This window comes from Zootoca vivipara, chromosome 7 (assembly GCF_965207765.1).
Source record: "Zootoca vivipara chromosome 7, rZooViv2.hap1.1, whole genome shotgun sequence".
Taxonomy (NCBI): domain Eukaryota; kingdom Metazoa; phylum Chordata; class Lepidosauria; order Squamata; family Lacertidae; genus Zootoca; species Zootoca vivipara.
The window spans coordinates 21,484,540-22,637,972 of record NC_142590.1 but is presented as its reverse complement, the minus strand read 5'-3'; the positions used below and the strand labels follow the sequence as shown (position 1 = coordinate 22,637,972).

General features: G+C 43.4%; 3 protein-coding genes and 3 long non-coding RNA genes across 13 annotated transcripts; 2 read left to right on the top strand and 4 right to left on the bottom strand.

Annotated features, from left to right (window-relative positions):
• Nucleotides 1-4,548: 4,548 nt before the first annotated feature.
• SNX7 (sorting nexin 7) lies at nucleotides 4,549-46,778 on the bottom strand. Of its 2 annotated transcripts, XM_035122860.3 has the most exons (9): nucleotides 46,591-46,778; nucleotides 32,087-32,269; nucleotides 30,446-30,556; nucleotides 29,747-29,911; nucleotides 27,773-27,977; nucleotides 26,892-27,091; nucleotides 23,835-23,921; nucleotides 17,334-17,486; nucleotides 4,549-5,309 (listed from the first exon to the last, which is right to left on the bottom strand). In XM_035122860.3, the coding sequence occupies exons 1-9, from the start codon at nucleotides 46,768-46,770 to the stop codon at nucleotides 5,232-5,234; spliced, it is 1,362 nt and encodes a 453-aa protein (XP_034978751.2). In that variant the 5' UTR covers nucleotides 46,771-46,778; the 3' UTR covers nucleotides 4,549-5,231. The 2 variants fall into 2 exon arrangements, with proteins under 2 accessions (XP_034978751.2, XP_088529921.1); XM_088673795.1 differs by lacking the exon at nucleotides 17,334-17,486.
• A 371,527-nt stretch (nucleotides 46,779-418,305) lies between these two features.
• Nucleotides 418,306-939,211, top strand: DPYD (dihydropyrimidine dehydrogenase). Of its 4 annotated transcripts, XM_035123774.3 has the most exons (23): nucleotides 418,306-418,438; nucleotides 456,368-456,478; nucleotides 486,183-486,265; nucleotides 561,175-561,262; nucleotides 582,203-582,364; nucleotides 592,567-592,763; nucleotides 598,184-598,265; nucleotides 602,051-602,138; nucleotides 668,394-668,501; nucleotides 671,717-671,886; nucleotides 693,125-693,335; nucleotides 703,168-703,352; nucleotides 717,360-717,575; nucleotides 773,820-773,984; nucleotides 798,569-798,637; nucleotides 806,111-806,194; nucleotides 835,781-835,901; nucleotides 838,299-838,418; nucleotides 871,210-871,352; nucleotides 883,769-883,948; nucleotides 920,775-920,918; nucleotides 932,902-933,042; nucleotides 936,543-939,211. In XM_035123774.3, exons 1-23 carry the CDS (start codon nucleotides 418,400-418,402, stop codon nucleotides 936,711-936,713), a joined length of 3,078 nt encoding a protein of 1,025 aa, XP_034979665.2. In that variant the 5' UTR covers nucleotides 418,306-418,399; the 3' UTR covers nucleotides 936,714-939,211. The 4 variants fall into 4 exon arrangements, with proteins under 4 accessions (XP_034979665.2, XP_088529918.1, XP_088529920.1 ...); XM_088673792.1 differs by lacking the exon at nucleotides 486,183-486,265; XM_088673794.1 differs by lacking the exons at nucleotides 418,306-418,438; nucleotides 486,183-486,265 and adding an exon at nucleotides 428,378-428,451.
• Nucleotides 459,119-466,082, top strand: LOC148685004 (uncharacterized). The gene is made up of 2 exons (XR_015950966.1): nucleotides 459,119-463,022; nucleotides 463,209-466,082. It is a non-coding gene; the product is annotated as an uncharacterized LOC148685004 (long non-coding RNA).
• Nucleotides 725,216-733,229, bottom strand: LOC148685003 (uncharacterized). Its single transcript, XR_015950965.1, has 2 exons — nucleotides 730,501-733,229; nucleotides 725,216-727,541 (listed from the first exon to the last, which is right to left on the bottom strand). It is a non-coding gene; the product is annotated as an uncharacterized LOC148685003 (long non-coding RNA).
• A 1,440-nt stretch (nucleotides 939,212-940,651) lies between the features above and the next one.
• Nucleotides 940,652-944,104, bottom strand: LOC148685002 (uncharacterized). Its single transcript, XR_015950964.1, has 3 exons — nucleotides 943,977-944,104; nucleotides 943,139-943,194; nucleotides 940,652-940,880 (listed from the first exon to the last, which is right to left on the bottom strand). It is a non-coding gene; the product is annotated as an uncharacterized LOC148685002 (long non-coding RNA).
• A 106,491-nt stretch (nucleotides 944,105-1,050,595) lies between these two features.
• PTBP2 (polypyrimidine tract binding protein 2) lies at nucleotides 1,050,596-1,097,818 on the bottom strand. Of its 4 annotated transcripts, none has more exons than XM_035121618.3 (14): nucleotides 1,097,637-1,097,818; nucleotides 1,095,043-1,095,073; nucleotides 1,086,678-1,086,753; nucleotides 1,075,492-1,075,664; nucleotides 1,071,865-1,072,008; nucleotides 1,064,636-1,064,800; nucleotides 1,063,452-1,063,562; nucleotides 1,060,034-1,060,229; nucleotides 1,055,573-1,055,727; nucleotides 1,054,069-1,054,102; nucleotides 1,053,567-1,053,659; nucleotides 1,052,553-1,052,769; nucleotides 1,052,378-1,052,455; nucleotides 1,050,596-1,052,255 (listed from the first exon to the last, which is right to left on the bottom strand). In XM_035121618.3, exons 1-14 carry the CDS (start codon nucleotides 1,097,642-1,097,644, stop codon nucleotides 1,052,123-1,052,125), a joined length of 1,614 nt encoding a protein of 537 aa, XP_034977509.1. In that variant the 5' UTR covers nucleotides 1,097,645-1,097,818; the 3' UTR covers nucleotides 1,050,596-1,052,122. The 4 variants fall into 4 exon arrangements, with proteins under 4 accessions (XP_034977509.1, XP_088529914.1, XP_088529915.1 ...); XM_088673788.1 differs by having other exon boundaries at nucleotides 1,050,596-1,052,252; XM_088673789.1 differs by having other exon boundaries at nucleotides 1,055,573-1,055,712.
• Nucleotides 1,097,819-1,153,433: the final 55,615 nt, after the last annotated feature.

Sequence of the window (1,153,433 nt, the reverse complement as noted above, 5' to 3'; positions counted from 1 at the left end):
ATACAAATAAGACTAGATGCTTCAGGAGTGGAGATGTTGCTCCAAATGTTACTGGACTACACTGTCCCATTATTCTTGACCATTGACCATGTTAGCTGGGAGTTGATGGGAACTGGCGTCCACCCATAACCAGAGGGCCACAGCTTCCACACCCCTGATTTAAAGATTTGGGATTTTGAGCAGCCTAAGACTGGGGAAAGATAGAGGTGGCAATGAGGCATGTTGGGCCCCTGGGACTCCCTCAAAATCTCCAGTAGGTTTGGAATGGGTGGCTCCCGGACCATACAAGCAGAGGGGAAGGAACTTTCTGAGAACTTATTTCATTTACCTTAGGATCCAAGATTAATTTTAGACAATTCCTTCCTCTTTCAGCACCGCTCCCGCTGCCATGCACCAGTTGGGGATTCCATTCCACCTTTTGTTGCAGACATGGGATTGTTGTGTGTCACATGTCTGTTTACTTTCCAGCACAGTTTGCTGGGTCCTGTGAGTGGAACCTCCGCTCTGTGTATTGCTTTTGTTCTAGAGTCTGTCTCCGAGAAGACGGCAAGGAGAGACGACATGTTTCCTTGTTCTGATTTATGTAAAATAAATCCGTAGTTTTAGTATGTATCCACAGCCTCAAGCCTCTTCTGTTGTGCAGTTTACTCTGCTACGTATAGTGTGCTCAAGGCAGCAAGCTTGAGCTCTTGATTTACGTCGGAGCCAGAGGTCGATGAATCTCCGCAGTGTGAAGGCTGAGAGGGAGACAATCCAGCTGGGGCTAGCCAGCTGGCCCTTCGACCCCCGGATACCGACAGCACCAACCCGCATTTCAAGGTTTGCAATTCTTTATGCCATTATGCACACGGTCACATCAAAATTACATTTTTTTAAACAGTGTTTTATCAATGCACAAATGCACATAAAAAATTCAGAGCAGATATAGAAAACCTATAAGCAAATAGAAGGTGAAAGATCGGGTGAGTGCTGCATGCTTTGCCTCAAGTGAACACGCCTGTAAACATGCTCACATTTCATTGGATGCCAGGATTGGACACCCAGCCTACCTTCTGTTCTGGAAGCTGAATGTGATGGTGGGGGATGCAGGTGCCGTTCCCCCACTGGCGAGGGGGCATTCCCGTACCATTTTCTTTCCCTGTACTTTTCAATGTGTTAAGTTACAGCCCCATGGAAGCCTTGTTCTGCCGCACCCCAAGGCAACCATTTTGTGTCACGCCACAACTCCGCACTCGCCACTTTGTGACTGGCACCCATGGCACTTTCTCGATTCCAAATGGGCTCACTGGCCCCAAAATGTTGGCAAGCTCTACATTATTGTAATGGAATTTCATTAGAATAAGCTTCTGACATTTTATAACTTATTATTATTATTTAAAATAAGTGTGTGGAGGTGGAATGTTCACAGCCAAACATTCCCATCTGTGTCTTGGCTTCTTCTGCAACCAAGTGTTGGCATGCCTTGGGTTTCAAGGGAGAGAGGGGGAAATGTCCTGTTTTCATATTTTTATAGTAATGAGCTGTGCAATATGCACCATCCAATTACAGCTCCCTGTGTTTTGTGGAAGTACTTCAGCAAGTACAGTACTTCCACACTAGTCAGAAGCATCTTCATATAGACATAAGATGAACTTGCAGGATCAGGCCAATGCCTCATCTAGCCCAGCGTTTTGCTTTCACAGTGGCCAATCAGAAGACCGAAAGCAGTATCTGAGTGCAACAACATCGAAAGTTCCTGTAAGGGGGAGGGCTTATAGGGAACACCCCCCCCTCATCAGATCGAGTTCCTCTCAGAGCAGCAAGTCCAGTAGCGGATCAGATTACAGGAATCGGGAGGTAGAGAGGGAGGGGAGAGGCTCGGACAGCATAAGAGAGCTTCAACACTGAGTAGAGAAGGAAGCAGCTGGGGAGGAAATGATGGGAGAGCAGTCAGGAGGACGGCCCTTCCCCCGACGCCTGAATTGAGGCGCACGGCACCCCGTAGGGCGAGAGGGAGGCGCTTTGGGGTTCCCAAGCTTTTATGTTGGGCGCGAAACAGAAAGAAGCCATTGCGAGGTTGTGACTTGGACTAAGCAGACATGTTTTCCAGACTCTTTGCACTGTAAATAAGATGCACAATAAAAAAAAACCTTAAAAGACAAGCAGGTGTGGAGTGTCATTACTCAAGAGTAGCCGCAATAACCTCTGACAGCTCCAAACTGTGGCAACCTTACATTTTATTTCCCACTATTGTCTTATCTGTGTTTCCTGGACCAGTCTCTTCCTTTTTTTTTTTTTTTGAGGAATTGTGTAATCAAATGTTTTTCACTTTCTACTATGAGAAAATAAAAATAACTGCTGTACCTCCAAAATGAAGGGTGTCAAAAGCAAAAAGGAAAAAAAGATGCAAGTGCTGTGTCTCTCCCCCCCGCCAAGCAAGGCCCCCTTTTTTTTAAGAGGTGGGGGTACTGGAAGTGAAATATATGCAACATCCTGTATTTTTCCCACTTGAAGAAGCAGACCGTGTTTCAGTGTCTTTTCTCTCTCTGTGGTTTTCCTCAATCCCACACTAGGCAGTTTAAAAGTGTGTTGATAAAAGGCCGGAGTATATTATTCAAACTTTTCTGGTAGCTACATAGCCCTATTTGTTCCTTGTGTTTCAGGCATAATTCTGATCGTTCCAGCTGTGAATATAATACCAGTGGTACATTTGGAACCATCCCATCTTGGGACAGCCTTGACTGTACATTTCTATGCATGTTTACACAGAAATAAGGGTGGGGCTCTTGCAATTTCTTATTTTGTCCAATCTCAAACCAGTTCTCCACATTTCCACATCAGTAACATGATAACTTGCTTTTAAAGTCCTCCCCAAAATTTCCCCTAATATACAGGTTTATGTGCACTATTGCTCCCTATCCACAGGGAAAGCCTGTTTCTACTAATACTTGTATATTCCCTAATAACATAAGGCATTTTTGTATGCAATATATGCATTTTTATGCACACTTTACCCTACCATATGCATTTTATTTTATTTTATTTTTTACGAATTACTCAGCTGGAGAACTGCACTGCAAATTTCAGGCAAGTGTGACTTTAAAAGGATTGTGTTTCCAATCTGCGGATTGTTTCAGAAAGTGCAAATTTGCCTTTAAATGCAAACCAAATCAAACATATTCCCCATCCCTACTCAGAAGTAAGTTCCACTTTGTTCGGTGAGGCCTGCTTCCAGGAAAGGTTGCAGACATCCTTTTGCTTCTGCCTCATTTAAATAAAAATAAAAATAATTAAAACTGTTCACCTGCAGTCATCTAAAGAAAACAGGTAAAGCATAAGGACATTTCCAGCAAAATAAGTAGGCGGCCGAGATGTTAACAGAGCACTGGAGATACATGAGCTGTGGCCTGAGGGAAAAACAAATGTTGACAACCAAGAATACTTAAAGAAACGAATCCCCAGAGATGGGGCTCAACGGGTGATAAATTGCCAGAAAGATTCCTCCTGAAAAGTAATATAAAGTATATAACCACATAATATGTATTGGGGGGGGGGAAGGTTAGTGGCATTTTGATGACTCCATAGAGTAAAACTATAAATGAATTATTGAAACAAGAAGTGTTTGGCATACTTAACATAAGCATATTAGAAGAAGGAAGATCATAGAATGGACAATATTGTGATGTGAAGGAGCTTTGTGTTTATGGGTTACTTGTGAGATTCTCCCTTCCATAATTTACAGCTTGGCTGGATAAGGAAAGCAGAAATACAAATTTTAAAAATGTAACACAAAAGGGGAACCTCACTAGTGGGCGGATTAAAGCAAATGTAAAATATGCTGCGATGTAATCAACAAAAATGGCCACCTGCTCTTAGAAAACTACCATTGCCCATTACCTCCCTGATTTGTGTAACACACTAGGAAAATAGCCCCCACCCTTTTTTTAAAAAAAGGGAAAGAATGTGTTCTTAACTTGCAGATTCAGAAGTGGCTTGCCTGGTGGTCTAGAGCCACAAGGCCTAGCATCCCGGCAGCAGGTGGGAGCAAGAGGTGCGAGGGGACCACGAGGGGCCTGCAAGGCAGGAAGCTTTTGTCCAATGTGGGACTCAAACCTATGATCCAGAGATACAGAATCTCACGCTTTACCAGCTGAGCTAAGCTAGTGTTGCGGTTCCAACCCACCATGAGAGAAGCTTCTGTGCAGATCAAAATTTACCATCAATTAATCACTTTAATTGGCTGATCTATTAATAATTAAAGTGTACGAGCCTTGTTTATATTGATTAATATAGAATAACATCATTTGTTTTCCTCCTAACTCCATGTTTCTGCGTGTGAGCACACACAGAGTCTGACAATCTAAATAAAAATAAAAATCCTGGTGTCAGACACGTTAGACTAATTGGTGTTGAATCTGCCGCTAGTGGCATCCACATTCCACCTAGTGAAAGCTTGGCTACAATACATTTACCAAGAAAAGATTTCATTCAGCGATTGTTCTGAAGTTTTATAAATACTCAAAGCCAGTTAAAGAGGCTGCACCAATGAGCATAAAGAGAGAGAGAAAATCCTCTTAATTTTTATTTATTAAAATGGAGCTATTTTTACATATTTAAAATATTTTATATCCAAATTACAGGGTATTTAAAAAGAAAAACCAGATAAATGCACAAAACTGGTAAAAAATAAAAGTAGGTCTCACTCTCTCTCTGACTCAGTTTGGATCCAGTGCTAAACCATGATTTAGTGTTATAAGGATTGCATTCTCCTTCCTCCAGCACAGCCATGGGGGACAGTTTGGGCATTTTTGTTCCATTTTTGATAAACTGCGGCTTATCATCCAAACCCAACAAACCATGGTGAATCTTAACTATGGTTAGCTGAAACAGACCAACTTCAAATCGTGGTTTAATAACCAAACCATGCTTTTAACAAACCTTAGTTTAGGGTTATGACATAATGTGGTTAATCGAAACCTTCCAATGTCTTCCAAGATCTCATCCTCATAACATTAACCATGGTTTAGCAATACATCCTAATCACTACCCACACCTCCTCTATAGATATATACCATGATTCAAAATATAGTCCAGGAATGTAGAATACCTGAGACTTCAACAGGTTTGTTTTCCACATGTTACAGAATCTTAACAATTCTATGGGAAAATGGATTTGATCTCATATGCAGAGAACTTCTTTGGCTAGCCACATTTCAGAAGAAGATTAAGGAACTGGTCCTTGCTGTCGGAAGTCAATGCTGATCTTCAGGTTCTTCTTCCAAGCGAATGTCTGTTTGAGATGTCAAGAAGGACTCCCAGGTAGCAAGGCACTTAAAACAAGAGGGGGGAAATTAATTTGAAACCTGTTCAAATGTCTTGATGTGCGTGTAATATAAAACAAGCAGTAGGGTGAAATGTTAGGACCCATTAATTTTCCTAAGGAGAGCAACATTTTATGTCCATTTAAAAACCATGAGGAGTGATGAACAGGGCCACAGCTTATTCTGACAAGTAGCTGCTTTGCCCGTGGTCAGGAAATCGATTCCTGGTAACTGGCTGCTTATTTTAGGTACTTGTAACTTGAAAAGGTCTGCACTGATTATTACAGTCTTGATCACACTACAATAAAAGGTCAACGAATACTGGCTCTATGGATGGCAGCTCTTTAGACGAAGGATATAAAAAAGTCAGTTTGCCTTCCTCTGAAAAGCACAGGGGCCTACCCCTTCATCGATACAGCCTACAGGTAAAGTGTCAGGGGACACAGAACCCTTAATACTTCATGTCCACATAGGTCAGAGGAAGCTCTGGTGCTCTATTTATTTACAGCTTTTACGTATTGCTCTTTAGTCATGAAGCACACAGGGTTCATTCACAGATCTGCTCGCCTTGTGCCTAGAAAGCATGGGTTCAAGCAGTTTTGCGCCTGTCCTGTGCTTTCTAGACACAGATCTGAGCGGTTTTGCCCTTTTCCCTCTGCTTTTACCCCCCCAAAATCCGCTCTCTAGTGCTAAATCAGAACAAACAGCAACTAGTGGGAAATCCTATTGCTGTTTGTTCTGATTCAGTGCTAAACTGCGGGCTTTCCTGTTTGAATCTTTGATCGCCAATTATGTGCACGAAAAGGAGAATCGGCTAGGCATGGAAATTGTGATTAATCTTGAATTGTTTTGAAGATAGATGAAAGAAGATCTTGGGGGATATTTAGTAAGCAGGAAAATTAGTCAAAGGAGGATGTTGAAAAATGATCAGGGCTTTTTTTCAGCTGGAATTCAGTTCCGGCACCTCTCAGATGGGCACCATTGTCATTTTAAGAGAACAAGGAAGATGTTTGCCGTGAGTTCCAGTGCCACTATTTCTAGAAAAATAGCACTGAAAATGATTCTATGTAATCACATAGTATTATGATGAGGGCTGATCTGAAGATCTAAATAATTTTGATTGGTTCAGGATAATGACATTGGGTTGCAATGGCTAAGATTGCTGTTATCTTTTGAGTGCTCAGCAGAAATCATGTGTCTAATAAAAAACATTGCTTTCACTTGAAGCCGGCATCACTTTCTTTCAGGTTTCTGGGAGGGATGCCTCCAGTGTAGGAACCCCCTTTAAATTAATCCAACAGTACAAGGTGCAGAGTTCAGCTTCTCATAAAACTGGTTTCTAAATTAAAGACCAAGTTGGTTCCCTGGTGGTTGTGAATACAGTGGAACCTCAGTTGTTGAATGCTTCGGAAGCTGAACAATTCGGAACCCGAACGCCGACAACCCGGAAGTGATTACTTCCATTTTCGAACGTGCCTCGGAAGTCGAACAGCTTCCGAGGCACGTTTCTCCATTTTTTATTTTTCCCCAAAAGATTTTGTTGCATTTTCTTTTTCAATTATTACATACATCACATATCCATAACATTAATGTTAAATTCCCTCTTCCCTCTCCTCCTGGGCTTCCCCCAACTTCCATTTCTGTTTTATTTTTTCCCTAGGCTGTCACCAAGAAGTATACACTATATTGTTTCTTACCTTCTACATATTATAATTAATAAAAATGTGAGTGTTTAAATCCTGCCATCAAGTCTATAGTCTTTCTTTGTTTCTGCAAATATAATATAAATGGTTCCCATTCTCTTTCAAAATCACTGTTGTCTTTTTCTCGAAGTCTATCCGTCAGTTCTGCATAGTTCATCAGTTCGTCTTGCCATTGTTCTTTAGTTGGTATTTTCCCATTTTTTAAAAGGAATTTGCCAACCAGCAGTTGTGCCTCGGTTGTCGAACGTTTCGGAAGTCTAACTGTCTTCCAGAATGGATTACGTTCCACAACCGAGGTTCCACTGTACAGGAATTCAAGGTATTGCTAAGCAGATTGCTTTGTCTGCCCACCCCCACCCACCCCCTGTGGGCAATGATTCTGTGCTAATGATTTTGAATACAGAAAGAGGTTGCAGCAATTAAGAAATATACAACAGTGTGATCTTCCACGCATATAGTGGAGGTCCCAGTTGGATCACAGCCTCCAGTCCATTTGATTGTAAAGACAGACTGTGGATCAATTCTACAGTAGCCACAACCGTGGAAAGGGCTGCAATGTTGTCATGTAACACTGGCTAAGGGAACACTTCCCTGCTCTCCAGCCAACAGAATGGAGCGAAAATGCACTGCACCAGATCAGAAATTACTTCACATTTGTAAATACTTCATAGAATTTGCTGATGCACCAACAGGATTATGGTGTAATTATTGCAGTTGCTAATGATCTTTAGGCACAGCTGCATGCAAAATTAAAACACTTTCCGAGTTTCCCCCTATAGCTGATGTTCTGGTTTATATGTTGTAACTTGCAATGATATTCCCAAGCAATATGCCATTCCAGGCAAGCTTCTTCCATTTCATTTTTTGGTTGTTATCCTTTCCCTGTGACCCAGAACAGTTTTATGAGTAATTAGATGCGTAAATTACAAATCCAATCCCACACGTTGAAATTAAACTCCGTCTTAACATTTCACTCTCCTTTGGTAAGTTTGTGCTAAAGGTCCTTTATCTGGAATCAGCCACCTCCCCGCTCCGTGCTAAGGGAGCGGAATGAAATAATTTCAGAGTAGCTCAAATGAATGCCTCAAAAGTAATGTCACTTTTGCAGCTGATGTTTTTGCAGAAGAAAAGGCCCGGAGAGCCTGAGGCACAGAGACCTACTTTTGTATTCGTATGGTTAATTATATATCTTGTCAGCTGGAGCAGAGTTCTGATCTCCGACAACAAAATAAGCCACAGAAGGATCTGAATTTTGGAACACACATTTGGTTACATAAATGTGGATAAGCTTTAAAAATTGAATAACTTATGTAAGTAAAAGAGGCTCTAAATCTTTGTGTTGAAAGGCAATGCTATACTGTTGCTTCAAAGGCGAGTCACTTACTGTGATTTTAATTTTAAAATGTCTTGCTTTGTCAGTTATAAACGAGAGCCGTTTTAATGTGCTTCTTTGAACCAATTCTGCTTCATACTTAAGCTGATGTCTACATGGTGTTCATCTTTGGAAATGCTTGTTCTTACAATGGTGCACCTGATTACTGCAATGGTTCCATATATTGCTAGATATCTATCATCTATCTATCATCTAATCAATCAATCAATCAATCTATCTATCTATCTATCTATCTATCTATCTATCTATCTATCTATCTAATCTATCTACCATCTATCTATTGTATACTGCTGGAGATATTGGATAGTACCTCCTGATCACCTGTCTCCCTGGCTTGAAAGTTTCTGCCCAGAGCTTCCGTCTTGTGGTCATGGAGAGCTGGCAGTCCCACAATCCTGACTTAGCAGATACAATATACAAGGAGACAATGTCTGCCTCTGAGTATTCCTTAAACTGTGACCCTTGAACAGTTTAGGATTATATGCCAATTATAGATTGTCTTAACTCTAAGGGAAGGGTGTAGAACTTTACTCCGCCCGAGGGATGCAATCCTTCTTGTCCAACCCTTTAGGGCTTACGTGCCAGCGGTGGATATAGCCAAGGGACACGGGTGGCACTGTGGTCTAAACCACTGAGCCTCTTGGGCTTGCCGATCGGAAGGTCGGTGGTTCAAATCTCCCTAATGGAGTGAGCTCCCGCTGCCCTGTCCCAGCTTCTGTCGACCCAGCATTTTGAAAGCACACCAGCACAAGTAGATAAATAGGCACTGCTGCAGCGGGAAGCTGAACGGCGTTTCCGTGCACTCTGGTTTCCGTCACGGTGTCCTGTTGCGCCAGAAGCGGTTTAGTCATGCTGGCCACATGACCCAGAAAACTGTCTGTGGACAAACGCTGGCTCCCTCAGCCTGAAAGCGAGATGAGTGCTGCAACCCCAGAGTCACCTTTGACTGCACTTAACCGTCCAGGGGTCCTTTACCTTTACCTTACCTTATAGCCAAGGAAAAATGGATGTGGCTACTACCTCCTGCATATACAGGGGCCTCCCCACTCACGTGCGATAAAGCCCATACACGACTGCTGATGTGTGTGCCTGGTTTTGGTGCTGAAAGGAGACAGGGCAGGAGTGGAGCAGGCTGGAACTGACTTGCATGTGTCCCACTGTCGCACATGGCGACCCGGAACGGAACCCCCATGTATGCAAGCATTCCCCTGCACTCACATGATTACATATAGCAACCACCGACACAAAACTGCCCCCGCATATTTTCTTCATGAAGTCATGCCCTCCCTGCCCCCCCCCAGCTATTTTGTGTGGTGCCAGCAGTTTAGAACCTTGCAACCAGACAAAGGAGAGCCTGATGTGAATCTCTGCTCAGCTGTGAAGACTCAACAGGTACCAGTCACTTTCATTCAGCCTAACATTCCTCACAGGGTTGGTGTGAAGGGGAAGTGGGATAACCCAATGTAGGCCACTGGCAGGTTATAAACATTTTTATTCATTAAAAAAAACCAATTAGGTTGAATCCAATTTCTGCATATGCAAGGTGAAGAATGGGGACTCTAAAACAGAGCTATAGTAGATAGGGGGCACTGTTTTAAAATCAGAAGGAACCAGAAGCACTAATCCACCCAAGTGGGTATTACTTCTAAAGTTATTGCTACCCCACCTCTAAGGCTGTTCTGTTCATGGGGTGTGGCTGCTGTCAGATGCTGACAGCTTCTAGGAGCCACAGGTGAGAACTGAGTGCAGGGTCGACCCCAACGGTGGACAAACTATCTCAGAAGCACCACCAGAGATACTACCCCTCCTTTAACACCCCATACACAGGCTGGGTAAACCAGGTGAGGGTAGCCAATGGGGCTTCAAGCGCTCAGTGAGTTAGGGACTTCCCCTCCATGTGAAGACATGCTCTGGCAGGCTGAGTGGATGAGACTAATAGTGGGCCCAGGAGGGCAGTTTCTGCATGTGCTGTAGGGGGAAGTGGGGGGCAGGTGGGGCTCACCAACATGGGAAGGTAGCTCATCTAGGAGAAGGAAAACTCTGGTCCTAACCTCTAAAGGTTTTGACCTTTAAAGCCCTACGCGGCTTGGGACCCTCGTACCTACGGGACCGCCTCTCCTGGTATGCCCCGCGGAGAACCTTAAGGTCCACAAATAACAATATTTTGGAGATCCCGAGCCATAAGGTGGCTAGATTGGCCTCAACTAGGGCCAGGGCCTTTTCAGTATTGGCCCCGACTTGGTGGAACGCTCTCTCACAGGAGACCAGGGCCATGCGGGATTTGACATCTTTCCGCAGGGCCTGCAAGATGGAGCTGTTCCGCCTGGCCTTTGGGTTTTGATCTGGGCCATTTTAAAATAAGGCTGCATTTTAAAACAATTTTTTAAATCTAAATTGTATTTTTAATCTGCATTTTAATCAATTGTTTTTCTTTCTTTTACGTTTTATTGTAACTTTGTTGATGTCGGCCGCCCTGAGCCTGGCTCTCGCTGGGGAGGGCGGGGTATAAATAAAAATAAATAATACTGTCTTCATGAGAAGATGGAGCTAAGCCCTACACAAATCCAGAGTGGAGCTCCTAAAATGGTTAAATGGCTCCTTGTATGACTCCTTTGGCAACTCTCGCAGCCAAGCTGGTGCCAAACGTATCGCTCTCATTTCCTTTGGACCACATCAGCGAGGCTAAGAGGGAGTCTTGTCATCTGGGCAGCCTGGGACCTCCATACACACTTATGGGCTCACACCCTAGGGAGGTCACTTCAGTGCTACTAACGCAGCAGTTTGACTTCACCCCCGGAGGCTCACTCTGTTGTTGTTTTTGAGACAGACAAATGCCAACAACCCCCAGGGCTGTGTATTCTCTCCTGTGCAAACTCCTCATTCTACAACACTCATCCGAGGCTATCATCTGTCCATGAAATGAGCAGTACTGTATATGCAGGTAAGCCTTGCCTTTGACTGCTACTGATTTCATCTCCACTTAAACTGCTTGATACTTTTTTCTGGACGTACACCCCTTCCAGCAAGATGCTGCAATTGCTAATGAAGCAATCCCCCCCAAAAAATGATGAATTAAACATTATAGATATGGAGCGCCATGGAGAACAGCAGAAAACTCATCTGTTCTTGTCGCAGGGGAAGCCCTGCTGATATGTGACAGTACAAACACAATAGTGGTGGTTACCTGCTGGTTTGTGAACAGCGTGCTGTTCTTTTGATTGTCAAGCAGGCTGCACTTCTGCATCCATGTTTTTTATATATATAATACCCACCACGGTGTGGGATTTGTGTGTGTGTCACGCACACGCACACACATTTAAAAGACACCTGCTACACAGCCTCTGAGGGATGCAGACACAGCATTTGATTTCTCATTGTATGATTACTCCACACTTGGCAACTAGCAGCTGAATATCTGACTGATTACAATGAAAGGCATTGTGCTCTGTGAGGACACTCAAGTTCTGCCTGCGCTGGTTCATTCACTGGTACATACAGGGCAGCTGTCTATCAGCTCCATCTGGTACGCAGGCTGAGACCCTACCTGCTTGCGGACTGCCTCGCCAGAGTGGTGCATGCTCTAGTTATCTCCCGCTTGGACTACTGCAATGCGCTCTACGTGGGGCTACCTTTGAAGGTGACCCGGAAACTACAACTAATCCAGAATGCGGCAGCTAGACTGGTGACTGGGAGCGGCCGCCGAGACCACATAACACCGGTCTTGAAAGACCTACATTGGCTCCCAGTACGTTTCCGAGCACAATTCAAAGTGTTGATGCTCACCTTTAAAGCCCTAAATGGCCTCGGTCCAGTATACCTGAAGGAGCAAAGCTACAGGGAACCAGCAGAGGGCCTTCTTGGTAGTGGCACCCGCCCTGAGAAACACCCTCCCATCAGAGGTCAGAGAGATAAACAACTACCTGACATTTAGAAAATACCTAAAGGCAGCCCTGTTTAGGGAAGTTTTTAATCTGTGATATTTGATGTATTTAAATGTTTGTTGGAAGCCGCCCAGAGTGGCAGGGGAAGCCCAGCCAGATGAGCGGGGTGTAAATATTATTATTATTATTATTATTATTATTATTACTGTTGTGTCACAAACCAGTCTGTGCCTAGCTGCCTTTTTCACTGAGCCAGAGGGGCAAATTCTCGATTGGTTCTGGATGGGTGCAATTGATACTGATCAGCAGCTGGCTTCTTTTGCAAATATATACAGTGGTGCCTCGACTTACGAATTTAATCCGTTCTGAAGGCACCTTGTAGGTCAACAAATTTGTTCAAAAAACGCCATTGGAAACGCCATTTCCCATAGGAATGCATTGGAAACGGAAAAATTCGTAAGTCAAAAAATCCCTATCTAAAACCACCGCAGTTTCCTTTCGGATGTCGAGACATTCGTAAGCGCGCGGCCATTACCCCCATTCGTAAGTCGAAAAATTCGGTTGTCAAGTCGTTCGTAAGTCGAGGTACCACTGTATAAAGTCAGTCTGCCTGCTTTCAATCTTTGCATAGGGAAATGTCCACAGTGCTAACAATCTAAGTAGAGAATCATGCTCCTTACTCAGACATAAACAGGATTGTCGGCAATGTGAGAAGGGCCGGCACACCATTTCCCCAAACTTGTGTCCCCAGCTGTTTTAGGACTACAGTTCCTATCATCCCAGAAACTCCAGCGGGTGCAGAATGCTGCAGCGAGGCTCCTCACAGGGTCCCTGTCATCGGACCATATTCACCCAGTGCTTTTCCAACTGCACTGGTTCCCGGTGGAGTACAGGGTCAGATTTAAGGTGCTGGTTTTGACCTTTAAAGCCCTAGGACCCTCCTACTTACAGGACTGTCTCTCCCGGTATGCCCTGTGGAGCACCTTAAGGGCCATAAACAGTAACACCTTAGAGGTCCCAGGCCCGAAGGAAATCAGATTAGCCTCAACTAGAACCAGGGCCTTCTCAACACTGGCCCCGACCTGGTGGAACGCTCTGTCTCCTGAGACCAGGGCCCTGCGGGACCTAATTTCTTTCTGCAGGGCCTGTAAGACAGAGTTGTTCTGCCTGGCATTTGGCCTGCAGCCAACCTGATTCCCTCCCCCATTTTCCCTTTCTTTCCCCCCTTTATATGAGGCTGCATTTTTAATTTTTAATTTAATTTTGATGTATTTAGTTTTGTTGTTGAGTTATCTTTTAACCAGTTGTTTTATATTTGGTGTTAGCTGCTCTGAGCCCGGCTTTGGCTGGGGAGGGCGGGGTATTATTATTATTATTATTATTATTATTATTATTATTATTATTATTATTATCATCCCCCCTGATCACTGGGATGCAATGATGTCCACCTGAGAGGTGTCAGAACTGAGTTTTGGTGATTTTCGGCTTGGGGGGGGGAGTCCTGGTTGTACTGCTAATCATTAAAAAAAAAAATCTTATTGCTTGATAGTGCTAGTTGAAACCAGTGGGGGATTCGCCACACAGTCCAATGAAATGTTGATAGCATTTTGCATTGCTAGAGTGGCTTTAGGCACCCAGAATAGAATTTCGCTACATGGCAAAAAGAAAGCTTAGGTATCAATAGTTATGCATAGGAAGCTGACTTATATCAAATCATTGGTCCTTCCAACTTAGTATTGTCCACACTCTCCAGTATTTCAGACAGGGGAGATTTCCAGCCCTGGCTGGAGATGCCAGGACTGCTACATTGTCAACAAAGCCCTGCATTGTAAGCCATTTCGCTCTGTGCAGATCAGTTTGCAGGTATGCTCTGTTGTTGAAGTACTTCATACAGTGACAGCATTAATCTGGCTTAAGGAGGATAAGACGTGTTCTTCCATACTGGCTAAATGGGGCTCGACAGACTGACAGCAAAAATCCTCAGGCAAACGTACCTAAGAAAGCATGTGGAACAACTCTAAGGTCACATCTTTACCCCAGACTTAACAAAGGGGAGACAAAGTTTTAGAAATACTTGTGTGCTACGATGGAATCCAAGGCAATAATTGGAACTAAACACAAAGCAAAAGGGCTATTGCAACCTCTTTAGTGGGTCTATGCCAAAGACGCCCTTAAAAAAAAAGTTTAATGTTTTACGGTGCTTATTGCTCTTAAATGTTCTTTGGATACTTTTAATTGCATTTAAATGCTTTAAATAGCACTTGTTTTTTCACTGGTGGGTTTGCCACCTTAGACTCCTTTGAGAGGAAGGGCAGGATATAAATTTAATAAATGAAAATTGTAATAAAAGGGTGTGGTGAGTGTCATCACCCAGAATACATGCCATGATTTTTGCATGCATTTGATACCAACAGGTAAATGGAAGAGCAACATAGTGGCTAGGAGAATGAACCCTGAGTCAAGAAATCACTGGTTCAAATCTCAGTCTACCTAAGAGGTCACTAGGTTTCTGTAGGCAAGGCTCAGCTCCCCATCTACACAAAGGGCACGATAAAAGGTTGATGGAGGGTTACGGAGACAGCACGTCTGTGAGACGCAGAGATGGCCAAGCCTGCTGAGGCTCTCCTCAGATTGGTGCAGGAGTCCTCCAAAGTTTCCTGGAAATAAACTGCGAAATCACAAATAAATTTCCCCAGCCATTCCTGAACTATCTCAGAAAAGTGTCGCTCTGTCCCCTTGCCAGCACCCTGCAGCTGCCCGGGCACACACTTTTCATCTTCCCTTCCCTTCCCCTAGCAGCACTGGCAACCTGGAAGAAAAGCAAAATAGAGCATTTCCCCCTCTCCTTTTTCGTCACCCTGACGAGATTCTGTGGGAGTGCAGGTGACGTTGAAAGCAGGAGGTGGTGGAGAAGCCAGAAATTCCATTCTTGGATTTTGATCTAAGCCAAATAAAAATGTCAAGGCGTGTGAAATTCTCCCCTCTGTTTGAAGATAGTTCCCTGAGCCCCCAAAGTCTGACAATCTTTCCTGACAAACCTTTTTAAGGCAAAACTGGCAAACCTCTTTTTGGCCTGAGCAGTGGGCGTGGCCTCTCATCCATACCATATATATATATATGCACACACACACACACACACACCCTTACCCTTCCTAGTGGATCCAGCTGCGGAAGGGAGAGCGGATTAACACGCCTTAGCTTCTTCTCAAGTTATCAGTTTGATAGCCCAGTTCTGAGCAGTTGCACTAGCATATAAATGCTGGGGATGGGTTAGAGCAGATGTTGTTGGGACCTCCAGCTCCCATTAGCCCCAGCCAGCATGGCCAATGGTTAGCGGTGATGGGAGCTGCCATATAACAACATCTGGAGAACCACAGGTTAGCCACCTTCAAATGTCTTGAGAGCTGTGCATTAGTGGGCCACTGTAGGGAGGCCACTGTAACAATTCACAGAGATACTCAAAAGCAAATGCTTATGTTTGGGTTGCAGATCCTTTCTTTCCTCCTACAAAAAAAAAACCCAAAATGCCTCCAGACCAGTCTGTGAACAGTCGAATAATTTCAGAGCACAACATTTGTATGACTAGCTTTGGGTCATGCATCTCTGATAGGAAAACCTAGAGTCATGAGTGGATAGGAGGAAGCTGAGGAAATGTCAAGAAGCAGCAAAACTTCAGACACCAGGCAGTGTTTTGATCTTGATCTATAGGAGCGGATTGTCAATGCCCCGTGCCTCTCTCAGACTAATTTAAACAGACCTGATAATCAAGAGCTCTCTCTTTCTAATTACATTATGTTGAAAGCATTTGTAAATTCAGCACTGAGAGGTCAGGTGAAAGCCATTCATATTAGGGAAAACCCATATTAGAATACAACAAGGTATAGAGACTCTTATCTTTTTAGAGAAACTAATTAATATGGCTCTCAGTCAGAAAATATAGCATGGCTCCTTTTCAAGGTTGTTAAGGGGGAGAAAAAGGAGCTGTGCCTTGTACGGCAATTTCATTTGTTCAAAGGCTCCATTCAAAACTAGTTAAACTTACTTATTTCGGCAAAAAGCTCCTAGATGGCATGGGGGTGCCACATTAAGGTTTCCTATGGATCAGGTCCTTAGCATTTTGCAGCAAACAGAAGACATCCATGTAAGACATTCATAGTTAGATATCTTTAATGATATACTCCTTATTGCAGTGGTCACATCTGACCATCACACTAGTAGACCATGGTTTATTTTGACCTGCAGGAGCAGACACAAGCTGCAACAAGCATTGAGCTTGCACGCTCCTCTCTCCTCGTGTATGGCTGGTGGGAGGATCTCAGAAGCCTTTAATTTCACTTTCGGTTCATCTAGTTTGCTGTGTTGCCTGGTATGACAAATAGTGGCTAATGTAAACATCTGGTCAGTTTCAAACAAGCCTACTCCAAACTGAAGCTGGCTTGTTATTCATACCTAAGGTGAACCATAATTCTAGGAGCAAATGACACAGCAAACTTTAGTCAATTAAAAGTGGAAGCAAAGGTTTTCACACTCCCTCTTGGCTGCATGCCTTTAACAACAGCTTGACATTATCAGGCAAAACTTTTTTTTATTGTATGGAGATAAGAGATACCTTAATTTGCTTGATCTCTTCATGCTGGGTTGTTGTTTAAGGAACAGGAACAGGTCCAATAAAAGAGATGGCAGCTCTACCTTGAACCTTACACTAATTTCCATCTCAGCCACACCAATTTAAATTTGGTCAACTAAAGTGTTCAGTGATTGATCTACTATTCAAATCCTGCAATCGGCTTCTACACAGCCCTGGAAGGCAAAGTTTTGCTGTCTTAAACACTTGCAGCTCTCTTGAAGCAATATAAATACATGTTTCCATCCTTGCACTTTGTAAAACAAGACTGCCCTCTGTTGACAGTCAACTCAGAAGCAGTTCGAGCTCACAGCAATTAACTGAAAGGCCTATGTTGGAATAGAAAGCTGCATTACAAATTGTTTCTTTTCTTAGCGAACTGTACAGAGAAAGCAACCAATTCCGCAACGCTTTTCTAAAAGTGTGTCTTACCTGTTCATAATAGTGGATATTATTTTCTGCAACATCATCAAAAGCCAGTTTCATATCAAGACGCATACTTTGTTTCCATCTATCCCAGTCAGCTTTCAGAGCATTATTGGCGCACTCTAGTTTATCTTCAAGTTTTCCAATCTCTTCTGATAGCTAAAGCAAGCAAGCAAGCAAACAAACAAACAAACAAACAAACAAATCAGACTAAGTAATGGAGGGTGAAATCCCAATCAAGAACTCAGTAATGGAAACGTTGTTAGCATCAAAACAAGGTCTTTGTTGCAGTTCTAGAATGCAGATGCAAGCAAGAGACTTTTTCTCTTGGCTGCAGTTTAAAAAACCCCAACCTATATTCCAGCAAACTCGGGTTTTTTGGAAGGTCAGTGATGGCTGACAAGTTTCCCTGAAGAACTGCTTGGCTATTGCATTCATGAATGAATTTCATGTCATTCGGAGCTGTGGTATAATGAGTTAGCTTTGTTCCCTTCTTACCAGGTAACATAAAGCAACTTATATCCAAAAACAAGAAAAACCTAAGAACACAGCAGTGCAGGAAGAAAGAGAGAAAAAACACAGCTAAACAAAAAGGCGGGACCAAAATTCCTGCCCCACTCAGAGGAAGTGCCACTTTTCATGCTAAGTACCAAAATCCCAAGGAAAAAAATAAGAGTCTTTGGGGCCTCTGCTTTACTGGTAATGATTCTTTCTTTCTTTCTTTCTTTCTTTCTTTCTTTCTTTCTTTCTTTCTTTCTTTCTTTCTTTCTTTCTTTCTTTCTGGAGTGTAATTCAAACGTTCAGTAGCCATCATTCTTCCCTTAATGTGCCCCTCAACTTTCCCCTTTCTCTTCCAGGCTGTGGCACTAATTGGAAGAGAGAAAAGAGTCTTCCTCCTCCTCCTCTTCTTCTTCAGCGATCACTTGTAGCCGAGTAAGATTGTCAAACACGGTTTTAACAATGAGTCCGTAAGTGACTGTGGAGGCCAATTCTGGATCCACACATCCTTCCACAGTAGGAACATTGGTTTCCAGGCGGGAGCTGATCACGGTGTGGATTTGCCAAGTGTGCCTTCCTCTTAGCACGTTTCTCCCTTGCGTCCTGAAATCGAGTTTCTTCAAAGCCCAGACACCATTGGCAAAGGCTGTTCTTCAACTGGAGCGCTCGCAGGCCAGGGTTTCCCAATTGTCAGTGTTTATACTACATTTTTTAAAGATTTGCCTTGAGACAGACTTTAAACCTCTTTTGTTGACCACCAGCATTACACTTTCCATTTTTAAGTTCGGAATAGAGTAGTTGTTTTATTTTTTAAAAAAGAAATAAATGAAGAGGACCCCTGTGCCACCTCCTCTTATTAAAGAACACTCCCCAAATCCTTGCCCCAAACAAACTTTTCACCCTAAGATCTTGAGGGGAGGCTTTCCTGCCCCAACAGAGAATGTTCACTTGACTTCTTATCGTTTTCTCTTGTTTTTCCCCTCTTCTTTTCTCCTCCTTTCCTTTTTTCCTTTCCCTCTTTTCCTCTATGTTTTTATTTTATTTCTATTAACGTTGGCTAAGAAAGATATATGGTATTAAGTTTTATATCTCTCTTTATAAGCGCTAATAAAATTTATACAAAGAAAGAGAATGTTCACTACAGACTAATACGCATGCACACAAACTTCTTTCTTTCTCCGACTGGAATTCTGCTTCAACAAGAGTGGAAACCAAAGAGATGTTTACACCTTCAAAGAATTCAACCTATGCATCCCTAAGATTTCTGGCTGTTGAAGGGGAAAAAAGCTGACGACTCCCGTTGGCCTCAGGTTTCCATGACAGGGATATATATCCTTGGGAGCTTATAGTGGTCATTGGGAGTAACAATCATTACATCTTTGCAGCGCTGACTTCCTGGTGGTTGCCATAGTAACCACCTTGTGGCACCTGCTGCAAACAAGGTGCAGTAATGTCCTGGTCGATTCTTGTCTACTGCCATGTAAGTTGACCAGGGCTCAAGTACCTTTAGCAGTTATGTGTAAGAGGCATTTTTTGGGCAGGCGACACTTGTTGTGCCATAGAGCTGCTGTGATCCAGTGCACCTGCCAAAATGCTATCGTCTTCACAGCTGTTCAAAGTATGGAAGCCCAGTTCCCATTCCTATTCTACCCAATTGCTTTGTTACAGTGTCGGGTTTGTATCTACCACATATAAAAAATTTAATTAAATTTTCTGTTTAACAATTTAAAATACTCATTTAAACATCCTTAAAATATCAATAGCTTCCCTTCTTCTCTTTCCATGGTTCATTTTGCGTATCACAAATCCCTGCGTATTTTACAAAAACTAAACCATTCAGTATTCCATTATTGCATCCATCAAAACTTATTGACACTGTTGAATTTATCTTAATGCTGCCAATGTTTTCAGGTGTACACAATTCCCCCCCCCCATATATTCAACCAACGTTTTCCAATCTTCTCTAAACGTTATGTTCTTCTTGTTCTCTTATTCTATATGTTAAGTCTGCAAACTGCACATATTCTGTCAATTTAAGTTGCTATTCTTCTTTAGATGGAAGCTCACTCACTTTCCATTTCGGGGCTAGCAAAACATGGGCCGCAGTAGTAGCATACATAAATAACCTTTTTTTGACACCTGGGAATTTCAGTCTGAATTATCCCCAACAAAAAGGACTCTGTTTTGTTTTTTGTGGGGGGCAGGGAGTGCTTTTTTCAATTCATTATGGATTATTTCCCAATACCCTTTTACAAGTCCAGGGTTTGTATCTACCTCTTAGGTTGATGGGAGTTGGGAGTTCCACATCTGGAGGGCCACAGGTATACACCAGTGTTTCCCAAACTTGGGTCTCCAGCTGTTTTTGAACTACAATTCCCATCATCCCTGACCACTGGTCCAGGTAGATAGGGATGATGGGAGTTGTAGTCAAAAACAACAACTGGAAAACCAAGTTTGGGAAACACTGGCATACACAAAACTGAACCAATTGAGGGGCCAACTCTGTATAAAGCAGCTCCATCGGTTCCTCCTTACTTTGACCCCTTCAGTTCTGTCTTCATGTAACCCTGAGAGGTAGGTTGGGCTGAAAGAATGGGTCTAATCCAGGATGTCCTATTTACCTTCTTGGCTTCTGTGGAACTCAATCATTTTGGTTCAAGTCCCACATTCTTTCTGAACTTGCAAACCTGCTCTTAAAGGAGCCAATTGCAATGAAGGGTCAGGAAAGGGGCAATTCACAGCTGGCCAAACTATGCACTTCAGCTTGGAAGCTATTGATTTATCACATGGTCTATCGGATGAGATCCATTTTTTTCAGTCTTAGAAACGACTGCCAAACATATTCCTGGTCCCAATCTCCTCCCTCTTCTCGGGCGTCACAGCTGACTTCCCTGCAGGAACGAATCGATGTCCCCTATAAAGACCAAGCGCTCTAGCCTTTTGTCAGCGCTAATGACCTGTTTGTGATTCCATTTCTCTGGCACAACTACTCTTCGCATTACATTCAAGCTCATGCCACTCACTGTCAACATAATTTCTGGGTATCCGCTTTCAAAGGCAAGCTCAACCGGACAGTTGTGTTGTGCTCATTAAGGTCGATGAAAGCGCTGCCTACGAGAGAGAACGGAGCCAGATTCCATTCTGCACAGCAACCAAGCAACGTCCATCTACAGAACCGGTTTTTGTGTACCCCAAAGTCTTTCCTTCTCATGTGACTGTGCTACAGATTGGGAAGTCGCTGCCACAATTTTATTAGGAGGCCGTTCACAGCCTCAGCTCCCCATCTGCACATTCATGGATAAGAAGAATCATTTTTATAAGCAGTGCTTTTTCTTTTCTTAAAAAAAAAAATGTTTAGGGGTACTCTCATTTTCCTACTCCTATTGAAATACTGCCCCTCAATGAGGCCAAACTTAGATTCACAAAATGTTTAGGGGTATGCGTAGCCAGGAGCATAGCCCCAGAAAAAAAGCACTGTTTGTATGATTTCTTTTTTGTTGGGGGCAGGAGTGGGAAAAAAAGAAAACCCCACATTTTGAATAGTTGAAAGACAGTTAGGCAACATAGAATCATAAAACTGTAGAGTTGGGAGGGACCCAAGGGTCATCTAGTCCAACCCCCTGCAGTGCATGTGGCTCTCCAGATGTTGTTGGACTCCAATACTCATCAGCTCTATCCATCATGGCCAGAGAGGGCATGTCAGGGACTGGTTGGATGAGGAGGAGTGGTGGAAGCCGCCTGGCCAAGAGCCCCATGAGGCTGCCTCCCAGGAAGAACTTGGAGAGTAGTTTGATCCTAGCCACTGGCCAGACAAGCAGCAATTGCACAAAGCTTTGTTTTCTCCTCCCTGCCAGAAAAGAACACACAGATACCACAACACTAAAAGCATCCTCCAGTCAAAGCATGCTTTGCTGCAGAGGCAAAGCTTCTAAAGGTGGCACAATTTGCCCTCTGCCATCAGAGGAAAGCTGCACCCAGTGCCTCCCGGGAAGAGTGCCATGGCAAGCAGGAGACCAACCTGGCTCCAGCCATCATCTTGAAAATGAATGGTGCAGGGAGTTTTCTTTCCTCATCCCAGCCAGCTCCAACCACCCTCTTCCACAAATGTAAGTGACCGAGGTGGGATTTGGGGGAGACGTGGCTTAATCATTGCTCCAGAATCATATAGAGCTTCGTACACAAAGCTGTAAAGCAACTGGAAAGAAATCAGCAGCCTACTTGTGGACGGAAGAATAGGCATCTGATTGGCCACTGTGTGAACAGATCGCAGGACTAGATAGGTTTTTGATTCTGATGTTCTTGTATGGTCATCACGCCTAATGTGAGCAAGATGTGTCCTGCTCTGCTGTCTTGAACGACTGTGTGACAGGCAGGTGTTGACAGGCGAAGCTTTTACTCACTGGAGAATGAATGACTGTCCCTCAACTACTTTGTGATGTCAGTTCCATTGCATGCTATCATGGTTAAGGCAATTTGGTGGTTTTGTGGAGCTTGATCGCCGAGAGCTCGTTTCACTCTGCTCCCATCTCTGCATTCGCTGAGAAATTTTGCAAGTCACAACAAAACTCTTTTACATTCCCCCTTATTCCGCAGATGTCTGGCCTGAGCAGCAATCTGCAGATTCATGACACGATTTCGATTTAGACAAATGCCAGCAACAACTCAGGGCTACAATGGAACACCCTTGAAGAAATGATACTTATTTTAACTTGAACTCATATTGCTCCCCTTGCCATTTTTCAGATGTTTTGTCCAAGCAGGAATCTCCAAATTACCTTAGGACAAATTGGATGACAATTCTATTAGAAAGTGTTTTGTGTGTGTGCGCATGCTCAAGATAAAAATCTGAGATACAAGACCAGTACTGTGACATCATCTCTCTTTTGGGCGCAGACTAGCAAACGGTACCTCTTGAATTGTTTTCCCCATAATAAAAGCAGGGTGATGTAGTTGCTGGAGTGTGGAACTTAATTGGAAGCCCGGGTTCAAATCCATTGTTCCTGACTTGTGATTAGTTTGCAAACATGCAGGGAGGAAGAGGGATGGTAGCTAAGAGAGGATGTTTGCATTCTTTTTCCAGACACCATCTGTAGATGGCAGGGGGGCAGTTTCCAACGATGCGCTTTTGCATCCTTCTACAAAATTTGACTTAACAGATATCATCACTCAAGAGGTTTGTAAGAGGTCATGGTGAAAGGAGAAAGTGGTCTGCTAAGTATGTTCAAGATCAGCACACCAAATTACTACAGTGGTACCTTGGTTCTCAAATGCCTTGGTACTCAAACAACTTGGAACCCAAACACTGCAAACCTGGAAGTAAGTGTTCCGGTGTGCGAACTTTTTTCGGAAGCCGGATGTGCTCTGTTTTGAGTGCCACACTTCCGTTTTGAGTGCCACACTCCCGTTTTGAGTGTTACACCGAGGTCTGTCTGTTTTTGCTCTTTATTTTGCGTTTTTGCTTTTGCGGCTCTTTTTGGTTTTGTTTTGTGACTGTGTGGAACCCATTTCAGCTACTGATTGATTGTGTGACTGCAGTACATTGTGTATTGCTTTCATTTTATGGATCAATGGTCTTGCTAGATAGTGAAATTCATGTTAAATTGCTGTTTTAGGGGTTGTTTTTTTAAAAATTTGGAACGGATTAATCCGTTTTGCATTACTTTCTATGGGAAAGCATGCCTTGGTTTTGGAATGGATTTCCGGAACAGATTAAGTTTGAGAACCACTGTTATCTGGAAGAGTATTGGGGCAGGAGCTGTAGATCTGTAGGCTCGATCTCTAGCTATTTCCAGTTAAAAGAGTCATTGTAGCAAAGATCTCCATCAGTGATCCTTGACGACCTCTACCAGTAAAATTTGACAGTATACTGAGCTAGAGGGATGCATCCCAGGAAGGCAGAGCCCTTTGCCATCATGTTTCATTAGCACAGTTATGTGACGTGATGGCATCAATTTTTAAATTACAGCAAGAAGTGCCCCATTATTATTTTGCAATGGTTGGCATACTCACCAGATCATTTTCTGCCTTTTTATTATATAGAGTGTCCACTTTGGAATCCAGCTCTGCTTGGATGTGATCTCTTCTTTTCAAAACCCCCTGAATTGCAAAACAGGAGAGAAAGAAAGAGAGATACATATAATGGAGCAACGTTTCGTCCAGTTAAATAACTTATGAAAGGGAGCCCCCCACAATTTTTTCCATTAAAAACTTGGAAGAAGGTGGATACAGACATGTCCGTCTCTTGTCCTATGAAACTGGCAGATTCACTACAGATAAAGTAAAGTACACGGTGCATATTTAATTTAAGGGACCTGCTGCCAAAAAAAAGGTGATAATGGCTGCTAACTTGAACTTTTTAAAATGAGCACTAGACAAATCCATTGAGGATACATCTCACGGCAGCAAACTCTGTCTCCATCAATTGGACAGGGGACTAAAAGCTACTGTGAGGCTGCGTCTTAGGAAAAACAGTGGAGAGCAGCTTGATCCCAGCCACTGGACAGGCAAAAAGAAATTTCACAAAGCTTCCCCCACCCCCGTCCAACCATCAGCTTCCCAGGGAGTGCAAAACTAAAGGGAAGCACATTTTGGCCTCTGCCATCAGAGAAGAGACTGAAGGTCACAGGAAAGCTGCCCCCAATGTCTTCCAGGAAGACTGCCATGGCAAGCAGGAGACCAACCTGGCTCCAGCCATCATCTTGAAAATGAATGGCGCAGGGAGTTTCCTTCCCTCATCCCTTCCAGAAAGAACACACTGCTCCAGCCTTTGTTTTCCTCTTCCCTCCTCATCCCCTTTTCCTTATCTATCACATTCATTAGACCAGGCATCCCCAAACTCCGGCCCTCCAGATGTTTTGGACTACAATTCCCATCTTCCCCGACCACTGGTCCCTGTTAGCTAGGGATCGTGGGAGCTGTAGGCCAAAACATCTGGAGGGCCGCAGTTTGGGGGTGCCTGCACTGGATTGTAAGCACATGGGTTGTGACTGCCTTATTTTTAATCTCTGCAGAGTGCCTACACTTTGAGGCACTTAAGGGGGCTAACCTGAGGCAAAATCCAAACCAGTGGGGCTTTACGGTGCGGCAGAACCTTCCCCTGATATCCACGGACCCTTACTGCTTGTGTAACAACAGCAGCAGCAGAGCTGCTTCAAAGCAAGCACTCCCCCTACCCCTAAAATGGCTATTCAGGGCTACATTCTCGAGTGAATCCTGCCAAGTTGTGTACAGATGCCATATATTTTGAGCAATTTTTCCTCTACTGCTGTGGAGGCTTCTACCTCCAATTTTCCTTTGATAGCTGCACAATCAGATTGGCCACAAGAATATGCAGTATACAACACACACACACACACGACACACAATTACAGGCAGAATTGAGCTTTCAAATTGTCCCCTTTGCTTTGAAAACGCTATGCCATTCCTAGTAAGTACCCTATAAGTAGAGGAGGTTTGGTTGTGATGAAAGCGTATTGGATGCGATTCAGAGAAAAATAGACACATCAAAGTTCTCTTCATGCCACTGGAGTTTAAGCGCATTTTACTCTGAGCTGCAGACCCACAAGCTCTGGCCCATCTCCCAAATAATCTTTTCGCTTCTGTGTTTCTCTCACTAGAAAACAGTTATTGTGCAGCGCTGCTCAAGAGAAATTGTACGTCAGAGGTGGTGTTGAGGCTGACAACCTTTAAGAGGTGAGAAAATGAGGAGGGGAAGACAGTTTTACACCCAAGATGCTGACTACAGCGACAGAAAACAGCACCCTTGAAACAAAGGTAAGGTTTTTGCTCATAGGAAACTCGAAGATACAGACAACCAGGGCTTTTTTTTCCACCAGAATTTGGTTCTGGCACCTAAAGACAGAAGTATTTACTGACCTCCATTCTAAGGTAACCGCAGTCTCTCTCCTCTCGTAGATGGGGATGCATGCAACACTATCTTTATTATAGCTTCAGATGTTCGTTTCCCCTGGTGGGATTTTGAGACCACCCAAGGGAAACCCTCTGATCTGCTTCCTATGTTATGGATTTCAGCATATACTACATGCACAACCTCACATTTGAACCAACAGCACACATACTGCAATGGGAACACCTATGGTTCATAGCCCTAGGGATTGCTGTTACACATGGTGTAACTCCCCCCCCCCCATAACCCCACACACTATAAAAAAGCATCTTGTGGCACCTTAAAGACTAACAAATCCAGTATTTTACACAGCAAATAAACAGGGTTATTCCTCCCTGGAGGACAGCGGCCATTGAATCAGGAAGTCAGACCAACTGGATCATCTAGCTTTGTTTTGTCTACACTGGCTGGCAGAGGATCTCCAGGGATCGAGCCCTCCATGGAGATGCAGAGGAATGAACCTGGAAACTTCTACTCCCAAGGAAGATGCTTTACTCTAGCATCCTGTGCACCAGGCAAGATGGTATATCGGCTCTCAAGGACATTAGGCCCACCCTAAATGGCTCCATCCCTGTATACCTGAAGGAGCATCTCCACCCCCGTGATTCAGCTGAGATCCAGCACCTCTGAGGGCCCTCTGGCAGTTCCCTCCCTGCAAGAAATAAAGTTACAGGGGCCTTCTTGGTGGTGGCGCCCGCCCTGTGGAGCGCCCTCCCATCAGATGTCAAGGAAATAAACAACTATTTAATGTTTGATGCTTTACTGTGTGATGTTTTAATTTGTTGGAAGCCGCCCAGAGTGGCTGGGGCAGCCCAGTCAGATAGGAGGCAAATTATTGTTATGATGATGCAGAATAAAAAGGCCGGCATATTATCCCTGTACGAGAGTGAATGTTGCCTACTCTCTTAAGCCAGACCTTCAGGTGTTGTTGGACTTCCAGTTCTCATCAACCCCAGCCAGTATGGCCAGTGGCAAGGGCTGATGGGAGCTAATAGTCCTGCCCTTACCCAAAGTACTGCATTGCCAACACCAGCTAAGAAAACACACTGGCTGCAATCATTTGACAAGCCGCTTACACTACAGCAATGCAATCAGAGGGAAGGGTGTTGAAAACAAGAGTCCATGGCAGATGAATCTACGCAGTGCCCGTTCCATCTTACCGTTAATATTTCACTGTAAAGCACATATTCATGCAGAGTAGGAAAGAGGATTTCGGAGAGCCCTGCCATCCGTTTCTCGGTCGCCTTGCAGCATTTGTCGATGCAGCCGGCCACCCCTTTCAGCGTGTCCGCCAGGTCTACTTCGGAGGCAGACCAAAGCGTGTGGATTGGGCCAAACTCCTTCATCTCACAAAAATAGTCTTTAAAACAGGGGGGTGGGGAGAGAGAGAGAAGAGAAGGGATTGGCATTTAAATTCCGTTTCTAAAATAAAATAATAACCAGAATATTTTTTTAAAAATTGTCTGTGACAAGATGCTGTCACAGGCAAACCAGTTCAGTTCCATTTGACAGGTGAGGAACACATAATTAGCCCAAGATCTGGTCTTGAGTTCACGGCAGATAGTTATTTTATTTCTATTTGGGACAAGTGGGGTCTGCAGCAAAATGTTGCAGCATGGCGTCTCACTGATTAGAATTCCAGCTACTCCGTTCCATCACCCTCCCACCAGGTTTACTATTTACTCACCTTCAATAGTTACGTCAGCATATTCTGCAAGCACTCAGCATGCTCGGTCCTTGTTGGACGGATTCTGCCTCCTCAACCCTAGGCTTTCTAAATATGTTTACTACTTTTCCAAAACTTGTGGCTCCTCCCAGCCTCCTGATATCCCCTTCTTGTGTGTGAATAGTACCATTTTGATTACTTAAACATCCCTACTTAGAAAATGGAGATCATATTGGTATACATGAAGTTTATAGCAGGGAACAGAGGCCGGATTCTAATTTGCCCTACTGTGCAAGGATTCCGAAGCCAGAAAGGAGGAAGAAACTGGAAGCCCACCGGAAATAGCCAAGAAAGTTGGCTTTCTTTTCCACCAACCTCTCTCTTCCCTGTAGACTCGGTGGGAGATTTTATCCAACAGATTGATTTTCTGGCTAAACACCTCCATGTGGTCCATCATTTCTGTAAATGCTTCTGGGCGGTTCTTCACGGGCGCTCCTCGCATCGATGACGCGACTGCTTTGACGGTTTGTCCCATTCTGCTGAGCAAACCAGGCCCCTGCTTCTTGTGAGATGAAAGTTCCTAAAAATTAAGGAATGAAACCAAGCTTTGACTTGGGTGAGTTGCTGTTTACGTACTTAAAAAAAAAAAGATGCAGTAAAAAGCCAAGTTCACATCACAATCCATATGAAACATGACAGACCTTCGTTTCCATTGCTGATACCAAAATTAATCTGCTCACTCACACTCTACTAAGGTATAACCTCTGGGGGTTCCTGCATTGTGAAAAGTGAGGTTGAAGGGAACCAGGCAGAGGGCCTTCTCAGTAGTTGTGCCTGCCCTGTGGAACACCCTCCCACCAGATGTCAAGGAAATAAACAACTATCTGACATCTGAAGGCAGCCCTGAAGGAGCGTCTCCACCTCCATCGCTCTGAGGTCCAGCGCCGAGGGCCTTCTGGCGGTTCCCTCACTGCGAGAAGCCAAGTTACAGGGAACCAGGCAGAGGGCCTTCTCGGTAGTGGCGCCCGCCCTGTGGAACGCCCTCCCACCAGATGTCAAAAAGAAAAATAACTAGGTACCAGACTTTTAGAGGACATCTGAAGGCAGCCCTGTTTAGGGAAGTTTTTAATATTTAAGAAATTAGGTAAAGGTAAAGGGGCCCCTGACCATCAGGTCCAGTCGTGTCCGACTCTGGGGTTGCGGCGCTCATCTCGCTCTATAGGCCGAGGGAGCTGGCGTTTGTCCGCAGACAGCTTCCGGGTCATGTGGCCAGCATGACAAAGCTGCTTCTGGCGAACCAGAGCAGCACACGGAAACGCCGTTTACCTTCCTGCCGGAGCGGTCTCTATTTATCTACTTGCACTTTGATGTGCTTTCGAACTACTAGGTGGGCAGGAGCTGGGACCGAGCAACAGGAGCTCACCCCGTCGCAGGGATTCGAACCGCTGACCTTATGATCAGCAAGCCCTAGACTCTGTGCTTTAACCCACAGCGCCACCTGGGTCCCTATTTAAGAAATTAGTGTATTCTAATATTTCTGTTGGAAGCCGCCCAGAGTGGCTGGGAAAACCCAGCCAGATGGGTGGGGTATAAATAAATTATTACTATTATTATTATTATTATTATTATTATTATTATTATTTGGGGTTTTTTAATGTTTGATGTCTTACTGTGTTTTAATTTGTTGGCAGCCTCCCAGTGTGGCTTGGGTAACCCAATCAGATGGGAAGCATATAACTATTACCTATTGTTGTTGTTGTTGTCTTTTTGCTCTTGTGTTCCTTGTTTTGTCCAGTGCTTTCAATGACTTCTTTAAAAGCATGGCTTTGTCTACAACCCCACTTAAGTAAAAATAAACTGGTGCCTATAAATATTCAAAGGCATGCCCATAATGGAGGGTGCATTTTGATACTCCAACTAAGCTTTCTGAGAAGATGTGTTGTTTCATAGTGGCCTTCCTAAGATCCTAGGCTCTTTCCCTGAATATTCCATTAAAAAAACCACACAGGGTAAATCCAACACAGTATTTTTGATCTGGATTGTATCCAGACAGAAGCAAGGAGGAGATCTTTGGCTCTGAATGAGCAAACGGGGAGTTCTCTCTGTCTGCTTTCTCTCAGTTTTGGTCTTTTCTCCCCGCAGTGCAGAGAACGTAGAAGGGTGCGGGAGAAGAAGAGAGGTGTCTGAAGTTAGCGCACAACCTCTCCCCAATTACAATCCTGGGGGACAGAAGGGGGAATAGTCTGAATTCATCCTAATCCAGTTAGATAGGTACCTATTTCGGTCAGCCTTGACAAATCTTACTTTTATAATAACAACAACAACAAAATATAAAAAAAGAATCTTTACCCAGGCTTGTGCAGTAAGAAAAATTTTGAGGTCCTCATTAAAAGTTAAAGTGGGATGATCAGCAATCCGGTTTAAAAATTTATGCAGTGCTTTCTTTCTCGTTTCAATGAATTCTTCATTAAATCGTTCCACAACTCCTTTCATTATGAATTTTTCAGGCAATGGCTAAGGCAGAAAGATAATGGAAGGGAAAACACAGTTAAGCTACATAACTGCATGTATATCTAAACAGCCGTTCTAAAAATATTGGTCTGCTTTGGATGTAATCCGAAACCATAGTTTATAGTGTCACAAGAATGAGGCTAGGTGATTCAATGGGCTCACATTCTCCTCCTCCTCTGGCATGGCTTGGTTTCATTTAAGATTTGGGTTTTTTTCATTATTCTATCTTTGATTAATATAAAATAAAAGCAGAGGCTCAAAGGGTGAGAGGAGGTGGGAGGGTGCAAGCTCAAGGCTCACTTAGGCTTATCCTCAAAAACATTAGAACATGGTTTAGTGTCACATGCAAACCAAATCAAAATAAAATAAAATATGCAGTGGTTTCATTATTAGAACAAATATGAGGGAGAGGACACACTGCAGAAAAAGAACAGTTACCACTTATCAATTTTAAGAAATTAGTTTAATCCATCCAATGTGCTTTTTCTCTTCTTTCAATCTCAGCTTTCTAACAAAACAAGAGTTGATTACACCTACGGGAATGATGAGAGTTGGGTGTGCTTCCTCAAGTCTCCCCTTTAACCAAAGGAAATCTTGATAGCGTCGTCTAACTTCATACTCACTGGAGTCGAATTCACCACGCATTGTCTAGAAAACATACAGAAGACAGTCGAATGAAGCATATGTCGAAAAGGCCTTCAGGCACTCATGGTGTACAATGGCTATTTGGCGGAGAGAACGAGCGTTTTAAAGGCAAACGGTGCATGATTATTGAGTAGCCACTATGAATGGGACTTCCTCTTCAGCACAGAGGTCCTTTTGTATCGGAAGAACTGCACACAGCCAGAGCAGAACTACAATTCATGACTCTGAGCATGAGCTAAGTTCATGAGATCATTCAGTCTTACTGCAGCACAGATTAGCACAGGACGTTTGCCCAGTTTGGAGTTACATGACAGAGCGGTTGAGTGCCACTGCTATTTACTACATTGTTTACCCCTATGTGGAGATAAATTAGATATTGTATGTAATTTTCTCAGCAGGTTGCGTTTTTTTGTGGTTTATGCTCAAATTGTATTTACAGCATGCTCTGAAGACATCTAAGCTTTAAGCAGCCTTTTGAGAGGAACCTGCAGAGAAGAATCTAAAATGCAGGGCCATCTCAAGCACGTCGGGCGCCCTGGCGCCGTGGTGCGGAGATCGCTCCGCCGCCCCCGCCCCGCTCCGTTTCTTGCCGCGGCTGGTGGGCGGGCGCAGGGCACCACACAGTGTCCACCTACCAGGCTGGCGCCCTGGCGCCCTGCACCACCCAGACTACCCCTAGAGCCAGCCCTGCTAAAATGGGTGACATCTTCCACCGGGAAACAACTTTCTCTCCCCCCCCCCCGGAATACAATTGGGCTGACTTCCAAGTGAATATGCATAAGATTGAGCTGCCTATCCTCTCCTTCACTTACAAATGGAGAAAAAAAAGAAAAGCAGTGGATGGATAACTCAGTTGGTAAAGCATGAGACTCTTCATCTCAGGGCCTTGGGTTCGAGCCCCACATTTGGGCAAAATAATCCTGCATTTCAGGGGGTTGGACTAGATGATCCTCGAGGTCCCTTCTAACTCTATGATCTAAGCTGCTCCTTAGAAACTCAGCACTTCTCAGGGAGACTTCAAAACTGACTGGTTGTATGGTTTTTTTTTTAATTTTAAAAATGGGCAAAGTACATTTCAGTGCAGCCACAAATATATTCCTATATTCATCACCCCTCATTTTAATATTGTCGTGTAACTGCCATACAAGCATGTGTGTGTATGTATATAGGAGAAAGGTCTGTGAAAGGTTATAAAGTATAATTACAAGGCAGGAATATGTGTGTGTAGATATAGATGTAGAGGGGTGTGTGTGTGTGTGTGTATGAAAAGGTAACTATCATAAACTGACAGGCAGCATTACCAGACCACTTTCTTGCTATCTTTCCATTCAGTCTCGGATTCCCATCAGCCCCAGTGGTGAGGCATGATGGGAGCTATGGTCTGACAACACCTGGCTTCCTCTAAGCCTGGCAAGCAGAACTGACATGCTTCTTTCTCGCCAAGTACCACACAACACCTGCGACATCAGCGCCAGCTGCAAAGTTTACTTTGAATGACCCCGAAGCGGAAATTTGCGGCGATAGAAAACTAACCTTTGTAACAACCCTGTAGGTGATGAACGTCTCTAGGGCAGTGATGTGGCTTTCTGGGTCGTCAACTGTAATGAAAAGATCCTTCGATTCTGGTTCATCTTCAAATTTGTACTGGTTTATCATCGAAGACGGGGATGTGGGCATCAAAGGACTGAATGAATTGACCTCGGTGAGGGAGGCATCCTGTGGACAAAATAAGGCATTTTAAAAGAATTGCCACCTACACCAAAAATATACAACTTACTTGTTGTCATCAGAGCTAGTCGTGACTCCTGCGACGAACCCCCTCGCCGACGTTGCCAATAGATTATGAGACGAAAGGGTACAGGGGTAAAGCAATCCCCACTCAATTCCTTATGCCTTAAAATAAACCCCTCAATTCTGGGCTTCTCAGTAAACAGAGTCTAATTCCAGCTTTCGTGGCCTGACCTCACAATCAATCAGGGCTATTTGAATGAACAACCTCTTGCCTACAGAACAGGGGCTCCCTCAACTCAGATCCCCACTGTATCAGTCTGCCATATCACCCTGGCAAACTTGTGGCACTCTAGGTTTTCACCATACTGCCCTTCCTGTGTGACTCTAGGACACAAACTATCCCCTTTTCCTTAGGTAAGTTTTGCCCTTTTCTGAGTCTCCACCTCGGTGAGTTTTAATACGCTGCTGGAATAACCAAGAGGATACTCTTTGGCACAAAAAGAAGATGAATTTTATTTTCTTGAGGACATAGGTTTTTCTTTTCCTAACGATGCATAAGTTTACAAGCTTAGTTACAGTTATACATTAACTCTGTCGGACTTTAACTTCAAGTTATCCTAAGCCTAACTTAAACCACCACTATCCTGGCCCCACACCCTTCTTTTTGCTTTTTCCATGTATAAGAAAATATTTTATTCTCAGGCTTTCTCAAAACACTTCTCCAGCATTGCATCCCTGCCCCCCCCCCGCCGCCGCCCGCACACCAGTCTCAACTACGTAGCTGTTTTTTTATTGTCAGACAACACCCAGATCCACAATGGCAATCGCCTTGAAAACTGGCTACTCAGTTATCAATGAAGCAGCAAAAGGGGTGGGGTGGGGGAGATATATCAATCAACCAGTAAGGCACAATAGCTTTTATTGCCGTGAAAATGCCCTTCAAGTCTGAGATGACTGTGGTGCTTTCCCTAATTTCCAAAGGTCATGCATCTCTGCCTTTTTGTTTCTTTTCAAGCAACAGAACCCCTTTGTAGAAAGGAAGCTTAACTTTGCACTGGAAACTACATTTTTACAATGGCTAAAGTGCCAGTATGCCATGGTTCTTTTCCTGGCAGATCATTACAAGATATAAATTGCTAAGTCACACAAAAAGGTGACTTTGCATCCCGAAAAACTCCCTGAGCTGCCACAAGTACAATTAGTTGACTGGCAAAACAGTTGGACTGGTTGTATATTTTCTTACGTCTATATCCCATCTTTCCTCCGTCATGGAACCTAATCTTGCATTGCAATATCTCAAAAAGGTCTATCCAGCCCTAGTGAAAGCACAAATGTGAATGCTATTCCATCTTGCAAGTTCTGGTTGGTTCTCAGAGTACTCGCCTTCTGCTTTTGGTACATTTGATCTGCCATAGATGGCTTCAAGGGTTTTTCAATGTATTTTTCAACATCATTTTCTCTTGTTATAGATAATGTAGTTTGTTTGTGCCTCTCTTCAAGTACTTTTTTTTAAAAAAAATTCTCTTTCCTTTTGTCTCTGTGTGCAGACTTTTGCCTTGTCTTTTGCCTCATCTGCAGTAGTTTAAAGCAGTATTCTAACACTCCATACATTTAAATGGCTTATCCCCTGTTTGAGCCCAGAAGGTGGCGATGTGGGTTAAACCACAGAGCCTAGGGCTTGCCGATCAGAAGGTCGGCGGTTCAAATCCCTGGGACGGGGTGAGCTTCTGTTACTCAGTCCCAGTTCCTGCCAACCTAGCAGTTTGAAAGCACCTCAAAGTGCAAGTAGATAAATAGGTACCGCTACAGCGGGAAGGTAAATGGCGTTTCTGTGTGCTGCTCTGGTTCCCCAGAAATGGCTTTGCTATGCTGGCCACATGACCTGGAAGCTGTACGCCGACTCCCTCGGCCAATAACGCGAGATGAGCGCCGCAACCCCAGAGTCGGTCACGACTGGACCTAATGGTCAGGGGTCCCTTTACCTTTACCTAACACTCCCATTGATGCTTTCTATGGGTTTCTCACTGAAGGTCTTTCCACATTGCAAACATTTATTTGGTTTCTCCCCTGTGTGAATTCATTGATGGTAAATAAGGGAAATACCAGGTGGCGCTGTGGTTAAACTACTGAGCCTAGGGCTTGCTGATCAGAAGGTTGGCGGTTTGAATCCCTGTGATGGGGTGAGCTCCTGTTGCTTGGTCCCAGCTCCTGCCAACCTAGCAGTTCAAAAGCACGTCAAAATGCAAGTAGATAAATAGGAACCACTACAGCGGGAAGGTAAACGGCGTTTCCATGTGCTGCTCTGGTTTGCCAGAAGCGGCTTAGTCATGCTGGCCACATGACCTGGAAGCTATACGCCGGCTCCCTCGGCCAATAATGTGAGATGAGCGCGCAACCCCAGAGTCGGTCACGACTGGACCTAATGGTCAGGGGTCCCTTTACCTTTACCTTTAAGGGGAATACAAAAAACAAAGCAAAAAACACTTCTCTTCCCGTTTGTCTCTGTACGAGTTTGTAGACGTACAGGAAGTTCTGACCCCCCGAAGCTCTCTGCATATTTGATCCATCTAAATGGTTTATCCCATGTGCAATTTCGCTGATGTGAAGGAGTCAGCCCTGACTGAAACCCTTTCTGCCTTCCATTCATATTCTAAATAGTTTCCCCTGTGTGAGTCTGTTGATGTTTCTTAGGTGTTCCACTCTCACTCTTTCCATGCTCCATACATTTAAATGGTTTCTCCTGTGTGTGATGGTTTCTCCTTGCTGATGTGAAGTTAGTTGTGCACACTGACTGGAGCACATTCCACAATCCAGACATTTATGTCGTTTGTTACTCCGAATGGCCCCTGACAATTCTGGCCGTCTTCTCCATTCCCTGCTTTCAATTTCTCCTGCACAACCAACATCTCTGTATTTATATTTTTTCAAGCAGGCAGGTGAGCTCAGGCTTGGGCACCAGAGTCTCTCCAACTCTCTAAGGGAAACCTCAGAGGTTGCGGGGAGGGGCACAGTTAACAGCCTGACTGGGTCAACCACCCACCTTCCTCCTTCCATTCGGATTCAGCCTCATCTTTCCTGAGGAGCTCAGAATCTAAAACAAGTTGTAGATTCCCAGGTGGACCCATGGCTGGACTCCACATAAGGCAGTGTCCTGCGTTCAGATCCTCCAACCTCCAATGCAGCAGCAGCAGCTTGCGCTGGTCATGGTGAGGGGGGTGGAAATTAGCTTCCAGGGAAGATCAGGGGCCAGGAGGAATTGAAACTCCCGCTTTTTAGGGATCCTTCTCTAGGATGACTTTTAAGAGTCACTGAGAAGGTGGGAGAAGCCAAGGCAGCCTGGGAGCCCCTCCAGAGATTTTCCTACCAGCACCCCAGATGGAGAGATTCCCCAAAAGACCACACCTCTCTCTCCCCAACCCTCCCCATGCTCAGCTGGGATTCTCTCCCCTGGGATCCCCTCAGCCCCCCATCAGAGTCTGACCTTTGCCCTCTGGCCCCATTTAGCACAGCTCACCCCTCAATTATTTTAAGTTTTGATGCCTGCCTTCCTACTTAAACCTCTCTGCTGTGCCTTAACTTTCCCCACTACCATGATATCTCCCTCTCATCATTCAGATCACTTACTCTTTTGTACTACTCCATTCACCAGCTTGTCGACTTTGCACTAAGCTTCTTATGCTTACTTTCAAGTATTTCCGTAGTCTTCCTTATCTAGATCTATAGTCTCTTCTTTCTTTGTCTGCTGCCGCATGACACTTGTACAGCAAAGCTTCCCATCTAAAACCTAAACCTTACAGAACCCTTTATATTTAGCAATGGGGGCACAGCTTGGAAATTTAGATATCTATACCAAAAGTGGGTTTAAAACCATTTTTTATTTATTTTTGCAACACTTTTAGTTATCTTCCAGTATTTATAATGCCATATGCTAGCCCTGGACTCCTTTGGGAGATAAGGTAGAATCTAAATCAAATAGATAACATATCACCATCATCATCATCATTTATTTACCCTGGAATTTTCTTACTGGCCTTCAGTCTCTTTTCCCACCCTTTATTTTTCTGTCCTGCCCCCCCCTGGCAATGTGTCTTTAAACTGTAAGCCTTCAGGCAGATCTGCTTAATTTTAATCCTTACTTAAAAGTGATTTGCTCTTTCACTAGTAATTTGCAGCAGTTTATCAAACCCATCAGCATGTATGTGTCTTCTGCTATCACACAAAGGGGGGGGGGCGGTAACGGAACAGAAACTTAAATGTTTTTATTGGCTCAACTTCAGTGATGCTTCACTAATAATAATAATAATTTATTATTTATACCCCACCCATCTGGCTGGGTTTCCCCAGCCACTCTGGGCGGCTTCCAACACAATATTAAAAACACGATGAAACATCAAACATTAAAAACTTTCCTAAACAGGGTTGCCTTCAGATGTCTTCTAAAAGTCAGATAGTTGTTTATTTCCTTGACAACTGATGGGAGGGACTTCTTGCAGTGAGGGAACCGCCAGAAAGGCCCTCGGTACTGGACCTCAGTGTCCGGGCAGAATGATGGGGGTGGAGACGCTCCTTCAGGTATACTGGGCCAAGGCCGTTTAGGGCTTTAAAGGTCAGCACCAACACTTTGAATTGTGCTCAGAAACGTCCTGGGAGACAATGTAGGCCCTTCAGGATATGTGAAAATGATCTAGGAGTCCTGGTAGACCACAAACTTGACATGAGTCAACAGTGTGATGCAGCAGCTAAAAAAGCCAATGCAATTCTGGGCTGCATCAATAGGAGTATAACATCTAGATCAAGGGAAGTAATAGTACCACTGTATTCTGCTCTGGTCAGACCTCACCTGGAATACTGTGTCCAGTTCTGGGCACCACAGTTCAAGAAGGATACTGACAAGCTGGAACGTGTCTAGAAGAGGTCAACCAAAATGGTCAAAGGCTTGGAAACAATGTCTTATGAGGAACGGCTTAGGGAGCTGGGTATGTTTAGCCTGGAGAAGAGAAGGTTAAGGGGTGATATGATAGCCATGTTCAAATATATGAAAGGATGTCATATGGAGGAGGGAGAAAGGTTGTTTTCTGCTGCTCCAGAGAAGCGGACACGGAGCAATGGATTCAAACTACAAGAAAGAAGATTCCACCTAAACATTAGGAAGAACTTCCTGACAGTAAGAGCTGTTCAGCAGTGGAATTTGCTACCAAGGAGTGTGGTGGAGTCTCCTTCTTTGGAGGTCTTTAAGCAGAGGCTTGATGGCCATATGTCAAGAATGCTTTGATGGTGTTTCCTGCTTGGCAGGGGGTTGGACTGGATGGCCCTTGTGGTCTCTTCCAACTCTATGATTCTAGAGCATGCACCACTCTGGTGAGACAGAGTGGGCAGGTAGGGTCTCAGCCTGTGTACCAGATGGAGCTGGTAGACAGCTGCCCTGGGCACAGAATTGACCTGTGCCTCCATGGACAGCTGAGTCCAAAATGACTTCCAGGCTGGTCCTTCAGGGGCACAGTTACCCCATTCAGGACATGGATAGAACACATTTTGGCCACAGTCCTATGATCCTGAGATGGCATTCCAAAGGCCATAGGGGATTGTGGATCTCCCTCTCTGTGGGTGGAAAGGGAGGCCCATCCCAGACACATGGAAAGAACCACCCACATTGCTCCTCTGCTATCAGCCCTCCAATGTTAAGAGAGGAAATGTAGGGACAGTTCTGAGTGCTGGGGTGGCTTTGCATCCTCCTGTTCCCCCAACCTGCTTCCAAAACGAACCCTGGAACTGGCATGCTTCTTTCCCTTCCAGCTCATCTACCTTCCAACCTGATGGACACAAAACCAGCAGCGCTTCTGGCAGTTTCGGTGCCACAAATCATCTCTAAACCACCCTCATGACTTCCTTCTGCCCAAGGGCACATTGATACCATCTTTTCGAGCACATGGCTTCCTCCAAAGAATCCTGGGAACTGTAGTTTAAGGGTGCTGGAAAATGGGGCTCAGATAAGCATGCCTAGAGCACTTCACCATCAAACTCCTTACTGCCTTTAATCAGGGCTTTTTTCAGCCGGAACTTGCCAGAACTTAGTTCCAGTGCCTGCCAGCTGGGTGCCATTGCTACCATGAACAAGGGAGGCATTCGTGGTAAGTTCCAGCACCTCTTTTTCTAGAAAAACAGCACTGCCTTTAACTATATACGTTTCATATACTCGTATCCTGCAGATGGGTGATCTAAGTCTGGAAGAATTGCTTAAATCCACATAGCACAGTGAGTTTATGGCAGAGGTGAAATTTAAACTGGGAACTTTAAATTTCATAATATATACTCTTAGCTGCTGAGCCACACTGGCTCCAAAGGCAGAAAGGGGATAAATTGGCATAAGTTGTTCCCTGGTGCCAGCTAGATTTCAAAGCAGATGTCTGACACAGATTAACCATAAAAGCAGCCCTCCGCAGAGCAGTTTTGTAACCTTTTAAAACATATTAGTCAAAGTTCTTTATACAGAATATAAAAGTCCGGGGCGTCTAATGCCTATCAGGAATGATGACAAAGGGTGATGGCCTTATCTTCCAAGGCACCTTCCAAGCTTTCTAAACACCAGGGGCACCATTAGGCCACACAGCCAGGTAGTTGCTAAAATCACATGTGCTTTATGTTTATGCTTTGAGTAATAATCTGGATTATTACACTTGACAGTTTTAAGATTCTCATTTTTCACCATTTAGGGAGCTGTTTTATTTCCATTGTGCAAGCTGTGAAAAATGATATATGAAGTCAATTTACCTCCAGGTACTCATCCACTAGAAAAATAATGTTTTGGTTAGGCAGCAAACTTTGCAGATGAATACATAGAGGGGGCATGGAAACGGAGGAATTTCCTTCATATTAATATTGATTTCGTAGGAAATCTTTTATTAATGTTCGTAAAAACCGGTTTATGAAAATAAAATAAAATAAAAAGTAAATACTGACCAGGAAACAATGAGAAGGCTGCTTCCCTTTCAATATCACTATACCACACTGTACCAATATCAGAAAATGGTATTTTGACACAGGAATGGCTAAAAATCCTAGTGAAGACAGCTAGCGACTCCCATCAGCCTCAGTGAGCATGGTCAACAGTCAAGGATCATAGAATCATAGAATCATAGAGTTGGAAGAGACCACAAGGGCCATCCAGTCCAACCCCCTGCCAAGCAGGATAGAATCATAGAATCATAGAGTTGGAAGAGAATGGATGATGGGTATTATAGTCACTGTTAGAAACTCAGATATATAAGCTAGGTGCCAAATGGTTCCTTAAATGGAGACGGTTTCTATTAATTTCTATGGAGGCTCTCACAATCTGGGACTCCTTGCGTGCAACACACAAATTTGTTCTAAGTGTGGGGAAGTGTGTGATTTGCAGTAGTGGGCATAGGGATGACTAAGGAGGAAATGAAGCTCTCTCTCTCTCTCTCTCTCACTCACTCACTCACACACACACACACACACCTATTTCAGCCCATCCACTTCCCCCAAATTCACTTGACAGAATCTGCTCCTGTTCAGGATGACTTTGGAATCAGCATATTCAAGTATTAAATTGTTGCCTTCCAGTGTTTACCCCATCGCCACCCAAAGCGGATTCCGTACACAGAGCAGAAGCAGAAATATTATTTCAGCATTAGCCGGATGTATTTTTAAACATTAGGAGAAGTGTACGATTCATAAATGATTCATTAATGCCTTTTAGGCTTCTATTCAGGAGCAAATCTAGCAGTCAAATCTAAGATGCTGACATTTGGGTTTTTCACTCCATAAATTTCTGTCATAAACAGATCTGTGAACACGGGTTTTCAAGAATGAAAAATGTGTGTCGTCTCTTACAGCTGCTCTGTGAATGCTCTTCTGCTCAATTTGTAGAAAGGCAGCAGGGGTTGAATGTTTGCCATTTCAAACAGCTGGTTTTGAACCAGTAAGCGGCGAACTACAGTAGCTAGGAACAGTTTTACCTTACAGATTGATCATGGAAGTAACATACCGTAATTCTTTTGTGTTCCAAGGTGCCACCTTCTGATCGCCAAATTCACTCAAGCCCCAACTGGCTTTCATTTTGGCCATGAGAATGGTTCGAGGTCTTCTGCAAACTTCCTGCTTCAGGACAGCCATCGTTCATAAATATTCTGCTCATGGTTTCAAATTGCCTCTGCCACATGGCTCTTTAGGGTTGGTTTTATTTTTATTTTTATTTTTTTGCTCCTTTCCCAACTGACAGGCTTGCCTTTATAAGCTTCCACTCTTTTCTCAATATTTCCCATTCTTCTGCCCTGAAGCGCAGACAATTACCTGGACAACCAGGGTTAATACGACCCTACACAAACACACACACACACACACACACACACACACACACACACGACTGTGCAAGGGGGTTGTGGGTAATGTGAACTAATCCCACCACACATACCAATGCGCCTGGTCGATACACACATGCCTGCCATCCACAGGTTTGGAGCACACTGAAAGGGACTCTGTCCTTGAACTTTGCGCACACAGCTCTTCCACACAAAGGAACACTCTGGCCTCATCTAGGTTCCCCTTTAAAACCTTAAATGGCCTCAGCCCTGTATACTTGAAGGAGCGTCTCCACTCCCATCCTTTAGCCCGGACACTGAGGTCCAGCTCCAAAGACCTTCTGGAGGTTCCCTCATTGCGAGATTTTTTCTGCCAATTTGTGAAATATTCTACATTTCCAGTTTTCTTTACTTGATTCATATCTGTCTGCTGTTTTATCTTAAACTTGTTTCGGGGCTTTATATTTTTTTAATTGTATATTATGAAGCTGTACCTAAATCTATTTGTAAGCCAGCTCGGTTTCTTCTTTTAATGGAAAGGAAGGGTAGAAATAGTTTAACATATAAATAATAATAAAATAGTTACAGACTTGACCTGACTTGACCCTAGTGACAGGGCTCCTGATGTTTGGATCAGAGAAAGAGATTCAAATGCAGATGCTGCCATTTAACAAACTCAAGAAATACAAAACGACTGTTAGTCACTAATTTCTTCACAATGAAATATGCCATGATTAATTTACCGCCGCACATTTCCGCAAGAATTTGCAGTTCCGCATTCGGTGCTCACCATGAGCCTTTCAAACCAAACTCTGTCCTTAAAAAGTAAATTCTTTGCCTGAGAATATCTAACAGTGGTGGTTAGCACTTTAGAATGTATGAAGCTCCTTTAAATGTGCTGTGGGAGGAGTGATAATTGGTTTGTTATTGTTTTTACTTTGACTATGTATTCTGAAGTTCTTTGTTGTAATTCTATCTTGAGATCTGCACATGAAGGGCAGTATACAAATTTCTGAGATCTGCGGATGAAAGCTGGTATACAAATTTACTTACTGACTAAAGCAGCAACAACAACAACAACAACAACAACAACAACAACAACAACAACAACAACATAAAGCTTTAGGCTATAACCCTTAGGAAGGAACACAGTCAGGCCACTGGTCCATCAAGTTCAGTATTGTCTACTTGGACTGGCAGCTACCGTACTCTCCAGAATTTCAGTCAGGGAATCTCCTCCAGACCTATCTAACATGGAGGTTAGCTTGTATCCAGTCTTCAATGTGCATTCCTTCTTATTTGTTTGTGGGGAGGTTATATGCTATTTGCATTTGTCCTTCCTCATTTGCTAGCAGGGCGTTTATACACCCTCCTGTTAATCAAGTGGTGTTTGGCCCAGAAATAGAAGCAATGACCAATTGATGTACGTCAATTGATGTGCGACCGCCTCATTGCACTGAACTCAGAAGCGACTTTTAAAATGGCAAAATAGCCCAGAAAGGGCAAAAGGGGGCAAAAACAGCACCTAGCAATCCCCCCAGCCTTTGCAAGTGCAATCCCAGGAGTCCTTCAACCAATTGTTGAGGCCTGTGGAGAGTTGGAGTTTGAGCAAAGAGGTTTGGAGGGAGCGGTTGCCAATATTCATGTCCAGCTGGTAAGTGTTGCTGGTTTTTAAGGGGTTTTTCTAGGGTTTCCAGAGGGTGTTTGCAGGATCTGCCAATGGTGTTTCAAATATACGCAGTTTCACTGTGTGTGTGATGCTCAGAACATAACCCCCGCATGAGATGGGAGTTGCCTGTCCCTCGCTTAGTCTTCTTCAGATCCACATGCAACAGTTCCCTTTCCATGCAACATTAGAGACCCCCATCACTCAAGTCCTATTGTGGAGCAGGGAGTCTATTAAATCAGCGTTTCTCAACCGCTGTTCCGCGGCACAGTGAGACGCTGGCTGGTGTGCCGCGACGTGCGGCGACGAGAAGGGCGATTTGCATTGTCACGTGCCTGGCGGCCGCCAATAGTCACCACTGACCCGCCGGAAAGGAAGCCGGCCGGGTCACGACGCGGGGCGAGCGCAGCTCTCAACAGCCACCACCACGGCCTCGGACGTGAGAGGCGGCCGGCGGGTGCTGCTGCTGCTGTTTGTCTTGCTCTCGCTGCTCTTGCTGGCGGCGCCCGGGGCTTGGTCGGCGCGAGGCCGCGGGCCGACAAGCAGAACAGCCCCCGGAGGGCAGCCAGCAGCGTCTACGAGGGAGTGAGCGGCCTCTTCGGCGAGGAGCACGTGCGCGCCCTGCAGAAGGTGAGGCGCCTGGCCTGGACTGAGGAGGGGCAGGCCCGTTGCTCCTGGGGGGTCGCGCGGGTTCCAATGGATATTTTTACAGGACACATCTTTATGGCAATATTTCTCCTCCTCTTTCCCAAAGCTCAGTGCAAACGACTGGAGGGTGGTTTTAGAGTCTAAAATTTTGTCTAAAATTTAGACTAACTTAAAGAAGCTGGCTGGATGAGCTCAACCCATAGCTGCCAAGTTATCCCTTTTTTAAAGGGATTTTCCCTTATGCTGAATAGGCTTCCTCGCGAGAAAAAGGAAAACTTGGCAGCTATGCCACCTGGTAGCTATGCCACCAGCTATGCCACCTGAAACTTGCTGAGCCAAGGATTGTGCTGGCAGAGAAATCAGCGGCTTGTGAAGCCTTATTACAGGAGATTGCAACCAACACAGCAATTGGCAAGTGTTTCTTACAGTCATAATTATATAGTCAATATAGGGCGGCACAGAGTTAAATTTTTTAACTTTTTTAATGGTGGTGTGCCTCGTGATTTTTTTCATGGAACAAGTGTGCCTTGGCCCAAAAAAGGTTGAGAAACACTGTATTACATCACCATTGTCAATGGAGCAGGCAGAAGTCACTCCAAGACTCTCCCCTCCTCTTCCAAATGGCAGTGCATGAAATAAAACCTCTCCTACCGGTAAGCTATAGGAGGGACGCAGGTGGCACTGTGGCCTAAACCACTGAGCCTAGGGCTTGCCAATCAGAAGGCCGGCAGTTCGAATCCCTGCGACGGAGTGAGCTCCCGTTGCTCGGTCCCTGCTCCTGCCAACCTAGCAGTTCAAAAGAACATCAAAGTGCAAAGTCCGGCAGGAAGGTAAATGGCGTTTCCGTGTGCTGCTCTGGTTTCGCCAGAAGCGGCTTAGTCATGCTGGCCGCATGACCCGGAAAAACTGTCTGGGGACAAACATCAGCTCCCTCGGCCAGTCAAGCGAGATGAGCGCCGCAACCCCAGAGTCGTTCGCGACTGGACTTAACTATCAAGGGTCCTTTACCTTTTTAAGCTATAGGAAGGAGGGAAGGCGGGTGCTTTGTGAAGTTGTGTTTAGCCATCAAGCAGGTGGGAGCAGCACAAGAGATTTGTAATAGCGTCTGCTTGGTTCAAAGCCCAGAGCACGATGGAGCATCCTTCCTGTGCCCCATATTTCTGGCTGCAAACCAGACTTGGGAGAGAGAAGCAGTCAGTGGTGGCCACAAATTATGGCCACAAATTAGTGAACCAAAAGGCAAGATTTGTGGATCCCTGCTACAGCACTTGGAGCTATGGAGAGTGGTGGGATGTGGATTAGGAAGAGGTGGGTTCAAATCCTGGAATAAACTCATAAAGATCACTCAATGGTCTCTTGGGTAAATTACTAATCCCTTTCATTAGAATAAATTGCACCAGAAAATAATGGAATAATCCCATTTGTTCCACATTCAACTTCTGAGCTATCAGAAGTCCTAAATGGCCTCGGCCCTGTATACCTGAAGGAGCGTCTCCACCCCCCACAGTTCAGCCTGGACTCTGAGATCCAGTTCCGAGGGCCTTCTGGCAGCTCCCACACTGCGAGAAGCTGCAGGGAAACAGGGAGGGGGCCTCTTCAGTAGTGGTACCCACCCTGTGGAATACTCTCGCATCAAATTTTAAGGAGATGAGTAATTATATAACATTTAGGAAACATCTGAAGGCGGCCCTGTATAGGGAAGCATTTTAATGTTTGATGTTTTATTATGTTTTTATATATGCTGGAAGCCGCACAGAGTGGCTGGGGAAACCCAGTCAGATGGGCGAGGTTATTATTATTATTTACAAAGTATGATTATTTGAAAGAACTCATGGCCTAAATTAAGGACACTGCAGAGTCTCCACACCCTCCTCTCATGTCTACCAGATATGGAGAAACAACATGATGCTCCTGATTCATATGATAAACAGCACCAATTATTAAAGCAAGGAGAAAATTAGTAACCCACTCTTGTCTCATGGCAAGTATAAAGTCCCTCCTGACCTATGTTGTTTGCAGGCACCTTTTGCAACATGTAACTGACACAACAATAGCGCACATTGGTGGTGGATTTATATTGGGTCATCCACACACCATTTCCTTTTATTAGTTGTTCTGAATGCTTTCTCAGTGTTATCACATCATTGCCATCTGGTGGGGCATTCTTGCACTATAGCACAACAAAAGCAAGGGGAAAATAAAAAATAAAAACAGAACATTTGTGGTATAAAAAGTTATGGGATGTGCACTCACTGATTGGAAATGAAACTATAACCACATTCGCATCATACATTTAAAGCGCTAAACCACTTTAAACCATCATGGCTTCCTGCAGGGAATTCTGGGATGTGTAGTTTGCAGAGGGCTGTTATGACGCCCCTAATACGTTCCCAGAGCTTCACTTCCCAGAGTTCTGTGGGAAGAGAAACTGAGAGCTAAATTGCAGTTGGAGGTGCAGGATAATAGGCGCCTTCTAAGAACTCTCAGCACCCTTAACAAACTACACTTCCCAGAATTCTTTGGGGGACTGTTGAAAGTGGTACCATAGCGCTTTAAAGGTACGATGTGAATGTGGCCTATATCCGCCCTGAAATGTTTGCAGGCGCAAACAAGTGTCAGAAGCAGGGTTGCATGCAACTGCCCTGATAACCATCATGAGCACCAATATTCATGAACACGCCAGAAAAGGGACACTTGACATCTCATCAATTCCATGGGCTGCAATGGCTGAGCAGTCTTAGGAAGGGTAATCAGGACAACATGAAATTTTGTTCTGAAAAGGATGCCTGAAGTTTGCTTGGGTCCAAATTCATTTGCAGAGTTCTGTGGCATTAAAAAGACCCCCCACACACACACACACACATCAGGAACGGGGGTGGGGGGTGGGAATCTCCTATGGCCATCCTGATACTTCTGATCTCCGATGACCCTCAGCCACACCTAGCATGGCCAATCATTGATGCTGGGAACACCAATTCCTCATCCCTGTGGGCTGGGAAAATCAAAGGCATAGGTCACCCTGCATGCCAACAGCAGACTCAGCGATGCCCTGCACCAAGAGGGAACCTGCACACCCAACCTAGAATCGTAGAGTTGGAAGGGACCACGATCTATTCTCATCTAGTCCAACCCCCTGCGAGGCAGGAATCTTTCTCCCGACGTAGGGCTCGAACTCACGATCGTGAGAAGAAGAGCCTCATGGTTCCGTGGGCGGCGCTGTCTCCCCGCCCCTTTCTCGCCTTCCTGCCAAGGGCGGGGATGCTAACCTTCCCTGCAGATGCGGGCGGACCGGGGGAGCGCTTGGCAAAACTTCTCGGAGTTCCACAGCCTTTCACCGACAAGGGGGGGGGGGACAGAGGGGCCCGGACGAGCGGTGTCGCTTGCCCTTCTTGTCCCGGTCCCCTCATCACAAGCCTGTTGGGCGAGTTGGGGGGGGGGTGCGGGAAAAATAAAGAGAACAAGAACTTTTTCTTCCCAGCCGGCCAACTTCAGGGCAAAGGGCGGCGGGATCTGGGGAGGGAGGAGCGCCTTGCGCTTGGAGGTGGGGAGGAGAGCGGGGGCGCCCCGTCGGGGGAAGGCTCTGCTTGCCTCCACCCCACCCCCAGGGAAGCCAAGGGGGCTGGCAGGCTCCCCGGGAGCCCCGGGGAAAGAGGGATCCCCCTTCCCTCTACCTTGCTGAACACTTCCAGGTCCTCGTCGTCATCGAACTCCAGCAGCTCCGCGGGCGCGGGGCGATCCGGGTCCGGGGGCCACGTCGGCGGCTCGGTAGGGGCGGCAGCCTGCTCGCCGCCAGGGGGGAGGCAGGAGGAGGCGATCGGCGGCGAGCCGGGCGCGCAGCGATCAGCCTCCATCCCTCCCCTCTCCGGCTGGTGTGCGCGCCCCGCCCGGGAGGCGGGCGCGATCCCTGCGGGCGCCCCTCCTCTCGGCGCCGCAATTGGTCGCCGGAGCGCTTCTCCAGCCCTTTCCTGCCACTGCGCAGGACTGGAGGAGGGCGCGGGGCGGCCGGGAAGGAGCCCGAGGGGTCCCCGTGGAAGGGATCCACGCGGAACGCGAGCCGAGATCAGCCTCGGCCCCTATTCTCCGTGCCCGACGCGTGCCCAGCCTTACACCTTAAGGAGGGTGGGAGAGGAAATGGGCGGGGGCAGCTATACTCGGATTGCGCCTGGCTGGGTTTCAGGGTTTTGCGCAAGCACCTCTCTGGCTCTGTGTGAGAGAGAGAGAGAGAGTGAGAGAGATGGCAGAGCAGCAGCCAGTAATTCAACAGGTGAAGCCTGGCTGTCACGCGGCAGTTAAAGCACTCGAGCTTTGCGGAGAGATTATTGGGAAGGAGGGGGAGAGGGTGCCAAGCTCTTGGGCTGGCAGTGGGACTCTGGAGCTGAACAGCAAAGGCGTTTGGGGTTATATGGCTCTGTCAAACTTTTGGGTCCCCTCCCTCCTCTGCATGTCCTAGGAAACACCAGTCTGATGCCTTGTAGGATAAAAACTGCAACGACCTGCAACTTTTATTCATTTTAGCTTTTAATTAATGAAGCCGGAGACAATGAAAAAGATATACAGTGTGTGTGTGTGTGTGTGTGTGTGTGTGTGTGTGTGTGTGTACAGTATATAATATGTTGCTTTTCAGGACCAATACATAATCACTACACACAAACACAGTTTTACAGGGAAAACAGAATTAAAAACAGTTTTACTCTGCCCCGTAAGCCTGATTCGAAAGATGTGCCTTCACACTGTTTCTTTAGGCCAGGGCTCTGATGGGTCTGATCCCTGCCCACCCCATATGAGCTAATAGGACAAGTGGGGACGGGGACGGGGTTTATTAGGTTGTTTTTGTTTTTATTATGTATTTTGTTATTTTATCTTGTGATTTTATCTTGTGAACTCCCCTGAGACCTGCAGGTTTAGGGCAGTATACAAATTTAATACATAATGAGAGAATACTAATAATAAAGTGTGCAGGACCATTCACCCATCAATCATCTGATGTCATAACCACTTCCCAAACGCTCAGCAATCAGATGGTTGTCAGGCGCTTGCACTTAAGAGTCTTGAGTCTAGAAGGGAGTTCCACAAAGGAAGCAACTCTTCCCTGTGCCGCACACCCCACACACCATGGTTGGCGATGGGATTGTAAGGGGAGCCTTCTCAGCAGGTCTCTATTATTATTATTATTAAATTATTATTATTGGTTGACAATGTTGTAGGGACGCGGGTGGCGCTGTAGTCTAAATCACTGAGCCTCTTGGGCTTGCCGATCAGAAGGTCAGCAGTTCGAATCGCTGCGTTTGAAAGCATGCCAGTGCAGGTAGATAAATAAATAGGTACTGGAGAATAGGTGCCAGGGAAGGTAAATGGCATTTCCGTGCTCTCTGGCTTCCATCACAGTGTCCCATTGCACCAGAGGTGGTTTAGACATGATCCAGTGGACAAACGCCAGCTCCAGCCTGAAAGCAAGATGAGCGCTGCAACCCCATAGTCACCTTTGGCTGGATGTAACCATCCAGGGGTCCTATTACTACTAGTAGTAGTACTATTACTACTATTTGAAGGAGCCTAGGGTGGCAAGATACAGGCTGGCAGATAATCAAAGAGTCGCTCCTTCCGGTTCTTGTGACTACAAGTTAGCAACAAAACATTGAATTGGGGCTGGTAGCGTAAAGGTAAAGGGACCCCTGACCATTAGGTCCAGTCGTGACCAACTCTGGGATTGTGGTGCTCATCTCGCTTTATTGGCCGAGGGAGCCGGCGTACAGCTTCCAGGTCATGTGGCCAGAATGACTAAGCCGCTTCTGGCGAACCAGAGCAGCGCATGGGAACGCCGTTTACCTTCCCGCCGGAGCGGTACCTATTTATCTACTTGCACTTTGATGTGCTTTCGAACTGCTAGGTTGGCAGGAGCAGGGACCAAGCAATGGGAGCTCACCCTGTCGCGGGGATTTGAACCACCCTAGGCAAGCCCTAGGCTCTGTGGTTTAACCCACAGCGCCACCCACGTCCCATGGCGGGTAGCATATTGGGAGCAGTTTGAGCAGGACTGGTGTTATATGGCCTGAGCAGAAGCACCACTCACAAGTTTGACTGGTTTCCTGCAAAGCTTCCCCATAAGTAAGCCAAGTCAATACCCCAATGCTATTACATGGTTATTGCATTATTAATAATAGTATTGATTCATGTTTTTATTTTTGTTTTTATTTATGCACTTATGCATATTGTACCCTCTACGATATTCTCAAAAACACTTCTACTCTTATCTGTGACTCATCCTTATTTCTTAGTTTCACTGTCATAGTTACAAGTTCTGTGTATTCTATCGGTTTATTCTATCATGTTTCTTTCGCAGGCTCCTCTCTTTCTTTCCACTTTTTTGCATATGCCACCCCATAGTAGTACAGTATTAATTCAACTTGTAGCCCACTCTTCCTCCTGAAGGAGCCGAACGTAGCAAACACATCAATAAGCAAACACTTCTTTAAAAAAAATTCTAAAAGCAGGTAAAAACAGTTATGTCATGGTTTCCAGGAAGTGTGTCTCAGCCATCAAATGTCTGGGCAACCAGAAATGTTTATAAATTTCTCTTGTATTTCAGTAATGGCAGGTGCATCTCATCAGGGAGGGCAATCTGCAAATGGGGAACCACCACTGAGACTAGTGGAAGGTCTTTATATATGCTGTGTTTTTATATAAGCTGTAAGTGGCTGGGGAAACCCAGCCAGATGGGCGGGGCATAAAAAAATAAAATTGTTGTTGTTATTCCTTTGGAGGGTCTCTGTGCAGTTGGGCCATTGCTACAGACTCCCTGTTGCATAATGCCTTTATTGTTTTCACACAGTTCATTCTGGATATCACGTTGGGATATTAGCTTTCCTGACAGAGGTCCAGCCTTTTGCATCAGACACCTACGGCCCACACATTAAATGCTTGTGTGTTCCTGTTTCCAAGTGATTGGCTGTGAACTGAGATACCCGGCTTTGCATTTCTGGAGTGCCAGTAGTGACATTTTTGTTTAATCTTCTCTGCATAGCTCAGGCCACGATTTGTGCTATCTGAAGCATCTCTGAATAAACAAAGCATCCGACTGTAGGATTTAAACCTCTAATCCCGCCATCAGAAGGATGGCTTCCGTGAACATTGGCTTTTCTTTCTGAAATGCTATGCACTCAAAAGACTGGAGCTTGAATAGCTGACAGATACATCAGTGTTACGATGTTTGTTAACTCTGGCATAATCACGGTTTATGATGTGCTGGGATACTATTCAATTCTATTTTCTATTTTATTATTTTATTGTATTAAATTAGAGGCCATTTTTCAAACAAAATGTTTCCCAGAGAGGTTAGCAGAAATAGACACAAATATAGAGGCAAGGTAGTACTTCCCTCCAAGTACGACAGCACCACAAAATATTGTTGCATGCCACCCTAATCTCAGAGTGGTGAGGGGTTCCAGGCACTTACCCAGGCTTTATATTTCTTTTTGGAAATGAGGCACAGCAGAGCCTGTTGTGGCTTTAGGATATAAGGTTTATTTCCACATATATACAACCTGAGCCTACAATGGAAGGGTTCACAGCATTAACACCTCCAAAGGGTGTTGTTTCTCCCATAGTTACAGCCTTGGATTCAAGCTGAAAGCAAACATCAGACGAGGACAACCGAGATTTTCAATGGGTCCGGAAACCAAGCTTTATGAGGAACGGTTGAAGGAGCTGGGTATGTTTACCCTGGAAAAGAGGTTATCGAGAGGAGATATGATAGCTGTCTTCAAATATTTCATGGGCTGTCACATGGAAGAGAGAGCAAGGCATCTGACCCTCACCTGAATCTTATAACTCTCCTGATGGGTGATTTGGTCTGCAGCCACAATGTGGAAATAAAGGATGAGATTGCCCACCAGATGCCAGGCACTCTACTATTCAAATTAGGCCTCAGTGTTAATGATGAGAGAGGTACGTTCTTTATAAAGGTTTTTATATACTTCCTTCTCTCAAAACATCAGGGTGGTGAACGACAACATAGAAGCATTTAAATGAATGCAAAGCAATTATTGGATCTCCTGACATATTTTTCCTTCAAGGCAGGAGAGGGGAGGGGAAGTTCTGATAAAGATCTGATCAATGGAACTTGGAAAAGCCACACCATTTTTTCAGTTCAAAAACGCTCCCAAGGCTTCTTTTAGCCCCGCTGGATAAAAATTTAGATACTATGCTATCTGCCTTGTGCCTTGATTTTTTCTCTCTTTCTCTAGCAGAGGTAATAACTGTCTCTTTTTGAGGGTGTGGCCATTTGATCAGCCTCCCCATGGTTACTTTAAAGAGAGGGAAATGTTCCCTCAAATCCCTTTGGAGGCCAAGAAAACATTTACATTTGGCTAGATGATGAATTCTTTTGTTTTAAAGAGTTGCACTGGAAAAATAGCTCTGTAGTCTGCTGTTAGACTTGTGTTCCCCAGTTCAGTGTGTGTGTGTGTGAGAGAGAGAGGGGGGGGGACAAGAGAAAGAGAATATGAATATATACCCATTTTGTGAAAAAGAATCAACTTTTAATCATAACTTTTTAAAGGTCTACAATGCATTTTATCAAACTAGACACCAGTTGCTTCAGTTAAATGTTGCGTGTTCTAATAGGAAGAAATATATCTCTATTTGCAATAATCTGGACGAGTGTTTACTGGAATGATTTCTGCTACAATTGCAGAAAGCACCCGGGGAAGTGAAAAAACAACAGCAGCAACGGCAACCTAACAGCTAGCATTGAACATTGAGGAAATTTACATTAAAGCCTGTATTCCTTACTGTGACAAAAGCAAAACACTTTCCTCAACAATTTCACGTTCGCTTGTTTCTGGCAATTTATACTAACTAGAAAATATTGGTGGACATTTTACCTGCCAGTTCTCATTTCTGTCACTTTTAACCCACTAACCCAGCTTCTCGCTTTAAAGGCATCAGCTGTTTTCTAAATGCACTTTCCCCCTCCTAGCAAATGGAGTACATCTCAGCCTGGCAATTCTTTCCAGAATGTTGAAACAAAATATTTAGGTGACTCATATGGAACCAAACTCTGAGTGTTCCTTGGCCATCTGTCAATTTATGCATTTTTTCAGCTTTTTTTTTGTACATGGAACCTGTGCACGTTCTTTATTTATTTTTGTAATGTATCTCTGGATCATTCTGAGCCATCATGTATAGGCTGCTGGATCCAAACAGCAGAAATAGTCCTACAGGAGATTGTAGCCTCTAAATGGCTGCTCAGAGATTCCTTCCCCCTTCTCTCCACACTGTGGCTCTTTCTTACACCACCCACCCACCTCGTCAGTGTTCAGTTTCTCATAGCAATACTGTAGTGAAAAATATGTTGGATAGCTCAGTTGGTTAGAGCCTGGTGCTGGTAATGCCAAGGTTGCAGGTTCAATCCGCATATGGGACAGCTGCCTGTTCCTGCATTGTAGGGGGTTGGACTACAGTACTCATGGGTAGGCAAAGTAAAGCCTGGGGGCTGGATCCAGCCCAATCACCTTCTCTATCCAGGAATCAGCATGTTTTTACATGAGTAGAATGTGTCCTTTTATTTAAAATGCATCTCTGGGTTATTTGTGGGGCCTGCCTGGTGTTTTTACATGAGTAGAATGTGTGCCTTTATTTATGGTAAAATGCATCTCTGGGGTATTTGTGGGGCATAGGAATTTGTTCATCCCCCCCCCAAAAAAATCCAGCCCCCCACAAGGTCTGAGGGACAGTGGACCGGCTCCCTGCTGATAAAGTTTGCTGACCCCTGGACTAGATGATTGTCAGGGTCCCTTCCAACTCTACAGTTATTATTATTAGAGGATGAGCCAGGGCCGGATTTAAGTTTGATGAGGCCCTAAGCTACTGAAGGTAATGGCGCCCATTATATGTCCAGCTGTCCTTTGTCAATAACAAATTGTCACTCTTTTTTGTTGTTGAATATATGCTATATTGTAATTTATGGACCTAATAGGTATCTAAAGTCATTTGCACATAACAAATAGGAGCCTACACAACACAAAACACTGTTGCTGTATGTAGGTTTTATTTTATTTCTTTTTTATCTTATATTTTGGATATGTTACATCCAGTTTTTTCCCTTTAATTTTTGGGGGGCCCCCAAGAGAGCGGGGCCTTAAGCTATAGCTTGTTTAGCTTATATGTAAATCTGGCACTGGGATGAGCAAGCAAGCAACCACACTGCAAGAGATGCTTTCTCTGAATGGCTGTACAACTACTACAGTCATTCAGAGGCTTCTGATCAATGGAGGCTCATTCATAGGCATCTGTGTATACCTTCTCTTGCAATTTTGAAAATAATCTTCAAGCACACTACTGTTGTGAATATTTGGCTCACCACAAAGATTTCAGAGGGAGGTAAGACTAATTTTCCGCTTAGTTTCAAAGAAAGGGGTAGAAACGAGACAACCTGCTCTGGAAATATCCCCCAGACTTGTTGCACTGCGTTGCCTTTATCCAGTACTTTATATAGTTTACATAATGTGAATCTGTGCTTTTATTCGAGTTTGCAAAATGCTTGATTATTATTATTTTTGAAAAAGCTTTGTGATTCATCCTCTAGCTATCTTACAGCGATTGAGAATAGTTCTTAAAAGGTTTGCAGATTTGATCTAATGGGATTCAGTCAAAATGATTAGCCTTCCTCATTTGCCTTTTCCGGAATAGAAAAGTTCTGATATTATTATGTAAAATATTTATATCCTGTTTCTCTCTGCACTTGAAGTAGTGTTATGGTTTTAATTACTGGAAGCTAACAGAGCAAGTCTAAAATAATGAAATTATTAAAAAGCAGGAACAAAAGAGAAAAATATGCTTTGGGCAGGGGGAAATAACTGCTCAAAGCTGAGCAGACTAGATTCACAACTCCTTAAAAGGTTAACCCCCCAAACAAACCTGATCTGGCACTATTGGTCAAATGCTCTACAAAATAAATGGGTCTTTCACTTTTCCTCTAAAGGCCAGGAAGCATATCCTTTGATAAACCTGGAAGGATATTTCTCACCGTCTTGTAATCTTGACTGATTGTAGTGTCCATTCAAGAACTTGCTTTTAGATAATCTCTTTCTTTCTCTCTCTCAACTTTACTCTTTGGGGCCTTTGGTTTTAGCTGTAAACGCCGAAAACTTTTCCATCAATAACAAGGGCCATCAAAAGTTAGCTTAGGCAGGCTGCCAAAATATATAACCGCCAAAGCTTTGTGCTAAGACACAATCCCTGAAAGGAGACAAGTTGAGGCAAGCACCTGCCTCTTTTGACTGATTGAAGAGGTTTGTCTATGATGCTGGTGCAATTAATTTTGGAAATGGCATCTACCTCCAAAACCAGTCCCAGCACTGTTGCTTTTAGGAATTAATGAAAGACCGTAAAGATCAGAAAGAGATATCCATTCCTTCAGTCTGAGATGCAACTCTGTGCACGCTTACTTTGAATTAAGTCTCATGAAGTCGACGGAGTTTGTTTCAAAAAAAAATGTGCAAAATCAGGTTGTGCAATGCTCTCCCCAGAGAGGTTTGTCTGGTGCCTTCAGTATATATTTTTAGGCACCAGGCAAAAATGTCCCTCTTCAACCAGGCCTTGGGCTGATTAATATTCTACAGTCTTTTAAATGTGTTTGTGGAAGAGTGTACTGTTTTGTTGCTTCTGTTATGACTATTTATTTGTGCTCTTGTGTTTTCATCTTGTGAACTGCCCCGGGATCGTTTCATGAAGGGTGGTATATAAATTTGATAAAGAAATAAATAAGTTGTAAAGACATATTATCTCAAGCATCCAACCTGAGCCGACTAAAGGAACATCAAAGCAATTAAAAACAAAGGCTGCAACCTTTAATCAATTAATCAATGCTACTCCTCGATTTAGTTGTCTCTTTGCAAGTAACCACTTCCTTTCTCTCCCGTTTAAACAGTCAAAAGCCTTCTTAAGGTCTCCAGTGGGGATTTGGTATCTGTGATGCAACCTTGGTATTTGGACGCCCAGGTTTCATGGATGAGCTATCAAACGGAAAGTAATCCTCAAGTCAGAAACAGAACAGCTGGATATTGGAACTCAAGTCTGCTGGGCAAAACTGCAAGCCTGTAGCCATTGCACATAAGATTGTTCTGTGCAGGCATTGGCGGTAGCGTTTATGTGTGTTGTGTTTTATAGGTGCTTTGAGTTGCTGAGTCTGGACTGCATTCCTAGTGTTGGAGGCTAAGATGTTCATGAAGCAGATTCATGCATCCGGCTGGTATGATGACCAGATGGGTGACAGTACTCCAGATTCTGAGTTCTGCTTTGTACACAACAGTAATGTGCCACAGAGTATCTGCCCCATATTTGTAATAACTCTTATCATTTAGTGTGGCAGCACCTGAACGTTGGAACTCCCTGCTTATTGATATCGAGCAGGCGCCATCGCAGTATTCTTTTAGGCACCTGCTAAAAACATTCTTGTAGACAAGGGCTTGAGGACTGGAGTGATCGTTCTGTAATATTATGACTGTGAATGGCCAAAGCTGTATCGTAACTTTTGAATAAATGTGTTTTAATAAAATAAAATAAAAAAGACAAGCCTACCCAGATGCTTACGGAGCTTAGGTAATTTTAATCTGTTTTAGTATTTAAGCCTTGGTATGTTTTAAAGCAGCGTTGTGAAATTTTTCTTGATTTTATGTTATCTTTTTGTAAACCTCTTTGAGGGTTTAGGGTTTTTAATTCACAATCAAGTGGTGTAAGATTTTATGAAATAAATAAAATAAATGAATAATGCGGCCAGTGCCCCTGAGCCTTCTGCTTTGAGTATTTCTTGGGCATGGGTGGTAAGGTACCATTGTGGCAACATAAGCTGCAAAGCCGCTCACACCCTGGAATTTGAAAATAAAAAGAAATGTGTTTTTGTTCTTTTGTCGCTTTGCTTTGTAGGGTTGGTTGGTTTCTGTATCGGTTTCTATTCTTTCCCTTGCAACAACTTGCAACCCTTAAAAAAGGCATTTCTGGTGTGTGTATATTTTGGGGGGGGGAGGAATGTATGCCCCAAACAATGTGGGATAATTAAATAAACTCCTGGAGGCAAAGGCTACAAGTGGCTTTTGCTCTTGTTGGCTAGATATTGCCTCTAGTATCAGAGGTAGCATCCCTCTGAATACCAGTAGCTGGAGAGCACAAACCAGAGAGAGTTGTGGTACTGAGGCCCTGCTTGTGGGCTTCCTATAGGCATCTAGTTGGCCACTGTGAGAACACAAAGCTTCTTATGTTCCTGTAGGTCTGGAGTTGTGGGAGGAGGGAGGAATCGTCCAAAACGAAGCTTGGCTCTTAAAACAAGCCAAGGGATTTCACAGAAGGAAAACTCCTTTCTTTCTTTCTTTCTTTCTTTCTTTCTTTCTTTCTTTCTTTCTTTCTTTCTTTCTTTCTTTCTTTCTTTCTTTCTTTCTTCTCACAGGGAGGCAGCTGGGCCAGCCACAATGTAGATGGCACAAACGGCACCTGATATCTGCATTAATAGAGAGAGCACCTTTCAAAACTAAGTCTGAGAACTGCAGAGCTGAGCAAACTCCATTTTTAACTGTACGGTTCTGCCATTCTTATCTCTGAAGTTAAGACTGTGTGTTTTTCTGCTCTGCTGAGCTCCTGCAGCCCAAAAGACTAATGCATTTCTTCTATATCATATCACTTAAGACAGCAAATGGATATCTACTATATCACACTCTTCCCCTCAACCTGCAGGCTTCTTAGCTACTGCATTTGATTTTTTTTTTAAAAGCTCTGCAGGAAGTCTTCTTCAAATGGATTTAACACTATATGCTGAAGAAAAGGTCACATTTAGGGTTTTTGCCCCCTAAATTGGAGAAAATAGGAAGGAATTCTAAATTTTGTGTGATAAATTCATGTTTTTAATATATAGTGGTACCTTGGTTTTCGAGCGTCTCAGAAACTGAATGTTTTGGTTTTCGAATGCCAAAAACCTGGAAGTAAATGCTTCTGTTTTTGAAGGGCTTCCGCTGCCCCCCCCCAATTTTCTCCATTGAAACTGCAGGTCACCCTTTGCGCCTCGGTTTTCGAACATTTTGGAAGCTGAATGGTCTTCTGGAATGGATTACATTCAAAAACCGAGGTACCACTGTATCACCAAGAAGAGTTGTGTTAGTACACTGTTTGAAAACATTATTTCCCCATCAGCCCCAGCCAACATGGCCAATGTTGAGGGATGATGGCAGCCGTAGTCCTAAACATCTCTAGAGCACCTTGTTGAGATTGATCTAGGTCAGGGATCCCCAAACTACGGCCTGGGGGCCGGATGTGGCCCAAACGCCTTCTCAATCCGGCCCGCGGACAGTCCAGGAATCAGCATGTTTTTACATGAGTAGAATGTGTCCTTTTATTTAAACTGCACCTCTGGGTTATTTGTGGGACCTGCCTGGTGTTTTTACATGAGTAGAATGTGTCCTTTTATTTCAAATGCATCTCTGGGTTATTTGTGGGGCATAGGAATTCATTCATATTTTTTTCCGAAATATAGTCTGGCCCCCCACAAGGTCTGAGGGACAGGGGACTGGGCCCTGCTGAAAAAGTTTGCTGACCCCTGATCTAGGTAATTGGCTTCATCCAGACACATTTGAATGAACGTGATTATTGCTATCTAGGGAATCTGAAACAAGCCACAGAAGATCCCATGGACTTTATGCACTCCCTTTTCCATGGATCCACTTGGCCCTTTTCCTGGGATAAGGAAACTGTGTTTTATCTCAGTTACATTTGGGATAGCTCACCAGGATGAGTTAGTGGCAGGTTATCTGCTGTGCTGCATGCTCTTGTAAACTCTTGATCACACTATTGCAACATGCTCTGCCCTTGAGGACAGCCCAGAAGCTTCAGGTGTTGCAGAATGCGGCAATCAGGTTATTGACTAGTGCCACACAATCAGAAGTTATTACACATTCCCTGAATAATCTGCACTGGCTCCCTCAATTTAAGATGTTGACCTGACAGCCAAATGTTGGAAGGGAGATAAAATACCAACTAAAATGGAGTGGCAGGTGAAATTATTCGAATATGTAGAATTGGCAAAGGTGACAGGAAAAATTAGGAACCAGACAAACCAAAGGCTTAACAAAGAATGGGATATATACAGATTATATTTAAAATAACATTGTTCATATATGAAACCTTTGACATGCTTTGATTAACTTCTGCAATGTTATATGCTACAAAGATTAGAGACAATTTATGATAAGTTAAAGGTCATATAATGTGCAGCCAGTAAGGAAACAAAGGACCCATACTGAGGAAGAAGGAAGTCTCAATGTATGGAAGAACTTCATTTTATATGTGACATTTTCTTTGTATTTGATGCGATTTGTTTTTTTCTTGTGTTCTTTTTGTGGTGACTGTATTCAATATTTAAAACCAATAAAGATTAAATTGCAAACTTAAGATGCTGATGTTGAATTATAAAGTCCAACATAGGCTAGGACCCAAGTTTTTTTTTTAAGAACTGACTTTCCTATTAGCCGCCAGCTCATGTTTAAGATCTGCAGGAGAGGCTCCACTCAGCCCCACGAAGATTCACAGTTTATGGGGAAACAGCATTGAGCAAGACTTTCTGTGATGTGGCACTGATACATTCGTTTTATCAGACCTATGGAACTGGTTGAAAACTTGACTGCTTCTAAATTGTTGGAAACCCAAGCTCTCTGAACTTGACTGTGCTAGCTTAATTTTATTATTGAGCATTTCTTCTGTTTTTGCCCTTGAAATTTTCTTTTCCTCCTTAAAGGGTGCAGGTCTCCATTCTCTAAACACACACAACAGATTAGCTAGATCTGTCCCTCATTTTTTATATATTTATATTATCTGATTCATTCTACTGTAAGAGCATTTGGGTGATCTTTTCTGCACAGAGAAATCCTGGTTATTTTATTAATCTCTACCGCAACCGAGAGCTCGCTTCTGAATTTATCTTGGTAGTTCTGCCTGATACAGCCACACAGCCTAAGTTTCAAATCGCCAGTGTTAAATCAACATTGTTTCCCAGTCTCTCCTCATCAGTTTGTCATCTAGATAAGCCCCACCATCTCCAGCCGCAATGTCCTATTACCCACAGCTCTGACTGTTTCCTTCCACAGACTTTCATCAACTCCCACAGAGGTTCTATACCCGGAGACATGTGCTGTCACTCTCCACGCCACTTTTTAGGTCTGCCACTTGCAGAGACAACTAATAATTCTAGAAACGGAGCAGGTCATGGGTCTCCACTTTGCCTGGGATGTGGCGCCAGCAACCTAGGCAGACGTTGGGATGCAGAAACAATTCTTCCCATCTCAAGAGATCAAATGGATGTGAGGACCCAAAAAGTCAGGAAGAATGGCACAGGGGGATATCAGACTTGGCATAGCTCAACAGCCAAGAGCGTGCTCAATGCCATTTTAAAGTTCTCTGCAGGAAACTGGGAGGAAGAAGCCACTAGACCAGCTGTTTACTTGCCAGCAGCTCAACTAGGAATCAGCTCAAAAAGACTGCAGGTGGCAAACACTGGGGTGGGTAAGATTCTGCATACTTCTAGATGCTTTCTGATAAGCCTCAGATACTGGACTTGGTGGAGAAGGGTATCTGTGTCAATCTCTGTCAATTTCAGTTTCCCTTTTAGCAGTCTAAAGTTCACTTCTTCACATTCTCACATCAGAAAGCAAGGTGAAAATTAATCAGCATTTAAGTGCGAAATTCTCTTAATAGTCACACGTTTATATGCTATTTTACCCAGTATACACATCTATGCAACTAAATTTCTCCGTATCTAACATTTTTATTGTTATCTTGCTAATACGTGCATTTTAATCCACAATTTACCCTTGTTGTTTAGTCGTTTAGTCGTGTCCGACTCTTCGTGACCCCATGGACCATAGCACGCCAGGCACTCCTGTCTTGCACAATTTACCCTAGCACATGTATTTTTGTGCACATTACTTAGCGGAAGAAATGGGCTTCAGAATTTGGAGATGATCATAGAATGATAGAATTGTAGAGTTGGAAGGGAAAATGAGGGTCATCTAACAATGCAGGAATCTTTTGCCTAATGTAGGGTTTGAACCTTGAGATTAAGAGTCTGAGGCTCTACCAACTCAGCTATGCTTGACTCTGATTAATTAGATTCCCCCCCCCTACGCACTCCCCACCATTAGGTCCCAGGGTGGGTAACAATGATTTAAATTTGCAATATTAAAAACTAGTCAGACAGATGACAGCCACAATAACAGGGTGGGTTCTAAAAATATAGATCTCAGTTGCCAAGGTCAAGGTAAGAATGTGCCTCATTGGCATAAGATGGAAACTGCAAAATGAAGGTGCCAAATGCACAAAGTAGGGGCTGCCACAGAGAAGGCCCTTTCCTAGCCCCCCCCCAAAAAAATTCTGTGAACGGTGGGACTACAATTAGGGGGCTCTTAACATCCAAAAAGGTCTGAAGGGAAAGAGGAGGTCCTTCAGATATTGAAGCCTAAGAGGTTTATACAGAGGTGTTCCAATTCCATGATAACTTTACCCACATTTTTTGTACTCTTTCCCATTTTATTTTATTTTATTTATGAGGGGCGACTAGAATTGTACACAGCACTGAAATGTCCCTGCAGCAGCTCTTTACAAAGAAAAATAGATTTCCAATGCCTTATCCCCCCCCAAAAGTTCTATTTGTTTCAATGGAGCCTTTCATCATATTTGTTTTATTTTTTACTTTTAACTGGAGACACTCTTGAAACATTGTTGAAAATGGTATCAGCATTCTTTGTTTCCAGGAACCAATGTGGAAAACCCTTCAGCAATTAAAAAATAAACAAGAAGGAGCGAAGCAGATGCAGAGAAACAACCCAAGGGTGTTTAGAGCTGCGCTGAAATGCTTGCAAATACATTTCTTCCCCTCCCTCTTTAAAGATTTTCCTCCACAATTTTTCTCTCTTCAGAAAAACACAAGATGCCGATTCCCTCTGCACTCCCACTGCTGCCGCCCAAGGCTTTTTGCTATGTTGCAGCTGTGATCTGATAAAATAAATGACACTTCTAGGGACCCATGTCCTTAGTAACAGTTATAATAGAGATTCTAATGTGCAATAATATTCAAATGAATATTAAAACGCCACAAAGCAATAATAAAATCACAGCTGTGCCACTATGGTGGTGGTGGTGGGGGGGGGAAGAGTCATGGATTTGCAAGGAGTAGAATTCAGCCCTGCTCATAGTTCTGCCTGGATACCTGCACTGGAGCGCAGCCAACGTTGTAGAGAGCTGAGGGGAATAGAAGTGATCCACAAGAAACCAAAGGAGTGCCCTGTAGGAGCCAAGAAGGGCAGAGAAGAATCCCATTATGCAGCCTGTTGTTTACTTCCCAGCTCCGTCTTTCCCTTATGCTGTTGCAAGCACTCCTATCTCTGAGCGGTGAGAGACTCTAGGGGTGCCAGTGTTTAGTTTTCTTGGAATGGGGTTGAATAGAAATTGTGGTGTCTTTAGGATACAGTGGTACCTTGGTTCTCAAACTTAATCCGTTCCGGAAGTCCGTTCCAAAACCAAAGCGTTCCAAAACCAAGGCGCGCTTTCCCATAGAAAGTAATGCAAACCGGAATAATCCATTTCAGTCTTTTAAAAGCAACCCCCTAAAACACAATTTAACATGAATTTTACTAACTAACAAGACCATTGATCCATAAAATGAAAGCAATAAACAATGTACTGCAGTCACACAATTAATCGATCAATCAGTAGCTGAACTGGGTTCCACACAATCACAAAAACAAAACAAAAAAGAGCTGCAAAAGGAAAAATGCAAAATAAATAGCAAAAACAGACAGACCTCAGCGTAACACTCAAAACGGAAGTGTGGTACTCAAAAACAGAAGCATAACACTCAAAATGGAGCGTGTTTGGCTTCCGGAAAAAGTTTGCATACCAGAACACTTACTTCTGGGTTTGCAGTGTTTGGGTTCCAAGTTGTTTGAGTACCAAGGTGTTTGAGAATCAACGTACCACTGCATATTGCTTTATTTACACATATATACAACCTTTGCATAGGATAGAATTGTTCAAGACAATGGCGTGCGGTCAATGGACTAGAGGTACTAGTCTAGTCCCCTAAATGTTCCTAGTAAATTAGAGCATTAAACCCTAGCGCCTCGTTTCCAAAGCCTAGGAAGCTTCTGCCAGCTTGGGTGTGTGTGTGTGTGGAGAGTTGTGATGGTCACATGTGCAACATTGTCCCTCCCCACCCCTATTGCCCTTGCAAGCTGGTGCCTCTGGCCCTAACTGTTCCCCTATGAAAAATTTCACTACTGGCTCAAGGTACCGTATTTACAATCCAGCAGATTTCTCTTCCCCAATCCAGGTTTAAAGACTGTCTCAAGGCAAAAAAAAAAAAGTAGTATAAACACTGACGACTGGGAAACCCTGGCCTGTGAGCGCTCCAGTTGGAGAACAGCCTTTATCAAAGGTGTCATGGGCTTCGAAGACACTCGATCTCAGGACGCAAGGGAGAAACGTGCTAATAGGAAGGCACACATTTGGGAAATCCACACCGTGATCAACTCTCATCCAGAAACCAATGTCCCCACTGTGGAAGGATGTGTGGATTCAGAATTGGTCTCCACAGTCACTTACGGACCCATTGTTAAAACCGTGTTTATGGAACACAATCTTACTTGGATACGAGTGATTGCCAAAGAAGAAGAAGACTCCAAGATGCAGTCCAGCGCAGAGCAAGACATGCCTCTGGGTCTCCAACTTCTAATACACATGGCTTATTGTTCTCGTTCCCATGCTGACACAGCATCCAGCCAGGTGAGGTGGGGTAAGACCCACTCATTTGTCTCTATGGCAACAGTGGAACCTCTTTGGACATGTAAATGGTGGTACTTAACTGGCCAGCTAAAGTCATTGTCTCACAAAGGAACCAGTCTGAGCAGTTTAGTAGGTTTTCTCTTATAGATTCTGACTTCACTGATACAGAATCACAAGCTTGGAAGGGACCCACGGGTAACATACAGACTGAGCCCCCACACCGTTAGTAATATAAACCAGGCACCCCCAAACTCGGCCCTCCAGATGTTTTGGGACTACAACTCCCATCACCCCTAGCCAACAGGACCAGTGGTCAGGGATGATGGGAATTGTAGTCCCAAAACATTGGGAGGGCCGAGTTTGGGGGTGCCTGATATAAACTAATAGTGAACTCATAATAACGTACGGCTGGATCAGGCCATAACCATCGTGGCTAGGTGTTATCCATAGCTTTATCATCCATTAGTTTGTTTAATCTTTTTCGAAAAACTCTTTTGGAGCATCCCAAAAGTCCATCAGTACAGAGTGACTTCACATCTCTGTGCATAGACCCTTATGTAGCCAAAGCAGCACCCATCTGGGAGGTATTAAAATATTTGGGAAAGCCAAAGGTTAGCAGAAGTTTAAAAAAATAAACAAATCTTTGGACAAAAGAAAAATCCCTAGCAGGGAATGGGAATGAACAGCCCATTTTGGGTGGGCATCAGGGAATGAAGACATCATTAAAACAATTCCAAAACAGATGCAAACTCGGAAAGATCTCAGTTTAAAAGGCTTCTTGGAATAGGAAGGTCTTCAATAGGCACAGAGACAGCACTTGCCAATGTTTCTAGAAGCATTTAAATGAGCAACTACTTGCCCACATAGGCTGAAGTAGTAGAACCCAGAATAAAAGGTTACCACTTATTTCTGAGTTTCAAGTAAAAGTTGGTCAACTCAAATTGCTCCAACTCAGGAACTTTATCATATGTGATGGATGGAGGTGATGGGGCCCACACATCCCATCTCGACCAGATCCACATCTTAAGCCCAGAATGAAGGGTGTGTTTCTCAATCTAACTCTGACTCCGAATGCCTTCCTTCACAGATGAAGAGGCCAGTGTTTAATAAATGATTACTCTTGCTGGAGATAATTCAGGGCACTAGATAGGAAAGGCATTAAATGCATCTGCCCTTATGCACTAAATTTCCTTGTCAAAACAAGAAATCAATATGAAGTTCTCATCACCATAATTCATTTCTATAGCTCCTTTAATGTGCTGGACAGTCAATACTTTGTTTGTCCTCAAAACAACCCCAATAAGATGAAGTCACATTTATTCCCATTTTACAGCTTAAAGGTTGAGTCTGAAAGACAGAGAGCGACTTAAATCTTGTCCACAAGCACATGAGCTGTATGGCCAAAGTGGAACCAAACCAGCCATTTTGCACTACAACTCCCAGCATCCCTGGCTGCGCTTGATGGGAGTTGTAGTCCAAAATGCCTGGAGGGCACCTGGCTAGCAATGACCAATCTACATAATACCTTCCTGGTTCAGTTTGTTAGGACTCCTCCAAACTGGAATATTGGTTTGATGGGTGTGTTCTGCAGCATGGCATTGATACCATACTATTGCATTTTTGGTGGGTTTATACTGGGCTGTCCTTAGTTATGAACAAAATAGAACATAGCCTACACATCTATAAGAGATATTCTCTTTTTATCATCTTCCTTCCCCACCCCTCACTAAACTCACTGTTGTGGCCTTGAAATGAGGAAAGGTAAAAAATGAACAAAACTAAATAATAATAATAATAATAATAATAATAATAATAATAATGAGATCGATGGGCAAGGTTGCACGCTGTATGGTTATTTGAGGAAGAAAGTTTCTGAGCCGTGACTTGACGAATGTATTTTTAGAACCTCTGGTTATTCATATGTACTGATTAAGTTTACATAAGCTTTCCACGCAAGCCAGCGTTGCTTAATGTGAGACAAAATGCCTAAAATATATCCCAGAGGAATTTTCTGCAGAAAGTTGTGAATTGTAAAAAAAGGAAGAATCTTACAACATTGCTAACAGCTGCCATTTTGATCCTGGAAAAAAAAAACACACTTGGCAGTTCCTCCAGAGGTAAAATATTTGTCCTGAATATGTGTGAATGTTCCTAAACCAGGCATGCTCAACTGCTGTATCCTGTATTATTGTGAGATTCTAGATATTGTGGGATTCTTGTGGGATTCTAGATTCTAGATCTTGATCCAGACAGAACAAGAGAGATGGAGAGTGAGACCTAGGGGAGGGAGGGAGGGAGGGAGAGAGACAGAGATACCTTATACAGAGTCACACCATCTCACTCAGTATTGACTGGCAGTGGCTTTCCAGAATTCCACACAGGGGATCTTCTCAGCTCTACCTGGAGATGCTAAGGATTGGACCTGGCATGCAAATGTCCTGTCATTGAGTTTTGGTCCCTTTCTCAATCCTGCTATACAACCCTTCAATGCATGCTGCACTCACTTTTGACTTTAGTTCTGTCCATGTCGGTTCTGGTCCCTTCTTTCATCAGCTCTAGCTCTGTTAGATGTAGCCCCACTTGACTTTCCCCATGAATCACAGCCCTTCATGGGAAAAAAGAGAAAGTTCCCCATCTTCCCTCTTAATTGTGGTTTAGGAGCAGCAAGTCTTTTGGTGGGTTTTTGCTGCAGATTCCATTCTCCTCCCAATAACAAAGTCTGCACTACCTAGAAACAAACATTGCCAATATATTACACTACCAGTCACATAGCTGGTGTTGCTCAGGAATTCGAAGAAACCCCTACATCAGTGCCATTTTGAAATCAATGGCTAAAATCTGTGCCTGTTTCAAAGGCTCATTCCATCATCTTGGTCTCCAATTGTGTCCAAATAGAATAAGAATAAGTTGCCTATCTGACTGGGTTGCCCCAGCCACTCTGGTTGGCTTCCAAAACATTTAAAAACATAACAAAACATCAAACATTGAAAACTTTCTGATACAGGGCTGCCTTCAGATGTCTTCTAACAGTTGTATAGTTAGTTATCTCCTTGACATATGATGGGAGGGCATTCCACAAGGTGGGCGCCACTGCCAAGAAGGCCTCTGCCTGGTTCCATATAGCTTCACTCCTCAAAAGGATTAAGTCACTGCAAAGAAGATAAAACATGTTCTTTGATCTCAGGAAACACTATGCAAAATTTTGTGGAAGCCAGTGCCATTTTGAAAGGTGCTGTCCACCATCTCGATTCACAATAAAAACAAAATAAAAAAATCCTTCCAGTAGCACCTTAGCGACCAACTAAGTTTGTCATAGTTATGAGCTTTCGTGTGCATGCACGCTTCTTCAGATACACTGAAACAGAAGTTACTAGACCCTTATGCATTGTCATTGGAGTGGTAAACCTGTTGATGTGATAGGAGTGGTAAACCTGTTGATGACTGTTAACGACTGTAATTGGTCTTGCAGGAAAAAGCAAGGGCCTGGAAAAAGCCCTTGGAGAGACCTTGTCTGAATAAGGACACTGGATTCTTATCTCATTATACATGATAAAGCTTTCTTTAGCACCTCAGCCCTTGCTTTTTCCTGCAAGACCAATTGCAGTCATTAACAGTCATCAACCGGTTTACCACTCCTATCAGCCAATCACCCACTCCCACCACCCTTCTGAGTAATACCCCCACCCCCACCCTCTGACTATTCATAAGGGTCTGGTGACTTTTGTTTCAGTGTATCTGAAGAAGTGTGCATGCACACGAAAGCTCATACATATGACAAATTTAGTTGGTCTCTAAGGTGTTACTGGAATGAATTTTTTATTTTGTTTTGACTGCGTCAGACCAACATGGCTACCTACCTGTAACTTGATTCACAATTCACAATTGTTTAATCCAAGATTAAACAAACTAATCCAATCACATCACAACATTGACAAAATCCTGCTCCGAGATCTCAGGAACCTTCATGCAAAATCAGGTGACAGTATTTAACATGTGTCCAAGTACATAGAGAACAAACAACTTTCCAAAATAATTGATACAAAATGCAAAAGGGATGTGTTATTAATGTGTGGAGCACCTCTTCCTTTTACTAATGCAATATTGTTCTTTGATTGAAACTTAACAGGGTTCAGATAAATTGCCTCTGGAATGTGCATGAATCTGGCTCAGAGGCCACTAGATTACATCTCCTCTTCTAAACCATCTCCTCTTCTAAACCATCATTAAAACCACTCATAATAGGGGGCTCTACTTTTCAGCTAGTCTCTGGCGGTAGGGGAATCTCTGTGAGAAAGATCCATTTTTGTTTGTTTAGTTGTTGAGAATCTATGTGTGTCAAATTATGTCTTCTGTAATCCTTAATGGGATAGACTGGAGCGTTTTTCAGAGTCAGCATCACACTCACTTGGAAAACATCTACTTATGTTACTGTCTGTAACAGGATCAAACTTTTATGGCAAATCTAAAGAGTTGCCATGGCAATTCCAATTGTTGCATTTTTTATATTTTTTTATTTTGCTTCTGCGCTGTTCTCTGACATTCTGCTGCAAAGCGGCGATTATTAAGAAACACACACCACCAGAAAAGGAAAGTTTTTCTTACATCCAAAGAATTGTGGGGTGTGTGCATGTAATGTTTTCTGATAAACCAGCTTTTTTCATTACATGTTTTCTGTTGCCTGGTGCTTAGTTCTTCTCATAGTATTTTTATATTTATATTTTTACTATCATCTGTTGCCTATGGGCTCAACCGTCACCAAATTCAGATGCACAGAAAGATATAAGAAAAGTCCTCATCGGAATAGAGAAAAAACTGAATGACGAAGCAAGACGGCATGTTACATGCATGTAGCATTTAACGTGTCTGCTTTTTGCCGTCTAAATGGCAGCCACAGTGGGAGGGCTCATGGGAAGCACTACCATTGCAGTTCTGATTAAAGAATAGCCTCACTGCTATTCCTCTCCAGTAGCAGAACTTCCTTTGGTACTGAGACCACAAAGCTTAAGGGCTTCAGCTCAGCGGCAGAGCTCATGTTTTAGCAGCACAAGATCTCAGGTTCAATTGCAGGCATTTCCAGGTAGGGCTGGGAGGGTCCGCTGCCTGAAATCCTGGAAAACAAACATGTTGACAATGCTGCGGTAGGTGGACCAATCGCCTGAGTCGGTATAAGGCAGCTTCCTAACCGGAAGCTGTTTACAGACAGGCAGAGGGCATGGCTATTTTGTCAATGTGTTCTAAGGATGTCCGTTACAGCATGCAGAGTGCCAGCACAATGGAAGGATGCTTGGGGATGAATGCAGACATCATGAAAATCAAATTACTGCGTAATAAGGGGAGGGTTGTGTTGCTCTGGCTCTCTTTTCATTAATAGTAGCATTGACAGATCTCAAGTTCAATCTCACCAGCAGTACATTATTATTTTTCCTCTGCGAAATGAAGGCGTAATAAGGTCCTTAATTTACCAGGGTAGCGGGTGGAGGGGGGAATAGCTGCTGAGCCGCAGTAGCCGTATATCTTTTCAGACAGTATGAAGATATAACATCCCCCACCCCACCCCACCCCTTGATTCGGAAATCCTTGCAAGCAGTTGCATCTGCAGGCCTGTGCAGCTCCAGTTCTACGAGGTCTGGTTAGGAAATGGGGAGGGCCCCTAGCTTGGGGGTAGTAGAGCAGATTCTTTGCGTATATAAGGCTGCAGCCTCGAGGCCTGACATCTCAAGGTAGAACAGCTGCATGAAATCTGTGCCTGAGACATGGAGGCTGGGATGGCTGCTGCCAATCAGGGTGACCAATAGTTCTCTACTCTAGATGGACTGGTGGACAGGATTCACAAGGGCTACTTCAAATGGGTGGTCCTGGTGGTGGGATAGGCGGGATAGCAGAGCTATGACACTTCCTGATCCCCCGTGAGTCTCTCCGCCATAATGAGCTGTAAAATTTGTGGCAGACCCAGCTCTCGATCCAGGTCAGTATTTTAAGCACAGCTTAGTCCATCCCAGGGCTAATGCTAGACTAAAAGGAATAATGCGAGGCAGCTTGTGCTTGTAAGCAAGGAAGGAATACAGACATTAAACTATCTATTTGTTGAGCTTAGGCCACATACCCATTGTTAATGTATTCAGTGGTCGGCGTTTGCCTGAGCTTGAGTCTGGACTAAGGATTCTGAACCATAGCTGCCAAGTTTTCACTTTTCTCGCGAGGAAGCCTATTCAGCATAAGGGAAAATCCCTGTAAAAAAGGGATAACTTGGCAGCTATGTTCTGAACCCCCGAATTCAATACATGATATCCAGTCACAGAACATATCAGGATTTGGGCCTCTGCCATTAGCCCTCAAACTCTTGAGTCATGATTTGCAGCTTGGAAGTTTAGACAGCCAATCATGTTGGGGGTGGAAGTGGCCCAGGCCTTCAGGAAATGTATACAGTGGTGCCTCGCTAGACGAATGCCCTGCCAGACGAATTTTTCCCTAGACGAATGGGTTTTGCGATCGGAGGTTGCCTCGCAAGACGAATTCGTTTTGTGAAAAATTTGTCTAGCGAATCGCGGTTTCCCATAGGAATGCATTGAAATTCAATTAATGTGTTCCTATGGGCAAAAAAACAAAACAAAAAAAATGCATTCCTATGGGATTCGCAAGACGAATTTTTCGCAAAACGAATTGACTCACAGAACGAATGAAATTCGTCTAGCGAGGCACCACTGTTCAAACAGTTGTTTTGCCCCTGTTGTCCAGTTCTGTCGTTCAATAAAGGTTCTCGCTGTTATCACTGTGTCTTGCCTCGTGGGAACCACCTATACCTCACCCACCATACATTTAGAGCATTCTGATGGCACTTTAAACATCCACGGCTTCCCTTTCGCAAAGAATTCTGGGAGCTTTAGTTTGTTACAGGTACCGAGAGTTGTTAGGAGGCACCCAAGCTGTAATTCTGAGACTGGTTTAACGACCAAACCCTCTTTCCAGGGAATGCTGGGAATTGTAGTTCTTTCTCCTAAGAAATCTCAGCACTCTTAGCAAATTACAGCTCCCATGATTTTTTTAAAAAATTAAATAGTGGTATCATAGTGTTTAAATGTATTCGTTAATGTGGCCTTAATCTGCATCCAGATTCTCTCTTTTCTCCTCCCACCTCCGAGAGTCCCAGCCCACAAACACAAAATAACACATCCTAAATGCTTCAGGAGTTATGTGGAATTTAAAATGGGGGCTGGTCTCAGAGCTTCTGTGTTAGAGTTTCTCAACCCTGTGCAATATGATTTAGCAGTTGGTGGTGGAAGCTAGGCCATGAAGAGTGAGTTGGACACTGCCCCACCAACCTCTACTTGCCCTCAGCCAGCCAGTTCCTCATGCCTGCCTTCTTGCAATTCACCCAGAGGGTGGCTTTGACCGTCTCTGGCGGCACCTCCTGTCTCTACTTTTGTCCCTTCCAGTCTCAGTAGCAGGGGCGGCTCATGCCATTTTGCTGCTTGTGGCAAACAGGAAGTGCTGCCCTGCTTTGCCGCACCACCCGCCCTGCCACGTCAGCTGTTGACACCATTGCTGCACCACTCGCCTCCGCTGGCACCACCTCTGCAATGCCCGCTGCTCTGATTTCCAGTGAGATCGCATGAGATCTCACCCAAATCTTACAAGATCTCTTAGATCTTAGGCCCTGTTTGGTAGGCACTAGCTACTAGTGATGGAACAGAATCCTTTCTAGTTCCAAGGGGGGAAAGCATATTCAGGTAAACCTGCTTCAGGATTGGTCTGAAAAGCCCTCAGAGCTGCATTGCATCCCCCAGTAACTCAGAACTGCTCGCCAAGCTCTCCCAGCCATCCTACATTTAGAATTAGTAGCTCAGCCAACAGCCCAAACGAACAGCAGGAGTGCAGAAAATGGATGCCATTGTCACTTTCCAAATAATGCCATTTCCACAAGAAAAATCACAGTACAGGAGGGGGGGGGAAACCCCAACATGATTGAAGTTCAGCCTTCATTTATTTGGAATCAAGGGCTTACAAGCTGTTTGGCAACATGCCCAGCTCTGCCTCCCCAAGCCCACTCGTTGCTAAAACATCTCATTGGTTTCAGGAGGAACAGATTTCAAAGGCCTGTTAAAAGGTGTAATGATGCACAGCTTTAGAAATGATTATTTTAAATCACTTTGTTTTATGGAATGGGCTCCCCCCAATATTTATAGTGCACGGTTACATTCCAGCCTCCTCTCTCGCCTTCCGGCAAAGCATTTCATCCCAGAGACGTCCACTAGATGGAAGTGTTGTATAAGGACGGCCAGCCTGGTGCCTTTTCGGCTTTTAACATCAACTAATTTGCCTCCCAAACATATATGTGTATAATTAGACACTGTCAGTGTCTTTCTTTTAAAATAAGTTTAACATTCCTAATTGGCTATATCTGATAAGCTGAAAATCACTTTAATTGGGTAAAGTTATGCTACCAGTTAAGAATATTGGGGGGTGGGGTGGGGGGAGAAGGGGACATATTTATATCTACTCTCACACAGTTTATTCACTGTTTTCTCATGGGTTTTTTTTTCCTGTAAAAGAGAGAGAGAGATAGAGAGAGAGAGAGAGAGAGAGAGAGAGAGAGAGAGAGAGAGAGAGAGAGAGAGAGAGAGAGAGAGATCAGCATATCAGTTTAAAATTGGCATTCTTTTCAATGGGAACGACATAAGTGATTGTGTTATCGTTGACTTTGCTGTGCAGATTCCGGGAATGTATCACTTGATGATGATGATGATGATGATGATAATAATAATAATAATAAACAAGTCCAGCACCAGCCCTATAGAAATGAATGGGACTTGATCAAGAGCTCTGCTGTCTTTCCCTACAAAACCTACCCATTTTACTGAGGTTTGTAGAGGGGTCTTCCCCAGTGGATCGAAGCTTCATGTCAACAATTTCTCTCCCCCACCCCAAAACCCCTTTCCTCTCCTGTGCCACTTATTTTGCAATTAGATCCACATATATTATATGCTCAGCATCAACAAGGAAGCAATCTATTCAAGAGGCAAATATCAGCTTTCGCTCCATAGCCCTACGCAGTCAAATACAGTCTTCCAAATGGCACTTAATGTCAATAACTTCTGTCTAAAATGATTTGCAATACAAAATCCGGTTAGGAAACTCAGGGTTATAATTTTTTTAAACATACACACCCCTTTCCAGTGGCCTTTCATGGAAGAATTGAGCTGCCTTCCAAATAGATTTCCTAAACACCCTGAAATGCAGCTTTTAACCAAGTCTCATCTCTGGTAAAGTAACATATTTTATTGTTAAAGGTTCAAGAAGACAAAATCTCTCTCTCTCTCTCTCTCTCTCGTGTGTGTGTGCGCGTGCGCGCATGTGTGTGTGTGTAAGTGGTGTATTCAGCAAACATATTTAGCCTATGTCATGTGAAGGGCTAAGTGGGGAAGGCAACCCTCTGTCTGTTATGCCAAATATAGCTGAGAAAGAATTGATGGAGGTCCCTTAGAAGCAAAATGGATCTCTTTCCTTTTGGCAAGTCTGTGAGGGAAAGAACAGCAAGAGGGGAGAAGAAAGAGGGGTGCTAGTTGGAAATAGGGCTGCAACACTGCAACGCTATTGGCAATACTGAAAATGCTATCTGGCACAATTATGCTTTCCATTGACAAAAGAAGTCAATGAACTTGTTTGGTCCCTTCCTAGTTAATTGCCATGGCCTACTTACTGCAAAGCATCTTCTCAGGCGCTGCTTCCACAAAGCAGAGAATGGAATTGTCTCGCCTCGGAACTGCTAGACACCTAGATTTCATTTTCCCTGCACATTTTAGACCAGCGCACACCTGTGCAAATGCAAGTGGGTTACTCTAGATCAGTCTCCTCCTACCTGGTGTCCTCTAGAGGTTTTGAACTACAGAGCTCAGTCCAGCCAGACAGCTGAAGAGCACCAGACAAGGAAATACTGCTCTAGATGTGTGTGAGCCCTTCTTTTTCTAGAAAAACAGCACTGCATATTCAGAAGGACATAATTTGCTGGTGTCAGTGGGAAGAAGTCATGTAAAGTCTGAGCAGTGAGCACAGAAATATTGTTTAACTGTGTTGTGTACTGCCCTTCATTGAAATGATTGCCGGGCAGGTTACAATTAAAAGATTAAAATGCAATCAACACCGACAGTGAATGAGTGTGACAGAACCGTAAGGTCAGATGCACACCCAACATTTAAAGCACACTTAAAGCCCACAGCTTCTCCCAAAGAACCCTCACAGAGCTATAATTCCCAACACCCTTAACAAACCACTGTCACAAGGATTCTTTGGAGGAAGCTGTGGGCTTTAAATGTGTGTTGGACAAGCTTTGAATGTATGGTGTGGACCTGCCCTCCAAGACCTAAGAGGTGGGGACAATTTTTACATTCCCCCCCCCTCATGTGTAAAATAGATGCCAGGTGAGCCTTTCTGGGGAGGGCGTTCCACAGAGGGGGTAGTACAGCAGAAAATACCTTTTCTCTTGTCAATACCCACCTCACCTCAGATGGCAGGGGCACCAGAGGTAGATCGCCAGCAGATGATGGAGACCTGGAAGACCTGCTCCCTGCCTTGCAGGCCTTTTTTCCCTTGGCCTGGGAGGATGGGGCCTGGACTGACTCCAGCTACAAAAGCTGAGGCTGCTGAAGAGGTTGGAGCCCATCCTGGCTGTCTCTTGAAGCAGATCCAGGCAGGGGCGTTGCTAGCCGCTTTGGCACCTGAGGCGTCAAAGCGGAGGCACCCCCCTAGGCGTGACGCCCCTTGCTGGCCTGCCCCTCACCTCCGTCCAGGGAGAGTGTGCGCCGCAGCAGGAAGGGAGAGTGCGCATTGGCTGAGCAAGCCCTGCAGCACCTAGCGAGGTTTTCGCTGGGCGGCTGCCGGGAGTGGCTTGCTCCCTCGGCCGACGCGCACTCTCCCTGGACGGAGTCGAGGGACAGGCCGGTGAGGGGCGTCATAAGCGTCGCCTCGCTGGCCCGCCCCTCAACTCCACCCAGGGAGAGCACGTGTCGGCCGAGGGAGCAAGCTGGTCCCGGCAGCCGCCCGGCGAAAACCTCGCTAGGCTCTGCAAGGGCTTGCTCAGCCAACGCGCGCTCTCCCTGCTGCGGCGCGCTCTCTCCCTGGATGGAGGCGAGGAGCGGGCCAGTGAGGGGCGTCACACCACCCACAAATGTGACGCCACCTCGCGTACGTTTGGGGGCGGGGTGTGCCGTGCGCAGGGGCGGGGCACGTGTTTGGGGGGCAGGGTGGGCAGGTGTGATGGCGCCCCTGGGATTGTGCCGCTCGGGGCGGCCCGCCCCTACTGCCCCTATCTTCCTACGCTCCTGGATCTAGGGCATTGCACTTGAGTATCTACAGACACCACCCACCATGAACCACCACTGGCAGGCTGGGCAGCATCAGCAGCTGATATGATCTATGCCTATAGCATTTTATTCTTTTGTTAATTATCAATTTTTAAATTACGCCTTTTTAAATTTCATATTTTATATATATATATGGTTAACTTTGCTGTGCTATATGTGCACCCTGTAATTGACCTCCTTTGCAACATTTTATTTTGAAATCTTTAAGATAATATTTTACTTTCCTGTTAATTATGTTGCTTTGAACGTATACTTTACCTTTGACTTTCTTCAGTAGTGTTTTATTCTAGATTGCTTTCTTTGATGTTTGAATGTAAGTTGTAAATGCTTTGAGACGTAAGTGGTATATGGTCAACCACAGTGTCTTGAATTGGGCTTGGGCAATAGACCGGCAGTCACTACAGTTCTTTAAATACTGATACATTGCTAGCAAGCCGTCTCAGTCACAAACCTCCCAGCCACATGCTATATTGCACAGGTCCGAACTGGTCAGCCCCAAGTACAATGCACCGCAGAAGCTTAAAATAGTTGATTGTCTAATACTGTACCACACAAGCCCAGCCCCTCCAAGTGTCCCTATTTTCCAGGGACAGTCCTTAATTTACAGAAGCCGTTCTAGTTTCTGATCTGATCCTGGAATGTTCTGCTTTTCCTTAGGACACTCTTGCTTTCATTGAATAAATGTTGGTGGGTATGGCAAGACATCCCTATTTTCATGGGAGAAATGTTGGAGGGTAAGGAGTTACACCCTCGTGCAAATTAATTGAAACAAACAATGCAGTTTGTTGTACAAAACTCACATATACGTATATTAGTAACGGATATGACCTCGGCTATTTTTAAGCAGCATTTGAAGATGGTTTGGCATGGAATCTCCTAGTTTCAAACAGTCACTGTCAATTTTTGGATCCCTGTACCACACTTGAATCAGCGCCTGAATGGTCTTCTCCATAGTCATACAGTCTATAGCACGGAGGCGACTTTAGCATATAGCCCACAAATTCTCAATGGGATTTACGTCCGGGGAATTCCCTGGCCAATCAAGTACCTGTATTTGCTGCTCTTTCATAGAACCTCAATATATTGTGGTGAACATATCATTTCTTCTGTTGGCTGCAGGCTTCCGACACCATAATGATCAACTGACTTTTCATGTTTCTTTTGAGTACAGGATTACGAGTAAGATAGAAAACATCCTATGTTTCAATTAATTTGCACAAGGGTGTATGTGACCCCCAAGCCAAGGAAATAAGTATGTAACTATATACAACCTTTAGAAGAGATCTGAAGGCAGATATGTATAGGGAAGTTTTTTTAAAAAATATTTAATGTTTTTTATGCTTTTATATACACTGGAAGCCGCCCAGAGTGTCTGGGGCAACCCAGTCAGATGGGCAGGGTAATAATAATAATAATAATAATAATAATAATAATAATAATAATAATAATGAACAAGAACAACAATAATTGAATAGGGTGCCCCTATTTTCATTGGAGAAATGTGGGAGGGTGTGCAAGAAGATGTTAAATGGAGCAGTAGGTTTTTCCGGAGGGCTCCAGCACTTGTGGATTTCACTCCAGCTCACAGGACAGGAGACATTATTGTTGATAGGTCCTTATCAGTTTTAGGCATAGGCAGCACCCACCTGTAAGGGCGCTCATCTAGAAAACAACAGCAGCAAAACTCCAAACAGACTAGTTCAGAAGCCACAACAGCTTAGAGAAAGGGAGCCGAAATGCCTCGTGAAAAGTATTAAGTACAAATCACGCGCTGGCGTCTGGTCTGGGAGTAGAAAATCACACTGGCACAAGGGCATCTCACGCAGAGGGCCTAATCTCTTATGTAAAATCTATGCAATATGATAATGCAGTTGTATTGAATATTCAGTTTTGATAGGTAACCTTTGAAATAAATTGGAATATTCTTTCTCTCCTACTCTGCCACACACCAAGAAAGCATAAACAATAATCTTATAAAGGTCACCTGTACAGTAAGCACTTAGAACTTATGGCAAGTAGAGTGTAGGACTATTAAAAGACCTTTTTGGTGGGGGCGATGGGGAGAAGTTAAGTCTGTTTTCTCTCTTTCCATGGTTGTCTTTCATCTGCATTGACTCCAAACGAGCCTTTCTCGGACTCTGTGGACTTGGCTATGCAACCTTTATATCCGTGGGCTCAAGCCAACCTTTCTAATGTGTTTGCATTGCTTAGAGTGACTAACTAGAACCAAAACAATGAAATCTCAAAATCATCTATGCATTGGCCACAAGTAGTACATGGCTGAGCTTGAACTCTGGGAAGAAACAGGAACTCTGGGTTGGTGGCTTCCATGTCCAAGAGATGGTCCACTTGCCTGTTCTGGATGAGGTTGCACTCCCTCTGAAAAAACAGGTTCAGTGTTTGGAGGTGCTCCTGGATCCGTCTTTGACACTGGAGGCTGTGGTATTCTCAGTGGTTAGGAGTGCCTTTTACCAGCTACACCTGGTATGCCAGCTATGGCCGTTCTTGGACAGGGACAATCTTGCCATGCTGATTCATGCATTCATAGCCTCAAAACTTGATAATTGCAATGTACTGTATATGGGGCTATACTTGGACCTGGTCTGAAGTCTCCAGTTGGTGTGAAACACTGCAGCTAGACTGTTCATGAGTATATAGACCAGGCACCCCCAAACTTTGGCCCTCCAGATGTTTTGGACTACAATTCCCATCTTCCTCGACCACTGGTCCTGTTAGCTAGGGATCATGGGAGTTGTAGGCCAAAACATCTGGAGGGCCACAGTTTGGGGATGCCTGATATAGACCATCAAAAGCACATAACCCCAGTGCTGAAAAACTTGCACTAGGGCCATATTCAAACTAATAATAATAATAATAATAATAATAATAATAATAATATATTATTTATACCCCACCCATCTGGCCGGGTTCCCCCAGCCACTCTGGGCGGCTTCCAACAAAACACTAAAATACAGAAATCCATCAAACATTAAAAGCTTCCGTAAACAGGGCTGCCTTGAGATGCCTTCTAAAGGTCTGGTAATTGTTGTTCTCTTTGACCTCTAGTGGGAGGGCATTCCACAGGGTGGGTGCCACTACCGAGAAGGCCCTCTGCCTGGTTCCCTGTAACTTGGCTTCTCGTAGTGAGGGAACCGCCAGAAGGCCCTCAGCTGGACCTCAGTGTCCGGGCAGAACGATGGGGGTGGAGACGCTCCTTCAGGTATACCGGACCGAGGCCGTTTAGGGCTTTAAAGGTCAACACCAACACTTTGAATTGTGCTTGGAAACGTACTGGGAGCCAATGTAGGTCTTTCAGGACCGGTGTTATGTGGTCTCGGCGGTACTTTGAGGTGGTAGGTCCCTCTGGGAGGACTCCTGAAGTGGAGATATGTCCCAGGTTGGATCACAGGCTTGACCAGGTTTTATTTTAAATGTCAGTTCTTGAAGTGTGTGTGTGTGTGTGTGTGTGTGTGTATACCCTTCCCTTCCTGAGATCAGCAGTTGATGCTCCAGCAACGAATGGGTCCAGCTGTTGTGTGGTGACCCAGGCGTTGTACAGTATTTTGTTATTTATAAGTTTGTGTTTGAAGAAGTTTGTCCTGAGAAGGACCCAGTAGTTGAGGATGGAGATGGAAAGAGGCAGAGCAAATATGCTGAGAATGTGACTGGGTCACCTTAAGAATTGCCGAAATCTTGGGAAGACCAATGTATAGTAATCCGTGGGATAAGTTATGGAAATCTGGTATGAGATTCACAGCCTGTACAGGAATTAAAGAAAATATGATGAAAGTGGTATACAGGTGGCATTTAACCCCAGAAAAAAATGGCAAAAAATCTTTAAAACTAAAATAAATGTTGGGAATGCCATGATAAAGTAGGCGGTTATTTTCATTGTTGGTGGCAATGTAAAACAAATTGTGGATTTTGGAATGAGATATATGAAAAAATTAAAAAAGATGCTAAGAATTACATTTGAAAAAACACAGAAGCTTTTTCTGTTGAGCATGGTTCCAGAAAATATACCAGAAGATAGGGAAAAAAACTTATTTTTGTATGCATGTGCAGCAGCACAGCTATTGATAGCTCAAAACTGGAAGGGGGAGAAAATTCCAACAGTTCAAGAATGGCAGATCTAGCTAGTGGAATTTATGAATTTAGCCAAGATGACAGCGGCGATTAGGAATGTAGCCAAACGAAAATCCAAAGCTGAGTGGAAATATGTAGAAGACTATTTGAATAAAGAAGGTTTAAAAACAGAGTTAGTGATATGCTTAGAATGAGATACTACATGCAGGAAGAAATAGATGTAAGATAGATTGAGCCTTTTTTCTTTTGTTAGACGCACGAACAATTGGGAGTCTTTTTTTAAAAATTGATTTTCGTTGTTTTTCTTTTTTCCAATGTCTTTTCTCCCCCCTTTCTTTTCTTTTCAACTGTTCATGTATCTTTTTTCTTTCTTTTTGGATATGATAGGTTGTATCATACCAACATATGATACAAGCATGACAAACAAAAGGAATGTCTTAACCTGGTACCTGAAAGCTGAAAAAGATGGCGCCAGGCCTGTTTCCTTGAGGAAAGCATTCCACAAATGCAGAGTCGCCATTGAGGAAGCCCATTCTCATGTTTCTATCCTTCACACTTCTCTCAGTTGGGGGCACAGAGAGAAAGTATACATCACCCCCGAGTACCATACAGACATCTTCAGGAAGGGAGTCTTTGCACATACATTCTTGCTGTATGGAGAGATGCTAGTGGTCAGAGGCTACTTGGAGTGCATGAGATTGCGGATGGAGCTAACATGTAAGGTCCCATGACCTGCTCCCATCTTGATAGCACATGCGATCAGATCACCTGAATAAGCCTTTCTTCAGCTTAAAAATCTAGTATACAGGTTTCTTCAGTGCCGGTTCCCCCTCTCCTTTGCAAGCTGCTCTTGTATTCTACCTGCTGGGTCTTTTTGCTTTTCAGTTATAGGGAAGAAAGCCTCGATCAATACCCTTTTCTATTTTCAGACTTCTATTACTTTAAGGAAATCCACAGCTGCCTTGCTGACAGTCAGCATTGGGGAAAATTCATTCCCTCTCGTAATGACATCAGAGGACAACCCTCAGCAGGCTAAGTGAGGTCTACCTAATGCCATTAATACTTGCAGTACACCATGAATGTGCATAGCATTCAGAGGGGGAGAGAGAGGGGGGGGTTTCTCAAGCTCTCAGTGTTCTCTATTTTTTCAGAAGAAAAGCAAAATGCTTCATTTAGGTGGGTCCATTCTACTGGAACAAAGTCATGCTCATCTGACGAAAGCAGATATATTTTAAGTTGTAAAAAGAATAATAATGTTTTTCTTCTTGCTAGTGATAGTATAGAATCTTAGAATTGTAGGGTTGGAAGGGACCATGAGGGCCACCTAATCCAACCTCTCTTATGAAGTGATATTTTTGCCCAACACGGGTCCTGAACCCATGATCCTGAGAGTCTCATGCTACCCCTGATAACAGTGCATAGCGGAACTACAAAACTCTCTGCTTCAAGTTGTAGAGGTATCTGCCAATTGAGATGACTTTAAAAGGGGATTCGACAAATTTAAGAGCCCTACTCTTACATTCTGAAATTCTACCCTTGGAAGGGGTGCAGAGCCCTGATTTCTGGCTCCCCTCTATCCCACCCCACCCCCAATACATTGAGTAAGAAGGTCTGAATCAGGATTGTTCAGGTGAATGTGCTTATGCAACAGGTCCCACTTTCCAAAAACCATGCGCCTCCTGGGGATTGTTTTTAAGCGAACGTTTGCACAATGAGTTGGCCATTTCCATTGATTCCTATGAGAAAATTCCCAATGTGTTCCTGACAATGGAAATTTGACCCCCGCAATGCCAACCTTAATAAAGTACAGAACACTACAGTTCTGTTCCTCAGCCAATCAAGTAAAAATGTGCTCAGTTTGGATATCTGAATTGGTGGTGAGTATAGCTAGGTTTTGGTACCAATTCCTTGTGTTTGGATATGTGAATTTTCACATAGCATGTGTTTGGAAAGCGGGACCAGCATACAGTCCTCCCCACAAAGGTGATCTTAAGGAAGATCGAAGCCATGCTCAGTCAGTTGTGGGGGAAGATGAGCAAGAGAGGCGTTGTATGGTAATGTCCTGGCCATGGGCTCCCCCTAGGGATTTGGCTGGCCACTGCAGGATTCTGAATTTAGGAGGCCTTTGATCTCATCCCACAGTGCTCTTTTTTATGTCTATGTGTTAAAAGCAGTTTCATGCCATTTAGTTATTTTTATTGTAATTATTTGTTTCGTTTCATTAGTGGTGGGCTTACATGGGATGAAATAAATTAGATTAATTGACTAACACTGTAATCCTATATATAGGCTGACCTGGGAATAAGTCCCTTTGAACTCAGTGGGGCTTACTTTTGAGTAGATATGCAGCTACATGTTTACATATACAGTGGTACCTCGGGTTACAAACGCTTCAGGTTACAGACGCTTCAGGTTACAGACTTCGCTAACCCAGAAGTAGTACCTTGGGTTAAGAACTTTACCTCAGGATGAGAACAAAAATCGTGCGGCAGCAGCTCGGCGGCATTGGGAGGACCCATTGGCTAAAGTGGTACCTCAGGTTAAGAACAGTTTCAGGTTAAGATCGGACCTCTGGAACGAATTAAGTTCTTAACCAGAGGTACCACTGTATGTATATACACTCAGAGGTAAGCCTTTCTATGTTTAGCAGGGCTTACTTATGGGGAAAAGTGTGTAGGTTTGTGGCACAAAACTTTGGTAATTTAATTCATGAGGGCTAGTTTTAATATGTGGAGCTGAGATGTAAGGGCTCACTTGTTTATTTTCGAGGCAATTGTGGTTTGAATGTATTACCGTAGCAGGGAATGGAAAATCAAACAATACTAAAGATGACCTTTCCTTTTCACAATGAGTGGTTACCTACAATCTAATAAACAAACACTATCTCACATTTTTGGCGGGATCTCAAGAATGAATCCATATGGGATTTGGGTAGTACACAAATTTATTTAAATCAAATGGGAGTAATTCAGTGGTTAAAGTTCAGAGTAGTAATGGATTGAGTGGGGCTGAATTCTGAATAGACATGCATGGGATGGTGCAGTTAGACTGCAGCCTATACATGTTCACTCAGGACAGGACTTACTGAAGAGAGTGAGTATTCCATCTAAGTAATCATGCCTAGGGTTGTATTATTATTATTATTATTATTATTATTATTATTATTATTATTATTATACCTTTCATCAAAGATCACAGGGTGGTTTGCAGCATGAAATTAATCCACAGCCTCAGTTAGAAAAGAAAACTTGGACACATTACATACTGAGCTATTGAAACAAAACAAATCACTTATGTAGATAGTCAGTGACAGGAAATGGGGTGGCCTTTCCCTGTTTTTCTTTCTCTGCTACATAACATTTAGTCAGAACAATGAGCACGCTCAGTCCTCATTGGGCTTAGGAGTTCCCAGGCTTAGGAGTCCCCCCCCCCAAATATTTTTTGTACTTCTGCAAAACTTGGGGTTCCCCTGAGCCTGCCAATACCTTCCATGTGTGTGTGAATGATTCCATTATGATGACACAAAGATAGGGATTTGGAAACTGAATTTGTTTGTAGTATTGTTATGAATTGCGGTGGATGGATCCCCCTAAATTCTAAATTTAGCAAATGGTAGAATTTAGCTAACATTAGGGGAAGATGGGGACCCAGGTGGCGCTGTGGTTAAACCACTGAGCCTAGGGCTTGCTGATCAGAAGGTCGGCAGTTCGAATCCCTGTGACGGGGTGAGCTCCCGTTGCTTGGTCCCAGCTCCTGCCAACCTAGCAGTTCGAAAGCACGTCAAAATGCAAGTAGATTAATACTTGCGGGAAGGTAAATGGCGTTTCCATGTGCTGCTCTGGTTTGCCAGAAGTGGCTTTGTCATGCTGGCCACATGACCTGGAAGCTATACGCCGGCTCCCTCGGCCAATAATGCGAGATGAGCGCGCAACCCCAGAGTCGGACACGACTGGACCTAATGGTCAGGGGTCCCTTTACCTTACTTAGGGGAAGATGAGAGGTGCAGTGTAAAAAATACAGGCGGAGCCAGTTCTCCTGTTCCCGAGACTGGCAGACTGAGGTACCATCAAATAACAAAGACAGCTGATGGTGGAGTCATTACCTTGACAAAAGGTGAGACATTTGGCATCAGACAAAAAACCCCAGCTATGTGTTAGTTAGCAAAAGACAATAGCAGAGTTGGGGGAGGGAAGTGGCCAGGGTTGGGGGAGGGGCATGATGACATCACGGGAAGAAAGAGGCAATTTTTACATAAGGCTGCAGTTGCAGTTGGAGCAAGGGATTTTGGGAAGAAGAAGAAGGGAGGGGCAGAATTCCATGTGTGCTGGCTAGGAGAGACTGGGGAACATGCCTTGCTTCTGCTCTGGATTCAAGTTTGCTGAAGCTATGATGTGAGCAATAAGAGATGCTCTTGGGATGTAATGTTCTGCACTTCCTCAAAACTCAGGTTTAAATATGTGTAAATAAATCATATTTCTTAATGACACGGCAGTCTCTGCTATGCATCATTTCAAAGGAACACAAACCCTGGTTGAGTGCCAAGACCCCTGGAATCTCGTACCCTGCTTGGCAGAGATCGAAGTGGCCAGTAACAATATATAGGATTGTAGATTCAGGTAGGTAACCATGTTGGTCTGTCGTGACCTCTGCTTCAGAGAGTGTATACACATGAAAGCTCATACCTAGAAAGCTTATACTTAGTTGGTCTTTAAGGTGCTACTGGAACATCTTTCAATAATTTCTTTTTAATCTTTCATCGTTGCTATTTATATAGGATTGTGTTTGCTTCTGTTGGCTAAAAGAAAGGCTGCCTTCTTTTCCATTAAACAATGGCAGGGCTACTTCAGAACAAATGGGTCTGGCACAAATTGGTTAGAGAAAGACTTGCATCCGGATGTTTGTGTGTGTGTATATATGTGTGTGTGTGTGTGTTTGCATGTGCAGAGAGGGTCCCTGTTTCCTTTGTGAAACACTGGAAGGGGTATGCTCTTGAAGACAAAGCATTTGAATAGGTGGGAGAAATTGCACCCGAGAAACCATAAGCAGAGAATAGGATTAAGTCGCCTATCCCTCCTTTCTCCATCTTCAGCAAGATTTGGCATGTGAACATGCTCAGGTGCTCACTGGGTTTTGTGTGTGTGCAAAGACATAAACTTGGACCAGCTAGCCTCGCATTCAGCCAGCTTGTCATTCAACATGTGCATTCAAGATGCTACACATCATTGCTAATCTCCAGTGGTTGGGGAGGAGCGGGCTGGGAGGGGGAGGGGGAGGGGGAGCAGGAATATAAATCTTTCTGCTTATGCAAAGCAGGTCTCCTGGCACCTGAAAGTGCAAAAGGGCTTGAGCATCGTGGAAATAATGGCTGCACTCAAGGCTTGGTCCAGACAAGCTTTGTGCAGGTGGTCCTGTGTTTGTTACCTGGGCAGCTGCCTAGATAAATCGCCCTCACATTGCATGGGTGGACTTTCCCTTGCTGAAGTGAAAGGTTTGCATGGCTGTTGTGAACAGAGCCTGGGACACTGGCAAAGGGTCCTTTCTGCATCCTTTCTGAGACCCCACAGGACAGACTCACATTTTCAAATTTTCGTTTTGCTACATAAAATAAATAAGGGTCTGTAGCTTGGGAACCAGGAAACAAGGGAAGGGAAGGGAAGGGAAGGAAAAATATAGCCCTGAGGTAGCGGGTTTTGTTTACACAATTTCATTCTTCCAGGAAAGCAGCTCATGGATGTTTGTGTGTTGACAGGAGGAAAATGTGTGGAAAGGGACAAAGACTGGATCATGCTGCATATATTTTACATATATTATGGGTAAGGATGGGCATGGAAATTGGTTAGCATTTTAGTGCAAACATCTCCTAATATACACACGTTTGCATGCCATTTTGGCTAATGTGCCCACTTTTGCAAAGGACTTTTCCTTAATATAATGCATTTTTGTATGTGATTTTCATCAGCATATGCACCCCCCCTCCCCCCAAACCCCCACACTTTACCCTGTTACTTTCATTCTTCCACACATTACTTAGGAGAAAATTGCATTGCAAAATGGGGGGGGGGGAGGTGGATATTTCAAAGGATAGGTGTGTTTCAGTTCACATATTGTTTCAGAAAGTGCAAATGAGGGAGTTTCGCCTAGGCAAACTGAATGGAATTTCTCCCCATCCCTAATTTTGGGCACAGACATATTAGCATCTCTATAGGTTCACCCACATCCAGTTATGGTTCAGACTCAGTTTTTTGTTAGCTTCCCTCCATATTCAATGAGCACCTTAACAACAACAACAACAACAACAACAACAACAACAACAACAACAACAACAACCAAAGACAGACAGGCAGAAACAAAGACAGAGAAGCAGGAGGGACAAAGGAAGTGTCTTTCTGATGACCACAAGGCTGTCATCCCTCTTTACAGGCAGCATCCCACTGAGGCAATGCAACATGTACCATATGAAGCACGTGTAACAAAAGGTGTGAAGTTACGTATAACGTGGAAACCACTTTTGCTAATGAAAGATAACATTTGGGATGTATTCCAGATATCTTTATTGTTGTTTAATTTCAGCACGAGTCCTGCATTTCCGCAGCCTAGTGTCAGAGATAATCTTAGCAGACAAGAGACAGCATACACAACTAAAATTGCAGAGCTCAATTATTCTGTTTACTAGTGGGGCTAAAGTCCTGTTTTCCATCTGAGTGATTTGTGAAGGCTGATACTTTTACCCTTCAACCTTTGAAAGTGCAGCAGCTTCCATCCTAGATTTTAATACTTAATTTGGTCTACGGTGCTGGGAGATTTTGGGTTTGAGGGGAGAGTTAGATAAGAGTTGTTCAGAATGAATGCATTCTTTGTGTTCACAGATGCACCAAAGGGTAGGGCTCTGTGGATCACAATGCCACAAGTTGCTTATTCGAAAACAGAACAAAATGGAAACAATCACAATTAAAGAACTGGAACACAAAGAGGCTGGAGATGCAGGAGAATGAGATGAGAAGAGTCCAAGGGCAGAATGAATTGTACCACTCAAGCTACACAGAGAGGGTACTCCTTTGCTTAAAAGAAGAAAAACAACTCAGAGCGCTAAACGCACAAAACTAGGAGAAAAAAAGTATCTGTCCCCTGTCTGTTATTTTCACCTGCGTGCTGAAGTAGTGCAGACCCCTTGATCAGGTCATTCTATTGAATGTGAAGGTAAGGTCTTAGAGGACAAGATGGAACGAAGCTTTGAAAACTCTGTTTCTGGATTCATATGTTAGCAGGTAACAGGGCTGCCAACTTGAATAAAATAGGCAGGTAATCCCCGCCTCTATAATCAATGACATGATGAGGTGCATGCGCACACCATTTGAATGGCAATACCCATCAACTAGGGGGCAGGCGCCCCTCAAATATTTTACTTGGGGGGACAAAGACCCATTGTCCCCTAGGAGTTGGCTGCTCCTATAGCAGGTATGAAGGAAGCTTCCCTAGGAAATATATTTAACAGCAAACAAGACTTCTTTGGGTCCCGAGATGGCTGACTTGATGACTTGTGTGATCCAGGCTGTCTTGTTCAGACTGGGGGCCCTTGCTGGGAGAGGTAAAGGCAGATGCCCAGAAAAACAGGCAGCAAAGTCTTATTTTGCTGAGGCAGCTGGTTCCCACACAAGGATGCCCACTTCCATGCTCCCATCTGTCACAGATTTTCCCCTTCCTTTCTCCCTCAACAACCTTCTAAAGCCCCAGGCTCCATTTTCTCATCCTTCTGCAGTCAACTGGGTAGAAACATAATAATAATAATATATTTATATTCTGCCCTTCCCGGCCAAAGCTGAGATCAGAGCAGCTAACATCATATAAGTAAGACAATGCATAAAAACAAGCGATCAATAAATTAAGATACATCCCACAATTAATTCAAACAAATTAAAATTAAAATTAAAACTGGACAAGTGGCAATCTTCAGGTTCAAATTGAAGGCGGTTACCAACTGTTTACACTGATATTATAAGCACCTGTGGGCAGGCTGGGACCCTCCTTTGTGCTTGTTTTTATACAAGGAGAAAATGAGTCAGATTGAACCCTGGCCAAAGGCTTGGTGGAACAGCTCCATCTTGCAGGCCCTGCGGAAAGATGTCAAATCCCGCAGGGCCCTAGTCTCTTGTGAGACAGCGTTCCACCATGCCGGGGCCTATAAGAATATAGGAATCTGCTTCACACCAAGTCAGACCATTGGGCCATCCAGCAAATCATATGAACTCACTGGCAGCAGCTCTCCAGTGAGCTGCTATGGTGAGAGCCAGTGTGGTGTAGTGGTTAAGAGCGATAGACTCATAATCTGGGGAACCGGGTTCGCTTCCCCGCTCCTCCCCATGCAGCTGCTGGATGACCTTGGGCTAGTCACACTTCTCTGAAGTCTCTCAGCCCAACTCACCTCACAGAGTGTTTGTTGTGGCGGAGGAAGGGAAAGGAAAAGGTTAGCCGCTTTGAGACTCCTTAGGGTAGTGATAAAGTGGGATATCAAATCCAAACTCCTCCCCCTCCTCCTCTTCTCTCCAAGGTTTCAGATTGGAGACATGTCCAGTCCTAGCTGGAGATGCTGGGGACTGAGCCCAAGCCATTTTACATGCAAAAGAGAGCTACTGTGGCTACTGAGCTTCAGCTTTGGTGTGGTTCCCTCTCTTCCATTGTGTCTGGGGAGCATCTTCCACCACAGAGACACAGCCAGGCTAAGAGAGAGAATAGCAAAGGGTCACCCAGAGAGCTTCTTGGCTTAGCAGGGATTTAAAACAAAAGCTCTTTCTAGTCTGCGGTCAACATGCTTTCCACGCTAGTACACTGGCTCCCTCCTAACAGTCAAATGAGACATTTGAGGAAACGTTTTGAAAATTATGATTAAGTATCAACATCCAACCCCAAAAATGCCTCTCAAGGGTTGGTCTTGGTTATCCATAGCACAGCCCCAAAACCAAAGTCAAGCTAAGCAGGATCTGCCTCTCCATCACTGACTGTTAATAATTAAATCAAATATTATATTCAACAATAGAACATAGGCATCAGCTTCTTTCAAATTGCATTTCCTTCCTGTTAGGGCCATTAGTGTAAACCAGACTGCCTTTAGAGAAACCCCTTATTGCTGCTGTCTTTCAGCAGAGTTCCTGAAATGGATAATGTGGGACATATTATGGGCAATTACACAGAACTCCCTAGCGATAGGGTTTCAGAGCTTCAGAATAAAACAGCTGGAACTACAGGGCTGTAAACTAATCAGAAACCAAAAAAGAGAGGAAAATAAGGAGAACCTTTTGTTCCACATTGTGAGACTGTGGATAAAAGACTAGCATGAAATGCTGGCGTACACTTTAAGCGTTGTTAAGCATACCAAAAGACTCTTGAAAGTCTCCTAGAAACACATGAAAGCTAACATTAAAATTGGTCTCTGAGCGTGCATATTGCTAAGTCAGCACAAGGCGATGGGTGGCATTCAACCAAGGTCTACTCAGAGTAGCATACCCTCCAGCATTTCTCTGATGAAAATAGGGACACTCTCTTCCAAATCAGGAAGCTTCTCCCGTGTCTGATCTCGCCACACAAATATACACATATAAATCTGTCACCTTGAACCAATTCCAATACACTGGTACCTCGACTTATGAACGACTCGACAACCGAATTTTTCGACTTACAAATGGGGGTAATGGCCACGCGCTTACGAATGTCTCCACATGCGGGGGAAAAACTGTGGCGATTTTAGATAGGGATTTTTCGACTTACGAATTTTTAGATAGGGTTGCTTTGACTTACGAATTTTTCCATTTTCAATGCATTCCTATGGGAAATTGCGTTTCCAATGCCGTTTTTCGACTTACGAATTTTTCGACTTACGAAGGTGCCTAGAGGAACTAACCTACCTCACAGGACTGTTGCAAAGAAAAAGATGTATAATGGGATGGGATCATGTACAACACCTTCCACAGAAAAATGGAATAAAATAAAATTTTAGCTGTAAACTGCCTTGAGGCCCTGTCGGGGGAAAAGAGGGATATAATAACACAGTAATAATAATAATAATAATAATAATAATAATAATAATAATAATATAATATTTTGAGAATGATCAGGGACATACCAGAGAGAAAATCCCCATTGAACTCAGTGGGACTTAGTTCTGAGTAAAAATGCTCAGGATTGCAGTGTAAGGCTGCAAAGTCTTTACCCAGTTACCTGGGAGTAAGCTCCATTGAATACAGTGGGACTTACTTCCCAGTAGACAGTGTAAGGCTCCATTTACAATAAAGGAATAAACACTCAACATGTTTTCTAAAAAATGGCTGGCTGCTGAAGCATTGCAATTAAAGAATGTAAAGTGGATTGGTGACATTTTCCTTCAAAATGATTGGAAGGGCTTCACAGGAATTTCATTTTCGGTGTAAACACAACTCTGTTTTTGCACCTACACATCTACACACCCACCCGCCACTTTTAGTTGTTCTCCAAGATGTGCAGGGGAGGAAAAAGGAAAACCGGGACATTCTGGGATCAATTCAGAAACTGGGATGACTTCTGTAATTCCAGGACTGTCCGTGGAAAATCAGGAGACTTGGAGGGTTATGTTGGAGGCCCATGGAAATTAATGGATCTAACTTAGTCGTGCTCATTCATTGAACTGGGTCTGCTCTACGTAAAACTAAGTAAAACTTACCAAATGGAAAAAAACACAGTTAAATAAATAACAACAGCAACTGTTGTTTGGCAAGTTAGTGACTCAAGGAAATGATATATAGCGATGGGCTAGCAACAGTCGTCTTTGTATTGATTGTAACTGGACTGTGCACGGTTTCTCATCCAGGTCTTGTGCTGGGGTTAGCCACAGAGCCATGGCACGTAGCTCCTGCTGTCTTGAGGGACCTCAACTCCACCTTCCTGAGCCACATAGGAGCTGCCAGAGCAGTAAGGACCTGCTTGGGTCTTAAGATCAGCCTTGTTTGTCTTCTGTATGCCAGCATCTTGGGTCTTTTGGGTGGGAACGGTGAGGCTATGCAATATCCTCCCTGCGGAGAGCTGCTAGGCTCTCTGCATGGCCTTTCCCTACTGTAGGCTGAAAACCTTTTCCTTCACACAGGCTTTTAATGTTAACTGCACTCCAGCTTGGAACTAAGCCCAGGCACATGTAACTGAAGCAATCACATGTTATCTCCCGGTTTACTGTTGCCTCCCTTTCCCTTCCCTTCCTCTGTTGTTCCCCTGGTATTACATTTTAGATTGTAAGCTTCTTGAAGCAGAGACCTGCCTTCTTATACTCTGTAAAGCACAACGAAGACTTAAAGCACAACAATAATGGCGGGTTTATTTTTAGATAAGTGGTTGTGTTGCTTTTTGGTGGCTCTATATCTATGTAACATTTTATAAACTGCTCACTGCTATAAATACCACTCTGTGCAAGTACATTAAAACGTAAGACCTCAGAAATGCAGAATACGAAGAAAATACCTAACTGATTCATCTTAATTACGATTAAGATGATAGTAATACAGTTGACTCACAACTTGCTGTGCATTTAACTTGTGTAAATTCAGCTTCACGTGCTTGGCCAAAAAAAGAGCAAGAAAAAATAAGGGGGCAGGAAGGGGGCAGGAATTCAGGGGTGGGAAAATGTCAGCAATCCCACGGGCCATTATACTCACCTTGGGAGAGCATTTAGGGGGTGCGGGGAGAGTGTGTCTTACCTATACATGATTTCGGCTTTACATGCCATCCCCTACACCTAACCCTCATGTAAGTTGAGAGTCAACTGTATAATTACTATTTGAAGTGGGTGCACACACCCCAAGCTATGGCTCACCCTGCCCCACTGGGGGAAAACTATATTTTCAATTTGTGACATGACAGACAGCTTTCATTTAAAGGATGCCATCTTTTCTTTAGGAAGTAAGAGTTGGTTTATTCTACAGCTATTATAGAATTATATCCTGTATATCTGGGGTGGCCAACTCCCAAGTCACTGCGATTTACTCACAGAGTTAAAAACTGGCAGCAATCTACCCTCCTTTTTGGGGTTCAGGTCAAAGTTGTTGAACTTTTTTTAGGAAGGAGGAAGACCGATTTTTTTTGGGGGGGGGATTAAGGTCAAAGTTGTTGAGTTTTTTGAGGGAGGAGGTAAAATGTTGAGCTTTTCTTAGGGGAGCCACAGTTGTTCAGCTTCTTTGGGGGGAGCCAATGATCTACTAGTGATCTACCGCAGACATCCAGTGATCTACCAGTAGATCACGATCTACCTGTTGGACATGCCTGCTGTATATTATACAGGATTGGGTGGTTATTGCTAAAGGGTGAATTAAAGAGAGAACTTAAAGTGATCTGGAAAAATATCAACCCTAAGTTACCCTTTACTCTTTTAAAGCACTCAAATAATGGCTTGGATGTTGACAATGTGAATGGCTCCACTTAAAAGCATTGGTTTTCACTTCGTTTGTGAAAGATTTGCCTTGGGGCTACCTTATGTCTATCTCCCCTGCCCAACAAGTATGTGCACACTGCATACAGACATGCAGGCAGGGACTGGCACAGGCCATTACAGAGGTTTACTTTTCATGTCCCATCCAGACCTTTCCTTTTGTCTTTGTTGCGAACTGGGGACTCATACCACTTGACTGTTGTCTTTGTCCATGGAGTTTTCTTGGCAGGGATACTGGATATGTGGACCGAGAACTCCCAGAAGTGCAAGCTGGATTTCAAAAGGGCAGAGGAACCAGAGACCAAATAGCAAACATGCGCTGGATTATGGAGAAAGCTAGAGAGTTCCAGAAAAACGTCTACTTCTGCTTCATTGACTATGCAAAAGCCTTTGACTGTGTCGACCACAGCAAACTATGGCAAGTTCTTAAAGAAATGGGAGTGCCTGATCACCTCATCTGTCTCCTGAGAAATCTCTATGTGGGACAAGAAGCTACAGTTAGAACTGGATATGGAACAACTGAGTGGTTCAAAATTGGGAAAGGAGTACGACAAGGTTGTATATTGTCTCCCTGCTTATTTAACTTATATGCAGAATTCATCATGCGAAAGGCTGGACTAGATGAATCCCAAGCCAGAATTAAGATTGCCGGAAGAAATATCAACAACCTCAGATATGCAGATGACACAACCTTGATGGCAGAAAGCGAGGAGGAATTAAAGAACCTTTTAATGAGGGTGAAAGAGGAGAGCGCAAATTATGGTCTGAAGCTCAACATCAAAAAAACCAAGATCATGGCCACTGGTCCCATCACCTCCTGGCAAATAGAAGGGGAAGAAATGGAGGCAGTGAGAGATTTTACCTTCTTGGGCTCCTTGATCACTGCAGATGGTGACAGCAGTCACGAAATTAAAAGACGCCTGCTTCTTGGGAGAAAAGCAATGACAAACCTAGACAGCATCATAAAAAGCAGAGACATCACCTTGCCGACAAAGGTCCGTATAGTTAAAGCTATGGTTTCCCCAGTAGTGATGTATGGAAGTGAGAGCTGGACCATAAAGAAGGCTGATCGCCGAAGAATTGATGCTTTTGAATTATGGTGCTGGAGGAGACTCTTGAGAGTCCCATGGACTGCTAGAAGATCAAACCTATCCATTCTTAAGGAAATCAGCCCTGAGTGCTCCCTGGAAGGACAGATCGTGAAGCTGAGGCTCCAATACTTTGGCCACCTCATGAGAAGAGAAGAATCCTTGGAAAAGACCCTGATGTTGGGAAAGATTGAGGGCACTAGGAGAAGGGGACGTCAGAGGACAAGATGGTTGGACAGTGTTCTCGAAGCTACCAACATGAGTTTGACCAAACTGCGGGAGGCAGTGGAAGACAGGAGTGCCTGGCGTGCTATGGTCCATGGGGTCACGAAGAGTCGGACACGACTAAACGACTAAACAACAACACCACTTGACTGAGCAGAGTGGAGCAGGGCTTGATTAGGGATATGCAAGGTGCACAGAGACTTCCCATTCCCCACAACAGTCCAATGCACTGCTTGTGTGCGGGCCCCTGCACTCACATACTGAGGAGACACATGGGACCACCAAAAATCTGTTATACCCCATGGGTTCCCTTCCACACGGTTTGGGGAGCTAGGACTGAACCAACTGAGTTCGAGACACTACAAAACTGTTGATCGGTGATGGTTCACTTGTCAACCACGCAACCTGCCAGTTCATACCACATTTATTATTGAGTCACACATTAGTTGATGTGCAAAACCACATAGTACATTTCCTCTGTAGAAAGGAATTCTTTCCGAAGTGTTGTAAGCCATTTGTCTTGCATTAGTGCGGTGTTGTTTTAGCGAGCCACCTTGGGGGCGGGGGAATGCTTCATTTTAAAAGCACTTTAAAATGACTCAAGCAAACAACTATTACATGTCCTTCGTGAGCAGCTGTATGAACTAGAGGATATCGAAAAGAAATAAGTAACGATTGGTACAGAGCAGAACTCCATGTGCACAGGAAAGGTGGGTTTTGTATAGCAAATAAAGGTCTCTTTAATGTTTCCTGCCATGCTTCTTTTACGGGCAGCTTGTGTGACAGTGTTATCTCACCTGTGCCCTCTGTGCTGCTGTGTCCTGGGCAAAGCCAGATCTTAACCAGATCTGCACTTTGAAAGAAAAATAGCAAATCCACACCGTGATCAACTCCCGCCCGGAAATTAATGTCCCCACTGTGAAAGAACGTGTGGATCCAGAATTGGCCTCCACAGTCACTTACGGACTCATTGTTAAAACCGTGATTATGGAAGACAATCTTATTCGGCTACAAGTGATCGCCAAAGAAGAAGAAGTTTGTTCCAAACGTTGGGTGCCTCTCCCTCTCTCTGCCGAGCGGTAGCAATAGTTCATGGGCTTCCAGGCACTTGCCCTTGGGAGAATTGAGACACAGTGGAGACTGCTGTAGCTTTAAGAAATATGGTTTATTCTCTTATGTACACCTTCTGTCTGCACAGAGGGGGTCCAGATCTTACAGCATGGTCATTTCAAGAGGGGCTTGTCCCTCATAGCAGTGCAGCCAGCCTTCAGCCAGCCTGCCCAAGATGGATCCTAGTCTTTCTTCTTCCTCCTTCCCCCAAGAACACCCTGCTAAAAGCTCTCTTTTCCTGTCAGTTCACACACCCATCACCTTGGCAACATCTGTCTCCCCAGGCCAAAGGATTCCTCTCAGGTGGCCCATCAACACCTTTTTTTCATGTTAAGAGATTTGCTCTTCACTAGGCCAGCCAGGCTGGATTGCCTAAGCCAGTCCAGGGATTCCCTGCTGGCACAGCTCTGGCATAGTTTCATATCCCAATTAATCAAAATCCTAACATTTATTAATTTCAAGGGTTTAGGGCCCCATCCCCCAATCCATAACACCACACATTCAGAAGCATTCTGCAGAATCCAGCTACGTGTCAGGAGCTTGTGTCCAATGTCCAATGCAAATGTCCAATAAAATCAGAAGCATTTTCTCCACCATCACTTGGGGGGAAAGCGATGCTTGCTACATGATAAAACCCAAAATACCCACCGTACATTGCACTTCTTTAAACATGCAGAATAGGGTAAATAAGTCGGCAACGAGGGTGCTGTAGATCATGCATTATTCCACCACGTGGAAGAGCTGATTTCATTCCTGGCTAAATTTAGGACTTCCACAAATTGGCTGACAGGGAAGCTGGAAGCTTTGCAGCGCTCTCAAACGCTCATACTTTGGTGGTGATGGTGATGGTGGGTGTATGGCATGTGCCTCATTACTAATGAGCACAAGCTAGCAGCCATCTGAGAGAAACATTACATTGTTTTGAGAAGCGTGAGTGTCAGCCTTTGGGGAATGTCTGTACAGATGCCACAGTATTCTGTCACTCTGACATGTGAATAATGAGGGCGAAGGATTCAGGGTGGTCCAAGAAAAGTTTAGGACCCTGTGCTTTTAAAACCCAGTGAAATCAACCAAACAAAAATCAGGAAATGATCCCCGCACCCTGCCATGCACCCACACTAACATAGGGTTACTAGATGTCCCCTTTTCCCGGGGTCAGTCCCCCAATTTGCGAATAAGTCCCCGGACAAATTCCGTCCCCAGAATGTCCCCGGATTTCATCTAATGTCCCCGGGAAACACAGCAGAATTTGGAAAAAAAGGTGTGGCTTATATTCGGGCCAATATGGTCATTCATAGAATGCCCTGCAATGCATTAGACCCCATCTAGTCCAATGCCCTTCAATGCAGGAATCCTTGAGAGGTGGCCATCCAACCTCTGCTTTAAACCCTCCAAATCTTCATATATTCTTGACATGTATTTCTATTCTCTAATTACTCCCAGACAACATGGCCGTTTGGATAATTTCCCTTTAAGAAACTGATGCTGTATGGCCATCTTCCATGGATGCTGTAGTTGAGATCCCTGCATCACAGGGGGGTTGGGCTTAGAAGATTGGGAGGAGGAGGTATTGGTAGCTGAAGAGGTAACAGGGCTTAGTGAGCAGGGGGAGTCTGTGGCAGAAAGAAGTCCAGAATCAAGGGAAGAAGCTGAAGTAGGAGACTAAGAGGCAGAGATGAGTCCAGCTGGTGAAGAGGCATGGGGGGTCTCTCTTTCTCCTGCTGTGACAAACTCCCCTCTCTGCTGGTCTCCCAGAACCAGGAGAGGCATGAAGAGGGCAGAGAAGAAATTAGCTTCCTGCAGGCGCAGTCTCAGATTGCTTGGGGGAAACCCTGGAGAGGAGGGAGTATAGGCAGCTGTTGGGAGGCGACAGGGGTGCCAACTATAAGGGGCCCTGGGGGCCTGAGCACCCACAAAAAATTGTCGTGGGTGCTCAGCACCCACACTGCAGGGCCTCTGAAGCAACTTCTGGTGCCTCATGGAGCCCTGGAAGCACGTCCAAGGCCTCACAACCTTGGAGATGCTGTCTGAGGCCTTGCAAGACCTCGGAACCTGACTTCCTGTGCCACCAAAGGTCAGGTTCTGAGGCCACGAGGTGCGTAATGTCATGACATCACATCGTGCCCGCTGGGCACCCATAACCTGGGGCCCATGTCAGTGCCCCTGGGAGGTAGGGACCTTCAGTCTCAGCTCATTAGGCCTGACATTCCTGTGCAGATCCTCTTTTGCTAATAAAGTGTTAACTCCAACTTCCTCAGTGTGATTAACTGCTGGCTCTCTCCTGGCAGACCCACATGAAAATATATATGATTTATTAAATTTGTACAACAGCCTTTATCTCAGGGTGGCTCACAATCATAAAAACACAATATCAACAAAATATAAAAACACAAAATCCATAATAAAAACTCACAAACCAATAAACCCTCCCCCCTCCCACAATTCCAACAATCCAACAATATCTGAAAGGCAACAGGCTCCCTCTCCTAAGAACTGCCCGGTAGGAAACCCTTGGCAATACATATACCAAACTGCCTTCATTCCCAGTGCATGATGGGTACTCAAAGCAGTTCTCTTAATTCCATAGAAATTCACTTTTCAGCGGAAAGCTGTTACAAAAATTCTGAGTTTTCCTGTAACTGATCTCATATTGCAATAAGGTACTTTATGGTAAAAAGCTGCCAGTTGCTTCCATATTGCATCCAATTATATTTGTAGGAACAGAGGGATGCTAGAACTCTACGCATATACACATATGCCACCCCACACTAAATTTAGCTTCTGGTCCACAATTTGGTGTCCTTAGTTAACTTCTCAAATAGCAAAAGTTCTAACCTAGGGATCAGCAGCTAGAGGCCCCAGGGACTATTCTGTCCTTTGGAGGAAGACCAGCTGACCTCCCAGTGGCCAATCAAGAGACAAACGGCATCTATGTTGGGAGTCTGTGGCAAAGGGCCGGGCTGGCACTCCCACTTAGGGACTAAGGGATACCGATAGCCTAGCTATCACTTTCCATTTCCCGTAAAACCAGTTGCCCTTAGGAAGATGTAGAAACCTTTGGGAAATCCATTTCCGCAGATACCCATTGAATGTTTCTATCCAGAACTGAATATATTTCCATCTATTTCTTCTAAAAAAGCAATCTGGACATTTGTTAATTAAATTAGCCAAGTGCTTTACACCTTCCACCTAATTGAAATGTTAATGTTCATATTTAGGTAGGTTGATTAATTGCTTTCTGTTTTAAGTGAGAATAATGGTTAAGGTGTGACCACACTTCTGACAAAGACATACTGTCGAAGCCTTAATAGACAAATGTGTTGAAAGAAATGTTTCCGAGGAATGCTTCACAGGTTCACAGCTGAGGTTTGTCTCAAACTTCATGCAGGCTAAATATTACTATGCCAAGGTTGCAACTTCATTTCCATAGACGGGAAAGCTCTGTGCGAGTACAAGGATACATTTGCAGAGCTCTTCTTTCTGTTGAAGTTGACACTCACGTGTGGCAGCTCTGAATGCACATACCAGGCGCCCTTCACTGCTATTGGATTGATGTGTAGAAAGGTACTGTATTGGCCCAAATATAAGCAACACCTGTAAATAAGCCACACCTTTAAAATACGTCGGCTTGGGGGGCGGCTAGGGAGCGGTGGGTGGGCTGGGCACCGTTGCTCTGTGATCTCGGGCTGCTTCCGGGGTGGGGGGGACCCGTGCTGCTTTGCCAGCAGCGTAAGGTTGCAAATATAAGCCACACTTTAACTTTTCACATTCAGAATTTGGAACAAGTGTGGCTTATATTCGGGCCAATATGGTCATTCATAGAATGCCCTGCAATGCATTGGACCCCATCTAGTCCAATGCCCTTCAATGCAGGAATCCTTGAGAGGTGGCCATCCAACCTCTGCTTTAAACCCTCCAAATCTTCATATATTCTTGACATGTATTTCTATTCTCTAATTACTCCCAGACAACAGGGCCGTTTTGATCATTTCCCTTCAAGAAACTGACGCTGAATGGCCATCTTCCATGGATGCTGTAGTTGAGATCCCTGCATCACAGGGGAGTTGGACTTAGATGACCTTCGGGTTCCCTTCCAACTCCTCACAATCCTATGGGGAAAAAAGTCTCCTTTGCCCTCCTCTGTGTGTCCCCTAGCAGGGAGGATCTTGCATTTACCCATGGTGATGGAAGAGAGTTCAGTTCGAAAGTTTGCTTCCCAACCTGACCAAGCAGGCAAAAAGGAAATCCTGGCATGAAGCCCGGGGACCCTAACCCTAACCCTAATCCCGGCATGAAGCCCGGTTCAGCGCTCCACTGCTGTCGGTCACAGCCTGGAAGGGAGGTGCCCCAGCACAGAGTTTGTAGGGGCAGCGCAAGCACTGAGTAGAGCTGCGCATGCACGAGTAGCCAGTTTGCCACCCGCGGGCTGCAGCTGAAAAACAAACGTTCCATTCCACTGTCTCCTCCTCCAGCATTCGTGGGCTTTAGAAGTGCAGCCTTGCAGGGTAGCCATCAAATCAAAGGATTGTGGGGCATTGGAAGGGGTGACAGCATGCGTGCCCACAGAGAGGGCTCTGAGTACCCCCTCTGGCACGCATGCCATAGGTTCGCCACCACTGTCTTAGGGCAAGGCTCCTACCACTATACCACACTGACTCTCTTTTCCATTTTAATCATCGAGGAGGCAGGAGAAATTTCTGATCTCAACACCTGCCAAATGACAGCCAAGACACAATAAAACTATAGCAAAATTATGTAAACATGATAGAAAAATGGATTTGCAATAAATATGCAGGGACAGAAGACTAGGCTGCTTTTTAAACATACCTGTAATGGAAAATAACTATGGATATTTTGAACTGTGTTCATTAAGGGGCGGAGGGGGGAAAATCCACCTCCCATTTCCCCTTCCAAGCTGCTGCAAATCTTTGATGTTTCCCTCACTGCAGGAAAAAATAGTTATGAATTTATGCCTCCCAAACACTTTCATTTGTGCCTCAATTTACAGATTTTATTATGGCCCTGCCAGTCCAAATTATAGTATTCGCAGTGCATCTGGAATCTATAGTGCTGTATATTTTTGACCACAGGGCTAAAGTTCAGTCAAGCTAATATTGTAGTTGCTGAAATCCCATAGACTTTTCCCCTTTCTTCTTTTTAAAGTCCTGTGTAATAAAACTTTATAGCAACTATGATTGTAGATGTTAAGCAACATGCGGAACAAAATGGAGCTCTGCATAAGTCCACAATGAAAACTCCATGAGGACTGGACAGTATCCTGCTTACACCACCAAGTAGGATTCGAACCACTGAAGAGCAATGCCACCCATCCACAACATGGACAGCCGCCCTAGAAGAATACCATGGTCAATGGTATTGAAAGCCACTGAGAGATCAAGGAGAATTAACAAAGACACATGCTCCCTTCCTCTTTCCCATCAAAGGTCATCATTCTGGGCAACCAAGGCAGCTTCTGTGCCAAAACGGGGCCTAAACCCCAGTTGAAATAGATTTAGAAAATCAGTTTCATCCAAGAGATCCTAGATCTGGCCCATGACCACCTGCTCAAGGATCCTGCCCCAGAAAGACCTTGCCCAATGCAGTGCTAAGTAAGTGTCCCATCACTGCAAGGATTTCTGCTTTTACAATGGGACTTTCCTCCTCTCTTCTACAATGGGACTCCCCATAGGTACTCCATGCCCTCCCCAAATCTGTTCTGGAGGGTTGATGGAAACCTCAGAACAGATTTAGGGGCCACATGTGAGGAGGTGAGGGGGAAAGTCCTGTTGCTTACTTAAGTCTACTTTGGATACAAACCATTGAACTTAAAGAATCATTAACGCCAATTGATGTATTGTGAGGAGGGCTATCATTGGATACTACCCATAATATGTAGTGCTGAGCCTAAATTTCACTCAAAATTGGGGCTGGGATAAAATTCTTCAAAAGCTAAAAGACTCCACTATCTTGATGTATCTGCTTCCCCAGCCTAGTAATCTTCAGATACATCGAACTACAACTCCCACTATCCCTGACCATTGGTTACACTGGCTGGGGCTGATGGGAGTTGTAGTTCAATGAAGAGCACCAGGCTGGGATTGGCTGGACTGTAAGCTTCATAAAGCATCCCCCTCCTTTCCTCCTCCCATCTTGTTTAACCTCCAACGAGGTCACAATCCCTCTGGAAGTTCCGTTGTGCCCCCAGAGACTGTCTCCAGTTAACAGAATGGCAGCTGGATCAGGGCTCCTCGCAGTGTTGGGTTTCTTTTATTTTCAGTAGGGTTTGAAATGCATATGAGCCGCAACAGCATTCAAAGATCTCTGTGCTTCAACTGCTTCTGAAGCATGTTAATCTCAAAAGGAGTTTGGCCTCTGAAGTCAGCACTTAGAAGAAGTCCCACAGAGGTCTCCACAAGGGTCAAGGGGTTTTGGCAGTTCTGAAAGCAATATGGAGATTCACAGCCACTTCCCATTTGAGCTCTCGTCTCCCTAAAACTAGCGGAACATATACAAGTTCCCTGAGCTGAGCCGACTCTTTCCCCTCATCACATGCCTCTCTATTCTTAGAAGCCTACGCTCATATTATTGTCAAGCAAAGTGAACTCTTTGATTTAACTTGTGTGATTAGCATCCCATTTGTTTCTTTGTAACATGGTCACTCTCCCTTGAATGCTGGGATGCCAAGAAGCGCATCTGGTATACACATTCAGAACACAATGGATTGAGCCTGTCACTCATTTTCCAGGGGGTAGGGGTGGGTGGGGCTGGAAGCTGCCTTAGTTAGTTCATTGGTCCCTCTAAGCTCAGTGTTGTCCGTTCTGATGGACAGCAGATCTCCAGGGTTTACTGACATGGGTCTTTCAGTGGAGATGCTGAAGACTGAACCTAGGATCTTCTGCATGCAGTGAGCATGCTCTACTACTAAACTATGACACTTCCCCTGCAATACAGGTGGGCCCGTGATGGAGAGGGAACTCAGCTTTGTGTGGGGTAGCCAAGGAGGTACTCTCCAGATGTTGCTGTACTCCAGTTCACATCAGCCCCAGCCAGCATGGTCAGTGACCAGGGATGATAGGTGTTAGAGCCCAACAACATCCAGAAAACACCATGTTGGTTATGCCTGGCTTAATGGTATATCCACCTTGGTAGCTCTGCCTGTAGAGCATGAGACTCATCTTAGAGTTGTGGGTTCAAGCCCCATGTTGGGCAAAAGATTCCCACATTGCAGAGGGTTACATGACCTTTGTGGTCCCTTACATCTCTACAATTCTATGATTCTACACACAAGGCATGCACAAGGTTCCAGATTAAATCCTTTGACACCTCCAGTTTAAAAGAATCAAAGGGCTGGTGATAGAAAAGGCCCTTACCTGCTATCTGCCTGAGACACTGAAGAGCCTCTGTTAGTCAAAACACACAATTCTTGGCGAGATGGATATATATTCTGACCTAGCGGTAGGCAGCTTCCTATCTCCCTGCTATCTGTCTTGGAGATTAAGATATCAGAATGAAAATGAATGTGTATGTTGAGGACACCGTTCTCTGCTACATCTTTGAGTAACTGCTTGACCCCTCCTTGCATCACCCATTTCTGAAGAAGCCAGGGAAGATTTAACACATGCACCAGGTAATATATCACCCTTGAGCACTGAGAAATTGGAATTAAATTTGGTAGGTAGGTTTACAGCATCATTCTTTGAAGTTCAAACATTACCTTGACAGAGACACACACATACACACCCATTTTCGAGACGGAGATGCCAAAGTTTGTGATGCAATATCTGAAGGGAGGTTATTCAGACCCTAAGCTTTGATAAGGGTGTGCATATGTGTGTGTGTGTATACTAATTCTTGCTTTATCCCCTAGTTTTAGATTTTGGTTTTATTTATAATGTAACAGAATGAACTATTTCTGGATTTCTGGGGAGTAGTTCATATTTGCCAGCACTGGGAAGTTGCTGGTTGGTTGCTGTAGTTAAATAACTATACGGCAGCCTCTGAAGTGTTGAATATGCATTACCTAAGTGTTGGTTCATCATCATAGCCACTCCGGGATTGAGGGGACTCAACACAGTGCCATGCCCCCTCCTTCTGCCCAGGGGCCCCCTTCCTACCTTTTCATGTTTATTCAACAACAGCAGAAATGATAGTTGGCAACTGAACTCTCCATGTCCTGAGCAGTTCTTTTAACCCCCCCCCCCTTTGTTGCTCACCATCATCAGACTCTGAGCCTTCATCACAGTGAATGAGGCCATCATCTTGTTTTCTCCAAGACTGCACCAGGGCGGTAGGAAGCCACGAGTGTTGCGGAAAGACCTGTTGTGTGGCGATACCCCGACGCCTTCCCGAGAAATAAAAACACTAGACACATTGCATAAGGTTAATGGGCATAGAAGGCCACAACTTTATTGATTACGGATGTAGAGGGGTATTGGCCTAGGCATTGGATCTAACCGACTATATCCGACTCCAGCCCGCTCTGCTGGCAGTCTGTGAAAGGTTAACCACCGTTGGATGAGTCCTGTGATGCACATCAACTAGGAGCTCATCCTGGGGCCACCGCTAGGGGCGTGCCCTCTGGCCTTCACCTACCACGGCTTCGGACTTGGCAACGCCCCCGGACTCCTTAAGGGAGTACCTTTCCGCATTTTGGGGGAGGTGATGGCCGCAACCTCCCCCCCACACCTGTCCCTTCACGAGATAATCCAATGCCTACCGCCAAAACCCAAGTTGTGACGAGTAGCTACGAGGTAGGCGAAAACCACAAGGCCTGAGCCAATTTGCCAAGTGGGAAAAACTCCTACCAGGCCCCAATTGGCGACCAACCGTAGTCCATAGCACTGTCACGAAGGAGCCCTGCCTACGTGGGGGAGGTGGGTGGGAGAAACGCAGTTGTTGAATCCAAGAGAAGCAAGGCAGAGTCCCTGCCGCGCTCTCGCTTAAATAGGCAAGCCACGCCCCCCAGAGCGACCTAATTGGCCGCACTAGGGGCGCGCCGCGGCAGGGAGATGACCAATGGGCTGGGGGGGGGAATGCTAACCATTCCCCCCCCCACGTGAAGGCCTCGTGGTGCCCACAACATCTCCTCCCCCCGAGGTGGGGAAGAGACTTTGTCATTGCCACGAGACAACCATAGCATATATATGAAACATGAGTCAGCAGTAACATACATATGAAACATGGACAGAGGAAGGGGGACCCTGATCTGATCATCAGTGGTCCCCAGGGATGCTGAGGCCTCCACACCAACCATGGGCTACCAGGTCCTAGCACTGGTTGAGCCCTCATGATGAAAACATCTTGAAATGGGTCAAGTAACCAACTACCAATCAAGCTCTGTGGTGTTTTCTGAAGACCATACACCAACGCTTTATCTATTGCTGCTGCTTTTTAAAGTACTCTGTTTCAATAACCTTCCATACCTGATCCATTGCCCGTCAGGAATTGTATATTAAGTATAACAACCCAGGCTATATCTTAAAATGGAATTGAAATCTACAGATTGGCGTTTCAGTTGCAGTGAGGCACTTTTGGTCTTTCCAGTGTTACTGGGTATTCTCATTCCTCCCCCACTTTCTTTCTTTCTTTCTTTCTTTCTTTCTTTCTTTCTTTCTTTCTTTCTTTTTCTTTTTGCTATCCCAAGTACTTCACTATTTAGCTCATAATAAGGTATTTATTGTGTGAACTAAACTGAGACCTGCAGGTATAGGGTGGTATATTAATAGGGTGGTATAATAATTAAAGCCCTAAACGACCTCGGCCCAGTATACCTGAAGGAGTGTTCTGCCCGGACACTGAGGTCCAGTGCTGAGGGCCTTCTGGTGGTTTCCTCACTGTGAGAAGCAAAGCTACAGGGAACCAGGCAGAGGGCCTTCTTGGTAGTGGCACCCACCCTGTGGAATGCCCTCCCATCAGATGTCAAAGAGATAAATAACTACCTGACACATTTAGAAGACATCTGAAGGCAGCCCTGTTCAGGGAAGTTTTTAAATGTGTGATATTTTAATGTATTTTAAATTTTTGTTGGAAGCCACCCAGTGGCTGGGGAGGCCCAGCCAGATGGGCGGGGTACAAATAAATTATTATTATTATTATTATTATTATTATTATTATTATTATTATATTAATAAAGTAGCCTTCCTCAAGCTGGTTGGTTCTCTCCTGACATAGGTGTTGGGTCCAGGGGGCCGAGGCACGGTGGGCCCCATCAATCTTTTTTGGGGGGGGGACTGCCCCCCACATTGTTGGAGCCAGGCATGGAGCTATGTCACATGGATGACACCAGGACGTCACACCAGGCCCCCTCAGTGTGCTTCAGAAGATGGCGCCTCTGTCTCTTGATGTTCTGGGCTTCAGCTCCAATCATTCCTGATGACTATTCACGCTAGCTGAGGCTGATACGTCTTGTACTCCAAAACACCTATAGGGTACTAGGCTGGGGAAGGTTGTGAAAGGGCCTAATCACCGAATTCATGGTAACTCAGGATGGGGAACCAGTGGCCTTGCATATGCTGCTGGACTCCAGCTCCCATGGCCGACGGTCAGCGATGATGAGAGCTGGAGTCTAGCCAGACCTGGGCAGCCACAGCCTCCCCATCCCTGTTTTATGCCATTAGTGATTGCTTAGGGTAGATCAGGGGATCATCGTGCAATTACAAGGTAGTGCATAGTACAAGACAGCAGCCAAAAATGGGCTCACATTTTAAGTAGTGCATAATGAATTTTAAATTCCAGACTGGTAGCAGGGCAGGAACTGAGGTACGATCTCTCTTAGTAAATAACACAATGCTGTTTTGAGTTAATGCAGATATCTTTATAGAAATCACGCTCTAGCTTAAAGTCATTAATTTCCTCCCCGCCCCTCCCATCCGCCTTTATCTTTTGCTCCTCTCTGAGCAGGTTCTGCTGCAGTTGGTATTAATTAAGTTTAAGTAGGATTTCCGAGACCAGATCATCATTAAGCCTGTGCCCCACAATTTGGAGCTGCAGTAAACCATTTCTCCATTTAGTCTGGTGCTTTCATGCCATATTTCATACACTAGTTGTCTCTTAATTAAATCCATGATGGCCCACCAACACAGGCGATTAAAATAGCTATACTTCGCACTTGACATATTTACGAGACAGATTCGTAAGAGTATAGACTTGATACTTGAACTTCTCACTGAGAAATGCTAATAAGATTATGATGAAGGTAAGATTAGAACATTTGTCTCTTTCTCTTGTTTTTCTTCTGCCATGATGTAGTTTTATGAAACTACCAGCTCCGTCCTCTTTCAGACAGCAGTTTTGTATACATGCCAAGGACTCTTTCACTGTGAAATGCGAAGCAAGCTGTTAATTTATAGCCGATCAGGAATAATAATAATAATAATAATAATAATAATAATAATAATAATAATACTGTAATGATAATAACGATGACATAGCTTTTGCTTTGTGCTTCCCTGGAAATACAAATGTTTGCAGACATTTTGCAATAAGTTCACAGAGACTGACATTTTCAAAGTATTGGAAATGATATATTAAAAAATAAAAAAGGTGCTACTTCAGGGAATGAGGCTGAGGCATACAATATTAACAATTACTAAGGGGCATAGAGGGCCTTGTTAACAGGAAGGCAATATCTGGATCCAGCAGAGGAAGGACAAAAAACAAAGTTCATAAGCAGGATGGAAAGTTTTGCAAGCTTCCTATTTAACGGGCAGTGAAGTCATCCCCTTGAACTCTGTTCTTTCTGGTTTTTTCTTTACAACTGTAGGCCTAAAACAGCATACTGGAGAATAACGTCATTTATTTGTTTTGTTTTTTAAAAAAACTTACACCCCACTTTTCTTTATCAAGCAAACTGAAATCAGCTAATAATAATAATAATAATAATAATAATAATAATAATAATAATAGCAGAAAACTCAATAAACAAAAAGGACATTGGGATTTATTCCCAAATAAATGTGCATTCAGGATTATTTGTGTTCTTGAGGCTATCATATGCACTCCTGCATTTAAGATTATTTCTGACCTCAAAACTTTCAGGTTGGCCACATAGCAATATTAGAAATCTCTGTGTGGCCCATAGCTTTCTGCTGAAATGCCATATTTTTGATGCTATAGATGCTCTGCGGTTTTTTTTTTATCACTTTTGTTTAGCTATAGCACTATGGTGCCCTGGCAATATGCTGAATTAATTGTTTTTTTTTCCTTTGTGACATAGCTGTTCCCACATACTTCCAACTGATGCCCATACCAGCATTCTGTGGTTTTTTTCTTTTCTTTTTTGTGGAAACAAGGGAAGGTTTAGCACAGAGCAATTGCGTCACAGACATTAAAAATTAAAGTTTGGTGCTGTCATAGCACCAATAGCTTATGCTTTAGAAAGAGGAGAGAAGCTTATGCTTGCCTTGAGCAGTGGCAGAATGCAGAATGGTAGAGAGGGAGGAGAGGGATGGGGTGCTTTTTAAGAAAACAAATAATTTGGTTTTAACAAGAAGAGGGAGCAGAGATAAGTACAACATAGAAGCTAACACGAAAGGTGAACATTAAAGAGCCTTTCCAAACTCCCTTCTCATTGCACATACCTCTTTTGTATATTATAATCACCTCTCTTTTCCCCCTCAATGCTATCTCCATCTCTGATTCACTCTAACCTTTGAAGCTGTTCAGCCACTTTTTTCCTTTCAGTGTGAGTCCTTTCTTGCTGTACTTAAACTTCTCTTTCTTCCACTCCTTAACTGCCTCATTTGTGAGAGATAACAGATGTGGAGCTCTCAAATATCCATTCTACCTTTATAGCTGCCTCCACCTTTTGCTCCCCTACGCCACCCTGACCTCATGCAAATCCAGGGTCGTTACAAGGCACTACGAATCTTCCAGTGTGGTGTAGTGGTTAAGAACGGTAGACTCAAAATCTGGGGAACCGGGTTCGCGTCTCCGCTCCTCCACATGCAGCTGCTGGGTGACCTTGGGCTAGACACACTTCTCTGAAGTCTCTCAGCCCCACTCACCTCACAGAGTGTTTGTTGTGGAGGAGGAAGGGAAAGGAGAATGTTAGCTGCTTTGAGACTCCTTTGGGTAGTGATAAAGCGGGATATCAAATCCAAACTACTACTACTACTACTCTTCTTCTTCTTCTTCTTCTTCTTCTTCTTCTTCTTCTTCTTCTTCTTCTTCTTCTTCTTCTTCTTCTTCTTCTTCTTCTTCCACTCTTACACAGACTGATGTCATGGCCCATCCCAGATGAAAGAAGACGCACTCATATGATTGTTCTGACCTGTCCCTCTCCTGAACGGTCCCTCCTTCCTCCACCACATCCTGTGCACCTTCCTCCTCCTTGGACCGTCCTGACTCTCCCTCCTCCCCCTAGCTCCTGCCATGCGGGTGGCGTCACACCCCATAAATCACTGGTCCCTTCTCCTGGGTCACTCCCCTGGTCCCCCTGCCTCTTCAGGGCCCTGCCAGTCCCTGACAACTGATGGGCAAAATAGTCAGACAGCTTTGTTGCACTGAACTGAGTTTGTAGTCAAGAGTACAAGGCAACATTTAAGAAAAACATTCACATAAATTGACTGATAAAAAACCAAATGAAAAGTATTTTCTCCCTGTCTTCCAGTGAATTCCTTAGTTGCATTTTTTATTTTGGATCCCAGCCATTTTATTTTATCCTACATCATTTGATATGCCATCTGTAAGGGGTAAAAATATGAAAAACCTGACTTTGGAACACACACACACACACACACACACACACAAAATACATGCACACAAGTGCACATATTATACAGTTATTCAAAAAACTGAATAGAAAGCAATGAAATTAAGCACTCTCTCTCCTACCAAAGTAAACCATCAACTGCTTCTCTAAATGCATCAGATCTCATAAAATCAGCCACACGTACTCCTGACACTAGTAGTAATTACAATAACTTGTTTCAGAAAGTTGGTCCTATACATGAATACTTATTGGCAATTATTTCTAAGTTCTTCAAACTCAAGATAGCATAATTTGATTCACACACAATGCTCTTGTAAATGTGGTTCATATTGGGTTTTATATGCAGCTTAAGACTGTTAATTGCCATTTGGAGTCTGGCAATAAAATAGAGTTCACAATATGTCGCACTGAGAAATGTCTGAGAAATGCTTTTCTTAGTCTAATCAACTGTGAATAATGTAGATTTTGGAGTCTTTCTTTTCAGTCAAAGAGGATAGGATACCCCCCACCCCCGTCCTGCAAAGCTTATAAAGTCTAATCACCTTGTTATTGGTCTAATTAAATAAATCTGCAGAGAGCGAAAGCAAGTCATTTTTGCCAAAATACACGTTCAGTGAAAAAGTCACCCATATTTTCATCACAGGGTTGCTTTTGTCTATCATCTTGGCCTTCTATAATTTTACAGGGAATCTTTGATACATGCATGGATATTTGTACTCTGCACTAAAAGTAATAATAGTGAATCACTTACGTTTCTGCTTCAGGGAAGTGAAATGGATGGAATAATGTTGAATTCTGCAACCCATATAAATTATGCAAATCAAGCCATTTCCATGGATGCATCTTATTTTACAGAAATGTATTCCTCTTCTGGAGGAAAAGCAAGGGACTGTTCAGGGCGCTAGAGCCCCATCCCTTATTCTATCCTGTCCTTCCTGTGATGGCATAGTTCACCTATTTACTTGACAAAACCAAGGAACAATATTAGCATCTCAATTACGGCATTGAATTTTATTCCCTCATTTGTGTTTGGCAGCTTGCCCTTTGAGATTTCATGTAGTCTAACTTTCAAGACCAATTCCAGGTTTGTGGAGAGGTCCTCAGCAAATTAACCTCTAGTGGCCAACTTCTATCATGGCAGTAGGGATGGGGAAGAAGAAATTCAATTCAGTTCCTACTCAAAGGTGAACCCTACCTAAATTGAGACTTTCTGAAACAATAGGCAAACTGAAATGCAGCCGACCTTCAAAATCCACATTTTTCTGAACTTTGCAGTGCAGTTCTCCGTCCAAATTGGGCTCTCTTAAAAACTTTCAGCACTCTTAACAAACCACAGATCGCAGAATTAATTGAGGACGGGGAGAACTATGGCTGTTAAGGTGGTATTGTTGATGTTGTTTAGTCGTTGAGTCGTGTCCGACTCTTCGTGACCCCATGGACCCATAGCATGCCAGGCACTCCTGTCTTCCACTGCCTCCTGCAGTTTGTTCAAACTCATGTTTGTAGCTTCAAGAACACTGTCGAGCCATCTTGTCCTCTGTCGTCCCCTTCTCCTTGTGCCCTCCATCTTTCCCAACATCAGGGTCTTTTCCAGGGAGTCTTTTCTTCTCATGAGGTGGCCAAAGTATTGGAGCCTCAGCTTCAGGATCTGTCCTTCCAGTGAGCACTCGGGGCTGATTTCCTTCAGAATGGATAGGTTTGATCTTCTTGCAGTCCATGGGACTCTCAAGAGTGGACAAAGACAACAGACATATAAAAGTTAAGGTGGTATAAGAGTGCTTTAAATGTATTTATTTTTATTATTTGTTGAATTTATATCCCACATTTGTAAAAGAAGCATTCAAAAACAGTGAAACCATTATTTAAAAAAGAGTTTTTGTTGAAAACATTTTAGTTAAAAACGTTCTTTTTTAATTTAAAAAAATACAATTAAAAGCATTATCTATCCAGTGATCTTAAGGTTGCCAGTTCTTCAGTCGCCAAATGCCTAGGTATACAGGAACACTTTCACAATCATTCTGAAAGGCAATAATGACATCATTATGCAATACCTATGCTGTAGACCCAGGTGCTCCTGTGGGTTAAACCACAGAGTCTGGGGCTTGCTGATCAGAAGGTCGGCAGTTCGAATCCCTGCAACGGGGTGAGCTCCCGTTGCTCAGTCCCAGCTCCTGCCCACCTAGCAGTTCGAAAGCACATCAAAGTGCAAGTAGATAAATAGGGACTGCTCCGGCGGGAAGGTAAACGGCGTTTCCGTGCACTGCTCTGGTTCGCCAGAAGCAGCTTTGTCATGCTGGCCACATGACCCGGAAGTTGTCTGCGGACAAACACCGTCTCCCTCAGCCTATAGAGCGAGATGAGCGCTGCAACCCCAGAGTCAGACACGACTGGATCTGATGGTCAGGGGCCCCTTTACCTTTACCTATGCTGTAGACATGACCATGAACTTCCTGGAGCACAGTTTACTGAGGAACAGCAACGTCAAAATCAATGTAAACAGCTCCATTTCTTCTGAGTTAGCTGATGTCTTTTCTGGGAAAGCAAGACAGTGCTCACAACAGTGCACTGTGTAATGCCTGTTCGCCCACATTCATTTAGCAGATAATTCTGAAGCTGCAAAGATCAAGGCTACAAACTGCGCAAAAGAGAATAATATTTTGTTTGACATTACGATGAACCAAAGAGGGGGCAGGCAGGGATCCAAAAACCATCAGGAACAGCAAGAGGAAAGAAAGTGGAGAAGCCACGTCATATGGGACTATGCCCACACAGATAACTCCTGGGGGCATATAGACAGCAATATATATATATTTCACCAGGACTGAGATGCCCACAAAACAGAAGGAATTTATATGGGGGACATTTTTGAGACTAAGGACCGTATTCCCATCTGGGCAACCTTCCAAGGACCACATGCCAGTGGTCAGTGGGGCCAAAGGCAAAAGTGGGCATCTTACCCAAAGAGAAAGGGGAATTTGCAGGGCAGGCATGGGGTGGGGAGAAATATATTTCCCCAGTGAAATATTACACATTCTTCTAACACTGTCTGAGACTTTTCATGCTTTTCCACGTATATTACAGGAGTACCTTCAGCAGCCAAGCAGGGCAGAATGGAAAGCAGGTGAGCATTATTACTGAAGATGATGCAATGCTGCCGCGTTTCTGAAGAATGAGATGTATGGCAAAAATTACACCTGAAATTCCCTCCCCCTGCGCCCCCCACAATTCTGAATTCATGAGCCACCACACATGAAGAAGAGGCTGGCAGGCTTTGTGCTCACTCATTCCTTCCTTACCCGAACGTCATCCGTTTCTTGTGCTTCCTTTGTTGCCTTGCCTACATGTGGAATGAATCTGATGCCTGCTAGTAGCAGAGCTTTTAGACTGAAAGCCCTTTTATTTATAAATTCTCTCGCTCACTCACTTTTGTGCTATGCATGTGCCTTCTTCTGACCCTCAGTGATTCTTTCCCCTGCATCAGCGCAAATGTTTTTCGTGAAGGTGGATTGAAATGCAATGGAATTTAAATGCAGCCCAGACCTTTCTGGGGTTCAAAAAGCCAGCCAGAACTAGAGGATAGCTAAACCAATTTGCCACCAGTATACATTGGCCATTGATCCTTTTAATTTGGGATTTTCATCTCAGATGCCTTGGAAAAAATTTCACCCCCCAGCATTCTCAACTGTTTAAATGAAACTTTAATACACTCCCCCCCCAAAAGAACCCTACAAAATTATTCTACAAGTGAATCTTTATACACTTCCCAGGCCCCTCTGAAGACAATAAGACTATCTTCAAAAGGTCAAGTTGAAATCGGCACAGTCTAGTTTATGTTTCTTTCTGCAGCTTTTGGAAATAACAGGACATTAGAATTCAGCCCGAACGTGCTATTGAAATTTGCTATTCTCCATATGGGTTTCTATATACACAAAGCAATAAAAAAAAAATGAACTGTGCTGCCCATATCAGTTTCTACAGAGATTAAGGTCAAAGGAAGGCAGGGTAACTTTGAATATTAAAGGAGCAGTGCAAAATACTGCAGTTGACTAGTTATTTTGACAGAGAAAGGTGAGAGCAAAAATAGCTAGTGGTATGTAACCCTATATCAAAATTGCATATGAATAATAATAATAATAATAATAGAAACTTATCCATTCTCTCATTACTTCGCTCCCTAGGTAGCACTCACATACCACCAGGGCCATGGTGCTGGGCAAAATACTGGGCAAAGATCTAAATTGCCCCCCACCCATGGGCGTACCCAGGATCAAAACTAGGGGGGGGGCAAGGGGAGGGGCCAAGGCACGGAAGGGGAGGGGCCACAAAGTGGGCGGGAACAGCGAACTCGCGCTCCGCCGGGCTGTGCCCCTCCCTAGCAGCAGGGCTGGTGGGCGGAGGCGGAGCCCAGCCCAGCGGAGCGCGAGTTCAGCGTTCCTGCCCGCCGCGCCGCGCTCTCTGGTTCCCCGCCGCGCTTGGCCTTGCCTGAGGGCGCGCCGGGGAGCTGGAGGGAGGGTGCGGCGCGGCGCGGTGCGGTGCGGCGGGAATGGCGAACTCGCGCTCCGCCGGGCTGTGCTCCGCCTCTGCCCACCAGCCCTGCTTCTAGAGTAGGGCAGCTGCCCTAACTTGCCGCATGGTGGGTACGCCCTTGCCCCCACCAGTAGGGCTGCCATATTTTGAAGAGCAAAAAAGAGGATGCTATGATTTCAAGTACCTCTATTATATGTAGGCTATAGAAGCTGCGATATATTGCTGAGGGAGGCAGTAGAAGAGAAGAGGAAAGCAAGTCTTCAACCACCCGTTATGTCTATGTCTCATCCAGAAAGTATAGCCGGAGACATTTTTGGCAAATTTTAAAAATGCACCGGATAGAAATTTCACCCCATGAAAAAGAGGACGTGTGCTGGAAAAAGAGGACACATGGCAACCCTGCCACCAGTTGCTATTTGTTTTCTCCATGGAGGAGAACCACGTCCATATTTACTGTTGGTGTAATTTGGAAAAATGGGTGAAATTGTGCTAAGTGCTTAGGCACTTTGCAGCCCACTCCCTACATCTGGATTCTGTTTAGAGAAAGCCCCGGCTGCTAGTGGGTGGCTGGAAACAGTCAAAGGCCAAATGACTGAAGCAGGACACTCATTCACCTTCCCTTTCTCTGAGGAATGTGCGTACCTGCAGTGGCAGGTATAAAGCCAAGGCTGCATTTGGTAGCAGCTGGCAAGCATGTGAGGTGCAAGCATTTGTTCAACGGAAGGTATGAGTGGTGAAGGTGAAGGTTACATGCTATAAGGTGATAGTATAGCAGTGGATCTCTCTGTAAGCTTGTATCTTTACAAGGTTGACTTCTAAGACCAGAAGGGCTGTGGTGGTCTTGCAGTAAGGTTAAAGCTTACTGGGAAACGATGTATAATGAATTGAAAAAGATGTTTAAAATCACGTTTGTAAAAAGACAAAACAAAACCCAGAAGCTTTCCTTTTGGGAATTATAGGGACAGAACTACCCAAACTGTATAGAAATTTATCCGTGTATGCGACCACAGCAGCAAGAAGGTTACTTGCCCCGAAATGGAAAGAAGAAGTCCCAGCGAAAGAAGAATGGATACAAAAGCTTATGGAATATGCAGAAATGGTGAAACTTACTGGAAAAATAAGAAATCAAGATAACAAACTTTTTGTTAAAGAATGGAAATGGTTTATTGAATATTTACAAATAAACCGTAAGCAGATAAGAACATTGGCAGGATTATTGTAATAACCTGCACAAATATAGGATGGGGGACACCTGGCTTACTAGCAGTACATGTGAAAAGGATCTAGGGGTATTGGTGGACCACAAGCTTAATATGAGTCAACAATGTGATGCAGCAGCAGCAGCAGCAGCAGCAGCAGCAGCAGCAGCAAAAAAAAAAAAAAAAAAGAGCTAATGCTTTTCTAGGCTGCCTTAACAGAAGTATAGTGTCCAGATCAAGGGAAGTAACAGTACCACTCTATTCTGCCTTATTCAGACTACGCTTGGAATACTGTGTCCAATTCTGGGCACCACAATTTAAGAAGGATGTTGACGAGCTGGAATGTGTGCAGAGGAGGGCAACCAAGATGTTCAAGGGTCTGGAAACTAAGCCTTATGGGGAGTGCTTGAAGGAGCTGGGTATGTTTAGCCTGGAAAAGAGGAGACCGAGAGGAGATATGATAGCCATCTTCAAATATCTGAAAGGCAGTCACATGGAGGAGGGAGCACGCTTGTTTTCTCCTGCTCTGGAAGGTAGGACTTGAACCAATGGTTTCAAGTTGAAAGAAATGAAATTCTGACTAAACATTCGGAAAACTTTCTGACAGTGAGAGCTGTTCAGCAGTGGAGCAGACTCGTATGAGAGGTGGTGGACTCTCCTTCCTTGGAGGTTTTTAAACAGAGGTTGGATGCTTCAGCTGAGATTCCTGCATTGCAAGGGGTTGGACTAGATGACCCATGGGGTCCCTTCCAACTCTAAGATTCTACGATTCTATGATATTTTGACCTAAGACAGAGTTTAAATTCTTTTTTTATTTAAAGTTTTGGATGGAGTTTTCTTTCTGACACAGTTCGGTATAGTGAGAGATGCCATTAACTTTCTTTTTCTTTTTTTTACATAGTTTATACGCCCTCAGTTGTTACAACTATTTTTTAACATAATTTATATGCTTTCAGTGATTATGGCTAATCATTGCGTTCTCCCTAGCCTCCTAGCTTCCTTGGGTGGCATTAATGAAAAGATGGGCTATAAATGTAACCATAATAATAATGTCCATTACAACTTAATTTTGTGTTTCTACAAGTAGAACTGCCCTCCCACATATGATTTCAGAAGGCTTGAATTCAGGTGTGATTGAGGGTGGCGGGGGTGAGTACTCACTAAACTTTTTTTTAGATTTTTTAAGAATTTCCATAATGAAATAAAGAGCAATTTGGGGGCACCTTTTAGTCTGCACATTTTAATAGGCTCCCTTAATAATTATAAGCTTCATTCCAATTGACTGTAACTCACACAGCCTGGCAGCATTGCATTCATTTCTCAATACCCTTACAATGGCAGCTTGATAGCTGTTCCGGATTTTCACAAAGGCTGGTGTCGAAAGGCTATCAGACAACTACTGTGAGGTTGTTAGCAGCGGGACATGCAGACCAAGCTGAATGCACTGCAGTACATACCATCCATCTCAAAGGAAGCACCACCCCTCTCTCCTCAGGAGGACTAGCAACTTTTGTCTTAGCAACAAATAGCCGTGAATGCTTTGCAGCAAGACATTGTACGGCTGGCAGCAGACCACCTCTGGTCTCTGGACCACTGCCCTGTGAACAAGTAGAGGGAGAAATCACAGATAAAACCAAATTCTCTGGTTTTAATTATGTTTTTGTAATTTGTAAGACACTGGAGTATAAAAGTGCAGTGCCCCATTCTCATCATGAGGAGACAGACCCATGCCGAAAGGATATAGATTTGACATTGTGAAACTGGACAAAGCACAGAAGTCAAAATTCAAAATGTCTCTGACACTTTCCCTCCCTGAAGGCTGTTTGACTGGAAGCAAACACACCAATTTTGCAGTAAGTCAGAAAGGTCTGGAGAGAGGACTACATAGGTATGTTTTCTACAGATTCTTCCACTAGAAGCCCAGAGACTGAAAAAATTTAAATGCCTCTAGGGAAGCTTGATTGAAGGATTAAAAACATCCATGATAGGAATTTTTTGGGGGGTGGGGGTGGATAAATCTAGTTCTGGTCCATGTCAGTTTTCCATTTGTGTATTTGTAACTTCATTCCATTTTAGCAATAATCTGCCACCTTTTTTTAAACCCATGAAGAAAATGGGCTCAATACTGTGACCACAAAATGCTTATTTAAATAAGTTTATGTCATCGCATTTCTAAACTGATTTCATCTGAAAATATGCACATTAAACACATTTTGGAACATGATGTGAAGAGAGAACTATATTGCAAGCGGTGTTATTTTATTAGAAAAAGAGGTGCCAGAACTCAACCTTGAACCTTACATTGGCAATGGTGCCCACCTGAGAGGTGCCAGAACTGAGTTCTGGTGAGTTCCGGCAAAAAAAAACCCCAAAAAACCCTTGATTGCAAGTTTGGGGAAAGGGAAAAACTGAAGGAGAATGACACTCTGATCCACTTATTAGCCCGGGAGGCCGGGAGGTGCAGATCTGCTCGGTTCATCAAACACCCATGCTCCACTGTGCACACTTTTTGTCAAGCCTTCAGGTCCAAGACATGTAAGAGGTTTGGCGCTTGTACCCACCATTGCTAGGAGGGTATGGAAACAGTCAAAACTGCTCAAGAGATTTCAGAATGGTCCTTTGCAGAGGACACTTCTCTACTTGAAAGGCCTTCTTAATGACCAAGAACAATAAGAGGGAAAAGCAAGGGCCACAGCTCACCTAGTCACAGCCTTCCCCACTCTGGAGAGATATCTAGCATTTCTGTTTAAATTATAGTAATATTGTCTACAATTGCATTTATGCATATAAACCACCACGTGTAAATTCTATGCAAGTTGATGTCTTTTTTGGATAATACATTCCTTCTTTGGAAACGCAAAATTGGCTACCCTAAGACATAGGAATGTTAGTAGCACCACGGACAGCGATTCTTCTCCTTCTCCTCCTTCTCCTCCTCCTTCTCCTTCTCCTTCTCCTTCTCCTCCTTCTGCTTCTGCTTCTGCTTCTGCTTCAACACTGATCTGAGTCTGACCACCACCATGCCAACCAGTTCAACACTCCTCACCCACATTTCATCAGATGCATGCAAATTAAAGACTGTATGAGAACAGTTGGGTGTGTAGTTGGCATAACTGCAAAGGCGGCCATGCTGCCCAGCTCAGAGGCTTACATCGCCTATGACATCCAGATCAGATTTTCAGAGGTAGCATATGTCTAAGAGCCAGATGCCACAGACAAAAAAAGGAACACAAGGTTTTTTTTTTGTCTCCATGCCCTGCTTGTATGCTTCCTACAAGCATCTGGCTGGTTAGTTAAAATTTAATGTTGGACTCATGTTCTTATATACTTCTTCTTAGGCAGGGCTGGGAAACCCTGTTGCCATTTTGATGTTGCTGCGCTCCAGCTCTCATAAACCTTAGCCAGCATGGCCAGTGGGCAGGGATGGTGAGCGCTGTAGTCCAATGACAGCTGGAGAACCACGAGTTCTCCATCCCTTGCTTTAGAAGATCAAGCAGCGTACAAAATCAGTACGATCTGTTGACATGTTTCTGCAAGTTGTCTCTTAATTTCAGACGTGTGAGGAAATGGAAAAGTGACTCAGCAGTGAGGTCAAAGCACAGCATGTTTTTAGCATTTTAAAGGGATATTGCTAAAGGCATCAGGAAAAGAAGGAAAGCAGATGTGGCTGGAGGAGGGAAGGATGGTACTGAAGTGACAGCAGGGAGAGCTGTGGCTCAGGACAGAACACACTTCTCTCCCGGAAAGCCTTCCTGGTGACGCTGGTAGGGCACAGTGACCTCCAGCCCTGTTGCAAATAAGGGAAATGTGTGCTTGCTATGCAACACACAGCACCCGACACAGAGATTGCTTTCGGGCTTGCCTGCTTCTTTCTTTAAAGCACTTTTAATGATGTCAATATTGCCAGTGAGCTGGTCATCCCTGGCAAACGGCGACGACGAAAGCACCCTGGCATTTTCCAGTGTCAATACTTCGTTTTAATAAATGGTAGAAGATGCAGGTTGCTCTTAGTCAGCAGGAAGTGGATATACACCAGAGAACAGACTGATTGTGTTATATTCATCCAGAACATTGAACAGCCCACAGTCCAAGGGGAAAAAAATAAATAACACAACTGCTTTTATTCAAATGATCACCCTCCCTGCCACCGTATCCTGCTGATTCACACATTTGCCTATTATTCTCTGACCTTACCCCAAATGCTCCCACTTGCAGGATTAATTAGAACGAGTGTTTCCAGTCCATGCCTCCGTCTTCCCAGCAAATACCGTAATGAAACGTTGCTTTTGGAAAAATATGCCATTAATTAAACTTTTCTTTCTTTTGCGTGATTAATAGAGTTCAACTGTGCTTGTGTTTGGCGAGGTCTATTTTTCAGCATTTCAATTCCAAACCAGTCTAAACAGCGGTGCCATCGGTGACAACAATTCAACCACTGGCAGGGCTCCTTCTGGCAGCGATATCTGCCAGCTTGGTGCGTTTGTTTAGAACAGCGATACTCCGTCACTAGCTTTGCTCAAAATGGAAGGGTGGAGAGATAAAATGGAGGTCATTCATAGCTGAGATGATTCACATTTAGAAATGAAATGTAAGTCACCTCAGCCGCCGCCGCCGCTGGACACGTGAGCCTTTTGGTGTCGGCGCATCTAAACTCACAAAGCTGTTTCAGCAACATGTTGGTTAAAATGTGCTTCTGCATACACTGGAGCCACACCATACAATTAAATGATGATACCTCTTCAAACTGTCATGGCTTCCCCCAAAGATTTCTGGGAGCTGTGGTTTGATGAGAGTTGCCAGGAAGCCCTTATTCCCCTCACCAGTGCTTTTTTTTTTTCAAAAAATTGTTTTGGGATACTCTCATTTTGACTCAAGAAAATCACCATTTTTTAAGTTCAAATCGGGAAAAATAAATACAGTACAGTAAATGGACAAAAGTACAAAGAACATGCATTACCTCATATTACACAGCTGACAGTGACTGGGAGTGGCAGCCGAGACCATATAACATTGGTCCTGAAAGACCTACATTGGCTCCCAGTACGTTTCCAAGCACAATTCAAAGTGTTGGTGCTGGCCTTTAAAGCCCTAAACACTCTTGGCCCAGTATACTTGAAGGAGCATCTACATCCTCATTGTCCAGCCGAGGTCCAGCTCTGAGGGCTTTCTGGCACTTCCCTCCATGCGAGAAGTGAGGTTACAGGGAACCAGGCAGAGGGCCTTCTTGGTAGTGGTGCCCACCCTGTGGAACGCCCTCCCATCAGATGTCGAGCAAATAAACAACTATCTGACTTTTAGAAGATATCTGAAGGCAGCTCTGTTTAGGGACGTTTTTAATGTTTGATGCTTCATCACTTTTTTAATATTCTATTGGAAGCCACCCAGAGTGGTTGGGGTATAATTAATTAATTAATTTATTATTATTATTATTATTATTATTATTATTATTATTATTAATGATCAGCATTAGGGCTACAGTGTGTTTGTGTATGGCACATGCATGCGTATGGGACATTAAATGCCACTACAGTCCTGGTGAAAAATCTCCATTCAAGTTGCTTTTAGCATCAATGGAATTTCCCTCCCAGGGTAAGAGAAAATTCAGTAGGGGGACTATTTTCACTGAGACTGTGGGGTGTGGTCAGGGCTGGATTTAGGTTTGGTGAGGCTGTAAGCTACTGAAGGTAATGGGGCCCTTTATATGTCCAGCTGTCCTTTGTCAACAACAAATTGTCCCTGTTTTTTGTGTTGAATATCTATATATATAAAAATGTAATCTGGGTATGTTCCTTCGTCTCCAATGTTCAACAAAACCTCTTGACCGATTGAGGTGAAATTTTGACACAACATCACATGCGAATGTCTGAAGGCTATAGGAAAGTTTGCTAAGACAGATGACACACCTGTGCCAGGTAAAACCTCCAAAACCCCGTGTTTCAAAACACACCACTCAGGCGAAAATGCATGCTGGGAAAAGAACCAGGTTGCAAACCAGCACCCTCTAGTGGCGGCTACACTGGTACTGCACCTATAAAACCTTCCCTCTCAAGAGCACCTCGGTTCCTGTTTACATACTAGGCTGAAGCCTTTACAGACTAGGCCGAATGGAGGTACTCGCCTGGGTGGGGGTGGGGGAGAGGAGGGGACGGGTTAGGTCAGGACACGGTGGGGCCAGTCACAGGGATGAGCCGGGGTGTGTGGGGAAAAGGGGGTGTATACGTCATGGGTCAGGACAGGGTGGGGGGGAATCACACGGATGAGCCACAGCAACGCATGGCAGGGCCAGCTAGCACGTTATATGGTAATTTATGGACCTAATAGGTATCTAAAGCCATTTGCACATAACGAAATATGTACTTTATCAAAGTAATTGTAATTTTTCCCTCTTTACATTTTTTTGGGGCCCCCCAAGAGAGTGGGACCCTAAGCTATAGTTTGTTTAAAAGGTAAAGGGACCCCTGACCATTAGGTCCAGTCGTGACCGACTCTGGGGTTGCGGTGCTCATCTCGCGTTATTGGTTGAGGGAGCCGGTGTACAGCTTCCAGGTGATGTGGCCAGCATGACAATGTTGTGTCCTTCCATGCCTGCTATTTAGAGTTTTAAATTTATATGTGACACTTGGCATTATGTGTATAAAGTCACATGCACTCTGGGCTTTGTTTTTAAGTATGGATTGACGCAATTGTCAATCGAGCAGGGTAGGGTGGGGAAAAACCTGGACAAGCATGATTACGTTGCATGCAGGACTCAGCAGCTGTAGCCTGACAGCTACCGTATGGCTAAGTTTGCCAGATTTAATAACAATCTATATGGATCTTTACATTCAGCTGGAAACTTCTTTAGATGCAACTTCTTTATCTTAATTGCTATTTGCTAATTGCCTGTGCAACGTTGATAGGAGTATTTATAGAAATGTTAATTTAGGTTTAAGCCCTTAATAGCCTTTTTAAAGTGTTAATTTCATCTTCTCATTTAATTCCATTATTTTTCTTTCATCCTCATTAAACGTTAAAACTAACAGAAACTCATAAGGGCCTTATTTTGTCATAACAAACAATATTCCGAGGTCGGTAACTATGGCTTCTATAATGAATCGCACACTAATTTAGCTTTGATTTGTAACTTTCATGCTTTGAAATCTCTGTTAAAATTTGTAAAGGACTAACAAGACAATCTCAAACCCTGCCAGACAGTTGTGGCAACATGATGGAGCGGCAAAGCTACAATCACAACCCACAGCACCATCACTCACACCAGCTGGAATGAAAGGGGAGCAGGTAGAGGTAAATTGTGGTGCCAATCTGGAATAATCAGTCCACGTTGGGCCCAGTGCTGTCAAGTGAATGCAGCGGGACCAGGTCAGAATCCAGTGGCTCCTAGGCCAACTCAGATCCTCCACCAGAACACCCAATTTGGGGACTTTCTACGGACTACCATTACTGGGGGTCCTGTTGCTGGTACTTCTTCCTGTCCACCAATCAGGTTAGCAGAACAGGGTGCAGTAATGCTGTCGTCCCTCTGCTGGTCAGGGACTGACAGGACTGACAGGAGTCAGAGGAGTGGGGAGATGTATGGGCAGAGGAGACAGGGAGGGAGGAGGATGAGCTGGGGGAAAGGGACAGTGATTTGTAGGGTTCTGTGCCACCTGGGAGGCAGCTACCAGCAAAGGAGGAAGAAGAGGGCCAGAAGCAGGAGACCAGACCACCAGAACAAGGGGGGGAAGGGCAGGAGTCAAGGGAGGAGTTGCAGAAGGTTTTGGAGCCTGGAGACCTTTCAGAGTTCCCTTCAGAATGCAGCATACAAAAAGTGGTGAAGCACCTTCAAAAGCTAAAGCGCTCTCTCTCTGTCTCTCTGTCTCTCTGTCTCTCTGTCTCTCTCTCTCTCTCTCTCTCTCTCTCTCTGTGTGTGTGTGTGTGTGTAGCTGAAGCAGTGTTCCTTTATACAGTGTTCCAGCTGTAATATTCCTGCATTGCAGGGGGTTGGACGAAATGATCTTCAGGGTCCCTTCCAACTGTACCTGTCAGGGGATTGTTGCGGCTACTCTCGAGTAAAGACGCTCCAGTCCACTCTGTCTTTAAGAGTTTTATTGTGCATAGTATTTACAGTGCAGAGATGTCAATCAATCAAAATCAATCAAAATACTTTATTCGACCGATAGTCAGACAGTGCAGAGATGTCAGAAAGCATGACTGCCTAGTCCGATTCAGAACCTGGCAATGGCTTCCATCGTGTCTTGGACCAGCATAAAAGCCTGGGCACCCCAAAGCGCCTTTCCCCTAGCCCAATTCGGGCGCCAGAAGGGGTTGTGTTCCTTCTCCCGTCCTTTGGCTGGAGCATTGCAGAGGCTCCGACACCTCGCTGCGCTGTCCTTCCTCCTCTGACCAGCTGGGTCGGTGCCTTGGCTCTGACACGTCTGAGAGCCCCCTCCATTCCTCATTCCCTCCTCCTGACCCACTGCTAGCGCTATCACTGGACGAAGTGCTGGTCCAGATGACTGGGGGAGGGTCCCTGTAAGGAGTCCCCCTGACAGTACCATTCTATGATTCTATAATTCTATGCAAGAACTGTGCAAGTATTACAACAAGCACAACCCCATTTTCACCCGTGAAACGGTGCAAGGTGTGATATTCAATTCCCCCCGTTCCTTTCTTCCATTTTGCGGAAAGCTTGGAAGAAACTGGGCGGGCAGAAATGGGGCTGGCAACAGACTGTACACAAAGAAGCTTTCCATAGCAGCACCCACACACTATGCCACGTTCAAGGTAAATGTCAAGCACCCATATGAAATGCTACAAGCATTTGCACAGATGGCGAGCCAGTTATCTAGAGACACCAGTCTATCATGATTCTTTGGGAACTAGTTTTAGAACTGTCACATCTCCCCTTGGGTGAACTTCTGCAGCAGGAGAATGCCTTCCTTATAGAATTTCAGGTTTCATTACTGATGCAAGCAAGCCCAGGCTTTTTAAAGCGTACATTTCAATCTCCCCATGCTAAAAGGGAAATACATTTGTATGCCATTTCCTCCCTCCCTCCCAGCAGATATCAGGATTCAAATGGCTAATCAGAGGTAATACGGGAGAGGCCACCCCAGTGTCTGCTATTATCTTTGTTTAGGGCCTGACCCAATTCTTGACCTAGAGATGATGATGATTGCTGTTATTCTTTATTTCTATGGTGCTTAAAATAAACTAAGTGCTGCACAGAGAAGAGAAAAAGGACAAGTCCCTGCCTGAAGGCTTAAAATCTAACTATTGACATGGCATGAAGGGGAAGGGGAAGGAGGTTAGACGGAGCAAATGCCATGCATCATTTATAAAGCATGAGCCATTCATAAAACTGGGTAATCATTCTTTCAACTTAGTGGAAGTTTCCTTTATTTTTATTTAAAAAAAACCCACACAAGTGAAATATTCCAAGAGGAAACGCAAGAGAAGAAAAATGGTGGGCCGTTAAGTAGCCTTGGAAGGCCCACCCAACTTTGTCTCCTTGACAATGATGGAAGGGGAACTCTCAAGCAGAAGGACTCAGGTCCCATCTGCACCATATATTTATGGTAACCGTCCTGTCTTTCCCCCAAAGAATCTTGGGAACTGTAGTTCGTTGCTGCTAAGAGTTGTTAGGAGACTTCTGTTCCCCTCACTACTCTAGGTGGACCAACGGACAAAACTCACTATGGCTACCTCAGACAGCCTGTTCAGGTGGCATGTGATACTGAATGTACAAGGCCTTATGCGATAGGTGGGATAGCAGAGCTATGACAGTTCCCTTTCACCTATCTGTGAGGGGACTAGGGGTATTCTAACGACTCTCAGCGCCCTGCAGGCCCCTCTAGCAATGCAAGCTCACTTGCAGAAGCTATGCTACCCTGCCAGAGTTCCACAGGTGGTGATAGCAGTTAAAATGCACAACTCACTGTGGACAGAATTGTGCGTGCCACATCTTTGTCTATAGTTAATGCCAACCTAGCAGTTCAAAAGCACACCAGTGCGAGTAGATAAATCCCCACTGTGTCGGGAAGGTAAAAGCCATTTCCATGCACTCTGGCTTCCATCACGGTGTCCTGTTGCACCAGAAGCGGTTTAGTCATCCTGGCCACATGGACCCAAAAGCTGTTTGCGGACAAAAGCCGGCTCCCTTGGCCTGAAGCAAGATGAGCCCCGCAACCCCATAGTCAAGTTTGACTGGACTTAACCGTCCAAAGGTCCTTTACCTGCCCCCGCCCCCGGGTTACTTAGCAGTAAGTGGCTTCAGAGAAGTCTTGATGGTGCAGAATAGTTATTCTCTTAAAGAGTTTGAGAACAGGTAGGCATTTGAGCACAGTCCTGTACAGGTCTACTCAAAAGTAAGCCCTCCAATGAGTTTTACTCCAAAGTAACTGTGTACAGGAGCGCAACCTTTGCTCCAGAATTTGTATACACCTTAACTACGTGCTTTCTCTCTATCTCTTTCATGTTAAATATGAATTCATTCAGATTGTTTTGGAGAAACATAACCCTCCCCCCTGAAGCACACATGCATGCACATGTAGAAAGCAATGCATTTTCAATAAGCCATCCTTTAAAACAACTGGAAATAATCATGAAAGTATTCAGTCTGCTGTCTGCATTAATGTGAGTTATTTCATTGCTTAGAGAAGGAGGGAAAGAGAGAGAAAAAACAGCAATAAAGGGGGAGAGGAATCTGACAGCTAAGAATGTGTGGATCAGCCATTTTGGTAATTAACCACGGTTCCACCGATTTGAGTATTTCCAGATGATGAGACAAGGAACAAGCTACATCTTGGGAGAAATTGCCCTCTGGAGAGAGGTGGGAAGCAAACAATTGTGAGGTTGACAGCTTGTACCGGCACCATTTTCTCTCCCTACTGGTTCAAGGAGTTCCAAACACCCTTCTGTAAATCATAATCTCAGACCTATTTATTATCTTCCAGCTCAGTGCACAACAATATCTGTTGCACATGGATACCGGTGCTATTACAAGGTGGACTCGGGGGATAAAAGATGGCAAATGCTTGTACGGCTACCTACCCATTTTGAGGCATGCCCTGTATTATAACCGGCAGAAGTTCACGTCATTGTCTCAGGCTTCCTTCTTCTTCTTTTTTTAGCAATTACATGTGTGCCTTCCAAAGGCCTTACTCAAATTGGAATCCAACAACATTACTCTAGAGTAAGTTAATTTGGGGGGGGGGATGGAGAGGAACACAGATGGCATAGCATCATTTAAGTGTGTTCTATAGCAGGCTGGTGATCCACCAAGCCTAATTTAGCCTACCGTCCGTGTATAATAACATGCCAGGTGTTTCACACCCCCCTGTTTTGGCAGGCAGGGAAAGCAAAAGACACATGGCTGGTGGGCTGCATTTGGCTCAATGGGTCACGAGTTGTGCAGGCAGGCTTGTTCTATAGCAATTTCCTAGATTACTCAATCAGCACTTGACATCTTTGGCACCCAGCACTCCTGGGTGAACAGAGATAGTTCCATACACGCTCAACATTTACTGAGATAGCAGAGAGGTTGAAATCTAGCCTTCTTAATTGTGGATATCATTATGCCCCCCCCCCAATTTATCTCAAGACTGCTTCATTTGCTGCTTTTGTTCATTGCTAGCAATGGTACCAATATTCATGTTTCGTGGCATGGATGTGTAACCCTCAGAAGGCTTAATAATAATAATGTTATTATTTGTACCCTGCCCATCTGGCTGGGTTTCCCCAGCCACTCTGAGTGGCTTCCAACACATATAAAAACATAACATTTATAACTTCCTGATACAGGGATGCCTTCAGATGTCTTCTAAACGTTCTGTTTTTATCTCCTTGACATCTGATGGGAGGACATTCCACAGGGTGGGCACCGCTATTGAGAAAGCCCTCTGCCTGGTTCCTGTAACCTCATTTCTCATGGTGAGGGAACCACCAGAAGGCCCTCGGTGCTGCATTTCAGTGTTTGGGCTGAACGACAGGGGTAGAGACGCTACTTCAGGTAGAGGTATGCAGAGGTATTTTGTTATTAAGCCTAATCCCTGAAAATACCCCAACAGATAGAAGAAATATCCTATTGTACGCTTGTGCTGCGGCCAGGCTGTTGCTTGCACAAAAAATGGAAAGGAGACAAGTTACCGACCATCCAAGATTGGCATATTAAATTGGTGGAGTTTATGAACCTAGCGAGATTAACAGCAATAGTTAGAAAAGTCCCTAAGCAAAAATGGGAAAAGGAATGGAAATACGTAAACGATTATCTTTGTAATGAAGGTATAGATTCCAGATGGGTGATCTGCTTCGATTAAGTTCGTATAAGTTTGTTGGATTTATTATGTATATAGGAAAAATTGAGACATGAGATAAGAAATTCGTTTCATAAGAGGAAAGCATAGTTGAATTTATTTGTAAATAGGGAACTGATATGGAATGCTGGGAAGTGTATTTTGTTTTATGCTTGTTTGTGATTTTTTTCTTCTTTTTCTTTATAAGTGAGTTTAATTTTGTATAATTTTGTATAATTTTGTATTTGCGTTGTGTTGTGTTGATTTTGTGGATTTATGTTGATTTATTATTTATGTTGATTTATGTTGATTTGTATTTTATATTTGGTATTAAATAAAGATATTTTTAAAATTCAAAAAAAGAAAAGAAAAGAGGAGGGCAAGAGGCCGGGCGCTGCACGGCACCGCCCCCCCTCCCAGCAGAGGCCTCCGCGCAGGAGGAGGCGGTGCTGGCGCCCCGGAGGACAACCAGGCAGCCCGGCCCACCCGCTGCAGCGCCCCTGAGCCCGGCCCACCCTCAGCGCCCAGCCCGCCCATGCCATGTCCCTCCTCTGTGTCTGCGGTGAGATGGGGGGCGGCGGCGGCGGAGGGACCTTTGTGCCACGGCGCTCAATGTGGTTAAGACGGGCCTGGTGGTCCCTGACATTTGAAGGCCACCAGGTTGGCAAAGGCTGGGTTACAGGACTGGTGGAAATCATGGTGGTGAGTTCTGTTGTAGTTCAGTAGGGTTAACCAGAAACTCCAGGTTCTGCACTGCAGAAAGGGCAAAAATAGCCGTGGTCTTACAGAGTGCATCGAAGCTACCCAAGGCTATAGTCGGAGTGCACCATGTGCTGCCTCCCTAGTAACTTCTGGGAATTCAACAAAGTCAAGCTTATGGGATTTCCCATCTATCACCTAGTGTAGGTTACTCCATAGGAGATGACTAAGCCCATTAACTGTGTTGCCATGACACATGATACGCTCCAAGTATAGATTACAAAGGGAGCAGATGGAGCTGGGATGCTGCGCTAAAAGGGATGCTCTAATTCAATCGCTTCCTGATGATGGGCTATGTGCAGGAATCAGCGGGTGAAGTTCCATCACAGCCTATTTTGTGCAGGAGGTCAGGAGCGTATGCCCCACAAGCACCGGGGGCAGCCATTCTAAACGACCTCCTTCCATTTTAGAACCGGTGAGATGGATTTCATTATCCGAAGCCTACAATTAGCCACAGAACTTTGTGTTATGGCTGTGCAGCTGCGTTACAGGTGCCCGTATAGGTAACTAGGGTGCACCTAGTCAGGAGAGCAGAACAGCAACAGCAATCATCGCAGGTCGGTGTTGCTTTTCCTGATTGGAAAACAGCATGCTACACAGACGGGATGTTGGTTCTGTATATCAAACTCTGGCAGGGCTTTCTGCCTCTTTATGGAAACATCTCAAGTCAAATAGGCTTTTGGAATGTAAAGGACAACAAATTTGGAAACAGTATCTACATGCCAGATGGGCAAGTAGGAAGAATCTGTGTGACAAATATAGCATTAAAGCGGAATGTGCATGGGGAAAGGAGCTTGTGCCCGGCTGCTTGGAGGATGGGCAGGCAGGGAAAATGACACTTCTTTCCGTCTCCCACTAATGCATTCTAATGGTTTTCTTTCCCCAAAAAAATCTGCATTTTCAACGGGCTGCATCAATCACCATAATCTAGGAAGTGCTCAGCGATAAAACACATGCTTTCCATGCAAAAGGACACAGAGTCCGTCCTCAGCATCTCTCTTTGGGAAATTTAATATGTGGAGCAAAGCTCATCCCATCATCAGGATATGCCCCATGTATTTATTTATTTGCCCTGGCCTGCATGTCTTGCTGTATAGTACTGCATGTGTGTGAAAGGTCATGCATTTATAAGCTCTGTGTAGGAAAGCACAGACAGGCTTACAAATTTGTGTGACACATTCCAGAGAGGCTATCCTGTTAGGCTGCAATATATTGGATTGGATTGCTTTGAAGTCATTTCAGCACCAGGTGAAAAAATCGTCCTCAAACCTCCCCGTCCTGTCCTACCTTTTGCCAGAACAAAGGTGGCAACCCTAAAGGGATCCCAAGGCAGTGGTGTGTGGTTAAAGGACTAGGGGGTCTAGGCTAGTCCCCTAAATGTTCCCTGGGCACCTCTTTCCCAAAAAGGTGTGCCAGAAGTCGCACTGCAGCCATTTTGGAACTGGCCAAAGCAGCATCAAAAGTCGCTTCTGAGCATGCTCTGCCCAGTTCCAAAATGGCCGCCGCGCCAGAATAAACCAGGGAAAAGCAAAAAAATCCGTTTTTTTCAGCTAGGAACAGCTGGAAAAACGGGGGTTTCCCGGGGGATACGGGAGACTTGGCAGCTATGAATGCCACTGCCCCAAGGGTAATCTAGTATAACACTAGCATCCCTGGACATTCAATGAAGCTAAGAGCCAGAAAATTCAGAACATAGAACAGGAAGCATTTCGGCAGTTAAACTATGGAACTCACTTCCACAGGAGGCTGTGTTTCCCATCGACTTGGAAGGCTTAGATGACAATTGCACACACACACACACACACACACACAAAATGCTATCAATGGCTGCTGGTCAGCTTGACTATGCTCTGCCTCCAAGGTTGGAATCAGTAAGGCTTCTGAATGCTGGTTGCTAGAATGTGCAATAGGGGAAATTCCTGCTTGCGGGTTTCCAACAGGCACTTGAATGGCAGCTGTGAGAACAGGATGCTGAACTGTATGGGCCATAGCCCTGAACTAACAGGCTCCCCTTATGATCTTCTTCTTCATTATTTATTAAATTTGTAGACCACCACAAGTCTCGGGGTGGTTCACAAGATATAATCATGTTATAAAAACACAAAATACATAATAAAAATAAAAAACCAACAACAACCCAATAACCCCCCCCCAACACATTTTAAAAGGGCATTGGATGTCAATCGACCCAAGGTCCAGAAGTTTTAGCCTGGCGCCTAAAGGTGCACAATGAAGGTGCCAGCTGAACCTCCCCAGGGAGAGCATTCCACAAATGGGGAGCCACTGCAGAAAAGGCCCATTCTCATGATGCCACCCTCTGGGCCTCTCGAGGAGGAGGCACACGAAGAAGGGCCTCAGAGGTTGATCTCAGGTCCCTGTTAGGTTCAGCTGGAGAGAGGAGGTCCTTATGTGAACTGTTTTTAATGTTATCTTTTTATATTGTTGTGGCTCACCCTGGGACCTCAATAATGGACTAACTGACTGACTCAGTATAAGCCTGCTTCCTATACTCCTAGGCACCTGGTGTCTAGCCACTCTATATGCAAGTTTGAATATTTCTCAATGTATAGGCAAGATCTGAATTGTTTCATCTGCATTGATTTTCATCCCAGGGTTTTCAGGTCACAATAGCACTATCTTTGTTCGTGTAATGAATCTGCTGTTACTTTCCGTGATGAGAGTGAACCCATAGAGGTCTATGTGCTCTTCCATGCCACAGGGTGTTACAAACAGCATATTTTATCTGCAGCTCCAGCTATATATATATCTTGAGGAAGGACCCCAGCTCAGTAGAAGAGCACATGCTTTGCATGCAAACACATTTAATCTCCAATCAGTGTGTGTATGTGTGTGTGTGTGTGTGTGTGTGTGTGTGTGTGAGAGAGAGAGAGAGAGAGAGTATATATTTCACGCTAAAAAGAGAGAGAGAAAAAAATAGGCTTTGCTCAAGTGGATGTCATTCTAAAACGACATAGAAGAACCGAGCCTTTGCAAAATGTTCAGCTGCAACATTCTTCATTCATAATTGCATGTGAGTGTCTATGTGATTTGGTTTTCTTTCCTTTTTTTAATGCTTTGTGAATTAAAGGATGGTTTTTAAGAAAGGAAATTGCTGGAAGTTTTGCAATACAAAAGCACACACACGTGTAAACGTGCACGAGCATTTGCTTAATAGGCTGCCCTCACTCTGCACATGAGATCAGCCACAAATGGCAACCTGCAATGGGTCACCGTGACACACCTTCCAAATGTCACCTCACCGGTTGACAAGTGGCAAGCTAAATAGAAGCTTGTGCTTGTGGTGGGTGATTCAGGCAAACTGTTCACCTTTTGATTGTTGTTGACAGTCTGTTTAAACACCAAACAAAGCGCCCAGCCAGAGACTCGGCATGAGTCAGTCCTTTTGACTATGGACAATACCAGATGCTTCTGATGAAATGATGGGCGGAAGGGGGTGGGCGGGGCGAGCTCAGCACTAATTCTCTGGATCCTGATCTAGATGCAGCCGCCGTTTTCACAGTTGATTATTTATAATGGCATTGACATCCCAGCAGAGCTTTTTTTTTTTTTTAAGAAAAAGAAGTGTCGAAACTCACCTTGAATGCCTCCCTTGTTCTCTTATAATGGCAATGGTGCCCATCTGAGAGGGTTTTGGTGAGTTCTGGCTGAAAAACATGCCCTGCATCTCACCTTTCCCCCCAAGGAGTTCAAGGTTGTGTCCATGGTTCTTCCTCTACCCATTGTTATCCTGCCTCACTTACTAACAATAAGATGCAGGTGGCGCTATGGTCTAAACCACGGAGCCTCTTGGGCTTGCCAATCAGAAGGTCAGCAGTTCAAATCCCTGTGACGGGGTGAGCTCCCATTGTTCCGTCCCAACTCCTGCCAACCTAGCAGTTCGAAAGCATGCCAGTGCAAGTAGAGAAATAGGTACCGCTGTGACAGGAAGGTAAACGGCATTTCCGTGCGCTCTTGGTTCCGTCAAGGTGTTCCGTTGTGCCAGAAGCAGTTTAGTTATGCTGGCCACATGACACGGAAAAGCTGTCTGCAGACAAACGCCGACTCCCTCGGTCTGAAAGTGAGATGAGCGCTACAGCCCCATAGTCACCTTTGACTGCACTTAACCATCCAGGGGTCCTTTACCTTTACCTTTTTATGTGCTAACAATAATGGTCACACATGTTCTGTTGTGAATGCCCTCCCCATATAACCTGTTATTGCTTTTCCATTCCATGAATGTGAATATAGACTTCCTTATCTTTAACCTCATAAACTCCTGAATACATTGATCGTTTCTTAATTTAGCAATTGACATTAGGCCCTTCCACCGCACTTTTGGTCCAAACCACCAGGATTGCTTCCTGGGTTTTCAGTTGTCTTTTATCGCCACCATGTACTCTCCCCCACCGTACGCCGCCGCTTAATACATTGCCTCTGAAAACTTGAGGTGTTGATATTCTAATGAAAAGTGCAGGAAGAAATCTTTGGATTATGAGCTCTATGAACTGTCATGGCAATAAATATATTGAAGAGCTTCCTTTCGAACACCAGGATTACCAGCAAAGTCCGTGGCTTCTGAAATCATGACATTTTTGATTGAATGTTTGTTTTGCTAGAGATCTCGGAATGCCTTCCAGTGTGATACAGTGGCCAATTTATTCCACCTACGACACACTTTGCGGAAATTGTGAGAAGATGAATGCCTGAATAACGGTTGAGTTGCAACTGTGATATAAATATCTGCATTTTTATGTATTATGGAGAATTTTCAAAGTTAAACAGTGTAATATTAGGTGTATTTAGTGTATCTGGTTCTATCAATTTCCTTTTCGTTGCCAAATTCCCTGCTTCCACTGAAGCTAATGGGAAACTGCCAAGAACGCTGTTGGCACTAAATAAGGGTGCATGTAGACTAAAACTTAAACAGGCTTTAAACAGATTTAATTATCATGGCTGTCTCCATGGAAATGTGGGCATGGTCACTTTGTTGTAAGGTTCCGTGGAGATTTTGTTAGAGAAGCTTAGAACTCTCTTCCAAACCAAATTTTTCCTGTAGTTCCTTGAAAAAAGGCCAAGATAGCTAAGCCAGTATTAATTTGTGGTATAGAAAACTGTGAAATGTAAAAATGTAGTAGCAATAATAATAATAATAATAATAATAATAATAATAATAGTCACAGTCAATGTTATTAATGGCTAATTTTGGTGTTGTCATTCTCTCTATTAGCTAAGTCAAGTGGTCAAGTGAGGGCTCTGGCCTTGGGAAGAATCCCAACAGCCAGACAGAGGGGGCTACATTTGCTTGAGGTTCCCCATCTCTTCTGGGGCCTCGGTCCAGTATACCTGAAGGAGCGTCTCCACCCCCATCGTTCTGTCCAGACACTGAGGTCCAGTGCCGAGGGCCTTCTGGCGGTTCCCTCGCTACGGGAAGCCAAGTTACAGGGAACCAGGCAGAGGGCCTTCTTGGTAGTGGCACCCACCCTGTGGAATGCCCTCACACCAGAGGTCAAAGAGAACAACAATTACCAGACCTTTAGAAGGCATCTCTAAAGATGCCTTAGGGAAGCTTTTAATGTTTGATTTCTGAATTTTAATGTTTTGTTGGAAGCCGCCCAGAGTGGCTGGGGGAACCCGGCCAGATGGGCGGGGTATAAATAATAAATTATTATTATTATTATTATTATTATTATTATTATTATTATTATTAATTATGCAAGGCTCACTTCTAGCTTCCTCTACCCCTTCTTTCCATGTGTTTGCCAAAGGGTACTAGTGCCACTTCATTTACAGTAGTCTAATATGGAGCAATATGTCCCCATCTGATGGCTCATTTATGATCTCTTGAAGACATTTGCAGTTTTGGCATTGTTGACACAGTTCTCCAGCCTGCCTCTGAACTGCTGTCAACTTAGGGAAGCAAATTGAAATGTAAAGCGCCGAGAAACTATAATTCAATTATCCATGACCAAGACTGACATAGTGATCTGGTGTTTTCTGCCCTAACAGTACGCAGCAGATTTCATGCATGATGATATTATTATTATGAAATCGCATATAAAAATAAGGTTAATATTCAGAATGGCAACAGTGGGGAGAGGAATTATCCCTTAAATTGCTAAATAAGAATTCAGATTATTGGAATGCTATCCCCTAATGATCCCAACTTCCCTATGGATCTCAGTGGGAAATTTAGCTTCTAATCAATGTCCAGAATTGTAGCTTTGCCAAAATGGCATAGGAACAAATACTGTTAAAAGTCAAGGTTAAAAGGATGAGATATCATAGAATTTTTTAAAATAAAATAAAAAAGACAAGTACCGTATTTCTTAATACAGGAAGAGAGGCAATATTTTAAGCTGCAGGGGGAACAGATTTATAAAAAGGTATGTGCCAAATTTTTATAGTATTAGATTTTTGATATGAAAATCATCTTTTTGAAGAGGCTGGAATGTATAGATTCTTTCTCAGTGAAAGTCCAATGTCCTATGTCCTTTTTCGAAAACAAACAAACACAAATGCTTGTGCTGGGAATGGTTGCTCTTGGTTTAAATGAGTGGTCTTCTTCTTCTTCCTCCTCCTCCTCCTCCTCCTCCTCCTCCTCCTCCTCCTCCTCCTCTTCCTTCTTCTTCTTCTTCTTCTTCTTCTTCTTCTTCTTCTTCTTCTTCCTTCTTCTTCTTCTTCTTCTTCTTCTTCTTCTTCTTCTTCTTCTTCTTCTTCTTCTTCTTCTTCTTCTTCCTTGGACAACATTTCCCAGAGTGCTTCAGGGTGCTGATTGGCCCTGATCAATGCCAAGGAGCCACTACAATTGTTTCCTGCTGCAAGAGGTGTGACTATCACACTAGTCAACCATGGATATTCCATCTGGAACCATGACCATTAATTCATGCTGGTCTTACATCTACTTACATCCATTCAAGTCAGTAGCACTTACTTCTGAGTAGACACATAAAGGATTGTGCACGAATGTAATCAATGCTGATCATGAATGCAATAAGCTACCCTTTATCATCTTAAATCCAACTCAGGTTGGCAGCAGTTCATGGAGATGGTTTTCTGTGTAAGGCAGAGTAGAGAATTGGTCTCCACCCTCCCACTATGGCAGGCATAGGCAAACTCGGCCCTCCAGATGTTTTGGGACTCCAATTCCCATAATCCCTGGCCACTGGTCCTGTTAGCTAGGGATGATGGGAGTTGTAGTCCCAAAACATCTGGAGGGCCGAGTTTGCCTATGGGGTATAAAAACCAAATTATCTTGGCATGTAAGTGGTTGATGCATAAAATCACAAAACGACCATTCTACCTCCTTAGCAGTAAAAATAAAATATATGTTTCTCCCCTCTTGCAAGCTAAATTGAGCTAAAAGACATTGACTGGTTCAAGGTCACCCAATGAGTTTCATGGATGAGTGTGGATTCCCAGGTCCTAGGCTGATACTCTAAGCATTGGCATCCTTGAATGGAACAGATGATAAGTGCAGATCAGTGAATCAGTCACTTTGGCATTCTCTCAGTTTCCCAGTCTCAGGTTCAGTTTCCTAAGCCTGCTTCCCAATTATTCTTTTTAAAGTCTTTGTGAAAATTCATCAGCATTTTACTGCGGACTCCTCAAATGCATACCTTTTAAATGCCGTTTTGCCTAATGTACACTTTTTATTTTTGGCAAAGCAAATTCTCCACATGTATGTAATGCATTTTTATATACACTCTTTTCATGAACATATTCACTGATACACACATTTTACCCTAGTATATGCATATTTGCACACGTTACTTGATTGGCGAACTGCCTTGCAAAATTCAGAGAATTTTGTTATACGTACTGCTTCAGAAATTGTTTCATGGCAAAGGATTTCGAAAGTGCTGCTTCCCTCCAAGCATCTTAGATGACAGAAAAGTAGGTGGCATTTCACTTTCTAACATTTTACCCTTCAAATATTTAAAGCAGAGGGATTGAAGGTCCAAATTACAGCTTTAGTGATGATGACAATTTTATTAAAAATAAGAAGTCTCACATTAGTTTCAGGGTACACCTGGGATCAACCGCCCACATCAACTGAGTGACATCCCTTCAGAAGAGGCAGTGTGGAGTAGTGGTTAGAGTGTTGGTTGAGGATCTGGGAGACCAGGGTTCAAATCTCCACTCATGAAGCTCACTAGGTGGCCTTGGGCCAGTCACTATCTCTCAGCCTTACCTGAGCTCACAGGACTGTTGTGAAGATAACATGAGGAGACGAGAACCATTATTATTATTTTATTATTTGTTATTTATTAAATTTGTATATATCACCCAATACCCGTAGGTCTCTGGGTGGTTCTCAACATACAATCACAAGATACATAATAAAAACAAAAAACAACCCAATAATCCTCTGTCTTCTACAGCACATTTTAAAAGGTTGTCAATCAGCCAAATTCCTGGCTAAAGAGTACACTACCTTGAGTTACTTAGATGAAAAGGCAAGGTACAAATGTAATAAAAAAAATAAATCACCCTTGAGGGGTTATAGACATAATGGCAGGAGTCAAAAGCAAGGATCATTCACAACTTAAGAAGGAAAGTAGGAGCTAATGTTTAGAATCATAGAATCATAGAATCATAGAGTTGGAAGAGACCACAAGGGCCATCCAGTCCAACCCCCTGCCAAGCAGGAAACACCATCAAAGCATTCCTGACAGATGGCTGTCAAGCCTCTGCTTAAAGACCTCCAAAGAAGGAGACTCCACCACACTCCTTGGTAGCAAATTCCACTGCCGAACAGCTCTTACTGTCAGGAAGTTCTTCCTAATGTTTAGGTGGAATCTTCTTTCTTGTAGTTTGAATCCGTTGCTCCGTGTCCGCTTCTCTGGAGCAGCAGAAAACAACCTTTCTCCCTCCTCTATATGGCATCCTTTTATATATTTGAACATGGCTATCATATCACCCCTTTTGTTTGTATAGTCATACCTTGGATCCCGAACACACTGGAACTCGGAAGTTTTGGCTCCCAAACGCCGCAAACCTGGAAGTGATTGTTCTGGTTTGTGAATGTTCTTTTGGAACCTGAATGTCCGACAGGGCTTCCGCGGCTTCTGATTGGCTGCAGGAGCTCCCTGCAGCCAATCAGAAGCCGCGATTTGGTTTTTGATTGTTTTGGAAGTCAAGCGGACTTCTGAAATGGATTCTTTTCAACTTCCAAGGTACGACTGTAGTGGCAAAAAAAAGAGAGAGGCTTCTTAGAAACTGCAGGATTGCTGCCAGAGGCTTTAGTGTTCAGTCTGCTTGAAAAGAGTGCCAAATGTGTGCGCTAATTGCCCTAACAGGGTTCTACCTGAACACAGTTCAGAAGTCATTAAATGACATTGCTTCAAAATGGGGCAGTTAGCAAAAAAAGGGCTAAAACAGAAACAACAAGCGGAAAGGAGTTTGGAAAAAGACCCCTTCTCTCTTCCTTCCAAGGTCCGGTTTGTGCCTTTTGACTGTAATTCCTACACTGTGTACTGAGGCAGATCACAGACTACCATGACAGGATCTGAAAATATGCTTTGGAAGATTAAATTGCTGTGTTGAATGCATCTATCATTCTGTGTCTGTTGGAGCAGAGAGGTCGTGGGCAGCACTGAATTCACTTCTTTCTGCAATGTGTGGGTAGCAATAACTTCCTGAGAGAGGGCATGGGGATGCATTGTGATTCTTGACATGTCCTGCAGTACGGCTGAGTCACAGACATGGCGGTATGGAAAGGCAAGGACCTGCCTTATACTGAGCCAGACGATTGGCCCTTCTAGCCAGCATTGTCCACACTGATTGGCAGTGGCTCTCCCGGGTTTTAAGGGAAGGGTTTCAACTGGAGATGTTGGGGACAGCCGTGGGAGAGACCCCTGAAAGGATGGCTCCATTCTTGGTGGAGCAATAAGGAGGGTGGAATACCAGGAGGTATTATTATCCCACAGTTGCAAAAAGGTGCATAGTACCCATACCCTCCAACATTTGTCTGATAAAAAGGACATCCTATTCAATAATAATAATAATAATTTTACCCCACCCATCTGACTGGGTTGTCCAAGTCATTCTGGGTGGACCAACATATATAAAAACACAAAGCATTTTAAAACTTCCCTGTACAGACCTGCCTTCAGATGTCTTCTAAAGGTTGCATAGTTACTTATCTCCATGGCTTGGAGGTCGCTTAACTCCATACCCTCCAACATTTCTCTGATGAAAATGGGGGCGTCCTAAGGAAAAGCGGGACATTCTGGGACCGATTCAGATACCAGGATGGCTTCTGTAAATCCAGGACCGTCCCTGGAAAATAGGGACACTTAGAGAGTACCCAAGGCTGGTCAAGTTATTTTTGGCAGCTGAGGCAGAAAATCCCACAAGGACCTCTCTCCAGCAGTAAAAAATACAGTAATAACACACTGGGAAACTATCAATTTTCTGCCCTTTCATGACATCTCAAATAAGCTGCCACCACACTCTCCCTAATGGTGGGGCTAACTCTGCAAGCACGCGTTTTCAGAAGGCAAGGAACTGCGGCTATATCCGTTGGATGGGGGTGAATATTATTTTGTGAATTAACCACTGGCCCACCCACCCCAGGCTGAAACGCTTCACAATTAAGCATCCTTGCTCCCGACCGCGCGTCAAATTGTGTTCCTGAATTGGCTGTCTGGACTCATATTTTGGTACGTACGTCGAACGGGGCAATTGAGCTCTTTCTATACATGTTGCTAGCGCGAAAGCTGAAGCCGGCAAGGTTACTAATTTATCCTGCTGTGGGGGGAGGGAGAAGAAGGGGGGGGGCTAGGGAAACGCTTTGTAACAGGTCCTGATTGATTGTCATGCTCTCGCTACCCAGCAAGGTTCCCTTCATATTATCACAGCACTTACCTCCTAAGAGGAAACAAAAGAACATTCCCTGTATGTAAAATAATTACTTTAAAAGGAGGTGGGGGGGGAGGAGAGGTGGAGGAAGGGAGCATTTTCCCACAAGAGTTCTACATCACAGAGCGCTGTGCTGACACTCGCTCCTTTCCTCCCTAGAGGAACACCTGAGTGCCATGTTTTAGCTGTATGCTCCAGGCTAGACTAGCCTGCTAATCTCTTTCTTGTGCCATTGTGGGTCATTTGCGGGGAAGATGCAAGAAGAGGCCTCCATCCCATTAACAATCTATTGCCGACACTCTTCTGCACCACTCAGCCGACTGCATCTCTGGCGGTGTTTATAGCCTCACTTCACAGCCACTTAATAACTTCCCTGCTTTCACCGTCTCCTAGTTATTGCTTCACACTCACATATAAGTATCTTTCTTTTAAAAAGCAAGTTGGGGGGGGGGGGAGAGATGGCGTATAAAAACAGCGGTGGGGGGGGGGCTGAAGCGATCTGCTGAACAACATGGTATGGTGGGCGCTTGGCGCACCTTGCCAGGCGCACCTGCAAATTGCCGCTAACTCCTCTCTCTCTCTCTCTCTCTCCACCCCATCCCCCACTCGAGCAAAAGCTTTCCAAATTCTAAAGGTTCCTGAATCCAGATGAACCCCCCCCTCCCCTACGACGAGAAAGAGCCACCTGCAGCATCTAAAAGTGGATAGTCGAGAGAGCTAAGTTGAACCAAAAATAGGAGAGCGATTGCCTTCCAAGTATCGGGACGCGTTTCCATTACGACTGCCAAAAGGAGACTGCTTCAATTGCTCTGCGAGGGGAAATTATGACACGGTGAGTAGCTTATAAAGAACTTTGCAAGCGAAGCACATTCTGTAGCAAACAATAACGCATCGCGTGGTGTGGTGTGGTTCTGTTGTCATTCGCCTCAAGGCTTTTTCTGAGGAAAGGCAAAGTGTAAATGTTTCTAATGAATCAATAAAGAACGTAAGAATAGCCTGCTGGATCAGGTTCAGCATCCTGTTCTCACAATGGCTAACCAGATGCTTGCGGGAAACCTGCAAGCAGGATTCAATCACAAGAGCCCTCTCCCCTCCTGTGGCTTCCAGCAACTGGTATTCAGAAGCATTGCTGCCTCAATCTGTGGAGGGAGAGTATAACCATCACAGCTAGGATCCCTTGGTATCTCTCTGTCTTATCTTCTTTTAGGCTTAGGACCCTCTTACCTACGGGACCGCGTTTCCTGGTATGCCCCGCGAAGGACCTTAAGGTACACAAATAACAACATTCTGGAGATTCTGAGCCATAAGGTGGTTAGATTGGTCTCGACTAGGGCCGGGGCCTTTTTAGTACTGGCCCCGACTTGGTGGAACGCTTTTTCACAGGAGACCAGGGCCCTGCGGGATTTGTCATCTTTCCGCAGGGCCTGTAAGACAGAGCTGTTCCGCCTGGTCTTTGGGTTGGACTCAGTCTGACCCCTGTGTTTTCCTCCCTCATAGTTTGGATTCATGGACTACTTAAAATTAGGCTGCCTTTTAAATTTTAAATTTTAATATTGCATATTAATCTGAATTTTAATTAATTGTTTTCTTTTCTTTTATGTCTTATTGTAATTTTATCGGTGCTAGCCGCCCTGAGCCCAGTTTTGACTGGGGAGGGTGGGGCATAAATCAAATTTATTATTATTATTATTATTATTATTATTATTATTATTATTATTATTATTTTATTAAAGCCATCCAAGTTGGCCATCCCTGCCTCCTGGGGGAGTGTGCCATAGTTTGAGTATGCACTGTGTGAACATTATTTTATCTGTCCTGAATCTTCCAACATTCAGCTTCATTGGAGGGCCACAAGTTCTGTTGTTATGAAAGAGGGAGAAGAAAAATTCTCTATTGACTTTCTCTATGCCTTACAAGTGTCTATCATGCTACCTCTTACTCGCCTTTCCTCCAAACTAAAGAGGCTTTCGTTGTTGTTGCTTGCCTGTGTGACACCCTTGTTAGATAAGAGACACAATTATTTTCATTTCACAGATGAGGAATTGAGGTTGGGAAATAACGACTTGCCCTGCAGATGACTTAAGAGTCTGTAACAGAATCAAAATTCGAACCCGAGTCTTCTAATTCCCAGCTGGCTGCTGAGACTGCCGGCACTGAGGGCCACGGACTACTTTAAAAGCAATTTACCTGCAAAGCAATGATACATGCATCAACTGCATTTTAGTTAAAAGTACCAGGAATTACCTTTGCAGCTACTTTAAAGAAGTTAGACAACTACTTTTTTTAAATAGCCAGTACCTGGATACTACCTAATTACTAACCAAGCCAAAAAGAACAGCAAATGAGACTTGAGGAATGTTAAAGACTAAGAGATTTATTATGGCACTAGTCTCATCCAGCCCGTTAAGAAAACGGGCGCTAGAGGTACGACAGGGCCGCGGCCTTCCCTCCCTTTCTGCGCTCAGCCGCGGGGCGCGCCGGCAACGCAATTAAACAAAGCGCTCTCCCGTCGTGTCCCGCGGCCGAGCGCAGAGAGGGAGGGAAGGCCGTGGCCCCGCCGCTCCTCCCATGGGCCAGGTAGGGTTGTCAGGTGGAGGCGGTGGCGGACCAAGATGGTGGCATCGGGTTCCGGGGCCGGGGCCCGTGGCGGCGGTGGGAGCCGGACTGGGCTCCCGCCGCCATGGCCCCGGAGCCCGATGCCGCCATCTTGGTCCGCCGCTGCAGGGGAACGGGAGGCAGAGGGTTGAGGGGGGGGGAGAGAACGTGTCCCGCCTCTTCGTCCAGTCCCTGTGTCTGTGGGGCACATGCGCATTAGCGCAGACAAAGGGACACAGGGAATCTGGACGCAGAGACACAGGGACTTTATTATATAGGTTATGCTTTCACGGGCTACAGTTCATTTCACCAGATCAGGAGATGTTAACATGAGTTGTAAGTATATGTTTGTCCATCCATCCACCCACAGGCTTTTGCTGTAATAAACTGTTTAGCCCCCTCACCGACTTCATAATGATTTGCACACATGATGTGAGCAGGATGGTTACACATAACAACAACAACAACATATTTGTTTCAAACTTGCAAAAGTTTCAGAGTAGACATGTTACACACTGCCTGCCCAGTGACTTCTTGCTGAAATCCTATAACTTTTTATATACTGATATTGCAGGTTATTCTTGTTTGTGTGCCCCTCTTTTTGCAAAATACACTTGCAAAAAACCAAAGCAGCCCCCAGTCTGGAGGTGCCACAAGGTGCTACAACACCCTTTGTTGCTTTCCCTGCAACTGACTGCCATAGCTACCTCTCTGGAATGAGCTAAAAATAGTAGCACTTGAAGATAATGTTGATTTAATCCAGTCAAAGAGAACAGAAATCAATGAACTTAAATCTTTGAATTGGAGTTTAATTGGGTGGTGGGTTGGACTGTAAATAGTGTCAAAAATGACACAAGCCAAGATACATATTGCATGAAATCTATATGACATATTACAGGATTTTTTTTATTAAAAAATGAAATATTTCCTAGGTGGTAGACTTCCAATTTTCCTTGCTCACACTAAGGCAGACTTATGTGTCAAAATGCTCCAATTGCACAACCAGAAGAATTGGCAAAAGTTAACACAGAACAGGTTTTTTTTTTTCCAGAAGGAGGGAGACGGGTGGAGAAGCAGTTTGCTCTGGTTTATAATTTTCTATTCAAGATCAGGAAAGCATGCCAAAGCTTTGATATTTTGAAACGAGTGAAATCTTCATGAGGAAGTGGTTCTGCGTGGTTGAGGGGCTGCCTAGTTTTTGTTCACATGCTGAGCCTCAGAACAGCCTGGTGGATCATGCCAAAGACCCATTTAGTTCAGTACCCAGTTGCCTATGGGAAGCCTGAAAGGAGGACCTGACTGGCAGTAACCCAAGGAGACAATGTCAGGGCCGGCTCAATGCATTTTGCTCCTTGAGGCAAAGGAGTACAGTAGTTGGTAACTCCCATCCCTATGCCATATCCAAAAGCTAAGATTCAGACTGGCAGCTGAATCTGACTTTGATATGGCAATGAGATGCCATCCTCCAGTGCTCCTGAGGGCAGCTGGATAGTTTACAGGGGGGCAGGCATGTGACCGAGATAGTCACCACCATCACAGGAGAATGGCCGGAGGATTCAGGAAGAATAGGTGGGTGAGCTGCCAATTACCTTTCCAGTATATGCAGCCTGAGGCATTAGCCTCAGTCTGCCCAATGGTAGAGTGGGTCCTAAATGAGGTACCCAATGGGAGGAGTTAGATAGAAGGGAAGACAGGAAGGAATTTGCAATAATGATGCTTCTGCTATTCTTCTGATGTTTTGGATTCCCAAAATGGCCCCAATACATTAGGCACTATCCAGTCTTCTGCTTAAATTTTGCACAGAGCACTCGGCAAGCACAGTTATTTTTTTAAAAAAATTATTAACAAATTATGCAAAATACAGTAAAAAGTAAGGAAAAAGTAAAAAGTTACAATCAATCATTCCTTTCACTATTCAGTACAAATGTGTCAATTCTATTCAGATTATATATATATATATATATATATATATATATATATATATTCATATTCAATTAATAAGCTAAACTAAATTAGAAAGGAATAAAAAGAAAGAGAAAAACAGAAAAGGAAAGGAAAAAAGAAAAGAAACACGAAAGAAAGAGAAAAGTAGAAAGGAGAAAAGAAACATTGCAAAACATTACTTTAATTCCTAGAAAACCTCCACCGCCTGTCCACACAGCATTCATTTGTTATAGTTGGTTATTCTGTCTCTTAATAACGTACTATTTTAATAACTCCGAATAATAACTTATAATTCCCCATTCCTTTCAATCTCTGCAGGGTTAGTCTAAACACAGCCATGTTTTTGTTCCCAGACCTAATTTCCCTAAATATTCATCAAGGCAGTCCCATTGTTTCTTGATCTTATCTTTGGATATTTGCCATTAGATCCGTTTTGTATTAGATCCGTTAATTTTCCCAATTCTAAATATTCACAAAGCTTGTCTATCCATTCCCCTTTCATTGGTACGGTGTCACCTTATTTGGTTCATTGCTGTTGTCAGACCCTGTAGTTCCTTCATGTCTTTCTCTGCTCTCCCTTTACCACATGGATTAAATACTACAAAACAATATTGACCATACATACCAGAATTGGTAACACTCATTGGTAAAATTCAGTGGCACACAATCACCTGACCTTGCTATAAAAGGGAATGGCTATTACATTATAAGGGTCATCATTAGACACTTCAACTTTTTTTTATTAGTTGGGGTGTGAGAATGGAAAAAAATACTGTATTAATAAGAATGGAATATGTAATGGAATTTGGCTACAATAAAAGATCCTGAAAATACAGTAGCAAGACTATCTTGTAAGTCTGTTAAACTATCAATGATTCCTTCCACTTCTTTCTCCCATGTGAGTCTGCAAAGATGGGGCGAAAAGAAGCCCTTTTCTTAAAGCCAATGTTAAACTTTCTTATTACCAGCCCATTGAAAATACGTTCGGTGTCTTAACAAAACTGCAACAGGAACGCGGGGCAATCTAGACCCTTTTCAAGTTGTGTGTAATATCTCTGTGTACGCTCTGGCTCTCTAGCTCTGTGGAGTATTTCTGCAGTTCTGACATTAAGACATTTGAATACTGCATGAGGAGCCTTAGGATTTTGTCGAGAGAAATCCCTCTCTTCTGTGGCTTATTTGAAATAAACCTGTCAGTCATCTTTAATGATCTGCGAAGCCCCATCCCAGAGCTGCTTCAGGAAGATCCCTCTATAAGAGCTGCATACAGCTAAGCTCTTTGGCATTGTGGAAGCGAATCAGGGTGTCTCACAATGAAGCTATACGATAAAGTCTGGCTGCATTATGCAGTGTCAGAGTGATCCACAATAAGTGACACAATAAACCCTTTAGGGATATTAATCTTCCCCACTATTAGCCTTTGTTGGTGGCTGCGATCAGAGCAGACTAAAAACTGCAATTGTGCGGGACTGAAATGACAGAGCTATTCCAGGCACAGAAAGTAACCAGGACAGCACGCTATATTTGCCATAAAAATGCCAGTGGAAAGTGAGCTCCTCGTGGAAACTCACCTTCCTTCCTGCCGCAATGTTTGAAAGGGCTCAACCTGTACATTGTTTTGACGGATATACACATTTCTGCAAGCATTTCCCCCTAATGCAATGCATTCATGTACCTTAGGACTCAGCTACATTCGTAATGAAAAAGCGCTTTATGTGCATTATAACACTGTGACACCAGATGGCGCTGTGGAGTCCCTTCTTTCACTAACATGATTTCCCTTTACGAAGTTTACAACACATTTGACTGAAACATTTCTTTGATGTGTCTAGATCCAGTCCCACTTTCAGTAATATATATGTTTCTATGCATATTTGTCCCAATGTATGCCTATATTGTGTTCTAATATTAATGTTGTGTTTTAGTTGTTATAGCCCACCTTGGGACCTTAGGGTGAAGGATAGGTAATTAACAGCAGCAGCAACAACAACAACAACATTTGGAGAACTGCATCACAAAATTCAGACAAGTGTGAATTTTGGAGGCTAGCATTTTGGTTGGCATATTGATTCGAGAAGTGAGAATCTGGAAGTTTCTTATCAAAATGCCCGCAAAATTGAATTTCTCTTCCATCCCTAATTAAAATGCACATTTGTGTTGTTGATTCCATCTAGACAAATATAGAACAATGACTGGGTGAGGTTTCTGTAGCATGACAATGGAGAGAGTGAATTGCTTGTAAGTTTTGTGTATGCATGTCTGCTGGTGAGAGAGGGGTGAGAGAGCGATGATGGGGAAGGGGCCAAGGAAAAGGGAAACAGAAAGAGAGCTAAGAATACCAATTTGTTAGGAATCCATGTGTTCTTGTTGCTTATTGAACTCTATTGTTAAGGAATAAAATGTACAAAGTACTTATTGTGATGTTTGCATAGTGTGAAAAGCACTTCACAGATTCCTCTTTTTTTTAACCTCTCTGCCTTGCCAGAAAGGGACTGTTATTACTCTTTCAAGGGGAAAGAGTTTGCTGCCTCCTTTTGTTATGCACAACCACCAGATATTTTTTCCATTCCTAGCCATTCTGCAAGGTTAGGAGCTCACAGCGGGGAAAGGTTAGCGATGTGAAATTTATCTTTAGTCATTCAAATTCTGATGGGATGTGTTGTTTACTGGCCTGCACACCAAACAGAGAGCAAATTGTACGAGTTTAAAATAACCCTCAGGTGGATGTTCTCCCACAACTTGAAGTGGGAGCTTTTTCTATATAGCTATGGCTGCTTTTAATGCTCACACTTCTCAACAAAATAGCAAGTACTTAGAAGGACCTATAGGCAGACTAAGCCTTGAAACACATACCGTAGGTGGTTGGGTATAACCACAAACTACTAGAGTACTACTCTAAATTGTTCCGTTAGTTACAAATTTGTTTCCAAGCCCAATTCTAGGTGCTCCTGTTAGTGTTTAAAGCCCTAAATTGCTTGGGTCCCCAAATATCAGACAGACAGGCAGGCAGGCAGGCAGGCAGGCAGACTCCTTCCTTACAGACCCTCTTAGGTGTTACGATCAGCCGTTGCTCAGAAGCCTGTGAAAGAGCATTCTCTGGAGCAGTCAAATTTGACCCCCACAGGGATGTCTCTGGCACCTTCATCATCCTGCTTTCACCATACCGTATGCAGGATGCCCCAAGTGTCCCTATTTTCCAGGGACAAATCCGAATTTACAGAAGGGAATTGCCAGAAGGCCCTTGGTGTTGGATCTCAGTGTTTGGGCTGGACGAGAGGGGTGGATACGCGTTTGTCATGCTTGCCTCGCATGCAGACTCTCCAAGTGTCCCTATTTTCCAGGGGCAGTCCCAGATTAACAGAAGCTGTCCCGGTTTCTGATTTGATCCTGGAATGTGTCACTTTTCCTTAGGACGCCCCGATTTTCATCAGAAAAATGTTGGATAGTATTGAGTTATTCAACCCCCAAGCAAAGGAGATAAGTAACTATACAACCTTCAGACATCTGAAAGCAGAGCCAGTGTGGTGTAGTGGTTAAGAGCGGTAGACTCGTAATCTGGGGGACCGGGTTCGCGTCTTCGCTCCTCCACATGCAGCTGCTGGGTGACCTTGGGCTAGTCACACTTCTTTGAAGTCTCTCAGCCTCACTCACCTCACAGAGTGTTTGTTGTGGGGGAGGAAGGGAAAGGAGAACGTTAGCCGCTTTGAGACTCCTTTGGGTAGTGATAAAGCAGGATGTCAAATCCAAACTCTTCTTCTTCTTCTCCTCACAATTTTTATAGCTCATTTTCTTTAAAACAGAGAGTGCCTTCACATGGACAACACTGTAAGGTATTTGCTCTGTGTAGTATTTGTCATTGTCATCATCATCAATTTCATTTGTTAAGACACCTAGTATAGAAAAGTATTGAGGCAACGTTCAATACTGCTGGGGAAACGTTCTTCTGCTGGATCTTTCCACCTTCACAAGACCTAGTTCCAGAAGACCAATCAAGAAGGCATTCCAGTATTCTTCTAAAAAAAAAATTTAAACTTACAGACTGCAATTCAGTTTTATGTGGAGATGGCGGAAATGATGGCAAAAATATGATACTGGAAAGAATAAATGCTTGTATGAGAATTACAGTATCTGAGAAAATATTATAGTCAAATGAAATCACAGGCAGTTCTGGAAATATAAGCAAAGGAATGAGAATGAGAAAGGTAGGGCTGCCATGCATTCAGATTTTCCTGGACATTACTGGGATTTCAAAGGTGGAATTGACGTCTGGGCGGAATTTCCAAAAGGTGGTGCTTTGTCCTGGATCTTAGGCAAGTCAATTGAAAAATGGGATTTTGGCATTTATGTAAAACAAAAAAATCTCAACAACTTTCTGGTTGTGTTAAAAAAAAGCTCCTTTTTACTTTCTGAAATATGGCAACACTAGATATTGGAACATAATGTAGGATATATGTTTTAGAGAAATATTACATTTATGTCAGTAGATGAATGATTTGAATAGAAAAATCACAGAAATATGGGAAGTCCAAATCTTAGGGGAATATTGCGTTGAAATTGAATTGAATTTGTTAAATTGCTTGAAAACCAATAAAAATTTATGACAAAAAACCCCCAGACTACAATTCATTTAAAAAAACAGACTCTAGGATTTTGAATTCTAAAATAAATTAAAGACACTAGCCTAAAACATGCTTAAAGGTAAAGGGACCCCTGACCATTAGGTCCAGTCGTGACCGACTCTGGGGTTGTGGCGCTCACCTCGCGTTATTGGCTGAGGGAGCCGGTGTACAGCTTCTGGGTCATGTGGCCAGCATGACTAAGCCGCTTCTGGCGAACCAGAGCAGGACACAGAAATGCCGTTTACCTACCTTCCTTACCTATTTATCTACTTGCACTTTGACATGCTTTCGAACTGCTAGGTTGGCAGGAGCTGGGACCGAGCAACGGGAGCTCACCCTGTCGCGGGGATTCAAACTGCCGACCTTCTGATCGGTAAGCCCTAGTCTCTTTGGTTTAACTCACAGCGCCAACCGCGTCCCTTACATGGGACATGCTTACATGGGTGTAAATCAACAGATTTCCATGGATGTGAACCTAAATTGAAATCCATTCAAATTACTGCTGAATAAGGACAGGACTGCTAATGTGAAATAGGCAGATGGTTCTCTCCCCAATCTTCTTAATCTCTTCTTCATGATCCCCTCAATGTTTTCTTTTTTTTAGGGGCCGGGGATGGGGCAACTATTGATCAGGGGCTACTTACAATGGAGACAGCCTTAGTATTACTGGACTATAAAAGGAGAGGAGTAGATTGCCATTAAAAGGGCAGGACAATAAACAGAAAACAGGTTTAATGAGACGAAACTGGCTCAAGCCCAAAGCTGACCATTCGAAAGCCTCCTGCAGCCCTTCTGCAAGCCCTGCCAGCTTCGCTGTATTGCCTGAGATGTGGGAAATGGATTAGAAAAGCATATCGGCAGCACATAACAAAGACAATTCTAAGTAGGTAGCTCGCTTATCTCACTGACAGTACCGGATAAAAAATGTAATAATCCGGGGGACTCAGAGCAGTGCCACAGATTAAGATGGCATGAATACCTGATATATATATATATATATATATATATATATATATATATATATAGAGAGAGAGAGAGAGAGAGAGAGAGAGAGAGAGAGAGAGAGAGAGAGAGAGAGAGAGAACTCTGACAAGCATTATACCTTAAAGCCTATTGGATCCGGTGTCTACAGAGTCTCACTGCGAATGAGGAGACATTGTGTAGGTAAAATGAGGCAAGAGAGGATTATTACAAGGCTGACAGGGCTGTGGCTGAACAAGAGTTCCACCCAGGCCTTCCCTGAATGCATGATTTAACCTAATGCTAGTGGCGCTGTGGGTTAAACCACAGAGCCTAGGGCTTGCCGATCAGAAGGTCGGCGCTTCAAATCCCCATGACGGGGTGAGCATGTGGCTGCAAATATTATGTTTCCATTTATCCAAAACTATAAGTTTCTGCAAGTAAAGTTTTGGAATGTTAAAGTCTGGGCATTGGTTTAATTTCAAAAGATGTCAGTCACATATATTATTTGAGCTTCTTACCTGCGTTTTCACTACTCTCACTTCAACAATTTAAGGAGGGGAAGGTGGCTTTTGTTGTTGTTGCCAAATGTTAAACAACTGCCCCATTGGTTTGCTATTAGCAGAAGAAGTGGCTAGCTTAGAAGTGAAGCAGTAGAAGGGCTGGTGACTGCTGCCTACATCATATTCACCCTTGCTGACACCAGGGTCTGTGGCCTCAAACTCACTGTCAAATACTGTCAGATTCTAAACAGATTCTAGCCCTCCTCTAACAGCAAACTCGGGGTGGAGAGTGGTGACCAGAAGCAGACATTGGAGTGGGCTACCACCACTCACCCAAGCTCTGGTAGGTGATTCTACTGCTGTTTTTCAGGCGGTAGAGGACGAGAGGGTGCAGTGGAGTTGGTCTTGGTGTAGTTTGGCTCTGCCAGTGCATTAGCACAGCGCCAACCTTGCTGCTGCCTTACTTACCCTTCTCTACTTGGCTGGTCAGCAGCAGTGACATGACCAACCAGATGTCAGTTGAGTGACGGTGGTCCACTGTCCAATACTGGTGAGGATACAAATGGAGAAAATACAGAGCCACTGCGAATCAGAATGGTCAAGGGAACCCAGAGGTTTGCAAAGGGGTGGGGGGAGAGGAAGAGTAAAGGGGGCAAAATGCTCCCCCACCCCCAAGAGGCCCATGAGGATTGAGAATATTCAGTAGCCATGGGTTACTGGGTGTCAGCTGGAAAAGAAAGCTGTGGCAAGGAGGATTGGAAAGCCATGCTTGAGTTAGGCTGAGCTGCTTACAGGAAGATACGGCTGGCTGGCAGGAACCCTGGACACTCAGAGAAGATCCAGAGGATATTTGACATAATCATTTCCAGCTTTTGAAAGGAGCATTATGGTGAGCAAATTCATTTCAGCTCTGCAACAGCTGAATGGAATGCACATAGCTCCTGTGGGGAGGGGTTGCTTGGAAATCTGAAAACAGTCCTGTTCTCAGAAATTTCTTTTGCTGGTTTCTGCAGGGCAAATCCAGAAGGGGAAATGTAACCTTGGACAAATTGAATGGGTACCTTGTCCAAGAGCACGTGCCTTTGCAGAGCAGTGGCAGGGAATATGCCTTGAATGCAAAAGGTCCCAGGTTCAATCCTTGGCACCAGGCAGGAGAGACCCCTGTGCAAAATTCATGGAAAGCCACCTGTCAGACAGTGTTGTACATAACACCCTTTTTCCTCCTCCCAAGTGGTTAAAATGCTCTTACTTAAGTTCCTTTTAAAGCCATTAGAAGGGCTTTTACAAGTCTCAACAGAGGGGTGATAAGGAGGAGTCACAGCTGGGGAGGCAAGAGTTAATTCTGGTTATTAGAGTGTCAGGCTACAACTGGAGAAACCCAGGTTCAAACCACCACCCCTTAGCTGCGTAGCTCACTGGGAGACATTGGGCCAATCCCTCTCTCTACCCCTCCCCCCTTTCTCTCTCTCACACACATTCAGACTGACCTGCGTGGAAAAACTGTGAGGAAGGGGAGAAAACCCCATGTGCTATGTCGCATTCCTTGGGAAAAGTCAGGATATAAATGTGAAAGAAAAAAGCCATTCATTTACAGGCATCACTATCCCAATGCCTGAAGGTCACCTTACCATTTCCCTGTTGCTCTGAGCTTTCTGATCATCTTCCAATGTGGTAAGATTTTCTTTTGACTATTTAACAAATGACTGGCTTATGACTAAGTGATTTTATGCATCGCTGTGGCAAATTACCACTTGGTAAGTGGTTGTCTGTACATTCACCCAGAATCTCGCCTGTGTTCTAGGCAGCTCGCCAAGTAGCACAGCAGCTGAAGCTTCATATTTGGGGGGGTATTTAATTTCAATAGAGTATGCTGCCACAGTAAATGCACCAAAATGATCCCATTATATAAAATGACTGTGAGGATGTTGGGGGCAGCATTCATACCTGTCAGTTAATAATCCTTCTTCTGCAGGTGTCACAAAACTAGCAGTTTTAAAATAAGAGGGGGTTTGGGTAGGAAACCAAACTTTCAGCCACTCCATTTGTAGTGAATGAAGTGGAATAAATGCAGCCACTTGCAAACCGATCCACTGTAAAGACTAGTTTTACTATACAAGATAAACTAAAAACATCCAGAGGAAGGTATCCAGCTAAGTCATTCTCAGAGAAGAAGTTTAGTTATTAATTGTTAGTATATTTAGCCTGGAAAAGAGAAGACTGAGAGGAGATATGATCAGTGGTGGAGCTTCATGCTTTAGCGCCAGGGGGCAGAGAGCAGGTGGGGTGGGGTTGGTGCATGTCCAGGGGGCATGCGCCCACCAGGATCGCACTGCTGGGGGCGGTGCGCTCCCCCCGCACTCCTCTTCCTCCGCCAGTGGATGTGATAGCCATCTTCAAATATCTCAAGGGCTGTCACATGAAAGAGGGAACAAGTTTGTTTTTTCCTGCTCTGGGGGGTAGGACTCAAACCAATGGGTTCAAGTTGCAAGAGATTCTGACTAAGCATCAGGAAAAACCTTCTGACAGTAGGAGCTGTTTGACAGTGGAACGGTCTCCCTTGGGAGGTTATGGACCCTCCTTCCTTGGAGGTCTTCTAGAAGGGGAAGAAATGGAGGCAGTGAGAGATTTTACATTCTTGGGTACCATGATCACTGCAGATGGTGACAGCAGTCACGAAATGAAAAGACGCCTGCTTCTTGGGAGAAAAGCAATGACAAACCTAGACAGCATCTTAAAAAGCAGAGACATCACCTTGCCGACAAAGGTCCGTATAGTTAAAGCTATGTTTTTCCCAGTAGTGGTGTATGGAAGTGAGAGCTGGACCATTAAGAAGGCTGATCGTCGAAGAATTGATGCTTTTGAATTATGGTGCTGGAGGAGACTCTCGAGAGTCCCGTGGACTGCAAGAAGATCAAACCTATCCATTCTGAAGGAAATCAGCCCTGAATGCTGACTGGAAGGACAGATCGTGAAGCTGAGGCTCCAATACTTTGGCCACCTCATGAGAAGAGAAGACTCCCTGGAAAAGACCCTGATGTTGGGAAAGATGGAGGGCACGAGGAGAAGGGGACCACAGAGGACGAGATAGTTGGACAGTGTTCTCGAAGCTACAAACATGAGTCTGACCAAACTGCAGGAGGCAGTGGAAGACAGGAGTGCCTGGCGTGCTCTGGTCCATGGGGTCATGAAGAGTCGGAAATGACTAAACAGCTAAACAAACAAACAAAAAGCCATGCAGGAATCTGGTCCATGGGGTCACAAAGAGTCAGACACAACTAAACAGCTAAACAAACAAACATACAAACAAACAAACAAACAAACAAACAAACAGCTTGCAGGAATCACCTAAGACTATTTCTCATGGATACATCTTATTCTCGTGTATCTTATGCAGACTGGGTTGCATCCAACTAAATTCTATTCAGAGCAGACCCATTTAAATTAATGTCCCAAGGTCAGTCATATCCATGAATTTCAGGAGGTCTACTCTGAGTATGACTACTGTTGAATGCAACCATTGTTTCTTACTGCATGCCATACATTTAGATAATGTAGATTACTTATTACTGGGGTGTTAACATTTAAGAATCAAAACACCAAAGATAGACTTCTCAGTGAACCTGTTTCTATACCAAAATAATCTCAGGAGACCAATTTCTTGGTCCAATTTATTTTGCCTTCTGAGTTAAGACAGCTTGTCCTCCTACCTTTGGGATGCTCTACTCATGGAAAATCACCTGGTACTTACTCTGCTGTCATTTCGGTGTCGTATTCTTTCTGATTTTGTTACTTTGTTGCTCGTTTGCTCTTTAAGTGCCTGCTGCTCCATCACATTTATCATTTTTAGATTTTTAAAGTTCTTATCTCTTACGATTAAGTCCCCTTGAGAGTTGAAATACTGAAGGACAGCATGTAATTGCAAGCAAACAGTTAATCATGCAATGTGATACAAGGGCACCAAAGTTCCACTGGGTTCAGTGGGGTTTGCTTCCAGATAAGTGGATATAGGATTGCTTCAATTGTTCCATTTAAGTTGATGGGACTTACTCCCAAGCAGCCATGTAAAGGCTTGCTCCACAAACCTCTCTCAGAGCAGCTGATATGAGGATTGTTTTGAGTTCTTTTATCCCTATGGCAATACCTTAGATACAGTTCTAGTGGAAAATATTTTCAACCTTCTCTAATTTTAACCCTAGGAAAAAAAATATTGTTCCTACTATACAGCACTAATGAATCCAGCTGCATTCTAGCTCTGTGCTCTTGCAAGGCAAGGTACATCCCTGCTGGGGAAAGGAGCCCTCCCGCATACAAATTTCCTATCTTTTATATAAGAATCACAGCCACATAGATAGAAGTCATGTGAGCTCAGGCATACACACACACACTCACATGAACTAAGTGTAAGGTAGCCCTTCCAAAGGAGCACAAAAAAATAGCCTAGCCTATAAAGTTACTCTGCGCTGACTGGTCTTGTTTGCATTTTCTGTTTATGTGCATACGTGGCTATAATGGCTATAGTATACACATCATAGATGTGCACGTACACATATCTCATATGTAATATCATTTCAGTGTGAAAACATTTCAACTTCCCAGAACACTCTCTAAATGCCATCAATTTGTTGGGTGCAGAGGAATGCAGTGGTACCTCGGTTTGCGAACGCAAGCCGTTCCGCGGAGGCGTTCGCTCGCGAGGTATGCGCTCACTGAAGGCAAGCTTCTGTGCGTGCGCAGAGCGCTGATAGAGTGCACACACACGCGGTGCAGCTTCTGCGCATGCACGAGCTGCGCAGATCGGGTCTGCACATCCGACGCCACGGAACCCAGATGTAAACACTTCCGGGTCCACGGCGTTTGTAAACGGAGGTTTTCGTAAATGGAGGTAGGCGTAAACCGAGGTTCCACTGTGGTGGGAGGAACCAGCTGAGGAACCACCAAGGGGAGTGATGGTGGGACAACATTGAGTGGCCAGAGGGAGAAGAGGGGAGAGACTGGGAAGAGAAGGTGTTGGAAGCTGAGGAGGTAGCAGGGTTTAGTGAGCTGGGAGAGTCTGTGGCAGAGAGAAGTTCAGAATCAGAGGCAGAGGCTGGAGCAGGAGGGTGGGAAGAGAGAGGCCAAGAGACAGAGATGAGTCAGGCTGGTGAAGAGTCACGTGTGTCTCCTGCTCCAGCTGCAGCAAGCTCCCCTCCCCGCTGGTCTTCCAGAACCAGGAGAGGCATGAAGAGGGTGAGGAGAGGTTGGCAGCAAACAGGCACAGTCTTTGAGAGGAGAGAACTCAGGCAGCTGTGAGGAGGCAGAGACCTTCAGTACCAGCAATTGCTTCATGGGGGCAAGACCTACAAGAGATGAGTTGCTGTGCTCATTAGGCCTGACACTCCTTGAGGCCTTGGTGGGCTTCCATCCTATGTCTCTGCAGATTTGCAGATCTGGCTTAGCAGCTCCCAGGATGTGTAGTCCTAACCAAGGTTTTGTTTTCAGGCATGAGCTCTTGCTTGTTGGGATTAAAACAACAACAACCCCATTATGCTACTTGTGGAAAGAGCTTGATCCTGCTATACTAGTCAGGTGAACAACATCAACCTTACCTGAAATTCTGCCTCTTTTCAATCCCAGAATAAGAAAACAATACCTATCTTTCAAATTTTAGAAAAAGCAACAGCGTGTTCCTATGCAGTGACCACACACACACACACACACACACACACACACACACACACATAGTGAAGCACTACATACGGTATATATTGGGACACGGGTGGCGCTGTGGGTTAAACCACAGAGCCTAGGACTTGCCAATCAGAAGGTCGGCGTATCAAATCCCTGCGACGGGGTGAGCTCCCGTTGCTCAGTCCCTGCTCCTGCCAACCTAGCAGTTCAAAAGCACCTCAAAGTGCAAGTAGATAAATAGGTACCACTACAGAGCGAAGGTAAATGGCATTTCCATGTGCTGCTCTGGTTCGCCAGAAGCAGCTTTGTCATGCTGGCCACATGACCCGGAAGCTATACGCTGGCTCCCTTGGCCAATAACATGAGATGAGCGCCGCAACCCCAGAGTCGGTCATGACTGGACCTAATGGTCAGGGGTCCCTTTGCCCTTATATATATAGTGATAACAAAAACTGGTGACAAGCATTGCTAACATTCCTTTTGCTTGTTGGCAGATTGCCTGTAGTGATCAGTTTTGCTGTGCTTTTGTAAATAGCTATTATTATTATTATTAGCTACTATTATTATTTTTATATTACTTTTTAAAAAAGTGTTTGCAGATCAAGGCCTGGAAAATACAAGGGTGCCTTAAAGATTCACAAGCCTAGTGTGGTATTTATCTCCTAAGGAATCTTGTCATTAGAGCGAAACTTTAAAATGAGCTGCCAGGTTCTATTAATAATTAATGGCAAAAATGTTAGCACTTTGAGAGGCTGCCTCAAGTCTGGCGTGTTCCATTTAAAGTTTGAACAGTTTTATATTTACCGTAATTCCACCTTTCATCCCTTAATGTCGGCCTCTGAGGCAGGAATGACAAGTGAAGGGGAGTCGCATGTATCTTCCCCCCCTGGCTCCCCCCCCTTTTCTTTTAAAAAATGGAATAAAAATGAAAATAAACCAAAAGCACCTTCATGGGGTGAACCCTCATGCAGCTCCATGAAATATTGCAGGGAGAAGCATATGGGGACCAATAGTGGCTCCTGCCCCCTGGTACTGGTAATGGGGAGCCAATGACAGACAGAGCCACCTCTTGATTGGTTATAACAAAGATGGCCTGCGGGTGGGGGATTGTCTGGGGTTGGTGGGACCATGTCCCGAATGCCTCAGTGGACTGGTGGGTACCTCGATGCGGGAAGGGAAGTGGGTATGACTTTGAGCAGGAAAATGGCAGAAGGGAACACGTTAAGCAACCGCCTCCTGCGTGTCCTCTGGTTAGAATGGTCACTTTCTGAGCATGAATGGAGGAGAAATTTAGTTCAGTTTCCACGTCCTGAAGCATTATGTGAACCAAAAAGAACACTCTCCTTCAAAATTTGCACTGCCCTGAATTTTGCAATGCAGTTCTCCAACCAAAAAAATGTGTAGAAAATGGGTATATATTCGGGAGAAGTCTGTGTAGAACTGTATGATAGTGATGGTTACAAACAACAACAAAAAAAACCCCAGCATTTTAGGGTGCATTTAAATGCATTTTTTTTTGTATCCAATTTTGCCTAATATACACAATTCCCCAGCAATTCCCCCTAATGTACTGTATTGTTGTATGAGGAATTTTAACTGATGCAAAAATGTGCGGAATGGAGCTTAAGAAGCCCAGATTGTCAGAACTGTTCATTCTTATTCCTGAGGATAGTTTTTTGTTTGTTTCCTTTTTAAATATTTAGTGGTGTTTTTTTTTGGGGGGGATACACACAGCAGTGTGTAATGTACATTTTATGACTGAGACTACAATCTTATATCTACTCACCTGGGAATACATTCCATGGAACACAATGGTTCTTACTCCTGAGTAGACATGGCTAGGCTGGCACTGCGTTAATCGTGCTTCTTACTTGGCCTTCCCATGTGGAAACTCCTAACATGTGTCCTCCCTTTTAGATAATGTGCCCATTTTGCTCTAGGGAGGTTTGTCAGCAAGCCACCGTTAATTATGAAGGAGAATGAAATGTTACTAGTGGAAAAGGCTTACGTTCCCAACAGCACATGTTAGCTTTAATGCTTTTTGACAAGCAGCATGAGGAATCATTAAAAAAAGAGAGGGCGAGAGAGTCCAAAAGAGAAGATTGTTTGAGAGGAGCCTTATCTCAAATAGATTGGGGGGGGGAGAGATATTTCGATTTAAAGTGAATTTAAAGTGAAACTCATTGTGGGATTCCCCCCCCCCATCGTGAAATGTCGGAGTATTGGCGGGTGGAGTTGCTCTGCTATGTGAGCTTCATGGCAAGTAGGTTGTCATTGCTGACCATGAACTGAGGAATGGCTCCTCCACAACATGCCAGATTCAAGGGTCCAGATTCAATGAAACAGTTGCAGTAGCAGAAGCTAGCAGAATAAGTCCTTCTAGTGCAACAGGACTTCACCCTTCCTCCTCTCATGCCTCACAAATTGGCTTGAGGGTTGTTTTGTTCCAGTGGGAACCCCCAGAACAGCCCATGGGGAGAGGAGAGGGAAGATGGTTCCATTGTTAAGGATAATGGTTTAATTTCCTGAAATGGAAATGTTTACTTGTGTTAAATTACTGCATATTCTTAACATGGCCTTTTTCCTTTGGGAGTAGCTTTAATGGGATTGGCTTACTGTGAGTCACATGAGAGAGGCATTCCATTCTGTTGTGACTGTTATTCAAGTAACTGTTGTTTTTAACTGTTTTCTGTCTTCTCTCTCTCTCTGTGTGTGTGTGTGTGTGTGTTTGTGTGTGTGAGGGAGAATGGCTGCTGAGAGAACTCTGTGTGCATCGGTGTGATCTGTCTGAAGTGAAACAGACAGAGGAAGATCCTAAAACATTAATAGGGAGAAACCTGTGCAGGAGCTCTCTATAAGGAACAAAGTGAATAAGCATGAGAGTGTAAATATATTCTTCTCAGTTATATGTTTATGAAAGTAAAGGGTTTTTTCTTTAATATAAAGAGTCTGGACATTGCATATCATCAACACACACACACACACACACACACACACACACACACACACACACCATCCATCTGGCAAGCAGATCATAATAGCATGGCATTGAATTCCTCCCCAAGTTAGCTTGGTCATTGGCTAAGCTAAAAATGTCATAAATCTGAGATGTTTTGTCCAAAATGTTTCACTCCAGGATTCCAGCTTCACCTGCTCTATACATTTAAAGCAGCATTATACTACTTTAAACCATCATGACTTCCCCCAAAGAATCCTGGGAACTGTAGTTTATTAAGTGTGTGAAAACCCCTGTTCTGCTCACAGAGCTACAATCCCTAGCATTCCCTGAGCTAGGACTGATTGTCAAACCACTCTGGAAATTGTCGTTCTGTGAGGAAACCATGGGTCGCCTAACAAGTCTCAGCATCCTTACAGTTCCTGGGATTCTTTGGGAGAATCCAGGACTGTTTTTAATGTGGTATGATAGTCAGTGCTATTCTTCTAGATTTAAAGGTGCCAGAACTCACTATGAATGCCTCCCTTATTTTCTTGTAATGACAGTGGCGCCCACCTCATATGCCAGAACTGAGTTCCAGCAAGTTCTGACTGAAAAAAAGCCCTGAAATAGTGCTTTCAATGTAAACAGTGCAAACGGGGTCTTTTAAAAGTGGACTGCCCACATCAGCCATGCATTGCATGAGCCAGAAACCCAGACATTTCACCTGTAGCAGCTTCTGCTGTCGGGGAGGATCCAAAAAGTTCTCTGGAAGTCATGAAAGTTAATCATATCTTACATTGCTTGCTCAGGTGTGGGGGGAGCAAGGGAGAGGGAACAGAAAGCAGCCCAAAATAATGTGTGAATTTACTTGTGGAAGCATATAATCTGGCAATCCTTTATGCTTCAGGCAATTGCACCTCATACCAGCTGTACACAAGTGAACTAGCAAAAGCAGAAGGGGAGGCAGAATGTGAGCCAATCGATTTTCTGACTCTAAATTCCACCCAGTAGCATTTAATTCTCTTTTCTAATGCGGTCTGCACGTCTCCTTTCCTGTTTCTATTATCTCTGCAAATTTCCCTAACAACCCAGGCACTTGACAAAATCTTCAACACCATCAAAAAGCCACAGGATGCTGCCAATTCCCGTTTCTAGACTTTCCAACAACTTTAGCACCCACCCTCCACTCTGAAAAAAAGCACCAAAAATGAAAGACTGACAAATCTTGCCACCAATGCATTATCATACCAGCTTTTGATTTCATTCTTCCACTTGACGGATACATCTACTGCATACCAAAATAAAATAAAATAAAATAAAAATGTCAGGAGCATATTTATAAGGTGCCCAACAGGACAAAACAAATGGAGATGTGCAATACTGCATATTGTTCATTATAAAACATGATTAGTTTATGTATATAAAAGATACGGCATTAAAGCACAGTGGTCCCTCTGAAGTTTACAAGTTTGTTACGGATTGATTTATTCATGAAATGCTTTGTTTCTATGACAACTTTATTGGTTTGCCTGTGGTCTAAATACATATAGGCATGGCAGGAATTCTCCGGTACAAAACAAATTACACACTACCTCCAGTACCTGAATAGTTTCTTGCCTTTAGGGAATCCACAGAAACAGCCCAGGCAAAGGGTAAAAATCACTGTATGAGTGCCAGGCTTAGGAGGATTGCCTAATAAAGAATATTATATATATATCCCACAGCATAAAAAGGAAAGATGGAAATGAGAGAAGGAGACTTATGGAAAGATAAAAGGGACTCCTACTGTAGTTGCAGACATACTAACACGCTGAAGAAAAAGCCACAGATCAAAGGGCAGTCTTTTCTGCCACAAATAATAGCCCTTACAGGAGGCCATTAATATTCATAACAGCGGTATAGCTACAAAAGAAATTGGAGAAACATTGTTTAGCGAGGGAGAAAAAGAGAGAATGAAAGCAGGGGGCATTAGGTGATAAAAGGATACCAAGACTCACAAGGAGAAGGTGCGGGCAGACAGAGGGAGGGGGGGGAAGAGAAAGAATAAACAACAACAAAAGATCAGAGAGCAAAAGTCAATAAAAGCATCCAATGGGAAGAGAGGGAGCCCTGAAAATCCTGAGGTGGTAATGAAAGAGGAGCCAATGATGGCAGGCTGCATGTGGACAGATGCTGCAAAGCAGGGAACGAAAACGGTCTTAAACAAATGTTATGGGAGTTACAAATAATCAGCGGGAAAGGAGGCAAAGAGGCAGGAGTCTCATTTCATTGACCTTTCCAAAAGCCCTGTTTTCTAACTCAGCTTCTCCAACATGTGTGGGTTTGTTGTTGTTGTTTTTTGCCACACATTGTTTATAGCAGGGGGGTATGACACCGCTTTCAGCTTGAGGACCACATTCCCTTCAGTACAAGAAACTGGGAGAAGTTTTTTTTAAAAAAGAAAAAAGAAGGATGACTTTCTTATTGCTTTTATTGCTGAATAAATTCTTTGTACAGTGGGCTAGTTTCTGCATGCGCTTGCACACTCCTCTCTGTCCTCCATCCAGGCAAGGAAGAAAGGTTACTCCAGTCCCAGGAGACATTAAAGCCAAGCAAAAGCACTCAAGGAGGGTGAAAAGCAGAGCCAGTGATGGGTGTGGGTGGAGAGTGGGAGGTGTCGGGTGGGGTGGGGTGGGGCATGATGGAAGATCCACATGATTTTGAATTTGTTTGCGGTACCTTTCAGTTTATTCTTGCCTTTCTCCATCTGTATTTCCAGGGCAATCGTAAAGAATAATAGAATGCTACAGCATCTTGCCTTGACCTGTCAAAAATGGAAGGGGAACCAAATAGACCACTGTGAGGAAGCCCAGGATACAGACAATGTTTGCACAGCAATTGACCAATGTGCATTGAAAAAAAGGGTTCTACCCAACACCCCCCCCCAAAAAAAATCTGATGCAATTGGACATACAGCAGTATCATGAGACCTGTGGGTATAGGGCAGTATATTAATTAATTAATTAATTAATTAATAATAATAAGCATAGTGATATAGCTTTCTGCATTGTATTATCAATGAGCACTTGTTCACATACCATCACATGTTCTGATTTCAGAATAAATTTTTGAAACTGTCCTCCCCTTCCAATTAAAACCAGAATTCAGTAAGAATGAGAGGACAGACTGAAGCCATGGAACAACAAGAGAAATGCACATTTTTAACCTGTCCCGTTCCTTGTACAGGGTTCAGTTCTGCTCTGTAGTAGAGATTACTGGAATGAGTCAATTGCCTAGGAGCTGTCCATGGTCCTGCAGGATTTACGTCTGGCTGACTTCTTGCCTTGGTTTCGCCAGCCTTCCACTTGTTCTACCCCAGACCTCTGCTTAGTCACTACCACTGTCTGCTTGCTTCAGTTTGGTTCCATTCAGTATCCAATGGTTCTGCCTTTGTTAGCTCACTTCAGAAAGCTTAGAGAAGAAACCAATCACAGAGCCATCATCCACTGAAGCCAGTGATTAATTTTTGAAAAGAGAGGCTTCTGCAGCTCAATTCAGGCCCTTGGACCCAGAAAGTTATATCCCAAATGTCTTGGAGGGCATGCTGCTGATATCCAGGAGAGACAGCACACTCTCCTCTTCATTAATTCTTCTTAGAGTTGAGTCTTAGTGCTGAAAGCCAGTTCCGATCTGGTGAGTGTGGCTCAAATTAAACTCTAGTATGATGAATAGTCTCAATCTGAAACATCTAGCAAGTGGTACAAGTGAGTACTGGGTGTCGTTTCACCAAAATGCATGCCCTAGCTGACAAAGAGGCATTAACTTCAGCTCAGTTCATAAGGCTCTTTTAACACAGGCATATTTGCGTAGGAGTTCGCAATCCCCAGCAAGAACAAATTAAGTATACTGTAGAGTGACCAAGCATTTTGGGTAGAGGCACAAGCAAAGCTCCATGAGATTCCTTCCCCAAGTTATCAAACACCGAAATTTATCAGTGTGCAATGGTAACACAAACCAAATGATTTCACATGGTCTGAATTATGTAAACAAGTTCTATGTGTAAATATAAATTTAATTGCAGGTCCCAGTTTGGTTTGAATGCCTGAAAAGAAACTTGGTGTGCCTTTATCTTTAGAATGTGGCTATTTGCTTCAAAAGGGAACTGCTCTGTGCAGGTAGAACACTGTGATCTACATGACTGCAGAGACGGATATGTGGCAGACTGGCTGTGCTAGATGATTTTCAGCACACAACACAGTAAATGGTATTGTTCCCTTCCATTGTTGGAATCCACACACACACCTGCATTATTTTCAATTGTAGTACCTCAACCTCCCCATAAAAGATTCTGGGATTTGCATTTTCGTGAAGTGCCGATAATGCTCTGTAAGAGATCTCTGCCCTCCCTCAGAGAAGAAAAGAAATAAGTGTTAGATCAGTTTCAGTTCTGCAGAATAGATATGGCCCTATGAGACCACATCAAACCAGGAGACATTGTTTTATGTTCTGTGTTTTGTTACCTTTTATTCTAAGAAGGATTTTTGATGGCCCAGGCCTTGCGTGCTCCAACTTCTGTGGAGTCTCCCTACTGCACCTAGTAAGGCTAATCTTACTTTATAGATATTCTTTTAAACAAGAATAAATCTGCCGAAAGCCATCCTTCAGAGGGAATAATCTTCACAGCTTCCAAGTTCTCACTCATATCATATCAATGAAGCAGAGACAGCCTGGTTGAAAGTGTTATTTAGACTGAATGATTTTTATTTTTTTTATTTTAAAACAATCAAAGTAACTATATAAAAAACTAACAGCAGGAATACAAACAAAAAGGGTGGTGGTGGTTCGCACATAGCATTAACAAACCACAATTTAACCATATGTTGCCCATCAGAGGATCAAACAAACCATGACTTGTTTCTACAAAGTTTCTTCTGTTTTCCAGCTACTCTTGCCTCGTATGCTTGTAATTTGGTGAGCATCTGGATTAGCCAAACTAAGCACAGTTGAGGAAGGATGCTTCTTCATATGTAACATCAGTCTATAGTTAAGCTACTGTACGTTTTGTAAGCCAACAACAAACCACAGCTTCATATCATGGTTTGCTAGCAGTACATAGAAAGGCATCCTCAAACTCGGCCCTCCAGCTGTTTTGGGACTACAACTCCCATCATCCCTAGCTAACAGGACCAGTGGTCAGGGGTGATGGGAATTGTAGTTCCCAAACAGCTGGAGGGCCAAGTTTGGGGATGCCTGCCTTAGAGTGATTCAGATCTTTGGTCCAGCTAGTTCAGTGTTGTCTTCAGACAGACTGGCAGTGGCTCTCCAGGGTTTCAAACTGTGGACAATCCCAGCCCTACCCAGAGATGCCACGGACTGAACCTGGGACCTTCTGTGTGCAATGCAGATGTACTACAAATGAGCTGTGTCCCTTCCCTGAAGCAAGCATAGCTAAGCTATTAGGTAGGTTTCATACATAAACCACAACCATGTCTTAGCATTCTGAGTGAAGCAGGTCAGAGGGTGCCTACAAGAAACCACACAAACCTGAGATCTATATACAAAAAATAATTGACAATTTAGAAATGCTATTCTAGGCAATGCAACCCTATGGCAGGGAATCTGGAACCCGGAGCTCTGGCTTTCTTCCACCAGTGATAACTGTTCATTACACAAGTGATGCCCTTGTTTCCACCCATTGGAGTTAATGGGAGTGGAATTACTTATGCTTGGCGGTGTCCTGGCATAGATTTCTGAGATGTTGTGGGCAGCTTTTTGAAAAGTGAGAGGTTGGCTCTGATGTAGCAGTGCTCTTCTCCTTGTTGCCACTCTATTTTCAGAGGTCCATGGGAAGGACATCCATAGCAGAACAGCTTAGCTGATAGAGCCTTTCTTTACACAGTGGCAATTCTCCAGGCACATTTTCAGCAGAGATGATGGATCTGGACTTCAGAAACCCTCTGCTTCGTCCTAATGAACCTCAGCCACTGAACTGGTACCCTGAATTCACGTGAAAGCAAAGAAGGGCTAGTGTCTGTGGCCAGCACTTGGAGTGAAAACTAGAGCAGTAGCAGGAGCTGAATTAGGAAGATTTAGAGCTCAGCCAGGAAGAGCTGGAGATTAATGAGCTCAAAAGGGACCTTTAACACGGCAAAGATACAGCAGAGATTGAGAGATTTATAGAGTCACTCTCAGTTCCTCCTCTACCTAATCCTCTGCTGAGCCATTGCCTGTAGATGGATATTCTCTCTCCTCCCAATGGGGCCCTTCCTCTTGAGTAGACCCCCAGGGGTAGAGCAGTCTGGCAGTGGCCCTGAGTTCTCATTGGGGCAGCCCTGCTGGATCAGACCAAAGTTCTATCTAATCCAACATCCTTCTGTGCACAGGGTCCAGCCAGGTACCTCTGGGAAGCCTGCAAACAGGACATGATTGCAACAGCCCTCTCCCTACTGGCAATATTCAGAAGCATGCATACTGCCTCAGACACTTGATGTAAGCACATCGTGGTCAGTCTGCTGCCACTTTCACTCCTGAGGCCTGGGGAATGATGCAAGAGAAATGAGGAGGAAGAGCTTGAAATGGGGTCAGAGGGGCTCTTTGCAAGGCACACCTATCTTAGATCATTGCCCCTCGTTCTTCTAGACGATGTTCTCATAAAGGATATTAACTTAGTTATTACCATAGTATCCCCGTCTTTACTGCCCACACCTTTATGTCCATAATTTTAGGTAATTTTCCTACTAGTCTTGTAGCTACAAGCATTTCACCAATTTCCTATGTCATTTGCATAGAAGGCCTTCTGTATACGTTCAAAGAAGAAACAGCCTGCTGATAAAAACTATGCAAACTTCAAAGTCAGCCATTACAAAGACTTTTTGTTCTATTTAGTTTTTAAAACATTTTCTGTGTTCAGTATAATATATCCCCATAGCTACAAATAAGAAAATCTATTGTGCCATGAGATGTTACTTTTTTGTCTTGTGCTAACAGTGAGAACCATTTGGGTGGAAGATGCCACAGCATGCAGGGAATCTGTCTCTGTTTGCTAAATAATTCCCTCTGCACTTCATGTGTTTCCCACTTGCCTATGCAAGCATTGCTACCTCTGTACATATTAAGTGGCATTATAGCTCAAGAGCTCAGCCAGACGATCTTGCGGCCCACATCCTTACAGACGAGAAAGTCAAGGCGATTCCTCATGCAAAAGCACCAGAATAATTCAACTGGGATAACATCCATAGAATATAACCCTCTTTACCACCACACTAATTTGACATGTAAGAAGTAATGAGATAAGTCTCATTCTTGCTTTAGCCTATTAGCGCACACTCAGTATTACATCTGACTCACATTTCTGACCTGATTTCTTGCCAATTCCCTGCGGCGCAAGACGTGGAGCTTCAGAACCCCTCTGCATGTTCTTATGATCTTTGTTCGTTTGAAGAGATGGCAGAGAATATTCAGCACTAGCCGGTGCTATTTACATTATATTACTGCATGAATGTTAGGAGGTCAAAAATCCAAGTAAAGTATTTACAGAAAAAGAAAAACCCACAACCTGCAGAGGAAACAGTCAACTCTGAAACACTGAGGATTTGGCTCCCATTTGTATTCAAGCCTCGTTTACACCATCCTGACAGTGTGGAGACGATTCAACCTGAATGTAAGCTTACAACACCCTGTTCTAGGTCTCTTTACACTGCCAGAATAATGAGAAGGGCTTGTTCCCAGATCCCTTCCAAAGAAAAAGGTGAATCTTCCAGATAATATTGCAGGGCATATTGTAATCCATCTCTGCATTTTTTTCTTATGATTGTGGTTTCCAGGCAGGGCCAGCCCTACCATTAGGTAGAGAAAGAGAGAGAGAGAGAGCTGTGCCAGGTGGCTGATTTGATGTGTCATGAAAGGGCAGCAAATCATTTATAATAATCAGCCTCCTCCTCCTCCTCCTCCTCATTCATTCATTCATTCATTTACTGCTGGGAAAGGAAGAGGTGCTTCTGCCTTGGTTGGCCTTGGGTTGCATGTTGATTTGGAGGAGGGCGGTTTCCATATGCTGCTCTGCTTCAGGTACCAAAATGTATTGGACCAGAAATTGTCCTTAATTTCTTTGTGCTTTTAGATAGTCTGGGAAATCCAGATTCTTTTAATGATAGCAAGTACCTTGAATTGCCATCAGGGCTAAACTAGATACAATAGTTAAACACACAGTTGCTGAAATAGCAGAAACACTAGTTTACTTTCCTTTACTCCATATTGCAGAAATGTGTGGCTTTTTAGATGCTACTAGACTCCGGTTTCCTTCATCTGTGATCACTGGCCATGCTGATAGAGGTTGATGTAGTCCAACGCATCTACAGGGCACCCCTTTGGTTGATCTAGTAGAATATTTAGTAGTGGAACTGTAAATCCAGCTATCAAATTTTAAATATGCGTGGGAAGAGGGAGCACAAATCTCTAGTACTTCTACTCTCTTCCTTAGATCCACTTTGCTTAAACCCTTTTTAAGTCACTTGCAGTGCAATCCAAGATCCACTGGGATGAGAGCCTGGGTAGTAGATGAAGCCTGGTAGATGAAGGGAACGCTGTGGATGTAGCCTATCTTGATTTCAGCAAGGCCTTTGACAAGGTGCCCCATGATATTCTTGTAAAGAAGCTGGTAAAATGTGGGCTAGACAATGCTACCATTCAGTGGATTTGTAACTGGCTTACTGACCGAACCCAAAGGGTGCTCATCAGTGGCTCCTCCTCATCCTGGAGAGTAGTGACTAGTGGGGTGCCACAGGGTTCTGTCTTGGGCCCAGTCTTGTTCAACATCTTTATCAATGACTTGGATGATGGGCTTGAGGGCATCCTGAGCAAGTTTGCAGATGACACCAAATTGGGAGGGGTGGCTAACACCCCAGAGGACAGGATCACACTTCAGAATGACCTTAACAGATTAGACAACTGGGCCAAAGCAAACAAGATGAATTTTAACAAGGAGAAATGTAAAGTACTACACTTGGGCAAAAAAAATGAAAGGCACAAATACAGGATGGGAGACACCTGGCTTGAGAGCAGTACATGTGAAAAGGATCTAGGAGTCTTGGTAGACCACAATCTTGACATGAGTCAGCAGTGTGATGCAGCAGCTAAAAAAGCCAATGCAATTCTGGGCTGCATCAATAGGAGTATAGCATCTAGATCAAGGGAAGTAATAGTACCACTGTATTCTGCTCTGGTCAGACCTCACCTGGAGTACTGTGTCCAGTTCTGGGCACCACAGTTCAAGAAGGATACTGATAAGCTGGAACGTGTCCAGAAGAGGGCAACCAAAATGGTCAAAGGCCTGGAAACGATGCCTTATGAGGAACGGCTTAGGGAGCTGGGTATGTTTAGCCTGGAGAAGAGAAGGTTAAGGGGTGATATGATAACCATGTTCAAATATATAAAAGGATGTCATATAGAGGAGGGAGAAAGGTTGTTTTCTGCTGCTCCAGAGAAGCGGACACGGAGCAATGGATTCAAACTACAAGAAAGAAAATTCCACCTAAACATTAGGAAGAACTTCCTGACAGTAAGAGCTGTTCGGCAGTGGAATTTGCTGCCAAGGAGTGTGGTGGAGTCTCCTTCTTTGGAGGTCTTTAAGCAGAGGCTTGACAGCCATCTGTCAGGAATGCTTTGATGGTGTTTCCTGCTTGGCAGGGGGTTGGACTGGATGGCCCTTGTGGTCTCTTCCAACTCTATGATTCTATGAGAGCATTTAGATCCAATATATTGTGGGCTTTCCTGGCTGAGCCAGGCTACAACAATGTAAATTCATCACCCCGGTTAAACTAGAAATATGCTGGTGTAAAACCAACTGACAAGATGGCGTAATTTACACCAGCATAAGGGGCATTCCAAGGGGATTGTGGGATGGGGCAAGGAGGGGCCTACACCTATTCCAAACCCCTTCCTGCTTTGTTACATGACTTAGCATCTTGACAGAACTTATTTGGCAAAAAGGGTGGTGCAAATTAAATTCTTCCTTAACAAAGTTGGGAATAGGGCTTATGCCAGGCCAAATTACACTGGCTTTCTATAGTTGGGATTGTTCTGTTAGTTTCAGGGCATTGGAGAGACTGGTTGTCCATCTTAGACCCACTTGGGGATTCTTGCCAATTTTATGACTGCAGTCCTCTTAATTTGGAATAACTTCATGTTGGTGGTAGTGATGATGATTAATGGGTTTCCAAACTGCAACCTAATGGAGATTCACTAGAATATACATGGATTGTGGCATTTATATTGTGCCACCCCATGATGCATTCTTTAAATTATATCATGGTACAAGCATGACTCATAGAGGAAAGTGCCATAAATTAATCAAAAATAAGTTGGAAGGCTTCCTTTGATTCCAGTGAGGCTCTGATTGATCCCCATTGAATGCAATTGAGTAAAAGTTTAACGACACCATTGCACTAGCAGAAGACCTTGCATGGGGTTCAGCTAGTGAGACTCAGGGGAATCCAGCCTTCTCGATGTGTTCCATAAACTATGCATAGCTGCCAAGTTATCCCTTTTTTAAAGGGATTTTCCCTTATGCTGAATAGGGTTCCTCGCGAGAAAAGGGAAAACTTGGCAGCTATGAACTATGACTTCACTGGGCCTGCTTGGCCTCAGTGAAGTGCTTTACAGTGCAATCCTACTTATGCAGACTTTGAAGTTAGTCCCACTGTGTTCAATAGAACTTACTCCCAGATAAGTGAACGTTAGGGGTGTGGAACTCAGGCCAGGGGGGTCAAATGCAGCTCTTCAATCCCATCCCGCCACCCATTGGGAGTCTCGCCAGGCCACACCTCTCTCTCACCACCGTTGTGCCACACACCCCTTGGGCAGTCTACTATTTTCGTCCATCACTCTGGCCCCCAGAAATTTTCCCAGAAGGCAATAAATCTGCTCACACATTTGCAATGGTTTCAGTTTGGGTGAGGGACCACCTGCTGAGATTCCTGCATTGCAGGGGGTTGGATTAGATCAGGGTAGGCAACCTAAGGCCCAGGGGCCGGATGCGGCCCAATCGCCTTCTCAATCCGGCCTGTGGGCAGTCCTGGAGTCAGCGTGATTTTACATGAGTAGAATGTGTCATTTTATTTAAAATGAATCTCTGGGTTATTTGTGGGGCATAGGAATTCGTTCATTTTCCCCCGCCCCCCCCCCCAAATAGTCCAGCCCACATGGTCTGAGGGATGGTGGACCAGCCCACAGCTGAAAAAGGTTGCTGACCCCTGGATTAGATGAACCTTGGAGTCCCTTTCCAAATCTACAATTCTATGATTCTTTGAAATGGGGCCCTCGGGATGACAAAGGTTCCCCACCCCTGGTGTTTGTCATTGAAGCACCCAATTCCTGCATGAGAGTTCAGAGTAGCACATCTATTTGGCTTCTCTGAATTTCTTGTGTGGGTGAGCATCCACGCGCGCGCGCGCGCACACACACACACACACATGTTGCAAACAGGTACCCCTTTTTCATTAAACGAGTGACATTTCTTATGCTGGTGCAGCACCTATCTATCTTCTTTCTGGCAAACCCGTCTGCCTTTCAGTCGGCATCTGACTCAAGATCAATGAGAGAAAGCTTTTTGAAGGTGCTTTCAGGTCCCGTGGCTGGGGAGATGATCAGAAAGCTGCCATAAGCTTCAGACCGGCTTGACAAATGAGGGACTATTTTGGTACTCTGCAAACTGCTGTCACATCACTTACAAACGCTAATTGGAACTACTTTGCGGTTGAAAGTGTCCAGTGCCTTAAATACCACTTCTGCTTATTGCAATTAGCTTAGCCATTGACTTGCTCCTCATACCACAAGACTATCAAAGATGGAAATGCACAGGGGGGTGATTTAATAATTTATAAAGTAAATTAGAGTTGAATGGCAAAAAGCTTTCGCTCGCCACCCTCTGCCCATCCCTTCCTTATATGGCCTGGAGCCCTCGCATGCAAATGCAGCGATGCTCGTTGGCTCCAAGTCCACACCTCAGGTTACGTGGAGAGGAAACTCATCCCCATTTGCCCAGAACAGTTGGCAGCTGAATCAAATTATTTTAACTGCCAGCCAGGAAAACTATCTAATATTAAATAGTGCTATTTGGATTGCAAAAAGTTTGTGGTTTTTTTTTTTATATAAAAAAAATCATACGTACCATTGTTCCACCAACAGCCAACTCAACTGCCAAAAGGGCCACCACAATTCTAAGTGGGGTTTCAGAGAACTGAAAGGATTTCTTCATAGCTGACAAAAATGACTATATTTCTGTTATGAAGCCCAAAGTGCATGGTAAACATTGTTGGCATAAGAAATGAATAAAAATGATTATTATTTCTAAGTTCAAAATCCTTGGCTTACTTACACTGCACATGTTCCTTCATAAATAGCACCAGTAACTTAACCTCTACTCCTATTAACTATCCTGCTCATAGTCATACGCTAAATGAGAGTATCCCCCCCCCCATGAAAGCATGAGATAAAGTCCAGATCTTTATTACTTAGACAAAGCCCACCACCAGTACAACACTATAATAAAAAGCGGAATGCCATCCAAATTTCATTAAAGAGTGTTGTATCTGTATTGCTATTTTTATTATGTTTTAAAATTTTCTATTATTATTATCTTGGATAAATGCAAGATAAAATAGAAGCAGCTGGTACTGATCTTGAAAAAGTCACCCTAACTCTGGAAGAATTTCGGATGTTAAAGAACTGGATGAGTCAAGAAGATTGAGTTTGGAGCATGACAAACCCAGGGGAAGCAGCTAGGGAGATACCAAAAGCCATTTTTTAAAAGAAGAAGAAGAAGTTTGTTTGATTCTAAAACCAAGTGTAGTGAAGTTATGGGATTTATATTTATGTTAAGAAAATCCTTGGTTCAGACCATGGGGGATTGTGGGACTGCCAGGACATCATATTCTGGGAATGCATACTGAATTCATCTGAAGTGTAGGTTGCTTTGTTAGTTAAGTGCTGGCCATAAAGGCATCTTAGCCTGATTTATATGTTAATGTAGAGTCTCCTGTAGCTGGGAAGGGGATGTTTATTTGAGAGGTGGTGAGATCACAGGAGGTTATCTGCCCAATTGGCTTATTGTCTCCAGACATGGTAAGAGGCGCCTGAGAACTATTTGGGAGTTTCCCTAGAAGTCTCCAACTTTGAAGTAGTAAATAAGGGGCAGCTGCTTTGGTACATGACAGCTGAAAGATCAATGTGTATTAATTGATGATTGGCCAGTTCATATTTGAAACCTTGTTTTAACTGGTCGATTCTCGGGATCCCTCGTGGGAGATTTCTGCTTAAATATAGGAAGGTAGGGGATTTTTTTTTTTTGCTCAATGCCATTATCCTGGAGTGGATGACATCATGCGCTCATCTAATTCCTGCCGGAGGGAAAGGAAGTTGGACTTTGTTACCTTTGCCACTTGTGTGCAAGTTAGTGAGATTCTATAATGTTTTTATTTTCTTATTTGTAACCCTTTGTTGAAAACTGTATTTCTGTAGTTTATTATTTATCCCCGTTTCTTTAATAAATTTTAAAAAGGGACAATTTGTCTGAGTTTTGGATATTTTCGGCTACAAAGCTAATTCTGGTACCTGGCTGCTTACTGGTACCTACCAGTAAATCTTTGTCTGAGTTACCTGAGGGTAACCCAGTGGTGGCAGTGAACTGCCCGGTTAAGTTTTGTGTAAAAAATGATCAAGTGAGAGCACCTCGGCTTGCCCTTGCGGTGTCCAGTGACTCCTTGGATGAGGGGGCTGGAGTAAGGGGAGACCAAGGGGGTGTTTCTTTCACGATCACTACACCAAGCTCCAAATCTTAAAATGGGAGCTATCACTCATGTTTAAGTTCTGGCACCACCACTGAACTCTGGCTTTTCCAGATTGGGTGATAGATCTGTGCCTGCACTTTAGAGCTGAAGAGTCAATAAAAATGGCAGCATCCCTCCTGCACAGTGCTGGGGTAGGGATGATTGGAATTGCTGTGTTTCCTGCTGTGTTTGGTATTCTCACAGGGACAGGAAACAACAACCACTGGTGTTCCCAGTTTCTGTTTCCTCCAGCTCACAAAGTAGTGAGAGAAAGGTTCCATCATGGATGCAGGATTTTCACACAGGCAGGGCTTTTTTCCAGGGGCGCCTTCTGTGTAACTGCCTTCCTCTCAAAAATGTCCTTCTCCAAATAGTATGTTTTTAAATGTACACACAGAAAGTGGTGAGTTGTTGTTTTTTTACTTTCACAGTTCAAAAGGAAGGCAAACAACTCCTTTTCAGGACACTGAAAGAATCACATCCTTCAAAAACAGACTTTTTTGGTACAAGATTGGTGTTTCTGCATTCCTCAATCTTTAAAACCTGTTATATTAAAACAGAATCATTTTATAACACAGTGGTAAACCTCATTCAGAATCACAGCTATTTCCATCTCAGACAATTTGGCCTCGTTGCCTCAGGTATATGGATTGCACAGATCCAATAGCAGGTGCAGCCATTTGGTTTTTGCAGATCTATAAAAGTGAGGAAGAGGGTTTTATTTTTAAAAGGAAGGAAGGAAAGGAGGTCCTTCATGGTGATTTTGCAAATACCATGCAACCTCCTGCTGATCAAAGAATATCCACCTGATTTTCATCTCTTTTCCAGGTTTCACACAGTGTTAGTCAAGTTTGAACCTGAACATTATTTGATGTTATTTTGGGCATTCATCTGCGTGGTAATGGATGTTTTTTTCTGTCTTCTGCTGCCAAGGAATCTGGACAGAATAGTGAATTATGCAGGGGCAGTTCTCCATAAGGTTGCATCGTTATTTATTTGTTTTGGAAAAACAACCCACTGCTTGGAAATAGAGCAATATTAACTTAACTCAACATGCGACATGATAAAGTAATGCAGAATGTTTGTTGCTGCTGCTGTTTCCTTTCCTTTTTTCTTTTTCTTTGAAAAGAGCAATACTTTGGGATGTGCATAGGAGCTTTGGGACTGTCCCAAAGGTTGGGGGACTTTCAAGAGCGGCAATCAAGTACGCACAATTAGTTGCACCAGAAAGGTATGTAGCACACACACAAAAAACCCACACCATCCTATGCATGTCTTCCCATATGAGGCTGCTCTTGTCTTGAGATCCTCTGTAGAGGGCCTGCTCCAAGTCATTTATTCAGTATTAAGTACATTCTGCTTTCACAGAGGACAGGGACTTTTCTGTGATGGTTCTCTGACTCTGGAAGGCCCTCCCCACATTTCTGTGGCAGATCAAGACCTTCCTCTTTGACCAGTCACTTGAGATTTTAGATCATCTGTGCCATTCACTTTATCATGCTCTTTAGCTTTTGTTATTTTTTTTTGGTGGGGGGGGAGGAATTAAGACCTTTTTTTTATTCATTGGAATTTATTTATTTATACTATTATTTACATTGCTTATTCTGCCTCCCAGGGTAGGTTACAACAATGGGGAAATGCAAAATTTAAAGAAGTTAAACCGGCTGTGAGTGGTTCCATTTCTCTCTCTATCAAAGAGATATCTCTCTATTGGGTGTCAAAGACCAAAACAAAGAGGTAGGTATTCAGCATAAGATGAAAGCTATAAAATGAAGGCGCCATTCACACCTCATACCTCTGTGGGGAGGGAATTTCCCAGCCAAGGGGCTACCACAGAGAATATCCTCCCCTGGAATGCCACACTCTTTGAATCCCAGCCCTTGCTTCTTGTAAGATTCTAATCTTCCATCTGTGTAAGATTCTAATCTTCCATCTTCAACATCATGGCTCCATCAGCCTGACAGTCAGTTTTCAGTGTTACCTATTCCTCAGTGCAAAATTCTCCGGCGCTGATAGGCCCTAGGCTCCCAAGGATAAGTACAGAACAAACCAGCAATCTATCTGTCTTCACATTTATCCCCCAGTGTCGAAAGGTAACACTCTGCCTTTCAAAGTAATTGCACCTATTAAACCCAATTTGAGTGATATTATCATAGGAAAGGAGACACAAGTCAACGCCATCTTACAGAGGATGCTCGGAGGATGCTTTGAGATACGTTGTGGGGAAGAGAAGAATTCTTTCAGCCATCCGTGCCCCCCACTAAAAGATGCACATCAAAGCAGAAAGCATTCTTCCTGCATCTGCAAATTAATCCACAAAGGCAGGTGTTGTGTATCTGTCATGGTCACGACCCCATCCTAGAGCATGTGAAGTAGAAAATAAAGCACCTTTGAGATTAGCTAGATATTTTCGGTGTATGCATTAGCCCTTTTTGGGTGCTTGGTACCCATGGCTCCCAAATACATGAAGGGGTTGGCAGGAATGTGCCCCATCCCTGACAGAGATATGTACTCTGGTCACACACCCCAGCCCAATGCATGATTGGCTCCGCTGGAAAGCGCTCAACTTTTACACATTTCATTTCATTTTTATTTCACTTTTAATCTGTATATCGCTTTTTTATATTGCTACTGTACAGTGGTACCTCGGTTTACGTACACATTTGGTTCCGAAACATAGCTGCCAAGTTTTCCCTTTTCTCGCGAGGAAGCCTATTCAGCATAAGGGAATTTCCCTTAAAAAAAAGGGAGAACTTGGCAGCTATGTTCCGAAAGTCTGTACTTAACCTGAAGCGTACTTAACCTGAAGTGAACTTTCCCATTGAAAGTAATGGAAAGTGGATTAATCCGTTCTAGATGGGTCCGCAGAGTACTTAAACTGAAAGTACTCAAACCGGAGCATACTTAAACCGAGGTATGACTGTATACACAAGCCAGGAAGAAACAGCAAAGATCGCACACCTTATAACAATCTGATCCAATACAAAAATGCCATGATAAAAACATAAATTTAAAATAAAGAACTTATATAAAGTAATATTCAATAATCCATTAGAATCTAATAGTACACAATAACATTAAATATTAGCAAATAATCAAATAACTCACTCTTAACAATTGCAATAATTTCTAAACTATAATCGATAAAAGATAACAGCAAGTCACAGTGCATAAAACAACACAATACAAATTCAAAAGCAAAGACACACAACTTATAAAATTATTATTATTATTATTATTATTATTATTATTATTATTACCCTGAACTCCTCTCTTCCCAGATGCTTCTGCTCTTCCTAAGGTCATGGTCTGAGAGAGGGTCCTAGGGCTGGAAAGTAGGGCAAGGCAGGTGGGAAAAACCATTGCCTGGTGGTCAGCACATAAAGGGCTTCCAACATTTGGAGAGGAAACCTTGATGGATCAGGTTCTTGTTGCTGGGGAAGAAGACCTCTACGCACTGAAGTGGTACACCCATAGTTGCCAACTCCCAGATTGAAAAATCTGGGATCAGCAGCATTGGAAGTCATGCTGCGGCCATTTTGGAACTGGGCAGAGCAGCACCGGAAATCGCTTCTACGCATGCTCTGCCCATTTCCAAAATGGCTGCAGCGCCAGAAATTGCTTCTGCGCATGTCCAGAGACTCCAGGCATGCACAGAAGGAGCCTCCCCAGGCCGGTAAGAATCCGGGGGATTTACGGGTTTTTTTAAATTCGGGCTGCCAGCAGGAAACGGCTGGGAAAATGGGGGTTTCCCAGGGATACGGGAGATTTGGCAGCTATGGGTAAACCTTCAGACTGAGCTGATCTCAAGCCAGCTGGGGGACATTGCTGCCAGGCACAGCTCTGTAGCCCTAGGCAATTCTGCTGGCCACTCAATACCTGAACAGGACTATCCCCCTGATGAATGAAGCAGTGACAACCACCAAGGACCACCAAGGTCAAATCCTGTGTCCATTTCTTCTCCCTGCACTACACACTCTAACCCCAGCATTTAGTGATTGTTTTTACATCTCATCTTTCCTCCAAAAAGCTCATGATTCTCCTCCTCTTCCTCATTTTATCCTCACCACTACCTTGTGAGATAGGTTAGGCTCAAAGAGGCTGTGAGTGGCATGTGGTCATCCATTGAGCTTGGTGAATTAGTGGGGATTTGACCCGTGGTCTCTCAGGTCATAGTTCAGAATTCTAACCACTACACCATAATAGCTTTTTGTCATTGTAGGATGCTGATCTGAAAAACAACAACAACAACAACAACAACAACAACAACAACAAGACTGCATATGATGGACAATTCTTTTCTCTCTCTCCCTACAACAACAACAATAACCCTCTGGATATAACAACAGCCTAATCACTCTCAAGAGAATTAGCCATCCTTTTCTTATACTGTATTTATTTAGCATCCTGAGGCATGGGGGGAGGGGGCAGAATCTTGTAGCTTGGTAAGATAATTATTCTCTCTCTTTATTTCCACTGTTCATTTTTCTATTAAAAATGTGTAAATGCGGCATATTGTCTGCTGAAGGCCAAACTGGGAATGTGTTTGTAAAAGACTATTGATTCCCTGACTTACTCTGACACTAGCATATAATTTACTACATTAGGACTTCAAGTCTAGACACAGTTTAATGTTATCTAAATTCACCTTTCTGTTTCGAAGTAATTGTAGAGCAACATCGCTATGAATAGGAGGCTCAGTCAAAATGTACAGAAAAATAACTAATTAAGTATTGAAGTCACAGTTGATAAACTTGCCTGGTGACACGCTGTTTGTTTAAATGAATTGGGGGGGGGGCTACAATCCTGGGGTTCCTTTGTTGTAAGTAAGCCCACTGATTTGTGTTGGACTACTCACACAAGTGAGTGATTTTAGCGTATTTATTTATTCCATTTCTACAGTACCCTTCTTCCCAAAGGGGGCCGGGGTGACAAACACTAGAACATTAAAACAAGATGATTAAAAATTATTATTATTATTTTAAAGTATTTAAGAACATTTCAAAGCAATCACATACCCTCAAAGGTTTCTAGGTTTCTAAAAACAGTATCTTTTAGCCATTTGCGTCCCTGGATGAAGAAGAATGTTTTAAAGCTCCCCCCGAAACCAAACAATGAGGGAGAGAGATACACCTCACTAAGAAGGGCATTTCACAAATGAGGAGCCACCACTGAGAAGGCCCTGTGATGGAGCAACACCTACCAGGCAGAATAGCTTGTTATTCTAATTTGGAGGCACTGGGTTTGTTTGTTTAAAAATCCAGCCACCTACTATCAATCGGCAGGGGATGAGAATAGCAGGTTTGATGAGTGGAGTTCTATGGCTGCAGAACTGCATTTGAACCCATCTAGATGGTCCTGCCTGTGGGATGTGAAACACAAGTAGCAGTCAAGTACAACATTCCTTGTTTGCCTAGAGTGGACATGCAAAAGGGATGTTTGTTCCAGCCAGCCGAAAACTTACTGTTTCCTCCTGGGCTGGAGCATCCTTCCTCTTGTATGTGACTAGAGGTGGGTGTGACCTTACCTGTGCAGGTAACAAAAGGTCTAGATATGCAGCCACCTTTCTCTTTTTGGACCTCGTCATTGGACCAGCAGCTTTTTAGCTTTCAGCCAACAGAGGACAAAGAGACTATCTCCATATGGGATGGACTCGCATCATCCATCTGTGAACTGATGTTGAATGTGAGTAAACTACTTTTATATATCTTAAATAAGATTGTGGCGTGTCCATTCTTTTAAGAGGGAAATAAGGGATCTTCCCAGGAATCTATATTGAACAGCTTAGAAAGCTTGCAACCAGCTACCCACTGTGTGTTTAAAGGGGAACGTTGAAACTCTGCTAAGTTATAGAACTTATAAGTTATGAAGCACAAGTTAGGAAGGATATTGATATATCCTCTCCTGCCTCCCCGAACATTCCCACACTGCCATCGTAGAGATCGGCACCTCAAAGGTATGTTTTCCATTCTCATGGATGTTAAGGAGATTAATGGCTACTAGCCAGCATGGCTATGTCGTATCTCCACTTTCAGAAGCAGCGTGTTTCTGTCTACCAGTTGCTGGGGATTCACAAGGGGGGGAGTGCTGTTCACTCAGGTCCTGCTTGCATGCGTCACATCTGGCTGGTCCCTGTGAGAACAGGATGCACACTAGATCAGCTTTTTGTGAAATCCAGCAGTTCTTCTTAGGTTCTCATCCTGCCATATAATGCAGATCAACTCACTGTATATGTTGGGCCAAGTCACAGTAAGATTTCTGCCCCCCTCCCCAATCCATATCAATGGTGTTTCCCAGCAGGCCCTTCTGTTAAAACCAAATCACAGCAAATTATTCCAAACGATACTACTGCTGGAGCTGCACGTGTTGGAAACTTGCCATAGGAATGCGGATCTCCATGAGGACTTTAACATTTCGACTGGCACCTTGTCTTGTACACACAGCAGGTGCATTGCACTATGGAGTGGAACGATTCACTCTCAGTTGCTCCCTGTCATCTGTTCTATGATTATAAAGACAATAGTTTTCTCTCAGGTTATGTCCTTTGTCATTTGACACCACTGAAGGGTAGCATTTGGCATTATGAGGAGCAAGGAAATTGACAAATGCTTCAACTGTACAAGATTGGAAATAGCCAAATAGCCCTGTATCATTTGGCTGCTTGGATAGAGAGCCAGTTTCATTGTCTTTCCCTAATTTGCCCTTCATGGTGGAGGTATAGAATTAGAGTACCAAGTCTCGGAATTGTCACTGATGGATTATGGATTATTGCTAGGCTCGTTTCTAGAACTTTGTTGATGGCTCAGGGAATCTGTCCATTTCAGTGTCTCTCGGTTTCTTATTTCCCCAACCTTAAGTTGAGTTCTCCACATTTCCACATCAGTTTGCAAATTTCTTTTCCCATGAAACCGATCAGCATTTTAGTGCAAATTGCTCTGGATGTACACATTTTTACATGCCATTTTGCCAAATGTATGCATTTTGCAAAGCATATTTCCCCTCATATTTATATTTTCCTCAATATTTGTATTTTAGTATATTGCATTCTAACATTTTATTGCCACTAACAGATGCATATTATGCACACTTTACCATGGCACATGCATTTTTGTGCACATTATTGGTCTGGAAAACTGTTGCAGAAACTAGAGGAATGCAAATTTTGAAAGATGGTTGTGTTTTGGTTGGCATATTGTTTTGAAATTAGATAGATTTTCCTTTAAATGTGAAGTGAATCAGATTTCTCTCTAATCCCTAGCTCTGATTGAGATAAATTTGCATGTACATGGAAGCATTCACATCCCACATAACTGCCAGAGCTTTCCAGTGTGGTGTAGTGGTTAAGAGCGGTAGACTCGTAATCTGGGGAACCGGGTTCGATTCCCTGCTCTTCCACATGCAGCTGCTGGGTGACCTTGGGCTAGTTACACTTCTTTGAAGTCTCTCAGCCCCACCCACCTCACAGGGTGTCTGTTGTGGGGGAGGAAGGGAAAGGAGAATGTTAGCCGCTTTGAGACTCCTTTGGGTAGTGATAAAGCGGGATATCAAATCCAAACTCTTCTTCTTCTTCTTCCACTGTGGTTGCATATTGTTATGAGCCTCCAAGTCGTGAGAGACTTCAGGGTTCCATCACTTACTCAGGTCAGTTTCCTTGAAATGAAAATCACTGGAGACTGTGGTGCCCTTTTGATATGTGGTTTATTTTCCCATATATACAACTTGAGCATAAAATGGAAGGGCTGACAGCATTTAGCACTCCAACAGATCTTGCATCCCTATTAGGTTTCTTGGAGGGAGTCCCCAAAGTAATAGCTTTAGATTCTGCATAAAAAAACAAGTCAAACCTCGGTGTCTTCACAGCCACCATCTCCATATGAGACATGCCCCGTGTCTGTTGTTCTCCTGCGCCTAGGATGAAGTGGCCTCCAGTCAAGGAAGTGTGAGGGGGAAAGCCAGACCCTTCCTTCTGGAAGCATCACTAGCTAGTAGTTTCTATGACAACTTGGCCAACTCTTTAGTAGTGGGAAAAGGATGTTTAGCAGGCTGGTCTGGGCCATTAATTAAACAATGAAACTGGTTCAACCAGCTCAGCAGTTCCTTCCACTAAAGAATACCACCTTACACATATAAAAGCGCAGACATGGAGGGGAACCAAAGATATCATCAAAACCACAATTATTCCAGTTTGGACTACTATTGCCTTTTGGGAGCCACAATTTAAGAAGGATGTTGACAAGCTGGAACATGTGCAGAGGGAGGGCAGCCAAGATGATCAAGGGTCTGGAAACCAAGCCTTATGAGGAACGGTTGAGGGAGCTGGGTATGTTTAGTCTGGAAAAGAGGAGATGGAGAGGAGATATGAAAGCCATCTACAACTTTCTAAAGCAGGCATAAGCAAACTAGACCCTCCAGATGTTTTGGGACTACAACTCCCATCTTCCCCAGCTAACAGGAGCAGTGGTCAGGGATGATGGGAGTTGTAGTCCTAAAACATCTGGAGGGCCGAGTTTGTCTATGCCTGACCTAAAGAGCTATCATGGAAGATGGAGCAAGCTTGTTTTCTCCTGCTCTGAAGGATAGGACATGAGTCAACGGATTCAAGTTACCAGAAAGAAGGTTCTGAATTAACATCAGGAAGAACCTTCTAATAGTAAGAGCTTTTTGACCGTGGAACTGACCCTCTCAGGAGGTTGTGGACTCTCCTTCCTTGGATGTTTCTAAGCAGAGGTTGGATGACCACCTGTCATTGATGTTTTAGTTGAAATTCCTGCATTGCAGGGGGTTGAACAAGATGACTCTGCGGGTCCCTTCCAACTCTATGATTCTATGATTCCATGATTCTAGGTCTACTTTCCTATTCTCAACCTTTTCTTGTCTCATTCCCAGTCTACATATAACTTATCGCAGTACCACAGTGGCTCTGTGCAAATATGGGATGAATATGATCTTTGGGTCTTGAGGTGCAGCTAATTATTCTCAGTAGGCCTCTAATCTCAGCTGCACTGTTTGATGCTTGAATTGCCAGGGTTTTCATTGGCTCTGCCAATGTCTTTAGAAAACATGGTAAGCTGCTTCACCCTGAGCCAGGCCATCGGCTCATCTAGCTCAGGCATGTTGCCACTAACTGGCACCAGGTCTCTGGACCTTCAGGCAAGAGTTTTTCTGCCTTGTCCCTGGTGATGCTGGCATTGAACCTGGCAACTTCCGCATTCCAAAGCAGGAGCCATAACCCTGAGCTACGGTATGGTCCATCTAGAAGGCAGGCTTTTGAAAAGCAAAATGCAGAGGATGCTGGTAACTGGGCTGCTGTCAGGACAAACTACTGGTAAGTGCTGGTTTTATATGTGTTTCAATGTACAGTCGTACCTGGGATCCTGAACGCCTTGGTACTTGGACGTTTTGGAAGTCAAATGGACTTCCAGAACAGAATCCGTTCGACTTCCGAGGTACGACTGTGTTTTAATTTTGGTTGTTTAACTAATTTGTTTTTATTACTTTGCATTTTATAATGCTGTTATTAAATGTTGTAAGCCACCTTGAATCCCAGCTTGGGAGAATGTGGGGTATAAATACATTAAGTGAATAAACAATTCCAGCCTTTTGCTGTAGAAATCCAACAGAAAACCCCACGTTTTCCTTTTTTGAGATCAGCATTTAGTCACAGAAATGCTACTTGTAATTGCATGCTAGCCTAATCTGGAGACCAGCCCTATATAAAGGCTGCATCGCTGAGGTTTTTCACTTGGGATTTATATTCTATTATTTTTTATCATCATTATTTATTGCCCACCCTTTACCATCAGGTCTCAAGGCAAGTTCCAATCATTTGAAATCCGGAATTAAAAACAAATAAACCAAATAGCAGTCACAGAAATAGGGTGGGTGCTGAGAACACAGACTTCAAGGGCCAATGCCCAGGGTGAAGCAGGTGCATTTTTAGCATTTGACAAAAGCTCTGTAGTGAAAGTGTCATGTGTGTCACTATGGGGAAGGAATTCCACAACTCTCCCAGACACCTGCACACTTCTGAGGGTGGCAGAACTACTAGGAATGATCTTCTTGGATACTTCTGCTAATGCTGAGGTATCAGAATCAAGTCTCTTCTATCTTATGGTGCAGCAACAAAACTGCTAGCACATTTACAAAGCTAAGCAAGGTATGGTTTCAAATTGGATGGGGGACCATGTTTTGAGATTCCTGCATTGCAAGGTGTTGGACTAGATAACATCCAAGTCCCAAGACCAGTATGAGTGGAGGGTACAAGAATACATTGGGAATCTAGCTTCAGCCAACACATCTCTTGCATTTAGGATGAATTTCAATAAGCTACAAAACCAAATTGTGCTTTCAGCTAATTGTGTCTTCCTAGTGCACTTCACTTTTGTAAGTATTTAACCATAAATCTGTCCTGTCCCATTTTGGCATTAATCTATTATTATTATTATTATTATTATTATTATTATTATTATTATTATTATTATTATCTAGTAATATTCAAGAAGTGCAAAAGTAAATTCTAATCTGCACGTTAGTCCAGGAAATGCAGATCAGGGCACTTTGTATTGGAAAAAGGAATGTACCAACATCTAATTCTTCAAGCGTCCCGGTGTATAGACAAGAAAAATCTCACATTTTATTTACTGCTATCTGCATGGTAAGCGATGCCTATTTTTAAATGTAGGATTCTCTTAGAGATAAATGATTTTATGTTGTGCAGTCGCTGTGTGGCAGGGTTTTTTTTTTAAATCAGTTTTCTCCGCCTTTGAAATGCATTTCTTAATTGGAAGTGGAATAAGTGGCTTAAAAATTTCTGTATAAGCAGCAATTCTCATTAATATTTTCCAAATGCTTCTTGAAAGTAAATATGTGGGTATCAAAAAGTACTTGATAAGTGGCACTACATAAAAATGCCTTAAAAATTGCTTTACAGGCACAATAGCAAAGCAAGAGCAATTAATTCCATACTAATCAGTTCTGAAAAACAGACAAGGTGGTGGTATTTAATACAGCATTATTATTATTTTGTCAGATGATATACTGCTGGATTAGTTGAACTGACTCACCATTTACATGAGACCAGTGAAATGAGTGTGTTATTGATTCAGACAATCCTTGACCCTGAGGGATCATTCTTGCTTTAGCAATGAAAACTGACTTTTTCAGCTGGAATTCACCCTTTCTGCATCTCTGCTTTTTTGACAGCAGTGGAAACAAAAAGATTAGGAAAAGCAAGGCATGAGCTCATGCCAAGAAAATCACCCAGCTTTACTCGGGCCAGCTTGTTTTAATACTGCTGGAGGCTATGAAAGAGAGGGGAAAAACAAACAAGAGGTGCATATTTATGGGGAGATTTTGGGCTAAGTTATCTTTTCTTTGGTATAAAAATAATTTTACACCTCCATAAGCATGGCATCGGTCACGCTCCCATGCCACACTAAACCGGGGCTTAGCACAATGGCCATGAGCAAGTCTGAGCTTCTGGCTCACAAGTTCCCTTCTTCCTCTTCTCTTCCCATTTGGTTGGGAGGAGGACTTTGAAAGCATTTCTTGTGACTTTCCCTTATTGCTGCACCTGAACTGAGGATTGCGATTAATCACTAGCTATGGTCAGCTTCCAAACAAGCATGAGTTACAAAGCTGACTTGCTTAGCAATAAACTGTCATGGACTAGTTGGACACAGAAGAATGGTGGGAGGAGCCAGCTGAGGAACCCCCCCCCCCAGGCAAGAAGGTTCATCGCCAGGGAATTGGTGGGATCAGTGGGTTTTTTCAGGGGGACTCAAGGGTACCTTTTTTCTAGAAGAAAAGCACTGGGTGGGATGGTGATGAGTGGTCAGAGGGAGAAGAATGGAAGGAGGTGTCAGAAGCTGAAGAGGTAACAGGGCTTAGTGAGCAGGGGGAGTCTGTGGTAGAGAGAAGTCCAGAACCAGAGGCAGAAGCTGAAACAGGAGAGGAGGTGGGCCAAGAGGCAGAGATTAGTGTGGCTTGTGAAGAAGTATGGGTGTCTCCCAATCTGCATGGGTTACCTCCATGCAGGAGCAGTCTCAGATTGCTTGGGGAAAGCCCTGGAGGGGGAGCAGGGAGGCGGGGTCCTTCAGTCTCAGCAACTGCTTCATGGGGGCAAGACCTACTGGAGATAGTTGCTGCGATCGATAGGTCTGACACTTTTGTGCAGATCATGTTTTGCTAAGGAAGAGTTTGCTAATAAACTTGCTCGGGGTGATTTAATGCTGGCTTGCTGCTGTCATAAATCATGACCTCCACCCAACGGCGTAGCTAGCTGCTCAGGTGCCCGGGCCGGCGCACGCGCCATGCACATGGGGGCGGAGTAAGCCAGGGCAGGGCGCACTGCGCAAAGCCTCTCCGCTGCCTCCCCCTCAGCTGTAGGGCAGCTGAGGGAGAGGCGGTGGGCAGACACAAGCCCCACACTGCCGTTTCAGGCAGTGCGGAGCCTGCAGGCGCTCAAGCCACGACATCACTCCCAGGAGAGACGTGTGGCTTGGGCACGCTGCAGGCCCTGCGGTAAGGGCCAGCCCCCGCAGTGTGGCACCCAGTGCCAGCCGTGTAGCGTTGCTTTTGTTGACTGAACTAAAAAGTTTTGTGAGCCCAATTTTAAAAAATAAAAAACCTCAATTTTTTGCCATTTTGTCACCCCCCCTCAGTGATGACACCCAGGGTGGACTGCACTCCCCCTTCCTATGCCACTGCCTCCATCTTGGAGAGAAGGTGCTGAAGGTAAAGCATAGAACAGGCATGTCCAACAGGTAGATCGTGATCTACCGGTAGATCACTGGATGCCTGCGGTAGATCACTGGTAGATCATTGGCTCCCCCCAAAGAAGCTGAACAACTGTGGCTCCCCTAAAAAAAAAGCTCAACATTTTACCTCCTCCCTGAAAAACTCAACAACTTTGACCCAACCCTCCCCCAAATGGGCCTTCCTTCTTCCTAAAAAATCCCAACAACTTTGACCCAAACCCCCCAAAAGGGGGTAGTTCATTGCCAGTTTTTAACTCTGTGAGTAGATTGCAGACTCTTGGGAATTGGCCACCCCTGGCATAGAACATCCAAACCATAGTTTAGCATGCCATATGAAGGCAGCAAATTGCCATGAATGTGATCTATTACTTTATTACATTTATATACCACATTTTATTTTGAGGAGCTAAAGGTGGTGTGCGTGGTTATCCCCCCCCCCCATTTAAGGTGCCCTGTACATTTGGTGGCACACAACAACAGAAACGGATAAACACGCATTTTTTAAACCTTGAGTGAGAGTGCCAGCTGATATAGTATTGGCAAATTACAAGACCTCTACACCTAGCAAAATGCAGCTGAAACGGGAAAAAATAGTTAGAAGAACAAGAGGTTTAGGTATCTGGGAGCCACTTTCAAAGATTAAAAAACACCTACAGATCGAATCATACACTGGCAGCATCCATTTGGGACCAGCAAATGAATTGTTAGAAGATAAAAGGCTCTATGAAAGCAAATTTTATTTTATTTTTCTATTTATCGATCCTTTGGTATTTTTCACCTTCCCTATTTTGAATCTTTGCTATGGGATTGTACATTCTTTCAGCAAATGCCACAGAGCCATCCTCTAAGAAGAGAAGAGAACGACTTAGTATGCATACAAGACATGTTCTTTGAATGCAGGCGCTTGATGGAAGTTTCAAGCATTTTGAGTTTTATTATTGAAGTACTTAGAAACCTAATGAATCAATACAGGAGGAAATTAAACTCTTTATTGGCAAACACGAATTTCTTAAACATTGTGCAAGAATGCAAGCTGATTTAGTATCGGCAAATTACAAGACAACCAGACCTAGCAAAAACCAGTCTGAGTACAGGGTGTGGGGGAGGGACAATGGGTGGAATATGATATGCAAAGCAGATCCTGTCAGAGAGCATCATGGTAGGCATTTATTTATTTATAAATACTTTTTATACTGCCTTTGGGGCAGTTAACCAACCAACCAACCAAGGTGGTAGTACAGTACACAAATGACACAATTTTCTTAACCGGCAGTCACATTTATTTGCTAAAAACCATTAGCCAAGACAAAAATACAAACCGGCTGAGTTGGAAGTTCCCATTTGAAAGTGAATCTCTCTAATTCATTCTTTTCCAAAAACAATATGTGAACTGAAACAAAGGTATCCTGCAAAGATCTGTGTTCATCTGAAGTTCACATTGAATACAAAAAGGCATATGTTAAGTGGAAAGAACAGTAGGGGAAATTGCTTTGCAAAAATACAAATATTGTGCAAAACTGCATACAAAAATGGGTGCATCAGGAAAAATTCACACTGAAATGCTGGTGAATTTTCATGAGGCCTTTTTTTAAAAAAATGCAAACCAATGTGGAGAACTGAACTGAAGATTGGGAAAACGAGAAACTGAGAGAAAGCTGAATGGATTGATTCACTCATCCCTTGCAAAGGTGCACTTTAGCTCAGGTGGTCCCCAGCAGACCAGATACCCTTGTTGTGCAATGAAATTTTGCCTGATCCGTTGGGCCTAGAAACCTAGAAACCTTGCATGTAGTATATTTATGCTTCCCACCTGTCAGCATGTAACAAATGTCCTCACAGCTCTTCAAAAAGAAAACTCTCTGGAGGGTTTTAACTGATTTTAATTGTGTGTGTGTGTGTGTGTGTGTGTGTGTGTGTGTACAGGTATGTGCATGTGCCTGTAAGAAACCCAATAAATGAGACAGACATCAAAGTGGAGCGAAAGGTGTATCTGTTCTTAACTGTCAGCTCAGTTCTGTGGGTTCATGAGACATATATGAAAGCACAATGTACTGAAATATATTACAGTCATACCTTGGAAGTCGAACGGAATCCGTTCCGGAATTCCGTTCGACTTCCAGAATGTTCGGAAACCAAAGCGCGGCTTCTGATTGGCTGTAGGAGTGTGAGTACCAAGGCATTCGACAACCAAGGTATGACTGTATTAAGATTTTTTTAATGTATAGTCAATAACAACAGCAACAATAATGGTTATTTTTGTGAACACTGGGGCCACATCCAATGAAGTCATTCTTATTCACAGAATGACTTTCACTTGTACTATGGAAGTTTCCCTCCCTTTCCTCTCCACATGCACCCACAAATCTATTCTGTTTCCCCCACCCACCCACAATCCTCTGGAGCAGATAGCATGTGTGAGTTGGGATGGAGGGAGGAGAGGGAAGGAAATTTCCATTGTGCAAGTGGAAATCCTTGTCCAATGGGACAACCTTGTTGGATACAACTCCTAGAAGTATACAGAAGATTGTTGTTGTTTAGTCGTTTAGTTGTGTCCGACTCTTCGTGACCCCTTGGACCAGAGCACGCCAGGCACTCCTCTCTTCCACTGCCTCCCACAGTTTGGTCAGACTCATGTTCGTAGCTTCGAGAACACTGTCCAACCATTTCGTCTTCTGTCGTCCCCTTGTCCTTGTGCCCTCAATCCTTCCCAGCATCAGGGTCTTTTCCAGGGAGTCTTCTCTTCTCATGAGGTGGCCAAAACTCCATGGACAAAGACAACAGGCATATACAGAAGATTGTGAATGTGTAATTTCCACCACAGGTGGTCAGTTTCATAGGCAGAGAATTTGGAGCCTGTAACACTCATGTACTTTCTCCTCCTTATCGTGGTCTCAAGTAGACAACATATTTAGTGAAATGTCGGTGTGCACAAACACAGAGAATAGCAACTTTCCAATTATTCTCAGGTGGATCAACAAGGCATAAAATAGTCCCCAGATCAGTATGAAACATATTTGAAGATAGATCCATGCTGACAGAACTGTTTCACTTCAACAAAATGCTTGCAGCACCTCATTTCCTATGAGCTTCATTATCTTTTCATAAACTGTGGACTCCGGATAAGATGAGTTTAACCCTCCCTCTTGTTGCTGAACATGGCAAACTGATATCAGGGAGTAATGGAGCACACAGAGCAATCTCTTCTGGAAACCACAAGAAATTTCCATTGATTGGGGAGAACAAATCAGTCCATTCTCCGCGCGAAAGGGAAAAGTCACACTCGGGAACTTGATTTGGTGCAATTATCTCCTTTACTTCATACACATAGTAGTGACACTCTCGCTGACATCGAGTTCTTTCACATAGTTCGGATCTGTTTCTTTTCTCACTGGAAACCAAGCACACTGTCAGACTGCTGGGCTTCGAAGAAAACATGTTGGCATAGGTTACTTTCCAAGCAGATTTGCACCACCAATGGAATCTCTTTGGGATGCTTGGAGACTAATTTAGCTGGACTCCAAAGCCCAGTTACTGTGAATGAGGCCCTGCTGAATTGAGTGGTGGACAGCAGTTTCTGGTACTCCAGATTGTGCTTCTCTGCCCCTTAGTCGTCCCCTGAGGGGAATTGTAATTACTAGCAGCAATGCTGCCAGCAAGCTTCCATTTTAATGCCCCACTTGATTAAAAAAAAAAGGCAGGGGAAATTGCTTTGTAAAAATGTGCATATTAGGAAAAATTGCACACAAACCTGTGTACGTTTCGATAAATTCGCCCTAAAAATCTGCTAAATATCCGTGAGGATGTTTAGCTCTTGTGGAAATGTGGAGATATGAATTTAAGATTGGGGAAAAATGGAAAACAAAGAGAAAACAAAATGGATTGATCTTCCCATCCCACCTGCTGCCTAATATACTTTAAAATGAAAATTCTGGGGAACTGAATTTGAGGAGTACCTGTAATATAAAAGCCACCTTCTTTCCCTACAAAAGCATCTTCCATATGCAAAGCAGGTAGAATGGACCTTTTCAGTGTGAAAGTGATGAGATAGTTGTCAAGTTGGGTGGCAATTGGCCAGTGATTCTTCAGCTGTGATTCCTGCATCGCAGGGCATTGGACTAGATCAGTGGTCCTCAACCTTGGGCCTCCAGATGTTTTTGGCCTACAACTCCCATGATCCCTAGCTAGCAGGACCAGTGGTCAGGGATGATGGGAATTGTAGTCTCAAAACATCTGGAGGCCCAAGGTTGAGGACCACTGGACTAGATGACCATCTGGATTCTTTCAGACTCTACAATTCTATGATAATAGACTGAAGAGGAGCTGCCAGTTATTGGGCAACTGAATGTATATCTTTAGGCACCAAGCAAATACTTTCCTTTATAACCAGGCCTTTGGCCTTTAACTTGCTGTTGTTGTTTAGTCGTTTAGTCGTGTCCAACTCTTCGTGACCCCGTGGACCAGAGCACGCCAGGCACTCCTGTCTTCCACTGCTTCCCGCAGTTTGGTGAGACTAATGTTGGTGGCTTCGAGAACACTGTCCAACCATCTCGTCCTCTATCGTCCCCTTCTCCTTGTAACCTCCATCTTTCCCAACATCAGGGTCTTTTCCAGGGAGTCTTCTCATGAGGAGGCCAAAGTATTGGAGCCTCAGCTTCAGGATCTGTCCTTCCAGTGATCACTCAGGGCTGATTTCCATAAGAATGGACAGGTTTGGTCTTCTTGCAGTCCATGGGACTCTCAAGAGTCTCCCCCAGCACCATAATTCAAAGGCATCAATTCTTCGACGATCAGCCTTCTTAATGGTCCAGCTCTCACTTCCATACACCACTACTGGGAAAACCATAGTTTTAACTATACAGACCTTTGTCGGCAAGGTGATGTCTCTGCTTTTTAAGATGCCGTCTAGTTTTGTCATTGCTTTTCTCCCAAGAAGCAGGCATCTTTTCATTTTGTGACTGCTGTCACCATCTGCAGTGATCATGGAACCCAAGAAAGTAAAATCTCTCACTGCCTCCATTTCTTCCCCTTCTGTTTACCAGGAGGTGATGGCCTTAAACTACCTGTGGCCTTTTAGAAGTGGGTAATATTTTTTAAAAATGTATTCCCCTCCCCCATTTTTAATGCATCTCTGTGGGGGGTTTAGTTTTTGTTTATTTGGTTGGTTGGTTGTCAGTAACTTTGGGCTGCCTTGTACTAGATAAAGCAACCAATTTAAGAAATAAAATTAAATTACATTTTAAAATGAGCTTGAAAAAAGCAAGTAATTTTCCTTCCTTTATCTTCCTCCCAGGCCTGCATGGAAATATCCTCACTGACAAATTTTCATGAGGAATTTAACAAATTCACAAATTGCTGTGGAGAGCTGGAGAACTGAACTTAGATTTGGGACATGGACAAAAGTTGAAACTTGACTAATTGACCTATGTCTGCCCCCACACCCCAATAGCCTAGCCACTGTTTTACACCTGGTCCCAAATGAGGAATCTGAGTTTGTTCATGTTCTATCATTCTCTTTCTCTGAATATATAAATGATCCTGCAAGCCTGATAACTGCCTGACCCTGTGTTATCCTACATGAAGTCCTCAATCTCCAGATTCTTGCCTTAGCAGTCCAGTTCCTCTTCCACTACTACACTTTCAGTTCTGAGCTACTCCCTCTCCCTCTGTGAGGTTTTTCTCATGAAAAACTCCAGTGACCACAGTTTTTTACATTTTCATTTTTCTGGTAGTACACTTGGCTGAGCTTCATTGTTCCTTAGTTAAAACGAAGCTCGCAGAGGCCACTGCTTCTGCTCAGCACAATGGAATCTTCTTGCCTAAAGTATTGGCATGATGGAGGGAGGGAGGAGAAAGGATTTTATAGGAAAGGGGGGGTGAATGCCAATTTGGAGTTTTCATGAGCCAGACACATATTAGGTCAAGCAGAGAGATCATTCTTATTGCAAAATAGATCTGAAAAAAGAAAAAGAAAAAACCCTGGAGAGATGAGGGGGGAAATGGATGCATTGATTCTTTTAATAATGTTGATAAGATTTTCTGTGCAGGGCGAATGAATGACTCAGTCTTAAAATAATTGATAAAAGGGCAGAATACATGAAGCAGCCTTCGACTATTCAGACCACCGAACTAGGGGGAAAGGGTGATCACTTTCTGTGAATGCTTGCCTGCTGCAAGAAGTGCTCTCCCTATTCAGCAGTTTTTCCTGGGGGGTTCAAAGCGGAGTGAAAGCATTTGTCCATAGTGCAGGGGCAGGTAGTAACACGTAAATGTATTGTGCAGGTAAATAAGGAAGGTGATTGAAAGACCTGCCACTGCAGCATGCTGGCAGGAAACATTTGCATTCCTGTTTGAAGCAGGGGTACACCCCTCCTTCCCATGACGATAGGAAACAATGGTTGAGCTCCGGCCAACCATTCAGAGTGAGGGCAATGCACATTGCTCTTTCTCTGAATGGTCTTCATCACGTAGCCACATCTTATTGGCTTTGTGACATCATGCTCCCTGAACATAAACCAGACCTTCTGCCCTCTCAACCTTCTGGATCCTTGCCAGGGGCGCAACTATAGGGGGCAGAAGGGGCTTTATCTCCCTCAATATTGGACGGCGGCTGAGATCACCCTCCGCATGTTCCGCCCCCACCCAGTGCATGCTGGGTGGCGTAAGGTGACACGTCTTGTCGCCAAGCCCCCTCAATTTAGGGGGCGAGTTAGCGCCCCTTATCCATCCCATGATTTGATTCTTACTTTGCTATGCTAAAGTAGTTCACAGCACTTCACTGCACTACAATCACAAATAGTAAAATACAAAGCAGTTATAAAGGCAGCCATTAAAACATCAAAGAGACATAACTGCCATGTTTCTCCGAAAATAAACCATACCCCGAAAATAAGCCATACCCCCAAAATAAGCCATGATGATAGGCAGTTTAACCTTGTAGGGTAAACTGTACCATACTTAATAAAATAAATAAGATACCCCCCACCCCCCCCGAAAATAAGCCACCGTGTTTTTTTTTTAGGAAAAATAATTATAAGACGGTGTCTTATTTTTGGAGAAACACGGTAGGAAAGAGACAGGTATTTAGGGGGAAAGAATGCCTGGATAGATCAGTTGGTTAGAGTCTGGTGCTGATAACACCAAGGTTTCAGGTTCAATCCCCATACGTTGACAGTGGAACAGTGGAATATTCCTGCATTAGACTAGATCAGGCAAGGCCAAACTTGGCCCTCCAGATGTTTTGGGACTACAACTCCCATCATCCCTAGCTAACAGGACCAGTGGTCAGGGATGATGGGAAATGTAGTCCCAAAACATCTGGAGGGCCAAGATTGGCTGTGCCTGGACTAGATCATCCTCAGGATTCCTTCCAACTCTACAATTCTATGTTTCTAAGTGTAGATCCCTAGATAAGCTGTTCTGCTATCTGGATGTCACAACTGAGAAGCCCCCCCCCCCCAGCCGCCGCCCCATGTCCACTGATTGCTTCAGACAGGAAAGGAACAGGGAGAAAGTCATCTGTAGTGGAATGAAGTTCCTGGCAGGTTCATATGGGAGAATGCAATTCCAAAGGTGTACCTTGGCCTCAGACTTAAAGGTTTGTAAAGGTCAAAGCCAGCACTGTGAATTGAGCCTGGAAACAAAAAGAGTAACCACAGAAGCTGGTGAAAAATTTAAGTGATGTGTTCTGATCTCCTCAGCCCTTCCAGAACTCTGCTGCCTCATTCTGCACCATTTGAGGTTTGTAGACAAAGGCAGCTCCATGTAGATAGAACCCATTACAGCAACCCAACCTGGATCTTAATGGGACATACTGTACTTCTGAGTTAACACGCATAACATCGCATTGTGCAACCTGCACCCAAGTTTTATTTTTAGCCACATCTAACATCTCAGGAATGGCAAATTCACAACTTAGGAGGGAAAAGACTTCTGCTCAGAATGAAAACAAAGGGCGGGAGGAAACAGCAGTTTTTTTCTCACCACCATGACTTGCCATAAACATTTGCTCCAGGGAAATAAAAAAATAAAAGGGGAAATAATGGTTTTTTGATTTTTTGGTCTTGGCCTGACAAAATGTGTTTCTTGATTCCTTGGTGAATTAAATAACGTGTTCACAAAATGGCTTTTTGGACTTGATGGATCTCTTGGGGTTGCATCCAGGGAAGTTTCACAGCCTTTCAAGGCAGCTCAGTATAGTCTCTCTCCCTCTCTCTCTCTCTCTCTCTCTCTCTCTCTCTCTCTCTCTCTTTCTTTCTTTCTCTCTCTCCATCACCCCCCTCACTTTGCTTGGATTCTGCTTAATGTTCCCATTCTTCTCTGGCGAAATGCATTGTAAACTCAGTTTCAGAAACAGAACTGTAGCCTGGAAATACTAAGAGTTAATGTAGCTCAAGTTCAGCGTTGGAGGCCATTGCACAGCAATTGAGATGCTAATTAGGACAATTAGAAAGAATTCTGCCTTCAAACCCATTTAAACATTAAGCAAAGCTTCAAAAAACTTTTTTTAAAAGAACATTTGCTTCTAATTTCATGTTTATTTATCTTTTACAGATATTATATGGGAAAAGAACTATTGGTAAATTCCCTAGCCGCAGTATCCCAGGTGGGTTAATGTGCAGAGGTGGCAATATAGCTTTGCTTGTTTATAAAATCAGAGAGATAATGATAGGAGATGCAATTCTGTATTCACAATGTGATTAAAATCTTATACAGTGGTACCTCAGGTTAAGTACTTAATTGGTTCCGGAAGTCCGTTCTTAACCTGTAGCTTAACCTGAAGCAAACTTTCCCATTGAAAGTAATGGAAAGTGGATTAATCTGTTCCAGACGATGAAAAACACCCCCTAAAACAGCAATTTAACACGAATTTTACTGTCTAATGAGACCATTGATCCATAAAATGAAGGCAATAATCAATGTACAGTGGTACCTCAGGTTAAGTACTTAATTGGTTCTGGAAGTCTATACTTAACCTGAAGCGTACTTAACCTAAAGCGAACTTTTCCATTGAAAGCAATGGAAAGTGGATTAATCCATTCCAGACGGGTCCGCGAAGTACTCAACCTGAAGCATACTTAACCCGAGGTATGACTGTAAATCTAAGAAGCTTGGAATAAATAACAAAAGGTGGAAATCAAGCATATTTGATATTGCTGATCTAATAACTTCCTAGCTGGGAGATGGGGCAAGAGCGGCACACTGTTTGGAGTCTAGCAACGACAAATGGAATCTGCAACAAATGCTTGCAACAACAAAAAAAAGGCTGCCTTAAGGGTCCACACTTGAGTAATGGGTCCATTACTGTTATGGAGAGTTGCCTGTTTAAAATAGGGGAACCTGTGACCCTCCAGAATTGTTGGACCAGAACTTCCATCATCCCAGACCATTGGCTATGCTGGCTGGGACAGATGGGAGTTGGAGTCCAACAGCATCTGTTCCCCATCCCTAGTTTAGCAGCTGTCAACAGGGACATAATATAGCCTACAACAAAGGTGTAAGAACTAGAAGGAGGCAACTGGTTGCATATTAAGTATTTCCCTTCCAGCTGGAATAGCAAACAGCTGGAGTACATGCTAAAGTAGGTTTGAGGAACCTTTGGCCCCTCAGATGTTGCCAAATGTCATCTCCTATCATCTCTGGGCATCGGCCGTGCTTATTGGGGCTGATTGGAAATATCAGGAGGCCCAGTTTGTTTTCAGTGGTTTTAAATTACCCAATAGCAAAAGTTCTCTGGGTGGTTCACAAGTACAAATTAAACCGTAAAATTAAAAAATGCACCATGAAAACAATTAGCAGCAAAGAAGAATATTAGTACAGCACATCTATAAAGTACTCAAAATGTTTAAGGCGGGAATTAGCCTGCGGAAATTAAAAGGGCATTCATTTGCAAGTGGCCTTGAAGGGATCGTAATGTAGGCATTAGGCAAGTCTCTCTGAGGAAGGGGGTCTCCATACTCTGGACACCAATAATGACAGCAATTGTTTTTCCTTACAAATATGTGGGTTGAGTATAGGTGGAGTCCCAGCTTAAACTCTGCAGAGATTGTTGCTTTCACATTGGAATTTTAGTGAGCAGCATCAAGCAACCCACAAACGCTCCTAGATTACAGAGACCAAATTCATCTCTCTTGCTTCCATCTTATTCTCATCTGTATTGTATGCTAGCTGTCCTCTTGGTCACTCCCCCAAACCTCTGAGGGCAGCAGAACTAACGGGAGAGCCGCCCCTGCCAGTCCTAAGACCCTAGAGGTCTGTAGGTAAGGAGGCTATTTATCCTAGCTTTTTAGTTGTAGTTTCCTTGAGAATTGATGTGTCTTACAACTTGAGCTGCTGTCCTAAATTAAGGAAGGACGGAAGGTGTCCTGGCTCAATTCATCCTTTGCTGTCTCAAACCCTCAATCTTCAAATGATATATTTGGGAATACAATATTTATATATAAATGAAATCTGAGTTAGAAGCACCCTTGTTGCGTTCAATGGAAGCATAAATTTCTTGTCCAGAGTCCATTCCAAAAGTGTGCAGCAGATGGGCAGCACTGATTAGCCAATGCCTGTGATGTCATCATGCTATCATGCACTGACCCCCAGAGCAAGTTTGCAAAACATGTTTCATGGGGGTGAATAGTCAGACAGACACATGGAACTACTAAAAACCAGACAACCCAACTGGAACATGGGTAAGAGTGAGGGGAGGCAAGAGTGCCAGCTACGCCTGCATTTGATTTGATAGCATACACGTCAATCATGCATATTGTGAATCTGAATAATCTCCCTATGTGAAGGACCCCATGTGATTCCTCATTAAATGTGATTAATGACTTCACTCTTAGCTCTATTTTTGTTAGATGTGCAAGGAGAATCAAATAACAGAGTTATTCATTCATAGAGGGCCACCTTGACAACATTTTGAGAATGTTTGCTCTAAATACGTATTTATTTAGAACTGGGAAAACAGAAGAAAGTAGGTACACACCCAAGTCCCATTGAAATCAGTTGCTGTTAAGAAGATCTAACTTTCTCTAGAATGCGCCTTATGCCTTTTGGGGGTTGTGCTTCTGAGTTCATCTTTTCTCCTGCTATGCTGATTCTTTTCAGAACCATCCTGGCAGTCCATCATCTGAATTAAATCATGGTTTATTCTCTGCATCAAAGCTCCTTTGTCCTTGCCTTTATCCCTTCTTTTCCAGTGAATTAGTAAAAATTTAAATTTCACTCTGCTTTGGTGGGTTTCAGTACAAAAAGAACAAAAAAAGAGAGAGTTATGCTCAAAGCCTTATCTCTTCTTCAACAATAAAAAAATGCATGCCTATCATCTCAAAACTTAGGTGGTTCTTGGAAAACACTTTCAGGATTTCCAGTTCACATTCAGTAGGAGAGCTTGCAAAGGCTTTCTTCAGTTCCGGATTCATCCTCTTAGGTGGTTGTTGGGGTCTAGACTGATGTCCCTGGTGGTGGTCAGGCTGGGCGCAGTGGTGGACTTTGGGACCTCAAATTTCAGCAGTGCCCTGTGGAACACCAAAATTTGGCACCCCCAGCTCTTGCTTTCTTAAAAAAAGTTTAAACTCCTAAACAGTGTTTACCACCTGAATGAAAGCTAGCTTGATGGATAGATAGATACAGTGCTTTTTTTTCCTTTAAAAAATGTTTAGGGGTACTCTCATTTTGACGCAAGAAAATCACCATTTTATAGTTCAAATCGGGGAAAATAAATACAGTAAATGGACAAAAGTACAAAGAACATGCATTACCTCATATTACACAGCTGACAGCTTGTTTCTGTCTGAGACTCAGGAAACACCCTGACAGGAAATGAGGCCGTCATCAGGGGTGGCAACGGAACTTAAGGTTCACCATGCTAGTGAAGAAACTAAAAATTTTAAGATTTTTAGTTTCTACTCCCATTAGATTCACAAAATGTTTAGGGGTATGCGTACCCCTGCATCCCCCCCAGAAAAAAGCACTGGATGGATGGATAGATGATAGATAGATAGATAGATAGATAGATAGATAGATAGATAGATAGATAGACAGACAAACAGACAGACAGGTGATTGATAGATAGATAATAGGGGGTTTTCAGGTTGGTGACATTGCCATTATAAGAGAACAAGAGAGAAGATTATGGTGAGCTCTGTCACCTCTTTTTCTAGAAAAATATCACCAGATAGATGATAGCTAGCTAGATAGATAGATAGATAGCTAGATAGATGATAGGTGTGATCCCATGCTAGAGTTCTACAGGACAAAATCCTGCAGGTATGGGATGGATTGTGAAGATTAAACAACTATGTCAGTCATAACTCAGTTGGCAGAACATGGGACTCACTCAGGGTCATAGGTTTGAGCCACAGGTTGAGTAAAAGATTTCTGCATTGCAGGGGGTTGGACTAGAGAACTCTCATGGTTCCTTCCAGCTCAGCAATCCTATGATTCTATGATCCCAATTCACATAAGAGAACCCATGAGGCTCATGTTCTGCATGCATTGTACACGCAAGCACAATGTTATTTGGGAGGTACATATCACACAGTTCCCCAGATATCTACACAAGATTGCCTTCTGAGTGCTCGGAAAATGCTGTACCTCTGCCTCAGCAGTGCAGCCTTAAAAGCAGACGAGCTGACTGCATACAACAAATGAAAAACAAAGTGCACATTTATAGCACAATAAACTGATGGTGCACAAAGGCCCTTCTGCAATGTGATGTGGGAAACCAAGTCATTATTATTATTATTATTTTGCATGCTAAAAATACAGCCTAGAATTGTGTTCGCTTTCAAATGCCTCTCCTGAATGGAGATTAATATAGAGCACAGGCTTTCTACTCCTCTTACAAAATTATTTAATTGGGAGAATATTTTGAAAGTATTGTTGTTAGACTTTGGGAGCTACTTTTTAAACAAAAAGACAAGTTAGCGTTGCATGTCTGAAACTGCCAATTTTGTGCCTAATGAGACCAGTTCTTTCAGAAATTTCAGAAAGAAGCAAAATATATACCACCAATCCCAGTGGCTGTTGAAAAAGCTATTGGACATTTTGGACGATGGGGTGATGGGGAGAGGAAGTATATGAGTAAGTGGACAGCTCTAGGGACACAGTCATTTTCTGAAGTGGTGCATTTGCATGTTGGCTATAATTGTCTGATTTAAATTGGTAGCTGCAATCAGACATGTGTAAATAATTGTGATTTGTTTCATAGCAATCGATTTTTGATGCTGAGGTTTTCTCTCTCCTCCTGAACAAAGCAGCGGAGAAGAAAAGGTTGTTTTTAATTATCAGCTTGTAATATCTTCTTGCCTTGCCTCGAATGCCTTTAAAATGTATCACGCTCACAAAATGCACTTAATACACAAACATGGCAGAAGGGCAACTCTTCAGGCCTGATTTTCTACTTCGTGTTTTGACACAATATGCTTACTCATCACGATATTGGCCCCCCCACCCCACCCCACCCCGTTATTTTTCTGGCTATTTTCATGTGGCAATCATTTCTTCACAATGTCTCTCCTTGGATTGAGAGATCTGGGGTTTACTATGACCTGAAGAACCATCAAAAAGGAGCATTTTCCAGGACAAGGCACATTTGAGATTTCTTTGCTTAGAAGGACACTTAGAAAAATGCTCACTGTGCAAGAACAGTGAGTAAAAGACTGTGGTGAAATTACATGATGAGTGAATGTGCCAGCTGGTTCAAATTATTAGAGTAATCTCCAAATATAAAATCCACAAAATTGTATTCCAGCCCTTTGATATGACCAATAACAGTCAGATCCACCTGAAACCACATCTCTTAATGTCTTTCCCAACAACTACAACCACTTTCTTCCCACAGTTATCATTACTGTGTTCCTTCCCACAATCCAATCTTGAAAATATTATTACCTCATATTCTCACCCATCACCATCCTTTTGTTGATGCTGCCTTCTTCTCTTGATAGGTTCTCCATATCCCATGATGCAGTTTGGATTCCTTGATCCTTATGCTCATCAGTAACATCAGTCTGTGGACATAAACTTTATTGTCGTTGGGGGACACATTTGCTTCTGGGGCCCCACAGCTTCGTCACCATGCCTATAGCCTAAAGCATTCTGGGAAACAGTTGTTGGATTCCAGCTCCCATTAGCCCTAGCCAGCATGATCAATGGTCATGGATGATGGGAATTGGAGTCTGTCAACATCTAGAGTGCAACAGATTCTGCCTGTCTTGTCATGCCACCAATTTAAATCTTAACTTTGGCTGGAGTAGTTGTCATACAACCTCAGGGGGGGGGAGGTATACTTGTCTTTTCCTCTTCTGATACCGCCCCTTCCCGTTTTAGTTCTGTTGAAGAGAGAGACACTGTGGAATTGGTGATAGCCGATTGAATGAGTTTTATCACTTTCCACTTTAGCTGCTGCTCTTTGATCATTGCTGAGGGTGATAAAAGCCAATTGCCTTTCATGACCCATCATGTGATGACTGATGGAAGTAGACAGGCTAACACATGACAGCTGCAATTACAATGTGCTTAACTACGTGTGAACCTACCCTTAGTAGAAAGTTGCAGACGGTGTAGTTCTAAGGGAACTTTATTATTAGCACAGTTAGTGAGAGGAAGTTAAGAGATAAGGTATCTTAAAAGCTGGTAACAGCACTTAAAAGCCCAGGGTAAATGTCTTAGCCCTGCTAGGTGTTGAGTGACCTGTGAACTGTTTCAAGTCAACTTCCGGCTAACTCCTTTGTATTATCTATAGCAGGCATCCCCAAACTCTGCCCTCCAGATGTTTTGGGACTACAATTCCCATCATCCCTGACCACTGGTCCTGTTAGCTAGGGATGATGGGAGTTGTAGTCCCAAAACAGCTGGAGGGCCGAGTTTGGGGATGCCTGCTCTATAGCCATTTTTCTCATTGAGTTGATGTTCTTTCAGTGCTAATTAAACATAAGATTCCCTCTCCAAGAAACAACCTGGATGAAGTAGTGAAATGTAAAAGGCTTCTTCTTCTCATGTTTCAATTGCATGACGACTGATAAATCAGAGTTTGACACTTGAAAATCATATGGATTTATACAACCATTTTAACACAGTGTTTTGGGGCATGTGGTGGGAATCTTATGAATAAGGCAATGCATGCCCAGATCATGACCTGCCAGTGCCCTGAATATATCTTCAAAAGAGTGGGTTGAATTGAGCAGTGGTGATTCATTAGCTTGGCATGTGTTCTATCATTCCATTGGGCGGATTCAGCCCATCATAATTCACTGAAATGGGCAAGTCATGTTCATGTCAGACGGTAACAGATGACCATGTGAATCAGCCCTTAGCCAGTGGAAAGACTTTGCTGAGCATCCCTAGGTGAAATTGAGTAAAAGAGGGCGGGAAAACAAGTCTGGCTGTAAAGATTCTGAAAGTGCTAAGTGCTAGACCATGCAGTTTACAACTTTTTTTTTAAGGGGGTGCAATGATGCAACATTTTTATTCAAAGGACAGTGAAAGGAGTGTGATTATATTTGACACTATGATCGTGGAAAGGTTGCTTTCTTAACAGATAAAGAATGGTTAAAAATCCTATTAATAAAAGGACACCTGTTTAGATATACAAAGCTCTTCTCCAGGTCTAGCAATAAAAGGGCATACCCCCCCCCAAAGGAATACAGTGGTACCTCGGTTTACAAACAGAATTGGTTCTGGAAGTCTGTATTTAACCTGAAGCGTACTTAACCTGAAGCGAACTTTCCATTGAAAGTAATGGAAAGTGGATTAATCCATTCCAGATGGTCCATGGAGTACTCAACCTGAAACATACTTAACCCGAGGTACGAGTGTAATTGGTTCCGGAAGTCCGTACTTAACCTGAAGCGAACTTTCCCATTGAAAGTAATAGAAAGTGGATTAATCCATTCCAGATGGGTCCACAGAGTACTTAAACTGAAAATACCCAAACCGAGGCATACTTAAACCGAGGTATGACTATACTGTCTTTCTGGGAGGGTACCATTTTGAATACATCAGGAGAAAGTGGCTTGCCACCCTCATTCTGTTCTCTTGTGACAATAGATTCATCCGGCAACCATTACTAGAATACACAAAGACATTTCTTTTTTTAAAAAAAATTATTCAAGTGCATAATTGGATCCATCTGGGGTTGCATCGTCCTTTGATAAATTCTAAGTAGTTTGCATGTTAGCATGGAAATCAACCCAAATAAATTAATGGTTATAGGAGAAGAGTTATGATCTTGGATCTGCTGATTCTTATTGAAATAAGTCTCAGACTGGCAGTGCGCCCGAAGCACAGGACTAAAGGTATTCTGCAGTATCAAAGAAAATAAACAATTAAATATAAAATAAAATTTCAGTGCACAGTTTGCCCAGATTGGGGACTAAGAAAAACCTGGATTTTTGTGGCATGTATACATGCGCAAATTAAAATGTTCTGCATTTTTTTGCTAGTTTGCATTTATTCCAATTCTACTGGGAGAAGCTGAAAAGAGACGCAGAAGACTCACCCATTAACCACAAAAATATAAAATGTATTGTCAAATATAATTTTAAATAGAAGTTAAAGATTTCTGATATGCTGAATTCTGATCCACCTCCCTCCTTATTGGAAAACTTGGTTACAATTAATTGAAACTTAGAGGTTTAAAAACAAACCCCAAATAAAACTAGAAAATGACTAGGGTTTCCCTATGTCCTACTTCACAGAGGACAGTCCTCTATCTGAAGGTGTTCTGTAACTCCAGTTTAAAGATAAGGAAACCCTAAGAAAGGAGAGCGACAGCCTTGAAGTTACCCATTGACAGTTTCACTTGAGTAGCAGACCAAGTAGGCATAATGGGCAACTAGTCTCTGTCTTCCCCATGAAGGTGATGTGTATATTTCCATTTACTCGGGCAGCACTGTGGTCTAAACCACTGAGCCTAGGGCTTGCTGATCAGAACGTCAGCGGTTTGAATCCCCACGACGGGGTGAGCTCCCGTTGCTCGGTCCCAGCTCCTGCCAACCTAGCAGTTTGAAAGCACTTCAAAGTGCAAGTAGATAAATAGGTACCGCTCCAATGGGAAGGTAAACGGCGTTTCCGTGCGCTGCTCTGGTTTCGCCAGAAGCGGCTTAGTCATGCTGGCCACATGAACCGGAAAAACTGTCTGCGGACAAACGCCAGCTCCCTCGGCCAGTAAAGTGAGATGAGCGCCACAACCCCAGAGTCGTTTGCAACTGGACTTAACTGTCAGGGGTCCTTTACCTTCATGTTTTAAATCAGCCTATGCAAAATTGTATGTCCCTTTTGTCAGTCCTCTTTCTTCATGAAGCCTCTCCTCTTTCTTGGCACTGAAGAAGAGGCCAGCCAACACTCAGTTTATCATTCAGTTGTGGTCTATGTGCTTTCAAGGGTAGGGCCAGTAAACTTGGGAGGTCAACATGTCTTTTTTTATGTTAAAAAATGTGCTAATGCATTAATCAGCAGTAGACAACATCGAGCCACTAAGGGTATGTTAATGGCATCTTAATAATCCTTTTTAGGAACCTGGAATAATTCTCGGAAGTCAATGAGTTGTTTTATGTGCTATTACACACTTTAGTTTTATATTCATCATTAGAGTGGATGTGGCTCAAAATTCTTATCATTCCATTCCTCACTCATATGTACACCCCACTTTGGGGCGGGGGGAAGAAGCAATCCTTTAACCTCAACCGTACACCATCTCTTTCAGCTTGTTTGTTGGCGCCACAAGGGCACTGGGTTGTGCATTGCACAATGGGTATTAATTGTGTGGCAATGTCCCTCCCTCTCCGTGAGAATACAGACACACGGCACATCAGATAGATTTAAATGGGTGAAAAGGCCACAACTTTATTGGTTACGGATGTTGAGCGGTATCGGCTTAGGCATTGGACCCTAACCGTCTATATCCGACGCCAACCCATGTGTTGGACGTCCGGGAAGAGTTAACCACCAATAAGGAGCCCAATGATGTATATCAACCGGAACTCCTCCTGTGATCACTGTTAGGGGTGTGCCTTACGGCCCTAACCTCCCTAGGCTTCGGACCAGACCACGCTCCCGGAATCCTTTAATGGAATACTCCTCCATTTGCAGGGTAGGTGATGGCGCTACCTACCCTCCTCAGCTCTAATGAAATTTCCAATGCCTAACCACCAAAACCAATAGTTGTGACGAATTGCTATGAGGTAGGCGAAAAAACTCCCTTGGCTAGCCCAAGTGGAAAAAGTCCTACCAGGCCCCTTGGCCAACCAAGGCGACCAACCGAAGTCCATAGCAAGCTCAAAGCTAGCCTAAAGGGTGGGTGGGCGGGTGAACCGATGCAGCTGGTGAGTGGGGTGAAAGAGGGCAGGTTCCCGCCCTTCACATGCTTAAAAGAAGCAGGACACTCCCCCCGGCTGACAGGATTGGTCAGCCCTCGAATGATGCAGGCGGGAAACCCCAATCACTCAGGGGCTGAGCTCTCAGCCTCTGTGCGCGTAGCCGGGTCATGACGCCCACAACTCCACCTCTGACGCAGGCGCGGAAGTGGTTTTGTTACTAACATAACACTCTTACTGCTGCTGTAAAAGCTGGTGAGACAACCATCTGCCTAGGCCTTCGGATAGCTTAAGAATGGAAAGTACTTGCTCAATGGTCATAGGAAGATAATGGATCAGGCCATTGGCTCATCTAGCCCAGCACTCTGTTCTCACCATAGCTGCCAAGTTATCCCTTTTTTAAAGGGATTTTCCCTTTTGCTGAATAGGCTTCCTCGCGAGAAAAGGGAAAACTTGGCAGCTATGGTTCTCACAGTGATCAACTAGATGCTTACGGATAGCCACCAAGCAAAACATGAGTATAACATGTACATTTCCCTTAATGCAATGCAATTGTGTGTGTTATTTCACAATTATGTGCATTTGGGGAGTTGGTTGGTTGGTTGGTTGGAGAACTGCATGACAAAATGCAGAGAAATGCAAATTTTGAAGGCTAGATGTGTTCCAGTTTGCATACTTTTTCAGGAGATGCAATTGAGGTGGAGGAGAATTTCAAACATACACTAATAATAATAATAATAATAATAATAATAATAATAATACACTATGTGACAGTTCAAAATTCAAAAAGGAAAACAAAAATTAATAAAATAATGACAACGTAAAACTTTCCCTAGCAGAGACAGAATAAAACAAAATTGAAACTCCAAAATTAATTCCATTGATATGAAAAGCACCTGCTTTCAATAAAATATATCTAGACTGCAGTATCGGCCTAGTGAGGCTTTATAGAATGGCAGTGGATTGCTGCATCTGCAGCTCTTCCATGCATAGTCATTGGGGCGGAAGGGGGCGGCAGGAAGATTGTTGCAATAACTGCAGCTGGTGCCATGATTGTGCCCATCTAGGACACCCTGAGGGCCATATTAGTCTCACCCGGCCCCTCAAAAGTTCTGGTGTCAGCTGGCAGGTGGCTGAGAGGTAGAAAAGACTCCACATAATCCGAGGAATTACCGACGAAGGAAGAATGGCAAGTGAAACTAATGGAGTCAGTATGCGGAACTGGATAAAGTGACGGGAAGAACCCGAGAACAGCAGGATCAGATGTTCATCAAAAGATTGGACTAAATTTGCAGAATACCTGAAAGACAATTGCAGTCAACTAAATACGTTGGTAGGAGTGCAAGAAGCTTTGTAAGTTAAATGATAAAAATCAGTGTATATAAGGACTCTCAGAGATGAATTAGGATGTTAATGGTTAAATAGTGAAAATATAGAAATTAGTTAGAATAGTAAGCAAATCGTAAGGAGGGGTTGAAGGAAGTCAGGCTTATAGCCACAATGTTTAATGTAAGAAAGGAAAATGTAATGGAAATTAATAATTATTGTAAAATGAATAAAAATGATTTGGCAGAAAGAGAGAGAGAGAGAGAGAGAGAGAGAGAGAGAGAGAGAGAGAGAGAGAGAAAGAAAGAAAGAAAGAAAGAAAGAAAGAAAGAAAGAAAGAAAGAAAGAAAGAAAGAAAGAAAGAAAGACACCACCTAATTCAACCCACCTCCCAGCAAGGGCCAATGAAGGTTTGGATTGCTCTGCTAGTATGAAATTTTTCACATGATATATATACCACTGTTTCCCCCTTAGAAACCAAATATGTGAGGCAAAGCTGGCTGCCCAGAAAAAGCACTTTCAGAACTCTCCTTTTTTCTGGTGTTGCCACTGTCCTGCTTTATCCATCTCCTTTGCATTATGCCATCTTTCTCAAGGGTTCCCACAATCCTTCAGCCAGAACTGGTTCGTGGGTTCCCCGTGCTTTGTAAAAGTGTGCCTGTCACACATATTTTAAGTGCACCTTGTTTCCTTCGAGGCCGTAGCCTGTGAAATGACCCATGCGGAGAAGCGACGCGAGCTTTTGAGAAGCACACCCCTCCTCGTAAGCCACCGGCACACATCAGAATGAAAGCTACAGCTGCTCAATAAGTTCAGTGAGGAGAATGTAAAGTAATAAGCCTTCTGTTTATTTCCCCAAAGTTCAGCTCCCTGCTCACTTGAATGCCAGTTGGCAAATAGCTCTGCCAAATAATAGGGCTGGTGTCTCTGGAAGAAGATTAGTTCAGCATTTGTGCTCAATGAGTCTTTGGCTGTGGCGGAGAATCCCAGCAAGGAGATCAAGTGTAGGGATATCTTTTCAGATGTGGACACCTGAAAACAAAAATGGGGCATCCAGTTGACTGCACAAAAGCCACCAGATGATGCCTCCTCCCACATTTTCACTGCCAGCCTTGGCTGAGTTTGAAATGCAGGTGTACAAGGATCTAAATACCATTATCGGTCCCCCACAATCACATTTCTCACAGCATGCAGAGCTTGCTTTGTGCCACATGCATAGGGATTTTTAAATACCTCTCTAAGAAAAGCAGTGAGTGATGAACCTACTCTTTGACTGGCAGATGAAAGGTTTCATCTGCATTCATGGATAAATCTGCATGTCTGGTTCAGGTTGCCTATTAGACACTTCTTCTTCTTCTTCTTCTTCTTCTTCTTCTTCTTCTTCTTCTTCTTCTTCTTCTTCTTCTTCTTCTTCTTCTTCTTCTTCTTCTTTGAGAGCCACTCCAAGTTCCTTATGGAATCTTAAAGTATGTATGCCTCCTCTATAGATAATGAAAATGCAGCTCATCTAATTACTTACTGAGTGAAATTCAAGGAGGTTTCTACTTGTTTCAGAGATCACAGGGTTTATGGAATAACCTTGCACTAGAGTCACAGAAGAATGGCCTGATCTCTGCTCAGGTCTACCTATCCAGGTTTGGAGGATGTGTTCTGGAAAAAGAAATTAGAATGATTGAAACTTACTTGAACTACTTGAAAATGATTTACAGATGGTATTTAACTTCGAGTAGGCTTGCTAAGATTTATAAGACTGAATCAGATAAGTGCTGAAGATGCAAAGAGGTAGAGGGAACGTTCTTTCATATGTGGTGAACTTGTAAAAGGGTAAAAGAGTATTGGGAAATGATCCATAATGAATTGAAAAAAATATTGAAAAGCACTCCCCCCCCAAAAAAAAATACCAGAGTCCTTTTTGTTGGGGATACTTCAGAGGGGAAATTCCCAGGGGTCAAAAAAGGCTATTTTTGTATGCCACTACTGTGGCCTGTGTTTTGTTAGCCCCCAAATGGAAAATGAGTGAGGTTTCAACCAAAGAAGAATGGCAACTTAAGTTGACAGAATATGTGCAGCTTGCAGACTTAACATATAGAATAAGAGAACAAGAACAACATATGTTAAGAGAAGATTGGAAAATGTTTATTGAATATATGAGAAATAACTGTACAGATGAAAATGCTGGCAGCATTAAGATAAATTCAACAGTGTAAATAAGTTTTGGTGGATGTAATAATGGGATACTGAATGGTATAGTTTTTGTAAAATATGCAGGGATTTATGATATGTAAAATGAACCATGGAAAGAGAAGAAGGGAAGTCATTGATTTCATAAGGATGTAGAAATGAGTACTGTAAAACAGAAAATTTAATAAAATTATACATACAAATATATATATATATATATATATATATATATATATATAGAGAGAGAGAGAGAGAGAGAGAGAGAGAGAGAGAGAGAGAGAGAGAGAGAGAATGATTGAAACCTAAATATCTTCAATCTATAGAAGTCTGCTCTTGGTGTTGTAAAATATTACGAGAGAGGATGGGTGGATAGTAAAACTATTCAGATGTGTAATTTATAGGCAACTTTTGAGGGAAATACATTGTAGACTTGGCTTTGGCAGCTGAGAAGAACCTGGAAAAGAAGGATCAATGGGGCTAGTAGCTCCAAGTATGATGGGAAGGAACAGCAGAGACTCCTTCCTTGTGTGGGGCATGTGGGTAGGTGAGAGGTGGTGGCACTTCCATCAGTGCAGCTGCATGGACATGACATTGGTGGTGCCTTTCTGAGCTCTATCTAGATAAGAACAGGGTCAGGAGGATGGCTATGTACTCCTAAGAAATGGAATCATCTGAAACTGATGAGCTGGTCCTGTTAGGGAAGAAAGACTTGCGTTCCAAGGCCCTGGGCCCTGCAGTTCCCCTTGGAAATAATTCACACGTACCCAAGTATTTAGATTTATGGGATAAAATAAACCACAACTTTATTGGTTACTGATGTGAGCGGTTTGGCTTAGGTATTGGGTGAAACCAGGCTACCTTTTGACTCCTGCCCACCTGCAGGGAATCTACTAAGGGTAAACCACCAGATGGGGGAGTCCAATGATATACGTCAAATCAGGGTACCCTGTAGGGTTCCCGTTGGGGTCGTGTCATGGCCCAAGCCCACACCCAGGCTTCGGACAGGAACCATGCCCCTGGATCCCTTTAACAAGATACCCTTATCGAGGAGGGGCCAGGTGGAGGGTAGCAAGGTCAATATCATACCAACACATTAAAAAAGAGGGCGGGGGGCTGGGAGATCCGGCAAAGAGATGAAAAGAGGACGCCCCCCAGCCACATCACGGTTTAAATTGCCCGCGGTCACACCCCCCACTGCGTTGATTGGCCTGGGGAGGTGTGACACAGCCAGGAGCATCTTGATGGGGGTGGCTTCCCTCTGCCGCCCCCCAGCCGCATCACTGGAAGCCCGGATGCCCTGCCGCAACACCACCCACCAGAGAAGGTGAGCGGACCTGTGCAGAAGCACAAAGGTGACTCTGGAGTGGGAAACTCAAGGAAATGAGCATCTTGGCTGGCAAAGGTATCCAGCTCCATGGCATTAAAGGAAAGGAGAGGGGCCCATGCATTCTTCCCGTATCCCCAACAAGCCCTGCTCCACTCTTTCTCTGTGTGCAATGCAAGCGGAAGTGATTTGGCTTGGGACAGGCATGCCCCAGAACCCTTCCAGAGAGGCAGCTAAACCAGAAGGGGTGTGTGTGGACGTGGACCAATATGAAATGTGTGCAGCATTGTCAAACGATCCTTTCTGAAGTTGGTTAGACTTCAGTACAAGAAAATATGAAAGAAAAGAAAAGAACCCAGTGCAAGCTGGCAGACTTTTTACAGAGCAGCTTAACTGCAGGGAAGATGATAAAAATTGGCTTGTGCTTAATCTCCAGACCACCTGGGGTAGGCTCAGCAAATCAAGGAACCAGAACCAATGCCATGTAACTCCAAATAGGTGAAAAATCCAGCTTGCAGTTCAAAATGCACCATGAAAAATGCTATTTACGTTTCATCCATACAGTGGGGAGAAAGAATGAGAGATGCCTGCCTTTGTCAAGAAGACTCACAGGCTGAAAGAGTTCACAAAAGATCCCCCCTTGCTTCTCAGCTCTGTCAACATAGAAACAGTAAGGATTGTTGGTCATATGCCTGATATTTTGTAGTTTGATTTTTATGCTTGAAGTTATCTGCTAAAATGGATGGATTTTTTTTAATGCTGAAATGCTGCTGGTTTGGGATGCAAATCCATTTAAGTCCTATTTGGGGGTTCAAAATCACATCATTACAATTGCATTGGTCATGGCCACGGACTTCTCCCCTGCCATCCTGCCCCTGTTGCCCTACAATCACGATCACCCCCATTCCACTTCAGGAGCCCTGTACATAAAAGGCAGTCTGTTGTATGCACATAGGCTTCCTTGTGATTGCATTAGGTTCCCCATCATGGGTAGAGGGGTCTTCATGCATAGAGTAGGCTCTCCCCTTAGTGGATATCTGTATTCCCCCCTGCAAGTGAAGTGACAGGAGAGGAGGTCCTCTTCCTCCATGGCATTGCAATTGTGCAATTTAAAATCCCCCAATAAGGATGCAAGTTGTCCAGAGTTATCCTGCCCATCGTTCTGCCCTGAGAATACTGTAGAACACCCAAGAAATGTAGAGTGGCATCTGTCATGTTTCTGAAAATGGCATGCAAATAAAGTCAATTGGATGCAGATGAACTATGGCAAGTTTCTGTCATGGTCATTGAGCTAAACAAGTGGCTCTCTCCCTGCCTTACCGGCAGTGTTCCATGATGCTTAAACTGTGCTTATATGATTAGCAGGTGATCCTAAACTCACTCTTTAGGAAGCACGTCCAATTGTATGCAGTAGGACTTATATGTGTGAAAACGTGCATAGGATCTGGCTGGAAATTATTTATTTATCATATTCCATACAGTACCACCTTTCTGGCGTATAGGGTCAAGATTAAAAACACAAGAATAGAACCGTATTTACGAAACAATGAAATATCCAACCTTGGGCAAAATGTAATCCATTGGCTTCAATGGGTGCTATGCTGAAAAATTCTCCTGCATTAAAATTCACAAGGAAATAAATGGTGTTCCAGAATTAGCAAAAGGCTTCCTTTATCATTATGGGGTGGCTGTGAGTGAGGTGTGTATGTGTGCTGCTGGTGCCTGGGTGCCCATGGGAACTGCTAGGGTGGAAGGCAGGAAGACCAACAGTAGGTGGCGCTAGAGCCATGGAAAGGCAGAACCAACTCCTTCTAGTTTTGTCCCCATCTGCCTCCCTGCTGAGTCATACAAGACTGAAAAAGAGGATGCTGACAGGCGGCAGCATCGTTGGAACTGGATGCAACAAGTAGGCAGCAGGTAGGAGCTGAATAAGAGAGACTGAAGTTGGTGGCACATTTGCCCCAAAGAACCACCCTTCAATGGTGTGTGTGTGTGTGTGTGTGTGTGTGTGTGTGTGTGTGTGTGTGTTCACATTCAACATTTCTCAAGCATTCTGCAGCCTCCCTGGGTGCCTACACTGAAAAAGTTATCATATGACAAATTCCCCCAAGCATTAATTTACGCCCAGGAGGCTGATTCTTGAAACGCTGAGATTCACTGATTTTGTTTTTAAGGGAAGACTTTTCTTTTACCTTTTGAACAAATCTTTCTGCTCTGACTTTATTATTATTATTATTATTATTATTATTATTTTAATGTGCCTCTCCCCCATTGCAGTCATTCTCTTCCAGTCCACCAAATGTGTTAGAGGTACAATCTGACCCACACTCTTAAAATCTATCCAGGAGGGAAATGGCACTGAGGGACGTTCTCAGGTTTCTGTCAGTTGCCGTGTGCATCCAAGTTTCTATTATGCCTCTCAGATTTCATCATTTTGATTGATAATTTAATTTCACTACTTTCTTGACAGTCTGAGCGTAGTTATGAGTAACAGAGAAGCAAGATGTTAAGCCAGTGAAATAACATACTGCCAGTTAAGCTGCATCAAAGATGCTAATATAAAACTAAATCTTGTTTACGCAGGAAAAACGAATGTGGCATCTGTTCTGATCAATCTGATTGAGGAACTTTAAATCAGAAGGCAATGCAGCCTGTTAATACTTGGCACGTTTGAGCTCTGAAGTTCTTTGTAGGGGAACTGTGGAAACAAAACAAAACCAAAAATACTGCAAAATGGTTTCTAATCAAATCCGCCAAAGGAAGATGGCTGTTTCAGATGTCCAAAATACACATTCAGACCATCTTAAGTCAGTATGAACTTTTCTTTCCATCACAGTCCAATTCAGGAAAATAATTCAGATGGAACCGATTATTCTACCTGGATGTCTGAACCTGGTCTGAATTGGCCTTTCAGGTGTCTGAAATAGAATGCAAAAAACAAACAAAAAACAATGAAATTCTCTCTATCAAAATTCATTATAGTTCAAAGCATTTGGTTACTGAAGTTCCTTCTTTAGGAGCAATTTTAGATATTCTAAAGCAATTTATGGAAGTTCTTCCTCAAGTAACTGGCATCTGCTACTGTGGGTATTTCTGCAAGCTGCTTCAGAAAGTTCTAGAACACACTACAATAGCTACAATAAACTGGAATAGTTGACATTTACCTTGCTGCTGGTAAACCAAAATGCTACTGTAAACAGTTAATTGAAAACCTCTGCTGAGAGACTGCAGGAAGAGATTTATCTAATAACACATTTATAATCGTGGTCATGTTACCCAGCACCTATCTTAACTGAGGGTGTCTGTCACCTCCATCTGCTGATTTCTTGAGAGATCACATGCTTGGTTTACTAAGTCCTGAAATTTCAATTTTCCCAATTTACAAAATCAAACAGCTGATTTCCCCTAAGAATTTTATTGCGTTGTAATACAGGTGAGCTAATTGGGAGATTTCTGGTCTTATCTTTCTTTTATACTTTTTGCATGAACTTAATCATTGATACAAGAGCCAATTTGGTTTTAGGTAGTACCACCCCACATTCTTAGATACCCACACCAAAGTTTCTATATGGGTGATAAAGAGCTGTTGCAATTGACTTTGACTTTCAAAATGCTTTCATTAAAGACTCCTGAGTAAGCTAGCAGGCAGGAATGGGATAAGAGGAGAGATGCTCTTATGGGTCAGTAACTGATTAAAGAACAAGAAGCAGAAAGTAGGAATAAATGGACAGTGGAGGGATATAAGAAGTGGGGTTCCCTGATTATTTGTTTAGGTACCAGTGCCTTTCAACTTGTTCATGAATGATCTGGAATGAGAGATGAGAAGTGAAGTGGCCCAGTTTTCTGATGACACCAAATTGTTCAGAGGGATAAAAACAGAAAGGGATTGTGAGGAGCTCCAAAAGGATATCGCCAGATTGGGTGTATGGGCAGGAAAGTGTGGTTCAATATGAGAAAGCATAAAGTGATGGATATTGGGGCAAAATGCCCTTAACTCTGCAAAAAAGCTCTTAACTCCAAGAAATCGAGCCTTTAGTGCAGGCATCCCCAAACTGTGGCCCTCCAGATGTTTTGGCCTACAACTCCCATGATCCCTAGCTAACAGGACCAGTGGTCAGGGATGATGGGAATTGTAGTCCAAAACATCTGGAGGGCCGAAGTTTGGAGATGACTGCTTTAGTGTCTTCGACCTAGTCCTGTGGAACACCCTGCCAATAGAGATTCAATGGGCACCTTCTGTGCCAAGTTCTAAATACTTGCTGAAAACTTTTCTATTCCACCAGGCCCATGCAGGTAATTAAGAGAACAACTCTCCTATGAAATAAAAAAAAAATTCCTTCCAGTAGCAGCTTAGAGACAACTAAGTTTGTTATTGGCATGAGCTTTTGTGTGCATGCACACTACCTGAAGAAGTGTCCATGCACACAAAAGCTCATACCAATAACAAACTTAGTTGGTCTCTAAGGTGCTACTGGAAGGAATTTTTTAAATTTTGTTTTGACTACAGCAGAACAACATGGCTACCTACCTATATCTAGAACTCTCCTATGAGGCTTTTTAGAAAATGCATCTAAGGAGAGGCATGACAGAGGTTTACAAATGTACGCATGGTGTGAAGAAAAAGACAGTTTCTCTCCTTCATAGAACCTAGGGTCATTCAGTAAAAACCCCAATCCTCTGGTGAACCTGGCGGCTCTGAGCCCTGATAGATCAGACCAAAGGCCAATCAAGTCATGCCTTCTGTTTTCCACTGTAGCAACCTAGCTACAATAGACCTCTCCTACTGTTGTTGTCCTGTGATGGATGTTAAGATGGGCGGGAGCATAGTGGCTCTGATCCTGGAAACAGCAAATAGCACATTATCCACAAATGTGTCCAATTCCATTTGGATGCCATCTAAAACTAGTCTCAGCAAATTCCATAGAATGGTTCTACAAAATACTTCCTGTTGTCTGCCCTGAATCTGCAACTGGTCAGTTTCAATGGAATCCTCCCCCAAGTTCTAGGTCTTGGCATAAACCCTAATTGTTGGAACCCCAGTGCAAACTAGCTCTCACCAATCCCCCCACCTGAGGTTGCTTATTGAAGGTAGAATGAAAGACTGGAGAGATCTGCATCTTGGTGAGTGGAGTCCCTGTACTTGTGAAGGTAAAAGGTGGTGCTGTGGTCTAAACCACTGAGCCTCTTGGGCTTGCCAATCAGAAGGTTGGCAGCTCGAATCCCCATGACAGGGTGAGCTCCCGTTGCTCTCTCCCAGCTCCTGCCAACCTAGCAGTTTGAAAGCACACCAGTGCAAGTAGATAGATAGGTACTGCTGTGGCAGGAAGGTAAACAGTGTTTCCATGCGCTCTGGTTTCCATCACAGTGTTCTGTTGTGCCAGAAGCGATTTAGTCATGCTGGCCACATGACCCGGAAAGCTGTCTGTGGACAAAAACCAGCTCCCTCGGCCTGGAAGCGAGATGAGCACCGTAACCCCATTATCGTCTTTGACTGAACTTAACCATCCAGGGGTCCTTTTTACTTGTGAAGGTTGCCACGTATGCTCTGTATGTTGAAAGAATCTGTGGCCTGGGTTGTAGGAAAGTTTTTTTGTGTGTAAGAGAGAGAGAGAGAGCAAACTTGTAATTCATGAAGTACCTTCCGGTGCTAAACTTCTCAGCAGCACAGAGTAATGACAGTTCACAAGTTATTATCCAAGAGCAATAAATCAAACCAAGCTTGTGCATCTAATGACTGAGCCCAAACTAATTAAAACATCTTGGAAGATGCCACTTCCCTTTATATTCACATAGACGTTTCGATGCCACCACCAGGGAAGTAAATAACATGGGAGGTGGTTGTTTTTTCAGGTCAGTTATAATTTCACCTGAGAAACAGTAGGGAGGGTGCTGCAATTGGCATCCTACCACACCAGTGCCCTTACGCATATTTGTTCTATTTCAGCGGGACTTTTCCGCCGAGATATTCTTCATAGAATTACTCAGGATCCAAATCTGCTAGCTGCCACGGATTCCCACAACCAGAGTTTTTAAAGGAGAATGCAGGAGGTTCTGCTAAATGCTAGAAAGTGGTTGTTGTTTCCATTTATTTGGAGCTTTTTTTAATTTGAAGTTAGCATTGATCTTGTTGCCTCTAATAGCCAGTGATGAGAAATAATAAGGCTCCACCAATAATTTGCCCATGCAGCCAGATATTGGCAGAGGCTGCTTAGGGTGTCCAGCAGCCTAGTGGAGTGGGTGGGAGACACACAGGCACAGTTGCCCAAGAGCAAAATTGTTAGGGGCACAAAATTTCAATGCCTGGTGCTGCCTCAATACGGCTGTTCACTTCTGTCACTGGCCTCCATTGAAAAGAGTGTCTCCATGTAAATGAGGAAATGTCCTCTATGGACAACAGAACAACTCTTCTTTTCTTATCCCTGCAGCTGCAATCTCCTGGGTGATATGAACACCTTAGGCAGTTGAATAATAATGATAATGATAATAACAATGATAATAATAATAATTTATTATTTGTACCCCGCCCATCTGGCTGGGTTTCCCAAGCCACTCTGGGCTGCTTCCAACCGAATATAAAAAACAATACAGCATTCAAACTGTATTGTGCATGCATACTCTGCCCCATCTCTAGAATGTATGTATGTATGTATTTATGTATGTATGTATGTCTTTAAATTTGTATACCGTCCTTCATCCGAAGATCATAGGGCAGTTCACAACATTAAAATACAAAATAAAATCACAAAATGCATAATTTAGCTGTGGTCTGTCCCTGAGTACTAGTCATATTTTTCTCAGCATGCCATCCATAATATGTCTTGAGTCCCAGACTCTCTCTCAACAAAGTGTTGAACCAAAAGGAACGACGTAAATAGAAAATTAATGCCATGCCAATCAGGTCCACCACCACCACCCCCCTGGCCCAGTCAGGCTAAATTTGCAATGTTGGCACAGGATCCTCCCTCAAAAAATTAAGCTTGCATGGCATTGATGGCACACTTCCTATGAGAGCCGTCGTTTATTTATTCATTCCAAAATAAATTGTCCATGACTGTCCAGCGTGGCAGTGCTTGCTATTCTGGGTGCTCTGTAACACTGCATGATGGGAAATGGCACCCACCATTTCATTTCATGGAAGCTGAGCAGTTGTTGGTTGTCACAGAGGGTGTGCTGGCACCGCCAGAGGGGACCACTCATGATGCCCACCACAGGGTGGGCACCACAGAGCCCAGCCCTGCTGAGATCCACGGCGCTTGCCTACTCCCCGATTACTTGGAAAAGCTGGCGCTGGGTCTGGGAAAACATTTATTGGTGTCAAATTTTACATAGCCTGACTACAGAATTTTGTATCTGTGCATTGAATACAGCATTCCCTGTTCATAGGCATATCTCATACACATCAAAATAGGCTGGACTTTTTTTTGTGGGGGGAATTAGTTCTCAGCCTGCAAGCCCTCCTTCAGAATGTTATTATTGGAGTGTTAAATGCAGTACTTCTGTCACACACACACCCCTTAGCTTTTGTTCTTTTTTGAACCACTTAAATCTTTCAGGTAAAAAAAAAGCAGCTTGAACAATTGGGAAAATAAAATTAAAACCGCCTCGGGCAGTTCTAACATATCCCACAACGCATGTGGTACTTAACACCCTAGATTTCATTATTTTTAACACCCAAGCTGGAGTTCTGTCTTCGCACATGAAATATTCTTGGACAGCTTTCCCAGTGTCTGACTACAGAAATGATTCTTTCCCCCCCCCTTCTCTTCAGCATCAGCACACATTTCCCTCCCTACAGGGCATATTAGTTTTATCCAGGATATTAAAGCTCTGACACTCACTAATACTTGAATGCTTCTCCATTTCTTTTTACAATATCCTGAGGTCATGATGGTTTTCTACACTGTCGTTCTGCTCTCTGAAAAGTGGGGCATATCCTTTGTGTTGTTGACCCTACTGTAATGCAACCGAGATCAAGTTTCTCTGGTGTTTCATGTAGATATTTTTTTAAAAAAATGAAAATTATAAATGGCTGCCTGCCGTGCCAAACAGAACCACAGATAGACAGGTGCTTGTGTATGTATATATAAAAACATTACAGGCCATGATGCTTCATTTGTGTAAAATATACTTCAGACAAGAAGCTACATTTAGAACTGGATATGGAACAACTGATTGGTTCGAAATTGGGAAAGGAGTACGACAAGGTTGTATATTGTCTCCCTGCTTATTTAACTTATATGCAGAATTCATCATGCGAAAGGCTGGACTAGATGAATCCCAAGCCGAAATTAAGATTGCTGGAAGAAATATCAACAACCTCAGATATGCAGATGACACAACCTTGATGGCAGAAAGTGAGGAGGAATTAAAGAACCTTTTAATGAGGGTGACAGAGGAGAGCGCAAAATATGGTCTGAAGCTCAACATCAAAAAAACCAAGATCATGGCCACTGGTCCCATCACCTCCTGGCAAATAAAAGGGGAAGAAATGGAGGCAGCCAGAGATTTTACTTTCCTGGGCTCCTTGATCACTGCAGATGGTGACAGCAGTCACAAAATTAAAAGACGACTGCTTCTTGGGAGAAAAGCAATGACAAACCTAGACAGCATCTTAAAAAGCAGAGACATCACCTTGCCGACAAAGGTCCGTATAGTTAAACCAAGTTTTTCCCAGTAGTGATGTATGGAAGTGAGAGCTGGACCATAAAGAAGGCTGATCGCCGAAGAATTGATGCTTTTAATTATGGTGCTGGAGGAGAGTCTTGAGAGTCCCATGGACTGCAAGAAGATCAAACCTATCCATTCTGAAGGAAATCAGCCCTGAGTGCTCACTGGAAGGAAAGATCGTGAAGCTGAGGCTCCAATACTTTGGCCACCTCATGAGAAGAGAAGACTCCCTGGAAAATCCCCTGATGTTGGGGCACAAGGAGAAGGGGACGACAGAGGATGAGATGGTTGGACAGTGTTCTCGAAGCTGCGAACATGAGTTTGACCAAAGTGCGGGAGGCAGTGGAAGACAGGAGTGCCTGGCATGCTATGGTCCATGGGGTCACAAAGAGTCGGACACGACTAAACAACAACAACATACTTCAGAGATAGCTCCCAGTTGCTACTTCCACAGTCCTTCATTGTGGATTCTGTCGTCAGCCCCTTTTGGAGACAGTCTCAGGAGAAAAGTGGGACGCAAACCTAATATATCAAATAAATAAAGAGAGAATCATTGTGGACCCCATTGTACTCCAACTCCCATCATCCCTGCTGGATAGAGCTGACAGAAGTTGGAGTCCATCAATGTTTGGAGGCCACCATGTTGGGAAAAACTACTAGTAACTCAAACCAGTCCATGGATATTTCCTGAACAACAGACTAAAGCCCGAATATTTCAAACAGACCTTCTTTTTTTAAGTAGGTAGTTTGATTCTGTTCTAGGGAGTCAAATACAAAAGCATGTATTTGGGGCGGAAATTACTGAGTGCAAGATCTGGGTGGGGGAAGAGAGAGAGTGTCATTAGAAAAGCAATGGAATTCAAGTCGGTTTTCTATTGTAAAGGCACATTGCTATTGGTAGAGAATGCTTGTAGCTGGTACTATTTTAAGGTGAAGTGCAGGGAATTGGAATATTAAAATGAAGGGCTTTATGAAAGTGAATTTAGAACAGAAGCTACCCTGTCATTACGGATGATATGTGACAGTTGGGTGAGGATTGTTGTTGTCGGTGTTGCCTTTCTAAACAATAAAAATGAACAGCATTAAAATGTGTGCACTGATGTGTGTTACTTAGAGTGATGTTGAGATCAGAAGGAAAATTTCCCAACTTTTTGCCTTTATTAGGAGATTATTCCTTTTGTACTAACTCCTACAGATATTTAGTGAATGCTCTAAACCATACTGTGGTTGATGTTGTTGTTTTAAAAAATATTTTGCTGTGTCTTCCATATACAACCTAATACACAGGATGCCGAAAGCAGAGTAGGACGGGGAGGGGAGAAAGTGGATTTTACCTGAACAGCTACCAAGTGTCGAATCACAAAGACAATCTGCAGTGTGTGAGTGTATTCACTTTTTTTAAGGCACTTGGTTTTTTTAAAAATGGCTTTATTATTTATTTATTTATTTATTTATTTATTTATTTCGCTTAGTCGTAAAATAGACAAAAAGGCCATTCAACAGGCTCTTCATAACATCAGATGACAGCTTGTACAAAAAAGAAGACGTGATTGCTTGATGCTTTCTTAGGAGTTCTTGCAATTACAATTCTGTGATTAATTCCAAATTCAATTTGTATTAATCCAGGCTTCAGTGAGATGGATTGGGGGAGGAGAAGGAGATGAAGGCACAGAAGTTGAGCAAAGTGATTGCTGTGGTCGGCTCTTCCCCTCTGTTGCCCTCATTCCAATTAGGAGTTATAAATATACAGTACTACTTAGCATTTATATGGCACATTTCAAGTGTTCAAAGCATTTTGCATGTGCTGTCATGGTAATCCTTACAACAACCCTGTAAGGTCAATCAGTATCACTATCCCATATTTCAGATGGGTAGGGAGAGGATGAGACATTGTCCTGATTCACACTGGATGTTAAAACCATTACACGTGCTTCCTAGCTTTCCTACTTCCTAGCTTTGTGGTGCAGCCACAAAGGTATCAGAAGCTTCCATTTGGGGCTAACCACGGTTTAGCATTACATCAGAATTCTAACGGTGGTCCATCTTAAGTATGACTAACCAATAAAACAATCCAGCTTCTTAAACTATGGTTTGATGTTGCTTTGTTGTTGTTGTTATTTTTTTAAAAAAAAGTTAAGATTAAACACAGTTTGTCAGGTTTGGTCTGGGAAATTGTGCTGGTTCACCTAAAAATTAAATCAAAGGCTTCCAAACTTTTGCCAGAGGAAAACTGGTGATGGTGCCTGGGAGCTGATTTTTTGGGCTGGGTGGGTGGGGAGGGCACTTACAGCATGGCGCTGATAGTGCCAAGGTTACAGGTTCCATTTCCAGAAGGGGCAGCTGCATATTCCTACATGGTAGGTGGTTGGACTAGATTGTCCTCAGGGTCCTTTCTAACTCTCTAATTCTATTATTTTGCTTCTGTTCTCCTCAGTGGGGTAGCTCAATCGGTAGAGCATGAGACTCTTAATCTCAGGGTTGTGAGTTTGAGCCCCTTTGGGAGGAAGATTTCTGGACTTGATGACCCTCATGGTCCATGCCATAGAGCTCAAGGCAGGACACAATAAAAAGTCTGCTGCCTTGAGCTCTGTTGCAAATGAACAATATATGTAAGTGCCCCCCGCTCTGAAAGCATTTAAGTCCACTACTCTCATCCATTCTCAAGGAAATCAGCCCTGAGTGCTCACTGGAAGGACAGATCCTGAAGCTGAGGCTCCAATACTTTGGCCACCTCATGAGAAGAGAAGAATCCTTGGAAAAGACCTTGATGTTGGGAAAGATTGAGGGCACTAGGAGAAGGGGACGGCAGAGGACGAGATGGTTGGACAGTGTTCTCGAAGCTACGAACATGAGTTTGACCAAACTGCGGGAGGCAGTGCAAGACAGGAGTGCCTGGCGTGCTATGGTCCATGGGGTCACAAAGAGTCGGACACGACTAAACGACTAAACAACAACTCTCATGCAATCCTATCAGAAACACTTTTACCAAGAATTAACTCAGTGGGACTTCTTATCCCTGACAGAAATATCCCTGGCATCGCAGTCTTAAAAGTTCACTATCTGTGTATTCCATGTAAGGAAACTCAGTATCTTTCATGTTAACAGATATTAGTTAAAAATGAACTACACCTTAATGATTCTGTGCCATCTTTTATTCTCTTAGAACAAAAAAGCAGCATCCTTGTATATAGAAAACTATTTTGCAGAGGTCAGGGATGAGGGACCTGCAGTCCTCCTGATGTTAAATGACTACTGTTCCCATCTTCCCACTGGCTGAGACTGATGGGAATTTGAGTCATTGGAAGGCCATATGTTCCCCATCCCTGATTTTGATATAAAGTTACCAACTAACCCAGAAAAAATACTTTTGTGCCTTGAAGGAAGATGTGCCGAATGAAAGCCACGCCATGCATGCACAGTGTTAAATGCAGAGCTACAGGGGAGAACTAAAAAGTTGGCAACCCTCTTGAAACACAAAGAAACCCTCTGCACGTGTAAACCAGGCGTCAAAACAGATTCCTGGAGCGGTGATGCCATTTCGTTACCAACAGTATTCTGTGTTCTGTCCAGCTGCATGTGTGGCAGGTAGAAATTCACTGGGCATAGCATGGGGATGCACACACAAAAAAGATGCACCTGGTGAATTTCTGCCTGCTGCCTGCTTCATAAACTGGGGATGGGGGATGGGTGGAGGCAAGTGACAATGAGGCAGTAAAGACTCCCCCAGCAGACTTCATCATCTCACCAATAAAGGTGTGATTGTCCTTCTGTTAACTGCATAACAGAGAACCTAATTCCATGCTGTTGAAATTGGGGATGCAGATTATTATAAAAAAATTAGTTCCGACTGGGGCTTGAACATGTGGTACCATTGCATGGGTTTTCTTTCTTTTTTAAATTGCTCTAAACATAGAACCGCTTTTCTCTTCCCTTGTCTTTATATGCTCTTTTTCTCCAGGTGAGGCTGTTCTGCACTCCAGCTTCTTTCTGCTGTTCGACTGGAAGCTTTAACAAACAGCAAAGTGTGATCTTGCCTCTCCGCTGCTATGTGTTGCCAGGCAATCAGGGCAGAAATAATTAACACATGAAAGTGGTCTCCCAGTATCCTGCTGAATGCAATTGGAAAGAGTTCAAATGAAAAGATTTCTGAGCTTTCCCACTTTCTGTGCTGCACACACGTTAAGGCGAGCGTTTGGAAAAGGCAGCAGCCAGGTTCCATTTTGAGTGCCTTCGCTGTGCAAGCCAGAGAGCTGTATTTATTGATTCTGAGCAGATTCCTATTTAAACAGGGGAACATGTTTACTGCATTACTTACAATGGGGTAACGGCATCTCCCATCGCTCTAGGTTTCCAGAAACAATCTCTTGAAAGGTCAGATAATGCCTATGTGATTATGACTCTTGCACAAAGTGAAGCGAACATCCGTTTTAGGGAAGGAAAGGGACCACTCAGACCACCTAACAGAAATGGAAGACTAAAAAGAGGAAGAGGAAGAGGAGTTTGTACCTGCATTCCAATACATCGCTGGATTTCTCTCCACCTAAAGGCTAACCATTTAGGCCTGACCTAAGCATCCTGTAGAGTGAGCATCCTGCATGGCCTGTAGCTCCTCAGATCACAGGTGGAATACACCCAGGTAAAGAAATCTCCCCCGATCAAAATACTAGCACATAAGGGAGAGAGCCTAGTCCTCTTCTGGCTATTTTCTTCCTTTTTCTTTAAAACTTCCAGGCTGCTTAAAAATAAATAAAAACCCATAGAATGTTGGAAGTGATCCCAAACATTATCCAGTCCAACCCCCTGCAATGCAACGCGGAGGGAACATAATGCAGAGGAACATTGCGTCCCTATGATGGAGTTAATTTCACAAGGGAAGGAAGACATAACATTCTGAGTTGGTGAAATGGGCCACCCATAGCCTTACCCATCCTCATGCCATTTACAGATTTGAAAGTCAGTTGCACTTCCAAGTTTATTTCAGGATGCTTCCAACAGCAACAAGTGCTTTTTGCGAATGGTATCCTAGTTCTAACCCTGTTCTGATTGCCTAGTATCTAGCCCCTAGATTGGCATTCTTTTCCAACAGGTTTTTTCAAGGATGAGGTGAAGCTGACAATGCCTTCTGTTTATCAGTTTATCAGTTTCACTCAAAGAGCAGGGACAGCGAAGAAAGCAGCCAATGGGAGCTTCTTGCAGCCAATGGGAAGCCGGCCAGCATGGCAGAAGGCGGTCCCCGCTCTGCTGGGAGCCAACCGAGTGAGCGGTGGTGGTCCATGGGCTGGTTAAACGACCCCCATGGGCCTTAGGTTGCTGACCTCTGTACTAGAGTCTGTTTACAATACCTGCAATATCACTGGGATTTTATATTTGTTTGAGACACACACACACACACACACACACACACACACTCCACTTGAGGGATAAAGCACTCATAAATGCGCACACTCCACAGTATCATTTCCCTCTTTGTGAACAAGGGGAAAAAAGAATGAAGTTGCTTGGGAGGAACATAGTTTGTGTTTTCAGTGAGAAATGCATGGCTGAACAATATCAACACCAAGGGAAGAGGGAAGTGTGACAGCACCCTGGCAGGGCAGGAGGCATAACTCGGCTATGAGAAATTCGAGCAACGCTGGTCCCATAGCTCCTCTGCTATAAATCATGTATCTACGCGGATAGTTTTGCAGCTCTAACACTCAAAAATTGAAGCAGGTTAGCAAGAAAACAAGCTGTCGACATTACTTTAACATACCTACGACGATGTGTGATCAGACTACTTCAGTTGGTTTCTTGTCTACTCGAATCAAGGAATGTATTTGCGCTGAAGCAAAAAATAGAAGCCGGCACTTTGTTAACAAGTCTGCGGCATCCAGGAAACCAGCTACAAGTTACATAAATGAGTTATGCAATGCCCAGTTCATGTCGACTGACATGCCAAAACTTCCTACCACCTCTATAGAAGGGGAAGGGTTTGTGGGACTCTGGAATGCAGAACAAAGGCTGGTAGCTCCTGGTTTTCAGAATGACCAGAAAGTGGTGGGGAGATCTCAATTAAGAAGTAGCTCCCTGCGGTGGAGCTACCTTGCTCTAAAACAGCTGATAATCTTTGCTTTGCCTGCAGCTTTGGTGTTTTGTTTTTTCCATCGCTGGAGAGAGAGAGAGAGAGAGAGAGAGAGAGAGAGAGAGAGAGAGAGAGAGAGAGGAGAAGCCAATTAAATGTTGCTGCTAGATATGAATAATCTCAAGCTCATCGTGACTTCTGCTGATGCACAATGTCCATCTCCCCCTCGGGCTCACTGGTTTCTGTTCTGATGCCACCCCAGCCCCACTAGATCAGGGGTGGTCAATATGGTGCCTTTCAGATGTTGCTGGACTACAGATCTCATCCGCCACAGCCAGAATGGCCAGTGGACAAAAATGTTGAGAGTTGTGATCCGACAGCATGTCAGCAGTATCAAAAGCAACACGATGGCCAGAAAGAAATACAAATGTGAAAAATTTTATGGAATAATTCAAAACATAAAGATTAACCATCTAAAGTCTCTGAAAGTCTCTGAAAGTACTGAATGAATCGCAGTGCCAGACTTTAACTGGCGGAGAACAAGCTGTGATGCTTTGTAATCGCCATATCCAATTCTGATCTCCAACTCTGAACTCTGCTGAACAGTGTTTCCAGATAGCAACTACTGTTTTGTTGAATTCTTCACCAGCCAATTAGTTCAACAATCACTCGTAAGTAGAAAGTTATGTAATTTCTTCATAAACTGAAAATAAAATGTTCAAACGATGACCTGCACATGCATAACAACAACTTCAAATAGCATGGAAATTATAAACTGTAACATTAAAAGGTTACATACCCAATCTTTTTTCGAATAGGTGGAATATACATGAGAATGAAAAATACTCTGGAGCAGTGCTCATGCGATTATATAGTCACTGTTACTAACAACATTTTTTTGGAAAAAATATATATAGCCGACCCCAGGTGTTACTAATAACAAGGAAACTAAGTTTAAAGATACAGTACAAAGTAACAACAAAGATACAGATAATCAAATAAAACAATTGAGGTCTGATTCAGAATTAAGTCCCCCTGGATGAATAGTTTTAAACATAAAGATAAAGAAAGTCATATTTTGCAACACAGGGGTTTGTGTGTTTACCCAACAGCATGCCAGGCACCATGTTGGCTATTCGTACACTAAATTATCCCAGGCTCCATTGTTGGCTTGCCAAGTTTTGCCCTGGGCTCTGCCCTCCTGGTATCCCCCAAGAGACAGTTGTTTTTGGAGTAAGAAGCTAGTATACAAATGAAACAATTGCCCTTCTGCCATCCTTGCAAAATTGCAGTCACTCAGAGGGAGACTCGTAAATGTCCATGGTACCTCTTGCCCAACGAGTTGTGAATTCACACATATCAAATAGTGAATTCACTCACCGTGGAGTGACAAAGGCCTCTATGGTAAGCATCTAGGGTGCTGTATGATAATTGAAAGGCAATTTTCCAGTTCAGTTTGCACTCTGTGAATGAATGACATTTCTTGAATTCAAAGCTCATTGCAAATATTTGACTCGGCTCTAAAAATCTGGTTTTGATATTTCCAGCTACGGTGATTGGCAGATGTAAAGGACAGCAAGTGCATAGCAAGAAGGGACAAGAAGGGAACCCTGATCTTCTGGATTTCTCTCTTAGAAATAGCATTTCAGAAAGAGGATTTAGCTGCATTTAGGTTGTGTTTAGCTTAATGGCGCCACACTGAGTATGTGAATTAGTGGTACCTATTGGAAATTATATGCATTTTGTTCTAGTTTCAAGATCCTCTTTCTAAAATGAAAGCCTAACCTTGAAGGATGTTACAAAGCCTCAGATTTAGGGCCCTGGGAGAAATCCTTCAGATTTAGATCTGAGAGACCTGGGTTCCAATCCCAACTCAGTCAGGAACAGAAGCTGTTTATGCAGTCACCAACCAACTGCATAAATCAGGCATCCCCAAACTTTGGCCCTCCAGATGTTTTGGACTACAATTCCCATCTTCCCCGACCACTGGTCCTGTTAGCTAGGGATCATGGGAGTTGTAGGCCAAAACATCTGGAGGGCCGCAGTTTGGGGATGCCTGGCATAAATCATGTCACCAAGTAAGATCCATTGGTCCATCTTGCTTGGTATTGCTGCACTGCAGAGTCTCATGCAGGAGTCTTTCTGAGGCCTACCTGGTGATGCTAGGGGTTGAACACAAGACAAAGCACATGCTCTGCCACTAAGTCATAGCCCCCTTCCCCCTTCTTTAAATTGCAGGCAGGTTGCTGCATCTGAACCTGATCTGAACCATGTGCAGAGTAGAAATGAATTTGCTCTTTACCACAAGAATGGGTTTCAAAGCTTTACTGGAAAGTCTCAAATTAGTTACAAATAAATGTTACAAAAATACAAAGTAACACATTACTCTTAAACAAGTGAAAAATGCCGTTTGTCTTCTTTTAAATCCTTAATTCAGTCCAAGAACTTTCTACTCTCTGGGGGGGGGGGGGAGAGACACACACAGAGAGGGAGAGGGAGAGGGAGAGGGAGAGGGAGAGAGAGAGAGAGATGCTAAGCAACATGCTTGTTCATCATCACAGAGTTTAGCTTCTACTGCTGTGGCTATGGGCTCCATCCCTGACAAAGACTCTGTGTTCTCAGGTTTCATCTTTTTTTAAAAAAATAAAATATTTTTTATTAAAATTTTCGAACATATAAACAAGAAAAATGAGAAAAAAGAAACAATATTCTCCTACTACATATATCCTCTTCAAACATCCAACTTTAAGAGAAAATAGAGAAAGAAAAAAGAATAAAAATCAACATTCCGATATCCTAATTTCATAATTCAATAATCGACCTCCATCAATAATCGACCTCCAATCAGGTTTCATCTTCTTGCTCTGAGAGATTGGCAACTTGAGTTTCTGGGATGAGTCATCGATTAGCCTAAAGACTGGAGTGGAAACATCCAAATATTTTGTGCTGCATTTGCATTTACAAATGCAAAGCTTCACATAAGTTTTTCCCCCAAACTTTGATGCATTTAAATATGAAATTTTATGCATATTAAACATCCATGATGCCTGAAAGTTTTAAAACATCAGTCATCAAGACCCTGGTAGTCAAATGGTCTCCCAGAGCTTAGGTCTCTCCCTTGTGAACCTTCAACAAGGATCTGTTGTGTTTGGAAGAGAAGGATCTCCTCCATATTTCCAGAAAGCATTGTGAACATCAGCTTAGAAAGGGAAAACAATTCCATGTATTATACCTTCTTTTTATGAGCCAGGGTTTTTTTTTTTAAAAAAAGAATATTTTTTAAAAAACAAATTGATCTTATAAAATCAATCTGTTAGGGCTGTGTGAGTTTATAGAACCATTTTGAGTTGGTATCATTTCTTTCTCTCTCTCTTTAGTACACAGAAACCTCACTGCCCATAAAAGCCAAACCATTAAGAACACAAATGCCAGGAGACAGCTGAAAAATTAAGTGAACTTAATATCAATATTCATAATCATGTCAGTTTCACTTCTTAAAAACATTTTCTAAAATGTTAGTTTGCTATACTAATGACTGATCAGAAGCACAAAGGTTAGGTTAAATCTTCCTTCATTAATGATTTGGCTCAGTGCACCCAGCAATATAATGTATTTTATGAGTGAGGGAAATGATATTGGTTGGAGAGTTCTCATGTAACAGTCATATCCTGTCCAAATGTAATTTTGAAAACAATCAGAGCCATTATGACCCACACAGAAAAGAAAGATAAAGACAGATAGCTGTATATGGGTTTTTAATAAGTAGTTCACCCTGGGTCTTGAAACATCAGATTGCCAAGTAATATTATTAATGTATAAGCATGTTGGTAAAACCCTGTTATTCTTTCCCATTGGCTGAATATATAGATATGTTTCTGATGCAAATATATTGTAAGTATATTGAATCCACGTTATGTAAATAAGAGTAGAAAATGCATCCATCAAGTGTTTGTCTTCATTACTCCACACCCTAAAGAGCTTTCGGTGGCATCAATCTACATTCTGCCTAAATATAACATTTTTCACGGGTATTATGCATTATTTTGCTCTATATCTTAGACTAATTGTTTGACACGTACATCGCTCACCATCGCACAAACCTTCTGAACTTTGCAACTTTCCTTATGATCCTAGAAGCTATAGAAGCCACTGAGCCACCAACTCTTTGAGTGGCGAGCATGTTTTCACTTACTCACAAGTGCATTTTTTTCAGCGCTCGCAACCAGACTTGTAAGCTTACATTAGAGAAACCTTCCCTTGGGCTGCAAGATGCATAGCTTTTTCGCTTGATGCTTAGCTTACTATCCCATTTCTGCTGTTATCAGTTTCCCTTGTTAACTGATACACTGGGAGGCTCCCTCCCTTCTGCTGCTAGGACCATAACTCAGTGATGGAGTACAGTGGTACCTCGGGTTACAGATGCTTCAGGTTACAGGCGCTTCAGGTTACAGACTCCACTAACCCAGAAATAGTACCTCGGGTTAAGAACTTTGCTTCAGGATGAGAACAGAAATCGTGCAGCAGCAGCGCAGCGGCATTGGGAGGCCCCATTAGCTAAAGTGGTACCTCAGGTTAAGAACAGTTTCAGGTTAAGAACGGACCTCCAGAATGAATTAAGTTCTTAACCCGCAGTACCACTGTATTGCTTAGGACCGATATACCTCAAGGACCACCTCTCTCCATACGAACCTATTTGGACCCTGAGACATACCCTCCAACATTTCTCTGATGAAAGTAGGAGTGTCCCTTTCCATAGTGATCATTTTACTATTTGTACCCCACACATCTTACTGGGTTGCCCCAACCACTCTGGGCAGCTTCCAAGAGATATATATATATATATTTAAAAAACATATTAAAATCCCTATACAGGATTGCCTACAGATGGCTCAGGGGTCGGATAACTCCATACCCTCCAACATTTCTCCAATGAAAATAGGGATGTCCTAAGGAAACATGGGACATTACAGGATCAAATCAAAAACCAGGATGGCATTACTAAATCAGGAACGTCCCTGGGAAATAGGGGCACTTGGAGGGGCTGCTGAGATCATAAATCTGAAGTCCTTCTTTGTGTGCCTCCTCCACAAGAGGTCTAGAGGGTGGGAACACGAGAATGAGCCTTTTCTGCAATGGCTCCCCATTTGTGGAGTGCCCTCCCCAGGGAGATTCAGCTGGTGCCTTCATTATACACCTTGAGGCGCCAAGCAAAAAAAACAGGCCTTTGGCTGATTGACAGCCAATGCCCCTTTTAAAATGTGTTGGAGACGGGGGGGGGAATTATTGAGTTGTTCTTGGTTTTTATTTTTATTATGCATTTTATGTTTCAATATTGCGATTTTATCTTGTGAACCTCCCTGAGACCTGCAGATATAGGGTGGAATGCAAAGTATTATTATTGTTATTATTTTGCATACAGAAGGTCCCAGGTTCAACCCTGGGAGAGACCCCTGTCTGAAACCCTAGATAACTATTTCCTGAAACCCTGGTGAGCAGCAGCAATCGGCATAGACAATGCTTAAGTAAATGGCCCAATGGTCCAACTTCAATAAATAATAATAAATATAAGGCAGCTTCCTATGCCTTCAATACTTCTGTGGAAGAGGCATGAAGTCTAATCTGGCCTGCTCTGCAGCTGTGAGCATGGCTTTGGTTTTTTTCTCGTGATGCCATTCCTGTGAATGAAAGATACTTGATCAATAACAGAGTCTGTTCTACAAGCATTGCAAAAAAATCCCTCCCCGCAAATAATTCTCAATTGCCCCCCCCCCCGCCCCAGCCCAGCACGCCATCAGCTACCTCTATGGACCACGTTACAAACCATTTTGTGGTACTCAGTTAATTGTTAGTCTCCAAATGTCATATGATAAATTTTGCGCTCCTTCATTAAATGTTAGGGTGCCCTCTTTCCTACTCCCCCCTCCTCTCTTTTTGGTTGCTAGCTATATGAACTGCGTTATGACCTGCCTCGTGTCCTTGATTAATTTTTACTTAACAACACCGTATGAGAAATTTTGCAGTGCTTTGTTGAACACTAATTTAATTCTTACTTAGCAACAGCGTGGAAGGAACGTTCTCATTCGTTGTGGTGCCACCGAGCAACCTCTGTTAAAGCAACAGCAATAAAGGCATTGCTTTTTTAAAAAAACTTTTTCAGCGCTGTGTTTTTGGAGAAACAATGATGGGTGCAACAGCAACATGTAGCAATAGAAGGCAAGGTGTTGTGGTAGCACCAGTCTTTTCCGGAGAAAAAAAAGTTCCAGCCCTTAGACGCTTGCCTATGAGGTACCTCCAGGTTCTGTCTGCCATGCTTTTAGCTACCTACATGAAGCCACTGCGGGAGGTCGTTCAGAGATTTATGACAGAAATGTCATCAGTACGGGGATGATATTCAACCCTACAGCACTTTCCCACCTTCTTGCTCCAAGGAGGCTGGTAAACATCTGAACTGACACCTGGAGGTGATTATGGTCTGGGTGAGCCAAAACATAATCCAGACAAGATGGAGGTACTGTGGTTAAGGATGGCAGCTCTGGATGGAGGTGAACAAGCAACCTGAGATGGGGTTGCTTTCCACCTTGAAGGACCACCACCCTGAAGATGCTGAATGTTTTATGGCAGCGTTTCTCAACCGCTGTTCCGCGGCACACTAGCGTGCCGCAAGACGTTGGCTGGTGTGCCGCGAAGGTGCGGCGACGAGAAGGGCGATTTCCAATAGGCAGCACTGACCCGCCGCTTTATTTTCTTATCTGGAGTGTGTATTCTTTTCTCTTGTCACTGGGTGTCGCTGTTCTCGTCCTTTTTATATATCTGAATGTCTAAACCTCCCCTTTTGCTTTCTGCCCTCCTCCGCCAGAGTTAGGTCTAGGCTTGATACTTTGTCCCCCAGTCCCGGGACTCTCTTAATATTGTCTGCTACTGTTAGTATTGTCCGCTACAGTTTCCCTTTAGCGCGGGTTGGGGTGGTGGGGGAGGGTGGAGGAGTTAGTTACAGCAGATAAAAAAAACACAAAGCATTCTCTTTTCTTTCTCCCCGTACCTTGGGTTTTCCTGTTAAATCTTCTTTCCCCCGTTTGTGTCCTCTTTGTTCTTTGCTTGACTAGTCTTTTCGCTTAAGTCCTCCTCATGCTAGCCAAACAATTAAGGAAGATTCGGGGTTTTCCGTGTCGGAAGCTTTGCCGCTGCTCTCCGTTTCAGCTTGCCGGGCTTCTTGTTGGGAGATGTTCTTGTTCCTGCGTCTGGAGTCCTCCGCTCTTTCGTCAAAGCGACGTAGAATACCGAGGTCCCCGTCCGACGCCGCTGGAACTTTCCCCTCAGGGTCACCCCCTGAGGCTTTTCTGGGGTCGCTCAGCCCCTGCGTTACCCCTCAATCTCACCAACAATCGCTCTTACGCGGAGCCTCCGTGGAGCGTGTCTGTCCCGGTCGCGGCGGAAACCGGGAGTCCGCCAATTGGCAAGTGTTTCTTACAGTCATAATTAGTCAATATAGGGCGGCACAGAGTTGGTGTGCCTCGTGAGTTTTTTCATGGAACAAGTGTGCCGTGGCCCAAAAAAGGTTGAGAAACACTGTTTTATGGAATCATTTGGATGTGTCTTTGGTGTTTCTGTTCTGTTTTAAAGAAAGTACTGCAAGAAAAGTTTTGTATCAGTCAAATGGGTCTAGACCAGGCACCCCCAAACTTCGGCCCGCCAGATGTTTTGGACTACAATTCCCATCATCCCTGACCACTGGTCCTGTTAGCTAGGGATCATGAGAGTTGTAGGCCAAAACATCTGGAGGGCTGCAGTTTGGGGATGCCTGGTCTAGACAATTTTCGTTTCAAAAGGAGTCTGTTTTATTTCTGAAGAGACTGCTCTTTACAGCTCATAGGAGGAACATCGCCCGGCTGTGAGGCACGAAGGCTGCTCCCTGCAAGGCCCTTTCCACCTGGCCTAGGGGGTGAAGCCCACACTCAGCAGCCCTACTGAAGAGGCTCCTCATGAGGCCGGAGGAACATCGCCCGGCTATTCTTTTATTGATTTATTGATTTAATATGCTGTAAATCACTTTCAGATTTTTATTAAAAATAGAAAGCGGTGTAGAAATTAAAAAATAAACAAATAAAAATAGGAACCAACTCCTAAGGGCTGAGGGGTCTTTGACCCCAATAAAATATTTGAGGGGACTGCTCCCCCCCCCAGGTTGATGGCCATTGTCATTCAAATGGTACAGGGCTTACCTGCCCACCCCTCCCACCCCAATATTTTATTCAAGTTGGCACCCCTGGTGCAGCTTTGTGCTAGGATTCAGGCATCTCTGTGTGCTATACCACATAGATTCCAAAGCACGTTATCAATTTCATTTATTCATAATGACATACACATTGAGGCACTATCTATATTGCCTTTCAACACATATTGAAAACCTTCTTTTTTCCTCAAGCCTTTTTACTGGAGACCTTTGTCCCAATCTATATTTGGATTTGTTGGATTTGAAATTGGTTTGTTTATGTAAGCAGATAAAAACAATGGCAGGATTGCAATAACACTTGTAATGTAGCAAGTATTATGGAGACAATGGAGTGATATAAAATATGGACTCTTGAAAAATATGCAGTAGAAAAGGTTAACAATAGAACTCATGAAAGGGAAGGTGAAAGTCCAGGGGTTTGGAGGAATCTTTAACTTTGGATGTGTATAGTTGAATTGTTATATCTTTACACTTGCAAACTCAAATAAAAATTACCGTATTTCAAAAATAAGAAATAAATTGGTTTGTTTGTTCCTTTGCATATGATGCTGTTTTTAATTGTCTTTATATAAGATGTTGCCTTTAATTGTTTGCATATATGAAATTCTTCTTAATTATTTTCACACAGGATTTTTTTTAAAAAAGTTCTTTATCATTGATGTTTTATGGACTCAAATAAATATACTGGCACCCAGAAAACTACAGCACCTACATAAGAGTGGCGGCGGGAGGCGGATATTTTCTAATTTTATTGCTGTACTTACTAGGATTCTTCCTGGCATGGAAAATTGGCTGTTTGCTTTTCATTCATTCTGAAGTTCAAACCTCTATTGCTTTCCCCCCAAGATCCAAGCTCTTCTCTCTGTCCAGAGTCTGCCAAAGCTCTTAGCCAGACTCTTATCTAGCATCTTTCTGCAACTGTAATCTCAGTTTCACTGTTGGTTTTTTTAAAAAAGAAAACTACTTCAATCTTGTCACCTGCAATCCCATTCAGAGCACTCCTCCTGCAAATATTTGCTTCCTTATCCATCGCAATGATTACAAGGTGTTGTCAGCCCGAGGTCTTGTGGCAGCCAGCCACATAGAGGAATTCACCAGGGAAGCATGCAGGATCAGAAGCCAGACTCACTGTGGCTCCATTCCAATGCACCCTCAGCACACAAGGCACACCGGTTTCCTCTTATTTGATAACACTGTGCATTTTCCATTTTTACATCCATCCATTTTGGGGTGCTCAGAGATTGCACAGGTGTGACAGATGACTTTAATCCAAAGGCTGTGCTTAGTGCCGGATTTACGTATAAGCTAAACAAGCTATAGCTTAGGGCTCCACTCTCTTCCCTCCCCCCTCCCCCAAAATATACTTCTTCTTAATTGTATTTCACTATTAATAGACTTCTTCATAACTGTATTTCAGTTCAACAATTACTTTGATAAAATACATATTTTGTCACGCGCAAATGGCTTTAGATATCTATTAGGTCCATAAATTACCATATAGCATATAAAGGTAAAGGGACCCCTGACCATTAGGTCCAGTCGTGACCGACTCTGGGGTTGCGCGCTCATCTCGCATTATTGGCCGAGGGAGCCGGCGTACAGCTTCCAGGTCATGTGGCCAGCATGACAAAGCTGCTTCTGGCAAACCAGAGCAGCACATGTAAACGCCGTTTACCTTCCCGCTGTAGCGGTTCCTATTTATCTACTTGCATTTTGACGTGCTTTCGAACTGCTAGGTTGGCAGGAGCTGGGACCAAGCAACGGGAGCTCACCCCGTCACAGGGATTCGAACCGCCGACCTTCTGATAAGCAAGCCCTAGGCTCAGTGGTTTAACCACAGTGCCACCTGGGTCCCTGCCATATAGTATATATTCAAGACAAAAAAAAAACAGTGGCAATTTTTTGTTGACAAAGGACAGCTGGACATAGAAAGGGCCCCATTACCTTCAGTAGCTTAGGGCCTCATCAAACCTAAACCCGGTCCTGGCTTTGGTTACAGGGTAGCTCTAAGGTGGCTATGGGTCTTACTTTACGGAGGACAGTTCTCCAGGTGAATTAGGGACAGGTTCATCCGTGTATTTCTGGTCTGGGCTGATCTGTTAATTCATCAGTGTTCATTCATCAGTCCATTCACATTTGTCTGCAATTGAAAATGACAAAGCATTTGCAATGTATTGAAATATACATTTAGAGTCGTAATTTTTTAATGCATATCCTCACAAATGCAGGTCTCATTTAGCCACAACAATGTATTTTCGTAAAAACCATTTTAGCACAGTTTGTGAACTGAAGATTGTGCTGCAACATTCTGCAAAGCACAAAATCTGATGGATAACTCTGTTCCAATCCCCACTTTCATGTGTGTGGTTCAGATCAGTTGGCATCCAAATGTCAAAAGATCGACTTCCTCAAGCTTCCCTGATTTAGAAGGGCTGTGATGTTGAGGTCCAGTTTAAAGATTAAGAACTATCAGAAGGAAACGTGGGGGTTGAAGCTGAAGAGAGCACTTGTACAGCAGACTGAGTGAACACACAGTTCAACTGGGCACTATGGTGAGATGCATGGCACATATTATATGAATTAACATGTGCAAACGTTATGCAAATCTCTGCCCTCTTTTTTGTGCTGTGTAAGTGGCCATCCCAGCCTATGTAGCAGTACCAGCAGAAACTTGTGGTTCATTATTTCTCATCTCCAATACCTCTAAACCTCATCCAGTGCAGACTTATCACTGGCATTTGATACCAACCGTCAGCACATATTTTATAGCCCTCACACAGAAGCCATCGAAAAGCCTTTCCCTGCAGTTACACACCTTAGGAAGCATGTGTTTTAGATCTTCCCACTATTAGCATTGCCCGGTCATGTTCATGTCCCCAGCAACAGTTCCTCTACTATGTCAGGGCTGGTTAAGATGCAGATCAGCACTCAAGACGCAGAGACAAGCAGAAAAGTTAACTCTTTATTCAAGGAAACAGCATACAAGGCAGCAATGCCTCCAAACAGGACTGGCCCCTATGAAACAGTTGCCAGGACTGAAGGTCTCCACCCTCTACTTCCCCCTATGTCTCCTCCTCCTCCTCCTCAGCTGGATGTTTCCCAAGCAGACTTAAACTATGCCAGGAGAGAATCTGTGCTCTTTGTTCTGCTACAGCAGAACAGCTCCCTGAGTCCTTAGAGACGAGTGGGGTGGGGAGCTTAGGAATGGCAAAATCCTGGGATACTTCTGCAGTTTTTTCCCCTTCCTCCTCTGCTTCATCTGCTGAGTCTGAAACGCTTTCTGCACCTGGCTCTTCTTGCTTGCTAAAGCCTGTTGCCTCTTCAGCATCCAACCATTCCTCTTCTCCTTCCCCCTCTGATGTGTCCTCAGTGTCCCACCACCACTCCCCTGGCTCTAAGCCTTTCTCCTCTGAGGCTTCCCTAGAGGGTTCCCAAAACTGGTGCCTCCCACCACTCCTCATCACCCAGCCAATCCCTGACATACTAGCATTCAGAGGGTGCTGTAGCTCACTCCTCACCACCAAGTACATAATCCGAAGTGCACTCACAACTATGCTTCCTTTTACCAACTTGCGATGTTGGAGAATTCTGATGGAAAATGAAGTTCACCTGTTCTTCTGTGGTCAGGAAGGGAAATCAGTTGAGTGAACATGATTGGTATTCATTCACACCACCCCCCTTTTTTAATGATATGCAGCCGATGACTTTTTAAAACCATTATTTTGACATTTTCTTTACACTGAAATGGAACGAATGTAAGTTACGTAAGGTTTGCTTTACTGAGGCATTAATAATAGCATGTGAGCCAGAACATATTCAGTTTCAACAGCCCAAGTTGAGTGCTAATGCTTCGGGAAAGAGCATCCTACGATCTTAATATGAGTGATATTTTGTCACTTTGTTACATTACAATATGCTACTCAGCTTTGTGGAATAAGATAGTTTCCCTTTCTCCACAGGGGTGTCAATAATATCAACATCAGCTAAAGAAATATGTATTGGTTTATCATTCCAAACACATGCAATCGAAGGTTCAGTGTTGAGCATAGATTTCAGCTGGTAGGTTGCAAGCACCATTTTGTGCTTTGTTGCCATTGTCTGAAGTTTCTCAGAGAACGGGGAAAGAGAGGTTATGTGTCAGTGGCCTGTACACTGTGTAGAAGATCCCAAGCTTTGACATTATCCATACAATCTCCCCACCATTTACACAGTAAACCAGAATGAACCATTTGTAGCTGAGTTATACAAAGTAGGCAAATTTACCCCAACAATTTTTGAAACAATCAAAATTTCATAGTTGGTTTTGATTTTTTACAAGATGGGGTTGCCATATCAGCCAAGATTTGAGTTATTGTTAAGGGGTGTTGCATTCTAGGAATGCAGAGCTGCAATATATAATCAGTGTGACTGGGTCATACAACGTGGGATCAAATGTTAGAATATCCCTCAGTGCGCGCACACACACACACACACACACACACACAATGTGTCAGAGAGACAGCATCTAACTTAGCTTTCTTTCTGACTTGCCGCAAATGTTAGGTAACTTTCAGCCATTCTATCACAGGATTATTTTCCTGTATGAATATTGAGGGAGGTTAGGGGGCGGGCAATAGCTAAGCTGAAGAGCTCGTGCTCTGAATACAGACCCTCCTTTGTTCAATCCCAAAAATCTCCAGATAGGTGTAGGAAAGACTTTCCATCTGAAATCCAAGAGTGCCACCCCCAATTAGTGTAGACTGAGCTAGATGGACCAATGGCCTGGGTCAGTATAAGGTGGTTTCCTATGTCATCTCATGGTGACTCTTCTACCTAAAGAAAATTATACACAAATTGACCCAATGAGCTTGTCCGTGGTGGGCTTGGAGCCGGCGGCTAATCAGACCATGTCACCAACTTTGTTTCATATCATTTCTTCTTTCAAGTAGTGTGCAAGTCAACAGTTACTGCAGCGGAAGTGAGGAGGGGGCGAGCTATCATTACTCTACTTGCCATCAAATAGTCCCATTGGCTTCAAGGACAAAAGATTTGAAGAACGTAGCCCAACCGCATAAAAATATGGAACAAAGATACATTTAAATTCGAAGCCAAACAGAAGAACTCTGTAAACAGGTTGTTGATTACAAGGGTAAATTATTCTTTTGCTTAGAAAAGGATGACGCCATAGGTGGTGATTCACCCACAGCTGACCCAAGGGAGCCATCTCTAACAATACCATGGCGCAGGGACTTTAATGGAAGGCTGAGATAAGGAGAACATTCTGAATACTCGGAAACAAGGACTTTGAAGGGGAAAAGATAACCATCTCCTTCGAACTGAACCTAGAGATATCTGTGAGGAGGAAAACAGACGGAGAAAAAATTAAAATGCTTTGTTCATCTCATTATTCAGGCATTTCTACTGTGTCCTCCAAAACTGTGCAAGACACGCACAAACCACTGAGGTTATGTTATTCAGCAAACTATCTTTTTCATAGAATCATAGAATCATAGAGTTGGAAGAGACCACAAGGGTCATCCAGTCCAACCCCCTGCCAAGCAGGAAACACCATCAAAGCATACCTGACAGATGGCTGTCAAGCCTCTGCTTAAAGTCCTCCAAAGAAGGAGACTCCACCACACTCCTTGGCAGCAAATTCCACTGCCGAACAGCTCTTACTGTCAGGAAGTTCTTCCTAATGTTTAGGTGGAATTTTCTTTCTTGTAGTTTGAATCCGTTGCTCCGTGTCCGCTTCTCTGGAGCAGCAGAAAACAACCTTTCTCCCTCCTCTATATGACATCCTTTTATATATTTGAACATGGTTATCATATCACCCCTTAACCTTCTCTTCTCCAGGCTAAACATACCCAGCTCCCTAAGCCGTTCCTCATAAGGCATTGTTTCCAGGCCTTTGACCATTTTGGTTGCCCTCTTCTGGACACGTTCCAGCTTGTCAGTATCCTTCTTGAACTGTGGTGCCCAGAACTGGACACAGTACTCCAGGTGAGGTCTGACCAGAGCAGAATACAGTGGTACTATTACTTCCCTTGATCTAGATGCTATACTCCTATTGATGCAGCCCAGAATTGCATTGGCTTTTTTAGCTGCTGCATCACACTGCTGACTCATGTCAAGTTTGTGGTCTACCAAGACTCCTAGATCCTTTTCACATGTACTGCTCTCAAGCCAGGTGTTTCCCATCCTGTATTTGTGCCTTTCATTTTTTTTGCCCAAGTGTAGTACTTTACATTTCTCCTTGTTAAAATTCATCTTGTTTGCTTTGGCCCAGTTGTCTAATCTGTTAAGGTCATTCTGAAGTGTGATCCTGTCCTCTGGGGTGTTAGCCACCCCTCCTAATTTGGTGACATCTGCAAACTTGCTCAGGATGCCCTCAAGCCCATCATCCAAGTCATTGATAAAGATGTTGAACAAGACTGGGCCCAAGACAGAACCCTGTGGCACCCCACTAGTCACTACTCTCCAGGATGAGGAGGAGCCATTGATGAGCACCCTTTGGGTTCGGTCAGTAAGCCAGTTACAAATCCACTGAATGGTAGCATTGTCTAGCCCACATTTTACCAGCTTCTTTACAAGAATATCATGGGGCACCTTGTCAAAGGCCTTGCTGAAATCAAGATAGGCTACATCCACAGCGTTCCCTTCATCTACCAGGCTTGTAATTCTGTCAAAAAATGAGATCAGATTAGTCTGACATGACTTATTTTTCAGGAACCCATGCTGACTTTTAGTGATCACAGAGTTTCTTTCTAGGTGCTCACAGACTGTTTGCTTAATGATCTGCTCTAGAATCTTTCCTGGTATTGATGTCAGGCTGACTGGGCGGTAATTGTTTGGGTCCTCTCTTTTCCCCTTTTTGAAAATAGGGACAACATTTGCCCTCCTCCAGTCTGCTGGAACTTCGCCTGTTCTCCAGGAATTTTCAAAGATTATTGCCAGTGGTTCTGAAATCACCTCTGCCAGTTCTTTTAATACTCTTGGATGTAGTTCATCTGGCCCTGGAGACTTGAATACATCTAAACTAGCCAAGTATTCTTGTACTACCTCCTTACTTATTCTGGGCTGTGTTTCCCCTGCTGAATCATCTGCTCCATATTCTTCAGGTCGGGCGTTGTTTTCTTTCTTGGAGAAGACTGAGGCAAAGAAGGCATTGAGGAGTTCTGCCCTTTCTCTGTCCCCTGTTTGCATTTCACCATCTTCTCCTCTGAGTGACCCCACTGTTTCCTTGTTTTTCCTTTTGCTACAGACATACCCATAAAAGCCCTTTTTGTTGCTTTTAACCTCTCTAGCGAGCCTGAGTTCATTCTGTGCTTTAGCTTTTCTGACTTTGTCCCTACACGTGCTGGCTATATGTTTGAATTCCTCTCTGGAGATTTCCCCCCTTTTCCATTTTTTGTACATATCCCTTTTAAATCTTAACTCAGTCAAAAGTTCTTTAGATAGCCAGCCTGGCTTCTTTAGGCACCTTCCATGTTTCCGTCTCATTGGTATTGCCTGAAGTTGTGCTTTTAATATCTCCCTTTTAACAAACTCCCAACCATCATAAACTCCCTTCCCTTTTAGTATTACTGTCCATGGGATTTCACCCAGCGTTTCCCTAAGTTTTCTGAAGTTGGCTTTCTTAAAGTCTAGAATTTGGACCTTAGTATGCTTGGTTGCTCCTTTCCGCTGGATAATAAACTCCAGAAGAGCATGGTCACTCCCACCTAATGATCCTGCCACTTCTACCCCACTAACCAAGTCATCACTATTGGTTAGGACCAGATCTAAAATGGCTGATCCTCTTGTTGCTTCTCCCACTTTCTGGACAATGAAGTTGTCTGCAAGGCCAGTGAGGAATCTGTTCGACCTTATGCTCTTGGCTGAGTTTGACATCCAACAAATATCAGGATAGTTGAAATCCCCCATTACTACTATCTCACTTCCTTTGGAATGCTTGGCCATCTGTTCCAGGAAGGCATCATCTGTGTCCTCAGTTTGGCTTGGGGATCTATAGTAAACTCCCACAATGAGATCACTGTTGTTTTTCTCTCCCTTAATTTTGACCCAGATACTCTCAATTTGGCTTTGAAGTTTTAAATCCTGGATCTCTTCACAGGTATACATATCCCTAACATATAAAGCTACTCCTCCTCCTTTCCTGTTTGGTCTATTTCTCTTAAATAGATTGTATCCCTCTATTACTACATTCCAGTCATGAGACTCATCCCACCAGGTTTCAGTGATGCCTATTATGTCATATTTAGTTTGCTGTACCAAGAGCTCAAGTTCATCTTGTTTATTTCCCATGCTCTGTGCATTAGTATACAGACATTGAAGACCGTTGATCATTCCCCCATGTCTCTTATTTAAGGATATTTTCGTCCCACCACTAGGTCTGCATGCTGCTTGCTCCATTTGGTCCTTGACATTTGGATGATCATCTTCAGCATTTGATAGACTCCTACCTTCAGGACCACTGTCTCCCTCCCCCACATAAGTCAGTTTAAAGCCCTCCTGATGAGGTTTTTGAGTTTTGTGGCAAAAACATTCCTCCCAACTTTTGTGAGGTGCAGTCCATCACTTGCCAGAAGTCCATCTTCAAGAAACTGCAGACCGTGATGTAGGAATCCAAACCGTTCCTGTTTGCACCATTTGCGAAGCCAGTTGTTCACTTCCCCTATTTTTCCCTCTCTCCCTGGGCCATGTCGTTCAACTGGGAGGACAGAAGAGATGACAATTTGTGCATCTAATTGCTTCAACTTCCTGCCCAGAGCCTCATAATCATTTTTGATCTTCTGTAAGCTATGGCTTGCAGTGTCATTGGTTCCCACATGCACCAAAAGGAAGGGGTATTTGTCGGTGGGTTTTATGATTCCTTGCAGCCATTCTGTTACATCTTTGATCTTGGCCCCAGGTAGACAGCACACCTCTCGAGACATCTTGTCAGGCCCACAGATCACTGCTTCTGTACCCCTCAGTAGGGAATCCCCTATCACCACTACACGCCTCTTCATAGGCTTGGTTGGAATTCTTCCATGTGCTGTCCCTTCCAAGGTTACCTGCATATTCTTCCATGTGCTGTCCCTTCCAAGGTTACCTGCATATTCCCGGAGGACTGACTTTGCTGCTCGTCTTCATATTCCTCATCAACTGTGATGAGGGAGAGATCCTCAGGTGGAGTCTGTCCCTCGTCTTCCATGAGCACTTCAAAACGGTTGTTTTTTTAAAAAACAAATTCTAGTTTGAGAAGGACCTTATGGCCTGAATATACACATCTTTGCTGTAGATGCACAGGACCAAATACTAAATGTTATTAATCTGTTAATTTAGGGCAAGGTAGGCTTTTAAGCAGGTTTCCAGTTACACACAAGGGAATGTATCCAACGTTAGTCCTACTCAAAATAGACTCTCTGAAATTAATGGGCATGGCTAACTTAGGCCTAGTAATTTCATTGGGTCTGCTATAAGTAAAGCTTAGTTGCATACAACCCACAATTTATAGCATTAAAACAAAGAGCATCAATGAGGCCCGCCATGATGGGGGCACATGTATATGGTAGCCTGCCCACATACTTGACAACATCTTGATTCCTGCCAGCTTAGGCAGCAAAATCAAGAAGTTTGTTGTAGGCAATCATGCATTTGGGTTTGCAGTCCTCATCATCAAGACCACAGTGTGCTAGAAGCAAGAGAATAGAAACTGCAGTTAACCACAAACTGTGTAATAGAACTCTGCAGGGGATAAATCTGAGGAGGTTTGGTTTCTGTTCTTCTTCATAAATAAGGGACATATACTATATGTTTAGGGAAGCTTTTAATGTTTGATGGATTTCTGTATTTTAGTATTTTGTTGGAAGCTGCCCAGAGTGGCTGGGGAAACCCGGCCAGATGGGCGGGGTATAAACAATAAAGTATTATTATTATTATTATTATTATTATTATTATTATTATTATTATCTCCCGATTGCTCAAACCCCTATGTGGAGAGGCCATGTGGGCCCCACTTAAAATGGTTTGCGATTGTTTGTGACTTTTGATGTTTGTAATGTTTAATGAAAAAGAAAAGAAAAAAAGAATTGGAATTCCCTTTGGGTAGTGATTACTTCAGAATGGGTCTACACTGAATACTTTGCAGAAGAAAGTGTGCTCGGTTGTATAGGACTCCCATTCACACCTCCATGTTAAACTGCATACCAGGATGCAGTCTTATTTCCAATGGCGATTCCATTTAGGACAGCTGTCAGGGTTTGTTTGGTTTTTTTTTTAAAGGGGGGGGCTGTAAGCCCTTCTGTTCAAGTGCAATGCAAAATGCATCCTGCTTCATGTGTGTCATGGGTGGTGGAATGCTACTGGAAGCAAATAAATCACTGCTAAATTGTTGGGGCAGCATTTTTAGATGTGTTGAGTAGCAATGGGCAAATCTGTCAATTTCAGTTTTCCTCCATTTCTTATTTTTCAGTTCCCCACATTTCCACATCAGTTGGCAAATTACTTTTAAGTCCTCAGGAAAATCAGCAGCGTTTTAGTGTGAAGTTCTCCCAATATCACGTGTTTATGAAATTATGTCTAATGCGCACATTTTTGCAAAGTGTATTTTCCCTAATATACTGCATTTGTGCATGCTCTTTCCACCAATATATGTTTTTTTATACACACTTTATCCTAGTGTATGCTTTTTTGTACACATTACCTGGCAGAAGAACTGCATTGCAAAATTCAAAGAGGTGTGACTTTCAGAAGATGCCTGTGCTTTGCTTTGCATATTGTTTCTGAAAGCATGAATGGTGTAGGTTCACCTTTAAAAGCGAAAGTGGACAGAATTCCTCTCCCATCCCTACTGCTGAGTCAGATGCCATGTAAATCCTCATAGCAATCTTCCATACACAATTTGCATTAAAAAACCCCTGCCCAATGCTTACTTCCACTGAAATATTAGGTTAAAAACAGTTCTTTTCTTTTCTTCTTCTTTTTTGCATGTGCCAGCACAGAGCCTAAAGCTTAGGAGTCAGTTTCCAAGCATCCTGTGAGTGGCTCCACGTGTTTAAAATGAACAGCAGGGTGAAAAGAAAATGTGAGTTGCCTAATGTATTTCCTATTTCTAGGCCTAGTTAGAATGTCGCCATCTCTCCAATCTGGAAGATGCCTCTACAGACCTTCCAAGTGTCCCTATTTTCCAGGGACAGTCCCGGATTTACAGAAGATGACCCGGTTTCTGATTTGATCCTAGAATGTCCCGGTTTCCCTTAGGAGGCCCCTATTTTCATCAGAGAACTGTTGGAGAGTACATCTACTGCCAGTGAAGAGGTGCAGGCTTAGCAATGAACATTCAAACCCAACAGGGCAAGAGAAACTATCCCTCACCGATACATGCTTCCTCTCTCCCTGCTGATTTTCGTACTCTGCTCCGGTCTAAGAAGTAGCTTCAGCTTTCTCTCTTTATTTTTCATTGGAGACAAACATTCATTCCCAATTTTCACCACCGCTACCGCCACTGTATTGTGGATGACTAACAGAGGAGAGGAGGAGAATCTGTTACACATTACATCTTCAACATGATTGTGTCTCTGGGGACGGTTAATCACCAATAGACACGTGAGAAGATATTGCTCTCCTTTTGCTTTCCTCCCAGCTTTCAGTGCACCCAAAAGTAGATGCCTGATTGCTCCAAACAAAACACAAAGCATTGATTATTTAAGCAAAATTGCTGATTGACTCCATCAGGGAAATATCTATGATGTGTCGTCCACTGCTCAGTGAATCGATACGAAGGCATAATGGACCCATGGGACGTCAGCTCTCCATACTCTCTGCTCTCCCATTGGACTATCAATCTCCCTTGGACAATGAGAAGAAAATGATGTTTGTTGAAGTGAAAACCAGAAACGTCCCAATTAGAAAAGCATGTTCTGCTCCATTTGATAGAGACAATATAAGGTAGAATCAAATGGCCAGGTTTTCCCATTGTAGGGTTGCAGGGTTATTTTTTATACAGTACAGGATAATAGAGTGGTGAGCCAATTCATTATGTCCTCAGCATCACCCTATGTACGTTAAGCTGAAAAATCTTCTTGTTGGCACACTGGTTTAAGTAGGCTTGCCATACGTCAGGAAAATTCCTGACATGTCCTGGCTTTCAGGTGCAAAAATGGTGTCGGGGGGGGGGGGGGGCTTTTGCCAAACTGGTAAAATGTCAGGAAAAACCTGGGCGTATGGCAACGTGCTGATGAACAAAACAACTTCAAAAGCTCAACTTAGGTGGTTTCCTAAACAAACGCAAGGGTGTCTTTGCATGGCTTACACTGAGAAATGGAGGATGTGGACAATGGTACCCATTCTTTGACAACACGCCTGCTTTCCCAACATCAATAGGAGTTTTATTAGCATCTTTTGAAAGGCAGAGTAGAAGTTTTCATGTCTTCTTTTTAAACATATTTGTACCCTATCTCTAGTCCACCTGAAGTGGCATTAAAAAAATAATCTCCCCCCCCCCCCCGTACTGATATACTGTGTGTATATGTATACATGTATGTGTATATATATCTGGGTATTGTGCTGGGCTGGCCCAATACATTTTGGCATCTGGGACAAACCACAGAATGGTGCCATCCCTCCCCACCAAGGAAGAAGGGGTGAGTGAAGATCTACTATATCAGGAAGGCTTTGGCTGCCAGATACGAAGTTTTTTCAGCTCTCCTTCTCCACTAAATGGCCAATAGTTGGGGATGATGACAGTTGTTGTTCAGAAATATCTGGCAGGTCAAAGGTTTCCCAATCCTGTTCTGCACTGATGAGCAGTGACTCTCCCAGCCTCGCAAAGTGGCTCAGGGTGGCATGAGGAGCGAAATGTGCAGTGCCCCCCCCCAAGCACCTGAAAAGGCTTATCACAGGAGCACTGGAAGCTTCTAGCTTTCTGTCTACAGCTCTCCAGTATTCCACACCAGGGTCTCTCCTAGCCCTACCTGGAGATGCTGAAGATTGAACAAAGGACCTTCTGCATGCATAGCATATGCTCTGCTGCTGAGCTTTGGCCCTTTCCAAGCAGTGCTGTGCCCAATGTGGTGCTCAAACTCACAAACCTCACAATTAGAGTCCCATGCTCTCTCAGATGAGCTATGCTTCTGCATGGCGGCTTACAATGCAACTTCCTTCTGAATAGACATGCCCAAAGTTGCGCTAGTTACAGGTAGGTCGCTGTGTTGGTCTGACGTAGTGGAAACAAACAAACAAACAAACAAAAATCCTTCCAGTAGCACCTTAGAGACCAACTAAGTTTGCCATAGGTATGAGCTTTCGTGTGCATGCATACTTCTTCAGATAAAGTTGCGCTGTTAGACAGGCTGATGGTCATGTGGGATCTCCTTATAGATTAGCTGGGAGGGTGTTTTAAAGGGCACACCACGCAATACTTACAAAACAGATTAATACCAACAAGAAGATTAATAAGTGGAAGATAAATCATACTAATAAGAAAATGTAAGTGTAAATCAAAACCCGAATTGTTCTTTCTCGAAATGCAGAACCCATCACTCAACAGATTAGAGCATATTGATTATGCTTCAATAAGGTAGTTGACAGTCGCCCTTTCAAATGAATCCTCTTCTCTCTGGTGCAAATTATTTGACCTAAATCCAACAGAGTTAGGCATGCTTAAGCCCATTGAAACCAATGAGCATCACTTAACTATCTGCTGGATTTGGGCCTTGATCTCTTCCATTCAAATAAACTCTAGTTATACACAAACACACGGCAGTAGCTACAACACATCCACAACACATCATGTCAGTCAACTACCATTTGTCTGAATGAGAGCCGTATCCCCAGTCCTTAAAATCTCACAAGGGTAATCAGATAGCAGCAGTGAGATATTTAAATCCCTCTTAATCCATGTTTTCTAACATTGTGCAAGTAGAATGTCTGCCGTTGTTGCGGATTCTTACACGTTTTCATTTGGATAAACTGCCTTGCGGCTTATTAATGTTGTTTGTTAACAGGCCAGATTCCAAGAAGATTATTGCAAAGGATGCTTTCTAATCCTGGTACTAGACTGCACACAAAAAGAGAACAGTCATTGGCTGAAAGCCTTTTAAAACACGTTCTGCAAAAGAGAGAGAGAGAGAGAGAGAGAGAGAGAGATCTGCCTTTACCATTTCTGGTGCATATTGATCCTGCAGATGTTGTGGGTTGATGTTGCATTTTGAATTTATTTCTGCTTTAAGGTTGGAATTCACTGGGTGAAACTAATCTGATAGGCTTTAGAGAGAGAAGGAGAAGAAACCCCGGAGAGTCATTGCTTGCCTGTGTAGACAATGCTGAGCTAGATGGATCAATACTCTGACTCAATATAAGGCAATGTTTGATGGGTTGTGTCCAGTACTAGTCCATCGCATATGGTAAAAGGTTCCTTCCACATTCTTACAATTCCAACATTTATTATCCTTTTTATGATAAATCTTAGCTAGTTTTACCGGTGTAAGATACCACCTATACATCATCTTCATCATATTTTCTTTTAAAACATTACATGCGGTAAACTTCTTCTTCCATAACCTTTCCCAATCTTCCACCATTATATTATGTCCAACATCTTTTGCCCAATCGATCATTACAGATTTTGTCTGTTCATCCTTAGCATGCCACTCCAACAATAAATTATACATCTTTGAAAGATTCTTTGTTTTAGATTCTAACAAATCTGTTTCCAATTTGGATTTTTCCATTTGAAAACCTACTTTTTAATCCATTTTATACATTTCATTTATTTGATAATATTGCTTGCGCAGCAGCTCGCCTCCTTATTACAAAAAATTGGAAGGGAGATAAAGTCCCAACAATCTCGGAATGGCAAGGAAAGCTAGTTGAATTTATGAATTTGGCTAAAATGACAGCAGCGATTAGGAATCTCCCAAAGCAGAATGGAAATATGTAGAAGATTATTTAATTAAAGAAAATATAAATACAAATTTGGTGATATGCTTCGATTGAAATACATACAGAAATTTTTTACATCTATATTTAAACTCTTCTGTTTTTTCAAATTTTCATTAGACAGATTATGGATAATTAAGGTTGATTATAATAATTATATCAGATAATTATGTTAGAAAGTTATCTTAAAGTAATCAAGACAAGATAAAGCAGGCTAAGATAAAACTTTAAAAAGGAAAGCGATGTTTGAACAATAGGAAGTCAATTCTTTTAATTTTTTTTCTTTTATGTGTTTTTGCTCTTTTTCCTGTGATTTTGGTGCATTTGTACCTTGTTTTCTTTCTGTATTTGATCTTCTTTGTAATTTTGTATTTTTAAACTTCGTTGCATTAATTTCTTCTGTATCGCTTTTGTAATTTTTTTAAGTATGCAAATAAAGATTTCATTAAAAAAACATTGCAACCAACCATTTAAATTTTTCTTCAACTGATCGTAAGTTTTTAACTTAATTTGATCTTTCTCCTCCTCCAATAATTCTTTAAGCAGGCTCACCTTTCGATGCAAATTGAGTTGAATTCCTCCCCAACTCTGCTCAGAAGTAAGCCCCACTGAGTTCAAAGGCTAGTTGTGCATGGCCAGTGATGTCATCCCCCTTGACATTGGAAGGAAGCCGCATTTGCTTCTCCACCCCATGCAGTAAAGTATCTTCAACCAGCCCTGACCCCTAATTAAGAGGACATAGCGGGGCAGCCTTAATTGCCAAAAATCTTAAGTACCTTCACATGGAATCTGCCACAATGCATTTCATACAGAAAAGCTAGGTTTTTTTTTTTAAGAAAAAGAATGTGAGAACAGCTGGCCAGGAAAAGCAGAAGTGGCAAGGAAAACAAAGTCTACAGAGCCCATATTCAGACACCCTATTAAAAGATTATGAAGAGTAATCTGACTCTCTCTCTCTCTCTCTCTCTCTCTCTCTCTCTCTCTCTCTCTCTCTCTATATATATATATATATATATATATACTACACTGTGAAACTTCTCACTAATTGGGCCTCTGTATCAGCTGAAGAGAAACTAGGAAGTCACCAACCATTTTAAGAACCATTTAAAACAAAAGCAGAATGTGCCACTGTTATCAATACCACTGTAAGAATAAGGGAAACCAAGTTCCATAAGGACAGAATTTTAGGAACATTTTTTATTTAATTAGTTCTGCCTTTCCCTCCCCCCCCCCCATTATTTAAAAGCAAAGGAGGGGCGATAACTATTATATATGAATAATATACACCTCCCCAAAGAGCAGCAGCATACAGCAGAATACCCAATTGATTACGATAAGCTGGCAGTCATAGCATAGTGTGCTTTGTGAAAGGTGGTGTCAGGGTTAGCATATTGGAATTTAGTTGTGGGGAGACCTATGCATAGCCGTCTGGGGGTAAGCTCCATTGAACTTAGTGGGGCTTACGTCTGACTGCATATGGTTCACTTTGAAAGTGACACAGAGGTTTAGCACAACTTCAAAAAACATTGAAATGCAACGTGTTCCTGTTTCATTAGAAATGCAAACAATTTTGCAAAGAAGTGTTAAAAAAACTTTTTCCTTATTCCCTGGCTTCCAGAGAGATAACATGTCTCAAATAATAGCAACACTTTAAAGCCTCATTTTCACTCCATTACGCTGGTACTCCGGCAGATTATGTCATTGCTTCTGCTCTGGGAAAAGGAAAAGAAAAGTCCTAGATTTGTGCTCCCCCACTATTCCTGCTCCGCCGATGTTTCAGCATCTTCATTTGAAACTGACAGATTAGCCTATTCAGTTTACTGATCCTAGCAACCGATCTGTGGAGGCAGCAAGCATTGTGAGATGGTCATGGTAAACTTGCTGTTCGTAATGACAAATTTTATTTTATTTTCAAACGCAGGATACTAACCTGTCATAGCCCTGCTTGATATATGTAACATGAAAGAGTAATTTCAAGAGTATGGGGGAACGCTTTCTCTCTCTTACTCACTCACTTAAACAAACACACACATACAGTATGGAATGAATGAAAAATAAACAGAAATAGCTGGTATGTGAATCACCAGCCCATTAACTATAGTGGAGGTGTTTTCTCAATGACTGACATAACCTTCAAAAAGATTCCCACCTCTATGCTTTTCACAGATGGTTACTACTTATATGATGGAAAAGGAGCCCACAGCATAGGATGCTTCAGTTAATCTAAATTATGATATTGTTTCAAATTGCCATGTGTATTTCTCTCTCTCTCTCTCTTCTTAACGAAGGTTAGCCATAGTGTAAACATGCCTGGGCAATCGAGCCAAACAACACTGACTCCTGGGCTGGAAGAGATATTAGTAATTATTTATAGACAATCTGCTCAGGCATTTAATGCCAGTGTAAAGTAACAGAGGATTAGGACGATCCCAGCCATTCCCACTTTGCAAGAGAGCTAATTCATTGGTAAAGAAAAGTTTGTTGGCTAAATAGAGAATTATTTCTTCACCAGGCAATTTCAAAATTAGTAATTCATGGTTTCCCCCAGTGATGCTTCTATTTAATTGCCTGATTAAAATGCCTTATCATGCCAATGAGGGCACTGAAGGGGAAGGCACACAGATGTACATGGGCCCAGTGGTGAGTCTGCTGTGGAAGAGTATACATTTGTAGATGCATGGACTGGATTGAACACACTGAAAACTCATTCTACCAGTTTGTGGCTGGTCAGGCTAGCTAGCCAGTGTATGAGGGAAGATGGGAGCTGTAGTTCTACAACTTCTAGAGGGCTGCCGGTTCTCCAGCTCTGGTTTAAAATATTTTACAGACTTCAGAAATATAATCTCATTTCCCGGGAGCCATAGATAACTCCAGGTTTTGAGAGGCCTGGACCTATGTCCTTCTCCCAGCTGTTACCATATGGTTTGTCCCTTTGAGCCCAATCTACACGACAACCTAAAGGAAGAGAGCAAAGCAAGCAGCAGCCCCCCCCCTCGAGGCTGGCAGTGTGGGTCTTGGCAGATGCCCATGGATGCTGACCAGGGCCGTCTCAAGCATGTCAGGCACCCTGGCGCCGTGGTGCGGAGATCGCTCCGGCGACCCCACCATGCTACGTTTCTTGCCACAGCTGGTGGGCGGGTGCAGCGCGCAGCGCCCCCCTACCGGGCCGGCGCCCCAGCACCCCACACCATCCAGACTACCCCTAGAGCCGGCCCTGATGCTGACCTATGACCACAGGCCCTGATGGGAGCTCATCACAGCTAAAAATGCCAAGATATGTCTCTATAGTCAAACTTGTTCGTTCTACCCCATTAGATATAGCATGCCCGAAAAGGAATCTCCCAACATTTTCCTATACATTTCCAACCTGTACTGTGCCCAGGGCAGCAATCATCAACATGTTTGAATAATACAACTTAAAAGTGAAATTAAAACATAACGAAAGCAATTAAAAGCTATCTAAAAGCATTTTAAAAGCACCTTGGTTGCATTCCCTGTTCTCAAAATGTTATGCCTTCCAATCTCTCTCTCTCTCTCTCTCTCTCTCTCTCTCTCTCTCTCTCTCTCTCTCTCTCTCTCTCTCTCTCTCTCTCTCCCTCCCTCCCTCCCTCCCTCTCTCTCTCTCTCTCTCTCTCTCTCTGTGTGTGTGTGTGTGTTGTTACAATTAATACTGTAGCTGTTCAATGGTTAACAACTGCACTTTCTACAACACCAGTGGAAGGATATTATTTATCAAAGGATATAGTGTAATCTCTTGATAGTAAAAGATCAAAGATTGCCTCTTGCTTCAAATGGAATTATGATGCCATAACATTTGATATTGTTATAGCTGGTATCAATCAGTCCGACAGCAGGCTGTGCAGAAGGCTTTTCAGTCAATATCACTGACATGCTGGAACATCTGAAATACAGCAACTGACTGCCATGTACTTTGGATGGAAACTGGTGTGACTGAAAGAAATGAGAGATGGACTGAAGGGTTTATGTTCCTCACTGCAGCCATTTGGAAGTCCAGCATACCCATGCACTCCTAAGTCCCCCTAGAGAGTCTCACAAAGCAACTGCCTTTATAGGAATTTGGGCTTTGCTACATGCATCCATGATTGCCTAGTTGTGATGCGACTACCCTCCAGCCACATCTATCACTGCCTTCTCAGGAACCCAATAGTCAATGCCACCTATTTCCGAAACAGCCAAACCGAAGTCACATTGACTACTCCAGAGCTGGACTGCAGTTGATAGAGATCTCCCAAGGCATCTTTCCCCATTCCTCTGTATTTACTCTGTATTTGTCTGTTCTGCTACAATTCATCATCTGCCAAAAGCTATGTTATTCATCTTGCTGTCCACTGTGCTGAAATTATGTAACTTACTAATTGACACGGATAAGGACGCAAATGACATGAGTTGCATGGACATTATATTATTTCACCCCGTTCATTTCAATGCAACGGAAATTCAATGCAAAGGGGGAAGGAAATCTAATCAATTGCATATCATTTGCAGACTGAAAGCAACAAGAAGAGCAAATGCCAATTTTATTCTCTGGATTGATTTCCATTCTGTGCATATGGGATGAATAAGGGATAGTTGGCAATTTCTGCTCCCATTTCTGTTTTCGTCACAATTATATGAGACTCCTAGCAGTTGAAGAATGAATGAAATCTGCAACTGCAGTTGCGCTGAAATTCCTGGAGGTGTATCAGGACAGGAACCCACAATAGGCTTTGACCTTATGAGCTGTGACCCCAGGAGGGGGTTCAGTGGTTGTGTGGTTGTGATATTCGTTCCCCCACACTTACCACAGTTGTACAGGAAAGTGAGAATGACTCCTAGGCAGCTTGGTGTGCATGTGACAGAGCCTGGAACCCATGTCGGGTGCCAGTGAGAGAATATGATGTCCTAGTGCAGGCTTCTGTAAAACTTGGCAGGCCCAACAATTCCATCCCTTCATGAAAATTTGGGCGAGGGCTGGGGTTGTACTCTGAATAATCCCTCCGAGAAGCAACCATGTAAAGTGTGCAGCAGAGCAATAAGCAAAAATGTGACTCCGGTGTTCGCACATCGACTGTGAAAGCATCGTACGTACTCCCACACAGGATAACAGATCTGGAAACTGCTAGACAGATTTGCTCCTAACATCAGCTCATCTAAAGTCTTAAATAATTGACCATTTTCTTAGCAGATGAGTGCTGCACAGCTAATTTGTTGATCTTAAAATGACTGCACAGGCCAGGAATCCAGATGTTCGGAGGCTGCAGTCTGGTATTTCAACCCTTTAAAAAAATCGCCATTGATGCCCATAGCTGCAACTATGGTGTAATAACATCCCTGCAAAGTTGGCATAATGTGTGGGGTGTGCGGGTTTTTTGTTGTTTTTTTGCCATTCTATAAGTTTTAGAATCTGGCCACTCTAATTACATTCAAGATTCTGCACATTCGTGAGCACCCAGATGCAATGAATGTATATTTTTTTAAAAATATTGGACACAGGCTGTATACAGGGATACAACATAATTAGCAGTCTGAGGGGAGCCAGGAAATATGCTAGAGAGTCAGGTGAAGGATGAAACCCATAGCTGCCAAGTACCCCGTTTCCCCAGGAAACCCCCATTTTTACTTACCTTTTCCCAGTGGTCCCCCGTATCACTTCGTCTCCCGTTTTTCTCCGTTATTTTCTCCTGCTGGCGGCCATTTTTTTTCTTTCCGATTTGCCCTTCTATGGGCATCAAAAATGGCCGCCGCAGCTTCAAAAGTCGCATCTACGCATGTCCGGAAGTGCATAGACGCAACTTCCGGTGTCAGCGGCGGCCATTTTTGGTGCCCATAGATGGGCGGAGCGACACCGGAAGTTGCGTCGGCGCACTTCCTGACATGCGTACAAGCGACTTTCGAAGCCGGCGGTGGCCATTTTGGGTGCCCATAGAAGGGCAAAGCGACACCGGAAGTTACCTCGATCCAACTTCCGGTGTCACACGGCTGCCAGTCCTGGATTCTGCAGTCCGGGACTTGGAAGGTAAGATGAAACCAGGAATCAAAGCCAAAGAGCATACTGAAATACACCATAGCTAGGAAGGAAATTGTTGCGAGATAAAGTATATCTTATAGCCCATCCTTTGCAGGAGGTTCCAGTGACCAGGAGGGAGATGCTCCAGACCGCAATTCCATGGGTCACCACCATGGTGCAGCACACAGAGTTGAGAGTTCTGCCCTAGACAAGAAAGGATTGGTGTGCTTATCTGAGCACACACATCTCTATGGTTCAGAGTAAAAATGCACCTGTCACAGCTAATTGTATGGCATTAGAGTGCCACTACACATTCCTAAGGATGTTATAACCACTTGCTTTTTTATCTTTCTTGCATTGCAGAAATCATTAATAAGCTAATTTGCATTATTTAACACAGTCTCTCATAAATAAGCCCCCCAAAAGTTTCTAGACAGTAGGGGGCTGGCATTTCTGCAAAGGGTGTAGAGGAGCAGCTTTCCTTCCTCTGACCTGGTTTCTTGCAGAGGACGAATTCAGTGCTCCAACTTCTCTGACCAGCATGTAATTCCTAGTCATGTGTGGTTACCAGGCTAGCATTTACTTACAACGCTTATTTAACTGGCGATCCACCTAGATGATCAAGTTCAGTAAAGCCATGGCTTTGTCATTTTTCATCTCTGGGTATAATTGACTATGTCTCTCAAAACGCTAAAATTAATCATTCAAAAATTGATGGGTACATATAGGACGTAATTCTTCATTTTATGTTTAGAAACTACCCCCATTCCTAGAGCTGAAAGAGGTCAGCATTTGCTATGTGTTTTTCAACATCAGCATCGTTGGGCTGGTCACGTTGTTCGGATGCCTGATTATCATCTTCCAAAACAACTCCTCTATTCCGAACTTAAAAATGGAAAGCGTAACGCTGGTGGTCAACAAAGGAGGTTTAAAGACTCTCTCAAGGCAAATTTTTAAAAATGTAGTATAAACACTGACAATTAGGAAACACTGGCCTGCAAGCGCTCCAATTGGAGAACAGCCTTTACCAAAGTTGTCATGAACCTTGAAGACGCTTTAACTCAGGACAAAAGGGAGAAACAAGCTAAGAGTAAGGCTCGTTTGGCAAACTCTCACCATGATCAACTCCCACCCAGAAACTGATAAGACCGTGTTCATGGAAGACAATCTTACTCGGCTATGAGTGATTGCCAAAGAAGAAGAAGAAGATGAAGACGACGACATACTGCCCCTCAAATGTAAAATGTGAAAATTCAGATTTTGAATCAAAATACCACCTCAGAATTAGAATGCTTTATTCTTGGCATCTCCTGATTGTTTTCATAAAATATGAAAGCTCATAAATGCCTCAGCTGTGAAGCACTGCCCAATGCTAAATACCCACTATCTCTCCAAGACATATCTCTTGGAGAAACAGTTGGTTAGAGATCTGGTGGGAGCTAATTACTTTTGCAATGTAGCTCTCAGAAGACTTTAACACCAGCTTTCAGGGCCCATGTTGAAGGATGTGGTCAAATCCCTTCAGCTGAGCAGTTTCGTGACAGTGTCTTATTTCCAATGTTGTGCAATAGTAAATATTCCAGCTATCAAATGCTGTCAAGTCCTAAACAGAAGTACATGCCCCCTAGCAAATATCAGCTCCCAAATATATGGAAATAAAGTATCTTAAACCTAAATGCAGCTTTAAAATATTTGAATACTATTCGGGAAATCTTTGAGCACTGAAAGACGGCTTGGAAAACATTTGACATCAAAATTCTCATATCGGTTCTCTGCCCACCTTTTTCTGGGGAGGGGGAGTAAAAAAGCTATAAAACACTGCTTTATTCATTTACAGATTTCTTCATGTATAGATGGGGAACTTCTGAACCTGCTGTTGAACGCCAGCCCCTATCAGTCCCTGCCAGCATGACCAATGGTCCAAGATTACAGGAACAGGACTCCTACAACTTCTAGAGGGTCACAATTTTAGCCAAGCCTTTCTTTCCATGATGGACCTCAAGGTAATTCAGGGTTGCCCCATGTCAGCAGTGCCATTTTTGCCGTTTTCCCATTAAAATAGCTCAAAGGGGGCTTTTTCTTTCTTTCTTTTTTTGGAATTTGGCCCAAAAAGCTCAACAATTTTTCTGTCTGGATTTTCACTGTTTGAAATATGGCAGATCTAATATATACTGGGTTCCCATGTGGGTTCCCATCCAGGAACTAACCACACCAACACCTGCTTAGCTTCAGCCAGGTAGCTGTATCAGACACCTTCTGATACTATCCTTCACATTAATACAGAATCACCAATCGCTTGTGCAGGGTGCGACGAACCCCCTCGCTGACGTTGCCAATAGATTATGAGATGAAAGGGTACATGGGTAAAGCAATCCCCACTCAATTCCTTACGCCTTAAAATAAACCCCTCAATTCTGGGCTTCTCAGTAAAGAGAGTCTAATTCCAGCTTTCATTGCCTGATCTCACAAACACTCAGGGCTATTTGAATGAACAACCACTTGCCTACAGAACAGGGACTCCCTCAACTCAGATCCCCACTGTATCAGTCTGCCTTATCACCCTGGCAAACTTGTGGCACTCTAGGTTTTCACCATACTGCCCTTCCTGTGTGACTCTAGGACACAAACTATCCCCTTTTCCTTAGGTAAATTTTTCCCTTTTCTGAGTCTCCGCCTCGGTGAGTTTTAATACGCTGCTGGAATAACCAAGAGGATACTCTTTGGCACAAAAAGAAGATGAATTTTATTTTCTTGAGAACATAGGTTTTTCTTTTCTTAACGATGCATAAGTTTACAAGCTTAGTTACAGTTATACATTAACTCTGTCAGACTTTAACTTCAAGTTATCCTAAGCCTAACCTAAACCACCACTATCCTGGCCCCACACCCTTCTTCTTCCCTCTTCGTCACCACACTCCTCCTCTTCCAACTGCCAAAACGGTTATTCCCTCCTTTTTAAACCGGACACTGTCCCGCCTCCTAAAGATGCGCTGTCAGTTAAGATGGAAGTGGATTAACTCTTTCTAATCCAGGGTGTAATAAATCTTCCATCCTGGGGCTAATCCGTTACATAGGGAAGTGTGGGGGGGCAGGATTTGTTTATGTGGTTATTTTAACACAGGGGATGCAAAAACCCCAAGACTGGCAGTGCTACAAATAATCTGACTGGAGGCCTCAATGGGCAGCTCCAGCCATTACCCACAGCTGCACGCCCATGAAATTGCACTTGGTCAAAATAATTGCAATAAAGCCTTGACTCGCTTGCTCTCTGCAACAGGATTTGAGCATCCATGTACAGTATATGTGTTCAGCTTTTCTTTTCTCAGAACACTCAGTAACAAACAGAACTGAATAGATTAGGAAACCTTTTCGATTCTCATGCTCTCATCCCCATGCTTTCGGAAGGGGAATTGACTGTACTTCATACAAAATGCGCTTGTCTTACAATTTCCCCGTCTCTTTATACTCTGGGTTGAAATAACCACATAAGTATTTCCCAGGCAGGTACTAAAATACTCTCCCCACCACCACCACCGAAAATACAGAATTCTCAGAGAAGGACATTCCTGTCCCTTATGCATAAAACATGTATGCATATTCATCTCAAACATTTGGGGGGGAAATTGTACCAGTTATAATTAGCATGTTTTGTGCATCTATTTTCTTTGCTATTAAATAACAAATGTGTAGTAACCATAGCAACTGAAACCATCACATGGTGCTGGTGCTATTTTGGGGATAACATAAGTACCTTTCTTAAAGAAGCATTCACACCTCTGAGCTATGAATTTTAATAATTTTCAAGGAAGAATATCTGGTGTGATCATTTTTTATTCATTTTCCATCACACTAATTTAATGTAGAATGCATTCTCCCTCTCCCTCCCTCCCTCCCTTTCTTTCTCTTGTCCATCGACTACTCTTTACTATTGATTTCTTTTTCATTTTTTTTATTTGTGGGGGAGAAAGTGAAAAGTACTGTGTGTGTGTGTGTGTGTGTGTGTGTGTGTGTGTGTGTGTTTTAAACCCTGATGTGGAACAATGCAATAATCTGATGGTTTTCTCTGATTGCAAACAGGGGCAGAAAAACCTAAGGCAACATAGAAGGGGCATAATTAGCTGAAAGGCTTTGAATAATTTACATATTTGTCTACATGTCACATAGATAATTTCCATATCTCAGCGATGAAAATGGCAGATGGAAAGACTTCTGCAAGCAAACGTTCTCGTGTTAAACTCGGTGCAAGGGACACCTCGGGGCTCATCTTTTCAACAGCGATGTCCAACGTTTTTATCAGTCATGTCACAGAGGAAGTTTATTACGTTGCAGTGCTCCGGGTGTGAAAAAGAAGAAGAATCCAGCTTTTGCAAAATTTCTTCATCTGCACAACCATGAAAGTTACAGGAGGGCCCTGACATAAGAACATATGAGCCAATGGCCCATCTAGCCCAGCATCCTGTTCTCACAGTGGCCAACCAGATAACTGTGGGAAACCAGTAAGCAGGATTCAATCGCAAGAGCCCTCTCCCCTCCTGTGATTTGCATTGCTGCCTCCAGCTGTAGGGCAGATGGTAAGTATCATAGCTAGTAGCCCTTGGTAGCCCTCTCCTCCATGAATTGGTCTGATCTTTTAAAGCCATCCAGGTTGGTTGGCCATCATCAACTCCTGTGGGGAATGAGTCCCATAGTTTCACTATGCATTGCATTAGAAAGTACTTTGTTTTATCCATCCTGAATCTTCCAACATTCAACTTCATGGGCTGCCTATGAGTTATAAGAGATAGAGAAAAGCTTCTATCGACTTTCTTCAGGGCATGCATCATTTTATAAACTTCCATCATTTCACCTTTTACTTGCATTTTCTTTAAATTAAAAGAATCCCAAACCCTGCAACCTTACTTCATAGGGGAATCACTCCATCCCCTTGATTATTTTGGTTCTCCTTTTCTGAACTTCTTCAGAAAACATCGGTCGGAAGGTTGTCCCACCTTCGATGTAAAAAGGAATGGGTACAAACTGGAGACGGGAATCGCATGATCTCCTTTCTTGCACACGGGCAGGCTTTCAAATGCACCAGTGAAAACTGGAGGGGGAATTGAGTGGGGGCCATGATAACACTCAGTTCAAACGCCCATAATCTTTTCAATTACAGAGACTCACACAGTAATCTCTATTCAAAATAAGTAACTAATAAACAACAATGATGTGTCATTTAATTGAGGATCAAAACCAGCAGTATAACATGCACTAGCTCATATAATGTGATCACACCCTTGGCTTGTATTTGGCTGCAGAGGAATGGAGTCCTGTTTCTCTCCAGGTGATACTTTGACTCTCTTCTGGACTATACTTGTTCTATTTTGAGATCCTAATTGCCTTGGACATATTTTTTGCCTAAGCTCCTGCCTTAAATCTTTCCCTGCATTGTTGTCTAGATCTGAGACAGCTTAAGTCATCTTAGGATACGAGCTACACTTGAATCTAGCCAACGGTAGTATGACTGTATTGGTTATCCTGGAGCTCTCAATGGGATTTGACCATGGTACCCCTCTGGTCCACCAGGCAAGGATGGAGTTAGGGTAAAACCATGATAGTTCTCCTTTCCTTGGGTGGCAGTTTCAGAAGGTAACACTAGGTGCCTCCTGTTCGGCACTTTGACCACTGGTGGATGGTGTCTCTCAGGGATCAGTTATGACCCCCATTTTATTTAATATCTTCATGAAACTTCTGGGAGGGGTCATCCAGAATTTTGGGCCCCATTGTCACCAGCATGTACACAACATTCAGCTCTATTCCTTGTTTTTATTTATTACCAGGAAATATGCTTATGCTCTGAACTCATTCTCAGGAAGCTTAATTCAGACGAAGCTTCTAGTGGATGGAAGGTGGACTCCGGAATAGACAAGCAACCTGTTTTGTATTGGGGTAGCACTCATCTTGAAGAATCGGGCTCTTGGATTTGATTTTCTACTGAATGATGAGAGTTGGCTGCAGTCAGGAGTGCCTTGGCTCTGGTACAGCTGGTGTGCCAACTGCACCCAATCCTGGTGAGACCAGAATTGGCCATGGCAACATGTGCCTCAGTTACACCTTTGTAATACATTGTTGCAATGTGATCTACATATGACTACCTTTAAAGACTCTTCGGAAACTTCAGGTGGTTCAGAATTTGGAAACAAGCATGTTTGTTCCAATGCTCACCCATAGGACCATGCGACACATATCCAGCAGCAACAGAATTGGTTCCCAGTTTGGTTTTGGACACAATTAAAGTGTCTTTGATTAGACCTTAGATACCACCTCCTCCTCCCATAGCAGCCTGCCTTCTCCCCAAGATTGGATGGACAGGTATTTCCCTCTGTCCCACCCAAGATGGAACCCTGGGCTTTCTGAGTGGCCACACCCACAATGTGACCCTCCTTGCCTCAGGAACCTCAGCTGGCTTCCTCTCTTGCTCAGCCCAGGAGTTGATAAATACTTTATTCTTCTGATTCTGGCAGGCTTTGCGTAACCAGATAGATAACATTTTATTTATTTATTCTTATATTTATCTGATGAGCCTGACTCTGATTTATCTTACATTGCTTGATTTGATTATTGTTATTTTATTGTGAATCGGTGACTTTAATCATTGTAAGGTACCCTGAGTAATGTGTGTGCTTTAGATGGTGGGATATAAATTCCTAAATAAGTAGTCGCATAGATAATCTTCCTTAGCTCATTGCCAAGGACTAAACCTACATCTAACCCTTTATCTATTCATCCCAGCCCTAGAAATAACTATGGTATTTTTCCGAGTATAAGACGATTTTTATTATTTAAAATCTTATACACAGATGTGCGATTGGTGGCAGCCACGGGCAGGAGATTGTCAGCGGCAATTGGGCGGGTGATTGGTGGCTGTGGCAAGGCCTGCTGACAATTGGCTGCTGCTGCTGCAGCAATTGGGTAGGTGATTGGCAGATATTGGCAGCGAGCGGGCAGATGATTGATGGCTTCGGCGAGGCATGCAATTGACAGTGGCAGTTAGGCGGGTGAGAGATTGTTGCCAATCCCCACCCCCACCCCCAGGAAAAGCTCAACAACTCTGAGCAATCTACTCCCATTTCCTTAATTTTGGGTCCCAAAAGTAGGGATCGTCTTATACATGGGGGCTTGTTATACATGGTAAAATACGGTATATTGCCTGTGTAAGACAGATAATCTCGTCTTATGCTAGGACAAAGCATGGGCGTACCCAGGATCAAAACTAGGGGGGGCAAGGGGAGGGGCCAAGGCACAGAAGGGGAGGGGCCACAAAGTGGGCGGGAACGGCGAACTCACGCTCCGCCGGGCTGTGCCCCTCCCTAGCAGCAGGGCTGGTGGGCGGAGGCGGAGCCCAGCCCAGCGGAGCGCGCGTTCGGCATTCCCGCCCACCGCGCCGCGCTCCCTGGTTCCCCGCCGCGCTTGGCCTTGCCTGAGGGCGCGCCGGGGAGCTGGAGGGAGGGTGCGGCGCGGTGCGGCGGGAATGGCGAACTCGCGCTCCGCCGGGCTGTGCTCCGCCTCTGCCCACCAGCCCTGCTTCTAGAGTAGGGCAGCTGCCCTAACTTGCCGCATGGTGGGTACGCCCTTGGGACAAAGTGTTCTCTAAAGATACTTTCATGCATCACAAGGAAACTTTTGTAGTGGAAGCAGTTGTGACTTCTAGATGCTCTTTTCATGTTCCCGTCAGCGGTGCTGTTTTGGTAGAGTAAGGAAGCAGACCTTCTTCTTCTTCTTCTTCTTCTTCTTCTTCTTCTTCTTCTTCTTCTTCTTCTTCTTCTTCTCTGTCTTCTCTGTCTGTCTCTTTTAACTACATGGTAAGTCTTAAGTGAACCATATGAAACACTGCTCTCCTGTGCTAAACACAGAGATTGCATTGTCTGCATACTACATTGGAAGAAATCTTCATTCAGCTCAATGGGACCCATGTCAGACAGGCATAGGATTGAGCAACTATTGTTATAAACAGTTGAATGAACAAATGTTCTAGGTATATCAGAGACATAAGCCTGAAAAACAACGGGCCCTTGCTTGCCCTGTGTTGCCAACACTGCTGTACCTCAACCTGCAATAAGATGGTACCTTCTCAATGTAATGTTCACAAAGAGTGTCTTCTCCAGAAAAGGGCATCTACTTCCTGTGAATGTGCAAAAGGAAATTGTCCATCTCCCATAGACCGTGAGGCCCAGGTACATTGCAAACTCACACATGATCCACTTGGATGAAGATGTGCAATTAGAGAAGCAGAGATAGAAAAATCACAGGCAACCGCCCTATGGCTGTTCGTCTAGAGCATGCAAAGCCACCATCAGTAATTAAGTTCTGTGTTCATCTGCTGGATCCATTTCTCCATATCCATAGGCCCCTTCCACTAGGCCCGCTCCAAACATTCCCCAGTTTCAGGTTTTTAGGCTGAAAAATAATTATTTCAGTACAGAAGAAACATTTTTGAAGAATTTAGAATGTTCAGTTCAGTTCAGTTCAGTGCCATTGGTTTCATGTGTTATCTACTGCTTCCTTCTTTTTCTTGGATTAGGCACATGGGCTATCCCAGACAACTGGGAAATCTTTATTTATTTATTTACTTATTTATTATCTGTTCATGCCACTATTCAGTAAATGCCCTATGGTGGCTTGCAACCAGTTAATAAAAGCAAGAGTCATAATTTTAAAATGCAGGTGGAAACAATAATATTATTTTTTTAACCAAAGAACAATCAAATAGATAAAAACAGCAGGGTGCAGCAGCTATAAGAAACCATGCAATTTAGCAGAACACATAATAATAATATTGAATGGGATGGGGGCAGTTAATGGGTTTATTCCATTAGTAGGGAAAGAGCTGACTCATTCCTGGCTGAATCTTGTGACTTCCTTATGTGTGTTAAGCACACAACTTTGTGTGTAAAGGGGCTTGGATTACAGCACTGGTTGGCTGCTGTTGCTTGTTATCAGGAAGGAAGGGATTGTTGTGGAACTGTGGAGTTATCTGAACTCCACTTTGAGAAGTGCTTGTCTGAGAAGACTTGGAGAATTACCGGACTTTGGGACTCAGAGAACTCTAACCTGCTGCAGGACTATGTGTGAGTTGATTTAGAATTTGTGGGTGGATTTTGTTCAGTAAGTACAGAAACTCCTCAGGGAGCAGAGGGAGAAAAGCCTAAATGTAACCTGTAAATAGTGTGCAAATATAGCGTATCTTGTGTGTACTAAGTGAAACAGCTCTGCTTAAAACAACACTGTTTTGTGTTGGTGAGCTTAACCGCTTTGCTGAAGCTTCATACACAGAGAGAGAGAGTGATAGAGAGCATGGTTAGTGGGTGAAGATAAACACATACCCCAACACCTGGCTGCATGATGATGTGGACAAATCAATATAACTGAGAGAAACAGCAATGCTTTTAGATCAGTTAAATAGGTGATCCTAGTGAAAAAGAGGATTATGGAATGACTGGGATGATGTCACAACAATACACAGCCAATCAGAACTAGCGATGCAGACATGCTACTGACAACATGTGAAGTTAACTGAAAATAAGTGCAAGAGAGCAGAAAGTAATTGAATGCATGAACAAGTGTCCTTGCCCAAAAGATGTTTTTCAGCACTTCCAAAAATGTGCATAACAATTGTTAGTCGTTTCAGCTCAGTCCTGCCTTCTAACTTCAGTTTTACCGTGTTTCTCCGAAAATAAGACACCGTCTTATATTTATTTTTCCTCAAAAAAACCACACTATGGCTTATTTTCAGGGGATGTCTTATTTTTTCCTCCTCCTGCTGCTGCAGCCGGCGTTGCTGCTGTGCCTATCACTATGTCTTATTTTCGGGGTATGGCTTATATTCCATGAATGCTTAAAAATCCTGCTATGGCTTATTTTATGGCTATGTCTTATTTTTGGAGAAACAGGGTATCTGCACTTTTAGGAATCAAATGTTGTTTCACTTGACTCTGTAATTCTGCTAAGAACTTTTTGAAAGTTAGTCAACTATGCTGTAAAGCAAGTGTGGGAATTTTGTTGGACTACAACTCCCATCATCCCTGACTAGGGATTCTAAGTAATTTTCCAATAATCAACACTCAATGCAAGCTCTGGAATATTCGTTACTAAAGAATGTGGGAAGAAGAAAGGGACACCTCAAAATTACTGTGGTACCACAAGACAGATGATCCCCGGAGCGCATGCAAATAACTACTTGATGACATGCAATGAATAACAGTAGCAGTACAGTAAACAACAGTAGCCATTATGTAAGCAACAATAGCCATAGTTGCAACACTGTCAAGAGGATCGAAAGCAATCATGTTATTTTCACAAACCACCAGATTGGGCTGAGCCACAATGGACCAAGTTTGAGTTATGATCAGAGCTTGATCTGAAGACGGACAGGATCAGAACAGCAAACCCCAACCCCTGGCCATTGGCCATGTTGACTAGGGCTTTTGGGGGTTGGAGTTCACATACAACTGGAATGCCATAGGTTTCTCACTACTATTGTCTAGTTCATGCATAAATATTCCACTGTGTTATTAGTACTCTCCCCCCCCCCTTAGAGTTAAGGGCATAATAACCAAGTAGATCTATATGTATATTTACAATCCTCTTCTATGATCTTCTGTAATAGCCCTACCTAAGCCCATTTCACATCTACGTTGATCTGTACGTTCTTTAAAGGTTCTATCTGAAACCATATATATCCAGCACACAAGTATTATAGTAGCTCTCAATCATTTTCTTCATCATGGTTAGATCTCTTAACTGACAATATCTTTGTAATTTCAGTATTTGAAAAATCCTTTTTACCAAGCAGTCGCATTCTGGAAACAGCAGAAATTTTGTAGAGGTTAGCATCACCGTCTCATTTGGAAGAATTGAAGTTTGGAACCTTTATGGGAAAGGCAACAGATTGCTGCAATAATGGAGGTTGTTTCTACCCATTATATGGAAATTGAATACGTCTCAACATTGGCAGTCCCCATCTGTTGGCATCTGCAGCGTTTCGCCCATTGTAACTGCAAAGAGTAAAATTTAATTGCAAATTTTATTCCAGGCTGCAAACATTATGCTTAAAAAGCAAAGGGCCAGTCCGTGCAATCCAGAGAACTCGAGCGAGAGGAAATGGTCTGCATGCTCAACTCTGTGAGGCAATATCCAAAAAGTCAGTCCCACTGAGCAAAATGGGACTGCTAAGGAAGTATGTGCAGGTTGCAGCCTGATACAGGCTTACACAGTAGCCTGTCCAATGAGCCATATCCTCTGCTAAGCTAAATACCACACCCAAGGGATACTCCATCAGATTTAGCTTCAACTATGTACGAGCACAAAATCACTATCATCTAACTCAGGGATGGGGAATATCGTACCTGGGAACCAAATGCGGTCCTAGGCCCTTTTAAGTCTAGCCATTTAATTTACTGAAATTGGGAATGCTTCAATGCATTGTGTATGTTTAATTCTGGGATGTTCCCTAGTACCTCTTGTGCGTTTGGCTAACTTTAGTCACATGGGAGGTATCTTATTACGTTCTCCCTTTTGTTCTGTGTGTGAGTGACTTGACTGCAATGGCTGCATCTCCGTGAACACTGAAGAAAAGGCAGTGTTAGATAAATGCAATAGAGGAGTGGAGTGCTAATGTTTCTGTGTGAATGTATGTGATGGAAAGAAGTACAAAACTTGATGTTCTTCCAAAGAAGCAGTAAGCAGAAGTCTGCTGGAAGGAGAAAGTGGAGATGTCTCAGAAGCAACTGCATTGCCTATCTGGATAAAGTACAGAAGGCTGAGTGCAAGGACTGGAAAGAGAGAAAGACACTGTTTGAAGGCTTAAGGAAGAAGCTGTAATCTTCAACTAGGAAAAATTAAGCCCATGCTTGGATAAACACGTGAATGTAAATACTTTGCATATACTGTATTCTTCTTTAGCTATATGTTCTGCAAGTAAAAGCTTTTGAATATTTTAACAAGGGTTTGGACATTGTTTAAATTTCAAGAAAAGAGTCAGCATTGCACAGGTTTTGGCTTCCAGGCTGCACTTTAGCTACTTTGCCAAGAGGCCCGTCTGTCTGGCCTTTGAGACTCTAGCAAGGGCACACTCTTTCTCCTTGAGCATTTTCGCATTGCAGAAATATGTCCCTGAACTCTGATAGCGCTTCTCGTTTGTCTGGATGGAGGATAAATAGTGGTTTGTAGGTGTAGAAACTACAAAGATAGTATTCTCAATCATTCCTGTGCCCACTTTCACCTCTGGCCCCAGTCATGACCAACATGTGCCCCACAAAAGGTCCCCCAGAATGGAATTCAGCCGTCAGCCTGAAATGTGTTTCCCATTCCTGATCTAGCTATTACAACCCCATGTCAAGAAAAAGAACTCACTATACAGGTCTGAGGCAGCATTTCTTAATTCATGAAATTTAACTGGAAGTGCCATGGAATACATTGAAACGATTTGAAGTTGTTTTGGTGTGTGTGTGTGTGTGTGTGTGTGTGTGTGTGTGTGTGTTTTATAAAGCAAACCATCTGAGAAGTGTGATGCTAAGAATTACCTGCTTCCCAATTCTACAAGCAGATAAAAATGTTTAATGGGGTATAGTTGTCTCATATTTATTTTTACTCCTCAAGAATGCATTCCCATCACTGATCTGGAGAAAATAGAACATATAAATCATGCCTGGAGATAAATGTAGCAGACTAAGAAGCATTCCCAGTTTGGGCTGAAAATTTTGAAACTGTTCAATATAAGCAAGTACAAAATGACACAAAGCAACGATTATTTGATGTTTGGGGTGGGGATTTCTTTTTTAAAAAAATGACAAGATTTGGCAGCTATAATTGAAAACCATGGAAAATAATGTTCTCTTGGCATTATAGCCACAAGCTCCTCTTTTCCATTCTTAAGGTTGGCTTGCCACATTTCTGCATCAATTTACAAAGTTGCTTTTAAGTCCCCGTGAAAATTTGTCACCACTTTAGTGTGCTTTCTCCCGTAGGAATTTTTGTATGCAATTCTTGCTCAGTGTACACATTCTGCAAGCAATCTCACCTCATTATAATGTGTTTCAGTATGTCCTTTTCCACAGATCTATGCATCTTACATATATCTGCATTTCTGTATGCATTTTTAGAGATAACTGCATCTCAGTTCAGATCTTTTCAGAGAAGCAAATTAAACAGGCTTGCATTAAATGTGAACAGAACTGAATTCTCCCCAATTCCTACTCATAGAAGGGACATGTATGATCTGCCTTAGAATGAGGTGGAACAGGGCCGGTAGGCTGGGTGGCGTGGGGTGCCAGGGCGCCGGGTTGGCAGGGGGGCGCTGCACGGCAAAGCCGTGTGGAAGCCGCGCTGCGCCCGCCCACCCACCAGCTGCGGGAAGAAACGGGGCGGGGCGGGGGTGCTGGAGCTATCCGCGCACCATGGCACCAGGGCGCCCGACCCGCTTAAGACGGCCCTGAGGTGGAACCACCTTGGCTGGAGAAGTTGGATTTATTTATTTGATTTCTGTATTTGCATTGACCTTTCCTCCATCATGGAACCAAAAACTGTGTGCATGTAGTTCTCAGGTGGTTACCCATCCAGACCCTGACCAGACCTAGACCTGCTTAAACTTCAGCAGTTTTGTTGGTCTATTGCACCTTCAGATCACAAACTGGATGGTCACTTATCAGGGATGTTGTAGCAATGGTTTTCAGGGGTTGAACCAGAAGGTCCTTTGAAGTCACTTCCAACCAGGGATGGATCTATTAAGAAATGAATGATGCTTAAGCTTCAGGGCCCCTAATCCTGGAGGAGCCCCACATGTGACTTTAGTCCACATTGCATTAAAAAATTGGGTCTAGTAAACCCAATTTGAATCACATGACTTGAATTTTTGCTGTATATATTTCAACAACCCCAAAGTTTGAGAGTCAGTAGCACAGAAGGAGGTGGTTAGCAAGGACAATGATTACTTCAAGAGCGGCACACAACAGTCTCTTTGGCTGGGAAGAAAAATGGGTCATGGAAACCTGCTTTCAGTCCATAATAAAGGAAAGCTTGATTTAAACGGTGGCGTGTGCTCCGCTTTACTAACAAACTTATCAGTGAGCCATAAGCTGTGTTACTTTTTTTTTTAAAGCATGACATTTAAGATCAGTGTGAGTTTAAATTTTAATGAAAGGGCACTGAGCATTAATAGTTTCCTAGTTCCCATTTTGTTCATGGGATGGATGGGGGGTGGGGATAATACAAGGGAGATTAAAAAAAGAATGTTAGGAGTTCAACTACACGTAATAATTAGGAAGGACACTTATTTCCAAATGTGAAGAAGCTGACAGTAAGAAAACGATAAGGAATTCAACAGCACAGTGAATTATAAATGTCAAATTATTAGGATGCTTGTAAAGAAGCATGTAGCTATTAAGAACTAGACTCGATGTTTCTGGGAAGCCTTGCTCCCTTTATCATCACTTTAAATCTCTCGGCGGACCCCTGTCACTCATTGTCACATTTCTGGTGTAAGATAATGAGACATATGTCAACTAAGTGTCCAAAACTGCTGGATTTTGTGTGGGGTTTTTTTTTAGGAAGGTTTTTTTTTTCTTTCCAGGGCACACCAATATATTTCCATATTTTGAAGAGGCCTGTAGGAATACTAGCCAGGAGGAATCCTTGCTTTCTAGAATTCAATTACAGCATGTTTGCCTCTGATGTGCTACATGTTTTGCTTTCATCACCAAGAACACGGTTTTTAAAGGGGATCAAGCAGGATGCACTTATTTGCTGATGGAGGCCCCAGTCCGGAATTAAATTGCACATACCAAAGCATCTCTTTTGGAGCAGGTTTTCTAAGTGCCAGGGCAATTCACACCCACGCTATCAAACAGCAGCTTATTCCATCGTAAAATACGTCTGCATCGTCCACACACTGCTGGGGGAGTTAACACTTTGCAAGGCACACCTACGGGATAAAGTCATTTAGTGCTGGAGAATAAATGACAGCTGTTCGAGATCGTCAGAGTCCACGGACTTGGTGGACCAATTATGCACTGCCTAAACAAGTAGAAATGCATTTACCAAAAAGAAAACAACAGGTTTGCACGTGCCAATCGGTATGGAACAGAACCAAATGGAGCAATAAGTACTATAATTAAACAGAAAGGCATATGCAAGATCAATCAGCTTAGTGGAGAAGGCTGTGCCCAGGCAACCTGTATGGTTGCCTGGCCCAGGTGCTCACTGTGGATGGATGGGCAAATTCAAGGCCGTCCCTGCTCTCCCTTATCACTCTGTATCAGACAGAAGATTCTTTCTACTAGAGCGGCCAACCCATAGGCCTAATTTGGCTTGCCAAGCTTCCTCATTTGGCATGTGTCAGCCCGTCATCCACAGTTGAAAGCAATATCCTTCTGAATACTAGTTGCTGGGAGCTGCAGGAGGCTTCCTGCAGGCATCTGGTTGGCCACTGTGAGGACGAGATGCTGGACTAGTGTGGGATATATACACAGAGCAGTCAAGTCCAACATTTCCTGTTTGCTAGAATGGGCACACAGAGGAATGTGGCTCCAATAGGAAGGACTTCCTTTTTTATAATATTTTTATTAGTTTTTTGTATAAACACAAACAAAACACAACATTATATATATATTTTCTGTCCCTCCATCCTCCCTTCCCCCACCAGTCCACTTCTGCCACCAGTAAGACCAGTAGGCGTTGAGAGCCGAAGGGATCCATTTTAAGGCTGAGTTCGTCCTCCCCCCCACTCCTCCACCCCCAGCCCCCCCCCCTGCCACCAAGAGGCCAGGTGTGGAAGAGTAGCATGGTTTGGATTTCCCCCAGCTATTCCTTGAACACACACATATAAAACAAACAAATAATTTTACCAATTCTTGTAACTTAACATTGTACTTATGGGTTCCTCAGATCTCTTCTTCCTGGTCTTCATAATTTCTTAACATAATTATGGTGGATTTTCTATTCATAATTAAAATCTTTTCCTTTAAATATTCACATTAACAGGAAGGACTTCCTGTCATACCTGTGAGAGCCACCTCTTTTCTGGGTGTAACCAGGTAGATGGGCATGACCAGTGCTTTCTTTCTGGGGGTACGCAGGGGTTTCCACAAGAAAGGTGGCACCACAGAGAAGGAAGCAGAAGTGGAAGTGGAAGTGGAAGTGGAAGTGGAAGTGGAAGTGGAAGTGGAAGTGGAAGTAGAAGAAGAAGAAGAAGAAGAAGAAGAAGAAGAAGAAGAAGAAGAAGAAGAAGAAGAAGAAGAAGAGTTTGGATTTGATATCCTGCTTTATCTCCTAAGGAGTCTCAAAGTGGCTAACATTCTCCTTTCCCTTCCTCCCCCAACAACAAACACTCTGTGAGGTGAGTGAGGCTGAGAGACTTCAGAGAAGTGTGACTAGCCCAAGGTCACCCAGCAGCTGCATGTGGAGGAGCGGGGATGCGAACCCGGTTCACCTGATTATGAGTCCACCGCTCTTAATTGGTGAGGGCACCAATTTGCAGCAATGTATAACACATCTGAGGCAACTTATGCATCACTGATCATGAGAAGAAACCATCCAACAAGAGATCTCACAAGTGGAGAATAAAGGTTTCATAAAGATGAAATTACCCAGAAAAAATATGGCTGCCTAGCACCAGACAGATTAAACAAGGCCTACCTAAGCACAACTGAATTAACATTGTGTTGTGGGATCAGCCATTCCATTCTGGTTCTTGGTGGAGGGAAAGAGTTGAGACAGTGTCAGTGTAATGCTGTGTCATGGACAGAGATCCATTCATCTCTTCACCTCCCCCCCCCCCCAAAAAAAGGCTCACGGTAGCTGTTGGTCAGTGCTTCTTCAAATCACTTGTCTGCAAGGAAGAGAAGGCTGTCAAACACAGTACTATCAAATGTGCTGAAGCAAATGCTTGTTTCGCTAAAAGGATTTGATCATATCAACCTCTTGGGACAGCATGTCTGACCTCCCCCCCTCCACCGGCCTATTGTGTACTTCAGCTCAGTCACAGCTGAGCTGATAGCAGCTGACAGTGGAAAGACTTTCCATTGATGAGAGTCAAATGTTTCCCAACACTTATTGGTGATAATCAGTCACACATAACATCTGGGGTCAGGAGGAGGAGCTGTGTGTGTGTGTGTGTGTGTGTGTGTGTGTGTGTGTGAGAGAGAGAGAGAGAGAGAGAGAGAGAGAGAGAGAGAGAGAGAGAGAGAGAGAGACTAGCAGGCCAGTGGACTGAGGTTGTTTCTAGACTAGAAGAGAGTTTGGAAGGTAAACAAGGCCTGGTATAATTAGATGGAGAAGTCCTGAGGTGCTGAAATAGGGTTGAGTGGGGAAATTAAGCTACTGTAGATGGCCACATTCTTTTCTGGGCAGCCTTGGTGTCATGGACTGGTGGAACACAAGGGAATGGTGGGAGAAACCACCAAGGGGAGAAAGCTCAGAGCCTGGGGAGTGGTGGTGGGACGATGATGAGTGGTCAGATGAAGAAGACTAGGAAGAGAAGGTGTTGGAAGCTGAAGAGGTAACAGGGCTTCATGAGTTGGGAGAGTCTGTGGCAGAGAGAAGTCCAGAATCAGTGGGAGAAGCTGAAGCACGAGAATGCGAAGAAGGGAGCCAAGGGGCAGAGATGAGTCAGACTGGTTAAGAGTCACAGGTGTCTTCTCCCTCCTGTTGTGACAAGCTCCCCTTCCCCAGGGTCTTCCACAACCAGAAGAGGCATGAAAAGGGTGGAGGAGAGGTTGGCAGGAATGGATACCGTACTACTGATTGACCAGCGGTGGTGGTGCTGAGGAAACGGAGTGATCATTTCTCCTCTGCCTGCCTGCTTAAAGGTAAAGGGACCCCTGACCATTAGGTCCAGTCGTGATCAACTCTGGTGCTCATCTCGCATTATTGGCTGAGGGAGCCCGTGTACAGCTTTCAAGTCATGTGGCCAGCATGACTAAGCCACTTCTGACGAACCAGAGAAGCACACGGAAATGCCGTTTACCTTCCCGCTGGAGCGGTACCTATTTATCTACTTGCACTTTGTCATGCTTTCGAACTGCTAGGTTGGCAGGAGCTGGGACCAAGCAATGGGAGCTCACCCCGTCGCGGGGATTTGAACTGCCGACCTTCTGATCAGCTAGCCCTAGGCTCTGTGGTTTAACCCACAGCGCCACCCGCGTCCCTACCTACTTGCTTAGCAGGTGTCAATTTCCCCTTTAGCATAAAAGGCTAGTATCTTCTATTTCCATGCTGGACATGACTAGTTGGCGAGTAAGGCTTGCCATAATGGCTAGTGTGAAAACGCAGTGCAACTCTTAGCTGGCTACTGTTTTGCAGGAGAGTCGGTAAATTTATAAGGCTGCAATACACAGAGCTTTAAAAATGCCCAGTGCTTCTCTCACACATTATCCCCATAATCCTTACCCTAATATAACAATGGGTGCAGATATTATTATACAGTACTCATTTTGCAGCTAGGAAGGGAAGGAGACATAGTAGGGGCTTTTTTGCCTAAGGCCGCCAAGGGAGTTTTGGGCTATGTTAACATTTGAACTGAAGAGTTCACTGCTCACATCTCACACTCTGGACCACACGCTGCATGTTTTCCTATCTCAGGAGAAAGGCTACTGTGACACTCAGACCACAAGGGTTTGGAATTCCTGGTTAACACGCAAAGTTTAAACAAGGTGAGATTCTGTTTAGTCACATGAGCAAAAATCATAGGGGTGGATCTAAGCTAAATTCAAGTCCAAGAAGCCGAAAACAGAGAAAACAGAAAACAAGGGCTGGGGGCTGTAGTTCCATGGCTGCACACCATACATTTCAGGTGCATTTAAAGCACATTACTTTCCCCAGAGTCTCCTAGGAACCATAGCTCACCCCACAGAGATCTATGATTTCTAGCAAACTACAATTACCAGGATTCTTTGGGGAAAGTCAAGTGTTGTGTACTCTGTCTTAGGCTGGAAGCCTTACTACATATATCTGGAAGGGAAGTTCCATTGAATTTAATGGGCTTCGGGACCCAGGGATGAGGGGATAGGTTTGCAGCCCTAAGGTGAACAGCAAAGCCAAAGACTTCACAGACTTCCCATAAATCAGTAGGTCCTTTCAAATAAACAAACAAGTAAAGCTCTTTCCCATTAACAACAGAAACAAAACAAAAAGAGATGTGTCCAGCATAAGAACTATTGGAGCATATGGAAAATATGAACTTCTTGCTGTTTCTCTAAGGAAAACAAACAAACAAACTTACCTACCCAAAAGGGGGGAGGGGGAGAGATCTGCAATATCACTTATTTCTCAAGAGGATAAAAAAAAAAAGATGTAGGAGGGCTGCATTGCTACCTGTACCCTCACATACCCTGAAGTATGAGGCTGAAGAATCCTAAAAACGCTCATCTAAGGCCACAAACAACGGAAATCTAGGATTTCTGCTCACAATCGTCCTGCTGTTAATTCAATATTTCCTTCAAGGCTTCAGAAGCAGCAAAAAAGAAAAAGAAAAAAGGCGGGGGAAGGGGGGAGCCGGCGGCTGACGCCCTGAACGCTCTCTGTGGGTTTCTGTCCAGCATCTCACAGCCCAGACTGCCTCGGCTCCATTCACTCTGCGGACCCGCCCAGGCTCTTTGTAAGCAAGCTTCGCCTCTGCGCGCCTAACGCCGTCTGGCCAGCAGGGGGCTCCTTCGCTCTGCCGAACAGAGTTCCGTTTGGGCTCGAAGCAGGCGGGATGGGTGCGTCGCTTGAACCGGCTAGGAAGGGAGACGAGCCACCCAGTCCCGCTTGCAAGGTAGTCCACAAGGAAGGAAGGGAAGTTCCCGCTTTCAAAGCAGCTTGCCTTTACTTGGGCGTGCTTTTACTCTGCTTGGCAAAAAGATACGAGTCAGGCGACCTTTCGGGAATGTACACGTGTCATCGCTCTCTCCACGAGAAGCGCTCCTTCAGAGACCCAAACGCTGCTGGGTCACCGAAAAAAACACACGTGTATGCGTGCGTGCGGTCGTAGTCACCCGTGCTGCGTAAATCAGTAGCTGTCTGCTGGCAACCGGCGCACAAAGGAAATTAACGATCCGCTGGAAGTGTGTGCAGATGCAGGCGGGAGTTTGATGAGCCCCACGCGGGTCAAAAAGGAGAAGGCGAGGCTTGCGCCAGCGCCGGATTAAACCCTGTGGAGACCCGTAGGCAGTCGAAATCTCGGGGCCGCTCTAGTGGTATAACATTAAACTAAGAAAACTAGATTGCAATTTTCTTTCAAGATCAATTTTTTTTAAAAAATCCGTTGTTATGGGGACCCTAAAAGGCGTAGGGCCCATAGGCTGGTGAATAGGAGCCAATTCCAAGGGACCGAGGGGTCTTTGCCCCCCCCAAAAAAATAAAATATTTGAGGGGGCCAGGGGGCCCCAAAGTTAATGGGCATTGCCATTCAAATTGTGTCTGTGCACCATGTTATGTGATTGATTCTGTGGGACGATGCTTACCTGGCCCCCTCCCTCCAATATTTTATTCAAGTTGGCACCCCTGGGCTGGTGACTACTCTGCCTATTTGGGAATCTGGTACTGGCATGGACCTGAGTCGAAACAAGCCACATGCCATCTGCATAGACCAGGAAGAGGTTCAAACATGGGTCGTATGTCCTTACGCCCTGTTATGCAGACAGGTGCGCATTGGAACTGGAGGGGTTGAAAGCGAAGAGCCCAATAGGAAGTGTATGCAGTGCCAATGACAGGCAGAGCCCAGGAGTCCTTGTTTGGCCACCATCCTCCTCCCTGCCGACTTCTGCAGTGCCAACACTGAGACTAAGCTGATACTCAAGGCTACTGACCAGAGGTGCCAACTTGAATAAAATATTGTAAGCGCAGCCCATCATAATCAATCACAAGATGCAGCAAGCACACACCATATGAATGGCAGTGCCCATTAACTCATGGGGGGGCGGCCTCAAATATTTTACTGGGGGAGCTAAAGGGACCTCAGGCCAAAGAAATGGCTCTCATCCTACCAACATCTTGGACTGCTCAGTCTTGAAAGACTGGGGACAGAGAAAATAAAATACCTATTCACACTGTCACAGATGGAGGCAGCAATGCTTCTGAATACAGTACCAGTTGCTGGAAACCACTGGAGCAGAGAGGGCTCTTGTGCCCAAATTCTGCTTGCTGGTTTTCTACAGGTTGGCCACTGTGAGATCATGATGCCGGACCATTGGCCTGATCCAGCAGGTTCTTCCTGTGTATGGACTGAATATAAGAAGGCAGTCGGGTGGAGCTGGCTGAGGTTGGTAGGACGGAGGCCTATTTGCAGGGCCGGCCCACCCATGAGACAAGGTGGGGTGGGACAACTGCCTCAGGTGGCAGGATCCACAGGGACAGTGGATCCCGATGTAGACCTTTCTTCCCCCTTAGTCCCCGATGTTGATCTCTATTCCCCCTTCTTCCCTGGCAGGGAGGGGGGTGCCATTTTGTGGTTCACCTCAGGTGCCAAAATGTCTTGTGCCAGCCTTGCCTATTTGCCCATATGGATTGGCTGCAGCTGATATTATGATAGGGTTTGTAAGAGCATCATTTAAAGCACGCAGAGATACCAAACAAGGACCACTCTGGCAACTGTGTAAGAGGTCTGGTTCACAATTATGCAGGATCCAGAGTCTGCTCAATAAAATAAAATCATACATTTGGAATGGCCAAACGTTTACACGTCGGAAAGCAAGCTGTGTCCAGGATCAAGTTCAAGTGTGTCTCCCAGATAAGATTATGGGGTTGGGTGTGACTCGGTTGTCCACTGAATTATTCTGGCCTAGTTCAAAAGAGACTTTCTGGTCAATGCTGCCCAGCTATGAACATTGCCTAACCTTGCCCTCGTTCGTCAAAACAGGAAGAGAGAAACAAATGGTCAAAAGGGCATGGAAGGGACCACCACGAGGGTCATCTGGTCAACGCCCTGCAATGCCCTGAGATTAAGAGTCTCAGGCTCTGCCGACTGAGCTATCCCAGAGATGGCTTGTCCGGGAGCGGTAGTAGCCACCGTGTGAAAATTTGGCAGCACTATCACCGTCGCCAACTTTCTGAGCCGAAGTAGTTGTTCTCGGAAGCAGAAGTGGGTTCCCCTCTAAAAGAAGGAACGTCTGGCAACCGTAGGGTGAACTCGTGCGCATGCATGCGAGGGGTGGAGAGGGAGAAAGGCGAGGACGAGAGATCAAAGGAAGTAGACAGAGCCTCGAGGTCGAGGATGATCAGGCCGTGGATCTGAAACTCTCCTCCTGTCTCCTCTTCGGCGCTGCTAGCCGCGTCCCGTGCTTTGGCCTTCTCTCTGTAAGCCTCCCCCCCCCCCGCCCTCTCTGCCTCGGAGTTGGCCCGCCCGTTGCCACTGGAGGGATGTGCTGCTCGCTGGCCTTTGAGCGCTGCCCTTTAGCTACTCCGTGAGTTGCCTGGCAATGAGGCGCTTGTGGCTCCGCTCATCAATCGGCATCTCTCGGCGGTTGGGCTCCCCCCCACCCCGGGCACGCTGGGCTCAAGATCACCACGAGGGCTGATGGTGTTCCCTTTGAACTGGGCCCGTCACTGGATCCGGACTTCGCTTTTCCACTCCTTGCCTTCTCGTTCCTTGCTGTTCCTTCCTCCTTGGCTTCGTTTAAAGGACTCCTCCTTGAGCCTCACGTCAACCCGAGGGTTCAGCATCCGCAGCATATGCGTGGTGGAATGTTGTGATGTGGAAGAGGAGGCTCCTAAACATGCACAGAGCGCGTGTTATTTTCATTCGCTACACACAGAAGGTAGTTAATTAACTCCCAGGTGCACCATCTGAGAAAAGGCTATTTCGGTCCGGTTAATCCACTGTTTCCCAAACTTGGGTCTCCAGCTGTTTTTGCACTACAATTCCCACCATCCCTGACCACTGGTCCTGCTAGATAGGGATGGTGGGAGTTGTAGTCCAAAAGCAGCTGGAGACCCAAGTTTGGGAAACACTGGGTTAATCTACAGTCCTGCAGTTTTCAACACCCGGAGAAGTCACCGGTTCCCTCATCCCTCCTCAAAGGGTTTCTAAAGCAGGGGTAGGTTAGTCGGGATCTCTTGCGGATCTCCACGGGTTTCTGACTCCCTTTTATTAGCAATATCAACAAAATGGCTTCTCCCACCTACATAAGGCTGCTGAAATGAAGAAAGCTAACCAGGGCAGGCGTAGAATTTCTAACCAGGAACGTGCCAGGAACGTGCTCAGAGGCACCCTGTCTTTGAATTCTAAAAGACATGGCCCTGGTTGGTAAGATCATGGGGTTCTAGTGAAAATCAAAGATCTGACGTGCCTAAGTCTGCCCTCCTCTGAAAGTACAAAACGGGTGTGCCCGAGAGAGGCTTGAGACGGGGTCGCAGTACGCACTGACTCGGCCATCTCAAATGGAAATCCATTTGAGGGATGTGCCCCTGTTCTTTCTGCTACATCGGAGTTACTCTCCTTTGACATAAGGCAGGTGTAGAGAACCTTCGGCGCTCCATGTGAACTACAGCTCCCATCAGCCTCAGAAAGCAAGGCCTATAACCAGAGATGAAGGGAGTTCATGAACATATGGAGAGCCAAAGGTCCCCTACTTCTGATTTAAGGCAAGGGTAGTCAGCAGAGTGCCGTCCATGTGTCTTTGGACCACAGTGCCCTAGCCAAGGTGGCATGTGGTCAGGGATGATGGGAGTTGTAGTTCAACAGCACTTGGAGGCACAACGTGGGCAATCTCTGATTTAAGGCACACCCAATGGCACCAGAACCATCAGAAAAGCATTGTCGGGTGCTAGCAAGCCTAGTTCCAGAGGGAATCTGCTGTATGCTATAATATGGATGGACCCTCCGTTCCCAAACAGCCTGGGAGTCTCACTCATGCTTCTGAATGGCACACCACCTGGCTTATCCTGCTGTCACCACGATGATTTGAAAGAAGGAAAGGAAATCACCACCAGAGAAGGGAAGAAGGGGGTGTCCCTGGTTACCTCTAGCCAAAGAAAGAGCTGCATTGAGTCAGATTTGCATTGTATGGCTATCCTCCCGCCCCTCCGACGTGGATAGCTTTACCTCCCAGTGGTCATAGCCAGCCACTCTATATGCTCATCTGAGAAGCTCGTCCCGATTACTCTAAAGGGCAAAGAGCAACTTGCATTGCAAATTTCAACTCTGTCCTTTGCCTAGGAGCATAGCTGCCAAGTTTTCCCTTTTCTCGCGAGGAAGCCTATTCAGCATAAGGGAAAATCCCTTTAAAAAAGGGATAACTTGGCAGCTATGGCCTAGGAGGGCGGGGCGTGGAGAGGCGAGCTGGGCTATCAAAGCATCAACTCCTCTTCGTCCTCCTTTGCGGCCCTGGAATGACAGCTGCAACACTCTTTTCTTACTTTTCTTACTTTTTGACCTTCGGTGCAACACTCTTTTCTTACTTTCGAGTTGAGGCACCCAGTGCAAAGTCAGGTGACGTCACTGAGCTGGGACTGTCCCTTAAAAAGAATTTTTAAAAGAATTTTCAAGTAGCGATGGTCTCCTGAAGGAGGAGTGGCGTGCAGACCTCATCCCACACGTGGAAATATATGCAAGTCACCAAGGCAAAACAAAACAACTCCCCGCCCCATCTTACGCCTACGACTCCGATTTTCCCCCTTTAATGTTTTTTAAACAGGACAAATCAAACGCTCTTCAATTACCTTTAAGCGAGCGATTAATAATTAGTCTACCTTAGTATCTCCTAATAGGGCATTTTGCATATTATTGATTGACTCTTCGCTTGCGCTGTATGAAGTGCGGCCAGCTATCACTGCGGGAATCATACCTGACAGAGAATCAAAAGTTACAATCCTCTTTACAGAAATATAAAACGATCCTTATCAAGAGGCAATTAACTGGGCTGTTCTCTCTCTCTCTCTCTCTCTCTCTCTCTCTCTCTCTCTCTCTCTCTCTCTCTCTCTCTCTCTCTCTCTCTCTCTCTCTCTCTCTCTCTCTCTCTCCATTGGATCGGTTTTCCTCTAAAGCCCAACCCTTCCAGTCCAGTCTACAAGCACAAACGAACACACGTTTTATCAGTGGAATAATTCATCCAGAATAATAGGTACCTCTGGTTTTGGGGGTTTCTTTCTTTCCTTTTTTTTACAGTCACTAACAAGGGCCGGAATCTCCATTCAGAATCTTCATGATACTGAAAAGGCAGAAAATGTTTCCCCCTTTAGTCATTTTAGTCGTGTGTGCAATAAAAGGGGGAGGGGGGAGAGCGTTGTGTGGGGGTGGGGTGGGGGAGGGGGAGGGAGCTAGCGTGCATTCAGAGGAATCTAAGCTGCACTAAGCAATCTTTCCTGTGCAACTTACAAGTAGAAAGGTGTAGTCTGAGTCGCCTTTCTGACTGGCCAAGGAATCCTCGTTCTCTAGGACTTACGACCGTGAGTCCCCAGATGACAGCTCTACCTTAAATCCCACCCCCATACGTTTGTGATTAAGGAGAAACTGAATTCCTTGCTGTGTTTAAACACCCAATTGAAGCCCGGAGATTTTCTGCGGGTCAGATTCCTGGCCGGGTTTCAATTTGGGGTGAGTTGTGGACAGTAGGATGGGATGTACTCTAGCACATAGCAAAGCTGAAAATTGTTAGCATAAAACTCCCCAACTAGCGGAGTAGAACAGAAAGAACAGAACTTCGGATCATAAGCAAGCGTGAGTGTGACGGGGTGTGTGTGTAATATGCTAAGCGCGGCCACACACACGCACGCGCATACATACAGTGCTAAATAAACATTTAGTGTCCTAATGCTAAGCCTCCGGGAATGCTTGTAAAGTTCCCTACCTGCCTCTAAAACGAGCGATCAATTCGTCTGCCATACTTTTTTCTTTCTTTCATATATATATATATATAGAGAGAGAGAGAGAGAGGGAGAGGGAGAGGGAGGGAGCGAGCAATGCTATTGCTAATAGCAATAGCCTTGCCTGGGAGGACTCGAAGGCTGACCTGCAGAGGGCAATCGTTGGACACGGATGATAACAAAGGCAGCTGGGGAGATTAGGCTCAGACACGTGGCTGTGACCCAGGACTGCTGCGTAGGTAGGCAGTGGTGCTTAATTAATGGATATTGAAACAAAAGGGGTGTGTGTGTGTGTGTGTGTGTGTGTGTGTGTGTGTTTGTCTTTAGGCTACATTTTCCAAGGCTAATCTAATTCATAACCGTTAGGTTTGTTCTAAAGAGATTAACCCAAACTTCCAAGAGACAGGTCCAGTTAACTCTAGAATTATCCTAAACGGTTAATTGTTTACTGGAATATTTAAAGTCGGTCATTTAGATGCACCCCCCTTCTTCTTTTTTAGTTCTCTGCTAATCAAATAGGGAGGAGTGGGAACTGACAAGAATCTTAATTGCTGCAGCCATTGGCAAGAGAAACGTGTGGGCTTTATATAGGGACGGGACACCCCCCCCCTCCCGTCTCCACTCCCTCCCCCCTCCAAAGCAAGCAGTGAACCACGTCTCAGTTCCTAGTAATAAATTTGCGACTTGCTTCCTATCCGGCTATTGTCTCCGCTTTTAGAGCGGTTCACCTTTCCGTTTCAGCACCAGGTATGTGGACAGCGACACGCTAATTTGCATATCATACTCAAGTCCCTTCTGCCGTCCCCTTAAAAAACACACGCGTTCACACAAAAATAATATTCGCGCTCCGTGTTTGTTTGTTTGCTTATTTGTTTTTTTAAAAAAGACTCTTTTGGCTAATTTGTTTCTTGAGCTGACCTGCTCCCACCCCATTAACGGCGTATTCATTAGAATAGAGGAGAGGAAACAGCGGAGTGTGTATTCCTTCCAACTTTTTCTGCATCCTTTATATATTTTAACAACTAGCCCAAAAGGACTGGAAGCTGCAATGAAATTTGGTGGTGGCAGACTGAGTAAATGCTGTTCTAAACCACACACACACACACACACACACACACACACGGGTCTTCCCCTCCTTCCCCTGTCTGAGCCTTAGGAAGAACGGGTGGGAAACCCATATTTAATCAGTCCATGTCCAAATTTCAGTGATCGGAAATGTCTTTCTCAAAAAAAATTCCCACTGGGAGGTTGGGTGGGGGGGTAAGGTCCCGGGGTTTGCTGGCAATAAAGGGATTTTGCGTCAATCCTGATGAAATTAGAAGCGCTGAGATTTTAAGAGACATTATCTGGGTGTGCTTTGAGTGCAAGTAAGATGGTATAGATTAAACACACACACACACACACACACACACACACACCATGAAAAGAAGGGCGCCTAACTTCTTCGAAAGGAGCAAGACCCTGTAACAACCATAGAGACCGTTACAGTCCCTAAAGAATTGATATCCATATCTATTCTTACAATGCAACGTGCGGGGATTGCTACCGGTAGCTCTGGTTCAAGAGCATGCATAAACACACACACACACACACACACACACACACACACCCCACCCTGCTAAACGGTTCTGCTCGACACATGTTTGTTATCAGAGGGAAAGGCTGGGAACACAGAGCCATTTTCCTCAGTAGCTCCCCCCTCCCCCCCTTTTGGACTGCACGTTTACCATCATACCACCCAGCATCGGTCCTTTCCCAATAGGAAGTCATGAATATGAGCTGTATGAAGCCTGCACGTCAGATCTTCCTCAATTAATCCACCATTAGCATGCTTGGGATCTGGTGCTTGATGGCTTAACAGAAGCTTCGGTGGCTGCTGCTGTATGTGCTTGGCCATCCCCAATTAAGCTCTGCTCAAAATGAACTCGGCAAGACCAGCCTTTCTTGAGCTGTCAGTGACTCCCGTTTTTCCTTATTTTAACGTTTGTGTGTAGTGGCAGGCGACAGATGGTGTAGATCAGATCGATTTGATTGCATTAGGCGATTTTTTTCTCTCTCTCTCTCCTCTCTCTCTCTCTCCTTCTCCCTCCTCTTCTCTCTCTCTCCCTCCCTCCCTCCCTCCCTCCCTCCTCCCTCCCACCCTCACCATCACTTCTTTTCTGGAAGCTCGCAGCATCTGAAAGGCGATCGTCGGGGACTTGGAGAGCACCAGCATCCGCGAGGTGGGAAGGCAGCGGAGCACACAAAGCCAGCCAGAGGCGCCGAGGTCCCTTTCCCAGGGCTTGTTAACACTATAATCCGGCACCAGGAGGGAAGGCGAGAGTGCGGAGCGGGGAGGGGGGCAGCTTTCCACTGCCCAGAGCTTCTTTCCCTAGCTCATCAGATGCCTCCCTGGGTTTTACACACAGTTGGAGTTCGGCTTGAAACCAGGATTTAAAGGGTAAGCGCTTCAATAGCGGTGGATTTCTGGGAGTTGCATGGGGAGGAAGTGGCGAGGAGTGACTCTCTCTCGGCTCTGGGAAAGGAGGCAGCACTTTAATCAAGATAAATATTTCTCTGATTAACCCCCTGCGTGCACTTGCACCTTATCCTGCCTGCTCCACAGTTCATATAAGTCATCGCGTCCCTGGCTTATATTGGCGGCGTTTCTCTTCTTCTTGGCAATCCCTGAACTGCTCTAAAGCTTTATTCTCAATTGCTGGCAATGGCTTGCTCATCTCTTCCTAGCCCCTCACCCTCCCACCCACCCCAAATCAACACAGAGAAATATTTGACATTTTAAGCGGAGCCTTCCTTGCCTGTTATTCTGATCGGTGGCTTTGGGAGGGCTCAATCCCTCCAGTTATTACGGTAGGGAGGGAGAAAGATTCTAATCAACATGGCTTTCCATGAACAAAGGTAGTTAATGCTGATGCTGAGCGTCGCTCCGGGCTCCAGAAGCGGAAAAAGGTATCGAAGGAGCAACAAAGCGCCAGGGATGGCACTAGGGTTTGTGGTGTGGCATGGCGTGTTTGTATATGTCTGTGTGAGAGAGAGAGCGTTGAGGGGTGGGGTGGCGATTGAGCCGACAGTTTAAGGAGGTTTGAATGGAATATGCGCCCAAAGGCAAGCGATCTGGTAGGAAATGGTGTTCTCGTTAAGTCCCCGTGCCCTGCCTGAAGGAGGGACCGCTGTTGTTGGCTTAGGGCTAATCAGAGCTCTCTCGCTGGTGCAGCGGGGAGGGATTCCCCAAGGACGGAGCTGTCCACTCGCCCCAGTGCTGAACTGCCTTTGACCATTTTGGTAGGTGCTATCCAGCAAGGAGGGCAGTGCACAGTAATCACTGCATTGAAGCGGTCAACGGGCGCGACTGATGGAGCAAGTTTGGAAATGGGCGCTTGATACTCCGGGGTGGGGGTAGGGGTGGTGAGTTGGGGCTGATTTCTCAGCCCGGGGAGGAAAATCGCCAAAGTGCATTTTGTTATGCGGGCTTCTGTGTTTTGGGGTAATAATAGTAATGCTACTATTGGAAAAGTTTGGCTATCAATCCTCAGCCTTTCCCCTACCACGAGCTTTTGGCACGAGGGGATTCTCGGACACGTTGTTTCAGAATTAAGGCGAGAGAGATGAGGTGCCTCAAATTGGTGGCGTGTTGACTTTCCTCAAGCGGCTTTTCTGGCTGAGAGTTCAGTAGGAGGACAGACTGCCCCCGTCTCTTTTCCTCCCCTGCCCGAGCTCTCTGTAGTGTGTCAATCTTCAATTGTGCACATCGGAGGGGAAGGAATCTCTGTGTGTGCTGCTGCTGGTGTTTCTTTTATAGCTGTTATTCTCGCAGTGCAGCCTCAGCCTTCTGCCTCCAGGAGGGTGAGAAACGTAGCTGAAAACTGAAGAGAATGCGTGGAAGTTGCGTGTGTCATTATTTTTTAATGGTTGAAATTATTATCTGTATCGTGTAAGTAGTTTGGGATGTTGTTGGTGTTACTGGGTGTCTATATACATTTTTTTAAAAGAAGCAGTTATTCTTTCTAGGTCTTTGTAATGATCTGGTATTAAAGCACGAGCTGGTCCTGAAGGAGGAAATCTGGCAAGAATAGACGCAAACATCTTGTGTGAATGTCACTTGCAATCTGATATACAAGCTGGTCAGTTACAGAGCTCTCTAGCTAGGCAGATGCCTTACAATGAGTCTTGGTGGGAGGAAGAGTGCAGCACCCACCCACACCCAGTCTTCTAGCGGCGCTTCTTTGTATTTTGCAGCCAAGGCGGAACAAAACCATCCCAAACTTACTGTGCGCTGGGATTTTTTTTTAAAAAAAATATTTTTCTTTTATTCTGTCTGCTCCTTTAGAGGAAACCGAATTCTAAACCCTTATCCTCAGGGGCAACTGCTGCAGGTTCGACAAACAAAGACCTCCTTTACCGCCCCCGCTCTAGCTCTCTTGATTGTAGAGTGTTCATTCACACGTTGTGTCTGACAATACCAGCATTGCAGGCTGAGAGAACTTTTTTTTTTGGTAAAAATAAATAAATGTGAATGGATCCGTACAAATGTACATGGGGACGGAGTGAGGAGGGGAGAGACGGGGGAACTCGGTTAAGCGCTTTCACTTTGGAGACATGCTGGCCAGACCGTAAAGCGTAAAGAGTATCCCTAGGATGTGCTATCACGCGTTTATCAGGCAATCTCAAAAACGCTGCTTTAAGAAAACGTCAAGCCCTCGCCACTGAGACCCAGCTCTTTAGGGGCACGCGGGAAAGGAAAATGGATGGTTTCTATTTTATCTTATTTTATTGCGCTCGGAAGGGACTTTTAGCCTTAGGTTATACAGCATCCGAGAGGCCTGGAGCGGAGAGGCATTTGCTTCTCTCCGACAGCTCCGGGGGCGCCTTCTAGCAGCTGACAACGGCGGAGAGAGTATGTTTTTTGTTTATTTCCCCCCGTGAGCCGGGACCTCTCCAAACGCCTCGCTGAAATTCTCTAGGGCGTGCGCGGTTTTCTTGATCAGATTTCCACCCATGCGCTCTTTCTCACCTTGCTAGTCTAAGCAAACAGCTCGGTAAGACTTGTGTGCTTAACTGTGCGTCTCTTCTCCAGAAATCGCGTCGGCTGCCATGAAGAGCCGTTCAGCGCAACCCCAGGGAGAACTCGAGAGAGGGGAAAGGCAGACAAGCCCAGAAGAAGAAGCTGGAAGCTGGCCAGGTAACGCTGGGCGGACGGAGCAATGAATGCATGCATGCATGGATGGATGGATGGATAGATAGACAGAGCAGTGAATGCGTATAACGGTACTTTGGAGAGGTGCATGAGGCCGGCTTCCTAGGTGTACAGTCTTTGCATGCAGCTGATGCGTCTGTAACGCGCGCCTACGTCTTTCATGCGGATAGACGGTCTGTGGGGTTTGATATGAACATGTGTGTGTTGTGTGACACGCAAGCAGGCTGGATTGTCAGCTCGGTTATTTATGTTTGCTGACGGGGTATCCAGGCACGTCTGGGGCATTCGTGGAAGGGGGCTGTGCAGCGCCCAGATGGACCCGGATCAGCCTTGTCCACGCGTCGCGTGGGAATAGGGCTGCCTCCTCGGAACGTGGCGTGGCAAGGCTCGTGTCTTGATGTGGCCGCATGCTTGCGGGGTGCATGCGTGTGTGTGTGCCTGTGGCCCTCGCCTGCCTGCCTGCCTGCGCCTTTGGACCTGGGCATCTGCCCTGCTGCCAATTGCTCCCGGGAGTTGCCCTCGCTCCAGTCCTTCATGGCTGCCTCTTCTCCTTTGCCTTGCCAGGGCCCCGGAGTCCAGCAACCCTGCATGGATTTGGGATCATCGCTCGCTGGGCGACTCTCTCTTGGATTCTCCTCCTGTTCCTCCTCCCGTTCCTCTGGGCCACCGGACGTACAGTTGTGGATTTATTGTCGCGGTGCGTGCAGCTCCAGCCTCCTCTTCGCCTCCTCCAGCACCACCACCGGCGCCAGCACCACCACCGGCTTTCTGACTCTCTTCGGTGACGGGTATTCTTGGGTGGATAATACGGATTACGTTGTTATTGCTTAAGAATACGCGTAGTCGAGGAGAGTACTCGCGGCAGGCGGGTGGGCAGCGACCACCCACCCCGGTTGGCTCCTTAAACGGCTCTAGTTGCCAAGGTAGCGCATCATTTTTTAAAACCTATATATTTAAATAATAATTATTATTTCATTTTTCTCTCGTACTTCCCTTTTCTGGTACCTCGCAACCTCCGGCTGCACCAGACCTCTCCACCCCTTCAACCGGGGCGGGGTTGCCTCACTGCAGCTCCCATACTGCGGAGATGGGAGGCAGGGTGGGAGGGGGGCGTCTGAGGAGTCCGGGCGTCTGCGCTCGGGCTCCGGGCGTCCTCTTGCTTAATGCGGATTATTGACTCCTCCACTTTGTTACTTCTGATCCACTCCCAACCGGAGTGGAATTGGTCCGCCCGGGAGCCAGACGCGCAAGTGGGGATTCTGATCCGCCTTATGCCATTGGGAGGGTGGAGCCGGGGCACGTATGGATGGAAGGAAGGGGTGGTGAGGTTGGGGTTGGTAGAGTGGCGGCGGTGGTTTGTCAGGATAGAAAGAAGCGGCTTTGTGTGTTTGACCCAAAGGTGGAGATGGGAGTAGATCTCAAGGAGGACTAGCGGATTGGGTGTTCAAATACAATTTGTACCTTGGTATCCAGCTTTGCTTCCCGCTTTTGCCTGGCCCGGTTCTATTGCGTTTCTGGACAAGGGCTGCGTGCTCGGTGGGAACAAAACAAAAAACTTGAGGGAGTAGCGACAGGTTTAATTCGGTTCAATTCGGTTTAGCCGTGGCCGCTTGGTTTCTCACTAGAGGGAGGTGGGGTAGCAGTGTCACCCGTTTCTTCTCACTTGTCTCTTGCGATGCGGTCCTAAACAGGTTGACTCGCATGTCAACCCCATTGGCGTTAACGCGTGTTAACTGAGAAGCAAGTCCGACCTCATTCAGCAGGCCAACTGGCAGCTAACTGTGCACAGAGGGACAGCCTTAGTCTCTAGCGACCCTAATGCATAGTATTACAGCTCGATCTTTGAACTGTTTCCTTGGAAGTCTGGCCGAGATCCTAGACTCGAACGAGCCCTTTAAAACCGGCACAGGATCCGGTTGCGCATCTCACTGAGTTCTATATGTGTATAAAACTGCAGCCTTAGAGAGTTTCTTCAACCCTTGCTACTCGCTAGGTTGGTCAGCTCCGAGGAATAGGGACGAAGAAGACCCAAGCTTTCCATAATATGAATTATATATATAGTGTCATTTTTATACACTTCACTCGCACACAATCCGGAGTTTCAGATTATTTAGGATAGTAGGATGCGCAACATTGCGGCATTTTGATCGAGAAGTCCTCCCGCAGTACCTCTGTGTAGACTGGCCGGGGCAGAGATTCTTTTGGACTTCCCATGCCCTGGTGACTTAGGTGACCCTAGTGAGTGCCCGACTGATGCAATAGGGAGCCGCTTCTCTATATAATAATAACAATTATTATTATTACTTTGCACCCAAGGCCGAGGCAGTAGGGAGAACTTTCCTAAAGTAGGGCATGTGGCCTGCCCTATTGTAAAAGAGGATCTGGGTCCATCACTTTCCTGGAGGAAAAAAAGGAAGCAGAGTCTGGGATGAGCTACCACACCCTGGGTTAGCATTTTACCATCCACCCACCCTCCACTAGCCACTACCATTTTGAATCACAGCTCTGGACTCGCTTGTCTTATTCCGCGGCAGAGGAACATGATTATCTAACCAGAGAGAGATATAGACTCGAAGAAAGAGTGCAGTTCTACAATCCAGTCCCTAGTGATGTCCGTTTGGTCCCCCTCTCTTTTGACGTAACTTATCTTGCGGGGATGACGATTCCCCCCATAAGTAATTCGGGGGAGTCCAATTTGGGAGAGGGAATAATTATTCCAGAGCAATAGGAATATGCCCTGGTGTAGTTGAGAAAGTGGGGGTTGTTTGTTTGTTCCAAATCCCTTTGTCCGCAATTCTTCGCCCCAGCAGCTATTAAATTTAACTCGTGGTCTGGCAATAGAAAACATACCGGTACTACAGTATGGTGGTTGTGTCAGTGTGGAGAGGCTTAAGTGGCACATTCACCTCTAGGTTCAATCCTGTCCCTTGCTTGCTTCCCACATCCGATCCATACTTTGCTGGTTGTCCTTCTCTCATTGTGGGACAACCAACTGGAGTAGAGCAACGCTGTGGAAGGGACTGCTCGCCTAAGTTCTTTCCGAGCCAGAGTAGAGTTCTTGCTGCGCTCTTCCCTTCCTCCCCGGTTCCAAGTAGCCCGTCTCTCTCTACCGCCCGCCTGGGTAAACTGCCCTTCTTTCGCAGTCAGTTGTTACTACCGTACTGCCCGAAGGCTGCCTTGTCCAAAGCAAACCCCATTGGTGGTGGGGGAGGGGGAGATATAATAAAAACCAGGCGACAGCAAGAACGCTCCTCCTCCTCCTCCTCTGACCCTTGGGATTCAACGGACGACTGACCCCATTCTAGAAGACTAGCCTAGCCAGGTTTGGCTTTTGCAGCCCAAATACACCAGAGTCTGGGAGCATCCTGAGCACTCATTCAGCTGCAATCCTAACCCGGCTTGCCTGGAGTAAACCCCACTGAATTAAACAGGACTTTGAGTAGCCGTGGTTTTAGGATTACAACCCGGGACGTTAGATGTGTGTTTGTGTGTGAGCACAACGGGGATGGGCTAAAAGGTCGATCAGTGAGAAACGACCAGGATAAACTTCACAGAAGGGTGTCGCTGTCCAAACGTTTTAGTTACTACTGCTAGGATTCCTAGTTACTACTGCTAGGATTCCTTCTGCATTTTTTAAAAAAATCTGTTGTATAATTGCTTAATTCACTCCTTTCTTCTTTATTTGTCCACCTGATCCTTGTGGGGGCATGGGAGGGGACCCGCTATTTATTTTACGCACCCCCTCCGCCTGGAGAAAATAATGATTGGTGGATTTTTGAACTGGCTGATCTTATGTGTGGCGAAGGCTAAGCAAAGGCCCTTCTCCTAAGTCGTCGACTCCTCTGGTCAGTGGTCCTTATGAGCGGGTTGTTGGGAGATAGTGGTGGTTCCATAAGTGTAGACGGCGCCTTAAGGGTCAGTATTATGAGCAAAGCAAAATAAATCCCTGCCCCGAAGAATACACATTTCTTTTGTCAGGAGTCAGGGAGGAAACACCCGGGATTTGAAATCGTGAGTGATGGGAAAGGATTGCTTCCATCTTAACAGCATTCTTTCCCCCCATTCCTAGCCACACCCAAGTTTCCTTTCGGCTGTGCCGCATTAGAACAGGAAAAGGAGCAGGGAATTTCTGGATAGGGGTGCCCAACAGGGAAAAAAAAACCCCAAAAGGACGAGCGCTTTCAACAGCATGTTTTTTTTCAATGCGGGGGCGAAAATAAAGAGGCTGGTAGGATTTAGGAGATCTTTGCTCTTCTTTAATTTAAAAAAAATCACAAAAGCCCATTAAAAATCCTGCCCTCAAGACGAAAGGGGTCAAAGGCGTAACGGAGTTAATCCAAGAAATGGTTAGGTGAAATTCAAAGCGCGTACAAGAATCATAAAAGTGAGAGTACTCGAAATTTCCAACCTCCCTGCCAAATGTTGGAGCTGCCGAACATTCCAGCAACAAGGGTGGAGTTGGAGAGGGGAGCGTGGGAGGGGCAATGCCTCCAATGGGGACTGGCGCTTTCTCTTTCCAGTAGCGCCCCATTTGGCGAGAGTCCCTCCTATTGCTTAGAGACGCCTTTTTCGATAGGGCGGCTCTTCCCAAATCGTGTGCGCGCGCTCCTGTGTTCCCCTTTCCTCCTCTTCCCTATATTGATCTTACATCTTGATTGATTGAACGACATCCTGCTTATTAACCCCCAGGACCACGCAGTGCCAACGTATTCAAAAAGCGCAACTGAAATGTCTGCTAGGCGATTTACACCAAGCAAAGGGCATAAAGCAGCAGCAACAAACTTGAGTGTGTCACACCGAAAAAACCTGACGATTGCGTTTTGGTGGTTTACAATTCAAAAGTATGAACAAAAAAACACACAGAGTTTTGTGTTGTTGTTTTTTTAAAAAGAAGAAGTAAAAGCATGGTTGTCTTGTGGAACACAGTAAATTAGGCAGCCTTGGAGCAACAATTCATTATTTTCCATTTGTCAGTCCAGAAGCCCAGAGTTATCCTTTGTTAGGGTGGCAGGTGAGGAGCAAAGAGGGATGTTGCATTTTCCAAATTCAGATTGGGGAAAGCTTTCAGTTGTTCACACTGTAGGATACATTCTAAAAAAGCAATGTTGTGACTCTGGAAAAAGAAGGTGTTGGGTGTGTCTTTCTCCTATTTTTTCCTATCCCCAAAGATTTCCGGTCATAATTAAGTCATGGCCATTAGTATAGATGGCTTCTTAAAAGGATTAGACAAATTCATGGATATGGCTGTTAGTCATCATAGCTAAGGGCCACTTCACAATGATGTTATTCCTGCATGGAGATAATTGTGCAGAGGAAAGCGGGCAGAGAGAAACAAGTCCATGTTTGCAAAGTGCAGTGCCAATGTTTATCATAAGAGTTCATTTTATCATAAGAGCAGATTATGGAGGGATATCTCGGGGAAGATGTGTGTAAAGTCCCACTGAGAATGGAACCTCCAGTGCCAAAAGCAGTCTACCTCTGGCTAACTGATGGACCACAGTGGAGCAAACAACAGGAGAATGCTATTGCCATCATAACCAGTTTGTGAGTCTTCCAGCGGCTTGCTGCTGTCAAAGACAGAATGCTGGACTAGATGGGCCTTTGGTAGTTTATTTAGGAATTGTTTATTTAAAATATATATACCTCACTTTAGTTGCAGAGAATCATGAGGTGCCTAACAGACAGACAAACAAAGAACACCAACAAATAGGATTATTATTATTATTGCTGCTGCTGATGTTACTACTGCCGGTGGCATTGTTTTTATAATACAACTGTTATATCAAGGTCCCTGCGCTCAAGATGTTTCCAATCTAAATCCTGACAGTGGTGGAGACATTAATGAGAAAGGAAGGAGAAGAGAGGCAGAGACAAAAAAAACGAACAAAAAATGAGCAAGGGAGAAATCTGAGCAGATGCACTTAGACCTGCACTTAGGCTTGGCTACAGCTGGAAAGCACTGAACTCATTCAGCGTTGTGATAAACCGACATACAAAGTAATGTATATAAAATACAGTAGGAGATTCTGCTTTGTTAGACCGTTGCCGTAAGCACTTAGTTATCTCAGTCTGAAAGCCAGATGTGCTTATTCTCCAAATCAAATTTTCGTGTTCCGTTTAATTCACTTTCTCCAGCTGGAGTTCTTTGAGCAGGAAGGATCAGCACATATATTATGTGGGAAGGGGGAATGTAGACCACACCCTGAACAGCCCAGGAGCCAGGCAATGGTGGATGCTGAGATGGAGAATTTGTAGCCCTGTTAGCATGGCCTCTCCCTTTAACCTCTGCAAGAGATGTCTCTCTTTCTAGCACGAAAGCGGAGCATCTCTTTTGGACTTTTGTCCCACATGTATGTCAGCAGCGCACTTTTATACTACTAAAGGGAGCTGGTTATTTGTTTGATTTAAATGTCTCTTAAACGTGCTTCACCAAGCGATTCCAAGGCAGTTTACAAAGGCGTGATTGAAATTATTCGGACAACATAAACAATGCAATATTGAAACCAACATGCATGCATAAGAATACAGAGCAATATTAGAGGCAAATAGAAATAAACTAAAGGGCAGAGTAAAGGGTATTTTTCAAGTGCACCCAGGGAGAGAAAGGTCAGTGCTGGCATAAGAGAGCTCAGCAGTGGCTTAGTTCATTCTTCTTGTGGTTGCAGTTATAGCTCACATAAACGATATGAAATAATTCCAGTCCAAATTAGGTTAGGACAAAACCTTTTTTAGAACAACCAAAATTTCATAAAATAGGGTGCAAGCTTTCGCTACACTCAATGCATACCTAGTGCAGGGTGGGCCAAATTGCATTTCATGTTTTTTGGGGGGGCGGGGGGACCCAGTAGTAGCCAAGTTAGCCTCTTCCAGCATCATTTCAAAGAGATTCTTTACTCCAGTTCCATTTCATTTCTCCCCAGGTTTATGTAGCCAGATCTGTCTTCTTCCCTAAAATACATTTTTAACAGCCTGAGGATGCTCCTGAACATGGTTTTTTCCTCTTCCCTCTTCTTCCTCGTCAGAAAGAACGTGCTAGAAAAGGAAACATTGCTTGTATATTTTTGAAGATAAAATTATCTTTCCTTTATGAATCCTGTTATGATTGTGTCGGCCTTTTTGCATTTAACTCTTATTCATTTTAATGTTATTCTTGTCAGGATCATTTATATATAAATATATTTTTTAAAAATCAAAAATCTCTTTTACGTTTTAAGAAGCTGGATGACAATGTTAACCCAGATCAGTGTCCTTTAGTGCCTATGTATGTTTACTCAGAAGTAAATCCTGCGGAACTCACTGTGGTTTGTCCCCTGGTAAATGGGGTTAGGCTTTCAGCCTTTAAGTTCCATGGCACTTACTGTTAGCAAAGTACAGGTAGCAGCCTAAAATCCTCAGTCAGTAGGAGAAAAACATAGCAAATGGGAGACTGAAGAGAAAATGAGGCAGGATCTGAAAGATTCTGATTTGTATTACAAGCCTCTGCACACATCCTCTCTCTGGTGTCAAAAACACTACCCGGGCTTCAAGTTCAACACAGAAATGAGATGGAATATACAAGAATTATTTGCTTTATGGTGTGGCTGTTTATCTTGTGGGGTTGAAGTGTTTCAGCTATTAGTATATAAGCTTAGGTAAACATCTATTTAAACTTGCATTTCTATGGTTTCCTTGTTTAATATGATTAGCTGGTGGAATATATATATATATAAAATGTCTTAATGATAGGGGCTGATGCATTTTTAATGCCTGTACTCTTTGTGCTCTTTTGTCGTCGTCTAAATTAACATTTTGATGACCATGGGTTTCTTTCTCCCTTCATCTAGCATTTTAGAGATTGCTGCATTGTGGGGCTAATAATAGCCAGTGTATATGGCCTGTTCAGAAATATATAATGTTGACAAATGCTAGATGGTACAAAAGCAGCTAGAATTACTTTCCCAGTGGCCTTGTATAATATATACCCTTAGCAAATGGCCTAGCTGCTTCTGGGATCTGCCATCCAGATACAATTTTAAGGAAACAGCAAGGCTCCTAGGATCCTATAAATACAATGAGCCTGAAAGGCCTTTGCAATCATTTCCACCCCCACCACCTGCAAGGGTATAAAAGGCGTTTATGATTTATAATATATCATTGTTCCTCACAACGATCCTGTGAGGCAGGTTAGAAAGAGGCGTAAGTCAGCTGCTGCTAATAATAATAATAATAATAATAATAATAATAATAATAATAATAATTTATTTATACCCCACCCATCTGGCCGGGTTCCCCCAGCCACTCTGGGCGGCTTCCAACAAAATATTAAAATACAGAAATCCATCAAACATTAAAAGCTTCCCTAAACAGGGCTGCCTTGAGATGCCTTCTAAAGGTCTGGTAATTGTTATTCTCTTTGACCTCTGCTGGGAGGGCATTCCACAGGGTGGGCGCCACTACCGAGAAGGCCCTCTGCCTGGTTCCCTGTAACTTGGCTTCTCGTAGCGAGGGAACCGCCAGAAGGCCCTCAGCGCTGGACCTCAGTGTCCGGGCAGAACGATGGGGGAGGAGACGCTCCTTCAGGTATACTGGACCGAGGCCGTTTAGGGCTTTAAAGGTCAGCACCAACACTTTGAATTGTGCTCGGAAACGTAGCTGATAGATGAGTGAGGAACTGACTCCCCTCAGTACCCTTGTCTAGTAGTAGTAGTAGTAGTAATAGTAATGATAATAATAATAATAATAATAATAATAATAATAATAATAATAATAATACTTTATTATTTATATGCTCCCCATCTGACTGGGTTGCCTCAGCCGCTCTGGGCATCTCACAACAGAATATTTAAAAAAACACAACAAAACATCATACATTATAAACTTCCCTAAACAGGGCTGCCTTCAGATTTCTTCTAAAAATCAGATGGTTGTTTATTTCCTTGACATCTGATGGGAGGGTGTTCCACAGGGTGGGCATTACTACTGAGAAGGCCTTCTGCCTAGTTCCTTGTAGCTTCACCTCTCACAGTGAGGGAACCACTAGAAGGCCCTCAGAGCTGGACCTCAGTGTCGTGGCTGAACGATGGCAGTGGAGATGCTCATTCAGGTATATAGGGCTGGGGCTGTTTAGGGCTTTAAAGGTCAGTATTCCATTTGCTCATGTCCAGAGCCCAGCATGGTGTGTGTGTGTGTGTGTGTGTGTGTGTGTGTGTGTGTGTGTGTGTGTTAATGAGGTGGGAGTTAAGAGCCTAGAGGAGGGACACCACACTGTGAAACAGCAAAAACCGAAACACAAGTAGTCTAATGGGTTGCACTAAAAGTTAATTATGTAACTCTAATTCTTAAAAACTAAAAATAAATGCTAGAGTAGATGCAGGGCAGACATTCAAGCGAATGTTTGTATTGGCCAGAACATTGGAAGCAAGGATTTAGTAAGGGCATGTTTCCCCTATGATCTGCATTGGGGAGATATGTATTTACTTCACTCCTATGATTAATGGAAACTAAGCGTTCAAAGAAGGGGCTGGTATATCCCATAGGGAGCTGTGTCCCAGCATCCTCCACAAGGCTGCAGGCAAACTTCTCCACCTCTCCGAATTGAGGCAGGAGCTTCTGTGGCTAAATAGAAACACACACACACACACACGTGTGGAAATCTACTTGCCTGTACCTACCCACCTCTAGAGAGCAGCCTGTTATCAACCAAGTAATAATATTGGAGAAGCCAGGGAGTCCCATGCCAGAGCACTCTATCAAGCAAACAGACATTTAATAAAACCTGCAAGAGCAGCATGCTCCACAACACTGCAAAGTGAAAAATCCTGTCCTACTGGGGATGCCACGTACTCTGAGCTGGGCACAAATCACTCCCCCAATTTATCAAGTGTTCAACAAGTGTTGGTGCTAACCTTTAGAACCCTGAATGGCCTCGGCCCGGTATACCTGAAGGAGCGTCTGCACCCCCATCGTCCAGCCTAGACATTGAGATCCAGCTTCAAGGGCCTCACTGCGAGAAGTGAGGTAGCAGGAAACCAGGCGGAGGGCCTTCTTGGTAGTGGTGCCTTCTCTGTAGAACACCATCCCTTCAGATGTCAAGGCGATAAAGAATTGCACAATTTTGGTAGTAATAGTAGTAGTAGTAGCAGTAGTAACTATACAACCTTTAGAAGACATCTGAAGGCAGCCCTGTATAGGGAAGTTTTTAATGTTTGATGTTTTATTGTGTTTTTAATATTCTGTTAGGAGCAGCCCTGTGTGGCTGCGGCAACCCAGTCAAATGGGAATAATAATAATAATAATAATAATAATAATAATAATAATAGCATTTAGTTATCCTGAGCCTGAAAGCTGAGTTTGAATCTCTCCATCATCACCACTGTGTATTCCGTTTATGTCAAGGGTAGTGAACCTCCATATGTTATTGGTTTTCCAACTCCCATCAGCCCCTCCCATCATGGCCGATGATGGGAGTCTTAAGTCCTACAACATTTGAAGGGACAAATATTCCATAAGCTTGATCAATGTTTTCTCTTCAGACGCGTGCCTAGGGGTTGGAAAAACCACCCTCCTCCAACGGGTGCAGGCCCTGGGTTAGGGCACACACACAAAAAAATCACCTATCAGACTAAGGAGTGTGTGACATATATTTGTGTGGCAACACACCACTGCTGTTGTGGTAAACACAGGAGAAGCTTCTCGTCCTTTTCACATTGCAGCACAAATGTGTGCAAATGCGTTCTTCCTCCTCACCTCGCCGGACTGGGGACAATTTGATTACTTGGGTCAAGCAAAATGCAGTAATTTCTAATGTGGTTACTGCGGGAAAGTGATTTTTTTTCCCTGCGAGGGGCTGTGGGGCACTGATACATCTCCTTGCCAAGGGCAGAAGGGACCCTAAGTACACCTCTGTCTATCAAACAGCTTAGGATGCTAGGCTACTTTACTCTACTGAAACAAACCTGTAAAGTAAGGTATGGATGATTAGTTCAGAGCTGAGTTCCAGGTCTACTCTTGCCCATTGGTTCGTGAGCTTCTCCAACAGAAAATAATTCAGAATGAAGTCAGACACAGTGGAAGCATTCTTCGATCATTTTAGCAGAAATGGTCCCATAGAAATCAAGGGGTTTAGAGTAAAATGAATTGAAAGAAGTCTTGATTAGTGAATGAGGCCCCAATTTTGCAACTTGTTTAAGATAGTGATAAAATAAAGGATTGTTTCTTCCCAGTACAGCATTTCCCTAAAAAAAAAAACACCCCTAATGTATATATATTTGTTTCACAGAACAATAAAATTGAATATATTGTATAGCCAGAAGAGTACACCTTTCCTTTTAAGCAATCTATAGTTTTGGTTGCTATATTTAAACATGGCAAAGTATTAATTACATCATAATTACTCTTATACCTGAAATTTTCGTTATAACTATAGCCAAGATTTCACACAAGTCTGGGCATTTAACTGAAACTGAGCAGTTTTTAAAAATCATCACACTGATTTATGTGTCCTCTTTTATTACCACATGCATTTTTGATGCTTTGATAAGCATATCTCTAAGTAGCTATGCGACCCTGTACATGCCTGCTTAGATCCAGTGAGTTCATTGGGGCTTACTCCCAGGTAAGTGAGTGTAGAATGGCAACCTTAAACTGAAATCTTATGTTTACAGTCTTGGGCGTAAGCCCAATTGAACACAATGGGTTTACTTTTGAGTAAGCATGCATAGCATTGCACTGCACTGCACTTTAAATAAGTACTATTAAATATACTGTATATATAGAGGTCAATAAAAAAATATGGTGTAAATCAACCGTTAACGGAGAAGTACAATGTGTTTAATTAGTTGCATGGAATTTCATTCCCTCCCCAAATGTGTGTGTATGCGTATCACATAGACACAACCTACATGCACGGATAGCTTTAAACACAAGAGTGGTTATATGGTAGTCACTTCACTCTAATGGTGCACATTTGCACGATTGCAGAAAATGCTTACATAGAATTATGGCCTTCCTTATCTAATATCCACTAAGTACATATAGAATCATAGAATCATAGAGTTGGAAGAGACCACAAGGGCCATCCAGTCCAACCCCCTGCCAAGCAGGAAACACCACCAAAGCATTCTTGACATGTGGCTGCCAAGCCTCTGCTTAAAGACCTCCAAAGAAGGAGACTCCACCACACTCCTTGGTAGCAAATTCCATTGCCGAACAGCTACTCCTTGCTGAAGCCTTAGATCCTGCCAGCGCTAAGCAGTTCTGTCTAAACATTGTGTGTGCCCTGACCTCACATACGCACACTATATGATTCTCTCCTCAAGAAGGCTTCAAATTACTCTTTCTCTTCAGTTTCAGGTGTTGGCAATCCTGTTTAAACTGCATGGCCATAAATGAAGCCATTGTGTGGGAAGTATTTCTAGGGATAAATTGGAAAGTAGACCCAATTTCTCAGTGTAATCCAAGAAAAGAAAATGTTCCAGCTAGGTCTTCTCACCACACACCACATCTTGTGTGAGGGACCCTTGGCCCTCCAGATGTTGCTGAACTTCAACTCCCATCATCCCTAGCCACAGGACATTCTTGATGGGTCTGAGGGGAGTTGAAGTTCAGCAACATCTGGAGGGCCACATATCTGGGCTCCACCTACGTGTTCTGGCCTTAAAGTTTTTCCTCTGCTCTTCAGTATGATTGGCAGTTCAAAATGAAACCTAAAGTATTTGCCTTTAAGGTGTGCTAGCCCCACTAGCATCAACGAGATAATACAAATTCTGTTGCTTTAGCCACCCTCTATCAGTGGTGGACAGCTATGCGAGTGCATTTTTTTTTTAAAAAAGAACCATATTTAGGAAATATACTCAAGAGCATATTGCTCCTGGCTTTTTATACTTAACTTCTGTTTTTGCAGTCTTGATTTAGGCACAGTTCTCACTGACCTCAGCAAAGGCTGCAAGATCAGACCATAATCGGTATTCAATAGCCTACACACGCCGAGTGCAGATTTGTCATAAACAACAGCTTGTATATGCAGCTTAGCAATACAGCTTGGCACAGAAGCCGTGTTTTCCTTGGGGGCCAATCCAGCTTCCCTTCTACATCCAACAACACTTCCCATTGATTTCGAAAGGGATTTTCGTTTGCACCAAATGTTCATGTGCAGATTTTGTATCAAAACCATTCCTGTAATAAACTTCTCATGTTCCTGATGCTGGCAAAGCTTTTATTTAGAAGAAGAAGAAGAAAGGAACAGAAACCAACTCCTTGCACATTTGCATTGTTTACTGTGCTGCAAGCAAAAATAGCAAAGAAACTGAAAACGAGCACACATCAATCTGCACCTTTGCATTTTTAAAGGCTGCATGCATGTCCTTTATTATAACATGGTGGCGCAAATCGGTGCACATTTATTTGAGAGTAAAGGCTACTAAATTTAGTGGGACTAGTTTCCGAGTCTAAGAAGTATGTCTAAGATTAGGTTCTACGTTGTAAAACCAAACGAAATATTACATTACACCAATGTGCTCTTCTAATTTATATATTGACCCTTGTATGCCCACCAAAACAAATTCAAATATTTAAATGCATAAGTACCAACAAGATCAATCTTAGTACAAAGAATGTGTGTATCTGCAGTCTATGAAGTAAGTGTTTCATTATTTAGCCATCTTTCAGTATTGCTAGCTTTGAATACGGATAAGAAATATTCAAAGAATCCTTGAGAACTAGAATTGTAAACACAATATTCAAAATAGCCTGGAATAAGAAACACTGAGAGCTGTTACTAACTACCAGGATATATTCAAAACTCAATTATGGAAGGACTGCTATATTTTGATCAATACGTATTTCTGAGTTCAGCATGCATTCCATATGTTCCCAGCAAAGCCTTTCCATATATCTAAGCCTTTGGTAGTTGTGATGCTTCCCATGCCTTTCAAAGAAATGTCTCTGCACAGGTAATTTCTTTTTAGAGGTACACTTAAGATTAAAATGTTACATCTGAGTTCAATGAAAGGGTGTATCATACAGGTATGTTCAGTGGGGGGGGGGGTCAACATTGGCTACATCTCCCTTGCAAAATGTATACAGTACTCAGTAGCAAACCCAAGTTTACTCCTTTGGTATGTGTGAAATGACTCTGAGTTTGTCCCATGTTCAAAATCAGTTAGCCATATTAATGCAGTAGAAGAAATTATGGGAAACTGCACTTTACAGAGTAATGTATGAAAAATACTTGTCTCAGATGACCTGCAAGACAGAGTACAGAGCAAGGATATCTCAAGATAATGGTCTTGGAAAGCTCAGGGACACACACCAGTCAGAAAGCTGGTTAAGAACTTCTGTTTGTCTTAAACAGGAACATAAAAGTAACAGGAAACACCTGACTCCACCCAACTATAGCTAAGTCCAGAGCCACCTAGTGACTAAGCTGTAGAATGACACTATCCACCACCTTCCCCAAGCTTTTGTTTAAATAAACAATACAATAAACCAGCACCGCTGAAATATCTGGTAATACAGGGGTTCAGCCACTCATCTCTAAATTCTGCAGGTTTCTGAATATCTTGACTGGACTGAGCAATGATCTAAGTAGTAGCATTGCTGTTAGTCTTAAAAGATGTCTCAGGTAGCATCTCAGTAGATTAATTTGGGGTTTCAGGTACTACTTGGGCATTTGGCAACTGCACCTTTCCGGGAATAGGAAAATGTCAGATTCTTTTAAGCATTCCACATGTAGGCTCAAGAACACAGGGTGTTCCATTTGTTCTGTGTACAGTAGCCAGAGCTTGCCATCAGATTTGACAAAGACTCTTCCTCCTGACTCTAAATGCGGTAGTTCTCATTCATAACCACTCCTAACTCAGAAATCTGAAGTGGCTGGCGACAGTCCCCAGATCCTTCTCTGTGGCTGAAATCGGTGGTCAGATTTTCCTCCTTATCGGCAATTCTTCTGTGCTTTATCCAGTAGCTACCAGTGGTACTGACCTGCACCTTAAAACTGCAATATATGGGTGATTGTCTAGAGGTTTGGTTTGCAGTCTGTACTGTTCTCTCTGCCTCACCATTTGCTTGATAGTAGCAGGGGATAGTGGTAATATGATTAAAGGTGTAAGATGTCTGGAACGACTACTATTCTGTATGGCAAACAGGACTGCAGTGTTGGTCACATGTACCATGTATGCATAGCTGCCAAGTCTCCCGTATTCCCCGGGAAACCCCCGTTTTTCCAGCCGTTTCCCGCTGGCAGCCCGGATTTTAAACAACCCCTGTAAATCCCCTGGATTCTTACCGGCCCGGGGAGGCTCCTTCTGTGCATGTCTGGAGTCTCTGGACATGCATAGAAGCAATTTCTGGCGCTGTGGCCATTTTGGAAATGGGCAGAGCATGCGTAGAAGCAACTTCCGGTGCTGCTCTGCCCAGTTCCAAAATGGCCGCACCGCGACTTCCAGTTCCACGCAGCTGCCGATCCTGGATTTTTCAATCTGGAAGTTGGCACCTATGCATGTATGCCTAAGTGAACAGTTGTGCAACATTGCTGTGGCAGTTAATATCAGACCCAGGAAGCATCTCAGGACATATAAAACTGTGGTCCATGACAATCGTGTCGATCTCTCAATCCATACAGGTCAACCACTAGCCTGTTCCAAAGTCTATTGGATAGGGTTCCTCCCATGGTGCTGACCCTAATTCTTCTGCAGTATTCACAGGATAAGATTTTCGTTGTTGTGTCATTTCTATCACCAGACCCCCAGACTGTCTACTTGGCTTACTTGTAGCATTTGATTAGACCTAGATGGTCTGTTATTTCTTTCCTGATAATTTATGGTGTAACAATACAGTTCCTTTTTGTTGTTAGGCCTGCCAGTTCACACTCAGTTGTCCATAGTCAGCACAGTTTCTGGTAATCTCTGAGGCACTGAGAAGCCCATCCTGATCTGATGTCGTGTGAGACTTCTTGAAGGCCTGAAACTACATGAATGGCTCCTTGTATCTGATTAAGCCTATTTTCAGATGTTGATAAAGAGGTGGGTCACCACACCTTCACCTAACTTGTAAGCATCTAGTTCAATTGTGAGGTTTAATGGTAGGATGTCTGCTATGAACCCTTCTCTGGGTTTGCTTTTGTCCTATCCTGCATGAGTAGTGTTCTAAATACTCTATTTTGCCTTCATGAATAACATGCTTCTCCTCATTTACCTTGAGTCCAGATTCATGGATCCTTTTCAAGCCAATGGTCAACATTTTGTCACGCCTTCTCACTGGTGTGGCATGAATTAAGATGTCAGTCAAGAAGACAATGACTCCTTTAACGTCTCTGAGGAGTTCTGTCATCTTCCTTTGAAAAAATCTTGGGAGCACTTTTGATTCCAAATGGCAGGCATTGAAAGTAAAGTCTCCCAGGGGGTGCGATAAACATAGTCAATTTAGCACTCTGGTTTGTCAAAGGAAAAGATTTGGAAAATCTTACCACTTTTGAGAAAAGACCTGTTGGAAGTGCTTTTTGTCCCCTGACTACAAATTCATTACTTTTTAAAAAGATCTACACAGATTTACATTCCCCTCATTTCTTGATGTTTGGAACCATTGGTAAATGATGTAGAGTTGGTAATTTCTTTAATGATGTCTTGTTTGTTCATACTTCCCACCTCCACACACCTTATGGAATAAGGAAATGGGCATGCCGTGGGTTGCTTTTCTGCAGGATCACCTCTTAGTAGACCAGAGGTTTTCAACCATTTTGGGTCCATGGTTCCCTTGACCAACTACATTCTTTCTGCGGCACTCCTGGGGGGCAAAGGAGCCCAGTTACGTCACCCCTTGCCTGCAGAGCCAGCAGCCCCTCACCCCTTTTCAAATACCCTCTCTTGTGAAGTGTTCCCTCAGCCTCCTCTCCCCTCTCTTGGGAGTCCCCTAGGAAGCCACTGCTGCTGCCCTGGTCTCTGAGCCACTGCCACCCCAAAAAAGAGATGCCTCATCGCAGTGCCCCACAGAAGTCTGGGAAGCACCCCCTGGCCAGCCCCAGAGGCACCATTCACCTACAACAAACAGCCATGCAAGCCTTTGGGAAGCAGAGACCTGAGAGGGTGTCAGAGGAGGGAGGGAAGGAAAGAGGGACAGAGACCAGTGTTTGCCAGCAGCACCCTTGATCATCATTCAAGGCATCCCAGGGTGTCACGGCACACTGGTTGAAAACCACTGTAGTAGTAGACCATTGTCTCCAAACACTTCTTCTGATCATCTCACTGTTTTTCATTAGTCTCAGTCTTGGAGCTTCTCCATAACTGATGTGATTACCCAGCTCAGGAGCTTGTAGCACATATACAGTGAACAGAAACTGCTCCTGAGTCGACTTTGAAATTAATAGTTAACTTTATTCTCTAAGGAGGGAAAAGGCTTCATAAAATGTGGTACCTAAATTGTTGTCTGCCTCTGTTGTTTTGCTTTTGGGGCAATCTGGATATGACACACGATAGCAAAATGCCTGCTTTTGAATACCACCTGAAAGAAACTTAGGAAGCTGCCTTAAAGCAGGCCAAACCAATGGTCCATCTAGCACAGTTTTGCCTACAGTGATTGGCTGTGGCAATTCATGGTTTCAGATAGAGAAATGTTACTTAGAGATGCTGGGGATTGAACCTGGGACCTTCTAGCTGCAAAAGTGATGCTGTACCACTGAACTACGGCACTGCAGTGTGCTCCTTGAGCCAGACAAAGCCTTCTAATCGATGAGTCTTTCTACATCTTGTGCATGCAGTCTGAAAGGGTAGGACTTTTTGCTGCAGGATGCTTTAAAAATGTATGGACTTCTTTTTAAAGGCTTCCTTCTCTGTGGCTTCTGTCAGGACTATCCTTTTCAAAATGACTGCTGTGATGGTTTCTGGCGTTTTGTGGAGTGGAGGTTAGTTACCTCTTCCCAGTCGCTCCCAAGTTTTCTTTGTTCCCTGGTCTGGGCCTTGATCAACTTGGATTGCCTTGCTATCTCTTATTCTCTATGACGTTGTGAAGGCCTTGCATTCTTTCAGAAAGGACTCTCTAGAATTCCAAGCACAAATCTCTTTTCATCAGCCAGCTCACAGAATTCACCCTGTTCATAATTCATGCACAGCCCTAACAAACGACTCAGCAGTTTCTCCTGCCTACTAAGCTCTTTTGTTAGGATGGTCGCATAGGTATTGCCGATAGAGAGGAGATGCACCATCAAGATCTGCCTAACAATTGGCATATGCTAATAATATATATGTTTCTCCTGCCTACTAAGCTCTTTTGTTAGGATGGTCGCATAGGTATTGCCGAAAGAGAGGAGATACACCATCAAAAGAGGGGACACAGATCTGCCTAACAATTGGCATATGCTAATAATATATATATATATATATATATATATATATATATATATATATATGTCCAAGGATTGTCAGTTGAGGGGCTCCTTCATGGCCCCTGGTCTCCCTTCTTAGGATTCTTTATCTTTAAACTAGACTTGGATCAGACTGCTTTCCAAAAAGAAGACTCCTTCCAACAGACCTTCAAGTAGAAGACTGTCACCTTAAAGTAGGACACATCTCAAAACACATTCCTTTTGGGGGTCAGATGAGCATTCAACTTGGCCAGACCATGCTCACCATTGTGTTTATGGACCTCTTCAGCAAAGGTTAAGAATTCGTAAACATCTTTGGCTTCTTTCCCCATGGCATAAAAGAATGAATGTACTGGCACAATCCCTTCCCCTTGTAAAGCTTTCAAGCTCAGTGGAAGCAACCAGATCGTGCTTTTGATTTAGGTGGCACTGTTGGATTATTAAAGCTGTTGGTTCCGAGTGCGGAGAACTCTACCATTTTCTTCCTTCCGTTGAGAATCTGTGGGTTTAAAAACTTTAAAGCATGAAACTGCACGGCACTCAGACTGCTAGACATAATAGCAACACAAAACTCCTGACTCCACCGAGGTACAACAAAGGCCAGTGCCACATAGTGCTTTAAACTATATAATGATGCTGTCCGCATGATAATGTGCAAATGCTGCTAGGTTGCCTTCCAGTTGGGTATGGGGTTTAAGGGTTTAAAGTGAAGACTTCTCTGAAGAGAAGAGTTTTGGGGAAATGTCTGTAGGAAAAGAGAGTGGAGGCCCTACCACGTTGGTGTTGGGAGGATTTCAGGCAAAACGGTCAGCAAGGGAGAAAGGTAATTAAGAGAGCAGGACACTTTTGAGTGCCTAACGGTTGCTGCTAAGGTCATAGGGATCTAATATAATTGTGTATATGAAGTCCAATAAAAGGGGGGCAAAGCTCATAGTAGCTGAGACCTAAGCAAGAAATTTGCTTCCAGGATCAGGAATTGAATTGTTAAAAGTCTCCAATTAAAGGAGACACCGTGGGTGGGCACAGGAAACCATAAATGCAGCAGAGGGCGGGGCGCAGATGGTGGTTTAAAGAAACTCCATAAGGCTACATCTATATCGCCAAGTTCTAATGAGCATAAAATAAAATAAAATGCATCAATGAGTTAATCGTAAATTTTGCTGCTATTTTAACTGCAGCTTTCTCTTTCTTAGAGAGTATTAGAGTGGGAGGATCTGGAGGGTGGCTTTAAAGTGGGGTAGTCAGATTTCCAATGGGAACAATGCTCCTGGCTGCGGAAAAGTGAGCACAATCAAGTAGGTAGATTTTCTCCCCATGAAAACATGTATATTCACACACACACACACACACACACACACACACACACACACACACACACACACCACCACCACCACCCCGTTTGAAAAAAATATATAGTACAGTCAATCAGCTAAGAAACATGGAGGAAAAGAGCAAAAATCCTATAAAAGAGAGATATCTAATTCTGGAGACACGGACACACACACACACACACACACACACACACACACACACGGTACAATATCTTTCCATGAGATCAAAATGACTCGGCTATTTCTGATATTTTGTGCCATTAGAGAGAGAGAGAAACCAGGTTCATATTGAGCTTTGAAAAAGGGGAAGAGAGTTCTTTCGCAGTGAATCTCTTTCAGGCAGACTGTACAAACCCATTTCCGTCTTCTGTCTCTGCTCCAAAACTAATTGCCAGCAAATATTTATTTGCCCCCACCCCCACTCCACTCTGTATTAATTTATTTCCGTCTAAAAAGAAAATGCAACATACACTAGTTAAGAGTTGATCTGGCATAACTATTGAAATCCTGTAACTGTGTGTTTCCTCCGAGTATTGAAAAAGATGCTGATTCATGATCTCCCTTGGTAAATTTAGCTGTCCTTTTAGCAAGATTTTTTAAAAATAATATTCACAGAATTTGTTCACCCTGTTGAGGCAAAATCAAGCCCATATAAGTGTGGGGGATCTATATTGCCATTTGATGAGGGAAATGGACTTTTCTAGTGGGAAATACAGTAATGTATAGAGCCAAATGGAATTTAAATGGACAGTCTGTCCATAAAAGCCACAGATGGGGAGCAAAGCATTGCATCATGTATGAATGTTTGCATAGAAAATGTAGAATTTCAGTGACTCATTTTACATTAACAGAGAGTAATGTCTTTATAAGGACCACATCTTTCTTTCTCTTTTCTTTTTTTTTATCAAGATAGTTCCTTGATGGAAAAAAAATCTGTATTTCAAAAATGCATTATTGACATTACATTAGAGGAAGAGGGCATAAAAAAAGAAAAGAAAAGTTGAATGTCAGCAGATAAGCACACTGTAACTAGCCAGTGTTCCATCATATTTTGGAATCTAAAATGGTAATGTAGCCTAATTATATTTTAAAGGAAAACAAATGATCACAGAATTATACTAAGCACATGTAGCAGCCGTATGATGTCCTTAGCTGCAATGTGGAGCAAGCTTTCTTTAAATCTAAAATTATACAGTTTAGCACCTGCTGTTTTATTCAGGTGTTGGCTGTTACACACTGTTTTGTCCACAGCAATAGTAGTCAATGAGAGCCCACAAAGGCATTGGAGGAGCGCTTCCCTATCTTTTGTTCTTGTTATATATGGAGGGGGAAAAAATCCTTTTGGCCAATTGATTCCTTGTGATATGCGCAGTGAGGCTAAGAAGGATTTTATTCTCTTTGCTCTTAACCTTAGAAAATACCCAAGTACTAAATTTCCTTTGTTGTCTTAAAAAGCATGCTGGATTTTGTAAAAGGGTTTTCTTCTCGCTTCACAGTTGCATTATGGCTTTAGCTGAGTTTAAAATCTTTCTCCTGGACCATTTTTTGGGAGAGAAGAATTAAATATGTGTTAGCAAATGGGGGAGGGGTGGTTTAACTAACATTTAAAACCTTGCCCAACTCTGGCCTCCAATATACTGTTCATTCCTACGATGTTTAAAATTACCAGTGGATATGCAGAGATTGATGTGGGTGGCGCTGTGGGTTAAACCACAGAGCCTAGGGCTTGTCAATCGGAAGGTCGGTGGTTCGAATCCCTGCGACGGGGTGAGCTCCCGTTGCTCGGTCCCTGCTCCTGCCAACCTAGCAGTTCGAAACCACGTCAAAGTACAAGTAGATAAATAGGTACCACTCTGGTGGGAAGGTAAATGACGTTTCCGTGCGCTGCTCTGGTTCACCAGAAGCGGCTTAGTCATGCTGGCCACATAACCCGGAAGTTGTACGCCGGCTCCCTCGGCCAGTAAATTGAGATGAGCGCCACAACCCCAGAGTCGTCTGTGACTGGACCTAATGGTCAGGGGTCCCTTTATCCTCATGCAGAGATTTAACTAGTTCACAGGTAACATATGAGTGTTGGGGTTCCTGGAGAGATCACAGCTACTTTGCTTCTCCCCTGGTCTTACTTCTGCTGTGCTCCCATCATTTAAACCATGGTTTGTCTCCGTGTGCTGTCTGAACCCACTCCCATGGTTTGTCTCACTCTGTGACCAAGGTTTGCCCTTGCATTTATAGCTCTATAGGAGACAAACCATGAGCTTGGGTTCGGACGATACACTAAGAGAAACCATGGCTTAGTTCACATCAGCACATCAGCACTCCGACTCAGGGAGAAGTACAGCAGCCATGATTTCTTCTCTGGGAATCCTCATGCTCATACATATTATGGCATAGTGTTACATGCAAATCAATTCATAGTGCAAATGGAAAGTGCAGAAGTCATATGTATTTGGAGGTGGGGCTAATACGATCTTGGGGAGATAGGAGATCAGTGAGAGAGGTATCAAGAGAACCTTGATTTCCATTGCCCTTCTCAACAATCCAAATTAAAATGTATACATAAAGTCTGGCATTTCCAGTGCAGAAGTAAAAATGAAACACCGCTTGTCATCACCATTATAGGCCCTTGGTTCTCAGACCAAGAGGCGGACTACATAGCAGTTGATTGAAACACAAGGATGACATTTCCTGGTCTACTTTTCATGGGCAACTTGGATTGATCAAGGAGAGAAAGCTGTGATAGGTATTCTCCAAACCAGTGAAGGGTAAGTGAGAATCTGGGCAAACCACAGGGGAGGCAATTCTCCCACCCCAGGAGCTTTCCAATGAATCCTCTTACCCATGGTTAGACTGGGAGGGGTGTCTGCAACTCATAGGTGGGGGATTGCTTGCGAAGAGGTTTGAGTAAGTTTTCTTTTTAGATTTAGGCAGGTTTCCCATGGCAGACGTGCAAGCTTCTAGGTTTCATTTACGAAGTACATCATTTAGAATCTGGAAACGAAAATTACTTAGTTGGGTGGGGGTTTGTTTTTAGGGTGGTAGGATTTCCATTGCTGAAATGGATTCACCACTTTGTCCCATGAAGCTTTCTTTCCGAAGTGGGTTCCTTTTTTCAGGCTTACAGGGTGGTTGCCTTCTAATGGAATTAGAACTGGTGTTTGTTTGTGTGTGTGAGTCAGTAGAATCAACAATTGTCTCAGTAAGCTGAAGAACATAGAAAGACAGCTTCTGTATTCTTAGGAGCTACTCTCTCTTCTCCAGAAAGTGGCTCAAGACTGTAAAGATCAAACATCTTAGATGGTCAAGCTCCATAATGAAGCTGGCACTATCCACAATAAGGGCTTCGCGCTAGGAATGGGCAAATCTGTCAGTTTCATTTTCTCTCTATTTCTCATTTCCCAGTCTTCAGTTCATCATATTTCTCCATCAGTTTTAGGTGTTTTTTTTTTAAAGTTCCCATGAAAATTCACCAGCATCTTAGGGTGAACTTCTCCTAATATACACATTTTCGTATGCAAAATATTTTCCCTGAACCTAGGGCATTTTATATGCTATTTTCATCAATATATACATTAAGGGGCACACTTTACCCCAATATATGCACCTTTGTAAGCATTATATTGCTGGAGAACTGCATTGCAAAATTCAGAGAAGTACAAATATTGAAGGAGGGATGTGTCTCAGTTTGCATATTGTTTCAGAAAATGAGAATTAGGCAGATTCTCTTTTGCTTGTGAACTGAACAAAAGTTCTCTTCCCATTGCTACTTTACAGTACATGAATTGGGAAGTTTTGAGGTTTTGCAGCGGGTGGGTGAAAATTAAATTCATTCCCTTGATAGATCCCCCCAGAAACAAATTGGCAACATATTCTTTGCAGAATATGGATGAGGTATATTCCTGTGTACTATTTTTTAACTCAGGGAAATATTCTCAAAAGTCTGGGGTCGTCTTATACACCGGGTCGTATTTCTTATATGGCAAGTATATCCCAAACTCTATATTTTAAATGGAAAAGTTGGGGGTCGTCTTATATGCCCAGTCGTCTTATACACTGGGATATACGGTATGTAAGATTCCTTTCCCCTTGTCACACGTGAGCTGAACTTAGCACATTTCAATTAAATTTAGCAGGATCAGTGGATAAAATTGACTTGAGGGCTGGATCTGGTCTATGGCACCAGTTGACCCTTGTTTTAAGGAACAATGCTTATCAAATTGGGAAGACATTGCTTTGCTTCGTTTTTAAAGCATTTTATTTGTAGCAAGGTAGGGAATGCCAAAATCGATTGGCATTGATCTTTTAATATTTTTCTGTGATTTCTTCATTTCTGTTTAGAACCTCTGCATACTGCTTTGCAACAAAAGATAAATATTGGCTCTTCAGCTTGGCTCGGGAAAATGGGCCGTGCTATTCTCCTGACATATTATGCTTCTCCAATTAAGTCTAGTGGGTGCTTTCACCAGAAAGTTCAGTTTGATCGAAGTTTGGAGGCTCATTCAGAGCATCGATTTCTTTCCAGCTGGTTATGATTTTGAATGACGAGGAAGTGGGCTTGCTAAAGGTAATGACTGCCGAACTTTGGATTAGACCAGACACCTTGTCAGAAACTGCATACAATGACATAGAAATGCAGATGTGTTGAGCTTGTTAAATGGGGGTAGGATTTGAAGTGGCTGAAAATATTCCAAGTACAGCTATCTATCTATCTATCTATCTATCTATCTATCTATCTATCTAAGAACAAAGACAACTAAAAAAAACACACAAAAGCAAATAAAATTAAAACCATGCAAAATAGACACTCACAGCAAAGACCCAGTTATGTTTACTAGTTATTTCTTAAATTTATATACCGCCCTTCATCCAATGATCTCAGGGCTGTTCCAGCTGGGAAAGTGTGTCAGAACAAAAATGACTTCAATTATTTCTGGAAAGTGCTGACAGTGTGCACCTGACAAGGATGCTATTCCACAAAACAGGGGCAGCCACACTAAAAGAAAGGTCCTGCTCCAAGTACCGTAGTAGTAGTGGAAGCATATTATTTTTTATCATTATAAGCTGTCCAGATAACACTGTTCTCAGACACCATAAAATTTTGCTAATAATAATAATAATAATAATAATAATAATAATAATAATGTGTCTATGCCAATTCTTGCTAAGAGAAAGGTGAAGCCTGCTTTAAATGTAGCTCCTGGGCATATTGCTGTTGTTTTGTTGTTTAATTTATTTGAAGCATTATAAACCAGTCCATATCCGAAAGCTACCAAAGCAGTGTACAATAAAATAAAAGATTACCCACTCAATCAACTAAAATCTCAAAATGTGTACTACTTATTAATTTGTAGTTAAAACACTGTGGGTGTTTTAAACTTGCCATGTGGGATCTGCACAGCCAATGGCAACTCTAATGTTGGCCACATTAACACAACCAGATTCCTTTGTGCAGTTAGCACACCGATGTGTTCCCACTAATGGGCTAACACTGTACAGGTAAGTGCCATGATCCTGTTTAGATATGACACTGGCTGTGTGGATTACTGCACAGGTAAATTTCTGGCATAGTTTTTAATAAGCCATAACAGACAATAAATACTTTATTCTAATTTGCTTTCATTTAGGACTGTTTCCCCCATCTTATTAGAGAGTGTAGTATGCAATTGCCTACTATTAACTGGAAATGGCAATATAATATGGAGCTTGTTGAAAAGGTTCAAAGATCATGGGATCCTTCTTTTTTAACTATATTAGTGAGGATGTACCCACTGTAATGTATAATAGCATTCTTTGAAGAATTAGGTAGCCCCCGAACACTACCATTGAATGGCATTTCTAAATGAACTGAGGGCAGAGAACAGCACTGGTGTTATAAATATTTATATTCAAATGTGTTGTTGTTTTTATCCAAGTCAATAGGGCTCAATGGAGCGAAAGAAAAAGGGAACAATAGAAAATAACTGTATTAACAATCCGATAATATAGCTCAGTTGGTTAGAGCGTGGTGCTGATAATGCCAAGGTTGCAGGTTCGATCCCCATATGGGACAGCTGCATAGTCCATGGTTTGGACTAGATGATTCTCAGGGTCCTTTCCTGTTGTAGTGGTTTCGGCAACACTTGGAAGTTCTTTTTGCAGATTTTTCTATATAAATTTGCTGTGTTTCTACAATGCAGGGTCCCGCCTCTCATTAAACCCAAAAATATTGTGAATTTAGAGCCATCAACCTATAGAAATTGCAGCACCTTCCATGGATGGGGGGGGGGGTCTCTGTTCTTTCCTCAGTCATTTCCTCAAAGATGACGTTCTCTTTCATACACTTCTCATTTTAATGTAATAATTGCAATTTGGGGGCATGGAAAATATATATCTGAAGCTCCAGATGCAGTTCAAAAGTCAAAAAAACAATATTTATTTAAAGGAGGGACATCTCTAATTTGAAAGTAATAACTGCTATTTGTTAAACATAATGTGGCTTCTGATGCTTGCAAAGAACGTGAGCGATGAGCTCTTTACTAGTCGACTACGAAAACACAGGCAGGGAGGGGTGGGGAAGAGGCTAAACTTTAATGCAGCAAGAGGAGGAAAATCGATTGCAGTGTTCAAAGAGATCTCTGCTGGTGAAGAATATTAAAAAACCTTTCGCCAGTTTTGCAATGACTCTTATGATCTACAGAGAGAAAATCAACTAATCTATGAATGAGCTGGCAGGGAGGAAGAAGAGAAAGAGAATGTTCTTCTGCAGTTTGGCTCCTGGTCTACAGAACAGGTAGTTGGAAGGGGGGCGGGAATTGCTACTATACACAAATTAAATTAAAGGCTTTGCTGACACTTCTTTCCAAGCATTTAATAGTGCAATCCGGAACCTGTTTACACAAGAGTAAATCCTATTGAGTTCAATGGTGCTTCCAAACTGGGTATTGGATTATACACACACCTGGGAATAAGTACCATTGTACTCAATGGAACTTACTCCTGAATAGTCAACCATAGGATCCAAATTGTCCTAGCCGGGGTGTGTGTGTGTGTGATTGGAATTTGTGAAGTAAGGAAAAAGGGGAGTAAATAAAATGAAATAAATGAATATTCACTACAAAATAAGAAATAACTGGTTTGGCTTTGAACCTAACCTGTAGAACAGTAACAATTTGATCTTCTTCCAAGTTTACCGCTGCTGTACCATAGCCAAGTCCAAGGTTAGTTTGGGTTACTGAGTGTGCATGACTTTGTTATGATGCCCTAATAATAGGATCTGAGTCAGGTTTAGCCAGATCTGTGTTCGTGTCATGATTCTGTGAAGAGCACAGTCAAACCTCAGCATGCAGTTTGGGGTGCAGAATTGACTCTCATGTCTCTGATGAGCAAAAACAGAAAGGTGGATCGCAAGACAAATGTCTGAATGGCTAGTGAAATTGCGCAAGATAGCTTACATCGGGTGGTATTCAGCTACGTTTTGCTCAGAGTAGACCCACAGAAACGGACCTAGTTCTGACAGCTGGCCGTGGGCTTCGTCCAAGGGCCTTCATTCTAGGGAGTTGCCCTGCTTGCCCATGTGCTCCCTTGTTTTTTCTTCCATCCTCTTTAATAACACAATGAGGAGGCTGGAGTGACTCCGCCGGATAGATTCTAAATTGGATGAGTCCCTTCCGAATCAAAGTATGTGTGATACCAAATGTGAGAAGTGAAACTTAGCACTTTCCAATCTGGGCATGTGAAGGAGGAAGGAGAGTCGCCAAAGGAATATGAGCCATATGGCTCCCACCCACCTACCCGCTTAACTGCAGCTCAACCGATGTAGCCTTTCCAGAGTTTTCTTCTCTTTTCTTGCTATGCAAATGCGTTCCAACTGATATGAGAGTCTCCAGGGTTTTCTTTGCTACTTGATACCACTCTTAAATTTTGCCTTTGCACAAAAGGAACTGCTCTTGAATTCGTGGATGGATGCATGTGTCGGTCTCAAAATATGATCCTCAATCAGCATAACCTTTAGTAGCTTGAAATATATCTAACTAGGCAGTGTGGTGTAGTGGTTAGTGTATCTGACTAAGTATGGGAACTCTGGGTGTGGCTGCCGAGACAATATAACACTGGTCCTGAAAGACCTACGTTGGCTCCCAGCACGTTTCCGAGCACAATTCAAAGTGTTAGTACTGAACTTTAAAGCCCTAAACGGCCTCGGCTCAGTATACATGAAGGAGCGTCTCCATCCCCATCGTTTAGCCCAAACACTGAGGTCCAGTTCCGAGGGCCTTCTGGTGGTTCCCTCACTGTGAGAAGTGAGGTTACAGGGAACCAGGCAGAAAGCCTTCTCGGTAGTGGCGCCCATCCTGTGAAACGCCCTCTCATCAGATGTCAAGGAAATAAACAACTATCTGACTTTTGGAAGACATCTGAAGGCAGCCCTGTTTAGGAAAGTTTTTAATGGTTGATGTTTTATCGTGTTTTTAATATTCTGTTAGTAGCTGCCCAGAGTGGCTGGGGAAACACAGCCAGATGGGCGGGGTATAAATAATAAAAATATTATTATTATTATTATTATTATTATTATTATTATTATTATTATTATTCAGGTTCAAATCCCCACTGGGTCATGTCACTCACTGGGTGAGGATAACATGGTGCAAAGGAAGAATCTTAGACACAACCCTGAGCTCCTTGGAGGAAAGGCAAGATAAAAAAATGTAATGTTTTAAAAATATGGGAACCAGGACTTTTCCCCCCCAACTGGAACTAGCTGGAACTGAGTTCTGGCACCTCTCAGGTGGGCACCATTGCCATTCTCAGAGAATGAAGGAGGTGGTCATAGGGATTCCGGCACCAATTTTACCAGAAAAATAGCACTGAGGAAACTAGCATAAGTAAAACAACAACAACCAGAAATTGGTCGAAGGTTGTGGAAGCACACAGGTTTTTTTGGGGGGGGAATTAAAGTGCCTGCAATCTGGGACATGCAACTGAGGTAAAGGCTAAGCCTGCACTTGTGCCAGACCCTGATCTCACCTGGGGCTTGAGGCAGTTTAGCCCTCACCTCAGCGTTGTATTATAGACACTCCCTTTGTTTTTCTTTCGTGGTGGCCATTTACTGGATAAAAGTAAGCTGCTGTACTGGGGGACACAGTTGCACTGAGGGCAAAACTTGTCCTTCAGTCAAAATGCCTCAGAAGACATTTCTGAGAATATGTCTGAGATGTCACTTTTCATATTTCCCCCTGAAGATTTTCCATCATTAAGTTTTAAATTTTGTGGCAGTCGTCATTTCCCCTCACAACGGCTTGGAAGGATGCTAGTTTCAGGGAATTGTGGAGGATGCAAAATGGTGGCTCAGTTGTGAGGTGGGACATGAGGCTAGGTTAAAGGTGAGCCCTGCTCCTGAAAAATTTCCCAGCAAATTCCCAAAGAAATTTGGTGAATTTCTCTGTCAGCAAATAGGGAAGAGAATTTTGAGGGGCCATTTGAACACAGTTCTAGCTTCATCCTTGACACTCGATGATCTGCTTCTCCCCAGTGATCCCACGATGTCTGCATTCGTGCCATGTGTCTCAATGTGTGCACATGAATTAATTACACCTCCCAGAAGTCCTTGCAACAACATACAGGCCTTCTTGCACACATGAAGCATACAATCATAATTAATGAGCCAGTGTAGTGTTGTGGTTAAGAGCGGTAGACTCGTAATCTGGGGAACCGGGTTCGTGTCTCTGCGTTCCAGCTTGTCAGTATCTTTCTTAAATTGTGTAACCCAGAACTGGACATAGCATTCCAGGTGTGGTCTTACCAAGGCAGAACAGAGTGGGACTATTATTTCCCTTGATCTGGCCACTATACTTCTGTTGATGCAGCCAAGAATAACATTAGCTTTTTTTGGCTGCTGCATCATACTGTTGACTCATGTTAAGCTTGTGCTCTACTAAGACCCCTAGATGCTTTTCACATGTACTACTGGCAACCCAGGCCATATTATGACTTCTGCGTGCCTTACAGCTAGTTCACTGAAGCAAGATCTTCCATGCATGATGCGTCCTCCCAAGCTTCCCTTGGCAATGTGCATGCTTGCAAAGCTAGATCCGACCTATCAGAGAATGCAGTTGCAACAACCTTATCATTCAGCGTAGTTCAGCAAACACCAGAGTCACACAGTTTGAAAGCACCATCAGCTCCTGGGGACTGCAGAGCATTATAGTCACATACATTCATTTTCAAACACCCCTCATGTGCTTGTTGCCGTTATCTCATCTGTTTCCTTCAGTCTTTCTCTGTTAGAAGCACATCCTGTGGTTAGTAAATGGTTCTTTGCCTCTGGAACAATGGAGCTGTCAATAAGCAAACACAGCAGTGGTTGGGTTTCCATCACCCTCCTAAACCCCTGCACTTTTTAAGATGCTCATAAACATTTGCACACACACACACACGAGGTAAGGTAGTACAAGGGAGAGAGGGTGGGAGAAAACAAAAGAAAACAGCTTAGATAGCCCAAAGGGGGACAAGCAACCCAGACATATAGCTCTCAATCTACCACCCACATTTTTGAACCCCTGTCATTTACTTGCAGGAAGTGGACTTTTCACATACAAATTTAGCTGGGAAATTAAAATCAGGCTTCAATCCTTAGACTATTTACTTTAAAATCAACTCAGTTGAAACCAGTAGGGTTTACTTCAGATAAAATGAGTGTTATTCGACTAAGTTTAATTAGTCCTGATGGAATAAATGGACCTAATTTTGTCATGTTCATTTCAGTGTGAGTAAAACTTAGTTGAATATCACCCAATATGTTCAGGTTTGCTTCCAGACTGTCACTATTTGGTGTGAAATTCGGTTATATGCTGGCAAATTCAGGTTGCAGAATTCAAGTTTATTCAGCACTCTTGCACACCAAATTGCCTTCCCCTCCTCAAAAGAGGTTCTTTTGCAATAAGAAAGTGATGTTAAAAGTACACTGGAAAGTGTGGAACAGCCCTTTTTCAGTGTAACATTGTATAACCTCCCCACAAACAAATCAGCTCAATAAACAGCCAGCATCATCTAATCTCCCTGCACACTTTGTGCAAACAAATCCGAATGAATGCTCAATAAATGGGTTATCTGGAAGCAACATAAGATGGGAGAGTTAATATGAAATTATGAAATATATTGTTATTTCTCTTCCTGAAATCTGACAAGTGTCACCTCCCTGACTGTCACTCTGGAAATGTACTTTGTCCCATATTTACTCCTGTCCCGTCGTCCCCCCCGTGTCCCCCCCCCCCCGGGTTTGGTGTTCCCACTGAAAAATGAAGGAATTTAATGAAAGCATTTCTGGGAAGAGAAATGAAGGAAGTGGGTATTCCAAGGAGTGTCATATTAACAATTCCAGATGATGATGTTGATGATAAGGAGGAGGAGGAAGATAAATATAGCCCACATGGTGCATTGCAGAGCTTACAATCTAAATTTTGATACTGCGAAGGGAGGGGAAAGGGAAGCAGTTTTTCTTCTACCATGATGAAATCTTTCCCTTCCTTAAAAAAATGCTTCTTGACAAGAACTGTACATTTAGATATTTGCTGGTAATGAGCATGCTGCTTATAAAGAGGTATCTTTTTAGATTCTTTGTGTTATTTCTTATAAGGGAGGTGGATGGGACTAAGCTATAGCATTTGTAAAATTCTACTACTAGTGACAGCAGTGATGATAATAATTAAAGCTGTAACAATGTCAAACTTTTGGAATCTTGGATAATTTAGATTATTGGCTTTGCTTGCAAACTATAGCTGTGTTCTATATCCAGGCTAGGTGTGGACAGAGCAGGTTGCTTCCATTTCATGTCAGTCTTGTGTGTTCTCAGTCATAGAGCCCTTCTGCCCTGTTTTCTTTTCTTTGAAGATTTTTTAAAAGCATGTAAATTCACATTTAAATCATATGCTGTTTATATGCATTTTATTAACATTCTTCATTTTATTAACATCTATTAGCATTCTCGCACAGGGAATGCTTTCCAGCGCATTCCCCCAAAGCACTTTTTTTTTTGTACACTCTTTTTAAAACCGAAACTGAATCACAAAAATTGGGGAATCTGCATCAGCTAATTGATAACTGTCTTCCAATTGGCATATAAGTTTGGGACCAGAGAACTGGGCTGATTTGCTTCAAGGTGCACAGGTTTCTCTTATTGGTGTCAACCGAGAGAAAGAGAAGAAACAAGGGATGGGAATACAGAAACACAAATGTCTTATCTCCATCAATATAAATAGGAGAGCCCTTCGAGAAGCCTCGGGTGCGATTCAGAACTCCTGCGCCCATAAGAAATGGTTGAAACTGTGCGCTGATCCACTGAATGACAGGATCTGTCTCCACATTGGATTGGAGGGCACTTTTTAGCACAGCAAAACCATACTATGTCTCACTTCCCATTTCCAGTTGTCGCCAGTGCAGCTGGTCAAAATGGATGATTCACATCAGCCCTGACTCACCAGCGCTTTCACAGGCAAGCCCCGATCTAACCTGACATTAAGCACTTAGCTTTAAGAATGTGGGTATGTGGATCCGCAGCTAGAGGTTTCAGATCTGTATTTTTCCGATTATCGTATAGCCATGAGTTGCTAAGTGCTTACTGTTCGTAGCACCCACGTTACATAAAACAGAAAGGCGCCAGCACTACAGCTTGTGCGACGGGCTCTGGCTTCCTTCCCTACATCTCAGCCTTACTTTATCGGTTACTTAATTTAATTGGCGGTGACATTAGCATTGGAACAGGCCTGATTGTCATCTTGGCCACAAAGGCCTCCCAGCTAGATATAAGCTTTGGCCAAGCCCTTCTAATGCTGCTTAAATGGACAGGGGGGAAACAGGCCGATCTCTGGCAATGCAGTTCCACATTTAGACTTAAATTCCTATAATTTGGCATATGCCAGATAAGAAAATCACATTAAAGCAAAGTATTTCCAAATGGGCAAATGCAACAGTGTTATCCCCCCCCCTGCCACTCCCGACATTCATCCTCAGGATATTTCCTGGTTTGACTGTGCATTATCTGAAACCAAATGACATGGCTTCAAGCTGTATATTAAGGTTGGGGGCCCTTTGGTCCTCCAGATGTTGATGGACTACAACTCCCAGCATCCCTGACCAATGGCCATGCTGGCTGGGACTGATGGGACTTGGGAATCCAACAATAGCTAAAGGGCTACAGGTTCCCAGTTTTTGCTATAGATGGTATTCTAGTGAAACTATCCTATCAATCCTTTTTGAAGGTCAATGAAAAGGCCTTTGACATGCTCAATTGAACCTATCTTACATTGTTGTGAAGATCCAGTGAGATTAACAATTACTCTAGGCACACTGTCCTGGACTCTGGGGAAGAAAGGTGCGATTTGTGATAAATAAAGCAATGCAACCTCTTTGAGTGTGAATTGGTGATAAAGGAAGAAAAGTGGTGAAGCTGGCTGCCCTGAGCAGAAGCCAACATAGAGATGGCAGAATGGGATAAGAGAAGAAGCAAGCAAAAACAGTGGGACACAAAACAGTATTGGCTACATGAGGGTCAATGAAGAATAAGGCAAGGGACAAGAGAAAATATGGCGGCTTTGTGACACAGCAATGGAGAGGGCCTGCCCAAGGTTTCCGGCTACCTTAGATGGAACACCAAATGATTTACCTTCACCTAAATCGAGATGAACAGAAACCCAAGACTTGCCAAAATATTTTAAGCGCTGTGCCAGAAATTTCTCCCAGCATCCTCCACCCAAACATTATCGCAACACCCCAAATCACTTTACTTAATGGAGGGCAACTCACTAGGGAGGTCTTACATGGGCTGTCAGCCCATCTGCCAGTAGTCTCTTTGCTTTCCATTTCTGGGTGGGTTGCTGGAAGGTTGGCCAGGCTTCAGGTGCAGCTGCATTCCAAAGGAGGGCGGGGCTGGGGACAAGGGATAGATGGCCTAGAGGAGAACAGATGCCCATGGTCTTTGTTCTCTCTCTTAATTAAAAGTGATTTTGATTCGTCAACTTCCTCTGGAATAGGAGACCAGGAGCAATCAGCAAGTGTGAGACAGTGCAGATATATAAATATCCGTGCCAGTTTCTTCTGCGCTTCTGCCAATAATCAGCCATAATCCTTGAGTTTTGGCCACAACCCAAACAGTCTTTTTCCATTTACCGTAAACAGAGCTTAAATCCACTTTCAGCTATCAACATGCATTTCTTGTCAATTGTAATTTGTCGCAAGTGGGGGGCGGTCCACAAAGGAGCAGCTCGTGAGGAAAGAAAATAGCTGTGCTTTTGTGCGTGGTTCCCAGGCATTTGGAGTGTTTTGTGGATCTGATTTCTGAGTGGGTTGTGCCCCTTTGCAGGAACTAGATCAGGGATAGGGTATCTGTGGGTCTCTAGACGTTGCTCAACTCCAACTTCCATCAGCCCCAGACAGCAGTGGCAAACTTGGGAACTATGGCACCCTATTTGAGACTAATACTTGGCTTACACATACCCGCAAACCTTGCGCTGCCTTCTCAAAGGTGACTAAGCAGGCGCCCAACCTTGGGCTCTGGAGGGTCCTAGAGACTTCTCACTGTTAACACATATCCATGACAAGCGCACATCAGAATGCTAGGAAAATATCTTTTAAACCTCTCAGCTGTGTGTATATGAACATACACGAGGGCTGGCTGTTCACATGTGAGCCCAGGTACACACTTGCAACACCACCTCCTTCACAGAGCTGGGGAAGCATTAACTCGGCTCTGGGGAAGAGGTGGGAGGACTCTAGGATTCTGTCAGAGCCCTCACGCTTCCTTCCCAAAGCTCAATGCCTCACTTAACGGGTTTTGAGATGTCACCCCCTTGGCTCAGTACCCAGTGCATGTGGACCTCTTACACAGCCCTAAATGTGCCCCTGCAAACAGCATGGCTAATATCCAGGGATGGTGGAAGCTTTAGTCTAATGTGTGGAGAGCCACAGGTTCCTCACTCCTGAAGTGGATTCAGTGGCGGAGCTATATGCTCCGGCACCAGGAGCGGTGTACATAATAATAATAATAATAATAATAATAATAATGATAATGATAATAATAATTCATTATGTATACGCCGCCCATCTAGCTGGGTTTCCCCAGCCACTCTAGGCGGCTTCCAACAAAATATTAAAATACAATGGTCTGTTAAACTTTAAAAGCTTCCCTAAACAGGGCTGCCTTCAGGTGTCTTCTAAAAGTCTGGTAGATGTTTTTCTCTTTGACATCTGGTGGGAGGGCGTTCCACAGGGCAGGTGCCACTACCGAGAAGGGCCTCTGCTTGGTGCCCTGTAATTTGGCTTCTTGCAGCGAGGGAACCGCCAGAAGGCCCTGGGCGCTGGACCTCGGTGTCCAGGCAGAACAATGAGGGTGGAGACGCTCTTTCAGTGGACCGAGGCCATTTAGGGCTTTAAAGGTCAGCACCAACACTTTGAATTGTGCTCGGAAACGTACTGGGAGCCAATGTAGATCTTTCAAGACCAATGTCATGTGGTCTCGGCGGCCGCTCCCAGTCACCAGTCTAGCTGCCGCATTCTGGATTAGTTGTAGTTTTCGGGTCACCTTCAAAGGTAGCCCCACACAGAGCACATTGCAGTAATTCAATGCGAGAGATAACTAGACCATGCACCACTCTGGCGAGACAGTCCGCGGGCAGATAGGGTCTCACCCTGTGTACCAGATGGAGCTGGTAAACAGCTGCCATGGACACAGAATTGACCTGCGCCTCCATGGACAGCTGTGAGTCCAAAATGACTCCCAGGCTGCGCACCTGGTGCTTCAGGGGCACAGGTATCCCAATCAGGACCAGGGAATCTTCCACACCTGCCTGCTTCCTGTCCCCCTAAAACAATGCCACAATGGCACACACACCCGGGATGGCACTCAGGGCAGACCGCTCCCCCCACCTCCACATTCATCCACCAGTGAGCGGATTGACTGCCGTGGTGTTCTCTAGAGGGGGGAAGTGATACATGGTTCCTTTACTGGGCAGGAGATTCCACTCTGCTTGTGGAAAGCACGGATTCTTCTCTGTGGGGATTTGACAGAGAACTCCCGGGGAGGTTAAATTAGGCAAACACAACATTTTAAATCTATACTCTTTAGAACAGCAGAGTCTGGTACAAGGAAGAGAGAACTGTCCATTAAAGCAGAGGAAACTGTGGCCCCCCAGACATTGTTGTACAATGGCTCCCCTTATCACTGGCCATGTTGGCTGGGGCTAATGGGAGCTGGAATCACAGCAACATCTGAACAGCCATGAGTTCCCCATCCCTTCTTTGAAGAAATGATAGGCAACGGTGATGAGCAACCAAGACCTGTGCTTGGAAACTGAAAAGCCCTTTGTGAAGGGCTTCTGACACAACGTGCAGGTGGGAAATGCTCTTTCATGTCTTTCTGACCCAGCAGCCCATCCTTACCCAGCAAGTGATGTGTAGATTAAAGTCCACCAAGTCAACATTTTCTTCAGTCAGGTGTAAGCCTGAAGTTGAAAGGCATGTGGTCATAAATTCTTTATGGCAGCGATGGCCATGTCAGTGTTTTCAAGGGCTGCTTGAATTTCCAGATAGTGGCTGGGAAGCCAGGAATGTATCTTGCCACACACACACACACACACACCAACCCCTGTATTGGAGCCCATGCCCTATAGTAAAGTCTGCACTACCAAGCTTCAGTGGCCTCCCAGTTAATGCACTCCGACACATACAAAACCCAAAGACAAATGTGAAATCTCTCCCCACCCCACTCTCAGCCCAATCATGTGCAGGTTGACTCTGAAGGATGTTTCATTGTGTGGGATTTATTCCCAGGCCAGGTGTGCAGTCTTGCATGTTTTGGAAATACATTTGCGCTCCTTATAAATGAAACTATCAGCAAAGAAACAGTGGCTCACTTAATGTTGAAAGGAGCTCTGTTAAGTCATATCGGTAGATGAAGAGAGAGGAATGGGCCAAGAGAGGAGAGCTGGAAGGAAGGAGGTAGGCAGGTCCATGTCTTCCTACAACAACATTAAAAGAACATTAAGCAATATTAAGAATGAAATCAGCAGTTAAACCCTATTAGGTGGGAAACTGAGGAGCCCATTTTGCTAAATATACTCAACAAAATATTAAAATACAATGGTCTGTTAAACATTAAAAGCTTCCCTAAACAGGGCTGCCTTCAGATATCTTCTAAAAGTCTGGAAGATGTTTTTTCTCTTTGACATCTGGTGGGAGGGCGTTCCACAGGGCGGGTGCCACTACCGAGAAGGCCCTCGGCCTGGCTCCCTGTAACTTGGCTTCTCACAGCGAGGGAACCGCCAGAAGGCCCTGGGCACTGGACCTCAGTGTCCGGGCAGAACGATGGGAGTACTGAAATTCGAGAGAGAGAGAGAGAGAGAGAGAGAGAGAGAGAGAGAGAGAGAGAGAGAGAGAAATGCATCAGAAATTTGTCCAAATTTCCCCTCTCCCTGGGAAATAAGAATATGAGGCCTGCTAAATTGGTCAAAGGCCCATCTGGTCTGGCATCCTTTTCTGCTGATGGCCAACCAGGTGCCATGGAGAAGTCTGCAAAGAGGATCTGAGTGCAATAGCACTCGCCTCACTTGCAATTTCTGGAAAATGGGATTGAGAGGGACACTGGCTTCAACAGTGGATGTAGAACATAGCATACACTACAAAGACTCTTCACTGCCAGTGAATATTGCTGTTATTGCCATCTCTAGTATGGGAAACGCTTTATCAGAGTGTAGTGTGAATGATCTGATGTGTGCATGTGAAATGCCCCCTTCCTGGTGCAATTCTATGCACATCTCCTTAGAATGTGCAGATTGTGCAATCCCACTGAGTGGGGCTTACTCCCAGGTAAGCACATATAGGATTGCAGCCTTTAAAAAGCATGTCAGCACCACTTGAGAGAAGTGGCACATCTGTGGTAGGCAGGCCTCATCCAGCCTTCAACAGGGTGTGCGGGAGTGGGGCAGCGGAAGGTGGGGCTCATGAGTGTGCGCTTAATTTAGATAGCTAGCTGAAATGTTTCTTGTGTTCATAATTGCAGACATCAGTGACATCTCTGCAGACACGCTAAGGTTTTCAAAAAGCGTTCTGTGTGTCTTATGAAAGCACCTTGATTTCCATTGTTTTGAAAAGAAGCTGCATTCTGGAGTTCACGCACTGCGTGTTGAGGAGGTTCAATGAGAGAATGTGTGGTTTTTCCGCAAAGCACCTTTCTGTGGCCTCTGACAGACCCAATCATATTTTAATCAAAGAGACGAAAGAGAATGTTGCTCACAGTAAATTTCATGCAAATTTTATTCTATTGCCATCTGATGTACTCGGTGTAGTGACAAAGGGGCACTGCCAATCTGTCTTTCAAGAGGATCTCTCAGGATGTGAATTGCTTCCCAGGTCTCCATCCCCAGCTGATGATCTCATACCACCTATCCCAGCACCAGTAAGGACTGGTGTAATACTACTGATAATACAGAAGCCCAACTCCCTAAAGCAAGGGAAATCTGTGATACCCCCCAATATACTTAATAGGGAGGGTTGAGGAATTGCAAGTCCCTCTCTAACCCAGTCTATGGATTTCTACACCCTCATGACTTTCCAACAGCATCAGGTGAAAAGGAGGCAGTGGGTACAGACAGACAGCTAGATCTGCAGGTGCGTGGAAGGTTATTATAGAAGATATTGCATGGGAGAACAAACTACAGGCTGTGAAGCTGGCATGAATAGGCCTCAGTGTGTCTTGGAATGGAAATTGATGTTGTCCCTCTGCGTTTTCCAGAGCTTGGCATTTGGAAGAGGCTTCCAAACTCTGTGCAGAATGGCCATAAAGCCCAACAATGTAGTTGTCCTCACCAAGACCGAATGTGTTCCTAATGGTGATGGTAGGACAGGAATTTTGAGCCAGAAGTCTCATGCAGCAGAAAGAGCAGGAGTCTCCCAAAACACAACAGGGGATATCGTGATAGATCCCAGATGTTCTAGCAGGCATTGTTCTGTGTCAGTACTGTATATAGAGTGTCTGCCCAGAGGCGTAGCAAGCCCAGGTGGTACCCGGTACCTGAGCCAGGAAGGGAGGGAGGCTGGGGGGGGGCGGCGGCTCGCCATAAGCGGCTCCTGCTTTGCCACTTTACAGCAAGTCAGGGAGGGGGAGCCATGGCTCCTGTCCACCCCTCCCTGGCTTGCTGTAAAGCAGCAAAACAGGAGCCTCTTACGGCGAGTCAGGGAGGCTGGGAGGGGGGCCCCGGCTTGCCATAAGCGGCTCCTGCTGGTGGCAGAGGGATCCCACCGCTGTCTGTACGGCACTCCAGTAGCGCTGGTGGCAAACTGCTATGTACAGCGCATGTGCGGTGGCGCTACGCACAGTGCATGCATTGTATGTAGTGGTTTGCTGCCATCGCCGCCCGAGAACTGTATGGATGGTGGCGGAATCCTCTGCTCGCGGCGGCGGCGGCAGAGGGATCCTCCGCTTGCTGCTGTAGCAGCGACGGAGGCATCCCACCGCCATCTGTACAGCGCTCGGGCGGCACTGGTGGCAAGCCGCTATGTACAGTGAATGTGTGGTGTCGCTACTTACAACGCATGTGTGTGACACTGCACATACATTGTACATAGAGGTTTGCCACCGGCGCCACTCAAACACCGTACGGACAGTGGTGGGATGCTCTGCTTGCGGCTGTAGCCGCGAATGGAGGATCCTATACATGCAGCTGCGGCAGCGTGATGGCTGCTCCTGTCGCTGGGACGGCAGGGCAAGCAGCCTGTGGTGTGCCTTCTTGTTACCCTCCCAGACACGAGACACGAGACCTGGGGCGCACGCCCCCCTGCCCCCACCTTGCAACGCCACTGTGTCTATCATATCTGGTTTGCCACCTTTTGAAGTTGGCAAAGTAACAGACATGACCATCTATAGCAGAGCCCATAACATCATTAAGTCCACAGTCTAAGATTACTGGAGATTACTTATGGAGAAGTGTGTTCCACAGCTGTAAAGAGCTACTCTTCCTGTTGATACATCGCTTAATTCTCAAGATGGTCTCTAAGTGGTTTACAAAAACTCCAATGCAGTATGCACACAGAACCAGCAACGGAACTGAGAAACTATAATGCAATGCAATGCCATAGAACAATAAAATCCTAAAAAATCAAAAACATTTTGAAGCATCTTTAGAGCCAGGAATCCCTTCCTGCTTCAGCCTATGTCTCGCCAAGGCACACCCTGTTTCACAAAATACAGCACTCATTCCACTAACACATACAAGCCACATCCACATCTACACAAATCACACAATGTCTGCTACTCTGTCAGTATCACTCTCTCTCCCCTTTTTTTCTTCTTTACAAATTCTGCCATCTTGTTATACACCTGTTGTCCAGGAAGGCATATCATCATAACAAACTTTCAGGGACTAGATAGGAGTCTGGGAAATGGATGAATGTCCTCCAAGACCAGAGAATATGGCTGCTCCTGGATAACCCACCAATGTTTAACCGAATATTTGTTGTGTTTTTCTTTGGCTTGGGTTGTAAAGGCTATATGTGATATCTACATAAGGTATCATAGTGCAATACCTATTGAACCACCCTGCTACTAGTTGGGCCATCCTTTAAAATTGATACTGTTGAACAAGACATCTTTTTAGAGCTAGTACTTTTATTGCAGGGGAAAGACAAAAGATATTAACATTATTGGCAGGAATTTTATGCCTTCCATCCCCCTTCACACACACACCCCAAAAAAATGGCAGTAAGTGAAAACTTATAACCAAATTTCCTGCTCGAAATTCTATTGTACAGATTGCCTAACCAGGGACGCTGTGCCTTTAACATTTACAAATGGCTGATTTTAATCCTCTCAAACAGCCAGTTAAAAGCTTCTGCCTGATGCATAAAAATTAAGTTAACAGTAATTAATGTAACCAGCCTGGAACCTTCACAAACTCCTGCCAGCAAGTGTCTTTTGGTGCACTCGAGAGGCTGTGGTTTGCTTGACGGTGCCAGCAAACAGGTTGTGGATTGTAAACACTGTAATTAGTTAGTAAGTTTCTAAATCTCCACTTGCTAGGCTGGTGGTCTGAATTGTTGGAACAGTTGACCCCTTGAGAGGCGAGGAAAAACAAAGGAAGGGAATTAGTGCAACTTTGCTTCGCCTTGCCAGCATATGCCACTGAGCCACTGCTTTACCTGGCAAATGTCCCCCCCCCCCGGAAGCGGATGCTGCAGTCCTGCTACAAACATGTTCTGAGCCAGGCAGCCATGCTAGTTTGTAGCAGCAAAATTGGAAAATCATATTGTGGCAGCTTAAAAGCGCCACTGTATTATGGCAGAAAGATTTTGTGGATTAGAGGCCACTTCGTCAGATGCAGTCCACTGCATCTAATGAAACGGGCTCTCCTTCACAAAGGTTCATGCCATAATAACATTGGTTAGTCTTTAAGGTGCCACAGGATTCTTCACTGATTTTGCTACATCCAAGGATGCCAGCTGCAGTTTTATTCATTCACAGGAAGACAGTTGCTCAAAGCTGGTGTGTGTGTGTGTGTGTGTGTGTGTGTGTGCGCGCACACTCACAAAGGCATGCATTTATTCATACACACACATTACACACACAACACATGTATGTGCATTTATTCATTCACAAGAGAAGGCAGTTCATCAGACCACACACACATACACATATACAGACACATATATTCCACATGGCTGCAAATAATAATAATAATAATAATAATAATAATAATAATAATAATAATAATAATCCACCTATCTGACTGGGTTGCCCCAGCCACTCTGTGTGGCTCTCAATGAAACATCAAAAATACAATAAAACATATCCTCTGCTCTCTAACCCAAAGGGGGGGGAAATTCCTGGAAGGCTGCACTCCCCCAACAAGAAATTCTGTGACTCGCCCTTTTTTCTTTGTCATGAAGGCAAAAATGGAAAGGGAAGGAAAAACACAAAAAAATCTTTCATTTTTCAAAGGTGGAAATATTTCAAAGATGTGACTTCTCCTAGAGTTAGGCAAGTAAACCTGCCTAAGATTGCACTGCATGCCATTCGGAGCCTTTGATAAGGATCTAAATAATATTTGCACCCAACCTTTTCAAAAAAAATGTCCAAGATGGGTAATGATTGGGGAAGGGTATCAAAAATGTACAGTATCACAAATTAGGCTGTAATCATAACCCTACTAGCCTGGGAGTGAGCCTGATTGAATTCGATAAACTTCCTTCTGAGTAGAGATGGTTAGAAACATGCTTTAAAAGCAGCATTGAAAGCCCAGAAGCAGTAAAATCAAACAAAAACCAAGAAGAAAAAGAGCCTCGAATGAAATAGCCAGAGACAACATCAGAGCAAAACATCACTAAAAAATAAAACAAAATCCAGCATTGGAATAAACAAGGGGGGGGGAACCCACAAGCAGAAGAACAAACAAACAAATGCACATATCTGTGTTCGATACCAAGCAAAGGGTGGAACTTTGATCATGCTTTCAAGAAGAATGGGATTAAAGAGAAAACAACAGCTTCACAGTAAAGCCGAAAGACTTCGATGTAGGGCCATTAAAAATGTGGAGCCTATTGAGTGTAAAACTGAAGGCGGTGCCCCCATGACTTTCCCCATACAAACATAAATAGAGTTTTATTTATGGGTTTAGAGATACCGTCCATTCATAAAGCACGGGGCTTTGCATCCTAAGAGGACAGGTCCCTGCCCTAAGGAGCTTACAGTCTAAAATCCAACACTGGGGAGAAACACAGAAGAAGGGAAAGAAAGTGGAAGCCAGCAGGTAAAGAGAGAAAGAATGTGTTTCAGTTACATGGATCCTGCCTAAGGTCCTGACTACAAACTATATTAATATTTTGATTGGCAATCATGCCATAGGTAACTATTAGATGAACCTGTCAATTCTGGTAACCTTAGCTTTGTCATTTTTCAAATCTTAAATCCAGTTCTCCACATTTCTGCAGCAATTCACTTTTAAAAAACAACATATTTGTCGGCATTTCAATCCTAATTAATACAGCTTTATATGCAGTTTTCAACCAAGTCGACTCAGAAGTAAATCCGATTGCAGCCCGAGCCGTTGACAAATCTGTTCTGCAAATTCGCTTCCCGTGCAAGTAAAGTTCAGTCGGTTGGCGAGCTCAGGGAAATGTCAGCAACAGGAAAAGGCATGTTCTGATGTGCGAACATCAACAGCCCTGAGCGTGCCTCGTCCAATTTCCACCATAACATCTTACAATAAACCAATTACTGTTTGGAAATAGCTGCAGTTGTCCCAGGCTTAGGAGAGAGAAAGTTAGCTGGGTTGTTTGTAGCCCACAGGCAAATGTTGCAAATGGCCTTCAGTTCTCAAACGTGCAAAAGTGCATAAGGGCTCCTGTACCTGTGGAAGGTGTGTAGCAAAGGGGAGTTCAGCAGGTGCACCTTGCCAGACAAACCGCACCTGCTGGTCTTCTACACAACTATTACAGGTGCATAAGTCCTGCCAGGCTTGTACCTGCCCCCCCAGATTCAACCACATCCTTTTATTCTCAGCTATTCTACACCCCTAGGGACTGTGCTAGGTGGAGGGTGTGTTTGAAAGCACAATAGCCAGCTCTGCCCCCAACTTCTTCAGAATAATTTGCAGACTAATCTGAATGAAAGGCCATATGTGCAGAACACTACAAGGTTAGAAGAGGTGGGGGCATTTCTGTGGTGGTATTCAGCTAAGCTTTATGCAGAGCAGACCCATTGGAATTTATGAACATGACAAATTAGGTCCATTACTTTCGGTGAGTCTACTCTGAGTAAAATTTTAGTTGACTACCACCTTCTTTTTTTAATTGCTTCACCAGCTCTAAACTGGTTTGGGGGGGGGGCTTTCAGTAGGCTGCTGCTGGCAGAAAGACCATCAAGGACTATCCTAAGTCTCCTCAGCCACCTACATTGTAGAATCATAGAACTGTAGAGTTGGAAGGGACCCTGAGGATCATCTAGTCCAGCCCCTTGCAATGCAGGAATAGGTAGCTGCCCCATATGGGGATCAAACCCCCAACCTTGTCATTATCAGCACGGTGCTCTAACCGACTGAGCTATCCACACTGATGGCCTTCTGTGCCAAGTACACTCTCACAGGTACTTATGCTTTCCACCAATGAAAGGTGGGACTGCCCTGACTTCCTGTTGTATTGCCTTGACACTTTGAAACACCCTCCCTAAGGAGACAGATGTGAAGGCCTTGCATTTGCCCAGATTTCAGATGGTTTTGGGGATTGTGCTCTTTCTTATTTTTACAAAATTCATTAGGTTGTGTGTTTTTAGCGGGTTTAAATTGTGCCGGTATGTTGTGCGAATTCATTTTATTCATACTTCTTTCTCACACCTCCCTGAAACCCTTTGATGAAAGGCAGTGCCTGTTAAGGGATATTTTAAGGCAATGGCAAAGCTACCCAAACAGCAAAAAGCTGAAGGAGCGTCTCCAACCCCATCGTTCAGCCTGGACACTGAGGTCTTCTGGCAGTTCCCTCACTTCTCAGTAGTGGCACCCACCCTGTGGTACACCGTCCCATCAGATGTCAAGGAAATGAGTAACTATGTAACCTTTAGAAGACATCTGAAGGCAGCTCTGTATAGGAAAACTTTTTAATGTGTAACATTTTATTATGTTTTTATATACGTTGGAAGCCACTCAGAGTGCCTGGGGTAACCCAGTCAGATAGGTGGGGAATAATAATAATAATAATAATAATAATAATAATAATAATAATAGCCTTATAGATGAGGCCATCATAGAGCATCAGTGATAGAGCATGTGCTTTGCATGCAGAATCTCCCAGATTCAACCCCCAGCATCTCCAGGTGGGGATCAGAGGGCCACCTGTCTGAAACCCTGAGGAGCTACTGCCAGCTCAGCATAGGCAATACTGCAGATCCCACTTGTCATACTATATTAGGGAACCTGTGGCCACGGTGAGAACAGGATGCTGGACCATTGCCCCGATTCAGCAAAGCTATTCTTATTTTCTTAAGTAATCAGGCTATCAAAAGATGCTATTGGGTATGATGCGCGGGTCAGTGCCTAAGATCTCTTGTTGGTGGTGATGTGTGTGTTGGGGGGGGTGCAGGATGAGACAATGTCAATCATGTATAGATGCATTTAATAATTATAAAAGGCAGCAAAAGGTTGGTTTCGGAAACAAGTGGATCAATCTCTCAACAAGAGCGAAGCCAAAATGGTGCCACTGAGAAACAAAAGGGAGATACCTGGTTGTTGGGGGTAAACCCCATGGTATGCAGAAGTGCAAAACATTAATAAAAAAAGAGAGCTGGTTTTGAAAAGCCAAAACACCCAAATGAGAACTGAGCATTCTCCTTGACTTCCAGAAGCTATGGTCTTTTAAGTAACACATCCAAGGCGGGGAACTTATGGAGGGTGTGGAAATTGAACCAGCTTGCTTGACCCCTGACTTCTATGATATCCTGGCGGTGGACCTAGCTGCCTAAAACCTTGAACAAGAGCATTTCTCTGTGACGGTGAGGTTACACTGCAACGTTTTGTTGCAGATCTCACTTCTTTCAGCCTCAGTTTGAAATGTACAGTACCGGGATTGTCAGTTGACCAAAAGAAAAACAGCCTGGCTGGTTTTGCTGTCGTTGCTAAGGCCACTTTATTTTGCTTTAAAACCAAGGGTGGGGATATCAGTCATTTGCCATTCACACAGGGCACCTCGGTAAGTCAGAGATCAGAGACCAGCTGGAGAGGATTCTGAGATCCTGTGCCCTTCTTCATCCAGGTTAAGGGAGCACACTGAGCATGCCTTGCCTGTCTGTTCCCAATAAAAAGGAGCCTGAATTGCCTGTGGAGCTTTGTTAGGGGTTTATAGCAATAGCAATTAACCATCATGTGCAGAAACAGAAATAATGTGATCTTTATAATATCTCTCTGAGGTAGATTATGCTGAGAGATGGTGACTTGCCCAAGGCCATCCAGGAAGCTTTGTGGCTGAGCTGGGACTCTGGACTGAAGCCACACCCAATTCTCCTGCTGCCACATTATATTCCTACTGCATTTGTGGAGGGGGATAAGATTAGAGTCCATTTAGCCGACGACTGGCATAGGAAAGCACAGCCTAGGCAGAAGGAAACAGAACAGATCCTGCTTCCATCATCCACTTTAGTAGAAGCCCATTTGTCCTTTGTTGAATCGCCTGTGTATATGAAGCCAACCAGCTGGCAAATCAGAATATAATGAGTGTAGTAGGTAGGCACCCAACTCCCCTTTCACTCTACATCCCTATCTGGGCTTGGTTTGATTTTCAAATGTTTTTGCTTTGCTTCGTTTTTGCCAGAACTTAGCATTATTGCCATGCAGTTTAATTCTCATGAACACCACCAAGCAGGTCAATTAGGCCTCGGACACTGATCATTAATCACCTGGGCCTCGCAGGAATCGCCTACTCACCTGTATGGCCAAGCTGGCCTGGGGTCAAGTTACTGTCTTCATCAGGCACATTTGTTATTGTCAGGGCTTCCTCTGGAATGTGGATTTCCCCCTTTCCTTTTTTTTCTTTTTGTGTGTATGCCATAGAATCATAGAATTGTAGAGTTGGAAGGGACCCCTAGGGTCATCTAGTTGAACCCCCTGCAATGCAGGAATCTCAACACAAGCATCCATGGCAGATGGTTAGCCACCCTCTGCTTAAAAACCTCCAAGGAAGGAGAGCCCACAACCTTCTGAATTGTGGTAGGTTCCCCAGCCTTGATGCATGGGACCATCCTGTAAACCTTAGATATGTACCAATCTGTATCAAGTACCCATTAGTTCTGTATCAAAAGTTCCCTGTCACTCCAATAATGTGATGCCTCTTCCCTAAATCCTTACACTTTTAAAAGAACAGCTTATATCAAATAAAGCAAGGTCGCTCTAAGGAATTTGGACTGTACTCTTTCGGCTGTCGTCAGATTAGGTGGCGGGATGTTAAGGTTGGCCCCAAAAAGCAGCTGAGCCATCACCTTAGCTTCATACAGTTTTAAAGCCGCAGGAATATACTGTCCCCCCTTTGTTCTAAGAAAGCTTAGAATAGCTGTAGAGGATTTGTGGGCTGCTGTTACTGACTGTATTAAGTGGGCTTTCTTTAGCCCTTTATCATGAAAGACGACGCCTAGATATTTTAGGGAGTGAACCTGTTCGATTTTCTGGCCGCTTATGCTCCATGTATGGTTCTTAGGGCGTTTGGCGAAAGACAACCAATCAAATCATAAGAGCAAACAGTGAAATTAAATATCAGCAAATAATAATTAAATGGTTTACATTTATCAGTTACAATAAAGAACAATCAAACCATAATCAATGAAAAGAAATGGCAAGTCAGAATGCATAACGTTCCATAAACCCTGCAAAACCACGTAAAAGGATCAAATGGAGAAACAAGGACTTATAAAATCATTTGTACAGCAAAGGTTGCTGTTTCAGTTGCCCCTCTGCTTGTTTGGACCACTGGCATGAAAGCTGCCCCTTCTGACCAGGCAGCCAGAGTAGGAACGCATTTCTCCTCCGCTTTGGCCTTCTGGTCGGATCACATTGCCATCGTTCATCTCAGGGTTTGTCCTCCAGAGTAGAGCAGGCCCAATTTTCTACTCAGGGATATTATCCCAGCTCTGGAGCTGTGTCAATTTAGCTTTCTGTGTCTGGACTGCCACCAGAACTGCTGCTGCTGCAATTACCACCCCCTTCCTCCCCCCCCCAAAAAACCCCCCTCTAACAATTGCAGCAAAATTCTTTCGTCCCTGGCATGGCTCTGCCTGCTCCGAAATGGACAGTGAGCCCCTGGGGTCCTTCAGGGATATCACTGGCTTCCAATATTGATATAAATGCTGCTCTCCAGCTGGTATCCCCTTGGTTGGATTCTTTCCCAGTTAAATAGTAAATTGCAGCCGCAATGGTGTAGCCGGCATTACAGAACATGCCAAGCACAGGCAATAAAGAACCTCAAGAGCTAGTGGGTTTCTCGCTCTCTCTCTCTCCCCTCTCTCCTTCTTCTCCCTTACAGATTGTCCTGTTCTGTAATAGCAAATTGGGTCGGGGGCCAAGAGAGCTTTAAAGCCATCTTTTCATCTCTTTCATTCGGGCCCAGCAGCACAACTGCTGTGTGGCACAGAGCTCAGATCAGCTCCAGCTGTATCTCTCTGGCAGGCTACTACGCTGATCAATAACCAGAGGAACATCACCCTTTCCTACCTCCATATACAGTCCTCCTATCCCAAGCCTTATTCAGGGGAAGGAGAAAATCAGCCCAGGGGTGGTGCAAAATTGCTTGGCACCGTGGAATACAGTCCTATCTGAATCAGCCCAGGTAGACCCCACAAATAAATAAATCAGATTTTGACGATTTGCTGGCATTGCGCCACAAAGGGTGCTGTCACAGTGGCCGGAGTGGGCTACTTCAGAGTAACGACTCTACACAGCTCTGCATTTTATCTTTTATTGGTGCTGCGTATTTACAGTGCTGAAGGCAATGCTATTTACAAGGACACATCTTCTCAGCTTGAATCAGAACCTCCGAATGGCGTTTGGCGCGTTTTTCTCCAGCATAACAACTTTGGTAGACCCATCCTCTTCCCTCTCCGCTTTCTGCGCAATTCCGGAGTTGGGGGGATGGGTCTCCCCCCCTTGCTTGCCCCTTCCTGTCCCACCTGGGACCCTGGCTCCGCTACCTTGTCTGAGCCTCGGATACGACTTCCTGCTTCCCCACTGGAATCGGAACTCTCCCTGCTTTCCCCTGTGCTCGGGGATGGGCTTGAACTCAGGAGGGGAGGGACTTCGTGATATCCCCTGCCCCTCACAGGTGCCATTTTAGGAAATGGTACGGGCTCAAGGTTCAGAAACCCGAGGACAAATTCATATTTTATCACATCATATTTTATCACATTAGGATGGGCACAAGTGTGCAGAAAGCACAACGTCCCCTTCAGTTATTATCAGATTGATCAATTGATATAAAAAACATCCCTGCCTCATCCCGCTCCCTCGGCTCAACTTCCAAGGCAATATACAATGTCATTAAAATCAGCACGCACGAAAACCCAAACAAAAATGCAATCCCTCAGAACAAATAAGTCAACAATAGTACAGTGGTACCTCGGGTTAAGAACTTAATTCGTTCCAGAGGTCCGTTCTTAACCTGAAACTGTTCTTAACCCGAGGTACCACTTTAGCTAATGGGGCCTCCCGCTGCCGCCATGCCACCACCGCACGATTTCTGTTCTCATCCTGAAGCAAAGTTCTTAACCTGAGGTACTATTTCTGGGTTAGCGGAGTCTGTAACCTGAAGCGTCTGTAACCTGAGGTAACACTGTAAAACAGCAGCAGTGGACACTGAAAAGAAAGTAAAAGAAGCAGATGGCAATATAATGAAATGCATTGCTTCTGCAGTCTCAGTGTCCTTGTCCCCTCATTGCAAATGGGGCCCAAGGCCGAAGGAACAATGGGTAGCTAGTGAAACACTGCCCTGGGTGCCAGTCACAAAATGGCTGCTGGTGTATGTGGGGGTTCATCTTATACCTTGGGATGATGAAGAGATAGATCAGTCTGTTTCCAGTCAGACTCAGCTTTACATGTGCTTCTCTAGAAGTTCCATTTAGGCATTAAGCTGTGGCTCTTTTTTAAAAAAAGTATGTAAGAGAATTCATATATAAAAGCATAGTTGCAACTGGATTTTTATCTATCATCTATCTCTCTATCTATCTATCCATCCACCCACTACTTTTTATCTGGGGAGACGCAGGGAGATGCAAGTTTGGCCTCATTGAGGAGCAGTATTTCAAAATGAGTAGGAAAATGAGAGTATCCCTAAACATTTTTAATATAAAAAAGCACTGCATCTATCTATCTATCTATCTATCTATCTATCTATCTATCTATCTATCATAGAATCATAGAGTTGGAAGAGACCACAAGGGCCATCCAGTCCAACCCCCTGCCAAGCAGGAAACACCACCAAAGCATTATCTATCTATCCATGCACACATTTCTAAATGTATTTTATCCTAAAATATGCATTTGGGTATTGGGGGCGGGGGTTGAGCCAATAACTGTATCACATAATTTGGAGATGGGGGATGGCAAAATCTAAAGGAGCAGTGCTATTTTTCTTGGAACTCGCCTTCCTGTATCAGTATCAGGATAAAAACTAGTAACTAGAGGCATAAAAAGGGATTAAAAACTAGTAACTAAAAGGTGATTATATCAGACATACATACTTTAAAAGATAGAAACAAGGACAAAACGGTTAAAAGCAACTACAAGGGAGGGAGTGTGAAGGAGCACAGGTCTTACATTTTGGGCCTACGGTAGTTTGTGGCGCAAAACATCCTTTGATGGATATCCATCATGACAGCACAAAATCTAGCAACTGAGCATGTAACATCTGGGTTTCCATCTTGAAGTAGCAGGGAGGTATGAAGTTGTTCTGTGTGACCTGGGAATTTTTGTAGTATAGGTAAGCTGAACCTAGCTCGTATATCTGTGTAGTCTTGGCAGTGAAAAAAGGACATGTTCTGTTGTTTCCAGTTGCCCAAAGCCACATGGGCATTTTCTCTCCTCGTACGGTGCCTCGTACGCCTTCCTTGTTGTCTTAGAATGGCAATGGCGCCCACCTGGGAGGTGCCAGAACTAAGTTCTAGCAAGTTCCAGCTGGGAAAAAAAGCCCTGCAAAGGATAATAAAGGTTCTCTTCTCTCTCTACCTGGAATGCCTCTGTAAAGACTGAACCTTCCAGTGCAGACGCAAGGCTGTTGCAAAAACGGCGACAGGGAGATCGAGGTCCTGGAGAGTTCTCCAATGCCCCACTGGACCCTTAGACCTCCCACCCCCACTTACCCGTGGGGTTTTTTGGGGGGGCGCCTAGCCTGGTGCACACCCCCAGGAGCCCTAACAGCCAGAACCGTGTCGTGTCTTAAGCGGATGACACAGAGCGCACCGCCATTGCCTCCACAGCAAACTGGAAGCCTGAATTTAGTCTTCTTCTTTGGAACCCCTGTCCCTATTACACCTATAAGGGAATCTGGGAGTTTCTACATGCAAAACCTGTTATCAACACTGATCACTAATATGGCCCTTCCATTGGAACTCAGTGAGATATTTCCAGATGCTGTTTTTCCCAGGTGAACATGCATAGGATTTTACTGTTAAAGTTTATTGACTTTATTTCTCACTTCACACATCCCAAAGCAATTTACAAGAAAAGTAATACACAAAATGGCATAATAAAACATCCCCACCAAATTCAAGGCAAATACACCCCAAATCACCTAAAGCACAGAACATCCACCCCACACCCAATACTTGGTGATCAGAAGGTCGGCGGTTCTGATCCACGTGACGGGGTGAGCTCCCGTTGCTGTGTCCCAGTTCCTGCCAACCTAGCAGTTTGAAAGCACACCAGTGCAAGTAGATAAATAGGTACCGTTCCGGCGGGGAGGCAAACGGTGTTTCTGTGCATTCTACCACTTGTCACAGTCCTCCGTGCACCAGAAGCAGTTTATTCATGCTGGCCACATGATTCTGAAAGCTATCTGCAGACAAACACCGGCTCCCTCCGCCTGAAAAATGAGATGAGCTCCCCAACCCCATAGTCACCTTTGACTGGACTTAACCGTCCAAGGGTCCTTTACTTTTACCTTTTACCTAGAACAAACACCAGAAACAGCCGCTAAAGGTTGGATCATTGATACTGTTCAAATGCCCCTGAAAATAAAAATGTTTTTTCCTGGTGCCAAAAAGATGCCGAGTCCCTTTCTAAACATGATTAACTTGGCAGTAAGCCCTACTGAATTCACTAGGACCTGTGTCTTAGTAAGCATGCTGAGGAGTGCCTCCTTAATTATGTTTGGCTATATCTGAAATATCTCTGTTGATTTTGGTACAAGCCCCAAGATGTATATCAATAGCTTATTTACGGATTTAACCAATTGTGCCTACAGTGGTATAATGAGTGATGGGGCTGGGTGCACACATGGCGATAAGGAGGATTTTGGTAGAGTTGTGCAGATTGTGGCTTCCGTCCAAGCTGTTACTGAAATAGTAATGATTTAGGAGAGTGGAAATAATGATACAAATGCAGCTCTTAAATCGTACCAAATTGCATCTCCTCTAGTGCCTTAAATTAAAATTACTGCTGGGGGAAAAGAGAGAGAGAGAAATGATTAGTATAGCTTTCTGTTGTTATATAGCTGAGTTGTATAGAGCTCCTTCTTCTGCAACAACAGCAGGCCTATCTCCAACAGAGCAACACTTGTGCTGGGAAAGACGCCTTTGTTTTGACACAGGTTCCCAAAGTGGCAGGGTGAGCTATCCTGGAAAATGGGAGCAAATTCTGCCTGGATTTCTATCATCTGGTGGTGCAAAAAGAACTTCTCAAATGCTGCCCAATATTTATTTTGGAGCTACTCTCTTCTAAAACAAGCGGAAAAGATCAGAACTGAATTCAGGGAGGTTGTGACCCTCTTCAGGGCTGGGGAACATTTTTCAACCCCGAGGGCCTCATTCCTTTGTGGGCAACCCTTCTGGGGACCACATGGAAATGATGGGTGGGGCAAGAAGCAATACTGGACAGAGCGACATTGGTAACCTTTGTACAGTAGGCTCACATGCGACAGGTGCCTAAGTTTCCACGTGTACATCTCTCTCCATCCTCCATCCAGGCAAGTGAAAGAGGCATCATCAGAGCTCAAAAAAACACTCCAGCTAGGTCAAAATACTCAAGGACGATATGGAGAAGGGCCCTTGAGGGGTTTGGGGAAGAGTCCTGAGCAGGGACGGATCTACTAAGAAACTAATAAAGTTGAAGCTTCAGGGCCCTTATCCCAGAGGGGCCCCAGAAGTGACTATAGTCCACATGGCTTAATTTGGGGGGGGGGGTCTAGTAGACCCAATTTGAGTTGCGCAACTCAAATTGATTATTATTATTTTGTTGTTGTGTATATTTCAACAATCCCAAAGTTAGCATCAGTAGCACAGATGTTGTAAACGTGTGGTGATCTGTTGTGGAACCAGGGCTTTTTCTTAGCTGGAACTTGCCAGAACTCTCCTCTGGCACCTCTCAGGTGGGGGGCATTGCTATTCTAAGCGATTGAGGGAGGTGTTCATGTTTAGTTCCGGCGCCACTTTTTCTAGAAAGATAGCACTGCGTCAGATATCACGGAAGAAGATAACAGTGATTACCCAGAGCTCGTTGCTGGTTGCAAAGGGGCCCCATAACAGTTCAAGCTTGAGGGCCCCCCAAATGTAGGCCTGCTAGTGGTCCTGAGGGCCCCATTCAGCCCACAGACCAGAAGTTCCCCACCTCTGGACTCCGGTTAAAACAAACAAACCACGTGTGCCGTGACGATGCTGTTATGGTGCAGGTTTTTCTTCCCCTGTAAGCGGTACCTAGTGAAGTGCAGCTGAAACAGGAAACCTTTGCCGCAGGGTGATATGATCTCACATGTTTCCATGGTGATGAGCCCAAATTTCCGGCCCAAGGCATGGAGACCCTTCAGGACCCCTAAAAAAGGAAATATGGATTCCATGTCCAATTAAGTGTGCTGTGCATAGGAAAGCAGCCCTGTTGTTTTATGAAACATTATCGTTTGTGTCAAGCTATAAGAGCCGCTTCTCGCATCACCGTTTTTAGGGTGGACCCCTGAGAGGTTTTAGCTTCTCTTGGAGAGGAAAGATGTAGTGACGCTAGGGGTAGAGCTTTATCCGTAGTGTTATGAGCTATATTCTTGAAGGAAGCCCATCAGGCCACCTCATTGCTTAGCACCAGGCAAGTCATTAAAATCTGTTTAGTTGTCCCAGGCAATTTAATTGGAGCTTTTTCACAGGGTAGTGCTGCTGCTTTATCTCATTTGCTGCTGCTGTCTGTTGACTTTAGTTTTCTCTCAGTGACTCCATGATATGCCCACAGCTCACCTTATTCACTCCATTATTTGGGAAGCACTGGGATGGCTGACAATGGTACTCCAACATTTCTCCAATGAAAAAAGGGACATCCCATTCTATAATGATAATTTTACTATTTATACCCCACACATCTTACGGGGTTGCCCAGCTACTCTGTACGGCTTCCAACATACATAAAACCATAATGAAACATTAAACGTAAAAATACCTTCCCTATACAGGATTGCTTTCAGATGGTTCTGGAGTCAGATAACTCCATACCCTCCAACATTTCTCCAATGAGAAAAGGGACATCCTAAGAGAAAGTGGGAAATTCTGGGATCAAATCAGAAACCGGGACATTTTTTTCCTCTATATTCTGGGACGTCCCTGGAATATAGGGACATTTGAAGGGTCTGGCCTGAATACAAATCCGATGGGGTTTTGAATGCCGCCACAGTGCAATGAAGGCTGCAAAGGATTAAGAGGGCAACAGTTTTTTACATCCAGGGCTTTTGCCATCTTTTACCGTTCCAGAGGTTGTGAGCTTTGAATAGCTCAATGACAGGCAGAAATCAAATAGACACCCTTTTGGAAGCTGCAACAGTGAACTTCTACCTGACTTTCAGAGCCTCTGTCTGGGGAAAAAGAGATGCTACTCTCTATCAGTATTTAATACCTAACAAAATACAGAAGGCATTTTGTCTTCATGTTAGGCCTTTATAATCCCATTCGCCATAGTATATTATTGGTGCAAGGGCTTTGGTTAAATAACTTGCAGTCCTCACCTAGGTCTATTATTCTCAGCCACTGTTGATTTTAGTGCAGAAGTTTATTGCTGGATTCAACCTACTACGACCATGAATAGTAAAAGTTCCTGTTGAAAAATAGTATCGAGGTGACTCCAGAGCTAGAGAGCGCAGACTCAGATGTGGAGTGGGAAACTTGTAATGAAATTAGGATTTCATCAGAAAGGGCCACCTGGCAGAACAGAGGGCAAGTCAGGCTGGTTACAATTTTCCCATCAAATGGTGGGAATGTTTATGAAAAAGTGGCTATAAAATATGAGCTGTAGCTCAGAATATGGACAAATGCCTGCCCCCAATTTCTCCACATTTTTCTCTCTTAGCTACCCACCACCTCACTTTCATTTCATTTAATACCTCATCTACCAGGAAGGCACGAATCTGGCCATTATTTTGCTTCCTCTTTTTTCCAATCTTCAGTTCAATTCACCACATTTCTGCACTGGTTTGCAATTAAAAGAAACAGAAAAGTCCTTGTGGAAGTTCATCAGCATTTAGTGTGCATTTCTCCTAATAAATGCAATTTTGCCGCCGCCCCCCGGTTTATATATACACTACTATATATATATATATATATATATATATATATATATATATATATATATATATATAGGTTTCTATATATAATATGCATTGTTGTACACTTTTTTGTTGGACAATTGCATCTCAACATGTGGGAAAGTACAAGTTTTGAATGGCAACTGCATGCTAGTTCCTGCATTGTTCCAAAAAGTGCAGATTAGGAAGGTTTGCATTAAACTGCAAACTGAACAGAATTTTCTCCCCCATCCCTGTTATCTAGAATGTGTTGTTGTTTTTTGCAAGCCAATTGGTGTGATGAGTACTGATCTCACAAAGGCACTGATATCCAAGACAGTGTTTGAGGACTTTCCGCAAAGGTTACCGATTCCCCAAATATGCTGAATTTCCTTGCATTCTCTTTCCCTTTTCAGATACAACCTTTCCCTATCTGTGTTGCCAAATTGGGTGCTGGGAGAAGGCAAATGGACAGACAGATGTGTTGCGAAACATGCCTATTTAACAAATTCTCTCTCTCCCTCTCCCTCCCTCTCTCTTAATGCAACTTAGTTTAATCAGTTGCCTTGCTTCCCTGTATCTTGAAATCTATGAATGACAATGGAAGTGCATGCAACTCAAGGCTTCCCAATTTATTTTCATTGATTAAGAAAGCCACAAGCAATGCTGTTTTCCTCCATTTCAGAGGGGCAAATGACACATTACACACAACCCTGACACCATTCTTCTCTGGCCTTTGTACAACTTTGAGAAGTGGTGGCTCAAAGTGGAAAAGTAGTATGGGGAGGGAAAGGGAGTTCTTAATCCTCTCCCTGCCCACAATTTCTCTGTCCCAAATGATTCAACGTACATTTTGACCCATGAAGGGAGAAGCATGACGTAGAGAAAGTATGGGTGTGGAATGGGTTAAGTACCTCCCTTGCCATTTCTCAACTCAAAATCCCCCTCCCTAGGTTGATTTTCCTGAAAAGGAAAAAAAAAGGAGTTTCTCTTGCACACATTTATGCTTAGCATTTATGCTTAGCATTTATGCTTAGCCCCAAAGCAGGCTCCTTGTCCAGCTCTGAGATTAATCATCTCCATGTCATCAAACGTAATGCATGAAGTGGCCCTCAAAATCATGTTGCGAAAATATAATTCAAGCTTCCAATATTCCAGCTAGTAACTGATGTGAAAGTAGTGAAGTGTTCTCTCCCCCCCCCCCAAGAGCAGAAAAGATTTATCATTAGTATGACATGTTAACATTTGAAGATGAAGTGCTTCTGTTTCATAAGAGGTGGGAATTGGAATTTGGGGGGGGGGTTCGGGGGAACAGAATCCCATCATTTTTTTAATTGTAGCAGGTCAGCAGCCTGATGGGGCTAATCATTTCATTAAAGGCAAAAGCACAAACCTCAGTAGATGGGCGTTTGTGCGACGGAAACAAAAGAAACCTACAACATGCTAAAATGGTTTCTTGGCATGCATCGCTTTCCCTGGGATTTGAGCAGTGACTTCCTAATTCAGAGTGCCTTTCTGATAACTTTTGAAATTCATGACAATGAGAAAAAAAGGGAAAAAAAAGAATCACTTGGAACATATGAGAAACTGAGTGAAACTGAAACTGACAGAATTGTTCATCCCCAGGTATGGCTTTCCCTTTCACAATGCTAGGAGAAGCCAAACCTGGTCCCTTCAGCTTGCTTTTTGAAGAAGACTGTAGCTGCTTGGCATGCAAAAGGTTGCGAATGTCCCCTGCCTGAAACTCTGGAGAGATGTCACCAGTTAGACAACAATGAGTTAGTTTGGCCAAGAGTTTGACTTTCTATGCTCAAATGCTTCCTGCGTTCCTCTGTTCCAAAACTTGGGAGAGTCACAAGTGGCTCAGCTGGGCTCTGGGGTACATCTTATGATATATTTTGTCCATTGCTGCTGTGTTCTAAGCACATCACAGGACCGTAAACCCTGAGAAGAAAGGGAGGTATCGATATCTCTTGTGATGAAAGGCAGGACATAGAAATGAGAAATGAAAATTACAAGGGCTGTACCTCAAGGGTAGAGCCAAAGCTTTGCATGCAAATGGTCTCATGTTTGATCCCAGGTAAGTCTATCACCAGGAAAAATGGGGGGAGACTCCTGCCAGCTCCCTACATTCCAATGTAAAAATAAAAGTGACAGTATGATTGGTAGAACCTCACATCAGGAGCATCTTGCAACTGAAGGTCAGTTTAGAATCTGTAGAGAAGGGAAGCCGGTTAGAAGAGAGGAACCTGCTGCAAAGGGATGGAGGCTGTGACATATTGATGAGCTCTCAGCCAAATTGGGATTTTGGCAGGCAGTTGCCTCGATGATAGTAACCTGTGCACAGCCAGGCTTGTGAGCCATCCAGTGGATTCTGAGGACAAATTGTTCGCCATATATCATGGCCTGCTTGACAACCTCTCTCGTTTTTAGTGCTCTACACAACTAGTTTGGGGAAAATGTTGGACTCCAGCTTCTTTCAGCTCCAGCCACCATGACCAGACTTCTGGAATGATGGGAATTGTGGTCTAGCCACAGCATATCTGTCCCTGCTTTTCTGAGCTGGATTTGGCTCCTCTGGTTACCCTTATGTTGCTGTGATTGTCTGAAATAGGACAGTGACTATCAGCTGTTGGCATTCATGTGAATACTGATCCCATTTTTATATAGATCAGAAAATCGATTTGTGTTTGACCTCTTTTTAGATATATACCAGTGAATATTCATGATGTAAAGAGTTTTCAGACATTGCCCAAATGTGTCTGGATTTGCCAATATGCACAAGTGAGCCTCAAAAGCCATGTCTTTTGGATATTCACTGTAACACACACACACACACACACACACACACACACACACACACACACACACACAAAATGTAAGTACAGAAAAACTAGTAAAAATTCATGAACTTGTCAACCCAGTGCTGTAAAGAGGCATTCTGCTCTACCACAATACTTCTTGAGAAGGCAGCGATAACACAACAGCAAGCCTAAGTTGCCATGCTAGGAAGTGAGTCTGGCTGAATTCACTGGATATTCTTGCTAAATGAGCTTATTTAGGATCAGGCTAAAATCAAGAAGCCATTCTCATGCAATTTTGGACCTTTTGACGCTAGCACATTTTTAGCCATTGCACAATACTTCTCTAATTGATTTCCTTGTGACAGTGGCACCATATTCCATCTGCATGTAATGGGTTGTGTTGTACTGCATCTAAAATATTCAAGCTTGCAGACAGTATAGCCTCACCACTGTCTGCTTATTTTAAAATCCGGCTAGACGTGCACTTTCTGCATAATAGCAGTGGACAGCTTCCCAAAAAGTACTTTTTGAAAAAATCCCCTTCACTTCGATTAAGTAAAATTAAAACAAAATGGTCACAGAATGTTGTGGGCCTCACACAAAGAAGATGGGGCACTGTGGTGAATACATTTCTGAATTATGATTGGCATTTTTAATAAACAAATCTGACCAGATGGTGCTTCCATGCTGGACTTGGTCTGTTTTATTTCCATGAGTCAAGCACAGGGGTCCCAAACTAAGGCCCGGGGGCCGGATGCGGCCCAATCACCTTCTAAATCCGGCCCGCAGATAGTCCGGGAATCAGCATGTTTTTACATGAGTAGAATGTGTTCTTTTATTTAAAATGCATCTCTGGGTTGTTTGTGGGACCTGCCTGGTGTTTTTACATGAGTAGAATGTGTGCTTTTATTTAAAATGCATCTCTGGGTTATTTGTGGGGCATAGTAATTCATTCATATATATTTTTCAAAATATAGTCCAGCCTCCCACAAGGTCTGATGGACAGTGGACCGGCTCCCTGCTGAAAAAGTTTGCTGACCCCTGGTCAAGCACATATTTAAATCTTTCCCACTGAAATTGTTGGGACTTAAAACAATTAACTTATCTGGATTGTGTCTAAAGGTGGTTTTTATTTTAATGGCTGGAAATCACAAGTGGAGAGAGTGCTGTCCTGCTCATGTCCTCTTTTTTTGCACATCCTGTAGCCATCCGGTTGGCCATTGGGAGAGCAGGACGTTGGAAAGGATGTTCCTATTTTCATTGGAGAAACGTTGGAGGGTATGCTAGACCTGATCCAACAGGCTCCTCTTGTGTCCTTAATGCACTGAAGATTAAAAAATACCTCCTTAGCAGCACATGTCGCAGTGATCTTAAAAGTAAGAAGGCCAGGCTCATCAAGAGGCCAGGAAAACAGAGGGATAGTGATCAAAGCGTCTTTGATTCAGTGCCTTTCACTTTATGCAGCTGACTGTATTCCTTGATTTTTCTTATTGATACCTCCCCACTAACTTTGAAGAGTCGGTCCATCTAAGTCAGGCATGTCAAACCTGCGGCCCTCCAGATGTTTTGGCCTACAACTCCCATGATCCCTAGCTAGCAGGACCAGTGGTTGGGGAAGATGGGAATTGTAGTCCAAAACATCTGGAGGGCCACAGGTTTGACATGCCTGATCTAAGTTTTATTTCACAAGAAGTGGGGAAATGGCTGTCACAATTGCATTTACTCAATTTTCACAAATCACTTCTAAAAAAAAATGATTCCCTGCCTCGGCCCTCTGGCTCATTCAGCCAGCCCAGTTCCCACTGGCAATTGTCTAAGGCAAACACAGATTGATGTGGCGGTGGCAAAGAAGAGGTGCAGCCTGCTGTTCTTCACACAGATTTGTCCTCTGCCTCTGTTCCTCTTGGCCAGCTCACATGGCTCCTTCCACATTGCGCAGAGCAAACCGTGATGGATTTGAGCAAACGAGAAATTCAATTCAAGTGCGGCTTGCCAAGCACCACCGAAACACAAGGCTGTCACACCACGTGAAGAATTAGGGGACAGCAAGAGAAGATAAGCATGCAGCACTATGAAAATGAATGTCTTTAAATATATCTTAATATCACAGTGGGATTGACAGCTCTAATATGAGATTACTTTTCTTTCTTTTTTTAATGTAAAAGATTTAATTCCAGGGGGGAGCTCAGGCTGCAACCAGTTGAAGTATGGTGAGATTAAAAATATATATATAATCATGACCTTCTTAAATGATGCACTGGGTGGGGGGAAAGAATCAGCAAGAATAAGAAGACATTTTCTTCTAGACTGCTAAATAGCTTTTCTATATATTTTAAGATTTGTATTCCACTGACTTTTGTTGTGGAGTTTTTATATAACACATACTTTATGAGTGCATAACTCAAATCATGTTAAGAGACTGGCTATATAGAAAAATGCAAAAAATAAATAAATGTGCACATGTCTCTTTAACGCATTTCACAGATTTTACTAGTGGCAGCATTGTGCTTTTGTTTAACCCCTACTATTGCATCAAAGTTCATTGTCCTAACCCCGCTCATCAGACACCCCCCCCACACCCCTGTTTCATGTTGCTATAGCCTCTTCTCAATCTGGTTTATGTTATTCATTTAGATCAAAGTGTAGTCATTAAATAGTTGTGCTTTTATGATTAATGATGTATTAGAAATTAGGGAATCTGTCCATTTCAGTTTCTTGCTTTTCCGATCTTTTCAGCTGTCCTAATTTCACATCAGTTTGTGATATTTTTTATTTTTAAAAGTCGTCATAAATAAGTGTGCACATTTTTGCAAGCAATTTCCTGGTAATGGCTTCTCTATGCTAACCAGAAAGTGCTGTCTCTAGTCAATGGAATGACTCTTCCTATCACTGTGGCTGCGACCTCCTGGGTGATGCAGACGCCATTAGGCAGTTGGATGTGCATGTGTACTCCATTCATTTCCCTCCTTCCCACTCCTGCCTTCCGTGTGGCCCCAGGCACTGGCAACCCACGCTACGTCACTGCCAGAGGGTAGTAAGTGGAGTGAGAGAGTGTTGTGATCAGGATGCGGGCCTTACACGCCTCTTCTAAATGAACTAGATCCGTGATCTCCAGTGATGCTACCAAACACTAAAGGTTCAAAAGGAATCTCCCCTGAGCAAACAGGGTTCAGGGGGATGTGATTGCGGTGAGGATTCTGCATTTCTCTCATGTAAAGAAACAATTATGGAATAGAAGGGTATTGTAAATTTCATCCCTATTTCACAGCCCTTGATACGAATCTGAAAACAATTTTTTGATTTATTAATGCCATCCACGCCACTTCCCAGACAAAGGAACTGGACAGGGGGGGAAAAGAGAGAGGCTGCATTTCTGAGCCCCGAATAGCATTCTGAAAGCCTCTGGGTATTTTTTAATATCACGCTTCTCAGTGTTAATCTCTAAAGATCACTGAACTTGCATTAAATCTACAGATAAATAATGTTACACAGTATTACGGAGGTGATAAAATGTGGAAAGCTGCCGTAACCTTCTAGGTGGATTTTCATGTCTAGGAAAGAGAAACTTTACAATGTTGGACTACCATTTGCAGGTGGGGGCAATCTGTCAGTACAAAGGAACAATGTAAGGGCATCTAGCAAGTTCCTCTCTTTTGTGCAATTGGGTGGGCTTAACCCACAGGTCTCTAGGACTTATGACCTCCCAAGGCAAAAGCAGCTTACCAACCCTAGACTGTGGCTTGCTGGGTCTTTCATAAAAACACCTCCCCCTCACCCCCCTTTTTGGTCCATTCCAGGCAGACTGCAAAACCAGGTTTCATTGAGCCTTTGGTAAAGGACTAGTGGCTCTCAAAAATGGGAACTTTGAATGGGGGCTGCTTTAATAAAAGCAGTGGTGTTCACAATTTCCAGTCTCACTCCTTCTTTGAATAATTGCCCCGCCCCTAAAGGAGAACTGAGCTCTGTTCCACTCCAGGAACAGAGTTGGGGTCACATGAGCCTGAAGCTCGCCGTGACTTGAACCTGATAACTAAACCAGGCAGATGTTCCGCGCCAGCCAGTATGGCCAATGGTTACAAAAGATGGGAGCTGTAGCATCTGGAGAGTCTACCTCTCAACTAAACCATGGTTTGGGGGAAATGTGATGACCCAGTAGCCCTCTGTATTTTCTTGGACACCAATTCCCACCAGCCCCAGCCAGCATGGCTAAGAGTGGGGGATGATGGGAGTTCTAGTCCAACAAATTCTGGAGGGCCACAGGTTCCCCCATCCAGGTTTAGGTCATTATCAGCATCAACAGTGAGTGTTGCCTAAATAGGATTTAGCTGTGTTCACTTGAAGGCAGATCTGGCCCAGTGATGAGGCAGGGTGAGGCACCTGCCTCGAGTGGCAGAAGCCCAAGAGGTGTCATCCACCTCACCTCCCCCGCCCTCCCCACTATCTCCTCCTTCAGCGGAGAAGCAGCACAGCAGTGGCACCATTTTCCACCTTGGCCTCATGGAGCGCCTGAGCTCTCGCGAGACTTTGGTGAGATCTCATGAGATCTCACCGGAAGTCAGTGCCGCTGTGGGTGCTTCTCAGTTGCTGCCACATAACACAGGTAAGATGGGCACAGTGTCGGTGGCGGGGCACCATTAAGCAGGGGTGGCAGCATGTTCCAGTTTTGCCTCAGGTGGTGAAACGGGATGTGCTGCCCCTGCTTGAGAGTGTCTGAAAAGTGAGGGAATATGCGGCTGTGCCCAGATATTCAGGAAACCCACCAGATGTTATCAGCATTCAGCTTTGAACATTGACATTAACCAAATGCTGGATATTCAGTGTAACACACACACAGAGAGAGATAGACACAGACACACAGTTTTCTTTTTGTCTAGATATTGTGTGCATTTGGGCAGATATCCAAAAAAGTATTCTTTAGAATATTTGTGTTGTCCTTTTAGAAGTAGCATGACCAGCACATTATTTTTCTGTGATTCAAGCCGGGGGGATCAGAATCTCTTTACTTAGCTTCAGGCTGATTCCCGAAGAACTTGCTACACACCTTCTTGTGCCAGTGCAGAAGATGAGGGCATATGGACTTTTTGAACTCACATGTGACATGTGGTGATGTGTTCTATGGATGTTTATCAGACTTACAACAGCCAGGAGTGATTATACTTCTCTCTCTCTCTCTCTCTCTCTCTCTCTCTCTCTCCAGTTTGCTTGGCTTTTTTTTAAAAAAAGTTGTTTTTTATTTTCCCTTTAACAAAATCATATTCTGATCCCAATACCTGAATTCCGCATATGGTGTGATGAAATCAATATACATCTCTACAAAAGCTGGTAGTTTCTGGAATTTATTCCCTGCGCATTTTCAGATATTCCCTCCCCCTTTCCCGTGCTCTCATTCTTTTTGTTTGTTTGTTTGTTTTCAAATACAGGCATAAATGGCGAAACTAATAATACTGTGGCATTCGTCACTATCTAGCTATGTAGTAAGCTAATAAAGGGGGAGAAAAAAATGAAAAAGAAAGCTTCCCCTGCTATTGAGAAAGGGGTGGTGGTGGTGCAAGAAACACCAGATCAATATGAGTAGACCTGAGTTGAAAAAGACAAGATTTAAGATCATATCTGAAAGAACTTATTGACTTGGCATTTCTAAACTGAATGCCAAATGTGGGGTGAATAACAAACAAATAAATGCATGTGTTGCACAAATCTTTAGCCTGTGTTTTCTTGCAGCCAATAGGATGCCTCCCTGATCTTCTGAAGCCAACAGCACAAGTTCCACAATGGGAGAAGCAGCCCCAAACTGCACCTTCACCACTTCTAAATCATCAAGGGAATTCTCAAACCAATCTAGCGTTCATCAGTCAGTTCATTCAGGGCTCTGAAGTTCCACACTTGGAGCCAGTTTGTGGAGATGTTCAAAGCACAAGTAGGAGCTTATGGAGACTATTCTGGTGAGCCCATCATAGGGCAATAACCTCAGATGAGGCTGGAGGGGGATGGTGGAGAGCAGGAGCTGTAAGATGAGATGGGGGGTTGGGAAAGGCAAGAGGTGATTTTTTCCCCTGGTAAGAACAGAAGGATGCAAAAATGGAGAACTAACCTGTATTTCGGACATTGATGCCTTGATCCTGAGAGACATTGCACTGACATGTGATGCATAAGCAGGAAAATACGCAAACTTGCAATCCTCCCCACCTGATTTCTGCATGGAGAAAAACAAAATTCCGCAATGAAAATTAATTAGAAAAAGTAAGTGCATTTGTGAACATCTGTGTTTTTCTGTGTTTTAGCATGTTTCCATTAGCTCCTGGAAGAAACACAAGACACTCATTCTGGTCAGTGACCAAAATAAATTGATTTATTCATTCATTCACACAAAGCACCGGAACACCTTGAGTAGTAGAATCATAGAATCATAAAGTTGGAAGGAACCCCAAGTTCTATACCTGATGCTGGCTTGTGAGAGATCAACCCTGATGTTCTCAGCTTTATCTCTGAGTCCTTAATGGCTAGAAATTTGCTTTAAACATTTGTAACCAATCCAAAATTCTGCACTGGCTCCAAATTGTGCATTCAGGCCTGCTCCCTAGAAGAAGTATACATCCAGCTACACCACTGTAGGAGCATGGCGACAATCTGCTAACTTGGTCCAACAGTGCCATGCAAAGTGAGTTTGTTCAGCTCTGATTGAGCAGGTGCTTATTTCACTTGCATCCTGTCCACAGGATCAGAGCCTCACAAGCTGTGCTTTTGTTCTGCACCAGGTCACACCCTCTATGCCTTTTAAGCAGCATAGAACAAAGGGCACCCTGGCCAGGTTTAGAGCTGGCTCAGATTTTGGGGTGGTTTCTGATGAAGACAAATGGAAATGACTCTCACCTTGCCAATAAGGAATGTAGCAAACACAACCAACCAGGAACTGTGGGAAGGGTGGCAGCAGAATGGAAGAGCACATGCTTCGCACACACAAAATCCCAGATTTGGTTTCTGGAGTCTCCAGTTTTGTTTTAAGGTCAGGGATGAGATGATGGAGCTTTTGAGAGAGCCCAAGACTCCAGGGAGATGCTACCAACCAAGGAGAGTTCCTCAACCAAGGTTCCTTAGATGTTTTAGATGGCAGCCCCAGGCAGGAATTTCAATGACACTCAAACGTAACTTCCTGGTGGATTTTGCCCAATGTATCAGATGTATGTGTCTCCTGTCCAGCCACTCTTAAAGCACCCTTGAGTTTATCAAGTAGTAGAACCAGCCCCATCCCATTGCCCTGTAGTAGAACGAGCCCTCCTATTGCCATGCTCAGCATGATGTTTCATCAACATCTCTGGTTTGTTTACACAACACTCTGCTAGGCTATTTGAACTAGCTATGCTAGTCATACTTTATTGTGACTGATCAGGCTGGTTGGATTATCAGGCTGCAGGATCAAAGCATCGTGGGGTTGTTGTTGTTGTTGTTTAAGGGAACTGGGCCACTCTTTAAATAACTCTCATTTGTTTGATGGCACCACAAAGTCTGCTTCTAAATGAGCAGAAGAGAGACAGAAATAAAGTGGAGTTGTCATGGGCAATGGTGATTGTTTAACACAAATTGATTTAAGGTAGAAATAATAGGAAGCAGAGGGAACGATGATGAGAAATGAAGGAGCCTGGTGTGGAGGCAGAGGAGCAGATAGATAAGAAGAGGGGGGAGGAAAAAGGAGTTTGATTCAGCAAGTGCAAGGGCAGAAGTGTGTTCTCTGGGGGGGGGGGGCAATGCTCAGCCTAGGCTGTCTCTGTTTTAATATGTTGTGCAATGTGCGCAATCAACTATTGACAGATGACCATTGCAGTACAGTAGATTGTGGATCAGATTGGGATCAGGGACACCTTGGTGCAAACCCACGCAGCCATGAACCTTACTTGGACCAGTCCCTGCCTCTGTCTACCTAGCAGGGCTGTATTGAGAACAAAACACATCGTATCCTGAGCAATTTTTTTCCAAATATTGTCAATACTAAATGTGGTTATTGCAAACCTTTTGCTTTTACAATCTATACCAGCAGCTAAAGAAGCTGCAACCAGCTTTTGCTTCCTTACACTGGCATTTCAATATTGTAAATAGCTGCACTGAATAAAGATCTTTGTACACCCGAAGTGGTACTCACCTTACTTTTGCTTCATTGTTAAGATCTCTGGATCTTTGGAATCCTTGTTGTCATGAATTTAAAAAAAAACATGAGTTCCAAAAATGCGCATCAGGCTAAACTGCTGTTTATATGCAATGTTACATATAGAAAGTTGAATTAATTTTCATCTCATGTGGGGAGGGTGTTCCTGCTTTCAAATTACATCTGACAATAGGCTTTTAACAGTTTGGGGTGCTTTCACTATAACAATGGAATATGTTAATCTTTCATAATGGATTTTTAAAAAAACTGTATTTGAAATGTATTTTGTCACTCTACCGAAGTGGGATGCTTTAAATGAAGCATTAGAATTAGGAGCTACTAAGACATGTTGTGTGTTGATTCCACTCAGCCTCACGCTAGAGAAAACCAGATAGGAATGCAATCTGCATGCAACCCTTTAACATCCAAATTCCAGGCCGTGTGCATCTCTGAATTACAACCAATTAGAAATGCTTTTCTCTTCTTCAAAAAAAACACAGATTTGTTGAGACATCAGTCTAGAAGCAAGCGAAGGGCAGAATTCAACCAGGACAATTTTTATTTTTTATTTACTGAAAATGTTTCTAACCTATTACTGTGATATATGGCTTTTTGTTTTTCTGTAGTTTCCTAATATATTGAATGTGCTTTGTATGCTGTATATATTTCTACTAATAAATAAAAGAAAGAAAAGCAACTATTTCTAACCTGCCTTTCATTGCCGGGCATTGCTAGGGTGGGATGCAACATCGCAAATTGAAACCAGCCACCACAATTACAAAGGGGAAAGGAAAAACGAGCAGATAAATTGGCAGCAGAAGCAGCAGTGCCTCTGTAACGGGCCAGAAAACTTTTGAGCCCAAGGGCAATGTTCCAGGGATCACTTAGCAGTGGGAGTGGTCAGAAGCAAAAGTGGGTGGAGCCAGGGCTTTCAGTCAGAACTTACAGGAAATCAGTTCTGGCACCTTTCAGGTGGGTTTCAAAACCTCTTAGGTGGCTGCTACTCCCATTCTATGTGAAAGAGGGAAGTGTCCATGGTGAGTTCCTGTTAGGATCCGTCCTACACACGAGTAGTACCCTGGCAGAGACACATGCCTGACTGGCATGTTCTCTCCCTCCTGGTCAATCGTTCGGGAGCTTCAAAAGCTTTCTTCAGCCCGAACATCACAGTGACTGATGCCAACAGACATCAGCACACTCAGGGATCCGCAGAGTGTACGCAGTGCGCGTAACAGACCTCAGCAACTCAGCATTTGGCTAATCTACTTTATTTACATATAAACACACACGGAGCAATGCAACATGCCTCCCTCTCTCTCTAGCATCAGACAGAAAAGAGAAAGAACAAAGGACAACAGTCCCATTTCATGGAACACAGTAACACAAACATCCTGTCTCCATCACTTCCCACTCTGTGGAGTCAAAACATACAGTCATGTGATAGACAACAATCCCATGACTGCAGACACAGGGAATGAATCTTCAACAGTTCTGGCACCTCTTTTGCTGGAAAAATAGCACTAGTTGGAGCAACAAATGTAAATTCTACAGAAATGCTAATTTCTATACACACACCCCAACACCCTCTCTCTTGTCCATCCAGGAAGCAAAAGGCCTTATGAGAGTTCAAAGACACATCCCAGCCAGCCAGAAGCACTTGAGGGTGCAGAGTATGGCCAATGAGGAGTGCAGCCTGGGGTAGAGGAAGGGTGGTAGTGAGAGACACAGACAGACAGGCTGGGAAGGGCTGCATTTGGCCCCCAGGCTGAAGGCTCCTCACCCTTGTTCTAGGTGCCTGCCCATACAAAATTGTCCAGGTTATTCAAATCAAATAGAAAGCTCAACAGATTCACACATATATTTTGCCCCACTGATTCTTCAGTTAGCTATGGGAATGGTTGAGGAGTTAGTTGTGGCCCCTGTAGGGGTCAAATCATAGAATTGCAGAGTTGGAAGGCTAATCATCCAACCCCCTGCAATGAAGGATTCTTTTGCCCAACCTGGGGCTCAAACCCACAACCCTAAGATTAAGAGTTTTATGCTCTACTAACTGCCATTACTAAGCAACGGCCAAGGAGAGGAAAGGAGCGGGTTTATGACACTGTGCAGATGTACTGTGTAAGCTGCAAGCCACTTACATTGGAGTGAGCCCCATTGAACTCAATGGGACTTGCTTCTGAATAGACATTTAGAGGATTGCACTCTTGACCCCATTGCCACCTCCCGGTGGTAGAGCACATGATTTGCATGCAGAAAGTTCCAGGTTCAATCCCAGTCAGTGTAGACAGCAATAAGCTAGATGGGCTGGTGGGCCGATTCTGTATCAGGCAGCACCTGATGTTCCTACGTCCCTCTTCTATGCAGCCCAGGCCTGACCAAAGTTTGATTTGATTTGATCTATTGCATTTCCATTCTGCTTTTCATTCAAGTGAATCTCAAAGCAGCTTACAGACAATAACACAATAGAACATCACAAGCACGGCATAAATTATATTAAATAATAACAGGTAGGTAGCCGTGTTGGTCTGCCGTAGTCGAAACAAAATAAAATTCAAAATAAAGATATCTGGAGAAGTGTGCATGCACACGAAAGCTCATACCAATGACAAACTTGCTTGGTCTGTAAGGTGCTACTGGAAGGAATTTTTTTATTTTGTTTTCTAAAATAATAAATCACCAATAAAGCAATGACAACCCATAAAACGCTATTAGCAGAGCAGCAACTAAAAAACAAGCTAAACATCACAATTACAGTAAAAGTTTAGCCACCCAGAGTGGCTGGGGCAAATGGTGTGGGCGGGGTACAGATAATAGAATTATTATTAAAATTATTATTATAAGTAATATGATTAACGAATCAATACAGCATTTATAATCTATAATAAAAAATATTAACAACATTAACAGTTGCTGCATACATCATCATGCCCCTGTTTCAACCCTTTGATCAGTGGGCATCATGCACTGCATCGTCAGAGATTTAAGAAGGACAAGTAGCAAGAGAGAGAGAGAGAGAGAGAGAGAGAGAGAGAGAGAGAGAGAGAGAGAGAGAGAGTATTTAAGTGTTTTTAAAAAGGCTACATTCATCTGGGAGTAAACTGTCAAAAGCAGAATCCAGCAATGAGCAGAGCCCAAAGTGGGAGGGGCCATCTCTCTCTCTCTCTCTCTCTCTCTCTCTCTCTCTCTCTCTCTCTCTCTCTCTCTCTCTCTCTCTCTCTTATTCTGCCACCCCCTTTTTCCATTTCTACCTTTCTGACAGGCCTTTCTTTCTTTCTGCCATGTTGCTTGAGGAGTAACAAACACTCCTGTCAGAAGTCTGGACTGACCCCTTAGGCTGAGGGCCCTTGGTTGTCCACACCTGAGCTATAAATGGTTGCCCCCATTTCTTCCAACTTTATTTTCATTGTCATATGCCCTGATCAGGTCCTTCCACTCCAGTAAAACGCAACATTTAAGGTTCTCATTATGCAATGTATCTCCGGTACTTGTGTGGTGGAAAGCAGAAGAAGGGGATTGCAGGTGTGGCAATGTAAGTAATTGCAAGAGGAGGCTGCTTACTCATGTAATATCCTTCAGTCGTGAGGTTATTCAATGCAGTGTCTCTTTTCTCCATAACAATGCCCGTTCTGATATAAGCTCCTTGGTACATTGGACTTTGTGGTTCCTCCATCTCAGGGATACTGCCATTTGCCTTTGAGCTGAAAGGGGTGATGTCTCCATTATTCCGTAGGACTCAGATGAAACGGAAGCCTGACCAGTGTTCTCACCTGTATCACTCGTGTAGGCAAACATGTCCATGGTGTGCAACACAGTTGGAAACGGCTCTGGCGGAAAGTCAGTGCTGCCCTCAGGCATCCAACAGAAACAGACACTGGTGTTTAGGACGTAGGGCACAATTCTGAACAGCAGTGTGGCAGAATATGAAAGAATGGCACAGCCAGCAGTGCATCCCTCACCCAGCCCTAACGGAAGGTAAGGGACAGGGTGGCACCAGTTTCAAGGCTGGCACTGTAAATAGGCTTTCCCTCAAATGATGGCAGCATGGCTGGCACAGCACAGCACAGACCCTGAAATGCCCCTTTATGGAGCTACTAGTGACAAGAATGCCACCTACAGTAAACTCTGCGTGCCCAGCATTTGGATGGGCACAATGGGGCACGCATTGTACCTGAAGCTTCTCTGCTGACAGTGAAGCTTTCTATTGTGACAGTGAAGCTCACAATTGAGGCCTAGAGCCTCTAACAAGTCACCTGTCTTATTCATAACACAAACAGCATCATGTCATTCTTCTTCCCATGTTGCCTCTGGATGGCTCCTCCTACAATTAGTAACTCATTGCTCTCCCAGTACCATCACATGCACTTTACCATGGAACTGTATATGGATTTTCAGTCTCAAAAGATAGATTTTTATTTTTATTTTAATGTGAAGTGTGAAGTGGGGAGGGATCAACAAAATAACATTTCACTAGAACCAGTGTTCAGTTTGCTTAGCTTCCAAAAAGAAATCTCTGACAGAGAGCATAAACTGACAACCTGATGCTTTCAAGAGAGCTGGCAAGGAAATAAATAGACATCTAGAGCTCAGACACCATTAGGGTACCATGTCAGGCATCACTGCCCAAGGAGAGAATTTGTTTGCCTTCATCTTCGTCCAGAGTATAATATTTCGGAGCAACAGGGCACCAGGATGGAAGTTGGGGAGAGATGCCCTTAACAGGGAGCAGTGGAGCACTTCAAAGCTCTTGAGGAGGGAATGATAGCTTTCTGTCTCTGAAGTGGAAAGCAAGGATCAAGGTACTGATAATCATGTCCACAACTGCCTGATGTTGACTGAATATGTCAGGTCTGGAGGAATGCTTTTTCTCAAGGGAAGTTGAGACCATAAGGCTTGACAGTTCACCAGCCGTAGCGACAAGCCCTGGCTTAAGTTGTTGCAACCTAACTTCTACCACTCAGCATCACACTGCTTTCTCACAGGCCTCATCATGTCCAAACACTCAAGGTACATCTCCCTTTGGAAGAAGAAATCAAAAACTACCTAAAAGAAAAACCCAGAGGAAAGGTCATTGCAACGCCTTACTGCTAGCAGTCGCTGTCTTAGCCTTTTCTAACTGCACAATCCTATTGATTTCAACATGACCAGGGATCACACTGTACCTGTGCCATTAATTTCTGATAATACGTTTTTCTGTTAACACTCCATTCACTATTATACTTGCAAATTGCTCTGTATGTATATACAGTATTGCATTTATTCCCCTCACAAATTTCTCTCACATTCCCATTCAATCCAGTAGCTTCCCCCAAAAAAATCCAGGAAAGATTATCAAAAGCTTTTTCTGTATCTAGTTGTTTATCTTAGGCATAATATTTATGCCATTACTCTGAACTCAAAAACCTGAGGACCAAGTGTAAAAGCAATAGAGATGAGCCCATAGTTCATATGTTGGAGCATGCAGGAGGTTCGAGCTTCAATTCCCACAGCAAGGACCAAGTAGCAGGTGAGCTGTTGCCAGTTAGAGAAGACCAAACTAGACTAGACGGACTAATAGTCCCATCTAGTATAAACTTCCTAAAGCTGATGATGAGGATGTTGAAGATGACTAAGATTTCCAGGCACTACATCAAAATTAAGAACACAGGTACTGCTCTCAGGCTAATATAAAGATACCTCTCCACTCAGCACATAGAATCATAGAATTGGAAGAGAACCCCCAATGGTCATGTAGTCCAGTCTCCTGTAATGCAGAAATCTCAGCTAAAGCATCCATGACAGATGGCCATCCAAACTCTGCTTAAAAACCTCCAAGGAAGGAGAGCCCACAACCTCCCGAGGGAGACTATTCCACTGTTGAACAGCTCTTACTGTCAGAAAGTTTTTCATAGGTTTAGTCGGAATTTCCTTTCTTATAACTGGAAGCAGGAGAAAACAAGCTTGTCCCCTCTTCCATGTGTCAGCCCTTGAGATATTTTAATATGGCTATCATATCTCCTCTCAGTCTCCTCATTTCCAGGCTAACCACACCCAGCTCTTTCAAGCGATCCCTTTAAGGTTTGGTTTCCAGACCCTTGGTTTCCAGTCATACCATTGGTCCCTTTCTCTCAGTATTGTCTACACTGAGTGGCAGGGGATCTCCAGGGTTTGAGACTGAACATTCCCAGCCCTACCTGGAGATGCCAGGCACTGAACTTGGGACCTTCTGCATTCAAAGCAGATGCTCTCCCCCGGAACTGTGGCACTTCCCTAAAAGAAAGCAATCAAGCATTTATTTCTCCCTTTACAGTACTGCAGGCCAGAAGCAGATCAGATCAGATGAGACTTTATTTGCTGCCTTTCCACAAGGGACGTTGTGTTCAAAGCAGCCAACGAAGTAAGCAAATAACAGACACACATAATAATATTCAATAAATATTTCCTTTGTAATGCAATGGCAATATTTCAATAATGCCGCAATAGCAACTCAGGGGGGGAAAAACAAAAGCCCCAAATCTCTGCTTTGATATTGAAATCTAGCATATATCTCCGTAGGCTCCTGATTCTTGCCTTGCCTTGAGAAGTCACAGTTTAAGCAGGGAATCAGAATGCAGTCTGAATAGGGATTCTGTTGTCCCTGCTATGTTACAACATGAAGGGGAATTGGGTGCAGCCTTGCAAGAAATGTTACGAGGATGGGGACAGATGGAAATAGCTCCTGGTATTGTAACTAGTCAACAATTGCTTTCCCAGCCTCTACCAGAGGTGACACAGTTCCACACTGTCAACATTGCTCATGGCCAGGATATTTGTCTTCTGACAGTCAAGCACAAATAGCTTCTTTAAGGCAATAAATAAATAAACCAGAAACACACACACACACACACACACACACACACACACACACACACACACACCTCAGCATAACGGGTCCTCAGCTGGTACAAATCAGCCATGATAGCTCTGCGGGTATCAATGGTCCCATGCCAGTTTCTCCAGCTGAGGACCTGGCCTTATAAATCTATGAAATATTAACCTGCCTTTATGAGTGTTCCAGAATGAAACAGTAGATCAAATGTTTTTTGTTGCTTAAATGAACTGTAATATACAGAAGCAAATACTTACTGCGCCACATTGCAGTTGACAATACCCAAAGTTGTTGCAGGTTATTTTGAGAGCAGACAAACAGAATTATGTCCACGGTCATAAAAGGGGGGGACTTTCCTTCTCACTATCCCTCTTATGCATGCCATTCCAAGGACTTCCCTGCCATTCCTTTCCCCCCCCCCACACACTATACAGCCTTCTATCTACCAAGCGTCCTTCACTGCAAGACAGATTGATTAGTACTTTCAGCACATGACTGGTTGGAGTGGCATATAAGAGTTACCTGCTCCTGCTTAAAGGGTCCATAAAGGGGGTAGGGCCGCAACTCAATAGTAGAATATCTACTTTGTTCGATCCCTTGCATCTCAAGGTGGGGCTGGAGAGATCCTTGTCTGAAATCCTAAACAGCTGCTGCCAGTCACTGTAGACAACCAATACTCTGACTCAGAATAAGGCAACTTCCTTTGTCTTGATACTACCCAGTAGTGGCATTCAAAGAGGAACAGGAAGTATAGCTACGTTACACTATCTTGTTTTTCTGGACTCCCACACAGACAACTTACATGTCTGTGGCTTCTGTAGGTTCTGTACCTAACAGAAGATGTTATTGCCACAGCTATAGACTGAGAAACAGATGTTGCTAATTCTCTGAAGCCTGCAGATGGAGGGAGAAAAGAGTAGGCTTTGGACTCATCTGTCCTTTGGAAGTATAGATTTAAAAGAGTGCTCTGCTGTGTTTTGCACAGGCTGCTACATGCACAGGTGCTTTATTTCACTGGTGACAGTTGCAGGCATGATCTCCCTGGCCCAGCCATTCTCAAGCTTTGCTGCATGTAACAACAACAACAACAACAACAACAACAACAACAACAACAACATAATTTATTATTTATACCCCGCCCATCTGGCTGGGTTTCCCCAGCCACTCTGGGCGGCTTCCAACAGAAGTATTAAAATACAACCATCTATTAAACATTAAAAGCTTCCCTAAACAGGGCTGCCTTCAGATGTCCTCTGAAAGTCTGGTAGTTGTTTTTCTCTTTGACATCTGGTGGGAGGGTGTTCCACAGGGCAGGTGCCACTGCCTGGTTCCCTGTAAATTGGCTTCTCGCAGCGAGGTTACCACCAGAAGGCCCTCGGCACTGGACCTCAGTGTCCGGGCAGAATGATGGGGGTGGAGACGCTCCTTCAGGTCTACTGGACCGAGGCCGTTTAGGGCTTTAAAGGTCAGCACCAACACTTTGAATTGTGCTTGGAAACGTACTGGGAGCCAATGTAGGTCGTTCAAGACCAGTGTTATGCGGCTGCTGTTGGGAATGCACCTACAAATCCAATTGGATCCAACCCAGAAGCTCATCTAAAGGCACAACTGCATCTACATATGTTAACTAACACATCCCAGCCCACACCCATTCCCAGTACACACACCTCAGTCCCTGGGCTACAGATCTCAATAGCCATAATCCACGCCTTCCTCAAGTACTTTGGCCTGGCTGGAAGGTGTCCTGTGATAACACCTCTTGCTTGACTTGATGGCAAATAGAGAAATGTGTGTGAGGTGTATGCAAAAATCTCTGACTTTTACTGTATTAAGGCAAGGGTAACACCTGTTGCTCTGATCACTACCAGCATGTGGCTGCTGAAAGATCGCCCGTGAGGAAATGCCACCCTCAGACTAAATGCACTTCCTCGACCCCTGACATAAGCAAACAGGTTCATGAAGAGACCCTCTCCCTCAGATATGGTGAAAGTGGAAGCCCTTGAAGGCAGAAGAGTGTGTGCATAACTGTCAAGTTCTGGTCCAGTGATGAAGCCCATTGAAAAGGGGGCAAATCAGCAGGTCACGGCTGGAAAGAAGTTTCAGGACCAAGGATAGCTCCAAATGAGCAATTGGCTACAGCAGACAGAGGCATAGCTGCCAAGTCTCTTGCTGAAAAATGCGGGATCAGCAGCGGCGTGGCACCGGAAGTCGCTTCTACGCATGTCTGGACATGCATAGAAGCGACTTCTGATGCCGCTCTTTCTGATTTCTGGTGCCCAGACATGGGCAGAGTGGCACCCGAAATGGAGCCTCCTTTCTATTCGGGATAACAGCGGGAAACAGATTAAAATCCGGGGGTTTCCCGCGAAAAACAGGCGACTTGGCAGCTATGGACAGAGGCCCTATAAGCCTCTGTCACCAAACTGGCTCCATGCTCCCTCTACATGTGGAGAGCCTTAAATGGCCAACCCCTTGGCCTAAAGACAACCTCCCCTCCTCTGTTGCAGAACTTTCTTCCTCGTGCATTACCTGTTCTTCCGGACAATTTATGTGAAATATGTGTGAATCCATCTGGTTCTATAGGCTAAGGGGAAGGCACCTGTGTGGGTCCAGGCTCTGGCTCCAGAGGCCCTGGTGGTGTAGGAAGTTCCCTTGTCCCTCAATTGTAACACCAGCTCCAGCCCTGAACCAGCTCCAGCTCCTTAGCTGGTGCCTTTGCAGCCTTCAACTCTGTGTTTGGACTGCTACTGGATACAGGGATCGTGAAAATAACCATGAATGCATCTCCAGCAAGCCACAGGATTGGGACATGGAGATACATTTTCACTAGCTTTTCTGCAGGAAGTATCCTTTTCATTTTTTAGAAAAAGATAGGATTGAAAGACCCTTTTTGGATTATTGTTTTGTTTTGTAAGCAGTCACTTTGGGGCAATTCCAAATCAGGAATCTAGATACAGGATTTCTACTGTACACACGCCCAAAGACCTGGCTGAGAAGCAGGAATGGGGAAGAAAGCTGGGTTGGCATGGGGAACAAAAGCCAAAGGGAGAAAAACAATAGGAAGAAATAAATGATAATTCCTACAAAACAAGAGCTATGCTTGCAAACATTCTCCTGGGCGTAGTCCTTGGAAGAGCTAAATCCAAGTCCCAATGGGAGTCTCTTCATTGATTTTCTAGTTGCCTTTGGACGAGGCCTTTAAGTATTATGTGAACAGAGAATGCATCCATGCCGGAGCTCTTAAGCACTAATTAGTGGCATCATTTTAATGCTTCCAGCTTTCTACATTAAAAGCACAATCCCTGCACTCTTATTGTCTCTTGGCAAAGTGATCCAAATGAAAATGAAACAAAATTTCATTTCCTAGGCTCATAAAAGGATGCATCCGTTTCTCATGCTTTTTCCTGCCATTAGAATCTCTTTGCCGAAATAAAAAAAAAATTGCGTTCTCTTTTTTTTTGCTCTTAAGAAGACTGAGTATAGGATTATCACAAAAATTAATCAGCATGGTGACTGCTTTGGGACCAATCCACCATGCATCCACTGTTCACTTCCACACAACTATAGGAAAATAAATGAAGGCTGCCCGGAGGCAGTGCTTAGCGGATTACACACTCAGTCTTTCGTTTCCCTTCTCCATGTATCACTTATTAATAACTTTCCTTTGGGCAACATGTTTGTTAATAATGCGTAGCCTGTTTTCATTTCTGCATAGTGTACTTTGCATCTATAATACAACATCAATCTCAGAATTCAGGTGCCAGTTTTATTCCACATGCGGAGGGTTGGCTTCATGGACAGTTTGCCAGCCCTGGCTTCCCACCTGGCATTGCTAAGAAGGCAAGAAATCACAATCACAGTAACTGGAGGGTTTTATGATGTTTTGGAGAATTAGCTCATCTTCCCATTACTTGGCAGGCAAACACTGAACACTGCTTGATCAATAACCACCATTGCCAGAGGTCCCTTACAGTCTCCAACAGCTAACAGGAAAGCATTGCTATAGGCTATGGAACTAGAAGTATAAAATGGTGAACGGCAGTAATAATTCATGCATCTTGGGACGTATAAAACCAATGGTTTGTCAATAGCTCGGGCATGCTCTGCAGAAAATATGCAGCATTCAGATGTTGCAGAAACCTCTATTATACTATAAAGCAAATATTTCAGGGTGAAATATATCCTCCCCTTCTTTGTTATCTCCCCCCCCCCTTTCCTTCTTTTCAGCTGCACAATGAGACTTTCCCAGGTTGATGTGCAGCTGGGAAAAAAAGAACTGATTTGGTGCTTCAAGGGGAAAGCACATGCACTTATTGAACAAAAACACATCAAACATTTATACAGCAGAAGGTGGAGGTGGCAAGACTGGTCAACAAGGCACATGTAAAATATTTGAAATTCATGGTGCATTCCTGTATAAAAATATACCCACTTATAATTCCGGTGCTGTCCTCTTACTGAATGCAAGGAGAGCAAAACCTTATTGTCTGCTTATTTTGGAACAAACTTTAAACACAAAAACCCCCCACAAGAAAATCCATTTTTATTTTGTTTAGAAGATGCATATTGACTATGTAAGACAACCACTCATTTCCCCACCACCAGCCATTGTTAGTTTCAGGTTTCAAAGCAATGACTGCTCTCTTTTTATTTGAACATAAGACTCTGTCATAATATTCCAGGGCAGGCAGCTCTGCCTGGCAAGATGTCTCTGGCAGGAGTATTCCCCAAGCCAGATATATGGGATCCTTTAAACCAGACTCGCCAGGGATCCAATGTGGAGCCTTTTGGGTGAAAAAAAAAAAGCCACACATAAGCTAACAATGAATTGTGGTGACAATCCAGTTTTACTGCCCTGCATTTGGGTTCCTTCAAAAGTAGAGCCCTTTAGTCCTGCTGAGGCCCGCCTCCCTCTCCCAATTAGCTGGAAGTGGAATAAAAATGGAGGTTCCATAAAGGTCTTAAAGTGCATTTATTAGCACTTTATTTTCCATCCATGTCCTTGTTTAATGGCCAAGCTCAGGGCCAGCCAACCCATTAGGTAGAGTGAGGTGGCTGCTTCAGATGGTGGATGCTAGAGGGAAGGATAGAGACGTGGCTAGTTGTGGATGCCACACAGTCTTACCTGTGCCGCTAAAGCTAACCTATTGCTTTCATGTGTGGCAGTGGACACACTGCTCCAGGGGGTGTAGCCGGGGGCAGGGGAGCCATCATCCCGGGCACACAATGTTGAGTTGGTGCCCCCTGGTGCCCCCTGGTGTTTTAAACCCTTTGCGCATATTCTGCCATAAATCCAAAGCACTGGCTCTAAGTGGGCTCTGGAGATTTGCCATGGCGCCTTTCCGTGTCTTAACTTGGCTGTTCAGGGTGGGTGGACTGCCTCAGCTGGGGACCCGGAAAGAGTGTGTGACTTTGGGTGCTTTCCCCCTGCTCTTAGAAAAACCGCAGGTGCTTAAAGCACGCCCTGAGCCAGGTCCTTAACGCACAGCAAGTCGCATCCTTGGCCACACTATAAGGAACCCACCCTGCTGCATTTAGAGCAGGGGTAGGCAACCTAAGAGGGAAGCGGGTGGCACTGTGGGTTAAACCACAGAGCCTAGGGCTTGCTGATCAGAAGGTCAGCGGTTCGAATCCATGCGATGGGGTGAGCTCCCGTTGCTCGGTCCCAGCTCCTGCCAACCTAGCAGTTCGAAAGCACGCCAAAGTGCAAGTAGATAAATAGGTACTGCTCTGGCAGGAAGGTAAACGGCGTTTCCATGTGCTGCTCTGCTTTGCCAGAAGTGGCTTTGTCATGCTGGTCACATGACCTGGAAGCTGTACGCCAGCTCCCTCGGCCAATAATGCGAGATGAGCGCCGCAACCCCAGAGACGGTCACAACTGGACCTAATGGTCAGGGGTCCCTTTACTTTTAGGCAACCTAAGGCCCGCAGGCCGGATGCGGCCCAATTGCCTTCTCAATCCGGCCCGCAGACGGTCCGGGAATCAGTGTGTTTTTACAAGAGTAGAATGTGTGCTTTTATTTAAAATGCATCTCTGGGTTATTTGTGGGGCATAGGAATTCATTCATTTATTTTTTCAAAATTTAGTCTGGCCCGCCACATGGTCTGAGGGACGGTGGACCAGCCCCTGGCTGAAAAAGGGTCCTGACCCCTGATTTAGAGAGAAGAAACTAAAGGACTAGAATGCACCAGTTTATCCTTCATGCTGCAAAAACTCCCAGTTCCATGATTGAGTGTCCTGATTCCTGGCCAAGTCTTTCTGAAATGTAGACAGGGAGAAAAGATGCATCCTCAAACGATAATCGGAAGTGCCTGAGCAGCCATTGTATTTTAAATGGGCCATGACTGCTGTCTGTTTGAAGCAGCAAAACAGAAAGGCTCTAATAGATGAGTTCCAATATATCTGAGGCACAGATGATGAAAAGAACTGGCTCTCAAGACATTGCTGGTTCCTTAAGACATTGCTGCCTTTTAAAAAACGGAACCTCTTAACTCATTCGTTGTTTTGGCTGGGTGTACCTTTGATATACAGCCAGTTTTAAATCTCTTGTTCTGGCTGGGTCTGTGTAGCTTGATTTGGTGTGTGGTGAGGATTTATGCTGTTGAAAGCCTGGAGGGAGAAAGAAAGAAAGAAAGAAAGAAAGAAAGAAAGAAAGAAAGAAAGAAAGAAAGAAAGAAAGAAAGAAAGAAAGAAAGGTGATAGATGATAGATAGATAGATAGATAGATAGATAGATAGATAGATAGATAGATAGATAGATAGATAGAGGATAGATCAATGATAGATAGATAGATTCCTACACTGTCTCTTTCACCTGAGAGATGGTCAAGTTAGCCAGAAACCTAGATCCCTTTCTCTTTGGTTCTGAATTTGATGCCCGTGATTTGTGGTATGGCACAATGAATGTTGAATCACATTTCCCCTGCTAATCGAAGACATCATATTGGGGGGAGAAATAAAGCTTTATGTACCTTCCTTCAAAAATCACTATCTGGTGTTTTTCATAATAGCTACAGCTGGCTGGACGCTGCAACGCGGTGTTTGCAAACATTTGTCTGAATTCCAAATTGCTCTTCAGCTCAATGGTGCTCTTGCCTCTTTTTCATCTCCTGTTCGCAAAATTTCACACAAACATGTCGTTTATGCTCACGCTCGATATTTTTCTGAGTTTCTGTTGTATGCAGAGGACACCTGTATTCTCATGTGGGGGGAAAAAATGGAAACGTTCAATAACCACCCTGTTCAGCCACCAGGAATATATTTATGATTGCCTTTTTTTATATAGTTATCTTTTGTTCATTGAAAAAAGAAAGACTATAACAGAGAGGGGGAACCTCAGATCCTGTCAGGGACTGGACAGAGGAGGAATGGTGGAGACCACCTCCCCTTCCTCCTGAATCTTCCAGAGGAGAGGAAGACAGTATAGATTTACAGCAGTGGTTTGTGGAAGGTCACAGCTCAGTGATAGATGAGGGGCAAAGTTGGGAAATACAGTGGTGCCTCGCTTAACAAACGCCCTGTAAGACGAAATTTTCGCTTAACGAAAGGATTTTTCGAGCTGAGGTTGCCTCGCTAGACGAATTCGTTTTATGAAAAATTTGTCTAGCGAATCACAGTTTCCCATTGGAATGCATTGAAATTCAATTAATGCGTTCCTATGGGCAATTTTTTTAAAAAAAGAAAATTCAATGCATTCCTGTGGGATTCGCTAGACGAATTTTTCGTTATAAAAATTGACCCGTGGAATGAATTAAATTCGTCTAGCGAGGCACTACTGTAATGGGAGAGGAGGAGGAGGCAGAGCTGGAGCAGCTGGCTGACACATTATCACTAGAAAGCATTCCAGACCCACCATCTCCCAGAACCCAGCGAGCCTTAAAAGGAGGAGAGCAAAGAGCTCGGAGACAGATGGCCCTAAGCGGCAACCATAAGGGACGGTGTTGTGCTGTTGATGAATGAGGTAGAGGAAGAAAAGGGGGGGTGGAGATTTACTCGAGGCAATGCCATTATTCCAAGAGGCTGCATTCTCAAGCCTCTCTCTGCAAATATTTAATAAAAAGCAGGTGGTAAGAACTTTTCCTTGTCTTATCCACTCCTGGCAACCTGCCATGGGGGGATTGGATTCCCTGATGGGCAGGGGCAAATCAGACTCTCTGTCTGATCCTCAGGACTCTCCTTAGGCCACTTCTCCTCCCCTGATCACAGCCCTCATTAGACCTGGTCCACACCCTCCTCTCGTTCTTTTGCCTGCCTGGAATGTGTCTGTGCATTCTTGCTTCCTAGATGGAGAGCTTTGTGTGTAGAAACCTTTAGGTTTCCGCAAGCTGGAATACAGTCTACAGTTCAAAGGTCAGAAGAGTCACATGTGCTGCTCTACCCACAAAGGAGATATGGATCTCAGAAGGTTGCCCACCAGAGACTGTGTGCCTTGGACTGAAAAATATCTGACTATAAGAGCTAAGTAGGGATGCAATCCTCATGGAGTTTCTTTTGTGTGCATCACATTGAAATGAACAAGAGGTTGTGTGCTCTTGGACTGTTTCCATTCATTTCAGTGGGGATGGTCCATGAGAATTTCCTGGAGGGCAATAACCGTGTTAACCTGAGAAACCATCTTCTGAGTAGTGGCCACGAAGAAACTTGATTTGGCAACCGCACCAAATAATACGCGTTGTCAGGGATGAGAATTGGCAGTTGCTTCTAGAGGACAGGTGCTCTTTTTTGCCAAATTATATTTATTAGTTTTCAAAAAAACACACAAAAAAAACCCACAAATCAATGCCAAATTACGTCTCCGCTTTCCCCCGCTGCTGCTTGATATTACACATTTTTCCCTAATTCACGTATCATTCCTTATACTCAACTAACAGTTATTCCCCTCTTCCTATTATCCATCAACTAGAGAGCAGGTGCTTCCTGGGCTCCTGATGACCAAGCAGTTCCAGACAATTCTAGAGGAGAGCACCGTCATGCTGCCACCAACTTCCACCTCTCTGAGTCAGTTTAAGAAATGAGCTTCAGAGATTGATTGATTGATTGATTGATTGATGGTTTCAGGGCCGTCTCTAGGCCTGGGCTGGGTGGTGCAATGCACCAGGGCACCTGGCCACCAGGGGCGCTGCTGCGCCTACCGGACAGCTGATGTCTGCAAACAGCAGCGGCAAGAGGAGGAAGGGAAAGAGGGAGACGCGGCTGGGCTTGGGCAGCACCCAGCGCCTTCAGCACATGGTGCCGGGCAGGCTCTGCCTCCGCCCAGCCCAGCTAAGAGGCGGGGCTCGGCCAGACGCCGAGAAAGGAGAGGAGGAGAAAGAGAAAGAGATTTGTACAGGATTCTCTATTGGAGGCCTTGCAAGCTGGGGAGGAGCATCTTCTCCCACGCCCCGGGCATGGTGCAGGGCCCACGGCCTCCGGGAGCTGCTCGGCCAGGCCCGGGGGGGGGTGCCCCGTGGTCACGCCAGGAGGTGGCAGGAGAAGCTCGCTCGGCAGCCGGAGGCAGCACGTCTCCTCGGCTCCCTTTTCCCCACCCGCCACAACTGACGAGGCCGGCTGTGTGGCTTCAGGGGAAGTGTAAAGGGAGAGAGGCCAGGTGTCCCTGAATGGGCCTCGGGGGGAGGTCAAGTGGGAAAGGGATCCCGAGGGTAATCCAGTCCAGCCCACTTGCAGTACAAGGAAGATCCTGCCGTTGAGAAGTGCGCGTATATGTGCGCCTTCTTTTCTGGTGTTCCGCCGCCCCCTCTTCTCTCCCAACAGCCCCGCCCCGCTGGAAAGGGAGGGGGCACCAGAGGGACCTTTGCGCCACAGCGCTGGATGAGCTTAAGATGCCCCTGGATGGTTTCATTTATATACCACCCTTTATCAAAAGATCCTGGGGCAGTACAAAACGTTAGAACGCATTATAGAGTATCAAGAACAATAAAATAATAAAAAGCATAATAACAGACAGCATTATAATAATAATAAAAAAATCAGTAGGAGCATCATGTTGACTTTTCAGTGCAGCGCCAAAGAGATCAGAGGTGAAGTGTGCTTAGGGACAAGCCTTTTTTCAGCCGGAACTCACCAGAACTCAGTTCCAGCACCTCTCAGGTGGGCACCATTGCCATTATAGAAGAACATGGGAGGCATTCATGGTGAGTTCCGGCACCTCTTTTTCTATAAAAATAGCATTGCTTGGGGGTACCCTCCTTGTCCACAGCACAGCAGAAGCATAGATCTCCATGACTTGAGCTTCACACACTCCCCGGTTGCTTTGGACTTCAGTCGTCTTTTAGCCTTCTTGCAGTTTTCTCCCATTCCACCCTTTACTTAGGAGAAGATAGCCAGCCTGTGGTCTTCAAAAGGAGTGTTCCATTAGAAGAAAACCCTTCTTCCATTATTTCTTTCAGCTTATTGTTATGAGCACTGGAGGAAGATGAAATGTATTATTCATCGCTTCTACTCCTAAAATCAATACCTATCAAAATACAAATACAATTCAGAGGAAAATGGCACTTGTTGAGCACAGATCCTAATAATGGGTATGATTTCCCAACAATTTCTTAAATTATTTATCCAGGAGATGGGTACTTACATATCCCGGAGAGAATATTACATGCCTCCTGTCACCATGAGGCCCAATGTAAAATGCTAAGCACTACACCCTGGTTTCTAACACCAAGGAACTTACGTGCTATCGGCACACGTCAATCAATGCAGAAATTCCATTGCATTGTAAACATCTACAGAGATATGTAGGAACACAGTCAGTTGCAAAAAAGAAGAAGGGTGTTTTGAATGAAGGAGTAAGATTGAGCTGCTAGAAATCAATTAAAAATATAATAGCAACCCTGATGGAAGTGGTTGAGGTGCCATCACTCGAAAAGCAGCAAGCATTGTGCATTATTAATCTGTTATGAAGCACTTTTGATTTGAGGAGCTTCTTACAAACTTTTAGATCGTTCGTCATCACACCAAGGACATTTAGAATGAAGGCTCAATGATAATGACCTTGTTCACACATGGCAGTAAACCAAAGTTAATGGTTTGCCATGATCGTGCCCTTTTGGTGTGTTTCACTCCTCTCTGCTGACACTGTAAAGAAACATATCATGATCCCTGGCTTAGCATTACACCTGAAACAGAGATCATGGTGTGCTTCCCAAGTGAAACTCACTTGCCATTTGCCTTAGATGTTGCAGTTTGTTGGATAGAAAGAAAACCATGATCGCTGGTTTTGACGCAGGCAGGGAGAAGCAAACGAACCCCCTTAGATGCATTCAGGATAAACCAATAACTATGGTTTGCTGTGATGTTCAAACTGGGCCAACAGCTCACAAAAGGCTGTCCAAGGAATCCACAACACCCAACCTTCCAGGTTTATTGTGCATGCCACAATAAATCTATTACTTCTTAGGGTGCCACATGGTTTTCACTGCAACAGCCTGTTATGGCTTCCCTCCCAGGAAGGTCTGGTCTTTTTTTTCCAAAGCCATCTGAGCTGGTGCACAACTCCTCTTGTGGTACCACATTCCATAAATGAGTCACATAATTAAAAGTAAGCTGAGCATGGTAAATGTTTTCTGAATTGCAAGCTAGGCTTCTGGCAAAACTATCACGTGGCCTCATCCATCTTCCCAACCCATCAGAACGCCACTTAAGCATTGTGAACAGAACCTTCAGCTGCATGGCTTAAACAGTTTGTGGTTCGTGCTGTCTCTCTTCTGTCTCATTACGCTGTATTTCTAGACCCATTTCATTTGCTGGGAACTGTCCTCAACATTCAAGCACAATTGCCCAAATTAGTCATGCAAAAGGTAGCCTTAGTCTGAATGTCATGGCTCTTCAAAGTTCAAGACGGAATATTAATGATATTTTAACCTTTCCGATTAGGACATTGGGGGACTCTCAAATGATGGCTCATGGATAAGGCCTTACAGAGATGCAGAACAAAACCTTTGAGAACTGTGAAGAGATGGGGGAAGGAGATGAGGGGAAAGTGCTGGGGAAAACTCAGGAGGACGATTAGTGAGTATATCTGTTCCAATGTATGCAGGGTTAGGTGGATGAGCATGTTGCAAAATTAGTGTTTGTGTGAGAGAAAAAGAGAGACCTCATTTGGGACAGCAGCTTACAGGACAGAAAATCAGCTTGGAATGGATTAAATGTGGTAATGCTTCATTATTAACAATTAATTATTCATCAGAGTTTGTATTGTTTGCGTACTATAATGCATGCTCTTTAAAGTGATGCAATCAATAATCATGCGTTAACTTTCTTAACCTGAAATGATTTTTTAAAAGAAAGAAAAGAAAAGAAAAGAAAGAAAACTGAAGGTTATGCTTCTCTGCATATTTGGGGCCTCTTCTCAAACAATAAGATAGCACTCTCAAAGCCCAGCCCACAAGGAAGGAGCCCATGCTACTTTTCTTTTCACACCAGCTGTCACAGGATCGCTCGCGGCTACTCTAGAGTAACGACTCCGGCACGTTGCCTTTTCATGCTTTTATTAAGTGCAAACTATTTACAGTGCAGCAGCTGTACAATGTCCATGTTCTCAGTCTGGGTCAGTACCCCGGAATGGGGATTCCCGCGTCTTTCTCCAGCAAAGTAGTCTGGGAATCCCCAATCTCCTCCCCCTTTTCTTTACGCGCAACTCCGGAACTGGAGGGAGGGGTCTCCTGGCCGTGCTTTCCTGCCTCCCTCTTTCCCTCTCCCTTCCTTCTTCTCCCGGTCAGCGCAGAGGCTCTGTGACCCTGTCAGAGCCCTGCCCTCTGCTTCCTGTTTCTCCGCTAGAGTCATCTCCTTCCCCGCTCCCACTGGTGCTCAGAGAGGAACTCGTTGTCACAATGGGAGGGGGCAGCCTATAGTTCCTGTCCCTCACACCAGCACAACTGAAATTTCATGAGGAGGTGATGCTGGCATAGGGAGGAGCTACAGAGTAGGCTCCTCCCACCTATCCCTGTTCTCCTCACATTATCCAGGCAGTGAGTGAAGCATCAGTGCCAGTCCTACCATTAGGCAAAGGACCTCAGGCAGCAGGTTTGGGGTGTCATAAAACTGCAGCAAATTGTTGGCTATTTGATTTCTGATTGTTTATGAGGCGGGGAGGCCCTTATGGGGTTTTCTGCCTTAGGTGCTGAAATAAATGTTAGCAGCATTGGGGGACCTGTATCTTGAATGGGTCATGGGGCTGTGCCATTTGCTGTACCCAGGGACGTAGAAAGGAGGGGCGATGGGGGCGGGGTGCCCTGGGTTCCAGCCTGGGGGGGTGACACTCGGCATGCCGTATGGACATACATGGTTCATATGGGCTGCCGCTGCCACGTGGCGGCCTTGTGGGCTGCCGCATAAGCGACACCCCTTTATGGGCCGTCGTGCACCAGCGGCAAACCTTTACGGACTGTGCAAGTGCAGCATCCTGCGTGTGTGCACTCCATACGAGGTGGTGTGCATGCGCAGTCTCTACAGGCTGCCGTTACTGCTGCCGCTTCCATTACCGTACGGGTAGCGCCCCCCCCGACTCCAAAGCCGAGCCTCCAGCCTCCCAGTAAACAGCCCGCTCGGGAGGCTGCAGGCTCAGCGGGAGGGGGCAACGCCTCTACGTAGAGTGACGCTACGCATGCACGCTATGAGCAACGCCCCACCCCCAGGTGCACGGCAATTTGCTGCCCCCGGTGATGCAGCGGCTTCCTACGCCGCTGGCTGTACCTTCTCAAGAAGCAAAACATTATGGGCATGCCGCAATGTTTAGACTGCCATTGCAACGAGAATGGGCCCCTTACATGGAGATAGGATCTACTGACATCTCTACATTTCCAAACAGATTTGTTTAGGGTGGAGGAGTTTTGAAGCTATCCTCTGACAACTCAGCACCGACTCTGTTATCTACAGAGGAAAAGAGACTCCATCTCCATGTAGCCACGTTTTCAGAGCCCTTTGATCCTGTTGTTCTACGTAGCCCCCACCCACTCGGAGTGCTTCATAAAAATGTTAATGGATCGAGAAGTTGTAGCCTATTCTTTATTCATGAGCCTTGTATTCGAAATGGGAGTTTTAAACAGAACATCACTGGAGACACTGCCGCAAAATCGCTTTCAAAGGTGGCAGCATTAGGGTTTGTGGTCTGCATGCATTTGCTGATTTCCAGAATTGGTTTGCAGTTCTTTCCTTTTTTTCAAATTAGCACATGGCAGCACTGGCAGTCCGCCAATGGAGAGGGAGAGAGCTCAAGCCTGTGTAGAAGCCACACCTCTTGACCTGAAAGCCACACCTACTATGGCTGCCATTATTGAGTAACGGCTTGCATGCGTGAAACCGTCATCATAGATCACTCACCAGACACAGAGCTCTTGTATCACCTAGGGTGGCAATTCCAACGAACCTGGCAGCAAGCCTAGGAGCAGGTCTGGTTAGTATTGCATTTTTATTGGGAAGGACCGCACCTTGATAAAAGATGAGAGATCTTTCACTGAAATAAGGAACAGGTGGCAAGTTTCCTGGAGAAGCCAGCCTAATCTGAAGCTGCTACCTAAATTCTCAGAACAATGTTAAGCAGAGTGAAAATGCTTCTACTCCTGTATAGCTCCGTATTCTATTTTCCCATGCTTTCCCGATATCTCACTGGTTCCTCCAGACACATATTGATTGCAGAGGGTTGGACTAGATGGCCCTTGAGGTCCCTTCAACTCCACAATGCTATGACTTTGTACATTCCTATGGCTTTTGGCTTTCCTGGAGGGAATATAATGGCCCCAGACTTTTTCAGCCACCCTAATTCTCAAACCATTCCCTGGGATAAGTATTGATTGTCTTGGTTAATTATTAAATTAAAGCAGAGCCCAGCAATTCAAAACTGGTTCAAACTTTCAGCTTAATAAATATCTCCATACCAAGGTTCCCCCACCCCAGACCAATGTAATACTGGAACAAAGAATGAGAGGGTTGTGCCAACCTATAGCTTCTTTTGTTAACATAGATGCCGGCACAATTTGTAGCAATGGGTGATCCATTCTCCAGCTGACCAAACTCGGGACTGCCGTACGAAACTGTGTGAATTCACTGTATTTACTTAAACCTTTTGCATTAAATGTTTTGACACACACAAAGGTACTGTTTGAAGAGGAGGGGGGTTGTTGCCTTATATGGCCTACACCCAGAGATCTCCACAAAGCAATATTCTACCAATCTGTCAGCTTCGCTCAACAGCGGATTTGCCATTCATAGGAGAATGACAGATTTACTATTCACTGCAGAACTGTATTAACATTTCCTATTGTGTCAGGACCTCCTGTAGAGATAAGCCTGAGATTCTGTACCACTGCAGCCTCACAAGCCCTATGCCTTTACAGTCAGGCACTAGGAACAGCAGAAAATACCGCCAGGTAAGGGAGTTAAGGTCTGGCCCTCTGAGTTTTACAGCAGTAAATAAGCGCCAGGCTGGAGCACAATGTCGACCAAACCACTCTGTTCTTTTCGTTGCCTCCATGATCGATGCTTTGTGGAATTTGGTTTATTGTAAATTTTACGGTGGGCATGTTTTTATGTGTTGTGTTCATGCTTTCATGCTGCGAGCCTGTTTGGAGTGGGGTGTGGAATCAACATTTTAACAACAAAATAAAAAAAAAGTCAGCAAGTGCAGCAGCATAATCTTGGGACCCGTGGCATCGAACCAGCATCGTGAGCCTAGCCAGAGCATTATGGTTGGTGCAGCCGGAGGGACAGATTGGCCCTATTGTGTTGGGAGCACACCAGATTACCATGGCAACAGCCTCAAGTCAAGCTTGGGGTACAGAAAGAGAGATGGGGTGGGATAGTGAAAGGATAAAACTCAATGGCAGAGCAACACAGCTGGTCCCAGCTTCAATCTCTGGTGACTCCAGGTAGGGCCGCGGGAAAGTCCTGTTTGAAACACTGGAGAGTTATTGCCTGGCAGCATAGTCTAACAGGTAGAGAAAAAAGCACAGGGCTTTCCTGCTCAAAAACTTTGACCTGAACCCCTCAAAACAGGGATTTCCTCCCTAAAAAAAAAGCTGAACAACTTTGATCTGAACCCCCCCAAAAGGGGGTAGATCACTGCCAGTCTTTAGCTCTGTGAGTAGATCACAGTCTCTTGGGAGTTGGCCACCCCTGGCATAGACAATGCTGAGCTAGATTAACCAATGATCTGGCTCAGTATAAGGCAGTATATCATAGGTTGCTTTTAATTCTGGTCCTTCTCAGAGCTGAACCACTGGCGTTAATAGGCAAGACTAATCTAAGAGTGCAATTCTAACCCTGTCTGCTCAGAAGCAAATTCTATTAAATTCAGCAGGGCTTATTCCCAGGTAACTAGAATTAAGTTTGCAGCCTTAAGCTTATGCATTTTAATGGGTCTGCTCTGAACAGTGGCTTAGTTGGGGAGGGCAAGGATGGACTACAGGGGCAGTTCCCCTGGGTGCAAAATTGTTAGGGGAGCAAAATTTCAACACCCAGTATAGCCTCAATACAGCTATGTGCTTCCATCACTGGGCTCCATTGAAAATGGCTTCGTCATGCCAACCAGGAAGTGACTTCTCCAGACAACAGAACCACTCTTCTTTTCTTACCTCTGCAGCTGTGATCTCCTAGGTGATGCAAACACTGTTAGGCAGTTGAATGTGCATGCATACTCTGTCTGTTTCCCTCCCACCTACCCATTCCATGCAGCCACAGGTGCTGGCAACCCACGCTACACCACTGACTCTGAGTAGAACTTGGGTGGATACCATACTATGTCAAACTTTCTGGAGCAGGGCCAAATATTCTCCGATTTGAGCATGGACTTAAAAGTAGCACACTTGACACAACCGATCAAATATTCACCTAAACAAAGCATCATGTTTCTTTGGGGTTTTTTTAATGCTCTTTTGCATCTTTTTGTTTCATCGACTGCTACGGCTTCTTGTTTCCATTTTCCTTCTTCATTAGTTAAGGTGCCCAACCTGATTTTGTCCACAAGCAGACAAGGTGTTATCTCTCTATCTCTTGTCAATATTATCCATAAAATCACATTGGGCCCCCATAGCCAATACGATTGAACTTGGGTGTGGTAGGTAAATGAGGGAGATTGGCGGGGCACGGGAAGAGGAGGAGGAGGAGGAGGAGGAGGAGGAGGAGGAGGAGGAGGAGGAGGAGGAGGAGGAGGAGGAAATGGTGCAGAGAAGAAGAGAATCCAAATTCTCTCATTGTGTTTGCAAAAAAAAAATGACTGAATGGGGAAGGGAAATTTTGGCCCTTTTTAGCAAAAAAGAAATGAGGTTGATTTTGCTTTGAGCCTATGAGCTGGGGTAGGCTGTCTCCATGCTTTTCTAAACATATTCCACTCACTGGCTATATTCATTCAAACTGCTGTGCTTAATATTTGAAATGAATTGCAAGTGTTGCATAATGTGACAACATGATTGCCTTGCTAGGGATGTTGCTGCAGCTGCGTCAGAGCAGACAACTCTATGTGTAGGAAGACTAGATGTGGCAACAGAAGACCATGGCTCCATCCTGCACCTCTGACAATAACTGGTGTTATAAAATGATGGGCATAGTGCATTCTTCTGAGTCACTTGCCCAAAACAATCTGTAAATTTCACTCTGAAAATCATGTCTGGCTTCTAATTGTTACCCCCTTGCTTACTCTGGGTCAAGGACTACTTCTTGCCACAGCTAATATTGCAGGTAGTTCTTGTGACTGTGAATTGTAAGCCTACTTGTCATATTATTTTGTTTCATGGTTTATTTGCATCCTAAAAACGCTCCCAGGCTGGCTCATATAAGATCAGCAACATGCAGGCTGTGCATGCCTGCCCTCAGGCTTATAATCTAAAAGGCACAGCACAAAAGGAAAAAAGAATGAGGAGGGCAGAAGAAAGAATTTCAAAAGCTGCTCTTGTCAATATTTCCTCTTAAGCCAAGAAACCAAAGGTACAGAACCCCCATATTACCCTCATACATGGGCACCCAGGATCGTAACCAATGTGACTGTTCTGACTGATGCACACCCAAAATCAGCTTCAGAGGATCCCCCAATTTGGGGGGCAGTTGGGGAAAGTAGAGGAATGCAAAGTCCCCCTATGCAAGCAGAATTCCACTCACTCAGCATTCAGTACCATTTCCTTCCTGTGTTCCACATCAAATGTTTAAGACCCATTGCTAAAGAAATGAAGGTGAAATTACAAATTGCGACAGCAAGAAGTTTAAAGATAGCATTTCCACTTTGTACAAATTTCCGGTAAAGGCAACTGTACCTATCAAAAGAGCCTGTAAGTAACTTGTGGAATATTTCCACTTTGCACTAACTAAACTTGAAACATGTGAGCATTGATAATGGCACAGAATTAGGAAACATGCCACAGCGGCTTCATAGAACCAGGTAGAATTATGTTGGCTCCGCATGTCACCTGATTCTTTTTGGGCAGGTAACTGCAATACCGACCTTTGGCCACCAGGAGTGGTGGTATTGAAGTGTAGCCTACAGCCAACTTCCTACTGGCAACCTGCTGCAGTGGCCCATAGAGGAAACATGCATCATTCCCGCTGCCAGAATGTCAGGGCCATGGCTGCTGGTTTTTCATGGGGAGCAATCCTGCAGCTAGCCATGAAAAGTAACCTGTGCAAAGGACAGCTTTCTCATGTTGATGGTTACATCTTTGATAAGACCAAGAGTAATCAAATTCTAGGTCCATAATGGAGTTACTATGGATCTCGATTCTTTGAGCCAAAAGGTACTGCAGAACCACAAAATGTTATTTCTAATATATTGCATCTCTCATATTATTTTTTAATTACAGTCGACAGAATTTGTACTGCTTAGCGTGCATGCAAATGAAGAGCAGCTTGATGGTCAGAGAATACAAATGTGTCGGTGTTAATGAAAGGAGCAGAGGCCGTTGCTACAACTCTAGGCATTCCCAGAAGGTCAAGAGCTTCCAAGGATTCATAATTGTGAAAAAAGAGTGCCGGCGCTATTGATGTTCCAGCAGAATATTCTTTGTACATTAGAATAATATGCTTTTTGCTGAGACGACTATCCACTGGAAAATAAAGTAAAATATATTGTCACTGCAGATGGTGACAGCAGTCATGAAATTAAAAGACACCTGCTTCTTGGGAGAAAAGCAATGACAAACCTAAAAAACATCTTAAAAAGCAGAGACCACACCTTGCCGACAAAGGTCCGTATAGTTAAAGCTATGGTTTTCCCAGTAGTGATGTCATCTCTGAGTGGGTGAGAATGTTCAAGTGTGAACTTTGAAGGATGACTGTGTTTCAGTTCATGTCTTGTTTAGGAGAAAGCAAGTTAGGTAAATTCACCTTTAAATCCAAACTGAGTTGAATAGCTCATTCATCAGTCCTGGGAGTTATGGGTAATACAAGGACCAAGCAAGAGAAATCCAGGAATCATATTCAAGAGCAGTTTCCCCCAACTTACAACTCACAAGAAATGCCCCAAGTCAAGAAACACTCAGGAGGGATATCTGCCCCCTTCTGAAAATCCAAAAAAGAGATGTTCACTGATTTTTTTTGTAGGTTATTATTCTTGTGTTAGCTGCCTTAGACTGTACAAAGAAAGGCATGCTAAAGCAATTTTCATTAAAAAAATAAATACAGGTTTCTCATTATTATCTCAAAATCTTCCCAGCTTGAACCATAATTTTAAAAAAGCTTTAAAAAGCAAACAAGGTAGCTACTTAAATGTTTTCATTTATTCAGACCATGTTTCTAAAAAATATGCTAAAAGCAGAATAATTAAAAAGCCTTTAATTGCCATGCTTAATGCATGAACAACAGACTTCCCCTCCCAAAAAAAGAAAAAAAAGAGAAAAGCTTGGGAGATCAAAGGAAGCATTTTGTTACACGACAATTAGTTCTTTTGCACCTTCACACACACAAGTGCAGAACTGTGTTGCATGGTGCCAGATTTAAGCCAAGCACAGTAAGAAGGTAGAACCCAATCAAGACACACCGCAGAAGTGCAAAGCTAGGAAACACCAATATATTGAGCAGCCATTGTATTCCAAGCCGTCCACAGGGCAATTGAGGGCTGGGGCAGGCTCCAGCCCACAAAAGTCAAAGAGCGAAGGCCGTTAACTTATGATATCCTCTGCTTAGTATGCAAAAAAAAAAAAATGAGGTCTATTTGTTGGTCGAAATATGAACTCGTAAAGGACACTAGGCGTTATTTGTACAGTGGTGCCTCGCTAGACGAATTTAATTCGTTCCACGGGTCCTTTCTTATAACGAATAAGGAATGCATTGAATTTTTTGGAATTTTTTTTTTTGCCCATAGGAACGCATTAATTGAATTTCAATGCATTCCTATGGGAAACCGCGATTTGGTAGACGAATTTTTCATAAAACGAATTCGTCTAGCGAGGCAACCTCCGCTCGAAAAATCCTTTCGTTAAGCGGAAATTTCGTTAAGCAGGGCATTCGTTAAGCGAGGCACCACTGTATTTGAGACCTGCTGGCTCTGGCCCACTATTCATTCACGAGGATGGTTCTCGACTGATGAGGCACCAATTCACACGTGTCCTACATATGGCAATTAACGCATGCGGGTTTCCTGCAAAAGAATATGCCGCCCATTCCTTCAGGATAGGGCCTGCCACCTCTGCAGCACATTTAGGCCTCCCTACGGACAGGATCAAGGAATTGGGCCGTTGGAAGTTGAACGCCTATAAGGGGTACATATATAAGAACTTATAGCCCGCAACCACTTACCTCTCTTTCTCCTTACTTTTTGTTCCGCAGCTTCACCTCCAGTTCAAATTTGGATTTGTGGGCACAGCATCGTGCACTGGGCGCGAGGGCGGGCTTGCGATCGTGGCATTGGCAACAACCTGGCTTTGCCAGCGGATATGTGTGTTTCCTGAATTTCAAGGCGCGGGATGCGTTGGGAAGAGCTGATGCCTGCTGTGATGGCTCGAGCTGCCGCTTGCGGTCCTTCTAATATCGTCATTATCCAGCTGGGGGAAAATGATCTTGCCTACAGGAAGAGCGTGGACTTATTGCTAAATATAAAGAGGGACTTTGATGGACTTGCTGCCTTATTCCCAGAGACAATCTTGTTTTGGTCCACACTGCTCAAGAGGAGAGTGTGGCGCGATAGCTATAACCTTCTGGCTTTGGAGAAATCCAGGAAACTCTTGAATCGCATGGTGGCACGCAAACTGCGTAACATGGACGGCCATGTTATTGAGCACCCTGAAATTCGGTTCAGCGAGGTGGCTCTCGTCCGTGATGATGGCGTGCATCTTTCCAATCAAGGAAATGACATCTGGCTAGCTGATATCACAAGAAGCATTAGGGCTTGGTTACAGCGGTGAGGGTATTGGCGGTGAGCCTCTTGGCTCGGGTGGCGGTTAGGCATTGGAATATGGAGTTGTCTGGTGTGTTTGAGGACTGGTTGTGGCCATCATCCAACCCTCCTCTTATAGGGGTATCCCCTTAAGGGATCCGGCGGTCGTGGATCCCGTCCGATGCCCTGCTGGGGCTAGGGCCATGGCACGACCCCCGGTGACACCAGGGAGAGCTTTCAGTTGTATTTGCATCAACAGGCTCCTCCCTCGGGGTGTTAACCTTATATGACCCCCCGCTGAGTGGGGTGGAGTCATGCTTGCTAGGGAGTCCAATGCCTAAGCCAATACCTCTCACTTCCTCCAACCAATAAAGTTGTGGCCTTATTTTACCCATTAACTCAAATCCATGTGTCACTGTGTCTTCATTTCTCTCGGGGGGGGGGGGGCTCGAACCGCAATGCATATTCCAGGGAAAACTGAATTCAAATGGTAAGGGGTATTACAGTATTCAGAAGTGTAGCCTTGGCAATGTTTCCTTCACTGTATCTGATGGTCTTACAAGCATCTGTGGATGTCTTAAATTTACTCTGAGCCATCTCTAACATCAGCATAAACCAGTAATAATAATAATAAATTTTTATTTATACCCCGCCCTCCCCAGTCAAAAACTGGTCTCAGGGCGGCTGACACCAACAGAATTACAATAAAACATAAAAACAATTAATTAAATTAATTAAAGTAGGTGTAAATGCTTCTTGATGAGATCTGGATCTTTTCAACAGGCAGGTTGTTGTCTTGTCTGCATGGCTCTGTAATCTTGCTCCAGGTGTCCCTTGCCTGCCAGGCTGCCTGTACCTGCCCTGCCTACCTGCCTACCTTCTTCCCTCCCTCCTTCTCCACTCTCCACATCTATCTGTTTAGCTGCTGTATACCTACTGCCTGCCTCCACCCATGCTTCAGAACCACATTGGATTGACTTCTTGGCTCTGACTCTGCAGTTAACTTCATGCCTGCACTGACTCTCATTCTCCAGTGCTCCATCCAAATCAGTTGCTAATCTTCCCAGTGTGCTCAGCTTCCTGTTGCCCAGGGGCCAAGGGACAGGACGCCAAAACACCTTAAAGCACAGGACATTCTTTATGGACAGCCACTTCTCTCTGCAAATATATATATTTAAGAGAAAAATCAAGGAGGGGGGGAGCAATTGATTCATCCTAGAGCAAAACAAATATGCTTGATTTCATGCATTTAAAAGACAAAATCGAGATCACTATAATAAAAGCGAGAAACACCTACGTTCTGCAGAAAAATTTTCTGTGCTTCAGTAACCTTTGTTTAAATGGTCCCAAAATTCATTCAGAATCAATACATCATTTAAAGTTACAAGAGCAATGATTAAGCCAATGGAAGGTATAAGGAAAGTAAAGGACTTTTTTCTTTCTCTCCAAACAAGTTGGGCATTAGAATAATGTTGGCTTTCAATAGCAAAGTTATCAGAATGGAAGGGCAACATCAGGAAACATTAAACATTGTTCCTGCAAAAGGAATTCAACGGGCCTCACTGTAACTGCCAATCAGTTGATTGGTGTCATCAGTGAGCCCCCGCCCCCAATTGCCAAGGATCAATTGTCCCTTATTGTCACGTCTTCATTTTTCCCACACCTGATGGCTACAATGATTTCATGTATAGAGCAGGTGGGTGTCATGCACTGGCTGAACGCAGAAGAATGGTGGGAGGAACCAGCTGGGGAACCCCCAAGGGAAGAAGGATCAGAGCCAAGGGATTGGCAGTGGGACAACAATGAGTCATCAGAGGGAGAAGAAGGAGAAGACTTGGAGGAAGAGGTGTCAGAAGCTGCATAAGTCTTCTTTCTTTCTTTCTTTCTTTCTTTCTTTCTTTCTTTCTTTCTTTCTTTCTTTCTTTCTTTGGCGATCACTCCTAGCCAACTAACATTGTCTTTGATAAACACGGTTTTAACAGTGAGTCTGTAAGTGACTGTGGAGGCCAATTCTGGATCCACACATCCTTCCACAGTTGGGGACATTGATTTCCGGGTGGGAGTTGATCATAGTGAGGGTTTGCCAAGTGTGCCTTCCTCTTAGCACATTTCTCCCTTTTGTCCTGAGTTTGGGTATCTTCAAAGCCCATGACACCTTTGGTAAAGGCTGTTCTCCAAAGGCTGAAGAAGTAATAGAGCTTAGTGGGCTGGGAGAGTCTGTGACAGATATAAGTCGAGAATCAGAGGTAGAAGTTGAGGGGGGGAGAGAGAGAGAGATACCATGGGGCACCCTGAGTCAATGGTGGCTGGCAATAAGGGTTCCACAGCTACAAACTATTAGAAAGTATGAAGTATTTCTGCTTCTCAAACCTCTTAAAAATACATATACACGGAGCCACCTCTGGAGAAATCTCACAACTGTTTCTGGAGTTACTTGTGGAGCAACTGCAATTCCGTCATGTCTGCCACTTAGACATATGCTAGTTATTTACTGTTACGTCTCCATAATAGTTCAGAATGATTAGAAATATGCAGCTGGGTCATAGGACAGACTTGGAATATATGGAGCCAGACAACATCACAACCCAGATAAATAAGAGTGACAGGATGACATCAGCGAAAGGCAAAAGCAACTAAGGGGTGTCATCAGACTGGATTGAGATTTATGACGGCACAATGTACAAAAGCCACCATGACCTACCAGAGCTAGAAAGTATCACGGCGAAGCAGTGATTTAATTCGAGTGCAATGAGATGCAGTAACTTCACAGAACATCAGCATGTGGAGCCCGGGAGCACATGCTGAATGCATGTGTCACAGGAAATGATGAGAGAAGTTTATACTCGGGGGCCCTGCGCATTGCTGAGCTCATACGCTATCATTTATATGGTAATTCTGATTCATTCACAGTGTGCTTTTCTATCAGCTTTGAGGGTTATTAAGTACAAAGCTAATAGCAAGTTGCCCAGGTCATCTGCTGCAGAGTAGTTCAAAAACATGTCAGACGTCAATAACCGGCAGTTATTACTTGGCTGTTTCTATTCAGAGAGCAGAATTTGTGAGCTACTGTGGGACGGCTGCAACCCACCCTGGGTCAGGCTCAATGGAAAGGGAGAAAAATGGAAAAAACCTGTGGAGCATAAGGCAGCAAAACAGAAGTGTGGCGCTCTCTCTCTCTCTCTCTCTCTCTCTCTCTCTCTCTCTCTCTCTCTCTCTCTCTCTGTGTGTGTGTGTGTGTGTGTGTTGGCCTTGCAGCAAAAGTACAGAGACTTGCTTTTGTCTTCAGATGATATAGCCTTTTCAGAAGCACCCAACTGGCCACTTTGAGAGCAGGATGATGGATGAGATGGCCCTTTGATTTGATTCACCATGGCTTCTCCTTACATTCTTCTGTTTTAAATACCGTATGAAACCTCAGAATCTCTCTCCCTCCCCTTGCAATAAAAACAAGTAAATAAATAAATAAACCGCAGGTACAGCAGGTACAGAGTGATTAAAGCAACATTCTGGTCCCCACAGACTCACCCCACTTCTTATTTGGAGGCCTTTAAGCAGAGGCTTGACACATAGCTGCCAAGTTTTCGCTTTTCTCGCGAGGAAGCCTATTCAGCATAAGGGAAAATCCCTGTAAAAAAGGGATAACTTGGCAGCTATGGCTTGACAGCCATATGTCAAGAATGCTTTGATGGTGTTTCCTGCTCGGCAGGGGGTTGGACTGGATGGCCCTTGTGGTCTCTTCCAACTCTATGATTCTATGATTCACTTCCTTTAAGAAGGGCAAAATAAGGGCTGGCTCACGTAACGTTTGGGTTCTCTGTGGCCAGATCTTTTTACGTGCTTCTTACGCGTAGCTCTGCTTTTCATGCTCCAAACTGACCAGCTCTGCATCATTGGCCATTCCCGATGGCTGAACTTTGCTCAGCTCAAATCATAATTGGACTTCCAAAACTGCAAGCACTAAATTATCTTTCTCACTTGCTTTTCCTGCATGTGTATTCTTGCACTGCTGCTTGGGAATTCTAGTATGGGGAGCAGGAGGAAGCGGCGGCAGATTTGCATGTACAGTGGAAATGGGTACGTCAGCGACTGTGTTGCCCAGATGAGTGCAGTTGCCACCTGAGAAGAGGCAGCTGTTGGCACAGTGCCACTCATGCCATTGCCACCCAATCTTCTGCCGGGTGCAAGCAGAGCAAGATTTAAATGAGTGATTGTGTAGGTTCTCAGCACCGCAGGAACTGTTGGGGTTTGGGGGACAGGAGAGTGGTTGAGTCAAAGACTGGAACATCCTCTCAGCCCCCATGTAGCCTTGAACTTCTAGTCCCCGAACTTGAACTCATGAAGCTTTGCTCTTGCTCCTAGACTGGATGCCTCCCTGCCGACCCTTTACCTTGTGTGACCTCTGGGACTGGAGTAACTCCTTTCCTCCATTACTCCTATTTAATAAACACAATTTCCGTACTTACAAGTAAGAGCATCTGCTGTCATGTTTTGGGGCAGCAACCAGGATGGACGGGGATGCAAACAGCCGTTCTGCTGGTCATCTGCTCAATAATTTGATGAGCAGAGGGGTGATGGTGTGCTCCTGGTTCTTTCTTTGCAGCCACAGGTTGAATTCAAGCCAGAGCTGCAAAGGAAGAACCTTCACAGCGGCGGCTTGAACTTTCAACCACCCAATGTCCTTATGACATCAGGCAATTGACAGGTGGGTGGTCCTGCCAAAGTGGCGCATAGAAGGCTGTCCGGCACCTCTGCATCCTCAGCTTAAACTCAAACAATCTTCCTTTACACCCCCCCCCCAGCTTTAACCTGACTTCACAGGAGTGACACATAGGCAGCCCTGCCAGCATGTCTCAGTATCCCCACAGAGGGTTGGCCACTTCTGGATCCAGACCTGTGGCCGGATCCATTTCCCCAACCTGATCTACAGTGCCTGGCAGCAGCTTTTCAGAGTTTCAGGCTACCTCGTAGCAATACGTCATAACTCTTGGTTTGGCGGTTAGGCATTGGAATATTAATGCTGGAGTCAGGAGGGGGGGGAGGTAGCGCCATCACCTGCCCCAAAATGGAGGGGTATTCCGTTAAAGGATTCCGGGGGCGTGGCCCTGTCCGAAGCCTGGGGAGGTTAGGGGCTGAGGCACGCCCCTATCAGTGACCCCAGGGGGAGTTCCTTGTCGACACTGGGCTTCTTGGCTGGTGGTTAACCCTTCCTGGACTCCCAACACATGGGCTGGGGTCAGATATAGCCAGTTAGGGTCCAATGCCTAAGCCCAGGCACCCCCAAACTCGGCCCTCCAGATGTTTTGGGACTACAGTTCCCATCATCCCTGACCACTGGTCCTGTTAGCTAGGGATTGTGGGAGTTGTAGTCCCAAAATATCTGGAGGGCCGAGTTTGGGGGTGCCTGCCTAAGCCAATACCGCTCAACATCCGTAACCAATAAAGTTGTGGCCTTTTCTGCCCATTAACCTTAATTTATGTCTCATGTTTGGGGGGGGGGGCATTGCCATGCAACTTTAAACTCCAGCCCCATCCTTGCACAGCTTCTGCCGTAAGCCGAACGTGTTTATTGTAGAGCTAGCAGTTCTTATATCCCCGTTTCAATGACAGCAGCTCAGAACACTTTTATCAGATATGTATATGAAATCAAATCCATATTGACAGCTTATTTCCAGCTTTTATTAAAATATTAAATGGATAAAGTAAAAATCAATGCAATCTTAATAGAAAAAGTTAAATTGGGATTATTATAAACTCTTTCCTTCATGTTTCTTAATAAAAAAATTGATAGTTCAAATCTGGTGAGACATCCCCTAAGCCTTTTTCGGAGGCTGCGCCGACGCAACAAGGCCAGCAGAGTGGAGTGCAGCAGGAAAAATGTGAATATTTACTCAACAGTCAGGACATAATAAATAATCCCCTGCTCCAGTAGAACCTTTGTTAATTGAATATCAATTATCTGAACCTCCTGAATATCCAAATTAATTGTTTCTTCCAGGCAAGCCCTATGTAAACACGTCTTTGGACATGGTATGTAGACTTTGCTGCTGCTTTTTTTAAATGTTTGGGGTGGGTTTCTTTTTGCAGACTACACTTCCACGTAGGCGTTCATAACCCATTCCTTGCAATAAATAAGAAAAACAGACTACCTCTTTCTCTTCAAATTTCCAAGGACATTTCTGTCCACAAATAATTTTCTTCCTGGTCGCCAAGGTCTTATGATTTCTACTTATTTTCAAAAATAGCTAGCTTATGATTATTTTTGCCATTTAAAAGTTGGGAAAGGGGGTTGGAGTCTGACTCAAGAGAGGGGGGCAGTGGTTTGTGGGGACTTGTACCAGCCAGGAGGAAGAATCAGAGGTAAGGGAAGCTTCTGAGCTGGAGGGTGGAGCACATGATTGGTTGGAAGAAGAGGAGTCAGAGGCAGGTGAGGCAAGAGAAGGGCCCAGGTGCTTCCCCATCCTCTCCTGCCCCACTGTCCTCCAGAACCAGGAGGGGACTAAAAAGGGAGGAGCAGAGGACATTTCTGCGCAGGCATAGTCTCTGGGTGTGGGGATGCATCCTGTTGGAGGAAGGTACATAAACTGGTGGAGGAGGTGTGTTCCCCTGATGCTCCTTTCCCCTTTGCCTTTGGCCCTGCCCAACACTGGCAGGTTCCCTGCAAGGGAATGTGACCCATTGTGCTGCAAAAGGTCCCCCAGAGTAGCTTTTTTGTGGGGTCCCCTGGTATCAGTGCAAATGAAGAGTGGGCTAGTAAAATAAATACGTTAAATCATAAACAAGCATTTATTGCTGCTCACGCACACCCATAATTTTGAGGCTTCCCAAGCTGTTGCTATTGGCTATGGATGACCTGTGATATCACAGACGCACAAGGCAGCTGAGCAGATATCAAGGTGCCCCTTTTAACTTCTTCAAAATAACGCAGCAGGCAACAGCTGTGACATTCAGCCTTGCCCAGTCTTCTTCCACCTGGAGGAGGGGGATTGGCAGATGGACAGAAGTGACCCTCCAGCTGTGAGATGCTGTGGAGCACTAATAAGGCAAGGTCTCTTGCTGAGTGGGATTGTGGCTTGAATGAGGCTGATATCTGTGGTTGGAAGCTGGTTGATGTCTAGTGTTGGACCTAGCAGAAGCTGGCAGATGTTGGTGGGTGGAAGCCAGTGGAGTTTGCATTCGAAAACCAGTGGGTGCTGCAAGGCTGAAGCAGACATAAGCTGGTTTCTTGCAGACATAAGCTGGTTGAAACTCACCTTCCATCAACAGAAGCCAGTGGATATTTGTGGGTTGAATATGAATAAATGGAGAGTGGATGTGTCAATTGGTATACTTCATGGATGTCAGTTGGCATATGCTTGTGTTTGTAAATTTATCTATTTATTTTTTATGTAATAAAATTCATGACAGTTGTTTTTTCCCTTGACATCTGATGGGAGGACATTCCACAGGTCAGGCGCCACTACTGAGAAGGCTCTCTGTCTGGTTCCCTGTAACCTCACTTCTCACAATGAGGGAACCACCAGAAGGCCCTTGGTGCTGGACCTCAGTATCTGGGCTGAATGATGGGGGTGGAGACGCTCCTTCAGGTATACAGGACTGAGGCCGTTTAGGGCTTTAAAGGTCAGTACCAATACTTTGAATTGTGCTCAGAAACATACTGGGAGCCAGTGTAGATCTCTCAGGACCAGTGTTATGTGGTCGCGGCCACCACTCCCAGTCACTAGTCTAGCTGCCGCATTCTGGATTAATTGCAGTTTCCGGGTCACCTTCAAAGGTAGCCCCACATAGAGCGCATTGCAGTAGTCCAAGCGGGAGATAACTAGAGCATGCACCACTCTGGTGAGACAGTCTGAAGGCAGGTAGGGTCTCAGCCTGCATACCAGATGGAGCTGGTAGACAGCCACCCTGGACTCAAAATTAGCCTGCGCCTCCATGGACAGCTGTGAGTCCAAAATGACTCCCAAGCTGTGCACCTGGTCCTTCAGGGGCACAGTTATCCCGTTCAGGACCAGGGAGTCCCCCACACCCACCCGACCCCTGCCCCCGCAAAACAGTACTTCAGTCTTGTCAGGATTCAACCTCAATCTGTTAGCGACCATCCATCCTCCAACCGCCTCCAGGCACTCACACAGGACATTCACCACCTTCACTGGTTCTGATTTGAAAGAGAGGTAGAGCTGGGTGTCATCTGCATACTGATAAACACAAGTGAGAGCCCAGGGGTCTGAACACTCATCCCCCAACACCACTTTCTGGACACGGCCCAGGAGGAAGGAGCGGAACCACTGTAGAACAGTGCCCCCAGCTCCCAGTCCCTCTAGACGGCCCAGAATGATGTTATGGTCAATGGTGTCAAAGGCCACTGAGAGATCCAGCAGAACTAGGAAACAGCTCTCACCTTTGTCCCTAGCTCACTGGAGATCATTGACCAGCGCGACCAAGGCAGTTTCAGTCCCATGGTGAGGCCTGAATCCCGACTGGAAGGGATCCAAATGGTCCGCTTCTTCCAGGCGTGCTTGGAGTTGTTCAGCAACCACCCGCTCAATCACCTTGCCCAAGAATGGTAAATTTGAGACTGGGCGATAGTTAGCCATATTGGCCGGGTCTAAAGATATTTTTTTAAGAAGCGGTTTAATGACCGCCTCTTTAAGCGGGTCTGGGAAGGTTCCCTCATAGAGGGAAGCATTCACCACCCCGCGGAGCCCATCATCCAGCCCTTCCCGGCTCACTTTTATTAGCCAGGATGGGCAAGGATCAAGGAGACAGATGGTTGGTTTCACTCGTCCAAGCAGCCTGTCCACATCCTCGGAGGTAACAGATTGAAATTGATCCCATGAAACATGACTAGACAGGGCTCTAGCACTCTCCCGCCCTGGCCCTGCTCCCACAGTGGAGTCTACCTCCTTCTGAATCTGAGCGACTTTATCTGCAAAAAAACTTTGCAAAAGCATTGTGGGAGATCTTGGGGTCCCTACCAGGCCCCCGATGATGAAGGTGGTTCCAATAGTTTGCAAACCACCTAAAAGAGTCTCCTGCTGCTATTTTCTGCAGATGCGATAGAAACGGCAAAGAAGGTCCTCTTCGCCATCGCCATTGCCACTTGGTAGGCTCGATGTTGAGCTCTAACCCATGTCCGGTCTGAATCAGAATGAGTTTTCCACCACTGGTGCTCTAGCCATCTCAACAATTGTTTCATCACCCTCAGCTCCGGGGGAAACCACGGGGCTGTCCGTGCTCCATGCAATCGGAGAGGGCGCTTCAGAGCCGGACAGTCAATAGCCCTGGTTAACTCCACATTCCAGCAGGCCAGCTAGATCTCAGGTTTGGCCTTTGTAAATCTCAGGGTCTGTGGTGCTCCTGGTCTGGAGACCCTACAACCAACAAAAGCTGTTCAGCAGATTAAAACCAATACTGTCCAATAAAACAACCTACAGTCCAATTTGGATTACGGTAAACAAATTTTGAATGGTAAGCCTGAGAACTAAGGATGCACTTGTTTATTTTGGGAGGCTGTTTTGCTTCTGGTGCACAAGGAAACTCAGAAGAAAAGGAGAAAAACAGCTTTTCCTTCAAACAATGAATGGTAGCTTTATTAATTTCTAAGTTATCTCAAACTTCATTCAGTCTCATCAAGAGGCACCTATCTTGAGGTTTTGGTAATCAGCTAAAAGATACAAGCCTGATCAATTGAAAACATCAATTGGTGGAGAACCCTACTTATTTCTTACAAGCACTTCACCACAGAAAAATTCTGGAGGAACAAATTACGCTGGAGGATTTTCATTTTTCATTTTAGCATAATGAACGTATTTTGCATGACATTTACATAAACACAACTACTTGGAGATATTGGCATATCTTCTGTTATGCTAACTGTGTGATTTAATTTCCTGTGTGGGATTAAAAGGAGAAGCAATTCTTAGGTTCCGTTTGAGATAATGGCCAAGTTAACTGAGATCACGATCCAGACATTCTTAAAGGTTGTAAATATTTCTGCACAAATATATTGAAAGATCCTGGGGATGAGGGCGAATGCAGCTTTTAATTGCTGAGTCTTTGAACCATGCTAGCGCCACACACCCTGTCTCTCTCACACACTTACACAGAGATTCACCAACCATACTTAGGCTGTACATGATTTTACTGTGATACAGTTGGCAGAACAGCATCAATCCACTTTGTCATCCCAATGGGCCACCATGGAACAAGTAACAACAGTAGCACAAATAAATAGGCCTAGATATTAATTTTTCAGGTACATTTGCAGTTCAGGGACTGAAACAGCCTATGACGTTTATCAATTTTACACTTAGCAGAAATCAAGCCCCTCTGAATGAAGTGAGACTCAATTCCAAGTAAGTATGCATAGGCTCAGGCTCATAGCTGTCAAGTTTTCCCATTTCTCGCGAGGAAGCCTATTCAGCATAAGGGAATTTCCCTTTTAAAAAGGGAGAACTTGACAGCTATGCTCAGGCTGAATATATTTACTTAGACATCTAGTCAACATCTACATTCTGGTTTGAAAAAGCTGGGAACTTTAACAGAAATAAATAAATCTTCCAGGACACAAGGCAGGCATTATTTGCAAAGGCAATTTGACATATATTTTAATATGTAATCTTATTTTATAGTTTTGAAAGCTGATTTTATTTATATTTTCACTTTTTAAGGTCAACTGGTATTTAAGATCAGATTTATATTTCATATTTTATGTCTGCTGCTTAGGGATTTGATGATTCAGTGGTATATAAATCCTGTTCAATGAAATAAATGCCCTTGCATTTTTCTTGCTACCATGAGAACTAGAAGCTTTTTAAAAATGTGATTCCCGAAAGCATGTGGTCATCATGGAAATGCCATACATGTTTCCTGTGGTTCACTAACTACATTCTTCACATTCTCAATGAACAATAGCAATTAGAATCGCAGAGAAGACTTGAGCCATCAGCCTCGATGGGATTCTGGTTTAATTTCAAATGGGAAATGATAGCAAGCACTGTGAAGGTTAGTGACATTAGCTTGCACAGAAGATCCTCTGTAAAACTGAATTACAAAGGAAGTGCCCTAGACTATAATATTCTCTCAGAAAACGTGACACCACAACATATGATCATCGCATGCTTCGGGTATAAGGCAGCAGAGTACATTGCTGCCAGGCTCAAAACACTACAACTCTCCTGGATTCCCAAGTTAGACCTTGACATGTGTGTCACATCACAATTCTCCTCTCTTTGTGTCTAGAGCCCAGTCTGGATTTCACAAAGAAGATATTCCACCTCATAGTGCAAAAGAAATCCTTGTTAAAGTTTAGATTATAGGGTCTGTTGGCAGCTTTCCTATAATGTGTCTTTGATGGAAAGAGAAATTCCGTAATAAGCCCATGATGAAAAGCCCATCAATTGAGTTGGTATCACATTGCCATGGCAACAATGTAGTGCTAATGAAATTGTAACTGGCAGTCATTGTATAAGGAGCATCTCAAAATGGGCTGCATAGAAGGATGAGTTTGATTGGTCGCCAGACCTTTCAAGCCTTGCCAAATAACTTCATGAATACATATACTGTGACTTGCCACATCAGCACCATTCCTTTAAAATAACACCTTTCAGTCTATGACAGTAGCCTCACTCTCAGAAGGGAAATTATATAATGTGCCTACATATCTAAATGTCTAGTGGTGCCTGGGTAACGATGCTATCCATACTCCGTGCACCAGCGCATGGGAGATTATATTTAATGTGCTGCACATGGAGTTGCTAGGCTTTTCAGCTCATCTTCCTAATGGCAATCCAGGGATGCCAACTTGAATAAAATATTGGGGGGGGGGAGCCACATCCCACATAAACGATCACATGACATGACACACACACTATTTGAATGGCAATGCCCCCCCCAACTTGAGATTTTACTTTCTTGGGCTTGCTTGCTTTTTTTGCAGCTGTTGGGAACTTCAAGGTCCCTGCTCTTCCTTCTTATGGTCCTTATATTCGACCTGGAGACTCCAATAGAGAGCATTCCATGTCAAGAAAGAGGGAATGGGGCACCCTATCAAATGACAAGGCACGAGCTACACGGAGCAGGGCCTTTTCACTGCTGGTGCCCCTTGTATGGCTTGCTTTTCCCAATCCTGCTCTCTTTGGGCCTGTATTTTGGAGCTTCATGGTTTAGGAAGACTTTGGAAGAACTGGTTGACAAGTCTTATCAGTCGCTGACATATGAGCAGATTTTATTTGCTGCTATTCCTGGCTTCCGGTGTACCAGGGTTTACACCAGCGTAATAGAGTTGGCCAGGAAGCCAGAAGGGATACAATTTACAAGCTTTCTGCATTATCTGCACAGCAGGGGGTGTTTAGTCAACAGTGCAAAGGCAGAGCTGAAGCATTCCCTGCTGGTTACCTGCTTTCCAATAGGGGTCGCTGTCTGGTAGTACCCAATTGGTTGGCTGTCAGATTCTAGAGCTCCCTATTGGTGGCTCTTAGGTAATTCCAAAAATACAGAGTCCATTAATAAAGCACAGTGTTTATTCATAAAACAGTAACATAAATCTCCATTGCTACATATTGGGTGTGTATTTCAGCTGTTGAATGTACAGGTTTACGGCCATGCTGTAGTGTAGTGCTTATGCGACTGTGAATAAAAGGTGGCTGGGGGGGGGGGGGAGGTGAGAAAACTGATTTCCAATAATTGCCCCCTTTATTTCCATAACAAGTTCTTGCGTCTGTACTCTGAATGGTGACACTAGGGACCTAGAAGGTGCAGGGCTTGTCAGTCCAACCCCTGCACAGTCTCGTCAGGGCTGACCATTAGGCAATTGTAGCAATTTGGTCAAATTTGGCCCCATGGGCCGCTCCTAAGCCCCCCCTGGCACCAGGGCAATCTAGATGGATTTTATTTATATCTATAAGATTTTGCAGACTTTGGCTGTGAACTAGGTAAAGGTAAAAGGACCCCTGACTATTAGGTCCAGTCGTGACCGACACTGGGGTTGTGGCGCTTATCTCGCGTTACTGGCCGAGGGAGCCGGCGTACAGCTTCCAGGTCATGTGGCCAGCATGACTAAGCCACTTCTGGCGATCCAGAGCTGCACACGGAAATGCTATTTACCTTCCCGCTGTAGCGATACCTATTTATCTACTTGCACTTTAACGTGCTTTCGAACTGCTAGGTTGGCAGGAGCTGGGACCAAGCAACGGGAGCTCACCCGCCGCGGGGATTCGAACCGCCGACCTTCTGATCGGCAAGCCCTAGACTCAGTGGTTTAACCCACAGCTCCACCCACATCCCTTGACTGTGAACTGGGACCCTACAAAAAAAGTTGGGCCCCACTTCTTCAAATTGGGCCCAACTGGCTAGCCCTGAGTCGCATAGTTGCTGCGCCTGAGTTGCCCTGTCCTTGCATGAAGTCTTGGGTTTGCAATTTTGGGAGAGGGAGGGTTGCCTGCTGGGGAGCGGGCAGGCTGGTGAGGCCCTCTTGATTTAGTGGCCCTAAGCTTCAGCCTACTTACTATACATAAATCCGGCACTGCACAAAGTCTAATATAAACATGAAAATAACATATTGTTGTTCTTCTGTTGTTCGAGATATAAATCCATCTCGTATTGGACAAGAATTAAACACCTCATCATTAGAGCAACAATCAAACAGTTAATTCAGGTCTTCGTCACTTCAGAAGCTGAACACTACAATGCATATTTATGTAGGTCTGCTCCAAGCTACAGCCAGAACGCAGCACATGTTCCCATCAAGGCCATATTATGTCAGTGCCTCAAAGTCTACCCTGGCTTCCTATAGCCTTTTATGCAAACCTAATGGCCGCCTTAATTGAATTGCCCACAAGAAGGAAGTTTTTCACTGCCAACCTAACACTATTTTTAGCTGAAAATAAAGGATTTGAAATATATTAAAAGGGGGGGGGGGAATAGAATAATGAATACAAATATGTCAACTTACATTAGTGGCAATGTAAGGGTACTGCAAAGGCATTTTATAGCTATGTTTCAGTTCTCTTGATAATAGCTTTTTATAATGTATCCCATTACAGTGAAATCTTACATTTTGGGCAGTGAATCAAATCCTATGAATCATTTCATCCCCACTCCCCCTTTTGATAAACAAGAGAAAGCTCTGGGCCCATGACACATCCTTGAAAGATGCTGGGTGCCCTTGAAAGTCTACATTCAATGGAAATGGAAGATTATTATTATTATTATTATTATTATTATTATTATTATTATCACCCCACCCATACAGCATATGGCTTACAGCATATATTGAAACCTAATGAAACACAAAACATTAAAAACTTCCTGATACAGGGCTGCCTTCAGATGTCTTCTAAAAGTTATGTAGTTCTTTATCTCCTTGACATCTGCGGGGAGGGTGTTCCACAGGAAGGAAGCCACTACTGAGAAGATGTTCATCTTTGATCTGGGATAGCACCATTGCCAGCTGACGCACACACTTATGGCAGAAGCAGCCCAACCACTTTGCAGGGTATTGTTGTGAGGATGGCATGGCCATGGGGAGAACTATGAAAGTGTCACCCTTTAGTTTTGGGGAAGAACAGAAACTTAATAGATCAAAAGACCTCAAAGATCCCTTCGTGATTCTGTGAAATAGGAATTTAAGAACCAGCAGAGGCCTTCAGCAAGCATATCGGTAGGGTGAATCTAAGGTCAACATGCACACCATCCATTTAAAGCCATTTAAGGCACACAACTTTCCTCAAAGAATCTGGGAACTGTAGTTTGTTATGGGTGCTGAGAATTATAGGTCTGTGAGGGGTAAACTACCGTTGGAGGGGGAATTTAAATGTGCTTTAAATGTGTGTTGTGCATGTGACCTAAAGCAGAAAATACAAGGGTTGAAACAGTAATCTCACCCTCAACATATACAGAGAAACAGATCAGTTGTCCTTTTATAGCTTTACAGTATTTGATTCTCTGAGCCAGGCCCAGCTTCCTTCCTTTACATGTCTGACGTTTGGAATTAGCTACAGTAAACAGGAACAAAAATGTAGAATTAGCATGATGAAAACCCATTACATTTATTTCCCACCACCACCTTCCTTGCTTTTAACCATTAGTGTATGCAAATGCTCCGTTAACAAGTCGTCATGTTTTCTCTTCAATGAATTGCTTTCGTTATGGCAAATAAATATTCATAAAGAAAATGTGGACAATAAATCTCTGCAAGGAGTTCAAAGCCATTTCCTTTGTTGGCCGTGCATATTTTCATCTGCTTCTCGTCTTTAATATTTCATTCAAAAGAGGGACTTGAGGAAGGACAATAGAGACAATGTGTCAAGTAGTAATTAAAACGAGCCGTAACGATTAAAACTCTCTTTTGATCTGCATTGTGTGCAGACAGATCTGTAATCTACTGTACTTATCGGAATGACTTTCCACTCCACTTTCTAAAGAAAAGTCAAAATAAATGTTTACTCTAAAATACTGCACAGGAAATTCCCCCCGAAGAACAAGCACTGGGTTGCATGTAATACTTAGCTCATGGAGATCAGCCCAGTATTTATTATTCTGGGGTATTTTGTTCACTCCACAACAGAGCTGTCCAAGTCACCTTTCCCTAATTCTGATCCATGTATGGATCAGAACTAGGGAAAGGGAAAGGGAAAGGACCCCTGGACGGTTAAGTCCAGTAAGAGGCGACTATGGGGTTGCAGTGCCCATCTTACTTTCAGGCCAAGGGAGCCAGCGTTTGTCCACATGCAGCTTTCTGGGTCATGTGGCCAGCATGACTAAACTGCTTCTGGCGCACGGAGGACCGTGATGAGTGCCAGAGTGCACAGAAACGTCATTTACCTTCCTGCCGCAGGAGTACCTACTTGCACAGGCATGCTTTCTTTTTCTTTTTCTTTTTGAAATTTGTTTATTGTTATCATTCACTTTAACACGCCATACAAAGAAAGAAAACAAATATCCATCACCACAAACATCAACAAAAAGAACTGATACATCAACTAGTAGTCTCTAAACCTTAAAATAAAAATGGTCTTTTTCTGTCGACCAGACTTCCCGTCTATTCCTTTCTTTAAATTCTCATTATTTGTTCACTGCCATTACATAACAAGTTTTATTATAATTTAATAATCTTTAATCCATTCTTAGATTTCACATCGTTCTTGAAAACTACTACTGAAATTATTTGAATGCTGCAAATGACCTTAAACTACAATTATTATTTTTCAAATAGATTTTAAAGACTTCCCATTTTGAAATAAATACCTGTTTTGGTTTTTTTTATAAAAAAAAATCTGACATACTATCAGGTTCTGAATATTCAGCGAATTTTTGAATCCATTCCGATCTTGATGGAACTTTGTCACTCTTCCAATTTGCCGCAATGAGAACTCTTGCTGCAACTGTGGCATATAGAAAGATCTCTCTTACCTTTTAGGGAATATCCGAATCTGTGATTCCCAAAAGGAAAGCTTCTGGTTTTCTATTAAAGAATATTTTAAGCATTTCCCCCCCCAATTCTATATGGATGTCCTCCCCAAAGACCTTAATTTCTTTACACTGCCACCACATGTGGAATAGATGTGAATACCCAGCTTTTCTTTACACCTCCAACAATTATTTGAGACGGTTTTGTACACCTTAGAAAGTTTCCAGGGTGTTAGATACCACCGATGTTGCACTTTAAGTAAATTCTCTCTCAAAGAGTAACAAGCTGTAAATTTCCAGTTTATTTTCCACAGGTTTTCCCACTGCTTCATGGTTATTGAGTACCCGAGGTCTTGCGACCACTTTACCATGGCCGCTGTGACCTCCTCCTCCCAGTCAAGGAGGAGTCGGTATGCTTTGGAAAGCGTCTCAGTGGGAAAACCCTTTTGTTTATCCATTTTAAATGTCTCGAACAATTGGTGGTAGCACTGGCATGCTTTCAAACTGCTAGGTTGGCAGAAGCTGGGACAGAGCAACGGGAGCTGACCCCCGTCGCGAGGATTCGAACCACAGACCTTCTGATCAGTGAGCCCAAGAGGCTCAGTGGTTTAGACCACAGCGCCACATGCTCCCCCTTATGGAATTGTAGTACATCTGCATGCCTCTAAAGTGCTGCTTGGCTACTGTTTCATTTCTCTTCCAAGCCATGGCTAGTTGGCTGTCACTCTGACTGAAAGGATATTAAAGCAGTGCACCCAACAACACACAATGTGTCAGTGACAGAGAGGAGGATTTTTAAAAAGATATAAAGACAATGAGACTTCTAGCAATTGGCTTCCCGAGAGGGAAATGTGCAGGCAACATTCTACCCAGTCAAATTGTGACTCAGCCCTAGAGGGTTTAAACATTAGCACCACCAACACCTCACGAGCTACAGCCTCCTTTCCACAGACCTGAGCAGGGGAGATGTGATTAGTGATTATGTGCTTCAGAAATAAATAGCATGAGCCACATGCAGAGTGCCCCTGCCTCATCAATGAGGTACCTATGTTTTTATTTAATAAGGCCATTCCACAACCGGTATCCATTGTAGAAACAGTACATCTTGCAATCGCCACAGAAGAATAACTGTAAAATGTTTCAAAAAGAAATCAGGCAGCCCGTATTATTACTGTACTGTTGTTGGGCGCATGTGTGCATCTCTGCATAGATAGGCAGGCTGGTTTGTGAATCTATATTTCGGATCAGGGTCAACCAGAGGGACAGGGAGGGAGAACAGGACAGTCTCAAGCTCAAAGCAGGCCTCAGATTTAGTATACCCACAAACATTTCTGCAATGAAAATAAGCATGCCCTATTCCCTAGGGACGTGGGTGGCGCTGTGGGTTAAACCACAGAGCCTAGGGCTTGCCGATCAGAAAGTGGCGGTTCAAATCCCTGCGACGGGGTGAACTCCCGTTGCTCGGTCTCAGCTCCTGCCAACTTAGCAGTTTGAAAGCACATCAAAGTGCAAGTAGATAAATAGGTACCGCTGTGGCAGGAAGGTAAACACCGTTTCCGTGCGCTGCTCTGGTTCGCCAGAAGCGGCTTTGTCATGCTGGCCACATGACCTGGAAGCTGCACGCCGGCTCCCTCGGCCAATAATGTGAGATGAGCGCCACAACCCCAGAGTCGGTCACGACTGGACCTAATGGTCAGGGGTCCCTTTACCTTTACCTATTCCATAATAATAATGAAAATAATGTTATCATTTATACCGCACCCATCTGACTGGGTTGCCCCAGCCACTCTGAGTGGCTTCAAATACATACAAAAATAATAATAAAACACTAAACATTTTTTTATTAACTTCCCTATACAGGACTGCCTTCAGATGGCTCGGGGGTCACATATTTCCATATCCTCCAACATTTCTCCAATGAAAATAGGGACGTCTAAGGAAAAGCAGGACATTCCAGGATCAAATCAGAAACTGGGATGGCTTCTGTAAATCCAGGACTGTATCTGGAATACAGGGACACTTGGAGGGTCTGCATTTAGTTCAGCACTGTTGTTGAACTAAAGTCATATTCCTAAGTCATATTTTGATATGACTCACAACATAGTAGGCTGAACATGCTGTGTATGTTGCTTAAGAGCCTGGTAGCACCTTCTGACAGTAACTCAGCTTTCTGGAACTCAGAAATCATAGCATGATTTGACACACGTCCCAAAGATGATTTGGATGTTGCTGACAGACTTACTAGGGCTTGCTGATCAGAAGGTCGGCACTTCGAATCCCTGTGACGGGGTGAGCTCCCCCGTTGCTTGGTCCCAGCTCCTGCCAACCTAGCAGTTTGAAAGCACGTCAAAATGCAAGTAGATAAATAGGAACCGCTACAGCGGGAAGGTAAACGGCGTTTCCATGTGCTGCTCTGGTTCGCCAGAAGCAGCTTTGTCATGCTGGCCACATGACCTGGAAGCTGTACGCTGGCTCCCTTGGCCAATAATGCGAGATGAGCGTGCAACCCCAGAGTCAGTCATGACTGGACCTAATGGTCAGGGGTCCCTTTACCTTTACTAGCACATTTGGAGATCATGATTCAGAACCTTCTTAGAATAACAGCTCCTCTTTTGTACAGATACTGATGTTACATATAATAAATGTATACAGCTTGGTACTTTTACACAGTGTGACTTAATTTGGAATGACTTAGTAGTTCAAAATGGTTTGATTCAGAATGTCTTCTTTTTTGCAGAAACGTGCTTGGGATTTTTGAAGGCGATGACTCAGCATGTTTGGAACTCGCCCTCAAAAATCTTTGCAGAGGCTCAGCACTTAGTAGATCTTGATTTGACACATTTCCAAGCAATGACTCAGAAGATCTTGATGCATAAACAAGCTCATGTTGGAGAAGTCAGTTTTCCATGAAAGTTTTCAGCAATTGGGGCGGGAGGAGGGATGGCGGCTCTGGTCCAAAATCAAGAGTCAAAGTCAAGCAAATGAATACTGTGCAACATACTGATGGGAGGAATTAATATTATTATGAAGAGGTCTGTATGGAACTGCTGCTTCTACTGCAACTGTAAAAAAAATAAAAAACTCAAAATCTTCTGCACAAAGGAAGAACAGGCATGCACAGAAGATTCTGAATCGTGAACCACAAATTACAGGACAAACAACAGCATTGGGGAAATGGGTGGTTTTTGTTGAGACAATGGTACAAGGGGAAAGGACTGAAAAAAGACAAAAGATTCTTGGGGGGGGGAGGATGTTCATACCTACAAATATTAGGCATTCATTGTGTAATTGCCTCTATGCTATATGTCCCCCCCAAAAAATGCTATATGTCCCCCCCCAAAAAAAAGCTCAACAACTTTTGTGTCCAGAAATAGAGCAATCCCACTCCTGGATCAGATCTGGGAAGGACGGGGGGGTTAGACTTTATATTGGGGGGGGGGAGCAGAACCGAATTATCTGTGATTCAATTGCTCAGTTAGTTAAGTATTTTTATATATTTACTTGATTTGGGGAGCAGCTGCCCCCCGACCACAGTCATGGGCAGAAGGTGTGTTTGAGGGGAGGAGAGGGAATTGCCATTGTGCAAGTGGAACGCCTTATGCTGATGGGATTCATCCATACAGTACAATCCACAAGAAAAGTCTGAAGATATTTAACATATCTGGTGTAATTAGGGGCCCCAGTTAAGACTGGGACTATGGCACACAGTCTGGTGTGTAAAGTTCACCAGCCCTGTGCCCATGTCCCTGTCATAAATCCCCTCCCCTTCATCAGGAGAGAAGGTGTCAAATGGCAATGTCCCAGGACAAACAACAGTTTGGGCAAGAGGGTGGGTTTTGTTAAGACAATGGCACAAGAGGAAAGGTCTCTGCGTGCTAGTCTCTATCCCAGTGTATGAAGCCAGGCAGGGCCGTCTTAAGCATATTGGGCACCCTGGCGCCATGGTGCGATGATCGCTCCGGCGCCCCCGCCCTGTTTCTCACCACGACTGTCTAGCGGGCGCAGCCGCGTGGCACCCCCCTGGTGGCCCTGCGCCACCCAGGCTTGCCTTAGAGCCGGCACTGAAGCCAGGGGGCAAAAGTGGGCAGAGTAATTGATGCAAATTTTATGTCTCTACAGGAGTTCATTTTCTATACACCCCTCTTTCACCTCCATCCTAGCAAAGCTCAAGGGCACATTCCAGCCATGCAAAAACTCTCAAGGAGTGTGTGAGGCAGCACCAGTAGAAAGTGTGTCTAGGAAGGGGGAGTGGCCCAGGGAGAGTCCAAAGATGATTGGACGGCCAATCGATCCATTTCCATTCAGTGTGACTTTGCTATGTAACACCATCCATATAAATGTGGGTTTTTTATTTTAAAAAATGTATCTCTTAAATATTAAATATTTAAGCACAGTATACGTATAAATATTTAAGCACATTTACGTATAAGCTGATCAAGCTATACCCTCCAGATGTTTTGGCCTACAACTCCCACGATCCCTAGCTACCAGGACCAGTGGTCGGGGAAGATGGGAACTGTAGTCCAAAACATCTGGAGGGACGAAGTTTGGGGATGCCTGGCTTAGAGCCCCACTCTCTTGGGAGACCCAAAAAAAATTTAAAGGAGAAAAAAACCTGGATATAAGATAAAAAACAACTAAAATAAAACCTACATACAGCAACAGAGTTTTGTGTTGTGTGGGCTCCTATGATGTAAGTAATGGGCCCCGCCTGCTCCCTAAAATATCACTGGTTTGCTCATTTCTATATATAGGGTGCCTACATTCTGCATGTGAAATGGCTTTAGGTACCTATTAGGTCCATAAATTGCCATATAGCATATATCAGGCATCCCCAAACTTCGGCCCTCCAGATGTTTTGGACTACATTTCCCATCATCCCTGACCACTGGTCCTGTTAGCTAGGGATCATGGGAGTTGTAGGCCAAAACATCTGGAGGGCCACAATTTGGGGATGTCTGGCATATATTCAACAGAAAGAACCGCAGCAATTTGTTGTTAACAAAGGACAGCTGGACATATAAAGGTCCCCATTACCTTCAGTAGCTTAGGGCCTCATCAAACTTAAATCTGGCCCTGTAGAAACACTTTTATAAATGACTAACATAGGGTTGCTGTTGCTTATTGAGGGGGAGAGGGGAAGTTCTACCTAGAGGTCAGTGTGGTGCAAATGCACCTGCAGGATCTTGGATTGGATCTGCCACCTTGCTGCAAGTCACCTGCCAGGAATCTAGGCTAGCAGCTCTGCCCGACCACGCAAGCTGCTTCTGACCAGTAGGAGTTTGGATTGGGAGCAACCTGCTCCTTCTCTCTGAACTGTGGATTATCCCTATGGGTTGGGTCTAGACACCATTATGTTTGCCTGGTTTGAGTGTTTTGTGTTGGATTAGAGCCCCTGAGTCTTAAAAAGCACTATGAATAGGAATGAATAAAATATATATCTCCAATTTCAGCACTTTCTTATTAGCAAGCTGCATCAGAGGCAACGTCTGCTTGCAAAGGTAATCTGCTCCTAAATGGTCACACAAATAGCATAAACATCTTTTTGCTTTACCTTTTTCAAACTGTGTGTGTGTGTGTGTGTGTGTGTGTGTAATTGAGAGAGACTTTTAATCAATACTTTGTCATTCAAACCTCATACAACAGAGTTGTCCATGTTTGCAAACACTCCATTGGAGAGTTTCTCCATCTTTCCAGGACTCAGTGGTGTTTTGATAAATAACATTTCTAGCTGGCTAATTTTGTAGCTAATTATCATCAAACACTAAGACAGATCTTCTGCGGTATTAGACATGCTTTGGGGGAAAAAATCCCTTCAACCATGTGCAAGAGGGAATTACAAATTCACCAGGATACAGGTTTTCAAATCGGAAATTAATGGTTCATTATGTTACCCATAGTAGTAAAATATAAAATTTTTACAGTTGGCTGATAGTAAAAATAGCTGTTAAATTAATATATGACTGATTTCAGAATTAAAAATCATAATCCATAGGCTTTTTCTAATTATAAATATATAAATAAATAAAACAAAAGTGATTAAATATTTTTAGGCATACACCAGGATTTGCTGTAAGTAAATTGGGCAAAAGCAGTCACACTGGTTTGAGATAATACCTCAGAGTACACAATCCTATATACATACCTCGGGGAGAATGATGCATAGGATAGCACCATAAAAGATTTGCACTGGCCACAATCCAGCACAGCATTGGATGTACTTAAAATGCGCACTGAAATTTGTTAATATTAGTATTTGTAATAATATCATGTCTTATAGTAATTATATATAGCAACAAAAACTGTCCAATAGTATTAACTATTATTATTGATAACAGTATTTTGCTTTCTCACGACGTTTCCCTCAGTAACACTGGATAAAATGGCTTCTGATAGGTGCTCCTGAGGTCCTCCTCTGAGGGCTTCTGACGGTCCCCTCCCTGCGAGAAGTGAAGTTACAGGGAACCAGGCAGAGGGCCTTCTCTGTAGTGGCACCCTCCCTGTGGAACGCCCTCCCTTCAGAGGTCAAGGAGAGAAAGAACTACATGACTTTTAGAAGACATCCAAAAGAAGCCAAGTATCGGGGAGTTTTTAATATTTGATTTTTTACTACGTTTTATATATGCTGTAAGCTGCCCAGAGTGGCTGGGGAAACCCAACCAGATAGGTGGGGTATAAATAATAAAATGAAATCATCATCATCATCATCATCATCATCATCATCATCATCATCATGTAGCCTGATACTATCCACAATAGCCTAAAAGTTAAGGCCGTATGAATTTAAAAGGTGACCATGCATATTGCAACTTTGTGCTTCAATCCTTTGATCCTTATTTGGAAGTAAGTCCCGCACACTCCCGAGAAATTCACTCATAACCTAAATTCAAGGGCAATTCCTGACACGTCCTGGTTTTCTAATTGGCAAAATGTCAGGGGAAACCCGAATGTATGGAAATGTGGTGGAAAAAGCAGTTGAAACAGCTCTGAAAGCTTAAAATCAATATTTTTGGGCGAGGATTTCCCCCAAGAAGCCTAATAATTTTGGTGGGTTTCTTTAAAAAAAAAAAGCTCAACAATTTTGGGGTCCTCCTAAAAATAACTTTGCAGGTGTCAGGAATTTTACTTTTTGAAATATGGAAACCTAAGCTGGGGCAACAGGTTCCCCTTAAGCCAGAGTGTTGACGGCCTTTCTGAAATCCTGCAACAAGCATGAGGCATGGAAAAGAAAATAACAGAATCACAGAATTGTAGAGTTGGAAGGGACCTTAAGGGTCATCTAGCCAGGGCTGTCTTAAGCATATCCGGCGCTGTGGTGCAAAGATCCCTCTGGCGCCCCCCATTTCCCAGAGTTGTCTACTTTTTCCCAAGCCTATGCAGGGGTCACTCTCCTCCTGTGGAGGCTTGGGAAGCAAGCTGCATGCCCACCAGCCATATGGTTGACGGGGCACAGCTGGCGGGTGTGCAGGAGGGAAAGGGGAGGCCACCGGCAAAGCTGCGCAGCTCCCCCACTTGCTGGGGCGCCCCTGAGAGGCTGGTGCCCTGGCGCAATGCGCCAGTAAACCTAATGGGAAAGACATCTCGCCCAATCCCTTGCAATGCAGGAATCTGTTTCATGACTTAAGACACCTTGCCTAAATCAGCCTGTGATCTGGGTTCCCCTTGGCATAACTGAGCAGAGCACTTTCACAAAACATGTAGAACTAATCAACCGAGGTAGTATTTTTCCTGCAGTGTATGTAAATATCAATATCCACTGTCAGCAAACATCTAATAAATAATTTTAATGAGGGATGAGAGTATATGTCATAGCATGCAAAGCAACACAAAACAGATTATTTATAGCTCATCTTATTACTTCTCTATTTTAGCATTTCTTACTGCTTTTCTTTTTTTTAAAAAATGTGGATATTCAGCACAGTAGTTGGAGCTTGCAGGCCAAACTGGTTTGAGCTGCATCAGGGACGGGGAATCCCTACCCCCCAACATTTCTCCAAAGAAAATAGGGGTGTCCTATTCCATAATCATCATCATCATAAGAATTTTATTATTTATACTCCACCCATCTGACTGGTTAGCCTCAGCACTTTGGGCAGCTTCCGACATATATAAAAACATAATAAAACATTAAACATTTAAAAAAATGTCTATACAAGGCTGCCTTCAGGTGTCTTCTAAAGGCTGTTAATAATAATAATAATAATAATAATAATAATAATAATAATAATAATAAATTTTAATTTTAATTTATATCCCGCCCTCCCCAGTCAAAACCGGGCTCAGGGCGGCTCACACCAATAAAATTACAATAAAACATAAAAAGCAATTGATTAAAATACAGATTAAAATACAGTATTAAAATTTAAAATGCAGCCTGTTTATAAGTAGTCCATAAATCCAAGCCATGAGGGAGGAAAACACAGGGGTCAGACTAAGTCCAACCCAAAGGCCAGGCAGAACAGCTCTGTCTTGCAGGCCCTGCAGAAAGATGACAAATCCCACAGGGCCCTGGTCTCCTGTGAAAGAGTGTTCCACCAAGTTGGGGCCAATACTGAAAAGGCCCTGGGCCCTAGTAGAGGCCAATCTAGACACCTTATGGCTCGGGATCTCCAGAATATGGTTGTTTGTGGACTTTAAGGTCCTCCACGGGGCATACCAGGAGAGGCGGTCCCGTAGGTACGAGGGTCCCAAGCCACATAGGGCTTTAAAGGTCAAAACCAGCACCTTAAACCTGATCCTGTACTCCACCGGGAGCCAGTGCAGCTGGTAAAGCACTGGATGAATGTGATCCCACGGCCGGGACCCCGTAAGGAGCCTTGCTGCAGCATTCTGCACCCGCTGGACTTTCTGGGTCAGCTTCAAGGGCAGCCCCGCGTAGAACGAGTTACAATAATCAAGCCTGGAGGTGACCATTGCATGGATCACTGTGGCCAGATCAGGGCGAGAGAGGTAAGGGACCAACTGCTTGATACGGCGGAGATGGAAAAATGCCACCTTTGCTGTGGCTGCAACCTGCGCCTCCATGGAAAGGGAGGCGTCGAAGGATAGATCCAAACCCTTGACAGAAGGTGCTAGCACTAATTCAGCCCCTGTAAGAGATGGGAGTTGGCCCCCCAACCCCATGTCGTCCCGACCCAGCCAGAGGACCTCTGTCTTCAAAGGATTTAGTTTTAGTCGGCTCCCACGTAACCATCCAGCCACAGCTTCCAAGCACCTGGTCAGTGTGTCCGGGGCCGAGGCAGGGCGGCCGTCCATCAACAGATAGATCTGGGTGTCATCAGCATATTGATGACAACCCAGCCCAAAACTCCGGACAATCTGGGCAAGGGGGTGCATAAAGATATTAAAAAGCATCGGGGAAAGGATTGTGCCTTGCATGACTCCACACACCAAGGAGTGCCGCGGCGACAACTCCCTCCCTAGCATCACCCTCTGTCCCCGACCTGAGATAAAGGAACACAGCCATTGTTGGACTGTGCCCTGAATCCCCACGTCGGCAAGACAGTGGTCTAAAAGTTCGTGATTGACCATATCGAAGGCTGCTGACAAATCTAAAAGAATCAGCAGTCCTGACCCACCTTGATCCAGCTGTCTACGGAGATCATCTGTTAAGGCAACCAGAGCTGTTTCGATCCCATGACCAGGGCAAAAGCCGGACTGAAATGGATCTTAGTTACTTGACTCCTTGGCCTGGGGGTTGCATAACTCCATACCCTCCAACATTTCTCCGATGGAAATAGGGACATCCTAAGGAAAAGTGGGACATTCTGGGATCAAATCAGAAACCGGGACGGCTTCTCTAAATCAGGGACTGTCCCTGGAAAATAGGGGCACTTGGAGGGTCTGCTCTTAGCATTATCTGATCAAACATTCCTGTCTGGATTAGGAACTACTTGTGCAAAGGGGATGATGAGAAATGTGTTATATTCTCTTTATGCAAGAAAGTCTATGATAATGTTGGATCATCTGTTCAGGAGGAGGAACAGAAGGCTGCATATATCTCACCCTAAAACAGCTTCTTGGTGCTGTTGCCAGTATTCAGACTGCATATGCTGGATTGGGGCCAAATTTTGCACAAACACCTATTTCCCAGAAATAAATTTCATTGGCTGAGTGGAAAACCACAATTGCATTAATGGATTTTGATAGCAAATGTTTCAGCCCAAGCACTCTTCTTGTTGATCCCCTTTTATCAACCACTCTTCTTTTTTCTGACTTCTTTTGCAGCGTTGCCTATGGAATCCCCACACCTGTGAGATCCCTCTGTCGTTCCACTTTACTGGATGCAAGAAAATGTCTCCTAGGGTTCTTTCAAATATCTGTTTCTGGAATATTCCAGAGTGATAATGATAAATGAATGGAAACAGACCTCCCTGTTTCTGTTTTATGACCTGTTTTATTGGGTTGTCTCCAATGCTAGTCACACTCAGAGTAGACCCATTGAAATAAATGGACATGATGTGAACTTAGGTCTATTAATTTCAGTGGCTCTGCTCTGAGTAGAACTTAGTTGTAGACAGCCTATTGTCAGGCTTTGGGGAATCAGCTTCCTCCCCCCGGTGGGAGTAGATGAGAATATCAAACGAAACGAATGTCTTACCAATTAGAATCTTTAATAATCACAGTGAGAGAACAAAGAACACGTCTCTCTAGAAATGGCGGTGCTCCCAATTAAGGCTCACTCCCCCCTCCGTCCCTATTAATCTATGTCACTCCTACGTTTTGTAATCTGAGTTTGTAACCTCTGCACTTTCTGTTCTGACACTTTCTGAGCTCTCTGTGACTTTGGAGAAGGGGTGTGTGTGTAGTTACTATCCAGAGACTGTGAATCTGTTAACTCTCTCTCTTCTACCGTAGTGTTTCTTCTGCTAGCTGTTCCCCATGCAGCATATCCCAGCTTCTGCCTTCTGAACTATGCCTCTCTGCAAACCACTCTTCCAAATCTATTCAGTCCTTCTGCTCCTGGGAAGATTCAGGATCAGTGGGAGGGGGTGGCTCCCACCATTCTTCCTTAGTGCAGCTCTCCTCAGCACGATCCCTGACAACTATTGCTTTTAATTGTGTATTTGTTCAATGTGGACTTTTAAAAAATGCCTGAGACTATTTTTACATTTATATTTTTAATACTGTTAGCTGCTGCTGTTGTTTTTCATCCTGCAACAAGATATATGCCTGTAAAAACACGTTGTTGTTGTTGTTGTTGTTTTAAAAAACTTCAAAAACATTGTGAGATTTTTTTTTGTGTGTGCTATCATCAGTGTTATCTGCATGTTCAGAGGATGTTTTCAGCATTCCAAAATCCAGATTTATCAACATGGAGTGGAACCCCAAGGGCTATTGGAATGTCAGAACAATAGTGGAGAAGGATTGGGGGAAATTGCCTTGCTTATCCCTCAGTTTTATGAGATTCTGTTGTCTTCTATAAAGAAAATCAATGCATTACCGGTATATATTGTCCATTTATATAACTGTGAGGGACTGCTTTACTTTTTTAAAAAAACAAACAAAACAAACTTCAGCACAGCCTTTCTGAATCCATCTTCAAAGTGCTGGCAATATGTTCATCTCCAACATCTTGTTAATTGGAAGGTGAGTAGCTCAAATGCTTGATTTATCTTTTAGCCAGACAATCCAAGAGGTTAGCGTCTGTTCTTCAGGACTGTGTGCTCTGCACCTCATTCAATAACAAGCTGAATTATATGTCAGGCTAGGAAGACAGACTTGTCCAAGGACCTGATGGAAGCAACATGGCACAATATTTGATTATCCTCATTCCGAACAGCTTCTGTTTGTAGCCATAGAAGAGAACTTCATTTCAGGGTTAGGAGCGTGTGGTATTTAAAATGCTCCATAAATTAAAGCACATTCAGCGAGACCTATGACAGGTGTTGGAGGGAGCTGTCTGTGCACCAAGAGGAGATTACCTACAAATGTGGTAGATCCAGCCGAGGTCAACCTCTTTAAAGAATATGCAATTGACATAATCACAGGTTGCAAAATCCCTCTGTGCCCAACACCAGGATAAAGCTCATCAGATTAGCTCTGCTGGATCAGATCTAAGGAATGCCAAATTCTGTGTTAAGCTAATGCCCTTCGCCGCATCTCAGAATAGCGAATTTGATACGTTAATTATGGATTGTGCAATGCAGCTCTCCCTCTTCTCTGCCCTGAATTTGCTACCAATCGCATTAAATCACACCAAGTTCTAGTATTCGGAGAGGGAATAATTTATTTCAATCCACTTACCGAGCACTTACTTAATGCTGATGATTTTTACCTGCATTGACCCAGCATCGTGATAAACTAAGTGCAGCAAAAAAAGAAATGTAGTGGGGAGGGTGGTGGGGAGGGAAACAAAAATAAAGTGAAGCGAAGCTTTGTTTCTAAAGAGGAAATCAGCATTCCCATACCCTCCAACATTTCTCTTATGAAAATAGGGGTGTCTTACTCAATAAGAATATATATTTTTTTTATTAATTTATACCCCATCCATCTGACGGGGTTGCCTCAGCCACGCTGGTCGGTTTCCACCATATATAAAAACAATAAAATGTTAAACATTAAAAAACTTTCCTCAAGGTGGCTCCCTTCAGATGTCTTCTAAAGGTTGTATAGTTACTTGTCTCATTGACTCGGGGGTCACATAACTCCATACCCTCCAAGGAAAAGCAGGACGTTCCAGAATCAAATCAGAAACCAGGACGGCGTCTGTAAATCTGGGACTGTCTCTGGAAAATAGGGACACTAGGAGGGGCTGCATTCCCACTATGAATAATGATTAAATAATTCCAACATAAGGGACCCAGGTGGCACTGTAGGTTAAACCACAGAGTCTACGGCTTGCTGATCAGAAGGTTGGTGGTTCGAATCCCTGCAACGGGGTAAGTTCCCATTGCTCCTGCCCACCTAGCAGTTCGAAAGCACATCAAAGTGCAAGTAGATAAATAGGGACCACTCCGGTGGGAAGGTAAACGGCGTTTCCGTGCGCTGCTCTGGTTTGCCAAAAGCAGCTTTGTCATGCTGGCCACATGGCCCGGAAGCTGTCTGCGGACAAACGCCGGCTCCCTCAGCCTATAGATCGAGATGAGCGCTGCAACCCCAGAGTCGGACACAACTGGACCTGATGGTCAGGGGCCCCTTTACCTTTACCTTTAATTCCAACATGAGAGCCACTATGGGAATTAATCTCTCTCTTTCTTTCTATCTCCCACCCACCCACACCAGGTATCTTTGAATCTAACCAGAGTTTTTGCTCACTTCATTCCTCACCTTCACCAAGGAAAGTTGTGTGACTGGCCCGAGGTTGATGTGATTGATGCCGGTTTTAAAAGTACAAAACTCCATTTTGGGAGACAGGAAAGCCTGTCAGCCAGCCTCCAAGTCAGTCACTCTATAATCAATCTGAATGTACCACCTCATTGTTCCTGTTCCTCTATCTTATCCAATTTCCTAGCCAGTTAATTGGTGTGCTGCCTAGAGCCAAAGGCTCCTGGGGAGGGATTCTGTGTATTCCCTGTCTCCTTCTCCTTCCTGATTGTTTTTCAATTAAAATGTTAATAGCCATTATTACCTGGAGGAAGTATGGCTACCAAGCTCCAGTGTTGCTGAACTGACTCACACAAACAGTTGATTGGTCTATTGCTCTGGGAAGTCTACTTTTGTTACCCAGTCAGGACATTTTATGTCTAAAATATAAGCAGGACCGGTCTGTGAGAGTTGCTTGGTTTTCTTCACTTCATGCCTTCCCAGACCCTCCAAGTGTCCCTATTTTCCAGATTTACAGAAACCATCCTGGTTTCTGATGTGATTCCAGAATGTCCTGCTTTTCCATAGGCTGTCCTGATTTTCATCGGAGAAATGTTGGAGGGGGTGTCTCTATTTTCATCAGAGAAATGTTGGAGGGTATGTAAGCCAGGAAGTATCAGTCTCAATTTGTTTCCATCGCTTAGGCTTCCACGTGTGTTTTTATTTGTTTGTTTGTTCTTTAGCTCATGTAAATTAGGGGCAAATGATTGGTGTAAAGGTTGCTCTCCCTCAAATTTGTGGAGAGTAGGATGCAACCATTTTATTCTTTATAGCAATTTATAAATAACTCAATTTGATATTTGAAATAATGCTAAATTCTGTGTGCATGAAAGACATAGAACACAATCTTCTACATATCTGTTCAGACGTAAACCCAGTTGCAATCAATGAAACTTAATCCCCAGTTAAGTGTGCATGGGATTGTAGGATTAATTTTTCTTTGTGGTTAAATCCCACTGAACTCAGTGGGGTTTGCCTCTGAGTAGACATGTAAAACATCACATCGCAAATCCAGTTTATATTTCAAAATGCCCAATGCATATGGTTAAAAAATAACAATATGCACTTAAATAAATTCATGGAGGATAAGGCTATCAATGGCTGCTAGTCATGATGGCTAAATTGACTCTATTATCCAGAGGCAGTAACACCACAGAATACCAGTTGCTGGACATTATGGGGAGAGTGCTGTTGAGTTCAGGTCCTGCTTACAGGCTTCTGGAGGCCAACTGGTTGGCTACTGTGAAAACAGGATGCTGGACTTGGCGGACCATCGGCCTCATCCAGCAGGCACTTCTTATATTCTTCAAGTGTTAAAGGAAAAAATACCTTCATATGAGGCCTGGGCAGGCCGGTCTTCCTGTTATATACCTGTTGGGATTGGCAAGACCTATGACCCTCACCTGAATCTTATAGTTATCCTGACAGGTGATTTGGTCTGCAGCCACAGCGTAGAAATAAAGGAGGAGATTGCCCACCAGATACCAGGCACTCTATTATTCAAATTAGGCCCCAGTGTTTTTCTTACAGTCCCCTTGTCAATGAATTAATCAATTTTAATCTAGCATGTAAATTCTCAAAACTTTCTTACTTGTTAATTCAAGCAACTATTGCTCTCACTTCATTACAAACAGTATCATAGCTGCCAAGTTTTCCCTTTTCTCGCGAGGAAGCCTATTCAGCATAAGGGAAAATCCCTTTAAAAAGGGATAACTTGGCAGCTATGAACAGTATTTCTACCTGCAACAAACTTGAGCAAACATGCTCCTCTTCCTTTCACAGGTATTTTGTTTCCATTTGCAACTGTAGCTGCCTCTGATGAGTTATCATTTAACTCTTTGAGGGGGAATTAGCATCACGTGCATGAAAGTTGCCAAATCAATTAACCAACTAGAAGGGTTACTGTTAATAGCACCAGTTTTCCCATAATTTGGTATTGCTGGATAGTTCTGATGAACTGCAAAAGGATTTTTAGTTTGCTTTTTATTGCCACCCTGGAACTTTTCTTTATTAGTGCCATTTTCTTTTGTACGATTCCTTGCAAATGAAGGAAAACAACTTTCTGCTTGTATATGTTGATAATCTAATTTTGGTTACTGAGAACAAACAAGATTGTACAAAAACAAGATTGGGCGCAGGCCTGGCCAGGACATAGGTGTCCTGACTCTGACAAAAGTGACCTGTGTGCTTGCTTCATTGATTAACAGCTGTTGGGAACTTGAACTCCCTTCTTATGGTCTTTGTAATAGAGTTGGCCAGGGTACCAGAAGGGATACAATTTACGAGCTTTCTCCATTATCTGCACAGCAGGGGGTGTTCAGTAAACAGCACAAAGGCTGAGCTGAAGCATTTCCTGCTGGTTACCTGCTTTCAGCAATAGGGGTCGCTGTTTGGTAGTACCCAATTGGTTAGCTGTCAGATTCTAGAGCTCCCTATTGGTGGCTCTTAGTTACTTCCAAAAATACAGAGTCCATTAATAAAACACAGAATTCATTCATAAAGCATATTGGGTATGTACTTCAGCGGTTGAATGTACAGGTTTATGGCTATGCTGCAGTGTAGTGCTTATGCGACTGTGAATAAAAGGTGGCTGGGCTCATTGTCCCGGGGTTTGGGGGGGCGAGATGACAAAACTGATTTCAAATAGGTGCCCCCTATTTCCATAACTAGTCCTTGAGTCTGTACTCTGATTAGTGACACTAGGGACCGAGAAGGTGCAGGGCTTGTCAGTCCAGCCCCTGCACAGTCTCATCAGGGCTGACCTTAAGGCAATTGTAGCAATTTGGCCAAATTGGGCCCCACAGGCTGCTCCTAAAGCCCCCCCCCCTGGCAGCAGGGCAATCTAGATGGATTTTATTTATATCTATAAGATTTTGCTGTGAACTGGGGCCCTACAAAAAAACTAAAAACTAAAGTTGGGCCCCACCTCTTCAAATTGGGCCTTACTGGCTAGCCCTGAGTCGCATAGTTTCTGGGGCTGAGTTGTCCTGCCCTTGCATGAAGTCTTGGGTTTGCAATTTTGGGAGAGGGGAGACTGTGGCACAGGGGAGATGGCAGGCTGGCGAGGCCTCCTAGATTTAGAGGCCCAGGTTGCCCTGTCCTCACATGAAGTCTTGGCTTTTCAATTTTGAGAGAGGGGAGGTTGCCTGCTGGTGAGGTCCCCTAGATTTAGAGGCCCTCAGCTTCAGCCTACTTAGCCTATACATAAATCCAGCAGTGGCAGAGTATGGGGAAATTGGAGTACAGTATTGTTCCAAATAGGGCCTCCCTAATGTCTCCATTTCTGTATTCCTTCAAAAAATAATAAAAAATAAAAAATGCCCCTTTTCATATATTGAATAGCATTTGCTCTCACTGCTGAAGGATCATGTTGATGGCTCGCTTTCTTCCAACTGTCCAAGAATTCTGGTATCTTTTCCACTCTTCCAACAGATAACAAAAGCATTTATTAGTCCCAGATGCATGACCTTACTCTTTGTACTATTGAATTTCATTCCATTCATTGCAATTTCATTCCATAAGGTTTGACACAAGTAAAAGATTAATATCGCTTATAAATTGCATCACCTAAAATCGAGAAACCATTCCAGCTTCTGGCAGAAGGTCATTGCGAGCAGATGTATAATACTCCGGGGACCAGTGTACACATCAAGCCAATGCTTAGTCAGAAAAGGGGATAGCAGGCTTGTTATAAGAACTCTAGGGATAGTGGCTCATCTCTCTAAACTTTGACTTCAGTTTTGAATCAAAAGGCAAACCTGCTCACAAAGCTTCATAGGACGAGTTAACATTATCGGAGACTCCTAGGGCCATAATTCTGCACATGTCTACAAAGATATTGGGCTGGTCCCCAAGCCTGCCTGAGGCCCAGGCTGAGGAACAGCATTTAAGAGTTATCCTCGAGAAGATAATTTAATGACAGACTCTGATTTAGAAGCCAGCCTTCAGGTTCCTTAAGCAAATGACTTGATTCATGCGTTCCACAAGGCCTCATGCTGTCCTGCAAGCTCCCAGGTGGACTTGCATGTGGTAGACTGGTAGAAACAGAGTGTCTTTAGGAACATTGTTGGTATTAGCAGTGGAGGCTAGCCCATTAGGGCAAATGGGGGCCCTGCTCCTTCAGCCAACACTGCCAGCCTGCCTTCTGACTTCCAACCAGTCCAGGTGAATGGCACTGGCTGTCACCTTCCCTTTTCTATTTAGTCTCTGTGTTGCCAATTGTAGGGGTAAGCAGAGGAGGACCAGGATAGTGGCAAAACCAGCATTACTTGGCTCTGACTCCACCCACTGCTTGGACTCCCTGCCTTCTGCCCTACCAGTTGCAGTGGGCACCAGTCACTACTGGATATTAGAGGAGAGGGCACCTGCACTTTTAAACTGTGGTGGGGAAGAGGGAATTTCAGCAGGCCCAGATCTCCTACAACACTGTTGAAAGGCACAGGAGCTCTCACCTCTTTTGCGCCCAACCACCCTAGTATTTAGGATTGTCTACATAGTGCCATTCCTTTACATGGTGTTTCCCAAAGAATGACAGGGGAAGTCCCTGCCCTGTACAATCTACAAATAGACACAAGGGAGACAACAGAGTTTGGAAAATGAAGGCTGGGAGGTAAAGAGGAGAAAACTCTGTTATTATTTAGCTTACACATTCTTAAGCTTACTTATAGAATTTTTAGGCTTGTTACTGGCACTTAACTAAACTTGGTTATTAAGTGCACGCTGCTTCTTTTAGGAACATATCCCCCCTCCAGCCAAGAAAACATGAAATCTGTTTATTAAACGTGAGAACAGTGCATCCATTATTGACCCACCAGTGTTCCTCTCAACTACTCGTAATCACTGAGCCTCTTGGGCTTGCCGATCGGAAGGTTGGTGGTTCGAATTCATGTGATGGGATGAGCTCCTGCCAACCTAGCAGTCCAAAAGCACATCAGTGCAAGAAGATAAATAGGTACCACTGCGGCGGGAAGGTAAACAGTGTTTCTGTGCACTCTGGAACTTGTAATGGTGTATCGTTGCACCAGAAGCAGTTTGGTCATGCTGGCCACATGGCCTGGTAAACTTTCTGTGGACAAATTTATATGTAAATAAATGTAGAATAGCCAAATGCTGAGCTGCTAAGTCCTGTTATGCAATTGCACAAACTCTGCGGATCCATAATAATAATAATAATAATAATAATAATAATAATAATAATAATAATTTATTATTTATACCCCGCCCATCTGGCCGGGTTCCCCCAGCCACTCTGGGCGGCTTCCAAAAAAACAGAAATTCTAAAATACAGAAATCCATCAAACATTAAAAGCTTCCCTAAACAGGGCTGCCTTGAGATGCCTTCTAAAGGTCTGGTAATTGTTCTCTTTGACCTCTAGTGGGAGGGCATTCCACAGGGTGGGTGTCACTACCGAGAAGGCCCTCTGCCTGGTTCCCTGTAACTTGGCTTCTCGTAATGAGGGAACCGCCAGAAGGCCCTCGGAGCTGGACCTCAGTGTCCGGGCAGAACGATGGGGGTGGAGACGCTCCTTCAGGTATACCGGACCGAGGCCGTTTAAGTGTGCTGATGTCAATTGGCATCAGTCGCTGTTATGTTTGGGCAGAAGAATGCTTTTGGAGGTCACGAATGATCGACCAGGAGGGAGAGAACATGCCAGTTGGGCATGTGTCTCTGCCAGGGTCCTACTTGTAAGAGATCAAACAATTTGTCCAGTTCTTTGTGATGTAGCCAATGCCACCTTTTTTCCAATAATGCCAGATACATGAATTTTCTGCAGATGAGCATGTCTTAGCACAGCAGCCACAGCCTAGGTTTATAAAACTTTAAAGGTATATAAATGAAAGCATGACAGCATGGTGTCATAACATGATTTACTTGCACCCAGGGCAGGAAAGTGGGGAACTGGAGATATTGGGAACATAGTCAATAAAATGGGTAGATTTAAAGTTTGAATGCAATAATATGGAAACACTGGGGAACACTGCAGAACAACTGATGAAGTAGGATGGTGTATGGATGGTTCATAATAAATGCTTCGAATGTGCTATTAATGTGTCATTGATATGTTGCTGTATACACCCACAAGCTGTCTAGATTGATCCTTAGTGTAACCCACCCAATTTTACTTCTCCATCCAGCCACTGGATATAAAACTGATATTATATATATATATATATATATATATATATATATATATATATATGAAACTACTGAAAATACTTTTCAGTTTCGTTAATTTTCCAGAAAAATATGCTCCCATTATTTATTTGCTAGAAGTAGAGTTTGGTTTTATACATGCTTATTCAGAAGTAAGTTCTAATGTGATGAATAGGACTTACACCCAAGAAAGGAGTTAAGCTACATAGGAATTGCAGTCTTAAACTGGAAAATACATTGTGAGTGATATTTTTTATAAAAAAATTTTTTTTAATGATAATTATTTTCTCATGATGAATTTAGCTTGAAAATATATGGGCTCACTCTACTTCTTCTTTTTAAAAAGTACATTTATGGTCTGTACTCGTACATCAAAACATTAGGAAGCATTTTTAGAAGAGATGCATTCGTCGATTCTGCCCCAGATGGCTAGAATAAATTAGTGGAGTCACTAAACAGTCATTATAACTTTAAAATGCATTTGGACGCTTCTCAGTTTCACAAAGTGGCTGCTTAGCGTGATTCACTTAAGGTGAGGAATTGTAGAGGGGGAAAGCTCTGCTGTAGTAATTATCAGGGTTTTCTTTCCTCCTCTCCAGGGTACTCTGGCGAGGGAAGAAGTCATGATTACATTTAAAAGCCACCCACTGCATTGTGTGTTGGAATAGCAGCACCTAATGGATTGAAGGAAGGCTACTCCCCCCCCCCCCAATGTGACAGAGTTCCTGTGCCTTTAGCAAGAACATAGAAGACAGAAATTCAGCTGGTACAATTGTATGTAGGAATGACCACCAGGCTTGAGGCAAACCTCTGCCTTTTGCTTTCTTAGTGGTCTGCCGTGCCCTGTCTGTGACCTTTGCCTCCTTTTGGAGAGGTACGCTCACTTTCTACTTGGTAGGAACATGACGTGGTGGAGCAGATCTCGCAAATATCAGAGGAAACATAGGTGTCAGCTCATGTAAAAGTGCTAAAGGTCAGACTGTTCCTAAACGTGTGCATAAAAGGTAAAGGTAAAGGGCCCCTGACCATCAGGTCCAGTCGTGTCCGACTCTGGGGTTGCGGCGCTCATCTTGCTCTATAGGCCGAGCCGGCGTTTGTCCGCAGACAGCTTCCGGGTCATGTGGCCAGCATGACAAAGCTGCTTCTGGCGAACCAGAGCAGCGCACGGAAACGCCGTTTACCTTCCCGCCGGAGCGGTCCCTATTTATCTACTTGCACTTTGATGTGCTTTCGAACTGCTAGGTTGGCATATTTGTGCTAATAAAAAAAAAAGCCTCTGTGAAGCTAGCTGGCAGCTTGCTTATGCACAGCTCACCTGCTTCAACAACTCCTGACTTGCATCCTCCACTTCAACTGTATATTCAAATTTTAAAACAAACCAGTCAATGTTAAAAATACAGAGGAAAATGTGCAGCTGAAATTGCATTGCTACAAGTCAAATAGATAAAATTATTTTATTTAGAGGAACCCTACTCTTCTGCCAAGGAGTCGTAGGTGCCAACTCGTAGGGGCCCAGATCTCCTTTGGCTCCTCCAATATAACATGGGGGGGCACCCATCAATGTTGAGGACAACCAAGGCAGAGAAGGCCAATCACAGTGCAGTGTGGCTTCAGTGACTGGCAGATCCTCCTCCTGCTGCCATGGAGGGGAAGGAGGGGGAAGCAGTCATTGGCTGGTGACAGCAACAGGAGGAGGAGGCTGAGTACCTGAGAAGAGGAGCTGCCATCCATTGAAGCCACATCGCTGCTGTGTTTGGCTCCACCCCAGCTCCTCCCAGCATCACACACACATCACGCGTGCATCATTGACACACACCCCAATCTTCTGCTCAAGTTGGCGCCTCTGCAAGGAGCAAGGAGCCATAATGTTCATTATGGTTCCTTGAGACAAACCATCTTCAAACCATGCTTATGTAGAAATGTTGTGGGCATCAAGGAGTTAACATGGAAATGCTTACTCAGTATCATGTGATGAGTCAGCATCATGAGACATGAGGAGTTGCCTAATTGGTTTATAGCCAACCAGTATAAAGAGGTATGGTTGACTTCCCCATGCTGGCTTCTCCCTTGTATGTAATCCCAGCTGTGTATGCTGATTCCTGGATATACTGTAAGAAGACTGCTTTACGATGGTGCAAGACTGCAACTGGAATAAAGCCCTACAGAAAATGCAGCTTGACTCCAGAGTGAATAATAATAATAATAATAATAATAATAATAATAATAATAATAATGTCTTCCACTGGGAGGCAGTGGAAGACAGGAGCGTCTGGTGTGCTATGGTCCATGGGGTCATGAAGAGTCGGACACGACTAAATGACTAAACAACAACAACAACATTATTTATACCCTGTCCATATGGTCGGGCTTCCCCAGCCACTCTGGGCGGCTTCCAACAAAACACTAAAATACAGTAATCTATTAAACAATAAACAGGACTTCATGTGGAGCTTCCATACATTGCAACAGGTTAATGATGCTGGCTCCTTTCAGTAAAGCACAACACAGTAGTGGACAGTGGGGTTGGGTGGCTGCACTAACCTGACCTCCCATCAATGGAGGTGCCTACGGGGAAAGAGAGTCAGAGGGTCAAGGCGGTGCAGAGGTTGGTGCGGTGCAAACACACTGGCAGCTACAGCACCAACATCCCTGCTGCCTTGCCCCTCTCTCACTCTCCCTCCCAGTAAGCATCAGGGACTCCACTGTTGGGAGTTTGGGTAAGAGCCACAGCCCCAAGCTACCACCCACAGTTGCCACAAGACTAAATAATATCACTAACAACAGTTCCCTGTTTGGACACAGGAAGAGAAGCATATCCTCCTGCTGACTCCATCACTGTGCCAGAGGAGGGGTGGGGGAGAGAAGGGAGAGCATGGCCTTGAGCCCTGTGCACGTGACAGTACAAAGTCCCCAGCAACCCAATTTATTGGGTTGTTAAAAAGAAAACAAGCTGTGAATGCCGGCTTTTGCAAAATTGTCCATGTTATTTTGATGGTCAATTCCAAATGTGGAGCCATCTTGGGAAGTGCACAGATTTCAATAAGACAGCTTCTTCTTCTTTTTATGTGTTTTATAGTTCACCTTTTCCTCAGCATATAAACAGGGGTGTATATTGTTGTCTCTGTAGTTCTGGAGATTAAGAAATGGACTTGAGAGCATTAAAATACGTTTGAATAATCCTGAGCTTTTAAATACGTATTGATTTATTATTATTATTATTATTGGAATTTTGTTTCTATTGTTTCTCTTTCAGCTGCTCAATCTAATAATGTACCCCCCACCCACCCACAATGGAAGGGACTAATGCTGATGATACCTAAACACTTTAAAGTCACTCACAAATCCAGTCTGGGGCTAAATAGCAACACACAGTCTATACCTACATTTTGGTCTTTGCACATCCTGTGTCAAAATCCAAAGGTCAGTGGTTTTGGCAGCCCTGTAAAACACTAATGAGATATTACATCAAACAGGGTATGTGATCTTGCCCAACCATCTCAGAGAATTCAAAAATATTGATGCACTACCAACCAGCATTGATTTGCAGAACTTTTACAAAGGCCACAGTGGAATGGGGAGGGGGGAGGAATATTCAAAGGAAAGCTAAGTGCTGCAAAAAAATGTGCATTACAGTATGATGTTACAAAGCCGAAAAAAGAAAATGGGCAGAAGAGGACATTTACAAACAACAATTGACTTCGACAAACCATCATGAGTCAGTCGGATTCGCGCACAATAAAAGATTTATATTTATTCTGTGAATGTTCAGCTGCAAGTTGCAATCCATTATTTAATGTTACATTTCTTTATGTTGATGATGAAGTGGACTGTAGCCTGCAAAAGCTTATGCCATAATAAATGTGTAAGGTGCCACAAGACCCTTGGTTACCGTATTTTTGCTGCAGAAACTTAACGTGGCTGCCTGTCTGGAAAACAGTTTGAAGTTCTGGTGACATAATCATACTGGAAGTGACATATCATGCCATTTCCATTGGGGAGGGGGGGGGTTACAAGATGTCCAGAAGTGTGCTGGGGAGGGGGGGGATTTTTTCTGAGTCACTTGATTAGAGCTTAAAAAAAATTAGTGGCTACATTATTATTATTATTATTATTATTATTATTATTATTATTATTATTATTATATTTCCAAATACCCAACCCTATGCCCTTGGAAACTTTACAAGAAGCTGCTGCAGGAGAGGGAACTTTGAGCCACATCTTGGCAACAACAACAACAACAACAACAACAACAACAACAACAATAATAATAATAATTCTAGTTACAGGTAGGTAGCCGTGTTGGTCTGAGTCGAAGCAAAATACTAATTGCAGTCATCAGCAGTCATTAACAGCCATCTACAGGTTTACCACTCCCATCAGCCCATCACCCATTCCCACCCACCCCCACCACCCTCTGTATATATATATATATATAGGGTCTGACACTTCTGTTTCAAGTGTATCTGAAGAAGTGTGCATGCACACGAAAGCTCATACCAAAATATAAACTTAGTTGGTCTTTAAGGTGCTACTGAAGGAATAATAATAATAATAATAATAATAATAATAATAATTTATTATTATTATTATTTATATCCCGCCCATCTGGCTGGGTTTCCCCAGCCACTCTGGGCGGCTTCCAACAGAAAAATAAAACACAGTGATCTATTAAACATTAAAAGCCTCCCTAAACAGGGCTGCCTTCATATGTTTTCTAAAAGTCTGGTAGTTGTTTTTCTCTTTGACATCTGATGGGAGGGCATTCCACAGGGCAGGTGCCACCACCGAGAAGGCCCTCTGTCTAGTTCCCTGCAACTTGGCTTCTCGCAATGAGGGAACCGCCAGAAGGCCCTCGGTGCTGGACCTCAGTGTCCGGGCAGAATGATGGAGGTGTAGACGCTCCTTCAGGTATACTGGACCGAGGCCATTTAGGGCTTTAAAGGTCAGCACCAACACTTTGAACTGTGCTCGGAAACATGTTTCTAGGACTAAGGTGAAAATGCAAATCACCCTTCTTATTTTTGTTATTGGGTACTGCATGCTGCTCAAGTAACCTTGTCATACGTACAGTACGGAAATGTGGGACTTTGTATGTTGTATTTTTGTTTTGCTATGCCATTATGAAATTGTTACTATGGTGTTATTTTGCTACGTTATTGTGGAATTGTTTTGTAGAGGTTTTTTAAAAAATGCTTTCTTAGTTGTAAGCCACTTTGAACATGACTTTGTGGGAAAGCGGCAAAGAAATAATACAAATGGATGCATATATTTAATTACACCCCATTAAAGACCACCTTCTGAAGCAATAATAATAATAATAATAATAATAATAATAATAATAATAAATTTTTATTTGTACCCCGCCCTCCCCAGTCAAAACCGGGCTCAGGGCGGCTCACACCAATAAAATTACAATAAAACATAAAATCAATTAATTAAAATACAGACCAAAATACAGTATTAAAATTTAAAATGCAGCCTCATTTCGAGTAGTCCACAAATTCAAGCCAAGAGGGAGGAAAAACACAGGGGTCAGACTAAGTCCAACCCAAAGGCCTGGATGTAACTTGTAAACAGCATAACTTCAAATCTTCAGTATAATTGAATATGATTCTGGTTTCTGGCACTTCTGTCAATAACATATCATTGTGTTTTGCAGAAACAAAAACCTATGTCGTCTTAGTATGTACACTTTGCAGTACAAGATAGTCTTGATCATCTGCAGCCAGAAATTTTCATTGACCGTTCTTCGCTTCCAGCAACTTACAGCTTGTACCCTACAATTTTGGGAGTTGGGGTGACCCCAGTTGCCTCAGCTGGTCATCCAAATACCGTCTCCATTCAGTAGGAGAGGAGATGCACATGCAGAAGCTTGGATCCCAAGTTGCTCCTCCATTTGGATACGAGGAGGAATCTCTGCCAACTCCTTCCTCCATTTGCAGATCTGACAGCAATAGAGACGTGGAGTTCCTATAAGCAGGCAAATGGAATGGAATCTTTCCTTTCCTTCTTATGCTGTATTGTTTTAATATTCAATTGGGAGCCGTCCAGAGTGGCTGGAGAGACTCAGCCAGATGGGCGGGGTATAAATAAATAAATTATTATTATTATTATTATTATTATTATTATTATTATTATTATTATTATTATCTTCCACATATCAAGAACACAGCCAAAGGAGGATTTTATGTCTGTGTGCCTTCCGCTTGGCTTACAACCTTGTTTGAAAAAAAACAAGCATCTGTGATACTGTGAGAGCTGGTTGAGTGATAACGCCATCAGTTTTGATGCACAATCATATTTACAACAGCAAGTGATGCTCAGGGCACAAATTTAATTTGACAGCCATTCTCAAATTGCCCATTAAAAGTGCTGGTACGCTCAGTCATTTCCTTTCTAACCCTTTTATTTTATTTTATTTGCAACTTGAATCAGAGCTAGTGGATTTTCACCGTAATATTCTCAGCAAGCTTGCCTCAACTAACTAATTTTTATCGCAGATCAGTAGGTGCTCCCTAACTGAAGGTTTTGCTGAAACAAAATTTAAAAAATTCATTCCAGAAGCACCTTAGAGACCAACTAAGTTTTTCATTGGTGTGAGCTTTCGTGTGCATGCACACTTCTTCAGTTATCTGGTGGTAGTTTAGTTCTGTTCCAAGGAAGTATTTTAAATACCAGCCATCATCCTTGGCTTCACTCAATTTTGTTCATAACACTCTTCCATTTTCTTCTAGTTGTGAGGGTGGTGGATGTGGAGGGGCCTCACAAGTGGAGTAGCCTAGGGCCTCTCTTCATCTAAATCCAGCCCTGGGTGACCCTTGTGGTCCTTTCCAGTTCTACGAGTTTTTATTTATTTAATAATTTTCAACAAATTTAATATATACAGGTCTTTTTATTTATGATTTTTAATTTTATACATTACAGTCATTTTACAATCATTTTAACATTTCAAAACTTGACTTTCCCCTCTTTCTGTGGTTTCTTAAATTTATTTTTAATATTTTCTGCATATCCAAATGACCTTTACGCATCTACATTAAATATATACACTTATAAAACTGCAAGTTATTACAACAATCCAGCCAATGTTCTTATCTGTTTACAATTCATTTGTAAATATTCAGTAAACCATTAGTTTGTTATCTTTGTTTTCCAGTAAGTTTTGTCATTTCTGCATATTTCATAAGTTGTTTTATCCCTCCTTCTTTTGCCCGACAACAGATCAAAATAATATTGATTCGATCTTGAAAGAAATTACAAAAACTATTAGGAGATAATTTGTGAAGGGGGGGGCAAGATTTCAACTGCCTGGGGGCCTCCACAGGGTTTAATCCAGCACTGCGCCCTCACCAGAAAATCCTAGAAAGGCAATGTTTGAATTAAAAAGTTGTCAACGAGTTGTCAAAAAGAAAAATAACTACCAGACTTTTAGAGGACTTTTAGAGGGCTCCAGAGTGCCAGCAATGGATTCAAATTTCAAGAAAGAAGATTCCACCTAAACATTAGGAAGAACTTCCTGACAGTAAGAGCTGTTCGGCAGTGGAATTTGCTGCCAAGGAGTGTGGTGGAGTCTCCTTCTTTGGAGGTCTTTAAGCAGAGGCTTGACAGGCATATGTCAAGAATGCTTTGATGGTGTTTCCTGCTCGGCAGGGGGTTGGACTGGATGGCCCTTGTGGTCTCTTCCAACTCTATGATTCTATGATTCTAGGACATCTGAAGGCAGCCCTGTTTAGGGAGGCTGTTAATGTTTAATTGATTATTTTATTTTAATTTTCTGTTGGAAGCCGCCCAGAGTGGCTGGGGAAACCCAGCCAGATGGGCGGGGTATAAATATTTATTATTATTATTGTTGTTGTTGTTGTTGTTGTTGTTGGCGTTGTTGTTATTATTATTATTATTAAGAAAATGTGCACAACCAAATGCACAACCAAATCACTGAAATCCTCAGACTCCTATTTAATCTGTGTTCGCCAGTCTAAATGCTACATGCAAGTGTCAGATATCCTTTTACTGTAACTTTTTCATCGCTCTCTCTCACCAGTTTACAAAACTTTGATTACAGTATTTCGTTTATCCTTTCCTTTTGTGTATGTTACTTACATTGTTGCAAACTGCACACGCTTACGCAATTAAGTAATCAATATCCCCCCCCCCCCAAAAAAACCCCTTCTTTAAAGCAAGGCCCTGTTTGAATGTTTTCCTCCCTGCAAGCTCAGCAGAAAAAAAGCCAAGAGGCTGGAGAGGGCGAGCCGGGAGGCAGCTGCGGAGCCGGAGGGGCAGCCCCGAGGAAGATCTCCGCCGCGTCCGCCCACTGGGGGCGTTGCTGGGCGTGCTGGGTCCGCGTCGCGCTTTCGCTTCGCCCGCTGGACGATTCCTGGAAGGCGGCGGCGAAAGGGCAGACGCGGCTGGCGCGAGTATGGCCCGTTGGCTGAGCCGGGACCCGGTGGACATAGAGGTACGGTCGTGTCCTCGAGCAGGGGGGCGGCAGAGGAGGGCGCGCGAGGAGCCCTGTGGCGCCTGGAAACCGGGAGGAAGAAACTTGGGACCCCAAGGAGCCTCTGCTGCGGTCGCCAAGCAGTGCAAGGTGTCCGGAGTCCTTGGTGGCCGCAGGCTTGACTTGTGCGCTCGAGCGATATGTGGGCCTCTGGGCATGTGCAGAGTGGGGGTTTTTTTCTCCCCCTCTCCCGTGGCTGGTTATCAAGAGAGGCAGGGCTCCCTGCTTGTAAACAGACTGGAGCCTTTCCACGTGTGTGCGCGCGCGGGGCGTGTGCGTAATGAAAGAGACTAAGCTCTGAATATCCCCTATGCTAATACTGCTTTGCCAAAGGTAGACAGGTATCCGTAGGCAAGACCACAATGCAGTGCCCAAGCTGCACAGGCTGCAGAAGGGAGTGACTAGCCTGTGCCCCTTCCCCCCGCCGCCAAATGTTGCTGAACTACAAATCCCACCATCCTTTGCCATTGGCCATGCTGGCCGAGGCTGATGGGAGCTGCAGTTCAACAACTCTGGGAGACCCACGGGTTTGTCACTCTTGCTTTTCCCCAACGGAAGGAAAACTCCGTTCTCCAAGCATTCAGGCATTGTAATTTGGCCTGTATTTCTTGCCTATCGCTCTTTGGCCACCTGTGACTGCACGGGATAGCCTTTGGCAGACCAGAATTTCTGGTTTCTCATTCTCTTCTGGATACATATAGTTATAGCCTCATCTGGAGGTCAAAAGGCAGAGATTGCAGAGAAACTTTTGATGATTGTGTCAGCAAATCCAAATAGTGCTTTTCTGTCCCATCTACCTATTTCTCAATACGTATATTTCTAAATAAAATTTCACCAGCAGTGCAGTAAGCATCCTTTAAAAAAAAAAGTAAGGGTGCTTCTGGAATGTTGCTATTCGGGGATGAGAGTCAATCACATACTGGCAAAATTTATTTATTTTTATTTATTAAATTTGTTATATACCACCCTTCAAAAGCTCAGGGCAGATCACAGAATAAAATATTATATAGAACACAGTTCTATATAATAGAATATTATACCATTCCTTCCCACAGGCACATATTAAAAGGCTGTAGAATATAAATCAGCCAAAGGCCTGGTTGTGCAACGACAGCTGATTTGATGCTCTTGCATTAAAAAAAAAACTCTGCTTCCTGCTACCCCTCAAAAAATCTGAATTTTTGGATGGAAAAAGTGATGGCAACATGCACTTGAAAGTGGGATAACAATGGCTTGAGGTAGTATCACCCAGCCTTTCCAAAACAAATTGGAACAAATGCTCAGTTTGATTTACTTATTTAAACCATTTCTGTACTAAGGTATGGTGTGTGTGTGTGTGTGTGTGTGTGTGTGTGTGTGTGTGTAGTACCAAAAAAACTAAACTAAACAAGCAGCTTAACAACATATAACAAATATACAAAAATACACAGTTGCACATAAACATGTTAAATCAATGCAAATTTCCAAAATAAGCAATATAAACCCTTTTGGATACACCTTCCCTCTCAGCCTCATGGCTCTCATGCAAGGCTTCACACATCCACCTTGGCTGTCACCCAGGGCTCAAAGAAACTCACAGTTCACCCACAAATAGTTGTGGTCATCTAACCTGCCTGTAGACCTCATGCAAACAAATCAGGCAAGTGCTCAGTTAACAGGTCATCTGGAAGTGACATAAGTCGCTTATTCCCATTTAGACTGAGGCCTGAATTGGCAACTGGCTGCCCTTTTAAGGGACCCCAAGAGCTGAATCCAGAGTACTGCAATCAACATTCCCATTAAGTGGATTAATGCAGGATGGAATTGTATAAAACAGAATCTGGCACGCTCTTCCTGACTGGTTCTCCCCTAAATCAATTGCTCAGGAGTAAGTGTTGGGTGTACCAGTTTCCCATAATGCAGGGGCAGATATTTTTTTTAAAGAAGTCAAGTGATTGGGGGGATAGCATACCACTGGTGCCTGCAGCCAAAGTCAAAACTGGGCAGTGCCCAAAGTGGGCAGTGTCTAGCATGTCACCCAAGGGTGCTTCCTTCCAATCTCTTTATAGATAGAATGTGTGATACTTGTTGGGAATACTGCATTTGAGAAGTGAGACACATGTCATCCATCTTGAATTAGTAAAGCTTGCTGAGGGTGTTGTTGTTTTTTTAACTCTCTCAAACTAAATACAGAACATTGAAGGGGAAGGTCTGGAATGTTCTTCCCTAGGATGATGGTCACATGAAAGGTTCCTTTCAGATTATCCTAGAGCAGGGGATTAATCATTTATTTTCATGTTTATTTTAAAAGGCCAACGAAACATCTCTAGAGATGCCAACTTCCTGAGTCCTTTCCCCTCTAGTTTTTGATTCGTCATTGGTAGTGTATTGTGAAAAATCATACTGTTGCGCAGTAGAATTTATCCACTCTTGCTTTGTTATGCAAGGGCTAAGGACTGCTATTTGCAACAATCAATTGCATTGGTGCTTCCTATCATAAAAGTGACAGGCACAGTCCATCTGAAATACTTGGGGATTTGTTCTGAAGGACCTAGATTGCCCGTGGTCCCTTATGTATGTGTCTGCTGCATATCTGGAACCATGCTTTTGACTTTAATACTTGCTGCATTATGTGGCTGCAGCCAATCTGGTCATTATATAAGGTAGGGATGGGGAACCTTTGGTCCTCTAGATCAGCATTTCCCAACCTTGGGTCGCCAGCTGTTTTTGGACTACAACTCCCATCATCCCTAGCTAGCAAGACCAGTGGTCAGGGATGATGGGAATTGTAGTCCGAAAACAGCTGGAGGCCCAAAGTTGGGAAACACTGCTCTAGATGATGTTGGATTCCATCACCTCTCATCATTAGGGTTGTAGCCCAATAACATTTGTAGAGACAAAGGCTCCCAACCCTGATATAAAATGTGAAGCAGCCATAAGCCATCCAGTACACAGGTGTCTTTTCCCCATTCTTAAAATTGGATCTTCTACAGTGGTGTGTCAGGAGTTAAAAGGTGCTTCTGAATTTGCTATCTCCTGCCCTAGTGAGCTGAAATTGCCCATTAAGTTCTTAAACTTTTGTGTATATCTCCTTCAACTGAGGAAGTGCAAAGGATGCTGATAACCATATATTTTCCTTCCCCAAATTTGAGGCTCCCACCAACATGGCTGGCTTGCCATAGACACTTTCATTCCACTTCTAATTTGTATACAGTCGTATCTCGGAAGTCGAACAGATTCCATTTGACTTTCAAAACTTTCAACTTCCAAAGCACGGCTTCTGATTGGCTGCAGAAAGCTCCTGCAATCAATCAGAAGACGTGGAAGACCTGCCGGACGTTCGCCTTCCAAAAGAACATTTGAAAATCAGAACACCCACTCCCAGTTTTCAGTCGTTCGGGAGTCGCAACGTACAAGTTCCGGGGCATTTGAGAACTGAGGTATGACTGTACCGCCTTTCTATAATACTATACACAAGGCAGTTTATAAGCTGAAGAAACAACAAAATAGACAACAAAGATCTCACACGTAATAACAATCTGATCGAATACAATAAAGTCACAATAACTTTAAAATTGACAACTTGTATCAAATAAAGCAATATTCAACAATCCATTAGAATATAATAGTAAACAGTAAAATTAAATAGCAGCAAATAATAAACAGTTTACACTTATCCATTACAATAAACAATTGCTACTCAATAAAAATAACTGCAAGTCACAGTGCATAAAAATCCCAAACATACAAAACCATATAAAAGGAAACAAGGACACACAACTTATAACATATTTCTTAAAAAACATCCCCAACTCCTCTCTTCCCAGCTGCTTCTGCTGTTCCCAAAGTAATGGTTTGGGAAGGGCAGGTAGAAAAAGTCGTTGGCTGGTGACCAGCACAAAGTATTTCCTTACTTTGTAACAGACATTCGCAAACTTCGGCCCTCCATATGTTTTGGCCTACACCTCCCATCCTTAGCTAACAGGACCTGTGGTCAGGGATGATGGGAATTGTAGTCCAAAACATCTGGAGGGCCAAAGTTTGGGGATGCCTGCTTTGGAATCTTGAGGTGGTAGTTGCTTGGGGGGGGGGAATGCCTTCTGCACCTCCCTGTGCTACTCAGTGTATGGATTTTACAATGCAATCATTTGTGTATTTTCTTGGAAATGTGCCCCACTGAGTTCAGTGCTCCTTACTCCCAGGTATGTGTGATTAAGATTGCAGGCTTTGGCAGTGTTCTCAGCTGGCTAGGAGTAAAACTGGGTTGACCACATGTCTGTTGTCCTCAGCCTAGCATTTTACTCATCAAGATTGGGCTGTGTCAACAGGACTTTGCTTAGGCAACTTACTGGAAAAATTTAGGACAGAACAAGATAGCAAAATGTCACACTAGTCTAGCATTCCCCCCACCCCACCCCAGCTGTGCCTGGGACCAGACCAGTGAGATGTGTGTGGGAAGCTTACAAGCAGGGCATAAAAACAGCAACAACACCCAAAAGACATGCATTTTGAAAATGAGAGCTGTTAAGCCTCACAGCTATCCACACATTGTTGAATCCTAATAGCAGAATATGCGGCGCTTCTGAATGCTTAAGTTTGGGTTTTGAATCTCAAGACAGAATTACATAATTGGTAGGAGGTGATTTCTGCACAGACTTGTACCCACCAGGTCTTCAGGCAGAAAACTTCCTCCAAATTTGAGGAAGTGTTGTCGCTTTTATTTCAGGCTCTTGAGATGTCCCAGCTTAATAATATTGTGTGTAGCATAGCTAATTTTTGTGGACTTTTCATTGGCAAGGCTGAAATGACACATGGCTCAGAGGGATGGTATTGGTCTGTGGTGGATATTTTGCATGGGCATAGGAGAGGAACTGGTTTCTTAGATATGTGCTGTTATGAGGTGCAGAGCTTTTACAGATCAACCTCTGAAGGCTATAACAAGTCAGCACAGACTCTGGTTGCAAGTCAGCCTCATCAAAATGTTTTTGTCATGTTCTGTGCCCGTTGAACTGTCTTGAAGGACAGTTGCAATGCTTGGCAGTGGACAGCTGTAAATAAGCATACATCTAAATTAATTAGCCCATGAAGATGAGCAATGACCATTTTTTTTACCCTCTGGAGATAATGGCTGTCTTAAATTTAGTTCATTAGGCTCACAGCTGGTGATACGATTAGAGTGCTGTGATCTTTTAATCTTAGCAATCTTCTAGCATTTCCCCATTTTTGACACACAGCTTTCACTGTATCACTTTAAAAAGACAACACCCCCACAAGCATTAACTGTGGCTATAAAATACTTGATTGTAGTAGGGCAGATGTCTGGTCAGTGTGCCAGAAGATCAGAAATGAAGTGGACAGTTTAACTTTTGCCTTTCGAGTCACTTTTTTTAAAAAAAGAATTCCTTCGTTGAAAGTTATCACTCAATAACAGATGGCGACATCTTCCTTTAGATCATTCCCAGAATTAATATTTAACCACTAATGGCTTTTTGGTGTGTGTGGCTTTCTGTTCAAGGGGCATCAATGGATCTTTGCACATGCGTGAAATATTGCAATCCAAAACATGTAGGAGCAAACTCTATTGATGCTGGTGGTACCGGTAGTTTAGTTCTGTTCCAAGGAAGTATTTAAGGCCGCTACCTAAGTGAAGTCAAAACACAGATTTTTTTTTTTAACTCTCGGAGACAAATCTTTTCAGGGACCCAGGGCTGTGTTCACTTGAGTTGGTAATCTGTTCATAATTCAGTGCCCTTAACACCCCTGAGGTTTATGACTATGGTAATGTGTAAGCTTGCACAAGAGAAATAGGAAAGGCTTTTGTCCTGCCCTTTGGTGGGGCTGTGCTGTTGGGGATACTGTTAACGATTGATCCCACAATTGTTTTGAATGCAAACTTGTTTCCTCTGTAAAGTAAATAAAAAATAAAAAAGTGCTGCTTTTACAAATGCTGCATTTCTTTCTTTCTTTCTTTCTTTCTTTCTTTCTTTCTTTCTTTCTTTCTTTCTTTCTTTCTTTCAAGGGATGTTTGCAAAGACGCTTGGGAAGTGCTGTTCTAGGGGCTGGAGAGAAGGTCTGGGAAACACCACACAGACTTACGAACCATTGACAATCAGCGAGGGGCACACGGTGTAAGGGGCTTTGCAGGCATAGCTGATCAGTGGTACCTACAAATCCCCTTTCATGCAAGCCTCCCCTTTACTGGCATCAGGTGTGGGGCAGATGGGCACGGCTTGGCCAAGGTCGCCATGTGGGCCAAATCAGGCCAGCGTGCCGGTGGTTCCCCGCTCCTCTATCGCACCCACCCACCCACCCATGTTTAAATTGGCCTTCGCTCCCCCCCTACCTTATAGGGAGATGACTGTGGACTCAGTACTGCATGTTGTCACATCCACTTTGCATTGAGGATTTTATCTGAAAGCAAGTCCACTGCCTTGCAGAACACCTTCGGGAGAAGAAAAGGCTAAGGAATATACTCGACAAAAATCCGGAGTAGAGTCCCTAAGATGGTTGGATGGTGCCTTTGTGTGACTCCTTCTGGTGACTCCTAGTGCCAAGTGTATTGCTCTGCTGTCCTTTGGACCACATCAGTCAGGCCAAGAGGAGAGTCTTGGGGACCTCCAAGCACAATGTCCAGGGAGGTCACTTCAGTGTTGTTAACACAGCAGTTTGTCTTCAGACCTGGAGGTGCACCCCATTCTCTCTCAAGACAGAGGCATGCCAACACAGTTCCAATTTTCTTCAGTGAAATTTACTCACTAATGAAAATGCGTAGGGTTCCAGAACTTTGGTGGCACCTAATCCCCAAGTGGGCAACAGGTGAACCAGGGACTGCAAGTGGCCTCAACTTTCATTTCATTGCCCCAAAGTCTCCTGAAGCTGCCTTCATTCTTCTATCCCAACTGAGTTCTTGTTCTCCTGCTGCTTCCTCCTTATTCTTACTGGCTTTTGAAAGTGTTTCCCTCTCTCTGCTTCCTGTGTAGTTTCAGAACAATTGAAAGGGCTGGTATTTCTTTTGAGAAAAATGGTTTTTCTTAAACATTCCTCCTTGTTTTATACCTCCGGGGAAGTGGGGAATCACCCCTGGCAGCTGCTTTAGGACCATTCTGTTCTGCTATGTGCTGTGATGTGGGGTGTCAAATTTCCCAAAGTGGCAAATTTTCCAGGGCTTTGATTTTTCCATGGGATTTTTCCATTCCATAATCTCATTAGTAACAACAAATGGTGCCAACTACAAATACAATATCAGGTAAGCTTGGCAGATTCCAAAGGTGATTTGTTTACTAAACAAAATGAGCCTGGGAAAAGTTTGGAAAATCCCAGTTTACTGGTAATCTGTGTGTATAGCACACTAAAGTAATTATTTTCTTTTGCTTCTTAGGACAGTAGCCGTATTGGTCTGTTCTTTTAAAAAAAACAACACCCAAAATCTTTCTGTGTATTTATTTGAGAGTAACGCCTATTAATCTAGTGGTGGTGATTTCTGAGTAGATCTGCACATATTCCTGGGGGAATATGACCTTTGGGAGAGAGAGAAAAGGGGTGCCCACTCTGATCCAATCAGTTTAATTCAGTTGACCAGCTAGTACTGACCAGTGACTTTGTGAATCGGTGGGACAGTTTCATCTTTCCTTTGTCCCCTGCATTTTTTTCTTTCTCTTTCTAGGATCCACCCATAAATAGGATCCTAGTTATGATATTTGTTTCAAAAATGTTGACCTAGCAATATATTGCAAATCACGATGTCTCTGTGTGTGCTATGCAAAAATCACAATGTGGGAAAAATCACGAAGCCAATGCCTCTACATAGCTCCATCCTTATTTCAGACTTTGTGATGTGTATCGGTTTAGCTGGTGATATATCACAATGTTGAAAACCAGATATCACCCACCCCTATCCATAATTGAGTCTTTTCAAGCATGTTCTGGAACTTGGGCGAAATACAAGACGAGCTGGAGCCACATGGCACACATTTGTTTAATGAGTGCTTTGCAAAGCTCATGTTCTTTGACCTGTGACTATTTGGTTGAAGGATCTCTGTGTTAGAACAGACAATTAAGGCTCTCAAAGTAGTGACTTAAACAGCAAATCCTCTTGCGGCTGTGTACACATCACCGTTTGCTCTGGCTCCCGTGTGAATCTACCACCAGTCCCTGAAGCTGTGTCCACATGAGGTTAGCCATATCTGTCCCATAGCTTCTTGAGAAATCCTGCTGTTTCAATGTGTTTTCCCTCAAACCAGCTTCAATCTGATTTGAAAACATAAACTACGGTTAAGGTGAAGTGTGTACGAGAGCCCTGGTGCATGTGCAGAGAAGTTTCACTGAGTTCTGGGGGGTGTTGTAAGGGCAAGGGAAACCAAACAGGTGACACAGATCAGGTAAAGGCATCCCCACCCCATCACTGGTGTGTATAGCAAGGTGCAAATATGTCTTGAAATGCAGCAGGGGGAAATGACCTTGATGCTTTTTAAGCCGCTAATGTGTGTCTTGCCGAGGTCAGTGACCCATGGGTTACACATTTAACCATGCTATCATACACACATCTACTCAGAAGTAAGGTAAAAGGTAAAGGACCCCAGATGGTTGAGTCAATTCAAAGACGACTATGGGGTTGCGGCTCTCTTCTTGCTTTTAGGCCGAGGGAGCCGGCGTTTGTCTGCAGACAGCTTTCTGAGTCATGTGGCCAGCATGACTAAACTGCTTCTGGTGCAACGGAACACTGTGACAGAAAACAGAGTGCACAGAAACGCCATTTACCTTCCCACTGCATTGCTACCTATTTATCTACTTGCACTGGCATGCTTTCAAACTGCTAGGTTGGCAGAAGCTGGGACAGAGCAACGCGAGCTCACCCCATCGCGGGGCTTCGAACCGCCGACCTTCCCATTGGCAAGCCCAAGAGGCTCAGTGCTTTAGACCACAGCGCCACCTGCATCTCTCAGAAGCAAGCCCCACTGAGCTCAGTAGGACTTGCTTTTAGGTCAGTTCCAAGATTGCAGCCTTAGTTCTGTGCTTCCAGTTGTTTACCTCTGCCCTGGTTTATTTAATAGGGCCCATTGCGTAATTTATGGAGTATGACTCTTTAAAGTAACATTTTGACCAGATTCTTAAGTTTCCCTTGGAAGGAAAGGAACATATTAAAAGTCCATTAATAAAATTGTCTGCCTTGACAGCTTTTCTTTAAAAAACAAAACAAAACAAGAAATGGAACCCCAAACAGAATCAATTCATTGTTTAAAGTTGTCACAGCTTCTTGAAAGAGCTATCATAGATAGATAGTTTTAGTATTTCCTCTTTCTTAAAAAAATGTATGAAAAACAATAAGAAACCTAGAATTTCTATTTGGATGTTTCATTGACAACTATTTTTCATATAGGTTACTCCTCTCCCCACATTTCCGTTCATCTCAGTTTGGGTATTCTAGTCTTTTCTGAACTGCTGAACAAATGCAATGGGCATCAACCTTTAGAAATGAATTGAAAAGTTTAAATGATTAAAACCAAACAACCTTTCATTGTGCTTTGACATGGTAACTGCAAAAAATAGCTCTGTTGGGTAGATACGTTTGTGGTTGGTTTTTTTTTTAAGCTCACAAAGATCTATTTCCAAGTTTTTGGGAACAGCAAATTTCCTCTTTCATGGCTTTTCTTCATCCTCCTTGTATATTTGGTATGCATATTCTTTTGTCTATGACTTCATTTGTTTGATGTTAAAATATGATGGGTGAGTTTGTTACATTGCCAGCTCTTATCTGTTGCTGCTCCTTGCCTTTTTTATATTAAATTTATGTGTCTGACTCTGGTTTGGCCAGATATATGGATTATGTGTCATTCCCAAGGTAGTTTGGAAAAGATCCTCCAGATTGCTTCAACTTTTTGGCAATTTTTCTCCTGTCCTCCACAGTGACACATTTTCATTAAGTCCTTGATCCAGGATGACCCTGTGGGAGCCTTCTCCTTCATTGTAAGGCAATCTTTCCTGGCTAACAACATAAGGTCTGTTTGTAGCAAGCTTTTTTATTATTACTATTTAAAGAGCACTTTGATAAGCACTAGGTTCCTGATGAAGCTATTGTTCCTTCACTCAGAGACCTCGGCTTGGTTGCCAACTCCAGATGTTCCCTTTGCAGTGGAAGGGCTCCCAAGAACAAAACAAATCTGTTTCTGCCTTTATTTCATGGCACTTGGAATATCTCCTTTGTCTGCTACCTTTTAAGAAGGGCAGGATGCAAATGTGATGAATGAAAATTAAAGGAATATCTGAATGGCATATGCATAGAGCTGTCATAAAACTGTTAACTCATATTTTCCTCTGTGAACTGGAAGGGAAGTGCAATAAAACGGGATCCAGAGCTAAGCTTCCATAGGTGTGCTTGTTGGAAGACTCTTAGCCTCTTCTCAAGTTTTGTTTCCTAACCTGCAAAATGTGAATATCAGAGGCTGTCTTTTGTAGGATTGTTATGGATGAATAAGATAAGAAAAGTAAGCTGGGCCATAAAAGCAGTTTGGGGGGGGGGGGAAAATGAAGTTACTTTGCAGTTAAGATTATTCACATGTAACGTTGCACGTAGCATCCTGAAAGTTGAGAGAATAGTTTAGGGATAGATTTACAGCACAATGGACAGCAGCCATAGCAAGAAGTGAACGTCTGGTACGGGGAAACAAATGACATTCTTTTGGCTAATTCCAGTTCAGATTAGCAGAGAGTGCCTGGCACTGTTTAGGAACTTGAAGAAACTAAAATAATATTGTGTTTTTTAAAAATGGATAGTGTAATGTGTGAGTTTTGGGACTGCTTGCGTGCGCACGCACACACAAATACACACACACTGACGCCTGGCTCATTGCATCCCATGACATCTGATTGTAAGTGAAAACTGCCTCTTCCAGCTTGGAAAACCTTATTTTTAACGGTCACGCCATCGTGGTCTGCCATCTTGATTCAAAATGGAGTATGGCATCCAAGCACAGAAGGAGACTGCTTCATCCTACGTCAGGAACTCTTGTGTCAAGTTAGGCAATGACATCTTGTGAGGCATACACATTGGCACAGTTGTGACTTGCCATGCCATATTGGGCAACAATCCCTTCAGAATCACCCAGATCAGTGCAGTTTTGACCCGTGATGCCAAATTGGGCAAAGTTCCACCAAATGGTGGAAGGGTGCAAAGAGGTTCTCCTGCTACCCCGCCAAGTGGGTGCTGAAGGGGCTGAGCTAGGGGGCAATGTAGAAGGCCCTTCTGGAGCTCTTGTCTAAGGGTAGCAGCTGGAAGATCAGGATTTTGATTCTTGCATTACAGGGGGTTGTACAAGATGATCCTTAGGTGCCTTCCAGCTCTACAATTCTGTAAATGCCCTTTTCTTTTGGGGCAAGAGGTGAGATTGTGATTGATTTTGTGTTTGTGTGTGCAGACTAAAAGTGTGGTTTCTGGTTGCCTTTTATCTTTGCTGTGCTTGTGGGTTGGCTGAAGTGTGGTGCTAAAAATAGTTAAATTTTCTTAGTTGTACATTCCCTCCCCCCTGCAGTTTTTATTTGAGTTAGCTGTTGTTGTTGTTAATTGATGAGTGGATTGCTTACTGATGTTATTGAAATTAGATACTGTTAATTGACCTATTCAATAGGCTATATAGGTATATTTTATGCTTAAACTTTTGATAAACACTTGGGTTGTCAGTGGTGTAATGCATTTTTAATAGCTAAATAATTTGTGCTGATATTTTATTTAGATTGTTGTCACTTGATTTTATATGAATTGCTTTCAGTACAATCAGTGTAATCTAATATATGTCTACTCATAATTAAGTCCCATTGTTTTCAGTTGGACCTACTCCCTGGTAAGAGGATATAGGATTGCAACCACTGTATTTGTGGAAAATGCAGTGTGTGATAAATCAAATGACCAGGACTATAACTACACAATCACAATTAATATAAGGAAACGTTGATTTTTAATTTAAGCAAGCGACAAAAATCTGACCCTTAAATACCCTTAAATGTATCTGTTTTGAAGCTGAAAGGAGACTTTAGTTTGTACTATAATGAAGAGATGTGGATTTCTTCATATATATGAATTAGTCATGCATCATAAGGGTCATATGAATGATCACCAAGGAAGTCACATTTCCTGTTTTATGTGCTTTTTCTGAGTATGGTGTTTCATCCTTAAGGATTGTTTGCCATAGAACCTTTTAATGCTTGGGGACAAAATTAAAGTGTTACTTGATTATCGCATATCACATTTTCCTCTGCAGCTATCGTTTCTGACTTAAGACGTTCTTCTCTCTTCTCCCCACGCCACAACTGCTATCTTCAAAAAACTGACCATGTAATTAAAGGTGGCCTGAATACAATATAAAAATTCCCTGCATTCTAAGGCAAATTTTGCCATGCATTGATTTACGCCCATGTGAACTGGGCTTCTGAAAGACCAGCAATTTGAAATCTGGTCACTGCAAGACCTTCTAACCAAGAAATAGTAGTGTCCAATATTTTTTTCATTCCACTTGTGCCATGTCTTCTAGATGTAAGCCTGTGGGCGGGAGCTGCCTTATCTTACTGCTTTATCAGACATGGCTTCCCCCAATGAACTGTTAAGGGTTTGGGGAGTTGTTCGAAGACCCCATTCCCCTCACAGAGTTATGGTTCCTTGAGTGGTTTTAACAGCCAGTCCTTCTTCCTTGGGAACTGCAGCTCTATTGAGGGGCCTCCTAACAACTCTCAGTGCCCTTAACAAATTACAGTTCCCAGGTGTCAATCCATGAAGTTAAAAGTAGCATTAAAAGTAAAGGTAAAGGGATCCCTGACCATTAGCTCCAGTCATGGACGACTCTGGCGTTGCGACGCTCATCTCGCTTTACTGGCCGAGGCAGCCGGCGTACAGCTTCCGGGTCATGTGGCCAGCATGACAAAGCCGCTTCTGGCAAACCAGAGCAGTGCACGGAAACGCCGTTTACCTTCCCCGCCGGAGCGGTACCTATTTATCTACTTGCACTTCGTGCTTTTGAACTGCTAGGTTGGCAGGAGCAACGGGAGCTCACCCCGTCGCGGGGATTCGAACCGCCGACCTTCTGATCGGCAAGCCCTAGGCTCTGTGGTTTAACCCACAGCGCCACCAGCTAAGTAGCATTAGAGTGCTTTAAATGTATAGTGCAGATGTAGTCCAAGATTTAAACTGGCTTATCATGTGGAGAGGAGGACCCTGTATGGTGGATGGCTACTCCTGTAGACATGGGAGCCTCTGAGACCACCGGGTGTCCGTGATGTGGCATGCAGTTTTCAGAACTTGCGCTTTTTCCATGTCACTTCTGGCAGCCTCCCTGTGGAGGCCGAGGCGTCTGAATAGGCTGAGAGTCAAACGTGTTTTACCACCACCGTGACATTCAAATAGCCTCCATGTTTGTTGATCGCCCTTGGGGATGGCATTTTATGTAAATAGGACCTTGTTCTTGGGGCCTAGCCATCCTGCATTTCGCTGTAGAACATTTCCGCATCTTTACTTAAAGCATCAGGGAGAAAATGAGCAGGTTTTTTGTTTGTTTAACCCTTCAGAGGTGGCAGAGTTCAAAACAAAAGCAGCTTTCTCTACCCCCCCCTCCCCGTTGCAGTTGCCTAGCAACCTCCCTCCCCTTTATTAGCATACAGTTTAATTCCTTTTTATTACAGGACTAAGCCACGTTAAGCATTCTTGTTCAGCCCAGTGCAGGTTTTGGCAAGCGTTTGACTTGGCAAAAAATCAGAGAGAGAAAGAGAGAGGAGAAAATATGTGACTGAAGCGGGCTGGAGGGAGAGAAATAAAAAAAGGAGAGAAATTGTTTGGCTTTAAAAGGCATCCTCACATGCTGAGTGGATAAAATTGCCCATCGCCCAGCTTTCATTTTTTGCTGTTTTGGGTTGAAACCAGCGAGCGAATTCTTCTATGTCTGTATGTCAGCTGAGGTAATTCCACACAGAACTGGGGCCATGTTGCAGCCACCATGGTTAAAAGCGTTAATAATAATAATAATAATAATAATAATAATAATAATAATAATTCCACCCTTCACCCTGAGGTCCCAGGACGGGTTGCAACAATTAAAACACAACGAGCCTCTCTTCATAGAAAGGTTAAGAAAGGCTTTCTTGTTGGTCAGGAGACTTGTAATTTGCACTTGTGTCCCCCCCTCCCCCGAGATACTTGCAACTATAATAGGATTGCCTAGAATTTTATTTTAACTCTGGCTTATCATGGATCTCAACATTAAAGGGAAAGGGCTGTTGGAGGCAGGCTTAGGACCCGCGGCTCTGATGCAAGGAGGAGGTAGACTTCAGAAGAAGAACTGAGGCTGCCTCAGGCACTGCATCTCTCAGTTAGGAAGAGAAAGTAGGCAGAGGAAAGGAAAAAATCACATGGAGCTGCCTCAGGCTTTGACTGTACTGGCCAGTTGGTCGGGGAGACGTTGAAGGCTGTTTCAATGAGCTGAAGGCTGCCATGGTTTCATGGGGGGACTCACTACATTGGGAGCGGGGATAAATGGATCCTAGTCTGGATTATGCAGGTCCAGGATAATTATCTTTTTCCTATAACTGCAGGCGTGCTTGCTGGAGTCCAGAATAACGTTCAGACTCCTTCCCAGTCTGTGAATAATGATGTATGTTCAGTCACAATTCTGTCTCTTCTCCTCACCATTTTTAAGCCTTTCCAGTGCCGCCTTTTCAAAACTCACAAGAGTAGTTTGACAATGTGAGTGAATTATTTTCGGCTGGCTATGGAAGCAATGCAGAGGCAGGAATTCTTCACTCAGAGATGGATTGCCTTCTCATGGATGCTGAAGTGTCACAACCAAAGCCACCCAGTTGTAAATACATGCTTACATTGAACTAGTGCAAATGCTACCTTGTGATTTTTTTTCTTAAGGTCTTGAAGAAAAACAACAACAATTGCCAAAGTTTGTCTATTTCTTCTCCTTGTGTTTACTCCAAATTTTAAAATGGGAAGTGGGGTGGATTTGATTTAAATGAAATCAATTTAAATCATGATTTAAATCACTAGTCAGTAAGACTTTATTTAAATCATTGTTTTTTACAGAAAGGCTCATTCTAGCTGGAATAATCTTGATATTGAAAACCAGATGAAGGTTTTGCTTTTGGAATAATAAATGTTCAGAGTAGTTTTTATAGTTGTATCAAAAATTACTGATTTGGTTATACTCTTAGAAATACATAGACAGATAATTATGAAATCATTGTAAGGTTTAATAAGTTAACTGTTTATATTCGGACACCTTTTCTGCTGTACTTTATTGGAAGGAGAAAAATAATTATTTCCTTAATAACAATTTAAACAATTTATTTAACTAAAACAATAACATTATAGCATATGTATCCACGTTTGTTAACTGATGTGGTTAAACATTTTTTTAAAAAGAAAACTTAGACTGAGTTTTAGCACACATGAAAAACTTAAAACAAATCCTTATTTCCTGGTGAATAGTCTTTGGACTATAATGTAACTTACACAGAAAACTATCTTTAGAAATATTTTTCCTCCAAAAGCATTTTATTTTTTAAAAAACTGATGTAAATTAAAAATCATACTTTTTAAATTACAGTATTACTTTTAAATCATTGATTTTTATCCACCCTGATTGGAAGTATTGTCATAATTGTCATATATTTGTTGCCCCATTTAGATGGGTGCTTATGGGATGTTAACAGGCACCCATGATGCCATACAACTATAAAATCTTAATGTTCCAGGGCTCTAGAACACTCCTTGCTGTTGGCAGCTATTGCTGCTGTCAGAAATAGCAAACTACATGGTCAGTGACCAGGGCCGGCTCTAGGTAGAGCCCCGGTGGTGTGGTGTGCTAGGGCGCCGGGCCGGTAGGCGGGGCACTGTGCAGAAACCATGCTGCGCCCTGCAAGGGCGGGGGCGCCAGAGCGATCTCCGCCCCTCAGCGCCAAGGCGCCCGACCTGCTCAAGACTGCCCTGTCAGTGACTGCCTGGAAAAAGTAAGTGTGACCATGTATCGCATGAGAACTGATGAGGTCCACTCATTTTTGGCTAGCAAGGACTTGGAACAAGTACCGTAACTTGGATCTTTTTATTGCAAAGTGTGGCTGTGGTTGTGGGTGCATGGTTGCTGTGCGATTAATTGAGGAGCAGGATTCTTCAAAAGTTTTGCATGGGTAAATCGGACAAAGTGGTTTTTCCTTTTTGAGCAGTAGCTCTTGAGCATGGCTCTAGATGCCAGTGTTATGTTGGCAAAAAAAAGTGGTACGTGATTTGTTGTACAGAATCCTGTTTTGCTTGACACAGATTCAGAGATCTTGGAAAGGCAGGCTGCTTTATTATTGATACTGCTTTATTATTTTTGAGAAAAGCATGAATATATATGTTTAAAATAAATCATGCCATGTTCCGGGGTGTGTGTGTGTAGGTTAGGGTATTTCAAAGCGTGCAAGACTGCTGAAAATATTGTGCTGATCTTCTGCAGCTGCAGTGTGACTACCTGTTACAAAATCAATACCGGTACTAGTGTCTGATTAATAAGAGAAAAGGAGTAGATGATTGTGCTGGCTGTTGGGAGCTGTGTGTTTTCCTCCGGTGCCCGTTGCTGTCAACTTTCTGCCCTTCTGTGCCTGGTTTCAACCCATTCCGGCTGCTCAGACTAGGGCTGGACGTGATTTTGCAGCAAGATGTCACCCTTTGATACGTTCACCGCAAGCAGGCAACCAGGGATGGGGGAAGCAGCTCTTCTGAATGGGTAATTCTGTGCATTGATATAATGTTCCACTAGGAGGTCAGGTGATCCCCTCAATCATTAAAAGCATGTTGGGGCAGCTGTGAGGTCATGTGAGCTAGCCCTGCACATATTTGGGTGGTCCCATAGAGACCTTATTCTTGTTGTCACTGGAGGGCAGGGGGGGCTAAGCTCGGCTAGCTCTTGTGAGACATCAACCCCACCTCATGAATGCTTTTAAATTGTCTTGAGTCCCACGTAACACATGGCGGTGAGTGGTCAAATGATGTGATCAACAGAAAGTGCTGCTCATAGATGTTAATGCAGAGGAGGCAGTGGTAAAGAGAATCAGCAGAGAAGAGGGATGTATGTGGTTTAAAGGACAACCCAGCCATAAGTTCATTGGGTGAGTGTCAATAATAATAATAATAATAATAATATTTTATTTATACCCCGCCCTTCCCAGTCAAGACCGGGCTCAGGGCGGCTAACAATATCAACGCAGGTATAAAAGAAACAATTCAATTAAAATGCAGATTAATACAATGTTAAAATTCCATTTTAAAATTAAAAATCTACAAGTAAGATAAAACCATTATAAGATAACACCTTAGGGGAGGGTAACCCCGGGGTCAGACTGCGTCAGTCCAAAGGCTAAGCGGAACAGCTCTGTCTTGCAGGTCCTACGAAAAGATGACAAATCCCGTAGGGCCCTAGTCTCCTGAGACAGAGCATTCCACCAGGTCGGGGACAGTACTGAGAAGGCCCTGGTCCTGGTCGAGGCCAGCCTAACCATCTCGTGACTCGGGATCTGCAGTATGTTATTATTTGTGGACCTTTATGTCCTCTGAGGGACATGCCTCTTTCCTCAGTGGACCCTCCTTTTGCAGCCACTAATCTGTAAATAACGCCAATCAATCTCATAGGATTACCACCCACAATTAGACTTCACATACAGATAATGGATATCAAATGCAGGGAATACTTCAGAAAGAACATTATTTTGGTTCTAAGCATTACCATAAATCATGTATTAAATAGAAACCTTTGACTTGATTGGTAGATTATCCACCTGTAAAATAAGTGAGGAGAGAAATCAAGCTCTTTCAGATATAGCACACACCCCAATTCTTGAAAGGAAAAACTAGCCAGTTTTCTATATCATATTTGTAAATAGGCTTGGATGATTTTTAATGCAAAAGGAATAGGCCAAGAGATGGGGTGAGTGCTGAATTGATGCTAATTAGTGAAATTATTACTTTCTACCATGTAACTTTGAATTGTTTTTGGAAATTCTGTTATTGGTCTATTTTTTTAAAGGCAGCTAAAGTATGAAGGACTTTTGAATTATACGTGTGTGTGTGTGTGTGTGTGTGTGTGTGTGTGTGTGTAAAGTGTGGCATTCCAGTGTCTATTTAAAATGTGGGATGGTGTTTACAATATTCATGGAATGCTGCCTTGGAGACAAATCCTGTGATTTTGTTTGGGAAAATGTACATAAGCTATTTCTTTCTGGGCAGGAGATGTGGTCAGACACTTGATCTTAACCACTTGATCTTCTTAATGTGAGGCAATGGTTAGCTATATTAATTTTCAGCTTTCAGTTTCTGGTGTACTTTCAGTCTGTTGGATAGGTTTGCAGGGAGAATAAGAGGCAAGGCTGAACAGTGGCAGGAGAAAGCAAGCGACTATTCAAAAGGAAACAATCAAAGGACAAAATAACCCAGAATGCAGTTTAGTAACCCTTTCATTTTGGGTTTGCTCAAATATAGCACTATGATATCACTGCTCACCTGAAGGAGATAGGTGAGAGACTGCCATCTTTGGTTGAAGTTCTAGGTTTGAAAGTGGTGAGGAGAACATAGAATAAGGGTTGCTTCTGGTCAGAGTTTGCAATAATTGGGCTCAGAGGAGCTATGGAAAAACTCCATGCTCTCCCTAGTAATTGCCCACACCACTTTTTGCAGACTTGTCTCACAGTTGGAGAACACTGGTGTATAAGTGGTGTAAATTTTATGTCTGTTCCATCTGTTATCACAGTTGCTTACTATAGTAGCGGTGCTAATTTCAGTGGAGCTGCTGCGGTTTTTAGAATGGCAGTGAAAGCTAACGGTGTTAATATCTTCACCTTCTTCAGACCAGAAAAAAGGGGTGGGGGTCAAATTTCATCTGATTTGCATTTTATTATGTACCCACTTAACTCACACTTTCTGAAACAGTGTGCAAACCAAATACAGTGGTGCCTCGCTAGACGAATTTAATTCATTCCACGGGTCTTTTCTTATAACGGAAATTTTGTCTAGCGAATCCCATAGGAATGCATTGAAGTTTTTTTGAAGTTTTTTTTGCCCATAGGAACACATTAATTGAATTTCAATGCATTCCTATGGGAAACCGCGATTCACTAGACTAATTTTTCATAAAACGAATTCGTCTAGCGAGGCAACCTCCGCTCGAAAAATCCTTTCGTTAAGCAGAAATTTCGTTAAGCAGGGCATTCGTTAAGCGAGGCACCACTGTACCTAGTTGTCATTTGGAATTCACTCTTCACTGAATTTCATGTTCCAGTGCCCCAACAACAACAACAACAAAAGTGGATATATGGGAATATATGTAAATTGGTGTGTGTGTGTGTGTGTGTGTGTGAAAATGACATACTGATGGATTTATATAAAGCATCACAAAATTCCACCAGCATTTTACTGCACATTGCTCCAGATACACACACACACACACACACACACACACACACACACACACACATACACACAAAACTGATGCAGAAATTTAATAGAAAATGAAATTGACAGATTCCCCCATTCTACATTTATGTCCCATCCTGCAACATGGAACCCACGTTTCATTTGTTTAATGTATTTGACGTTCTGTTTATTTTCCACTTCTTGCTTCCCCCCTACATTTTTCACCTCTTGAGAAAACTTTAACAACCACCCAAATGTTGACGATGCTATCCGTCTTAGGTCAGGATGCTGCTACCTGATGGAAGATGTACGATGTAAGGCATTCTGGCTGCATTGACAGCCCTGCTTTAGAAAGGTTAGCTGCTTCAGAAATGTCAATTTAAATGAATAAATGAACATTTAAATACATTTCAAAAAAGTGTTCATTTCCCCCTGCAGGATCTTGTATGAAAGTTTTTTTTTTTAAAAAAATGCATTTGTTTAAGACGTCCTATTTATAATCCAATAGCCCTCAATTTATGCTAATAAAACTGTTATGCAAACCCCACCATCATGTAGCTAATTTTTCTCTCTCTCTCATGCACACAGTCAGCCCTCATTTGTATTCATAAGGTTTATAGCCTGTAATTGCTGAATATTGGAAAAACAAGGGAATTACCTTTTTGTTCCCCAGAGGCAGCCTCTATGCTTCATCGCTGATCTATGGCGCTTATGACATTTTGAGCAGAATGTGTTCTGAGCTGTCATACAACTTGACGCCAAAGAATTTAAAGATTGCCGTCTCATGGACCTGCAAAGAGAAGAAAATGAAGATCAACTGAAAGTAAAATAAAAATAAAAATAAAAAAATAAATTGGATGCAGCTTCTGCTTTTGTCCCATTGATCGGGACCATTTTTATTTTCCTTTCCTCCTCAGCAGTTTTCTCTGTTGTGATTTGTTCAGTAGTCTTATAATGTAATCACTAACAAATATCTCTGAGTAGGCATATTTGTGTGTTTCATTTCCCTTCCTTACTTCACTTATTAAAATGGTTGTTGGATTTATATAAGGACTAAGGGAAGTAGCAATGTCTGTTCTTGTAAGAAAAACACCGGGGACTAATTGGATTAGTAGAGTGTCTGGCATCTGGTGGGCGGAGCTTTTGTGTTGTGCTCTGGAATCGGCCCCTCCCTTCGCGTGTTCAATTAAGTTCTGTTAGAGAGGCCAACTGTCATTCTTGCCTCATGAGGTTGTTTCAGTTTCTCTCAGTAGCATGTTATTGTGTTACCATTTTCTTTATTATTAAAGCTTTGCTTGACATAGACGTGAGCCGCTTACTTTGCTGGGAAAAAAAAGAAACTCTGTTGAAGATTGCTGGAATATCCTAAACTGGATGAGTGAGGGGATATTCCCAGTCTATCAGGAGGATTGATTTGTTTTAGTCACCCCACTGTCCACAACAGTTCTATGCCACATGCCTGTTGTCCCCAAATATATATACAGTTGTACCTTGGTTCTCAAACAGAATGCATTATGGGAGTCCGTTCGAGTCCCGGAACTGTTTGAAAACCAAGGTGCAGCTTCCGATTGGCTGCAGGAGAGTCCTGGAGCCAGTTGGAAGCCGTGGAAGCCGTGCCGAAAACAGAAATACTCAGTTCTGGGTTTCAATCTTTCGGGAGCCTACTGTATTTGTTCGGGAGCCAAGGTGTTTGAGATCCAAGGTACGACTGTACTTCTATATCGGTGTTACTGAATTTAAAATTGGAGGCACGTTCTCTGTTCCAGCCTGAAAAGGATTACTTTTCTGTCCTGAAAGTAATTTGCCTCTCTATGTCTTTATGAATCCGTGATCTGGACATGCCACTTGATTAGAAGGCAAGCCAGCATTGTTAACTCTGGCAGAGAGATACAATGGACAGACATCTTTATCGGTGAGTTCTTTTGCCCCACGAGAGATCCAGAGAGTGGCAGCACAAAACGGGCCTTTTCTGCGGTGGCTCTCCATTGGTGGAATGCTCTCCCCAGAATGGCTTGTCTGGTACCTTCATTGCACATCTTTAGGCCCCAGGCGGAAACGTTTCTCTAACCAGGACTTTGGCTGAAATTCTATAGCCTTTTCATTGTGTTTGAGGGAGTGGGATTATTGGTTTGTTTAGTTCCTGTTTTATGATGTAGTTTGTCTTTTACATTTGTATTTTCATGTTTTGAAATTCGCAGTGATATTTAATGAAGGGCTGTATACAAATTTAAATAACGACAACAATTTTATTACCGTTTTGGTCCAAATATAAGCTACACCCGAATATAAGCCGCAGCTTTAAAATTGGAGCCCAGGGTGGGGGGAACTACCTGAATATAAGCCGCTCCATTCCTTGCTGCTCCTGGCTGAATACTGTTGGGGGGCGGGAACTGTGCTGTGATGCCAGCGGCCTTTCCCCTTTCTCCTTCTCCCTTCCCGGCCTTGGGGCAGAGGACAGGGGACTACACATGGGGCGGGTGCCACTTTGCCGTGCTCCTGGCGCTGTTTCCCCCACGCTCCTGGCTGCATACCGTAAGGTCGCAAATATAAGCCACACTTTAACTTTTCACAGTTGGAATTTGGGGGGGGGAGTGAGGCTTATATTCAGGTCAATACGGTATTTACATGCTGCCCATCTGACTGGGTTTCCCCAGCCACTCTGGGCGGCTCCCAACAAAATATTAAGAACATAACACAACATTTAACCATTAATAACTTCTCTGGACAGGGCTGCCTTTAGAAATAACAACAACGTGGCACATGGTATTAGCCTTGCTGCCTTATATTCAGGGGAGGGCATTCAAAATCTCAAAGCGTTCTATGTGTATGAATAAGAACTGTGAAAGAGTCTTGCTAGATCAGAGTATATGTCTATCTGCTAGTCCAGTATCTATCCTGCTTCCCAAAGTCAGCAAACAGATGCCTCTGGGAAACATACAAGCAGGAGGTATTTTCTGCAGTTGCTCCCCGGCAACTGGTTTTCCAACTAGAATTCAAAGTTTTGTTTGTGACCTATAAAGTTCAGGACCCCAATATATTTTGGAGTGCCTATGCAGACCCTTCGGTCTTCATTTGGGGCCTTCCCCTGGGTTCCTGATCTGAGGAGTTTCAGGGGGTTGCAACAAGAGATAGGGTCTTTTCGGTGGTGGAATGATCCTTCCTTTGAGGTCTGCCTGGCACCATCATTAACATCCTTTCAACCCCCGGGTAAAAACATGGCTCTTCTCCAAGGCATTTGATGCATTAGGATAATTTTGCGGCCTGCTGGTGGCATGTTTTTGGCTGCCATTTTGTTCGGTTTGTTTTGTAGGTTAAATAAAATTGCTTTTATTGTAATGCATCATTCTATTTTCTGATTTCATGCCATTTTTTTAAAAAAAAAATTCTTGCAAGTTGTTTGGATACTGTCAAATGACCTATAAATTGAATTGTTGTTGCTGTTATTATTGTCTCCGAAAATCTAGATTCCTTATAGCCATCATGACTGGTAGTCAATAATAGATGGATGCCACATTAATTTGTCTGCTCTCTTTTTCAAGCTGTGTGTGTTAGTGGCACTCTCCACTGCATTTGCCAGCTCTTAGAATCCCCCTGCTTAGATGCACTGCCCTGAAGAGTCATGCTGCGACCACCATCCTGTTTCACCTTTACCTGTTATCTGACAGGGGTGTCTGCCTTTCACCTGCTGGCTTTGGCATGCCAGCCACCCTGCTTCTGGGGAGAATGAGCTTAAGTGCAGAGAAGCCGGTTAAAATAAAGGAAGTTTAACAGGCTTTAATGAGATCCAAGGGGGCGAGGATACATAAAAGGGAAGAAAATGAGTTCAAGTTATACAGCAATAGACCTTAAATAACAGAATGTAAAATGCCCGGCGTTGCCCTGACTTAACGTGTTTAACTTGCCTCCGGGTCTGTTATATATTAGAGTGGAGTTAACTGGCTCTCTTCTCCGGTGACCTTTTCTACCGGTTCAGAGAGTGGGGAGGGTAAGTTTTTGGACCAATGAGAAGCCAGGCGTTTCTCACCTTGCAAGGGGAGCTTGGTACCCTTGTTGCCAGGTTGATGAGGTTTGATTGCAATAACCACATCCTGTGGGAAAGGTTTAGTGGCTGCACAATAAGCTCCTTGCTCTGGCCATGTTAGCTGTGCCCTCTGCTGCCATCTCTAATGCATCTAAAATGAACACATTTCAGTTGTGCCAAAGACACATGGCTTTTCTGCTTGCCCATGCTTAAATTGTTGGAAGTTCCTTGCCTATGTGTGGGGAACAGCAAAAAATAAATAAGCCAATCTGTTTACATTGCACACCCATGTTCTTTATACTGGTAAGGGAGAAAGGGAGCCATTAGATATCTACCTTTCTCTTCACTCCTTTCCCCCAATCCTGGTTGCCTTTGACTGCCAAAGGCTGTTGGAACTCTATGAGACCGGAAAGAATGAATGACTCTGATGTAAAAGCTGAGCGTGGATGTAGCACTCACAGACCAAAAGTGGGCCTGGTCAACAAGTCCTTCACACTCATTAAGAGCCATGCATTTACAAGGCATGCATGGCTAATTTGCATTATGGTTATCACTAATAGCTTAGATATGAGGGACGCAGGTGGCGCTGTAGGTTAAACTGTGACTTGCCTGCAACGGTGTGAGCTCCCATTGCTCGGTCCCAGCTCCTGTCAACCTAGCAGTTCGAAAGCACGTCAAATTGCAAGTAGATAATTAGGTACCGCTACAGCGGGAAGGTAAATGGCATTTCCGTGTGCTGCTCTGGTTCGCCAGAAGTGGCTTAGTCATGCTGGCCACATGACCCGGAAGCTGTATGCTGGCTCCCTTGGCCAGTAAAGTGAGATGAGCACCACAGTCGTCCGCGACTGGACCTCATGGTCAGGGGTCCCTTTCTAATAGCTTAGATGTGGCTGATTCTGGCATTCCTGGACAGTAGGGCCCATGGTGGACTTGACTAGGACATTTTAAAAATACCAAGCAGTTTCTAGATGCCTTTGATCAAATGAATCACATAGCCAAAATGCCACTCCTACTTACACAACTGCCTGCTTCCCAAATCCATAAACTACATGCCAAACCGTACTATGGTATTGGCAGAGGGTGCTGCATATGAACTGCAGTGTGGAATAGAATCACATTATGGGCATGTACATTTAAAGTGGCTTATTCCCCTCAAAGAATCCTGGGAACTATATTTTATCCCTCACATAGCTACAATTCGCAGCACCCTTGACAAACTACAGCTTCTGTGATTCTTTGGGGAAAATAATGTGCTTTCATTGTACAGTGTATATGCAACCCTACTCATAGTTCTAGGAGGCTATGGTGAAAAGTTACTCTTGTTTTCTTTATAGTATTTATCTAAAATCATGCAAGTTGGGCGTAGCAAGCAGCTGGGCAAATGAAACAAGCTTGGGGCAGAATCCAAAGCGGGCAGGGATGGTTTCTCGACCAGAACTACTGGATCACCTAAAGCAGTGGTCCTCCAGATGTTTTTGGCCTACAACTCCCATGATCCCTAGCTAGCAGGACCAGTGGTCAGGGATGATGGGAATTGTAGTCTCAAAACATCTGGAGGCCCAAGGTTGAGGACCACTGACCTAAAGGACACCATAGCAAAAAAAAAAAAAAAAGACTTCCTGAGTGTTGATTCCAGTTCCCTGGAAACATCCTCTCATTCTATCTCTTGCACAAGATGTCACTTAGTAGCTGGCGCTTGGGATTGAAAGGCCTGAAGACTGGGTCTTCCACCATTTCTGTGACACCTCTGTGTAATTGTATACATATATGAACTTGCGATGGTGCATGCTGTTGGCATCATAAAGATGATTCAGGCTGACGGCCAGACATGACAGATTGGTATGGAATGCCAACATAAAGCCAGTTTGCACTTGTCTGGCGGCGCAGCAGCAGTTTGCTGATGTGTCGCTTTATGGGGCTCAGAGTGTTAGTCTTAAAATAAAAAACTCCCTTCTAAAAAGCTACACTGGTTGGCAAACAACAACAACTTGCTGATTAAACTTAAAAGCAGAAGTAACTTCAGTTTTAACTCATCCTCTGATTGGAATCTGTAGATCATTAACTTTCTGCCGGCTGATGCATGGCCATCTGAGCCCATTTTGGGTTTGAATAAACATTCATAACCTTTTCCAGGACAGGACCTTTAATCTCCCGGCAGTTTGGATATTAGGCAGGTTGAGCTTCTAGGATGTAGCCCAAAGGAAAGTAGTACATATTGATTTTATCGATTCCAACCCTGTTGAAATATTATGTACTTTAAAAAAAACCCTCAAATGCATGGGCAGGATAATCCTCATTTGGCCCTGGAGTGTTTAAAACAATTCTTTGATGTTTGGGCAGCGTGTGTATGTGGGAGGCTGATCTTAAAAAGTTTGCAGATTCTCCAACAACAACTGAACAGAATGCACTATACCTTCTTTGTATACAAAGTTTATCTACCAAATGAATATGTGTACCAAATGAAGGCCCCATTCCTGTACTTTCACTCATTGGAATAGTTGCATTTGTTTTTGTATTACACCGAACTTGAGTTGCAGTTTCTCCTTATTTGCTTTGAATGAGACATAACTCTGGCTATTGGAACATTTCCATTCAGGTATCCTAATCAAGAAGCAAAATACATGCCCACTTCCTAATGTTCCCATTGCCTACATTTTTTGGGGGGGTGTCATAGGATTTAGACTTTGGCAACAGGGAACTAGAATTAGTGAAGGATGTATTTAAGACTTGCCCAAAATGAGATCAGTAATATTTGGCATTGAGAAGGTACATGTTAAATGACATTTACACAACTTCGGTTCTATCACATTTTTTGTTGTTAAGCTGAGATGAAGAAAGTGAATTGCCACTTAGTCCAGCCAACTTCCTTTGAGAGGCCATCACTTCACCATATACACTTTCACAGATCAGCCAGTCCCAGTCAACTGGCTAGCAGATTCCCCCCTATTACGTTGTGGAAATCAATGCTTTCAAATGGTGCAAAAATCTGAACTAAAATGTTATCTTTTGGGCTTTGTATGCAATCCTGGCTGTGTATGGAAATGTTAACCCTTATAACAATGAAATCCTTGCTTCCAGATGTTGTAGATTCTATTATAAATTTTGTTACAGATTGGTTTATGTGGCAAAACATGCTTGCATCCCTAGACCAGGGGTCTCTCTGAAAAATATTAGAACTTGGCTGGTTCTGAGCATTCAATTCAGATGTTCAGAATCAGATAGCAGGGGCTCTGCTGAAGATGGTTACAGCCTAAAGCAGGGGTTCCCAACAAAATTTTCTCGAGGACCCCTCATCGAGCCGCTATTGTGACAAGGACCCCCATTTATTCCTAATCCTAAATCTAATTCCTAATTCCTAATCTAATTTTTCCAGTAAGCTTAACACTGATCTTGGAAGGGTTAGGTTCAAGGGACGCCGACGATTTAGGTTCAATGGACACTGACAAGATCGGTTGAGAGTCACTGACTTACTTGCTTGAACATCAAATGCATTGTCTTCCTCTTCATCTGTAGGCCTTTGTCGTTTTAACGAACCACTTTTTAACCAACGGTTCATTTTTAACTACGCGAACTGTAGCTTCCGCGAAAAGCAACGCTTTGTTTACAAACACTAAAAGGTAAAGGTAAAGGGACCCCTGACCATTAGGTCCAGTCGTGACCGACTCTGAGGTTGCACGCTCATCTCGCATTATTGGCCGAGGGAGCCGGCGTATAGCTTCCAGGTCATGTGGCCAGCATGACAAAGCCGCTTCTGGCAAACCAGAGCAGCACATGGAAATGCCGTTTACCTTCCCGCTGTAGCGGTTCCTATTTATCTACTTGCATTTTGACGTGCTTTCGAACTGCTAGGTTGGCAGGAGCTGGGACCAAGCACTACTACAACAAACTACTACTACAAACACTACTGTTTTGCAAAGAGGCAGTGCACACCAGGGAGGAGGGAGGGGAATGGAGCAGACAGGGTACCTGCGCAGTAGCGCACAAATGAAGCCGACGCGCGCAAAGCATCTTGGGGAGGTGAGCATTAGTAGAATGCGCGCGCTGCCTCTTTGCAAAGCAGTAGTGTTTGTAAAGCGCCACCTAACGGCATACAGCAGAACTACTGCCTCTATCTAATTCTAGTTTTGCGCTAGACTCTGCTCATGCAGGAAGCGGCCAAAACAAAAAATCTGTTATCATACGAAATATATTTAATATATTTTTTATTCTAATAGCATCTTGCGGACCCCTCTGGCATAGCTCGCGGACCCCTGGGGGTCCACGGACCACCTGTTGGGAACCACTGGCCTAAAGAGTTAGAGAAGACTCAGTTCACCAATATTTTTGTGGGAAATTATTTCTCTGTCCCAGATCGGTAATTTTGAGGTCAGCTATCAAGTCAGTCAAAGAGAAAATTAATTAATTCTGCCTCCATATGATCAAACTTCCCATCCAGATTCATGGAGCACAAAAATAAGATAAATGTTCAGTGAAGCAGAGTGCATAGCCCAAACCTTTCACATTTGATGGGTAATTACACCTACAATTAGACCAATAATTTACTTAAGAGTGAATGTTTATGACTTGTAATTTTTGGAAAAGTCTTAGCTTCCCCTTACTCTTCTCATCCTTGGTGTGTGGTTGTGTTTAACTTTCAAAATTTTGTTCTGCTCTTTCTTTCAGTCTTTGCTGCCACTTGCATGGCAGTCTACATTTTTAGAGCAATTCCATGATGTGGTCTACTTCAAACTGTGGGTGGGCAATGGTGTGTTTGAATGCTTCCATGCATATATATTCCTAATTATTAGCATTCTAGGGGAAGTGCATTCTTCCATTTCTCCTTGTTGTGTTGCGTTCATTCAGAGAGTGGGTTTTTTAAAAGAGTATTCAGATACACACAGTCTGAAGTGGTTCAGTTTCAACAGGACTGCCATGAGAAGATGGTTAATGTTTAGGTAGGTTCAAGTCATTAAGCAAAGAGGAATATCATTGCCATATCTTTACCTCCAAAGTACATTCCATGCCTCTCACTCACTACCTCATCTTTGCTGGTGGCTCCTCCCAGTCTAAGCTTCAGACACACAAGAATAGAACTGGGAATCCCATGGTTTCTGCCAAATGGCCAGTGCCAACTTGAATTACACTGGCTAGGAGGCGAGAGCATATCCTCACTCTACTTTTGGCACTACGGTTCATTTGTTTTAAAAAAAAACCTGCATAATCAGACTGGATTAGGCCAGGCAGAATGGTGTCTTCAAGATGAATAGTTCCTTGCGAAGTGGATTAGAATTTGTAAATGTGAGCAACTTGTCTCTATCAAGCGAGCCTAATATTAAGATGCATTGAAATGCTTAATGAAATTAACTGAAAATAAATATTTTGTGGATAATGAATTAGTAATGGTATTAGTTATCATTTAGCAGTATACTTGGAATAAATTACAATGTGTTCAAGCTGCTTTCATTTGGTAAAGAAGTTAAATTGCACTTTTGAATGTAGGATGTGGAGTTCATCCATCGAGCCGGCCATTGAGAACTCCCGTTCATGCTTTCCTGAGCAAAATTTGTTCTATTAACCCTACTTGATTCCCTCCCCCACCATTTTTAATGTGCTGTTCCATAAATCAGATACACTTTATAAAACCAATTATTTATAATGAGCTATGGTGCACTGCCAGATATTATCAGTTCAGTGTCAAACCAAAGAGCTCGGTGGATTTAGGTCTTGTTTTAAGTATTTTGCACCTTCAAATTTAGTAAGCTACTTTCAAGGTGATGTTGTGCTTTGTAGTCACATATATTTGTTTGATTGGGGAGAGAAGGGTGCACAGGTTTACTCGGTAGTTCCAGGAGGCATCGCTTGTGGTTATTTTGGCATCAAATTCCATGCAGAAGTTGCCAACCTTTTTAGACCTGTGGTCAGGTCATGTTTGGATTTTTGAGTGAGTGCTGCTGTCACCACTACCTTTGGTCCCTTCTCTCCATTAGATTAGCATCCCCTCCAGGACAGAAAGAGAGAAAGTGTGGAAGTGCACACATCATTTCCTAAGGGATCAAGGTAGATCTAGCAGAATCAATCTGAGCCTTGAAAGCACATGGAGTTGAAAGAGGAAATGGGAAACAGTATCAATTTTCCAGCTTCCTCTTTCTGTTCAGTGTGCTTTTCAAGTGGGAAGAAGGTAAAGGTAAAGGGACCCCTGACCATTAGGTCCAGTCGCGGATGACTCTGGGGTTGCAACGCTCATCTCGCTTTACTGGCCGAGGGAGCTGGCGTACAGCTTCCGGGTCATGTGGCCAGCATGACTAAGCCGCTTCTGGCGAACCAGAGCAGCGCACAGAAATGCTGTTTACTTTCCCACCTACTTATCTACTTGCACTTTGACGTGCTTTTGAACTGCTAGGTCAGCAGGAGCAGGGACTGAACAATGGGAGCTCACCCAGTCGCGGGGATTCGAACTGCTGACCTTCTGATCAGCAAGCCCTAGGCTCTGTGGTTTAGACCACAGCGCCACCCGCGTCCCGGGAAGAAGGTAGCCAACCTTATAACCTAGCATTCATGAAGCCCCAGAGCCTCCCTAGTTACTGCTTCCTTGGTCCTGAGGTGCTGAGCATGGTTACATTTTCCTTCAGTAGATAGAGCTGAAAGAGGAAGTTAGAAAAATGACACTTTCCCACTTCCTCTTTCAGCTTTATGTGCTTTTCAAGGCTCAGTGTAATGTATTTAGTTTTTCCCAGATCTCTTGGGAAGGCAAAATGTGTGTACCGGTACTTTCTCTTGGGAGTGGGGAAATTATCAGAGAGGGTAGTACCCATGGCACTCACTCAAAAAATCAAATGTACTCAGTTAATCAATCAATCGATCAATCAATCAATCAATTTATTGTACTAGCCAAAGGCCATGACAGTTTATGTGCCCAGTTCTTTCACTTTGCTTCACAGAGTTGCATGGCATCCCAGATGTCCTGCACAAAATAAACAGACTAGGATCATTACACTTTCTCTCTGCCCCCTCTCTCTTGGCTGCTCTGCTTTTTTTCTGAAACAAAGTCCAATGGTATAAAATATAATGCTGTGTTAAGACTTGCAATCATCCACCTTGTTTGCTTGTTGGGCAAGGTATGTGGGTTCTGGGAGTATTGGCAATTCTGTCTTTCTCCTTCTCACCCACTTACTGTGGGGTGGCTTTGAGGGTTAGGGTATGCACAGTTTTCCTGTATGTCCAGAACCCTTGGAACCGAACTACCGCATAACATGTGATCGTATGGTATACTTGAGCTGTTCAGATCCTGCATTATGTTCCATCTGACTTGCCAAACATTCATAAGCTTACATCTTAATGGTGATGTTCAAATGATTGTTACCTGATCAGAAGATTAATTTCAAGCTCAAATAAAACAGATGTCTTGGGGAAAATCTGCAGATGCTTATTTCTCACTGTGGATCAAAACTCTTAAGATACTTAGCTTAATTGTTCTAATCTGCCCATTACTTTTTGGGAGGGGGGTGGAATCATATTCCAATTGTTCTCGCTTGGGAAACAGATGTACTTTGTAATACACTGAACACGGCTTGCTGTGAAGGATAAAGTAGCGAGTGGTTTGTAAAAAATGGTAAGGAGATGAGTTTAAGCTCGCCTCAGCATACATGCCAAAGCCCACCTAATCAATTACAGTTTGATTAGAGGGCGGTTTTTTCTATGGGTGGGTTTATTTTGTAGCCTGAATTAGATTTTCTTGTGTGTGTTGTTGTTCGCTAGAACTAAGCCAGGGGCAGAGCTAGCCTCCCCCCCCTTTATGTGTTTACTGGATACATTTTAAGAAATGTCTGAAGAGAGTGTCTAGATTCCTCCATGTTATTATTCACAGGCAGGTACAGGGCCTTCTCGGTAGTGACTCCCACCCCTGTGTAGTACACCCTCCCATCAGTTGTCAAGGAGATAAGTAACTATACAGCCTTTAGAAGACATCTGAAGGCAGCCCTCTATAGGGAAGTTTTTAATGTTTAATGTTTAATTATGTTTTTGTATATGCTGGAAGATACCCAGAGTGGCTGGGGTAACCCAGTCAGATTGGCAGGGTACAAATTACAGTGGTACCTCAGTTACAGGTAGGTAGCCGTGTTGGTCTGAGTCGAAGCAAAATAAAAAAAATTCCTTCAGTAGCACCTTAAAGACCAACTAAGTTTTTATTTTGGCATGAGCTTTCGTGTGCATGCACACTTCTTCAGGTACCTCAGGTTACAAACACCTCGGGTTACAAACACTTCGGGTTACAAACTCCGCTAGCCCGGAAGTAGTAACTCAGGTTAAGAACTTTACCTCAGGATGAGACCAGAAATCGTGTGGCGGCAGAGTGGCGGCAGCGGGAGGCCCCATTAGCTAAAATGGTACCTCAGGTTAAGAACGGTTTCAAGTTAACGGACCTCCGGAACGAATTAAGTTTGTAACCAGAGTTACCACTGTAATAACATGATTATTATTATGGAGGGGGGGCATGGACAGAGGCTAAGGTGTGCATGTAGCAAGCTAATGGCCACAGTCATGGAAATGGCTATGATTTACACAGATTTATCTAATTTCAGGCTCGCCTTTGCCCCCACAGCTTCCAGGATCAGAGGCTCCATGCCTCTGAATGCCAACTGGCAGGCAGCAACAGTGAGAGAGGGCTGTTGCCCGTATGTGGGCTTCCCAGAGGGGAGTTTGCAGGCTTCCTAGAGACACCTGGTTGGCCATTCTGGGAAACATGATGCTGGACTAGGTAGGCTAAGGCTAGTGGTTTTCAACCAGTGTGCCGTGGCACCTTGGGGCGCCTTGAATGAGGGTCAGGGGTGCAGCCGGCAACACTGGCCTCAGTCCCTCTTTCCTTCCCTCTTGCCTCTGATGCCCTCTCATGTCTCTGCCTCCCAAAGGCTGTTGCTCGCAGCAGCCCTGGCTACAAGCTGCACAAGAGAAAGGTGCCTCGGGTGCTGTCTGCCAGGAGCTAAGGCAGCCTTGGAGTAAACAAGCAAGCGCGTGAGGGGGAACAGCCAACCAGTCTGCCAGCCCAAGGGAATGGACAGACAAGTCCCAGGCCTTGTTGGGAATGGACAGACAAGTCCCAGGCCTCTGTGGGGCAATGTGAGGAGGCACCTCTCTTTGAGGGCGGGTCAGCTCAGAGACTAGGGACGGCGGCAGCGACTGCCCAGAGGACTCCCAAAGAGAGGGGAGAGGAGAGGATGCTTCACAAGGGAGCGTGTTCGAAACAGAGTCAGAGACTGCCTGCTCTGCTGGCAAAGGGTGACATAACTGGGCTCCTGAGCCCCACAGGGTGCCGCAGAAAGAATGGAGTTGGTCAAGGGTGCCTTGGACTCAAAAAGGTTGAACACCTCTGAGGTAGGCCTTTGGTCTTTATGTATGATTGATGAAAGAACTGCGCAACGTGAACTTGGCCCTTTAAAATAACCATTATGCAAGGTTGCAGGAGTGTGTCTACTGTGCCAAGGTAATTCAGCTTTGGATGTGTGTGCGCCCTAGAAGGTGGGCCATTTAACCTGTATAAATATGCAAGTCAAGGATGGTTAATTTCTCTCTCTCTCTCTCTCTCTCTCTCTGTGTGTGTGTGTGTGTGTTCTTTTGTTGGAGAAGGTCACACATGCCTTGTCTTCTGAACACTAAATATTTCATTAGGAAAGTCCTCTGGCTTCTGAGATTTTGTCAGGCATTGCCTAACATGCTTCCAGCATACCTTTGCAAGCATGAGGACTAGAATGTTGTGGTACTTCTTAAAATCAAAAGATTGAATTTTGCAGCTGCTGCCCACTATTAGGACCTGTGTTTCTTCTTGAAGAACATGAGATTGATATATATATATTGAGAGAGAGAGAGCCTCAGGATGCAATCCCATACCCACTTACATGGGAGTAAGTCATATTGAACTCATTAGGACTTACTTCTGAGTAGACATGTAAAGGATTTCATTGCACGTTATGGGGCATTTTCTACTGCATTGCACCTGAGCAGTTTCCTTGGTTTTATATAACGGTCTTCAATTCCCCCCACCCCCCCTTTAATTAACCATCATTTTCTCTTGAAAGGCACCTAGAACAAGTCAGGATGTAGAATGATAAATTTATGATAGATGAAACTCTGCTGATTCCAGAGTCAGATGCTTAGGGTGACTGGAGAAAGCTATCATCTTTTGCCAGGGAGACTTTTCCAGGTTTTTCGTTTGACTTCTCAAAAGTTTTAATTGGAGCTGCTTTACATAAAATGTGTCACAATGTCAAGATAGTATTTTTTGTAACATCTTGTGTGACTTAATGGAATTCTGCTCCGCAAGGCTATCGCTTCTGGTGACACACGCAAAAGCATACAAAACATTTTACAATATGGAGAGGATCAATCTGAAACTATAAAGCTATCATAAAGCTTATAATAATAGAAGGGAGGCAGAATTTTAGGGGAGTTTTTTTTCTTTTTCACGACACATTAGTAGAAAGATGAGAGAGATTGAGATTGCAATAGAGACCTAATACTATATCAGTCCAAGGCTGGGTTTTTTTTTTAATGCTAGGGGATGTGTGTTTGAGAAATGCAAATCGCTCAGATTCTTGAAGACGAGAATGTGAAATATTTCTAACATTGAGGTGCTCCTAAAATAGTACGCAACTCACATGGATCCACAAGTTTACACTTGAACTAAATTTTTATGGGTTTAAATTTTCACATGGGAAACTTATTCTTTCAGTGAGGTAGACCCTTTTCAAAATAAAAGCATGCAAGCCATATTTTTGGTCTCAATGTTTTCTGTCAGAGTCACTTAGACCAACCTTCTGTTCTTGCAGCAGACAATCAGAAGCCTAGGTGAAGCCCACAGGTGTGCTGTAACTGGATAGGGAGGTCATATGTGTGGCTGTGTCCCTGACTCCACCCATGTACATCTTCCATGACTACTGCCAGCCTATTCCATTACCCCCATTCCCCGTCCCCATTCCCCCCCCCCAGCTATCAGTGTTCTATGACTATAGAGCATGCTCAGTCCCTGCTGGGGTGTTTTAGGATGTGTGTTCCCCCGAATATTTCTTTTAAAAATATTGATACTTCTGTAAACTTTGGCATTCACCCACTTCACTGATAGCTCCGTCTAATAATAATAATAAATAATAATTAATTAATTAATTTAAACGCCGCTCATCTGGCTGGGTTTCTCTAGCCACTCTGGGCAGCTTCCAAGAAAAGATTTAAAAAATACATCAAAACATCAGTCATTCAAAACTCCCCTAAACAGGGCTGCCTTCAGATGTCTTCTTATGAAAGGACAGTGGCATTTTTGACTACGTAAACCTCGATCTTTGGAAATCCCTGCTGTACGCACCTCTCACAAAGATGGCAGGCATCCTTCTAGGTGGAGAAATGCGTCTTGGATTTGAATGCCGGGCATGTCACAGTTGCCATTATCTAACGCTCTTCGGAGTCTTGCATTAAAAAAAAGGGAAGTTTAAAAGCATTTTACTCATTCTGAAAGAAAATATTTCGTAAGAGTGTTTTCCCCTGGGTGTGTGTCCCTCCCCCCAAAAAAACAAAAATATAAATCACGATAAATAATTAATTAAAGCCTCTAATCTCTAATGGATGCTGGTGGTACTGTATTATGTGCCAAACACTTTCTTTTTTTGCAACGTTATTTCTGGAATATGCTGTACTGTGAACACTTGCTGGATTTCAGCAACTGTTACCCTCAGAGCCATCCTAGCTGATGCAGAATTCCAAGAGTAGCAAACGCCAGGGTTTCTTCCAAGAGTTCTCTCTCTAAACCATATGGTGTCATGCCCAATGGATTACATCTGTTATGGTATGATATTAAGAATATATTATTCAGTTCAAAGGCTGCGGAGAGATTTCTAGCGTGTCGTCTGTTTAGCAGTGCCGTATTAAACATTTATAAAAGATAGAAGCCTATGCATTATAACTTCCATAAAAATAGGCTGTAAGACCAGCCCCTAGACGACTCCTCCTGCGTACTTTAGCATCTGGCCACACATCTGGGTTCTTTAGAGGGCCAGCCTGGGCCTGGAATATTCTGCGTTTGTTTTTGATTTTCTTTTTTAAAAAATTGCACTTCTAGTTCATATGAGGGATTTCATCTCCGTGGCTTAGGACCAAATGAGGCGTTACAGTGGCGCGACATAACTCATATTGTGCTGAACTTGTGTGAAGTGGAGCTGAGACAATTTAAAGCGCAGCGTTACCCACGCAGGAGGGGAACTGAAGCATCGAACATCCCATGTGCTTGTTCCCAATGTGGCTTCTCTCCGGGCAGGAGTTGCTTTTGGTTTTGGAACTTCACTAGAAGAAACAACTGGATGGAATGATTTTGAAAGTTTTTTGTTTTGTTTTGTTTTGCACCCGTACTGAATTTTAAATTTCTGAATCAGGGTGGATTTGATTTAAATCAAATGGATTTAAATCACAATTTAAATCACTAGTCAGTAAGACTTGATTTAAATTAGTTTTTTTTTAAAACAACAACAACAGAAAGACTCATTCTTGCTGCTATAATCTTAATATGTACAACCAGATGAAGGTTTCGTTTTTGGAATAATTTTCAGAGTAGTTTTTACAGTTATATAAAAAATTACTGATTTGTTTATACTATTAGAAATACATAAACAGATAATCATGAAATTATTGTGAGGTTTCATAAGTTTATATTTGGACAACTTTTCTGTTTATACTTGGACAACTTTTCTGCTGTACTTTATTGGAAGGAGAATAATAATCATTTCCTTAATAACAATTTAAACAACTTGTTTAACTAAAACAATAACATTAGAGTGCATGTATCCATGTTTGTTAACTGATGTGGTTAAACAATACATTATTACTATTGTTGTTGTTATTTTTAAAAAACATAGACTGAGTTTTCACTCATGAAAAAACTTAAAACAAATCCTTATTTCCTGATAGCCTTTGGACTATAATGTAACTTAAATAGAAAACTATCTTTACAAAGATGTTTCCTCCAAAAGTATTTTATTTTTAAAAATCCAATTTAAATAAAAATCTGATTTAAATGATTTGCTAAACTCTGGAGGGATTCTCTGCTGTTCTTTAGTAAAATAGTAGTTTTTTTGTGGTTGGCATCATTCTCTGTTCTACGAAGTTAATTCTTCTGATACCTGATTACTTTTTTAACATCATTTGATCAAAATCTGGCTATTCACTTGCATGTGTGTGAGTGTGATAGCCTGGACACAATTACCCATACATTGGTAACATTACATTTAGAATAATGCAGTGTGTTGTACATGGGACTGTCATATGGTTGCATGATATACTTACTGCGTCTGGGAATATGAAACACATCTCATTGGCTTTGAGACAGCTATGCCGGCTTTCAGTTCATTTCTGAGCAAAATCTGAAGTTCTGAGTGTGATATATAAAGCTCTTAAGCAGCCTGTGAACAGGGTACCGTTCCCTCCTGCATAAGCTTACCTGGGTACTGAGATCAGCATCTGGGGACCTGCTTCAAGTCCCACTGCCTTTGGGGTGAATCAAGGTGGTGACCGTTAACAGGACCTTTTCAGTTTTGGCACCCCATTTGACTGATTCATTTCACGGGCAGCTTCACCGACTGGGAAGCACAGCAGGAAGGTCAGAGTTGTGTGGAATCAATGACAGAGCCAATGTGATGCTCCTGCTGTTGTGCACACACATCCCTGACCCCTCCCCTGGCATGTCCCAGCAAAGCTGTTGCTAGGAAGCTCACATTATGGCTTTGTCCCACTGGGTGAGCCGCTTCTCTGAGAGCCTTGGCTGAATAACAAGTCTATGGCTAGTCGTATGTAGGTATGAATGGCAATGGCATAGGAGTGGGGATTCGAACTGCTAACCTTCTGATCGGCAAGCCCTAGGCTCTGTGGTTTAACCCACAGCGCCACCCGCGTCCCTCGTATACACACTTGCTTCAGAGTTAATCCCATTGACCTCTGTGGGGCTGTTTTCTATGTAGACATCCATAGGATAGCATCAATTCATTTACATAGGAGACGGCTGCTCCTGGGGTGTGGGAAATGAATCTATAGCACAGTGCTGCAAAATCATCTGGTTTTGAAAACGGGGTGTATTATTCACAGCAATCTAGAGCAAATAAATATGGTGTATGTATATGGAATTTAGATTGAGAGAAGATTTAAAATGAAAATTATTGCAGTTAAGTCGGAGAACTAAATTTATTAAAGCAAACCAATGTAACTCTTATTTCTAACTATTTTCCAAATTCATAGAGCTTTTAAGAGGGAAGACTAGGCAACTTTAATTGTTACTGAATGTGTTAATATGGCTGATTCACAAGTCTATTTTATAAAGATAAGTTTCTTTTATATGCATACATATAAACAGACCTAGAGTGCTGTGATTTAGTAGGCTTGTTAAATTTTCTTTCTTAACTGCTTCCCCACCTGAACCTTTCACTTTCCCCAAAAATCAAAGCCTCGTATTCTCTATCCACAGAATATCCTAGCACTAAACCCTCGAAGACAAACTCACGCATCTTTGAATTCAACTGCAGCAAAGAAACATGAGAAAAAGCACTGGAAAAGGAATGCAGATAAAAGCTGCCCGGTAAGTAACACAGCTGTTTCTGCTGCTTTTCACACAACTTGAGAATGGTCACTGCCTGCATCTTGGCATGCTGGATCCTCCAAATCAGTTATGCCTGATCTGGAAGGCTTGTTCTGACCACGGTTGGCTGGTCTGAATGGTACAACACACAGTGGTGTGGTTTGGGGGAGGGGGGAAGGGATGTGATCTATTATTCCAGAAAGGGAGAATGTGTCACATATTCCTAGTCCCTCCAGACCATGTTTGGGAGGATGAAGAACATTACCGTATGTCTAAATGCAGCCATCATTTTGTATCTTGCTGAGTTACGCTTCCTAATGAAAGAAGATTAAGGAGATGCTCTTAAATTAACTTTATTGTGAAAAATGCTATTGCAAGTGGAAACCACATAGAAAATCGGTTTAAATTATGCTCCTTGTCTGCTTGGGCTTCTATTATAAACTTATTTAAATTCTCTAATAACACCCCCTTTCTCCTCCCACCAAAGATGCTATTGGTTACTTGTTACAGTCTTAAATCCCATTGTTAATTTTGATTCTTTGCCCCACCCTGCCCAGTGCTTTGTTGCAAGAACGTCCTGATCAGAAGGGCTATAGAATGATTTTTGTAGTCATGCAGATGTTAGAGGTCCATCTGTCTCAGAAACCTAATTAAATTGTGCCTGATGCTTTACCAGACATTTTCAAACCTTGTTACAATGAGTACCCTAGAATCAGTTTTAAAAGATTTGAGAATTTCCATCCAGACCCTGTGACATGCATAGGGATTGACTGAGCCATCAGTATACCTTTAACTAGAGGATATGCTGGTCTACCACATCTGAATCAACAACAGTATTGGGGTTGGGGGTGGTGGCAAGAATTGGGAAGTGGGAATTACTTTGGGGAAAATCTGATGTTTGTTCTCCAACAAAAAACAGAAACTCCCTGCACCTACAACACTAGCATGCCACGAAAAATTCTTATTGTGTTATCCTTCTTCCAACATGCTAGGTTATGTATTTATTAAAGTTATATACCACCCTTCATACAAGGATCAAGTGTAAGCTTTTTAGACTTGTGGATATTCCTGGTGGGTTCAGATTACCTTTTATTTTTGGACAGCATTTATTAGGTGCTCTTCGGCAGCCTGTGTGCTTAAAAAAACCCCACATACAATGTCAGACAGATCTCTCTCTAATCACTACCTTAGTTCAATAGCAATTAGAGATATGTAGGTAGAATGCCAGTTCTATGAATCATTGATCTTTTCAATCACAACTATTCAGCCAATGATTGGTGTAATTTGTCAAGGGGCATCGAAAGGAAGGACTTTGACATTGGACTCTTTGAACTGATATCTGTTCTGAGCTACACTTTTTTTCTTTTTCTTTTGCAATATTTCAAAGTCCATTGCGGGTTGACTTAACATTGTGGAAACTGCACAAAAAAGTATTGAAGTGATTGTGTTAGTGTGTGTGTTTGAAAAACAATGTACATACATACAGTATTAGTTACTGCAAATACAAGCACTACTTTTCAGCTCTCATTGATCTCTATCTTAGCCCAAATCACTGTTAGGGCAGTCTCGAGCAGGTTGGGCGCCGATCGCTCCGGCGTCCCCGACTTCACAGGGCGCAGCATGGTTTCCGTGCGGCTTTGCCGCGCAGCGCCCTGCCTACCGGCCTGGTGCCCTGGTGCACCGCGCCACCGGGGCTCTACTTAGAGCCGGCCCTGATCACTGTCTGAATAAAGCTGTGCCCTCCAAACGGACAAATTAATGTTCTCTAGCAGTGATTGGCAATCACATGATGCTAAAGATGCTTAGCTGGCAGTGTTTGTAAAAAGCTGCCGACACAACTGTTCTTCTAAGCAAATAAGCCTTGCGTTTTTAGTTGGGGGATTGTACTCTGCATGCTGGTTCAGCTTCCACTTATGTTGCATCTGAAGTTGATGGGAATTGCAAGTTCTCATACTCTCTGAGGATTTGGTTCAAAAGCTCCGAGAACAAACTAAATTCTTTTGATTATCTGCTATACTTTCTAAGTTGTTTGTTAGTTTTCCTGGTTGTATGCATAGTTGAAAGTGTTTATTGACTCTGCTTAGATTAAAGCTCAAACGACTAATACGCTTGGTTTGAATTCACAGTTGACGATAAAAATTTAGATAAATCCAGTTAGGAATAGTAGTGTTTGAGGCCTTAAAAAAAGAAAAGAAAGCCTGAATAGCAAAATAAACAAAATTTTATTCACACAACTTTGTTGTAGCAGCTTCCTGGGGAAAGGGAAGAAAGGAGATGCTCTCTAGCTCCCAAGTGATTTTGGTTTATTATAGCAGTGTGGAGAAGCTTACCTTTTGATGCTTGTTATTCAGAATCTGTAAGTTTTGATTTCATGTACCATTTGCCAGGAAGGTAGCAGAATCATGTGCATGGCTTGTGGGGGTTTTTTGTAGCTGAAAAATCTTACTACAAAAGCTGGAGACTAGGTGTAGGAAAATGTATACTATTGCTAGGCAACACTATATTACCATGGATCATAGTTTTGAGAATGTCCTGCTTGGAGCTGGTTGAGTAGAAGCCTGGAGGAGGAGGAGGAGGAGGAGGAGGAGGAGGAGGAGGAGGAGGAGGAGGAGGAGGAGGAGATATCTCAAAGTTGCAGGAATAAATTAAAAGAAGGATCGGGGGGAAAGTGTAATAACATATTGCAGAAAGCAAAGAAGCAAAGGATTTTTAGTTAACCGGAGGACTGGTTCAGACATAACCTTAAATCAGCCTTCCCCAACTTGGAACCTTCCAGATGTTATTAGACTATAAAACCCATCATCCCTGGCCATTTGCCATGTTTGCTGAGTTTTGGTCCAAAACATCTGGAAGCAAAAATTTGAGGTTGGCTGCACTAAACCTAGTAATTTGAGAATGAAACTAGCCTCCCTCAGAACTAATAGATTCCCATTCTCCCTCCAGTACAGCTGAGATTAAGATTAATATTTTGATTAATCTTAACTGAGGTTAGTAGAAACAAGTCAACGTCAAGCCATGGTTTTTGAAGCTGGCTTATTTTCCCTAACTATAGTTAAGCTTAACCACAGTTTCGGGATCATATGACACCCTAAATTGGTCAATCAAACCAAAATCAGAAACAGTCTACAACAGAATAAAATAAGAATATATAAAGAATACATCCATAAAATAAAGCCATCCTTAAAATAACAACAGAATAACTCCTAACTAATCACAACAGTAAATTTCCAGTAGCTGCAACTAATCTTTATCTTTTATAATTATTTTTTGCATTTTCTTTTTTGCTGATGCTATCTTGGCTGCTTGTAACTCATTTATCTTAATTGAGAGGAGGGATTTTGTTTCCCCCCCCCCTGTTTACTGACATTTGGTTCATATGCTCTTGTAATACTGCATTGGATTTCAGTACTTTACTTTTATTTATATTCTGAATTCATCACAATATGGCGATGTGATTTTTGCTGTACATGTTTCCATTTCTGAGGGTTGTAAACTGTCTTGAGTACAGCAATGCAGAAAGGCAGTGTGCAGTTTCAAAATTAAAAGAACTGGTGCATAGTGTTATGGGTTGGCAGGGGATAAGGACCCCCTAAATTTCCTGAGTGCTAGGTTCTCCCCATAATTTATTGAGTTGGAAAATGTAGGAGTCTTGAAGTCTTCACCTGGTGCCAGACAACCTAGCAATGGACAATGGACACAAACAGTTATCCTGCGCTAGGATAACTTTGGGTGGGCTGGCTGAGAAAGTGCAGAGACATGGAAATGGCACTAGGAATACCTTTGAATCCAATTCTGCACTCATGGAGGAAGCAAGCCCCTCCTGAGATACAAATGTGTGTTGTTGTTGTTGGCATGCATGTGTCTTGAAAGTCAATGCAGTGAATGCAAGGGTGAAGTCAAACCTCTGCATTAGCAGCACCCAAGTGACCTCCTCAGGGTGCGAGCTTGGGCAGTGTGTGTGGAGGTTCTGGGCTGCCCAGATGACAAGACCTCCCTCTCGGCCTTACTGGTGCTGTCCAAAGGAAAGCAGAGCAATACATTTGGCACCAGCTTGGCTGCAGGAGCTGCCAGAAAGGGGCCTACAACCTTCTTAGAGACTCCATTCTGGATCTGGATAATAGATTATTGTATTTTAATAACCTTCTGGAAGCTGCCCAGAGTGGCTGGGGAAACCCAGCCAGATGGGTGGGGTATAAATAAATTATTATTATTATTATTATTATTATTATTATTATTATTATTATTATTATTTAGTTGCTGTTGCTGTTGGGTTTACTACTTAGCCCAGGCATCCCCAAACTGCGGCCCTCCAGATGTTTTGGCCTACAACACCCATGATCCCTAGCTAACAGGACCAGTGGCCAGGGAGGATGGGAATTGTAGTCCAAAACATCTGGAGGGCCAAAGTTTGGGGATGCCTGACTTAGCCTTTTCTTCTCCCAAAGATATCCCACAAGGCAACGGAGGTTTAAGGTAAGAATTTTCCTTCTCCTGAATGGGCTACCTTCCCAGGTTGATGAGCCCCATCTGTGTCTCAGGGGTGTGTGTGTGTGTGTGTGTGTGTGTGTGTGTGTGTGTGTTTATTTGTCTGTGTAAATAAACTATCTTTCATAAAGTCACTACAGTCGCCATCATTCCTCATTCCCAAAGGAAACACACACCCTTGATAAGGACCGAGACCCCTGGGATCTTGCGCACAGTTTGGCAGACATTGGGTTGGCTGGTTCCAATGGGAGGCATGGCATAAAATCCAAAGCTGAAACTGCTTCATAAATTGTAACTGGAATAAACCACATCCTCCCATCTCCCTCCCTTTCACACTTGCAATCATACCGGTGGTAAAATTTTGGTATGAAGCTCCCAAGCTGTAGTTTCTTGTGGAATTGATGTGGGAGCTTTGTTTTTTGTTTTTCCCCCCACTTGGAAGAAGGCAATGAAATGAGAGTGAGAGAGGAAAAAAGGTCACCAGTACTTGGCAAATGAGGGTTCTTTTTTATTTTTAGGGCAAAGGAGAGACTTTTCAGCTGGACGGCATCATCCATCTGGGAAAACACATTTTCTGATAGTTCCAGCTCATGCCTCAGACTCTGGCAGCAGATTGCCAATGACGCTTATTGCATGGTGTAATCCCTTTGGAAAGGGTCTTTCTCATTTTGTATTTGGCTTGGGCCATGATAAATATATTCACACTTCACCTGGAGGAATGTTGTTTTGATACAGCTGGTTTTCTGCTCCACGTGTCTCCAGTTCCCTAAAATAAGCACTAGCTCTGGATCGTGCGTTGGGATAGTGAGAATTGAATTTTAAAAAGTTTGCTTACTGGTGTTTCAAATAAGGTAAAGGTAAAGGGACCCCTGACCATTAGGTCCAGTCGCAGACGACTCTGGGGTTGTGGCGCTCATCTTGCTTTATTGGCCGAGGGAGCCGGCATACAGCTTCCGGGGCATGTGGCCAGCATGATTAAGTCACTTCTGGTGAACCAGAGCAGTGCATGGAAACTCCGTTTACCTTCCCACTGGAGCGGTACCTATTTATCTACTTGCACTTCAACGTGCTTTCAAACTGCTAGGTTGGCAGGAGCAGGAACCGAGCAATGGAAGCTCACCCCGTCACGGGGATTTGAACCGCCGACCTTCTGATTGGCAAGCCCTAGGCTCAGTGGTTTAGACCACAGCGCCACCCGTGTCCCTATCCCACTCAACCAAGAACCCATTATTTGGAGATTTTGTGGGTGTGCTTGCTTTGACAGGGTTCAGTTATTCAGGATGGAAGCACTGATATTACTGAATTAACTTTGTTTCCCATAGTGATGTCTAAGCATAGCCACATTTCATATGATCCCATTAATTTTGTGATTCCTCATTGGTTGGGATAACTCATGTGCAGTAGGCAAAGAGAATGTAATTCACCATTTCTTGGTCACCATTTCTTTCTTTCTGCCATCGGGACGGAGATATAGAAATATGCAGGCAAGAACGAGCCGTCTCAGGAACAGTTTCTTCCCTAGAGCGATTTTGGCCTTAAATGGAAAGCCTGGACTTTATTTGTTATTTGCATTATATTTACCGTTTTTAAGTAGGTTTTGTAATTTTGGATTATGCGGAATGCTTTTTCTGAGTGGATGTAGCAACCAAGTAATTTCGCTGTTCCCGCAAGGGGACAATGACAATAAGGATATCTTATCTTATAAAAAACAGCGACAATTTGTTGTTGACAAAGGATAGCTGGACATATAAAGGGCCCCATTACCTTCAGTAGCTTACGGCCTCATCAAACCTAAATCCAGCCCTGGAGTTACAGTCAAACCTCGGCTCCTGAATGCCTCCATTTTGGAACATTTTGGCTTGCAGAACCTGGAAGTAAATGCTCCGGTTTTTGAACGTTTTCCAGAAGCCGAACGTCCGACGCAGCTTCTGCTCGAGTGCAGGAAGCTCCTGCAACCAGTTGGAAGCCCCGCCTTGGTTGTCGAACATTTCAGAAGCCTTCCAGAATGGATTACGTTCGACAGCCAAGGTTTGACTGTACAGTGATGTGAAAATCACAGGTAGGTAGCCGTGTTGGTCTGAGCCGAAGCAAAATAAAAAAATTCCTTCAGTAGCACCTTAAAGACCAACTAAGTTTATATTTTGGTATGAGCTTTCGTGTGCATGCACACTTCTTCAGATACACAGATTTCTTCAGATACACAGATACACTTCTTCAGATTTCACATTGGCTGTGAAAATCACAGCCAATGATCTTCTCCATAAATATTTTACATTGTCCCAAAGCACTGTTGATGATCTGAAAATTACAATATAGCAAAATGTTTTGCACAGCCCTAGTTTTTGTACTATTGATTGTCCTTATGAGGGATTTTTAAAATCGTTTTATGATGATATCAGAACTGTAGGAGGAGCAGTTTGAATGAAGAATTTATTTTGAAATTAATTAAAGGAATATTAAGTACAAGCGGCAACAATTTCATGTGGGGCTTCCATTCCTGGCCCCTGCATGTGTCGGTGGAACATGTTTAGTTTGCTCCACCCTGTTCCGCCCCCTTCTCAGTTCCGCCCCCATCCTGCCCTGTCCCAGGTCCAAAAGGACCAACGTGTCAGCAATCACGTGTCAGTTGGACGCCCCTAAAATGGTTCTCACCTGTACTAGCTTTCAAAATGTGAATTCTGGATTTCAACACGTGGCTTCCCCTGGAATGTTTAAGACATACAAATAATGCACATGAGAGAGAAAGTTTCATTTTTAAAAAATAAGTTTTTGCATCTGGATTTTACATTTGGACTCAAATATTGATAGAGATTGAATTCTTGGCCACCCATATTTAATTCCTAGTTAATAAATGACTTTTAAAAAAATGGTTGGTGATGATCTGCTGAAATTATTTTAGGAGTAGGCCAGACATAGGCAAACTCGGCCCTCCAGATGTTTTGGGACTACAACTCCTATCATCCCTAACTAACAGGACCAGTGGCCAGGGGTGATATTGAATTGTAGTCCCAAAACATCTGGAGGGCTGAGTTTGCCTATGCCTGGAGTAGGCTATCCTGGAGCTTTGCAGAGCAAGCAGGGTGGGTCAGATGATCTAATTCATGAGTTGGGGTACCTATGACCATCCCGAGGTTGTTGAACATCTGGATGTTGTTGTTGATGACTGAAGACCATCAATGATGCAACCCTCCATGCTTCAAGGGAAAGGGAGTCCCACAGTTGAGACACATTTACTACGAAGACCTTATTCATGTCCCTACACAGTAAATGACAGTTTCAGGTGTGATGCACACACACACACATGGCCATACAGTATACTATATATATATATTCCTTTGTCCTTTCTGAAATGCCGTCCCCAAATGTCACATCCTTTGCATGTAAAAGGTCTGCTTCAATTCTTGGCATCTCCAGATAGCGCTGTAAAGGACCCCAGTAGGAAACCCTGGGGATCCACTGCCAATCAGTATCCAAGAGACTCAGATGGCTGCTTTAGTGTGTTTTTCATTCCATATAAGGCAGCTTCTGATGTCCTTTATCTGGGTGCCTTCCAGAACAGCATTTCATGATTATGCAAAATGAGCTGCTTATGAAAGGGGAAATCTACACAGTCCCTTGTGTGTGCGAAAGTTTTTGCACGTATGAAGAGGCCCCGTTTGGTTCCTAGCCATTATTAAATATCCCTCTACTGTGTCATACTAATCTGGCACTGATGCATTGTCTAGCAAGTGCCCTGCTCCAAAGTACAACTTTGTCAATGGCTCAAACGAGCCTTTAATAGAGTTAAGTAATGAATGGGTAGGTTTTAACCTGCAGGAAATGAGGCATAACTGGTGGATCTTGAGAAGTACAAAAAAGGGCTGTTTCTTTTTGGTAGGTGTGGGGAGAGAGGATGCATGTGTCAACTGCTGTGGAATTATTTGGTGAGTGGATGTGCAAAGGTAGAGCACATTTGCGCATCCTGGTGCCCTCCTGATGCGTTGTGCAACAATTCCCATCAATGCCAGTCAGCACCACCAGTGGTCAGGGATGATGGGAGTTGTAGTCCAAAAACATCTGGAGACACCAGCCCGGGGCTGTATTAGAGGGGGGGAACCCCAGAATAAAACTATCGGCTTAATGATTCTGAATTATGGCTTTGGATATGATCTTTGGCTAACGCAATAAGATGTGACTTGACTTGCTGGGTGACGAGTGCCTTTTGTTTCCTTGCATCCAGGTCTTGGGGTTGACTGCTAAAACATTTCTCCCCAGGACAATTACAAAGAGAACATCAGCTAGCATGAAGCTGATTTTTTTAAAAAAAATAAAATAAAAAATAAGCTGCAACAAATGAACAAATCCATTCACGCGGGTGGTGTTACTTGAAAGCACAGGATTTATCAGAAGCGCCTGTCTATGCCCATCCCCATGATACAGCCACGCACACTGAAAACTGGAGCCTGTAACAGAATCTCCAACACTCCACCTCTCTGTAATACATTGCTCCCACTGTGCTGTGCTGTCTTGACACATCAGCGCTGTTTTACTCTCCATTCCCTCAATACAAACTCCTGGCTCTCTTGCACTCTATTTGTTATGTTTTGAGCTTAGTCCCACTGCTCCTTTCAGCCTTGTCTGTCTCATCTTCACTATATCAATATTATCTGTTGTGGTGGTCCCAGCTGGACCGCATTCTGTTCCCTCTTTTCTCTCTGCTGTCAGCTGAGTTTGAACAGAAATAAGATTCTTTGCATTTTGCATTAATGCTACTGAAGAATATATAATTCGAAACGTGCCTGTGGACAAAAGGACGGAATTGCTCAACAAAAAGCTGTGAGGCTATGGGGCTGATTGAAACATAAATGTTTTCTTCCACAGGGCTGCTTTTGGAAATGTCTTCTATAGCTGAATGAGGGTAGAAAATGTTAAAAACTGAATAGGAAATCCACATGGATTCAAGAACCCGGCTTCTGGATCTCAGCTGAAAATTCAATGTCCTGCCTTTCTACATTCTGTTGCATTGCATTGTCCTGTTTTTATTCAATTGAAAGCATTTCTAAACCACTCAGTATTTGAAAATCTCTGAACAAAAATTTCTCATGAAAACAATAAAGCAATTTCATAAGAAGTGATAAAACAGTCTTGAAAAAGAGTAAAAGGGAGGGGCCACAGCTCAGTGCTAGAAGATCTTTTTTCATACGGAAGGTTCTAGGTTCAACCCCCAGACTCTCTAGGTCAAGGAGAGACCATGCCTGACACCCTGGACGGCTGCTGCCGGTCAGTGCAGACAATGCTGGGGTAACTGGACCAGTAGTCTGATGGTAGAAGAGACCTTCCTAAAACAAAGTTATAAAAACAAAAACTCAGCAATAACAGGGCCCATTCTTATCGTGGAAGGAAAACCTGGGCAATAATCAACTGCAAGAAGATCAAACCTATCCATTCTTAAGGAAATCAGCCCTGAGTGCTCACTGGAAGGACAGATCGTGAAGCTGAGGCTCCAATACTTTGGCCACCTCATGAGAAGAGAAGAATCCTTGGAAAAGACCTTGATGTTGGGAAAGATGGAAGGCACTAGGAGAAGGGGACGACAGAGGACGAGATGGTTGGACAGTGTTCTCGAAACTACGAACATGAGTTTGACCAAACTGCGGGAGGCAGTGGAAGACAGGAGTGCCTGGCGTGCTCTGGTCCATGGGGTCACGAAGAGTCGGACACAACTAAACAACAAATTCTTGTTATAAAAAAGCATGCCTAGACATTCTGTTGTTGCGCCCATAACTTAGGTTTATGGTGCTATTTAGATCCTAGCTTTCATATCTCAGTTTCTGAGTGCAGGAGAAAATGACCATTTTGGATGTCACTGCCCTGTGATATTCTCCAGGGTGTGTTGTATTGAGTAACATTTCCTGAGATGATCTAAGTCAGGCATCCCCAAACTGTGGCCCTCCAGATGTTTTGGCCTACAACTCCCACGATCCCTAGCTAACAGGACCAGTGGTAGGGAAAGATGGGAATTGTGGTCTAAAACAGTGGTCCTCAACCTTGGGCCTCCAGATGTTTTTGGCCTACAACCCCCATGATCCCTAGCTAGCAGGACCAGTGGTCAGGGATGATGGGAATTGTAGTCTCAAAACATCTGGAGGCCCAAGGTTGAAGACCACTGGTCTAAAACATCTGGAGGGCCAAAGTTTGGGGATGCCTGATCTAAGTCAGGCATCCCCAAACTGCAGCCCTCCAGATGTTTTGGCCTACAACTCCCATGATCCCTAGCTAACCAGACCAGTGGTCAGGGATGATGGGAATTGTAGTCCAAAACATCTGGAGGGCCGAAGTTTGGGGATGCCTGATCTAAGTTGTAGAGGGGCAGTGTCATGGGCCAGGAGTCAGCTTCACCTGCTGAACAGCAGCCTGAAGGGGGAGAAGGTAGAGTGACTCCACCTGCATCTGATCAGCCTTCAAGGACTCAAAGGAGACAGTGCTGATGAGAACCAACTGGCTTCAGCCTTCTTAAATGGAGCTTCCAGCAGCAGTTAGATGCTGGTAACAGTGCTTGCAGTTTCTGGTCTGACCTTGCTGCTTCCGGCTCATCTTGACCCTATGATCATCAGATTCCTGGACCCTTGGACTGTCTGACCATGTGGATTGCTGCTTGCCTGACCCTAGGGCTGGACCTGACTTTGAATGCTGGCACTGCCTCCAGGCAAGTACATCTCAGAGACTCTTCTGGCTGGCTGGCTTCCCCCTCCATTGAGCTCTGCACATTGTTGCACAGCAAGAAGACTATGATAGGCAAGGAGTCTCTCAGGTGCATAGCATGATCCTGAGGTGTTCAGGGCTTTATGTCTTGATTATGTCTTGATAACAAGGCCTTGAATATGCCCCAGTGCTCCGTTCAACAACCTGGAAGCAGTGTTGCATACCAGCTGCAGCTTCCAGACCAGCCTCAAAGGAATAACCACATAAAGCATGTTGCTGTATTTCAGTAGCAAGGCTACCATCATGGCTGTCAAGCTATTCCTGTCCAGAAAAGGACACAGTTGGCGTACTAATGTAATAATAGTCACTCCTCATTGTGAAAGTTATCTGGGTCTCCAGTGACAAAGATGGGTCCAGGAGCACCCCCCTAAACTATATACCTGTTGCTTTGGAAGAGAGAGGTGTAACCCCACGTAGAAGTGTCAAATTCCCCAACTATCACACCTGAGATTCACTAACCTGCTGTGCCTTCATCTTAACAGGATTCCATTTCAGTCTGTTAGCCCTCATCCTGTCCCCCACTGCATCAAAACACTGGTTCACAATGCTCACAACCTCTCCTGATTCATATATAACAGAGAATTGAGCCTCAAAATTCCTAATTACTATTCCCAGTGGTTTCACATAGAATCATTACTTGTAGAGGTGGAAGGGATCATCTAGTCTAGGCATCCCCAAACTGCGGCCCTCCAGATGTTTTGGGCTACATCTCCCATGATCCCTAGCTATCAGGACCAGTGGTCGGGGAAGATGGGAATTGTAGTCCAAAACATCTGGAGGGCCGAAGTTTGGGGATGCCTGATCTAGTCTTGCAATGCCAGGATCTCAATTAAAACATACATGAGGGATGGCCATCCCATCTCTGCTCAAAAATCTCCAAGGAAGGAGAGTCCGCCACCTCCCTAGGGAGCCTGTTCCACTGTCAAACAGCTCTTACTGTCAGAAAAATATTCCTGATGTTTCGTTGGAATCTCCTTTCTTGCAACTTCAAGCCATTGGCTCGACTCCTACCCTCCAAGGCATCTTCCATGTGGCAGCTGTTTAGATATTTGAAGATGGCTATCTTATCTCTTCTCAGTTTCCTCTTTTCCAGGCTAAACATACCCAACTCCTTCAAGCGTTCCTCATAAGGCTTGGTTTCCGGACCCTTGATCATCTTGGTTATCCTCCTCTGTGTACACTGCAGCTTCTCAAGACCTACATACTTCACATTATGTGATTCTTGAATATGATGAAATCGGGAGGCGGGCGAGGGGGAGACCAAGCCTTAAAAATATCACCAAGCTAGGAACAAATTTGGGCTGTAAAGGGACATGAAAAAGAAATTTTTAGGAAAAACAATTAAGGTAGGGTTTTTCCTCAGGTGCTTTTTGACCCCCTCAGAAGCTAAACACAAAAATGTTTGCTTGTCAGTTTGGTCTAATATTATCATGTATTGGTTAAAAGCACAGTAAATATTCTACTGAAAAATATCAGTACTGTATTGCATGGAGTAGAGGTTTAGAGATATTTTTTTTAAAAAAAAAGATAGATTCTTGACTACTCAAAGGTACAGCAGCTTGTTCATCAAAAATGAATATATAATGAGACACAAAGTTTATTGTAAAAACATACTTATATATTATGAATAATGATGTTATGTAAATTTCCTTGAGCTTAATGTTGCCTGTCTCAAGCTAAAAGAAATTCATGTGTTTTTAGAAGGGAAAATATATGTCTGTCTGTCTGTGTCTCTCTCTTTAATTCCTCGAAGTAGTTTGTTTTCCTTTGTGGGGACTAGAATCCTGTGGTATTAGACAAGTTTGAAAGGAGCAGTGGGATCAAGTTCAAAGGGATAGAATAGGAATACAGAGGTTACAAACACCTCGTGTTACAAACAATTTGGGTTACAGACTCTGCTAACCCGGAAGTAGTACCTCAGGTTAAGAACTTTGCCCCAGGATGAGAACAGAAGCGGCGGCAGCGGGAGGCCCCATTAGTTAAAGTGGTACCTCAGGTTAAGAACGGACCTCCGGAATGAATTAAGTCCGTAACCAGATGTACCACTGTACAATGTTTCTATTGAGAACAGTGTTCTCTAGGGTATTGTAATCAGACATTTGTCCTATTTGGGTATTCAAACCTTCAAACAGTTATCATTCTGTGAAAGGGAGAGTGGTGTCAGCACTTGCTAACTTCACTCTCCTCCATTGCACTCCCACCAGTCTGGCTTCACTGTCACCCACACATTGAGGGGTCAAGATCTGACCACGGGAGCTTTGCCCAAAGAAATTGGATGCTTTTGAGCTATTTTTGAGGGAAATCTGCAAAAATGACACTGTCGACATCTGCTTGCGGCTGCAGTAATCCAGATATATCCGGGAAATTCCGGATGTATGGCAACCCTAAATAAGGCAAGGGTGAAGCCCAACTCTCCTGGTCTCTGGTGCCTGAAGGGGGTTACTGATTCTGCAAACACGCCATTCTATTGTATTCTCTTGTTTTCAAAATGTGGAATGGGCAATTAAGTCATCTGTGTTGTCTGACTGTTGATTATTCTCACATGCGGCACATGGGTTTATGAGGCACCACAGAGTAAGATAGGTGGAGTCCTTCATATGCTGTTGACTAAATTTTCCACCATCCCTGGCTATTAACCGTGTCATTTGGGGCTGATGGGATTTGTAGTGCATAACATGGAGGGTGCCATGTTGTCCACATGAGGGCTAGTGCATGCTTAATTCACTATGAGTTTAGGATCCGCTTGATTGTATGGATACTAACCCTTTTTCCTACTGTAGAACCCCATTGAAAAATCAATAAAACACATTTATGGGTGGTGGGGAGAAGCTCTATGCATGAATACAATGCACAACCTTTAATGCTGATCCAAACACCTCATGACTCACAAAGCCTGATGGTCAAGAATTGTGACCTCCTGCCTGTTATTTGGCAACCTCTTTGCTTTTGCATTCCCAAGAAGGCAAGTAAACTGGAATTCTACTGAGACCTTAGTCGGTGGCCAGACATGGCTTTGGCCTGGAGGGTTATAAATTGTGCAGACCTGCCTGAACTAAATGATATTCGTATGATTTAAAGCCATTTCCTTTCCAACAGCACTTCATGTACTGCTTCACGGTCATGCCCTTGCAATTCCCACCCTCTCTTCCAACTAAATGCACTCAATTGCCCATGACCACAAGGTTCCAGCTATTACCCTAGTAATGTGGTGGAGAACACATGTGGGGAAGAGACCACCTATCAGGACCACTACTTATGCACCACCCAAAAAGGGGACAAAGTTTGCTTTAAGTGGCATCTACTTATGTACTGCATAGGCAAAATCTGAATAGAAACAAAGTACATCTCTTCATAGTGGGGAAGACAGTGACCAGGTGACCTGGTGTCGGGGACTAGCTGGATGAAGAAGAGTGGTGGGATCTGCCTGCCCAAGAGCCCCCGTTGAAGTATAATTTATTATTTATACTCCGCCCATCTGGCCAGGTTCCCCCAGCCACTCTGGGCGGCTTCCAACAAAACATTAAAATACAGAAATCAAACATTAAAAGCTTCCCTAAACAGGGCTGCCTTGAGATGCCTTCTAAAGGTCTGGTAATTGTTCTCTTTGACCTCTGGTGGGAGGGCATTCCACAGGGTGGGTGCCACTACCGAGAAGGCCCTCTGCCTGGTTCCCTGTAACTTGGCTTCTCGTTACCCTCAGCGCTGGACCTCAGTGTCCGGGCAGAACGATGGGGGTGGAGACGCTCCTTCAGGTATACTGGACCGAGGCCGTTTAGGGCTTTAAAGGTCAGCACCAACACTTTGAATTGTGCTTGGAAACGTACTGGGAGCCAATGTAGGTCTTTCAGGACCGGTGTTATGTGGTCTCGGCGGCCGCTCCCAGTCACCAGTCTAGCTGCCGCATTCTGGGTTAGTTGTAGTTTCTGGGTCACCTTCAAAGGTAGCCCCACGTAGAGCGCATTGCAGTAGTCCAAGCGAGAGATAACTAGAGCATGCACCACTCTGGCGAGACAGTCCGCAGGCAGGTAGGGACTCAGCCTGAGTACCAGATGGAGCTGATAAACAGCTGCCCTGGACACAGAATTGACCTGTGCCTCCATGGACAGCTGTGAGTCCAGAATGACTCCCAGGCTGCACACCTGGTCCTTCAGGGGCACAGTTACCCCATTCAGGACCAGGGAGTCCTCCACACCTGCCCGCCTCCTGTCCCCCACAAACAGTACCTCTGTCTTGTCAGGATTCAATCTCAATCTGTTAGCCGCCATCCATCCTCCAACCGCAGGGGGTTTGAGCATTCAAGGGGGGTCAGGAGAAGGAGAGGGTTAGGGTCACAGACTCATACAGAAAGGAGTCAGAGGTTGGCCCTGCTACACAGCAGCAGGATAGTCCCAGTCCTACTGGCTCTCCTCCCACCCTGGCATCCCGCTCAAGGAAGAGTCCTGCATGTTGCTGAGCAATGGGCCAGACAGGCTCAGAGGATGAGCCCGCCCCCTCAATGTAGCCTTCATCTACTTGGGAGGGATCTAGAGTGAAGGGCTAGAGGAGGAAGGGCAGAGCTAGTGGTCAGTTTAAGCATTGTCCCAGCTGGATTAAGACGGACCAGAGGGCTCTACTGCATTGTTATTTTCTGTTAATAAAGAGCTAATTGCCTTCTGTGCCTTCCGTGTGTGTGCCTGCCCTGTGGTTTTGTTGACAGTTCCTTGACACATGCCTACTCAGACTTCAGTCCTGGTGCTAACTGTGGATGGGCAACTCCAAGAGACCCTATCTCCTTTCTTAAGGTTCCTTATTTTTAAACTGGACTTGGACCAGACAGATGATGGTCCTCTCTAAAGTAAGCTGCGGGGCCACCCTGAGTCCTGTGTTGGTTTGTTACTGTATGAAGGCACCCTGTGCTGATAGTGGGGGACAGCCCTGCGGCCAGGAAGGCAAGGCGAGCAGCGGTGATGTCTGGTTAGAGGCTTCTGTATGCCTGAATGTGCCCCATTTTCACTAGAGGAATACTTTCTAGAGAAAAAGAGAATAAGAAGTCAACGAAAGTTCAAATTTTATAGGGAATAACACTTCCCTTGTTATGGTTTCAAAGGTTTGCATGGGGAAAAAGAAGCTGGAAGGGGCTTTTAAATTCATAACAATGGTCTATTAGTCTGGTTGTTGTTGGTTTTTTAATAATTTTTCTTTGGCATGTAATCCTCTTTAATTAGATTCCACTCTGTTGTTTCAAGATTCCATAAACTGGAGTCTTTTCTACCAGCTGCTGAAGCAGGAGTTACTGTCTAAATGATATTCACAATGAGTATTTGGAAGGTTTACAATTATACCCTTGCTAATAAGTTGTGTTATTTTCCCCAACAATTTTAAGAGCTAATCTTCAGAAGGCATTTTAAAATTAGCTAAAATTCTGTCGAGAGATTTACAAAAATGGTTAGCATGAAGATAATTATGTCACAGTCCTTGGACTCCATCTCTGATTGTGTGCATAAATCAGAAAATGTCAGCTGTGTTTTCCCTTAATAATCATCCTTGCAGCAATACATTACAGTTTTAAATTTCTGTTATAATTTTGCTGTGGGTTTATAAAGCACTAGACAGTTGTTTCTAAAGTTTTCTGCTGATTAAATAATCCAAAGACTTCTCAAAATAACAAGTGATTATCATGTCTAACATTCTAAATATCAATAAGCAAATCAATAAAGAGGAAAAAAGAGCACACTCCTTGTTGAATTATAAATCCTATTTGGTAGGCGACAATTGTCTTTTGGAGTGTAAGTGAGATTTTAAGAGGATGGTTTTGTGAAGCTTACATTTTCACAAGCATATTCTAAACTTGAACGGCTTAGGGTGTTGCATCGCTGAGACAGATGGCACCTTCTTGAAATTCAAATGAGGTGTTCAGAATGAAGGTTCTGGGTCCTCTGTGCTTCTAATAGTTAGAACTGAAGAAGCCTATGTTGGGTGACACTGTATAAAGGATTATTAGCATTCTTCATCATGCATCTCACTTGGGTGGCTTTAAAAATAGGGTGCTGTCTTATCTCAAGTCAGAATATTAGTTCACCTAGTCCAGCATTGGACGACAGAGGACGAGATGGCTGGACAGTGTTCTTGAAGCTACCAACATGAGTTTGACCAAACTGCGGGAGGCAGTGGAAGACAGGAGTGCCTCGCATGGGGTCACGAAGAGTCGGACACGACTAAACAACAGTCCAGCATTGTCTGAGTCTGCCTGGCAACAGCTCTACTGGATCTCAGGCAAACATTGGGTACCACATGATGTGAAACTGGAACTACTAGGACTGGGTGATATCCGGTGCTTTTTTTTCTAGAAAAAGAGCTGCCAGAACTCACCATGAACACCTCCCCCGTTCTCTTAGAATGACAATGGCACCCAGCTGAGAGGTGCCAGAACTGAATTCCAGCAAGTTCTGGCTGGAAGACCCCTCTGGCAATATCTGGTTTTCAACATGATGATTTATAACCAGCTAAACATTGCAGGGACCCAGGTGGCGCTGTGGTTAAACCACTGAGCCTAGGGCTTGCTGATCAGAAGGTCGGCGGTTCGAATCCCTGTGACGGGGTGAGCTCCCGTTGCTTGGTCCCAGCTCCTGCCAACCTAGCAGTTCGAAAGCACGTCAAAAATGCAAGTAGATAAATAGGAACCGCTATAAGAAAGCAGGTACCTTCAGTATATAAGTGGCAGGGAACCTATCTAAAATACTAATAAATGTTAGATTTTACAACTAGAAATAAAGCAGCAAACCATCACAATACGAGTATCTCAAGATGGGAAAAGATACTTATCCAAAGCCCTAGTTACAGGTAGGTAGCCATGTTGGTCTGCCGTAGTCGAAACAAAATAAACAAATTCCTTCCAGTAGCACCTTAGAGATCAACTAAGTTTGTCATTGGTATGAGCTTTCGTGTGCATACACATGAAAGCTCATACCAATGACAAACTTGGTTGGTCTCTAAGGTGCTACTGGAAGGAATTTTTTTATCCAAAGCGAAAATATTGCAAAATTAAGGAGCCACAGTAGAATGAAGCACCAAACACAGCATATGTTTGTTCCTATCTGAGACCTTTGATACTGGGATGGGAGCATGTATGGAGAAGTGTGAGCAGAATAGACTGGGGGGGGGATTACAATTATAGCACAAATATATGTATGTCACTAGAAGTGAATGCATTCCAAGCCAGTGGAGCACAGCAGCTATCCCTACACACGCAGAATAGATTTCATTTCTGAGATGATGCCCATACGTGGCTCAAACCACATTTATTTCCCCAGGAAACTGGGAATTGCTTGAAAGCAGATGCTCTGTGTGCTCAAGAATGTTGACGATTATTTCTTGTTTTCAGATAGCTTTTTACACACTGCATGGCAAATGGTTTTATATCTGCATCTTCAACTTGCAGTTAAGCCCAGAAACTGAATGCCTATCACACTGGTGCCATTAATAAGGTTCTGGATTAGAACTGATTAATTGATGTAAACGGCTTCAAGATGTATTAAGATTATTCATTTATTTAAAGACTTAGACCCCACTTTTTTCATTTCTAAAAATGATAGCGCTTAAAGTAGCTTACATAAGATATATATATATATATATATATATATATATATATATATATATATATAGGAAAATACAGCAGCAATCAAATTTATAATTAAAATACAGTCATACCTCGGGTTGAGTACGCTGCGGGTTGTGTACTTTTGGCTTGCATACTCGGCGGACCCGGAAGTGTTTACTTCTGGTTTTTGCCGCGCGTGCATGTGCAGAAGCGCTCTATCGGTGCTTCATGCATGTGCTAAAGCGCCGCTCGGGTTAAGTACTTTTCGGGGTGCGAACGGCACCCCAGAACGGATTGAGTACTTCACCCGAGGTACCACTGTATATACAAAGAAGCAGCTGGTGAAAATCATGTGGAGAATACAGTAGTCAAAATGACAAATTTAATTGAAAAGCAGATATGTCTAGAGCCCTTTGGAAGAGTTAAGGTCTTCGGTCGATGGTGAAATGCCAGCTAAAAAGGACCAATGAATTTCCCTCCTACTGAACATCACAAAAGCAAGAGGCTTCTCGTGTGTCCCACCAGCCATACCTCAGAAAGATGCCAAACGCAAAAAGGACACTGGGTGGAAAAGGTGGTCTTTTAACTTTGGTTTGTCAGCTAAATGATGGTATATCACCCACCCTTAGGGAAGAATTTATCATAATATTCATGCACTGGGCAGCCCATCTCTGGCAGCCTTAATTAGCCAGGATGTACATGTAGCCAGCTTCAGGCTTCCCAGAACCCAGCGCATCTCCTCAGGCAGCCCAAGTTGAAAAAAGACCCATCGCAACAGGAGAGAGATAGATGCCCAGAATGCATCAGTTGGTGTCGCCAATGTGGAGTCAAAGTCAGAGCAGATGTAAATGACTTTGTACACAAAGCATCTTACACACTGGTCTCAGCAGGCCACCAAGAAAGCCATCACCCCCCTCTGAGGGCCCTGATGTAAATTCCTCTGTTTATCCTTGTTTGCTGAAATAATTTATGAAGTACTCAAGAAACCTTCCCAGAAATCTGATCTCAGTACTTTGAAGGCTTATGACTAAATAGCACTAGTAAATGAAAACCTCTGCTTAGCACAGTGTTTTCTCCCAGAATGATGTGTTTTCTAACGAAAGCCACCTTTATCAAAAAGTAGGATACTATTGATTTTGGTGTGTGATTAACATTATGTCTTCTATTTTTGACCAAACTCTGGGCAGCTTGTTAGAACTGTGGAATATAAATAATGGAGGTTTCAGGGGTTGACACTATTAGGCATTCACCAGCTACCTGAACCCCTGGGGTGGCCCGGGACTGAATCTGCCACTGTCTCAAAGTTAATGTAGCCATTAGCATCCAATGCCGATGGTCCTTTAATTTCTGGTTTTTTGTTGCTCTGGGCTGAAGCCCAGGTCCTGCCATTCTAAACCCCACAACCAACACTGCTTCCAGGACACTTGTACAACGTAACTCCAGTGTAATGCTACATTGGGCCTCAGAGGAATTGTTGGGGAATTAAAAGGGTGGGTGCCCGTAGTACAACTTGCCAGTTAGAACACTGTTTGCTGTCATTGTGCCAACCTGCCACTGTAAAGGGTAAAGAGGGAGGACTGTTGTGTCAACTGAACTCAACCCACCCAAGGTAGTGAGGGTGCCATTGGATAGTATTCAGTTCTAGTCCTACTCAAAGTAGACCCATTGAAATTAACAACATGACTCGGGCCTATTAATCGGTTTGGTTCCTGGAAAACTTAGTTGGAGACAACCCATGATACCAGGCACTAGTTCCTGAAATGATGCACACGTATATTGTGAGTGCTTGTTTCTTACTGTGGGATGAGGAGAAAGGACTTCTATCTGGTCACACAAACAAAAGAAGAATGTGTGAAACAGCCAAAGCTGAAATGTGTAAAGAGTTAGATTGTGCTACTATTGCTAGAAGAGGGTTGTTGTTGTTGTTGTTGATGTTGTTGTTAAAAAGTTGTCCTGCAGTTTTAACACTACAGTGCCATATTGGTTCAATACAGCAAAACTTCATGCAACTAGTAAAATAATATTGTCATTAAGACTAACTACATTCCCCAAACATTAGAAGAGCCTGCAGGATCAGGCCAATGATTCATATAGTGCAACGTCCTGTTCTCACAGTGGCCAACCAGATGCCCATGGGAAACCTTTAAGGGAACACAACAGCCTTCTAACCCACCAGCAATGCGTAAAGGCAGGCATATTGCATGTGTGCACACAGCAGGGGTGGCAGCTCCTAGGGGCTGAGCCCTTTTGGGCTCCCCTTTATTTTTAGGGTAGGGGCCAGGCCCCTGCTATGCCTCCAAAGTGTGGATCCGAAGAGTGGAGCCGAGCGCAATGTGCCTCCAGTGACTGGCTCCTCCTCTTCCTCTTCTTCCTCCTGCCACAGAGGGGAAGGAGGGGCAAAGCATCAAAGAGTAGGTGGAGGAGGAGCTGCCGACAATTAAGCCACATTGCCACCCTGTTTGGCTCCTCCTGACGTCATGCACTCAACGTTGCTCCTCCCCCCATCGCTTTTGCAAGCTAGCGCCTCTGGCACATAGCCATCATGGCTATTCCTTATTTCATTAGAACTGATCAGTGCCAAGCTTCCAGCGTGTAAAAAAATGCACCCTCAAGCTGGATATGAGTGGGTCAAAATATTACTCAGGCCCTTTTATCACATTACCTTTGAAGAACTGGAAAGGCAATGCCAGAGGTCTTGGAGCCCATGCCCTCTATGCCCCAGTGCCATGAAATGAAAGTGTGTGTTTGTGTTTGTCTCTCTCTCTCTGTGTGTAAAGGGTAATGTGAGATGGTGTTAATACCTCATCTGCAGTTAAGATGGTAATGTAAGAAGCTCCTGCAGGGTTAATGAGCTCAGAACTGTGCCTTGTGTTTTTAAGATCTTGGATTACACAGGAGTATGCGGAGAGACAAACAAGAAATGATAATGGCTCTCTTTGAAAAATGGCTGGGTCATTAGCTGAGTCACTCTTTTGCACTGGCTGGAATTCACAAGCCTTTTTGCAAGGTGCCAACCAACCCATGGTACAGGTAAAGGAAAATGTGGTATCCCTTTATGCTAGCAAGGCTGGCGATTAATTCTGTTGCTTACCTTAGTTACAGATTCAGTGGAATCCAAAGTGGGTTCTGGGTGGGTTCCTCCTTAGGCAGATCCCTTAGGCAGGTTCGTAGCTGATCCACGGGGGCCATTGTCACTAGCACTGTAGCTCAGGTATTTGCATTTTGGCTTTTAAAAACTTCATCAAATTGTGGTCAACTTAAAGAAGAGCCATCCTATAGGGCAACCCCCCCCCTTTACTATACTATTTATACGTGTTTAATATGTGTGCAACTGCACACATGCTCAACTGCGCACATGTGCATTGCGCCGAATCTGGAAGTGACCTGAAAATGTCACAAAAAATGTCACAAAAAGGGGTTTGCAGGCTTTATCAATGGTGTTTCAAATATACTTGATTTCACTTGAACACACAGTACCTTGGAACGTAACCGCCACATAAATGGGGGGTTGCCTGTATTCAACACAGCTCTTTAAGAAGAAATGTCTTCTTAAAGGAAGATGCACTTGGCAACCAGCAGTAGTAGGCCTTCCTGGTGTGGGTTGATGGGGTTGTAGTGCTGCGACATCTGGGGGAATTTGGTAATATGGCACCCTGAGTGAAGACAAAATTTTGTGCCTCCCCCCCCCCCAATATTTCTTAGTTTCACAATAATTTCTTTTGGTACAGTTGCAGTTTTAAGGATCTTCTCAGTAGATATTGATATAAATACAGTGGTACCTCTACTTACGAATGTTTCTACTTATGAACGGAGCTCCGTTCGCCATCTTGGATGCGGTTTAGATAGGATTTTTTTCTACTTACGAATTTTTAGATAGGGTTGCTTCTACTTACAATTTTTTTCTCCCAATGCATTCCTATGGGATTCGACTTACAAATTATTTAGACTTATGAATGTGCATTCGGAACGCATTAAATTTGTAAGTAGAGGTACCACTGTATAGGTTTTATTGCTGTTGCGATTGTTATTTTATGCCCCTTTGACTCAGCATGCTGTGCATGGGGACAGCTCACACCAACCTAAATCTTGCGCTGGCCAATGACTTTCTCGTCCCTTCTGTAGAACCACATAACATTTTTATCTATTTAATATGTTTTAGGTGTGCTTTTTACTGGCATCCCCCCCCCAATGTTAAAAGTGTGGCACTTACTGTAACAACTTCATAGTAAATACTGGCACCTTTTTTTCTTAGGAAAAAAGAGAGGAAAAAATAGCACTGCATTTTAATACTGTCTTTTGGCTCTAGCAAGGTCTCAGAACAGCCAAATCTCAAATTAGAAGAATTAAAAGCCAAAATAAAACAGTTAAAACTAAAATCACAACTAACAAAATTAAAATATCCTAAAAGCCTTGTGAAATAACAACAACAACAACAACAAACATTTGTCTCCAACAGTGGACAACTAGTCACACGAGCCTATGGTAGATAATGGGGTGTACACTGTTTTTTTGTATGCAAAAATAAGATATTTGTATAAATTTAACTCATTTCTTGTGAAATGATCTTTCTTCAAATCCCAGTCTCCCCTCAAAACCTAATTTCAGCATTGCATTCTCTGTCCTAGGCAAACGGACCACAACTTTTAGTGACTTTTCTCTCTGACACCCCCAACGTTTACTTCTCACTTTGTAATTGTTTCTCTGTTGTATTTGCTTTGCTATCATAAACCTCTCGGAGTTGTGTGGTTTGGTATCATACAGCATTACAGTACTGTTAAGAGAGATAAGATATAAATACTGTATAATTATTCCACCACAGTTGAAACTTTTAGACCTTATCGAGACCCGCAGGAAATAACTTGGCAGAAAGCCACCAAACGTCCCCCTTCCGCCCGTGTTTTCATTTTCTACTTTAATTGCTGTTAAAAACTGGGAATTACTTTTTATCTCCTTGTCTTGGAAGTGTCATAGGGCCAAGTTAGGCACGATGATGAATGGGTGGCTTGCTGTTGAAACACCCCACCCTTCCCCCAGTAACCTACCTGTGGATTGGCATCATGTCACAGACTGGTTGGAAGCAAAGGAATGGTGGGAGGAACCACCTGGGGAACCCCCACGGGAAGAAGGCTGAGGCCGTGGGGATTGGTGGTGGGACAATGTTGAGTGGTCAGAGGGAGAAAACTGGGAGGAGGTGTCAGAAGCTGAAGAGGTAACAGCTTCGTGAGCAGGAGGAATCTGTGGCAGAGATCAGAAGTCCAGCATCAAAGGCAGAGGCTGAAGCAGGAGAGGAGGGAGGCCAAGAGGCAGAGATGAGTCCAGCTGGTGAAGAAGCAAGCACAGATGTCTCCCCATCCTGCCGTGACAAACGTCCCTCTCCCTAGTCTCCCAGAACCAGGAACAACATGAAGAGGCAGAGGAGAAGTTAGCTTCACACAGGCACAGTCTGTTTGCTTAGGAAAAACTCTGGAGAGGAGAGGACCTAGCCAGCTGTGTACAGTATCAGAATCCTATATACAGTACATGGAGGTGCTGTTGGACAATTTATTTTATTTTATTTATTTATTCCGACTACCAACACGGCTGCCTACCTGAATCTGGTACACGCAGAGTTACGTATACACAGTGGAGAACTGAGATTGCCCTTGCCCCTGCCCCTGGTCCCTTCTGACACCTGCACATTCTAGTTCCCGTTCATGTCAGAAATTTTCAATTTTAAGTGAGTAAGGATAGTGCAGCTAGGGCAGTGTGTGTGTAAATATCCTCCCTGTTTACTGCTGCACATGTTGGAACTGGATGGAGCTGCATAAGAAGAAGTTTTGTGGAACAGGAAACCAGAAGAGTGGAATAGACTTTTCCTGTGCATGATGGCGTTTTTACCTCAAATGAATGCAATTGAACGGTGGTGGTCCACAAAAGTAAATTATGGGGACAGTTGTGACAACATGTAGGATGCTCTCTCTTTTTTTGATCCATAGAGAAGGATGGAGTCGGGCCATGTTTATTCCTCCCTCAATTACACGTGTTGTCAGATTTGCAACCTTCTGAAATGACTCTGGTGTTCAGTATCTGCAGCGGTTCATGGCTGTTGCACTGTGTTGCAGTTGCTTTAAATGTCACCAGTGTTTTGCAACTTTTTGCCCCAATGAAACAATTCCAGACTGAGTGTTTAGTTTGATTTAGAGATGCCTCTTCCAGCTTCTTTTTTACCATTGGTGCTATTATGCCTTAGGGTAGAAGACTGCAGAGGGTTTTGTTGTTGGTGTTATTCTTTACAAAATAGTCCTTGGAATAACTTGTCACTACCTAGTTTTGAAAACTGCTTCTTGCGTTAACTCTCTCGGGAAGGTTTTTTTCCTCCAGTATGTTTGAGAATTCAATAATGCAGCAGGCTGCTTTTTTTGCATTTTATATTATTACTTTGTGCACATATGCATCCATAATTGTTCATCAATATAAAGAACACTAAGGGACCCAGGTGGCGCTGTGGGTTAAACCACAGAGCCTAGGGCTTGCTGATCAGAAGGTCGGCGGTTTGAATCCCTGTGATGGGGTGAGCTCCCGTTGCTTGGTCCCAGCTCCTGCCAACCTAGCAGTTCGAAAGCACGTCAAAAATGCAAGTAGATAAATAGGAACCGCTACAGCGGGAAGGTAAACGGCATTTCCGTGTGCTGCTCTGGTTTGCCAGAAGCGGCTTTGTCATGCTGGCCACATGACCTGGAAGCTGTATGCTGGCTCCCTCGGCCAATAATGCAAGATGAGCGCCGCAACCTCAGAGTCAGTCACGACTGGACCTAATGGTCAGGGGTCCCTTTACCTTTATAAAGAACACTAAATATTGTCAAATGGAACCAAATCTATCTTCTGGTTGCAAGCAGTAAAGGCAGATGGGTAGTCTCTCTGCAGCCTTACAATGGTGAATAATATATTGCTGATGAGGAACAGAAAACATATGAGACTAAACAGAGGACAAAACTAATGTGTGATTTATTTTTTTTAAAAATGGCCTTGCAGATTCCTTGAAAAAGAGATGAAAGAAAAGAACTCCTAACACAGCCTTGCTTCAAATATCCTTTGCTGATTTGGTAATTATGTCTTAGCAGTGTCAGTAGAGTAGCATGGTGTTTAATAGTGTATATTAAAATGTCTGTAGCATTATCTCAAAAGTTATAACAAGCTAATTTTGACGTTAGCTGGGCAAGTTGATAAGGCCTTTTTAATAAAGTGATATAAAGGAGCTTGGGTAATTATTTTTCATTCATGTTTGTCTTTTAAAGAACCAAGCTATCTGTCATAATTTCACAATAGCCAAAGACAGGACATCATTAGGAAATGGCTGCAGGATGGGCAGAGTGGGCGACATTCTGTAAATATGTGTGTACCATCCTCTTCTAGGCAGAACACATTTAGCACACAGATGCATCTAGATATTATAAAGAATCATAAAGCACAAGTAAAGGAATAGAAATGGGAAGAAGCCTTATGGATGTTTTTGGGTTGCTATACTAACATTTGTGGAGAAATGTTTCAGAACTATCAACCAATTTCAGATCTTTTGTTGTTGTCAAATTCTGTTGTTGTTGTTGTTTTAATCAATAAGTTTAAATAAACTTGTGTATTTCCAAAATGTAAATAGCAGCACCTTTTTTTCAGACAGGATATTTTCAGGGGCAGCATGGAGGCTGTGGAACTCATTGACAGTTGAAATCTGCCACCTCCCTCCTGTGTTGGTTGGTTGTAGGTGGTGACTGAAGATGAGGGCTCGCCTGAGAAATTTTGCTGCCTGCGATACAGGAATAAATGGCACCCTTTTCCCTGCTGAAGTGAAGATGTATAGTGCCAACAGCTGGCTGAACTATTTTTTGCAAAAAAAAATGGGACACAATATCATGTGTCTCTCTCTGCCTTCTTGGCAGTAAGAATGCAAAGATAATAAATCATGGAGCAATTTTCTGCCCTTCCGTGATACCCCAAATTTACTAAATGGTAGGGCCAGGCTTGCAAAGACCCTTTTGTTTTAATTTGCTTTGAAAATATAATTGTGGCTCCTAGCTTTGACTGCTTTAACAAGCTGCAATGGTTTTTTGTTTTGTTTTGTTTTCTGTTTTAACAATCTGGGCTGTTTCAATGCTTGATTTTCTAGCTCATATTATTATTGATGTGCTTCCGCGTAGATGTTCTTCATTTTGTAAGGTGACCTCATTGCCTTCCATTCGAAAAAGAACAGGATAGGAATAAGGTTGCTGGACTTCAGGTGCCACCCCTTCTTCAAGGATTTTGCTATTTTGCAGCATAAAACCTCAACTCATTAAGCTGGTGAGGAGCTGACAGGCTTGGCCTGTTCATTTTCACTGCCTGAAAAAACCACGTAGACTGTCCCGATTCCATAGGGGTAAATGTTTCTCACGCACTGAATCCGCTGAGTGCAATCAGGCTCCTAAGTTTGATGGGGGTCATGAATAGTGGGCACAGGAAGGATTTCCAAGCACCTTAGAACTGTGACTTGTCCAAGTCCGAACCTTCCAAATGATTTTCCTCTGCATGTTGCTGCCATCCGAAGAAGCCGCCTCAAGAATGAGGCATTGTTGAAACTTGCAATCCATGCAGTAATTTGCGTTTCCTTTACATGTCTAGGATGTCACCTATTTATTTCAAGAATCATTTTACATAGCTGCCAAGTTCCAGCCTGAGAAATAAGGGACTGGACCAGAAGTAGCAGACCGGAAGTAGCGCTGCCGCCATTTTGGAACTGGGTGGAGCATGCTCAGAAGCTACTTCAAGAATCATTTTACATAGCTGCCAAGTTCCGGCCTGAGAAATAAGGGACTGGACCGGAAGTAGCAGACCAGAAGTCGCGCTGCAGCCATTTTGGAACTGGGCAAAGCAGCATCAAAAGTCGCTTCTGAGCATGCTCCGCCCAGTTCCAAAATGGCCAGAATAAAGCGGGAAAAACAAAAAAAGCCTGTTTTTTCCGGCTGGGAACAGCTGGAAAAACGGGGGTTTCCCGGGGAATACGGGAGACTTGGCAGCTATGATTTTAGATGTCACTCATAGTTTACACTTGCGTGTGGAGACCTTTTAACCACCCCCCGAAATAAATTCAGACAGGACTCAACTTTTAGGTTTGGTTTTTGGCATAATTTAGGCCACAACTTTATTGATTACAATCAAGTGAGTGGTTGCATATAGGCTCTGCACCCTTGCAGGCAGCGCTGACCCTGGGCTCCAACCATAGGTCAGCCTTGGGTGAACACCTGGGACAGTGGCATGCAGGAGCCCTGCTAGTCCTCCACCCAGATGTCCCCTGGACTCAGGCTCAGATGTCCCCTGGACTCAGTGGGGAAAATTCCTGCCGTGCCCCTGTCCCAATGACAGGCGACACACGACGGCATAGCAAGGTCAAGCGCAAGCCCTAAATATAGGTAGAGGTGGGCAGGTGTTCCGATGCACTGAGCCCCAAAGAGGAAGTGCATGGGCTTAAATAGAGGTCCCTCGATCTCTTTAGCTGGCATCCCTTTGGCCTGATTGCACCCAGGATCGAGGGACCTCCAATAGGGTATTGTGGCTATCCAAACGTTCCCACCCACAACACAGGGTCTGGTTGCCAGGTCCCACCACAACACGTGCCCTCTTGACCCGATTTATGGAAACTTTATAGGGGTGCAAAGCATACAAATTTATCATATATGTATGTGTGTGTGTGTGTGTGTGTGTGTGTGATGATATGATATGATATAAAATGCCACAGTTTTAATACTGAAGGGAGGAGATTGGAAATTTTCTGGGGGTTATTATGAAGATCCACACTGCAAATATACCATACAAACATTTCCTGATTAGGGGAGATCATGTTAGCTTGTTTATGCAGGGGTTATAGCCATTCTCTGTTTCTGCAATAATTCTACAATGTACCTGAAATCGTTAAACATTGATTTTCTGCTCGTATCTGAGGGTCTGATTATGTTTTGGGACGGGGAGCAGTGTTGCTCTGTAATGTCAAACTCTAGGATCTCATCGCAAAAGGAGACCCTTATTCCTCTCACAGTTCCAGTATCAAAGTGGTTTAATAATCAATTCCTTTTTCCAGGGAACTCTGGGAATTGTAGCTCTGTGAGGGAAATGGGTGTCTCCTAACATGTCTCAGCACCCTTGACAAACCACAACTCCTGGGATTCTTGGGGGTGGAGCCTCGTCTAAAGTGTTTAAACTGGTATGATACTGCTTTAGAGGTAGCCTACTGTGCAGACGGCCTTACAGAGCTTTCTCTTCCCTCATCAGATAATGAATTTATTGCATCTTGCTTTCAAGTGTGCGTGTGTATGTTTAAATGAAATAAACTTAGTTGGCGGCAGTTTCAACAAATCAGCTGCTCTGTAAGAACTTTTGGAATTTAGAGTTTCGGTCTTCCTGGACACTTGCTCCCGCTGAATCAGTACAAGACATGATTCATTATCTTTATATTCAAGGCATTTCCTTTCTATGCAATAAATATATGCAACTTTATTGGGTCTATCTGATGGCACCTCTTCCATCGGAAAAAGACACACACACACAAAAGATAATACACATTTGTTCTTCTTGCTTGGGTTGCGGGAACAAAACTGATAGGAGGAAATTTTATCTCTCACATTATGGAATGTTGATAAGAGAATTGCCATGGCAACCATATCATAAGCTTCATGCGTACTTTGTTGCTGAGTTCACGGTGTCATTTTTAATTACTCCTATGCAATTAAAAGCAAAAATGAGTAATTTGTGTGAATATGTAATCAATATAATCAGCTATGTTTGCACTGAGAGTGAATGTGGGCAATTTATCTAACTAGAATGAGGGCTTCACCCAACTTGGAAATTCCGCTTTTATAATGTGGATTCTCCTGTTTTATTTTATTATTGTTGTTGCAGAACTGTGAGAAGCTGGAAAATAATTTTGATGACATCAAGCACACGACTCTTGGTGAGCGAGGAGCACTTCGAGAAGCAATGAGGTAAGTCTGGGTCACCATAGCAACAGTCACAGATGTGGTAAAGAAAGAGTCATTCTTCATTATTGGGGGAACAAATGAGTTCATTGCCACCATTCAGCTCTATTCTCTAAGGTATTAATTTGTCAGCGGAGAGGCTTCCCTTGAGGCTGTACTTTGGTTTTGAAGCTGCGCGAATGCTAAGCCTCTCTGCACACTAAAAAACGCAAATGTTTAATTTGTTACTAAAAATGCTTAAGGGGGTGCCTTGTTTTATATTTATACTAAACTGTGTGAATGAATGAAGATTGTTCATCCAAATTGTGCAAGTATTAAGGAAATTGTACAGCGATTTCTTTCTTTCTGCTTTTTTTTTGCTGCTCCTAATTTGTATTTAATTTTCAGGATATAGCAGCCCATGTAATTTCTTTTCTATTAGACTTTAATGGGATTATACTACTGTATGTTAAAATGAATGGCCTCCTCCATTCAAAGAGAGAAAGTGCTTTTCTTGCTTTTCCACTTTTATGATCGCAGGAGTTCGTACAGCTCTCCTTATTCACTCAGGTCCCAGGACATGGGATGGAACATATTAAAGGTGATGGGAATCTTAAGCCAGCATTGCAAGGATGTCTGCCAAATACACCAGTACAAATACTAGGGCCACTGAAACTATTTTGTGAATGAAAAGCTGATACACACATCCAATATCTTTTCCCATTTTGTGTGCTCTGATGGTTTCCACTCACATGGAGAGTGCAACACATTTATTTAGCTCCTTAGTCCATTTCTATGGGACTGCCTAGGGCTTGCCGATCGGAAGGTCGGTGGTTCGAATCCCCGCGACGGGGTGAGCTCCCATTCTTCATTCCTCGCTCTTGCCCACCTTGTTGTTGTTTAGTCGTTTAGTCGTGTCCGACTCTTCGTGACCCCATGGACCATAGCACGCCAGGCACTCCTGTCTTGCACTGCCTCCCGCAATTTGGTCAAACTCATGTTCGTAGCTTCGAGAACACTGTCCAACCATCTTGTCCTCTGTCATCCCCTTCTCCTAGTGCCCTCAATCTTTCCCAACATCAGGGTCTTTTCCAAGGATTCTTCTCTTCTCATGAGGTGGCCAAAGTATTGGAGCCTCAGCTTCACGATCTGTCCTTCCAGGGAGCACTCAGGGCTGATTTCCTTAAGAATGGATAGGTTTGATCTTCTTGCAGTCCATGGGACTCTCAAGAGTCTCCTCCAGCACCATAATTCAAAAGCATCAATTCTTCGGCGATCAGCCTTATTTATGGTCCAGCTCTCACTTCCATACATCACTACTGGGAAAACCATAGCTTTAACTATACGGACCTTTGTCGGCAAGGTGATGTCTCTGCTTTTTAAGATGCTGTCTAGGTTTGTCATTGCTTTTCTCCCAAGAAGCAGGCGTCTTTTAATTTCGTGACTGCTGTCACCATCTGCAGTGATCAAGGAGCCCAAGAAAGTAAAATCTCTCACTGCCTCCATTTCTTCCCCTTCTATTTGCCAGGAGGTGATGGGACCAGTGGCCATGATCTTGGTTTTTTTGATGTTGAGCTTCAGACCATATTTTGCGCTCTCCTCTTTCACCCTCATTAAAAGGTTCTTTAATTCCTCCTCGCTTTCTGCCATCAAGGTTGTGTCATCTGCATATCTGAGGTTGTTGATATTTCTTCCGGCAATCTTAATTCCGGCTTGGGATTCATCTAGTCCAGCCTTTCGCATGATGAATTCTGCATATAAGTTAAATAAGCAGGGAGACAATATACAACCTTGTCGTACTCCTTTCCCAATTTTGAACCACTCAGTTGTTCCATATCCAGTTCTAACTGTAGCTTCTTGTCCCACATAGAGATTTCTCAGGAGACAGATGAGGTGATCAGGCACTCCCATTTCTTTAAGAACTTGCCATAGTTTGCTGTGGTCGACACAGTCAAAGGCTTTTGCATAGTCAATGAAGCAGAAGTAGACGTTTTTCTGGAACTCTCTAGCTTTCTCCATAATCCAGCGCATGTTTGCTATTTGGTCTCTGGTTCCTCTGCCCCTTCGAAATCCAGCTTGCACTTCTGGGAGTTCTCGGTCCACATACTGCCTAAGCCTGCCTTGTAGAATTTTAAGCATAACCTTGCTAGCGTGTGAAATGAGCGCAATTGTGCGGTAGTTGGAGCATTCTTTGACACTGCCCTTCTTTGGAATTGGGATGTAGACTGATCTTCTCCAATCCTCTGGCCATTGCTGAGTTTTCCAAACTTGCTGGCATATTGGGTGTAGCACCTTAACAGCATCGTCTTTTAAAATTTTAAATAGTTCAGCTGGAATATCATCACTTCCACTGGCCTTGTTATTAGCAGTGCTTTCTAAGGCCCATTTGACTTCACTCTCCAAGATGGCTGGCTCAAGGTCAGCAACCACACTACCTGGGGTGTACGAGACCTCCATATCTTTCTGGTATAATTCCTCTGTGTATTCTTGCCACCTCTTCTTGATGTCTTCTGCTTCTGTTAGGTCCATTCCACTTTTGTCCTTGATTATGGTAATCTTTGTACGAAATGTTCCTTTCATATCTCCAATTTTCTTGAACAGATCTCTGGTTTTCCCCATTCTATTGTTTTCCTCTATTTCTTTGCATTGCTCATTTAAGAAGACCCTCTTGTCTCTCCTTGCTGTTTTTTGGAAATCTGCATTCAGTTTCCTGTATCTTTCCCTATCTCCCTTGCATTTTGCTTGCCTCCTCTCCTCCGCTATTTGTAAGGCCTCGTTGGACAGCCATTTTGCTTTCTTGCATTTCCTTTTCCTTGGGATGGTTTTCGTTGCTGCCTCCTGTATAATGTTACGAGCCTCCATCCATAGTTCTTCAGGCACTCTGTCCACCAAATCTAAATCCTTAAACCTGTTCCTCACTTCCACTGTGTATTCATAAGGGATTTGATTCAGATTGTATCTTACTGGCCAAGTGGTTTTTCCTACTTTCTTCAGTTTAAGCTGGAATTTTGCTATAAGAAGCTGATGATCTGAGTTACAGTCAGCTCCAGGTCTTGTTTTTGCTGACTGTATAGAGCTTCTCCATCTTTGGCTGCAGAGAATATAATCAATCTGATTTCGATGCTGCCCATTTCAATGCCTTGTCGTGGCGAAGGGGCTTGAATAACTCAGAGAAGCTATGAACTTGCCCACCTAGCAGTTCGAAAGCACGTCAAAGTGCAAGTAGATAAATAGGTACCGCTCCGGTGGAAAGGTAAACGGCATTTCCATGCGCTGCTCTGGTTCGCTAGAAGTGGCTTAGTCATGCTGGCCACATGCCCCGGAAGCTGTCTGCGGACAAACACTGGCTCCCTCGGCCTATAGAGTGAGATGGTCATCGCGTAACCCCAGAGTTGTCCGCAACTGGACCTAACAGTCAGGGGTACCTTTACCTTTACCTTTACCATTTCTGTATAGCTTAATATGTAGGAAATGTCTCTAGGCATTGGAGAGAAAGCTCAAACAGCAGCAGCAACTAATATTACAAAATACATAAAATGATTAGTAGTTATTTTAGTAGTTATCCAGTCGGACACGACTGGACTTGATGGTCAGGGGCCCCTTTACCTTTACCTTTACACATCTTAGCCTCCTGGCTCTCATGCAGGACTCCACAACCAGTATTCTGGTTCTCACCTGGGGACCAGATAAACTCATAGATCAGCTCCAGAATCTCACAATGAAGAAGAGAGTTCCTGGAACCCTCTTGGCATCTCCCAGGTCTCTCACCATAGACTTGCTTTTGGTTGATGGAGTTTCCTCAGGCTGCTCACGGTTGTGCGCTATTCAGCACTCAATTTGCTTCATTGCACAGATTCCAGGTTACCGCAGGTTTGGTCTGGTGAATTTTCCAGGGTATCCAAAGGATGGCAGAATTATGACACTCCTCCACTCATAATTCTTTCTCTGCCTCTGCACACCTATCCTTTTCCCCAAAAAACATGGGTCAAACCATGGCTATATATTGGTGTGTGAGCACGTGGGTATTCATAGCAGAAGCCTCATCCACTTTCTTCCTCTCCCAGTGGTCCTGCTACCATGCTACCTGAAGCTAAGCCACAATCGACTTAAAGGTACATCTGAAATTGGGCTTGTGGTTTGTCTCATTCCAGACAAACCACAAGTTGTAGTCAAGGTTTGTTTTTGTCTTAACACTCCCAGTTTGTCAGGGGAGACAAACCTTGTGCTTGGTTTTGAATGTACCACTAAGCCAAACTTAGCCCAGCAGCAGGAGAATTTGGAAAGATGCCATATTTAAATGCATTAAAGCTAGGGCATTATTTAGCTTAGCATTGCTTGCGAACTGGGCTGTGACCACCATCTCTGTGTTTTTCAGCTGTCATGGTCACTGAAGTTGCTTCTAGTAGCTGTATCTCCAGATTACTTAAATCAGTGTTTCTCAACCTTTTTTGGGCCAAGGCACACTTGTTCCATGAAAAAAAAATCTCGAGGCACACCACCATTAAAAAAGTTAAAAAAATTAACTCTGTGCCGCCCTATATTGACTATATAATTATGACTGTAAGAAACACTTGCCAAAAAGATAGTAATTTGTGTCTCACTTAAGATTGTATTTTTAAAGTTTGGTTGTTAATTTAAAAGAAATAGTGAAGCTTTTGTTTCATTAGTTTGATGAATAAAAATGATGTCCTTTTATGATTATGTACTCAATAAATGGGGGTTTTTTTCGGGGGGGGGGGGATTCCCTGGATGCACACTTTAATGAAATGTGTGGCGTACACCTATGCAAAATTGTTTTGCTGGGATTCTCGACAGGAAGTGCTGTGTCATTAATCGAAATGATTTAGCCTGCCTAAAATGAAAATACGTGTTAATATCATGACAGACTTATGCTGAAGAGTTTACTTTTCATCAATAAAAGTTTAAACACACCTACATGGAGTTCAGAGCCCTGCCAAGGGAGGAGGAGGAGGAGTGGACCCAGCGACACACCCGCCCCGCGGCCGCCTGCTTGGAGCCCAGCCGGGTGCGCGGCGGCAGCCATGGCGGGAGAAGGGCCGCCGGCGGGAGCCGAGCACCTGCCTTGACGGCCCCTGGGCGACCCGTGAGCAGCGCCGGGCTGCCAACGTCGGGAGAAGGAGACCTGGCTGGCAGAGTCGGGAGACCATGAGAGCGTCAGCCCTGCCCCCTCCCACACAGCGCGGACTCCGGCGGGCGCCGGACAACTCCCAACGTTCGGGAGAAACCGCCGGAGTCCACAGCTGCGCTTTGCGCATGCGCAAAGGACTCCCGAACGTCGGGAGCGTCAGCGTCAGCCCCTGCCCCCTCCCACACAGCGCGGCTGTGATGACGGGCGCCTCAGGCGCCGCACAGCTCGGGAGTCGGGCGCAACTGCTGCGGGCGCCGGACGACTGCCGCGGGCGCAGCGGCTCGGCGCCCCTGGCAGCCCGGCACCCTGGTGCATTGCGGGCGACAATCGCCCTTCTCGTCACCGCACGTCGCGGCACACCAGCCAGCGTCTCGTGGCACACTAGTGTGCCGCGGAACAGCAGTTGAGAAACGCTGACTTAAATTGCTTGTTACATTTTGAAGTGTGAAGTGGAACCCAGTGTTCCCCGCTATTCCAGCTTCAAAGTACCACTTTGCCATTCAGATATCAGTTCCTACTTTCATCTTATCACTCCCTCATGGTGCAGTTTTCTTCACCCTGGAATAAACTATTACAGAAGCTAAGCAGTAAGGGTAGTGGTGGGGGGATAGAGGCCAATGAATGTATATTGTAATGAAAATGTCCGGTAGTACTGCATTGGTTACTTGCAGTAAAACGAGGGTTATGGATTACCATATCTAGTCAACGTGCATGTGATGAGCCTAATGTTAAAAGACATAAGTTTGTGCAACTGCTTTTTAATGAGGAGAAGGGGGAAAAAATGAGAAGTGCCAAAATTCTGGTATGCACAGAATTTCTTTTCTTAAACCAGAGTTGCTCTGTGGGCTGGAGGTGGATATCCAGCAATATCACAGGTTCTGTATAGGTGGGAAAGTAGAGAGGGTACCATAGAGACAGCTGTAGTCTTGAAGTGTTAAAATGTTTACTTTGATTACTAATATAGCTGCAATAGAATTTAGATCTGGTTTTATCTGATGTTTTAGTTGCTAGTTATAGCGCACACATGCTAGAGCAATGTTCTCCAGCCTAATTTCCCCAGGTGGCGTTGGACTACTAATCCCACCCGCATAGTTTAGTCTATGGCCCGGTATGCTCAGAGTTGTAGTCCAATAACATATTGCTTCAGTGTGCTCATGTGTTTTGTTTATTTGATCTGATTTTGCAAACACTCCCCCAAACGATCAGTGTAGCTATGAAATAGAGAGCCATATGGTTTCTAGTTGCAGAATAACTCAAAGGGAATATCTTGTCACAGTATTCCACAATGGCGGTTATCTCCAGGGCTTTAGAAAAAGTGATTGCACTGCCTTAAATATATTTAAAGTATAAATCAGGAAGCCCATAAAAGTCTTGTTTTGAGCTTGATTGCAAGATTGATATTTGATGAAGTAGCCTCCTTTATGCCACCATTGACACAGAATGTTTATGTTGAGTTGTTTTCTCAACTTCATACGGGCTTATAAGATTGTATAGGCTTAGGTGGTTCTGTACTTTAGATTCTCCAAGATTTCATCTGTAATTTCTCGTGGTTTTTTCCAGTTGGGAATTTTAATTTACTCTGTGAGCTGCAGAGATAAATCGGAGAGCAAGCCTTCCTCCTTAGAGAATACTGTAGTGAAGGGGGAATATGGGAGTGTGGAGAGATTGTGATTTCCCTTGAACATTCCTTCAATCACCTGTCTCAAATAAACCAAAATTCTTTAATTTTAACTGACCTAAGGTTACATATTATACATGGTCAGAACTGGCAGTTATAAACTTCTATTGAATTCTGTGGAAATGCCCCTTGAAAAGTGTCTCAACTTGCAGACATTTCTTTTAACTGACTTGTTTTGTTCCAAACAAACAAACACACCTCAGCTGCTATATTGTACTGGACTCTGCAAAACAAAACACAGGGGGAGGTAAATCTCTGTTATATTAAGAAATATATTTATAACACTCAGGCTTTTTTATGTGTGTGTGAGCCCGTAAAGTTTAATTGCACATTACACCTGCTAATCATGTTGCTTTATATAGTGCAGCAATACATTATGTCACTCGCAGGGCTGCTATTTTGTGCTGCAAGCAAAAGCAGCCTGCTTGTTGTCCAATGATAGTATTATAATTGCCACCATTGATATTGTTGTAATTAGTAATGAAATTCAAGGCTTAGTTTGAGGTGGATGAAATGCCAAATTTTGGGAAACCTGTAAAAAAATCTTACTTTGTTGCTTACAAATCCTTAGCATGCTGAATGGATTTTTCATAAAATATGGATGGAATGTCAGATCACCAGTTGTGTGTTTTTCCACTTTAATTTTTCTATTTAGGGAAAAAAATATCTTTGTATATTAGAACTGATTGACAACCGTTTTCTTAGGGGCTCAAGTCCACTCGCAATGACTTTTTAACCACATCAGAGGTTGCTTCCACATTAGGAACCTTTATTGCTGCAATGCCATTTTCTTTCCATTATCAGTTGAAAGTGGGAATTTAAAATGGTAGTTTCAGATGCTACAGTGCTGCATCATCAAATGCTAACTTTTTCCCTTGGCCAAATTCCTTCTGTAATGTTCACTCATAAGTTAGTCCTATTCAATCAATGTCCCCAGCAATATAAATTAGTAAGATTCCTACATCCAGGTTCTGTGCTTTATTGAAGTTCGGAATAGTTGAGAGCATTAGTGATGAACTGCCTTGAATTAGCCATCTCCCCCCCCCCCCGGTGCAAATGAGTTGGGGTTGTGAAGGGATCTAGTAGATTCTTTTGTTTCTGTTAATGAATGACTTCTTCATTAACCCCTCCCCTTCATTAACCCCTCTTCATTAACCCCCCCTTCCCCACTGCATGGAATAGAAGATGGTTAGCTATGAGGCAATCACCACTAAACCCCCCAGTTCTGATGAAGAAGAAGCAATAAAAAGGGGAGAATCCGCAGGGAGGAAGCTTTTAATTAAAGGAACAATAACCCGTAAAGCAGGAATGGGGAAGCTATGACCTTCCAGTTGTTACTGGGCTCCATCTCCCATCAGCTCTGGAAACATGGCCAATGATTAAGGATGGTAGCAGTTGTAGTCCAACAACATCTGTCGGGCTACAGCATCTCCATCCTTGCCCTAAAGCTTCAACTTTGCCAGTGCGCAGTAGAGTGACTGGGACTGCAGTTACGTTTTATTGCCCGCTCCCCCATTGCTAGAAATCAGTTACGAAAAAGCACATCTTTTGTGTGAAGTGGCCCAGGCCAGGGATGGCTTGTTGAGTTGTTCATCGTGTACAATAGCCCTCAGTTGTGTTCCTATGTTGTTGTTGTTTAGTCGTTTAGTCGTGTCCGACTCTTCGTGACCCCATGGACCATAGCACGCCAGGCACTCCTGTCTTGCACTGCCTCCCGCAGTTTGGTCAAACTCATGTTCGTAGCTTCGAGAACACTGTCCAACCATCTTGTCCTCTGTCGTCCCCTTCTCCTAGTGCCCTCAATCTTTCCCAACATCAGGGTCTTTTCCAAGGATTCTTCTCTTCTCATGAGGTGGCCAAAGTATTGGAGCCTCAGCTTCACGATCTGTCCTTCCAGGGAGCACTCAGGGCTGATTTCATTAAGAATGGATAGGTTTGATCTTCTAGCAGTCCATGGGACTCTCAAGAGTCTCCTCCAGCACCATAATTCAAATTAATCCACAAAGTATTAATCCACAAAATACATTAATGATTCCCCACCACCTCCGATGGCGTATAGGGAATTTTGCCTTTTCATTTCTCTTCCAAACCAAGAGCGTGAGAGATTAGATGGCAGGGAAGCCAGTGCAGTGGGAACACAGCAGTGGGAACGTCAGATTGGCCCCACCACTGCATCTCTATTGCACATACCTCCCTGGTGCCTCATCCCTCTCCCTCTTGGTTACTGGAAGTGACTTCTGCGTTAGGGAGCCAGGTAACCAGTGCTGTCCCACACTGCTCCACTCTTTCAGCCACTACTGATTACATCACCCCTCTCCTGAGTGTCTTATGACTTTGTGTAGCCCCCTTGCACCTGGGCACTGGCGCTTGGCTCCACAACAATGCCTACGTAAATTCTCTAGCACGGATGGAGCACGTACTGCTACTAGTCCTAATGTTACTTACTTTATTTTATTTAAGAATGTTTTTGCTCGCAGGTTGTTGAAAGCTCTTCGCTATATTTATTCAATCTTAGGCATGTAACTTCATAGTAATTTTTCTGTGATTTAAGAACTTAAACTATGTTTCCTATTGTGTTCTAAAATACGTGAAGTAGTTCACTCTTTGTCAACACCATGCCATTAAAAATTCTGTTTCCTTGACTTTTGGCTACTTGAGAAAATCTAAAGCAGATTGTTTATAAGAAGCGTTCTGTGCTAAAGAAACCTTTATTGAAATCAACGTTTTAATTTTGCTAGGATTAGCAACGAGCAATTTTGTTAAAGTCAGGTATTGAAAATTAATCTCTTAATTCCACATTTTAGCCCCTTGTTGAAAGTAGATTTCTTTCCTCACTCCCAGAAAACAACTTATCCTGTACAGATTCTCCTTAGCAAGACTGACAAGAAGTGCCAAGTTATGTGGAAAAATGCAAGCACTGCTGTATATTGACAAATAGAGGATTTTTTTAAAAAATAATTAGTTCTTTTAAAAGGTTTAGTGTGTGTGTTTAGGTACATTGCTTTTATACAAAAATGATTTCTTTTTCAAGAGCTCAGGTTCCATACTAGCAATGACATTTAAGATAAAAGTATTTATTCAAATAACCTAAGAATTGTTATGGGCATACCTGCCCAGTCTCCCGCTGGAAAATGTGGGATCAGCGGAGGCGCGGCACCGGAAGTTGCGTAGAAGCAACTTCCGGGGCCGCTCTGACCATGTGTGGGCACCGGAAATAGGGCAGAGTGGCACCGGAAGTCACTTCTACACATGCCCGGTGGCCATCTTGGTGGTGACCGCATGGCGGTGGCCATCTTGGAACTGGGTGCTACTCCAAGATGGGTGCTACAAGACGGGCGCCGCCATGCGGCCACCACCAAGATGGCTGCCGGGCATGCGTAGAAGTGACTTCTGGTGCCGCACTGCCCACACATGGGCAAATCAGCACCCAAAATGGAGGGTCCCTGGCAGGTAGGAAATCCAGGGGATTTCCGGGATTTTTCTCCATTCAGGAGAACAGCGGGAAACGGATTAAAATCTGGGGGTTTCCCGCAAAAAACGGGGTACTTGGCAGCTAAGGTTATGGGTGTGTATTAGATTTGGGATGGGGAATTTGTGGCTCTCTAGATGCTGTTGGACTCCAGGTCCCATCCACCCTAGCCAAATTACCATTAGTCAAGGATGATGGGAACTACCCAAATGTAAATAACATCTGTGTTGTGTTATACTAGGAGTAGTCAGCATGGCTACTTTGCACCCTCAAGACAAATTAAGTGGGCAGAAAACCAATTCCCAAGAAAATTGGTTAGTATCGTGGCCAGGTCTAGTAAGCTTCAGATGACCTGAGCACTTCCTCTTACGGTACTATGTGCAACAAAACTGTCTGTAATATGGCTTTTGCTTCCTTATCAGATGCAAGGAACGTTGAACAGTGTTCAAACAAATATAGGTCATATCTACATTATGTTAAAAATTGTTGTGTTTATGCAATTTCAGTCATGCTTCTCCTCTTGAACAATCACAGTGCCCATTAATTACCCATTGATCCTTTCTTGGAAAATACAGAAGTGTCCATGGTGATCGACCCTTGATTATATCATGTCTGGACTACTGCCATGTTCTCTGTGTGGGGCTGCCTGTGTTGAGTGTCCAGGAACTGCAACTGGTCCAGAATATGCTAGCTGTGACTTCGTTGTTGAAACAGCTGGAGTAGCACCCAGTTCAAAGTGCTGGTTATAGTCTGGCTCCGAACTATTTAGGGTTTCAAAGCTCATCTGATGGACTGCTTTCTTTCAAATGAGCCTTCCCATTGATTAAATGGTGTTTGTTAATGAATTGCCACCTGCTCTTTTTATTATTTTAACTATTAGCTGCTGTAAGGGTGACTCCCTACAGGGAGCCAGCCCCCATCATCCTGACGTCCACCTTGTCAAGTACAGAGAGCACCAGTGGTTCTGAAGCAGCCAGAGGGAGAGGGAGAGACTCGGAGGAGGAGAGAAATCAGAGGGAGGGACAATGAGAAAGCTCGGGGGGGGGCAGAGGGATGCAGGCAGATGCTCAGGGATGTTGCAGAGCCAGGGCACTGACCACTCAGGGAGGAAACTGAAAGGGCATCACTCCTTCCGACACAAGAAGTAAGGAGAGTGCCGCAACGCAGGTCAAGGGCGGCATTTTGGGGTGCCCCGACTACTTTGCTGGCGTAGGAACAGACGTACGCCATTGCCGGATTCTGATTCGGGATGAGAGGTCATGTTTTAAGCTGTCTCTACACTGTAAATAAATAGCACAATAAACGTCTTTGAAGACAAACTGGACTCAGGCGGAGTTACTCTAGAGTAGCCACGACGACCCTCTGACAGCTGCCTTGACCTTTTTTCCTTTTTTTGTAGCTGAGAGGTAGGATGTAATGCTTGCCATTTAATGAAAAAAATCTGAGATTGATTGGAGGATAAAGTTATGCAAATAGGACAGCATTATGCAAAATTTCAGTAATTTATTTTGAATATGTAATGTGAGCATTCTTGGCATGATATTTGGATGGAGTTTGTTCCTTTTGGTGCAATCTGATTGCACATGGCCTCCCTGGGCACAGATAGACCATTAATGTCTTCCATGGTTAACTTTGTAGTAGCGTTTCTAAATATTGACAGCAAATGCTGTCAAGCTGATGGATTTTCAGCACCTACCCATTCAATCATTTGAGTCAAAGTTGAAGTCTGTTTTCACTAAAATATCTTGAAGGTGCTGGGGGGAATGGTTCCAGAATTTTGAAGCTATATAAAATAATAATTCTGAGCACATACTGGCATGTTAGTGTTACAGGGCCTTCGCATCAAAGGCCTATTTGCACTCCCCCACCCCACCCCCCCAAGAGCATATTATTATTTTATTAAAATGAAGATACCAAATCCTTGAAGTAAAATGTATTATGTAAGGTATAATTATCTCATTTAAGCAACCGGGGTTATTAGCCTACATATGAAGCCTTTAAGATAACTTCCATTTGCACTTAAATTCTAACTGCAGTTTTGACACATTATCCAGGGAGAATGCCACATTTCCTGCTGTGCTAAACTTACCGAAACAAATAGAAAAAAACATCATTGCTGCGCACTATCCCTGCTTTACTATTTTGTAATTGGACAGCACAACAGGAATGGCACTTCTTTGTAACACTGAGTTACTGCGATGATCTTGCGATTTCATGCTCTTAGCATAAGGCTGGCTGGAATTGTCTTATATCAAGGATAAAAGGAGTATGACGGGGATGGAAAGGAAAAGAGTCAATTAGAAAAAAAGAAGAATTCATGGCAGTAAAATATAAAGATAGTTGATAAGCAAATAGAAGTTCCCACTCTTAATGTTTGGGTTTTGACCTCCTAATGTGCTCCTTACAGGTACAGAACATGTTGGAGTGGCCATTGAGATGGACATTCCATCTGTGACCTCAAGGTTGCAATGACAAGGACACTTTTAGTCCGAAGCGGCAATTCTGCTCAGAGTTAGGTGTCCTTGAGCATCTTGAGATCAGCCACCTTTGCTGGATAACAGCTTAGGTAAGGGGCAGGAATTCAATTTGTGTAGCTTGCATTTTAGTGCGAACCCGGTTAATTTGCAATTCCCAAAACAATGTGTGAACCACGATGCAGCTGCTCTTCAAAACTTGTTGTTTAGTTTTTTAGTCGTGTCCGACTCTTCGTGACCCCATGGACCAGAGCACACCAGGCACTCCTGTCTTCCACTGCCTCCCGCAGTTTGGTCAGCCTCATGTTGGTAGCTTCAAAACTTGCACTTCTTCAAATTTTGCAATGCAATTATTCAAGCCAAAAATGTGTGCAAAATTTCATCTATTAGGGGAAACTGCACAAAAAAATCTACATACTAATGAAAATGACACAAAAATGAATTACATTGGGGGAAATTGCTTGCAAAAAAATGTCTGCATAATTGTATCCTGACATTTGAAGAAATGTACACTAAAATGTGAGGGCTTTTTAAAAAATGAAAGTGCAAAGTGATACAGAAATGTGATCAACTAAGCTTATGATTTGGAAAATGAGAAGCTGAAGGATTCACCCATCCCTAATTAACAACTCAGGAACCTTAGTAGGCAAAGTGGTAGCAGTAGTTTGATGGTATCATTTGTAGCTCTCCAAAATGGAGTTACCAAGCTGGTTAGGCTTCTAATGGAGAATTGGAAACTTCCTCCTTTAAATATATGAACTTCCATTTCAAAACATTCCTAAACTTCCCCAGAATCTGGCTAAGCTGGTTTGGGCACCGAGCAACAAGTGGGGCTGGAACAACTGACAAGATATGGCCTGAGAGACATAGCTAAGGGAGCTGATGCAAAGCTAGCTAACACTGGCAGGGCTCAGGCCAGAGAGAAAATATGGCATTGTGCCTGTTGAATAGGTTCTGCAAAAGAATCGGGTAGAGTTCAGTTATTTGTGTGGCTTTCTGTAGACTGACAGAGTGAGAAGTAAATTGCTCCATCTCTATTTAGCTCCTCAAATTCTATGCGTTCTAGAAATCTCATAGGTGCTGAAATGTCACATAACTCTTAGCAGTGGATGACAATGTTTACTTTCCTTTCCATTGATTTGAAGAACACTTCACATTTGTTTCATTGTCTGGAAATAAAAGTTCATCTAAGATGTCTCCAGCAGCTTTGGCTTGACACCAAGGAGGTTACTTGTCACTCACTGGCAATGCTGGTGTTTCTGAGAAGCAAGTTCTGAAAAGCAAGTTGGCTTTTGAATAGTTACTCGAAGAAAGTATTACTGAAGGAATCCAAGTTTGGAGGGGGGATTACTGTGGTACTGAAACATGTCCCGATTTTTGAAAAGGTTTCCTCCATCATGGAAAATGCTTCCATTTTTCTGCCTTCTTCGCAGAAAGCATTAGGATGTCTTTATAATTCTGGTAGGTGTGGGGCTGACCCTGTATTGTATGCGTAATCAACTAAATATATGGTATGCGGCCCCTTTACGAGAAACGGTTATGACTCAAGAGACCATATCCTGGAGAGGTGAATGAGAGGCACAACCTGGCTATCTTATTAAAGATAGAATTATCAAACATAGAATTCCAAACAAGACCAAGCGGCAAGGCTTCTATACTGATGTCCTCCTGTCTAATTGATTTTTTTTAAGCATGTAAACAAGCATATGGATAGGGGTGATTCAGTAGACAGTGCTTAGATTTTCCAAAACTGTCAATAAAGCTCATCACCAAAGACCACTGGCTAGTCATGGGATCAGGGGTGAAGTCCACATATGAATTGATAGTTGGTTAAAGAACAGAAAGAAGAGAGTAGGAATTAATGGAAAGTTTTCAGAATGGAAAGATGTGAGAAGAGGGGGTCCTCTAAGGTTCGGTGTTGGGACTTGTGATTTTTAACTTCTTCAAAAATGCCTTGGAATTAGGGATGATCTCCTAGTTTGTTGATGACACCAAATTGCAGGCAAGAGACCTTGGAGTCATGCGGCTGACCCCAGTGTGCAGCCGCTTCAAAAAGGGTGAACTACATGCTAGGGATCATTAGGAAATAAAGCTGGCGAAATCCTACCACCATTATACAAATCTTTGGTGGAATTGCACCCGGAGCGCTATGTACAGTTTTTGTTGCTGCACTTCAGAAAGAGTATTGTAAAGGTGGAAAGGTCGTGCTAAGGACTTGGTGATATCCAGTGTCAGGAAGCCGATAAGGAGAACAGGTCATTCGCAGATCAGAGAAAGAAAGTGAACCACTGGCTAACTTAGAGTTAATTTCTTTACTAAGGAAGCAGAAAGAGAACACACGGATACTTTTAAGGGTTGCTCCTGTCTAGATGAAGCAGTTTCCCAGACTAGCTTGGAACATCCCCTCTGCTCCCTATTCCTCCGTGTTAGAACCCTCCCTCTATCTATCCAAGGGATCCTCTCTGGCTCTCTGCTCAGAAACATGCAATAAATATGCCTTGTTCTAAGAGGGGGGGGGGAGCCACCTGATCAAGAGCCCCCCAGGGAAAGCACAAAGGGAGAGGACTTGGATCCTGGCTCCTGGTGGTGGGAAACCAGCCACACCTCCATCTTAGATGGAGCTGCCAAGTCAGATTCCTGCCTCTTCCCTGTTCTAGGGCTCCTTCCTGTTTCTTTCTCTTCATCCTCCTCCAAGCTCCCAGTCTCCAGCACTTCTCAGCACTTCTCCTCCTCTGGGGTGTGGCTGGTTTCCCACCACCAGGAGCCAGGAGCCAAGTCCTCTCCCTTTGTGCTTTCCCTGGGGGGGGGGGGCTCTTGATCAGGTGGCTTCCACCCCTCTTCCTCATCCAGCCAGTCCCTGACAAATCCTGTGAAGCTGAATATTAGAAGGTTCAGGACAGGCAAAAGCAGGTAGTTCACATGGTGTGAAGTTCAAACTATGGAATTTGCTCTCACTGGGAGCAGCAACAACTTTGATGATTTTAATAGGGGTTTAGACAAATTAATGGAGAATATATTGTGATGACCGGGCATGGCCAAACGTGGCCCTCCAGGTGTTTTGGAACTACAACTCCCATCATCGCTAGCTAAAAGGAGCAGTGGTCAGGGATGATGGGAATTGTAGTCCCAAAACATCTGGAGGGCCAAGTTTGGCCATGCCTTGGGAAGACTATGTCCTGTATTGGGAGCACTTTGTATCTGAACGCTAGTTTCTGGATAGGACAAGAGTGATGTTGTGCTTCTTTTACTTGCTAGCTTTGCATAGGCATGATCCAGCAGGGTGATTCTTTTACAATCTACCAATATCTGGAGGGCTACAGGTTCGGCATCAAACCTAGACAGCATCTTAAAAAGCAGAGACATCACCTTGCCGACAAAGGTCTGTATAGTTCAAGCTATGGTTTTCCCAGTAGTGATGTATGGAAGTGAGAGCTGGACCATAAAGAAGGCTGATCGCTGACGAATTGATGCTTTTGAATTATGGTGCTGGAGGAGACCCTTGAGAGTCCCATGGACTGCAAGAAGATCAAACCTATCCATTCTTAAGGAAATCAGCCCTGAGTGCTCCCTGGAAGGACAGATCGTGAAGCTGAGGCTCCAATACTTTGGCCACCTCATGAGAAGAGAAGAATCCTTGGAAAAGACCCTGATGTTGGGAAAGATTGAGGGCACTAGGAGAAGGGGACGACAGAGGACAAGATGGTTGGACAGTGTTCTCGAAGCTACGAACATGAGTTTGACCAAACTACGGGAGGCAGTGCAAGACAGGAGTGCCTGGCGTGCTATGGTCCATGGGGTCACGAAGAGTCGGACACGACTAAACGACTAAACAACAACAACAATATCTGGAGGGCTACAGGTTCGGCATCCCTAAATTAAAAACAACAACAACACTAAATCATAACTGGAAGTGGGTGCTTGAGAAAATCTTTAGAAGTCCTCACAGGTGTCATAATAAAATTAAAGGCACAAATACAGGATGGGTGACACCTGGCTTGAGAGCAGTACATGTGAAAAGGATCTAGGAGTCTTGGTAGACCACAAACTTGACATGAGTCAACAGTGTGATGCAGCAGCTAAAAAAGCCAATGCAATTCTGGGCTGCATCAATAGGAGTATAGCGTCTAGATCAAGGGAAGTAGTAGTACCACTGTACTTCACTCTGGTTAGACCTCACCTGGAGTACTGTGTCCAGTTCTGGGCACCGCAGTTCAGGAAGGATACTGACAAGCTGGAACGTGTCCAGAGGAGGGCAACCAAAATGGTCAAAGGCCTGGAAACGATGCCTTATGAGGAACGGCTTAGGGAGATGGGTATCTTTAGCCTGGAGAAGAGAAGGTTAAGGGGTGATATGATAGCCATGTTCAAATATATAAAAGGATGTCATATGGAAGAGGGTGAAGAAAGGTTGTTTTCTGCTGCTCCAGAGAAGCGGACACGGAGCAATGGATTCAAACTACAAGAAAGAAGATTCCACCTAAACATTAGGAAGAACTTCCTGACAGTAAGAGCTGTTCGACAGTGGAATTTGCTGCCAAGGAGTGTGGTGGAGTCTCCTTCTTTGGAGGTCTTTAAGCGGAGGCTTGACAGCCATCTGTCAGGAATGCTTTGATGGTGTTTCCTGCTTGGCAGGGGGTTGGACTGGATGGCCCTTGTGGTCTCTTCCAACTCTATGATTCTATGAATAGGGTCCTCTCAGTTTCCTCAGGAGCAGTGGTGAATTTTGGCTTGTGGCACAAGCCTGTTCTTAATGGAGAATGTGTTTCTGGATTGAACTAGCACAAGTCGGCGAAAGACCTCACACCTGCTATTAAAACTGAGTGAAAGCTTTGTTTTTGAATTTGAAAAAAAAGGCTTTATTTGAACATTGTCCGGGGTCTTAGGGCTATGCCTTGTGGTAACAATCACAAAAGGCAGATCAGTCGGAGATAAAGATCAGAACCAGCGAATGACAAAACTTGTTCATCCCTGGATATAGTGGATCACAGTGGCTGTTCAACACCTTGGATTGCTTTGATGACTAGCGCTGCCGCTGACATTGAGATGTTGCTTTTACTCCCCAGCAAAATCCCCAGCAAAGCCGCTGAATCTGTATGTATAACAAATGCAGCAGTTGCTTTTCCCGCTTCCTGGAAGAAACTGGCAAAATAAAAGAATAGAGTGTAATCCTAGTTTGTAATGCTCCCAAATGTAGCTTTAGCAGTCTGGTTCTAGAGATCAGAGGAAAGCAGGGTCTATATTAAAAAAAGAATAAAATACCCCTTCTAACATGATATGAATAATAGTTATTTTATCCACAGGCTTGCATCTGGCAATGCAATATAAATCTGAACCAAAATGTTGCGGCAAGGTCCCCCCCCCCTATTTTTTGCTATGTACTCTGAAAATGACTTAGGACTGAGTTAAAGACTACTAGGTTTCAGACCAGCCTGAATGGGGAACATTTTTTGGGATCGTCTGTTGGATCCCAAAATTATTGGAGAAATTATGGAAGATAACTTTAATAAATATAAGTAAGAAAATTGTGGTCCCTGTTGCATTGCCATCCTCCCCTAGCCTGTGACTAAACTGGGGTGTGATAAAACTCAAGCAGACAACAGCCTGGATTAAAGATGGCCACGACTTTACTGATTACAGATGCAGGTGGAATTTTGTCTCAGGCATTGGGTATATAGTTGTTCCAGCCTCCTGCCTGAAGGCTGAAACTTTTTCAGGGCTGTGCCAGGATTATGGCTTCCCCAATACATCAACCTACTGAGATGGCTGTCCTATGGCCGATGCTGGAAGCTCTATGACCCATCTGCCCTGTGCTTAGCTTCTGGACAGAGACTTCCATTGAGACCCCCCTAATGGGGATGCTACCCTGAATATGCTACTGGTTAGTCGAAGGGAAACTCCACACCAGAGTAAAAATCATATATCGAACAGATGGAAAGCTTTTTAATCTGAGCACGCTGAAAGCAAAGAGTAAGGTTACCGTAACTTCCGTCACAGAGCTTCAGTATGCCGATGACAACGTAGTGTGTGCACGCTCAGAGGATGACCTCCAAACCATCCTAAATATCTCCGCAGAAGCTTACGGAAAGCTTGGCCTATCCCTCAACATCCCAAAAAACCAAAGTACTGCACCAACAAGTACAAAGTAACCCCTCTGCAGCGCCACAAATCCAACTCAATGGTGTAACGTTGGAAAACGTCAATCACTTCTCCTACCTGGGCAGTTATCTTTCCGCAAGGGCCGACATTGATGCTGAAATTCAGCATCGCCTGAGCTCTGCGTGTGAGGCTTTCACTCGATTGAAGTGCAGAGTGTTTGAGGACCAGGACATTCGCAGGGAAGCCCAAATGCTTGTTTACAAAGCTATTGTACTAAGACAATCTTATTCGGCTAAGAAGAAGAAAGAAGATACACCACTTGAAACAACGAAGTAGTACAGGACGTCATTTTGATGACATCATGTGGATGATGCAAAAATAAAAAAACAACCTTGTGTGCATGGGCAGCACCAATCTTACAGTGAAACTCCTTTTGGAAGTTCTTTACTCACATCCCAAGAAGAACCTTCAATAGCATGTGTGTCTGTGGGGGTTGCATAGCTGCCAAGTCTCCGGGTTTTTTTTTTTGCGGGAAACCTCCCGGGATTTTAATTGGTTTCCTGCTGTTATCCCGAATAGAAAAAAATCCCGTAACCCCCTCGATTTTCTACCTTCCAGGGAGGCTCCTTCTGCGCATGTCTGGACCGATTTTGGGTGCCGCTCGCTCTGCCCATGTCTGGGCACCGGAAATCGGGCAGCGCTGGCACTGGAAGTTGCTTCTACGCATGTCCAGACATGCCTAGAAGCGACTTCTGGTGCCGCATCGCTGCTGATCCCGGATTTTTCAACAGGAGACTTGGCAGCTATGGGGGGGTTGGCGTTGGGAAGTGATCCTTGATAGGAGTTTGGGTTAGAGATGTGAAGGCCCCCCAAAAAACCGAGAAAATTCGGGGGGGGGCGGTTTTTTCATTTTTTTCCTGAAGCCTTTTTTGTTTTTTCCCGAAAAATTGGAAAAAAATAAAAACAATAGATTATGGAATGTTTTATTTTAACACGATTAATAAAATATTTTAAGAGAAGGGTTTTATAAATAATTTTTTCAAAAAATATATGGATGGTATCAGATTATTCTAATTTCTGTGAGGACAAGCAAGTCCTGGGTTACAAACTGAACTCTCCAATGCAAGAACAAGATACATTTCTTCCTTTAGGAGGTGCTGTTGTCACCAGAAAAGAAAAAGGTTTCAGTTTTGTTTTTGCATACATGTGGTATGCATTGGTTCTGTTCCTCTTCACTAGGCCTCAAAGCACTGGAAGAAAATATAGAGCAACAAAAAGGGCCTTAAAGTATGTGTGTTGTTGTGGCAATCAGAGTAGTGTTATGAAAGAAAAAAAGAAATGAAAATATTTTAAACATTAAATGCTGTAAAACAGTCTTTAAAAAGTGAAATAAACTAATTTAAGCATATATTAGTAGCTAAAGTGGTTAACAGACCACACACATCAGTGTGAGGAAATACATAAGGTCTCATGGGCAAAACATGGGAGGTGGAGTAAACATGTTGCATAGGAAACAGTGATGAATGACAAGTTAAATTTCAGTTCCTGTTTGGATACACTATATTTGTAATATGCTAGTTGTGGTAATTTTATGCCCATTAAAATTATCCATAGTTACATTTTATGTTTCTAAAGTAACAGAATGACTTTCAATCTGGAAAAGAAAAAAGAAGTGCTAATGTAGCATTTATTTATTTATTCAAATTTTCCCAAAAAATCCGATTTTTTCTGGAAAAACCTGGGTTTTTTTCCGAGCTTTAAAATTTCTGGAAATTTTACATCTCTAGTTTGGGTGTTGCAATTGTGTCCCCAACTTTTGCCTGTGATGTGTTGGAAAATGTGAAATTGTGGCCCTGAGCTTCACTGATAGCCAAATCTTTGCTGCATGTTCATGCCTGGCAATGCTCCCTTTATGCATGGTCTGCTGCAGCTGCTTCTAGTGCACCAAATTCCTTTTCTGTGGTTGCATAATGTTACCTAGGGAACAGCTTATGGCTGACACATACAGTGATGCCACAAATTAATTTCATAGTTATCAGGATGTAGGGTGATAACAGCAACATGAACTGCTGTGAAATTACCATTGTTCCCACGGAGTTACAGTGTAATTATATGACTTTTGAGGCAACTCCACAAATAAAAGCATGCCATCCTTGTAGGTGTTGGGATGTGTTTTGTTTCTCTCCTCTCTCCCTCTTGCCATACTTCAGATTTCTCTCCAAATGTAAACAAAAGATTGAATTATTTTTTTTTTAAAAAATGTAGCCATAAAATAATTGTGGAATGAAAATCTGCTCTTCATGATATTTGAATCTGAAAGCATCAAATTAGAAGCTTGAAATTAGCAGAAAACCCAAGGCACTGCTGTTCTTGGGTTATTTCCAGAGGTAGCATGCTGGCAAGAACAAAAGGCATTCTTACGGTGTCTCCTTGCAGAGAAATATTCAAATAATCAGAAGAAAAGAGGTTGTGAACAGTTATTATTAAAAGGGGCTCTCGTGCTGCTTTCTGTCGTTTATGAGAGGAGCTTATTGGTTATAGAAGTTTTACCAGAAATGCAAAATTGTGGGGTCTGCAGAACGACAATGAACATAATTCTCACATCTACTGTTACGATTGTTGTTGTTCGTTTAATTCTTAACAGTATTTGGTGTGTGTTTCCTTTCAAAGCTGGAGCAATGTTGACTGCATCAAGACCTGCAGTGATCTGATCAAAGTCTTTTTTCCAAACTTTCAATACCTGACGCTTGTTAGAAGGTTGTATTCAGTGCTAGTCCTACTCAGAGTAGACCCACTGAAATTAATAGACATGACTAAGACTCATTAATTTCATTGGGTCAAGTCAGAATAAGCTTAGTTGAATACAACCATATACTGTATGTTTAAACACACTCCACAATATATTACCGTATCTTTCCCCCACCATCAGACCTTCAAACCAGCACAATAGCACTTTGAAACAAGCAATTGAACACCATCTCAGCCTTAGCTCTCCCTATGGGACATGGTTCTGGTGTAGCTCATATCTACCCAACATATTCTAACCTATTAGTCTCCCGTGATTTCGTCATGGACTGAAGAAGACCTACACCATTATCCTGCCAGCTTTGGAGTGTTGTTCCAAAACATAATCCATAGTCATTCAGTTTGCTTTTGGCGGGGCAATGCCCTTTGACAGCTGCCTGAGTGAGACTTGTGTGTGTGTGAGAGAGATATAAAATAGATGCATTTCCTTAGAAAATTGGGCCAGCACCCTTTTTGCAGCTGTGGAATAACTGCTTAATAATGCCTCCTGACATTCCTCCCAATGCTTTGCCCAGTGCAGTGATCCTTGCAGGGCTCAGGAATGGGTTGGGGCACTGCGATCTTGAATTCTCTAGCTTGCTTTGAAAGATCCTGATGCCCTTTATTCCTTCCTTTAGGATTATGCTAATGCTTGTATTTTGTCACTGTTGCGTGGGGCATTCTGCCCTGAGGAGCAGGGGCAGGTTTGTAGATGTATCCAATAAAATGGCTTCCTTTTTTCAGAGCAGACCAACTCCTCTTATGACCCACTAGGGGCCCCTAGCAGTGATGCTCTGCCACACAGCTTTGACCTTTCCCCCACCTTAGTTTTAGTAATGTGGACCATTCCGTGGTATCCTGCTGTGCTAGCTTTCATCTAGAAATGTTTCATCTTCAGTCCAGGTCTCTGTTCACTGCCGCAATGCGAGCATCTTACAGTGGGTTTTCTCTGCAGATTTCACACGATCCACTGAGAATTGCTTGGGATCATGCAGGAAGTGGCAATAACAGGATGTGTTTGAGAGTGAGCCGTGCTTCTTCTGCACTTCTGCTGTGAATTTCTGTTACACTGATTAAAGTTTTATTTTCCCATTTGGCAATATTCCAAGAACAGGTGACGGCAAATCTCTTAATATGGTACAAGAGTTGAACAAGCAAGCAAGGGAGCCAGGTAAAATGCAAAAAGGCAAGTTAGAAGAATGTTAACCGATTGTTATTTTTTCAAAGGCCTGAGGGGAATTTAAAAAAAAATGGCTGGCACCGAATTGATCATAAATTCGGCACCAGATAGCTTCCCTGTGACAATTATTCCAACAACAGTTGCTCCTTAATCACTATTTCTTGTTTTGGAAGGCAAAAGGACTTGACCGGGGGGGGGGGAGAGATATACGAAAAGGCAGCCCTTAAGGTAACTGCATCCCAAGCCATGTATCCCTCCCCCCCCATCATTAACTGCCTAACCTTACAAAGTTGTGACAATTGCTACGAGGTAGGCGAAAACCAAGTGGCTGGTGCCAATTTGCGAAGTGGAAAAAGTCCTACCAGGCCCCTCAATGGCGACCAACCGAAGTCCATAGCAAGGCCAATGATGAAACCTGGAAAAAAGGGTGGGAGGGCTGGAGATCCACAGCATGAGGCTGAAAGGGAAGCCTCAAGAGTCGCATCACGGCTTAAATCGGCCCCAGCCACGCACCCAGAGTGACCTGATTGGCTGCCTGGCTATGTGGCGTGGCCGGGGTCTCCCCCAGCGTGATGTGGGATGCCATCCCGCCCCCACGCTGAGGGGAGTGGCCAGGAGGCCTGACCTCAACCCGTCCCCACAAAAAAGTGGAGTCAGTTAAGGTAATGGTATCCCAAGCCATGTAGAGTCTAAGAAGTAAGCACCTGCTCTGCACTGCACAAGCATCTTTGAGGGACGATGCATGAACTTTCCCCATATTTAGAGCACCTGCATCTCCCTGCAGGAGAGATGTTCAGCTTCTCCATTTGTGCATCACTGTGCAATTGCCAAAAGGGTATGGTTTCCTTTGCCAGCATTTGTACTAAAGGGTACTTTAGTGATGGAGACATCACAGGACTGTGGGCACCAGTTCGTTGCCTACAAACGTAGCTTCATAGTGAGTGCACTTCCATATTCATATGCCAGCCAGAAGGACTAAATAAAGTCCTTGCAGCACCCCTGACCATAAAGTTGGAAGCTCTAACACAGGCACCCCCAAACTGCGGCCCTCCAGATGTTTTGGCCTACAACTCCCATGATCCCTAGCTAAGAGGACCAGTGGTCAGGGATGATGGGAATTGTAGTCCAAAACATCTGGAGGGCCGAAGTTTGGGGATGCCTGCTCTAACAAGTGGTTTTTTTGGGGGGGGTTGTTGTTTGTTTTTGCAACCCTTCTTTTGTAGAAGGGGGGCGCTCTTTTTTTTGGAAACGGGTCGTTTCCCATCTTATAGATAGAAATTAATGAATGTGATAGTGTGGCTGCTTTGCAATATCACTGGTTAAACAACAGGGGTGCTGCTGGATGTAGCCAAATTGCCAACAGGAAATGTAGGAGGCAGACACAAATATCATCTCAAAACTGGCTGGGAAAAAATTCCTTTTGCTAAGGAAATAAAAGACTCCACTTTCAAAAGTTTATGAACACCTGTTCTCAAAGGACAAATCTGATTTGTTTTCTCTACAAAGTGAATAAATTGTAAAAAGAAATCCTTGTATGTTTGAGGTCACTGCTTAAAGTGAAGAAAAAATGGGGGGGGGGAAGAGTAAATGGACACACCATCCTAAAAAAATGAGGAAAAGGGAGGGGGACAGGAAAAAAAGAAAATGGCATTGTTACACACACTGTTCCAACATACCACCGTGCTTGCCTCCTATAATACAATTTCTCCCGATCGAATGTCAAAAAGGAAAGTGCAAAATTGGTATTATGTCTCCTTGGGGTGGGGAGGTTATTTTTATTTATTATTTCACATGCATGTCTTTGTATTGAAGTTTCTTGCTTTTCAACCTTGAGTTTTTCCATATAAACAAGAAATTATTATGAGCAGTATTTGAGGAAGATCATCCCTGGACTGTTCACAAAACTCAAACTGTAGTTCATGATTTTATTTGATTATGCATTTTTAGGGATTTGCAGTGGCCTCAAAGTTCAGCTGAATGCTGATTAGATGCTTCAGAAAACCGTCTGCCTCAGTCCAAGGGGCTCAGAAGGCTCCCTATTTCAATTCAATGCCCTTCTTGTTTCCTCCTTCATTCACTCTCTGAAAAAAAAATGGCTGGAACTTTCCCCCTTTTGACAGAAGTGTGTGAAATTTGCAGGCAAATTGGTCCATCCAGAGTGCCTGCCTGGGACATTTCTTTTGAAGTCATTAGAAAAGGGGGGGGGTTTAAACACTTTATTTTTATGCATCATTTTTATGCAATCTGGTGGCATGAATCTTTTCATCTTCAGAAGGATAGCTGTGATAGTTTTACTGCAAGAGTAGCCATTATAGTTTTGAGGAGAGTACAAAAAGGATTAACTTAATTTTCCCCATATGTTTTGTGGGCAATTGACCTGAAAGTTGTAGACATGAGAGAGGTACTTCGGAGTAAGAAATCTGTCAAATCGCAGACAAATAGGTCCCAGGGCTGTTGTATTAGGGACATTTAAAATGGATAGAGAAAACTAAACTTGTCTTGCTTTCCAGGTAAACTCTAGAATGCTTACAAGATTATAAACTTGACCTGTCATTCTCAGTGGAGCTCTCCCTCTCCCTCACTCCCCACTCAGATGCTTTCCCAGATTATAAAAAGTTTGGCCACCAAGCAAACTGTAAATACTAAATTTTACACAATATGTAATTTGCAAAAAAAAAAAAAGTTTCCAATGATATAACCATTCTAGACATGACACAATTCGATATATCTTTAAAAACACAAGTAAATGCAGCTCGACAGCCTGATTCAAATTATCAGACATTTGTCAAGCAATAAGATAAAATGGCTTCTAAACCCAGCGACCTGATTTAATATATATTGAGAGGCAGAACAACAAATAACAATGTCCTGCTACAAATAAGCAGCACCTTTAGTTTCCAAACGCATTGTAGTTTTATGACTGCAGCGTTGTTGTTGTTTTGAAGTCTGGATACTTGAGTCACAGTGAAGTGCTTCCGAGGTTCCAGCTTTGACCTGTGCCACCTCATACAGACCTGACTTGGTCTCGTGACAAGCCCAGTACGCCTTTGAAGCACCTTCAACCAGCATGAGATTCTGGTTACATCTAAATCCAATGCAGCTTTATCAGTAGGCGTATTCATTCTTCAAATAACATGGGGCAGCATGATACTCTGCTTGCCCCACTTTATCCTCACAACAACCCTGTAACGTGGTAGCAGGGTAGTCTCTTGAGCATAGCTGCCAAGTTATCCCTTTTTAAAAGGGATTTTCCCTTATGCTGAATAGGCTTCCTCGCGAGAAAAGGGAAAACTTGGCAGCTATGCTCTTGAGGCACCCATATTAATAGTGGGCAGGGCTGGAGCTAACAATGGCCAGAGCCAGAGTGTTCTGGATTAGCTAATCTGGAATAAAGACCACATTGCTCTCATTTTCACCATGATGGCCTCAAATTCTAATTCCCAGTCCCTAGACAGAAAACATACTGAGGTTACTTTTAAAGCAGTATATGCAGTATTGATTCTCCCTCCCTACAGTTCTGAAAAGGGAGAGCAATTCCTTTCTGACTTTAATGTGCTACACACATGATCCACAGGAGCAAGAAAAAAGAAGAATGACAGGATTGAAAGAATTTTGATGGAACGGGGCAGCTTCAGAAGGTGTTAGGGGCCGCACAAAATGTCTTTGGGCAGAGATTAGAACCCTCTAGCTACTGCAACACCGCTGCTTTTGAAATGTGTTGTTTACACTCTGACCGTGAGTGGGGGATTTAAAAAAGGCAATGAAATGCGGCACCTTGAAGGATTCTGTCTGGTCGCTATGAAGTTGCATTTGATAGTTTGTATCAGAACCACAGGTGTGTGAAATTGCACTCTTTCTCTGGACTGTGGGCCTTCCATTTGCAGTGTCACCTGTGGAAGATGTGGCATGGCATTTGTGAGGGTCTCTGGTGCTTCTGGTATTGGTAGGGGCTAGCAGCGTATTCTGGCCATTACCATTGGCAATGGTATGCGGCTGCCAATTATCCAGACCTGGAAGGTGCTGTACTGCAAGGACTCTGAAAGACCAGAACAAGACAGACAGAAGCAAGGGATATTGCAGATATTAATACTGCATAGTCTGAAGAGACAGGATGCGAGTAAACTCTGTCCTTTTGGAAGAAATGATTGTCCAGACCCATGAAAATATTATTCAAACTTTTACTTGCAGAACTCTTCAAAACAAAACAGAATCATCAAATGATACATCCAAAAAATGTCCATACAATATCTTCTGCTGTCCAGCACAGGCTCAGCATCTTATAAATCATGAAATAATCCAAACTGCATCCATTTTGCCTGGATCTGCTTTTTCATGGAGAGAACAAAGACTGAGAGACAACTCCCTTCAGAATGAATGGAGAGTTGCAACCAAATCCCTTTGTCACCTGCTCTAAGGTTACTCACGTGTTACGTAGCAGAAAACAACAATGATTTAATTTTCAACTCTACAAGTGTTCAGAGTCAACTAAGAAAGTGACTGTGGAAAACCCCAATGTTAGCAATACACATTGACCCATTTTCCATTTCAGTGTCAACTAAACCAATTATACTTAACAGGGAATGTGGCCAACTCGCACTGCAGGGACAACTTGGGTTGGCTGTGGAAAGAAGAGGTGGAAGAAAGGAAAGGAACCAGAGCAGGGAGAATACCTAGCTGAAGAAAGGGGGGGGGGAGAGATGAAGAATCAAGATCTCAGCAAAGAAAAGGAGAGGAGAGGACCCAAAAGAACAAGTTAGAAAGGTTGTCCAAAAGAACAGAGTGACAAGGCCTGAGGTGAGGGGTGTGGGACAGACAGGCACAGTGCTAGGGCTTTTTGCGCCCTAGGCTAAATCTCCTTCTGGCGCCTCCCCCCGGCACATGCATCATGACGCGTGCACAACGCCGCTGACGCCGCTGCATCCCCTCCATAGGCGGGAAGGCGCTGAGCTCTCATTTCGGCACGCGCGCCTCCCGCCTATGGAGGGGACGCTGTGAGCTCTTCAGTGGCAGGGAGCGAGCGCTGGCAGCAACAGCGCCCATAGCTGAAGGCTTCAGCTACGGGCGCTGCCACCGCCACCGCTCCCTCATTGCTCCCGGTGCAGGCTCGACAGCGCCCCCTCCATTTCGGCGCCCTAGGCCACGTCCTAGTTTGCCTAAATGGAGGTGCCGGCCCTGGGGACAGAGCTAGTGAGGTTGGGGAAATGAGTGCCTTGATGGTTAAATGCTGAGAAGTTTATTCGGGGGCAGAATCCGCAGGGACAAAGGAAACCATTGCGACTGTGTCAGGCTGAGTATTGTGAGCCTTCAAAATGACTTAACTTTACAATCTCAGTGATGGCTTCCACCCTATGGAATTCCGTCCCAAAGGATATACAGCTGGCACCTTCAGTTCAGGTTTTTAAGGAAAGTTCTTAAAACTCATTTGTTTTCCGTGGCTTTTAATCAAATGGTTTTATTGTGTAGGTTGCTGTTTTTCGGGGCGGAGTTTTTGTGTGTTTGTGCTTACTGAATTGTATTGAGCCCATTTAAACTGGCCGTTTTGTTGTGATTTATTGTGAATGGTGTGTTTTATTGCGAAATGAATGGTATGTTTCAGCACTTGTTTTTAATTAAATCATGTATTTACAACTTAATTTGAGGAGGCTGCGGCCTTAAAAGACAGCTTAGAAACATCTAGAACTTATAAATAAATACATCTGATTCAAGTCACGGCAATTTTTGGAATCTGCTTGATTGATGGAAAGCCCTCTCCCCCCCCCAAAAAAAGCAGGTCGAGATGTCTTTAAAAGAGGATTAGACAAATTCATGGAGATTAAAACCATGAATGGCTACTAGTCATGCAGCTGTGCTCTAGCTCCCCTGTCAGAGGCAATAGATCTCTGAATACCAGTTGCTGGAAATCACAAATGGGGAGAGCACTTGGGTCTCATCCAGCATGGTTCACCTTACGTAGCCTGGAAACATTATGACAGCACCCAAGATCATCACCATTTCAAGGTCCTGTCTCTTTTCCATGCTTTTCTTATAGTGGAATCTCCCAACATTTTGCGACTGCCCATGTCCCCCCCCCTCGCAGAAGATGTTTTGGGATTGGCCACACCTCCACAGGTATTTCCCGGGTGTGCCCACGACACTTTTGCAACATTCATCTTCAACCAGGCCTTTGGTTGTTTAATATCCTACAGTCCAGGAGTGGCCAACTTCCAAGAGACTGCGTTCTACTCACAGAGTTAAAAACTGTCAGTGATCTACCCCCTTTTGGGGGGTTCAGGTCAAAGTTGTTGAGGCTTTTTTTTAGGAAGGAAAGCCCTGTTTTTGGGGTTCATGTAAAAGTTGTTGAGCTTTAGGAAGGAGGAAAGCGACACTGAGCTTTTTTTTTGGGTGGTTTGGGTCATTTTAGGGGTGCAGGACAAAGGTTTTGAGTTTTTTTTAGGGGAGCCAAAGTTTTTTAGCTTCTTTGGGGGGGGGGGAGCCACTGATTTACTGGTGATCTACCACAGACGTCCAGTGATCTACCAGTAGATCACGATCTACCTGTTGGACATGCCTGCTACAGTCTTTTAAACATATCTCTGGGAAGAGGGGAGTGGTTTTTGATGTTCTGGTTTGAATAGTTACTTGTGTTTTATTCTGAGAACCGTCCTAGGATACCTTGATAAAGGGCAGTATATAAATTTAATAAATAATGAAAATAAAACAACAGCGTTCCAAATGATATGCAAACTGAAAAGGAATTCCTGGGCTAGCCTATGCAAAACGACCTGTCCAAGTTATCAGTAGGATTACTCAGGTGTTCAAATGCTCTGCAGACCTGAGGCCCTTGCATTTTGCCTTCTAAAAAACGGTGGCCTTCCCCAGGTTTTCTTGGCTGCCAAAGGAATTGGTCTACGGCGGGTAGGGAAGGGAATTCATTCAACATTTGTTTCCTGCATGCCGTCTACAGTTTAGAGCTCCTGCCACATGGCTGGTGGGCTGACCCTGAAAGAGCTCATCTGCTGAGAGCACTCTAGGGATCCCTTCTAAGTTCCATCCCGAGACCACCTGCTAAGACCACTAATGGTGCTTTCACGCCGAGAATAGTCCTGATCTTGTGTGAGTACATTTCTACGAGGAATAGGATTAATAATTAATGCATGTTCCTTCGTGTAAAATAGGATAATCTCTGACAGATGGCGGTTTTTAACAAGAGCACTACAGCAATTCAGATCAGACTAAGCATGTTTTATATCTGTGCACCCCCCACCCCTCTTGCTCGCACACAAAATTTAAAAAGACACTTCCATGGCTGGGAGAGAAATTCGGTATTTTCCATCCTAACCACGGTCATAGGTTATTCAAGAACCTGTGTTTTCAGAGATCGTATATATGCAATTTATCATTATGGATTGAAGTGGACATTTCAGTTTGGGCTTGCCAAGGTCATAATCTGAAGAATTTTGTGGGGGGAGATGACCCCCCCCCCCACAAAAAAGAACCTCCAATCCAAATTATATAACCAAGAGACATGCATTTCAATGGCTAGTTGGACTTTACACACTCAGAGTTGAAAATATGATACCTTAAGATGGGGTTGTGTGAAATTTTATGCTTTGATAATCCAAATCTTGTACCTTAGTTTTCGAACAGCTTAGTTCTCGGATGTTTTGGCTCCCGAACGCCACAAACCCGGAAGAGAGTGTTTTGGTTTGTGAACTATTTTTGGAAGCCAAACGTCCGACAGGGCTTCCATGGCTTCCGATTGACTGCAGGAGCTTCCTGCAGCCAATTGGAAGCCACATTTTGGCTTGCAAACGTTTTGGAAGTCGAACAGACTTCCGGAATGGATTCCGTTTGACTTCCGAGGTACAACTGTATTAAGAAAGCCAGAATTCTGTGAACTGCATGAATGGAATAGATGTGCATAATTTGTGGTAACAAGGAAGAAGCAGTTTTGGCCATTGAAACACACCCCAGGCACTGGAAATATTACTTAGCTACACTTCTGAAATTTAAGCAAGTGTTCCTTCTCATCCAGGAGAGCTAGAAATTTGCTTCTCCTTAAATGAGAGCTGAGATGCTCAGGAAGCCAAATATCCTTTGGGCATTGAGCCCTGGAAGACCAGATCCCTGCCTTGCAGGCCTTTTCCCACCTGACCTTGGAGGGCGGGGCCGTGACTGACTCCAGCTACAAAAGCTGAGGCTGCTGAACAAACTCTCGGGCAGGCATCCCCAAACTTCGGCCCTCCAGATGTGGGATTCCCATCATCCCTGACCACTGGTCCTGTTAGCTAGGGATAATGGGAGTTGTAGGCCGCAGTTTGGGGATGCCTGCTCTTGGGCAAGGTGTTGTTTGGGTTTTTTTCTGTTGTGTGGGGATTTGTTGCTGCTGCTGTTTTTTGAATCTGTATTTTAGATCTTGTGATTTAAGTGGAAATTGTTCGGTTCGGTTGTGTATTTTGGGATGTTTTATTTATTTTTCATTACAACTTTTGTTACGTTGCAGTTATGTATGTTTCTCATGTTGTCAGCTGCCTTGAGCATGGTTTGAACTGTGGAAAGGCAGCATACAAATAAAATTATGTAGGCTTTCCTGTGCTGTTTTGGAATGGCAACAGGTACAGCCTGCTCATGAAGCCTATACTGTAACGACAAAGAATTCCAAGCTCTTCCATCTGCGCATCCTCTTGCTTGACCACCTTACTGAGTGCTATTGCTGAACCTGCTTTGAAGTACAAACTGTCCTCATGATGTGTGTCTGTCTGAAAGGAGACCTTTCCCTCCCCTTCGTTCTTCTGTTGCTCACACTGTAATTGTAAGTTACTGAGTGCTCTCCCCCCCCCCCATTCAGACCTGAATCTATTGCAGGCTCAGGTCTAAGTGCTTGGGGGAATAAGCTGTCCTGCCATACCAATAGGAGCACAATTGTTTCAACAGATCCCGTCTTTTAAGCCCGGCACAAATAGATAAAGCAGAGCAATTAGCAAAATGGAACAATTTATCTTAAGGAAAATTCTATGATAAATGCACCAGAATTTAAATACGCTCTTTGAGCAAATCATTTATATGGAAGCCAATACACTAAATAGATTTTTTTAAAAAAATATTATTGTGTTGAGACATGTTGCCCTAAGATTTAAAGGGCAAAGTGGGCACCCATCATTGCAGTCAGGTTACGTTGGCCTCTGAAGAAAGGTCATTCATCTCATTCCGGTTGCTCCTGTAGGGATGTATTAAAAATGCTTGTGAATTTCTGATGTGCTACAACTGCATTGCATATGTAGGTTTTCTTATTCTATATAAAGAACTGTGATAAAGAAGTTCTATTAAATAAAAGGCGCGTGCAGCATTGGGATAGTGTTGATGGATGGGTGTCATTGCTTAAATGAAGGCTTTGAATCACAAATGTATGTGAAAGTAGTTATTTTCTTCCATTTGTAAAATACCACTCTAAGCATCCCTTCAAAATGAATAATGTACCGCACATCACACCAAAACAATGTCTAAAAGTGCTTCATATCATACTAAATAGAAATAGATATGTCTGCTGCATACAGTATCTAACTTGTATCCTTGGAAATGTCCATTTTGACCTTTTCCTCTGTTAAAAGTGCTTTTTAATGCTATCTATCTGTTCAACAGGGGGGGGGAATATATTATTGAAATTGAGAGTTTTGGAAAAAAAAATATTCTCCTGTAAGACTACTTGAAAAGAAAGGGTGTCTTCCTGAAAAAATAAACACAAAACCTGTGTGTGTGTGTGTACACACACACACACACACACAAAATTGCTAAAAATTAGGCAAAGTAGATGCTGTGCATGTATAGCTACCTAATACATCAAATATCCTGTATTCTTCTTGTTCTTTCCTTTGTTGTCTTCCATTCATTTATAATGTATTTATAGTGTAGCGAGCCCAACGGGCCCAATCAATACTGGAGACTCACTGCAGAATATGAAACAAGATGTAACCATGCGTGTAATAAACAATTGGCCAGATTGCACAGGCTTTATGGTTAACCCAAAATGCCTCATCCCAGGCCAAAGAGAAAGGCTCGGACCCCAAGTACCAATTTAGGTGAGACTTGGGTCTGCACAGGGAGGATTATTTATTTATTTACTTACTTACTTCAAAGGGGAAAGAGCCAGCAGTTTCCCGTGGCATGTTGCAAACCGATCTCCTCCCATGTCCAATTTTTAAATGTATACCCCACTAACATGGCTGCATAGACCCCTCAAGGCAACTGACATTATAAACAATAAGCGGGTATCATCTGAAGTACAGAAATGAAACATTTTAAAAACAACAAAGCAGCCGTAGCCCCAGACCATATAAAATATATATGTTATGCCTTTTAGGTATAGGATAATCCTTTGACTGGCAGATTTCAGAGAACGTACAAACCCACCCACTCTGGCTTGCTTCAACAACAAAGGCTAACCCTCTGAAGGCCTGCCGAAGTGAGACCTACTTGGCGGAAAGAGTTCCACAAGTGGGGACGCTGCTGCGGAAAACACTTTGCACATGGTCAGAGAACAGACTGACAATGACAAAGGATACATATGGAGAAGAGCCCCTAAAAATGACCTCAGCGCTATGAAGGGGCTATGTGAGACAAATGGAATCTAGGCTATTTGGGCCTTGAAAATTAAGACCCCAGAGCTTCATTGCACAGGTATTTTGTGACCCCATTGATTAACTCCGACTAATCATCTGGCTGGACTGGGTTTTTTTTTTAAAAAAAACACCAATGTTTTTATTAAATATTTTTTTGGGTTACAAAAGTACATACATCATCTCTATTTTCCGATCATAAAGTCCCTTTTACAGATAGTTATATTCGATGTGAGACTTTGATGTATACAGTATAAGGATGGGGGAGAAGAGATTGGTAGTAAACTTTCATTCTTTTATATAGTTTATGTGGAAGGTTTTTGTGTCAGGTTCTTTTTCTTCATTATTAGTTTTCATTGACATTGAGAGAGGTTGGGGGGGGTGCCTTCAGTTGACTACAATGAGTTTTGTTTGCAGGGGGGGGTTGTTATCGGTATTTTATCGGTGGGTTCTCATTATCTTGTTGGGCTGTGTATGTAATGAAGGGGAGCCAGGCTGGAAGGGACCTGAAAGGAATGAACTTGGACCACTGGTACCAAAACTGTATGGGAAACAGTCTTACTAGAGGTAAGGTAAAAGACCCCTGGGCGGTTAAGTCCAGTCAAAGGCGCTCATGTCGCTTTCAGGCCAAGAGAGCCGGCGTTTATCCACAGATGGACAGTTGGTCACGTGGCCAACATGACTAAACCGCTTCTGGTGTAATGGGACACTGTGACGGAAGCCAGAGCGCATGGAAACGCTGTTTACCTTCCCGCCGCAATGGTACCTATTTATCTGCTTGCACTGGTGTGCTTTTGAACTGCTAGGTTGGCTGGAGCTGGGACTGTGCAATGGGAGATCACCACCATCGTAGATTTGAAACCGCCAACCTTCTAATCAGCAAGCCCAAGAGGCTCAGTGGTTTAGACTGTATCCCCTTGTACTAGAAAACCAACAAACTGAAACTAACATGGCGTCAAATAAAAGAGGACGCCTCCACGTCCACTGAACGAATTGATGTTTCTGTCCATTCATTCTCTGCTGGCAGGAGTCAGTCAAGGATGGGCAAAAGGATGAAGCACATGTGTTACCCAGTACAGTTTTTGAAGGACATCTTTTGCTGCCATCAATGGAAAGTCCTCCAAGCCAATATGACGAGCTCCACATGGTGTATTGAGTATGAATGGATGTGAATAATTCTGTCCGCAGAGTGCCTCTCAGTCATGTCATATAGCAGTAGTAAATTGGATCAGGATTTAAACCAGGTTTTAACAGGATTATTTCTGGTAAACATTGTGCTGGGTGGTGCTGAACAGACACAACCGTGGTAGAGAAATGAAGTCTCTTTGCTTCTATCACTGCTACAGCATAGGCTTGCAAATGGATTCTAGCCTTTGGCAGGATTTTGTCCTGCGTTTTCTTCCATTGTCACTTAGCCTATATTGTCTGTGGTGCTTCGTGAGCCAGCTATACTGGAGCATGGGCTCTAGCCTATGGAAGAGGGTTTGTGCCCAAGTCAACTCCTTATTCCAGAGACTGACTAGCACTTTGACAGGATGGTCAATTAGATGGATTGGCAACTCTCCACGGCATTTTGAAAATCCAAGAGAGCCAGCCTTGTGGGGGTGCCTATCACTCCTGCAGAGACCAAAAGTCCCTATTCTCATGCACCAATCTGTCGAGCACATGCTTTGCGCAAAAAAAAAAAAATGTCCCAGGTTTGAGCCCCAGCATTTCCAGTTAGCTCTGGGAAAGACTGGTCTGAGCTGCTACCAGGCAGTGTAGACAAGACTGAGCTAGATGGACCAATGGTCTGACTATAAGGGTGTTTCCTGGATTTCTAACAGTGTGTGGCCAGAGGCAGGATCTGTGACTGCAGCATTTCTGTATGATCCTGGTCATTTTTTTTCTATGTACAAGTTGCCATGTACTCTGTTTCTGTGGCTGAGTTCTAGTAATAACCAAGGGACAATTTTACATGTGTGCTAATTTACACAAATAAGACAGCCATTCATTTCTCTGAAAAGACCATTTTAGAGGATGATCCACTGAAGGTTAGCCATTGCTTTTTGTCTCAGTCGACATACCACAGGTAAATAATAACATATTTTTTTTCCAGTGGATGGATATTTTATTTTAAAAGCTTCTTTAGCTTTCTTCCCTCTTGGTACAATGGAAACTCTTGGCACACAGCACAGCTCTGCTTTCTCTCTCTTTTCACACTATTTAGAAAATGCTTGCTGTACCCTTAGAAATCAAAATGGACAAGGATGTTTAGTAAGCAAATAATATTTAACATATATATTGAACTCTTCATCTGTTAATGTTGGGTTGTTTTACAGTAACCTCAGGGAATCGGGGAGGAGGGGGCTCGGAAAGATGCTGATACTGTGTTATAGTTCAAGTGATATAAGCAGCCCAACTCCATTTCTGCAATAAAAATGGGAGTCCGTTTCCCCATCTGTATGTTCCAAGCAGACCGCTTCATTAACTGTTACGAGATACTGTAGTTGCAGTAGGGGTATGTTATGAATACGTTGCGATGCAGTGTGTGTTTTTATTTTGTACCATTTTTCATGTTTCATGAAAGGAAAATATAATTGCATCTGTTTTCTGGCTCCTCCTAATTTTTTTCAAGGGTTGTATTGCCAGCAACGGGTCATGGGGATCTCGGGGATAATCAGTGCTCTAGAAAGAGCCTCTGTGATAATCAGTGCTCTTAACACACACACACACACACACACACACACACACACAGCCGCTCAGCTTTTTTAAAATGCAACCAAGCCAGCCTAGTATCAGATTTGCATTATATGTGGGCGACAGTGTCTATTTCTGTTATCCTTGACTGCGACTGCAACACTAGGAAATCTCTCTCTCTTTCTCTCCCTCCCCCACCCATATTTCCATAAAGTTAAACAGTACAACTTGTGATCTAAAAAGCCAAATGCAGCAGTACACCAGCCCTGTGTTGTGACTTGCCGGATGTTTTAACTCCCCCATTTTTGCAGGCGACAAAGACAGGAGGGTTTATCAGATCCTTGGAAGACCCCTATAGAAATTGGAGGACGTGGAGAAAGAGGTTTTCTTCTTGGCTTTTCTTACTAGAACCCAGAAAAGGAAAAATAAATACAGTAAATGGACAAATGGACAAAGAACATGCATCACCTCATATTACATGCTCGCTTCCACCTGAGACTCAGGAAACACTGGGAAAGGAAAGGAAGCCGCCATTGGAGGTGGTAACAATGAAACTGACCAATCACTGTGCTAGATTCCAACTCCTCCTTCACACATTAAACGCTCGCTTCCGTCTGAGACTCAGGATACACTATGATAGGAAATGTGGCCGCCATTCATAGCTGCAAAGTTATCCCCTTTTTTTAAGGGAAATTCCCTTATGCTGAATAGGCTTCCTCGTGAGAAAAGGGAAAACTTGGCAGCTTTGCCGCCATTGCGGGTAGCAACGGAACTGACGATTCACCGTGTTAATCTTCTCCTATTAGATTCACAAAATGTTTAGGGGTATGCGCACCCCTGTGTCCCCCCAGAAAAAAAGCACTCGTTGTATGACTGTGGGGTTTCCTGGAATTTTTTATTTCTGCGTGGAGGCAGGCCATGAAAAAGGCAAAATCCATGCTAGGGATCATTAGGAAAGGAATTGAAAATAAAACTGCCAGTATCATAATGCCGTTCTACAAATCTGTGTTGCAGCTGCATTTGGAATGTTGTGTATATCTCCCTGGTCATCTTAACTCAAAAAGGATATTATAGTTCAAAGAAATGGAGCGACTCTTCTGTGAAGAAAGGTTGCAGCAGCCCGTTTCCCCCCTGGGGGTACTTAAGGGTATGCAATACTGGCACCTTACCCCCCCCCCCCATGTTAGAATTGTGGCACTTACTGTATCAGCTTCATGATGGGCACAGGCACCTTCTTTTTCTAAAATGCCAGTAAGAGATGACATGATAGATGTTTATAGAATTATGCATAACATGGAGAAAGCAGGGAATACTTTTAAGAGAACACGCTTCTTCATGCAACTCACTTTTTCCCCCTTTGTTGTCCCACAAGGCTTTGGTATTCTGTCTTGGCAGCTAAGGGAAAATACATGGGGAAACCTCTAGGAAAAAGAATCCACAAAGTACTATAATAATAATAATAATAATAATAATAATAATAATAATAATAATAATAATCTGATATTAATCTCTGTGCTGCAAGGGAAATCATAAAATTCTGTCTCAAGCTCTGACACTCTCAGCTCTCCCTTTTTCTCTTTTCTGACCACCAGAGGGTGATCTTACAGCCACTGAACAGTTCTTAGAAAGCAGGGAGGGAGGGGACTAAAATGCAATATACTTTAGAGAATTTGACCAGAGCCAGTGCTTCTCGGAAGAAACGATTTCTGAGATTTTTCGACAGTCCCTAGAAGAACAAAGCGACTTTGGAGAATTGTCTCCAAATTTTCTATTTCTCCTTTTTCCTTGGTGGCCATTTCCGTTCACTCCTCCCTCTGAAAGTGCCTCAGAATGACCCAAGGTCTAGACCAGGCATTCCCAAACTTTGGCCCTCCAGATGTTTTGAACTACAATTCCCATCTTCCCCGACCACTGGTCCTGTTAGCTAGGGATCATGGAAGTTGTAGGCCAAAACATCTGGAGAGCCGCAGTTTGGGGGCGCCTGGTCTAGACTCAGTGGAGGATGCAAAATGGCGGCCAGGTGGCTAGGACAGCTGCTGTGCTACTGCTAATGCCATGACACCACCCGTTGCAAAACAGCTGAAGTATATCTCCATTTCCTGGAGATTGTCATGAACTGGCAGGACAACAGGGGGGGGGAAAGTGGATCTTGGGAAGGGGTGCAACCATGGCTAGGACCCGCCAGGGCAAAAGAGATGGGGAAGGAGAGGTTGGGGTTGCGTAAAGTACACACAGGATGGCAGAGGACAGCGAGGGGATGAGGGGTGGTGGTCAGTGTGCAGGGACCAGAATAGCAGGACCCATCATCAGAGCCAGAGAGTCCCTATCTCCATGAACAAGGTGGGCTCTGAGGCACAGGCAGTAGCAGGAGGTATGCTATGGGAGACTGAGGCAGGCAAGAGCCCACAGCCTAGGTATGGCTTGTTAGCTCAGGGAGGAGGTGTATGATTCCTCAGCTGGAGTAGGCTAGGGACAGATGAGGGTCACGCCAAGCCCAGATGGTGCAATTTGCATGCAAAGTACAAAAGGGAAGCAGAGCTGAGGTGCTTTGTCTGTCCAACAGTCCATGTTGATGGACCTCGGCTTGGATGCTCCTGGACCTCTGTGGGACTGTCCTTCGGGTTTGACTCTGGACTATGTTTCCTGACTGCTGGGCTTCATACTTAGCTTACTTGGGTTGACCCTGGCCTGCATTTCCTGACCGTTGGACTTTGCTTACGTGGGTTGACCCCCGGACCATGTTTCCCGACTGTTGAACTTTGGACTTGGAAGTAGGTAGGCCGGGGTACAGGGCGGATACGTCCCCCACTCCAATTCCCCCCTACCCTGTGCTGGATAATTTCAAGAAGCCATTTGCACCCATCCCTGGAGGCTGTTTCTATTGTGTGTACATAGACAAAGGTACCGTAGCTTCTTGGAGCTGAAGTGGAGACCGCAATGACAGAGCATCTGCTGGGGGAAGGAATTGTGATAGGGGGAAAAATAAATAGCATGGAGGAGGAAGATGTGGAGGGCACATGCTGAGTTAATATGTGTTAAAATGGAGAAGTGGCTCGGAGGAGGTGTGTAGCACAATGCCTATGGGCACTCAGACCAGAATTTCCTTTGTTTAGTAAGTCTGATTACTTCATGGTTGCACAGATAAGTCTGAATATCTGTAGCAGAGACAAAACAGACAAATGCCCGCTTGATTCTCAGCGTCAAACCGTCTTAGTGACTGATTCTCCTTTAATTCAGTTGTTTAAATCATGTGTGGTATCTTTTTTTTCAGTTCCACTTTGCATAGCTATTCTTTTCTGGGGCTTGTGTGGCTATAAATATCCTTCATCTTCATTTGTCACTTTGTGCATCTAGTGAAGGCCTTTTGCCTACCAACGCTCATATTCTAATAAATGAGTTAAGGTGCTGCGAAATTCTTCATTGTTTTAGCCCGCTCTCCTGTCTTTGTTATTCAGATCCCAGAAAGAATCTTTAATTTCCCAGTGGCTCTTGATACCACCCACCATGACATCTGTGGCTGTCAGGACTGGGAAGGGGTACTTCTTTGCAGTATTTCTGCTCCTACTTGACCCTGAGGAGCCTTCAGTGCGGGGTTCTGATTTGGTTCTGATCATATGTATTTTCCTTGCCTGTTTTTGTGTGGTTTTTGTAAGATTTTGTGTGGTTTTTGCTGATTGTTTTAATGACGAGGTAGCAAGACTTGTTTATAGGTCATATTGACTGTATTTTGTACCATGCTGTAGGTAATAATAATAATTAATTAATTATTTAATTTAATTAATTAATAATTTATTTATACCCTGTCTATCTGGCTGGGTTTCCCCAGCCACTCTGGGCAGCTTCCAACAAAATATTAAAATACAATGGTCTGTTAAACATTAAAGGCTTCCCTAAACAGGGCTGCCTTCAGATGTCTTCTAAAAGTATGGTGGATGTTTTTCTCTTTGACATCTGGTGGGAGGGCGTTCCATAGGGCGGGTGCCACTACCAAGAAGGCCCTCTGTCCAGTTCCCTGTAACTTGCCTTCTCGCAGTGAGGGAACCGCCAGAAGGCCCTCGGCGCTGGACCTCAGTGTCTGGGCAGAACGATGGTGGTGGAGACGCTCCTTCAGGTATACTGGGCCGAGGCCGATTAGGGCTTAAGGTTGCCTTGAGACATTTATAGCAGTAGGCAGCACACTTTCTTTTGGGGGTACACAGGGGTACGCATACCCCTAAACATTTTGTGAATCTAAGTTTGGCCTCATTGAGGGGCAGTATTTCAATATGAGTAGAAAAAATGAGAGTACCCTTAATCATTATTTTAAGGGGGGGGAGCACTGGCAGTAGGCATTTAACAAGGAATAAATACATTATAATAAATTGTTTCCACGAGCACTAGAGAGAGTCCTGAATATTTTGCTGCCTTGGGGAGGGAACAACAAAGGGTGTCCCCTGCCCAAAGTACACAGGTCAGTTTTGGTACCTGAGATAGGAAAAACTTACAAACACCTGTCCCCACCCCCAGCATTAAAATTTGACACTCATAAATTAAGTAACTACAGATTTACTGTCCTTTCATGACACCCCAAATCTGTTGTGTGAGGCAGCTGCCTCAAGGTAGGGATGGCTCTGACAAGCACTCATATCATATGCACATATGTGTTTTCTGCTATAGTAGCCAGGAGCGTTGCAATAGGGGGCGGGACGGCCCGGGCTCCGCTCTGCGGGGGAAGCATGGCTGCAGGGGGCAGTGCGGCGCCCCCTCGCTACTGTGGCAGTAGCATGACCACCATCGCGGAGGCCCCGATGTTTCTGGCCTTGCCCCTCACTTCTTCCTAGTGGGGCGGGGGCAAGGGGCGGGCCAGAGAGCAGCATCAGCGGCGGCCGCTGACGCCCCTCGCCGCTCCACCTCCGCCTGAGTAGGAAGAAGCACACGTCACACTACGGAGCGGGTTGCTGGCGGAGGTGCTCCAGCGCCCGGGTCCTCGGCGGTGCCCCCCGGCAACCCGCTCCGTAGCGCAATGCGTGCGTTGTGATGCATGCGTGCAACGTATGCCCCGCCCCCCGGCGGGGTGCCTTCTGCTTTTCCGCCCCGGGCAGTCAGAAGGCTAGCGATGCCGCTGATAGTAGCCTCAGACTCTCCACCATCTAGGATGGCCAGAAGTGCTTCACCAGCCTCTTAAGCCTGGCCCATGGAGATTTGGTGGGGTAGGGTTTGCATGCCTGCCCATTCTCCTGCTTGAGTGCCACAGAGATGCTCTGAACAAGCCACATATGATCTGCTTCGAGGTTCCCTCAGCAGTTGCACCATGGACCAGGGCAAGGTAGGCATTTGTGAGTCTGTGTACCCTTACAATCACACTCTTACACACTCATTTATTTTTGAAAAAAAGTGATAGGCATTGGCCTAAACAGCTTTTAAACAGGATTATAGTCATGACTGCCAAAAATTGAGCTGGGTTAGTATTGCCTCTGATCTCCAGATGCTGGACAGGAAGCAACATTGCCCAAATTACTTGGGAGCTTTCCAGCCCGCCCAGTGTGTTGAGTGCTGGGCCTGATGGAAAACTTGTCGGATTCACAAGGGCATGGCTTGTTCCCTCCACCTCAAGCTAAACTCATGCTCACTTGCATGGATTTCCTCCAGAGTTTTGGTGAAGCGTGCCTGAGAAGAAGAGCTGAGCATTTTGTATGGTGCTTGCTGCGGCATAATGCCTGTTGCCGTGTAAGTCAGTATTGCATACCTCCTTCTGAGTTGACAGATGCCACAGTAATTTCCGAAAGGATCCATGATTTCTTTCCCGTGGCTTTCCCAGGTGTTGCAGTGCCCGAGGAGTTAAAAATGGCACTAACTTCTACAGATGTCCCCTCTTTGCAATCTGTGTAAGAATAGAGTTCCGTTGATTAAAATTTGGGTAGACTTGCAACAAAACAGTAATTAACCCAAATGGCTTGTTATCTTGCATGCATGATGCTTGGCTTATCTGCGTTAGGGCTTCCTACTCCTCGAGTTTTAAAAGAAAATGGAAAAGGCTGTTTTTCTTTATGTCTCCCATTTCACTGCCTTCCATTTCAAAGCATTTTAGCCTTTCCACTGTTCTGTAATAATTCCCCCAGTTTGCTGACAATCCCCTCTTCTGTTCCTACCCTTCAACTGTATCATTCCAGATAATTAAATAATTTTTTTAAAAGAGGGAAGAGTTCTTTTTTTAAGAAGCACAGAATTTTGCAAAGCATATTTTATATATTTGGATTGTTATTATTCCACATTTCTAATCCTTTCCCTTAATGGGCCCTTCAGGATGATATTGATTATTATTACTAGTAATAATAGTTCCTGTACCTCCATCAGTATACACGGAGTTTTGCAGAGCAGCGTAAGCAAAAATATAGGTCATCATAGAATCATCATAGAATCCAAGTTGAGCACCCTGTTTAACTTCTTTTCCATAAATCCCTAACCAGCACTCAAAATGACTATGCATGGAGACTGTTGACCATGGATCCTGTTTAAAGTGATTTCCTCACGTTTGGCTATTCACTGCCCCTAGGTGTGCATCATTTGAACTAACTTCTAAGCAAATACATTTCAAAGAGGTGGAATGTTTTAACAGATTTCTCGAGTCCTATTAATTGATTTTATTTTGTTTATTTGCTTTCTTAATGGATTGACTAAAAAGGTGCCATGATTGATTTGGCAGCAGGCATATGTGTTGTTTTTTTTTAAGAAAACATTTCAGTCTGAATATTTTCATAAACTGCAGATTGGAAGAAGAGTCTTTCAAGTAAGAATTTTGTCCTGGAAAAGTACCGTATGCCGTCTTCTACAGTTGCATACAACATGTACAAACAAAGTACATTTCATTTTGCTTTAGAATTGTTTGTACTCAAATGCAAGCTTATTCAAATGTTTTCCATTGGTTAATTTGCACATCTAACCCTCCAGAGCAGCTTTTTAAGGGGGCAGGAGGGGCTTCAAGGGGAGCCGGGGGGGGGGGAAGCCTCCCTCCAGGTGGGTGGTCATCTCACAAGCAGTTTCACTTAACGTGATGCTGATTTTAAGCCATTGGCAGCAAGTCTAGTAATCCCGTCTTGGCTAAACCAGGATGCATTCTGCGTAGAATCCTTTGTTTGGAGCAGCTTTGTTTAATGTACCAAGTCAAATGACCAGTGTGCAAGTGCTGGTTTTCACAGTTCTGGACACCAAAAACAAATCGTTTTCTCTGCACCCTGATAAAAAGACCCCTGGATGGTTAAGTCCAGTCAAAGGTGACTATGGGGTTGCGACGCTCATCTTGCTTTCAGGCCAAGGGTGCCAGTGTTTGTCCACAGACAGCTTTCTGGGTCATGTGGCTAGCATGACTAAACCGCTTCTGGTGCAATGGAACACTGTGATGGAAACCAGAGCACACGGAAACGCCGTTTACCTTCCTGCCACAGTGGTACCTATTTATCTACTTGCAGTGGCATGCTTTAGAACTGCGAGGTTGGCAAGAGCTGGGACAGAGCAACGGGAGCTCACCCCATCGCGGGGATTCAAACCGCCGACCTTCTGATCGGCAATCCCAAGAGGCTCAGTGGTTTAGACCACAGCACCACCTGCGTCCCTTACCCTGATAGCAGCTTGGTGAACTTGAGGGATTTAGTGGATTGCAAGTGGTGCCATCCTGGTTTAATGGTAATAGTAATGGACCCCTGACAGTTAAGTCCAGTCGCAAATGACTCTGGGGTTGTGACACTCATCTCGCTTTGCAGGCTGAGGGAGCTGGCATTTGTCCACAGACAGGTTTCCAGGTCATGTGGCCAGCATGACTAAGTCGCTTCTGGCGAAGCCAGAGAAGCTCACGGAAACACCGTTTACCTTCCCACCGGAGCAGTACCTATTTATCTACATGCACTGCATGCTTTCGAACTGCTAGGTTGGCAGGAGCGGGGTCCGAATAAAGGGAGGTCACCCCGTTGCAGGGCCTCAAACTGCTGACCTTCCGGCTTCCGGTTCAGCGCCAGCGCCGTCCGGCGGGGTCCGTCTCGAGCTGCGAGGCAACCCGACTCTGCAAGGGGGGAGCAGCGGGAGCGCCGCTGCACCCCATAGAACCCCAAATTGAGCGTTTTGGGGGCAGATTTAGCCCAGCAGCGCCCCAATCCCGACTCCCCAACTCTCCGGTAGACTCTAATAAGAGCTCCGGAGCAAGAAGGGTCGAAGTCGCGGGGGCCATTTTGGAGCGCCATCGCTACCCTTGCAGGGAGAAGCTCCGTGCCGGAGGCGGAGAGTGCTGGATTTTTCCGAAGAAGGATTTGGCAAATTGAGAGACTGTGAGTAAAGATTTAAAAACTTAACATTCGGAACGGGGGTGAGATTTTAAAAAACGGAAGCCGATCTCCCCCCTACTGATTTAAAGAGGAAGCAGCTTAAGGAAGACTCCCGGTGCCGGGGCATAGAATTTCACCGCTTGAATATACCCAAAAAGCGGATTTAAGATTCTCCCCCGGAGGCAGGGTAAAGGGGGAGAAAGTTTCTAGACTGTAAAAACCCTGCATGTATAGGTAATTGAAGAATAGACCCTCTCCTTACCCTGGAAATCGGCACCCCGAACAGAACAGCGAGTGGAAAATAATGGGGTGAGGGAAAGGAAGAAACTGATTTTTAAAGATTTTTGTTTGGATATTTGAGGGCTGAACGCAGCCTTTTGGAAATAATTAAAAAGTTGAAGATAAAATATACGGAATATAATGCATCCAGTTTGGACTATATGGAATAATTATAACTTGTAACCACCTCCTGTTTCCCAAGTTTTGCTCTGACCTTGAAAGCTAGAAAAATGTCAACAAGAGATTACACACCCGGCTTCCAGGAGAAAGTCCTCAGACTCTTGTGGGAAATAAAAATTAGCATGCATAAGACTCTACAACAATTTGAAGGAATAAATCAAGATGTACAGAAAGGCGAGACTTCTCAAGAAATGGTCCAAGAGGATAAAAAGACTGATGATTCGAACTACAACAGAACCGAAGAAAATGGGGATGGGACACAGGATCCGCCAAAGAGCAAAGAAATAGCCGAGAGTTGGAAAACCCCTCCTTTCGAGGGGGAGAAGCAAGAATTTTTGATGAGACAGAAAAACCACAAGAAAAGCACTCTGCAAAGAACAAGGGACTTCTGGGGGGAAGAGATCAGAGAAGCCTGGACTGAAAAATTTGTCAGGAAGGGGGTGGGATGAAGTAGGAAAGTATTTTGTTTAATAGGATGGACAAAATAAGAACTGAAAACTGGATTATGGACTTTGGTACTTGCTGGACTGAAAGGGGAAGGCCGAGATCAGGGGAGGGGGGGGAATTGGGGATAAGGAGAAAATTTAGAATTGGAAATGTAAAAAGGTGTTAAGAATATGGAAGCTTTTCGGGGGGAAATTGGGGCATGGGAAGAAAAAATATGATGATGAGATAGAAACATGATTTAAGAGTTATTTAGAAGTATTATATAAGAGATTGAGGAATAATCCAGGGGACGATTGGGGGTTCCACTCCTCCTGTCGGCCCTCTGCGCGCAGGGAGCTCTTGGTGGCAGGGGGGGCTCCTGGGGCGGGAAGGGCGGGGGGGAGGGAAGACTCAATTGGAAAAAGAACCATTGTCTCCCCCCCTTCTTCCCCCTAGAAACTCTCTGTGGCAGGGGGAGTGCTGGGGGGATGGGGGGGGAGAGAATGAGAAATGATGCTAGAAGAAAATTTAATAGAAAATAAGGATGGTATTGATATAAGATTGGAGAATTTTGAAAATAGAATGGGGAATATGACAAGAAAACTGCTCAAATGGTGTTGAAAATGAAAATCAGAAAGGGGGGAGGTAGGGGAAGCCCATAATACAATGTTTTGGAAAAAAGATTTATTCTATTATTATTATTTTTATCTTTTTTTAATTTTTTCTTTGTTCCTTTTTTTCTTTTTTTTCTCTTTCTTTTTGTCGCTTTCTCTTTTTCTTGTGTTTTTCTTTTTTTCTTTTTCTTTTTGAGGATTTTTGGCAAAGTTTAAACGGTTGGGTGGACACTCACCTATTCTCTTCTCACTACCCTGGGACCCCTCGGTGGCAGGGAGGGTTCCCGGGGGGAGGAGGGAGGGGTGGAGATAAGCCCAATTATAAAATGCACCATCTTCGACTGCGCACTGTTCATGGGAATACCTTGTGGCAGGAGGTGCCTCGTGGAGGGTGGGTTAGAAGAAGATGGAAATTATGTACTTAATTGTGTATGTGTTCTTGTTTTGTGAATATGCAAAAATTAATAAAAATCAATTATAAAAACAAACAAACAAACTGCTGACCTTCCAATCGGCAGGCCCTAGGCTCAGTGGTTTAACCCACAGTGCCACCCGCGTCCCTGCCATCCTGGTTTAGGAGATGCTGTTTATGACATCAGTTTATAGGCACCCTATCCTTATGTATGCATTCATTGTTTAGGTTCCTTTTTTTGCAGTGATCTGATGCCATTGCTAAAGCATTTGGAAAAAGCCCACAAAACCCTCCATCACATGATGGAGTTTATTTTATTGATGGAAGCATGTGAGGAATGGCCAGCAATGTGAGAAAGATGCATCTGGTACCTACATCTGGTGACTAGCATTTTGGGCGCTGAGTGAAACAAATCATTTTGTTTCATAAATTGCCACATTCAGAATATTCTGGCTGTACCGTAGTAGATTAATAATACACAAATATTTTCTGGTTACCAGTACGTGCAAAGGAGAGTCTTAAAAAGAAAAAAATCCTTTACAAATCCTGTAATCATCTATTTGTACCGAAAAGTTCCTTAAAGATTCTGTTTATATATTGGAAAGATTAGAAGGAGCAAGCAACATAGTGTTTATGAAAGGAGATCTGTAGATCTAATAGGACTACCTGTCAAACTGAAAGGGCTGTCAGTTAAAAGGAGACGGTCATATTTGTTGAGATAATGGGTAATCCAGGTAGTTGCCATAGAGGATGAAGAAACCACATAAGGTGGATTGTATTGTTAAAAAGATTTTTTAAAGAAGCTAATAATAAGGAAAATGAAATGAAAGCCCAGCTGCCTGTTTTGGTCCAATAACATAAACACACACTGTGCAATTTATAAATAAAGGATATTAAAAAGGAAGTTATATAAATATGTTATTTTTTTTTTTTAAAAAAATAACACAATAACAAAAAAGATTTCTTACATAAGTAGAGGCTGCTGGGTCAGGCATGGAGGATGTTGACTTCCTTTGAATCTCAAGATTTCCTATACATGTTTTGTAGAAGATTTTCCTAGGCTATCCAGCACCAAAACAGGATATTAAGTGATACAATTTGGAGATTTCAGCTGGTCCTCCATATGCTTTTGCTCCAGTATGAGGCATCTAGTAATGGAAGAGGAGAGCAAGTGATTTTCTCCCCCAATCCTCCTCCCTCCTACACCCCCAGTGGCCCTAAACTTTGGATCAAAAGTGCTTGCACTTTTCACGTGGGTACCAGTGGGATATAATCCAATACTTAATTATTCGTTGAAACCCCCCACTCCCAAAAAATCTATGGCACCCTGCAACATGAATATGGAAAGGTCAGCTTGCAAGAGGGATAATACAAAATGAAGTTTGTTGAACACACAAACAAAATAAAACAAACATCCAAAGAGTGCTTAGGACCACAATACCACAAGGGCCACTTCTCTCCATATGATCCTACCCCGCAAGAGGTCTGGAGGGTGGCAACACAAGAACGGGCCTTTTCTGAAGTGTCTCCATGTTCTGCAGAATGCTCTCCCCCAGGGAGGTCCAGCTGGTACCTTCAATTAGGCTTTATTTGGGGTCAAGGACCCAGTTTGGCATCCCCCCCCCATTTGCATACACCACACACAGGCTGAGAGCTTCAATGGTGCCCCTCTGGAGGCTATACCCAGGGCAAAAAAACCCTGGCTACAACCCATAGCTGTGGCTCTGACACACCATTAGGCGCCAGGTGAACAAGTTCCTCTTTGACCGGGGCTTTGGCTGATTGACATCAGTGTGTTTGAGAAGTGGGGATTATTGGGTTCTTTTTGTTTTCATTATGTTACATATACATATACATATACATATACATATACATATAATGTATGTATGTATGTACGTATGTATGTATAGTGAGACGCCCTGAGATATACAGGTATAGTGCGGTATACAAATTTAATAAATATAAATAAATGAGTGCATAACGCACATTAAAACAGCATGATATTGATAGCTTAAAAATATTGTGGACAAAGAGATACAATTTTAGGTCTGGGACAGGGATGATTATACTGTTTGAGGGACTTCGGTATCATGGAAGAGCAACTGAGAGATTTGCCAGGCCTCATCCGTACTATACATTTAAAGCAGCATTTTAAACAGCTGTGACTTTTTCCTCAAAGAATCCTGCAAACTATAGTCCTGGGAACCCCACTCCTCTTACAATTCCCAGAATTCCCTAGGAAGAGGGATTGTCGGTCAAAACACCGTGGGAATTGTAGGTTCCTTGGCTCATTGGACACCCTTCTTGGAGTGGTGCCCAGTTCTGGAAACCCACCAACACCACTCTTGAAGTGTGGCTGGTCCCAAGAGTATCCATTTTGCTGGTATCAGCTGACAACCTTCCTCTTCCGCCAAGCATTCTTGAGTATTTATGCTTATAGACCTATATATGTGGGTTGCCTGTTTTGCTGGGACTGAATTTTAAATCAATACTCTTCCGGCTGTTGTGTATTTAAATGTGTTCAGGTCCGTAATTGTTTTCTGGTGAAGGGCAAAATATAAATTATACAAATGAATAAATACAACTTAATAATTAAGATTAAAAATGCTTCTTACTGATGAAGAAGTTTTTAAAAGTTCTCTTAAAAGGTTTTATATAGGTCAAGAGAAATAACTATAATATGCTAGTTATTAAAGAAAAAAGCAGGGGAGAACTTTTTTGCTATGCTTTTCAACATTTGGTGATGATAAAAGCACTGCATTTCACAAAACCAATTGTATTTCAATGCGAATGTAGTGCTATTAGTGAGAGATGCTGAAATCATTTGGGTGACCCTGAGACAATTTTTCAAGGCCTCATTTCCAGCTGCAAGTGAATCACTTGTTCAGCTCTGTTTGTCTCTTTTTCTCCCCTTGTGTCCTCATGAAATTCAGATATAATGCAAACTTTAATCAATTGTCAGTTGTTTAGTATTACAATTTTGGGATCCTCAAATTATTCCACTGCAGGTATTTTGCATTCTTACGTCTTAGTCTGAGTTCTTATTATGTTTAATGGCTTGGATCCTGAGTGCCCATGAGAGGAACGTTATTCGTAGAATCTTAATGAAAGAATATAGGAAGAGCTTGCTGGATCGGGCCAAGGGCCCATCTTGTCCAGCATCCTGTTCTCACAGTGGCCAACCAGGTGTCTATAAGGGAGTAAGGTCTTGGGGTGGGACCTTCTGAACTGCATGGGAAGTAGCGGTGAAGGCAGCAGGAAAGGGGGAAATTACAATACCTCAAGGACCGCCTCTTTCCATATGAACCTTTCCATATGATCCTGAGATCATCAACTGAGGACCTTCTTCGTGTGCCTCCTCCTTGAGTGGTCCAGAGGGTTGGCAACATGAGAATGGGCCTGCTCTGCAGTGGCTCCCTGTCTATGGAATGCTCTCCCCCCACTATACACCTTTAGGCACCAGGCAAAAACGTTCTATACCAGGCATCCCCAGCCTTCGGCCCTTCAGATGTTTTGGACTACAATTCCCATGATCCCTAGCTAACAGGATCAGTGGTCAGGGATGATGGGAATTGTAGTCCAAAAATCTGGAGGGCCGAAGGTTGGGGATGCCTGTCCTATACCCTAAAAAGTGCTGGCTCTTTTAAGGTTTTTTTTAATTGGGTTGTTGTTTGTATTTTGATTTTATGTATGCGATCCTTTATATGAACCACCCTGAGACCTTCAGGTATACGGTGGTATAGAAATAATCATCATAATAATACCGTAATAATAATAATTATAATAAACTAAGGAAATTTTATTTCCCCCTGCCGCTCTCAAACATGCCAGTAGGAGACTACACTAGATTCCAGGCCCAAGACCAAGCCAAATGATTTTATTTAATAGGAACTTTCTAATATTCTTTTTAGATCGTCTCCACTGCCCTTAGAAAGTCAGTTTTGTACATTTTAAGATATACTGATGAGCTGCAGTTTGCTGGTGCTAACATTTGGCACCCAGTACTCCTTGCAAAATAGTTCAGTGTGTTCTCCCTGAAACTTGATCCCAGTGACCCCTCTGAGCGACCCTGATCTCCTTTGAGAAGAAGGGTTTTTTTTTAGAAATTTAATAAATTGAATAATATCAAGGCAAACATATATACATAGCCATCTGAGCAGTTGCAGGTGATGGAGGAAGCAGCAGATTTGGGGAAAGTGTCAAAGGCACACAGGGGGAAGGAGACGGGGGAAAGTTTTGTTGTGCAAGCATAAATCCCCATGCCAATGGGACAAGTGCATTGGATACTGCCCTCAATAAATAATCCCACTAGTAACTGAGAAAGACTCACATCCACACACTGGCCAGGCTCAAATTTGCTTCAACCAGCTTGCTGAACTAAGCGTCTTCAGACCATACACTGAGTCGTCAAGCCCACTTCCTGACCATGTTGTAACTTGCATGTGAGAATGGATCATTTCTTTTTCCAGCTACTTGGAATGCAATCTCTTTTTTTGCCAGAGTCCACTCAGACATTAAGCAGCAGTATCTAACTGTGCGTGTGCGAAGAAGCAGGCTAATGGGGCGTTGTTTTTAGGGGCTGTGGGATTTTGCTGTCCTGACAACAAGGCTGCTGAGTTCTTTCCGGCCTTAAACAAGCTTCAGTCAATTTTAATTTTGACACGGGGAGATCAGGAAAATCTACTGCCTCTCCTTCTACATTGCTTGATGCCTATCTCCCCCTCCCCATGCCACAACAATCATCTGTGTATTAGACATCTGAATGCCCGAGGGGTTCTGTCCTGGGAAGACGGGGTGCTGTGTCACATTTCATGGTGTGTCAAAAAAACTCACTGTACTGTTTCTCCTGCTAAATATTTGCATTCTAATTGGCCACAAGCGGCAGTGGCACAAAGCTTTGTGATCTGAGGCATAAAGTCACTCAGATGCTAGAGAAGCAACTTGTTGCTGCCTTGCCATGTTGAATTTATGGGTTAAAATGAAACGTTCACAGATTATAAAGTCTGATTTGTGTAGGAGTTTATAGCTTTCCTCATCTGCTCTGCGCTGACCCCTGCAGTCTCTCTCTCTCTCTCTCTCTCTCTCTCTCTCTCTCTCTCTCTCTCTCTCTCTCTCTCTCTGTGTGTGTGTGTGTGTGTAAGCCTTTTCAATCTTGGCTTTTTGAATAATTTTCTTCTTTCAGCACAAAAGCAAATCTAGACTAATCCCCTTTAACACCAACACAAATGTCATAGCATGCAAGGAAATGCCATCTATTTCTGATTTTCATAATATTGTAAAAGAGATGTATTCTCCGCACCCCACCCCCCCAAAAAAGACCCCAGGTGTAAGCAGAAAATGAGGGGGAAATCCAGGATGCAAAAAGGTGTACATATTTTGTTTTGTATTTAGACACAGTTAATGAGTACGGTAGTTGTTTCACACATTTGCTCATGGTGTTTATTTTGTACTGTACATGATCCTCCCTTTCAAAACAAATAGAAGAATATATGGCACTACCTCTCATTTCTTAAGCAAGTAATTATACAAATCTAGTGATCAGATGGTTTAATATCTTCTAGCTGTAGGTCAAATGAATTTAAAACTGGGTAGTTTGTGGCTCTTCAGGCTCAGTCCTGCAACTTACCACCCAGGGCTGCCTTGGGGAGGAAGAACGGGTCTTAAATTCAATAAATTGTAAATAATTTAGCTGCATCACTCTAAAATAGTAAGAATGATTATTACTGAGCCTGTTGCGCCTTTCAATTTGGCACCTGCTAATTTTTATTTTGTTTAAAGATGTGGGTAAAGGACTTGTGTATCAGAACAGGTTTTTCCATACGTTGGTCTGGAGCATGGAAAACCACAGCCAAGCTCTTAACCGTGTTTGGGAGATGGAGACTAGGGAACATCCATCTGCGTAGAGCACTTACTGGCCAGAGCTGTGACGTCACGAACCCATCACTCTTTGACAGCCCCCTCTCCTAAATATCTGAAGCACTTGCCTAAATTTCCTTAAAATGTTGGCAGGTTTGTTTTTTTAAGTAATTCATGTGAATCAATATAAATGTGCAAGTGGTGTTCTAGCAATAAAAAAGGGGAGAGGGAAATTGGGTGATCCGCCTGAAGCTCTGAGAAAGGGTAACACCTTGACATTTTGCAGGTATGCATCCGTTAAGGGAAATTAGGAGATGGGCTTGCATACTCCACAGGAAAATAACCTGCTGTGATTTCTCTGTAGGTCTGCACCCAAACCAGAGCTTAAATTGCTTGATATTAAATTGGCATGTAGATCTTGTAAAATCTGAAGATCCTAAAATCTCTCCATCGTGTTGGAAGTTTTTTTTTTTAAATTTTTTTTATTAAATTTTATAACAAGAAAAAACAAAAACACATACAGACAAACCACATGGGAAATACCCAATGTGGGATACAACAAATGTACAAAATACAAACATACAACAACAAAAAATTAACATACAAAAATGAAAAACAACCTTAAAAAGAAACAAAAAATAATACATTCTTGTTTGTATATCTAAATCCCTAACATTGTTGACTTCCTCATGTCCCTCCTAACTGCGTTCCATTGTATATCATCTTTAGTAATTTCTAGATCATGGTTCAAATCTTGTTAACCTATTTTTTACTTTTATATCACATTTCATAATCCATTCAAAACTAAATTAACACTTAAATCTAAAGCTTACTATATTAAAATAGAGAGGGGGGAAAAAGAAATATCAACAAATCCTTCTACAACCTCTATATGCTTCCAAATCTTAAACATTCTCAATATTGCAATTGTTTTTCAAATAAATTTTTAATTTCTTCCAATCGTCTTCCACCGACTCTTCCCTCTGGTCACGGAGTCTCCCGGTCAGTTCAGTCAGTTCCATAAATTTGATCATCTTCGACTGCCTGGAAGTTTTAAATCCATGGCATTTGCTGCTCCAAATGCCTGGCACAGCTACCACCACCTGCAAACTGATGGCAAATGAAGGTGTTTTTTCGCAGTGCATAGGCAGGGGTGGTGCTGTACCTTGCAGGGAACGTTTTGGGATGTTTCAGCTTGTAGCTCTGGATACGCATTTAGAGCCAGAGCAATAAAACCTGAGGTAACCAATGATGCAAACAGACTGTGAGCAGGTAAAAATATATAGCTTCAATAAATTCCAGATTTGTTTCACAATTGCACATTATCGTTGAGGTTTCAGAGTGATTTAGGAGGGGAGCATACAAGAACACATGCATCGTTAAAACAATGAATTCAGGATTTGCCCAGAAGCCGTTCGCTCTCTTCCCTTCTTTTCCAAAGCCTGCTTAAGTTTTGTAGAGCAGAATTCCTTTTGACATCTCCAATATAGAACAAGAAAGAGACTTTGAATTTTGGTCGTGGCACCAAGAATCATACGATTACGTCTGAATACGTGTGATGTAAAGCAAAATGGGGCTTGCTGCTGCAGTTGCAAGTTTTAGCAGGCACAAAATGGACTGTATCTTTATGTGTATCTACGAAAGTGTAATTGGCTTAAATCGCTTCCTATTCTGGGTAATACGAAACAAACCTTTAGCCATATGAGGAATGTTTGAGATCTTTTTATATGATCATTGCAGAGATGAGCATGAAGGTTTAAGACAGGCGGCTCACTGACCATTTTCAGCACCCTTTAATTAAAGTTAAGTCTCTCATTTGATGTGCGCATTTCCTACAGGAGGCTAGCTGCTGGTGATAGTCCTTCGATTTCAGCTTTGCTTAGCTTTTGTACAGAACTCTTTTTTAAAAAAAGAACCCTACAGAGCTGTGAGGTATTGAAATAATGAACATCAGTTTCATTCCGCAGAATAATTCATTTGAAATATGGCATGCATATGTTGCAATCCGCGGGGTTCAGATCGTCAGGTGTCGAGCCCTTTAAAATAAAGCAAGGTTTTCAATTTTGTATGGTTATATCACAGGCTGGGGGCTTCTCGTGGTCTTCCATGGACCATAAGGACTGATTTGTTTTCTTCAAGGTGCCTCTGGAAGTATTGATTTAGACACACACACACACACACACACACACACACAAACACCAACCACATGAATACCCACAACCCACACCTGTTATTTTCACTCTTTGGGTTTTGGAAAGTTTGGAGTATCAAGCTGGTTTTGATGGGAAATCAGAAATGGCAGTTTTGCAGTGTACCTTGAATATGATCAGATTGTGGAATTAATATGATTTCCTATGGCAATTTGCTCCATGGCCAAATCAATTGCTGAAAGGAATCTGTCTGATTCCAGCGAGAATTGGTGATTTCCCTATGGACTGCCCTACACCTGAATATAAAGCAGACAGCCATTCATTTATCTTGCTGCTACGTCCCGTTCTGCAATCCTTCCTCTCCCAATCTCTCTCCTGGAGCTGGCGGGGGGGGGAAGGGGGGGCTATATAGCAAAATCAGATTTAAAGCAATGTTGGTACATCGGTGAGCTGTTAGAAGGTTTTGAATGAGTCATGGTACTTTAGGGATAGCAAATGCTGACTGCTAACACATTTGTGTTTTTTAGACCTTATTGAACCCATATAAAGATGTGCTTTTCCAGGGGAAGGTGATACTAATGAACCCCCTATTTTGTTTGTATTGGGGCCTGAAGGTTTCTGAGAACTCATCAGACATGGTATACAAGATAAAGTTGCACATTGGCTCACTTATTTATTTATTTACTTTCCATTTTTAAATTTTTTAGTGAGCATTTTTTGTGAAATTACAAAGTGTTATACAGTGGTACCTTGGTTCTCAAACTTAATCTGCTCCAGAAGTCCGTTCCAAAACCAAGGCGCGCTTTCCCATAGAAAGTAATGCAAAACTGATTAATCGGTTCCAGACTTTTAAAAACAACCCTTAAAACAGAAATTTAACATGACCATTGATCCATAAAATGAAAGCAGTAATCAATGTACTGTACTATAAAATAAACCAGACAGTATTGTAGATGACAAAAATTAAAATTATTATTTTTTCTTACCTGCACTGATGATAGTGATTGTCACACAATCAATCAATCAGTAGCTGAACTGGGTTCCACACAGTCGCAAAAACAAATTAACCCCCAAAGCCTCAAAAACAAAAGCGCCAAACCTAATCCGTTCCAGAAGTCCGTTTGATTTCCAAAATGTTTGAAAACCAAGGCGCAGCTTCTGATTGGCACAGGCACCCGAAAACAATAGCCAACAGCCGCATCAGATGTTTGGCTTCTGAAAAACATTCAAAAACCAGAACACTTACTTCCAGGTTTTCGGTGTTTGGGAACTAAGGCGTTTGAGTACCAAGGCATTTGAGAACCAAGGTACCACTGTATTTCAATGAAATTCTATATTTCAGTCTCTGCTTTTATAAACTATTATGACATGCCTATCAGGTTTTTCCCACCCTTCTCTTGCAGAAAGTACTGGATAATTCTATTTGGTGTGCATATCCCTGATACAGTTGAAGGAATGGTCAAGGGGGGGGGGATAATAATGGTACTGCCATAATGAAACCAGCCCTTTCTGGATTTTTAAACAATGAGTCCATATTATTGTTGTTTTGCATTTGTGCTGCAGTGAGCTTTCTTGTAGCTCACTGTGGTGGTAGATAGACTAAATGCTAAATAATACCTTCTGGAAATGCGAAAGACTGGAAATGGGTTATTGCTGTTTTGCGCATGGTGAAGAACAGTATATCTTGGTAAATAGGTTGTAAAAGATGCAGGCTCTCCTTAGTGCAGGAATGTTTTGCGGAAAAGGTCTCTCTCTCTCTCTCTCTCTCTCTCTCTCTCTCTCTCTCTCTCTCTCTCTCTCTCTCTCCCCCCCCCCTCTGCCCCCCTCCACCTTCAGAGCTGAGTCCTTCAGGAATTTCACTGGTATTAAGATAACCCGACAACAGGTGTTCCAAATTTTGAAAAGATAATTTACACAGCATATGGGTCGCAGCACACAAAAATAATTTCTCCTCTCCTAAGCAGGCTACGAATGATGCCTCGATATAAGTCAAAAGTCTTATAACACTACTGGGAGAATAGGCCAGGTGAAAGAAGATTATTGTGTACTAGGAAAGCTATAATAAAAGCTGTCAGTTCTGTCAACCCATTCTGTCTAAGGTCTATAGAGGATTAAATGGATATTGAACATCATGTAACAGCTGTCTCCTATGTGGAGGTGGCCACTTCTATGGTGAACACCTATGTGATGCTTTTAAAACGGCTGTTAGCTTTGGCATGTTTCAGAACCACAACTGCTAGGTTTGGCTGCCGTAATATTGCAGGTAACAATAGGGACTTGCGTTGGCAGCAATTGAAAAAGGATTTACTGTGTGTATTACCTCGGGGGGGGGGGAGGATGTGTTATGTACATAAGTTTGCAAAATGCATAGACCTAACATTCACATCTGCAGGCATTCAACTGAGTCTCAGAGTGGTACATGCTCTGGTTATCTCCCACTTGGACTACTGCAATGCTCTCTATGTGGGGCTACCTTTGAAGGTGACCCGGAAACTACGACTAATCCAGAACATTGCTGCCAGTCTTTTAACTGGGAGGAGCTACCAGGATCATATAACACTGGTCTTAAAGGATCTACATGTTAGGAGTCATCCTACACATGAGTAGGACCTTGGCAAAGACACATCCCTGACTGCCATGTTCTCTACCTCCTGGTCGATCATTTGGGGGCTTCAAAAGCTTTCTTCTGCCCGAACATCACAGCAACTGATGCCAACAGACATCAGCACACTCAGGGATCCGCAGAGTGTGCGCAGTGCGCGTAACAGACCTCAGCAACTCTACATTTGGCTAATCTACTTTATTCACATATAAACACACACAGGGGCAGAGCAAGAGGGGGCGGGGGTGGGCCGCCCCGGGTACCGCCCTGAAGGCAGGTGACACGCCGCGATAACAACTCCAAAGCCGGCAGGCCGAGAACTAGTTTGGCGCGTGGTGACGGCGGCTGACTTGCTTGCTTGCTCCCTTAGCCTGCTGGCGCCTGCTTGCTTGTTTTTTTCCAAGCGTTTTTTTTTTTGGCGGCAGCGCTAGGCCCTGGGCGGCAGGGGGGGGCAGCGAGGCGTCACACTTGTGGCATGACGGCCGTCCTCGCTGGCCCGCCCCTCCCTTGCTCTGCCCCTGCCCTGCGCCGAGAAAAAGGCTTTTGAAAAAAGCAAGCAAGCAGGCGCCGGCAGGCCGAGCGAGGGAGCGAGCAAGCAAGTCAGCCAAGCCGCTGCCGCCGCGCACCACGCAAGTTCTTGGCCTGCCGGCTCGTCCTTTTTTGTTGTTTTAGGCCGCGCTGAGCCCTGGGCAGATAGGCAAGGGGGCAGGCCAGAGAGGCGCCATGACACCCCTGCTTCTCTGCCCAGGGCTCAGTGCCGCTGAAAACAAACAAACAAAAAGGACGAGCCGGCAGAGCGAGAGAGCAGCACTTGCCACTGGTTCTCTCGCTCTGCCGGCTCGTCCTTTTTTGTTGTTTTCGACCGCCTCTCCGGCCCGCCCTCTGTATGTCCAGTCTGCTGGCCCCCCCTGCTTGCTGGGGGCCGGGTCGTGATGTCACGACGTACACGTCCTGACGTCACAACCCCGCCCCCAGGGGTGCCTCTGCACAGCCGCCCCGGGTGTCCTAGGGGCTAGCAACGCCCCTGAACACACACAGAGCACTGCAACATGGCTCCCTCTCTCTCTAGCATCAGACAGCAAAGAGAAAGAACAAAGGACAATAGTCCCACTTCACGAACACAGTAACACAAACATCCTGTCTCTGTCACTTCCCATTCTGTGGAATGAAAACATAGACTATCATGTGATAGACAAAAATCCCATGACTTCAGACACGGGGATCTTCAACACTACATTGGCTCCCAGTACGCTTCCAAGCAGAAATGTTGGTGCTGACCTTTAAAGCCGTAAACAGCTTTGGCCCTGCATACCTGAAGGAGCATCTCCACCCCCATCATTCAGCCCAGACACTGAGATCCAGCTCCAAGGACCTCACTGGAAGAAGTGAGGTTACAGGGAACCAGGCAGAGGGCCTTATTGGTAGTTGTGCCTGCCCTGTAGATTGACACCAGATGTTAAGGCGATCAATAACAATACAACTTTTTGAAGACATCTGAAGGCAGCCCTGAATGTTTGATGTTTTATTATGCTTCTATATTTGCTGGAAGCTGCCCAGAGTGGCTAGGGCTACCCAGTCAGATGGGTGGCATATAAACAATAACAATATATTATTATTATTATTATTAATCATAGTTTGTCTAAGGTGTATATTTGCTTGCTTGCTTATAGTACATTTGATCTTCCATCATGGAACTTGAGGTATATGGAGAGTTCTCAGGAGGTTTCCTACCCAAGCACTAAGTAACCTTTCTTAGCTTCAGCAAGGAATTGTATCATGTGCCCTTCAGACCATGTCTGCTACACGTGGCTGAACTACCGTGTGTGGTTAGAATATATGGGATGGAAAACCCAGAACAGGATCTTCCACATAGTTTTTCAAGGCCAAACACTGCCAGAGATTATCTCAACCTGCTGCTGATATTATGTAGCAAGTTGCAAGGTGGTAGATTAAGTTTGTGAGTCTAGCAAACATAAATTATACCCATCGTGCTTACTGTTTCTCACCATCTTGCTGTATATTTACTGGATACATGTGGTCCAAAAAAGTTGTCTTCTTGTATCAAGACCATAGAGATGCATGACTTGTCCACCAGCAAAAAATCTGCTGCATTGTCTGCATTGGCATAACCAATAGTGCAGAGGAGACAAGGCTCAGCCCTTCTTCCTAACATGCTCATTTTCCATATTCTGAAAAAGTTCTTTTTCACGGGAGATCATTCAAACAGGCAACCCCCACCTGCGGAGCAAAGTAGTGCAGCCCAGGAAAATCTTTCCCTCTTTGATTCTGCTAAACATGGGAAGCATGACTAGCTAAGTCCACTCTGAGTATGACCTAGACCAGGCATAGGTAAACTCGACCCTCCAGATGTTTTGGGACTACAACTGCCATCATCCCTAGCTAACAGGACCAGTGGTCAGGGATGGTGGGAGTTGCAGTCCCAAAACATCTGGAGGGCCGAGTTTGCCTATGCTTGACCTAGACAAATATGGCCACTTTTATTTGGAACAGGGATGTGTGGGGAATTCTTTACTTGTGGATTCTGATAAGAAGACCTGGTATTTAATACGGACATTGGAACTTACCTATCCGGTGGATATTTAAAGTTCTGACACAGTTCTTAGCTCAAAAGATAAAAAAGTACAAATTAAAACATTTAACATTTTTAATGAAACAGTTAAAAGCAAGTACAGTAGATAAAAGCATTCAAAAGATGATTAATACCACAGGAGCTGAAGAGAGACAAGACATGTGTAACTTATACACGTCTGAATAGGCTTGCCAAAACAAACATGTTTTAAATAGAAGCTGAAAACAATAGAGCAGATACACTTGGCTGAGGTCAATACACAGTCAATACCTATATTGAGGTCAATATAGGTGCTGGCACACTAAACACTGATTTCTTACAAGTGCGGAACAGGTATCTACAAGAGTGGAACTTGTAACATTGCCAGTTCTGCATGAGTTAATACAAGCAGAAGTGATGCAGGCTGGACATAGTTTGATTCATCCACTGCTAATTTGCCATAGTACGGTACTTCTCGTCTTGCAATACAAAATTTACCAGTGGTTGCTTTTTGCACAGAGCTAATCCAAACCTTAACATGCATATGTCAAAATATTTTCCCCCTTCCAGTGAATTTCTTCTAAGTAAACTTGTTTAATATTCTGTTAATGCTAAAATTGCTGTGTTGTTGTTCTATGCCTGTTCTTGACTATGGTTCCAGATCCATATTATCACAAGCTTCTTAAAAATTCTGGTAACCTTTACACGCTTTCTTAAAAATAAAATAAATACTGGGGCTATGACAGCATAATGTGACTATCCAGATCTGTGAATTATACTACCTGATTATGCACGGATGAACTGACCAACTGTTCTTCTTCTGTAAAATAATTGGATTATCCGAGGTCATGTTCATTTTCCCGATCATGGTTACTGATTTACCCATTATAATGCATACATTTAGCATTGCTGTTTGGGTAATCACATTTAATTTGATTCACTTAGATCCAACTGGCAGGTTTATGAGTCCAGTCCAGATTACAGGGCATAATAATGTTCCATGTAGATATTGTATATTTTTATCTATGCATTGTTAGGTCAAATATCTATAGCACCAAGTTTGGTAAGGTACAGCTGCTTCCTGAACTACAGTGTTTGATTAGTGGTTTAATTTAGCCTCTCAGAAATGTAGCTATGTATTTTATTGGTTACAGTTGATCCTACAATTCACCTATCAAAATATGAACTCTGAGTGTCATTAGAGAGGATGGTGGTTGCAAGTCCAGCTTTGGCCTCTCATCTGCTATATATTTTGGAAATTTGTCTGTCTGTCCTCTGTATATTTGGATGCCTCTAGAGATAGCATCACCAAACTTGGCACGGGGTTCTGGGGTGGGGCAGGAGGCAGAGGTCTTTGTCTAAATTTGGATCCTGAGTGCCATTTTAAATCATGATGGTGGACTGAAATGTGGCTTTCGTATAACTTTGCCCAATTTGGTGTGACGGGTCCCAACTGTGTCAATTTAAACACCTCTGAAGATATCACCACCACCACTTTTGGTGGGCATGATGGTTCCAACCTGTGCCAATTTAGCTGTCTCTGAAGATATCATTGCTTAGTTGGGAAGGGTGGTTGCAACCTGTTTCGGTTTGGGTGCCTCTGAAGATATCAACACCCAGCTCAGCATGGCAGTTAATGAGGTGGAAGAGGCAGTCTTTGTCTAAGTTTGAATGCTGGGCACCATTTCAAATCTTAGAATTCCTGGGCAAAGGTGGGTACTTTCTGCTAGCAAGAACGTAAGATGAGTCCTGCTCATTTCAAGGGTCAGTCAAGTTCAACATTCTGCTTCCTACCAACATTCTGCTTCCTGACAATCCCCCCAGGCAGGAAACAAGGGGAATTGCTATTGCTGCTTACGCACAACTGGTACCCAAACTGCCAGGCACATGCGGCAACCACCATGAGGTTCCATAAAGCCGTTAGGATTAATAGCGATTGGATTAATAGCGATTGCCATTAGGATTAATAGCGATTGGGTTCCGGTTTCCGCCGGCAGGAATGGCGGACCTGTTTTCCATCCCTCTGACCTTCGTAAGGAATTTGGCGGTTGCTAGGGGAGTAAATGGCAACCCCCTACCCTCTCCGGGGGTTACGGAGAGGGGCCGCTGGCCCGCGGTGCCCCCAGACCCACTCCGACTGTTTATGGAGTGGGGGGAGCTTGGGCTGAAAAGCACTTACGAGGGCCAGGACTCCCGGACGCTAATCTGCATGGCGGGGATTTCCATGGTTAAAGAAGATAATTAGGCTTAAATCTATGGACATACTTCAGAAGGAGGGGAAGAAGCGCTGTTTACTGCTGAGAAATTTATGCTGCTGAGGGAGAGGAGTCAAAGGCTGTATTTCATCTGGAAGAAGGATTGATGGGGACGGAGCGATAAGGGAAGTGAGTTTTTTTCTTCTTCTTCATATGTGTTACCTCGTACCTTCCCAGACGCGATGTCCTGGCTTGTTTGGAGTGAAAGAGAAGCAAAAGACTGTGTGAGTTGAACTTTATAAACTGTTGTTACTGAGCATATTTTTTAAAGATGTGGAGTTGCCGATGAGAAAAGCCCCCCTCTAGTTAGACGGAAGGAGTGCCTGGACGCGTTCGGAGGATTTATGAGCTGTGACGCACTTTGAATTGGAGCAGCGACCTGAAGCTAAGTTCAGCTATAGGGCAAGGAGATCCATTAATTTACCAAGAGTCTATGGTTTGATGTTTGGGTCTTCTGCCTGGAAAAGCTGTAAATTTTACAACAAAGATCGTTAATCTACATGGTTATGAGAGAAAACGAAAGTGATTTGAGCTTTTTAAGATGGCGCTGCTTCGTGTTGACGCAACAGGGAGCTCCAGACCAAGAAGATTTATGGGGAGGCTGGACTGATTAACCCACACAGGAGAAAGAACATTTGTGAAACCTTGTTTGATATTTATCTCAGCAGCTGGGAAACAATCGGTTGAAAATGGAAAACATCTATGTGACTGTAAGGGAAAGATTTGGATTATTATGAACTCGGAGAGACGATTTGAACTTTAGAAAAAAGATGGCAGTGGACGGTTGCGAGGAATCCCCAATTTCTTGAAGCATGGGAACCCAAAAATTTTTTAGATGATTTGGCATAACATTCGGTTTGATTGATATATATGTGTATAATTTGAAATAATGAATGTGATATAATTGGTTTTAATTGGAAAATTAATAAAAATATATTTTAAAAAAAAGGATTAATAGCGATTGATAGGCTTAGCATTCATGAGTTTTTGACTTCCACTCAGTTTTGTTTAAGAGTGCTTTTATTATTATTATTATTAACCTTTGCATTTATTTTTTTAATGCTGATGCTTTAATTATCTGTTATGCTGTCTTTTTTGAGGGGCTTTTGAATTGTTCAACTGTTTTAATAGTTTATAATGATTTCATTGCTTGTTTTGTTTTTAGTCGCTGCCTTGAGCACTATTTTTTTACAGCAGAAATGCGGGATATATAAGCTACATTGATAATACATAAATAACCCACTTAAAAAACCCCATCTAAACCAGTGGCCGTCACAGCATCTTGTGACAACAATTTCGATCAATTCTTTCCCCTCCCCAGCTGTATTTTCCTTCACAATTTGTTACGACTTGCGCACACAGCTGGTCTTGAACTGGTGACGTGACGAGTGCCTGGAAGGAATTCAGTCCACACATCATAAGAATTTAAGAAGATCCTGCTGGATCAGGTCAAAGGCCCATCTCCTCCAGTGCTCTGGTCTCACAGTGGCCAACAGTGAGACAGTGGGAAACCTGCAAGCAGGATCTGAGCTCAACCTCACGCTCTCCACTTGTGATTCCCAATGACATGCAGTATGTCTCTGAATACCATGAATTTGTCCAATTTTCTGCACCTTGTGGGAGTGACAAATTGAGGGAGGAAGTTCTTCTCTTTTTTTGCCTGTCCTGCGTCTTCCAGCATTCAGCTTCATTGGATGGCCCTGAATTCTAGCATTATGAGAGAGGGAGAAAACGCTTTTTATCTCTCCACTTTGCCTCGTTAATGGAGGAAAGTGAAGCCACAACAGTCAAGGAGGCATCCTTGCACTAGCAGTACAGACTTCATCGGGTCATATCTCTGGCCCCTATAGAATTTTATGGGTCACAGTTATCTGCTAGTGCTGAATATAGATCGTTTCGCCATCTCTCCTTGTTCTCCCTCAACCCCATTGTGTACAGGAGTTGGGGTTGGGAGCATACAGGCTAGTGTCCATAATATGTTGAACCAAATGTTATAAAACACACTTCCGTTATCGAAAGCTACTGGTTGGTTGGTCTGTCCCCATCCCCTTTCCTTCATTAGTGCTAACTATTTTCAGTAACCAATAATGTCATGTACCTGTTTGCAAGTGTGATTTGCGAGGGACCAAAACACAGAGCAAATGACTTCCATGGCACTTTAGAGGTGCTTCTAGTGATTCACGGTACCAATGAAAGAAAGGGTTCTGCCTCGACTTATTTTGCAACGTTGAAACTCTAGATGCAGCCGAAACAAAATGACATTGCATACGTAGGTTGGTAATTCAAGCGGATGCTCGAGAAATGTTTGAAAATAATTTGATGAATAAATTAAACATATTCTGTTTGGAAGATTTCTACCCTGCTTCCCAGCAGATGCTCCAGAAGTGACCCGCGAAACATTTGAGACCTAAGTAAAATAAAATAAGATAAAACATTTTGATAATGTCCTGTTATTAGGAACATACATTGTACAAACAGTGCAAACTGTATTTTGGAAGCCGAACCTATAAAAGGAAGAATTGTAGTATTTCTTACCACATTGTAGATAATTGTATTAGGAGGAAAGGAGGTGTTTACTGGGTTTTTTCTTCTTCAATCCATTGATATGTGAGTTCAAGTAGAGAGATACGACCGGCGGAACTACATATCCTTGATAGAATTGGCTAGAATCAGTCCATTTGCTTCAGGGTTTTCTTTGACTGCTATCTCCTCAGGAACTTTTCCCTCCCAAGGATCCCTGGCTTTGAGTCTCTAGACAGCAGGTGAAAAGGTATTCTCATTGAACATCCCTGCATTTATTCATTGTTTTTATGGCAATGCCGTAGGTTACCTTCTTAGCAGCAGGTTCTCTCCACCTCCATCGATTTTTAGCTCTAGCACACACAAATATTAGGATAGAAAGCGGCGATACCTCAGGGAAGATGCATCTTCAGAGCCAGAAAACCGAGGATAAAACATGGGGGAGGGGGTAGCCTGCTGAAGGAAAAAAGGACTGCTTTGGCCGCATATTTGCAAAGGGCAGGTGAACAGATGACAGATAAATGCAAAGGAAGTTCAAGGCAGTGAATGGGTGGCAACATGTCCAAGGTTACAGAGGCATAGCTGCCAAGTTTTCCCTTTTCTCACGAGGAAGTCTATTCAGCATAAGGGAATTTCCCTTAAAAAAAGGGATAACTTGGCAGCTATGTACAGAGGGAAGTTCTCCGTTCAAAGCTAGCTCTGTTCCAAGGCCAGTTCTAAAGATTATGAACCATAAGAAGGCAGAGTGGATGCCTTGAATGGGCAGGCACACTGACCCCTTGGTCCCCATCTCCCACACTGTGGACTGCTTCCTTGTATTTCTATTTAATTTGCAGTTATCATTTCTAAATGTGTGTCTTTGCCTATTGATTAGCATATGCAAAGTTTATGCAAATCTGACTAGCCTTTGTCCTCCTTTTCGGTGATACATTTCCTCTTTTAGGGTTGGTGTGTATGTGACCAACCTACTGCTCCTTGAAAGTGTGGCTTTCCAGGGGTCTTGAATAGGAAATCTGGATGTTGAAAAAGAAAGCAAAATACTTGAGCCTTTCCCCTAACGTTGCCCTCACTGAACCTCTTATTCCCTGATCTTTGAGCTGTTTTGTTAATCACACTTGCTGTGTTGAAGGGTCAGTTATCAACAAGGGAAAACATGTATCAGGAGACTATTTTAGATCCACAACTAAAAGAAGTAATAACGTTTGGGGACAGTTTGAGAATATAAGATGCTTTAGAAAGGTATGCCTCAACGTCGTTCTTGAGTCAATATGGCTTATTGCAAGTTTGCCAGTGTTTCTGGTTTTAGAAATCTTCCAATTTAGGTGAATGAAATGGCTGCTGAAGCAAGAAATAACATTTGACAATGATCTGGAACTCGCTATTTTCCTGTAGGCTACTACAGGAACACCAGTATCCTCTCAAGTGAGCTTCTGGTCTCCCGTATCCAGCTGGCACTCCCGTAGCCAGTAACTGACTTGTGGGTCATTTCCATAGCTTGTTCCATGGGCAATACACTTTCACTGGAAACAAAATGTCAATGAATGATTTAAAAATAATAATTAATTAAATGGCAGTTCTCAGAATGCTTGAGGCAGTTAGCAAAGCAATCGCAAGTAAGCCTTCAAAATTCCAATGCTAAAAACATCTTCACAATAAAACAGAAAAGCCGAGCAGTTGCTTCACTTGGAAAAGCTGGCTTGGATACAGGTGCTGTGCGTTTCTTCCTCAAGGCCAGCAAAGAACAACACAACTGTACCACATCCAATAAATAAATCAGACTATGGTCTTGGGACAAACACAGAAAATACAGAAGAATATTCTCAGTGCATTGCCATGTTTCCTGGTGTAACTTCATGTTGTTCAACAAGTATAAAGTGAGCTGGGAGTTACATGGTCACTGTTTCTCCTTAATGCTTCTGTCCCTTTGGATTCCACTTCCTACCGATGGGCAGTTTTGTGCAGTTGAAAATAGGTTGAACTTACTATTAAATCTGCAAGAAGTTCATATTTGCCCCTTATTGCCAGCCTTGCTTCTTAACACTGGTGGCATTTCATGCCATGTAGAAAGTTTGCACATGCAGGTTAGTTTCCTAATAGGCAAGGACAAAAACACTGTGTTTCACTGATGAAATAGTATTGGGGATATATTTTATGGTCATGTATATGAAAAGGAGGCTGTCAGGAGTATGGGCAGGAGTCAGGCTCTGGGGCCTGTAGTGCTTTGCAGGACTGGGGCCTGCCTCAGCTTGTGCTGGAGAAGCAAGGAGTGGCCACTCAGGTGAGGCCACTTAATAACTCACTGCACCTGGTGGCAAGAGCTGGGAGGGATAAAAAGCTCAGCATTTTCCTTCAGCTCTTTGCCACAGCAACACTACCCCTGCCTGGTTGCCTCTGGCCTCTCGCTCCTTGGACCCTTGCCTTGCCGACGTCTTGATCCTCGACCCTTGGACCTTTGCCTTGCCAACGCCTTGCTCCTTGACTCCCAGACCTTCGCCTCTGCCTTGCTCCTTGACCTTGCGACTGCCTGCTTGTGGACCCTCTGCCCTGCACCTGTTCCTGCTTCTACATCACCATCTTGCCTCTGGTCCTGACGTCCTCAGTCGGGGCTTCAATCGCCCGCTGACCGGACCGTGACAGAGGCTACATAATTCTGCCTATTTAAGATACTATAGGTAGTATCTGACATTCTCCTGAAGGGAACTGGAGGCTGCATGCTTGAAGATATTTTCTTCTTCCTTTTGAGCGTATGTTGTGTGTGTATGAATACTATCGCAGCCTGTCTTTTTCCTGCTTCCCTGTTGTCTGCCATAGTTGCATGAAAGGTTGTGAATAAAAGGAAACTGATTCTCAGAAGCTACAGGGCATCCCCAAAAGAAAACTCCAGTGTGGTGTGAATGGGAATATTTCCCCCTTCTTCTATCACCTTTATTCACATTCTTAGACAGGTATATAGGAAAGCCTTAGCTGAGTACATGCTTTGCATGCACGTTTAGCCCCTTCGCATCTCCAGTTTAAAGGAATCGGGAAGGGAAGGGAAATGATTCTGCCAGAGACCCTGGAGAGCCAGATGATACTGGTCTAGACGGACAGTCAGATCACGGGTGAGGCAGATCCCTAGTTCTCTGACTTCCAGTGCAAAGGCTGTTATGCTAGCATAAGAGTGTGAGGAATGTTTGCAGAATATGAAATCCAGTGCAATTTTTGCACTAGCAGAAGCCTGTTTTGCAACAGGTTGTGCAACGTATGGACCTGGAAGTTTCAGGGGCACTGCAATCTGTGTGCCAGCAGCCATGAGAACCATGTTGCATTCCTTCTCTTGCACAGTCTAGCCCAAGCCCATTCCACTAGCACAACTAATACATTGTTAAGGGACTTTAACCATAATATCCTTCTGGACCGTCTAGAGGGGTTGGGAGCTGGGGGCACTTTTATACAGTGGTTCCGCTTCTTTCTCCAGGATCGTGTCCAGAAAGTGGTGTTGGGGGATAAGTGTTCAGACACCTGGGGTGCCTCAGGGGTCCGTCCTCTCCCCCATGCTTTTTAACATCTATATGAAGCCGCTAGGAGAGATCATCAGGGGGTTTGGGCTGGGTGTTCATCAGTATGCAGATGACACCCAGCTCTACCTCTCTTTTAAATCAGAACCAGTGAGGGCAGTGAATGTCCTGTGTGAGTGCCTGGAGGCGGTTGGAGGATGGATGGTGGTGAACAGATTGAGGTTGAATCCTAACAAGACTGAAGTACTGTTTCTGGGGGGGAAGGGAGCGGGCAGGGGTGGGGGACTCCCTGGCCCTGAATGGGATAACTGTGCCCCTGAAGGACCAGGTGCGCAGCCTGGGAGTCATTTTGGACTCACAGCTGTCCATGGAGGCACAGGTTAATTCTGTGTCCAGGGCGGCTGTCTACCAGCTCCATCTGGTATGCAGGCTGAGACCCTACCTGCCCCCAGACTGTCTCAGCAGAGTAGTGCATGCTCTGGTTATCTACCACTTGGACTACTGCAGTGTGCTCTACGTGGGGCTACCCTTGAAGGTGACCCGGAATCTGCAATTAATCCAGAATGCGGCAGCTAGACTAGTGACTGGGAGTGGCCGCCGGGAGCACATAACACCGGTCCTGAGAGATCTACATTGGCTCCCAGTACGTTTCCGAGCACAATTCAAAGTGTTGGTGCTGACCTTTAAAGCCCTAAACGGACTTGGTCCTGTATACCTCCACCCCCATCGTTCAGCCCGGACACAGATCCAGCGCTGAGGGCCTTCTGGCGGTTCCCTCACTGTGAGAAGCAAAGCTACATGGAACCAGGCAGAGGGCCTTCTCGGTAGTGGCACCCACCCTGTGGAACACCCTCCCATCAGAGGTCAGAGACATAAACAACTACCTGACATTTAGAAAATACCTAAAGGCAGCCCTGTTTAGGGAAGTTTTTAATCTGTGATATTTTAATGTATTTTAATGTGTGTTGAAGCTGCCCAGAGTGGTGGTGGGGGGGAACCCGGCCAGATGGGTGGGGTATAAATAATAAATTGTTGTTGTTGTTACTATTATTATTATTATTATTATTATTATTATTATTATTATTATTATTATTATGCCTTCTGTTTGCTCTACCCCTTTCCAAAAGTAGTATTGTCTCATACTTATTTTGCTTTTGTCGCAAGAAAAGACCATTTGTTTGGCTATGTGGGTGCGGCTTTACAAGCCCATGTGTGCTCTTATTGTGAAATGTTCTTCGTTACAAATTACTGGCCAACCTGTGTTGCTATATAGAGAGCCATGTGGATGCATAGTAAGTGTAGTCATCACACATGGTATTGGCTAGCAGCCTTGCCTTCTACAACCCCACTACTGATAGAAGGAAGCAGACAAGAAGTGACATGGGGGACCACTCTTACCTTCTTGCTGTCTTCTCCCAGGGTCAGAGCCCACAAGTGGGCAAAAATGGCAGCTTGTGAAACAGCTTGTAAGGCTGCAGAAAGGCAGGGGCTGGTGACTTCATTGGGCAGAAGAGCTGAGATCTCTCTGTGTGTGTCTCTCTCGGTGTATGAAGCGACTTTGAAGCATTTTGCTAGTCTGATCAAAACTGTTTTGACACCTGAAATTCGCTTGAAGTTCCTCAGATATCTCACTTAGAGAGATGAGTTCAAATTGATGCTGAATTTTGCCTCTAGTTGAAATGATGTGCCATCTCCAGCTGAGATGCCCCCCAGCCTTTTCCATGGCAGCCACAAAGACGGTATCTAGAGAATGTGCAAAGGTGAGAGAAGAGGAGGCCAGGTAGAGTGGTAGGAAAGGTTAGGGGCAAAGCAAGCAAACCCTGACATCTTGCTTGCAGCACACCTTGAGGCCCTACCTGTTTCAAAATAGCATTAAGCAAAGTTTCATATATATATATATATATATATATATTAATAGTGGGAGTGGGGTATCTTTACTCAAAACAAGTTTTGTGAAAATAGGTAGGTGTGTTACTTATGGTTTCCCCAGCCATCTTAATCCTTAAATATAGTTCGGTTAACAGTTTTATAAAGCTAGCAAACAAGGATGAAGGGGGGTAGGTAGGAAGGGGTACCTGATGCAATGTTACCTGTGGCTGCTATTATTTGCAGAGTAATAGAAGCAGAAGATGGATCTCCCATCCCCTTTGGTGCCCTCCTATGCAATCAGAACTGATATCACTGAGCACTGATCTGCAGGATGTATGTGGAACGGGAGCAAATACATGTGCTGATCTTAGATGCAGATCTCTGCCTCTCCCAGTAGCCATTGGGGGGGTGAGAGGAGCAGAGGGTTCAAGTGGAAACCTCTTTCTGCACACATTTTTTTGCTTTTGTGTGATCGACTGCCATGCTCCGGTAACTTTCATTCACACGGGTGGGCGTGGTGTGAAACAACAGCAGACATTGTTGGATATGTTGCCCTTTTATGTGCATGTACATGTCTTTTTCTCCATGATTCACCCATGAGAATGGTGAGAAAGATCTGTGTGCTGGAATATGTATGCCCCAATTTTGTCATGTGGGCAGCAGTGGTGTGAACTATGAACTGCGAGGGACACGGGTGGTGCTGTGGTCTAAACAACCAAGCCTCTTGGGTTTGCCGATGGTAAGATTATAAGGTCGGCAGTTTGGGTTCACACAACAGGGTGAGCTCCCGTTGCTTTGTCCCCAGCTCCTGCCATTCCAGCAGTTCGGAAGCATACCAGTGCGAGTAGATAAATTGGTACCGCTGTGACGGGAAAGTAAACAGCGTTCCGTTGTGCCAGAAGTGGTTTAGTCATGCTGGCCACATCACCTGGAAAAGCTGTCTGCAGACAGATGTCGGATCCCTTGGCCTGAAAACGGAGATGAGCACCACACCCCACAGTCGAATTTGACTGGACTTTACTGTCCAGGGGTCCTTTACCTATTTTTACCTTTACCAAATTATGAAACCCATGGCAAAATTACAGTAGAAAACTTCTGTGATTTTTCAGGTTAATGGGATTTCCCCCCTGGAATTTTAACATGGAAATGACTGCTAAGTTCCCACTAGATTGCACTACTTTTCCAGAGTGCTTTTAAGGTGTTGTATAAAATTGTATAAAATGTGTGTGTGTGTGTGTGTGTGTGTGTGTGTGTGTGTGTGTATGTATATATATATATATATATATGCCAGGTAGGGAACTGTCTGGAAAAAGGAACAAAGTGCTGTCTGAATGCAGCTATTGTCTCATTTAGAAGGCTAAAACTAGGGTTCAGCACCCCTGTTACTTTCTCATAGAACAGAACATTGTTGCTAGTAATTCATCTATTACAGAAGAGAGGCCACAGGACTATTTTTATGGGAAGAAGCTCAGCATTTTTCATCGCCCTGACTCTTTGAAGTAAATTATTGTTCCATCCAAAGTTTGCTTACCCATGCCTGGTGCATGATGTTGACATAGCTGCATTCTTACAAAGCTGCAGGTAGTTTCTCCGGACTCCCCCAGTAAAATAAAAGTATATATTTTTCCATTTTATCATTGTTTAAATTTACTAAATAAGTGTAAGGGCAGTTCCCTGCCATTAGGCAGAATGTAGCTGCTGATCTTTGGACAGCAAAATGATAGTTATTTTATGTATTGTTTTTGAATTGTTACTGCTATAGGTGCGGTGAGAGGAGAAGTACTTGTTTGTTTTTTTCCTGGCTGGCTTTGTGTACTGTGTGGGTTTTTGTTTTTACTTTGGGTAGGAACAGAACCTCCACCTTGATTAATGGCTTCTTAATTGCTCTAAAAATGTTATTTGGTTCAAGTGCATAACTATGTAGAAGGGGACCTCTTACAAAGAAAGGGAAGAGTGACGTGCACGCACGCGCGCGCACACACACACACACACACACACACACACACGTGTGCATGTGGCAATTTGCGTTGAATTGTGGTTTGCAGTAATTGTCGTCTTCCCCTTAAGTACGGAGCCATATTTGTAATTTCTCACAGTATCTATCATTTAAAGCCATTTAGGTAATAACGCTTGGGCATGCCTTTCTGCTGTCTTCTTTTATGGCATTTGTCTGGCTCTTCGGAATGTGGTACCTTTTTCTGTTTTGGTACAGTAAATGCACTCTGTAATATCTATTATGGCATGGTCAAAGGATAATTTATTGTCAAATGGAAAAAAATAGGTCAACCCTAATGTCACTTGATGATCAAACCCCCCCAAGTTTAATAAAACATCTCACCAGCATGCATCCTGCACAGCGGTTGGTATTTTATTACAACTGCAGTACCTGGGCTATAGCAGTGGTGTAATTACTGAGCTGTCAGAGTGATAAGTGGGATTAATGGCAGCCTGATGCACTTTAGTCTGCAGAGTGCTCTGAGAATTGGAAGATGGTGTTGTTATAAGCGTCTGTCTATACTGGCATATTCACAGCACTCTCTCCCCACTTTCCCCACCCAGTGCCACAAATTCAGGCTCACATTGCCCTGCCTCATTAGCATCTGACATTTTCAACAGCTGTTACTTGTGTGACAGTTACTGTTATTGTTAATATCACTCCAGTAATAATAATGCAAATAAATATATATTATTGACGGAAGATGCATAACGATGCTACACCATAATCTATTGCTAAGATGGCTTCCTAGGCAGTTCTTTCAGATGTTCTCTTTGCAGGTTTAAAGTTAGACGGGTGAGACCCATTACCAGTTGTGGTGTTTGTCCAGCACCATCCCCCAAGGTGTCATATTTAAAACAGGCTATAGTTTATTTAAAATCTGCTTTCCTAGAAGATCTTCAAAACAAGAGCCCACACAATTAATATTTTCTCATAAGTAGCTTCTCTAAAATTGAATTTTCGTGTATTTTATTTGAAGCTTAGACCTACATGTAAGCCTTTCCTTCCTTTGATCGCTGTGGTTCCTGTAAACTTGCTGAAATGTGTTCTGAAGCTGTCTCTTTTTATTATTGGTCTAACATTGTCAAAACTAAAACAAAACCACAAACACAAAAAACCCACCCCACCCTGTACGGACTAAACACTCTTCCTCCCGCATGTGGTCCAAACTTATTATCTCATACTAACTACAAGTTTATTGTTTCAACATAATACAGTATTCTGCTTGCCAGAAATTGCAGGGCTCACCATAAGTGTGAGGCATTGAAATGGGATGGTGCGCTGTGGAAACAGCAATAATCCTTAAGGTTTTATATAATGTGTGTCAAGTACTCAGAGTGCTTTACGTACATTAGTGCTACAATTCTTGCAACAGGCAAGGTTGGGAGGTATTACTGCTCCTGTTTTTTCGATCCAGGATGAAGTGGTTTCTCCCAATTTAAGATTTCATTTGGCGTTGGATTAAGCATGCAAGGTCTTGTAGGGCCATGTCTGGAGCCTTCCTGGAGGCTGGTGAAATGTTTCTAGAATGATGAAGGGGGCATAAAGGAATCATTGCCTGTGGCGTACATACTCATGCTATGATCATTCCTGCATTCAGGTGTTATGTAGTTTTTCTCAAACCTGTTTGGCTAAGAGACAACACTGGGCAGAAGAAAGCAACTGCGAACTAGCTGTGATGCCTCTCACAAAGTTTGTCCTGGAGCTGAACATGCCTGGAAACTATCTCCAGTCTTTGGCTTGTAACCAGCGTAGTGCTAAGTTCCATAAGCACAAGAATTTCCACTTGCACAATGGGACCTTATCTCCTCCACACACACGCCATGTGCCCCCTAAATCTGTTCTAGGGGTTCCTCCAACTCTCTGGGGAAGATTTGGGGAGTGTGTAGGACATGCATGGGGAAGGGGAAAGGGGGCAATCCCATTGTACAAGTGGAAATCTTTGAGCTGATGGGGCCAGGGAGTTACATCCTTTTCACTTTCCTATTTCCCTTTGCCATCACATGCATGCATTTCTTGTGCTTAATTGCTCTTACGAATTAGTCCACACACACTAAGTACTTTACCTAGTACAGGGGTCAGCAAACTTTTTCAGCAGGGGGCCGGTCTACTGTCCCTCAGACCTTGTTGGGGGGGGGGGCGGACTATATTTTGAAAAATAAAGAAGGAACGAATTCCTATGCCCCACAAATAACCCAGAGATGCATTTTAAATAAAAGGACACATTCAAATCATGTAAAAACATGCTGATTCCCGGACCATCCACAGGCCGGATTTAGAAGGCAATTGGGCTGGATCCGGCTCCCGGGCCTTAGTTTGCCTACCCATGACCTAGTTGGATTTTGCTGAGACATAACACTATACTAAGTGCACGAAGCAGCTCCCCTCTCTTTCTTCAGCCTGGTTGTGAGGAGATCAGAGGCATCCGCTTCCATTTTGAACTCACTTTGTTTATAGTGTCATTCAAACCAGAACTCTGGTTAGTTTTGAATCTGGCTTATCTCAATAGGCCGCAATATTGAAGCTGACTTGTTTGAACAAACCACAGTTAAAATTAACCACAGTCCTGGCTTAGACACAATGATAAACCATGGTTAGCTGAGAATGGAAAGAAGTGCTTCTTATGGCCATGCCAGAGAAACAAATGATGGAGAAGTGCATGGACCCAAGACTCAGTCACGTAGTTCAGTGTTGTGGCTGACCCCAGCCTAAATGATCTGATTTTAGTCACTCCTTCAGCTTTTTAAACCTTTGTCATTCATTGATTCATCCTTTTGGATGTGGGATAATAAATTTGTGAATATTTGTGAAAACTTGCTCAGTAGGAAAGCTAGAATTTAATTCATTCTTTGTCATTCAGCACATTGTTTGAGCATCGAGCATTGCATTTGCCTATAACCTCATAGTGAACACCAGAAGACTGTGAAGGGAGGTGGAGAGAGGATGTGATAGCCATTGATTCAGGGAACAACCCCTGTTCCTTTTGCCCTTAGAAATAAAAGCTCTGGAGAAGAAGACCATGTTGTCGCATAATTCTAAGCATGATACACTTACCCACAAAAGAATTGTATTTTATGAGTGGCTTCCTTCTGACTTTTGTCGCCTGAGTGATCTGCTGGTGGTTGCCTTGGTTTGCCTGTCTGTGGCATGGGAATAATGGCACTTCTCCCAGGAACATTTTTTAGTTGTTGCCCAAACAGTGAAGCATTATTAATTTTTAGATTGATTAGCTTCTGTCAGGTACCGGGGGGGGGGGATGTATGCTTCTGGCAGTGTTCTGTGCTGTAAGTCGCTTTAACTCATTTACTCTCTTCCCCAGGTGCTTAAAGTGTGCAGATGCCCCCTGTCAGAAGAGCTGCCCAACTAATCTAGACATCAAGTCATTTATCACAAGTATTGCAAACAAGGTAAGAAGAAAAAAGAGAGGAAGAGGCTGGTTCACAAAGAAAACGAAAGCCCAAACCTGCATTTGCCGCATTTCTTTTTGTATGATTGAATTATAGCCCTTATCTTTCTATGTAGCTTAATGAAATAATGTTTAGAAGTAGCTATTATAAAAATTTAGCAGTCTTTTCTTAATTGCATAATTATTCTTGCTACTTTCCTGTGGAGATATTGTGCAATAAGTGTATAGCCAGTGTTGTGTGTTCAGTCTGCCTTTTCAAGTAATTATATATCTTTTTCTTTGCATAAAACTGTTGGCTTCGGATGGACCTTCTTAATTGATACTATTAATTATTATTATTTTTTAAAAAATAAGCAGTTTGTGGAGTAAGATTCACTGTAGAAGTTTACTAGGCTTCTGCAGCTTTATTTTATTTTGTTTCTCTTAAGTAGATAATGTCTTGTCCTCAGAGAGCTCCGCTAATGTAAAATAAGCTAAATGGTTTGTGGAACCCACGCCAGAATGATGTGGTAGTGGAGGAGAGCTGATATTTTCTTCTAGTTTCGTTTTTAGTTTACTTGAGAGAGATTTTTTTTTAAAGCACCTTGAAGTAAACCTTGAAGTGCAGGGCCTTTTATGAGGACAGTGGCAATGTAGTTTTTTGTTTTTTCTTTTGTTCCAAGAGATTCCTTCAACTAAAACTTTTTTTCTTGTTTAATGGCAAAACCTAGTTATGAGAGTGCTAATACGTAGCACCTACTTCAGTTAATAGGATGGAATGGAACTAACAAAAGAAAATGTTGAAAAGCACTCAGTTTCAGCCTTGACTGTGGTGCATGTCTCTCTCTCTGTGTGTGTGTGTGTTGCAAATCAAAAACCAAACCTTATGAACCCTTTCAGGCAAATACTTTGTGCTTTTGAATTTTACAGTGGGTCAAATTTTACTGACTATTGGGTTTCTGCACTCATTCCTCTTCCCTTAATAATAATCAGTATTATTTGTCCAGAGCAGGGGTTGTCAGCCTGGTCCCTACCACCCACTAGTGAGTGTTTCAGGATTCTAGGTGGGCGGCAGGGGGTTCTACGGCACAAGCTGAATTCTCCTTCCATCGAGCACTGGTGGGCGGTAAGGAAATTTTACCACCAAGCAAGATCCATTAGTGGGTGGTAGGTATAAAAAGGTTGACTACCCCTGGTCTAGAGGGTGATCTTCAGAAACCTTTAATCATTTAGTCTTCTCTCTAATAAGCGTGTGCAGTGGTGGTGAGTTTCTGCTGCCATTCTGGCAGCCTTGTAGCTCAGAAAGGTCTGATATGGGACCACAATTAGTTCTTACGTCAGGAGGCGCCAAAGCCCAGTGGTATTAGCCCTCCATGTGGCTCATGCGCAGAGGCGCCAGCTGCTCCAGAGGATCGGGGGGATGTGCGTGATGCAATGCTGCATGATGTCCTGACATCACACACACAGTGTCCTCTGAATATTGAGGGGGCCCAGCCCCTTCAAAAATATACAGGTGAAACTCGGAAAATTAGAATATCGTCGAAAAGTGCATTTATTTCAGTAATGCAACTTAAAAGGTGAAACCAATATATGAGATAGATGCATGACAGGCAAAACAAGATATGTCAAGCCTTTATTTGTTGTAATTGTAATTATTTGTCATTAGGCGGGTCAATTATAAATGGAATGTAAGTAATGAAATGTAATAGCAATGTTTATTTTTGTATTATTGTAACTATTTGTTTTATTATTGTGGAATTTCCAAAAGAAAGTATTTGTAAAAATTAAAAGAAAAAGAAAAAATAAGTTGCATTACTGAAATAAATGCACTTTTTGACAATAATTCTAATTTTCCGAGTTTCACCTGTATATTAGGGGGCTGTCCCGGCCCCTAGGAGTCAGTGCCTGTGCTCATATGTAAACATGACTTTTAAGTATGTGCAGTCAGAGCGAATTTACATGCGAGCTATGATAAAGTTTATTGCTTTAGATTACGAGAGGGCACTAAATACAATATTTTAAACTCAATTTCAAGTGTCACCCATTGGTTTAGGAAAGAAAGGAAGCAAGGGAAACACTCTAAAGCAGACATTGGAACTCTTTTCACATATGCCAAGTAGGAAATCATAAGATTTTTTTCTTTAAAGTATTTCATATGCAACTAGAGTTTGCCAAATAATAATAATAAAAAATGTTTCCATTTGATAGTTTTTAGTTGCATCTTGCCTAGGTCCTGGCACATATGCAGGTATACAAGTTAGTTATTTCTATTTTCATGGTCCTTTCTTTTAGAATAATGCACATTTTCTTGTGTGTCTCTGTGTTCTGCTATGGGCCTCTTAAAATTGATGTAGTTTAGGGCCTCAGTGTGGCTTATTTGAGCCCTGAATGCAGTGCCCAAAGGTGTATATCAGAGACAGAGAAGGCAATACTCAAGATTCCTGCTACATAGCATCCAATTCTGTCCATGCTCTCTCACTAACTGGGAAGCTGTGTGACTCTCTGGTTTTCATTGAGCTTTCATTATTGCAAGTTCTTTGGCTGGTGGAGTATAGCAAATGCATTCTTTTGTCAGGTATTTAAGGGCCTTTATTGTGTATTGTGTGTTTTGTTGGGAAACTACTGTAGCAATCATAAAAGGTCAGGGATTCTTGTTCTCTCAAGCCTGGGGCATTTTAGATATTTGCAGGTCTTGCACAATGTGGTCTGTTCTACATTTCATTGCCTGTAGACCTCAACTTGGCAAGAAAGGGGTTGGGGCGCCTTTCTGGGTTGAGAGGGTAATTGAATTGCCAGGCGCAATGAGACTTCAGCCTTCTTGAGGAAAAGGATGTCACTTTGGCGACATTGTGCTAGGTTTCCACATTTCCGCAAAGTCTAGGCCAGAACTTCCTTTCGTTACTTCTCAAACAATGGGATTACACAGCCCTGCTTTCCAAAGCATGCAGACTATTCTGCCGTGTCCTTTCTAGTCGATATTCACCATGATGTGCAAACAGCCTATTTCTGTTGTGTTCGCTCAATAGGTGACAGACAACTTTGAGGTTCCCCGTACTGCGAACGCTTGTTTGGGAGAGGGAGGGAAAGGCAACAAGCATGTGTTTTGTCACTACATAGACTGCTACAGAAGATCAGACGTGTAAAGAAATGATTTTGCTGAGAAGCTTGAAGGTATCATAATTTATTCATGCTTTCACTGGAGACAAGCCGTGTTAAAAAGCAAATGTTTGCTCAGCGTAAGAGCAGAAGGAACCAAGTGAGAATATGGGTGCAGTGCTCTGGTTTATTCCCCAATCATGTCAGTGGGGCCCATCCTTTGTGTGCTGTAGCCCAGATATCCTGAGGTCAGTGGCATGCGGTCAGTGGACTATGGGAACTAGGCTAGTCCCCTAAAGAGTTCAAGAGGCCTGTCACCACCTCTCTAAAGCCCACTCAGCTTTGGAAAGGAGGCAGCACGGCTTTAGTATCCTGTCAAGAGGCCTGGCGTCTCTTTCCCAAAGCCCAGGAAGCTTCTGCCCTGCTTAGGGAGGGAGGCAGGGCCGGCCCTACGGCCAGGCTAGGTGGCGCAGGGCGCCAGGGTGCCCGCCTGCCAAGGGGGCGCTGCACAGCTGCGCCCACCTGCCGCAGAGCTGTGCCCGCCAGCCCGGCCATGCAGCTCCGGCCGTGCAGCTCTGCCCGCCTGCCGCGCTGGGGGTGGGGCGGAAGCGCCGGAGGGATCCATTGCACCACAGCGCCAGGGCGCCAAATATACTTAAGACGGCCCTGGAGGGAGGTGCAATGTCGGCACCCCGCTCAATCAGCCTTGCAAGCTGGCACCTCTGGTCCTAACTGTTCCGCTACAAAATAACAACAACAACAACAACAACAACAACAACAACAACAATCACTGCACAGCACTGCCTGAGGTGTGTATCGTATGTGAGGAAACCAAGTGGAGAGAGTGAGGAAGTGGAAGGGAAACAGAAAGGGACAGGAAGTCAGGGAGATGGAATTGCCCCATGCTCACTGCCAGTTCCCTACAGCAGACTGTGAGCCCACAACAGAAGTCAGTCGTCAGAAGGAAGCACATTTTCCCTCCTCCTTTGCCCCCTTAGATTGATTGATTGAGCTGGCTTAGGGATCCGTTGGATCCCGAGTCAGACCCACTGCTGTTTCATTACAGCATAGAGGCCAAGCTGGACCAGATTGTTGAGCCAGGTCCAGGCTGGTACAACTGGCGAAGCAAGGGGGTGCAATGGGGGTGGTCCGCCCTGGGTACCACCCTGGAGGGGGGTGACACTCAGCACGCCCCCCAGGACTCACAAGCCGAGCGGCGTGGCTTAAACGCCGGGCGGATGGTGCCGGGATCCTCTGCTCGCGGTGCTGGAGTGGTTTGCTGCCGCTGCTGCTCCGTAGCGCACATGTGCATAGTGCATGCGTCATATGTGGTGACGCTGCACATGCGGCTGCACATGCGGCTGCATGGCGGCGCCCCGCCCCCGGGTGCACACCCCTGGGTGCCGCTCTGGATGCCCGAGCTGCTTCCTCCGCCCCTGGCTGGTACAATGATTGGCCTGCCCCCTACTTTCTGCACTTGGCCAACAAGAGGGGCTTAGGCACAGTTGCAGCTGAGGGATCCTTGCTCCTCAACCAAGGTTTGAATTGCTCTGTGAGTCTCATTGTTTTCAGTGCAGCTTACTTTCAAATGAATGAGTATAAGATTGCAAATTAAGTCTGCCTAACACCTGCACACCATCCTAAAACTTACAAACTGTGCAGTTTGGGGCTCTAGCATTATACCCATCTTCTCCTCTCCTTTCCTCTTTATTTTTCCATTTTTGCTTTGTATCCAGCATAAAGAAGTCTTATGGATAATGTAAGGGGGAGGGCTTATGGAGAACAGCCCCCCCTCATCAGGTCGAGCTCTTCGCAGAGCAGCAAGTCCAGTAGCGGATCAGATTACAGGAATCAGGAAGTAGAGAGGGAGGGGAGAGGCTCTGACAGCATATGAGAACCTCAACACCAAGTAGAAAGGGAAACAGCTGGAAAGGAAATGATGGGATTGGCCACTGGAGAGCAGAAAGAAGGACGGCCCTTCCCCCAACGCCTGAATTGAGGCGCACGGCACCCCGTAGGGCAAGAGGGAGGCGCTTTGGGGTTCCCAAGCTGTTATGCTGGGCGCAAAACAGGAAGAAGCCATTGCGAGGTTCTGACTCGGGCTAAGCAGGCATGTTCTCCAGACTCTTTGCACTGTAAATAATATGCACAATAAAAACACCTTAAAGGCAAGGAGGTGTGGAGCAAGCTTGCTCATTATTTTGTGTCATTTTCGTTATTCCAAATAATAGGTATTGCCCCTTTATTATTCTGATTGATCTAGTATTTTAACCTTTTCTCATTGCAAATGTCTCATTCCTTCCCTTCCACACACACCCCCCTCAAATTCATTCCCTTATTTACCTGCTTTCCATTCCTCTGGCCTACTGTTCTTGCTTTCAACAACTCTTTCATCCTCCATCTTTCTCTCTCGCCCCCACCTCTTTCTTACTCCCTCTCTTCCTCTCCCTGAAATTATTTATTACTTCTGCTTTCTTCTCTCTTCTCTCTCCTTTTCCTCTGTTTTGTGTTTAATTCTTTCATTTAAGATTTAAAATGTAATGAAACACAGACGTTAGACGCAAGAGGGCCTGTTCTCAAAATGACAGCTCAAATTGTGCATGCAAATTGGAGACTGTGTGTGAAAGTCTGTACTCATTTGCACAAGCCATGCGCGCTCATGCATGCCATTTAAAACTGCTACATTTAATTTTAATAAGTGGGGCTTCAAGGAAGTGTCTTTAATTTTCGATACAGGATAGATGTCACCTACATGCCACTGCAAATTGTTGCCAAAAATCATCTGCCAGAGTTCAGAAGCAAAATGATACAGGGAATCATTAATATGAAAAACTGATTATTATTATTATTATTATTATTATTATTATTATTATTATTATTATTATTTTAAAAGGAAACTAAAGCTGCTAGTATGCACTGAGTTATAATTACATAGAAATCTGCATTTTAATTAACCTTCCTTGAAGGATTTCTGGGGTGCTGGGTTTTTGAAAGTTGACTTTTATTCAGTATTTTATGTGCGTCTTGATATTTTTCCAGGTCGCTAAGTACAAAAGCATTCAGATGAAAAGTAAGGATGTCCTTGATGTATTTGAAACATTGACTTTCCTTAAGATATCTATCAGTACTTAATGTACTGAGATGGCTGACAGCTGGTTTCGGTTGCCATAGTGTAATTATGTAGAATAGACTGTCTCGATGACACCGTTTCGATGAAAGAATATCTCGCATTCTCGATGACAAAGACTAAAGTGACAGTATAAGCACCAACTTATGGGGTTCTTTTTTCGTTAGCGGTGTAAAACTACAGGGTTGTTTTGGTGATGCAAGTCAAATGGTGCGATGTAACGATCAATGGCAAAATAAGAGGGATATTGATACCCTGTCAAGGTTTGCGTTTGTTCCACTCCCCCTCTTCCAATTTAGTCTGTAGTCTGCATTACTGGAATTTGAAAATAATAGTTTTTAAAACCTTATGACAGTTCGAAGCTCAGCCCTTTTCATTTCCGATTTCCAAAGCCACAACTTCTAGTTTAATGGGAATTGGACAACGCAGTGGGTGGTGTCCAGATAACTTGTTGCACCAGTGCAAAGATTTCTGCTCCCTATGTTCACCCTCCACCATTCTGTCACAGAGCGTTGGGGAAAATCCCAGGAGAGAAAAAAGGAGGAGGGGAAAGTTCCATTGCACAAGTGCAAATCCTTGTGCTGAAGGAAGTAGTTAGTTGGTTAGGCCATAATATAATACAGTGGTACCTTGGTTCTCAAACTTAATCCGTTCTGGAAGTCTGTTCCAAAACCACAGTGTTCCAAAACCAAGGTGTGTGTGCTTTCCCATAGAAAGTAATGCAGAACGGATTAATCCGTTCCAGACTTTTAAAAACAACCCCTAAAACAGCAATTTAACATGAATTTTACTATCTAATGAGACCATTGATTCATAAAAGGAAAGCAATGGTACTATAAAATAAATCAGACAGTATTGTAGATGATACAATTAAAAAAAATAAAAATTCTTACCTGCACTGAGGATAGTCATTGTTTGGATGGGGGGCTTTTATCCATTTCCGCAGTCACATAATCAATCAATCAGTAGCTGAAGTGGGTTCCACACAGTCACAAAAACAAATGAACCAAAAAAGCCTCAAAAACAAAAATGCGAAATAAACAGCAAAAACAAAAGCGCCAAACTTAATCCGTTCCGGAAGTCTGTTTGACTTCCGAACTGTTCGAAAAGCAAGGCACATCTTCTGATTGGTGCAGGGGACCCGGAAACAATAGGCAACAACCGTATCGGACGTCCAGCTTCCGAAAAACATTGCTTACTTCTGGGTTTTCGGTGTTTGGGAACCAAGGTTTTTGGGGACCAAGGCATTTCAGAATCAAGGTACGACTGTACACACTTACCTGAAAGTAGGCTCCATTAAACTGAGTGGTGTTTACTTCTGAGTAGACGTGTAGAAGGAAGGGAGGGTTATATACAAGTAAGACAGAGACAGGGGGACCCAGGTGGTGCTGTGGGTTAAACCACAGAGTCTAGGGCTTGCTGATCAGAAGGTCGGCGGTTCGAATCCCTGCAACGGGGTGAGCTCCTGTTGCTTGGTCTCAGCTCCTGCCCACCTAGCAGTTCGAAAGCACATCAAAGTGCAAGTAGATAAATAGGGACCGCTCCGGCAGGAAGGTAAATGGCGTTTCCGTGCGCTGCTCTGGTTCGCCAGAAGCAGCTTTGTCATGCTGGCCACATGACCCAGAAGCTGTCTGCGGACAAACGCCAGCTCCCTCGGCCTATAGAGCGAGATGAGCGCCGCAACCCCAGAGTTGGACACGACTGGACCTGATGGTCAGGGGCCCCTTTACCTTTACCTTTTTAAGACAGAGACAGAGTACTTATTTAAACCAATTGAATTTATTAAGTTTCAACACAGTCTATAACATTGTTGCATACCACTCCAACCTCTGAGCAGTCAGGATTCCAGGGCTTCTGGGCAGGGGCACAGTGTCTCCTATTGCAGCCTGGAATAGGTGCATTTATGCACCAGAGATTGCCTCTTCCACCCCTGGGTCAGGCCTGACCTGGCTGTGGCTTCCCTTGATGTGAGAACCTGTTGTGGGGGAGCCTGGTTGCAAAAAAAGTGTGGCTGGGGTTATGCCCTCCCCCCATGCTACGCCACTGGTTCAAGGCATTTATTCAGGGTTCAGTTTCCTTAGAATAAAGGACAGTGGGAACTGTGGTGTTTTTTTATGCTACATGGTTTATTTACACATATACACAACCTGAACCTACAATAGAGGGGCTCACAGCATTAACACTCCCAGAAGGTCTCGTTTCTCTCTAATGCTGCTGATATTACTTGCTGATGAGCACAATGAAGAGTGAGTTGTCTTCTTGATGGTTGCAGCTCACATAGAAATTGCCCACATTTTGAAACTCTCTGATAGTGGATCTTTTGAGAAATGATACACCCATGTATGGGATGTGGCCTTGTTTTTTTTGGGGGGAGGGGGATGACTCATGAATGAAGGATGTCAAGAAATTTGGCCAAACTTGATTAAAGTGGTACCTTGGTTTATGAACTTAATCCGTTCCAGAAGTCCATTCTGAAACCAAAGCGTTCTTAAACCAAGGTGTGCTTTCCCATAGCAGCGGGGGACTCAATTTATACTCAACAGGAAGTGGAACATGTTCTGCTCCCAAGGCAAAGTTCACAAACCAAAACACCTCATTCCGGGTTTGCAGCGTTCTTAATCCAAGTCGTTCATAAACTAAGATGTTCTTAAACCAAGGTACCACTGTATTTCTATGCAGCATGGCAATTCCCCCCCCCCCAAATGTAAAAAACAGTCCTTGTGTTCTTATACAGTTACAACCTCTCAGATGTTCTGGACGCACACTCTAGGAATAAAAACAACAACAACCATTGAGATCGTGACTGTGTAAATGCAGCATAGTAAAGGTAAAGGGACCCCTGACCATTAGGTCCAGTCGTGACCGACTCTGGGGTTGCGCGCTCATCTTGCATTATTGGCCGAGGGAGCCAGCGTATAGCTTCCAGGTCATGTGGCCAGCATGACAAAGCTGCTTCTGGATGTTTACCTTCCCACTGTAGCGGTTCCTATTTATCTACTTGCATTTTGACGTGCTTTCGAACTGCTAGGTTGGCAGGAGCTGGGACCGAGCAACGGGAGCTTACCCCGTCACAGGGATTCGAACTGCCGACCTGATCAGCAAGCCCTAGGCTCAGTGGTTTAACCCACAGCACCACCTGGGTCCCTCATATGCATAATGCAGCATATGGTGCATTATTTTGACTATGTAATCTCTCCTTTGGTTTGCTTATTGTTCATTCAATTTGTAACACTTAATAAAATTTCCTTAACTTTGAATTCATCATAATTAAACATTATGAAACTTTGATAAATAAGAAACCCTCCACATTTGTGGCTTGGGGACCTTCTGTTAGTAACAAACAAAACAGCCCCAGTTGAGCTCATGGAATCAGCTTCAGAGTTGCTTGGATCCTTGCTATACCACTGGAGATATAATCATAATCCCGTATCAGGCACGACATTGCGCTTCATGCACCGCCATCCTGAATTTGTCAGGCCTCGCCGTATCAAACGCCAACTGTGATGTGAACCAGAAAGCTTCCCCGTGTGTTTTTCAGGGGAGAATATGTACAATTTCGGAAGGCATTGTGCTAAGCAGCTGAATTAGCTGAACACACAAACCTTTCGGACCTTGCTTTTCAATATGGAAAGTTTTGGGGGTAGAGTGAGTAGGGATGGGGACATTAGGGCCTGAATGTGTTCCCCTACACAGTTTGTGCCAGAGATTGCCTGTTGCTTCTGGTATCCTCTGTGGGGAACATTCTCTTTCTCCTCCCACAAAAAAGCTCTGTGTATACCGGTAGTTTGCAAGTATTCATTGGAGCCTTTAGATCGTTGTAGGATTTCAGTTTTAGGGAACTTTAATTTAGGTACTAAAAAATTGATCTGGAAGCTCTTCCACAACTTTCGTACAGTTCTTTTTTTCCTATATTAGTATGGCTAATTCTATATATCCTAGTATAGCACTATGTACACAGCAATCCAAATCTAATCCAAATAACTTTATTGTACTAGCCATTGACCATGACAATAAATAGATTTACTGTTGTTGTTGTTGTTTAGTCGTTTAGTCGTGTCCGACTCTTCGTGACCCCATGGACCATAGCACGCCAGGCACTCCTGTCTTGCACTGCCTCCCGCAGTTTGGTCAAACTCATGTTCGTAGCTTCGAGAACACTGTCCAACCATCTTGTCCTCTGTCGTCCCCTTCTCCTAGTGCCCTCAATCTTTCCCAACATCAGGGTCTTTTCCAAGGATTCTTCTCTTCTCATAAAATAGTTTACTAGAACTATTTTAACACAAGGCTAGCTTTCCGAATTCTACCATTTCAATTGGTTTCTATTTTAGATTTGCTTACTTCCTTGCAGCAGAAAATGAACTTGGGTTATTATTACTTTGAAATTCCATCTGAAGATCGCAGGGCGATTCGCGACATACTTTTTGGGTGCAGGTTTCAGTTAAAATCAGCGGGATATATTTCCATGCAAAGGCTGTTTAGGATTTTGCTACCAGTTGCGAGCCATTAGTTCCATTCTAATTATGCAGAACACAGACTTACAGTCACTGTGCATTTGAGAAAGTTACAATATCAGGAATTTTCAGTGTGGAGTATAAATAATGGATGCCAGAATTGGAGGGCAGTATAAATGGTACGAGCATTTCCTGATAGAAAATGCAATTTCTTCTGGCCTAACAGTATTGATCCTACATCTTTTAATAGGTTTTCTCTAGTAAAAACATTCTCATTTACATGCATATTATGTAATGCTTCCAAGTGATACATGTGAAGATCCACCTCTGTCTGCTTCCAATTATTGATGTCTGTTTAAGGCTGGCTTCTGTTCTCTTGGTTACCAATGCAGTACTTATTGACATTTTGATAAAGGAAACCACAAAACATCCTATCCAGTTAGATGCATGCCTTCCTGTGGAATTGCCCAGGAGAAGGCATTTTATAAACAAAGCATGAGCAGGCATCTATTTAATTAAAAACATTTACAAAGCATTCTGGTTCCAAACCCATTTTTATTGATGAATAATGGTAAACGTCAGACTTCCCTGAATAATCATAATTCATTTTGGAACCTATCTTCCTGATGCAGCCATGGAGTCTTGCTACCTTCTTCATGTTCAGTTAAATCTTATTAGCTGGAGATCACAGCATGCTTGGGAAAGGCTGTAGTGTCTGCAGTAAATCATTTGGTTTCATTTGTGAGGAATGTGGCTTTGTGTCTGGTCTTGCACAGAATGGGAAGCTCCAGTTTATTCAGCAGAAAAAAGGAAACCCAAGTCAAAGAGATTCAAGTTAGGGTAGTCTCTGAAAGTTTGTAAAATGCTGTAGTTGCAAAGCTCCCTTGGTGAATTTTGATTTGACTTGTAACATTTATAGAGACTGGCATGAGGGATGGGGGAGAAAACTGTTCAGTTTGAATTTTAATGTCAACCTACCTAATTCATATTTCTCCAACCAACATGCAAACTGAAACATGGCTATCAAAATTCACATCTCTCTGAATTTTGCAATGCAGTTTGCCAACCAAAAGTTGCACATGGGAAAATTGTGCATTGAAATTCTTATATTCATAAAAAATCACATACAAAATTGCATAGTATTTAGGGAAATTGCTTACATATAAATGCATACAAGATGCAACTGGGATGCTTATAGATTTTTATTCAGGCTTTTTTAAAAGAAGAAGAAGAAGAAGAAGAAGAAGAAGAAGAAGAAGAAGAAGAAGAAGAAGAAGAAGAAGAAGAAGAAGAAGAAGTTTACACACTGATGTGGAAATGGGATAAACCAAATACCCTGTGGTACAAGAGTGGAAAACTTAAAATCTGAAAGGAACTGAAATTGTCAGGTTTACCCATCCCTAACTGGTGTCATGTATAATATTTTTTTAAAAAAAAAATAGTTAGAAGGGTTCATATCAAATCTTACCTCAGGCATTAAGTCGCTGAGTAACCTTAACCATCCCTGTAGCAGGGGATAATGATTGAAGTATGGATGAAGAATACTGGCAAGCCAAGCCCTCATCTGAATGCTACATTGCCTCCTTGCTTGAATTTTGCAAATTTATCAAGTTCTGACATGAGAGGGGAGGGAAATGAACAAACCTAAACTAAAGCTCGTTTCTAAGCTCCTCCTGAGTTTTAGAATACGTATAACACTGAATGCTGGGAAGTTATTATTTCTTCTGGTTTTTTGATCAGGAGAAATTAGGAATTTTTTTATCCTGAACTGGCTGTCTCCAAGCTTGGTGAAATGTCAGGAACAAACATTGTCAGACACAAACTTCCAACAATTATTCTTCAAAAGGCTCCGAGACTCAGCCCATTCCATTCTATTCTACCTCTACCAGAATGAAAGTTTAATGTATTTTTAATCAGGTTTTCTTGGTTTAGGCCTACAGGCCATAGACTCACCACCCCCTGAGTTATATAAATAATATTGTATGATGCTTGTATCTGTCTGTGAAAGAAGCTGAGAGTGAGAGATGGGTGACACAGGACTGGGGGGGGGGAAGAGAGAAGAGAGAAATAGATGTGTGACAAAGAATAAAATCATGGATGGAGGGGAATCATGGGAATGAGAGAAATTCTTCCATAATTCATTGATTGGAGGGAGGATTGTATGTGGTGTCATTTCCCAGCCAAAGCATTGCTTACAAACCTATTACATATTGGTGACACTATTGTAATGTAGCACTAGGAGAAAGGTGGGCAATAGTTTTCATTCTAACATAGACTGAAGCATAAACAAACAAACAAAAATATTTCAAGCTACAGGAAGTTGATTTGCATTAAACTTCAAGAACTTCTACCAGTAACAGCAGTTCAACAACTGATAAGGTGAGAAGGATTTCACCTCTTTTTGTGCTTAACAAATGTTGCCTTACCTCTAAAATAGCCATTAGCAATGTACTCAAGATATGTCAGTGTAAGGGAAATGCTGTCTTTTTAACTGTTGGGCTGTCCCTTGGTGAGAAGCAGGTTTGTTTGCAGTGTTTTAATACTCTCAGGGGTGTATAGAGAGGTTGAAATACAGGGGCCACTCGCCCTGTCAAGGAAGTGTGAACTTAGCCTACAGTTCCATAGGATTTCTGTATTTTTAAATTCTTCAACAGACTGTAAGATTAAAAAACAACAACAGAACTCTCTGTTTTCCTTAAGAAAAAGCCTACCGTTTTATAACATACCTTTAGGAACTGTGCTGATTTAACAAGCAAGGTATGTGACTGACCCGCTTAAACATTTAACAAAGGCTATATCCTTGTGGCAATATCCAGTAGTCTCCGTTTTACTGACCAAGTGTAAATGAGGCAAATGTCAAGAACCATTCTTTTCCGGCAGTCTATGTGCTAACACTAAGCAGCTTGTGAAATCTGTGCTAGAAGGGGTTAGATGATTGTCCAGCTTCCATTTACCTCATTTCAGAAAGTCTGTGCAAGTGTGTAGACATTTGCCCATTGCAATTCAAGGGAAGTGTAGGGTTATCGGCAGGTTTATCACCAGCTATTAGCAATGACAACTAAATGGGATCCCCATGTTCAGATATGAAACCTTTGATTGCTGGGAGCAAACAGGAGAAGGCCGTCACTGTAACACCCTGCTTGTAGGCTTCCCAGGGCATCTGTCTGGCTGCTATCGGCAACCGAATTTTGTACTATATTACTTTTGGCCTAGTCCCGCAAGGCAATTTTTATTCACAGTGTGCTCTAAATAGAGAGCAGAGTGGAAACAATCTGAGGCAGACCAAAGGTGACCATCATTGTAGAGAAGTCTAGAAATGCCGACAAGCCACACATAGGGAATGGGGAGGGGAGAAGGCAAAAAACTTAAAATCTAGGGTTTTCTTCACTAGTGCAGAATTTCTTCCCAAGGGCAACCAGATCTTGAAAGAGGAGCTATTTCCATAGACTTTCAAAGAAGGTGGACTATAACTCAGGGGCTAAGCACATCTTCTGCATGCAGAAGTTCCCAACCAAGAGGCTTGGGTAGGTGGTCATGGAGAAAATCCCTGCTTGAGACCCTGCGGAGCATTCAGACGTGAGGATTATTGTGCTAGTTTTCCTGATTCTAATGCCAGTTTTTCTGTCCTGGATTCTAACAATCCTTGACACTGCATTGCTTGTTGAGCTATGGAACTGGTGCTTTTGGATCACTTATAGTGCCATGCCATGCTAAATTTTAAATGGCAGGAAAGAACTGTATGATGGAATACCACCTGAATTTTTATTGTATGAATTTACAATGAAAAGCTCCAGTGATTTTCTTGGTTAACAGGGTTGCAAACAGATTTTTTTCCCCCCTGCAAACAAGGAACATGGAAATGAGCGCTAAGCTGAGTGGCTTTTATGTCACGTGATAAAATGTGAAAATTATCAGGTAAGGAAACATTGTGAAGACAGAATACAGTGCTCTCCAAAGGCAGCCTGAGTAACACTGGCCTAGCTACATTAACACTCTCAGTATAAGGCAATGTGATATGCTTGGGATGTTATGGACTACAATTCCCACCACCCCTTGCCATTTGGTCATGCTGCCTGGGGCTGATGGGAATTGAAGTCCACAACATCTGGAGGACACTGTGTTGGCTTCCTAACATATTTGAGTTCTGTGTTTTTCATTTTGGCATCCTTGATGCCGATGAGGGTAGTGGAAGTTCCTAGATGCCAAAGGGATATGGTTGATTATTTCTATTTGGTGAAACTCTCTTTAATGTGCTGCGGCCAGTACTTTTAAAGAACTGTGTTCTGAACCTCAGGTCAAAAGGAGCGCTCATGGGAGTGGTTGGGTGGAGGGATACCAAGGATGTCAAAAACAGCAGAGAGATCAGTTCTAATGCTTTATTAAAGAAGGTGTAGACCAGGATTTCCTAAACGTGGGTCTCCAGCTGTTTTGGGAATTCCCAACATCCCTGACCACCGGTCCTGTTAGCTAGGGATGGTGGAGTTGTAGTTCCAAAACAGCTGGAGACCTAAGTTTGGGAAACACTGATGTAGACTTACAACAAAGCAGCCTGCCAGGTCTCCTAGCCTTGGCAGGCACGGGACAGACACCACCACAAGGAGATGGCTTGTCTGCACCCAAGGGAACGTATGCACATTCTTTATACACAAAGCAGCATGCGTCACTCTAGCCAGGACTTCCCATCACTCCACCTGACCAGATGAGGGCATAGGTGGCAAATACCCAAATCTTTCAGAGACTTCCCCTTTCTAGGCTCAGAGCACAGCACTCCCAGCCCACAAATAAGGATAACATCACAACAAGCCAATGAGCTTATATCAAAGCAAGTGAATATAAACATTTATGAGCTCTATGCTACAACAACTCCCAATTAAGTGTGGGGTTATCAAGATGGTGTTTGCATCCGGAACAGTTCACCTTTGTTTCAACACAAACTGCCCTTCAACTTATACTTGTATTGTATTGTATTGTATTGGCTCATGGTTGGAACAAATAATAATGAGCAGCTCAGAGAAGAAAATATTTTTGATCCCGGCAGGGTTTAATCTAACTCAAGAGATGAAGCATCATTTCTTCCCAGTACTGAATGCTGCCTTTAGATGTCAGCAGCTTGCTTACAGCTGCCTAGAAATTAATAGAAAATCGCCTTTTGTATATTTTTATAGCATTGTTTATAAACAAAGTTTTTTACAATTCTTCATGATAACCATCACTGTTAGTCCAACTGACCATCAGGGTGACTTACCAATGGGCTAGTAGACTTGCATCCCAAGGTTTCAAGCAGAAACCCAGCACTCGGATCACTGAATTGCTGTTGCTCTTCCCAGGACCATCATCACTGCAGCCAGTATCATAATTAACACAGGCTATAACCAGCCATATTGTTGGTAAATTAAGTAGGCATCGGTTTGCCAACACTTCCCTCTGAATTGTTTATGGGAGAAAATCATGTTTATCTGGAGCTCTCTATTAGAGTTCTCTAATTAGTCTATTAATCTCCATTAGCCTCTATTTGAGATTCTTCCTTATTTCTGGGTTCTTTATGTCCCCATTTTTTTTTTTTCATTTCATGTTACGTGACTCTTTCAGACAGGATAGTAACGGTGACAAGTTTCATATGGTGCCTGTCTGTCTAATTATGTAGGACAAGGAAGGTGTAAGTGCCCTGAATTTATCTTTCAGTTTTTCTGAAAGTGGTTCATGCCATCGTTTTGGACACGATGGTGAAAGAGCTTGTGGGAGTTTTCATGGCTATTGAAATCAGCATAACCACTAAGTAAATTGTTTCATTGGTAATTATTCACATTTGCCCACTTAATTAAAGGTTTGGTGCATTTATGAGCTCTGAAATAATTTGAAAGTGAACTGCAAAATGCATCAACTACGATCAAATGCAGAATTAGGGATGTTGGATTGTGGCTGCCCCCTTTAATACATTTGTTGTGTTACTGTGTTAGACTCTAATAGCGTGGAAGTCTACAGTGCATATCTCACTGTAGTTGTAACAGTCCATATAAAATGTACATAATGTCTTTAAATCCAATGAAAAATGCATCTTAGCATAAATTTAATCACAATAATAATCCAGTAACAGAGGAAAACAATCAACATTTGAATTTACATAATGGAAGTATTCTAATGAAGATGCCACACAAGTATATTAGTATGTGAAAATTTGTCTTTTAACCATTATATAATTAATTGTGTTTTAGAGGAAAGCACAGGGGGGGGGGGGGGACAAATAGCCACCTGTTGAATTGGTTGCAATTTGATTTCCACGAAGAACATTTAGTTAATAAATTAAAATGGATAGTGATTTGCATATACTGATTTGGCAGTTGTAAATAAATACCTTTTTAGATTTCAGCCTCAGTGTAAAAGACATCTGGTTTGATATTTCAACTTCCATCATGTGCTAAAAGGCTTTAGAATTTTGACAAATAAATTAAGCTATACTTTCATGCATTATTCCCTTTAAAATGACAGTGTGTAGCTTTCTGGTTACCAGCTAGATTGACTAGAATGCTAATGTGAGCAGTCCACAGGAAGGGTGACTTCTTCACTCTCCCTTAGCCACTTGGCTGCCTTTGTTGTGCTCATCGAGCAGCAACAATGGGGATAAATCAATCAATAAAGCAAAGGGAAACTTGTGGGCCTCCAGATGTTGCTGGACTCCAACTCCCATCAGCCCCAGCCAGCATTGCCAATGGTCAAGGATGATGGGAGTCAGAGTGCAGCAACATCTGAACAGCAGCGCGCTCATTCCTGTTATAGTAAGTGCCGGGTAATGCTGTGGTCTAAACCACTGAGTCTCTTGGGCTTGCTGATCAGAATCCCAGCGACAGAGTGAGCCCCCATTGCTCTGTCCCAGCTCCTGCCAACCTAGCAGTTCGAAAGCATGCCAGTGCAAGTAGATAAATAGGTACCGCTGCGGCAGGAAGGTAAACGGCATTTCTGTGCACTCTGGTTTCCATCACCATGTCCTGTTGCGCCAGAAGCGGTTTAGTCATGCTGGCCACATGACCCGGAAAGCTGTCTGTGGACAAACGCCGGCTCCCTCGGCCTGAAAGCGAGATGAGCGCTGCAATCCCGCAGTCACCTTTGACAGGACTTAACTTTTATTTTATAGACTGTGGATTCCAAAGCCTAGAGTGCAACCTATTTATTTACTTGTTTAAAATTGGATTTTTCCGATAGTCTTTAACCAAAAGCTGCTTAAATAGTGCCTGCTGCCAGTTTGCTCTCTGATGTATGATGGGCAAGGTGATCACATGACATGTTTAAGTGATGCACAGACACATGGGATGATGCAACCTGTGTGTATATCTGGCACTTTCCTCTTCTCCTGTAGTTGCGAATACAGCTGCCACTGAAATCCACCAGTATCTGATTCTGCCGTTCCAGCCATTTGGAATTTTATTTCATAGTTTTAGGCAGGCTTGTTGAAATCCACAAGGGCACATTCTGTAATCTGTTCATCCAAAACACTTCTGTTGGGGCCGTGCCTTTTCTATGTGCAGCCTCCACCCTCACAATATCTGTCACCATAGTGACATTCTTAATATTTTCACGCCAAAGCACCTCTTCTCATCTTGCCCAGTCCTGTGAAATCACTTGTTTATTTTTTTGCAAGATGACCCGTTTATGTTATTTTTAAAAACACATTTACTCCTACACGTAGTCCGTGTTTCTTTTTCATTCAGACTCACATTAACGGAGTCCTTGAGGCTGCATGAAACTGTCTGAGGCTACCTGGAGCCAAACAACTAATAAAGCAGCAAATAAAGTGAGCACATTTGCAACATGGCAGATTTCCAAATTACCTGTGGATTTTCTATGGAAATGCATTGCTTGGTGCTAGGAAGACAGAATTGGCAATAAACAAAGTTTGTGTAGGTGAAAACTTCTCCTAGCTCCCTCTGCCCCGCTGCCTTTTAATTTGTATGGAGTGATATAACCGTTCCCCATAATGAGGTAGCTAGTTGGGGCTAAAATATTTTCTCTATTCATTCCTCATGTCACCAGCCCACTGATGCCCTCCTCTCTGACTGGTTTTCCCCTGGTGGCAAGCTGGAACAAGCTGGTGGAAGGAAGAGCAGGAGAGCTCTGCCTTCGTCTCCTCCACACCTCTTTGGTGTCTGGTACCTCGTAGGAAATTATGGTTCAGGGGTAATGTGCTCTGAGTGCCAGTTGCTAGGAGAAGGGCAGCTACCATCTTGCTTTGCTTGTGGGCTTCCATGGCTGTCCATTGTTAGATGCAGTGCACTAAACCTGAAGATCCTCAGGTGGTTAAGATGGGCTCTTGTTTTCTTGAGAAGGTGCTCCAACCCACTTTTTTTAAACGGAAGGAATTCTCATTGTTGTAAACTACCACATTAAATCCCCAGCTTTCCAACAGTGAGCTCAAGGTTGGGGGATATGTTTTGTCCTCCTTTTACGCTCACACTAATCCTGTGACGTAGGTAGGGCTGAGACAATATGACTGGCCCATGAGGAACCTCTTGACTGAGTTAGGATTTGAACCTAGTTTTCCCCAGGTCTAGGTCCCATCTACAAGGTAAAAAGGTAAAGGACTCCTGGACGGTTAAGTCCAGTCAAAGGCAACTATGGGGTTGCGGAGCTCATCCCTTCAGGCCAAGAGAGCCAGCGTTTGTCCACAGACAGTTTTCCGGGCCATGTGGCCTGCATGAATAAACTGCTTGAACGCCATGATGGAAACCAGAGCGCACAGAAATGCCATTTATCTTCCAGATGCAGTGGTATCTATTTATCTACTTGCACTGGCGTGCTTTTGAACTGCTAGGTTGGCAGGATCTGGGACAGAGGGAGCTCACCCCGTCGCAGGGATTTGAACCGCCAACCTTCTGATCGGCAAGCCCCAAAGGCTCAGTGGTTTAGACCACAGCGCCACCCACATCCCTTTCCCATCTACACCATACATGTAAAGCACATTGCTTCTACCCCCACCCCATCCCAGGAATGCTAAGAACCATAGTGTACCCATCAGAGAACTGAAATTCCCAGCACCCTTAACAAACTATGTTCCTAGGACTCTTTGGGGGATGTGCAGTAGGATTGTGTCTTACATGGTGGTTGGTTCCAAGGGTTCTGTGTATATGCAAAAATGCTTATATTCAAATCCTTGGAACCAACCCCCCTGCAATCATCTTGAGGCTTCAGGAACTGGTGTGCTGCTTCCAAAAGTCCCAGGGTGCGCCCGTGAGAGCTCATGGGGTCGTTCGAGTTCCCACGAGATGTTGCAGGAGCTTCCCAGACTGGCATGATTAGACAGCCTTGGTTTCCAAGCAAGGCTCTCTAATCTCAGTGACTCCAGAAGCCCCAGGATGCTCTTGCAAGATCTCACATGGTGTTTGAGTTCCCATGAGACGTCATGCGTGCAATCCAGACTTGGTGTGGGGAGACCCTCTCTGCATTTAACATACAGGATTTCAACTAGCTGACCTACAACTGTGTATAGTTGAGATCACACAAGTTAAATGTTTGTAAGATGTGATCATACTATAATGTACTTAAGTGCTTGTCATGTATGGTGTGGATGTGACTCTACTTCAGTACGGTAACCACTGCACAACATGACCCCATTAATTCTGAGTAGATGCCTTGGGTTGCCTTTTCAAGCAGCAGGAACGTGTTCTCAGGGGCTTTTCCCGGAGTATTGACCTTATTGAGGGCACTGCAAGCTGTTCCTTGCCTGCCCTTGGACACATATTGAGGAAACAACGGGTACAGATACATCATAGAATTATAAAATCATTGAAACCTTTTTGTTGCATCAACCTTGCATGTATTAACCAGCTTATTTTGCTGAGGATCAGTGGTGGATTTTATAAGTATCTTTCAAGTAATAATGAAAGATAGGAATTGTCTTGATGTGGATTCTGTGGAATGAGAAGGAAATTGGGAAGGAAATTACATTATCTTGTGGGGTGCCCTCTTCCCTTGTATGTAATTGATTTAGGAACAGAGGGCGCCATTACAGGAAGGTTATGCAGCTACAACATTATTTCTATAGCGAGACCATTTTGCTATGGGGAGGACTTAAAACCTGCTTAAGCTGATCACAACATTTCGGTCTTCAAAATAAGGTTGACATGATTGAAAATGGATTTAAAAATTGTATGTCTGAGTAACATGTGGCTACATTTTGTGTGGAATCGTTGGGGTAATGCTATACACATTGTTCAGATGAAATGCTGAAAGCTTCGTCTCTAAGCCTCCACATTCCTTCTAACATGCTGCTGCTGCTGCTGTTTTCCTGCTTGTGCAGAACTACTACGGAGCTGCCAGAATGATCCTTTCTGACAACCCGCTTGGGCTAACGTGTGGGATGGTGTGTCCAACTTCAGACCTCTGCGTGGGTGGATGCAATTTATATGCCACCGAGGAGGGACCAATTAATATTGGTGGACTGCAGCAATTTGCTACAGAGGTAAGTGAAGATGTGTAGAGTTCGGGTTTTTGTTTTTGTTTTTTGTTTTGTTTACTAATGAGATTTGATTCCACATCTTGTTGGCAACCAGACTAAGTCAAATGTGGTAGTTCTCCGCCCCCTTCTTTTTGTTGAATAAAAGAGTTAGATGTACAAAGGGTTAGATGTAATCCATAAATACTTTTGGATATAAAGCAGGGTTGGGGAAACATTTGTTTTGTGTGTGAAAGAGCAGGCTCTCTCTGCCTTGTGCCATTGGTAGTTCTGGGGCAAAATTTTCTTGGTTTGGTCTCTTTCTTCCACCTCTTTCCTTCCTTCTCCTCTTTGCCCAGCAGTGGAGGCTGGTCCATTAGGGCAAATGAGGCAATGCTCCACCAGCCTCTCTCTGCCCCCAGCCAGCCCCCATCCTCTTATTTACAACACGTTCAGGAGGTACCTTACGGGGGCAAGAACAATAATTAATTGCCACCTATCATCATCATCATCATCATTATTACACCCATCTGACTGGGTCGCCCCAGCCACTCTGGGCGGCTCCCAACAAAAAATAGTAACAACACATTGCAACATCAAACATTAAAAACTTCCCTGAACAAGGCTGCCTTCGTATGTCTTTTCAGAATCACATACCGTAGCTGTTAGTCTGTTTGACATCTGATGGGGGGGCCGAAAAGGCCCTCTGCCTGGTTCCCTGTAGCTTCATTTCTCACAATGAGGGAACCGCCAGAAGGTGCTCAGACCTGCAATTCAGTGTCTGTGCTGAACAATGGGGGTGGAGACACACCTTCAGGTATAAAGGGCCGAAGCCATTTAGGGCTTTAAAGGTCATCACCAACACTTTGAACTGTGCTCAGAAACGTACTGGGAGCCAATGTAAGTCTTTCAGGACCGGTGTTATATGATCCCAGCGGCTGCTGCCAGTCACCAGTCTAACTGCTGCATTCTGGATTAGTTGTAGTTTCTGAGTCACCCTCAAAGGTCACCTCACAAAGAGTGTCTTTCATTGGGCTCCAGATCTGCCTGTCATTGGGCTCCTCACATGCTCTACCACTAAGCTGTGGTCCTTCTCTTACCAGAGAAGTGATTGCTTACAGAGGGTTCCGATCTTCTTTCCAACTCTCCATCCATGTCAGCTACACTCCGCCCAGCCCATGTTTTGCCCCTCTTGGTCTCATTCTGTCCTCCATGCTCCCTCAACCTGCATGGGGGCCAAAGGCAACATGTGGCCCTTGGGATGCGGGTTGCCACCTATGAAGCATTGTTGTATGATATAGGACAATTGCTGCACAAACATGACACTGAATAGGAATTTATTATTTATTGTTTTCATCCAGTCTCTCAGCCCTACACTCCCCCCTCTGCCCCAGTGACGCACATTTTAATAAGTAGAGTTGAAGCCATACTAAGCAAGCTGTATTTAGCTCCCATCATATTACTGCACCTACTAGAGGCCCAGTTATGAGCCAAATGGTCTTTTTTCTGGGCAACTTGAAGGGCAGGAGGAAAATAACTATACAACCTACACAAGCTTTATCCACCTGACCATTGGAACTCTTGCTCAGCCTCTTACTAGTTTTGGAGATCCCCCCCCCCTTCCCTGCCATATTGACTCTATCTTTTCAGGCTAATTTGGAAAGTTGCTTGCTTGCTTGCTATGAATTGGGACACCTCTGAAGATACCGTAACCCAATTCCGCACTGTGGTTCCTGAGAGATTGGGATCATGTTTTCTGTCTGTGGCTTGCATACAGTTGCATACCATTCGGAATCAATATGGTGGATGGAACCTTTCAAAACTGCACTGGTCTTTTTGGTTTCTTGGGATTTTTGAGCAACGTCAGATATGAGGTTGCCAGCATATTAGAAAGTTGTTTTGAACAGCTTTATGTGATTTCATTGATGAACAAGGGTGGGGTGTGAATGTGAAATAATAAAGAAATAAATAATCCCTAAAGATTGGTCTGTTCACCTCGACTTACCAAGCAGCTCCATGCACATTCTGGTAACTTGCCACTTGGCAAATCATCCTTTATATTAAGCCACGGTCTAAGGTTTGAATTGGAGTGTGGCCCTGTTCTGATCCTTCATGAAGTGTGAGAGAGTGGGCACAAGTGTAGCAGCTCTGCCCACCTACCCCTCCAGTCAAAGGTGGATTTAGGGGAGCAACACTGGTTCAGTCACACTGGGCGCAGAGTCTCAGGGGTGGCACAGGGTGTGTGCTGAAACTATGTTGTAGAATGGAAGGTGAGAGGCAGGGGGTGCCAAATTTTGGTGTTGCAGAGGGCACTACTGAAATTTGAGACCTCAAAGTCTGCCACTGCTCCAGTTACAAAAATGGTGCCCCTTAAAATATACGGTTGTTGTTGTTGTTGTTTAGTCGTTTAGTCGTGTCCGACTCTTCGTGACCCCATGGACCATAGCACGCCAGGCACTCCTGTCTTGCACTGCCTCCCGCAGTTTGGTCAAACTGATGTTCGTAGCTTAGAGAACACTGCCCAACCATCTTGTCCTCTGACGTCCCCTTCTCCTAGTGCCCTCAATCTTTCCCAACATCAGGGTCTTTTCCAAGGATTCTTCTCTTCTCATGAGGTGGCCAAAGTATTGGAGCCTCAGCTTCACGATCTGTCCTTCCAGGGAGCACTCAGGGCTGATTTCCTTAAGAATGGATAGGTTTGATCTTCTAGCAGTCCATGGGACTCTCAAGAGTCTCCTCCAGCACCATAATTCAAAGCATCAATTCTTCGGCGATCAGCCTTCTTTATGGTCCAGCTCTCACGTCCATACATCACTACTGGGAAAACCATAGCTTTAACTATACGGACCTTTGTCGGCAAGGTGATGTCTCTGCTTTTTAAGATGCTGTCTAGGTTTGTCATTGCTTTTCTCCCAAGAAGCAGGCGTCTTTTAATTTCGTGACTGCTGTCACCATCTGCAGTGATCAAGGAGCCCAAGAAGGTAAAATCTCTCACTGCCTCCATTTCTTCCCCTTCTATTTGCCAGGAGGTGATGGGACCAGTGGCCATGATCTTGGTTTTTTTTGATGTTGAGCTTCAGACCATATTTTGCGCTCTCCTCTTTCACCCTCATTAAAAGGTTCTTTAATTCCTCCTCGCTTTCTGCCATCAAGGTTGTGTCATCTGCATATCTGAGGTTGTTGATATTTCTTCCGGCAATCTTAATTCCTTCTTGGGATTCATCTAGTCCAGCCTTTCGCATGATGAATTCTGCATATAAGTTAAATAAGCAGGGAGACAATATACAACCTTGTTGTACTCCTTTCCCAATTTTGAACCACTCAGTTGTTCCATATCCAGTTCTAACTGTAGCTTCTTGTCCCACATAGAGATTTCTCAGGAGACAGATGAGGTGATCAGGCACTCCCATTTCTTTAAGAACTTGCCATAGTTTGCTGTGGTCGACACAGTCAAAGGCTTTTGCATAGTCAATGAAGCAGAAGTAGACGTTTTTCTGGAACTCTCTAGCTTTCTCCATAATCCAGCGCATGTTTGCTATTTGGTCTCTGGTTCCTCTGCCCTTTCGAAATCCAGCTTGCACTTCTGGGAGTTCTTGGTCCACATACTGCCTAAGCCTGCCTTGTAGAATTTTAAGCATAACCTTGCTAGCGTGTGAAATGAGCGCAATTGTGCGGTAGTTGGAGCATTCTTTGGCACTGCCCTTCTTTGGAATTGGGATGTAGACTGATCTTCTCCAATCCTCTGGGCATTGCTGAGTTTTCCAAACTTGCTGGCATATTGGGTGTAGCACCTTAACAGCATCATCTTTTAAAATTTTAAATAGTTCAGCTGGAATATCATCACTTCCACTGGCCTTGTTATTAGCAGTGCTTTCTAAGGCCCATTTGACTTCACTCTCCAAGATGTCTGGCTCAAGGTCAGCAACCACACTACCTGGGGTGTACGAAACCTCCATGTCTTTCTGGTATAATTCCTTTGTGTATTCTTGCCACCTCTTCTTGATGTCTTCTGCTTCTGTTAGGTCCTTACCACTTTTGTCCTTGATTATGGTAATCTTTGTACGAAATGTTCCTTTCATATCTCCAATTTTCTTGAACAGATCTCTGGTTTTCCCCATTCTATTGTTTTCCTCTATTTCTTTGCATTGCTCATTTAAGAAGACCCTCTTGTCTCTCCTTGCTGTTTTTTGGAAATCTGCATTCAGTTTCCTGTATCTTTCCCTATCTCCCTTGCATTTTGCTTGCCTCCTCTCCTCCGCTATTTGTAAGGCCTCGTTGGACAGCCATTTTGCTTTCTTGCATTTTCTTTTCCTTGGGATGGTTTTCGTTGCTGCCTCCTGTATAATGTTACGAGCCTCCATCCATAGTTCTTCAGGCACTCTGTCCACCAAATCTAAATCCTTAAACCTGTTCCTCACTTCCACTGTGTATTCATAAGGGATTTGATTCAGATTGTATCTTGCTGGCCCAGTGGTTTTTCCTACTTTCTTCAGTTTAAGCTGGAATTTTGCTATAAGAAGCTGATGATCTGAGTTACAGTCAGCTCCAGGTCTTGTTTTTGCTGATTGTATAGAGCTTCTCCATCTTTGGCTGCAGAGAATATAATCAATCTGATTTCGATGCTGCCCATTTGGTGATATCCATGTGTAGAGTCGTCTCTTGTGTTGTTGGAAGAGAGTGTTTGTGATGACCAGCTTGTTCTCTTGACAGAACTCTATTAGCCTTTGCCCTGCTTCATTTTGAACTCCCAGGCCAAACTTGCCAGTTGTTCCTTTTATCTCTTGATTCCCTACTTTAGCATTCCAATCCCCTGTAATGAGAAGAACATCCTTCTTTGGTGTCATTTCTAGAAGGTGTTGTAGGTCTTCCTAGAATTGGTCAATTTCACTTTCTTCAGCTCCGGTAGTTGGTGCATAAACTTGGATTACTGTGATGTTAAAAGGTCTGCCTTGGATTCGTATCGAGATCATTCTGTCATTTTTGAGATTGCATCCCATTACAGCTTTTGCCACTCTTTTGTTGACTATGAGGGCCACTCCATTTCTACTACAGGATTCTTGCCCACAGTAGTAGATATGATAGTCACCCGAACTGAATTCGCCCATTCCCTTCCATTTTAGTTCACTGATGCCCAGGATGTCGATATTTATTCTTGTCATCTCATTTTTGACCACATCCAGCTTACCTCCATTCATGGTTCTTACATTCCAGGTTCCTATGCAATATTTTTCTTTACAGCATCGGACTTTCCTTTCGCTTCCAGGCATATCCGCAACTGAGCGTCCTTTCGGCTTTGGCCCAGCCGCTTCATCAGTTCTGAATCTACTTGTACTTGTCCTCCGCTCTTCCTCAGTAGCATGTTGGACGCCTTCCGACCTGAGGGGCTCATCTTCCAGCGTCATAACTTTTATATGCCTGTTGTCTTTTTCCATGGAGTTTTCTTGGCAGGGATACTGGAGTGGCTTGCCAGTTCCTTCTCCAGGTGGATCATGTTTAGTCAAAACTCTCCACTATGACCTGTCCATCTTGGGTGGCCCTGCATGGCATAGCTCATAGCTTCTCTGAGTTATTCAAGCCCCTTCGCCACGACAAGGCATTGATCCATGAAGGGGAAAATATACGGTAGATATATGTAAAAATGGACTAAGAGTTTGGCAGCTAATCATTTGAACTTTGCTCTGTAGTTATTCATACCTGAAGTACACTCTAAAAATGAATGTAATGTGGTCTTCTTAAAAATACTTAATGGGAAAAGATTTGAATCATGGTTCCTTTTGCCCCAGGTGGTAGAATAAACTGGGCCGAACGCATCACGAGTTCATTCACCTCACTTCTACAGCTTTAGATCATGCATTTTTCTCTTCCTGCTTGGTGTTCTATGGGCAGGGGTTCCTCTGAGTAAATTGCCCATTGCTACACTCTACCTGTAGCTTACCTGCAACTCTTCCTGCAAAGAAAGCTGGTAAATGAGATATTTAGTTTTCTGTTGGAGCGGTCATCTTTTTGACCACCTCTTTGTGACAGGCAACTGGCTTTAGACTTCCCAAGGAGAGGTCAGGAGGACTATTGAAAGAATGTGCTGGCAAGTTTCGTTGAGCACAGTGAATGTCTGATGCTTTATTAATCCTTTATTAATAGTGAATGTTTTTGGCTTGCCACAGAAAGAGAACCATTCCAGTTTGCTTTTTCTTCTTTAAAAATACGCACATTTGCAGCTCGCGTAAAAGAAATAGATTAAACTCTTGTCAAATGTGTGAGTGATATAATACTGAATTATTACTGTTTTTAAAACCAAATGTGAGCAATATCTGTTAAACCTTGATTTGTGTCTCCTTTTAGCCTTAATGCTTTGATTAATAGGGAAGAATTATGCCTTGATAGATTTTGCTAAATATCCACCATTCTTCTTCAAAAATCTTTAGAAATCTATTAAAAATGCTGTGCGCTGGCACAATGATTGATATTAAAACTGGCATAGGATGAATAGCTCTGAATGGTTTTCATCACAGCATTTTAAGTTTATTTAAAGTGATCTATTGGTATCAAGGGTTCTAATACAGTTGAGCAATGTGGTAGTTCTGCATAATTTAAAATTTATTGAAATATGCACGCACACAAATATATACTTGGAATATATGCACTCATTTTATACCCAGCTCATGCTCATAAATGTTGCAAACTTTAGGTCCCCCCCCCCTCAAGTTTGGCAGTGATTTTTAATGACTATTTCATATATTATAGAAATGATAAGGAACAATAATCTGTCATATTCATAATGCATTTTTAGGGTAATATTCCACTTGCATTCCAAGCATGCAAGATTGAATAATTTCTTGTTATCTTCAGCAGACGAAATCTATCAAAATTAACATGTTCAGCTTCTACTGTAGCCATAAACTGCACTGACAAATGCATGTCAGAAGAAGAGGCTGAGCAGCAACAAAAGGACAGGAGGAAATCCAGAGGTGGACCTCAAAGGGTTGTGAGCGCTAGCTTTTCAGAAAGAAGCTTAAGTATCAGAGCCTCATAATATTTTGAATACAATTATGGTACTCTTCTTTTTCAGGGGCAACTTAAACTTATTCTGCAAGCCTCTTAAAAAAAACAGCTTGCAGAGAGAATAGTTTGTGTAGGATCATTTCTGGGCTATCTAGTCAAGCACATTTTCCCAGAGATGATGACTCTGATGGACATCTGAACAAAGCCATTCCATTAGGGGGAAAGGTCTGTCATGAAAAGCCAGTCTGATGTAGTAGTTAGATTGCTGGAATGAGACCTAGGAGACCAGGGTTTAAAATCCTGCTCAGCCATGAAGCTCACAGGTTGACCTTAGGTCAGTCACTGCCTCTCAGCCTAACCTACCTCACGTGGGTTGGTGTGGGGATTAAATGAAGAAGGGGAGAACCATGAGCTTAGAGAAGAAGGTGGGATGAAAATAAAACATAAATAAAATGAACTCCATCCCAGATCTCCTTGAGAGAGAATAACGTGAAATATTTTGAGCAGCAGTGATGGCTTTCAATCTGCACCCCTAGGGCTCCATGGAAACATATATGAGGTTTCTCACTGAGATCGTGATGGTGGCTAGGCCTCCCTGATTGACAATTTGGGCACCACTATCCATCATTCACTGCAGTGGGTATGTGTAGAGAAGTGCTGAACTTGTCCTGGTCCGTGCAAGGTGACATTGAGTCCCAACAGGTCTTCACAGGCAAGGGATCCTTGGTGAACTTGAAGAAAGGCTTCTATGGACGTGCTAAGTTTGGAAGCCACTGGGTTGTAATATTTACTTCCAAGAAGCTATTTTGCAGTGTGCTCTTTTAGGTTCACCTCCAGGTTTGCTTCTTAGCAAAGGTATGGGAGCAATGACAGGGAGGGCATATGTAAGCAATTAGGGAATTGTCTCCTGCCCTAGGTAGTTCGAAGTGCCTATTCTGCTTCTGCCTCAAATATGTGTGCATTCGGTTAGGATACCTGCCTAAGTGCTTAAACTGTGCTGTTATAAACCAATTAAGCTGGGTTAATCCCTTTGTCTTCCCTGTGGCACTTTAAATGGTTTGTGGTCCTTGCCTTTTTGTGCATTGCAAGATTTACAACCCAATTGAAAACATACTGTGCCAGCAGATTAAGTGCATAGGGTGGGAGACTTATTGACTGGCTGTGCCAGTAACGCAGCACAAAACAAGACATCACGCTGGCTTTGCAGGTACCCTGTTTCTCATATTTTAAGACATACCCATAAAATAAGCCATAGCAGGATTTTTAAGCATTCAAGGAATATAAGCCATACCCCGAAAATAAGACATAGTGATAGGCGCAGCAGCAATGCCGACCGCAGCAGCAGGAGGAGGAAAAAAATAAGACATCCCTTGAAAATAAGCCATAGTGTGTTTTTTCGAGGAAAAAATAAATATAAGACATGTCTTATAATATGAGAAACACGGTAGAGAAGTGCAAATGGTCAGCGATAAGGTGCCACAAACGCAAATTGTTTCTGCCGATTAGCATCTTGTATTTCTGGCATTTGCCTGGCATTGTTTAAATTGTCCCATGAGTCTTAAAAAGGCATGCAAGATCCTTGAACCTGACCTGGTAGTATATGGATAGCCTGTGCAGATGTTTTAGTATTCTGTTGTCTATCTGCTATCCTAGCTAGTTCTTCCAGACCAGGCCCAAGCACAATTCCACCAGGAGTGCCTTGCTGTAAATGGTAGGAATCGTGTTCCTTTCTATAATGCTGCACTTTTCCAATAGGCTTTCCTAATATGGTGACCTTCAGATGTTGAAGACCTCAACTCCCATCATCTCTGACTATTAACCATGATAGCTGGGACTGATGAGAATTATACTCTGAAACATCTGGGGGGCACCCCTTTGGAGAATACTGATTTAGAAGGTAGTGAAAATAGGGTCCGTACTATTAAAATCGTTTATAAATAATTATGAAAGAGCACCCCACATTTCTTCACAGTGTGGAACACTGGATGAGCATCATAGATGGTCAGCATAGGTCTTTTATTTTTAAACTCTATGTTATACTGTTACTCAAAGCCATATGCACGAGAAGGCAAAATTAAAAGCAAAGCACTCAACCTTGAATTTTTAGAATTTCTTGCATGGCTGCATGATTTCTCAACCACTACATTGCAGTCATGCTCAGCTTTTCTTCATTTAAAATTACAATTTAGACTCTTGGTTTGGTCTACTTCTGTCAAATAAATGCTTCTGGTCCTGGGGTTTGGGGGTTGGGCATGTGTGGAATCTAATAATTGTGATATCTATGTGGTTCTGCTATAAGCTCTATATTATTTATTCACCTGGACTGGAATTGTAAGCACACTTGATTAGAAATGCATTCTAAATAAGTAGAATTCACTTCCATGAAACCTGTTTTAGGTTGTAAGTAAGCATCATAGCTTGCCCCAGCTATCATTGCTTTTGACCGCCCCGCTCTCCCCAAATCTTCCATCATGTGATCCAGCAGATAAAAGTGGAGGCAACTGACAAGTAAATCTCAAACACTCTGCAGTTGTCAAGGATGCTTCCCAGCCAAAGGAATGCACACAGAGATAGTTAATTCTTTATTGTCAAAGATAACACAATCGCCTCTACAGCTCTGGATACCTGTGCACACCATTCTCGTCTCTAGGCAGCTATTCCAAGGTCTGTGCTCTATGGAGCAGTTGCAACAACATGTGATCATTCCCCTTCCACTAGTTTATGTATCTTCCGCTGACAGGCTGGGCACATGCTCCTCCCATTTCAATCCCCTCCTGGTTCTGAGGGACAGTGGTGCAGGAGAGGGTGGCATAGTATCTGGCCCTTCCCTTGCCTGACCTGCCTCTTCTTCTTATCCATCTTGTGCTCCACCCTCCAGCTCTGAAGCTTCCCCGGGCCTCTGACTCCTGGCTGGAACAGTCCCCCACAAATCAGTGACTCCCTCTCCCGAGTCAAGACTCCAGCCCCCTTTCTCCCAGTGCACACTCATCAGTGTCCTGCCAGTCCCTGGTACTAGCAGTTGTCTGTGATTTGCAGTCATTGGAATACATTCCCTAAGGACAGTTTGCAACTTCAGGGTTCACTGTGCGGTGAACTGCCTTGATACTTAACACTGAGAGTTGCCATTTGCATATGGGATGACAAACTCTACGAATGGACATTTTTCAAGCTTGAAGAGAGGGGTGTTGTCTTCTGTCCTCATTAACTACTTTAATGCATTTCCTTTTCAGATATTCAGAGCAATGAATATTCCTCAGAGTAGAAGCCCATCCTTGCCATCACCAGAAGAAATGCCGGGAGCCTACCATGCCAAGATAGCTCTTCTTGGAGCAGGGCCTGCAAGCATCAGCTGTGCCACCTTTCTGGCTCGATTGGGCTACTCGAACATCACCATATTTGAAAAGGAAGGCTATGTTGGTGGCTTAAGGTAGATTTAAATTAAATTTGGAAGTACAGTGGTACCTCTACTTACGAATTTAACCCGTTCCAAACGGACCTTCGTAAGTCAAAAAAAATGTAAGTCGAAGCCAATGGGGGGGATTAAAAACATTTGTAAGTCAAAAAAATCCTATCTAAAAAATTGTAAGTCGAAAAAATCCTATCTAAACTGCATCCAAAATGGCAGACGGAACTCTGTTCATAACTCAAAACATTCATAGGTCGAGTCATTCGTAAGTTGAGGTACCACTGTATAATTAAATTTGGAAATAAAGCATTCTGAACACCATGTTTCCATCATTCTACTCTACAACGATTTGAAGTCTAGGGGTGGGGGGTGGGGACATGGTTTTCTGCAAAATGCACATTTTAATTATCAAATCCCCTCACCCCCTAAAAAGCTCCACTTCACCTTTTTATTGTAAAACATATACTTTTATTCAGTGTGTTAAAGAACTGAAGCCAAATACGGATAGCATTTGGAGAGAGAATTTGATGTTCTGTCTTCCACTTCTAACTTTTTTTTAGCGTTTGTTGAGTAGTAACACTGAAGATAGAATCAGGCCATTCATTTTAATGAATTAATTTCATATGCATTCTTATACCATCATATAGCTATAGATTACTATCATACAGTCATACACCTTGGATCCCGAACACCTTGGTACTTAGACGTTTTGGCTCCCGAATGCCAAAAAATCCAGAACTGAGTGTTCCAGTTTACGAAAGTTCTTTGGAACCCGAACATCCAATGAGGCTTCTGCGGCTTCCGATTGTCTGCAGGAGCTTCCTGCAGCCAATCGGAAGCCACGCTTTGGTTTCTGAACGTTTTGTAAGTCGAACGGACTTCCAGAACAGCTTCCATTCAGCTTCCAAGGTACGACTGTATAGCTATAGATTTCTAGGCAGTTTACGAAGTTAAAAGCCTCAAGGAAAGGAACAGCATGAACATAAAGCATAAAAGTGGCCAATAAATTATTGGGAAGGAACATAGAATGTTGGGTAGTTGCACAGCAGAGACCCTCTCACGCTTCTTAGCAATTTCCTCAATAGTTTGATGCCACATATTCAAGGTAGTAGGCTTAAGCAATCTATAATACATTTTATTGTAATGCTGCCTGTGAGGGGATAAAACTTTCAGCCATTTTGTGTTTTGGTTGAAAGACTTGGATTGTTAAATGCTTGCTTGCTTGCTTTAAAGGCTCCCATGCACAGGAGGGTCAAAAGTTTACAAGGAGGTTAAAAGCATAAGAGAATGTTTTGTACAATGGGCTTGTCGTTCACAGGAGGATCCAAGGTTCACACTAAGAGCCTAGCAGTTAAGGAGAATCAGAAGCTTTAAAAGGAGAATAGTCACCTTGTTGATTGGTGAAAGGTTTTGGAGGGGAAGTGAAAATTCAGTATATAAATCAAGCTAGAAACGAGCATTTGTGGAGTCAGAAAGTTGAAGGGCTGGAGTTAAAAGAGACTACAAGAGTGGGAAAAGGACTAAAGCAGATATGAAATACTACTAGAAAGTTCTAAATAGCATCATTGGTTGCTGCAGAAAGAAGAAACCAGGAGAGAACTACGGAGGGATACAGGAGCTGAACTGAGGGATACTAACTGACATGTATTGATTTGGTCTAGAAGAGGGATACCTGGACGCGGGTAGCACTGTGGTCTAAAACACTGAGCCTCTTGGACTTGCTGATCAGAAGGTCAGCAGTTTGAATCCCCACAACGGGCTGAGTTCCCGTTGCTCTGTACCAGCTCCTGTCAACCTAGCAATTCGAAAGCCCACCAGTGCAAGTAGATAAATAGGTTCCGCTGTGACGGGAAGGTAAATGGCGTTTCCGTGTGCTCTGGTTTTCGTCACAGTGTTCTGTTGCACCAGAAGCAGTTTAGTCCTGCTGGCCACATGACCCGGAAAGCTGTCTGTGGACAAACGCCGGCTCCCTCAGCCTGAAAGTGAGATGAACGCCACAACCCCATAGTCACCTTTGACTGGACTTAACTGTCCAGGCGTCCTTTACCTTTACCTTTTTTTACCTAAAATAAAAAAATTCCTTCAGTAGCACCTTAAAGACCAACTAAGTTTTTATTTTGGTATGAGCTTTCGTGTGCATGCACACTTCTTCAGATACAGTGAAATGGAAGTTTCCAGGCACTTATGTAGAGAAGGGGTGGGGAGGGGTGGGGATGAGGAGGGGGGATCACTCAGAAGGGTGGTGGAAATGGGTGATTGACTGACTGATAGTTGTTGATGACCGCAAACGACTGCAAATGGTTTTGCATGAAAAAGCAAGGGTTGAGATGGCTGAAGATCGCTTATCATGTATAATGAGATAAGAACCCGATATCTCTGTTCAAACCAGGTCCCTCCATGGTTTTGAGCTTGGTGATAAGTTGCAATTCAGCAACTTCTCTTTCCAGTCTATTTCTGAAATTCTTTTGTAGTAAGACCCTTCTGAGTGATCCCCCCTCCTCATCCCCACCCCTCCCCACCCCTTCTCTACATAAGTGCCTGGAAACTTCCATTTCACTGTATCTGAAGAAGTGTGCATGCACACGAAAGCTCATACCAAAATAAAAACTTAGTTGGTCTTTAAGGTGCTACTGAAGGAATTTTTTTATTTTACTTCGATCCAGACCAACACGGCTACCTACCTGTAACCAGAACTTTTTTTACCTGGATGTGTTCATCTCTGTTTTTATTTTGGGGGCTTGCGAGTAACTGCTAGTGCAGGAAGGGGAATATTTTATTAACACAAATACCTGCAGGTCATACTTTCTGAACATAATGTGATTCCAGGAAATCGTTTGTTAGGTGAGTGTTCCCATAATGAGCCAATGTTTCCCATTATTTCCTGTGGGAACATTTCTAATCCATGATCACTCTCCCCACTCCCACCGTGGCTTTCCTAAAATGACTGCAGCCAACAAGCAAAAGAGAGACAAAAGAAAAACTTATATGTTTGATCTCTCCTGATCTTTTGATTTGGCTGATCTTTCTCTCATCTACCCTCATTTTTTCTGTGGTTTCTTCTGGAAATTGGCTGCCACCGACCAGCAAAGCACAAACAAGGAAGTGGGCAAGCTGTTTAGATCTCTGAATCAGCTGTGTGTTTAGTGAGGTTTCTACATAATCCTTTATATTTGGATAAGTGAAATTTTGCATAGTGAGCATTTGGAAGGTGGGACCTGCATGTATTATGGAAACAGGAAAGAAGGGAAAGGGGAGGACAAAGAGCTGTAATCTTGATCCCAGGTTGGGTGAAACTGATGTGCCAGTTGTTGTTGTTGTTTAGTCGTTTAGTCGTGTCTGACTCTTCGTGACCCCATGGACCATAGCACGCCAGGCACTCCTGTCTTGCACTGCCTCCCGCAGTTTGGTCAAACTCATGTTCGTAGCTTCGAGAACACTGTCCAGCCATCTTGTCCTCTGTCGTCCCCTTCTCCTAGTGCCCTCAATCTTTCCCAACATCAGGGTCTTTTCCAAGGATTCTTCTCTTCTCATGAGGTGGCCAAAGTATTGGAGCCTCAGCTTCAGGATCTGTCCTTCCAGGGAGCACTCAGGGCTGATTTCCTTAAGAATGGATAGGTTTGATCTTCTAGCAGTCCATGGGACTCTCAAGAGTCTCCTCCAGCACCATAATTCAAAAGCATCAATTCTTCGGCGATCAGCCTTCTTTATGGTCCAGCTCTCACTTCCATACATCACTACTGGGAAAACTATAGCTTTAACTATACGGACCTTTGTAGGCAAGGTGATGTCTCTGCTTTTTAAGATGCTGTCTAGGTTTGTCATTGCTTTTCTCCCAAGAAGCAGGCGTCTTTTAATTTCGTGACTGCTGTCACCATCTGCAGTGATCAAGGAGCCCAAGAAAGTAAAATCTCTCACTGCCTCCATTTCTTCCCCTTCTATTTGCCAGGAGGTGATGGGACCAGTGGCCATGATCTTGTTTTTTTTGATGTTGAGCTTCAGACCATATTTTGCGCTCTCCTCTTTCACCCTCATTAAAAGGTTCTTTAATTCCTCCTCGCTTTCTGCCATCAAGGTTGTGTCATCTGCATATCTGAGGTTGTTGATATTTCTTCCGGCAATCTTAATTCCAGTTTGGGATTCATCCAGTCCAGCCTTTCGCATGATGAATTCTGCATATAAGTTAAATAAGCAGGGAGACAATATACAACCTTGTCGTACTCCTTTCCCAATTTTGAACCAATCAGTTGTTCCATATCCAGTTCTAACTGTAGCTTCTTGTCCCACATAGAGATTTCTCAGGAGACAGATGAGGTGATCAGGCACTCCCATTTCTTTAAGAACTTGCCATAGTTTGCTGTGGTCGACACAGTCAAAGGCTTTTGCATAGTCAATGAAGCAGAAGTAGACGTTTTTCTGGAACTCTCTAGCTTTCTCCATAATCCAGCGCATGTTTGCTATTTGGTCTCTGGTTCCTCTGCCCTTTCGAAATCCAGCTTGCACTTCTGGGAGTTCTCGGTCCACATACTGCCTAAGCCTGCCTTGTAGAATTTTAAGCATAACCTTGCTAGCGTGTGAAATGAGCGCAATTGTGCGGTAGTTGGAGCATTCTTTGGCACTGCCCTTCTTTGGAATTGGGATGTAGACTGATCTTCTCCAATCCTCTGGCCATTGCTGAGTTTTCCAAACTTTTTGGCATATTGGGTGTAGCACCTTAACAGCATCATCTTTTAAAATTTTAAATAGTTCAGCTGGAATATCATCACTTCCACTGGCCTTGTTATTAGCAGTGCTTTCTAAGGCCCATTTGACTTGATGTGCCAGTTACTTCTTAACAAATGAATTGGGGGGGGGGGGGAGAGACTAGATAACATTTCCAATCTATCCAGGAGCATTATGGTAAACTTCTGTCCTTACCCTTTGAATATTGCATTGCTGGGGTCTTTTATATTCAAAAATATACAATCTGAACCCGATCTCTGTGCCAGCCTGGAGATTTGTGGTTACCTTTTTCTTTTTACATATTCAATTATAGCAAGTCTTTGTATAATTTTTTTTGCTTTAAATAAGCATATTTTGCTTTTAGGATAAAATGAATATAAACTTCGTTTGCCTATTCAGTATTTACTTCTTATTCTAAGTGGCTTTTTTAAATAGCATGCCATATAATTTTTCAGCACGCCTTATCTTTTTGCATGGGTTGAAATATTTTTCTTGGGTTTCTACCACAGGTGCCAACATGGGTATCTGCTGCCTGTTCTTTAGAGTAGCCATGCTCTTGCAAGTTTTAAGATGCACTTCTACTTTGTGTTTAGCAGCTTTAAGTATGCCCTGCCTGTCTCTCTGTGCGCTTGTGCTTAAATGTTTAATATTCCAGGACGCCTTCTCTATTGTAAAACAGCTGGGAAATGTTTCATCAGCTCAATTCTATTTGTTCTCTCTAGTACATCTGAAATCCCCCAGTTCCGGCTGCCATATGATGTAGTACATTTCGAAACTGAGCTTATGAAAGACCTCGGAGTGAAGGTAATGAAAAATATAAACTGCTTTGGTATAGCTCACAGAAAAAAAAAGGGAGCCGAGCTCTGCCAAAGATTAACAGCAAAATGTCATGCACATTAGTGAAGAACAATTAAAAGCTACACCAGGCAGAGGGGAGGAAGATGCTTTCTCTTGCTCAGGGCATTTGTCTGTCTGCTGTCTGAATGCCACTAGTTTGGAAAAGGGCAATCAATAGTTCTCATCTGGCTTGCCTGCATGTGATTAATTGTCTGTAAGAAACAAATACCTAAATTGCTTTAGGGGTTCAGTGTAGCTATTGGAAGGATTTGATTTCTTTAATCACATCGTGGTGTTGCTGTTTCCACCCCCCTCTTTCTCCTTTTATGCAAGTTAAATATTAGTTTAAAAACATTAATCCGTAACACTTTCCATTTTCTTACAATGTGTACAGATATCATCTCGGGGGGTAGACCTGTCTTGCACAGTAACTAAGTGGAGCATTAATAAAACATCTTTTTTTGGGGGGGGGGGGAGCCTGCATGATTGTTAAACTTCCTTGAAAAGACTCAGCTTTTCGTGTTTTGTGCTATATATTTTGTTTTAATTTATTATCATACTTAATATTGTCCATGTGCGTATGTGATCATTTGCACGGAGCTAATATCATGATAATAAAACTATTAAGCAGCAAAGTATATTCTGACACACTGTTAAGATGCAATACTTCCAAAGCCTTTCATTTTTCCTGATATTATCGTGGCCCTTAATGAGTATGATGGAGAGATCCCTTTCAGTTCTTTGCATATCCACTGCACAGAACTCTTTCCTCAGCAAAATCAGAGTACTGTAATTGCGGTGCTCTCAGATGAAGAATGCAATATTGTCTTGAGCACTGGAAGTTATTTATGCATGTAATTCTTTTTCTAAGAATAATTTGGGTTTTTGAAAGTTACAGGACTAGGCCTAAAGAATACTAAATTCCACCGTCCCAAGTGTGTGTGTGTGTGTGTGTGTGTGTGTGTAATCCACATCATTTTACGATAAATTAGAATGATTTATGTTTTGTTCCCAGTGAATATAAAGTATCTGTTTGAGGAGGATTGCAACTGTGCTTTGGTTATCATTTCATAATTATGAGTTATACTACGTCTTTTTAACAAACAGAGGGGGAAAGATGATTTTTAACATGCATTCAACCAAGAATTAAGGTTCTTTGATATATACCTCCAGCTTCCATATTAGCAAAGTTCTTCCATTCACTTCAATGTTACGGACGGCTCAACACGCGCAGTGTGTGTATGTTTGTGGTGCTGTCTCCAGCTTGGATGGGAATAAAGCTTTTCTTTATTTTTAACCTGTTTCTTTAAATATTTTTTTCACAAAAGCAAACCAGGTGGTAAGACACTGAGTCACTGGCAGCAGTCTCTATCCTTCTGGTTGGAGGTCCAGGGTCTTCTTAGAATTTCAGTAGGCAATAGGTGTGTCAGTAAAATCATTACACATTCTCCCTGAAATACAAACATTTGCTAATCAAAAAAACCCACACCTTTTCCTAAGAATATAATGAGAGCTCTGTGTGATCAGGCTAAAGGCCTTGTCCAGTGCCTTGTTTTCTCCAGTGCCCAAGTAGATACTCATAGATAGTCCACAAGCAGGACATAAGGGCACTATCCTCTCCTGCTGCCTCTGTCCCTAGAAGTGCCATATAGTCCTCATGAATAGTAGCTGTTAGCTATCTCCTCCACCAATTTGTCTAATCCACTTTTAAAGCCATCAATAATTGGTGGCCATCTTGTGATAGCAAATTCCATATTTTATCCATGCATCCCATTCTATTACAGATGCTTCCTTCTAAATCCTAAAGTCCACCTCGGTGCTGACTTATCTTTATGCCCTTTCTCACCATGTTCCAGCAAGCAACTTCAGACATTGCTTAAGAGAACCATGACAGTAATGGACACAAATGAGTGGAACAGGTTGTATGTAGTTTAGAAATGCATCAGCAGAAGAGGAAGCAGTATAAGGGCAGGGAGTGTAGCAAAGTTCAGCAAGACCACATGCTCTGATTACTGGCGGTCCTTTATTTTTGAGTCTAAGTGATAGCACGATAAAATACCACATTTTTAAAAGTACAATAGTAAGGTTGGTACCACGGCAGCTTTTGTGAGGATGCTACCAGAAACACCATAACCAGACACTGGAAAGACCTGGCAGGAGTAAACATGGACCAATGGTACCAGACGGTATGGGAAATAGCCCTATTAGAAAAATTAACCAATAAGTTGAAATTGACATGGGGTCAAATAGAAGAAGACGGCTTCACCCCAGTATGGTTCCCCTTTATCACATACACAGCGCAACAAGACAACGACAGAAATCCACCAACAGCATACAAATCAATATGGCTAACCTGACCCGCCCACCCTACTCACATAAAACAGACCACCACAGCCAACCACAAAAGAAAACTATATCCTAGGCCAACCCCAACAACTCTCACCATCAAAGGAAAACAAATGCACAACAAAGAACCTGCACAACCGATGCTGACAACCCCCCCAACACACTTTAAGTAAACTAGAAACATTGTCACACTACCCCCACCCCCTCCCCTTATCTACCGCTCTCCCCCTTTTCCTCCCCAATGTCTCAACAATTGAAACTGATCTGTAAAAATGCTATGAGAGACACTGCCCATGTCTTTGTAAACTGAGAAAACCTTTAATAAAAAAAATAAAAAAAATAAAAAAAAATAAATGGGGCACAGCACTCTTGATGCTGCTTGCCTAACCTCAGATGGCAACGGCAACTGAAGCAGGGCCTTCAAAGTTACCTCAGTACTGAGGCCAGTTGATACAGGAGCAAAGGTGTCCGATGAAGGCTGAGGAGGAGAACTGGGGCAGGCCACAATTTATTCCCTCCTGGGAGTGGGCCCAAGTGACTCCCAATACATTTCCGAGCACAATGCAAAGTGTTGGTGCTGACCTTGAAAGCCCTAAATGGCCTCGGCCCAGTGTACCTGAAGGAGCATCTCCACCCCCATCGTTCAGCCCAGACACTGAGGTCCAGCTCCGAGGGCCTTTTGGCGGTTCCCTCACTGCGAGAATTAAGGTTACAGGGAACCAGGCAGAGGGACTTCTCGGTAGTGGTGCCCACCCTGTGGAACGCCCTCCCGCCAGATGTCAAGGAAATAAACAACTATCTGACTTTTAGAAGACATCTGAAGGCAGCCCTGTTTAGGGAAGTTTTTAATGTTTGATGTTTTATTGTATTTTTAATATTCTATTGGAAGCCGCCCAGAGTGGCTGGGAAAACGCAGCAGATGGGTGGGGTATAAATAATAATAAATGATGATGATGCCTGTTGGCCATTTGGCACCACCCCCCAGGGAACGCCAGCCCCAAACCTGCTGTCATTGGCCAGTTGCTGGCAGCTGGGTGATCCGGCCCTGCCAATCATCAGATCACTGGCATGGCCCGTGGCTTGGCTGCAACACTGCCCACCATAAAAAGTGAGCAGGTTTCTTGACATACCGCACAGGTAAGCACCAGCACTTTGAATTGCATTTAGAAGTGGGCATAAAGAACCAGCAGAAGTATTTAATCAGTTTCTGCTATATGTTCATAGTCTTGGCTCAGATATAAGTCTAGGGTCAACAACATTTTTTTTTAAAAAAATCCTTTGGCCTTTAGTGGAATTTTATATTTTCTTAAAATGATTGATTGAATGACCGGGACAAAGCTTCTGGATGTCTTGAGCTTAAAAGTGACTGATAAAGTGATGATGAGCTTCCTAATATTATCTTTCAGATAATTTGCGGCAGAGGGCTTTCAGCAGAAGGATTGACGCTCACTGCCTTGAAGGAAGATGATTACAAAGCAATCTTTATTGGAATTGGTAGGGATTCATCATTCTTTCTCTGTACTTGGTTTTACTGGAAGTATTGTATGTATGATTAATGCTGTAATAAACGGGCCGTGTTCCTGTGTCTCGGCAAGAGACCTTTAAACACTGACCTCACAAAGTGGTACCGTTAGCATGTGAGGAGCTTCCGCCATCCTCTAACTAGTTTTAATGCGACCTTCTCTGGTACCGACCACTTTCCCCTATATATAATTATGCCTATTACCTACATGAAATATTTCTCTGGGGCTGTGGAAGTATGAAACGGTGTTGGCTTTGACAATGGCTGCTGTGTTATATTAGGGACAGAGTTAATAAAACCTGAATCAATATGTTCTAGTACAATTATCACATTCCTAAGGAGCACTTTATTTAATAGATGTCACTAATTTAGTCAAGATCTCAATATGATCATTAAGTAACAAAATCCTTAGGGGACTTATTTATGCTAAATTAATGTCAGCAGATTGCAGGATCAACATTATCTTTTAAAACACACACACACACACACACACACACACACACACACACACGGAACATATTGCTTTTTTGGGTAGCCCTTCCCTTAATGTTTACTACGGTAAGTGGGTCGGTAGTAGTATACATAATTTAAAAACTACAATAATTGTAATTTTAAGGGCTGTACTCTATTATTTTCGTGTGGTCCGTTCTGCCTGCCCGTGTGCTTTTCAAGCTTCCGGTTCAAGACTTTAGCGCTGTCTGCAGATAGAGAAAGCAGAGATTAAGCATTTGGTAAACTTGTTAGTTGGATTCAATAGAATAAAGGTGATTTGGCAGCATTTTTTAAAGGGTATAATCCAATTGTTACACTTGCACCTATGTTAAAGCCTTTGATCTGGTGCAGGTGAAAAGCAAACTCAGCCCTCCAGATGCGTTGGGACTACAACTCCCATCATCCCTGACCACTGGTCCTGTTAGCTAGGGATGATGGGAGTTGTAGTCCCAAAACATCTGGAGGGCGAGTTTGCCTATGCCTGATCTAGTGGATATCTCTACTTGTGGAAGAATAGGGAAGGCAGTTTTAGCCAGTTCCTTTCAGTTCCCACAACCTGCTCCAAAGACTTGAGGGACCCTCCAGAACAGGGTGGAAGAAGATGTGAGGAGCTTCAGGGGCAAGGGTAAGTCTGAAAAAATACCTTCCCCTTTTTTCTATTAGTGGAAGTGTCTGCCGGATCAAAAGCATTTCCATGAATGCAAAGGCACCCAATGGATCCCATCCGTTATTCTTAATATTGTGCTTATGCATGCAGATCACAGGTATTATCTGAAAGAGGCATTTTCCCTGCACAGGAATAACTCTTCTACGGCGATGCTAGCTATAACACTTGTATGCATCATCTAAAAACAAAGTATGCTGTTTTTGCCCATATGCAAGTTCTTTGCACATTTGTGGAAGTGATGAATCAACTGAAACTCATAGGGTTAGTCTGCAAAGATTTTGATTGAGTGACAGCCCTAGCTGGAAGGAATTCCCCTCTGTGCAAAAGATAAAATACGTCATGGGGATACGTCATGCCCCTGCATTGTATCCCCTGCATCTTGTTCCTCTCCTGCAAATTCCATGTGTCTGTCATTAAGACAAGGTAGAAGGAATCTCCCAAAACCAACTTGACAAAAGCATCATTAAGTGACTACCTAGAGAGAGAGAGAGAATAGGGCTGTTTTGATGTTAATGACTCACATGTCTATGCAGATTGAGATTTGATGATGATGACGATGATGATGCTTTTATTATTTATACCCCACCCATCTGGCTGGGTTTTCCCCATTTACAATCATTCTCAGGTTCATTCACTTCCGATCTTCACCATACATAGAAAGCGATGCCCAGAGCAAGAGATCTGTGGTTATCTTTCATATGGTTATCTTTCACTATCTTTCAAATAGCTGTTGGATCTTCCAGTTTGGTTAGATTCTATTATTATTATTATTATTATTATTATTATTATTATTATTATTATTATTATTTTATTTATACCCGGGGTCTCAGGGTGGTTCACAGAATAAACTCAAGATATAAAACCACAAAATACATAATAAAAATAAAAACAACAACCCAATAGCCCCACCACCACCACCACACAAAAAACACATTTTAAAAGGGCATAGGATGTAAATGAGATCAACCAAAGGCCTGGTTAAAAAGGAATGTTTTTGCCTGGCGACTAAAGGCGTATAATGAAGACGCCAGGCAAACTTCCCAGGGGAGAGCATTCCGCAGACAGCGTGCCACTGCAGAGAAGGCCCCTTCTTGTGTTGCCACCCTCCGGACCTCTCGAGGAGGAGGCACACGAAGAAGGGCCTCAGATGATGATTTCAGGGTCCGGGTAAGTTCATACGAAAAGAGGCAGTCCTTGAGGTATTGCAGTCCTGAGCCGGTTAAGGCTTTATAGGTCAAAACCTGAACTTTGAATTGGGCACTTTGAATACATGCAGTGAGAAGATTGAGGAATAAATAGGAAGGAAGCATAAATACATTGAAGTTCCTCTGATCTTAGCAGATGTTGAGGTATACGGGCAACAGCACAGACACACATTTTCTATACTCCAAAATTGCTTCTTTTGCCTAGATGTCAAACTTAGGAACAATAAATGTTACTGGAAATTAGGGGCAATAAATAATAACCTCTCTGGTTATGCTTTTCATTTTCTTAAAAATATATATTTAGCATACTTCACCAAGGACCGCCCCCCTTCTATCTTGATATGCTACCCAAAAAAAAAATTCCCGGCATTTAAACAATGGCTTTCCAAGTGGAATGCATGTTTATCTGCTTAAAAATGTGAATGTACAACCAAATCCCTCCCCAGCATACGCTCAGCAAATTGAGTATGCACAGCCAAGAGTGGTATGAGACTTAATGCTCTTTATTGATCTAGACGTTGCCTAAGTGAACATAATAAGAAACAAGTTGCCCAACTGTTCTTTTTTCCTTGTTATTGATTACAAGAGTGGTAATTCTTAGTACAGCAACAACTGTTGTTCTCCATCTGGGTATTCAGTATAATAAGCTTTCCAGGTTTGTTCTCTCGTGTGATTATACCACAGGCCATTGTGATTTATATAATCCTAAATCCTCTCATTGTTTGAGACCTTCCACGCGTAGGAATTTCCATGGGGTCATATTTCTTGATAATTGTACATGAGGCAACATGCCAGGTTACCGTCCCTCTTGATTTAATCCATCTGACAAACCATGTACCCTTCATTCTTCATCCCACCCTTTGCTCAGGGAGTGGGGGAAATCCCAGAAGTTAGGTGGGAATACATAAAGAGCTTTGGTTGTCTCTGTAACCGAGAGCTAGGCTAAACTATCAGCAATCTTTCCTCTGTTCTGAGATTACTCGGCTAGGCACAGCTGGGATTTTGTGAGGTGTACAGACAAGAAATAATGTCTGCGAGGGGAAAAGAGAAATCAAGAGCTCTTTTCCTTTTGACCTACTGTGTTAATACTGATCTCATAGTGGAATGTGCATAGGAAGTTGCCTTATGCTCTGTCAAACCATTGAACCCACCTCTTGAACCCACCTATTATTGTCTCCTCTGACTGACAGCAACTCTCCGGAGATTCAGGAAGAAGTTCTTTCCCCGACTCCGCTACCCGAATTTTATACATGCAAAACAAGTGGTTTCTCTCTGAGCTATAGCTCTTCTCACTCATGTTGCCTTTATGATGAATCCATTCCATGATCATAGCCTGCATTCAAGACTGCCTTGAGTCGCGGCCATTCTTTTACATTTGCAAAGCAGCAGTTGTTTTCACTAGTGAAAATGGGGTGACTGTGGCGAGAATAATGGATTGAACTGATGAATTCCCCAGTTTGAATTTTCCCGGCATCAATTCCGGCCCCCCATAGTTGGCATTAATGAGGACTTATGTCCAATTAGGTATGAAAGTGCACGGTGGACAGGTTCCTGCAGCAACAGAATATACTTATCCAATTATTCTAAAATAATAATAATAATAAAAATCTGAACAAACCAAAGGTTTGAGACCAGATTTAAGGTGACTCAACCTCCAAAAAGTCAGGAAATAGGAAACAAAGGTTGATGCTTTAACTGTTGCATTAAGTGAGCAGTTGTGTTGTTGTGCTATGAAATGTTTCTTGCTTACAACTTCTGTCCCGTGCACCTTCACTTTTACATGGTCTCAAATCCACATGGGGAGGATGGAATGCCTGTGGCCAGCAAGGTTGTTGTCCTAGTCCTTTGTTGCATTATGAAACATGTGAGCTTTATTGCTAGAGGAATCCTATTGTGAGTTTGTCCATGCCTGTTTGTTGCTTACTCCAGTTGCTGCCAGTGTGATTGGTACAACCACTATGCATGTGTTTCCTAGTACTAGTGTGATTGATGATGGTGCTGGTAATGAAAAATATCAAAGCAAGTTTTGAACCCACCAGTTTCATAGAGTTGAAAGGCAACAAGAAGGGGTGTATCTTGGCAGTGTAAAGGTAAAGGTAAGGGGACCCCTGACCATTAGGTCCAGTCGTGACCGACTCTGGGGTTGTGGCGCTCATCTCGCGTAATTGGCTGAGGGAGCCAGCGTACAGCTTCCAGGTCATGTGGCCAGCATGACAAAGCCGCTTCTGGCGAACCAGATCAGCACACGGAAACACCGTATACCTTCCCGCTGTAGTGGTACCTGTTTATCTACTTACACTTTGACGTGCTTTTGAACTGCTAGGTTGGCAGGAGCTGGGACCGAGCAACAGGAGCTCACCCTGTCGCAGGGATTCGAACTGCCAACCTTCTGATCAGCAAGCCCTAGGCTCTGTGGTTTAACCCACAGTGCCACCCGCGTCTCCCCATCTTGGCAGTGTAGAGGTGGTAAATTATACCGATTTTGAGGAGCAATGTGTAGCTTAGTTGTTTATATTCCAGTGCCTTTGCAGAGCACTTGCCTCTTCCCCTCTTCCATATATCTTGGCACTGGAAGGATGCAATTTGAAGCAAAGAATTGGTGTACTGTAAGCAGGGCCGTCTCAAGCATGTCGGGCGCCGTGGTGCGGAGATCGCTCTGGCGCCCCCGCCCTGGTGGGCGCAGCACGCAGCACAGCTTCCACACAACTTCACTGTGCGGTGCCCCCCTGCTGGCCCAGTGCCCTGGTTCCCTGCGCCACCCAGCCTACCCCCTAGAGCCGGCCCTGACTGTAAGAAGATGCTTAAACCTGAATTCTTTCCAACTGCAGTGTCATACAGCCCAGCCTAATGTATCCCACCAAACATTTCAGGTTCTAAACCAACCCCAGATGTCTTGCAGCATAGCTGCTGGTTGAAACACGGCAGCATGTAAATGCCCCCTTCAGCGCTGATCGTGTTGCAGTTACAGATCCAGAATAAGAGACCTGGGACAATCCTGCTATTCCTTCTTACTGAAATGCCCCACTAAAAGCCTGTCCTAGAGTGGGCCAGCATAAGGGTGGCCAGTGGTGCTAGAAGGATTATTTTCAAAACAAAAATCCCCCTTGGGGTGAGAACGAGCTTGCAGATGCAATAAGGGAAAGGCCAGGGTTACAGCATGTGAGCTGCAAGCGATTCTGTTTTGTATGTACCACTACCATGGTAAATAAGAAGTCTGGAAGCAGGGAGAGTGTGTGATTTTCATCATTGTAGTGCATGTGAGGGACATGTGTGTGAGGACTGAGAGAGAGATGGGCAATATACAGTCTCTGTGTGAGAGAGGTTCCTGTATTCTATATATGTGTGCTTGTGTAAGGGAGTTTGTGGGATACCCACAAACACCCCCTTTTGCTTTGAACACACTTGCTACTAGTACACCCTTGTGCAAATTAATTGAAACAAAGCATGTTTTCTGTATTACTTGTACTCCTGTACTCAAAACAAACACGAAAAGTCAGTTGATCATTATGGTGTCGGAAGCCTGCAGCCAATAGAGAGAATGATGCGCTCGCCACAATATATTGAGGTTCAATAATAATAATAATAATAATAATAATAATAATAATAATAATAATTTATTATTTATACCCCGCCCATCTGGCCGGGTTCCCCCAGCCACTCTGGGCGGCTTCCAACAAAACACTAAAATACAGAAATCCATCAAACATTAAAAGCTTCCCTAAACAGGGCTGCCTTGAGATGCCTTCTAAAGGTCTGGTAATTGTTGTGCAGCAGGACCTAGCCCCCTGTCACACATCGAAAGTGGTGAAGAAATTCATGACAGAGCAGCAAATGCAGGTACTTGATTGACCAGGAAATTCCCCAGGCATAAATCCCATTGGGAATTTGTGGGCTATATGCAAAAGTTGCCTCCATGCTATAGACTGTACAACTATGGAGAAGCTCATTCAGACACTGAGTCAAGTGTGGTACAGGGATCTGAAAATCAACAGTGACTGTTCGAAACTCGTAGACTCCATGCTAAACCATCTTCAAATGCTGCTTTAAAATAGTGGAGGTCATATCCATTACTAATGTACATATATGTGAGTTTTGTTCATGTATATGTGAGTTTTGTACAATAAACTACGTTGTTGGTTTCAATTAATTTGCACAAGGGTATATGTGGCCATTGGATGATTGGTCTACAGTGAATGCAGCCCTTAGGTCACTATTGACGTAAAGGATATGCTAAGATAACCAGAGAGCTTGCTCCAGGGTAATTTTCATGCCCTTGAACATGAAAGTGGTTGACCACAGAGTGCTAGAAATTGGCAGTGTGTGGAAATTTAACTGCAGCTGAGTGGGTGGGTAAGCCTGGTCTTCTCTTCCCAGTGGTTTTCATTTATCTTTCTCCTGCTTTCTCCCTCTCTCATTCTATTTGGACTCTTTCCTCAAATCTGCAGCTGCTTTCTTTCAATACCATTCATCGGGTTGCGTTTCTTCTCATATTCCTTCATTGGTTACACTGGAGAGTGAAAATAGAGGGGATGGTTGTGTTGGTTGTTGATGTCACCATGGTCCAGGCAAATGAGATCCCAAACACAGGGAGCTGATTTTTCTACCGGCTGGAGATCACAGGCGCTCTTTCCTTTTGCAAACTTGTTTTGCTTTATGTTGGGGTTGTTTCAGTTGTGTATCCCTTTCAGAAGGTCAGAATTCCCACCAACCCTCATCTCATATAATGGGCATTGCTCTATGTGGTGAGACATTCACATCCAATAGTGTCTCATGGGCAGTGCTTTTTTTTCTAGAAAAACAGGTGCTGGTACTCACCATGAAGTTGGTATAGTAACTGTCAGACTTTTTAACAATATCCCCTGAAAAAAGCACTGCTAGTGCGAACCTTTACCCATCCCACTATTAAGAATTGAACAAAATCCTCAATGGTTTACTGCTTGTAGTGGCTTTTTGTGCAGATAAAGCCACTACAGGAATTTTTTTGTAACTGTCACCAGGTAACAACCATACAATGTGCACTGGCGCTACCTGCTTTAAGGAATCACCTGCTTTTAATCTTTGTTAGCCTAAAAGCTTCTGTTGTGATTAATTGCACCTAGTCGGTGTTCTTAAACAAGCAAATTCTGGAACCTGAAATATATGGCTTGGAGACCCTGAATTTCAAAACGATATTTGTAGGCATTCATTCTTAGCTACATGTGTCTTGTGTGCAATTGCCATCACTTTCATTATCAGTTATTAAAGGGAAATGCTACAAACTTTAGAAATTAATCAATAAGGTAGAGGTTTTATTATATATATATATATATATATATATATATATAGAGAGAGAGAGAGAGAGAGAGAGAGAGAGAGAGGAGTGAAAGACAACAAACAGTGATAATAAATGCCAGGGGAGCCTCAGAACCTAGTTAAAATAACATCGCTCCTCACATACCCCAGAAACAATCAATTACGGCTAGCTTCTTAATTTCTATAATTAATTTTGAATTCTAGTTGGTTTTCCTCCCTCCCTTCCTTCCTTCCTTCCTTCCTTCCTTCCTTCCTTCCTTCCTTCTTCAGACACAGAAAGACCATTGTGCTGCCTGAAGCCCAGTGTGTCTATATTTCAAAATGATTGATTGTGGGGGACATTGGCATTGAACTACATTGGGATGATTTCCTTTACTCAAAAGCAGAAATATTTTCCTATTTTTTAAACACACACCACACACACACACACACACACACACACAAATTGGGCAATTAAACTTACCAGAAACTTTTAATCTGCTTAAACATCAAAGCTTTCCCTTGAGCATTTCTAGATTGACCAGGACTCTCCCTTAATTGTTCAGCTTTGCAGGGAAATGAGATACTGATGGGGGCAGGCCATTCTGAGCTATACCACCATAGCTATGTACCTCTTTCACAGAAGACCACAGGCCAGCTTTGCAGCTGATTAGATGGCAGACGCAATACTTATACCCATAACAACAACAACTAGGTGGGCATTTCATGGAGTTCCTGGCTGCTCACATATTATTATTATTTTTTTAAATGGCTTTGCAGTTGTTTTCATGAATAATCTTCTTTTGTGGGTCACCATTAGCCCTATCCATGTGCTACTCATGTGTAGGGCATAAGTGTGTACAGCGTATACATGTTTTTCTACACATTTTTCACTCGGGGAGCTGCACCTCAAAATGGAAGTTCAAATTTCAAAGGATACCTGTGTTTCTGTTCCCATATTGTCGCATGAAATGGAAGTCCATCAACCTCACCAAGAAACTTGCCCAGGTACAAACTGACATCCTCTTTCTATCTAAATGCAAAAACCTGGACATTGTACCTAAGGGTCTTAGAATTAAGAACCCTCTTCAATCAACTTATCCCACAGAATATGCCAGAAAACTATGCCACACTTTATCTAAGAAACTGCTGAAACATCTTATCGGCGTTCTGTATTCCAAACAGAAGTTAATAAAGGAGGAACTCTCTGCACTGGAGAACTCCATCAGGAATCACCCGGCCTGGCAGAAGTTCCACAAGGAAAAACAAACCATTTACCACTCTCAACTGGAGTTACTGAAGAACCAGAAAAATAAAAAACTCTGCAACCTTTCCAACCTACAAGCCACCAATCAAAACAAGATCAACAACATTGTCAATCTTTCACAGCAAACACTCAGCCCAGCTGAGGAATCCGTCCTTTCACGGGGACTATCATTCTGCCCTGCCAAATCCCAACATATGATTCAGTTCTGCGGGGACCTGGAAGCATTTTTCCGCCGTTTACGCCTGAAGGAGTATTTTCATCACACACAAGAACAAGACAAAGTAGAACAAACTACATCCCCACAACACAACACCTCTCAACTTACTGGGGAACAACCATCACCCTCCAAACGCATCAATGAACAGAACATTGACCACCAACTACCACCGAAAAGAAGTTACACAAAAAGGGACTCCACATGGACCCCTCCTGATGGACGCAATACCACACTAGATCTGTACATCGAATGCTTCCGCCACAGAATCCAAACGGATGTGACCAGAAAACACCATCGCTTACTACAAAATCTAAACCATGCTGAAAGGAGAGCCATAGAAAATCTCAGGAACAACCCAGACATTATAATTAAAGAGGCAGACAAGGGTGGAGCTGTCGTCATCATGAACAAAACTGATTACATCCAGGAGGCCCACAGACAACTTTCCAATACTGCCTTTTACATGAAATTGGACTCAGACCCCACACAAGCATACAAAAAAGAACTGAACAAGATTATTAAGGAGCTACCCCTACACATCCAAGAACAGATCCTCACAAACACACCAGCGGAACCTCGGCCAGGAACTTTCTATCTTCTACCCAAAATACACAAACCAGGAAACCCAGGACGCCCCATCATCTCAGGTATTGGCACCATTACAGTGGGTGTTTCCGGCTATATGGACTCTGTTCTGAAACCATATGCTATCAGTGCTCCCAGCTACGTACGTGACACCACAGATTTTCTGAGGAAAATACAATATTTGAACAATCTTCCTAACAATACTATACTAGCCACTATGGATGTGGAATCTCTATATACCAACATCCCACACAATGATGGTTTACAAGCCATAAGGAACACCATTTCAGATAAAACCACAGCGGACTTTGCTACCAAACTCTGCCACTTTGTCCTTACCCACAACCACTTCAAATTTGGTGATGACCTGTTCCTCCAGATCAGCGGCACAGCCATGGGCACCCGCATGGCCCCACAGTATGCCAACATCTTCATGGCAGATTTAGAACAACGTTTCCTTAACTCCTACCCACTCAAACCTCTCCTGTACCTGCGATACATTGACGATATTTTTATTATCTGGACACATGGACAACAGACCCTGGAAACCTTCCACCAGACATTCAATGACTTTCACCCCACCATCAACCTAACAATGAACCAATCTATGCAAGAAATACATTTTTTGGACACTACTATAAAAATACAGGATGGACATATAGACACCACCTTATACAGAAAACCAACTGACCGACAAACATATCTACATGCTTCTAGCTACCATCCCAAACATACCAAACAATCCATCGTATACAGCCAGGCCTTACGTTACAACCGCATCTGTTCCAACTCTACAGACAGAGAATCTCACCTAAGAGATCTACAGCAAACCTTTTTAGAACTAAAATATCCACCTGATGAAGTTAAACAACAGATCAACAGAGCCAGACAGATACCTAGAGAGAACCTGCTGCAAGACAGACCCAAAAAAGAAAATAACAGAACACCACTAGTCATCACATACAGCTCCCAAGCTAAAACAGTACAACGCATCATCAGAGATCTACAGCCTCTCCTGGACAATGACAGCTCCCTTTCTCAAGCTCTGGGAGGAAGACCTTTCATTGCCTACAGACAGCCACCCAATCTTAAACAACTCCTCACCCACAATAATACAACCACCAGACTTAACATGGACACTGGTACCAGAGCCTGCAATAAACCCAGATGCCAACTTTGCTGCCACATACACCCAGACAACACCATTACTGGCCCCAACAACATCCAACATACCATCTCAGGACTATTTAATTGCTCATCTTCTAACATTGTGTATGCCATCAAATGCCAACAGTGCCCTTCAGCTCTCTATATTGGACAAACAGGCCAAACCCTACGCCAAAGGATAAATGGACATAAATCTGACATCAGGAACCAGAAGACAGAAAAACCAGTAGGAGAACATTTCAATCTCCCAGGACATTCTATACAAGATCTCAAAGTAGCTGTCTTACTACAAAAGAATTTCAGAAATAGACTGGAAAGAGAAGTTGCTGAATTGCAACTTATCACCAAGCTCAAAACCATGGAGGGACCTGGTTTGAACAGAGATATCGGATTCTTATCTCATTATACATGATAAGCGATCTTCAGCCATCTCAACCCTTGCTTTTTCATGCAAAACCATTTGCAGTCGTTTGCGGTCATCAACAGCTATCAGTCAGTCAATCACCCATTTCCACCACCCTTCTGAGTGATCCCCCCTCCCCATCCCCACCCCTCCCCACCCCTTCTCTACATAAGTGCCTGGAAACTTCCATTTCACTGTATCTGAAGAAGTGTGCATGCACACGAAAGCTCATACCAAAATAAAAACTTAGTTGGTCTTTAAGGTGCTACTGAAGGAATTTTTTTTTATTTTGTTTCCGCAAGTGCAACTCAGGTTACATTTGCATTAAAATATGAACCAAATGGCTCTCCGGTCTTTATGCAAAACAAAGGTAACTGTGGGTGTTAACACTTCATAATTAATCTATGTCAGTTGGAGTAGGAAGAAGTTAATACTGTTCATTTAAATTCAGTTACCTGACGGTCCGAGGAGTGCAATGAGGTAGCAGTTCCTCTTGGGATAATGCAGTCAAAACTGTGACTCCGCAAAGAGACTGCTAACTTGTTCCATTTCTCTTGTTCTGTAGAACTTGCAGGACTGCAACTATTCTGTGCTAGCAGTTTTTATTGGAGCCGCGTTCCTACAGCACTTGACTATTGCAAAAGGCCACCAAAGAGGAAGCGTGAAGCAGAGCTGGAAAGGGGCTAAGGGCAATAAAAGGAAGCTAGGCTGATGAATATTCTAAGTGAGTTTCAGGAGCGCCTTTTGCCTAGAGCAGTGGTTCCCAACAGGTGGTCCGGGGACCCCCAGGGGTCCGCGAGCTTTGCCAGAGGGGTCCGCAAGACGCTATTAGAATAAAAAATATATTAAATATATTTCGTATGATAACAGATTTTTTGTTTTGGCCGCTTCCTGCATGAGCAGAGTCTAGCGCAAAACTAGAATTAGATAGAGGCAGTAGTTCTGCTGTATGCCGTTAGGTGGCGCTTTACACTACTGTTTTGCAAAGAGGCAGCACGCGCATTCTACTAACGCTCACCTCCCCAAGATGCTTTGCGCGTGTCGGCTTCATTTGTGCGCTACTGCGCAGGTACCCTGTCTTCTCCATTCCCCTCCCTCCTCCCTGGCGCGCGCTGCCTCTTTGCGAAACAGTAGTGTTTGTAAACAAAGTGTTGTTTTTCGCGGAAGCTACAGTTCGCGTAGTTAAAAATGGACCGTTGGTTTAAAAGTGGTTCGTTAAAACGACAAAGGCCTACAGATGAAGAGGAAGAACTGTAAAAAATGTATCAATATAAAATATAAAAAGACTCTTAATTTGGCTCTCACTTTTTAATTTTAGGATTAGGAATTAATGGGGGTCCTTGTCACAATAGCGGCTTGATGAGGGGTCCTCGAGAAAATTTTGTTGGGAACCCCTGGCCTAGAGAAGTGCTGGAATTCTCATTGCTCGAGTCATTCACAGCTTAAGTCTTTGTAGAAACTGGTTACATTTACAGGGGGTGAATGCAGTTATCGGGCAGCTTTTTGCAACTCTAAATTGTGAGATGCTTTCATGAGGGTTTGGCTGGCTTTGTCGGGCACATTATTTCTTCCCTCTGCGCTGTGATGTTGCTGTAGCACCTGTTACTCCTTTCTTAGCTGCCTAGAGGTCTTGTGCACCAGCAAATCCTATTGTGTCCTAGGTAGCCCTTTTTAAATGAATGCACAGACAACATTATCCCCCTTCCCTCCTGCTCAAATGCTATATAATTTTCCGTAGCCGAAGGTTACAGAACTATATCGGAAAGAGCAAATCAAGCCATTCATGGGAAGATCCTCTCTGTAATTGCATTTGTTCAACGCTAATTAACATACCATTGGAAACAATAGTGTCATCAGATAATCTCATTGATCGTTACCAAATTGGGCAGCAAAAGAGAAATTAAAAGTCTGAGCATTGGTGCACTTTATTTTTATTTTTTTATGTCGCAAGATTGATTTATTCCCTTATCCCTCAAAAGTAAGTAATCACCTAGTGCCAATTATTATCTTCTGATTAACTATGCAGTGCCACCTGGTGTACAGATGGGAAGAATATTACATATCAAGGGCTCTGTTCACACCCACCCACATGCATTAAAAACCTATGTGACAAAAAGTGAACAGATGTTCATTTTGCTTGTGATGCAGAAAGAAATTGTGCCTCTTGCTCCTGATTAATAAACTAAATTTGGAAGATATTTTCTGCATATGGACTTTTTTTTTTTTGACCAGAGGCCAGCACAAGTATTTTAGGGATACATATACATACATAATTTCTCATGCCAATTTTGTCGTCTCATTCTTACTGTACATTCCAGCCTCCACCATCCCCTCTAAACCTCCCTACTGAGTTTCTCACCTCCCATAAGGAGAGTGGGAGGGCAGGATCATCTGAAGCATTTTTCACATCTTCTCTGCCCGATATGGTTGCACTTTCTGCTAAATAAATAAATAAGATCGAGAAAGAAAGAGGAAACGATGGCCACATTCTGCAGGAGGCACTATTTGAGATTCTCCAGGAAGAGAGAGATATCTGAGCAATAATACAAGGAGCATGCAGAATGGGGGCCACTGTGTGTCTGTGTTCTATTCATTGCGATCTTGCTTTATTTTCCTGCCAAACTTGATTATTCAATAGATTGCACTAAAGCATTTTCTTTTAAAGCAACAACAAAGCTTTTGTTTTGGCAGCATTTCAACCCTAGACTCCCCCCCCCCATTTTTTATTTAATTTTTAAATAAGAATGAAGAATCTGGTTTGAAGTCTACATGTGACTAGATCTGTCTGCTAAAAGTTCCAACAGTGAGATGTTGGGGTGGTTCAGACTTAACACTAAACCAGTCTTTCGTAACTGGTGCCCTCTTGATGTGTAGGACTCCAACTCTCCTCAGCCTCAAACACCATGGGCAGTGGTCAGGGATGGTGGGAGCTGTGGCCCAAAACATTGTTTCATGCTATGTGTATGAACTATAATAATAAACAGTGAAACTTCTTTCTACTACATGCAACCCTTTCCTTCGCTTCTCCCATGCAGTTAGCAGAAGGACCTCTGCAGCATTTTATTTCGGTTTCAAGGCTACTTTGTGCAACATACTCGTCAGATATTGCCATTTCATGAAGTTCTGTTTTGTTATTTGGGTTATGTGGGGATAAAATCTACTAAAAACTCTTTTAAAATAGATTACCTTATTTCATATGAGCCGTGACAAAATACAAAATTTAAATAATGGCTCCTGAAATGCATGCTCATTTCCCCCCTCCATCTTATCACCCCCCAAGGCAAGGTAGTGAGTTAAGCTTCTTGGATTCTGAAACTCTACTGAAAAAATGGGTGAGGAAATGGACCAAAATCTCTTGATATCTGGTGCCAATTACAGGCGGGTGTTTTTCATGCTAAGGAGTAAAAGGTTCCAAGCATTTTTCCCATGTAAAATTGTATTTTTTATAAATGCAATCATTTCCCCCTATAAGTTCTTCTTATTGCCTGCCCAGTAAGGGGCGCAGCTGCTTTGAGACATTAAAAAGAAATCTCAGATATATGAAGGAGATTTTAAGAATGTGTCAAAGGGTTGTATCCGGAAACTCCTCTAGGAAGACAGTTTGCTATAGCTTATCCCGCTTGTCTAGTTCTCAATTGATAATCCTGTTGTAGAAGGGCCAAGCTCATGTCAGACTTAATTTAAACCAATTGAGGTTAATTATTTCAGTAGCCAGCACAGCTAGTCTTGACTTAGTGCCCCAACATGCTCGAACCATTTGTCCCTTCAATTTTCCTTTTCTTGGATGTCTTAACTAGGGCTGAGCCAAAACTGTTTTGGCATCTCTTTCTTCCAGTGATATTTTGCCAATGCTTGTGTGTGTGTGTGTGTGTGTGGGGGGAAATCACCTCTTCACCTGCCGTTTCTCTTCATTGGCTGTGTTGACATCATGAAGGCAAATCTGATTGGCTGTGGTGCCATCCCATTGAGTGTGTGATCATAATTTAATAGGAAGCTTCGCCGCACTCTTGGTGGACTTCATATGCCAAATCTGATTGGCAATACCATTCTTTGATGTAATTCCATTCACGTCGTGATCTCCAGTTGGCTGGGATCATCAATGTGACTCATTCAAGAAGAAGAAAAAAAAACCAATCAACACAATTGAGGAGAAGTATGATATGATAATAATAATAACAATAATAACAATGATGATGATGACATTGTATTATTTATACCCCGCCCATCTGGCTGGGTTTCCCCAGCTACTCTGGGTGGCTTCCAACAAAATATTAAAATACAGTAGTCCATCAAACATTAAAAGCTTCCCTAAACAAGGCTGTCTTCTTGAAGTCTGGTAGTTGTTGTTGAGCATTAGCAATGGATAGGAAAAATGATGGCCCTAAGTCAGCTTAATAAAGGGGAATATTCTCATAATCTAAGAAGTCTTAAAGAAAGCATTCAATTGCACTTTGGGGTAAAAAAAGTTCAGTGGGACAAGGATTGGCACAGACATGGCTTTAGACTCAAGTATTTTAGGGAACATTTAGAGGCAGCAAAGGAAGATCTCATTTTGCTTAGTTTCAATTCTGTCTTTGCTTGCTAGGTTTCATGATGCAACAGGATTTTTATTTATATTTTTCAATAATGCACGAGTTCCTTGTTATTTTACTTTGTGTCTATAAGCAAAGGCTAAAAGGAGGAAAAAACTGTTTTTATAGGCATAATTTTAAAACCGCAATATCACTTTTTTTTTAAGGGCATTAATTAGCCGACACTTCCACACTGTTATAGAACAGGCTTTCAGAAGCCGCTATGCACCATTATTTGCTTCCTAGCTTCAGATCCAAAAAGGAAAACAACATTGCCTTTCTCTCTCTCTTGTCAAGGCTATTTATTTCTTGGGTCAATGTGGAGAAGGAAAGCCGTGAAGAATGGACACTTTACACCGTGATCCTAAACACATTACATGAAAGATTGTTTTGCTAAAATCAATGGGACTTATTGCCACATAATGTGTTTAGGATCATGATGTTAGTCACTTAATTAAACATTCCTTTCTGAGTGTACTCTATGGCAATATAAATTATCCGGAGAATGGTTTAGGAGCAAGAATAACATGCACATAAAGCTATTTTTTCCCTGATGGCAATAGGTGATGCATTTTATGTGTTTTGTTGTGCCATGTTGGACAAATCCATCATAAATAGTTCTTTGTGCGGATGACATTGATCTACATTACTGCACCATAAATTCATCCTGTAATTTGGAACAGTTGACTTTCTGGCCCAGTACTTGAATAGAAAGGCTCGTGTAAGCCATGCCTGAGCTGTCTTGTGTAATATGTGCCATAATTTCTAGGGAGTTTTACGGGAACGTCTGTACCCTTACTAGATGGGTTTTCTGTTGTATGTACAATATCTGTACACTTCACAGGAAGATTTAAGGGAGGGAACTGTTAGAAAACTGGAAGGAAAAGAATATGCACGCTAGATAATAAAATCACATATTCACCTAATAATAAAATGGCTTGCTGCATCACAAGGGAAAATATTTTCAGAGTCTGTTGTCCTTGGCAGTGGTTTCTATTAAAAGGACTGCACTGGCTATTGTCTATTCATTTCCACACATATACTTAGTGGCACTGAATTGATACATAACATTTGAACAGTTGGCATTCTAATTTCCTAGGTATTGCCAGACGTACTCCTCCTTTCTGTAATTTAAATTGATTTTAGGCAATGTGTCTATGCCAGAGGAAGAACTGTAACATAGGCCATAATGGAAAATTATAAATAAGTTTCAGTGGCTCAATACTGTACTTGTTCAAAGACCTTTCTAATTAATGGCCTTTTCCTGATTAGAGTTTAATGGGGGAAAATCAGTGATTACAATTTAATGCTCAAAAAGATGTGGTCGATTAATCTTTAAAGCCACTGTTTCTTAAACAATTTTTGGACCAAGTCACAAGTTGGATATTTCTTGGTATAAATTAAATAATAACTTTTTTGTTTTGGTTCCTGTGTACTAAATAATAACAGAAGGGTCTCTTTGGTCATGGAATCTTTCTTTCTGTAAAAATATTAAGGATTTATTGTTACATCAAAAGGGGGAAATACAAAGTCTTTGATTAGGGGCAAATTTTCTGTTGTCTGTAGTAGCAACAGATGGCATACAAATGTTTTGCCATTACTGAAGCTAGGAGGTCATGCTCATCTCTGTCAATCCCATGAAGCCAAGGACTGGTTGAGGCGAAAGGAGAGGGAAGACTGAAAGTCAGGTCTCTTTGATGCCTAGCCCAGCCCTTCCCAATGGCCTGTGACCTTCACCTCATGTCTTTTTTTGCTTTTTTTTAAAAAAAAATTAAAACTGTTTATTCAGGCTGCCCACAATGGCTAGTAAGGGGTCTTGTAGCAACTGAGCACCTTGAATGCACATAGAAGATGTCCCCTGGAAAAGACAATGCTTGATGGTGTTCAGCTCCTCCCAAGGGGAATTGTATGGGGTGAGGGGACATGGCTGTCCTTAAGGTTTACAAAATATCCGTGCCTTGCTTTTGTGCCCCCAAACATGATGCTCATCCTGTCCTTTTGATGCCAACAGCGATGTGTGTCTCATGTGGGGACCGCTTGTAGTAACATGCAAGTAGGCTTGTATTATGGACATTGTGCAACCCAGTAGATACTATAAACATAAAATTTTAATATCAAAAATATTTGTTCTCAAAACCCACAAGCAAAAAAAAAAAAGTTGGGTATGAAAAATTGAGCTATTCGGATATATAATTCTTCAGAACAAAGAGGGGTTTTGCTCGTTATCCAGCTTGACTCCTTGTGTGATAGAATATGAAGCATTATGGGGAAAGATCAAAACAACGTATTACTAGAAGAACTATTTCCTATTCAGGGGACAGTTTCCAATACTCAAATAATTTCTGTCTACGGTTACTCTTAAGACAATAAATAAATAAACAAAAATGCTGTATCTGATAGCCCTTTGTTCACATACATTTCTGTGTTCTCCAAAGAACTGTCTTGATAAGACTCTATCATGTGTACCATACTATTTTCTGAAATGAAGTTTCAATAATTTATCCAAAATGAAAAAAAGGAAAGATTTATATTGCATAGATTCTGCTTGGAGAACTATTTCACACTTTGAAACAAAACAATATATCTTTGAGTTGCTTTGTTTATGGATTTGCAATTTCTTTAAAGAATGGCCTACCTAAGGAGGCCTGAACATAATATTTATGCATTTCTGCTGTGACTTAGAGCTCCAACTAAGATGCTGTGTGTGAATTTAATTGTAGCATAAAACATAAGAATTACACCCTTATAAAACACTTGTGTGGTTAAAGAATACCCACCAAAATGCAGCACACATTAAGGGATTCCATGTTTCAAATGAGTATCCAGTAATAAAGAAGGGTCGTGGGGCTAGCCAGTGAATAAAAGTCAGAACTGAGAATGAAGTGCTTTCCCTGTTTAGGACTGGGCATTGATAGAAACTGATAATGTTTGATTAATGAGAGGCAGCTTTGCAGTGGGTGAAAACATCTGTAAGAAATGATTTATTATTTCAAGGGTATTGGGAGCTTGCCGTATCTTGCAGATTTAACTATGTGTGCCTGAATAAAATAAATGAGATGCAACATGTGAAAAATGAAAACACATTACTTGCAAAGGATGTGTCACAAGCAGGGTATTTTCGTTCAAGTGCACTTTGTCATGGGGATTTTTTTAATGTGGTTCTGAATACAAATCATTTAACTGGTTCATAAAATCAACTCAGTTGGAATTCTTGCATCTATCATCCAAGACAGAAATGAGGGTTAAACTTAATGTGCTGTAACTTCCCTTAAATGTTCGTGTTTTTATTGTGTTCAGCTATTGAAATGACACATATCGAGCAAAAGAAAAAAAAATAGTGATGAGACAACTGCCTTCTTATTTCAAAACGAAAATGTAAACTGCACTGATTAACTTCATGAACCCCAGGAAGAAATGCAGCACCCTACAAACCCCGATATCTTCTGCAACCTTTATCATGATGATAATTTATAACATAATCCCTGCTGCCGCCTAAACCCATCCTATCTGCCCTTCTATTGTAAGGAACAACTTTCTTCTCCATCTGGTATCTGGGCTGATGACCTTTTCCTCCATTTCTGCAAAGTCAACTGAGGACAGCTGTCTACTCAACAAGAGTAGATGAGAGAGGCGATGGCACAGAGATACTAGGCTCCACTCCCTACCTGGATTCTTGTGGGAAATGCAGATTATCTTGATACAGGTGCAGAAATAAATACACCTGATGACTTTGGACAAGACCTAGAAGAGTCACGGGGAAAGGAAGCACAGGTTCATGTTTCACTTGCCACATCCAAAGCTGCTCTCAGGCTTCTCTCATTTTTTAAAATAATAATTTGATTCCATATGCTGAAGACGAAGACGACTTCAGATTTCATGTGGAACAGGGTTTTTAACCTTGCTTTTGGATATATTTTTACTTTCTTGCTGAGAGATCAGGACCTGTTCCTTAATTATATAAGTGATAGAACAGGGTTTTCTCTCCCCGACTGTATTTGCATATTGGTACTGTATTTACTCTCATAATATAACACGATTTAAATGAGCAGAGTAAGAATTGCAAAGCAAGAGAGCTTAATTTGCAATACAGTCAGGAATTGTGTGCTGAGAATGATAATATTTTATGCCTGTTATTTTTGAATCTTGGCAGCATCACTAAATAAAACAGGAGCAAGCGCTTTACTGATTTAAAGTGCAAAACCTGCAGAAAGGGTTATAATTTTGGTTCTCCTTTCCTGAACCCGGGGAATAAATTTTGCCCAGAAAACCTATGGAATCTTTCAGCTGACTCAAGCTTTCACCGAGTTGCTCTTCTATGCTTAGTTAATATATTATTTGAAATCAAGAGCCCCAGAAGTTTTAATGTATGATTTTTCACTCCTAGTTGCACTGCATAATGGAATTTGTGATCTTAAAGCTACATAAACACTTTGCATACGTGCAGGATTTCTACTCTAGGACTGTGATTGATGAGATTGCTCTAGGTGCTTTTCTGCAAGTCTGTGAATGCTGTAAGAATGCTTAATTTTTTGAGGTGTGATAGTAATGCAAAATTGTGGGTTGGGGTGAATTCGTTCCATGGTGATGTCAGTATTGTTGCCATTCCGTTCAAAGCAAGGAATTGCAATACTTCATCAGACTTCAGTTTTCGTAGCTGTTGTTGGAATATTTAATTTCATTTTTTAGTTTCTTGAGTGTATTGGAAATCTTCCGTCAGATACTTAGAGCAGGGGTAGACAGATGTGTGGCAATGTCCCTCCCTCCCCGTGAGAATAAAGACACATGACACATCAGATAGATTTAAATGGGTGAAAAGGCCACAACTTTATTGGTTACGGATGTTGAGCGGTATCGGCTTAGGCATTGGACCCTAACCGTCTATATCCGACGCCAACCCGTGTGTTGGACGTCCGGGAAGAGTTAACCACCAGTAAGGAGCTCAGTAATGTACATCAACCGGAACTCCTGTGATCACCGTTAGGGGCGTGCCTTACGGCCCTAACCTCCCTAGGCTTCGGACCAGACCACGCTCCCAGAATCCTTTAATGGAATAGTCCTCCATTCGCAGGGTAGGTAATGCGCTACCTACCTTCTAACACGATTTCCAATGCCTAACTGCCAAAACCAATAGTTGTGACAAATTGCTACGATGCAGGCGAAAGAAACCCCTTGGCTAGCCCAAGTGGAAAAAGTCCTACCAGGCCCCTTGGCCAACCAAGGCGACCAACCAAAGTCCATAGCAAGGTCAAAGCTAGCCTAAAGGGTGGGTAGGTGGGAGAACCGATGTGTCGTGATGCCCACAACTCCACCTCCGATGCAGGCACTGAAGTGGTTTTGTTGGACTTGAATCAGTCGGCATGGCCAATGGTCAGGAATCATGGAAGTAATGGCCCATCTGCCACCATATTGGTTCTCTCTAACTTAGAGGATAAAATAAATAAAAAATAGAAAAATTCCTTCCAGTGGCACCTTAGAGACCAACTAAGTTTGTCATTGGTATGAGCTTTCGTGTGCATGCACATCTGAGAAGTGTGCATGCACACGAAAGGTCATACCAATGACAAACTTAGTTGGTCTCTAAGGTACTGCTGGAAGGAATTTTTCTATTTTGTTTTTATTTTGTTTTGACGGCAGACCAACACAGCTACCTACCTGTGACTTAGAGGATGAGATACCGTGTTTCTCATATTATAAGACACGTCTTATATTTATTTTTTCCTCAAAAAAACACATTATGGCTTATTTTCAAGGGATGTCTTATTTTTTTCCTCCTCCTCCTCCTGCCACGGTCGGCATTGCTGCTGCGCCTATCACTATGTCTTATTTTCGGGGTATGGCTTATATTCCTTGAATGCTTAAAAATCCTGCTATGGCTTATTTTATGGGTATGTCTTAAAATATGAGAAACAGGGTACATAAATTGCAAACATTTTGTCCAGCTAATGAAGAAGAAAAACCTACCACAATTATGATCCACCATCAGAAATACCCTAAGCATTGATGTTGTTCAACATTTAAGGGATCTTGTATTTACTTTCACCAGACTTCATAGTGGGATGGATTTGTTTAAATATGAATCTGGAAGTTTATATTAAACATTTCAAAAATATGAAATAGGACTATGGGCACTTAGGGAAATTGTTGCCTTAATGGATTTTCATTTACTTACCTTCTTCTTCTTCTTCTTCTTCTTCTTCTTCTTCTTCTTCTTCTTCTTCTTCTTCTTCTTCTTCTTCTTCTCCTTCTTCCTTCTTCCTTCTTCCTTCTTCCTTCTTCCTTCTTCCTTCTTCCTTCTTCCTTCTTCCTTCTTCTAGCTGGAGTTTAGTCCCTCCACCCAAGATTCCCAAGATTTTTATTTACCTGGAAGTATTTCTATTGATTTACTTGATCATGGGGGGGGGGCAGCTAACCCCACCCCCTAGCTACGCCCATGAAGATCTGTGCACAATACCATATATTCTTCCTATCCTTCTAGCCCATTCCATAAGAGAAGACTCACCTGGTCTACTCAGAGACCATGGTTGTCTGGATGCTACCCTGCAACATTAATTTACAAGTAGAAGCCTCGTCTTTTGCTACCCTGTACAGAACTGGCCTCAAGAAAACACAAATGTCAGAAGTTAGTTACCCTCATCTTTGAGGGCCTAGTCCGGAAGCTCCAGCTGGTGTAGAATGAATGCAGTGGCCAGACTGCTGATGGGGTTAAATGGCTAGCAACACTTAAAAACATCTGCACCAACAACCCATCGACTACCAAGTCAGGTTCAAAGTCCTTGTATTAATTTACAAAGCTCTGAACAAGATAGGTCCATGTTACCTTAGGGATCCGAATCCTTGTATCCCAACTCAAATCACTGAGATCATCTACAGGAGTTTTGTTGCTAATCCCCCCATGTTAATGGAAGTCTTCTGATATGGACACAAAACTGAGCTTTTAGTGACATTGGGCAAGTACTATGGAATGTTCTTCCAAAAGAGATTCAACAAACACCTGCTGTTTTAACCTTTAAATGTCTCCTGAAAACTTTTCTAAGCTGCCAAGCTTAGGTAGGCAATTAAGAAAACATCTTTCTGTCAATTAGTGAATTATCCCTGGTTTTAACTTTTATGGGTTTTTTATTATTATTGTATGGCTATAATTGTTGTAATTTCTTTAGTGAAATTGGAGTGTGCAATGGTTTTTGTAAATAAATAAGGAAAGCAGGATTATGAGTAGGCTGAATGGAGGCACTTTTAATTTTTCCTCAGTTAACGGCTTTGGTCAGATTGGCTTCTGTTTTGTCTGCTTTCACATTATTTTTCTTGTTTCCTCCTACAACAACAAAAAAGGTGTTTTATCTGTTGCCCTTTGCAATTGAGAAAATGTCTACGTGATTCCTTTCATCACAGATGTTGCGCATAGTTACGCTCTAGCAGTAACTGTGATTACCTTCCAAAGGTGTCCCGGAACCCTAAATAGGAGAGAGAAGTGACTTCCAACCCCCAAGCTCATCAGATATGTTAGTGTCATGTCATGCCAACTACCGTGCTTTGGGATTATCTCTGTAGCAGATGTAAACCTAGAGAACATATGGAAGAACAGCTGCACACTAATGTCCTATGGGCTTCAGCAGTATCTTGACCCTTGTAAATTTTGGAAAGAGAAGAATTAGGTAGTTAGAGTTTATGGGTATACTGCTGTGCAGTCACTCCTGTAATGTATAATTGAAGAAACATGTTGAAGGTGCTGGAAGCAAAGACTAGCTGGGGGAGATCCTTATGCATCTGTTGCCTCTATTCTGGGGGGACTAAATGTTATCACTTAGCGGGCAACTCAGTATCTTGGCAAGCATATATTAGCAGATGTCTACATGTCAGCGTCTTGGTTTAGGGTCTTTGAGACCTGTAATATTCCACCAGTGCTCTACCTTGCCTTAGGATCAAAGCTTTTTCTTTCTTTCAGCTTCTTTGCCTCTCATAAGAGGATGTAAAGAAATGGATTTTCATACCATCATTCATCTGCAAAGAGGTCATGGGAAGATTATGACCATAATAAGAAAATGGGAGGGGGGGGAATATTACATTGCATTGATCAAGGCTTTAAATAACTCTTCTTAAAGGACTTCTTCTAAAGCCAGTAGTGTAAGTTGTTAATTGTTCATGTTATGAAACACTTAAATAAATAAATCTGAAATAAAGAATTGCCTGTTCACCAGGTTACGCTTCACACAAGTTAAAGGCTATTGCAGTTTCTGATAGAAATGTTTTTAGAGTGAACAAAAACACCTTCTCTGTTTCACCCTGAAATGCTGGGAGCAGCAGCTGCTGTTAAACCCTTCAGAGAGATAGAACTGGTAAATATATTCTTGCAGGATGGCAACTGGTTTTCTCACTCACTCCCACAGCAAAAGAAGATATAAGAAAACACATTGTGTGGGCTTGTTGACCAGGGCTGATTTTATTTCTGATGACTGAAGCAGTCTAAAATACTGTCTACATATTGCAATCCCTGCCACCCCCAATATTTGTTAGAAACTCACTTTTGTTATATGGAATTTTAAAAAAAATGGGTAGGGGGGTAGGGCTCCTTGGTGCTTTTTTGGCACTTCTTGGATGGGTCTTTGCAGATATTTCTAATCTAGGGTGGTTCTCAATTTTGCATTCATGTCAGCTATGTAATGTGACCTAGCAGCTACAGTATGGGGTACTGGGAACAAGGTTTAAATTGCTTGGCTGATGGTGAGCATTAGGAAGACATTGCGTTGCACTTGCCATCTTGATAATGAAGCTCTTGTGTCTAGGAGAATTCAGCCATCCTAATGAAATCAGCCTCCTTGAGCCTTGTATGCGTGCACATCCACACAAAAACATATGTACATTTCTAAGCCCTCTGTGTCCTCAGTCTCGTATGCTACAACCAGTTAGGGGTTTATTGCAAGTAGGGCAATAGCACTCCTCAGGCCCACTGGTCACGAACAACTGATCTGAACTCTCTTATTCTCATGTAAATTGCCTTACAAATATGTAGCACAGGCCCAAGATGGTTAGATACATAGAAAGATAAATCCTCAGATATGCACCAAATCAGTAAATTTTGGATGTCTGAAATAGTTTCCAATGCTGCCTTTCCTTCCCTAACTGACTTTAGACCGGTGTAATTCTAAGAATGTTTTAAGCACTTGCTTTGTGGACAGCGCCCCTCTTATGTCTAGGGTGAGACACAGATCTCAGTCGCGTGAAAGTCCAAGAGCTAAAGGGAAATGACCAAAAAGCACATCCCAACCGTTTACTATTTAATCATTTAAAGTTAAGTTTGGGGCAGGAGGAGTTGGATGGACAACAGGGTCAGCATCTCATCAGAGAGGATCTTGGAGGTTCACTCAGTTTAGTGTTTAGACAGGAACCAGAACTTGACACCTTGCTAAGCCAGGGAAATACCTGGAGCAATGTGTGAACTTGAGGAAGGTTGTCTTTTCCTCCTTGCCAGAAAGCAGGAAAACATCTTGCTTGTCCAGTCTCATCACTCAGGGCCTGGAATTTGTGAATGAATGTGCCTGTCCCACTCTCCAAAAGGAGGGTGTAATAGGGGTTGAGGCAACATCTCAATTTCTGCCTTGCTTTCAGTCGCCCAGGGATGTCCTAGTTTAAGCCACACAGTGGTTTTTGAATACAACCTTCATATTGATCCAGTCCAAGCCCCTTTTTCTGCAAGTGGAAGTCGGGACACTGAAGGTGCCGTCACACTAAGATAACATCACTTGATGGCCTCAGGGTTTGAGCAGGATGATATAGGGGAAGGCAGTTAGGTAAATAGATCATAGGTAAATAGATTCTACGCTAGGGGGAGAGGAGATAGGGACAGAGACAGACTTTGGGGAGTTTCATAGTCTTGGAACCATTACTGGAAAAGGCCTTCCCATTGGTTGCCATTGGTTATACTTCCATCGGTGGCATAACACAGAGCAAAGCCTCCACTGGTTTCTATGGGCAGGCAAGTTCATGTGGCAGCGTATCTTTTACATACTCTGATCTTAACCATTGACGTTTCTAAGGGTCACAACCAACACCGAATTGTGCTTGGAAACAAGACCTGTTATTAAAAATACCAGCAATTATGTGGACCATGCCCTCTTTTTGGCATCTTCCAGTAGGGAGAAGTACAAAACAGAATAGTGAATAGCAATTCCTTAGCAACTGAACATTTTAGCCTATGTTATCATGCTCTTCAAAGTGTTTAGTAAATTGGTGATACCTTTTATCGGATACAAAATGTGCCTAAAAGCATTGCATTCTTTGGAACTCTTCAAAACTCCTTCATAAGGCGTAGGTGTCCGAAATGAAAATAAAATGGAGTACATTACTTGCTAACAAGGACTTAATGTACAGCCTTTTATTTTCATTTAATGCATTAGGCAGTTGGTTAACTGGTCTATTGGAAGAACAGAAGAGATTTTCTGGGCGCTTCATAATCATTTGAGGACTGTTAATTTTAGTCAGCGGAAACTTTTTGAAACTATGTTCCATCCCTAATTCTATGCTGGTTTCACAGAACCCTTTGTTAAGGCAATCCGTTATTTAGGTGTGTGTGTGTGTGTTTGTATGCACTTCCCTTCCCCGTTTAAATTGCATATATATATATATATATATATATATATATATATATATATATATATATATATATAAATTTCAACAGGGAATGGAAGCGCATATGTCCCAGAATGACTAATTATCGTTACATGCATCTATCATTAAGTAAACATCACGCAGGACAGCCAGATTGTTTACTTAAACTGCATAATACCAGGGAATGGGAGATAGCTCTAGAACACAGGATTATGTTGCCGGAATGGCACTATTTATTAAGCTATGATAACGCTAATGTTCCTCTTTGATGTATAGCATGTGCGACTTCAGCTGAACTTGTAGAGAGCCTTAAGGATGTTTCATTGAACATTTAGTATGGCAGCAAGCCAGAATACATTTAGCCTAAGCCCAGATGACAGGTTGGTAATGAGGTAGTGATTGATGACCACTGCTTCCTTATGAAAACCTGCTTGATATGCTGGGGGGGGGGGAATGCATTGCCAGCTCTTTTCATTTCACTCCCTCTCATATTAGTTATTCTTACCGGAGAAGAGGTACACAGGCTTGTGGTTAAGCACTCTTCCCTCGATTGCAGTCGAGTGGCAGGCCTGAATTATTTTTTTTACAGCACCATCCTATGGCTATATCTGTGTACAAATTGGGTCTTAATTTCCAGGGAGGTTGTTGTTGTTGTTGTTGTTGTTGTTGTTGTTGTTGTTGTTGTTGTTGTTGTTGTTGTTGCTGCTGCTGCTGTTGATGATTACTACTATATAAAAAGACTGCAATTATGTACCCAGTAAAAAGTAAACCCTATAATACCCTATTTGGTTTCTGCAATTTTCCAGGATCTGTAGTCCTCGCGTCTCTTGAAAATGATTTTCTTTGTTTCATCCCAAATAAAAAATTTGATCCAAAGGTTATTTCAGATAATCAAATTGAGTGTGGGTGTGGGTGTGGGGTCCTTAGGGGATTTTTTAAACCATCTTGATTTTTTGAAAATGAACTTTTCTTATATATTTTTTGGATTGCTCATTTCCTTTGCTAACCATTGTTATTCAATAAATAGCTTTCCGCCTTATAGAATATATTTCATTTTAAACGATAGGCTGACCTTTAGTGTTTTTGTAGCTTGTGGTCTTACTGTAGATGTCTAGCCCAGGGGTCCCCAAACTATGGCCCCCGGGCCGGATGCGGCCCAATCGGCCTTCCAATCCGGCCCGCGACGACCCCCGCCGCCCGCTGCCGCCGCCCGCTCTCACGGCGCGCGGCGCAGCGGCGATCTGAAAAATCGGCAAAAAATCGCCGAAAATCCTTTGTGCGCATGCGTACGGGCCTCTCCCGACCCGGAAGAGGTCATTTCTGGTGCACTTCCGGGTCGGGGGAGGCCCATACGCATGCGCACAAGCGATTTTCGCCGATTTTTTTCCGCCCGTGTGCGTGTGCGCATGCGCACGGGCGCGCACTCCCCCGCCCTCCGGCCTGCTGCGCGCGCACTCCCCTGCAGTCCGGCCCACCGCGCGGTCGGCGCGGCGGGCACCGGCCCGCCGCTCGGTAAGTCTGGGGACTCCTGGTCTAGCCCATCCTATGTGGTGACTTCATCTCTTTGGCTGGTACTGCACGTTACATCAAAAAGGGGGTGCTAAACCTCAGGCTCGGGGGCCAAATCCGGCCCTTCAGACTTCTCTGTCTAGGCCTCAGGATCCTCCCCAGGCTTCACCTCCTGACAGGCCACACTCCTCACCAGCCTTCTTTTGTACCTCCCTTGAATGCTTTTGCCTGGCTCTGCCATGTGTCCTTGAACTCTGATAATGGATTCAGCTCTGCAAATAAAAAGTTTTAAGTGTGCTTTAAGTGCAATATACAATGTGACGCTAGGTGGCGATGGTGAGCTGTATGGAAAATTCAATATATATATATATTTTAAAAACATGTATTTTCAGAACATTTTTTAATATGTGTGTAGATTCCACCAATGTGTCTTGCTTGCCTGATTGGAGGCTAGAGAAGGGTCTGTGTAAAAACTAGCTCACTGCACAAAACGTAACATGTACATTTGTCGCTCGGCCTACTTCTGCTGTACCCACCAGTGGCAGGTGCTCCTCAGGTGGCTGAGAAGGAGGTGTGTCCCTCAGATAAAAGAGGTTCCCTACACCTTTATTATATGTGTGGTTGTTGTTGAAAAGAGCAGTTGCGTTTAATTCCCCTTCCTTCTTACCCCCATCTAATCCAAGGCAGTTTACCTGGGTCCCCAGAGCACAATGTTGTGCATACCCCTAACCAGTTCTTTTTTTCCTGGGGGGTACGCATCCCCCTAAACCAGGCATCCCCAAACTTCGGCCCTCCAGATGTTTTGGACTGCAATTCCCATCATCCCTGACCACTGGTCCTGGTAGCTAGGGATCATGGGAGTTGTAGGCCAAAACATTTGGAGGGCCGCAGTTTGGGGATGCCTGCCCTAAACATTTTGTGAATCTTTGTACTTTTGTCCATTCACTGTATTTATTTTTTCCAGATTTGAACTATAAAATTGTGTTTTTCTTGAGTCAAAAAGGGAGTACAGGTACCCCTAAATTTTTTTTTTTTAAGAAAAAAAGCACTGCCCCTAACCACCCAGTAGCAGTCAGAAACAGGGACACCAACTCTAGGGGGTGGAGCTGTCTTCAGCCCCTTCAAGATTTGTTTAAGGGGGCCTAGCCCCCCAATGTTGAGGGCACCCAGCGTGACATCGTGGAAGCCTGCCACAAGGACCGACACAGAATGGCACCAATTTGCACTGGCCATCACAGCATCGGGAGACATTGCGGGGACTGCCATGGCCGAGCAGAAGGTTTCACTAGCCTTCGCAGTGTTGGGAGATGTGTGGGGTGTGATGTCATACACACATAATGTGCTCTGGCCCTCTCTATCTTGGGGGCAGCCCAGTGCCTCTGATCAGTAATAAGAGGTTGGGAAGAGCAAAAGTGACTTTCAATCTAGGCAGCAGGATGAAGCAAAAACGTGAGCCCACATAGTCGATCAATCAGTCAATCTTTATCGCGATCAAAGACCAGACTGCAAAGTAAACAACAACAACAAGAAGAAGAAACAACAACAACAACAACAACAACAACAACAACAACGTATGCCACATCCGCCTGAAAAAGCAGGTGTAATTTAAAAATTCCTATAACTTTTTTTGGGGAGAGGGGGCTGGGTTATTGGGCTTTTGTTTTGTTTTTTGGCAAAACCTCCAGACAAAAGTTTTTTCAGATATGTTTAAGAAAATTGGCAAAAAAAGCCCCACTTACGACATGGGTTGACATACGTCTGGGTTTTCAGGGAGATTTAGAACGGACGTAAAAAACGGACGTAAAAAGTTCCACTCAGATGCCATTTTAGGGATAAAAATTCTGAGATTTTCCAGCAGCCCGAATGTCAGGAGTGGTAAACTGTATTTATGGGGTGTCTTTTTTTTTAACTGAGTATTTGAATACGGAAGTGAGGGTCTCCAGCTATTAAAAATGAAGTGCCTTGTACATTCCTGGAGCTGCATATGGCAGAGGGAACTCTGGGCACCTTCTGGGTCCTCAGGCATTACATTCATTGCATATGACTTAGCAGAATCAAAAGATTTGTGTGTTTTTTTTCCCTGGAATGTTCAGCTATACATCTCATTAAAGGTTATTCCATATTTTCCATATTACAACAGCGTTTAATTTATGGCACAATTTTTAATCCTTCCTCCCTGGCATTTTTTCCTCCTTTCACGAAACCTCGTTGTCTACTTATCTACTTCTGTGATTTGTTAATCTACCCAGTTAAATAATTGGTGGGATGTGTAAACTGCTTATTTCATTATTAATTAATGTGCCTCTCGGTTTTGTAACATCTGCATTCTTAGGCATCTTGGTTTCAACACAGCGATCCAAGCTGTTTGTGTAAATAATTGAATGAATAAATAAGTAAATAGCCGTAGTCCCCAACCTCTGCCTATGGAGCCCCAACAGTAATCTCTTTTTATCTTGTAAAGATTGCATTTAGAAATACATTGCTTTCTTGCCTTTGAGCATTTATTTATTCCACTATGCTAAAATTTGATTTATTTGATGATTTTGCTCCGTAGCTGTCAACCTCCACAAATGGCTTGTACAATTTCAAGAATATGTGCAATAGCAGCTGGCATTAAAATAAATCAACATTTGATATGTAAATCTACGCATTTGAAAGGTCAGTTCTTAATCCAGCATTTGCCCATCAACCTAACGGTCGCCAAAGGGGCTTTTGTTTTCCCTGTCCAGCATTTTCCAGTGGTTATTGCTTCACCTGTGGCTATGTTAGGCAGGATCTAACCGTTTTCAGCTGAGCACAGTGTGTCCACCACAATGGAGAGTCATCATGATTCTCCAGAGAGTTGAAAGAGCAGGTTTAGGGATTCACCTAATCAGCCCTGTCAGTGGAAGCCTTGTGCAAGGAATTCCATGTGTGCAATGGGGCTTTCCTCCTCTCCTGACCCCCCACATGCCCCCTGCTGAAAATGACTCTGGGGGGTCAGGAGAGCAGCATGTGGTGAGATGGGGGGGGGGTAATTCTTCCCTGAAAGCTGTAGTGCTTGGCAGATGGAACGACCAGAAGACGTGTCACGTTGTAGTTCACCTGTGACATTTTCAGAGGACAGTGAGGTGGAGGAAGGGAGTTCGCTTCAGAGCACTGGCGTAATGCCAAATCTATTTTTTAATTTTAAAATAATCTTTATTGATTAAAAGAAATAAAATAAAACAATACATCCAACTAAGATAAAACAAAGTAAATACACAAATAATCCATCATATAAATCCAAATATGGTTTAACCTATCTTCTACAATATTCTTAACTTATACTTTTTCATAATCACCTATATTCTTATCTTCTTATACATTTCGACTTCCCCTTCTCTTCCTTCCTGGCTTCAAATTTATAATCATTTTTGCTGCTTCTACTTATCTTCCTCTTGGGAACTTTACAAGATATTTGTCTTAAACCCAAGTTCCTTTATATATATTCCAAATTTTCCCCAATTTTCTTTAACTTTTTTATTCGAACCACCATTTCGTAATGCCAAATCTAAGTGGGTGAGATACGAAGAGGGCGAACCCTGAAGCTTCTTTTGATTCTTATCCCTCCATGAGCTTCAAATGTGGGAGGAAGTCAAATCTGTTTCCTTCCATTGCTATGGTTTGGTAGCCTGTTAATGCCTGCATGATGATACTGTTGCTACAGCACACACTGGAAATAGGTTTAGGATTCAGCCACTTCAAAGCAAGTTGGCCTTCTTTGAATGGAAGGAAAGATGATGCCAAGGCCATATGGAGAAGCGGCCACTGCCGGACCTAAAAACTTCATGTACGAAATCACCTACATCTTCTGGCAAGAACCTACTTGCTTTGTTTTGGCTTTCGCTTTCTTTGCATTTCTTACTGAGAGGTTTTCATTAGTTGTCCCATGCCCGAAAGGCAATCCTGGTTTTTTTTGGACTCGGCGCTCCATTAGTCGTGGATCATTTTAAGGAAGAAAGTGAATCGCCCAGCTTTCTTTGAGAAGCTAAGCTCTTTCAAGAGTTGGTGGGAGGTGATAGACGGAAGCTATTTGAGAATAACTGGACCATGGGATAGCGTCATAGCATGCTTAAATCCAGTTTTGTTTTAGTGAGAATTAAGAAATCTTAAATGGTTGGATTAGATTTAGGATGAGGTAGTCACACTTGGTTCCCGCTGAAAACCAGTCATGGCTAACTTGTCTCATTTGTTTCAATGGAATCCAAATACGAGCAACTTAGTCTGGGTTCAGCCTCTTAAATTTGTTCGGAACGTGTTCAAACGATCTTGGTTAAGAAAGTAATTAAAGTAGGATTCATGCTGTTTCTCTGTGTTTTTGATTTTTTTCCCCATGACAAATGTAGTTTGCAGAATAATTTGAGCACATCATACAGATTTTTATGCATGCCATGCATGCTTTTAAAAATAAGCAATTGCTTTTTTTTTTGCAGAAAAAGCTTTGCCCACAATGTAAAAAAAAAGCATTTGTTTAAATCCAATGCCATTGTGTCAATCTCTATAGGCATGAAATGATTTTCGCTTTAATGTCAAGAGAAAACCGCTGATTTCCTGCTCTAAAAAGCATTTCATCAATTACTCAACAATCCTCTTCTGAGAAGCAAGCATTTTTAATTTTTTTTCATTATGTGCATATGCATTCCTCAGTTACTGCAACTATGCAGAAAATTTGTTTTGCTTTCACAGTCTCGGGGCTTCTGTGGGCTGTGGTTGTGAAGCAATTTATGCAGCTCAATCCCTTGTCATGGCTTGCTTTTAAAAAATAATAAAATAAGACCTTGATGATTAACTAGCAATGTCAAAACTTGTTAAAAGAGAGATAGAGGGGGAGATTAACAAGGTTGAATGCCTAAATCTTTTGTTCCTTGGCTACAGGTTTGGTAGATTTGGGTATCATGTGGCCCCGCTTTCGAGAATGACCTTCTACTTACTCAGTTGTATCTCTTTGTTGACAATCACACCCTCAGTAGCTCCATTCAGTTCTTAGGAGCAAAATGCATGGGCTGCAGCCCTCAAACCTTTGCAGGGGAGTAAAAAGTCTGCTCTCTTCATAGAATGGTCTACTGAGGAGAAGCTGTGCTCCCTCGAAAGATGTGCCACTGATCGCCTGGCTTTAATTGACCCCATATAAGTGAATGGTTGCAACTTGAAGAAACTAGCGGTGCAGTTTCCATTGTGAAGGCTCCCATGGAATGCAATGTGCATACTGGTTGTATCTCACTAAGTTATTGCACTCAAAGAACTGATTTTGCTTCCACAAGGCAACCTCTGCCTGCACCCCAAATTTAGCAATAGGGTGCTCCAAGGACAGCAGCAAACAGTACAGTTCTTCCAGGATAATGAACTGTTTCAATGAGAAGTCTTCATCAGCAAATTAATTCTCTCCAAAGGGTACATCAAATGGCCATGGATCAGCAATCACTTGTAATGACTTAGTTGGATTCAACCCTGTGTGCAGAGTATACAGATACTATAGTGACCCTCATTATATGCTGCCACCCAAAGGGATGGCCATTTTGCTACTGTCTCTATATGTAGTACCTATTCAGCAAGAGAGATTTGGACACGCCTAATGAGCTCTTCACTGTTTCCAAGTGGTACATTGTGATGCTTGACATCGGTAGAACTTATTTTCACATTAGGTTTCCAGGAATTGAGTGGTGCCTTTTTCGTATCTGGCATTGTCGGGCTACTAAAAATATGTTTCAACTATTACATTTGCTTAGTTCTGCTTCACTACCCTTTATGAAGATGATTAGTTGTAATTTTGCCCATTTAGATCAATGCATATTTTGCCACTGACTTCCGTGGTGTGTGGCTTGTAACTGCTAAATACTAATAGTATTCTGCACTTTTATCTTTGCTCAAAGGAGGATCAGTGCAAAATAATTAGAGTTGACCCAACATCTCCTCATTCTAGTAAAACCTTTTTTCTCTCTCCCCAAAACCAATAAAAAATCTGAATTTAGGCTGATCCTCTGTGCAACAACAACAACAACAACAACAACAACAACAGCAACAACATTCTGTGACCCGCCCTGAATCCTCTGGGTATAGGGCGGTATATAAATTCAATAAATAAATAATCATGTTTTAGTAGTGGTGGCAAATCCATGTAAAAAGCTAAAACTGCTGGCAGAAAAACCAAAGCAAAATATTTTTAGATTTTAGAGACAACCACGGCAACTCAAAATCATCTTCTTAAATTATACCGTTGGCTCCCGCCTTGAGCACTTGAAAGGCCTTTTAGTTTATGGGAGAATTTTTCATTGGATTATAATATTTAAAGTTAATTAAAGATATAATTTGCTCTTTAATAAACAATATGTTTTGTAACTTCATTAGGGGGATGCTGCCTTCCTTTAATTGTAATGGTCCAAAAGGTTGTCAGCGAAGTGTACATTAACTGCAGAGATAATAATGTTTTTATATGCTAATAATTTTTAAATGAATAACTTGTGTGATTCTGCAGCCGCATGGGGGAAATAATTTACATTGCTAAAGCTTACTCTGGTGTTAACCCCTTTTTCCTGAGGAAAAGCGCTGGCCGATCTCGGTGTAAAATGCTCATTCGTTTTACATTAACGCTAATGGCAGGCATGTTGGACCCACTGGTGTGAAAGGATTAAAAGCAACAGCAGCAGCCATAGACAAGCGTGAACACTTCACCGAGAAATCCTAGTTAAGAGGGACCTATTGGGAGCATGTAACTTGATTTTCTATTTATCGATTACCGTGTTTCTCACATTTTAAGTCATGTCTTATATTTATTTTTACTCCAAAAAACCCCGCCATGGCTTATTTTCAGGGGATGTCTTTTTTTTTTGTTAAGCTTTTTAATTTTTTACCGGTATTAAGCTTTCAGAGTTTTGCTGGGTCGGGCTCAGTGCAGCGCGCGCTGCTGCCCTTGTCGGCTCCCGCTGGGTCGGGGCTCTCCCTCTCTGAGATAACTACCGTACGAGCTCTTCTCCTCCTCACCCCCCAGTCGTGACACAGCCGCCGCGCAGGCTTCCTTACCCGGTTGCAGTGCAGCGGTGAGGGCGGCGTGGCGACGGGCGACGAGGGGGCTGGGGAAGGCTGAAGCAAAGGCGACGGCGGAGGCAGCGGCGGGTCTTTGGGGCCGCCAGCGCCCGGCGAAGGTGCAGCGGAAGGCGGCAGCATGAGGTAGCGATGCGGAGGGGGTAGGCAGCGCACGCAGAACGAGTGGAGGCACGGCAGCAACAGGTTGAGCCGCGACTCTCCGTCGGCCCGGTCCGCGGGGCCTTGCCGGCTTTCAGCCTCGTTTTCCCCACCCATGGCGACAGGACCGGCCGCGGTGGGCCCTGCTCCCGCCATAGGCTCGTCCATTGTTCGGCGGCGGCGGCCATTTCAGGCGCGAAACGCCTCTCACCCAATGGCCGCTTCTGCTCTCACCCTCCCCCCGGCCTGCTCACGAGCGGAGCACCGCCCCTTCACGGCCGCCGGGAGCAAGCGACGTCGGTTGCTCGTCGGTGTGATTGGCAGGCTGTTCTGGGCTTGGTCGAATTCGGGGTGGGGGATTCATTCAAGAAAGAGCCGGCAAAGACAGCTGCATGCGCTGTGCCGAGCCCCAACTCAGCGGGAGCCGGCAAGGACAGTAGCGCGCACCGCACAGAGTCCCGACTGAGCGGGACCCGGGAGAAACAGCAGCGCTCGGCGAGGCGCATGCTGCAAAAGCGCCATGCAGACCTGCTCCCACCACTGCTCCCACTCAGCATGTCTTATTTTGGGGGGATGCCTTATATTTTATTGCCTCCAGAAAATTGTGCCATGTCTTATTTTATAGGGACGTCTTAAAATGTGAGAAACACGGTAGATGCTTCTTGTTTTTCGGTTGTCATGTGGATCTCCATTGAGATGGGCACCTCTTGAGCTCAGATACTGACTGTAAAAAAAGAACATGTAGCAAACCTGCCTTAAGGGGTCCAAACTAAAGGAAGCAAAAATACTCCTGGGCAGCAGGCAAGTGTGCAGCATTTAAATTCACTGGCACAATCCCATTGGTGGTGATAGTTCTGGAACCTTTGCTCCCTTGTGCACCTCTTAGCTTCTGACAAATTTCCAATCTTTCCCTTCCAGTCATTGTAAGTTCGGGAGGAACTTTGAACCGATGATCTAGAACGTCGTCCTCCCCACCCCTCAGATGTTCCACTAGATTTATCAAACCATTGTTTGCTTCTCCCCAGATGTTTCTTCGAAATGTTTTGAATGGTTTTACCTTAGCAGGACTTCAGTGTCATTTTGTACTCCCAGGCCTTATCAACATTGCCCATTGTATACATGAGGTTCTTCATCAGTCCCAAACTCCCAGCAAGGACTTCGCCAGCCAATGAGAGGGCAGATGGCACAAACACCACTTGGTTTAACAACCTGCAGGCATCTTTCCCGTGGCTTCCAGGTAGAGACGTGCCCAGTGCTATTTTTCTAGAAAAAGAGGTGCTGGAACTCACCCTGAACACCCCTTGTTCTCTTACAATCGCAATGGTGCCTACCTGAGAGATGCCGGAACCGAATTCCAGTAAGTTCCGCCTGAAAAACAACAACCCTGGATGTGCCTATACATGAAAACCGCATGCATTAGTTTTATTGAAACTTGTTTTTTCCTTTGAAATTCCTCAGTTACCTTCCCCTTAGCATGGACCTTGGAAGTTCACAGCTGTTGTGAGCCCAACCTAAAGCTCAGAGTCAGAGGATGAGCATGAACTGGCTGAGTTGAAGGCTGCTGTGTTGCCCCAGGGAGAACTTGACCAGTTTCTAGCAATGTGCCCACCAAGCCAGATCCAGGCTCCCAATGAGCAATGAACCCAATTCCCCCCTGCACTGCCGTGCCTGGCCAAAAGTACAGTGCGTATGGCAGACATTTTGTCCTTTAAAAGAGTCACCATGTTTTGAGCAAGGGGCAGAGCTTGAGAGGGCAGGACTGGAGAAAGTGACTCATAAGACATCAGTCCACCTCTAGCCTTTGTTGGAGATATTTACTCCGTCAGAGCTATTGGTACTGCTGGAACCAACAACTGTGTCATCACAGCACAGCACTTTCATTACGGTTATGAAACCAGTTCCTAATTTCAGATTATGAGAATGTATGTTTACAGGCCCAGTTCGGCTCTGAACCAAAAGTACACAAAGCAGATGTTATTAACACTTGCCCATAAAACCAGTGAGAGAGTTTGCTCTTTGATTATGAGCAGGAACACACATGCTCATCTTGATACTCAAAATTTGCATCTAAGAGTCTTTGCTCTCAGCATAAACCTACGGTAGTTGTGTCAAATGCACAAGAAGACAGTCTTTTTAGATTTTAGATTAATCAATTAATCTAGATTCTAGATTAATCACTTAATCAGTTAATTAATCAATTGATCAATTGATCCAGGAAAGTGGGTTACTTAGTGGAAATGGCCATTCGTGATTCTGTGCTCATTGCCACTTGACAGACCAGAGCAGTTGATTTTATTATAAACTTGCTTTGCAATTTGGGGAAATAACCAACTTTTTTAATAATAATATTTTGACATTTAAGTGTTCAGCGAGCTTCACATATGCTGATCTCACTAATCCTTGTAACAACTCGATATTATTATCTTAGTTATGCAGTGGAGAAAATGAAGGTGAGAGATGGACACCAGTTACATGTTATGGTTGTCATGGGGATTGCATGAATATGGCCAAGGCAGCGAGTTTTTTTGCAGCCCATTTCAGCGAGCACCAGTGAAAAGGCAACTTGTGATGTGATGACCCCAGTTCATATGAGGCATCTTCCGTAATATTATGGCCGAAGGGTGTAACTCTCACTTTTTCTCCCTTTCTTTAATCACCATGGTTGTATCTTTGTGCCGAGTAGAGCAGCCAAAGAGCACTGGGGATTGTGGCCTTCTGCAGGCATTTTATTTCCCCCCCCCCAATATAACCAGCTTGCATTTATGTCTCAAAGGAGCAATGCAAGAAATAATATATAGATCTGTCATTTGTTCAAGTTTTACATTGCAGCTCACAGGAGCGTGGCGGAGAGATTCACGTTTGCTGGAATTTTAATGAAAAACTACTTAGTTCACACTTCTTGAACCGATATGCAAACCAAAAACATAGCTAACTTTTGAAAGTCACTGTCAGGAGCTGGAGTCAGGCTCAGGTTAGGAATAAAACACCAGGTGTCCATGAAGTTAACTCTTTATTGAGGGAGATCAAACAGCTTAGACCAAGTGGTCACCACAACTATTCCCAGTGCCCCATGGAAGCAGTTGCAAGGACTGAAGGTCCCTGCCTTTCCACCACTTTCTAAATCCCCCCCCCCCGAAAACTGAGGTTCCTTTGCCTTGCATCTCTTTGTTCTGCCCTCTTTATTCCTTTAGACCAGGGAGAGGGAATCTTGTAATAAATATTATTTATTTATTTATTTATTTATTTATTTATTTATTTATTTATTTATACCCCGCCCATCTGGCTGGGTTTCCCCAGCCACTCTGGGTGGCTCCCAACAGAACATTAAAAACATGGTAAAAGATCAAACATTTAAAACTTCCCTAAACAGGTCTGCCTTCAGATGCCTTCTAGAAGTCAGGTAGTTGTTAGTTTCCTTGACATCTGATGGGAGGGCATTCCACAGGGCAGGTGCCACTACCGAGAAGGCCCTCTGCCTGGTTCCTTGTAACTTCCTTCTCACAATGAGGGAACTGTCAGAAGGCCCTCGGAGCTGGACCTCAGTGTCTGAGCTGAACAATGGGGGTGGTGACGCTCCTTCAGATATACTGGGCCAAGGCTGTGTAGCGCTTTAAAGATCAGCACCAACACTTTGAATTGTGCTCAGAGACGTCAATGTAGGTCTTTCAGGACCATTGTTATATGGTCTTGGAGACCACTCCCAGTCACCAATCTAGCTGCCACTTTCTGGATTAGTTGTAGTTTCCAGGTTACCTTCAAAGGTAGCCCCACGTAGAGCACATTTCAGTAGTCCAAGCGGGAGATAAGTAGAGCATGCACTACTCTGGTGAGAAAGTCCGTGGGCAGGTAGCCTGCGTACCAGATGGAGCTGGTAGACAGCTGCCCTGGGCACAGAATTGACCTGTGCCTTCGTGGACAGCTGTTCCAGCAGGAGAGGGAGACTCCCTGGAGCCTGTCTCCCTTTTGCCTCTTCTCACACACACACACACACACACACACACACACACACAAGCTCTCTAGCCTCTGCCTCTGATTCTGGGCTGCTTTCTGCTCCAGCCTCTCTCTGTACACTAAACCCTGTTACCTCTTCAGCTTCCACCACCTCTTCCTCCCAGTCTGCACCCACATCTCCCTCTGACCACTCATCGCCATCCCACCACCAATCCCCTGGCTTGGAGCCGTCTTCCCTTGGGTGTTTCCAAGCTGGTTGTTCCCACCGCACCTCTGCATCCAGGCAGTCCACGACACTCACACTTCTCCAAGTTTTGCGATGCGGTTCTTCAACCAAAAAATGAGTGGCATTAAACAGCGCACTGTTATGAACGTTCCATCTGTGGAAGCAATGCAGCTTGCAAGAAGACAGAATAATACCCCTCCCCCCCCCGTGCACGGTTTGGGGATTTTCCTGAACCCCCTCCCCCAGCCAATTACAGGAACTGTAGGAGGCATCTGGGGAAGATGGAAGGGAGCCCCGTTGTACAAGCAGAAATCTTTCTATAGAGTTTCTGCTAACAGGGCTGCTTAGGTCAGGCATCCCCAAACTTCGGCCCTCCAGATATTTTGGACTACAATTCCCATCATCCCTGACCACTGGTCCTGTTAGCTACATGGGAGTTGTAGGCCAAAACATCTGGAAGGCCGCAGTTTGGGGATGCCTGGCTTAGGTGAATCCCACCCAAAGTGTACCCCCCAAAAAGCAATTAGAGGAAAGTGCGCCTAAACATGCATATATCAGTGAAAATGACATACGAACATGCATTATATTAGGTAAAATTGTTTGCAAAAAATGTATTTCTTAGGAGAAATTTCCACTAGAATGCCACCATAAATTACTGCACAAATGTGGATAACTGAATTTAAGATTGCAAAAAAATGAAATTGAAAGAATGATAGTTTCATCCATCCCTATCTGAGACCCTCTAGTTGGCTGAAGGCTGACCCAAGGTCAGTCACAATGGCAGCATTACTGCTATATATACGGTTACCAAAAATTAGCAATACTTGCAATGGGTAGGCCAGGGTTTTGTTTTTTACATTTGCAAGTAAACCATTATGTTCACATAGCCTCATTGCCATCATTATTTTGAACAAGACGTTTCCCATGCTAAAAGTGTGTATGTCAAGAGACGAGTCATGATGCAAACATTTACAGTATTCTTGTTGATTCTTGTAATATCTGACGATTTGCTGGTAAATGTGCACATTCATTACATTTCCAGTCTTCACTAATTATTTTTCCTGTAAAGAGCCACATATATGTTTTTGTCTGAAAAGTGCAGACAGGTATTCCCCACCCCGATTCGTCCAGCTCTTTCTTTCCTTTTTGTCTTTCAGAGCTGCTTCATACATTGAGTTTCCGCGTTTACATCTCAGAGGTTGTCCTGTGTGTACAATTGCCATGCTGTGATTGGCTGCAGCTCCCTGTTGAGTACATACTTGATAGAGAGCCTGGATTTTCCTCTGCATAATGTGCTAAGTAGTCCACAGAAATGTATGTGTGTGTGAAAAAGAGACTGGCAGGTGTGCAGTGTATGTACACAAAAGAAACGCAAACACCTTAAAATTTCTTTAAAAATAAATATATTAACTTGGCTCCTCAATGGCTTTTATATATATTTTAAAACAATTTCCTTTATTTTTTTTACAGTGTGCCCTGAATCCAATTTTGGCAACGTGCATTAGCTGCCAGTTTGTGCTTTCTGTATAGCCAGTGTTTATGATACAAAAACGGACCCCGCTGTGATGACAGTTATACTAATCACGAATGCTATAATGAGCAACTGTGAGCCTCTGCTATGTAAGAAAGAACGAGAGAGGTCTGCTCTTAACCTATGGCTGTGTATTTTCCCCTCCCTGTGTTTAATACTGTCGACTGAAGGCTTAAATATTACCGTGTTTCTCATATTTTAAGGCATCCCCAAAAAATAAGCCATGACAGGATTTCTAAGGGTTAGTGAAAAATAAGACATACCCCGAAAATAAGCCATGTCGTGTAGCCCCGACCGAGCGAGAGGCGAAGGCGCGGGACCCAGCAGGAGCTCCCTGCCTGCTTCCCCGAGCCGTCGCGCATCGGGGGACAGAGCCGAAGATCGGCGGGCGCTCCTTGCTGGGCTTGACAAGCCCGGGAAACAGCGCCCGCCGATCTTCGGACCTGTCCTGTGTGACAGGCGGGGGTGGGGGGGGAAGCGGAGATCATGCTCCGCTCTCCCCCCACCCCCGCCTGTCACCGAAGATCGGCGGGCGCTGTTTGCTGGGCTTGACAAGCCCGGCAAACAGCGCCCGCCGATCTTCGGACCTGTCCTGTGTGACAGGCGGGGGTGGGGGGAAGCGGAGATCGTTCTCCGCTCTCCCCCCACCCCCGCCTGTCACCAAAGATCGGCGGGCGCTGTTTGCTGGGCTTGACAAGCCCGGCAAACAGCGCCCGCCGATCTTCGGACCTGTCCTGTGTGACAGGCGGGGGGGGAAGCGGAGATCGTTCTCCGCTCTCCCCCCACCCCCGCCTGTCACCAAAGATCGGCGGGCGCTCCTTGCTGGGCTTGACAAGCCCGGCAAACAGCGCCCGCCGATCTTCGGACCTGTCCTGTGTGACAGGCGGGGGTGGGTGGGGAAGCGGAGATCGTGCTCCGCTCTCCCCCCACCCCCGCCTGTCACCAAAGATCGGCGGGCGCTCCTTGCTGGGCTTGACAAGCCCGGCAAACAGCGCCCGCCGATCTTCGGCCCTGTGCTGTATGACGGGCGGGGGTGGGGGGAAGCGGAGATCGTGCTCCGCTCTCCCCCCACCCCCGCCTGTCACCGAAGATCGGCGGGCGCTCCTTGCTGGGCTTGACAAGCCCGGCAAACAGCGCCCGCCGATCTTCGGACCTGTCCTGTGTGACAGGCGGGGGTGGGGGGGGAAGCGGAGATCGTGCTCCGCTCTCCCCCCACCCCCGCCTGTCACCAAAGATCGGCGGGCGCTCCTTGCTGGGCTTGACAAGCCCGGCAAACAGCGCCCGCCGATCTTCGGCCCTGTGCTGTGTGACAGGCGGGGGTGGGGGAGAAGCGGAGATCGTGCTCCGCTCTCCCCCCACCCCCGCCTGTCACCGAAGATCGGCGGGCGCTCCTAGCTGGGCTTGACAAGCCCGGCAAACAGCGCCCGCCGACCTGTGCTGTGTGACAGGCGGGGGTGGGGGGGAAGCGGAGATCGTTCTCCGCTCTCCCCCCACCCCCGCCTGTCACCGAAGATCGGCGGGCGCTCCTTGCTGGGCTTGACAAGCCCGGCAAACAGCGCCCGCCGATCTTCCGACCTGTCCTGTGTGACAGGCGGGGGTGGGGGGGGGAAGCGGAGATCGTGCTCCGCTCTCCCCCCACCCCCGCCTGTCACCAAAGATCGGCGGGCGCTCCTTGCTGGGCTTGACAAGCCCGGCAAACAGCGCCCGCCGATCTTCGGCCCTGTGCTGTGTGACAGGCGGGGGTGGGGGAGAAGCGGAGATCGTTCTCCGCTCTCCCCCCATCCCCGCCTGTCACCGAAGATCGGCGGGCGCTCCTAGCTGGGCTTGACAAGCCCGGCAAACAGCGCCCGCCGACCTGTGCTGTGTGACAGGCGGGGGTGGGGGGGAAGCGGAGATCGTTCTCCGCTCTCCGCCCACCCCCGCCTGTCACCGAAGATCGGCGGGCGCTGTTTGCTGGGCTTGACAAGCCCGGCAAACAGCGCCCGCCGATCTTCGGCCCTGTGCTGTATGATGGGCGGGGTGGGGGGAAGTGGAGATCGTGCTCCGCTCTCCCCCCACCCCCGCCTGTCACCAAAGATCGGCGGGCGCTGTTTGCTGGGCTTGACAAGCCCGGCAAACAGCGCCCGCCGATCTTCGGCCCTGTGCTGTGTGACAGGCGGGGGTGGGGGAGAAGCGGAGATCGTTCTCCGCTCTCCCCCCACCCCCGCCTGTCACCAAAGATCGGCGGGCGCTCCTTGCTGGGCTTGACAAGCCCGGCAAACAGCGCCCGCCGATCTTCGGCCCTGTGCTGTGTGACAGGCGGGGGTGGGGGAGAAGCGGAGATCGTTCTCCGCTCTCCCCCCATCCCCGCCTGTCACCGAAGATCGGCGGGCGCTCCTAGCTGGGCTTGACAAGCCCGGCAAACAGCGCCCGCCGACCTTTGCTGTGTGACAGGCGGGGGTGGGGGGAAGCGGAGATCGTTCTCCGCTCTCCCCCCATCCCCGCCTGTCACCGAAGATCGGCGGGCGCTCCTAGCTGGGCTTGACAAGCCCGGCAAACAGCGCCCGCCGACCTTTGCTGTGTGACAGGCGGGGGTGGGGGGGAAGCGGAGATCGTTCTCCGCTCTCCGCCCACCCCCGCCTGTCACCGAAGATCGGCGGGCGCTGTTTGCTGGGCTTGACAAGCCCGGCAAACAGCGCCCGCGTGCACTTTATTAAAAAATAAGACATCCCTCAAAAATAAGCCATGTCGTGTTTTTTTGAAGAAAAAATTAATATAAGACATGACTTATAATATGAGAAACACGGTACCAAGGGTAATGAGAAGGAATGATAGTTTAGATGCATTCTTTCCTTCAGCCCCTGGTTGAATTAAATATTTCATTCCCTCTGCAGACACACAAATCTATAGCATCCTTTTGAGATGAATTCAGAAGCAGGAGACTGCGTTCTTTTATTCCTGGGCCAGAGATTAAAATTGATCACGGGAGGCACAGGGGAGCCGGTTGCAGTATCACAGCTCAATGTGGTTAACGAGGACGGTGAATCGCTTCTGTTCTACTTAACTCTGCACTTACAAGTTACAAATATTATTGATTGCAAGGGTCATTGGAGGCTGAAGGCAGGTTATGTCACTTGACGGCATTTGGCAATTTTTTAAGGGACAAGAGCAATGAGCCCTCGTAACGGGTGGGACAGGTATAGTTTAAAGCTGACAAATGGAGATTTATATATGTGTGAGCTGGCAAAGCCCTTCAGGTAGAAATAATGAATGGAAATCTGATAGGCTGTTTTATCATAGGTCAAATGGTGTGCAGGAGGAGGAGGAGGGGAGTTAAAAGACTTTAATTATTACCTTTTTGTCAGAATGAACTGATGATGGGTTTTCAGTCCCACATCCACCGCTTCTAGACAAATGAACATTGCTTAAAATCCTTTTCACAGGGCATCGTTTTTAATGTATGTTAGAGATGGTTTACCTAAAGCGATTTGAGCAGTGTGGCGTAGGTGGAACAATATGTGGAAAAAAATTGTTGAACAGCCTTTAGTGTTTCCTTTTCCCTTTTTCTTTTCTTGTTCGTTCAAGTAGATGTAAATACTCTGTGAGATTAAAGCAAGCTAGAGTTTTGCAAATTCACCCCCCCCGCCCCCGCCGAGGTAGAGAAAAGTATTCCGAAAATGAAAGTTTCTGCCAAGAAGCATGACTTGTGGGCATGATAAACTTAAGTGCTCCTGGGCAAGGGACTGTTTTGCATCCCAGGATCCTGTGCCCATATGAGTCATGTAAGCAGTCTAGTCAGTTGTTTATTGTTGTTGTTTTTTTAGGTTCACCTTCCAGCTGTCTTATGGTATAATGAAAGGGGAGCTACACCATTCCCCTTATCAGAGCTCTCCTGTGTAGAAACCGTAGATCACTAAATCTCTTTTCTGTTCCCTAACAACTCTGCAGGAAACTTAGGTAGGAAGGAACAAGTTAGGGAGGTCACTTTTTATTTGTGTATATAGGAAGCAGTCTTATGCTGAGTCACACCATTGATTGGTCCATATAGCTCAGAATGGTATACAACTCTATATCAGGCACCCCCAAACTGCGGTCCTCCAGATGTTTTGGCCTACAACTCCCATGATCCCTAGCTAACAGGACCAGGTGGTCGGGGAATATGGGAATTGTAGTCCAAAACATCTGGAGGGCCGAAGTTTGGGGGTGCCAGGTCTAGTTCAAGGGTAGCCAATTTCGTTGCCATCCAAATGTTGAAGAGTACAGCTCCAATCGTCCCTGATCATTGGCCAAGCAAAGTAGGGCACGTGGGCGTTATCTTCCAAATCTGGAAGGCAGGACTTTGACTATCCCTGATGTCGTCTATTATCCAGCTTCCAATTTGGTTAATCAAACTCCTAGAAGGTTACAGCGCCTGCTGTGGCTGTAGAGACCGATATGGAAGAGACCAGTTTTGTTGCAGCTGGGACAGGTGAAGGCATCCAGTTGTGCTCATGCAAATGCATCCTGACATTGTTTCCTCTCTGCACTCCTCCCACCGGTCACTCCTCCTCTGGTCGCTGCCATGGATGCACAACCTGACTGCCTGTCTCCAGGCACTGCAGCCTTCTGGACGTAAATAGTTCATTAATTTCTGTAGGCTTATTCGGAGTCAGATTAACATTGGGTACAACCCATTGCCTCCTAGAATTCATGGATGAGGTGAAGGGTCTTATCTTTAATTATCTCCTAATGGTCCCCTGAGATCATTGAACTGCATTTCAACAACCATTTTGTATAGATAAAAACAAGGAACACAGCAGAGTTGGGAAGAGTCCCACTGATGTACACCCTTGTTCCCTCTGTATGCTGGACTAAACTAGAGACATGCCACGTATTTTTTAGTACATTGAAAAAGTTTTACATTTGTTTCACCTATCACTGCGGACTCTCCTTGTGGTATTGTTTTGCACTCTTTCTTCTTTGAGCAGTGGGAATTCCAGAGTTATTTCTCTAATGGCCATTTGATTTTAAAGAAACATTTATTACATTTCTACCCTATCTTTTCCCCAAGTAGCCTAAGCTGACTGGTATCATTCTCCCAGTGTGGTGTAGTGGTTAAGAGCGGTGGATTCGTAATCTTGTGAACCGAGTTCGCGGTTCCGCTCTTCCACATGCAGCTGCTGGGTGACCTTGGCCTAGTCACACTTCTCTGAAGTCTCTCAGCCTCACTCACCTCACAGAGTGTTTGTTATGGGGGAGGACGGGAAAGGAGAATGTTAGCCGCTTTGAGACTCCTTAGGGTAGTGTTAAAGCAGGATATCAAATCCAAACACCTCCTCCTCCTCTTCTCCCATGCCATGTCATCCTCACAACAACCCTGTGGTGTAGTTTACGCTTAGAGACAACGGCTGGCCCAATTCATTCACTGGGCTTCATGGGTGCATGGGCATCTGAAACTGTCTCTCCTGAATCCTAGTAACTTTAGCTGCTACATGCCTTTAACTGTACGGTATGAAATCTTAGCCCCAATTTGTGCCTTTAAGAATGTGCAGATTGAGGAGTCATTGTGAGAGTGCAACGGAAATAGGCTTAACACCACATGAACCTTTTCAACCCACCCTAACCCAACCTGCTGTCTCAACGGACGGAAGCCAGTCACAGATCCTGGAAAACTCATCTTCAGCTTATGGTCAACACATCAGAAACATGGCCAAAAATAAACCAGACAATACACCAAAATCTTAAATACAGGACAAATGCAAAAACATGCTGCATATTAACAGCTGCTCAGTTCTATACAAAATAACAACTAACTCTATGCAAGACCCTGAGAGCAATCCTTCCAGCTTCATGTGGTTTATTGCCTTCTACAGTGGAACCTCGGTTTATGAACACCTCAGTTTACAAATTTTCGGTTTACGAACGCCACGGACCCATCTGGAACGGATTCACTTTCCATTACTTTCAATGGGAAAGTTCGCTTCAGTTTATGAATGCTTCAGTTTAAGCACTCCATGGACCGTCTGGAACAGATTAATCCACTTTCCATTACTTTCAATGGGAAGGTTTGCTTCAGTTTATGAACGATTCAGTTTATGAACAGACTTCCGGAACCAATTGTGTTCATAAACCGAGGTACCACTGTAATTCTCACCACCAGTGATAGAAATTTCACCACTATCAATGCTACCCATGAGATTTTATCTCCCAGTAGGTATTGAGACTACCTTCCTGATCATTTGCCCATTACTGGGCCAATAATTTGCTGATAATTCATACAAACATAGGAAGCTGTGCTATACTGAGTCAGACCACTGGTCCATCTTACTCAGTGTTGTATATACTAGCTCTAGTATACAGTATACTAGCTCTCTATGGTTTCTGCCAGGAGTCTCTCCCAGTTCTACCTAGAGATGCCCTCCAGGTGGGCTAGTGTAGATTCACTTCCTGCCACCCCAACATATGACTGGGTAGAGATAATCCTTCACCACCATGATGCATGGCTTTTGGAAATCCCTTTAAGTTGATTCAGGGTTGTTCAGTAACGTCATGTAGACTGAAGCATGAAATGCTCAATGGGATGGACTCTTCACCCTGTTTAGTACTTTTAACCACCCTGGGCATATGGAAAGGTGGTTAAGGGAGGGCTGGAGAAAATGTAATTGCTGATTACAGCCAACTGATTAGGTTTCCACACCTTTTTACTAGGACTTTATAATATTGTGATAGGCACAACTCTCGCTCCCTCTTAAGCATGGTATAAAGTAATGATGAGATAATCAAAATGGAGTGGGCAAAGTGTGCGAGGCTCAGATTGAAGAGCATACTTACTTTTTAAAAGTTATTTTATCAATGTAATGCAAAATGAGGGAGAGAATTCTGATGATGTCTCTCTCCCCTCCCCCAAGAATGGACACCATCTTCATTTCCTCCCCTTAAGTACATTTATTTAGTACCATTCTTCCACACTAGAACTAAAGACACCACTAAGGTATGTTCCTAAGCCATCACCACTGAAAGAAATGGGAAAATCACAACTGTCTTGCACTATTCCAGTGGATCTTGCCAGAGGAGAATGTCTCAGATGAATGTGCCAATTGATTGGTAACATTTGTTTATCATGCTGCCTGTTATCTCTTTCTTCATCCAACGGCCTCAAAAAGGCACCAATGCAGCATATGCAAATTAATTTAAATTTAACAAATTAATGAATAGTCATCAGGTCAGTCAAATAAAGATTAAAATCAGTTGTTGTCTCATTTTAAGAGGTTACTCGTTTTTAAAACGGTCTAGTGGAAGCTAGAGAATCTCCTTTTCTATGTTAGAGGTAGACAAGCTGTAACTCAAATGAGATATTCTTAGGGTATAAAATTAATTTCTTGGTGATTTTCCGTCTCCTTATTGAATATTATGAATATTATATAAAAACAAATGTGAAATGGGATGCAATTTAGTTTTACATTTGGTGCATTATAAATGTTAATTACTTAATAGATTAAGACAATATTGTATGCCTTCAGCTGAACCATCTGCTGATGTGATTTGGTAAAGCTCTATTTGATCTCATTGATTTACACCAGTGAGGGATAGGAGTACCATATAATACAAGTGACCTGGCCATTTATAATTTCATTAGGATTTGCTAGCATTGAATGAATATCTACTTTGCCTCTCAGTGCCACTTTGCATTGATCTAACTTTCCTCCCACCACATCTAACTATATGGGGAATTGATCTTGTTTTAAGGGTTTTGTTTAGAAAAGCTCACTATGCCATTTTTACTCTACATACAGCTATATATTTTCCCTATAGAAATTCCCATTTTGTTGTGTCCTGATCCTAAGCGAAAGGGCTTAGAACCAAAGCAGTTTTGTACTTCTTGTTTCTGATGAATGTCATTGACCTGTAGAACAGTCCAATGTGTGTTTACTTAGAAGTAAATCCCACTTAAACCAATGGGTCTTATTCCAGAGAAGGTGAACATGGAATTGGAGCACTAGAGTTCCTCTGCCTTTCTCTGATTTCCACCAGTATGGACAACTCATCTAGGCCCGATTGCTCTAGCTAGAATTCAGGCATAGGCAACCTTGGCTCTCCAGATGTTTCAGAACTACAACTCCCATGATCCCTAGCTAACAGGGCCAGTGGTCAGGGATCATGGGAGTTGTAGTTCCGAGAGCCAAGGTTGCCTATGCCTTAGCTAGATGCATGCTTCTATGTGAATTGGCTTCTGCATCTTTCTGCGCATGGCTAGTGGCTGAACTAAAGATGGATTATGGCTGCCGTTTTCAAGTATTTTAAAAGATTAATTTCATTTGCTTTACGAATTTACAGCATAGTTCAGTACCCATCTTCTTGCAGTGACCAATACCTTGGCATCAGGAAGCCCACAAACAAAGCAAGCGCTTTCCCAGCAACTGGTATTTCGTGGGATATTCCCTCTGAACATGGTGCTATCCCCTTCTCACCCCTTTCCTTTCTCCCAATATTTGGCAACAGATCCACACCCTGCTAATAAATTAGGGTAGGCTAGCACAGAGGTCCTCAACCTTTTGAGGGTTGGGCTAAAATGGGACCATGTGGGTCAAAGCCCACCCACCTGTCAGTGATGCTGTGTATTTGCAGAACACATTCTTCAGCCAATGTGTGCTCTGATAGGCTGGGGTTCCCGTCTCCATGTTGAAAGCCATGTGCACAGAGAAGACAGTCGCCTTCAGACTAATCACACATTGCACAGGTAGTGGGTGGGGCCAAGTCTTGCTCAATTTGTCCTTCAGGGATTCAACCCCCCCCCCCCCCAAAAAAAAGAAAAACTCAACAAGGATCATGTTCAAATCAATTCAGCCCCTTCCTGTTGGAGGCAGGTGTACACACACCTGGGATTCCTATTCAGCTACAGTTTCTGCTCTGTAAGGAACATCTGAATAGACCTGCAGATACCTTCCATTCCTTTGACTCAGCATTAACTCTGAAAGGGTTGGATCAGAGCATGTCCCTCTCATATGGCCAGTGATCCAGTCCCTACACAATGTGAGGAAGAATGGTCGCTCGGTGGCACTGTAGCATGATCACGCACGTCAAACAAACAATAATTGATGAGAGTCCTTGTGCTTTGGGGACTGTTGATGGTATGGATCAACATGGTAGCATAATATTTCCAGATATTGCATCGCAGAAGAAGAGTAGATAGCTGTAACATGTCGATGTAAATGCAGTACCTTGCTTTGCCAGTGCTGGGATGCTGCCAAACATTGGCCATTTGGGCCCAATTGTGTGAAGTGACCTGTTTCCTAGTAGTGGAAATTTAGCCTTGGCGTGAGAACGGTCCTACTTCATTGCCTTCGCTGAAATTTCACATGCTCTATAAAGGCTGGCTTTGGCCCCAGGCTGAGATCGCTAAACTCATTTTCCCTTGTGACCTTTTCAGATTTGTAGCCAGGATGACAGAGAGTGAGGGAGGTCTGGAGCAATCTTCCACTTTATCCCCCCTCCTCCCTTTCCCAGCAGCTGTTTCTTCACTTATTCTTACAAATACGTGCAGGACTCTTAAGCCCAGCAAATCATGATTCATGGCTAACCGTTTCAGCTTTTTTCAGCCTTGGCAGAACAGAACGTAGAGAAAGAAGCTGAGCAAAGTGGCAAGGTATGAAGCTGTGTTATCTTTCTGTTCCTGTCAGGCCTCTTGTACACAAAGCACTAATGTTAGTCCTCTTGTTTTTACCTGTAAATTATATACCTGGAACACTAAAAAAAAAAGATTGCCAATTTTTCTTTCCTGCCAGATCCTCTGCATCTGTAAAGGTTGCATGACAAGCAGAGTTTGCATCTGTATACTTGGAAAAGCTTTACCTGCTTGTCATTTGGCCATTAAAGTCGCAGGGAAATTGGGGGAAAGTTAGCAAAAAAAATTCAATGGATATAATGTAGGACTTCAAATCCTTTGCACAGACATGAATTGAGCAAGTTGCAGTCTTTCCGCCCAACTTACTTCACAGGGCTGTTGTGAAGGCAGAATAAAATTGGATAATAAATCTCATGTACACCATCATGGATGAGCAGATTTAGTAGATGAGCAGATAAAACAAACAACACTGTATATTGCACAGACATTGTGTTCAATGAAACCGACCCTGTGTTTAATGATATTTGCCTCTCCTTATATTCTATTAAGAAGATACTGTTTTGTCCCTTGATCAGATGGAAGAGCCTGGCACCAGGACTCTTAAGCAAGCAGATAAAAAAAAAGGAATCTTCTCTCCTACCAAATACTTCCAGGGTGGAGAATATTAATTGGGATTGTTGCACAGGAGAAAAGGATGAAGACATGTCTGTTCGCACCACAGTTGCTATTTAAAGTTAAAAATGAGTCACACAGAACGGAGCTTTCTTAAAGAGCTGTAACTTGCTGACTGGCTTTCCTTAAGTGTTTTTTTTTTGCTTATCAGTGCTGACCACCTCAATGCTCAATGCTCAGCCAATGTTCCAAATTGCTTCAGTACTTTCAAGGGATTTTGAAGGGTTCTTTCACAAACTATCCCAGTTTATTAGATTATGTGCATATCCAGGAAAAAGGCAGAAATCGCCACTGTTCTCTAAATCAGCCATTCCCAAGCTAGTGCCCACTACTCCCATCAGTTCCTCCATCTAGTTCCTCCGTCTAGGTTGGGGATTGGTTTCTGTAATGTGTAAATAATAATAATAATAATAATAATAATAATAATAATAATAATAATAATATCATGCCCACTCCGGGTGGCTCCCACCAGAATATTAAAAACATGATAAGAAATCAAACATTAAAAACTTCCCCAAACAAGGGTGCCTTGAGATGTCTTCTAAAAGTCAGGTAGTTGCTTGTTTCCTTGACATCTGATGGGAGGGCGTTCCACAGGGTGGGTGTCACTACCGAGAAGGCCCTCTGCCTGGTTCCCTGTAACCTTAATTCTCGCAGTGAGGGAACCGCCAGAATGCCCTCGGCACTGGACCTCAGTGTCTGGGCAGAATGATGGGGGTGGAGACGTTCCTGATTGTAGATTGGCTCTGACTTGTTGTACTTGCACAGTGAGTCTGTTATTTCTGTTGTTTGGTATATTGTGTTGGTGAGATACCATATATACTGTATGTTTTGAAATGCCTGCCAGTCTGTTTCAACACTATAAACCTTGCAACAATGGCAAAATATGCTGATTTCTAACATGCAAAAGTAGGTCATGTGATTCACGCCCTTGTGATGGCCATCTCTTCCTGGTTTTCCATCTCACGAATACAGGACCCTTGCATACAAGTACTTCAGTGTCCAAGTCCTTTTCCTTCCATGCCTTTTGTTTTTGTGCTTTCTGCTCTGATGTCCCTTAGTTATGAATTATCATCATTTGTTTTCACAGAAGCTCCCCCCTCCTGCATAAAGGGATTCTAACATTTAAAATGTGATGGGAAACCAAATGGTCTTCCTCCTCCAGGAAAATTATGCGAAAGAGAGTCAAGATTCCTTCTTGTTCCTGTTCATAAATGTGTTCTGCATAATTAGCATAGAGTTTGCCTTTCTGATACAATGTTTTTCACTAGGGCCGTCAGCCAATTAAATAATATTTAGTAGATTAAACATCTGCCTTCACCGATCAATCAATTAATTAAGTTGGATGCAAGTTGTAATCAGTGAGGGCAAATTTTAAGAGGGTGAGGGTGATAAAAGTTAAAGGCACACGCTTATTTTTTGAGGCTCTTTTGATTCTGGTTTGTTACTGCAACTGGATATGCAAAAGAACATTTTCCACCTACTAGACAGATTAAATGGTTGCTTTTGTTTTTTAAACTTATTTTGCACTTTCCCTCTATATTATCCTCAAAGCATTTATATTGATATTTGATCATTTGGAAATTAATTTACAATAAATATATAAATGTTTATTATTATTATTATTATTATTATTATTATTATTATTATTATTATAGCTAAATAAATAATTGTCCAGTCAGTTAAAAAGCAGGTGATGAAACAACAACAATAATACTATGACCTGAAAATACAAAATGTTAATAGAATAAAATTTCCACAAAGTTAAGAACACTCTGTAACAGTACATAAATGATATATTTCTATAGGCCAACATATTAGTATAGATCATTTCTGTTTGTCTGACAAATATTTGCTTATTCAGCACTGGGTAATATCTGACTAAGTCATACTCAGAGCAAACCCTTTGAAATCCCATACACTTAACTAACTTAAGTTTATTGAGTACATTGAGCTGAGGCATTATTGCCAAACAGGTAACCTTGCAAGTAGGAGGCATGAGGCCACAGGCACTGGTCTCACCCCTAACATCCCCATGCACACCAATGGGAAATCTGTGCCTTTCCAGGTGTTATTGGACACCAAGGCAGTATGGCCAGTATGTCAAACCAGACAGTATGGCCAATGATCAGAGAAGATGGAAATTGTAGTTTAGCAACATCTGCAGATGCTTCAAGTGTCCTTATTTTCTAGAGACCTCTTGGATATACAGAGGCCATCCCACTTTCTGATTTGATCCTGGAATATATGCTTTTCCTTAGCATGTCATTTCATTGGAGAAATGTTGGAGGATACGGAGTTATGTGAACCCTGAGCCAAGGAGATGAGTAACTATACAACCTTTAGAAGATACCTGAAGACAGGCCTGTGTTGTTGTTGTTGTTGTTTAGTCACTTAGTCGTGTCCGACTCTTCGTGACCCCATGGACCAGAGCACGCCAGGCACTCCTGTCTTCCACTGCCTCCCGCAGTTTGGTCAAACTCATGTTCGTAGCTTCAAGAACACTGTCCAACCATCTCGTCCTCTGTCGTCCCCTTCTCCTAGTGCCCTCAATCTTTCCCAACATCAGGGTCTTTTCCAGGGAGTCTTCTCATGAGGTGGCCAAAGTATTGGAGCCTCAGCTTCACGATCTGTCCTTCCAGGGAGCACTCGGGGCTGATTTCCTTAAGAATGGAAAGATTTGATCTTCTTGCAGTCCATGGGACTCTCAAGAGTCTCCTCCAGCACCATAATTCAAAAGGCCTGTGTAGAGAAGACAGGCCTATGCATAGCTGCCAAGTTCTCCCTTTTTTTAAGGGAAATTCCCTTATGCTGAATAGGCTTCCTCGTGAGAAAAGGGAAAACTTGGCAGCTATGGGCCTGTGTAGAGAAGTTTAAAAAGGTTTAGTGGGTAGGGTGTAAATAAAATCACCACCACCACCATCATTATAGAATAGGACATGCCTATTTTCATCAGAAAAAATGTTGGGGGGATGTGCAACTGGAGGGACACAGTAGTTTTAAAAAGCTGCCAGCATAATAGAGACATATCTTCCTTCCCAGCCATTCAGTACCAGACCTTCCCATGTGGTGAAGGGAAGGTCTGATGCAGAGCTTCCAGTCACATGGATGCTTCTACTCAGAAGCCGTTTGGTGGTGGTGTGGTGTCACGATGCTAGCTTCCCAACAGGTGTGTTACTGCTGCTTACCAGGAGGGAGAGGGGAGAGATGGCAAGGAGATGGGCTTCCAGCAGGCAGCCTGGCGCACCACACAACCCTCCCCACAGTGAGCAAGCCTCTTCTGTTTCTACTGATGTCAAAAGGAACAGGGTAGAACTTCCCTGCACGACTTGGGAATGCCTGGACTGCGCAGGTAGAGGCCCTGTGCCATCACCACAAATTGGCATTTCCTCCTCAAGCTTACATGTCGTTTGCAGTAGTTCCTGGTTGCGGGGAAGGGATGAGAAAGTTCCCTTGTAGATGTTGTAATGTGTAAATACATACAGATGGTTTTTGGTGATTGCCAGATAATTTGTTTTCCCAAAAGGCACTTGTGGAAGAAGAAAGCCTTTCATTTGTCCTCTGCTTCTTCCAATTATTCTTTGAAACACTTCATTATTTTGAAGTTCTTTTTTTTAATCTATAAACGACTTGTGGAAAACTTGTGACCCTCCAGATGTTGCTCCAACAATCCCTGCTCATTGGCAATAGTGGTTGGAGTTGATAACTTTTGTAGTCTAACAACTTCTTCTCTTCTTCTTCTTTGGCGATCACTCGTAGCCAAGTAAGTTTGTCTTCCATAAACACGGTTTTAACAATGGGTCCGTAAGTGACTGTGGAGGCCAATTCTGGATCCACACATCCTTCCACAGTGGGGACATAGGTTTCTGGGTGGGAGTTGATCACGGTGAGGGTTTGCCAAGAGTGCTTTTCCTCTTAGCATGTTTCTCCCTTGCGTCCTGAGATCGAGTTTCTTCAAAGCCCATGACACCTTTGGTAAAGGCTGCTCTCCAACTGGAGCGCTCACAGGCCAGTGTTTCCCAGTTGTCAGTGTTTATACTACATTTTTAAAGATTTGCCTTGAAGACAAATCTCTTGTAGTCTAACAACATCTGAATGGTCACAAGGTTTATCCATCCCTCATTTTAAGCACGCACAGTAACGAAGTAATGTTGGGAATGGCCCATTCAATTCTCCCTTGAAGGAAACACTAACTTGTGAGTCGTTGACACATGATTTTATCCACCATGATTTTATTTTTCTTATTATGAAGTGGTAGGCTTCGCTGGAGAATTACGATTTAGGATTAATTTAAACAAAAACCAAAAATACCACCTACTGTACAGTCGTACCTCGGGTTACGAACACCTCGGTTTGCGAACAGTTCGGGTTATGAACTGCGCAACCCCGGAAGTGTTTTCGCTGCGCGCGTGTGCGCAGAAGCGGCGTGTGCGGTCTGTGCATGTGCAAAGTGCGGAAATTGCAAAAAGCGCGCTTTGCGCATATGCAAAATGGCGCTTCGGGTCGCGTTCGGCTTACAAACTTTTCGGGTTACGAACTGCGATCCGGAACGGATCACGTTCGTAACCCGAGGTATTACTGTAGTAAAAAAATATCCACTCAAAGTAGACCCATTAAAATCAAGTGAGTTAAATTCATTGTTTTCAGTGGGGCTACGCTTAAGTATGGTTAGCTTTGGATATCTCCAATTAAGTGTGTATGTATGCATATATATGCATGTATTTTTGTGTGTTTGTGTGTGTGTGTGTAAAAAAAGAAGCAGTTATGTTACAAAATAAATCTGTCCAGTCAGTCTTCCAAAGAAAAAGAGGAAAATAATAATAATCAAAGTGGCACCTGCTGTGGAGATGAGGCATTAATCTCAACAGCAGGAAATAAAGAGGGAGAGAGGAGAAAAATACAAAAGCCCAGACATTAAAGAAGTAATTAAAACACTTATCTCCATCAACATACATAGCAAACCAACAAAAACAGCCCCTACCCCCACAAATCCAAACACCAGGGGGGAAAAGAGGGGAGCATCCATATTTGATTGAACTTCGCAATGGGAAGTCACCAAACTGCCAGCATAAAGGGAAGGGCTTGCAGTAAAGGGTGGTCTTCTTTTCCTAAAAAACAACAACAACAAACAGACCTTGCTAGCGTGCCAACTGCTGCCAGCCTGACCTTGAGAGATACTGGTCACCTGCGATTACCTATGAAGCGTCTGGTTCTTTTCATCTCCGAAAATCCAACCTTAATAACTCTATACCAAGTATCTAGTTAGAGATGTTGCTGCCTTTCTGTTTTCGTTTTATTCTAATTGGAATGAATCTTAATAGCCAAGAGCTGGTGTATTTTCTCCTGCCGCCTCTCTTTCCTTGTTTGGGTTTATTGTCATGCTCGCCTTTTCGCGAAATTCTTCGAGTAACAGACAGCGTGCACCTTCCCTATGAGATATTCCCATTTGCGAAAGAGGCGCATAAATATTCATTTTTTCCGGCACTTAAAGCAAACTTTACCTGTAATTCTTTTTCATGCACTTCCCATCAGAGGACATCCTGCAGGCATGAGCTGTCACATCCAGTGGCCCACGCGATCTGTCACTGACATCAGCGTTCCATAGCTTGCCGAGTGGTGACATTGCGAGTCCTAGGGCTTTTCCTTACAAAGCATTCAATCAAAAAGATTTGTTCTCAAATAAATATATTTAATGAATGAGCGGGATGAGGCTGTGTCTTCCAGCATGAATAAATATTTTATGTTAAAATTGCAAAATGTCTAACAATGTAATGTGAAGTCTACACATTTCCTTAGGAATGTAAGTCCTTTCTTTTCCCCTCCCGGGGTAGCAGTGGAGGGGATCCTGTTAAGAACATATTCGTATGATGAGGAATATACAATTGCAGTGTGTGTTTTAGTATTCTATAGCTGTTATTATAGCACAAGGTGACAGGCTCTAAGTCACTGTTTTATTGAAGCTGCCAAATGCAAGACTGTTAATAGTACAAATTGTAAATGTTCTCTTGTTATATGTCACCTTGTGGTTTTACGTATAAACGGTTTTAATATATAGGATGAAAATCCAACTCGAGATTGTTTTAAAATGGTTTGATTATCTTACTGTACTTATCACAAGGAAGTAGCATTTGAAACTTCTAGTACTCCCTTTCTTCGTTTTTGAACATAATAGTTTTTGTACGTAATTACCATCTTTGTTTCTAAATGGGCTTGTTGAAGAGATCAGAGTTTCCCGGAACATTATGTGATGCTTATGCAGACTGAATTTAGAATATGTACTTTTATGCACGTTGGGTGTTTACTTTCTGTGTACTCAAAGTACAAGCCATCTTCTCTGTTTTTGCAAACCTATGAATGTTAACAATCATCATGCTGTCTCTGAAATGGAAATGCAAGAAGCCATTGAAAGAACTTTGTGTACAATGGATAACTTAAAGGGATTTTTTTCCAAGGGCTGTTAAACATTCAAAGGATCACGTTTCACAACTTTAGCTATTCAAGAGGCTGGCTATCAGAATTAAGAGTTTAGAACGTTAGAATATCTCAATAAATATTTGGCAAACTGCTGCAAAACCCACCTTCAGCTCTCCACCAGCCTCCAAAGGAAGACAACTATGGTGGAAACGCATGTGCCCTTCAAAGTGATTTCTGTGAAATGAGCCAGGTAGCTGCTCCAGCCTGTCAGTATTTTTAACCAATGGAGTGAAGTCTGAGCTGTGGTCCACATTCTGTTTGCATCGGAATTCACAGAAATCAAATTTCTCAAGCAGCCCTAGTTCAAGGAGACATTTCCCGCTGCAATATCACAGCCCTTTCTTCTAGGAGTTTTGAAAAGTTTGGCAAGCTTTATAGCATTGTAGGTTCACTGTGTCAGCCTTTGGATGATTGGAACAAATCATTTTGATTTTATAATAATTGGGATGTTCAGGTTTTATGATGCTGGAACAGGGTTTGACCTATCCACCTTTTAAATATATGTCCTTGTATAATATAAATGCTAGAAAAGGGTTGTTTTGTTGGGTTGTGGTGATTGTAAAACAACCTGGGGAGCAGAAATGTTTAATAGGCGTTGCAGCAGCTAAATTTGAGAGTGGCATGTGTATTACCAAAGCATGTGACTCCTGGGCATTTACTGCACTCACCATAGAAGTGGAGATGTCCAACATCTATTTAAATGGCATCTGTCCTGAGTGCATGTTACTTCCAAATCATTTATCTATTTCAGATGTTATTCTCCTGTATCTCTTATTGCTGGTGGCTTTTATACATATTATGTGTCTCTATGTTAGTTCTCAGTTATGTTCTTCCCCATGTAGTGGGGGGGGGGGTGTTGTTGTTTTTTTACTCCAAATTGTTTCTCTTCTGGGTGACTGCTGGGTGATATATCAATATTTGATCTCTCTCCGAAAGTGTGTTTCTGCTGGGTGGCTGTTCATTACCAAAGAGTGTCTCTCCAGTGTGACTATTGGCTCTCTATCCGATAATCTTGATTTCACTCTCCCATCTGTCCATTACTTGATCTTTGTTTAACAAAGTTCTCTGTGCCCTTTAGTGCCAGAGAGGTGGCGTATTGAAATGGTAACTGAGAAAACGTCCCCAAATACTGCTTTCAGATGACAGGATCACAAATATAGCTTTGCTCAATTGCCCACAAAATGAACAGGCACTTATGTAAGGAGCAGCGCACTCTGTTGATGATGCTGCTATACACAAACACGACCAAATTCTTCCCTGGTTTCAGTTCCAATAGCTTCAATTCTCTGAGACCCAGGAATATTCTGGACTGCAAGTCTTCAACGAGTAGCATGTTGGTGCTGCTGTGCACTTAATACTTTATTTATTTTACAAATTCTTAAACTGCCTGTTAGAGCACGGTGCTGATAATGCCAAGGTTGCAGGTTCAATCCCCATATGGGATGGCTTCATATTCTTGCATTTCAGGAGGTTGGACTAGATGATCCTCGGGGTCCCTTCCAACTCCTCATTTTTGTGATTCTGTGTAATCTTCATAGGTGGCACGTTGTGCTTGCCAACCTAGAATCATAGAATCATAGAATCATAGAGTTGGAAGAGACCACAAGGGCCATCCAGTCCAACCCCCTGCCAAGCAGGAAACACCATCAAAGCATTCCTGACAGATGGCTGTCAAGCCTCTGCTTAAAGACCTCCAAAGAAGGAGACTCCACCACACTCCTTGGCAGCAAATTCCACTGCCGAACAGCTCTTACTGTCAGGAAGTTCTTCCTAATGTTTAGGTGGAATTTTCTTTCTTGTAGTTTGAATCCGTTGCTCCGTGTCCGCTCTCTGGAGCAGCAGAAAACAACCTTTCTCCCTCCTTTATATGACATCCTTTTATATATTTGAACATGGTTATCATATCACCCCTTAACCTTCTCTTCTCCAGGCTAAACATACCCAGCTCCCTAAGCCGTTCCTCATAAGGCATCGTTTCCAGGCCTTTGACCATTTTGGTTGCCCTCTTCTGGACACGTTCCAGCTTATCAGTATCCTTCTTGAACTGTGGTGCCCAGAACTGGACACAATACTCCAGGTGAGGTCTGACCAGAGCAGAATACAGTGGTACTATTACTTCCCTTGATCTAGATGCTATACTCCTATTGATGCAGCCCAGAATTGCATTGGCTTTTTTAGCTGCTGCATCACACTGCTGACTCATGTCAAGTTTGTGGTCAACCAAAACTCCTAGATCCTTTTCACATGTACTGCTCTCAAGCCAGGTGTCTCCCATCCTGTATCTGTGCCTTTCATTTTTTTTGCCCAAGTGTAGCACTTTACATTTCTCCTTGTTAAAATTCATCTTGTTTGCTTTGGCCCAGTTGTCTAATCTGTTAAGGTCATTCTGAAGTGTGATCCTGTCCTCTGGGGTGTTAGCCACCCCTCCCAACTTGGTGTCATCTGCAAACTTGCTCAGGATTCCCTCAAGCCCATCATCCAAGTCATTGATAAAGATGTTGAACAAGACTGGGCCCAAGACAGAACCCTGTGGCACCCCACTAGTCACTACTCTCCAGGATGAGGAGGAGCCATTGATGAGCACCCTTTGGGTTCGGTCAGTAATCCAGCTACAAATCCACTGAATGGTAGCATTGTCTAGCCCACATTTTACCAGCTTCTTTACAAGAATATCATGGGGCACCTTGTCAAAGGCCTTGCTGAAATCAAGATAGGCTACATCCACAGCGTTCCCTTCATCTACCAGGCTTGTAATTCTGTCAAAAAATGAGATCAGATTAGTCTGACATGACTTATTTTTCAGGAACCCATGCTGACTTTTAGTGATCACAGAGTTTCTTTCTAGGTGCTCACAGACTGTTTGCTTAATGATCTGCTCTAGAATCTTTCCTGGTATTGATGTCAGGCTGACTGGGCGGTAATTGTTTGGGTCCTCTCTTTTCCCCTTTTTGAAAATAGGGACAACATTTGCCCTCCTCCAGTCTGCTGGAACTTCGCCTGTTCTCCAGGAATTTTCAAAGATTATTGCCAGTGGTTCTGAAATCACCTCTGCCAGTTCTTTTAATACTCTTGGATGTAGTTCATCTGGCCCTGGAGACTTGAATACATCTAAACTAGCCAAGTATTCTTGTACTACCTCCTTACTTATTCTGGGCTGTGTTTCCCCTGCTGAATCATCTGCTCCATATTCTTCAGGTCGGGCGTTGTTTTCTTTCTTGGAGAAGACTGAGGCAAAGAAGGCATTGAGGAGTTCTGCCCTTTCTCTGTCCCCTGTTTGCATTTCACCATCTTCTCCTCTGAGTGACCCCACTGTTTCCTTGTTTTTCCTTTTGCTACGGACATACCCATAAAAGCCCTTTTTGTTGCTTTTAACCTCTCTGGCGAGCCTGAGTTCATTCTGTGCTTTAGCTTTTCTGACTTTGTCTCTACACGTGCTGGCTATATGTTTGAATTCCTCTCTGGAGATTTCCCCCCTTTTCCATTTTTTGTACATATCCCTTTTAAATCTTAACTCAGTCAAAAGTTCTTTAGATAGCCAGCCTGGCTTCTTTAGGCACCTTCCATGTTTCCGTCTCATTGGTATTGCCTGAAGTTGTGCTTTTAATATCTCCCTTTTAACAAACTCCCAACCATCATGAACTCCCTTCCCTTTTAGTATTACTGTCCATGGGATTTCACCCAGCGTTTCCCTAAGTTTTCTGAAGTCGGCTTTCTTAAAGTCTAGAATTTGGACCTTAGTATGCTTGGTTGCTCCTTTCCGCTGGATAATAAACTCCAGAAGAGCATGGTCACTCCCACCTAATGATCCTGCCACTTCTACCCCACTAACCAAGTCATCACTATTGGTTAGGACCAGATCTAAAATGGCTGATCCTCTTGTTGCTTCTCCCACTTTCTGGACAATGAAGTTGTCTGCAAGGCCAGTGAGGAATCTGTTCGACCTTATGCTCTTGGCTGAGTTTGACATCCAACAAATATCAGGATAGTTGAAATCCCCCATTACTACTATCTCACTTCCTTTGGAATGCTTGGCCATCTGTTCCACCTGAAGCCATCAGAGCACCCAGGGAAATAAGCTCATCACTTGTTTACCCTCAAACAAGCTGTACTTTTTCCAATAGTCCTGTTATACCTGAACTGGTCTTTTCTGCATTATGAAATTTGGGATTTTATTCTCCTACGCAAATAATTGTTCATGAATTGGTGCTCCTAATTCCTTTAAACCTTTATAGTGCACATGGAGTAAAATCTACAGGGTCTGTTAAGACAAGAGCAACACTTAAGCCAGAAGTCAGTATGCACATATTCACACCCAGCGGAGAATGTTCACACACAGGTGAATAAAGTCCTGGATTTGTAATTTCCACCATGGCTCCACAGACCAGAAAATTGAATGTTGCTTAGCTGTCAGTGTGGTTTCCTCCTACAGGCCGGCATGCCCAACTTTTTTCTTTTTTAAAAAATTAAATATGTATCCTTCACCATTCATTCCTCACTTTTAGGGGGGGGGAGGACCCACAAATCAAAAATACTTATAAAATACACTACAGGAGAATGTGTGCATTTGAGAGAGAGAGAGGGGGGAAAAAGAGAGACAGGTGTAGTACAGGTACTTGCAGATCAAACCTGACTGCTGACAGCTTTGCTCTCTCCAAATTAATCTGTCCAAAAAAGAAAAAGGCTGCAGAACTGAGCTCACTGTGGGAGATGAAAATGGTTTTAAAAGTTGTCATAGCACCTTGTTTTCCATTATTTCCCATGTGGAAGCTCCTTGGTGTTCTGGCCATGATCCAATCAACTATAGAGGCGTATATTATTCCTGACTAGGTTGCGGCTACATAGTCGATAGTTAGCAATCTTTACTCTGAACTAGCCTACAGGCTATACTAAAGATGGGAACCAGCCAATTTAATCTTTTATTTATGTACTCATTTACTACCCTCTTAATGAGTGGCTTTGTTTTACCATTAAGTGCTGAGTTTACCTTTTTTGTTGCCTGCATTTTCAATTTTATTTGAAAATATGTAAACTTATTCTTCAACACACAAGCCCACTCCCAGCCCAGCACCATCAGTCTATAAATGTGTCTGTCTATCTTAGCCCTGTCTTTGTGAGGCAGAGATTCCTTCAGCAGAGTGTTTTGCATTCGTCTTGTGCTGGAGGTGCTACTGTCGGCAGTGGTTGTGTGTATAGGTGAAAGTCTTGGTAACTTGTCAGGTGAGTTCCCTGTCACCAGCAATGATTACAGAGTCCGGGAGAAGGAGGCCTCCATTTCCCAGGCAGCCGCAGGATGAACTGAAATCCACCTAGCCAGCCCCTCCCAGAAGCTGCGCTGGAGAACTCTTAACTGCAACTCAGGATCTGGGCCATTACTTTCTTAATTGCAGCATAGTTACTTCTGCTTATTTTTTTCCTTGTTAAAAACTGATTTAAAAGAACTGCTTAATAGCTTTGCCATTTAAAAACCATCATTTTTATTTTCTTCCTAATTTATTAATAAGCCTCCTTCCCCTCTAGAATGGCTTCCCCCCAGGGCTTACTAATACTCTGCGTTAACAAGCCTTTAGTTAGATGCACCTCTGCTTTTGTGACGTGCACAAAACACACACACACAAAAGCAAGAGGCTGGAGAGAGAGTATTGCCTCAGATTGCATCTTCTGAGGAGCTCCACATCTTTTGCGAGATGTGCCTTCACCTTTTGACGCTGTTTGTAAAAAAAAAAAAGTAGGAAATGGTTCACAGGAGGGCCAATGTTGGAGGGCCCTCTCCACTGTCACCTCATCCCCTTTCCCACCATGTGCTGTGGGTAAGGTCTGCAATGGAGAAGCCTGTTGGATGTGCAGAGGCTCTTCCCATGATTCAGAACTAGTGTGAGCAGGCTCCCATTGCAGCTCTCTGCCCCACGTCCCAAACTTAGGAGTGGCTTTTTGAGTGGGGCATGAGCCTCGGGGAAATACAGAATGGGAAGCGGATGGTCCCATAGATGGGTCCAATGGGCTGTGGGGGCTTTCATTAGGGAGAATGAGGATCGGAGACTAGCAACGGGAAGAGGAAAGTACAGTGGTACCTCTGGTTGAGAACTTAATTCCTTCCGGAGGTCCGTTCTTAACCTGAAACTGTTCTTAACCTGAAGCACCACTTTAGGAATGGGGCCTCCTGCTGCCGCTGCGCCAGCAGAGCACAATTTCTGTTCTCATCCTGAAGGAAAGTTCTTAACCTAAGGTACTATTTCTGGGTTAGCAAGTTTGTAACCTGAAGTGTTTGTAACCCAAGGTAGCACTGTACCTCTTGATTCCCTGCCCATGCCCTCCCCACACCAGGCTTGTCTCATCTTCCCACCATCCAAACCAGCTCCTTCTAGTGGGGAGGAGGCATGTGAGAGTGAGACAGTCTCCGCGTATTCACTAAGGAATAGCAAGCTCCAGAAAGAACACCCCTTCCATTTTTAGGAAGAAACAGAGGTACACAGGAGGTTGATTCTACAGTAGTCAGGGTAGTAAATGAGGGGATAACAATGTCTGTATTGTGTAGTAAAGAATAGGGGCCTATCTATTTGCATTGCCTCAAATTGCTTCAGGGGCTGAAGTACCAAAGCTTTCTCTCGATACAAGTCAATGGGAAAACTTCAAGGGATTTCAGCTCAGTTCCAGGAAAGCAGCACACACAGGGCTGCAATGAGGAGACATCCTTGCACTTGTGGTATAATAGATGCAACTGGGAATGTATCATAATTATACAACTTTCATCAACTTTCATTCTGATGTCACATTACATTGCCTGTCTTGTTCTTTGAGGAACGGTGAAAGGGCTAAGTCAGGGATGTAAAAAAAAAGGGGGGGGGGATATCAAGGTAAAGGACTCCTGGATGGTTAAGTCCAGTCAAAGGCTACTATGGGGTTGCAGCACACATCTCGCTTTCAGGCCGAGGGAGCCGGCGTTTGTCCACAGACAGCTTTCTGGGTCATGTGGCCAGCATGACTAAACCGTTTCTGGCGCAATGGGACACCAGAGCACACTGAAATGCTGTTTACCTTCCCGCTACAGCGGTATCTATTTCTCTACTTGCACTGGCATGCTTTCGAATTGCTAGGTTGGCAGGAGCTGGGACAGAGCAATGGGAGCTCACTCTGTCGCTGGGATTCGAACCGCCAACCTTCTGATCGACAAGCCCAGGAGGCTGAGTGGTTTGGACCACAGCGCCACCCGCATCTGGGATGGTGAGTTTGGTCCAAGAGTTCCTCCTCTTAAATGCAACACACACGCCAGTTTTTGCTCTGACACCTCTGTTTTCAAGGGAAATAGATATTGTGCTTGCTTCCTTGGAAATTTATGGGCATTCAGTTGTGTGGGGGCATTGTGGGTATCTGCGTGTTCTTTGTTTGATGGAGCATTGAATGACTCTTGGCAGTGAGTATGGCATCCCCAAACTTCGGCCCTCCAGATGTTTTGGACTACAATTCCCATCTCCCCCAACCACTGGTCCTGTTAGCTAGGGATCATGGGAGTTGTAGGCCAAAACATCTGGAGGGCCGCAGTTTGGGGATGCCTGGGATATGGTCTTCCAGGGGCCTTCAGCCTTGCAGGTATATCTCTGGATTTTCTTTTTCTAAGTGTCGTTGTTGGGTTTTTTGCACTCATAATGTCTTCCCGTTCCAAATGCAGAGAAATGCTTTATTTTCCTGCCTTCAGACATTTTCTTGTCTTAACTGAGGTGTCAGAGTGAAGTAAAATGGCACTTGGTGTATTCTTTCATATGAAGTTCAAGTGAGGGGCTTTTAAGGTCCGAAAAGACAATGTGTCAACACTGTGGTGACTGGTAAAATATTTGTTACACTTGTCCATTCAAGTGGCTGAAACAAATCCTTGTCGGGTAGCAGCTTATCAGTATTTATTACAGTGAGAAAGAAAAGCTCAACGGAGATATATTTCCTGATGGCAACTGCCCTTCCTTCCTTATTAGAGGTACCCAGTAGATCTTTCTGAATGTGTACAGGATCTTGGGGTGGTGGTGGTATAAAGATGAGCCCTAATTGTGTAGAGAGTTGTTAGTGCTGAAATATGTGTAATCAACATGAAGAGCTCTTTTCTCAAGCCCTTATGCAAATCATACAAATATCAAAATGGTTTAGTTGGGTTGTATCCAACAAAGCCATCCCATTAGTGCAAAGATTTCTGTCTGCATATTGTAACTTCTTCGTCTTCTTCTCTCCCCCTGCACTCCTCAAAATCTGCTCTGGAGGGTTTGGATTACCCCCCACTTCAAGTCTTTATTTGGCTATGAACTCACTAGGTGAGCTCAGGCCAAACAACACCTTTCTCTTTGATTCAGTTTCCCCACCTGCAATACAGAGGATAAGAATATTCACTGACATTGCATGATAGTTATAACTACTGTGTATAATAGATGTGAAACATTTTGACCACTTGAAAACATTATATAAATTATTTTGATGATTAATATGCCTTTGTTGAATAAAAAAGTTACCGTGCACAAAATGTAATGCTCATGGATTGTCATCTTTGCTTGTCAGCAAAGTTTTATAGGTTCTATTTTAATGGTTGAAAGGATGAAGACATTTTCCTTTCTTATGAATACTTGACATACTCACATACCGTTTCTACTTTTTGTGCATCAGGTCTACCAGAACCAAAGAGAGAAGCTGTATTTCAAGGTCTGGGAGTGGATCAAGGATTTTACACATCTAAAGATTTCCTGCCATTGGTGGCCATGGCAAGTAAACCAGGTAGCTGAAAAGATACATGGTGATATGTTCCCAAGATATTTAAACAAGGCATTTATATCCTCACATTTCGATATGCTTAATGCAAAAACAAAATATGAAGGATCAGGATCTGTAGTAATTCAGAAACTGGCGGATAAAAAAGAAAAGAAAAAAAAACAATAGTTTTCCATTAAAGTGGTGGTGGGGAATATTTCTGGACACCTTTATATACTGTGTGTGTGTGTGTGTGTGTGTGTGTACAGTGGTACCTCTACTTACGAATAACTCTACTTAAATATGTTTCTACTAACGAATGGAGCTCCGTCCGCCATCTTGGATGCCGTTTAGATAGGATTTTTTTCTACTTACGAATTTTTAGATAGGGCTGCTTGTACTTATGAATTTTTTCTCCCAATGCATTCCTATGGGACGCGACTTACGAATTTTTTCGACTTACAAATATGTGTTCGGAACGCTTTAAATTCGTAAGTAGAGGCTCTCTCTCTCTCTCTCTCTCCCTCCCCCCCCCTCTCTCTCTCTCTATATATATATAGGGTTGTGAGGATTACCATGATAAATGCAAATCAGCAGAGGGATGCGGTCTTCATTTTGCTAGGAAAAATAGCTTTGTCATTGCTCCAGCAATTGCAGCAATAGGGCTGCATGGCAGAGTTGCTCCCAGTGATGACAGAGTTGCTCCCAGTGATTTATTTATTTATTTTGAGGCGAAGTCTCCCATTGGTCTCTCTACCACCGGCTGCAATAATAACCCAAGGTAGGATATGAGACTACTTCCTGAAGTTGCCTTGTTCCTGGGCGTATTCTGCCCAGCGACATTCACAGACCAAGCATGGTGCCACTTAAAGTGGCGACAAGGCCTTTTCTGGTTAAAGAGGGAGAAAGCCCCCCCCCCCCCCGGGTCACCTCATAGGATAAGATGCTGAACATTTTTGAAATCTGTCTGCAGTCTTCGGGAGGTGGAGTCTATGAACCTATGAAATTCGGCAAGGCTGAATTATTCAATCCTGTGTGAATATTAATACTTATTGAAGCAGTGTGTTTCTCCTTGTGGAAGTTGCCAAGAACTACAGACATTTGGTGGTAGCTCCACATGAGAACCATAATACAACTAAGTTGCCCATTCCATAAATAGACCTGACAACTCACCATACCTGTGGCAGCATTGGCCAGGAATGTGTGGTACTTTGGGCCTAAACCTTTTACTTCAGCGTTCCAATCTCTGCATCGAAGGTAATTCGCAATTATTTACAATTGGCACTTGGCTCACCTCTTGGGTCAAAACCCTTTGTCTTAAATTCAGTATCGTGGGAAGAATTTGGGTTTACGCAAAAGCATGAGTTGAATGGAATCTAGGCATTAGTGAAAGAGGATGGAACATCTCATTGAAATTTCCAGCAGCTTATGAATGTGTCCCTTTTTTCAGTCATTATATTGAAAAGCAAATGTGGTCACCCATTTTAGCTAATGTTGATTTCAATACCCGTTTCATCAATATTTTATTGTTTGATTTATTGATTTTACTGTTGTTAAGCCACTTAGAGGTTGTGGTGGGTTTTTGTTTGACATTAAAACAGTATATAAATTTTGTTAAATAAATAAAATAAAATAATTGTGGGTAGGGGCAGTGGATCCATTAAGCAGTTTTATTTGCCCTCAGTGACATTAGCACATTTCTGAATCTTAGCTATGTATATTTCTAATGTGATCCCTGATTTGCTAGGCTTGTTAAAGTGACTATGGTCAGGAAGAAAACCCAATAAAAGAACAGAAAACAGAAAACAGAAAACAGAAAAAAAACAATCAGAAGGAAATATCCTCAGCATGGGGATGGGTTCAGGAAATAGTTCAATGGACTCTTTTGCCCCAAACTACTGTGGTACTTTACTTGTCTGAAATAAAACTGGTGAAAATGTGACCCAGTCCTGATAAAATTCAATTCTGTCTCCATATGGAAAAATAAATGGTTATGTACTATGCTATGCTGAAGGTTTCCATGTGTTTGGTGGTATTTTTTTTTAAGTTTCCAAAGGCCTGTGTTTAACTCTCTTTTTTTGGTCTTGGAAGAAATTGATACTTGTTGTTCTCCACCCTTGCTGTGAAAATTCACAACTACCGCAGCACAAACGTAAGAATTATAGACCACTGGTCATATGCTTAAAAAAAGCATAGTCTTTTGAATGAAACTATCACAGGCCCCTTCAGATTACAGGTTTATTCTATTTATGGTATCATTTTAAAAATTACAGTAATTCGTTTAATCAGTGGTTAGCTGCATTCTGCCTGCTTTTAAAGTGCAACACATTGTATGGATTTTTGTATCTTTTAAGGGCTGTTGTTTTTAAGTCTTTCTCAGTATCCTGTACCTTACCAGCCAGTGACTTATTGACACTGTACAGACTTTCATATTTCTCATCATAATTCTTTTAAGAAACAAAACAAGTAGGAAGCAAATATGGCAGGCATGGCCAAAGCCATGATGGGAGTTGTAGTCCAGAAACAGCTGGAGGGCCAAAGATTCCCCACACCTGATGTATGCACACACATAAATATGGTGGTGACAACAGGCTCTAGGTAGATTGAACCAGAGCCAGGAGCCCTAGATATGAAGCACGAATATTCTTCCCGTGTGCAGGACGCCATTTTGTTTCAGTGGACATGATTCACAAAGTAAGAGTGGTTGGAGCTGTTTCCCTTTTTATAGCCTCAGTTTCTGCCACTTGGAATCTACCTCCACAATTGTGGAGCCTTGAGTAAGTGGGACTCTAGTCACATTAGATCGGGTGACAGACAGAATTTCTGGTAACAGGATTTCCCTCTCTCTTTCTCAAGGAATGAGAATGAGTCAAAGGTTTAATTTTTTGAATACCAGGATCTTAAATCAGTTTCACTCAATCTGACAAGGCCTCCCCTTTATTTTTATTTTTTAAAGAAGAAATGCATTGCACTTTATTTCCTGCCAAGACAGGAAGGCAGTGCTGCTAAAGGGTACTGACTATGAAATTACATGTATGAGCATATCTTAAAAATGGGAATAAAACTGTCTTCCAATGAAGCAGAATAATTTGATAGTGACTCTCCATGCTCGGAAACTGCAAGATGCAATTTTACATTGCTTCGAGTATAAGTGCCGTTTGAGCTGTCATGCAGAAATAGCTTTCTGTTTTTTTTCTTCTCCTTCCCCTCCTTGAAAATGGGGTTTTCCTTTCATCATTCAGGAATGTGTGCCTGTCGCTCTCCATTGCCATCAATACAGGGAGCAGTGATTGTTCTTGGAGCAGGTGACACTGCTTTTGACTGCGCAACGTCAGCCTTGCGCTGTGGAGCTCGTCGCGTATTTGTGGTGTTCAGGAAAGGATTTACCAATATACGGGCTGTCCCTGAGGAGGTAAGTTTTCCCAAAATTGAAACACCGGAAGCACTAATAGGAAATACATTAAGGTATGAAACACTGGGGGGTTTTTTGGGGGGAGGGTTATTGCCACATTCCCCTAACATTAAAACATGGGCAATTGGAGCCAGCTCGCTTGGGAGTTGATCAGAGAACTGGGGGTGAGGGGAGCAGCCATTTCCCAATGGGCCATTTGTTACACTGAAAATTTGACTCCCCGCCCCAAACAATTTACTTTCTTTCATCCAAGGGGATAAGATACTGAGGTCTATACCCCTCCCCTCCATGCCCATGGTAGGACAGGGGGAAAAATAGCATTGGAAAGGAGAAACTTTGAGCAACATGGTGGCTAGCAAGCAAAGGACAAGATAGTTCTTCCCCTACTCCCTGCCTATCATTTGCTCCCTACTGCTTTTGTTTGAAAACAAATACATCAACAGAAAGCCAGAGACTTATCCACACTTCCTTTTGTCCCTCTACTTTCCCCTGGGAAAAAACTGCTCTTTAGTGCTCAGTCGAAACAATTCAGGTTTTCTCCAGATTTATGTTTGCTTTGATTTAGAGCTAAATATCTAGTTTTCCCTGGGAAAGGAGCAGAGCAGTGGGGAAATCATTTGGACCCGTGTCTAGAAAGCTCAGGTCAAGCAGAAAAGCGCTCGGACCCATGCTTTCTAGGCACGGGACAAGCAGAGGCGTAGACAAGCCCAGAGGCAGCTTCTCTCATGTGGTGCTATCCCTTTAAGAAGTTTGTTACTTATTGTTATGTTTTGGAGGGAAGACCCCTCTGGGAGGTTAATGGAGGAGGCTGGAACCTCAGCCAGAGGCAGCAGGCAGGTGGGTGTTTGTGTGTGAGGCAGCCAGCATAGAATAGGCCCACAATAAAACAAATACTAATTCTACTCTCTGATTGTAAAAATAAACGAAACATTACATTGATATCTGCCTTTACTGGTGCATCTGGGAGAACATCACATACCATTCGTGAAAATGAGTTACAGTTGCATGAATTTGAATGTCCTCGGTGAGTGTCCTTTAACCAGGAAAGACATCCTCCATGGGCCCTCTGTCAGTGCATCTACCTCCATATCACTAATTGCTTGCTGCTCTTATTATTCTACCTGTTTGCTTGCTTGGCAGATAGTTATGACATTTCCTCCTCCTTCTCACCACCCCTGTTATCAGGCCCAGGGTGAGAGACAGGTGAACATGCTGAAGAGGAGAAGGAGGTCCATCAGGCTTTCGTCAGACATGCCAATCTTTGGCACCAGCCCTGAGAGTGTGTCAATTAATGTGTCTCTTGTGCCTCCTTTTGAACCTAGCGCTGTTGAGCTGGTGGATTCTTCACGGACTCTTGGAGCCCTGGCACATGCCCAACCTCAAGCCCTTTAGAGTTGGCCATGAAATACAGAAACAAGTGCATGCAAGACGGGTTCTTTATTCGCAGCATGTTTCTGCCAACTGTGAGGAGAGTTTTCTATCGTAAGAAAACCTTCATGTAACTTAAAATTATACAAGTGTGGAAATATTTCCCCTCAGGAAGACATTGAGATATAATAAACCTGTCTCACACCTGGTGGTTTTTGCCGCCTCATAACACTGTGCCAGCCACTTGGAAATAATATATTGCTATGAGGTGTTGACTGTGGTCTTCTTGGGAACTCTATGATGTTCCTAAGTTTATACTGACTCAGACAATCTAGCCTAGTCTTGCTTTCTCTAACTGGCACCTCTTCATGGAACCAACCATGACAGAGAGAAATGTAAAGTACTACCCTTGGGCAAAATAAAAATGAAAATGAAAGGCACAAATACAGGTTGGGTGACACCTGGCTTGAGAGCAGTACATGTGAAAAGGATCTAGGAGTCTTGGTAGACCACAAACTTGACATGAGTCAACAGTGTGATGCAGCAGCTAAAAAAGCCAATGCAATTCTGAGCTGCATCAATAGGAGTATAGCATCTAGATCAAGGGAAGTAATAGTACCACTGTTTTCCGCTCTGGTCATACTGTGTCCAGTTCTGGGCTCCACAGTTCAAGAAGGATATTGACAAGCTGGAACGTGTCCAGAGGAGGGCAACCAAAATGCTCAAAGGCCTGGAAACAGTGCCTTATGAGGAACGGCTTAGGGAGCTGGGTATGTTTAGCCTGGAAAAGAGAAGGTTAAGGGGTGATATGATAGCCATGTTCAAATATATAAAAAGGATGTCATATAGAAGAGGATGAAAGGTTGTTTTCTGCTGCTCCAGAGAAGCGGACACGGAGCAATGGATTCAAGCTACAAGAAAGAAGATTCCACCTAAACATTAGGAAGAACTTCCTGACAGTAAGAGCTGCTCGACAGTGGAATTTGCTGCCAAGGAGTGTGGTGGAGTCTCTTTCTTTGGAGGTCTTTAAGCGGAGGCTTGACAGCTGTGACGACCCTGGTCCCACTCTGCCTTACTATCACTGCGACACAGGAATCCAGAGGGGAAAACACCCACCCTCTGGTCCTGCCGCCTCAAAAATAAACCCCTTTTACTAATGGGTTTCTAAGTAAGGAGAGCCTTCCAGCCTGCGTGACCTGGTACCTTAAGAAACTCTAGGCTGTCCCCCAGGAATAACCTCTTGCCTCCAGTAAAGGGTCTCCCTCAGTTGGATTCCCCCACTGTAGAAGTTTGCCCTATGCACTCTGGCAACTTCTTGGCACCTCAGGTTACCCTTCTAAGTCTCCTCCGTGTAACTTCAGGACACAAACCACCACCTCCCTGCCTGAGGTGAGTTTTGCCCTCTCTTGAGTCACCACGGCTGTGAGTCCTGGTACCTCGCTGGAAAAATACAGACGGACCTCTTGTTGGCAAAAACAGAGATGAAGTTTTATTGTGTTAAAAACATAAGTGATTCTTTAACGTGTCATTTATTAATTAGCTTTGTTCCAGTTGTACAAAATAAACTCAGTCAAACATTTAACTTTAAATTGTCCTAGCCTCTTCACTGTCTTCTAACAAGCCACCACATAACACCACACCCCACCTTCCTCCCTCTCCCTCCTAACTGACCAAACCGACTCTCCCTCCTTTTTTAAAACCGGGCACAGTCCCGCCCCCATCAGAGTTCTATGCCAGTCAGGCTGGAGGTGGGTTAACTCTTTGCCAGCCGGGCAGGAATAAACATTTTAAAAGTGCTTCAATTTGTCACATATCTCCCCCCACCACAAAGACATTGTGTCGGCTTGCTCTTAATTAACTAGAGCAATGCCAAAGCAATGGGCTTGGGGTTAAAAATACATCAATGCATTCTATAACATCCATACTACAAAGTCAACTAAATTCACATCTCATAAACTTGTACACAGATAAATCATGTTTGGCATGTGTTAGATTATAACTCCTTAGCACAAATGTCTTGCTAGGGTTCCCACCATTTCATATAATAATTTGCACCATTCTATACCTCTCAAAAATACCTGGATAAAGCGTCCGCTATGATGTTTTCCTTCCCACTTATGTGCTTGACATCAAATGTGTAATCCTGTAACTGCATGCTCCACCTGATTAACTTGCTGTTGTTACCCTTCATTTGGTTTAGCCATTTCAGCGGTGAGTGATCGGTATATAGGGTAAACTTTCGGCCCCACAGGTAAGGCTTCAGTTTACCTACGGACCACAAAATCGCTAGGCATTCGAGTTCTATGGTAGAGAGGTGCTTTTCCCTCTCCAATAGCTTCCGGCTGATATATAACACCGGGTGTAAAAACCCTCCTTCTCTCTCCTGTGCCAGTACTGCACCTAAACCAACACCTGATGCGTCCGTCATTAAATTAAAAGGGCAAAAGAAATCAGGTGCTTTTAAAATGGGCTCTGTCATCAGAGCAGCCTTTAAAAGTTCAAAAGCTTGTTGACACTGTGTGGTCCAGATAATCTTGTCCGGGAGACTTTTCTTCGTGCAGTCACTCAACACAGCCGCGTGAGTGCTGAACTGGGGAATAAAACGCCTATAATAACCTATAGCTCCTATAAAGGCACGCACCTGCTTCTTAGTTTTGGGAGCCGGCCAGCTTCTGATGGCTTCCACTTTGTTAGTATCTGGCCTGATCACTCCCCCTCCGAGAACATGGCCTAAATATTTTACCTGTCTTTTCCCCATCTGGCACTTAGCCGCTTTTACTGTTAAACCTGCCGCTTTTATCCTCTGGAAGACCACACTTAGGTGTTGTAAGTGATCTCTCCACGATGGGCTAAATACCGCTATGTCGTCAATGTAAGCAAGGGCGAACGTTTGCAGACCCCTTAGCATCCTATCGATGAGTCGCTGGAACGTGGCTGCCGCGTTCTTTAATCCAAAAGGCAACACTTTAAATTCAAACAACCCATCTCTAGTGATGAAAGCGGTTTTGGGCTTGTCTAAGGGATCCATTTCCACTTGCCAGTACCCTTTTGTTAAGTCAAGTGTAGATATATAATTCGCTTTTCCTATGGTCTCAACCAAGTCGTCCACCCGTGGCATGGGGTAAACGTCCGGCACGGTCACCTGGTTCAACTTTCTGAAGTCTACACAGGGACGAAAGGTATTGTCTGGCTTCCTGACCAAGAGCAGGGGCGATGACCAGGGGCTGTAAGAGGGCTCAATCAATCCCAGTGCAAGCATCTCCCTGATCTCTGAAGAGACCAAGTCGGCGTGCTCTCCCGTCACCCTGTAAGGGGGGGTAGCTATGGGTTTTGCTTCCCCCGTATCTATTTTATGAGTTGCTAGGCTGGTCCTCCCTGGGATGTTTGAGAAGATCTGGGCAAACTGAGCGAGGACTATTTTTAACTGCTCCTTTTGCTCTGGGGTCAGACTTTCATCGAATGACACTTCTGCTAGAGTTGTGCCCTTACTCAGCTCTCCCCACCCAGTTAAATGAATTCCTTGTGTCATCTTCCCCTTTACTTGTAACACCAACTTATTTCTGTCAAAATAAGGCTTAAGTAAATTTACATGAAAGTTTTTACATCGGTTCCCTTCCCCATCTAACTCTACCAAATAGTTCACCGCAGAAATCCTCTCGACCACTTTGAAGGGACCGTCCCACGACATCTCCAACTTCTTTCGACGTCTTGTTCTTAACACGAGCACACTGTCACCGGGCTGAAAAGATCTGTCTCTTGCGTGTGCATCATACCACTGCTTCTGTCGACGCTGTGCCTGCTGCAAGTTGTGAGCAGCTTGCTCCCGTAGCTCTTGAAGGTCGCTCTGCAGCTCCTGTAGATACGTCACAACATCAGGGCTGTCGATCTGCTCCTCCCCTGACCACGCTGCTTTCATCAAGTCTAGGGGTCCTCGTGGCTGTCGACCAAATAGGAGTTCAAAAGGACTGAACCCTGTGCTCTCCTGCGGCACTTCGCGATAACCAAATAGGAAGTGTTGCAGCCTCTCATCCCAGTCGTTAGGATGATTGATGGAATAGGTTTTTAGCATCCGGCTCAGGGTCGAATTAAATTTCTCCGTCAAGCCATTCGACTGTGGATGATAAGCCGTAGTTTTAACATGCTTAATTCCACAAAGAGTTAAAAGCTCTTCCATGGTCTTGGACGTGAAGGATGTCCCTAAATCTGTTATAATTTCCTTGGGGAATCCCAGCCTTAAGAACACCGACATGAGGGCTTTTGCTACAGTCTTTGAGTCAATGTCCTTTAGAGGTATTGCTTCTGGATAGCGCGTAGCATAATCCACTAGGCATAAAATAAATTTATTCCCCCTTTTCGTAACTCTGGAGATAGGCCCGAGGATGTCCACTCCTACTCTGGAAAAGGGCTCAGTAATTACGGGAATAGACTGTAACAAGCCTCGCGTTTTGTCCGCTCTTTTGCCTGCTTTTTGGCAGATCACACAGGACTTGCAATACTCTTTGATGTCTTTGCCCATCCCAGGCCAGTAAAATCTTGCTTGGATTCTATCACTAGTCTTTCTAATGCCTAGATGCGCTGCTGAGGGTGCGTCGTGTGCCATTTGTAGCACTTGCAACCGGTAAGTTCTTGGCAACACTAACTGTTTCTTCCTTTCCCAAACAGCAGCAGTTTTCCTCCTCCTAGAAATTCTATACAATCTTCCCTCAATGGTGGTAAATAAGCAGGGGTTCCCCACAGTTACTTCTGCAGTAGGACTTTGTGCTTTACCCCACAGCTCTTTTATAGTTTCATCCTCTTTTTGATCACTCAAGAATTGGGCACCGTGCTCCTGGACCACTGGCACGCTAATCAGCCCTTCATCCTCACCAGGCTCTATGGGTGACTCTATAACTGCAGGAGGATTACTCTCAGTGACTTGAGACTGTGACCTAGTTATCACTTGAATACGGTGCTTCTGACTAGCTAGGTCATTCCCTATTAAAAAGGGTACCTCCAATTCATTTAGGATTCCTACTCTCCATTTGCCACAAAATCCTTTGTAGGTAATATCAACTTCAGCTAATGGTACTTCAAAATGTGGCCCCCATATGCCTTTTAAACTATAGGACTGACCCTTGAGGTACTGCTCCTTTGGAACAAATTGTGATTTGACAAGTGAGACTTCTGCTCCTGTGTCCCTCAAACCTAAACAAGACTGACCATTTAATTCAATTGGCTCCATGTAATCTTGGTTGCATTCCTGCTCAGCCCTCCAGACCTGTAATACCTTAGAAGTAGTCTCAACTGGACTGTCCGCTTTCGCTGAGCCTTCTGTCTGAGGCGAGCTATTTTCCTGAGACTGCATTACCAGTTTTACTTGTTTAGCTGCAGAAGGTGTAGTTTGCGACTTAACCAGCAGGGGGCACCTGGCACGTACATGGCCCTCACGATTACAGAAAAAACAAGTGATTTTCTTAGACCCTGTCTTGTCAGAAACTGATTCCCTGACAGGAAAATTTTCTTGCCTGTCTTTATTTTCTCTGTTTCTCCATGGATTACCCTTCTGTGAGTGTTTTGGGAATGCTATTTCATTGAAATCTCCTTGTAGTTCGTCTAAGACCTCAGCAACCTGTGCCACAGTTTTCAGTTTTTTATCCCTCAAGAACCAACGTAAATTGCTAGGGATTTGCTTAAAAAATTGTTCTAAACAAATTAATTGTTTTAACTCATCAAAGTCCTTCACTCCACTCCCTTGAATCCATCTGTCAAGTAATTTATCTAAGCGGCTAGCTAGTTGGGCATAAGTCTCTTTATGTTCCTTTTTTGCCTCACGAAAAGCCTTTCTGCTTTGTTCAGCCGTGAGTCCACATCGAACCCTGACCCTTTGCTTAAATACTTGGTAACTTGACAGCTCTTCTTCCCTCAGGTCAGCATAAATTTCACTTAGTATCCCACAAATTTGAGGTCTTAAATAAAGCATCCAGTTCTCCTCAGGTATTTGAAATTCCACACAAACGCGTTCGAAGGTAAATAGAAACGATTCGACATTATCGTCTTTTCCAAATTTGGGGAACCTTTTTAAATTAATTGCGATACTATCATTGTTAACTGGACTCCGAGTTAATTCTGATCTCAAACGTATCTCTTCAAGCTTCATTCTGTCCTGTTCTAATTGTACCCTTAACCTCTCTGACTGCATTCTCTCCTCAGCTTCAATTCTAGCTTTTTCCCTCTCACTTTCAGCTTCAATCCTAGCTCTTTCTCTCTCACTTTCAATTCTAGCTTTTTCCCTCTCACTTTCAGCTTCAATTCGGGCCATCTCAATTCGTAGTTTCATCAGTTCTACCTCAGAACCTGGGCTTCCCTCAGCCCCTTCCGTTCTTTCATCTCCTTTTGCCTCTCTGGGTTTTCTTACGTGAGTCATTTTCCTCACAGGAAAATCCTGACAGACTCAAACCAAACTAGGCGCGTGAGCTTTGAATTTCGATCACGACGCTGCCACCAAAAATGTGACGACCCTGGTCCCACTCTGCCTTACTATCACTGCGACACAGGAATCCAGAGGGGAAAACACCCACCCTCTGGTCCTGCCGCCTCAAAAATAAACCCCTTTTACTAATGGGTTTCTAAGTAAGGAGAGCCTTCCAGCCTGCGTGACCTGGTACCTTAAGAAACTCTAGGCTGTCCCCCAGGAATAACCTCTTGCCTCCAGTAAAAGGGTCTCCCTCAGTTGGATTCCCCCACTGTAGAAGTTTGCCCTATGCACTCTGGCAACTTCTTGGCACCTCAGGTTACCCTTCTAAGTCTCCTCCGTGTAACTTCAGGACACAAACCACCACCTCCCTGCCTGAGGTGAGTTTTGCCCTCTCTTGAGTCACCACGGCTGTGAGTCCTGGTACCTCGCTGGAAAAATACAGACGGACCTCTTGTTGGCAAAAACAGAGATGAAGTTTTATTGTGTTAAAAACATAAGTGATTCTTTAACGTGTCATTTATTAATTAGCTTTGTTCCAGTTGTACAAAATAAACTCAGTCAAACATTTAACTTTAAGTTGTCCTAGCCTCTTCACTGTCTTCTAACAAGCCACCACATAACACCACACCCCACCTTCCTCCCTCTCCCTCCTAACTGACCAAACCGACTCTCCCTCCTTTTTTAAAACCGGGCACAGTCCCGCCCCCATCAGAGTTCTATGCCAGTCAGGCTGGAGGTGGGTTAACTCTTTGCCAGCCGGGCAGGAATAAACATTTTAAAAGTGCTTCAATTTGTCACAACAGCCATCTATCAGGAATGCTTTGATGGTGTTTCCTGCTTGGCAAGGGGTTGGACTGGATGACCCTCGTGGTCTCTTCCAACTCTATGATTCTATGATTCTAACCCTCCTACTCGATATCCTTTACCCAGAGATGCCAACAGTTGAATGCCAGACTTTTAAAACAAGACACATGGGCTCTGTGCAGACCCTGTGCACAGCTTGTCTGAGGCCTGGGGCAGGAATTCCCAGTCAGCTAAGAGGCATGGGGCATTATTGGCACGACAGCACAAGTCCACCAGGCCCCTGAGGAGGCTCTCTGGCCGGCTTAGCCTTCCAAAGCCTGGGGCAAGTGTATCAGGCTGCCCCTTGCACTCTGCACAGGCCTGGCTCTATGTATGGGCTGCTCTGTGCCTCAGGCTTTCTATGCAAAACTCCCAGGATCAATCCTCACCATTTCCAAGTAAGAGCTGGGAGATAGCACTGGAAAGCTCCTGCCAGCCAATGTAGACAGTACTGAGCTATATAGACCAATTATCTGAATCAGTATAAGGCATCTTCCTATGTTCCTATGATCTCTATTGCATACCCTCCGTTTCTCCAATGAAATAGGGACGTCCTATTCCATAACAACCACAACAATTTTAGTATTTATACCCCACCCATCTGGGCTGCTTCCGACATATATAAAAACATGACGAAACATTAAACAACTTCCCTATACAGAGCTGCCTTCAGATGTCTTCAAAAGGCTGTAGAGTTAGTTATCTCATTGGCTCGGGGGTCGCATAGCTCCATACTCTCCAACACTTCGCTGAGGAAACTAGGGTCATCCTAAGGAAAAGCAGGACATTCTTGGGATCAAATCAGAAGCCACAACAGCTTCTGTAAATTCAGAACTCTCTCTGGAAAACAGGGATAGTTGGAGAGGTTGCTACTGTTATTTATTAAAAATATATGATGTCATTTGAAAGTTCCAGTTACCGGTACATGATTTATAGACATGCAGTTTAGCTCTTGGTGGTACTTTGTAATTCCAGTTGAGACTGCAAAAAATTTATACAGAGAGAGAGAGAGAGAGATAATTTTGGGTGTTTACTTCAGTTTTCCAAATCTATTTTTGTTGTTTAGTCGTTTAGTCGTGTCCGACTCTTTGTGACCCCATGGACCATAGCACGCCAGGCACTCCTGTCTTCCACTGCCTCCCACAGTTTGGTCAAACTCATGTTCGTAACTTCGAGAACACTGTCCAACCATCTTGTCCTCTGTCGTCCCCTTCTCCTAGTGCCCTCACATCAGGGTCTTTTCCAAGGATTCTTCTCTTCTCATGAGGTGCCCAAAGTATTGGAGCCTCAACTTCACGATCTGTCCTTCCAGTGAGCACTCGGGGCTGATTTCCTTCAGAATGGATAGGTTTGATCTTCTACCAGTCCATGGGACTCTCAAGAGTCTCCTCCAGCACCATAATTCAAAAGCATCAATTCTTCGGCGATCAGCCTTCTTTATGGTCCAGCTCCCACTTCCATACATCACTACTGGGAAAACCATAGCTTTAATGATACGGACCTTTGTCGGCAAGGTGATGTCTCTGCTTTTTAAGATGCTGTCTAGGTTTGTCATTGCTTTTCTCCCAAGAAGCAGGCGTCTTTTAATTTCGTGACTGCTCTATAAATTATAACTATCCAGTTGCACTGTACTGATTACCCTACTCCATTCTAGGTTGCATTCAAATGATCATGTGAGGGACGAGGGATACAGGGAAGTCCCTCCCATCTTAAGTTCCAGCCCATCCCCAAGCGCGGGAGAGAGTAAGGAGAGCTCTGCCTCCAGCGGAGAGTCAGGAAGTGGTGTCCGAGGCTCAGGCAAGGTTGTGGAGCCCAGGCCGCAGGTGGGACAGGAAGTAAGACGCACAGGGGGGAGGCCAATTCCCCCAACTCCCGAATTGCGACGCAAACGTAGGGGGAAGAGGTTGGGTCTGCCAAAGCTGTGGTGCTGGAAGAAAACGCGCCAATCGCCATTCGGGAGTTCAGACACCTCACCTTAAGGATGCATTTTTACTGCTCTGAACACTGTAAATAATCAGCACTTAATAAAAACCTTAAAAGACCATGCTGGAGTCGTTACTCTAGAGTAGCCATACCAGGCCCTCTGACAGCAACTCCCGAATCTTTTTTTTGGCTACTTTGGAGTGCAGCGATGAGCGCTCAAGAGGCTGAGCATTGGAGGCTGGAGGCCGAAGCAGCGAAGCAGGAGCTGCAGAACCTCACAGCGCACGCACAGCAGCAATTGCATGCCGCTCAGGAGGAAGCGCGAGGGGCGCAGGAGGAGCTGAACAAGCTGGTGGACCAGGTGAGGACAAAAGAGGAGACTGAGAAACAGCTAAGGGTGATGGTTTTGGACCTACAGAAGAAGTTGGAAGAGGAGAAAGCCGCTAGAGGTGGGGGGGTGCCCCAGCCGCAGCTAGTCCAAGTGAGAAGGGGACAGAGCCTAGTCACCAAGTTTAGCGGCGACCCTAGGGAGTACCTAGGATTCGAGACAGAAATAAATTATGCGCTGGAATTGCATGCAGCAGAATTCCCAGATGACGCGCACAGAGTCTCCTTTATCATAGAGCATTTGACGGGGGCCGCCCGAGAATGGGTAAGACCGCTCATCGCGCAAAAAAATCCTTGCATGAAGAACGCAAAATTATTTCTAGAAGCTTTAAAAATAATGTACGCTAGTGACAGTGAAATGGAGGCCACTAAAGAGGAGCTTCATAACTTAACACAAGGAAAATCGACAGTTAGGGACTACTGGGCGAGATTCACCATGCTGGTGCACAAACTGGGGTGGGATCTGCAAAGTGAGCCAGTGAAATCAGACTTCTACATGGGTTTGCACGCAGACGTTAAGGATGAGCTGGCAAGAGGTCCCAAACCGCGAACTATGGATGAGTTAAGCAAAGCGGCGCTAGCGGTGGGGGTGAGACAGGAATCCAGATGGAATGACAAACAAGCGACGCGCGCAGCAAAACCTTGGTTCCCACGCTCCCAGGACAGACCACATCACCAAACCCCACCCCAGGGCCCGCCCCCACACCCGCCCAGGCCAAGCCCAGAGCCGGAACCGATGGAGATCGGAGGAGCGCGCGCGCGGGCTTTTCAAACCCCGGCGGCGCCAAGACGCAAGGAGGGAAGAGGCGGGAATTGCTTTCTCTGCAACTCCCCCAGGCATCGCGTCAGAGACTGCCCTCATCGCAGAGAGTGGCAAGGAAAGGCGGGAACGGTTGTACCTTCCCCAGCTGACGCAGCACCACAGCAGGGAAACGAGACAGCCTGGCTGCAGGAGACAAGGGGGAGCGGCCAGGCACAGTCAGCAGACAACAGCCCCCGCCCGCCCACCCGCACAGAGAGGAGCACAGCCAGCCCACCCCTCCCAGAGCAGGAGTGGTTCTAGAAGTCACGCTCACGCTCCCAAATGGCTATCCCCTGACAGTCCTCGCCTTAATTGACAGTGGTGCCTCAGCCAACTTCTTCTCGAGAAACTTTGCGGAAGAGCACCAGATCCAACTTCTGCAGCTGGATTTTCCCCTGCACGTGGCCACCATTGACGGCAGAGAGCTGCTGGGAGGGGCCATCACGCATCAAACCCCCCCCATGAGAATGACGGTGGGAAGGCACTCAGAGACACTGGCTTTCAACGTCACAACCATCTCAGACCCCCCCCCATCGTCTTGGGCATGAGCTGGCTGACGCGCCACGACCCCTCCATAAGTTGGCACCAGAGATGCATCACTTTTGGATCGGACTTTTGTCTGGAACATTGCATGCAGCACCAACCAGGGGAGGGGCCTCCGATAGCCACGGTGGCCACCATGCACGTCAAGGGGGGTGAGGCAATACCCAAGCCGTACTGGGACCTGCAGGAGGTCTTCAGCGAAGCGGAGTCCGACCACCTACCCCCACACAGGCCTTTTGACTGCCAGATCAACCTGGTGCCAGGGGCAACTATACCCCCAGCCAAGCTGTACGCCATGTCAGATCAGGAACTGGAGGATCTGCGCGCTTTCATCGACAAGAACCTCAAGCGGGGGTTCATCAGAGAAAGCAAGGCAGCAGGGGGCAGCCCGGTCTTCTGGGTGGACAAGAAAGACACGCAACAGCGCCGTCTGGTGGTGGATTTTAGACGGCTGAATTCGGTGACAGAGCCAATGGCTTTCCCCATGCCCAGAGTGGATGATCTCCTGACAGCGGCACGCAGGGGCAAGATCTTCACCAAGCTCGACCTAAGAGGGGCGTACAACTTGATTAGGATCCGGGAGGGTGATGAATGGAAAACCACGATGTTCACGCCTCTGGGCTCTTTTGAATATCTGGTGATGCCCTTCGGGTTGCAAGGGGGCTCAGCATGCTTCCAGGCCTTCATGCACCACGTCCTGGGGTCCCTCCTCTTCAAGAACTGCTTGGTCTTTCTGGATGACATCCTTATCTACTCCAATGACCCAGTGCAGCATGTGAAGGATGTCAGGGAGGTGTTGCAGCGCCTGAAGGACAACCACCTGTATGTGAAGCTGGAGAAGTGCAAGTTTCACACCAAAGAAGTGGACTTCCTAGGCTACAAGCTGTCAGACAAGGGGCTGGCGATGGACAAGGACAAGGTGCAGGCCATCCTGGACTGGCACAGCCCCAGGACGCGCAAAGATGCCCAACGCCTACTAGGCTTCGCGAACTTCTACAGGAAGTTCATCAAGAACTTCTCTCGCGTCACGGCTCCTATCACCGACTGCCTGAGAGGCAAGCAGAAGTTCCGGTGGACACCAGAGGCGCAAGCAGCGTTCGAAAGCCTCAAGAGGGTATTCGCTTCAGACCAGCACCTGTTCCACGTGGTGCAGGATGCGCCCCTACGCCTGGAGACAGATGCTTCGGACAAGGCTCTGGGAGCGATTCTGTTGCAACTGGACGCCAACAGAGAGTGGAGACCCTGTGCCTTCTTCTCCAGGAAGCTGACCCAGCCGGAACGCAACTACACAGTGTTTGACAGGGAACTTCTCGCGATCCACGCTGCGTTCCAGCACTGGCGACACTTCCTGGTGGGCGCCAAGCACCCCATCCAGGTGTGCACAGACCACAAGAACCTGGAGTTCTGGAGAACTGCCAGGGTGCTCAACCAGCGGCAGATACGGTGGGCAGAGTTCTTCTCGAACTTCAACTTCTCCATCCACTACATCCCGGGAGAGCAGAATGTCAGGGCGGATGCCCTCTCCCGCAAGCCAGAGTACATGGAGGAGGAGTTGCCACCGGCACCCAGGCATATTTTCCCCCCATCAGCATGGTCCTGCGGAGCAACAGTGGTGAGCGAGGCAGAACTCACAGCACTGACAGCAGCTGATGAATTTGCCACCCGCATCTTCAGAGAACTGAGAGGGGGGGGAGCAGGCCAAAGACTTTGAGGAAAGGAGGGGTTTGCTTTTTTACAAGGGAGCCCTGTACCTGCCAACCAAACAGCTGAGAGGTAAGGCCCTCAAGCAGATGCACGACAACCCAACGGCGGGTCATTTTGGAAGGGACAAAACCACTCACCTAGTCATGAGACACTTCTGGTGGCCAGGGGTGCGGGAGGATGTTCGGGATTATGTAAGGGGATGTGACACCTGCCAGCGAGCAAAGGTGGTCAGAGCGCCACCAGCTGGTTTGCTGGAGCCCTTAGCCACACCGCACAGGCCGTGGGAAGTAGTGTCCATGGACTTCATCACAGACCTGCCGTCGTCCAGGGGCAAGACCGCAGTGTTGGTGGTGGTGGACCTCATGTCCAAAATGTGCCATTTTATACCGTGTGCCAGGGCGGTCTCGGCAGAAGAGACGGCCAAACTGTTTGTTGACCACGTATTCAGACTGCATGGATTGCCTTTAAGGGTTATTTCGGATCGTGGCCGCCAATTTGTTTCCAGGTTCTGGAGGCGGCTCATGAACCTCCTGCAGGTGGAGGTCAGCTTGTCGACGGCTAGGCACCCGCAAACCAATGGACAGGCGGAGCGGGTCAACGCCATTCTGCAGCAGTACCTGAGATGTTACGTCAGCCAGAGGCAAACGGACTGGGTGGATCGCCTGCCACTGGCAGAATTTGCCTACAACAATGCGGTGCACGTCTCCACAGGGGTGTCGCCCTTTAAGGCCAACTATGGGCGCGACCTCAGATCTTTCCCGGAGAGGGAGGGGGAGGAGGAGGAAGAGGGCCCACAGGCAGAGGATTGGGCAGAGGACCTGGAGACGGTGCACCAGCAGCTCAGAGAACACTTGGAGAGGGCCAAGGAAGCGTACAAGAAGGGGGCAGATCGCCACAGGCGACCGGGAGAGGTCATCAGGGTGGGGGACAAGGTTTGGTTATCCTCGGAAGGTCTTCCCACCAGGGGGCGATGCAAGAAGTTAGCACCCAGGAGGCTGGGCCCCTTCACGGTCACGCAACAGGTCAACCCGGTAGCCTTCAGGCTAGCACTGCCGGAGGACATGAGAGTGCACCCAGTGTTTCATAGATCGCTGCTGTCGCCGTACAGGGAAAGTACCAGGTTCAGGGACAGCGATCAGCCTCCAGAGGGAGGGGGGGGAGACGGGAGACGCCCGACAGCTCAATGAGGCAACTGAGATTTTAGACTCAAGGAGAGGGGTGAGAGGACTGGAGTACCTGATAGCATGGGAGGACACTCCGCCGTCCCACAATGAGTGGATACCGGCCACAGAAGTACCTGAGGAATTTTTAGTGGAAGAGTTCCACGCCCTGTTCCCCCACAGGCCCAAGCCCTGGCACATGGAAAGGGAGGGAGAGGGGGAGGGGCAGGAGGAAGGGATAGCAGGCAGCAGCTCTCCATGGAGATGGGAAGCGGAATTTGAGGACACGGAAGAAGAGGTGTGGGTTTCACCGAGGTCAACGACGTCAGAGGCAGGAGAGGACTGGCAGAACATTTTTACTCCCACCAGCTCTGACGCCACTGACTTCTTGGGATTCCCGTCTTCTCAGGGGGAAGGAGAAAGATCGCAGGATTGGGGGGAAATTTTTACACCCACAGGCTCGGATGCCACAGACTTCTTGGGGTTTCACTCGTCCCCAGCAAGCGGAGAGCCACTAGGAAGGGGGGGAGAGGAGCCTGGGAGGGGGATGGATGTGAGGGACGAGGGATACAGGGAAGTCCCTCCCATCTTAAGTTCCAGCCCATCCCCAAGCGCGGGAGAGAGTAAGGAGAGCTCTGCCTCCAGCGGAGAGTCAGGAAGTGGTGTCCGAGGCTCAGGCAAGGTTGTGGAGCCCAGGCCGCAGGTGGGACAGGAAGTAAGACGCACAGGGGGGAGGCCAATTCCCCCAACTCCCGAATTGCGACGCAAACGTAGGGGGAAGAGGTTGGGTCTGCCAAAGCTGTGGTGCTGGAAGAAAACGCGCCAATCGCCATTCGGGAGTTCAGACACCTCACCTTAAGGATGCATTTTTACTGCTCTGAACACTGTAAATAATCAGCACTTAATAAAAACCTTAAAAGACCATGCTGGAGTCGTTACTCTAGAGTAGCCATACCAGGCCCTCTGACAGATCACTTACCACAAGGTGGGAATGTTGTTGTTATTATTATTTTTAAAATGCTTTGCAGAGGAAATCCATGTATCTGAGGTGATGAGAGAATCCCAGCAATGAATTCACCCTGGGGTGGCAAGTCCCCAAATCATGGTCTGCTTGAGTTTCGTTGGCCCATCGCTCCAGTTCACATGTGGCTGTTTGCATGAGCCAGTTCACCTTTGTGACATGACTCTAAATATTGACCTTCTGTTAGAGAAAATGTATGCGCAGAGCCACTCCAAACTGTGTGTGATATTTTCAGGCCTTGTCTAACTGGCCACCATAAAAATGAACACCTTTTAGATGTCTGTGAAGAGCAGGCCAGGAATTTTATTTGCATGCGGGAGAGATCCTCAGAAAGAAAGTCTGTGTGTTGAATTCATGTTTGTTTTTGTTTGTTTTTTTAAAATGTTACCAATGCTTCGAGGCACAACTTGATTTGGAACTCAGATCAGAGTTTCAGTAGCCAGCATGCATACACCACACACATATAAAGCTTCTGATTGGCATCTTAATCATTTATTTTATTATGAAAGCTTTTTATTTCAGCTTTAATTATCGCAATGTGTTGGGCTTGCTTTGTTGTAATTTATGTGCCACATACCACGGATTATTGCATAATTCACACTAATGAGACATCAGATATGCCCCAGTTACAAAATATATGCAGAAATAGCCCCCACTCTTCAGGGACAGATGTAGATTGTAGAGACCTAACAGTTGCGCAAGGTGACTAGTGGGGAATCATCTAGAACAGAAAGTAATTTTTCATGCTACATAATTTATGTTCTGGAGATTTTTTTGTCAGAGTAATAATTTTAGAGAGATTATTTTGAACAAATGTAATAAATACACTTATTTATTCTTAGCACAACTCTGATGGTAGTTCCCTGTTGTTGTTTTTTGCTGGGGTGTAAATATTGTTTGCAGATTTTTTTTCCTCCCTAAAACAGAGGTAGCAAACTAGTGGCCTTCTATATACAGTGGTACCTCGGTTTAAGTACGCAATTGGTTCCAGAAGTCTGTACTTAACCTGAAGTGTACTTAACTGGAAGTGAACTTTCCCATTGAAAGTAATGGAAAGTGGATTAATCCGTTCCAGACGGTCCACGAAGTACTTAAACTGAAGTGTACTTAACCCGAAATATGAGTGTAATTGGTTCTGGAAGTCCGTACTTAACCTGAAGCGTACTTAACCTGAAGCAAACTTTCCTATTGAAAGTAATGGAAAGTGGATTACAGTGGTACCTCTACTTACGAATTTAATGTGTTCCAAACACACATTTGTAAGTCGAAAAAATTTGCAAGTCTAATCCCATAGGAATGCATTGGGAGAAAAAAATTGTAAGTCGAAGCAACCCTATCTAAAAATTCGTAAGTAGAAAAAATCCTATCTAAACCGCATCCAAGATGGCGGACGGAGCTCCATTTGTAAGTAGAAAAATTCGTTAAACATTAAACATTAAAAAAAAAAAACTTTCCTATACAGGGCTGCCATCAGATGTGTTCTAAAGGTAATTTTCTCCTTGGTTCAGGGGTTGCGTAACTCCACACCCTCCAACATTTATTTGATGAGAATAGGGACATCCTAAGAAAAATGGGACATTCCAGGATCAAATCAGAAACCGGGACTGCCACAATCTTTTTAATCATAAAAGTTAGTAATCTTATCAACTTTAGTGAATACAAATAGAACACATTGAACCCTAAAGGTTTGGCTCTGAGAAAAAGAGTTAAGCTCTTATTTAAATTTCATATCCATTTTACATAATCCTTTCATGAGATGCCCAGTTTTTGGAATTATTTCTACTCCTGCCTTAATGTGAAAACATCTTTGACCAAATTAGCAAGTCAAGCATCTGGTAGCATGGCTAGAAGTTATATTCTTAAATTCTCAAAGAATAGATCCACTCAAAATGGTGGGTGCTATTGAAGCAAGAAGTAAATAATGGAGGTCATTTTGGTGACATTTCAGGAGGTTTGCAGAAGCGTTCTGGGGGTCTAAATTCTGGTGGGCAAAAGTGGGGCAGTGAAACTGGCATTCCTCTTTTGCCTTTTAGTTCTGTCTCCTGTTTTGTAGCACTCTTCCCAGTCTCAGAATAGCACTATGTACATTTTGACATAGTACAGTGGTAACACTGTTTACGAACTTAATCCGTTCCGGAAGTCCGTTCTTAAACTGAAACCGTTCTTAAACCAAGGCGTGATTCCCTAATGAGGTCTCCCACCGCCAGTGCCCTTCCACCGTTCAGCTTCCGTTTGTAGACTGAGGTAAAGTTTGCTAACTGGAACACTACTTCCGGTTTCGCAGAGTTTGTGTACCAAATAGTTCATAGACAGGGCTGTTCTTAAACTGAAGTACCACTGTATCAGGATGGTAGCAGGGGACAGGGCTTTTTCAGGGGGAACTCATGGGAACTCAGTTCCAGCACCTCTCAGGTGAGCGACATTCCCATTCTAAGAGAATGAGGAAGGTGTTCATGGTGAGTTCTGGCACCTTTCCCTCCCTAGAAAAATAACACTGGCAGGGAGTGGGGAAGATAGTCAGCAGCCTCTGGGTGCTTTGCTGCCACGATCACAGTGAAATATGGTGGTACGTCAGGAGAGGAGAGTAGGAAGTCTCCTTGCACAAGCAGATGTTGTTCCACTTGTGCAAGGAGTTACTTAGCACTCCTTTGAATTCAAGCCCTGGTCTCTATGGCAGGGTACATCCTCAAGAGTCCTGTCATTGTTACAAATGTCTGTGGCCTCTGCTTCTCTTCTTCAGGACAAGCTATTATGAGGTCATAGTTACTGGTGGCATTGTGTTGCCAATGTACAATGCACATCTGCTCTGTTTGATAGGCATGTTGGGATCAAGTTTGCTGTGTGGGATCTCACTCCAAGAGGGTCCATTCTCTAGCTGGAATTTTTTGGGTGTGTTTGCTTGTCCTGTCATGGTTGTTACCCAGACTGTAGCTGCTGTACTGTTGCCCTTTCGCTGTGGCCTCACAGTCGGAACCTCCCATTTTTGTAGATTGACAGAGAGAAAGAGGCATGATGATGATGATGATTGATTGATTGACTGATTGATTAAATTTGTATACTGCCCTATACCTGTAGGTCTCTGGGCGGTTCACAACACCTAGACAATATACGAAGCACAAAATGCATAATAAAACACATAATAAAATAATAAAAACAAGTAACAATATTAATGCATACTGTCAATACTGTCTGATATGCCATCCATCTCCTCTTTGTCTAAGTTCTGAAGTCATGTGTGTGTGTGTGTGTGTGTGTGTGTGCAATAGACTGCTATCTGCCAGTGATTCCATCTGCCATAATTCTTGCAGATATGTGGAGGCAGTGTGTATGTCTGCAGAGGCACCAGTTTCTGGTTTACTAAGCCAGGTGTTGGGAACCTTTGGCCCTCTAGATGCTGCTGAACTACAACTCTCATCATCTCTGGCTGTTGGCCAGGCTTGCTGGGGCTGATGGGAGTTGTAGTTCAGCAACACCCAGAAAGCCACAGGCTCCCCACACCTGTACTAAACCTCCACCTGTTGGCTTCCTTCATGCACTTTAATGATGAGTGGTGCACATAGCAATAGTAGAATTTTGGGAGAAAGGAGCTTAGGGAAAAAACAGAGTGCATGTTTGCTGCTCTCACTAAATCGGGCTTGGCTGCTTTGAATTCATTCTTCAGCTGAAATCATTGTCATTTAAGAAAAGACATCTGACCAATGGGAGTAGAAAGAATTGTGACTATTGGTCATGGAAGATGTTGCTTTGTGTAGATTCAGTATGTGTCAAATGAATGGGAATAAAAATAGTCATAAATGAAAATTTAAATGCAAAAAGAGATTGGATGAATCCCAGACTTGAGGAATATTTTACAACGACAGCCTTGCCTTACACATTTTAATTCATCTAAAACATTTGTGGATTTGATAATTGGGCACCACAGCAAGTAGCTGACAACGGAATGTGTGTAGGTCTAACTGCTATTCCCAGAACAGATTGTGTGGTCTCCTCTCATATTGGAATGATAATGAAGCCTACTGTAAGAGTCTTTCACAAAGATGAAGCCGATTCCGTTTCTGACTTCAAATCCAAGAGGTCTCCTAACAGATGCTGCTAATTAAAAGTAATGCAATTCTAAAAGTAGTGGGTGGTAGAAAAGATGGTTAAAAAGACAGTTTGATCTTCTGATTGGGGGGGAGAGAGGTTGATGTGTATTGAGAATATTACCATTGTCCTGTTCGGATGCATATCTCAATCTGCTAACACTGGAATCTACAGAAGAAGCCACAATAATAGATTGCAGCCCGCCCAGTGTGTAGAAGATGTAGACTGCAATCCAAAGGGGTCAAAGGGGAGGAGAGCTGGAGGTGGATGACTCACTTTATTCCAATGTCCCACCAGCTCAGCAGAGCAGAAAGTGAAGATGGAGTGGTTTTACGTTTCATTTAAGATTCCCTCCCCCTTGGAAACAATGGAAAGGAAATAGGCTATGCCAGGCATCCCCAAACTGTGGCCCTCCAGATGTTTTGGCCTACAACTCCCATGATCCCTAGCTAACAGGACCAGTGGTCAGTGATGGTGGGAATTGTAGTCCAAAACATCTGGAGGGCCGAAGTTTGGGGATGCTTGGGCTATGCCAACACTGTAGTTTATTCCCTCTTCTGGAGGTGCGTCTTGGGGTAGAGAGGGTTGCAAATCCTGTGGACCTACAGACCCTCCCAGAACCCCCCTGGCATATCTCTCCTGTGCCATCTCCAGTGTCACAATAACTGGCTGTGGAAAGATCCTCGTGGAGAGGCTTGAGATATCAGATTTCCACCTCGGTGGTAGACCTTTCTCTCTACCCTCAAAGAGGGAGATTCAAATACTCAGCACTCCTGGGATACCTGCAATTGGATTGCAGGGTTAGAAAGTAACACATGTGTTACTTATATAGAATATTTGTAGGCTTTTCTTTTAGGGTCAGACTCTCTCAAGATAGCTTTCAACATACAAATTCACCGGTTTTTTTTTTAAAAAAATCAATAGCAACTGTGTTCTTTTTCCCCTTCCAGGTGGATCTTGCAAAGGAAGAAAAATGTGAATTTCTACCTTTCCTTTCTCCTCGGAAGGTTGTGGTGAAAGGGGGGAAGATTGTTGCTATGGAATTTGTTCGGACAGAGCAAGATGAAGACGGAAACTGGAATGAGGACCAGGATCAGATTGTCCGCCTGAAAGCCGATGTGGTGATCAGTGCCTTTGGTTCAGTCCTGAGTGACCCTAAAGGTATTTCTCAGTTACAAGGGGCATGATCCAGCTTCAGTTATGCACATTTAAATCCCACTGATTCAAGTATATGCATAATTGTCACACTGAAATCAGTGGGAATTAAAAGTGCTTACTTTTGGTTGGGTTTCCTCCCAGGATGTACTAAATTCCTAAGAAAAAACACTTTGATGACTGAAATGTGCACATTTCAAATGGCTACAAAAGAATAGAGGGTGAAATTTGATTTGAAATATTGTTCCCTGCCCTGCCTCAATTTCATTCTTTTAAAAGAGCACATTCGTTTTCTTATTTGTTCCTTTCCTAACTGGCATTCGTGTTCCTCTGTAGAAACCATAGATCACTAAATCTCTTTTCTGTTCCCTAACAACTCTGCAGGAAACTTAGGTAGGAAGGAACAAGTTAGGGAGGTCACTTTTTATTTGTGTATATAGGAAGCAGTCTTTTGCCGAGTCACACCATTAATTGGTCCATATAGCTCAGAATGGTCTACATCAGGCATCCCCAAACTGCGGCCCTCCAGATGTTTTGGCCTACAACTCCCATGATCCCTAGCTAACAGGACCAGGTGGTCGGGAAAGATGGGAATTGTAGTCCAAAACATCTGGAGGGCCGAAGTTTGGGAATGCCTGGTCTACATCAAACTTGGGTCTGCAGCTCCCATCTCTAGCTCCCACCATCCCTAGCTAGCAGGACCAGTGGTCAGCGATGATGGGAACTGTAGTCCAAAAACAGCTGGATACCCAAGTTTGGGAAACCCTGGTTTACATTGACTGGCAGAAGCTCTAACTGGAGATTCCAGGGGTTGAACCTGTGACCTTCCTGCATGCAAAGCAGGTGCCCTGCCTCTGAACCACTACTGCCCTTTTCCATTTTAAAAGTGAATGTCTCTGCCCATCTTATGCTGCTTTAGGTGTAGAGGGTCAAATCTATATATGTTATAGCCTTATTCATGCTTATGTGAAGGGCTTGTGGGGAAGCTTTCCTAGTCATGTAGGTTCCCTGTGCAATCTAGAACCCTCAAGGAAGGGGAAAGGAGCCACACTGTGGAAGATGTACCCAAACGTGGGGGAAGTGAGTTCTTTGAGGATGAAGGCTCCATCTTTGTTTTGCATGGCCATTGCCCCTTTCGCGGAAGTAACTGTTGCTTGGAATTTTGTTGCAACTGCAGTAAGTCTCTTAGCTCTTATAGGACTGATGTCAGCAACCCAGTGGCCCCTTTGGCGGATACATTGATCTGGCAAGGGAAATGTCTAGATTGGGCACTTTAACCAAGAGATGGAACGAGAAAACTTGCATTGAAGTAAAGTTATTCATGAAGGCATGTGAGAGTCACCCTGTAAACCTGTTTGGACATATAAAAATGGCAGCTGGCAGGAACAGCCAGAGAGGTGAGGTATGCTATCACCATCACCCATTTTCTCCCCACTCGCACATGAATGGACATGAATGATTCTATGAGTCTATGAATGGGGGTGTTCCATGTGTACCAATTTGTCCCTCTGTGATATTCTTTTTGTATGCATGAACATGGAACTGAATGGGCCTAATTTAATTCAGTTCTTTGTCCATTGGAAAAAGGGAATGTACGCCCTTAGTGCTGGGCTAGATGAGCCTTTGGTGCCATTTAGTTGGGCTCTTCTGATATTTCTTATGCTTTTCTATCATCCCCAAGCCCACCCTGCCAAAACTTTTTATAGGGAATTTGATTTTATCAGTTGCTTATGCCCCGAAGAGAAAAGAAACGAGCAACCATTGAATCACTAATGAAGTCCTCATTGCTGAAGTTAACTTTAATTGGATCTTATGAGAACATATTTGAAAAGCTGGCCTATTAAATAAGAAGCTGAATATAGATTTGCCAAATGATGCCAGTAGTGTCTATAGTCTCCAGCTGTAATATCAGTCAGTTTAGTGGTCTTATTCTGCTTATCCTCTTTTATTGTAGTCCTGTGGTGAACTCAACAATGGTGGTATCAGAGTAGTCAACAGGATTATGGTCTTCTGAGCAGAACTGAGCCTTGTGATGTTCCGTCAAATGAAAACTAGGGTCCCTGACTCCCTGCTACTTGGTATCCCCAAATTTTGAGGCCTCTATGCCAGCATATAGTCATATAGCATTTGACTTGGCATACAGTCGTTGGACTATAACTCCTGCTAGCCAGGGATGATGGGAGTTGTAGAGCAACAACATTTGGGGACCCAAGGTTGGGAAAGGCTGCACTATGCCCATGGCATGACCACTAGAGGGTGCTGGGTTGCACTTCATCTTCATCCATTCCCAGTGTATTAGTAATTTGGCATAGGATGTTCTGCTGTACTTCATATGTGGCAGAGAATCTTGAAGCTTTCATTATTGGAAGCATTCAGGGGTGAAATTTCTAACTTTGGTCCAGGGAAGTACCAGCTTTTTCAGCTTGAGGGCCACGTTGAGGGTTGGCCATATTGGCATGTCACGATCTCTCACGCATGCACACTCACACCCATACATTCAGCAGATATTCATCCCACCACATCCTGCCCAGTGCCTAAATATATTTTTATCTATATCTGATCTCTCATTCTTTCTCTGTATTTAAATATTGCCTACATGGCTGCCAAATTATTGGAGGCTTGCGGGAGCATCGTAAATCATCTGGGGGACCTATAGATGGTCTACAGACTATAGATTAGCCCACCCTTGCTTCAGTCCCAGTGTGGCTGGAAGATTTATAGCAAAGTTCAGTTCTTGGATATATCCAAGGTTAAATTTAAAATATAATGACAAGAATTTATCTTAAGATAACTTACTGTGATTATTTCGTGTGATTTAGAAATAACTAGAGACATTTATGTTTCTGGGGGATAATAACACCTGAGACAGGGGGAATCCTGAGAAAGATTTCCCCCTGTGGACCCAACCCTTTCAAAAGGGCACCTCCAAAAACTATCTGCCCCTCATTGTTGTGAAACACGATTAAGTTTTGTTGTTTCCCTGCAATAGGTCTCTTTTCAGCCTCCACAAGGAATGTATTTGTGGTAGATGATGAGGGTGATGATAAATATTTATTTGTTAGTAACTTTTAAGGAATGAATTATTTAAGGTTGCTTTGGAGAGAAAAAAAGGCAAAAGAGCCGCAATAAAACTCGCAGTACAAATAGTCTGCCACCCTTCCCCATATTTGTTTCTCGGCTGCAAAAAGTTATCCTCCTTTGTTCTCTGCACTTCAATTTCCTGTTGTTGCCACAGGGATTCCATTTTCTCCTGAAAGGGCTGTTCTTGGCTATAGTCAGAGTTGCCATTTGTACAGCGCAGGAAGCTGCCTTATGCTTGTCATGAATTCTGCTCAATATTGATCCAGAGATTTTTAGCAGACTAAAAAAATAAACTTAAGGCACGTTTTTGGATTCCCCCAAAATAGACGAAAGGCAATTGTATTTCATCCAGCAGAGTTTTACTGCTACTGAAGGCAAATGAGCATAATGGCCACAAATCCAATACATTCAGGATCAGGACAGTCCATAAGAAATCCAGTTGCAGCAGACTTAACTTAAACCAGGAATCCCAAAACTCGGCCCTCCAGATGTTTTGGGACTGCAATTCCCATCATCCCTGACCACTGGTCCTGTTAGCTAGGGATGATGGGAGTTGTAGTCCCAAAACATCTGGAGGGCCGAGTTTGGGGATGCCTGACTTAAACTTAAAATAACTTACAATAGGACTAGAACCTTAATACTTAGCATACTACGTACAAAACACCACAGCGGAAGGAAAGAGAGAGAGAAAGTGAAACTCAGGCTCCTTCTGGCCTATTATTATAGTCAGAATGACCTTGCGTGAAAGAGATAACAGAACCAGTTTAAACCAGATGTTCAGCTTCTCTGAAGGAATAACCCAAAGATCGTTAACCTTCTGCTTGTTTCTAGGCAGAATAAAAACTTACTTGTCAGCTTGGGACTTCCACCTTGCAGCAGTTTATATCACATAGAGAAGCTTCCCGAACCCTCTTGAATCAATTAGAATAGGAAAGATCTTTACACATCAGATCAATAGTTTCTGTACCAAGAAATGCACGCTGATAATGCTGTCAGTCCATTGGTCCATCTCAATATTGTCCACACTGACTGGCAGCAGCTCTCTCCAGGATTGCAGAGAAGCATCCTTCCCACCCCTTCATGAAGATGCTACACAGATGAACCCTGGGACCTTTTCCATGCATAGCCTATGCCCTGCCACTATGTGAAGCCACTCCCCACTGTTGAAAATGTTTGCCACTGATTGATTATAATTCTATGCTGCTTTTCATCTATTTTAATGTTTAATGTCTTACTATGTTTTTTGATATATGCCAGAAGCTGCCCAGAATAGCTGGATCAACTCAGCCAGATGGGCAGGGTACAAATAATAAATTATTATTATTATTATTATTATTATTATTATTATTATTATTATTCAGTGTTTCCTAAACTTGGGTCTCAAGCTGTGTTTTTCTCCCCAGACTACAGTTCCCACCATCCCTGACCACTTATCTTGGTAGCTAGTGATGATGGGAGCTGTAGTCCAAAAACAGCTGGAGACCCAAGTTTGGGAAACACTGCGGCTTACAAACAATAAATAACAAAAACAGGATAGGACATAATAGAACATCACAAATACGGCATAAGCCGTATAGAATCACTAACAAATCAGGAGTGAAGCGATTGCAATCTATGAAGCACTATTAACAAAGCAACAGCTAAAATTAAAAAAAAAGCTAAACGTCACAATTAAAGTCATTATAGCCTTGCTGAAGAGGCATCCAGGAACAAGGCTGCCTTTCCAGAAGGGAAACCTTCTGCTATACCAACACAATTCACAAAGTTTATTGTCACCATTATATATGTCGCTGCATATGTGCATTGCTATCATGCCTTTGAAACAACTCAGTGATGAGAGGTAAAAGCATGATCATATGAAAAAAGCCTTGTTCGTATGATACCGTTTATGAGGCACACCCATTACAAATAACACAGAAAGTGCATAATTTTCAATGGGATTATTTTTACAGGGGATAAAAAGCCAAGTTACTTTAGAAGGCTATTTTAAGCACAGACTCGTGTTGCCTCAGACAGTTGCTGTGAAGCACAACGTGATCTTTCTGTAATTATTATTATTTCCCATTTCCCCAATACCTGCACAAGAATAGGCTTTCCTCCCTTGTGAATAGCTATGCTCAGAGTTTCTGCTTATCATTATTTGCCAGGTTTCACTAGGAGTTGATAGCACTTTTGCTCTTACTAAGAGGCCATTGATAATCTTAAATTTGGCAGCAGACCTGAGCCCAGAATAATGTGTTTTATTTCCACATTAGCTGCTGCAAAGAACAGAATAGAGAGGAATATAGATATGTACATATGTTGTTGTTTTTTTTAGAATCCAGAAGTGCACACCTTAAGGGAACTATGTCATACCTAAATAAGCAAGAAAATATATTGGATGAAGAGAGTGAACCTTGACTATTGCAGTCACAATTTTAGAAATAAAGAAACAATAATGCACACAAGTTTTCTAGGTAGAGGCCTATATCTATTTTCCCTCCTTTTTTAAAAAAGAAAGAAAAGAAGGGAAGTTATTTTATTAATCAAGATATGAACAGGATTTTTTTTCAGCCAGACGTCACCAGAACTCAGTTCTGGCACCTCTCAGGTGGGTGCCGTTGAGAGATGTCAGAACTGAGTTCTGGTGATCTATGGCTGAAATAAAATCCTGTTCATATCTTGATTAATAAAATAACTTGCTTTCTTTTTTAAGAGAACAAGGGAGGTGTTCAAGGTGAGTTCCGGCACCTCTTTTTTTAAAGAAAAAATAGCACTGGAGATGAGTGGACCCTGACTGCTTAGGCCTCAATTTTAGAATTAAAGAAATGTTAACAATGCATACAAGCTCTTTAGGTAGAGGAATATGGAAATTTCCTCCACTCCCACCTCCTGCCTGTTTTAAATAAAATTGAAATACTATGACGCAATAAAGACGCAAGTTCTTCTAAAGATGCTGTCCCAATAAGACATGAGGTAAAATTTGAAGTACGTTCTACTTGAGGGTTTTGCTCAGGCGAAATGCCTGAAGTTTGGAGAGAAGACAAAATAATTTCAATAGGGCTAGAGAAATGTATCAGTTTAGCTGAGGAAAGCGTTTGTACATCCTTAATGTGCCACAAGAGGCATCTCATTGGCTACAAGAGCAGCAGAGGCCAGGTTGTGCCTGAGGTTGATGGGTTGGGGGTGAGGAAGTCCCAAAGAAAACGTCCTTAGCAGGCCACCTATATCATCACTCTGTGCCAGTGCACTAAAAAGCTGACAAATTTTCATGAGAGCTTAAAAAAGAAGCGAAGGATGCTGTGGAAATTTGGAGAACTGACCGTAAGACTTGAAAATAATGAGAGATATGGAAACTGTTCTATTCCCTCATCCTTACCAGGGTCTAAAATCACCTAGCTTCATCTAGCTTACTTCGTTTATGATATATCAAAATGATGGTGCAAACGGTACAATACATTACAGGAAGAGCTCAGAAATATGCTTTTCTATCTGCTTCAGTTCCCCAAGAAATCCAGTCAATTTAGGCTCCCAAGCAATGTTCCCCTGTGCCACTTTCTATTGAACCTTTAAAGGGTTTTTGTTTCGTTTTTTGCCATAACAACACAAGAGCCAAACTGGCTCTATCATAAAGTTATTGCCACCCTCTCCTTTCTTTACATTTTCTGGTTTAAGCAGATGTCACTATATATCCCAAGCGCAGTCAAGGGAATACTGCCAGTTTTCGGTGAAAGAAGTCTGCAAGATGTATATCAAAAATAACATTAATGAGCTGCAAACGCCAAAATTACAGGAACTTATGAAATTGGTTAAACATAAAATACCATTAAACTGTTTACTGAGGCTTCACAGAAATACTGCAGCTAATGAGCATTTCTGCTATTTAAATAAGCCCAAATTGAACACACATTACATGGATACCTAATTAGTAATGGCAGTCAAGCACACACTGTGTCACTTTTAAAGCTTTATTTGAGGAATCTTTTCCATTTGATTTGTTTTGCTAATTAAAATATATTCCAGCTTTTCAATATATCTTAATATTACTCGTAGGGACACCCCCCCCCCAACGCCAAGTGGTGTATAATTGGTTGATGCTTTCCTATTTGTGTCTATTTGCTAAATGAACACAGCAGCTTGAACTATAATGCAGTCTACAAAATTATTTTGGTTTCTGCATTTGTGCTGCTATTGCTTGGTGACTTTGGCGTGCTGTCATCCAGTTTGAATAATCTGTTCAGATTGCATAGTGATTGTCTTACTCGCAGTACCGGCAGCCTTTCAAGTGCTGCTGGAAGAATATAAGTTGTCCCTGCAGTGGAATAAAATATTTCTTGATAGTGAAAACAGGGTCCTGTTTCCTGATAGTGGTATCACAGCTACTTTTCTCCCCTCCCACTAGTGCCACAGTAACCTGGGAGGGTGAGACCATGTGAGATGAACCACACAGGAACATCAAGAATCTGGATTCAGAGTAGTGGTCAATATTTATTGCATTTATATTCTACCTCTCCTCCAAAGAGCTCAAGGGAGTGATGCTCATGGTTCAACTTCCCCTCCCCATTTTATGATCACAACAATCCTGTTAGGCTGTGACTGCCCAAGGACACCCAATGAGCTTCAGGGCTGTGAGAGGATTTGAACCCTAGTCCAGCATCCTAACCACTACACCACACAGCTAACAGTCTAATTAGCCAATTTTTCCTGTTTACTATAGTTGTGAAACTACCGTTCTCCAACACCTATGAAGTGCCTACAGTATTAAGGTTTCGAGAAATATAGCCTGGAACGTTAGCTCCTCTATATTTTATCTGTAGAAATATTAAACCAACTCAGCTGCTTTGAAGTCAGATACCTGGAGAAAAGAAATCTAGTCTTGGGACTTTGTAAATTATTTTAGCAGACTTAACCAAATGCATGCTTTGTTTGCTTTGGTTCAGTTCCGTTTTCTGCAAGTGGTGGGACTTTAAATGAGACTAATCGCTTCTGATCCTGAAAGTGACACAGTATTTCCAGTTTTAAAATTAGCTGCTGAAACATGCAAAACAGTTTCTTTTCCTGGTATTTTTGTCTAAGCCATCAGCGCTTTATCTTAGCATTCAGGGTTTCAAAACGTTTCGTGCTTGGCATTATCAGTATTAGCAGCCCCTATGTGGTAGTCATATTAATTTGTCATAATAGCGTTTTGTTGACTGTATCAAAAAAAATGAGATATTGGGCTTAATTATTACTTCCTTCCCGTGCATTTTGAGATAGTGCCTGTGTGAGAGTCTAAATCCAATTTGCTTTGCTCTCCCCCACCCACTGCCACCCCACAGATTCTCCTCTCAGTGTTTTCAGCCACAGTGGTGACCATGACCCAAATAGACTTTATTTACCATAGCATCTCTGAGGCTGAAGAATCTAGCCACTTGTAAAGATTAAAGAGGCTTAACTCTTCCGCTTCTGGAGCAGCTGCAGAAAACATTTGAAAGAAAGCCTTGAATGTGCACCCCCATATAACTTCTTTGGGGCAGCCCTATGTCTACTACAGCCTCAGTTGCCTTTCCACCTTCAAATCCATCCTGGAAGTCCACCCCCCCCACTTGATCTGCCCCACTAACAAGCCCTTGACACATGGTTGCCCTCTATCCCATTATTTAATTCATTGACATGGAAATAGAGAATGGGAAATTATGGAAATCTGATCCCGTCCTATAATGATAGTTTTGACTTTACAGAGGGTTTCCCAAGGCAAAACACAGCTGCCTATGCTCATCTCTTGTAGAAACAGAACACATCTTTGACACTGTCTATGACAACTGAGAAATATACTAGCAGGATTCTCTTTTACATATATGACAGCACAACTACATCAGTTTAATTGACCTTAGCAATCTGCATCTGTGTGTGGTATGTCCCCAAGTGATGCTTTAAAAAAGCAAACCACCTCCCACCCTGTCACTTGGAGGAGGTGGGGGGAGAACCTGGGTACCATAATAGAGTAATGCCTACATAAAAGTCATTCATTTGATGCAGGGCATCAATATGGGCTAAAAATAATACTCAAATGTACTTTCATATGCGGCGAAAAATTAAGGTATGAAGCTAGTGCTTTTTAAATGACAGATTGTTCTGAATTTTAAATTATAGCAGAATAAATGACATTATTTTGAAGTTAAAATTACTTTTTGCCATGAGCAAAAGAACAATGTTCCGTTCTTTTTTGCCATTTTAGTTATTTGCCTAATTGTTTCCTGGCTTAATTTATCATAGCCATTGTTTGTTTCATTGTTTGCCGGTTTTCAGGGCAAAACCTTTCCAAGACATCTTGAATCAAACCATAATGAACAATACATCAAATAATATAAGTGTATGCTTTTGTTGTTTATTACACATGTACCCTGTTGTTTGTCCAAATAATACAAGGCAATCTACATCTCACCCCACATATTATCCCCATAGAAACCCTATGAGGTTGAGGCTGAGAGTTCATGGCTGATGCAAAGTCACCAAGGGAGTTTTAGAGAGGAATGGGGATAAGAAGCCAGACTTTCCAGTGCAATCTGCCATTTTGTTTTGAAACAGCATTCAGTGGTATTCCAAAACAGACACAAAACCTGTTCCTCTTGGTTTTAGGAGCTGACATGAAAAATTTAGTTAAGATATTTTAAGGGGTATCCGAAAATTCAAGTGTACAGACAAACAGGTTTGTTTGTTTTTTCAAAACATACAGTAGATACTAGTGTCATCTACTTTCTTCTGTTTCCCTCCCACCCTCTCTTTCCTTACAAAACAGTAAAAGAAGCCCTGCACCCTCTCAAGTTCAACAGATGGGGTCTCCCTGAAATTGATCAAGAGACCATGCAAACGAGCGAACCTGGGATTTTTGCAGGAGGTGATGTTGGTGGACTGGCCAACACTACAGTGGAGTCAGTGAATGACGGAAAGCAAGCTTCCTGGTTCATGCACAAATACTTACAGGTGAGTTTTCAGTGGACTCTCCTTTGACTTTACCTTGATTTCTCCTGTCAGGTGTGCAGAATCATGGAATTGATAACAGAGTAATTTATGGAAAGGGTTAGATCAGGGATGGGGAACCAGTGCCCTCCAGATCCTGTTTGGCTGTGGCTCCCATAGATCCTAACCAACATGGTCAGGGACATTGGTGGTTATGGATGAGGAAAAGTTGTTTCTCCCTCTCAAATAATACTAGAACTAGGCATAATCCAATAAAACTGGGTGGTGAGAGATTTGGAACATACAAATGGAAGAACATCTTCAATCAGTGTATTCCTAAAGTATGGAATTTGCTCACACAGAATTGGGTGATGGCCATCTACTTGGACAGTTTTAGAAACATAGATTTGTAGAGTTGGAAGAGACCACGAGGGTCATCTGCTCCAACCCCCTGCAATGCAGGATCTTTTTTTGCCCAACATGGGGCTCGAATTCACAACCCTGAGATCACAAGGCTCATGCTCTACCTACTGAGCTGGAAGGGGATTAGATCAATTCATGGAGGATAAGGCTGCATTATGTCCAGTACCATAGAGAGAAAAGCAATGGGAGAAAAGCAATGACAAACCTAGACAGCATCTTAAAAAGCAGAGACATCACCTTGCCGACAAAGGTCCGTATAGTTAAAGCTATGGTTTTCCCAGTAGTGATGTATGGAAGTGAGAGCTGGACCATAAAGAAGGCTGATCGCCGAAGAATTGATGCTTTTGAATTATGGTGCTGGAGGAGACTCTTGAGAGTCCCATGGACTGCAAGAAGATCAATCCTATCCATTCTTAAGGAAATCAGCCCTGAGTGCTCCCTGGAAGGACAGATCGTGAAGCTGAGGCTCCAATACTTTGGCCACCTCATGAGAAGAGAAGAATCCTTGGAAAAGACCTTGATGTTGGGAAAGATGGAGGGCACTAGGAGAAGGGGACGACAGAGGACAAGATGGTTGGACAGTGTTCTCGAAGCTACGAACATGAGTTTGACCAAACTGCGGGAGGCAGTGCAAGACAGGAGTGCCTGGCGTGCTCTGGTCCATGGGGTCACAAAGAGTCGGACACGACTAAACGACTAAACAACAACAACAACACCATAGAGAACTGAATACCAATTGAGTGATATTCTCTTCCCATTCTGCCTGTGGGCTTCCTAAAGGTTTCTGTTTGACCACTGTGAAAACAATAGATAAGCCTTCCAATCTATCAAAGCTCTTTTTGTCTTCTTATGGAGTCCCAACAACATATGGAGGAATATAGGTTCTCCACCCCAAATTAGCTATAGAAACTGGAAAATAATAGAGGGCCTGGTTTATTGTTTAGGGGTTGGTTGGTTCTGTTAGTGTGATTTTTTTTATTTTATTTTTTAAAAAATTAAGTAATTCTCATTGGATAACAATTCTTATTTGTACCCAAAGGGGATGCAACTTAATGCATAACACACTGCATAATACACTTTACTCAAGTAATTGGATGGGGAAATAGCTTATAAATATTAAAGGATCTCAGTGTTTTGAACAGCATGGAAGTTTTTGCTTTGCTTTGTTTTGTTTTTCAAAATACTTTTAGCGTTGTCACCTGGGGCAGAAATTATTATGTACAGGGTGTGATCACACCATCACTTTCTAAAATACGTATACACATACAAAACAAGGGCACCTGCACAAGGCAAGCTGCCTACCTGTCAGATAAATCTGGCTGTCACACGAGAGCCCTTGCTTGTGGACAGAAATTTATACAAGGGGGGAAAAAAGGAGAGGAAAAATATGTGTAAGGAATATGCTCAGAGAGGTGAAGGAACAAATTCTCTGACTGGATACTAAACATGTTTCTTTGGCTGTCTTGCATAGACCTTCTTGCATTCATAAGATGCAGTTTGTAGAACATGGCATATCCTTAAGAAAATGTCATTAATGAAAAAGGAAGAAGGAAATACAGTGGCCTTGCTCTTCCTGACAACTTGGAACTGAAAAGTGGTACCGGAAATTTCATTTTTAACTATTCAAGATGGAAAATATCCTTGTTCAAATACTGAATGCTGGTGGGGAGAGGGCTTGGTTTAAAACAGAAACAAAATGCTGTTGATTAGTGTGGAAACATTTCCTCCTCCTTTGCACTCAATATTAAGACCCACCTCCATAATGATTTGTCAGTAGTTTTGCCTCAAAAGTAAAATAAATTTCAGACCAGGAAAATTATTTAAACCGTCAGCTCGTAATAGCTGTGTTTCCAGCCAATTCTTAGTTGACCATTGTCTTCATTATTCATTGGATAAGTTTGCGCCATCCATGAGTTGCTAGCAAGGTACCCATAGGTGGCAATGTGACCTCCTCTGGTGCCCACAAAAGGTTTCAGTAAATACCGCTTCAGAAATCCACATTGCATGAGAGAGTGTTTGTTTGCTGTACTTGCTCAGTTCCTGCTTGCACTGGCTCAGTCTCTCTTCTCTTCTGAACAGAGAAGAGGTGCAAATAGCTTCTCTCTTTGAACAAATATGAGAATGGCTGATGTTAGTGGCTTTCTTCCATTCATGGGGAGCTGATGGGGCACTGTCTCTTTTTCCCCGCTCATGTAGATGTGTAAACTGTTTCCGTTATGTCACATCCCCATGGCAGCCATTTTGTTTCTTCCACTCCTGGCACATTTCAAACTTCCAGATGTGCCAACAGGCCAAAAGAGGTTGGCTACTCGTGTTAAGCAGATCTCCAGTTGATAAGTAAGTGGAGTGATGCTTCTCAATGATGGTTCTCAATATATGAGGTGGGTCACTTTATAGAACTACAGACATTTGTTAGAGGAGTCTGAGGCATTTTCATACAGTGGTACCTTGGTTCTCAAACTTAATCCGTTCCAGAAGTCCGTTCCAAAACCAAAGTGTTCCAAAACCAAGGTGTGCTTTCCCATAGAAAGTAATGCAAAATGGATTAATCTGTTCCAGGCTTTTAAAAACAACCCCTAAAACATGACTTTTACTATCTAACGAGACCATTGATCCATAAAATGAAAGCAATAAACAATGTACTGCAGTCACACAATCAATCAATCAATCAATCAATCAGTAGCTGAACTGGGTTCCACACCGTCACAAAAACAAAACAAAAAAGCCACAAAAACACAAAATAAATAGCAAAAGCAGACAGACCTCAGTGTAACACTCAAAATGGAAGTGTGGCACTCAAATCAGAAGCGTAACACTCAAAATGGAGCGTGTTCGGCTTTCGAAAACTGTTCAAACCGGAACACTTACTTCTGGGTTTGGGTTCCAAGTTGTTTGAGTACCAAGGTACCACTGTATGTGGATTGATGTAGCATAAAGAACACCACTCCCTAGCCTTTCACCAAGTATATTTGTTTGGCTATTTTCCAAATGATTGTTTACTTGCCATGACTCCTAAAACTACATAGCTGGTTCATGTAGCCAAACTTGTTGTATTTTCCATAAGATTTGTGGTTCTGCTTTGTTTGGAAGCAACCCTTGTCTTTTAGGTTAATGCAATGGCACATGCTATCACATCCCTCCCCTTAATAGCCTAAAAACCGGCCCTCTGAGGGGTGAGGGGAATGGGTACAACCATTCCCTTCCCAAACGCCCATTACTGTAATAGAAAATTTCAGGTACTCCTTTTTGTAAGAGATTTCTTTTCCAGAGCCATTTGAAGCAGATTGAAAACCACACTTGGGTGTCAGTCAAGAGAATTTATGTGGGATGTGATGAAGCAGTACATACACACGCATTTTGGCAGCACATTCATTTTTTATGTGCCCATTCTGCAACGATGGCATGGGAATCACTTTCAGGGATTGGTAGAAAATAATATTTAAAGCAGTGAGGGGGAGGCTGTGGCCCTCCAGGTGTTGTTTGGACTACAACTCGCATCATCCCTCATCCCTGGCCATGCCAACCTGGACACCATGGAGGGCCATGGGTACCACATCTCTGATTTACTGAGCATTTCTTCATTATTTTCAGAGGAGAGCCATGTTAATCTGCTGTAGCTAAAGCAAGTAGGGTTCAAATAAGGAAATGCAATGTGATGCTTCCTGTGAACTATGGAAGCACTTTCTTTGGGGACAGTTTCCATGTTTTCCTGGCTCCATCAAGCCTTTGTCATAGATCAAATGGGGGTGCTGTGATTCGGAAATGGTTATTCAGGGTGGGAAAACTAATCCTTCCAGGGTTTTTTTTTCCCCTAACCTGAATACTCAGTGTTCCTGAATTCTCAAGAGAGAGAATTACATTTTATTTGAGCCAAATGGCAACCCAGCAAAATTGTGGGCTCTGGAACAGACCAGGACTTACCAGTTCTGCATAGTTAAGACTGTGGGATGGAGAGCAAGGGGAGACAGGAAAGAAGGAAACCCATTTATATTCGATGATAGTATAAGGAGCTGGATCTGAGGTTGCAGCAAGAAGCCAGCAGTGTTATTTTGTTAAAATGTTTAGGATGATACCGACTTGGTTATCACTCACAAGGTAATTTGCAGCATCTAGATCATGATCTTTAAATTTCTCCACTGGCTCCGGCTCTGTGCATTTCTGTGGGGATTGCACTTTGTGCTTTGAGGCAAAATACTTATGCTGAATTAGACCCAATTGGCTGTATGTCAGTCTGTGGGTATCTTTATAAGAGCCTCTGTGGTACTTTAACCCAGGGACTTTAAAGGAAAGTTTGTTGTTGTTGTTGTTGTTGTTGTTGTTTTAAGGGAGAGGGAAATAAGTGCCATAAATGCTGCCAGCTCTTTTTTGTTAACATAGGTACATTGTTATATACATGGTGGAATTCGCCTCAAATTGTAGCTTTTGGAAGAAAGTCTCCAAATATTCCACATTCTATAAAGTGAGATGCCAATAGATTTCTACTGAGTCGCAGTCCAACTTATAGAAACATTTATTATTATTATTATTATTATTATTATTATTATTATTATTATTATTAGAGAGCAGGGAGTAGTTAGGTGTTTGGTGTATCACTTTTTTGCAGGTATTGGAAAAATGGGACATCTTCCAGTCATTGCAATAGAGCATTTATCAGGAAAAAGAGTGCAGTGGCAGGCAAATGTCCATGTGTATGTCGTGGGGGTTGTGCAGTGCAGCACAGGAAGTAGTAAGGTTCCAACATCACAAACCAGGGATTTTAGATCCAAGTATGTCATTCTCTATGCCACAGTGGCCAGCTTCCTGGAAGAAGGAGCTGTTGTTCTCTTCCACCTCTGCAACCACGAACTCAAGAGGGTTCGTGGGGCCAAGAGGCTTCCTCCTGGCTGGCTCCTAAGTCCAAACAAACTTTTCATGGTCAATTTCAGTCTCACCTCTGATTGCCTCTCCATATATACCTGCTTGACTGCCTTGCTCCTTCTTCAGCTGGTGTCCAGACCAACAGCCCTGGCTGAAGTGTCTAGTACATCTCTCATCTTAATCACAACCACACTAAAGTGGCGCTCTGCAAGCCACTGTTCTCTCCTGTTGCTATCCCTTTGCTATTAGGCCAGCCTAATAGTCTTCTCTCCCATATAGAGATGATCTGTATTGCCAGACCATCTTGTAACTGTGGTGTGAATATTATCTTGTCAACATGTCTGAGGGTTTTTGTAGCACTGATATCCGTGATGGCATGGCTTTTGGGTGTTCATCTGTGTTGTGTTCATCTGATTGGCAGCACATCTTGTGGTTCTTTGTAGGTTTAAGCTCCCCTGCCTCCAGACACATGTATTTATACCAAGGCGCTACTAGTAAACTGCTGTTTAACCCCAAATTCCAAGGGACTCTATTGAGAGCCATGGGCTTTGTATGACTAAGGACTGCCCAAATGTCTGGAATTGTTGGGGGATTCTGGCATGCATTCACACACACACATACACACTGATGTGGATGTGGAGCCCTCTCCAGCATTGATGTTCCTTGCATTTCAGAGGATGTCCATTTGTGCATTGGAATAAGGACAAAACGGTGCTTATATTTTTTGCTAGCACATAGGATAATAGACAACTGTGGACTGATTCACACTGTACATGGCAGTCATTTCTGTCATGTGTACGTACATTTGTCCTTGTTGTTGTTGTTTAGTCGTTTAGTCATGTCCGACTCTTCGTGACCCCATGGACCATAGCACGCCAGGCACTCCTGTCTTCCACTGCCTCCCAAAGTTTGGTCAAACTCATGTTCGTAGCTTCAAGAACACTGTCCAACCATCTCGTCCTCTGTCGTCCCCTTCTCCTAGTGCCCTCCATTTTCCCCAACATCAGGGTCTTTTCCAACGAGTCTTCTCTTCTCATGAGGTTGCCAAAATATTGGAGCCTCAGCTTCAGGATCTGTCCTTCCAGTGAGCACTCGGGGCTGATTTCCTTCGGAATGGATAGGTTTGATCTTCTTGCAGTCCATGGGACTCTCAAGAGTCTCCTCCAGCACCATAATTCAAAAGCATCAATTCTTCGGCGATCAGCCTTCTTTATGGTCCAGCTCTCATTTCCATACATCACTACTGGGAAAACGTTTGTCCTAGTGAATGTCATAAAAACAAGACTTGCCCAGACATGCACTGAAGAGCCATTTGGATATTGTTGCCTAGTACGTGTCCATCAGGTATTCTTCCTCATTTTATATATCATCGTTATGTTACAGAGTGCCCATTCTAATGCCAGCGGGGTGTGCCAAAAGAACAGAAAAACACCAAGCAGTTCTAGGAAGAGTCTGTTCCTTTACTGACAGTATAATGCTGTAGTTTCACTTACATACAGTTGTAGATACAGTCTCCTTACAGCATATAGACTATGCTCTGGCCAAGGACAGGGGCCAAGAGCAAACTTGCCTTAAACACAGCAGCATTTGTACTGTAGATTGTGCTGAGTCGTTCTCACATGCTTGCTGACTCATTCTCACATGCTTAACTACCTGCAGATGCAGGACAAAACACACCCAAATTAAACAGCACACGGAAATTAAATAAACAGCACGCCAAGAAAGCACACATTTCTTGTCCTTTTTCTCTGCATGTATAAACCCTTATACAGTACATTAACACCTCACCCTTCCTCTGGGGAGGTCAGAGTGCCCAGGAAATCTCCCATTCGGATTACAAGTCCTGACCTCAACTTCGGTCATGTAACTCTATCATTTGCCTTCAGAGCTTTTTCTAGGCATCTTCCCCTTCACCCTTTATGGTGCTCATAATGGCAAATGCCTCTGAGTAGCAGAATGTGAATCGGCCCTTTGATTTCTAACTGCGCCGCTTTTTCTTCCACGTATGCCTTGTTGGGCACGGATCCACACCATAAAACACACGTTTCCCCGGAATATAACTAAAGGCATTGGAGGAAATCTGACAATTCGTAGCTTGTCAATTGGAATTTTAGATCAAGCAGGCTTAATGTTAGAGTTGTTTCCGTTACCCTTTGCAGGTTTTGAGGGAGCTTATTCGACCTTACTATCTCACCATGAAGCTAATGGGAAAAGCCTTGCAGCAATCTTCACAGGAAAGTTTCCAAATGTCAAGTGTCATCTTTCCAGCTGCTAGATGAATGGGTAGCCACGAGGCATTTATTTGGGTGTGCGGTCTCAGTAAAATCTGGTTGCTGTGGCAGCGATTACTATAATTTGGCAATTGCTTTGGCAGTACTGGGACCACATGCAATTTTAGTTGTTGGATTCGGGGCATTATTTGGGGACAGTCGTAATTTAGAGGCAGGTCAAGGCATCCCTGGGTTGTTGCTTTTTTTCAGGGCTAGCATAGCACTCTCTCTGCCTTTTTCATCTACATGAGGACATTCTTCTGCATTGTTCTCACCGTTGTAGCCTCTCAATCTGGAAATTAAAAATATATTTGCAAAGATGCAAAGCAGATTGGCATGCTCTTGAATACAGGAGATGGCAACCCATCCAGCCTGCCAATTTCACATTAGTTAATGATGTGTAGTTTGGGTAATTTCCCTATAGTGCAGTATAGAAGCTATCGGCTATTATTGAAAACTGCTATCAACAATTGGTGTGTAAGGAAGGGCCCTCCAGATGTTGGTAGCTGGGGCTGATGGGAGTTGGAGTCCATCTCCCGACTACAAGGCCATAGGTTCTCCATCCATGCAGTATAGCATCTCAGTAAAAGCTAAGACCAAAGGTTTAGAAGGGACCAGCTATAAATACATTCACATTTAGCTCTGATTAAAGCTGTTCGTAAAACAAATGTCCTATAGCTCAGGTTTCGAAGCCCTCTGTTGCATCTAGAATTCTCACAACCTGTTTAAATCATTATCCAGAAAATGTTCTGCAGGAGACTCTCTTAATCTGAAATTGTGACTACTATTATACATGGACCCACAGACAGCTGCATACTGTTTGAATTTTGCCCATGCTTGGCATTCTATTTAAGGCATCTGCTTTTTAGCAGCATAGTGTGAACATTTAATCTTTGTGTCCATCCTCATTCTTCACATGGGGATATATATATATATATATATATATATATATATATATATATATATATATATAATCTTGTTTTTACTTTTTGCAGTGTTTTAACAACAAAAATTAAATCTAAACAAATTCAACCTACATTTTCTTTGACTTCCCTCCCCTCCTCTCTGTGGTTCCTTATTTTATATAATATATGCTTACTGCATAACCAATTCAAACCTTCTTTTACAAATTTATCCTTTATGATCCCTTTAAGTTGTTTCTGCTCGTGTTTGTCAATCCTGCTAACATTTTTAATTGTTTAAAATTTGTCTTCACATATTCAACAAGTTTCCCCCACTCTGTCTAGTTGCTGACTGTCTTTCATTGGAACGGATTCTTCTTTCCATCTTTGGAATCAGAAGGTTGGTAGTTCGAATCCCCGCAATGGGGTGAGCTCCTTTTGCTCGGTCCCTGCTCCTGCCAACCTAGCAGTTCGAAAGCACCTCAAAGTGCAAGTAGATAAATAGGTACTGCTCCGGTGGGAAGGTAGATGGCATTTCCGTGCGCTGCTCTGCTCTGCCAGAAACGGCTTTGTCATGCTGGCCACATGACCTGGAAGCTGTACGCCGGCTCCCTCGGCCAGTAAAACGAGATGAGCGCCACAACCCCAGAGTTGTTCGCCACTGGACCTAATGGTCAGGGGTCCCTTTACCTTTTAATAGCATACATAAATAGTTTTTTTCCTGGTCTTTGGCATTTGTGTAGGGTGAACCTGTAATCTGTGCTTCCACCCTGAATCATCCAGGGGAATTTCAACGTGTCGTAATTGCTGTGAAGCTCTTGTTGCCCTTAGAACATCGCCAGGATTTGGGATCCCAAGCCATCTTGTTGATGTTATCCCAAAGAACATGCTTTGATGGGAATACTTTCAATGGTGTGGCTTATTGACTGATTTATTTTTCTTGGTCACCCTAGAGTAGTGGTTTGCAACCTTTCTGACTCCATGCCTCACTTGACCAACCACATTCTTCCTGCGGCTCCCCTGTGGGAGCTGCTTAAACTGGGGTTCCATTGCAGGACACACATAAGTGGGGATTCCCCTGTTCTGCCCCCACCCCATTATGCCCCCCCCAACTCCCCTGAATGTTCCTTGGAGAGGAGAGAGATATGTAATGCAGGAAGATATGGGCAGCAAGTTAATGAAAGGACTTAGCATTCCCCTTAACATTTTTTCAAGTCTCCCCTACTGAATTTTGCCTAAACTCAAAGGCTCTGCTCAGATAAAATATCAACTGGGATTTCAAAAGAAGTTAAAATAATAATAGCCTTTGTTTTGTTTTGTTTTGTTTGCAAAAAGAAAATATGATTGGCAAAGGGGCTGGCCACCCAAGTAGTCTTAGCTCCACCAATCATGCCTTGCTCTCCTCACCAAAGCTCAGAAAAGGAGGATGACCCACGTCTTGACTTTAGCAACCTTCCCCCAAATCATTGTGATTGGACTGCCCTGGGGTGGGGTGGGGAGGAATTCACTGTCATCAAGAAGAGATAGACCTGTCTGTCGAATGGAAAGATTTATTCCCCCTTTTCCACCCCCTCTGCTCTCAAGTTCTGGCCATTTCCCCAATAGGAATGGTTTTGTTACTTAGTACTCCGCTATACAGCTGCATATAAAACGTTTTAAATGTGTTGTAAAGTGGAATATACAAATGTGACACTAGATGGCGAGAGTGAGCTATGCCAAATTCAATGTCTTTTTCAAAATGTTTTAAAAGCATTTTCACAGCGTTTTTATATGTGTGTAGATTCCACCTTAGAAAAGAAAGGTGGAAGCTTTGTGTGGAACGTTTTTGAAAACAGGAGGCAACAGAGCGACTCTGGAGCTTGATATATTTTGTTAACAGCAGGATCCAACTTGGGGATGTGAGATTATGACCCAACATATCCCGATTCACCTGATTATTCAGGGTACAGACAGAAATAATACACCTCCCTAATAAACGGCATTGCCTGCTTTTAATGGAAGCCCGAGGATACCTTTGACTCTATATGTAGAAGCAGCACTAATATTTCTATCTCTTCCCCTTTTGCCCTCCTCCTTGGCTGTGACATGACACTTTGTCACTTCCTCTCTTTTCCCCTTCCCTCCTTGTGTATTGTGCAGCTTCCGGTGCCCTCACTTAGGCCCTGATGTCTATGAACCACTTTGTTCTTGATCCCAGATATTTCTGTTCACACTGTAGGCATCATCCACATTTGGGCGAGCTGTGATAATAAGGAACTGCATTTGCAATATCCTTTCTTTTCCTTCCCTTAGCATTATATCTCTTGTGGAGTTCACAAACAGGAAGTGAATAAATTAAGTCCTGGCTCCATTTCCCTCCTCTTCTGAGTTCCTCCTGTATGTATTTTATCCCTGTTAAGATGAAAGGCACTTGGGCACTTAATAACGGAGGGGCCGGATTCATTGACGGTTCACAGAAGCTTCCATTCACTTCAGTATAGCTTTAAGAACACTCCCTTAGTGTTGTGCTGCATAAAAAAAATCTTCTTTCTTTCTCAGTAAAAGAATAATATTTGAGCTTTTACATTTGGTTTGCCAGGAGTTTATCTTTTATGTAGCTTTGCCTCAATGCAAAATTCAAACATTTCAGAGATAATTTGAGTACAAGTTATTTGGGAGGTGGGATGGGGGGGGGGAAGAGAAATTGGTATTAATTCACATCCTTAAGTTTCCTTATTGTGTTTCTGTAAGGTGAATAAGTGCATCTCTTTAGAAAACGCTGTTGAGTCGCTTGAAGAATCCAGAGCCAGGGCATAATGTACTGCAGTGCGATACAATTTTAATTTGAATAGTGACTTTCATACAAAATGCATCTCTGACTGACTGTAAATAATGCAATTACAGAATTAAATAATAAATAATAGACGAGGGGAAGGCAGTGGAAATACAAGGGAGGAAGAATGGAAATCTTATTTTTTTTGGGGGGGAGGGGTAAGCTTGAAATGGAGAGCAGGTGAATAAGGTGCAGAGATGTAGAGGAATTTTCTTACAAAAGCTGGAAGGTACAGAAGAATTTAAAAGAGGATGCCGATGGAGTGTTTCATTTTTAGAGAGATGTAGGAGGCGAGTATATTAGCTCCTCATACCATGTAGTGTCCTTGGGAGAACAATGAGCAAGATGTAGATAGGGGAGCAGGCAGAAACTAGCTGTCCTAAACTAGGTCTCCCAGGCATGTTAGCAGGGGCTCCAGGTTAGAATTGTGAAGTACCAGAGTAGAATGGACTGTACCGCTTCAGACTGCAGGAGAAGGCTCTGTGTTGTTGTTGTTTTAAACGTCCCATATGTTATGCAGAATATTGGCCTAAGTGGGGACGTCCTAAGGAAAAGTGGGACATTCCGGGATCAAATCAGAAACTGGGACAACTTCTGTAAATCTGGGACTGTCCATAGAAAACAGAGGCACTTGGAGGGCCTGAGGTTTTATTTACGGTCATACCTCAACATCCGAACGACTTGACTACCGAAGGTTTCGACTTCCGAAGTCGACAAACCCGGATGTCTTTTCACCGCGTGCGCGTTCTGCGCCTGCGCAGAACGGGCGCTTCAACAAGCGAAGACTTCGACTTACGAAGACGGCCGCAGAACGGATTGTCTTCGTAAGTCGAAGTACCACTGAATACTTAAGAAGCAGACAGTTTTTGTTAGATAAATATTGTTTTCCTGCCTTTTCTGACTGCTTGCTGCGGAAGGCAAGAAAGAGGCTTGGGAGACTGTGGTCTGGGGGAAAGCACGGTTTGCAAGCTGTCTCGGAAACCTGTTCAGACTTAATGCCAAGCTGTGGTTTGTTGTCGCATGCACAGTGCATGCTCACATACTTCCTCGCCCCCGCCCCCACCCACTTTGGGTACGAGGAGCAGATAAGAGGTTTGTCACAGTTTGCAACAAATCAGCTTCTTCATAAATCAGGAAAAGATGAGGAGGATAGCAGTGAGCTTAAGGCCCACCATTCTACTGAATCAGTGTCTCCAACCTCTTAAAGTGGCAGACAAGTTCAGTCTTGGACTCTCATCGTGGTTAATGACTGTAGACCCTCCAAGTGCCCCTATTTTCTAGGAAGAGGCCCTGATTTGATCCCAGAATGTCCCATTTTTCCTTAGGATGTCCTTATTTTCATCGGAGAAATGGTGGAGGGTACAACCTTTAGAAGACATCTGAGGGCAGCCCTGTATAAGTTTTGAATGTTTAATGTTTTGAATATGTTTTTTATATATGTTGGAAGCCGCCCAGAGTGGCTGGGGTAACCCAGTGAGATGTGTGGGGTATAAATAAATTATTATTATTATTATTATTATTATTATTATTATTATTATTATTGACATCCCTATTTTCATTGGAGAAATATTGGAGGGTTAGGCGACTGAACTTGTTGGGATCTTACATTTCATTGTTTTCATAACTTGATTTGATTGTCTGCAGTGTATTTATTGACATTATGAAGGCACACATATGTGAGTGATTCCCTTCATTCTGATTAAGGAAAGTTGTCAAGTGGCAGAGACTGTCTTAGCTAGAATTTCCATTCAGTTCATATTTAAAGGTGAACTCACACTTTCTGAAACAATACACAGAGTGAATCCCAGCCATCATTTGAATTTTGCATGTCTCTGAATGTAGCAATGCAGTTTTCCAGCCAAGTAACGTGTGCAAAAATGCTTATGCAGGGGTAAATTGTACATAAAAGTGTATATTTTTGTAAAATAAATAAATAAAATAAAATAAAATACAGAAATGTGCATATTAAAGAACATTGTTTGTATGTATATATTAAGCAAAACTGTGTTGCAAAAATATGTATATGAAGCTAAGTGGAAATAGACCATTTTATATTTCCCTACTCTCAGCTAGCCAACTCTCATAGGGTTACTCTGAGGCTGAAGTGAGAGCACCCCCACATTGCACTAACTTTAGTTTGTCAGAAGTTTGTCGGGGTGAAATGGAGGTGAAATAACATTGGCTCCCAGTAAGTTTCCGAGCACAATTCAGAATTTTGGTGCTGATCTTTAAAGCCCTAAACCAGGCATAGGCAAACTTGGCCCTCCAGATGTTTTGGGACTACAGCTCCTATCATCCCTAGCTAACAGGACCAGTGGTCAGGAATGATGGGAGTTGTAGTCCCAAAACATCTGGAGGGCCGAGTTTGCCTATGCCTGCCCTAAACGGCCTCCACTCAGTATACCTGAAGGAGTGTCTGTACCCCCATCGTTCAGCCCGGACACTGAGGTCCGGCGCCAAGGGCCTTCTGGCAGTCCCCTTACTGCAAGAAGTGAGGTCACAGGGAACCAGGCAGAGGGCCTTGTTGGCAGTGGCTCCCACTCTGCGGAATGCCCTCCCATCAGATGTCAAGGAAATAAACAACTATCTGACTTTTAGAAGACATCTGAAGGCAGCCCTGTTTAGGGAAGTTTTTAATGTTTGATCTTTTATTGTGTTTTTAATGTTCTGTTGGGAGTGGCTGGGGAAACCCAGCCAGATGGGGGTGATATAAAAATATTACTTTTATTAAGCCAACTTCCATGCTGTCATTGTTTTCTTTACACAGTCTTTACACGGCATTGCTGTTCCTGCTGTACCCCAGCTTCCTCTTTTCTACACGCCTGTGGATTTAGTAGACATCAGTATAGAAGTTGCTGGAATCCAGTTCCCAAACCCCTTTGGCCTCGCCAGTGCGACTCCCACCACAAGTTCGCCAATGATCCGCAGAGCTTTCGAAGCCGGATGGGGATTTGCACTGACCAAAACCTTTTCTCTGGACAAGGTAATTTTGTGACACCATGTGGTTTTTTTTGTGTGTGTTGCTGGTCGGTGGCAGCCGTTTCCAGCAGAAACCACGGGGAGAGGGAGCGAGATCAGACAAATCGGAGAACAGGAGAGATTGGACAGTTTTTCCTTTGTTTGGCTTTTGCTGATTGGCTGTAGCAGTTTCAGGCAGAGAGCATGGTGGGAGAAAGCATGGATGAGAAATGTTCCCATAGGAAATAATGGAAATCACCAGCTCATTATGTGAATACTTGTCTAACGAACAATGTCCTAGGAGTGCATGGTGGGACCTGCATGTACACATATTCCAGAAATGGTATGTTTCTTTGTGTCGCACTGGAATCCCCAAAAGCAGCCCCAGGGATGCAATTTATATGAAAGGTTCAGGTGCCAAGAACACACAGGAGTTCATTATTCCATAGTTCTAAACAGTAGTTCTACTATACCATTCAGTATAATATATAGAAGGAAAGTTATCCATATATATATTTTTGAATGGACTGGCCTCTGGTGGCCAAATTAAGCAAGTAGGGGGTTGTTGGACTAAGCTATATTTTTACTCCAAACTTTTATATATATATATATAAAAAATCACATCCTCCCCTTGTCTGGAAGCCACTTAGATTGTTTTCAGTGAGAGATGTTTTGATTGTGCATACTTTTAAAACTGTTACCCACATGACATCTGAGTGACCTCCTCAGCTGCAAGCTGGAAATGAAAAACAGTATGAGGTGTTTTGTTTTCCCCATTTTGTCTTTTGAGATTTTCAAATTTCAGAGATTTAATTTCAAATTTGTGGCATAATTTGAATTATCTGTACTTGACTTCTCTCTCTTTATTCCATGCAAGTGGAATGTGAATTGAACCTTCACAATCAAATGACTCTGGTATTGCAATTTGTAGTTTTTTTCTATGAAAGGCTGTGATTGAAAGGTGATCACACTGTTGTCAGTAGTTCGCAGTCATAGGGTCATTCCTTGGACTTGCTGTGCCATTGAACCCTGAGAAGCGTGCAATTTTCTTTTAACAACATTCTCATTAAAAACTCATCTTAAGAATCTCTTTTAACATTCATTCCTCCCGATATACTCATGTTTGCATGCAATTTTGTATAAGATATCCATTGTTGGTTCTCATACTGCTTCGTATAGTTTTGAGGAGCACAAATTAAGGAGAGTCACATTCCGATGTTAATGAAACTGAATTTCTGCTCCATTCCTATGTCAAATTGTTCCCTGCTAACAGGCGCTGCCAAACTCATCCACAACACAGTTCTGTTCTCATTTTTGGTTGTCACTTGTCTGTCCTTCTCTGGTAGCCTAAAAGCAATCATGTTTCTAGAGAGGGTTGAGTTGTAGGAAGATGAGATAAGGTGGTGCCCTTTGAAATCAAAATGCACTTTCCTTCTGTTCCCTTCCGCTTCAAAACATAGGGTTGCGTTTTCTCTTTATTTCAATGCTCGGTCAGGTCACAGTCTGTGTCTACAGGTCAGAGCTGCATATGTGTCTAACCAAGGATGGAGTCACCCAGAAGGCTGTGTTATAATTGTTGTCTAGCCTAAATTAATTCTGGATCACTGAAGCAGCCACTTTCTTAATTAAGGTGCTGTAATAGCTGCTGCCGTCATTGTGTCTCCTGCTTTACAGCAGATTTGCAAAGCCACTGACCTACCGGCTGTACTTGTGAACCATCGTGTGCCCCAAGTCCAGCTCTAGTTTTCTCCAGTCTCCCCACCATTGTCTCCATGGCTTCTGCTGACACCTCTTTGCCTCGTGTCGCGCAGGCTCATCCCTGCCACTCACAGACGGTTCTATTCCGCATTTGCTTTTCATCTCCTTCCCCAGTGCACGCTTATTGGTAAGCTGCAGAAAACCACATTAACGGGACTTAGAAGGCGTGTTTCTGTCCAACAAGTAAAAATTAGCTAATGTATTTCCATGTGATGGTTCTGAAATATAGGATGTAGATTAAAAGGGTCCTTCTATTACCCTGTGTTGTACACACAGAAACAGAAACCCGCTATTTGCATTGTGGGGGAAAGCCTTTTTGTTATAATGAAGGGGGTTTGCATTCCACCACACTATAGAGTCGCAAGAACAGACCTCAGGGGACTGACTCAGCTCTCATTAATTCTCAGGGACACAAAAACTTGGGTCAGGAGGAGTTTGAGATCGTGGTGTCCCTGGCTTATTTTCACCCATGGAAATGGCTGCAATGGGGGAAAATATATAGCATTGCCTCTTCGGTTAACTGTACATTGAGGGCCAAAAAAACACTGGTACCTCGGTTTAAGTACACAATTGGTTCCAGAAGTCTGTACTTAACCTGAAGCGTACTTAACCTGAAGCAAACTTTCCCATTGAAAGTGATGGAAAGTGGATTAATCCATTCCAGACGGGTCCGCGGAGTACTCAACCTGAAGCGTACTTAACCCGAAGTATGAGTGTAATTGGTTCTGGAAGTCCGTACTTAACCTGAAGTGTACTTGACCTGAAGCAAACTTTCCCATTGAAAGTAATAGAAAGTGGATTAATCCGTTCCAGACATGTTCGCGGAGTACTTAAACTGAAAGTACTCAAACCGAAGCGTACTTAAACTGAGGTATGGCTGTAGCACCCTGAAAGGGAATGGTTTGCAACACTGTATATATTTCATGAGTCTTGAATTCAGTCTTGTTCATGTTTTAATGGAAACCTAGCTTGATTTTCAACTCCCGGAACATTACTCAAACTGAAACAACTTTTGCAAATATTGCAACGCACTTCACCAACCGCAAAATGCATACAAAATCCATGCATGAGGAAAGGTGTGTTTGTGTGTGAAACTGGCATGCAAAAATGTGTTGTGCTGGGCAAATTTTCTTGCAATTTTTTTTGCAGATTTGACAAAAATGTGTATATTTAGAGAAATGACACTAAAAATGCTGATTAATTTTCATGAGGGCATTTAAAGAAAAAGGCAAGCGAAAATGAAATGTGTTGTGTTGAACTTGGGACCAGAAAAAATGATAAACCGATCGTTTAAACTTTTCCTAGACTCAAATATGCTATTCCTCTCACACCACACACATCATGCACACCAAGGCTAAATCTAGAGACATCAGAAAAGTGTTTCAGTTTAAAGCGTTGTAAATTTAAACAGGGAAAACAGGCAGAGAAAAACGGGGCTCCACATCACCATCTGGTGGCACAGTGTTATATCACATATACAACACATATAAATCGCTTTTTCTTTTCCAGTCTAGCTGAGTCCAAAATCCACGAAGATAACTGGCAAATCTGACAAAGGAGTACTTGATGTTAACGTGAGGTTGTCATATGAGATGGAAGGCGGAAGGAAACTGCAGTAAATATGTGTTCTCCATCTGGCCTAGACCCATAAAACCATCTCCACCTTTATTTTTTTGCCATAGAATTAATAGTCAGCATTCATATGTCTGAAATACTTTTTTTAATGGCCATGCAATGATACCATGTTGCATATTAGAGGGAGAAGAGATTGGGAGATTAGATAAAGTAGACCTTGGCTTGTACCAATTTAATACAGTTTGTCCTACAAAACCACTCCATTTAGTTCCATGTCTGCAGAATTGCCTGGGAAAAAAATGTAAAATCCCTTTAGTCCATATCTAATTGGAACTGGAAAAAGGGTACATTGCAAATTGTGGTTAATATTTCAGTACTGAGTGTACCACCAGTTGAAATGGAATTCCTATTAAATTAACATCTAAGAATGAATATAAGCTTCCTGGAAGTGTGTATATTCTTGATGTGTGTGAATTTTTTTTTTAAAAAAAATGTTGGCATGAGAGAGATTCAACGTTAGCTAATTATCTAAAACTGAGTGCTTGTTGTTATTCGCACGCGTTTGCAATCCGAGGAATTTTTTTTCTTCTGAATTGCATATTGCCTTTTCTGTTCCTTTGACCTCGCTACTCTTACCACCACACACACGTCATGAACTGGCAGGGCAACAGGAAGAGGATCCCCACGAGGGGTGCAGTCGCAACTGGGACCCACCGGGGCAAGCCGGTGATGGGAAAAGAGAGGTTGGGGTTGTGGGAAGTACACACAGGATGACAGAGGGTGGCAAGGGGATGGCAGGTCAGTGTGCATGGACCAGAAGAGCAGGATCCAACACCAGAGTCGGAGGGGCTCCTGTCTCCATGATCAAGGCAGGTTCTGAGGCATAGAGAGCAAGAGGAGGTAGGGTCAGAGAGGCTGAGGCAAGCAAGGGCCCACAGCCCAGCTTACTACCTGGCCAGGTGGGACTCATTAGCTCTGGGAGGAGGTGTGTGATTCCTCAGTTGTATTAGGCTCAGGACAGGTGAGGGACACCTGCCTCATCAAGCCCAGGTGCTACAATCAAGACTCAAGAGGGAAAAAATGGGAGCAGAGCTGTGGTGCTATGTTTGCTCAACTGCCCATGCTGATGGATCCTCGGCTTGGAAGCTCCAGGAAGTCTATAGGACTGTGCTTTGGATTTGATTCTGGTCTGTGTTTCCTGACTGATGGATTTTGGACTTGGTTTACTTGGATTGACCCTGGACTGCATTTTCTGACCACTGGAGTTTGGACTCTGGACTTGGCTTGCATGGATTGACGCTGGATTGTGTTTCCTGATTGCTGAGCTTTGGACTTGTCCTAATGTATAGGGCCAGTGGGACTTGCCGCCAGGTAGGCCGAGGGTTCAGGACAACATACACCACATCGTGTATGTATATATGCCTTCCAATTTAGGGTTACATTTCCTTATGCCATACTTATGCCATACTGAATTTGTTAGTCTTTAAGGTGTAGTCTTAAGAAGCTCCCAGTTTCAGTCCTTGGCCTCTCAAGTTTTTGTTTTTTTTTCAAATCACCCAGTAAGCCCTCATCTGCACTATACATGCCACTTTAAGTAGCCCTGGCTCCTCCCCAAGGAATCCTGGGAAATGTAGTTTTAGGGAACTGAGAGTTCTTGGGAGACTCCTGTTCCCCTCACAGTGTGGCAGTTCTCAGAGTTGTTTTACAATCAATTATTCTTCCCATGGAACTTTGGGAATTGTAGCACCTTGAGAGGAATTGGGATCTTCTAAGAACTCTGAGCACCCTTAATAAACTGCAGCTCCCAGTTTGAAGTGGTACTATGCTCCTTTAAATGTATAGTGCAGATAGGTCTGAGATAGCTATTAAAGACCTCTACCTTAGAAAGCTTCTGATAGTTTGGGTAGAAAACACAGGAACGAGATTATCAATTAGTTGTCTTAATTCACTGTAGGTTATCTCTCTTTCCTGCCTCTATCTGATTTCATTCTGTATTTCCTTCAAGAAAGGACCCCCAAAGTAGCTTGCATAAAATAATTTAAAACTATTGCATTAGGACTGTTTCTACCCACTGCAAGTGCACATAGTGTTGCCCTGGGATAGCATAATCGCCTTTTTCAAATACAAGTTCTTGTTAGATTGTGGTGGCTGCTCCCGGCACCGTTCATCCTACTTCACTCTGCAGACTGCTGGCAATTGGGTGCCCCTTGTCTGGCCCTGCTTTTCTCACTCCCTTTCCATGAGGACTGCAGATTTCTCCACTGTCCACCAAGGGCAGAGTTGGAATTACAATTTCAGAGCAAAAATGGAACAAGGTTTTCAACTCCAGAAGGTTGCATGTGCAAGGCCCCGTCTGCACTATAAATGCAAAACAGCGTTTTAAGTGTTTAAACAGTTATGGCCAAAGAATCCTGGGAATGGTAGTTTGTTAAAGGTGTTGACCGTTGCTAGGAGACCCCTATTACTTTCATATAGCTGCAACTTTTGGAGTGGTTTAACAATTGACCCCTGTTCCTAAGGAGCTCTGAAAATTGTAGCTATATGAAGGGAATAGGGGTCTCCAGAGCTTTTTTTGTGGCAGTTATCACTGGAGCAGAGTGTCATCACCTTTCTATTTATTATTATGTTTGCTTCCTATAGCAGCCATTTTGTGCCAGCACCTCATATTTTACCAAAGTGAGCACTTGGGTCTCCTAACAACTCAGTACTGTACCTTTAACAAATGACTTCCCATTATTCTTTTGGGGAAGCTATGGCTATTTCAAATGGTATAACACTGTTTTAAAGTTATAGGGAAGGTGGGACCTAAGACTTTGGATGCATGACATACAATACAACATTTGACCTTCCCTGGTATTTAATGCCAGGTAGGCTTAATCAGAGGGACCCAGGTGGCACTGTGGGTTAAACCACTGAGCCTAGGGCTTGCTAATCAGAAGGTTGGCGGTTCGAATCCCTGTGATGGGGTGAGCTCCCGTTGCTCGGTCCCAGCTCCTGCAAACCTAGCAGTTCGAAAGCACGTCAAAATGCAAGTAGATAAATAGGAACCGCTACAGCGGGAAGGTAAACGGCGTTTCCATGTGCTGTTCTGGTTTGCCAGAAGCGGCTTTGTCATGCTGGCCACATGACCTGGAAGCTATATGCCGGCTCCCTCGGCCAATAATGCGAGATGAGCGCACAACCCCAGAGTCGGCCACGACTGGACCTAATGGTCAGCGGTCCCTTTACCTTTACCTTTAGGCTTAATCAGATGTTTCCTGTTGTCAGGTTTTTAATGCTGGAAATGTGTGACTCTCCATGCTGCCCTTCTGTGAATAAGGATGTCAAACCGCATGGAATGATTGGGGACAAATATTAGATGCAGATTTGTAAATTGCACATTATAAGTTGGGTTGAAATACTTTGATTATATCATTCAGCATAAATAGGGGGGGGGATGCAAACCTAACATTTTAAGATCTCTTATAAGGCATTCATTGATTTCTGTTAAATGTGTTTAGGCTCGATTTCGCGAGGGGCTGGAGAACTTCAGTCTAGGAATGTTTATTAAAATGTCTTGATGCAGCAGAAAGAGACACAATAACTGATGCAATTCATAGGAGAACCAGACCTCAACAGATAATCAATGTCCCTGATAAATGGTTTTGTTTTATTTCTTATTGGAATCTACATCGCGGACATATGAGTCTTGACCAAAATTTATATTTCAATTTTTTCACTTGTCTTTTTCAAAACTCTGTTTGTCTGCTAAAGTTAATAAAAAGTGTGTGTAGGAGAACTTTTATAGATTTTAAAAATTCTAGATTTAGAGTCGTAGCTGCCTCACTGTGTATACCGTAGTTGGCATAGAGGAGCAAGAATAAAACACAGCAGGCATGGCTGAAATATTTGCTTTGATTTTAGCTGTTTCCTTGGTTGTTAAAAATGTAATTCTGATTAATCAGAGACATCTGTCTTTACTCTGCTGGTGACATGCATTGATTTGTGATGCTGTCGCTTTCAATAACGTGGAAGCTGTTGCCTTTATTAAGGCTCACCAGCAGAAATAAACATGTGGAGCCACTTCATCTGAAATCTCTAGTATTTTTTGGTAAGTGGTTGATTAATGCTAAACCGTAGTTTAGTGTTACAGGGAAGTGTTACTTAGGAAGTCTTGCTTCACATCTACACCCTACATTCAAAGCACATTCATATCCCTTTAAGAATTTTGGCTTACTCCAAAAAATCCCAAGACCTGTAGTTCACTCCTCCATAGAGCTACCATTCCAAACACCTTTGTGTGTCGAGGCTTCCCAGAAAATTACCTTAAATAACTCACAACCGACAACAGAATTATGGTTTGGTTTTTGGCAAATAATTTAGGGCCACAACTTTATTAAATACACAATTTAATCCGAGTGTTGGCTTAGGCTTTTGGTTATTCACTCGTCCTTCCTAAAGAAGGACTATCCCCATCTGTCCATCCAGGACAGGACTCAATCAGCTGTCCCCTTAGGACAGGACTCACCTCATCTGCCCCACGTGGCAGGACTCACATCAGCTGTCACCATTGGACAGGACTCACCTCATCTGCCCACGTGGCAGGACTCACATCAGCTGTCACCATTGGACAGGACTCACCTCATCTGCCCACGTGGCAGGACTCACATCAGCTGTCACCATAGGACAGGACTCACCACTGTCCGCTTGGACAGTTCCTGCTCCGACTTCCGCATGGAAGTCAAGTAAACATACCTGGGAGTGAGGAGGTGGCTGCGCCCAGTCATTCCCTCCTCACCTTCACCAAGAATGTTCCTCAAGGCTCTTGCTCTTAAAATTGGGCCCACCATTCCCGCCAATGGCGGGATGGTAAGGACAAGAGTGTAAGCCCCGAGATTCCTTTAACGGAATACTTCTATATGGAGCAAACGGAGGTGAGGGTAGGCATCCGTGTGCCACCCCCTCTACCAACCGATTAACCAACCAAAAGCCTAACCGCCAACCTAACAAGTTGTGACAATTTGCTAGCGCAGTAGGCGAAAACCAAGAGGCACAGCCAATCAGCCAATTGGAAAAATTCCTACTGACCCCTGAATACAGGCGGCCCCGAAGGCAATAGCAATGTCGTGCTAACCTGCAAGAAAGAAAGGGCGGGTGGGAGGGGTTCAAACGCCAGGCAAAAATGTGACCAGAAAATGGTGGACGCAGCTTTAAGAGGGGCCCCACCAACCAATCAGATCCAAGGAATTTGCATACACACGCCCCCCATTACTCAGCATGAGCTGTGGCCTTACACAAACCAAACCCTAAGCTAAATTTCTTAACAGCCCTACCACAATCCGCTTTATATTATATGATATAAAGCGCTTTGTGTGTCGAGGCTTCCCAGAAAATTACCTTAAATAACTCACAACCGACAACAGAATTATGGTTTGGTTTTTGGCAAATAATTTAGGGCCACAACTTTATTAAATACACAATTTAATCCGAGTGTTGGCTTAGGCTTTTGGTTATTCACTCGTCCTTCCTAAAGAAGGACTATCCCCATCTGTCCATCCAGGACAGGACTCAATCAGCTGTCCCCTTAGGACAGGACTCACCTCATCTGCCCCACGTGGCAGGACTCACATCAGCTGTCACCATTGGACAGGACTCACCTCATCTGCCCACGTGGCAGGACTCACATCAGCTGTCACCATTGGACAGGACTCACCTCATCTGCCCACGTGGCAGGACTCACATCAGCTGTCACCATAGGACAGGACTCACCACTGTCCGCTTGGACAGTTCCTGCTCCGACTTCCGCATGGAAGTCAAGTAAACATACCTGGGAGTGAGGAGGTGGCTGCGCCCAGTCATTCCCTCCTCACCTTCACCAAGAATGTTCCTCAAGGCTCTTGCTCTTAAAATTGGGCCCACCATTCCCGCCAATGGCGGGATGGTAAGGACAAGAGTGTAAGCCCCGAGATTCCTTTAACGGAATACTTCTATATGGAGCAAACGGAGGTGAGGGTAGGCATCCGTGTGCCACCCCCTCTACCAACCGATTAACCAACCAAAAGCCTAACCGCCAATCAAGCCAGCCCTGGCTTGCCGCCAACACTCAGAGACCTAACCAACTTTTTAAACCCTCAGACACATCACGCAGCCAAATGTCATACCCATCAGGGGATAAGTGAACCCCATCATCCCGATATAAAAGCGGGGCTCTAACATTAATTGCGGGATGACGAATCAAACTCCCCCCGATTTCGTACACCCGTTTGGATGCTGCGCTGTTAACCCTCTTCCTAGCTCTTTCCCCAGCCAGAGGAGGAATATCACCCCGCCATTGCATCCTCTGCAACATTTGGGACCAAAAAAACGACGGTATCAGGGAACCAAGTCCTTATCTCCAACAAATCTCGTAGGATAGCCAGGCGAAGAGATAACGGGTCCACAGCGGGGATGTCATTTTCTCCCAGCTGGATCACCAGGGCGGACGGGCACCCGAGCAAGAGGGCTTTGCGCCGCAGCAAAGGGAGAAGCTCCCCCCAGCGCATGCCCCTCTTGCCCATCCAGGTCACTTGGATGTTGGATGGAAGGCCAAGTCGAGGACCCAATGGCGTTTGGCCAGCGCGAAGGCCTGCCCAATGGACTATGGAATGTCCCACCATCCATATGTGCACGTCCGCGAGCCCTGGGAAAACATTGGAAAACAAACGACAAAGTTAGGAGCGCTTCCGAACATAAGATCTATACGCTGCAGATTTCCACCTGCCCAAATCCTTAATAGCATCAACCGAAAGACCCCAGTGGGCCGCCGTAGTGGCGGCCCCAATGCGAAAGGAATGAGGAGCGTAATTAGCGGCCACGCAACCGCATGCCGCTATCACCTTCCTCATAACTCTAGTAAATTGCAGCCTAGTCATCGGGTTACCATCCTGATGCACAAACAAGGGGCCCTCCCCAGCTGGCCTTTCCGCCAAGAATTTGGCTACGTCCTTAACCGGGCAGGGGCCCGTCTGCCCCGTAGCAGGCAGTCGCATTACTGCTCCTTTACCAGCCTGGTCGGTCTTGGAACTCCGAATCGTGATTAACAATTCCGTTGGCGACAGACGTATGTCCTGGAGTAGCAAACCCCCTGGCACCCCCTGACGCATCTGACCCCCTACAATTTCACCAATTCTCAAAGCGCCAAAAAAGGCCACTGAGAAGGCGGCCGAAAACAAACGGGCCTCATATTTAGACCAACACACCACCCTAAGCTTCAATCTCATTTTAGTGAGAAGATCAAAAGAAATCGGGTTCCTGGTAGGGGAACGGGGAGGACAAGGCCTACCCCATCCCTCCATGGCCTTACGCACCACAAATTTGGCGCAAGGGTCCCTATTAAAAAACAATTTCGAGAAAAATGAAATGGCCGCAGACTGGAGCTTTATGGTCCTGGCAGCCCTTCCCAGGTGAAACAGGTGTGCCAAATATTGAAGCACCTGGGAAGAAGAGGGGCGGGCCGCTCCCTCCACCGCGAGCGACTGACTGCGAAAAGTTAAAAAGTCAGTCCAAGCTTTTTGATAAGCCCGCAGGGTAGAGGGGGAAACAGAAGCAGCTACTCCCTGCAAGACTAGCAGCTGCCAAGGTTCCAAAGACGATCCGGGAAAATCTCCGGCTGATGTTGTGCGTCTGGAACCAGGGACCTGAAGCGCTCCATCTGAAATCGTGACAAAGCGTCAGCTATATCGTTGGCCACGCCCGGGACAAAACGCGCAGAGAAAATAATGTTAAAACGCAGGCACTGCAGCACGAATGCCCGCAGCAGAGCCGATACCCGAGTTGACTTAGAAGATTGTTTCGCAAGGACAGTCACCACAGCCTGGTTATCTGACCAAAAGCATACGCGGCGGTCCTTGAAGTCGTCAACCCAAATATGGACTGCAACTGCTATAGGAAAGAACTCAAGAAAAGTTAAATCCCGCGTGATTTCAGTGTCCCGCCAAGCAGGGGGCCATCTTTGTGCGCACCACCTGCCATTCCAAAACAAACCAAATCCCAGGGAACCCGCCGCATCGGAGTGCACTTGGAAATCGTTGTGCAGGTTTAAAACATCCTGCCACAAGGATACCCCATTGTATTCCTCCAGGAATACCAGCCACATCCTCATGTCAGCCTTCTCACCCTGCGATAAGCGCTCGAAGGCCGCACAGGCTACAGGAGCAGCCCATTGGCATGGCCTTATCAAAATAATAGGCGCCTTCAAACTGAAAGCCCAGCAACCAAAAATCATGCGGATGAATTGGTAATAATCGGAAAGCCGATTCGATATCACATTTTGCCAACAAGGCCCCCGGCCCAAACTTTCTGATCATTTTAATTGCCTGGTCGAGAGAAGCGTATTTGACCGTACAAAGCTCCGGAGGGATCACGTCGTTCACGGACGTGTCCCTAGGGTGAGACAAATTATGAATGAGCCGAAACTCACCCGGAGCCTTCTTGGGGACGATTCCCAAGGGAGAGAGGTGCAGATTGGGAAAAGGCGGAGACGCAAAAGGACCAGCCATGCGCTGGAGGGCTATTTCTTTATTAACCTTCCGCCTTGCGACCTCGTGCATCTCTCTCACCGACTTCTGATTCCTAGGATTCCTAGCCAGGGGAACCGAAGCTATCGGAATCCGGAACCCGAAGGAGAAACCATCCCGAAGATATGCAGCCGCCTCAATATTGGGATAGGAGGCTAACCAATGTTTAAGGGCCGGTAACTTAATGGGAGAAAAAGCTAACTGAAGCAATTCACTTTGATGTGGAAGCTGCGGGGGGAGCGGGGAGGGCAGGGGCGGAACCCCTTGGCGCCTGCCTGAATCCTCCCCGACCCCCACGAAAGGGCCGCCGGCCCGCATAGCAGTTAACAGCCGGGTGGCTACCGCCACACCGGTCACAAGTGTGCGCATAAATACACCGCGGGCGCTGACACAGTCCTTTATTGAAATCCCAGCAGCGCAATTTAGGTGCCGCCTTAAAAGGCTGGGTCTCAGCCCTTTGCTGCTCGGCGGGTTTCCGTGAAACCGACGGAGCCACATACGTGGTCCAAAGGTCCAAGTCTTTCCTGTCAAAGCGGGCGGTGTCAATTTTTGACGCCCGCCTGCGAAATCTTTCATCATAAGCAATTGCGGCCGCTTCCCCTGCCATGTTATATGCTGACCTTACGATGGACTGGTACACGATAAGGTGTAGAGCCCTGCGGGGATATGCCGCTACTACTACCCCGGAAAAAACTTGATAACAATCGAGCCAACGCTCGAAAGTCCGCTCCACCTTTCTCCCCCTGCCTTTCTTCTTAGTACCAACGAGGGCGTTTTCTTGCTCAGGGACCACCTCCTCTGGTGGAGCTAAATCAAAAATGTCTACCTATTTACCATCCAATATCCTAGACCTCAATTTAGAGGACAAGTGACTGCCCGGAATAATATCCCTAGTACTGTTGGTGGAAACCGTGGTTTCCGGGACCAACTCTCCGTCGAGACATTCTTGAACAGCTCCATAACGAGCACGATGCGAATTCGCTCGACGAGCCCAGGCCCAACGAGGAAGGCCAGAATCCACTTCCCCGTAAGCCCAGTACAACCCCATAGAGTGATCAGAACCCTCGGAGCTAGAGGACGAACCTGAGGTGGTCGAAGCCGAGGTATCGTCCTTGCGCCTCTTTGCCCGCCTCCTGGAACGACTTTTGTGACGACGTTTTCCGCCACTCGACGCTCTAGCCGGCACTGGGAGGGCTTCCTCGCCGGATGCCGACGAAAGCCCCTCGCGCCGCGAGGCGACGGCAAGAGTCTGGGATGGAGCAACGGGCGAAACAACAACATTAGAGGAGGCCCCCGTCCGCCCCCCCCTGCCCTTGCCCACTTACTCTGCCCTTAGCCTGCCTCGCCCTCCTGGTGCGCCGAGGCTGCTTCCCCTCACTTCGTCGTTTGACGGGAGGGGGCGCCGGCACCACCATAGGAGTGGAAGAGGCATTCGGCATCAGAACACCAGAAGGCCCCACGAAGTCGTCATCCGACGAGTCAACTGGCCCAGACGTGGTGGTCTCAGGCAGTCCCAGAATGGTCGCCATGGGGGACAGAGGCTGCGACGCCGCCACCGTAGCTTGCCCAGGGTCCAGGGATACACCTGCAGAGGTAGAGGGGGCAGAAAGAGGGTCTGGGCCTTGCCGGTCTGGAGGCATGGCCGTAGTCGCCGCCTCCCGCCCTGCTTCCAGAGGTAAACCAGCAGAGGTCGAGGCGGCAGGATGAGAGGCCGGGTTCTGTAATAAGGCATCAAGCCCAGATCCAAGCTGGGCCAGGGCCTGTGGGTCACCAGCAATGCTAGCGATGAATGCTTCCACGCGACCCGCTGCCTGCGAGGCTGGCGAACGCAGCTTCTGCGAAGCGCCCTTAATGACCCTCTTAGATTTCCCTGAAGTGGATGGGTGGGCCGCCATCCTGAACTATTAACTACTTGGAATAACAAGCAAACACACGTGGAATCACACAGGGGTGCGTATTACCACTTTAACCACTAGGCGGCGTCACCCCACCCCTCAAATATTGGAGCCTTCCCAACCAATCTGCAAAACTAACTGCAAAATATTTGGGGACACCCAGGCCTCTGAAAGGCCCCAGGGAAATCAGTTAGACTTGTATTGCAGGCTGGTGTAGGCCGGACCCCGGCACACGCCCCGGCCCCCCCCCTAAAAGGGAGGGAGAGGGAAATGCGCAGGCCAAAGCCAAACTCCCACCCACGCAACCAAATAGAATCCTTAACCAGAATACGTGAAAACTAAATTAACGTGAATTAAAATTAAATTGAATTAAACAATGGACATCAATTAAGCCAATTAAACAATGCAAGAAACCCAAAACGCAGGCCAAGCAATGTATTCCCTATCTATTGGGAAGGAACAGTATCAAAACTAACAAGGTGCGATAACCCCCTTGAGGCCAGCCGATGGCATAGAGAACCTAAAGTAGGCTGCAGTACTCAGGCCTCCAATTAAAGGCAAGGAGTAAAAGTTTTTTCCTTTCACTTAACCAAAGCAAGCCCACGCAGGTCAAAGCCAATTATAATCCAATGGAATCAATTAAGATTCCTAAATAAAAGGATATAAATTAAATCAAGTAATTAAAGGAAACCAATAAGTTAAAATGACCCAATAAGCTAGTCAGGCAACACAATAAAGTCAAAGCCTGCTCAAGGGACTTCAATATAGGCTGAGGGAAAAGGCAATTAAATTTGTAGGTGTAGTAACAACTCGTGGCCAGTAGATGGCGCCAAACGCCCAGAAACTGGCTGCAAGCACTCAAGCCTCGAAATAAACTGCAGCCAGGAAAAAAAATTTTCCTCAGCTAAAACAGATGCAAACAGAAAACAAACGCTATACAGGACACAAAAACTAGAGGCCCCCCAGGTGAATCAAGTGAGGGGACCCCCTCCCAAGGTCCTAAAGACCCAGCAACCCCCCTCAAACCGCTCCCCCCAATGCACAAGCAGCAGCTCTCTGCTTAATAGCAAAGGGGGTTGCAAGCATTAAAATGGCGGACGCAGCGTGCAAACCAGGCACAATAACGGCCTGGCGCCCTCCCAATGATGCACCCCCACCCCGCAGGCACCCCAGGGGGGGCGGCAAACGCCACAGCCCCCAATAAGCCAAATTAGAGGCCCCCAGCAGAGCGCAAGCAGCCTCAATGCTCCTCAGCCGGCAACAGCCCTATTAACCACCCACGTGGCTCCAGCCCAGCCCAGCCCAGCCCCAGCAGGAAAACGGCCAGGCAAGGAGCCAGGAGCCAAGGCTCCCTCAGGGTACCAAGGCCCCCTTGCCCACCAAGAGCCACAGCAGGCTAGCCAAGGCAAGCGGGGGGGGAATTTAAAGAATTTAAAGGAATCTAAAGGGGGGTGCGCCCTTTAAATAAAGTGGGATGCCTGTGCGGGGGGGGGGACTCCCAACGCCCCTAGCCGAGGCCGAGCCGTAGGGGAAGGGAGTGGGGAGGGAGGGGAGGGGGAGAATCAAAACGGAGCTAAATAAGGCAGTAAATGAAAGCTAAAAATCAAAAGCAAGCAATAAGCTGAATAAATCAGCAAATTAAATAAGCCAGATACAACCAGACTCCAGGAATCCAGGAACGCTCTCTTGCCAGACAGGAACCGATAGAAACACACAGTTCAAACGCCAGGCAAAAATGTGACCAGAAAATGGTGGACGCAGCTTTAAGAGGGGCCCCACCAACCAATCAGATCCAAGGAATTTGCATACACACGCCCCCCATTACTCAGCATGAGCTGTGGCCTTACACAAACCAAACCCTAAGCTAAATTTCTTAACAGCCCTACCACAATCCGCTTTATATTATATGATATAAAGCGCTTTAACAAACTACAGATCCCAGGATTCTCTGGGGGAAGTTGCATACTTTAAATATATGGTGTGGCTGTATCTTGCAGAATCCCAACCCTCCTTCTGTGTGGCACTAAGGAGCAGTTCAGAAGTTTTCACTTACATTATATAGTCTTGGGCATGTTTAGCCTGGAAAAGAGGAGACGGAGACTCCTGCAAATATATCAAGGGCAGTCCCATGGAAGAAAGAGCAAGCTTGTTTTCTCCTGCTCTGGAGGGTAGGACCCAAACCTTGGAGGTTTTTAAGCAGATGTTCATCTGTCATGGATGCTTTAGTTGAGAATCCTGCCTTGCAGGGAGTTAGACTAAATGACCCTCAGGGTCCCTTCTAATTCTATGACAACAGTTTTTTGTGTTGCCTCAATCTAAACAGACTTTTTAATGCTAGTAATGAATTGTTGAAACAAGGCAGCATGAAACTGTAAGCTTCTGAAGTTGCCTTACTTCAGTTTACCATAGTCAAATGTCAAATTACACATTTGGTTTAGTGTGCAGCCTACAGCACTTGTGTGTTTTTCCTTACCCCAAAGTAAGTGAAGCAGTGATCTGGGACTACTGTGCAAGGTAGCCAGCGTTTGTCCGCAGACAGCTTCCAGGTCATGTGGCCAGCATGGCTAAGCTGCTTCTGGCAAACCAGAGCAGCACCCAGAAACACTGTTTACCTTCCCACCGGAGTGGTACCTATTTATCTACTTGCACTTTGACGTGTTTTCGAACTGCTAGGTGGGCAGGAGCTGGGACCGAACAACGGGAGCACACCCCATCGCGGGAATTGAAACCGCCGGCCTTCTGATTGGCAAGCCCTAGGCTCAGTGGTTTTGACGACAGCACCACCCGCGTCCCATGGGCAAAAGTTAGGGATAGCAAAAATGCTTCCATAGGCATATATGGATTTAAAAACAGACACTTATTGGTAAGAGTTGTGTTTGTGTGAGTTTTCCGGCATGCTATGGTCCCAGTCCAGGCCTCTCATGCTTTTTTATCAGCAATACTAAAATTAGGTATGTAATGCTAGGCTGCCTGTTAGTTGTAATTTGTAGTTAGACTATAAAATCAGCCACAGTTTATGGTTCATAAAAAGGTAAAGGACCCATGACAGTTAAGTCCAGTTCCGAACGACTCTGGGGTTGCAGCGCTCATCTCGCTTTACTGGCCAAGGGAGCCGACGTTTGTCCGCAGACAATTTTTCCGAGCCATGTGAGCAGCATGACTAAGCTGCTTCTGGTTAAACCAGAGCAGTGCATGGAAACACAGTTTACCTTCCCACTGGAGCGGTACCTATTTATCTACCGTGTTTCTCCAAAAATAAGACACCATCTTATATTTATTTTTCCACAAAAAAAAACCCACTATGGCTTATTTTCAGGGGGTGTCTTATTTTTTTCCTCCTGCCGCACCTATCACTATGTCTTATTTTGGGGGTGTGGCTTATATTCCTTGAATGCTTAAAAATCCTGCTATGGCTTATTTTATGGGTATGTCTTAAAATATGAGAAACAGGGTACTTGCACTTTGACATGCTTTTGAACTAGGTTAGCAGGAGCAGGGACCGAACAATGGGAGGAGGAGGAGGAGGAGGAGGAGGAGGAGGAGGAGGAGGAGGAGGAGGAGGAGGAGGAGGAGAAGAAGAAGAAGAAGAAGAAGAAGAAGAAGAAGAAGAAGAAGAAGAAGAAGAAGAAGAAGAAGAAGAAGAAGAAGAAGAAGAAGAAGTAGTTTGGATTTGATATCCTGATTTATCACTACACTAAGGAGTCTCTCCTTTCCCTTCCTCCCCCACAACAAACACTCTGTGAGGTGAATGGGGCTGAGAGACTTCAGAGAAGTGTGACTAGCCCAAGGTCACCCAGCAGCTGCACGTGGAGGAGCGGATACACAAACCCAGTTCCCCAGATTACGAGTCTACCCCTCTTAACCACTACACCACACTGGCTCACCCCACCATGGGGATTCGAAGCGTCGACATTCCGATTGGCAAGCCCTAGGCTCAGTGGTTTAGACCACAACACACAAAACTGTGGTTAATTAGAGATGGACTCTTCAAATATATTCCCGGTAGCACTGGAGGAGAAATGAGGAGGAAGTTTGTTTGCCTGGGACTAACTGAAACTTGTTTTTTTTGTGTGGGTGGTGGTGGGGTTTACACCCAAACCATGGTTTAGTGTTGCACCCAAACATCACCTCTGCCTGCTGCAATATTTACCAACGGTTTCAAAAAGAGATTTCTGATTAAATCTGAAGAAAGATGCAACAATTGGGGGGGGGGGGTTGATCAAGCTATTACAGTGTGAATGTGTGCACACACTGAACATGATTCACAGCAACTTGTAACGAGGAAGATGGCACAGTGTAACTGCAGACATTGCTTGCCAATTAGAGCCGTTGCCTGTGTGAATTTACTAATTGTGCAATGAAATGGCATTCCTCCATAACATTAGACATTCTAATTCATACTGCAACCAGTGGTGTTTCCATAGGGACGGATATGGGAGGCCCATGCCTCTCCTCATAATTATAAGTGCCTGCACTGAAGCACAATGACTTACATTGTCCTCAGTTATGTCAGTATTTTTTGTTGAATTGAACTCACAGCATAAAAAGCATATTTTCTTTCTCTGGTATCACATCCCAGTAATTTGCAATATCCTAGTTATGATTCCAGGTTGCAAGTCTGCCTGCCACCACTCCCTCCCTCTCCGAAAATGACTTTAAATGATATTAAAATGCAGAATTATTGGTGCTTTTAACATAACAAAGTTTGTTCTATGGGAGTTTTCTTGGAATATGGAATATTAATATTTCACAATTCAGTTGTGATGATGAAGTGCAATTTGTGTAGCTTGCATGTGATAAAATAAGTATATGCTTGCCAAGGGAGTTGCATGAGAATTAGAGACTTAGCTTGAACATCTGCTTGAAATTTTATTATCCTGTCCTACTGACAGCGTTTCCCTTGTTATTCTTCTAGACTGACAGCCGAATATTGCACTGATATTTTTATTTAAACTTATTTATTTTTTATTTGCTTGCATGAAATATATTTAGGTGAACTTTGTTTCCCTTTAAAAAAAAGAGGAAGACAGAATTTAGAACCTGCTTTTGATTTCCATATATACTCTTGACATTTGTAGATGCCAGATTGAAGTGTGTAGTGTGCTGTAGCCAAGACAGACCATTGACTTGCAGTGAAATGCCAGCTGATATCTCGGTAAACAGAAATATTTGATGCTTTATTGTGTAGTCCATATGAAAGCTACGTAGGCTTTCTTTGGAGAGACAAATGATCAGATTGTTAATGTCAAGTAAAAAAAAAAGACAACGATGACGACAACTGTTTGCCTTTCCAATAAATAACATCAAAGACTATTTTTATTAACACTGATCCTAGGGAGAGAGTGGGGAAACGAAACAGCAAGCATTTTGCAAGATTTCTTAGCACACTGAGCTTTTCGCCCTGTGACTTGAATTATTTATTGTTTTACAAATAAATGCTCCGCTTCCCCGCCCCCCTCAGTTTGAGAAGTGGATATAAACTGAGAGAATTGCAATGAGGGGTAAGATAGGAGGTGTGTCTCAACTGCCCGCCCCACAAAAGCTTAATGTTGTTAAATAAAACTGCCCTTGGGTTTTTGTTTTTGTTTTAAAATGCTGATTAATTCTATCTTGTTTTGCAAATTCTTCACACTGTGTATCAAGGAGTTTAAAGCAATCTATTCTTGAGTGCTTGCATCCACGCAATTTTGGACTCTGCCAGGGAGAAGGGTTTGAGGATTTCAGCCTTCTGCGTTTACTGCTTTTGAAAGAGGAATTCAGAACCTGAAACGGAGTTATGTTTACTGCATATTTGTCCAAACATTTGAAGCAGTTGCTATTTCAGTATTTCCAAGTGCCCTTATAAACAGTTGCTGCTCCTTGTTACATTTGTATCCTACTCTTCTTCTGGCGAACTCGGGGTTGACGTGGTTACATCTCCCATCCCGACACTTTATTTTATCCTCACAACAACCCTATGAGTCAAGCAAGCTAGAAGGAGGGAGGGAGGGAAAGTTGGACTCCATATACAACATACATTCATGGTTGAGTTTAAGTCTTCCTTGTCAAAGTTGACCACCACTTGTATCCACAAGACTGGGGTGGGTGGGAGGGTAGTAAGTAGTAAAACTTTAATACGGTCAAAGACCAGCAAAAGGGTAATACAATTCAATTCATAATTTATAATAATATTGAGCACTACACAGTTTTAAAATTTTATAACATAATACATGGCTGTTATAAAACTGAATCTCTGTCGCCTCTCCATCTGCTATGGGTTAACTAGGATCTTTATCTTTGGTGGTTGCTTTCGTCATGGCATGTCTTATTCTTGTCACCAAGTAGCAATATTTAGCTACAGCCCTAGTGGTCTCTATATCTGTGTCAGCTAGCAGATAATTGGTGTAAGCTTCTCCTGAGCGACCGGGTTGTTTGGTCAGGAGTGGTTCAATTAGCTCTTTTCTCGTCTCGGGGTGGGTGGGTAACAGATCCTTTAACCCAAAAGTTTCCCACATAACAGGGAACAGGCTGAATCAGAATGTTTATCAACAGTGTGTGTGTGTTACAGAGAAAGAGAGATGAGAGATCATTTGCACTGTTCTTAGGATTTCCTGTTGCTATAAGTAGTGATTGGACTTTACTGAAGTTCTGTGGAGTTTTATTACCTAATCTTATGGCATCTGCCCGCATTTTTCCTAACTAATTATACATATTTATTAAATGCAAAATGGGAAAGTTAATTGTAAAAAAGGGTTACAGCAATCCAATAAAGCTTTGAGAGATTGCATAAATTCATTTACTATACAATTTTATTGAGCGTATACTTTCTAAAACAAAGGTGGGAAGCAACTCTTGTCATTTAATTTCAGGATTGCAACAACAATAAATATATGTTGCCTTTAACTGATATTTAGACCATCATTATTAGATTCTGGTCCCCGTCCCTGTCCCCCACATACACTGCTTGCCAACTATGCTGACCCATCTAAGTAGAAATGAAATTGACCAGAACAGGTTCAAAGTTAGCTGTAGAATTAGAGTCCAAATTAGTATGGGGGGGGGAGAGATAAATAAAACATTGTATTAAAGTAACAGTTCCTCAGAGTAGGCCCACTGAAATAAATGGCCTTGAATAATGTAGGTGTATGAATTCCAATATGCCTACTCTGTGTAAAAGTTAGTTGAATACAACTCAATATATATCAGAATACCAATTATATGTCTCAATATAGTGAATTTGGCGAGTCTGCAATAAAATGACAAGAGGATAACATACTAGGCTTCTGAGAACACTTTTGCAGAGCTTCTGGTAGTGGATTAATATTTGCTGTTCTAAGCAATTTCCCTCATTAATCTCCATTCCACATTTACAACAACCTGTATTTAACCAATATTGTGTGGAAACGCAAACATCAAGTTGTCAGCAAAGGAAGGTTTGCGGCTTGCAAATCTAACTATATTTGCGTTGATGGAAGAGATATGTGCAAATCACATATCCGTAAAAGTAGCTACCCACAAAGTATGTTTAATATCCCGGAGAAAAGGTTTTGACAACTCCGGCCGTCTCTTCCATTGTAGAATAGGAGGGGTTTCAACTCTGCTGCTTCATTATTACTCAGGCTGTTGGTAAGTGATCTCTGTTAGTGAATAATTCCTTTCATGGTCTATATTTGTATATTGTGTATTACGTATCATTTGGATAGGCTGGTATTTCTTTGAGTGAGTTTCAAATACAGCATTTTCTATTAAAAATGGGTTAAGATTTTTCATTTACTATATTCATCTGTGTTGTATTGTGATTCTGTATTGCCATTCATTTGGATAAGCTGATATTTATTTGAGCAGGTTTCGGATATAGGATTTTGAATAAAACAAAAAATGTTGGGTTAAGAATGAATCTTTGAAAATATCCCATCAGGTTTCTCAGTGATGAACAAAAGTCTAGAAATACTTTAGTGACTAACCCCCCCCCCCAAAAAAAATCATTTAGTCCTTGCTCCCTTCCCACTCCCTAAAAATATTCTAAAATAAAGAATAGTTAATGGGAGAGAAACATTAAGCAAAATTGCATGAAAATGCACTTCCATAATTTTCTGAGGCAGCTTTTGTCTCAAAAAAGACATATGAAACTACATTTTTTTTAAAAAAAATGTGTATTTTGAAAGGAGCTTGAAATGTGACAGAAAATGAAACGCACATCTTAGTACATGTTTCCATGTGTATTTGTTTAAGTGGCAGATTAATGTAGGAATGGTATGAATGAGCAGATGTGGAAGTATTGCAGACCAGAACAGAGTGATTCTTTCAATCTTAATGAAAACATGCTTAGACATATCTATAACCAGCACACATGCTTTGCGTGCAGAAGGTGCCTGGTTCAATCCCAGCATCGGCAAGTGAGCTTGGAAAGACTCCTGTATTAAATCTTTGATGGTGAAGACCAGTCAGTGTAAACCAAAGTGATAGCTGTCCCAGGGCCGTCTTACCCATAGGCGCTAGGGGTGCGGGGCACCTGGGCGCCGGGCTCCCAGGGGCGCCAGGCCGAGTGTCTGGGGCCCAAGAGTTGAGTCCGGTGAAGAGCCCCTCCCGTCAGTCGGAGCGCTACGGTGGGCTCTTCTGTGGGCAGCTCTGCACCGCGAGTTCAGGGGCGACCAAGCCAGCGAAACACTGAAGCTTTCAGCTGGTTCCACCCTCCTGTGCACCTGGGACTGGGCAACCTGGGGGGGGCAAGTCGGGCAGATCTTTGCACCCCAGTGCTCCATATGCCTAAGACAGCCCTGGGCCCTCCAACAGCGATGGCCCACCCATGTGGCAAGATGAGGTGACTACCTCAGGTAGAAGGGTCTTCAGGGGCAGTAGATCCCAATGCCAATCCCTCCCCACACACACCTGCCCCTTGTTCCTGATATGGATCTTCATTTATCTCTTCTTCCCTGGTGAGGAGTGTTGGTATATTGCCAAAATAACCTTGAAACAGGCCTTGAAGCACATCCTTGAGGCACGCCTAAAACATCTGCATAGCAACAAGAATTCTCCCCAGCAACAGGTGTCTTCATCAGGGCATGTCTGAAGAGATGCAGTTGAGTGTGTGGCAGGTAGTGTCGGTCAGTGTGGCTATCAGAATATGTGAAAGTCTGTGTGTCTGACTGGAGGAGGCAGAGATCTGTATATAGTTCCGTTTCTTATACAGTCAAACCTCAGTTGACGAACATAATCCGTTCTGGAAGCCCGTTCGGCTTCCGAAATATTCGACAACCGAAGCGTGGCTTCCAATTGGCTGCAAGAGCTTCCTGCACTCACGCGGGAGCCGCGTTGGACATTCGGCTTCTGAAAAATGTTCAAAAACTGTAGCATTTATTTCTGGGTTTTCAGCATTCGGGAGCCGGAACGTTCCAAAATGGAGCTGTTCGGGAACTGAGGTTTGACTGTATGTAGACCAGTAGTGTTATGCAACTTGTAATGTAAATAATAAAGAGTTTAGAGAAGAATTGGGTAGGTGAAGTGGTTATTCCTGTCACGGGAATTCACCAAGAGAGGGCTGGACGGCGGCGACAGCGGCAGCGAAGATGCAGGAAGACTGAGTAACTCTGCCGAGACAAATAAAAGAAACCCCAAGACTTGGCCACACAATAACAGGGAGGAGTGTCACAATTTGTGAGTTTGCCTCAGATGCCAAAATGCTTTGGGCCCGGACGGCCTTCCAGATACTGTTGTTGACCCACAATGCCCACCATTCATGGCCATTAACCCCACTGCCTCGGACAGATGAAATACAGCAATATCCTGAGGGTGTCACATCGACTACCACTATTATTATTTATTAAATTATATGCAGCTTATATGCCAAAATTGCTTCAGACCCATAGTAGATGAGCCAATGGACTGACTTGGTATAAGGCAGTTGTTGTTGTTGTTTTGCTCCTGTTATTCTGGTTGTGGGGTGGGGGAGGGGGAATTGATTTCCTAGTTCAGGATATGGATTTGTCTTCGGCTAGCTTCCCTCCCTCCTCAAGCTGGGGTACAGAACGAGCACCCATGATCTAAGCAGATCAGATGTTCAGCCACTTCTTTCAGCACCAAACAATTTAGGCCGGCCAGAAAAAAAGTTCAATATGCCGACAGACCACACATTGATTTACACACACACACACACACACACACACACACACACACACACACACACCATTTGCCGTGTCATATCATTCCTTGCTCTTTGCCCAGAATTGTGTAGTACAGGGATTAGAGAGTGCTAGAAACATAGTGGTGGTTGTGTATTGGAATGTGCAGAGTAGAGAAGGCTGTCACAGCAGTCAATAAGATCTGAGAGGTGTTGACTAATTGCCTGCTAATTACACAGTAAATTGTCTAATTAAGCTGATGGTTAATTAGGGTGCGCTTGCACAGCAGTCTTGTGGAATTTTTGTCTGATGTCTAGGAAGCAGCTTGTATAATTGGCAAACTGGTAAAGACTGGCAGGAAACATGACTGGAGAGCACACTGCCAGTAGATGACAGAATAAGGAGGCATTGGAAATAGGTCTTGTCATCTGAACACTGGTGGAATTGTTAGGGTGCCATGGTTCTGTGCTACTGTGCATTCCAGGGGCAGGGGAATGTAGCTGCTGGGATCTTGGAATAAATGAAGGCTTAAGTGTCCATTGTTTGTGGTAAATATATATATATATATATCAAAAAAATCTTTGTTTTTGAAAAATAATGGAGAATTGGTATAAGGCTTTGCCTTGAAAAGATAAATAAAAATAAAACCAGTGTTTTGTCATGCTTTAAAGTGGCTGAGAATCAGGTCCCAGGATGGGACTGTGTAGACCCAGGGTTTCCCAAACTTGGGTCTCCAGCTGTTTTTGGACTACAACTCCCACCATCCCTAGCGAGCAAGACCAATGGTCAGGAGTGATGGGAATTGTAGTCCAAAAACAGCAGGAAACAAATGTCCCCACTGTGGAAGGACGTGTGGATCCAGAACTGGCCTCCACAGTCGCTTACGGACTAACTGTTAAAACTGTGTTCATGGAAGACAATCTTACTCTGCTACGAGTGATCACCAAAGAAGAAGACATTTGTTGAGCCAAGAATTCTGACAGAACATCTGGGATGTTTGAAAGCCATTGGAAAACTTAGCTTCTAATTTGCGCATTAGTCCAGGAGATGACATTGAAATTCCAGAGGTTGAATTTCTCAAGCATTCATAACTCTTATCGTGTTCTCTCTCTCTCTCTCTCTCTCTCTCTCTCTCTCTCTCTCTCTCTCTCTCTCTCTCTCTCTCTCCCTCCCTCCCTCCCTCCCTCCCTCCCTCCCTCCCTCCCTCCCTCCTTTCTTTCCTCAATTAAAATTGATGATCCCTTTTACTGCTGACTTTTAAGGTGTGTAAGAGTTAGGGTTACCTGTCCTCGGATTAACCCACCACCTGTTCTCGGGTGCTCCCTGAGCAATGATGTAGCCAAAGAGACAACAGGTAGTTTTCTCCAATGATGGGTAATTCTATCTGACTGACTATCTATCTGTCTAATCAAATTTTAAAGAGAGATTATAAAAGGAAGAAGAGTAATGGTAATATACTATTATATATGACAATTAATGTTTCAAATAATGCTTATTTTCAAATAGCTTTATTAATGAGTTAGATTAATAAATTATGATTAAGTAAATACAATGCATATAAATGCAAAAATAGAAATTTGTATTGCACATCACTAGTGTCTTTAAAATGACAGGGTGAAAGGGTTAATTTGTAAAAAGGTATTTTCTTTCTTTCTTTCTTTCTTTCTTCTCTTTCTTCTCTTTCTTCTCTTTCTTCTCTTTCTTTTTTAAACCTTGACAATCTGAGTTACTCTCCAGTGTCTAGACAGTGTTCTTATCAACTTCTTTCCTCATGTCCTTGGTTTGAGGGCATAGGACTTTCATCCCCCACAAGGGGTGAAGTCTCCCACAACAGATGCTTCTCAACTCTTTCCCACTTTCCTCTGGTAGTGAGTTTAAAGGCAACCCTGTGATCTTTTTGGATGTCAAGCACCAGCAATCTGGTTCCCTTTTGCTTTGACTTTCTGCCGTGAACTTTCTGCTGATTCTTCAAAATTTGTTTTAACAGATCATTGGGTATTCTTTTTGTATGTATTGTGGTTTTACTGTTCTTATTTGGGTGTTTGTACAGTGCTACACCTCCAGTTTGTTTCATGGCTCAAGGTGGTTGGCATTGCTCAAGATCCCATGGTCAGAATTGGACATTGTAGATTGATAAACACATAAAGAAGATGATAGATAGATAGATAGATAGATATAGATAGATAGATAGATAGATAGATAGATAGATAGATAGATACTTACTTTATTCACATTGGCCGATGGCCATAGCGACAATAAAACATTACAATATACACAGTAAAAAGCAAATTCAGTATAAAAGCACGGTTTAGGATCCTGAATCAACAGATAGTGGCCCTTATTCTGATTGCCCCTGCTCAGAACCTGTAGAAATTGGAGTTGAAGTCCAGAAATAAACAGTAAACTGCAAGAACTCGGGCCAGGAGGAAGATGAATTTCAAGTAAGTCTTCAAAAGGTTTTATTTATGTAATGATAAGATGAATTGAAATAAGAATCAATTCCAGTATGATAGTGAGGCAAATAGAAAAAAAAACTTCCAGTGAAAAAAATCCCAGGTCAAGGCCCTGTTTTGACAATTCTTCATCAGCTGGAATGTTGAAAAATTGAACATTAGAAATAAATCTTAGAGTAATTATCCTTCTAACAAAAATACGTTCTGATTTTTAAACACAAAGTTTTATCGTTTGTAAAAGACAGAGATAACTATGTTTTAAATGAACATGGAAGGTATATCTAAGAATAACTAACCTTACACCAAAATTACATTCAGTTTTCTAAATACAAAGTTAAATCGCTTATAAGAGACAGAACCTAGCAACCTTTGCTGTTATCTGCTCCGCTTGGTCTGACAGAAGAAAGGGCACTGTGGCAGTGGTTGTGCGCCCTGGGATGGTCAGTACGAGTGGGGTGATGATCTCGTTCCTCAGGTCTTTGTAGAGAGTGCAAGACAGGAGGACGTGTGCCACTGTTTTGGTGCTACCATCTCCACAGGGGCAAAGGCATTTCTCATGTGGGATCTTTTGGAATCGGCCCTCAAGTGTAACAGATGGCAAAATGTTCAGTCTTGCAAGTGTGAAAGCACGCCTGCATTTTGGGATAGCTGGTTTGTGCAGGTATGGAGCCAGAGGATCAAAATGGGAAGATGGAAATTGATCATACCATGGGCATACCGTAATTTCCTTATAGTGGCCAGGTTGTTCTGATGCTCGATATCTTTTAGACGTTGACAAATTAGACTGTTTGCTTTGGTAAGGCCCATAGTGAGTAGGTGCTGTGGGGATCTGCCCTGAAGGGTTGGGGAGAAACCCAGAACAGATATAGGAAGCATGTGGGGGAGAAGAGGGGGGAAAGTTCCCCTGAGGAAGTAGGAATCCTTACTCACTACTTTGGATACAACCCAATGCTTACAGAATTTATTGTATATCTGAAAAGTATTCCAGGCATTATTTAAGGTGTTGACATTGAAGGCTATGCCAGAAAGAAGGGAACTTAATAATACAACTTTAAAAATGCATTGCCCACATTCTGTATTCATGTTTACTGTAAATGTCTTGATCTATTTAACTTCTCATAGAGAAAATATTATTGACCAAAGGAATGCTGCACGCCTTAGAAATTCTAGAAAGAAAAATGGGGGTTTTTATAAGTTGTTTTGTCATAAATGAGTAAGGAGTCAAGGGAGGGGGGGGGGGGAGTTTGAGATCATGCCAGCACGTCTAGCAAATCTATGCTTCCATGCATCTTTTTTGGCTACATCTTGCCCCATTTGTGCCATTAGCATTTTCATTTTAAAACATGGCAGTTTTCAGAGGAAGCTGGAAAAATTTCAACCTGTGGTTTTAAATTATTGATTTCTTTTCCATATTGAAACTGTGTTTCAAGCAGGTTTTCTAGGTGATTTCTGAGGAAGGGAACAGTTCACAGCTAATTCTTTACTGAAAAGGTGGTACATTTCAAATAATATTCATGTGAGTTCTTCCCAGTGTTTGGTTGATTGTTGGGAATATTCCATTCCTTCCCAGGAGCAAAAGTTTAATGGTCTGGGATTTGCAATGGCAATATTCATAGCAATGTATTGTGGACTACATAAAGGTTAAGTAAATAGCCTGCAAAATTAAATGGCTCAAAATTATAGAGAGATTGTCCTCATAGGGTTTCCCCTTCTCACCCCATGCAACTACTAAGCAATCTTTTCAGCTTCCCATCCCCATTTCTGAAGCCACTTCCCTTCTGTTCTGCAGCTTTGCTTGTCCTCAAGTCCATGCCTCCTTCTCCGTCTGCACAACCCACCATCCTTGCACACAAACGTCTATCATAACCACCAGCATCTTCCTCCTTCCCGCACATTGAAAGTACCCATCTCACCTTCTGTTGCATTTGAAGCAAAGCAAAACATGAAAATGACACCAAAGACATCATTAATACATTCTAGACTTTGGGCATATCATCAGTTCTTCTTCTTCTTCTTCTTCTTCTTCTTCTTCTTCTTCTTCTTCTGCTTCTGCTTCTGCTTCTGCTTCTTCTTCTTCTGCTGCTTCTGCTTCTGCTTCTGCTTCTGCTTCTTCTGCTTCTGCTTCTGCTTCTTCTGCTTCTTCTTCTGCTTCTGCTTCTGCTTCTCCTGCTTCTTCTTCCGCTTCTTCTTCCGCTTCTTCTTCCGCTTCTTCTTCCGCTTCTTCTTCCGCTTCTTCTTCTGCTTCTTCTTTTTCCTTTTCCTCTTCCTCTTGAAAAATAGGTGCTGGTACTCACCATGAAGTTTTTACAGTAAGTGTCACCCTTTTTATCCAAAAAAACAGAGAGGTGCCGGCACTGTGTACCCCCTGAAGAAAAAACAACACTGCATATAATATAAATGGTAACAAGTCTAGAAAAATTAAAACACACCTCACTGCAGGAGCTTCCTGCATACAGTGGTACCTCTGGATGCAAACGGGATCCGTTCCAGAGCCCCGTTCACATCCAGAGCAGTATGCAACCTGAAGTGCCGAATCTGTGCATGCTCGCCACGAGGATTCGGCACTTCTGTGCATGCTTCTGTTCATCTGGCATGTCTGTGCATGGCGCGAATCGCCGAACCTGGAAGTAACCTGTTCCGGCACTTCCGGGTTTGGCGTGTTTGTAACCCGTGATGTATGCAACCTTCAGCGAACGTAACCAGAGGTATGACTGTATTCACAACAAGTTACACTTGCCTGGTGCCACCTTCAAATTCTCCCCCCTCCCCACTTTTACACTCTGCTTATCTTTCAGATTCCAGATACCTCAGAGCACAGATCACTCCTTTGCCTAGGGGTTTTTGTTTTTGTTTTTTGTAACTTTTTATTGAATTTTTCACAATACAATAAAAGAAACAAACTAATCTACAGAAAATAAAGAGAAGAAGGAAACTAAAAAGAAGAAACAGGAAAAAGAAACTAAAAGATTCTCCCCCATCACTCAATCTTAACTTTCATCCCCTACAGAGAAAGATGTGCCCTCCCAGCTCTCATCTGGGCTTCCTTTGCTTATTTTATTCTGAACATTACCTGTGCTTCCTTTCTCACCACATGTTTATAGCGCCAAAGATTACTCTCGGATAACCCTTCAAGATGCTGAAATGGTTTTTGCCTTAGCTTTGGGCAGGTGGGGAGAGGCTCATTATGAATAACAGAATAATCCTTGAGCTACCGTGTTTCTCATATTATAAGACATGTCTTATATTTATTTTTTCCTCAAAAAAACACACTATGGCTTATTTTCAAGGGATGTCTTATTTTTTTCCTCCTCCTCCTGCCGCGGCTGGCATTGCTGCTGCACCCATCACTATGTCTTATTTTCGGGGTATGGCTTATATTCCTTGAATGCTTAAAAATCCTGCTATGGCTTATTTTATGGGTATGTCTTAAAATATGAGAAACAGGGTAGTTCAAGGTGATATATAAAACAGTGGCGCTGTGGAATGATAGGAGTTGGTTGGCTTAGGAAAGCTTTCTCATAATAATTTTTTTTAAAAAAAAATGGCATGCATTTGCTCATGAACATATTACGTTGCTCCATTGTGGAGCCAGAGTGGTAGATGAAGGCAAGCAAGCCATATTACAGCATCTTGCCCCAGCCAGAGGCACTCTTATTTGTACCGGAAATATTATGACAAGGAGCAGAGTGTTGGCGGAACATCCAGTGTGCAGGTAGTTTGCTATTCTCAGCATGCATCTACTTGAGGAAAGGAGCTACTTAAGGAGAAATTGCATTGCCATACGAGGGGGCTTGCAATCACTTCAGGACTGAAATGCACGCGGAAGTTAATTGGAGTTTGGAATGTGGGGTGCATGAAGATGGGAAGGAAGGCCATAGTGCAACCGTAATAAAGCATCGCCTCTCCCACAACGTGGTCCTTTGCGTCCAGCAGTGAAGGCCGAAGCTCATCCTAGCTCAGTGTCTCTTTGTTCAAGTTGGCTCACAGCTCTCCTCCTTCCCTCCCCCCCTTCCTCCCCAGAGGTATATCATGGCATTTTAATTTGGACTTAAAGTAAGTTCGAAATGAAGGCAACAAAACAGAGCAATACGGCAGGCTCGCTAAAGGAATAAAGAAGCTGGCTGATTACAATCCTAGCATGCTTGTGGGACAGCTAAACCGCCCAAGGAGAAGCTTACTAACTGTATCATTTGCAAGTTAGATATATTGCATATACATAGTTGTCGCGGAAATATATGCACCTGTACTCAACTGGAATTTGATTAGAAACTTGAAGGGCTTCCATGCAGGAGATAAAAGGAAATCATGGTGCCATAATATTTTTCTTTTTAAGGCTGGGGCATATTTTGTTTGCCTGTTGTATTTTTGCAGGAAGAGTATATTGTATAAACAGAAGTGTCTATCAGTGCCACTTGAGCATAACAAAGACAGAATGTTCAGGCAACACTCTGAAACAGAGTTGCTAGGTGCAACTCTGTCAGAACACTGGTGTTTTTCAATGGCAGACAGACTGTCGTTGCATACATCATCTTCACAACACCCTTGTTCATGTATCCAGGAAACTTGATAGGGTCATAGAATTGTAGAGTTTGAAGGGATCTCAAGTTCATCTAGTCCATGGGTAGGCAAACTAAGGCCTGGGGGGCCGGATCCAGCCCAATCGCCTTCTAAATCCAGCCCACAGGCTGTCCAGAAATCGGCGTGTTTTTACATGAGTAGAATGTGTGCTTTTATTTGAAATGCATCTCTGGGTTATTTGTGGGGCATATGAATTTGTTCATTTTTTCCCCTTCAAAATATATTCCAGCCCCCCACAATATCTGAGGGGCAGTGGACCGGCCCCCTGCTGAAAAAGTTTGCTGACCCCTGATTCTAGTCCAGCCCTCTGAATTGCAGGAATCTCAGCTAAAGCATCCACGACAGATGGCCATCCAACCTCTGCTTAAAAACCTCCAAGGAAGGAGCCACCCAAACCTCCCAAGTGAGACCGTTCCAATGTCGAACAGCTCTTACTGTCAGAAAGTAATTCCTCTCCTCTTGGTCTCCTCTTTTCCAAGCTAAACATCCCCAATTCCATCAACCTTTCGTCGTAAGGCTTAGTTTTCATACCCTTGATCAGGCATCCCCAAACTTCGGCCCTCCAGATGTTTTGGACTACAATTCCCATCATCCCTGATCACTGGTCCTGTTAGCTAGGGATCATGGGAGTTGTAGGCCAAAACATCTGGAGGGCCACAGTTTGGGGATGCCTGCCCTTGATCATCTTGGGCACCCTCTTCTGTACACATTCCAGCTCGCCAATGTCCTCCTTAACTTGTGGTGCCCAGAAAGTATTCCAGGTGTGGTCTGACCAAGGCAGAAGAGAGTGGCCGAGACATGAGATTGTGGATATTTGAAGAGCACATAGAAACCACAGTTGACCCATTTGGCCTTGGCTCTGGTGTAACTTCAGTTTCCCATGGGAATTATAGTGGGCAGGTCTCTAGTCTGTGGCTTTGCCCTTGTTGTGACTATTGTTACACTCCACCCTCCTACTCATCCCTGCATGGTAATTTATTGCAGTTCCAGTGCTTGCTTTATAGCAGAATGGTAGAGTCTTCTCTTGGGTGGGCTTCTGCTTAAGCCGGCCCTGATCATTGTTTTGTTCCAAGGCAGTATGTACTTCATTTATGGAAAGACAAATTATACCTTCCATGAAGTATATCCTATATAATAGAAGTACTGTATGTACCGGAAATTACTTTCAGTTAAGTTGAAGCAAATACTGCTTGCCCCTTCAGGTAATTCCTCATGAGTTCATAAGTAAATAAATATGTATAGCCAATCCAATCCAAATAACTTTATTGTGCTAGCCATTGGCCTTGACAAATCTGAATCAAAAATAAATACAAGCAAAAGGGGTGTTGTGCCATGAATAATGGTCTTTATTTAGACCTCTGTGTCTCCCTTACAGTTCACTGCTATACTGTCCAGAATCTTCTTTCTGATTTTTTTGGCTGCCAAATGAAAAAGAGCCACTTTTATGAGTCACTGAAGCGTTTACATCACTAAGAAGCCATAGGACCTTCTCTGCTGGGGAGAAACATATTTCATGTATGGACAGTAAGATGAGAAATCTTCTCCTGGGTCCAATGTATAGTGGGCAATGTAGTAAATAGTGCAAGATGTCTTCCACCTGTGGTTGTCCATATATACAGAGTCTGTCTTCGTACAGTACCCTGTTATATCATCCGTCTAGGACAGCAGAGGGGATAGCTTGGAAACACAGCTCAGCAAAAGCAGATCTAAGTGAGGCTGGCAGGAGATTCAACAGGTCTAAAATGTACCATTTTTAGAAGGGGGAACCCTTTTGATCACTTGCAGATCACGTGGTGATTCTGTCCAGTGGCACCAATCCCTTAGTTGACATTTGTCTGTGGATATAATCTCCTCTAGTTTATGGAAATAATAAGAGTTCAAATAACGTTGGGTGTTAGATTTCCACCATTGGCTGTTCTCCAACTCCGCATAGCACAGGGTTGGCAAGCGCTCACAAGGAATGGAGAACAGTCTTTTCAGTCTTTTTAAATCTGGTGCAATCAGCTCTTGCAGTTAACGCTGGTCATCCAGCTTCCATGTGTAGGAGTGCAGCTGCTGTTCCCTTGGGTAGAGAAAACAGTCTCTTGAGAAATTGGATTTCCACCATTTCTAACCCTTTAACAGCACTCTCACCCTCTCATCCTTGCCCCAGATTTCAACTCCATGAAGCATTTGAGAGATCAGTTTACTGTACTGCCAAATATTTTTAGCGTGGGCTCAAACTGTTTCCCACCCTTAGTGAAGTAAAACTTCATCAGAGGCTCTGGTTTTCACCGCCTTGATGTGCCACTTCCAAGTCGATGTTCCACTAAAAAGCACTCTGAGATATTTGAAAAAACGGGTTTGCTCTCGTTCATGGTGCTCAAGGGTCCATTAATATTGGGGGCTATGTTTTCCGAAGACCCTGATTTTTGAATTGGAGTGGTTAGCCGGGGGGGGGGGGTCTTCTTGCTTACAATATGAATTGAGAGCCTCCAGGAGGTTTTAAAGGCACAGACAGGAAAGAGAAAGGAGGACTATATTGTCCACATACAGCAGGCAGAACACTTTCCTGTTTCTAAATACCGGAGAGGGAAAACGAGCTTGGGCTAAATGTAGAACTATGTCATTGATGTAAAAGTTGAAAAGCGAGAGGGCTAAAATGCAGCATTGTTTTACACCACTAGTTGACTTGAAAAATTGAGACAAGCAGCCATATAGGCCTACTTTGACTCTCATGTTGGTATTGCTGTACAGCTCTCAGATCAACAGGAGGAGTCTATGTTCTGTATTGGTGTTTAGGAGTTTCTCCCACAATCTGGTACGGTTAATGGAGTCAAAGGCAGCGGGTGAATCTATCTAAGGAAGAAAATGGCTTCCTTTAAAATTCTGGTATACAACAAGTACATCCACTGTGTTCATTTGTATAGTTCACCTACAGCTCTTAAATGTTTAAAAGGGAAGCGTACATGGTGGAGAAGGGGCAGCAAAACCAGACAGGACTCTTGTAGCTTGTACCCGGCACATTGCTATTACCAGAGCTTAAGGGAAAACATTTGGTTTATTTCATGGATTTTCAAGTAGATAAGGCCGCAAGCCGTGATCAAAATCTATAATAAAGATCCCAGTAAAGGCAAGTATTGACTTAAAATGGTTTGAATCTCTCACACACTGTAGAAGTGCTGGATTAGCATCAATGATTGAATTAGGTAAAATTGACATTTCCATGGTTTATTTCCTGCACAGTTTTGTCAATTTTCCAGCCATATACACAGTAAGGCTCTGGTTTGAAAATACCACCCAGCAGCACCATTTGACAATTTTTGTGTGTTGTGCGAGGAAGCAATTTCTGTTTGTCTGACTAACATCTCGGTCCTGATTTGAATTTCCTAAATGGGTCCAGTCTGTGGAGCTTACTTAAAAGTGAGTGTGTCCAGGGCCGTCTCTAGGCCTGGGTCCAGTGCTGTGGGGTGCCAGGCCGCCAGGGGCGCCGCTGCGCCCGCTGAGAGGCACAGCGGAGGCCGCCCCAGGTGCGCCGGATGCAGCCCTAGGTGTGCCTCTCAGCTGTTCGGGCCGCTCTCCGGAGGCGCGCGGGCGTCGCAACAGGGGGCGGCCAGGCTGGATGGCTCAGGGTGCCGCACCGGGAAACGGGGCGGGGGGGGGCACCGGAGGAATCCATTGCGCCAGGGTGCCAGGCATGCTTAAGACGGCCCTGAGTGTGTCTAAAACTGCAGAGGAAGAAAAAAGATATAGCAACTCATATTTACAGCATATGCAGGAGCAGCTAATGTTTTCCAGGGAACTATATTGGGGCCATCCAGAAAAAAGTATACTTGTATACTCATGTGTGGGACTGTAACCATTATTGCTATATTGGCAACCATTTTTAGACTCACCTTGATTGCAAGAATTACTACAAAGTCATGTAACTTGCCTCCATACATTAACTTGACACAATTTTGTGAAGGAGGCATTGACAGTGCTAGAGCACATTTGTGCCCAAGCTGCACATGATTACAGTGAACAGAAGCTCTATATATATATATATATATATATATATATATATATATATATATATATATATATATATATATATATCTTTCGGAGAAAAGTCATTGTACACAAACATGGACATTTTACATTTTTATATATATAAAGATGGGTTCTGTACTGCCATATGGCTCATTCTTGTATAATCAATAAAATCACTACTTTTAATTTTTGTTTCAGTTTGCCCAATAATATTGTGTGCCAAATTGCATTAAACCATTGATCCATAGTCATTGTAATTATTTCTATGTCCTGGCTATGGTGTTTCATGCAGCGGCTAATATGTTTTATTAATTCTTTCTTTTTAATTTGCAACATGTCTTGGCTATACAAATTAAGTAGAGTTCAGTCCTGGACTCATGGGAATTATGTGCCTTGTAATTAAATATAATTCTGTAAATACAATTTTCTATTTTTTTCCCATTTATGGACTCTTACACCACATGTGCTGATATGTCCCTGTAATGGGAACAGAAGCTTTTGTATTTTGTATGCTCTGTCCATATGTTGTTATCCTGAAATAATGGAGAAAGGGTCATTTTTCTTTACAGTAGTCCTGTAACCGGAGCCAGATTTTATCTCTGTAGGAGTTTATAACAGTGAACCTTATTAATTGTTTACATAAGGCAGTGGTTCTCAAACCTTTTTCTCTGGGCCACACTTTCAGAATAAAAATTTTCTTGGGCCACACCAATTTTTTAATTGATAAGAAATGCATTGGAAAATGAAAAGAAACAACTCCTAGCAGTGCTTGATTTAAAAGATCTGCTTTATAATATAATATAATATAATATAATATAATATAATATAATATAAGACATCCAGAAAGTATAAAACAATGCTGCTACATAAGAACACGAATCATTCCCAAAATATAATTATATAGGAGCCTCTTACATCTGCACCTTAAGTATGTAAACAAACTCAATGAGATTTGTGACCTATCTTTTGCTGGGTAATTTCATTTATATTGGGTCTAATTTGAGAAACAAATTCATCTCCTAATCAACACAAAGAAGCCTTTCTCTTTTCTGATACTGATGCCATACTATACTACAGTGAAATGTTTAAATGTTCCATTGTTTGCCCTTGAATCTTCCTGCCACACTTGCCATCCTCTCCTGCCACACACCCCTTGAGAATCACCGGCACAAGGTGTCTCAATCCAGAATCCTCTCTACAGAAAGTGACCCATGAACTTCTTCTGCCTTTTTGTTGTTACTAAGATGTCGTTATGCTCCTGATTTGTGTTGATATGAAATCAGAGCAAGGCTGTTTTTTTCTTGCTCAGAACACAGTACCAACCAGAAAAAGGACCTGCGGTCTAAACCACAGAGCCTACGGCTTGCTGATCAGAAGGCCAGCATGACTAAGCCGCTTCTGGCGAAACAGAGCAGCGCACGGAAATGCCCTTTACCTTCCCGCCGGAGCGCTAACTATTTATCTACTTGCACTTTGACGTGCTTTCAAACTGCTAGGTGTGAAGGAGCAGGGACTGAGCAACGGGAGCTCACCCACCATGGGGATTTGAACCGTCAACCTTCTGATTGGCAAGCCCTAGGCTCTGTGGTTTAGACCACAGCGCCACCAGCATCCCATATTACCCTTGGTAGGTGACTGCATTTAAGAGTCTGCATTTCACTATGGTGTTTGCGTCTTCCGTAGTTGCCCTTTTTTAAAAAACAACAACAACACACAACTCAATAAAAGATAATTATTTTTTTAAAGTAGGACTTGCTTCTGCATAGATGTGCACTGTGAGGCTTGCTTTTTGAAAGCCGGCACAATCAAAACATAAACATGGTGCAGTGTTTCCATGTATTAAATACTAATAGGTGCATTGTGGGTTGGCCATGCCGAAGATTAATCTAGGAAAAGCTACGATGTTAACAGAAGCAGCTGCTTGCAAATTGGTTTCAATAGTTGGTTCCATTTAGGTCTCAAATAAGTTTTCACTTTGTTTAAAAAAGAAACTGGGCTATTCTAATCCCCGCTCCCTCCCCTTAGGAGAGTTTAATGGGGCTGGTTTTTCTAACAGCAATCCGGAGGAAAATATTGTAATGATGGATCACAATTTGAATTACAAAATAGCCTCTAGGAACAGCTCTAAATACATTGATTATGTGGCTATCCTAAGAGACAACAGTAATTAAAATTATGCCACAGATTGGATCAAGACATGTTAATATTTAATTAGGCAATAAGTGAGTCTTGAACAGGTGTCCATTGTTGTTAAAGGCTTTACTAGTGTGTGGGTAAATTCTGCCTTAAGCAAAGAGTCGCCTCTTTGATTGTGCACAAGTGTGAATGCTGATGCTTAATTGGCAAGCATCGCAGCCGTGATCTTTGAATGTATGTGTGGGCCTGGTATTGTTTTAACGCTTTTTCTCTCCTCCATATATTGCTGCAGCTCGCGGCCTTTCTTCCTGTGCTTACACTTTCTGAGCTTCTGTATCTTAGTGGCCCTTAGGGAACTATCCAGACTCACCCCAAGCCTGGCAGGGCTTTGTGTAGCAGTAGGACTTGTTGTTGTTTAGTCGTTTAGTCATGTCCGACTCTTCGTGACCCCATGGACCAGAGCACGCCAGGCACTCCTGTCTTCCACTGCCTCCCGCAGTTTGGTCAAACTCATGTTCGTAGCTTCAAGAACACTGTCCAGCCATCTCGTCCTCTGTCGTCCCCTGCTTCATGTTGAACTCCAAGGCCAAACTTGCCAGTTGTTCCTTTTATCTCTTGATTCCCTACTTTAGCATTCCAATCCCCTGTAATGAGAAGAACATCCTTCTTTGGTGTCATTTCTAGAAGGTGTGTTGTAAGTCTTCATATCCACAAGGCTCTTGTGCATGGCAGCCAGGTGGGGAGCAGACAGATCTCCTCTCCCCTGGAAAGCCCCATTTCCGGGCACTGCCAGCACGGATCACACCAGTGCAGAAACACCAACTCTCGTGGCAGAGGTTTTGTCAGCAACCTCTGTCTAGCAAGGTTACACCAGCCTTTGCAGCAGCTTCCAACACTTCTGCTAGGCCATGCCCGTTTGGCCTGCATGGCCTTGGAAGATGTGTGTGACATCACGTGCTGTGTGGTATATGTGCTGTCACACACAGACTTGCCACGCCCCCCCCATCTTGGGGGCAACTCGGCACCTGTGCACCAGTGGCACTTCCACTCACATGTTTGGCCAGGGGAAAGGGCAGCTCTCGGCCATCGGGGTCAACTCTAGTTTCACTCTGTAAGCAGGAGGCCAGTGGAGGCTGGCAGGGATGGAGGAGATACACCTCCATCAAACCAACCCCCCCCCCCTGTTCTCCAGTCAGGTGCCAAGGAGGATGACTCTGGCAGCTGCAAAGTCCACAGTTCAAATCTCACCATTCCACCAGTGGGAGAGATGAGAAGCAGGATATATTCCATTAGCTTTGACAAAAGTCCAGCTCCATCAGTCCACTTCCCTCCCTTTATCTGTTTCTGTGCCACCTGGTCATTGTAAGAACTACTGTTTAGGAATTGGTCCTCGAGTTTGTTTTTACCCCTTTCCTCTCCATGTCTCTTTTCTCTTGTTTCCATATGCTGCTGCTGTTTTTAGGTTGCAAGCAAGCTCCTTTGGACATGGGTAGAGAACTAGCTGTGTGTGGTTCTTCAAAACCTGACCATAGATTTCTGCTCCAGAACAGTGACGCACACACAGAGAGAGACCCAGCATTAAAACGGCTTGTGTTTCTCTTATTGTTAAAGCACTATTAAATCAATCCGAATGAGGACTGATTGCACTGGTTGTGCAGGAGACTTCCCTTAATGCCACAAGCACAATAAACATTTAGTGGTGGTAGAAAGGCCACAGTTGGTAACTGAATAAGATTGAGGAGTTGTCAGAGGATTTCAAGAGCAGTCATTAGTGTTATAGCACCTTGTTTTAATGTGAATACATAACACTGTCAATGTCTCTCAGGTTGTTTTTTCAAAGTTCTGCATTTTCCCTGCCTGACGTTTGCTATCAATAATAATTGGCTTCCTGCAATTTGTCTGTCTGAGCTTAAGCAGTAATATGAAACACAGGCCATTCATATTAGTAGGTTTTTTTTGTGTGTGTTTTTTGGCTGGGATTTCTTGTTTCTTTTTCTCCCTTCCAAGCTAAACTTTCTATAAGAATGATTTAACCCCTGTCAAGTGAGTCAAATCCATATTTCAAATAGTTTTCTGTTTAATGTTATTGTAAATCAAAGTCATAATGAATTCTCTGTAATTAGTTCCTCCTACCTTGTTTTCTGCAAATGGACATCCTGGCAGGCAGCTAAGGCTGCAAATCCTGCTTAGTTATGCTTGCATGAGACCCGTGGAAATTACTGTGATTTCAGTGCAATTTAACTTTATGTAGATTTAAAGCATGGCATTACACATGCCAATGTTGCCAACGTCTCACAATAGATTTGGGCATTATTTCTGGTTTATATCTTCATTTCTAGCGGTAACCAGCCAGATTCAACCTTTGTCTTCATCATGGCTTTGATCCTAGTTGAAATGTTAGCCAGTGGCTATGATGCTAAGACTGAGATTGTGCAGGTGGCATTGGCTGTTAGTAGTAGTTGTTTTTTCTGCACTTGTTTTTGGACTATTGTCATAAGGTACAGAAAGTTTGGATAGCTAGGCTTCCTACAAAAGTTGTGGCATTTCCAAAACTACCAACCTTATCAGTGACTCCTGGGGTGTTTAGTAGGTGACATCTCTACTCCCCGCCAAAAAACCCCACTCCTTTTGGAGTTTAATAATTATGTCATAAGGTGTGCAGATGATACAACCTGTACCTGTTGAGGAAGTGTGTATGTGATTTCAGACTATCCAATCTGACCAAAGTTGTTGGGGTTTAGCTCCTTTCCAAATCTCTGAAAAGGGGTGATGTGGACCATTTATTACGTCATAAGATACACTTTGTAGAAACCCCCTCCCTGCATGGTAAAACACTGGCTGCATTAAAATGGGGCCAATTCCAGATCATACCATTTGTTATTATCCAGGTCATAACAACTGCCATTGTACTCAACTGAAACCATGCAACATCGATGCTGAAGTTATGAACCACCTCAGCAATAAAGTCAAAGCAAATGATTATATTTTGGCTTCAGGAATAAATACTTTTGTGTATGTTTATATCTTATCACATAAAAAATGGGGGGGGGGCAGCACAAACTCTGTGCCTCCCTTCAACTCCAAATCACCCTACAGGCCTTGTCCACACCAGAGCATAATCTGAAATTCAAAGCTGCTCGTTTCTTGTTAATTTAGCATGGTCCACATGATGTCCACAGCATACATTCCCCCTCCCCAAAATCGAATTCCCCTGATTCAGGGATAATCCAATAAGTGGTGAAAACAATGACCCCAAAACACTGCATTTTGGGCTGTGGAAACTTTGCATTTTCTTCTTCTTTGGATGGATCAAACCTTCGCTTTAGCGTCTGCTCTTTCCGGCATTTCCTGCTCCATTCTCTTATCCTCTTGCAGTGCTTACATCTGGCAGCCTCCCCCTAGTTGTGAGTGCTGCCTTGACTCATTAGGCATCAGGTGATACAAGCAGCCAGTAGGGTTCCATCTGATCCTATAACTCTTACATCTGACCCACCCACTAGCTCTGCTCTGGCTCTTCATTCTCAGATGAGTTCAGCCCTTGCGCACTGCCTGTCTGAATAGTTGCTTGCTTCTTATCTCATCTGTGGAAAACGAGCCCTGACAGCAGGCCATGGTCAGCTGTATTGGCTTTGCAAATAAATAACAGAAGCAAAGCTTTTGACGAAATGTAAGCAAGAGCTCACTAGCCATTCTGGCTCTCTCTTAAATGATTCAGCGATGTAAAACTAAAAGACGAATTCAGATATGGATAAACTGGTTGGCGGCCCTCTTTAGTAATCAAACATGTCCTGCACAGGAAATATATTCACATACCCTCCAAGTGTCCCTATTTTTCAGGGACAGTCCTGGAATTACAGAATTGATCCCGGAATGTCCCACTTTTCTTTTCTTTTTTCCCTCCCCTCCACGTCTTTGAGAACAATTAAAAGTGGTGTGTGTATGTGTGTAGGAGGGGAAAAAAGAATGCTGTTTATACTGAAGATAAAATTCCTGCACCAAATGGACGGAAATGCTGAAGCGGGCATACAAAGCCCTTCCTATGATTTTGAAGGAAAATGTCTCCAATCCACTTTAAATTCTTCAATTGCAATGCTTCAGCAGCTGGCTATTTTTTAGGAAACACATGAAGCATTTATTCCTTTATTGTAAATGGAGCCTTACTCTGTCTACTAAGAAGTAAGTCCCACTGTATTCAATAGGGCTTACTCTCAAGTAATTGGGTAAAGACTTGCAGTCTTACACTACAATCCTAAGCATTTTTACTCAGAACTAAGTCCCACTGAGGACTTACTGTCTGGTATGTTCCTGATCATTTTCACAGATAATGATATTCTCAGAAGAAGAAAAAAATTCCTTCCAGTAGCACCTTAGAGACCAACTAAGTTTTTCATACCAATGACAATCTTAGTTGGTCTCTAAGGTGCTACTGGAAGGAATTTTTTTATTTTGTTTAGACTATGTCAGACCAACACGGCTACCTACCTGTAACTAGATACTCTCACAGATAATGATATTATCATTATCGTTATTATATCCCACCTTTTTTTTTTGCTGTCAGGGACTCAAGGCAGCTTATAGCTAAAATTTTATTTCATTCCATTTATCTGTTGAAGGTGTTGTAATTGGCTCAAGGTGACCAATGTAGTTGTGTGGCGAGATCAAATGCAGGAGAAGCTTCCTGATGTAGAATAGAATGTCCCTCTTTTCATCGGATAAATAAAGGCTATGCTGCTTTATTCTCTGTCATCTCCAGGTAAAGCTAGGAAGGTCTCCTTCCTGACACCCTGGAGAGTCAATTCCAGCCAGGGTAGGCATTCCTGTGACAGATGGACCACTGATCTGAGTCTGTATAAGCAAAGTGCAGCTCTGATGGAAATTAGTAGCAGTAGTAGTAGTAGTAGTAAAGGTTTAAAAAAGGTAAACGTAAAGGATCCCTGGATGGTTAAGTCCAGTCCAAGGTGACTATGGGGTTGCAGCGCTCATCTCGCTTTCAGGCCAAGGGAGCCAGCATTTGTCCACAGACAGCTTTCCGGGTCATGTGGCCAGCATGACTAAACCACTTCTGGCGCAATGGCAGTGGCGGGGGCAGGGCTGGCACCCGTTCTGGGGGCGGGAGGCGCCTCCCGGAGGGCTGTAGCACACCTCCCGGGGGCACAGCGCGCCTCCCGGAGGGGCGTGGCACACATTCCGGGGGCAGGACACGTGTTTTGGGGATGGGGCGGGCGCCCGCCTCCACCGCCCCTTGGAGCAGCCCGCCTCCACCGCCCCTATCTTCCTATGCCCCTGTGCAATGGAACACCATGATAGAAACCAGAGCACACGGAAACACCATTTACCTTCCCGCCTCAGCAGGACTGGCGTGTTTTCAAAGTGCTAGGTTGGCAGGAGCCGGGACAGAGCAAGGGAACTCACTCTGTCACCGGAATTTGAACTGCCAACCTTCTGATCAGCAAGCCCAAGAGGCTCCGTGGTTTAGACCATAGTGCCACCTGCGTCCCTTTACCGTAGGTTTCAGGGTGGTTCACAGCACAAAGTTATAATATACAAAGCACAAAATACATAATAAAAATAATCAGAACATAATAAAAATAAAAAATAACCAAATATAATCAAAAGACACACTAATAAATAATACATTCTCCAAACAAAGCCCATAAACAATACTCCAGCCCACAAATACAAAAATCTAAATTAACATACAACATTTAACAACAATTTAAAACAACTCCACCTTCCAAATAAAACAACACTCACCCGAGTTAAAACCCCATCTCCATTAACACAAGGGGGCTGGCCTACCCCCTCGTTCCATCCCCAAAGTACCACCAGCAAAGGGATGATGCGGTGAAGATTGCATCAGACTGTATGACATCCATGTACTTGATGATTGTACCAGTTGCACTAAATTCTCCAAGTTCTGTTCTACAACAGATCCAGACCAGCCTTACCCAACCCGGTACCCCTGGCCGATATTTTGAGCTACCAACTGCCCTCAGTCACAGCCAGCATAGCCAATGGTCCTGGATTATGGGAGTTTAATTGTATTATTAGGGACCCAGGTGGTGCTGTGGGTTAAACCACAGAGTCTAGGGCTTGCTGATCAGAAGGTCGGCAGTTCGAATCCCTGCAACGGGGTAAGTTCCCATTGCTTGGTCCCAGCTCCTGCCCACCTAGCAGTTCGAAAGCACATCAAAGTGCAAGTAGATAAATAGGGACCACTCTGGTGGGAAGGTAAACGGCGTTTCCGTGTGCTGCTCTGGTTAGCCAGAAGCGGCTTTGTCATGCTGGCCACATGACCTGGAAGCTATCTGCGGACAAACGCCGGCTCCCTCAGCCTATAGAGCGAGATGATCGCTGCAACCCCAGAGTCAGACACGACTGGATCTGATGGTCAGGGGCCCCTTTACCTTTACCTTTAATTGTATTATACATACAATTTGGAAATATTGTCATGAATAGGATGAGATATTTGGCTGCACAAATATTCTCAGTCAGTTTTTCAGGTGCTGTGTAGATGGTAGTATAAGGTTTCATCACAAGCTATACCTGAGTGGAGCCAGGAGTTTTTGGTGCCTCTGCCGTCCTTGCTGGAGAGAGACAATAAAGTTTTCATCTAACTTCCAGGCTGGTGTGTCCTCTAAGCCTCCCATGACAGATGTCCTTCACTTTTCTTTCTCTCCCCCTCGGCCCCTCCCTTCCCCCATATTCCCCCTCAATGGAAAATTTCATAAAGCGGCAGAGAGTTTGGAATTGCTCTGCAAAGCACCTATTGTTCGAAGTCTAATTTTAACCTTGTCATACAGATTACTTTTTTGTATTCTGTTGAATGTGATATGTCGTAATTGTTTGTCAAGGCTAAGTGGTGTAGGACATAATAGCTTCTTAAAATAATGTTTTTGTAATGGCAGAAGAAGCATTCTAAAGGTCTGGGAAAATGCTGTCAAATACAGATGTCAGAAATACAAGAGAGTTTCAATTCCCCCCCCCAGTGTTTATTTGTATTAAATGCTTCTTGAAGCAATCGAGATGCTGAACTAGAAGCAAGAGTAGCTGTTTTATTTAAAATATCAGCACAATACTTTAAACAAAAAGAAAACATTTTTCTTGAGGTTTCATGTTTACTCTAAATTTGCTTTGAGGTTTACTTGCTTGCTGTGTTTTTATTAGACTAAACCAGGCATCCCCAAACTGCGGCCCTCCAGATGTTTTGGCCTACAACTCCCATGATCCCTAGCTAACAGGACCAGTGGTCAGGGATGATGGGAATTGTAGTCCAAAACATCTGGAGGGCTGCAGTTTGGGGATGCCTGGACTAAACAGCACATGGGTGACTGTCTTATACAAAGACAATTGATCTGATGTATCTGGCCCGTTGTCTACTTTGACTGGCAATGACTCACCAGGATCTGAAGGCAGGAGTCATTCCCAAGGCTTCTTTCTTGGTTTCTGGCATGATCCTCCCTAAGGAGCAATGCATGAACATCTGTCCCTTCCACTATTTACTCACAGTGCTGCAGTTGGCTTATTTTGCACAAGCCTGTGTTCCATTTTGTTGTCCGCCACTGAGCCTAGGGCTTGCTGATCAGAAGGTCAGCGGTTCGAATCCCTGTGACGGGGTGAGCTCCCGTTGCTTGGTCCCAGCTCCTGCCAACCTAGCAGTTCGAAAGCACCTCAAAGTGCAAGTAGATAAATAGGAACCGCTACAGCGGGAAGGTAAACGGCGTTTCCATGTGCTGCTCTGGTTTGCCAGAAGCGGCTTTGTCATGCTGGCCACATGACCTGGAAGCTATACGCCGGCTCCCTCGGCCAATAATGCGAGATGAGCGCGCAACCCCAGAGTCGGTCACGACTGGACCTAATGGTCAGGGGTCCCTTTACCTTTACCTTAATGCGGAAATATATCTATTTTTAAATGTATATTTTCTTTTAACTTGGCACACAGTAGATAATCAACCATCAGCCATCAACTGATATTTACAAATCAATTGCCTTCCCTTTGTGTTCCTTTTCAAAGTTAATGAGTTTCCAGAGAGGTTGCCCTCTTAGTCTTCTGCGGCAAAACCAAGGAGCCTAGTGGCATCTTAAGACAAAGTTAGTAAATTGGCTAATGGTCCACCGCAAAATTAACATTCTCTGCAAACATAAATGCTCAGTCAAGAAAACATCAGTTGGCTGTGGGGGAGGAAAGGAATTTAAAATTAAATTTTCATTTTAAAATGAAGATTCAGGGTGCTACGGTAAAAAAAAAAAAGTGCAGCCAAATTGTCCTGTTCTCTCCTCCCTTATTTGCTTTTTCACCTCTCCTCCACCCTCTTCTGTTGTAATTTCTGCTTTTGTAATCCCCCACTTTCCTCCCACCCCCTGATTTCTTCTCCTAGCTGCATAGGGTTCTATGTTTGCAAGCACTGCTTTCTAATGTCACCATCACTCCTCTGGCTCCCCTTGCTTCCTCTTACCGCATACAGACAGGAGCTTGTGCTGTGGCTTCTGGAAATATTCTGTGCAAGCCTAGGCATGGCTAAAGATGAACGTGCAGTGTGCGATCACATCATTTCTCCACTGCTTCTGCGATGCTGCCAGGAATTAAGCCATGGTTTGGCATAGCGTTAAGTCCAAATGAGGGTTTGTGGTTCATCTTTCCAAACAAACCACCGACAGTAAGTCAGAAACAAACCTTGGTTACAGCTGGTGGTTTGTCGAAAAGAAACAAACCATGAGTCTGGGTTCATACATAATGCCAAGACAGACCATGACACAATTTCCAGCAATATGGCATCAGGAGAAGTAGGGGAGGAACAAAGTACATAGTTTAACTATGGTTTAGTGCAACATGCAGAACAGATCGGCATGTTTCCATATGGTTACCTCACACAAGAGGGATAAAGAGAATTTGCTACTACTTCTGACTTGTAGGAGTTTGTTCTGTTAGATTAAGACTCCTTTATGTGTGCTGAGTTGGGAAGCCACGTTTCTATTAAAGTTTGTTTTGGAACACGAAAAGAACAATGAATAAAAGCCTAACATTATTTTATTCAGATACTGGGACTTCCTTTTTAATTATGACACAAGCTCTAGGGACGCCCACTGAAGGAACAAGCAAATTATCCAAGCTAAATGAACAGCTGTACCATTTCCCACAGAGTGGTGGATTTAGTTTCTCTCACAAGTATACACGAGCAATCCTGGGATGATACTGAGATATTGATTAAGTGCTTTCTTTAGCTGCACTTCCCCCTGACTGGGCAGAAAGAGGATCATCTTTATGAAAGGAACAGAGAGGGTTTGAAATTTGCATGGCCATGTGTCTTCTCTCTTAATGTCTTACTTCTGTCTTACACACTCTGCAATGTATATTTGTTGTCATAGGAAGAGCTTGCTGGATCAGGCCCATCTAGTCCAGCATCCTGTTCTCACAAACACCGCCCAGATGCCTCAAGTAGGACCTGAGCACAAAAGCACTATCCCCTTGTGTGGTTTCCAGAAACTGGTACCCAGAAGCATCATTGCCTCTGACCATGGAGGCAGAATATAACCACCGTGGCTTGTAGCCATTGATATCCTTGTTCGCTATGAACTTCTGCAATCCTCTTTTAAAACCAGCCAAATTTATTCGTGGGAGCAAGTTCTATAGTTTAACCATGAGTTATAGGAATACATCCTTTCTTTTATGTTGTTGTTGTTTAGTCGTCTAGTCGTGTCCGACTCTTCGTGACCCCATGGACCATAGCACGCCAGGCACTCCTGTCTTCCATTGCCTCCCGCAGTTTGGTCAGACTCATGTTCGTAGCTTCGAGAACACTGTCCAACCATCTCCTCCTCTGTCGTCCCCTTCTCCTAGTGCCCTCAATCTTTCCCAACATCAGGGTCTTTTCGAGGGAGTCTTCTCTTCTCATGAGGTGGCCAAAGTATTGGAGCCTCAGCTTCACGATCTGTCCTTCCAGTGAGCACTCAGGGCTGATTTCCTTCAGAATGGACCTTTCTTTTATCTGTGCCGAATTTTCCAACGTTCCGCTTCATTTGATATCCACGAGCTCTAGTGAACCCACTTCCTGCATGGCATGCTTTCATTTTATAATTCCTGTCCTGTCACTTCTAGCTTGCCTTTTTTTCTAAACTGAAACGGTCTCCCTCAGGAGGTGGCAGTCTCTCTTGGAGGTTTTTAAGCAGTGGTTGGTTGGCCATCTGTCATGGATGCTTTAGCTGAGATTCCCGCATTGCAGGGGTTTCAGACTAGATCAGGGTTTCCAAAACTTGGAACACCAGCTGTTGTTGGACTACAACTCCCATCACCCCTAGCTAGCTGGACCAGTGGCCATGAATGATGGGAATTGTAGTCCAAAAATGGCAGGGGACCTGAGTTTGGGAAACCCTGTCCTTGTGGTCCCTTCCAACTCTACAATTCCATGCTTCTGTTAAATACTTCAACCTTTCCTCATGGGGGAGTTGTCTCTATCCCCTCAATCATTTTGGTTGCCTTTTTCTGAAGCTTTTCCAACTCAATCAATATCCTTTAGAGGTGAGTTGACCAGAACTGTATAGAGTATCCCAATTATAGTGCCACCTTGTCTTTTGCAGTAAAATATCTTGGACCAGCCCTGCTTCTAAGGGTAGGCAAGGGAGCCTTTAACTTCTGCAGTGGAGAATCTTCTATTCAAGGAGGCTCCCAGCACAGCTGGAGCTTTTTAATCAAGCGGTTCCCCACTGCACAAGTTACAGACAAACACAGGAAAGCAAGTGTGAGCCACGCCATGACTGGATCACCATGAAGTAAGTTGCACACAAGTCCCATTGAAATAAATGTGCAAAGGGAGTCATGACTTGACAGAAACCCAATTGATTCCAATGGGAATAAACTGCAAATGACTTCAATTTGGATCTAACCCAGTGCTCCAAACCAAGCATCTGTGGATTGCGGATTTCGATCACAAATTCAGTAATGTATTATGTTAAGAACATGAAGTCTGTTCTTGCACACTACAACTGAGTGCCTGTTCAAACTTTACCTACAATTATGTTTTACGGAGACATAAAAGTTGTCGTCTCCCCCCCCCCTACCTGCCCCCCAGAATAGTTTCGTAAGACATGCCTGTGGAATTGTTCACAATAAGGCCATTGTGACTATCTTCATTCCAGTACTGACATTTAGTAAGAAGTAACCACAGTTACACTCTGGAGCTTACTTCAAAGCACCTAAAAAGCACTCTAGATGAGGAAAGGTCATATAAATTAACTTCTGAAAAAGACGTAATGTGATCACTTTGTTTAAACCTTTACATCATCTATAATGAAGGGAAACTGACAAAGGTCACACAGTTCACTAAATACAACAATTTCATATTCCAAAGTTAACAAAAGATCTGCCTTAAGCATTTAATTCTGTCTCATTAACAGTCCTCCCCATTCTAGAGGTGCACTTTCCACATGAAAGCAGTGACAGCCACCAAGTTGGTTGTAGGCTTCTTTGAACTTGTTATCACAGTCTCTCCTTGAACAGAAATGTGAGATCCTTCATTCTAGTTTGGTTCATCTGGATGTTTGCTATATCTGTGCCATCCTAGCTAAGTTGCAGTTTAAACTGACAATTTACCTGAGAGCTTAACAGAATATATGAAACTGACTTAGACACACATGGTGGATCTGAAGAGTGTGTTGAATACGCTCATATTGGCTTGGGTCCAATAAATACCTAGTGTGAGCAGAAAAGTACTTACGCTGGCTCAAGGGAGCCCCACTTATTTATCTCTGTAGTTCTACAGCTCCCCCTCCCCACATTTCCGAAGGTCCCTTGACCCTCAGGAGTGACCCTCAATGGGTGCGGGCAGGAGGAGCTTGGGAAACCTGATTGAGAGAGTGGAATTCTGCCGTCTCTCCTCTGGATATGACCCAATGTGCCAAAGTATATAGTCTCTGTAGCAACTGGAATCTGTGGCCATGATCCAAGGAAACACAAAATTTGTTCCATGCGCCACTACACCTTTTTTGTTGTTGTTGTTGGCACCCGTGTGTCTCAAGAGACAATGGAGCAGGCCTCTAAAGACAAAGTCAAACTGCTGCATTAGCAGCACTGAAGTGACCTCCCCGGGGTACAAGCAAGCCTGGGCAGTGTGTATGAAGGTCCTGGGCTACTCAGGTGATAAGACCCTCCTCTCGGCCTCACTGATGTGGTTTAGAGTACCTTTGGACTCAAATAAATTCAGGTGTCCAGCCAGATATTATAATCTGGTCAAGAATGGGGTTTTATGCTTGGATAGCTTGTAAAGAGATATGAGCGCCGCAGCCCCAGAGTCGTTCGTGACTGGACTTAACTGTCAGGGGTCCTTTAACTTTACCTTTTTAGCTTGTCCACAAACAGATAGGATTGGGCTGGTCAATGCAATAAATGGTTGGTGTGTGTGTGTACGTGCATGTGTGTGTATGAGAGAGAGAGAGAAATGATTGATTCTTTACAGAGGTCAATACTGTCATTTTGACACGTTTGTTTTGTGTGTGTGTCATGGCTCACCTTTGCTCTTCCATTTTTGATTTTAAGTATGCAGTAGGTTTACAGGAATCATCTACACTGTGACACAAAGGGCATTTTGAATGTAAAGGTAAAGGGACCCCTGACCATTAGGTCTAGTCGTGACGGACTCCGGGGTTGCGGCGCTCATCTCGCGTTATTGGCCGAGGGAGCTACCATACAGCTTCCGGGTCATGTGGCCAGCATGACTAAGCTGCTTCTGGTGAACCAGAGCAGCACATGGAAACACCGTTTACCTTCCCACCAGAGCAGTACCTATTTATCTACTTGTACTTTCACTTGCTTTCGAACTGCTAGGTGGGCAGGAGCTAGGACCAAACAATGGGAGCTCACCCCGTCGGAGGGATTCAAACCGCCGACCTTCTGATCGGCAAGCCCTAGGCTCTGTGGTTTAGACCACAGCACCACCCACATCCCTAGTTGACCATTAGAGACATTAAATCTGCAGTAAGATAATTGATGAAGAAAGGTTACATATCTATATATAGATATTTAGGGTTGTAGCATTTCTTTGTTGGCTAACTTATTCGGTTACAATTTATCTGAATTGTTTGAGCCAATAGTTTCCACTGCTACTCCGGTTGCAACTGTTGACAAATTGGGTCATGTGACTCTGAAAACAAAATCAGGTACCACGTAGCAGACAAAGTGATGTGATTGATCTGACACATGATGCTGTGATGTCATGGAACAACCACAAATAAAATCTTTGGGAGCTCCAGTAAATCAGACATCATGTCATAGTGAGTAAATAAGAGAGAGAGATAAAGAAATTTCAAATGCAGTGGTACCAAAAATTGTCTCAAACTGGGAAAGGAGCCTGAAGCAACAATTAAGGAGGGAAAAATTTTAGCATTAACAGTGCAGCCTTCTAGCTTGTGCCAATAAATATATTTTGTGTTTCAATTTATTCCGTTCCATTTTCCACAATCTATTTTAAAAAGTAACAATATTTAAGGAGGCCCTCAAGAGTAGACTGCAATTGAGGCAATGTATAATGTGAGAAAGATGTAATAAAATTAGTTCTTTGTAAAATTATCCATATTGAAGACCTTCATTTGTCTACAGACATTTGTAAGGCAAAGCAGCTGTTTCCCCCGTACTTGAACCAGTACAAAATGAGTTTAAGATGATTTAGTCTAATTCATATTTAGTCTATTTATATTGGGGTGCAATGAATTGTTACCTTATATGTTACGTGTGTGTGTGTGTGTGTGTGTGTGTGTGTTGCACCACAAGCATATGTATGATTTGTTTTGTAAAAACATTTTCACTTGTATATAATTGTGAAAAACAGGGCCTACAAAGCAATGTGCTTCCAAGCTGGCATAGTCTCTTTTGCTTCTGAGCGTTCAAACGCTGCAAAACTCCTTTCCAGGCAAGATGTGATGAGTTTTGCTGAAGACTTGGCAGACTTTGAATCGCTTCAATTAACCTGTGTGGATGGTTCTTGGGAGGACTTCTAGATGACCTGTTTATTGAGTGTTCATCCCAATTAGACAATGTTGGCTATTCTGATTTGTTTGTAGGGAGGTTAGATGCTGCCGCATCAAAGCAAATGTCATCCCACGCTTTCCAGGGCTCCTCCCCCCATCACATTCCCTATCACAAAAAGTTCATGTTTTGGGGAAGGTGGGTTTGTTGCAGCAGCAGACTTCTCAATCAATTATATTTGTGGCACTTGAATTTGCCAGTACTGTATATAGTTGAATCCCACTTGGAAAGTGGAATCTGAAAGTCCCCAGTGTTTCAACCTGCAGTTGAAGGTGTCGCTGCTACCTCCTCCTCTGATTAGGCATTCCTGCCTCTCCAGCTCCCTGGAGAGGGAGAAGAGCTTGCATAGGAGTCTGATACCTAGGCTATGTTTCTCTGGGAGACGTGGAGAATAGGTGAGGTTTGAAAGTGGGGTGTGGGTGGCTGGGCTTTACCGTCAGTTGGCATGTATGATAATTCCTTGAATTGCAGCAGGGGGAGCATTGCATGGTAAGCAGGACACCCACTTTCACATGTGGAAATCCTAATCTGTTTTTCGCAATTGCCACCAACTCAGTTTCCCATACCCTCCAACATTTTTCTGATGAAAATGGGGACATCCGATTCTATAATATTTTTATCATTTGTACCCCACCCATCTGACTGGGTTGCCCCAGCCACTCTGGGCAGCTTCCAACATACAAGTCATACCTCGACAACCAAACGCTTCGACTTCTGAAGGTTTTGACTTCCGAAGTTGACAACCCTGGAAGTCTTTTCTCCCCACGCACCCAGCGCGCGTGTTCTGCACCCACGCATGCGTAGAAGTGTGGAATTGCGCTTCGCGCATGTGCCAACATTTCGACAACCGAAAACCTCGACTTACGAAGACGGCCGCAGAACGGATCATCTTCGTAAGTCGAGGTACCACTGTAGATAAAAACATAATAAAAATGTATACATTAAAAAACTTCCCTATGCAGGGCTGCCATCAGATGTCTTCTAAAGATTGTAAAGTTACTTATCTCCTTCCCTTGGGAGTTGCGTAACTCCATACCCTCCAACATTTCCTGAATGAAAATAGGGACGTCCTAAGGAAAACCGGGACTTTCCAGGATCAAATCAGAAACCAGGATGGATTGTGTAAATCTGGGACTATCCCTGGAAAATAGGACACACTCTGGTCTGGTTTCCTCCCATATCAATATTACTTACATACCACCTTTCCATATATGTTCGAGATGGTTTATATCCATCTGACAAAAAATGCAGCCCAACAAGATTATGAACAACTGGTCTGCAGCATCCCAATAGTTAAAATGCACATTCATAAAAAAGAAATTTATATATTTTAAGGAATAAATCTGTTAAAACAAATAATTCATCCAAACATTCAGTTCATCAAAATTGCAATAGGGGGCTGCCAAATAGGAGGTAGGAGGAGGCATGGGAATGGGTTGGTTTTTGTACAAGGAGGGGAGGGGGAAAGCTGGGAGTAGGCAGGAGAAATAGGGAGTGGAGGTAAAATGGGGTACAATAGGGGCTGCAGGGTAATAGAAGGCAGATTCATATTTCAGTGTAAAGTGTAGAGGAGGCTTAGCAGCTGCAGTGTGTAGGAAAAGGAGGTCACTATGGGAGTGGTCTGTTTGCAAGGGGAGTTGCAGAAAAGGAGAGGAGGAGGAAACATGGACATGGGGTTGAATGTGAAAACGGGTGCACACCAGGGCTGCAAAATAGACAAGAGAAGTGGCTTCAGAAATGGGGTTGGGAAGGTGAAAGGGGGGGGGCTTAGGAGTTGCATGATGTGGGAAGGGGGATTTTTATTTTGCATGGGTGGAGCAGTAGCAGCACTGCAGTTTGTTAAGAGTTATTGAGAGACCCCTGTTCCCGGAGTTCTCCGGGAACAAAGATGGTTTGTTAAACCTCTGGGAGAACCGGAGCTCTGTGAGGGGAACAGGGGTCTCCTGGCAACTCTCAGCAACCATAGCAAACTACAGTTCCCAGGCTTCTCTGGGGGAAGCCACAGCTGTTTAAAGCATTACGGCAGATGGTGGAAACTTCCACTCATTTTGTGTATGCGCAGTGGATTGTCCTGAGTGTGAATTGGCTATATGATAGCTTTACATAGCCAATCTGTCCTTCCCTTGGGGATGGAACTGTATGAGGTGATTCACAGGTTTATTCCCATCTCTGTGATCTTAAAATATCTATATATAAAACTACACAAGCTTCATTGCTCATAGCCCAAGAAGATCACAGTCCACAATTAAAATAAGAGAGAAAACAGATCCTCACTTACAAGGAAGAAAAGACAAAAATTGATCGGCAAAATTTATGGCAGTTTGCAAGCAGGAATGTTGCAGCATTATCAACCCCTTCAGCTTACCGTAGAAACAAATAAAAGAGGATCAAAGGCCGTATACATTTCAGAGATTATACCTAAATATGTAAAGGTTGGGTTTGTTTGTTTGTTTGTTTGTTTGTTTTTGAAAAGAAGATCTCTGTGATATTTAATGTCAAACAAAATGATCAGAAGCACAGGCGAATCCCACCCCACCCCCAACTGACTTTGATGGAATTGCAAACTCTTTGTGAGTATAACTGCTGGAGAAAACTGAGGGAAAGGGAAAGGTAGTGTAGGTAGATCATTAATGAAAATTAATAAAGCTGACAACAGGACCATATTTTTTGTGTATCATAATGCCTGCATCTTCAGAGGCTGCTGGAAAATTAACTGAAAACTTTATTGACATGCAGTGCCTTGGGATGTAAGGAGAATATATGACAGGAAAAGTTCTAAGTGCTATTATCCTTTCCCCAGTTACCATTGAAATGTCAGCAGTGCTGATTAACCACTGCACATTAATTGGTATGCTTTCTCTATATGCGAATGTACATATTTGTACATTCACACCATTTCTCGCCATTTATTTTATAATAAATAGTCCAAACAGAAAAACAAATAGAAATCACTAGACATTTACATACAATATGAAGCAAGTCCCTTTATCCTCTGGAACGGTAGCATTTGGCAGATTCAGGAATAAATAATCATTTGTGGTGAGGGTATGCCTTATCAAACATATGCAGATCAGCACTAATTAATGCTAATTAAGGTTTCCTGTCTATCTAGTTGGAAAAACGTCCAAATGTTATGAAATCAGTTAGTATGCCTATTACCCTAATTGTTTTATATGGGATGGATCTTAATTAAAATATGTAAATTGACCTTAATTGCTATATACTAATGGGGGTTCATGTTATCTCTCCAGAAGTGACAAGATGGTGAGTAGGGGTACTTAACCAAATAATTCTATGAAATCCTTAACTAAATGGCCTTTACCCAAAAAAATCATTTTTTATTATAAATTGCCAAAAGAAGTTATTTACATGCAGCAATTTTTTTTTCTGATTTAAGTGTCTTAAACACACCCACACCCACAGGTAGGGAGAAAAAAAATCAAATGGAATCTTAATTTTCCTTTGCTCCACAGGATGAAGATTTTCTTTTAACTTTATGGTTTTGATCTGAAGTGGTTTAGTAATAGCATATTATAATATTGGACTCTTAATATTGTCCATATCATTCACCCTGAGTGCCTAGTGGTTTCTGAGCTCTCTGGCTAGGGTTAGACTCACTGAAATAAAAGAATCTTTGTTTACTGAAATGAAAATGCTCAAGTTTGCCTGGGGGTTTATTCATTTGTGTGCACTCTCTCTCTCTCTCTCTCTCTCTCTCTCTCTCTCTCTCTCTCTCTCAATTCTATATAAGGTATTTCACTTCTAATTGTGTTAACACGTTGGTGTGGTCCCAGGCCCACATCTAGCTTTGCAACTTTTGGGAATGCTGCCAGACCAGGTTACCAGAAGTGAAAGTGTGATATGTGCAATTGCGCATGCATGGTATGGCCAATAGACAGCATTGTCTGTGTCCCCATCTTCAGACACTCAAAGGGTGGGTGAGAATTGCCTCCATCTGTGTATTATGATTATGATTATTTAATAAGTCTCTGCAAAACAACAACAGAGCACTGAGTGCATCATTTCACATATTGTTAAAACATGAGTGGTCAATGTAGGCTTTCCACAAACACGTTTGTGAAATTGGTGGGAGAAATTTGCTATCTACTTCCCTATGAAAAGAAAGGGGACCGGGTTGTTTAATCAAAGGTGCCTCTCTTTGTAACACCTTTTGCGACTCTCTGAGCCCAGTTAGTTGCTCTGAAATAGCCACATCCCAGATATGGTTGAACCCAGCCTCAAAGTGGTAGCTTAGCCTGCCTGTGTCTTTAACACTACCCATGGTGTCAGGATGGTGTAGTGGTTGCTCACAAGTAACAGCACCAAACTCCAACCTGAACGTTTACAGGTTTAATGTACATAATATGTACAGTGCAGAGCTACAAGTTCATGTCTGTCTCACTCACTCGCAGAATCCAGGAGTGCCCCCTTCTGGTTTCGACCCCAACATAAGAACTTGGGCACCCTTAGCCTCTGCCTCCCCTCTTTGTGTTTCAATCCCCTGTGCAATTGGGCGACGGAAGTAGCGTCTCCTTCGCTGAGCCCTCTTAGCTAAGGTGGTGCAAGGGCTCAGAGACAGCATCCTGGAGCCCTCTCTCCTCCATGCTGGCCAGCTCCCTCTCCTCCCCACAGGATGTTTGGCTGCTTTCCCGGCTGGTCGAGGTGCTACTCGAAAGAAGGGACCGAGGCTCCCTATACCCCAATCTCCTGTCTCCCTCCTCCCGCGGACCCTGTGGGCAGCCCCTGACACATGGCCTTCTAGACCAATTGCTTTCTGTATCTCTTACCCAGATTCCATTTCTCCCCCAGCCCCTTCTCTGCTGTCTTCCTTCAGTGTGTGTGTCAACTGTTTGCTTCCTCTTATACCAGACACCCCCAAACTTCAGCTCTCCAGATGTTTTGGAATACTATTCCCATCTTCCGCGACCACTGGTCCTGTTAGCTAGGGATCATGGGAGTTGTAGGCCGAAACATAGGGAGGGCCGCAGTTTGGGGATGCCTGTCTTATACATTGCACAGCACCTGGTGAAACAGTTATGCCATAGCTACATTTTCGCTGTAAGATTAGCAGGCATCTGTTCAGATATACGCAGCAGACTCTCCTCTATTACCACATTTCTACATTTTATCAAAACCCATTTTTTCCTGCACTGCTCTGGTTGATATCTTCTTGTTGTTGTTTAACTTGTTTTTTTCCTCCTTTTCATTGTCTTAATAGGACATTGTAACAAATGTTTCTCCAAGAATAATACGTGGCGTTACCTCAGGCCCCATCTATGGTCCAGGCCAAGGCTCTTTCCTGAACATTGAGCTCATTAGTGAGAAAACGGCAGCCTACTGGTGTAAAAGTGTCTCTGAGCTGAAGATGGACTTCCCTGACAAAGTAAGTTGAGCTTTGATGCAAAGGAAGTTCCCATAGGGGCTGGAGAAGAGGAGAGGAGGTCTAGTCTGAGAGACGGCTCATGGTGCATATATTTATCCTGTTTTCACGCCTGGTAAACAGGTTCTGCAGGGTTTTATGGTTCGGAAACCTGCAAAACTTGTTTAACTAGAGGTGAAAGTAGGGCAAAAGAAATGTCTTTATGCCATGAACTGCTTGCTTAAAAAAACTATTTTCTTCTCCAGTTCTGTGTGCAAATACATTGTTTGTACAATAGCAAACAGTAATGTGTGTAATGTAGTTGAATGTAGCCATGCATTCAGTTACAAACTATCCTGATTGTAATGGTAAATTTATCACTAAATGAGGATAGATTTTTGCAGCCTGAGTAGAAATCTCTTGGTGCTTATAATAAAATGCTCTGTGTAATTTTAGGGCTTTTTTGTTCATATCCCTGAAAAAGTATATAATACCTGATAGGGTGTGCATTATTTATTTTTATTTATTTATTTACTTAGACCATACTCAGAAAGGTTTCTTTTCTTTCCTAAATGAACTTAACAAGCAAGTGAATGACATCCTCTGCTCAAATGAGAGAAAAAGCAGAGATGAGTGTACAAAAGAATATCAACTAGTGATTATAGTAAAGTAAATTACTGTGTTATGGTAAATATTAAAAACAGAAGGAAATTTGATATATAATTGCCTTTGCATTGTAATAGAGGCAGTTTAAACAGTGGGTTCAAAAATCATCATGCTAAGAATTAAGCCTTTGTCACTATCAAAGCAATTGACAGTGCTTTGAATTGATGTTTGGTACAAAAGGAATTGTATTCAAATTATTCAAAATTTAGCTGCATTAACTCTTATGATTCACATGGCCCTGGTGGGACTTGAGCTGAACAATATCATTTAAAATGGGTTGCTAATTTTCAGATGGCATTCAATTGCACACCAGCAAATGCAGGTTGCCCAATTAAAGTGGATTTGGCACAACAAGCTCACACCTTTAAAAAGCCATTTTAGTGGATAAGGAAAGTGATAGGAAATGCACTGGGAAGTGTGAGATAACAGCTGTTTGACGTGATTTCAGAGAACTTCTCCACTAGGGAATGGATGCAACTGTCAATTTTGGTTTCTATCAGTTTCTGATTCCAATTTTAAATTCAGTCCTCCACATTTCAGCCGCAATTAGCAGTTAGGGAGAAAAAAACCTCACGAAAATTTGTCAGCATGCTGACAGTGGAGACTACTGGAATTTTGTCTGGAGTCTAGTTGCTTTTATCTTCTCCTAAGATACTCAAGGGACGCGGGTGGCACTGAGCCTAGGGCTTGCCGATCAGAAGGTCGGCGGTTCGAATCCCCGTGACAGGGTAAGCTCCCGTTGCTTGGTCCCTGCTCCTGCCAACCTAGCAGTTCGAAAGCACATCAAAGTGCAAGTACCTATGGCAGGAAGGTAAAAGGCATTTCCGTTTGCTGCTCTGGTTTGCCAGAAGCGGCTTGTCATGCTGGCCACATGACCTGGAAGCTGTACACCAACTCCCTCGGCCAATAACGCGAGGTGAGCGCCGCAACCCCAGAGTCGGTCATGACTGGACCTAATGGACTGGGGTCCCTTTACCTTTTTAAATACTCAAGGATGATATTATTTGGTTCTTCAGAGCACGCAGCATAGGAAACGTGGCCTTGCATTGACCATGCATTCCATACATAGAGAGAAATCACAACTGAACTGGAGGGAGCTGAACATCTCAAGGCCTGGTTAATGATGATGATCATGATTTATTTATACCACACTGATGTGGCTGGGTTTTCTCAGCCCCTATGGGCAGCTCCCAAGAGAATAATAATAATAATAATAATAATAATAATAATAATAATAATAATAAAGCAACAAAACATCAAACATTAAAAACTTTCCTGAACAGGTGTCTTCTAAAAGTCAAATAGTTGTTTATTTCCTTGACATGTGATGGGAGGGCGTTCCATAGGGTGGGTGCCACTACTGAGAAGGCCCCCTGCTTGGTTCACTGTGACCTCACTTCTCGCAGCGAGGCAACCGCCAGAAGGCCCTCAGTGTTGGAGCTGAACGGTGGAGGTGGAGATGCTCGTTCAGGTATGCTGGGCCAAGGCATGTAGTTAAACATGAGCAGAGCTGGCTCACAGTCATAGCAGCCATTGAACAAAGCACAACACTTCCGACTTTCAGGGGAAATCATCTGCTAGAGCAAGGGTGGTGGGTGGAAGCAGTACCTCCTTCCCCTAGTGTAGTTCTCTCACCTTCAGTGGGATTGCACAAACTTAAGCAGTCAGTGAATTGGCTCATAATGTCAGTCAATCAATTTTGATGCGCGAGTGTCTGCCAGACCGTCATTGTAATGAATGGAGCACAAGAAAGGGCTTTAGAAGATTGACTATTAATAAAGACATCCACAATGAATACAGCTTTAAAAAAATATCATTGAAAGTGAGTGACAAGTTTCCCTGAGTGTACATAAGCACTTAGTGACCCTTATTCAGTATTTGACAGTGCATGTTGTGGCATTTTAATGGAACATTTGATAAATTAAGCTGTCCTGGAAACAGGGATTTCCTTAGCCAAACAGAACTCTTGAGTAAAGTATATTAGTGATGTTTGACTGACAATTAAATCCTTTCACCATTGGTTCAGGAAATATATTTATTGTCAGTAAATAATGACTGGCTAAGCAAACTAAAAACCATACCACAAGAGCTAAACATTGATAGATAGATGATAGAGATAGATAGATAGATAGATAGATAGATAGATAGATAGATAGATAGATAGATAGATAGACTGTATATAGACTGGTACAGGATTGTAGACTTAGGTCCCACATAATCAGATCTGTGGGTTGCCATCACTTTTGTGACTACTTCTACCCTAAGGTGTACATGAAGGGAGTCTTAGTCGTCTAGCAATACATGTCTGGCTATAATAGCCACAAAGTAGATTTATTTATTTGCATGTATCACCGATCTAAAGGCAAAAAAGACTGTGGTGGACAATGTAAAATCAACAGTAACATATTCATTTAAAAAATAATAATTTTATTAAGAATAGTACAATGAGCTAAAAGCAAAAAGAGGGGGAAAGAAAAAGAATAAAAACATTTTAAAGGGTTGAGGAAAAAACAATAATACAACAGTAAATTATAATTAAGATTGCAGAACTACATAACATGTATGTAAAAGGATAAACTTATTGTTTCCCTCAAATGTCCATTGATTCATGGGTCATGAAGGCTTCAGTAAATATGTTCCAAATATCATTACATTTGTCCATACATAATCTTCGCCTGAAAGCGATCCATTAATGGGTTGCAAGGGCTGTTGTGTCGTCTATCCATTGATTGAAAGAGGCTATAATTTTTGTCCTTCCAATAGATCTAATGATACAGTAACATAACATTACATTCATAAAACAAATGCAAAATGTGTTGATCTGATGTACTGAATTGTGATGGATGCATCAGCATGGCTGGATCACCCCTGAGGAAAAGCCAGGGTGAAAAGGGGATCTTTAAGCCGGCACCAAATGCCAATACTGTAGTCCAAAGGACAGATGTCACCACACTAAAAGGCTCTGGGAACCTATGGCACCACTAAGAAAGTCTCTTGCGAGGACTGAAGTGGCAGGAGGCGATCTGGTCCCAAGTTGCTCAGGCCTCTATAAACCAAAAGCAAGAGCTTAGACTTGACTAGTATCATATTGGTAGCTGGCATAGCTCTTTCAGCACACAGATAGATAGAACAGACCTTGCTGCAGCATTCTGTACTCGCTGTAGCTTCCAGGCCAGTGTTAAGGGTTGCCCCATACAAAGCACATTGCAATAATCCAATTAATAAAATGATGGGTGGGTGTTTTTTTGGGGGGTTGGCATGGTAGTTGTAACTATCCTATTGACAACCTAGACCTACAGGCTAAGTTTAATATCACCTTTCTCCAGTGAGCTCTGTGAGAGAATTAGGAACTATTGGAATTACTAACAATTTGCCTGATTATGGTTCCTACGATACACTGTTGTGGCTTTCCCCAGAGAAAGTGGTATAATGTAGATACGCTTCTTGTCATGTAAATATTCCTTTTCAGGAACCTGTGTGTGTGTGTGTGTGAGAGAGAGAGAGAGAGAGAGAGGGAGAGAGAGAGAGAGAGAGAGAGAGAGAGAGAGAGAGAGAGAGAGAGAGAGAGAGAGAGAGAGAGAGAGAGAGAGCACATATATGTAATTACAGTGCTGCTATGAAGAAATATATATTTATGGTGTCTGTTAAAAACCCTTTTGTCTTCCATACTCTTTATACCTGGGGACTGATATCTAAAATCAACACTTTATTGAGCTATATTTTCATAGCCGAACTATAATATCCTGTCCAGTCTGATGGAATCACAGGTGTTCATTTTATATGAGATGTTTAGGTTCTTGAGCGAAGAACCTTGAAGCTGGAAATGAAGTGTGCGCTATCTCGAAATGACAAGAGTGGCTAAGCAAATGTGTAGTTGAATGACTGGAGTTGTGTTTCTCTCTCTCTCTCTCTCTCTCTCTCTCTCTCTCAAGACGGCCACAAACTACACCTGTAAAACATCAGTTTGCACTCCTGAATGAACCACTCTGCCTTATTGGCTGGCTGTGATTCATTATCAGGAAGATGCATTACAATTTATTGCCATGAAACACTGTGATTTGATATCTCAGGAAGTGCCGCATTACCCACACCAGAAAAGGTGTTCCCTTGGCAGAAATGCATATAGGATACACATTGTATTTTTTTTTTCTAAGGCAGGGAAGAAATTATGTCAAGTGCTTGTGCGAGAGATAAATAAGGGCTCCACTTCCCAAGTTTTCTGTGGATTTACCTTCAGTTGTGCGGAATAGCCGTCTTTCTCTCCATCCCATGCCTTTGTGTTGCTGAAATAGCTTTTTATGAAAAAAAAAAAACGATAGTCAATGGTACAAAACAATAAAACACATTGGAGATTTGTATCTTCAGTAAGAAGCATCCTTTGCTTAGAGCGCAAGACATTGGTCCTATTAGGAAGGAATGCATTTCACAATTTTATGAGGATGATAAGCACATCTTGAAGACATTGCCCCAAGGTGTAAAGTAGGAGAAAATTAAAGCTGTTTCTGAAATAATCTGCCAGGCCTCTTCCGGAAAATGAGCTGAGAGCTTCTCTTGATTACTGGGAAAAACAAACCCTTAATGGCGAAAGACAGCTTTAGTACTCACAGCACCTGATCTTAACAATTCAGCTAACGCCAGTACTGAAAGCTCCTCTATGAAGGAACGGAAGACGAGCTCTTTGCAAGAATACGGAGCATGGCTTAAAATGTGAGCCATTCTGTAGCTCAGCATTCCTTTCCTCCTGAAATATGATGCACGATTCCATTGTTAAAAGTGCCCTGTGTCTGTGCACGCGCTCACACACATGAACATTCATGTACACAAATACATTGTCATCCGATTGCAGAACCTTGCTTGAATTTTGCATTCCAGCAGTGGGAGATCTAAGAAGCAGAGCTCACTCCACTGGATTTGCTGTGACAGGCCGGCCCCATCAGGCCTCTTCTCGCCTCCCCAGAGGAGCCATTCCATCAGGCTGCCTCAATGGGTGGTGGTGGTGGGAAATAGGAAGCAGGAATAATAATAATAATAATAATAATAATAATAATAATAATAATAATAATAATAATAATATGCCACCCATTTGACTGAGTTGTCCCAGCCTCTCTGAGCAGCTCCCAACAAAAAAACACAATAACTCATCAACCATTAAAAACTTTCCTGAACAGGGTTGCCTTCAGTTTTCTTCTAAACATCAAATAGTTATTTATCAGTTTGACATCTGAAGGGAGGGTGTTCCACAGGACGAGCACCACTACCAAAAAGGCCCTCTGGTTCCCTGTAGCTTCATGTCTCACTGTGAGGGAACCACCAGAAGGTCCTCAGAGCTGGACATCTCATTGTCTGGGCTGAACAACATTTCATCCGTTTTACTGGAACTACAGCTCCATAAGGCACCTCCTGCCCCTGAACTGTGCCAGCTGGTCATTGTAGGAGCAGCTGTTTAGAAACTAGTACCTGAGATTTGGGTTTTATTTTTTTTCTTCCATGCCTGTCCTTTCCCACTTGTGTGGGTTGTTGTTGTTGTTGTTGTTGTTGTTGTTGTTGTTGTTGTTGTTGTTGTTGTATTGTAAGCCTGTGGTTAAGAACTGTCTTGTTTTGATTGAATGTAAGCTGCTCTAGGACCCTTTTTGGCTGAGGAGCGGGGTACACATGCACATAGCTGCCAAGTCTCCCGTTTTTCACGGGAAATCCCCGTATTTTAAACCATTTCCCGCTGGCAGCCCAGATAGGAAAAAAATCCCGTAAATCCCCTGGATTTCCTACCTGCTAGGGAGGCTCCATTTTGGGTCCTGGCGCCGCCCGATTTCCAGTGCCTGGACATGGGTAGCGCAGCACCAGAAGTTGCTTCTACACATGTCTGGACATGTGTAGAAGCGACTTCCGTTTCCGCTCTGCCCATGCCTGGGCACTGGAAATCGGGCGGCGCCAGCACCAGAAGTTGCTTCTATGCATGTCCAGACATGTGTAGAAGCGACTTCCGGTTCTGCGCCGCTGCTGATCCCGCATTTTTCAGCGGGAGACTTGGCAGCTATGCACATGGATAAATAAAAATATAAAACTATAAATACACATTCTGTTCAATGTAACAGTGAGATAGGAGTCTGAACACAATCCTGAGTGTTTTTACTCCAAGGTATGCTCCAATTCAGTCAGTGGGACTTACTTCCAAATCAGTGAGTGTAGGGTTGCAGCTAACAGACCGATCCTAATGAGATGTTGGGGTGGAGCGATGTGGTGGATTTATTGCTGTATCCTGAAACCTTGCTGGTTCATGCTGACTAGGATAGGAAGTGCCCCTGGCTTCTTCTCCTTTTCAGTTCCAGCTTTGGGATCATGCCTGTGGAGCTTTGAAACCAGTGAATTCAAGTATACCTGCAGTATATAAATATTGGCCTTGGAATATTCCACAATACCATGAGGAAACAGTTGGGCACAGTTGTAACTGGGAATAATGGGTGAAGCCGAGGAGTTGGCAATAAACCATCTTTGCCCTTCTCCAGCCCTGGAGCCCAACTGTACAATTCCATTTTCCCAGCCGAAGTTAAATAGTGTAATAAGGATTTTACAGTTTGCCAGATGCCATTCCATCGAGTCCAAAAGGACATTTATTGAAGGGATGAGACACGCATCTCCATGGTTTTGCAGTATGCCTGTCGCATGCCTTCTCCAGAGAAGCATTACAGGTACTCTGTACAAGGCTTCATCCTGTAGGCTAGAGGGATGCATGGGAAGGGAAGTTTCCATTCATAGAATTGTAGAGTTGGAAGGGACCCCAAGGGACATCTAGTCCAACCCCCCTGCAATGCAGGAATCCTTCCCACAGCCATCCCTGGGTGGGCTCAAACCTTCTTGTTAGCAGGCAGATACCGTACCCCATTGTGCCACTGTCTTGTGGAACAAAAAGGCCTGCAAAATCCCTGCTGTTATCAGTTAGCTCTTCCTTACCCCAGTTTTCCTCCATTTCACAAAGATAAGTTTACTTGGAAAAGGCTATCACATCGCTTAGCTTATGATATGTTGGGTATTCCTTTTTAGGGGATTTGCATTCATTTTCAGTCCCCCATTCCAAAACATTTGTTTCCCATCATTGCTACTTTTTAATCCCAAATTTCACATCCATTCCTCCTGACTCTTGCCGGAAAAAAATAGGCTGTAGGAAGGGGGAAACAAGTTTTTTGCATGCTGCGGTATGCAGAGGGCATACACAATCATCTTCAATCATTCAGCCCTAGTTTTCTGTAGCTTTATTCTCTGCAATTCTTTACCCTCTCATAAAAATCATATTGAAAGACCTGCTACTCTCATTTGGCCATTTTGACTATGAGCTGTAGGAATCCATTAATCCAGTAGCTGTCCATTTTAGCTTTGAAATCACAATACTGGTTTCTTGAGGACAGAAATCGATGCTGATATGCACCGTAGCTGATGGTGTTTTTTTTTTTTTTTTAAAGCACTTCTATGACAGGTCCATCTGTTGACTATTTGACAAAAGATGGAATTCGGAAGTAACACGGGACTAGTAATGCTCATGAGATAATGGCATGTGGGGGTCTCCTAAGACAACAGAGACAGAACTTACAAGATAGAATAGGGAAAGACATCAATATTGTATCACGCATGGAAGTGAACCCTCTGGATGCTGATTAGCTAAGACGGCAGGGTAGCACGGAATGTAAACGCGCTTTCTCATTGCTCAGAATGTTCGTCGTTCAGCTTCAGTGAGGAAAGGGAAAGTTGTCAGAATGGCTGGGATCTAATCCTTACATTTTCTAGGGGAAGGAGCAGTTTTGTGGGACAAACTGTGTCCTGAGCAGAGGAGACAATGACCAGGGGATAATATGTCTGAAGGTAGACTGCAGAAAAAGCAGTGGGCTGAGAAACAGGAACCTGAGGGAAGATTGGGCAGGTGAAAAAGTATTGGTTGCATTTAGTGTGCAGTGGTACCTCAGTTTATGAACACAATTGGTTCCGGAAGTCTGTTCATAAACTGAAGCGTTCATAAACTGAAGCAAACTTTCCCATTGAAAGTAATGGAAAGTGGATTAATCTGTTCCAGACGGTCCGTGGAGTACTTAAACTGAAGCGTTCATAAACTGAAGCGAAATTTCCCATTGAAAGTAATGGAAAGTGGATTAATCCGTTCCAGACGGGTCCGCAGAGTACTCAACCTGAAGCGTACTTAACCCGAAACATGGGTATAATTGGTTCTGGTAGTCTGTTCATAAACTGAAGCGTTCATAAACTGAAGCCAACTTTCCCATTGAAAGTAATGGAAAGTGAATTAATCTGTTCCAGACGGTCCGTGGAGTACTTAAACTGAAGCGTTCATAAACTGAAGCGAAATTTCCCATTGAAAGTAATGGAAAGTGGATTAATCCGTTCCAGACGGGTCCGCAGAGTACTCAACCTGAAGCGTACTTAACCCGAAACATGGGTATAATTGGTTCTGGAAGTCTGTTCATAAACTGAAGCGTTCATAAACTGAAGCGAAATTTCCCATTGAAAGTAATGGAAAGTGAATTAATCCGTTCCAGATGGGTCCGCAGAGTACTCAACCTGAAGCGTACTTAACCCGAAACATGGGTATAATTGGTTCTGGAAGTCTGTTCATAAACTGAAGCGTTCATAAACTGAAGCCAACTTTCCCATTGAAAGTAATGGAAAGTGAATTAATCCGTTCCAGATGGGTCCGCGGCGTTCGTAAACTGAAAATTCGTAAACCGCGGTGTTCATAAACCGAGGTTCCACTGTATAATGAAGATATAAGTATGATTTATGTTTAGTTTGCTCATTCCCTATTAATTAATGTATGAACTGCTTTGTATCTACTCCTTTATCCGTGAGAAATAGATAACGGTACTAGTGGTTCTTAAGAAGATCCTTAACCTTTATTCATAAAATCCAGCCGCATTCTTGTCATATTTCTTTCTGCCTATTTGTTCTCCCTCAACTAGTTCAGGACTAGTTCAGAACAAACTTTTTTTTTAAAAAAAAAAACAATCTTAGCATACAACAAACTGAATTTTGTTTATTGATGAGGGAGAAAAAGAAGTGAAATCTGGATAGCTGCTTTGCTCTGGATACCTGCAGTTTATCCTAGGAATTTCCAAATTCTCCCTGCTCCTTAATGTGTTCAGGTTAATTTGAGTGGTATATTTTGGACCAAAGGTATTTTGCACATGTTTAGAGGCCCTTCAGTACTTCACAGATGTTGGAATTTACCAGGCACTGCCTGGCAGAAAAAGATTAATGTACATAGTTGGCTGCAAAGTTTGCTGGGAATGGCTCTTTATGGGTAACAGGTCTGGGCAAAAAATAGAAATTTGGATCTTCTTTTTGCTTTCAGCTTCTTCACAGACGGGTAGTAGCAGCACGCATCTCTTTTCCCAATCTCGTTATTTTCCTTCGTGTTTTTCACTTGGGTTTTTGTTTTGTTTTTTTAGAGGGGTAATATATAGGCTGGTCAAGGCTACTGATCTGGGAAAAAGAGTTTGCACATGCCTAGTGTTCCTCTGCTTTAGTCTTCATATGTTCAGAACTGAGACCTGGCACTGAAGGCAGCTTCTCGTATTGAGCAAATGCTAGCTCAGTTCAAGCACTGAATATTTGGGGAAGGGAGCAGATGGGGATATCCACCTTCAGCTGCAAAGCCCAGCTGTTAAGAGCCCTTTGTTGTGCTGAGCTATCAGTTTGGGCCAAGGAGAGTATGTGTATGTGCTATTTTCAAATATGTAGGAGGATGCCAGAAATACAAGCTTCCATACTTTTTCCTGTGTGCTATTTCCCCCTTTGTGGGCTGGTATTCTAATACATCATTTCAAATTGTGTGAAGGTAAGGGGAGGGAGTGCCTATTTTGTAGAAACCTCCTGATGTATATTTTGTTCTAGGAGGCTTAGTTTGGTCAGAATCGAGTATACACTTCCGGAGTAAACGCTAAGTACATTACTTCTGGTAAATGAGCCACAATAGCTGCTAGAAGGCCATGAAAACTTGTGTCCCAGGCTTTTAGACTCATCCACCCATGAGGACCCGGGTGGCGCTGTGGGTTAAACCACAGAGGGTCAGATAACTCCATACCCTACAATATTTCTCCAATGAAAATAGGGGTGTCCAAGGGAAAAGGGTTAAACCACATTGCCTAGAGCTTGTTGATCAGAAGGTCGGTGGTTCGAATCCCCATGACGGGGTGAGCTCCCGTTGATCGGTCCCAGCTCCTGCCAACCTAGCAGTTTGAAAGCACGTCAAAGTGCAAGTAGATAAATAGGTACTGCTCCAACGGGAAGGTAAACGGTGTTTCCATGTGCTGCTCTGGTTCGCCAGAAGCGGCTTTGACATGCTGGCCACATGACCTGGAAGCTGTAAGCCGGCTCCCTCGACCAATAATGCGAGATGAGCGCGCAACCCCAGAGTCGGTCACGACTGGACCTAATGGTCAGGGGTCCCTTTACCTTTACCCATGTGCTATCTGAAATGAAAGGGGCCAGATATGAAATAGATTGGCATTATTTTCAGCTCTGCTAAGTAGCTCTCCTACGTAGCAAAAACAAATAGTTTCAAAGCAAAAATGTGTCTGGTGAGAATAAATTTTCCAGGTGCACCTAGGCAATTTTTGGGCAGGTGTCACATCTGTGAAGATACTTCACAGGGGATGCCATCAGCTTACAGCAGGCATAGGAAAACTCGGTCCTCCACGATGTTTTGGGACTACAACTCCCATCATGCCTGACCACTGGTCCTGTTAGCTAGGGATGATTGGAGTTGTAGTCCCCAAACATCTGGAGGGCCGAGTTTGCCTATGCCTGGCTTACAGTGATTGGAGGCAGCATAGGATGGTGATGGGAGCTGGAGTTCACCAGCATCTGCAGAGCCACAAGTTCCTCGCCTCTTGTTTAAATGGTAAAAGAAGACTGCATTGTTCCTGCTTCTTTGCTAATGTGCATGCATCTGTTGCCCTGGATGCTTGCGCCTCATTTTCAGATAAAAATACTGGGGAGGAAATTTGTAGTGAAAGGGGAAAACCCTGGAGATTTCTTTGCCTTCTGCCTACCTTGTTTTTCAATGTGTGGTCTCAAGAATCAATAAGGTGTCAGCACCCTGTTGTTAAGTTTTTGCTGCAGGTTATAGTTTAGGTGTTTGAAATATTGTAAAACTAGACATAACCACTTTCCATTAGCTCTTTTGATTGTTCCTTGGCCTCTCCTGTTCCCCCGATACCAAGGCAATACCTTAAAAGTATGCTATTCCTGCTAGGGTTGGCAAAGTGGGGTGGCCAGCTATTCTGAAGCCATCCAGAATGTTCCATGCTTGGCTGAGTGGGGATGGCTGAGCTGCAAATGGTAAGGATCTTTCCTTCCACATTTCCTTCTGAGCATCATTGTGGTTTTGTTGTTTTTGCTCTTTTGTTCTTGGCTCATATGATGATACCGCTTCCTCATCGCCAGTACTTATTTCTCTCAGGCTTTTGGCCCTCAACAGCAATGGTCTGAAATAGCAAGAGGAAGGGTCGGTTTGGATGTGTACTCTCACATGCCCTCCAACGTGTCTTCAAACAAACAAATTAATTTATTTTTGTACCCCGCCCATCTGACTGGGGTGCCCCAGCCACTCTGGGAGGCTTCCAACATATATTAAAATATAATAAAACATTTAACATTAAAACACTTCTCTATACATGGCTGCCTTCAGGTGGCCTTAGGGTCAGATAACTCCATACCCTCCAATATTTCTCCAATGAAAATAGGGGTGTCCAAGGGAAAAGGGTTAAACCACATTGCCTAGAGCTTGCTGATCAGAAGGTCGGCGGTTCGAATCCCCATGACAGGGTGAGCTCCCGTTGATCGGTCCCAGCTCCTGCCAACCTAGCAGTTTGAAAGCACGTCAAAGTGGAAGTAGATAAATAGGTACTGCTCCAGCGGAAAGGTAAACGGCATTTCCGTGTGCTGCTCTGGTTCACCAGAAGCAGCTTAGTCATGACCTGGAAGCTGTACGCCGGCTCCCTCGGCCAATAGAGCGAGATGAGCACCGCAACCCCAGAGTCGGTCACGACTGGACCTAATGGTCAGGGGTCTCTTTACCATTTACCTTTAAGGAAGAGTGGTCAAATCATTCCAGGGTCAAATCAGAAACCTGGACAGCTTCTGTAAATCTGGGACTACCTCTGGAATGTCTGCTTGGAGGGTCTGCTCTCAGCTTGCTCAGCCATAGTTTATCAAGATATGAACAATCGTTGGATCTGCATGCTCCCCATCCCTTGTTTCATCCCTTCACCAGTGCATCATGCTGGTTAGTTAATGCACAATAGGCACCAGTTCTCTGATTCAGATGTGGACCCAACATGAGTCAAGGGGAGGTTATACTTGTATATACAAGGGGCGGAGCATTGAGGCTAAAGTGTAGATTGTGCTTGAATTTGTCTATGGAAACATATCCATGTGACAGTTCTCCCAATCTCGTGGGAGTTGCTGGAGCCAACTGGAAGCCATGTTAGAGCACAGCAAGCAACATTCTGAATAGCAAGTTAATGCTATTCTCTTTCTGCTGCAGAGAAAGGATGGGGTTTTGCAGTGAAACAAGGACTTGTGTTTTTAGGGACAGAGAGATTTGTGGAAATTTAGAAATAAATACACACATGTAGAATGAAATACAGGCCCCCACCTGTGCTATGTTTTTAAATACCACTTTACACACTCATGGCTTCCCCTAAAGAACCATGGGAACCTTAGCTTGTTAAGGGTGCTGAGAGTTTTGGAGACACCTATTCCCCTCACAGAGATACAGTTCTCTGACTGGGTTAAGAGCCAATCTCTGTGAGGGGAATAGAGGCCTCCTACCAACTCTCAGCACCCTAAACAAACCAGAATCCCCTGTTCAAAGTGGTATGATACTGTTTTAAATGTATAGTGCTGATGGGTCCACAATACATTTCACTCGATGAGGAAGACTGTGGCCAGGTGTTGTTTTTCTGCTCAGTTTGGTGCCCAAGTGCTAACCATTCAAGGTCCCTAGTGTCCCATCTTAGGGTTTTTTTTTAACCAGACTTGGAATGGAATGGAGGCCCCACAATAAAGGACTCCTTCCAAAGGATGAATATCCTATGACAGTACCTCAAACAGACACAAATACTCAGTGCTATTTTTCTAGAAAAAGACTGCCAGAACTCACCTTTAGCACATCCCTTGTTCTCTTATAATGACAGTGGCACCCACCTGAGAGGTGCGGGAACTGAGTTTTGGTGATTTCTGGTGGAAAGAAAGCCCTGCGAACATGCTTCTCAAGGGAGGAGTCAAAAGGGATAGTCCAGAAGCCCAGACTCCTCCTACCTGATAAACTATCATTTAGCAAGCCAGCGATGTACATCTTCACGGGGACAAAGGTTTTATTCCCTGTGTTTGTGAAGTAATTAACAGCAATTACAAGTCTTGGGTTCTGCATTCAGAAATGGCATGGCCCTGCATCAAAAGCTTACATTCAGGAATTGAGCAGAATGTAGCAAACATCTCAAAGGAGTTGCCAAAAACATCCTAAATCAAGATGTGTTCATTTTGATCATAAATGGAAAACCAAGCCTGCAGCCAGAAGTAAATGGACAAGGCAGGAAATGAAGGCTTTAATGAAGAGTAGCTTTGATGGGTTGAAGGCAAATTAAGGCAAATTTACAGCAAGCGTGCAGATTTGAACAGGAGAGAAGATTAAAAAAAAACTAAAGAGGAAGGGCAGGGTATGGAAATGGTAGCAAAGAAAGAGGAGAAATGGGAGGGGGGAAATGTGTGGCATTGTTACTGTAAAAACAGCAGTCTTGTGGCTTTTTTATTTAAAAAAGTAATAAATTTATGGTGGTGGACTGTAGTCCATGAAAGCTCATGGTATAATATATTTGTTAGTCTTTAAAGTACCACAAGACACTGTGCGTGTTTTGCAGCAACAGACTTGACACAGCTGCCCCCTCTGGAAATTGCTGCTATAGTTGTCATGGTACAGAGCCTAGCAAGGAAACATTTCAACCTCGCAGAACTGACCTTAATGTGGCTATTCTTGAATAAATAGGCTTGAAGGTGGACTCCGGTGTGAACCCACAGAATTGCAATTTACAGTATTAAGAAGTTCTATCACCTGTGGCTTAGATAATGGATTTTTGTATCTCACGTGTTAATTGGTTCCCCAGTGCCAGGGTATTTGTGCTACCATGCCAGCACTGCTTTCGGAAGGGCCCCCGTTAAACTTTTGCACCGCTGCCACTTTCGGCGCATCATTTCCCTCTGACCACACCACTCTCCCCTTTCCCCAACTCTGCGACTTAGGATAACACTCCATGTGTCTGATGAAGCAGGACTCGTGTCCGCAAACACTTATGCTACAATATAGCTGCCAGTCTTTTGAGGTGCTACAAAACCCCTTTGTTATAACTGCCTTTGGTTTCCAGTACTTCCACCGGGAATGTTTAATGCTGCCGTCTTCTTAGCAGCTCAACGCCTTACCTCGTTGCTAGATTAAAATTGGCACCACTCAATCTTCTCTGCTTTGCACGTGCACAGAGACTCATGCAGGCCATCCCTGAGATGCGGCCCAAGGAGGGTTACTGTAATGCAGCGCTGGTTGCATGCTTCCCATTTCCTGCGCTCAGATGAAACGTCCCTGATTTAGCCTTTGTTGTTTGCCAGTCCCATTCTGTGTTCTCTGCCCCACTGTGAACAAACGCCAACATGCTTGTATTCCAGGGCTGCTGCTATCCGAGATTATTTGCCCGCCGGAAGGATATTTGCTTTATTAAAATCAAACAGCGGCAGCAGCTAAAGATCCACTGCATCTCAATCTGGTCGGGCAGCGGACAGTGCCATAAAGCGACAGACGAGCAGGCAGCCAAAAGAAAAGGGAAAGGGGGAAAAGAAAAGAACAGAACAGAACAGAAAAGCCAAGAAGGCTTCTAGGGATAAGCAGATGAGTAATTTGTTACAAGAGAATCTATCACTCACATTCAATTATTAAAAGGTTTGCATGTGTGCGACTTCCCCCGCTGCAGAAGCAGCAAGTCTTAAATGCAGGTTGTGGATCAAAACAAAAGAAGGGAAGAAGTGGTTTAAATTGCTTACTGGACCCATTCTGGGTTTATTTATTTATTTTTCATTCCAGAGAGAGAGAGAGAGAGAGAGAGAGAGAGAGAGAGAGAGAGAGAGAGAGAGAGAGAGAGAGGCTTGCAGGACAGTAATGTCAAGACATCCTGCATTACTTGTCTCTATCTCTATGCAGAATCGTTTTTAGCAAGGCGGCATCGAAAGAATAGATTTATGGACTTGGAGGTACATTGTTTAGTATGTCCATATCCATCTAGATTGACAGTTTCTACAGACTTGAATTTCCCAGGGGAGCGCAGCGTTACTGGTGTCAGTGGATGGCATCATTTACTTCAATGCTCCATTATTAAATTGATAACAAGATAATTCCTCTGCTTCTCACAGACATGACAGGGTTTACAATGGTTAACTCTCTTATTGCATGGGATTTGAAGCTGTAAGAGGGTTTTAATAAGAAGCTTATTTTTTTTTATTTCAATCCAGTGACGAATCAAAATTTCAAGGGAAAAACACAATATATCTTTTTTTTTTTTAGGTCCATAAGGCAGCCATACTTGCAAGGGAGGGGATTCCAACATCTGTCTTGCCCCCATTTCAAAGAGCTTAACTCTTTATATTATGTCCAAACATCTATGGGTAGCACTCACGGTCCATGATTGTAGCAAGCTAAAATTATTCCATACGATAAATGAGCTTTCTTACATGTGCAAATAATAATAATAATTATATACATACATATATATATATATATATATATATATATATATATATATATATATATACACACCCCACCCATCTGGATGGGTTTCCCCAGCCACTCTGGGCGGCTCCCAACAGATATTAAAATACAATAATCTATTAAACATTAAAAGCTTCCCTAAACAGGGCTGCCTTAAGATGTTTTCTAAAAGTCTGGTAGTTGTTTTTCTCTTTGACATCTGGTGGGAGGGCTTTCCACAGGGCGGGCGCCACTACTAAGAAGGCCCTCTGCCTGGCTTCTTGCAGCGAGGGAACCGCCAGAAGGCCCTCGGCACTGGACCGCAGTGTCCGGGCAGAACGATGGGAGTGGAGACGCTTGTTAAAACAGCTTGTTTACATGGACTAGATGATGATTAGTAAAGTAAATTATCAGATGCAGTGTTCCTTGTATAGAACCAAAATCTGCCCGTACAATAAAGGAGGCATATCATTCTTAACCCTTTCCTTTGTAAACACCAAGGGCTTGAAACTTAAGGAGAAAAGATGGGGTTCTAGCAAATGTTACGGTTGTACTGGATATGCCGATAGAAGCAACATTCCATTGTTTGTCCAGTCAAAATAAAAGGAAGGATGTAGCTCAAAGATTTAACACAAACACGACACGTTTCAAGCAGGGAATGTAAAAGAATATAATGCCCAAAGATGTTCTCTCCCCTCTAATTCCCCTGGGCACTTTTGGCTTTCATGTTGTTGTTGTTTTTTAAAAAATGCATTTTTGATTTCTTTGTAAAGATTTGTTACTAGTGAATTATATTCAAAGCAAGTATTTTAATGAAAGTTTGTGGGGGGGGCGGGGGACAAGCAAACCAGCATCTCAGCATTTATAATGCAAAGGCACACACCTAATGAAAAGGAGGACAATATCATTCAGCAGTTTGTCTTTCTTTCTGAGCTCTGAGGGAGTTGTAAAATAACATTCAAGAACTGCGGGGATGTATCTTGGTAGTTTCTTTTGGAGAACAACAATTACTAATGCCTTCATTATTATACAGTAATTGTAAGCGTAGCTTAGGATGCTGTAATCTAGTGCCAAGCATTCATCTTATTGTTTCACACGCACTCGAGTCATACTTTATTGAAAAGCTTTCTTTTTCCCCAAAGTTTTGGTGTGCACAATAGAGGAACATTTTGCATCTCTCATATTACTACCTCATTTATCTCATTTTATTGTTATTTTGGTGGGCCGGGACAAAGCATGGAAATGTTCTAAAATAAATATCCCATAGGGAATGTTCTTCATAATATGCGCTATCCCAGAGACAAGATTATGGGCAGTGCAAGATTGAGTAGCTATATCCATCGAAATGGTTTCGGTCTATAAAATACTTGGGAGATAAACCACCCAAAAGTGAATCAAAGCTGCAAACTGCATGAGTGCGGTAATCTTGTGGAGCTTCCATTCATTTGAAAGTGGTGCTCTTGTACAGCACCCATCTATTTAAAACATTCTAAGTCCTTTCTGGTGGCTGGTCTTGAAATGTTCGCTGGGGTTTCCATGCAAGACTTCAGTGGGATTGCACTTCTGCATGGGCAGTATCTGAGACCTCAGCAGAGTCTTAGGTCTTTGGGTTGGCAATCCGTCTTCTCAATTGCCCTCTTCCCTGGATCACCTTATTACACTTACCCAGTAGCAGTGGAGATGACCGAATATACCCTGAAGTTCTCAGGGATGCATGCACCCCCCCCCAAAAAAAATGGTTACTTCCATGACCCCCTGAATGTGTTTAATACATATCTGGACAGAGACAGCTTTGCTTCAGTTGCCTATGTTCTAGTAGTCTCTGGATATAAAAGCATACTGAAACATCAATCATTAAAAACTTCCCTACTTACGAATTTAATGCGTTCCAAACACACATTTGTAAGTCGAAAAAAATTGTAAGTCGAATCCCATAGGAATGCATTGGGAGAAAAAATTCGTAAGTCAAAGCAACCCTATCTAAAAATTCGTAAGTAGAAAAAATCCTATCTAAACAGCATCCAAGATGGGGGACGGAGATCCATTCGTAAGTAGAAACATTCGTAAGTAGAGGTACCACTGTATAGGCTTTCTTTTCTATCACTGCTGATGTCACATGAACATACAAATGTGAAATGAGGGGCCAGTTTTGAAATATTTTGTTTCTAGTAAAGATAAAGGGACCCCTGACCATTTGTCCAGTCGCGGACAACTCTGGGGTTGCGGCGCTCATCTCGCTTTAATTGGCCGAGGGAGCTGGCATACAGCTTCTGGGTACAGCTTCCTCTTTCTACCGCATTTCCAGTAGAAGACACTATTTTCATCATACATATATCATTGATTTTGAAAGTGAATACTAGATGAACCAACACTTTAAAATTACGGTAGTTAACTTAGTTAAGAGTATTCAAAGCATTGTGTCTCCACGTTTTTTGAAACTCAGCTTTTTCAGATTTCACGGAAAACCATTAATATGAAAATCATCTTCATGGCAGGAAGGGTTGGAGGGGGGTTTGGGTAAGGCATCCTTGAGATGAAACACTTCAGGCTGCTTTGGACTATGGCAGGTTCCACACCTTCCTTACCAAAATACTTTGATGAAATTTGCCTCCTCTCTCCCCAAACCACTGGAATGCCCCTGCCTGCAATATTCGCTGCCGTAAATGGGGTGGCAAATTCTGAATGACCCTTTCTTATTTAGCCCCGTGCAACTCTTAGCATGATTTCTATCTCTGATATTGGGAACTGCAAGTCTACTGTTTTGGAAAGGAGGCTTTGCTGACTCCTAAATACTTACGAAATAACATTCCATCTGTTCTCTAACTCTAGAAGGGCCTTCACATTAAAAATGCAGCATTATAAAAGGATATTGTTTGCATAATTGACATTTTGTTCCTCTTGTGTGTTTTTCAAGGTTGAATAAAATGCAGCACGCAGCAGTGATTGATCATGTTTAATCAAGGAAACATTTGTGGTGGTTAGCGGAACCAAAAAACCAAGAAAGGTTAACTTTTTGTACATGGATAGCAGATGCTAGTAACATGTATTGCATATCTACATTATTTTTTTCAAGGCAGGCTTGTTTTGCTTAGTGTGCCTATTTTAACCCAATCACCCAACCCATTGATTTTTGTCTCCACAAATCTAATGTTTCCAAAAGGTGCCTTGGCTGACATCCTAAGCACACTGTGCATGGCAGCACAACTTCTGGGGCAGCTCACTCCAACTGTGGACTCCCACACAAAGATGTGGCAATTACACTCTGCAACCCCTTGGCACCTGAGTATGCCAAGAGGAGAGGAGTCACTGAATCCCTCTCTCAGAGATGCAGGTGGACCTCTCAAACTATTTAACACATTAATATAAGGGAATTCAAGGCATCATGCATAGGGCTTCCATGTATATTCAGACCTGCTTTACTTCAGTCAGGTGATCGCACCATGTGTCCTCAGGCCATAGCCAAGTGAAGGGAACACCTGTGTGCATTGCAATGCACTCAGCACTGACTGAATGCTCAAATGGGAGATACAGAAAAAGGAACAAAATCTCCCACTAGTTCCTGCTTGTCTGCACTGTGCAGATGGTTCAGTTCTGGGATTGAAATGCTACAGGTTACCTATGAAAGCCTTAAGCAAGACAAATTCCCTGGTCAGATCTAATGGTCAGCTGCCTTTCTCTTGTAGGGCAAATAGCTTTAACCATTTGGTCCAAATCCTCCTCCTGTGCAACTCTGCTTAGCCTGTAGATGTGTGTGAGAGAGGAGGAAGTATACCTTTTTTCATAGTTTTATCCTGGGACAACCAGATGGCGCTGTGGGTTAAACCACAGAGCCTAGGGCTTGCCAATCAGAAGGTTGGCGGTCCAAATCCCCGTGACGGGGTGAGTTCCCGTTGTTCGGTCCCAGCTCTTGCCAACCTAGCAGTTCGAAAGCACATCAAAGTGCAAGTAGATAGATAGGTACCGCTACAGCAGGTAGGTAAACGGCGTTTCCGTGCACTGCTCTGATTTGCCAGAAGCGGCTTTGTCATGCTGGCCACATGACCCAGAAACTGTACGCCGGCTCCCTCGGCCAATAGAGCGAGATGAGCGCCGCAACCCCAGAGTCGGTCACAACTGGACCTAATGGTCAGGGGTCCCTTTATCCTGGGACAACCAGTTCAGGTGTAGGCCAAGTTGCATGATGAGCACTTCTGCACAGTCCAATCCCAGGATGCACTGTTCATTTCTGTGCACAGGACCTATGTGGATCATGTTGATTCTTTAGTTATTGTTTTAAATCTGCCTTTCCAATAGGTGATTGTCAAGGGAGTTGCTACAGTTAATAAGACACACAAAAAACCCTGCAACAGTAGGATGAAAGCAAAAATGGCACAGAATAACATGATATAACAAAAGTGAAATATGCAGGCAATTAAAAGCTCCTAAAGAAGTTACTTCCTACCCTAGTGCTACTAGTAGAGATTTCATTTACTTCACATTGTAATGGGAACTTGATTCATGCGTTCTTAAACCAAAACAACCATCCCCCCAAAAAATCCACACCTCTCTGAATTTTGTGATATATTTCTCCACACACACCCCAAAAAGTGTACAAAAGTGCATATATTAGGGGAAGCATGCATAAATGATGTATATATTTATGTATTATATTACATAAAAATTATTTGCAAAAAATGTGAATATTAGAAGAACTACATTCTAAAATGCTGGCATTTTTTTTTTACTTTTTTTTTTTTAAGAAGACACACAATGATGCAGAAACCTGGTAAGGCAATAATGCAGAGTCTGGTTATTGGACCTGAGCAATTCTTGTCTGCCGACTGAGGAGAAAAGCTGGCTGTGTCTAGTGTTTGCAGCTCAGTTGGCTGCAGAGCAAACCCTCCTTCCCTCCCTCCCTTCATACTGTTTTGAGTTAATTTTGCCTTAACCATGCTTTTCTTCCTGTGCATGCTGCATTTGTCTTTGCTATGGTTTCCCAATGGTTGCCATATTCGGAGCCGGTAAAGAATTTGCCTGCAAACAGATTGGACCCGTTGGCTGGTTTTGCTTTCCTCGTAGCAAAATGTCACAACGTTTTGGGTGTGGAATCCTAGTCATCTAGGTTTGCATCACCCCCAACCTAAAGCAAGTGTGAACTCAAGGTATCCTATGCGAGGGGGTCTAGGTGGAAGTTTCTGTTCAGAAGCCAAGTGTTGGGCAGATGGGCCATAGCTCTTCCAGCGGTAGCCTGGGTGTGGCTACCTTGGTAGATTAGTGTCTTGGGGAGGCCACAATCCTTGGCGCAACCCTGATCTAAATTTCAGCCATCCAGTAGCCAATGCCCGAGCCAGAGTCCACCTACACCAGTAATCAATAAAGTTGTAGCCATTTTTTATCCCAGATCAAGCCTTGTCAAGGTTGTTCCTTTACAACATAGCTGCTACCTTTGCAAAAGGGGTTTAGGGTGCTGTGACTGGGCCACAGTGCTGCTGCCTTTTTTTTTTTTTAAGTCACTGATTAGCCTTAGCTTGTCCCGCTCCGCCCCCCTGCTATTTCCTTAAAGTTGTGTGATGGTCTCATTAGCAAGACATATAGGGTGGTGGGACCCCTCCTTTGCAGGGCCATCATGCAGCCAGATTCTTTACTGCAAGAACCTGGATAAAAGTCTCCAATGAAGATCTCTGGACAGGTATAAACAGGAGGGAGGGGGGGTTTCTTCTGGTAACTTGGCCCCAATTCATTTAAGGCTTTACATCAGGCTTTGCCAACCTGGTCTTCTTCAGATGGCTTGGACTACAACTCCTATCAGCCTCAACCAGGGCATGCTAGCTGGGGCTGAAGGATTGGATAGACCAAAACTTTTGCAAAGCATCACGTAGGCAAAGGCTGTTTTAAAGGTTAATAGCACCCATTTGAATTGGGCCTAGACTAGAAGCTTTTTTGGGGTGTCTGTAAAGAATAGAAGGACAGTTAACAGATAGTACATTAAGAATAAAGTTATTTGAAAATTAGGACACTCTCTTAACTAAACACATGTCAGTAATCCAATTAAGCATCTCTCCCCCCAACCCGCCACCGCCTGCCTTCCTTTTAAAGAAGGGGTTTGGGACAGCACTGTCAGTCACAATTATCTCCACATGGAAAGTTTAAGCCTAATGTTTGAAATAATTTTGCTATAAAACGGAAATCTGCATCTCTCTCATAAAGACACAATGAAGCTACAGAAGATACCGGCTTTTGTTGCTGTCAGATAATAACATAGTCTGGCGCCATCACAGTTTGTTCCAGCAAATAAACTCTAGTAGATGACAGATTTATTAGTTACTGTGCCTCACTCAATTTGAAACAAATATTGGGGGTGCAGCAGCAGAAGATGTGCATGTTGTAGCAAGAACAGAGTCCCACGACACTGTGAAGATTAAGGATTTTATTGTGGCATAATTGTAGGCACATCGCTTTGTTCTTTGTGTGAGCTGTTATTCAGATACCTATCAACTGAGGATAGCAGTTCTTGCATATAATAGGCTGGCCTTTAACCAAATATGCCCAAGGTAAGGAACATCATTGGCACCCTCCCTCCAGCCATTTAATTCTTAACCCCTTATTTTTGATTGAATTGTGGCCTGTGTCATTGTTTTGAACACACAATGTACATGCATGATTCATGCCTGCCACGTAAGATGATGAATTTGCATGGATGCATCTGACCGGAGTCGCTCTTCTGCATGCCATTTGTTAAAGCTCACACAAAGAATCATTTTAAAGAAGTTAACACAGCATTGGCCACCTACAGTATGTCAGAACCGCCAGCTTTACAAAGTGAAGATGAATTGCTTGTGCGAATTGCTTCCAGCTGCTCAATAGTTGACACAGTGGGTAGTTGAGGGACAGTTTGGGGCTCCTCAAGCCTGGAAACTCGGAGGGTTGATTGTGTCATCTACTCCTAAATCAATCTACATGTGAGTGTGAATTCACATGTACACCCATAGGGGGGGGGTTGTAATCAGTGGGACCATGCAAGGGGTGGTTGAAATCTGTCGCATTTCTGTGTAGACACCGGATGTATACAAGATAAGAATGTGACCCATTTGAACTCCAGTTACTGTTCATCTGACTATGACTTTACACCTATAGAAATGAAGTTGCTGGGTTTTTGAGTTGCCACCAATTTCCTTTGTATCTCCCTAATGTTAACTTTTGCAAACCTGTGTGTTTGTGCATATTTAGAGACTCTTTGCACATTACATTATTTTCTTACATGGAGATGTTTTCTAAGGAGGAATACTCCATTGTATTGGAAAGAAAATTCTCATACGAATTTTCGTGACTCCAGCTTGCTTGCAAAATTCAATTTTTATTTTCTGTTATTTTTATCTTATTTATTTACTTGTCTCCAACATTCCTATATAGGTGCTGCCAAATTTAAGGGTTTTTTTGTTGTTTTTTAAGATATCTGTTAAAAAAAGGTAAAGGGACCCCTGACCATTAGGTCCAGTCGTGGCTGACTCTGGGGTTGCGCGCTCATCTCGCATTATTGGCCGAGGGAGCCAGCGTACAGCTTCCAGGTCATGTGGCCAGCATGACAAAGCTGCTTCTGGCAAACCATAGCAGCACATGGAAATGCCGTTTACCTTCCCGCTGTAGCGGTTCCTATTTATCTACTTGCATTTTGACGTGCTTTCGAGCTGCTAGGTTGGCAGGAGCTGGGACCAAGCAACGGGAGCTCACCCCGTCACAGGGATTCGAACCGCCGACCTTCTGATCAGCAAGCCCTAGGCTCAGTGGTTTAACCCACAGCGCCACCTGGGTCCCTAAGATAGCTGTTAAGAGATTGAATTTGGCACGTTTACATTTAGCAGAATTCCAACGGGAAAGGCCGAAGAGTTGAGGAATTGTTGGGGAGGGGGTGTTAAATAACCGTCTGATTTCGGGTTGGTTGTGCTGGAAGATTGCTACTTGCCCCACAGTGCCTCCCAATCCCATTCATGCCCAACATTCATTGTCTTTTATCACAATGAGTTTAAAAAATATAAATAAATCCCCAAGGCTGCTGTATTGCAGTTATAACAACAAAATAGGATCAGAAGAGCGTTAGAAGCAGAAACATTGCAATATATGCAGAAGGAATTATTCAGGAATACAGCATTGTATAAACCAATACTTATCTTTTCAGATTGTCATCGCCAGTATCATGTGCAGCTATAATAAAGACGATTGGACTGAACTTGCCAAAGTGGCTGAGGTAATGGCCTCTTAAAATGCTTTCTCATCCTATTCCCTCTCCCTCCCTCCCTCTCTCTTACTCTTTTTACTTTTTTATTCCATGAGAGAGACTGCGAAAGAAAGGAAATTCCAACCAAAAAACCGAGGGCTTAAGACATATCCATTATTGCTTGTTTCTTCTGTGTTTTCATTAAAATGATAGAAATGTAAATTAAATGACTCTATTGCATAGAAGCGGTCCCCTGGACTTTGCATTCTACCTGAAAATTCTTTAGCCTTTGAATCTCTACCCTTTTTATTTGCATTTTAAGCAACCCACATATTATGACGGATGCCCTGATAAAATATAATTCTACCTTTGAGAACCTAACTTGATCTTACCTTGCCTTCAGGCACTCTAGTTTGACAGCACCAGAAGAAATTTTGAATATAAAACTCTTGAATATTTAAAGTATAAAAGGCTCATTTAATGCTGTTCCGCTTCTAATACAGATTTGCAAAGGCCGGGGGGGGGGGGGAATGTCGGCGGCACAAAAGCTATTGTACATAATAGCAGTTTGTTGGTTTTCCTATAAAATAAATACCTGCTTGTACAAATAAAAACATCTTGGTCAAGCACCTGGAATTTTAGCACTCTCTCTCTCCCCCCCCCAACCTCTTTTTAAAGCAACCTTTAAAATTGCAGCATTATCAAGGTTACGCAAGAAATACTTTATTAAGGCAGTCATATATAGGCTGAAATTGCGTGCATCAATGTGCGCGCTGAAATTATAAATGAAGCTGCATATCTGTCTACCCTTTCCCAGAACTCTAGATATCCAAGTGGTATTTTTTTTTCCTGGACTGTTTCACTACAGGTGGGGTTTGTACACTTGAATACATCCATGGGGAGTGTGGAGGGGGCTTTCCTATACATCAAAAGCTAGTGTGTGAAGGAGAAGGACTCAGGCTTAGTCTTCCCCTTGATGTTCTCTCCCTCCCCCATGAGTAGGTAGGGTTAAAAAACAAACAAACCACAGAGGAGCATCAAAACACGGACTCTGCCATCTGAAGTGTCAAATGATTCGGGACAGGAAAAAGGTTGCCGTTTGATTCTGCTGAATGTACCGTTTTAATCTCGCACTGTAATGAAACTGCAGGTCCTTGGAGAAATAAAGTGAAATATTAGGACCTAATCCAAATCTACAAGTGTGCAGCTGTTGGAGAAATTTAAAAGGTGTCCCTAGGCTGGCCCTATCCCTCCCAGAAACCCAAAAGAAAAGGATGCAGGCTCCAAGTACAACGCTTCAGGTTACAAACTCTGCTAACCTGGAGTAGTTACCTCGAGTTGAGAACTTTGCCCCAGGATGAGAATGGAAATCGTGTGCCAGCGGCGCAGCGGGAGCAAGAGGCCCCATTAGCGAAAACACGCCTCTAGTTAAGAACAGTTTCAAGTTAAGAACGGGCCTCTGGAACGGATTAAATTTTGGGATGCACTGCTAAATCTCATTTCCCCATCTTACCTTATTAAAATCCAAAGCGGTCTCCACTGTTTACATCGACAAATGTTGGTATTGTGCAACGGGGATTAGGAACCCGGTTGTGGTTGAACTCTGATCCCCATCAGCCCCAGCCACCATGGTCAGAACAACTAGAATTGTAGTCCAACATCTGCAGGGCCCCGGTCCTCATCCCTGCTGTTCAAGTTCCTCTTTTTCTGAAATGAATGGAGAGTATACTTTGTGAAATTCTGCTTCGGCAGTTTTTAACTGGTCATGTATATCATTCCATTTGGTCTTGATGGGGTTTTTTTTTAAGCATGACAGGTCCCCCCCCCAATTATTACTTCTCAATTATTATTTTTCTAGAAATGATAAAAATCATTCTTATTTTGCAAATTATCAACATTGCCCCACAGGTTATGGCCTACATGAAAAACATTTTTAAAAAATAGAAGAAAGAAAACAACCCTCTCCCTGCCAAATACTTGTGACCTTCCAAGGTGCATAAGCCCTAGAGGAGATGCAGTCAGGTCTCCATAGGAGGCCAGCCATGTACACTAAAGGTCAACCTGTCATGGAAGTAAATAACAAAAAGAACAACAAGCCCACATGCATAGGTTGTGAAGCTCAACAGGAAGGGGAACGCTTGAGGAAAATGATGGATAGCATTTCTTCTGGTGGGTCTCTTTGGAGTCTAAACCATGGCCACACAGCAGGCAAAAGTCACTCCTGTCGCTCAGAAACAACAAAATGCAAACCAGATTCTAACCTTGCCTAAGTAATAATTTTAAAGCACACAGAGAGGGGTTTTTCCTGCTTTGCTAAATCAGAAAGCATGTGTAATACTGACTGAAGTTATCCCCCACTCCCTGCTTTGACTCTTAAACCACTTACTCTATCGCAATACCACTGGCTTTGATAAGGTTATAACTGCCGCAGAACCACTCACCAAATCCACAGTTGCTTTGCCTTTAATTGAGTTTGCTAGTAGATCAGTATCTACTGATAAGGGTTACAGGTAGGTAGCCATGTTGGTCTGGTGTAGTCGGGGGGGGATTCTTCCAGTAGCACCTTAGAGACCAACTAAGTTTGTCATTGGTATGAGCTTTCGTGTGCATGCACACTTCTTCAGATACACTGAAACAGAAGTCACCAGATCCCCACATATAGTGAGTTGTCCGAGTGTATGTGGCAGCAAAGTTGGCATCTGGGTTTATTGTAGGCTCTGGTACCAGTGTCCATGTTAAGTCTGGTGGTTGTATTATTGTGGGTGAGTTCTTTTTAGAACTAAAATATCCACCCAATGAAGTTTAAACAACAGATCAACAGAGCCAGACTCATACCCAGAGAGAACTTGCTGCAAGACAGACCCAAAAAAGAAAATAACAGAACACCACTAATAATCACATACAACTCCCAAGTTAAAACAGTACAACGCATCATCAGAGATCTACAACCTCTCCTAGACAATGACAGTTCTCTTTCTTAAACTCTGGGAGGAAGACCTTTCATTGCCTACAGACAGCCACCCAATCTTAAACAACTCCTCACCACAATAATACAACCACCAGACTTAACATGGACACTGGTACCAAAGCCTGCAATAAACCCAGATGCCAACTTTGCTGCCACATACACTCGGACAACACCATTACTGGCCCCAACAACATCAAACATCTTCTAACATTGTGTATGCCATCAAATGCCAACAGTGCCCTTCAGCTCTCTATATCGGACAAACAGGCCAAACCCTACGCCAAAGGATAAATGGACATAAATCTGACATCAGGAATCACAAGACAGAGAAACCAGTAGGAGAACACTTCAATCTCCCAGGACATTCTATACAAGATCTCAAAGTAGCTTTCTTATTACAAAAGAATTTCAGAAATAGACTGGAAAGAGAGGTTGCTGAATTGCAGTTTATCACCAGACTTGGAGCCATGGAGAAACCTGGTCTAAACAAAGACATTGGATTCTTATCTCATTATACATGATAAAGATATCTTTAGCCATTTCACCCATTGCTTTTCCTGTGGGACCAATTTGCAGTTGTAAACAGTCGCAAATTCTTCCTGCGAGACCAAATGTGGTCATAAACAGTCCGGTTTCCTACCACCCTTTTGAGTGGTGCCCCCCCACCCTCTCACTATATGTGGGGATCTGGTGACTTCTGTTTCAGTGTATCTGAAGAGGTGTGCATGCACACAAAAGCTCATACCAATGACAAACTTAGTTGGTCTCTAAGGTGCTACTGGAAGGATTTTTTTTTAATTTTTTTTCTACTGATAAGGGTGACAGCTACAACAGAAAATTGTGTCCCTGCACCTTCAGTAGGAGTCGATTTCAAGGGTGTATTACAAAATTTATATACCGCTTCCTAGGACAAAAGTCCTCTAAGTGGTTTATAGTAGAAAGTCTAAAATATTTATTAAAAACACCAATTTAAAAACCATTAAAAGCAAGTTACATGAAATGATTTATTCTAAACAGGTTCTAAAGCTCAGGGCTTTTTTTCCAGCTGGAACTCACTGGAACCAGCACCTCTCAGGTGGGCATCACTGCCATTCTAAGAGAACAAGGGAGAAGTTCATGGAGAGCTCTGGCACCTCTTTTTCTTTTCTTTATTTCCTTTTTAAAAAGCACCCTTAAGGTATGCAGGAGCCGCCATTGGATGGGTTGGTCCTTTGTTTCTGAATTCAATTAAGAGATATACTTCAGAATTTTTTGGTCTGGAGTGGTTGTTTTGTGACTGGAACATCCCTGGCCATTTAAATACAACCAGATTCCACCACTTCTTACATGCTCCTTCCCTTGGCCTAGGAGTAAATTCTGCTGCATGTCATGTGTATGTTAAGATTCCCCTCATGAAGCATTGTGGAAGATGTTGCTGCATCTTCTGTGCTCATTTCTCATTCCTGTTCACACACACTCCTGCAGCAGCTGTTGGGATTTTAAAAACTACACTTCCATGCTTGCCTGCAGTTAAAGTCACATCTATTACGGCACACAGATGCAGTTTCCTGAGGAGACTAATAGCCTGAGGAGGCCATGTTGTCTGTGGCTCAGGTGATAAGATATTCGAATGGTATTTTGGAGGTTCAAGCCTGAACTCAAGACAATTCTGTTGAGCTTCCATTTCACATTTGTTGCTGCCGGACTTCAAAGCAGCCTCTAAAACGCAGCCTTGAGGGACCAACATTCTCCACATAATGACCTGGGGCTTTTAAATTGAGACAAAGGGGTAGATTTTTTTGCTTTTGCCCTTCTTCTTTGTGTGAAGTTATAAGCATCTGAGCAGGAGCATTTACTTAGGTGGGCCAGACCTGTTTTAATGGTGTCTTGAATGGTAAAGATTCAAGATTTCATTTCAAGCACAGATTTCCTGAAATCCACACCATAATTCTCTAGAAACCTAGAAAACCAGGTTTTTCTCTTACTTGAGATTTGAATAAAGATTTTCATGGTCCAAGTCTTTTAACAGTAGATCTGCTATTCCTTCATAATTCACAACAATTGGGAAAGTGTTCAGATAATATAAGACCTATTTCCTGTCTCACAATTAAATGTGATCATTGTAAACCTTTAAAAAAGTTTAGCTGACTTCTTTCTCTCTTGCTTGCTCCCATATTCTCAGTGCGCTTTTCTTGACTTCACTTTGGAATCAACAGCAAGAGTGTTTGCCATCAGATCCTTGGCTTAAATGACTTTTGCTAACCTTTAGATAGACAGCCAAATATTGTGCAGCTCAATTATAATTATTTATTCTGTGATGAGACCTGCTTGAGACCTCGAAGCCTTGCCCACGAACCCTAAACGGGATTTAAAGGATAAATTCAAATAATATACTTTGAATTCAGGAGCTCCCTTGGACAAAACACATTGTGTGAAAAGGGATAGCAGGTTTCATTAGCAGCAACAATCCTTATGACTTGCAACTGCTGGGATTTCCTCAGGTGATCATGAGATTTTATTGCCAACCATATCTGCCATCTCCCCATTCATGTGCTGCACTTCAGTGCATACCGGTGGAGGGCTAAAGAACTAAGCACATAGAGGAACATTTGCTGCCACCACCAGATCTTGGTAGGGAGATTAGTTCCATGAAACCTTTCTCAGTGTGGAAATCCAGAAACCAGAAACTTTTGATTCCTCTGATGCATGGATGCACATAATTCATGCTTCATTTTATCCCACTGTGATTGCTTTGTCAAACAGATTTATCAGGGGTATTTTTAAAACAATGCGTATATATATATATATATATATATATATATATATATATATATATATGTTGTTGTTGTTTAGTCGTGTCCGACTCTTCGTGACCCCATGGACCATAGCACGCCAGGCACTCCTGTCTTCCACTGCCTCCCACAGTTTGGTCAAACTCATGTTCGTAGCTTCGAGAACACTGTCCAACCATCTCGTCCTCTGTCGTCCCCTTCTCCTTGTGCCCTCAATCTTTCCCAACACCAGGGCCTTTTCCAAGGATTCTTCTCTTCTCATGAGGTGGCCAAAGTATTGGAGCTTCAGCTTCACGATCTGTCCTTCCAGTGAGCACTGAGGGCTGATTTCCTTCAGAATGGATAGGTTTGATCTTCTTGCAGTCCATATATTCACCAGTGGCAAAGGTGAGCAGGGTTGGCCCAATACATTTTGCTGTCAGAGGCAAGGGACAAGGTACCCAACCCCAAAATTACATTTACAAAAGTCAACCGGATGCAGATGAATCTTAACTTCAGTGCTGGCAACTGGATTCTGTTCTCCATTGAAAACCAGTGACTTACCTGCTGGGAAACTAGGAAAGGAGCTGCTTCCATCTCACCTGGTGAGATGCTTCTCTAAGGATGCACAGACCAGGCCACTTGGCACTCAGAGATCTGCCTTCAAACACCTTGCCCCACTCCCTACTCCCTAGCACGTGCTGCCTGGGGTGGCTGCCCCACTCTGCCTAATGGTACAGCTGATCCATGGAGGAGTGCATATACAAACCATGAGTAGCAATCCCTCTTTCACACTGCCATCTGATCCGCAAACCTTCTTGACGTTGCTTTGCTCATACTTCACTGCACCGTGCAACTCTTCTGCATATTTACAGGATTGGGCGCTCTGTGCTCCTGATAATAAAGTGTGAGGAATGGACCCCCAAGGGAAGACTGGGGCAATTTAAGCCCAAAGTGGAAAAGCTCAAATTGCATTTGGTTAGATATTAGCATGTAAAGTCTTTAGACACAGCCCCCACCCAGCTTGGATTTTATGTAACAGTTGCTGGTATATGTATCGTGTATGCTTATATCCTCCAATAAGTCCATTCTCTGCAGAACCCTAATGTGTTTCCAGAATTAATAATGTCCTCTAAAATTGTTTCTATTTTACAAGCAAACCAACATCAAACAAACGTAATGGATTTATCCGTGTTTTGAGACCACCAGCCATAAGCTGTTATCTGAAACAATTAACAAAATACCCATTGTGAGAGATTCTGGCCATGTAGAACACAAGTCTATCAGAGAGAAGGGTTTGATATAGACTATTCTCTGTTGCATCTGTTCCCTATTTTTTACTTGGGAGAAATGTTCAACCATTTCATACACCTTTGGCCTTTCATCTGCATTATGAAGTGATACAGTCCAGACTTCTATCATTATTCAGCATATTACTCATATAATTATTCAGTATAATTAGTAGAACTGCCATGATTCCAGAGGTATTTTTGGAAGGGGGAGAGAGAGATTAACAAAAGTTGTCTGTGTCAGATTATAGTTCGTTTTGCAATGTAACCCCTTTAAAAGTTTGTTGTGTTTTGTTTCTTCAAATTACATTTTGCACTGAATTAGTCATAAACTAAAAGTAAATATTGATGGGTTGTGTGGGGGGAGGGGGATATTACATGTGACATGAGTTATAGATCTACACATCAGGTTGTCATTTGGGAAATTACCTTCACTGAAGTGGTGTACCATTTTGGCAGTTAATATTTGATATTTTCTTTCTTGTGTGTCATACAGGCTTCTGGAGCAGATGCCCTGGAGTTAAATTTATCATGTCCGCATGGCATGGGAGAGAGAGGCATGGGCCTAGCCTGTGGGCAGGTAGGGCTTTTAATGGCTATCTCTTTTAAGTCTCCTCTATGATGCAGCACCATTTCATCGTAGAATAACCTTAAGGGGGTAAACTACATGAAGCCGATTGCTAGCTTGGGATTCTCTGGCCTCCCCTTCTTTAAATATTTAGTGACAGAAATGTGGGAAATGACAAGAGCCTGAGATTTCACACACACACACACACACACACACACACACACACACACACAGCACGTTTATTTTTATGGAAGACAAAATTGCATTATGCGCTTGACAGGAAGCAATATCATAACAAATAGTTGCCAAAATGCTCTGAGAGAATTGTACTTTATACATTCTTAATGTTGACCAGCATCTCTGGGGAAATGCAGTACAAGCGATTTTGAGAGCTCAGAGGCATTTTACAGAAGGTTAGCTACAGCCGTGGCATTTTATGGCTATTAGAAGCTGGGCGAGGAGACCACATGAGGCACCTTCTGAACTGGTGGGTTTGTCATTCTGTTAACTGAATGCCTGCTGGTCCAATCCTGCACTTGTAAACTCCAAAGTAGACACACCAGTCCACTACTATCAGTGCCTGAGGGCTTGCTCCACATTCCTTGGCCGCTGAGAATCCAATTGGTGGGGGATGCAGGACAGCGCCTTTTCAACTGGAGCACCCAAATTCGTCCAGGAAGCCCAATTGCCCTGACTCCTTATTGGCATCCTGCTGAGACTTGACTGTTTCATAGATCCTTTATATTGAATTAATTACAGTCAAACCTCGGTTGTCAAACATAATATGTTCCGGAAGCTCGTTTGGCTTCTGAAATGTTCGACAATCGAGACAGGAGCTTCCTGCACTCAAGTGGGAGCCACGTCAGTTGTTTGGCTTCTTAAAAATGTTCGAAAACCGGAGCATTTACTTCCAGGTTTGGGGCGTTCGGAAGCCGAGACGTTCCGAAACAGAGGCGTTCGGGATCCAGCGTTTGGATGCATCTGCCCTTCTCAGTTTATTTGATGAATATTGGCAGTGACTTACGGGTTGCCTCGCTCCTCTTAATTTGTATTGTTTGGACTGCAGTAGCACCCAGTAGTGCAGGTTGGACTGTATTGCTGACAACTTTCCAGTGGCATGGTGCACTGTCATCATGTCATTTTAGGGGACAAAAACTCCCAAAGTAAGTTGATGTATTGTGTGAGCTCTCCATGAACATGTTCATACAGTGGTACCTTGGTATACAAACACAATTGGTTCTGGAAGTCTGTACTTAACCTGAAGCGTACTTAACCTGAAGCGAACTTTCCCATTGAAAGTAATGGAAAGTGGATTAATCCGTTCCAGACGGTCCGTGGAGTACTTAAACTGAAGCATACTTAACCTGAAGCGAACTTTCCCATTGAAAGTAATGGAAAGTGGATTAATCCGTTCCAGACGGTCCGTGGAGTACTTAAACTGAAGCATACTTAACCTGAAGCGAACTTTCCCATTGAAAGTAATGGAAAGTGGATTAATCCGTTCCAGACAGGTCCGCGGAGTACTTAAACTGAAAATACTCAAACCAAAGCGTACTTAAGCCGAGGTATGACTGTACTAGTAAAGGAGATCGTTTATAAATGGCCAAACATGTCAGTCGCTTTAGGAACTCTTTCAGATATACATGTATTATTTAGCGGTGTGCATTGTGTGGCAATAGCCCTCCTTCCCATGTAATAAAGACTCATGACACAGTGATTAAGATTTAATTGGGTGGTTAAGGCCACAACTTTATTAATTATGCATGTTGAGCGGAATTGGCTTAGGCGTTGGAACCTAACAGACTATATCCGACTCCAACCCGTGTGTTGAAGTCTGTGAGAAGTTAACCACCAGAAAGGAGCCCCGCGACGTAGATCTACTAGAGCTCCTCCTGTGGCCACCGAAGGGGCGTGCCTTACGGACCAGGCAACTCCAGGCTCAGGACCAAGCCTCGCCCCCGGAATCCTTTAACGGAATTACTTCTCCAAATTTGGGCAGCTGATGACGTAACCTGCCCCTCCTCCATCTAATTGTTATGCAAATTTCCAACGCCTAACCGCCTAACCTAAGTTGTGACGACATGCTACGAGGTAGGCGAAAAACCCATCATGGCTAGCCCAGTATGGGAAAAATCCTACCCAGCCCCCTGGCCAGCCAGGGCGACCAACTGACGTCCACAGCAGCGTCCCCTTACCTCTTTTTAAGGGGTGGGAGGGCGGGTGAATTGTTCGCTCCGGCGAAGAGGGACGAAAGAGGGAGCTTTTCCCGCCTGCAGAGCGCTTTAAAGTTGGTGGCCCCGCCCCGACCGACCTCATTGGCTGGTCGGGGGGTGACACTGGCGGGAACCTACCATCGCGTAGGGGCTGAGCTTGCAGCCCCTACGCGATGGTACAGTCGGGCAGCCCACAACCCCACCTCCGTCGCAGGCGCGGAAGTGGCTTTCTGTTTTGATCAATCTTGAACCGAGAGTCAAATTGGACAGCTGGGGGGGGGGGATGGGGATCTTCTGAGGTGACATTGTGTCCCAGGGGGTATGAATCAGGCTTCTTCTGAAGCCTCTGGACCACGTCAGCACTTAAGAGGTCTAAGAGAACAGACTGATGGTGGCTGTTGTTGTTTTAAATGATTTCTGTGCTACTTTTCCAGGCAAAGCTTTTCAAATGCACCTTACAACCATAAAAATACAATGATCGATGTCAGTATTGCCATGTCACCGCCCCACACATTAAAACACCCATTAAAACCTTACATAAGGTAACCTGCTCGGGCCTCAGTCCCAGAAAAGGGACAACAATTATTTAGGGGAAATCTTTAGAAGCTTTCATTGTTGTATTTCCAGAAGCTCTCCATGTGACAGGAGGGAGCGAGAGGAGGAGCTTTTATTTTGTGATGGATGGATGGCTATAGCTTTAAATCAGAAGATAATCTTACCATAGCTCTCTTTTTCACATCCAAAAGCAGTGCTTTTGGAAGATAGAAGTAGAAGGGACTTACCACCTGAAATCAACTAAGCAGAAAACAAAGTAGCCATCTCCCACACACAACTTTAGAAGCTAATGTTGCACAAAAACCCCTGCATTGATCCTCCTGAAATTTTGCAGATTACTTGCTAGGCGCATTTCTGTGTTGTATGCTTACCCCCAACGATGTATATGTGTGTATCTCTTCCCTCCCTTAAAAACTTTGAAGACTCTCCTTGCATACAAAAATCACTGCACCTATCTGTCTGAAATGTCACATTATTCATCCCCTCAGAAGGGGATGCCTGCTTGTTTAAGGAAGGACCAGGAAAAGGAAATACAGCAGGCATCCCCAAACTGCGGCCCTCCAGATGTTTTGGACTACAAATCCCATCATCCCTGACCACTGGTCCTGTTAGCTAGGGATCATGGGAATTGTAGGCCAAAACATCTGGAGGGCCGCAGTTTGGGGATGCCTGAAATACAGTGACAAGAGTGTTTATACCAAGGAAGAGGGGAACTGAAATGCCAGTTGTTCCAAGCCTATGGGATGTGCCGCTTTATGAATTCAAATAAAAACAGTCAGGAAGTGTTTTGGGGTGCACAGCATTCTTTGGGATGAAAATTGTAAGTTAACACCGACTCAATTTCCATAATGCGATGCTCCGAGCCAGTGAAATAACTTTTAAATGAGTAACTTGCTTAAAAGATAATAGAAGAGTATTAAATATTAAAAGGAAAAAATCCACTTTATATGGGAAGCAAAACCCACTACTGTTATATACATATATGTTTTAATAATAATAATGTTGGCATATTATTGGCTTATGGGTCCGATTCCTTCAAGGGGTCTTATAAATCCACAGGATAGCCTTGGGCTCTGAAATTCAGCAGTTGGCTCTTTGATTCCGCTGTAGCTCGAAGATATGTAAAAACGTATGTAGCCTGGCTGTTCCCCACTGACTACACATTCAGGAGGCTTCCAGTACTTGCATACATTATTCCTGCTGGCGCAGGTTGTAAATGGCTTATGCAAAAGAAAGAAATGGGTGGGGAAGGGGAAAAGCTTGAATTTCTATCTTGATGGAAAAACCCCTTCAGGATTTACCTTGACTAGAAACACAAAACCTTGAGTGAGTGAGTGAGTGTGTGTGTGTGTGTGTGTGTGTGTGTGGAATAGCGTGTGTGTGCCATTCCATCCTATATCAGAAAATATCCATCTGGCCATCTGTGTCCCTTTTCTCCCCCTCCCGCTACCCCCCAATATGCTGCAAAATTAGAAGTTTGTTTGAAGGTCAAATGCTTATCTGCCTCCAACAATGAATGAGCTTTGAATCTTACGACAAAATTTGCAAGACAAAATTAGTCCAAACTTGCTGCTTCTCGATTTTCACCCATTCCCACTTGTGCATTATACAAGAAGTCAAATGCACCATATGTAACACATACACACATATAATACTGGATTTCCTGCACTTTCTTTCTTTTTCTTTTTCTTCTCTGTAAGCTCAGCACACAGCTTTGCTTTTCAGTGTCTCAGGAATAGTGTGGTATATAGTTTGATTCACTAGTGTGGCACTAGCGTATATATACTAATGCTATATATACGACCCTAATTTTCATTCTTGGGGAAAATATCGGTGCCTTCCAATGAAATAATGTTCCCCCTATGGGAGAAATCCAGACTCTCACTTTATCCCGAGTTGGATGGAACTATAATTACAACCTAGCTGAAGATTGATGGTTCCTCGAAAGAATTTGTTATGGCTAGATGAGGTCAAGGGTTAAAAATAAAATTGACCAGCTGACTTTAAGCATCTCAGCCGCAAGGCAAGGCTAAATACCTGTGATGTTTCAGTGACCTTTGTCTCGGGCCCAGTCATTTAGTAATAGGCCCTACTCTAGTATCTCACTTGGAAAATTCCGCTAACAGATCTGGAGAATACATTTCAGAGGGACATGAGCCTAGCTAGTAAGCAAGAGACATGACACCCCTCTGAATCTTAAAGAAGCAGTTTTCAATTTTTGTTTGCAGTGCATGAGACTCATAAAGACGTGTTTGCATTGCAGATTAAATTGCAACAGTTTGTGGCAATTGCTTCTGTTTTATGTTTGGAACTGTGTCTGCACACAGTTGAGTTAAGCTTTTTGTCTACTTGATCTCATTATGACCTCTGGCCCAAACATCAAATGTTTTGATTGATTGATTGATTGATATTTTTCTGGATTGATCGAAACTGTTCACCCATCCAGCAATGATTGGTTAATTCAAGTTGCGTTGACAAACAACGAGATTTAACCAAGCGCAAATCAGCCCTTTACCTTTTACTTTTCTTTCAGATTTGTTGCCATTTCTCGTTAGCATTTTTTTCTTTATTTGTTTATCGTATTTTACTAGGTCATATATAATTTCCCCCTATTTCTTTATTGAGTTCTGTGTGCTTTAACTGCTTTTCTTTCCCTTTGCCTTCTGGGTGTCTGTTTTCCATTTCTCCCTGTTGCTTTCTTTAATCTCCTCTCCTGCTGTTGCTTTCTAGCAAGGACAAAATCACTACTGTTACTGGAATATACCAATAACTCATTTAGTTCCATGTCTTCCTTTTGCTGCTGGCTGCTTTCCAAATATGTTTTATTCCTACATGTTTTAGATCCACCCCTCCTCCCCTTCATTCCTTGCTCTTAAGCCAAATTCCAAGAAATAACAATAAAGATTTCCTGATGTTCAGTGGGAATTTGCTTTCTTGTAATCTCCTCTCTTGAACCTGACACAGGTCAGAAATGGACAGGTCTTTGCATCCCTGTACACAAAACCGATCACAGTTCCAAGCCTGCATTCACCATTGCTAACCTCAGGGTATCTGGAACAAACGTATCTGCTGCATTTAGTGCAATTCAACCTTAAGGCAGATTTTGAAAGTACAAACCATTTCTTTGCCCAATATCACTGTAGAATCGAGGAACAGTGAGTGTTTTTTAAAGCAAACCATAACAACTAATAAGGTAACCTTATTAATAACTCCTATCATTTATTTAATGTGTATGCTGATGTTCATCCAAAAATCACAGGGCAGTTCACAACATAAAGAAAAACAAATTGACAACATGAATAAAACAAAAGGGGGGGAACCAAACCGATGACCCTCCTCTTGCAGAGACTTAATTATTTATATTTATTTCTTCAATGTATTTGTTTAATTTAATAATATGGTTAAATTATTACCTTCGGTTCAATGATTTATATTTATTTGTTTACTCCATTTTTATCCACACCCTCCAGACATTTTGGGTGGTGCACATGGCTCATTCCCCTTCCCCTTCATAAAAATTAGGTCCAAGATGATCACCCAGTTTCCTTTGTGCCTCAGCAGGGATTTGAACCTGTTAAAGGAAGGCTTGTAATTCAGAGATAGGGAATATTCTTTCCATGCAAAAGGTCTCATGTCCAATCCTTAAAATCTCAAGGTAGATCTCGGTAAGGTACGGATATCTGAAACCCCAGCGAGCCACTGACAGTCAATGACAATACAGTGGTACCTCAGTTTAAGTACCCAATTGGTTCCGGAAGTCTGTACTTAACCTGAAGCGTACTTGACCTGAAGCGAACTTTCCCATTGAAAGTAATGGAAAGTGGATTAATCCGTTCCAGACGGGTCCACAGAGTACTTAAACTGAAAGTACTCAAACCGAAACGTACTTAAACCGATGCATGACTGTACTGAGTTAGAGGTATAAATGGTTTGACTTAATATAAAGCCTACTTCCTTTGTTCCTTTGTCCCCAATTCTCTCTGGTCAGTGTCCAACATTTTCCAATTCATCACACTATATACTCCCATGCATGCCTAAATTTGCAGAAACTAACCAGGGAGAAGGGGGATTGGAAACCAACTTGGAAGTAGATCAATGTTTGTTCTGATCCAGGAGGACTCTCACTATGTTACTATGTTCTCCCATGCACCAACATCAGTGTAGCCTCAGCACAAGGTTACAGAACAGCAATGGGGGAATCTGTGGTCCTGTTGGAATCTGTGCTTGGGCTACAGCTCCCATCATTCCTGACCATTGACTGTGTTGGTTGGAGCTCATGGGAGTTGGAGTCCACAGGTTCACTATCTCTGCTTTAGTACACAGACACTGGACTGATGCCATTAACTTGCCTGAATGTGTCGCTTTCTCTAAAGCGGTGATGGCCATACTTGGCCCTCCAGCTGTTTTGGGACTACAACTCCCATCATCCCTAGCTAACAGGACCAGTGGTCTGGGAGGATGGGAACTGTAGTCCCAAAACAGCTGGAGGGCCAAGTTTGGCCATCACTGCTCTAAAGGAATTTGTTCATCTCGTAGGTTCCTTAAACGCAGGAGGAGTTTGTTCTTAGATGCAGGGAGCTTGGCTAGATGGACTGTTGAAATTACCAAACAGAGCAGTTTCAAGGCTTTAAAATCTTTTTTCCATTTTATTTTTATCAGGGCTGAGATCAAATACCATCAACAATCTATTCTGCTCCAAAACCAAATAGAAATGAAAGATCTAGCCAGTACATAATCTTTATGCTCTTTAATGCACCCCCTTGATTGTATGAAAGACTGTTATTATTATTTTCCTGTGATTCCTATACTTTTCTTCCTGTTAGTAATCAGAAAGGGACTAAATGCTTGCCATACCTGGCCACAGGAAAAGAAGTCATTTGTAGGTGCAACACTCATATATTAGAAAAGGTGTATGGTTTTCCTTTGAAATTTCTCATGTCCGACATAAACCTAATCAAACCTTTATGCCCTCTGGCAGGTAACCTCTGCATGAACTAAAGAGTTGAAATATTGTTTAATCATACCACCTACCACCTTTTTGTACAGTGATAGAAGAAATACTATTTTACTCCTATAGAAATGGTCAGGATAAAATGTTTTGCCCTGTAAGAGTCAGGAAATTCTATTTTTTCCCATTGGCTATCAGTTTAAAAGGGCACCCTACAGCTAATTATTTTGCATTTTTCAGTGGCATAAATAAGATTAGAGATACCTGCTTGCGTGGAGCATTTAAAATTTGATCTGCACGATATTTAGTGATGTATGATGTGGCAGGGAAGGGGGAAACTGGACTTTATACCTCTGCTTCTTTGGATCCACTTTGAATTGGACATTAGAGCAACCACAGTTGTCCTCAGTTTGAAATGCACCTGTCAGTTGTATCCATCGAAGTCATTACATGAGTGGAATGACTTCCGCTCACACAAGAAAACATCCCCTCTCCTTTCTGTCCTTGCATTCTCACAATTTGCTCTGGGGGCTCCTCCTCCAACCATCTGTAGTCTATCTGGAGGATGCATGAGGGAAGGAGAAGGAAGGAAGCTTTGGTTCTGCAACCCAAAGCTGTTGTGCTCTCACACTCGCTTCAGTCAATTCTACCCACTGTCTTTCCCAGGATCCCTGAACATGACCTCACCCTTTGTGCGAACTATTCAATGTAAGGAGGAGGGATGGTTGGAATTGTCACCACAGGGACTGAGACCCAGGAGATGCTGCTGTGAGCATGCTGGGAACTGAGGAAATAGCAAGCATCCATCTACCTAGAGATGGAGGAGAAGTTCAATTCAGTTCACATTTTAATTTGTTGTTGTTGGTGGTGGTGGTGGTGGTGGTTTATACCCTACCCATCTGGGTGTGCTGCCCTAGGCACTCTGGGAGGCTTCCAACACATAGAAAAGCAATGTGTGAACTGAAATACAGGCATCATTCAAATGTGCACTTCTCCAAATTTTGTGTGGCGATACCCCGATCCCTCCCATAATAAATGAAGACACAGGACACATTACAAAAGGTTAATGGGCATAAAAGGCCACAACTTTATTGATTACGGGTGTAGAGAGGTATTGGCTTAGGCATTGGATCTAACCATCTATATCCGACTCCAGCCCGCTCTGCTGGCAGTCTGGGTGAGCCCTGTGATGCAGATCAACTAGGAACTTACCCTGGGGCCACCGCGGCTGGGGGTCAGAAAAGAGAAGCTGAACCCCCGGCCGCACGCTCGCTTAAATCAGCGAGCCACGTCCCCCTGGAGCATCCAGATTGGACGCGCCAAGGGAGCGCCACGTCCGGGAGCCAGCCAATGGGCTGGGAGGATGGCAACCATCCCCCCAGCATGAGCTCGGGCTCGTGGTGCCCACAATCTCCCCTCCTCCTACGGAGGAAGGGACTTTGTAATGGAGTCCTCAGCCAAGGAACATGTTCAAGAATAGGGGTAAATTGTGTGTAAAGATGCATAAGCTCATGGAAATAGCATACCAAAAATGCCTTGTGTGATAGCAGATTGCTTTGCATAAAGACGTACATTAGGCAAAATTGCATTCAAATGTATATATTAAGAGACATTCGAAATAAAACGCTGATGAATTTCCATGAGGTCTTCAAAAAACAAAAAAAAGAACAGAAAACTGTCATGGAAATGTGGGGGAATCGACCTGAGACTGGAAAAATGAGGATCTGAGAGAAACTAAAATTGACACATTTGCTCAACCCTACTTCTACCTAACACATTTTAAATGGAAATTCTGGGGAACTGAATTTGAGGAGCAATATGAAAGCCCCATGAAACTATTTTCTATATGGAAAGTAGACCGAACGGACCCTTTCTGTGGGAGAGTGATCAAATATTTGGCAGAATTGACTGAGGATGAGTAGGTTAGTGGAGGAACTGGTTAGTGAAGAATCAGTGGGCTTGAAAGGAGGAAGGAATTTCCTTCTCTTACCCTTCTCCCCAGGCCTTCACAAAAAGCTGTCACTTAAAAGAAAAAGAAGAAAAGAGTCATGTATTGACTTTGCTTCAGATGGAAATAATTTACTGTTTTTACCTGGCAATGTTTGTGTTGATTCTTCGGTCCAAATTTCAGCTGTTTTTAACCTTTGACAACCAAAGAGATTAACGATTGAATTTGGATCCTTAATGTCACACAGAAATCAATAGTGTAAATGGCTATTGCTCCAGTTTTAACTGGTATGCCATGGTTTTTAAGAGCACACTTGCATGCCATGCCTTGTGTCTCGTTACAGTAGCCTGAGTTATTTCATCATTACGGAATATTTTATTTCATGTAACATGGTCACTAAAGAAAACATTTTGATAAATTCAGACTTTGAGCTAAACTGAAGGCAGGGAAGCCGTCATTTGAGCTGGAAAAGGGAGTTGTTGCAAAGTTCTCTCAAAAACCCTTAAAGATAGGGCTGTAGTTGCCACTAGAGATGAAGGAATAATTCAATTTAGTTTGCATCTGAAGGTGAGCCTATTTAATTTGCACCTCCAAAAATAGTTCAAGAACAGAAGCACAGCCATCCTTTGAAATTTGTGCTTCTCCCAATTTTGCAATTTTCATAATGTGTACGAAATACATAAACTGGGACAAATTGTGCAGAGAAGTATATATATATATATATATATATATATATATATATATATATATACATATTGGTCAAATTAACTTACAAAGATGCATTATATTAGGGGGAATTGCTTTTTAAAAAGTGTATATTAGATAAAATTGCATGCAAACTAGTGTATCGGGAAATGTAATTAAATGCTGATGAATTTTCATGAGGACTTTAAAAAAAAAATCCTAAATTGACGTGGAAATTTGGAGAACTGAACTTAAGACTGGGCAAATGAGAAACTGAGAGAAATTGAAATTGACACATTGGTCCATCCCTACTTGGACCTGGCAACTTTCCCATCACCATTTGCAGCTCAAGGCAAAATTCATATGGGTGGTATTCAGTGTTAGTCCTACTCAGAGTAGACCTATTGAAGTCAACATGCATTGCTGTCTAAGATTCATTAATTTCACTGCTCCTGCTCTGAGTAACATGTAGTTGAATGCAACCCTGTACTTCAAATTTGTGCCTACTGGCATAGTTAGTAGGAGGGGGGGAAAGTCTCATTTTCTGTTTTGTGCTGCAACTCATGTGTGGTTATTCTGGTCACTGGAGTTTAATGTGCAGGTGTGTCTGGCAGACAGGCTGAGTTCAGGCGTATCCTAAAATAATGCATTGTGGTAGCTATAGTTGACAGGAGGCCAGCCAACTTTCAGAAAGTGATTTAGAGAATGAATGAGTGAGTGGAGTGAGTGAATGGCATTGGCATGGTGAAGTGGATACCCATGCCAGATCAATTCTGAGTAGTGTGTCAAAGAAGATGGGTTGGATATTGTCCTCAGTAACAAACATGAGAAGAGTCATAGCAGGTGGCTCTTGCTTCTTACTACCTGCCTTCCCCGCCCCCTCAAAAGTCTGTGCTATTTCCAGCCTATCATCCTTTTAGTCACAGCTCCCCAGGTCACCCGAAAACAGGGTTGCCATACGTCTGGGATTTCCCAGACATAATGTGGAATACTGCAGATGGCAGCAGTGTCTGGGCGAAAATCGGGAAGCGGGAAAATCTGTAAGTGTGGCAACCCATGTCGGCAGTGTCGTTTTTGCCAATTTTCCATAAAAAGAGCTCAAAAATGTAGTGCAACAACTTTTCTGTCCAGATTTTTAACTATTTGAAATATGGCAACCCTACCTAAAACATTAAGTAGCACATAAGAAGTACCGTACTTTTCCGTGTATAAGATGCCCCTAGAATCCAAATAAAGAAAATGGGGGGGGGGATTGCCCAGAGTTGTTGGAATTTTTCGGGGGGGGGGATTGCCCAGACTTGAGTTTTTTTGGGGGGGGGGTTGCCGAAAATCGCTCACCCACAGGCACACAATAGCCGATCACACACACATTGACAAAGCAAACAGTCGGCTGCACGCTCGCCAGCTGGAAGCACCAATCACCCGCCCAATTGCCACAACAGCCAATAGCCAGCGGACCTTGCAGCACCCACCAATCACCATCAAAAATGCCATGGCAGCCACCAATCACCTGTGCCACCTGTCCACTATCTGTGTATAAGACGACCCCAATTTTTTAGCACAATATTTTAAGAAAATAACCTAGTCTTATACATGGAAAAATATAGTGCTCACCAGAGAATAGAGCCAATTGAAAGCTTTTTTAAAAAGACATTGTGACTAATCTACTGTAATTGCCCACACGATACTTTGAGCTTCCAGACACATAACAAAAAAACAAGAGTTTGAATAAACGATTGTTTACATATATATATTTTCAAAATGAGCCTTGTTTACTCTGTTCATGCTATCCAGTACATACGCTTCATGCTACTACACTGGATTTTAAGCTGGAGTTCTCTGACGAAAAATGGTTTACGAAGTTCCCAATTGTGAGGAGAGGTTTGGGAACACCCACTTGGTCACAGGCGAGTGCTCAAGTCTTTTCTCAGCTAGCTGCCACTATTTCTCATAGCGCAGGCAATGATTCGAGCTGTGACGTCTCAGTTCAGCCATGACAGAAAGCCCAGACCTAATTCAGAGTAACTTGATTCTGTCCAGGAACAGTCAGTATGATTGGAAAAAGGGAGAATCTGTCTCCATTAAGGCGCCGCCGAGTGGAACTTGGAGTGAGTGATCTGCAGAACACCTGTGCAAGTCATGACACTCTGCTTACAGCTTTACTTAAGTGCAGCCAAAAGCCCTTGCATTTCACATTGGGAATGAAGCTTGTGCTTTTAAACTGGAATAGGTTGTCAGAAAAGGAATAAAAAACAATAAAGCCTCCTTTAAAAAAAAGTATTGCTTCCCCACTCAGGCTAAGACGAAGTCTGTATCCTAACTGCAGACCAGTTGTGTGCATGCCTTAGCTGAGCTGGGAGCAGCTCACACACCAATTCCCACTCATTGAAAAGACCTACATTGGCTCCCAGTACGTTTCTGAGCACAATTCAAAGTGTTGGTGCTGACTTTTAAAGCCCTAATTGGCCTTGGTCCTGTATACCTGAAGGAGCGTCTCCACCCCCACCATTTAACCCGGACACTGAGGTCCAGCTCCGAGGGCCTTCTGGTGGTTCCCTCAATGCGAGAAGTGAAGTTACAGGGCACCAGACACAGGGCCTTCTTGGTAGTGGCACCTGCCCTATGGAACGCCGTCCCACCAGATGTCAAGGAAATAAAGAACTATCCTACTTTTAAAAGACATCTGAAGGCAGCCCTGTTTAGGGAAGTTTTTAATGACTGATGTTTTAATGTATTTTTAATCTTTTGTTGGAAGCTGCCCAGAGTGGCTGGATATAATTTATTATTATTATTATTATTATTATTATTATTATTATTATTATTATTATTATTAATTCATTAATTCATTTATTATTATTATTACAACACAGGCAACTGTGTCACAAAATCGGAGACATAGCCTTGAAAGGGACCCTAAGGTCCATCTAGTCCAACTGCCTACAATGCAGGAATCTTTCACCCAACATGGGACTCAAACCAATAATCCTGAGTTTAAGAGTCTAATGCTCTACCGACTGAGCTAAACTACCGTATTCCCCCTCCCAGGTGGATGTAAGAAGCTAACTAATACTGTGACTTCAGTTCCTTGTTGTTAGCTTATACTTAACTAGAGGCTGTGACTCTGCTTGTATTCCTGTCCACTATTATGTACCCCCACCTCCACCACCTCCTCCTCCTTTGGCGATCTCTCGTAGCTGAGTAAGATTGTCTTCCATGAACACGGTCTTAACAGTGAGTCCATAAGCGACTGAGGAGGCCAATTCTGGATCCACATGTCCTTCCACTGTGGGGACATAGGTTTCCGGGCGGGAGTTGATCATGGTGAGGGTTTGCCAAGTGTGCATTCCTCTTAGCACATTTTCCCCTTTCATCCTGAGTTTGAGCGTCTTCAAAGCCCATGACACCTTTGGTAAAGGCTGTTCTCCAACTGGAGCGCTCGCAGGGCAGTGTTTCCCAGTTGTCAGTGTTTATACTACTTTTTTTTAGATTTGCCTTGAGAGAGTCTTTAAACCTCTTTTGCTGACCACCAGCACTACACTTTCCAGCATTACCCCTACCTCTAATTCTCCGACTAACCCCTTAGATAAGGAATGGGGAAACATTTTTTGCTCCCTTTTTGTGTGAGTTGGACAAGCTACCTGTCTTCAGGGCTCCCAGGAACCCTGGACATGCTTGCAGCAACAGCGAGAACCTAAATCCTGAGAGATTAAGGAAGTTGTTCTCTCTCCCCCAGCCCACAGGTAGCTTGTGGAATTCACAGCTACGACTGTGGTCCATTAATTTCAGTGTGTCTATTCTGAGTAAACTTAGCTGAATACTATACACAATCCAGCAGATTTGGCACTGTGGTAGTAGAAGTGGGCTCTGCTGCTTCTACCATTCATATTTTTTTTCAGTGGGACAGCAGCTTTAGCAAGCTTTTGAAAGAAAAAAAGCTTAAGAGCAAAGGCACACTGAAGATTCCTCCCCGCCCCCACTCCGGAATTGCAAGCATCCCCTTTGTCCTTTGAAACAATTTCAAGGATCATTTTGAGGGTTGGATTTTTGATTCCTAAAACGGAACGGAACAGACAACCCCAGTTCAGCCATCTTTGAAAACACAGACAAATTGGAGGCAGCCATTTGGGCAAATCCCTACTACCCTGATGCACATGCTTGGTCACTGTCAGAAATGCGCTCCTGAACTATGGGTGTCTCCACACAGGCATTCCTTTGCAGGAGGCACTGGAGCAATAAAGGGGATGGAAACAAACTGCTGCCCAAATGCAATAGATCCACTTTTTTTCCTCAAATGACTTCTGTGATTAGGAAAGTGGTGGGGGCATGCATTGAAAAGTATGGGGTGGATGGATGGATTACCAAGGAGAAGAATGGATGGATGGATTACCAATGAGAAGACCCTACAAACAAATTAGGGAGAATACAGGAAGAATATTCATCCTTTAGCACTCAGTAAACAAATCAGTATGAAGTAATCTAACCCCCATGTAAGCTTAGTGCAAGCAAATTGGGATGAATGTTGAATACATGGGTTATCTAGAGAAGCCCTATACGTGTTCTGCCATTCATATGTTCTAATGAACGAAAGGTGACCTCTTCAAGGAACCCTTGTGCATTTGCAAAAGAGGAAGGCACAGGGTGTAAAAGGGGAAAGAAGCTAACCAAACAATAGGAGTGAATTCTGAGTGTCTCCAGTAGCAGCCTTGTGCAAGTGACTGCACACTTAACTATGGAAATGATTACTGTGGCATTAGAAGCTCCCCTTTTCTGTCTCTTCTGACAGCTGTCAATGGTAGACGATGCCGGCTGAGTTTTTACTGTCAGGTTTTCTGAGAAGTAAGGAAATACATTCTGCAGAACCCTAAGCCAAGAGTTATTTTTCTTCCTACCCTGGGAAATTTCCCCCCTTAATTTGACAGGCTTTAAGCAAATTGTTAGCTTTAATTAAGTTTGAAATGGGACAAGCACATAGACTAAAAAGCCCCTTGCTAGGACATGAGTCTGCAATAAGATTAGCTGTGAAATTCACAAATGGTGTCTCTTTTGCTTTAATGATTGATTGCAATTCTGTAATTAGGTACTGTGAAATTTCGGGTAGGATTAAGGCAGATTCAATTTTCTGAAGGTAATTTTGGACATCCCACAGGAGGAGTGGGAAGCGATTATGTTCTTGGTGTATCATCATGAACAAGGCAAAGAATAATCTAAGAGGTGGAACGCAGATAGTGGAAAGGCACTTAGAAAGCATTGATCTGCAATAATTGAAAACGAAGCCTTTTGCTTCTTCCCTTTTTTGGCATTGCTTGCAGTTTGGTGGAAACAAACAGCAGAGTACTTATCACATGCCTGATCCTGTACTACTGACAAGAGATGGGAGCTTTGATACTAATATTAATATCCATTATGTTTTTGTTTTTAGGTTGTTGTATTATATGTTAATTTCTTGGCCTCTTTTAGAAATTGTCTGCAAGCTGTTCTGGCATTTTTATTGATTATATTATGAGGCTTTATGGGTTGCCCTAGGACTAGGTGGCGGACGCGAGTGGCGATGTGGTCTAAACCACTGAGCCTAGGGCTTGCCGATCAGAAGGTCGGCGGTTTGAATCCCCGCGATGGGATGAGCTTCCGTTTCTCGCCCTGCTCCTGCCAACCTAGCAGTTCGAAAGCACGTCAAAGTGCAAGTAGATAAATAGGCGGGGAGGTAAACAGCGTTTCCGTGCGCTGCTCTGGTTCGCCAGAAGTGGCTTAGTCATGCTGGCCACATGACCAGGAAGCTGTACGCCAGCTCCCTCGGCCAGTAAAGCGAGATGAGCGCTGCAACCCCAGAGTCATCTGTGACTGGACCTAATGGTCCTCAACTTTTTTTCCATACTGCTGATAGTATTCATTACCATTCTCTGAACCTCCCTAAATTATGTCCTCCCTAAATTATGGTGCCAAGAACTAGACACTGTTTCCCCCTTTGAGCAGTGCAAAGTGGAACTATTATTTCCAGTGACTTGGAAACTACATGATGCAGCCTAAATTTCAGTCATGCGAGCTCCTGTTGATAGTGTGAAGTGGTTCAATCAAGACCCATTATTATCATCATAATTATTTTTCCATCTTATCTGTAGTTTAAGAGAACTATGTCTTTGGTGGGGTCAGATAGAGTCATGCTTTTCTCCTATTTTCAAAAGTTTGGGAGGGTTTGCATATGTGTATATTACTTGACTTTCCATACTTGGTTCTCAGCTTTTCCTGGTGCGGAGTGGCTGCAGAGTTGTCTGAAGAGGCATGTCTTTCAAACGTTGTGCTAATAAATTTCTAAAGAAGTTCTGATTAGATATCTTTTTAAATGCACAGTGGCCCCATTTCTTGGTTTTACCGTTGGATACGAGAGCTAGCAACACTTCCTTTTCCCAGAGTCATCCACACAAGACATATTAACTGGAAAAAACAGCTTAACGTTTCCAGAGCAGGTGCAATAAATCCAAAATGCACCTGTTGTTAAAAGCATAAAGCATTAATACATTTTTCAAACACTCAATATGCAGTTAACCTCCCAAAACTAGTAACTATGGAATGTTCTTCAGTGAGGTCAACATTATTTCCAGAACTGTTGTTGTTGTTGTTGTTGTTGTTGTTGTTGTTGTTGTTGTTTAGTCGTGTCCAACTCTTTGTGACCCCATGGACCATAGCACGCCAGGCACTCCTGTCTTCCACTGCCTCCCGCAGTTTGGTCAAACTCATGTTGGTAGCTTCGAGAACACTGTCCAAACATCTCATCCTCTGTCGTCCCCTTCTCCTAGTGCCCTCCATCTTTCCCAACATCAGGGTCTTTTCCAGGGAGTCTTCTCTTCTCATGAGGTGGCCAAAGTATTTCCAGAACTACATAGCATAATTCTGTGGGGCATTTGTTAGAGGCTAATGGGGGCTGGGGTGGAATGTTTCCTTAGATGCAAGTTATGTGTTAAAAAGCTTACAATGGATGCTCTGGAGTTTTATCCTCAGGATATAGGCCTGGTTGCATCATTTGATTATACTCTGTCAGTTGGTTTACACATGAGTCTGTGAAGTGTACACATATCCACAACCAGAAACAGTATCTCCATGACATATTGTCACAAACAAGGATCTTCAACTCTGGCAAATATGAAAGATCAGAAAAGACATAGGCTTCTTTGTGTTGATGAGGAGATGAGAGTTTGTTTGTCTCACATTAGACCTAATGTAAATGAGATTACCCAGCAAAAGCAAGCTCACATCTCTCACTGAGTTTGTTTACATTCTTAAGGTACATAATTTCTAATTATATTTTGGGAATGTTCCATGTTCTTACATAGCTGCATTGTTTTATACTTTCTGGGAGTCCTATGATCATATTACAATGTAGTTGCGTGCCGAGGCCCCCCAGAAAATTCCCCCCAATAACTCAGACAGAAACATCATTTTAGGTTTTGTTTTTGGCATAATTTTGGCCACAACTTTATTTAAATTACAAATTTTAAATTGAGTGTTGGCCTTGGGCTTTGGTTAATCTTCTGCCCCACGGTGGGACAGGACCAGCTCTGGCTTTCCTACGATAGGAAAGTCAAGTAAACACCCCATGGGGGAGGAGACAGCTGAGTCCAGGCCATCTCCCCTCCTCCAGAAATGTTCCCCAAGGCTCGTGCTCTGTATTGGCCCCAGCCTTACACCATTGCGGGGGTGTAAGGACGAGAGCCCCGGAGCCCCAGGATTCCTTTAACGGAATACTTCTATAAGAGCATCACTGAGGGGCATGCACCTCCATGCGATACCCCTCCCAAATTTATCAACCAAAGCCTAACCGCCAACCTAACAAGTTGTGACTATTTGCTGAGCAGTAGGCAAAAACCAAATGGCCACAGCCAATCAGCCAAATGGCAAAATTCCTACTGGCCCCTGAATACAGGCGGCCCCACAGGGCAAAGCAAGGTCACTCTAATCCTGCCAAGGAAAGGAGGTGGGCGGGAGGGAGATTCAATCAGCTAGCAAAAGTGAAACTGGAAGCTAAAACTCTGAGTCTTAAACACTCACCCTGTCAATCAAAGAACTGATACATGCATTTTACCCCAGCAACACTCAGCCCTCCAATTACCTTATCTCCCTTACTTTTAGACCCACCCTTTAATACACACACCGGCTTTTTCTGCTGGGCCCTTCCGCAACACTCATTATTCCCTAAGGGGTTAATGAGCTTTGTGTTCTATGTTATAAATCAAGCACTGGTGGGAGTTGCCCCCCCCAATGTATTTCTTATCAATAAAAAATGTGGTGTGGGGCGAGCAAATATTTATTCTGAAAGTGTGGCCTGGGAGGTGGGGGTGGAATGGGAATCACTGGTTATATGATGCTAGGGTGTGGAGTTTGTGAACAATTGTTTTTTTGGGGGGGGGGGGATGAATATGGGATCACATTTATTTGGCTTATGTGTTTTAATTGTAACTGTGTTTCTTGTCCTTGTTTTAGATTTTCTCTGTAAGTCACCATGAGACCATTTTATGGTCTCTGGCAGTGAAATAATACTAATGCTACTAATAATATGCACTACATTAAATAGATGAAGATGATATAGGAAGGGAGAGAGGAAACAAGGGTTGAACATCTGATTCCTTCTCTGAGAATCATATAGCCTAATCCACAGTGGTTCTGCTGCTGCCAGTTGCTTCTGAACTGATTAGCAGAATATAACAGCATCCATAAGCTAAATGCATTTTGGTACAGGAAGCTAAAGTAATAGGGGTACTGGAAGCCAAATTAGCAGATTTCTGTGCTACAGTAAATCTCTCCTGGCCCTCAGGGTCATCCACTTATTTCCCTGGACTGAAACTATGTTACAAATTTAAAATTATGATTACAATAAACAGTCATTAGTAAGAGAGAGAGAGAGATAACCAAAGCAAGATATATTTTCAATATGGCAAGGCATAAATTATGCTGTAATTATTATAGTGTTGTTTGTTTGTTGTTCAACCCCAAACATTAAGATCCTTTAACCTGATTAAGTAAAGCCATTTTGGGGTGGTTTGCATTTGTTGATTTTGCAAATGCAAATGCCCATCTGTCCCCCCCTTTTTTGCAGCTAATAAGTTTTGCATACCAAGCAGTTAAAAAAACAACCTTTTCCACATAAGCTTCCTCAACTTTTTATTTTTATATATAATAGAAGCAGTACAGGCCTAAGGCTCTCTCATAACACCGAGTTTTGGATAAAGGAGGGATTTGTATTACACTACTAGTCACGCAGGTATTCTGAGCAGAAAGAAGATCATTGTTTAATTTAATTTGAGTGCCCCAAGGTACGGTCTTTTATAGGCTACATTCCTATCTTCAGTCTTCATAATACCGGTCTTTTGTATGTTAAAGCCTTGACTTCACAGAGATTTACACTAAGGAATATAAACCAGCTTAGATAACTCGGTAAAACTCCAGATGGGCAGCCCTTTTAGTGAAACTGTAACCTGTTTCAATTCAGCTCAGACCCTCATCAGACATCAGACATCCTCCTAGCAGTGTCAGAGCCAATTCTGATTGGTGTGATTCCCACAATGCAAGGCTGTATGTCTGAATAACGTGGCAAGGTGGGCAGAGGTGACTTGAGTGCATTGTTCCCATCTGATTACTACCATCTCTTTGGTTGTGAAGCAGCTTGCTTGGGAAAGACCCACACAAAGAGTCCTGCTTGTAGGGAAGCATTTGTTTATTATTTACTTTGCTCCCCCCCCATTATTAAAGGTTCTCTCCTCCCATTTTACCTGTTCTGTGAGATAGGATAGGAGAGATGGAGACTGGCCCAATGTCATCACTTCATGATCTGTGGTAGCATTTTACCGTTCCTATTAGACAAGGTATTTTGACTCAAAAATCATGTCAAAAAACTGGGATCGTCCTATACATGGATAGTGGCGTGGGGGGGGGAGCTGCACACTGCCAGCAGGGGTGTTCAACTCCCCCCCCCATGCAGCTGCGGGAGATGTGTGCGCTAGGGAGTGTTTTCTGCAGCAGCGTGGAGGGGACGCCACCAGCCAGTTGGTTGGCAGCCCACGCTCTAGAGAGCTTCCTGCCACAGTAGCGTGGGAAGCAGCTGCCCACTTTGCCAACTCCAGCAACGGCCTTGCTGGGGTGATGGCATGCGTGCAATTCCCCCTTTAAAAAGCTCAACAATTTTGGGCCATCTCCCCTCATTTTCTTTAAATTTAGTCTTATACACGGAAAAATACGGTAATCCTGGTTTCCCTTGTTAGAGGATGACATTCTAGCCACTGCACTGAGGGGTGGCAGACTTCAGTTCTGGGGGGACCAAATGTGACCTGTCAGGAGCCAGCCGGCCAGCCAGCAATACGTCACACAGAGTAAGTGAAGGAAACAAGGTCTGCTCAGGAGTGCCAGGCCTAATGAGCACAGCACCTCTTCCTTGGTAGGTCTTGTCGCTAAGATGCAGTTTTGGAGACTGAAGGTCCCCACCTTCCCACAGCTACCTAAGTCTCCTCTTCTCCAGGGTTTTTCACAAGTAATCTGAGACTATGCTGGTACTTCATGCCTCACCTGGTCCTGTGAGACAAGGGAGGAGCGGAGATCATTGCAGCATGAGGGGAAGACATCCTTGCTTCTTCACCAGCCTGACTCATCTCTGCCTCTGGGCCTCCCTCACCCCACGCTCCTGCTTCTGGGCTTCTCTCTGCCACAGATTCTCCCTTCACACAAAGCCATGTTGCCTCTTCAGCTTTTGACAGCCCCTCCTCTCAGTCGTCTCCCTTTTCTCCCTGTGACCACTCATCTATAAAACAAAGAAGTTGAATAAGAACATAAAGCAGAAATTGGTTCCTCCGGTCCCAAGTGTTCTGTGAGGTCTTAATGTGCCAGTTGAACACCAGTAATGATGAAGCCAGGTGAAAGTTCCACAATCCAGGTGCTGCCACTAAGAAGGCTCTGTCTCGTGTAGCTACCCAGTGCAATCAGGCCACTGGGGGCGGCAGAGTAGGTGGGCTCAGTCACACATGTGCCTTTGTGGCATGTAATTGTGCCATCAAGATGTAGCTTCCATGCCATAATAATAATAATAATAATAATAATAATAATAATAATAAGCACAGTATATCATTAACTTATGTTCACTGTTTACTGAAGGCTGATGCAAGATCGGATATCCACTTCTAGCTACAGTTTTCAGGTTCTGGTTTATAGAAAATCACCATTAGTCTTAACCAGGGGTCAGCAAACTTTTTCAGCAGGGGGCCGGTCCACTGTCCCTCAGACCTTGTGGGGGCCAGACTATATTTGGGGGGGTGAACGAATTCCTATGCCCCACAAAAAACCCAGAGATGCATTTTAAATAAAAGGACACATTCTACTCATGTAAAAACATGCTGATTCCCGGACCATCCGCGGGCCAGATTTAGAAGGTGATTGGGCTGCATCCGGCCCCCAGGCCTTAGTTTGGGGTCCCCTGGTCTTAACTGTAGCTAATGCTGGTGCTTATGAATTGTTTAGTTGTGAACAATGGTTAGCAGGTAGCCATGGTTGCCTTGGTACATCCCCCTAGACCTAATTAATTCCCTAATTTTTTTAAAGGGGGGGATTATGTCTGAAGGATGTATGCTCTCTTGGGGAGCTATGGTCTGTAAACCAGGCTCTCAAACAAGTATACAGGAGCAGATTCTGTGCACACCTTTTCAGCTGTATCTCTCTATCCATCCACTCACTCTTGCATCATTATTATTATTATTATTACTATTATTATTATTATTACCTGGAATCTCTGCAAAGTCCTAGCTACATTAAACAGCAAACTGTACATTAGAGAAATAAAGTAAATCAGTATTTGATAAAGCAAATCAATTTTCATCCATTTTGTGTCATCATTCACATTTTTGCAAGCTGATGAAAATCTGCTATCTCAGGTACGAGGGCTAATTTGAGACACTTGCTAAGGAACTGAATATGAATGAGGAGAAATCAGTGTAGCCTTGATAACATTAGTTGTGAGAAAAAGTGGCAGCAAATTCTTTACTCTGTCTTCTGGCTTTGTACAAGGTATTATTTCTGTAGAGCAACTTACTTCATGCTGCTATAGTGGTGCTAACTCTGTTTCGACTTCAGCAATTCCATGGCCATGTGGAGATGGGAGAAGAAAATCAATTGATTTCACAATTATAGGGAGAGAATTTTTGATTGGATTCACATTTGAAGGTGAACCTACCTAATTTGGACTTTCCAAAACCATACGGAAAAACAGCTGCCCTTCGAAATTTGTACATCTCTGTATTTTGCAATGCAGCTATCTAGCCAAGTAACGTATATAAAAATGCATATGTTATTGAAAATGATATGCAGAAATGCAAAATATTGTAGGGAAATGCCTTGCAAAAATGTGCATGGAAGGCAAAATAGCATATGAACATGGATATAAAAAAGAAATTCACACTACAATCCTGTTGAATTTTCAAGAAGTCTTTAAATAAAATTCACAAACTGACGGGGAAATGTGGAAAACTCAACTTAAAATTGGAAAAACGAAAAACCGAGAGAAGCTGAAATGGACAAATTAATTCATCTCTGTCTCTACGACACGGATGCCTGAATCCAAAGACCTACTTTGGCAATTTCAAAGAGGTCTAGGAATACATCCTTTAAATAATAATAAAAAAGCTTTGAACCGCTGACTCCTTTGAACAGGTAGACCACTGACACTTCTAGGCAGGTGGAAATAAACAAAATTGCATCTTCCAGATTCTGTTTCGAAAAGCTTCCTTGTGTTGGGATGACGGGAGAGAGAGAAAGATAATGTTGGCACGGCACATGCTGCTTTGCTTATAATACAGATATTCTCCCCATTATTGTTAAAATGCCTAAGCTGGAGAAAATTATCACGAGAGCCTGTATGATTTGTACCTTCTGGAGGTTCTCTCTCTTCTAAAGTGGGTCCCATCAGGATATTCATAAGCGAGCAATGGAAGTCGCAAGGATGCAGCTGCTTTCGAAATGCCGGTGCAACTCTCATGAATATTTCATGAAAGCTGCATGTGCAGGGGAGATCACCATTTTTATTACCGTGTTTCCCCTTTTTTAAGACATAGTCATAAAGTAAGCCATGGCAGGATTTTTAAGCTTTTGCAAAACATAAGACATACCCCGAAAATAAGACATACACCCATGACATGTGGAGCGAGACCGCCAAGCGCCCCAGCCAGCCAGCGGGACCTAGCACGCCAGCTGTGGCAGCAGCAGGAGGGTGAGGCCTGCATGCTGTCCCGCCACCCAGAACTGGCTGCTGGAGCGCGGAGCGCCCAGCAACTCAGAGCGCCGGGCGGAGTGCCGGAGCCAGCGGCCTCACCTCCACCCGGCCAAGGAGGCCTGCCATCCCACGGCGCTGAACCAGCTGCTGGAGTGCACAGAGCGCCCAGCAGCTTGGAGGATCCAGCAGTGCCGAGTGGAGCGCCGGAGCCAGCGGACTCGCCTCCACCCGGCCGAGGAAGCCTGCCATCCCGCCACCCTGAACCGGCTGCTGGAGCGCGCGGAGCACCCAGCAGCTCGGAGAACCCAGCAGCGCCGGGCGGAGCGCCGGAGCCAACGGCCCCGCCTCCGCCCAGCCGAGGACGCCCGCCATCCCGCCGCCCTGAACCGGCTGCTGGAGCGCGCGGAGCGCCCAGCAGCTCGGAGAACCCAGCAGCGCCGGGCGGAGTGCCGGAGCCAACGGCCTCGCCTCCGCCCAGCCGAGGACGCCCGCCATCCCGCCGCCCTGAACCGGCTGCTGGAGCGCGCGGAGCGCCCAGCAGCTCGGAGAACCCAGCAGCGCCGGGCGGAGCGCCGGAGCCAACGGCCCCGCCTCCGCCCAGCCGAGGACGCCCGCCATCCCGCCGCCCTGAACCGGCTGCTGGAGCGCGCGGAGCGCCCAGCAGCTCGGAGAACCCAGCAGCGCCGGGCGGAGTGCCGGAGCCAACGGCCTCGCCTCCGCCCAGCCGAGGACGCCCGCCATCCCGCCGCCCTGAACCGGCTGCTGGAGTGCGCGGAGTGCCCAGCAGCTCGGAGAACGCAGCAGCGCCGTGCGGAGCGCCGGAGCCAACGGCCCCGCCTCCGCCCAGCCGAGGACGCCCGCCATCCCGCCGCCCTGAACCGGCTGCTGGAGCGCACGGAGCGCCCAGTAGCTCGGAGAACCCAGCAGCGCCGGGCGGAGTGCCGGAGCCAACGGCCTCGCCTCCGCCCAGCCGAGGACACCTGCCATCCCGCCGCCCAGAGCAAAACAAGCGCATGCTTTCCCTTGGCTTGTAAGGCTCTTGCTGCAGACAAGTGTGCTTCACGGCACTCCAGCCTCTGTTGTTTTCCCCAGCAGAAAGTGCCATGGGGGCACTCATCCATACCACAGCAGAGTGTGTCTGCTTCAAAGGATGAGTTTGCCCCTGACGAGGGCCAAGTGTGGCTTGCTAGCCCAGTATTTCTGTGGTCCCTGCTCAGGCATTCCTGTATTGAGATACCCAGTTCTGGTGACAACTGGGGTGTCTTTTAAAACCTCCAATTTACAGAGCTACCTGACCTTCTGGAGGCAGCTGCATTCTGATCTGGTAGATTCTAAACTTGCTCTTTTTCAGTCAGTGGGATACTTCCAGACTCTGCTTCTGCTCTATCTGCCCTGGCTCTGTCTTCCAGCCCTGTCTCGAGGGCTATTGTTTTTCAAAACAAAAGTCTGCAATCCCATACAGTATCCCCGTAAGTGAACATATCTAACAATTGCTCATAAAATTATGCTGATGCCCTTCTCCTTCCTCAGAACAGGTCTCAAGCCAAATCATTCTGAAGTTGAAATTTAAGACACAAGCTAGCCTAATGGCTGGATTTCCAAAAGATAAAAACACAATTCTGACAACCCTTTGAATAAGCAGCATTGCCATTTGGGCCAGGGCATGGGAATCTGGTATCTGTGGACAATGGTGAGTGGAACTGGCGGCTGCTGCAGCGCCGAGCACTCAGAGAGCCCAGCAGTGCCCCGAGCCAGCGGCCCGGCCGAGGAGACCGTAAAGTAAAAACCATAATAAAAAATAAGACATCCCACTGAAAATAAGCCACCCTGTGTTTTTTTGAGAGAAAAAAGTTATAAGACGGTGTCTTAAAAAAGGGGAAACACGGTAGCTAGAAATGTGCAGACCTAAGTCTGGGAGGGGCATCGTTCATGTAAATACACCTTAGGCCCTGCCGATGTACATGGCATGTGTCTTTGAATGCCTGTGATTAATTATTAAAGCGTTCAAAACACAACAGGGGGGGGGAAGGGAAATACCCCTGAAGTTTTTGCTAAACGGGAGCAGCGGATCAAAAGCATAACACATCCTCCTCTTTAAGCTCTGCTCATATCCACCATTATTCCTAAGTGGGAAGCGCTCGGTTTCCTTTTCCAGAAATTTCCTGGGAATTATAACTGCACATGGTAAACATTTTGTTGTGAAATGGGTAAAATAGAAAACGAGCCTCTGTGGATAGTAGTGCTCTTGAATTATGGTTGTTCTTATTATTAGCAACTGCACCTCACTGTTCCTCCAAGAAATCCAGTATATTATACGATTGGGCCCATTTTGTCCTCGAAATAATCCTGTAAGGTCAGCCCTGTTTAGGGAAGTTTTTAATGTCTGATGTTTTATCGCTGCTTTATCATCATCATCATCAATTCTATTGGAAGCCGCCCAGAGTGGCTGAGGAAACCCAGCCAGCTGGGCGGGTTATTATTATTATTATTATTATTATTATTATTATTATTATTATTATTATTATTTCTATTGTAAGCTGCCCAGAGTAGCTGGGGAAACCCAGCCAGCTGGGCGGGTTGTTGTTGTTGTTGTTGTTGTTGTTGTTGTTACAATGCAAGCCCAGCACTCTACAGTCTTCCCTGTATCTACCACACTACTCTGACTTAAGTGTCTCTTCACAATGGTACCACACAGGCTGTTCTCAACCGTCAAAAGCACCACCGCACAGGCTGTTCTCCATTGAAACCTTAGCAAAGAAATCTCTTAATTCAATACAGAGGAAGGTGCATTGCTGAGGAATAACCCAAGACACATGCAAGGACAAGCAATGGAACACATTATTATTTATGGATGCTCCATTATCAGAATATTTCAAGATAACGCTCTGCACTGTAAGTCAGCCAGCAGTGGTTTAAATATAGTGATGCTTACCTCAGGCTGAAGGCGCAGACATAATATTTAAATGTGATGGAAGTGGTTTGACATACGTTGACTACCCTGAAAACAGATATGCTCATTTGAGCTATTTCCGCTGCACTTAAAATGTTAACATCTGTTCAATACAAACGTCTTTCTTGGTCTGATAAATGATGGTTTTATCAGGTTAGGATTGCAGTGGCCAGGTTTGCACAGCACGGCAAGCCCAAAAGTACGGCTTACCAAGACATGTTGGATCCCAGAGAAGAGCTCACACCTGGGTTTGTTTGTTTTTTCCTTCCCTCGTCCTTTAGCTCAGGGCAATGTGACACCTAAGCCAAGGTTAAGGAGGAAAGTGCTTAAGCATGAACCCAGGAACAGAGGACACACCAAGCCAAATTTAATTATCTTCAGCAAAGAACATGGAAGGAATACATGTAAATAATTATAGGAAAGGATCTAGCTGTGACACACGACTCACGCACTCATACGGTTTGTTTTGGGATAAATTAGTTATCATTCTCCTAAGAATTTTTTAAGTCATTAAGATCATATTAGTCACGAAGTCGGTGTTGCTGATTTCAACATAATGTATCAAAAGGCATTATCGGTAGCTGTCACAAGAGGGAGAAACTTATTACAGAGTAATAAAGTGAAAGACTGTTCCATGCTCTGGAATCAAAGAGCATTACTACTATAGAGCCATTATCAATAGAACAGATAGCTGATTGTCCTCTAAAAGATGGCTGTCCCACGAGGGCAGTAAGTGCTTGAAGACTTCTATTTCTAGCTTTAAAGAGATCGAGTTGATTTTCTTCTTCTTCCCCATTTAGCTTTTTGTCATCCTGAACCGTTCTTCAAAGGAGATGAGTGTTCAGAAAAACCATTTGACCTCTCCAAAATAACTGTGCTTAGGAGCTTTTGGGGGGAGGGAGGTATGGGGGGGGATGGCTTAATACATCTTTGTCAACTCATGTTGTTTAGTTTATTGGAGACTCCTGTGGCTCAAATGGCGTTGATTACCTCCGGGATAGTTCTCTGGGACCACTGTATGCTCCAGACCGGGGTCCTTGGGTATGAAGTGTCTTCCCACCCCGCTCACAAACTGACCGCTGAACAAATAACGCTATAAACAGGAGCAGTCTGAGCTTTCACAGCCCGGTGGGAAAGTGCCCTTCATGGTACCCCCTTCTATGTTGGGGCTGGGCGGAAATGTACTTCACCAATGGTAAAGGTAAAGGTAAAGGGACCCCTGACCATTAGGTCCAGTCGTGACCGACTCTGGGGTTGCGTGCTCATCTCGCATTATTGGCCGAGGGAGCCGGCGTACAGCTTCCAGGTCATGTGGCCAGCATGACAAAGCTGCTTCTGTCAAACCAGTGCAGCACATGGAAACGCCGTTTACCTTCCCGCTGTAGCGGTTCCTATTTATCTACTTGCATTTTGACATGCTTTCGAACTGCTAGGTTGGCAGGAGCTGGGACCAAGCAACGGGGGAGCTCACCCCGTCACAGGGATTCGAACCGCCGACCTTCTGATCAGCAAGCCCTAGGCTCAGTGGTTTAACCACAGCGCCACCTGGGTCCCAAGTCACCAATGGTAGTGGCACTGTTTTAGACTTCTCACAGTGCCACAGAATGCTGCATTGTGGGAAATTTAAGGTGGCAGCTTGTAGCCACCCAGTGCCTTATGTGGCAGGATTTAAGCCCTGGTAGGATTCCATGTGCTGGCACCAGACCTGAAAACAAATTTCTGCTTAGTAGTAGGGGGCTCACTGTTCAAAATCACCTGTACTCAGGAATAGCATTACCTACAGCAGGGATGGGGAACCTATGGCCCTGCAGCTGCTATTGGACTGCAACTCCCACTATCCCTGTCCATTTGCCAGGCTAATGAGAGCTAAAGTCCAACATCCCCTAGAGCGCCACAGATCCCTGATCCCTGCCCTAGATGTACAGGTTGCATACAGGTTCATACGGAATTTTGAAGTGTAACCACAAGTGTGGAATTTCATACATCTTGGTTACTTTTCTTTGTTTTCTTAAAATTGGAACAGTGGGGAAACATTTTGAATAAAAATGGCTACTCCCATGGAGGGCGGATAAAAATAGATATAGTCATGTTTGGGTCCATACCCCTCCAAGGGTCTACCAGTTGGCTGGCTCTGGGCTACAGAATAATCAAAATATAAATAGTCCGAGTAGGCGAAATGCCTTTGACTTTTTGTTTCAGTTTGGTACGAGATGTTTTTGCCTGCGGTTAAGGTTTCATTCTGCTTGGACTTATGCATTGCTGTGGAATTGCTCACCCATGGTGCAGCCATGGTAAAGACGTTCTCTTCCTATTTGTGGCGTTTAACCTTTCTGTGGTATATGTGCAGCTCATCATAATTCCTCGGTGCAAAACAGCTAAATCCTACGTACAAACAATCTTATATGGTTAAATTAAAGCTGCCCGACTTATTACGCCATTTTAATAAAATGAAATCCAGTCATGTTAAAGAATAAATCCAGATATCCAAGTGCTTTTCAGTGCACTATTTGACCCTTGCAAAGTGGCTGTGTGAGAGAGAAGAATTGCAGGGGAGGGACATTGGTGTTTGTGACCCACTGCAACCCACTTCAAGGATCAACACAGGTTCTAGATTCATTTAAAATGGGTCATAAGGTTTTGTGTTGTTTTTTTTCAAAGGGGAGGCTCACATTTTTGAAAGCCCCTTTCCCCCCCACCCCCACCCCCCAAAACAGCCCCAGCCCTAGACCATGCACTTGTTTCCCTTCCAGGACAATCCACACAGTTTTGAAGCATTCAACCAGGGGATACTTCTGGCTGTCCACAGTGATAGCTTGAGCAATTCTACATCATACTGCCAGCCCTCTTAAGTTTTATTTTTAGGTATGAGATATATGGCAGACATTCTTTTCCTGCTGCCTTGGACTGGGAAGAAGGAATGCAGATGCAGCTTAAGATAATGAGGCAAAGCAGAGCATCTAAGTATCATTTCAGCAAGCCACAGATTCAGCAAGCAGATTGTTGGAAAGTTTTGATCACATTACTTTTAATTATGCACTGTATTTATCTGACCTATTTGAACAGGATCCAGAGCTGGTGCGCAACATCTGTCGCTGGGTGAGGCAAGCTGTTCGGATTCCTTTCTTTGCCAAGCTGACCCCAAATGTCACGGATATTGTGAGCATTGCAAGGGCTTCCCGAGAAGGTAACAAGCTCAGATGTTTTGGCATCTACCTGTCATATAAGCTCACAGCTTGATTAATCAGGACATGTAAGTGGCGTTGTAGCAAGAGAAATCTACTAAAGGACATGAGACATTTGCCATTTTCATTTTTGCCTTCTTTCCTCACTGAGAAACGTATGTGAAGGGATGGCACTGGTTCATACATTATCTGGGCCTTCACCTAGTGAAGGAGGTCGTGTCCTCTTTTCTTCTCCAGGGCTGTCTTTTGGGGGGGGGTTGAGGTGGGAGGGGGGGCAAGGCACCCTCAGTCCATCCTGTTCTCTGTGCAAGTCTCAATCCCTTAGTGCAACTTTCCCCAAATTGGTGTCCACCCGAAACTCACAGCTTCCCTGACTATTTGGCCATGCTAGCTAGGGCTGGTGAGAGTCGTAGCCCAAAATATATTGAGGGCACCAGGTTGACTGCCTGCGCCACTAGATGCTGCTCCTCCTCCTCACCATTCCTGCCGCCTGCTCTCATTTGTCAGGCAGGGTTGTGGCAACTCCTCCTCCTTATTTTTCACCACTGCTCATTTGCTTTACTCCATTTGGACCAGAAGGGGAGGGCTGGTGAGCAAGCGGGCGGTGATGGTGAGGAAGAAGAGGAGCAGATCTAAAGGGGGGGCTAGATAGTGGAGCCCTCACTGGGATGTGGACTTAAGCAGATGTCTAATCATGCCAATCCCTGCTTCTGGGCCTGCTTTCCTCTGCCATGCAGATGCCCTCACATATATACCAAGCACCCCAAGCTGATATATGATAACATGCATTCCTGGCTCATAGCATTCTTTTCTCTCCTTAAAAAGGGGGGGGGGGCAGAGAATCACATGGTTTAGATGCCAGCATGGAGCAGATGAGAGATTCTTCCACTTCATGAAGACCCAGCTAACATATAACTCATGAGCAGAAACTGATGCACTAAACCTTTTGAGATACATGAAACCTCCCCCCCCCAAAAAAAAGAAAATCCAGATTGCTTTGGTTATGGTTGTTTTATTCAAGGAAAACACAAATTTGTAAATCGTTGCTTGTTTGATGCAAATGATAATCAGATTGTTTCTTAGACAATATATTTTGTCCTTAAAAAGGCTAGCTCTTATTGGTTTCCATATCCTGTTTAAACAAAGGGACAGCATGGAGGATATACACACATTCTTTATTTCAGTCCAAAGACCCACAAAAACATCTTCAAAAGGAAAATAAAACAGAAATACGGGGAAAGGGTTCCAATGCGGTCTCAATGTTTTATGCAGAACATGTAGGTTCCTATTTCTTTTTACTTCCAAGAGGAACTTAGCCATGGCCAGGGTAGTATCATTGTGTTTGTGCATGGAAAAATAGAACTGTAAATTTATAGCTTTCCTCAACACTCACCCAGCACGCCTCCCTCCATCTCCTATGCAATTGGCCACTAGGGGTGGGGGGCTAACATATGATTGCATGAAGATTCAGCCATGCAGTCAATTTCCAGCATAAAATCCAGAAAACATGAAATAATCTTTAAATTCATCAGATTGTCTATGCGTAAACTGCGGTCAAAGGTTAAGCCCTTGTGTGAATGTCCAGTCAAAACAATTAGGTAAAACCACGCTATTTTGGTTAATCCTATTGCAACCCTTCATAAGCACTCATCATTTGCTCAGAGAAAGATTTTATAAAATTCACATGTATTCCCCTTGTAGGTATCTCTCCATTGTTGTTGTTGTTGTTGTTGTTGTTGTTGTTGTTGTTGTTTGGGGGGGGATTGATTTATATTGGAATTGGACAATAGTGTACTCCCTGAAAGGCCGCTTGAGAAGGCCAGAGCACAGAGAGTTCCCTGGTTGCATCCCTCTGGTTTTTTGGACCATTTCCAGCAGAACATCAAAATAAACATGGGTTTGTTATCAGGTGTGCGCTTAACATACGGTAGGAACCTTCCTTGTGAGACCTGGGTCCATCTAGCTCAGTATTTCTCCACTGACTGATGGCAGCTCTCCAGAATTTCAGGCAGAGCTATTTCTCAGTCCTACCCAGAGATATTGGGGAATGGATCTGGTACTTTCTGCATGTGTGTGCTCTACCAGTGAGCCACAACCCTTCTCTGACCACAGCCACTAGCCAGGAGCTGCAAGCAATCCCTGCTCCATGACAAGTGTAGCTGCTGTAAAGATTACTATGTGTGACATCCTTGGGATATTTGAAATGCACTCTATAAATTCCAAATTTGTAAGTTTTTTTTTATTAAAAAATGATATGAGGACAACGAATTGGTTGAGGGTAGATTACGGCTAGAAAGAAAGGCTGACTTAGCTTTATGGTCTTCTTGCGCTACCGCTGTGGGATAACTTCCAGCATCTCTTTTCCAGCTTATTACGTCTGTCCCTAAATTTGTCCTCAGGTGGCGCAGATGGTGTTACAGCCACCAACACCGTGTCAGGGATGATGGGACTGAGAGCAGATGGCACACCTTGGCCAGCTGTCGGGCTGGGGAAGAAGACTACCTACGGCGGAGTGTCAGGTAAGTGTTGCCCCTTCCCGGCGAAAACACCTCCTCTGGGGCCAGCGAAAGATCAGGCAGTACTTGCAGCACGGCTAGGGGCGTTGTGCCTGCTCTGTTCTCCACGCTTTTTTGCTGGCCAGTGTGTTCCCTAATAGTCATGACAGATGGAGCAGATTGAGTGTGAACACTCTGGGGCTGCCCTTTCCTTAATGGTGAAACACTGCAACGAAAGGCAGTGATAGGGTCAACCCCGAGGAAGGGGGAAATCTCTTTTCTCTCATGACCCACAGTTTTCCTGGAATTTTTCATTCTGTCACAGTTGTCAGGCCACATGTTAGACAGAGGCTAATCAAAGGGCACCACGAGAGGAAAATACAAGCACTCCCATTGCATCGTGGGAGTTTCTTTATGTGCTGCACTTGGCATCTGTCTCCCTCTTGAAATCCACCTTCCCGCCATGTTTCCATAAGTGGCTCCCCCAGGGATGTGAAACCACACTCCCCAATTTAATTTTTTCTCTGTCTCACTCCTTTGTGACACACACACACACACACACACACACACACACACACTACAGTGGGTGCCGGCACAAAACATGATTTTAAACCCTCTGTCTGAGGCGTGGGGGGAGTTGTGGTACACCCGTGCCACGCTTTATTTTCACTGATGGATTAATCTGTTTGACCCCGTGCCCTCAGTTGCTGTGACAACATGAACCCGGTCCTGCCGAGAAAATGCCGTGAGCTTCTGGACTGTAGTGGTATGGAGATTAGTCTCCTTGGAGATATAAACAGTGGTAAATATTCATCGCATAATGGTGCCCCACTGTTCAAGCAAAATGCAGCTGAATCAGGCCGGACAGACAAAAGGAAACAGCTTTCTTTCATGTAGTTCTATTGTGTGTTAAAAACAGGAAGGCTGTCCTGTGGCGATTATCTTGCTGCGTGTGTCGTGTGTGTGTGTGTGTGTGTGTGTGTTTTAATTGACTTATAAATGTATGGAAATCGTTTACTGCAGTAAATTGGTCCATAGCCTTGCACAGATAAATACACTTTTGTGCTTAATAGGCAGTATTTAAAGTAAATATAGAAATGTAAAGAAAGGCATTAGCTTGAGGCAAAAATAGAGCCATTCGGTTTAATCTCTGTGCACGTCAAGTGTGCGCAAAGAGACTGAGACGCAGACAGACGGACAGGAGAGGAAGAGGAAACCGTTCTCTTGGGGTTTAAGGACTTCCTAGGCTTTATTATCCCGCTTCAATTTTTTCCCAGTCTGCCATGTTGACAGCAAAAGAATAAAAGAGGTCACAGAGGGTGCTGCACATTAAAAATTAATAAAAGAACTATTGCAGTAGTATTTTATATAAGTAACACCGTTCGGTGGTATTTTCTCTCCCCCCCCCCCTTCTTTCATTTTAAGCTGCCATTTCTGAATTCCTTCATGGCAATGTCAGACCAATAAAACTGTAAAATTGCTGCATGATGAAAAGCGTGTCCTCTACGGCACAAATTTTAAGTATGTGTATAGTACAGATTACAGCAGTACCTGGACTCCTTGCGCTTTTCCAGGCCTGTCCCCATTTCCATAGTAAAGCTCTGCTTTCATGGTTGGAAATTCACCTCTTTGGGGAGCAAGGGAATATCACTCACAACTGGAACCCTCCTGATCTGTGAAAAAAGGGTGAGAGATTTTCGAAGCTAAACTTAAAAAGAGTATTGAAAACAACAATAGACAGCCTTCCGCCCTTTCCATTTCTTTTGTAGCAAGGCTTTAAATGTTCAGCATTTACAGGGGAGGAGAGTGGGAGAGCAAAATTAAGTAGGACAACCAAGCTTAAGCATTTCAAGTCCCATTGTTTTCAATGGGACCAGTGTGGTTTGTGGTGAAATTTTTCGTAGGGGAACATTTAGGGCCAGAGCCACCAGCTTGCGAAGGCGATGGGCAGGGAGACGTTACATGCATGGCATCTTGACGTCCTAGTGTCATGTGTGTGAGAATCGATCTTCCCTCCCTAATCCAAGCAGAAGCTTCCCGGGCTTTGGAAAGGAGGTGCCAGGGGAACATTTAGGGGACCAGTGGCGGAGGAAGGGGGCAGGGGGCCAGTCTGCCCCTGATGCCATCTCTGAGGGGGAGACAAGAAGGCACCCCGCGGGGGAGTTACCCGCTCCCCCGGGTGTGACAACACGAGCCGCTGCCATTGCGCATGTGGAGAATCCTCCGCTCGTGGCTGCACCCTCCACTGCCATCTGTACGGCGCTCAGGCACCTTAAGGACGGTGGCAGGATCCCTCAGTGGCCGCTGCAGCCACAAGCAGAGGATCCCGCCACCAAAAATACGGCGCACGCTCGGTACAGAATGGCTTGTGCATGTGCAGTACATAGCGACACACACACATGCACACTGGGTGGTTTGCCCCACCCCCGACATCCCGCACCAGGGGGCGGTTCGTCCTTCGACCCTGTAGGGGGCTGGCCTAGACTCCCCCTAGTCCACTGACCACATACCACTGAATGGGAGAGTGATAAGCAGGGGATCAGCTCATCCATTCAGCTCTTAAGCATGGTAGCTTTCAGAAAAAAGTTATCCTAGATTTTAATTAACTTCATTTAAAAACATCCAAATTCTGGTTAGGGGTAAACCAATTCCGAAGAGAGACAAATAGTTATTCAGGTGTAACTTTAAGAGCTTGTGCTTGCTTTCCCCTCCTCCCTCCCATTCTTTTTTCCTTGCGTGTCATGTCATTTAGATTGCTATCCTGAGAGGAGGGACTGCTTTAATACTGATTATTTAAGCTGCTCTGAGAGACCTTGTGCCGAAAGGGCAATATCTAAATGCCAAAAACAAACAAACATGCTCTGCCTATTCTGAAGTGTTGCTGCAAGGAATGGATCTGGGTATAAGCCTTCTGGCCTTTATTAGCTCAGGCTCTTTGTGATGCCCAGGACTTCAGCTTTTACTAGGGTCTGGCTTTTCGCTTTTCCAGTATGAGAGCCAGAAGAAACTTCACCCCTTAGGATACCTGTGTATGAAAATGTGTGTGCTATCTTCGTCAAGAGACACAAAGCCACTATGCTTAGTAGAACTTGTTAATACTTCATGTTTCTTGCTCCTGTGAGTTCTCCTGGCTGTCCCCCAAGCACCGGCTCACATGAATAGACAGAGAGAACATTTTAAACTTCTGCAAGGGTTGCTGTGTCCATGAGGTTAGTGAGACTCCCTTCCTGCTGTTGTATGCACATGTAGATCGCAGACTGATGGCCACCTGTGCTGCAAGCTAGGGCATTCATCCCACCTTGATTATTTCCTCCCTATAATCCCAGTCTTTGACTCAGTGCAGGAGTAATTTGGGAAGAATGAAGGCAAGATTGTTGCTTGGTATGTGCCAAAGAGCCAGTTTGCTGCAGTATATATAAGCCGGAGGAGGAGGAGGAGGAGGAGGAGGAGGAGGAGGAGGAGGAGGAGGAGGAGGAGGAGGGTGTAGAGTGCCAGGCTCACTCCCTTTGGCACTGCAGCTTGAGTGGTGAGGAACAAACAACACTAGCAGTGCTGTAGATTTCCACCCAAGGAGAAATCTGTTCAAAAGTTCTGTTTCTGATGGAGCAGACGGGTGTTCTGAAAGTGCTTACTTTACTCACCAGTCTTCTGGTACCTGGCTAATGTAGGACTCTTTAAGTTCTGGCCAAAGCCAATTGGGTTCCTCCCCAGGAAATACTGAGGGTTGTTTGCATACCTGTGATTTTTTTTTAAGCCACCGTCAGACTGGGGCCTGCTCAGGTCTGAACACAGGTGGGATGAAGGGGTCTTCAGCCCCCTCAATATTTGTTGGCAAGGGGCCCAATGTTGAGAGGGCGGAGGAGGCTGAGCGTGGTAGAATATCAGTGGCTAGCTCCTCCTGAGCCTGAGAGTGGAGGAGCCAGCATTGAAGCCACATGGTGCTGGGCTCTGGGCTCAGCCTCCTCCCGACGATGTACATGCGTTGCATACGAGACATCAGAGGAGTGTGCGCTGCTGGGTCCCCTCAATGTTGGGCGCAAGACTGTGCCTCTGAGCATGAGTCAGGTTCACTGCTGGACCAAGTTGACCCAGGAATTGGAGTTTCAGTCATGTATGAAAAGATCTGTCTTGGAAATGCCCCAGTGTCAGGCTGCAGAGGAACCAACCCCCGTGGCAGGTTGCCAGGGATGGATAAGACAAGGAAAGGTCCTTACCATCTACTTTTTTTCAATATTTACAGAGAGAGGCTTGAGAATGCAGCCTCTTGTAATAATGGCGTTGTCGCCAGTAAATCTCCACTCCCCTTCTCTCCCACTTCCTCATTTGTCATTTCTTCTACATGTGGCTCTAAGGGCCCTTTGCTTCTGAGTTCTTTGCTCTCCTATTTTTAAGGCTCGCCGGGTTCTGGGAGATGGTGGGTCTGGAATGCTTTCTAGTGGTAACATGTCAGGCAGCCAGCTGTTCCTGCTCTGCCTCCTCCTCCTCTTCTCCCATTATTTCCCACCTTTCCCCCTCATCTTCCTCTGAGCTGTGATCTCCCTCAAACCTCTGTTGTAATTCTGAACTGTCTTCTTCTCTGAAGGAGGCGGTCCCCACCATTCCTCCCCTGCCCAGTCGCTCACACCCGGAGAAATTTGCACGTCCCGATGCAAAATGCCACAAGTCTCCATCAGTCATGACTGCCTGTGTGTTTTAAAATATAAACCCAACAGCATTTGTCCCGTGGATTGCCCTGAGAGTGCAAAGCAGAACACTGGCACTTTTTATTTGGAAGCTTTCCACTTAAAAGGATTTATAGTTCAAACTGTCTGGCTGCGGTTATTTCTGTGCTGTGCAATTGTGGCTACAATTTGTTCTATAGGTGGGCAGCCTGCTGTTTGCAAGCTGCCATGCTATTTTTGTATTACTGAAATAAATTATTCTAATAGGATTAGCTCTAAATTATAGATTTGTAAGAGTAATATAGTTCACATTACTGGCTGTTGATCTTTATTTAAGAAAGAAAAGCCCGTTTTTCAGAATGAATGGCAGCAAAGAAAATCTATAAATAATGCAAATTATTTACTGCATTTGATTTTTTGCCCACCCTTTATTAAGAATTCAGGGCAGGTAGCCATATTGCACAATAGGAAGAGGGTGCTCTCTCCTTAAGGAATAAGATGGTACAGTCTTGTTCATATTATTTATATAAAAATCATGATTTGGTCTCACATCTGCAGTACATAACAAATAGGGGGATTGTCCATGCTGACACCCAGAGGATAAGGTTAGTCAGACACCTGAGGATTTATGAGTCAGTGTGGCCTTGTGTGACCCACCTAAAACCCAGATTTTGAGCAGTTCTCACCTTTTTGTGATAACACATTCCTGTATGGGAGCTTATTGGGCACTTTCCATGAGCAAGAAAGTGTAAAATATGAAACAATCCTAACTAAATATATGTTCCTGACCAACATCAATATCCTGTTCTTCCTTCTCAAAACATGCATTTCTAAATGTATGTTATCTCATACATTTTAAAATGCATTTTAATGCATTGTTTTGAGCAGAAAAATTCATCATTTTTGGGGTGGGGGGAGGGGAGTGAAAATCTGAACTGATAAAGTTCTGCTCCACACATTGGCCTGGGAGATAGTGGTCAGTTCACTTTTCAGAAAGACAAATTACATTAAGTGTCAGAAAACATACTTGTATAACAAACAAACAAAATGAAAATTCCATTCATACCCTTACAGAACACCAGCACATTATCCTACATGAAACCCTTAGAAAACCAAAATAATTCACCATGAAAACATCCCATTTATACCCTACTACATGGTAGATCAGTTATGATCAGAGGTTTTTTTTCTCAGCCAGAACTTGCCAGAACTCGGTTCTGGCACCTCTCAGGTGGGCACCATTGAGAAAGAGGAAGGTGTTTGTGTTGACTTCCAGCACCTCTTTTTCTAGAAAAAAAGCATTGCTTTTGACTCATTATTATCTAGCTCAAAAATGGCAAACCTGTGGTCCTTCAGATATTACTGGGCAAATTAGATATGTTCACATTCAGGTCCTAAACAAAAGTATTCCTAATTGTGTTTTTGCCTCTCTCTTTTTTTAAGAGATAAAGTTTTGGGATGGATGCTAAGTTTGCCATTCCCTACTAACTTCTGTGTTTGGAGGGTCTGTCTGGGGATATTTTATTTATTTATGCATAAAAATATTTATAGACTGCCATATCATAAAAAATATCAAAGTGGTTTACAATAGTTTCTGTATGTAATAAAAAACACATAAAAAACAATAAAACCAGAAACCATCAACTAACTCTTACACTGAACACCCGCAATCTTGCCTCTCACCTCTCACACAAAACACAGGGGAAATGAATATATATATATATATATATATATATATATATATATATATATATATATATGCCTGCCTGTCTTTCAAATAATGTAATTAAACCATCTGAGAAAACCCTGACAGGAAAGTACCAATAAGATCATTTGTTACGTCGAAACATACAGTGGAATAAATGTTGTTATCAATAGGACCCATATATGCTAAATCTCTTAGAAATAGATAACATTAATTTGAAGAGCAAAGAGGCTGAATGAATAATAGCTTGTTGTTGTTGTTGTTGTTGTTGTTGTTGTTGTTGTTGTTGTTGTTGTTGTTGTTGTTATTCTTTGACACATCACTTGGTGGAGACCTGGCCGGGGGGCGGGGGAGCAAGGAGCTTTCTGTTTTCCAAGTCACAAGTTGTTTATTGATTACGTGATGTCAGCTCTAGTCATTAGACACGAATCGAAATCCAGCCATCGTGAAGCAGGAAATGTATGTGATATGCATGCGCGCTGAGAGCAGAGGGTGCAATTCAGCGCGGTTAAAATCAATTGGACTTTTACCATTTATTTTAGTGGGAGGTAAATTGCACCTGGAGAGAGAATCAGACGGAATAGGCGAGAGCACGTTAGAGCCTGCTTTGGAGAGCGGGGGGCTACGATAAGCCTACTCAGAGAGCAGGGTTGAAACACAAATCGGATACGATTTTAATTTGGGGCTATTATTTCTGTTAAGTGTAGTTCACCCATTAGTGTGGCTCATTTGCATGCATTATGTACACGGACTTACAAAGAATTCTCTTTATTCCATTAGGGCAGTACTGCATGCCGTCTCGCTTCCCCCCACCCCCTCCAACGCACTGCCGTCAGTGGTCTGTGCAGAAAGAGATCAGAGTCCTAATAATAGATTTTTGACAGTGAGCTTGCCTGCTACCTGCCCTACACTAATCCCCACTGTTCATGTTTGCTTCATGGCAACAAAGCAGACAGAAGGAAAATGCCAAGTGCTGAGTTTGAGGTACAGGCCTGCCATAGCTTGACATTTCAGCAGAATAGCAGCTTATGAGATGCATAATTTTTCAGCTGGGACTCAGCTGCCATTTCCATAGAAGCTCGCAGCTCATCGACTGACTTAAGAACCGGGGCAAAGGTTTATGGAGCACGGACCAGGGGCTATGTCCCCTTCCGTTGCTGTTTTTTAAAAGGCGAGGGATATAATCTGAATCTTCAGAAAGTTCACAATCAGCACTTCTTTTAAATAAACAAGGAGCCTTCAAAGTTGCAACTCTTCCCACACAACTGCCCAGCATGTGTTTCATGTGCAGGCCTGAGTAGATGTTTAAAGAATGAATGGACATTGTTTTATTCGTATTGTTTGGGAAGCTTACCTGGAATTTATAGCCTTAATTTTCACAATGAACAGCAGCAGACCATTCTCTCAGACACTTTTAAGCTTACAAATATAATAATAATAATAATAATAATAATAATAATAATAATAATAATAATAATAATAATAATGGTACTTAGCATTTTTTGTGTTTCAAGGGTTCAAAGCTTGATTAAATTTTGCATTAGCCTTGCAAGGTGGGCCTGTATTCTTCTCAGCATATTGCGGATGGGGTGTTTCGGCTGAGAATAGCATTTCACCTTAGGCATAGCTGCCAAGTCTCCCACTGAAAAATGCAGGATCAGCAGCGGCGCGGCACCGGAAGTCGCTTCTATGCTTGTCTGGACATGCATAGAAGCAACTTCCGGTGCCGGCGCTGCCCAATTTCCAGTGCCCATACATGGGCAGAGCGGCACCGGAAGTCGCTTCTAGGCATGTCTGGACATGCGTAGAAGCAACTTCCAGTGCCGCGCTGCCCGATTTCCGGTGCCCAGACATGGGCAGAGTGGCACCTGAAATGGAGCCTCCCTGGCAAGTAGGAAATCCAGGGGATTTCCGGGATTTTTTTCTATTCAGGACAACAGCGGGAAACGGATTAAAATCCGGGGGTTTCCCGCATAAAACAAGAGACTTGGCAGCTATGCCTTAGGCAAGCTGGTGAGTTCATGTCTGCAGCTTAATTTGAACTGAGGACTCACTGGCTCACAGTTACGATATCTAGTTCCATTATTGGCTGCCCAGCATCTCTCTTTGGTATGTATATATTTTTTATTCAAACCACCATATGGTTAACTAAATCACAATGGATCCCTATACATCCCTACACCCCATTAAGTTCAAGAGCACTTACTCCTAAGTAATTGGGATAGAATTGCAGTGAGAAGGGAATGGGATTTGGGATCCTTCCTCCGCCTCACCTCCCACCCCCGGTAACATTTCTTGAGTGTGAATTTAAATATTCAAAATCATCTACTTTGTTCAGGAAGGGGGGGGGAATACACCTTAGGATGTAGATTCTGCCAAACATTTAGTTTAATTTAGTGGTATGCTTCTTTCGGAGCCTAGATAGTTGTTCGCTGTAGCACAGTATTACATAGAACAATGGCACAGTACATTGGATTAATTAAAGAATCCTTGCTGCGAACTGAGTTCTGAGTATGTCAAGATTTCAATTTTATGTTAAATATTTTCTAAAAGGCCAGAACCTTAAATCTCAGGGGTTGTACCAAGCAGTGAGCTGTGAATTTAACCATAGGCTAACTGCTAATGATAAGGAAAAGAGTCCAACTTGAGGCAGCTGTAATACAGTCATTGGATTAGGCTATCAATCACCCTGCTCCCCAAGGAAAAGGGAAAAGAAGACAAAACAGTGAAAAGGGAAATTAGGAAAGGAAGGCATGACTGGAATGAGATTCTTCACAAAATTTATCCGCGAGTTGCCCTTGTATCTCCCAAGTATCAGACAGAAATGTCCAGTGCTGCTTTTAGGCTAGGAGCCTCTTGTTCCAGAGCCTTGGAGTCCGCACAGATCAGCACTTGCTATCTCTAATCCTTGTAAAATAGGGATAATTATTTTTTTAGTTTTGTTTTTAAGCAAAGTGCACTGTGCAGCTGACATGGAGTTGTAGCTGATGCTCTGCGCGCATAGTTCCGTTGGCACTGTGGGACTTCCGTTTCCTCTCCTTCCCCTGCTGCTTCCCTGATGGGTCCCCCAACCCTGTGGAGCAGACTTTGAAGGCATACAAAGGAAACAGGAGAGGAAACACAGGTACACACACAGGAGTCTGCAGCAGTGGGTATGACCCATACATTGTTTTAGTTAGCTGAGGCCAAAATACACATATCATGCCCACATATGTACCAGTAGCATGATGGCCTTTCTTTTGTCTGTTTCAGTGGAAAGCTACTTTGAGAAGCACTGATTGAGAGCAGCAAAAGTGGGAGTGTAGGTGGGACCCGAGACCTTCCCTGCCTGCCATTTCCCAGCTCCAAATTTGCCACATGCAGGGATTCAAACACATGTTTGCTTTCACATTTCCAAACACAGTAGGCTGCATTAATTAACGTGGTGCATTTGCTGAGTATTATGCATGCTCGTGTTTTTCTTTTTTAAAAAAATGGTAAGAAGTGTTATCCCAGTTTTCCTTGTTAGATACCCAGAGTAACTTATGACAAGCTACAATGACACAAAAAACAGAATACATCATAATCAATTAAAATATGTAAAAAGTTTTTTTTAAAAAAACAACAGCAACAACACAGCAGTCAGTTATAATCATATGCAACAAATAGTCAAAATAATTTTTTGAAAATTAAAAAATTGTCCAGTAGCACCTTAGACACCAACAAAGTTTGTTTTTGGTATAATAATAATAATAATAATAATAATAATAATAATAATAATTTATTATTTGTACCCCGCCCATCTGGCTGAGTCTCCCCAGCCACTCTGGGCGACTTCCAACCCAATATTAAAAACAGTACAGCATCAAACATTAAAAACTTCCCTAAACAGGGCCGCCTTCAGTTGTCTTTTAAAAGTAAAATAGTTGCTTATTGCCTTGACATCTGCTGGGAGGGCATTCCACAGGGCGGGTGCCACTACCGAGAAGGCCCTCTGTCTGGTTCATGTGCATGCTCACTTCTTCAGATCGTGTGCAGATGCATGCACACGAAAGCTTATACCCAGAACAAACTTAGTTGGTCTCTAAGGTGCTACTGTGTCAGACTAACACACCTGAACCACAAACGTGGCCAAGAAATCAATATAGCAAACCAAAACCTAGTAAGCCAAACCAAAAAGCTATTGGTGTACTGAGGAAATGCTGACAGAGAAACAGCTAGATGGGTTACCTCAAGGCAGGGAGTTCAATCCAGAGCCTGGACACATAGAGGAACAAAAAAAAAATGCTTTATACAAACGATCTAGTTCAGTATTCTCTACACTGACAGCTGCTCTTTAGGGATTGAGACTGATGACATTCCCAACCTTGCCCGGAGGTTCGGAGGATTGAACCTGGGATTGTCTGCATGGAAAGCAAATGCTGTGCCACTGAGCTACAACCCTTCCCCAATTGAGGAGGCCCTCATATCCATCTCTGCTCAACATGTATCAGATGTTGATGGAATGTGGAGGAGAGCCTCTCCTGCAGAGCTTAATAGACATGCAGGTTCAAAGCTGTTTAGGTTACCTGGTCCTGACCCTAACCAGTAGTGAACTGGAAGTCGGTACAGTTGATGTACCATAATAAGGAAATTACTTGCTTCTGTGACTTCTGGCCCACCAACCTTGTGGACTACAGTAGCTGGAATTACCAATCTCCTTTCAATGACAGCCCCACATAGACTGCATCCCAACAATCCAATAGTACATCTTTTATGCTGAGCACTAATAATGGGTCAGATAATTTTGTTTGATAGGCAACCATATCTGTGTTAGGTCTTTCTGGATAGTATCTACTGTATAGGACTTTTGATTTTCCCTGTCTCCTGATTTCCTGCTCCTATAAGGTCAGCTCTTCCACCCACCCTTTTGAACCTTTCAGACATGAATCTAATAGTGTGGTCAATGTAATGGCATTAGTGTTGTGGGGGAGTATTGTTTCAGTTTGTTATTATGCTATGTATTGTTGTATAATTATATTGTAAAGTAAAAAAAAAACTGTGGGAGTTATTGGTTTGCTTTGTTTTCATATTATTTTGTGTTTTCATTTTGCATTGTTATGCTGTGAACTGGATCTTTGGATGAAAGGTGGTATTGAAATTTAATAAATAATAATAATTAAAGCAGTGGAACATTTTGCTCTAGGCTTTCTCATGTAATACTTCTGATGCTTTGAAACCATTATGACTGAGTTTCATACTGACAGCCATAAGAGGGTCCATCGATGGGCACAAATGCCCAGTTGTCAAGGGAGTTCATGAATGAGAAGGTGGAACAGGCAGGTGTTGTTGTTTAGTCATCTTAGTTGTGTTCGACTATCCGTAGCCCCATGAACCAGAGCATGCCTTGTAAACACTCACTTTCTTCTCAGAGCTTCTCCTTTTTTATGTCCATGGAGATTTGGGGGGGCAAAATACTGGAGTGGTTTGCCAGTTCCTTCTCCAGGTGGATCACATTTAGTCTAAACTCTCAGCTATGACCTGTCCATCTTGGGTGGCCCTGCATGGCATAGCTCATAGCTTCTTGGAGTTATTCAAGCTCCTTCACCACGACAAGGCAGTGATCCATGAAGGGGAGAACAGGCAAGTAGATCGCTATAAATCATGTTGTTCTTGGGAATGAAGAGCAGAAATGATTGTATGTGATGTTGCTCTGGTAGGCATGGTGTTCTGTGCACCAAGACACTATTTTATTTTTTAAGCTTTTTAATTTATACATTTCATTAGTTTTACAATCAATTTAACATGTCTTGTTTAGGAATCAATGTTATGTAAGCATTCTTCCATGATTCTGGCAGCTCGCCTGTATTTAAAATCATATTCATTATGTCTGTATAAGATGATCCTGCAACTTCTTATAGTATATTGCTTGAAAGACCATCAGGTCCTGGTGCTTTCAAAGGTTTTGCCTGTAAAATTACTTGCTGTAATTTCATCGTTGTCACTTGCACCAAGACACCATTGCTTCCTTTGTATCATAAGTTTGTAACTGATCTACTGTCATGGCTCTAGAGGCAAACAGACTGTCAAGTAAACACCTGCCTGCAAGTAGGTCTATTCACTTCCAGATTGATAAAGCGAGGGAAATGGAATGAAGGTGGGCGGAGGGGCAGGGCTACTTGAGAACTGTGAGCATGTATGCACATACTGAAAATGTGGCTGGCAAAGAGCTCTTACTGCATTGAGGTCAACCAGAAATATTACAAGGTTGGCGTCAAGACCCAAATTCCATAATATACAGGGGAGTGCCAGCAGCAAAGAGCATGCATGACTCATATGGTCCTTCAGAAGGGGTGAATCTCTGAGACACGCTCAGAAGATCTGAATAGAAAATAGACTACAATGGGTGCCTGTGAGTTGAAGGACAGTGAACAAAGAAACCATTTGCTCTCCTTTGAGTATGCATGAAGTTTCGGTGGGCAAAGGAAGTCGAGAATTCAGGCTTGGGGATATCATTCCAAATGGCAGCCCTAGCAAAAGGGCTTTCTGTAGCATCCTGAAGGTGTGTGCTGCAGTCAGAGAGCAGGCACACCACATTGCACAACTCACAAAGCAAATAGTCTCAGGTGATATAAGCAAACCGATGGTTTGGAAATTTGTTCCTCCTTATAATTTTGGGGAAACATTTCGGAAATGTAAATGAATTCATCTGTACAGCAGCTGCTTTATCAAAGGGCTGCCCAAGGCATCTGATATGAACTTTGCTCAGTTTTCAGTATCACAGCAAAGGAGAAGGAAGGAAGGTTGATTTCGGCATTTGATGAAAAAGAAACGCCACAAAGATGTAAAGTGCCTAGTATTTAATAAAGGTGAAAAGGTGAAAAGTATCTAATAGGCTCATACGAACAATCGCATAATGCACTTTATCGTTTTTCAGTTGCCAATGGTATATAGGAATGTGTGTGTATACACACACACACACACACACACACACACACACACACCCCTCTACTTTGAAAGGCTCAAAACAAATTTCAACAATTTAATCTCAACGTTAGAAAAAGGATCACAGCAGCCTCTCCAGTGTTTTGTCTATAAGCTAGTTTTTGTAAAGACTCGTGACATGCTCCCTGGGTGCTAAATATTGACAAGCATGCTCTGGCAAGCAGGATCAAGCTTGTTGAATTAACACAGCTCAAGTCTCTGCATTGACACAGTAACCCGAGTCTGAAAACTATTATTCTACTCCATTTGTTTTGGCATTATAGGTGATGCTATCCAGTTGAATTTTGAATATTATTATTATTGCTCTTTTTATATTCTGTATCTTGCAGATTAAAAGAAGATTCTTTTTCTTCATAGCTGCTTGTATAACATGAAAGTTGCCCACATTTCATTTTCCTGTTTGGTATATTTATATCAACCTGTAGAAATCTCTTTCTTCCCCACTTCTCAATTCCCTTAAGACAGTTCACAGAACACATTTTAAAAAGTATTATTTAAAATCTCTCTCTTTCTGTTCTCTACTAACACCAGATGCTCAGAATCTAACTCTAGCTATACCAAATCCCTGAGAAAAGAAAGTCAGTAATTGATAAAATTAACAGCAAAGACTTCCTTCCTTAAAAAAAGAAAGAAAAGGGCAAATATCCTTTATATTCTATTTTATTTCTACCTATTCCATACCCTCCAACACTTTTCCAATGAAAATAGGGACGTCCTATTATTATTATTATTATTATTCTTATTATTCCCTGCCCATCTGACTGGATTGCTCCAGCCACTCTGGGCAGCTTCCAACATACTGTATATAAAAACATGATAAAACATTAAACATTTAAAAACTTCCTAATACAAGGCTGCCTTCAGATGTCTTCTAAAGGTTGTATAGTATAGTATAGGCCCCTTTGGCTTGGGGGTCGCTTATTCGAAGGATGGGATTTAAGTACATAGAACATTTCCAGGACTTACATGGAAGAGACCTGGGCTGTCCCAGGCTACACAACACAACACACACACATTCTTTAGTGTGCATGAACCACACCTCATTCTCTTTTGGGCCCTCCTGGTGTCAGCTAGCCCAGAAAACAGCAGCTACACTGGTAACAGAGACCAGGCAAAGAGATCCTACCTCTCCTGTCTTTAAATAACTCATCTGGCTCCCTATAAGCTTCTCAGCTGGGTTCAAAATATTCGCCTTAAGCTTTATAGCCCTCCATGGCTTAGAACCCCAGTACCTGTTGGACCACACTCTCATCCCACATCAGGCGGAGATTGTCATCTGAGGCCTTTTTCTGGATGCCCTCCTTCATCTCAAATGTGGTGGGTGATGACACAGAAGAGAGCCCTTTTGGTGACAGCTCCTCAGCTTTAGAAAGCCTTTCCCAGAGAAGGCCATCTGGTATCCTGGTTACTCTCATCTAGGCATCAGGCAAAATGCCCCCCCCCCGTTTTTCCAGGCTTTTAAGAGCCACCAGTGTTGGTACAGTGGTACCTTGGTTCTCAAACTTAATCTGTTTCGAAACTCCATTCCAAAACCAAAGCATTCCAAAAACCAAGGCACGCTTTCCCATAGAAAGTAATGCAAAATGGATTAATCCGTTCCAGACTTTTAAAAACAACCCCAAAGCAGCAATTTAACATGAATTTTACTATCTAACGAGACCATTCATCCTTAAAATGAAAGCAATAATCAATGCACTGTACTATAAAATAAGACAGTATTGTAGATGATAAAAATGAAAATTGTTATTTTTTTCTTATCTGCACTGATAGTCATTGTTTGAATGGGGAGCTTTTATCCATTTCCACAGTCATACAATCAATCAAGCAATCAATCAATCAGTAGCTGAACTGGGTTCCATGCATTTACAAAAACAGATTAACCGAAAAACGCAAAATAAATATCAAAAACAAAAGCACCAAACTTAATCCGTTCCGTTTGACTTCCGAAATGTTCAAAAACCAAGGTGCAGCTTCTGATTGGTGCAGGTGCCCCAGAAACAATAGCCAACAGCTGCATTGGACAATCAGCTTCCGAAAAAGTTCAAAAACTGGAACCCTTACTTCCGGGTTTTTGGCATTTGGGAACCAAGGCGTTTGAGAACCAAGGTACCACTGTATTTTAAGCTGAGAACAGTTTTGAGTTTACTGTCTACTTGAATGGATGATTGTTGTTTTAGCTCATCTCATGATGGAATGCATTGCTTTATTATCTATGTTTTTATTGCACTTCTGTTGTTTCTTAACTACCTTGCTAACCACCCTGGAAACAGACGTTTGTGTTGAAGGAGCAGGTTATAAATTACGTGGATAAAGTAAACCCTCGGGCCTAATACGTGAAGCATGCAAACAGGTGAAGACCAGATCAATGTGGGATTAGTAACGGGCTTCATACCTTGGCTGTTATCCTGAAGGAAATATGGGATATCAGTGTAAGCAGAATGTTCAAGGCAGTTGACAAGAATGTTTTCACTTGTAGCATTTCAGCAGCCTAGTGATTTTTGCAGTGGGAGAGAGGTTGCACACTCATGACAATGGGGAAAGAGGGAATGGACAACACACTATCCCCTCCAATGCCTCAAGTTATACTTCTTTCTTACCTTGTAGTACACATGTATGTTTTCAGATCTCCGTTTATTTTATTTGAAGAGGTGCTCACCTGTATGGATGATATTTAAGGTGAGACCTCTCTGCATTTGTGCAAGGCATTGATTTTCCTGCATCGGTGTCCCCTGTGAGATGTGATTCTGTGTAATACCTCTCTCTCTTTTTGTTAAAACACTTTGATATTTTTTTTCCGATGAAAGGGGCATGTTACTTGCAAAGATTGGTTGGGTCTGATGCTAAATGTTTTCAGATCAAACGGGCATGTTCTTTGTGGGTGCATGGAACAGAGTTAATTCAACTCAGTTTTGATCAGCCAGCATTGCTCCAAAGAAGAAATCCGCTGAGCACAGTTAGGCACACTTTTGTATGATTACCATCTTTCTCTTTCATGCAGGCTGGGGAACTCGCTGTGTACGAAAATTAAGGACCCTCCTCACCCTCTGAGATGCCCTTGTTAGATAACAATTAAAATGATCTGATACGGCAGCACGTTGGGATACTCTTGCATCTCTTTGTGTTGCTTCTGAATAAATCAAGCACTGCCGCTAATCCTGTTTAACTTTCATCAATGCAAAAACTCTGAACCAAAATATGACCTGCAAAACCTGAAGCCAGCATACTGGGAGTATGTATATTAGGCTAATTAAACTAGCTGGGAAACTGCCTCCCTCTGAAAAAAAGAAAAAGATACTATACTTACCAGTCTGTGTAAGTAATACACAGTCAGTCTGTGTGAGGCAGTAGCTTACTTCCTGGGGCTATCCGATAAACCATGGCATCCCCTCTAACTGACCAAGTAGTGATGGTAATATTTGAATAGCTGGTGCACACAGGCTCCCTCCCTAATAGACCCAGAAGAGTGAGCATGCCTGTTCTCCTTCCTGTGACTTAGACATTGTGTATAACCAACTCACGTGTGCTCTGTATTTTCAGCCCAAAGAATGGCTGGATAGATAGATAGATAGATAGATAGATAGATAGATAGATAGATAGATAGATAGATAGATAGATAGATAGATGCATGGATGCATGGATGCATGGATGCATGGATGGATGACACTGTTGTGGCAGGTGTATGCATGTATACAGCCGATGACACATGGGGGAATGCATGGACAAGCCCCAGACTTTCTCCTTCACCCCATTACATTTAGAGCAGTGGTGGCTAAACTTTCTCTGCCCAATGGGTGCAGTGACTAACAGTCAACCCTTGGGGGGCTGCATATCAAAGTGGGCATGCCCATTTTTCTTTTATTTTAATAAAATAAACTTTGATATTTTATTTTATAAATGAAATAAAAGGAGCGTCTCCACCCCCATCGTTCCGCCCGGACACTGAGGTCCAGTGCCGAGGGCCTTCTGGCGGTTCCCTCGCTACGAGAAGCCAAGTTACAGGGAACCAGGCAGAGGGCCTTCTCGGTAGTGGCACCCACCCTGTGGAATGCCCTCCCACCAGAGGTCAAAGAGAACAACAATTACCAGACCTTTAGAAGGCATCTTAAGGCAGCCCTGTTTAGGGAAGCTTTTAATGTTTGATGGATTTCTGTATTTTAATATTTTGTTGGAAGCCGCCCAGAGTGGCTGGGGGAACCCGGCCAGATGGGCGGGGCATAAATAATAAATTATTATTATTATTATTATTATTATTATTATTATTATTATTATTATTATTAAGGGGGATCAATTTTAGGGTTCTGCAGGGCTCAAAAATCCTTTTGGGATTTTCAGCATCACAGCACAAGGCCCACTGGAGTGGCCAACACCTGACCAGCTACTGAGCAGGCACACAGGTTACCTGGGGGTCTTCCCCACTATAGTGAGATATTGAATTGTATTTCTATTTAAATTACAGTATAGAAATTATTTCCGAATTCGTATATCAGTTACCATACGCACATTTAATGCAAATTGGTTTCCCCCCCTTTTGTCCATTGATGATGTAACTCTTCTCTTTTGGTCATCCTTAACTGCTACACTAGGCTCATTATGCTACAGTACAGCAAGAATTGCCAACATGGCACCAGTGGGCACACATGCAACCCCAGTGGCCCTCCAGCTGTTTTGGACTACAATTCCCATCTTCCCCAACCACTGGTCCTGTTAGCTAGGGATCATGGGAGTTGTAGGCCAAAACATCTGGAGGACCGCAGTTTGGGGATGCCTGCTCTTGAGTATAGTAATGGGTCCATGGTCCATGTGGTCACGAAGAGTCAGACACGACTAAACAACTAAACAACAACAACAAATATAGTAATGGGTAGTAGAATTAAAGTTGAGCTGCATTGTTTGTGGTAGCCCACTTTGGGATCCAGGAAGCAGTAGGGTGTAACTCTGGTTGAATTTACTCTGACCTACTTCTGAGTAAAGACACAGAGGATTGTGTCATTAGCAATACTGTAGTTCCAGAGCTCCATAATATTGGCATCCTATATACAGTCTCACACATAGTATGGGCATGAATTGTTTGGCACATCCTACATCTCATTTATTTTAGGTTCCTTGCCTTCCCTTGTTGTTGTTGTTGTTTTTAAAATAAAGCATTTAAGTCTTTCATTTTAAAAAAATGCTGCAAATTAAAAAGCAATTAAATAAAAAAGAAGTGATGCATTAAAAACAGAAGCTTCATTGACTTCTGTGAATATTTTCATTAAAAAACAACAACACAATGTGGGGTTTCAGTTCAAAGCTATAGAAACAATAGCAGAAAGAAATGTTTGGAAATGGTTATGAAGATATAATTACAAAAAGTATTCTTGTTGCACAAGCAGACTCCGCATCTGTCATCTAGTGGTTTAATGCTTGTGGTAGTTATTAGCTGAATATTCCTGTTATTACCATTCTGCAAGCAAGCGCCTTTCTTGAAACTGATTGATGCTTAGGAATAAAAGATATCTATTATACGTTGCCTGCTCCTAAGGACCAATCTTACAAGCCAGAATGCCTTCACAGAAATGATGATACCTCATCTTTCTGGAACTAATCGCCGCAGAAGAAAGTTAAAGGGTTGAAATCATGATATCTCCCTGTCTACCCTCCCCGAACAACCTTCATTGCATTGTATCCCCATTCCACTACCAAATGATGGTGGTATTTTATCTGTCAATGGTGACAGCGGTGGAACATGTCTTTATTCTGCTGGAGGTATAGACAAATAATTTGTAATATACTATATAAAGAGTTTATAATATATGAGGAGTTACTTTGGAAAATGGGCTTCTATAGGATTTAAGGGCCATCTTATACCTTGCCTCATGAATGGCCCACCTATTCCACACCCCGGCAAAGTTTAAGAACATAAGCCAGGATAGGTGACACCTGGCTTGAGAGCAGTACATGTGAAAAGGATCTAGGAGTCTTGGTAGACCACAAACTTGACATGAGTCAACAGTGTGATGCAGTAGCTAAAAAAGCCAATGCAATTCTGGGCTGCATCAATAGGAGTATAGCGTCTAGATCAAGGGAAGTAATAGTACCACTGTATTCTGCTCTGGTCAGACCTCACCTGGAGTACTGTGTCCAGTTCTGGGCACCACAGTTCAAGAAGGATACTGACAAGCTGGAACGTGTCCAGAAGAGGGCAACCAAAATGGTCAAAGGCTTGGAAACAATGCCTTATGAGGAACGGCTTAGGGAGCTGGGTATGTTTAGCCTGGAGAAGAGAAGGTTAAGGGGTGATATGATAGCCATGTTCAAATATATAAAGGATGTCATATAGAGGAGGGTGAAAGGTTGTTTTCTGCTACTCCAGAGAAGTGGACACGGAGCAATGGATTCAAACTACAAGAAAGAAGCTTCCACCTAAACATTAGGAAGAACTTCCTGACAGTAAGAGCTGTTCGACAGTGGAATTTGCTGCCAAGAAGTGTGGTGGAGTCTCCTTCTTTGGAGGTCTTTAAGCGGAGGTTTGACAGCCATATGTCAAGAATGCTTTGATGGTGTTTCCTGCTTGGCAGGGGGTTGGACTGGATGGCCCTTGTGGTCTCTTCCAACTCTATGATTCTATGCTTGATATCTGATTTTTATTTTATGCTGAGACTTTTTTTATATTGCCTTTCCATTGGTGGTGTGGTTAAACATCTTTATGTTTTTGGTGCTGTGTTTTAATCTTCGGGTTGCCCACTCTCCTGGAAACCTTTAACTGAATGGTGGCATAAAGATTTTGGGAATGAGTAATAAAATAAGAGCTCTGTTAGATCAGACCCAAGCCCAACAGCCAACCAGTTGCCTCCAGAAAGATGACATGGGGGACATCACTGACTGGCTGTTTCTCCCCAGGAATACACTCTCTGAATCTGGAGCTTCTATACAGACATCATAAGAAATAGCCAGTGATAGTTCTGCTCCTCCATTGTCTAATTGCCTTTTCAAGTCACCCAAGCCTGCAGCCATGGGACACGGGTGGCGCTGTGGTCTAAACCACTGAGCCTAGGGCTTGCCGTTCAGGAGGTCGGTGGTTCGAATCCCCACGACGGGGTGAGCTCCCATTGCTCGGTCCCTGCTCCTGGCAACCTAGCAGTTCGAAAGCACATCAAAGTGCAAGTAGATAAATAGGTACCGCTCTGGCGGGAAGGTAAACGGCGTTTCCGTGTGCTGCTCTGGTTCACCAGAAGCGGCTTAGTCATGACCTGGAAGCTGTACGCCGGCTCCCTCAGCCAGTAAAGCGAGATGAGCGCTGCAACCCCAGAGTCAGTCACGACTGGACCTAATGGTCAGGGGTCCCTTTACCTTTACCTTTAAACCTGCAGCCACCATCACATTTTGTAGCGGTGAATTTTCCACATGCAACTACATCTTCCGTGAATAAGTTGCTCCTTTTTGTCTGTCCTGAATCTCCTGCCGCTCAGTTTTATTGGTTCAAACTGTACCAGCTTCAGATTCATTCATTCATTGATTGATTGATTTATGGGGAATGGGCAGCCTTTTGCAAGATACTCACAGAGGTAGAAATGGAAGGGGTGGCATCTAAGGAATCTCTCCATGCTGATCTTTTTCGGTGTTCTCGGCCAAATAGTACACTTAGGGCTGCAGAGTCTTCACTGGTTCTGAAACAGTATTTGAAGGATCTTCAGTTCCCACATGTTCTACCTGGACCCTGAGATCTTCATTTGAGGCCCTTCTTTGAGGCTGCCCACATGTGAGGTACAGTGAGTGGGTATAAGTGAAAGGATCTTTATAGTGATGACAGCTTGGCTATGGAATGTCTTCTCCTCAGAGTGGCCCACCTAGTGCAGCCAGTAAATCAAAGAGTAAATGTATATAACTAAGTTGTCTTATTGGCTCCAGGATTTCAGCTTGCGCAGCAGAACTTCTCCTCTCCCTCCTCTCCCTGGGGCAAGATATTTGAGGAGTGTACGGAGGGAGGAGAGGAAGGGGAAGTTTCATTGTGCGAGTTGGAACCACTTGCACAAACTTCATTGGATAAAATCCACTCTGGGCGGCTTCCAGCAAAATATTAAAGCACACGCAAAAAAAAAAAAAAACCCTTAAACATTCAAAAATTACCTATACAGGGCTTCTAAAAGTCATCTTCTAAAAGTCAGATAGATGTTTATTTTGTTGACATCTGATGGGAGGGTGTTCCACGGGCGTCACTACCAAGAAGGCTCTCTGCCTGGTTCCCTATAACCTCACTTCTTGCAATGAGGGATTTTCCAGAAGGCGGTTTTCTATAGTTTATTTATTTAGATTCCCCCCCCCCCGCTGCATCCCAGATCACTTGAATATTGGGTGTAATCTACTCAAGTTTTAGTTGATTATTGGTGAGGCTCGATTTGAATCAGTGATGGAAAAGTTTAGGCGGCAACAGGAGGAAAAGAGGAAGGCCTATCCTAACAATGAGTGGTAGTGTTTGTTTATTATATTGTTAGCTACCTCATATACCCTTTTAATATGTCTACAAGGCACCTATATCGAGGCTCTGATTATATGCATATTTTATCTCCGTTTAATCAATGAATTAGTTAAAACAGCAATCAGTTAAAATCCTTTCTCATCAGTTGGCAGCCTTAATTAAAATACACTCATTTCATATTACTCTCCCAACATCCCCATGAGGAATGTTAAGCACCACAGTCGTCTAGCTTTCACAAGTCAATGAGACAAGTTATGTGCTGAGCCCTCAGCGCACTGCTCCTGAATACAAAGGAGCATTTCTGCTCGTGTATCCTGAGGTAAAACGCCGAGCATGCCGTGTGCTAATGTGTTTGAATTTATGTCTTCCAGAAGTTTCAAGATCACTCGGTTTACTAAGCCTTAGTTTTTTCAAAGAAAATTAAGAGAACCCCTGTGCTTAAAATATTTTTTAAATAAATGAATAAATAAATAATGTATGTACAATGCTAATCTTATACCCAAATCCTGGATTGTATCCAGTTGTGACCCTTGTGCTGACAGAAGGAGAATTGATCCAGTGGAGGTTTCTACCAGTGGAAGTGGGAGGGAAGCAATGCCTGCCCCATCCCTACCTCACCACCAGGGCCGTCTCAAGCATGCCGGGCGCCGTGGTGCGGAGATCGCTCCGGCGCCCCCGCCCTAGTGCGCGGTCGCAGCGCTCAGCATAGCTTCTGCGCGGCTCTGCCACACGGCGCCCCCCTGCCAACACGGCGCCCTGGCGCCCCACGCCACCCAGCCTACCCCTAGAGCCGGCCCTGCTCACCACTTGAATGCCCCAAAGTTGCTTCAATGGACAGAATGGGGGATGGCGTGAGTGGGAAATTGGTCGCTTCCAGTTGTGGTGGGGAAGCCCGCCAGCTTGTTGCAATAACGAACTAGCTGATGGTGGAGTATTTGAAGCATTTAGGCAGCTAGACAGAATGATTCCCTCTCCCCACAGGGGGTTGTCCCAACTTTCCCCAGAGCCATTTACGGGGGAAGGACAGGAAGAAGCTCAGTTGTGCAGATAGAGGCCCTTGCACACCACCACAAAGCTCTGAGTGCTTATGGGTATTTGGCAAACCACCTAAGCTGAAAGTACAGGTAGCCAGTTCTTCATCGGGGCCAGCCCTAAGGCAAGGCTGGGTGGCGCAATGCACCAGGGCGCTGGGCCACCAGGTGTGGGTGCCGTGCTGCTGCGCCCGTCAGACAGCCGCGCTTGGAAACGGGGGGGGGGGGGCGGCGCCGGCCGGAGGGATCCTCGCACCACGGCTCCAGATATGCTTAAGACGGCCTTGTTCTTCATACTGATGTAGCAATTTTATTCTGTGGTATTATTATTATTATTCGGGATCACTCACTGGAACTCAGTTCCCACATCTCTCATGTGGGTGCTATTGCCATTCTAAGAGAAAGAGGGAGGAGTTCGTGGTGAGTTCCAGCACCTCTTTTCCTAGAAAAATATAACTACTACTACTACTACTACTACTAATAATAATAATAATTTATTGTTGTTGTTGTTATTATTATTATTATTATTATTATTATTATTATTATTATTATTATTATTAGTGCCCTGCTCATCTGGCTGGGTTGCCCCAGCCACTCTGCAGGTACTGATCTGCCTAATACAAATGAACACTTTGGGTGTTGAAAAAGTGCATATCATGGGTGGGATTTAACTAACACACCCTGTCAGTGGAAGTCTTGAACAAGGACATAATATTAATAATAATTTTATTATTTTTACCCCACCCATCTGTCTGGGTGGCCCCAGCCACTCTGGGCAGCTTCCAACACATATAAAAACATAATGAAAACATAATAAAACATCACGCAATATAAACTTCCCTATACAAGGCTGTCTTCAGATACAAAGTTGTATAGTTATTTATCTCCTTGACATCTGATGGGAGGGTGTTCCACAGGGCAGGCGCCACTACCGAGAAGGCCCTATGCCACCAGGCAACTTCACTTCTCGCAGTGAGGGAACTGCCAGAAAACCTTCAGAGCTAGATCTCGGTGCCTGGGCTGAATGATGTGGTTGGAGATGCTCCTTCAGGTTATAAATGACTGTAGGCTGTATCTATCACCCTAAAGAATAAATCTGATTACTGCTCTACAAATGGCAGAAGAATCACATTTCTTTGTGTAGTTTCTTGATGTGTCTCAAGAAAAATGATGATCAGAATTACCACCAACAGATACTTCTGAAAAAGAAAAGAAAATCATGTTGCTTCTGTTGACTCTGAGAAGTTACCCCAGACTACAGGTGCCACTTATAGTGGTTTAATAGTGATTTCCCAGGGGACTGAGAAGTTTAGTTCTTTGAGGGGACAAACTTATCTCCACATCCTATCAGGTTACAATTTTCAGGGCAAGTGGAGGAATAGCCATGGCAGCTAAATTGATATAAAACCAATATGAGGTTGTAGTGTAGATCAGGACTGTGAGGTAGCTTAAGTAATTCCCATGAAGATTCCAAAGACATTAGAGATTTTCATATTTTTATAGTTAATGCAGTATTCTGATTTTTTTTCTTAAATAAGAGATTAAGTGTGATGCTACAACACTGAATTTCATTCTACAATGTAACAGCCAGTGTGGTGTAGTGGTTAAGAGCGGTAGACTCGTAATCTGGTGAACTGGGTTTGCGTCCCCGCTCTTCCACATGGAGCTGCTGGGTGACCTTGGGCTAGTCACACTTCTCTGAAGTCTCTCAGCCTCACTCACCTCACAGAGTGTTTGTGTGTCGAGGCTTCCCAGAAAATTACCTTAAATAACTCACAACTGACAACAGAATTATGGTTTGGTTTTTGGCAAATAATTTAGGGCCACAACTTTATTAAATACACAATTTTTAATCCGAGTGTTGGCTTAGGCTTTTGGTTATTCACTCGTCCTTCCTAAAGAAGGACTATCCCCATCTGTCCATCTAGGACAGGACTCAATCAGCTGTCCCCTTAGGACAGGACTCACCTCATCTGCCCCACGTGGCAGGACTCACATCAGCTGTCGCCATAGGACAGGACTCACCTCATCTGCCCCACGTGGCAGGACTCACATCAGCTGTCACCATAGGACAGGACTCACCACTGTCCGCTGGGACAGTTCCTGCTCCGACTTCCGCATGGAAGTCAAGTAAACATACCTGGGAGTGAGGAGGTGGCTGCGCCCAGTCATTCCCTCCTCACCTTCACCAAGAATGTTCCTCACGGCTCTTGCTCTTAAAATTGGGCCCACCATTCCCGCCAATGGCGGGATGGTAAGGACAAGAGTGTAAGCCCCGAGATTCCTTTAACGGAATACTTCTATATGGAGCAAACGGAGGTGAGGGTAGGCATCCGTGTGCCACCACCTCTACCAACCGATTAACCAACCAAAAGCCTAACCGCCAACCTAACAAGTTGTGACAATTTGCTAGCGCAGTAGGCGAAAACCAAGAGGCAAAGCCAATCAGCCAATTGGAAAAATTCCTACTGACCCCTGAATACAGGCGGCCCCGAAGGCAATAGCAATGTCGTGCTAACCTGCAAGAAAGAAAGGGCGGGTGGGAGGGGTTCAAACGCCAGGCAAAAATGTGACCAGAAAATGGTGGACGCAGCTTTAAGAGGGGCCCCAACAACCAATCAGATCCAAGGAATTTGCATACGCACGCCCCCCATTACTCAGCATGAGCTGTGGCCTTACACAAACCAAACCCTAAGCTAAATTTCTTAACAGCCCTACCACAATCCGCTTTATATTATATGATATAAAGCGCTTTGTTGTGGGGGAGGAAGGGAAAGGAGAATGTTAGCCGCTTTGAGACTCCTTCGGGTTGTGATAAAGCGGGATATCAAATCCAAACTCTTCTTCTTCTTTTTCTTCATACACACACACACACACACACACACACACACACACTTGTATGTATACTGGGTTTCTTCTACATTTAAATGCATTCATTGGCCATTTTGAAAGATGTGCTTGCTGCGCTGTTTCATTAAGCAGCTGCGTTATCGGGTAATTGTTTAAACATAAAGCCATAGCACTATCAAAAGGAAAGGTGAACTAATGGCATTTGCAAATGTCAGGGATTATCTTAACACTTTTATTATAGTTTATAAAAAGAAGGTTCAGGGCATTCCATGGCAATTATTTCCACAGAAATTGGTTATTTAAATAAATTGCTAATTATCTGGATATGACAGTATTGAAAACCCTGCTAATGAGTTATGTGATAAGTGCAGCTTTTGAAGGCCACCTACAGGTGGAAGGGAGCAAAAACAACATTGAATTTGTTATCCCAAATAAGGAGGTGGATGCAGATGTCTTGCTTATTACATTTGCATCGGTCTGCATCAAGTACTCCCCAAATGTCACGTTGCAAACGGCAAGTTTATGGAGTTTCTCTGCCAGGGAAGGTTAGACTTCTCCATTTGCTTTATTTGCTTGTTTGCCCTAATCCTTGAAATGTCTAGTTTAATTAGTATTTACGCTAACATGTTTACAATAAGTGAATCGCAAATGTTTCCAGATTAATTCCCGTTCTGCCATTTTGAGTGCTGATATTTGCTCTTAGGTGGTTGTTTGCTTAACAAAAACCACTTGTTGTCATATTCAGCGATTTTATTAACTGTAATAGTAGGAAACCAACAGTGTGCTACATGCCCAACAGCATCGCTAGTTAGATGCAATCCTAAGCAAGCTTTGTTTGAAGGTGTTTCCACCAAAATCACATCTCTCTAGGTAGGAGCTTGTTTATTTTGAGTTAGAACACATCAGGGGTGCCTACTTGAATAAAATATTGGGGATGGGGCAGGTCAGTCCCGCCCTGCATAATCCATCACAAGATGCACACACACCATCTGAATGACTGTGCCCATCAACTTGGGGCGTGCCGCCTCCTCAAATATTTTATTGCAGGAGCCGAAGGGACCTCATCCCTTAGGAGTTGGCTCCTATGGAACACGTCCCATCTAGCTACTGACTTAACCCACACATTAAAGTAAAATAATTAGATTATAGTACTATTAAAATGCCGCTCACACTCTTGCCTCCAAAATATTAACTTCTGAAAGCAGAGTAAATTAGGTTGGATTAGACTCTTGGGAAAATATGAGGAGGGCATTATAACTGTGAAGATCTGGTGTGTGTGTGTGTGTGTGTGTGTGTGTGTGTGTGTGTGTGTGTGTGTGTGTTTTGGCAGCCCTACATCTCTGTTGGAACCTGGCACACAGGTGGTGTCATAAAGCTGGCACCTTTGAATTAAAGCACATTGCAGCTGAAACTGTCTAAAGAGGTTGTTGTAAGGCAAGAGTTTTGGCTTATCTACATTTCTACTAGAAGACAACTGGGACGCAGGTGGCGCTGTGGGTTAAACCACAGAGCCTAGAGCTTGCTGATCAGAAGGTTGGCGGTTCCAATTCCTGTGACGGGGTGAGCTCCCGTTGCTCTGTCCCAGCTCCTGCCAACCTAGCAGTTCGAAAGCACGTCAAAGTGCAAGTAGACAAATAGGTACCACTACAGCGGGAAGGTAAACGGCATTTCCGTGTGCTGCTCTGGTTCACCAGAACTGGCTTCGTCATCCTGGTCACATGACCTGGAAGCTGTATGCCGGCTCCCTCGGCCAATAAAGTGATATGAGCCCAGAGCCCAGAACCCCAGAGTCGGTCACGACTAGACCTAATGGTCAGGGGTCCCCTTTACCTTTACCTTTTACACATCAACTTGTCACAAGCTGAGTGGTTTTTGCCTTTGCCTGCAACTTGCCCCAGAAAACCTGCTCTTCAGCACTAAACTGGAACAAATGGCAATCTGTAGAAAACCTCATTGTTGTTTGTTCCGATTCAGCACTAAACCACGGGTTTTCCAGGGGGAACATGGTAGGGAAAACAGAAGTGTGGCTGAGCCCTTCCTCAATGCTACTTCTGGGGGCCATGTTAATGGGCAACATCTGCGGCAATGTGACTTATCAGGGGGTTAATTTTGCTGGGGGGGGGGCCTGGGGCTTTTGCTCATCACTGCTCTACCCCCATATCGGTGTAGAACTCAGCTAAACTAGCAGCGGATCCTTCTAATGTATATAGGGACTAAGCAGTTTAGACCTAGATTTAAATGTAATCAGCACTAGGGCTGGGCGATATCCGCTTTTCAGCATTGTGATATATCACCAGCTAAACATCACGATATATCAATATATTACAATGTCTGAAAGAATGATGGAGCTATGTAGGGGTATTGGCTGGCTTCGCGGTGTTCCCACACTGTGATTTTTGCATTGCACACAAGCATACAATTATGATTTGCAATATACTGCCAAGCCAAAAACTATGAAACTGATGTCATGATATGGACTTCAAACCAGTTTGGGGCGATATATTGATATATTGCCCGGTCCTAATAAACACATTGAATTGTGCCTAGAAGGCAATTGGGAGCTAATGCAGATGTGGAAATACTGCTATAATGTACCAGTATTTGAGAGAAGAAGAAGAAGAAGAAGAAGAAGAAGAAGAAGAAGAAGAAGAAGAAGAAGAAGAAGAAGAAGAAGAAGAAGAAGAAGAAGAAGAAGAGTTTGGATTTGATATCCCGCTTTATCACTACCCTAAGGAGTCTCAAAGCGGCTAACAATCTCCTTTCCCTTCCTCCCCCACAACAAACACTCTGTGAGGTAAGTGGGGCTGAGAGACTTCAGAGAAGTGTGACTAGCCCAAGGTCACCCAGCAGCTGCATGTGGAGGAGTGGAGACGTGAACCCAGTTCACCAGATTATGAGTCTACTGCTCTTAACCACTACACCACACTGGCTCTCAGTGATAGAACATCAGCTTTGCATACAGAAGCCCCATGTTCAATCTTCAGGGAGAACGAGGCAAACCCCTCTGTCAGATCTTGGCGAGCCTCTGCTAGTCATGGTAGACAATGGGATCACCCACATTTCTGCTTGTCTCATGCCTGGAGAGCCTAGAAAGCATGGGTTCAAGCAGTTTTGCCCTTGTCCCACCACAGTCCCCTGGAAAACCCACTGTTTAGCGATAAATCAGAGCAAACATCAATCTGGAAATATGCAATTGATATTTGCTCTGATTCAGCAAATCAGTAAAGATTGAGTTTTCCCAGGGAAAAGCAACAGGGCAAGGGATTAGCCCAATACTGAGCTAAAATCGCAGTCTGGCTCAGCATAAGGCAGTTTCCCCTATGCACACACACCAGCTATACATGCAGTGCTATTTTTCTAGAAAAAGAGGTGCTGGTCCTCACCATTAACACCTCCCTCATTCTCTTGGAATGGCAATGGTGCCCACCTGAGAGATGCCGGAACCGAGTTCCAGCAAGTTCCGGCTGAAAAAAAGCCCTGCATGTAAAACACAACATGTACTAATATATGTCACTTGTTTTTTTCCTCCTTTAATAACAGCACAGTATCCAAAATTACCCTCAGTTCGCTAAAAATAAATTGTATGTTTAATATTATGTTAGCTTCTTAGTTTATTCTTAGTTCATGTTTAATACAGTGTTGAGTGAATCTTAAATTTAATTTTGCAAGGAAGATCCATGCTGTAATTACTGTAACATAAATAAATTAAAGCTAAATTTTGCTTTGCTGTATGCAGTGCGCTACTGAGAATTATGATCCAATTTCATTTTTATGCCAGGAACACGGTACAATAGATATTGCAGGATGGGTCTGCCCCCAACCCTGTGGCGTATCTTTTGTTTCTGTTGATAGGGCAAAAGATCCAGGCGGGCTTTTGAACTAACGATGAAGGAAAAAGACAATGTGTGTGTGTGTGTGTGTGTGTGTGTGTGTGTGTGTGTGTGTGTGTAAAAGAGTTCTTTGTCACGGTAATTATCATTCTACTAGTGAAAGGCATCCCACAACAAACAGTGAATTGGATCCAGGCAGACAGAGCACTTCAAGCCACATCCTTGCACCGAATTTTGGGAGGGTTGGGTTGAGCAGAGGCAAGCCACCAGCCACCAGCCACTGGGTGGGTGGGTGGGAGGCCTGCTGATGACACCCCCTCCAGCAGAAAACCCCCCAAAATGTGTGTTCTGAGGGCAGCTGGCCTGGGATATCACTGCTGTTAGGAGACAACATCAGGCCTGATATGGGTCCGCTCCCTGGCACAGGGATCAGGCCAAATTACGCCGCCCTTCCACTCTGGGTTCAGTGTCGTCCTTGCCAAGCCCTGTGGCATGGGGTGAGGGTTAGCCTTAGTTACACTTAGAGTTGATCCAAAGAAATCTAGGGGACGAGTGAGTCATTGGTCACTTAAGCCTGATGGATTTCAGTAAGTATACGCTCATATCCACTGTAGATGGTGATCTGTGCTGGTCCAATATTCACTATTAATGGCCCAGGAGTGCTTGATTTTTAAGCATATGCCAAAAGCACCATATAAAAGCAAATATGAAAAACAACAACTGTGAACCAATTTTAAAACACAAATCATTAAGCAGCAGCAACCTCCCCAATAACACATAACGTGGCGTTCATAGTCAGTACACGAAAGACTAGGTTTTGCAGTGTGAAGAGCACATGCCACCGGTATGACTTTAGGAAGACTTTTTGTGTTCCTCCCAGTCCCTTTAAGATTGGTTTTACTAAGCTAACTGCAAATATCAAGCCATCCATTAATGACCAGTGGGAGTTCTTTGCCCTCTCACTTTCCCCTCTGTGATCTTCTGTTTTGCTATGATCTTTACTTACGCTCTTTTAGGTCTTCTTACAGAAATCCCCACCTCTGCTCAAACATACACATTTGCACACCCTTCACCACCTTTGGAGTTTGGAGTCAGGGGCCTAATTAAACTTCATATTTCCCCCCCTCGTTGCCTTCAATCACTATTCTGCTTGTCTGAAGGATAATTTCGCTGCACCCTCATACCTATGCAAAGTGGGGGGGGGGAGAATCAGCATTCTTTGTCGCCGATGGTTCTCTATCCATTGAAGACATGTGTTGTTAATGGGGTTCCTGCGGGGCTAGCTTGAATATTGGTTCTGGAGCGGTTGTTGATGGGGGCTGCAGGTTCATCATTGAGAATGGAGGAAATGCCAGCGTAGGTGAATAATGAAGAGGAATCTGTGCTGAAGCAGCTGAAGGTGGCACAACCCTAGAGGATAATTCGTATGCTGAATCAGGAGCAGATGTCAATACAGACAGCTTGTCTGAGTATTTGGATGCTGATTCAGTAGCAACTAGCATTGATGGGAGAGGCTTGTCAGACATCCTGTTTGTAAAGACCACAATGTTGACTGTGAAAATGGTGGGATGATAGAGGGAGGTGACATTTCGCTGGAGGCAATAAGCACAGAAGAAACACCTTTCGGAAATTGACAACACAACAGATTTTTCTGTGTTCCATTGAAAACCCATATCAGCAAACAGATTCCCTGCTTTAAAAAAGAAAGAAAGAAAGAAAAATGGTAGTGCAATATTCCCTAAATACTTCAGACACCTCGGTGGGGTGTTGCTTACTCACTATGCACGGGGGAGCTGGCAGCCCACAAACTCTGCCAAGTGGCCAATGTGTATTCTACTGTACTGTATATGGATCTACTGTGACTGAACGTTGGCGATTCACAAAAGGAATCAGAGTGTGGAAGCAACTGCAGGATATATCCTATCTGATGACCATGGATCGCACTTGTCTCACCCCATTTTCCAATTCACGGCGAGCTTGGTGCAACAAGTGTGCCCCATAAAGCATTTGCTTTATTATACTAGGTCCCTTAAAATGTAAACTACTCTTGCTGTCTTGTGTGCAGTGCTTATGCAGAGCCAGACATAGGACAAGGTCAAGAAAGGTGATGCCCATTGTGCTGCAGTAGCTACAGCAGGCATCCCCAAACTGTGGCCTCCAGATGTTTTTGCCTACAACTCCCATGATCCCTAGCTAACAGGACCAGTGGTCAGGGATGATGGGAATTGTAGTCCAAAACATCTGGAGGGCCGAAGTTTGGGGATGCTTGAGCTACAGCTTCAGGCTAGGATTGGGAGATCCAGGTGCAAATCCCCATTCAACCTTACTGGGTGACTTTCTCCATGTTGCTTGGCCTTTTCATACATAGCTCTAAATTATGGTGAGCATGAATCCACCCTTTGGGTTCCTCCACCCAAGAGATCAGAAGCTTTTCCTTCTGTTTTTAAATTGACCAAAATTCCTCATTATGTCTGAGCTCCAGACCCCCAAATAAAGTATAGTTAGTTCAAACAAGTTTCTGAAAAACTCAAAAGCAAGTTTACCTTCATGGTTCTTTGCTAAGCCTTATCTCACTCCTTCAGATTGAAAAGAACATGTTGGTTTTTTGTTTTTTTTTACTGGTTCCACTTAAAAAATGAACAATTCTTTCATAGTATATGCATTATTATACACATGTGTTTATACATGTAAGTGATATACTATAAACTTAGAGAGGTTTCTGGTTCAGTGACCTAGACATCTTTCTAAATAAATAGATAAATTTAATATATGCACTGCTTAGAGTGTTTATGATTAAGTGATCCATAAATGCTTCTAATTAAAATAAGGATTATGGTTAATAATAATAAATATAGAGATGAAGACAGACTTTCGTAGGGCTTCATGTGTCACTCCTGGCCACTCTAACATCAACCTTCCCATACCAAGATTGTGTGTCCACTGTGCCCTCCACAGTCTTATCAACACCACAACAGGGCTGTAGATCCTCAGACACACACCGAACTTTCTCTAGCAACTCATCCAAATTTCTGGAATTTTCCAGAAAGAAAACAACCACCACCCTGTCAACAGAGCAGGTTTTCTGGGTCTGCACGGCAACTCTTTGTGAGTCCAGGGGAAACTATGCTGAGGCGTAGAGTTGGTTGATAGGGGTGGCTGGACAAATAAAAATGAAGAGGTGGTCCCAAGCATAGAAAAACGACAGGATAGGAAACGAAGCCTGCGACTGGATGGAGAGAAGAGGAAAGAGAGGAGATGAGAGTCCGTGACCCTCCTTGCCTGCTGCCTCACTAATGCACACTCACTCTTTCTCTGTACAGGAAATGCCATAAGACCCATTGCCCTTCGAGCTGTTTCTGCAATAGCCCGTGCTCTTCCAGGGTTTCCTATCCTGGCAACAGGAGGCATTGACTCAGCTGAGAGTGGCTTGCAATTTCTTCAGAGTGGTGCTTCTGTTTTGCAGGTATTCTGATAGCTTATATATATATATATATATATATATATTAAAAAAACAACCATAGTATGTTTTACAATAAAAAACCCACTGAGATTTGGCCTTAAAGTGGGAGGAGGGACATGCCCATGGTAAGTCCAAATATATCTTTTTACCCCATCTCCTTTTTCTGGGAATTGTTATGAAAATTAATGTGTGAATGCCAGCAGAGCTAATGGAATCTTGGGAGTTATAGTCCAGCAAGATCTGCAGGGGCCACAATAACCACCTCTTCTCTAATAGGATTTCCATGCAGCTCCCATGGCAACACCGTTTGATCAACTTGTTACTTTAGGATGTTACTCATGCCAGGAATGGCAAGGGTGTGTGTCTGTGCAATGAATGAGCACCTGAGGGTTGGGCGTTGAAAATAATATAATAGTTACACGCTACAGGACTGTCTAAATAAAAATAGCCAATTTCTGAGACTTCAGTTCTGAGCCTTTCTTTTTCTTGTTTTGCCTTCCTGAATCTAAAGCACCATTTATGTCTGCAGAAAAGTATGATCAGCAGGGGAATATTCCATTGATTTCATTTATGACTGCTAATTAGAACTGAACCTCAACCAAAGGAGTATATAACTTCCTACAATTTGTCACCAAGCCTCTGAAGATTTCCATTAAAGTGTTATATTAGCTGAAATATATTGCAATGCTCCTTCCATTTGTACTCAACTTGCTTAAGGACTTTGATTTGACATTAAAAAAATTGATGACTTGATTAGTTTACTAATGTATAGTTAGGTAGGCAAAAGTGAATAGGTTCAATTTTACTCTTTTTTAAAAAACAAAAAACAAAATCCAACCTTGTCTCTAATGATACATTTTAAAATATTAACAATGGAGACACAAAGAAGTGCATGTGATGGGTTGGATCCAGAATAACCATGAGTGGATAGAGGAAATTATTGTCACCAATACTTCCTTCTCACTATAGCTGCCTGTGACCCATGGAATGTTGTTCTGGAGGGTTGCTATCTGTACATAGGAAATGTCTTCATGCTTGCTCCACTGAAATGAACCACGGGTTCTCTTCTACTGTTTCAGTTTGCTGCAGTGAAATTCCCACAGGAGAGTGACAAGATGTGGATGCAAGCATGTGTTAGTCCTGCACATGTTAAGCGTTTTCATGCCAAATTGTTTTCAAGGGCAGAGAGTTAAACTGGTGCTTAGTTCTCCCATGTGCCAGTAGGTTAAAGCAAGTGCTTATATATATATTATGTATTTATTTGATTTCTTACTCACCCTTCACCATAACATCCCAGGTGGGTTGTAACAATTAAAAGTACAAGTTTAGCTGGACTTCAGCTTTATCGATCTTTATCAAATAATTTCCCCTATCAAAACCTTTTGAAGAGCACAGATCCTTCCAATGCCCCCCCTCAACACAGAGCCCCATGCTTTCTTCTCTACAAATAAATTTCATCTTGTGCATGCAAGATGTTTCCAAATACGTTCCTGTTTTACCCATCCATTGATCTTGTTTCACCTGCTTGTTTCACCTACTAAAAGCCAGTTTTCTCCTTTTAAAAGAAAAAAGCACCAGATTCAGCTGAGGTCTGAATTCTGGTTCCAGTCTTTGGGCGAATCAGATTGAGATGACCCCAGATCAACCTGGGACTATGAAAAAGTAGGGTAGTAGCTCTGGGGTGAGGGGTGGACACAGACATGCATTCTTACTAGAAATTAAACCCTCTTTATTCTCTGGGACTTGCTTTCAAGTAAACATATGCAGTAGTGTTTGGCAGGGCAAGATTGCCTTGCAGTGACTGAGGGCGCAGCGTGGGACGAGAAGCATTGCGTACCTGGCTTTCCAATGCCACACACTGATTGAAAGGGGGAGGCAGGAGGAAGCTCTGTGTGGTGTGTGGGTGTTGTGGCCAGAGTGTTGGATTGGCTCCACTGCAGCTTCCATCCCACCCAGAAATCCCTGCTGCCTTATCCTCCCTGTCTGCCTCCAGCCACTCTATTGCTTCTCCTTCCTGACCATATGTTTAATTAGGGGTTTTAAACCACAGTTAAACACACAGTTGGGAAGGGAGGAGGGAAGCACAATGTCTCCTCCTTCTCCTGCTCTTCTGTCCCTGGCTGCATGTTTACTTAGGGTTTAAATTCCTAATTAAACATCAGATATGGGCCCTGAGTTGATTTGGGACCCAGATTTGCATCAGGTCAGGTTGGCAGCAGGTCAGCTTTGGTTCTGATTGTGGCCTTAAATAAGAAGTTATTGAGTGAAAATTTAAAGTTCAAAGTGAGTAAAAACCTAAGAGAATACAGAACAGCATGATTCATTATGGTGTGTCTTGTAGTAAACAGAGACACCTGGCTTGGATTTTTTTGGGACTTATTTCACCCTCCGTAATGTAACCAAGGCTTTCTTTTAGGGTTCTCTCCCCCCTTTTTTCCTACATAACCAGGAGATCAGCATCTGAACAAATGCCAGTACAGTTAATTTAAGCACATTCAACAGCTGAATTGAACATTTTTAATTAAGGAAAGAATTTGCTTTGGTGATGTAGGTGGAGTGTGAGACAAAACCCAACCCCTGACTCTTTCTGAGCATTATAAATTCTTAGGTATTTTTTCTAATTAGTGGGATATGGAGTAGTTATTGCTTAAACATATTAAAGCCATCATTTCCTTTGCTGCGTACATATGAAAAAAAAGCCCAAAGGTAATAGTGTTAAGAAAAAGTCAGTTCCTGGTATATACATCACTCCAGATGCTTGATATTTCTTTGATGAGAGGCAAATTAATCCTTAGATTTAGTTATTTTTAACAAAGTGTAGCATTCCAGTTCAACATATGTTTTGCTTTTTTAAAAGTGAGTTCTTCCCCCTAAATCTTTGATTTGACAAATAATACTTTCATCCCTTTTTGCATATCTCTTTTCTCTCGCGTATGTGTTCTACTGAGTCACATCTTTCCGTTTGGTAGATTTTTAAAGAATATATATATATATATATATATATATATATATATATATATATATATTAAAGAAAGCTTTTGAGGCAGAGACGTGCATTTTTAGAAGTCATCTCACTGTAGGAAATTAAAAATGGAGACAATTATAGAAAACTCAAGTTGAAAGAGAAAATGCATTATGGAAAACTCCATAAAAGCACAAAAAAAATTATTAAAGTAAAAAATCACTTCACAGCAGCCCCGTATGATTCAATTGTAGATCAATAGTGTGTAGTTAATGCATTAGCAGTAGAGCATTAATTTGCAATTACCGCAGGTGATCTGATCCTCTATGTGCTGTCCATTGACATAAATGACCTTTTGTTGAAAAGGATTCTGCAGTCATTATTTCTAGCAGCTGTAACCGGAAAGGGAATAGAATGAAGGGGTTTATTTCAACCATGTGGGCATTTTATATAGCAGCAGCTCTAGAATATGAAGCCTGGCCTGTTTTTGCTTTAGAAATCTTTGAATGTTTAGCTGCTCAGCTAACAAACACATGCATTTGTCCTTTCGGACAGGATATCAGACATGTGATATAATGCATATTCCTAGCAATGTGCCTTTCTTTCTTTTCCATGGGTGACCTCTGATGTCCACTGAATGAAAAAGTGGCTTCAGAAACATGTCATGAATGCTGCTGCTGCTTTTCAGCAGGCTTAAGTCCCTAAAAATAATAACAAATAAATAATATTTGAAAGTGTTGCTTATTTTGATGTCTTAGCATCCTCTAGTTCCCTTGCAAAATACCATGTGAAAGAATGCTTGTTCTTCAACGCTGCTTCCACAAGAGTAAAAGGAGAATAACAATTATTTCTCTTCTGTATTGGAGGAAAAAAATCTATTGGTGAGAGTGCAATAGTTTACAAACTTCACAGCACAGCCCTTATTTGTGTGGGTGTAACCACGGTTAGGCTATATCACTAAAGGTTGACTGTGCCCAATTTTCAATTACGTTTGAGGTCTTCTCTTCCAAGGAGGAACTAATGCACCATCTTATAGAATGGCCCATGAACATCTTTTCCAAAATTGACCTTCTGTGAAATAGCATATGGTCTACCTTGCCCAGCAGTGATTTCTCAGAAGCAGAAAGTATGAAAAGAAGAAAGAGAAATATTGTAGAAACTGAGATTTTTGTTTTAAAAAAAGTTCCAAGAGCCTCCATTTTACTCCTCCTTCTTGAAAGTTATTATCTGGGTAGAAAGACAAGGAGTAGAAAACAGTCTCTTGGGTGGTGTGAAAGTGGGTTTTCTACTTTATTCCTGTAGGACTCTAGGGGTCAGAGAACTTTTCTCCTTTCATAGATCACAAATAAGTTTCTTTCGTGGACACCAAATTGAGTTCACAAATTCTTATAGCCAAGCTGATGGAGCCCGAAAGCAATTTTAACGGAAAGAAAATATAGCAGTATTGAAGGAAGAAGCTCAAAAGGATGAGAGGTTAATCACTCCAGGACTAAATTGAGGTCCCAAGACAGAAAAATTGTTTTGCTGGCTGGTTTTGATAGACTTGCAGTTTACAAAAATATGGCCCCTTGGGAATGTGGCTCAAGGGAACAACAGACTCCTGCTGTAATGATATTGTTCATTACAGATTTCTGTCTGCCCACAATGCCGTCTCTGTGGACCAAGGACGGTCCATCCTGAATTCAGCCAAAAATACTGAAATTCTTTGCATTCTAGCTCATCCCACCCTTGTTTTCCATTTCTCTGCCTCAGGTTTTTTGGTCTAAATGTTTTAAGACCATTTGCAGATACATGGGTCTGTTGATGTTCAAGTGATCTTGGATTTTTGACAGCAATCTTAGGCTCTGGGCCACCTTGTGCATTTGGCAAACCCGAGCGGCAGAGCTTCATATGGACAGAACCATTATAACTGGCAGGTTACAGTGGTACTTTGATTCTGAATCGCCTTGGCACTCAAACAACTTGGAACCCAAACACTGCAAACCCGGAAGTAAGTGTTCTGGTTTGCAAACTTTTTCTGGAAGCCGAACGTGCTCCATTTTGAGTGTTACGGTTCTGATTTGAGTGCCACACTTTTGTTTTGAGTGTTACGCTGAGGTCTGTCTGTTTTTGCTATTTATTTTGAGTTTTTGTGGCTTTTTTGTTTTGTTTTTATGACTGTGACTGTGACTGTGTGGAACCCAGTTCAGCTACAGATTGATTGATTGATTGATTGATTGTGTGACTGCAGCACATTGTGTTTTGCTTTCATTTTATGGATCAATGGTCTCGTTAGATAGTAAAATCCATGTTAAATTACTCTTTTAGGGGTTGTTTTTAAAAGTCTGGAACAGATTAATCCATTTTGCATTACTTTCTATGGGAAAGCGCACCTTGGTTTTGGAATGCTTTGGTTTGGGAACGGACTTCTGGAACAGATGAAGTTTGAGAACCAAGGTACTACTGTACAATTTTGAATGCTGCTCTTATATAAGTGCATGCAAAATTAGGGGGGGGAGCTTATTCCTGATGTGCTGTGTCAGGTATGTATCCTTCTCTGTAGTCTCTTTGACACCTGCTAAAAACATTTTTGTTTAGGCAAGCATATCCAGACAAGTAAAACGTTGGTGTGTGTTTTAACCTTATTTTTAGCTTATTGTTGACTATAACTTTTTTTGAAGGTTTTGAATTGTTTTTACTGATAATTCCATTGGATGATTCTTTTTATTACTCTTTGAGGGTTATTTTTTTAAGAAAAAAGCAACAACAATCAAGCAGTATATAAATTTTATGAATAAATGAATACAATAACATAGTATTCTCAGTTCCCTCAAAATCCTTCATCCAAAGCTATCAGCGGTACTTCTGAATGGAGACAAAGGTGTTTATTGTTTGTTTGTTTTATTTGCCCTGCCCTATCAGCTTAGCTCTCAGGAAATCTGATGATGTAGAAGGGGTTTATGCATGCAAAGAAAAAGGACAAGGAAAGTTATATATTAGGACAAGAAAGGGTTAAGTTAGGTGTGCTCGTTAATGTTGGGTGTGCTTGTCCTGCACCTGCAGCTAGTTAAGCAGGTGAGAGTGATTCAGCCCAATCTAAAGTATAAATGCACTTGTGTGAAGCAGGGCTTCTTGATCAGATCCTAGTCTGTGTTGGAACACTGCAAGGAGGCTGTATGCTGCTGGAAGGACTGTATACTACAACTGTATGCAACTGCTAAGCTGTGGGACTGCATTTTACTGTAAGTAAAGGGGCTGACCCTACCAAGAGCTGTCTGGTGTTTTTCTGTTCCATTGGCACCCTCCGCTGCGGAGTTGAATGGGCACTCTGCACCCGCCCCAACAAAATTCACTGGGAGTCAAGTGATAAGCCAGCAAATGTGGAGACTTCTGGTAGTGAACCTATGTATGTGAATCAGCCCTCACAACCAGAAGAATTTAGCAAACCTATATTTTGCATATAATTTATATGAATGTAAATAGTTATTTCAATTCACACTTTTCTTCCTATCTGCAGCTTCCAGGGCACTTTCTGTGCCTCTGGAGCAGCTTTCAGGGAGCACAGGAACTCCAGAGCAGGCATCCCCAAACTTAGGCCCTCCAGATGTTTTGGACTACAATTCCCATCATCCCTAACCACTGGTCCTGTTAGCTAGGGATCATGGGAGTTGTAGTCCCAAAACATCTGGAGGGCCGCAGTTTGCGGATGCCTGCTCCAGAGGAAAGGAGGAAGTGGCAAAAATCACTCTCCTCCCCTTCCTTCAACAGGAACATCCTATGAGTAGATATACACTCAAAGGAACTCTAGATCCTGCCCATTGTATCTTCAACCTTACTCCCATAGCCTGTGTTTATTAGATCATACGTTTCCAACTGGCAGTCAGGATTCACTAACAAATCACTCAGCCTGATCTGCTGCAGGTTACAAAAGCATCACTAACACTAAGAATATACAATCAAAGATGAATAAGCGGGTCCTGAAACACATGTTTGGCCCTGATTTGATTATAGAGATGGTCAACACTAAGTGCTTCTAATTCTGAAAATGTTAAATTTACTTCAATCCTAGCGTATTAAAATTATTATTATTATTATTATTATTATTATTATTATTATTATTATTACTACTACTACTACTATTAGAAAGCACCAGGTTCTGAGATCCTTCACTGGAAGGCAGGGTTCTTGGTAGGCCTTTGGAGAAGCTGTTTGATGCCATTTGACTGTGATGGTGCCCAGAAGCGTCTCCAAAGACCTAACGCTGCTTGTAGCTTAATCACGAGGAGATCAATAAATGGGCAAGATGTATGGTAGATTCCAGCAAATGGACCTCAACCTATTTGGCAAGTTCTTCGGGAGCCGGGATTCCATCTGCTATGGAATTCTGTTCTCCACAGCAATGTGCAACTACAGTCTCAAGACAGTGCATTATAATATGTGTAGCATGTTATAAAATCTTGGGTGGAATTCAACATGTGCTGTTCTGAACATTCCATCTGTGCATAGATTAGAATGCAGTGTTGCACTCAGCAGATCCCTCCAATTTGATTATCTATCTGATTATCTATCTGATTATCAGATAGAACAATCCCCCTCTCCTCACCTTGCACTGTTCTGGGGTTTCTCTCTACTACCCTAGAGTCAATTTTTTTTTGGGGGGGGGGGTGCAGGGGGATAAGAGAGGAGAATGCCCCATTGTGCAAGCAGAACATCCAGCTCAGAGGGCCTTCTGGCGGTCCCCTCACTGCAAGAAGTGAGGTTACAGGGAACCAGGCAAAGGGTCTTCTCAGTAATGGCAGTCACCCTGTGGAACACTCTCCCATTAGATGTCAGGGAGAGAAAGAACTACACAACCTTTAAAAGATATATGAAGGCAGCCATGTACTGGGAAGGATTTAATGTTTAATGTTTTAAGTTTTTATATATGCTGGAAGCTGCCCAGAGTGGCTGGGGCCACCCAGTCAGATGGGTGGGGTACAAATAATAAAACTATTATTAATGTTAAGTCCTTGTTCAAGACTTCCACTGACCAGGTGTGTTAGGTAAATCCCACCCATGATACGCACTTTTTCAGCACCCAAAGTGTTGATTTGTATTAGACACATCAGCATCTACTGAAGTTTGGATGATGCTTGCATGATGTGCTTTCATGCTATTTTCTATAGTTCCAAAAATATTACCCAAGTGAGCAAAAATGGAAATGGTCTTGATCAGACTTTGCAAAAAGAAATGAATAAGGCTTACCTTGGCACTTTTGACTAATCTATGACCGGAAGTCATAGATTGGTTTACTTTGCGTCCCTCATTGCCAATTTAAAATGCAAGGAAATAATGTGGCAAGTGTGCTTAATAGACTGCGTGCATAACTTTTTACTTGCCTTCTGTGTATTACCACTGAGTAACATTTCAAAGTCAGCCAAATTAAACATCCTATAATCAAAACAACCCATCTACTGCAGGACCTTTCTAAGATACCTTGAGTACAGTTTTTGTTGCTTATCCCCCTTGATATGGTGAGAATATTAGAAACACTGAGGTGAAAGGCTGGCTTCCTAATAGGATGGCATTTGGAAAGCTCTTTTACTTGGCAATCTTCTGCAGTTCAGTAGCAAAGCTGAACCGAGCCTCCACCTTTTGGGGGAAGCAAGGTGGCATTCTGGTAAATGGTAGAATTTTATCACTTTGACAAAGGGGGGGAAATGATAGTCGAGTGAAACATTTGTGATCTCCAAAGAATATGCTGCCACCATAACAGCACAGATGAAAGAGGCTGCTGTCTCAATTGCCAGGAAACTACTTGGAAACTCACTTTGATCTCCACTGATTGTCTGTTAATGTTTTTTTTCTTGCTAAATGCAGTACACAGCGATATCACTGTTTTTGGTGTTGTACAGATACAAAAAGTGGGAACAAATATTTATAATGTTAGCTGATTGATGTACATTAGCACAGGGAAACATGCTCTTTCGCATGCAGTAGGTGATGTGGCTGATAAATGGGGAATGTGCAGAAGTAACAAGGGATTTTGGACATTGCCTTGAATGAAGGGCCCAGCAGAAAATGGAGGGAATGAGAAGGGCGCACAGAAAAGCTCATTCTTTCTCTTCCTTTCACTTCATGACAGTTAAATCTACAGGTGCAATCTACAGGTTTAAGTGGTAGGTTTATCTCCCTTGGTCAGCCCTATGGTTAGGCAGAGTGACAAAGATGTGACTGATTTGGGGTGTCACGAAAGGACAGTTATTAATTTATTACCAATGTATTTTTACTCACAGGGAGCAGCTCTTGTGGGTTTTCTTGCCTCGGGTGCCGAAATAACTTGAGCACCTTTGGGTCCTATGCACCTTGATGTGGGATGGGATAGGCGCCATTTTCTGTAGCATCTCAGGCAGCAGAATGTCTCGGGCCAACCTTGACTAACGAGCTGCCTCTCTGATAAAGATCATGGGTGTAGCAATACAGATTTGGGGGGTGGGTGGGGGTGGACTCCTAATCAAAACAGCAACCATCCAATACTGCCCACTCTCTTTAATGCCTTGTTGGTGGAGGTAGAAAGTTCAAGTGGAGAGGCACTCAGTTGTGCCGCAGTAAACAACTCTGGATCCATGCCACATAGTGATCTCACACATGCTCGATTGCATCCTGCTTTCATAAGGGGGACACTGGCCCTGCTTGGGGATGTAAGAATTTAGTTTCACTTAAGATTATAGTTGTTGGATAAATTCCTACTGTGCCATAAGAGCTATCCCAGATCATGCAGTACCCTACCGATTGGTTTTTGCATTTCCTAATACATAATTGTTGAAGCACCCTGCTTTGCTTTCTAGTCCGGTGTGGGATCTCAGCCAGCCTGGATCAGTCACGATACATGCTTTGATGCACAGCTGGGAATTTGATTGGCTGGCCTCCCTATTTCTATGAAGGCAGTACATCCTGATATTATTTCAATTGGTGCCATTAAAATAAGGTAGAAAAACCACACATTAAAAGTCACATTGTGTGTAAAATTAGAATAGTTGTGCCCCTGCGTATTTCAACTGCATACAAACTGTCAAAATACCATAATGTTTCGGCATGGGAATCTGGCGTGTTTGAATTATATAAGCCAGCATATCTTTTACCTGCATTTTCAATGCCCCCTTTCTTTTTTTCCCAGCATCCAGGAAAAAGAATATTACTCATATATTTAAAAATTAGAAGCCCTTAGTGAACAAAGAAATTTAAATAAAGCATTGGTTGAGTTTTACAGTTAAATAACCTGTGGAGGAAATTATAATGATGTTCTCTATAATTGTTCTGAGAAGGAAAGAGAGGCGGGGGAGAGAGAGAGAGAGAGAGATAAAGCTTAAATCTATGGAAGGTATAACAGACCTAATTAATGCTCACACTGTTCCTCCAGAGAAACAGATTTTGTGTAATGTAAATGGGCTGCATAGGAAATGTTCTTGTGCATATTTTATACTTGTTCCTTGTTTCTTCCTGAGCAGCTGTAGTGTACAGCATTTCAAAGTATACTCTTCCCCTGTCCCCTCCACTCTGCCCCATGAACAATAGCTTGTATGATCTAGCATGTGACACCCAAAAAACTTTGATGATGTTACCTAGGGTTTCATCAGTTGTGGCTTCAAAGTTGCGCAAGTTAATTTTAGGTGGTCAGGTGGTGTGTATGTGTGTGTCTTTGGAATAGCTGGGCATTCCATATTATGTCCAAATGTGCAAGAGTGCTTGCCTTGCTTTGGAATAATGCTACCACTGTGCTGAAAATTCCTCCTGCATTTTTATTTTACTATTCCCTGTATATTAATCAGAAAAAAGTTACGTTCAAAAAAGATCAAAGTGGACTGGGGGGGGGGGGAATGTGCCATTTTAATGTGTGTGCTTGCTTTACCTTTTAAAGTGGCCTGGAGTTTCTTTTCGTTCAGACTACTGACCATTTCTCTGCACTCTGCAGTCCTCCTGGATGCCTTTGTTTCCTGAAAAATTCATGTCCACAGCTGGGTTTTACTATAAACATGAGAAGTTGGGGAGGCTGCCTAGTGTGCATGTAACACTGTTCCTTGTTTCTTTTTAAAGTCTTTTTTACTTGTAAACAAATCAGTGCAGATTTTTCTTTTTTTTAAAGCAGCTAAAAGGACAGCCTTTCTTTAAAAGCAATACCAGTGAGCACATTGGTCTCAGGTGCCCAGAAGCCAACCTCTCTGACTTCCCATGCTTTAATGAAAGTTCAAAAGGAGCCACCAGGAAGCAACTACTTCCATGTGGCTTTTTCAGATCAGAGAGTGCAGGCAGCCAGGGAGGCTGCAAAGTTCTAGAGTAGCCTTTCTCCACCTTGGGTCCCCAGATGTTGTTGGACTGCAACTCCCATCATACCTGACCACTGGTCCTGCTAGCTGGGGATGATGGGAGTTGCAGTCCAACAACATCTGGGGACCCAGTGTGGAGAAAGGCTGTTATAGATAATGTCTAATGGAAAGAAAAGTACAGACATAGCATCCATGCCACTCTCACAAAAATAAAGTTAAGCTTAATTCCGCACCCTCCAAATCTTTAAAAAAACAATGGAAGTTCTGAAGACTTTCTAGAGCACTCTGACAAAGAGGCAGGAAAATTGAAACTTCTTTCATAGGGGAAGAATATTTTTGGAGAACACATTTCAGCACAGCACTAAATAATGCAATTCTTTGTTATTAATGCAAATGGAAGCCAGGGAGGTATGTTATAATGTTGAATTCTTCTTTCGAGGGTTGTTCTTCAAGGCTCATTTTCAATTAAAGTTTGAAACAAGCAGGTAGGAAAGTAATTGGAAATGGCAAGCTTTCAGGTTATTTTGTTCAGGAAAAGCATGTTTATGCCACACACTAATAAAATGCACAAGGGGCAAGTTCCAGTTATTTTTGCTGCAGCTTGCTTATCAATGAATACATCCAAGTACTTGTGTTATTGTGTGGCAGTAATATGGGCTAAAAATTCTGAATGTTCAATGAACACTTAGTGACAAATAGAACTGGACCAATGAATTGGTTGCCAAATCCATAGTACTAAAACAAAAGAAAAGAAAAGAGTAAAGAACAACTGATTACTCTGTCCTGTTTGAACCTACTCATGGCTACAATTTACAGTGGTACCTCGGTTTATGAAAACAATTGGTTCTGGAAGTCTGTTCATAAACTGAAGCATTCATAAACTGAAGCAAACTTTCCCATTGAAAGTAATGGAAAGTGAATTAATCTGTTCCAGATGGGTCCGCGGTGTTCGTAAACCGAAAATTCATAAACCGAGGTGTTCATAAACCGAGGTTCCACTGTACTTGAAACCCTACAGCAAGTAAAACAATCCATGATCAATGAGTGCCTCAAAAAGACTTGGGTACTAAGGGTCAGCCATCTTCATTTACTTGAGTTCTGTACCTTCTGCCTCTAACATCAATAGATACACATTCCCATAGTAATAGTAACAAAGTTTGCATCTTCTATTGTAGGTTTGCAGCGCAATACAGAATCAAGATTTCACCGTGATTGAGGATTACTGCACTGGGCTGAGAGCTCTGCTTTATCTGCAAAGCATAGAAGAATTTCAAGACTGGGATGGACAGAGCCCACCAACTGTAAGGCATCAGAAGGGAAAACCTGTGCCCAAGATCGCTGACCTGGTGGGAAAGGTATGATACATTAGACCACTTACTCTCAGATGCTTGGCTATGCTGGGTACTGGGACTCCAAGGCTTGTTAATTAGTTATTTATTTACAATATTTTTATGCCACCTTTCAATATAGTATGAAGCTTGCCACTATGCTACTGTCTGGGGTGGAGAAGGGGGAAAAACCCCAAGTATTTAATTAGCAAGTTTTGGTCTCACAATCTAAGCTGTGCCACATTCCTAACCTCCCACTTGGCCAACTTCAGTTTCTCTCTCCTTTAAAAAAAACATGCCAGAAAAGCAGTTGTTGAGCTGATCCATTAAACATCATCATTATATGGTGTGCAGGTATGGGAACACACTATTATCAAGTCCCATCGAGACTTTACAGCTTGCTAATGTGGGGTTTCATGGAACCATAGAATTATCAAGATAGAAGGGATCCCCACAGGCGCCTAGTCTGTTCATGGGACTACAAACGGGTCTTAAAGGCATGTGAGAGTAGAGGCAGCCAAGTCTCCAGATATTGCTGGAGTCAGGCCACTTCCAGCTTTGTAGGTCATCTCCAATATCTTGAACTAAGCCAGTCCTGAAGTATGTGGGGCTCATTCAGGCTGTATCAGGGCAAACCTTTATTTCCTTATAACTTCCCATTAGTAAATACAACATTTTATTATTAGTATTATTTTGGAAAATGCCATACCAATTAAAACAGATTTAGAGTTTGGGTCACAGTCTTGAACATTGAGACCCATTCCCTGGAGGAGCTCCACCTCCCTTCCCAGCTGATCTGGTTGGTGCAGAGGAAACCCAGATAGCTCACGCCACTAGCCATGTCGGAATTCTCTCCACGTCGTTGCCATGCTTAAGCATTCCCAATTTGCAACAGGATTCCTCGGGGACTGCTGCCAGCTGGAATAAGTTACAGCAGGCTCAGGGTGACTTTTGCTTTCAGCGAGGAGAGCCGTGGTCAAAACTGGCTTTTTAATTTGCTCCCCGGCGGCTTTTGCCTCCCCCCACTACTCAGGCTAGATTTTCAGCAGCAGCAGGAGGAGGAGGAGGAGGGAGAGGGAGGGAGGGAGGGAGGGAGGGAGGGAGGGAGAAAGCACTAGGCTTTTGTTTCTGGCTTCTGGAAGAGATTCACTTTGAAGAGTGCTTTCAGTTATACATCATGCCTATTGATTATCCTTCGAAAAATCTAATATAACATGGTTGAAAATGTTGTATAAGGCAAAGATTTACAAAAGAATAGGATTTGGAGTGTCAGATACCTCCAAATCTCTGCTTATCATTGCTGGAGACTGGAGTTCTTTTCAGGAAAGGGTTAGTGGGAGGGGGGAAGGTTTCTTTGTTCTCTGTGAAGCTCTGAAAATTATAACATTACCTTTCGATTGTAGAGACAATCCTATCACTAAGCTCTGGAGAATACAGTCTTCCTAGGCCTTTTTTTTTAAAAAAAAGGAAAGAATAATAATTAAACATTTTGGGGGGTTGTTGTTTCAACTTCTAAAGCTCAGTGGTTAAACTCAGGTGCCTGAGGTTATGTACTAACTCTCTTCTGCTCGGGGTCTCTTTGCCACCCCACCCCGCTTAGCAGTCCCCTCCCCAGACACTTATTTTCATAGTATCACAAGGCTTGTTCACATTTGCCTAACACAGGGCCATCCAGAAATACAAGGACTTTCATCTTTTTGTTGTATCTTTGCATTGTGCAAAATAGCACTTGTGGGAGAATCTCCCCCTCCCATCTCACCCCACTTTTCAATGTTTTGAACGAGAAGAGAGACTGCAATTCATAGTTTTCTCAGCTTGTCACTATATCAAGAAATAATTCTATATAAAGGTATGGTGCACAAAGCTTCTTAAACATTTAGTAATATAAATTAATCTTAACCCAAAGGCTGATGCCATGGAAAAGACTGAAGTGGGTGAGGGAAGAGGGAATACTGTTATATCCAAGGTAGCTCAGCTGGCTAGAAGGGATGTGGATGCCGCTGTGATCTAAAACACTGCGCCTCTTGGGCTTGCTGATCAGAAGGTCAGTGGTTTGAATCTGCTTGATGTTGGTGAGTTCCTGTTGCACTTTCCCAGCTTCTGCCAAGCTAGCAGTTTGAAAGCACAACAGTGGCAAGGAGATAAATAGGTACCACTGTGGTGGGAACAACATTTCCATGTGCTCTGGCTTCTGTCACGGTGTTTCATTGCACCAGAAGCGGGTTAGTCATGCTAGCCACGTGACCCAGAAAGCTGTCTGTGGACAAATGCCTGCTCCCTTGGCCTGAAAGCAAGATGAGTGCCACACCCCATAGTCACCTTTGACTGGACCTAACCATCCAGGGGTCCTTTAACTTTACTTATTCTTTTTTTAGCTTACCTGGCTATGTTGGAAATCTAACATGAATGGGAAATCAAAGGGGCTAATTTTGTTTTAAAGACCATTGGATGCAAGCATTAAATTATTTAGATTTTTAAAAACAAAAACAAAAAACCCTGTGTCCCCTCTCCCCAGGCTAAACTACTGAAAATAACAATTCAGTCCAATACTCTAATATATATTTGTTTTCAGGCTGAATCCAAGTAGTCTCGCTGCACTGTTGCTGAAGCAGAGGTGTCTGCTAATGCAGGCAGGAAAGGAATTTTTGCTGACTTCCCCTCCCCAATGCAGGCCCTCAGCACACCTCCGAAATTTATTCTAAGGGGTGGGGTGGGTTTGTGACATGCTCCAGATTTTTTGGGGGGTGGGGGTGGGATTCTGGAGACTGCAAGAGGGATGGACAATTGCGTGCCGAGGTACCAAGACTTTCCACCAATAACTCACACTTCACACAGAATTTAAGTTTAAGGTTTTTGGCATTAATTTTGGCCACAACTTTATTTAAATACAACTAATGTGAGTGGTTGCTTAGGCATTGGTTCCCCAGCCAACTGGGACAGATCTGACTCCCCTAGCATACTGGGGAAGCCAGGATAGGTAAGCACCCTCTGAGAGAGGCCGGGGCAGGGCCACCAAGCCCTTGACCTCCCCACCCCCCAGATGCTCCCCGAGGCTCATGCACAGTCCTAGCCCCTACCAGGGGTATGGACAAACATGTGGAGCCCCAGGATTCCTTTAACGGAATACCCCTAAAGGCAGCAGCAATTTTGAGGGGCAGGCCCAGCCAAATCCGTACCCCTCCATCATCCAATTTGAACCAATGCCTAACCGCAACCTTACAAGTTGTGACATTTTGCTATGTAGTAGGCAAAAACCACAAGGCACCAGCCAATTAGCCAAGTGGCAAAATTCCTACTAGGCCCCCGCATCAATACGGACGACCCCATGACAGGCACAGCAACGTCATGTGCAAACAAACCCCTAAGGGAGGGAGGGAGGGAGGGAGATCTGTTGCAAGCACCAAAAGTGAAACTGTAAGCTGCTTGCTCAGTATATAGAGGCTGTGGCTGTCAATCAAATAAGTTGCAACATAACATTTTCCCCAGCAACAATACCCCAGTGGCCATCCAAAGTGACCCGCCCAACAAACCAGGGAATGTCTTGTTAACCCTTCTGCAACCCATGCTCTCCTTAAGGGGAGAACCTGCTTTGGAAAAATTGCCTCCCGAAAAATTGCCTCCCCTTGTCCTCCTCCCTCCTTAGTGAATGTTTCCACCTGGTTTAAAAGCCCTTGCAGATCACCAATGGGATTGTACCATTACAATTTTATCTTTCCCTTCCCTATATCCTTGAGCTCAGGGCAGCACACATGGCTCTCCTCCCATTTAATCTTCACAACAACTTTTTGAGAAACGTACAAACTGAGATGTAGTGAGTGCCTGGTGGACACTCTGTGAACTCCATGGTTGAGTGGGTATTTGGACACAGCCCTGAGTCTAATACATGAGTTTTCTCCAGCTTTGGGGGGGGGGGGCATGGATGGATACATTTGGAATTTTGAGTATGCACCTTGGGTGCCGTTACAGAATGAATGCCCTGGATGAGGGGCCATGCTCATTCACAAAATGGCTGGCGGTGTGGGCGTAACGAGCCACAAGACACCCATTTCATAGATGGCAAAGTGATGCTGAGATACAAGTGATTCGCTCAAACCCCCCCCCCCAAAGAAAAAACTAAATACAAATGGGGTCTGAGCCCCAAACCATTCCTTTCATCCTCTAGTCCTCTTTTCCAACATCCATTTCTGGATGCAGATAAGGTGCCACGTTCATTTTCCAGGGTGAGAAGGCTGACGAAGGAGATTAAGTGGCAAAACTTGCATCTGGGTGTCATCTAAAAATATTGACTAACAGAATCCTGCATCAAGTGGCATTGTGGCCCATGCAGGAACCGGAAGCTTGCCTTCTACCTCGGGAATACTCTCTGAAACCCTTCATTTGAGTGGAATGGTGAGGGAGGATATACATTTAACAAATAAAGTAGATAAATTATCCCACCCATGTCCTGTTATTTGCAGTCCGATCTTCAACAGGTTCACTCGAAAGTCCTGTTCGTTTTGGAAGCCATTTTTAGTGCAGCAGCCTATAAATTGGAAAGAAATGAAAAGGGTGTAATCCACTCCCTATATTCTATTGAAGGGCATAGCTAAGTGCCAATGATTTGCTTAACTGTGCCTGGAGAACACCCAATGAATTTGGAATGCTTTGCCTGCTCCCAGCCACCGTAAACATTTAGCAGATGTTATCCAAATTTCCCTTCCCTGCTAATGTGACCCAGCAACGTAGGTCATTTACTAGGAGAATCTGAACAGCTGTGTAACCCTTGATTCAAAAACTTGACAAATTAGTTATAACTATGGATAAAAGGGAATTATCTCACTTAGTTTCAGTCAAAGGATCTACTTTGAAATGAGTAAAGTGGTCAGAACACTCTGATTTTCATAATGATGTTGCTATTTTCAAAGGGATGCGCCACAATTTAAAAATAAAATAGCAAGGTATGTTTTTTTTAAAAGAAAAAATGTAGCAGCTCTTAAATCTGTTTTTAAATAGTTTATGGATTTTGATCAGGTTTTATGTATAAATTTAGCTGTATACCATTTGGAGATTATTATTATTTTACTTTGAAGTTTCTAAATTAAATAATAGTGCTTTGTTTCCTCCATGGACAACTACCCTATTGCATATCTAGCTAATGGTATATGGTACAGTAGTACCTTGGTTTAAGAACAGCTTATTTTAAGAACAACTTGGATTAAGAACGCTGCAAACCTGGAAGTAGGAGTTTTGGTTTGTGAACTTTGCCTTGGAAACAGGACATGTTTTGCTTCCTATTGAGTGTGTTCCATTTGTAAATTGATTCCCCCGCTGCTATGGGAAAGCACGCCTTGGTTTAAGAACGGACTTCCGGAATGGATTAAGTTCATAAACCAAGGTACCACTGTAGATTAGATCTTTTGGATATGGCTAAGATGTACCGTAGATGGGATTCTGAATGTTGCTTTCTAGAAGCATGCCAAAAAGGTTGACTCAGAGGAAGGAGAGGGGAAGTTCTGGAGAACCTTGAAGAATCTCACACAGCCCTGCTAACGAGAGAGGTCCAAGCCTTGAATCTTATACAAACTTACTTGGGAATAAGCACCACTGGTTTAAATAGTGCTTACCTCTGAGCAGAAATTTACAAGGACAGAACTGTGTTGTGAATCAAAGATATAGGACGAGACTCAATTACATCTGCTTGCTTGCACTAAAGGAACACTGCTTGTGCAACAGGGCTTTGGGTTTCTTCTCTCCAGATCTCGTACTTCCCCCCTCAAAAGAAAGAATCTGCCCTGGAGAGTCCTCCCCCTCTTCCAGAGCAGTTTTCAGGGTTTGGGGGGGGGGTGGAGTGGAGAACAGCAATGCCTTGTGTAGCAGACTCCTGTACTCACTATGTTAGCTCTTGCCTATCCTACCTTACTCAAGTCAAAAGCAGCAATAGCACAAATATCAACTGATATGGCGGTTCCCTCACTGCGAGAAGTGAGGTTGCAGGGAACCAGGCAGAGGGCCTTCTCGGTGGTGGCGCCCGCCCTGTGGAACGCCCTCCCACCAGATGTCAAAGAGAAAAACAGCTACCAGATTTTTAGAAGACATCTGAAGGCAGCCCTGTTTAGGGGGGCTTTTAATGTTTAATAGATTGTTTTATTTCATTTTCTGTTGGAAGCCGCCCAGAGTGGCTGGGAAAACCCAGCCAGATGGGTGGGGTATAAATAATAAATTATATTATTATTATTATCCCTCCAAAATAATACTTGCTGGATGAAATGACATCAGAGTCTGATACAAACAATTGCTGAAGCTTAAAACATTGCATGGACACATTATTAACAATGCAAAAGAATCAACAAACCCACAACAAAAAATAAGCTGCTATTATTACCAATTTTATTTTATTTTTAAATCACCACCAACTAACACAAATGTTAAGTAGAAGCAATTCACAGCAGGATGTCTGACAGCACCTAAAACAGCACAAAGCTTATGAGAGCTTTTATTAAACTCTTTAATACACTTAAAATCTAACTAACCTATGATGAAAAAGTGATGCAGAGAAAGAACTTCTGTCAGCAACAACAATGAAGCAAATTCGATAAGCGCAAGTAACTAATAATAATAATAATTAGTGCCAGGACAGAACGATGGAGGTAGAGACGTTCCTTCAGGTGTACTGGACTGAGGCCGTTTAGGGCTTTAAAGGTCAGCACCAACACTGGAAAGGTTTGTAATACAGTGCAGTGAATTGTGGGGAAACCTTTGATGGGCAAAGAAAAAGGATCTAACTCCTCATGCGAAAACCCAGCACAGTAAACATGGCACATTATGTTTTTCATTCATTTCCATGATTCATTTGGTATTCCCTTGCAACCTGACAAACTATACTGTGGAACAGAAATAAAAAATTGGATATAAAACAGCATTAGCTGATTAATATAGGTGTAAAGATGCTTTTGCCTTCAACTAATGTTCCAGGGCACATTCAGGATAGTGTAAAAAATAGTCTGCTAAAACGTGTGTGTGTGTTTTCACATCATATTCCCCATAGTGGAATAGGATCGATAAGTAGTCACTATCTAGTGCTATCTGTCTCTTCCAAGAGTCTTTCATTGGTTGCTTACTTGATCGCTCTCTGCAGACTTTCTGCAATTATGTTTGAAAAATGTACCTGTGTTTGCTGGTGGTAACAAAAATGTTCTAGTCTATAACCACCTTTAAGTCAGTTCATCTACCTATTCAGGTGCCACCAGTATACAAACATGTAAATAAAGCTTGTTCTCTCGCCTCCACCACCACACACATTTGCAAACACACACACACACACACACACAGAGAGAGAGAGAGAGAGAGAGAGAGAGAGAGAGAGAGAGAGAGAGAGAGAGAGAGAGAGCTGATTCAAAATTAAGGGTGTAGCATCAGTTTAGGATTATTGTGTATGACATCAAACTATTTTATTGTACAAGATAGGAAATCCAATACTTTTAAAAGTGCTTTTTTCTTTAAAAAAATATGTTTAGGGGCACTCACATTTTCCTACACATATTGAACTACTGCCCCTCAATGAGGCCAAACTTAGATTCACAAAATGTTTAGGGGTATGTGTACCCCTGCATACCCCCCTTGGGGGGGAGCACAGAACAGATTCAATTCCATTCTTGCCTTTTTAAATCAGTTTTTTTTAACACAAAACAAACGCAAAACAAAAAAACAGTGCCTTTTGGCCACCAAACAAATGTGTTGTAGGCATTGGAATACAAGAGTTGATAATTTTCAACAGAACTGAAAAATCCATGAGCTGCTTTTTGACTCCCGGAGGAGAACATGCCCATCACTCTGCGTTAAAGGGCTAGCTCGGTTCCATTGTTTACTTTTACCTCTGAGATATGCATTCCGGCTCCATTATTGATTCTGAGCCTATATAGGCTGAGCTGCAGAAAAACCCTCTTGTGAGGCAAGCAGCATGCAGCCAAGCCCTGTCCTGAGGAGGAGACGCAGTGTTGGGAGGCCTGTGTTTTGAATGGAAGTGCCTTACTCTTTCCCCCCACCCTTTAGTGACATTCCTCACAAAATTATCCCCATGCAGCTACTGCTGCTCCCACTGTGGAATTTGAGGCTCACGTTCAGTAAGCATGCACCTGCAGTCTCGCAGTGGCAAAACCAGCTTTGGGAGAGGCCATTTTTGAGAGGCAAGCGCAGAGACAGGAAAAGGGTTAAAGACCTTCCCTCGGCCTGCCTGGTTGCCCACCCCAATGGCTATTGCTTTTTTTTAAAAAAAAAATCAGTGCTTCACTAGGCATGTGTGTTTTATACATGTAAATCATATGCATCATTCAATTGTTTGTTATTAAATTACAAACATACACATGATTAGAAACAGCTACATAGATTAGTAAGTTATATAATTACATAACTTTGTTATAGATATAAACTACACATAGCAAATTTGTGCTTGCGTGAAGAAGGCAGCTTGCAGTTTTAAAGAATGAAAATGCTACCCCCTCGTTATTGCAGCATTAAGTCAGGACGTGCGATCGGGGCAGAGAGGAGAAATCTCACCAATTATAAACAAAGTGGTAAGAATCTGAACAGCATGCTGCAGTTTTGAATCTCACCACGGTGTAAAAAGGTGAGACATGCCTAGTGTTCTGGCAGCCCAGTCCACAGAGCCCTCTGGTGTATAGTGGAGAGCAGGAAATGAGTCTCTGCCCTCACAAGCCCGTAGCCTCCAGCATTTCTCTGATGAAAATATGCTAGTTCTTTCAGTAATAACAATAAATTATTATTTATTATCATCGCCTATCTGACCTCACCCATCTGCCCTAACCACTCTGGGCAGCTTCCAACATATATAAAGACATCATGAGCATTAAACAACTTCCCTATATGGGGCTGCCTTCAAATATCTTCTAAAGGTTGTATAGTTACTTATCTCCTTAGCTCAGGGGTCACATAGCTCCATAGCCTCCAACATTTCTCTGATGTAAATAAGAATGTCCTTCCACACCCTCCAAAATTTCTCTGATGAAAATAGAGACATCCTAAGGAAAAGGGGGACATTCTGGGATCAAATCAGTAACTGGGATGGTTTCTGTAAATCCAGGACTTTCCCTGGACAATAGGGACAATTGTAAGGTCTGCAATTGTAAGGTCTGCAAGCTCCCCCCCCCACCTCCCATGAATGTCACATGTGAATATGCCCATTAGCATGTTTCTCTGTCCAAGTTGCCCATCCTTGATTGTGTCAAATGGAATTTGGATATAGCAGGTTTGTGCACTGGGATGAACACTCACATGAGACTGATATCAGTGAAGATTCTGCATGTTATGCATTTGTGAACCTAAACTTGTGCCCATACCAGTCTGGGGGTGAGGGGGGGGCTGTATGCGCAGTGTGTGTGTGTGTGTGTGTGTGTGTGTGCACGCACTGTCCATATCTAGGACCCCTTCGTGAGATTGTGGGGTTTTTTAGAAATGTACTTTTAGCAAAGCGCCAAGCCATTTTCAGTAGCAACTTTTAAACAAAGGATGCTAAAATGATTGTGAGGTGAGTTTTAAAATGATTTAATCTCCGTGTGCCTTTGTGGGCTGTATGTTACATTTGCTGGGAGTGCTGTGTTTTAAGATTTTGTCTTTTTCAGCTAGTAAACACAGTCATTAGAGAGTGTGAGAGAAAGAAAAAGAGAGAGAGAGAAAGAGAGATCAACAGCAATGTATTCCAGTTAACTCTTTAGCTTTGGCAGTTTTAGTGTGTTCACTGCTGGCATTGGACACGGTGCCAGAAAAATCCAGCTCCTGATGCAATAGGATTTTAAAATAAGTCAAGCCCTGCCAAAAATACATAATTCTTTTTTGTACTCTCCAGTTTGTTTTACTTACAGCGACGGCCTGGTCATACCCTGCAGCATGCATTCATTACAGTGATCTTTGACTGGCAGATGCAAAGTAATAGGATGCATATTTTAGTGCTTATTATAATACCCCTGTCCAAAAACAACTTGACAAATTTGTGATTTCGACAGTGTCTCATTTTGCTGGCTGCAGTGCTCTGTGATTGCCTGGTCCACGCGGCTCCCAGATTATGCATAGCACCAATACTTCTCATTAAAATGGCCACAGTTCACCAGTTTCGGTAGCTTGGAACGAACTTGGAATGAATTATTATACAACAAAGAGGCTGCTGTCATGCAGAACAAAAGACAAGCAAAAGAGAGCTTTGGCTTAATGAGGCTAAGTGAGTGGCTCCCTTGCATCACCAGCTACTTGACGGCCTTTGAGCATGGATTTTTTTTCTCCCCTACTCCACACACCAAAACCTTTGCCCTATTATTTTGTGTTTATGCACCTTGAGGCTAATATACATTTTAATATGCTGCACGTTGGGAGGGAAACTGGTGGAATCAGCCATTAGATTACAACATGTGCATTCCCTGTTAAATTAATGACAGCCGAACACAGAGATAAATTTAGGTTTTCATATTTAATTACAGTGCACTGCAGTACGTTTAGCAAGGATAAATTGCACTATTATTATGTTTCAATTTTTTTGACATCTTTTCCTATTAACGACGAACCCTTACCCCCTTCTACTTCTTGCCATACATAACATCTCTGTATGTTCCATCAACCCCTTTGCACTAAGTGTGGCTTCACTCGATACATCCCCCCCCACACACACACATACACATATTTTTCATGGCTTAGGGTTAGATTAATAGATGGGATGTTACGAGGAAAGAGCCTTGGGTTTTTGTGTCGTCAGTAAAAGCAGCAGCGAGGCGAATGACGAGGAAACAAATGACTTATGGTGGCAAGCCTTCGGATCCCAATTTTTGTGTTTGCGTTTGTTGAAGTCGTTTGCTACCAAATGTCTCTGCACGATCACAGATGCAGGTAGGTAGCCTTGGTCGGCTTTCCCTCCAGAAACTAGGTTCATGGTGATAAATGCTGGCTCGTGGTGTGTATGGTCATGTGGAAAAATTCTGGGGGTAAAGCAGCCTATTTATGACCCTTTTCTATTATTTATTCATTCATTTCTTTGCATAACCCTTAATGCTGAAATGCTAAGAAACTTCCTGAAACAACAAGCTCATAATGTGAGCTTTAACTCCTCCTAACACTCACCTTTATTGCGGCAGGGGAGCTGCCAGTCACGACCAAAGCTCTTTACCCCCTTACATGTTACCATAATCAGGGACGCGGGTGGCGCTGTAGTCTAAACCACAGAGCCTAGTGCTTGCCAATCAGAAGGTCGGCAGTTTGAATCCCCGTGATGGGGTGAGCTACCGTTGCTCGGTCCCTGCTCCTGCCAGCCTAGCAGTTCGAAAGCACATCAAAGTTCAAGTAGATAAATAGGTAGCACTCTGGCGGGAAGGTAAACGGCGTTTCCGTGCACTGCTTTGGTTTTGCCAAAAGTGGCTTAGTCATGCTGGCCAGATGACCTGGAAAAACTCTCTGTGGACAAATGTTGGCTCCCTCAGCCAGTAAAGCGAGATGAGCGCCACAACCCCAGAGTCGTTTGCGACTCGACTTAACCGTCAGGGGTCCTTTACCTTTACCTTTTTAATACTCACCTTTATTGTGGCAGGGGTGCTGCCAGTCACAACCAAAGCTCTTTACCCCCTTACACGTTATCATACAATAATTGGGAGGCCCATAGGTTAGTGGTAGGGCAACTGCTTTGCATGCAGAAGGTCCCAGCTTCAGTCCCCAGCATCTCCTGGTAGGGCTGGAAGAGGTTCCCTGTCTGAAACCCCAAAGAGCTGCTGCTGGTTAGTGTAGACCAGGCATCCCCAAACTGCGGCCCTCCAGATGTTTTTGCCTACAACTCCCATGATCCCTAGCTAACAGGACCAGTGGTCAGGAAAGATGGGAATTGTAGTCCAAAACATCTGGAGGGCTGAAGTTTGGGGATGTCTGGTGTAGACAATACTAAGCCAGGTGGGCCATTGATCTGAATTGGCTTCTGTGGTCCTGTAAGACTGCATCATACAATCCTGTGCTGCTCTGAGTTGGTGTCCTGTTTTTTTCTGCCTTTGTGGTCAGCATTCATCTGGCAAGACTGCCCTACCTACTGCCAGAACTTGATTCTTTGTGATTTACTTTTGTTTTGCTCATCTGGGACCATCTGTGGAGAGCCGGTGTGGTGTAGTGGTTAAGAGTGGTAGACTTGTAATCTGGGGGACCGGGTTTGCGTCTCCATTCCTCCACATGCAGCTGCTGTGTGACCTTGGGCTAGTCACACTTCTCTGAAGTCTCTCAGCCTCACTCACCTCACAGAGTGTTTGTTGTGGGGGAGGAAGGGAAAGGAGAATGTTAGCTGCTTTGAGTCTCCTTCGGGTAGTGATAAAGCGGGATATCAAATCCAAACTCTTCCTCTTCTTTTTCATCTGCTATTTGACTCCTCCTTACCCTCATCTCTTAGTAGCCACCTGGTCACCTAGCTGATGCTGAAAATTGCCATTTGGCCTCTCCTCTCCTCTCCTCTACGGCCATTCCACCTGCCCATTTAATACTTCTATAACTTTCTGAAGAATTTGTGTCTGAAGTTGCTGGCTTTCCCATTTTTTGTCTTTTAGATTACAAGCCTTCAGGCAGGGAATGTTGTGTATGGTGGGGTTTTTTTTTGGGGGGGTGCATTGCCTAGAAAAATATAGGTGTGTGGTAATGATGAATTTCCCTTACTGAGCCTCTGAATGATGCAGCACAACTATATATGTTTTTAAGTAGTGATAATTTAAGTAGTGATAATAAGTAAATAAGTAGATACAAACAACAACAACACATTAGCAATATAAAGAGTGCCTCAAACTAATGAAGCATTTAGCATTATATCTTTGGTGGGGCATCCTGAGAACCTACTGTAAACAAGCCTTGCTTTTGAAATGGTTTTGTCTAGGCAACGGCAGTGTAGTTCCTGAGTAGGACCTGCTCTCGATCAGATCCAAATAGCGCAAAATTCGAATGAGGTTAATTTTCTCCACCTGTCCCGCTGGGGCAGGTTCTTGCCATGCTTATTTGGGAAATATGCCAGACTATTAGTATCTGTGTAGATCTTAACCTTTGCTGAACCCTGAGAGTACTTTCAGGTTGTTTTGAAACAGAAACTGTTCTTTTCCAACTGCTCTGAAACTTGAAAAGCCCAGTTTCTTATGTCACATAATTAAAGATATATTCTCCTCCAAAAAAGGGTTTAAGCAAGCAATAACTTGAAGGAGTAGATTTCTCCAACTCCTACTGTGACTATAAAGAGGTAGAAGATATTATGCTACAGGCTTTTCCCTAGATTATTCCTTATTGGACAGTTGTTTCATGACAAAAGACCCTATGATTTGATGACCGGAGGGGTCATGACAGGAATAATAATCACTGTTTTAAAGGGAGCCTGGATCTTAGTGATAAAGCATTCATCATAGCAGTCAGCCAGAATTTGCTGGTGGAAGAATTTTCTTCAATGGCAGAGAAGGGCAGCTCTTTAAATTCAGAGCAAGCTTTCCGTCTCTTTCTCTCTCCCCGCACCTCAACTTTTGTTATGTCTAAAGCACTGTAGAATATTTGAATTGCACTGGTGCAATGCATATTCAAGATTGTCCGTTGCATAAATGCATTGCAATTACTTATTATATAATTGTTTAACTGCACTTGTACTATGGAAAGTGCTTAGCAGCACCATTTCATTTTGTTTCCCATAAAACAAACACCCTTTGAAATGGACCTCTTTTTTTAAACTTTCATTTTAGGGATGGAGGCTAACTGAACACTAAGATAGTTGCCTAATGGCAGCCAGGGTCTAGTTACTTAGTTTTTTTCTCCTTTTATTTAGTAACATTTCTTAGAAGTGCTACTTTAATGTATGTTACAGTATATGTTCACTCTTATTTTGACTAGCATTCTTATTTCATTGGTAATTTAGGGTTGTCTCCAGACTGTTTATGGGAGGAATTCAGTCACGCACCAGGAAGTTAAGTTTGCACAATTAAAGTGGATTAACGTGTTATGTTGCAACAAATCCACTTTTTTAAAAAATACTGATTTTATAAGATTAGGAAAAGGATGGGAAATGCACTAAACCTAATAGACTGATGGGAAAACTGAAAACCTCTACATTAAAAAATCAGGATGAATGTCATATAACATCCCCACAAATAAATTGGAACAAATGCTCAATAAACCACAAACACCATATAACCTCTGCATAAGCTTCGTGCAAGCAAATCTGTATGAAAGCTCAATAAACAGGTCATCTAGAGGAGTTCTTGGACAGACAGTCCTCAACTGGAAAATCACTGAAGGAGGGGGGGTAGAGCACGAATAACTATGAAACACAATAGATGCAAAGTTTTCCTTTTCCATTGTGACAAATCTGCAAAAAAATAGCTACATTCATTGTGTTCATTTATGGCTCACTCTGTTGTCAACTAGCTATTAAGCAGAAAGGAGTTCAGAACAGACTGGGAAACAGAAGTTCTTGTTTAGAAAGAATGGTTTTAATCTACTTGTTTAGAAAGAATGATTTTAATCAAGGCTGTGTCACCATCTTAGTCATTACTCATTACTTAATTTGCATTTGCATATAAGTAAAGCAGTAGTTCTGAAGCAAAAACAAAACAAAACATTTCTTTTACATCAGGGTTCAGGAATCTGTCACCCTTCAGATTTTGGACTCTGACTCCCATCTTCCCACCTGCCATGGTCTACTATGGTCAGGGATGATGAGAGTTGCAATTCAGCAACATCTCAAAGCCCAAAGATGCTGCATCCTTGTTTTAAGTTCAGCACATCTTTATTTCAGTAGACACCATCTTGGAAGATGGGTTATCCTAAGTGTTCTTAGAAGGTGAAGTTTGCCATCTGCTGTTTTCAGGTGATGTTTTTAGTTGATCCGATGTTTTGAAAGTCAATTAATTTAAACCATTACACAATTGATCATTTTAATTATGAGAGCTATGACAAGAAGTTAACTTTCTTGTCATGCACTATCTAATATTTCTTTTGATTGTGCATGTCCAATCTTTATTCCTCACAACCATGATTTGCTGTCTGGTACATGCATACATCAATTAGCAGGCACCTTCCAACAGTGGCGTAGCACAGGTGCGGTTGCTCCAGGAGCAAAATTGTTAGGTGCACAAAATTTCAACACTCAGTGCTGCCTCAATACAGTTGCATGCTTACATTGCTGCACTCTGATGAAAGCAGCTTCTCCATGCAATCCAGGAAGTGACCTCTGCAGACAACAGAATGACTCTTCTTATCTTCACAGATGGTATCTCCTGGGTGACATGGACACTGTTGGGCATTTGAATGCACATGCATACTCTGTCCCTTTCCCTCCCTCCGTGTGGCCCTCCAACCCATGCTATGCCACTGTCTTCCACCAAAATAGATGTGCACATTGACCTCATATTCCCATTCCCTCACAGGCAGTTAACCTGGTGCATCCTGTACTCCAACTCTTATACATGGAGTTGAAGGAACTCCTGCAGGCTTGTGAGTGGCCAGTGCAGGCACATCCAGGCTGCAAAATTTAGGTTGCCTTTTTGAAGGGGCTAACTTCTTGCATTGCCCAGTTTACTAAAAATAATAATAATAATTAACAGCCCTTCTGCCCCAGTAAGTGTAGGATTTCAGCCTCTGTCTAATCTACGACTCAGGGACATGATACAGCAGTGCAGTAGCGCAAAAGATTCTGGGAAGCATCCTATTAATTTCTTGGAGTCTTACTGATTCTCACTGCACTTCTGTATTTTGAAAACTGACGCTTAAAATAATTATACCGCCTCCCTGCTGACCTTATTTGCCCTTTATTCAGATCAGCGGTAGACCATTTTTAATGAAGAAAGCTCCGTGATACGCTGTGCTTTGCATCTTAGATTTTGATTGTCATATTCGTTAGAGATTTTCATGTAATTCATTGTGTAACTCAGTGACTATAAGCCATGCCTTGCATCTTCCTTCTTACATATATCATTTCCCACCTACCTGCCCCTTTAACAACTGGGAATTATTTAGGAATGCTGCTCTACGCACCATATGTATGGAGATCCCTCACCAAAGGTACACCAAAGGTATAGCAAGCAACATCTTACTACAGCGAAATTTAGGGTTACTTTAGGAATCAGTATATAAGGCGTTGATTTCTAACAATCCAATTATGCCGATGCAATTGAGTGTCACTCAATGTGTGCTACATCGTGGCAGGTAACAAAGGAGGAGCACAGTTTGGGGAAAAAAAGGTAAAGAATCCCCTATACAGTGGTACCTCGGTTTATGAACACAATTGGTTCCGGAAGTCTGTTCATAAACTGAAGCATTCATAAACTGAAGCGAACTTTCCCATTGAAAGTAATGGAAAGTGGATTAATCCGTTCCAGACGGTCCGCGGAGTAACCGTTCATAAACTGAAGCGAACTTTTCCATTGAAAGTAATGGAAAGTGGATTAATCCGTTCCAGACCGGTCCGTGAAGTACTTAAACTGAAGCGTTCATAAACTGAAACATGGGTGTAATTGGTTCCGGAAGTCTGTTCATAAACTGAAGCGTTCATAAACTGAAGCGAACTTTCCCATTAAAAGTAATGGAAAGTGAATTAATCCGTTCCAGATGGGTCCGCGGCGTTCATAAACCGAAAATTCATAAACCGAGGTGTTCATAAACCGAGGTTCCACTGTAAAACCAAAAGCAGACATTCTAACAAAACTAAGACAACCACAGTTGTAACCTAAGCAAGGAGTGGCTAAGTTGTAGCCTTCCAGGTGTTAGTAGACTACAACTCCCATCACCCCATACCATGCATTGGCTGTGCTAGCTTGGGCTAATTGGAATCCAACAACATCTGGAGGGTCACAAAGAGGGAAGGGGGAGGGGGAATTAAATCAGTTCTCCTTTAAAGGTGAACCTAGCTAATTTGCACGCTCCAAAGCGATACAAGAACTGAAACAGAGCCATCCTTTGACATTCTCAGTCCTCTGAAATTTGAAATGCGGTTCTCCAGCCCAGTTATGTGTACAAAAATCCATAAATGGTAGTGGAACATGTTCCTAAAAATGCATTCATTAGTAAAATACCATACAAAAGAAGCATTATACTAGATAAAATTGCTTTGCAGATGGGTGTATGTTAGGCAAAAATCACATTCCAAGCTTTGTATATTAGAAATACAGACTGAAATACTGATGACTTTCCATAGGACTAAAAAATAATAATTTGCAAATGCATGTGGATGCCAACATTGTTACCTTTTACTGTTAGTCAAAGAACTTTTTCTTACTGAAACATTCACCACAGTGTTCCTGATTTTCTATCTACTGGTGTTTTTTGTGGTCTTTGTTAGTGTATACAGGCACATATATATTATATAATTTGTTCTTGTTGTAAACCACCCTGGAATTAATTTTGATGAAAAGTGTCCTAATAATATATTTAATGAGTAGATAGATGTTAATATTAATTTGAAGAATGTATTTTTTATTATTGTTTAGTTATTTGTTCATTATTTGAACGTTCATTTAATTTTATTTAATGGGGTTGGCGTAATGGTGAATAGTTTTATTGGATTTGGATATAACAGTCCCACCAGGTCTCCTGTGTACCTATAAAGCTGACTGTGTGACATCACAGGGTAGGAAGAAATTACAAACTTCCTGTGAGCTTCAATAAGGGCGTGTACAAATGTGCCATTTTTTGACTGATGGAGGCCATTTCGCTGTTCTGTAAATACGTGCATTTCTTCAGCTCCTATGCAAGCGCTTAACAGGCAGGATATAGAATGGGGGAAGATGAATTTGTGGAGCCAGTCTCTCACTATATGAAAAGACTCTGTGGTGACAAACATCGTCCTCTCACCCCTAAACAAGGGATGATAAATCATGATTGTAAATAATAGCTTAAGGTTGTTGTACATATTCCTTGACCTTTTCTTCATTCGTCAGACCTAAGCACTCATACTGAGAAGCATGTCCTTTAGGAAATCGGTGTAACTTGCACTTTGTGTGTGTGATCGCAATATCCGTCCTGCATGAAGAGCACAATCCTAGAGTTGGCACCTGACGTTCCAGGACAGATGTCAAGCCCCAGAGTGCTGACTTGTCCCGTCACTACCTCTGACGGACCCACATGCCAACCAGCTGGGTCCACAGGCAAGCCTTTTCATTTTCCCTCAATCCCCTGGTGTTTAGCCTGGAGAACAGAAGATTCAGGGAAGATACGATAGCTGTCTTCAGATAGCTGTCGACCATGGTATGATGGTTGTAAACTGATTTTAGTAATTACTGTTGCAACCTATCCTAAGATTTACAGACAAAGGGCAAGACATTAATTATTTTTATATTAAATGACCAGATAAATATCCGAAGGGCTGTAAGAGACAAAACATAGGACACTGCCTTATAGTGACTCACACAATTATTCTATCTAGCTCAGTATTTTCTCCAGGATTTCAGGCTGGATTCTCTCTCAGCCCTACCTGGATAAAGACGCCAGGTTTCAATGTAGCTCTCCTATTGAGTCATCATCATCTTTGGCAATCACTCATAGCTAAGTAAGATCGTCTTCCATGAACATGGCCTTAACGGTGTGTCCGTAAGTGACTGTGGAGGCCAATTCTGGATCCACACCTCCTTCCACTGTGGGGACATAGGTTTCCAGGCAGGAGTTGATCACGGTGAAGATTTGCTGAATGTGCCTTCCTCTTAGCTCATTTCTCACTTTTATCCTTCTTCAAAGTCCATGACGCCTTGGGTAGAAGCTATTTCCCAATTGAAGCTAATTGGGTAATACTTAGGTGAATCCAGCTCAAAGGGTTGTGTCCAACTAATGAGCCATGGGAGTGGAAGCCATGTGGAAGGACTTCTGCTTGCACAATGGGGCTTTTCCTCCTCTCCACCCACCCCAAAATTGGCTGCATGTGCATGTCAGGAAATCCCAGGGGGAGGAGAAGAGGGGTCATTCTATCTGGCTAGGTGCATTGCTTCTACTGATGAAACATTTGTCATAGTGTAGCACTGAATTCCACTCTGTGACTTGGTGGTATGCTGAATATTTATTTTCAACAACATGGCATTCATTGTTAATTATTCAATTTAACTTAAATTTAATATGCAGACATGGAATGTAGGGTGCCAGGCCAGTCTATTTGTCCATCCAGCCCCATAATGTCCACTCTGACTGGCAGTGCCTCTCCTGGGTCTCAGGCGGAAGGTCTTACTCATCACGCAACCATTTTGACCGCAGGAACATTTCATTTCATCATGTATGGAGGCTCTATAAATACTTTGAGAAGACAGAGGTGTTCATCTTGAGAGCATGATGAGCGAGTCTGTAATATCATGATTACAGTCGCATTCTTGTTGCTTCTGTGCTGTCATTCAGTAATGAACTGGCAGTGAAACAATTTGGGTTGTAAGCAACTGATGCATAACAGTCTTAACCCACGACTATCGTCAATGCTCCCAGCTCAGTCCTGCAAGAGTACTTCACATTTTCTCATCATCTCAGCCCATAAACTGATTTCCTCTTCAGCAAACACCAGATGCCACAGGGGAAAAAATGTGGTAAAGTTTTCTTTATTTGACTGTGTGTGTGTGTGTGAATATGAATATTGAACAGAATTAACACAAACCTTTTTGTGTGCTTATATCAAAGTATCTTAGATCAAAGACTGATTTGGCTCTAAATAATGGGTATATTCTTTTTCAAATGGGTGTCTAAATTGCAAAACATCAGTCAGTTTTAAATTCTCCATCAAACTGAAGAAAGTCAGAGGTAGTCTACCTTCTTTTGAATCCACTTTTCTTATTGTCCTATCCATTTCTAATGAGACTACCCCATTTAAATCACTCATTAAAATTATTTTTTATCCATAAAATCAAACAAATTTTCTTCCAATTCTTTATAAAATTCCATTTATTTTATCATTTGGTGTGTAGATTCTGATTATCAATTTTTTCCCCCGCCTTGTAATGTTATCTCTATAGCTATCATTCTTCCATCCTCATCTTTAAATATTCCTGCGTATAAGACTACTTTTTAACCCAGGAAAATCTTCTCAAAAGTCGGGGGGTCGTCTTATACGCCGGGTCGTATTTCTTATACAGCGAATATATCCCAAACTTCATATTTTAACTGGAAAAGTTGGGGGTCGTCTTATACACCCAGTCGTGTCTTTTACATAGATTAAAAAGGTAAAGGGACCCCTGACCATTAGGTCCAGTCGTGACCGACTCTGGGGTTGCGCGCTCATCTCGCATTATTGGCCGATGGAGCCGGCGTATAGCTTCCAGGTCATGTGGCCAGCATGACAAAGCCGCTTCTGGCAAACCAGAGCAGCACATGGAAACGCCGTTTACCTTCCCGCTGTAGCGGTTCCTATTTATCTACTTGCATTTTGACGTGCTTTCGAACTGCTAGGTTGGCAGGAGCTGGGACCAAGCAACGGGAGCTCACCCCGTCACAGGGATTCGAACCGCCGACCTTCTGATCAGCAAGCCCTAGGCTCAGTGGTTTAACCACAGCGTTATAAAGTCCATCCCTAATCTTTTATTTGTCAATTCTCTTCTATGTTTTATTGCTACATGAGTTTCTTGCAAACCTATAATGTCCAAATTTTCTTTTTGTAATACATATTCAATTTTATTCCTTTTCAGTTTATATAAATTAAAGTATTTATTCCTGTATTGTTTAATGGGAACTTGGTCCGGACATAACATTTCTGGTTTAAAATGATCTACAGCAGGCATCCCCAAACTTCAGCCCTCCAGCTGTTTTGGACTACAATTCCCATCTTCCCCAACCACTGGTCCTGTTAGCTAGGGATCATGGGAGTTGTAGGCCAAAACATCTGGAGGGCCACAGTTTGGGGATGCCTGATCTTACGGGCTCACATAGTTTGAGCTAACAGATCCAGAAAACTGGATCGCTGCATTCTGGCTTGAGTATATAACAACCACCGCATGTGGTTGGGCAGCCAATCTGTTGGATAACCATGTGCAGCACTTCTGGTATTCACATTGAGGAGTCCTTCATAAGCTTCCAAGGTTTCCCCATACACAGCTTGAAAGCTGCAAGCTCTTAAGATTTGGCTATTTGCCATGTGTTCTGGGCTAGTTCTCTGGATGTGGCATTTCAGAAGATGTTGTTCAAAACTTGCTTAGTTACCCTTTGTCGAAAACAATACATTTTTAAGTAGGTTTGGCTAGGCAGCTGTGTTGAAGTTTGTGTTTGTGCTGGTCCTTGTATACTCAAGCCAAGATGGCTTTTATGGAAGCAATAAAACATCAGCTGTGATGTTCTGCATTTGATGGACTCTTGTTTAAATAATGTCCTTACCACAATGGCTCGTAGAATTGATAGCTCTCAGATAAACCAATGACAATATGTTTAGTTTGTCTTGCTTGGAGCCTATGTTTTTTGGACAAAGTTAAGAAAAAAACGGGGCCCTTTCTTCAGTGTGGAAAAGAATGCAAAATGAAAATGCAGAATTTCTGCTTGACAAGAATTTGTTAATATGCCAGAGAAAACTTTATTGCACAAGGCTTGCATATAAATTTACACAATGAAGTGGTAAATTAAAATTGCAACATTGATTTTCCTTTTAGCTCTGCTCAGTCTGCATTTATAATGAAGGATTTATTATTTCTCTTATTTACCACCTTCTGTTAGGAAGTTGGTATGAGGTACAATGGCCAAGTGTTCAGACCCATTAGAATAGGAGATTGAGACACGACCAGCAAATCCAGTTGAAATATCTAAGGAAAATTATTCCTGTGTTTAAAGGTCAAATGGTGGCCTGTGGACCAGATCCAAAACCTGAGGAAAGTTCATCTGGCCCTAGTTAAATTTATGACAAAAAGTTTGGCCATTGTCTCTCTTGTATAAAAAAAAGGCGTTTTAGCATGATTGTTTCTAAGCATTGTCCTCAATGCAAGTTTGATAATATTCCTGAAATTTGCAAGTCCAAGTTTCTTGCTAAGTTCACCCAGTTCACCCAGCTACATGGTTCCAAATTTGGAGATGAGGTGACCTTGTTCCACCACTTCTTACCTCTGCAGACAACATGTCTGATGCCTTAGGCCAGGCATCCCCAAACTCAGCCCTCCAGATGTTTTGGGACTACAATTCCCATCATCCCTGACCATTGGTCCTGTTAGTTAGGGATGATGGGAGTCGTAGATGGGAGTTAGTTAGGGATGATGGGAGTCGTAGTCCCAAAACATCTGGAGGGCTGAGTTTGGGGATGCCTGCCTTAGGCCATGCTTTTTCTATGGCTCTCTCGCAATAAGTATGACAGAGTTTTGGTAGAAAGGCTACCTATCTTTCTATTAGATGTTTCCCTTGTTGACCTCATAGTAACCCTGAGGTGAGGTTGGTTGAAATCAGTGCTTGAAATCAGCTGAACAACATTCACTGGTCTAGTTCAAAAATCTCTGAATGACACATGAAAGTTGTTTTCATGATTGCTGAGTGAACTAAGTTCATTCTGGCTTAGAATTTTGACTAATTGCTAGTTCAGCTTCAGCTTCATTCCTTCACCAACTACAACCCCCCCCCCCCCCGAAAAAATTTAGAAGCTTTCATTAAAAAAAGAATAATAATTTAATCAGACATCTGTAAACAAAGTTAGTAAGCAAAACATGGAGGCAACATTTTTGGTCTTGTTAGGCAGTTAGAGAGGTGTTGATGTTGCCTAGAATACTTAGTCGCTTAATCACGGTTGCCAGTAAATCTAAAGGAAAGAATGTGAGGCATTTCCTTATCTTCCCTGCTGGTAAGATTCACTCTCATCCAACAAGAATGTTTTACAGCAGTGAAAGTTTGCTGACCCCTGAACTAGAACTTCCCAAGCACTGTTTGAGATGCAGGGCAAACTCTCAGGAATTGTATTTCAACTGAAAGCTTTCATGACCCCAGTCTGCAAATGTTTTATTAAGGGCTGAAAAATGTTCTTGCTTAGCTAGACTTCTAGTCCCCATGCCTGAGTTCTGATAATAAACCTTATGTGTACAGGATACTGAAAAAATGTACAGGGTTCCTTAGAATTCATGAAAGAGAAAACAAAAGCCCTGTGACAAATACAGTGGTGATGCAGGACCATAATTAAACATAAAAACCACTGTCCAATCGCTGTCCAACCTATAAAAAGAGATGCTAAGTGAAACCTTTCAGAAATTTGGCGACACTTGTATCAGAAACAACCGGAACTATATTCGTCAAATTTCCTGTTATGCAATACAGGTAGGGAGAACAATGGGGGTGTAAAAAAAGAACCCCAAAATTGTTTAATATTGTAGGCATATTACATTTATGCATTCATGTTCAGTCTCAAGATGAACACTGCAGACTTAATTAGATTAGTCTCTGCCTGACGCTGCAGATCTCAAGGTGCTCTCTGGGGTTCTAAGACAGAAAAGGCATGGCTGATCCACCCCCATTTTTTGAAAGTCCAGAACTTAGCCAGAACCTATGCCAGGGATGAAGAGCCTGGGGACCATGGACTGCTGTTGGACTACCACTCCCATCATTCCTGACCATTGACAATGCTGGCTGAGGCTGATGGGAATTGTAGTCCAACAACATTTGGAGGGACACAAATATTCCAGCCCTGCCTTTTGCGGATCTTATAACTAGAACATAAAGCAAATGTTTTCTTCAGTTCCTTATCTTTCCTTATCCTCAGCACTCACTTCTTTGTGTAACAGCCCACCTGACGAAGGGTTCCAGAAAACTCAAAAGCTTCCTTTCTATTTTATGACAACTTTTCCCGGTGCTAATTGTAGAGATAGCTCGCCTGTGGATTTGGATTTGCTTTCCCCCTTGTTGGGGATTCCTTTGTTTTTAATAAGCATTTTTAAGTATCATTCATCACTTCAGAAAGAAAAATTAAGTCCAGACATAAAATAAAAAATACATTTCCTGCATTTTCAATGAATACTTGGTATGAAGCATTATGCTTCTGAATATACAAGCACTGCAGGATCTCTGCAATCGCTCATCTGAAATATATTATTTGGAAGCTATTTGAGTGCAGTCAAGATGAAGATGAGACGGTCATTTTAAGCAGAGCTTCCACTGTAGCAAAAATCTCATTTTCTCTCCAGGTGAAGATAGACAGGTGGGCTACTCTATGCTAATTTGCAGTTAAATTCAAAGACACTGCTCTAGGATTCATCCAAATATATGCTTAGTTCTAAATATAGGAGTTGAAATCATAGTAGCAACTCACAGGATTAAAATTTTGGCAAAATTTGAGAGTAAGTGACATAAAACTTTTCAACTGGTTTTTTTTTTAAAAAAAATCTCACACAATCAGTCTGTAACTTTTTATATAGTCCAATATCTGGCCACGTACGGGTTTTATTCACTGGAAAAATGTTCATAGTAGGGGTTCAGTTTGGATCTGGGTTCAGTGCTTCAGAACAGAAGATTCAGTTTGAAGCACTTGGAGGCTGTGCAATTTGGCTCAGGGTCCAAATTCATTTTAGGAATTGATCTTTGCTTTTCTGCATTCACTATTATGGGGAATAAAAAAGGACTATAACGTTTCCCCCTTTTAGAAGAAGCAAATGGCATATTCAGGCAGGCCAACCTCTCTACAGTGGATTAAGGCTGCCAAATCACAGGTGAAGACATGTAGGGTTTATTGGTAGGGAATATTAGCTTAAGGAATTGTCTATAACTTAGCGAGCAGAAGTGGATGAAATTTGCAGCCATTGCCCCTTCTCTGTTGTCACTGATCTTGCTAATTTTTCAGAAGGATAGCTGCAGTGGTTTCCCCTCAAATGCAGCCCTTACATTTCCACTAGTGGTAGCTTGAAAAGGGGGTGGTGGTGGTATTCTGTTGGGCAAGCAGAAATACTTGCCTGGGTGGAACAATCTGCTTTGTGCTGTGTTGAATTCCAACCCATGTGTTTTGTGTGCAACTGATATCAAAATAGCAGACGTGACAGAAGTTTCCCTGGGTAAGAAATCTGCCCAATTGCAAGCAAATTCCTCCTGCCTGCAACTGTGCTGGTAGGCGTGCATTTGTTGGGGGAAGAACTTAAATGGCTGGTGCTGCTGGTTTCACTGCCAACACCACTGCTGCCATTGCCACTGCCAAATCCATGCCCTTCCTCCCCGGAGTTCACTGCCCACAACATGCATGAATAGTGTAAGCTCTTTGAAAATGCATGAATAGCGTAAGCTCATTTTTCCTTGGGAAAATCGTGATGGTTCTAGTTAGTGATTGTTAGATAAGGGAGACATTTCATTATTTGAGGAAATAAAGAAACTTTATTATAATGCATCTTTCTTTTATCTATCTGTCCTACGTATTATATAGTATCGTTTTATCACGTTGAAAGCTGGGCCTTGACATTTCACTATTGCTACAGGGAAGGAACATTTTACTCTCATTTAGGTGCCAGGACCATTATTATTGTATTCGTGACATGGATTTGTATAATCTTTATAATGATTTATAATGCTGTGGTGATTTATCATATTTTAATGATTTTGAGTTGTCTCTAGATGTGCATCTAAAATATTTAAAACTTAATGAAAGTTCTAGAGACTTAGCAAGCACAGCATGAACTGCGAGCAAAAGCTGGTTGGGTCGTCCCAGATTAATTACCCAGATTAATTACTTGTTCCCGTTAAGTGGAATTCATCGCAAGATGGTGTTAGGTTAAAATTCCCAGGTGTGTGTCCATCTAAACTACTGATACTGGGTGAATACGCAGAATCGGTGTGGTTATCATTCATTACTCAACTGGAAATGCTGCGCGATCCCACTAATACTGCTTTCTTCTCTCCCTTTGCTTTGCATATTCCATGCAGCTTTATGGGGCTGCAGAAGGAGCTGAGTCTCAGTATTCTAGCCTTCTGAGTAACGGCATCCATGCTGACTCTAATTTTATTTTATTTTGATTTTTTTTAAAAGGCTGGTTGGCAAAGGACAATCGACTCAGAATCGGATACCACAGTTCAGTAGAGCCACTGTGGCATAGTTTTTAAAGTGTTGCACTAGAAGTGTGGGGGCATGGGTTCAAATCCCCACCTAACCACTAAACTCACAGGATGACCTGGGGCCAGTCACTGTCTCCAAACCTAACCTACTTCCAAACCTATCCTACTTCACAGGGTTGTTGTGGGGATACAATTGGGAGGAGGGGCTATGTATACCACTTGAGTTCCTTGGAGAAAAGTGGGATATGAATAAAATGACTGAATGAATGAATCGTTTAGCAAAAGCTGCTATATTCAGAATATATATATATATATATATATGTGTGTGTGTGTGTGTGTGTGTGTGTGTGTGTGTGTGTTTCCTTAGATGGATGGGCCACCAGAGGACTTTAGACCTCTGTTCCAGAGTTTATTTCTGGGCTCAGTTCAAGATGTTGATTTTTGACCCGAAAGAGCTTTGGCCTTTCACACCCAAGAGATAGTGTTGTTCTCCCCTATGACACTTCCTTGGTGCCTGTTACTTGTTTAGTAACATTGTTTGCCTCGTGGACTTAGGGTTGTTGAAATAAATCAAAAACAATAAATATATTTTCATTAGCTACTGTAATAATTCATAATCCTCTGCAGTTGGGAAGGCTGAAGTCAGCAATGCATTAGCTCAGGTCCCTGCTCAACCATAACCCTATCCATTTGCTCTTTGAATATAGAGTTACGCTCCTCTTATTCCTTGCAAATTGCTGCATAGGGATGCATTTTTCTGATTTGCAATGAGCTCTTCAGTACTCCCATAAAAGTGGGATAATGCATGTGCCCTATTCTTACAAACAAATTTAAATTACTCGGTTTCAGAAGGTTGGGGGCGGGGAATGATTCCATTCCCATGTGGCACCACTGTAAGATTTCATGACCAAGGCAGGAGGCAGTGGAAGACAGGAGTGCCTGGCGTGCTCTGGTCCATGGGGTCACGAAGAGCCGGACACAACTAAACGACTAAAACAATTGTGTACTGTATCTGTATAGGGTACCTGTGGTGCTCCAAATGTTGCTCAACCACAACTCTGACCATTGGAGGTGATGGCTGGGGCTGGTGGGATTTGGAATCCAACAACGTCTAGGGGGTTTCAGGTTCCTCATCCCAAATTTGGATGCATAAAATATAGCCCTGTTGGATGAAATCAAAGGTGCATCTAGTCCAGCTTTCTGTTTTCAACAGTAACCAGCTAGATCAGGCATCCCCAAACTGCAGCCCTCCAGATGTTTTGGCCTACAACTCCCATGATCCCTAGCCAGCAGGACCAGTGGTCGGGGAAGATGGGAATTGTAGTCCAAAACATCTGGAGGGCCAAAGTTTGGGGATGCCTGAGCTAGATGCTTCCAGAAATCCATATGCAGGCCATGGAGGAAGCCCCCCTACCCAGTTGCCTCTCACCTCCAGCAACTGGAATTCAAAGGCTTCTTGCCTCAGAACAGGAAGGTTTGGTTGAGTTAAGCATATGATAGCCCTTTTTTTCTCCATTAATATGTCTAATCCTCCTATAAAGCCATAAAACAGTGGCCAATGCCCCACATTGTGGCTGTGAATGCCATACATTTTAATATCATGGAAGAAGAAAAAAGCAGTAGTACTCAAGGCAGCATATGGACTTGCAGAATAAAACAAGATTTTTTTAAAAAAAATCTGGAAGACTGTTTTACCTTTATAGTAGCTTCAAGATTATGCCTAATTGCTGTTATTAAAGCCTGTATTTCTGCAGAAAATGCAGATAATCATTGTGACGAATAAAATCACTATGTAGCCTGTGGGTTTTTTATTTTATTAAAAAGATTAGGTAAAGACAATGTCAGAATCCTTTGTATTAGCTATAAGAGCTGTTGTTTAGACTAGGGCTCCTTTGTCTGCCATGAATATTTTACATTTAAATTAGAAATCTGCAAAGTTGAGGTGGAGGGATTACTGCGTATGAGAGATGAATAAGGAGCCGCATTATAGCCTTTGCAGTAAGGAGGATAAGTACCACAGTTCATCTGACATAAGAGATGGATTACAGTGAATCTGAAGTGGGAGAAGGTTTATTTAGGAATTATTAGCAATGGTTTGCATTTATGTAATCTATTAGTATAACACAAGGAGAGTTATGTGATCCAGCAGAAGGGGGAGTTTACTTCTAGATTTATCAGAGAGATTTCCTATTTACAATGCAGCTCAGAACCTAATATATGCAAGGCACATGCTATTTTTTCTCTCCCTTTTTTGGAAAAAAACAAAAGAATTCCACATGGGGGAGAAACAAAAATGCAATTGAATCTTCCTTTGGCTTTTCCATACCCATATATAATCTGTGTGCTTACACAAAGTATGCACGTACCTCAATTGCACACTGTGCTAAATCACCAGTGCTTGCTAGAAGTTGATATTTCCCCTTTAGAGTAGTTCAAGATATAAAACATGTGTCTCAGAGCATCTAAGCATTGTATTATCACATATTTTTAATCTTTATAAAAGCTGCTTCGGGTACCAGAAACTGTCACTTGTGCACTAACAAACTAATATAAAAGAAAGAGGAGAAACCCATTATGAGAAATGCTTGGCATTTTTGTGTACCAAAGAACCTTTTGGTGACCTCAGTATAAGAAAATACCCTAAGTAGACATTTATAAGGCCAGGCCAGAAGGAGAGTGGTTTTGTTTTCTAGATCTGAAATGCATACATTTGAGATTAGATTCTGATTTTGTTTTGTTTTTTACATTAAAGTGTAAATTTCAAGAAAATGTCAACCTACAGAATCCTCAGTTCCTAAGTGGTGCTTTTCAAAGCCTAAGTTAGGCGACTTATCGATGTAGACCAAAGGGATACTCCTTCATAGCCCCATCCCCAAAATGTCAGTGTATCAATTGGCCAACTATGCTAGATCTCTAGCAACTATCATTCTCTCCTGTTTCCCCCATGAGATTCTTATCAGATCACTTGAGGAACTGTGGTGGGAGAGGGCTGCGCTGGATTGGAGACATGGCATGAGGGAAAGGCAGCTTTATTCTTACGCCACAGAATCACACACCCCTTTCAATGTCAGCTATTCACAATAGGAAAGGCCATGGCTTAGTTGTGGGGTGTCTGCTTTGCATGAAGGAGGTCCCAGGTTCACTCCCCAGTATCTCCAGGTTAGGGCTGAAGGAAAACCCTGGAGAACGACCACCAGTCATCATAGACCAGGCACCTCCAAACTTTGGCCCTCCAGATGTTTTGGACTACAGTTCCCATCTTGCCCGACCACTGGTCCTGTTAGCTAGGGATCATGGGAGTTGTAGGCCAAAACATCTGGAGGGCCACAGTTTGGGAATGCCTGCCATAGACAATACCAAGCTAGAAGGACCAGTGGTCTGACTCAGTAGAAGACCGCTTTCCATCTTCCTATTCCCCTGGTAGTGTGAACATCAGCTGCTATTCCACTTGTGCCTTATAGCCAAAGACCAGTGATACAGGAGAACTTGGAGGTGCTCACCTGGAATCTTCCCTAGGTTTGCCCCATCCAGGCTAATTTCAGTAGGACCCTGTAGGGCACTCTGCTCCTCAGGGCTTGAAGAACCCAAGAAGCTAAAACTCTCTCTGGTGAAGCTTTGCTTAAAAGGCTCCTCATGAGGCCGGAGGAACATCGCCCAGCTGTGTTGGTGAAGGCCACTCCCTGCAAGACCCTTTCCACCTGGTCTAGGGGACGGGGCAACACACACCAGCCCTACTGAAGAGGCTCCCCATGAGGCTGGAGGAACATTGCCCGGCTATTGTTTTATAGATTGATTGATTTAATATGCTGTAAACCACTTTGAGATTTTTATTAAAAATATAAAGCGGTATAGGGGGAAAAATACACTTTTCAGAATCTGAATGGGACACCTCATTGGCAGAAGGCAAACTACAGTAAAATGAAAGTTGTAGTTCTACTTCCATTTGCTTTGATATTTTGTTTGGAAGTGGAACTTTTATTGCTTGGCAAAATTAATTGTTTTCACGATTCCGTAAGTTGGCCAGCAGTGCTGTTTTGTCTTTTTCCTTTACAAGAATTTAAATCATTGCTGTAATATAAAGGGTTTTGGTGAGCACCGAGCATGAAGGACACTTCACAAAACTAAATTATTTTCTTTATAACTTGGGATCAGAACCAAAGGGAATGGTAAACCCTTCAATAAATTAACTCTCGCTGTGTCGGCAACAGGCTTTTCCTTGCCAAAGAAAACAGCTTGAGGCAGCTAGAAGGTAGGGCTTTGAGTGGCTGGTGCAGGTTATAGGAAACAGACATAGAACGGGGGTGGGGGAAACAGTGTCCTTGATTTATCTGTCTGTATTAGCTAGAAGGAGAGTTGCTGTGAGGGATGCCAGCCTGAATAAATTCAAGGCTTCCTTGGCCAGGTAATCTGCTTCGAAAAACTACCCTTATCGGAGGGGGTTCAGACAAAGTCCCCACCCTTCCCACGCCACCCATCATTGTGCACGTGTTTGCAGCATGTGAAAAGTAGAGATTGACTCAAGGACAAAAATCTATGTCAGGCTAAAGTTTCTTCCATCTCATTTCCATGCTGGGTTTTTAATGATCATATCCTTGAAAAGCTACACACAGAAATAATAAAAAGGTGGGTGGGCTTGTGAGCGATTCTGAGGTGCTCTGAGGGCTGCTGGTCTGTCATTTTTGTTGCTTTTAAAAAGTAATTTCAGTCACCAAAAATTGGCGTAGCAAGTCTTGCTGGGAGCAACGGGTCTTAATTACATCCTGTCACATATATATTTTGGGTGCATTTTATGTCTTTTGTGATCAGTTCCCCCTTGGAGTCTGCAAAGTAAGTAAAATGTGTAAAAAGAACCCCGAGAGCATGTGTCATCAATACACATCTCTCCCAGCAGAACTTCCTACACTCATTTTATAGTGCGTAGCAGCAAGACCCATGTGCACTAGCTAGCTGCTCCTAGGGGGCAGGAATCGCTTATTAGAGAAGACCGACAGATAACCCTCAGACCACCTTGTGTGCCATTTTCTAAGAGACCAGGACTCCAGCAGTGCATAGATTCTCATACTCTGATCTCCACATGCTTCTGGGCAGATCACATCAGGTGTGTCCTCTTTGGAATCACGACCTGCCAACAGTTTCTGAACTCTGTTAAATGTGAAAAAGAAAATGGACAGTGGCCATTTCTCAGTTGTATATTTTATATGCAGTGCCACTTTTTCATCTGGCTTAATGTACAGTATGCAAAACAAAATTGTAAGCTTGCTTGTGAAAACACCCCAAGAATGACCCACAGTGTTATCTGCACACACTTTGCTAGTACAGAAGCATAGAGTCCCCCTGCCATATTTATTAAGGTGAGCAGGAAGCAGCTACGTTTTGTTGCTCTGTTTCTTAATAGGCAGTCTGCTGTCGTCTTTGTTACAACTTTAGTCTTCTAAGCTGTCAGAATAAAGGTAAAGGTAAAGGGGCCCCTGACCATCAGATCCAGTCGTGTCCGACTCTGGGGTTGCGGTGCTCATCTCACTCTATAGGCCAAGGGAGCCGGCGTTTTGTCCGCAGACAGCTTCCGGGTCATGTGGCCAGCATGACAAAGCTGCTTCTGGAGAACCAGAGCAGCGCACGGAAACGCCGTTTACCTTCCTGCCGGAGCGGTCCCTATTTATCTACTTGCACTTTGACATGCTTTCGAACTGCTAGGTTGGCAGGAGCTGGGACTGAACAACGGGAGCTCACCCCGTTGCAGGGATTCGAACCGCCGACCTTCTGATCAGCAAGTCCTAGACTCTGTAGTTTAACCCACAGCGCCACCTTATCTTTCCCCAAAATGGCCAGGGAGGCCTTCCTCATACATGCCCAAAAAACTGAAAGCAAGTAGAGTGGGTAGAGTGAGACAGTAAAACGGTTTTCACTTCAAAGTGTCATGAATATGATAATCTATGGAAAGAGCACAAAGCAGATGTTGTGCAGTGGAAGTGTAGGCATGTCTTACTCAGGAGTAAGCCCTGCTGGTTTCCATGGGATTTACCCCCAAGCAAGTGTGTGTAGGATTATAGCCTAAGTTAAGCACATATGCTACTGAAGGAATCCCTGATGGGTTCAAGTCTCTTCTGTTTAGAAAAGACGTTATTGTCTATTAAGTGACAGTCTGCCAGATGTTCACCAAGTAGCACAGTAATCTGTTGAAATCTTCATTGTGTCCTGTCCCCCCGCCTCTATCCAACACCTCCCTGCTTCCCACAACAGAGGTATATCATTCATTTTGGCATCCTTGCTAATCAAGCATTTGGTTAAACACACAGTATGGTGCTTAACTCGCCTTTCTTGTGTGTGTGATGAATATTACATAGCCAGAAGACCAGACCAGTTGGTCTTTCGGAACATGAAATGTTGTTGTACTGTAGCAAAGAATGAACCCTCAAATCTTCTTGTTTCAAAGCTGACAAATAAATCAGATCAAGATCATTGAGTGAAGTCTAAACAAGAAGGAATGGTGTTGCCTTTAACAGATGAGCAAATGATGTGATGTTGCAGAGAGTGATGTTATCCAAGCCAAAACTTTGAGGCAGATTTGGGTGGTCCCCGTACAAGCAAAACGTTCGTGGAATGTTGAAGGCAGAAAGTTTTTTTTTTAAAAAAAAAAAAAAGACGAGCAAAATTTCTCAAGGGGAATGAAGGCTACACTCCCTGTTGTTTAGCTACAAGGGGATTAGATGTGTGAGGAACGTCTCCCCCCTCCCATGATACTTCATTAATCTTGTCAATATTCTTCCTCCTTCTTTTGGAATCCCCACAGATGCGCTGCTATCGAAATACAAGACACAAACACTGATGTTCAGTCAAACTGCTTATGGCTGCTTCACATGCACAGAGCCCTCCTATTTTTGCTTAGGAATTGCTTTTATAATAGCGGCAGAGAAAAAGTAGTGCTCCGAGTGTTGCCAGACATTGGTCATGCTGGCCGGGGCTGCTGGGAATTTGAGTCCAACAAATCATGAATATCACTGGTTCATCACCTCTGCTTTAAACAGAACACAAAAGCAAAACCTTATAAGTGATCCAGGAACTGAACTGTCCAAATTAAGTCTTGGTAAATCCACTGGTGGTGTTTTAAATAATGAAATGAGCCTTTGTTCTAACAAAGTGTGCAAAAGACATGTATTTCATGAAATCATATAATGATGATGTGACTATTTCTGCGCTGTGAACTGCCCCGAGATCTATGGATGAAAGGCAGTACAGGCAACTCCCAATTTAGGTGCATCCGAATGATGCGCCGAACCTGGAAGCGGCCACAAAATATCATAAAGACATTGTGGAAAGGAGCAGAATGGGGGTGTGGGGGTGTGCGTGTGCGTGCGTGCACACAGTGGGCTTATGTGTGCAGGAGTCTGGAATGGAACCCCCACACAAAATGAGGGTTGCCTGTATAAAAATTTAATGAATTGCATTACATTTAAAATAACATTAAGGCGTTATTATGAGCATGTAAGGGGAGCAGAGGGGAAACCTTTTGTCTGGCAAAGATCATGACAGAAAGATCAGAAGAACATGGTGTTGAATTCTTCCCCAAATCGTTACAAAACCCAGTGCTATTTTTCTTGAAAACCCAGTGCTATTTTTCTTGAAAAAGAGGTGCTGGTACTCACCACAAACACCTCCCTTGCTCTCACAGAATGGTGACTGAGTTCCGGCAATTTCCAGCTGAGAAAATCTCAGAGCCAGTGAGAACACCATGGCAAGGTCAGTGAGGACAGCCCTCCTCTTACCTTTATGCAGTGGTAATCACGTGATTACTGAAAGGGTTAGTGAGACATTCTGAAGTCCTGTAATCTTGGAAGCAGAGGAAATGTTTTGCCAGGTTACTAAATACCTGCAAGTCCATTGGTTTTGCAAATATCTAGTCGGGATAAGGTACATCTATTCATCATTAAGTAATGAATTACTAGTATTATTATCTGAGAGAATTAGTATGAGCTGGTCATATTATCTTCCTTCCTCGAACATGGCCAGTGTTTCTTCCATTAGAAAAAGATACAGTAATTTGAAAATGAAGATATAAGGCGCCTGCTTCTCTTAGGAAACCAGCCTCTTTTTCTAGTTCATAATATGCTCAATTGGCTTTAGATTGATCTGTGAATAAATTATAATCGAAACAGGCTTATTCACCTTAAAGCTTTGCTGGCTTAAGGTTTCATTGTTGATTCATTATGTTGTCAGTTCTCTATTGGCAGTCTAATGCTTTTTATATCTAGATAGAAACAGTTCTACTGGTAGATACTGTTATCTTTAAATGAGTAGGATTTAGCTTATCCAGTGAGAACAAATTCATCAATGATGAATCCCTGGAGAAATACTGAAACAAAAACCACATGGTTGCAGGAGATTTGTACACTTCATCAGTTACAAGGTTGCTTTTGGAAGCTGAGTGCCAGAGATTTACTTTTGGATAAAAAAGGGGAAGCAAGAGAAAAGCCCTGCACTGTGACGCTTGAAACCAAAGGGACAGGGAGTTCTGCCACATTTCACACTGGGGTACTTTGCCATCCTACAAATTCCTCTGATCTGTACTGTCTACATCAGGGTCAGACTGCCAGTTCTATTCACACCCAATCATCAGGATCCCGCACTGGGTCATCTTCCCAGGCCGCCCAAGACATATTGATGCTTCAAGTGAGGGACAATGTGTGTTTCCCTCCCTTCCTCTTGCAATCTGAAGAAGCGCTTAGGTGAAGTACTGAATGGACAGCTCCACCAGGATGCAGCTCGTCCCATTTAAAGACATAGCTGCCGAGTTTTGGATTTGAAAATAAGGGATCAGCACCCTCACCTGTCCCGGGGACAGTCTACGATTCTAGAATCATAGAATCATAGAGTTGGAAGAGACCACAAGGGCCATCCAGTCCAACCCCCTGCCAAGCAGGAATCACCATCAAAGCATTCTTGACATATGCCTGTCAAGCCTCTGCTTAAAGACCTCCAAAGAAGGAGACTCCACCACACTCCTTGGTAGCAAATTCCACTGCCGAACAGCTCTTACTGTCAGGAAGTTCTTCCTAATGTTTAGGTGGAATCTTCTTTCTTGAAGTTTGAATCCATTGCTCCATGTCCGCTTCTCTGGAGCAGCAGAAAATAATCTTTCTCCCTCCTCCATATGACATCCTTTCATATATTTGAACATGGCTGTCATAAGGCATCGTTTCCAGGCCTTTGACCATTTTGGTTGCCCTCTTCTGGACACGTTCCAGCTTGTCAGTATCCTTCTTGAACTGTGGTGCCCAGAACTGGACACAGTACTCCAGGTGAGGTCTGACCAGAGCAGAATACAGAGTACCTTACATTTCTCACACTCACAGGATCACATTTCAAAATGACCTTAACAGATTAGACAACTGGGCCAAAGCAAACAAGATGAATTTTAACAAGGAGAAATGTAAAGTACTACACTTGGGCAAAAAAAAATGAAAGGCACAAATACAGGATGGGAGACACCTGGCTTGAGAGCAGTACATGTGAAAAGGATCTAGGAGTCTTGGTAGACCACAAACTTGACATGAGTCAGCAGTGTGATGCAGCAGCTAAAAAAGCCAATGCAATTCTGGGCTGCATCACTAGGAGTATAGCATCTAGATCAAGGGAAGTAATAGTACCACTGTATTCTGCTCTGGTCAGACCTCACCTGGAGTACTGTGTCCAGTTCTGGGCACCACAGTTCAAAAAGGATATTGACAAGCTGGAACGTGTCCAGAAGAGGGCAACCAAAATGGTCAAAGGCCTGGAAACGATGCCTTATGAGGAACGGCTTAGGGAGCTGGGTATGTTTAGCCTGGAGAAGAGAAGGTTAAGGGGTGATATGATATAATGTTTGGATTTTTAATTCACTTCACTTCTACATGCAAAGCAGATGCTTTGTCATGAGTTATGGTCCTTCTTCCTAGGTGGAAGATCACAATGACCTTCATGGGTTGCAGGGAACTTTAATGGATTGGTGGTGCAGAGTCATTATTTGTAGGTACTGGTGTGCTTAGAAATTGGAGCTGGCGTTTATAGGTTTCTGGCTGGAAGTAGAGTATTTTGGAGCTTAGTATTCTTTCCCTTTGCTGCATTATATGAAAGAAGCCCAGAGGCTAAAGATTAAGAAGCTCAATGAGGTCAAATAGTGAAATGAATAAAATTAGCACTTTCCAGAGTTTGCTTGGAACTGGCTGCCATTATAGTAACTGATCCAATATCCCTTTAAGCACCATGTCAAAATAATCTCAGAGCATGCTTTATAAAGTTAGCTAGCAAATCCATTAGCTGTAAGGGGAAACTGATGTAAAGCATTAAGCAAATGGAGGTGTCTCACCCAAATTCTATGAATCTTTAGTGCATAATATTCCCTGCACCATAATAATAAACATAGAGTGAATTTCATTTATTTTAATGAGTGATGTGTATTTTTATATAGCAGGACCCTAGTGATACATACCCCAAAGAAATGCAGTAACTGAGGGACTGATTGTCCCACTACCAAACTTTCCAATTTTTCTTGTTGTCCATACATTGCCGTCTTTATCCATGGTTGATTGGTTTATTTGTTTTGCATCATGCCACTAAAACTCCTATCAAAAATTTTCTTGGGGAAATTGTGGCCAACTGGCTAAGAACCAAAAGGATATAAATGCACACACAGCCTAGCACAATTTTTACTATTAAAAAAAATCTTCTTTAAACAAGTTTTCATAGATTGATGGATATATGTTTTAATTGGATGAATATGCATGTGGCACTTTTAAAATGAAGAAGGTGGATAGCTCCCTGAAGCATGGGAGAAGGGCAAAAAAGATAGATTCAGCATTTAATTCATTGATCATGTCTGTCAAATGTGGGGTGAAGTCATTCGCTCTCACTGGGGCCACTGTTTTCTAAACAACAGTAATGGCATACTTTCTATCTCTTTTAGAAACTTCCTAGTTTTGGCCCCTACCTTGAGCAGCGCAAGAAGATAATAGCTGAGTCCAAAGTGAACATGATGGAACAGACCACCCTGGTTTCCCGGCTTGAGAGAAAACGTCTTGTTCCTAAAAAGCCCATCCCAGCTGTGAAAGTAAGTAGCATCACAGAATGTGGGCCTCTTGTACAAAGTGTCATGGTTCAGTGGATGGTTTATGGTTGTCATATGCACTGGAACAGTGACAGGAGGAAACTAAATCCTACAAGCCTTTAGGAGATGCAACACCAGCCTTATGTGAGGGTATTTAGTTTTTGAAAAACAGAATGTATGTGTGTGTGTTAAATAAGGACAGGGGACCCTGCAGATGTCCAACTCTCCTTAGCCTCAGCTAGCATGTCCAGCAGTCAGGGATGGTGGGAATTGTAGTGCAGCAATATCTGAAGAGCCACGGTTTTCCCAGCCTGATTTAAATGGTCAAAATGTTTTGTGTATCTTCATTTGCGGGTGAGGGAAGAACACACTCCCTTTCAGATTGATGACGATATACAGTGGTACCTCTGGTTACGAACTTAATTCGTTCTGGATGTCTGTTCTTAACCTGAAACTGTTCTTAACCTGAGGTACCACTTTAGCTAATGAGGCCTCACACCGCTGTCATGCGATTTCTGTTCTCATCCTGAGGTAAAGTTCTTAACCCGAGGTACTACTTCCAGGTTAGCGGAGTCTGTAACCTGAAGTGTTTGTAACCCGAGGTACCACTGTTCACCGTTTTACCTTATGCGCCTTCTGCTTTTCGTCTGTCAAGATGATACAAAAGACCAGATTATTCTGGGATGAGAGAGATCATCTTGGGGTAGTTGTGTGGTATATACAGGATCCAGATTAATTCATGTCTGTTAGTAAGCATCCCATATTCTGAAGTAGCAGGTGAGTGTCATAGGCAAAAGTGGGGCCGCAGTTTGGGGGTGCCTGCATTAGGGGAATGTACCCTCCAGATGTTGTCAGACTACAACTCCCATAAGCCCCAGACAGCATGACAGTAAGGGGTTGATGGCACCTGGAGTCCAACCTCATCATCTGGAATGCACCATATTGGTTTACCCTTGACTTGCATCATACTGATGGAACAATGTCAGAATAGAGCTGTTTGAACTGACTGCAAGCCTCCTCTCTGTGTACATGGAAACACCCAGCAAATATTGTTGTTTGTTTGTTTTGAAAGAGGCTTGAAGCTTTCAAAGACTTCTCTCACCTTAGGGGTTTTGCTGGTTTTTTGGTTTTTTTCCCAGGGAAAATATTGATGTAATTGTCAGAGAGACGAACACCTGCAGTTTCAATGTGGGCTAACTTTGCCATGGCAGATGAAACAAGAACAAATACTGGGGAGGTGTGAAAGGGCAGGCAGTGTTTGGGGTTGGGGAGACCAGAAATATATCAGGCATTATTGTTGGAAAGGACAGGACATAGTAGAAATATATAAAATATATATACCACAATCTGAACAGGGCACTGATGCCGATCTAGGCCCTGAAATGATGAAAGGGGGGGGGGAATAAGATCAGCAAAGAACCTCAATATGTTTTTTGGAACCTCAATATGACTTATTATCAGATATTACAATTACTATCATATAATGACCAAGTCAAAATCATAGAACAAATCCATATGAACACTAGAACAGCAGGTAAAAAAATAGTTTAAAAAATACCACTCAGAATTGAAGCTCTGCAGGGGGAATAGGGGTCTCCTAGCAACTCTCTGTACCCTTAAAAACTTCTCTGGGAGAAGCTATGAGTGTTTGAAGTGGTGTGATACTGCTTTGAATGTACAGTGCAGGTGGGACCTTAGACACTTTGACATGATATATGTTGGCAACAGCCTACTTCACTGGACTAGTAATTGCAGTTGGCAAGTGCAAAAAGAAAAATGCATTTTTTTTAAAAAAAAATATTGTGCTTCAGTTAGGAATGCTTGCAAATTCAAATTCCAAATTCTGCTGCACAGCATCCTGATCCAGACCTCCCAGGCTAATTTGCAGGCTGGGAAGTAGTTATCCACTGCCTTTTGCACTTCCTGAATATTCCAATACAGTTCTTAGTGCATTCATTCATTCATTCATTCATTCATTCATTCAATCAAGTTTAGCAATTTGCATTTGGAGATAAAATATACTTAGATATGTTTTCTGAAGGAAAATACTTTTTAAAATACTTAAATATGAATTTCACGCTTTTAAAAAAAACCAAAGTCTCTTATAAATGCAGACATGGGACTGATGAGCACGTGCAAAGGTGGCACAAACTCAGAGCTTCAGTACAATGGCCCAGTGTTTAATGAGAGGCTGCAGAACTGGAATGTATTAGCAGGTTTGAATCCATTCCTCAGCACCTGGGCAAGGTTGATTTGAGTCTGGGACTGCCCCGGCCCTTGATCTCCCCAAACCTCCATTGTTTTCTCCTCATCCCTGTCATCACCTGTCAGCTTAACGAGTTTTGTCCCCCCCACTACCACCATCACCACTTTCACTCAAGGTATTTCCCTAAGAATTGCTAGGAATTGCTACCAGGCAACACTTTGTGTAACTAGCACTAGAACACACAGAACATTGATGATATTCCCAGCTGAGCGTAAGCAGCCCGTAAGTGCCTCCCCCAACTCCTCTCAGTTTGCAATCCGTGCACAATAAACACTTCAGCCAGCAATAAGCTCTCTCCTTTGGGGTGTTCTTCATCAGCGAGTGTCATATTATTTTCTTAGTATCTGGTTTCCTCATGACATCCAGAGGATACTTGCGGCTTCTTATTTTCTTAAGCTCCTTTTATCTGTATATACCCTCCGAATACTCTTCCCTCCCCATGTTTCTCATTTATTTCCCCCTTTTCTTACTAGATCTTGTGAGCTTTTCTCATCACTTCATTTCCCCCTTCTGTTTGGGGCCAGTGTTACCTGTTTAATAATATTGCCATTCCAGCTGCAATTCGGTTCTTTTACCTCATAGCTCCTTTCCACTACTGGCTTCTCTGTGAAGATCATCCTATTTGTCGGTTAAAGTCTTTGACCCTGCTTTCTTCATCTTAGTGAGCACAGCATGATGTGACCTTTACAAGTCTAGCAGAGGCGGTTTTAGGGTAGTGTGGTTTAAGGGTAGTGCCCCTGCAGGGGGCGCCACAACAATGCTGTAGAATGGATCGCAGCTCATTCTGCCTAATGGTAGTGCTAACCCTGAGCTCCAAGTTTCCCCCAAACACAGTTGGAATAGCTTATTAGATTCCTTCTGTTTTTAATTTCCTTTTCCTAATTATATCCTGGACTCATTAAATCTACACCAACTGAAAACTAGTGCAATGAACATGAGCGCACGTGCATATAAATGATTTGATCGAATATGATTGGTAGGATCTAATGTAACCTCTTCGTTGTGGTTATTTTCTTACAACTTTATCACTGAAGCTTTTCTGCATCTCCCATGTTCTCTCCGATGACTGAAACGCCTTGGCCTTTCCCACCGAGTAGGATGTTACTCCTCAAAAGAAATACTCCCCCGTTTCCTCCATTTTGGCAACTTAGCTCCCATCCATCTTCCCTCCCGTCAGACATTTATTCCCTCCCCTCTGTTTCTGTCTAATTTCCCTCCCTCCCTCCCCCTGCCTTTCTCCATTGCTGTTGATTAATAACTGCTTGACATATCTAATCTGCAAATCTTTCATTTTCCCAGATATTGTGCTGTACACCAAAATAGCTCTTTTCATTTTAAAATGAACAAGGCGAATTTTCAGGCACATGTGTGCTCCCCTGGAGTATGTCTTCTGGGAGACATAATACAAGCATTGTGTTGGAGCCTTGGATAAAAGAATTCCTCTTAATTTATGCCCTGGTCTCTTGGGTTCACTGTATTTTACAATATCGCAAAACAAGACAATAACCTCACTGGTAAACTGCATCATCATGATGGAGGTTGTTCTTGTAGCAATCAATTTAAAATGTTAATATTTTTTATTAAAAAGTACGCCTTCTTCCCTACTGTCCCCCCCCCCTTGTTGCATTTGCCTTCACATAGTCCCACTTCAGTTGTTGGTAAACTGTCATCTGCGTAGCCTTGTTTACAGCACAGTTGAGAACTAAGCTTGAAAATTTTGCATCCCCGTTCACAGACTGCAAAAGTGGGGTGTGTTTGGGGGCAGTGGCAAGAGAGAAGAAAAATCAAGAACTTTTCAGGGGCTGCTTTCTAGACAAGTAGTCTTCTTTTTTTCTTAAAAAAGAAGAAGAACCTGTAGCTTAGCTGTCACCACAAGCAGTAGTGATGCTGCTCTCAGCAAATGGAGGGGGAGCAATCCTATGGTATGAAAAGCCAGGATGAGCAACTGAGGATGCAGAGGATCTCTAGCTCAGCCGACTGACTCCTGGCTCCCCAACCCCAGCTCAGCTGAAGACACGCCATCCTAACTTGCTCATCCTGCCAGCTCAGCCCAAGCTGACTGAGCTGAGGCTGGTGTAAGCCCCTCCAAAAGAGTCATTCCAGTGTGGCTAGAGCAGGACCAGATTGGGGAGACTTGGGCTGGATCCTAAGCCCGCTCAGTTAAGTCACACTATTTAATAGGCTTGCTCTACCAGGCTTAGGCAGAGCAGCAGCAGCAACCGAGCTGCTGAACAGGGTTTGGATCTGGTGTAACTTTACGCCAGCGTAACTTAGATCAGCTTGCTTTATGCCAGATTCTTGTGCATAGGATCGCTCTCAAAGTGGCTGCTCTCCCCCCCCCCAAATGCCTCACTTCTAATGATGCCACATCATTGCTGGGAGAAAATGGAGGCTCACAGTAGCACCCTGTGGATGGGCTGACTTGCAAACAACAGGCAAGGATATTGAGCAGAGCCATAATGCAGAATGGCAGGACTTCAGGTCCCAGTTAAGTTATACTGCACGGAATGGAGGGTGCCAGCCTTGCCGTTACCCTTACTGTGCAATCCCACTCTCAGGCTGTGCGGCTGCTCTTGCCCAACTCAGCATCCTGGGACACAAGTCCAGGTTTCCCTCTTCTGAGTCTTAATTTGTTTCCCACTGAATCCGTGGAGCACTGTCAAATTAAAAATCACTTTAAATCCTCCTTTTCTCCCTGCTTCTGTTTTCCCAGCAGCTAATTGTTTTTTGACTGTGGAGTTAGGTCATTAGCAACCGAATCGTCAGCTGGCTCCAGTTCTGTTCACACACCTGGTAGCCCCACTGACAAGGATGAGCTGCACAGGTGTCACCAAGGGCAGAATTAGGTAGCAACAGGATAGCAGAGGTCTAATTAAGGGCAGGATTTGGCCGGTGCAATCCTCATTACTGGAGATAATGCACCAGTCAGAAAGAACACAGCTTGACTATCAGAAGAACTGGCGTGCCCTCATATGGAGCTGGCAGTTAACAAAAACATCATTATGCTTGTAAACTGAACAAATGCAATCTAGAGGAAAGGAAACCAAGATAAAGCCCACAGTGCCATTTTGAAGCATCTCTCTCCGCTTCACATTGGGAGACGGGGAGAGAACTCACCAAATTAATCTTGATGAGTAGATGATTTTGTTCCAATGCCTGAGCTAGCCCAAGGAGAAAGCTCTTAAGGTGGTTTCAGAGGCCGTAAAGTATTGCACCTGCAAAGCATCTTCTGCGCTTATTATCTGTAGCTGCATAACTTGTTTTGCCACACAAGTAATGCCCCCGTTCTTGACTTAACAAAACGGTACTGATGCAAGCCATTTGCAATTAAATGATGCACGGTTTAATGAGGTTCTCATGAAACTATACATGGAAGAAGAACAACCCCCAGCACAAAACCCATGGAACTCATCTCTTATAGAGATCAAGGCATAACCGGAGTGATGGGGGTGGGGGGCAGCTACATTTGTGCCAATCTTTCCCAAAATTGGCTTAGCTAATTACTATGCAATAGTAATAAAGGGGAGGACTGAAAGGGGGAAGGGTGCATATCCCACCATGTCCACCCCAGGCTAATCTCTTAGGTTCTTAGCCCAGCTATGCCTTTATTTCCCCCTCCTCCAAATTCTGCCACAATTTTAAAAAAGTAGAGTCACCTAATTAGAATTGTAAGCCATGGCAATCCATGACCACCATCAAAAAAGAACCTTAAGTGTAGGGATGTGCAAATGTGCCTCAGCCTGTTCTGATATTCATTCACACTTTCATCTAGTATTTTCTGTCCTGCAATTAGTTTATTTTTAGTCTTTGTTCCATTTCATCATTTGCTGTACATCATTTTCATGTACATAGTCATCAACAGAGATTTACAAACCTGTTAGCGTTTGGCAACAAAAATAGCAAATTGTCTTGTGACACCTATAAAGACAAAGTTAATGCAGTGGCCAGTGGCCAGTACACAAAGCAATTCTAGCCAATGTCTACTTAGAAGTATGCCCCATTGAATTCTTTAAAGCTTACTCTCAGGTAAATGGGGTCCGGACTGGAGTCTATTTCACTAGCTTGATTTCATAGTTTAGTATAAATTTGCCATCCCATCTTAAGCCCCTGTTGAACTTTGGCTCCTTGTGCCCTGGACTGTATCAATTTCTCTTTCGCGCAGATTATAGTGGGACCTCGACTTACGAATTTAATATGTTCCGCATGCACACTCGTAGGTCGAAAACTTCGTAAGTCGAGTTTCCCATAGGAATGCATTGGAAACAGAAAAATTCGTAAGTCGAGGAAACCGCATCTATAAACTTGCAAGTTGACGAAACCGCATCTAGCCGCAAATTTCCGATCGGATGTTGAGAAAATCGTAAGCGCGCGGCCACTTTTCCCGCTCGTAAGTCGAAAACATCGGATGTCGAGGGGCTCGTAAGTCGAGGTCCCACTGTAATGGTAATTGCAGGCCCAGGCATCATGCACCAGTCCCCAACCCCCAGATAAATAAAAGACCACTAAGATTGGTTTGGATCAGAACAGGCCACAACTTTATTGAATACAGATGAAAGAAGTCTGGCTTGGCATGGGGCAATCAAAATACTTCCAGCCTGCCCACTGAAAATGACACATAGGTCAATCCAGGCAGGGTCTCCTAAGTCTTACATTAAATAGGGTGAGCCCCAAAGGGACCGCGATGATTGCTATGAGGTAGGCAAAACCACTGGGCTGGAGCCAATTTGCCTGGTGGACAAGTGCCTACCTGGCCCTATAATACGGCAACCACCATAGCCACAATATAGCTTACGCCCCAGCCACCTATCCAGACAGGGCAGTGATGCCACAATTCCCTCATCAGGGCCTTAGTGGAGTCCCTGTCGTCCCACAACCCCACCACACCGAAAGGGTGAGCAAACATAGCCCTATACTGTACAAGTCTTTTCTGATTACAGCATTTTGTTTCATAAAGCTATACCTTGTTTAGAAAATGGCCGTGTGTGTGTGCTGAAAAGAAAAGGTTCAAGCTAATTTATGAAAATGTTCACTGTAAACATGATTTTACATTTGACAGCTTTATATTCTTATTTGTGCCAATGTGGTGTGAATAAATTCACAGCACAGAGGACACTGAGTAAAGAATGATTTATAAGTCAACAAAACTTCAAGTTGGGAGGAAGGAAAGCACCTAAGATTTTGCTGGGAGTGGATCGAGGACAATCTTAAATTACAGATTTAGCGGATGGATCGATGGACAGAGAAAAATAAATGGTCAAATCCAGATAGTTCTCCCAAAGAGGCTCGGTCTTGAACTGAGGCATACAGATAAACTCTACAGATAACAAAAAAAGGGAATAGCATTCACAATAGGAAATTGATTGAGGATGCAATTCTTAACCCACATACTATATCTGGGAGTAAGCTCCGTTTAATTCAGCGGGTCTTACTTCTGAGTATACAGGGTTAGGATTGCAAATTAGTGCATACAGGTTGCCTCTAGCAACAAACAACTTGCACAAAGTCAACAAGCATCACTTCAGGAAAAAAGAAAAGCAAGGAGGCTCCTGTAAAGGGGCATCATTGCAAAACAATTGACGTATAATGTGTGCATGTTTAAAAGACACCTTTTTGTAGGAAACTAAGGTGAAAAGCATGCATAACAAGATTCTGTGACATGACGCGTGTCAAATGGGCAGGTAGAAGGAATTCCACCTGATCATTTTCAGTGGATTCCTCCAACACCCTACTTAAGTGCACAACCCCTAATGAAATTAGCAAGGCTTATGGAGCAGTCCAAAGGACAGCCTAGCAGAGCATTTGAATGCTGGTTTGCCACTGGGGTGGTACTTAGTGCTGCTGGTACACCTGCAGAAAGCATCACAGGTGTAATGTCCATCAACAGTAGAGGTTATGTGATTTGGGTGTCAGGACAATCACATATCTGTAAGATCCGAAGCCCCCTTATTTACTAGACACCATACATACATACATACATACATACATACATACATACATACATATAAGCTGCAGCAGTTCTGGATCTGGCAGAGAAATTATCTCCTATTGGTAAAGAGAAAAGAAAACGAGGCTAAAAGAAATGGCCGCAATGAAACAGCAGAGCTTAGGAAGTGGCAATATCTGAGCCACTGGACTTCTCCTTTCCCAATATGGGATTGCTCTGTTAAGCACATATTAAGTGTCATAGATTTCCATTAGATTTAAGCATGCCTATCTCCTTACTGAGTCATTAGAACAGACTAGAGAGCAATGAAAACAAAATGCTAGGTCCATCAATCTACTAAAGTGTATTTGTTGATCTATAAATAGTTTTGTTTGTGGAACAAATAGAAAGGGGCTTACTTATTTTTTGCAGCACTCAGATTCCTGGCTGACTAGATGCTGGGTTGTTCTGTATAAAACAAAAAGGGAAACATACAATTTCAGACAAGTGGAGTTTGTTCCTCACATAAGCCACAGTCCAGAGAACTGTGACAAAGCAATGTTCTGGACACGATGATACAGGAAGGAAACAAGCAGCTTATGTGATTTGTGCTTCCTGTTCATTGCATTTCTCTGCCAGGATAATCTGCATTGATTTCAGATCATGTGACAAAAAATGTGAGGCACAGCTCAATTGCCCATGCTGCCAGGCCAACATCATCACATGGCATCTTCAGACAGCTGCCCAGGGCTCTGTCTAGTGTGGTAACACCAACACACACACACACACACACACCACATTTAAACATATATTTTTTTGCATTGAATAGTTACTTCTGAGAACTGCCATTTAAGTTTTCCCCAGCGCTCCCAATGTACCATTGCTCTGAAACATAATGGACAATTAAAAATGGTGGGGTCCAGTGTAGAGAGCAGTGCTTGTTGGCATCCGTCTGTCTCGAGAGACAATGGAGTATGTCTCTGGGGGTAAAGTCTAACTGCTGTGTTAATGGCACCAAAGTGGCCTCCCTTTTGGCCTCATCGACGTGGTCCAATAGAAGCAGAGCAATGTGTTTGGCACCAGCTTGGCTGCGGGAGTGGCCAGAAGGAGGCATACAAGGTGCCACTCAACCATCTTAGGGACTGCAGACCAGATTTCTGTAGGGTTTACTCCTTAGCCTTTTCTTCTCCCGAAGATGTCCCACAAGACAGTGGAGGTTTAGGATCAGAGTTGTCCTTCTTCTCCTAGATGGGCTACCTTCCCATTTAGAGACAAGCTCCATCTGCCCCTCACTTCCCTCTACAGTACATATGTCTGGAGTATAGTGGGAAAATTAATTGGTGCTCCTGTTTCAGAGGGATCTCATTAGGAGGCACTTTGCCAAAGATCCTGCACCCAGGATCTGCATCCAGTCCAACTTTGCCAAACTTGCACCCAGCTCAACTCTTCTATATATAAAAAAAATGTAAACTGGGCATGTGGGTGTGTTTCCACTTTTCACCAAAACCGCTTGACCGATTGAGGTGAAATTTTGACACATCACATGTGAATGTCCGTAGGCTATAGGAAAGTTTGCTAAGACAGATGTCACACCTGTGCCAGGTAAAACACCCTAAAACCCCGTGTTTCAAAACACGCCACTCAGACAAAAATGCATGCTGGGAGAAGAACCAGGTTGCAAACCAGCACCCTCTAGCGGTGGCTACACTGGTACTGCACCTATAAAACCTTCCCTCTCAACACCACCTCGGCTCCCGTTTACATACTAGGCCGAAGGCTTTATAGACTAGGCCGAATGGAGGTACTGGCTCGCCTGGGTGGGGGGTTGGAGGGAGGAGGGGCGGGATATGTCAGGACACAGTGGGGCCAGTCACAGGGATGAGCCGGGGGTGGGGGGAAAGGGGGTGTGATACGTCATGGATCGGCACAGGGTGGGAGGAATCACACGGATGTGCCACAGCAACGTGTGGCAGGGCCAGCTAGTATTTCCATAATAGATCTGTTCCACTCAGTGAAGCGATTTGGCTTTTTCTTCTTTTGTGTGTTCTAGCAAAGCACTTTCAAAAAAAGGGACTCACAAAAACAGTTCAGGATGCAGCATGCTGAATTGATGTTCCCGGAGTGGGTGGGGAATAAATCCCACTGGAATCCGACAAGCACTTAGTGATGGTATTCTGCATTTGTAGCCATTTTTTTTCTTATCTTAATAGTATTGGTTGCCTGTTGTGCTCCTTCAGTATTATTTTGTGGGGTGCTTGCTCGCATCCAAAATGCATATGTAAAGAATTTAATTGCAAGAGCTGTAGAACTCTGTGAAGTCATGCACTCCAAGGCAGTTATGGCAGTTTAGTTGTACAGTCTTAACAGTTAGAGCAGCACATGTGTTGTTTTGTGTTGTGTGCTGTCTGCCTCAGAGTTAGTCTGTAACAGTTTAATTCATGTAGGAAGTTTTTTTTATCAATTTAAGAAACATCCGCCTGCATTGTAGATTTTAATCTGCAAGTGCAAGTACACTAAGAAAAAGTTGTATATATTTTTAAACTAACAGAGAGTGCCTTGCGTAGTTTTTGTAGGAGGGGGAAAAAGAGAATTAATTGATGTCTTCTGCATACTCTGCAAATGGGAACTAGGCTCTAATTCCCACATTATTCATATTCAGTAACTCTCAGCATCAGCTAATATTTCAATCCAAGGTGCCAACTCCTGGGGCCCCCTCAATATATATATTTTTGGGGGGTCCCAAAAGGTCAGGGCCAAATGTGGAGCCATGTGGTTTCAGTGGCTGGCTTCTCCTCCTCCTCCTGCCACAGAAGGGATGGAAGGGGAAGAAGCTCCTGGCCAGTGGCAGCTACTCATTTTGTTTTGTTGACTGCTTAAAGATTTTATTAAAGGTGTATAAACATCGTGAAATAAAATCAACAAACAAATCCCACTTTTGCAAACTTGCAAGAGGCCACCTGAACCTCTATTACAGGAGTAGCCATCCTGGTGCCTGCAGGACTGCAATTCCCATCATCCCTGCCCATTGGCCATGCTAGCTGGCATTTGTTGGGAGTCGGAGTCCAATGACATCCTGGAGGCAGCACCTTGGCTGCCCCTGTCCTATTTCAAAGTTGTGCGATCGTTACAGAGGGCTAGCGCGCCATCTTTGTAAATCTCCCCTGGCCAAAATTTCATCCAAACAAGATTTGGGTAACGAAACTACATACAGCATGGCACGATTGGCTCAATTGACTGAAAACTAATGATGACTGCAATAACGTGTGTTTGGGTCGCCAGGCCATTTGCATGTTCTTTCCAATGGCGCTGTCCTTTGTTCCCTGTTGTTTAATGGCCTCCTTTTCTTCTCTCGTAATGAGTACTCCGAGGTGTGCTAATGAACAGTAGCCATGGATGCTATAGGCAGGCTGTGCGTGTCATGTCACTTCTCCCGTTGCTTCCTGTTGCGCTAAACAATGGTCACTGAGGATGATTTAATTAAATGCTACCTCTGATGCATGCAGATCTGAAAGGCAGGGTCATTGTGTGGATTGGGCTATTTTTAGCTCTGCCAATGCTTGAGCTGCGTATCCATCAATACCTGTTATCCACATTTTGCAGTGTAGCAAGCATGAAGTGCTTTTGACTCGTCCCATCATTCCCAGCATTGCCGTAGTGCCTGCAAAACAACATCCTTCAGAAACATGCTGTCAAGTGCTTTGCTTTGGCCATAAAACAACCTTGGATATCTCCAAAGTGTTTCAATAATGCTTTTCTTCTCTTCCTCCCCCTCCCCACCTCCCACCTCCCCACCCTAGGATGTAATTGGAAAAGCACTGCGGTATATTGGAACATATGGAGAGCTCAGTAATACGGAGCAAGTTCTGGCTCTGATTGATGAGGAAATGTGTATCAACTGTGGCAAATGCTACATGACCTGTAATGATTCTGGCTACCAGGTAAGAGTACAGCTGTAATTAGCAAAAGGGCACTGTGAGTTATCTTTTTCACTGCTGAGGCAGAAGGGATCTACTGTCTGCTGATGGGCATGTGGGGAAAGGAGATTTACAAGATACTGGAAATTAACACTGGCGCACTCTCAGGTATAGACTGCATGAACCGTGTCTGATCCATTTGCAGGGGTTGTCAATAAAGCAGGTTTCTTAGAGACTTGGGATGCACAGAGCACACGCCTTCCCCTTTCCCCGTTTTATTTCCCTGCTGCACAGCATCCAGAGTGGAGCTGCCATGTTCCTCCCAACATTGCAGGCTGTAGAAAACTGCGAAAGATCCACACTGGGGTTATGAGAATTGTGCTTGCAATGGGGGCCATGCGTCCCTTTTGATGCATGGTGCACACGCCAGAGTCTAAAGAAATTATGTAAAACTCCAATAGGTTTCAGCTGATTCAGTGACAGCCTCAGTATCTATATCAAAGCAAGGAAGTCTTCCGCTTCGGTAAGGCATGTAGTATAGATTAAATAGCAAATATCTTGAAAATAAGGAAGTAAGTTGTTGCTGGGAAGGCAAGGCAGTGTGTGATGGTAGTGAGCCCTTGTTCGCACCAGCATCCTGATCCAGTGAGGATATGAACCTATACAAGTCCCACAGTTATGTGTCCACATTGCAGTGTGCATACTGGCCTTCTGCATCGATAGAGATGGGCTTTCATGTCTGCCACTACTAGCTGTGCACAACATGCGGAGCCAGCACCGTGCAGTCTACCGCTTTAATTTGAGGCTGACTTTGCGAGGAAACCATGCAGTTGTTTTAATTCTGCCAGATCTGGCTTTTACCCGGACCTCATGGAAAAGCAGAGAAACTCTGCAGGTGCATGTTTGTATGTTTACGCACTTTCTCTGTGCCTGCTCAACACCGAGAGCATGACCCAGGAGCGCAGGGAGGGAAGTGAGCAGAGATGCTGTGCCTGCAGCACTCTCTTCAAATTCCAAATGTGCCCATAGGCCCAAAATGTTTGGCAACCTTTGCTCTAGCTAGATAATCCTGTAAAAGACCTCCCCCACAGAGTCTGCCTGCCAGAAGCAGTGATACACCTTTTTAAAAAAAATAAAATAAAAGAAACGTATCTTTTTTTAAAAAAAGGTGTATCTTTTCCCAATGTTTCCCCCTCTCAGCCAGCCCCCCCCCCTTCACTGCCAACTTGCAGTCTTTGCTGGTACATTGCTTCCCCCTCAGCTCCACCGGTCAGATCAGATTTGTATGTCTGCTTAAGGTGAGCTGGCAAAGCACATGTTCTCCGCAGTGGCTGCAAGCAGCAAGCAAACCATTTGTAAAGTTCATTATATATATATATATATATATATATATATATATATATATATATATATATATATATCTGAGGTTACTGCAAAATCAGGGCCTGGAGCAGAACAGCCTGTCTGGGTCCACAGAGATATTTCTCCAGAAAAGGGTTAATGCAAGTAAACATGAAGTTTTAAACCCAGCTTCACATAGTTTAAAACTATGGAAGCGGAAGATAAGAGAGCCACCGGTGCTGAGTTTGTCTTACAGAGCACTGTTATCAAAGACCATCATAGTCTAATAAAAATGTACTATAATATGTTACAGTGACAGTGCAAAATAATTTAGTTCACTTGCAGCAGCAATAATGTTTCTGGTGCTTTGTTTTTAACAGTGGAATAGTGGCCTCTTTGTGCCAAAGGAACTTGCTCTGAAATGAAGCAGCGGCAACAACAACAAAAAGAATGTGATTAACCCATGCATTTCAAAGGGGGCAAAGTAATGCAAGGTGCTAAAAATATTCTTGCAATGCTGTAGGTCAGGCATCTCCAAACTGCGGCCCTCCAGATGTTTTGGCCTACAACTCCCATGATCCCTAGCTAACAGGGACCAGTGGTCAGGGAAGATGGGAATTGTAGTCCAAAACATCTGGAGGGCCGAAGTTTGGGGGTGCCTGCTGTAGGTAGCATTTGGTTGTGCCTGGGCTGTGGTTAATTTCTAAGCGGTGTGGTGCAGTTGCCTACTGAAAAAGTCGCACTAACCCTGACCAACATTCCTTGCACTCTAATAATTGATCTGGCGGTGCTAGTTGGGAAACCCTGATGGTGATCCCCTGATGTACAGTGCTGTGCTAGGTCTGCTTGCCAAAACCTGTAGCCTCTCTGGTCTCTTTTACGTATTCAATTTTTGCATCATAGTAGCTGCTGCCTCGTTGGCTGCTTCTCCTTTGATTCGGGGGTATGGATCAGATTTCTGATGTGTTTGCAAACAATGCCAGGAGTGCCCAGCCCCTTGAGAGGTCCACTGTGTTGTGTGTGGTTTGCTCAGCCACATGGGGAGTAGAAGTCTTTGCATTAGGGACAGAGGTCCATGCTCCCTAAACCTGGGGCAGCATTGCCAGAAAGATGGAGCCATGAGCCTAGATGTGCAGAGCAACAGTAATGGAAGCATTACACAATTTGAGGACCCATCCCCGTCAGGCAAAAGCTCTTTTATCTGGAGCAAACATAGCAAATGAACCACTAGAGAAGGGGGCCTCCCCCCCCCAGATCCTCCCAAGGAAAATCAAAGCAGTTACACATGAAGTGTGGCAAGTAGCCTGTTCTTCAGAAATGGAGCCAACACACATTGACTACGTTAGTAAAAACAACAACAGCATTTTAAATAAACATGCAATGCCAGATGGTGCTGTAGAGCAGAAAACATTTCTATGCAATTTTACATAGCATTTTTTTCTTAAAATGATTTAATTTCTGACTTACTTATAGTGTGTTTTTCCCTGTGTGTAGATCCACCCCTAGTGTAAATCAGTAAGCAGCCTTCAGAGTTAATTGTCTGAAGGGTGCTGTCTCAGGCTCTGCAGAATAAGGAAATGGGGCATATCAGACACACACTGAAGATTTTTCAAGCGTCCCAAAATGTGTTTTTAAAATATGTGTATCATTCAAGGAAAATTCATTGGCTGCAGCTCACTGATGAATTTGGGTACACCTTCTGGCAAAACCAAGAATTTGTTGCTGTTTTCAATGACTTTATGTAGCTTACTACAGTACCACTATTATTAATATTAACATTTGTGGAAATCTTTCTGCAGAAGCCACACAGAACTGAGCTGTTTAGCTTTCTGCAATAATAACACCAGTAAATCATTGTGCTGTGAAAGATTGATTTCACAGAAAACAAAAATATCTTCATGGAAGTTAAATATCATGGACACAATGTGTCCTGAGGCACGAAGGCTCGACTCTGCTATTAACTAAAAATGGTGTGTGTGTGTTGATTTCTAGCAGGGCTACTATGTTCATAATTTTTCAAAATGCATTTTCTTAATGGTTGAAACTGTTACTATAGCTGCAGTGCGGTACCAGACAAAGATGTTCTCCAAGCACCTCAACTACAGGAAATGTGGATGCTAAAAATGGGGTTGTTTTTGACCTTTTCTGTGAGTGACATCAGTGCTGTTTATTTCTGCTTGCAGGCTATACAATTTGATCCAGAAACCCACCTGCCCACTGTTACTGACAGTTGTACAGGCTGCACTCTGTGTCTCAGTGTCTGCCCTATTATTGACTGCATCCGAATGGTTTCCAGGACAACACCTTATGAACCAAAGAGAGGCCTGCCCTTAGCTGTGAACCCAGTGTGCTGAGGTGATCAGACCAGCAGTTAAAGCGAACCTTACATTTACTTGATTCTATTGATTTGCTATCTAATTAGTACCAGCAACAACAACTATGTTAAAAAAGAATTGCGGGGGGACACCTAATGATGGGAGATTGCTATAATGTCAGCTGCATTTTCCAATTTAAATTGTTTGTTTTTTTATTTTAGTCTTCAAACCAGCAGCGGCTAGTTTATCAAATGTTAGCTATCCTTGCCTTTCCCACCCCACCCCGCGGAAGCAGAACTTTACTTTCTTTTTCTTTCTGCAAATTCTTGTACGCTATGATGACTTTGGTGATGTCTTCCTCATAACAACCCACAAAATTAGGAGAGGGGTCTCTCCCCACTCCCACCAAATCAGCTAAACCTCAACCAACTTTGTTACCAGGGAAACATTTGGTAATTACACATTTCATTTCCTTTTAAAACTGTTTTTTTAGAAGATGTAATTAACTGCAAAACACAAACAAAGCAATGCAGATTCAATGTGTGTGTTTTACAGGAGGATGTAAAAAGAGGTTTAAATGGGTATTTCTGAACTATTAATCAGTTTCAACGGCTGCAGCATATGGCACTGTATTACCTTAATTCTCCCTAAATTCTGCTTTGACTAGGCATTAAAAACTAAATTTGCAAATACAATGCACTCTTCACCATTCAGTGCTTTTTTTCAGTAGCTTGCAAGAATCTGATTTATGGCGTCTTTCTGTTGCATCCGTGCCCTCTTTGGAAGATGAGATTATTCTTGCAGTGCAAGGCAGCAATTCCTTTTCTCGCCCATATAGAGAGGTTCTCTGCAACTCTTGCCAAACAAAAGAGAGTGGTGCCAGTTGTAGCAGTAACAACCTGTGCGGTGCAGAGCAGTTGGGCAGATATGCTAAGTGAAATGTGTGAATGTTTTCCAGCCCTACAGGTGTCCATTCCATGCATGGATGGGGGCCCCACAGGTTTCCACTGGGCCATCTCCTCCTCGCCCCAAACCTATACAGCCTCTGTGCTGAGTATACAGAGTGGGCAGATATTCCCAGATGACCTCCTGTACCTCACTAACACCGAGGTGCCCACTCCAGGCACACATGCTGTCTGATGAGGAGGATGTAGTGCTCTAGGGCCCTCGGGCAGAGGAGCGGCCCAAAGTTATGTGAAGTGCAGGAGGCACTCACGTTTTTGGGAACAGCCAGGAGGGTTCTTGTGCATAACCCATCCACATGGAAGCAGGCCAGAGTGGAATCCATTCCACATGGGCAGAGTTTTGTGAGTCAAAAGTGCTAGGCACAGTATAGCAATTTTATATCTCTCTTGTGCAGCATGGCTTGGGAAATGCATATAAATGAAGCTACGCTCACGTTCTGCAACTGCGGTAAGTAAGCGCCATGCCAGCCAGCAAGTGAATAACTTTTTAATTACATGAGAAATGTTTATTAGCCGTGTATTTCACTGCAAACAAACACACAACCAATTTAGCTTGAAAACTCGGAGGTAAAAATAGTTGTCAGCATATTATTATTGCCATATGTTGCAAAGGCATGTGTTTTATTTTTGAGTATTTGCTTCTCAAAAATAGAACCCGTGTCTTTGCGACATATGGCGGTAATATGCTGACAACTATTTTTACCTCCGAGTTTTCAACCTAAATTGGCTGTGTGTTTGTTTACAGTAGAACTACATACAGTAAAGTGGGGGGAAAGAGAGAGATTTCCCACTATTCTAAATCAGCATGTCAGTAACGGCGGCTGGGCGATGTTGGGTTTTCAACATTGTGGCGTATCACCAGCCGAGCTTTGCGGTTCGGCGATAAACCACAATGTTTAAAAAAGCTGTATTGGCCCCAGCCGGCAAGGCGGGGTGAAGCCACCACTGCTTTCACCCCAGTGGCTCCTGGGCTGGGGCTAATGCAGCTGGACCAAGCCTGCTGCTCAGCTGGCGAACAAAAAGGCTTTTGTCGCCAGCTGAGTGAGCTTCCGCATCCCGCACTCCCCGAAGATGGACCAGGCTGCAGTAGCCAAGTGCACAGAGCCTGTCATGCTCCATACGTTGGACTACATTTACCATCGCCCATGCAGGAGCGTTGCCTCTTTCCTCCTGCGGTGGTTGTTCAACCCAGGAGGAAAAGATGCAGCTGAGCAGCCACAATCCCACCCCAACAAGCAAACAGGAGCACAATCTGGGATCTCTCTGCTACCGCTGAGTGAAGCTGGCATGCCGGTCCTGGGCGATATATTGCCCAAGCCTAGTCTGCTACAACTTATTCCTCATTTTCAGTTAGGGTGTTCATGCACTAGCTGCTGTATCCCAAAGAAAGCCACGTGCTGTTCGATATTTAAAGTAGCTAACAATGGATCTCTTCATTTCTTTATACTCTCTGCCATCAACTTAAAAATACAAAATTTGGATCGTGCTTATTAAATAATCCTTATGTTCAGATATCTGTACTTTTTACAAGGTTATAAATGAATCAGAATTAAAGAACATTGTGCAACCTGGTGTGTATGTGTCTTTCTAAATGGCTTTTGTGGGGAAATTTGCAGTTTCTATTTCATCACTATCCGTAGTACTGACCATAGTATTGTTGAAATTAATTAACAACCCTCCACAATTTTGGGGATATAGAGAAGCAATATTTTTTTTCGGGGGTGGGGACCTCCCTGCATGCAAAAGAACAACAACGATTTAAATGTGCAAATAAATGACATTACCCATGCAGATTGTTCATTTTTCAAGAGCTTTGCCCATAGCAACTTGAAACTTCCTCCATAGGTGTGGCTGCCATGACTTATTTTTCATCAGAAATAAAATCCCAGCACACAGCGGTAATTTTTACGACATTAACAAATCAAAGATGATGTGTTCACCATTTTGATAGACAACATATTGATCAATTCACTCTATCAAGCAATGTAGATACTCTCTAATTCTCCATCAACCTCATGACACTTGGCTATAATGTTGCTAGGGAGAGAGATTCCCCCTCCATATTTAATAATCCAATATGACCAGATACACATGCCCTGTTGACACTTAAAAGGTAACAATCCTCAAGTGAACACAGGCATGTTAAAAGTACCTACTAACTCTGACAGATGTTGTGTTTTCTGTGGCTATGTGTCAGGGAGCTTTTCATAGCTTTTAATTAATGCCAGGCCCTGAATAACATCCAAGCAGGTAAGCAAATCAAAGACAAAGCAGATTAATGTGGTATTTTCACAGACTAAATCAATTCATAGCTTGGCTAAATTGCACTGCTCAACTTCCATGCTTCTCTTGGAGCTAATTGGTTTAGTCTTTAAGTATTCCTAAACAAAGTCTCTCCTCTTTACAGATGGGCGGGATTGTGAGTTTGGAAGCCGCTCCCGCGTAGGCAAGGGGGCATTTCTGCCCCTTGCCTTACCTGCCCGCGCCTCTGATGTCTGGCTCGGGGGCGGGGTTTAGCAGCACTTATTGCAGCCACGGCAGATCTCAGCCACTGGAAACATTCGTTGGGTTTTCTTCCTTTCTATTCTTTTCGATGGAACCCATAGATTATATATATACACACACACACACACACATATATATATATATATATATATATATATATATATATATATATATATATATATAATATGATCAAGAGTTTGTGTAATTTAAACGGTCTTGAACCTGCGAGGCTTGGACCACCTAGTTTCTAGAAAGTATCAAAAACCCAACAGTGCTGCAGATAAAGCTACACCAGGCATCCCCAAAATGCGGCCCTCCAGATGTTTTGGCCTGCAACTCCCATGATCCCTAGCTAGCAGGACCAATGGTGAGGGAAGATGGGAATTGTAGTCCAAAACATCTGGAGGGCCGAAGTTTGGGGATGCCTGTGCTACACTGTTTGTCTTGGGTGTGTCCTTTTGTCAGTCAAGTTTTAAAGCAGTGGTTCCATAAATTGATTTCCCCTATCCTATAAAAAGCATTGTTTAGAATAGTTCTTTGCGCAGCCCACTAAGGAAGATAACGGATGCTTACCCCTTCCTCCGGGTGGGCGGCTGTTGGGGCCTCTCACACTGCGGTCTTGGGGTGGCCAACTCAGTGGATCAACACCTTGGGGAAGCCATAATCCTGGTACGACCCTGCAGGCCTTCCAGCAAGAGGCTGGAATGGAATGCCTGAACCAAAATTCCACCTCCATCTGTGGTCAATAAAGTTGTGGCCATTTTTAATCCAGATTCTTTGCCTTAGTTATTAATCATATATTATATGTAGACGCTGACCTGGGAGTGGGCAGCTGTGCAACTGGGGGCCCGCAATAACACAGTAAATTTCAAAACAAGAACAATTAATTGCAACTTTTTTCAAAATCCAAGTAAAACTATTTAGTTTAATTATTTCAACAAAACTGATGAACTTGTTCCAGTGATACCAGCTTTTCGGAGTCTGATAGTCATTGACACCTCCACTGCCCGTTTGCCTCCTAGTGCCCCACTACGTAATCCCAAAGCACACCCAGGGGGCAGTTCCACCCACATTACCAAACCCTGTTTTTAAAGGCTTGGCTACTAAACTGTCTCTCTTGGGTTGTGTTCTGTAATTATTCTGAGCATCTTTACACACCTAAATGGAAATAAACTTGGCCCAACTGCAAAGCCTTGAGGAGCTTCTGCGACTCACACTCAAGTCTTGTACTTAAATTCAGATGAAATGTTTTCAGCATCCTTTGGGAATGTTCTAGAAGAATGCATACCTTGGGAGTTTGTGTACAATCTCTTGATCTCTCTCAGAGATCTTCTTGACAAACAAATTCTATAGTAAGGCTGTTTTATAACAAGTTGCATCTCCTCACTTATGTCATCAATAAAAATAGAGGCCAAAGAAGAAGAAGAATTATGGGTATGTTTCCAAGTCGTATCAAAATGCTCTTTCTGTCTTGCAACTTCCCCTGAGGACCTCAAGAGGCACCATTAAACAGACCACCTGCTGTGTAGTGTTATCTTGTTCTGAGGTGCTATAATTGTTCACCGTATTACAGGAACATCTTTGCCACAATGTGAAGAGTTCTTAATTCACAACTGGCATCCTTAATGTTGAAAGAAGCAGCTAGCTGGCATTGGTCACTACAGCTTTCCTGAAGCACAGAGACATGCAATGCAAAAATTGCCAGGGATGCCAGAGATATAATTCTAAATATGTCATTATGCATACAGATTTCAGCATTCATCTGCTTACTTGCAAGATAATGCTGTTTTAGATGTGTTGTGATTTCCTAAGAGACTCTCAATTATTTTGTTTTGTGGGCGGGGGTGAGGGACTCCCTGGTCCTGAATGGGACAACTGTGCCCCTGAAGGAGCAGGTGCACAGCCTGGGAGTCATTTTGGACTCTCAGCTGTCCATGGAGGTGCAGGTGAGTTCTGTGTCCAGGGCAGCTGTTTACCAGCTCTATCTGGTACGCAGGCTGAGACCCTACCTTCCCATGGACTGTCTCGCCAGAGTGGTGCATGCTCTAGTTATCTACTGCTTGGGCTACTGCAATGCGCTCTACGTGGGGCTACCTTTGAAGGTGACTCAGAAACTGCAATTAATACAGATTGCGGCAGCTAGACTGGTGACTGGGAGTGGCCGCCGAGACCATATAACACCAGTCCTGAAAGACCTACATTGGCTCCCAGTATGTTTCTGAGCACAATTCAAGGTGTTGGTGCTGACTTTTAAAGCCCTAAACGTCCTCGGCCCAGTATACCTGAAGGAGTGTCTCCACCCCCATCATTCAGCCCACACACTGAGGTCCAGCTCCAAGGGCCTTTTGGTGGTTCCCTCATGTGAGAAGCAAAGTTACAGGGAACCAGGCAGAGGGCCTTCTCGGTAGTGGCTCCCGCCCTGTGGAATGCCCTCCCATCAGATGTGAAAGGAATAAACAACTATCTGACATTTAGAAGACACCTGAAGGCAGCCCTGTTTAGGGAAGTTTTTAATGTTTGACATTTTATTCTGTTTTCCATGTTCTGCTGAAAAGCCGGCCAGAGTGGCTGGGGAAACCCTGATGGGTGGGGTAGAAATAATAAATTATATTATATTAGGTAGACTCAGAAAACAAATCCTTCTTGAGGATTTCTTCACCTTGTTAATAGAAAAACAGCAACTCAAGTTTTGGTGGGAAAAAGTTGGCTGGCTTCTTCCCTTTTGTTCACAGAAGTAGGCTGAACAAAAGGACCATGACTTCTACAGATCACTTTGACAACTAATGCTTTCAAAGCATATATCAACATGCAGAACATTTTTTTCAGGGTGGGATTATTTTAGCTGCCCAGCACCCTAAAGGCAGTATATGCTGCAATCCTGTGCATTCCTAGGCAGATGAACATCCCACTGAGTTCAATTGGCCTTATTTCCAAGTTACAGTGCAATATGAACCATAGGAAACTCGTATTTTAAGTTAAGGTGGTGTCACCTACCCATATTCCAAGCTTGATTCAAGAACTGGACTCTTGCCAGCTGACCCAGCCCGAACCTGGCAGATAGAAAAAACAAGTCTTTAAAATAGAGTTTTGCTGGCATGAGTCCCACTGGGTTGCCAGGTCATGTGACTGACTTGGAATACGTGCAAGTCTCTGCTTGCTCCACCTTTGGGGAACTTAAGATGGTATAAATTCCTCCAGCTTAAGTTCCTCTGCTGACCTGCGGCTTAGCCAGCAAGGTTGAAGCTGTTACACTGGCATATTCATGGCCAGAATGAGGAACTTACACTGGAATAACCCTCTCAGGATCTGCCTGCTCCAAACTCACTCATCCCAACAGATCTCGGGTTTGGATTGCACGGTTAGAGTGCATAAAGGTAAAGGTAAAGGGGACCCCTGACCATTAGGTCCAGTCGTGACCGACTCTGGGGTTGCGCGCTCATCTCGCATTATTGGCCAAGGGAGCCGGCGTATAGCTTCCAGGTCAGGTGGCCAGCATGACAAAGCCGCTTCTGGCAAACCAGAGCAGCACATGGAAACGCCGTTTACGTGCTTTCGAACTGCTAGGTTGGCAGGAGCTGGGACCAAGCAACGGGAGCTCACCCCGTCACAGGGATTTGAACCGCCAACCTTCTGATCAGCAAGCCCTAGGCTCAGTGGTTTAACCACAGCGCCACCTGGGTCCCCTTAGAGTGCATAGGATTGCCTAAAATACATAAAGTAAAAAATACAGCAAAACCCTGAAATGAAGTAAGTAATCTGGGTCCAATCCTAAACGTTTCATGGTAACTATCTGTAATGCAATTGGACAGATGGCATATCAAGACTGTCTTACCAAGAATCGGGTGGCGCTGTGGCTTCATCCCCTCTGTGATTTGTAATATCTATTCATATCCATGGCGGTGACAGGGTGATGCTACGTTGCTAAAGAGGTCACAGGTTTCACTGCTAGCCAGGTTTCCTTGGGGATAGCATAAAAAAACCAAACAGCATAAAATCAAAATGATGAATGCATGGGAATCAGATACTAATTACTAGGATTTATGTATTAGTAGCACTCTCTTAACTCTCTAACTTTTTGAGAGAAGAAAAACTAATTGGGCTCAACCAAGCCCTAAAATTGGCAGAATTATCTCCCTGCCTAGCTATATCTTGGCAGTCAGACAATCTAAATCTTCTCTTAATTTATTATTTTGTCAAAACTCTTCCTCGTACTTGGCTTCAGTGCGATTTTTGCACCTCTCTGATTATTCTTTTTTTAAAAAAATAATAATAATCAGATAAATATGGCACTGATCCCTGACGTACACATGCCCACCTTTTAGTTGGCGTTATATTTTAAATTGCTAGCGATGCGTGATGTTTTTAAAAACCTGTCCTTAGAAATCTTCTTTGAACCCAAGAGGCTTGTTTTTGGCTTTCTCTTTAGAAATAAACAGCTGTAGACAGTGTTCGCATGGGGTAGTAAAGTAGGGAGGGGGGGGAGAAATCTGACTGAATTCACATTTAAAGGCCAACTTACTTCATTTGAGTTTCTGAAATGAGATGTGAACTGAAACGCATAACCTCCCTTCAAATTTTGAACTCATCCAAATTTTGCAATGCAACCAAAGTAATGATTTGCCAGGGACAGGTGGCGGTGGTTTTTAATTCAGTCCTTTGCATAGTTATCCTAGCACACCCTCTCAGTATTTTCTAGTTGGACAGAATGAGAAAGAATAGGACTCTTAAGATGGCGCCAAACCCCTCCCAGCTGTTTACACTTATACTTCGAACCAGGTCTCAGCCTCCAAATCTAGCTCACCTGATGTGCCTTGCTGATCCATCCTGCTTGAAGCCCTGTTACAGCTTTTTCAAGACAACCAAGCAAAAAGAAGGGGACTGAAGGAGCAATAGTCTGCACCCTCAGTTTTAAATTCCATTCTGTCTCGGTTCTCTTTCTGGGCATTTAATACAGTATTGTGTGTCTGACAGCTATCCCCACTTACAAGATTTTATTTTCGGTTTTACTCTCCCCTATGACCGCCCCTCCTGCCTTCCGTATCTTCGCTTGAGATCCTCCGCTAAGATTGTGCAGCGGTAAACCTCTTTTGTCAGGTTTTAAACGTGCAACCATATATGCCACTTTATGCTACTAGTCTATTTATTGGATTAAGCGAGAGGGTTTTGATATGGAAGCTTAAGACCGATATTGAAAACACATATCACTTCTATTGTAGCTACTAAAAATCAGCTTTAGAACTAGAGAGACCTTGTATCAGGCATTTGTGTGGAGACCTTTAGCTTTTTATCATGGCTGTTCTTTGTTGCTATGGCAATAGAATTAACCATTTCATTAACATAATGGAATAAACCGCATTCTGAACTGCTTTGTCCTCCCAGTTAATCCCCCCACCCCACTCTGATTTCAAAATATTTAACAAGCTTGAATTCTGGGGGATTTCCCCCATGCCCAAGTTTATTATCTCAATGCTTCTGAAGGATTTTTTTTTTTTTTAGTGAGAGTGTATTTTATCATTACATTTCATTTTGCCTTCATTGGCTGCCTTCTGTAAAGTGTCCCCATGAGAAGGCAAGTAGACTACAGAACAAATGACCACTGGAAGTGAGGATACAGTCATTTAACAACCTCATAAAGGAACAAGAAAAGAAGAAAATCACTTGTTTCGTCTCAACCTCCATTCCACGTTTGGCAAGACAAGGGCTTTGTTCGTAGCGACTGCCTCCCTTTTCAGATTTTGTAAAAATGGAAATAGTAATAGTTAGAAAATCAACATCATTCTGTGCGAGAGGTTTGTGAGCATTAGAGATGACACAAGACTAGCAGCAGTTTGGGATATTAAACAAGTGAGTGGAGAGGAACCCTTCCCCCAGAATTCAAGCTTGTTTGCCCTCCTCCAAAAATAAAAACAAAAAGTTCACCCATCACCACCTTGCCATTGTTGGTGTTGCCTATATCCTTGCCTCTTCTTCTGGGTCCAATCAATACCAGCCCATAAAAGGAGGCAAGGGTCGTAGCTCAGCATTTAGCAAGACAGAACTTTGCATTTATGCTATTAAAAGGAATTAAAGTGCTCTGTTTCCATAGCACAACAAATGCACATGGTTTGTTTTTTTTAAAAAAGTAGGTTTTGGAAAGTGAAGAGGAACCTAGCTGAAAAGTGTGAGATCAACTGCAGAACGAATGCTTATTGACATACAACCGCCCCATAAACAAATCCAAATGATTGCTCCATAAAGACTGCAAGACTATGCATGGTGTTCTTAACCTCTTCTGTTGTGACACATGCCTGTCATGTACTGGTTGGATGCAGAGGAATGGTGGCAGGAACCAGCAGGGGAACCACCAAGGGAAGAAGGCCCAGATCCCAGGGAGTGGTGTTGGCACAACGATGAGTGGTCAGAGGGAGAAGAGGGAGGAGACTGGGAAGAGGAGGTCTTCAAAGCTGAGGAGGTAAAAGAACTTAGTGAGCTGCAACAGTCTGTGGCAGAGAGAAGTCCAAAACCAGAGGCAGAAGCTGAAGCAGGAGGGTGGGAGGAGAGAGGCCAATAGCAGAGATAAGTCAGGATGCTGAAGAGTCACAGGTGTCTCCCCTGCCTGCTGTGGTCTCCCAGTATCAGAAGAGGCATGAAGCGGGAGAAGCAAAGACAGCCACGCAGGCATAGTCTCTGATTGCTTGGGGGGGGGCTCCAACATGCACAGTGTGGTTTACTGCTACCTTGCTCCTGACACTGCTGTAAGTAACTCAGTGCCAATAAATATCTGCCTAGCCACCTCCCTGATTTGCACCCAGGGTGTTTGACCCCCCCCCAATTCTAATTAGAAACATAATAAGAGCTCTTATGGATCAGATAAAATGATGATTTACTTCAGCGCCCTGTTTCCCACAGTGGCCAACCAGATCTTGGGAAGGCCAAAGCTGAGCATAAGAGTCCCCTCGAGGGTGGGGTGAATCTGTTAATTTTGGTTTCTCTCACTTTCTTAGTTTTTCCATCTTAAATTCAGCTCTCTACATTTCCACATCAGTTTGTGATTCCCCCCCTCCTAATAAGGATGTTTGTATGCAATTTTGCCCCAAATGCACATTTCCCCCAAGCAAGGCAATTTCCCCTAAAATAATGCATTGTGTATGTTATTTTCACAAGTATATTCATGTTTTATGGACACTTTACCGAAGACTGTGCACTATTGCATGCATTACTTTGTGGAAGAACTGCATTGCAAAATTCAGAGGAGTGGGCATTTTGAAGAAATGCTATGTTTCAGTTCTTCTATTGTTTCAGAATGTGCAAGTTTGGTAGGTTCGTGCCTCTGAACCTGGAGGGTAGTACAAAGCCAACATGACTAAGAGCGGTTATAAACTTGTCCTCCATTTTTTTCCCTAATCTCCTTGTAAAGCCATCTAAGTTGCTGACCATAACCACACCTTCAAGTACTGCGTTATATAGCTTTCTTATGAAGAAGCACTTCCATTTGTCCTGAATCTTCCCACCAACCAGCTTCATTTTAGTCTTACGTCTCTCTGTGTGCTTTCTCTACACACTGCATAATGTTATAAATATCAGTCATCTCCCCGATTACTGTCTTCTAAACAAGGCCGGCCCTACTATTTGGCAGAGGCAGGCAACGATTTCAGGCAGCAGGTGCTCAGGGGAAACAGGAACAGTCTCTGGCCATTCCTCTTGAGCACCCAGCCATTCTTCTTTGTTGCCATATGGTATCTCCTGAGGTCCTCTGGTATGGTGGAGGATGCTATCCCATCACCAGTGCTGAAGGAAGATTCAGCTACCAGCCCACTGGCCTCTACACATAGAATTGAGAGGGATTGTCACCTTTGCCTCAGGCAGCATAATGTCTTTGACCGTACCTGTTTCTCAATCAGGGGTATGGCACTTGTGGCCCTCCCAGTGATATTGAACCCAGTGATGTAATACTCTCCAAATCCATGACTGTTGGTCACGCTGGCTGGCACTGACGGGAACTGGATCCCAACACCATTTGGGTGTCCACAGGTTCCCCATCAATGTTCTAAACAGCACAGCAACATCCTGGCCTGCTACAATGAGGACTTTATTTCAGGGTGGTGGGTGTCTTGGTTTAAACTGCTTCAATGGTTGCCATCATGGCCACATCTGATGGTATTGTGGTTAAGTAATGAAAAAGTGTGATCTCATAGGGAAGCCCTGTTAAATTCAATGCAGCTTATTCATGGGCTACAGGATTGCAGCCTAAACATGAATTTGGAAAGAAGTTTCATCCCCCTCTGTCCCTGTTCCATTTTCCCACAGAGATGAAGCTGTAAAGGATTTTTTATGGCTGCCTAAACAAAGGGCAACAGCCCCGCTCACTCCAGCCTTTACAGCGATCCTGGAGGTTTGTGAGTTGTTACCTGCTTTGCATCCTCGCTCTGCGCAACAGAGGGACCGGATTTCATTTCTGCCACTTACCGATGCGCCGTGTTTGTTAAACAGTTCAGGGAAGGCGTCGAACTGTTGGGGGCCCTCCGTCCAGCCAGACTTCGCAACTGCAGCAAATCTTTAATCGTTGCTTGGCGCTTTACTGCCTGGAGGATGGTCCTAAGAGAAAGAGAGACAGCAAGAACGGTTACACAGACGTGACGTTTGTGAACATAAGCATGACTCTGAGGCCATCAAATTCTCATGTAACGAGAGTGGGCAGAATTCATTCTGCTTAACTGCTAAAATCAAACCCCTTTTTCATTAGTGGCACACGCAAAGCCACCTTATATATCGAATCAGGCCATTGGTCTATCTAGCTCAGCATAGCTCAGCGTTGTCTACATTGATTGATAGTGCCTCACCAGGGGTTTAGGCAGGAGACGTCTCCTACCTGCGAACACCAGGGATTGAACCTGAGGGATTTTTGCATGCTGTACTACTGAGCAACAGCCTTTTCCCTATTTGCATTTATACCCAGCATTACATCACCAGGTTATTATGGACTTAATAATACAAAGGCAGAAAAGAGACCAGTTCCCCCATGTAATTTGGATCTGAGTGTTGAGACACACTAAAAAAAAAAAAAAGATACGAAATACCTAGACTGCTTGCAAAGTTAAGCAATATTTCGCCTGTGCATACTACCTTCTCCCTAGGATACAGAGGAGAGAAAAAAAGGAAAAGATTTCCTCCGCCTACCCTGCTCTCCTTGTGAATGGGTTCTCAGGGCTGAGTCCCTGTGTTGTGCTTGCTGTTAGGAAGTGGGCTATTTGGCAAAGAAAAGGGGGGGGAATATTGTGGTTGCTTCATTTTCCTGCACAAGAGGGCAGCGTTTCCTTAAATCCGGGGAACATGGCACTTTGGAAGAGCTTTTGCCGGTTTACAATAACATGGCAGACATGTGATATCTTACTAATTGTTTGGATTTTCTAATTGTCTCGGCCGCAAGTAATTTAATGCATGAAATAAGCTCCTGTCCGGCTTAGCAGCTATCTAGAGAAAGTACAGTTACCAGAAGATGTCAGGAATCCTGATGCCGGCTGACTCCTTTCTTGTGTACCCAAGGATTTATGGCGTGGGCTGCAAGTCAACTGTTTATATTGCTAGTGACATTTTATCTCCAGTGTTACATAAATGTTTGAAAACCTGATGCCTCTCTGCTCCAGAGCTGTCTTTCACTAACTGAGGCAAGGAGGAAACTGTAGGTTATGATACGCTACATGTTGTAAAGTCACGAAACCCCAAGAGAAGCTGTTCTACATTCGTAGCTCTAACTTTATCTTGGTTATCTGGTAGGGTGGGGAATCAAAATCTTACAGCGAGAAACGAGGGGCGTTAAAAACTAACTTGTTTGCCATAGCAGAAAGGCGCTCTGGATTTTACGCTCTCCTTATTTGTACGTGGAAGAATGAACAATCACGATAAACAAAATAAATACCATTCTGTCCGCCTTGCAAGCTGGTCACAACAGCATCCTAATGGCTGTCCCTTGAGGGGAACAGAACCGTTTTTGTGGGGCACAAATGAAACTGCCAAAATGTTTTCAGTTTCCAGGGTTAAAAAATTGTACTTGCAAATAGAGTGGTACCTCGTTTTGCAGCCAGGATCTGTTCTGGAGCCCAAGCCGCTAGCCAAAAAGGATGCACGGCAAAGCACCGCATCTGTGTGCGCATGGTGCGGTTTGCGCTTCTGCACATGTGCAAGTGACAAACCCGGAAGTAACCTATTCCGGTACTTCCAGGTTTGCTGTGGACGCTCACTGGAATGGATGCTAGACAAGGCGGACGTTCTTGGAAGTATTACTGTAGACCACAAATAGAGCTTGAGCTGCTGCTACACAAATGAAAGGATCCACCCCTTGTTAATGAAGTTTCAATAAGAAACCTGCAGTGAAATCTTGACCATGTTTACACAGAGAGAAGTCCCATACAGTGCACTGAGCTCAATGAAATTACTTTTTAGGAAGTGTGTTTAGAATCGTGCTGTTTATTGCGTAGACAGGTTTGCATGTGTAGGCTGTTTTTTGCACAACCTCCAAGTGCCCGGAATTTCCTGGGACATCACAAATTCACAAAAGCTCATCCCAGCATCCGATTGGATCTAGGAATGTCCCCCTTTTCCCCTCCAGCACCACTGCAGGAACTGACTGCCCAGCCTATCAGCTGTGGGGGAGGGCAGCGGAGGTCCCATTCTGCTCGTTGCATCCCAACAATCATCCCAGGGCAAGTCAGAGCGGTTTGAAGAGTTTTGCCCTCATTCCTGCTTTTGCCACTCTAGGTTGTTCACCCTCTGTGGTTGAAATACATATATATACATATACATATACATATACATATACATATACATATACATATACATATATATATATATATATATATATATATATATATATGGTCACACGAAAGCTTATACTAAGAACAAACTTAGTTGGTCTCTAAGGTGCTACTGGACTTTTTGTTTTTCTGACTGCGTCAGACCAACACGGCTACCTACCTGAATCTACGCCCTCTGTTGTGTTTTGGTTTTGCACCCCAGAAGCACCAACAGAGCAGGGGAACTAGGAAGTGTGCCCGACAGGTGAGACTGGTGCCAGTTTCTGGGGAGAGATCATGTCAGGACGTGACGTGACATTCATGATAAGACAGGTAATGTCAGGTCATGACAGGTCCGATCGGGTCATGTCAAAACAGGACATATATATCATGACAAGACAAGTCATTTTTTAAAACAATCACTAGACAGGCAATTCTTTACCAAACAGCATTCTGCAGGAAACCTGCTTGCTCTTTGGTCTGATTCAGAAGTAAACTGCAGTTTCCCTGGGGGAAAGCAGTGGGACAAATGGAGGTGTTGCCAAGCTGTTACTTGTGCTTCTTCTATCATTTCCAGTGGAAGGGAAATTCTTGCAGGTGGGAAAACCCACAGGAACTCAGTTCTCCCCTGCTGGAAAGAGCCTGGCAGGGCTTAGGATATGGTGGCTGAACCCCCTTTGGATTACAGCCTAATTGGTGGGAAGGCAAATTAATCAACTCAAAAAAAAGCTCCCTTTACTAGGTGCTCAACCCAACTTCAGTCCCTGAAATAAGCAAAAGCCATTTGCTGCAGAGGTAGTATGTAGGCAGACTGTTTTCCTTTCCACCAGTCACCACTACAAGCAGTCACACGCCATGAATAATGCTGTGCCGTGCCAGTCATTGCAGCCCCCCAAATTAAAACCTGACCCTCCCCCATCAAATAGTTCTTTGAAGGCTAAGTTCCTCTTGTGCACTTGTTTTCTGACCAAGAAAATGCAAGCCTGTGTCAGTCCTTTTCTCGTAACATTTATTCCCGCTGTTTCCTACACTTAATCCTTCCAAGCTTCCCAGGTTTAAATCCTTCGCCCCTCCCTCCTGTGGCTCCCAACAGCAATTCACTGAAGCTGCGTACACTTTGCCAAGAACAAGCAATAACGGGTCTCACCAATTTGTCTCCTCTTTGTCATTAAAAATGTTGCTTGAGAGCCCAGAGACAAACGAGAAGACACCTCTCAAGTCACAAGGAACACCACAACAGAGCGAACGAGGCCACTTCCAGAAACAACATTATTTCACACAATTCCCTCTCCACCCAGCCCCAATAAATAGGCATTCATTTCTCATTGGTTGTGGTTCTCCTTGACTCAGTTTGGGAACTGGCTCAATCATGAAAGGGTTTCCCATAGGCTATCAAGCATATCTGTTTCATAGAGTTGTCTCCTGGGTTGTGCTATTGGTCCAACCCCTTTGCAGAGGCAGCAAACCTACGAGATCCCTGGCCAGCTCTGCCCCACTCCTGGAACACAATGCTTAAGGGCTTTCGAGAAATCTTGAGAGATCTGCCTGCTGCTCAGCAACCAGTGGTAGGCAGCTCTGCCAGTCATGTTGAGTGGAAGGAAACCTCTCTTCAACACACACACACATCCTGACTGGTTTAAGGGAACGTTGGATCACTCTGTAAGTAAGAGAAGACTTTATGGGGCAGCTGTTCCCAATGAGCTGAGCATTAGGAACTCAACAAGTTTCTTCATCGAATATGCTAATCAAACTGGTGAATTCTCGCTGAACTTTTTAATTACCTTGATGAGACGTCACCAACATTTGAATTACCATGTTCAGTGCATGAAAGCTTTGTTTTTGTTTTACAAAACACCTAAGAGACTCAACCATATGATAAAGAACACCTCTTGGAGTTGTGCTTTCTGTAATCCTGATTCACTCCACATATTCTGGTCTTGCCCGGAGATAAGACCGTTTTGGTCTAAAAGAATAAATCCAAACCATGGCAGGAGACGAACTGCCTTTGGATCCGCTAGTTGTACTCTTTGGTCATAAAGAAAAGCTAGTGTTAGCTGACGATACTGAAATGATAACCCATTTGTTCATTGCAGCAGCACTTCTGTTGAATTTCTGAAATATTCAAGGCACAATATTTTATGCCACGGAAAATGTGACATTGTGATTTGTTGTTGTGCAGAAAGTCATTGAGTAAGTGCATGAGAATCTATTGGACTTTTTTTTCATAACACTATTAATAAAAAGCAACATATATGTTCTCCTTCCCTTCCCTTCCCTTCCACATACTGGCATAATTTGTTTTATCACCCTGCCCCATTTTTTTTTTTTTACCCAGGATCAAACAGGAAGGCTACCCTCTCTCTCTCTCTCTCTCTCTCTCTCTCTCTCTCTCTCTCTCTCTCTCACACACACACACACACACACACACACACACACACACACCATGTGAAGCAATGCACTGCCTTTTTGTATATCTTTTTTCATTTGATATGTTGCCTAGATGTGGTGATCACATAGATGATCTCATATTTGACATGTATTCTAAACTGTGTTTGTCTACTGCTCTCATGTCTCTGCAGACAGCATACATTTTTCACTGAAAATGTACTTGCACGTTCAATTTGGTACATTCAATCAATTCTGTGATTTTTGCTTAATACACACAGGCACACACATTTTCTTACATGGTTTATGAACTCCCTGCCCCCACACTGAGTGTGGTTAATGCACACAGAGGAAGCGTTGGGTACGTAATAATCCTTCGCTGTTCGAAACTCCAGAAGTGTGCCTATTTAATGTGAATGGTTTGCTTGACATACATTATTCTTGCAAACAGCTACAGTCTCAAGATGGACATTATCAGCCACTGATCATCATCTTTACAACAGAGAAATATAGTACTCCTGGCACTCCCACACAGTGTGTGGCCTCTTCAACACTGAAAATAGTGGGCATTTCTCAGAAAATGAAATGGTAACACTGGAACATAGATAGCAGAGCTGAAGATGGCATCATCGTGCAGACACAACAGATTATGGCTACAACATGTTGGGAGATTCATTCCAGTCATAGGTTTATTGTGTATCATATGACTGTATGTGTTTTCATTCCACAGAGTGGGTGTGACGTAGACAGGATGTTTGTCTTACTGTCCTGTTCCTGAAGTGGGACTGTTGTCTCCTTTGTTCTTTCTTTCTCTTTACTGCCTGTGATGCTAGAGAGAGGGAGCCATGATGAAGAGCTCCGAGTCTGTTTATATGTAAATAAACTAGCTTAGTCAGAATGCTGTGCTGCTGAGTCTGTTGCGCAACTGCGCAAGCCTCTGCAGATGTGGGAGGTGTGCTGGTGCTTCATCACACCAGTCACTGTGATGTTTGGGCTGAAGAACGCTCCAGAAGCTCCCGAACGATCTCCCAGGAGGGAGGGAACATGCCAGTCGGGTATGTGTCTCTGCCATGGCCTTACTCACAAGTAGGCCGCACTGAACTCAATTCTTCCAAAATATTCCAAAAGAGAGTGCCTGGTGTGAAGAAAAGGTTCACGTAGATTCACCTCACAGGTTAACCTCTGAGATTAATCCATAGTCATCTATTTCTAAGCATAGTTATCCAAAAGAAGACCCACTAACTACAACTGAGAGCACGCCCAGGTGGGCATGAAGGTAAACCTACCCAATTCGCATTTTACAAAACAATGCAGTTTTCCAGCCAAGTAAAGTGTGCCAAAATGCATACTAGGGCAAAGTGTGCATAAAAATGCATAGGTTGATGAAAATACCGCATTACAAAGCATTATCGTAGGTGAAATTGTTTTGCAAAAAAATAGTGTATCAGGCAAAATTGTGTATTTTGTTGTAAATGTTGTTGTAAAATTGTGTAAATCAGAACCAGGGAAGGCAGTGAAGGTCCTGTGTGAGTGCCTGGAGGCGGTTGGAGGATGGATGGCAGCTAACAGATTGAGGTTGAATCCTGACAAGATAGAAGTACTGTTTTGGGGGGACAGGGGGCGGGCGGGTGTGGGGGACTCCCTAGTCCCTAGTCCTGAATGGGATAACTGTGCCCTTGAAGGACCAGGTGTGCAGCCTGGGAGTCATTTTGGACTCACAGCTGTCCATGGAGGCACAGGTTAATTCTGTGTCCAGGGCGGCTGTCTACCAGCTCCATCTGGTACGCCGGCTGAGACCCTACCTGCCCGCAGACTGTCTCACCAGAGTGGTGCATGCTCTAGTTATCTCCCGCTTGGACTACTACTGCAATGCGCTCTATGTGGGGCTACCTTTGAAGGTGACCCGGAAACTGCAATTAATCCAGAATGCGGCAGCTAGACTGGTGACTGGGAGCGGCCGCCGAGACCACATAACACTGGTCCTAAGAGACCTACATTGGCTCCCAGTACGTTTCTGAGCACAATTCAAAGTGTTGGTGCTGACCTTTAAAGCCCTAAACGGCCTCAGTCCTATATACCTGAAGGAGCGTCTCCATCCCCATTGTTCAGCCCAGACACTGAGATCCAGTGCCGAGGGCCTTCTGGTGGTTCCCTCACTGCGAGAAGCAAAGCTACAGGGAACCAGGCAGAGGGCCCGCCCTGTGGAGTGGCGGAAATTCTTGCAGGTGGGAAAACCCCCAGGAGTGGCGCCCGCCCTGTGGAACGCCTTTCCATCAGAGGTCAGGGAGATGAACAACTACCTCACATTTAGAAAACACATAAAGGCAGCCCTGTTTAGGGAAGTTTTTAATCTGTGATATTTTAATTATTTTTTGTATTTGTTGGAAGCCGCTCAGAGTGGCCGGGGAAACCCAGCCAGATGGGCGGGGTATAAAGAATAAATAATAAAATAATAATAATAATAATTTTTGGAGAAATTTACACTTAAATGTTAATGAGGGCTTTTTTTAAAAAAAAAAGTATTTCAATCAGATATGGAAATGTCTAGAACTGAATTTAACTGAGGTGGGGATTGAGAGAAAACCAAATTAACAGTTTGGTCTATCTCTATTCCTAGATAAATGTGCTCAGGATTGCAGTCTAAGATTGCAATGAGGAATAAGACCCATTCAGTTCACAGCAACTTGCTTCTGAGTGAAAATACACAGACTTGCATTCTCAGAGTAACAATGAGTTTGGTGGAAGAGCTAATTAGGTGTTTTAAGTTTTTGTTGTTAAAATCAATGAGATTTAAGTCTGGCTGGGTTATGCTCTCTCTCTCTTTTGCATCCCCAGAGATAATCTCTATTCGTGTCCTGGAAAAAAAATAGATAGTCAAACTGTGTATTTGGTTAGTTCACCAAGTGTTAGTGTTTACAGATGGCCTAACTTGGCAATCACATACATTCTGGGAGTTAGAAATCTGGCGGGAGTTAATACACTGCCAAAAGTAAAGTGTGACAATTACAACTCAGCTCCATGCTACAGCGACTCATAACTTAGCGCTATTAAAAAACTCCATGAGGTGCCCCGATGTACCAACATCAGGTAGTTGCCTAATTACATTTGCAAAGTCAAACAACACAAAGTGACAGAGACATTTTGTTTCTCCCATGCAGGGGGCTGGGACATGCGTGGCATGTTGATCGGAAAGCCACACCAAAAATGGCACACACAAAAGCTAGGAAAACAGGCAGCCTCTTCTAAATACATTCAGCACCCAAACTTCTGGTTTAACTACGTGATATGGCCCTGGTCCAAATATGTGCACAGCCCCAGTTACGTAGATATTCTGACACTCACAACAACTCTTTGGCAAGCAGAAGAAAGCAGAGATTTGCAAGATATAATATGGAGGAGAAGAGCAGCATTTTGAGAATAAATGCACACATCCCATTGATTTATTTTACTCATTAAATTTGTATACCACCCTTCATCTGACAATGCCACGGCAGTTCAAAGCATAAAATTAGCCACAAACATACAATCTAGAACAGCTATTGTCAACGTTTTCAGTTCCACCAGGACCCTTTTCAGACCTTCCAAGTGTCCCTATTTTCCAGGGACAGTCCCGGATGTACAGAAGGCGCCCCGGTTTCTGATTTGATCCTGGAATGTCCCACTTTTCCTTAGGACGTCCCTATTTTCATCAGAGAAATGTTGGAGGATATGCCGTTTCTTAAACTTTTACCATATATTTGCATGGTGGAAGTGCTCCTGTTGCGATCCACCTTGTATCAGGTCATGACCCACTAGTGGGCCACAACCTACTAGTTCAAGACCAGTGATCTAGAACAGTGTTTCCCAACCTTGGGTCTCCAACTGTTTTTGGACTACAACTCCCATCATCCCTAGTTAGCAAGACCAGTGGTCAGGGATGATGGGAACTGTAGTCCGAAAACAGCTGGAGACCCAAGGTTGGGAAACACTGATCTAGAACATGTTAAAATAAAGTTGAGTACCCACTCCAGGTGTATAAGTCCCACTATCAGATTAAGGATGGTGAGCTGCCATGGAAGTTTATTGTATATGATCATATGAACAGCCTTGCTGGATCAGCCAAAGGCCCATCTAGCTTAGTATCCTGTTCTGACAGTGGTCACCCAGAGGCTTACAGATTGTCCATGGGCAGGACATGACCACAACAGCACTGTCCTCAGCAGCTGGTGTAGAGAAGACCTAGTGGCTCCAGCCATGGAGGCAGAACACTACCTATAACTCAACTACAGCTCCTCAAGACTTTGTGCTATCAGAAACACTGGATGTAGAAGACGGTGTTTGTTTTAGGAAAGTTGTTTTTCTAGGAGCAGCAGCCAGATCAGTATTACTCAGAGTAGACCCATTGAAATTCGTTGAACCACCTTTGTAGGGCCTGCTCCAGGTAAAACTTAGTTGAATACCACCCTAAGTTTCTGTGCCACAATGCAATATTGTAAGTGGCACACACATTTTGATTTCTCTGGAAATTGCAGCTTTTGTTCAAGTCATCCCCAGCAGTAGTGGAATCTATAAACTAGGGACCAAGACAACAGCAGCTCTCTGCAGTGTATAAATAGAACATCTCAAAGTGACTGGTAAATATCTTCTGTTTCCTGACATCCACATATACAGGCGGTGATTAACTGGCAGCTTGAAGTCATGCCTCTTCCAGCCCAAGACGTTTTGCTGTCTGAGGTTGAACAGCAAATGTCCCCTCCAAGTCAAGGTGTATAAGCTGCTCAACTCATTTTGGCACCTGAGGCAGAAAATTCCTCAAGCGCCTCTCCCTGGGAGTAAAAATACAGTAATAATAAATCAAGCAGGTTAAAAATGTGCTGCCCTTTCATGACACCAAAATCCAACTGCCCGAGGCTGGCATTTCACGCTCCCTCATGATACGGACGGTCCTGGTAGGCTTTGCCAAGTTCAGGAACGTATTAGGCCTTTCTCTTCCAGAGCTTTTCTGACACACTCGGTTTGTGTACAGTCACAGAGCTACCTTGGTTTTCAGTCTGTTAATAACTGTCTTCCAATCCAACTTGGGCTTTAGTAGCCTTCACAGACCTGCTTTCAGGCTGTTCTCTCTCTCTCTTTCTCTCTCATCTCTCCTTCATTCCACCCTCTTTCTCATAAGGATGGTAGCTTCCTTTCCCCAGGCCAGAGAAAATGTTCGTAGCAGGGTTTGCAGGGATGTGTCATTCTGGGCAGAAGGTAAATTGGGGTCTACTGGTAAGATATCTGGGGGATTTGGCCTCCAATTTTCTAGCTATAGCAACAAATAAACATCTTCTCCTATACCCAAATTGGGTGCTGAAAGAAGTACATGGTGGGGGTTGGGGTGAAATCAGGAGTTCAGCATTTTTGTGTGGAAAAAAATTGTGAGCTTGATTCTGGACTGAACATATGCACAAATTCTTTTCCTCAATTCTTAGTGTATATGCCTGGCTGAGCCACTGTTTTGCATCTGGCTCTTATTGGTAAACCTTGGGGGGGGGGCGGGTCTGTCACAGCAGGAAGGATCATTAAGTTTGTAGCCTTAAGAGTCAATTCTGCTGTCAGTAAGTCAGCTGATCAAGGGAGGGTGGAGGAAATGGTAAACAATAAGAGAGCCAGCCCCACTGAACTCAATGGGGCTTAGTTTTGAGGTAACACATGTCCTGATTGGGCGTGTAGACTTGAGGGAGCTTTTCTTTGTATGTTTGGTTGAATGTCTCCTTGCTATGTACAAAGCCTAAGGTAAGAAAGAGAAAACCTCTCTGTTCATTTCTCCTCAGATTATACTGTGTTTTGGTTCTGTTTCCTCTCTGGACTCCAAGTGACTTTGCTAACAGTTAGATCTTACAAACCCGTTGTAATGAACAGAGCATTGCACTGGGACCAGGGAGGTCAGCTAGCAGCTATTCCTCCGTCTAATCCACTTCACAGGTTGGGTGTGATGATAAAGTGAGCCAATCCAATGTATGCTATCCTAAGCTTCTCGAGGAAAGGCAAGAAACAAGTGTGATAAATACATCCAGGTCAAAAAACATTAAAGTGGTCCTTCGGTATAGATCAGCGATAGTCAATATGCTGCCCTCCAGGTGTTGTAAACCAGTTCTCATGAGCTCCAGGTTAGACCCTTGGTTAGGGATAATGGGGGATATAGTAAAAAAAATACCCTATGGCAGGCATAGGCAACCTTGGCTCTCCAGATGTTTTGGAACTACAGCTCCCATGATCCCTAGCTAACAGGGCCAGTGGTCAGGGATCATGGGAGTTGTAGTTCCAAAACATCTGGAGAGCCAAGGTTGCCTATGCCTGTCCTATGGCCTATAGTTTGGAATAATGGGAGTTGTAGCTCAACGACCACTGGAGGGCAATACGCTGACTATGCTTGGTATAGATTAGGGGTTAAAAGGGAGGGTAATGAAATTATCACACTATGCTGCTGAATGGTGACCTCCAAAGTGCAAGGCAAGGGGACAGCAGAGAGCAACAAGGTGCAGCCTGAAATACCGACATAATGTAGACTCAACAAGCAGAGGCATTGTCACCAGAGAAAATAGGTTTCTTTCGCATGCATTTCTTTTTCAGCCAAAGCTGGGCAGAAAAACGAGGGTTTACGCAGTAATATGGATATGTTTGCCATAGTTCATTAATCAGTTTGTTGTGGAATCAGAATTTATGTTTCCACAGAGGATTGCATTAGCAACGAAGTCTCTCTTTACCATATCAGAGAGCATTTCCCCGCTTTTCATTATGATTCCACACAAGCCCAATAAGAGTCTTCTATTTACAAATGGGTTAATGAGTTGTGTAGCTCAGCTCTCTATCATTACAGCACTTAAGCAGTGTAGCCACAAATTTAAATCAAGCACTGTTTGTTCGTTTGACATTCCAGAGCATTGATTCACTCTGTTGCCTGGCCTTTATTTAGTAGGCATGAAATGCAACCATCGAATTGTCTTCTTTTTGCGCATGCACACACACACACAAACACAAACAATGCAATAAATATGCTGGAGGTATTGCTGTGACGAGGATGTTCCGGGAATAGGCCCTTCTCTGTGTGAGATGGCGGCGCCATTCCCAAGACAGGAACTTAACTAGGGGACTTATGGATGATGCATTCAGAGACAAAATGCATTCCTTCGTAAAGTTAAAACTCAAACTTCCTGTGCCAGCTGGATTCGCAGGGATAATGGTGCGTACAATGTGAGATGTAATGTGAGAAGCGAATGCCAAATTGCCATGCTAATTAGTTATGGGTGAATGGTCCCTTTTTGACATGATGGCATTTGGAGACGCTGAACTAACCGACGAGCCAAGCGCTGAAGTGAGAGATCAGGAGGACTGGATTTCGGGAGTGTGGGGGAAAACAAATAGCTCTAAGCCTCTCTCTGCTTCAGATGTTGCTTTACGGTTGCAGAAATCCGAAGGTCTGTGTCAGAGGGCCGATTTGTATGTTGTGAGTCGTTCTTGAGATATCTGTGCAGGTGACTAATGCGAGCAGACAGCATCACAAGTGACCCAGATAGTTGCTGTGACAGGTGCTGGGCCCAAACCCGCCTTCCAATTTCTCCAGCGTTTTTGTCCCCTGCGAAAGGGCGTCCATTTTAATGTCTCATTGTTGGGGCACTTGAGAATTTCTTTTGCATTTTGGTGGGTGCCGGGTCTTGAGCTTACTGAGGGTAGTGCATGTGTGATTTTTCTCCCCAGTGAGCAGGGGCTCCCATGTTGCGCCCAACACGCATCACGTGTGTGTGATGTCACACTCATAATGACCCCCTCAACCTGGCCAGACCCATTCTGCCCGCCATCCGCTGGGCACATTTTCTGGAAGAGGCGCAACCAGGCACCCCTCCCCCCCCAAAAAACAGGCCCCCATTAGAGCAGGCATCCCCAAACTTCGGCCCTCCAGATGTTTTGGACTACAATTCCCATCACCCCTGACCACTAGTCCTGTTAGCTAGGGATCATGGGAGTTGTAGGCCAAAATATCTGGAGGGCCGCAGTTTGGGGATTCCTGCATTAGAGCCTGGCTCCGGCATGCGAGGAAGCTGCCGAGGAACATACCTGCCAAGTTGCTGTCAGAGAAATAAGGGACCGGGCCGGAAATAGCAGACCGGAAGTAGCGCTGCTGCCATTTTGGAACTGGGCAGAGCATGCTCAGAAGTGACTTTTGATGCTGCTTTGCCCAGTTCCAAAATGGCCGCCGTGCCAGAAGTCGCACTGCAGCCATTTTGGAACTGGGCAAAGCAGCATCAAAAGTCGCTTCCGAGCATGCTCCGCCCAGTTCCAAAATGGTCGCTGCGCCAGAATAAACCGGGGGGAAACAAAAAAATCCTTTTTTTCAGCTAGGAACAGCTGGAAAAAATGGGGATTTCCCAGGGAAAACGGGAGACTTGGCAGCTATGCCGAGGAAGCTTCCTTGGAGTGGAGAGTTGGTGGTAAAGAGCTACTGCCCCTCTCCTCAACCGGGCTGGCTACACCATGCACACCTCCACTGCAGCAGAGAGAGGCTGCCAGCCATGGCACCTCCATCCCTGGGTCAAGCTTGACCCAGGGGCAGAGAGAGGCTGCGGCACACAAGGCGCCCCACCATGACTGCTCCATACCTAGGTCAAACCTAACTTGAGTAGCGGAGAGAGGCTGCGGCATGTGAGGGATAATGTGTACCGAGTGTGATGTTCACCCTTACGTGTCCCACCCAGCAGTGGGGGGGGTGGGGTCCAGGGGGGGTTGCAGCCCCCTCAATATTGGGGGGGCTAAGCCCCCTGTCCCAAAATATTGAGGGGACTGAAGCTCTCTCCACCCCCTATATTCGGCACCCCTGCCAGTGAGCATTTGCCTCCAGCATGCTGCAGCCTCCCTAGCTGCCTGTGGTTCCTGGTCTGAAAAAGCCCCATGGGGGGATCCTCCTGTCTCCCTCTATGAAACCTGGGAAGCAGGGGGTGGGGGGTGGCTGCAGGGTGCTCAGTGATGTCTCCTCCAAGTGCAAGATGTCCGAGACAAAAGTGTCTCACCAAACGTAAATGAACTGTGAAAAAGCCTATGAATTGAAAATGGAGACTCCGTGTTTATCCGTTTTCTTTGTAACACAAAAACCTTAATAAAAACTATTATTAAAAAAATTATAGGGTGATCCGAAGCATATTTACTCAGCAGTAAGACCAACTGAGTCCAATGAGGCTTATTGCCTGGTGAGTGAACAGCAGCTTGAGAGCCTTGTTTTTGCTGTTTATCCCAACACTCTTCCCCCCTCTTTCCACCATCATTTCAGGATTGTCTCAGACCTCTATGAACTCATCTAGTGGTTTATCCTGTCTGAGGCTAATCTCATTATAGAAAATCTTGTTTACTGGACATGCCATCCATATATTAATTGTTGATTAATTCCTTCCCTCTTCTTTCTAATTCTAGCCTTAGAAGATTTACCATACCTCCAGGACAGGACTCTCAAATGAATTCCATATATATATTCCAACAGTCCACAACACTGAGGACAAAAGATAATACAGAGATGTCTAGGAGATGCTGAAATGGTAGTGCGTTATTTGTGGAGAGATGTGTACTTGTCAGAAGTCCTATGAAGCTGCATTTTATGCAATGTCTAAATATTATATTATCTCGGTGATGTCTCATTAGAAAAAAAATTACTCCCAGCTGTGAATGCTTTTCATATAATTGGAAGGACTGCTATCCTCAAAAGACTTATGTCAGAGAAGCTTCATTAAGTTCATGGGGGATTCTCTCCCCCACCCCCAAATGCCCATCATGGTGACAGATGGGTTGTATGGGGAGGGAGAGAGATTGCCTATTGTAAGGACCTCTGGGTGATAGTAGGCATGTCTGTAAGCCAGCGTGGCTTAGTGGTTCAAGTGCTGAACCAGGGTTCAAATCCACCCTCGGGCATGAAGCTTGCTGGGTGACCTTGAGTCAGTCACTGTCTCTCAGCCTATCTGATCTCACAGGGTTGTTGTGAAGACAAAATTGAGAGGGGGGGGAATCATGCACCACATCAAGCTCCTTGGAGGAAAGGTATGATAGAAATGTAAGAAAAACAAACCAACCCATAATGAGATCTGAGGATGGCCATATGCTGAATGACGTCTGGAGGAGCAGAAAACTCCGGAAAGCAAATGGAATGACGTGGAAGGAGCACTTCATATACCAACATCATGCTGCACACCCCACTTTTTAGACCACGCACATGCTTTATCCGACTTGGAAGGCTATGTTAATTTCGATCTTGTGAATGGAGAAGGAAGGAGCAGCTCAAGAAACTGCTTGTTGGGAGAGTTTTATGGCCAAAGCAAGCTTGGAACCAGGGAATTCCCAGCTTATAGCTCCCATTCTCAGTGGCTGCAGAATCAGGGCCTAAGGATCATGGACACACTGTCCACTTTCTCAAAGGATTCCTCGGTCCCTGCTCCAAAATTAGCTCCGCATGGTCGAATACATCAGTAATACCCACTTGAAAGAACTGATTCCACTTCAGTTGCAATCCTTTCCATTTTGTTTGTGTATGGAGATGACTCAGCCAGATGACTCGGCAGTTGCCATTGACGCACATTGTTTCTTCCCAATATGCCTTCCAGTGAATCAACCCCAGTCTACTTCATTAGCATCACAGCTGGAGACCACTGACTTCTGGAGGTTTCCATCTCCTGCTCTTTCAGAAAACAGGTACCCATCACAGCCTGCCCCCAAAGTTCTTGCTTAGCTTAATTATCCCACAACGTCACATTGTGTGAGTATCTCCAGGGACATAGGAAAATGCAGAGAAGGCAGAGTGCGGTTTTACGGAAACAGCTTTAGCATCAACACAAGTACTTGAGGCCTACCAGAATTGTTCGGGGCCACCTGACCAATTCTAGCTTATGGAGAGAGGGACTTTGTAGTTGATCCAACTGCTATCCACTAACATGATCAAAGTGGTGAAGACATTTAAAATGAACACTAACAAAATCAGCGGGGGAGGGTGGGTGGGAATAATCATAAAACAGCAGAGACTAACCATCCTGTAAATTTGATTATTTTTCCAAAGGCACAAGGAGTCTTGACTTGCCTGCAAAAGGTGTGACCATCCCAATGAATGCATTCTAAGCACCTGGGCCTCACCAGAAAAATATATTGGGTTGGATCCAGGCTAAGCTGCCTTATACTGAATCAGGCCATCTAGCTCAGTGGTGAGCTTAACTCCCATTTAGACCCATCTTAAGACAGTTTGAACTCCATTCCCATTCAAATCAATGGGACTTCAGAAAAGTTGTGGCTAACTTGTCCCATTAATGTCAATGGGACTTAAGTCCAAATAACTGGATCTACTCCCTCTGCTTCTAATGGAGGTCAAGATAGCCTCTACACAACATGGACGTTTTAGCAGGGCCTTATTAGGAGATCAAATGTTAAGGGCTAGGCGTTCCCCAAATAATCAGGATTCGTTAATTTGTCCAGAAACAAACTGATGCGGGTGTGTTAAGATAGGTGGAAAGCCACAAACGGTCAGGCAGCAGCACTCTGCAGTGGCAGACCACCTTCATAGGAACCTATGCAGGGTAACCTAATCATGAATGATCACAGTCTTCTATGGGCCACAGACCACTGCAAGGGATTTCAAGCTTCAAAACTGGTTCTTTTTGAGAGAGTGACTCTATCCATGCACACCATGTATTCTAGGGTTGCCATATTTCAAACAGTGAAAACCCAGACACAAAGGTTTTGGGACAAAGTTGCTGAGCTTTTTGTGGCAAATTTACCAAATTCATTTAGCTGCCGACTGCAGCATTAGGGATAATATGTCCAGAAAATTTCAGACGTATGGCAGCCCTAATGCGTAGCTGCCAAGTCTCCCGTTTTTCACGGGAAACCCCCGTATTTTAAACCGTTTCCTGCTGGCAGCCCGGATTGGGGAAAATCCCATAAATCCCCCGGATTTCCTACCTGCCAGGGAGGCTCCATTTTTGGGTCCTGACGTCGCCCGATTTCTGGTGCCCAGACATGGGTAGCGCAGCACCGGATGTCGCTTCTACGTATGTTTAGACATGCGTAGAAGCAACTTCTGGTGCTGCGCCACTGCTGATCCCGCATTTTTCAGCAGGAGACTTGGCAGCTATGCTAATGTATTTTGTCCATTCACAAGACTAGGCTCTACTGCAATATTTGTTCGAAAACCCCACCTCAAGTGTCAGGAATGGATGTACACATGTGACTCTACACTTAGTTTTGCGTGGTTGTCAAAGCACTCTACTTTCGCATTTTTAACTGGGAAAATTCAGGTGCTGCGAGAAATGGTTTCCCCCAATGTAGAAAGTGTTTGTAAAACTATTTAATAAGACAAGCAAAGATTTCTGTAGCAGACAGAACATTCCTCAGACTCATGGGATTGCCTTTGATTCTTACCTGAGATATAGATTTGGTCTTTCCAGCAGAGCTCGCAAAAAACTGCAAGATGCTTCTTAGCCAACTCCCATGCTGCTTATTGACTGGAGAGCAATGCTAGAATTTCTGTCTGCTGATTTTGTGAGAGGAGACAGCATCAAAAAAATAAATAAAACCACCCTAGATTCCTAATTTACATCATTAAGTTACTCAAGAACTGGAGGGTTTTAAATGCACAGTTTATAAATAATGCCATTCACACACTGCCATTCAGCTGAATTATGCAGCAATGCTCCCTGAAAACAACATCCTGAAGCCCCAAGTGGTGGAATATCTAAAAATTTTGCCCTAGTAGAGTGACATACTGTTCCTAGGATACATTTAGGAATGGGTTAATGAGGGTTTCAGAGGTGTGCATTTATTTCAGAATGGATTTTTAACACGTAATCCAAATGGGATTGTTGGGTTCCATTGTCCCTCATTCTGAAGCAAATGTAAGGAGTAATGAATGGGTACAAATAGCTACCATCTTTGGTATCCCATTTATGACCCATTACTTTGCCTTTTGGCAGCAGAGTTCATTCTGGTGGCCAGCCTAAGGGGGTAGTTAAGTCTCTGGAGCAGGTTGGAGATAGCTGCTTCTGTGCCGCAAAGGCCTCTGCCCCTCTATACCCACACATTCAAAAGGCAATTTTTATTTCATTTATATCCTCTTGTCCTTTCTTTAAAAATAAATGCAAAATGTGCCTCATCCAGTGGTCTCCCACCAAGTCATTGAGAGTAGGGCCGGCCCAAGACATTTTGCTGCCTGAGGCAAAGATCAAAATGGCACCCTTCAATTTCCACAGACAGAAGCTGACTCCTGTGGCAGTTGAATCATACTGAAATACTGGCAAACAATCAGAGGGCTGGGATTCCTCCTAGCATATGCTGCCTGAGACGGTCACCTCACCGTACCTAAGACTACAGTCAGTTATGCAAACCCCCCCCCCAGCCAAGGAGATAACTTATCTATATGGGGCTGCCTTCAGATTTATAGCTATTTTAATGTTTAATTTTTTAATGTCTGTCTGTGTGTGTGTGTGTGTGTGTGTGTGTGTGTGAAAGTGGCTGGGGCAACCCATTCAGATGGGTGGGGTATAAATATATTATTATTATTATTATTATTATTTTATTATTAAAAGGTAAAAGGGCCCCTGACCATCAGGTCCAGTCATGTCCGACTCTGGGGTTGCGGCGCTCATCTTGCTCTAGAGGCCGAGGGAGCCGGCGTTTGTCCGCAGACAGCTTCCAGGTCATGTGGCCAGCATGACAAAGCTGCTTCTGGCGAACCAGAGCAGTGCACGGAAACGCCTTTTACCTTCCCGCCAAAGCGGTCCCTATTTATCTACTTGCACTTTGATGTGCTTTCGAACTGCTAGGTGGGCAGAAGCTGGGACCGAGCAACAGGAGCTCACCCCGTTGCAGGGATTCGAACCGCCGACCTTCTGATCAGCAAGCCCTAGGCTCTGTGGTTTAACCCACAGTGCCACCTGTGTCCCTATTATTATTATTATTATTTAAATAGGATATCCCTATTTTCATCAAAGAAATGTTGAAAAGTATGCAGTCCCTTCAGCAGTAGCCAAGGCGCCAAGTGCTCCAGCAAAGGCCAGAGGGAAAGAAAGACAGGGTGTGTGTGTGTGTGTGTGTCCCCACCATCCATGATCTAATTCAGGCATGTCAAACCTGCGGCCCTCCAGATGTTTTGGACTACAATTCCCATCTTCCCCAACCACTGGTCCTGCTAGCTAGGCTCACACTGAAGAGACTCAGCCATCCTTGTATGCTCTGGCTTTCATCACTCTCATCCCAGTTAGAATGGCTGTTCACGGATGCTTGGTTCCCCCCCCCCCCCGGCATCTTCAGCATGGGGTGATCTCACACAAGAGGGGCCTGTCAGAATCTGAAACTCGACTTTGGCTCCTAGCATTATGCCCTTATCTAATCCCTTTTCATGAGACTACGGTTTTCTGTGATAAACTCTAAATGTTCTTATTGGCAGCTTTAAAGGTCTGGATAAATCCATACGCCTCTGCCCTTGTCAGAAAGCCCAGGTTGAAACCATCCCACATTATTTACCGAATTGTAAACTTTACCTGAGACACGGGGGCGGCGGGGGTAGAGACTCCCAGCGTTTAAAAATTGGCTTGTATCATCGACCAGCTATTTTAGATAAGGTGGATGATTTTTCTCCTAGGGAGTTAAAGGCAGCTGATATGGCTGAAGAAAAGTCTAGTGAAGCCTATATTCTATTTCACTAGCAGAAAGCATAAAATACAGGGGGGGGGACCCCACATGATCTAGCTTTGCTTACTTTCCCCCTCTTGCTCCTCAGGATGTTCATGGCAGAATTTTATTAACACAAAAACCTTATTTGTTTGGTGTGTGTTTTTTTGAAAGGGGAAAAATAAAACATGGATACAGTGGTACCTCTACTTACAAATAACTCTACTTACGAATGTTTCTACTTACGAACGGAGCTCCGTCCGCCATCTTGGATGCGGTTTAGATAGGATTTTTTCTACTTACAAATTTTTAGATAGGGTTGCTTCGACTTACGAATTTTTTCTCCCAATGCATTCCTATGGGATTTGACTTACATTTTTTTTCGACTTACGAATGTGTGTTCAGAACGCATTAAATTCGTAAGTAGAGGTAGCACTGTATTATATTGTTTTCCATTAGCCTTACGTTGTCAAACCTGCACCATCCACACACAAATCAATAGGTCAAATATGGCCCAGAGGCCAGAGAATGGTTGGCTGACTGGTTGTTGTTGTTGTTGTTGTTTCGGTCAGCCAGATAGGTTTTGCTTCACAGGAAGGGGGCCACCACAGAGAAAGCCTTGCTTCTCATTGCCACCCACCTGAAACAGTGCTTTCCCATATTCGCACACTCTGCAGAGCAGGTGCTGTTCTACTGAAACACTACATTCAAGATTCAGGAAGGTTTTAGGCATATATTCTCTAAGCAGGGACAGCTAACCTGGAGATGCACCAATAATTGATGGAGAAATGGCAGATAAACCCAGTTTGTGCATCGGGACACTCGGCAAAGACCCAGCAAGCATGGTTGTAAGAGAGATACCGGGGTGCATAGCAATTTAAAGCAAGCTCAACGAAGTTTCTTATGCCTTTCTGTGTGTGCGCTGACAGCTACACTCTATCTTTGCTTATTAGCTGTTGAAGCTAAATAGGGGGACTCTATATAAATATCAGAGCTAGCATTGTGAAAAACTGTAACTGCGACATTTTAATTAGCAACGAGTCTCTGGATCCCTTCTCTTCATAGAAAGGGAAAATGGTGGGAGCAAAGAGTGGGAAATGGGTAGCAAAAGCACCAGATATTTTTTGATTTTATTTTATTTTTGGCTGCGCTATCTAAGGAGCCCGCAACATTCCTTGTACGTTTGACACTGGAGTCTGGCGTCCTGCCAACTCACATAACTTTCAAAGCGAATATAATGGGAGTGGCTGTCAGAATTAACAAGAAGAAAGCGGGGGGGGGGGAGAAAGAAAGAGGGGGAGGAGAAAACATGACGATTTGGAATTGTTTCAACCCTCGCTGCACGATATTCTGCACACGCTGCCAGTTTGTAAAATGCTGGACACTCACAAGCAAAGAGGCAGCATCAGTAGGGAGGAAAGGGCGTAGGATATTTTGCTAAGGCTGGATTCACATGAGCAGTTCACATTGTGATTGTCGCATGTAAGCTGTGCCTTCAATTGACAGGTACTGCTGGCATGCGAGGCAGTGGCTCTATGAGAGCAGACACTCAATGGGAATTTCAGCTGACTAAGGTCTTGTGGATCCATCTTCAGCTCTGCAAAACATGAAGGCTGAGGAGTCCAAGGGCAGAACCCATATGCTGGGGCAGCTTTTATGATTTGGCCAGAAGACGAAACGGCTTGAAGTTTCATCACAGCTTGATGCACAAGGTGAATTTATGCCACAAATGTACTGGTATGTGTGTTGACATACACTATATAGACCTGATCTCTCTCTGCTTGGTGGGGAATTTTTCTTAGATCATAGAATCATAGAGTTGGAAGAGACCACAAGGGCCATCCAGTCCAACCCCCTGCCAAGCAGGAAACACCATCAAAGCATTCTTGACATATGGCTGTCAAGCCTCCGCTTAAAGACCTCCAAAGAAGGAGACTCCACCACACTCCTTGGCAGCAAATTCCACTGCCGAACAGCTCTTACTGTCAGGAAGTTCTTCCTAATGTTTAGGTGGAATCTTCTTTCTTGTAGCTTGAATCCATTGCTCTGTGTCCGCTTCTCTGGAGCAGCAGAAAACAACCTTTCTCCCTCCTCTATATGACATCCTTTTATATATTTGAACATGGCTATCATATCACCCCTTAACCTTCTCTTCTCCAGGCTCCCTAAGCCGTTCCTCATAAGGCATCGTTTCCAGGCCTTTGACCATTTTCGTTGCCCTCTTCTGGACACGTTCCAGCTTGTCAGTATCCTTCTTGAACTGTGGTGCCCAGAACTGGACACAGTACTCCAGGTGAGGTCTGACCAGAGCGGAATACAGTGGTACTATTACTTCCCTTGATCTAGGTGCTATACTCCTATTGATGCAGTATGTTGAGAGGAGGGGAATTAGCCATTTAGCAGAGAGAAAAGGCAGCGCTTAACAATGGAAGGGGAAAGTAGCATCTCCTACTTGTCTGTGTGTTTACCTTTCATCACCCCTCTGCCCACTGCCTGAAATGCTTCAGAAGTCTCAACGGGCAGAGCTCGACTCTACAATGCAACTAACTTGTCAAGGGGGTGAGTGTAACATGTAGCCAGGCTATGTCAGATTAATTCCCTACAAACCAAGGCTCAGAACCAAGTTGTGTAATATATCATATCCGTCTCTAGCGGAACCAGAGATCCACATTATTTATCTTTAAGGGGCAAGTCACACAGTATGCCTGGAAAATACAGAAACTAAGAGAAACCAGAATTGACAAATTCACCCATCCCGATATTTAAGATCTCCTTAAAGTTCAACAGGCCAGCTTGCTTTATCTCCTGGATCATTCCTGTTGGAATAATTCACACCTTGTCACTTTCTCCCTTTTAAGATCAATAGAAGAGATTTTTTTTCTCCCCCTACCAAATTCAAGGGAATTGTCAGTTGTCCAGTTGTAGGTGCTTCTGCTCAATTTGAGCTCGAGAGTTGACAAGCAACGTGACTGAGCCTTAACAGAGTGGGAGTTTTATTGTGTGTCAGTAATGCAGAATTCATTGCTTGAAAATGCAGACGTTTCAAGGGATGACATCCATCCCTGGTGACATGAAAGAGAGCATTTACTTTCTGTGTCATGTCTGAACAGGTTTGGGAGAGATAAATGTGTGCAGCATTGGTAAGCATGTGAAGTACAAATAGAAGTAGCAGCCTTCTGCCGAGACCTTTAATAAGTTGTCTAGTCAAAAGCATCCATACAGCTTAGGCAAGCTGATGGAACCAAGAGATGACACGGTGTTGTTTTCTCTCTTTTTTGGTCCACATAACAAAGGCTCTGATGTGGACCAGGAAGAGAAAGGAACAGCAGTAGCAGTGCTGAAGAGGACACGATGATATTAACACTATAATTAATGTGGAAAGGAGCACAGATGCAAAATCAGCATGGCTCAAATAAACCTGCTGTATTAAACAAGTTGATATATGTGACTGCACTAAACTTTCAGAAGAGCATAGAAAGAGCTTTGCTGGATCGGGGCAAAGGCTTATGTCGGCAATCATCTCCTCACGGTGGCCAACTGTTATGGACTGGCTGGGTGCAGAGAAGTGGTGGGAGGCACCAGCTGGGGAACCCCCAAGGGAAGAAGGCTCAGGAGCCAGGGATTGGTGGTGGGACAATGATGAGTGGCCAGAGGAAGCAGGCTGGGAGGAGGTGGTGTCGGAAACTGAAGGGGCAACAGGGTTTAGTGAGCAGGAAGAGGCTTGGGCAGAGAGCAGTGCAGACTCAGAAGCAGAAGTGGAGGCTGGAGGCGGAGGGGACCAAGAGGCAGCAATGAAGCAAGAGGCTGAAGAATCCAAGGGGTCTCCCCTCCTGCTGAGAACAGCTCCCCTCCCCACTGGTCTCCTGGAACACAGAGAAATGAAAAGGGCAGACAGAGATTGGTTGTGCGGGACTTAGGCAGCTATGGGAAGAGGGCACCTTCAGTCCTCACAGCTGCTTCATTGGGGCAAGACCTACTGCGAAGAGTTCCTGGGATCACTAGGCATGGGCTGTTTTGGTTGCTTTGAATAAAGAGTTAGCGTCACCTATACTGTGTTTTTATTGCTGTCCTACACTTGACTCTGGCTCCCAACACCAACGAGATGCCTGGTGCAACAGCACCATTTCCTCACGTGCTCCCCATCAGCAGACAGCCTCATCCTCCATAGATCCAGTTTTGTTTGTTTTCCTAGAGCCTCTTATGAGGCTTAGTTTGACCAGAATCGAGTATACACTTCCTGGGTTAATGCTAACTACATTACTTCTGATAAATGAGCCACCATAGCTTCTAGAGGGGCGTGGAAATTTGTGTCCCCGGCGTTTTTTTAGACTCATCTACCCATGTACTATCAAAAATCAAAGGAGCGCATTGGTTGCCAGATGTGAGATATATTGACATTATTTCCAGCTCTCCTATGCCACTATTAGTATAAAACGTAATACAGTCATACCTCGGTTTAAGTACACCTCGGTTTGAGTACTTTCAGATTAAGTACTCCGCAGACCCGTCTGGAACGGATTAATCCACTTTCCATTACTTTCAATGGGAAAGCTCACTTCAGGTTAAGTAGGCTTCAGGTTAAGTACAGACTTCCGGAACCAATTGTGTATTTAAACCGAGGTACCACTGTACAGAACTATAGCAGAGCAGATAAAGGCCCCATCTGCACTATACATTTAAAGCAGGATCATACCACATCAGACAGTCATGGATTCCCTCCCCCCCCCCCCGCCCCCGAATCCTAGAAAGTGTAGTTTGTTAAGTGTGCTGGGGGTTGTTAGGAGACCCCTATTCCTCTCGCAGAGCTACAATTCCCAGAGTTCCCTGGGAAGAGAGATTGACAAATAGTATCTCTGTGAAGGTAATGGGGTTAAGTACAGGGGGGACACTAACTGGTGGTGATGTGAAGAGATGGAAGGGAACCCAGAAGTGAGCTCTCTCTCCCTATAGCTGAGCATTTTGTGTGTACCACTTTCCTCGGTGTTCCTGGAGAATGAAGCACACCAGATGCAGAACACTGGAATCTTTGACTATCAAAAGAGTGTATTAATAGCTGTTTGCTACTCGTGACATTTCGACATGTCAGAAATGTGAAGAATATAGAGCAAATCATTCGCGCATCCATTCCCACACTTGTCACAAAATTGCTGTAGCAATTTACTGCCAGGTCACTGAAATACTTTTGTGGCAGATTGACATGGAGGATTTCCGTCTTCCCCCTCCCCATTGTGTTGCTAGACTCTCTGGAGCCTGGGAATATTTATGTGCCCCCTTTGCTTTCCCTAAATTCTCCAAGTATATGAAGAGGGGAGCCATTAGGAGATTATTTTTATGCCGGTTCATCTTCTCAAATCTGACTGAAAGTCCACGACCTGGCGCTGTATCCAAATAGAGCAACAACTCCAGAGTTCTCATTTGGCAGAGTGTGAACTTGTCAGATTTTGCCTTAATGAGGCTCATATCTGAGGACAGGGAAGGAATAAACATGGCCCATGTGAAGAGCTAAACAGCTCAGTAATTGGATGAAGCAGGAGAGGTGGAAGTGCTGGGTACAAATGCAAATGCTGCCAATCCTAAATTCTTCCCTCACATCGCCCCATCCCCTTATCCTTCTTCCAAACATGGCTTTTTTAATAACACTCTTTTAAAATGCTAATTAATGCAGAAGCAGGACTTCAGCACAGCCTGAGCACGAAGTTCAGTTGATATATTTATTTATTTTTAGGTACATCGGACAAAGAGAGAAAAGGATGTGGAAGCTCCTTCTCTTTCTCTGTGTGTAGATCAGTTTCTCCAGATGTTGGACTACAGCTCCCCTGACCCTGATAGGCCACGCTGGCTGGGGCTGATGGGAATTGGACTCCAACAACATTTTGAGGGTACCAGATTGTCAATCAATTAAAGAAGGGTGCTTCCCACTGATCACTCTTTTATATTTAATTTAAATACATTTACATAGTACCAAAAGCTCAATATAATACATTTTTTCACAGTAAAAATCCACACTGGCAATCTCAAATTTCCAAGTGTTCTGCCATCATGTAGTCAGAACAAGACCATTTGTGCAGAAAGGAGAAGTTTCAGGGGAGTCTCAAGGTTTGCAGGAGTGCAAAAAAGGGAGGGAGGGAGGCCTCAAGGAGGCCAGAGCATGCTCAATGAGCACAAAATGCTGACTGGCTAGGGGGAGAGGGGGCAGGAGGAGGGATAATATAATAGAGTGGTTGAAACCCTGAGCAGAACCAGTCTACACTGCCCACTTGTTCTTACAAAAATATTTTTTCATTTTGTACTACAACTGCATCAACATCATACCTCAACACGTAACCTCCAAAGAGCACAACATGTAAACAAAGTGTTCCTTAACTTAGTGCCATCCATTAAAAATCACCCCACCACCAATTCATCATCTCAACACTTTGTTGCTTAAGATATTATTTAGTGCTTGCCATTCTGAAGCATGCTTATTGATTTCACCTAACTCTTGGTTGGATTATGGCCACTAAACATATATCTACAGACACTAAATATCCACAATGTCTTCAAGGAGGATGCAGCCTATTACAATTATGTATAAGGGCAATCCGCGACAACTGTGGTGGTGGTGTAGCAGGAGAACAAGGTAGCCTCTGAGCTTCTGACAACAGACACTGCACATGGAAGCTCTGCAGCATGGAGGAAAAGGGCTGTATGCAATCCCTGATGTTGTCTGGTCAAAGGGTGAAATATGTCATGACCCAAATTAACTGAAGCTTAGCCATACTCCCTGTATATCTGTCAGTCCACCCCAAAGGAAGTAGCTATTTCCGAGCCTGCCTTTGGTTACAATCCGAAACCCACAGTGGAATTCTTTACATGTCAACGCAGAAGTAAGCCCCATTGAGTTTAATGGGGCTAATTCCTAGGTATATGGCTACAGGATTGTAACATGGCAGGCGAATAACACACGTTGAGCACAATGTTTTAACTTCTGAGGAACATTTCAACAGATCCGCAACTCCACCGAGATCACTCGCACACTCTTTGGAATCAGTTTCATCTGAAATGGAATTGTAAGACAAATCAGAGGTTCAAATGAGATCAAATAAAAACTTCGAAGGAAGGAAGGAAGGAAGGAAGGAAGGAAGGAAGGAAGGAAGGAAGGAAGGAAGGAAGGAAGGAAGGAAGGAAGGAATTATATATTGAGGGGAAATTGACTGGAGGTTTCTTCCATGCTTCAATACCTATGAAAAAGCTAGATGCAAGGAATGTGTTTGATCACACTGCTGGCAACCAGACTCTCTTGACCTGCCTCACTGTGCTGTTTTAAAAGTCTGGTCAACCTTCTACTGTTTCTTGTTCCTTACTGTCAGTGGAAAAGGTTCTCTCTCCCCGCCCAACCACCCATCTGTTGTCATTCGCCTCCGACATTCAGCAAGGCACATCTGCTGAACAATTTGTGAGCAAAGTTCTGGGGCAGCCTTGCCCTGTGTGGAAATGGCAGATATGGTGTCTCTGAACTTGGCTTTTAAAATAAAATAAAAACCCCACAATGAGAGTGAACTCTGGTTCTTTATTGTGTTATGCACAGGTCACCTTTCATGTAGTTAACTCGCTGTCCATCAAGCACCTCACACAACGATGATACCAAGGAACTACAAAGAATCCCCATACGTTGAACATGACATAAGAGATCTCAGTTCACTCTGCAGTTGCTAGCACAGGCCTCTTAAAAGATTACAGGAACTGCGTGTCCCAACCCTCTGATCAGCCGGGAACTTAAGAAAGAGCCTTTCAAGTGCTAATTTAATCACAGTGGCACAGCGCAATTGGCTGCAAGCAAGCAACAGTTGACCAGAATCAGAAATGCAGTGAACTTTACAAATTCCATATGAGTTGTTGCTATTGTGCCTGCTCGTTGAATGGGACACATAGGCAGAGAGGCAAGCTGCTTCACGATAAGGTTTACCCAGGCGGATTTCAATTGCTTCGTCCTCCTAAATCTTTTCCCTTTTGCATCTGAGGTTCACTGAACTTAGTATGTTCCCAGTTGGCTCAGATCTACGGGGCATATAGGATTATCTTTTGAGTTGCAGCAGTTAAGAAAAATCTATCCAAATTCCAAGGTTTCAAGTAGTGTGAATGGAAGTCCAAGCCAAAAATAAACAAAATCTTACAACCCATGTGTTTGAATTTCACTTTAAAAAGTAATACACTTCTTTGGTTTTCCAGAAAAAAACCCAGTTTACAACAACGGATTATTCTGTTCCTAAAAGTTCTGTGATGATTATTGTGAAGTGGAATGCACTTTTTAAATTAATACAGTATTGTCTTCCATCACTGTCACATTTCATGGAAGGAAACTCATGCTTTGAGATTCTGAAAGTTGAGGTTTACAGAGACAGCGATCCAGCTAAATGGAAACATCTTTAAGTTTTGTCAGTTTCTACTACAGGAGAGAGAGTGCATGCTTAACTTTCCCATAAAAAAATCAGCGTGATTTATTGGTACTGAACTTTAAATCCCAATTAAAGGTTCACAAGTTATACCCTATTGCAGCACTATCAAATGTTTTATCTGTACAACTCTGCCCAACTCCCCGCATTAAAGCAGCAGTCAGCCTAGGTGCCATGAGAATTTCTTGCGATTTGATGGTTCCGGTTTCCGCCTGCAGGAATGGCGGACCTGTTTTCCATCTCTCTGACCTTCGTAAGGAATTTGGCGGTTGCTAGGGGAGTAAATGGCAACCCCCTACCCTCTCCGGGGGTTACGGAGAGGGGCCGCTGGCCCGCGATGCCCCCAGACCCACCCCGACTGTTTTTGGAGTGGGGGGAGCTTGGGCTGAGCACTTACGAGGGCCAGGACTCCCGGACACTAATCTGCATGGCGGGGATTTCCATGGTTAAAGAAGATAATTAGGCTTAAATCTATGGACATACTTCAGAAGGAGGGGAAGAAGCGCTGTTTACTGCTGAGAAATTTATGCTGCTGAGGGAAAGGAGTCAAAGATTGTACAGCATCTGGAAGAAGGATTGATGGGGACGGAGCGATAAGGGAAGTGAGTTTTTATTTTTTTTCTTCATATTGTTGCCTCGTACCTTCCCGGACGCGATGTCCTGGCTTGTTTGGAGTGAAAGAGAAGCAAAAGACTGTGTGAGTTGAACTTTATAACTGTTGTTACTGAGCATATTTTTTAAAGATGTGGAGTTGCCGATGAGAAAAGCCCCCCCCTAGTCGGACGGAAGGAGTTCTGGACGCGTTCGGAGGATTTATGAGCTGTGACGCACTTTAAATTGGAGCAGCGACCTGAAGCTAAGTTCAGCTATAGGGCAAGGAGATCCATTAATTTACCAAGAGTTTATGGTTTGATGATTGGGTCTCCTGCCTGGAAAAGCTGTAAATTCTATAATGATCGTAAATCTTCATGGCTATGAGAGAAAACGAAAGTGATTTGAGCTTTTTAAGATGGCGCTGCTTCGTGCTGCTTCGACGCAACAGGGAGCTCCATTAAGAAGATTTATGGGGAGGCTGGACTGATTAACTCACACAGGAGAAAGAACATCTGTGAAACTTTGTTTGATATTTATCTCAGCAGCTGGGAAACAATCGGATGAAAGTGGAAAACATCTATGTGACTGTAAGGGGAAGATCTGGATTATTATGAACTTGGAGGACGATTTGAACTTTAGAAAAAAGACGGCAGTGGACAGTTGCGAGGAATTCCCAATTTCTTGAAGCATGGGAACCCAAATAAAAAATTCTTTAGATGATTTGGCATAACATTCGGTTTGATTGATATATATATGTGTATAATTTGAAATATTGAATGTGATATAATTGGTTTTAATTGGAAAATTAATAAAAATATTTTTTTTTAAAAAAAAGAGAATTTCTTGCGATTTGAAGTTTAAAGACATTGAATGGTCATTCAAGAAGGCAAAGGTCTTGTTGCTATTCATAAACTGCCTAGAACACTAGACACAAGTGCTGTTTTGACTATAGATATACACCAAATGTCACCATTCTAGTTCACTGGGACCAACTCAAAGAATCTTGATAGCCTCAAAATCAGTAAGCCATTCTGGGACTCCCAAGCTTTCGTATATAACTATTTATGTGATGTTGGCTGTTGCATTTCAAATTAACCACCTTTAAAAAGAACACAAATAAGTGCTGTTTTACACATGGTGAACTGGAGTCCATGTATTCAAGTGGAATCATGAAATCATGGATCCAGGAACAATTCTATTAGGAGACCTAGCGGTGAAAAATAAAATTTGCTTGCTTTGTTCTGCTAGGGTGGTTACGCCTGCTGCCTGGAAAGCGAGTTAATCTCAAAACCCTACTCCATCTATGGCTAGACATCATGACAAAATCCCATTGAAACTAGGCAGTGGAACAGACTCCCACAAGAGGTTGTGGACTCTCCTTCCTTGGAGGTTGGATGGCCACCTGTCATTGGATGCTGTGGTTGAGATTCCTGCATTGCAGAGGGTTGGACTAGATGATCTTTGGGGTACCTTCCAACTATACAATTCTATGATTCTATGATTAAACACAGCAGACTTAAGTCTTTAACTGCTATCTAGGCTGCAACCCTGGGGATACTTACCTGGGAGGCAGCATCACTGTAAATAATGGAATTTGCTTCTGTGTAAATGTTCACAGTATTGTGCCATTAGTCATGACTAATTTGAGCTGGACTGGGTCCCTAACACATATTACTTTCTCATAGAAGAACAAAAGAAAATGATAGCAATTACCTCTGGTATAAATGGCCATTGCGGTCATTTTGCTTTCTTTCATTAGAAGGTCATATATGTGAGGGCCCCAGTTCAGCAGTTCAAAAAGATTATTGGATACTTATTGACAAGGGGCTGCCAATTAGTAGAAAAGGTTCGTGAAGCATGGGACCTATCTATTCAATACTGGAATGATAAATATAACCATAGTATTTATCTCTCCATGCCATTTTCATTATTGAGATAATTTCAATAATGTGTGTGTTTCATATCCATTAAAAATACACCGTATATCTGAAGGAGCATCTCCACCCGCATTGTTCAGTCGGGACACTGAGGTCTAGCTCCAAGGGCCTTCTGGCAGTTCCCTCGCTGCAAGAAGCCAAGTTACAGGGAACCAGGAAGAGGGCCTTCTCGGTAGTGGCACCCACTCTGTGGAACGCCCTCCCATCAGATGTCAAGAAAATAACTATCTGACTTTTAGAAGACATTTGAAGGCAGAAATGTTTAGGGAAGCTTTTAATGTTCAATGTTTTGCTGTGTTTAATGTGTCTAATTTGTTGGAAGTCACCCAGAGTGACTGAGGCAACCCAGTCAGATGGGTGGAATAATAATAATAATAATAATAATAATAATAATAATAATAATAATAATAATAATAATTTATTATTATTTATACCCCAGTCACTCTGGGCGGCTTCCAACAAAAATATTAAAATACACTAATTTCTTAAAGATTAAAAGCTTCCCTAAACAAGCTTCCCTAAATTATAATAAATTATAATTATAATCACTAGTACTACTATTAACACTTAAGCAACGTTTCCAATGCATAGACAGGCCCTGCACGTTATGGTGGGGACCCCACAGTCAACACTTTGATTCAGGGCCTAACAAATGTCCAGCCCAGTTAGAACAGAAAGCGCTGAGCCTCTTGTTGTGGGGGAAAGAGCAAGCCTTGTGTGCGGCTTCAAGCATTCAGCCCACTGCTCTACGTGAGAATCATTGGCGTACGACCATTGTACTTCAGCATCACAACTTTCTCTCCCCAAACCGCCTGGATGTTCGCATTATGAGAATTTCAAGTTTCCCCTTGTGCAGTTTGATTAACTCATTCTCCTCAACGTGCTATTTCTGAAAGTAAGCCATGCAATCAAGCGTTTTTGGATGTCTGAAAACCAGGCGTCGTTTGAAAGCCAAAAAAACCGATATTGCTGAAGAATATGCAATCTGCTTGTGGACATAATGTGATATTCTTAAACCACCGATGACATTTCAAATGTGTGGCTTCCAGGTGCCCAACTCTAGCAGCCAACATTGCCCAACAGGAGTCTAAATCCCTTGGCTAACCACCACTCCCCTCGGCTTCCAAGAGATATGTACACTTGCTTCCTTGTCCCAAATAATTATCTGCAGTTTTTCATACAGAATCTGGTGTTGGAGCAAATGCTGCTTTCTGGAAAATATAGGCCTTCGTTCAAACACACACACCATGCCTACTTGCCTGGCTGGTAACCAACAGTGTTCAGTCCCAGAACAGGACTGGCTCATAGCTCACATTTTTAAATTATCCATATTATTCAAATAAAGAGGCAAGGCTCCAGAGCACTGCATGACTACCACCTTTTCTTACATGGACTACATCCATATTTCCTTCCCTTAATCATCCCATCCATCCTTCTTTACCTTACAGAGCAGAACCATGTAGATCCATGAAAATACCCAACTTGCCAGAGAGTTTCACAGCGGAGGAGTCTCAGGCGCAGGCGTATGTTTAGCTCTCCCCACCTGAAACTTCATGTAAGATTTCACAGAACTGTCTTCTGTGCAAGAGGGCAGCCCTTTGCTACTGCCCCACAGCTAGGGAGGGGAGAAGACTCTCACGTCTCATTAGAGCCTATGCCTGCCAAAAAGGACATAGCATTTTTAAGTTAAAACAGCTTTCCCTCAGATGGGGGGGGAAGAGAGGAAAACCCCACAGCTTACAAGCTGCTTCCAGAGGAGCTGCTATCAATCATTCATCCTTATTTGTTTGTGGGGAGGTTATATGACGTTGTCTCAAACAACTGCTATTCCACACTCCCCAGAACACTTTCCTGTTGCTTTCATTGCTGCAAAAAGTCTGATTTTGGTGTGTAACATAAAGCACAATTTCAAGTCTATTGGTTTCAATAGGTCAACTTTGGGTACGACTAACGTTGTGTATCACTTAGCAATGACAATATTCTCCAACAACAATATTCTCCTCCTGTCTATCATTAGATCCCAAGGTGAGTAACAATCAAAATACAACAAAATGAGAGCAATCCTCTTAAGCTTGCTGCACCACAGACAACTGACAGGGATCTTGATCTCCTGCTTTGTGGTGTCCCATCCTGACACAGGATCAATTACGGTCCCTCCTGCCGCAATTCCTTTTATTTAAAACACACACACACAAATAACCTAGCAAAATATGCACAATTTCCCTCAGCCACCCAAAATATCTCCTCCCACCGAACTGCATGGGATGTACCAAGAACACAGGCATTTGTACGTATAGTATCCACTCACAAGTGACATTTTCATGCTGTTTCCCACATATTTAGTGTGTGGTTGTTTCGTTAGAACTCAAACACTCAATGTCTTTCCCCACCAGATCAAATAGTGTTTCTTTCAGGGTTCCGGGCACCTGAGAAATACCAGAGTTTGCTTTTTTTACATGAGATTTTTCTTCTTTACATTTTCAAATCCCAAATATTGTGGGACGAGAGATCCTTTGTGAGGCTGATATTGTATTGTAGCAGGTTTTTTGAAAAATAAATAAAGTTGTAATTAGAGGGAACTCATCACAGTACATAACAATTCTTTTTAAAATCACTCCCGATATCTTTGAGGGTTTTTTTTTGTTTTCATTTTCTCAGCACACACTGTGTCACAAGCTCCACATTCAAGAGAAAATCAAGGCGATTTTTTCCCTTTTTGTTCAAGGGATCCTTGAAGAATAACTGACCTCTGAGGAGCTATTTCTTAGTAGGAGACTAACCAATTAAGCAGAAGGGATACATTTTTCTGTTAACATGCTTAAATTACCTCTTCTTATTCTTCAAAATATTATTCTCTAAACAAACTGTTGACTTCAGAAGAAGCCCACAAAGATTTACAGGGTTTATTTTGCTTCTTAATCTTACCTCAAGGTGAAGCCATGTGCTTTAAATGTATGGCATGGCATGCATGCAGACAGAGGGGTGGATGGGGCCCCTCTTCCTGGGAAGGTAGCCCATCTAGGGGGAGGAAAACACTGATCCTAAACCTCTGCTTCCTTGAGACTAAACTCATTCGTGAGAAAAGCTTTAGGAGTAAACCCCAAGATAAAATCTGTACCTGCTGCCTTGAGGAACATCGTCGGGAGAATTAAAAGGCTCGGGAGTAAACCCTACAAATCTGGAGTGGAGTCCCTATAGACGGCTGGATGGCGCCTTGAACACCTACTTTCGGCAACTCCTACCGCCAAGCTGGTGCCAAATGTATTGCTCTGCTCAGGGCCGTTTGATGAGGCCCTAAGCTACTGAAGGTAATGGGGCCCTTTATATGTCCAGCTGTCCTTGGTCAACAACAAATTGCCACTGTTTTTTGTGTTGAATACATGCTATGTGGTAATTTATGGACCTAATAGGTATGTAGGTTTTATTTTATTTGTTTTTTATCTTATATTTTGGAAATGTACATCAAGGTGTTTTTTTCCCCTTTTTCCCCCTTTCCAAGAGAGTGGGGCCCTAAGCTATATAGCTTGTTTAGCTTATACATCAAATCGGCACTGGCTCTGCTTTCCTTTGGACCTCATCAGCAAGGCCGAGAGGGGGCCTTGTCGTCTGGGCAGCCCAGGACCTCCATGCACACTGTCCAGGCTTGTGCCCCGGAGATGTTTATTTGATGCTGCTAAGGCAGCAAAAACAACAAGGGAGGCAGTATTTACCAGTTACCAGCATCTGCAGCCACAACAGGTGCTGTGATTCTCCAGCAGTTTGATTTCACACCCAGAGGCCCACTCCATTGTCCTTCGAAACAGACCGATGCCAACAATGCAGACAAGAGAAAGGAATCAGGGGGCCAAGGGAAAGAAAAGTTGGGCAATCCGCTAGGAAGGTAGGGCTGACTGGTCTACTCACTGACAGCCCCTCTTTATGACCACAACAGACATTTCCAACATTTGATGGACTTCTGGCTAATGTGCAGTGATCAGCCCACCAAGTGCACCCACGCTTCTGCTTCCAAAGAGGAATGGGGGAGGAAATGAGCATTCTCTCCCCCCCCCCCTGTGTGTTCTCTTAGCCCCTTGCAGCCGAAGGTCGTTTGTGTGCCTTCAAGATAGACCATTCTGGCAACTAAATTAGCCCTCATTTACAGAGACGTTGAATGCAGCCAGCATAATGGTGGTGCAAGTCTAATTGGTTCCCAACATGTGTCAGTGTGTATACTCCTCAAGCCATAGAAAAGATGCATTATGGGACTAATTTTTTTTAAATGTTAATGGGTATTGGACATTTGCCAGGCACCCAGCTGTGCACAAAACATTGAGCTGGTAAATAGCTCTTGATCTGTTTAGAAACAAATTATAATGGTTGTTAGGATTCCACATGACTGAAGGCATGGTAACCACCACCAGTAAACAGACTGACCCTATTAATGGTATGGCGGAGGGGTGGCTTGCATTCACAGTCAAAACAAGAGGCATAAAATTAACCAAGAAATTATTTTAGGGCATTCAAAGAGTGGGGGAACAATTCAGCTTTCGTTACAGCCACTGAAGGCAGCGGAGATTTCCTTCCTTCCCTTCCCTTTTGCCTGGCATGGGGTCAGGAAGAATATGTTGCCGCCACTCACCCGGTTTTAATTTTAAAGCTGACTTTCGCATGAACAAGTTCACCTGCTCTTATCAGGGCTCATCTTTCCTGCCGTATATCAGAAGCAGGTTTGACAGGATCAACAAGCTGGAATTTCACTTTGCCGGAGCGCCGGTTCATTTTAACAGGGAAACGGCGAAGATCTGCATTGCAAACTACACGGCAATATGACATAATTCGCTAACTGAAGATACTTGGTCAATAGACAGCATTCCCTAGATTCCTCTCACCTTGCAAAACAACAACACATGAATTGAATGGATTGCAATAATCTTCTTTACTGCTGGAAACCACGCTGGCAGGAGCCCCATTGGCCACAGTCCTAGAAAGCTAGATAGAGGCATATGCGGGGTGGAAGTTGACATTGAACGTTCTGCTGCAGCTGCTCATCCTATATATACCAGTGGCACATTCACTCTCCGAGTGTGGATCCCTTGGCAGTCCAACTGCGATGTCCACACACAAGTGGGAGGTATCAGCAGGCTTGGGGGAACCCCCGGGTTTTCCAGAAGATATACAAAGCCACCTTTGGGGGAGGGGAGGGGGAATCTGAACCTGGTTCTCCCTGATCCTAGCCCAGCACTCTAACCACTACAGCACACTGGCTTTCAAGAAAGTGACTGGTGCAGCATACTTGTGCAGGGACTCTGCAGGAGCTCTGGATTGAGGACGATGAAGGCACATACTGTACACCTTCTTTCTTCGTTGGCGATCACTCGAAGCCGAGTAAGATTGTCTTCCATAAACACAGTTTTAACAATGAGTCCGTAAGTGACTGTGGAGGCCAGTTCTGGATCCACACGTCCTTCCACAGTGGGGACAACAGCCAAGCATGCCTTCCTCTTAGCACGTTTCTCCCTTGCGTCCTCAAAGCCCATACCACCTTTGGTAAAGGCTGTTCTCCAATTGGAGCGCTCGCAGGCCAGTGTTTCCCAATTGTTGGTGTTTATACTACTTTTTTTTTTTTTAGATTTGCCTTGAGACTGTCTTTAAACCTTTTTTGTTGACCACCATTCATGTGTGCTGTTAAAAATACAGTGCTGGGTGCGGGGATTAAAGGACCTTATGGGACAGGAGAACCCTTAAAATAGCACAGGAAGTTGTTTTATACTTAGGGGTCCATCTGACGCAGTATTGTTTACACTGGGTTTTCATTAGGGTTTGAGACCTTCCGCCTAGAAAGGTATCATGGAGCTATGGCCGTTCTCCATCATCATACAGACTATTCTTTTCTGGCTGAAAAATTCTGGTCGGAGGCTTTGCAACACTTCACACCATTATGAGCACATTCACACCCCACTCAAACACACATTCTTGACTTCAGTAGAACTTGCTTCCAAATAAATGTCCTTGGAATCGACGGCGCTGGCACTGACATTAATGGGACAACCTCCATACCGTGCCAGGGAGACCACTTTGACACAAAGAGTGGTAGGGAGGGAGAGGGAGTTCTCTTCCCACTCTTTAAACCCCTAATATTCTGGCTTTCCTTTTCAGCCAAAGTTATCTACACGGCCACGGAGCTAACTTGACGGCAGCTTTTCAGATGAGTCACCCAGCTCCCGCTTTTCCTTTATTAAAATAATACAAAAGAAAAGGGCTTTTGCCTCTCCACTCCCTGAATGAACGTGGAGGTGAAGGCTTGCATCAGAAGTGTAAACACTGACACTGAAATGAGAACTATAATAAAAGCAGGGGGGGGGGAGTATTTCATGTCAAGGACAGCGTGCTACATTTTCAGAGCAACCTGTAGCAATCAGTTTTGAACATCTTTCCATCATAGATCATTCTGTCTCTCCTCTTTGCTTGACCTGTAGTCAAGAATTCACAATGTCAAGCTAAGCGGGGGGGGGGGGAGTTTTTAAGAGCAAAGGCAGCAGCATAGCGGCAAGGAAGCTTACCAGCATAATTCAGGTGTGGGGGACCCATTCATATTTTGCTAGCACTAATTATAATTTCAGTGCTAGCAGAAACATTCCACTCTGAAGTTTGCATTCATTTAAAAGCAGTTTTTGCAACTCAAAATATCCAGTGCTGGTAGGTAACGGTCACTCTTCTGCTTTTACCAGCATAGGGGCATCTCCCTATGTAATGATCTCAATAAAGGCTCCGGGAAATAAATTTCACCTTTTTGCCAAACATGAGCATTTGTTTCTTATTGGCAAGTTGTATCTCATTACAAGCTATGGGATACACAAGGGTCTGGATTCCATTTGGGTGCCCCAGGGATTTAGTGTTGTGTCCAGCTCACCATTAAAATTGTAATAAAATAAAAGCAGGGAGGTTATTCGCACACACAGAATTGGGTTTATTTTAGGAACACGGGTGGCGCTGTGAGTTAAACCACAGAGCCTAGGGCTGGCTGATTAGAAGGTCAGCAGTTCGAATCCCCGCGACGGGGTGAGCTCCTGTTGCTTGGTCTCAGCTCCTGCCAACCTAGCAGTTCGAAAGCACATCAAAGTGCAAGTAGATAAATAGGTATCGCTATAGCAGGAAGGTAAACGGTGTTTCTGTGTGCTGCTCTGGTTCGCCAGAAGCGGCTTTGTCATGCTGGCCACGTGACCTGGAAGCTGTATGCCAGCTCCCTCGGCCAATAACGCGAGATGAGCGCCGCAATGCCAGAGTCGGTCACGACTGGACCTAATGGTCAGGGGTCCCTTTACCTTTTTAAGTTTGTCAATCAATTCCTTCTCACAGGGAACTTTGGAAGTTGTAGCCCTGTGAGGGGAAGAAGGGTCTCCTAGCTACTCCCAACAGCCTGAACAAACTACGGCTTTCAATGTATTGTGAGAATGTGGCCCAGCTCAAAGCAATGGCTGTAATCCAGTGAATTTCAGAACTTGGACATGAAAAGCACTAAAGATCTGGTAATTTCTCAAGTCAATTTGTGTCCCTGGTCTAGGGCACATAATGGCACTCCTGAGTGGGCTTCCACATTTGACCTCTGAGCCTGAGGTTAACCCATCCTTCTGCAGCAGCTATTCTGTTAAGCGAATGCAACAAGTCTGTGCTTTCATTCTGCGCCGATCACAAAATCAGGGATTCATGGAGAGAGATCAAAAGACAGTGTACCTAAGAACATACAAAGAACCCAGCTGGATGAGGCCAAAGGCCCATCCAGTACAGTACAGTACTGTATTCTGCTCTCATAGTGACTAACCAGATGCTTGTTTGGGACACACAGAAGGAGGACATGAGCAAAATAGCACTTTCCCACTTGCGATCCTCAGCAACAGGTGTTTCAAATAGTAGAGGCAGTGCAACAACCTTCTTGATTGCTAGCTTTTTCTTCCATGAATTTCCCCAATTCTCTTTCAAAACCACTTACGTTGGTGGCCAGCAGTACATCTGCTGTAACCATGGGCTGTGCAAAGAAATGCTTCTTTTTGCCTGCCCTCTTATCTCCCAAAATTCAGCTTCATTGCATGACCCAGGGTTCTAGTGTTACGACAGAGGGAGAACAACTACTCTCCATCCACCTTCTCCACACAAACACAATTCCACCTCCCTCACTTGCAACTTCCTCAGGGTCCCCTTACATATTAAGAATCATGCATTTGTCGATAAGCCAAGGCACCGTCAACATGCTATCGCCACACTTCACATAAACGAAGTACATTCCCCATGTGCTATAGGCTCCCACACATTCTGCAGATGCATAGGAAGTACACCTGTTCCACCATCAATGGGGGAGAAGTGTGACTCATCCAACAGCTTGTGCCTGCCCGATCGCAGGTGAACAATGCAGTTGCCATGGCAACCGGCTTAAGAGTGCAGGAAGCCTCGTTCTAACAAAGTTATATTAGGAAGTAAAGGCAGAGAAATTAATATATCCAGCCACAATGGCATTTGGTAAAAAAAAAATGTTTTTGATGCACAGGTTCTGCAAATAGCAGTGGATTTCTAGTGACCAGAAGTCAAACTTTCCACTAAAAGCATTGGCAGTTGCAAATAACAGGTTTGGGACTGAATTAGCCAAATTCAAAATTGAGTATCTAGTAAATAGTACACCCAAAACCAACCACGATGAATGATCCAATGCTCCCTAGGTGCTGATCCTACCCCCATCCTGAATCATCACTTCAATGCAAGGAAAGTCTTTGTCAGACTGGTGCCCGCTAGGCATAATTGGGACTTCAGCCCCTAACCGCTCCAGACAGCATGGTCAGTGGTCAGGGTGATGAGAGGAATAGCACAGCAGTATCAGGAGGTGAAGGCCTTCCAAGCATATATCACATAAGGGTTAATTTGCTTGCAATAGGATGGTTTCATTCAACCCAAAAGAGGCCCACGCCACATAACAAAACGGAAAGAAAGAAATATCAGTGGGCCCCAAACCCAGGTATATTATTGTTGTCGCCATTATTAAAGAGAAATGCTTTTGCATGCATTTCAAGGCAATTTACAAATATACCATAAAGTAGCTAAAAGTAGCTTTAAAAATGGCAGAAAAACCAATGTTTTTAAACAATGCAAAATAAACACCTCTGTCCTGAACCCCTGGCCTACCTTGCAGCAAGTCAAGTCCAAAATTCAAAGCTGGGGTACGGGGCGGGGGTTCAATCCACACAAGCAAAGTCCAATGGTTAGGAAATGCAGTCTAGGGTCAATCCAAGTAGCCAGGTCTGAAGTCCAGCAGTCAGGATACAGTGCAGAGTCAAACCTGAAGCACAATCCAGGAACAGCCAAGTCAAGGTCTAGGGACGTGGGCAGTTGAACAAACACAGCCCTTTAGCTTTGCTTCCCTTTGCTGCTTTGCCTGCTGATTGCAGCACCTGGGCTTGATGAGGCAGGTGACTCTCACCTGTTCTCAGCCTGCTCCAGCTGAGGAATCACATCCCTCCTCCCAGAGCTAGCGAGCTCCACCTGGCCAGCTAGGGAGATGGGCTATGGGGCCTTGCCTCCTAGAGCACCCCTCCTGCTTCTCTCTATGCCTCTGCTCTGGTTCCTGTGCACTGGCCCCCAACCCCTTTGCCACCCTCCTCTGACAGTTTCCTCTCTGCTCCAGTCAGTCATTCGCACTTTAAAATGAAAAAAACAAAAAACAAAAAAATCCATTTTTGTTTTGTTTCATAATGGAAGAAAAACTCCGGCAATTAATTTCCCAGTTCTGGGTGCATTGACAAATACCTATCCTTGGGGTGCTGAGTTCAATGGGTGTTTACTTCCATGATGTAGCAGCTATATGCATTGTTATTAGCCCCATTAAAAGCAGCACCGTTTAGTCTGTATGAAGATATTCTACATCGCAGAGCATGAGAGAATTGGGTGTCCGGGTTAATAAGATCCTTCACATGCATCTCATTAAACAATAGCAGCAATGAGCCTAAATCTTGCATGTACATTAATTTGGATTAGGTTCAATTTATGAAAGGCGAAGAGATAAGGCGTTCTTTTTGCAAGGTGCAGAATTCTCTGCTGATGAGACACAGTGGCCCGGCCCAGTCCTTCCTTGAGAATATATAGCAGGGATGGGGAGTGTCTGGCCTGTGGGCAGAATTAGGCTTAGCCTAGGTACCAACTTGGCCCACCAGGCTGTTTCTACAAAACCACACACCCCACGAAACATCAGTCATGGAGCAAGTAGAAGCACAGCTGTCAGAGCCTTAAGCTGTGTTTTCAATTGGTCATTGCCAAGCCTGCTGGGATCAATGGCCCTGGGTCGTTTCCCACTGGGAGCTCTAAAGTGCATCCCTGCTGGGCTTGAAGCCAGCACCTATCACAAAGGGGGAAAGGGTCGTCTAATGCCATGGTTCTCTACCCGACCCAAGCTAAGTCAGTCTCACTGTGGTCCCATATAGGTGCTTTGCGTGTTAGGGGAGGGGGTACACATTATGGTCCTTCTGTGGTGGTTTGTCCACCTTTGGTCCCCATCCCGAACTCAACTCTCATCTGTGGCTCCTAGAAGCTGTCAGAGAGAGACGGTGCGGTGTAGTGGTTAAGAGTGGTGGACTCGTAATCTGGGGAACCGGGTTCTATTCCCCGCTCCTCCACATGCAGCTGCTGGGTGACCTTGAGCTAGTCATACTTCTCTGAAGTCTCTCAGCCTCACTCACCTCACAGAGTGTTTGTTGTGGGGGAGGAAGGGAAAGGAGATTGTTGGGCGCTTTGAGACTCCTTGGGGTAGTGATGAAGCGGGATATCAAATCCAGACTCTTCTCTTCTTCTTCAGCATGTGACAGCAGCCACACCCTGAGAATGGCTTTGACTGGTCGGCTAAACCAGGTGAGGGTAGCCGATGGGTCTCAAACCCTCAATGAGTTAGAGACTTTCCCTGCATGCGAAGACAATCTCTAGGATGAGGACAATAGTGAATCCAATGGTCAATAAGGCAGTTTCCTGCACATGCTATAGGAGGAAGTAAGGGGCAGATGGGGCTCGACAAGGTAGCTCAGAAGGAAAACTCTGATCCTAAACCTCTGCTGCTTTGTGGGATATTTTCAGGAGAAAATCTAAGGAGTAAACCCTGCACAAATCCAGAGCGGAGTCCCTAAGATGGTTGGGTGGTGCCTTGTATTCCTCCTTCTGCCAACTCCTGCAGCCAAGCAGGTCCCAAACATATTGTTCTGTGTTCTTTTGGGCTTAAACATCATTAACTCTTTGCAGGATCATGCCCATTCAGAGTTGGGGAAGGCCCCTTTAATTACCGGTAATATACCTTAAATGCTGTCAGTCAAAGAAAAGAAAAGCTGTTGGGACAGGATAGGGATTTCCTGTCCCCTGGCTGTCAATAATTAATACATTATTTACACTATCACACTCCTGCTTACCAACTTTCAAGATTCCATTTACACTCTGATCCCTCGCTCAGTAGCCAATTTAACGTCAGGCTGACCTTTTCCTGCTTATCAGATAAGAAAAGAATATCATCAAAAATGTGCATTTATTATGGCAACTATATTCAGAGCTATCTTCTTTTAAAAAGGCATTTTAAAAGAATATTTTTAAAGGAATCTATCAACAGCTAGCAACTCTATACCCTCCAACATTTATCTGATGAAAATAGGGGTGTCGTATTCAGTAGTAGCAGTAATAATAATAATAATAATAATAATAATAATAATAATAATAATACATTTATTAATTAAACCCCACCAATCTGGCTGGGATGCCCCAGCCATTCTGGGAAGCTTCCAACATATAAATAATAATAAAAAAATATTTTTAAAAACTTCCTTATGCAGGGCTGCCTTCAGATGTCTTCCAAAGATTGTATAGTTACTTATCTCCTTGGCTCAGGAGTCAAATAATCCCATACCCTCTAACATTTCTCTGATGAAAATAGAGACGTCCTAAGGAAAAGCGGGACATTCGGGGATCAAATCAGAAACCAAGGATGGCTTATGTCAGGGGTCAGCAAACTTTTTCAGCAGGGGGCTGGTCCACTGTCCCTCAGACCTTGTAGGGAGCTGGAATATATTTTGAAAAAAAATATGAACGAATTCCTATGCCCCACAAATAACCCAGAGGTGCATTTTAAATAAAAGGACACATTCTACTCATGTAAAAACATCCCGGACTGTCCACGGGCCAGATTTAGAAGGTGATTGGGCCGCATCCGGCCGCCGGGCCCTAGTTTGGGAACCCTGGTTTTATGTAAATCCAGGACTGTCCCTGGAAAATAGGGACACTTGGAAGGATTGCAACTCGGCATTGCTATGTTGGAGACGACAGTGTTTACACAACACACGAAGCTCTGTTAAAGAAAAAGTCTTGCTTATTAAAGGAACTGGCAGTGAATTCAGAGTTGCCATACCACTAAACCAGTCATACAACAGGAAATCTGATGAAATAATCCCAAACGCACTTCAGTTGAAGCTGAAGCACATTAAAAAATGTTTGAAATATCTATTTCATCAGGCTCCAAATTAGTTATGGACTCCCAGAAGAAACATCATTGCGTGTTTATAATATGCCACAGAGATGTCATTTCATACAAAGTGTTCAATAAGGTCTGCGTCTCCTTTTTTTTTTTTTTTTTTTTTTGCTCTCCCTGTGAAAACTGTGTATCATTATGAAGGCATCCAAAACATCAGAGCAGATGTAGGTTTCTGGGACCCCATGTGTTGTGAGACTCCACTGCTCACCAATCCTGGGCAGCATGACCAATGGCCAGGGATGATGGACATTGTAGCTCAACAAAGGTCTGGCGTTCCTCTAGAGCAACGACTGACATGGTAAGAATTCAGAAGAGAGACGGCTAACAGGAAACGAGGCCTGTGGCTTTTCAGAGATTTCATTGGGAGTCTACTAGTAGTAACAGAATGGCACTGGGCTGTGGGCAAAGTAGAATATCTCTGCTCCACAGCACAAAATCCCACTAGAAAGAAAAAGGGAGAATCTGCCTGCATTTAGAAAGCTAGGCTGAGCATTTCTCCCTTGGCATGCTTGTTTTCTGTGTGCATATATCGTACATATACATAGTACTGAATTTAAGTAGTGCAGCCCAGAAAATCAATTGCTACTTGATAGTATAAACAGGCCCTTAGGTTGCCGTGGGGGGTCCCTTCTGAATCGGCATGTATTCAGAAATAAGCCCTACTGACTTGTGAATGTTTGTGGGTGAGCAGATTTACCAATTAAAACCTCCGAACATTGTTTAAAAAGATTCACCGGAAAGGAAGAGCAAAGACAATTAGAGCTAGCAGGATGTGGCTGACTTCTCATGATAAATATAATGCCGTTGGGAGTGACTGTCTTTCTAGTTTTTTGTTTTGCCATGCTCTCCATGGCAGCCATTTTGTGTTATGCCACATAACACAACCCTCCCCAGCAAATATTTTGTGAGTGGCGCTCCGAGCGCTCACCCCAAATTTGAAATGTGCCCTGTGGACAGAAAAGGTAGGCAGATCCTCTTTTGAGTATATGGAATATCAACACAATATATATTTTTATATAGTTCAATTTGTTGTATTTAATGGTGATATGTTACCTAGCAACCCTGAACGACGATTCACTAGTTACGTGAATAGTTTGCCCATCTAGTGAATCAGCATTTGTGGTTATTAATGAATGTATCTGCCTCATCCAACCTCCTTTAATGGAATGCAGAATGAATATCTTGCCCGTCTCGAGGAATTACGAATCAACATAGTATCAAATAAACATTATTTACATCTACTAAAATTAAGAGCAGAAATTATCGAACATTAGCATAATTCAAACAAAATTCCCCTATTACAATAATTAATGACTCATTTAATACTACTTGAATGACTACTTCTTTGCTTTCATTTTGGCAAACTTATTATTAGCATGTTTACTCAGAAATAGCTCAGTCGGTAGAGCATGAGACTCTTAATCTCAAGGTCGTGGGTTCAAGCCCCACACTGGGCAAAATATTCCTACTTTGCAGCGGGTTGGACTAGATAACCACATCATGGTCCCTTCCAACTCTACAACTCTATGATTAAGAAATTAGAAAGGACTCAGACATACAGCCTAGCTGTGTCCCCCTGCCAAATACAACACTATATAGCACACTAAGAAAAAATATGCTGAAGATCTGAATGGGTATGTTTTTAGATGGGAAAGAATGGGTTATTTCTGGAAGGAGACAAGAGGTGAATGCTCATGGTTTTACTGGGAGAGTGACTGATTGCTTTGACTGCTACAGAACAGGTTTGCTGATACTTTAATATGAGCCTATTACAGCAAGCTCCCGTTTTCAGACACATTTTCTGCAGCTGGTACATGCAAGTATCGGAAGCCCCCAAAAGGAAACCTCTATGTTTCAAAACTGGATTGGGCCTCAGAAGCCCTCCTTAACACTTGTTGCCGATATGTTTGCAGAAGACAGCCTCAAGGTAAGAGCCTGTGATTTGTCACCTTTTCCTTCTAGCGGGACCATTAAGTTCTGATGATAACCTTTCTTCTCAACTGACAGGCTGCAGCAGTTTTGTCAGACTAAATGTTATGCACAAATAAGTTGCTAATGACAGATCTAAAGAGGCCAGAGCGGTCCAAGTTCTTTCATTCTCCCTGATTATAAAGATATTTGCATAATGTATGAATTCAAACATTATTGCTGTTAAATAATGCACAAATATTCTCCCATGCTGCAATACATACTCTTTCCTCTTCATGGATCATTTTGCGTGTATCATTCAGTTGGTGTGTGTGTGTGTGTTGTTTTTTTTACCACCTATTTAAAAATGTTAGAACTCCACATTGATAACCATTTGGCTGGGAGAGGTCTCATCACCCCAAAGCTGGCTAACTCTCCAAACTGTAAATGATGTATACATTATTAAACGAGCCGTGTTGCCCTCTTTTCAGAATGCATTACCATCAAAATGCAAAACTTAGCATTCCAAAAATGTCAGTGCGGAATGCAGGTTCATCCCAGAACACTTCATTATCGGCCAAGACTTGGTTGGAGAGAATCTAACATTTTCATAGCCAAATAAACTTCCCCACATACCAATACCGGCGGGGGGGGGGGGGAGGCTGCTTTGTGTTTACACGGACAAATACATTCTTCTGAAGGCTGCTGGAATGAGTCCACATCAGAAGCAGTGGGCATCACCCGCTTCCCACTGACCCGAACATTGATTGCCTTTCCCGTCGTTACTGTGTTCTTATTCCATTTTCTCCCATTTAAAATATATCCCAATTAAGAGTGAAAAGTCCGGACCATTTCCATAGCGAAGCTAGAAAACGGGTCCCCGTGGCAGCATGGCAGCAGTTCCTGGCACACAAATTATGCAGACGCAATTCCGCACAGCTGAGCTTCCAGCCAAAGAAGCTGGGGAAGGGGCCACAGCTCAGAGACAGAGCACATGCATTGCATGCTAAAGTTCCCAGGTTCGACCCCCCCCCCCCAGCATCTCCAAGTACGGTTGGGAAGGAGGGTCTCTGCCAATTAGTGTTGACAGTACTCAGCTGGTTGGACCAACGGTGTGACTCAGTCTAAGGAAGTTTCCTGTGTTCCTATATGGGGGGAATGGAGTGAAATTAGTGAGGGCTAACCTCTTGGAATTCCGCCACCATGTCCCAAAACAGAGTGAGTCAACCTGCTCTGGGACAGTTTGCCCCCACCATTTTGATTTCCCAAAGGCTGCCACAAGTTGCCGTTGTGCCCAGTCAAAACCTCCCGGACATGGTTTGAGCTAGAAGCAACAATTAAAATGGGCTGCTCATTTCCTGATGAACCCCCATGTCAGGACTCTAATGTCAGGACTCAAGCCAGCTGTGAGGCATGAGCAGGTAATTGGAGGATTCTCTGCCTGCACATCATTACCCAACTCAAAAGAGAGAAACCAGCCATATCACACCAACCAAGGAAGCCTCCTCTCAACAATAGTTAAGAGTGGGTCAGTTGGTACATTTCTGATCTCTCAAAAATGTATTTAGGTCAGGAACATTTACAGCAGTACCTTGGTATTCAAACACCTTGGTTCCCAAATGCCGAAAACCTGGAAGTAAGTGTTCCGGTTTTTGAACATTTTTCGGTAGCTGAACATTCGATGTGGCTGTCAGCTATTGTTTCCGGGGCGCCTGCACCAATCAGAACCTGTGCCTTGGTTTTTGAACATTTCAGAAGCCAAGCGGACTTCCGGAACGGATTAAGTTTGGTGCTTTTATTTTTGCTATTTATTTTTTGAGGCTTTTTCAGTTACCGTAATTTGTTTTTGTGACTGTGTGGAACCCAGTTCAACTACTGATTGATTGTGTGACTGTGGAAATGGATTGTTGTTGTTGTTTAGTCGTTTAGTCGTGTCCGACTCTTCGTGACCCCATGGACCATAGCACGCCAGGCACTCCTGTCTTGCACTGCCTCCCGCAGTTTGGTCAAACTCATGTTCGTAGCTTCGAGAACACTGTCCAACCATCTCGTCCTCTGTCGTCCCCTTCTCCTAGTGCCCTCAATCTTTCCCAACATCAGGGTCTTTTCCAAGGATTCTTCTCTTCTCATAAGGTGGCCAAAGTGGAAATGGATAAAAGCCCCCAATTCAAACAATGACTATCATCAATGCAGGTAAGAACAAGAATTTTTTAAATCATCTACAATACTGCCTTATTTATTTTATAGTACAGTACATTGATTATTGCTTTCATTTTATGGGTCAATGGTCTTGTGAGATAGTAAAATTCATGTTAAATTGCTGTTTTAGGGGTTGGTTTTAAAAGTCTGGAATGGATTAATCCATTTTGCATTACTTTCTATAGGAAAGTGTGACTTGGTTTTGGAACACTTTGGTTTTGGAACAGACTTCCGGAACAGATTAAGTTTGAGAACCAAGGTACCACTGTACTAGTCTAAAAGAGAGGTGGTCGTGTTGGCTGCAGAAAACCACATTTGTCATAATGAATGTATTAGCCTGCTAGAAGGAAAAGGCAGCAGACCCATAAGGCCACCCTTTCCTTCCTTCCCTGTTCATGGCAAAGCCAACAAGGTGATAGTCGACAGCCTTGGAAATGATCAGCCCTTCACTAGTAAGCCCATAATACTACAGACGTAATATACATTTTTTTAATAGAGTGGTACCTTGGTTTACAAACCTAATCCGTTCCGGAAATCCGTTCTTAAACCAAAGCATTCTTAAACCAAGGTGTCCTTTCCCATAGCAGCGGGGGACTCAGTTTACAAACGGAACACACTCAACAGGAAGCGGAACATCTTCTGCTTCCAAGGCAAAGTTCACAAACCCAAACACCTACGGTGGTACCTCGGTTTAAGTACACAGTTTGTTCTGGAAGTCTGTACTTAACCTGAAGCGTACTTAACCTGAAGCGAGCTTTCCCATTGAAAGTAATGGAAAGTGGATTAATCCGTTCCAGACGGTCCGCGGCGTACTTAAACTGAAGCGTACTTAACCTGAAGCAAACTTTCCCATTGAAAGTAATGGAAAGTGGATTACAGTGGTGCCTTGCTTAACGAATGCCCTGCTTAACGAAATTTTCGCTTAACGGAGGGTTTTTTCTAGCGGAGGTTGCCTCGCTAGACGAATTCGTTTTATGAAAAATTCGTCTAGCGAATCGCGGTTTACCATAGGAATGCATTGAAATTCAATTAATGCGTTCCTATGGGCAAAAAAAAAAAAATTCAAAAAAAATTTCAATGCATTCCTATGGGATTCGCTAGACGAATTTTTCGTTATAAGAAAAGACCCGTGGAACAAATTAAATTTGTCTAGCAAGGCACCACTGTAATCTGTTCCAGATGGGTCCGCAGAGTACTCAACCTGAAGCGTACTTAACCTGAAGTACGAATGTAATTGGTTCTGGAAGTCCGTACTTAACCTGAAGCGAACTTTCCCATTGAAAGTAATGGAAAGTGGATTATTCCATTCCAGACGGGTCCGCGGAGTACTTAAACTGAAAGTACTCAAACCAAAGCGTACTTAAACCGAGGTATGACTGTACTTCTGGGTTTGCACCGTTCTTAATCCAAGTTGTTCATAAACTAAGCTGTTCTTAAACCAAGGTACCACTGTATTATGATCTTTTTGAATAAACTGTTGCGAATGCCTCATCTTTATGGGGCTTGCAGTACTTCCAAGCTGAAACAATTTCCCTTTATAACCGCAGGCGTCCAAGATTTAAAGATTTAAATATTGACTGAAGTCATCCTCCGCTGATGGGCTGCCTTTCTCTCTCTCTACAAAGCATCCTCTTCGCCTGGGTCACATGAGTGTCTTGTCCTTTGAATTATTTTTTACTTACCGTGTAGCTACAACTAAATTTTGCATTCAGATCCAAAGTCGCCGGATTCTCAAGCTTAAGTCAATTTTCTATTTGCTTTGGATATGAAAGAATAAAGTCTCCAGCGCACATCATCTTTATGATTTGCCATTCTAATGCTAAAAGGTGCCTCTTCTATGTGCACTCCTAAGGTTACTTTCCCTATATACACTCTCGCTCATATACATGCATGTAGAGAGAGCCCATTTACTCTGTCAAATGGATTTTCTGTCATTTCCCTTCCCTCTCTCCTACTTACTGTTGTTGATAGCAAAGCGAATACATTCATGAAAACCTAATAAACTGATACAACGGTGAGAAAGGCCGCGTTCCCCCCACCTTGCATAAAGTGATTCTGCATATCCTGCAGAACGTTCCAAAATGGATCAGATCAACCTTAAACAGTCAATTGTGAATTGTATGTGCTGCAAATTGTATATATTTGGGGAAATCAGGAAAGCAAAATAGACTATGAGATTTTATCAGGTACGTAGTGGTGTTTTTTTTGGGGGGGGGTGTAGAGAAATCCTCTGGTAAACAAACGCAGGCTACATGGCAAATTAAATTATACAATTTAAAACAGCAAAATGGCTGCCGAGGTGGCATGTTTTTATAGTCTCAAGTATCCTCGCATATTTGCAAACTGAAATACTGTCTCCTTTAGACAGTATTATGTAGTTCAGCTACATAACTTTTTAAAATATATACATTTTTAATGAAAATGCAGTAAAAAGGCTACAGACAATTTGAATTTAAAGTACTACAGAACTTTAAATGGAGGAGGTTAAAATTATTTGGCATGAGAGCAGCAATCACTCTAGGTCATTTCGCCTAGCAGGCTAGATCTTCATCTCCCCGCATCCCTATTGGCCAGCTTGGACAAGAGGTCAGAGCCCCCCATGGTTCCATCATTTGGCAACATAATTGCCTGCAGAACATCCCAGGGTCGATCCCTTACATCTCTTGTAACATACCCCTCAATCGTCCCAATTTGAGTGAGACATCTCTGAATTAAAGAAGACATCCCAGCTTCTGATTAGATCCTGGAATGTCCCATTTTTATTTTATTTTTTGTCTGGCACTCTGGGGCGAGTGAGCTGGCTCACGCCATAGCGGCAGACCAAAAGACACTCATTTTTTGTTGTTGCTCTCACTTGAGTCAGCTGGCTCCCATGAGAGCTCGCAACCAAAAACAATAATCCTGATCATAGAATCAAAGAACTGTAGAGTTGGAAGGGACCCCAAGGGTAATCGAGTCCAACCCCACTGCAATGCAGGAATTTCAACCACTGCATCCATGACAGATGGCCACCCACATTTCTGAAAGCTCCGACAGTCTCTACCAACCATGCCTAATTTCTCCAAAGGAACACAGACCCTGGTTGAGTGCACAGAACCCATGGACTCTTGCCACAACCTGGCAGAGACACCTATCTTCTGTAACCATACATAACCAAGAAAACAGACCATTATTACACATGTGGCATGAGGAGTTTTAACCTTGTTTCCCAACCACTGGGATCCGCTTTTAGGCCTAGAGTGAGCAAAGCTTGTGGCATAGACCGAGCCACTCTGCGTTTTTGGGAGCCTCTATCTCTCTCCTGAGTCCCTCACTTCGATCCCTGCCTTTAATTGTGATAAGAAGTGACAGCAGTTGGGTAAAACAATCTGAACTTGAGCTGAAGAGTTCATAAACCCTTTGACACTTCAATAAACCAAAAGGCAATATAAAGCTTCTCAAAAATGTATCCGTTTCCATTTGAAGGGGCCTCAGAGGGTGGAACAAACTCCCCATTTGAAAGACTTCATAATATTTTTAACCCTTCTTTCATACATTTTTAATTAAAAGAAAATACTAAATTCTACATAGAGAATTTTCTCCATATATATATGTATATATATTTCAATGACTGCTATCCCAACAGAGCTTTATGCCTGCTGCTTGAACATCTGTAAATCAATATGTAATGTTTTGAAAAAAATGAAACCTTAATTAACCATCTCCTTTATGTTGAGCAAAAGCAGGCCCCCTTTCTTGTAATGGATTGAGTGCTACTTTACTAACCATAGCTTTTCATCATGTAGGTCAGATCAGAAGTTTTTTCTACCAGTGTTGTATATTTGATGTCCTAATTCACAGATCCATAGATCAGGATATGCAACTAAATATTATCTCGATGAGGACGACCATTCTTTAATCATGTTCTATCTTTCAGCTCTCACAATTGTCACTGACAGAATGGACTAGACTGTAGTTCTATTTAATTTTCAGGCTTAAAATGTGAATCTTGAAGCTCCAGGCTGCAAGCAACTAATTGCCAGAGAGCAAAATGTTTTGCAAAACTTGGAAGCCAAATAGCTTGCAGGGTGGGGGGGCCAAGACCTACATGTACCAATGTCAGGAAAGAGCTTGTTTTCACTGCCTCATTCTGATCACAATCTCGCCTTCACTCATACACACCCATTAGTGTTTAACTGAGAGGTGTCGGGGCTCACATTTGCTTGAAAGCCATAGCCTCTGACCTGAAGGTCTTCTCTGGTTAATGCAAACCCATTTGATCTCCACTGTCAAGAGGCAGTGTGCTTCTAAACACCAGTTGCTTTGAAGTTCAGGTAACAGAGAGTGTTGTTGCATTCGGGTTCTGCTTGCGGGCTTCCTGCCAGCATCTAGTTGTTGAGGTAAGGGTAGCAAAATCGCAGCTAAGAAGCTCAAATCATATACATGACTGACACCCTTCTTTGGAAATTAAACCAATGTCTAGACTTTAACATTCAAAAACTTTACTTGCAGAAACCTAGAGTTATAGATGAATCAAAACATGATATTTGCAGTCACATGCTTCTCCAAGCATGGGTTTGCAGTCTCTTCTTCTAACTTCCAAACAACTGTATTTTCCTCTTTTTCCAGAGCCTTCTGTATCTCTTTTAGGCCATGCCTTGCAGCTCCTAGGAGAGATTTCCACTTTTACCTTTTTCTGCAGTCTTGCTCTCTTTCTTTCAAGTAGAGAGGAAGCACTCCAACACTCTATTGAAATTAGCAGTGTTCACAGTGGATTCTAAAACGCAGTCATCTTGCTTCACATAAAATGGAGTCTCTCCTTCACGAGATACCTCCTATGTGAGCCAACATTAGCCATTCACATGAGAACTACTAGAGAACTCTCTAGCATTCAGTTACCAACCAGTAAAAATTAAAACACATAGTAATGCATGCAAGCACTTACAACTTCAGTGAATTAAATAACTACACTAGTTGGCTACTGTGAGAACAGGATGCTGGTCTAGATGAGTCATGCTTACATTTCACACTCTTAGAGGAAGAACTGGGCTTTCGCACTACTCCACAGAGAGAAGCATCTTGACTTAATGACAGATTGAGGAGGTGTATTCAATGATAAAGCCAGGGTTCCTTTCAAGCTGATTCCGACCTACTTCTAATCTGCACCATATATGTGTCCCAGAAGTCAAGCTGGGAATGTGCCTGATGTCTATCCTTTCAGCAGTCTTGCTCCCCTTCGCAGTACAGCTTTCTGTCATTGTTGAACTCCACTGCAGAGCCCTTGCCATAACCCTCTCCTCTCTTTTTCCAGCGTTAATTTTATTAAAATGACTTCCTTTCTATTATACAGCAGAGAAGCTGTGTGCCTTAATTGACTTCAAATTGTGCTATTTCAGTTTAAAGCCCATCAGAATATAAGTCCCCGTTTCCTCACATCAGTCAGGCTATTTCCTCATCTCCATGACCTGAATGGCTAAGATTTGCTAGCTCCATTTATCCACGAACCGAACAAACCAGAGGAGCTAATTGTGTGGCAATATGCCCTCCTTCCCCAGAATAAAGACTCATGACACCGGAATAAGATTTAATAAATTGGGTGGTTAAGGCCACAACTTTATTAATCCATGTAAAGCGGAATTGGCTTAGGCGTTGGAACCTAACGGACTATATCCGACTCCAACCCGTGTGTTGAAGTCTATGAGAAGTTAACCACCAGCGAGGAGCCCCGCGACGTAAATCTACTAGAGCTCCCCCTGTGGCCACCGAAGGGGCGTGCCTTACGGCCCAGGCAACTCCAGGCTCAGGACCAAGCCTCGCCCCCGGAATCCTTTAACGGAATTACTTCTCCAAATTAGGGCAGCTGATGACGTGACTTGCCCCTCCTCCATCTGATTGTTAAGTAAATTTCCAACGCCTAACCGCCTAACCTAAGTTGTGACGACATGCTACGAGGTAGGCGAAAAACCCATCATGGCTACTCCAGTATGGGAAAAATCCTACCCAGCCCCCTGGCCAGCCAGGGCAACCAACTGACGTCCATAGCAGCGTCCCCTTTCCTCTTTTTAAGGGGTGGGCGGGTGGGTGAATCGTTCGCTCCGGCGAACAGGGAAGTAAGAGGAAGTTATTCCCGCCTGCGGGGGCCTTTAAAAGATGTGGCCCCGCCCCGCCCGACCTCATTGGTCGGCCGGGGGTGACGCAGGCGGGAAGCTACCAACGCGTAGGGGATGAGCTCTCATCCCCTACGCGATGGTTCAGTCGGGCAGCCCACAACCCCACCTCCGACGCAGGCGCGGAAGTGGCTTTGTGTGGCAATATGCCCTCCTTCCCCAGAATAAAGACTCATGACACCGGAATAAGATTTAATAAATTGGGTGGTTAAGGCCACAACTTTATTAATCCATGTAAAGCGGAATTGGCTTAGGCGTTGGAACCTAACGGACTATATCCGACTCCAACCCGTGTGTTGAAGTCTATGAGAAGTTAACCACCAGCGAGGAGCCCCGCGACGTAAATCTACTAGAGCTCCCCCTGTGGCCACCGAAGGGGCGTGCCTTACGGCCCAGGCAACTCCAGGCTCAGGACCAAGCCTCGCCCCCGGAATCCTTTAACGGAATTACTTCTCCAAATTAGGGCAGCTGATGACGTGACTTGCCCCTCCTCCATCTGATTGTTAAGTAAATTTCCAACGCCTAACCGCCACTCGAGCCCCCCCCGGCTCGCCGCCAATCCGCTTCCCGCGATACCACCCTACACCGAAATACCAAGTTAATTAATTAATTATTTTAAGCATTATCGTTATTACCGGGGCTATGGTCCTAGTCTCTTATTCACCTAGTTATATACTCTAGCTTGTAACCAATCTCGAATTTCAGCAATGACGTCCTCGAGCCATACATCATTCCCCATTGGTGACAGATGCACGCCGTCATAGCGATAAAGGGCTGCTTCGCTCTGTTTCAAACTCGGGTGCGAGACAACACGGCCATTCAGGGATATCACCCTGCGGATCACGAAGGAATTCAGGCGCCGCCTGGTTCTGTTCATAGCAATAGGGCAGCGTCCATCGCGCCAAATGCGCCTCTCCAGCAGGGAGGACCAAAGCAGCGTCATCCCCGGGGCAGAATCCAATAGGATATTCAGGTCGCGGAATATTTCCAGTTTCAAGTCCACTGCATTCCGGTAAGCTAGATCATTCTCCCCTAGCTGCAGCACTAGCAGGTCGGGATAGCCGAGCGAAGCAGCCCGGGTTTCAATGACCGGCATCAACTCGTGCCACCTCATGCCTCTCTTTGCGATCCATGACACTTCCACAGCCTCTGGGAGGCCCAGCCCGTTCCCCAGGCCCAACTCCATCGCCCTACGGCGGGCCCAATGGACTATGCTGTGCCCAGCTATCCATATGCGCACTGTCTGGCCACCTGGAAAAACAAAAGATGACAACCAGGGATCAGCTGTGGCTACCCTGTCAATGCTATGTGCGAATGTACTTCTTGTATGCGCTTGATTTCCACCTCCCCAGGTCCTGAATCCTCTCGGACGACAGGCCCAGGTGCATGGCTGACGTGGCCGCGCCAATCCGGAAGGAGTGGGCCGAAAACTCGCTGGGGTCATACCCGCAACAGGCAATGGCCTTGCGCAGGACCCTAGTAAATTGATGACGGGTAAGCCTTGCCTTGTCCTGATGAATAAGCAGGGGGCCCGGGCCGGCAGGGCGCAGGTGAAGGAACCTCCTGGTATCTTTTACCGGACACGGCCCAGCAGCCCCTGTCGCCGGGAGGCGCATCACAGCGCCTTTTCCTTTTTGGTCAGTCTTAGACCGTCGGATGTGTACTAGCACCTGGGCGTCAAACAGAGACACATCCCCTACCAGGATGCCCCGGGTAATGCCGTCTGTGTGGTCCTCACAGACCACCTCCCCTACTCTGAGCGCACCGAAGTAGGCTATCGAAAACGCTGCTGAAAATAAGCGCGCTTCGAATTTTGACCAGCAAAGGGTCCTCAGATGTTTGTGTATTTGAACCAAAATGTCAAACGTGATAGGCCGCCTAACATCACTGGCTGGAGGCTGGAGGCGACGCCAGCCCTCCATGGCTCTACGTACGTGGAAGCTATCGCACGGGTCTATGAAATAAAGTGATTTTGAGAAAAAAGTTATGGCCGAGGTGTGAATTTGAAGGGTCTTCGCGGCTCGACCCAGGTTCCTCAAATGCACTAAGTATCGCATGACCTCCTCCTGGGTAGGCGGTCCAGGGATAGGACCAGTGATACCTTTCTGCCTAAACATATTGAACTCCGACCAAGCCCGCTTATAAGAGCTAAGGGTGGAGGGGGCGACCGACGCAAATACTCCCTTTAGAATTTCGCGCTCCCAAGGTTCCATAGATGTTCCGGGAACAGCTCCGGCCACCTGCATGCCTCTGGTGCCAACGAGCGGAAGCGGTCCATCTGGAAGCGAGACAAAGCATCTGCGATGTTATTATTAAGCCCTGGTACAAATTTGGCTGAAAAATGCATGTTGAATTTCAAACTCAGTAGGACAAAATGGCGTAAGAGAGATGACACTCTTGGAGATCTTGATGATTGGCGAGCTAGGACGCTGACCACCGCTTGATTGTCGGTTCTGAAGCAGACTCGTCGATTCCTGAATTCCTCTGACCACAAATGCACCGCTACGACTATGGGGAAGAACTCTAAGAAAGTTAGGTCGCGCGTAATGTCAGTACCCTGCCAGCTGGCTGGCCAGCGCTGAGCACACCATCTACCCTTAAAGTAGACTCCGAAACCCAAGGAACCTGCCGCGTCCGACTGAACCTGGAAGTCCGAGTGCAGGACCATGCTGTCCTGCCATAGGGATACCCCATTATAATCATTTAGGAAAGTCAACCAGGACTCCAGGTCAGCCTTTACGCCACGGGGGAGTCGCTTCCTATGGAACGGTTTTGTTAGACCTGCCGTTAGTCTGGCTAATCGCAGGCAGAAGGGGCGGCCCGGTGATATTACCTTACACGCAAAATTTAGGTGACCTAGTAGAGATTGGATTTGTCTAAGAGTGAGTTTCTTACAAGGGATGAGCTGTGTAATCGTCTCCTTGAGACAATTAATTTTATCGGCAGGCAAACGCGAGGTTTGCTCAACGGTGTCCAATTCTATGCCTAGATAAGTCAAACGGGAGACGGGACCCTCCGTTTTCTCTGCTGCTAGCGGCACCCCCAGTTCCTGCGCAAGAGCCGAGAATGCCTGCATAAGGGCTGCACACTCCGAACTATTAGCCCTAGCCACGAAGAGAAAATCGTCCAAATAATGCGAGACTCCCGACAGCCCAGTTTTAAACTGAAGTGCCCAATCCAGGAACGTGCTGAAGGCCTCAAATGCGGAGCATGCCACGGAACAACCCATCGGCATTGCCTTGTCAATGAAATATGCCCCATTGAACCTGAAACCCAGCCATCTGAAGTCCTCTGGGTGGACAGGTAGGAGGCGAAAAGCTGACTCGATGTCACACTTCGCCATCAAGGCGCCCTTACCAAATTGCCTTACCAGCTTCACCGCCTGGTCAAAGGAAGCATATTTCACTGTGCAAAGCTCTTGAGGTATGCCGTCGTTTACGGATCTACCCCTTGGATGTGAGAGATTGTGAATGAGCCTAAATTCGCCTGGCGCTTTTTTAGGGACTATACCTAATGGGGAAATATGGAGCTCAGATATAGGTGGAAGTGCAAAAGGACCTGCCACCCGACCGGCTGTAATTTCTTTGTTAATTTTCTTAATCGCTATGTCGGGCCTTTCTCTAACAGATTTTTGATTGGGGGGGTTGTTTGAAAGGGGTGGTATTTTTACTGGGATACGAAAACCGGAGGAGAACCCCTCCCAAAGGTAGTTAGCCGCTTTTTTATTGGGATAGAGATCCAATAACTTTTTGAGGGGGCAGAGCTTTATAGGGGAGAAAGCCAGAGAGAGGGATCTATTGGAACCTATTACCACTTGCTCCCTGGGGGGCGCCGGTAGTGTGTCTGGGGCCCTGGGGCCCGTTGGCCCGACCGCCCCGAAAGGACTGCCTACCTTTAAAACATGACACTCCTGGGTGCTGACCCAAACATTTTTCGCATTCATGCGTATATTTACAGTTAGGCCGCTGGCAGATGCCCTTATTAAATTCCCAGCAGACCCTACGGCGCGGGTCCCTCCTGGGCTCTAACCTCCCCAACTTAGTGGGATCCGTCTGCTTCCTTTCCACGTATGGAACCACGTGGTGACTCCAAAAATGCTGATGGCGCATATCCCATCGGGTCTTTGGGTTCTGGGACGCGTTCCTACGAAAGGCTTCGTCATAATTTAAAGCGGCCACCTCCCCAGCCATCTTATTTGCCAACCGAAAGATGTGGCCCCGCCCCGCCCGACCTCATTGGTCGGCCGGGGGTGACGCAGGCGGGAAGCTACCAACGCGTAGGGGATGAGCTCTCATCCCCTACGCGATGGTTCAGTCGGGCAGCCCACAACCCCACCTCCGACGCAGGCGCGGAAGTGGCTTTCTAAATGGATAGCGGACAGACTTCAATTATTATTTTTCCCAGGCAACTGCTAAACTCTTTGCACTGTGTGTGTAGTATTTTAAAAATAGAGACAATTGTGTAAATAAAAGAAACATCTAATAAATACCACCACCTGTTATTTTAGTTTTATGTAGTGCCTTTTTAAAATACAGTTTATTAAAATGCCACCCTCCTTTGAATTGGGGGGTGGGGGGAGAGATTACCCACCAAGGTTGTGCTGTCTTGATAAATAGGTGAAAAAAATTAAGTGGGACCTTTCTTTGTGTGTTGTCCTGAGCATGTAGCTCAGTCAGGAGAGCACAAGACTCTTAATCTTGGAGCTGTGGGTTCAAGCCCCACATTGGGCAAAATATTCCTTCATTACAGGGGTTGGACTAGATCAGGGTTTCCCAAACTTGGGCCTCCAGCTGTTTTTAGACCACAACTCCCACCATCCGTCTCCACTGGTCCTGCTAGCTAGGGATGATGTTAGTTGTAGTCCAAAAACAGCTGGAGGCCCAAGTTTAGGAAACCCAGGACTAGATGATTCTTGTTGTCCCTTCCAACTCTATGTTTCTATGTTACTCATAACTTGAAAGCTTACTATTTTATGACATTTTTGTTGGTCTGAATGCAGTAGTGCCAGACCATGGATTTCTGACTTTGTCATGGGGATTCTTGAATAGCGCCCAGGATGTGGTGTCAGATGTAAGTGTTGTCGAGCCAACTGGGAGCAGTGACCACAGTGCCATTAAATTAGATATACACATAAATGGCCAATTGTCAAGAAAATCTGACATAGGGACATTTTATTTTATTTTTTAAAAAAGGAAAGTTCCCCAAAATGAGATTGGTAAAAAGGAAGTTGAAAGGAAAAGTCAAGAGGGTCAAAATCACTCTGAAATGATTGGGAGTTATTTTAAAAAAAACCACACAATATTAGAAGTTCAAGTAGAGTGTGAACGCTACTGTGAGGGCCAAGAGGATAGCAGTGTGGTCATTCAGCAGGTCAAAGAAACTATTAGTGGCAAGAATGCATCCTTCAAAAAATGGAAGACTTGTCCACCTGAAGAGAACAAAAAGGAACACAAACTCTTGTAAAAATAAAAGCTCTGCAAGCAGACAGAAAGGAATGCTTAACCTCCCTGAAAAACTTAGCTCTCCTACTCCAATTTTCAAAGTATGGGGAATCGCCATATTTAGGGAGAAGAAAGTGTGGGACAACAGTAGTTGAAGGACACCACATGGATAGGTGGTGGTTAAAGAAGGCGCAAGATGTTCACAATCCACCATAAGCCAGGGTGTGGACAGTTCCCTCGTGAACTTGGACTTTCAGAAAGCTTTCAACAAGGTCCATCACCAAAGACTCCTGAGTAAGCTTAGCAGGGAGGGAATATTTTTTTTTTATAATAATTTTTATTAATTTTATACAAACAAAACAAACACAAACAAAACATACAATATAGCACTGTCCCTTCATTTTCCCGCCACCCACCGGTCCACTTCTGCCACCAGTGGTACCCGTGTGCTTTAAGAATCAAAGGGGTCCAATCCCCCCTCCCTCCTCCCCCCACATCCCCCCCCCTGCCACTGAAAGGACAGGGATGGAGAAGTTCTGGGGATTGGTTTCCCCCAGCTCTTTCATAAACATATTTAAACAGATACAAACACAACAAAAAAAAGTTACAACTTCCCAGTTCTTATTATCTTAACATTATAATTGTGACTCCCTCGATAGTCTTCCTCCTGGTTTTCCTAACAAACTCTAATTGCTTGTGGCGGGTTTTCTATTCCAATTTAAAATCCTTTTCTTATAATATTAACTCAATCCTCCTTCTTTTCCATGCTGCCCTCCCACAGGCCCCCTCCTGCCACAAGAGGAACCTGTAGGGCACAGCATTTCCAAGGTTCCGTTATATCCCCTCCTCCCCCCTCTGGGCACCCCCTGCCACTGAGTATCCCAGAGTAAGGAGAGGAGGGTATGCAGCTTTCTGCCTGAACATCTATCTTAACTCACAAAAATTTATATAAAGTACTGCAAGCAGGGAGGGAATAACAGGAGAGGACCTATCGTGGACCAGGAATAGATCGTAGGAAGCAGAGAGTAGGGCTGGATGGACAGTACTCTGAATTGAGAGATGTAGGAAGGTAAGTCAGGGACGCAGGTGGCGCTGTGGGTTAAACCACAGAGCCTAGGGCTTGCTGATCAGAAAGTCGGCGGTTCGAATCCCTGCGATGGGGTGAGCTCCCGTTGCTCGGTCCCAGCTCCTGCCCACCTAGCAGTTCGAAAGCACGTCAAAGTGCAAGTAGATAAATAGGGACTGCTACAACGGGAAGGTAAACGGCGTTTCCGTGTGCTGCTCTGGTTCACCAGAAGCGGCTTTGTCATGCTGTTCACATGACTTGGAAGCTATACGCCGGCTCCCTCGGCCAATAATGCGAGATGAGCGCGCAACCCCAGAGTCGGTCACGACTGGACCTAATGGTCAGGGGTCCCTTTACCCTTTAGTCCCCCAAGGTCAGTCATGGGACCTGTGCTTCTTAACTCGTTCATAAATGATCTAAATTTAGGAGTGCACATTTTGCTCTCTTGGCTAACTTCCCTTAAAAGACCTATCCTTCATCAATTTGTCTAATACATTTTTAACCCATCTAAGCTGTCATAGTAGCTTGACTTCCCCAACCCCTTAAGAATGAAGAAGCGCTTTCCACCCCTTCTTATGTCCTGAACCAAATGCTAATGTATTTCAGGTTCGCTGTCATAGCACAGGTGGGCAGCCTGCGGCCTCCACCTCATTTTCTGCGGCTCCCAACACCTCCTGAAAAGGCATCATTCTTTCATCCCATCAGAGTGCCTTCCTTCCTCCACATTTCCTTCTTGTGACTCCAGGCTTTTTAATGGGTTTCTTCCTTCTTTGTATGCAGTTTCTGAACAATCTAAAGGGGCAGTATTGTATTTGATAAAAAGCACACTGATTTTTCTTTCTTTCTTTTACCCTGGTTGTATGGCTTGAGGAAAAGGTGGTTTTCTGAGAACAAATTGGTAGGCTTCTGCTGTGTATGTATGTGTAACAGACTAAAGCCAGGAGTGGGTGGGGAATTACCATTGTTCACTTTCCAGAACAGGAGCTGAATTAGTCTATTATAGTGGTGGTGGTGGATATCCTCTATATCTGTATTTTAAAGTAACCAGGACAAACCCAGTGGGGCTTACCTCTGAGTAGGGAAAGGCAAATCTGTCCATTCTCTCGGTTTCTCCTTTTTCCATTCTGAAAGGAATCACCATATTTCCACATCATATTTCCACACCAGTTTTGTGATTTCTCTCCCTCCCCCCCCCACACACTTTTGGGTGATCTCCTCATGAAAATTCATCAGCATTTTAGTGCAAATTTATTCTAATGTGCACTTTTGGTATGTGCAATTTTGCTTGGCATACACATTTTTGCAAAGCAGTTTCCTCTTCCACAATGCATTCTGGTATTCCTCCGCCACTCTTACATATGCATTTATATGTACACTTTCCTCTGGTATATGCAGCTTTGAACACGCTGAGTGGAAATCGCCATTGCAAAATTCGGAGAAGTGCAAATTTCAATGGGTGGCTGTTTTTCGGTTCACACGTCAGTTTCAGAGAATGTGAATAAGATAAGCATCTTTAAATGTAAACCTGATCAAATTTTTCTCCTATCCCTCCACAGGACTGGGAATTCTAAGATGAAGTAGCCATAATGAAAACAGAAGCAATACACAAAGCGCAACAAACAGGCTGAATAATAATAACCGTAAACATTTTATTGGTTATTTCCTAACGTAAAGATCTAGCCCAGTGTGTGCAACATATACAGTTACTATGCATGGTATATTACCTATGAGACTAATTCCAATATCAATACATTTCTTCTTTTCTTATCTTTTCTTGTTGTTTCTTCTTATAACTTTGTGTAAAACACAATCCTTAGGCTTTCTTATTGTTTCTTCTTGTAAGTTCCTGTATAACACAATCCTTAGGTAAAGTCCTCAAGGTAACGAGAACAACACAGCTGATGTAGACTGCTGGCACAAGGTGGCTGGTGCAACTGCAAACTGCTAACTTGGGCAGAACAAGGTTTCTGGATATCTCCCTTGTTTCACCCTGAAGGGCTTCCTCAGCTGATATTAGATCTATGCAATATAAAGAAACGCATGGCAATACAGTGGGACCTCGACTTACGAATTTAATCCATCCCGAATGCACACTTGTAGGTTGAAAACTTCGTAAGTCAAGTTTCCCATAAGAAAAGCGGTTTCCCATAGGAATGCATTGGAAATGGAGAAATTCATAAGTCGAGGAAACCGCATCTAGCCACTAACGGGTTTTCTGTTCAGATGTTGAGAAAATTGTAAGCCTAGGGTGATGACTTTTTTACAACCTCCTTTCCCTGTATCATAATTTGATGAGCTTTCATTAAAGATTAGATAAAATCTTACTTTCAAAGAGATTTGATATTAAAAAAAAACCTCACGCACAAAATGATTTTAAAAATTTCATTTATCAGTTTTTTGACCATTTTTGAAGTCACTGTAAGCAGATATAAAATTGAACCCAAGCTTTAGAGCAGGCACCCCCAAACTGCGGCCCTCCAGATGTTTTGGCCTACAACTCCCATGATCCCTAGCTAACAGGACCAGTGGTCAGGGATGATGGGAATTGTAGTCCAAAACATCTGGAGGGCCGAAGTTTGGGGATGCCTGTTTTAGAGTCACATATATACAACATTATATAGGGTCATCAAACACACAAGGAAGCTTTTTTAGCTGCAGTAAGAGTATAGACACTGCTAGAGGGCAATGTTTTGCTACCTCTCCTGTAGGTTCTTTTCCCAGCATGCCCAGCAGGGTCTGCTGGCTGAGTTTTGAGGTCCACAAAAGGGGCTTTTACCTTCCGCAGGTGTGACATTTGTATACCCTATGTTGCTAAGAACACTGCCCATTGTGGAATGTGGTGTTGTGTCCAAATTTGATACAAAATATATACATAATTGTTAATGCAATTTTATGAAATAGTAAAACGGCATACCAAAAAAATTAAAAACGGTTTGTGTGTAACCTTTTTTAATATTTCAATGGAATATACCTCATTTTAGTCATTAATAGGCAAAAGTTCATCCATTTGTGCTACAGGAAATATTTTTTGAGGAAAAAAATGAAAGTCATCACCCTAGTGCCGCCACTTTTTCCGCTCGTGAGTCGAAAACGTCGGATGTCGAGGAGCTCGTAAGTCGAGGTCCCACTGTACAATTTTTGGTATCCAAGGTACAATAATAGTGAATAAGATATCTCCTGTATCATTACTGAAAAAGATAGTACACAAATGTTTTTTGCTTATAGATCAGCAGGCCAATAAAATGTTTAGTTGTTATTATTCAGCCTGTTGCGCTTTACATATTGTGATTACTGTATTTGCGTAGCAAGGTATTGAATTTGTTTTGAAAACAGAAGCAAGGCAGACTTCGCTCTGGATTAGTTAACCCAAAACACTTTTTGGTCTCTGTCTCTGCCCATGACCGATGCCACCCACCAGTGGCACACTGCCATGGAGAGGAAAAAATGGTGCCCACCCTCAATTATAGTATGAATTCTCAAACAAACACTACTGTCAGATATATAGTGTATAACCAATTGATCGTTCAGCCTGCTATGTAAAGATGACAGTAAGCTTGGGGAGGATTGTCTGGTGCAAAAATTGCACATGGAGACCATTTCAGACAGTTAACCTATTGGAGGTCAGTTGGAGATAAGAAATGAATGGAAAGGAAATGTGTCCAAACACAGGTTAAAAAGTTAATGACTCTTTGAGGAACCTCAAAAATGCTGTAAATTTTTAATGTCTGGGTCGTCAAACATTTGTTTTTCAAAATGCATTACAGGATGTGGGATACATTGGGAAAGTAATTATTGCACTCAAGAAACTTCAGCTCCTCGTCTTTGAGTGTGAACTGCTGTGTGTTCTGTTGCTGGTTTTTTGTGAGGTTTTTTTTGGGGGGGGATAACTTTTTGGACATTACATAAAGTACTGCAAGTTGAAAATGGTGAGGCAAATTATACCAGAAGTACCATAGGAGTTCCATTCTGAAGGAAATCAGCCCTGAGTGCTCACTGGAAGGACAGATCCTGAAGCTGAGGCTCCAATACTTTGGCCACCTCATCAGAAGAGAAGACTCCCTGGAAAAGACCCTGATGTTGGGAAAGATGGAGGGCACTAGGAGAAGGGGACGACAGAGGACGAGATGGTTGGACAGTGTTCTCGAAGCTATGAACGTGAGTTTGACCAAACTGCGGGAGGCAGTGGAAGACAGGAGTGCCTGGCGTGCTCTGGTCCATGGGGTCACGAAGAGCCAGACACGACTAAACGACTAAACAACAACACCATAGGAGTGCTTAGACTACAAAATATTGCCCTAAATTTTATTGTCAAAAATGATGTTTGCTGTGACTTAGAAATATGATTTACTGTTCAGCTGATAAGCAAAAATATACCCCCCTCCTGCTCAGCTTACTACTTCTATGAATTCGAGATTGGAAAAGGGAGCCCAGATATTCTGTAATTCTGTACAGTCACTAGATTGCAATAATTAATGTTATAAGAAACCTCTTCCTGACTGTATATACCAGCCAGAGCAATAGTAATGATTTTATGGATTTATTTTTTGTTCCATTTTTAGTTATAATTATTCTCCTTCATTTCTGTTATTAGTTTTTAATATTAGATATAATGAATGTTTAAAAATGCATTACTGATTTAAATAACAGCAATAAAAGAAGCATCCCTCATTAATCCAAAGTTTGGGCTCTAACCACAAGGTTTGTAGATAATAAGGTTTGTATGGTATCATAATAAAAATTGATTAAGGTTCTATAGTGATGATCAACTATCACAACTTTGGCCCGTTCCCTTTAAAACACCGTTTTGCCATTCTAATTATTGAATGGTTGATTTAAGAATTCCCCATGCTTTAACTCACTGTATTTTTTATTTAGCATATATTTGCCCCACCCGTGAGCTACAACAAAATGGGAATGCAAATATAATACAATCCAACCAAAAAACCTAGCAGAAAAACTAGCAAACTCACACACACACCCCTGCCTAAAAATAAATTGTAAGCAATCCTAGAAACATATTGTGCAACCAGTGCAACTCTTACAATAGCAACAACTAATACAGATATTAAGGTTTGGCGTGGGCAAATGAGTAGGTTTTAACTCGGTGGTCAAGTATCAAACAGATCAGTGCTGGACTCCCTGGGAAGGATATTCCTAGGAACATAGGAAGCTACCATATACTGGGTGGAGCAGTCTCCCTTGGGAAGTGAGGGACCCTCCTTCACTGGAGGCTTTTGGTTGGGTGGTCATCTGTCATGCATGCTTTAGCTGAGATTCCTGCATTGCTGGGGGTGGGACCTTCCAACTCTACAATTCTATTATTCTATGTGAGCTCATTGGTTCTATCTAGCTCAGGATTGTCTGCACCAGGGGTCAGCAAACTTTTTCAGCAGGGGGCTGGTCCACTGTCCCTCAGATCTTGTGGGGGGGCTGGACTATATTTTTTTGGGGGAAATAATGAACCAATTCCTATGCCCCACAAATAACCTAGAGATGCATTTTAGATATAAAACACACACACACACACACACACACATTCTACTCACGTAAAAACACCAGGCAGGCCCCAGGAATAACCCAGAGATGCAGTTTAAATAAAAGGACACATTCTACTCATGTAAAAACATGCTGATTCCAGGACCGTCCATGGACCAGATTTAGAAAGTGATTGGGCCAGATCCGCCCCCCAGGTCTTAGTTTGCCTACCCATGGTCTACACCAGTGATGGCGAACCTATGACACGCGTGTCAGCACTGACACGCATAGCCATTTTCGGTGACACGCGGCCCTCCCCTTTTTCATTTTTTTAAAAGGGGAAACAATTATACATTTTTGTTATTTAAACTACAAATATCGTGAAAGTATGGGTTTTTTCTCGAAGTGACACACCATCCGAGTTATGCTCGGGTTTTTTTTTGGTGAATTTTGACACACCAAGCTCAAAAGGTTGCCCATCACTGGTCTACACACTGCCTGGCAGTGGACCACAGGGTCTCCCAGTCCTGCCCAGAGATGCTGGGGATTAAACCAGGGACTTCTGTGTACAAAGCAGATGTTGTTCAGCAGAGCCATGGCCCATAACAGGGGTGTCCCCATGGAGTAGGCCCTGACTCCACTGTGGAAGCTAATATTTAGCAACTCGCAAATTGACGAAAGCTGACGTAGAGATATCAAAAGACCAGTTTTCCAAGAGTTAATTTTGAACACTTTGCCCCTGCAATCTACCCCAGATCCCAAATCAGATCAGATACGTGATGGAACAATCTGCCTTTGACTTCTCTGTTTTGCCAGCAAAAGGGAGAGGAAGGGATGACATCCATCAAAATTAATGCTGAAAGCTTCAAATGCTTTGGAGGACAAGAGAAACCTTTCAAATAATTTGCACTAGGTTAAGAAAGAATGCAAGAACAAGGTTTTTAAGCAGAGTGTTCAGGAGAGCACAAAGGCCAGATTAGGGGGAAAATACAGGTCATGAGGGAGTAGCGAAGTAGACCATTTTACTTACTTATTTCACAGCCGAGAATTATTTACTAGGTGCCTAAGAGGGAAAAAATGAAAGGTGGAAATATTTAAGCTTGACAAGTGGTTACATTGATTTTAAATTAATTTTAATGGGCCTTTCGGTTGCTTGCAGTTCGAGTCAGTGCAGTGTGCTAAACACACACACACACACACACACACACACACACACACAGAGGAATACATTAATGCTCCACTGGCCAGTATATACAGTAAGCATCTATCCAATAGATTATGTGGAAATCAAGGTGCCTACTCGTCTATGATGGCTTGTGACTAAGGGACCGAGTTGGATTGTCTAGAGGCGGAAATGGCATGGCTAGGCTGTTTTGTGCATTTAACAGCAAGCTGAAACAAAACAAACCAGCAGACAGAATATTGCACAGTATGTAAATGAATATTGCCAGCACACCCATAAAGGAGACTCGACAGCCAAACAGAGTGGTAGAATTGTTATCGTTATTAAATATAACAAAATGAGAAGATTTGCAAAAACAATTACTCACATTAACTAAATCAAAGGAGTGGGTTTATGTAACAAGGGAGGAGAACACACACACACACACACACACACCTCTCATGTCCTAGGCCCACTTACAGCTGCAAACTGTGGTAACACAGCAAAGAATTGGAAGAAATTCTCCTCCTTTGTTATGTGAACCTGGCACGCACACCCCACAACCCTTTTCCATGGTTCACTAAAGTGTGCGTACTAAGCCTACAAGCCAAAGGCAGTGGGAGATGGCTAAAGGGTGTCCTGACTTGCCAATCTTCTACATGCCAATTCCCCCTCCCCACCCCCCAGAGAGGAACTCACCAGATCAGCCAGGAAGAGGAAGAGGGGAATTGCATGTATGAAAAGGGTTGAACAACCACTTTGATTTCACAAAGGGCTGGAATGCAAAGCCCCTTTCTCAGGACCAGCCAAAATGTCACAAATTAGCAAGCTCTTGATCAGGCGGTAAAGCTAAATAGGACTGGGCATGTGGGGCAGGGGAGAGCTGGCTTTATATTGAAGCCAACTTGTCTGCATTGGCAAATAAATAAAATAAATCAGAATTGTTGGGTGAAGATGTGGCTGTGGCGACTGTCACAAAGAGTACCTGTACCCCAGAATGTACCACTGTACCTCAGGTGTACTGTGTGTGGGAAGGACTTCATCCGAGGACTAGGCCCCACCATCCAAATGTTCAGTCACTGTTGACACATGTGTGAGGTCCTGTGTGAATGGCACAGGTATATGAGTACCGCATGTTAGTAGGAATGAGTGTGTGAGAGTAAGAACGGGGGGGGGGGGAGGATGTGAGAGACTGTGAAGGAGGAAATGGACATAACAAAGATATTGAAGAATCTGTAAGCTCTTCGTCAACCAAAGGCACACCTCTGCATTCTCCAGGTGATGGAATGTTCCATGGAACCCCTTCTAGGATTGGCGTCATGGTGCTATGTGGCAATAAGACAGAGCCCTGTTTTTACTGCCCCGAAACTCTTGTTTTGTATTAGCTAATGTAGCGAAGATGCAATTTTTCAGTTCACCTCCCTCCTTTGATTAAGTCTCAGCTCACAAAACTCATTTCGTCAGTAAGTGCCATGTAAACTTCTTACTCCCCCCCCCCGCCCCCGCCAGCTTCCTTCCATTAATGTTCATATGCAAAGAAGAGAGATGGCTCTCCACGGATAAACCACAATGGCTGTTTCGAATAGCAAAACTCTCCCTTGACAGATTATGGAAGAGCTTGGCTAAAAGCAACATGCAGACGTATACACTCAAGTGTGGCATTCAGACAACACACACACACACACACACACACACACACACACACACTTGCATTCAGGGAATGCACTGAGGGTGGGAGTTGCAAAGGGTTGCACTCTGCTGAACTCACAAATGTCTAATATCTAATAAATATATCCTCTCCTAGCAGGATGGATGACAGAGAGCGATGTGAGCATGTGTCAAGAAATGAGCTTAATATACAGAGGAAATTTTTATATATGTTGGACCTATCCACCATTATTTTACCCTTGTCTCACACAGAAGGGAGTGGCATACCTGCCAAGTCTCCAGCAGAAAAACACGGTATTAGCAGCAGCGGCACCAGAAGTTGCACCAGACGTTGTCTGGTGACCATCTTGGGGGTGACCGCATGGCGGTGGCCATCTTAGGGGAAAAATGCCCAGAAAAATGGCTGCCAGCAGGAGCGAATTTAAGGGAGATTTAAGGGAGAGGAGCTCAAACGGGAGACCGCCGGGAAATGGTAAGGAAAAACGGGGGTTTCCCGGGGAATACGGGGTACTTGGCAGCTATGGGGAGTGGACCCTGCCCCCCAGCTCTCACATGGCAGCTTCCCTCTCTTCTCCCACCTTGACAGATCTTTCCTTCCCTGCCTCTCACACAGGGTCTTTCACCAGTCTTCCATCGCCTTCGTGTGCGTACCCTCATTAAACTGGACATCAAAAAACTAAGCAAAACATAAGCAGAAGCAAAAAGAGGATAACCTTATGAGGGCTGACCAGAAGGGCATACCATCTAACATTTCTCTGATGAAAATAGGGGCGTCCCATTCAATAATCATAATCATAATAATCACCAATTTATTATTTACACCACACTCATCTGAGCGGGTTGCCCCAGGGCCCAGACATTCTGGGTAGCTTCCAACATATATAAAAATGTCATAAAATATTAAACATTAAAAAAAACTTCCCTATACAGGGCTGACTTCAGGTGTCTTCTACAGGTTGTATAATTACTGGTCTCCTTGGCTCGGAGGTCACCTAACTCCATACCCTCCAACATTTCTCCAATGAAAATAGAGATGTCCTAAGGAAAAGCGGGACATTCGGGGATCAAATCAGAAACTGGGGTGGCTTCTGTACATTCGGGATTGTCCCTGGAAAATAGGGGCACTTGGAGGGTCTGGAAGAGAAAAAGGGTTGATGACCCTGCCCTACAATATAAATGCATTGGCTTATTTTTTTACCCATTGTTACCTTTACCTCTCTTCCTTTCCATTCTACCTCTTTATTGTCCTCTCGTTCTTCTAGTCTAAATGTAGATTTAAGTTCCTTGTAGGTACAGGGTATATAGTTCCCTGTTGGGACCTACCTCTTGCATGCTTTCTCCTTGCCTGTTTCACTGGTGACACTAGGGTAAGCAAGCGATAAATGACAAGGACAAATGCTAACATTTGTGCAACCACAGAAGCGCCACCCACCTCCATCTCTCTTAAACTAGGATCATTTCAGTTCATCCTCCCAAGCCCTCCCTGAACGTTTGCAGGCAGATGTGCATTTGGCTGCTTTCCGTCAGTTAATATAAAAGCTGACTCCAACAGCAACAAGCTCATTGTAAGTGGGGAGAAAAGCAACAATGGTCAGCAAATAAATAAAAAATTGCCGCCCCCCTCCTACCAGCAAAGTGCTGAGACAGCCTACAGTGATGAATTAAGCTCTTAAGCCACCATAAGCTGCTGAAATGGTTTCTCAGAGGCCTCTGTCAAAAGTTCCAGGCGGCCACTAAGCGACTTTTAGACACCTTTAGACAAAAGTGCTTGAGCCCGCCCTCTTAGCAAGTTCAAGAGGGCCAACAGCAGTAAACTCTTTGCTGTATTTCACTGCCTTAATGGGTGGTGGTGGTGGGAGTTTGGGCATAAATGACTTTATTTGTTCAAGTGGACTGCGGAGCACTCCCAGCCCCACTCGAAAATGATTCGTTCAATGAACAGTAACTGAAATGGAACTGTGACTTCTGGCATTCAGTATACTTGGACATACTCCCTTAAGGTTAGGGCTGTAGCTCAGTGTTAGAGCATCTCGTACCCTCCAACATTTCTCCAATGAGAATAGGGACACCCCCTATGTCATAAATTAGGAATTTCAAACAGTGAAAAATCCAGACAGAACTTGTAGGGTTGCCATACATCTGGATTTCCCCAGACATTTTGCCAGTTTCCACCCAGACACTGCTGCCGACTACAGTATTCTGTATATGTCTGGGAAATTCTGGACGTATGGCAACCCTACATTAATTATTTTACTATTTATTCCGCATCCATCTGACTGGACTGCCCCAGCCACTCTGGGCACCTTCCAACATACCGTACTTTTCTGTGTATAAAATCATGCTAAAAAGCGGGGGTTGTCTTATACATGGTTAGTGTATAGGGTGGACATTTGATTGGTTGCTGCATCAATGGGTGGGGTTGATTAGCTGATGCTCTGGCAGTCCTCCCTAAAAAAAGCTCAACAACCCTGGGCAATCTCCCTAAAAAAAGCTCAACAACTCTGTGCCATCTCTCCCCCCCCCATTTTCTTAAATTTGAGTACTCCAAAATAGGGTGTGTCTTATAGACATGGGGGTGTCTTATAGACGGAAAAGTACGGTATATAAAAACTTAATAAAACATTAAACGTTAAAAAAGATTCCATATACAGGGCTGCTTCAGATAGTTTGGGGGGGGGGGTCACATAACTCCATATCCTCCAACATTTCTCCCGTGAAAATAGGGACGCCCTAAGGAAAAGCTGAACCTTGCAGGACAGCCATGCCACCACCTTCAGCAAGCCCAGAGATGGACTCTTGTAAACACACACTTCGTAACATTTCACCTTCCTTTTTTGTAAGCAGACTTCTGCTTATTGTATGAATTGTCTTAACGTAGCACCTGAGAAAATGAGTGCTGCTTCCTTTAAGCACCTACCAACAGCGACAGAGCTGGCAGATGGGAAGTGTGTGATCAGTCCGCTCAGCTTTCCGTTCACCTGCCAAAGCAACAGGGAAGTTGAAGCTAACCTGAACTTTCAGAGGCTTATTTTGGATAAGGAAGAAAGGGCACTAGATTAGAAGAAAAGGGAACGGAGGAAGCATTGCAAATGCAGCAGCTATGGATGTGTGTGCGTGCGTGCATGCGGCAACTTGGCTTTACTCTACTATCATCCAGAGGGGGAAAATATACCGGTAGTAAGGTTGCATGTCACCCCCAAACTCTGCCAAGTGGCAGCAAGATTCCACAGGGTTCCGGGCATTGTGTTTAAATTAGGAAAATTGAGGGACAGCAGAGGCTAGCGTTTTTTTTTAATATGATTTGTTTTACAGTGGAAACTCGGTTTATGAACACCTCGGTTTACGAATTTTCGGTTTACGAATGCCGCGGACCCATCTGGAATGGATTAATTCACTTTCCATTACTTTCAATGGGAAAGTTCGCTTCAGTTTGTGAACGCTTCAGTTTATGAACAGACTTCCAGAACTAATTACACCCATGCTTCGGGGGTTAAGTACGCTTCAGGTTGAGTACTCCGCAGACCCATCTGGAACGGATTAATCCACTTTCCATTACTTTCAATGGGAAAGTTCGCTTCAGTTTATGAACGCTTCAGTTTAAGTACTCTGCGGAACGTCTGGAACAGATTAATCCACTTTCCATTACTTTCCATGGGAAAGTTCGCTTCAGGTTAAGTACGCTTCAGGTTAAGTACAGACTTCCGGAACCAATTGTGTTCATAAACCGAGGTACCACTGTACACATATTTACACCGGGACTCTTCATTGGAGGGGGTGTGGAACATTAAATAAAATAATAATAATAATAATAATAATAATAATAATAATAATAATAATAATATATTTATACCACGCCCATCTGGCTGGGTTTCCCTAGCCACTCTGGGCAGCTCCCAACAGAATATTAAAATCACAGTAAAACATTAAACATTTAAAACTTCCCTAAACAAGGCTGCCTTCAGATGTCTTCTAAAAGTCAGATAGTTGTTTATTTCCTTGACATCTGATGGGAAGGTGTTCCACAGGGTGGATGCCACTACCATGAAGGCCCTCTGCCTGGTTTCCTGCAACCTCACTTCCCGCAGCGAGGGAACCACCAGAAGGCCCTTGGCGCTGGACCTCAGTGTCTGGGCTGAATGATGGGAGTGGGGACGCTCCTTCAGGTATACTGGGCCGAGGTGGTTTCGGGCTTTAAAGGTCAGCACCAACACTTTGAATTGTGCTTGGAAACGTATTGTGAGCCAATGCAGGTCTTTCAGGACCGGTATTATATAGTCTCAGCAGCCACTCCCAATCACCAGTTAAACTCCAAGAATGTCTCTTATTGCCACTCTCATAGTTTCAGCAACCTTGGGTTCGAAGCAGCTATCACTCATGGCTCCCAGTCTCTTTGTGCAGCCACCTCCAGCCAGTGTCAAAATGGTTCTGCTTCCTTCCTCCATCTCGTTCCCAGAACACCTTTAGATTTCAAAAAGGACACATTTTTCTGTGCCAGTCACCATGGCAGCCTCCCAAATCTCCTTTCTTTGTCCACTCCTGGGGCAAGGATGCTTCTTTGCATTTCCCGTTGTCATAAATGGCCCAGCACCTGGCTCCACATTGTTTCACTATGGCTCTGCGCTTAGCTAGCCTAGTCAGACTGCTTTGCATGAGCCAATCCAGGAATTTCTTGTCTGACGCATTTCTGTAGCTTGTATTTGTGCAGAGGAGGGCAACCAAGATGATTAAGGGTCTGGGAACAGAGTCTTATGAGGAACGGTTGAAGCAGCTAGGTATGTTTAGCATGGAAAAGAGGAGACTGAGAGGAGATGGGATAGCCATCTTCAAATATTTCAAGTGTTGTCACACATGGAAGATGGAGCAAGCATGTTTTCTCCTGCTCTGGAGGGTAGAACTCAAACAAGTTGCAAGAAAGGAGATTCCATCTAAACATCAGGAAGAACTTTATGATGGTATGAGCTGTTTTGACAGTGTAACGGACTCCCTTGGAAGGTGGTGGACTCTCTTTCCTTGGAAGTTTTTAAGTAGAGGTTGGATGGCCATCTGTCATGGATGCTTTAGTTGAGATTCCTGCACTGCAAGGGGTTAGACCAGATGACCCTTGGGGTACCTACCAACTCTATTATTCATATCCCAAGTATTATCTAAATGCTACCATGTATTAGTTTCTACCATTCACTAACAGATTCTGACATCCTACCGTATATCTATGACAGTATGGTTTTTACCATTTTAGCTTAACACTTCTGTTTTATATGTCACACACACACACACACACACACACACACACACAGTTATGTAACACAGAATATTGGCATCTTCATGTTTTCTGTGTTTTTGGATTTCAAACCCCCTTCTTCCCTTCACTACATCACATCTGCTTACAGGAGGCAAATAATTCTCAGACACTTTCTTCAGATGAAGATATAAATGTGATTAAAGTCCTATACCCTCCAGGGCAAGATCCATTGTGCTCCTCACCTTCCGCTTCGTACTCTGTCTTTATTATTTTTTAAAAAAGGAACTTCACTGTACTCCAGTGCCTGCTAAAAATAGCCTTTTAACAACCCAGCTATATGCATGGAAGAAAAATTGCAGGAAGCACAGAACATCATCCCTGCCTGAGTCACCCTCTTCAGTAGTCAGACCAGGTAATGAAACCAATTCTGCATTTAGCTGGCAGACTACTAAGAGAGGGCAAAGCACAGAACCTCTTCCTCTGATGTGGGCAGTGGGGAAAGGAACCTGCTCAATTTGAATGCCAGAATGGAGAGATGCAGTTGATCCTTCATTAGACTAGAGCCTGTAATAATGTGGCACTGAGCTTCCAGAATATTCTAAGCTGACACCATCACTGGCTCACTGGAAGCTGGCTCACTGGAACTTGCCTGAGTCAAGGTGAATGAATTGTGGTTTCCCGTGGCCTGACGTAGCCACGATATCCTTTTCTGCAAAACTGTGCAGCGGCCACAGACTTCTGGGTAAACTGTGCATGGACATCCACAGTAGATCAGAAATGTTGAGATTTGCTAGATAAGGAAGATCTCCAGGAAAGTATTTGTGGCCTTCAGGCAAGAAAACCTGATTTAGTATACACTGTTGTGCGGGTGGGTGCTGTGGTCTAAACCACTGAGCCTCTTGGGCTTGACGATCGGAAGGTTGGCGGTTCAAATCCCCGTGATGGGGTGAGCTCTCGTTGCTATCACAGCTCCTGCCAACCTACCAGTAGCAGTTCAAAAGCACGCCAATGCCAGTAGATAAATAGGTACAGCTGTGGCGGAAGGTAGACAGTGTTTCCGTGCTCTGGCTTCCGTCACAGTGTTCCATTGCGCCAGAAGCGGTTTAGTCATGCTAGCCACATGACCCAGAAAGCTGTCTGTGGACAAACACCAGCTCCCTTGGCCTGAAAGCAAGATGAGCGCCGCAACCCCCGAGTTCCCTTTGACTGGACTTAACCATCCAGGGGTCCTTTACCTTTTTGTATGGTACAGGTAATGGTGCAAGAGCAGTATACTGGAATCTGTACTGGCTCCTCGCAGCCTTTGGAGCATCGTGGGAGGTGCTTGTTGCTTACGGAAACTGAAGGGTTCAACTTCCATTTACTAGGATATTAGAGCAGAATGGTGCCTGTAGTTTCCATTGCCCTGTTCTCCAAAAAGATTACAGTGGAAGAACCATTGTGGGGGTGGAATACCCACCTGTCCCTTCCAAATGGATTACATTTCAGCAGAGCATGGTGTAAAAGAAATATTTATTGCTGCCTCTCAATGCACAGAGCTCTGCAGGTAGGAGATAAGCCAGTCAGTGCAGGGACATCACCAGACGTGCTCTCACAATGGGAATGTATAGGATGTTGCTCTGAAGTCTAATTTTGAAGGGATTTTTTTTTTTTAAAAAAAAGAATTATCTTTCTATTAGAAATGCAGCACACCCCACCACATAACAATATTGTTGCTGGGCACACTTAGGGCAGTGACTTTTTATTAATAATTTTTTAAAAAGCAAGACAGGCAGTTCCGTTGTTTTCTAAAAGCGGAACAGGTTTGCAAATGGTGTCTACTTCCAAGAGAGATGAAGATATGCTCAGCCACTTCCATTTAGCATCTAGTTTATTTATTGGGGAGCTTCACACCATCCTGGCTCCCTGATGGATTGTACATGCATGAGAGATATGCCTGCAAATGGGTGTGTGTGAATCAGTCCCCTGTTTTTTGGTGAAGTATAATAATAATAATAATAATAATAATAATAATAATAATAACAACAATAATAATAATAATAATTTTTATTTATACCCAGTAAAAACCGGGCTCAGGGCGGCTAACACCAATAAAATTACAATAAGACATAAAAGAAAAGAAAACAATTAAAATACAGATTAAAATACAATATTAAAATTTAAAATGCAGCCTCATTTTAAGTAGTCCATAAATCCAAACCATGAGGGAGGAAAACACAGGGGTCAGACTGAATCCAACCCAAAGGCCAGGCAGAACAACTCTGTCTTGCAGGCCCTGCGGAAAGATGACAAATCCCGCAGGGCCCTGGTTTCCTGTGAAAGAGCGTTCCACCAAGTCGGGGCCAATACTGAAAAGGCCCTGGCCCCAGTTGAGGCCAATCTAGCCACCTTAGGGCTCGGGATCTCCAGAATATTGTTGTTTGTGGACCTTAAGGTCCTCCGCGGGGCATACCAGGAGAGGCGGTCCCGTAGGTCCCTAAATATGGAATTTAGGGTAATAATATTGGGTAATAGGGCTTAGTGAGCTGGGAGAGTCTGTGGCAGAAAGAAGTCAAGAGGCTGGTGAGTCAGATGAGTCAGGCTGATGAAGAGCCACAAGAGTCTCCCCCTCCTGCTGCAACTAGCTGCCCTCCTCCCTTGTCTCCCAGAACCAGAAGAGGCATGAAAAGGGCAGAGGAGAGATTGGCTACATGCATACACACTGTCTATGATTGCTTGGGGAAAGCCCTATAGGGAGGAGACATAGACAGCTGTGGGGACTGATTTCATGGAATCAGGGAATGAGCTGCTTTGCTCATTAGGCCTGACAACTCAGCCAAGTCTGCAGAGATTGTGTTTTTGATAATAAAGAGTTAGCTCCAACTTTGAAGTGTGTGATTTACTAACCAGCACGTTCTGAGAGAAAAGGTGGGATCTAAGTGTAGCAGATAAACAAACAAGCATGGCACTGTATTTTGTTGCTTTCTTCCCCTGCACCTGCTTAAAATTAAGGTGCAAGATGACCACATCAAATTACTGGTGTCAATGTAGCAAAGTGGGTGGGTGGGTGGGTGGATGACTGAGCATGCTTAGCTTTGAGGAAAGTACACTGACGAGGGGTTAAAAACCACTTTAATCCTGCTATGAAAAGTTGGGTTATAAATAGGCTGGTTATGGACGAATCCAGGGGTTGCCAATGTGGTGCCCTCCACATGTTTGGGACACCCAATACCCTTGGCCATTGGCCATTCTGAGTGGGACTTATGGAAGTTGTTGCCCCAAACATCTGGGAGATGCCATGTTGGCTACCCTGGACTAAACTCTATAGAGATAAACTCTGCAGAAGAGAAAGGGGATCCCTTCTCTTGCATATGTCCTCTGCGTTCCTCTGTCAGGGTTTTGAGCAGGGGTGAGGAACCCGAGGACCTCCGGCTACCATTGAACTATAATTCCCAGCATCCCTGATATAATGTAATTCCCATTGGCCATACTGGCTGCTACTGATGTGGATGGAGTCCCAACAAGGGCCTAGAATAGCACTGGTTCTGAAAGATCTACATTGGCTCCTGGTCCGTTTCCAAGCAAAATTCAAAGTGTTGGTGCTCACCTTTAAAGCCCTAAGTTGGCTCGGCCCTGTATACTTGGAGGAGCATCTCCACCCCCATTGTTCAGCCCAGACACTGAGGTCCAGCTCTGAGGGCCTTCTGGCAGTTCACTTACTGAGAGAAGTAAAATTACAGGGAGCCAGGCAGAGGGCTTTCTTGGCAGTGGTGCCCTCGATGTGGAACGCCCTCCCATCAGATGTCAAAGAAATAAAGAATGACTGCTGCTGCTGCTGCTACTACTAATAGACTACAGGTTTCCCATCCCTGGTTTAAAGCAAGACACTTGTATATCACTTCATCTGGAATAATCCTGTTTTTTATTAGGCCAGGCATGTCCACAAGCCATACATTCACCGAACTCTGCATTCACTTCCTTTTTGTTAGGAACACTGTGCGTCTTTGCATCTTTATGCCAAGAGTAAACTTGGAACAACATAACTTTATTTCCCTAATAATATGTTAATTCCTTAATAGCATGTTTAAGAATTCCAAACGATTGATGCTAATTTTAAGCTAAAGAGGTACAGTCTAGATGTGAATAAGGCTGGATAATTACACTACTCATGTCTGAATATTAATAGCCTTCTAAGCGTCTTATTTTGCATACATTTTGGACCACAGTCTGTAGCTGTTTTGTACCCACAATTCCCATGATCAGGATTGGTCCCACTGTGACTGAACAGATAACTTTATGAATGCTGTAAAAAATATTAAGTTGTCAGCTGTCTGAAGCGAGATTTTTAATGATCTTCTCCTGTACCTTAGGAAAACTTAATGAGTTTATTCAAACTTTAGGCATGGTATAATACGCACACCTGGGTACGTAATGGGCATTCGTACAGCACTGCAGTGTAAAGAATATAAAAGCACTACAGTTGTGATAAATTACCCATCCAAAAGACACATTAGCACACATTTGGAAAACTGTTTGCAAAAATATCCCCGCCTTTTAAAGATTGCTTTGGCAACAGGAAATGGGGTTTGTTACAAGGTAATTTTAGCATCAGTTCTATCCCACTCAGGATGACTTTAGGAAACAACCTCTTAAGTACCTATGTGTTCAACTTTCATTATACTTGTCTAACTTTCCTAGGCAAAAGCTTGTGCTATCTGGAACTGCCTGCAGAAAAATGTGCACGGATAATGAATTCCAATGCATTCCCCGCCCTCCAGAAATATCTACTCATCAATCTCTAAAAGCCATCTTATGTAATGGCAGCACCCGCCATTACATCAGAAGAGGCCTCTGCCTAATACTGGTATATTGCTTTGCAGATCTCAAATGCTATATCCTGGATCCGCAAACGTACTAAATGTTCATTGTAATGTAAATGGGTTTTTCAGCTCTTAGTGGTATAAAAATACAAAAAGCAGCCCCTTTTTGTTTTTTAAATTGCACGCTCTATCATATCACAAAAACCAAATGCCAAAGCTACAAGGGAAGAGGGAAGGTTGCTTCCACCAATACGTAAATTCTAGTGTGGCTGCATAAAATTCTGACCAGTCAAATTTAGCTGGTCAACGTTTAAGGTCCATGCAAAAGACAAAGCAGTATAATTCCGTTTCACTGGAATTATACTTTCTTCCTGCAGGCAAAGCCGTCAGCTTGCCTACCAAAGAACCCTCACATGGGATGGAGGACTTGGAGAGGCCACGTTCTGGGACAGGAAAGGGGCAGAGACTATCCGTTCAACTGGGATTCCAGGCGGGCAGCTGTTGCCACATGGCATGACTGCGGTGGGTCCAGGAAGGCCACCATCTTCCGGCATGGCGGGGAGAGGTGATGGCAGGCATTGCCCACCTCCAGGCGCATCAGGCCCTCAGGTAAGAGCAGGCAATACCTGCTCTGCCAGTTGGATGCAGGGCCTTGGGGCCTGCAACCAGCCCACACCTAGCCTATTTAAGGGGGTGGCCAGGGGAACCTCAGCTTCTGGGGCCGAAATTCAGTCTTGCGGGCCTCTTTGCCTGCCCCTCAATACTCTTCCCTAGGCTGCACACCTTCCTGACCCAAATCTGCTCTGCACTGTCCCTGAGTGTTTTTGCCTGGCTGGAAGATGTCATTGAGTTCTGATAATGCACCTTTATGTGTCTGAATGGAGGCCAGAGGTGTGTGTGTGTGTGTGTGTGCTAGCCTACTGTTCAAAGGGAAAACTGACATTGCTCCACCCAGCTTTCACCTCTGACTCTGCCCACCTTTGGCTCCCAGACGTTTGACTAGAAAGGAATGGGGGCCCTAGGCTGAAAAATATCCCCCACACCTGTTTTAGGGTACACACTCAGTCTATATACTGTGTAGTGCCCAGACCTGTACAGCCACACTCTGCACATATGAAATAGGCCTGTTACCAAACCCCAACTCCTAATGACTCCACAGTCTGAAGAATTGCAATGGCTGCCAATTTGCAAATAGGTTTTTGGTGCACAAAGCCCTATACAGCTTGGGAATGATCAGTCTGCATCTGTATCGGAATAGTTTGATATTTTAAAAATTGTTTCACCACTTCTTATTTGTCACCCTGGGCTCCTTTGGGAGGAAGGGCAGGATGTGCATTTAATTAAACAGGTAAAAAGAACTTCTGTGGCATTTCTAATTGAAGTGAGTCAGAAAACAGAATGAGGGAGGGGTATAGCAGATACTGAGGAGTCAAGCCCTGACTCAGAAAACCTCTCTGTATTTCACATTGAATCAAATACTTTTCCCCTCAACGTATTTAAACAGTTCCAATTATTCAATAAGATTTACACCCGAAATAAGAAGGTTTAGGATTGTAGCAGTTATTTTTAAGGATTTGATATATTTTGGGTTTTTATCCAAATATGTGTTGTTCTTGTTTTCTCTGATGAAACAACCCTCCTATAGATGTCCAGGTAGAAAGGTTTGCTGTTAGCTACTGTACAACAGGCAAAAATGGAACAGGTGGAATATATGCTCCGCAAAGAAATGCAGTGAGGGAATGCTCCATCTATTAAACAGCTGTCCAGCTCTTAAAAACACAGGCACCCCATGAAGGATGGAAATAGTTGACATGAAACTTTAGCTCACAAGTTGTATCACAGGTTCCTAGAGAAATAGCCCAGAAGACTCAAGTAAATAAGCCAATCATCAGCTTTTGGTGTAGGGGGGCAGGTAAGAAGATCTAGAAATCACAGACATGACCTATCCAAATCTAAGGAAAGAAAAGGGAGTCTCCAGATGAAGAGGATTTAAGAGGTGCATGTGGAATCCAACACGTGGGCTCATTTCATGTAAACCAGGGTAGGAAGGGGTACTTCCAATCCGGCCTGTGACATCTTCTCTGAGTCTAAATGTTGGGAGGAGGAGAGTGGGTGGCATATGTGTAGCGGAGTGTGTGTGTGTGTGTGTGTGTGTGTGTGTGTGTGTGTGTGTACAAATGTCAGGTGTGAGTGTATGGGAAGTGCATATGTAGGAATGCATGGGGGATTTATGTGGTGTGTGGCCACACCCACTTTTATATTGGCCACACCCACCACAGGCACATAGAATCATAGAGTTGGAAGGGACCCCCCCCCACCCAAGAGTGAGTGCAACCCTCTGTTGAGTGCAGGAATCTCAGCTAAAGCATCCATGACAGATGGCCATCCAACCACTCTTAGAAACCTCCAAGGAAGGAGAGTCCACAACCTCCCGAGGGAGACTGTTCCACTGTCAAATGGCTCTTACTATCAGAAAGTTTCCCCCGATGTTTAGTCAGAGTCTCCTTTCTTGCAACTCAAAGCCATCGGTTCATGTCCTACCCTCCAGAGCAGGAGAAAACAAGCTCCCTCCATCTTCCATGTGACAGCCCTTCAGATATTTGAAGAAGACCCTCAGAAGGATAACGAAGAAATACTGTAGTCCCTGACCAAAACAGGTTACCTGCCCGTGGGGTAAATCATGCACTAAAAGGGCAGAGAGAATAGAGACACATCTCTAACTTTAATACTATCAAAGCCTCCTTGAAACTGGCCACCCTGCCTAATCTGCTTACTTGTTCCTCACAGCCAGGAGGCCTTTCACTGTGACTGCATGGACGCCAATCATTAAAGAACACTACTCCCCACAAAGAACTGTGGGAACTACAGATTGTTAAGTGTGCTGGCAACTGTAGCTCCATGGCAATTCCTACGATTCTTTGGGAACTGATGTTCTTTAAATATATAGCTTGTATGCAGCCCACTTGTGAGTCTTAATCAGGGTTAAGGCAACAAGATGTAGCTCAGATTAACCACGATTACACACTAGGTCTGCACTGCTACACGAAAGTAATATTTCGACCAAATTGTTCCACTGCAAGAGCTCAGAGACGGAATATTCAAACCTAGGCACTCTCCTTAGATACCTAAGTATTTTATTAATGTCAACATACTGTCGGCTCAAGGCGCAATGCTTTAAAAGCTCGTCTTCAGCTACAGAATCTCTCATTTCTCTCCAGTGACTTAAAAAACGCTAAATCACAATGGGCAGGTGAGAAAGGGGTGGCAAGTCTGAAGTTGGTGGAATTTGTAAAAACGATTTACATGCTATCTGAGGTTTATTTATATGTCTTTGGGGATTCCCTTGGAATCTCACTTATGGAGCTGAAGGTTTTTCGTAGGCTTGAACTGCTGAACCTGAGCTATCTGCATTTCACCCTGACAAAGGGGCAGAAAAGGCATAGGGAGGCCTTGAAAAGCTTCCTCAAGCTAGATTCTATACCGTACTGCCTCAGCCATTCTCCATCCCACATTTAATTAAAAACAGCAACAACACACACCCTTGACTGGCATTATGCGAAAAAATGGCCGAAGAAAAGGGAGTGAGAGTAGAAAAGAGAGCAAGGTTTTAGAGAGATCGAGGAGAAGGCAGCCTGGAGGCTGGTATTTTCAATTAACACCCTATATGTTTTCACAACCCTTAGCCTGTCTAAAATTAATGGAACTTCCTCCCTCCACCTTACACACCACACCAATTTAACCCTAAATTGGAAGAAAAGGAGAACACGCATCATCCCTAAAGGTAAAGCTGGAAGCATTTCTTTTCTCTTCAATCAAAACTCACTAAACATTAATGAAAAACCAACATTTCTGCTCTGCAGCTGCCCTGGATAATCTAGTCTTTGTTAATTTATTGCCGATTATGCATGTGTGTGCATATGTGTACGTGTACACAACCAAAAACTCACATATTCTTTGTAATTATCATCTCTGAATCAGAGAGAACTCCATAACCACTTAGGTTCATTTTTTATGTTTCCTTCCCTAAAGTACCAAGACTTAATTCCACTTACTGTCCTCTCCCTACCCTAAGGAGTGCAGGCTGTATTGACCAGTATTTCTGCTCAATTCCGATTATAATTGCAAAGGCACCTGCATTGAGATTAAACCTCCTGCCTCCCAACTTCTCGTGCACAGCAATCAGAGCGGGTTATTAAAATAGGCTCTGGTAATTTTCGACAGGTTCTTTAATCTTACCTTCTGTGTTTTTATTCTCCAAACCTCCCGCCTTGTAGTCTCCTCAGACACGGGGGGTGGAGGGAAACATTAACTGAACAGAGCGGGAAGTTGATTTAGTGAAGCCTGCTGGACCTGAACAGAAGTATACCTCAGATATTATATAAAGCACTTTAAAATTGTAACCAAATAACCATAGGTTTCACCCCGCTCCTTCCAATTGCTTGCCTTGAGCAGAAATTGCTCTCTTCTTCTCCGAGAGTTTCAATTATCAGCTCCCTGATAAAACAACCAGGAGAGGACAAGAAGCCATCTAAAATCTTCAAGAGTAAGTTAAGTGGAAGCACATCTTGCTACATGAAAATATTAGCACTCGGATGCAAATGAACCCAAGCCTGCAATGTGAGTGCATTGGCAAGGGCAAAAGGTTTAGCCAGGAATGGAGAAACTGTGATCCTCCAGGTGTTGAACTACAACTCCCATCATCCCCTGGCCATTGTCCCTCCTGGATGGGGCTGATGGGAGTTGACAAGCCATAGGGCACCCATCCCTGGTTTAGGCAGTTGCTATATATGGTAGCTTCTCATAAGAGGTTTTATCTTCAGCCTCTGCTGGTAGAAATAAGAGCCAAATTACAAGTGAAGGGGTCAAATGGTGAAATGGGCGACCTAGATGCATATATATATATCATTTAACAGCCAGCAAACAGACTAGAACCCCTTTTCTTGAGAATTTACTATTCTACATTGAGGTATGTAATAATAATCCATTCCCAACATGCAGTCGGTGAAGAGCTACTCTCTGAGATTCTGCCGATTATGTTGCTGTTCGAAGACTCTGAGAACGTACAGAGTTCATCAAGTGGCCAAATGCACCTGATGCAGAGGTGCATCTTCCTTCTGGAGCTTCTCAGACATTTACCACAGATCAGGGGGCTTGAGAAAGGGATAGGAACCAGGACTGGTGTGTACTCAAGCAGATTTGTGGCACTGGCACTGGGTAAACATTTCAAGGGAACAATTATTTGGGGGAAGAGAGAGGGGGAGGACAGAGAGATGGAAAAAAAACATGTAGAAAGAAACACATCAAGCAATCGTTGTTAGGCTTCATTCTTGAAATTCAGCGGCGGAGCAAGCCAATCGGGTGCTTGGGGCGGCGTGTGTGCCCTGCACCCAGGAGGAGAGCCACCCACCCGCAGGGGTGGGGTGAGTGAGGGCAGGGCACTCTGCAAGGGCTCCAATGAGTCAGCCTGCCTCCTCCCACTCCGCCGCCCTACAACTGTGGGGGAGGCTGCAGGTGGACCATTTGGGGCAGCGCGGAGCCTGTAGGCGCCCAAGCCATCGCGTCACTCTCAGGAGAGATGTGTGGCTCTGGCGCGCTGCAGGCCCCGCAGTGAGTGCCGCCCGGCATTTTGTCACCCCCCTCAGTGGTGACACCCAGGGCGGCCTGCCCCCACCACACCCCTTCCTCCGCCCCTGTTGAAATTTCATGTGCAGAGGGTGTACATCTACTGACATTCCAACAGCCTAATGGCTGACCTTACTTAACTGATAAATCACAGCACAATCCTCTCCTTGTCTGCTGAGAAGTCCCTATTGTATTCAATGGGGCTTACCCCACACTGGGGTTAGGCTTGTAGCTCTAGCCATTTTCTTGGCAACACAATCTCCCCCCTCTCTGCTCTAGTTTCTGCTTTCCCCAAACACCATGTGGAATAGAATAACTTCAAAATCTCCCTTCAAGCATCCATATACCACATTCACTTTCACAAAGGACATACATTGCAAACGGAAAATAGGTTTTTGCAGCTCCTTTGATCGGGGTGGAAATTTCTGTATGGGTAACGTTTCCACAAGGGAAATGCACCTAATGTACACATTAGCATGTGATGAATATACAGCACATACATTTCGTAGTCAAAGCCTACTTTATCACTGCCAATCAGGAATTATTTAATAGAATTCATATACCGCTCAGTTGTAAATAAAACCTCTAGATCTTTACAAAGACTACAAACTATACATTGAAATTGTCCATTGAAGTCAAAGTTAAAAACAAGTTTTAAAAGAAACACATCCAAAATCTAAATAAAATCAAGACTTCCCCATCACTTGTACAACCAATGAACGATATACTTGTATGTTGATTTGTCAGATTTGATGGCATGCATATAGGAAAAAGGCAGTTTCCTACATGGAAATGACTGTGTAGCTGAAATGTCAGCTTCAAAGAGATGCTACAACTATTTTGTTATCATCATATACAAGCTGGTAGGCTGAAGAGGGTGGTGGGAGGGGGGAGAAACCAACCACATTTTAATGCTCCTTGATTAGCTGAATCGTTCCAAACAGCTGCAGTGTGTAAATACTGTGGCTGGCAACCATATTAAATGATTATGAGGTTGCTGGCACCAAACGAAGTGTGCATTTCCCGATCTTGCAGTTTTCTCAGCTCTAGAAAACTACTCTGTCGCTGAAAGAAATAGAGTAGTACAGCCACGTGCACCGAGGACATTAAACAGGCTGGTTTTCTCTTCTTGGAGAGATAATTAGGTATACAGTGGTACCTCTACTTACGAATAACTCTACTTACGAATGTTTCTACTTACGAATGGAGCTCCGTCCGCCATCTTGGATGCGGTTTAGATAGGGTTGCTTCTACTTACGAATTTTTTCTCCCAATGCATTCCTATGGGATTCGACTTACAATTTTTTTCGACTTACAAATGTGCGTTCGGAACGCATTAAATTCGTAAGTAGAGGTACCACTGTATATGTTTCAGGGATGGCTAACCTGTGGTTCTCTCTAGACATTGCTGAACTACAACTCCCATAATCCCGGGTCGCTGGCTAGCCTCAATGTGTGTGGAGATGAGGATAGTTCCATTGCGCAAGCAAAAATATTTGCAGACAGAATACATTAGATGAATATTGCACATAACACTTAAGAGTTCCAAAGAGGACTGCCACATAATGTATATTTTATGAAGTTTAAATATTGTGATTTTTAAACTTTTTGCAATATTTTTTAATATAGTCATATACCGTCTTCTCAGATGAAGGGCGGTCAAGAGTTGAAACATACATTTCTCACACACCCAAAACAGCCTCCAAAGTAAGCAACTGAGCACCTAATTCATGGACTTTCCCGCCAATTAAATAGGCAAATGCTTTGATGGTTTAATGGCTGCATCCTTAAGAATTTCACACAAATGCTAAAAACGAGTCAAAGAACCAGGGCCAGCGCTTGCATGAGGCAATTTGAAGCAGCTGTATCAGGTGGCAAATTCTGAGGGGTGGGAAGTGGCTAGAAATGTGTGTCCTTTGCCCTGCAGCCCCTAAGCTAGCTTGCTGCCCTGGGGTGCAGTGGAAGATTTGTTCCATCACCAGTGCCGAAGGAAGAGTCAACCTGGGGGTCTAGTCAAATTTTGTGCACAGAACGGGAAATAAAACATCTTGTCCTTTGCCTCAGGCGGCAAAATGGCTTGGGTCATTTCTGCAAAGAATGGAACGGGACTTGCTCAATCAACCCTAAACAGCCTCAGCCCTGTCTCCATCCCCATTAGACACTGAGCTCTAGCTCCGAGGGCCTTTCTAGCGGTTCCCTCGCTGCAAGAAGTGAGGTTACAGGGAATCAGGCAGAGGGCCTTCTCTTTAGTGGTGCCCACCCTGTGGAACGCCCTTCCCATCAAGTGCCAAGTAACTACACAGCCTTTAGAAGACCTCTGAGGGCAGCCCTGTATAAGGAAGTTTTCAATGTTTAAAGTTTTATTACGTCTTTATATATGCTGGAAGATACCCAGAGTGGCCGGGGCCACCCAGTCAGATGGGCGGGGTACAAATAATAAAAGTATTATTATTGTCATTATTATTGGTTGATTGAGATGGCAAGGCGGCAAAGACTTTAGAGCACACGAAAAGATTGCCATAAGCTGAGAGGCACCACTTTTATTCCTGTGGTGGTTGCCCGGGGGGGGGGGGGACAGGGGGACGGGACATGGGAAGCAAGGAGTCCACGTACTGTTCTGATCCGTGTGCACTCAGACACCCAACCCAAGGTAATCAATGGCCTATTAACTCTCTGGCAAAAGTAATCAGGAATCTGTAATTGATTAAGTCTTAGATCCATTAATCAGGCACTTGAAATAAGAACTCATTTTCTAAGTAACCATTAACAGTAACCCTGATCAAATGAGACTTTCACACTGATTTGATTTTTATTTGCAGAGGTCATTGTTTTATTAATGAAAGGAAAATGAACTACAGAAGATAGATTAAAAAGCCCGGAATAGTGTATGGCTGAAACAGCGCAGGATGACAGCGGCGGTGGGAACAAACAGAAGTGGGAATGAAGAGCGCATCAGCTCCAAAGGCAGAAATACTGATATTACAGTAGAAATTGGAGTTCTTGGTAAAGTCCAGAAGTAAACGAAAAATTGCAAGAACTCGGGTCAGAAAGGATAATTTCAAAAAATATTCACAAAGTTTTATTCAGGATAACTTCCAGTAAATATCAACATCAGGACAAGGCCCTGTTTCGATGATTCTTCATCAGCGAGGTTTCTTAGGTCTAAGTGTACCAAGTATGTTTGCAACACTTAGCCCTAAGAAACCTCGCTGATGAAGAATCATCGAAACAGGGCCTTGTCCTGATGTTGATATTTACTGGAAGTTATCCTGAATAAAACTTTGTGAATATTTTTTGAAATTATCCTTTCTGGCCCGAGTTCTTGCAATTTTTTGTTTACTTCCAGAAATACTGATATGACAAAACATGAGGACAGAGCTGGGAGGTAGGGAGCATTGCTCTCTTCCAAATGCACAGAGATATTTCCTGCTCCAACCTAGTGGGAAAACGAACCCTTATCTATAGGGAGAAAACTCAGTTCCTAACTTTGCTGTGGGTTTGGCCTGGCTCTTGGTGCTGTACTCTTGCTGAACTTCTAGAGCAGGGTGTGAGAACCCTTCTCATCCCAAGGGCCACATTGCCTTCGGGGAAACCTCCCAGGGACCACGTGGTGGCAGTGGCGGGCAGAGCCTGAGAAATACTACTACTACTAATTTATTTATACCCCACCCATCTGGCTGTGTTTCCCCAGGCATTCTGGGCGGCTCCCGCCAGAATATTAAAGACACGATAAAATATCAAACATTAAAAACTTCCCTAAACAGGGCTGCTTTCAGATGTCTTCTAAAAGTCAGATAGTTATTTCCTTGACATCTGATGAGAAGGTGTTCCACAGGGTGGATGCCACTACCAAGAAGTCCTCTGCCTGATTCCCTGTAACCTCACCTCTTTCAGTGAGGGAACCACCAGAAGGCCCTTGGCGCTGGACCTCAGTGTCTGGGCTGAACGTTGGGGGTGGAGACACTCCTTCAGCTACACTGAGTGGAGCAACCGATGTACAATTTACCTTTACAGTCGCACCTTGGAAGTCGAACAGAATCCATTCCGGAAATCCGTTCGACTTCTGAAACATTCGAAAACCAAAGTGCAGCCAATCGGAAGCCCCGCTGGACATTCGACTTACAAAAGAATGTTTGAAAACCGGAACACTCACGTCTGGTTTCTGATTGTTTGGGAGCTGGAACGTTTGACTCCCAAGGTGTTCGGGAGCCGAAGTATGACTGTATATTGTAGGCTGGTTTCTACACACAGTCACACACTCCTCCCTATCTTTCATGCAGGCAAGCAAAAGACACGTTCAGAGTTTGAGGACATATTCCAGTCAGGCAGAAACATCCAAGGTGGGCATAAAGTGGGGGCAGTAAAGGGTTGTGGCCTGGAGAAAGTCTTAAGGGCCAGGCAGAGATTCTTGGAGGGTTTCATTTGGTCCCTGAGCCTGAGGCCCTCTCACCTTTGGGTCTATACAGTATTTGGGTGGGTGGGAACTAGCTCTTTGACCTAGATATAATTGTTCTTCTCCACATTCCAAGCTGAAGTTATCTTCAACTGGTGTGGAACAGAGCTATTCCTATTCAGAACATTCCACTACAACCCCATCATTAAAAATACCTTTTGTAGATCATTGCCTGGTGAATCAAATATGATCAATATTATGACAATTAATACCATCAACCGCATGTTTATTCAGACCCTTGCCAGTTATTCCTTTCAAGTTTCACCACTCTGTTAGAATTCCATTAGCTGCTTTAAAAACAAAATGAGCAATTTCTAATGCTCAGTACACTTAATTGGCATATTGTGAACTGGTTCCATTCAAATGCTTACTGGGCGGCAACATAGTGAAGGAAACAGGCAAGTTGTCCTGAACCCTTGGCCTACCTGACAGCAAATCAGCATGTTGAGACCCCAGTCGAGGGTTAATCCATGTGCCCAGTGTCCAAACCAAAGCACAGTCCCACAGAAATCATGGAGCATCCAAGCCAAGGCCCATCAATATGGGCAGCTAAGCAGACACGGCACCTCAGCTCTGCTTCCTTTTGGAATTTCCATGCTGATTGCAGCACCTGGGCTTGATGAGGCTCACCTGTTCCAAACCTACTTCTCTCCTTCCAGAGCTAGTGAGCCCTACCTGGCCAGCTAGAGAGCTGGGCTGTGGGCCCTTCTCTGCCTCTGATTCCTAGAGTGCCCCTCCTGCTGCTCCCTATGCCTCAGAGGCCACCATGTTCATGGAAACAGGGGGCCCTCTGGCTCTGGTGATGGGTCCTGCTGCTCTGGTTCCTGACCCCCATCCAACCTCTCCTTCCCCATCCCCAGCTTGCCCCAGTCCTGGCTACACCCCTCCCTCCCATCCCATCCCATCCCATCCCATCCCATCCCTCCTATTTCTCCTCCATCTATGGAATAGACCCTACATTTTGCCTGCTTGGTGAAAACGCTGCTTGCTTGTTCTTTGCAAATCAACAGCAAAAAATCAAATCTGTGTACTGCTGCTATGAAATAAGTAGGATCCAATTTAATTTTTTAGGCTTAAAATAGTCTTTCTTCTCTTTAACATGCCTGATGAACTTGACATTTTCTGATGTCAGCGACAAGTACCTACTGCATCTTAAGTGTTGCTTCTGACTGTGTAAATCTGCTTGCTAAAACGGGGGTGGGGGGGTGGGGGATCTACTCATATTGTGCTCCTCCAAATAGCCATGAACAAATTGGTTGAACTTGAGGTAACTATTCTGTGGGCGGCATCATTTCAGAAGGATGGAAAGGGACTCTGAAGCATACCAAAAAGTAGATGACAGGAAGAAAGCTATACTAGAATGCTTCTCTTCCAACATCTAGTTTTCTGGATTGTGTTTTGTGAAGAACCATTCCATCACATGAGCCCTTTGCCTGCAACCTGAATATGTACTGCCCAAATACAGTTTTAATCCTTCAGCTGAGAACCAAGGCAGAAGATGCAATGTTTTGTGCGAATACAGTGGTACCTCCGGTTGCGGACGGGATCCGTTCTGGAGGTCTGGTCGGATCCTGAGGTTTCCACAACCTGAGGGCTGCTTCTGCGCATGCACACTTGGCAAAACCTGGTAAAATACTTCCGGGTTTGCCACACGCGCATACTGAAGTTTACGTACCCAGAGGATTACGTAAACGGAGGTACGACTGTACATCCAGTCTCCTGCCCATCTTTATTATCCCATATGTGAATTTTCACAGTTCTCCTTTTTGGCAAGCAAACACTGTTGGGGCAGTTTGTCCAAAGGGTGATGCAAATGTTCTATTTTTCATGAAATAGAATATATAGAGGAGCAGGAAGCATGAGCCTACATGTCCTTGTTTATAGTTTTGTTTTGTTTTTGGAGTGGCCTCACTTGCGATGATACTGCAAATGGAACAAGTTGCTTTTTCATAACAATAATAAAAAAGTGATAGATGTGTCTGGTTCAGGGCTTTCTGAGTTTTAACACTGGAACCAGCTGTCAAGATCAGGATTTAGAGCAGCTTAGCACCATAGTCAGCTGTTCATGCCAGCGCTCAGACTTGAAACATGCAAACGTTCAAGAAAGTAGTGCACAGCTCATTGCTAACCCACATGCTTTTTGTAGGCCTCATATTCAAAATCTCAGCATCTCCAGCTAAAGGATAAAATAGAACAGAGTTGGGAAACCCCAAGACATGAAAAGCCAAAACTAGTCAGCACCAACCGTATTAGATTAGACAGACCATTGGTTGGATTCAGTACAAGTCATCGTAGACAACTAATCAGGAAAAACAAACAAACAAACAAACAAACAAACAAACAAACGTGGCCTTCCTTTCTTTGGGACTTCTGATGCTACAGAACACAAATGGTGGGGAAATCTCTCTTGAATGTTTTTTTTTCTTGCATAGAAAAAAAGCCAGCACTTGGAAGAGAAATTTTTATTAACCGGCCTATGTTCTAGAGCAGTGTTTCATGACCTTGCCCCCCCCCATATGTTGTTAAGCAGGCTTCCTCAAACTCGGCCCTCCAGATGTTTTGAGACTACAATTCCCATCATCCCTGACCACTGGTCCTGCTAGCTAGGGATCATGGGAGTTGTAGGTAAAAAACAGCTGGAGGCCCAAATTTGAGGAAGCCTGCTGTTAAGAGCACAACTACCATCATTCCTAGTCAGCAGGGCCAGTGATCATACGATGGAGTTGTAGCCTAACAACATCTGGGGACACATGGTACAGTCTACAACAGGGGTGGGGAATCTGCGGCTCTTTCAGCTGTTGCTGGATTCCCCAAATCCTTGAAGTCCAACATCTGGAGAGCCGCAGGTTCATCCTTGGTCTTAAAAGGCCTGGGTCTCATGCTTTCTCTTTAAAACACGGGAATCAGACCTTGAGACAGGGGGTGATTTCTAGGCAAGATTTAGCCCTATCTTCCATGTTCATGAGTGGAGTTGGCTGTTCCAGACAGGGTCAGACTCTCCCTGAAGGACCAGGCTTGGAGCTTGAGGGTTCATCTGGGCTTTCCTCTGCCAGTGGCCAGACTGCTGATAGGTATTAGTCGGTATAGCATGAAGCTCTTAATCTCAGGGTGGGGGTTCAAGCCTCTCGTTGGGCAAAAGATGACCCTTGTGGTCCCTTCCAACTCTACAATTCTAAGTAGTCTGATCAGTATTTGCACAACTGCAGTGGCTGCCTATACATTTCTGGACCCAATTCAAGCTTAAAGGTAAAGGTAAAGGGACCCCTGACCATGAGATCCAGTCGTGACCGACTTTGGGGGTTGCGTACTTATCTCGCATTATTGGCCAAGGGAGCCAGCATACAGCTTCCAGGTCATGTGGCCAGCATGACAAAGCCACTTCTGGCGAACCAGAGCAGCACACGGAAATGCCATTTACCTTCCTGCTGTAGTGGTTCCTATTTATCTACTTGCATTTTGACGTGCTTTCGAACTGCTAGGTTGGCAGGAGCTGGGACCGAGCAACGGGAGCTCACCCCATCACGGGGATTCGAACCACTGACCTTCTGATCGGCAAGCCCTAAGCTCTGTGGTTTAACCCACAGTGACACCCGCAAAGCTTTAAATGGCTCAGGATCCAGAATACCTGACTGACCATCTCTCCCAACAAGAACATAGCCAGGCCTTATGAGCACCATCTGTAACCCTATGCCCCCTCCAAGGGAGGCTTGGAGAATGACAATGAGGGAGAGGTTCTGTTTTGTTGTGGTCCCCTTGTCTGTGGAATGTGAGGTCTGTCTGGTGCCAATACTGACATCTTTTTGGCTTCCGGTCACCTTTTCACCCAGGCATTTGACAAAATGTGAAGTTTTAAACCTCAACTGCATGTCACCTAAAGACTGCCCTGTGCCAAGCAGCTAACAAATAAGATAAAGTTTGCAAAATGAGAGTCGCATATTTCTCTTTTTAAGAGATCCCTGGATTATAGCTTCCCCTTCTGCATTTATGCAATCACCCTGGTGTTTTCTAGTCATGCTGGTTGAATCGTGTTTATAGCTACAGGGACACTAATTGTATTCTGTTCTGGCCACTGTGCCCTCTCCACAGGTTAATAAGTTCACTATTCATACGTGCTCGCTGCTTTTTTTGAACACTGCGATAAGTGTGTTTTCCTCCAAGAGTGTTAATTAGCTGCCTTGGAAGGTGCATTATTTCCCTCCTCTCCATAGTTGCTTTTAGGTGCTGCAGTTTATGATGTGTATGCAAAAAAAAAAAAAAGTACTGGGATCCAGCTAGAGTTTGCCAGACCATAGCAACCTGCAGAGCACCTATCATCTTCCACAGAAAAAAGTGTGGGGCCATGATTTGGCTCATGCCCGGTCTGATTTCCACCTTGTCCTGAGTAGTAAAAGAAAGAAAGAAAGAAAGAAAGAAAGAAAGAAAGAAAGAAAGAAAGAAAGAAAGAAAGAAAGAAAGAAAGAAAGAAAGAAAGAAAGAAAGAAAAGCAGGCAGCTTGAGTGAATAGCCCTAGTGGAAGTGGTTGTATTTACTTCCAGTGCTGCTAAAAGAAGACCACAACTTCTCAAATTGGGCTGCAATTTGAGCATTTTGAGATTATTAGTCCCTCCAAATGTCCCCTGGCAACCCCAGCAAATTTCATCGGAGATCTATTAACTATGAAAAACAACACTGTTGCTTTTAGGATATTCACATTTGAAGCTCTAATAGGAATTTTGTACCCAAAGAAAGAATAACTTGCACTGCTTTGCTATGCTATCCTGGGGCAAAAAGCGTGTTTTACACACACACACACACACACACACATATATATATATATATATAATCTTGAAGATTATTCCGGCACTGCAGAGGGTTGGACTTCATGACCCTTGGTATCCCTTCCAACTCTACAATTCTATGATTCTGTGATTCTATGTGCTGGGATAGCACAGCTGGAGTAGCTCAGTCAATAGGGTGTGTGACTCTTAATCTCAGGGTCATGGGTTTGAGCCATTACACATTGGACAAAAGATTCCTGCATTGCAGGGGATTGGACTAGAGGATCCTTGTAGTCCCTTCCAATTCTATGATTCTATGGAAAGTGGAAAGGGCAGAAGAATGAGCTGTCCTAGGTTCCCAACTGGTGGTCCGCGGACCCCCCAGGGGTCCGCGAGCTATGCCGGAGGGGTCCGCAACAGGGTCTTCCGGCGAGGCAAGATGGCGGTGGGCACGCTGGCGTGGAGCTCCTAAACTCAACCGTGCCAGCGCCGCCAAATCAGCCCCCAAACGGTAAAAAGCAACCCAAACCGCAGCCGCTGCTGCGTTGTTAGCCGAACCCCCCCCCCAGCGACCACGCCGGATCGGCGCCGAGGACGCCCGGCCGTGGCCTTGGGGCAGGCTACATCGCGGAGCGCCGACGCTCCGGTGGAGAAAGAGAGCCCCCGAGCCTCCGAGCGCGCTGAAGCCCACATCAGAGGGCCCCCGAACGCGCTGCTGCTGCCACCCTCTCCCTCACTGGGACATAGGGAGGAGGGAGAAGAGGCTTTGCTCTGTTGGAAGAGTTCTGTTAGCGTTCTGTCACTGTTATAGTTCTTTCACGGTCCTGTAGCTTGAATCAACGGAATGCGGTGGTGTTTAAATGGATGCAAAGGTGTTTTATAAAGTTTTTTCCTGACTCGGCCCTGCGCCGTAGCTTTTGGAGATCGCCAGACCCAAAGCGCGCGCCGCTTCCCTGCCCCCATAGCGCGGCCTCCTTTCTCAAAGCGCCCATTGTCTGCGGCTCACGTCACACCTGCGACTCAGGAGCCTCTCCAAAGGAGAAGAGAAGCCGACGACACATCTCTCTCTCTCTCCACACACACACACAAAGACGCAGGAACAATCAGGACCTCCCCCTCCTCCTCCAGCCGCTTCCCTCGTGCCTCCAGCTCCCCCAGTTCCAGCAAATGTTGCCCAGCGAGGAAAGTGACAGCAAACAGGCTGTGTGGGTCAATGGGATGGAGCTTTGATCTGGGTGGGATCAGGTCAGGCCCAAGACATGGAGCCTGATGTAAAATATCCAATTGGAAAAGGAACGCCCATCATACTGTACTAACTAATACGGGCCACAATTCTTTTTTATATATAAAGAGGTCTTGGCAGCCTTTGTTACAGAAATATCACTGTGTGCAATATTTCAGTATTAAAAACATTTTTTAAAAAACCAAATGGAAATGGATATTACTCCCCCCAAAAAACAAGCATTTTGCCCGTTGTGAAACATGATACATACCTTTACAGCAGATTCAAAACACGAACCCCCACCCCCCAAAAAATTATGGGAGCTCTAGTTTACCCATAGCAGAGCTACAATTTCCCAGCATCCTTAACAAATTACAATTCCCAGGATTCCTTGGGGCGATGTGCCAACGGACCACCTTAATATTGCTGATGGTCTTGGGGGAACACTTAGTAAATTTTATTGCAGTTGTAGAAATTGTGGTATGCTGTATAATTCCTTAATTGTATTTTTCTTTGCTTCTTTTACTTCCATAATATTCAAAGTGTAATACAATAAAATGCAATATTATAATTAATTGTTGTTGTTGGCATCCATTTGTATCAAGAGGCAATGGGCTTGATGGGCTTGAGGGAATCCTGAGCAAGTTTGCAGATGACACCAAATTGGGAGGGGTGGCTAACACCCCAGAGGACAGGATCACACTTCAGAATGACTTTAACAGATTAGACAGCTGGGCCAAAGCAAACAAGATGAATTTTAAGAAGGAGAAATGTAAAGTACTACACTTGGGCAAAAAAATGAAAGGCACAAATACAGGATGGGAGACACCTGGCTTGAGAGCAGTACATGTGAAAAGGATCTAGGAGTTTTGGTTGACCACAAACTTGACATGAGTCAGCAGTGTGATGCAGCAGCTAAAAAAGCCAATGCAATTCTGGGCTGCATCAATAGGAGTATAGCATCTAGATCAAGGGAAGTAATAGTACCACTGTATTCTGCTCTGGTCAGACCTCACCTGGAGTATTGTGTCCAGTTCTGGGCACCACAGTTCAAGAAGGATACTGATAAGCTGGAACGTGTCCAGAAGAGGGCAACCAAAATGGTCAAAGGCCTGGAAACGATGCCTTATGAGGAACGGCTTAGGGAGCTGGGTATGTTTAGCCTGGAGAAGAGAAGGTTAAGGGGTGATATGATAACCATGTTCAAATATATAAAAGGATGTCATATAAAGGAGGGAGAAAGGTTGTTTTCTGCTGCTCCAGAGAAGCGGACACGGAGCAACGGATTCAAACTACAAGAAAGAAAATTCCACCTAAACATTAGGAAGAACTTCCTGACAGTAAGAGCTGTTCGGCAGTGGAATTTGCTGCCAAGGAGTGTGGTGGAGTCTCCTTCATTGGAGGTCTTTAAGCGGAGGCTCAACAGCCATCTGTTAGGAATGCTTTGATGGTGTTTCCTGCTTGGCAGGGGGTTGGACTGGATGGCCCTTGTGGTCTCTTCCAACTCTATGATTCTATGATTCTAATGGAGTGTGCCTCTGCACCAAAGTGACCTCCCTGGGGGTCACTTTGTGTATATGGAGGTCCTGGGCTGCAAAATTATAAGACACCCCCTTTTCAGCCTCGCTGATGTGGTCCAAAGGAAAGCCGAGCAATACATTTGGCACCAGTTGGGCTGCAGGAGTTGCCAGAAGGAAGTGTGCAAGACACTCAGGGAGTCCACTCTGGATTTGTGTAGACTTGCAAAAGATACTTAAAGTAGTTCAAATCATCAACTACATTAAAACTCGACCTCTGCAATCCAGATTATTTTCTTTGTTGTGTAAACAGATCGGCAGTGAGCATGAGCAACTTCTTATTCATACGGAAGTAAGATGGCTTTCTCGAGGTACGATCTTGTCAAGATTTTTTGAACTTAGAGACGAGGTTCGTCTCTTCCTTCTTGACACAAAGTACGCGGATTTTCTCACTAACTTCTCTTGGCTTTGCTCAGTTGCGTACTTAGCTGATGTGTTTGAACACTTGAATGTGTTAAACTTGAGTTTACAAGGAAAAAATGTAAACATGTTCAAAGTTGAGGATAAGATTAGTGCTATGGTCAAAAAGTGTCAGATCTGGGCGTCAAGGATAGAAAACAAGTCACTAACTAACTTTTCTACTTTAAAACAATTCTTGGAGTCATCAGAGGAGAGTTTGCCTGACCAGATCAAGATCAATGTAGCCGAGCATCTACGCAGCCTAGCCACCACTTTTAGAGAGTATTTCCCTGAACCTGACCGAAATCCCTTCAGCTGTGAAGAAATACACAAAAAAAAGAAGAGCAAGATCAACTTGTGGATCTGTCCAGCTGTGGTACGATGAAAAACATTTTCATCAGTGATAAAATTACAGACTTCTGGGCATCAGCACGCAAGGAGTACAAGAAACTTGGAGATAAGGCAATGAAAAAGATCCTTCTATTTGCAACCACATATCGGTGTGAGCAAGCATTTTCTTCCATGTGTTTCATGAAAAACAAATATAGGAATCGGCTCGACATGCAGTCGGATTTCAGAGTGAAAGTTTCAAGTTTGGAACCTAATATTTCAGAAATAATGGACTCAAAGGACAGATTTAACTCATCTCATTAAGAACTGAAAAATTAAACTAACTGGAGTACTCTGTTGTAACTAAAAGACTCTTAATTTGGCTCTCACTTTTTAATTTTAGGATTAGGAATTAATGGGGGTCCTTGTCACAATAGCGGCTCGATGAGGGGTCCTCGAGAAAATTTTGTTGGGAACCCCTGAGCTAAGTCCTACTGGGTTCAGTGGAACGTACTTCCTGGTAAGCATATGGAGCCCTAGGTAGCTGGAAGAGACTATTCTCTTGTTAGGATAAAATATATGAGCCAGTTCTTCAGAGTCAAGAAATGCACGATTCACAGTATTGCAAAACAGCTTACAGTATGCACACATACACAGAGATGCTCACAATGTGAACTGAGGTAACAACACATTCTGCTCGTGACTCAGGATTTGGTACCATCAAGAAATACCCTGTGAATAACATGGCACTAGGATCCAAGTTTTAATAGGTTTATTAGATATAGTTATCACCTTTTTCAAAGTAAAAAGAAGAAATCTGTACTTGATGTTTTATTTTAGCAGGTAAAACTTTTAGCAGTCTCCCCACCTCCACTAGGGTGTTATTAGGGTGCGCCACTGGGAAAAAAACCTTACTTTTGAATAGATATGAATGCACAGAATTGGATTGAATTCATTGCCGCAAAATCTGAAACTCTGATCAAACCTTGTAATGAAATTATTATTGCCTATTAAGCATTATGGATATAGAGCACATGTGCTTGTGAAAAGGACATAGCTCAGGAGTAGAGCTTCTCCTTTAGGGTTCCCCCCAAAAGATATTATTACTACTACTACTACTACTACTACTACTACTACTAAGCTTGGGGCTCCCCCACTCCTGCTAATAAATCCCTCTTGTGCATTTGTGGTGCCATTTTGACTATACAAGTGGTGGAACTCAAACCAGAAAATTGGAAAATAGAAGGAATCTTTCTGCAGTTGTCTTCAGATCCAAGTGCAACATTTTAACTCCCAAAGCGGACAGTCTGTTCTCGACACTATTTTCGCTCTTAAAAACAAGAAACACCAGTGTGCAAAGTATGCATCTTAAACACACACACACACACACACACACACACACACACACACACACACAATGTGCATGGTACAACTTAGCATAATTCTACAGACATAATTCTACAGGCTGCATAACACAGCACAAATGGATCCAAGATATCTAGATTAAAAGCAGACAGCTGTTTAGTCTTGTTTGCTTACTATAAAAGTATCTCGGGTATCTATGGTATTCCTTGTCCCCCACTGAATGTTAAAAATCTATATTTTTATACCAGACATTTCCCTGAGGCTGAATATCTACTACTAAGTCTCATGCCTGAAATATCTAATTTCCAGTGAGTGGAATAAAGTTGCTTACCTTATTATTTTCTCACTATATGAGAGCTGCAGGATTTCATTAAAGCAATAAGGTGACACCCGAGTGTTTCACCCAAGGCGCAAGAGATGAACCAGATCTAGGCCACATACTAAAATACTTCTTCATTCTGGGTGCTTATTCCTTTTGCCTATTGCTTCTAATAATTGAAAAACTTCCAATTGACTGTAAAATTTTGGGAGGATCTAGAAGATGATCTGACATTTCACTGAAAAATGCTATATACAGCAAGTAAACAGTTGCTTACCTTTAACAATTCCCCTGCCAGGAGAAGATTCTTCAATGAGCTTTTTACTGGGATGTACATCGTTTAGGATTTTGGAAGGGTAAGTTATGAACAATGAGTGCCTCAATCTTTCCCCTTATGCTAGAGATGGGGAATCTTCTTCAGCCCTTTGAGGCAACCTTCCAATATTCACATGCCGCTGATGTGTCAGCATAGAGGTAAAGTAGAGAGTGACCTTTGTGCAGTAGGCTTTCTTCCTGCTTGCCTCCAACCCTATCTTTCACCCAGGCAAGCAAGAAGCATTATCAGAACTCAAGGATACAATGCAGCTTAGTCAGACAGAGGGGCCTGGAGAACTGCATTTTGTTCTTGAACCTGAGGTACCCTACTCCTGCCTTAACAGGGGAATCACCAAAAACGGCAGATCTGAGCTTCCCCTTGCATCTACTTTAAGCTCCTTTGCAATCTGATGTCTTGACAATATCAATTTCCACACAAACAAACCATCCTGCCTTTTTAAAGCTAGCCAAGAGTGGGGTGACTAAATGGGTCCACAGGTGCGGTAAACCTATCTCCATGTGATGTGGGGTTGTATGCTACCCTTAAAGCGGAATTGGTCCATCCTTAAAAATCCCACACTGGACCCAGCGGAGTGTAATTAGCTGTAATAACTGGCCCCAGCCCCTTTCTTGGCAAAGGTGGTGGAGAAGGTGATTGTGGAGCAACTGCAGATATTTCTGGATGAGGCTGATTATTACAATCTGATGGTTGTCCTGATGGATTACCGTTATCATGTGAGACAAGAGTAGTGCAACCCTGTTACTTCTGTTCAATCTCTCAGCAGTTTTTGATACCATTGACCATGGTATCTTCCTCCACTAGCTCAGTGGGATGGATATATCAAAGACACCGTATTACAATGGCTCCATTCTTATCTTCAGGCCCATGTTCAGAAAGGAGAAATGGGTGAGGGCTCATCTGCCGCCTGGGATTTCTTCCAATGGCTTCCACAGGGAACTATTCTCCCAGCAATGCCATTTAACATATATATGAAGCTGTTGGTGGTTGTCTTTAGGAGTTTTGGAGGAAGGTGTAATATATACGATGTCAGAGACATACACATCATAATGACATTAGGATAAGTTAATCTAGATCTTGTAGGGAGAGGTGACTCAGCAAGGATAAATGTTTTCTGTAATGTTTGTTTTGGCCCAGAGACTTTGGTAGGGATCCAAAGACAAATAGATATATACAGAATCCAATGTTAGCAGAGATGGAGTTTCTCCCTGACATCAATGTCAAGTGAATGATCCAAACTCTAAACACTGCCCAATGCTTAATTCAATGTGGAAGAACTCATTGTACAGATTTGTATGCATGAACCTGAATCCAGGCTTGCAATTCTATACAAAGAGAGATCCAATAATGAATTCCAGTAAATGCCAAATATATGACTAATAATGTTCAAGTGCTTATTAGAAATTTGATAGATGTTCAGAAATATGTTGCTGTTGCACAGAAAAACACCCTCCGAATAATGCGCAACTCCAAAATGAAAAATTTGATGCAATTACTAATCAGGAAAAATGATTCTAATAAATCATTCAACGGTACATTTGCTCTTCATCAACTAAATCCATGGTATCTGAAGTTATTTACATTTTTAAAAGGTTCACCTGGCTTTGCAAATGACATTCACATCATTTGCATGTCACCTGACAAAGGCATCGTACCAATTGCTTATTAATTTTGTGAACTTTTAACAGACCCATAATGAACAAAATGAAGAGATGAGTCACTCAATGTCAACAACTAAAACCTTAAAGAGAACACTGTCATCTTATAACTCCTGCTTTAAAGCAAGGAATAGTAAATTGTAGCCACTGATATATTTTTCTACAAGCCAGTGTGAGTTCGCAAAAATTCTCAAAATACCAGCTTTCTTGGAAAATGAAAAATGTACTGTTCTAGCCAACCTTGTTCTTAAATATCAAGAAAGCTTAAAATAAAATGTTGAACTTAATGGGAAAAAATTCTAACGTAAGAAGACATTTTGTTCCTGAAGAATCAGGAATAAAAAAGACATGTTGAAGGAAGCCAAAATCCTCTTCTTTTCAATCCTCAAGTCCATCTCTCCAGATCTGGCAAGGTATGTTTCAAGTTTCACACTTTTGAGAGTGACTTGTATGAGAAAAATGTTGCAGAGTAAATGTAATGGGTTCACCAGCAAATCATATGCTGTAAAGTTAAGATGCCCTTTATGTGGGTGCAAAGATTCATTCCTGTCTAGTGCGACTTCTGGCTTTTTTCCTAAAGCAGTTATTCTCATCTCTGGCATAATACTTTTCAAAAAGATTATCTAATAGTGTGTGGAAGCTGCATTGCATGGTAGTGAACATCTTTTGTACTCTGCTTCTTGCACTATAATGTCCGTTTTTGTATTGTAAGCTGCCTAGAGATTTTCAAAAGATCGGGAGGAATAAAATGTCTAAAACAACACAAGCACACAACTTAAAACACATGTATTTAGATGTGAGGATTGGGGTTACACACACACACACACACTTTTTGTTACTGCTAGGGAGGCTTCTCTTCACTATCGGTAGAATACTTTGCCTACCTGTCTCCTAATCTGTGTACTCTGAGATCAAGCAGGACCAGAACCTACAATGTGTTAATGTTGCCACACAAGTAAGCAGCAATTATATGTAATTAGTCTGTGCTGTGTTGTTTTCACTATAATGAAACATGGCCCATTAACAAAGTAAATGGAATTAAGATATCAAGGTCCAAATTATCAACACATTGTGACCAATATACAGATGATGGCTGAAAAATCAGCAGACTAGTCCAAGGTAGACCCTACTGAAATTAATAAGCAACCATCGTTGATATGTATATTTTAAACACGGGTGATGTTATCCTAAAGAACATGAAGTTCAAAGTAATCTGGAATTACTAAACTGTTCAGCTGAAGTTAAATGAAGGAAATGTGTAGTAGTATTTATAGTTTGAACATATAGGAAGTTAAGTCTGTATTTGATGCCAGTTTTTTTCTGAAAAATGTCAGACTAATCTTTTCAGCACTGTTTAGAGTATGGAGTTGATGACATGTCCCCACAACCATTTCCTTCCATCCCTCTCCCACCCCTTCATTGCATCTTGAACACAGTCATTGCTAAATTTCTGTATGAGCAAGTTGGCTATTTTGCTTTGAACCCATGAAAGTTATCTTATGATTAGTGGAAATTTGTTTAGCAGACACAGAAAATGGAAGATGAAACTGCAGCAAAAGCATGGCAAACCTGAAAGGTCAATTAGTGCATAAATCTATTTAAAAAACAGAAAAGATAGAACTTACAAGCTACAATAAAAGTTATGTCTTTAAAGCTGTAGGTTATATAACAGGGTGGGAAATGTTTAATATCGATTTCTATCTGTGCTTCAACAAAGCATTTACAATCTTAAATTGGTGAAATATATACACTTTAAGAGATGCTACATTTTCCGTAGCATTTGATTTTCATATTGTATAAATCCAGACAATTATAAAAATCAGATTATTATGCTTTTCCCACCCTGGCAGAGAATAAACATGAATTCAGAAGCACAGTGGAAGTGGAAAACAAAGAAGAAAAGAGAGAAAAGGCAGCAGAGAAAGACAGAAGAGGTGAATACAGAGCTACAGAAGTGTTTATTGAGCATGCTACAGAGGCAAGCAGCGTACACATAAGAAGAAATTAAACAACCATCAAACCTCCCAACTTTGTTAGAAAATTAATTTTTAATTGTGCCGCTTTCAAACTATACTGAAATATTACATTTCTAAAGATGTAAAAACTCAACTAATAGAAAATATACATGACCTTTTTCTACATAGATAACAGAATCTATGACTCTTGGAACTAAGTACATCAATTGCAAAAAGTATTGGTCATTTGAACAGAATCAAGACAACAGTTCAGACTGACAGAGGAACTGCTTTCAAATCAATTAATTTTTCCTGTAGATTCTGAGTCATGTTTATAGTAAAGTCAGATCCATTTCTAGATACAAAATATTTTGAAGAGATTTATTAAAACTGAATATTACAATGCAAGGTAAATTAAGACTAAAGGCACATAAACTTTGGTCCCACCTGGTTGTCAGTTTTGTTTTTGTTTTATAAGAAAACTGCCACAAAAATTATTAATCTTCCTGCAAAAGTTTGCAATACACTTTCTTCATCCTTGAAATACATGCACCAACTCCTGAACTAGCTAGACCGGTCTGCACATGCTCAGAAATCCACAACCATATTTCAAATTGTAATTACTAACTAAAAATGGCAATATATATTTAAATGCACATAAGTCATGTCAACTTCAAAAAACATCTACAAAAAATATTCAGCCACAAACAAGACATTACTTAGTGCCAACATTTATATGATACGCCCCCAGAGTGTGTGTACAAAAAAGGTTAAGACTTAACAATGCTTTCCCCACAGAGGCTCAAAGCCCGTGGGATAAAACAAACTAACTAACAAACCCCAAACAAAATAATAATCCTGTCTTTAAAAGAAATTATTTCTCTGCATCTTGTTAACTCTTGACTTATGCCTATATCCTTGACCAAACTAAATCTGGAATACACAAGGCCATTTTACTTAATTAAAAAAGAAAGATACAAGAGAGAAGCACAAGTCAAATGTGTTGCCTCTCTCTTAAAGTAACGCAACATATTTCATTTAAAAAAAAAAAGATTCATGAAAGCCAATAAATTCCAAGCAGGAGAAACAAAGCTTAACCCTTTTTACACACTCCTGCCTAATACACATTTGGCATAATCCTGCAAAAGTTAGGTGCAGCGATGTCCCTCTGAAATCAATGCTTTAAAAAATCAATAGATTTCAATGGGATGTAGGCAAACCTAATGTTTACTGGATTGCACCCATTAATTCCCATGTAACAATGTGCCCCAGACAACCAATTTTTTAAACTAGTAAATGCAATTCTAGCAACTCTAGGTTTTCCTTTTTTAAGGCACGTATGTTAACTAAGTTGAAAAACTATGGGATTTCCTCAGAATCCCTTTTTAAACAAAATCCTTTCATAAACATATGTAAAACCAGCAGATAATACCACTGCTTCTTCCTTGTAAATCCTTTTTTGTTTTCATTTATACATAAACAATCAAGGAATGGTAACAGCATGAAAAACAGATGTCCATCTCTGGTCCCCGCTTTCCCGAACAGTCATAGATGACAACACTAAACAACGTGATACAACCTTATTATTTTGATCTTGCACTTCAAATGGTTGATTTGGAAAAAGAAACTCTCAGATGATGATTTTCTCCAAGATTGTAATTATGCAGATCAATCAAAGCCTGGATAGCTTCTTCTACTGTTGACATCTGAAGAAGAGCCATCTTGTGATCTCTTCTGGAACAAAGCAATAAAATTAGATACCAAAACAGCACTAGAAAATTGTAACATAAACCTTGTTCTTACCAAAGGCAGCTGCTCTCTCGTTTTAAATGAAGTTTCAAAGAAAACATGCTTACTGAAAAAATTTAAATGCTTTCACAGTTCCCCCAGTATTAGCAAACAGCATGCGTAGGTCATCTTCGGATACTGATGGTCTAAACAAAAAGGGGGACAAAGGGGAGAAGAGAGAGACGATTAGAAGCTAACGTTTGGATCTTTTATGAATCTTTCAGCCGTGTTCCCCACACTTACGGGATATTAGATAAATGAAGAGTTGCAGATGGAGGGAAAATATTCTGAAAGTTTTTTGACCCAGGCTTCTTGAAGCGATGAAGAGGTGAATTGCCAAAGTCTTTAGTCAGTCCTTGGTCATCAAGCCCTTCTCGAGGTAGCTGAACTGTCTGGTGTTTGGAAAGAGTCACACGAATAATCTTTCCATACATTTTCTGTCCGTTCAGATGGCTCATGGCTGGAAAACAAAACAAATTATTCATTTCAGTGTTTCTTCTATTGAATCCAGTATTGTAATTTCTAATCTGTTCAGTGTTTGGGGTGGAACATTTGATGGCAATTTTCTTTCGATAAATTGACAAAATCTTTCAGTCTAAATTTTACTGGCAGCTAATCTAAAAGATGTGTTCATATTGCAAATGTGCCCAGCAAAGCAATAAACAAATTATTTTTTCATACGTTGCCAGACTCTAGTAAGTCATTATTATGGTCATTGTATTAATACAAATTATGACTTCAACAGGGCTTTATTTTCTTCAGACGTATGTTACGTTTATGGGCAGGGATCCAAAAGGCCATACACATTGAGCTCCACATACACCAGGTTTTTCAAGAACCTCACATCCTACCCCCCCTTCCCAAAAGCTATGCCTAAAGATGCAGTTATATTTGATGTGACATGGGAGATATACAAGGAAGGGAGAAAGCTTCAACTTTCCACCTGTGCAAGCAAGGAAGCATTTTATGTGTACACATGGGTCTTTGGATCCCAACCATGGTATTCACAAAAGTAGCTCGTGTTAATAACAAGGAACTCTCTGGCCTAGCAAGCCACTCAAAAGCAAGGGGAACTTCAGGATCAGATTTCCAAAGCAGTGTAAGGAGTTGTGATCTGAGGGGAAAAAAATTCTTCCTACACAATCTCAGATTTTAGAAAGATTAGAAGCAAACACTGACATTTAAGCATGGCTTGAAGGACACCAAAAACTAACATTTAAGTGGCAAATAAGAGAGAGAAAAACCCACTAATCTCACCGAGCTGTGATTGGTTTCCATCAGCCATCTGTATAAGAGCACTGTCTTTCTTATTGTATAAAATCTTCACACGCTGCACATCCCCATAAACACCTTTTTAGAATCAGAGAAGTAAATCCAAAAGAAACAACGTTTTTAAGGATAGCTGAACAGCACATTTTGACATATCAATGAAACATTCGGAACATGTCTCTCACTTCTCCCAACATTCACGCAAATGAATAAAGAAGAACAAGATTTTGAATAGGTGAATTTTGAAAAAAGGAAGGCTTTTTTTTTTATAAACCCTCAAAGCTATGTGAATGATATTAAATTAAAGATCATGCAAAATAAAAAAGCATGCATTAAAAGAAAAATTTGCATCTATGGAGAGCTTTAAAAACAGCAAAAGAAAAATAGCAAAAGATTTACTATTCAACTTTAAAGCCAAAGTGCTAGCTACAAATAAGGTGAAACAAATAATTAAATCAATAATAAAAGTATAGTGCTAACGATAACATACCGAAGAGGGTAAACAGACTTTGGGGCGTAACCATCTTTAGAAGGAGAGAAGAGCAAGCAGCATAAGACAAGAAGAGAGAAGAGTCGAGGAAGAGCGGAGATGAACAGATCATCCATAACGAAGGGTGGTTCCCGCAGAATGGTGAGGTGGTCATGGATCATGGTTCAAGGCGGTTAATTGGGGCAAGTTGGTCCGAGGAACATTTTGTTCAAGCACAGAAGCATGAACATAGGGGAATGGAGACAGGGGGTGTAGACAAGGTAGGCAGAGGAAAAGACAGGGAAGGGTGTGGGAATTTGGGAAGAGACAGGGAAAGGGTAGGTGAGAACAAAGGGAGAAGGATGAAACGGGGAAGGGAAACAGCAATGCAGAAGAAAAATAAGGAAGTGGGGAACAAAAAAAAATAAAATATAGGTCAGTACATAGGAAATGCAGGAATTTGGTCAGAAAATGGTTGGTTTATGTATTGTACAAGAAAACTGAGTAAAGTGTAGTCACCCAAGACAAAATATGGGTAAAGTACATCCATATCAAACAGTAAATTACATCTCATCTGAATGTGAAAAGAAAAGAAAAATCCATGCAATAGAAACTTAAAACAAAATCAAGCCCAACTCTAAACTTTAACTGCATAAGCATGGCTGGTTATGAAATGCAGGCAGAGGTTTTTCAAAATGGCACTCTGATCCAAGCATTTTAATGTGCAAGAGTGTAAATGACAAAAATGAGAAAAGCATAATGGCTCATATTGAAAAAAACAGAGGCCAAAAAAAATATGAAACACATATTCCAAAGAGACAAATGGATACAAACTATCCCACATTTCATACCAGCTTTCACAGCAAGTCAAAGTAAAGGTACAAAATGATAAAATGCAAAACTAAAGAAAACCTTTTTGATTTCAGAGATAAAGAAGTATTGAAGTAAACTGTTGTTGTTTTTAGGAGAAAAGATGAATAAAAACTGTGAAGGAAAGATAAAATTACTAAGAGAGATTGAAGAGTGCTGCAGCAAGATCTTTGGGAGAACCTTCAAAGAAAAATGTGTTAGAGCTGTTCACAAATACTACAAAAATGCAATGACATGTAAGCATGAAATGAACAAGCAAATAATTAGCTCAGGCAAAACAGAACAGCAGTTTTCTTAAGAACTAATTTACAAAATGGATCACATAGGTACTTGGAAAAATAAATTAAAAGGCATCCAGAACATGCAATATTTACCATATTTTTCTTAGGAAAAATAGGTAGCCGAATAGCAATGGGTATTTTAAAAGATGCTGGCTACCTAGGAAAACAGAAGTATTTAACTATAATAGAAACAATTTATTGGTATCTAGTTGTAAAACAATCTTGAGTAGCATGGGGGCGGAGCGAGCCACTGATCTTAATAAATAAATAAAAGTAAAAGCAAGCTCGAGATAAAGACGCACTTATGCAGTTTACAAAATGAAGCATGGTATTAAAAAAAAGAAAAAGAAGGGTGAACAAGTAGGTTCACTGACCTCTTCATTTAAATTGCTAACCAGAAGGACTGTGTTGCCACTAGCTGAAACTCCAGGCATACCCACACGGCCAGCAGCAGCTGCGGCGGCGGCGGCAGCAGCATTTGGAATCCCCAATGGACTCAGCGCTCCTGGAACAGCTGCAACAGGAAGCCCTAATTTTAAAATAAAGCATATTTTACGAAACACACACAAGTCGTTCCAATATAATCTAATTTAGAAGTGTTGTGTTGGTTTTGCGCCTTTGTCCAGATCTATCCATTTGTAGGTTGACCTATGTGAAATTCCACTTCTTTATGACAAACCAATGTTCCAAAGAATCCTGAGAGCGAAAAGCAGCTGCCTCGTTACTAGTTCACTAGCACGCGACACAGAACCTTGAGTTTCCTCCATATTAGTCCTTAGCTTACCATTTCAGTTAACACAAACACTATCCTGGCAGAAATAGCTCACTGAAGGTGTTCGTGCTTAATTTACTCATCAGAAATCTATGGCAGCTTCAATGGCACATGAAAACAAGTCACACTAACAAATGGGCCAAGGACTTTCAAGTTCAGCTACTCAATAAGGCATGCCTCCAATGTGCCTTTATTCATAAGAAAACAAAGGCAAGAGAAATACATCTGACCTGCTCCCTTGATAGTTTGCAAAAATCTACAGATAGTGAAGGAAGGCTTATAGTCACAAACCATCAAATAATAGTAATAATAATAATAATAATAAATTTATTATTTATATCCTGCACACCCAGTTGGGTTTCCCCAGCCACTCTGGGTGGCTTCCAGCACATAGAAAAACATAATAGAACATCAAACATTAAAAACTTCCCAATACAGGGCTGCCTTCAGCAGATGTCTTCTAAAAGCTGTATAGTTCTTTATCTCCTTGACTTCTGATGGGTCTAAATCTTGAGTCTAAATCCTGTGAGGAAAATCATTCCTCCTACCACTGAAATCATCACAACTTCTTGCAACGATATACAGTTAGAGAGAAGGCCCAGGGCCACAAAGCACCAAATCTCAAATCTAGACAGTCACTCCTTCTAACACAGAAGCCACAACTTCTTAAATCAAATGCCTTCTAAAAGAAAATGCTGTAGACACCCAGAATCCTTTATTCACAAGTTACCTGTGCTGGATGTAGAAGTCATGTGTACCTAAGGTCTTATAAGAGTTGGTTGTTCAATACAGTCTAAATAAATAATTATTCAATGCTGCAGAGATTAATTGAAAAATGTGCACGTACTATCAGCTGAACCCTTTGGGGATTAATGGGAAAACACCCTGTAGCAGCACTGTAGCTGCTAAAGAGCTACTAGGTGCACAATGCCATCTGCAGCACTCACGTCACCTAAGGATGTTTTAGAAATTAACAAAATAAGCTTTTTATTTAAAAACAAACAAACACTGGAACATTAAAGCTTCCATATAAAGAATGTGTGCTTGTTCTGAGAACATAACATTTCTAGTTTAAAAAAGCCCAGTTGCAGCTGCTGTCATTCCTCTGCTCCATCAACTCACAAGAAAGCGGAAGTACAGCGAACTTCACCCAATGACTCACCCAGCTCTCCCTTACCAAGAGGTCTCCTGGCTCAAGGTGTATTTTGGAAGAATATTACCACCTTCATTGTGGCTGGCTGATCCTGGAAGCTACTGTGACTTGCGAGGATGTTTAAAGGGGGTAATTTAAAGGGTGGTGCTTTTTTTGGAAGACTGCTTTAAATTACTCTTAATCTTCCTCTTTAAGCACTCTGCCAATCTGTAGTGAGTGAATACAAAGCTTTTCTTCTTCTTCAAAACTCACTCAAAGGTGATAATGATCTCAGCCTTTAGCACTATTACCCTTTTCATTTTAAAGTCATTTTTTCTTAAATCCCTTTTTAGCCGCTATGATTGTATGAAAGGGTGCTTTAAAAAAGTCTATAGTTTTCTTGAAAATTATCTACCCTCTAAAAGTTACTCTTTTTCAACTCTCTGCCATACTCCTAATTTTATTGCTTAAATTTTTTTTTGTTTTTCTGCCATTTCTACTAAAGGCCGGAGAAGAGCAAACACATAGAAACATTACAGAAGATACTGTATTGGCACAGCCCCCACTCCTTTTACATTAAGGAAGCTATTTGTAGGCAAAACCTTCTGAACCACATTTCTCGCATTATGGATCCATACAGTATTTTAAAATTCAAATATAAAAACTTAAGAAGAACCCTACTGCTCCCAGTGGCCAACCTGATCCTTATGTGAAGTTCACAAGCAGAATGGAAGGGCAAAAAACACACCGTCTATTGGTGTTCCTAACCACTGGTATTCAGAGGCATGCTACCGGTACCTCCACAGCATCAGAGGAAGCACACATAATTTGCAACTACTACGGTATCATGACAGCATCTCTCCAGCCACACTGGTCTGGTGCCCATTTCTCCCAGGCACCAGGTTATGGCTTCCCTTTTCTCCCATGCATTTGATGAAATATGATCCAGCTGTACCAAGGCTTTAAGTTAGTAAGCAATAAATAAATAAATTTAAAGTTGTGTTGCTCTGGTTTACTGATAAAGTTGTGTTTTTGTGTGGATGCTGTTGTTGTTTAATGTACTGATTTGCTACATGCTGGTATCCATTGTTTTTAATGTTGAATAAATGTTGAATAAGCCATGTTGAATAAATTTACTAGAGCCAATTCAACGCTAATTCTTTCTTACAACCAGGTATTACTTGTAGTATAAGGACTAACTGAAGATTGATAGCAATTGGCTTATTCACAGAAAATACAGGAGCGAATTCTGGTGAAAGTATCCAAATGCAGACAGGAATGACTCAAATGCATCTCTAGTTTTGAATTTGTGAACTTTTAATTCCCACCCCATCCCCTGGGTTAAATTAAGTCACCACCATCATGTTATTGCTCTTAAGATACACAAATAGACATAGTGAACTTCTGGCACCTCATCCAATTTTATTTAATAAAGTACAAATTTTATATCATCAATAGGAATCAAGCACTTCTCCTAATAGATTGAAAGCGAGTTTTTCTATTTTTAAATTGGCCATCCTTTTTAATGAGCAGTTATCCTTTTGTAGAAGAAAAAAAATGTATGAGGAAACATATCATACATATACATCTGGGCCATGATATCCATTAAAATTTTAATGGATATCATTTTAATTGTGGACACCCAGAAAGACCAAGAAATAGCACCAGACTGTATAAACCTCAGATGCATTAAAGAATGAAAGTTAAGAGGCAGTATGAATAGCACTGCACTAGTTCTGAATATTATGTTACATCAGGAGATAGCAGACATGGACAGCAGAGTCCCAAAGCTGTTGGGGTTTTTTTTTTAAATAAGGGATTATGTCTAAACTTCACATGGTCAGGAAAATCACTAGCTCATGTGCACCTAAGTATTTCTCAAGAGAACATTCTTGCTTCTATATCTAATGGTATAGAATAAATAAAATAAACAGAATTGAATTGCATGCATAATCACCTATAGCCATACTCACAGTTCAGTGCATTTTCCCTTGAAGCAATATTCATCAGCACGAAGCAAAAAGTAAATTTAATTGTCTTTCGACAATACAATGTGTTGCCCCAATGAAGGGAAAGAGTAATATGATTTCAGCAACAAGGTTGCCCCCACCCCACTGCTTACACCACAGAGAGCTAAGCAAAAGGAAAATTAGAAATAATTCTCAGCTCTGCAGCAAGAACATATAGAAAGAAGTAAGCATAAGAATTACATTTTCAAACTTATTAAAAATGCCTTGATATGCCACTGAGCTTCACTGTAATACATATAGAGAGACTGCAAACCTGGCAGTAGATGAAATGAGAGTGGCTATAATTTAATGGCAGAGCAAATGCTATACAGAGAGAAGGTTTAAAGTCATGTCTGAAGCAGTAAGGTTTCATCAGTTCTCTGATGGGAAGACCACATTGCTTCAGTTTTCATAAAAGAGGAGCCGTAGCGATATAGGAGTTAATGCATCTGAGATTGAGGAAAAGCCAGATACTCTTGCTCTCAAGTATGTGGGGCCAAGCAATCCCCATCCAATAATACTAGAAAGGGCCTTACATGAAATAGCACATGTATTAAGATTCATTTTATAGTTTCTTGGGGGGGGGGGGTACCCAATGAATATAAAACATACATAGTAAAGAAATGGAATAAAAGAAGCTGAGATAATGGGCAGCCCTGTTAGCTTCAGTAGAAGGTACTCAAACTAAAAGACTGGAAGGGATACAGGTTAAAAATGAGTGAGGAATCAGATAATCTGAGCAGAATTTGTTGAAAGGGAAGAAAAGTTTATTGAAAGTAATAATCAACAGACCTATTCTTCAGAGCTCAGGGTCTACTTTATTCAGTATTCTCAATGATTGCATGGATAAAAAGTTAATCTGCAGATACTGTCTTAGAAGACACTGTAAATAATGAGAATGGAGAAAGAAACAAAATCATACCTAGAAGAGAGGTCTCCTTTGCAAAGGCAGCAGCAATAGCAGGATCCAAAGCTGGCTGGCCATCACCAGAGGGAAGGTCAGGGCGAGTATAATCCCTACTTTTATCATTATTATACTTTACATTCAAGTTGACCAATTTGGAAAAATCAATCCGTAAGGTACAACAGGCATTATAAATATTCTGACCATCTAACGCCTAGAAAAATAGGAAAATATTAATGAAGATCACATGACAGATGTTACAGCTGAGGTTTAAGCATATACACATCCACTGAAATAAATATGAAAATGTTTAAAATACATCACCACACATATGGAACTGGATACTATCAAATATTATATTCAATAGTAGTTGGACATTATCAGCTAGATAATGCTGATATAATTATAGTTGGTTTATTAACTTTGTATTATTTTTCATTTTACAAAAAGTGGGGATGTAAGGTAAAATGAGAGCCAGGAAATTACAGACTGGTTAGCCTAGCTATTCTAGAAATTTTACTAAAACCATTGGAACTAGAATTACCCTATTTTTCTGTGTATAAACAATGGTTTTGCAAAAAAATAATTAAGTCAAAAATTGGGGGTTGTCTTATACATGGATAGTAAATGCACAGAGGCTCGGGTGGCCTGGGCTCAGGTTCAGTCTCTGGCATGGGCAGCCTGGGCTTGGGTTTGGGCTCTGATGTGCATGGCCCAGGCTCAGGTTTGGGCTCACAGCGGCCAACCTGATGCCTATGGAAAACATGTAAGCAGGCCCTGAGCACAAGAACACACTCCCCTCCTGCAGCTTCCAGCAACTAGTGTCAGTTACAAAGTTCAAAACAGGTATTTCCTTCCTCAAATCGAAACTTCAGTGATCATACCTTCCACTGAAATAGAGGTGAACCTGGCTACTACAGATAGACCTAGTCCTTCCCTCAGATGAAATGAAATGGGGTATCAATGCAAGCCTTCCAGGTGAATGAAACACCCAATGGCACAGATGGATGATAGTAGTTTTAAGGGCAGAAACTATCATCTTTTCATATCCAACTCCTGCAAGTCTTCAATATAATGTAAATTATAAGTATGAAAAAACATGCCCCCAAAATAAGCTCAAAAAAGATAACATACAAGCACAAAAGCATAAAATATATGTTATGTTGTCATGTTCCCTATTAAATTGTAAAAATAAATAAAGAAGTTCCTTTCCAACTTCAAAAATGAGGAAACAAGAAAAACTTGAGCTTACAAGTGGCTCTAAATGAGCATCCATAAAAGCATCTCACAGCATGCATGCACATAATTAGCATCTTTTAGATGATGCAAACATTTGCCATCTGTTTTGAGACCTCAAGGAAACCAATCCAACCTATGGAACACAAGTTCTGACACTATGAATAGCTGTGGTGATAACACTTTTCCCTGTCTCACACCTCTTCTCAAATTTCTCTCTCATCTCTCTCCCGTCTTCAACAGTATCTTATCACCACCTCAGTCAAGAAACACCAAGCAATGTCAAAGTATATGGACAGCAGGTGTACTAAAAAAAATGAAATGGCACTGTCCTCCGGGCAAATTAAAACAGAGAACAGAGTGACTGGATCAAGGAATGTGTTTATCTGAAAACAAAGTAACACACAACAATGTTGCAACACTTGTCAGTTTGACAATATTCCTGTGAAGAGAACTAATCAAGGCCTTTCTTTCAGAATTAATTGGCAATAAGCTGTGCTGCAACATATAGCTGATTAATCAAACACTTAAATACTTTTTGATTAAGGAAGAGTTTCCAATTAATTGAGCAGATTAAAAGTAGGAATAGACTAACATATGTTTCTGTTAAATCCAGATTTTAATGTATTGCTGGTAATTTTTGACGGAGACATTTGATCTTATATGTATCTACAAATTATTTGCACACTTGATCTTAGAAGCCAACGTTTATCCACCATGATGGTATGCATAGAAGAGCTTATTTAGGTGTGCTTTGCAAAGGCAGGAGTTTTAAGGCAATGGCAACTTCAGATGCTTCAGCTACAATAACAACAGTCTGATAGGGAAATAACCCAACGTGAGCCAATGTGAAATAAAGAGAATCATTTTATGCCAGAATTCACTTTTTCAACCTGAATAGCAAGTCTGAACATCATAGGCACTTCATAGCCAACAGTGATGTTGACAAGGCTATTTTCATCAGACTCCTTAGGAAATGCTACTTCATCTAGGTGCTTGATTTTCTTAAATTGCTCTTTAAACTTCCTTATTGAGCCTTCAATTTCTTTGAAGGCCACATTCCGATTCACTATAAAGAGCACTACCTGCAAAGTAATTTTACCATTAACCTTTATGGTAAAAACCTGAAAATTTCATTTAGCTTCTCTTCTGCAATAGTAGGTTTTTAAACTGACCCTTCAGAATGTTGGATATTTTATCACCCAGAGGCACATCATGAACCACTTTAAAAAGCATCTTAACAGGGTATTTAGATGTCTAAGGTCTGTAATCCTATACATATTTTCTTGGGAGCAAATCCAATAGAATTCAGTGGGACTTGCTTTAGAATAGATACACAAATGATTGCATTGTAAATTATCTTTTCACATTTCTGCTTCGTAGCTTTACTTATCAATTCAACTAATGTTTAGATTGTTTAATGTTTATAAATGCTGGCTAAGATTAGAAAGCAGGCTGTAGCCTTAAGAAAACAGTTAAGAGAAACTTAGTAATTTACATGAAGATTAGAGTAAGAAACTCCTTTTCTATGAAGTGACTTTGAAAAGCATTTATTCGTTTTGGTCCCAGGTTATTTTTGAGTGAAACAGTGATGATACTGTTGATTTAGGAACAGAATGTTTACTCACAGGCAGTAAGATCCTGGATGTGAGGGATAAGAGCTACCGAAAGCCCCCTCCCATCCTGAACACCAGCTCCTCCCCCAGCGGGGAGGGGGAGACCTCGAGTGGTGATTCAGGAAGTGGAAACAGGAGCTTGAGTACCCTAGCGGAGCACAGGCACCGCCGGGGAAAGGAACAGGGAAGCAGGGAGGCAGTGGGAAAGAGGCCGATCCCAGCTACCCCGGAATTGCGCAAGAAGCGCAGGGGGAGGAGATTCAGTATGCCAAGATTGCTTTGTTGGAAGAAAACGCGTGAACCGCCATTCGGAGGTTCTGTGGAGGACTGACAACATGTACTACCCTCTGTAAATAGCACTGTTTTCAGCACTGTAAATACACAGCACCAATAAAAGGATAAAATGCAGAGTTGTGTAGAGTTGTTACTCTGAAGTAGCCCACCCAGGCCACTGTGACACTGGTGTTCTTTTTTTTTTTTACTTATTTTGTCCACACAAATACATTTTTGACAAAACAAGTACTGACAACTATACTTAACCCTATACTTATTAATAAAGGCTAAACAGAATTAAATATACTTACTAGCTTTGCTTGTTGGGCATTTACTGGATCACCATACTGTAACAGTGCTTGAAATTGATTATTTTTTGTGAATGTAATTATTTTCAAAACTGCACCAAATTTAGAGAATATCTGTGAAAAACAATCAAAGGTATACAGGTACTCAACTTTACAAGTCACAAAACAAAACACAGCCACACAAACCCCTAAGAAGTTCACATCAATGAATCTGGTTAGTTTCAGAGGGGCAGCTGCAATGGTCTGTTGCTGGAAAGAGTCTTGGGGCACATTAAAAAAATGAATAATTTCTGGACTAGAGGCCACTTCTTCAGATGCAGGAAGCATTATGCTCGCTTGGCAGGTATGTACACACATGGATTTACAGCAGAGTAAGATTTATTTATTTATTTTCCTATTGAGGGTTGCATTCCCTTGGGTAATTAGTTAGGTACATTTACTCATTCATTCATTCAATTTGTGATAAATGAATGAAACAATCTAGGCATAATACACTTTTATTCTTTTTTTGGGTGAGTAACGTTAGAACCACAATAACCTTAAGCGACAGCCAGCGTAAAGACCCAAATACAAAACTTGAACAATAAAATATAGCACTGTGGTGACACAGCTTGTAGTTGATATCATGGGAGGCAAGCCAACCAGTCAAACCAACCAGTCATTGTCAATACAGTATACAATAGCTGCACTCAGAGATACACCCAACACGTTGTATTTTGCAATGCTGTTCTGTAGCAGTTTCATTGCAACAGTGTGGCAAATTCAGGAAGTCTCAGGAATATGAAACTCATGCAAATGTGCATTTCTGAAAACATTCATGAATCTTGGACCATACGGTTCTGCTGAATTCTTACTAAAAGTTTACATCCCCTTCCACATCTGGGGGGCAAAACAAACATTCTACATAGATCCTGAAAGTGTATTTCCTAGCCAGTTTCTGTGGGTTGAATTGTGCAGTAGAACCTCCCCTTCCCTCTCCCCCTCTTTCAAATATGCTCTGGAAGGTTGGAAGAATTCCCCAGAGCAGGTTGGGGGGGGGGGGGAGAGAGTGGAGGGACACAGGAGGAGGAGAGGGAGGGAAAGTTCCACTACACAAACTGAAGTTGTTTTGTTTACTCAATGACCATGTTTGCTGACACATTTGCTTGGTTCTCTGCTCAAAAATCCCCATAAAAAGAAAGACTTACTTGGTGGAGAACATCAAGAGTTACAGGATAATACATGTTATCGATAATTATTCTAAGGACAGGACTCTGAGCTGGTGTTACTGCACTCTCGCTAACTGTGGTTCCACTTATGGGAGTATTTGTTGTCTGTACTGCAGTTACTGCTTGTAGAACAGCTTGAGCTCGCTACAATAAAAGAGAAGGGAAAGCATTCAAAATGAGAATATGTGAATTAGATTTAAAGATTAGTATATTCCGTAGTTGCTTCAATGCACCTTTTAAAAAAGTCAATGACAGAATAGAATTTCTAAAAATATTTTAGCTTTTATTTTTGCCCTCCATATGACAGTATGAATACTTTCATGCACCACATCTTGACACTCTTTACCTACATTAAACTGGATGTTGATAGTGTATCAGAGTGTAATAATTTAGACTAAATTTGTTAATGCATAGCAGATGTATATTTTTCTGAAATGAAATCAAGATGGAAGGGGAAAAATCTGTGCTATTGCAGGACTTACCTATCACTTCTAAGCATCAGAAATAACAGTATTCTCATCAGCTGAAGAGAAGCCAGAGATGGAATAGGTATTTCAGCAACAAAACACTGTACATTTTGTTGAAATAAGGTGCAGCAGTTGGCCACAAGCAAGCTCTAGAAGATTGGGGTATATTCTAGATGCACAGGAATGTAAGCTTAGCCATTTTTTATTTTCTTTTTCATTGATGGGCCCGAGACCCATTATTCCCCACCTTTCCTCTTCAGTCCAAGCAGTTCCAAAGATTGGAAGGAAACCTCCAGCAAAGAAAGTACTACTGCTTGCTGTTGAACAGGAAGAGGTAAATAAGAAGACTGCCTGAGAACATAAGAGTGCAAAGGAATCCAAGCTTCTGTATTCTGAATAATCTATTTTCTCACAGGAGAACACTTCTGGATAATGTTATCTCTCGGTTTTAACAAAAAGGACCCCTCCCTCTTTTTGCGTTTTAGGTAACTTGACAGTTCTTTGTACTATAAAACTTAACTGGAGTCAGTCAAAAATAAAGGTCAGATTAACCAAGTGTTCTTCAGCCTTGAGTTGATGGATTGCAAATTCTACCACCCCTGACCGTGGGATAAAAATCTTGATACCACAGTCAATTTCTATTAATAGCACAGATGGAAACAAGTCAACATAATTACTACTATGGTCAAATTGGTTTAAGTGATTTTGTCACACAGAGAGTTTTAAGGCTGCAAATCAATGGGTGGCATCCAATGAACTCATTCCCACCAATGCGAGGATTTCCATTGACACACTGGAACTTCCCCCCCTCCAACATGCCCCCTGAGTCTGGAGTTCTCCCAAACCCTCTGGAGCAGGTTTTGGGTAGGGCTTGGGAGCACATGGGAAAAGGAGAGGAAAGTTCCATTCCATGAGCAGAAATACTTGTGCTGACAGAACGTGTTGGTTGGATACTACCCAATTTTATCTTTAAAAAAAAGCATGGCAGGTAATGATCAGTACCATATATTTAAACATTTTTACCCAAGCTATTGTACAAACTCAAGATCCCACAACATACCTTAAATGAATTAAACAAGCAGAAAAAGAATGGGAGAAGGCCACTTAGAGGAAAAACTCATATTATTGTTAAATGCTATTTCATAATTGCAGGACTCTTGCAGTGATGAAAGAGGATTCTTGTTCTCTTGATCCCTACCCACCTTGGCTAGCGGGATCCACTTAAGAGGGGCTGACCGAATGGGAGCAGGGCATGGTGAATTGCATTTTTATGTGATGGAGTGGCACCTGCTGCCCATAAACAGGCAGTGGCACACCCACTCCTGAAGAAATGAACCATGGATCCTATGGTTTACAACTATTACCTGGCTGTAAATATCCCTTTCTCAGGTAAGGTAGTGGAGAGGCTGGAGGCCAGGCACTTACAGGAATTCCTGGAGGACATGAATAGTTGGATTTGTTTCCATCTGGGATCCGGTGCAGTTGTGGGAATGAATCAGCCTTGTTTGCTGTAATGGATGACCTTTATCAAGATGTGAATGGGGGAGTGCAACTCTGCTTCTCAATCTCTCAGGGCTTTTGATCCCACAGACCATGGTTTCCTCCCGGCCCACCTCTGTGGTGCCTACTGAAGTCTATTTTATTATTATTTCAAAAGGCATTTTAACCAATTTTATAGTTTTAATTAATTTTTTACTTTTTATATCAGATCCTCATAAACCACCTAGAGACTATTGTAGTTAATCAATGTGTAATTAGTTTAAATAAAGAAATAAAATATTAGGTATTACTGTTTTTTCATTTATGAATCACCCCCCATGAGGCATCCCAAAGTATTTTGACACTTATAAGCCAAAAGCGCTGATTTCTCATTAAAAGTGATTAAAAATTCTAGTCCCAGTTCAGCTCAAGTCTAGTCATGCAACAATAAATGGCCCTGGATGGCAATGAGAATCTACACATGTATCAAACATGTGTCCAGTCAGCCTAATGATGCCTGTATGGAAATCATAATCAATGTACTGAGTCATTCAGGTGTAATCCACCGTGATGCCTTGTTACTTTTTATATCTTATCTCTAAGCGTAGGATCCTGCCTTTATCTGTACAAGGTAAATGTCTTGTACAGAATCCTTGCCATTTGTATCTTATATATTGAAGGTATCCGCTTTTATTTCTTTAATCTCCCTTCGTTTTAAAGATTCCCATTAGCCCAGAATAACTGGGTTTAGGCCAGGCATAGGCAAACTCAGCCCTCCAGATGTTTTGGGACTACAACTCCCATCATCCCTAGCTAACATGACCAGTGGTCAGGGATGATGGGAGTTGTAGTTCCAAAACATCTGGAGGGCCGAGTTTGCCCATGCCTGGTTTAGGCTACCGGTATGTGATGAACAGATCAGAAGATTTAACACTGAAAGTCAAATATTTATAACAATCTGTTTATATTATCAGATTATATGATACTTGCAAGTTAGGTGTGAAACATTTTGTTTGATATTTACTTTAAAATGTTACCGTTATTTCAAAGTACTCTGCACTAGTTTTCTTCCCTATTCCAAGTCAATAGCCTTTATCCTTTCCTTCAAGTTAACACACAGGCTTTGCAGAGGATTTAACCTTAAGTCTTCCCTCTAGTCACTTCTTCAGCTTCAGCCTTCTGTGGTTTCAGCCCTAGTATCCTGAATTCTTTCTCCCTGATGTCACCAGGACCTTTCGCCTCTCAGCCCTGCTCCAGCTGCTTCTTCTCCAAACTCTGAACACAATCTTAAAGTGGCGTGTCTGCACTTTAATTCTCTTCAACCAAAAACCTTTAACCAAGCAAAAGCTACTCTCTGATAATTCAACAGCTCACTGATTTTTAAACCAATGAGTTTGGAAAGTCCACTAAGGACCTATCAGAGCCTGACCTTTCTGATTCCACTACCTGACATAAGAGCAATGGTCTTACACATCAACTGACAAAAAGCTCACGGGACACAGACACAATCACCTCTTTAGAAATGTATTTGGCTAGCTGTTTCTTGGCAGTTTGCCAACTGAAGGCAGCCTGAACACTGTATCTAAGGTCTCAGTGAAAAGTACACTGTTATCTATCAATCCAATAAATGTACATATAAATTTATTTCACATTTATGCATCTTTTACCATTTCTCAACATCAACTTTATACTCAACACAGTGACAGAACTCCCACTGACACAGTGGAGTGAACTTACACTTTTAAAGTCAATCAATTTATTGAATATATCCAAAGGCCTTTACAATGTACAGCAGGGGATAAGAACAATGCTGAAATCACACAACATGACCTATAAAAGTTAAAACATAAAGATTTACAGCATGAGGTTTTAAAATTAGGAAGCATTAACGTGTCTAGAAGGGAGCTTCTTAGCTGCCAGAGCGAAATTGGTACCAGATATGTAATCTGGAGATCTTTATCAACTAGGAGCTCAACTGTCACCTACTGTGGGGAATCTGACTGAGGGACAGTCAAGAACAGGTGATTTTAAAAAAAATCTCTCGACACTGAATACAAGGGGCAAAGCAGGTAGTAACATACAGCATCCTCAACCTGACTGCATCCATAAGTGCACCTGTGTTCCATGTAGAGTTCTAGGTATCTCCCCTCTAAATACATTGAGGGCATCTGATGGAATCTTAGTCCTATGCAGCCGCGGGAAAGTCAGTGTCTCAAGGTAATGGGGCATTGAGTGGTTGATCTTTATTTGGGGGGGTCACTTTTAAAGTCACTCAAATGTTGACTTTAGGGGTTTTTTCTATAGTATTCTGAAGCAAGGTTTGACAAATGTTTATCCAAGAGTTGTATCCAATGTAGCACTAAGTTAGTCACTTAGCAGTATACTTGTTCCTGTAGCAAAATGTTTTGTGTCACTGGAACGTAGTTGTGCAAGAGAATGCATAAGCATACTGCTGGTAAATTTTGGGGAAATAGACGGCACAAGTTTCCGCTAGTGCAACTGTTGCATTGGATTCTACTGTAGTGCAGCACTAAAACTCCTAAGAGCCCTAGAGCTAATGAATAGAGAATCTTGAGTACAGCCCAGAAAATCCAGATAACTATCCATTCTGCATCTGGTAACTGTGCTGGTTCTAAGTGCTTACTCACTCAAACAAACAAACAGGGAGTATGCACACACACAAAATCAGAAATGTGTGTGAAGTACTTTCTTAAATAGTGATTTAAAGATAGTTAATGGCAAAATTAGTAAGTTAAGATCTGAATGAAACTTCTGTCCATGCATACAGCCCCTTCACAGCAGGAGCAGACAAACCAGGAAGTCTTACATTAACTAGAGTTTCTCTTTTCAGATAAATCAGGAAACTATGGTTAACGTCAGCAAAACCAGGATTGAAGTCCAACTTCAAACCATTTATTCTAAAATTATATCCCACTTTTCCACTAAAAAACCCAATGTGGCATATGTGCCTCTCTTCTCTCTCCATTTTATAACCCTATGGGTTAGGTTAGGTTGAGAGAGAGAGAGAGAGAGAGAGAGGCACATATGAGTGGGGATTTGACTCCTGGTATACCAGGACCTATCCCAACACTCCACCCACCCTTACCTTCATTGTCTAGCTTGTGGTGCTGCTGTTAACCAAAGTTTAATGGTTTGGTCAAAAAAGGGAAACTACAGTTAATGAAAGACTTCCTGGTTTGTTTTTGCTCACTCACATGAAGGGGCTGCATGAAAATGCCAAAAGGCTTGTTCATATCTCAGCTTTTTTTTCTTAAGCTGAAATATGATAATCAGAATGCAGTCACCATTTCTAAAATTGTCCATACTGGTTTCTTCTTAAATAAACCATAGATCCATTTTGCCTGAATGTATCATTATAGAGATGCTACAAAAATGTATATAAATATTCTCAATATTATTATTATTAGTCACAACTTAAACAACACATGTGCCTATTTAAGCACACCAGCATTAATTTTAAATAAAATATGCCGGAAAGGAATGCCACTCTTATTTCATATTTTACTTTCCATAAAACACTCCAAAGTGGTTTAACAATAAGAACACCAACAATAAAATATACATGTTTTATGATCTAGTGGGCAGAATGTAAATAAAATGGTGTCTTGTTACCACTGAAATCAATGGAACATAACCTTTTTGTTTATGTCTTTAAAACTTTATTTTATGAATATTGTTTTCCTAATACTTACACAAAACCTTTGTGGTAGCAAAATGGATTTATGTTTAAGAAGTCAATAGGAGATCCCCCCCCCCCGGGCAATATTATAAAATCCTACTGAAAAAGCTGTGCTTGGCATTACTGTATGCCACATTTCATTAAAAGCAAGATAGCTGGATATCATAGGTAAGTCTTACTTCCCAGTAAATGTGCTTTGGACTGAAAGGAATCTTCCGGAACTCTCACTTTAGCACTGCTATTTGCTCTTTCTCAATCTTTAAAAACCCATTACAATCTACATGGACACTTTTTACATCTTACATGATTGAGATTCAAGTTCAATACAGCAGCAATAATAGGAGTTCCCTCTTTTGTCTACTAATATGCAAACATTTCTTTAGTTCAATAAGATTGGGTTATATCAGCTACTATAATGGTGACTACAGGGTTATGAATGGGAATCCTATGTGAGGAGGGAACCAATATATACTAAAAAGTGCAGTTTGTTAAAGTACAGTGGACCCTCTAGTAGAGATGTAAAATTTCCGGAAATTGTGTTGGCCTCCTATTATGGAATAATTAAGCTCTTCAAATTGCAGCACATTCTCTGGCTTTCACACTTAAAGTGTCATTCAACCGGATGTTATCAGAACAGAATTCAGCAACCATCAAGAAGACAGTTTGCCCTGCCCCTGTTACGTAAAATTATTTTGTAATGAAGGCTTATTGCCAACAGGTCTTACCAGAAAATACACACTTTCTAAGGATTACCACCACAGGTAACAAGCAAGTTTTTAACACCTATGGAAAACTGGCTAAAAAGTTGATTGGACAATTATATTTCAAATGAGACATGCCCAGTCTCTAGGCAAGGCTTAACGAAGAGAAGACTAGAACAGAAAGAGTCCTAAAAAGTGTTGCTTGTTATAGCACTGTTAGTATGATCAAGGGAAAAACCACAAGAAACGAACATGAAGATATTACCATTTGACATAGCATGGGTCAGTGCAGCTTTAACACCCTTCATAGGAAATGGGAACATCAAATGCATAAAAAGATCTTTAAAGTTAGCACCTGTAAGAGCAGTAGTTTCCCTGCTCCAGTAAGAATACAGTCTTGATCTGAAAGAATAGGTTTTTAACGTCTTTAAGATCAAATGACTATATTCTCAGTTATTTCCTGGAGTGAATATGAATATATTTTGCAGTGACTGCATTATGGGAAGAGTAGATCAAATAAGGCAAGGTTACCAGTGCTATGAAATTTAAATGGATTATTTAAACATACTGGAAATAAGACTGCACATTATCCACATAAGAAGGAAACAAGTTCCTTTTATAGGTGAACTCGAGCTCTTGAGCCAAAATTAATGTCCAAGTTGACTTGAGGAAACAATGTTTAGGGAGTTTAACTGTTTAACACTATTAGGCATTTGCACTATTTGCCTTTACCATAAAATAATACCAAATGCAAATCTCCTACGTTAACCAGAATGGTGGACGGGGACTGATGATGGGGTGTTTACACACAGGGAATCAATACAACATTAACAACTATAATATTGAGAATGGACAAGTTACCTGATTCAGTGTATTGTCGGTCTTTAACTCTTTATGGTTTGAATACTGGATATAAATGGGCTGATTACGAAGGTGAGGTGTCACAGCAGAGTAATAATTGACCATAGTGATCGCAGCTTCTTCTGTTGCTAATTCCAAAAAAGCCTATAAAAATATTAAAAATGGTTTTGTAGTATTTGCAGCATACATAAATATATTCTGTTTCTGAATTTGCCAGGCCCTTTCAGGATGAGACATTTAAAACACTTGCCAAAATCATTCAGAACCCAGACCTTAAAATGTAAAACTGTACACATTACAGATCTATACATCTTACTAAGCAAGGACTAGGTCAGAATGTGCCCTAACTGTCCACAAAATGCTACAGTTTCCCTTGAGGGCAAAAGCAGCCACAGCTCTGATGTCTATGGAAATGAGCATGTACAATTTTTTTCAGATACACCCACTTGAAGCAAACTTGGAGATATTTACAGTCTGACAGTTAAGGTTGTCGACTTGCTCTTATCCATGGGTTGTTGACAACCAAAACATGGCAAACAGTAAAAAAAAAAAAATGGCAGAGGGGAATCCCAAGAGCAATTTTCAGAAAGAAAGGCACTTTTACATGGGTTCTCCTCTCCAAAACACAGATGACAGGAGGATCAGTACCAGCCTGGCTGAAGGGAGAAGCATAGAGGTCTGAACAAGCAGCAGCGCTCCAAGCTCCATAACCTTAAAAAGCAAATGACTTGTTACACCCATCAGCAGATCACTGTGGCTATTTGAAACTTACCAAACCTGATCCTAAATGAAAGGGAGCACTACTCCACTATCCCAATTTCTGAGAGAAATATACAGGCTCCAGCAATATGTTGAAAGACATGGTGGCCAATTACCTTCCCCTGACCCAATAGAAAGTATTCATTTTTTCCACAGGTTTCAAATTGGTAGGTGACTATTTAAAAGCCTTCATATAAAAACCTCCAGTAAGCTGTGTGGCTGCGAACCACAGGAGGGAATTGGGCAAAGGTTATTTTCCACAGACAGCATCCAATACTGTAGGAGAATGGATCTGGATTTATATCCCTTTACCAACAGTTATTAAAGGCCTGTGATCTCCTGACTTGGCTATTAGAACGCCTGACCAAGAAGTCAAAAGTTTATAATGTGCTGTCAGAAATGGCTTACAGCAGGGAGGGGCTGACTCCTGGTCTGGGGACCTAATCTAGGCGCCCCAAAACAGTTTTTGGGTCTTCCGAGACCATGCTGATTTTGACTGCAAAAAAAAAAGATACAGTGCTGGGCTGGATGGAGAGGTTTAAGTCTGGCCATCAGTTCAATCATTTGGTGAGTCGGGGAAGGGATAAGAATCACCTTCCTTAGCTAATATGCACAAACTATGTGAGAGAGCTTTTAGTGGCCTTTGCAAAAGCTATTATGGTGAAGAAAACAAAGGTTTCCTTTAGATCATGTACTAATATTGGGTATATTTGGGGAAAGAATATGAAGCAGGACTATTCTATTCGCCTAAAATGAGTCTTCAGGCTGGTTAAAGAGTTAAGTGCTCTTTCATTGCATCCTCTAATAACTATGTAAAAACACTATTCAGCAGAAAGCATTCCTCAGGCTTCTTGCTCAAGAACATCCTCAATAATCTTGCTCAACAAGATACATCACATCTCATAGTTCCCAAAGTCTATTGTTTCCTGCAAACTCACGTATGTAATTTTCAATTAAGTAGCAAAACAAGATGGATAGTTGTCTCATCCTCATTCTCCAAGTTTAGCCCTTTGAACAAATAGCAGTCCCTTTTAGAAGGAGTAAACTCTATGAGTGTAACATGACAATCCAAAGCCCGGATGCAAGGCATGACAGCCACCTCCACATCCACAGCCCCTTGGTCACACTGGCCAGGGTGGAAGGTGGGAGTGGATAGGAAAACCACCACACCAGCACTCAAGGCTAGATCAAGGTTGATGGTGGCAAGGGATGGCAGTGGAGCCAGCTTGGGATACAGCTGTCTTGAGCTGGTTCAGTCCCTCCTACTTCCTGCACTTCCACCCGCATGTTTGGCAGCAGAACAGGGAGCTCCACACTGGCATTGCGACACTGGTGCCACTCCACAGGCAGAAGCTTGCAGGGCTGAATTACAGCCTAAGGGGTGTAACTTATTTCTGAATGTTTAGAATTAGGCTGTGAATGTGATCCCATGTTAAGGAGGCAGGAGAAGTTCCTCAAAGGTTTTCATCTTCTTAAGTCTTTATTATCATAGCAGAACTATTATCTTTGTTATACCAGATTTGGTAAAGTAATATCAGAATTTCCGTTTTGAAAAAATTAGGTTTCTTCAAATGAAATATTTTTAGATAAGATTAGTTTTCAGACACCAAAATGTAAGCTTTTCACAAAACACATTGAAAGACACACGTTTTAAAACAAAAAAATAGAAGTATAGGATGATAACTGAAGGGACACTGCATTAACCAGTATTAGAAAGAAAAGCAACCATCAAGCCATATTTAAGAACCTGATATGCTAAGCAAAAGAGCAGCTTGGCTCGGATTGCTGAGAATTTGAAGTGGTGATCTCCCTCCTCCTATTTAGGTACAAGAAAATGGAGGCAGGGAAGGAAGAACTGGTATTTACTTATCTGCCCCTTAATGATTGCCTTCCTTTAAAGTTGGCAGCAGCAGAGAAAATGAATGAGTTACAGAGATATGAAACAGAAAAAAGACTTCTTAAGAGTGTTAGCTTGTATCTCCATCAGAACTCAGAGTCTTCAGAATGCTCAGCAAACAGGCAGCTCTTACATTGGGGAGTGTTAGCATTAGTTAGGCTCTTCATGATGAGTTTCACTGAGCTCAGTATTGGGCTCAATCAAATATGGATATGATTGGGCCACAGCACAGGCCACTGCTGCTGTCCCTCTCTGAATTGCTGCTCATAAGGTGATGACAGCAGCAGAGAACTTAAACTTAAGGCCTGTTCATGACTGTATCTGCAGAAACATCTATTGATGCCACAAAACGCGGGAAAGGTAGCTCCCAGTGCCAGAAGACCACTGTATTGGTAGTCCCCCACTCTAACAAGAGGCTTGGGAAAGGTGAAACTGGTAGTGAGAGGCATGGTCATACAAAAACACGCCCTTTCTTGGTAGGCCTGAATGGACCTGTGTACAGCTTGGAAAATGAGACTTGGGGGCAGGGGGAGGAGACACATTTGAGTCCACCATTTTGAAATCTACCACCATAATCAATTTCAAGGGGAGATTAGAATGTGCATGATTCTCTCCCACTGAAATCAGCATGAGCTAGATTTTACCTTTAACTGAATTGTGCTTAGGACCCAAACCTATGTACCGCAACACAACAGCAGAAGATAGGATCAAGTGAATAAAAGCAAATGTCCAACCAATGGGTACTGATGCTTAAAATCTGACCTTTTATCTCACTCTTGTAGAAGGCGTGTGTGTGTGTCCATGAACACTGAATTCTGCACTTATTAACTTGAAAAATTTCTCCAAGCCTGGCTAGTAGAGTAGGCTCCGTTGCTGGGGTATGGCCTCAACTTAAGGCAGACAGAGTATTTAGACTGATTGGTGTGTAGATGTTTTCTATACTAAAATAGTAAGACAAAATTAGAGAGTACCTGGTTCTTTCCTTTCAGCATGAGAATGTTGGTTACCTTACCAAAAGGTAAGCCTAAAGCAATAACTTCTGTTTCTGTCACTTCCCCTGGTAATTTCCTGATATGAAGAACACGAGAAGGAGCCCCATCCATTTTATCTTCACCTTTGAATTTCTTGTTGTCGTTACCATTGGCTGAAAGACATTTTTTTATAATTCATTTCATATCTGAAAGCTACCCTATTTATTATAAACTCATCAAGAAAAATACAATTTGTGCATGCATACAGTTTCCAAATCAGTATGTGAAATGAGTATTTTTTTTCTTTCAACCAACATTTTAAAAAGGAGATTAACTGAAGTAAAATGCAGCTGCTAATGTGCTTCCTCACAAAGCCCTGTAATATTTGGCGAATCAACTTACCATGGATTTTTCCTGCAACCATTACATAATTAATTGCCTGAAGCACTGAGAAGCAATGATAACTGTACAATAACTGATAACCATTTCAGGTTATCCCAAACTATGTGCTAGGAAACACTAATGTGCCATGGGATAACTGGTAGCACACCTCAAAAAATAAATTAAAGCACTGGTGAGCCCAAAAGGCAATAATTCAGCAAGAAAGGAGCCTCCTCACTGTATTTCTGCATGGCTGACTGCTCTAGTCTTGGTTTTCTTTGAATTAACCTTCACTGCTCAATGGGGTAAGTAGTCCTGCTCCATCACAGTTATGGTGGGATCTACATCATCCTAGTGCAATCAAAGAACCTATCCTTGAAAGTAGCTCATGGGGTCTTTATATATTACTGGTGTGGCTTGGCCTTTTTCCAGTCAGGAACCACGCAAAAAGGAGTTCTGAGGGCAGACAATTCTCATTAAACCAAGAAAACTGCCTGGGCTTTGAGTGTGATATCTACATTCAATTTTAATTGAGGTTTAAAAACAAAGTGCTTTAGCTCTCAGATGTTTCAGAAAAAATGTTTTAATTCATCCTAAGTAGTCAAGCAACATGGACAACCACTGTGAAGACCCGATTTCTTTCCAAACAGACATCATTGCTTCCACCTTTTGTTTTCTGTTACATAGAACAGTATGCCAAAAGTTTAAGAATCCTTAAATGATACTAAAAATACTATTCAAAATTCAGGCTGCTATCATAATGTGCTACTCAACATGAGATGGTTGATTTATGTTGTGAGCAAGGGATGTGATCACAATTGGCACAGAGAAAAAAGCAGATATTAATAGCTACTAGAAGGTGAAATCAATTACTTGTGGAGGGGGGGGGGAAGGAACTGGCAATTGAGAAACAGGCAATTAGATTAGAAACAACGAAGAATGCACCAGTGAGAAAGAGAATGGTTATCATAATGTAGAGAATAGTTAACAATCTTTCCTACGATTTAATAGAAATAATGTATTAAAATCAAAGTGAAGAATGCAATAATACTGTCCTACAAAACCTAGTAGCATGGCTATCAGGTTTTTAATTTGATCACTCATTACAATTAATTACCTGAAGCACTCAAAGGGGGATTAGACAAATTCATGGAAGATAAGGCTGTTAGTAGCTACTAGCCCTGATGGCTATGTGCTACCTTCCGTATCACAGGCAGTATATCTCCAATTCTACCTACCAGTGACCGCATTAAATAAGCATTTGGTCGCCTCCCCAACACATACATAGAAACGATGAATTGCAAAAAAATTCTCCTTTGAAAGAATGTACTTGTAAGAATAGTTACAGCACAATCCTATAATTATTTACTCATAAGGCAAGTGTGCATAGGACTGCCATCTTAGTGATCTACACTAAACTGCCATTTGTCTCTCACCTCTTCCTACCCCAAGTTAACCCAACACAATTGCATCATAGTATTACAAGGAGGGGCATATTCATATTGTGAATGCCACTCAAAAAGGTTGCCTCTTATAAAATTATCCTTTTCTTTCTCCTAAGAGCAAGGGTGGGGAACCACTTTTTATCAGGCAGGCCAGATCAAAAAGTGGCCACTTGTCTTTTAACAGGTGGGTGGCTCTGCCAATCGCCTTATGTCATAAGATGCCAGGGGGATTCTGAGTCCACTTGAAAGCAGCAGGGTTTGTATACCATGTTGAATTCAAACAGCGCCAAATGCAAGCCCTGTTGCAAAGAAACAATTGGAAGAACACTTGGGAGCTCCTAAGCAGAACCAATCTAAGCAGGACTTGCATTTGGCACTGAATTTGCTTCCATGTAACAAGTTTAACTGTAAACATAGCACTGATTGCTAGTTACGAAAATAGAAAAAAAGAGTTGTAAACAGAACAAATCACTAAAAGAATAGTAACTTCTACAGACAAGGGGACAGCAAAGTTGGTAACTGAAGCAAGCAGCATTAGTGGATGGGTGGTTAACACTCCCCCTTCATGCTGGTTTTGTGATTCCACCAGTCTACACACTCACAACTCGACTGAGGCCATTTCAGGCTTTAAAGGTCAGCACCAAAACTTTGAATTGTGCTCGGAAACTATTCTATTTCAGTATCCTCTCAGACTTACCTCCTAGCAATATGGGTACTGTATAACGTTTGTCACAAAACAAATGGTTAGAATAGCACCTGCAAATTTTGCCTCCTATCTTGGTTTTTGTGAACCACCCTGAGATCTACGGATGAAGGGCAGTATACAAATTAGATAGATAGATAGATAGATAGATTAGATAGATGGGCCAGAGGCTTTCATTCTGTTAAATGAAAGTTGCTAAAAACACCCTACTGATGTGTTTTTAGTTTATTGCTGGATCAATTTTTTTGTATCTTTTAATTGTTTTACTATTTTATTGTTTTACTCTTTTTGTAAACTGCTTTGAGGTTTAGTTTTGTTTTTACAGCCAAGCAGTAAATAAATTTTATGAAATAAAAAAACACTCAGGAGGTATGTACAAACTGTAAGGGGGAATGAGCATTTATCGGCTTTCTTTTCCACCACTGCTCATGAGCTTGCTAGAATTTTATGCTTGCTGTTTTGGTATAAGCATGCACTCAAGTCAACCTATATTTTAAGAAGAAAAGTTCAACCAGTTTTATTTTTGCTACTTGTTTTTCCCCCCAAATATATTTATTGATTTTATAAAACTGAAAAAATATATAAAACACAACAAAAAATACAAAAAAATCATATAAAACACAAAAAGAAAAAAACACCCATATTTATCATTCATATGTCCTGACATTGTTGACTTCCTCATGTCCCTCCTTGCTGCGTTTCACTGTATATCATCCTTAGTAATTTCTATATCATACTTCAATCATCTTATTTTTACCTTAACTAACAAAGTTCATCGCTTATTAATTGCTTAACGTTTCAATTCTTATTTAACACTTATATCTAAATCTTAATATACTACAATACCTCTACAAATCCTCCTCTACAATCTCCCTGTACTTCCAAATCTTATTTTTGCTATTTGGGCATACCTAATTACTACACACTGCTTTAAAGACCAAAGCAGATGTAGAAAACTTTATTGAGCTGTATTTGTTTTAGTTTCAAAAGTCCATAGTTGGGGTGGAGGGAGTGGTCTCTCAGGAGAGTTACCCAAAGCAGGGAAAACTCAATAATCACATATAAGGAGGTTAATTGCACTGGTGTGTTTAACTGGAAATTCCTCCATTGGTACCCTGTTGGTCACAGCAAGATAGTATTCTCATCAACAGTGAGTAAACAGGACATCCTATTTGTTGAAATCTACCAAAGATGAGGAAGAATGCAGATACAAAAACTAAAAATAAGCAAACCTGAACTGAGAAATATAGGCTTCAACTTGGCGAAGTTAAATACCGAAAAACTGTAACTCAGGTAAGAGCTGAAACCCAAGGAGAAAAACAGACACGCAAGACCAAGTTGCTGATCCATAAACTGCTACAGCTTGTACAAGAGCACATGCAGGAAGAACAGAGCCCAACTTAAATAGGGATACTGTGCCTGCAAAAGCTCCTGTTAACTCAAAAAAGTTTCTTTGTGTTGTTTTTTTGCCTGCCAATGCAACATTTGAAAAGCATATACGTAGTCATAAATAACCAAAGTTGTTGCACACTGATGGAAGTAGATACGGGCATGATTTAATTCTTCCACAATCCTGCTTTCTTTTCATTCATAAAGTAATCAAGTTCAGCACAGCCTGTCTGAAAACTTTGCTATCATGAGTGGCTTGCAAGAGAGGAAGACAACACTTTTCAGAGGCTGAGCTGACCTTACTGGACAGTATAAAGGTAAAGGGACCCCTGACCATTAGGTCCAGTCGTGACCGACTCTGGGGTTGCGCGCTCATCTCGCATTATTGGCCGAGGGAGCCGGCGTATAGCTTCCAGGTCATGTGGCCAGCATGACAAAGCCGCTTCTGGCAAACCAGAGCAGCACACGGAAACGCCGTTTACCTTCCCGCTGTAGCGGTTCCTATTTATCTACTTGCACTTTGACGTGCTTTCGAACTGCTAGGTTGGCAGGAGCTGGGACCGAGCAACGGGAGCTCACCCCGTCACAGGGATTCGAACCGCCGACCTTCTGATCAGCAAGCCCTAGGCTCAGTGGTTTAACCACAGCGCCACCTGGGTCCCCATACTGGACAGTATACTATGTACAAATCAGGTTACTTGATTTTCCTCTACCAATTCGAATACAAGGGACATATGGAAAGCCAAACTTTGTACTCCAGCGTTACAGCGATTTGTAAAAGAAATAAAAATATTATTTATCATAAAGCTATTACTCAAAGCCTATCTATGATGGAATATTCTAGCTAAATAGAAGCCAATTATTTATACTCATTTTCAGTAAATGATGATTCCCAAAATTATATTTATGAAATGCTAATTTAGTATGTTAAAGACAGCCATTTATCAGCATCGTAAACTTTTACTTCTATTGAACCCTATATTCATCAATGTAGTAAGTGGTAAGGTCATTCAATACCTGATGATAAAGGTAAAAAAGCACCTTGAAATTTGGAGTGATATTGAAGAGAATTCACTTGCTAAAGAAGAATTGAAGAATGTACCGTAACTCTTTTGAAATCATATCATACAATTTTCTGACCTATTTAGTTAGAATAGACTTTTACACTGACACACATTTTAAGCTATGTTTACCTTCTTCTTAAAAGGCTAGAAAGCTGCATTCTTGATGGAAAAACAGTAATGATTGTCCTTTAAAACATTTTAATTCCTTGTACATTTTTATTTGATTTTATAAATAATATACACAATCATACTTTTTATCTAATTAGCAACTGTGTCATCCACAAATATTGTAAGAATTATTTCTACCCCTTCATCTAAGTCACTGACTGATGAAAAACATTGAAAGTGGGTAGGACAAAGCCCTGCAGAAGAACCCCAATCAAAACCTCCCTCCAGTTTGATGAGAAGCCACTGATGAGCACTAAGTATGGTTTCCTCACCAGCTGTGAATCCTTCTGACAATACTATTACCTAGCCCACATTTAAGCCACATTTAACAAAATTATCAAGGGGTACTCTGTCAGACACTTTGCTGAAATCAAGATAGATTACACCCACAGCATTCCCGCCATCCATTAACCTGATTTTAAAGAGTGATAAGATTAGTCTAGCAAGATTTATTCTTGACGAATGCTGGGTTCTACTAAGCACTTTCAAACGGATTCTCTTCTTCTCTGTTCTAGTATCTTCCATGGTATCAGTCAGAAGACATCAGTTGAAGTACCCTCTCATACTACTAAATTTGCTTACATGAAACATCTGTAAATTGTTTCAGGAAAGGATAATTCACATCACCACATATGTTTGACAGTCCACAGAAAACTCCAACCACAATTTTATTTTTTTCTCCATTTATTTTGACCCTGATGGTATATCGACAAGGCTAACATGTTCACTCTCATGAATTCTGTGCAGGCCTGAGCATCTTTCACATATAATGCTACTCTCTTTCTCTTGCACCTATTCTTTTTTGAACAATTTGTAACCTTCAATTATTACATTCAAATCACACGAGTTTTCCCACCAAGTCTGTTATACCCAGCAAATTGTATTTATCTTCCTGTATTTGGAGTTCAAAATCATTTATTTTCAATATGCTGCATATTAGTATATAGTCACTGAAAGCCTTGAAAATTCTGTTCCAATCTCTCTCCTGAGATTTTATTAGTTTGCTAGTCAGCCACACAATTCCCCGTTCCCCTACAGCACACAGATCCCCATCTTCAGTGCTTACCTTTTGAACTTACCTATCTCCAACTGCTACAGAATTTAGTTCAAAGCTCTTGATCAGGTTCATACTTTTTCTTTTGCTAGACACATTTTTCCAGTCCTAGTAAGTTGCAGCCCATCTCCTTCCAGTAGTCCTTAAGGAAGCTCACACCAGTCCCAGAAACAGAACTTCTCCCATCAACTCTAATAACTTGAAGTATTATTCTCTCTCTTCATAGCCCTCCATCTTTTACAAGTAGAAATGGCATGACCACTACTTAAGTTCCAAAGTCCTTCACTTTCATCCCCAGAGCTTCATACTTACATATGATAGTCATAGTTGTGCTAGACAGTAATGTTTGATCTCACATGGTGTGCAAGAAGGGATAATCAGCAGGTTTGGCAAGTCTGGGAAACCTGTCCATCACTTCCTGAATTCACACAATGGGAAGGCAGCTTATGTCACAAGTTAACAGGTCTGGTACATTCACAAGCCACTCTGAACCTCTCAGTAGGGAGTCTTCAACCACCACAACACTTCTCTTCTTCTTTCTGTAGGCTGTGACTGTCACCTTTGTTCTTGAAGCACCAAGAGTCTTCCTTCCCACAAAGAATATCTTTCTGTAGCTATCCAGAAAGATGTTCAGAGCTGTTCTTGTTGAATTAATACTGAAAGTGATTTCTTAGCTCTATTGTTCAAACTGTCTTCTGATTCTCCTGCTCCTAATAGGCTGTCTTTCTTGCGGTTACTTCGCAATTCCGGTTGTCATCTTCTACTCAGATACTCTTTCTATTTTTGTCTTTGCTACAATGCTTCCTATTTCCTGTCAAGATCTCCTTCTATTCTCCAATGAGGTATGGAAGTATGGAAATTTGCTCCAGTTATCCTCTTTTCATCTCTTCCAACAGAGCAACAGGGTTATATGTGCAGCTGGTGTGGTCTATGTGCTTTCAGGCAAGAAACTCACATTGCAGGCCACCACCATTAGAGTCCTTGCTGTTCATTTTCTTGGCTCTGGTGCGTGTTCTAACATCCTCCTCCACTGATGAAGCAACCTCCCTTCATCAATCGTTTATTGCTTGAAAGTTACCAGAGTTCCTGTGGTGAGCTGCTTAGGAGAGAATTTTAGCCTGCTAATAAAAAGGGCACAGTGGCCCCATTTAGCATATGGTGATCCCTGGCATCATCAGCAAGGGGTGCTGGGAAAGCCTGCAGAGCAACTGTTACCTCATCAGACACCAGACCTCTCAAGGCAAAGGGTGAATCCAGTGTTGCTTCAGAGGTTACAAGACTGCAGTAGGCCTCATGGTGCACAGTAGAAAGACTTCTGTATTAGTGTGGAATTTCTTGATAACATTTTCACTCTCACTTTTACAAAAGGTTAAACAAATCTCTGCTTTATTAGAAAATCAACAGTAGGACCACATAGAGAGTCTGTTCTAAGTCAGTCTAGGATCTTAACTTATTCATGATGCTGAGAATCTTTGGAGAAATGCAGGAAACTTTTCTTTCAATTTAAGGAATCTGAATATGCAAATATTTAAACTCATATCACATGTAACAAAGTCCAATATTGGAAGTGTCAATGTTGTTTCTCATCCAAACAGGAACAGCAACTTTCAAGATTACAAATATACTAGAAGCAGGACAACCACATCAAACCCCACACTTATTATACTTCATATATGACCATTTAAGTCAGTGATAGCCAACATGGTACCTCCAAACTACAACTCCCATCATATCTGACCATTGCCAATACTAACTGGGTTAATTGTGTTTTAAACAACATTGGTGTATACCAACAGCATAAGAGTGCATCATGTTGGATACTCCTGATTTAATAGCAGAAACTAAATGCTTACCTAGTGGTAAAATCTTTAAATTACTGTAAGCAAAGCCTGGTATAATTTTTAAGATGGCTATGTGCTAACAGGAGGTTTAAGAGCTAGTATTTATTTTTATTTTTGTTACAAGAAACTTCCTAAAATCACACAAGTCCAAGAAAATAGTAGCCTGGCATATGTGACCAAAATATCAAGCATGAATGTAAATGAGTGGGGGTTCTTTTAAGGCCCCTTTTTGGGGGAAGGTCTTCTCCAGAGTAGCATCTGACATGTAAAGAGCTGCAACCAAGTATGTGTGTGTGTGTGTGTGTGTGTGTGTGTGTATGTGTATATATATATATATATATATATATATATATATATATATATATATGGGTGAGCTACTCTTTGGAACATTAACACGGGACTCTTCTTTCCAATTAGTGCTGCACTAAATACTAACACTTAGATTTTAATGACAAAAACCTTTGAAAGATGCAAAAATTTCTCCAGACCTTCTGCCTTTTATTATTATTCTTATGTTGTAGAGATGTAGCTGCTGCTACATAATTTGGAAAAAAAATAATCCGGTGTATAAGACGACTGGGCGTATAAGACGACCCCCAACTTTTCCAGTCAAAATATAGAGTTTGGGATATACTCGCCGTATAAGAAATACGACCCAGCATATAAGACGACCCCCGACTTTTGAGAAGATTTTCCTGGGTTAAAAAGTAGTCTTATACACAGGAATATACTGTAACTCTTCTTCAACAAAAAACAGGAATCAAGTGCTGAATGTGATAAAGCCAAAGACTATGTTACTGAGAGCAAATGAAGCAGTATTTTGACTTCAGTTTGGATGTCCATGAAGAGGGGGAAGGAACTTCCCAGCTCCCAAGGCAATCTACATTTTCAGCAAAAACTTTGCTTCCTATCTTGATAGACTGAAGAAATACTTCCCTCTCACAACAAACACATTTTTTTATACCCTTTCACCCCCGCTTCATCCCAAAAAAGTCACCCAAGGAACAGCTTGTGGAGGGGTCCATGAAAATATTAACAAAATTATTTCCCTTGCCCTTCCATTTCAACTTAGAACTAATTTCAATACTTAAGGTAAAGGTAGTTTTAAATATATTGCTACATCGTTAATTTTGATCCCTGCTTGAAACCTTATAAACAAGAAATGTGTTTACAGTGCTCCATAATTAACATTTACATAACTCAAGTTTATAATTAGCAACTTACCTAGCAATTAAAAATTGCCTCCAGGCTACTGCACAAGTCTCCACTGATGCAGGGATATAGCTACATGGCTCTCCCACTCTAATTCTATTTTAATTTATTTATATATGATTTCAAAACATATATTACCCACTCCTCAGCCATACCTCCCAGAGGGGCTTACTAAATAAATAAATAAAAACAATAAAATCTGACAAACCCAGATTTGATGGACAGTTAAAAGTCCAGCATAAAAAGAACACATTAATTATCTACTGGCTAGTAAAGTGACAGAAAAGAAATAATTCAGCACACAAGATCTATGACACTGTACAACTGTATGATGAAGGCTTGAGCATGGGATTTTCTCTTTCCCTCATACTATGGGGAGACAAATGCTCATGCAGATTATTTATTTATTATTATTATTTATTTATTTATTTATACATACATACATACATACATACATACATACCCACCCCAGCCACTCTGGCAGGTACCCCCTTCAGACCTATCTGGAAAGCTAACACCAGTATTCAAGGGTAACTATTCTCAATAAGTTCTATTATGCACTTAATACATTCTTAAGCATTGTACAATGATCAGAACAGATCTTACAAGCTGATACATGTGACACTAAAGCAGGCGTGGGGAACCTGTGGCACTCCAACTGTTGCTGGACTACAACTTTCATGACTCCTGACTACTGTCCATGCTGCCTGCAACTGATGTGAGCGGAAGCCCCTTCCCTGCACTAAGGGAAGGCACGATGAGGAGTGGCAGTGAAAATATGCAGATTCAAGTGCCAGTTACTAATAGCTATATAATGACTACACAACAGAGTCCTTGGAGGGAAGGAGACATATGACAGTTGATCCTGGCCAGATTGCTGGAGGGGGCTTGTATTCCCCCCCTCCTCTCCTGTTACATCCAGGTATAATAGTTATGGGCAGTAGTAGTACTATCAGTAGTTCAAAAAGCTACCCAAACTAATAGGATATAGCCATTGTTTTGAAATGGTGTTTCACTTAGGGAAGGAGAGGTAACCTGCAAAGAGGAATAGGAGACCTGGTACAAACGACATGTGTTGCTCTGACTACCTGAAGCAACACAAACCTGTCTAAAAAAAATGGGTGGGTGAGAGGTTTCAACATGAATGAAACACAGAATATCAAAACAGACCCTGGCTGGATGACACAGTGCAGACAGGCAGAAAGCGCAAATGTCTGCCTGAGTATTTCCTTGCCTGACAGAAGGTCCCTCTCCAAAAACCAATAAAAAAAAGGCATTAAGAATAAACTGTGAGAATCCCTTTTTCAAAGTTATGCAGGTTTGGACTCAGACCTGGTGTTGAACTAAATAAGAATTCCTGTCATTTTTGTATAAGGTACGTTTACACTGCAATGTAGTCGAAGCAAAATTCCAAGTACTGTACTTGACCAATAAATTATTCCTTCCTTCCTTATTCCTATAATTTAAAGAAGGGACCAAGATCCAATGGAGGCTCCTTGGTGGAAGATGGGGGAGGTAATGTCCAATGATTCTCCCTTCCCCCTGCAGTCCTTTATGCCTCCTCCCCACAGTATTAAAGAGGGTTTCCCAACCCTCCAGAACAGATTTTCAGGGGGAAATGCATGGGGGGGTGCACAGAAGGAATTGGTGAAGATTGCCTCACCACCCCCATCCCATTCTGCCCCCGTGAAAGTCCAGCTAGTGTAGTTCTGCTCTGGGTAACTCCGAATCCCATGCATCAGAATTTTATTTTTTTACAAGTATTGTATTACGCATTTGATATTTTAAAACTCAGATCCTAAGAAGGCATAATAAACAGATCCTAAGAAGGCATAATAAACATTGTCCAGATGTCCATTCTTCTTCTGCAACATTGATACATTTTGATACTACAATGAAAAAAGTCTCCTTTCAAAAAGCATCACTTACCAGTAACTACTATGCTGCTCATGTTAGAGTTCGGACTATTGAGTACACTGCCTGAAAGAAGCTCGTCAGATCCTCTCTAAAAAGAAAGAAACAGTAAGCACTTTGCCATTTAAAAATGCAAACACTAATATTAAGCATGTAAGTTTGACAGATCTTTTTTAAAAATATGAGTATCTAGGAAACCTAGTTAGAGACCTGATTCACATGTCACATCAAGCAAAAGTTTAAAACAAACTATTGCTTAATGTGAACGAGCAGCACACTAGTGCAAACAACTCAAATATTCCTGAGTACTCAACCCCTTCTTCCTGAGTACTCCTGCCATGAGATGGACAAAACAAACCAGAGCGTGGCTTGTTATCCAAATTAGGACTCCTAGTTTGTTTCCCTCTAAACCAGGCAAACCCAAACTATGGACCTCCAGATGTTTTGGACTACAATTCCCATCATCCCTGACCACTAGTCCTGTTAGCTAGGGATCATGGGAGTTGTAGGCCAAAACATCTGGAGGGCCGCAGTTTGGGGAACATTAAACTATGATTTGGTGCTACATAAACAAGCCTTAGACACATTCAATTCTATTTCCCCATCTCTGGCACAGCTGCAAATGGTGACTAGAAGCATTTACTTCAATTTTCTACCAACCAGGATTTGCCAATATATCAAAACCATTGCAATCTATTGTTAACTTTAACTATAGTTTGTCCAAACAAGTAAATTTAAAATGGTGGTTTACAAACCACTCTTGGACCAATGAACCATAATTAAAACTAAGGCTAAAGTCGGAATGTAGCTCTAAACCATTATTTAGCAGTACGTTCAAACAAGAACATTGAATTAAAGTCTGTTTCTATGAAAAAGAAAACTAATTCACTTCAAAGGGCAATGAATATAAGTATGTTACAAGCAGTCACAGATTATGTTCTCATTGGAGAAAATTATGAATGAACGAAATTGCCTGGATATTTGTTTTCTTGGAGCCCTGTTTATGAAATATATGAAGAAGCTATCAATGAAAATCTTAATTCAAACCAATGATTTAAGTCAAATTTTCTTCTTGCTCATTTCAATAATCTTTTAATAAACTTATTGACCAAGCCTCCCAAGTGGATACTATGACTTAGAAATGAGCCCCAAAGTAAAGTGGTAGCTAGTGATGTTTTTGTGACCGGCATATGGTCTCAGTAGTCAGTCCCACTTTCACATTTTGCATCAGTTGAATTTCCAAATTGTTTTCAAAAGGAAGCCTAAGTACACCACATTACGACTGAAGTTGGTTGAAGACACGACACATTATGGATGTCACCTATGCATCCATCAGCAATGCTGAATGTAAAAGAACATCAAAGTGTGAAGTGGATACTTCAAGAAGAAGCCAACCCAATTCAGAAAAGGTTCAATATCGCTTCCACGGAAAGATATGCCATTACAGTATCAGTTAATGGCACTTCTCTCTTGTCTTGTCAGTTTATTAATGAGCATGCTATGCACCTATTCAGGACACCTATGGCTACATCTAGATTTAATGAAAAGAAATGAGAGAGAGCTTGGTATCAACCATATATTGATTACAGGCATCAAAATGAGTTCTACCAGTAGGTTTCATGAATGTGTTGAACAGTGCAAGGCACAATACAAAACCATGAGGAACACCATAGAATAAATGCCATGATACTGAGCTACAGTCTCCCAAAATCACTTTCAGTTCCTTCTTGGTGGACAGATTCTGGTATAACTCAGAACTGAGCTGGAAAACTCATCCTGGACAAGCAATCCAAAAGTATGAAATTGGTAATGGTATCTAACGTGACTTTGAGATTATGGGAAATCAACATGGATGCTTTCCCCTGGCATTAATCATCCACCAAACTGTCTCAAAAATGAAGCAGAGGTCAGAATAAAGTACATCTAGAAAATCAGGATCACTCAGGAATGCCCTAGAGCTCAGCAGCCACTACCTGCTTGATCTCTTGAAAGGGAGATTAATCACCATGCAATAATTTGGGGGGGGGGGTTTCCACAGGCCAAATATGAAAGCCAAGATTGATCCTCAGATCACAGGTTCACCACCCATTTCCATAAAGCCCTAGCCAGCATGGTTCATAGTTAGGAATGACAGGAGTTTTAGTCCAAACCATCTGGAGGGCACCACTTGGGGGAGTGCAGTGCCAAATTAAATTGAACACTGCATTATGAAATGCTGAGAGATCAAGACATATTAGCAGGATCACACTTCACTTTTCCTTCTCCTAATAAAGTTCATATAAATAACAACCAATGCAGTTTCAGTTCTGATGACAAGCTGGAAGCCACACTGAAGTCAATCTATTTCATCATCATTCAAACTATGCCTGAATTTTACAGTCACCCCCCTTTCCAGTACAGGGAAGGTTTTATTTGGACAACAATCATGACTATATTTGGTGTCTAGAAAGAGTTCCTTTGGAAATGGCCTCAACCCCACCTCCTTCAAAAAGACTGCAACTATTTCTTCTCAAAAAGAGATATTAATCACTCTCTGAATCCAACTGGTCAACCCTCTTCTGATCGGCATAAATGAGTCAGGAGAGGCATGGAATTGAACAGACAGGTTGAATTTAGGCTTTAATCCTCCAAACACCTCCATATCTTGAAATTTATCCCCCAAAGAGAGGAAATTTAAATTGTATTCCCTTCCTTAAGCACCATATTATAGAGGGTTAGGTACTTAATTAGTGCCAACAATACGCTGGGTACAGTCAAAGATCTGATTCTACTAATATTGATCTTATTGCACCCACAAAGATGTAGCATCTTGGCATGACATTCTTGTCTCCTAGGCCTACAGAAAACATCTGTTCTAGATTTGCCACAGTAGATTTTTTTATGCCATCTGTCCACATAGCTGAAACAGGGCCATAAATTCTCTCCAATTCTCTGAGCCTATCATAGTAGGTCAAGTGATGACTCACCCTTTAATCTCTTTAATTACTAGGGAAGCATAACACAGGCATTTAGGTTTTTGAATAGCAAGAAGAAGAAAAACTTTGAATTCCCAAGTATTCAAAACCTTATCACTTCATTAAGCCACTAATAAGAGTAAGAATGGTAACATTTTAGCTAGGGCATTTCTACACGATTAAAGAACACTGCAGAAATACAGAAGGCGTTAAAAAAATCTGTGGTGCAACCATGCTTGGAATACTGTGTCCAGTTTTGTTTGCCACACCTCAAAAAGGAAAGCAGGAAAAGGTGCAGGAAAAGGTAACAAAAATTATTTAAAAACAAAAACAAAAAAGTATTGTTGGATTTAAAGACTAACAAGTTTATTATGGCTTAAGGTCCTACAAGAGTCTTTGTTCTTGCTCTTTTTACAGCAACAGACTATCATGGCTCCAGGGATGGAGCAACTACCCTATGAGAAAAAGTTACAGCAGTTGGGGCTTTTTAGTTTAGAAAAAAGGAAGCAAACAGAGGACATAGTAAGAGGTGCATGGTGTGGAAAAAGTGGATAAAGAGAAGTTTTTTTCCATCTCACATAAGTACTAGAACCCAGGGTCATCCAATTATGCTAAATGTTGGAAGATTCAGGACACACAAAAGGAAGTAATTTTCCACACAGCACATAATTAAACCATGGAATTCACTACCGTAAGACATTATGATGCTCGTCAATTTGGATAGCTTTAAAAGAGGATTAGGCAAATTAATTTATGGAGGAGGGGACGTAAGTGGGCAGAGTGTTCTCCTGTTTATATTCTGCTTCCCATTGGTCTCTGATTGGCAGCTTTGAGAACAGGAGGTTGGACCTGATGGGCCCTTGGTCAGATCCAGCAAGGCTCTTATGTTCTTATGAAAGGCATGAGAGTAGTCACATAACTTTGAAGGTTAAAGTAATTTTTGTATATTACTTTGCCTCCGGTGCCATTAACCAGGAAGGATTTCTTACAGGAAAAGTGATTTTTTTTTGTTAACCTGCGCTATCATAGGCAGTGATCATATAGAAATGAAAAAAAAAATCATGTATAAAATAGGTTGTATCATGTTACAGACAACTGTAAATAAATCAAGTCTTAATCATTTAAGCTGCCCTCCTAATGCTTTCTGTAGACTACACATAACATTTCATTGCCTAAAAAAAAGATACTATGATTATAGTGTTCCAAGAATTCTGGTAAGTTGTTTTCTTGAATGGAAACCTGGACCTGAAACATATTTTCATACACTACAACAGTACAGATTTTGACCTTCCTTGGAATAATGTTCTTGTCATTATCTCCCATGCCTCAAAAAAATTTTTTTTAAAAAAATCAAGTGGGTTGTGTGTTCCAAATATTTCCAAACGAATCTGTGTAGGTGGTTTCAAACAAAAAGTGATTCAGTCTACAAGTCAAATACTGATTTACAAAACTAATAGCCTAGTTTCACTAACAGAAATAACTGCAATGGAATATATGGTGAAGCACTGCATATCTGTACAAATGTACCTGTCCCATTATAGCAAGGACCACATAAATCTGCAAAGCATATAATCAGCTACTATTCAAACAGCAATTCCTACACTGATAACTGGAATAGGCAATATACTGGTACATTTTGTAAAGTAGAACTGTAAACCAGCAATTTCTTGTGCTAGCACTTTTTGCAGGCAAAAAAATGGAATCATCACCATAGCCAAGTAGTTGCCAGATGGAAACCCTTAAACCAAAATCAGTCAAACAAAGGCCAGCTTTCCTCCCAACCCCCAACCCATACAGTCCCTCCTCTAAGACTTTGTTGTCGTATCCAGCTCTAGCCGTTTTAAACACGTTCCAAGGAGGAACAGCAAGATTAGGTTGTTAGGTGCACAAAAAGTACATCCTAGACTCATGCTTTTGGAAATGTTCTAGAATATTCGCACAACTCATTTAGGGCCTATAAAATTTGGTCTATAGCTCTAGTTAGAAGAGTTCATACAGATTAAACTACAGTGGTACCTTGACTTACGAAGACAATCCGTTCCGCGGCGCTCTTCGTAAGTCAAAGTCTTTGGTTGTCGAAGTGCCCGTTTTGTGCATGCACGAAGTGCGATTTTTGCGCTTTTGCACATGTGCCGACCACGCGCGCCACTTCTGCACAGGCGCAGAACACGCGTGTGACGAAAAGACTTCCGGGTTTGTCAACTTCGGAAGTCAAAACCTTTGGAAGTCGAGTCATTCGGATGTCGGGGTACCACTGTATATGACTTGCCTTGAGGAAGAAAACTGTGATCATTTCAGAAAGATGTGTGCGTCCAATGAATCCATACAGTCAGGCAGATTTTTAACCTGCACTCACTGCCCAATTTTCACTTTCTGAAAAGCCATTTAACAACACAGTTCCATTCAATTAATTGGTTTTGTTGATGTCAATCAGCTGGTCAGCTACAAAGCATGCCAGGAAATGTTTTGCTTCCCACTACATTGTATTCTTATAAGTTATTAGTTAATATGTATTACTTTATTTTAAGTCATTTCCAGTTAAGAGGTGCAGTTAATGACATTATTCTGCTGAAGAAGGAAGGCAGCAAGCCAGACAGTCCTTTGACCAGAACTGTGCTGATATCACCAATGATGCTTTTGACAAATTAAACTATCTCCTCAAAACTGTCAGTTCAACTCTGCAAAAGGCAAAATGCCATCTGGAAGAATGACAGTTTATATTCTTCTTAGAGGCAGTTGTGTTGAAGAATATAAGATGGGTGCTTCCAGAATTCAATTCCATTCTCAAAGTATATATGCATTGCTTAGCTATGAGAGATTCTACTCCTGTTACTGGTCCAAATATGTTCACATTCCAGAAAGGCATATTCATTTTATAAGCACAGCACCGTACCATATCAAGCTTTATTTAAGTCAGGTATGGGGTAGCAGACATCTCAGGATCCACTGGTAGATGAATAATTTACAATGGATCTAAAGGGTGTCTAGCTATCAAATATTTAAGAACAAAGGAAGTTGGGGAAAATAAGAGTGATTTGCATGTGAAAGGATTTCAAAAGTAATTCTGATACTGAAAACAAATTCCTAGACTGAATCTATGCTCAGAGGTACATTGTTGCTTAATACTTTCTCTTACCACCACCGTTTTTCAAGCACTGATACAGTATGGTATATAAGTACAAAGCACCTGGCCTTTATCCCATGTTAATCCGAACTTACAATGTTACAAGTTCTAAGTTTCAGAGCAGTAGTGTTTTTAATCAAGATTGCCCAAAATAAACCAGGATCTCAAATACCCCCAAATTAAAGGTTATTACTACCTGTTCTCCTAATATAATCTGTTCTCAGATTAGACAATTTTGAAGATTCTTACTGCCAGGTCCAGTGCAAGCATGCTTTTTTTTATCCCTGTGAGAATTCTTTGAGATTGCATGTTCCCATCTTCCATGTGAATTCCCCTTTCCATTTCATGGCCTGCTTTTGCTATGATGTAACATTATAGTTACATTGGTGCAAATACATAATTAACATTAAGCAGAATCCTTCATAGGGTTTGCAAACCCACTTCAAAGCTTGCATACAAGAGAACCCAGAACTCAGGATTAAGTAAAGAAATCATGACACATGAAGGGAAGCAAGAGGGTGACTTGGAGGTGTCCGCTCATGCATGTAATGTCAAAACCACAATTTGGCAATATTTGAATCACACATGTAATGTAATACCACAGTAAAAGCAAACCACAAAAGGAAGAAAGGAGACATGAGTGCATAAATCTACAATATACTTCCAGTCTGCGGTCCAGAAACTGAGAACATTATGGATTCGTTTGGGTGACTGATTAGAATCCTGGACCTTTGCAATGTTCCTAATATAGCTAGAATCTAGTTCCTTTCAGTCCTATTTTATGAACTCTGCATTAAATCTATTTAAAACTATTCTAGTTCCACTTAAGACACACAGTCCCTACAGTAGGAACTATGATGAGAAAAATATCAAAGTATTTCAATTCAAAACAGAAATATTTTTCTTCCACAGACATAAAGCTGGTTGGATACAGAAGACTATTACTTAAACATTTGCTACCTATAGGAAGGTATTTCAGGCGGCTAACATCCACTTTTCATTTGCTAAAACTTGTTGAGAAAAGAATAACAGTAGGCCTGACAAGAGGATGGTACAGGTGAACAACAACAACAATTACCCTGCAAAGGCACTAGTATAGACACACACATATATACCGAATATATCACTAGTATACACACACACATATATACTGAAGGAGAGGGCAGTGGACTGTTATTGTGAGAGCATGGGTTATACCAATCCTGCAACGCAGCCCACGGGAGGACCCAGGAAGTCATCAGATTTTTCACTATGAGGGCAGATAGGTCTGCCCTTGGAGAGGGAGATGTGATTTCCTAGGCCTCCAGTATGAGGCAAGGGAAAGGTACGTAGCCAGTGCTGTTCTGACAGAGCATGAGCACTGGAAAGTGCAGAAAGAAAGCATTCCAGAAGAGTCTGTGGATCCACATCTCCTCCATTCCCCAGACACACACCTGGAATATGGGACAAATTACACAACTAGTAGAAAAAATAAAAAACCACAGGTGTGGCAGGGCATGGAAAGACACAGTTCATCCACTTTCAGTTATGTCCCCCACCGACCCTTACAGATTGCTCTGCACATATTGAATCATCCAAGCACAGGAAACTGAACCTATGTTGCTGTAAATCTTAAATCTCTTTTGATATCAACATTTGAAATATCCTGCCTGGCCTTGGAAAGAATGTTGCCAAACTGAGATCAATTGATCAAAAGACCTATGAAAATATAGCCAGTTTAGGATTCATGAAACGTGTATTCTTTGCATACTTTAGGATGGACAGCGGTGTTCTTGTGCCCTTAAGAGCTGCATGGCAGGCAGAAATTCAACTGGTTAAGCCCTTTCTGGGATGGAAATACAATTATGGGAAAAGCTTCATCTGTTGACATTCTGTCAGTCAGGCAGTATATTTCTGTATGGCCCCTGGAATGATTTTGTTTTGGTGAGTCAATGACCCTTTATAGAAAGAAAAAGTTTCCCACCACGGCCTTATACTTACCAAACAATCAAATTCACATAGGGTTACAAGGTCACCTGACCTGGTTAAAGTCTTTCCCACTCTGACAAAATATATTCAATTTCTATTTAAGTTACAGTAATTATTTCTAAATTTATCTATAAATATAAATTAACACACTCAAGTTATTTGCAGATTGGTCCCTCTTTTGTGGGTAGGGCTGAGGGTTCAATCCACATACAGTGTACCAGAAGCAGAAAATGCTGCTGGCACCCCTGACCAAAAGTGACCGGGACAAATAGTCAACATTACAAATTAACATTTCATACCAAATTTGGGATTATTTATTAAATTCATAACCTACCTTCACACCAACTGCAACATCAGTGACAATGCTGAAAAAGAAAAGAAAGTTTAAAATAGGAAATTCACTTTTATTTCTCTTTTCTAATAAGAAAGGCATTCTCTTTGAAACCAAACATTCAATATTTTTTAAATATATTGGCATTAAAATGCTTATTTGTAATAATTTAGACTTTCTCATGACATACTGAAGTAACAAGGTGGCAAGAACTACCTTGGTGCCACACATACAACCAAACTTGGGATTGGTGATAATGGGAGCCAAAGAGGATAAAAAATAACTTTTGTTCATGTTTTCTTTACAACTCTAAAACCACATACAAGAGAGCAAATCCTAGCCAGATCTAATCAAGCACAACAGACCAGGCTTATACTGTAAAACTAGATGTAGAGGAAGTTATTTTCCATGTCTCAAAACTAGAGTCGGAAGTCACTGAAGCTGAATGGTGGGGAAATCAGGATAAACAAAAGGAAGTACAGTGGTACCTTGGTTCTCAAACTTATTTCGTTCCGGGAGTCCATTCAACTTCCAAAACTGTTCGAAAACCAAGGCACAGCTTCTGATTGGCTGCAGGAGCTTCCTGCACTCAATTGGAAGCCGTGTTGGACGTTCGGCTTCCGAAAAATGTCTGCAAAACATAACACTTCTGGGTTTGCAGCGTTCGAGAGCTGATTTATTCAACAACTAAGCCATTCGAGAACCAAGGTACCACTGTACTTCTTTACACAGTACGTAGTTAACACTATGCTACTATGAAATGTGATGATTACTTCAGAAAGGTACAGTGGTACCTCGACTTATGAAGACGATCCATTCCGCGGCCATCTTCATAAGTTGAGGTTTTCGGATGACAAAGCGCCGCTTGTGCGCATGCGCGAAGCGCGATTTCGTGCTTCTGCGCATGTGCTGACCCCGCGCAGGCGCAGACTGCGCGCAGCGAAAAGACTTCCGGGGTTGTCGACTTCGGAAGTCGAAACCTTCGGAAGTCGAAGCGTTCGGATGTCAAGGTATGACTGTATAAGGAAAGTTAATGGAGAAAAAAGGCTATCATGGCTACATAATGGCTATATGCTACCTCCAGCATTTTAGACAGCACACCTCCGAATACTAGTTGCTGGGGAACAAGAGTGAAATAGGAGTACTACCCTCATGTTGCAGGCATCTGGTTGGCCAATGTGAGAAAATGATGCTGGACTAGATAGGCCTTTGGCCTAATCCAACAGGACTCTTCTTATGTCCTTAATGTCAACAAAGAGTTGCACAGGCAATTCAGCAAACAGATTTTAGCAAGGCAGGGCAAGAAACTTCATAAAGCCTAGAACTAGATCCAGACACTGAATGTGGATGTAGCAAATAGCTGTTCAAGAGAATCAAACTTGTGCATACAGTATAATAATCTTGCCCGCTGCCCATCCACCGGCTTGGTTTCGAGTTACATGCAAGCCTGGGCCACGGAAGTTGACTAACTTTCCCAAGTTTTAGCAGGGCTCATCATGCTCCTGTTATGATCGCCAACCATCATGCAGTTATCTTATTTCTCTCATATATATATATAATGTGTGTGTGTATATGTATGTATATAAATAAAAAGCCAGTGCAACCATTTTATCATGTGCACAAAAGCTGGCCGGCTTCATTTCAAAAGCAGATTCAGGTCTGACGAAGGCAGTAAAATAAATAAATCAGCCCTCTATTTACGCTGTCACTGAGGAGCCAGACTTCCCAGCTTCCAATAAAAAGAGGGCCTTGCCTGCGATACGTCCACAGGCTGCCCACCCAAGCTCCTCACTACCAATGGAGGGAGGCCCTTTGCCTTGTTTCCATATGGTTGACGCCTGCAATCCCTGCCTTCCTTTCCTTCGGCTTGGTCTGCCTTGTCTCCAGCAAACACAAAGGCATCTTTTTTTCCACCTTGGGAGGTTGGGAGAAAAGAGGTGGTATGCGCACACACACAAGGCCCCAATGGAAACAAAAGAGCCTCCTTCCTCTGCTTCCTTTGCCCCAAATGGGGGGCATCGCTGTTGCTCCTCCTCCTCTGTCACCCTAACCCAAATAAAACAATGGGGAGGGGTGAGCTCGGGAGCGACGGGACAAGGGAAGGGAAGAAAAGGGCGTTCCCCATGGGCAAAGGGGCCAGTAATGTGTGAACGCGGGGATGCCACGGGTCGCGGGGATGTAATAGGGCAAACAGGGGCCTTGTCTAGCCCAGCATCCCAGCGGGGATGCCTCCTTCCAGAGGCCCAGGCCTCTGTCAAAAGTCAAGACCGGCCCCCCAACCACCGCCCCTTACCCGGGGCAGTGACAACCGCCTCGCCAGGCATCTCCCCCCGGGGAGAGGAAAACACACACACACACGCCCCTCTTCTCCCCTCCTCCCGGGACCCCCAGGCTTTCCTCACGCCCCGAGCCCGGCAGGCGGGAAGGAAGGAGCTCGGGAAGCGCCCCTGACACATAAGGGATGCGCAGCCTGCCCCCCTCGGAAAAGGGGGAGAAGGGAGGCGGGAGAGGCGGCGGCGGCAACTCTCTCCTCCCTCTCTTCCACCCGGTGGCGGCGGCAGTGGCGGCGTCCGTCCCTCACTCCTTCCCTCACTCACCCGTCCATCGCCGAACAGGACAAAGCGCTGGCGACCAGGGCAAGGAGCCGCGCAGGTAGCGAGCAGCGAGAAAGAGAGAGGGGAGCGAGAAAATGGCGGCCGGGCCCCAACGGAAACCGCCGAAGGTTGCCGAGCGCTCTATCTAGGAGGCTCCACTCTCCCCATCAGACCCGCGGAACTCCTTTGTTCTCAGTGGGCATGCGCGAGAGGCCTCGGACATGCGCAGTCCGCGCGGCTGACGGCTCTTGTGTATATGTATTTCTTGCCCTCAGAAGGCAAACGGGGGGGGGGGGGGAGATGGTGAGAGAAATGGGACGCGCGCACACACACAAAAAGAAAAAAGAGCGGGATTTGTCTTTATTTCCCTATATTGGGCTTTGAAGCACGAGTTAAAGCACAATTTCAGAAGGAAATTATTTAGGATCCCTTCACCTTGGAGTTTCATCTCTGGGCATATTTATATGCATCTCTTTGTTAATAATGATTATTTGCACGGGGAGAGACTCCATAAATTGTCTGACTTTGACCTGAAGGAGAAAGAAACCCTATCATACACTGGGCCTCTCCCACCCCCCACCCCCTTTCATAGCTGCCAAGTTATCCTTTTTTAAGGGATTTTCTATTATGCTGAATAGGCTTCGTCGCGAGAAAAGGGAAAACTTGGCAGCTATGCCCCCTTTGCCTACTTCAAGAACTACCTTCCCCCTAACTTTTCCGTTGATTTTGACTCTCAGTGTGTGAATAGATACAGCATTCACATTAGTGGGGTTTACTTCCAGAAAGACAAGTTAGGAATGGGAAATTATTATTGCACACGACGTCTTCTCCATTTTCACTTACATTTTGTTTTTGCAAATATAGCAGTAAAACAAAAGACAGGAACATCAGCTGACATGAAGGATAAAAAAAACACTCCTTTGGTCCTGATTTAAACATACTGTATAAATTAATATAGGCAGCCCATATGTCTGAACAGGTATCCAGATGAGATTGATGTAGAAAGGGCAAGGAGAAATTCAGAGCACTGAGGAGTAGAAGTTGGGTATTTTTCCTTTCAGCCTTGCTGCATAAGTATATTTGCAACCATAAGGGCTCACAGGGTCCATTTACGTTGTGCCTCTGTTAGACCCCACACCACAATAATGTAACTCCAAGACTGCATGTGCCAGAGATCAGAGACTTCCTATTGGAAGATAAAACATGGAAAGCAGTAGTGATGCTTCAAGCCTCAAATTTCCCGGGGACAAGACCGTCCCTCAAACAGGCTGGCTCCGTGGCAGTGCCTTGCTTTGAGAAATAATAACAGGGGTCGTTCTGCCTTAGCTTCAGCCTTTTTTATTATAAAAATATATTCCTTTGTATATTAATAAAACAGGATGGACCAGAAAGGCCAAAAAAGTAAAGACAGATACAAATCCACAGCCCATACAAATATAATTAACTAACTACCTTTCTCTTACTCCCAATCATAATATTCATGCAGGCAGGCCTTCAGTGTACTTGACACATATGTGTATGTCTCATCCTCTGGTTACATATTTTTAAACCCTTCTTGCTACCCCTACAGCCTGCACAAATATCTTGGGGTGGTCACATGGTTACTATGCCGTGTTCAGAGTGCGCTATATCCAGCTTTCCGACTTTTCCTTATCTCTTTATTTCCACATTTTATTTGATCTCCCGCACAACATAAAATCCACAGCTGGAACCTGAGTGGAAGTTTAGTGCTAATTCCCATGTTGCTTACAGGGAGCGGGAGGAGTCCATTTGCAGCCCTGGAAACCCATAACATTTTGCTCACGCAACAAAGAAATTGGGTGATATTTTGGCATACTGCATAGTGAATCACAAGGGAACAGAAATATGCATGCCCAGAATGGGTTGGGGAACAGCAACACATCCAAGGCTGTTTGTTTTTTGTGTCACACCTTGTCTACTGGTGTGAATGAAATCTAGGGCAGCATGGAAATATATTGATCAAAAATCCACAGTTCCATAACACAGCAGGTAATACGGTGTAAAATAAACATTAGAAATTGGGACAGAAGCACTTGCATTATAACAAGTAAAACTAACACAATAAACTCAAAATTCAAATGCAGCCTTAATCTGATCAGAAACTTAAGCATGTCAACAAGGCCAACAAAGTCTGGTAGCATTCCAACAGAGGCTCCACAATAAGGACAGTCCCTCATATCCTTGGAAATAGAACACAGCTCAAAAAAACTTGTTTCACTGTTCACTCATTTCAAAACAGCTTTCCTCTAGCCTTTGGAGACTTCAGTTCTCTGTTAGATGACTAAATAAGAAATGGGCAAAGAAATATTCAGAATATCTGGGCTCTGCGAAATGTGAACACCTGCAAATTTCCAAGGATTCAAGAGTATATGCACAATGTCTCTGTTGGATGTTTGTTCCCAATAACCTGCTGGGTGACTGCGCAGTCAGGAGTTCAGCAAAGTTATTAAACTTCCCACAGGAGACAAAGTGTAGCAGAGTTTTACTCAGTAGACATGAAACACACTGTTGTGTATTAAAGTAATAGCACAGCCAAGTATGTATTGTAATATAGAGTTTATTGTATTGTATTACAGAGTTTATTTGAATGTACAAGTTCCAGCGGGAACGTCTATCATTTGCTGGTTCAGGGTGCAGGATTTGGAACCTCTGCCGGATTGGTTTCCGCAGGAGGGAATCCGTGCCATTGGTCCCGCCAAAATGTATCTTTTCCCTGCTAGAAAATGTATCTTTTCCCTGCTAGTCCTCTGTTATTATATAAGCCCCAGTTTTCCCCATTCCTGTGTTCTGGCTCTTACCTGTTCTTTGAAGTAAAGAGATGTTGTACCAGATCCTCGCCTCCAGCTTCTTATCTGCACCGGGCTGAAATCACTGAATACCCACTCCACAACACACACCATACACACACTATATACAGTTGCTTCAAGAATGCTTCTCTCTCTGAGCCCAGAGAGGGTTTTCAGCTATCAGAGTCCTTGCTTAAAGTTCCCAGCAAGTCCATAGTTGCCAAAGTCCTACAACTTCAGTCTTCCCAGTTCTCCAACAATCCTTCTCCACATGTTCCCACTACTCTCCACAACCAGAATGCTGTAATTGGAGCCTCTGATATAGGCCAGTCAGCACAACAACAGGGATAAGACAGTCAGGAGTACTCTGCAGCTGCATCCTGGGGGGAAATCTTTTGCACTAACTTATGGAAAATTAACTAATTCCTTAACAGCCTCCTCTCCCACTTGAATCAGCTTTGAGTCTGTACAGTCACACATCGTTCCTATCAGCAGATCACAACCATAGTTCTTTGATGTATACTAACAGTGGAAGGGATAAGGCTCGAGTGGTGGTTAGGCGTTGGAAATTTGCATAACAATTAGACAGGGAGGGGCAGGTTACGTCAGGAACTGCCCAAATTTGGAGAAGTAATTCCATTAAAGGATTCCGGGGGTGGGGCTTGGTCCTGAGCCTGGAGATGCCAGGGCCGTAGGGCACGCCGCTTCGGTGGCTACAGGAGGAGTTCCGGTAGATGTACATCACTGGGCTCCTTACTAGTGGTTAACTTCTCACGGGCTCCAACACACGGGTTGGAGTCAGATATAGTCTGATAGGTTCCAACGCCTAAGCCAATTCCGATCAACGTTCGTAATCAATAAAGTTGTGGCCTTAACCACCCAATTAAACTCATTTACCGCGTCTTGTGTCTTTATTAGACGGGAAGGAGGGACATTGCCACACAAGTGCATCTTCTTCAGAAGTAGTTAGCCCTAAGTTTCCTTTACAAGGCCTTAACAACTCAGATCCAGCATACCCCAAGGACCACCTGGCCGTGAGGAAATTTTGTGCCCAGGGTAACCGCCCAGTGTATCTTTCATTCTAGAAACAAAGCACTGTCCATAACCAAGTGTAAATCGTAAAGTGAGACGGTCTTTGGAGAAGAAAGCTTCAGAAGATATAATCACCCCATAATACAGGAGTTGCCTATGAGGTGCTCTACAAAAGTCATTGGATTGGAGCTCCCACCAGTCTCAGCAGTTCCCACCAGTCTCAACCAGCATGGACAACAGAGATGACGAGAGCCCACCACTTTGCCTCCATGCAACAGGTTGTGCAGTGATGAAGATGGAATATAATTTGTTTTTATGTCATTGGCGTATGACATTGACATCATATGATGTCCTCCTGATGACAGTGAAAGTAGTTGTGCCATTATGTACGATATAATGGCAAGTTTTCATGTTTAGCCCAGTCTACACATATAATGTGCCTTACAAAATACTGTGGTTTAACTGGATTGTGGATCATAGTCCATTTATGCATTAAAAGCTATCCTAAGCATAAGTAGAAACTCTATAGTACTTCATAACATATTATCTGAAACAATAACAGATTTTACACAATGTAGCCTGTATCTCGGCCAACATCAAGGTATTTAAGAAATAGAGTACAGTCATACCTCAGGTTAAGTATGCTTCAGGTTGAGTACTTTCAAGTTAAGTATTCTGCGGACCCGTCTGGAACGGATTAATCCACTTTCCATTACTTTCAACGGGAAAGTTCACTTCAGGTTAAGTACGCTTCAGGTTAAGTACGGACTTCCAGAACCAATTACAGGTAAGTACTTAACCTGAGGTACCACTGTAAATATCTAGAACATTGTAAAGAAGTATGATAACTAAAAGTATGAGTATCTGTAGGGTCCACAAAGATTTTGAAAGTTTTGCTTGTTTTTTCACAGTATACCATAATAGTGTGATCCTGTGCACACATTTGTTGGTAAGCTCCATTGAGCATACCGGTATTGAAATTAATCTAAGCATACATGCATAAGATCAGCCTGCCACAGCTTGGAATTTCATATCACTTACTCTGGAGTAGCCCCACTGACCACAATAAAGATGATTAGGCTACAATCACTTGCAAACTTACCCAGGAGTAAACACAGTGGGACCTTTGTATAAATGTGGTTAGAACTGGGCTTTTAGAAAGTTAGTGATTTGTGGATCATAGCCCTAATTCTTAAGTAGGCATATTTGCATTTTAAATGTATCACGTAATTTGTTCAGGTTCAGGGAAACACATTAAAGACAGAGTCATTAGCAAAGTTGAGTTAAATGTGCCGGTTTAAACATGTTCAAATTAGATGAGGTCTAATGGGATCTTTCATGTTAACAGCTACAAAATGGATGTCACCTACTAGAAATATTTGATTTTCTGAAACACCCCCCACTTTCCTTTTTCTTCATCCAAGACAAAAGGACTCTTCAGCCCTGTATAGACAACCACATGTCGTAAGTGATATAAAAATACTACATATCTTCAGACGTCGCCAGTTCTCTGGTACAATTTTCTGCTTCTGTCATTCTGGATGTGGTATGGAAAGAGAAGACAGTTCAATTCAAAGGTGCAGATAAAAAGTAAACTCAGTCTGTTCTCTTTGCTCAATACCTGAGACAGGGATGAAATACTGATGGGATGCTGAGTGTTCCCTGTGAAACCTACTGAATTTCTTTGCCTCTAGCTTATCTTCCCCACAAGCTCCCAGAGCTTGCATACCAGGAGAGGGGGACCTTTTCAGCTCCACTATATACCTAAAGATCTTGTACGCAAAGACGACATGTTGTGAGTACAGGAAAGGGTTGCGCACAGATAAGTCTGCTGCAAGATACTGAGCTTACTGGAGAATAAATTCATGTCATATCTACAGTGGAAAATGGAATGGATAGAAAGAAAGTAAGTATTGGACATGGTAAAGAAAAGGGAATTCTTAAGAAAACCATGACCCCCTCCTCCAGGAATAACCACAAGCACATGCAAGTATTTTCTCTCATGCCATTTGTAAAGTATTCACATACCTGTCCTACTTTAGTAAGTAATTTATAGAAATTAAAATGTGCCTTTAAAACTATGGTAAATTCTACATTTCTTCACTTGATGGTTCGGGACCCGTATGAAGCATGCAGTCTCTGAATAAAGGAGTCGGGTGTGAAGCTCAATGATGATTATTAGGTTGGCTTTAAGGAGTTAATGCACATCACATTGCTAACTCTGAACAACCATTAAGCTACAACTGAGAAAACATATGGAGTAAGAATTTATGGAAGCGTGTGTTCATCCATCTCTCCTTTAAACCTCATTGCTCAGTACTCATCATCTCAGCCCAAGTAGGGGTTTTATCAGTTTTGTCCCAGTAGTCAATTTGCACAATTGACAAGCTAGACGGTTTGCTCCATTAGCCAGGCCTTTTTTATTTATTTGATTTGGTGGCCCTGTAAACTAACCATTTCCAAAAGTCAGCTTTGGTTTTGACTTGCTTTAGTGGACCCAGCCGTGCTGCTGCGTAAAGGAGACGTTATAGGTAAAAGCCTCCATAAAGGTCTTCTTCTTTCAACCTTCAGATCAGAAGCTCTCCTGTTAGTGCAAGGGATCTGAAATGTCAAAACAAGTCCTATAGGCTATCCTCTGGCATTTTCTTTCTTAGCAGATTATGGTTTATTTCCCTGAAATAAAAACAAGCCATTCTCCGGGACGACATGCCGCCTGGCCTTGTCTATCTACAGGTCAAAACATGTAAGATTTAACTGTTCATCTTCCACCTTCTCAGGCTTCTGGAGGGTGGGTGAAGACATCCATTCCTTTGCCATCAAGGCTATTTCCTTCCCACTGGTTTCAAATATTATTTTTAAAACAATAGAACTGGGAAACAATCCAATCCTCTGCAGTGTGAAAGGAGCCCCAGGACATTGTTTTCTGCCTTTCCTTCCCAGTACAGATGCTTAAATTCAAATTCTCGTTTCTCAAGTCCCCTAGATTGGTTTTTCTTTGTCTCACACATAAAAAGCTCTCGGTGACAGCCTAGATGTCTGTGTTACTTTTGTTCACGACCAAAATTCTCAGAGGTGTTCTCAGAGAAGCAGATGGCTGGACAGAATGCCACTGAGCACAACCCCCCCCCCCAACTCTCTTAAAGAAGGAGCCAGCGGTGGGATGCTTTCTGACTGTTCCAAAGCCAAACAATTGAGGAATCCATTTCATCTGGAGATCTCAAAGCCCATGTACAAATGCTGGCTCCGTTTGCGGCACCCCTGGGGAAATGGCAGAAGCTTTCAGAGAAAAACAACTATTTTGGAGAATTCCCAGTCTCCAGCCTTCCTACCATCTGAAGTGGCTAGCAAGCCAGCAGAGTTCCAAAAATGCTATCAATAAGACCCAATTGGTCCCCGTGGCCACCCTTCTGTGTTACATCTCCAGCACAGAAAACCGCCGTGGCATATGAGTTGACTGGACCATGTAGGCTGAATGGAGGATCACATCCAATCCAAATTACAAGGACTGTCCCCATGCATAGTATGAAGCTGCTTGATTGTACTTCCCCTATTGAACTTCAGTAGAGGGGATACCACAAATACAAACCCTATTGTCTTTGTAGAGATACATCTTCCATTTTAGTGACCGAGGAAAGGAAAATCTGTCTATGAACCTGTGATTTCCCTATATAAAATGTTTGCAGGCTATAACAGCTACAGGATTGGCTAACCTGTTACACACACACACACACACACACACACACACCTCTGACCGGCCATGCCCCCCACCCCCAGCTTTATACCATATCAGCAATGTATCTAATAATACAATGCCATCCACAAAGAGAGTCACCCTTGTTGGAATGGGAGATGCCCTTCTCTTGGTCCCACTCTCCTCACAGGCACACTTGGTAGTGATGCGGGAGAGGGCCTTCTTGGTGGCTGCTCCCAGACAACTTTGGAGCTTCCTCCCTAGATGAGTTAGACTGGCTCTCTCCTTATTGTCCTTCTGCTGGTAGGTGAAGCCTTTCTTATAGCAACAGGCTTTTGAAAACTGGTTGTTTTTAATGAAAGGACTGGTGTCATGCTGTTTTTATTGGAATTATCTGTATGTTTTTAATAGATCTCTCTCTCTCTCTCTCTGTCACACACACACACACACACACACAGAGAGAGAGAGAGAGAGACAGTTTTAATTCGATTAAGGTTTACTTGTTGTTGTTTTTATGTTTGTTCTTTTTCAATGACTTTAGCTGTTCTTATTTTATCTGTAAGTTGCCTTGGATCCCTATCAGGGAAATGATGATGATGATGATGATGATGATGATGATGATATAATGAGCACACACATGTTTTGGCTCCTGGAGAGGAGATTCGTCCCTGCTTCTTTTAGCTTAGGGCAATGCAGCAACTAAGCCATGGTTTGGCTTGATATGTTGTCTGAACATGGGGATGTGGTTAAGCTCTCTCCTCTTTAACCTAGATCTGTAACCATAGTTTCTTCTTGGCTACAAATCATCATTAAAGAGGAGAGAACTTAACCACAATCCAACATTTGGATGACATGCAAAGCCAAACTTTGACTAAAAGGACTAGAGAGGATCAAAGCAGGAACAATCTCTGCCCTGGGAGCTGGTACAATGTGCAACATGCAAATGAGGATGACTCTCTGCATGTAGAATAAAGTCATGTTTAAAAGTGTTTTTGGAAAATAATTCACATAAGCTGCAGGCATTCCAAATCAGATCAACGTGTGTTCACCCATCATTAGAGTCAGTGTTGTGTCATGGAAAGAAGAAACACCTTGGTTCAAATGCCTTAACCTTGGGAACGTCGCGGTGGATGCCTCTGCATGCGACAATAAACCAGATTTTTTGGCTTATTGTGGCTTACTATGAAGAAGCAGCTCAAACTTCCCTGGTGTAACTGTGATAACAAACCCAGAAGCCTTGGCTTCCTACTCCCTCTGAATCTGAGATCCGGCTTCTCTCTCAGCAAGCCACAAACACTAGCTGGCCTTAAACACAATTCATTGTTGACTTACAGATTCTGACTTTTTTAAAAAATCCTTCCAGTAGCACCTTAGAGACCAACTAAGTTTGTCATTGACAAACTTAAAAAGGTAAAGGGACCCCTGACCATTAGGTCCAGTCGTGACCGACTCTGGGGTTGCGGCGCTCATCTCGCGTTATTGGCCGAGGGAGCCGGCGTACAGCTTCCAGGTCATGTGGCCAGCTTGACAAAGCCGCTTCTGGCGAACCAGAGCAGCACACGGAAATGCTGTTTACCTTCCGCTGTAGTGGTTTCTATTTATCTACTTGCACTTCGACATGCTTTCGAACTGCTAGGTTGGCAGGAGCTGGGACCGAGCAACAGGAGCTCACCCTGTCGCAGGGATTCGAACCGCCGACCTTCTGATCGGCAAGCCCTAGGCTCTGTGGTTTAACCCCCAGCACCACCTGCGTCCCCAAACTTAGTTGGTCTCTAAGGTGCTACTGGAAGGAATTTTATTTTGTTTTGACTACGCCAGACCAACGCGGCTACCTACTTGTAACTAGATTCTGACTTGTAAAACACGATAAACCAGAAACCCTGGCTTACTGTGATCTGTGAACACAGCCTCTATTTTGGAACATTCTGCCTCTGCCTGCTGCAAAGTTAAAATGGGATGGTGACTTGTATGACAACTTGCTTCCTTGGCATAAGAGCGGAATAAAAATGTAATAGCTGATATTATCTGGCCTGTTCTCAGGCAGCTCCTACTTGTAATTTCTGGAGACAGTGTCTCATATGTGAAAAGGATGTGCCATGCTAATGAGTTATAACCAAATTCGGACAAAGAGGACTATATTTTAAAGTATCACTATTATCCTTTTCAGTGTGAATAGTGGCTAAGCCCACAGCACTCCCATTTAACCACAGTGCAATTATTATCACAATGCCGGTTTTGTGGATTCTCTTCCACATTCTGCAAATCTTCAAAGACGATCAATGTCAGTGAAGGAAGATCACCTCTCAGCAATGTGAACGTATTCAAAGGGGAAATCCTTTAAGGTGTAAAGAGAGAGAGAGAGAGAGAAGAGAGAGAGAAAAGAGAGAGAGAGAGAAGAAACTCAACTTCAAAGAGGATACCCAAGCAATGTGACTGTGTCTGAAGAAGGAAATAATCAAAGGCAATGAGACTGTTTCCTCTGCAGGGTGAAAATCCTCAAAAGGGGATTCCCTCTGGAATGAGGGATCTTTGAAGGTGAAATCCCTTCAGTGATGTACAAACTTTCAAAGCTGGGGGGGGATCTCAAAAGTTCTTACTATTCAACATTCCTCACAGAGGAAATGACAGCATTGTCAGCCTAGAAAAGGTGGCCTTTCCTTCTGTTTTCCCCTTGCAGGAGAAGATTGAGATTTAAAGAGGTTTGTAATCAACGGAGCCAAACGATTGCCTAGTAGATAAGCAACATGTTTAGGCTGGGAAACATTGGCTGCCATCCCGAATGCATTTGTACCAGCCGAGCTCCACTAGATTGAACAATATATACCAGCTAATAGAATGAATTCCACAATAGCAATGGAATTGGGCAGAGGAATGAATGCATTGCTCTAACATTCCAAGGACTTTTAATAAAATAATTCAATAGTCGCGTCTTAATTATTTCCAAGGCACACTTTCCTCACGTGCCCCAGATACTTCACATACATCATTTTAAGGAGGTTAGGACGGGGACTCTAAAATGACCAGCATAATTCTGTTTTCTCACTGCTGCACTTCTAAACTGTTCAGATCCCTAAACTAGACCTGCAAAACTTAAGTCTTGAATTACCAGGTGCTGGGGACAAATATGGTTGAGATGTTGGACTTAATGATCTGAAGCACCTGTCTGGCAAGGTGCCAGCCTAGGTAAGGGTTGGGGAACCTGTGGCCCTCCAAATACCATTGGACTCACACTTCCATCAGCACCATCAGTATAGCCAATGGTCAGGGGTGATGGGATTTGTAGTCCAGCAATACCTGGAGGATCACAGTGTCTTCATCCCAAGTCTAAATGGATATTTGGTCTGATCCAGCAGGCCAGTCAAGCTTGATTGGGGTCATGCAGCCTCTCAGGGGGTGACTTACAAATCTTCCAAGGGAAGGGGCATGTTCGGAACTTAGGAGGAGAGCCAATGGGAGCCTTTCAGGATTTTAGACAGTCCCTGCACTCTTGCAATGGCTCCTGGCAGCTAGCGGAGGAGAGTTTCGTATACATGCTTGGTCCACCATGAGAAAAAAAAAAACCCAGATCCTAGGTTTCTCTCCATGACTGTCAGGATGCTGTCAGCGGCTCCCGGGTGGTTGCCCAGGAAAGTATAAAGACAAGGGAAAGTTTCCTACGGTCCTTTTTTATTTCAATCTTTACAGAGAGAGGCTATAGAACCCAGCCTCTTGGATAATGGGGTTGTCCCGAGTGAATCTCCACCCCCCACCCCCCGGTCTCTCCCACTTCGTCATCACCATCATCTCCTCTACGGGTGCTTCTAAGTGCCCTCTGTCTTTGAGCTCTTTGCTATCTTACGTTTAAGGCTAGCCGGGTTCCGGGAGATGGGGGGGGTGTCTGGAATGCTTTCTAATGACAACGCGTCAGCTGGGTGTTGGTCTGGCTGTCCCATGATTTCCCAGCTTCCTCCCTCATCTGCCTCTGAGCTGCAACCCTGTTGTAAATCTATACTGTCTTCCTCTTCCTCTTCCTCCTCCCTGGAAGGCTCAGGATGGGGAGGCAGTCTCCACCATTCCTCCTCTGCCCCGTCCCTGACAATGACCCCTGTAAAAAGGGGGTCACAAAGCCAAGAGGAATCAAACATGAATTCCCCCTTTCTGCTTAAGGTAAAATAATAATAATAATAATAATAATAATAATAATAATAATAATAATAATAATAATTTATTTATGCCCCGCCCATCTGGCCGGGTTCCCCCAGCCACTCCGGGCGGCTTCCAACAAAACAGAAATTCTAAAATACAGAAATAATAATAATAATAATAATAATAATAATAATAATAATAATAATACACCATGCATTTATAATGAAACAAGGGTTCATCCAGACTTGTGGTTGTCTCATGCCTAGAAAGCAAAGGTCCAAGCAGTTTTGTGCCCGATACCCACTCCAGTCTAATAACCTTCCATTATTTCCTCAGCCATCTCAATCAGTTTAGTCTTCTGTTAGCTATCTCATGCACAACATTAAGAGCAGCAAAGCAACTCTGTGTCTGTATCGCTTCACGGGCCTTACACTCACCTCGGCATCAATTTAGATATGCCCCCTCCGCTTTGTCCTTTGACTGAAGGTGCTCCCCTTCTGGTCTTCCTCTGGCATCAGCATTGCGCTCACAGTGTCCAATGAGTTTTCCCTGTAGGGACAGTTAATTCATTCCTCTTCATAAAAACCTTTTAAGTAGACAGATGGAGCAATAGTGCACCAATGAATCGGCAATAAGCCGAATACATCTGGAGACGTTCATATATTTTGGTATAGCAGATCTGCTCTTGAAAAGTGTAGCTTGTTTGATAAACTGTTGGAGTAAGTTCATCGGTCCCCTTAAAGGAACATAAATACCTGTGGTTCTAGGAAAGCACACTTTGATATGTTAGACCGTGTCATAGTTAGCAAAACATTAAAGCCAAGAAAGCCACTGCTTTTCTATAACTATTAATTTTAGAACCTGGGGCAGTCTCCTTCTTTGGAGGTTTTTAAGCGGAGGCTTGACAGCCATCTGTCAGGAATGCTTTGATGGTGTTTCCTGCTTGGCAGGGGGTTGGACTGGATGGCCCTTGTGGTCTCTTCCAACTCCATGATCACAACAAATGATCACAATGCAAATTATAATCGTGAGAACAACTGACAACATTCCTAGACCTCTTGTTGCATATAATCCTTGGACTGGGTTTCCTGAGCCCCATGTAATGGCAAAATCTAGAATCCCACTGAAGGACGAGTGGGGCAAGCAGGGGTGCTATGGTGGGATGGGGCCAGCTGGCCCTTCTTTGCTTTCCCCTTCCCACATTTAGCAATGAGGCTGTGTATACACTTCACTTATATACCTTTAGAGCACATTTAAAGCAGATTCTTTTCCTCAAAGAATTCTAGGCACTGTAGTTAGCTCTGTGAGGGGTAAACTGCAGTGCCCAGAATTCTTTGAGGGAAAGAATCTGCTTTAAAAATATAGTGTGGTAGAGCCCTGAGGTGGTAAAATCAGTGCTTTTTTTTCTCGGAGGACGCAGGGGTATGCATACCCCTAAACATTTTGTGAATCTAAGTTTGGTCTCATTGAGGGGCAGTATTTCAATATGAGTAGGAAAATGAGAGTACCCCTATACATTTTTTTAAAGCACTGGGTAAAATGAACCATATTACTTCTGGCTGCATGAGAGCATCACTTTGTTTGCTACAGTTTTAAACAGTTCCCTACTTAATTAAAAGAAAGAAAGAAAACAAAACCAAAAGCAGAACAAAACCACCCAAGCAGAAGCAAGAGTACTGGCTGAGCTTTCTCCTGTGTTGGGTTTGTGTGTTTCAGATTTGCAGGGAGCTTTCATAGAATTATAAAATTGGAAGGGAACCCCAAGGATCATCTAGTCCAACCCCGTGCGATGCAGCACTATGCGACTGTCCCATACGGGGATCGAACCTGCAACCTTGGCATTATCGGCACCACGCTCTAAGCAACTGAGCTACATTTCGCTGCAAAAATGAGAGACGGCGTTCCAAAGGTGATGTATACCCCTTCAAACTAATGGGGCACAGTCTCAGGATTCTACCACCTCACTCTGCCAAATGGGTAAATCAGGCCCGAGAAATAAGCATGCAGGTGGCAAAACGGCCATCGAAGAAATGTGCGTAGTATCGGGTACATGGGTGTGGGTGAAATAGGCCCTATTGATAACCAATTAATATGAGACATCTATGATCCAGTTTGCAAAACACTGTTGCTCTTGCTGCTAGCCTGCTTATGCTTTGGAAAGCAAGGGGTGAGGGGATATCAATTAGGAGAAAGCCAGGGTCATTTTTTGGATTTGTTCTTTTATCGCTGCAGATTTGCACCACACCTGCAGATCAATTTCATATATAGATTTTGGCGCGATTCACAATGCTCAGATCCTCCAAACCCACATTCGGAAGCCATGATAATGTATTAATGAATTACAAAACTACAAACACTGCAACAATTTCAAAAGCAATCTCCCCCCCCCCACATACATCTGCACTCCTTGCTTTCCTTTCATTATGTTTGCTGATTCTATAATAATTCTTTATCTAATGACACATTTATAACAAGGTTAGGATTTGTCGGAGTTAACAAGATTAATGTATTGGAAACAGTTTACTGGGATGGCAAACCAATGCAAGTATTTAGTTAGAGAGATTATTTCACAGAGATAAAGATAGTGTGGGCCGACTCTCCAATGCGCTTCCCTAAACGATGAGCTGAATAGCAATAGTGAAAGAATGTAATGCTCCTATAAGTCATGAACTCATTTCACCAGAGATTATAAATTCAAAATTTGATCTTAAGCATGCTCGCTGGGAGCATAATTCCACTCAAATCAATAGAACTTGGTTCCGAGTATGTGTGCGGAAGACCAGGGTGTTAGCTTTGCAACTCACCTTGTAAGTATGGCTGCCAGCTGATTAAAGATTTTTAATCAATTATCCCTCTTGCTTTTAACCAATTAATTAACTGATTAATTTACAGATGTAAATTATTACTTCCCAGAGCCACTAGGCTGATGAACATTTTGTATTAATTATCCATGTCGAGCCTTATGCTTAATTACTTAATCTAGAATTATAGGACTGGGAAGAACGAGAAGGTCATCCGTTCCGATCCCTTGACTGGAGGCAAGGCAGGATCTTTCACACTTCGGTCCACAACAGACTGATACTCATAATCGAAACCACAAGCTGTCACAAGCAGAGGACAAGAGGGGACGAGGTACGCCTCACCAAAGCTATCTGTAGAGCAGGGATGCTCAGTTTATACTAGCCTTGTCCAACCTGGTACCCCTTCCAGATGCCTTGGACTACAATTCCTTCTGCACCACCAGAGCAGCTCTAGAGCAGATGGAACTATTATTTACTCTTTTATCTGGTACCCAGATGATGTCCAGAGAGATGAGATGGGTACCACAGCTTCTGTACTAGGTGACCTGGGGAGCCAATCAGGGCATGGGTGGCTGACCTAGTAGCACCATTGGTTCTTCAGGCTTGGTTCTTCATTCCAAGCAACTTAAAAACACACTAGCCCAGCAACTTGTTCTCACAGTGGCCAACCAGGGGAAAGCCTATGAGCAGGACCTCAGCTTATAAGAGGGAGTAGTTTCTTTTGAGGCTCCTGTGCCTCGCCTTACTTTTTCTTCTCATGGACTCTCAGCTTCAGGATCCAGACCATCTGCCAGAATTGGCTGTATATCTTGCCTATGCCTCCTCAACTGACCATTCTGCGTCCTTGATGTCTGCCTGACCTAGACTGTCTACTTGCCTGTGGCCCTTCCAGCTGGTTGCTTTCAGGAGGGATCCCCGCAAAGCCCTGACAAGGAATTACTGAGAGGGAGGATCTTCCTCTTCATTCTTGCTTTAAAAAGCAGTTTCACACTCCTATCTATTAAAGAGACCTAGTTTCCGCCCAATGAGTAGCAGTAACTTTTTTCCTGCCTCAAGCAGTTCTTTTGGATGGTGTACATCAAATCACAGCTCCTCTTCATTCTTCTTAATGGGTAGCGAAGAGTTCAGAATATCTTAGGTTCAGAGACTGATGTAGTCTTGCTCTGACCTTTCTCGGCATGCGAAATGCCCTCCAGTGCTTTGCGCTCAAGTGTGGCGGCAGACACATCAGAAATTTCCATCGATCTCACGGAGACTGGTAACACGTCTGATTTACCCCATAGGATACAAATAACGATACATAGAAGGCGCAAAATGAAGTCTAAGGCATAATGGGGGAGCGTATCCGTATCAGCAGCTAAACAAAATACGTTTGAACTTATTAGATCCTTGTCTGTTTGCACAAATGTACACTGGCAATATAGCTGATGCTTTGTACCTCAGGGTGAACCATCAGAGGCATTAGCTTTCCGCACATATTTCCAACTTGGGGCTGTACCACTGCTGGCTCCAACCTCCCCACATTGACCTCCTAGAGTGTCCCCCCCAAGCTTGCTTTTCACCTTCCCAACCCCATTTCTGAAGCCACCTCTCTCTTCTATTCTGCAGCCAGGCTTTGTATACCCATTTTCATGCCTCCTCTCTCGCATTTTCTGCACCATCTCCATGCTGACTTCCTGCTTCTTCTTCCACCTGCATATCATGTAACCTTTTGCTCCTGTTTCCCACCCCGACTTCATGCAAATCCAGGATTGTGGTGATTCACACTACAAATCCTCCAATGGGGGCTGTGTGATGACATATTTACATTTTTTACGGGGGGGGGGGGAATCCTTTCTATTGTCTATCACATCCCAGTTTCCAGATACCTTTGATCAGGGGTGGCTAGCCTACTGTTGCTGTACTACAACTCCCATCATCCCTGACCATTGACCATGCAGGTGGCGAGAGTTATCATCCAACGACATTTGGAGGATCACAGGTTAGCTACCCTGGCCTTAGAACAGCTTTTCCCTAACCTGGTGCCTTTCATATATTTTGGACTACAACAACCATCAGCCACAGATGGCATGGTCAATGGTTAGGGGTGATGGGTATTGTAGTCCAAAACAGCCAGAGAATATCAGATTGAGAAAAGCTGATATTCTAAGCCAGAGAGTACTAGTATAACTGTGAGTCACCAAAAATTTAGTTCAGGGATCCTGCAGGCTCCAAACCTGCCCAAGGACCAGCCGAAAAAGAGAACACTTTGCAGCCCACTCATAGGAAAAAGACTTGATACAGGATATTATCATTGGGGCATGGGTTCAAGCACCTTAAGCAAAGAACCAGAACCCACAGCTTCCCTACCTGTCCAATCTTTTTCACCTCCTGTAATTTCTGAGCAGACAAGACAGCAAGCATACCAGGTTGTGGAGGGGAGGCATCTAAGGTTCAGACCAGGGCCTGCTTTAAATAACATTGAATCCTGAAACCAGTCTGAGCACCCACCAGATTTGTTTTGCTATTTAAATACAGCGGTACCTCTGGTTAAGAACTTAATTTGTTCCAGAGGTCCGTTCTTAACATGAAACTGTTCTTAACCTGAGGTACCACTTTAGCTAATGGGGCCTCCTGCTGCCGCCGCGTGGCTGCCACACATTTTCTGTTCTTATCCTGAAGCAAAGTTCTTAACCCGAGGTACTATTTCTGGGTTAGCGGAGTCTGCAACCTGAAGCATCTGTAACCGGAAGCGTCTGCAACCCGAGGTACCACTGTGCTCAGTTTTGCCCAGGCTGCTGTCCAAATAATTCTGGAGCTCTCCCAGGTCCTGAATAGGTTGACCACTTCCTGCTCTCTCAGTTTGGCTCCCTGAGATTGGATATCTGTTGCCTAAATGCACTGCTGACCTAAACCAGGCAATCAAGTCCCAACTGAACCCTATTCAAGCCTTCTGCAGAGACCAATGGGCTGTCACAGTCAAATGCGACATGGCATGGGAGTTCCATGATGCAGTCTATGGATGTCTTTTGCTATTATTCAGAGGGGGAAACGCATACTCTGCCATAGTAACTGCTTCACCTGGAAGGCAGGTGAGCTGTGCCCTTGTCAAGTACCAGCCTGTCACAGGAAGCTAGATCTGAATAGATTTGTAGCTGGAATCCTGACTGTGCAAGGAGTCTGTACTTCCTTTCTTCTTGTCTGCAAAGCAGCTTCCAAGTGCCATGACTGTTCTGAAATCACAGTACAAGTGTCCACTGGGGTGTGAAAATGCTGCCTATGAATACTAAGCGCATGGAAAACTTAGCTGCTTTCGGGCCAGAGGATGCTGAACAATGAAGGTCGCATGGCATTGGCTTCATGCTTTCCGAACATCCACACAGCTTTTCTTATAAAGCTGGCCGGCGTTAACCCTGTCAAGTCTGAGCATGGGAGCAACAATATAAGTTATTCCCCTGCTCCCTCGATTATAGGAATGGTACCCACAAGCATTGCTGCAGAATCTAGCAACTGGGTCATTCTGGAAATCCCTTTTATGAAAGTTGTTGTTGTTGTTGTTGTTGTTTATCAAGGTCTATCAGCACTGTCTGCTTGCTGGTAGGAGGAATTCATCACATTTTAAAATCTCAAATAATAGCAGCTCCAATAAAAACAGGGAACAAAACTTAATAACCCAAGCATTAAAACATCATCTTGCTCATTCACAAAATGCGCTTTCCAAACAAATACTTTTTTGCCAGTCCCCAGAAGACCATTAGAGTCTCTAATTTAGAGAGGGCAGTGTGAAACTTATGGAAAGTCTCTGTGCCTTGAAACCACTTTATAAGCATCAATGGTTTGAGGTATTTGAAGGCCATATTGCTTTGAGGAGATTTCATGTGGGAGCAGGCATTAGCTTAAGTACACTGGACCAAGACTCTGCAGAGCTTTTTATATGTCTCCATCACACAAGGAAGTTGTATTCTAGAAGTGTGTACATAGCTAAGAATTAACACACACCCCCAAAATAGCACACATATTTGGATCTGGTTCATGTTACTTATATAGCATCCAGATTGAAAATGGGTGGAGTCTTAACTCTCTTCTCCATTCCTTGGATGAAATAATTATTCAATTGATTAAACCTGAGCTATGCAATGTACCTCAGGTTTAGAAGCCCAGAAATACATAAAGCATGGCCTGGTTCGCATTGATATAAAGCAAATAGAGATCTAGGAAGGGACCATTGATTGCATTACTTATTTTTTAAAAACCCTAGGCGCCAACTTTATTTTACTTATTCATCTTTTAAAAGAAGGCGGTTACAATAAAAATGTTAAGAAAATGTTTCTCCCCCACCCCACCCCTAGATATTGGAATGGTATTTCTGTCCCCAGGCCTAAATGAAGGACATTATAAAGGCCTTAGGCTTCTAATTTTCATTGTGGTTTAGTTTATTCTAACTAATGTATTTCTGTGTGAAGGGGTGGGTGTGTTTACACAATGTCTTGTGTCTTATCATTAAAAAAAGAATATGATCATTAAAAAAAGAATATGATCATTAAAAAAAGAATATGATCTAGATCTAGGGAAGTAATAGTACCACCGTATTCTGCTCTGGTCAGACCTCACCTGGAGTACTGTGTCCAGTTCTGGGCACCACAGTTTAAGAAGGATACTGACAAGCTGGAACGTGTCCAGAAGAGGGCAACCAAAATGGTCAAAGGCCTGGAAACGATGCCTTATGAGGAACAGCTTAGGGAGCTGGGTATGTTTAGCCTGGAGAAGAGAAGGTTAAGGGGTGATATGATAGCCATGTTCAAATATATAAAAGGATGTCATATAGAAGAGGGTGAAATGTTGTTTTTTGCTGCTCCAGAGAAGCGGACACGGAGCAATGGATTCAAACTACAAGAAAGAAGATTCCACCTAAACATTAGGAAGAACTTCCTGACAGTAAGAGCTGTTCGGCAGTGGAATTTGCTACCAAGGAGTGTGGTGGAGTCTTCTTCTTTGGAGGTCTCTAAGCAGAGGCTTGACAGCCATCTGTCAAGAATGCTTTGATGGTGTTTCCTGCTTGGCAGGGGGTTGGACTGGATGGCCCTTGTGGTCTCTTCCAACTCTATGATTCTATGATTATGATTTAGCAATATATTAATTAATATTAAATCAAATTTCTCCCTTTTCACGAGGCAAGGCACACTGTAGAGAGGAGGTCATCCCATTGGTGTAGAGCTACTACACAAAAAGCCCACACACATTGCCCCTGATGCCTCACCAAAGGTTGTCCCCCGCTTACAGCTTCATCTCACTTAGGACTCAGTCTCTATGCATCCAAACTTTCCCTTGGTTTTTCAGCCACATTCCTCTGCCCCTGCAAAATGCTGCCTTTCATTTGCACGCTTCAAGGTACTGCGAGAGAGACAGAGAGAGAATAGGGTGGAGGGGGCAGAGGGAGCTGTGATCATTTCTCCATTCCCATTGCCAGATACATTTATACAGGTAGCTAACCGTCACTCACGGTAAACATTAGGCAGAGAGAGAGAGAGATTTGCACCTGTATGAAGCGCTATGAGCCAAAAGAAGATTGAAATGCCTTTTTTTTCATTCACTACAGCTGCATCATCTGAAGAAAATAACAAGTTTCCTGAGCCAAATGGGGAACTTTCCTAAAGTATCTACTATACTATCAAACAGATTGACGTGCTCCTGGTTCATACTGTGACATGCCAATAATCTAATTATATTGCTTGCCAGACATCCCTAGCAGAATGTTATTCATTGCTAATGTACTTTAGACTGAAAAAACCAAGAGATCTGAAAAGGCGCTACAGTGACTCTGTTATTTTATCTGAGATATGCCTTTAATATGCTTTTACACGGATGACCGAGAGCTGGTATTTGGCTCTGTTCAACTTTTAACCACTGACAGAAAATAACACAGAAGAGAGTTAGAGCCAAAGCTGGGAAAGTGTGTTCTGACTGTGCCTCCTTTACATAAACTATGGCTCTTTAGGAGAGCTACAGCAATGTGACTAATGGCCATTTGAAAACTTAGAAATCCTTGGTTCAAATCATATCTTTGCCCTGTTGCAAATCATGCGACAATGGCCACACTCTGGGAACAACTTTGACTGGTCAGCTAAACCAGGTGAAGGTGGCCGATGGGTCTCAAACCCTCAGAGAGTTAGGGATTTCCGCTGAATGAGAAAACAGGTTTTGATGGATTGAGTGGGCGAGACCAACAGTGGGTCCAACAGTCAAGAAGGAAGCTTCTGCACCTGCTGTAGAAGGAAATGAGGGCTCATCATCATCATCATCATCATATTATCATCAACTCAGGAAGGTAGCCCATTTAGGAGAAGGGAAACTCAGATCCCAAACCTCTACTGCCTCATGGAATATCTTCAGAAGAAGAAAAGGCTAAGGAGTAAACCCTACACAAACCCGGAGTGGGGTCCCTAAGGTGGTGGGTGGTGCCTTGTAACTTCTGCAGCCAAGCTGGTGCCAAACATATTGCTCACTTTCCTTTGGACCACATCAGTGAGGCCAAGGGTTGGGATGGGGGTTGGAATGGGGTCTTGTCATCTGGGCAGCCCAGGACCTCCATACACCCTGCCCAGGCTTGTGTCCCAGGGGAGGTCACTTCGGTGCTGCTAATGCAGCAGTCTGACTTTACCCCCAGAGGCGCACTCCATTGTCTCTCGAGACACATGGATGCCAACAACAACTTAATAAAATGCTGCATATTCTTATCTGGAAAATCTCCCTCTCCTATACAGTATAACATTATTGTTTCTAACTTGGCATTTGAACATGAAATTATGTTTGCATTTTATTTGTAATTCTGCCAAATGTGCCCTTTGGTCTGTGCAGTTATCAAAGAAAGGCTGCAATCCTCTAACCCCTCAGTGGGTAAACCACAAGCCTGAGGCCCAAATACTACATTTAAGCTACTGTTCAGACAAAAGAACCCATGGTTCTGCCCATTCCTACTTCTTTGCCACTGGCAAGCGGCTACTGGAAGATTTATCACGAGGGAATGTGGCCCTTGGGCAGAAAAAGCTTTGTCACCACCAGGGACTTACCAGGGAGTACGTCCCACTGAATTCAGCAAGACTTGTTTCGGAGTGGACATATACAGGGCTGCACCACTAATCTTCCCCGCCAGATCACTAAAAGAGAAATCTTTGCTTCTCATTATCAAATCTAGGAGCAAAGCCTTTCATGTGACGGAAAGCAAGTCATCGTCAACTGGCTGTTAAAAATACACACAAAAAGGCTTTTCCTTCAAAACAGCATGCTCAATGAATTCCTGCAAAGAGAAAGAAAAAAAGGGATACAAAGCAAGCCAACTGCTCCTGCCCTATTATAACCCATGGTATAATGTTCCAGTCAAAGGAATGACATTAAAAAAGGGCTTGAAATGTGCAATTAGTAACGTTTCAGTTTTCTCATGTCTCAAATAAGTAGAAGGGACTCCTGTCTTCATTTTCCTATTAGGCCTTTTCTATAGAGTCAAAGGAACATAACTAGTAAATTATTTAGTAAATTAATTATAGACATTAAACTACCACTGTTAGATCCCTCATACCAGGTGCAAAAAAAAATCAGGAACACCTAGCCCACCACGGATAGTATTTGTGGGCTTGGAGATGCCCAAAGTGGACAATGGAACCCTGTTTGCCTTCCGTCGCCATGTGGCAAATGCGCAAGACCATTACAGAAAACCTGCAGTCTGCATGCACCTCCCATATCCCTGTTATGGTCTCCCTCTCCACTGGTAAAGGAAGACAATAAACATTATTATCTTCAACTTTAGACAAACCATGCTAGTATTACTGTAAAGTTTATCTGGGAATGAAAGACCTCAGCCTTTTACTAGCTACACGAACACATTCTCATATATGGGCAAAGAAGATCAAGACTGCAATCCGATTCACACTTACCTGGAAGTAAGTCTCATTGAGCACAGCAAAATTTGCTTCAGAGTAAACCTGCATAGGCTTGTGTTGCATGTGTTCCCCTTTAAAGATGAGTTCAGGTCTCTCTACTTGTGTCATCATTTCTGATTTCCCCACCATCTTTGATTTTTGTGTGTGTGTGTCTCTGAGATTAATATCACTACTATTTGTGGAAAGTCCTTTCTTCTAGGAAGAGATTTCTAGGACATTTGAAGTAATATTGTTAACAGCAGATAAATTACTTAGAATTCCAGCTTGTCCTCAATTCTCCCGAGTCTCCGCAAGGTCATGTCTTGTCTGTCTTGAGGAACAACTTGTCTGACTGAATCTGTCGCAATAAGAAAGAGGTGGGGCACTAGGTCAGATATGATCACCAGGTTGATCCTTTTTTTATTATAGCAGAGGGCATCTTTAACCTGAGGGAAATGTGGGTTTTGTCAATGCATCCGGATTTTCTTTGCATGCATGATAAGCTGTTAAGCAGACGTGCCCTGGAGAGACGAGGAGAAGTGAAAGGAAATCAGGATTTTCTTTAGAAACACAAAAATAAGGGTAAAGAAATATTGAAATCACACAGGGGAGGGGGAAAGCATAAACCTCACAGAACAATAAAATGGGAACCCTATCTACAAGGCAGCTGCCAGCTCTGTGAAATCAGCAAAAGTGGGAGTGGGGGGGGCATACAACAGCATCCAATGTTTTTATTGTTGCTAATTGGTGATTTGTCCCTCCCCTTCATATTCCATGCCCATATTACTGGGTGGGAAGTCATTCCAATTATGTTCATTTATGGATATTTCATAATTATCCTTTTCTAGAGGTTTTAATTCCAGTTTGGGTGGACGTGGGTGTCATAGCTGCCAAGTCTCCCGTATTCCCTGGGAAATCCCCGTTTTTCCAGCTGTTCCTAGCTGAAAAAATGGATTTTTTTTGTTTTCCCCGGTTTATTCTGGCGCGGCAGCCATTTTGGAACTGGGCAAAGCAGCATCAAAAGTCACTTCTGAGCATGCTCCGCCCAGTTCCAAAATGGCGACAGCGCTACTTCCGGTCTGCTACTTCCGGCCCGGTCCCTTATTTCTCCGACAGCAACTTGGCAGGTATGGTGGGTGTATATATTGTGAATAAAAACTAGTGAGGCCTAGATGAGGGACTTAAAGATTGGTTTGTTTGCAAAGGAGAGAAAAAAAATGTCAGAGAATATACAGTGGTACCTCTGGATGCGAACAGGATCCGTTCTGGAGACCCATACCCAACCAGGGCAGTACGCAACCTGAAGCGCCGAATCTGCACATGCTCGCCGCGCGATTCGGCACTTCTGCACATGCATGTGACATTTGGCGCGTCTGCACATGCACAAATCGTCAAACCTGGAAGTAACCCGTTCCGTTACTTCCGGGTCCGGCACATTTGTAACTCGTGTTATACACAACCAGGAGCATTCATATCTAGAGGAACAGGAAATGGCCGGTTTCAAATCCCATTAGCTCCTAAATGTGTTTTGCTTTGACTGTGCCCTCCTCAAGTGCTTTTGCCTGACTGCAATGTGTCCTTGAACTGTTTGAATGCCTCCCTGGATGGAAGATGAAGAGAGAGGGGTGTTGGTGTGTGTAGAAATCTCTGAGTTTTTTATCTTGCCCCACTGATCACTGGAATGTGGAGCTTGGGAGTTTGCCTACCAGGGAATATAGTGGCTGGGCTTAAAAAAAGCTCCCCACCTATGATATAACAAGACATTGGGTGAATTCAGACATGGAGGTTATTGTGTTAGTTTCCCTGGTTAGAATTCTAGCGCTTCTGTTCTGGTTTCTAACATTCCTTTCACACTGCCTTCCCTGTTCTGTTACTGTCTTTTTGATGGATACACAGCGACATTGCGCTAAATTTCTTTCATACCAGAGTGGCGCAATAGTGGATGTCGTTGGACATATCTTCACCCTTTATGTGTGTGTGTGCCTCTCTTCACCCATGGAAATGGCAGGAAGTAACAGTATGCCGGTACAGCACCCCAAATTTTGTCACCTCACAATGGCGGGGAAATTACAGTGCAAAACTCCAATGTTTTTTGGGTTAATAAGGTTGCAAAAGGATTTTTTTCTTTCTGAAAGCAGTTAACACAGAAATGAGTGCAAGGCTTCTACTAGATTCCACCAGAATTGCATTTTACATTGTGTGAACATGTGAAACAGGCATTATCAGGTTAAGGCAGCATTAGGAAAAAGGAACCAAGGGTCGTCTGAAAGCCACCCAATAGACCATTTTACATACAACACTCAGACCTTGGCCTGTGGCGATTCCTTTGCCCACAAACAGGTCACAATGAAAGGATACCTGTCATGTGATGTAATTGACCATGATTTCGTGTGGCTGCCACCAGCTTTAAATCGATGCTTTTGACCCAATCCGTATATTTAGAGAAAGCTTGTGTGTGTGTGTGTGCCCAAAGAGGCAAACCTAACAAGAATGCACCTGAGATAGCAGGAGGAGCTTCAGCATGTCATTCTTCCTTTGGACAACTTTGGAGATCACTTGCATGTGTGAATCAGGCTTCCCTCAGCTGAGGGATCATTTGCATTCACAGTACTCGGGGGAAAACATTAGCAAAACAAAAAGAAATCTGGGAAGAAAAATTATAACCACTTACTGCAGTCTTATGACATAAACTATAGACGAGAGATTGCCGGTAGCAAACTATAATAAGACGTGTCCTTAGAATTCCCATGTCATGCAGGCAAATTCGGGGGGGGGGGGAGGAAATCCCCTATGAGAGCTTGATTATTAAGCACACAAGTGTGCACTGAACTTGGTACACACAATTGCATTCTTAATTTGTGCACTCAATTACTGTGATTGTGTGTGGAAATTGAATAATTGAATAATTGCCCATAAAACAGTTAATTGCGATTATTTGCATGCATAATTACTTGATCTGCACATACAATCATGTTAATTATGCACAGAAATTAGGTATCACATAATTGCATGTCTTACCTTATTAAAAAATAAAGCCCAATTCATTTATTTAAAATTGCACTTGTTCAGTACAGCATATGCACATATGTGTCTGTATATCTATTTGCACTCACACACACACATTTTGGAGTTCCCACACAACACAAACAGCAGACCCTGTAATTTTCTCCATCAAAGACCCCTAGGTAAAATATTTTTCATAGGAGAGCAACGTCAAAAAGAAATCTAATTGGAATTTTCACATGGTTTTCAGAGAAACCCTCAGCATCCCATGAGGGGTTCACCACTGAGAATAGAGTAATGAGAGGTTAGCCAGTCCACTCAGTACTGTTTTCTCCCCCTCAGTGTGTACCAGCAAGAAGTTTGGGGTACACTCTCCCACCAAGAATGTACAGCATGCTCTAAGGCAGGGGTGCCCCCAGATGTTGCTGAACTCCCACCAGCCCCAGACAACATGGCCAGAGATTATGGGAGTTATAGTTTGGCAAACATATTTAGAACCACATCTTACATTCTGTTCTTAATCTGACAAAGACACTTTAGCATTGTCACAGACATTAATAATCTGGTATAATTTTGAAATATTAATTTGTCAAGTTGGGTAACACCCCCCCCTCCAGTTACAAACCTAGAAGTACATTCAGATGTGGGGATCATTGTGTTAGTTTTCCTGGTTATAAGGCTAGTGTTTCTGTCTTGTTTTCTAATGTACACTGCCTGTTGTGATATGAAACTGGTGCTTTTTGACTGATACACCGGCATGCCTCTCTGCTTCCTTCTGCTAAAGCTGTACGCTATTTTGTTCAGTAAACATTTACCGATAATTTCTCTCCAGACCCAAGTGGGTTATTCAAGTGCTTCTGCCGACACTGAGAGAGTGGGGAAAAGCTGCCCCAGAGGCAAAATATGGGAGTCGAGGCCAAAAGTCACCTCTATCTCCAGCAACCCCTCCACTCCAATTTTGAAGGTGCTTGTTCCTGGCCCCACATGAACAAGTTGCAGAGGCAAAACTGGAGAATGGGGGCCGAGAGCTACCTGACCATGGGTAATCTTGGGGCGGTGTGAGGGCTTAGATTCCACCCTCCGATTCAGACCCCAAATAAGATCCTTCCATACCAGCCAACCCGAACAGAATGCCAATCCCTTTAAGCATAGCTGCCAAGTATCCCGTATCCGCCGGGAAAACCCCTTTTTTTCTTACCGTTTCCGGCGGTCTCCCGTTTGGCGGAAAATCCCGGCATTGTCCCTTTAATTTGCTTCTTCCCGGTGGCCATTTTTCTGGTGCCGCTTTGCCCTTCTATGGGCACCAGAAAATGGCGGCGTCGGCGTCGGAAGTCACTTCCGCGCATGACCGGAAGTTGCGTGACGCAACTTCCGGTTGCGGTTTGCCCTTCTATGGGCATCAGAAAATGGCGGCGCCGGCGTCGGAAGTCGCTTTTACGTGTTTCCGGTCATGCGCGGAAGCGACTTCCGGAGCTGGCGCCGCCATTTTCTGGTGCCCATAGAAGGGCGAAGCGCCACTGGAAGTTGCGTCACGCAACTTCCGGTTATGCGCGCGCTGCCGATCCCGGATCTTTACGATCCGGACTTGGCAGCTATGCCTTTAAGCAAGTGGGTCAAACAGGAAAACCCACTCCACTCAAATGGGTTCAGTTTGAAGCGGCTCCTCAATGGAGCACCTCATAGTTTTTCAAACTGAGGAGGCTGCTGGGGAGGTGCACATTTCTAATTTGCAGGTGGTTTTGCAGAAGCAAATGCTTTTTCTTCCCCTCGTGGTCCTCTGGATCCTGGCTGACATCCATTGTTCCATTGACTTCACTGACATTGCTTCAGAGGGAAATGGCGATTGGACGGCCTACAAAGGTAAGTCAGCTTTTGCTCTGTGTATGTTTGTGTAGAGGAGGCATTCCAGATTCAATGACGAACAGGAGGACTGAAGCAACATTATAACCATAACATAATTGATGCAAATCATTTGAAGAGCCAGGTGTCAAAATATGTAAAAAAAAAAAAAGTGTCACTTTAGTACTTTACAGGGAGCAGGGGTGGGGGGTGGGGAGAACAATATGAGTCCTCCAGAAGATGTTTTTCTATTTTTTGATCAATGGTAATTCAGTCTAAACATTCAGTCACTCTAACATGGAGTTTCTCACCTGATAACTTGTTTCTGGAAGAGCTTTTAAAAAAGTGAAATAAAGTTGTCTCGTTTTCTTAGAAACGAATTGATATTAACAAACAAAAAAAGTGTCATGGACTAGACAGTGTACCCTGTTTCTCATATTTCAAGACATACCCATAAAATAAGCCATAGCAGGATTTTTAAGCATTCAAGGAATATAAGCCATACCCCGAAAATAAGACATAGTGATAGGTGCAGCAGCAATGCCGGCCACGGCAGGAGGAGGAGGAAAAAAATAAGACATCCCTTGAAAATAAGCCATAGTGTGTTTTTTTGAGGAAAAAATAAATATAAGACGTGTGTTATAATATGAGAAACACCGTATATTTTGACCAAACTGCGGGAGGCTGTGGAAGACAGGAGTGCCTGGCGTGCTATGGTCCATGGGGTCACGAAGAGTCGGACATGACTAAACGACTAAACGACAACAATTTTACGGTTGACTCAAACCCTAGTAGGAAAAAAGGTTACACTGCGTAAATAATACAGACACAGACATATATACAATTATACACACCCCTGTCTGCAATTAGAACTACGGCCACATTCATGCCATATTTTTAAAGTAGTATGATACCCTTTTAAGCAGTCATGGCTTCTCCAAAAGAATTCTGGGAAAAGGGGTGGGTCTTGAAAAGGCTCCCAGGGGCCATATAGAAAGGCCTGGAGATCCACATCCAGATCTGAGGTGACCCACCTCTGGTGCCAGGGCAATGTTTAAAACAGCATGTTGGTGTTTCAGGAACATTGCACCATCCTTCATGGCAGATATTGCTATGTTTAGGATCAGGCTGTGGGTGTGCTAAATACTTGACAAAGTACCAATGCCGTGCAGATAAAAGTAATATTATTATTTTTTACAAGTTGATTTTTTTATGCTGCCAATTTAGCTCAGCTATAAGAGATGTGTCCTGGTATTTTTGTATAATGATTTCTGATTACTAAAATGCAGAGCACAAATGGTAATCAGTCCCCCTTTCAAAGCGAGGGTTGATGCTGAGTCCCTCCTATCAGCTTGATCACAGTGTGCGATTCACTCAAAAATGTGTCCTAATTGCCCCCCTCGAAGTTGGCTGGAGGGTCCAACTGCCTTATAACGCAACTGGACTTCGTCAGCAGTCGAAAAAACCCGCAATGTGCATTCCCTGGACGCAAGATCCTTCACTGAGACTTCCACAGGCGTGATTAGTCTCTCAAATACGGTTGCCGCCAGACCCATAAGGGACTACCATATTTCCTTTAAAAATCTTTTTTGTGTGTGTGTCTGCAGGAGAATAAAAGCAAAAATTAATAGCAGTGGGTTGTTTTTGTTTTTGTTCAAATGATTTTTTTTTAAAAAAGCACATTGCCAGACACTTTTCTTTTGCACTAAGATCAGGAATGATTGCCATCTCGTTGGATAATTAAATCTATTCTTTCGGCAAGGGCAGATTACTAAAAGCTGCACCGGGAAGCTTTTCTTCATTTCTACTGTTTTCACCCAACGGGGGGTTTGTTCTCATTTTGATACATGGAGAGCTGCATGTATAAATCACTGTACGTATATCTAGACTATAAGTCTTCTTAACAAATAGCAACAGAGAGAGAGAGAGAGAGAAAGAGAAAGAGAGAAAGAGAGAGAGAAACCAATACTCAGGAATATACAAAAACCAGAAGCAACTGTACTATGCCTTATTTCAATACACGGCAGCCTATGAGGCTATTTAACAGCCACTTGGAGCACAAAATTTGCTTGCCATTATGATAGATAAAGTCTTCAACCTCTTATATCATTTCACCAAAGATAATTTTAGAGTTAGCCGCAGCTACATGAATTGTGAAAACCTGTCCTTCTTGTTCAGAAACAGAAGCCTTCACAGCCCCATTCAAGTCATTTTCTGCCCCCCACAAAAAACCCATGTGAAGGGGGAGAGTGGGGCAATGTTTGCTGGCCCCACCACCATGGGGGAAGGGGGAGGCCTTGTGTATGGGGGCATTTCTGTGCAGAGGCTTCACACTGTCTTAGGAACCCTGTATGTTCTTCAACAATGATTCTTCAACATCAACTTTGTTGGACTGGTCATGTTGTGCAGATTGTCAATAATTTGGCCATCCCGGGGGCCAGTTGTCAGACTGGTCCCTCAGGCCAAATATGCGATTGCTCTCACAAATGTGATGAACAACACACAAGTCAGTAAATAAGGCGTAACTGCTTTATTTACATATAAAGAAACTGGGAGCTCTACATCATGGCTCTCTCTCTCTGGCATCACAGCCAGTAAAGAGAAAGAAGAAAGAGACAACAGTCCCACTTAGGAAGAAGATTATAAGACAAACATCCTGTCTACGTCACATCCACTCTGTGGGAACAAAACACATACAGTCATATGACACACAATAACCCCATGACTGCAGACGGGGAATGAATCTCCTAACATGCCTAAATGCCTGATTATCGTATTTCAAAGCAACTACTCAATTCTACCATTGTAATGCTAGGTAAAGGTAAAGGGACCCCTGACCATTAGGTCCAGTCGTGACCGACTCTGGGGTTGCGCGCTCATCTCGCATTATTGGCCGAGGGAGCCGGCGTACAGCTTCCAGGTCATGTGGCCAGCATGACAAAGCCGCTTCTGGCGAACCAGAGCAGCACACAGAAACGCCGTTTACCTTCCCGCTGTAGCGGTACCTATTTATCTACTTGCACTTTGACGTGCTTTCGAACTGCTAGGTTGGCAGGAGCTGGGACCGAGCAACGGGGTTCGAACCGCCGACCTTCTGATCGGCAAGCCCTAGGCTCAGTGGTTTAACCCACAGCGCCACCTGGGTCCCTATTGTAATGCTGGTGGTCAACAAAAGAAGTTCAAAGACTCTCTCAAGCTAAATATTGAAAAAGTAGTACGGTATAAACACCAACAACTGGGTAACACTGGCCTGCGAGCGCTCCAGTTGGAGAACAGCCTTTACCAAAGGTGTCATGGGCTTTGAAGACGCTTGGCAAACCCTCACCATGATCAACTCCTGCCCAGAAACCTAGGTATGTCCCCACTGTGGAAGGATGTGTGGATCCAGAATTGGCCTCCACAATCACTTACGGACTTACTTTGAAAACCGTGTTTATGGAAGATAATCTTACTTGGCTACGAGTGATCGCCAACGAAGAAGAAGATGTTCAGAGAGCATCTTACCTGCTCTCAGACTGATTTGGAATTGGATGATTTAAAAAAAGAAAAAGAAAGAAAGTGAGGACAAGGAATGCTCAGACATCTTTACGAGCCAATGAGGACCAATGAATTCTGTGCCCGAAAAGGTTGAAATCATTGCTCAGCTGTGAAACTTACCACTATCGCCTATCAGCTGAATCTGCCAAGGAAATTGGTTGGGAAGACAAATGTTAAGAATGGTAAAAGCTTTTCTATGTATGCACAAAGGTGTGTCTCAATAACACAGCAGCAGCCCTGCTAGACCAAGCCTTGTTAGATCTAGTTCAGCATTGAAGCTGTTAGCTCAGTTGAGAAGAGCATGGGGCTGATGACACCACCATATGGGCTACCTGCATTACAAGGGGTGGGACTAAATGACCCTTGGGGTCCTGTCCAAGTCTGCAATTCTATGATCCTCAGTTGTATGTTCAAGTGTGATGGAGGTCCCAGTACATTCACAGATGCCTTTGTATAACCCAAGGAATACTTTAGATCAATGCCTGCTGGTTACTTAGAGTGGTTTGACCTTTATAGGCTTTGGTGCAGTCTGTTTGTTGATGGGGCTACAGTGGGTAGTTGAGAAGGGCTCAGAGTTGCACCTCTGTCTCTGCCCCCGATCACCACAACTTAGACATCCTGTTTTGCAGAGTGTCACACATACGCCTGAAAAAATGAGGGGTGTGAATCACATACACTTCTTGTTGTTGAGTCGTTTAGTGGTGTCTGACTCTTCGTGACCCCATGGACCAGAGCACGCCAGGCACTCCTGTCTTGCATTCCCGCAGTTTGGTCAGACTCATGTTCGTAGCTTCAAGAACACTGTCCAACCATCTCATCCTCTGCCGTCGCCTTCTCTTTGTGCCCTCCATCTTTCCCAACATCAGGGTCTTTTCCAGGGAGCCTTCTCTTCTCCTGAGGTGGCCAAAGTATTGGAGCCTCAGCTTCAGGATCTGTCCTTCCAGTGAGCACCCGGGGCTGATTTCCTTCAGAATGGATAGGTTTGAGCCCATAAATGTCTGGGTATATGTAGAAAAGCTCTGTACTAAAAACAGGGTACTTGACGGCATAGAGGCGGGGAAAAGGCCACTGGGCCTCACCCTAATTCCTTCACAAGACCAGGGCCTTCTCCAGAAAATGGAAATGTCCAAAGCTCAGCCAAAAATCCCCTGCCCTAACAGTGGCACAATTTACAATTTGCAGTGTAACCAAAAACATCAGATGGAGCCTAAGAGAATTCTCAGCGTGCGTATTCTGAGGCTCAACACACAAACATATTCATTTCATAGTCACCCAAAACCACGATTTCTGTGAAAGCTGTCCTGAACTTTCCAAGGAATAACCCAAGACAGTATGCCAATGTTGGAGATTTCAAGTCAATCACTGTTTAAAATGGAAGCTTGGTAACAGGTGTCCCCCCCCCCCAGCGCTTGGAACCATTGTCACAAGGCATTTGTGTTTCCCAGAATAATTAATGCTGAAGTTCTTGAGTATATCTTGCCAAGGTCATCTGAAGATTATTCCCTGAGCAGCAATTGTTTGAGAGGAAGGGGGGGGGACATGAAAACCTGTTGTGTGAATAGTAATTTCTCAAAGCACGGCAGAATAAAAGCTAGACTAAATTCGTTCACAGTTGAACTGAAATGTTTAACACATGAAAACTCTAATTGACAATTCCATACCAAAGTGTAAATTTGTCAAGGAAGGATACACAACAAGTGTTTTTTTTAACTTCTTTGTTCGAGCTGTTGTGATTTGGATCCATTACTTTTGAATATTGCATGAAGCTGACAAGCACTTGTCATTTAAAGACCACATGGAGACATTTAGTTTTGCATTTAGACATAATAACACATTATGCAAATCAGCTTGCCAAGGAAAGTAGGAGGCTTGCATTAAAGAAATGGTCAAAGACCAGTTACTAATAAATGAGCAAGTTTTTGTCTTGTATAGATTGCTTGAACTTGGGAGGAGGAGAAACAAAGCTTGTGAGTGAATGGCAGTACAATCCTATCACATGGAAAATAAGTCTCATTGAGTTCAGTGGGACTTACTCCCAGGTAAGGGGGCACAGGATTGCAGTTTCAGTTCTAGGGCACATGTACCAAAGAGGAAATGCATTGTCAAAATTTGGAGAGAAATTTACCTAAAATATTCATATGTTAATTCATGTGTTGGTGCAAATAGGGATGGATGAGGTGTTAGGAGAAGTCCTTCTGACACATAATCAGGAGAAGAAAATACTAAGGAGCAAACTCTCCAGAAATCCAGAGTGGAGTCCCTGAGATGGTTGGATGGTGACTTGTCAGCCTCCTTCTAGCAACTCCTGCAGCCAAGCTGGTGCCAAACATATTACTCATTTTCCTTTGGACTACATCAGTGAGGCTGAGAAGGGAGCATAGCTGCCAAGTCTCCTGCTGAAAAATGCGGGATCAGCAGCGGCACGGCACCGGAAGTCGCTTCTACGCATGTCTGGACATGTGTAGAAGCAACTTCCGGTGCTGCTCTGCCCGATTTCCGGTGCCCAGGCATGGGCGGAGCAGCACCAGAAGTCACTTCTATGCATGTCCGGACGTGTGTAGAAGCAACTTCCGATGCTGCGCTACCCATGTCTGGGCACCGGAAACCGGTGGCGCCGGCACCCAAAATGGAGCCTCCCTGGCAGGTAGGAAATCGGGGGGGGGGAACGGGAGACTTGGCAGCTATGGAAGGGAGTCTTGTTGTCTGGGCAGGCCAGGACTTCCATACACACCGTCCAGGCTTGTGTCCCAGGGAGGTCACTTGGTGATGCTAACACAGCGGTTTGATTTCACCCCCAGAGGTAGATGGATGCCAACAACAGGTGCAAATAATTACTATAGTTTGTACAGAAATACAATACATTTGACTGTGGTAGGGAAGACTGTGACCAGGTGGGCTTTGTACCTGCTCAGACTGCTGGTCCAGGTGGTGTTAAGGGGCAGCTTCAGCAGTTAGCACCTGAACAAGTTGTCTGTGTGGGTACATAGCTCACCTGGCCAAGGTCCCTCCCCTCCCCTCCCTCTGGTTCTTTATCTTTGAACCCAGCTTGGGCCCAGGGCCGGCTCTAGGTGTAGGCTGGGGGGCGCGGGGGGCCAGGGCGCCGGGCTGGCAGCGGGGCGCCACGTGGCGAAGCTGTGCAGAAGCCGCGCTGCGCCCACCCACTAGGGCAAGGGCGCCAGAGCAATCTCCGCACCACGGCGCCAGACATGTTTGAGACGGCCCTGCTTGGGCCAGACAGCCTTTTGAATAGAAGATGCCTTCAGAAAGAGGGCACTTAATTTCAGAGTAGGACATACGGTTTTCATAACTCTCCAGGGCATAGCCTATTTGGACGTGTAAATCAGCCTTTTATTTTAACAGAAAATCATCACTTTTTGCTTTTACATAATGATCCCCTTTCCTGAAAAAAAGAGCTTCACTTTAAATATAGAGCTGTAATGACTCTTGGCTGGACAGGAAGCAGATAAAATAAGGGAAGGATGGTTTTTATCCCATGGAATTGGGAGAGAATATCTGAAAGTCATTAGGCTAAGAAGCTGTTTTGTTTTTGTTTTTAATAGAGGGAAATGGATGGTGAGAGGGAAACTTGCTTTTCAAAAGATAAACACCACCCCACCTTTCTCTGAAGTGGGCCTGTGATCACAATTTGAAGTAGTATATCTAAAAGCCTATATTCTTAAAATGAGGTTTATTTGTTGTTGTTGTTTATCCAAAAATAATAATACATTTCTAGAATACATCACTTGTAACATGCAACAGCTCTGAAGTTTTAAGCACAAGATGTGGTCCATTCTTGCAGCCATTTTTCCCCCCAGAGCAGTGCTCAGTAATCAAGACTTTTCTCTCTGGACTCCCAGCTCTTTAAGTGACTTTGCTACCCCCCCCCCAAGTGGCCGAATTGTCACTGCATGATATTGGCATGCAGGATGGGGCAAGGCTACGCGAATTCAGCCCTCCTCCCCAACAGCAGATAACCCGGAAGTCTGGCTGCAAGTAGGCTCCCCTTCTCCGTCACCAGCAAGTTCAAGAGCTGCCACTCTCTGCACTATTCCATTCTGAGAGAAGATAGGTACCCACATGGAGGTGTGGGTGGGTGGGAGGGAAATGTACACATGCAACTGCCTATGGCCTCCGTGTCACCCAGGAGATCACAGCAGCAGAGTTAAGAAAAGAAGAGTCATTCCGTTGTCTGGAGAGGTCACTTCCTGGTTCGCATGGAGAAGCTATTTTCAACAGAGCCTAGCGACAGAAGTGTAAACCTGTACTGAGGAAGCACCGGTTGCTGAAATTTTGCACCCCTAACAAAATTTGCATCTGGGACAACCACCCCTGTGTTCCTCCCACGCTATGCCACTGCCCTTGGGGAATTTGGTAAAGCCAGCAGCGCAGCCTATAGATTGTGGTGGGACTCTTGATTTTGTTTTATTATTTCTTCTCTTTTGGAAGCTGTGTCCCAAAGAACCTACATACTCCCTTCTTCCTTGCTGAGCTGATGTTGCATGGGGTTTTGTGAATTAAAATGTGAAGTCTCTACCTCGTTATAGTATATGCAGGCGAGACTCTGCTCTCCTACAGATGCGTGGAGTAAACTGTGATGGAGTTCTTGGCACATAATAAATACATCACAGCAAAAGGAAGGAAGGAAGGAAGGAAGGAAGGAAGGAAGGAAGGAAGGAAGGAAGGATGGATGAATGAATTGTAGAGTTGGAAGGGGCCCTGAGGATCATCTAGTCTGCCCCCTGCAGATCAGGAACATATATGGGGATTGAACTTGCAACCTTGGCTTTATCTAAGAAAGAAAGAAAAAAATCTGCTACTCTGGGTTTTTCTTCTTGAGCATAAGATAAGATAGTCTTGTTCATTTATGATCCACCTCTCCAAGAATAGAATTGCTCATCACTACCACCACCACAATAGTAAAAAAATAAAAATAAAATAGTGATACAAAAATTTTATTACAAAATAATATAACTGACACATTGTCCTTTCTCCCCTACATTTAAAACAAAATTACAAGCTGCCTGGCAAGTTCTACAGGAGTGGATCCAGCTGAACTCTTAAGGGAGCCAAATCCAGCGAAATCAGCAGTGGTTGCTTTTGTAGATTTATATTCATATATATTTTTAAGCTGAAATACCCAGAAGTAAGTGATCCTGCCCTGTTTAATTCCTTAACTGCTCTCAGCTTTTTGCCCATTAGGACTACATCTAATGAGCCTAAATTACAGGAAGGTAGAGTTTGGTTGAACATTAGACGGAAGTATTAATGGTAAGGTTTTTTTTTAATCCCTCTGCATTAGATTGCTAGCAGCTTCCTTGTCCTCTGAGTAATGAAGGAAAACAGCCTGCCAGATTTCCAGGTATAGATTCCCCTGTATAGCTGCAATTCCCCTATGTGCACTTACTGGGGAATAAGCCCCATTGAACTCAGTGGTATTTACCTCTGAGTAAACATTCGTAACTCTAGGGCATTGACTCATTGGGTAAATACAGCAACAGAGCATAAAGGAAATAATACTAAGCTTCAGAAATGGCGAGGATTTAGACGTATCTCAAACTAACTGGAATGAAATATAGATGTCTAGAGCTATCATATGTTCAGAGCAACGTTGGCTCTGATCCACATTCCTTGAAGCAGAAAATCTATTTGATTAGACAAATTAATATTGAGTATTTGACACAATTTTAAGCTGCAGTTTCCTACAGCATAAAGAAGACAGAAGCTTGGAAACCGCTCCATTATATCCTCATTACTAAATTCAGACACAAGGAGAGAAACAGTTTTGGATTTAGCATCAAAACCACACTACAGACAAGCTGTCTTTATTCCTTAGAGGCCAGGACAGCTTTAGAAGACCATGGTAGACTAATTCCTTTTTAGGCTGTGTACAGATGTGCATATCCTGAGAAGTGTGCCTGGCATAAATTCACATTTATCTCTTTTTAAATGAATTGAAGTCAAGAGCAGCCGAATCCAAGTCCAATAGATGCTGTCTGTGCAGAGCGTTGATTGGCTGTCCCTGGTGACAATGACGCAGCCATCTCTCCTCTTCCCTCCCAGCTGTGCTCAGGTTCAATTTGTTGGCCTTTATGGCAATCATGGAGGCAGAGGCGGAGCTACCGCCAGAGCGGCATGGGGGCAGGGCTAGCCAGCCCATGGGGTCGGGACTAGCTGCCCGCACGACGAGCGTCCCTAGCCGTCCACCGGACGGCGATGTTTGGGGGGGACACCTCAGGGAGGACACCTGGGGTGGACCACTCCCCCTTCCTCCGCCAGTGCATGGAGGCTTTTTAATGGAGGCTGCCAAACAAAGATTTATCATGATAAGCATATTCAGTGTTTGAAACAAAGATATCCTCTTCCCGCCCCCCGCCCCTGCAAATCCCAAAGCTTGCTCAAGTGTGGAGAAGCAGCAAAAATCGATATTTGAGCCAGAGTCATAGAATTGTAGGGGTCGCGGGGGTCATCTAATTAAAAAAAACCTCTCGCAATGCAGGAATTTTTTGCCCAACATGGGGCTTGAACCAACAATCCTGAGGTTAAGAACCTCATGTTCTACCAACTGAGCTATCCCAGTTTGGTTTATAATTAGCAACCAAAGCCCCTGTGGCTGCCCTAGTGATGGCAATTGCCCGTCCCTTTAGGTGGATGGCTCCAGAGAAACAGTAAATCTCCATCAGTGCACATTGTGTACAGTTCCTGCCTCCTGGCATCTTCATTGCTTTGTCTCACCCTAAAATAACTCTCTTTTCAGAATGGAAAGGCCTCCCTCCACCCCCAACTGGGAAAAAGTTCCTTTGACTATCTGGCCAGAAAGAGCCACCTAAGGAAGCAGAGTCGTTTTCCAACCTAAGAAAGGTGTCAGGGATCAGACTCAAGAGGACGAGATCACACACACACACACACACACACACACACACACACACTCCTGATGCTGCAGGAGAAGAGGGAGACAGCCTTGATTTCCAGCAGGGGTTTGAGGAAAGTCACAGCTCAGAGATAGAAGAACAGAAAAGTTGGGAAGTGTTAGAAGAAGTGGGGGGGGGGATGACTGGGGCAGGGCAGCCAGATGACACAATGTCACTGGAAAATATTTCTGATCCCTCTTCTCCCAGAATGCGGAGTGTAGGAACAAAGGACTCAGAGACATTTGACCACGAGTGGCCACCATAAGGGAAGATGCTGTTGCTAGGGAGGAGGGAGGAGGAGACCAGTTTGGAACAACGCCGTTGTTGAGGCTGGTTGCGTTCTTTTGCCTCTCGCTATTAGGATTGAATCAACCTCATTTAAAAAGGGCTCTACCTTGTTTTCTCTGCTCTTGCTACATCCGCGGGAGGAATAGCTTTTGGGAAGCCTTGACGGAGCCTTGACTAAAGGTGAGATGGAGCAAACCTCACGGCAGGAATACCTACACTCACTCCTAGAGACAGGTGCATTTGTGCACAAGCTGTACACTCCTGGAAGCCGAATGAATCTGCCTACCAATTGCTCGGAATCACAAATGGGGACAGTGCTGTTGCAATCATTTCCCTCCTTCTGGGCTCCCCATATGCACCTGGTTGGCCACTATAAGAGAAGAATGCTGGAGTCGGTGGGACATTAGTGCGATCCAGCAGAATTCTTCCTACTTTCTTAAATGAGAGAATAGCAAAAGGTTCCCTGGTGGTCTCTAAAACATTTTAGATTATTATTTTTCATAATAGCGCTTTTATCCCTAATGTTTAAATGAGAACCTGTTAGTTTTCATTTCCTACAAAATTGGCTATATTCTCCAAATAACCCAGTAAATGCTTTCTTATCTGTTCTCCTCTAATCTACCTCGGTGGATTGGCTTGATATCTCCCACTAAGTCTCTATTTTACAAAACTTTGTTTTAAAATAAAATCTTAGCATTTTATTACAAAGTCGAAGCTCGGAGAGAAATGCAATAATAATCTAATTTAACTCTTCTGCCTTAAGGAGAATTGCATTGACCCTGGCCTCCTGTATCAAGGCTGCAAGATGAGAGGGAGAGAGAGCCTCATTGAGCACAGTGGGGTTTTACATCTATGTAAGCACACATAGAATTGATCTGTCAGAGACCCAAATATGACAAAAATGTTCCAGGCAACCACTATATCTGCCTTCATTCTGCTGGCTCAACTCATCTGGCTGCCTCTAAGCTGGTCATAGTGTATATAGTCCTCAATGCCAAGCATTTATTTTGTCACTTGGGACAGAATGCCCCACAAGACCCTCTCATTGGGAATAAAAATACAATAATACATTGAAAAGTAAAAATTTGGGGCTCTTTCATCATCATCATCATCATCATCATCATCATCATCATCATCATCTGCTCAAAGCACCTGCCTCACTCTACCAAATGGTAGGGCTGGCCATGCCATTCTGTACAGCTAACCATTATGACTTTGCTGCATGTCCCCATTCACTCAATCTGGAGATGTGCCATGCCAGAAGCAGGGAACCTCAGGCCTGAGGTCCAAATGCATTCCTCCCTTTCTGACCATTGGGACTCTTCTCAGGCGGCACATCTCTCCATACCCTCCCTCCCTCGGCACCACAGCCTCACCACCCCTGTTTTCCACCCTCCTTGAGTATTTTTGCCTGACAGGAATAAGTCCTTGATCTCAAATAATGCCTCTTGCTTCCGCCTCAGTGGAGGATGGAAGTGTGTCCCACTGGCTTCAGGGAGGTTTACGGGAATGTAAGTGTGACCGTACCCACTTACTTGGGAGTGAGCCCCGCTAAACTCAATTGGATTAACTACCGAGAAAGCATCTCTGGGATTGCCCTGTTAGTGCATTAAACTAGAGACTACATTTTCACAAGCCTTCTCCAAGGAATATTTACATCCCTGGGCAAGTCTTCCTAGTTTCTCCAGCAGAGTGTGCGTTATAAAGGCAGACCTCAATGCTCCATAATTTTTGAACATTTCCTTGGGGCTACTTAGATGGCTACCAGCTGAAAAAGGCCATTAATCCTACCATCCAATTCTGAAAGAGATTGACTCAGTAGAACGGCATCCATTTTTAAAAGATCTACTCCACTTTTAGTTCAAAGCAAACATCATCTCTTTGGGTTTCCATTCAGCTGCTTTAGTGGTTTCTCATTTAGTTTGCACTAACCATCCACTCCAAAGTAATTAATCTTTTGATCAGGAAAAGCAGTTTTCCTTTTTTTCTCCCCCCTTCCCCGTGATCAGTTTCCTCTTTGAAGCTACCCCTTTAGGTCACTTTCAAAGTAGACAAGGGTCTTCCTGGTCAGATTTGATTACCAAATGAATGAAGCAATCTGCTCTTACTCTTGGTACATGGTATGTTTTTATGTGACCCAAGGAGAGCATGCACACACACATGAATTTCATAAACGTGACCTGTGGCTGATCATTATTACCTTAGTTTTTCCTCGATTCAGTTTCAGGAGGTTTGATGATGAGATAAACTAAATGAGCACCATAGCACCTGGTGGAATGGAAGACAGAGTTGGTTGCCATCGGCGTTAGGGCAAAGGCAATACCAAAGGGTATCTGGTAGTCCATAGTCTCCCTTATAAAAATGACTGAAACTTTTTTTAAAAAAATTAAAAATTATCTTTATTGGTTCCTTTAAAAAGAAAACAAACAACAACAAACAAAAGAAAAAAGGGGACACAAAAACGATAACATAAATAACATAAATTCAAGTTTAAGCCACCCAACGTAAAATAATACATAACTTAAATTAAATCTATGCCTCTCAAATCCATTGGGCAAATTAAACAAATTAAACTACACACATAACAATAAATCAAAACAAATCCCCAAACATATATATAAAATATAAATGTAACAATATGCTCACCATGTCTTAAAATCAACTTCCAATCGCTAGTATATTGTTTCCCTTGCTATATACACATCACTTGCTTTGCTTCTTATTATTTTAGAAAACCAAACTAACTGATTAATTGATTACTTCATCTCTATATGTATATATATATTCCCATGTATTTTCTTAGTCAAAACAAATCACTAATTTTGTTTCTAAATAAAAAATAAAAATGACTGAAACTACTAAAAAAGGTATTGTAAATACTTCAAATCAGAAAGCCTAACAAGATTAGTATGGCACAATTTTCTCTCTCAAACCCTTTGTGGGCACTGCAGCTATATGGAAAGATTTTGTGCTGTTGCTAAGCTGAGTGCCAAATTAATAAGGGAGCTGGGATATGTGTGAACTGCTGGATAAACACTTAACCTCCCTTAAGAAAAGAATTTTATAATCTGGGTGGCAATTGACTGGGGGAGATGCCTCTAGGTTTTATTTATTTTAATAGATCCCACAGATTGGAGGTCATTTATTACTTTGCTCCACGATAAAGAAATTAGGAAAAGCATGGCACACTCAGAAGATTCTTATTTGGCAAGTTGCTGCCCTATTATTCTGCAGGAAGTTAAAGGGCTGTTAAATGGTAGAGTACTTGCAATGAAAATGAAACGCACTCATTTCTAAATCTCAAATATGACAAGAACTGATGGGATGAATAACATCCTAGTAAGCTTCGCTTATAGAAGTACTAATACTGCAATTCCTACTGCTATATTGCTAATGCTTAACATCACCAGCGGGATATCAAAGGCAGAGGGACAGGCATTGCAACTAGGTTCTGGTGCCATTTATATCACTTGACAAAGGTGATATAATATTATGATTTGATATGAGAGTAACCTCAGTAAAAGGAATGTGTCAATCATTTTTCCAGATCAGAATGCTCAACCCCTTTGATGGGAAGAGCCTAGACTCTCTAACCCACCTCTAAAAACATCTTTATGTTTTTCAATCCTTCAGATGGCTGGATATCAGAAAGGGTAGCATTCTGTTTTGCACCATGCCCCCCTCTCCTATCAAAAGTTGCCCTCACTGTCATTACAATCCTATTATCCTGATTCCCTATAGGTGATGAAGGTGTTAAAAATCTTGTTTGACTTGCACTTAAGGCAAATCTGCAAGAAAGAGAGAAAGAGAGATGACAGAATTTGGATCAGATCCCAAGTTGCACCATTCTTCATTATTATTTATTACTGCTACCTTTTTCATATATGTATGTGGATCTCTTCTATATGCACCCTAACAACCTGGTCCTTAAATGTGCAGCAGTTCCAATAGAGAAATTTAGAGTGGCATACTGACTAGGAGCATTTTTTAAAAAACGATATCCCACCTTTTATCATAAGGTAGATTTCACAGGCTAAATTCGGAATGTTGGCACATCTAATTTGGCCAGCAAGTCAGAAGTTCCTTCTCACTGGTGTATGTAGTGATGTCAGTGATTTAAAATATAATAATAATAATAATGATGATGACAATGACAACAACAACAACAACAACAACAACAACAACAACAACAGAACAAACATCTCTAAACTGGGCATTTCATTGTTCAGTTTTCATAGAGATAGCCATGGTTGTTTATGGCAGCAAAAATAACAAAGAGCCACCATAAAGAAGAACAGAATAAATATGGCATAAGCTTTTGTGGGCTAGAATCCACATCGTACATCCAGTGAAGCGGGACACTAATCCACAGAAGCTTACACCACAGTAAATAGGAATATATCAGCATAGGAAGCTACCTCATATTGAGTGAGACCATTGGTCCATCTAGCTCAATAGTGTCTACAGGGCCGTCTCAAGCAGGTCGGGCGCCATGGCACGGAGATCACTACGGGCGCCCCCACCCTGGTGGGCGGGCGCAGCTTTGCCGCGCAGCGCCCGCCTGCCGGCCCAGCGCCCTGGCGCCCCGTGCCACCGAGACTACCCCTAGAGCCGGGCCTGAGTGTCTACACTGACTGTCAGCAGCTCTCCAAGATTCCAGACTGGGAAACATTCCCAGCCCTAACTAGAAATGAACTAGATTGAAACTGACACATTATGTGTGCAACACATTTTTTCTACCATGGAGCCACAGCACTAACTAATGCATTAGACTTCATGATACCACAATAATCTTTGTTCTTTTCATTATTCAGGTAAGTTGTAATGAGAAGTGAGTCGCATCATCTCTTCCTTCATGAGGTGGGGTTTCTGTGGAGCAGAGCAGAACCGGCACACCCTCCTCCCCAAAATATCTAGCCGATCATTTCCCCATTAATATGAGCCACCTACATTTTGCTGATATGTACGCAGGAGAAGCCTTTGCACATTTTGCTCATGTGATGTCTGATTTTCTGAGACAGCTACCAGCAGCTTCCCCGTACCATAATCCTCCTCATTGTGTAAATACTGCAGAATTGCTACAGGGTTATAAAAAAAGCATGCTGACATTAGCAAGTCTCTAATCAATGAGCGAGACACTGTTCTAATGGCAGGGCTAAAGCCTGCTTTTAGGTTTCCTTGATGCAGCAAAAATAAAATAAAATGTTGGGATGAGTTGGTAAGAAATGAAGATACCAGTCTTCTCGATATAGCAAGGCATTTTGGGTAGCTACTTATTGATTATATTTTTCCTGGCTCTTCATGACACAGAAACCCTCAAGGCAAGGGTTGCATGAATAAATAGTTTCACAGAGAGAAAGATGTATGAAGAAAGGGCTCACCACCACTCCTTTGTACCCATCTGCATTTTAATAAACGTTGATGGTGTGTGTGTGTGTGTGTGTGTGTGTGTGTGTGTGTGTGTGTGAATTAATACTTGTTTTTAATGTTTCTTTTCATTGCTTGGGAAGAGTAAAATAATAATAATAAAACTGAATGCTCTGTTAATCTTCCTAATGTCACCTAGAATAATGCTGAAATAATCCCCTGAAACTCAATTGAATAGCACAACCATCAGCTTACAAACAGGTCCTTCTGCTTTCTATAATGTACCCTCATTATTTTGAGAATGTGTAAAATGTGAAGGATGGTGTACTGTTGATTTCGGCAAAGAACACTCAGACCACAGTCGCACCCTATTTTAAAAGCACTATGATACCACTGGCTGCCAATTAGTTTCCGGGCCCTATTCAAAGTGCTGGTTTTGACCCACAAACCTTTAAACGTCTGAGGACCCCAATATTTCAATGATCACCTCTCTCCGTATGAACCTCCTCAGACTCTTAGATCATCTTCTGAGTCCCTTCTTTGTTTGCATCCTCTTCAAGAGGTCTGGAGGGCGGCAGCACAAAAATGGGCCTTTTCTGCAGTGGGATCCCATTTGTGGAACTCTCTCGCCAGGTATCTGAAGAAGTGTGCATGCACACAAAAGCTCATACCAATGACAAACTTAGTTGGTCTCTAAGATGCTGCTGGAAGGAATTTTTTTATTTTGTTTCGACTATGTCATTCCAACACGGCTACCTACCTGTAACTCTCCCCAGGGAGGTTCAGCTGGCACCTTCATTATACACCTTCAAGCGCTATGCAAAAAAGTTCCTCTTCAACCAGACCTTTGTTCTGATTGACATCCAATGCCCTTTAAAATGTGTTGTGGGAGGGGGTTTATTGGTTTGTTGTTGTTCTTATTTTTACTGTATGTTTTGTGTTTTCTATATTGTGTTTTTATATTGCGGACCACCCTGAGATCTGTGGAGGAAGGGTCGAATACAAAGTCAATTAACAACAGCAGCAGCTTTAAACAGGTATGGCTCCCCCTCCCCCAAGTAGCCTGGGAACTGTAGTTTGTTAAAGGTGATGAGAGTTCTTAGGAGACCTCTGTTCCCCTCCCAGAGCTACAATTCCCAGAGTGGTTTAACAATCAATCCCTCTTTTTCACAGGGAACTCTGGGAATTGTTGTTCTGTAAAGGGAGTAGGGATGGGGAACTGTTCTGGATAGTGGCTTGGATCATTACCTCCCTCACCACTTCAAGGGCCAACTTTGACAAGTGGATGAGGTCGCTAGATGCCACCATGATGTCATATGGCAGCACCAAAGAGGCTACCCCTCAGCACCCACCAAGTGCTGAGAGCAAGGGAACTCCTTCAAGGGAACTCCTCTTAGTGCCGATCAGCTGATGGGTGCTCTAAGCGCCTTCGAAACTGGACTTCAAAGGGGTCTCCTCTCAGCTGAAGTTTCTCTGCCATTCATGATCTAATGGAGAAACCATTGAGGAGCGCCTAAGGAATTCAGGGCTTCCCAAAACCTAGAATGAAAACCACTGCATGACTGAAAGCAAATCTAACAATCAGACCTGACTGCTCTCATTTAAGTTATACTCAACCCGCATCTGGACTTTGTGAGTCAAATGATCTCTCCACCCAGACTTTGCTTCATGAGAGATGATCGGGTGAAGGTGTGACGATAAGCTAGCCAGTATTTGCTCAGTCAGCAAGAGCCATCTTCCAAAGAATGATCATTTTCTCAAATGCACAACACATCCATCTTCTTAAAGAAAGAAAGAAAAATCAAAAGGCTAATAATACATTTGTTTCCTATTTTTGTTCTACAAAAGGACCATCTGTTTAAATGCCTCCTTTAAGAAGAAAGCCAAGTTCTTCTTCTGTACCATACTGATGGATTACTCCAGAGGAGTAAAGAAGGATTTCACTTTTGTGTAACGATGTCTCTGGCAATGTGATAATGCCTGTCATCTTTCACCCCAGTGAAAATGATGCAGTTTGCTTGCGATTATAGAGTCCTATTGATTTCCAATTTTCACCAGACATGTTCAAGTCCCCTGGGCTCTGGGCGCTTGTAGATTCTTATCAGTCTTGTAGCAAAGAAACAATGTGGTAATATAATTGGCAAAGTGTAGCAATAAGACTCTCCTATTCTACTTTCAATTTAGTCCTTTATTGCAATATCTTGACAGTAGATTTCTTCTTAGCGTTAATGGCCTCATATATGGTTCATGATGACCCGGCTAAATTTTGCAAAGGAGTGTGCATGTTGGGTCTTTTTAAGGCTGAAATCTAAAATGAATCTCATGTCCGTCGCTGATCATACCACAAAATTTAACATTTTTACAGTGTAAAATTGTCGCGATTCCTGTGTTTCCCTTTTCCTACCTTAGTCACATCAACACCATAAACTCTCATCAAAGCACAGACTACCCATATGCCCTCAGCCATAAGATAATGTCACAGGGACCAAGCTATGACAAAACAGGCATGCATAAAAATAATGCAAAACAACGATCTCCTCTAAGGCACAGCAGCAGTGCTGAATTAAGACTTCAGTGGAGTCAGAAGGAAGTGACCTAAAGGACTACCTGTGCCCATATGACCCTGCTTGTAATTTAAGAACTGCACCAGAAGTTCTGCTTGTGGGTCTGCCAGTGAAATAAACTACGTTGGTGAGCACACATAGCAGGGCCTCCTTGGTGGTGGCTCCGCAGTTGTGGAACCCTTTCCCAGTTAATAGTTGCTTGGCCCCTTCTGCATTCCCAGAGAAGAGGGATTGGCTGTTAAACTACTCAGAACTGTAGCTCTGTGGAGGGGAATTGGGAGTCTCTTAACATCTCTCAGCTACTATAACAAACTTGAGTTTCCAGGATTCTTTGTGGAAGCCATGGCTGTTCCAAGTGGTATGATACTGCTTTAAATGTATAGTGCAGATGGACCGCAGTTTGCTGTCTACAATATAACCCTATTTCAAATCCTGATTTTGGGCTGAGGAAGGGGGAATGGGTGCATGGGTGCCCACGGGTGACACATTGGTAACCCCAGGCTTGGATTCAAAGAGGTCCTTTTGTGAATGGAAGGGTGTTTTGCTTGTTCATTTTGATATAGTGGTTGTTGTTGTTGTTTAGTCGTTTAGTCGTGTCCGACTCTTCGTAGCCCCATGGACCAGAGCACGCCAGGCACTCCTGTCTTGCACTGCCTCCCGCAGTTTCATCAAACTCATGTTCGTAGCTTCGAGAACACTGTCCAACTATCTCATCCTCTGTCATCCCCTTCTCCTTGTGCCCTCCATCTTTCCCAACATCAGGGTCTTTTCCAGGGAGTCTTCTCTTCTCATGAGGTGGCCAAAGTATTGGAGCCTCAGCTTCATGATCTGTCCTTCCAGTGAGCACTCAGGGCTGATTTCCTTAAGAATGGATAGATTTGATCTTCTTGCAGTCCATGGGACTCTCAAGAGTCTCCTCCAGCACCATAATTCAAAAGCATCAATTCTTCGGCGATCAGCCTTCTTTATGGTCCAGCTCTCACTTCCATACATCACTACTGGGGAAACCATCGCTTTAACAATACAGACCTTTGTAGGCAGGGTGATGTCTCTGCTTTTTAAGATGCTGTCTAGGTTTGTCATTGCTTTTCTCCCAAGAAGCAGGCGTCTTTTAATTTCATGACTGCTGTCACCATCTGCAGTGATCAAGGAGCCCAAGATATAGTGGAGACTTCCACAAATGGAGAGGGAGATTATTTTCACCAGCCTCACACATGCACACTTTTCTAGATGCCCCTGGCCCCAGCACCTCTCTTGCTGCTTCAGAGGACCTTCGTGGAGCAAATGGTGAGAAGGAGAGCCAAGGGAGGGATAACTATGGCAAACAGAATTGCCACATAAAGACTGTAGCCATTTTAATTCTGTGACTGGCCATTATTATAACCTCTGTTAGAGAGCATGTTTTAGATAAAGTTTGCGCTGTGTGCATACTGCTTTTTGAAAAGTACCTGTTGCTAGGGGAAATCATCAGGTTCGTGTGTGTGTGTGTGTGTGTGTGTGTGTGTGTTCGAGCTCTGCAAAAGGGTAAACAGGTGTTTCCTAAGCACATCTCGCAAGCCATTAATGATTTTATATACCTCTACCATGTCTTCCACTCAGCCATCTCTTGTCTCAAGTGAAGAGCCCTAATCTCTTTCACGGACGCCTTGGTATTCAGAGCAGCTGTTCCGGCACAAAACAAAACCCTTGTCTCTTCTCATTTTGGTCTATAATACCTCTTCCCCAACCCCTAAATTTTAAACTGACAACACAGGCCATGAAACTCAGCTGAAGAGTAATTCACGATAAAGATCAAAGCAATTACGTAACGTTCTGGAGAAATCAAAGCCAATATGTTCCTATTTACAGCTAGAGAGTGCAGAGCATTTACTGTTGATTTAGAGACTTTGTAAGAAGACGAGGCATCATAATTATATAATGCCTATTTTACATAACAGAAGCAAAGCTGGTGCTTTTTGTACCCCTGCCGAACAATGCTATTTGGCATTGTGATCAAGCCTCTCTAACAATAGGAACATGATTTGGCATCAATAAATATTCCGTTTGTTTAAGGACAGATTACTTGTGGGGTTCCTCCCCCCCCCCCGGCTTACCATCACTTTATCTACTGACTCACTTTGGCAACACCTTAGAGGCAAAACACTGATCTTACTTTACTGAGAAAAGTTTGGGATTTAAGTACAGCATAAACATATCAGTTTGAATACTTTACCTAGATGTGTAGTTTCTCTTCCATATCACCAATAACTGGATTTTTTTTTGCGGTGGGTGGGTTAGTCTTATCAAATGCAACCTGTCTCAGATCGAGGAGAGGCAGTATATACTACTTTAATGTACTATTATAGTAAAATATAAATAAAATAAGTTAATACCATTACAGTGGTTTAATTACACAATTGGTTCCGGAAGTCTGTATTTAACCTGAAGCGTACTTAACCGTTACATAGCAGCCAATTTATCCCTTTTTTAAAGGGATTTTCCCTTATGCTGAATAGGCTTCCTCGCAAGAAAAGGGAAAACTTGGCAGCTATGACTTAACCTGAAGCGAACTTTCCCATTGAAAGTAATGGAAAGTGGATTAATCTGTTCCAGACGGTCCGCGGAGTACTTAAACTGAAGCGTACTTAACCTGAAGCGAACTTTCCCATTGAAAGTAATGGAAAGTGGATTAATCCGTTCCAGACGGGTCCGCGGAGTACTCAACCTGAAGCGTACTTAACCGGAAGTATGAGTGTAATTGGTTCTGGAAGTCCGTACTTAACCTGAAGCGTACTTAACCTGAAGTGAACTTTCCCATTGAAAGTAATGGAAAGTGGATTAAACCGTTCCAGACGGGTCCGCGGAGTACTTAAACTGAAACGTACTTAACCCGAAGTATGAGTGTAATTGGTTCTGGAAGTCCGTACTTAACCTGAAGCGAACTTTCCCATTGAAAGTAATGGAAAGTGGATTAATCCGTTCCAGACGGGTCCGCAGAGTACTTAAACTGAAAGTACTCAAACTGAAGCGTACTTAAACCAAGGTATGACTGTATAAACAAACCTTTAATTCCATTGCCTTCACTTTCTTGAGATGTTTTGTCTCAGGACAAATCTTCAAATTTCCGGGATGACTACATTTTGAAATGATATCCGGAAAAGTTATTGTATTAGTAACAGCAAAGGAGGGAGGAAAATAGAGGGAGCATCTGGGGTGGGCGGGAAGTCATCTTTTAAATTTGTATTAATTTGTATAAATTTGGTGACAATTTGTTAAAAATGATGGGAAATCAATAAAAATAACTGGCAAAATAATAATAAAAAAGAACCAAAGGGGTCTGGGGAAATGGAGTAAAGGATAGATTAGTGGTGGGAACCTTTGGCCCCCCCAGATGTTGATGACTCCAAACTCCCATCAACCTCAGCCAATGGCCAGAGAGGATGGGATTCGCAAATCCAACAGTTCCCCACTTCTCTGGGACAGATGTGCAAAAGAGACAGGAAAAAATACAGTGAGGAAACCTGGTTGAATCATCTAAAACTCCTCCCCTGCCCCACCAAATAGCCAAAATGAATTGAACTGAAATATTTGATTGGGAGAAAGACAAAAATCAATGCAGTGCAGTTACAGCACACTCCTATACAAGCGTGTCTCATTGTTTCCCTTGGAGCGTGTTCCCAGGTAAGTGTATATAAAATTACAACCAGAGTGTGGTTTAAAATTATATTCAAATGGCTTCAAATGTCGACTCGGAAATGGTTTTTTATTGTAATACTGTAAAATATCTCAAGACACAACTTGGCAACACTCCGCTTACATGATTGAGATGTTTTCTTTCCCCCTTGAAATCAAAGGGATTGAAAACTTAATATACTAATTTTAGCAGTCCTGAATAACTGTGTGCCTGCATGTATGCGTGTGTGTTTCTTTGATAGAGTCGCCCCCATTAAACAATCTATGGCCTTTTAAACTGTGTGTATGTGTGGAGGGGTATTGTTTTGTCTGTCGTTATGTTGTGTATCACTGTGGTTTTTTAAAAAAATACTGTAAATGGCCCTGTGATCCTCAGATGAAGGGCAGTATAGGATTTAGTAAAATAAATGAATAAATAAATAAGGCAGGGCATGCTTTGAATCCAGAATCCTCGGCAAGAAACAAGAAGGCAAAGCGAGAATTCCCTGAAAGTGGGGAATTTTGAAACCCACTGGCCTCTGATAATCCCTATGTGTAGGGGGTAGGGTGGGGGTCCACAGCTTTTTAACAAGAATCTCCCAAAGTGGTGCACCGACAGATTGAAAATATTAAATGTGTAGGATGTGAGAACAATAGCTCTTACATTACCTATCCCCCCTCACAATGATGGGAAAGAAAGGAAGAAAGAAATGAGAAATAATGGTATGATAGGTTATGAGAAAGTACAAGAAATGATAGTAGGAATAGGGTAAGAAATGTAAGCACGGTACATTCAATCTTATAAATGTAAAGTATTTTATGAAATGACGGGAAGTCTATATGTTTAGTTTTATTTTACTTTTTATTTAACATAGTTGGGTTATTGGAATCTGGTGTACGGAATTCAACACTTTAATATATGACAGTTCAATGCAAATAACATAAGGGAAAAGAGACAATAAGCATGTGCCCTTCAAGGTGTAAATTGTTGTTTAATATTGTAAGTAATTAATGTTGTACATGCACAAAAGATTTTGTATGGATTAATATAAGAAAAAAAAGAAAGAAGGAAGGAAGGAAGGAAGGAAGGAAGGAAGGAAGGAAGGAAGGAAGGAAGGAGCAAGCTAAATTAACTAAACAACTAAAGACTAAAGACATTTGCTGGCTCCCATCTAATCTATTACCAAAGGCAAGACAACAACCACACCTGCAGATGTAAAGGAGACAAAGTCATGTAAAGAAGAAGTGATACACTGAAATCTCTATTGCCGCTGTCCCAAAAGCACACAAGGACAGGGCTGGGGGACCTCAAGTGTGAGGGCCAAATGTGGCTGTTCAAGCAGGCCCTTGAAACTCTCCCCAGCACACATTCCTAATTAGCCCTCCTTCACATCCTAGGGTTTTGGGTTTTTTGCCTGGCTGGAATGTGTCCTTGAGGATAGAGACACTGTGTGTGTGTGTGTGTGTGTGTGTGTGTGTGTGTGTGTGTGTGTGTGTGTAAAAACTAGCTTATTGTCCAAAGGTGACACCTGCAATTCACCCTTCACGCCCTTCTGTCTCTGGCTCCACCCCTCGCCCCTGGCATGTGGCCCTCAGAACGTGGCCCAGAAGGGAATGTGGCCCTTGAGTGGAAAAAGTCCCCCACCCCTGTCTTAGAATGCTGAGTTAATAGCCCCTTGTGGCTGTGCGTTACCGGATGTCAGGGACTGGCTAGGTGAGGAGGAGCAGTGGAAACCGCCTGACTCAGAGCCCCCCAGGGAAACTGCAGAGGAAGGGGCTATTAACTGCAGAGGACTTGGATCCGGGCTCCTGGTGGTGGGAAACTGGACACACCCCAGAGGAGGGGAAGAGCTGGGAGGTACTAGAGACTCAGAGCTTGGAGAATGAGGAAAAGGGGCAAAGAAGGAGTCAGCAGTTTCACCACAGAGCCCCCAGACAGCCTGTTTCTGCTGAAAGCCTGCCAGCTCCTCCCAGCACCCCCCCAAATGGTATTTGGTGCACATAACATAGCAGAGAGCCAGGCAGAGACAGAGAGGGTCCCTTGGGGCTCACCAAGGGGCCTGACACCGAGGGAACGGAGTGGAATGGGAGGTACAAGACAGTCTGAGCAACAGGCTTGCTATAGTGGAGTATATTTCAGGAGTCCGTGTATGTTTTCTTTTTCTCGTTCCTTAATAAAGCAGCTTGTAATAAAACTAGTTGCCTTCTCTCTCTCTGATCTGCAAACTAACTGTGCTACATGTCAGCTCCCTTGACACTGGACAATGTTTTGTAGGTAGACTCACACAATGTGCTAATTCCCCCCCCCCCATCTTTCGGGCTCCTGTATTTGTCTTGTTTCTGCAGCTGATGGGTGAAGCTTTATCCAGGTATGTTATGCAGCACTAAAGCCAGGTGTGTTTGAAAGGCCTCATTCTGCCTCGTCTGATCTTCTGCTACCCATTCTGAAAGTAATCAAATTCCCTTTCATGAAACTTGCTTGTCCTTACCAAGGAACCCCTGAGAGGGCTCTAAGGAAACCCTGCTTCCCTGGGAAACAGTTGAACATTTCTGGTTTATTGAGGCCATGAGGTGGCTGTTTGGGAAGGGTTTAAAACATGAGGAAACATGGGCCTGTAATGCAAGGTGCTTTGGAACCTGAACCAAGCTTCCACATATATTGAGTATTTGCTATTAGTGTATAATAAGAGAGAGAAAGAACCACAGAAACGGCATAATCCATTAAAACCAATGGGATTTTTTCCCTCCACTGACGACAGGAGTATTGCATCCACCGCTTCTACTGCAGAACATTTCAGTTAGCAATAACTGTGCCTCTACAAATATAAATTAAATGAAGCTGTAAGCCCGTAGTTAAGAAAATTAGAAATGTCCCAGCACTATGAAGCAAAAATTGCTGCTGCTTCTGCTTGCTGTTGGCCTAACAGCACAGCAGCTCCCAGATAGTCTCAAAATTAAATATATCTAGGTATGTGAAGTTTTCAAGTACCACAGCTCTGGCCATGGGCATTTCATAATGCTTAGGTAATAACCAAACAATCTCATTTCTATCTGAGGGCAAAACTAGGAAAGAAAAAGGGAGAGAGGAGGAAAGAATTTCTGCGTGTGGGTGCAGGAGAGAATGGAGTGGACACAAAGACCAAATCCATAGTTTCAGACACCCAGCACTCGCAAATCTTACTGATAAATTGGGTCTTTATAAAAGGAAGACCCAGCAGTACTGAGAATGGAAAGAAATAGCATGGAAAGTGGAGTGCAGTTCTTTCACTAGTTCACTTTGCTTTACATGGGGTGAATATGGTAAGAATAATAGTATAAAAATATGCCACTTAGATCTTTGTCAGAGAGGGGGAGAGAGAAAGTGCACATGAGAATTATGGATGGTATTTATATTCCTTCCATAGCAAACCTATCTTTGGCGCAAGGGTTAGATCCAACATATTGCCAAAAATGGAATAATGATTCACTGTTGAGCAGTGAGTTTACAGTGTGCTACCCTTTACATAACATTTATTTGGCAAAGCCTCCTGCAGTCTTTTGCCTTTCATGGCAAGTGGCTTCTATCAGTACTGACATCTTCCAGATGTTAGTGGCTTTGATTCCATCCACCCCACTTTCCTCTCCCTCTCCCCCCCCCGCTCCTCTTTCCCGTGCTGCAAATGAGTTGGCATGGAAACAACTCTTTTCTGGCAACATGACATACAATTCGAGCAAAATGCATTTAGCACAGATGAATAGTTCAAGAATATGCCTCTAACAAAAGTCATTTTGAAAGCCCTGCTTTGCATTTGTTACTGCTCGTGACAATCTTACAAACAAAAGTCTAACATTCAAATATTTTCAAGGGCAGATGTTTGGATTCGTTTAAAGTTGTGTGCTTGGATGATCCCTGATCTATTTATTTAATCAATAACGAGGTACAAAGCAACATTGTACAAAGCCTGATTATGAGGCGCTCACAGCAGCTTGTGCAAGGAGGTATCTGTGGAAGGAGAATGTTGGTTTTATTAATTTCCTTATATACAGATCTGACTTACAACCAAATAAAATAGCCTACTTGAATTTAAACAGCTTCAAGATGAAATCCCAATTGCTAGCCTTCAGTTGAGAGTGGTTTCAATTGATGCTAGAGATGGGGGAGAAATCTGATTCAGTTCTCATTTAATGGGAAATCTATCCAATTCATACTTCCCTAAGCAATGTGAGAACCAAAATACAGTCATCCTTAAAAATTCGCATTTATCTGAATATTGTGATGCAGTTCTCCAAACATAAAGAGTTCACAAAAATGAATAAACCAGTTAAAAGTGTCCAATTCCAAGATGAGGTATACCAGGCTTGCGAGTTGAGCACGCTGCTTTATGGAATTGAGTTGTGGGCAACTTACAGCCATCAGGAGTGATGCCTCAACACCTTCCACAGGAGGATTTGGGGTATCAAATGGCAGGGCAGAATTTCAAACAGAGATGTGCTCTTCCAAGCCCACATTCCTAGCAGGTTCGCACTCGTGTCTCAATGACGTCTACCTTGGCTTGGCCATGTCCACAGAATGGAAGATGGCAGGATCCCCAAGGATGCGCTCTGTGGTGACCAGGCACCAGGCCCGTTGTCAGGCCAACTCTGTGTTACAAAGATCTCTGCAAACATGAGATGAAGGCTGGCAACATTAACTGCACTGTATGAGAATCCATTGCAGACGACCGCAGTGCCTGGAGACAGTCAGGTCATGTATCCCTAGCAGTGACCATAGGAGAAATGACTGCTGGGAGGAGCTCAGAGAGAAGAAACGCCATGGTGCACCTGCATCTGCACAACTGGGTGCCTTCATCAGCCCCAGCTGCAACAAACCATGTCTCTCCCACATCTGTCTCTACAGTCACAGCAGGCACTGCAACCTTCGAACAGCTCAACCTCATCCCCAAAGGCTCACTCCTCTGTTGTCTCCTAAGATAGACAGGTGCCAGCACATATTGCAGTACCCATATTCAGCTTTCTCTCTCACAATTTCAGTCCCTCTATCAGTAAGTGAGCGAGTTTAGGCCCAGGTATCTTTACCCAGAGAGGTACAGAAATATGTCTTGCTCTAATACTCGGTGTTTCATTAGCTGAATGCACTGACCTTTCTAGCTTAAGGATGTGCACTTGATAACATTGCCAGAGAGTAAACACAGCCACTTTCCATCTTATTAATTCCTCACCATATAATTAGCCTGCAATGGCAGATACAAACACAGCACTGTCTGCCTGGTCAGTATTTATCTGATTTTCTTTGACCTTCTATAGACTACTACCCCTAAGAAATATGATAAACATGAGCATCATGAGCATGGTGAGTATTCCTTGAAGATCTCTCATCTGCTTCATTCCCAAAGTCAGGAACACCCCAATTGCATGAATAAGTAATCTCAGCCGACTCCATTTATTTTGCTGATAACTGAGTGTAATTCCCCCTTCCCTGAATGAATGCATTTAGATGATAAATTACCCATTAGAATAAAGCTCAAGTGGGGCTGTGCATATGTGTGCATGCACACCTTTACTATCTGTTTTCATTATGCTGATGCTGATGTACCCTTGCATCTACTTTTTTCTTCTTCCTTGTTTCAGACCAAAATATAGTCTTACTCAAATGAACTAGAGGGTCATATTCCCTGCCATGCAGATACACAAGGGTTCTACCACCCATTTTTGTTCACCCCATTCCAACTGAATTCCACACCATTATTTCCTTTGACAAGTTGGCTGTGATCAATCAAGCATGAATAGATAGATGATAGATAGATAGATAGATAGATAGATAGATAGATAGATAGATAGATAGGGTAGGGTTACCAGGCAGTCCCCAGATTTGCAGGTCTGTCCCCGGACACATTCTGTCCCTGGAGTGTCCCCAGATTTGCAAATCTGTCCCTGGGAAATGTGGCAGCGGCAGTCAGCAGCCTGGAGCCAGGCTGGTAGCACAGTTGGTTGTGGCTGGCTTCAGGAGCTGCTTGCTGCCATGGTGCCCGCCATTTTTCCTCTCCGGAAGTCCTCATATGATGTGTCTTGTGCACAACACACAGCAGCGAGCAGCTCCTGAAGCCAGCCAGAGCCAACTGCGCTACCAGGCTGGCTCCAGGCTGCTGAGTGCCGCTGCTGCCGCCACTGCTGAAGGGGAACCGGGGATGTCCTGCCCCCTTCCCCCTTTGTTTTGACTGATCAGGGGAGGCTCGGAAGTTCCGGGCAGGTGGGCGTTGTCCAGTTTTTTAAAAAAACTCTGCGCATTTATGTTTCACAGGGTGCAAAAGAAGGGCTT

Coding starts and splice junctions, on each gene's coding strand:
- SNX7 (XM_035122860.3), bottom strand. CDS start 46,770: ATGGAGGCTGATCGCTGCGCGCCCGGCTCGCCGCCGATCGCCTCCTCC. Junction 32,270..46,590: donor ACCTGGAAGTGTTCAGCAAG/GTAGAGGGAAGG, acceptor TTTTGTCCACAG/GATGCCTCCCTCACCGAGGT. Junction 27,978..29,746: donor TTCTTACTGCACAAGCCTGG/GTAAAGATTCTT, acceptor CTTAATTTTTAG/GAACTTTCATCTCACAAGAA.
- DPYD (XM_035123774.3), top strand. CDS start 418,400: ATGGCCCGTTGGCTGAGCCGGGACCCGGTGGACATAGAG. Junction 703,353..717,359: donor TCATGCACAAATACTTACAG/GTGAGTTTTCAG, acceptor TTCTTTACACAG/TCTTTACACGGCATTGCTGT. Junction 933,043..936,542: donor GTAATGATTCTGGCTACCAG/GTAAGAGTACAG, acceptor TTCTGCTTGCAG/GCTATACAATTTGATCCAGA.
- PTBP2 (XM_035121618.3), bottom strand. Junction 1,055,728..1,060,033: donor AAAGGAGACCTCTCTTCTAG/GTATGATTTTGT, acceptor TTTTAAAATTAG/GGCTTCCTGTTGCAGCTGTT. Junction 1,053,660..1,054,068: donor AAGTCTGTTTACCCTCTTCG/GTATGTTATCGT, acceptor GATTCTAAAAAG/GTGTTTATGGGGATGTGCAG.